General features: G+C 40.7%; 4 protein-coding genes and 4 long non-coding RNA genes across 21 annotated transcripts; 3 read left to right on the forward strand and 5 right to left on the reverse strand.

Moving 5' to 3' along the window:
* Nucleotides 1–12,889: 12,889 nt before the first annotated feature.
* Nucleotides 12,890–22,085, reverse strand: LOC134473209 (uncharacterized). The gene is made up of 2 exons (XR_010043335.1): nt 19,314–22,085; nt 12,890–13,064 (listed from the first exon to the last, which is right to left on the reverse strand). It is a non-coding gene; the product is annotated as an uncharacterized LOC134473209 (long non-coding RNA).
* A 12,675-nt stretch (nt 22,086–34,760) lies between these two features.
* Sertad4 (SERTA domain containing 4) lies at nt 34,761–44,979 on the forward strand. Its single transcript, XM_063236820.1, has 4 exons — nt 34,761–34,900; nt 39,233–39,424; nt 40,561–40,676; nt 42,489–44,979. The coding sequence occupies exons 2-4, from the start codon at nt 39,250–39,252 to the stop codon at nt 43,257–43,259; spliced, it is 1,062 nt and encodes a 353-aa protein (XP_063092890.1). The 5' UTR covers nt 34,761–34,900; nt 39,233–39,249; the 3' UTR covers nt 43,260–44,979.
* Nucleotides 44,980–79,872: 34,893 nt separating this feature from the next.
* LOC134473210 (uncharacterized) lies at nt 79,873–86,358 on the reverse strand. The gene is made up of 2 exons (XR_010043336.1): nt 86,019–86,358; nt 79,873–82,555 (listed from the first exon to the last, which is right to left on the reverse strand). It is a non-coding gene; the product is annotated as an uncharacterized LOC134473210 (long non-coding RNA).
* A 40,660-nt stretch (nt 86,359–127,018) lies between these two features.
* On the forward strand, nt 127,019–133,861 carry LOC106028599 (uncharacterized). Of its 2 annotated transcripts, XR_010043337.1 has the most exons (4): nt 127,019–127,238; nt 128,179–128,271; nt 132,802–132,917; nt 133,712–133,861. It is a non-coding gene; the product is annotated as an uncharacterized LOC106028599 (long non-coding RNA). The 2 variants fall into 2 exon arrangements; XR_001202228.3 differs by lacking the exons at nt 132,802–132,917; nt 133,712–133,861 and adding an exon at nt 131,809–132,751.
* Nucleotides 133,862–148,041: 14,180 nt separating this feature from the next.
* On the reverse strand, nt 148,042–149,910 carry LOC134473357 (collagen, type I, alpha 1a-like). Its single transcript, XM_063237506.1, has 3 exons — nt 149,730–149,910; nt 148,828–149,685; nt 148,042–148,363 (listed from the first exon to the last, which is right to left on the reverse strand). The coding sequence occupies exons 1-3, from the start codon at nt 149,908–149,910 to the stop codon at nt 148,314–148,316; spliced, it is 1,089 nt and encodes a 362-aa protein (XP_063093576.1). The 3' UTR covers nt 148,042–148,313.
* On the forward strand, nt 149,118–514,415 carry Hhat (hedgehog acyltransferase). Of its 11 annotated transcripts, none has more exons than XR_010043340.1 (13): nt 149,118–149,245; nt 162,365–162,495; nt 181,204–181,271; nt 202,024–202,140; nt 217,836–218,030; nt 222,569–222,784; nt 230,671–230,842; nt 268,639–268,789; nt 319,630–319,665; nt 411,474–411,675; nt 445,250–445,394; nt 500,355–501,339; nt 510,843–514,415. XR_010043340.1 is itself a non-coding variant. In XM_003474275.5 (12 exons), exons 2-12 carry the CDS (start codon nt 162,405–162,407, stop codon nt 510,932–510,934), a joined length of 1,485 nt encoding a protein of 494 aa, XP_003474323.1. In that variant the 5' UTR covers nt 149,479–149,857; nt 162,365–162,404; the 3' UTR covers nt 510,935–514,415. The 11 variants fall into 11 exon arrangements, 2 of the variants coding, with proteins under 2 accessions (XP_003474323.1, XP_063092892.1); XR_010043341.1 differs by lacking the exon at nt 149,118–149,245 and adding an exon at nt 149,323–149,446; XR_010043339.1 differs by lacking the exon at nt 149,118–149,245 and adding an exon at nt 149,479–149,986.
* Nucleotides 514,364–925,735, reverse strand: Kcnh1 (potassium voltage-gated channel subfamily H member 1). Of its 3 annotated transcripts, none has more exons than XM_003474337.5 (11): nt 925,496–925,735; nt 907,252–907,375; nt 903,616–903,722; nt 882,207–882,335; nt 874,333–874,451; nt 816,849–817,241; nt 764,000–764,429; nt 628,101–628,300; nt 622,519–622,771; nt 603,076–603,272; nt 514,364–519,629 (listed from the first exon to the last, which is right to left on the reverse strand). In XM_003474337.5, exons 1-11 carry the CDS (start codon nt 925,572–925,574, stop codon nt 518,772–518,774), a joined length of 2,889 nt encoding a protein of 962 aa, XP_003474385.1. In that variant the 5' UTR covers nt 925,575–925,735; the 3' UTR covers nt 514,364–518,771. The 3 variants fall into 3 exon arrangements, with proteins under 3 accessions (XP_003474385.1, XP_003474386.1, XP_063092891.1); XM_003474338.5 differs by having other exon boundaries at nt 816,768–817,241; XM_063236821.1 differs by lacking the exons at nt 874,333–874,451; nt 882,207–882,335; nt 903,616–903,722; nt 907,252–907,375; nt 925,496–925,735 and adding an exon at nt 843,199–843,345 and having other exon boundaries at nt 816,768–817,241.
* A 9,103-nt stretch (nt 925,736–934,838) lies between these two features.
* Nucleotides 934,839–939,203, reverse strand: LOC111758136 (uncharacterized). Its single transcript, XR_002792363.2, has 3 exons — nt 939,069–939,203; nt 936,719–936,835; nt 934,839–936,120 (listed from the first exon to the last, which is right to left on the reverse strand). It is a non-coding gene; the product is annotated as an uncharacterized LOC111758136 (long non-coding RNA).
* Nucleotides 939,204–1,080,476: the final 141,273 nt, after the last annotated feature.

The raw sequence follows: 1,080,476 nt of genomic DNA on the forward strand, positions 1-1,080,476 counted from the left end.
TGAGGCTTTGGAAGAATATCTGCACACAAGCCATAACAGGTTGCTATAAAGAAATACTTTAGGCTGGGTAATGACATGCTTATTTTTCAGAAAAATCTATTTTTCATCATTCTAGAGACTGAGGAGTACAAAATCAAGAGACAGGAGATGGTGGTGAAGGCAGACCTCCTTGGAACAGCATTTCTCACTGCAATCTCACAGGGCAGGGAGAACAGGTAGCCTCTGGATCACTTTCATAAGGGCTCTACTTTATGGGGACTCTACTTAATCACTTTCCGAAGGTCTTCTAATACTATCACATTACAAATTCAATTCCAAAAAATGCATCTTGGGGGATACAAAATTCTGAGCATAACATATAGTAATATAGACAGGGCTGCCATTTGGCATGTTCCTCTTTTTTTCTAATTTTTATCTTTATTACTACATATTTATAGTACATAATGACTACATTTATCATGGGGATTTGGTAAATAACATACCTTAATTCTTTTTACATCCCTTCCCCTTCAAGGCATAGTGAACCTAAAGTCAAAAGATATAGCTCAGAAGGTTCCTTGGTTGTGGTACAGGCTGCTTGTTAGCCATCAGCTATAGTGGGTTTGAGAGTTGATCCAGAAGTCTAGTGCAGTTTCTTTCTTCAATTCTTTTGAGAGTTCCATAACCAGGAGCAAGATCTGTTCTCTTCACATGACTAACACAATATCGTTTAACCCACAAACCATGCTCCTTACCATCTAAAGTCTAGTAGAAGAACCACTGGGAATTCACTCTGGTACAATTCTCCCTGAAACTTGATCTCATGTTGGAGAAGTACATCTGTGTATTCATCAGTAGAAACATTAAAGACATTGAATGCCATTACAGACATAATCTTGAAAGTACAAGTAATTTTGTTACAGCAAACTTTCTCAGAATAACAAGACAGAGAGCATTACATCATTCACTTCATGGACTATGATGCTTAAGTGACTTGGAGCCAACCTAAGATGGCACTTCAGTGATGCTAGACATTGACAGACTGCTGAATTTTGCCACCAACCTGTGACCTAGAAGAATGGATCAGGTAAGTCATGAGTGTGAAGCTTCCAGAAAGACACTAGCCTTCTCCCTCTGCATGCAGAAAAGTAGGACTCAGCACTGAGTTGCAGATATATGTATATAAATACGCTCAAGGATCCTCAAGAATATGTAGAACATCTGCTAGGTGTGGTTTGAATGTGTCTTCCAAAGGTCTATGTATGTGTTAGAGACTTAGTTCTCAGTGAGACTGGGAGGATCCAGCTGGAGGTCCTGAGGTCCACTGAGAGTATGTATATCCTTCGGAGGGATTTAGAGAACCAGTTTTGCTGTGGCTTCCTAGCTGGGAAGCCATAGGATCTCTTTCTCACACCTGTGACCTTGCCATTGTGCTGTCATCTTCCTCAATACCTTTATCAGAGCTCAGCAGATGCGGCTCCTTTGAATGTGTGTGGCTATGAGCTAAATCAACCTGTTTTCTTATGAAGAAGACTGCCCAAGACATTTGATTATACTAACCAAGAACATAACAATACAGACACTGTTATCCAAGATTTAGTGATATCAAAGACTTCAGCAGTAGGACTATTTGTCCCTTCTAGATTAGCTCAAAATGTGGCCAGAAGATGCAGACAAGTTCTGGTGCCTCATGGAGGATTGATGGCTCTAACCCACAGATGAAAGTTTCATGCGTTGTGAATCTTATTTATTAATTGATAGAGTTTATAAAATGCATGTTGAACAATGCCAGCATATGGTGAGTGCTTAGTACACGTCAGTTTTCTAAATCATTTTTATGAAAGTATCTATATACATGTGAAACTTTGCCAAATTTTGTGCGGAATTATATTAAAAGATGTGATTCCTACTTTTAGCAAGACTCTAAAGCAACAGGTAAACATTTAAAATGGTTAAACAGAGTTAAAGAGAGGAAAAAGTGACATGTTTTAAAGAGATCTATGTGTATAATGTGACCATTGCACCTGGAACATGAACTTTCTTTGGTTATTGTAACAGCAAACAGTAGCACAAAGTATGGGAACAAATGGACAGTGGAATGGGAAACTGACTAAAAAAATCCTAAGCCAGGAGAAGGGCGAGGAAGGTATTAGATCTCCTATTTGAATGCCTTTTAACTCTGTAGAATTTCTCTCAAGTGCATTTAGACACAAGGTGTCCGCACAACCTTGAGCTCAATGAATTCTCATCAGAGCATCCAGACACTTTGATCTAAACACAGTGACGTAGCTTAGTTTCTCCACTTGTGTTAAGCACTCTGCCTGATTACACAGTACGGTACTGATGATTTTCAATGCTATAATATAAACTCAAAGGGGTGCTCAAAAGTAATATTAAGACAAAACACAAAACCATAGGAAAGCTATAAAATTTATCCACTGGGATTGGATAACAAATCATGTAGATTTCACAGAACACAATTTATATGTCAGCAAACCCTTAATATGGTTATGAATAATGTGTAAGGTTTATCTTTGTTTCAGGCCTAATTAGAAGTCATGCAACTCAGACTGTTAATAATGCAAGCCATTTCTGCAAAAATATGTGATCACCAACATGAACGTACTCAGCCTCAAAGCAGCACCCAAGCAACTGTTTTTAATAGTGATAGAACGTACTTTTCTAGATTGCCATCTCTTATGATAAAAGGTGTGTCATGTGTTTGTATCTCTCCATTAACCAAATGTCAGCATATTAATTCACCTGTAGTGCTAGAAAGTAAAACAGGGCATCACATAATGATGAAAGAGTTAATTCACCAAGAAGAACTAACAGTACTAAATATGTGTGCTAAAACCTGAATCTTTGCTATTGCAACTATTTTTTAACTCTTGGCATTTTTAAACTCTTGGCAAATCTTGCCATGTTGCCCTCCAGAAAGGTTATACTAAAGAGATGTGATCAAAAACATTGGTGACTATTTAAAACTTTTTAAAGAGAAAGACTTATTACCATTGCTTCCAATCAAAACACTCCCCTTACTTCCAACACACCCGGCCTATCAGTCTTAGCACTTGGAAGCAGTTCCAGAAATCCTCTCTCCTGAGCATCATTAGTTGCCCTGTCATGGCTGCTGCAATCCTGAATTGATTCAAAATGTTTACCTCACGTGGTTCTTTGGAGTTTTGGGAAGAGTTAAGGTTCACATGGTGCAGACTCAATGACTGAGGTGGAGGAAGATGCACCATAATGTTTTTTGTTTATCAAAAATTGCCATTAGTGTTTTGAATCTATTTACGACATCAAGGCAGCCAGGACTGTACAACTAAAATGATGCTCATGAAAGGGTTCTTCCAGAACTACTTCAAAAATATATAAAAAGATGGAATAAGTATGTTTGAAGTAAGCAAGAGTATTTTGAGGGGAGCAATGGCAATGTGTCCTTTACTAAAATTTTAAATTAAATATGGATCATATTTTTACCACACCTCACATACTTCTAGTGAGAATGCATGATAATGTCTCTTTTTATTTTCACCTAAACCAGCTGACCATTCCATCAAAGTGGTTTTTGAATGTAGTTGTTACTTTTAATCTACCCTACTAATAGCAACTAAAAAAGCATAGAAACTTTTTAAAAATCTTCTATCTGCTTTTAAAAGTGAGTAAAAATGATGTAAGCTAGTGCTTCAAAAATGATTCAAAGATTTTCTTTGAGATTTGATAATCAGGGCTGAGGATGTAGTTCAGTGGCACAAGTGCCTACCTGCCAAGCACAAAGTCCTGAGTTCAACTCTCAGTAAAAAAATTTTTTTTGATAATCAGTGGTCAGTTCAAACAAGTGTGTGTGTGTGTGTGTGTGTGTGTGTGTGTGTGTGTGTGTAAAAGAGAGACAGACAGAGAACAAGCCAAGGTATTCTTTCCTAATACCTTTTATCTCTATCATTAAATTGTCATTATTTTATAAAGATCAAATATCATCTTTCATCCTTGACCTCCGTAAAGGTAGGCATGGATTTTTGTTTAATATATATTTTTAAATTCTGAAATTACAGAATCTGGTATGGTAACCATTAAATACGTGATGATGAAAGACTGGAATAAAGGAAGAGGTAGGAAAGAACAGTAAAATTCATATCCAAATAATGTAAGGTCACTAGAGGAAGTTAACTGTGTTTATCCTTCAGGATTAACTTGTTCGCTTTTATATTAATAGACATGTTTAAAAATGCACATAGAACACACTGACGATGCCTACCTAGGGCTGGCCCATCAGAGCAGTCCAAAAGGATTATGAACACCCACTGATAACTTCCATCTCACCTTAGTTAGGAGTTGGGATTGGTTAACATCTGTAAGAATGTCGCATGTGGGCAAATCAACCCAGGTATAAGGGAGCTACACCTTTTTCTTTCTTGATTAATCAGGGCATGATGTTTTGTTTTTATGAAAACAAAGGGAACATTTTTCATTGCCAATAGGATTTTCTATTTGTATAAAACACTTGTAAAAGCTAATCTAATGAGGATTCCATTAGTTGGAAACTTCTGTTTACCAGAACTTTGCTAGGCTATTCATAGTAATGAGTCTGAAGTATGCAGTATTTTAAAATGCATTCTGAATAATCAGGAGTTAATTATATTTAATATAGATCTATACACTATATTCAAAAATTTGAAAATTAGAGTTTTATGTGGAATAAGGAACTTTAAAACACTTGAATTTAGAGGTCATTGCTTATCAGCTTGAGTTGGGTTAGGTGACTTATCCAGGGTCAGACAATTAGTTACTGTCAAGATGGTGCAGTGCCCAGGGTCCAGAGCCCCAGATGGTGACAAGATAAACTGACTGCCCGCATCGACTCACTGAGCTCTTCATCCCTCCACTGACTTTAATTCCTTATCTAGAGAACAGAGCTGTTTCTATAATAGATGTAAGAGAATTACAGTCAAATGACCAATCACATTAACAACCTCTTTGATGAAAAAAATTAATTTCCTAAGGTCTCAGATAATCATGTGTCTCAGAACAAACTCTTCTGCCTTGGTTCCACTCATGCTTTCATAGATCTAGTTTTGTCATGAAGCTAAGTATCTGGTGCCTACTTGTTCCCTAACAATGAAGGATGATAAGAATTAACAAGAGTTAACTCAGTTCTCTTTCTTCCTCCCCTTAATGATCAAGTTAGCATCTTTCTCTCATTAATATATCATTGTGAAATCCCTTGACACCAGAAAAGACTAGCAATTTATTTGTAAGGATATGATACCTGATTGCCAAGCCTTCTGCCAGAAGAGATTTTTTCCAAAGATTTATCTTTCTCCTGGAGTAAATATCATATTTTTAATTATTCATAATGTTTCTCATGCTTTACCACAAGCTTCCTCAGAGGACAGCAGTGTGTTAAGGCTCTTCTGTTACTATAAGAGTGTGAAGTGTGAATAGAATATATTTTTCTTGCATTTTGTTGTTATTCTGGGCAAACAAAATTAAACATGATTTGCAAATGCTGCAGTCAGAAACGATAAAAGATGTAAGGTGAGGTGACAGAATTATATGGCATGGACACTAGAAGATGTAAATAGGAAGTGTTCATGACTGGAATGGTAAGTGGAGAGAGTTTATGTGCTTAACAGTTATACAGGGGACAGAGTTCAGCAGCACAGTGCCTGCCTGGCGAGTGTGAGGTCCTGAGTTCAATTCCCAGTACAAAAACAAAAACAAAACAAAACAGCAGTTATATTAGAGGGGTCAAACTGAGAGCATCCCTGGAAATATGACTGGAAAATCTTTACTTAGATTTGTGATAGAATGCTCTATCATTGTATGTGCCTTCTGTCCAGCTAAATTGGGTCAGCTGCCATTTTTCATATTGAATACTTAATAATTAGCCAGAGATATTTTCTCTGTATTTCAAGATTACTCGAAATATTGGGTTAGTATCTTATAAATGCTAATATTAGAAAATAGACCTTCAGGCTTTTCTTTCAAGACTTACACACAGTGGAATCGGTCATTTTTGGAATGCAGTCCACAGTTCCAGGAATTTTGACAAACATATCCAGTCAAGACCTCCCAACATTCCAGGGTACATGACAGCTTCCTCCTGCAAAGTCTCCCTTTCTCCTTCATCTTCAGCCTTTTCCACTTTCAAAACCCAGTAACTATCAATTTTTCTTCTATCAATCATCCTCCTTTTTGAGGATGTTGAGTAAATGGAACCAAGCAGTACACAAACTTCTGGTGTGATTTCTTTCTCCTAGCACAACAAATCTGAGAGTCACCCACGTTGTATGGATCAGCCACCTGTTCCTTTTTATGGCTGAGTAGTGTTCCCTGGCATGGACATGCCAGCTGATGATATTTGTTTTGTTTCAAGTTTGTAATGATTATAAATAAAATAACCATCAGTAGTCACCTATAATACTTTGTGAACACAAGTTCTTACTTCTCTTGGATAATAGGTACAAGAGGTATTCCTAGGTCATATGGTATATGGTATATATTTCACTTTTTTAGAAAATGCCAAGGGACTGCAACATGTTTGCATTCTGTCAAAATGTATGAAATGTCGAGCTCTGCATCTTTCTCATCACTTGATATTAAAAATGACTTTTTTTTAACATTAGCTATTCTACAAGGAGGAGCAATAACACATCATGATTTTAATTTGCATTTCTTTAATGACTGAAACTGTTGGGCATTTTTAAATGTGCTTGTTTACCATCTGTGTACGTTCTTCAATATAGTCTGTTTAAATCTTTAGTCCATTTTCTTATTGGGTTATCTTTGTTTCTTTATTATTGTTTTTTTTTCTGTTGTTGTTTTATTGTTTTTTTTATGTTGTTGTTCTTTTCTTTATAAAGAATTCTCTATATGCATAATGTGACTCCCAGCTTTTGGGGGATATGTGGTTTGCAAATACTTTCTTCCTGTCTGGGACTTTCTTTGTATTTGTATTCTCAGCATTGTTTCTGAAGAGCAGTGGTTTTAGCTTTTTTAAATTTATTTACTTTTTTGTGGAGTTTCTGCATAAAAGGGTCCAACAGTTGAAACAGCTTTTCTTGAAAAGAATGTCTTTTCAATTGAATTATCTTTGTGCCTTTATCAAAAATCAAATGACCGCATAAAAGTGGGTTGATTTCTGAACTCTTTTTCTCCATTTATTTACAAGGACGCCAAATACCATGCTGTCTTGATTACTGTAATTCAACAGTAACCCTTGAAATCAGTGCCAGTCCTCTTTGTTCTTAGGTTGGTCACTATGCAGCCATGGGAAATGTGGGCAAAATGGGGAACACATGACAACCTAAAGACATCAAACCTAACCTTTAAAACCCAAATGTTTTGGGAAAGGTCAATACTACTTATGTGCAGACTGAATTCAACTAGTACTGAATTCACATAGTAAGTGGTTAGACAACACCTTGGCAGATCTCCCATGGACCCTATAAGACAGAAGTGTTCTCCTTTTCCTCCAAACAGGGCTTGATCTCAGCCACGTTTTCTGATTCACCCAGTCCCAAAGTGACTCTGGTGCAGAAAGCATGTGCAGTATTTCCTGTGAAGCCCAGAGGTGCTCTATAAATCAGCCTTAAAGAATGAAGAGTCCGTTTCAGCAAGGGCTCACCATGCCTCCAACTTAATTAATCTTACTGTTGCCTTTCTTGAAAAAGTCAGTGTTTATTTATTTTGTGCTGTTGGGATTCAAGCCCAGGACCTCATAAATGCTAAGCAAGTGCTCTACCACTGAGCTGCATCCCAGCTCACTCAGTTGATTACTGATGATTGAAAGGTCTTTCACTGAAGCAGAAAACTTTCCAAAGATATTCAGTGATGAAGCTTAAAATGCAAGGGATTTTTTTTCCTAAGGCACAAGCCTGTGGTCGTAGTACTCTGGGAGACAGAGAAAAGAGGATCACAAGTTTGAGACCAACCAGGGAAACAGTAACTTATCAAGTCCTGTATTAAAATATAAAATTAAAAAGGGGCTGAAAATGTAGCTCAGTTAGAAGGCCAATATTACACACAAAAATTAAATATAAACTTACCATGTGACCCAGCAATTTTGTGTCTAGGTATCTACTCAAAAAAAGAAAACATGTCCACACAGAAGCTGGGTTACATGAATGTTCATAGCAGTCTTTATTCATAGTAGACAAAAGTGAGAATAATCCAAATGTAAATCAAGTAGAAAGTAGATAAACAAAACCCACTGTTTACACACAGGAGTAATATTCAGCAAAGAAATTCTCTTGCCTGAGTGAGGTAACAGTTTAGTGCGAGTGAGTCTATGAAGGGGAGTAAATGAGTCATCACAGAGTTTATTCTTTCTCTTGGGGAGAGGATGAGGACAGAAAGGATTGCGTAGAACAGAAGCAGAAGGGACCAGGGGACAACTGCCATTCAGAGGCACCTAGAACTCAGCCAGATCTTGATTCCTGTCCTGGCTCCACAATCAGTGACAGGTCCTAGTGAGCAGGGTGTGTGTCTAACTAAACTCTGCACTATTGCTCTGAGGTAAGTGTCTCCCATAACTCTACTATGAAAACCAAGAAGATAAACCACACAAAACCTTGGCATGATGTCAGAGCCATCAAAGTGACACAAATAGCTTACTATTTTTAAAAACAGCAGGTTTGAGTAGAAGGCAAAACTGCAAGGTGCCACTAATTTGGAAGTGGCGTTCCTTATTTCTCTTAGCTGTGAAGTGATTGAGCTTTACCCTTTATAACCCACAGTGCAGCTGTGAGTGCTATCAGGGTCTGCCATGCCATGTATAATTCCTCTGGGGTTTTCTGTGCTCTTGGATACACTTGCACCTTTAGTCAAGAAAGGGTCAGTCTCTTCTCATGGGTCTGAGAGTGGCTCCATCCTAGTCTTGTATCGGGTCCTGACCTAGATCCCCGATCTTCCAAACGAGTGTACGGTGGAGATTAAAGAGACAAATTGTATGATTTTTAGGGCTCCAGAAGGGTCAAAACCCTTTAGTTGAGCTCGAGACTCCAAGGGCTATGACAAAGCAATCTCTGGATTAGCCCAGTTTTATTAGGACTAAGACAAAAGATGGGGAAACTGAGGAAAGCACAGGAAATGAGCAGGACTTCGGGGGTCACTTCAAAGACTTCCCCAAGTAGTAGTTTAAGCCAATTTAGGAGAACCATTTTATCTCCAAGAAAACCTTGGTGGTAGGACTGAGACTGCAGGAGTGAGATGCCTGCAGCTGCCGTCTTTACTTACTTAATTAGTGTAGGAGCCAAGGTGTCTTCAGCTGTGGCCTTATCGTGCCCTTTGAGGTATCTCTGGCCTCACAGGCCACTACAGACCTCAGCCAGGACCAGTGATTCATAGAGGTTCACTTCCTATGAATCAGCTCCCATCGTCAGGCAAGGGGCCAAGGCCTAGGACAGACTCACAGATAAACATAGAAAGCCAATTAGTACAATTTAAATCCTGCTCAGAGGTGCTGGGTAGTGGTCCCCAACAGTCTTGTACTTCCTGAATCTCCCCATAGCCTTCCCACTCCCCTCTTCAGTTAGAGAGTCACTTACTTCCTCTCTAGGCAAGTGGATGTCACTCTGTCTTATACTCTAAGGTCCCCCTGGGCAGAATTTGTGCTCAGATCTCCAAATTTTGGTTTGATAAGTGATGGGAAGGTTTGACATTTTCTCTTCCAATAAAGTCTGGCTTTCAAGACTGTTCTCTCATTGAGGATGGGGCAAAAAAGAGAATTTGACAGACCTGAGCAATAGATTTGTTGTTCTAGGAAGTGTCTGCCATGTCTCTGAGGCTCAGTGATTAAAGAGAACATGATACGTTAGAGACATTTTAAACTTCATTGGTTTAAAATGTTTCATTTTTTGTACTGTTACAAATGTACAAAGACGAAAGCTATTTTTAGTAATAATTAAGGAATTTATAATTATTTTAGATTATTGGTACCTATGGTCATCACCTAAATTTGCTGCATAAAGCTAAAGACCAAACAGATGTCTGCTACAGCTGGTCACCTCTCTCCTCTGCTCACTTCTGAATAATCCCTTCCTTCCTTTCCTTGAAAACAGAAATAACAACAGATATGAATTCTCCAAAAATGGAGAATATTGAGAAAGAAAGAAATTATTTTCTCTTCTATAAAAATCTTAGATATTAAGGACATGTCATGTTCTGACTTTATCTTTTATGATGTAGAATAGTTGCCTATTCTATCCATATCAATCAACACATAGTTGTGAGTTCTTTTTAACTCTGAAATCTTGATTATAACTTTTATCTATTAGTTCAGTAGATTTCTAACTTACTGACGTGTTAAGATCTTAAAAGTCTATGTTCACAGAGATTATCTTGCTTCAAATTTTTCCAGTAGAATCTTGGCATTTGGAAGATGTAGCATTTCCTTCTAGATCTACCCAATAAACCTACTAGGAAAATTTTTCCTACCTTATTTCCCCCCAAATAAGACCTAGCTGGAAAATAACCAGCCTTGAAAACTAGAAGCTATCTCAACAAAAAATCAAATAAAACAAGCAAAACATTGTGAAAAATTTCACATTTATTTTTGATGGGAAAATTAAAGAGAAAAGTTAAAAATGGAAGGTAAGGGAGAAACTTGTGTAAAGCAAGTTTGGGTGGAGTAAAAATAAAAGAACAGGAAAAATAAAAGTACATCCTAGAGAATACAGGGTATGGTACGTTAGCAAGCTCTCTGTGGTGTCTTCTTGTTCATTCCACAAACTGCAGGTTCTCTTGGGAAGTCCACACACTGGGTCCTGGATATTGTTTTGCACATATTTCCTGGAGTTTGGTAACACTACCTTTCCCAACCAATTAAAGAACTCCCTATCTCCTATCTCATTTCTCCCTGAGAATCCCCATAATTCTTTATGGGATACTGAGGGAGTGGAGGGACTGTCTTCAAGCCACACGCCACAAGAGGCCATAACCCCTACCTCCCGAGGATTATGTACTCTATACTTTGGGGTATTGTAGCTCACTGGCTGGGTTAAAGAAAAAAATCTGTCAGAAAACAATGAGGAAAGAGTTAGTGACCACTGCGTTGCATGTTTGGTGGGAGAAAGAAACTTTACTATTAGCCCAAATATGAAGAGCAGGTCAGGCTTCCACGCTTCTGTGGAGGAGAATATATTTCAGAAAGGAATTTCAGGTAAATTAGCAAGAGTCTGAGAGCCATGGCCTTAGTAGGATCTTGTTTATTTATCTATAGCAGCATTGGAGCCTTGTTTTTTGAAGAGAAATCTCAGATCTTCTAGAGGCTCCCAAAAGTAGCTTTCTTTTATTGGGTGATCTTGTTCTTTAGACAGTTCAAGTGGTACTAGCTTTAATTGAGAAAGATGAATTGAATTATCTATCTCTGCCACCTTTACTCTGGTGGGTATGGCAAAGATCACTGAAAAGGAGCCCTTATACTTTGGTGTTAACTGGTTTTTTTCTCCAAGTTTTCACAAGCACTTGGTCTCCATAGTGGATACTAGGTGGTTCCCCTTTGGGCCAGGAGCTGGCAGGACACTTGGATAGCCTGTTGTACTTGGCCCAGATTAATGAGATATGGTAAGAGTCTTGTACTGTCTGTATACTATCATATCAGACAACAGAAATGGTCTTCTGTATAATATCTCAAAAGAACTCAAACATAGCCCAGTTTGGGGCATGTTATGAACCCTCTGAGTGTTACTGGTAGCAATGGGGACCAGGATTCAAACATCTCTTGCCAAAGTTTATCGAGGATAAAACCTTCCAAAAATTGGAATGAAGATGGAACTTTATTTGTAAAGCTTGTGCCACCTCCTGAGCCATTTAAGAGGTAAAAGAAGGCCCATTGTCACTTTGAAGGGGGTATTCCAAATCTGAGGATGATTTCTTTAAGAAGAAGCTTGATTATCTCTATAGTCTGAAGGGTTAGGGAAAACTTCGGTCCAGCCAGTAAAGGTGTCAATTAGAACCAACATCTGCTTAAATCTTCCACATGATAGTATGTGGGTAAGATCTAATTGCTGGTCCTCCTTTACCTAATATCAATGCTTGAGTAAGAGTTATTAGTTCTGCCTTCTGAGCAGAGGTTCTTGAAAGAAGATGTCTAAGTGCAATGGCCTGTAGTGAACTGACAACAATATAACCTTCCTTTAATCTTCTTGGACAAAACTATTTCCACTAGTGAACCTACCTCCTCAGGGCCTTGAAAGGGATGTCAATGATGTCCTTCCTGCTTACATAGGCCTGCAAAAGTGGCAAACTTCTGGGTCTGTAGGCATTGCAAAGAGGCAGAATTCAGAGTAGGGAAAGATTTTAATAATAACCTCAGAGATTTTTAACCTCAACATGACTTCATACTTTTAACTGGTTTCCCTGTTAACCACAAGTAACCTTTTGTCTCCAGAATACCTCTAACCTGATGGGGAAGTCAAGACTTCTATCTGCTGTCCTAAAGTTAACTTTGCAGCTTCCTCAGTTAGCACAGCTATAGCTGCTACTGCTCTCAGGGGACTGCCATTCAGCAGCTACTACATCTTGATAGTGGAAGATCCAACATAATGGCTGCATGCAGCATGACTAGACAGCCACCAAGACAGAAGATTCCAAAAGACAGAAAATGTGTGTATGTGAGAGAGCGAGAGAGAGACAGAGAGACAGTGAGAGACAGACAGAGAGAGACAGAGAGATTATGCTTGAATATATTGAAAGATTTATACTCATACCTTAAGCTTTGATGCAAATTAATAATAGATATAGAAAACTAAATGCACAAAAAATTGACAATCATTAATCACTCCTAAAATTGTTTTCATAAAATCAAAGGAAACTATAATGATCATTCACTACATATCTAATTATGAAAACTATTTTTACATCATAAGAATCCAAACACTGAATTGAAATCATGTTACAACTACAGTTTTAAATCTTTTTATAATTTTTTTATTTTAAAGAGAATAAAATCAAGCAAAATAAAACAGAATAAAGCCAATCAGAACCAAACAGTGTAAGTGATACAAGTTTTCAAAACAAGATTATAGGAAATCAGCAACAGCTGCCTCTTGTCTTCAGAATGGCTGCCCATACCATCAGACCTAGGAAAATTAAGGAAAACAGAACAGAATAGAACCAATAAAAACAAAACAATGAATACAATATAGGACTTCAAAACAAGATAATAGTAAATCAAAAATAGCTACTATAATATATCTTGTTATCTTTGAAATAGCTGCCCATGCCATCAGATATAATAAAATCGGCCTGGAGAGCACGACATAGCTGCCCCACCTGGAGGAGGGAGCTGGGCCAAGCCACTGAAACCTGCTCTGGCCTTGCTGACCACCTTCTCTCCACCCAGGAGGGCATGCCGCAACTGCCCCGCCTGGAGGAGGGAGTTGGGCCAAACTGTGGGAACCTGCTCTGGCCATGCCTGCGACCTTCTTTTGGCCTGGAGAGCACCAGCACTACTTCCACCACCTGGAGGAGGGAGATGCCCTGCGAAGAAGGTTTGAGGCCCAGCTAGGCCATAGGGGGGACCTTCTATCAGCCGTGGAGCTTTGCCACCCAAGGAGGTGGATGGTTACACAACATCCGATCCCCAGGAGAGTGTAAAATCCTTGCTATAGCTGGTTGGGGGCCCGCTGGGCTTGTGGCCACACTAGATTTGGCTTAGTGGGATTTGGGCCTGCGTGGACCATGCCTGGTGGCCTTCTTCTGGGGAGCTTTGCTGCCAGACAGGGGAGCTGTGCTGCTGCAGAGGCTTTAGGCCTACCTGAGACGAGCCTGGCAACCTTTTAATCTGGGGGCCTCACTGCCCAAGGAGGGAGCTGTGCTACCAGGGCAGTTCCAGGAGCCCAGGATATAGGAGACAATTTCCAACATGCCCAGGGGAAGCTTTGGAACAACACTTGAAACACAGAAATATAGGAAAATGACAAAACAAAAGACCAAAATGCAATCTCAATCATCCAGCCCATCCCAAGAGAGCCTAGAAGCCATGTACATAGAAGAAAATACATGCGATATGCCTGAAATGCCTGAAATAATAGTAACTGAAATAAAGAAGCAACTTCAGGAAGCTTTAAAGGAATTCAAATGAGAAATAATCTTCCAGGTATAAGAAGAAATGATAAAAGTACTGACAGAGATGCTGAACACATCTAAAGAAGACACATTTAAAAAATCAGAGAAACAAAACAAAAAGATAGAGTCCCTGGATAAACAATATAAGAAACAAACAGAATACATAAAGTAGATTCAAAGAGATATACAGGAAATCAAAAATTACATTGAAGGTTGTAAAAACTGCCTTAACAAAAGTGAAGATAGAATTTCAGATTGCAGCTAGTGAACAGGAAAGGAAAGATCTCTAAAAAATAACAAGAAATCAGGAAATAACAATCCAACAGCTGCAAGATGACTCAAAGAAAAACAACACAAGATTGATAGGGACAAATGAAAAAGAAGGTGACAACACAAATGATAATCAAGAGACTATTTATAGAAGTAATAACTGAAAATTTCCCAAACATGAAAATGGAAACTGACATTAGGATTAGTGAAGCATATATAATTCTAAATAGCCATAATCAAAGCAAAACTACACGCAGACATATAATAATCACCATCCCAGAAATCCAACATAAAAATAGAATATTAAAAGCTATCTGAGAGAAGAGACAGATCACCTATAAAGGAAAGCCTATCAGAATCACAGCAGACTTCTCAACACAAACAATGAAGTCAAGAAGAGCACTGAGCGAAGTATTTCAGATCCTAAAGGAAAATGACTTCCAACCTAGACTGATGTACCCAGAAAAACTGTCCTTCAAAATGGATGGAGAAATAAGATACTTCCATGACAAAGAACAGCTAAAAAACTTCATGATCACCAAGCCAGCCCTGCAAAGAATACTGAAAGAAACTTTAGATGCACATAGGAAAAAAAACCAATAAACAAGACAGACAACCAAACAGTATGGAAAGATAAAGATGCAACAGCCAAAAGATAACATGTCAATAATAAACCAATATATAACAGTTACAACCATTAATGTAAATGGTCTCAATTCACCAATTAAAAGAAACATGCTGACAGAATGGATCAAGAAACAACATCCAACCATATGCTGTCTACAAGAAACCCACCTAACCCAAAAGGAAACTCATAGACTGAAAGTCAAAGGATGGAAAACAATACTACATGCAATAATAACCCCCCCAAAAAGTGGGGGTAGCTATCCTGTTTGCAATAATGTGAACTTCAAATCAAGAATGATCCGAAGAGACAAAAAAGGTCATTACATACTGGTTAGGGGAAAACTTCAAGAGGAAGAGACAACTATCTTAAATACATATGCACCAAATTCCAGAGCACCCAGTTATACAAAGCAAGTATTAATAGAAAGGAAAAATCATATTAACAATAACACAATTATAACAGGAGACCTTAACACACCATTGACACCAAGGGACAGATCAACCAGACAGAAAATCATCAAAGAAATAACAGAACTCAATCACACTTGTGAACAAATGGACTTGTTAGACATGTACAGAGTGTTCCATTCAACAACATCAGAATATATATTCTTCTCAGTGGTACATGGGACATTCTCTAAAATAGACCACATACTAACCAACAGAACATATTTAAATAAATGCAAAACAGATGAAATTATCCCATGCATGTTACCAGATCATAGCTCCATGAAACTAGAAATTAACGATAAAAGAAACAGCAAAACTCCCACAAACACATGGAAATTGAATAACACACTCTTGAACAATCAGTGGGTCACAGGAGAAATTAAAGAAGACATTAAACAATACCTACAAGCAAATGAAAATATAAATACAACTTACCAGAATCTGTGGAATGCAGTGAAAGCAGTCCTCAGAGGAAAATTTATTGCACTGAGTTTCCACATGAGGAAAACAGAATGAATACAAATAAGCAACCTGATGCTACACCTCAAACATCTAGAAAAAGAAGAGCAAGTCAAGCCCAAAGCCAAAAGAAAAGAGGAAATGATAAAAATCAGAGCAGAAAGCAATGCAATAGAGACTATGAAAACAATCCAAAGAATCAAAGAGTTGGTTCTTTGAAAGAATAAATAAAATTGATAAGCCCCTAGCCAACCTAATTTTAAAAAGGAAAGAAAAAGCTCAAATTCATGTAATAAGGAACAAAAAAGGCAAAATCACTACAGAACCTGTAGAAATACAGAAGATCATCAACACCTATTTCAAAAACCTCTACTCTCATAGGTTCGATAACACAGAAGAAATAGACAGATTCCTAGAAATATATGAAGTACCAAAGCTGAGTAAAAAAAGATGTAAAACTGCTGAATAACCCAATTTCTATCAATGAAATTGAAAATGTAATTAAGTCCTTACCTACAAAGAAGAGCCCAGGCCCAGATGGATTCACTGTGGAATTTTACAAGAAATACAAAAAAGACTTAATGCTGACACTTCAATGAAGTACTCAAACTCTTCAATGAAACTGAAAGGGAAGCAATTCTTCCCAAGTCATTCCTGGGAACAAATGTAACTCTAGTACCAAAACCTGAGAAAGACCCAACTAAAAAAGAGAACTGCAGGCCAATCTCCTTAATGAACACAGGTGCAAAAATCCTCAATAAAATCTTGGCAAATAGGATGCAGCAAATCATCAAGAAGATTATACACCATGACCAAGTGGGATTCATCCCAGGCATGCAGGGATGGTTCAACATACCTGAGTCAATAAATGTAATCCATCATATCAATAAAGCCAAAAGTAAGAATCACATGATCGTTTCAATAGATGCAGAAAAAGCTTTTGATAAGGTCCAACATTCATTCATGATAAGAACCTTACAGAAAGTTGGAACCTTACAGAAAATTGGTCTTTACCTCAATATGATAAAGGCCATCTATGACAAACCAACAGCCAGCATCATGTTAAATGTCCAACAACTGAAGGTTTTTACCTTAAAATCAGGCACAAGACAAGAATGTCCCTTATCACCGCTCCTATTCAATACAGTACTGGAAATACTAGCCAGAGCAATTAGACAAGAGAGAAATAAAAAGGGTAAAAGTAGGAAAAGAGGGAATTAAATTATCATTATTTGCAGATGACATGATACTCTACATAGAAGACCTCCAAAACTCCATTGAAAGACTCCTAGATATAATAAATAAATTCAGCAGTGTAGCGGGATACAAAATCAATGCTCAAAAATCAATAGCATTTGTATACACTAACAACAAAATTACAGAGAGAGAAATAAGAGAAGTTACACCCTTCATGCTAGCATCAAAAAAATTAAATACTTAGGAATTAATCTCATGAAAGAAGTAAAAGATCTAGACAGGGAAAAGTATAATACACTGAAAAAAGAAACCAAAGAAAATCTCAGAAAATGGAAAAACATCCTTTGTTCATGGAGAGGGAGAATAAATATTGTGAAAATGGCCATTCTCCCAAAATTGCTATGCAGATTCAATGCAATCCCAGTGAAAATACCATCAACATACCTCATAGACCTAGAGAAATCACTCCAAAAATTCATCTGGAACCAGAGGAGAACTGGAATAGCAAAGGCAATTCTAGGCAGCAAAGGCAAGGCCAGAGGCATCACAATCCCTGACTTTAAATTATACTACAAAGCTACTGTAATAAAATCAACATGGTATTGGGATAAAAATAGATCTGAAGACCAACTGAGTAGACTAGAAGATACAACCACAACAACCACCACACTCAACCACCTTATCTTTGATAAATGGGCCAAACATGTTCACTGGAGGAACAACAGTCTCTTTAATAAATGGTGCTGGAAAAACTGGCTCTCCATATGCCAAAAATTAAAACTAGACCCATGCCTTTCACCAGATACTAAACTAAAATCTAAATGGATCAAATATATGAATATTAAAACACAAACACTAAATCTGTTGGAAGACAAAGTAGGTAAACATCTTGAAGACATAGGGCTAGGTAGAGAATTCATAAACAGGAATCAAACCGCTTGGGAAATACTTCCCATAATAAATAGCTGGGATCATGTCTTATTAAAAAGTTTCTGCATGTCAAAAGAAATCTCCACAATAGTGAAAAGAAAACCCACAAACTGGGAAAAAATCTTAGTAAACTGTCCCTCAGACAAAGTACTTCTGTCTAAAATATACAGAATTTTAAAAAATCAGATCTCCGAAACTCAAGGACCCAATCCAAAAATGGGCATCTGAAATGAATACACAGTTCTCAGATGAAGAAATACAAATGGTAAATAAATACATGAAAAAATGTTGACATCGTTAGTCATTAGAGAAATGCAAATTAAAACAACACTGAGATTCCATCTCACTCCACAAAGAATGTTCAGGATCAAGAAAACTACCAACAACAAATGCTGGAGAGGCTCTGGGGAAAAAGGAACTCTCCAACACTATTGGTGGGAGTGCAGCCTGGTGCAACCACTATGGAGGTCAGTCTGGAGATTCCTCAAAAATCTGGGATTGGAGATCCCATTCGACCCAGCTATTCCACTTCTGGGCATATTCCCAGAAGAACTGAAAGCATCATACCATAGTGATATATGTGCACCCATGTATATAGCAGCACAATTTGTAATATCCAGATCTTGAAAACAACCTAAGTGTCTATCAACTGAGGAATGGATAAAAAAGTTGTGGTATTTTTATACAATGGATTACTACTCTGCTATAAAGAATGATCACATTGAGATATTTACTAATAAATGGGTGCAACTTGAGAGCATACTCATAAGCGAAATAAATCAAACTCACATGTATAAACACCGTATAGTCTCTCTAGTATAAGAAATAGTAAGAGTACATAAGAGTTTAGGGTATCATGATTCTCCATTACATTGTTTTGAAGCCTTATAATGATCACAGTTGTAATGTGTTTGTGCTGCTTTTTTGATTTTATTATCTGTGATGGTATGAACAGCTAATTTGAGAGAAACAAGTCATTATAATAGACAGTACTGATATAATATCATCTTACTCTGAAGTCCTACCATGCTCTTGCTCTTCTGTTTCCATTGGCTCTATCATGTTGTATCTTATTGGATTATATTACATGTGAAAGTATAAACAAATTTCCTTTGGAAAATGAGATAATATAGTAGTCATTGTTTGTTTTCTGTTATTTGGTTCTGAAAACCCGGTAATACTCTCATTCTCTTGAATATTGTTATATTATTTTGTTATGTTTGATACTATTGTACATGAAGTTATACTCAACTATTTCAAAGAAAGCGACATCATGGTAGTTACTGTTAATTATGGGTTGTCTTCTGGAGAAATACTGTGTTGCTTACATTGTTCTGTTCTGATCTTCTCTGTTATGTCCTGTTTTGTCTTAATCTCCTTAAAATAAAAAAAATTAAAAAACAGATATAATAAAATCACACAAGATGAAACAAAATGAAACCAAACCAAACAAAACAATACAGGACATTACAACAATATGATAGAACAAGATCCCCCATAGAGGCTATACTGTGTATTGTTATCCTCTATATAGATGATCAGATTTCTGCCTTTAGGCTTGCAAAAATCAATGAAATAGTAAACACTACAAGCATTCAGTTATACTTTATTTCAATAGCTATCATCTCAGCCTATGTTTCTTCAGCTCAGCTGGTTGCTCACGGTGTGTGTGTGTGTGTAGGGAACCCTAGCTCTTCTCGTTTCCCAGCCCACATGCCAAGAGAGGCTGGCATCTGATTGTCCTCCTCATGACCTGTGCATGGTGCTGAATCATGGAAAGTGGCTGACTTCTTGTTCTCTGCCCTGTGGCCTGTGAATGGTGCTAACAGGAAGGGGCTGGTGTCTGGTTGTCCTCTGTGTTTTAAATCCTAAGTATCCCCAAAAGTTAAGTATACCCTAAGTAAACCCAAAAGTATCCCCATATGTTAAAGGCTGTGTTCTCAGGATAGCTATGGAGAAGGGGTTAAAACTTCAAGGTATGAGGCCCAGTATAGGTGTTTTACTCACTGGGGCTATGCCCTTGCAAGGGATTATGGGAGCCAACCCTCTATTGCCCTCTTTCTTTTTAGCTAATTGAGTGGGTGACTTTCCCCACTGTGTGTTCCTGCCACAATGTGCTGTTTCACCATAGGCCTAATATCAAGGGTTGAAATCTTTAAAATCATGAGCCAAATTAATGATTGGCTTATAAATTAATTATTTCAGGTATTTTGTTTTAGCAACAGAAAGCTGCCAAACACAAACTATGTTAAAAAGATGATAGAAGAAGAAGAGGAAACTTAAAAGAGAACACAATTGGGCCAGGGATTTGGCTCAGCAGTATAAGTGCCTGCCTGGCAAGCATATGGTCATGAGTTTGATTCCTGGTACCAAAGAGAGAGAGAGAGAGAGAGAGAGAGAGAGAGAGAGAGAGAGAGAGAGAACACACAAGTTTCATCATACCTAGTAGGAAGTCAATAAAAGATGATAATCAAAGACAAGGTATCCAGCATTCTAGATACCTTGAATGAAATCACTCCTATTGTTTGGATATACAGAGGTAAACCCCAAAAGAAAGGCCAAAGTGTGTCCTGAGTGATTGTTTCAGGGTAGCAATGATTTGGGGACAGGGAAAGTTGGATGGAAAGAGTTGCTTTTAGATCTAAGATTTAACTTTAACACTATAAAAGTTTAACACTGTGCACATGGAAATCTTCAATAAAAATTGGGGGGAAATACTAATGAAGTGGAAGTTCTTTCTTAATTTTGAATTGAAATTTAGATCCAGGTTAAACATATTGATTCAACTTATTTCAATGAAAGATTGGTCTGAGGGAATATTTCCCTGCTTTGGACATATTCTCAGAGCATGAACTCCATAGTTAAGATTTCATCCTCAAATTATGTGGTAAACAAGACCACAGGGGTCCCAGAGAGAATGAGAAACTACTGTATAAGGCTGACCCAACCACAGTAGAGTCAACTTCATGTCACTCAAGACACACTTGGTCTTTCTTTTGGGGTTTACCTTTGTATGTCCAAATGGTAGGAGTGATTTCTTTTGGATTTACCTTTGAATGTATGGAATAAAGCTCCTTTATGTTGCAGAGAACATAACATGTTATAGAGGACAGTGACATATTCAAATACATTTTGAATAAGACCACAGTTGATGTATTCATTCTTCTCAGTATTGGAAACATCAAAGTATAGAACCCCTGCTAGAACAAGTTACTTTAAGAACAGAAAGATAAGTGGATTAATTGCATTGCTAAATTAATGGTTACACTGGCATTGGAGATTTTGGGGCACTTCTCAAAAAGTGCAAGCCCTTTAATGCATTATAAGTTAAATTGTGCCCTCCCTCTTCCTACATTTGTATGTTGAATTCCTAACCTCATTGCTTAAAATGTGAGAGTTTTTACTTCTATCTTACAGCTTAAGATTCAAGAGTAAACACCTGCACCTACTTGGCTTTTGGTGAGGGCTTCTGCCCACATCACAACATGGCAGAAGCCAATATAGAGTGAGCAAGTGGGTATAAAAAGAAGAGGTCACGTGGTAAGATGATGACACAGACACATTTCAGGGGTTAAACTCACTCTTCTCATAACACCTCACTGTCAAGGGACTAACTCTCCATGAGATGGCATTAATATCTTCCAAAAGCAATGTGCCCTGCCCTGACTCCCTTTCACAAGGCCTAGCCTGATAGAGGTTCCGTTCCTCTTAATACCACTGCCCTGGGAACAATCCTGCAACATATGAACCTTGAGACTAACCACACGGAAACCATACAAGTTTGTAAATTTCTTTAAAAGATCACGAAGTACACTCAGTTTAGTATAGATTGCTTAGAATCTGTAACCTATAAGGTAAGGGTAAGACTGCCTTTCTATTTAAAATTTTGCCTGCTGGCAAAACACCAAGACTGATCTATGCAACACTGTCCTAAGACCTGTGTATTGAGTAGAATGCCATTTGGCTTAGGGACCTGTGGACACAAACAGAACTGAAAAGTTTCTAATCAGCTGTGTGCATTTTTAATGCATAACAAACCATGGATGTCTCCAGAAGATATAAACTATCTCAATGTGCATATTCAAATGATCTCTATCCTAAAAAAAAAAAAAAAAAAAAAAAAAAAAAACCCTGTCCCTCTTCATATCATTAGGAACTTCCATCTGGCACTTGAATCTGTGCATTCAAAGGAAAGTTGACAACTGTGATGTAGCTATGCTGATAATTCAAGTTAAAAGCATTTTTTCTTTGATTATCTGGATGTTACAGACAAATGTAAGAACCTATTAGCATGAATTATTATCCAGAGAATTGATTCAATTTTTCATTTCATTTTTCTCAAAACCATGATCTAAATCATTGAGTGAAAAATATTCCTCACAATGAACTGCATTTAAAACCTTGGTAAAAAGTCATTTTTATCTAATGGCCAAACATAACAAGTAAGAACAATGATTCCTTATAGAGTTACCACTGCTGAGAAAAATGAGGATCCTGGAGGTGAATTTGATGGTGAGCACATGATTTATGACTCAGGCCAGTGTTTTTCCACTACTTCAGAGCTTCTTAACAGTTTTTGTGCCATGAACCTCCTTGAGAATATAAAGAAGTCTTTGGACTCCTCAGAAAAAAATAATTTTCGAATGTAATTTTAAAGAACATATAGGGAGAGCCAGGCATGTTGGTACCTACTTGAGATCCTAGCACTTTGGGAGCTGAGTTAGGAGGATCCCAAGTTTGACTGGCCAATTTAGACTTTTCAAAAAAAAGGAAGAAGGAAGGAAGGAAGGAAGGAAAGAAGTAAGGAAGGAAAGAAGGAAGGAAGGAAAGAAGGAGAAAAAAAAAAGAAAGGAAGAGAGAGAATGAAGCAAAGGAAACATAGAATTACAAAAGAAACAGATCATATTAAAATAGAATGATAGGGGCTGGGGATTTAGCTCAGCAGCATAAGCGCCTGCCTTGCAATTGCTGAGTCGTAAGTTCAATCCCTGGTGTCAATTAAAACAATAATAATAAAATAAAATAGAATGATACAACAGTAATACATGGTGTCCCTATGTACCTCATTATTTATATAAGTATTAAGGTACAATAGCAAATCTAATATTACCCTAATTTCACAGCAGTGATGAGGGTAAACAGTCTACAATGACCTGAATGAGATATGCACATACCTACATCTACAATGACCCAAATGAGATATGTACATACCTATGACTTCTATCGATGATAAAGTCTTTGGTATTACTACATATAAGACATTGAAAAATACCAGTAAGTACATAGTGATTCAAACAGGATGTGGCATTTGAGTTTGAAATTGAGATAATTATGTGATCAGCTTCTGAAGTCACTTGGCTTCTAAAGAAGGAGCCTACGACCTTGGAGTAGTGAAACATTGGACAAGGAGCTGTGGGCGAAGGGTGTGAAGCCCAGGCTGACTTATATGCAGCCTGGAGCCAGAAAAGCACTGTGAGCATATGCTGCGATGACATTCATGCATTCAGCAAGAATTATCTGTGGAGAACCAGGAACAGAATGGATGTTTCACTTCCTTTGCAACTTCAGATACTCAAAAGCCAACCCTAAAACTCCAGAGATCAGTGAGAAACATAATTGCATTAATTCAAGAAAAGTTAATCATCTCAGTTGGATTGACTTTCAAGAGAGGGACACTGGCTCTCAGTAATCTAGACTGTTTCACCTTTGTGTGTGTGTGTGTGTGTGTGTGTGTGTGTGTGTGTGTGTGGTGTGCACATGCATGCCAATATATTTTCACAAACTTCATTTCTTATAACAGTTTTAGATTTATAGAAAATAAAGAGAATACAGAGTTCCCACATTCCTTGCATACTAGTTACCCTATTAACATCTTCATTTACCAGTATTGACACATTATAATTAAAATCAATACTCAGATTTTCATAGTTGTCATTAAAGGTCCTTTTCTGTCCCAGGGAGACCACATTACATTTAGTTATTCTGTCTCTTTAAGATCTTCTTGATTGTGATGATTTCTCAGACTTTTCTTGTTTTTGATGATCTTGACAGCTTCAAGTTACACTAGTCAGGTATTTTGCAGAATGTCCCCGAGTGGGGATTCATCTGATGCTTCTTTCACGATTAGACTGGAGGTAAGGACGCTGGGGAGGGAGACCTTGGGGTGAGGTGCTTTGCAGTACATTACAGCAAATGTGGCTGCTGTCCACTTGAGGTGTCACTGCTGACCTTCATCACTGAGCCGAGGTGCTGGTCAGGTTGCTTCATAGTAAAGTCATCCCCACCCCTGACAATTCACTTTTTACATTTCTGTGATTGCTTACTGAAGAGAAAATCATTGCCATTGTGTGTGATAGTCCAGTCCCTTATGGAAGCATGGGTCTAGAAGAACCCTGGGAGACTGGCCTCTTGCCCTGTATCCAAGCCACACAGGAGTTTCCAGCTGGCCTCCTTCTAAAGATAAAGAAAAGCGAGCAGTCTCCACGGGGCAAAAACTGTGAACTTTTGACAATTGAGCTTCTATGTCAGCCAAATCTGTGGTGCATACTAACCACATGCACGCTGCTTAGATACATGTTTAACTCCAAGACGTTTATACCATCTTACATTACTTCCAGATCAAGGTGGTAAACCAGTGTATGGGTAGAGATGTAAACGACCAGATAAAATATGAAGCAGTAAACACGGTAGGAGTCAGTACAAAAGACAAATACAGAGGTTGTGAGCACAAGTTTTAGACTCCTAAGATCTCTGTTCACAAAGCCATGGTCTCCTTACCTGTACAATGGAGGTAAATTGTGCCAGTCAAATAATACGTAAAAAGCACCTGGCACATAGTAGATCCTCAGTATACTATAGCTATCCTTAGTAGAGAGGGAATCATTACATGGTCACCCTTTTGAGTGGCTATATATTAAGTGGGGTCTGTCCTAGAAGGGCCTCCCAGTGCTGAAACTGAGTTCAGGATACTACACTGCATGCCCTGAATCCTCCTTTCCGCCGCCCTGCGTCACCACTCCTTTCTCTTGCTTTTCCCTTTTCTCTTCTCTGTTCCCTTATATTGACTGCACCTTCCTGCCAAGCCCCTATTCTTCTGCATTTCCAAAGCAGCAGAGATACACGGAAAAGAACCTCTTCTCCCGGGGTGGCAGGGAGAGCTGAGGAGTTGGCAGGCGCGCAGGAAATGCATCTGCATACTGCAGGTCGTGGGTTCCGTTTGTTTTGGTTTAAGTGATTGCTTTGCTGATCCTATTACTGTAAAGGGTAATGATATTTGGGAATAAAAGTCTATGACTAAGTAATGATAACAGAAGTAAGAACCAGAGCTGTGGATAGAAAGCTCGGGTTAAAAATTGTCTGTCATTTCCAACTCTGTGTTCCTAAGCCTTTTCCTTGATGGAAAGACAGACCAAAGGTGCCAACACAGCTTGCTGGTCATTTATGACCAAGGGAGACATGGTCCTGAGCAAAGTGACTTGTCCACTGTGGTCAGCCCTCTCTTGGATTCTCAGATGCAGCCCATGACACCCCCATAATCATCTCCAAAGCCAGAGTAAAATGTATACCTTATTAATGTAAGAATAAAGGCACACTGCACATGACAGGTCTGTGCTGAGAGCTTTATGTTCCTTGAAATGATTTTTCTTACAAGGAGTAGACAAGGAGTAGTCATGGATGCTATCTGGACATCAAGTCATCCAGTGACCCTAAGAAGGGCTAGGAAAAAGCTGGAATCTGAAGGGAATACGAGAAGATGAGTGAGGAGTCACATCATCGCATCCAAGGCATCACATGTGTCTGTATGTAGCAGAGTGGTGACACACGAGTCCTGCAACCTCAGCACAGCAGCTGCCAAATCATGCTGTAGAGAAATCTGAGAAAGCAGACACCCAAGCAAGCAAGGACTCTGTAGCCTCTGGGCCAGGAAGCCAAATCCTCAGGACTGCAAGCCAAGACATTGCAACTGATGCAATCAGTCTGGTGCCCATCCTGGCCTCAGCTTGACTGTTTCAGTGGCTGAGGTCACATGCTAAGACATTCTCCAGATTCTGTTATTACACAGACACCACCACCCCTCCTGCTTCCTCATCAAACACTGAGAGTCTGCTAGGGCAGAGCTGCACAAATGGGAAACACCCATCAAATGCACAGGAATATTCACTTCACTCGGAAGCCTTTCTATGCCATTACTGTAGAAAGGATTCCTTGTTAGTCCTACCATTAAACAATTAAATTGTCAGAGATGAATCTTGCGCGTGTGTGCAGAGCTTGCCTGTGTGCGCAGGGTGTGTAATTTCCCACTCAGGTGATGTCTGCTGCAGGTTCTTTCTTTCTCTATCTCCTCTCCCTTTTGCTCCTTCTCCATTTTTTCCACCCAAATTCCATGCTTTTCCCTCTGCATTGTGGAAAATAAATATAAGAGCATCTTTCTGATGGCATAAGCACTTTTTTGTTGTAAACTTTGATATGCCCTCACATCTTACTCTCCTCTTAAGACAAAAGAAATGCCAACAGTGGCTGTCTCCTGGTTACTCACCCCACCTCCTCCTGCCAGAACCTGATTCCTTAGTTTCTTTTGCTAACACTACCTATCAACATTGTCAGTCCACGCACTCTGTGTTATATGTGCGGACTGATTTGCTTAGCCGATGTCTCCTATGTCTCTACTGTAACATGTTTAGCTTATGCAAATCAAACCTGCTTGTGAAAAATAAACGCATCTCACTTGAACTCAGTAATCATTATTTCACCAAAGAAAGAGCATATTGCATAAATCTAATGTAGTATTAAATACGATTGAAGTATTTAATTAAATTTCATATTAGTTAATATTCATATTTATATATAATTTGGACCACATTTAAATTTCTATATTTTATATACTCAAATTATTATTTAACTGAAATATATTTTGTCAGCTATCAAAAATCTTCTTTAAGCTTTTAGTCTTATAAAAAAAGCTATACACTAAGGTACAAAGACTTCTAGAAATTACATACATTTTTTTTAAAAAAAAATTACGTACATTTGAAGTGACAAGAGAGCTCAATAAACATTGCTGATATCTACAAATACTCCAGTTCCTGAAAGAATTATGTTGGATTAATTCTCCATGTGCCAATACAGTATTGATCACTTAATACACAGACGGCATACTCAGCATCGTGTGTGTGTGTGTGTGTGTGTGTGTGTGTGTGTGTGTGTGTACACAGCTTCTGCTTCGTTAACATGAAGCCTCCTGAAATGTCTGGTCTACCTGTTTTCTTACAATGTTGAGATGATCATAGAAAAAAGGCAAAGGCTTTGAGTAAAACTGTAGCTGCAGTTTCCCCACAGATGCCCCCTTTTTAATCACAAAACGACAAAGTGATAACTTTGGACATCCCATGCGTCGCACAGCAAGAGTCCGACTCAGGCCTGAGCTGCGGTGTCTGCTGCTGTCCCCTGTGCCCTCCCCACCCACATACAGCCCCTCCCCACCTTCACCGACATCTGTCTACACAGGAAACTACAGCAAGCCACAGAGGCCCTTCCCAAGGAAAGGAAGAGGGTAGAGGGGGAAAAATCTCCCAGGAAGGAAAAGGAACAAAAAGGTGACATTCTCATAAGATAGCCATCTCACCATTTTCTTACTTACTTATTATCTTAGTGTATTATGTAAAGTGGCTTTGTACTCATTTTATGTCCAATTTGTATGTGTGAGTACACACACGCTCTCTACCTTTTCAACATATAACTGCCGCTTCCACCTTCTGTGCTCCTCACACTAGCACTGCCTTCTTTCCCAGTAAGATTTGTGAGCTCAGACATGACTTCTGGTGTGCAGTGTCCTCGTCCCTGGGCTGCACTGCCCTTGCCCATATGTGTGACTGCAAGTGCTGTCCCTTTATCCCTAGACAGGGGTCCTCCCTCCTCTCTCCAGCTGTCCAGGTTCCACCGAAATGTCATGACTAACTCCTGATCATGTTTTCCTGGAAATCTTGAGAGGATTATTGGTGTCAGTGGACTACTGCTTATAACAGTCTTTTAGTCAATACAATATTAATAGCATTAAAAGAGTTTCAAAAGAATTTTTAATCACAAAATCCAATCACATTGGAAGATCTCTTCTCAATTCATTATTAATTGTATGTTCACTGTAATCCATTCCTACCTAGTCACTAATTTAGGTCTCCTAACATGGAGTAAGGGACTATATATGTTATGAGATCTCTATTTTGAAATAATACTTATTGATTTGGTTTACATCTGAAATCAAGTTATTAATTATGAATGAATTTGATTAAAGTTTTTATAGCATTATCATGCTCCTATTAAAATACAAATATCCCCAAGAGAGGAAAAAGATAACACTCCAAGCTCATTATCTATGTTCTACATTTTTTAAGGGATTATTTCAGGAATATCTCATGAAAAAAATCACTTTCTACCAGCAGTGGTACCTACGTGAACTCAGCTGCCTACAGAAGTACACCGCCTTACTGTATGTGTCCTCTGCTCCCAGGGAGAGAGGAGATGGCCTGTCACACACACTCCAACCTCCTTCACATCTCTTCCTTCAAGTTTACACCAAAAGGTCTTCATGCACTATTAAATACAAACATCCCTGAGAGAGTTCACACATTAAACCCAAAATGTCATTTTCACCTCTGAATAAATTACCAGATTCCTTAAGATGCTGATCTAGTCTTTAGCTCTTTAATCGTCTGAAAATGCCTTCAATAATTTTATCAAGTCCCAAGACCTCAACCTCAGTGTGAATTGAAACAATTATGCTTTCTTTTTATTTTTTTTTCTGCAACAGTGAGTATGAAACCCAGGTCCATGCATGTGCTACACAAGCGCTCTGCCACTAAGCTACATCCCCAGGCTTGAAGTAGTTTTAATTTTTATTTCTCCCACGGATTATTTTAGCTAGACCAGAACATCTGGCTATCTAGTGGAGGTCCCCGTCTGTCTGTTCTATGAATACCTCACACTTAGCACACTCAGAGTCAGTGCACTGTGGTCCTTCAAGCCTGTGTCTCCTCCCTTGTTCAGGGTTCACTTAGCCACCTGGTCTCAACCTCCAAGGGACTTCCTCTTCTCTCCCCACAGTCAGTGACTAAGCCTGAAGATCGCAGCTCTGCACACCCACACTGGGATGCAGGCCGGCACTTGCCCTCCAGCTGCCCATCTAGTGCTCCAGCAAAGCTCTCCAAGCTTGCCTTTGAGTGTGTCACTCTCCAGCTCGAAAACCTTTTGTGTACATTTTGCTTCTGGAATTAAAATCAACCTCGTCTTATCTTTTTGTGTATATTATGATATGACTTCATCTTCCTGCTTTCTTTTTTCTTTGTTTTTTTCTGCCATGCCATCCAACTCATGACCTTGAGCTTGCCAGGCAGGCGCTTATGCCACTGAGCTAAATCCCCAGCCCCCATTCCTGCTACTTTCTCATACCTGCTAGTAAAACTGGGAACTAACTCTTCTCCAAAAATGCACTTTGCTTTCCAACCTCAACTTGTTTTCTCTATTCAAAATACTCTTCACTCATTGCCCATTCCTGCCTATTGAGACATACCTGTCTTCAAGGTCAGCTTCAGATTTCACATCCTGACTACAACTCAATTCTGGATCCCCCACTGGGTGTGACTGTCCCACCATTGACCTCCCCAGGCATCTACTGTGTCCTGAAAAACTAACTAGAATCTCGCCTCTGTGCTTGTCCTAACTACTCACCATGTGGACACCTCTGCAGTCTAGAAACAGTGTCACTTACTCCCTTTTCACCCCCAAAACTCAATTTCTGCATATCCAAAGTGCATAATTACTGGGAGTGTTTCTGAGTGAATTTTGAAGGAGGATGAAGTTCCTGGCTGCTGCAAGAGTGGCTATAATAAGGTCCTGGGGAAAAACGTGTCTGAGTCAGTAGGACCACCTTCTGGGGGAGAGGAGAGTGGGCTCAGAGCAATGTCACACCCTGGATGACACACTGCACTGAAAACTCAAGGCAGGAAGGGCAGCATAAAGTCACAGGGTGCCAAGAGTTCAGGGAACATCTTCAGGACCACATGCAACAGATAGATATTTTAGAGGAGGCAAATGAGTTGGTAATAAAATGGACTGACCAATTATCCTACATACACTAGAATAAAGCAGCTCTATTTTAGCATGATTTGTTTGGATTGCTGTAAAAAGATGAAACTGTCCATCAGTGTTGGGAGCCTGCCGTATTACCCATGAGAATATAGCCACAGGATGGCGTCCGCCTACCGCCTCGCTGCTCCCCCGCCCATCGTGTGCCCAAGATGGCGCACACATCCTGCTTCCTGGTTCTTGCTCGGCTTACTGTCCCCGCCATATATGGTAATGATTGATTGCTTCCTTGTTGCCGCCCAATCGCCTGTCCCCACGTGTAATCCCATGATTGGATAACATTAGCTATATAAGCCCAAGTATAGGAAGTGCCCGACGCACAACACGTAGGAAGCCGTCAAGGACGGACGTGTATTGAGGTTGTAGCCCAGTCAATAAAGGAGCCTGCAGAGACAAAGTGTTCGTGTGCCTCATTCTGCGGGACAGACGCGGCGCCGGACACATCAGTTGTTGTCAACTAACATATACTTATTGAGAGTGCTTGGTATGCTAGGCACTGCACGAGATGATGAAGATGTAGGGGTATATAAAAAATAATGGCCCTTAGTATCTAGTGATGGAAGAAAAATGATAAGTAGAACCTGTACATAAAATATAGAGCAGACTAACCAGTCTCCTGGATACTAATAAAGCAGGATAGTGTTAGAACTGTAAGCAGAATTGTTAGGCCTTGTTAAAGTGATATTTGAGCAAAGATGTGGGAGTGATGACTATTGATCTGTGCAGATATTGGGCAAGCAGCATTCCACACAGAGGGATCTGTTAGTGCAAATATCTGAGGTAAGCAGGGTGTAGTGGAGGAACAGAAAGAAGCCAGAGAAGCTAGAATGGTTGGAGGCAGAGTGCGATGAGATAAACAGAGACTTTGGGTCTTGTAGCGCATTGTAAAGTTTTAGGTTTCACTTTGAGTAAAATGAGGCCCCTCAGGGAGTCTTAGCACTGGGGTGGCTATTGAGACAATGTTGAACTGTCAGAAAGGGCTGAAGACTAAAGCAAAGAGATCAGTTAGGAGGCTTTTACAATATCCCAAGCAAGAGATGATAAGGATGGCTTGGACTGGAGTGGTAGCAGCAATGCTGAGAGGGGATCAGAGTTCAGAGAAGAGGTAGAGTCGAGGAACTTCTGATGTGTTAGATCAAGGAGATGAAAGCAAAAAAAGAGTCAAGGATGGTTTTGTCTTGGGCAAGTAACTATTAGGAGGAACAGTCAGCAAGGCAGGAGAGTGGGTTGTCCTACAAGTCATGACCAAAGGTATCTGAAAGAGGAAGAGATGATCAACTAGCTCAAAGGCTGCCTACAGGCCAAGTAAGATGAGAACCAAGGAGTGACCTTGGGATTCAGCAATGTAGAGGTGACTGGTGACATTAAAAAGAACAGCGTGAACTGAGTGATAGGATAAGAAAGTCCAGTTGGAGAAGGTTTGAGAATGAGAGAAGAAAAACTGTAAGATAATGCCATATGCTCTAAAATGGTTGTATTTTTAAAAGCCATTAATTCAGACTTATTAATCTAAATGGGTATTGTGACCACAGCAATATGAGTAAGTTAATTTTATTTGTGAATTCTCTTTTTCAAATGAGAAAAAGGTTTTATGAAATGGGTTTCAGCATTTTTAAGTCTGGCACTATTAAGTGAAGGAAACCAATTGCTGCCCATGGCGAATCTGCAGCTTCAAAATACTATTATAGTTAAGACTACCTCTCTTGTAACCTTACGTACATACACACATGCATCCATACACACAAGCACACATATCCCAAAACTGACATCATAGCTTCCAGTTGAATAGTAACTCATGAACAACATCTCTCATTCCAAACATTTCATTACTGATTCATAGTTCCTTTTGCATGTCATAACCACCACTTACCTTAACATGTTAAATGATGTCTCTCATTCTACAGATATTTGACTGCCTTTTCTACTTGTGGATACATGGCCACTGTCAACAGTTCAGCACTGAATGTCAGAAAATCTTAAGCTTGGGATTAAGATTTTGATTTTGAGACATGCTAACCTAACATGTCTCAAACATTAAGGTTTTGAGACATGCTAACCTAACATGTCTCAACAACAGTCCGGTTCCTACTGAGAACTTCAAAGGTGCTGTGATGTTGTTACAGTTTGTGTCTAGATATCCCCTCAAAGCCTCATGCTTTCATAGGTGGGATTTTCAGAGGTGACTGGTGTGTGTGGTGCTAGGACTAAGGATGTGTCATTACCAAATCAGTCCACTCATTGGTCTGGCACCACGCTAATCCACACTAATCCTGGTAGCCTAGATAGAGTATAAAAGGGTCCGAAAAATGCTGCTAAGGCTCCTTGCTTGCTTGCTGTCACCTGCCTGCTTGCTGTTGCTTCTCTATGATGCTCCTCTGTCATGTACCACCCTGCCTTGGAGCCAGTTGACTATGGACTGAAATCTTGACAAACTGTGAGCCAAATGAACGTTTCCTCTTTTAACTTTGGGTGTCAGGTATTTTGTTGCAGCAACAAGAAAAGTAACTAGGACAGAATTACAATTCAGTTCTTGTGTTTTGATGTCATTTTGTTGAACCATTAAAGTCAAGAGTCTCTCCACCCAGGGACAATGCCCATTTCCCAGAAGGCTCTGTTTCAGAGACACAGAACCATAAATACCAGTGCAGTGCATGCAGATTCTTAGTCTTGTGTTATTTCTCAATTTTATGCTTAATTTGCTCCTTTTGGTTTTATGTATTTTAACACAGCCAAGAATGTGTGTGTGGATTTCCCCATAGTCCTTTAAATGTTATAAAACTTTAATATAGAGAGATAAAAACAATAATAAGCCATGCCTCCAAGCCCTCACATTTAGGTTCTTTATTTAGGTTAGAAAATAACTAGTTTTACATACTGATTTGGCTTTTCAAGTACTTGTACTGCTTTAAAAACCCTTGTGCCTTTCCTTGACTTTCTCCCCCACCCAAATGGAAATTATATTCTACTCTTAATTTGGACGTGACTCTCATTGATTGCAAAAAAAACCAAAACAAAACAAAACAAAAACTGGCATCTTTACAGTTCTTCCAGCATTGTCATAATGGCCTGCGTCGTGTGTGAGCCAATGCAATTTACCATGGTTTAGAATAAAGCCAAGACGGATGCTCAGTTCCCAATTTTAAGCATGCAACCCTGGAATGTCTTTTGGAAAAAAATGAAATAAAGCTCCTGGTAGTCTGGTGGGTTAGTCTGTTTTCAGCATAATTACCTTCTTTCAGCTTTCTAATACCCTTAAAACCTCTGAGTGTCTTTAATGTACAAAGTTCAACAAAAACACCTTCAAAATAGATTAATTGTAATTATGCTTAATATTTGTTTGCTGCTTTATTAAATAAACTACATTTGCCTTTTTTTAAAAAAAGGAAATTCACTTAACTATCAGTCACTCAAATGTTAAGTGTACAAATAAAATGAAAAACATTTATTACATAAATTTAATTACAATTCTAAGAAATACACATGCAAATTAGATAGAGTTCAATTTGCAGATGCTAATCCTCATCCTTGACTCCTTGATCTTGCCCCCCCCCTCCCCATTTCCGTCTGCAGTTCTGGACTCCTAGGGAGCCAGCTAGAGGTCTGACTTCTCACAGTCGGAGGATCTCCGTTTTAAAGAAATGTTATATTTAGCACATCTGGCATAGTAGCAGTAAACAAACACTACAGTCTTTGTAACCCTCTGGTGCAGGCCCTCCTCCGACTCTATTCTGCCTTTTGCCTTGTGAGCTCTAGTTCCTTACACCTGAAATGACCCATCTTGACCAGGGAGGGGTCCTGAGACAGAAATATGAATTAATGTCTCGAAAACCAAACTCCAATGGAGTCCAATATAGGAGAAAATCACTACCTGCAGAATAATGTGATGTTGCAGTTTAAACTACATCCCCGGACCCAGGACAACCTTCTGTATGACTTTTTATTTCCTGGAGGTTCTCCCTGGAGGGAATCGCCCGGCCAAGTTGCGCAGGACCCAGGCTGCTTTCTCCTCCATGTGCAACCCAGGCGGGGACGAGGGGAGCGGCGGCGTGGGGGTAACTGCTCGGTCCTGCACAGACATCTGTTTCTCGTCTGCCTTTGCTGTGGCAGAGGAGAAGAAAGTCTTTTGCAGAGGGTGGGAAAAGCATGGATTTTTTTTTTTTTTTTTTTTTTTTTGATCACGAGCACACACAACAACAAAACTAAGCCAAATAAAGGCAAGGCGTCTCTGAAGATTGCAGAGTGGATGCATAAATTCCGCTGGGGCCGGGCCTGGGGCGCAGGGCTGGAGGCAAGTGCGCGTGGGGTCTGGTTGCGGGCTGGAGCTGGGCCCGCGCGTCCCCGGGCATCGCGCGGGAGGGGAGGGCGGAGGAGCGGAGGGGCGGAGAGCGGGAAGACGGAAGAGGGAGAGGGAGAGGGAAGGGGGAAGCGCAGGGGCGGGCTGGCGGGGTGAGGGAGGGCGCCCCGCGTGCCGAGGCGCGGCAGCGGCGGGCGCGCAGGAAGGAGGCGAGCGCGGCGCTGTCATGTTCCCTCGCTCGCCCCGAGGGCATCCTGCAGAGCCTCTGCGCGGAAATCCGCGGGGAAATGGCAAACAGGATTGACGGGTTTCACGCGCTCCGCGCTAGACGCAACCGCTCATTACCATAACCATCTGCAGCGCGGCGGCGGGACCTGCCGGGACCCTCGGCCACCGCCGCCCGGCCGCGGCCAGGACCCCGAGTGCACGGCCGGAGCGGAGCCCCGGAGTGACTGCGGCCGCCGCCCACCCGCGGACCCCGCGGTAAGAGCCGGGCGGGGGACCGGGCCACCCACGCGGGCCCTGCGCGCCCTCGCCTGGGGCCGCGCCCGGGTCACCGCGCGGGCTCGCCGCTGCGCCTTGTCGGGGGCCCGGGCGACCCGGAGACCCCGCTGGCCGCTTGGTCCCCATCCCGGGCCTGTGCGAGGGATGCGCCCAGGGCTGGGCGCGCGGCGCGGGGCATGTGGGCGGGAAGGGGTGGCCGTTAGGGGCGCGCGTGTGGAGAACGCAGCTCTGCAGCCGCCGCCGCCGCCGGCTGACACTCCGTCCCCGCCGCGCCGCCCCCGCACTCGCCCGGCCGCGGAGCCAGCCTGAGAGCCCGCTGCGGGCGTCGGCGCCCCTGTCCTCGGCTCACCTCGCTGCCGGCTCTCCGCGCCTCCCCCGCGCGCCTTCTTGGCCCGCAACTTCCCGAGGAGCCGGCGGGACCGGGGTGTGAGGCGCGGGCCCGGCCAGCCTGGCCGAGCCCGCCCGCGCCATGAGTCACTGCCCTGGAATCCTACCTTTGGGGTTTGTTTCCCTTAGAAGGAAACTTAAGACGGAGAATAGCTCATTTTCCAGAAGAGGCGCTGGGCGCGGGCACCGCGCAGAGGCAACTTGCCTTTGTTCCCAGACACTTGGGGTGTCGACTCTCTCGCGCCGTGAGGGCCAGGCGCTGCCCCTGTCCGGCTGAGGCCGGGGCAGCCACACCAGGCCCGGGGGTGTGTCCCTACGCAGCTGCCAGCCTGCAGCCTGCCTGGCCCGCAGAGGACTGGCCGGCCAAATCCCAGGCCCGCAACCCCTACCTCGAGCCTGGCTGGAGAGCTGACCCAGGCTTGCACCCAGGAACCCCTGGAACTTGTTTGGCCCAGCACTGGCCTCCCCAGACCCAGGACACAGCCTAAAGCTCCTGACCCTTTTGGACTGTGTCTCTCAGATGCTTCCCAGGGTGGACAGGGCAGAGAAGCCACAACTGTCTCTTTAGAAGGGTTGAAAGATTCTGTTCTGCCGACCCACACCTCCAGCACCATCACCAGCAAGGAAGCACTTGGGATCTTGTTAGGGACCACGCTAAGGTCAGGGCTTGATTCTACCTGGGCAGAGAATTTAAACTGACCATGTCAAGAGTGCACTGGAAATTAGCCTGTGCTTTTCTTTAAAACTTTGCAAGTCGAATCAGTCCTCCAGCTGGTATAATGCTCTTAATAACATTCAATTCAGTATTAATAATACTAATACTTCAATTCAGTATTCTTCAGTGTCAGGTGGGAGTGAGGTGGGGTAGGCTCATTGTGACCAGGCGCCCCTTAGATTCCAGGCGGGGACTGAATCCCTAGCAACTTTCTCCTCTTAGCATAGAAGTGAAGCTAAGAATAAGCCCAGCTCAGCTAAGGAAACCCAGTTGTATGGAAATGCCTGCTAACTTTGCTGTGACCCTGTGCTGGGGACACTCAGTGGCTCTTAACCTTCTAAGGATGCTTGAGTGTCATTCCCCAGCAGCCTCCTGAATGACAAGGAGACAGGAAGCCTGAAGATGAAGGCTTGAGACTTCTTAAATTTGTGAAATTTGTGCTCAAACATGCTTTAATAGCCTTTTTTATTGCTCACTTCTCATACTCCAAAATGATTTTTTTTTGCCATAGTACGTATCTCCGTGACCCTATTTAGTATTAATAGCACATCAGTCTGTTGGCATGAACTTCTGAATTCCACAGCAGAATTATAATATAAAAGTCATTATACAGAGAACAGTGAACTTGGCTCTCTACATGTAGAACAAATAAAGATTCCTTGAAATACGGGTGCTTCGTGCTATGCAGTATTTCATGAACATTATACTTGCCGTCTTAATTTGTTAACATCCCAATGTAAGTTTTAAATAGCCTGGGAAGACTCAATTACAATATCCCCTCCCCACTCCCAAATAACCCCAACTCATTCATGTGTTAGTCAGACTTAAATAAATCACTCGCAGAACTCAGCCTCTCTCATTTAGGATTTTGTGTGTAACAGTTTCCAATTCAAAAAAGAAAAACTACTGAAATTATATGTTGTAAACAAAAGAAACAGCCAAGATAAAAACTATTATGCCACATTTCAAGTTCGAATGGATAATGATGGGATTTCATATGCTAGAAACAATACTGAAAAATAGAAACACTGAAATTCTTAACCAAAAAAGCTACTCTCCAAGCATCATTAAAAGATAAACAAAACTGTGACCAACATAAAACAGCATAGGGCCCATTAATGTTTTAGTGTAAAAGGTAATTGCTGTCAGGGGCCTGTAAATGCTTTTCCTTCTAAGGGCATGAGTTTTTGTCAACCTGCTTTTCTTGATGTGTAGTAGAAGTTCCACTAGACAAAAGCTTGGGTCTTCTTCCACAAGCCAGCACAAAAATGAGAAGAAATTTCAAGCTGGCAAATACTATGGTTGTCATCAGTGCAAGAGAGAGAGCTACTGATTCTGATAAAAAGTTGCGATCTGTGTGCTCCTGGCAATAGCATTTCCTGATCCAGTTGTCTCTTAGAGTAAGTAAAGAAATTGGACCATTTCATGAGCGTCTCCTGGAAATCAAGTATAATTCCTTGCTGCGGTACAGAGTTTGATGGGTGATAGACAGAGTGGTATAGTTTAATCAATAGAGGCTGAATTTCTTGGTTGATGATTCAAAGAGAGAAATAAATTGCATCTCCCACTCTTTCTTCACAGAGTCAAAGAGAATTGTTGGAACCTCCTTCTCTCTCTCTCTTTGTTTTTTTTTTCCTCTCGTAATAAATCCCTGCTGGTGTCTCTTTAGGGGCAGCCCAAACCAACTAGATCATAATTCTACCCACAGACCCAGACATTTCGCCTGCCTGCAGTGAGATTCGGAAGGCAGAGACCTGGTGAGAGACCTAGTCCCTGCTGCCAAGGGCTCTCTGTTAGCCAGAAGGACTTTGTCACTTTAATGGAGCTATTTCCCCATACCTGATTGTTCCCTCCTGTGCCTAGAAGTGGACCCTTGTTATAGCATGTAGAGAATAATAGTCTCCCTCAAGACAATGATGGATTCTCCCTTTCCCCAGAACATTAAAGCTATATAATTTGGAAAAGAAAGAAAGAACTAGACCCTTACTGTGTATTTGAAAGACAATCAATCTTCAGAAAGCAAGCCTGACATCACTTCTGTGACAGTTCTTGAAATCACAGTGAGTGCAGGTTTATGTCTCCTATACAATCTGGCGGTTAGTGAGGCTGGGCTGTCACTGCAGGTCTGTGGCCCCGTAGATCTTTGCTTTGATGTCACACATGCTCCCCTGTCAGCTTACCCTTGATCCTGCCTTGACTCCTGTGTGGCACCAAGTGAGAACACTGAGCCTCCTAGAAGTGGCCCCACTCCTGCGTTATGCGGGGGTAGCCACAAGCATCATAGCGCAGGAACAGGGCCAACCAACCACACCCATGGTGTGACCCGAGGGCAGGGTGTGAGCCAGGACAGGGCAGCCATGTGTTTGCCTCTTGGAAAGTTCCTGCCTCTGTCTGGGCTTTGCAGTGGGGAGTTGCTGGCTGCCTCTGGCCCTGGAGGCCTGGCTCCTGTTTAATATTCCGCCTGCCCCGTTGATGTTGTGCTTGGCTCCTGTGGGACTGCAACTCACGGCTGGAAACTGGAGCCAATTTTCTGTCTTCATCTTGCAGTGTTTTGACTGGAGGCAGATCCAGTTCAGGCTGATCAGGGCTGGTGGAAACAACTACCAAGTGTCTCTGTCTGCCTGGCTCTGGGAGGAGAAAGCGGAGGAAGCCCCAGAACGTTATAGAGGAACTGGCTGTGGAAGCCAGAGGAGGAGGGGACAGGGCCTGGGACAGGCTGCACCTCCAAGTAGCAGTTGGGATTTCGGTGGGGGTTTCTGCCTCCCCTGCCCTTTTCTTTTGATTGATTAGCGGATTTCATCCAAGGAGGCTCCCAGGGGATTGACTAGAAAATTGATTTTGCCTTGTTAATAGAAAGGAAGCGTGAGGGTTTTGGCCCTGCCTCTTAGTGGCACATTTTCTGCAGGAAGGTCAAGAGGAAAATGTATTTAGGAGGCACAGCAGCTGTCTGGACGAGGGCTGAGGGGAATCTGAGAACAATGAGAGATTGGGTTCTAAAGATCCACCCTGAAATGCAGGTTGCTGAACACAGGCTGAGCTGATGGCTGCAGAGTTTGCTGAGGTTGCTTGGAAAAATCATCGAATGGTTGAGGGTGAAGGGGAGGCTGAGGCAGTAAAAGTTTCTCAAAGTGGAGAAACAAAGGCGCCAAGACTGTCTCCTGGCTTGCTCTTGATTAGAGCTGTTTTCCTTCTTTATTTTCTTTTTCCAGATTTGAAGCTGTCAGAGATGACTCTGGTTCTGTCCATGAATAGATTCTGTGAGCCCATTGTCTCAGAAGGCGCTGCTGAAATTGCTGGGTACCAAACACTATGGGAGGCTGAGAGCTACAGAGGCCCAAGCCCCCCTGGGCCAGCACAGGCTCCTTTGCAGGGAGACCGGGGAGCCGGTCCCCCGCTGGCAGGTATCACCCTTCACCTTCCTTACCCTCTGCAGCCAGCTGGTAGACAGATGGAGATGCTGCCTGCAGCGCCCTTCTGAACCGCGAGAGCTCGTGCTCCCAGGCTGTCTCTCCTAAGCCAGACAGGGCTCCAGGGGTGGGATATGAACTGCATTCCAAGCCTTGTCTACCTGTGCCTGTGTATTAGTCAGGGTTCTGTATTTTTAGAGGTTGGATTTTGATTTTCTCTGCTGTGGAATTAAGTCATTGTCTCAGAGCTGCACAAGCCCTGGTGGGCTGACAGAGAAATCTTTATAGGGACTCTGTGCTTTGGGCAGGCAGCTATGTGCCTCTCCTCTTTATGCAGCTCACACTTGGTTTTAGTAGGGTTTTAAAGGGGGGGGGGGATGACAAAAAAGTAAAGCCAAGAAAACAGAAATATGTTCTTTCTGATTATTCTTACAATCTATGATGTGTTCCTTTGCATTTTTGTACAGTGAAAGCTATTTTTTAAAAAGGAAGTGAAATATAAGGCAAGAATTCAGGAAGGTATATTTGCCAAAAAGGTAAAAGCTGTGATCTTTAAAATTTAGGCCAAATTTATTCACAGTCGCCATTAAATTTTAAGAGTGAAACAGACTATAATTACACAAAATTTGTATTTAAATGTTTAAATTTTGTGTTTTAAAAAGAACTATTTTAACTTTAATGTGAAGATAACCATCTGTTTACAACTTAGAGCCAATAATAATATTTTAAGGTGGCCTGGTTATCAGTGGTTCCATGTGAACAGTGGTGTTATATTGTCTGAATTCAATGAAATAGTTTTTATAAATACTGATACTGTTTCTGAGCTGTTAGCATTCCTCTCATTATAAATTTTGCTGTTTGCTTATACACAGAATTATGATTGTGAGTATTTAGTAAATATTGGAAGATGGCATTTTCCTCTGAAATTGCCTAGAAATCCCAGCCTGGCATGGGTCACAGAATTTTGTATAATAGTCACTATTAAGACAAATGTTTATTTTTAATCATTGCATGTACAGGCAAAGATGCAGCCAAGTTATTCTCTAGGAAGAAAGGAAATGAAAGTATTTTGTTTGGAGAACCTCTGGCAAACCGCATGTCATTTGTCATTTCTGATTTATTACCAACAGGATCACATTACAGGGGAATTTCAAATCCTATAACAACATCCAAGATTACATACTTCAAGAGGAAGTATGTGGAAGAAGAGGATTTTCACCCACCACTCAGCAGCTGTAGCCATAAAGTATGTTTTTTTAATAGTCATTATTTTTATTAAGAGTTTAAAATACTTAGTAACAGTTGCTTGATCCACTTCCAAAAAAATTAAATTGTTTTACCCAGAGCAATGAAAATGAGATACTTCTTTGTAGAACCACATTAATCGTTGTCACTTTTTTGAGTTGTACATTATTTTTCACAAGTACTTGAAGAGAGAACCCAGGAAGAGATACTCTATCCAGAAATAACAAAATTATATAACCCAGCAAGTGTCTTTTTATGTGTGACTTAATATTTCCTGAGTAGCAATAAGGCCCGTGTGCTGGGACTGCACTTGTTCCTTCCTGAGGCATTTTCCCAACCACAGCTCTGCCTCCAGGCACTAGCACCACCTCTGTGCGTGCCCCCAGCGAGGTGGTTTCCCAGGGCTTTTCCTGAGCCCTTGGGACTGACCATCCCTTGGACCTGTGTGTGCGATGCCAACACACGCTTCATATATGTCAGTGTTCCTCAAAATATAGAATTCTTTCCCAAGAAAAGACCAAAGCTGTCTTTTTTGCACATCTACTAAGAAAATAGGGAAAGAGCACAGGATTGTGGAGCTGGGCACCTAAGCTTTGGATATACGTGTTCTTTTTCCCTGTATATAGTATGCTTTCTTCAAAAGCAGTTTGTTGATTTGATCAAGGAGGGTATAAACCCAGACCATAGTTGCCTGAAATTTAGAGAAGAGTTTCAATAAAGCTTCCTCTCTGTCTCTTTCTCCCACTCACCTCATCCTTCAGATGCTGCTTTTGCCCTGTTCATAAAAAGCCAGCAGCATACATTGCAAGTACTGAGTTTATCCCTACCCAGTTGTCTGTCTCTGCCTTGATCAGTCTACAGTGGTTTAATTCACACTTCTCAGGTCATGCCACCAGTTTGCTTTTTTCATGACCTAGAAGTCCTAACTCCCAGCTTATTTTCTTTGTGGGTTTTGTGTTGTGGTTGTGGCAGTTTTCCAGGTGCTGATGGATTTGCATAACCATCACTTGGTAATGGATCAGATAGCTCAGGAGTGCATCTTTTCTGCCTGACTCCCTAACTTGGTCCTTCAACTGCAAATCCTGTCTGAGTCTAAGGCTCATTAATTACCGTTGTCTTCTTATCAAACAAGGATAGTTGCAAGTATGAAACCCAGAGGAGTTAAAAAGGACAATCACAAAAGCCAAATATCAAACTCCTCAGTGGTGAGACCAGCTTGGAAAGATACTCATTAGGCCCTGCATCTTGGAATCTGCTTAAAAATAAATATGGGTGTGCAATACATGAGTGTATATGTCTGTGTGCATATGAATTTGTGTACATGCACATTAAAAAGTACATGTGAAGTACAGCTTAATGAATTTCAGCCATGAATATACCCATGTCAGTATATCCCAAGTCAAGAACCAAAATGTAATCAGCACCCAGAATGCTTCCTTGTCTGCTTCTAGTCCTTGTTCTTTGCTTCCCAAAATAACTGCTCTCCTGACCAGTTGGACTGCAGCTTTAACTTGCTATGTGTTTCAGCGTCTCCCCCACCAGCCCAGGAAAGAGCAGACAGCCTGTCCTGTCTTTCCTGGGGTCTACACTGGGGCTGGATTCCCCCGTGCTTGACCACCAGGGAGTCAGGAATGGGGTGGGCACTCTTCTGGGTGAGGATGGAGAGCACTGGGCTCTGCCTATTTCTGTGGAACCCTGGGAAAAACAAAAGCACATTCCCAGCCCTGGGGCACTGCTGCATGTGGTGGTATTTTTATGTAGTCTGTTTTCTAAGCCTTGTCTTCTTGGGTTTTTTTTTTGGTTTCAATTTTAGACCATCTCAATTTTTGAGGAACGAGCCCACATCCTTTATATGTCCTTAGAAAAGCTAAAGTTTATCGATGACCCTGAAGTATACCTCCGAAGATCCGTTCTCATAAACAACTTGATGAAGAGGATCCATGGCGAAATCATCATGCAGAGTAACTGGTGCTTCCCTGCCTGCTCTTTCGGCAGCACCTCTGCCCAAGAGTGGTTCATGGCCCAAGACTGTCCTTACCGAAAACGACCCCGCATGGCCAAAGAGGAGTGCGAAAAGTTCCATGCCTGTTGCTTTTACCAAGAATGTGGAGGCCACTACCTAAACCTGCCCCTTTCTGTCAATGCTAGTGTCGGAAGTGCCTCCACTGCCTCTTCCTCCTCCTCTTCCTCTTCCTCCTCTTCCTCTTCCTCTCCCCCTCTGCCTTTGCCAAGTTGTTCCCACCAGGTGGATTTCGATGTAGGCAGTGCACCTGTATACAAGAGTGATGGCCAGATACTCGCCAATGAAATCTTTGATACAAATGTCAGGTCGCTTGGTGTTCACGAAAAGGCCAAATTAAACGATGAGGAGGCAAACAGCAACGCTAACAGAGATGGTGACCTTCTCGGCCACGAACCTGTGGGCAGTGACCTTGATTTTGAGTGCAAAGGCCAATTTTATGATTATTTTGAGACTGGCTATAATGTAAAAAACAATATAAGTGAGTCTTGGAAAAAGTCTTTAAGGAAAAAGGAACCTTTACCAAGTAACAAACTGTGCTGCAGCAAAGCGAGTAAAATATGAGCCATCTTTTCATCGAAACTTGGAAGCATGCACAGCATGATCAGTTATCTCTCATACATTTTATTTTGAATGGATTTTATAGTTTTGTACAACTGATAAAATTATGCCATGAACATGCTGTGTCGTGTCAATGCCTGGAGAGCAGATTGCGTAAAACATCTCTATCGTAGGCATCAGTGAGCTACTTGGGATGGGATGATTTTACCAAGAAAACAGTCAACCTATGCTTCAAAGTATCTCTTAGGTTTCTTACAAAAAAAAAAAAAGTCACTAGATTAGATTGGGAATAATATACCCTTGTGATATTTCTGTTGCCCCCAGGAGCCTGTCACTAGTGGAAAAAAGTTCAACATGTTTGCCAGTTGATAAGCACACAATGTAACCAGCAAAGGATGTCTGCTTCTTCAGTGGGATACAGTAATTTTTTCTAAATAAAAGACTGAGACAGGGAGTTAGTAAAACGGCTTCATGGTGCTGTTAAGTATCTGTATTTAACAGTCTCTGTTACACATGAAAATAGGATGGTACACAATGAAATATACCTGTCAGGGGCTACACTCAGTAGTCTGCACAGGGGATTCCCTGTAAGTTCCCACTAGCCTGGGATGGGTGAGGAGGCTTTGAAGGAGGAGGTATACAGGGCGATTTTTGGTGCCTTACTTTATCTTAATTTTTGCCAGTGTGAAAATTAAGAATAAATCAGAGTTACAGCAGGGATTTAACAAACAGGAAAAAAAAAAACACAGGGTGGATCCATATGGTTTGGAAACTGTTAACTTTGAACTGTTATGTTCAACTTTTGATTCAACATCTCTATATTTCCTTTAATTTTGATGCCCAGTTGCTTTGGGTTTGGCATTTTTGGAATCGGAATGGAGGAGACAATAGAGACCTGTTAGGATCCAGCACTAGCTATGTGAGCTTTTCTATGGCAGCAGTCTGTTGCTGGGGTCTGGGAGTTTTGGGTTATGGGTTGTTTTCTTTTGTTTTCTTGTCCAATGAAGTTCATGAACCCCGTGGCATGCATTATACTTTAATCTGTTTTGCATCATTTCAATCATTTAGATTATAAAAGCATGTGGTTTTTTATATATGACTTTTGCTGTTGATTAAGAAGCACAATGTTAATAAATGATGTGGTGATCAATAAGGTTTATCTTAAAGAATGTAAAGATTTTAGTTTTTGGAAAGTTATTTTGGAGAAATGGGACTCGGTCTGTAATTGTGAACTACATATTTGGCCAACATTCTTCCCAGTGATGTCTTGAATTTCTGCTTTTGCAAGAGTGTCCAGGGTGGCTCTCTGAGCAGCCCTCACGCCAACCAGCTCCTCCTGCTCACTATTCCCATTGCCAAGGTTACTGACTGACTTGGATTTCTTTACACATTACTTCACAGAAACTAAATGCCAAATGGAGGAAGTCAGAAATTCCTCCCAGTTTCTCCAAGATAAAGTTTTTTTATTATTGCTATTAATATTAAATATAGGTCTCATTCATACAGTGTATGAGTAGGATCATTTGGACAATTGTCCACAAGGACCAATTTTTAAAACATGTTATTGTGTTATAGCTCAATAGTCTAATAATGTTTTGTCCTTTATTTTCAATATTCGATAAACATTTGATGTTGAAAAATTAGATGATAGATGCTTGTATATGAATGTGTTGTAATAAAGTGAGGTTTTCCTGATATATATTTATTAAAATGATGAAAATTCGTTAAGCTTTTTATTTTAATGGTTATTGGCTGTTTCTCTTTTCCATTAGTCTCTGTTTTGTTAGTCTTCTATTTAAAAAAAACCTCAAGATATCTCAAAACAGTGGACAGTGGTCACACAGTAGTTTCCAAAATAAGGAGTATTTTAAAAGGCCGGTGTTTTAGAATGGCCTTAGTTTGTAGGTTTGTTTATTAAGAAACAAGATTAACACATGATATGATTGATAAGGTCATACCTCGATGTAAAGACTTTTGGCTTGGGAAAATCTCTCCTTGCTAGCCTCTGCTTCAAGAAAAACCTCTGCTGGCAGACTTTGGAAAGCTAAGTAAAGGTCATCACCACTTGAGGAAGTGGCCTTGCTCCTCAAGATTCCTGTTGCTACATCCCATCTAGGTGTGGGTCCTTAACCAAACCATTAACCCTCATCCCTGATCTTTCCTTTCCAAACGGGAGCAGTTATAAACTATGCTGTGGCAAAGGCCCTTTACAAAGACAAAGATGTCATTACATGATTCCTCCCTTAAAATCATATTACTCTATATGGAATGAAGGAGGAAGGAAGTCACTGTGTGACATTACTGATTAGAGAAAAGCGTGTTCAACATAATCTTTTAAGCAAAAGACATTTAGAACATTTTATATGCTATTTTATTAAACAAATGTTGAAGTGAGTAAATGAAAATATTTTTAGAGCCTGTTGTTAGCTCTGTAAAAGCAAGGCTGCAATTCTTCTGATCTTGAACTTGCATTGTAACTCCATTTGATTACTTCCTTTCGGGTATCAGGAAACACAAAGAGAGGGGCCTCAACAGACATTAGCTTCACGGTAAACGTCAGACACAGAAGAATTCTTATGTGATGCCACCAGGCTTTTATATCCCTCAAACACACTGAGAGCAGGAAGCATGTCTAGAAATAATTAGTTGTTCAAATCCATGTTTATGACAGCCCTATAAATTTGAAGTCGTTTCATTTGTAGTTAAGGTTATCACATCCCTGCCAATCGCACTAGCCTTTTCAAAGGATTCAGCCTGCCTTTGCCAGCAATGGTTTAAATCAGATTTAGAACTGCTCCATGAAGAGAAAAACAAAATCAGTATTGAAGTAAGAGACAATGTATGGTTTCTACTAATTCATTTTGAAATTGTCATGTTTTGATTCTGCGGTTCCAAATAAACACATGAAGGGTCTTTTATAGTGCATAATCAAAGTCTACTCTTTCTATTTTATGTGATGCAGCTACATGACCTGAGGTGAAACAGTTACTAGTTTAGAGATTGTTCCCAGCCTGTTCCCAGCCTGACTACATACCATGTTTTAGCTGGGAGAACTCACGTAGGAATCACTCTGGCAAAGATGTAAGTTATGAACACTTGAATCTTGCATCCTGCCACAAAGTGCATCAGCAAGTGAGTTTAATAAAACATGCTGTTTAAAATTAGTCTGTAATTTCCCATTTCTCTTCAGTATCTGTGACAGGCTGAAGAACGATGACTAAACGAGGAGAATTACACAAGCTAGTCTGGTGGTGTTTGCAAACCATTGCCACGAGCTGCTTCTTTTTTGGTAAACAGTGCTCTGGTGGGCTGCCTATAGTTGTATTTTTTTTCTTAGTGTTTATCCAATTTGTTAATTTTGAATATGCAAGCTGCTTATTCAAAGCCTGGAAATACCTGCTTTTGACCACAGTGAAAGTGACAGAATGTGTAGAGGTTATTTATCGTTTTTCATGAAATTTCCCGTATTTCTCAACTTCATTTCATAACTATTCCCTTGATTTAAGTTGATAAAATTTTATAAAATGCCTTACTGGGAGCAGGACACACATAAAAAAGAATCTGCAGAGACAGAAGTTGTGATGCTGCTTCCCACCAAGACCCCTAAGATAATTAGAAAATTTCTGAACTGTGAGGGGCAGGAGCCCGTGTACCCTTTGGTCTGTGCTCACTAGCCACCCTTCAGCAGACATTGCCTCCACCCAGTCATCACACAGGAGCAGCTGGATCTTGGCCTCCCGTAAGATCTCACAGAAACCTGATACTTCTGGACCTGTCTGCAGCAGCCCTCAAAATGCACCTGTGGCAACTCTGCATCCTTGCAGCATTCAGGAGCTAAGGCCGCTCTCAAACGTGCACCATCACAAACTCACTTCATGCCTGTGTGTGGATGACAGAGTGAGTTACACAGGAGCTGTGACCTCTGAGTAGATAGAGTCAAAGAAGTCTGAGAATATGGTGCTGCTGGTATATGACCCACTGAATGCAGTTCCTTTAAGGAGAAGTCTAGAGACTGAAAAGGTGTAAAGAAGACAATTGCTTTCTTTTGTTATCTCTCTTAAGCCAGGATAGAGATGTTTTTGTAGGAAGAGATAAATTTTAGAGCTGGGAAAATTTCTCATTGTCCTCCAAGTCCATGGATGTCACCAAAGCATCTTTGTGATCAGGTACAGTTGCTGGCTAAAGACACTTATGTCCTGTTCCAGATGAGGCATAGAAGTTGTTGGTTTGTGGTGAGATTAGAATATAGCAGAGAGTTCTAACTGTGGGCTTTGGAGTCAGATTGCCCCCCTAGGGCTGGGCAACCTTGGCCTTGCCGAATAGCTGTGGTACTTCCCAGTTTCTTGGTTTTGCTGACTATACAATGAGGTAGCATGCCTTTGGGTGAGTATTCATTCTGGGTATGCAGGAAGAGTGAGCCTCAGTAACTTCTCCACAGTGGCCCCACAGGACCTGCAGATGAGCCTGGCAGTGCCAGTCCTCCTTTTGATGGAGAGGGTTCAGCCTCTTAGATTCTACACAGTGAGTTCGAAATTCATCAGAGGACGGCACCAAACCCGGGATCCCAGGGCTTTCACACTGATCCATAGTCATTTGTATCTGTGGGATGTGTTTAACATTTCAAAAAACTTATTGAAAATCATAAAATCTGAAAGTGGTTATATTGGAGAACCTATGTCAGGTTCTTTAGCTTTGTCTGGAATTAAATCAACTCTGGCTTAAGACAGATGTCATAAACTGAGAAGGAACTCTGGGAAAATGAGTCTTATCCTTACTAAATGTAATTTGTTTCAATGACAGAATCTTCTAGAACAATGGATGCATGACAAGAATAAGAGGTATCCACAAGGAAAAGACTAAAATTCTTAATCCTCTGACAAATCTCATCTTGTCAAAGTTCAAGTTAATCCAGTGACCCTGTTGATCTGTTCTCTTAGACCTCATTTATACTCAAGAAAACACACAATTGGGTTAAAAATTCTGAAAACTTTAAACACAGCACTATTCTTGTGATCCTCTACTTGATAACGAAACCAAAGCAAAATTTTTTAGATAAGGATGAGTTGAAGGGCTTCACCTGTCATAAAGTAACTAGTTTCTCTTTTTAAAATCTAAGCTTGAAAATCAACTATTTCAAATTCTCATTTCTCTTCAGTCCCCTAGTACTCAGCTTAACTAATGATATCAAACAAAGATTCCATTCCATTTCCATCTTTCTTCATTTTTAAAGAATCTATGTTTTCCACAAAGCGAACTAATGATAATTGCTGATTCATAGGCTCTGAGGGGATGAGAACAAACTGAACCGTGAGACTGGAGAATCAGAGATGGACACCAGCACATAATGACAGCAGAGGTTGTACTGTGCCACAGTGGCCCAGGACTTCTTGGGGTCAGGCTTTCCTCCTACCCTACCAAACTGGAATAGTTTGATGTGTATCAATAGCTGGCACTGAGTGGCTAAGGGTGGCACCCAGGCTGGCCATCTTCAAACACTGTTTGGACACTTAGCAACTGAACTAAATCTTTTTCTTTTAATTTTCTAGTGAGTAGGATTCCCACCAGTAAGCAGATCAATGAGGATTCTCAACCTGTCCTGCCTTGGCCCTTGACCCAGCTGGTTTTGGCCAAGATGACCGTGCTCCATGGAATCTGTCTGGAAACATTATTGGTTCCTGAACAGGAAGAACCTAGTAAATCTGGGGGTCACCTGTTCACCTGGGTGTCATAGTGGCTGAATAAATACATACTACGAAGAACTCTGGGATGGAACTTGTAGGAATTAATTCATTTCCAGCTGGGCAATGCTGGTGCATTCCTGTAACCTCAGCATTCTGGAAAGCTGAGGCTCAAGGATCGCAGGTTGGACCCCAGTCTAGGCAATTTAACAAATTAGTGAGATTCTGTCTCAAAATTTAAAAAGGGCTACCTCAGTGTGAAGACCCTTGGTTCAAAATTCATTTCTACCTCTTATTCTCATAGATCAGACAAAATTTCACGCAAACATCCTACAATTTTCTAAATTTTTGCTTATTTTCTTAGAGTCTGTAGAATCGGTTTCTGGCCAGGTGACTGTTGTTTTCATCACAAAATTATGAGCAAGTTAGTGATGATATCGCTGGATTCTTGCCCTGCTCTGCCGCCCACTAGCTGTTGGAGAGCGGCCCCCGAAGTCCTCTGGGTCTTCATTTTCCATTTCTTAAACTGAGAGGCTGGACTCAAAGGGCTTCTAATCATTCTTTTCTGGCTCTAACATTTCTTGATTCTAATGACCGAAGATTCCTGATCCCTGCTCCTCCTCCAATATTTTTATTTGAATTTTTTAAAAAAATGTTTCCTTTCCTTCCCCAGGGTGCCCACCCCACAACGCCCGGAAAACAGAAACTGCTTCTGAACGTTTTTATAAGAGCAAATCTCGGAGTTTTTCTGTCCAAAGTGATTGCTTTGGCGCTTGAGTGCTAACCCATTGTCTGCAGTGCATTCCTGCGGGTAGCGCCCCAGCCTCTGTAGCTCCCCTCCCTCCACCCTCGGGCTTCCACAGCCCGCCCCTTTCAGCCCTTTAGCTCCCCGGAACCCGCGGGGCGCAGGGGCGATTGTCCTGGCGCGAGACCCAGCTCCGAGCCCGCAGCCTGCCCGCACCGCGCAGGCAGGGGACCTGGGAACCCGCTTCCCTCTCCTGTTTATGCGCAATAAAAGAGCCCGACTTTCCCTTCTTTTATGAAGACAGTCCCTGCAGCTGTGACTGTAACTGTTTTTTGTTGTTGTTGTTGTTTTCCATACCAGCCAAGATTATGGCCCCATAACCCAATTAGTGTCATTTGGTGGTGGTCCAAGTGCTTCCCCTGCACGAGTTTTAATTTGGGGATCCCCAGAGGCGGTGCTCCACATCTGTAGCCGACCTGTTCTCTTCTTCCCTATTTGCCCGAGGTTTATGGGAGGATTAACTGTGTGGCCTGGGAGGCGGCTGCTCCCTTTCATCCGCACGACTCCCGGGCTGCTAAGGAGCTTTTACTTTTCCTCAAGCCCTGGTACCTGGGAGGGTGGGCGGCCCAAGCGACTGGAATGAATCAGTGATGCCCTGCAAGCCCGAGGGGCGCGGTTGGGATGTGGAGGAGAGGCACGGGCAGGGCTGCTCCTGGGTAGCTCGGGTCCCCGCCAGGTTGTGCGGGGCTGGGACCCGGGGCCCTGCGAGGTGCCTGCCCCCCGCCTCCCCGCCCCCACCCTGGCTGGCGAGGGCTGGCGAGGGCTCCGGGCGCTCATTGTGCAGGCAGCTGGCACCAGCTGGGAAGGGTAATTAGCATAACAAAGAGCCGGGGCGGGAGTGGCGGGGGCTCTTGGAGCGCCCGGAGCTCTGCGGAGCTGCAGTGTCACATGCTGCGGCGCACCCCGTCCGCCGGTGAGACTCAGGGTGCCAGGGGCCGGGCCCCCAGAGCGATCTGGCTAGGTCGCCGGGAGAGGACAGTGTGTGCGCGCGCGCGGATGTGAACACTGCGAGTACGCGCGCGGCTGCTCTCACCTGCGGACAGAGGGGACCTTCCCGCCCAGCAAGGCCTCTTTGTTTCCGGTTCTTCGCACTTCACCTGTTCTCACCCCTGGCTTCCCCTCCGACTTCCTCAGAGACTGGAAACCAGCGGGCCTCGGTCTTGCGCCCAGCGCCCGGGTGGACGGAAGGGTCCACTTGGTGACTCAGCCCGAGAGTGAGAAGAAAAAGCCCAGGTCCCTGCACACTCCTGGCACCAGCGTTTCGGCCCCAGCTTCTGATGAACCACCTCAGCCTGTCCGAGTAGGAGGCTTGCAACAGCCCCGGTCAGGAAAGCTGTCGGGAAAGGAAAGCTCTGGTGTGACAAAAGGTCACCAAGCCATAACTCGCCCCCACCGAGGTGGAACCCAGGGCTGTGTTCTTTTCACTGTAACATTTTAAGATATATTTTAGCACTGCTTTTTAAGGTGCTGCAAGATCTCGACTGGCACCCTGGACTGGCACCCTGGAAGCACTGTGGGGAGGTGGCGGAGGCGGCCCGGCGCTGTCTGCACAAGGTGCCCAGGGCGTGTTCTTTAGCCTCCTCCACCCTGGCTCGGCCCGGAGCGTAGCCCCCAGGATACCGCCCAGCCCCCTCCAGACTCCAGCTCCCGGCCCCCTCCCCGCAGCAGGAAAAGTGACATCTCGAGCGCCCGCCGTCACCTAGCTGTCGGCAGCTGCTCAGCCCCGGGCGAGGGGGAGGAGCAGGGAGGCCGCGCGCAGCCGGGGACGCGGACCCGGGGACCCAGGCGCTGCCCTCCGTGCCCTGGGCCGCCCCCGGCTTCCCCTAGCTGGACTGGGAGTCTCCAAGCCGCGTGGCTACAGGAGACCTTGCCTCGGTTGAGCAGCCCTCCGGGAGAGGGAGAAGAGGAATGAAAAGAGCCGCCAGGCTGGGACCGCCCCAAGCTCCATTATCCAGACTGCGTAACCGAGTTCCAGAGGGACTCGGCCCCTGGGGCCCCGAGCCACCTCTGCACTGCACAGAGGCTAGGCCTGAGGCCTGGGACGAGCACTGCCTCGGAAGTGGCCCAGCCTCTTGCCCGTAGGCCCAGCCCAGCTCCAGAACACAGGCCCTTTGAAGATAAACCTGTGTGCTTCCATAACCAGGACAGATTCCACCCCGAGAAGCCCAGTGCTGGCTCCCAGGCAGCATCCGGCTGCGAGGAGCCTGGAGAGAGGAGAGGGTCTGAACTGTGGACCTGGACCTGAGCACCACCATCTGAGCGCTCAGTAGGGAAACTGGAGGCCTGATGGGGCTGGTGGTCGCTACCGTTGTTATTAAGAGTTGAGAATTCTCGCAGGTTCTAACAACTGTGTTCATTCTCAATAAATGGTTTCTTAATAATCGTTTTAATTAGCAAAAAGGCTGTCTTATTAAAGCTAATTAAAGGCAATTTGGGAACCTTATTTTCATACAATCATAAAATTAGAGAAACAAGAGGCTGGAGAAATGGAGATTGTCTCAGCTCTTCTGTGCAGGAGGCAGAGGGGAGCTGGGAAGAGACCTCACCCCTCAGTCATGGCTGTGCCCTTGGAGTGCTCAGTGGGTGAGCACAGCCCCAGACTTGGGCTTTGCCTTAGTGCAGAGAACAGCTGTGGGCAGTGACTCCTCTGTCCATATCCTCCAACCTTAGTCTCCAGTCACCTACATTCCTCCCTCTGTTCTCTTGTCTGTTCTCTCCTCTAGTTATGGAGACACCACAGAGAAGGAAGGTACCACCTTTGTGGCTCTGCCATTCTCTGACTTGTCGCCCCGGTCTCCAGCTTCATGGGGTGCACTGAGCCCCCTGCCTCGGGCCTCTCCATGCCCCCCAGATCTCAGGCCAGGCCCCCTTCTCCTTGTAGAGAACCTTCCACTCCAGCCACCTCTGTCCACTCCGCGTCTGCTCCTGCTGGCCTGCAGTTCTCCACCCTCAGCCTTCCTCTCTGCTTTTCCTTAGCCCACGACAGCCTGTCCCCATCCCTTACAGAGCAGCCTCCCTCAGGTCCATGTTTCACAGGAAGACTTCCAAGGCCACTACAGGCTTGATCCGTGAGCTCATATAGGAATTATGTAGGGGAATGGGGACTGATTTTTTTTAGGAAGGTATTATAACGTGGAAATGAAATGTAGATTTTGAAGTCACAGAGGCTTCACACAACTTCATCACCTGAAGCGAACACCCTGACTTCTCTAAGCTCTGGTTTCTTCATGAGTAAATGAGGCTAAAGTTGGTACCTGCACTGTGTTACTGGGATTTGGTGGGTAGATACTCCAGTAACACTTTTCGCAATGCCAGGCACTAACCAAGAGCTCTATGCCCTAGTTGACATGGGAAAAATTTAGGAGAATTAGTAAATCTACCATGAAGAGAGAATCTCCAGTGACAGGGATTATTTGGTGATCCAAAGGCCCCCAGTGCCGCAGGTCCTGCCTTTCATCCTCCTTTTCAGGGTCCCTTCCCTGCCCTCTCCTCTGGAACCCACCACCTCATACTGAAGTTATACATGAATACTCACTCTGCGCACTTTGTCAGAACCTGCAGGAGAAAGACCTCGGCCTTGGGCTCAGTTCCCTACTTCCAACCTCCATCCTCCCTGTAAATCACTTGTTCTAAGCTAGTTCTCATTGTCTGGACACAGTTCTCTACACCATGCATAATTTAAAGTAGGAGCCCTTTATTTGGGCTCACAGTTTTCGAAGGATTCAGTCCACAGTCTGCTGGCTTTAAGGAAGGAATGATGGGAATGGTGGGAAGGTCTGGCATAGGAGAGCTGCTCTGGCCATGGAGGCCATGAAGCAGAGCCAAAAGGAAAGAGCCAGGGAGGGTGCCAAACCTTCCCAGGGCCACCCTCAGTGACCCATGCCTCCCAACCAGCCCCACCTCCTAACAGCGCCTTTGGCTTTGAATTCATGAGTGAACAGTCCCTGAGTGAGTATAGTCCCTATGACCCAATCACCCTCCAAAAGCCTTACCCCTGAACAGTTTGGGGGGATATTTTAGATCTAAATCACAATCTTTCCCATTCTGGCAGGAATCCCATAGTTTAGGAGAGGGCGCCAGCAAATCCAACACCTTGAATGCTTGCCCACCTTGACAGTGCTGCTCTGGGCACACATACACAGATTTTGCAGGGCAGGCTTCACACCTCTCCTTATGTGTGCTTAGACCATGGGACGTGAGTGGTGCTGAGTCCGTGAAGGGTGGGTGGGGTCCCTTCTGCCCCACTTGTAGCATCCTCTGGATAAAACCTTAACCCCAGCAAAGCTGAAGTAAGTGGAAGGACAATGAGCAGATCCATGAACACACACATTTAGCTGCCTAGCCCCCAAAGTAATTGTTGCTGCAAAGGCTTCTGTTAATCATAGCTGTTATCACTAGGCCTTGTGCATCCCACTATTCAGTTTTGGATAAGCAGCTCACTTTCTCCTACCAGGGGCTGTAATGGAAGCAGGAGCAATGCTCAAATGAACCAGCAGTGCCCACATATCAAGCACAGAGGTTGTTTTGCAACCAAGAAAGGGACTTAGTTCCTATCCCAGAGCATCTGTGGCTGTGTCAGCCCCGCCACAGCTTCCACTGGGGTTGGAGATCCTCAGACATGTATGATTAAAGCCCCACATTATATGCAGTGGCTGCATTTTCAAGGAGACAGAGGAAACCACACAGGACCCCTGGGGCAGGACACAACGCTGCTCCTCAGAACATTCCTTTTTTAAAAGTTGTCATGGAATCCAATTAACCAGCTGGAAGGCCAGCATGGGCAAGCCTCCTCAGGGTTAATAAATAATAGAGCATGCCCTGCCTCGGAAGGGTATCTCTCTGCTCTGAGTGCAGAGCCTCTGATGAGCCCTCTCAGCAGAAAGACACACAGACCTACACGGTTCCCTGGTCCCTGACACTCCTGTGGGTCCAAGTGTGAAGGCCCTGAGGTAGATGCCCCAGAGGTGTGGGGGTACAAGCACCCTTCCCTGGAGTGAGGGTCACAGTGGACCTGTCCTGAAGGAACAGAGCAGGAAAATCAGTCAGGAGGTCTGGTTCTGGCTCTAGGGCTGTCTCATTCCCAGACAAGTGCTCAGGGCCTCCTATCCAGCCCTATTCATGGTGAGGACAGAAGGGTGGACATAGTAGGCCCACTCCACAAGTGACCCCTTGGGTGCTCTCTGCTTCTGCTAGGCCATCACTATTGCACAGAAATATGATTGCTATGGACATGATTACACATTTAATAGAAGCTGCGTTTAATAAGTTCACAGAAGTAGGTGATCCTCATTTTGATAATACATTTTATCTAGTCTACAATATATAAAATATTACCAATATTATGAGCAGGGTACTTCCCATTCTTTCCTGTTTTACACTAAGCTTGAAGTCTAGTGTTTTGTTTTTACAATTACAACACATATCATTTGACCAAGGTGCATTTTAAGTGCTCAGGGCTATCTGTGGCTAGTGGCTATCATACTGGAGGGTCAGTATGAATTCCCATGATCTTTTGTCCAGGGGACCAAACAGCTCACAGCCATATCCCTTGTCCTCCCTCCATCCAGGTTCCATGTTCTTGCTTTTTGGGACCCCTCAGTCCAGCCTTCTAGTTCAAGGCTGTGAGAACACAGAAAGGCATTGGAAGCTGCTGTTACTTCTGCAGATGCCCAGTGAAAACTCACAGGCACAAGAGCATCAGTCTCAGGAGGGCCAGCTCTGGTCCCCACTGCTGAGGGTAGGAGTGGCCAGAATGCATAGAGCCAGGACTAGGCAAGCAGGGTATGGGGAAGGTGTACTGACAGTGTGCTCCTGGGCATGAGGGCTTTTGTTAGAAGCAGATGAGGAGCTTTTAGTCCTCTCTGTTACCAGAGCAAGAGAATGTGGGTGGCAAGTAAAGTCTTGTCTGGGAGAGCACTGGCAGGAAGGTGAGCCACATGCCCAAATGATCACCACTTTCTTCCTTTAATGTGCCTCGGTGCCATGCAAGCTGGGCCAGGCCTGGGACAGGCACAGCCCTTCCAGGTCATTGTGACTGCTGGTGCATGTCTGCAACCCCTAATCCAGCTGTGAGTATCTGTCTCTGCATGCTGTACATCTGAGAACACCCCAAAGGGGGAGCAAATCCTGGATTCACATGTTCTGAACCCCAAGTTTCAAGGACCACAAGTTGGACCGATGACCCTGTCCTGCCATGCCCTTCCTTCCTCCGCTGTTGTCTTCTCCCCTGTGGGAGAGCAATGGATGAGTGAGCAGAGTACTGTCCCAGAGAGAGGGCAGAGGGTGGCAGATGCCCCAGCCAGGGTCTTTGTGCCTGTGGAGCAGAGGTGGATGCTGCAGGCAGCTGAGAGCCCTTCAAGGAGCAACATTCATGAACCCAGAACCTCGGGACATGATGTGGACTCAAAGAGGCCCCTGCACGGAGACAGAAACATCACAAGGGCCTGGTTCTCAGGCCCTGGAATGGTACCAGGGTTGCTGACAAGTCCAGCCTGATGTTGGCCCTAGGCCCCTAGCTTTGAAAGGGGAAAGAGGGCTGGCTCATTAATCTCTCACTTTGATAAAACACTACAAATTATAAATAAATAAAAACGTTTACCTTCACCACGGAGGGATTCTCCTAACCATGCCATAGGGTTGCAGGGCAGGTGTTAGTACCAAAGTTTCTCCAGGTGTGAAAATCGAGGCTTGCAGGAGAGATTTCCAAGGGCAGAGACAAAGCCAGAATGTGAGCTTCTCCTGAAGAGCTCTCCAGAGACACCACACAAAGCAGCCTTAGAGTAGGGCTCAAATAATTCAGAGCCATAGATCCTTGGAGGAGTCTGATTTTAAAAACAACAACATTGAATCTTGTTACTGAGTACTTTCAACAGTTCATGACCTCTTTGGAATTTTACAGAAAATATCATGCGCACCTCACCTTTTAAACACAGAGTGGAATGGATGGGAGAAGAGGATCTGATTTGTAACGGACTCTGTGATACTCAAAGGCTAAGAACCCATGGTCTGGACCAATCTCTTCTCTTGACAGATCAGGAATCCAAAACCCTTAAAAGGGCCAGTGATTGGCCCAGGGTTATACTCTCTTGGGAGCAGATGTGCCCCTGAGCTCTGAGCAAGACTGCACCTTTAACCTACACCAGCTAGGTGAGGACCACAGATACCTGAGTTGGTCATGGCTCCAGGGAGCACTCCCTTGGGAAGCACCAAGGTCAAGACAAAGACATGACACATTAGATTTACCCTTACCTGGCTGTACAACACAGCTAAAACTCTCTGGACATCCCTCTTCTTGAGACCACGATCCCTGAGCTCCCTTCTTCTGAGCAGCAGTCTAAAGATACAGGTCAGTAGCCAAATGACAGAGACAGTGGAGCAGGGAAGGGTGAGGGGAGGAGAATATAGACAGAGACTGAGGTAAGAAGGGGCAAGGAAATGGGGTGGTTTTGTGTTATGCTTTCATTTTATCCTCTGGAACTAAATTCCCTGTTCCTTATCCTGTTTGACTATGATAAATTTCTCCTTAAAGTTTGCTGCTGAATCGTCTGAACTGATCAGGGTCTTTCTCTATAAAACAAAGCAAACATAAAAAGCCAGAATCCTTCCCATCTGGTTTATGCATGAAGGGATTTGTTCAGGACACTTAGAGAACTGAAAAACACAACTCTAGGCTCAGTTTCTAGGCTGACATGCAGAGCTCCACTGTGGCTCTGCTGCCCACTCCAGCCCACACTGTGTCTGCTGTGACCTGGTGCCAGCAACAGGGGACAACTCCTTCCTATTGTTCCCTGTGCCCCAGTAACTCTGTGCTGAGTAAGGAGATGGACTTAGATCAGTCCTGGCAGCTAGGAACTTGGAAAACATGGGTAGTTTTATTTGGCTTTACCTTTCATTGGGAAGATGGGTTGCATATTCTGAAGGACTATCACGATACCAAGAGGGTATGGAAAAGATTTGGACGACCATATGTAACATACGTCTGTTCATGTGCAGAGGATGCTGTTTTGAGGTGCTTGCTGTGTTTTGAAGTCTCTCGTTTTAATTTAAAAACATTTTTTAAATGTTCATGTGACTTTCATGTTTTCTGTTATATATCTCTGTCTAGACATAGCTGCATATGTCTATACATACATATATATCACATGTAAATACACATGTATGATATGTACACATTTTATTTAATATAATAAAGTCATCACTGTGCTGAGTTCATAGGCATAAGCCTGACTTGTTTCAGATAAGTTGATACTCTGAAAACCTTTTTATAAAACTCAGGCACTGAGGAGAACATTTGAAGCAATTCTTTGGTTTCTCTCTGCCCTGAGCTGTATGCACACCTAGGCCATTCACAGTATTGGGGACTGAGGGTGGTTAATGGTCCTGGCTTATCTGGAATAGACTTGGGGTCCACCTGTGGGCCCCACATAATACTTACAAGGACCTCTTTCCCTGTACAAAGTGTTCCTATCTAGATGATGTGACATGGTCAACTTCTTGGGAGACACCCAACAGTCTCTGGCCTGCAGGACAGGCTAACAGAGTTGTCACTGCAGGATGACCCAGCAGTCCCAGCAGTCCCAGAGACTGGGTTTGAATCCCTTGGGAGAAATGCAGCTACCCACTGTGAGAGGCCAGTGATGCAGGCCCTCCACTGCTCCCACAGATGGTCATGCTCAGGCTGTGGCCTCAGGCCAGCCATGACCACCATGCTTCTCAGAAGTCTCCTCCCCAGAAACCCAGTCTGATAAGTGCTTATCCCAGGACATCTTGTGTTGTATGAAGTTCACTATGGCCTGTTTCCACATTAGTTTTGTAGGGGTTTTAGGGATGCTGCATTCCCTACAGCCCTGCCTCTCCTGTCACACAAGCCATCTCTGGATCAGGAGCTATCCATCAAGGATCCCCAAGTGTAGAACTAGGGCTCTCATATGATACTGGGCACTCTCAGTGGCAAAAGACCTCTCTTCTCCCAAATGAGTTCCCAAAGACAGGAATCCTGTCCTCTGGAAGACAAAAGATTTCATCTGCTCCTTGCTTCCACCCCTGCCCTCATTGCCGTGTTAAGTTCCCAGGGTTTCAGGCAAAGTACAGGTAGGAAGCCTATTCTCCTAATTAGCCCCCAGTTGGCTGGGTGGAGGGGTGAGATTTGTCCCCGTGAAGCCCCACTCCTGGCAGTTGTGATTTTTCCAGTCTGCCTGGCCTGCAGGCTGTGGAGTGCTCCTGCCTAATGAAGCACATTCTCCATCTGTGGTCCGGCCCTCCTGGCAGCTCCAGCTGCCTGGGGCCTGGCTATGGGGAAAGCAGTAAAGAAGTTCCCTGTCTCAGCCCCCACCCCCTCCCTGCACACCAGGGGATCCACTCCCCCATGGCTGGCCCCACCCTACCCATGTTAGGTTAATGAGTCCCAGGCCCCACACCTCAGTTCCCTGATGGGGTTGACCTATTTAACTGAACAGCCGCTTCCAAAAGTAAAGGTTGTACATCAAGGCTCTGCCCCTGGCCACAGAGACAGACCGTGGCTGTCTCTGACCAGCTTGGGCGGGCGCTGGCACTCCTTGTCCTGACTTTTTTCTGTCCCTCCCTCTCCTCCTTTTTCCAACATCTGCGTCCAGAAAGGAAGAATAACCTTGTTTGGACTGGCCTTCTTCCACCCTTCATTTTTTTTCTCCCTTTCAAGCGTCTTGTCTAAAGCAGACTCAGTTATATAAACATTCCGCCTCTTTCCATAAATCGGCCGCAAGGTCTGAACAATGGAGTTACTGTGCAGGGAGAGAGGGGGCCCAAGGCCACACCCCAGCAGTGTTGGTCCCTCAGCCAAACAGCACCAGAGGCTCATTCTTTGAAAGAACCAAAGAGGAAATCCAGAATCTCCGGGCTAGACCTTTACTGTTGTGTTTGGAGCAGTTTCTTCACCAAAGCCTTCTCGCCTGCCCCTCCTGCCACTTTCCACAGAACAGAGCAGATTTCTGTTTTTTTCCTTAACTGCCTGACAGTGTGTGTCACTGTATCTGTGTCCTGAGGCAGAGTGTGTGGATGATGGAGTTGGTGTGTGTGTGTGTGTGTGTGTGTGTGTGTGTGTGTGTGTGTCTTTTGGCAAGATTTTTGGAGGCACACCCTGAATATTTTGTTGACTTTTTCTCTAAATAGAAACGGCTAAACCCCACTAATTCAGACCAGTTGGAGAAAAGTGCAGAGGGGAAGAAAAGTCTGACTTAACACAGTTAAACTGAGGCCTTCTTACTTCTTTCCAATGCATCCAGTTATGGGAACCAGGCTAATCATAGTGGCAGGCACCGTCCTGCCAGGCTCACTCCAGGAATTATCTTGCATGCCTAATTAATGTGAGGGTTACCTGGGGTGTATGTAGAAACACATTTTTTCTTAGGTGATTAGATATCTTCAATATTTGTAGTACTTCTGATTGGCTTAGTAGCTGTCTTCCTAGCCTGACAGTATGCTTTTTGTTCTTTATGGACAAGTCCTGTGTCTAAATTCCTTTGTTACATAGTGCCTATTGCCACTCCTAGGAAAAAGCAGGTGTGCAAATGTGTTGAAAAGTGGCTGGCTGGATGGCTGGGTAGATGAATAAAACTAGGGTGTTAAGAGAGGCACAGGAAAAGAGCCTTGTGTCTAGATGTCACCCCCAAAGCCTTGGATGGTCATAGGTGTGTTTTTTTGGGTTTTTTTGTTTTTTGTTTTTGATGTGGTTGAAGCTAGGATTAAGGGTGCATGATCACTACCTTAGTCCACTGATTGGCTTAGCATAGTCTTAGGTAGCATTAAAGGTGCCCACCATTGATATGAATGCTATGAAAGACTTTGCTTTGAGAAGAGAGCCCCATAGCACCATGTTCCAGAATGGCAGTTGCCTAGGGAAGTTACTATTCAGGATTGGGTTTACAGGCACTACACCCCTGTGACCAAAAAAGGAACTGTCTAGTGGCAGACCTTGTTATCACCCATGTGATGCTGGTTTTAGGTGCATGCAGAATACAAGGGTTCTGGAGTTAAGAAGGGTTCTATCCATATTTCAGAAGGAGACATGGGAGGCCAGGCAGTGTGCCCCTGAGAGGGCAGTGTGGATGCCGTGTGAAGCCAAAGGTGTAGTGAAGACTCCATAAGGTTGAAGAAGCCAGAAGCATGGATTGTCTGAGGAAAACTACAAAAGAGGAAGCAGAGTCTATGTCAAAAGAGAAGCTATGGGAGCTACAACCACCAGAAGTGCTGTAGTGGTTGAACCGTACAGCCCCTTTGGTGCTCACATGTTGCCACAGCTTGCCTCCAGTGATGCATGTGGAACTATAGGATTTAATGTTTGCCCTGCTGAATTTTGGATTTGCTTTGGCCCATTCCTTTGTATTCCCCTATTTGTACCTTTTGGAATGAAATGTTTATCTTGTGTCATTGGATGTTGGAAGTGTTTAACATTTGTACAGGGGCCTGCGACTAACAGTTTGCCTTAAATCACAGAGGAGACTTCAGACTTGGACTCTTTAACAGTGACAAAATTGTTAGGAGGGACTGGGGATTTAGCTCAGAGACATAAGTGCCTTCCTAGAAAGCATGAGGTAGTGAGTTTGATCCTCAGCACCAGAAAAAAAAAAAGTACCTTACAGACTGTTAGGAATTTGGCAATTCATAGAGATGGACTAAATGCTTTTTGCATAGAGGCCAGAATTCAGCTCCAAATCCTACAGTGCACAGGATAGCTGCTCATGACAAAGAAATGTGCATGAATATTTGGGGTCAGTGCCGTAGGGGAGCTGGCTTTATAGGCACTTGACTCTTACCAAAAGAGAGGGAAGCCTGGCTACTGGCTACAGGGAAAATGTTATGGCTTATATATAAATGTGCCCCAAAGCCTCATGTGGTCATAGGTGGGAATTTTTAGAGTGCCTGGATCTAGGGTGTGTGATGCTGGGATCAAGGACATGATGGTAGGATCAAGGTGTGACCTTATGGGTGGGTAACTTGGATAAAACAGAAGGACAGAAAGAGAGTTCCCATTTGTCATTTGTTGCTTGCTGCTTGCTGCCTTTTGCCTGCCCTGCTTTGCCATGAACTTTTTCTCCTCTGTGATAGCCCTCGCTATGCCGCTCTGCTTTGGAGCCAGCTAACTATGGAATGAAACCACTACAAACTGTGAGCTAAAAACCTTTCCTCTTTTAACTTTGCATGTCAGGTATTTTGTTTCAGCAACACGAAAAAGTAACTGAGATACCTTGGTAGCAGGGGTTTGAAGGAAACTTCTTGCCAGCCTCATCCTGGCGTCTGGGGAAGAATGTAGAACTATGTCAATGCCATAGTTTAGGTTGTAAATGTTGCCCAAAGGCCCATATGTAAAGGCTTGGTCCCTAGCTTGGTGATATTGAGAGACGGGCCCACAGTGAGGTCATTCAGACATGGAGATGTGGGCTTAAAGCTGATACTGGGATCCTCCCTGTGTTCTTCTTCCCTTTGACCACGTGGTGAATGGTTCTGCTCCACCATGCACTCCCTGCCATGATCTACTGGCTTGCCACAGGCCCAAAACAAGGGGCCAGTCAATCTTGGACTGAAGCCTCAAAAACTAAGAGCCAGATAACCCTTTTCTTTTATAAGTTGATTGTCTCAGGTATTTTGTTACAGTAACAGGTAGTTGAGCAGGAGTACATAACTGAGAGCATTGCCACAAGTTTCCACAGCAAGTGGCCGGAGACACTGACAGCAGAGGTTGGGCCTGTGTCAATGAGTATGAGATGACAGTATGAAGCAGAGGGAGGAGGGCCAAAATAGATGGAGGGTGAGGGTAAAGGTGTAATGAGGAGTAGGCATGAGCAGGTCTGGGGCAGGAAGCAAGTAGGTCATACAAAGGTAAAAAAGAGCAGTTAAACAGAGTGAATGAAGGTGCCAACAATGAAGATGCTTTTGTCTGTAGCTAACAGAAAAATTTGAATATGTTGGCTGACATCATTGTTTCTCAATGAGGGACTTTTATTCCCCAGAGGACATGGGTAAGGAAGGTCTGGGATGTTTTTGGATGCCAGGGCTGGAGTGGAGGATGTGACCTGAATCTGTGTATAGAAACCATAATTCAGCTCAGAAGCCTACAGTACAGCTGTTAGCAGCAATGTTGTTGAGAAACTCTGGCTAAAGCAATAAGGAAAAATTGATTATTCCGTATAACAAGCAGTTCCAGGCCCAGGTTATTTTATTTGTTCATTCAGGATCTGGGTTCTCTATTAGTAGGCTTTGCCTCTGCCTTTTTGGGGTTTTTATTCTCTCAGAGCCACAAGAGGCTATAGTGGCTCCAAATATTACATCTTGCCCCAAGAGCATCCTCCTTTCCCTTTGTTGTCTCATTATCTCTCTTAGCCTGTGTATGGTACCTGCTCGAAATTCATGCTGGCCTTCAACCCACACTGATGCTGGGAGAAGGAACCTGAAACCTGAAGAAATTTTATACTCTGTTAGGGAAAAAATCTTTCTTCTGGAAAGGGATAGGATGCTATGTAGTTCCCAAAAACATGTCCCTTGCCCACTGGGCTCATGAAACTGAGATATGTGTTCCTGGCCTTCAAGCTTGCTGTGTGGCACCTGATTCTGCATCCACTCTCTCCATCAGACAACAGACATTTGCAGAATGTCTTTCTGTGGTGCTATGGGCATAACAGACAAGGTTCCTGCTGACCTGGAGCTTTTGCTCTTGTGAGGGAAACATTAACCAAATAATTTCACAGATGATGTACAATTATAGATAAAGATAAGCAGTGGTTTAAAAGCACATGGGGACATGACAGCATGTAAAAGGAGCTCTTGTAAAGAATTGGGGGAGAGTCAGGAAAGAGTTCCTCAGGCAAGTTACGATGTGGAGAATGAATAGAAATTACTTGGGGAAAAGGCAGAGGACAGAGGACACTTCCTTGGAAGATGAACATGTTTGCACAACCCATCACTGGGAGAAGAACACCTCGATCCAGGGATTGACACAGGGCAGGGCATTACAGAGCAAAGATTCAGGAAAGAAGTGTGTGGCCTTTGAGAATCTTGGCATGCCCCAGATCTAACAGGACTTTGTAGTACATGCTAAGAGCATTCTGGTCTTGATCTTAAAAGCAAGAGAAGTCATTTAAGTGTTGTAAAGAGGGTCACTATTGCAGCATGAAGAACAAATCAGAGAATCAAGCTACACCTGGGGAGATGAGAGGCTACTGCAGTACAAAAGCAGATGAGGAGAGAAGGTAGGTTGGACCAGGAGGATAGAAAGAAGAGAGGCTGTAAGAACACATGTAAGATAAGAATGATGAGATTCGTTTTGGATTGAGGGGGAAAAGGAAAGTTTAAGGATATTCCTAAATTTCTGGATCAAGAAACCACCTACTGAGAAAGCAAGGCAGAATGTCTCACTAAGAAAGGCAATACTGGCAGAGGATCAGACCTGTGGGAAGTCATGTTTAGTTTTGGACACGATGGGATCAGCTCCTCTGAGACATCCAGATGAAGATCAGGCAATTGTGTATAGGGATCTAGAGATCAAAGGAAAAGACTGCATGGGAAATATAAATGTAAGAGATATCAGCGTACAAATGGCATCATTGTTGTCTATTGCTGAGTAACAAATGACCTCAACATTTAGTGACATAAACCAACAATCATTTATGATAGGATTTTCAGCATGGTAAAAGTAAGAGAATGTAAAGTAAAAGTGGCCTTTATTCTAAGAACTCAGAGAGAATCCCAGGACCACTCGTGTCTGGATTTCTCTGCCGGACACTTGGTGTGGGGGGCATACATATAACTTTGGTCTGGAGTGGTGCCTAAAGGAGGCATTGCTGATGTGCAAGCAGCTGATTGGAATTCATTTCGTGCCATAAGTAAATTGCCTGGGGGTGAGGAAAATGACCTTAAGGTAAACGTCCTTTGGTCCTGCCTCTCACTGCTGTAGTGTCCTATCTAAGGCAAAATCCTTTCATTCCCGTTTTTTTATCGTTAGAAAAAGGGTGAAGTTTTTTTCTCTCTTATTACTTCCTGCTGAAAGGTGGGTGCCGTATTGGGGTTTAGGAGGGTTGACAGGATGACAGTTGATGCCCATGCAGAAGCTGGTGCCAGGTGTTTTAACTAGGACAATTTTATCATTGGTGAATGCCCACATGATAGACTTGGTTGTAGTCCTTGGGATGATTTGCTGTAACAGGGCTTTGGTAAGTATATCAGCAGTCTCCCTGGTGGGAAAGGCTTTTATCTATCCTGAAAAAGTACAAACAAAGGTGAGAAGATATTTGAGAGTTCTGTGGCAGGGCATGTGTGTAAAATCTGTCAGTCTTGACCAGGGTTGTATCTGAGAAATGGGTGAATAGGAAAGGAGGGGGTGTTATGTGTCCCTGAGGAGAAGTTTTACTAGAGATAACAAGCTGATGAGACCTCAGAGTCTGGGTCAATCTGCATAAAGGAATAAAAAAGGCATTTTAAAGATCTATGACTGTAAAGTGAGTGATGGAGGGAGGGATATGAGGAGCATGGTATAAGGGTTTGCCACCACTGGGTGGATTGGGGTATTGATTATCCTAAGGTCCTGTACTAGCCAGTAAGACCCATCAGGCTTGAATACTGGGAGAATGGGAGTATTATAAGGTGAATGGGTAGGTATAAGAAAGCCATTGACTAAAAGGTGCTTAATTATAGGTTTAAGTCTCTGTAAATGCTTGGGAGCTATGGGATATTGGGGAACACAAGGAAAAATTGAAGGATCGCTGAGACAAATTAAAATAGGCATGGCATGGGCAGCACAGGTGGGATTGGAAGTATCTCAAACTATGGGATCAACCAGAGAAGAAGCCAGTCTGGAACCTGCATGAAATAGGCCCTGTCTGTAAAGGCTGCACAGTTGGCTGTTAATACCCCCTATAGAGTCTGAGGACTTAATATAGTGGCCTGAAAACTCAGGAAGAACACTATACATGGCCTCTGTGTCCACAAGTATAGAGAATGTCTTACCTGAGACCTTTAGTGGGACTTGGGGCTCCAAGACGGATACCTGCATGGAGGATGTGGGCCCTGAGCCCCATCAATCAGCAGCAGCAAGTCCAAGCAGATCTGTCAGAGATGAATCTGGTGATGATGGCATTTCCTGTGAGGGTGAGGGGTTAGAGAATGCCTTACCTGCCCTCTGGTGGTTAGGATGTTTGCTCTTCCAATGGCCCTTGATGTTGTAAGAAGGGCAGGGCCCCAAAAGAACGCCAGGATTGGGGCATTCTTTTGCCCAATGTCCTTCTTTGCTGCACTTGAAGCATGGTCCAGGAGGGGCTTGAGCAGCTCCACCTTGTGTCAGTTTATCTGTCTCTGAGCTCCAAGTGTCACTGCTAAAAGATCAGATTGTTATTTTTTATCTCTGTTGTTGAAAACATGAAAAGCCACATTAAGAAGGTCTCCTGTGGGGTTTGAGAGCCACGTTTAGCCTTCTGTCTTGGGATCTGGCCTACAGTGGAAGGTATCTGTCTCTTTCACAGTCACAAGACATCTGGTTTTTTATCTTGGGTAGGTGTACCAATTAAGTCTAAAGGAGACAAAGGCAAAGAATCAAGTATGCAGGAGTCAAAAAATATAACCAACAGGGTATTTATGATTATAACTTTAGTAATGGCTTCCCCTAAGGAGGATAAGGTCCAGGGAATTTTAGAAAGCGCCTCCTCTGCGCCTCTGAGGCACTGTCGCGCCCCACTCATGCACAGCCCAGTGCTGTCCACGTGCACCTTCGAGCACCTTCCCCCACCATGAGCCAGCCTGCCTCTCCCGGAGTGCACACATGGCTGGGATGGAGGGAATGAGAAATTGTAGCCTAGTGGGTGAAGGGGAGGAGAGGACGACACAGGGGTCTCAGCCTTTGGCTGAGAAGGCTGCGCAACTTGGTATGTGAGCTACAGGGGAGAAGCTGTAAAGACGGGAGCCGCATCCTAAGTGTGGGGAGAGGGAGAGACCCTGGTGGAGCAGAGTGAGAGAAAGACACATCCTTAAAGTGAAAAAGGCCAAAGATGAAGAGTTTCTGCCAAATTGCCACCATTGTGATAAAAGCAAAAATAAAAGATCAGCTTTTTGGTTTTGGGTAGCCTTTTAGAGGCCAAGAGCACTAAGGTCATAAACCAGGTACCCCAGAGGTGTGTTTTTTGGGGGACAGGAAGTGGTCCCCATGACCAAATTGTAAGTGAGCTGAGAGAACAACTTCGCCTCAGGAAGTAAGAGCCATAGCTCCCCCCAAGGAACTGTGCTGGGTCAACACATAGCAAAAGAGATCATCACCTATTCTGTAAGTGTGACACTGAGTGTGTCCCCACACCCATTCTCCTCGGCCTGGTGGAGTGCCGGGCAGGTTCCCAGTGAACAAAAATGTCAATCTTGCCTCAAGTCGTGCAGCCTAAGGAGCGTGAAAACTGGTATCCTTGTTTGAGGATGGCAGAATGGGTTTTCTGTTGCAAGCTTGCTAAGGAACAGAAATAAAAAAACAAAAAATCCCTGGACAGACAGCAGCTCACCAGTGTGCAGTGAGGAGGGTCGCTGTTGCATGCAGATTAGCAGCGTCTCAGAGGAAGAAAAAGGTGGTTTCGGCAGAGTTCTCAAGCAGGGGACTCAAACTGTGAGGGATTCCCAGGAGCCACTCACTCTGCCATTCCCAGTCAGGGAAACAACTGATAGGATTTTCGGCATGGTACAAGTAACAGAATATAAAGTAAAAGTGGCTTTTATTTTAAGGACTTGGAGAGAAACTCCATGACCGCTGGGGCCTGGCTTTCTCTGCTGGACATGTGGTGTGGGTGTCATACATATAGTTTTGGTCTGGGATGGTGCCTAAAGGGGGCATCGTTGATGTGCAAGCTGTCCATTGAAATTCATTTTGCACTATAGCTAAATTGCCTAGGGGCGGGGAAAATGACCTCAAGGTAAACGTCCCTTGGTCCTGCCTCTCACTGCTATAGTGTCTTATCTAGGGCAAAATCCTTTCCATTTATTATCATTTATGGTTTGGATGTGTTGAGATTTGGACAGAATACTGAGGAAATTACTTAATTCTCTTCTACAAAAGTTATCGTTGTCAGCTGGAAGATTCAATGGCTGGGAGTTGAAATCATCTGATGTTGACATTGGCTGTTTGCTGAAGCCACATGGGGCCACATGGGGCCTCACAACTGAAAGCACTAGTTGTCAAAGTGAGAAGTGAGAGGGAGGGATGGAGAGAGAGAGAGAGAGAGAGAGAGAGAGAGAGAGAGAGAGAGCAAGTGAGCAAGAGATATAGAAAGGGAGAAATGGAACCCTTTATATCACCTACACTTGAAAGTCAGTGTCACTTCTACCATATCTCCTACGACCAAAGAAGGCATAATCAGTCATCCAGATTCATGGAGAGGACATTTCGACTCCAAACATGGCTGGAAGGGTATTAGTTACAGAGTTTTGTGGAGTGGGATAGACACAGAGATTGGCTAACACAGTCTGCCATGGATGGTAATTAAAGATAATGAACAAAGTAACTAAAAGTAAGAAAATATAGATTGTCCCCAATTTTGGACAGTTTAATTTATAATTTTTAAACATTATAACAGTGTGAAAGCATAGACATACAACTATTCTTTTTCTCACCTTAAGAATTACCTTAAAAGTACTTGCTTTGGCAGCATATATACTAAAAAAATTGCCCTAAAATTACCTAAATTATTCTGAACTTCACTTTAAATAGGCTTTGTATTGGATAATTTTGCCCAGCTGTAGGCTAATGTAAATGTTCTGAGCACATTTTAAGGTTGGCTAGATTAAGCTAAGGTGTTTGATAAATCAGATGAATTAACTTCTGATTTACTATATTTCTAATTTACAATGGGATTATTGGAAGCAGCTATGCCATGAATCAAGGAGCATTTGAATAGCCGAGACGGGAAAAGAGCCTGGGATGGAGGTTTGGGGTGATTCTACGTGGTACGATAAAGACGAGGTATCTACAAAAGTGAGAGGAAAGAGACACACTAAGAACAGGAAGGAAAACAAGACTGCCACAGCCAAAAACTCATTCACTGCCTTATGTGTATCTACCAAGCTCCCATTGAAATAGTGAAGGGCAAATTTCCTGATTTCATAATTACGTTTCATTCTAAATGTCTAGTTTGTTGAAGATAAAAGAGTGGGTTTTGAATGTAGTAACACTAAGGTCATTGGTGACCTACATGAAAATAACTTTACGCAGAAAGGGGCTGAAGTCAGCCTGGGCGGGGTGAACAGTGACCTGAGGACCATGATGACCATGACAGGACTTGAGCAAGCCATCCTCCTTCTCCTTCTCTTTTTTGAGGCCAGTTTCTGCACTGACCGCTCATGCCTAAGACTCAGAAGTTGAAAGGGACTGCAGCTGCAGTGTGACTGGGAGGAACCTGCATGGATTTGCCCTGGACTCCTGAAATGTTTTGGAAGAAACTTAGGATACAGGTATTTGTGCATCTCCAGCTTCCAAACCTTAACAGCTCTGCCTCTGGAGTAAAGCATTTCCTTCACTCTCCCCAGTAGACTGCCTCTTTCTTTGGATAGTTTATTGATTTCTGTACAACTTCATTGTGAACTTACAGGCAAGTTGTTCTTAAGTCTATGCGGGTGCCTACCTTTCGATACCTGAGCTCCCCTCTTTCCTCTTATCTGACTTCAGGACTCTTGCTCCATAAAGTACCCACTCCAGGGCTGGACATAACAAACTTCTCTTGAGAACTCTATATCATCTTGTGCAAATCGTAAAAATCATCTGGGCCTGTTTTCCAGTCTTTAAAATGGGAATGATAATAAAATCCATCAAGTAGAATGGTTAGAAGTAAATGGGACAATGTGCTGTGGGTCCTCATGACTTGTAAACTCCAAAATTGTGACTTTGCTTGGTCACTAAAATTTCTTGGTAATATTGGATCAGTGTTCGCAAGATGTTAGGGCTCTTTTGCAGACCTACACAAAGCAGTGAACATTTTAGCAGCTCAATATCCATGTTCCCTGCTGAGGTCAAACAAAGACCCTTTCCTTTTTTATGTCAGCTGTTGTGCTATAATGCAAAGAGTAGTTGTTTCCTGTAGTTGCTTTAGTGTATTATTCAGGGTTTTACTAGAGAAACAGATATAACACAAAATACACAAATGTATAAGAAATTACAAGACTGGCTTATTATGGTTAGCCACAGGGTGAGATGAGGACGATTGCAGAAGCCAGAGGCCAAAGGATTCAATCCAACATCTGTAAGTTTATTGCAATGTCCTGTGCAAGTCCGCATCAAGAGACTGATGGGTCTGTTACAGAAGGCAGAACAGTCTATGCTGGAAGGCTGAAGGATCCAGGGCAGAAGCTGAAAAGTGTGATCTGGAAGCAAGGAGAGAATGTCCAAGCTGAAGGTGAAGACTGGAAGAATGGAACTGCAGAATGGAATCTGTCTGTCCTTCCTCCTTCCCTTTAATGCTATCCAGTTAATGAGCCACTCCACAGTGGCTCTGCACCCTACGGTGTAGAATCGCTAAACTGATTTAGTTGAACTTCTAAACTTCCCAGGTTGACACAATCAATAAACCACTACATTTATGTCATAATTTTGGGCATTTTGGGCTTTTTGATGGGGATTCCACTCTTCGAAATGTGCCCCAAGCACAGTGCTGAGGGGCTGACTTTTGCTTCCTAATCATAGGAAGAGTATGATGAACCCTCAGAGAAGAGAAGCTTTTAGAAGCACTCTGGGCCAGCATTGGTGACAGCACTGCTGGCTGGAGCAGCAGCCGGAAACATCCTGAAACAAAATTATATGCTAATCCCTTGGTGAAAATGTGCCCTAAGATTCACAAAGACCTAATAAGTTTCAACACTTGCTAATCTGAGTTTCACAGTGACTTTACAGAGCATTTATACCATGGTTTGCCAGGGCTTTGTCTCCCCAGAGTCAAACAGGGACTTTCACACATCCCCCCACCACTCTCTCCTGTCAGAGACAGTGGTCCAACAAAGCTTTGTAACTACCCTTTGGAGGTCTGGTCAGCTGCTTGTTTATGCTCTGGTCCCTGTGTTTTTGTTGCACTCACCTGACTTCTTGGGAACTGCTTTGTGTTTCTCCCCTTGTGTTTGTGCTGCAGCACCTTCCCCCCAGCCTGGGGGTACGAGGAACCTGTGTGCTGCTTTGTGTGTTTGGTTCTGCTTTCCTTTCTGTCCCAGCTATTTATATTTCAGCGGTTGCCTCCACTTTGATCCTGGAAAAAGGAGTAAGGAACACAAGTCTTGTCTAGATTCTGGTTCCCATGCAGGTGACACAAAGGAAGTCTCTTAAATGCCTACCATGGGAAAGGACCATGATTACTCTCCCCGTCAGGCTATTCCTGTCTACTCTGAGTAGGAACAGAATCAACAGGAATAAGAGGCAAGGACAGAGGTATTCTCCACACATGTGTCTGATTAGACTATTCCTGAGGCTCTCTGGACTTTAACATTCTCTCTCCCCAGGAAGCCAGACAGCCAACTGAAGAAAATCTACAGATCTGTGCTGAGCCCAGGCTTAAGGAGGTGCCTGCGGTGAGATGGGAGGGTTGTGGGCACTTGACCTTTATCAGAGTCCTCCGGCCTTCTGCCAGCTACCAGTACCCCCCCGCCACGCCTCACCAGGGTCCTCCAGGAATCCAGAGCCTGGGGATTGTATTACCTTCTGAATTCTATTAGTGCTGGCTGACCAGGGGCAGGATGAGGGCTCTGGACTGAGGGCGCTGTCTGGTAGTCTTTGGTGCCAAGGAGACACCTTCAGTTGCTTGTTTCTGACTTCGGCTTCAACTCCCCTCTGATCTCCTGTCTCCCATTCTCTGCGAGGATGTTGATTATGTATATGTAAATTTAAGAAGGTAAGAGCTTTTCAGATGTTCTTGGGGAACAGAAGTTAACAATAATACTATAATAACTGACAGGCAAAGTATCATTTATCCAAAATGGTTAGACTGAAAATGTTGAGGATTTCAGATGTTTTCAGCTTTGGGAATACTTTCATAAATATGATGAATTCCAAAGTCCAAAAAGGAAGTTAATCTACATTTCATATACACCATTTATATGATATATATGTAATTACATATAATAATTTCATATGATAGTTTTAGTTTGCCACATTTTGAGCACAATTGATCACTTGATTAAGCGTGGAATTTTCCACTGGTGTCATGTCATTGCTTAAAAAATTTGGGGCTTTGAGTATTTTAGATTTAGATTTGGGTATTTAGATTTTAGGTTCAGTATCTCTAATCACAGTATCTCTAATCATCTGGAATAGAGAAACAATGTGCCGGGCATGTATTAACACATTTCACTCTTGAAATATTGTCATTTTATAGTCGTGGAAAATGAAGCAGAGCCGTATGACCTGCAGGACATTGACCCTTCCAAATTTTGATGACAGCTCCCTCAACCACAAAATGGATTAAACAGAATGCACCTGGCTGCCTTTCATCTCATTCTCTTTGTCTTTTGTTGTTGTCTTTCCATAACAAGGAAAAGGAAACAGAAAGAGAAAGGTAATTTTTATCAGGTCCTGTTATGCTGGGCTTGTAACTGGGTCTGTACCCTTCTTCAAAAGCACCATATAGTACCTATTCTAGGTGTATGGTTACTACAGGACTGCCGGCAAGATGGAGAGTAAGCAGCAGAGAAAGCCTTTCTGAGAGACATCATGTGGATATCGGAATATACTATCTTGAGGAAGACAAGAAGGAAGGAAGTGGGTCCCTGGGACCCAGGAAGAGTCTAAAGTCTGCATTGAACCTCACAGAGAGTAAAAAGGAAAACTTCAACAATGAATAAGGCAGTAGCTGGCCTTCACTGCATGAAGGGAGCTGCTGGAACTTGGGGACGTGTGCTCACAGTGATAGTGGCAGCTAGTGACCCGGGAGGCCTCTGCGGAAGGACTTGGAGGTGGAGGAGAGCAGCAGAGGCAGAGGACTGCACTGGCTGGTGGTGAGTGCAAAGGACTCCTGCGGGAGGGAGAGACTGGCTGGAAGCCATTTTGGAGTGGAGCAGGATAAGCCCAGAACCAGAACTGTTGCCCACTTCCTCCAGCAGCTCCTGGCTGGGTGCAGACCCGTGGAAACTGCTTGGACTGCAAGAAGCCCCATGAGGCTAGTTTCAGGGCAGGCCTGCAAAGGTTACCTACTTCTCTGTCATAAAGCAGCTGCTGGCTTGCAGGGTTAGGGTGGCATGATTTAGGATACTGTCTCCACGGCTATCTTACTAGTGAACCCAGAGAAAATCCTGGAAGTGGACTACTTTGTTTTGTTTTGTTCTGTTGTTGTTCTTTTCTTCTTTCCTTATTTGTTTTTTATTTCCTTTCTCTTTTTTTTGTTTGTTTTATTTTTTGAGTGTGTGTGGCTCTGAACCTCTTTGTAGGTGTGGTTTTGTTCCGTTCTACCTTTTATCTCTCCCAGTTCTCTTTTTCCTGACTTTTCTGCATCAGTTTCCCTAAGTTGGTGGGATCCATCTTTGTCTTCCAACCTACTTGTTTTTTTAAATTTTTTTCCTCCAACCTACTTGTAATTTCTTTCTCTTTTCCCACTTTCCTGTTTTCTCTTTAATCCAATTAAACCATTAAATCTTAACCCTTGAAGACAGAATTGATATATTATAATCTTATATATTGTATATAACTGTTTTGCACTCTGGTTACTACAGTCTCTGTCACAGCTACTCAGGCTTCCTTAGTAGCATGAAAGCCTCCAGGGACAATCTGTGAGCCAGTGACATAACTGAGCTTCAGCAAAATGTCCTTAATTGCCCAAGGTGGTTTGTTGCCTATGATAGGGGTGACCCAGGCAGCTGGCTGAAGGCTCCAGGTTGCTCCTAGCTCTGTGAAATGCATGGGTAAGACAGACATAGTGCCTTTGTTAACATGCAGTGCTATGTACATGCACAGGGGTGCACGCACACATACACACACACTCTGCTTCCTAAACTTGGGTCCATTTGTACAAGCTGATGTGTCTCTTACACTCTACCTGGTATCCACAACTACGAGGGAGTAGTATTAAGCTGTCCTTACCTGGGCATTTGTTATGTTCCTGGCATCATGCTTAGTACCTTTCATATGTTACTTCATTTCCTCCTCCCAATGGTCACTGCAGCAGTTTGTTAGAGCAGCCATAACACCTGCATAGGTGTGGCGTTTTCCACTTGTGTCACACAGTGCTCAGCAATCAATGTTCTCACAACTCGGAGCCTCAATCGAAGTGTTCGCAGGGTTAGTTTCTTCTCAAACTTCACTCTGTGTTTTTAAGATGGTCCCCTTATCCCCATATTTTTATATAGTCTTCCTGTGTGTGCATGTGTCTAAATGTGTGTCTCCCTGAATAGATTAAAACAATATTATCTTAATCCCCTTTTCCTCTGAGGACATCTGCCATACTGGATTAGGGCAACCCATGCAACACACTGTAACTTAACTACCTCTGTAAAGACACCATCTCCAAATATGGCAACTGAGATCCTGGGGATTAGTACCCAGCACACCAATTTCTAAGAAGATATAAGTCAACCTACAAGGATCCCATTTGCAGAAAGGGCAACAAAGACTCTGAGAAGCTGAGTAATTTGTTCAAGGTCATGTGGTAATTTGAATTCCTTATTTGGCTGCAATTACTATTTGTTGCCGAGTAGTATTCCGTTGACTACATATATCACTATTCTCTTATGCATTTTTTCATTGATGGAAATTCGTGTTTCTTTCAGGTTACTACGAAAAAGTCACCCTGACCATTCTTAATTGTTGTTCTTTCAATCAGGTGTAGCAAAATCAAACCAAATACAGAATATTATAGAACTTAATCAAAACAGAATATCGAATAGAGCAATACAATCAATCAGAACAAAGCAAAACAGTCATAACAATATTTGCCTTAAAAGAGATGGCAGAAGGAAATCCTCCCTATTTGCTACATTGCATATGGTCAACCTCCCAAGATATGCTCAGATCTCTGGCTCCTATTTGCTAACGGGGGAGCGGCAGATGGGATGTTTGATTCTCAGCCCACGTGCTGCTAGGCTCACAGCTGCTTACAGGGAGGCAGGCTGGTTGCTTCTGACTGTTCCTATATGACTTTTTGTGTACATGAAAACACTAATTTCTTAGCTAAATATGTATAAGTGTAATTTTTTTGTTGTTTTGAAATCCATTTTATTTTCAAAGAGAAAAAAATTCAAAACACATCAGTTGGGGCAGCAACAACGGTACATACATTGAGCATTGTAATCCCCAAATCATTCACCCAGAGCAAAAGACATCTGCATTCAGTTGTCTGAACCATACCAGCACAAATCTTTCTCTTCAGCAAACTCAGAGAAATCAGTAGTATAATTATCTTAACTATCTTTTTACATACAAATATGTATTTATATGTTGTTCCTTTTAGCTTCTCATGCTAGAGACAATATTTTTTTTTAATTTTGAAGAGAATAAAACCAAGTGAAAAAAATAGAGTCAATCAAAACAATGAACAACTTTAAAGCAAAATACAAGGAAATCAATAATGGCTACCATAATGCCTCTTGTTATCTTCAAAGTAGTTGTCTATACCGTTAGACATGATACAATCAAACAAAACAAAATAGAATAAAATCAGTCAAAATAAAACAATGAAAGCCATATAGGGCTTCAAAAGAAGTTAATAGGAAATCAATAATTGCTACCATAATATATTTTGTTATCTTTGAAGTGACTGTCCATGCCATCAAATATGGTAAAATTAAACAAACTAAACAATGAAAACAATGTGGGTTTCAAATCATGATAATAGATGAACAATGGCCATGGCCTTCCCTTTTTCGACAATTCCTTCCCCTTCACTTTCACAATATGTATTTGTACATTTTGGATCCCACTAATTCCTTTAGTTTTTTTATTATGTGGAGATAACACAGTATTTACCCATGTGATTCTGAATCATTTCAGTCCATGAGCATGATGTCAAGTTCTATCCATTTACCTACAAAAGCCTCCAGGTTATCTTCTTCATAGCTTGGTAGCTTTCCTTTGTGTAAAACTGCCATGTCTTTCTTATGTACTCTGCAGCTGATGGACAAGATACCCCCACTTCTATCTGGTTCTGTGTCACATGCAGCACTGTTTTCTCTCCTCTGACTTTCAGTCTGGGAACCCCCTTTCAGGTTGTGTGTTTCTTGTATAAAGCATATTGATGGATCCTGTCTCCTGATCTACTCTTCCTGTTTATGGCCAGCGTGCTCTGCCTCGTCTCTGTCATGCTATTTTCCTCCTGTGGTTGCCTACTTTTTCCCTCCATTCTATTGTCTGCCCCACCCAGTGATACCCCTCTGCTGCCATTCCTGGAACCATAGTCTTTTTTTTTTTTCTTTTTTTTAAATCTTTCTCTAAAACATTCTTTATTATTCTTTTTAGGGTTGATTTGGTGGTCATGAATTCCTAATTTCTTCTTGTTTCTTTATTTCAGTTGTCATCACTTCAGAAATTTCAGGTGTGTGACTCCTGATCTTTTCCATGCTTACATCTCCTGGACCAGCTCTGCTTGAGTTGGAGGCCAGAAACTGCCTTTTGATTCTTTATCTTGACATATTCCTGGCTTCTTCAGACAAGTGGATAGTGGGGTCCCAGGCTCTTCCTGTATTGGCTACACTTTCTCTGAAGCAAGACTGTTTGGTTCTTCCAGCCAGTGCTGGTTAGGGGTATCTGATGGTGGCCATTGGGTGTGCTGGTGCAGGGCTGTCTGCTACGTTTCCAGGCTTTCAGGGGCTCACTGATGGTTGGTAGACTGTGCAGGGGCAGGGCTGGCCACTGCCTCCAGGCCAAGCTGGCTACCAGCAGTGAAGTCAGTGATGGCTGCTGGAATGCACATGGCAGTGGAGCTCTGCGTGAACAATTTCTATGTCTGCTCCCACCTAGGAGCTGCCTGAGGGATCTGGATTCAGTTCTGGTTCTAGGCTTATCTGGCCTGACTCCAAAATGGCTCCTGGCCAATCGCCCTCTCTTGTGGGAAGACCGAGTCCTCTGCATTCAGTGCCAGCTAGGGAAATCCTCTTGCACTCCCCTCCACCACCATGTCTCTTTGCAGAGGCCTCTGGGGTCACTAGCCATCACTGTCAACATGACCATGTGTCCCCAGATTCCAACAGCTTCTCTTGCCCAGCAGGACCAGCTCTAGGCAAAGACACCACCAGCTACTGCCTTCTCCTTCACTTAAGTTTTTCTTTTTTACTCTCTCTGTAGACTTCAATTCTCACTTCAGATTTTTCTTGGATCCAGGGGACCCACTTCCTCTTTTCCTGTCTTCCCCATGATGCTATATTCCAGCATCTGGACTGTTTCTCTTACAGAGGCTGTTTACTCTGCTGTTTACTGCTCCACCATCGTTCCTGACAATATGATGTTTTCACATGTTTCTGATTTATTTCACTTAATAAGTATGGTCTCAAGTTGTATCCACTTACATATAAAAGTCTCCAGTTTATCCTTCTTTATGACTGAGTAATACTCCATTGTATAAAAATACTGCATCTTTTTATCCACTCTTCAGTTGATGGACACTTAGGTTGTTTCTAAGATCTAGCTGTTACAAATTGTGCTGCGATAAACATGGGAGCACATATATTACTCTGGTATGATGTCTTTAAATCTTTAGAGAAGATACCCAGAAGGGGAGTAGCTGGGTCAAATGGAGCTCTGGTATTAGAATATTTGAGGAACAGCCACACTGATTTCCGTGGTAGTTGCACCAGTCTACATTCCCACTAACAGTGGAGAAGTGTCGCTTTTTCCCCACAACCCTTCAAGCATGTTATTGGTTGACTGCTTGATACTAGCCATACTTTCCAGAGTAAGGTGGCATCTCAGTGTTGTTTCTTTTTTTTTTCTCAGTGTTGTTTCAATTTGCATCTTTCGAATGACCAGTGATGATGAACATGTTTTCACTATTTATTTGCTGCTTGTATTTCTTCATGTGAGGATTATTTATTCATCTCAGATGCCCATTTTTTGATTGTGTCATTAAATCTGGGAGGACTGGCTTTTTTGTTTGAGGAACATTTTCTCCCACGTGGTGGGCTGTCTCTACACTATGCTGGTGGTTTCCCTTTCTGTGCAAAAGCTTTTCAATACAGTGATATCCCAGTTGTGGATTCTTTGTGATAGTTTCTGTGTAATAAAGGTTTTGTTCATAAAGTCTTTGCCTAGACCAATGTCTTCAAGAGTTTTACCTACTCTGTCTTCCAGCAGATTTAATGTTTCTGTTTTAATATTTAGATCTTTGATCCATTTTGATTTTAGCATAGTCCGTGGTGAAAGATATGGGTCTATGTTTAATCTTTGGCATGTGCAGAGCCATTTTTTCCAGCACCATTTGTTAAAGAGACTATCTTTCTTCCAGTGAATGTGTTTGGCAGCTTTGTCAAAGATAATGTGTTTTAGTGTGTCTGCATCTTCTAATCTATTCCATTGATCTTTGGGTCTGTCTTTTGCCAGTACCATGCTGTTTTTATCACAGTAGCTTTATAGTATAATTTCAAGTCACAAATTGTGATAGCCCCTGTCTTGTCTTTGTTGCCCAGGATTGCCTTTACAATTCCAGATCTCTTCTGGTTCCAGATGAGTTTTAGGATTGTTTTCTCTAGTTCTGTGAGATATACCATTAAAATTCTTATTGGAATTACATTGAATCTGTATACAGATTTGGAAGTATGGCCATTTTCACTATATTGGTTCTTCCTTCCCAAGAGCACAGGATATCTCTCCATCTTCTAATATCCTCCCCAATCTCCTTTTCCAGAATACTGTAGTTTTCAATATAGAGGCCTTTTATGTCCTTTGTTAGATTGATTCCTAGGTACTTCATTTTTCTGGATGCTATTGTGAAGTGTGTTATTTCCCTCATATTTCTTGCAGCGAGTTTGTTATTTGTATACAAAGAGGCTATTGATTTTTTTTTTTTTTTGTCTTTTTCATTTTTACCGGTACCGGGGATTGAACTCACGACTGCCTGCTTGCAAGACAGGCGCTTATGCCACTGAGCTAAATCCCCAGCCCTGGCTATTGATTTTGGATAGTTGACTTTTTATCCAGCTATATTACTGAATTTACTTATTAAATCCAATAGTCTTTTGGCAGAGTTTTTGAGGTCTTCTACGTAGAGAATCATGTCATCTGCAAATAACAATAGTTTAATTTGTTCCTTTCCTATCTTTATTCCATTTATTTCTCTCACTTGTTTAATTGTTCTGCCTAAAGTTTCCAGGAGTATGTTGTAAAAGAGAGGAGACAATGGACATCTTCATCTTGTTCTTGATTTTAGAGAGATAGATTTCAGTTTTCGTTCATTTAGTATGATGTTGGCTGTTTGTCTTAAATGGCTTTTATCAGATTGAGATAAAGATCACCTATTCCAATTTTCTGTAGAATTTCTATCATAAATGCACTTTGTCAAAAGCTTTTCTGTATCCATTGAGATGACTGTATGATTTTTGTTCTTGGCTGTTAATATGGTGTATTACATTTATGAATTTATGTATGTTGAATCATCCCTGCATCTCTGGGATGAATCCTACTTGAGCAAGGTATACATTTTCTTGATGATTTGCTATAGTCTGTTTGCCAGTATCTTATTGAAAATTTTTGCATCAGTGTTCATTAGGGAGATTGGCCTATAATTCTCCTTCTTAGTTGAGTCATTCTCTGGTTTTGGTATCAGGGTAATAATAGATTCCAGGAATGAGTTTGGGAGTATTGCATCCCTTTCAATTTCCTTAAAGAGGTTGAGGAGTAATGGTATTAGGTTTTCTCTAAGTTTTTTTGTAGAATTCAGCAATGAATCCATTAGGGCCTGGGCTTTTCTTTGTTGGTAAGTTCTTAATTATATCTTTGGTTTCATTGATTGATATTGGAGTTTTTATTAGGATTTTTATATCTTCTTGCTTCAGCTTTGTAATTCATATGTATCTAAGAATCTATCCATTTTTTCTTTATTTTCCATCTTATTAGAATACAAATTTTCAAAGTAGATATAGATGATCTTCTGGATTTCTGCAGGATCTATTGTGATTTCACCCTTTTAATTCCTAATTGTGTGGATTTCAGTCTTATCTTTTTTTATAAGATTGGATAACAGTTTGTCAATTTTGTTTAATCTTTCAAAGAACTAATTCTTTTTTATTTAAAGAGAAGAAAGAAAAAAACAAAGCAGTAAAAGGGTACAAGTAATACAGAATTTCAAGAAAAATAATATACTGTAAGAAATCACTAGTTAACAGATTACATATTGTGATCTTAGAAACAGTTGTCCTAATTACAAAATTAAAGCATACAAAGTGGACATCCATACAGTGAGACTGCAGACAGTTCTGTTCAATGATTCAATAAAAACTCAGTAATATGATTTTCTATCCTACACACTTAAATATACATGCAGTTATATCCTTTAGACCACTTTCTTTTCCTCTCTTTTTTACAATAACAATTACACTTTTTGGATTTTATTACTTCCACCAAAGAACTAATTCTTTGATTCATTGATTCTTTGTACTGTTTTTTAGTCTCCAATGCATTAATTTTTGCTCTGACCTTTAAAATTTTCTCCCTTGTATGAGTTTTTGGTTTAGCTTGCCCCTCTTTTTCTAGAAAGTTGAGGTTCACCATTAAGTTGTTTATATACACTTGCTGTGTTTTCCTGATATGGGCATTTACTGATAAGACTGCTTTCATTGTGTCCTAAAAGTTCCAGTATGTTGCATTATCATTATCATTCAATTATAAAAACTTTCTAATTTATTCTTTAATTTCACCTGTGACCCATTGGTTGTTTATTAGGATGCTATGTAATTTCCATGTATGTATGAAATTCTTCTGGTTTCTTTTGCCAGGGGTTTCCAATTTCACTGCACTGTGGTCTGATAGTATGCATGGGATAATTTCAATTCTCTTGCATTTACTTAAGCATGTTCTATGAGCCACTACGTGGTCTATTTTGGAGAATGCTCCATGTGCAGATGAGAAGAATGTGTATTCTGATGTAGTGGGGTGGAACACTCTATAGACACCTACTAACTCTTTGTATTTAAAAGTTTTCCTTAGTTCTAATATTTCATTATTGATTTTTTTGCTAGTTGATCTGTCTTTTTGTGACCATGGGGTATTGAGGTCTCCCAACAGAATTGTGTTAAGTCTTATTTGATTTTTCATGTCCATTATATTTGTTTTACGTAGCTGGATGCATTGGTATTTCTTGTATGTATATTTATGATTGTTATCTTTCCTCTTGGATTGTTCCCTTTATGAGAATGTAGTGACCTTCTTTATCTTTCTTAATCAGTCCTGGCTTGGAGTTTACTTTATCTGCAAGTAGAATAGCAAACCCTGCTTGTTCCAGGGTTCCTATAACATGAAGTATTGTTTTCCATCATTTGATTTTCAGCCAGTGAATTTCTTTTTGAATTAAATGCTTCTTGTATGCAGGATATTGTTGGATCTTGCTTCTTGATTTATCCTGCCAGTCCATGTCTTTTAACTGGTGAAGTGAGACCATTAAAATTGATGGTTATAACTTACATGTATTGACTTATCATTTTCATGTTGTTGGCTTCTCCTCTTTGTTCCCTTCCTTTTAATTGTTTGCTTTCTCTGGTGGATTCCATCTATGGGGGTTCATGGAGTGGTAGTCCTTGTTACCTCTTTCTAGAACATTTTGGAGTGCTGGTTTGGTGGTCAGAAATTTCTTCAGATGTTCTTTGTCATGGAAGTGTCTTATTTCTACATCAATTTTGAAAGATAGTTTTGTGGGGTACATCAATCTGGGTTGAAAGTTGTTATCCTTCAGAACTTGGAGTAGTTCAAACTCTCCTTGATTTGAGAGTTTGTGCTGAGAAGTCAGCTGTGATTCTTATGGGCTTTCCTTTATAGGTGAATTGTTTCTTGTCTCTAATAGCTTTTAAGATTCTATTCTTGAGTTTAATTTCTAAAATCTTAACTATGATGTGCCTGCATAGTTTTTTTGATCATTGCTAACTGGAGCTCCATAAAACTCATTTATCTTTGTGTCAAATTCTTGTTCTCTGCCAAGAAAGTTTTCTGCCCTGATGTCTATGAACATTTTTTCATTTATGGTACCTCCTGAGTTTTCATTGATGCCAATCAATCTCAAGTTATTTTTCTTTGTAACATCTAGCAGCTTCTGGATTGATTTTTCATGGTCCCTTGCTATTTTTGATATATTTTTCTTTTCCTGATCACTGACTATAAGCCTGTCTTCAATATCTGAGATTCTGCCTCACATTGGCCTAATCTGCTTTGAATGTTTTCAATGAAGTTTTTATTCTCCTGGCTATCTGCTTTAAGGATTCTATGTCTTTCCTATGCTGAACTTCCATAATTTTCTTAAGCCTACCAATTTTTTTGTCTATATCTGCTCTGACATTTCTAAGCATGGTAATCTCTGTAGTTATCTGAGAGATTACTTCTGATTCCATTTTTTTCCATAGTCTCATTCAATTGCTTTGTTGTTACCACTTCAGAGAGGCCTGGTGGAGGGCTTTCAGATTGTTCCAGCTCATTGCCCGCTGGATTTAGTCATTTTGTTTAGGTGTATTCTCATTATCATTTGCTTACTGGACATTTGTAAATTTGTTTCTTAAATATTTCTTCATTTGCTTTTAGGTTCATTTCCTGAGGGCTCTTTTTTTTTTGTCTTTTTGAGATAGGGTTTCATTATGCAGTTCAGCTGGACTTCAGCTCACTTTGTAATCTAGGCTGACTTCAAACTCACAGCAATCTGATCCGTCCCGCAGATCAGTCCGTTGGCCTTTGCCTGGAGAGGGGAACAGGGATGAAGGGCAGGGCAAGAGAAAAGAGAGATGAAGGCTTGGCGGGATTCCATTCAAACCTCGTTTATTTTTAAAATGGCTACAACTTATATAGGGTGGAGGCGGGCCAATGAGGCAGAAAGAGGGCACAGAGTGTTATCTGATAGGTCATCCTCACATCCGGATATATGACGTAAGAAGGAGAGGATCATGGGAAATGTAGGCTGAAGCAGGAAGTTGCTTACTTCATGCACATTGTAGGCAAGGGGAGGATCATGGGAAATGTAGCCTGACACACAAAATGCCTTCAGGTGGGAGGGGGAGGGCAGCAGCTGCCATTCTGAGCCGCTCCCTGCATCTCCTCCCTTATTATGTATATTTTTTAGGAACATGGAAGGCCCTGGGAGGACAGTGCCTGTCTTGGGTCAAGGACTCCTCATATGAACCCAATCGAGCCTTACCCGTCATGGGCCTGCAGGACAGCTGTTGGTCCTGGACCTGTCTTAGGTGGCTGATTGGCACTACATATGTGTCCTAGTTGCCCATCTCTGGCTGCCTGTCCAGTGCCTCAGGGCAGTAGGGCCACAGTATCATGTGGGCCATCGGTGGGTGATCTTTCCTGATAAGTTTGTTGTTCTGCCATTTCCAACCGGTGGTAATGTACCTGAATGGGCTTTGCCATAAATGTGTCAATCCTGTTATTAACGTTATTAATGAGCGTCATGATCCTCTGACAAATAAAGGTCCTACAGTAAGCAGTAACAGCAAGGCAGCTAGGGGTCCCAAGAGGGGGGCAATGTAAGGGAAGAGACCCCCCACATGAAGGAGAAGGTGGTGGCTCCAAGGCGCTCTTTTTCTCTCTCTTTGAGGCACTCTCTTAGTTTACTCATGGACTCTTTGACGACTCCTGAGTGGTCAGCATAAAAACAACACTCTTCCTTGAGGGCAGCACATAAGCCACCCTCCTTCATAAATAGGAGGTCTAGCCCTCTTCTATTCTGTAGGACTACCTCAGATAGAGACGTCAGGGACGCCTGTAGAGCCATCACAGATGTTTCTATTTCTTTTAAATCCTGATCTACTGCTGCCTGTAATTGAGCTAGATGCTGATTTCCCAACACTAGAGCCATAGTCCCTGTTCCTATTCCCGTTGTGACTCCTAACCCTAGTAATACAGCTAAGGTGAGTGTCGCAGGTTCTCTCTTAAATATATAGCCGGTCTGCGATGCCTGGAGGTAGTAGTCTCCTGGGTGGAAGGCTATTTGAGGAAGAACCTGTTCAAGAACACAAAAATCTGTAGACTTGTTAAAAACAGTAGTTGCTATACAGGGTGAGAGGCCAAAATTGCAGGCCCAAGACGTTCCTGGGGGTGGAATGAGGTAATTATTTGGCTTGAACTCTGAATGAAGCTGGGCACAGAGTTGTGCTGCCAATGCTGGTGGATGGCTGGAGTCCCCAAGACCAGTCCCTCTACCTGAGACGTCAGGGAGAGTCAGCTTGTGGTGATTGCCCCAGTCACAGGCAGATGAGCTAGAAGAACTGTGAAAGGTTAAATTGAGGGCCTTTCCTTCGTAATATGGGGGAGGAGCAGCCAAGCATAGCCAACAGGATTGGGTGAGATCAGGTTGGATATGATTTAAAGCCGTGTGTGCCCCTTTAGTCAAACTGAATAGGTTAGAATGTGAATATTGAGGGGCAGGTATATGATCTGCTGGTGTGGCAGGGCTTGAGAAACCCTTATGGTTGGGTGACTTACTGTGGTTGTTTGAACAGCAGTAACAGGATCTGTATTGGACTGATTGTATTTTGGATTTGGATTATATTTTGGCTTTAGAGCAGGATTTGGGCCTATGGGCATGGATGAAATCTGTAGGGGAACTTTTTTTATGAGAATAAGATTTCCCCTGTTTTTGCCTGACTCAAACTCGAAGTCCCCAAGTGCGTCCTGTCAGCCAGCCAGGGTCTTCAGGAGTGGTGACAGGGATGTTTAGAACCTGACAGGGTCTTTGATTGGCGGTGGGTAGTCATCTATGCTGCACCCCAGCGGCCCATGTCAGTTTAAGGTGTTTATCGGGGAAGGCGGGTTGCCACCCTGTTGCAACTGTTTCGCAGCCCCAACGAGCACAAAAATATTCTCCCGGGGAGTTACAATATGATCTGCCCCCTGTTGCTGTGGGACAAAGGTAGAATTGACTTTATCTGGGACATTGGAGCTCTGGAAAGAACCAACAGGGTGTGGGCGCAAACCATGGACTTCCTGATCCTACCCAAGTCCAAACCACCTCTCGGTCTTTCCAGTGACTAAGCTCCCATTTCTTTCTTTCTTTCTTTCTTTCTTTCTTTCTTTCTTTATTTATTTATTTTTTTTTTTTTTAACCTCGACTTGTAAGAATGGATAAGCTCCCATTTCTAGGGTAGATATGGTGGTATGGAGAAGGGAGCATGGCAGTGCCATTTTTTTTTGTCTTTTTTAATAAAAACAACCCTACATTTATTGCCCCCAGTAAAAACATAAGGGTAGACAAAACAATACGAACAAACATTTCACAAATACTCCCAAGGCAAACCATTTAATCAGCTGCCTTTTATGGGTACACACTGTAATTGACATTTATCTTAATTGCCTGCCATTGCTTCTCACTGCTGTCTTAATTCACTGACCATTTCTAGTCAGAGTAATATTATCTCCTTTCAGCATGATCCTACCCAGTTGTTTTCTTGACTTGGTTTTAGAATGAATTTCTTCTGCATCATCTAATCGCTGTTATTTTTTGTTTGTTTGTTTGGTTTTCTTTTTGGCTTTTTCCTTTTTATCAGTACCGGGGATCAAACTCACGACTGCCTGCTTGCAAGGCAGGCGCTTTTGCCGCTGAGCTAAACCTCCAGCCCCTATTTTTTTTCTTTTCTTTTCTTTCTTTTTTTTTTTTAACCACCAGAGTCAGTATGGAGGCAGCGCCATTTTGAGTACCGGGGCAGTGCATGCCATTTTGAGTACCCTCGTGGCCTCCAGACAAAGGGAGTGGCGGCACGCCACCATCTTGAAAAGGCTCCAGGATCAAGGACCACGGAGCCGGGAGGGCTGGGCGCCTTAGATAAGCCCGGTGGAGGCGGAGTACAATTGTGGGAGGCAAATAATGCAGCCTCACCCTGGGCGACCTGGGGATCTGCGTGATGTTGTGTCAGCAGCTCAGAGATTAAAACCCAATATGAAAAAGCAGTTACGGGAATCTTTTTTGGGCCAAAAACTTCATAATAGTCTTTAAAAGTGTCTCCTACTCTTTTCCACCTGTTTAAATTAATGGTACCCCTTAGGGGGAACCATGGACACACTGAATGTATAAACTGAAAGTACTTTATCAATTCTTTGTCTTAACCTTAATCTCTCTAGCCTTGAGTGCCTCCCAGAGGCCAATCATGAACAATTCGTGCTCACTGAGTGCTTGCCCCATGCTAATTCCGTTCACCTACCGTAATTCAGGTGAGACGTAAGGTGGCCGTCTGCACAGATCACAGGAACGAAGTCCCGAAACAGTCACGCTGGCCAGCGCTTTACTCCCGTGAACGGTCCCACGTCATTATCCCTTGTTCCAGGTCTGCCCCACGGTTGGGCGCCACTTGATCTGTCCCACAGATTGGTCCGTGGGCCTTTGCCTGGAGAGGGGAACGGGGATGAAGGGCAGGGCAAGAGAAAAGAGAGACGAAGGCTTGGTGGGATTCCATTCAAACCTCATTTATTTTTAAAATGGCTACAACTTATATAGGGTGGAGGCGGGCCAATGGGGCAGGAAGAAGGCAGAGTGTTATCTGATAGGTCATCATCACATCTGGATATATGACGTAAGCAGGAGAGGATTATGGGTAATGTAGGCAGACATGAGGATCATGGGAAATGTGGGCTGAAGCGGAAAGTTGCTTATGTCATGTGCATTGTAGGCAAGGGGAGGATCATGGAAAATGTAGGCTGACACACAAAATGCCCTCGGATGGGAGGGGCAGGGCAGCAGCAGCCATTCTGAGCCACTCCCTACAGCAATCCTCCTTCCTCAGTCTCTCAAGTGCTAGGATTGTAAGTGTGCACCACCACACCTGGCTCCTGAGCCTTTAAATGTTTGGGGCCTTTAAAAAAATAATTTTTACCAGTGAGAGAGATTGGCCAGGAGCCATGTTGACATGGGTCAACTGAGCTCAGAATCTAGAACTTCTGTTAGCTCCATATAGTGGCTCCCAGCTGGGCTCAGACTTGTAGAAATTGCTTGGGCCATGCCGAGCCTGATGAGTCTGATCTCAAGGCAGGCCTTGAGATTATTCACTACCACACCAAAAAGCTACTGCTGGATTATTGGGATAGATCTACATGATTCAAGACTCTGTCTCCACAGGTTGTCTGTTGGGAGCCGCAGCCCCGAGCCCGGTCGCCTTACTTGGCGGACGTGCGGCCTGTAGTAAAGAGCAAAGCCTGAGGTAGATTACCCCTCCCATCGAGTACGCCAGTTTCCTGCTTACCGCGTAAGCAACCCGCTCAACAATATAGTCTGCCTGGCAACTGATGATGTTAGCCAATCAGCTTGCCTTGCTTACTTTAACATGATTGGACACTGTACCCGTATATATACTGGTGCCACCCCTGGGAGGAAGTAGAAGCCAGGTAGAAGCCCGGAAGTAGAAGCCCAGAAGGAGCCGCGGAGAGCGGACCGATAGAGGCTTCGGGGCAGACTGAAGCACAAGAGGAGCCGCGGAGAGCGGACCAAAGGAGGCTTCAGCTGGGAGAACCCAGGGCAGGCTGTACGGAGAAGAAGAATAAAAAGAAAAGGTTGTCCACTCCCAGACTTTGTCGTGTGTCCTTCCGCCGGCCAGAAGCGACCGCGACAGTTGTCTACTAGTGAAACCAGAGAGAATCCTGGAGGTGGACTATTTGTTTTAGTTTTTTCTTTTCTTTTTTTTTCTCTTTCACCTTTATATGCACGTGAATGTGGTCCTGAGCTTCTTTGAGGGCGTGGTTCTGTTCTGTTCTTCCTTTTATTTCTTCCATCTCTCTTTTCCTTCAATTTTATGCATTAATTTCCCAAAGTTGGTGTGATCCCTCTTTGTCCTCCAATTTTACTTCTAATCTCTTCCTTTTCTTTCACGTCTCTATTTTCTCCTTAATCCATTTTAACCCCTGAATGCAAAATTGTAGGACTTATACACATTAAGGACTTACAAACACTCAGGTAGAATTAAAGCACCAGCAACAGAAGGAAAAGTTAGCAGATTTTTAATTGCATCAAATTAAAAACTTTTCTTCAAATGATAAAATGAAAAATGAGTTATGAGGCTTGTATTCAAAATATGTAAAGAATTCTCTCTTTTTTTTAGTGATACTGGGATTGAATCCTTAACCTTTTCACTGAGCCATCCCACTTCTTTTGTTATTTTGAGACAGGATTTCATTAAGTCATTTAATTTCCTAGGATGAGCTAGGCATGGCTTAGGGGCAGCTGTGCATGGCAGTTGAGGCAGATATCAAAAGTGACAACAGCAAAAAAGCAAAATAGAGGAGAAAATCTCTTTCACTGTCTCATATTGTGTGCAGGTTACCCACCCAGGGCAGGTGCAGCACTGACTACCAATTTCAGCAGTAGACAGTGAGCCAGTCACAAACTCTAGATTCAGCCACCCTCAAAAGTCCTGCCACCCAAGACTGCATGAGACTTTGGGGGGGGGGACATCCAGACACAAACCATAGCATACTCTGCTTCTGTACTTTCTGCTTACTTCTGCCATATATGCCTCAAACTACCAAGGATCAGGGCCTAACATTTTTATAAGGATTGCTACCTTGTCAGTGTCCATTGATGTAAGTAAATATGCCTACAAATCCTGGTTGATATTTTGATGTTTCTGTTTACTGTAATATCTGGTCCACCAGCCAGGAAGTCTGACTATGCTGACCTCTTTGGTCATCAGTCATGATCCTTGCAAATGGAGGAAGTACTTTTCCAGGTCCTGAAAGGAAGTCATGCCCTCAAGATTTCTAGAGTCCCCTCAGATATCTGGAGGAGGAGTCAGCTCCCTGTTCAATCAGCTCACATTGGAGCCAAAAGGAAGAGTGACACACTCTAGCCTAGTCATTGGAGCACCCCAGTTAGTGCCTGTCAGTTCTACCCAACTCAAGCAGGAAACCCTGATCAACTCTCATTAGTTAGGGCCACCCTCAAGGGAAGGAGGTTGGAATGTTTAACCTCTGGATGTCTGCTAATGACTGTGTGTTTATAATGGGTGGCAAAAACAATACGCTGTTCCATCTGTACTCCACAGTGAGAAGGAGGACAACCATTCCAAACTACAAAGTTTGATTGCAACCCAACTTGCAGTTCTGTGCCTGCATCTAATAAAAACAAAACAAAAACCTACCAGTGCTTCTCCACAGTCCAGACAATACCAACATTGCCAAGAGGTAAGTGGCTAGGTGGGCATCTGAATGGTTCTCTTTCTGGGGGGCACTTGCCCTTTGTCTGTTGTGCCATTGTTCAGAGTACATAACATACATGTAGGAAATCAGAAATGGGAACTAACTGTCAAAACCTACAGTCTTTGACTGTAGGCAAAAAAAAAATTTTAAAGGGCTTCTCTGGTGACTACAGAGTTAAAATCAAATTGCTGTTCCCTGAGCCTGAACATTGTGAGTGTGTGTGTGTGTGTGTGTGTGTGTATACTGCTAATGGAATTCAGTGGTTTATATGGTTAAGCACATGCCTTATTACTAAACTGTATCGCCAGCCACATTGTTGTAATTTGCATCTTTCAAAAAATTTTGTTTGATTCATCTAAATTGTTGTGGTCTCCTTGTCTTAACAAACACAGACTTCTATTTTTTTTTTTTTTGCCTTTGTCATTGAATTGGATGAGATGTAGCAGCTTCAGTGCAGAGTTGGTATTTTTAAGATATGTTTTCTTTTGCTTAGTTACCATAGTAATATTGATTAGACAATTTTGAAAATAACACACAAGCCTAAAAAGAAAGTAAATGTCACCACCAATCACACTGCCCAGAAATAAATTATTAACACAGTGCACTAATTTTGTTATGATAATTTATGACAAAAATAGTAATTCTTAAATGGACATAAAGTGAAATGGATTTTTTTTGTCTTTTTTGTTTTTATTGGTACCAGGGATCGAACTCATGACAGCTTGCTTGCAAGGCAGGCACTTATGCCGCTGAGCTAAATCCCCAGCCCCTTACTTTTTTTTGTCTGGATTTTTCTAAGAGGATAGAAATTACAGGAAATTATAGATAGCATTGTCCTCTTGGGAGGAGTTCTTTAACCTTTCTGTGTTGGACCAGGGATTAGATAGAGTACTGTTCCTAGAGCAAGAATGGTCAGTCAGATGTGTGTCACTATGACAAAATACCTGAGAAAAGCAACTTAAGGATAGAAAATTTAGTCTGATTCATGGCACAGACCTCACAGAAGTCTGCATCAGCATCTGACTGTGGTCCCAAGTCTCCTTCATAATCTTCAGAACACATCTTAGAATATAATAATAATAATAACTGAAGTGAATATTTTTGTCAAAGTTAAGAAGCTCATCATGTTCCATCCTGTAATCCTTGTCAGAAAAGTCTCAGCTCATTAGTTTCAGATTTACCCACATGGACTGCAGCTACCCTGTCTGGCTGGGCCTGGGATGTTATCCTGGGAATCACCCACAGTGGCAATTTTTCAGCTTTCTCTTTTCTGATGTTAAATAATATTTCTGTTTAAAATGATTAGAATATTCTCTGTCTCCTACATCTGAACTCTCTTGAATTATGGGGTTTTGGAAGAAGACCTGACAGCCCCCAGAGAAAATACTAGCTTGACTATGAAAGAGCAGTCATCATTCTGTTCTTGTCAAGATCCCCATGAAAAGCTAAACAGGTATTTTTATGCCAATATTCATTTTAATTGGTCTGGGGATTTGAAATTAAAGTTTGCTTTAGAAAATTTTTTATTCATTCATTCATTCATTCATTCATTCATTAAAGCTTTATTCTTTATTCAGGGACTATTTATCAGTACTGGGGTCAAATGAAAAATAAACCAAAATCTTTGCCCTCCAGGTGCTTGGAACAAATACCCGAAGTAAAAATTAAGGGTGGCTTGGAAGAAGGATTTTAATCAAATTTTTAGAATAAGGCCAACTTTAAATTGTGATTGATGACAGTTAAAATTAACTAACTCTGTGTACTTGTTCCCCTCTAATCCTTTTTGGAATAAATATACATCAATAACCACATATTTTTCCATGTGTTTTCCTGAAAAGCTTGCTTTATCAGCATCTTATCCACATGCAGTGTTGGCATGCAAATGTTTTGGTAAAGAATTGTATTTTTCATTTGCAAATGTCTAGAAATTTTATTGTTCAAGACCAGATCTTATGTACAATGCACATACTGTAGTTTGCAATATGATATCAAGGCATCTACCACCAGCTGGACTCAGAGCATTCCAATTCTGGGAAAATATAACATCCTGAATCTGAACTTGCAAATTAGACTTTTTAAGAAGCAGTAATAGGGTATCAGTGGCTGTTGTTAATCTAATACAAATATTTTCATAATATTGACTAATTAAATTGACTTCTTATTAACATGAACAAAGAAAAACGTTTGCATTTTCTTCCCCAAGCCCTTGTTTAACTGAAACCAGGGACCTTGTCTACTCTGTTCACTGTTAAATTTTCAGCAGTGCAAATGACCGTGGCATGTAGCTGGGCTCAATGCATATTTTCTGAATGGTGAATGTATTTTTTAAAAAATATCCTTTTGGCTACTAGGTAAAGGCTAGTGTATGGGATGCAAGTCATCAATCAAAGTGGCTGTGGTAATGTAGGTGAGACAAGGTAGTGGCTTAGATTAGCGTCACTGGTGCAAGTGATAAGAAACTGCCTTGGGCATCTCCTTGGAACAGAGATGACTGCTGGAACTTGCCAGTCTCTTGGATATGGAGCAACAGAAAGAGCCACAAAGTTTCTAAAACTTATGACCAGAGCACCAGGGTGACTCCTGGGAGCTCTAGGACTAGGGTCAGCCTAGGCACAGCCTGGGCTAGTGTGTACACAGCCTGCTTAAAGAAAGAGGCTGGTGAGGAAGCATGAATAAGCCTGAAGGAGCCTTGCCAGCCAGGCGAGGGAGGACTCATGGTGCTGTTCCGAGTGATGGGAAGCTGTTGGAGGCTCTTGAAGTGTCCTAACATGATTCCATTCGTATCACTCAGGAAAATCCACACTGAAAGCAAGAAGCAAAAACTGGGAAGTGGGTGAGGCTGTAGAGCTAGCAGGGAGCAAGGGGGGTGACTGAGGCAGGGATGTGACCATCTGGTCTTGTTTCCCCTGATAGGAGGCTGCCGCTGGTCCAGTCTTTCTTCCTGGTGGGAGGGACTCACTTTACACAGGTCTCACCTTATAGGGATTTTCCCTGAGCACCTTCCTTACTGCTCTGGCCACCAGCCGCTGTCCCCTCTTCTCTCACCTGCTTTTCCTTGCTTTGTCTGTCATCCATATCACCCACTCTTCTACTCCTTCTCCTTCTCCCAGTATTGAGAATTGAACCCATGGCTTCTTGTACATGATAGGCAACTGTTTTAGCACTCAGCTATATTTCCAGCCTTCTTCTCTTTTTATTTTGACACAGGTTCTTAAGATACCAAAGCTGACCTCAAACTTATAATCTTCCTGCCTCAGTTTCCAGAGTAACTAAAAGTACAGCTTGAAAGGATTTTGCCCTAGATAAAATATTATGGCAGTGGGAGGCGGGACCAAGGGACGTTTACCTTGAGGTCACTTTTCCCTCCCCTATGACAACTTACCTGTGGCGTGGAAAGAGTCTCAATCAGCTGCCCACACATCAACAAGGCCACCTTAAGCACCACCCCAGTTGGAAACTGTATGTATGCCCCTCACACCATGTTTTCAGCAGAGAAAGCCAGGCCCCAGTGGTCATGGAGTTTCTCTGCACGTTCTTAGAATAAAGGCCCTACTTTATAGTTTCCCTTCATTGCACTGAAAATCCTATCATTTGGTTCCTTGACTAGGAAGGCAGCATGAGTGACTCCCCAGTTTGAGTTCCCCTGCTAATTCACAGGCTGGACTGCATCTTGGATTAATTCCTCATTTCTCAACACTTGGAGCTGCTCAACTTGTCACCACCAGCGTGCAAACAACACCGGCCTAATTCATTTACCTCAGGTGAGCCAACTTCCATCTGGGGTTTTTTCCATGGCCATCGGCCAGGCTCATGCTGGATTACTCATTCTGTCCCTGGACTGAGGTAGCAGTTTTCATGTTCCGCAGACAGTTCAAAGCAGAGCCATTACTGTGGTCTTCTGGGACCCTGACCCGTGCCTTTTGGTGGTGACCACTGGGTTCAAGTTGGCCTTTTTTTGTCATGCTCCCAAAATAGGTGACAATCTCTTTAGGTCAGGTATGGTCTGGGACACATTCCTTGGGGGAGGGCCAGCGTTCTCAACCCTTAAATTGTTCCTTTTGGCTCACTTTTCATCCCATCATGGGAAATACTTTTTCCTTTCCCCAAAAAACAGAGCTCTGGGGTGCCTAGTTTGTCAACTTGGTACCCTTGGCCTAAAGAAAACCATAATAATTAAACAATTAATCTTTTACTGCCAGGAGGCTTGGCCAACCTACAAACTTAATGGCAGTGCATAGTCTAAAAAGAGGATGTTTGACCTCTGTATTCTCAAAAATTTATATGACTTTTGTTACACTGGTGACAAGTTAGCAGAAATTCCATATGTACAGGCTTTCCTTACCCTACGGACATGCTCTTCTCTCATTAAATCATGTATACCTGCTCAAATATTTTTAGCTAACTCCACTGCACCACAAGTTTCTCCTCCTCCCCTCAAGACACCTTAGATGATGTACCCCCCCATCTTTACCCCCCACCCCTGAGGTCAAACCCCACAATCTTCTCAGCCAAAGGTTTCTGTACCCCTGTGCTGTTCTCTCCTCCTCCATCCCCTAGGGTCTCTAATCCTTACCCTAGCATTTCTCCCCAGTCTCCCCTCACCCAAGCTGTCTGTCCTGTCTGAGGGTTCTTTGTCTCCTTCCCCTGTGTCAGCATTTTCTCCCCTAGCTCACCATACTTGGTCTCCAGCATTTCAGCCTTCTGGCAAGCCACATGGTTGCTGCAGCTTGCATGGAGGACAGCCACCATTTTGTGGCCCTCCACTACATAATAGGGTGCCACCATCTTGGGATGGATCTCACGGTCAATGACTGCTCCCTTGTGGCTCCTCGTGTGATCAGCAATAAGCACCCTGCTGCGGGTCACATGATGACTCATTGTGTCACCAGCAGCAGCTAGGTGACCCTCCAGCAGCCTGTGTTTGCTTGTCTCATGGTGATGAGCGGCCGATTTGTAGCCAATTGTCGGGTAATTGCCCACACATGCCTGATGGATGTTGGCTGCTTGATGGCTATCTACTCCACAGTCTTCTCCGCCTCAATCTCTGCTCCCACTTCAGGAACAGGCTGATCCTGAGGGACTGTTAATATACATGTACCTTTCTCCCTTTCTGACTTGTCTCAGATTAGCCATAAATTAGGTTGCTTCTCTGTTGATCCATAGAATTACATCAGAGACTTTGAATTTATAACTAATTGTTATGATTCACATTTCAAAGATATTTATGTGATTCTGAACTCCACCCTCAGCTCACAAGAGCAAGCTCAGCTGTGGCAAGCAGCTCAAGAAGAAGCTGATCACAGACACAAGGCAAATACCTCTGAAAATGACCCTGGGCCTGCTGCGGTGCCGGAACAAGATCCTAACTGGAGTTACCAAAATGAAGAAGGTTCTTATAAAATACATAAGATGATTGAATGTCTAATTGTGGGCCTTAATAAAATTGCTCACAAACATACTAACTATAACAAACTTTTAGAACAGGTCCAGGAGGCTAATGAAAATCCAGCTGTGTTCTTAAATTGGCTTAGGGACACCTTAATTAAGTTTACTAATGTAAACCCAGATTCTCATGAAAGGATGATTGTTGTTAACTCTTATTTTATTTCTGTCTGCTCCTGATATTCGTGCAAAGTTACCAAAGGCTGAACATGTGCCTTAAAACCCACAAGGAAACCTTCTTAATTTAGCTTTCCATGTTTTCAACAACAGAGAAAAACTCAAAAAGAGGAAAAAGAGGCACAAAAAGAGAAATTTGCTAACCATCAATCTAATCTCTTAGCAGTGGCACTTTGGGCTCCCAAGACAGAAAAGCCAAAACAAAGTGTAGCTGCCCAAGTCCCTCCTGGACCATGCTTCAAGTGCAACAAAAAAAGGACAGTGGGCAAGAGAATGTCCCAGTCCTGGAATTCCCTTGGGGCCTTGCCCCTATTGCAATCTTAAAGGCCACTGGAAGAGTGACTCTCCTAGCTTCCAGAGAGTGGGTAAGCCATCATCTAACTCCTTGCCCTCACAGGAGACTCCATCACCACCAGATTCATCACTGACTGATCTGCTTGGACTTTTTGCTGAAGATTGACAGCATTTGGGGCCCACAGCCCCATTAAGGTATTCTTTTAGGAGCCCCAAGTCTCATTGAAGATCTCAGGTAAGACACTATCTGTACTTATAGACACGGGGGCGACTTATAGTGTACTTCCTGAGTTTTTGGGTCCTTGTATTAAGTCCTCAATCTCTGTAGTTGGTGTTGATGGCCAACCTTTGCAGCCATTGCAGACAAGGTGTATTCCATGTAGATTCCAGACTCTCTTCTTTACCTATAGCTTCCTAGTCATTCCAACATGCCTCACACCCCTTTTAGGTAGAGATCTCCTTCAAAAGCTTAACTTCTCCTTTACCTTCTCCCTCCCCACAGCTCTAGTCCTCCAAACAGCCTCACAGTGTGCCACAAAGTCATCCCCTCCCCTTCCTTCTTCTCTGGTTGATCCCTGTTGGGAGCCACCACATTGCCGAGCCGCCGCATATAGCGATCATGCGGCCTGTGGTAAAGAGTAAAGCCTGAGTTAGATTACCCCTCCCATCGAGCACGTTAGTTTCCTGCTTACCGCGTAAACAACCCGCTCAATAATATGTTAGCCAATCAGCTTGCCTTGCTTACTTTAACATGATTGGACACTGTATCCGTATATATACTGGTGCCACCCCTGGGGGGAAGTAGAAGCCCGGAAGGAGCCGCGGAGAGCGGACTGGTAGAGGCTTCGGAGCGAAGCCCGGAAGGAGCCGCGGAGAGCGGACCGGTAGAGGCTTCGGAGCGAAGCACGGAAGGAGCCGCGGGGAGCGGACCAGAGGAGGCTTCGGCTGGGAGCGATCCCAGGGCAGGCTGTACGGAGAGAAAATAAAAGAAAAGGTTGTCCACTGCCAGACTTTGTCGTGTGTCCTTCCTGCCGGCCGGGAGCGACATCGACATTTGGTGGCCCGCACGGGGAACAACTGATCACCCCCGAGACGTGGTAGTGGACAACGTTCCTTGATACAGCACTGCGAGACAGGTGAGTAGGGGATAAACCTGGGCCCTGGGTGGCGCGCACCTACAGGGTTTTTAGACTCCCCTCAGGCTCACGCGTAAGTGGCGGATTTTTGGGCCTCACGCGGTGAGTAACATATTAAATATGGGTAACGTACCGAGTAACGACACCCAGCCCTTGGTACAGGTCCTCCGGAAGCTCTTAAAGTCCAGAGACCTCAAGGTGGGACGCAAAACGCTGGAGAGCTTTTTTGAGGAGATTGATAGTTTCGCTCCCTGGTTCTTGCCCACAGGGCACTTAAACCTGCCCTCGTGGGAGAAGTTGGGCAGGGATCTTTCTCTAGCGGAAAGGGAGGGCGGGGCTTCGGTCTTCGCTCGGCCACTGTGGGAAATGATATATGCATGCTTGAAGAGCGAGGGTGGTTGCAGGGAAGGTTCTCAAGAGCTCATTAAAGTGCGTAGGGCATTCGAACAGGCCCAGTCAGGGAGCTCCCGGGAGGGGTCCGTCAAAGGAGACAAAGATATAAAGGAGGAAGACGGGGCTCAGGCCTCGGAGTCGTCTGACTCCGAGAACGAGGAAGGCTTAAACAACGATGAGACCAAGGAGCCTAGATGCCAAGAGGATAGGCCGCTCGATAAGGAGTCGCAGGGTTCTTTCCCAGCGTTGCGCCGCGAATTGCGCTCCGCTCAACTTGGTCTGCAGAGGAGTAGAGAGCTCCTGAGCGCCCCCTGGCGCGAGAGGGAGGCGAAGCCTTCCGCCCCACCTTGGGAGCTGTTCCCGGAAGCGATCCCTCGCCACGAGGCGGCCGCGTGGGAGCTCCCTCCCCTTTCGCCAGAACAGGAAGTGATGCACGGGCCCCCATTTTCCGCCCAATCACGGCCGCCGTCTTATGCTCCGCCGCCGGCGGGTCGGTATTTTTACAGGCGGCTTTGGCAGGGGGGACGTTTGTCTCATGAGGTACATCCACCACCTGGGATAGATAGTGGCCCCTACGGGATATTTCCTGTACAAGTAGCTATGGGCCAGGGACGTAATGCATGGGAGCCTTTTGAGATAAAGCAGATTAGAGAACTTAAAAATGCAGTTACAACCTTTGGGCCGACTGCGCCTTACACCATTGCCATGCTGGAGAACCTGTCTTCTGGGCCCCTCACCCCCGCGGACTGGATTCAGCTGGCAAAGGCGTGTCTGCCCTCGGGTAGTTACCTGGATTGGCGAGCCTGGTAAGCAGAGTTCTCTGCAGAGCAGGCTGAGAGAAACGCCAGTCGGGGAAACCGGGGGTGGAACAAGGAAATGCTTATGGGAAAAGGTCGGCACGCTGATGATCAGACTCAGTTCCCCGGCGCTGTCTATGAACAAATCAATGCCATAGGGCTCCGCGCCTGGAAGCAGGTAAGTGGTGCCGGAACAGCCTCCTTGTGTCTTTCAAAAATAATTCAGGGTACCACAGAGCCATTTGTTGACTTTGTGGCCCGAATGCAAGATGCTGCCGATAAAATATTTTCTGATCCGGGAGTGGCTCGACCGCTGGTAAGGCAGCTGATTTCGAGCAATGTACAAAGGAGTGCAAGGCAGTGATAGCCCCTCATAAGAACAAGGACCTCAACACCTGGATTAGGATATGCAGAGAGATAGGGGGGCCGCTCTCCAACTCGGGAGTGGCTGCTCTCCTGGCCGCGGCTGTACAGCAGAGGGGACCTCGCGGGTCAGGAGGGGAATGTAAGGCCAGAGGGTGTTTTGCCTGCGGGGAGCCAGGACACATTAAACGTCACTGCCCAAACAATGCAGATGCTAGGCCCCGTCCTAGGAATGAAGAACCATATGTTTGTGGGCGATGCAAGAAGGGATCACACAAAGCTGAGGAGTGTAGGTCGGTCTTTGATGCTCAGGGCAACCGTATTTGTGGACGAGATGCTAGAGAGCCAAAAAACGGCCAGAGGGGGCCCTCCTCACAGGCGGGCCCCCGCCCCAGAGACAGGACAGCTCAGGATGGCAGCCTTCAACAAGGGCCACCCCTGGGTCAGCAGGTGTGGACCTCAGTGTCGCCTCCAGACTTATATTAGTGCCTGACATGGGTGTTCAAGTGGTTGAAACCACCTTTAAGGGACCGTTACCCGAAAATTCCGTGGGTCTGGTGATCGGGAGATCCTCCACGGCCCTTCAGGGTCTCACAGTAGTCCCGGGGGTCATAGACTCAGACTACACAGGACATATTAAAATTATGGTTCAATCTCTTGTGGGTACTATGGTAATCAATAAAGGAGACAAGATAGCGCAGCTCTTGCTGCTCCCCAGTCTCCACAAGAGATTTCCCTCAAAGCAGAAAATTAGAGAAAGTCAAGGTTTCGGTTCCTCAGGGGAAGTCTTCGAGGGACTCCATATGACACTTGATAAAAGGCCCATGCTCTCACTTAAGGTCAATGGCAAGAATATAACAGGGCTCCTAGATACAGGAGCTGACTGTTCCATTATCTCCAAAAAGGATTGGCCTTCCAACTGGCCCACCAACACTGCAGATAACACGCTGCAGGGCCTGGGGATGGTGTCAGCTCCTCAGGTTAGTGCTTCAACCCTGCTCTGGTGCGATGAGGAGGGTCATCAGGGCCATTTCCAACCATTTGTGTTGCAGTTGCCAGTGTCTCTATGGGGAAGGGACATCCTCACTCAGATGGATGTCACGCTTACGTCAAACTGCTCCCCCCAGGCTAAGGATATACTCAGGAACCAGGGATATACCCCCGGCAAAGGCTTGGGCAATGCCCTACAGGGTCGGACATCCCCAATACCAGTAGAGAACAAAAAAGGTAGGCAAGGGCTGGGTTTTTCTTAGGGGCCGCTGAAGAAGCTCTCCTACCCACTTCGATCAAAATCACCTGGAAATCAAATGATCCAGTTTGGGTTACCTCAGTGGCCCCTGCCTAAGGAGAAGCTATTAGCCTTGTCAGAAATAGTCAGTGCACAACTTAGATTAGGACACATTAAGCCGTCGACCTCCCCATGGAACACCCCCATTTTTATAATTAAGAAAAAGTCTGGCAAGTGGAGGCTGCTCCATGATCTAAGGGCGGTCAACGCGCAGATGCAGTCCCTGGGGGCGGTCCAGAGGGGGCTGCCAGCTCTCTCAGCCATCCCTCAGTCTTGGCCGATTTATGTTATAGATCTTAGAGACTGTTTCTTCTCAATCCCCCTGCATCCAGAGGACACCCATAGGTTCGCCTTTACTTTACCCACCATTAACCAAGAAAGCCCTGATCTCAGATACGAGTGGATAACGCTGCCCCAAGGTATGGCCAACAGTCCCACTATGTGTCAGATTTACCTTGATTCCCTACTGGCCCCCCTACGGAAATCCTTTCCCAAGATAAGATGTGTGCATTACATGGACGACCTTTTGCTCAGCGGCAGGGACCCAGACATGCTAAATAATATGCTCGGCCAGTTGGTCGAGGCCCTGAGACAAGCCAATCTGCATGTTGCCCCCGACAAGATTCAGGGAGGAGAAATGGTGACCTACTTAGGCGCGAGAATCTCCCCTATGCTAGTCTCTCCGCAGAAGGTCACCATTAGGACGGATGGCGTTAGGACCCTAAATGACATGCAAAAGCTATTGGGAGACATTAATTGGATTAGGCCATATTTACATATACCAAATTCAGATCTCAAACCCCTGTTCGACCTTCTGAAGGGAGACCCAGATATAGCCTCCCACAGGAGGCTCACTCCTGAGGCAAGAGCTGCCTTACAGAGAGTGGAGGAAGCCTTAGGTGGGGCTACCTTACACAGAATTGAACCAGGGCGACCCTTTGATGTCTGTTTGCTACAGACTAGTCTACAGCCCACAGCGGTGATTTGGCAGAAAGGACCACTACTGTGGATACACCCTAAGGTCTCACCTGCAAAAGTCATAGAGCATTACCCAGAGGCAGTCGCTTCATTGGCCCTTGAAGCGCATGATAGAGCTGTCCAACATTTTGGCTCAGGACCACAAGCCATCCGAGTACCCTATACCGCCAGCCAGATCAAGACCCTGGCTGCCTGCATAGATACTTGGGCCATTTTGAGATGTGTTTTCCATGGGGATATAAACAATCAATACCCTAAAGACCCTATCTTGTCATTTGTTACTCAGCACCCTGTAATTTTTCCAAAGGTTACTGCCTCTGAGCCATTAGTCCCAGCAACTACAATATATACAGATGGCTCCAAGACGGGGATAGGCGCCTATGTGATCCTAGGCAAGCCCCCGGTTACCATACAATTTGAACCTGATCAGCCTCAGGTGGTGGAACTGCAGATCGTTAAAATGATTCTTGAACGGTTCTCAGGAGCCATTAACATTGTCTCCGATTCTAGGTATGTGGTCAATGCTATGCAAGTGCTTGAGACTGCCGGTTTAATTAGATCCACTTCCACAGTGGCTGGGCTGTTCCTGTCTATCCAGACATTGCTCCAGAACAGACACCATAAGGTCTTCACCACCCACATAAGAGCACATACATCCCTGCCAGGGCCTATGGCACAGGGGAATGCGGCTGCTGACACTGCCACTCGCCCGTTATGGATTTTCACCTTACTAACACCAATCGAGCGAGCCCGTGCCTTCCATGATAAGTTTCATGTCAATGCCAGGACACTAGCAAACCATTTCCATGTTTCCAGAGCAGATGCACGAGATATCGTGCGACTATGTGGCTCCTGTGCCACATACAAACCTGCCATACCGATGGGAGTAAACCCTCGAGGTTTGATCCCTGGTGATGTTTGGCAGATGGACATCACACATATACAGGAGTTTGGGACTCTTAAATATGTTCATGTTTCCACAGACACCTGTTCTCACGTCATATTTGCAACAGCAGAAACAGGTGAAAAAGTGTCTAATGTGATCAATCATTGCCTGGCGGCTTGGGCCGCATGGGGCTAACCAAAAATATTAAAGACTGATAATGGACCAGCCTATATAGGCAAAGCCTTCAATGAGTTCTGCAAAATGATGGAGGTTCAATTAAAACATGGTATCCCATACAATCCCCAAGGTCAAGGAATCATCGAAAGAGCCCATAGAAGTCTCAAAGCAATTCTAGCTAAACAAAAAGGGGGAGTAGGCCAAGGCCTGGCCCCAAAGGCACGATTATCCATGGCACTATTCACACACAATTTTTTAAATTTAAATAATGATAATTGCTCCCCAGCTGTGGAGCACTGCAACCCTTCCCCCAACCATAAAGGGTGGGTGAAGTGGAAAGATGTCCTGACAGGACAATGGATGGGCCCGGATCCAGTGGTCAGCTGGAACCGAGGTGCGGTTTGTGTCTTCCCACAGGAACCGGGACGAGAACCACTGTGGGTACCGGAGAGACTGACACGGGCGACAAAGCCCTCGACTGAAGATCAGACCTGCCCTACCGGAGATCCATCACAGACCAACCAACAAGATGAATAGAAATAGCGGTAGCCCGAAATGGACAAGAAGATCCTCAGGCATATGCATGGCTCGCTCGCCTAGCCTACGACCGAGTCTAGGGACGGTGAGCTTCCCACACTCCTCCTCTAAAAAATTATGATATAGCAGGGTAGATGAGTCAATGACGGGTAAGAGCATGCCTCCCCAGCATGACTCAACCTAAGACAGGCCCTACCCCATACCGCACGAAAGCCACTGAATTACTAGGTTCCGCCCGAACCAAATGTCGCCCCGGGGGGATCATGCGGAGCGACATGAGTGTATGCCTGTGTGCATCCAGGTTCCGTCCGGTTCCTTCCTGGCCCTGGAAAAAGGACGAGGGCCTCGGGGCCTCGGCAGACTCGGGGACGGCCGACCCGGGCCGACGCCGAGAGCCCTTGGTGGGCCTCCTATCAGGGCATAGGCCTCTACACTCAATTCAGGACGGGCTGCGATGCGTAGACTTATTTAAAATAAAAAAGGGGGAGATGTTGGGAGCCACCACATTGCCGAGCCGCCGCATATAGCGATCATGCGGCCTGTGGTAAAGAGTAAAGCCTGAGTTAGATTACCCCTCCCATCGAGCACGTTAGTTTCCTGCTTACCGCGTAAACAACCCGCTCAATAATATGTTAGCCAATCAGCTTGCCTTGCTTACTTTAACATGATTGGACACTGTATCCGTATATATACTGGTGCCACCCCTGGGGGGAAGTAGAAGCCCGGAAGGAGCCGCGGAGAGCGGACCGGTAGAGGCTTCGGAGCGAAGCACGGAAGGAGCCGCGGGGAGCGGACCAGAGGAGGCTTCTGCTGGGAGCGATCCCAGGGCAGGCTGTACGGAGAGAAAATAAAAGAAAAGGTTGTCCACTGCCAGACTTTGTCGTGTGTCCTTCCTGCCGGCCGGGAGCGACATCGACAGATCCCATAGTTTGGGATATTTCCAATCCCCACGCTACCCATGCCATGCCTATTTTACTTCTTCTTGGGGATCCTTCAAATTATCCTTGCATTTCCCAATACCATAGCTCCAAAATATTTACAGGGCCTTAAACCTATAATTAAGCACCTTTTAGACAATGTTTGTCTTAAACCTACCAATTCACCCTATAATACTCCCATTCTCCCAGTACTCGAGCCTGATGGGTCTTACTGTCTAGGAAAATCTTACTGTTTAGGAAAATCAATAGTGCTGTTACCCCAGTCCACCCAGTGGTACCAAATCCTTATACCATCCTCTCTCATATCCCTCCCTCCACCACTCACTTTACACAATTGTACATCTTTTTTTTTTTTTTTTTTTTTTTGGTCTTTTTCTCCTTTATTGGTACCGGGGATCAAACTCATGACCACACACTTACAAGGTAGGCACTTATGCTGCTGAGCTAAATCCCCAGCCCCTACAGTTGTAGATCTTAAAAATGCTTTTTTTACCATCCCCCTACACTCTGATTGTCAGGATCTCTTTGTATTTACATGGAGTGATCCAGATACTCTCAGGTCAACAACTTACTTGGACAGTGCTCCCCCAAGGGTTCAGGACAGTCCCCACTTCTTTAGCCAAGCTCTTACTGCTGACCTTGCAGAACTTGAACTCAAACCTAGCACTCTCCTTCATTACATAGATGGCCTTCTCTTATGTTCTTCATCCTATATGTTAGCCATACAGCATTCAGCTAGTGTCCTTAATTTTCTTGCCAGTCATGGTACAGGGTCTTTCCTGCTAAAGCCCAAATAGCGTACCCAAAAGTCAAATATCTAGGTCTCTTTCTCACCCCCACCACTCATTCCATCACTACAGATCATAAGGCTATTCTTTGAGATCTCCAGGTGCCCACACCTAAACAACAGGTTACATCTTTCCTAGGTTTAGCTAATTTCTTTCATCTCTGGAGTCCTAACTTTGCAGCTCTGGCTCAATCCCTCTACAAGGCTTCTAAGGGTCCCTTATCAGAACCCCTAGACCCTACTATGCCCACACATGCCTCCTTTCATAAACTAAAAGAGGCTCTCCTAAGAGCTCCAGCCCTTACCCTTCCTGATCTCACCCAACCTTTCACTCTATATAGTGCCTCCCAGGGCTACAATGCTTTATGTGTACTAGAACACAAGAAGAGACCCTCTTCTCAAGTGGTAGCCTACGTGTCAAAGCAGTTAGACAACACAGTAAAAGAATGGGTACCTTGTCTCCAAGCGTTGGTGGCTGCAGCCTTACTAACACAGGAAGCAAAGAAGTTTACATTAGGACCGTCTATTACAGTACACTCACCTCATCATTTAAATGAGCTTATCTCACATAAGGCACTCCCTGCTCTGAAGACTGCTTCTCACCTTCAACAGGTACATCTACCCCTCTTTCAGGACCCTTGTATCTCTATTGCAACTAGTGGTCCTCTTAACGTGGCAATTTTATTTCCCACTTCAGAGGGCCACTCTCAACATGATTGTATTGAGGTCTTACAGATGACTCCCACCCTTTTCTTTCACATTAGTAGCATACCTCTCTCTTTAGCCTTTGACACATGGTTCATAGATGGCAGTTCAACAAACACAGACAGCCAAAAAAGGCAGGATATGCAATATAACAAGTCAAAAGTCATAGAGGCAAATCCACTGCCACCTGGGACCTCTTCCCAGAGGGCAGAACTTATTGCCCTTACAAGGGCTCTTTCCCTAGCAAAGGACAAAGTCATAAATATATACACTAATTCAAAGTATACATTTAGAATTTTATACTCTCATGCCTCTATCTGGCAAGAATGGGGTTTTATTAACTCTCACAGAACTTCAATCATTAATGCGCCTCTTATCCTTAAACTCCTAGAGGCAGCACTACTCCCAAAGCAGGCAGTGGTTATTCATTGTAGAGGAGACCAAAATTCTGCAGATCCCATTGCTCAAGGCAATGTCTTTGCAGATTCACAAGCCAAGTTAGCTGCACAAAGGCCCTATAGTTCTCATCTTCTCCAGTTAGTCCCAAACGGTCTACCTCAACCCAATTACTCATCAGAGCAACTACAGTTACTTCATAAATCAGGAAACACACAAAACCCTCAGGGATGGATTTTCCGGGGATCAAAACTTGTTCTCGGGGCTAAAGATTTAGCTCAGCAGCATAAGCGCCTGCCTTGCAAGCAGGCAGTCATGAGTTTGATCCCCAGTACCGATAAAAAAAAAAAAAAAAAAAAAGGGTAAACTTGTTCTCCCAGATCAGCAGGCCTTAGACATCATCACTGACTTACATAACTGTTTCCATATAGGATCACAGGCCCTATACAAACTCTTAGCCCCAGTAGTCACACATCCTTCTCTAAAGGCTATCATTCTTCAGATTACTCACACCTGTCCTCTCTGCACTAGGACCTCTCCTCAGGGAATAATCACCTCTCATAACTTCACTGCTCTTAATCCCACACTTATTTTTCAGAATTCTACCTCACCGTGGTAATGATTCTACCTCACTGTTGTCCTGATAAAATGACATATCTAAATCAAAGTCACCTTTCTTTCTACCTCACTTGGGTCCTTACATATGATAGTGGCCTGCCTCCTCATAGCATCTTATCTCTTTGATTTCCAGTCTAACATGTGGACATTCACCAGTGATAAAGTTGTCCTGGTTGGAACACCTGGCACCTGGCTTTTCTCCAGCAGAGAAAGCCAGGCTCCAGTGGTCATGGAGTTTTTCTCCACGTTCTTAGAATAAAGGCCATTTTTACTTTATATTTTCCCTTTCTTGCACCGAAAATCCTATCACAGCTTATGCCTGGTTATTCTATCATTCTGCAACTAGACAGTAAGCTTCCTCAGGGCCGGGTTTGTTTTGCTGACTGCTGTCCTTAGGCCAAGTCTGCAAACAGATCTGCAATAGGTATTTGAAGGGCCTGAGTAAATGCTGGGAAAGTTTCCTTTATAAGAGAAAGGGTTTGCATATGCAAATATATAGCATAACATGATTAAAGGACTAAAGAAATAGCCAAATTACTTTAGGGAAATTACTGCCCTGGGGAATTTTCCACTCTCAAGCAGTCAACTTTGAAAGGAATACCAGGATGATGCTTAAGCATGTAAGTAATCTCTTCCATCTAGACACAGGTATAAATGAAAAACATATGTATCTTAAGTAACCTACGAGTGATTCACTTATAAATAGCACATATCCACACATACAAATCTTTACACAATTGCACATGTCAAGCAAATACATGCTCTTTTATTCTTTTCAAATACGGTCTCCCTCCCCGATTTCCTTTTTTATTATCACTGCTGATCCCATTTTCTATTCATCCTAATGCCATTGATATAGAGTATATTTTTCCATATTTTTCTCCTCATTCTTGTAATCCTATGTGGAATACATACCTATAAACATTCCAGCAGAGTTCTTCTCATTATTTTATAAATGTGGGATCATTTATACCTCTTTTCTCATTCAGTACCTCATAGAAATTCCATTAAGCTATCTGGTGGAGCTGATTCTTCATTTCACTTGCCATGTGCTCTTCCTCTTCTGTTGTGTGGATGTGCAGGGCTGCATTTAGCCCCCTCTGAAAAGGCTTCCCTGTTTCCTGGGGAAACTCCTTTGCACTATACCATAGCACCTGTCCTTGGAATGCACTGTTTCTCAGCAGGAGTTGGAATAGTATGGTTTTAAATTCAGTTTCCCAGTTTTATAGTTAAGACAAATGAGGATTAGAAAGGAAGGTGCCAAATGTCACACAACTGTTTGCCTGGCACTTTATAAAAGTGTGAAGAGCCATTATCATGATCTTTAGAAGCTCGGGGAGTATTATCATGTCAACCTTAAAGACAGAGAAATGGAGCCAAAGAGATTACTAATTGCTTTGATGTTATGACCAGTGAGGATGAAACCTAGGGCTTAAATTCTTGATCCTCGGAGGTTTCTTTTATTTCTAGGTTTATTGGTATCATTAACAGAAAACTTCTACAGGACACTGATTGTTAATACATTATAAATCTAAACTATATGCCCTGCTTGAAAAAAAAGGGTTGGTTAAAAAATAGGGCACAATCTGAATTTGCCCATAATTCACAACACACTTTCCTTACCTAGTCAGATGAATCATTGTTGAGGTTGTTAAAAACAAGACAAATAGAAACTTAAAAAGTCTTTGCAAACAAAGGACTTACCCTGAGTAGTGGCTCTGCCACTAACTGTGATCTGCAGCACATTATTCAGCATCTCTCCAAACCTGTTTCCCCCCATCTATAAACTAGGGTTCCAACCAGGCATTGTTAGGATTAGATGACAGAGGCACACAGTGCCTGGGACACAGTGAGCGATCAGTAAACACCAGCCACTCTTTTGATGGTTGTGATTCGTGGTCACAGTCAGCTGAACCGGTAGGCAGCCTTCTTTCTGCACTACCCTTTGGTAGGCAGCCTTCTTTCTGCACTACCCTTTCTTAGCTACAGTCCAGGGCAGTGAAATGTCTATACTGATTACCTGGCTATTTCTTCTTACTTCATAGAAGTAAGTAGACTTAGAAGGGGGCAGACCTTGAAAGAATTTTTTTTAACCTTAGACATTGGCATAAAGTGGAGGGGAATATGTCTCTAAGAAGAACAGAGCAGGAACATTCTGCCCCTCCTGAGTGTGCCTGCCTGTGCAAGATACACAGGGTGCAGACATTTTTCAGCAACAGAGCGCGACTGTCAATGGATGTGTTACAGCTATTTTAGTGCCTTCTCCCTTCCTGCAGGAAAACCATTTCCAAGCCAGTTGCTTGCAATGCATCAAGCGATGAAATACAGATAACAAATTGTGCATTTGTTTGGCTTCATGCTTATTACACCCCCAATTCTGGAAAGCAGTGCACTTAGCCCCTAAGTAATCCCTCTCCTGAGATCAATTACCAGGATTTATCTGGTTCCTCAAGCATAAAAGTGTTTTATTGTTTTTCCTTTTGCTCCAAGTGGAGTGTAAGGGGGCAGCCAGGATTGAAGGGGCCGTCCCAGGCAAGTGTGTGAAGCTGGAATTGCTGGAGCTCAGGAACAGGAGAGGAGGCTCACGTGGAGGGGCCTCTCCCCAGCAGTGACCTGGTCCAGATGTTCCCAGCTATTTTCACAGAGAATGGAGGTCTGCAGGTGCCTGGAGGTGGATGCTGCTCCCAGGGACAGGAGCGGGAGAGCAGGGCCAAGTCACCCTTGCAGACTACATCGTGTTTCCTCTAGAGTTTCACTGTAATCCAAACCAGTTGAATATTTGAGAAGAAGTAGGCACCATGAAAAGGGGTAATGGAATTAGCTTTCATGTTTTTCCAGGACTCTAAACCATATTTCCTGTCACAACTGTACATTATTAATACAAGGCATCTGTTAGAACAGAACTGCCTGAAAATGTGCACCCTAAACCACACATCTGGTCCCCATCATTTATTTCTGACATTTGTAGTGGGGGGAAGGGGATGGGAAAAAAGAGGGAATTAAACCAAGATGTTGCCTCTAACCCATCAGAAGCTCCTAGTTGGAATAGAGAGCCGGAGTTCCTGACGTGATTTCTGTATTAGGTAATATAATTATATTAATTTAGCATGACTCTGGGCCTGGTGGGTGTGGGTCCCTGCGTGCTTTTATCCTGCCTTCTCTAACGGTGGTAATTAGCTTCCTCTTGCAAAAGGATTAGCAGGACCACCCCAGGGTGGGGGCTGGGGGGCTCTTGAGCTGTCAGGTGTCACTCGCTCACTGGGCCCCCCTTCTCCTCCCCACCCCTGCAATTAATTTCTTCTCTTGCTTTGCCAGCCCCTCACATGCACCAAGACAAAGACGCCAGTGCCTGAGGTGTCTGTAGCCCAGCTTGCTAGGTTCCTCCAGCAGGAATCCACTTTCCATGATCAGATTTCAGCCCAGCTAACCATGGAGAAGAAAGAAAGAATGCACTTCCTTGACCTGGGTGGGAGGGGACACTCAGAGGCTCTTGCCTGGGCCTGGTGCCCTGCCAGGCTGCAGGTGTCTGAGTAAGAGGTGCCCTGACCCTTGGCAGTTGACCACTTGGCCTCTCGGTGCACCAGCCAGCAGCACCCTTCATTGCAGTATTCTGAGACCAGCAGTCCTAGGTGACAGCACCTAAGAGGGGCAGCATCCTGAGGGCCTTCACTAAACGCTGGAGTCCAGGGCCTCACTTCTTCAAGCAGCACTCCTCCAGCTAAATTCGCCAGTTTAGAAATGCAGGCTTTTTGTGTTTCCTTACTAGACCTTGAAAGGCCATCCTGCTGTTTGCACATTGAGGAAACTAGAAACCAGGAAGGTTTTATGCTTTGGTCAAGGTCGTACTGTTCAAGTTCCCTGAGCTCTGGAAACAGAGGAGCCAAGTCTATGGAGCAAAGGCCAGTGAGGGCTTTCTGCAGCTATGAAATGAAAAAAAAAAGCTTAGCAGGGATGGGGGGTGGGAGTATCCAGGCCCAGCCTGTACAGCCTTGGGAGGCTCAGCCTGGGGTTCAGATTTTCCTGGAGCTAGTCCATCAGTGGTCAGGCCACATGTGAGTAATAAAGGATGCAGTGTTGTGCTCTTTCGGCTGGGCCCCCTCTTCCTGGCCCTCTTCCCCAGCCTTGACTTCCTTTTGGATTCCCTACTGACTTCTGGGTGTCCACCATGGGCCCTGTTGGAAAAATTTCAGCTCCATCTCAGAATAAAAGGAATGAAAAGCTGGGGAAAGGAGCCAAGGAGAAAAGCCACAAATACGCATCTGGCCAAGGCAGGCGGAGCAGCTCCAAGAGTCTTCAGAGACAAACCATGACGGCTGCTTGCAGATGTTGAAAGGCCAGAGGCTGTGGTGCCCTCCCTGGTCTGCTTCTGGGAGATGAGAGCAGCTGGGAGACAGGGTGCCTTCTCTCCTCTGGACTTTTCCTCACTGCTACCATCCAAGTCCTTCAAGTTTCTGCAAACCACAGGGAAAAGCAAGAGCTCAGAGCTAGACAGGCGTGGGTGGATGCTTGCTGTCCAGCCCATCAGCAAGTGACCTCCCTGGGCCCCAATTCCTTTACCTGTTATGTGGGGAAAGCAAAAGAGCTGTCTGGAAGACTCATGGGGTAGAGATAAAGCACTTAGCACAAGTCTTGTGCGTTGGGCCATGTTATAACTTTTGTGGGTCCTGTGTAGTTTTGCCTTTGTGGCTATAAGTTCCTTCATTGAAAAATACTACATATATTTTAGCTGGCCATAGTGGCATGTGCCTGTAATCCCAGCAGTGTGGGAAACTGAGACGGTGTGATCAAAAGTTTGAGCCCAGCCTAGGCAATTTATCAACTTAGCAAAACCATATCTCAAAATAACAGAAAACAATAGCAGAAAAAAATAAAAGTGTGTGTGGGTGCTGGGGATATAGCTCAGTTCCGAGATGCCTGGATTCAATCCTCAGTGAATATCTATCTATCTGTGTATCTATATCTATCTATCTATCTATCTAGACACTATTGGTAAAAGATGAATATATTAATATATATATGATAATTTTTAATTTAAAATTTCATTTTTTCCCTTCTGTTTCTTGAAAGGGTTTTGACCCAGGCTGGACACTGTAGCCAGGAAAGCCTCAACCAGAACCTCCCCCGCCCCAGAGATTTACCTGTGACTCTATCTCCCCCCGACCCTTAGGAATCTGCCCCTGGTGCCCAAGGTGTGCCAATGAGATACCTGTGCATCTCTAATGGCCCTAGGGCACTACCCTAAGCTTAGGCTACTTATATACCCCCAACACCACGTGTCTGCCAGAGAGAAAGCCTGACTGCAGCGGTCGGGGGTGTCGGTTATCTCTCTCCGTGTTCTCAGAATAAAGGCCTCTTTTGTTTTATACTTCATATCTTTTGGAAATAATCCTATCATTTCTAAAATGAAGCAGCACCATATATCAGGCAGTTCTGTTCCCTGGGGTCTGTTTTTGGAGTGGCTGCGACAAAGACACAGGAGAACAAATGCCTGCTGACTGGAGAAGCCACAGCAAGAGGCTGCTGAGTGTGCTTGCTTTGACAGACTCCGCCTCTCACCTCCTCTCCATCCTGGGGGCTGCAGTTCTAGCTTTTCAAACGTCAGGTTTGTGTCTGTGTCTCCAGCCTCTGTCTCTGTTCCCTCTGCTCATGTCCAGCCCCCCTTCTCCTGTAAGTCTTTTCTCTAGCCGCTCTTGGAGACACACATCTGTCCTGCCTATATTGGGGGCCCCAAGTCCTGGCACTCTCAGCCAGCCTCCCGCCTTGCCCGGCCTCCTGAGGCTCACATCTGGAATATCTGGCCATGCTCTCTGGCTGCCTTTCCTCCTCTGCCTCCAGCTTCTGAGAACTCTGGAAAAGAGTGCACATGAGAGAAAAAGTAGCTCTCTGACCTGACATTAGCTTTCCCCTTCAGAAGTCACAAGGCTGCCTCACAGCTCACAGCTATTCTGAGTCTCTCCAAGCTACTAGGCAACTGGCAGGGGCCGAAAGGAGCTTGTGTTCCTGAAGGGGGAGTGGCCGGTGTTTATCAAAGACTGCTGTGTGGGCTCCAGCAGCCTCTCAGATGTGGTGGAGGGAGGCCTGTCCTGAGCCCTGGGGAGGCAGGAAGTCCCCAGATGGGCTGGGCTGGGGCTTGCTGGCCTTTCCCAGCACTGGTGAGATCTGAGGATAGCATTCCTCACAAGTCTCCCCCAGAGGCTGCCAGATTCCTTAAAAGCTAATTAGTGAGCCATTGCTACTGTGGTGAGGGCTGACCTAGGCCTTCCCTACTACCTCCTGAGGTCAAGGTCCTTGGAGAGGCCTCCAGGGCCTTACCATGGCCCTATTCTCACCTCACTGCTTTCTATTCAGGAGTCATCACTCCTGCTGAAACCTTTCCTCAGAAACCAGCTTCTCCCTGAGGAGCTTGCTGTGCAAGAGAGCCAGTTGAAACCTCTTACTGTTGAAACCAGGCACATCTGGAAGCAGTCAACTTTTCAGCAGGCTGAGGGGGAAGGAAAGATGCATCGTAGGGGATGGAGTCACCTCTGGGACTAATTACTCCTTATATTTCACCCATCATACTTACCATCTTTGTCAAAGCAAAGAGACAGTAAATGATCTCATTAAAACCCAGAGAGATGCTTCTTGCTTCAAGAACCTGCTCTCAACACCCTGATCTCTGGTGAGGCCATGCCAGGGAGGCGGCCATAGAGTTCAGGCAATGAGGACATGTGGGACAGACACTTGCTGAGTGCTTTTCCTAGTCTGAATGCAGTGTCTGTGTCTGTTGCTGGAAATGCCTCATACCAGAAGTCAAAGTCTTTTCTGACTCTGGAGAAAATGCCCATCCCTGTGACATGAGGATGCAGGCAAGCCTCAAGAGTGTTTGTCATATATATTTTTTTTTGTCTTTTTCGTTTTTTATCGGTACCAGGGATTGAACTCACGACTGCCTGCTTGCAAGGCAGGAGCTTATGCCACTGAGCTAAATCCCCAGCCCCCTCAAGAGTGTTTGTCAAGCCCTTCTCCAACTGTTTTAAAAGATCAAGGTCCCTTTTTTTTCGTGAGTTCGATCCCTGGTACCGATAAAAAGGAAAAAGACAAAAAAATAAAATAAAATAATAAAATAAAAATAAAAGATCAAGGCAGGTCAGGTGTGGTGGCGCACACCTGTCATCTCAGCATTCAGGAGGCTGAGGTAGGAGGATCACTGCAAGTCTAAGACCAGCCTGACCTACAAAGTGAGTTCAAGGCCAACCTGGACTGCATAGTGAAACCTGCCTCAAAAAGATAGATAGATAGATAGAGAGAGAGAGAGAGAGAGAGAGAGAGAGAGAAGAAAAGAAACCCAGACAGGGTCACAGCATTCCTCTGTCTTTTCAGTCCATATGTCCTTATACTGCACCAGCTGAGGTGAGTTTTGGCAACTTAGACAATCCTACACACACACACACACACACACACACACACACACACACTAGACAATCCTACACACACACACACACACACACACACACACACACACATGCATGCACGCTTGCTCCCACATTACTCGTGTATTGTGAAAATGTATCTAGGGGCCCTCTTCAATCTCCAGTGCTGACTCAAGGTGGCCTTGAAGCTTTGGAACCCTTCTCCTGGAGGGTTCTTCCAGATCCTTGTTAGTTAAAAGAGGACTGGCAACTTCACTGTTAGTTAGGAGCTCCTTAAATCATAAAGTTTAGCACTTTCCTTACTTTCATCCTTCGAATTTTATCAAGGCCTGCCAGTGATTTGTATGAATTTGTATGATTTGTAGAATAAGAATAAACACCCTAGGTCACTGATTCACAATCTTTTCCTTGGTTCAGAATCTCCTGCACAGGCTGTTAGACTTTGAGTGGAGGATCTCACCCCACCTGAGTTTCTGGCTCAGGAGTCTGGTGTGGCTGAAAAACAGCACTTCCAGTAAGTTGCCAGGTAGGGACTGGTCCAAGGACCATATTGAGGTGGTTCTCATAGTTGTTAGAAGACAGCACATGTCTTGTACTAGCACTTTATAGTTTACCAAGCTTTGTGTCAAACCATGTTTCAATTACTCTTTGGAATAGGGAGCCTTCTCACAAAGAATGAGGATGTTCAGACTCTGAAAGGTAGAGATTTATCTGCTGTTTCTCAGTGAATGAGTTAAGTCAGGAACTGAACCCAGGATGTCATGGTTTTTCTAAGTGTTGCCGAAGGTCCCCATGCTAACAGCATGACCCCCAGCCTGTGGGCCCAGAGGGAGGATGTTCGATCATCGAGGGTGTGACATTGGAGGGGACACTGGGACCCCAGGGATTTAGGGGAATGGAACTCCTGACGTACTATGTCCGGTACAAGTTTGTGTTATCTAAAACTGAAGAATGAATTTTAGGAATAATGGAGGTTAAGAGTAGAATATATTTATTGAGAGAAAAAAAGCTTCTGTCTGAGAGAGAGACAGAAGTGTCCCGAGCAGGTTGCCAAGGACTCGGTCTCTTCCAGGGACTTTTACAGAGTAAAATCATGGGGTGAGACAGGTTCAAGGTGGGAAAAACTGGGAACTCACAAGGCAGATGGGCATAAGGTGGGACAGAACTATGGTTAGCCAATAAGATTAGAGTTCATGTAAAATTGATTACATTAGGGACAAATGGGGTTAGTTGGGATGGTTACTCCTGACTTCCTCAGGGTGGTAGGGAGATATTTAGAATATCAGTCCTTAGGATAAAATGCTTAGGATATTTGTTTGATGTTTTGTCTTGAGGATTGGCCCACAGCAAGAGGTGCCTGTCTCTCCCATAGTTGCAAGGTATCTGAACTTCTGCATTGACTCCTTGAAGGATCTAGCCCTGTCTCACTGCCTAGAATATTTCTAACTAACTCAGCTGCCTGCAACATGGGCTCCTTTCTTGCGTGTCCTCCCCCACTTCCTAGCTACCATGAGGGGAACAGCCTCTTGTACCAAGTGCTCAAGCCACAATGCACTGTGCCACCACAGGCACAAGTGACCATGGACTCGTACCTCAGAAACCATGAGGCAAAACAATCCTTCCCTTCTTTCAGGTTGATTATCTTAGGTGTTTTGTTATCATGGTGAAGAGCTAACACAGAGAATTCTAAGTCATAACCTAAATTTCCCCACCTCATCACAACCTGTGTTATAAAGTCATTTTAAAGACTGTTGAGTTCTGGCTTCATGATCCCCATCAGGGAGGAAAAAAAGGGTGTTGCACATGGTAGGCAAGTGGTCTGTCACTGAGTGTGTCTCCAGCCTTCAAGGTAACATTTGAGGTAACTGGTCAGTGGCCATGGAGCTTGGTTAGTGAGCAGATGAGACTGTTTTGCATGGAGCAGCATCTATTTCCACGCCAGCATTATCATTTGGTTCTTAAAAGCCTGCCAAGTATTCTGACTGCACTTCTCTGGTTTTGCCAATCCTTTCAGTTCACTTTTTAAAAACAGGTTAAAAAAGGTAAAAAGGCTCAACCTTTCTTCAAAGGTCAAAATGATCAAATTTTGATCTCACTTAATCTGAATCATTGAGTTTTCTATGTGTCAGATTTCCAGTCCCCATCACTGTCTGGCTGAGCTTTCTTGTCTGCCTGCATCATAGGTACTAGCTGTTGATACAAAAGAAAATTGCACACCTCAGGCTGTATTTTTGAAAACATCTTCTCTGAGTCCGTCCTCAGATCCTTTCTAAGCGCAAGTTGAGGCAGAAATCTCCAAAGCTGCTACAACCAGGAGCAGTGCCAAGCAGGTGTGGGTGCGGTCACGGGTGTGGGCTTGCCTTGTCCGCATGGTTTGGGACAGGTGTCACGAAAAGGCCATTTTGAAATCAGTGCTCCCATTGCCTAAAAGCACAGCGTGCAGATTGGAGAAGCCCAGGGGTCTCTCTGAGAGAAGGAAGTGGCATGGGGCGGTGCTCAGTTCTGTGCCCCTGGGTGTCTGCCCAGCAGCTGTGCCATTGGCACAGCCTCTTCTCCTGGAAGCACAGAGACGGAATTGCCACTCCAGTTTCTGCCTCCCAGTGACTGAGTTAGCTTTTTAGCCTGTAGAGCTTGCTTCTGTCAAGGTCGGGGGGCACATTTGTTTGCCCTCCTCCCCGTCTGGCAGGCTGGGAAGTGAGGTTGGGTGTTACCTCTATGGTCAAAACTGGGACATATTTTTAGCAATGAGAAAAGGTCTCCTGGGTGAATGACATCAATCTTGTGCTGTTTGGTGTAAGTGGCTCATCAGAGTAAATGCCTTTCCTCTGATCGTCCCTGCATCAGACTAGTGGGTTATTAAGGTAATGTTACCCTTTATTGCTGAAAAGCAGTGTAAATAGACACCCAGACTATGGAGATTACCTGCTTTCAAACTACAGCGATGAGACACTTTATCTTACAATTTCCCTTTCCACGAAATAGCATCCCCTGTTTTCTCTTGGGGAAAAGCCACCTTCTCATAAATGACCACACTCATCCGCTCAGACTGAAAGGAGCTGGCGAAGTGAAGGGCAGCTATTATGTGGGAAAGTCTTAGAGACTCATCCTCCTCCTCTTGTGCTACTCTACTCTGTGCCTTCAGCCCTGTCTTCATTCAGTCACCTACAGAGAACACTGCCTGTTCCCCCAGAACTTCCCCTCAGGCTTGGAGGATTCCTCATCCTAGGATGGACAGCATCTTCTCAGTGAGGGAAGAGGCTCAACATCAGGTAGAAACCTCTGAGTCAGAGAAGAGAGGAGAGGAGAGCCCAAGCCAGCTGTCTTCAGAGAGCCCACTGCTAGAGAAGGTATGGCCCGCCAAGAGGCGGAACACAGGAGGCCTTTACAGGTAAATGGAGGCAACTTGAAAATACCCTCATTAGTGAAATAAACAAGACTCACTTGAGTAAATACTACATTGTCTCTCTAGTGTAAGAAACAACAAAAACTGACAGAATAATGGGGTCCAAAAAGTATAACAGATACTGTGAATGTGAAAGGCAAGGAAAGTGCTCTAAAGAATATAACGGTATGTATAGTGTGTAAGCCAGATGACCATATTACTGATTTTCTGTTGGAACACTGAACAGAAGGATTTGTACTATCAGTGTTTGAGTGTGTAGCCACTATTTATGCTTTGATTTTGTGACTTTGGCAACAATTTTTTAAGACGACAATGAGAAATGTAACAATTAGCAATTCTACGATAATTTTTTTGAATTCAGTATTGTTCTACACTTCTTTTTTGTTTTTCTATTTTCTTTAAATATTCTTCTCTTTATTTGAAAAAAGCAAACAATATGCAACATAACAACCATTGTTAAATTTCTTTCATTCTGTCTTGAAGAGCTGTATTGTTATTGTTTTGAATCTGCTGTTGTTGTTTAGGCCTTTTGATTTTTGTTTTTCTTTTCTGATTTTTCTCTTTTTTAATAAAATTTTTTTAAAAAAGAAAAATTAAAAAAAAGAACACATGGAAATATGAACACGAAGGTGCATATACACATAAATGCAAGGAGAGATAAAAAAAGGTGAAAGACTGAATTAAAAATTTTAAAGCATATTACGGTAAAAGACACATTACCTCGAATCACCCTCAAAATATTTCCCCTTCCTCTGAACACATTTCTCCCACCATTGATGCACTGTCTGAAGCAGTTCTAGAACTGCTCTTTTGTGAGTGTCTTTGATTACACTGCTGTGCGGCACCTTTGATGTCCTGAATTGGTTCAAAACATTTATGGCAAATTGTGTCGAGTGAAAACATTATGACTTATCCTCATTCACTTTATTCATTAGATCTGGCACTGTGGGACTTCTTGCTGTTCTCCAAAGTCAAAATAATCATGAAAAGCAAAATTTCCAGTGGATTCAGGATATTCAGGCAGCTATGACAGTGCACCTAAAGACACAACAAACAACTTTCAGAACTGCTCCGAGGAGTAGCAAGAATGATGGGGAGTGCATTGGGGGGAGGGGAAACACCTGAGAGGAATCAATGGCAACGTGTCTTTTACTGTAACAATTGCTTTTAAACAGTTTTGTACATTCACCGTAATTTTAATCATACTTTGCACCTTTGTCATATATTTTCCTCAAGAATTATGTTAATATGGAGGTGTGGATTTGTTCATGGAAAATGTATAGAGAAGTGATATTTGATGAGTAACAGACTCTTGGAGATGAGGGCATAGTTAGTTTTAGTTGGCCTGAACAGTGGAATCAGTGCAGGAGACTGAGGTCTTGAGAGAGGGTGTGTCCAGCCAGCTCCAGTCTGCAGGCCTGAGTGTAGCCTGCGGGCCAGGAAAGAGAGATAGAAACTCCTCTTGCTCCTTCCCAACAGGGATTCCTTCAAACCAAAGCACAATAGCATTTCCCAGCTCACTGTAACAGGATCAACAAGTTTGATGTGACTTCCAAATCTATTTTCTATTGTAAGTTTCATTTATTGAATAAAATAGCAATTCAACATGTTTGCAAATCATGGTGCTGCTGGATGCCAGCGCTGGCACAGATTCATGTGTTTACTGTGCAGCTCGCCTGGTTCGGCGCTGCTGCTCAGCAAACAAGCATTGTGGAATTCTAAACAGCTGCACGTAGTAAGTGGAGAGTGGTTTTTGCTAATCTTCTGGGGGTTATGTAGTGTGATGGAAACTGGTTCCAGACAGCAAAAAGTACTTGCTTTTAGTGTGGGGACCTGGAGCTCTGGATACTTGCTTTTATGGACTGACAAAAATTGAGAGTGAGACTGTGTTGTGATTTTTCAAGTTTACATTTAGTATTGTCTAAATGTGAACCTGAATTTGTTTTCGATTAGAAAATCTCTTCTCTTCAACATTTTTTGGGCCCAGTTCCCAGTCTGTGTGGAAAGTTCACAAAAGCAAAGATGCAATCCACTTCTGGAGGAATATAGGAAGCTAACATGATCTCCTCAAGCTTTTCCAAAAGATTCAATCAACCTTCAGAGGGTTTGTTATTCAGCTCAGCTGAATGCAGAATTTACTTCAGCAAATCAGCCAGAGAAGAGTTGATTTTGGTTTTTCAGAAAAACACCTTTGCAAAATATAGACGAGAACTGGGAATTTTAGAGGTGGGGGCTCTACCAAGAGGTAATCTGGTCTGGAAATTGCCTTGTCCCCCAACCTTACTAAAGTCACGATTTTCTGGGCCTGCTGTCATCTATTGCCATGCAGTCACCCTGGACTGGTTTCATCCTGCCCTGACTACAGCCCGGATGGGCGACAGAAACCCAGCCCAGAGGCTACATTTCTCCCTCATCAAGGCTAGCATGGGAAGCCCTCTGCCTTCTCTCTGCAGCTGGAGCACTGTAAACATACCCTCGAAGTTGGCTGCCAGGCACAGGAGTAGCCAAGCTGTCTGCTTGGTCCCTTCTGTCCTGTCTTTGGCATCGAGTAGGCCTATTCTGTGTTCCAGCACCCTGGCTGCTTGCTCCCTGTTCAGTTTCCCAGGACTTGGGCCTGATCCCAATCTCACGCCTCACAAGGAGCTGGCTGGTTCCTGTTAGCGTTTTGCTCTGCCCTTAACAGTGGGTGCTGCCGCTGCCAAGAACTCATGAAACCAGATTCCCATTCAGCCCCTTCTGATTAGATCCTTCTGAATCACTTTGCCTGGCTGGAAACAGACTGCAGTTGTGCCACGTCCCTTGGACTTGTCTGTGATTGCATCTAGTCCATGTGCAGATTCATGACATCTGTTTCCCCCAGTTTCTAGAGCAAGGAACTCTAGGTAATGCTAACCCCCTTACAACAGTTCCTCATAACCATGTCCTGTGCTAAGCAACATACAGATATCTCATTAAGTAGGGAGGCCTCCAGAGAACTTTATCTGCCTTTCAGATTTTTCAAAGTGAAGTTCCCATGAACATTCTAGAAAATCACTTCTTATAATTTGGTTTGATTTGGTTTGGTTTTTGCTTAGCAGCTCAGCTCATATCAGAAAGGATTTTCTGGATTTATGGCAAGGTCTTTTCCAAATGCGTTGATTTGGCCAGCTTAGATCAGCCCTCAAAAGAATGCTCTGCCCTAGAGCAGGCCCATCTGGGAGGACACAGTTGCACAAATGGGTAGGTTCTGTCCATCAGCTTATTGTAGAGAAAAATAATTAGCCAGGCCTTTAGTTATGCCTCAGAGTGTGCCTCTATTTGCAAAGCTATTTTCACGGAATTCTTCTGCCTGGAGGAAATACTTGTTGATCTGTGTATTCTGAATTCTTAGGCTAGTGATTCTCAAAACCATCAACAACATTCAGTTTTTATTTATTAATGGCACTTTAATCTTTTCAAACTTCCTTTTGAAAATTAATATTAATATCTTCACCAGCATGCATACAGAAACACAATTTATGAGTTGGCCATTATTTTTTCTTGCAATGGAAAATTAGTCAACAACAGTTAAACAGACCAGTACAACTGGCAATAATTTTGAAATATTGATAATAACAAATGTATTCATGATCTCTCACTAGTTTGCTTATTTCTAATAGATAGAATCAATATAAATGTCCTACATTAAGATTTGTGTTTATTCATTTCTGGTATATGCAAAAGAAATAAAACAGTATTCCCAGCACTTGACTATGTTAATTGCTTTGTTGTTTTCACTGCATTTAAAAATAAATCACATACTCTGGTCTCATCCATTAATACCAAGTTATTACAGCTTCAAATTCTCTTTTGGCTGGATTGTATGCAGAGGTAGATATATAAATCACTGAAAGTTTACTATGTGTAAATCTCCAGGCTTGGTCAAGGAAGCCGTAAAGCGGTGGTGCTTGAGACCTCTCATGTTAAGCTATGAAGTGTTAGTTATGAAACCTCTCTTTCTAAATGTTCATTAGGTGAAATGTTGACTATTATGGTTAAGTTGGTAGTAGAAGGTTTGCACCTACTCTAAGTTAGTCCCTCAATCTCAAGGTATTTCCTAGAGGTCTCAGACACCTATACCATTATGGAGCAGTTTGAAAATCAGAGCCCTAGAGCTGAAGTACAATTTCAGCCCCATTGTTTCTCAGCTACAAACAGGTCACTTTAATCTTAATAGCTCAACTTTACTTGACTCTTCTTGTGCAACTAGGATGTCCTGTGTATTTCAACATTGTCCCACCTGGATTCCAAAGTATGTGCCACACATCCTTATTTACAGTGACCCTGTTATTACAGTGACCATACAGATTCAGCCCCACTTCTCTGGCCTGCTTTCTACACAATACTCTCTGTCCAAAAAGCCTGATGAGGCTGACTCTCCACCGTCCCAGCTTTCAGGCACCACAATCAGAATTCCAGCGCCCAAGCCAATCAAATCTAGGAGCCAGAATTTCCAACCCACAACCCACTGTTACATTTTTGCCCATCTCTCCACCAATCAGCATCATATCGTTCTTTGTGGACATTAATTAGGATGACACTCTCCTTGGACTTTATGGAATCTTTCACCAAGACCAATCCCGTGACTTCTAGAAGCCCACTGCTCATTTTCTATTGAGGTCAGACACCAACCTGAGGTCCCATGCTGGGCTGTCATTTTACCTTCCAGAAGGTGGCCAACAAACCTCTTCCCTCTGGTTCAGCCTTAAGATTACTCACTATTGTCCACCCAGCAGCCTGGGCCCATTTTAAACATGTTTAAACTTCAGTTTGGGCTGAAAGTGGAAACCAAAAATGTTCTAACAATATTTCCTATCAGCTCTTTTTTCCTTAGCAGGAAACCATAGATCTCTTTAAGCCATGGCTTGAAGCCCAGCCCTGGGGCTGCTGTGAGCTTGGGGAGGATGTGCTCAGGACAGGGGCCAGTTTCAGCAAATCCATCAGACTTCTGGTCCTTGGAATGCATGTGTTACCTTGAGGTATTGTCTTGTCTAGATTTCTTGGAAAACCATGAAGAAAACAAACATACAAACAAACAAACCACAAAAAATATTTTCTGGTTCCTCCAGCAACTCTAGCTAGTCCTGAGTTTTTTTATTCCTTCACTTGGGAACAAATTAAAGTTGTGCATTTATTTCTGCAACACTGAGAAACACAAAAAGAAAGCTCCCTGGAGCATTGCCCTGCTTCCCATTCCGGGTACTGCCAGCAACCACATGAAAAGCAAAGTATTTTAGAAGACACTGTATTTTGCAATAGATCTGTCTTATAATGATACTTCAGATTTTACTTCTATTTTAATTTCTAAATTCACTTCAGATATGAGCCCCCCCCCAGACCTCATACAGCCCAAAGTCATTTAAAGACCTCAGTGATACCATTACCCTTGCAAGTCTCTCCTGTTACTACAGAGAACACGATTCTGATACACTTCATCCCGCACCTAGGGTGGGGAACCTGCTGTAGTCTTTGCATTGGCCCTCTTCCGAGTCAGACTGGAGATGACGTGCGGACACATGAGAGGCTATCCCCAGCAAAGTTTCCCCTGCTAATAGCAATGGCTTCTCACAACGATGATGTGTTATTGTTATAAAAGAACTTTCCAAAGTGAGGGACCAATAGAATAAAGAAATGCAAGGTACCAAGAAATATACAGATATGTTTCCAACAGTTGCTACAACAAAGTACCCCAAACCTGGTAGCTTAAAACAACAGAAGTTTATTCTTTCACAGTTTTGGAAGCCAGAAGTCCAAAATCAAGGTGCCAGCAGAGTTGGTTTTCTCTGGAGGTACTAAAGGAGAATCCATACCATACGTCTCTCCTAGATTCTGGTAGCACTTGGCATTCCTTGGTCTATATGTGCATCACCCCACCCTTTGTCTCCATACTGCCTTCTCTCCTCCCTCCTCCCTCTCCTTGCCTCTCCTCTCTTCTCTTCTTCTCTTCCTTTCCGTTCTCTTGGCCTCTCTTTTCAAGATGTTGAATGTAGGATCTGCCTTAGCCCAAGATAATTTCATCTTAAATCTTTAATTACATCTCCAAAGACTCCTTTTCCAAACAAGTCTCCCAGTCCAGGGGCTCAGTTCCATTTGGTCACAACATGGAAGGCAACTGCAGATAAGAGAGGCAATGAACTCCCCTGTAAGCCTGCACAAGCAGACGAAATGGACTGGAGTTGTGAACTGGAAGTCAGGGTGGCGGATGACAGGTTTCGTTTTGTGTGCAGATCTCCTCTTCCCTGCAGCTCTGACTTCTGTGTCTCAGAAGGAGAGAGTAGGTTAGGTCAGTGTTCCGGTGCCTTCTATCACAGGAGCAGCCTTTCCCCACATTAGTTCTCATATGGGCAAATGCGTGCACACAGATGCAATGTGCTCCCCACCCTCCTACAGATAAGTCAGACATCTAGCCCCGCTGTGTTTTCCATGCCAAGTCTGGAATGTGTCCTCCCTCATGTGGGACTTCTGGAAGCTAACTTCCATTGTCACATGTTTGACTTGGCTAGAGAAATAAATGTGCCAATGCTAGAAATGTCATATCTTTATATTCTGAGTTTTCCCACAATTTCCTTAGTATCCTATATTTTGGAATACTATACTTTTTCATTTTTCAGTTACATATTTCAGTCTCTGGCCCACTGGGTTTTCTGTCTTGAGAGAAGCCTACATCTCACCTGGTGTCTCCTGGCTCTCAAATGGCCTAAGAGGAAGGTGATAGATAGGGAGAGGTCGAAGACACACACAGTGTTGCTTCTTTACTCCTGACAAGAGATGGTGATGCACCTAAATTTGATGGCTTACTGAATCTTTTTATCCCATACTTCGACATGAGGGGAAGAGGATTGTCATGGAAACAGAACTGTACATCATGGAGAAGTGTTTGTATAATTTTTCTGTGTTCACATTTTTGTAAAATATCAGCTCTGTGAGAGTGCCAGGGTCCTGCCATATTTTTCAAGCTGGACCCACAGCCCCCAGCTTAGGGGTGTGGTAACCAGTAAGCCTCTTACTTTTCATGTTTCTGATTATGAAAGAAAACGAATGAATCAGATTCCTGGAGGAGTTCAGGTCTCTTGCAATGTCCTGATTTCCAAATCATTTTCAGTAGCCAGAAATATAAACAGGGTAACACTTGTCTTTTTGTTGAGTAAATAACTGATGAGCTAAAAATAATAAAATGTATCACAGGAATTCAGTTCCTTCTTACCTCTGGACTCCTTCCATTACACGTGACACAGAATAACCCTCTACCTTGCCTGTTTTGGAAAGGTAAGTATTTTAGCATTCATTTTTATTACACTTCTGCCTTAGTCTCATTTCCTCTATAGGACACACACACACACACACACACACACACACACACACACACTCACACACACACACACAGGGCTCTCGGTTCAGCCCTCATAAAAACACACAAGGTCTCGGGCGGCCTCTAGCGGTAGCTTGTCACCTTGCAGGATTCCGCTGCTTCCGAAGGTCTCCAAGCGCAGTGCAGGCGCCCAGGCGCCGGAATGAGCTTCCTTCTCCAGCCTGCAGGGTGATGCAGAGGGGAGCCAGCGAGCTCCCCTCCGGGGCTGCTCTGCCTGCAGCCTGGCTTCCTCGTGAGTCAGTGGCCTGCACCTGCCAGACTGAGTCTGGGCGACCCAGAACCACCGGAAGGAAGTGACATTGTGGCTGCCTGGGCCCTAGACACAGCCAGAGAGGCTGGCAGCCCAGGAAAGCCTGCCAGTGTGAGACAGCCAAGCCCTGTGTCCTGGGAAAGCGGAGACTTCAGATTCTGCCTTTGAGTGCCTGTGTAGACTTGTCCCGTGGGACCGAGAAATTGCACTGGTGGTGAAATGGGGTATGGGATGGGGTAGCAGTGCTGACAAGTGGGCTGGGGCAGAAGTGCGTACCCTCCCATGAGATGGACTTCTCTGGGGCCTTTGCAGTGCCCGAGGCCTCCCAGACCCAGAGTGCTGGGCCCCAAGGAGTGACTAGGAACCCCCCCCATCCTTCACCCTGTGGCGCCTGAGCATCCACCTTTGTCAATTCTATTTAAAAGTGAAATTTAAAAGTTCTAACGTGTACTGGCTATTGTTTTTTACCCAAGGATAGCTCTGTATAAGCTCTTCTCATTTGCCTGCTACAGATTCTGCCTACAAATTCTTGGGTTTCTCCATGTAAAGCAAACAGAATTTTCCCTAAGCCTGCTTCCACCCTCATTCTGTACCCTTCTCCTTGCCAGGATCTCCAAAGTGCTAGCAGTTTCTTCTGACCACCCTGTCCTGACTGTGTTCCCATCTAGGTTACATCCTGACTGTTTGCTGGAAACGGCCATTTTCGAGGCTGCTCATGACTTCTGAGTTGCCAAACCCGAAGGCCTTGTCATTAATAATGTGTCAGGTTTGAGACGCTATATAGCCACGGCCCTTGGTGTTCAGGGACATGGCTTTATTTCCTGAGAGCCAGTCTCGGATCATGAACTCGGTCTCCGGGGTGGGCTGGGCTGCAGATGTAGTCATCCAAATTCAAGCCTGACTCAGCCAGTGCTGTAATGAGCTGGGAGGTCCCTTTTCTTTACTCTCCAGTCCTCTTTCCATCCTCATAGCTGCAGGGGACACACATGGGGACAGAGCTTGTGTATCTTGCTGTCTGGGGAGGAAAGCAGTACCCAGCCCGACTTCCCTTCTGTCCACACCCGAGGGAGACTCTCCTCACTTGGTCCCTTGTCCTGTGCGGGCTGCATTCGTGTGTCTCGGTTCCCACCATCATCTCCCGGAGCCAACATCCTTGCTGCCCACACTCCAGCTCCTTTCTATCTCTTGGCTTGTTCAGAGCCTCTTCTGTATCCCATCTGGTGGCCACAGAAAGTTTTCAGATTTTCCTTCGCCTCACTGAGGAGCATGGGGCTCTGTGACCACCCTAACCCAAGGCTGCTCTGCTGTTCAAAGCCACTGGATGCAGACATTCAGCCCAGAGCTGTGTGCGGTTCTCCCTGGCATGTGCTGAGGGGAGAGACACGTGTGTCCTCTGCTGTGGAGTCCCTGGTGAGGTACAGATGTGTTGGACTGCAGCCACCATAGAAAACATTTTACATCATGGCTGAATCCAAGCACACAGCACGAATGAAAGAACAACTTCATGAAATGATATCTACCAGGACCTTGTAACGTGCTCCAATATTTCCCACTGCATTGCATTTTCTTCTAATGCATTTTGTCCCATTAAATCCATCTTTGTGATTCAAGAGTAGGTTTCAGCCCACAAATTAAAAAACATCGCCGGAACAGTGGCTTACTTGGTTCAGAAGGATGAGTACTGGGCACCATACCAAAAGGGAAGAAATAGCTGCATCTTTGTTTTGTTCTTTCTCAAAATGCACAGCTTTGAGAATAAAAGAAAGTCTTGCCTTTCAAGCTGTTGTCTCTACTATGGGTTTAAAAATAAATCCATTCAGATATTCAATAGATTTTTCATCCTCAGCCTTATCTACTCTTGGAGAACAATGTGTGTGGAATATGATAGAATGATACAAAGTAATGGATTTAAAGAAGCACAAAGAATTAAACCTTAGTTAATGTGCCCAAATGTTACATATCCTGTTGGTTATAGTGACAACAGTTAAGTCTGAGTATACATTGTAGGTCAGGCCCTGTGCTTAGCACTTCAGTTACTATACCAGTTAACCCTTACCACCCTATGATACAATGTAAATATTATCTCCATTTGCTCAAAAGGAAACTAAATCTGGCTCTGTCCATTTGGCCCCTTGCTCCTCACCTAAAGATCATTCCTCATGTTTTTACTTCCTTTGCTTATGTTGGTTCTGCCCCTAAACTGGAAGACTGAGACTTTATACCAGTTTGTGTGGGATCAGATAAGTTCAACATATTGTCCATGCTCAAAACATCCAGCTTTTATTTTTAATTTTATTTAAAAGGAAAAAGAGAAAAACACAAAACAAAGCGGTGTAAGGGTACAAGTAATACAGAACTACAAAAAAAAAAAAAAAACAGTAAGAAATCACCAGTTAATAGATTACATATTATCATCTTAGAGATAGTTGCTCAAATCACAGTATCAAAGCATACAAAGTGGACATTCAAACAGTGAGACTGCAAACAGTTGTGTTCAGTGATCCAACCAAAAACATTAATATGGTCAGCTATTTAACACCCCTAAACACACTTGCTGTTGTATCCTTTAGAGCTCTTTTTTCCCTCTCTTTTTTACAACAAAATTTACACATTTTGGGTTTTATTACTCCTTAGTTCTTATTACTTTTTTTTGGGGGGAGAGAATAAAGTCAAATATGGCAAAACAAAGCTGTCAGTCAAAACCAAGGATAGACATAGCACATGATGTAAAACAGAGTACAAGGTTATCAACAATGGTTATCAACAATGTCTCTTGTTTCCTTAAAAAGACTTGTCTATCTCATTAGATATTATAAAGTTGAACAAAACAGTAGAGAACAAGACCAATAAAACTTAAGCATTATAAACATTACAGGACTTCCAAAGGAGACAATAGTCAAACCAGAATGGGCATCTTAGTGAATCTTATTGCCTTCAAAGTAGTTGCCTATACCCAAAACATCCAGCTTTTGAAGTGACTTTTTCTGTTCCTTGATAGTGGGAGAGCACAAACACACACACACACACACACACACACACACACACACACACACACACACACACAAGCATGTGCACACACACACACAGGGTCTTCATTGATGGTGGAGTACTAGAAAATTCCAGTGAAAACTCAATTTCTGATCTTATATTTATTAATTAGGAGTGCTTCTTCTTGACTCGTCTGGATGCAGAGCCTATGGAATGGCACAGACTGTGAAGCCAGCTCTGGGATGAAACTTTCCAAATCCACCCCAGATCTTTCTCATTTATTAGAGGTTACTCTGATTTGATTCTCAGTTCTCCCTGGTATGGAAATGGGGCCCCTTCTCTAGCTCGATGCATTTGTTCCTAATTAGTTCCCTAGTTTAAAAGCCTTTTGGGAGCCCAGTGCAGTCGTCACCCTTATTCTCCTTCTATTGACAGATGGCAGTGGAAATGCTTGTGCTGTTTCTCCCCTGCCTCCTTCCTAGCTTACCCAGGAGCCATATCCAGGAGGCTATAGATGGGCCCTGCAGCTCAGTGGTAAGAAAACCTCCCTGAGACTAACAAGGATAAGCTTTTCCTGAGCCCTGAGGCCCCACCCACCAGGTTCCCTCCCCATGTGCCACCAGCCAGCACTTGCATGCTGAGAAACCTCCCGCCCGGCCCTTTGCCCTGGGTCCAGAGTTCATGCCTTGCCCACACTGGGCACTGGGTGTTCCTACAGGCCCCAAACCATGTGTGTCTCTTGTTTTCCAGCTGCTGAAGGCCTTAACCTCCCAACTCCTGGTGGCTCCCGAGATCACAAAGAAAACAAGGTCCCCACGGGAGCTTGGGAAATGCAGCTCATACCAGATCCTGTGACCTGCAAGCTGTGCCACATAAAAGGAGCAGGTAGGCAATCTGGCAGGATCAGAGATTAAAATCAACTTTCATGCTGCTAGTAGGGACAATTCTGGGGAATGGGTACAGGGTAGTTTTGGGAAGAGGCTCTGTAGAAGGGAGAGAAGGGTCAGATGTGGCTCAGAGCTGTTAATTCCTCCCGTGTTCAGGGACCGGCGGCAGCCACCCTGATACTGGAAAGCATGGGCATCAGGGAAGATGAGTCAGGTGCTGTGCGGTGCCTGCAGACTGAGCCACAGGCCATGATTTCCATGCCCTGACTTGTCAGAGATTCAAGGGTTTCTTCAGGTGAGAGCCTTCTCCCCAGAAGACTTAACCCTGCCTGACACATACACACCCCTATTGGGGAGCCCTCAGACCCTGATGCCTGGGTGTACCTAGGTCCTCCTGTATGTGAGTGTAGCTACTCTGCAACTAGTGCCCTGAACCCCAGTGAGCACTACACTGCATAAACTGGTGGCACAATAGAGAGAGGACTACGTGTTTGTCTTGTCACTGGACAGTGCTTATATACCTGCAAAGCACCACGCTAGCCCTACACCAACTAGGCTTGCTGAAGAGAGATCCTGTGTTCCGTGAAAATGCTTGACATGTGTCTTACTATCCACTCCTGGGGACCTTTGGTCACAGCTCACAAGATTCCCAAGTCTTTTAGTGCATATCCTATGTGCCTTGTTGTCCCTGCCACTCTAGATCTGATGACGTCTCTGTCCCTCACAGATCAACAGTCAACAAAAACACTGAGTCCACCTGCCCCTTCACAGGCAGTTGTGAAGTCAGCAGGGCTCAGAGGCACCACTGGCCCAGCCCGTGGTTTGCAGAAGTGTCTAGATGCTGGCCTGAGGAAAGGCAGTGAGATGGCCTCCCACTGGCCCAAGAATCTATCGCCCTAATGGGCTCTGTCTGTTTTGTCTTTGTTTCCAATACACAGTTGCTAAATCACAGGCAGAGGCTTCCTGACACCAGTTGGATTATGTTACTGTTCTGCTCCAACCTCCATGGCTCCCTATCACCTCTCATGCACGTATGTAGTCTCATGGTCTAGCTTCTGTACAGTACCTTTCAGACTTTATTTCCTTTCTCTCCCTTGCGTGGTCCATGCCAGCCACACCAATTTTGACGCTGCCTTAGAACACATGAAACTTGCTCTTCCCCTGGATTTTGACACTTGCCATTTCTTCTGCCTGAGTCTTTCCCCTAGATCAGTGGTAGCGAACATTTCAGAGCTTATAATGAGAACAAATAGCTTGCTGCAGCACATGTGCCATGGGTTTACCACCATGTAAGGAGCCATCGAAGCTGGAGATTGATCACATGTGTGGGGCTAAAGCAAGGCCAGCCCAGGAAAAACAGAGAGATCCAAACAAGCTATGTAAACAAGTTGTTCCAGCACCAGGAAGGCAAGGGGCCCAGGCCTGCCAAGCAATGGGTTGCTAGGCAGAGGGGCTGAAATTGACATCATCTTTCCCAGTATATAAATAAGGATGCTACAGTGGTTGAGCATTTACATGGGAGGAAAGCCAAATGTAAAAAATTCAACATTTGGCTTTTAGTAGCGGATAATAGGCTGGCTCCAGCATATCACTGTCTCACTATGGCTTTGTAGGGGGTCTTGATATCTAATAGTGTAAATTCTCAAACTCCATTGTTTTTCAAGATTGTTTACTACAAGGGTACTTGTTTCAAATTCGTGATTAATGTATTATTTAGGTCCTTTTTGCTTTCTTAAGTCAATTTTAATTGTTAATACACTGGCACTACACAGCTTGCTGAATTTCTTGAGTTTGCCTGCAGAAGAGATTGTAAATTTACATACTTGGGAGGAAACTGAAAAAGAACTTAGAGCAAGACTAGGGAAAAAACAAACCAACACAAATCAGCTGGCCCTCTATAATAGATTTTAAAGGGTTACTTAATAAAACTGCTGCTTTCTGCTCCTCTCACTACTTCTCACAGGCCCCAGGCAGGGAAGGGCACCAAAGCCTCCACTGAGCTTGGAGTTTGGCCCAGACAAGGAAGGAAAAGAAACAATGTTGCTTGTTTTAGCTGCAAGGAGAAATCAGGGTTATGGTTAAATCTACTCAAAACACAGTTCAAATCTTCCTAGATTATTGTATTGCTCAATTGGTTATTCTTCCCTTGACAAAAATTGGAAAATCTATAAATAAAGAAAGGGTACTTAAGGATTTTGGATCTTCTGATACTTATAGAGAGGTGGGACATGGCTCTGGCCTGGCGAAGCCACCCTGGCTTTTCCTATCACCCGTGCACATGCTTTATGAATCAAAAGTTTACACTGCACTTGTGCTCAGATCCCCCCAAAATAGTGGAGCCTTCAGCCCAGAGCAGGAGCACCACCTGAATATCACAGAAGAACCCAAGTTACCTAAATATAAAATGCAATTTCCATTGTCTTTATACCTTACCACAAATATTCTTTATAATCTTTAGGTCTAAAAGTAAGCCAAATGTGCTCACCATTTAAAGTTTTTTAAAAAAAGGGCGAGTTCACTTGGCAGTATATATCATTTAAAATATTTAAATTCAGATTTAAATTTAACCCAGATTTCACTTGGCAGTATATATCATTTAAAATATTTAAATTCTAATAAAGATGTAACTACCTCAACAAATAGATAATATAATCAAATAAATCAAATCTAAAAAGTGTTGGAAAGCTCTTCATACTGGACAATAAAAACACCCAGTCAAGTGCTAATGCGGGGTCGAGGATACGCTTGTGCTTTTCCAGGAAAAGCTAAATGACCTATCTGGGTGCCAGTGTGTGCTGTCCAGCTATATCAGGGGCCCAAGCCCAGGAAAGGAGTTGATCCCACCTCTCAAGAAGCTGATGCTCAGTCCTACGACAGTGATGACTTGGAAACCATGCCACAACTCATAGAAAAGGATGAAACTAGAACCAACCTTAATTGACCCAAGATGCCCAGGAGATGGTAACCAAAAATAAAAAAGGTCCAAACAGATGATAGAAGTGCATGCTAAGTCCTATGACAAAAATATGTTAAATATAGATAAGATTTTGCCCCTCCCAAATTCTTTGATAAGAGATCTCTGCTAAATTGGCCTATAACAAATCTGACTAGTCTATTTAAAATTACAAATTCAATAATTGTTAAAGTTTGTGTAATTCAATTTGGCTAAAATATATTTGAGTGCACTCTGATTGTGTAAGGTGTTCGTCAGTCTGCCTGTGTGTCTGTTTGTCTAGTCTGTTAAGCTGTTGTTGGAAGTCACTGAGCTAATGATCACTTATACATGTGGAGCCAACAGCACAAGTGCTCATACAGGAGTGCCCACGTGGCACCGGAGCACCTGAGAAGCACTCTGAGGGCATGGGATGCTGGAGGTGACAGATGTTTCAACCCTGAGCACGGAAAAGCGAGCTAGTTTAGCAAGGGGGCGTGAAATAGCCCCGAGGAACTTGGAGAGTTCTTGTGGACACTGACAACTCTGCATTTGTTTCTACAATGTCTGTCATCTGTCCATGTTTGTCCATTTGTCTGTTTGTGAACAGCTGTTCTTTTTATTTTGAGCTCAGCAATTTTCCTTTCTACTTTTTCTTTTGCATTTATAGATCATTTAATCAAGGTTTATCTGAGTTATAGAATTATAAAACATGCTTTCATCTGGGTTCCCAGTTAGTCAAAATGATACTAAAGTCAGTTGTGTAAATTTAATGTACATTGTTGCTTATCATAACTTGAGAGCCTCTCATTGTTCAAAAAATACATTAAATGTTACGTTTGGAGTTTTCATAAGAAAAAATTATTATAAAAATGATTAAACAAAAATCTCGGGGTTGGGATTGTTGGACAGGACTTCAATTGATGAATAAGAAAGTGGCCACCTGGTAACATTTTACCAACTCTTGTTCATTGATTGGAGCCCCCAGCCTGGATCTCCACAGACTTATGAGAGATGTCCCCAACTAAGGTTATATAAATATTATTCTAATATGTTCACATTGGTCATCATCAAAAGAAATAATACAAAAGGCTTTTTATTTTAAGATGCTCTGATACAAAGGTTTCATATGGTTATGACAAATGATTATTTGTAACCTCATGGTATATTTATATATTCATGCCTCCAGATTTACAGGTCTTTAAAAATATAAAAAGATTGTTTATGGTGACAAACTTTTGTTTCAGATCCAGACTTCTGCCGCTAACAAAAACTTATGAGATGTACATCCTACTAAAGGTCAACAAGTTGGGTGAAGGCTTTTGTGTATTAGATAGGGATGATTGACTAAAGGGAGAAATTTAATGTCAAAATGAAAATTCAAGTGTGTTACAAAATGTCATCATGGTTTTTATGCTATAACATTGTATAATTGTTTGATTTCTAATTTTCTATGTAAAATATGTAATTTTTTGTTAATATTCTACAGGTATTCAAATGTTAAAACATCCATGGTTGTTAAAAAATAATGATTCTATTGTATCTTGTAAGATGTTTGATATTTAAATAAGATAATAATGCCTCTAACTACATTGTACTATTATCAATCTTTTTTTCTGGATGTTCAACAATGAAGGTTTGGAGACCAACAATTAGAGAGACAGATGGGCTAAGAGGACAGCCAGTATTTTGGCCCTAGCCCTCAGTGAGGACTCAGCATATAAGAGAATCTCAGCTGCGTCATCCTGTACTCAGTGAGTCCCTGGTCTTCTGATGAAGAAGACTGTAAGACCACTGCAGAAATTTATCATCGGTGTGTGGTGTGCCTAAGGAGAGTCACCAGGAGCAAATATCTCCCAAGCTTTCACAGAAAGCAACTTGGTCAAGCAATAGCCATGACTCACCCAAACAGCTGACACTGATGGAAGAACTAAGAGGTGCTGTAGCTGGTTCCAAGGTGTTCCTGAGGAGACCTAACTGACCTTGATAGATAACAAAAACTGTGTTTAAAACAAGTCTCACCTTAACTTGGTCTTGAACATCCTGCAGAAAATGTACAACTACTAGAGGATATAAAACAATGCTGAAGTAATATGTTATAAAAGAAACTCAAATCACTAATACTTTTGGCAATTGCCAGCTACACTGGTGGCTGACTACTGTCACAGATTAATGCACTGCACAGGGTTTCAACTGCAGAATGCAGGGACTTAAAATCTTTGGACTTCACTTAAAATAAAAAGATGTACAGAGCTCTCCAATACAGCTCCTCCAGCTTCAACTGATCACCCAACCTGTGCAATAACAAAACAAAAAAGAGGGATAGGTAGGAAGCCGTTAAAGCTGGAGATTGATTACATGTGTGGGCCTAAAGCACCCAGCCAGAAAAAACCAGAAAGACCAAAACAAGCTATGTAAACAAGTTATTCCAGCACCAACAAGGCAAGGGCCCCAGGCCTGCCAAGCAATGGGTTGTTAGACAGAAGGGCTGAAATTGACATCACCTCTCCCAGTATATAAATAAAGGTGTTACAGTGGTTGAGCAGTTCCTTTCCTCCCATCGGCAGTGTGAGGGCTCTACCTGACCCTGGCTTTAAGTCTTTTCTTTATTTTTCTCATCCTCTTGCAGGTCCTTAACCTCAAGAACCTCCCGAGCCGCACTGGGTCGCAGCATCACCACTACTCTAGACACTCGCCTGGCTTCCTTTTTCTCTTCTGTCTCTTGAGTATGGTGTGTGCCACTCAGTAGGTACTCAATAATTTATGCTTTCTCTGTGCTAGACAACTGTGACCCAATAGATGATATAAGTGGGCCTCACCAAAGGCCTGTTGCCTGGGCTTATTTGGCTGCAAAGTTGTGGAGCCCACATTTATTCAAACTGTACTGTCTCCATCACACTATTATTCATATGGAGCAGAGGAGAGGAAACTGAGTGGCCAAGTGTCTTGGCTTGAATTCAGTCTGCATCTTTTTTGTTTTTTCCAATACTAGGGTTTAAACCCATGATCTTCACACTGAGCTACCCCACAGCCCCTTGTTATTTTTTCATTTTGAAACAAGGTCTTGCTATGTCATTAATTTGCCAGGTGGGACTCAGACTTACGATCCTCCTGCCTCAGCTCTCTAGAGTTCTGGGATTACAGGTGTTTGCCACCACTTGTGGTTATCACTCATTTTGGACTTTGGACTTGTCACTAGAATCTAAGCTTATTTATGTTTCTGAAAAACATGGACAGTGCTGTCCCATCCAGTGGAATTTAGCCCCAGAGCCTTTGAAATGCTAATGCTGTATGTTATGTTTGTATCTAAAATGTACCCTAAGAGGTCCAGGTATGTAGAGGCAAGGCTTTGGGAGGTGATTTTACCTTGAGGGCTTTAACATCATCAGTGGGTTATACCGTTGATGGATTCATAATCTGATGACATCATTGGGAGGGGATGGAAACTTATCCAAGGACACGGGGCCTTGTTGAAGAGCATAGGCCAAGGTGATATGATGTCAGGGACTGTATCTTGTCTGCAGTCCTTTCTTCCCTAGGTCTTTCTTTTCTTCTGTGTGACTTGAGGTGAGGAGCTCTTCTCTACCACACCCTTCTGCCATAATGTTCTCCTCTGCCACAGACCCAGAAACCGTGGAACCAAGGGAACCTCTGAAACCACGAGCTGAAATAAATCTTTCCTCTTTTAAGTTATTTTTCTCAGGTGTTTTGTCACAGCATTTGAATGGTGACCAGCATAGTGTGCAAACAGAAGTGAGATAGTCAGACCCTCTTTGTGATTCTCCCAGCAGCCAAACATCTCCTTCCACTGTTCCCGCTTCACTGTCCACCCTTCCCTTCTCACAAGGCACTGTTTTTTGCTTATGAGCTATCTGTGAGATGAAGTAAAGGAATCCACTGTCACCTGAGGCTCCTAGAATTGCAACTAAGTTCAAGGAAGCCTCAGGACCTTGCCTCCCTCCCCATCCTTCTTTGACCAGGGCAGCTGACAGGGACGGGCAGAAAGGTACTCTCTGTTGCCTTCAGTGGCTTTGCCTGGCGCTGTGATACTGTCGCCAGAAGCCCTCAGCTTGGGAGGCTCCTAGATGGGATGGAGAGTGAACCCCAGACAGACTTTTCTGCTCTGAAGAAAGGGTCTAGAATTTTAATCTTAGGGGAAAGTCAGCCAGACATATTTCTTAGTCCTTTTCCCTGACTCTCTACCCAGCCCAGCACCAATGCTCTGGTTACTATCCACATAAGCATGGGGAGGCTGATAGTGGGGTTGGAGGCAGAAGAGAAATCCTCAAACTCCTGCCTCATCAACTGATGTTTTGGCAGTTCCAGTTTTGACGAGCACATCAGCTTGCTCCTGCTGTGCTCCTGAGACTTACAGGTTCCCCAGCAAGGTGGGGTCTGGACTGGTTCTGCAAATCAGAGTTTCCAGCTGCTTCAGGGTCTGACTCTGGATTAACCACAGCCTCGTATGATGCTGAGGCCACATAGGAATCTAATGCTCTAGTAACTGAAGAGGACTGCAAGGACCAGGGTGAAGACCGGGAGCCTCAACCCATGCAACCAACAGGGACCTGAGAGAGGGCAATGGGGAATTAAGTGTCGATGTCCGCTCCCGGCCGGCAGGAAGGACACACGACAAAGTCTGGTAGTGGACAACCTTTTCTTTTTATTTTCCTTCTCCGTACAGCCTGCCCTGGGATCGCTCCCAGCCGAAGCCTCCTCTGGTCCGCTCCCCGCGGCTCCTTTTGTGCTTCAGTCTGCCCCAAAGCCTCTACCGGTCCGCTCTCCGCGGCTCCTTCTGGGCTTCTACTTCCGGGCTTCTACCTGGCTTCTTCTTCCGCCCAGGGGTGGCACCGGTATATATACGGGTACAGTGTCCAATCATGTTAAAGTAAGCAAGGCAAGCTGATTGGCTAACATCATCAGTTGCCAGGCAGACTATATTGTTGAGCGGGTTGTTTACGCGGTAAGCAGGAAACTAACATATTCGATGGGAGGGGTAATCTACCTCAGGCTTTGCTCTTTACCACAGGCCGCACGTCCGCCGCGCAAGGCGAGCTATCACAGACGCGGCTCCCAACATCTCCCCCTATTTTATTTTTTATGAATGTGCGCATCGTAGCCCTTCCTGGACTGGGTGCAGAGGCTTATGCCCTATGTGTAGGTCCACCGTAGGTCCTTGGCTTAGACCCTGGTTGGCCATGCCATGGTCTGCCAAGGCCCTGAGGCCCTCGTCCTTTTTCTAGGGCCAGGCACAAACTGGACGGAACCTGGATGCACACAAGCTTGCATTCATTTCCTCTCCGTAAAGAAATCCCCTCGGAGAGAAATTTAGACCTGGGCAGCATCTAACAGTCCAGCGGCTTACGTGCAGGATGGGGTAGGGCCTGGCTTAGGTCGAGTCGTGCTGGGGAGGCACGCTCTTACCCGTCATTGACTCACCTACCCTGCTGTGTATTGTCACCTTATGGAGGAGAATGAGGGATGCCCGCCATATCTAGACTCGGTCGTGGGCCAATTGAGCAAGCCATGCATATGCCTGAGGATCTTCTTGTCCATTTCGGGCTACCGCTATTTCTATTCATCTTATTGGTTGGTCTGTGATGGATCTCCAGTAGGGCAGGTCTGATCTTCAGTCGAGGGCTTTGTTGCCCGTGTCAGTCTCTCCGGTATCCACAGTGGTTCTCGTCCCGGTTCCTGTGGGAAAACACAAACCGCGCCTCGGTTCCAGCTGACCACTGGATCCGGGCCCATCCATTGTCCTGTCAGGACATCTTTCCACTTCACCCACCCTTTATGGTTGGGGGAAGGGTTGCAGTGCTCCACAGCTGGGGAGCGATTATCATTATTTAAATTTAAAAAATTGTGTGTGAATAGTGCCATGGATAATCGTGCCTTTGGGGCCAGGCCTTGGCCTACTCCCCCTTTTTGTTTTTGTAAAATTTTTTTGAGGCTTCTATGAGCCCTCTCAATGATTCCTTGACCTTGGGGATTGTATGGGATACCATGTTTTAATTGAACCTCCATCATTTTGCAGAACTCATTGAAGGCTTTGCCTATATAGGCTGGTCCATTATCAGTTTTTAATATTTTTGGTTTGCCCCATGCGGCCCAAGCTGCCAGGCAATGATTGATCACATTAGACACTTTTTCACCTGTTTCTGCTGTTGCAAATATGACGTGAGAACAGGTGTCTGTGGAAACATGAACATATTTAAGAGTCCCAAACTCCTGTATATGTGTGATGTCCATCTGCCAAACATCACCAGGGATCAAACCTCGAGGGTTTACTCCCATCGGTATGGCAGGTTTGTATGTGGCACAGGAGTCACATAGTCGCACGATATCTCGTGCATCTGCTCTAGAAACGTGGAAATGGTTTGCTAGTGTCCTGGCATTGACATGAAATTTATCATGGAAGGCACGGGCTCGCTCGATTGGTGTTAGTAAGGTAAAAATCCATAACGGGCGAGTGGCAGTGTCAGCAGCCGCATTCCCCTGTGCCATGGGCCCCGGCAGGGATGTATGTGCTCTTATGTGGGTGGTGAAGACCTTATGGTGTCTGTTCTGAAGCAATGTCTGGATAGACAGGAACAGTCCAGCCACTGTGGAAGTGGATCTAATTAAACTGGCAGTCTCAAGCACTTGCATAGCATTGACCACATACCTAGAATCGGAGACAATGTTAATGGCTTCTGAGAACCGTTCAAGAATCATTTTAACGATCTGCAGTTCTACCACCTGAGGCTGATCTGGTTTAAATTGTATGGTAACCGGGGGCTTGCCTAGGATCACATAGGCGCCTATCCCCGTCTTGGAGCCATCTGTGTATATTGTAGTTGCTGGGACTAATGGCTCAGAGGCAGTAACCTTTGGAAAAATTATAGGGTGCTGAGTGACAAATGACAAGATAGGGTCTTTAGGGTATTGATTGTTTATATCCCCATGGAAAACACATCTCAGAATGGCCCAGGTATCTATGCAGGCAGCCAGGGTCTTAATCTGGCTGGCGGTATAGGGTACTCGGATGGCTCGTGGTCCCGAGCCAAAATGTTGGACAGCTCTATCATGCGCTTCAAGGGCCAATGAAGCGACTGCCTCCGGGTAATGCTCTATGACTTTTGCAGGTGAGACCTTAGGGTGTATCCACAGTAGTGGTCCTTTCTGCCAAATCACCGCTGTAGGCTGTAGACTAGTCTGTAGCAAACAGACATCAAAGGGTCGCCCTGGTTCAATTCTGTGTAAGGTAGCCCCACCTAAGGCTTTTTCCACTCTCTGTAAGGCAGCTCTTGCCTCAGGAGTGAGCCTCCTGTGGGAGGCTATATCTGGGTCTCCCTTCAGAAGGTCGAACAGGGGTTTGAGATCTGAATTTGGTATATGTAAATATGGCCTAATCCAATTAATGTCTCCCAATAGCTTTTGCATGTCATTTAGGGTCCTAACGCCATCCGTCCTAATGGTGACCTTCTGTATAAGTCTGGAGGCGACACTGAGGTCCACACCTGCTGACCCAGGGGTGGCCCTTGTTGAAGGCTGCCACCCTGAGCTGTCCTGTCTCTGGGGCGGGGGCCCGCCTGTGAAGGGGGCCCCCTCTGGCCGTTTTTTGGCTCTCTAGCATCTTGTCCACAAATACGGTTGCCCTGAGCATCAAAGACCGACCTACACTCCTCAGCTTTGTGTGATCCCTTTTTGCATCGCCCACAAACATATGGTTCTTCATTCCTAGGGCGAGGCCTAGCATCTGCATTGTTGGGGCAATGACGTTTAATGTGTCCTGGCTCCCCGCAGGCAAAACACCCTTTAGCCTTACATTCCCCTTCTAACCCGCGAGGTCCCCTCTGCTGTACAGCCGCGGCCAGGAGAGCAGCCACTCCCGAGTTGGAGAGCGGCCCCCCTATCTCTCTGCATATCCTAATCCAGGCGTTGAGGTCCTTGTTCTTATGAGGAGCTATCGCTGCCTTGCACTCCTTTGTATATTGCTCAAAAATCAGCTATCTTACCAGCGGTTGAGCCACTCCCGGATCAGGAAATATCTTATCGGCAGCATCTTGCATTCGGGCCACAAAGTCAACAAATGGCTCTGTGGTACCCTGAATTATTTTTGAAAGACACAAGGAGGCTGTTCCGGCACCACTTACCTGTTTCCAGGCGCGGAGCCCTATGGCATTGATTTGTTCATAGACAGCGCCGGGGAACTGGGTCTGGTCATCAGCGTGCCGACCTTCTCCCATAAGCATTTCCTTGTTCCACCCCCGGTTTCCCCGATTGGCGTTTCTCTCAGCCTGCTCTGCAGAGAACTCTGCGTACCAGGCTCGCCAATCCAGGTAACTGCCCGAGGGCAGACACGCCTTTGCCAGCTGAATCCAGTCCGCGGGGGTGAGGGGCCCAGAAGACAGATTCTCCAGCATGGCAATGGTGTAAGGCGCAGTCGGCCCAAAGGTTGTAACTGCATTTTTAAGTTCTCTAATCTGCTTTATCTCAAAAGGCTCCCATACATTGCGTCCCTGGCCCATAGCTACTTGTACAGGAAATATCCCGTAGGGGCCACTATCTATCCCAGGTGGATGTACCTCATGAGACAAGCGTCCCCCCTGCCAAAGCCGCCTGTAAAAATACCGACCCGCCGGCGGCGGAGCATAAGACAGCGGCCGTGATTGGGCGGAAAATGGGGGCCCGTGCATCACTTCCTGTTCTGGCGAAAGGGGAGAGAGCTCCCAGGCGGCCGCCTCGTGGCGAGGAATCGCCTCCGGAAACGGCCCCCAAGGTGGGGCGGAAGGCTTCGCCTCCCTCTCGCGCCGGGGAGCGCTCAGGAGCTCTCTACTCCTCCGCAGACCAGGTTGAGCAGAGCGCAATTCGCGGGGCAACGCTGGAAAAGAACCCTGCGACTCCTTATTGAGCGATTTAGGCTCCTGACAGCTGGTCTCTTTGGCCTCCTTGCCATTCAACTTTCCCTCGTCCTCGGAGTCAGACGACTCCGAGGCTAGAGCCCCGTCCTCCTCCTTAGCATCCTTGTTCCCCTTGACGGACCCCTCTCGGGAGCTCCCTGACTGGGCCTGCTCAGATACCCTGCGTACTTTTGTAAGCTCTTGAGAGCTTTCTCCACAACCACCCTCGCTCTTAGTGTTGCTACCTAACATGTTTCCCATCTTTTAATATGTTACTCACCGCGTGAGGCCCAAGGAATCCGCCACTTACGCGTGAGCCTGAGGGGAGTCTAAAAGCCCTGTAGGTGCGCGCCACCCAGAGCCCAGGCTTATCCCCAACTCACCTGTCTCGCAGCTCTGTACTGGAGCGTTGTCCACTTCCACGTCTCGGGGGTGATCAGTCCCCGTACGGGCCACCAAATGTCGATGTCCGCTCCCGGCCGGCAGGAAGGACACACGACAAAGTCTGGTAGTGGACAACCTTTTCTTTTTATTTTCCTTCTCCGTACAGCCTGCCCTGGGATCGCTCCCAGCCGAAGCCTCCTCTGGTCCGCTCCCCGCGGCTCCTTTTGTGCTTCAGTCTGCCCCAAAGCCTCTACCGGTCCGCTCTCCGCGGCTCCTTCTGGGCTTCTACTTCCGGGCTTCTACCTGGCTTCTTCTTCCGCCCAGGGGTGGCACCGGTATATATACGGGTACAGTGTCCAATCATGTTAAAGTAAGCAAGGCAAGCTGATTGGCTAACATCATCAGTTGCCAGGCAGACTATATTGTTGAGCGGGTTGTTTACGCGGTAAGCAGGAAACTAACATATTCGATGGGAGGGGTAATCTACCTCAGGCTTTGCTCTTTACCACAGGCCGCACGTCCGCCGCACAAGGCGAGCTATCACAGACGCGGCTCCCAACAATTAAGAAAAACTAGACACATAATAAAAGGAAAGCCGGGACCAGGTGAGACCTGACCTCTCTGTATTTATACACTTTAAAAAGTGGAGGTGGGCGGGCGTGAAGGTATCAAAAGTGCAATATTTAAAAAAGACAGAAAAAAAAGAAAGAAGAAAGCAAAAGCAAGGTGCCAGTGTTTTGCTGAGAACAGTGAAAGTGAAACATTCTCAGAGCTACCTGTGCCATAGTAACAGGGAGGAACACCAAGGCCACACACCTGCTGAATTTGCTCTCATCCCAAGGAGTTCACTGACCTGCTCTCAGCCACTTCTCACAAGTGGGCAGACTCCTGATTCTCAACTAGCACCCCAACACTGGTTACTCTCCTGATAGCCTCTACACTCTGTGCTGGCCTATGGTAACCAAGAACAAGGTTGGTATTGTAGCTTTGTGCTTAAACCCCTGCCAACCTGAACTCTAATCAGGCCAAGATTTCCCAAGGGCAGAGTATCTGTGTAGTCACCTCTCCATTACTCACCTTTGAACTGCCAGGTCATGAACTTGGCCTGCACTGTGTGGAAGACAGCCTTGGCTCAGCACCACTCCATCAGCAGAATAAGTACCTGTGCAGCGAGACTGCCACTGCTGTCCACATCCCCTTCCACAGTGAGACACCTCAGTGGGCTAAAGTGCAGGTCTCAGACAGGCTGCATGGGGGAGACAGTCTGCCAAGCACATGGATCCCCGTGTGCACAGTATGAGCCACGTGGAATGGCTGTTCAGAACCTTGTTGATGATCTCACTACCTGTCTGTGCAGGGACTATGTCTAGACAGACATGTGCATTGCTGGTCAGCTCATCGAAGCTCCCAGGGTTAGGCATGGGTTCCTTTTGGTTGGAGCCACCGTGGGGTGAAGTGCCCTTTGGTGCCAGGCTTAGTGTGTCCCCACTTGAGTCCAAAGGACAAGGAGGGGCTTAGTCATCACAGACCATGTTGTTTCCCTTTACCTCCATCCTGCCCACATGAGTCATATTTCTTTGATTTTATTCTACCTCCTTGAAATAAGTTATGGGGCTAGATTGCTTCACAGCTCTGAAAGACCTCAATAGCCTCTTGAGGGCATAGCTGCTCCCTACTGTTGAAAAACAGTGTTCCACTCACACACACCTGCATCTGGACCTGCGCACATCCTTCCTGCCACTCTCAACCATTCCCAGCCTGGGTCTTATGTGGCCTAGAACTCAAAGTCATCCTGCTCAACCCAGAAGGGCCTGCCAGTAGCTTCGTGGTTCTGAGCAACCTTCAGGCCCTCACAGGAAATTGTGTTGGTAACATCCTTCACCTTCCCTACAACATCTGCAAAAGGGAGAAAGATGCTTTGATATTGCAAACAAGAGATAATTGCATACGATTGATTTTCTCCTCCAATTTACTTAGTTCCTTTATTTAGCAAATATATATTTAATATGTACTTGGCATTGTTTTGAGTGCCACAGGAGATTTGGTGGTAAATAAGACAGAATATTTTTACCCTCTAGAGGTTTTTTGGTTGTTGTTTTTTACAGGGACTTGAAGGTTTTTTACAGGTTTTGAAGGAAGGTTGAAATGAACTTTTTCAATCATCTTTTAAATCACAGATCCCATTAAAAACACTTTTTTTGCACAGCTGTTTACCATATTCCTTCTTCCCCCATGAAACAGAATCAGAAGCTTTCTAGAACAATACTTGCTCTTTTTAGATATAAAGAGCTTTAAAACCTGCCTGATTAAGACTTCGATGAAGAGTAGAAAAAATCCTAAATAAGCAATATAAAAAGAGAAAGATTTAGGCAAGATTTTAGTAAACTCATAGGAAGTTTGTCTGCTTGCAAGTTTATCGCAGCCTAAAACACGCAAGGTTGACACTACCTGCACTCATGTATGGCCCTGTACTCTTCTTTGCTTCAGTCAGTTTCAAACGTTGAAAATGTTCATGCATACAAACAGCAGGATTTTGATCAGCCTTCTGGTCTTGTGAACTTTGATTAGAATCTCCCATATAGAACAGCCTAAGGTGTTCCAAGGCTACTCTTTCAGGTGACATCTCAGAACTTTTCTAAACTCCTCTCATAAGCCATTTCCAAAGGCTCTTGAACCACTATAGTCACAGCTATAGTCACAGCAATGAACCCACTCCTGGTACCAAATGCTGTCTTGGTTACTTTTCTCTCATTGTTGAGACAAAATATCTGATGCCCAAAATTAGGAAAGGAAAAGTTTATTTAGCTTATATTTTTGGAGGTTTCAGTCCATACTCAGCTTGCCCCAAGGCAGGGGGGCATGGATAAAGGGAAACCATTCATGGTGGTCACAAGCAACAAGAGCAAAAGGGCAAAAAGGGAAAGGCACATCTCTTTCACTCCCCTATATTATATGCCAGTACCCACCCCTGGGTAGGTGCAGCACTCACACCACCAATCCCAGCAATAGACAATGAACCAATCACAAATTCTGGACTCAGCTGCCTCCATGAGTACATGAGGCTTGGGGGGCCACCTGGGCACAAACCATAACAGAGAGAAATTATGGGAATAATACCTTTCATAGTAGCATCCAAAAAAATGAAATACTTAGGAGTCAGTCTTTTTCATTTTTATCGGTACCGGGGATCGAACTCACGACCGCCTGCTTGCAAGGCAGGTGCTTACGCCGCTGAGCTAAATCCCCAGCCCCCCTTAGGAGTCAATCTAATAAAGGATGCAAAAAATCTATACACTGAAAACTATAATACTCTTTTAAAAAAGAGTTTTAAGAGAGTAGCAGAAAATGGAGATATTCCTTATTCTAACCATGTGGTTGACAGGAAGAATCATGTTTACCACCATGCACTAAACTAAAGTCAAAATGGATCAGTGATCTAAATAGTAAAATAGAAACACTAAATCTTCTGGAAGACAATTTAGGTAGAAATCTTGAAGATATAAAGGTAGGCAAAGAGTTTATGAACAAAACACAAACTGCCTTGGAAATACTTCAAAGAATCAACAACTGGGATCTCATCTTACTAAAAAGTTTTTGCATATCAAAAGAAATCACCACAGAGTGAAAAGAAAATCCATAGAATGGGAAAAATTTAGCCAAATATCTCTCAAACAAAAGACATATCTAGAACATATAAAGAATTGAAAAACATCAGACCCCTCAAATTCAAAGACCCAATCAAAAAATGGGCTTCTAAGATAAATATACACTTCTTAGATGAAGAAATACCAATGGCAAATAAATACATGAAAAAATGTTCACCATCACTGATCATTTGATAAATGTAAATTAAAACAACACTGAGATTCCATCTCACTCCAGAAAGAATGACTGACATCCAGAAAGCACCTAACATGTTGGCAGGGCTGTGGAGAAAGAAGAAACACTTTTCTGCTGTTGGTGGAAGTACAGACTGGTACAACCACTGTGGAAATCAGCGTGGAGAGTCCTTAAAAAACTAGGATTGGCAATCCCATTCAATCCAGCTACCCAGAATTGAAAGTATCATGCCACAGCAATATATGTATGCCCATACTAATAGCAGCATAATTTGTAATAGCTAATATTGGAAACAACACCAATGTCCACCAACCATGGAATGGAAAAAAAAGATGTGGTATTTTTTATACAATGGATTATTACTCAGCTATTAAGAAGGATAAATGTGAGGCTTTTAATGGTAAATGGATGCAACTTGAGACCATATGTATAAGTGAAATAAATCAAACTCACATGTGTAAATATCATATTGTCTCCCTAGTATAAAAAACAAAAAATTGAAATAGTAATAAGATCCAGAATGTACAAAAGATATTGTGAAAATGAAAGGGAAAGAAAGTGCTCAAAAGGAAAGAACAACTGGGATGGGGAAAGGAGAAAAGAAAGGAAAAGATTATATGCAAATAGGCATACATATATATGTGTGTGTATGTATATATATACAAGAGATAACTATACTACTAATCTCTATTCATTAAAAGAAGTTTGTGCTACTTTTTTGAAATTCTGTATTATTTGTTTTTTGGTTTTGTTTTTAAAATTAAAAAAATAAATTCAACCTTATTTCCTTTGCAGTCATAACTAGCCATTTTTCCATTCAAAATTCAAGACTTATAAGTATGATTATAACACATATGAATATTAACCATTATTTCAAAAGGCTGAATTTTGTTGGCCTACTCAGGGGCCCAAGGGAAATTTCTGTAGGTGGGGTCCAAAGGTTAAGGAACATACATGTGTGAGACATCAGCAACCACAGTAGGGAGCAGGAAGCACAGCACAGAGCCAGAGTGCAAAAGTACAAAAGAGTTGCCTGCATCCTTATTGTATAATTCTTATACAAGTTGTTTATGGCCCTTGCTATTCCTGGCAGCATCATCAGTCAACTTTTCCGGTCAGATACTATTCCTAGTGGTCAACCACTGCAATGCCTGGTCAAGGAACCTGCTAAGTCTTTTCCTGGTGAGAGGAGGGACTTATGACCTGAACCATGATATCCTACATGATCAGCTTTTTGGCCACTCTTCCATATGTCTCACCACAGGTTGGCATTCCATAAGGTGCCCTATCTGTCACTATTGAGTTGCCCAAGCTGGCAGCCAGAGTCAACCCCCTCAAGATGGCCCAACTGTCCATGTACAGATGAAGATGACCTTCTTCATGCATTACAAGCAATCACACTGCCTGCAACTCTTCCCATTGGCTTGAACTTCCTGTTCCAGTTTTAAACCAGAGTACTTCCATCTGGGCTGGACAGCAACTGCTGTCCATTGCAAGGCTGGGTCATGGCTAGACCCATCAGTATATGCAGCATCCACCCAAGGTCCCTCTTTCCTTTTTGTACAGAGATTAGAGTTATGCCCTGCAGCCTATCTTCCTAGACAGGTTCTAGAACAATGTACATCAGAAGTCCCCAAACCACTGGTAGTTCAGCTGCCAACAGGCTAGCCAAAAGAGAGACCCACTGTTGGAAGTATGCTCCCCAACATGCGTGAGTGGAAGCCTGTGCCATTCCACTCTTGGGATGGGCTGTTCACGTTCATACCCACCTCTCTATTTGTCTTATGATTCCTCACAGGCATGCAAAGCAGTGTTTAGCATTTCTGATTCTCTATCAGGGAATGCTGGCTCTTAGCTCCCTTCCACAACTGTGACTGAAACCCAACAGGGTATTCTGTGTCCCCTGTTTTGGCCAAATCCATCGTCATCCACACTGGCAGGATAAATGGCAGGTTGGAGTCAATGACTCACAGGGCTTGCACCTATGCAAGAGCCCTCTTTGAGTCCTGAAAAGCAGCTTCGCAGAAGCAGAAGCAGTAGCAGACAGCAGCTTCTGTTGCTTCTGTGCAGCCCCATGTTGCGCCCCTTTTGGTCATCTGATAAAAAGGCAGAGCAGGGTAGCTAGGTGCAGTACATTCACCAAAAATCTAGGAAGCCCACATGTGCCTGTAATTTGTGTACTGTCATGGCTCTGGTCTTACCCAACTATATAGCACCCAAGAATTTGGCAGATAAGCCAGTCCCCTGGGCCTTGTCTTTGTCCATGGCTTACCCCAGCTTCTTTTAGACTGTACGTGGAAGCTTTTAAATCTGCAAGGAAATCAGGGATTAACAATATTATCAACATAAAGCAGTGACCCAAAGTGTGGCCAAGTGGCCAGGTCCCGAATCACCAGGTCACGACAAAGTTGGGCTATGTAATAGCCTTGGGCACCATTTGGATGATGCACTGTCTGCCCTCCCAGGTGAAGGCTAATTGGTCCTGACTGCCAGTGTCAGATGAGACTTTACAGTCATTCACCATGAATCCTCTGGCTTCTGCACGTGCCATACTGAAGGACTCTGTGTAAGGAGTATCTCCCCTGATTTTTCCAATTTCAAGACAGTCTGTCCCATCCTCTCATGGCCCCTAGGTAGCTAGTACTGCTTCACACATACAACCCATGTGGCCTGTGGGAGAGCCAGTGATATGTGGTGTGGAATGCCTCAGACTATAGTTTTTCTCAAGTGAATTCACAACTGGAATTCTCCCTCCACAGTGTCTAGCAGTGTCAGTGTCTGCCCCCAGAACATTTTCAGCAACTGAGTAAACATAATCATACAGGTATGGGGACAAGTAGCTGATACCCAGTCACCTAGGTCTCCCTGAATGTGATATAATGACCTTCATACCCTTCTATACGTGCAGCAGGTCCTGTAAAATGGTCTGCCTTGCTGTGTATGTGTTAACTCAGCGCTGACATCCACCAATTCTCGTACATGCTGTACATTTTTTGGGGGGGGCAGTAAATAGTCAATTCCATATGTGACCTCCAATCTCCTGGGAACCCCAAGACCCAGGCACCTTGGCCTGCCTCCTAATCCAGATAAAAGGAGGCCAGTGTCACTTTCTCCTGCTGTACTGGGGCTTCTTTGGCCTCTGGCCTTGGCCCATCAGGCAGTATTCACAGAGTCAGCAGCACACCCAAAGGCTGCCCGTCGAACTTATCTGTTGTTCTGCCAGCAGCCAGCAGGTCTGTCCAGATCTAACACTGACTGACCTTCAGGGTCCCACACCCTGTCCTTGGGAGGATGGCCCCACTCACCTGGGGCCCCTTTTTTTTCTCCTTTGCCAGTAGTTTTTACAGATCTTGCCTTACCCTGGGGCTTTACTTTCACACTGCCAGTCTGGCCAAGGCATCCATAGCATAGTGGACTGGACAATCTGTAAAGGAGGCTGGAAGAGCCGCCACTGAGCTGGACGTGCCAGCCAGCCTGCTCATCAGGACTATGTCCTTCATGCATGCCATCAGGAGTTCCTCATTTGCCCTATAGAACTGCAGTACAAACATCATTGTTCACACGCCCATTTCATGTAGCACAGTTACAAGCTGTGATAGTGACGGGCTCCAACAGGTCATCTGGACTCTCCCAAACCAGGTAAACCGATGTCATCAACCAGTTCATTATAGTGTGATACCTGCTTATGGGACTGTCCTCCGCACATCCTGCAGAACCTGTCTCATAGAGGGATGTGGGTTATGTTGGTTACTTGGGACATCTCTATTGCTGTAGCTGCCACACAGGCACCATTTCACCTACCTTGTGCTTTGTTTTGCCAGCTCCTGTGACTCACGGCTGAATAGGTTGTGTACACTACGTGCCGGTAGAAGTAGGTGGTACTCCCAGTTTCTCTCCCTGGGCTAGGGGTTCCTCTACCTCCACTCTGACAAATAGCATGCAAAACCAGGAGATTTACCCAGGGGTTTTCTGAGACATGAGGATTTATGCTTTTTGGAGACAGTTTTGGAGGAGGCAGCACTTGCTACACCTTGTGACATGAGCTCCACAGCAGCCAGCCAATGCCCAAGGCTCTCCTCTATCTGTTGCAGCTGTTCTACTTGCCAGACAAGGCCATCCACCTCTCGATTTATGCAGAAGAGAGTGAAAAACAGCCAAGCCATCAACCCCGACACTTCATGGTGAGGAGAAAGAATCTGTCCATCTCCGACTTCTAAGGCTTGTAAAGACATCCCTGGGCTCCACACAGACTGTTTCTCAGTCCTCCTAAGCCTTCCAAGCTGCCGAGGGGGTCACTACAAGCAGCCTTCCCGGGGGCTCTCCCTTGCCTTTGGGCCTTTTCCACAGTTGCCATAGGACCACTCACCTCAACGTCCTGCCAACTATGCCAGTTCTCAGCCTACTCAGAGGGCCCAAGAGAGATGTTCACAGGGGAGGTTCCAGGGTTGAAGAATGCCCACGTGTAAGACAACAGTAACAACAGCAGGGAGAGCATGGAGGACAGTAGAGAGCCAGAGCACAAGAGTGCAAGAGAGCTGCCTGTATCTTTACTGTAGAATTCTCATATGGGTCGTTATCTCACGTTTACATTCTCACATGGTGCTATAACCAGCACATATGTGTTTACCTGTGCTGTCATAGTTACATAACTGTATCCCACTCTATGCCCACACTAGACAAGCAGGATCACATCGTCAGGTGTCCTGAGTCGCTCCTGAGCTTTAAGTAGTTTGAGTGGTCCCCTACACATATACATCACAAAGTACCATGTAAAAGATTTTATTGAATTTTCATTTCTCTGCTTTTGGAAAATCACAGGTTTCTAAAATGTTTTTCCCCATATATTACATTATGGTATATTTTCCCTATTATAAGTTAAAGTGGCACAAATTTAAATACTTTCCTCATCAAGTTCTTATCACATTTAGAAAAATTGGAAAAAAGTCTTTGCTCCTAAAAGAACTGTATAGCATTACTCACAATAGTCTAAATACAGAAACAATGCAAGAGTCCAACAAAGATGGCCTGTGGTATGTCAATGCCATGGGACATTACTGAGCCTTTGAAAAAGGTCATCTTGCCGTTCTGTGAAACATGGGCAAAAAAACATGGTCAGCTGTGGAAGGTCAGACAAACGTGGCATAGACAGGCAGACACCATTTGATCCTACTTCAGATGTGGAATCCGAAAAGTTCAATTCATAGAAGCAGAATAAAATACTCTTTGTACTAAATTTTTAATCTACCACTCACTTTTCCAAATCTTGATCTAGAATTGCCAGATTTTAAAAAATCCAGTTAAATCTTGTATCCAGGTAGCAGAATGCCCAGTGAAATTCGAATTTCAGATAAATGGGATCTTTCTTTCTTAGTATATGTTCTAGATATTGCATGGCCCATACAGATATTAAAACACAAACAAACAACAAAACCCAGACAAACATAATCAACTATTCACTCTCTGTCTGAAATCCAGGTGTAACTGGGATCCTTGTTCACGTGCTCAACCTGGCATTCCTAACTGGGGCTAGTTAACTGACAGTTGCTTACTGATTCCTGTCCTGAGGCAGGTAGGTGTAGGCGTTCGAGGACGGTAAACTAGAAGATCGCTCCAAGCTCTCAGGACTCCAGTCTGGCTTCCCGGAGAAAAATCCCCTAGAGAAGGACAAAGGCCGCAGATTCCACTTAGCGCACAGCCCGGTTCGTGCTGCCTGAGACGCGCTGACCTACAGCGGCCAGCGTCTCCCCTGCCCAGACGGATTCCAGCGGCCTGAGCAGGACCGGACCCCGAGCTTTCGCAGGCGCTCCCGGCTCCGCAGCCACGCGCCCCAGCCTCTCCTCCCGCCCCCGGCCGGCCGCGCGCAGGCCCGGCCACAGCCCCGTGGGCATCTCCAGCTCTCGCCCGCCGGCACGCGCGCTCTGGACCGGTCGGCACTCGGGCTGCGATCTCCACCCAGCGGTGCAGGCGGTGAGGTCGCTCGGACCCGCAGGCAGGGGAAGCGGCCTGGGCTCGGAGAGGTTCGGGCCGGGCGCTCCGCGGCCGGGTCCCAGAGCGTGCTCTGCTCCCGCCACTTGGCCACCGAGCCCGCGCGGCCCCGGCGTCGGCCGCGGCTGCCCGCGTCCCAGGCGATCCCGCCCGCCGGCCGGGACCAGCGGCCGCCCCACCCCCGTACGGCGTGAGCGTCGGCTGCGCGCGTGCGGACCGGGTGGCTGGACCGAGGGCGGCGCGGGGAGTCCCGGAGGGTGGCGCCGGCCTCTGCTCGGGGCTCGCGGGGAACACCAGGGTCGCCCGGCGCCCACCGTGTCCGCCTCGCTCCGCGCGCGCGCCTGAGGCCGTCCCGAACCGCACCGGAGACAAAGGCGGCGGGGTCGCGCGCGGCGGCGCCGGGCGGAGGCGGGGATCCCGGCCTGGCCCGGTTCCGGTCGGGCGGGCTGGCTGACTGCGGCCTAACCGCGGCCGGGTCCTCGCTGCTTCCCGCGCTTTAGACTTGATTTCTCGCCTCTGTTGGAGCCCGGCCTTCCGGAGGCATTCGTCCCAGGAGGAAGAAAGGCGTCCCGCGCTCCCCGAGGGCTGCCCGGGGTGAGGGGGTGCCCGGCCGGGGCGTTGGCACCCACCCGGGGTGGGGTGCGCATCACGCGAGGGGGAGACCCGCCGCTCTGACTGTCTCTGCTTTCCGCGTCTCAGCGCCGCGCGCTGGCTGCACAGTGTGTACGTGTGTGTGTGTGTGTGTGTGTGTGTGTGTGTGTGTGTGTGTGTGTGTGTGTGTTTTGGGGGGGGGAGTGTGTGTGGGAACGCGCGGAGAGGCTCTCTGGCGGAGGTGAAACGGACCTTTCCATTCCCTGTCAGGTCCCATCTTCCCCAGGAGTTTCTCCTTTCTTTCCCACTGCAGTTTCTAAGGTCCTTTCTCGGTGTAGGGAAAAGAAAGTTCCACCCGGAAGGCACGATCAGAGCTCTGGGAGTCGTGCCTGTCAGCGCTGTGATTACCTTATTTCTAAACTTTCTGGGAGACCTGGAAAGCTGTAGTGTAACCCCTTTTCTCCGGAGGTAAAAGCCTTGGAGGGGCGCCAGTTCTCACAGGCCAGTGCACCTCAGGGCTGGGCCTTGGGCTTCTCCACTGGACCTACAGCTTGCTTGACCTGCTCTTTACTTGGCGCCCTCTGTTAGGTGGCCTCCCTCCAGGTTGAGAGCCCAACCCCTAAGGGAAGCACTCATTTCTGTGGATGGCAGGAACTGCCTGGGTGACATCAGGTGCCAGTCCATGCTTCCAGCTCCTGGCCTGGCCCAAGGATAATGCTTCTTGTCATCTTGGGCCAGGCACTTTGGGAGGCTGAGGCTGCAGGATCGCAAGTTCAAGCCCAACCTGGGCAATTTAGCAACTTAGCAAGAATGTACACCAAAATAAAAAATAAAAGACAGGACTGGGGATGTTGCTCAGTTTGAAGGCTGTCAATGCCTAATGCTGTCAAAAAAGAAGGGAAAAACATACCTCCAACTCCCCCGGCTTTGATGAAATCTCTGTAGCGTCCTACACCTTCCCCATGTGGTGTACCAACTTCTCCCTCTCCTACCTGGGGAAGTCAGTGTTTTAAAAGGCATTAAAAAGACATAGGGTTATAAGTTATACTGAAACAAAGTTATCAAACATAGTATTGCCATGTCTCAAATTTGCAAGTGATTTGTGCTTCTTTGTGAATACTTAATTACGAAATTCATTGCGGAAGCTGAGAACTCCTGCAGTTTCCAGATGGAGCGGGCTGTATGTTTTGTTGTATTTGCAGCAGCTGAACTGTGAGTTGAAGGTATCTGTGACTTGGTGGATTAAAGGTACCAGTTTGTTGTCCATATTTATAATCTGTTAGAGATGGGCAGAAATAAAGATGTATGTGGAAAAACACGAACTTACAACCCCCTAACTTCATCTGTGGACATTGTGTGGTTGAGTGTTGCAAGTTGCAGTCCTGCGTACAGAGCTTTGCTTTTTAAGCTCTTGCTGGCCACGGCATATTACAGCTGTCAGTGTCTTCTTTTGCTCAGATTCAGTTTCTTAGTGATAAAGGCTTAGGACCAGAAACTGTTTAATTGTTGCTTCTGTAGGTAATATGCTGGAGGATATCCCTGTGAGAGTGGGTGTGTGTCATAGGTGGACATGTCACATGTGGACATGTGTCAAATATGGAGACATGTCATATATAGCACATTCTCTCCCCTCGTGGGTGTGACTTACCCTTCCTAAGTGGATCCTATTACTAGTGTCAGGCAAAAAAAAACAAAACAAAACAAAACAAAACAAAAAAGTTACTTGCTACATATCCCACACATTCAGATGATTTTTAAGGCATTACTTTTGTGATGGCTGAGTCTGAGGAGGCTCTTGATTGTTTTTATGAAGTTAGCATACTAAAGGTTTGTCAGTAAAGCTTGATAAGGAAGCTACAAAAAAACCAAATGCTCTTTAAAAACGATGCAAAATTATTAGAAAAATTCATTTTAAAATCAAATTTAGCAATCTATAAAAGGATAATCATGGCCAACTTGGATTTATGCCAGGAATGTAAACTTTGTCTAACATTAGACAATAAATGGAATTGAACCTTGTATACTAAAGTAGAAAAATATTTGATAAAACAACACTGATTCATGATGAAAATTCTTTGCAAGCTGACACATTGAGAGAAATTAAATAATATTCAAGATAACAGACGGTATGTTATTTCCCTGCAAAGAAATCTATAGGATCTGTGCAATCACAATCAAAATCCCAGATATTTTTTCAAAGATACAAGTTGATAAGTTGATTGTAGAATTTATTTAGAAACTGAAGGTAATCAAAGAACAGAATTTGGGTTCTGAAGTTACTACAGCAGTATTTAGTTAGTATGTGTTACAGCAAGGTTAGACAGATCATGGGGATAAATAGGGAATACATAGATAAGCTTGGATAGGTGTAGCCTTTTTTTAACCCAGTAGCAGAGATTGAGTTGAGGATTGGACTTGTTATTGTCTAGTAAGTCTCCCTTCTCTTTCTTATTTTTTTAAGATTCCACATATTAGGAAGATCATGCAATACTTGCCTTTCTGAATCTTATTTATTTTAATCAATATGATATCAGATCTGTTTTCCTATAAATGACAAAAAATTCCATTCTTTATGGCTGAATCTATCTATCTATGTATCTATCTATGTATATATCTCCTTTATATGTTCACTTTCTTTTACCATTCAGTCGTTGATGAGCATCTAGGTCCTTTTTTGGTTGTTACAGGTTGTGTTGCATTAACAGGAGTATTCAGGTATCCCTATAATATGCTGACTTTAATTCGTTAGGGCGTGTTCTAAGAAGTGGTGTAGTTGGATCAAATGGTAGCTCTGTTTTTAGTTTGGAAATCAGTCTTGCAGGTCAGTTACTGGAGTTGAGCATATACACCTCCTGTTATTCCATTTCTAGTCATCAATGGTAAGGTGTATATGTGTGTGCCAAAAGACATGTGAAATGACTATTCTGAGCAGTGTGATTTGTAACAGTCCCTAGCTGGAAACCACTGTTCCGTGCATTGATATGCGCGGAAATGCAAATGCATCTGCAGATTGTCTATATGAGTTGAATACTCTGTAGTGATGAGGGTGAACAAATTATTGCCTCATACAACTGTGTGGATGAGTCTCATAAACAGAAAACTGGGCAGAAAGAAGGCAGAGATAAAACACAAGTGCTATGTAATTCCATTTAGATGGAGTTCAAAACCCAGCAAACTAATAGTTTGGGGATAGGAATAAGGCTAGTGGTCACTTTCAATGGATTTAGTAACGAGGGAAAGACATGAGGGCTCACTAAGGCATTCAGCTTTTTATCTCAGTGATAAATACTTGGCTGTGTCCACTTCTTGAAAGCCTCACATTTGTAAAGATACACTTTAATAAACATTTTACTTAAAATATAATAAACCATTTTTAGTTCATCTAGGTGCCTTTTCTGTGAAGTGTAAAATGTGCTGGGCATGATTATGGGTGACTACAGAGGTTTAAAGTAGGCTGAAAATTTTCAGGAGAAAAAACCTAGTATCAGATCAGTAGCTTTATTGATTTAGAGGCTTATGAACTTCTTTTCTTTGGTGTTCAATAGTTCATATAAAAAGGCCTAGAGTTGTGCTTGATTATGATAAGATTGATATCAGTGTGATAAGAAAGCTGAAAATAACTAAGGGATGATTATTGAGTACAGAATTTTGCTTTCAAATAGTATTTTTTCCAGTTACATTTTAAAATTGGTAATGATTGAATTACAGAGCAGTCTGTTTTACATAGATCCCTTCAGTTGGGGACTTTCCTCCTATGAGCCGTGAACTGGGAAGGGGACAGGGGAGACCTGTAAAGTTCCTATTGTATCCACCAAGTCACCACAAATATAATGGCTAAGCACAAAGAACGACTCTCCATTTCTGTGTGTTTCATATCTGTGGACTCAATTAAGTGCAAATTAAAAATATTTGAAAGAAATTATGGCCGTACTAAACATTTATAGACCTTTTTCTTGTCATCCTCTAGGCAATGGAGTATAGCAATGATTTAGGTAGCATTTACATTGTATTAAATCTTATAAATAATCTAGAGATTCAAAGGATACAGGAGAGTGTGTGTAGGCTATGTGCAAATACTTGAGCATTTTATACGAGGGACTTGAGCATGCACAGGCTTGGTGTCCTTTGGAACCCTAGAACCAATCCTCATGGGACAAAGGGACAACTGTATTACCTTGCTTTGCTGGTCAGAAGTCCGCAGTGCATCAGTAGGGCCCCTTGCATAACTCTGGAGGACCTCAGGGAGAATCTCCTTGTTTGTTGCCTTCTCTACCTTCTTGATGGTTCTCTTATTCCTTTGTTTCTGACTCCTTCCTCCATCTTCAAAGCAGTCTTCTGTCTGTCTTTGACCTTCCTGCCTCCCTCTCGTGAGGGAACTTTGTGATTACCTTGGCCCCACCTGGGTATATAATGTTCCTGTGGAAAGATATTTAATCGTATCTGAAAAATTCTTTTTGCCGTGGAAGATAACAAAGTCACATGTTCCAGAAATTAGGACATAGACATCTCTAGGAGAACACTCATTGTGGAATCTTACAAATAAGCTCTTTCTATTTTGTTTCACAAATAGCAGTGTGTGCTTAGCAGGAGTTCTTTGACAAGTGTTGGATGAAGAATTGGGTCTAAACTCTAATTCTTTGGCTACTATGTCTCTCATGAAAAAGATTGTGACAAAGGGGGACAAAAGAAAAAAAAAGATCCTGAAGTTCACCCTTAACTGCACACATCCTGTGAAAGATGAAATGTGGGTGCTGCCAATTTTGAGCAGTTTCTCCAGGAGACAATGTGAACCGCACAACTGGAATCTTGGTGGACGGGTGATCGCAGCAGAAGTAGCAAGAGCAAGATCACGTGATTTCCGGCCTTTTCCCGAGAGATATTGGAAGAAGAATAGAATAACCTATGTGATTAGCCATACATAGGATCTACCAGCAGAAAGAGTTTGAACAGTGTTGCTTTCAGATAAGCCAGGACAAAGAAGAGAAGGAAGTAATAATGAAAATCCAGGGGCCAGGGAAAGAAAATTCCTTAGACTCAAATACTTTTATGAGTATTTTTTAAAAATTAAGTTTATTTGTAGATTTTAGATATACATAATGATCACATTCAACATTAAGAATTTGTGCCTATTCATGATACATCTTGATTCTGATGAGTTCATGAATAAAACTTGGGAACCTCCTCTCCAAAAAAGAAAAAAGAACTGGGTTTAGGAGTTCATTAGTTGGAGTACATGGTTTCCGAAAGAGAAGCGATAGTCTTGCCTTACCCTCACTGGAGTTTGGGGTTCATTTCTGGATTCTTATATGCAAAGAGAAAACTAACTTACCTACCTATATTAAAGAGACGACTAATGGATGGTAAGAGGTCTGGAACCTAGCTACTAGGAAATGATTGAAGAAGTCATGGATAGAATTATCTGTAAACATGTGAAGGATAATCATTGGAAAGATTAATATAGTCTTTCAGTGTACTTACTAAGAGCAATACCACTAGAGCAACAGTAAGCGTTTCAGTGCTTCCTGTGACTGTTTTCTCTTTTAATCCTTGTGAAGTTACTTAATCCTCAGCAACCCTCTGATGGTTATCCCCATTTTAAAGATAAGGAAATTGAGGCACAGTGAGGTTATGCCACTTGTTTTGGGCCACTCTGGTGGAAAGTGGCAATGCTGGGATGCAAACTTGAACATTTTGATTCTTGAACTGTCCTCTGGTACAGTGTTCTCGGTTTCAGGAAATATAATGGGACAAGTGACAGGAATTTTTTAAAAATAGAAGGACAGATATGGACTCTTTGAGGAATAAGCATGATGGCAGTCATTACTGCTGAGGAACAGAGTTTCTCTACTGGAAATGGCCAAGTAGATTATTGCAAGAGGAATGCCTGTACTGGCAGAGATTAACCATATGGCAGGAAGGTACCCACTGGCTTTGAAATTCTAACTTGGGAACATAATTTTTCACATATATATATATATATGTATATATATATATATATATATACAATTATACATATCTCATATACATTTAAAACGTATGCGTATACACATAAGCGAATACTGATGTAGGTTTAAAATATACATCACATCGTGTGCATTCATATACATTTAAATGTATATTTAAAACGGGTATAAACATTTGTATACATTTAAATGTATATTTAAAATTGGTATAAATGTTTTTAAATGCATTTTAATCATGTACAAAATTATACACAGATAGAAGTCAAAGGCAGGGATACACTCAGAAACACCACATTAGATGATATTTGTGATGGTGTGAATGTGATAGAGTGCATTTACACAAACTGAGATGGCTGCTGTGTCCCTCATGGGGTGTAGCATGTGACTGTGTGTGTGTGTGTGTGTGTGTGTGTGTGTGTGTGTGTGTTAGGGGACCTCCTTTTTGACATTTCATATATTAAAGACCCACTTGAGCAGGTATACAACTTGTGGCCCTGGGTTTGATCGCAGCCCCAGGAGGGAGAGACAATCTATTGTGAAATGTAATTTTCCAAATAATTTTCTGGGTTTTTAAAAATTGTTAATTATTGAGAATACATCTGATGAAGTAGGTTGTCCTGGCTGCCTGCTTTTAAGGTGCCATTACTGCTCCTTCCATGAAGAGGTTTTCTGTCACTGAATCTGGGCTGGCCTTCGGTTTGCACTTGAGAAGGAAGCCTGGCCTTATTCTTTGTACCCTGTGGCTTTGTGCTGTGAGGAAGCTCAGTCCTTTCTGCTGGAGGATGTGCGACCCATGGGAACATGGAGCACCAAATGCCAGCAGTGTGTGATCCCCGCCAGCCCCTGTCGAGCTGGGGGTTAACTCTGGTCACATGAGTGACCCCAGCAGTGGCCTCAGTAGAGCCACCCTGTCTGCCCTTGTACAGGATCCTGAGAAAGAATAAATCTTTGTTTGTGGAAGCTACTACCTGTTGGGATGATTGATTAAGCAGTGGTGCGTAACTGACTCACAATTTTGCCAGAGTTGGAAGTAGGGAGTACGTATTTTGAGATAATCTGTAATGAGACTTTTGGCCCACTCTGCAGACTTCTTCCAAGCACTCTCCTAAGTGCCCAGGTTGGTGAAGCAGTCTTAAGTGTTTCCATATGGAGTAAGGTAGGTGGAGGTATATGCCTGTCATAAAGTATTGGGAGACAACTGTGATATAGGCAGACACTATGAGTGGCCATGAGAAAATCATGTTATTTATATCCCATGGCTTCTGTTCCATGAAATTGGACCCTGGAAAAGAGCAGAAGACTTATACCACTTTTGCCAGATGTGCTAGACTCTTTCCCGACTACTTTCTTCAAAGCTGTTGTCATTTCAGTGGGCCTGTGCTCCTTTTGCTTTTACTATGGAGTATATAGTTATAGTCTATTTGTATCAGGGCTTCGGAGCAGAAAAATTGAAAATGGAAGTATTGGAATCTATTTGTTGCATGAAGCAGAATTAAAATAATTTTGAAATGATACTGGAAATTGCTGGGAGAGAGCATCTTACAGCAGCTATGTTTCTGTGCTTTTCAGGTTTGGAACAGTGTGCTATACTATCCTCTATTCTCCCACAATAAAGGAACAGAATTTCTGCCTGTGAGAGAGTGGGAGCTGGGGACTTTGGTTCTAATCTTTGGTTCATTTCCTGTATCCTTCAGCAGATCCTTTCTTCTCCCTAAGCAGGATTCTGATTTCTGAAGAGCAGCTAAAAAGTTAGCTGTCTTGCGAGGATCTAAGAGATGGCATTTTCAAAAGCACATGAAGTGTGAAAGTGCAAAGTAAACAGCGTAGAAAAAGTTGTTAGCTGAGTTCTTGACATTTTATGACTAAAATTTTACCCTGTGGGCCTCTTGAGTTCTATGATTTCCACATAGATATTCTTTGAAATAACCAACCTTGAGGCTTTTACACCCTAAACAGAGAATCCTCCTCTATCCTCAGTCTGACTTTCCTATTATCCCAAGGAAACTTCTGCTGTGAGTTCTTCCCAATACGTGATATTAAATGCCTTAAGTTTTTTAGTCTCATCAATAACATTAAGCTTTGATCCCTGTGATCTTCCACCTGACTCCTAGACCCATTTGATGCCACATACAGCTTATATCCCCTCATCCACGTGGCCAGGTTCTAGTGCTTCACTTCCCACTGAGGCCTCTAGACTAGCACAGCATCAAGGGCTTCTTAGGGAAGCTTCCCTCAAGTGGTTACATGCCCAGTAGTTCCTCCTTGTCTCAGGTTTTACTTTTTGTGGTTATACTTACCTGTGCTCAGCCATGCTTTGAAAATATTAAATGTAAAATTCCAGAAATAAATGATTCCTAAGTTAAGCTGTGCACTATGCTGAGTAGTGTGATATAGTCCTGTACTGCCGAGCTCCTCTTGCCTGGTCCAGTACATCCACACCGCACATGCTTCCCACCCAGAAAGCACTCAGCACCTGTCTCAGTTATTAGATGGACTGTCACAGGACCCCAGTGCTTATGTTGTGTGACCCTTATTTTTCTTAATAGGAGCCCTAAAGTGCAATAGTGATCTTGGCAATTCAGATACACTAAAGAGAAGCCACAAAATATTTTCTTACGCTGAAAATTTGAAAATTCTTAATCAGGAAAGAAAAGGAATAATATGTTGAGTTTGCTAAAATTTGTGGTGAGAACACATCTTCTATAATGTAATAATTTCATAATGATATCTGCGCTAAAGAAGAACATGCTTGTTTAGAGAACAAGAAATAGAAACTTGGGAATTTTTAAAGAGTTTTTGGGAAACTTTAAGGGCTTGGACATTTAAAACCCTGTAGATATATTTCTGAATACACAAGATTCCTTTTCCTTGATACTGTGGAGTATTTGTCTTTCTGTTGGCTCAGCTGTTTCTGGTAGTGTGACCCCATAACGTTCATCACCTGTGCCTACCTCCCTTGCTCTACCTGCACCACCTATGAAATGCCCCTTCCCTACCAGTAGTGGCCTGGAGCCTCTACAGAGCTGTACTTCGCTGATTCATGTTTCTGCCTGAATGCAGCAAGAGAACCCTCAACTGGTTTGCAATGGCAGCACTTAGCAGTGTGCCTGGAATCTCCCTGGAATCTTCCTTGGCTTTACCTGGCTGTTGTAAAACAAAATGAGGTACCATGTGAATCTGGGGCAGTAAACTATGGTGTATCAGAAATGCTTGCAGGGGCTTAAAATTTTGCTCTTTTTTGGCATCCTAATAGCATGTATTTAAGCAATGCAACAAAATCCATAAAAGGAATTTAGTTAACTCTGTTAGAGTTTTGTGATCAGTTTGTTTAGTGATCAGTTAGTTTGCAGAATGTTAGGACCCAACTTTCCATTACCTACTTCTCTGTTACTTAGAACATAGATGTGGCTGTCATGACAGAGATCAGGACTATTGAAGGTGTAAACAACTTTTCATGGGCAGTCCAGATAGACATGGTCCAGGGTAATTTTTGGTGGGGGTGGTTCATGGAGTTAGGGACTGAGGTGCTGTCCATCTTGTTTTTCAAGTGGCTTTCACTTCTTGGTCCAAAGTGTCTGTCCCATCTTTGATCCAGAAAGGGAGGACTACAGCCTCACATCCCTACACACACTTCCCTTTGGCTAGAACTATTCAAAGGTCCACACTCAGCTAGAGTGTAGTGTTGAACTCACCATCCATGTGAGTGATAAAAGCTCATTTGCTGTATAGGAGCAGAGACTATTAGGAAAGAGGGTACTAACAGTGTTGCCACAACTACCTGGGGTTGTATCATTAACTGCCCTTTAGAAAGTATAGATGTATGTGTATGTTTATAACAGCACAATTTGTGACAGCCATATTTTGGAAACAACCCAAATCCCTATCAACTGTGGAATGGAAAAAAAGATGTAGTATTTTTATACAATTGAGTGTTACTTAGCTATAAAGAAGGATAAACTTCAGGCTTTTATAGGTAAATGGATGAAACTTGAGACCATACTCATAAATGAAATAAATCAGAATTGCTTGTGTAGACATTGTATGGTCTCCCTAGTGTAAAAAAAACTGAAAGAGTAAACATGATCCAAAATGTAAAATAGATATTGTGACAATGAAAGGAAAGAAAGTGTTCAAAAGGAAAGAACAACTGGAATAGGGAAAAGGAGAAAAGAAAGAGAAAGGTTTATATGTATATATAGTATACACACAATATGTGTATGTATATATATATATATATATATATTCACAAGATAGATAACTATACTGCTAATCTCTGTTGCTCCTCAAAAGGAAGAGTTTGTGTTTTCGTTGTTTGATTGTTTGATCATCTTTTTCATGTGTGGATCTGAGCACCTACTTTGAAGATAATTTGTACTATATTAACTAGTATTAATTTCTAGTATTTTGTTTTGAAATTATGTATTATTTTTATCCTTTTTAAATAAAAAATATAGACATGTGGAAGGCAGGGCTGTTTTATTGGTACCTTATGATTTATATCTGTGGGATAGTATTTAAAGAGAATGGGGTTATAAGAACTTGGAGGTTATCTGTGTTTTTCTTCATGCTATTGAGGCTATCTGTTACTCACAGAGTACCTTGATAACCTTTTTTGCTACATTCCAGGCACACTGCTAGGTGCTGGCATTGTCTATTGATGCTTTTGTTGATCCATGCTGACAGAAATTATGAATCAGCAAAGTACAGCTCTGCTGGAGGCTCCAGGCCTCACTGCTGCAGCTCTGGGATTCCAACTGTCTCTTGGCCTAGGTGCTTAGTGTGACAGCTCGGTTACAGCTCTGAGCCACTTTGGTCATCTAAGGATCCCCATCAAACACTACATGTCGCTGCCTCTTGTCACTAGATGCTGCTGACACCAGTCAGGGCCACTTGCCTCTACTGGTTACTGCCACTGCCAGATGCTCCCAGTCTCCAGCTCTGGTGATTTTTGTGGATTTGTGCCACAGGTTTCTGAAACTCTTAAGTGCAAGCAGCCAGTAGTTTTTATAGCCCTCTGTCTGTCTGTCTGTCTTGATTGCTTTACTGGGGATAAACCCCAGTGCCTTTGCATTGATCTGCATTGTCAGCCTTTTTCTATTTGAGACAGAGACTTTACAAGTCATTGAATTTCCCAGGCTGGCTCAAACTTGGCAGCCATCCAGTGTATTAGGATTTTTGGCCTGTGCCACCACAGTCAGCTATGAAACTCATTTTTAAAGAGACTCACTCTACCCACGCTATCCAGGATAATAATCTCAGGTAGTTTTATAGGATCTTCCAAGCACACACAACCAAAAGTAAATAAATAAATAAACGAGCAGATTTATAGTTCCACCAGAGCAAGGGTTTATTTAGACAAGGCGTGTACTGCAGCACAGGGAATCAATACTAGCAGAAACCCTCCTAGACCAAACCAGTGTTTAAATACAACACATTTGTGATTGGCCCAGGTTCAAGCCTGCTAAGTGGTCTAGATTTGAGTCTGCTGATTGGTGCACATTCAATCTTTCCATGGCCCCAGCAGACACAGTAGATGCTTGGAGCTGCTGTGGACCTCTAGGACACTCCCAGTGCAGCTGTCAATCAAAGCCTGCCTCCTCCTGGCTATGCAAGAGAAAGAGAAAAGTGTGGTTTCTAATTTACCTTGCTGAGAGTGAGTGGGAAATCACGGTCCCTCTCACTAATAGTCCATTCTGCGGAGGGGATGGAAAGGAAGAGAGAACGCTGATGTGTAATATGATAGGAGGCTGTGGACACTTGGAAGAGAAGAGTCAACTACTTGAGTAGTGTGTGAGTGTGTGTGTGTGTGTGTGTGTGTGTGTGTGTGTATGTGGGGGGCATATGTTGGAGTGGGGGGGGAGGGACAGAGTTATAGTATAGAAGCTATTTTAATGCAGAGAAATATTTAAAACATATTTCTAATACTAATCATATTTCTAACTGTTCAAAGATGAGACAGGGAGACACACCCTGTTCCTATAGTTAGAAAGCTACAAACTTGATGAGCTTTGACACTCCAGGTGCCAACTGTACGATTAGCAGGGAAGAAAGATTTGTCTTTCTTCTGAGTCTCAGAGAGTGATCACTGCAGGGATGCCTCTGCCTGGTCTTAGACAGTGATGCATTCTTCCTCTATGTTGTACGATAGTAACCTTATTTAGTTGCTGTTTCTGTAGGAGTGAATTCTGCCCAGCAATTAATGACAAAAACATTTGTAACCAACTGTAGGGTATTATGTTATCTGCCTTTTGTACTTCCTTTTGGAAACATTTATAAAAGTGGAAAACTCCAGTCACTGCTGATGATTTGGAACTGAGATTCCCGTCAGCCTGCTAGCATAATAAAGCTGTCTTCTAAAGTCCCTTGGGTACCATGTCTGCATTTGGTTTAGTCCTGAATTCCACATCAGTAGGGCAGAGGAAGATTGATTGGGGTTATGTCTATGTGGTCCTAGGTAGTAAAGCATCCCTGGGGGGATGAAGTAACTGCAGCAAAGAGGTTCTGTTTGATGTCCTGCCTCATATTTTGTTTCTGTTTCTCTTGCTAGAAACTCACTGTGACATTGGGAACTGTCGTGCCAAGGTGCCATGCTGCCCCGATGGGAACTGTCTCTTTACCTGCTTGCATCACTGGGCTTCCACTTCTATTCTTTTTATGAAGTCTACAGAGTCTCCAGAGGTAAGGCGCCACCCTTTCCTCACCCATCAAAAAGCAAGTGAGGCGTGAATGCCAGTGCCATAGTTTATGCCTGTTGAACTTTGTGCGTTCAGAGGCTGGCCATTTGGCAGTTGAAGGTGCTGAAGCAAACCTGCTGTTGGGATGGAGTGCAGCCTGGCTGGAACAGGGGTCACACACGACTTAAGACTCGGAAGAGCAATGTGTACCAGGCTCCTCTCTTCTTGCACTGCTTCAGGCTGCCTTCACAAGAGTGATTCTCCTTTGCTGTAGCCTTTTGCCAAGCTGCCTGACCATGGACTGTAATTGTGAGTGAAAACAAACCTCTCCGCCTTTGGGTTGCAGTGTTATTGTGTCTCAGTCATGAGAAGAGTAGCTATGACCGAAGGGTGGAAGATTCATAGGACCAGGATGACTTGAGCCCTACCTGCCTTTCCTTGTCTTGAATTACTTGAATCAATGACCCGAGTCTGTGAAATTTTGTCTCAGTGGTGGGTCGCTCAGGTGGTTCTGTGACTCACCTTATGTAGTAGCTTCTGCTGTTGCCTCTGTGTGTGTGTGTGTGTGTGTGTGTGTGTGTGTGTGTGTGTGTGTTTTGTGTGATCAGACCCAGAGTTTCGCATGCTGAGCATGTCTATTACCACTTCAACCTTTTCTGTGATAGAAGGGTTTGATTCAATTGCTCCTGAAGGTCATGGAGGATGTTTGCATTCAGAATTAAAACTCAACTTAAACATCTCTTTCATAATCACTCTTTTCAGGCATATCTCAGATGTATGGTGTAAGTTTAAAGGTGTTTGAGACTTAGGTGTCTTTTATTATCATCTTTTATTTTGGTTGGGTCTCACTGTGTTGCCCAGGCTGGCCACAGACCTCTAGGTTTGCCAGGTATCATGGTTTACACCTAATCCCAGCTACTTGGAGTAGCTAACCAAGTACAAAGGGGAACTGAGAAGCTATGGGCAGAGACAGGTCTGCAAATGTGTGGGTAAGCTTGTGCATTGCTACTGGGGAGAGGGAAAGCCAAGCATGACTCAGGAACCACAAGCCATTCAAAAGGACTGAAATGCAGAATATGATGGAGGAGTAGAAAGAATTGGGCTCAGATCAAAAAGCAGTGATAGGTATTGAAAGACATTGTGTACTTCACTGAAGATTTTAGACCTTAGACCTTATCTTAAAGACAGAGGAGTGTGTTAAAATCATCATCATCGGTGATCATTTAAAATGGCAGAGGTGGGAGATAACAGTATAGCTCAGTGATAGAGTATGTGCTTAGGCTCTTAGAATATTGGTGAGACCCTGGGTTCAATCCCCAGCACCAAAACTAAATGAAATAAAATGCACTAGTTTTTGGGAAGCACAGCCGGGAGGCTTCTGCCTAAAGGGTAACACACTACCTGTCTCAGTGACTTTTCTCTCACTGCTAGGACAAAATATCCAACACCCAAAATGAAGGAAGGAAAGATTTATTTATCTTCCAGTTTTTTGGAGGTTTCAGTTCATACTCAGCTGGCTCCAAGGCAGGGTGGTGTGGCTAGGGGGCAATTGTTAAGGTGGCTGCAAGCGATGGGAGAATAGGGCAAAGCGGGGGAAAAAGCACACTTCTTTCCCTCCCTTATTCTGTTTGCTGAATAACTGTCCCCTGGTGATGCAGCACTCACACTGCCAAATCCAGTGCTAGACAACCAACCAATCACAAACACTAGATTCAGCCACCTCCATGACTGCCTGAGGCTTTGGAGGGCATCCAGACACAAACCGTAGCACTACCTATGGATCACAAAGGTTGATTTGGATGTGAATCATCAGGATTGATTTTTCTCTCCATTCTATATTTAATCTTTAGCACAGATCACTAAGAAACTTGGCAGCATAAACATAGCATCCAAGATCACCATAGCTGGTACGCTGTCTAGATAACTCCCTGGCTTCGGGGTTCCAGGGGGTTCTTGGCATGTGTTTCCAACTCATATAGTGTGGCTGTTATGTTTGCTTTCTCTATAGCATACAGGGCAGAAGGAAAGGGAAGGACGGACCTCTTCTTAGCAGAGCATGACCTGAAAGTTGTTTATGTTATATCCATTTATGCTCATGTTTTAGAACTCTATTTTGAGGCCATATTTACTGAGAGGAAGCTAGGAAATGTAATCTTTGGCTGGGAAGCCATTTATTCAGCACAGACTCAGGGGTTCTATTATAAAAGAAGAAAGAAAGAATGAATATTAGCAGAGACTCAGGGGTTCTATTATAAAAGAAGAAAGAAAGAATGAATATTAGCAGAGACTCAGTTTCTTCCACGGACAATCTCTTAGCTGTCTATTGCTGTAAAGTTTTGTAATTTAAAACCACAACTACCATTTGTTATCTCTCGCTGTTCTGTGAGATTTTCTTTTTCTCTTTTGAATAGGCTTTACTAAAAAGTAAAGGTTTTTGTTTTAGGTTCACATCAGAATTGAGTAGAGACTACAGAGAGCTTTCATACCTCCTATGCTGTCTTCCAGATGCTGTCATCATCTGGCCCTACATCATCACCACTCAATGTCTATAGTTTACAGAAGGCTTCAGCCTTGGTGCTGTATACACTGTCAGTTTTGAGAAGAGTACGATGACACATTAGTCATCAGGTATCATATAGAGTAGTCGTACTTCCCTAAAAATCATCTTTAATTTACCTGTTTATCTCTTCCTCCTGAGTCCCTTGTAAGCACTGATCTATTTACTCTAGAATTCATATAATTGGAATCATATAACATCAGTCTTTTCAACATGAGCTCTTGCTCTTAGTTAATATATATTGCAGTCTTCTCAGTGTCTCCTCACGGCTTGACCGCTCATTTTTCTTTAGCATTGAGTAATATCCCATTGTTTACTATATTTTATGCATTTACCTGTTGAAGGACAACTCAATTGCTTCCAAATTTTGGGAATTACAAATAAAGCAGCTATAGACATCTATATATGGAGTGTTGTGTGTCCATGAGTTTTCAGCTCACTTGGGTAAATACCAAGGGATCTAATTGCTGGCTTATATGGTAAGAATGTGTTGATTTTTATAAGAAGCTGGCAAATTGTCTTATAATAATAAAGTGACCGTACCATTTGGCATTCCCAGCAGCAATGAAGGGGAGCTCCTATTGCTTCACATCCCAGCCAGCAGTTGGTTATCACAGTTCTGGATATTGGCCATTCTCAGATGTGTAGTGGTATCTTGTTGTTTTCCCATAATGAAAATCTTAACATTTCTCTGATAACATGGGATGTGGAACATTTTTTGTATGATTATTTATATATATTCTTTGGTTCAGTGTCTGATTGGTCTTTTGATCCATTTTTAAATTGGGTATTTCATTTGGTGACTGTACAGATTGAGTAATTGTTCCAAATGTTCTTCCACTCTATAACGTGTCTTCTTGTTTTCTTGGTAGCATTCTTTGTAAAGAAGTTTTAATTTTAAGGAAGTCCATCTTATCAATTCTTTCTTTTATAGCTTACCGCTTTAGTGTTATAAAAAATCATCACCATACTAATGTCATCTAAATTTTTTCCTATTTTATCTTCCAGATATTTTATAGTTTTCCATTATATATAGTTTATGTTTAGACCTACTTCTGTTTTAAGTAATTTGTGAAGAATGTAAAGTCCGTCAGGATTTTTTTTAATTCTGTAAAATATGTCAGGCTTTTAAAAAATGTGAATGTCCATTTGTCCCAGCATCATTTAATGACAAGATTATCTTTCATCTGTATTGCTTTTGCTCTTTTCTCAAGTCAGTTAGCTTTTTTTTTTTTAATTGGTACCAGGGATCGAACTCACGACCACGTGCTTGCAAGGCAGGTGCTTATGCCGCTGAGTTAAATCCCCAGCCCAGTTGACTATTGTTATGTGAGCTTTTTTGGGGAGGGGGGGACTCTGTTCTGTCACAGTGACTTATCTAGTCTGTCACCAATGGCCACATTGTCTTGATTACTGTACTTTATAGTGTAAGTCTTGAAGTCAGGTAGTGTTCTTTGATAGTATATGGCTGCTTTAGGTTTTTTCCTCTCTGTATGGACTTTACAGACACTTCGCTAATGTCCACAAATAATTTGATGAGATTTTGATTTGGATCATGTTGAATCTACAGATTAAACTGGGAAGATCTGACATCTTGACAAAACTGAGAATTCTTCAATATTCAGTGTTGAGTGAAAACATGCAGTATTTCTCTATTTAGTTCTTCTTTGATTTTTTTGTTAGAGTTTTTTAGTTTTCTTCATATTGACCTTGTATATATATTTGGTTAGATTTATACCTAAGTATCTTATTTTTTGGAATAGTAATTAAATGGTACTATCCTCTTAATTTCAACTTCCATTTATTCATTGCTGATATATCGAAAATCAGGTGATTTTTGTTCATTAATCTTGCACCCTGTAATATTGCTTTATCATTGTTTTTTAGTTCCAGGAGAGTTTTGGTGATTCTTGCAGGTAGCCTCCATTTATGACTGTCTGCCTTTGTTTCCATGAGACAGGGTCTCACTGTGTAATTCAGGCTGGCTTTGAACTCATTATGTAGCCCAGCTAGTTTTGAACTCATGGCAGAACTCCTGCCTCAGCCTCCCAAGTTCTGGCATTACAAGTATGCGCCACCACACCCAGAAAGACAGTTTTAATCCTTCATTCTCATTCTGTGTGCTTTTTGTTTCCTTTTTCTTCTTTCTCAACTTTTGTTTGTTTCACTGATTAACTATGACTGCTGTTATAATATTGGAAAGAAGTGGTGAGAGTGAATACCCATGCTTTGTCTCAGATTTTACTGGGAAAGCTTCTAGTTTTTCCCTATTAAATTTGTTAGTGATAGGTTTTTGCTTTTTTACACATGCTTTTTATCCAGTTAAAGATGTTTGCTCGATTCTTAGATGTCTTGAGTGCTTTTGCATGAAGGGTATATAAGAAAGGATTCTCTGGGAAACAGAGTCAATAGTATACATACAGGTATAGATATAAAAAGGGATTTATTATGAGGAATTGGCTCATGCAATTATGGAGACTGGGAAGGTACCACAATCTGCCATCTGCAAGCCAGATGTCTTGGACACCCAGTGGTGTCCAGATCTGAAGGCTGAGAACTGGGCAGCTGATGGTGTAAACCCAGTCCCAGGATAGGAGAAGGTGAAAGTGCCTAGCTCATGCAGTGAGGTAGAGAAAAGGGGGATTTCTTTCTTCTCCCCCTTAGGTTCTAGTCCGGCTCTCAGAGGTTTGGCTGCCCTTCCACACCCTCCCTGCTATGAGAGAGAGCAATCTAGTCTGCTGCCTCTGTGGACTTCAGTGGTAATCTTGTCCAGGTGCCCTCACATTCATGTCCAGAAATAGTGTTTAATCTGGGACCTGTGGTGCAGTTGGGCTGATCCATAAAAGTAACTACCACTTCCTATGCAACTTCACAGGCTGGGCATTAAATGCGTAGGGTTTTCTCAAATGCTTACTCTGCATCTGTTGATTGATTGAGTTTTCTTCTTTGGCCTGTCAGTATGATGGATTGCATTATTGACTGTGTTCTTCAAGTTTGCTTTTACTGTACCTGGAGCAGTGGACTTTGCTGCAACTCTTTGTTTCCATGCTGTCAGGCAGGACTGATCAGAGGCTAAGCAGAGCTCCAGCAATGCAGATGGCTCACTTGCATGGCTATCAGTCAGTTGAGAGCTCAGCCAGAGGCTGTCTACTGGGGCATGTTGTTTTCTCTAAGTGACTTCTCCAGGCATCTGTGTTTCTCATAATAGATAGCATTTCCCCAGAAGGAGTATTGCAGGTGTGCAAGAGCAGAAGCAGATTGCTTAATGCCCAGCCTATGTGATTGCATGAGGAGCTGCACAGGAAATTGTCTGCCTCATTTTTTGATCAAAGCAAACCAAAGACCAGTGTAGGTCCAGATAGAAGAGAGTGCACCCTGGGGTAGGCAGAACCACACCCACCCACAAGCAGAGAAGGGACTGATGCTGGCCAGCTTTGGAGTCTCTATCACATGACATCACATTTTTCTTCCAGGATATGGCACTGAAGGTGAAAAATATCCCTTGTCTAAGATCACATAGCTGACAAGTGATAGGACTGGTGTTTAAACCTAGGTCTGCCCAACTAGAGACCTGAAACTTTTGGTTTTTTGCCATTCATAGGAACTGATGTTTTCCTAAAGTAGATCATTTGAAAGAGGAAGCTCTTCTATTTTTATTGATTTTTAAAATTAATGATGTATATAATTTATTTGTACAGTGTTGGGGACAGATTGCTCTTCCACTGAGCCACATCCTCTGGCCTCTTCTGTCTATTCTACTATTAAACTTTAAGCCAAAACAACTTTATTCCAATGGAACAAATGGTTTCATTCTTTCGTGGGCTGTGGTGGCAGCTGGGATAGCCGGCTTCCCACTGTGGATAGCAGCTCACATGATCCAGAAGCTGTTGTGTTTTTTGGCTTTGTGCTAGTCCTGCTCTAACCTGAAGTTTCTTTTCTCCCAATGCTTTTCCTTTTCAGAGCCAAGCCATTTCTCTGGCTACTCCCAGGATGCTTCTTCCTCTAATCCTTTTTGCAAATTCAACTCATCAGGCTAGGTCCTGGCCTTGCCAAAGTGTGCTTACCTGTACAATGTTCAACCTTTTGGGTTCCACGACTCACTTTCTAGTTGGAGAAAAAGTGCCACTTGCCACTGATCTTCCTTATACAAGTAGGTTACTGGGAAAATGGACTCTTATATGAACTTCCTAGGGACATTTACAACATCTGGGGCAAACACAGTACCTAGAACACACAGAGACTTAAAAGTACTGAAGTGAAACGCCTCTGAGGGGTATCTGCACTGCTGCTCTCTCTTGTCATAGGGCAGGCATCCTGCTCACTGCTTCTCTAATCTAGAGCTGCAGTTGGCAGGCTGTTCAGAGGGGCAGACTAACCTTCATAGCCTTAGTTGAATGGCATCTCTTGACTAATCCCTAGCCAAAGCTGAACAGAACACTCCTGTCCCTCCACTTCCACCAAGCACAGAGCATCCCGGAGTCATGTGGAAACACTTGGGAAGGATGGTCAGCTCACCCCTGGTGTCCTACAGTATCCTGGCTAGTCCATGGCTGCTGCAGTAGGTCTGTGCCTTTTGTCTCTTTTCACATTGAACATGAGGAAAAATGTGCTGTACCATGAAACTTAGTGTTTGCATAGTGAGCCTCAAGACCAAATGGCTGCTTGTGTGGCCATGTCAGTTGAATGCGATCTTTGGAATGAAACAGGAAATAAGAGTGAAAACCATTGCTCATCCATGTAAACATCTGGGAGAGCAATCCTTTGACTACCATTCCAGTTTACTACTGGTTCATATTTAAATTTTCTATTCTTCATAGAGGGAAGAAGATGGAGGCTTGCTAGGTAGGTAGCTGGGTGGAGAGCCTCTCTGGGAAAAACAACTCAGACGCTGGAATTTGACAACATGGAGAGGGCCGGACGAGTGGAGTAGGATTCTCATGACCCCAGGAGGAAACTGAAGGAAAAAAGAAAAATAGGCAGAGGAAGGAAAAACGTGGGTGGAGGACTGGAGCCGGATGTGTTCTGAGACCCATCTTGTGCTGTGCTGGGAGCACTGTGGAGTCACATGATCCACAGTTGTGCTGAAGCTGTGGCCACCAATAATGGGAGTTGGTGACTCCCAGGCCCTTCTCGGGAGGATGCAGCACAGCACGGAGTGGAGCCAAGGTGGAGAGCTGCATTAATTCTTGGTGAAATTCTTGGTGGAAATTGGGTCCCGCAGTGGGTGTGGCTGCCTGGAAGACATCTTGGAATGGGGCAGAGCCCGGCACCACGGTGGCATCAGTCGGCCACACCTGGCCTAGAGAGAACTGGTGGGATCAGCTTGGGCTGAGTCATGCCTCTGGTCAGGACCCAATAGCCATGGATGAAACTGTCATGATCCTGTGATGTCTGCCACAGCACAGCCTAAGTTGCTGAACGCACTTGCCGGTTGACTGGCTCAGAGGAAAGGGGCCAGCCCACATCGTTCCTGCCTGCACCTCAGATAACAGCAAACTGGAGAAGGCAGCAAAACCCCAGTCAGAACACTTCAGAAAAACCATAAGCAGCACAGAGAGGGCCTGAGATCTCCACCACAGACCTGTCTGAAAGAAACCAGAAACATGATAAGAGGAAAAATATAACAGATAAGCCCAGGAGAGGTAAATACAGAAGAGAACCAGTGCAGCAATCATGCAGTATTAGCCACAACATCAGCGGACATAAAGAAATACCTTTGTGATCTCATAGACAAACTTAAAACTGAAATTCTTATCCAAGTGAGGCAAGATATAAAAAGATTAATTAAAGAAATGCTAAGCCCCTCTCAAGAAAACGCAGATGGAAGAATGGAAGAACCCAGAAAAGGAAGAGAAACCTTTGATGAAGAATATAAACAAAATTTAGAATACATGAACAAATCCAAAGACATTACCAGGAAATTAAAAACTCCATTGAAAGCTGGCAAAATTCCTTGGCAGAAACTAAAGTTAGACTTTCAAAACTTGAGGATAGATTTGCAGTGTGTGATCATGAAAGGAAAAGATCTCTTAAAAATAACAAGGAACCAGGAAGTAACAATTCTAAGGCTAGAAAATGACAAGAGGATCTATAACTTAAGAATAAAAAACATGAGTGAAGAAGCAGGAGTAACCACAAATGAATTATAAAGACTATTCACAGAAATAATTAAGGAAAACTTCTCAAGCATAGGAAAAAGAAATGATATCCAGATAAATGAAGCATATAGAACTCCAACCAACTACAACCAAAGCAGATCTATACACAGACATATAATAATCAAGATCCCAGAAATCCGCCACAAGAACAGAATATTAAAAGCAGCCACAGAAATAAGCAGATCACCTACAAAGGAAAAATCATCAAAACAATGATAGACTTATCAATACAAACTATCAAATCGAGAAGAGCCTGGGGGAAAATTTTCCAAGCCCTGAAAGAAAATAACCTCCAACCCAGATTGATGTACCGTGAAAAACTCTCTCTCAAAATTAATGGAGAAATAAGATGTTTCCAAGACAAGGAGGAACTGTGGGAGTTCATGGCCACCAATCCAACCCTAGAAAAAATACTCTAGAGAGAAAGAGAAAAAAATACCAGGATTCCAGCAACAGTGGCAGAGAGGCCTCAATGAACAGGGCAGATAGTGGAATGAAGGAGAAAAGTGGACAAATAATAGCAGAAAAATAGAATAGAAGAGATGAGGCAGAGAAGGTAGGCTATAATCTCTAATATAGATAGCCTTGATACACTAACAAAAAGAAACACAGGCAGAGTAGATTAGGAGGCAGGATCCATCCAAGATGCTCTGAATAAGAAATATACTCAGCCTGAAAGAGGGTTAATAAACTGAAAGTCAAAGATGAGAAAACAATGCTATATGTGACTGGGAACCAGAGAGAAATAGGGACAACTCGTCCAGCAGCCGCAGATAGGTTGGAAAGTTATGACACTTGTGCAGTGTAGAACTACACAGCTAGAAGGAAGGAAAACCTTGTGACTTTAGTGAGTAAAGGAGTACAGCTCAAGGTCAAGCTCAGGGGTAAAAAGGTTCAGCACCACTCAGATAGATAATAGGTTGATCCACTAATCTAAAAACTAAAGGAGCTAGTGGGACCCAAAATAGATAAAGCATTCTGAGAAAGGGAAAGGTGAAGAATTGCCTAAAAAAGGAAGGCAGAGGACATTGTTAATAGTGTATCAGGATTTAAAAGCCACACTAGTCTTAACGCTCTGTTCAGTTTGATTTTATTTTGTTCTGGTCTGTCTACTCATACTAGATTTGAGGGCACACACAGCTATCTCAAAAATAGCAGGCTATACCATGGTAAATATCCTTAATTTCCTATTAAGTTAAACTGAAGCCCTATATTACTAACATTATCTTACTATAACTGATCTTATTTGAAGCTGGTTTGTTAGACTGCTGTTTTGCTTTGACTGATTTTTTTAAATTTTTTTTTTTTTTTGGTCTTTTTCCTTTTTATTGGTACCGGGGATCAAACTCATGACTGCCTGCTTGCAAGGCAGGCGCTTATGCCGCTGAGCTAAATCCCCAGCCCCGACTGAATTTTTTCTTTTTTTTAATTTGGTATGCTTGATAGTGTCAAGTCTAAGAGTAGAGGCAACTACTCTGAAGATGACATGATGTAAAAGATATCCATTCTGGTTTTGATTATTAACTGCTTTGAAGTCCTACAATGTTTTCAAAGTTGTGTTTTTATTAAAATAGCTATGTAATGTTATGTTCAATTATATTATGCCTGATGATGTGGATAATTCTATTGAAAACAACAAGAGAAAGCATAGTAACTACTATAGATCACCTAATATAGTGGTCCTATATGTCTTTTTCTTTTCATGTTTTTCTAGGAATTTATTCTGTTTTGTTTTGATCTGTTTTTCCCTATAATACAGAAAGCATAGACATACATGTAGAACTTCACACATGGGAAGAATTTCTAAACTATTTACGGGAACAGATTATATAATACACAATGTAATGAACAGATACTCTGAAGAAGAAGAGACACTAAGAAACCCAGTGCTAATTCTGTATCATTATGATATAAAATCTAACAAAATCTATTATTCACTGTTCAGAGTGATATTAATCTAGTCTCTTATGTTCAGTTTCAGCATGTGTAAAGATAAGGACAGTTACTATGAAGAGAATGAGAGACATTATGGCAGTCATTATTGAATTCTCAGTGTCAGGTCTTGAAGACCTAAATAGCCTTCATCATCCTGTTATGATCAGATTAGTTCTATAATGTTCAGTATGTATGCAGTGTGTGTGAAGATGGGGATAACTATTTGGAAGAAAACTAGAGACAATAATATAGACAATGAAGATCTCCAGTGGACTTGCTTTGAAATCTGTGTTTCTTAAAATTGTTTCCTTATCATCTGTTTTGTTCTGTTTAATCTTATGCTCTTTAAAAAATTTCTATTCTTGTACTTATTTGGACAATTTGGAGCTTTTTAGGAATCTCTATCCATTTTATGTAGTATGTCAATTTGGTTTGTATATTATAGTATATAATTCAGTTATTTACGTTTTTTGTGGTTTCTTTAGTTGTCCTTTCCTCTACGTGCATATGTATATGTTTGTAAAATGTCTTACCCTCATGGCTTGTCTCTCCTTCCTGCTTGGCTCCCCACCGCTGCCTTATTGTGTGTGTGTGTGTGTGTGTGTGTGTGTGTGTGTGTGTATGTATTTGTGTATGTATATATATCGATAGATGTTTTTTTTTTTTTTTTTTTTGTACCAGGGATCAAACTCAAGAGCTCACATTTGCAAGGCAGACACTTATGCCGCTGAGCTAAATCCCAGCTAGCTATATTTTTTGTACCTTCTCCATCATTCTGTCCCTAGTTCTATCCTGCCACTTGTCCTTCTTTTTTACTGACTGATTTTTTTTGATCATTTGAACTATAGAAAGAAATGTCATCAATCTTTTCAGCTTTTGATTTGCTAATTCCTCAGGATTTTTTCCTCTCCAATTCACTAGTTTCTGCCATTTTACATTTTCTTGGGTTTGGTCTGTTCCTTTTTATTCTGACTTTATGAGTTGGATGCTTTGGCTGTTTATTTTGCACAGAAAGTGTTGGTATGGTTTTGTTGTAGTTGGTGGTTTTTCTCAGAAGACGGATTATGGAGTGAAACCACACAGACTTTTCTTGGACTCTTGGTAGATAGACCCAACCTGCTGTCCATGATGGCTGTGTCGATGAACACTGCCACAGAGAGTGCTCACCCTCTGTGAGTGGAGGAGTCTGTCATGTCTCAGGTGTATTTAATATATGATGTGTAATGAAGAATTAAAATTATTTTTTTCCAAGTTAACCAAAAATTATTAATAAATGATTATTAATCATTGCCACTGAATAATGATGTAACCTTGGTTATTAAATTCTTTAACTCTAGACTATTTGGGAGCTGTCCTGTGAGTTTCATTGATTTCTTAATCAATTCTTATATTACCATTGTACAATTTACTTGTTTTTACCTTATAAAATGTTTAAGTCTCTGGAGTACTTCTCATTTTTCTTTGTTTTCAGCTCTTTCTTAGCCATTCTTTCTGGCTTATTTTTCCAGATTATGTCTTTAATATTGCCAAGTTCCAAAAACATTTCATTAGGGTTTTAATTAGAATTATAATAAACTTGCAGGTTAATTTACAAATGGTTGGTTTTTAAAATAATACATTTTTCCTTCAGTAACATGATTTTTTCTGTGTTTAATCAGTCTTATGTTATTTTCTTTAATAAAGATGTATGGTCTTCTTCATAATAATACTGCTAAAATTCTTAAGCTTATTTCTTTTTTCTCCTATGATTGAACTGTTTTCCAATTATATTTCCTATGTTTTTTTTACCTGATTCTTTTGGTTTGTAATAAAGGTATTTATTTTACTTTATTTTATATTGCAAAAATTAACTGAATTCTGTTCAGTTGAATTATTATTGATTTTCCTGGCTGATTTACTGAAATAATACGTCCACAACTAATAGTGATTTTGTTTCATCAATTTCTTTTTCTTTGCTATGACTTCTAGAAAAATATAATGGTTGGGTGTTACCCAGTTTTAATGGAAATTCTTACTTTGTTTTTATCATTAGTGAAAAATTGTACAAGTTTTACTGGTTTTTTAAATGTTACATTAAGGACTCCCCCCTTTTAAAATTGGTAACAATTGTTGAATTTTATCCATTTTTTAAAGTAATGGCTTTGTTTTCCTTTTTGACCTGTTAATATATTTTAAAGTAATTGCATTTCAGTAGCAGCACAAACCTGCTATTGGTACTGTGATTGATGGCATCCCAGGTGGGTTTCTAGGTTCTTGTGTGCAGCAAACAAAGAATTGGATGTGACACATGAGAGTGAGGAAAAAGGAGCAAAGCTTTAATTTTGGGGCACTAGCACTCAGAGTGAGTGGGCTTATGCAGGTAGAAGGCATGAGCGTGTCAGGATATTGGGTTTAAAACTTTAAAATGTTGTGTAGGCACCTCCTATTGGATCTTCCAGAGCATGACAGGCAGTGTGATTGACAGGTGCCAGTCTTGTCAGGTGTGTGTATTGAGCATGTCCTTTCCCATAATTCACTATTATAATTGAATGTATGAGATACAGTCCATATGCCTTCAGTTAGCTCCAAGTGAAGAAAGGTTACTGTCGGTCATCCAAGAGGCTCTGGCACACATGTGTCTTGTTTCTACCTCCAAACAGTAGGTCTAGGACAAAGGTCAGGAGGACTCACCCTATTGCCTACATTTCAGTGAGTGGAGGGGACTGATCCATCAGCTCCAGTTGTACTGCTGTGACCATGGTAATTTTAAATACACTGCTTTCCCCCAAAGAGTGGTTTTTTTTTTTTTTTTTTTTTTTTTTTTTTTTTTTTTTTTTAGACAGGGTCTCGCTGTGTAACTCAGGCTGGCCTTGAGCTCACTATGTAGCCCAGGCTGGCCTCAAACTTGTGGCAATCCTCCTGTCTCAGCCTCCTGAGTGCTGGGATTACAGGGATGTGCCACTGTGCCTAGCGACTTTTCCCCAAGTGTTTAAAGAAATACGAATTCTCAGTAAGGTTGGCCGGCCTACCTGTAGTTCCATGGTGATTCCAAAGCAGCACCCTGTTAACTTTATACAATAAATAGGAAAGCTTCATTTCCTTAACGCTGTACAACTAGTGTATGAAATGTCTGAACCATCAAAGCTTAGTATCTTTGAATTGTAAACTTGTGTAGGCATGAAGTCTCTTTGGTAGGAGATTCATTGACATCTTCCCAATGTGTTTCAGGGCTATTGATATGTTTATATTTTTATCCTTATTAAGTCAGGTTGAGCAATTTATATTTGTCGTGTTGTAGAGATTTCCAACTGTAGTAACATGCATTTGTAGATCATATTCTTATAATATCTCAGATAAAGAATGTGTCTCATTCACCTATCTTAAGCAATTTACCAAAGATTTGTCTATTTAGTAAATTTATTCCTTTTTCCAGAAAGCTCCAGAAATCTCCCATCTTGGTTTTTTGGGTCAAGATTATTGCCAGTAAACAGCAGCCAGCCAAGGTCCTGCTAGCTGCTGCGGCCCAGCCCATTCTGGGCAGTAGGTGTCTTCCTGAGGACAGATCTATCCTTACAGATGGGTTGTGCTTTCCACGGATTGTGTGTTCTAGTCACAAGGGCTTTATTGTCATTTCTTTAATCTTCAGTAGTAATCTGTAGTTAATTTTTTTCCCCAATAATCTCTCCAGCACCAGAGAGCCCTGATACTTAAAGTGTCTTACTTGTCTCATGCCAAGTACTGTACTCATTTGACTTGCACCCCAATTTCCTTGTTCCTATGTAGTAGGCATCCCCTAAGTGGGATACAGCTACATGTAGTTGAAGACATTTGCTTTCTGTCCCCATCCCCATACACACTTGTGGGCTTTGTTACTACTAATGTCATTTAGTGAGCAAAGGACACTGCAGCTCATTTATAAATGAACTGTTTCTTTTACAGTGCTCATGCAGCAGGCTGACCACTCACAGGATGTGGGATTTACTAGCCAGGAGGAACATTTTCCTACTTAGTTTTATAGTTTGGTTGCAAGGAGGCTGGTAATTCTGGAGATCCCAGTCTTGGGTGGGGATACAGAGGTAACTGGCCTTGCCTTGGGGACCAGGTGAGTGGGCTGGCCATGGTGGGTACTGTGGGGAGATGACCAAGGGCCCTTCAGCTAAGAAAGCTTTGTGAAAAACCATGTACATTGTCCTACAGGAGCCAACCCTGGTGGTCAACTATGGTGAGATTGGGGGTTTCACCATACATTTAAGAGCAGCTTTTATTATTTTTGCCTTGTTGTTTGTTGCTGACTTTTCCCCACCCCCTTTTATCCTCTGGGTCAGTGATGGTGGACCTTTTAAAAACTAAGTACCAAACTGCAACTTAGAACTCACTTATTTATCACAAAGTGCCAACATTGTAGTTAAGCCTGAATACTGAGGTTTTAGTTTAGAAAAAAACACCTCATACAGTAACATCTTTTGTTTTAAAAATCCAATAAAACATGTGTCATAAGCTTGCCACTTCTGCTGGTCCTTTGTAATTAGTTTTAGGACATCTCAGAAGTTTTATTTTATTACATGTGAAACTTACATTAAATAAATTTCTATGCTTTTGTGCCATGAATCTTTTATTATGGGAGCCTCACTCACGACCTTAAGGAAAGGTGGAAGACAGATGCTTTAACTTTGTGTAGGCGACTACTTCCTAATTTTAATAAAACTCTCTCAAAGGCCTTGGAACAAGATCTAGGCTGACATTGGAGAGCAAACCCTCTTGCAGGCCCCCTGCTCTTACCCTGCTCCCTTCTGCCCCACAGAGGGCATGCACAGGGCTCTTGGGGCTCTTTCTTGGCTGGAGAGCTTCTGTCTGCTTTTTCCCAGGAACAGCAAAGGTTTCCTTCCATGCAGATGGCACACATGGTGGTCTGCCCTAGACATTGCAGATTTCCTTCAGTGAGCAGCAGACAAGTAACCTATTTGGGATGTTTGCAGGGCATTTATGCAGTTTGTATCTTATTTGCATATCTGATTTGCTTTTGCTTGGGTTATTTCTAAATCACATTTTTATGCTCTGAGTTAGAAGTGGGAGGGAGATGCAGTCCCTAAGCCTCAGGTGTCATGGAAAACCAGTACTTTATCACTTCTCTTCTGAATGATAATCTGCTTATGAATATTTGAGAGTTACTTACCATTAAATTCTCTTATCCTCAGAAACCTATCTTTTCTGCTCCCCTTCCCTAGTCTCATTTATTGCCACAGTGTGCTGTGTATCCACTGGCTTCCTAGGGAAATAAAGAACCAGTAAGAGCTGATTGAAATTTTTCAAATGCATAGAAACAGCAGGACTTGTATACAGTGATTGGGTGTACTCTTCCCTGACAGTGGCTTGAATCAAACTAGGGTGTGTGTGTCTCTGTGTGTGTGTGTGTGTGTGTGTGTGTGTGTGTTCTTCCTAATTAATGTCTTCTAATTCTCCCCCATCCTGAACTAATTTCTGATTAAAATGTTGAGTGTGAAAGCCTTATATTCATTGAGAGTTTTAAGTAAATGGTTTACTACCACACTGGCAGGGATTAAAATGCAAATCCTCTTGCTCAGTGGGTAGGACCGGTGTTTGACATACCCTTTTGCTGGTGGGGAAGAATCAATAGCTGATTAGTAACTAGGGCTCATCAATGGAAATGGCTTCATCTCTATGCACTCAGGCGGTTCTGTTCTTGGTGTGATAGATTTTGGGCTGTAGAGTCTGGGTCAAAAGGAGCAGCTTGTTCTCTCTCACAGTCCACCCTGTGTGGTATGGGGAAGATTCCTGGCTTTGTGGCTTCGGTGGGTTTGCAGCTGCCTCACGTCTTGCTTGACTGCAGTTGAGTTAGGATGAAAACTCCATTCCTGCCCAGGAGTGAGGGGAGAGGCACCTACACAACGATCAACTGAGAGGTTCTGAGGGCTACTGCTTTTCAAGGGAAGCTCTCAGTGGCTGCAGATCCTCCGCTTCTGCTTCTTTAGATCAGTTAACTACATTCGATGGTGGTGAATTTTCAGCGAATTTAAGACAGTCTGAAAACTGTGACTTCCAGTGCGGTTGTGGGTGGAGTTAAATTGTAACTTAAAAATGCTGTCACACAGATAGCATTTTATTGGCGTCGAGAAATTAGATGGGGTAGTCAAAAACAAGAGGGAGCCTCTTTGGTCTAGAGCAGTGCCAGTCAGTACTGTAGCCAGTGGCCACCAATGGCCAGTGAGCACTTGAAACATGGCCAGTCCCAACTGAAATGGATTATAAAGATGCCATGTGCATTGATTATTAAGAATTAGTGTAGAAAAGGCAGTATAAAATAACTGTTTAATATGTGTAGTCAAGTCCAGATTGGAATAACATTTTGGATCTTAAAAAAAATAAAATCAATTTCCCCTATTTTTTCTTATTTGCTTGCTGTTAAAAATCTTTAAAATTATAAGTGTGTATTTCCACTGGACAGTGCTGGGTAGGTTTTCATCCTGCTCTTCCTGTCTATAGGAGAATTTTTCCTGCTAGGTGAAGGAACAATGGTACGGTATTGTGTTCCTGGGTTCTCGATGCTCTTGGCTAAATATTTCCTGTCTTGGAAGTTGTAAGGAGGCAGCTAGTAAATTTTTTCCACTAGAGGGAGAAATGTTCCTGCTTCAGGAAGTTGGGTTAGTGCGTCAGCTTCACTGGTTACGAATATACTCTTTTAAAAAAAGAAGAAAAACAAGCTCAAGTTTTTGCTCTGTTTCCCTTATGAATAGTTCCAGTGTTTCTGGAGGTTGCACTCTGTGTGATTGTGAAGCTAACATAAGCAGGAGGCTGAAGCTTTCTGCTCTCTCATTGATGAATCCAGAAGTTGCAGTAACTTGTCATTTGTTTTCTGACTGTTTTGTGGACTTGCGTCTGAACAAGGCAACACACATATATGCACACACACGCATAAGGACAAGGTGGCCTTGCATGGAGCTGTAACAGAGAGATCCAGTCCCCTCCTGCAGTCACAGTCCCTCCTATGTGGCGTATGATGTGGTGCCTGGAGCTCTTGGGCTGTACTGTGTGGGACCAGGCAGCGGGGAGCAGTGCCCTTTGTGTCCCCAGGAGCTATATGTACTACCTGGGGCTAGAGCTGGTGTTGCCATTGCCATCTAGTGTGCATCAGTTTCCTCGTGAGCATCCTTTGAACACAGCATTGTTTCATGCTTGTGTTTCAGTGAAGCATTTGCTCCTGCTTACTTTCTGGGCAGTTCTTTTTCAGCTTCCTCTTGTAAATGTACTCACTGGCTACCAGATGTACTCTTTTGAGTGTCCTTTGTTAGCCTTTCCTCTGCTTATCTATGCACTTTGTCCCTTTTGAAGGGATCTCAAAGGCTATCCTGTTGGCTTTGTCACCACCCTGGTACTGTGTCTTTATCTCCAGTTTAAGACATTATTTTGAACTCCACCCATGCTCACCCCGCTGCTACCCATGGGACATCGCAGACCTAAACATTAACCTCTATTAAGAGCCTTCCTTCCCACATCAAGGGACTCCTTAGCATAACTGTAGTTTTTTATTTGCGTCTTGTTCCCCATATCCAGTGAAAGCCATGCCAGCCTTATTCTGCTGTGTTCCTAGCGCTCACAGTGGGCCTAGATTAATGATGGAATGTTTTTGTTTTGAAACAGTTGTGTTGTTTACTTATAAATGCTCATTATTACCCGGATGTTTCTATTTTATTATGTCTACATTCTATTGTATGATAGAGTCACAGTTATAATATTCTGTAGCAAGGTCTGTGTAAAAATTTTAATTTATTCACTAGTCCCTCTCAATGGTTCTTGGTGTTGGGTGCTTTTCTACCTTGATCCTTTCTTTTTGTGACCCTTCTTACACATCGAAAGGGTCATTTTTCACAGCCCCTTTGTGTGTTTTCAGGAACTTAGGTCACAAAAAGCTTGGAAAGAGGTCGAAGAGTCTGGCAAGTTCCCTGCCTGTACTTTGTTCACAGGCTGCTTTTCCTGGATGTATTCAGGTTTCTTTAAGTGCTTCTGCTGTATAACCAATCTGTTCTTATTTAGATTTGTGACTAATAGAGATTGTTTTTCTTGTTAGAACATGAAGAGGAATTGGATCAAGAATTTGAGCTGGAGACGGACGCTTTATTTGGAGGATTAAAGAAGGTACAAGGTGGATAATGATAAACCTTCTCAATTTCCAGGTCTGGGGATGTAACTCAGTGGTAGAGCACTGGCTCAGCCGTGCAAAGCCTCTGGTTTGATCACCAGCATTGCCAATAATAGAAACAAAAGCCCAGCTGATTCCAATAGTTTATATCTCTGTTAGATTTGGATTTGACCCAAATAGTGTATTGTTGAGAACCAATTAGTAATTAAGCATATTTTCTGTTGCAGAGGTGAGCGTTAGTGTGCTGTATTGGATGAGGCATTCCCCACAGTCACTGTTTTCTTGTCCCCTATCTTAAGGCACCATTGGACTGTGTTACCTTATCAATTAGCTTATCAAATTAGTTTCCATTTTGGTAGTTTTCAGAAAGTCCCTTGTTGACCTAGCCATACCCGTTAAGATCAAGCATGACTCTAGAACATCCCTACTTCACCAGCTCTTGGCTGTGGTTGGAATGCATGCTCTGTACCCTGCTGTTCACACCGCTGAGGTGCAATGCTGGGAATTCCTGGCCTTCTTTTCCCTGCCACTGCTGTGGTGGTAGCTGACAAACCTGTCTGATAATACAACTCGTTTTGCTTGTTCAGTAGGAGGCAGAGTGGCTGTTGTTCAGTTGTAGACCTTGTGCCCTTCTGATGCAACGGGTAGTGCTTCTGTGTCAGAGTATGTTGCAGGTAGGTTCCACACCCTCCTCTTCTGGTGGAGAGAGGCTGGACCACTTTTTTTCCCCATTACAACCCTTTCTCTGGGATTCTTTTCAGTCTTTTCCTTTCTATTTTCCAGGACCCCATTTCAGTCATTTCTTGGACAGTGGGAGGTCATGGTTTGGGGCTCATGGTTTAGGGTTCAAAGCTAATTATGAAGTTATTTCTACATGCTTTTGAAGCAATCTTAAAGCATTGATTTTTATGACTTTTACTGTAAGTAGGTACCGTATCAGGTATATCACAAATTCATTCAGTTTTTGTGTGCTGGCTTGGGACATAAAATAGTGCTTCAATTTCTGAACATTCTATTTTATCAGTGGAATTTAGAAGAGAATTAACTTCCAAATTGGGCAGTTCATGTACTGGTACTTTTCAATCTTGACGGTTGGAGATTTTGCTTAGAGTTGTAACAAATGTACTTCAGTTTCCACATGAGGTAGACTCGCCGCTTTTGCAGCTCTGGCTCTGTACAGAAGGACTCTGTTAGCTGGAAGACCCATGCATGGCACTAGGATAGTTGTCCTGCCTTGCTTAGGTGCCTTTTATGGCTTTTTGTTTTTCTTGTTGCTCTATTTACTGGATATTTCTATGAAAAATTAGGCATGAATTTAATTTGTATTTATGGGATCCATTTCTAGATTTTTTTTTCCTATAAGCTCTTTTTAGAATTGTTAGTAGCAATGTAAGGTGAGTAGGCCTGTGCCTACTTCAGAAATGAGGAAACATGGAAATTTGAGGTGTAACACATGGCTCTGTGAGTGTTTCGGATCCACTATTTAGAAACATAGTGCAATTGAATTTCTTACGACAACCAAAAAATGATCATCTGTTTTCCTATTCAGAGTCTCACATTGGACATTTCAGATACTGACGTGCTTGCCAGGGGCAAACATAAGCATATCTATTTTATGGCAAGACTTTTAGGTGAAGAGATGCTATTGTGAGGTAGTACGAAACATGAAATAGGTCGTGATACGTTTTGGAACTACTGTGGGTCTTATTGTCAAGAACAGGCAGTCCTCTGGAATGTTGTTGCATCTACACAGTGGAGCTTTGTCTTCACCAACTTACAATCCCATCCTCCAATGGTCCAGCTGTCTTGACACCCTGCTAAGGCTGCAGAGCCTGGGGGCATGGCCTTTTCTCTATATTCTCCATGACGGACCTGTCACAGGGCTCACTGGGGAGGAAGGTGATGTTCAGAAAAGTGCACAAGGCACAGGGACACACCCGTGGAGCCCCAAGGATGCTGCCATTTTGTCATCCTGACAAATTTTGGTCTGTCTGTCCTTCTGACCACTCTCTGTCTCTGACCACTCAGCTGTCTACTCGGTGCTTAGTAGCGGGCATGTAGGATGGGTGATTCAGAGTCCTAGAATTTACAGAATGAATGCTGAGTCCTCATGGATAGCCAGCAGAGGAGGGAATTGACGCAGTGACCTTAGGTTCCAGACATTCCTTGCTGAATGGGGTCCCTTCTTGGAGCCTGTAGCAGGGGGCAAGCAAATGCCACTCTGGTCCACATTTTAATCAAAAGAAGAATTTGACACAAATGGAACGGAAATCATGAAGTGGCGCACAGTGGGGAGCTTGTGTTATCTGAACAGCCCATTCTTAAATGTTGCTAACCCTTGGCACTGCTGACATTTGGAACCAATGAGCACTTGTGAGGGAGCGACTGTGTCTACTGCAGGATGTGGAGCAGCCCTGTATTCATCCTCTGCCCAATGTCATGACAATGATGTCTACAAGCATTGCCAAATGTATCCCTCCAGGGATAAATTCACCCACTTTTGACAACAGACAGTTTGTAGAAGCAAAGAAGGCTTTGCCCCCTCCCTTGCTTGTGCTGATTTGTCACCTTTGTTCCTCCTGGTTCTCCATCTGGATAGTTCCTCCCTACCTCCTTTTTGGGCATTACAACTCAGATCTCAGCTGGGCCTCCCTGTCTTAAAAGCATTGTCTGAACTTCAAAACTAGGCTTCTCTGCGGTTTCCACAACCACAGCTTTTCAGTTGTTTCTGTGCTCAGTCCATGCTGCCAGCTGGGAACAGTGAGGAGCCAGGCAGACAGGGTTCCGTGCTGAGGTTTCCTCGTGGGGAAAGATTAACAATAGATAAGTTAACAAATGTAGCAGCCACAGATGGAGCTAAATTATGTGAAGGTATATTCATTCATTTTTCCATTACTATAAAAAATCATGGAGGTTGTCACTGTATGAAGGAAAGGGGTTTACTTTGGCTCGCTGTTGTGGAGGTACAGTGATAATTGGTTCATGAACTTCATTCATTCCATGATTCTGGGGAAGACAGCTGTGGTTGCCTTAGTTGATGTGGCAAATGGAGGCAAATTTTTGCTGACTGGTTCTGCTTGCGAACAGAAGTGTTTGTGAACCAAGTGCAAAGTGGAGGGGCCTTGACTGCTGCCAGGCTTCTCAGTGGCTGAGCCCCAGTCCCAGGGCATCACGTGGTGAGGGACAGTGAGCACATATGTGCCTGGCTGTCTCTTCCAGCCTCTTTCCCTGTTATAAAGCTACCAGGCTTCAATGAAGGGGGATCCAGCCTAATGACCTCAACTCTTCCTAATCCCAAGACCCCACTTCTAAACACTAGAGTTGGACTAAGTTTTTATCCTCTTAATAACGCGCAGTGGGAACTAAATTTTAGCATCACTAAGGGGACATTCAAACCATATGTAACCTTGGCAAAAAGAAATAGATCAGTGGGATACCTGTAGTAATGCTTTGGGTATCATGTACCCCATTATGACACAGTTATTTGTACAGTTTTATTCTGCATTATCCCTCCCCACTAGATAGTCAATCTCACAAACAGGGCTGAGGTTTAATTATTTCTGTGTCCTTCCACTGCAGGGAAGAGTGAAGGCATTAAAGTCATTGCAGCACCCTCGGCGAATGCCTAGTGGATGGTGGTGGCCTTGAGGGAAGCTTCCTGTAGCACAGGGAAAGGGAGCTGGGCCTGGCTGCAGCCCTTGTATTTCAGTGAGCTTGGAGTTTTGAGGGTCATGGCCTGCATTAGGAGCACCTTTGTGCCATGGCGGTTCCTTGGTGTGGTGCCTGCTGTCACGGAGAAGCAAGTGCATGTGCACCTGTTATGGCTCCATGAACCTTCCAGGCCTTTGGGCCTGCGGCTGAGGACCACTTGCTCCACCGGCCCAGTGGCTTCCAGTGGCCATTGTTCCTGGGGGCTTGTGTGTGGCCCAGGGCCTTGCCTCCTTGGCATTGCCTGTCACTGCATTCCGCAGTCTTCTTTCTCTTTTTTCTTGCTTGTCTTCTCTGCAGTGGTGCTAAGGAGATAAAGAAAACAGCTCAGAGTCTGTCTTCTTTGCTCGATGAAGTGAAGAAGCTTTTAGATAACATGGGCTGAGTCAAACTAAAACACACAAGCTCTGGGATGTATTGTGTTAAGGTTTTCTTTTTATTTTTGTTTCTGAGTCAGGCTACTTAGCATAATGGAAAGAGCTCAGATTTGGAGTTGTGTGGACTTGAGTTCAAACTTGGCTTTACTGCATCATGGGAAACTGTTTACTTTTTCCGAGTCTCAGTTTTATTATCTGGAATGTGGGAATGGTAGGTTATGGTTGTTAAACACCGAGCATGTGTGTGCTCGGTACAGAATAGATGCTTAATGCATGGCGTGGTTACTGTCTTTCCTTTCTCCCTCCCACTCTTTCCCCTTCCTTCCTTTCTCTGTTTGATTTTTCAATGGATGATTATTGCCTTGATTTAGCAGTAAGAGTTGTTGGGTGGTAATGTTCTACAGAGAAAACTTAAAGGGAATTACTGCTGAAAGGGACCTCCTGCTCCTTACCCTGATGTCTTGGGAGTGCTGCAAGCAAGAAATTCTTCCCTCCTCTCCCAAGAACATGCTTTCCTGAGGCAGGTTTCTGAAGTTAGGGCATACGTGAACATAAGCTGTTGTTTCAGAAGTGAAATCAGAGAAGACTTCACAGTGCCTGTGAGAAGACTAAGGAGGAATGACAAGCACAGAAGAGGAAACCTGATGATTGATGTCTTTGAATATAGAGAAATAAGAGGTACTTTGCTAAGTACGGACATGGCTTTTAGTTACTCAAGCTTTGCCTACCATAAATATGTTAAGAGTTAGTCTATCTATAAATGCCTCTTTATTTCAATACTTTGAAAAAGTAGCATAGCTGTGTCTTGATTCATTTAACAAATATTAAGTGCCTGTTGGGTAAGAGGCCACTGAGCCACATGCAGGTGCTGAGGCTGCTGTGACATTCCTGTTTCTGTTTCTGTCCTTTCTAGACTCTGAATCTAATGAGCTGGTGAGGTGAGAGATGATACCACCTCTCTGGTCAGGCTGGGACACAGGGTCAGGCAGGTGACAAGAAGAGTGAACCTGAGGCCCTGGAACTGAGAGCAGGTGGATGAGGCTGGCTGGAAGGTTGAGTGGGAAGAGGAGGCATGACTTGAGACCACAGAGGCTCTTGGCTGCCACAGGTGGACTCTGGACAGCTCCCATCAGTCAGTGGACGCTCATGGAAGGGATTCAGGTGTTGCTTTTCTGTGGTTTCTCTCCCTTGCTGCTTCCATATCCCTCCAGTTTGATCTTCGTTTTGCAGAGCTAAAAACCCTTGCCACTAACTTCACCTTATTTTCACCTGGATTCTTGGAGCTTTTCACTGAAGCAAACACTGTTTTCTATAAAGTAATAAATAGAAGAGAGAGGTGAGCACAACAGAGTACTTGGTAGCTATGAGTTAATAAGCAAAACTGATGTTTATGCATTTGCTGCACAGAGCCTGTTTTTACATAAGGTGGAAAACCACAGTTCCTGTTCCTGTCCCCACCAAATAATCCCTCCATTTCCCTTTTTCTTTACCCGCTCACACACCTTCTATGTATCTTGAAGGACACCTGGCAGGGCTGAGAGTAAACAAGAGGCCGGCTGCTGGCGATGAGAGCAGCCATGGTCCATTTTAAGGAGAGGGAGCCATCAGCACATGCTCAGGAGCCCTCCTTGCACCACTGATCTGTGGGTATCTGACCCTGCTGTTTGAGACTCTGCAGCCCCCTTCGCTGTGCCCAGAGGGGCTGGCACAGGGCACAGCAATCTGCCCTGCTGCAAACCCTTCTGCAAGGGGGCAAGGCTGAATAAAACCTATTTTTTGCTAAGAAGGACAGGCTGTGAACTCAAAGGCACAATCAAGCTACCCATATCTGGTCCCATCAGGTGGAGGGAGCAGAGGGAGGACAGAGACACTGGAATGAGCTTTGAGAGGATGCTGTTTGGACAGCATGAGGGAAGCCTGATCTCTATAGCACACAAGTTTAGGCAAACAAAGCAGGTACTGCAGACCCCCCATGAACCCCCAGCCATATAGGAATGTTTGGCTCTGCGCAGCAGACACTATGCCTAGCCTGCCATGCGTCAGGAGGCTGGTGTGTAGAGGGAAGTTGATGGTCCTGTCCTTAGGAATAGTAAGATGCTCTGGGCTTTCAGCTGGCTTACCACCCCATCTGCTCCCCTGTAAGTCTGCTTATTCCTGGGTCAGTGGCCCAGACTGTAATGAATGCTGTGGGTTAAAGGAAACAGAGGTGTAGTCTCTCTAGGTTTACACTCCATCTGAGAAGGTGGGGTGACATTTAGCTATGTTGGGGTGATGTTCACACTGTGTAACAAGGGGGCAGTTTCAGCTGATACAAACCATACACAGCCAGAACCCTTGAGGTTCTGTAGAAGCTGACCCTGGCATGACATCTAGCAGAGTGATTCTGTGTGCACGATTGTTTCCGGGTGGCTTAGCTAAAAAGTGCTGGGAAGGGCTTTTCCATTGGAAGGACCAGGCATGTTGCCCTGGAGGAGGTGGCTTTGAATTGAGCTTTGAACCAAAGTGTTATGTTTTAAATTGATCCAATTGTTTTAGATTGTTCAATAAGCACAGAATTCCTTACTTCTGGCAGTTGGAGATGAGTAGGAGTTATGTTTCCTCTCTGCTCATTGTGTTTTAAAGTGAAAGAGTCCAGGTGTAAGTTCTGCCATGTGCACTGCCATGTATCAGTAGGCAGGGGCAAAACTCAGCCCTGCACCTGTCTGTAGAAGTGTCTGAGCTTGCCTATCTCTTTACAGGACATCTCATAGACTGGGGAGCATCAGACCAAGGCCTTCACTTTGGGGCTCTGGGTTCTGGCTCCAGAAATTCGTAGACTTCATTCTCATAACGGGGGGAGCCCGAGAAGAGCTTTTATCCACCGTGCATTGGACACCACTGTTTTCATGAATGAAATATTGATTTCTAACTTGGGAATGATTTGACTTGTAGCCATCTGTGCATTTCTGGTTGGGATCTGTCACATGCTGACTCCTTCCTTCCTGAGTACGGATTCCTTATTTGGGCCCTTTTGGTACTAACAACTGTCCCTGGGTGTGTAAACATGGAAGTTAATTGGCACACACACATCCATATCAGTGCCCTGCCCACAGGAATGATTCCAGCCAGGACAGGCAGATGGTGCCTGGGAGCAGGAGAAGGGGACATTGCCCTTCTCAGTAGCTTCCCTAAAAGCTGTGCCTGTCAGAGTTCTTAAATGGTTATTACCTCTTAAAAGCGTGACATGACAGTTGATCAGTCTCTGTGCAGAAGAAATTGGGAGCAGCAGCCAGGTGAGCATGAGCTCATGAGACGTGGGAGGAGACATGAAGGCTGGTGTCTAAGTGGGGAGCTGACTGAAACCACTTTTGGGGTGACAGTCACTGCTGAAGAAAAGTTTGAGGTAGATGAAGGTTATTTCCATTATAAGGTTATTCGCTCCCACTCTGTGAAAGCAAATCTCAGATAAAATTGTGGGTTTTTTTGTATGTAAATTTTTCTGAAACTTGCCTTGTTAGTTAGCATCATTAAGAAACAGAACCAGCCAAGGCACTTTAGATACTCTTTTCATCACATGGAGATGCCTATTAGAGAGCAGTGTTGTAGAGCCCTGTGGCAACACACGATTGTAATGCCATCAACTTGGGAGGCTGAGGCAGGAGGATCATTGTAAAGGCCAGCCTTTCTCCAAAAAATTAAAAAAAAAAATTAAAAAAAAAAAAAAAAGAAAAAGAAACCAGTGTTATATTCTCAAGGGAATACCTTACAGGTAGATGTGATAATGTTCATAGGAGAACTGTAATCAGGGAATCTGATATTCTCTAGCTCTGTGGGATTTTATAATTTCTGGGTTCTAGTTCCCTGCAAGCATATGCCTGTCATTCCAGCACTCTCGGAGGCTGAGGGAAGAGGGTTTTAAATTCAAGCTGAGCCTGGGAACTTTGGCAAGACTTTGTCTCAAAAATTAAAAGAGAACTAAAAATAAAGTTTAATCCTTAATACCAGAAAAAGTAAATTCAGATTCCTAAGCCTTGAACCTATTACATGAAAACAATAGTGATGTCTCTAAACTACCTTATCTAGCCATGCTTTTTGTGCGAATGCTTACAAGTCAGACTGCTGAAAGATTTGCATAGGAAATGATTATTTCATTATATTATTCCTTTCAGAGATGGTATCTTTCTTTTTACCAATGTAAGTAGCCCAACCAAAGCAAGGTCTCAAAAAAGTAGCTGAAAAGTCAGACTTGCCTCTCCACAGAAAGCTTTAGTAAAAGGCCAGTAAGTGCAACTCCTAGTTCACTGATGGTGACTTTTAATCCCCGAGAGCTGGCTGCAGTGTAAAATTATTTATGCAACATATTCTGTGGATAAATTTCTCATATTAGAAATGTTGAATTGGGACACAGTTTTTAACTTGCAAGGATTGGAGTATGAGAAAGGTACTATGGGTATGCAAATAACAGATCTGAATCTTCAACTTGCAGTGCCTCAGACATTTTAGTGATCACAGCTGGGGTCCTTATCCCATCAACAACAGAAACTGCTTTTGTCACTTTTTTAGTATCAGGATGTTGAGTACAGTTTATGTTTTATTATATTTTTAAAGGCTTTCACTTTGGAATTATTATACACAGGAAATTACAATAAATCAGAAAATTCCCTCTTGGCTTCTCCCATGGGGAATTTTACACAGCTAAAGTAAACTCTGAAACTCAGGAACTCTATGACATTGGTACTATCCAAACTTTACTCTGATCTCACCAGTTTTGCAAGGGACTTCTCTGTGAATGTGCAAAGAGTTGGCATGCAGTTTTATCACATGTGCAGATTTGCGGAACCACCAACACAACAGGGGAGCAGAGCCTTAAAGAATTGCCTTCCTCCCTCTCCACTCTAACCCTTCACAGTCCCCTCCCCTCCAGTCCCTAAACCTGAGGCTGCCTGTTATATGAGCATGGGTGTAGTGCAGATAGCACATTCAGCTTTTGTTGAGAAGATTTGCTCTTGTATGATATGCTGATGACTCCATTTGACCTTAAAGAGTTTTTTTTTCTGAAGCCATCTTTATCTGATACTAGTACAGCCTCTTCTTTCTTTTTATTAAAGTGAATAATAAAATTTTTTCTTTCTCCCTTCCCCTCCTCACCCTGTGTGTGTGTGTGTGTGTGTGTGTGTGTGTGTGTCTGTGTGTGTGTGTATGTGTCTGTGTGTGTGCGTGCAGTGTATACGTGTTGGGAATTGGACCCAGGGACCTTCAAGCCTGGAAGTGAATTTCTTATAGAGTGGTGTCATTCCTTACCCATCTACTCTGTCAATCTGTTTTGATTTTTTTAATTGGGTTGGAGTTTATTTGGCTCCTGAAATCTGTAGCTTTAAGCCTTTTGCCAACATTGGGAAAAAGTTTTACCATTATTTCTTTGAATAATTTTTCAAGACCACGTATTTTCTCTTTTCCTTCTGGAAAATTTAAGAGATGAGATGAATGTTATTTCTTTTGCTGTTGTACCATGGTTTGCAAAGACTTTTTATCTTTTGTCTGTTTTTTCTATTTGTTCAGGTTGTATAACTTCTGTGAACTCTGTAGGTTTGATAATTCTTTGTCATGTACTTCTGCTATTAAGCCAATCCAGTGAGTTATTTTAATTAATTAATTTCATTGTCATTCCTCAGGCCCTGAGGTCATTAGTCAGTATGTCTTCTTCTTTCTACCTTTAAGACTCTTTTTGTGATTGTTATATATATGTATGTTATTCATGGCTTTTAGTGGGAGCAATAGAGAGAAACGTAGTTACTGTATCTTGCCTGAAACCCACATTGAAGTATTTTAAAGTAAGTTTTACAGGTGATAACAAAGACTGATTATTTTGTTAGCACAGTAAATTTCTAAAGAGAATGGAGAGAGGAGGGGCAGTGTGCGCTGAAGATGTTATGTTCCTTAATTCTTACTCTATTTTGGTTTTATTTCCCGAGTTTCCAGGCATTTCACCTGTCTGTGATGGTACACTGTGCTAGTCTGTTTTCTGTTCCTATAGCAAAATACATGCAACTAGATGCTGAGAGTGTTTTTAACTCACAGTTGTGGAGGCTGAAAGTCCCAAACCAGGCGGCTCCATCTGCTTGGCCTCTGGCAAGTGTCCCCTGGCTGTGTCACAACCCGATGAAGAAATGGAAAGGAAACTGAAGAGGCCAAGCTGCAGGGTTTACAACAGCCAGGGTCCTGTGAGAACTGTGCCAGTCTCTGTAGAGGGTGAGGTCCTCATGACCTAATTACTTCCTGCTGGATTCAAATCTTGAAGTTTCCACCATCTCTCGACATAGCCAGACTGAGGCCCAGATTTGCAGATGTGAGCCCTGTGAGGCACACTCAGAGACCAAGCAGCAGTATTGACCATGCCCACAGATGCTCTGGGAGGGGAAGTGTCCTGTGGATAGGTGGGGCAGCTGGTACACAAAGGGGGAAGATGAAAAGGTGTGTGGGAGAACCCTTGCACCTAACTCTGGTCATCTATTTCCCTGGTCTTTTCTCCATGTGAAAAGTCCAAAAAGAAAGGTAGAGTTATGAAGAGTTCTCTGCTACCTAGGTGGCTGGCACAGATGGTATTTTCTCCTCTTTCTCTCTTTAACCATGCTTTCTTTCTAAACTGTCCTCTGCCACTGACAATCTGGGACTTCATCTGGAGTTCCACTTTGTTAGCGTGTGCCTGCTACAGAGATGTGTTTATAAACAAGTTCTCTTGAATATGTAAAGACTTCTTGAGCAGAAACTGAGTTCTCAGAGTGTGAGGACTGTGTTAGGGATCGCAACTCTTTCCTGACTTCATGTCTCTCTGGTACCTTTTGCGTCACTGATCTTCTGGAGAAGTGGCGTTGATGGTGTGCCTGCTTTGTTAGCTCTCCTGGTAGCTGGAGTCTAGGCATTGCACCGGATTTCATTTGCTGTCATGACCCCTGGCTCGTCATTCTTGTTCATTGTTTACACTGTCTTCTCTGAACACCTTGTAGAAATTTGCCTAGTACTTTTTTTCAATTTGATAAGTATAGGAGTGTTTGTGCCTTTGACTTCATACTGGAATTCAACATTTCTCTTTAAACACTTGATTCAACTCTGGTTTGAGGTAGCTTGAATGTGCTGTCCATAGGTCCCTGTGTTGGAAATTTGATCTCCTGTGGCCATATTAAGGGGTGAGGGACCCTTTAAGAGGGGGGCCTACTGGGAGGTCATGGGGTCATTGGAGGTAGGTCCTTAGAAGAGTGCTCTTGGGATCTCCTGTCTCTTTGGCTTTGTGACTCATCATGTGATCCCTCTCTCCATCCTGGCATAATGCTATCCCACAGGTGTCCTTCCCAGAGGCTGGTGCCATGTCCTTAAAACTCCAGAGTTGTCAGCAAAGACTCTTTTATTTATAATGCACCCAATCTCAAGTAGTTCATTGCAGTAACAGAAAATGTACTGGTACAACGTTTTCATTTCTAGCTCTAGGAAAAAAGAGAATATAGAACATATAAATCAGGGAGACATTGTGTCAATGTTAGACCAAGTATATGCTATTCCAGAGACTTTGCTATTTATGGAAAAAAGTTTTGTTAGTGAGGATATTTTATCTCTGAGGAATTTTGGTTGGCAGAGAGTGTCATCTCTGGAAATTATGAGCAGTAAGATGGCTTTCGAATTATTTTAGCAGTAGCAGAACAGCTATTGAAAGAAAAAGAAAACTTTCAATAATTGCTTGATGAATCATTAGCCTGGGTTCATCCAGAGAGCAATGCCTCTTCTGTGAAGAATTTCTTTCTTTCTTTTTTTTTTCTTATCTTTTTCCTTTTTATCGGTACCAGGAAGAATTTCTGCAAAATTAGTCTTCGTTTGTGTTTCTTGTGGAAATTTATAGGCTATTAATTTGAGTTTGCTGCCTTTGAACTTACAGGGAAATATTTATGATTTCAAGAAATGTAAAAAGGTTTTCTCTGTTCACAGAGAAACTACTACTCAGAGAAACTACTGGGAATTAGATATGGTCTCAAAGTAAATAATAAGTAATGCCATTTAAGAATTAGATACACAAAACTGTCTAGTGTTTCTGTGTTTTGTTTACATGTTGGGTATGAGTAAAGAGAACAATAAATATATTCAGCTCTCCACTAGTTTTCTCTGTAGGAGGGGAAAAGATACTGTAATAAAAATTTAAATGGTGAGCAACATAGGTGTTTTCCTGTCATATTTTCTAATACATAAATGCACTTGTGAATGTTTTCTCCATAAACACGGCCTTCTTCATCCAGTTTTTGAATGCTCACTGGAGTGACGCAGCTGGTATTTTCTTCCACTTCATTTTCTTTCACTTAATAGACTTACTTCAGAAAAAGGTACTTTAATGTGAATCATGTTTGCAATGCTTCTGTTATAAAACTGCACCTAAATTCCAGTGAGGAGAAATATTGTCCCGTAGTGTGTTAATCAGTGGTTCATTACAGACAACAGAATCCACTCCAATCACTTTAAAAAGAAATAAAATTATTGCAAAGATTTAAAGGTATTTCAGTTAACTAAAGGTTTGTAGGAGCAACAAAAAATGAGTTGCTAGAGACCACTGGCCCATAGGGTCTCCAGCATGGCTGCAGCAAAGCAACCAGAAAGCCTGTGTAACTATTCTTTCAGAACATCTCACTATGGTGCATTATGTTCTTTCACTTTCAGAGTCACAGTATGTTTGTTAACAGAAACTAGACCATTTGCAGATAGGCTAGCTGCAAGGAATTCTGGGGCATGTAGTTTTTAATCTTCTAACCACTAATGTAAAAGGAAGTCATAGGAAGGGACCTGGGAAGTAGTCATGACTAAGCCCATCTGTATCTGCCATACAGATCAGGTATTTTATTTTGGGGAGAAGGTTAAAGTGATTACTTTCCCATGATATTTCATAGATGTTAGTTTTTCTGAAGGAAGATACTCCCGTTTGTTAAGCATGGACCTTTTAGTTCATTATCTAGAATTTCTTTCCTTACTTTTGTTTTAATTGGAGTTGGGAGCCCAAACAGCTCAAATATCTCGAACTTCATACATGACCGCCTCCATCTGTTTTAAGATATGCAGCTTAAAAATGCTTGGTTTTATGTTTCTGATCAAAGCAGAGTTTGTTCTTTATATATTTACCTAACCAACATGTGCATAGTATCTAAAAAGTATCAGGTGCCATTCTAAGTGTTTTCTGTATTTTAATTTATTCTTATAATTAAATCATGAAATACGAACTCTGTTTTAATAGTATTGCATTTGGTCAGTGTCTTTAGACTGAGTAATTGATATATCACAAAGTAGGCCTTGAGTTGGTGAAGATAATATGCAGATCAGACCATCCACCAAAAACTCCATGAGCTTATGTTCTCTGTTTTTAATGAAGGCATCCAAGGGCAGGCACCCGGTCCTCTAATTTTTGTATGCCTTCTTCCTCTTTCCCAAAAGATTGTATTTATACCAGATTCTTAAAAATGATCTGTGCCATTATATAGTCATTCAACTTTTTCAGAAGCTTTCATTGGACATCTACTGTACACTGATTTATTGACAGAGGCAATGCTAAGAATCTACGTAGACCCTGTGAAAAAGGAGCTTGCAGTCCAGTGCAGAAGCTAGTCAAAAACTGTAGATAAAGAGCAACGTGAAAGCTCCTGGCTGAAGGTAGCTGCAGTGTATTGTAGGGTCAGAGGTGAGGAGTCCTGGTTCTTGACTGAAGACAGACAGCATCTACGTAAGTGCATATTTGCCTAAGCCTAGATCTGACATTAACATGATATTTGAGGATAGGATTTTATAGTAGTGGGAGCACAGTATGTAGAGACCCAGCTGTGCTTTGTGTGACTGTTAGTGGGACCAGTGTGGTTGTAAGATGAGAAGAGGGATAGACAGGGCCAGATGATGAAGAACTACAGCGTGTCTCAGGAGAAATGCTTGTCTGGAATGCTAAGGGGGAAACATAAAGAATATTAATTGGGAGGAGGTGACATGACCAGATAGGCTCTTAACGTGTTATTTTGTGCTTTGTAGAGGGGACAGCATGAAAGAAGGGAGATTGTCTGAGTAGAGAGAGAATAGAGCCCTGATCACTGCAGGACAGGGAGTTCACGATGTGCAGGGTCTCCTGAAACACAAGTCAGCTGTGTGCTGATGGCGCGGCTCTTCTGTGGCCTTCCCGAGACCCTTTACTTACAGACGTGGGCTTTGAGATTGCGTAGTTTATCTATATGTGCTCTGTGCATTGCGCCCGACCTCTGCTCATGAGGCACACTGTGGGTCTGGAGGATCCGGCTTTATGAACCGAGCCACGGGCTTGGGGTAACTGACATGCTCAGAGGTGAATGTCTCTGCTTCTCTTGGGGCATCTTGGTAGGAGTTTTGGGGTTTTGCTCGGCACTTGGAATTCAGCACTGTTGATGTGATCCCTTTCAGCATGTATTTGTTCTGCTCAGTTCGAAAATAAGCTTCAGCCATTGGGGCTGTCTGGGGAATTCAAGGGAAAGCAAAGAAGCAGGTCCTAGCTGCCCCCAGCAGTGAGCATGCACGATCCTAGCTAAGAGGCCAGGGGGTGAGAGGATCTGGCCAGGTTTAAGGGGGAAAGGGCCAGCAAAAGGAAAGATTCACTCAGGGGTGAGACCTGAGCAGAACGTAGCAGAAACTTCTTCTGCGTTACTGCCTTGGTCACATGGGGAGGGAAGATGTAGCTCGTCCTCTTTCTCCTGAAAGCTGTACACTCAGGCCATGGCTGTGTGATCAACACCTTCTTACTAGTTCTTCCCTTTAACCCAGAGGATGACTGTTCTATTTTCTGAGAGGAAAGCTAGTTTGACTCATCACTGTACAAAGGAGACTCAACTTCAGGTGATTATGGGAGTTGTCCAAGTTTAAATGGAGGAAGAAATGTGATGAAACCAGGCAGCCTGACTTCTCTGTTCCTTTCCCACTGACCCCTATCCCTGTCCCATTTTCAGGGTCAATGAATGTTGGACATTAGTGGTTCATATGTGAGTCAAAGTTCTTACTCTCAAGGAACTTACCTTTTTTTTCTTTAGAGAAAAAAAGATTTGTGAACTAACTATAATAAAAGGGCATAATAAATATGCTGTAAGTTCTAGAACTGAGGTATGGATGACAGAATGGGTTATAAGAGGAGCATCTGGAGTTGGGGGCAGCGAGGGTACACCTTGACACTGGCATTTGAATTGGGGATGCTACAAGGCTGGCTCTATAGTTATGGGGCATGCATGTAGTACCCCGTAGCATGGAGGTAATTTGATCAGATAGTATTGTTTGGGGAACCCAAGGAGAGTGGACAGCACAGTAAAAGGTTTCCCCCTTGGTGGCAGGATTTCCTCTTCAGTGTCAGAGTTTTGCTCTGGTTTGAAATGTGGTTGTGCCTTACTGGCTTTGGATGAATAATTGGCTTTCTCGACCTCCAGTTAACTCAGTGTGTAACATGGATGTGACAAGTGAAAAGAATGTACTTCGTTTTGAGGACATGTAATTTATCTCAACTATACGATGTGGTGGAAGAGATACAACACAGAGACAGTGAAAGGACCAGAGTTTGTAGGGGAGAGAGGGGTGAATGGGGAGCGCACAGAGGAATTATAGGCTATGACAGTGCTGTGACAGATCCTGTCATTATACACTGTCCACATCTGCAGACTGGACAGCACCAAGAGTGGACCTTAGTGTGGACCATGGATGTTGGTTAATAAGGGTACGGACCTGCAGATTGCTTTGGAACAGTGGTGCCAGTTTGGTGGGGATGTTTGCAGTCAGGAGGCAGTGCCTGTGTAGGAATGGGAGGTGGATGGGAACTTTGTATTTTATGCTCCTTTCTACTGTGAACCTAAAACTATTTTGTTTTCTTTTTTTTCAAATACATTTTATTCAAAGATAGAAAGAAAAAGAAGAAGAAAACTACAACAAAATTTCAAAGCACCTCAGTCAAGGGACAACGATGGTACATACATTGCCCATTATCACCTCCAAATCATTCACCCAGAGCACATCTGCCTTCAGTTGTCCTAACAATACCAGCACAAACCTTTCTCCTCAGCAAACTAAGAGAAATCAGTTGTATAACTTCTTAACTATTTTTATACACATACACATATATGTATATTTTTCTTTCAGCTCTTCACACCAATGAAACAGTACTATGTTTACACATGTGTCTTATTCATTTCACTAATGATTATGTTCTCAAGATGCATCCATTTACCTATAAAAGTGTCCAGTTTATCATTCTTTATATCTGAGTAGTGCTCCTTTTTATGAAAATACCACATCTTGGTTTACCATTCCTCAGTTGATGGGCATTTAGGTAGTTTCCAAGATCTAGCTGTTATAAACTGTGCTGCTATAAACAAGGGTGCACATATATCACTGTGGTATGATGTTTTTAATTCTTTTGGGAAGATACCCAGAAGATGAATAGCTGGGTTGTATGGGACCTCCAATACTAGTTTTTTGAGGAAAATTGATTTCCATGGTGGTTATACCATTCTACATTCCCACTAACTGTGGAGAAGGGTTCCTTTTTCTCCACAGCCCCTCCAGCATTTGTTATTGGTTGATTGCTCGATACCAGCCATTCTTTCCAGGTTGAGGGGGAATCTCAGTGTTGTTTTAATGTGCATCTCGTAAAGGACCAGTGACAATGAACATTTTTTCACCTATTTATTTGCTGTTTGTATTTCTTCATCTTAGAAGTGTGTGTTCATCTCAGATGCCCATTTTTGGATTGAGGCTTTAAATCTGAGGGGACTGATTTTTTTTGAGTTCTTTATTTTTATTTATTTATTTGTTTAGTGGTACCAGGGATTGAACTTGTGACCTTGTGCTTGCCAGGCAGGTTCTTACACCACTGAGCTAAATCCCCAGCCTCTTTATATGTTCTTGATAGTAATTCTTTGTCTGAGGAACAGCTGGTAAACATTTTCTCCCACATAGTGGGCTGTCTTTACACTCTGTTGGTGGTTTCTCTTACTGTGCAAAAGCTTTTCAATACAATGATATCCCAGTTGTGGATTCTTTGTGATAGTTTCTGTGTAATAAAGGTTTTGTTCATAAAGTCTTTGCCTAGACCAATGTCTTCAAGAGTTTTACCTACTCTGTCTTCCAGCAGATTTAATGTTTCTATTTTAATATTTAGATCTTTGATCCATTTTGATTTTAGCTTAGTCCATATTGAAAGATATGGGTCTATGCTTAATCTTTGGCATGTGCAAAGCCAGTTTTTCCAGCCCCATTTGTTAAAGAGGCTATCTTTCTTCCAGTGAATGTGTTTGGCAGCTTTGTAAAAGATAAGGTGTTTTAGTGTGTCTGCATCTTCTAATCTATTCCATTGATCTTTGGGTCTGTCTTTTGCCAGTACCATGTTGTTTTTATCACAGTAGTTTTATAGTATAATTTCAAGTCACAAATTGTGATAGCCCCTGTCTTGTCTTTGTTGCCCAGGATTGCCTTTACTATTCCAGATCTCTTCTGGTTCCAGATAAGTTTTAGGATTGTTTTCTTTAGTTCTGTGATGTATACTATTGAACTTTTTATTGGAATTACATTGAATCTGTATAACAGTTTTGGAAGTATGGCCATTTTCACTATATTGGTTCTTCCTTCCTAAGAGCACAGGATATCTCCCCAGTTTCTAATATCCTCTTCAATCTTATTTTTCAAAGTACTGTACTTTTCAATGTAGAAATCTTTTACATCCTTTGTTAGGTTGATTTCTAGGTATTTCATTTTTTTAGATGCTATTGTAAAAGGTATTGTTTCACTGATTTCTCTCTCATTGAGTTTGTTATTTGTGTGCAGGAAGGCTATTGATTTTTGAGTGCTGACTTTGTAACCAGCTATTGAATTTGCTTATTAAATCTAGAAGTCTTTCAGTGAAGTTTTTGGGGTCTTTAAAACTACTTTGAAAGACAAAGTCCATTAATTAGACAGGAACCAAAAAAAAATACTATCTTGAAGAGTGTCATACATATATAATGTTGTTACTAATTATATAAGAAGAAATAACAGGTTTCTGTCAATCATGCCAATCAATAAATACAGCGGAGTTACATTGCTAGGACTTCTCTTGCTGTGTCCTTGGCTCTCAGAGTGTCTTGATTTGGGGACAGAGAGGTGTGCATGCCTGAAGGTTGCGTGAGGGTGAGGAATTTTTCTGTAGTGTCCTACAGTGCCTGGTGCAGAGCATTTCTGTGTGTAGGGAAGGGGGCAGCCTAAAACCCCAGGTCCAGACTGTCCCCCTTCCTGGGATGGAAAACAGTGTTTTTCTAGGAATCAGAATTACTGTGGGAGCCCCTGACCTATCATGTGACTCAGGTCTCAGCGTTGCTTGGCTGCAGGTTAAACACCTCATAATAAAGTCTCACTGTGGTTAACTGATGCAGTCCAGTGACTTAAGCCAAGTGCTTAAGCGTCCTGTGGTGGTGGTGGCCAGGGCAGGGCAGCTCTGGTCTTGAGGGTCAGATCATTAGCTGCAGAGGGCTCATCCCGACTCAGGAATGGGCTATCTGGGTGGGCCGAGTGGATAAGGATTTTCTGGGATTATGAACTGTTAGCTGTAAGGAGGTGTAACTGCTCAGGGTTGATCCATCCTCGCTTCACAAAATGTGCTCCCCACACCAGCGATGCAGATAACCTGTGTAGAAATGCAGAATCCCAGGCCCTACCCAGGTTCTAAGTGCAAGCACAGGTGACCATGTGGGTCTGCAAGTGAAGGAAGTGCTGATACAGGAGACTGTGTACATTACTTTTCTTCAAAGCACAGCCTGTTTGTCCCAGGGAGGCTTCTGGTAGGCAAGGCTTTACCCACAGTTCCTGTCTGGCCGCTTGTCCTCTTACAATCCTGAGTAAGAAGTTGCTCATTAAGAACTGTGGGTCTAGAAAGAAAGTAGGGGAAGGAACAGAACGTGAAGAAGTTGTTCTTGGTTTGAGGCTTTTTCTTACTTGAGATGTGTGGCAAAGCTTTTGGTATAGAAGCATGACTGTGAATTTCTTACTCGAATTATTAACTGCTAGTGACTGGCCATGTTCTACTATTCTTGGCTCGGCTTTTCTCTCTGGTAATTGTTTTTTAGGTAATTATTATAAATGGAGATGGTGGACATCTTTTAAAGAAATAGCAGTGAAAGACTACATAGCTGTTGCTGATAGAACTTAGCAGCACAGGATTCTAAGTAGTTTTGGGCTTTCTAGTGGAACAGAAGGAGTTTGGGTTCTTAAGTGGCATTGTGTCATTTCTGGCTCTAAACCATTAAACGTGAAAAGGTTTTGAGACATGGGTCAGATTAAAATTTTGAATGCTAAATGTATTTCTTAGTGTTCAAAAATATATTTACAAAGGTAAAATATTGGGGTCCTTTAGATTTTTCAGTGCCTGGGATGGAATCCAGGGTCTTGCATGTGATACATCGTAAGCCCATTAGAGTCTTTTTTGGAATGGGTCATTAAAAAATTCAACTTTGGCTTTTAGCATCTTTTTGCTTCTATTCCTGTTACAAGAGTGATGTTTCCTAGCATAGCTTCATCACATGACCTTGCTTATTATTATCCAATCAATTGACCACCCACTTATGTGGAAATTTAGATATGTGGAAATAGCTCTGCTCAGGGGCCAAGAGTGAGGTTAAGGATTGAATTGTCTGCACTGCGCCTGGCTATTTCCTGCACACCTCTAAATGGAAAGAATTCGAGCAGATCTAAGATCTTCAGCAGGGGGCAAGGACTCTTTGAGGAAATTTTATGTGTATCAGAATCTTGTGGTGTAGGCAACTTGTGTTACTTGGGATGGCATGGTTTTGTATTTCTTTATTTGAAGAAAATGGAATGAAGTCTTGCTTTTATTTTATTTTTTGTGATTCGGGGAATCTTGGCTGCTGTGATCTTCCTGGGCCAGCTTTGGGTGCTGGTCCCCAGGCATCCTTCCATGTACCCCTGAAATTTTCACCTGCCCTGAAGAGTGCCTCAGAGACAGGAACTGTGGGTACAGAGCAGATGTGGAGCGCACAGCTTCCTTGGCAGAAGGGAAATGTACTAATTCTTTCACTGCAAGTTTGTGTGATCTTAGTTAATTTCCATATCTAGTTATTATCCTGCCTATAAATGATAGTAAGATTGAACATGACTGAGTCAAGTGTGGTGGCACACATCTGTAATCCCAGCACTCAGGAGGCTGAGGCAGGAGGACTGCCACGAGTTTGAGGCCAGCTGGAACTACATAGCAAGACCAAATCTTTCTCAAAAAAGAAAAAAATAAACCAATGAACAACAGCAACGACAAAAATTTGACACAAATGACCTTAAGTAATTTTATTAGTGTCTGATTTCCTTTTCTCTTGCTAAGGAAAGCACTTTGGTGTCTAAGCAAGGATAGTTCAATTCAGAACTCATACTGGCTCTGTGACCTTGGGGAAATGGACTGTAGTCCCTATACCTCTGTTTCACCTGGAGATAACCAGGCTTTTAGCAGAGACCGAATTACATAGAAAATAAGGAGAGTGCAGGGTGGGTGGGACATGGGGTGGAATGGCTGGAAGTGGGTAAACGCTGTGTGACGAGATTCAGACTTGCATGGCCCTTGCTGCTGGTGGTTTTCGCTGGAGTTTGTATGTAAAGTCCTCCTGGTAACACTGACTTCTATTTGGTTGTGTAGGACCCAACAGACTTTGAGTGGAGCTTCTGGATGGAGTGGGGGAAACAGAGGCTGGCGTGGCTGCTGCTGGGCCACACAGTGGTATCACAGGCGGCGGCCATGCTGCTTGCGAAAAAGGTAGGGCTGTGTGCATCCTTCCCTTTTTGTTTTTTTTTTTTGCATCCTTTCTTTTTTTTTTTTTTAATATTTTATTTAAAAGGAAAAAGAAAAAAAAAGCAGAACAAAACAAAACAGTGTAAGGGTACAAGTAATTCAGAACTACAGAAAAGGCAAAAAAACAAAAAACAGTAAGCTATCACCAGTTAATAGATTACTCGCTATCATCTTAGAAACAGTGTTTCAGGTCACAGGATCAAAGCACACAAAGCGAACATTCAAACAGTGAGACTGCAAGCAGTTGTGTTCAGTAATCCAATCCAAACTATTAATATGGTCTTCTATGCAACACACCTAAACACCCTTGCTGTTGTATCCTTCAGGGCACTTTTCTTTCCCTCTCTTTATTACAACAAAATTTACATATTTTTGGGCTTTATTGCTCCCTTAGATCTTATTACTTTTTTTTTGTAAGAGAATAAAATCAAGCATGATAAAACAAAGCTGTCAGTCAAAACCAAGGATAGACATAGCACATGATGGAAAAACAGAGTACAAGGTTATCAACAATGGTTACCATAATGCCTCTTGTATCCTTAAGAATTGTCTATCTCTTTAGGTATTATAAAGTTAAACATAACAGTAGAGAACGAGACCAATAAAACCTAAACTTTGTAAGTCTTACAGCACCTCAAAAGAGGATAATAGTCAAACCAGAATGGGCATCATAGTGAATCTTATTGTCTTTATAGTAGTTGCCTATACTCTCATACTTGATACTTTCATACAGAGCAGAATAGAGTCTAATCAGTCAAAAAAAGATAACGGGGGTATTACAGGACTTCAAGTTGATAGGAAATCAAAAAAGTTACTATAATATATCCTGCTAGATTTTTGATTTTTTCCCCTTAGTTTAAAAAAGGAATTTAAAAAATTAAATAATTTTTTAATGAATAAGGGAGAGGATGAGATAAAAGGGGGCATAACAACATAACAATACAGGTTAAAGCATGACACTTTCAGCAACCTAGTGCTTCACCACCAAATAACCCGACTTAATAGTAGTTACCATAGTGTCTTTTTCTTTGAAATATTTGAATATAACTTCATATGCTATAGCATCCTTTCTTTCTAAGTATTTTTCTCCTTTGGTTTTCCCAAAGAAAGAGGCCTGAGGCAGGAGCCAGAGGTCAGGAATTGCTGTCCTTGGGAACCAGACAATTTGGTTGTGATCAGTATGACATTTCAGTTAAAGGTGCTTTATAGTCTCCCCCTGGGTTTACTTCCTCTGAGTTTATTTCAAAACTATGGAATAGGAAGACTTCAGAATAATTTCACCTTTGATGGTATCTGTAAGATCATTCCTGATTAAATGCTCTTGTAAAGAGTACCTCATGGAGGAGAATCTCTGTGGTTTCCATTACAAATTAAGAAGGAAGTGAGTAGTTTCATGAAGATATGAGATAATTTTAATGTCTAGTAATGTATGATGTTACGAATGTTTTAGACCAGAATTCAGTTAGATTTTTGCTCATACCTTGACCTGAAATAGCAAGGAAGTCTTCAAAGTGCGTATTTGAAAAGTGATTTCATAGAGGCAGAGTAGCCACCTTTTATGCAGTTAGCTCCTGAGGGGCCAGCAATGCCCCCAGAGGAGTTACTCTGTCCTCTAGGGATTTGGCTTTTGCCCAGTGTCCTTCGAAGGATGCATCTTACTTGCTGGCAACTCCTGTTGTAACAGAAAGAGTCTGCTTGGAAATCTACTGCGTAAAAACCAAAGAGCCAAACTGACTTGGAAGTCAGCCTCTGAGGGTCGCCCCGTAAAACTGAAGAAGCAGAGACCAGGGTGGGCAGGGACAAAGCTGGGGAGCTGGAGGCCCAGGTCGGAGAGGAGCCCCCAATGTGGGCCAGTGCTTGCTCTTTCCCCAGAAATGGCAGTTTCTGGGCTGGCTTTTATTCAGGAGAACAGGGAGTCCAAACAGCATGCTAAATTTCTTTTAAATAGACTATTGATTACTTTTTGTATCCAACTGGTTGTTTCCATCTTTTAAAACAGCAAAAACTAAAACATTTCATGCTGTCAAATCTGCATAAAAAATTTCATGTAACTTTCTGAGCAGACCTAGTAAATAACACATTTTTATTTCTAAGCTGGTAATAGGTGTATGTACCTCAGCTCTCATTAACCTTTTTTTTTTCTTCTACAAAGTTTTGTTTGTTTCCCAAGATTTTAAAATTTTCTAGAAGTTGAGTATTTTTATTTCTAACACAAAACTGCTTTGCTCACAGGTAAATGACTAAGTCTCAGTTTTCTGACATGTAAGGAAATAGTTTTAACACCTATCTCTTTGAAGGCAGATGAAATTCTTGGTCCTTTTTTAAGACATCAACTCCGGCTACCACAGCCATGGTGAAGAGCAGCTCTGTGGTGGAAGAATGCTAGGCAATGCGGTATCATATTTGGCCCTTGGCTTTGTCACTGATTAGCTTTCTGATATTAGGAAAACTTTTCCAATTGACTCTTAATTTGGCATCTATAAAAGAGGCTTGACAAGAAAGATAGTGTTGGCCCTATTTTCCCCATAAAATGTGACAAACTTCATTTTTTGGAAATTTCATTATATTTAAAAAAGCTAACCTAAGCCAGGCCTGGTGGAACACACCTATAATCTTAGTACTAAGGAGGATAAGGCAGGAGGCCTCCATGAGTTTGAGGCCAGACTGAGTTACACAATGAATTCAAGGCCAGCCTGAACTACATAGCAAGACCCTGTCTCAAAAAAAATAAATTCTGGTCTTATGATTTTCATGCCTTGTTTATGGTCCTAGGGACTAAACCCAGGCCTTTTGCACTGCATTACAGCCCCAACCCTTTTCTGTATTTTATTGTGAGAGAATATCTTGCTAAATTCTTGACTGGAACTTGCCATCTTCCTGCCTTTGCCTCCCCAAGCCCTGGAATTACAGGTGTGATCGTTATACCCAGTTTCATTTTCATCTTTTTTTGTCTTTCTGAGACAGGCTGGCCTCGAGCGCACTTTGTAGTCCAGGCTGGTCTCAAGCTCACAATGATTCTCCTGCTTCACTGTCTCAAATGCTGGGATTATAGGCGTGCACTGCCGTGCCCGGCTCTGTGATACATTTTTTTAAAACAAAAGAAATGAAGTAAAACAAAACAAAATCCAGAGAGGTGTTTCTTGGTTTGAAATACTCAAAACAGAAGGAAAAAAGATTGAAAGCAAAAGATGGAAAAACATACTCTAAAAAATATAAATTCCTTCCCTCAACATGATACTGGTACAGTTTTCTTAATAGCTGACAAAGACTAGTACTAATAATAAAGAGGATTGTTATTTAGTAAGGAGGTTGTTATTAGGAAGATAATTACAATTCTAAATTTGTTTGGTTTGAGATATATAAATCAAAAGGTAATCACTATAAAAATAAATAGATGAATTAGTGATTATGTGGAAAAATTGTAACATAACTCTGTCAATAATTAGCATACCCTGGATCAAAAAACCAATAAGGAACAACACAAGTAATAAACTTGATAAAAAGAATAAATACATAGAAAATCAAAATTTGTACATGCAATTAAATTGTTGCATTCAATAACTGCATCCATATTCTTTTTAAGAGCACAAAACAACTCATACTGGACCGTAAAGTAATTTTCAAAAGATATATTTTATATATAGTTTCTTCTGTAACCATAATATAAGTATGTTGCCAAACATACTTATAGGCAAGATAACCTGAGAATTTTAACTCATCCATCAATTAAAAAGAAACACATTTTTACTATTTAAAATTTTGTGTTAGTACTGTTCCCATTTGCAGTACATAATGATTACATTTTCATGGGGAGTTGGTACAGAGACATAGCACATCTCAGTTCTCTTTTTCATCTTCCCCTTCCTGCCTCCTTGCTCCTTCCAGCTCTTAGTCTCATTTCCATTTCCAAAAACTCTATTTTCATCATTTTCCCTTTTCAATTTCTTTGCACACTCTTTTGTTTCCTCATCCATTTGAAAAAAAAAACCTCCTTAATTTTTATTTCTCTTCTAATTTTATTTCTCTCTCTTTCCCTCTAATTTGAGTTTCTCATATAAGAGGAATCCTGCAGTATTTAATATTGTGTGTTTGACTTACTTCACTTAATATTATGGTCTCAAGTTGCATCCATTTACCTACAATGCCTCAAACTGATCTTTCTTTATGACTTAGTAGTACTCCATTGTGTACAAATATCACATTTTCTTTATCCATACATTTGTTGAGGACATACAGGCTGCTTTCAAGATCTAGCTGTTATGAATTATGCTGTTATAAACATGCATATATCTATATCCATATCTATATCTATATATCTATATCTATGTCTATATCTATATCTATATCTATATCTATATCTATATCTATATCTATATCTATATCTCTGTATTGGGATGCCTTGAACTCTTTCAGGAAGATACCTAGGAGGGGAAGAGTTAGATCAAATGGAATTTCTCATCACAGTTTTTTGAAGCCTTTCCACAGTGATTTCCATAGTGGTTGTACTAGTTTACATTCCACCAACAATGCAGAAGAGTTTCTTTTTCCCACATCCTTGTCAGCATTCATTATTATTTGATTTCTTGATGATAGCCATTCTTTCTGGAGTAACATCGATAGTATTTGAATTAATTTGAATTTTTCTAATGGCTAGCAATGTGGAACATATCATATATTTATTGGCTATTTGCACTTTTTCTTCTGAAAGTATTTCAGTTGCTCATTTTTTGGTTACGTCTTTTATTTGGGGGTCTAATTTTTGGAATTCTTTATATATTCTAGATGTTAGATGTCCAAGAAGAAGCTAGAAATATTCTCCCCATTCTTTAGCTTGTCTCTTCACTCTGTTGGTTGTCTTCTTTGCTATGCTTTTAACTCAATGTGATCCTGTTTTTTATTTAGAGTATATTTATTGTGCTATTAGGGCTCTGTTCAGCAAATACTTGTTTATGCCTATATCTTAGAGTTTTACCTGTTTTATCTTCCACCAGGTTAAGAAAACATACTTTTAAGTAACTCATAGGTCAAAAAAGAAGACTTGATAGAAACTAGAAAATATTTATAAATGAAAAGAAAAACATTAGAGATAAAAATTTGTAGGATGGAGGTAGAAAGGTACATAACTTTCCATACTCACATTAAAGAAAAAAAGATAAAATTGATGAGTTAATGTACGAGTTAAATTGGCAAGATAGCATAGGGACAGCACAGCAAAGAAGGAAGAAAAGAAAAAAATAAGAACCAGAATTAATCACAGTCATTGACAAGATTCAGTGAGAAAAAAAAGATAAGATACAGATAACCAAAGTAAAGGATAGAAAGCAGAGATATAGATGGTATAGAAATGAAAAATAAAGTATGATGATATTTTATAAGCCACGTGGTTATAATTTTGGAAACCTTGTCACAGCAGACAAATTTCAAGACAATATAATTTAAAAAACTGACTCAGATTGACTGAGTACTGTGCCAATGAAAATAAATCAGTAATTAAAATGTATTTGTTAGACCCCATTAATCTAATAAACCAATTCTGTTACACACCCAAGGTACAAATATTTTGATTTTTTCTGAGGCTTTTTCAGAAAAGATAAAGGCTTGATCACAGCATAAAGTTGATATCAAATTGTAGAACATGCTCTACCAGATATTATAAATGCATAGTACATAATAATTATGTACTTATACATAGTTATTATAAATACATAATAATTAGGACAGTGTTACACTAGCAGCAAGATAGACAAATAGACTAATGGAACACAATGGAATATAAAAAAATAACTACATGAGGTGGAAATTTGACTTATGACAGAGCTGATATATCATATCTGGGTGGAAAAGATAAATATTTGATAAACAGTGGTTATACAATTGTTAAAGAATATTAAAAGAGATGAATATTTCATACCATACATAATAACGTTGTTAAGGTGCATTAAGAACTTAAAATGGAAACCAAAAGTATTATACTTTAGAAAATATGATATAGAAGAATATCTCTTAATATTGAGAGACAGAAAGTTTCTTTTTTTTTCTTTTAAAGAGATTAAGACAAAACAGGACATAGCAAAGCAGATCAGAACAGAACAATGTAAGCAACACAGTATTTCACCAGAAGACAACCTGTAATTAACAGTAATTACCATAATGTCTCTTTCTTTGAAATAGTTGAGCATAACTTCATATACAATAGTATCGAACATAACAAAATAGTTTAAAACCATTCAAGAGAATGAGATAAACAGTGGTTATAGAATTGTTAAAGAATATTAAAAGAGATGGATATTTCATACCATATATAAAAACGTTCTTAAGGTGCATTAAGAACTTAAAATGGAAAACCAAAAGTATTATACTTTAGAAAATACGATATAGAAGAATATCTCTTGATATTGAGGGACAGAACGTTTCTTTCTGTCAGGGCATTCAGAATCAAATAATAGAAAACAAACAATGGCTACTCTATTATCTCATTTTCCATAGAAAATTTGTTTATACTTTCACATGTAATACAATCCAATAAGGTACAACATGATAGAACCAATGGAAACAGAAGCATGGTAGGACTTGAGAGTAAGATGATATTATATCAGTACTGGCTATTATAATGACTTGTTTCCCTCAAATTGGCTATTCATACCACCACAGATAATAAAATCAAACCAGGACAAACCCTTTCCAACTAATGAATGCGATCATTATAAGGCTTCAAAGCAATGTAATGGGGGAATCATGATTACCATAAACTCTTATGTACTCTTACACTAGGGAGATTATATGGTATTTATACATGTGAGTTTGATTTATTTCGCTTATGAGTAGGGTCTCAACTTGCGCCCATTTATTAGTAAATATCTCAATGTGATCATTCTTTATAGCTGAGTAGTACTCCATTGTATAAAAATACCACAACTTTTTTATCCATTCCTCAGTTGATGGACACTTGGGTTGTTTCCAAGATCTGGCTGTTACAAATTGTGCTGCTATAAACATGGGTGCACATTTATCACTGTGATATGATGTTTTCAGTTCTGGGAATATGCCTAGAAGTGGAATAGCTGGGTCGAATGGGACTTCCAATCCCAGCTTTTTGAGGAATTTCCAGACTGACCTCCACAGTAGTTGCACCATTCTACACTCCCACCAACAGTGCAGGAGAGTTCCTTTTTCCCCACAGCCTCTCCAGCATTTGTTGTGGTAGTTTTCTTGATCCTGGCCATTCTTTCAGGTGTGAGATGGAATCTCAGTGTGGTTTTAATTTGCATTTCTCTAATGAGTAATGATGATGAACATTTTTTCATGTATTTATTTGCCATTTGTATTTCTTCATCTGAGAAGTGTGTATTCATCTCAGATGCCCATTTTTGTATTGGGTCCTTGAATTTCGGGGATCTGATTTTTTTTTTAATTCTTTATATGTTTTAGACAGAAGACCTTTGTCTGAGGGGAAGTTCACTAAGACTTTTTCCCAATTTGTGGGTTTTCTTTTCACTATGCTGGAGATTTCTTTTGACATGCAGAAACTTTTTAATAAGAGGTGATCCCAGTTATTGTTTCTGGGAAGTAGTTCCCGTGAGGTTTGATTCCTGTTCATGAATTCTCTACCTACTGACAGAAAGTTTCTTACACAAGGTACAAAAAATACAGGAAAACATTGATAAAAGTTTATGTTAAAATGAAAATTTATGTTTATCCTGGGACACAATAAAGAAAATAAAGCAAGTCACTAATTGAGAAGTTACTAACTGACAAAGTATTAGTATATAGAATATATAAAGAGATTTCATATGAAAAAGACAAGTCACCAGTTAAAAAATAGTGCAAGAAGCCAGTTGTGTTAGCACATGCCTGTGATCATCGCACTTGTGGGGGTGGATGCAGAATTACTGTGAGCTTGCTGTGAGGTCAGCCCTGAGCTACACAGTGAGTTCAAGGCCGGCCCGAGTTGTATAGGGAGACCTTGGATCAAAAAAGAAAAAAAAATGAGGAGGAATTATAGAAAAGGAAGCACAATCAGTACATATGAAAAATGTTCACATTCATTAATAACTATGGAAATGCATCTTAAAACTATCATATCATTTTATATAGTTTAGTTTGGCAAAAACAAAAATTCTGTGAAGCTATCAAGTATCGGTTCCCAGACTCGTCCAGAGAGGGTGGAGATGAGTTCTGGCACAGCACCCATCATCTTGCAAAAGCAGAGGTGTGTGCCCTGCAGCTCTAGCGCCACCACACACACTTGCTGGAGACTCAGCCAGGGAAATAGGGCAGGACGTGTGTCACAGTGAGCTCTGTAATACCGAAGAGCCAGAAGCAATTCAAAGGTCCATTATGGGAAAACAGATGAATGGTAGCGAATTTATTGTGTCCTATTTTAATGTGCTTGTAACTTTAAATACAGACCCCTTTTAAGTAGGAGGTATCATGGGATCTCAGTAACCACAAAGGGATTAATTCCAGGCCCCTTAGGACACCCCAATCCACAGATGCTCAAATGCCTTCTATAAAATGGCACAGGATTTGCATAAACCTGCACACATTCTTTTGTGTAATTTAAATTTGCCTTAGTTTGCTTATAGTACCTAACACAGTGCAGCTGCTATGTTAGAGGAACTATAGTGCTGGATTGTTTGGGGAACAGTGGTAACATATATGTTGAGTACAGGTTCAGTTTTTTCTGGAATATTTAATGCTCAGGGTTGATGGGATCTGTGGTGTGGAGGCTGACTCACCTTGGAGATGGGAAGTGCGCTAGGGTGCACTGTGGCTTTGCCCCTCAGGTCCTCAAGTGCAAGCAAAGTCACTTCATATCTTTGTGCCTGTGTCCCCAGTCATGTGTAGGGATACATCTCCTGGATTCTGGGATTGTAGAGGGAGCCTGAGAACAGTGCTTTCCTTGGTTACACTTGCATGTGAGGAGAGCCAGGTGACAGTCTTGAGACTCTGAAATCCCCGCGAGCAGAGGTTCTGTCTGTGCAGCCAAGTAGCAGTCTTCTCATGAGTGTTGTGTTCTGAATCGGTGCCAAGCCTGTCCTGGGCTTGGGGGAAGGATCAGGAGATGGGGCCTGTTTCTGTGCAGAGGACTGATTGAGTGAGAAGTCAGGGAGGAAACCAAACACTGGATGATTGCTGTGCCCTGCCTGGTGTGGTAGTGGCTTGGTCAGACACAGTGAGCACTGAGAACTGGGCCACGTTGACCATTCTGTTGTCAGCCAAGGTCTCTGAGGAGGTGGTGTTGGAGCTATAGCTTGAAGAAAACAGAATTCGTGTACTTGAGATCTCTGGGTCCATCATCATGCATGAATGGGAAGGTGAACTTGGCTGTTCCCCTGCGGAGCACACTGTGTCCAACATCAGTTTTAGGTGTTCTTTGCATTTTTCTTAGACTGAGGCGGAGCGAACTCTGAGTCATCCCCCTTCGTGTGTGTCTCTGCTGTTCCCTGTGTGACCACAGGCTTGATTTGGGAGACAGCTGGTGGGCAGGGCTCTGCTTGTGGCAGGGGCACAATGACTTCTTTGTCTGAGTCGGCTAGCCCTTTGGAAGTGGAAACCATAAACTTGGCCTCTTTAGCTCCAGGCTTTCACCACCTGGACTCAGTATCCCAGATGGCCTTAATTTGGGTAGTTGTTTTTGGTTCTTACTCAGAGTAGAAGATTTGAGCTACAGTTGTCTTTTATTTCCCGATCCCTTGAGGCATCGTGAATTGGACAGTGCTGAGAAGGGTCAGGCTGTGGCAACTCTTGCTGCTACAGTAATAAACCCCAAAGGATGCATCCCATCTCCACGTAAGACCTCACCTCTGCTCTTACCTGGCCATCCTACCTCTTTCCACTGAATTCAGGTTGCTTTCAAAAGTCATGTTCTTCCTTTTATTTAAAAATTTTTGGGGGGTTTCATGACAAGTAATAAAACTTTCTACTTAGCTTGTTGGCTGAGGTTAAGCACTTTTCTGCTGTGCAGGGCTCTTTCTTTGGTTTGGGTTTTGGCAAGAGTGCATGTGCCCTAGGAGGGGAGGCTGAGGACCAGTTCTGTGCTTTGGCTGTGGCTTTGTTATGATTGGCCTGCATGTTGGGCTGGTCTGACAGTGGCCTCCTCTCTGGAACACAACTGTTGCCTCCCATCACCAGAAACATTGTGTTCTCTGCCCTCAAAACTAAAAATACCCTGAGGTGAACTTTTGGGAAGGCTGGTGTGGTATAGACAGCTGGCCCCAAAGCAGCATTCATTGTCCCCAGTGGGAGAAGCCACATCGTTAGCCTTGGCCCTGAAGGCTGAGCTCCTCACCACAGGCCATGCGGAAGGTTGGTGAGCCTGGTCGAATGGAATTTGCTCTAGAAGACTGGTGAACAGGCACTAGTCGATTGTCAAATCCACACTCCTAATAGGAATCCTGTGCACTAAGGGTTTTCTTTCCTACCTCCATCACTCCTAAGAAGGGGTGAAGTTCCCTTGGTACTGCCCCACTGGCCTTGGCTCCTAGGAAAAGCTGCCAAAATCTAGTTGTTTGGATGCTGGGGAGGAGTAGGTTTTGTTTTTTATCTGTTTGCTTGGAGGAATTTTGCATGAATATTATATATATATTTACTTCATCAGTACCTGCAGCTGATTATGTAGTGTGTAATAAATTATGCCATGCATAAGAGTATTGCTTGACTCCCTTTCTTTCTCAAACAGTGCTTTCACTGAGTGGTTTCTTGGCAGATGTGCAAAAGGAATTAATGCACAGCAGTTTGATTCCATTGCCAGCAGTCATCCTGACCCTGGCTTTGCACTGTCTGTCCTGGGAGAGGTGAGCTGCCAAGGAACCACTCGGGCACCGCCCCCCCAAGGTCACTTGCAGAGCGAGTGCCTCAGGGGAGAAGAGGCATGTGACAGGGGCCTTCTCAGACAGTCTTTCCTACCTGGATCCTGACTCCATGCGAGGGAGGTGTGGAGAACAATGTTCTCCAGAGAGAAGGGCAAGCTTGCAACTTCTCTTGGGGATGCTGATTCCAGCCTTGGGTGTAGGCCAGCTCAGCTGTGGAAGGCTCCAGGAGATGACTCTGGGTGAAGGATGGGAGGTTCCTTTACAGATGTCTGCATTTGTGGGTTGATGCCTGTGCCCTGCCTGATGTTAAGGACCCAAGTGTAGTTGCAAGAGACCCTTGTGTGTGAAAAATGGGTTGTAAGCAGTGCCATTGTAGGGATGCCCTATTCAGAGCAGCCTTTGTGTGGGGGAGTTGAAACAGAACAAATAGAGACTTGGAATATGGTGGGCTGAGAAGCCCAAACTTTGGTGCCAATTTCTTTTTATTTCTATCTGGTTAAATCCAAGACTTGTGGAAGTGTATCAATCTACATGCTCATCCAGCCATCCATCTCCATCCATGCACCTACCCACATACCCATACATCCTTTCTTCCTTTTCTTCTTTTCATTCATTCATTCCTTGTGAAACACCTGATATATGCTAGGTACCATGCTAGATTTTGTGTTACATTATGGTAACGTGAACGAGAGGACTTTGGCCTGCAAAGAGAGGAGTTTAGCCTGCTAAGTAGAGAGTCAGTTATGGCTCATTTTAAGAAGCAGCTCAGCATCAGCACAGGGGGCAGTGGGAGCAGAGGGGAAGAAGCCTCCTGTCTCCATCTGGTCATGGGTTCTGTGTCCCATCAGAAAGGCCAGAATGCTTTGGGTCTGGCTTTATCTCCACTGCTACAGACAGAAAGTCAAGTGTCTGTCTTACTGTACCTTGGACCTATGAAAGTTTCCTTTCTGCTGCTGATTTCCTTTTCATTTCCATTTGAAACTGATGAGCTGGGAATGGAGAGAGAGAGAGAGAGAGAGAGAGAGAGAGAGAGAGAGAGAGAGAGAGAATATCCCCCTGCGCTCAGGAAGGTTCTCTCAGGCTGTCCTAACCTCTGGCAGCAGGTTGCTCAGCCTTTGATGCCTGTGACATCATGAAGTCAAACTAAAGTGGCTGCACACTTTCCTGAATGGCTCAGACTGAACAGAGTAACCCACCACACACTGGCAAGAGGGTGCAGATGAGCGGAATCACTCACACACTGCTACTGGGGACTCATAGTGGCAGAGCCATGCTGGGAACCTATCTGGCAGTTTGCTGTGGAACTGTCATGCCACCCAGCAAGTGATCTCTTGAGCAATCTTCCCAGAAATTCTAAAGCTCACTTTTATACAAAAACCTGTCCATGCATGTTTGTGCCAGTTTTATTTGTAAAAACTCCAAACTAGAAGCAACCTCAGTCCCTTTCAACCAGTGACTGGTTTTTCACACTATGGAGAATACAGCAGTTAAAAGAAAAAAGCATCTATATCCATGGAAACCTGGAAGAAACCCCAGGGAATCAATTATGCTGAGAGGAAACAAGGCAAATTCTAAAAATTGCATATTGTAAGAGTTTTGAGATGACATAAGTTTAGAAATGGAGAAGAGATGTGTGGTTATTCAGGGAGGGAGGATGAGAGGGAGGTAGATGTGGAATAAAAAGGCAACATCAGGGATTCTTAGGATGATTAATGGTCCTGAGTCTTATGGTGGTGGATACCAACCTTAAACATATGATAAAACCATATAGAACTAAACACACACAAATAGAAGTAAAACCAGAGAAATCTGCGTAAGTTCAGTGAATAATAACAATGTAATACCATGGCAGGGGTGATATGATATGATGGTCTTGCAAAAATGTGACTGTGTTAGTTTTCTATCACTGTGACACAATACTCAAGAAAAGCAACATAGATTTATTTTGCCTCATGGTTTGAGAAGTGTCAGTTCATGTCAATGGCTCTGTCACTGTGGGTGTGAGTTAAGAAAGACCATCATGGTGGAAAGATTAGTGAAAGGAAGCTTCTCACCTGTGACAACTAGGACAAAGAGAACAAGAGAAAGAGCCAGAGAAGAAGGGGCTGGGGGCCAGACACAGTCTTAAGATCACACCCCTCATCGCCTCTTCATCGTCTCCCAATAATACCATCTAGCTATAAATCGATCAATAGATTGATCTACTGGTGAGATAAGAGTCCTTATAATCTAAGCTAGTCCCTAAAAGCCCATCAGTTGGCCTTTAGGGGACATTTAGATCCATGCCAAAATAGTTACCATTGGAAGAAACTGGGTGAAGTATGCAAGGGATTGCTGTGTATTATTTCTTACAACTGTGTGTGAATCTATAACTATCTCAACACAAACTTCAGAAAAGCATTGGGTAAAGTTGTACCTAGTTAAAATGTAAATTTCTAAATTGTAACTGTTGTAGCCTAGCGTTAAATTAAGGCTATTTTTGTGTACTTTGCTTGATTAATATGATTCTTCATGCCTTATTTTCTACTGATCAGCAGTTACCTATCATTTGAGACTCTTAAGTGAATTGGACTATTTTGATTTCTATATGGTTTTTAAAAACTTGGGCTTGACATAGAATATATGTGTAACCACAACTCAATAAATCCCTGCTCAGATCACCCTAAAAACTTGTTGGAGGGGATCCCTAAATGCCTAGAAGTGTTATTTTGGAATAAAATGCAACATTTTATCTTCAAAAGTTAAAATGCTTCTGGTCTATTTCATGTCAATGGCTTAATGTTGATACTTAAACAGATCACTTAAGATGTTGACAAATGTTTGATAAATGTGTAAGCACACTTGATGTAGATAGAGGTGGGTGAGACAGGGCTGTGCTTAGGACTTTGCATCTGAGATTGGCCATCAAAACCCTGGGGGAGCTCTCAATGCTGTGAGGGGAGGGTGTTCCCATCCACCATGAAAATGTGTAGTACTATGTTTGTACCTAGGGGAGAAAAAGTGAGCTAGTATTTAGTCAGCAGAGAACATGAGGTTACTGTGGGAGCATTTCTGTGATGTCTTAGAACAGTGTTCAGTGTTGTCTGCCATGCTGTTTGGCAGGGAAGATACTGGGGAGTGAGAATATGGCACATAATTTGTCTGCTCCCAAAATGGCTTTTAAGACCACTGCTAAGGCCATCATGGAATCTCCCAAGTAGATGGAGTTTGCACAGCACTAGTAAGTATTTCCTGAAGTTGTTTTAGCTTTTTCCAAGTTGAAGCAGCTTCAGTCTGTGGTGAGTTTCAAATGAATCCCAGCAAGCAGGCTTTTTCCAAGTGGATCAAATAGCACTTAATAAAAGTGTAACTGTGTATATCCATAAGGACCTGGCTACGTGTACATGGAGAGGAATTCCAGCAGTGAATGCTATAGGTCATGTTGAAAAGAACCTTTTTCTTGTTTATTAAAGCTAAGTCTTAAAATAGTCTCTGGCATCTTTGGTTCTTAAAATTGGACTCTTGCCAGAGGTGAGTGAGTAGGGGAAAGTTTGAAGCAAATTTTATGTGGTTGTTTTCTGTGGGTAGAAGGATGGAAAAATAGTAAAAATGAACTTCATATTTCTCTGGTTTTCTTGGAGCTTAGAAGTGACTGACCTAGTCTCACTTTTACAGTGTTTTCTTGGGCTAGAGTATAGATTTGGGAAAGAATAATACTTGGCAGTATTGGGGGAGAGGTCACATGGAAGCATGGGCCTTACAATGTGCACCCCACTTTTATCCTTCCCTGTGAGAAGACCTTAATTTGGTCAGTCCCCACTTTTCAGCTCTGTATGTTCCTGGAAGCCACATTTCACAATGCACATGCATAAGACATCTTATTTCCTTGGGAATGGTAAGTAGTGTTTGAACAGTCATTACGTTATATATGCCGATATTCTAAGCATTTCAAACACATTAGTTACCTAATCCTTATAACAGCCTAATGAAGTAGGCTGTATAGATGAAGAACTTGAGAAGTGGAGAAATTGAGTAACTTGCCTAGATCACATCTCATTAGTGGGAACATTGGTGTTTGAATTTAGGCAGTTGGACTTCAAAGCTTATTATTGAACCACGATAATATAAATTGTCTCTCACTGTTAAAACATCATGATTTTTAAACAAGGATTTACCAGTCAAATCAGATTAAGAGTATGTCATGATAGCAAAGATGCATTAATTCATCTATTTAGATATTCTGTCTGATAAATAGAAAATATTTGACAAATAGGAAAAATTCTGATTCTTTTAAAAAATAGGGATAAAAAATAAAAAATAGGGATAAATGTATCAATCAGATTGACTATACACAAATTTTGCTATCATGTAAAACTGGAGAGATACAATTTTCTGTGACATCAATTTGACTATAAGAATATACTGAAAAATGTAATTGGGTATGTAAGCCTGTGTCCTAGGCTGCAGAAAGGCCTTGGTGATGTGAATGGAGGGGTCTCCTCTGTATGACCTGCTGGAAGTGTGTGCTGGGACCTTTCCACCATCCCCTATGAAGGGTGCAGTCTTCCAGGGTTAGTTTCTCTACCTGTCCTCTGGCTTCCCTGGTGTTTGATGAAAAGGCTGAAGATAAACCTTCTGTGTAGCTTTGGCTGAAGGCAGGAGATGGTTACTTGCTTCTGGGTGGATCTCATGGAGTTCTGGGAGTCTGGGGTGGAGGTAGAAAATCTGTCTGAATCCCCAGGGCAGTGGGAAAAGAGTTTGGCTAGCAGTGTAATAAAGTTGCCTGTGTGCACAGACAATGCCCTTCACTTACCTCTTGCTCTTTCCCATCTCTCCCCTGCCCCACGGGCCACTCTCTGTCTGTAGCACAGACCCTGGATTCTCATGGCCTACGGGATGTGGGCCTGCTGGAGTGTGCTGGGGGCCCCTGGAGTGGTCATGGTTCTCCTCCACACCATCATCGCGTTCTGTGTGGCCCAGTTCCGGTCTCTGTTCCTGTCCTGGCTCTGTTCTCTGCTCCTGCTGTCCACACTGAGGCTCCAGGGTGTGGAGGACATAAAGGTAAGTGTCTTGGTCTTTTGTCATAACACCTCCAGGGAGGTGCAGGGTCCCCTTTTCAGGCATCCCAGTGGATGCTTTTGTTTCCCAACAAGCAGTTGTAGACCCTTGATGAGGCGCCCCTAGTGGCCGTACCAGGTATGTGCGGTAGCCTGTAGTTGCTTTGCGCAGACCCAACTTGTCTCAGACCTGGGAGGCTGCCCTGAACTTTCTTTCCTGTTTGAATTGCCGCAGGGTGTCCCCTGTGGTACAGGACCAGAGGGTCAGGAACAAAGGCAGGGAAGTCCTCTAGACATTTGAACAAATGCCCTACTAGTTTTAGGAAGCGTTTTCACTCCTATTCTTTATCTCGTTTTCAGCTCAAAGTGGTTCTGAGACAAGTAAGACAAGGGGTTTCTTCTTAGTTTATGCAACAGGTTTATTTTTTAATCAACTCACTCAGATAATAATGAAAGCTCTTTTATTTAGAAAGTGAAACAAGCTTTCATCATTTTTGTGAGTACACCGGTATCTGCACACACACCACTGCCTCTTGGTGCCAATGGAGGGTGACCTTGGACTCAGACTTCACTTTGGCAGCTTCTGTTTATACTCTGTAAGTTTTTCTTTAACAGGATCTTTGACTTCTTAGCTTTGTTTTTTCCTAGTCATGACAGCAGTGTATTTGTAGTCTGAGAGTAGATATTGAACTTGGGCTAGGGCGTGTTGGCCAACAAAGAGGTAGCACCCCAAGTGTGGGAGTCCTGAGTGCTGCCATGGATGGCACCCCTCAGTCAGCTCTTCCAGCACTGTGTTTCTGGTTCCAGATCATTGCCTAGACAGCTTTGAGCTGTCTGCTCTCTCAAGAGGAATTCAGTGATTCAGCTCTGCTGTGCGAGCTGGGGCCTGAATGAGACCCCTCAGGCTGTCTGCATAGCTTCCTTGTCTCACACATCTGTTGAACATATGCTTTTCAAGTTTGAAAATCAGTCTTGTCATCAAGACTGCAAGCCATCAGGTCTGTGTTTCAGGGCAGGGAGTATTAGTCTACATGGAGCTCTCCTTGGGGAGAATTGCATGCCAGGAGGAGGCAGTCCATGGCGCCAGGTTGCAGTATGTGGCTTGGGGCTGTGGGCAGTAGAGCCTGTCAGCCTCATGATCAGTCAGCTTCGACAACTACTGAGTTGAGAGAGCTAAAGCTCTCAAAACATTGGGGGCTGGTGGCCAGGCCAGGCTGCTTTGTTCTCTCTCTCCATCCTTATCTGCTTTTGGAACCTGGGAAGTCTTCCCTTTTCTTGTTAGACATTTTAAATTCTGTCTCTTTGAACCAACCTCATCCTATTCCTCACCAACCTATCCTCTTGTCATCTTCAAAGTACAGTCTCTAAACCTGGTGCTATCAAAGCCTCCATCTCCTGCTTGGGTGGTTTCTCTCCAGCTCCTCAGGTGGAATCACAGAGCGGTGATGGAGTACGTCTGGGCTGTTGAGCTCTGTGCTGTTTTTCATGTTCACATGCTGTGACATAGATCACCATAGGCTTCTTGGCATGGTGAAGTGGTTTGTGTGCCTGGCCTTGCAGACCAGCATATAAACTCTTTGAGAGTATTGTCAGTCACACCAGGCACCTGGGCACAGGACTCCAGCCAGGTTAGTTCTCTGGGGATGCCTAGCTACAGTGAGTGCGGCACTAGAAATGTGACGAGGCAGAGGAAGAGATGGGAGGGTTGTTAAAATTTGTGAGAGGCCATGGATTTGGACCGGGTTTCTATCTTGGGCCAGGACTAACAAACCAATGTGGACTTTAATAGCAGTGACTTATCTGTGGTTGGTTGCCTTAGGATCTGTAGCCAATTAACTGATTAAGCTGTGAACAATTAAGTACTTAAACTGTAACCAATTAATTGGTTGATTGAGTAGACTGTAGCCAGTTAAGTTGTTTTCCATCTGGCTGGAGTTCTCAGAACCTGCTCTGGTTTTGGGAGCTCCCAATTTATGAATCCTGTTTTGCTTTGTTTTGTTCTTTGCTTGAGTGAACTAGTAAATCTAACTGTTCTAAAGATTTTCCCTTTAACAGGTGTGTGCAGTGGCTCACAAGCTCCAAGCGACCTGGTCACTTACACCTAGTATGTAAAGGGCCAGAGCTCTCCAAGTGCTGTGTGACACTAACAGCTGTGTTTCCTTGGCGCAGAGTGTCCTCCTTTCTCTCTTACCATCATCCTGTTAACATTCCTTGCACAGAAACTCTCAGGAAGTCGTGATATTCTGTCTTCAATCTCTGTGGGGCTGGAATTCCTGGGATGTCTTTATTTTTATTCATTATTCACTTGCTGGCTCACTCATGGATCCAGATAACCATGCTGAGAATGTGAGGGACCTGAGTCCTGGACAATGGGAAAGGACTCGGTGGGAGAGGTGAGTCTGGCAACCTGGTTTCTGAGCTCTTCTGCTTCCCGTCTCATCTCACTCTTGAAGATGGAGTCTGTTCTTTAGCTACAGCCTCAGTCTCATCTGGAAAACAGAAGTGACAGTTATTTTACCTTTATCAGAGATTGTTCCCAGGTGGAATCTACATTAAGCAAAGTGACAGATGTAGTATTTTGAAAGATTGGGTATTTTTTTTTGCTACTATTTGGCCAGTATTTTCTGTACCCTTACCAGCATAGCTGAGCTAATACATTAAGCACATACATCCAAATATGGGCTTGTAAGCACAAATAAGGTAGTGGTTTTGGGTTAACCAAGGAACCTTAACTTTCCAGATTGATTGGGCAGTCATTTAGACCAGTGTGCTTAAAAATGGATTTGTAACAAAAATAAAAATAAATTAACATCTAACTTTTTGGACCTGGCAAGGGCTTAAAACAGAATGTAGTTCTGTTTTTCATTTCTTGGGAGACAGTATCTGTTATGGATGTTGGTGGTGAATGTTCAGTTGTCGTGTGGATTTACAGTGGCAGGTAAACATGGTGGCAGAGAGAGCAGATGACCAGGAAGAAGACCTTTTCTCTTGATCTGAGTATGCTCCACCCCATTGGTGACTTATCCTGGATGTAAAGTAGGTGCTATTTAGGATTAGTTTTTCTGTCAGGAGCTTTAGAAGACCCTCACTGATCAAATTTCTCCTTCTTCTGGCTGTTACTTGCATATATATGACCATAGTGTGTTTTCTCACCAAGCAACAATATATACATATTATGGAAAATGTAGGACAATATGTAGATGATGAGCTATTCCATGTTTTCACTTTCTCCAGTATTGTTAACATTTTATCACACTTCCTTCTTGCCTGTGGATCCACATGCATGTTATTTTTGTCTTGCGCTATGGAATTGCATTTTTAACACACTGATCTCCTTGATATACATGAAGGGCAGGAATTACAGAATTTCATTGAATATTTGTCTCCGAAGGTCATTTAATGAAAAGAGGAGAATTCTGAGATGCCTTAAATTACAGGACAGAGAAAGGAAGGAGGAAACAGACAAAAACATTTATTTTAATTGATAGCTCTAAGCTTAAGTTGACAAAGAAAAAGAACTGCTCCACATTCTTGTATGTTACAGATCAGCTATCAAGCCATGTTGTATGCTACAGATCAGCTATCAAGCTATCATGTTGTGCTTTTAGAACCACATAGTCAAGAAGTAGCCATGCTTTTCTTTATGGATTCTCTTCCTCTTCCAGAACTTTATTGCTTTGTTTCTTCCTGCTTTTATCTATACCAATGTAGGTTCAGCGTAAGCATTTTATGTTTCCTTCTCCCACATTTTTGCCATGAAATACCCCAGCTCCAGTTGATGTTTTTCAACTGCTGGCTAACCATTCTGTTGGTGGGTGAGGGAGTTTGTCCCAGGACCAGTTTATTTTATTTTATTTTTTGAGACAGGATCTTGCTAAGTTACCAAGTTGCCCAGGATGGGCTGGAATTTGTGGTCTTCTAGCTGCAGCCTTCCAGACTGCTGGGATTATGGGATTTACCGCCACAACCGGTTAAGATGGGTCCTTTTATTTTTGTCTGGCATTTGTAACAGCTTTCATAAACCTTTCATTTCAGAGTCGTCTTAGTTTCAGCTGTTTGATTGAACATACTAATAACAGAAAAGCAATAAGAAAAATCCATTAAAGGCAGAATGTGACAGTCACAGGTTCCTTATGGCCATCGGCATTGCTGGAGTAGCTATGGGAGTGTCCATTGATGTGGCTGACCTCCGTGCTATCCAGGGTGTCATTCATAGATGCATATTCAGGAAAACTTCATTATGTGCCAAGTCAATGCTTGATGTTATAGATAGTTTCCTCTCCACTGCTCTTTAATGCCTCAGCTAAGCACAAGCTGTGCCATACTGAGCTGTGCCCCAGCTCTTACTGCTTCTTTTGATTACCAGTGAGGTTTATAGGGATTCATTTGTTCTGTGCTTCACTGATGGTACAGCTGCTGTGCCCAGGAAGAGTGTTCCTCATGGGCTCCTCAGAGCGTGGTGACTATGCTAGCTGGCTTCACTGGGATGGGATGTTGTCCTTTTGGCCGCTTACAGGTTGTCCTGTCCTTTTTGCTTTACAGAGGAGGTGGTATCAGACTGACAGTGAGTACTACCTGTTGCAGTTCACACTGACTGTCCGCTGTCTGTACTATACCAGCTTCAGCCTGGAGTTTTGTGGGCAGCAGCTGCCTGCCACATGTGCCTCCCACTCCTTTCCTTGGATGCTGGCCTACGTCTTCTATTATCCTGTCTTCCACAATGGGCCTATCCTCAACTTCCCAGAGTTCTTCAAACAGGTAGGGGACTGGACTGGTAGTGGGGAGCTTGATAATGCTGTCCATGTTGCTCTGCTTGCCTGCATGACTTGAGTCTCTACACTTGGGTGTGTCCATGGATGAAAACACACACCATTCATTGACACAAGTTTCTGCAAATAGTTCAACTATATCAGAGAGCAAACTGGTACACTGAAAGTTGACCTGTCTCTTATATGTCAGCTCTAGGTCCTAGCCTTGATTCCAGGTGGCCTGTGACTCCCAGGATCCATAATTCGGCATGTGGGAACTTGGGAACTACTGCTTCCATGGAAGCCCCAGGGGAAGGAGAAGTTTGATTATTGCTTGGAAAAGTGGAAAGAAAACTATCTGTGCTGTTTGCTGTCTGGGAAGTAGTAGTCTGGGAATTATTTGGTGATCTAGATGAGAAAACAATAAAGGTAAAGATTGTTGGAAGGGAACATTGCATTTGCAGGTCCAAGCTGGGTCCTGCTTGCCCTCTCTGGAGAGCATCCTTCTAAGAGATGATGAGCTAGGTAGCTCGTCTCCTTCCCAGTGCACCTTCGCCCAGCTCCCCAACGTCTTCCCTCCCTCAGCCCATAGCTGGTATCACTGGACATGCTTAAGCTCATTCACGTTAGGTATTTATGCTCAACAATACTTAAAAGAGTTTCCCAAGGGCTGTTTCTATCCACCCATGCCACCAAAGCAGAACAGTCTTGGTGGAGGAAAGAACAAAATGTACGGACATGCATATAACATAAAACACCATACACACAATACACATATGCGTGCACACTCCTGGAAGCATAGTTCAGAGCTTAGGACCACCAGTAGTGTTGCTCATTTCTGAGGGACGGGGTCAACATGAAAGGTGCCATTGAAAAAGGAGGCTCCGAGAAATGACTTACTTTGCTTGAAAAATTCTACTGAGTTACATATTGGGTTTAAAAGTAGGTTTTTACATTGTAACAATAATATGATATGCTAAAATGGTCAGTGAAATCTTTTAAATGTAGGTTAGTGTATGGTCTCTCATATTTCCGTGTGGGTTACCTAGAGCCGTTTCCAAACTGTGTTTGAAACTGTGTTAAGTGACTGCTAGAAGGCTAACATGGTGTAGTGACGGCAGCTAATTGTCTCACTGAGGTCCTTGGATCTGCAGCATCTCAGGCCTGGCCCCAGGCTGCCTGAGCTTGGGGTGGGGCCCAAAAATATGGCTTAAAAGACCTTCCAGGTGATGTGGACCATGCTTCTGGCTCAAAACACTATCCTGATTTCTTCTGTGTGGGGAGGCTGAGGCACACAGAACAGGGTGGGCCGAGTCCTCCACATTGTGTCTCTCTCACGAGCTCCTTGGCTTAGTGAATTTTGAATGTTTTCAAACTCCCCAGCCAATAACTTTTAGATGAAGCATCGACTCTTCTCCTCCCTGGGAACCAATAGTAATTCTCACAGAAACCAACTCAGTCCATTCAGGGGGAACAAATTATTTTCCACTGTGCATCTTATCAATGAGTAGATGTGCTCTATGGGGTCTGAACTTTATTATGCACGATTATTAGAGCTTTAATTTTTTAATCTCTTTTTAAATTGTGGCCTTTCAGATCTGGCAGGTGTATTAAAGGCATGTCTTTGGGTTCTGTGAGTTTTGAGATGACTGCTCACCAAAATCCTTGGCCAAGAGCTGTGACTCTCTTAGGTCTCAGTATACATATGAAAAGGGGAAGAAGAGTCAACATTTTCCTGCAGGGGTTCAGGTAGAGACTCCAAGTTCCATTTATGTCTCACCCCTCTCTTTCTAGTCCTTCCAAATGATAGCAAATGTGGAGTCCAGGGAATTTGGAAAGGCATAGAAAAGAGAAAGGTCAAGAAAAGCTACAGGGAAAATAAAACATGACCCAGGAGGTCTCTACAGTTGTCAGGGGACTCTTGTGAGGTTCTTAGCCCTTGCAGACAGAGAGAGGAGCTGAAATGCGAATTCTGAAATTCAGATTCATACTTAGATGGCCAGGCAAATGCATAGCAACACAGAGCAGGAGATGGGGCTTCACCACCAGGGAGCAGCAGAGCCCCACTGCGGACCCAACCCAGAGGGAAAGGCAGTGTCCAGGGACACTCAAGCTGCAGGTGATAAAGTGAGTGGAGCACAGGCCTGGAGAATGCATCGCCTGCCTGCGTTTTTTAGCACATACATACGCGAGATGAGAGAAGTATGGAAGGATTCTGTCATTTAAGGCATGTAAACTTTTGCACCCTTCAGTTACAAATAGGTAAGAATCTCGCATGTTACAAGGCTGTTTCTGATGACAGTTAGACTTTCAGAAACATGAGCTACAGTGCTTTTGGCCATGCAGCTGTAGAATTCAGATCCTGAGCTGCAGTGAGGTGGGATCCAGGAGGGTTCAAGGAGGATCAGTGTGCTGTTCTTATGTTCAGCTGTGAGCCTGTGCGACTTCTTTTGCACAGGGAGGGAAAAGGTGAGGCCAAGAGGTGGCCTGGGCCTTCCCTGCCCATGCTCAGCAGGGAGCTGGGCATGCAGCTGGAAAGCAGAGGCTCCAGAGCCCAAGTGCCTGGGTTTGCATTCCTGCTCTGCCTTGTCTGGAGAGTGGCAGGGGAGTCAATTCATTTGCACTCCAGCTGTGAGCCACGAAGAGCAGCAGTACCTCCCTTATAGGGTTGTTGTGAAGGCCAAATGGTGGTATGCTGCTCCTGTAGCTTGAGACATTACAGACATTACAGTTACTTACTCCTATTTTTGTTGCTATTATTAGAGAAAAGCAGGTGTCAATACTGTGGTTGGTTTAGACCAGCAGTGCCGAGTGTCTAGTCTTGTGCATAGTGGTACACAGTAGCAGAGATGCTGGAAGTGATCCTCCTCAGCCTCTGAGGAGCTTAGTGTCTTGGCTCCATCTGTTTGAAGATACTCAGGAGGCTGCTGGGTGGCTGGTAAGGGCAGGCGAGTGGGTCGTGTCCCCAAAACTCTTTTCAGGGTGGCTGAAGATGGCCCTGGCTCTGAAGAGTGCCGTATGATGCTGACTGTACTGATACTGACAAAGTACTCAATCAAGCCAGCTCTCAGGTTCTGGGTCACACACACTCAGATAACCTGACAAGGGAGATGTTGTTGTAACCACCTCATAGACAAGTAAGTGAAAGTAAAGAGTCTCAGAGTACTTGGCAAAAGGAATAAGAAATAGGCCGTGGCATGCTGAGTTGGTGAGACAGCAGGTAGACGCGTGGTTTACCTGCAGGTTTGGAGACAGCAGCCAGCCAGACCAGGTCCCAGGCTACAACATCGATACCAGCAACAGCCCCATGAGCTGTCTGAGAAGGACCGTAGTGAGCCACCACCTGCTGAGTGCCAGGCTGGGCAGCGAGGGCTGCTCGGGAACAGGGTATGGCCTGTGACTAAGGAGTGAGGAACAGCTGTCGCGCACTCTGAAGCAAGAGGGCTCCTGCCTCTGCTCGCTTCTCTCCAACGTTTGTGTTAGTAGTGAATGACAGAAAAAACCTTTCATTTTTGTGTACTGTCATCTTTAATCATTAGAATGTCTCTGGCAGAGAGAGAAGGCTTCAATATTCCCTTTTATGCAATTTGCATGAAATGAGGTTTTAAAATATAATGTGTTTTAAGATGTACTTTACAGATGAGTTCATGTTTTTTTTTTTTTTAGTGGAGCCTGAACTTAAAATTCCTCTGATGGCAGTTTGCAGTGGTCTTAAGGTTGACAGTCCCCTCAGTTGGCAATATCGTAAATAAAATACTTGCATGTAGACCAGACAACAGCTGTGCTCATTAGATGAGCTCTGTGTAGCACTAGGCTAGGGTATAAATGGATGGTCACAATGACACAACCCTGGAAAAGACAAATAGCCTTCATTTATGGAAAAGCAAACAGTGTGAACAGCTGGATTATTTCCCTTCTCCTAAAAGAAGTCCAGCCCTTAGGTCCTGCCATGACACATAATTATGCCTTCCAACCTGAGGGGAATTTGGCCTACAAAAAATAGCTAAGTCATTGGGAAGCAGTCAGTCACATTGTGGCCGCTAATCACAGGTGTGTGTAGAATATTAGGCTGCACATGCTTGAAGAGGCTCAAGAAGATGGGGTCCGAAATGACCTCAAAGGGTGACAGCTGCAGCTGAGAGGCAGCTGGGAAGATGCTTGGCACTGGTTGTGTCCTGGTCCCCTCAGAGCCAGTTATCTTCTCTACTCCTGAGGGTGGAGCTGCACACGGTAATGCCCTGAGCCCTCAGACACAGGCCTTCTTATTAAGAGGACCTATAGTGCAGGTTGGTTTATGTTCAGTAGCCTGAAACACCATGGGCATAGTTGTTTGCTTAAAAACTGGAGCTGAGCATGTTATTGAATGGCTGTGATCCCAGTGCTCTGGGAAGCTGAGGCAGGACAATGGCAAGTTTGAGCCCAGTCTGGGCAATTTATGAAGATCGTGTCTCAAAATAAAAAACTGCACATTGGTGTCTGGTGAGGGCCCATCCATGACACTCCACATCATGTTACTGCATGTGGCAGAGCCAGTCATTGGCCACCGTTATGATTTCATCACCTCTCAAAGACCGCACTTCTGGTCTCAAAGATTGTCAATCAGGTCCCGGGGCTGGGATTTCAAAATATGAAGTTAAGAGGGACACACACATTGAGACCGTAGTATTGTTTTGGTACTGGTTCCTTATTTGCTGACTGTTATTAGGTCACGATGAGTTTGCCTTTGATGTCTAGAGGAAGGATGGAGGATGAAGAAAGATGTAGAAAGTGAAGAGTGAGTGAGGTGAGAAGCTAAGGAGGAAAAATTACGTTAGCATAAAAGAGAGGGGAGACTGTTGTTAGAAGACGCTGGCTTCCTGATGAGAGCCCTGACACTGGGCATCTGTGAGAGGACGGATGTAGAATAGAGTGGCCCTGACACACCTGCTCACTGACAGACAGGTCTGAAGTTTTCAGTTTTACTTTCATCCTGATTACAAAAATAGTTCATTTAAATTGTCAAAAACCTCTAAAAGATAATCCAAAGATTACTGCTGTTATCATTGTGGTGTATATTTTCCACCTTCTCCTTGTGTTATTCATGTTGAATAAAAATTGGTCTGTGGCTGTAGAATACTGAGGGGCACTCATGCATTTAACCAGCCCTTTGCTATCAGATACTTGGATAATCTCCTTTTACTTCTCCTTCGTAAAGTAGTGTAGACATCTGTGAGTTGGCAGTAGGCATTTCTGCCCTGACGATGTCATGATCCACTGGCTCATAGACCCAGATGCTTTGTAGGGCTTCTCTGTGTGTATGGGCTGGCAGGAAAGAGTCAGATCTTAGTTTATGCCCAGAAACAGATCTGCTCTGGGTCAATATTGCATGGCTGCCCTTGAAGTTTCTGTGATCACTACAACGCAGTTTTATCCATTTCCATTGGAAGATGGTGAGAATAAGTGGTCCAAGGGAAAGGTAAGCAGACTGAAAACAGCTCCTTCATGCAGCTCACTGGACTGCCATGGAGTCAGCAGGATTGCCTTGCCTGGCTTCTGGTGTTAGGAAGATAGTTTTGGGAAGTGGGAGGGTAAATGCTTAAAAGTGGAATAAAAAATCCCCTGGGATATGGGCCTCCCTTCCCATCTGTGGGTAGTGCCTGCTGCTATCCTGATGGCAGAGGAAGCCATAGCATCTGGGTTGCCAGTGCGGAGAGCAGCTGCAGGGGTGCCCCAGGGTACCCTGGTGTCAAGGAGACACCATACGGACAGAGGACACACAAACTCCTGGACCTCTAAGCTGTTACTCATTAAAAGTATGATTTGTATTTTTTCCTGAGGCATTCAAGGACTTAAAAGTGATTTTGCTAAAAAACAAACAAACAAGCAACTCATAATGACTCCACACTTAGATGTACAGGTATCCATCCTATAGGTATCTGTCTCCTGTATTACCTTAAGATGTTGGTTTTCATCCTTATTTAGCTGCCCATTTTGGCATGAAAGTCATATAGGGCATGCCTTTGTAAAAGCTGTTAAACAAGGTTCATTATCCCTAAATTTACATTTCCCGTCAAGATAGGACACCAAGATAAGAGTCTTTTAGGGGTGTTTAGTTACCATTAAGCACCTGGAAGTCTCCAGTCATTGCCCTGTGGTTACAGCAGAACCTCTGTAAGACCAAAACTGTCCCAAAAAGAACAGTCATCTCATGGAAACTGGACAAGGCTAAATAAAACCTTCTGGGTCCGTCCTGGCAGAACCAGCACTGAGATCAGGATTACTCAGAGCCATCTCAGCAGATCTATAAGAGCTGGTCCTATTCTTTGGTTAATGGATCAGTCTCATCTCCTCCATCAGGGCTGTGTACCTTGAGCTCCCCCAACTCAAGTCCCTCACTTTCATTTAAATTGTTTCTTACTTTCCAACTCTCTCTAATAAATCTGCCTGCCTCTGACATACCCTGAAATTCGAGAACCTACCTGGGTGAATTGGGAAATCCTCTTCCCTGGGGGACCTCCTTGGATTGACCAGTGACCTAGGAATGGCCTTTCTAGTTTGCTTAGTGTCGTGAGCCTAAAAGTCCAATGCTAAGTCAAGTTGATGTCCTTTAGTAGCCACGATGTACAGGTGTGTCTCAGGTTCAGCATGGCTACATGCTCACTTCAGCCTTGGGAAATCTCAGTCTTGTGAGATGCAGAAAACTTATGATCGTTCTTTTTAGCTTTTTTGTGTGTTCATCTAAGTGGCTTAGGGATGAAATAGAATGACTTAAAATTTTTACAGCATGTTTTTGAATTCTAAAATCTCTGTGTTTGTATTACTGCAAAGCTGGGAATCTTGGCAGAATATTTTGTCTGTCTTGTCCCCTGTATTGAGTATTCATGTTCAGTGCTGATTGAACATCCCTAATCTCAAAATCAGAAATGCTGCAAAATGCAAAAGTTTTTTAGCAGACTTTTAGATTAGGGAGGCCCAACCAGGGATATCCATTGGGAATATTTGGATATCCTGAAATCTGGAATGCTTCTGGTCCTAAACATTTTGAATAAGGGGTCCCCATAGTTCTCCTATAAGCAACCAAAACACCCTCTCTCCCTTTATGCCTTGGCTCTGATCTCTTTCCTATTATTTCCCTGTGGCTTGGATTCTGGGACTTGTGAGGAAGACTGTGAAGAAGGTACACACAGGAGACACATAATAAATAGTAACTTTGTGCTTTTATATGCCAGGTACTGACCTTAGTGCATCAAGTATTTTATCATAGATTAATCACTGCCAAGTTTCTGAACTTTCTATAAGGGGAAACTAAAACAGGATTACATGGCTTGTGCTAGAATTTGATCCTGATTGAACCTGACTAAAGCCTATGTTCTTAATCATTATGATACATTGCTGCTGAGCAAGACATTTGTCCCCTGCTTTGTTTCAAAAGCAATTTGTGGTCAAATCACACAGAGAGAGACTCATAATTTTCTTTCTCTCATTTTTTGGTTCTACTTATCACTCTTCCTTTCTCTCACCAGTTCTGTGCCTCTTTTTGCCTTAGCCATAGACATGCATGGGTGATGGGTGAAGACAGCCAGGCCAGTATCTGGAGTCCAGAGAGCACAGGTCCCAAGGGTGGGAACATACTGAGTGCCTGGGTTTTTTCAGGGCCTTTGGTCAGGGATGGGAAGAGGGGGGCAGATGCAAGACTTGTCACAGTTCCTAGCATTGGGGTAGCTTGTCGGCTTCCTTCTCATATTTGGAATGATTTTCACTAAAGAACCTTGAATATTCCCAAGCTAAACCAACCCAACCCTTTGTTAGTAGCAATGACAGTATAGTTTTGGAGAAGTTTATTAAGAACATTATTGAGGGGACACTATTTTAGAAATGAGGCCACAAGCTAATGCCTTCTCTCTGTTTCCATGCCAGATGCAGCAGCCAGAGCTCTGTTCACTGAAGGACAGCCTCTGCATCCTGACCTGTGGTCTGGGCCGCCTGATGTGTTGGTGGGTACTGGCTGAGCTGATGGCCCACCTCTTGTATATGCACGCCATCTACGGCAGCATCCTCCTCCTGCAGGACGTCAACTGCTGGACATTAGGTAACACAGCAACCCTGCCAGGAAGGAGGAGCCCTGGTAGTTGGTTTCAGAACAGATTTGCATGGGAGGCACTTAGCATGCAGCTGCCTTGAGCCAACCTGTCCTTGTGTAACCTTACTCTTCCATGGCCAAGATTACACAGTGGGAAGCCAGGAGATCAAGGGCTCAGGGAAGCCTCCTTGTGCTGGGATCCTGCTGAGCTTAGCTGAATGTGCGTCTTCCTTGAATTACTCTATCACATGTAGCAGTAGAGAGCAAGCATTGCTGGGGGCAGTCTAGGGGTTCGCTTCAAGGCTGAGCTGTTCTGCAGTGTGCCTCTTCCTGTTTGAATGTCCAGGAAAGAGCATGAGCTTTAAAGTCAGATGGGCTTACATTTGGATCCCACCCGCTCCAACCAATGGCAGGCAACCTTTGTGCCTTATTAAATCTGTCTAAGCATTACCATCTTCATTTCTAAAGTGAGACTAGCCTTTGTGGAGTGGTTTCAATGAAATAATATGCATTAAGTGTGTACTTAAGGAGGTGGCTGGTGTATAGAATAAATGGTATGTGTGTGTGCGCACACAGGAATGTATGCACTTGCCCTATCTTGCCTCTTTTTCTCAGCTACCTGTTTCTCTACACTGCCAGGCAGGCAGGATGGAAGTCTTACTTCCTTTCCAGTGCAGGATTTGCTGAAGAACCTGTTATCCTTTATTCCTGTGGCTGGCACAGCAGAACTATGCCTGTTCTAAACCTCCCTCCCTTGTCCTGTCCTCTGAGAGATCCTGGGGGCCCTCACTGTTGCTCGCTGCCCACCAGCCCATGGCTGCAGCAGGGGTGTGTTCTTCCTGCAGATGGAGCCGCTCTTTGCCTAGACTTCTGATTTGCTTGATGATTTACAGATTTTTAAACTCTTGATTGCCCTTGTGTCATACATACTTGATCAGAGAGTTCCTGGGGGAAGAAATCTTTTCAGAATGAAAAAAAGGTGAATTGTCTTAATGGCAGATGACACTTTCCAAACAGATCTTTTCTTTCTTTTTTAAAACCAGATTATGCGACTTCTTACCACATTTTCTTTGGCTGCAGAAGACTCTTTAAATTTTTTTATCAACATGCAATAACGGCTCACATCTATGGGAGACAGGGTGATGTTTGAACACTTGTATGTACTATGCACTGATAAAATTCAGAGTAATTCGTATTTGCAGTGTCTTATTTGTTATATTTGAAGACTGTGCAGTTTTAGTGATAAAATGAGACAAAGGGGGAGGACTAGGTGGAGGCTTGTCCTAAATCACATCCCCGTGGGACAGCACCCAAATTAAGAAGTTGTTTTAGTTCTGGTACTGTTAGCTGAGCAGGAGGAAGCACAACTCAAAGTGGGTCTTAAGCTAGGGACCCTTACCACGTGTAGCACTGTCACCTGAGATCAGCATGCAGCGTGGTGAATTAGTGACAGAGCCGGTGATCTGGTCCTTAGCCCTCAGTTTAAGAGCTGAGCAGAATGACCCTTCATCATAGCTGCCCTGCCTGCCCCCCGCCTGTGCTGGCCAGGCACACCTCATCTTTGTCTTTACCATCCTTCCAGTCAAATCCCTAAAATTGCATTTTGACCTCTTCATGTAAACTGATTGCTATTTGTTGTGTTTTTCTGTGACTTCTGTTTAACATTGTTTTTGAGATGTGTTGGTACTGATGCACAGAACCATGAACCATTATTCTCACTGTATTCAGCTGCCTGTTCACTTGGAGAGATGCCTCAAGTTACCTGTCTGTTCTACATGTAAAGGCCCTTTGAGCTTGTCTGGGTCTTACCCTCTGTGAGTCTCCTAGAACTCATAACCCAGTTTCCCTGTAGGGTGGAAGCTTTTGGCACATGACCCACAAAAAGAAATGCATTTTGCATTATGTGTGTCTGCAAATGCTTATGAGACCATACTTTAATCCTCTAGCAATGTGTTTTGGTATGTTCTCTTTTTCCCCTGGTATTTTATTTTCTATTCCTTACTATTTCATAGGAAAACGCTGATTAGAAACTGCTCAACCAAGACACTATCCAGAGTTTATAAATCATTGCTCTAAATACACACCTAGAAATGAAACTGATGGATTGTGTGCAATGCAAGCCTTCAGGTTTACAAACAATGCCAAATTATTTAGGTTAGGTGAAATAGTTTAAGTTCTTGACAGTGTCTGAAAGTTTCCACTGCTTAAAATTCTCATTGGCACTTGATACTGCTGTTTACTTATGAAAATGTGATGGGTGTGAATTGTGCCTTATAATTTTAATTTGTGTGTCCTTAATTACTAATTAGTTAAGTATTTTTAATAGGTTTACAGATTTGGCATATCATTTTCAGTGATATGACTTGATAACTTTTGTTGATTTTTCTAATAGGACTTTTTTGTGGTGTCATGGAAGTTATTTTTTCCACATGACCACCTTTTTTTAGTTTGTATTTTGTTGAACATATTAATGTCTTCTTCTGGTTTGTGGTTTGCCCTTATTTTTTCTGCTGTCTTTCCATGAATAGACTTTATTTTATTGTAGTAGCATTTATAAACTTTCTTTCATGCTTTGTGTTTAAATCATTTAAAAATAATTCTTTACTATTCCAAGGTTATAAAGATAATCTCTTCAATTTTCTTCTAAAGGTTTTAAAGATAAGATAAAGTGTCTTTGGTTTTTATGTACTTTAGTATTGTAAAAAAGGAAATGTATAGATCATCCCAAATTTAAAAAGGAAAAAATTACATTATCATCTGTCTAGAGTTCACATTTGATAAAGTTTTAATGTTTACCATTCCCCATTGTTTACTATACACAAGATTATTATTTCCCCAGATGAATTTATGCTCAGTATGTCCTGAATAATTTTGAATCCTGAGTTTTGTTTTAGTATAAGAGAAGCCATGTGATATTTAAGCTTGTGTGTCTCAGTTTACTTAACATTATGGTTTCAAGTATGTCCGTTTTCCTACAGATGACTTAAATTTATCCTCTGATATGGTAGAATAGTACTACTCTAATGTGTATAGATACTACATTTTAAAAATCCATTCATCTTTTGATAGACGTATAAGCTATTTCCAAGATTTAGCTATTGTGAATTATAGCAATAAACATGAGTATCCATACACACTGTAATATAATGTCTTTAACTCTTTTGAGAAGGTATCTAGAAGGGGACTGGCTGGTTCAATGCACTTTCTAGTTTTAGTTTTTTGAGAAATTTTCATACTGATTTTATAAGTTTGCAATCTTACCAACAATGGAAAAGGATTCCTTTCTCCCCACAGTCTTGCCAACATTTGTTATTGGTTGATTTCTTGATGGTAGCCATTCTTTCTTTAGTGAGATGAAATCTCAGTGTTTTTTGAAATTTGCATTTCTTGAATGGCCAGTGATACTGAACATGTTTTCATATATGTATTGGCTGTTCATATTTTACCTGAGAAGTGTGAATTTATTTCAGATGCTCATTTTTAATTGGGTCTTTAAATTTGTGGGTTCTTAATTTTTTTTGAGTTCTAGATATGTTATGGAAATTACTCTTTTGAGGAGTAGCTGGCAAATTTTATTTCCTATTCTGTAGGTTATCGCTTCACTTTTTTGATGGTTTCCTCTGCTGTGCATAAGCTTTTTAATTTGATGTGATCTCATCTGTTGGTTCTTGGTATTACCAAAGATTTGTTTTTATAGTTTTCTTTCTGCATATACAGTCAGGCCTTGAAATTTGTGGGAGATAGGCTCCAGGAAGCTCCCTGGATATCAAAACCTGCAGATGTTCAAGTTCTTTCTATAAAATAGCATAATATTTGTATAACCTACACACATCTTTTTGTATCCTTTGACTGTAGATTATTTTAGATTACTTTAAATCTAGACTATATAATGTAAATGTTATGTAAATAGCCATTATACTGTATTTTTAGGGACTGTCACATGAAAAAAGATCTGTGCATGTTCAATACAGATTTTGTAAACAAATATTTTCATCCTGTGGTTGGTGGAATCTGTTCATGTGAAACCCAAACATATGGAGAACTCACTGCATTTAAAATTTTTGCTTATGTTTTTCAAACATGTTAAATAAATATAACGATTTCATTATTTATATGCTACAACTATGAATGATTTAAAATATGGGAGGATTTACAGTCAGTTTAAATCTGATTCTTCATTTTCTATCTACTGATTCTCACTCATGTTTTAGAGTTTTTGATTGTGAGCTCGTGTTATTTGTCACTTTGCCTTTGGGAACTGTTTAGGTCTGTGTATGGCCTATATTTATCCAGAGAAGATCAATGTTTCTTCTAGGTACCTGGAAGTGTTACCAGTTTGAGACTACATAAAGTTCTTTCTAGTGCTTTCTACATGGAGGTACAGGGAGTGTTGTCCTTTGGAGGTCTGGTTCATGTGTAATCAGAGTCTGAGCTCCAATGTGGTGTGATCCCCAAAAATGGTTCCCTGTCCTCAGAATACAAGCTCTGCGTCCCTAGAGTCTGGCAGGTGTTACCAGGGAAAAGACAAGCACTTTGCTCACTCATCTTTCTGCTTGTATTTCATATCATTTCTGAATTTTATTCATTTTCCAAGTTGTCAATATGTATTTACCTATGTGTTTAAAAATATTTTATTCAGTATTTCTTATGTGTAATCCACTGGGGATGATTCTCAGGATAAGGAGTCTACTATATGGTCAAAAGTGAGAGTCCCACCAGGCCTTTTTGTGAGAAGGGAAAGAAGTTCCTCCTGTAGGCTTCTGAGGATCTCATGGCTGTAAATAGTCATTCATGTGGCAGTCAGTCATCTACAAAGGGAATGAGAATTCCATGATTAGCTGATAACCTGAAATTTCTTCCAAGTCACTATGGAGAAAGAATTTGAGCACTTGAACAAAATTGTATTTCCAGTGACAAAGATTAAGGGAGAGAGTTGTTTGATGGGAATCCCGTATATTTATTTCTTTCTTTTTATTTTAAAGATAGTAAAATCCAACAAAACAAATCAGAACAAAGCCAATAAAAACAAAGCTGCAAAACTGGTACAGAACTTCAAAGCAGGATACTAGGGAAATAACAGTAGCTCCCATAGTATATCTTGTTATCTTTACAATAGTTGTCCATTCCATCAGGTAGAGCAAAATCAAACCAAAAACAAAACACAATAAAACCAATCAAAACATAATATTGAATAAAGCAAAATAATTAATTAGAACAAAGCAAAACATTGAGATTAATATTGGATTTCTAAGACAAGATGGAAGGAAATCCCCCAATATGTTTGCTATATTGCATACTGTCATCCTCCCAAGAGATGCTCAGACTGCTGGCCCTAGACCTGAAGAATCAACCAAACAAATACAAGCATTTATTTGCTTTTTGTACCTTAGTTGATATCAACTCAGCCTGTCCTCCAAACTGGTTGCTTATGGAGAGGTGGGTGTTTAATTCTTAGCCTGTGTACCAGTATGCTCATGGGAGGCACTATCTGACTTTTCCTAGAACTGTGTGCTTTGTGCAGCTTACCAGAAAGACTGGCTAGTTGGCTTCTTGTTGGGCCTTCCCAGTCCCAGCATGGCCAGTTCTCCGGACTGTTTGTTTCTGAATAAGAAGTTGCAGCTTAGTATTTTAGAAATCATTAAAATTATGTGAGGCAGCCAAGAAAACAAAGGATTTAATTTTTGCTAATTGTTTCATGCCACTCTTAAAATAGTTAATTTGAGGCTTACAGTTTGTAGGGTGACCATGCATCCCATTTTATAGACCTGTTGTCCTGGCAAAGCTATGAGGAGTAACCCTTTCCTTCTACAAAGTATCATGATTTAGATAATACCTTCTTCATAATCTTTTGTCACAAAATTACTCTGTTCTTAATCAAATCTTGATTCAAATCAGTAAGCCTTCCATATTAACCCCTTCTCAACTTAAAAATACCATTACTCTGAATTCCCTTTGCACTTGAGTATTTAGCATATGAGCTGAGAGCTGTCACATTCATTTTTCTATTCCATCAGCATTTATCAAGTGCCAAGCATTGCTGTTGGCCGTGGGGATCTAATGATGAATGGGATACAATCCTTGTTCTCAAAAAAGTTCATTCTAGAGAAGTCACATGTGAAGAGAAATGGCTTTCTTTCTTTGTACATGGTTTGATAGGATGGAGATATTTGTATAGAATCAAAGGATAAAGGGCGTCAGAGAGGAGGGCATTACTCTTTGCCCTCCTGCTAACTGTGGGGGGGGGAAGCTAGAGGTTCCATAGGGGAGCTGATACTCTACAATATCAAGCGGACCGGGCTGGGAATGGCATCTGAGCATGAACAAAGATCCTTCCTGGGGTGGGTTGCTCTGGAGCATCCAGGGGATGAGTAGAGCTGCACAGAGAATCTGAGACAGAATGAAAGATCCCCTCAGAAAGAGAGGAAGGAGTTTACAATGGAGAGCTTTAGGGTCATGGTAAGGGGGATTTACTCTATCCTTTAGGACATAAGAATTCGTGAAAGTAGTTAAGTAGTGAGAAATTGGGCTGGATTAGAGGTTCAGAAATGTCAATCTGATTGTAGTACATTGCAAAAGCCATGCAGGCCTTGGCTGCTGCAGCCACTGCTTTCCTTGTGAAATAATAAAGTGAAACTTTCCATATAGGCAGGCATTTGGGAGCCTATTACATATATGTGTTCGCTGAGTCCCTGGGAATGATAGTACCTCTGGGAAAATGTGTCCAATGAAACTAAAGAAGGACGGAAGGTAAAGCTTTAGGGAATGGTAGCATTTGAAAGGAAAGAAGAGAAAGATCCAGCTATGAGTGAACAAGAATCTTAATAACTGAAGGAGGATGTAACTAGTTTCATGCATGTTTTAGGAAAAAAACTGCTCTAATTATCAGAAGCTGATGAGAGGCTGAAAAAGAGACTGAAAAGTCTATCACTGTGACAAAGGGGCAGTCATGGCTGACCTTAGTCATTGTTGGCCTCGTTTATTTTAGGGGATATAAAGCAGGAATGTAGACAGATAAGAGATGAGAACTGGATGTAGTGACTGATATGCTCTTTAGTGGTGTTTCTGATGCTCCAGAGGGGTTGGAATGGAGGAGCCCTGGATCCTGACTGCTCTCTCTCTCTCCATCTTTATGCCCTCCTTGGAGGCCAGGCCGCCATGGAGCTGAATACAAAGATAACCAGTAGCCCCTTTTCTTTCTAGTGCACAGGTCATCCCAGCCTTTGGGTTGGGGACTAATCACTCTGGGATATTTAGAAAGGGCAAAAGCATAAATACAAGGAGATCATAAAGCTTGCAAAAGCCATGCAGGCCTTGGCTGCTGCAGCCACTGCTTTCCTTGTGAAATAATAAAGCAAAACATTCCATATTCTATCCCTTTTAAACTCTTGGCTGTCAGCTCTTGTGGGATGGCACTTTTTTTCTCTGATCCTAAACTACAGTGAAGTCTGAGGTAGCAGCACAGACAGAATAAAGGGTATCTTGTCTCACAAGCATGAAGATACATGACTAAGCTTTCTTCACAAGGGTCTCAGGACTGGGAGACATTCTACCCAGTTTAGAAATAGTCCCTCTGAGCACCCTCAAGCAGAGGCCAGACTGTGTCCACCTTTGGTGTCTGTCTTTCTTGGGTTCACTGCAGAAGCGCTTAATGATACTTAAGTGCAGGTTCAGGTGGACGGAAACATCACAGGGACTCTGCTTCCGCTGGGGCTGGTGTTTGCAGCAGTGGCCAGATGTCTGCACACGTGATCCAAGGTCTTATATAAGGCAGCAAAGGGAAATCTTGCACTTTATGCTTTTATTTCCGAAAGTGATCTGCAGAGAGGTGACAGGAATAATATGCCTGACAGTGGAAGCTGTTTACCGTGAGATGCATTTGATGTGGTTAATCAAATGATGAGACTATTCACCAACTCTGGAAGGTGTTAAATCCTTTCCTGGTGGGGAGGGAAAAGTGGTGGTGGCTGGTTGTCAGAGCTCAAGTGCTTTTCACTGTAATTGAGAGGACATTAGGAGCTCCATGGCAACTGGGGGACATTGATTTTTCTTTCTGTTCTTTTAATCCTCTCCTGGAGATATAAAAAATTTCTTGCCATGTGTTTTTCTCTCTATTCAGGGTGATGTTGATTATTATTATTTTTAACCTTCTCCTTCAATTTCTAGGGAGGCTTCGAGCTGCTACAGTAGCTTCTTAGGAGAGGCCAGGCTCTGGAAAGATTGGCTCCAGGAAGATGAAGGGAACCGGGCCCTGGGGAATATGAACATTGCCTGTGATGGGGTTATGCCAGCTGCAGGTGGCTAACCTTGCCCCTCAGGGTCTGTCCCAGGACCTGTGTTAGACATTTCAGCAGAAGGATCAAATGTAAGGAGAGCACTAGCATTGGAGAGGCAGGTGGAAACAGAGGAGCCCGCAGTCAGTGAGCAGGAATGTTAAATGGAGGAGGAAGCAAATGGTCTTGGGAATCTTTTAAAACAAAGGAAATGCTCAAGTTTTTTGGAGTCTGAAGAAAAGCCATATGAGAGGGGACTGAGGAAGGTCTTTCCTTTTGGCAAATGGGAAGTTGTTGGCTTTGGTCATGATTGGCTGTGTTTATTTTTGGGAAGTATCACTCAGGACTGAAGAATAATCAGAAGTGAGAAAATGAAGGTAGTTTGAGAGGAACCTTAATCAGCTTTCAGTGGCAGTTGAGAAATGTGGTAATAACTAGCTTTCTGAAGGCCAGTGGCAGGCTGAATTCTGTTAATGTGCAGCAATGTGAAGTGCTAGTTTCTGCTCCTGAATGACGGTCTGCGGCCTCTCCCTTTCTCATCATTCTGTGTTCTTTTTGCTTCAGTCAGTACCTTTGGTGTTTGGGGTTCTCATGCAACGGTATAGTCCAAATTTCCATTCTGGAGTTGTCCAGGGCCTTGATAGTCATATATATATATATATTATATATGATCTGCTGCTATTTTATTTCTAATCTTTTTTTGGTACTTGCCTGGGCCCAGGGTTTCTGCACAGAGTTAAATTTCAGCCTTTAAAATTTTTATTTTGAGACAGGGTCTCATTAAGTTACCCATACTGGGCTCAAGTTAGCAATCTTTCTGCTTCAAACCCCAAGCATCTGGTGTTGGAGGTATATGCCACCATACCTGGCTAGCCATTGACCTACTCTATAGCTATGGACATTTGACACACCCTGGAATTCTGTTTGTAGTCCTTATCTCCACTGGGTAGGGGTAACTCTATTTCTTCTTTGCAGTAAAAATTAAATGTCTAAACTCCCTTTACCTGCTTATGTAGTTCCATGAGGAACCCCAAAGGCTGGGTGATAACTGTTGTGTCCCATGGTGAAAGCATAGTTTTTCCAGGGTGTTAAGGCTTCTAAGTAAGCACAACACAGAGTTGTAGGAATAGAAAGAAAATATTTTAAGAAAGAGGGGTGTATTATGCACTTTACTGTTGTTGGAACAAAATACCTGACCCATGGAATTCAAAGGTGGAGAGGTTTACTTTAGCTTATGGTTTCAGGAGATTCAGTTCATGGTTAACTGACTCCAAGACAGAAACTGATATAGGTGAAAGAAACTCCCAATGTACTAGATACCCATTTATGTTCTCTAAAATCGATGAATGAATTTTAGGAACAACAGAGGTAGAGAGCAGAACATATTTATTGAGACAAAAAAAAGTTTCTGTCCCAGAGAGAGACAGAAGGGGTCCCAAGCAAGTTGCCAAAGTTTCTCTTTTCTAGATAGAACAAAACCGTGAAATGAGGTGGGTCCAGAGTAGGAAAATAAGAACTCATAAGGTGAGCATGAGGTGGGACCGAACTATAGTCAACCAGTAAGATAAATTGCCTAGATAAAATTGATTAAATAGGGGACAAACAGGGCAGCAAGTCATGTAGCAAATGTGTATGTCTGAAGAACATTGACTCTTCCCATAGTGAATTGGGATGGTAACTCTGGCTTCCTCAGGGTGATAAAGACTTAGTTAGAATATCAGTCTTTAGGATGTGGGTGTATTTGTTTGACCTTTTGTCTTGAGATCTGGCCAACAGTGCGAGGTGTGTCTCCTCCAAAGTTGCAAGGTATCTGGTCTTCTGCACTGGCTTCTTTGAGCATCTAACCCTGTCTGACTGCCTATAATATTTCTGTCTAATTCAGCTACCTGTAAAAAACCCCATGACAAAGGGAAAGCTGCTCACTTCATGGTAGGCCTCAAACAGGGAGAGAGAAGAAGCTGAAGACAAGAATATACCCTTTCAAGTTATTCCCCAGTGATCTGCCTGCTGGCCAGGCCTTACCTCTGAACAGCACTGTCAGCCATGAACTCATCAATTGATGAATGCACTGATGAGAAGAGCATCTCCGTGATACAATTATCTTTCAGAAGTTTTGCCTCAGAACATGTGAGACCTTTAGGGGAACAGTCTAGATCTAAATCATAATAAAGGGTATTAGAGATACCACTCATACTCCTTGGACTGCTTACATATTTAAGCTATGGAAGGAATATAACATGTAGTTTGTTGCTTCAGAGTACACTCTACATCCAACAGACAGCATCTTAACCTCATAAGATGTCTTATATCTGGTGTTATTATGGATTAAAAACTGGGAATCAACTTAACACCAGCTGAATTGAATCAGCATGGTGTTGCGAGTAGATGGTCCACCTGAGGAAAATTTCCAGCAAGTAAAAGAGACTTGGAGAGGAAGAGCATAGTGTTGTGGGTTCTCCTAAGTGTTGTTTGGAGCCGTTGGTTCTCCTGAAGGAACTTGTCACGGCTAGCTTCCCTGATATGAATTCAGCCATTACCATTGGAGAAGCTTGGGACCTTGTTGCTGAGAGTGGCTGTGGTTCACTTTGGGGGAACTCCTGTCCTTACTCTAAGCATCACTTCCTGGCTCTGGAGGGGAAGATGTTTGTTTTTCAATCTCTAGGAGAAGTTTGTCACACTGGCTTCCTGGTATGTACTTGGCTGTTCTCATCTTTGGAAGAGCTCGGGACTTCATTGTTCCCGAGGATGGCTGTGGTACTTTTTGGGGAAACTCTGGTCCTTATTTTGAGTGTGACTTCTTGGCAATAGTGTAGAACCCTCAAACTGCTGGCACAGATTCTTTACCCTGCTGGCATGGACTTTCTAGCTTCTATCTCTGACATTTGGGCCTTCCCAGCACAGATCCGTAAAACAGACTTGCATGTGTCATTGTCATGAGCTGTAGGCCTCCAGTTGGACTCATGATGGGCATTGTCATGGGCTCTAGGTCTTCAGCTGGATTCATGGAGGACATTGTTGGGGATCCAGGCCCTTGGCTGGATTTTCTAGGTCTTTAGTGTTATGGACAGATTTCCTGCACTTTCTTGTATTTAACTCTGGTGACCATAAAATAATATTATAAATTCTGTGTCCTGTATATAATTGTTCTCCTTGCAACTCCTGACTACAACAGGTGCCATATTAGAACCTTTGGTAGACTGTTCTGTAAGGCTAGTTACTTCTGAAAAATGGGCTAAGACCACTGGACCCAAGAGCCTCGCATCTTTTCTTAGTCCATTTGTTACAAAATGAATTCCTTAGACAGAAGTGGTGTTAGATTTGATAATGTGACAGAGTGAGTCTTTGGATGCTGAAGCTGGCAGAAGCATGATAGGTTTGCAAATCAAGTCTACATCCAGAATCAGGCCATTCCTTTGGCTTCTCCAGAGTGGAAGATGTCTAATGTAATGAATTTGACACTTGAGTATAGGAGGCCATGGAAACTGATGAGTTAGACCCCCAGCTGTGCTGGAGCAGTTCAAGCCTGGAAAGGGGTGATCCACATTACTGACCCAACCATAACATTGCTGCCACTATGCCCACTTTGATCACGAACCTTTGAAAAGCAGTGGAATGCCTGGAGAGAGGCCAGATGAGATGATGAATGCAGGACAGGCTGCCTTGTAACTGATTCACAGCAATGGGGCCCTTTTGGTATTTAATGGGTCACAAATACTCTTACTGACCTCATTCAGAGTTGCTCATTTACAAACCTCTTCCCCAGAGCTTCTTATTGATATTCATCCAATCTAATTTATTCCATAGTCCTGGCTATTTCAGGAAACCATTGAACATTCATGTGAATCAGTTTTGTATCCTTTCATATAGATTTGCCTATAGAATATATATTTGAAATTCCATCCAATGTGAGATTTTCTCCCTTTTTCCCCCTCCCCCTTCCTTCTTTCCCTCTTTTTTTCTTGCCCTTCATTTTCCTTTTTTCTTTTTCCTTTCTTTCCTGCTTTTAGGGACTGCTTCATGTGTAAGAATACAGCTGTCAATTTCCAGCAGGCTCAGTGTATCATGAAAAGCCATCAGTAAATACCGAATGTATTTCTCTTCCTCTGTTAAGTCTTCATGGGGTCTTGGATGTGGGAGAAGAGGAAGATAGCAGTACATCCGGAGATGGTAAAATAGGCAGATGAGTGAATTCCCTTTTCCTACAATTTATTTGTGACTTTGGAATCCTCTCAACATTTGTGGTATGTATTTTTTGATGATGGGGAGTAGCCAGGCATCATTGAGTTTAGAGTTAGACGGAACAGAAATTCCTAGTTGATAATAGATATCTCAGATAGCGAGAGTCCTCTGGTCACAGATAGTTCACCTGGTAAAGAGTTTGAGTAACATATATGTATACATCATCTTCAAATCCCAAGGAGGTTTACCAATAGTTATACTTCCATCTTAAGAATGAGTGGCATAAAGTAAACCAACTTGTCTTTTTCTTGGATCTTTAACCCCTGTAACTTTCTTGGAGGTTATATATTAGAATGTCTGGTTTACTTATATTTTGGCAAGGTATCTGGCATGCTTAGCACTTATAAATTAGCATGATGCTATCACTGAATTTACTTAGGAGTTTTTGGCTTTCTTTCCCTTCATTCAAGGGATCTGTGAGTTTATTCATGTCTTGGAGTTGGATAAAGGATTGTACTTTATGGTGACTTCAAGTCCTGTTGACCAAGACTAGCTATTTTTCCAGTCATACATATAATTCAGTTACATAATTCATAACAATTGTGGTAATAGTACTAGTAATACCTAACCTTTATTGATTACTTTTATCTGTGCTGAGCATGGCTTTAAGAGCTTTACATATACTAACTGATGCAATTCCCGTAACCCTATGTTGTGTGGAGAGCAGTTTTATTCTTCTAGAAAAACAACATCTATAGGTGTGGAGAAACCCTTGTAACTTGTCAAGATAAGTGACTTCATTTTCCATCTGTTCAAGGTCTAGGGACCTAGCATCAGTTATGCTTCTATAGAAATCCTAGAGGTTTGGAGCATATTCTATCTCCCAGGCTGGCTGGGTAGCTTACCACAGTTACCATATCCACTTTACTTACAGGTTAAGTGTCACTGTTTGTCATTATTCCATTAAGTGATTTGGTCTTCACTGAAGTTCAAATGGGGAATCGCTCTGTCCTTGGACACCTGAGATATTTAACTTATAAAGAGAAAAGATATATTTTGGCTCACATTTCTGGAGCACCCTGTTCATGATCAGGCAGACTTCATTGCTTTGGGCCTCTGCTGTGTGTGCCACATGGCCATGGTTGGGAGACAAGGCAGAGCAGACTGCTTACTCATGTACAGGAAGCAAAAGGAGAATAAGGAAGGGGCTGGGTCTCAGAAGGCCCTTTAAGGACACACCTGCAGTGACTTAAAGACCTCTCATGAGGCCCTGTCTTCTAAGTGTTCCACCATCTTCCAATGGCAGCACCTTGGGGACCAAACCTTTAACCCAAGAACTTTCAGAGGACATCTAAATTAAGCAATCTAGTAAGATTTGAGATTAACAGGCAAGGTCATGTGAGCCTGGAGGCTGTCCTAAATAGTTGAGTAGAATTCTGCAGGCAAATATCAGGTTTTAGAAACAATACCGACTATACCTGATGTAAACTTAAAAGTAGTGCCACAGGAGTGATTGAAGGTTACTGATTCAGACTGCATAGGTGCACCTGGCCAAGATCCCAAATCTCCCAAATGTGTATACAGCAAAGGCTTAAATAAATGAAACAAGTGGTATGATTTTAGGGCTCCAGGAAGGTCAAAACTCTCTAGCAGAGGCCAGCACCATCGGTTCCAGAGAGTCCCAGGAGCTGAGGCTATAGAAGATTTCCCCCAGGCCCTGGGGAAGCCTTGGAATAACACTTGAAACACAAAAATACAGGAAAATGACAAAACGAAAGACCAAATTACAATCTCAAACTTCCAGCCTGTCCCAAGAAACCTTAGGAACTATGTGCATAGAAGAAAATATATACCATACACCTGAAATATCGAACATAATAGCAACTGAAATAAAGAAGCAATTCCAGGAAGCTTTAAAGGAATTCGAACTAGAAATAATCTCCCAGGTAAAAGAAGAAATGATAAAAGAAATGAAAGAGATGCTGAATGTATCTAAAGAAGACACAGTTAAAAAATTGGAGGAACTAAACAAAAAAGTAGAATCCTTGGATGAACAATATAAGAAACAAACAATACATAAAGCAGATGAAAGAAATATACAGGAAATCAAAAATTCCATTGAAAATTGTACAAACTGCCTCAATGAAAGTGAAGATAGAATTTCAGACCTCGAAGACAAGATTGCAGCTAGTGAACAGGAAAGGAAATATCTTTTAAAAATAACAAGAAATCAGGAAATAATTCAACAGAAAGACTGTGTTGCTTAAATTGTTCTGTTCTGACCTGTGCTGTTGTGTTGCTATGTCCTCTTTTATCTCAATCTCCTTTTTTAAAAATTTATTTTATTTTTTTAATTAAGGGAAAAATAAATAAAAAAGCAAGATATAGTAACCATTTTGATTTCCTATTAACTTGAGTTGGAGCCCTGTATTGCTCTCACCATCTTGTTTTGACTGATTTTATTCTGTTTTGCTTGATAGTATCAAGTTTGAGGGTATAGGCAACTACTTTGAAGATAATAAGATTCACTATGATGCCCATTCTGGTTTGACTATTATCTTCTTTTGAAGTCCTGTAATGTTTCCAGTGTTTCAGTTTTATTGGTTTTGTTCTTTACTGTTTTGTTCAATTTTATTATAACTGATGATATAGGCAATTCTTTTTTAAGATAGCAAGAGGCATTATGGTAACCATTGCTGATCACCTTGTATTCTGTTTTTACATTATGTCCTATGTCCATCCTTTTGATTTGACTGACTCTGTTTTGTTTTGTTTTGTCACATTAGGTTTTATTTTCTTAAAAAAAAGTAATAAGAACTGTGGGAGTAATAAAACCCAAAATGTGTAATTGTTATTGTACAAAAGAGAGGAAAAGAAAGTTCTCTAAAGGATATAACTGCATGTATATTTAAGTGTATAAGATAGATAACCATATTACTAAGTTTTTGTTGGATCATTGAACAGAACTGTTTGCAGTCTCACTGTTTGAATATCCACTTTGTATGCTTTAATTTTGTAACTTGAACAACTATTTCTAAGATGAAAATATGTGATCTATTAACTAGTGATTTCTTACTGCTTATTTTTTGAAATTTTGTATTACTTGTACTCTTTTTCTGTTTTTTTCTTTTTAAATAACATTTAAAAAATTAAAAAAAAACCCTCTAGCAGAGTTCTTGATTCTGGGGGCTGAGACAAAGAGCTTCTGTGGGCCACCCATATTTATTAGGTTTTCAAACAAAGAGAGGGGATCCTGAGGAAAGTGCAGGAAATAAGCAGGACCTTGGGAGGCACTTCAAAGACTTCTACAAGTTGTAAATTATGCCAATTTAGGAGAACTGCCTTATCTCCATGAGACATTTATGGTAGATGTGAGACAGCAGGACTGAGATGTCTGCAGCTGCAGCCTCTAGGTACTTAATTGGGGCTGGAGCCAGGTACCTTCAGCTGTGGCCTTATACCCTCTGAGGTATCTCTGGCACCATTGCAGGTCTCAGCCAGGTCCAGTGATTCATAGAGGTTCACTTACTATGACTCAGCTCCTGCTGCCAGGCAAGAGGCCTACATCTAGGACAGACTCACAGATAAACATAGAAAGCCAGTTAGTTAATTTTAAAACCTGCTCCGAGTTACTTTGTAGTGATCTCCAATGATAGAGAGTATGAAGTTTAGAGGCACTGGGACTGATCAAGAATCTGAGACCTGGGCACAAGTGGAAGTTAAGTGGCATGCAAGCTTTATTTGGGCTCTGTTTGATTAGAGCAGCATGCAGGGAAGTGTGTAGGAACTTGGGAGCCTCAAAGCTATGGCATTGGGGCCACCACATAGTAGGAAAGGTTAAGGGAACCCCCAAGGGAGACGAGAGTGGCTGGTTGTGTAACTCAGTAGCATGGCAGGGAGACCTGGGTCAGCTCAGATTGGAAGTGGTGTTTTGGGGAGCTTTGTAGCCCTGAGATTTATCTTATCTGTGGCTGGCAGGCGTTGGATGCAGTTTTGAGGGGTCTGCAAAGCAGACAGTCTCTACAGTGGCTAAGAATCTACTTACATTAAGAAAACTGGATGTGTAAAAATTTGAGTTTGGTGTAAGTGGGCTTTTGAACTGAGTGTGTCAGCCTGTTGTGAAGAAATAAGGTAGAGGCCAATATACAGAGATAATCTTTGGCTAATTTGTATGACTTCTTCCCCTGAGGGCCATACCTATCTGTGCTTTGGTCAGATAGAAAGCGGGTCACCATCCAGCCTGCAGCAGTCTCATGAGATGAAAACCTAGTGGGGAAGTGAGGTGCATAGACAGCTGGACACAGTTCAAAAACTAGTACTACTCATTTACTAGTGGGCTTATTCATAGATTTGTATTCTCTCTGGTGAAAAGGGTATAAAAATGAACAAGGCAGGGGTAACCCTGTCTTCTGTGGAAGTGTGGTCAGAAGTGTGGGTTAGACAAATAAACAGGCAGCTATAATGCAGGGTGATAGCCAGAGATCCTGTGATGGTGGAAGTCCAGTGGGCTGTAGGAAAACTCATAGCTAAGAGAAGTTCCCACTCAGTCTAGAGAGTCTAAAAAGGCCTCTCAGAGGAAGGGATGTCTGAGAGCAACTGGAGGGTGATGAATTAGCAAAGGAACAGGTAGTGGGTGGATGAGGAGTGAGGCCTAGAGAAAAAGAGCTCTAGAAACAGGAACCAGTATATTGAGAAGTCCAAAGATGAGTGATCTAAGGGCAGTTTGGTACAGCATGTTCAAGTTCAGTACCTGTATGTATGTGTGCATGCCTACGTGTGTATGTGTGTGTGTGTGTGTGTGTGTGTGTGATGCTGGAAAGCAAGAGTGACATGAACAAAGGCAAATGAGGTTATGGAGCCTGAACTAGGGAATGTTTTGTAGTCCATGGTGCCAGATGCAGATGAGACATTGGGACACCCTTGAGGATGAAGGGACCTGGCATTGTACACTGCTGGCTGTGGAAGTTGTTAATCAGGGCAGAGTCAAGGGCAAAGGCCAGGGTTCTGTCTAGACACTCAGAGCGTGAGGTACCCCAGCCTTTTAAGTCCCACTCTTTGAGGCTCTCTTCCTTGACACTCCCACAATGAGACATGACTTTCCCATCACTTTAATCACCTGCTGTGACTTAAAGCAGCCATCATTCATTTTGCTGGCGCTGTCTGCAGGAACGTATGTCCTGGTTTCCAATGAGTCAAGACTGGAGTTAAGTCCCCTACTGCTGACTCCTCTGTCTATCTCTCTGTTTCTCTCTGGAATTTGTACATCTGAGAACGAAGTACTGGGCTTTTTGTTGTTGCTGCTCCCTGTTTTAACATTTATCTGCTGTTGAGAGTGGGTGTGAGTGGTCATCTCCCATGAGTGTTTGTGAATCCTGGCAGTCTGATTTTGAAGGGTACCCTAGTACAGTAGATTGATTAACTGCAGCCACAAGAGAGTTCTTTTGTCTTCTTGCTTGCTTGCTCAGAACACTCTTATCCTTTGTGTCTGTGGCTCTTGTTTTCCATATTTTTAGGCCAGTTTCACAGATAGTGTTGGGTGAAAGATTAAAGAAAACAACCCCTACATCTCTGCATACTGTGATATGGAGTTCCCTGTCCTGTCCTTATTGTGGTCCAGGACATTTCTATGTATAATGTCATGGAAACGTTATTGGGATTCTAGTGAGTTAATTTCAATCTACAGCTTTCAGTGTAAACCACGGTGAGAATATAGACACCAAGACATGTTAATAATTATGGGTGGCCAAGGGTCGTAAGTCTGACCAGGATTAAGATTCACAAGAACAAAGGCCTCGACCCAGGGGCTGACCAAGATTTTAGTAATTCATGGAGAGGGGAGTGGCTTGAGTATGACTGACTGTGTGAATGGTGGGAGATACATAAACACTGTGAGCTGGCCTGTGTAGGAGGCCTGAAGGCACCTCTGCAATATGCAGAGAGAAAACTATGAAGAAAGACCAACCTGTGTAACACAACTGAGGTGGCATTTAATGTTTAGGGAGTGGTACTTAACTCTGATGTGCAAACTGTTTTGCCCTGGAAAGTGTGGCCTCTTATTTTGATGCTTGAACCCAGTTGACAGCCCTGGAACAGTGGCTCTTCATCCTTCCTGACTCTGTTGATGGGAGTCTTGGGGCTAGGAAACAGTGACCATAGCCTAGCTTCAAAAATTATGCATCAGTACTTCAGCCAGCCCTATTTACATTGCTTAGAGCCAGTTGAAGGGAAAAGGAATGGCTCAACCAGTTCTATACATATCGGTACTTGTAGATACGGCTATGTTTAGTTAAAATGGAGGTAATTGCTCTTTGTTCAAGGAGAGTTGTCCAGGTGTCCTCCACACACCGATTTTTTCCAAAGGTAAAGTAGTTAATGTTTTAATTTTTATTTTAGGTAACCAGAACAAAGTCAGATTGGGAAATGTGTTTGTTAAAACGCTTTGATTAATCTCCAGGCTTTCAAATTGTGAGCTTCATGTAATCATGTCTCTTTCTTACTGTTTATCTGGCATAGAGTAAGCACTCTGTACATATTTATCAAGAGAATAAAAGGAAAAATGGGATTTTTGTTGTTATTGATTCTTCTGTTTTCTTTTTTAAATTGCCATTGCTGTCTTTTTCAGGCCTTAATGTTGTGGTAAAATAATGTATGGTTATGGTTCAATGCCAAAACAGAGATTTTTCTTATTTATATGATTGTTGTTGAATATTTATAATTCCTTTATGTTTTTTTTCTTTTATTGAGTTAAAAACTCCCCTACTCCAAGAGCATCTAATGGGGAGTGAAGGAAGGCACTCTTCCCTGAGCGCAGAATATATGTGAGGCAAACCCGAGGAGCCTCTGTTGTTGATTTGAGCAGCAGTGTTCAGCCAGGTCAAAGAGGATTAGGGATATTTTGTGTGATGTGGAATGTAGTGTGTTAGAAGACACAGCCAATCAGAGAATGGATTGTGGATTGGAATGACCAGCTATCCTGAATCTAGTGCTGAAAGTCTCATCCTAGGAAGCTTCCCAGTTTTGGACAAACTGGAATGTTTCCTTACCTGAGAAATCATAATTGAGCATAGCGCAAATCTAAATGATACTTTGAATTACTAATTAAATGTTTAGAATAGGCATTCTACAGAATGGCTTCCAAAGGAAGCAGCTGAATTGCAGCTTGTATGGTTCTGACTTGCATGGTAAACACTGCTACAAAATGGAATAGTGTAGTAGTTAGTAGATCTCATGGGTCGGGTACTGTTTTTAAACGTGGAAGTTTGAGAGTCAGACTCATTGTAGCTTGTCTAATAGTTCATTGTACAGTTGGGAAGTGGAGATGTGGTGGGGCCTGGGGCCTTTCTCAGGTCAGAACTGGGTTATGGCTGCATAGGTGGGAGCTGGCATGTTGACTTCAGGCGTCTGTTCTTTTTGCTGCCTCCACCCTTTTCCACGTGGTTTTGGTGCCTCACCGAGTACCTGGTGGAATTACAGTGGCTTTTGCCCATCAGACCCAATGAGAGCTTTGTGAGAAAAAAATCTACCTTTTCCACTCCCACTGCTAGGTTCCTGGCTGATGCCCCTATATCAAGACATTCATTGGCAAGAGAAATAGATAACCAAGTATTTTATGTGACACAGGAGGCAGTATAAACTTTATTTTCACATTGTGGTTCAGTATAGAATGGACTGTTGTATGATGGGACAAGTCATGTGATCTACTGCTCATAAGCTCAAGGGGCCTTGCAAGACCTATGTGTTTGATTCTTCTGTATGTCTGTGTGTTTCTGCCCCTTTCATACAGCTTCAGGTGGGACACCCAGCACAGGAAGATCTTCAGAGAAGAGGGGATAATTATTCCTTCAGAGAAGAGGGGATAATTATTCCTATGGCCTAGATGAGAAAGAGTGACCTTTTCCTTTTATGGCTTTCTTCCTTAACATTCAGGGTGCCTGGGTGTTGTGTTCTGAGCCAGACAGCTGCTCCTATGTAAGAGGGAAGACATGGATGTCTCGGCCTTGGGGAGCAGGGAGTGTGTGGTGGGAAGGGGATGAGGAGCAGGAAGGACCTGGAGTCCAGTTCCTCAAGCACAATATGGAGTTTAGATGACAGCAACTTGTGGTTGAGTAGCCTGAGCCTGCAGCTATTGGCAGCCCTGGCAGGAGGTTCAGGAATTGGTTAGAGGAAGGCCAGGCCTGCATGTCCGGAAGTCTGCCGATGGGGACCTGGCTCAGTTTTCTTCCTCTGTATCCTACTGTTGTGAAACTGACTCTTGCATGAAAAGGTTTTTTTCTGAGGTAGTTATTCTCTATATGTAATACTTTGTTTTATCAAATTACTTGCCTTTTGATGTCAGAGAATCAAGCCTGTCTTTGAATTTTAATGAAAATGGCCCTGTTGATAAACAAGATAGCTTTGTTTATTTAGGTTGGCCTTTTTAACAAAAAATATTATATTTATGCGTGGACATGAAACTGCAAATAATTAGCAACTAGAACAAGAACATTTATTCATTAACATCTTTTTTTGAATTAGCAATTAAGAGCATAACATTCTTTAAACATTACAACATGGAATATAATATATTTAAAAAGAAGTGCCAATATATGTATTATATGTGCCAATATATGTATTACACATCTCACACAAATGAGTTCTTAACAATAGTCTCATGCATGCCAGTGAGAATACTAACAGCAGAGAGATGCAAATAAAATTGTGTTAGTCTTTCCTCTGATCCCTTCATTTTCCGCATTAGCTTTCTGTGTCTCAAGCAGATTGCTTCTCTTCAAGCAGATACAGTTGACATCTGCCTATTGGGTAAAATGTCCAGTTTGGTCGTTGGTACATTTCGACATGGAATTTTGTCCCGGTATTTGTTGTTTGTTTGATCCTCAGCACATAGGCTGGAACTTGTCGGTGTCAGTTGCCTTGTGACTAACTACCCTTTTTAGCCCAAACATTTGGTGCTCTTGTTTCCTGATTGCTTCACCTGGAATCAATTAACAGTGAGCACTAAGGCGCAGCTGTAATCTGTGAGGATTTGCTTCCTGCCTGCTGCCTTACAACCTGCTTCCTAAACTTACTGTATTGTGATCTTTTCCTGATGTGGTAACATAACCTTTAAGAGTCTGCTCTCTCAAAGTGTGTTTTTATGAGTTCTATTAGTATTCCTTCTATGCCCTTAATGTAGCTTATTTACTAGTTCAGTGTTGCAGATCATTAAGATTTTGCCTTGTTATAAATAATGCTTCAGTGAACATGTTATATAAGCTTTTTGAACTCATCTGGGATGAGTTATTAAGTCAACGCATTTTGCTACTGATTTCCAACTGTTCTTTAGAAAGACAGTGCTGATTTTCCTTCCCAGTAATGTTTAAGAGTAATGCTGGTGGACTAGTTTTTCATTTTAATGCAGTGAATTCTATTATTAGGCTACACATCTCTACCCCTGCCACCCTTCTGTCTTTGCCTGTCTGATTCACCGGTTCTCTTTCCCTGCTCTTATGCCCAGTGTGTTTTTGATTCTCTCTTTGCTGTAGGAATGTTATGGATTTGCAGTCTGGAGAAAGCAGCAGGTGCTGCCATGGGAGAGAACTGTGCAGAGAGTGAGATATCTGGAGCCTCAAAGAGGTGCTCCTGCCAGGCGTTGAGGTGTGGAGCCACCACTGCATTTCCCCACTGAGCTTTTCAAAGAGACATAAATGCTACTCAGACCCACAGACCTCATCACCTGGATGTAGGGGCTACAAACCCATCACATCATTGTGGGACAGACCTTTTTCCTGCTTACAAGACAAATCATCTTTGAAGTCTTTCAAGTACTTCTTCCCTGCTTATGGAGAAAATTTTGTACTAGGAAGAGTGGGCTGATTGGAGTTGTGAGATGTAGAATCTGGTTTAGAATGATTTGATCTCATGCAAAGCACTGTATTTCTGCAGTAGTACGATGGTACTTGGATGAAGCCAGATTGCTTCTCTTCAACAAAACGCTTCTTGCTCATCTTCAGGTATGGCAAGTATTTGCCATAGAGGAGTTATTTTCGTTAGGTGTTCACAGGTCAGAATGCTCTTTCTCTCCATCAGTTTATGCCTTCTTATCATTCCCATTGCAGCTTAAATGTCACGTCCTATGAGAAGCTTTCCCTGTGGTCACACACAGAAACCACTAAGTCGTATTTCACCTGTTTTGATCTCAGCACCTAGCTCATCCCATCTGAAATTTTCCTTGTTTCTCTCTCTCCCACAACTGAACATGAGTTCAGTGGACCCAGCAACCTTAGTGGATTTGTTCATCATGGTGTCCCCAGGATTATGGCAGTAATTACTAATAACTGACACTCTGCACACATTTGTTGAGTATTTGAGGGTAGTTGGTTAGACAAAGCTCCCTGTCTGCTTTGAGAGCAGGTATCTGCAACAGACTCATTTAGACTCTACCTGAGAATTTTAGTCTTAACTCTCTATGTGCTAGTTCTGTGACTTGGAAAAGCTAGTTATCACAAAATATTTGTAGAAGAATAATCGTACTACTTATCTGAAGAACCCCACAGTGGCTGAGAGGGAAGACTGTGCAAAATATCACATAAATAAATTAATAAACCTTTAATTGCTTAATAGTTCCTGTTCACTGGGAGTTTGTCATACTAGCATGGGAATGTAAGGAAAGTGCATCCTTGACAGAACACAGACTGTTCTGTCAGTGCCCTGTCCATCAGAGAGCTGCCGTGCCTAGCATTTGTCTGATGATCACTTCATCGGTGGTTGAGTCAGACCACACAGAGAAAGGAACTAGTCTGGCCAGTGAGAAAAGGCAGCATCCGCAGGGTGAGTTTTGACACTTCCCACATAGCATTAAGTTGGGAAGGGTGTCTGCTTGTCACGTCCAGTGGCTTTGTCATTTCCTTCTGATCCATCTGAGTGTGATGGCATGGTAGGTTCATGGTCCTTGGCCGGTACCCTTTACTAAGCATTTTGTGCAGTACATGATTTGATTTCCTGTGTAGCTTGTGGAGAGCAGGGAGGGTTCTCCTGGTATGAGACAAGACCCCAGTTACCTAGGAAGTAACAGTTGTGACTCTAAACTGGTAAATTGGCATTCTGACGTTAAGGGTTTGTCTCTGTAGGCCACATATAGATTGTCCCTGAGAGCACAGATGGAATAGGCTCTAGACGAGCAAATCTGAGGACCAGACTGGCTTGGGTGACTGGAAGAGATGTGTCTGGGGAGCCAGCCGCCTTCATCAGGGGCTTCTACTCAAGCAGCATAGCTTTCATTTGTGAGGTGACCACAGTTTAGTTTCGTGTGTGTGTGTGTGTGTGTGTGTGTGTGTGTGTGTGGTCATCAATGTTAGTATCTCAGGGTAGACATACTGGGAAGGGCCACGGGGTGGCAGTAAAAGCTAACTCGTCATTTGAGCAGTTCAATTAGAATTTTGTTAGCCTAATACTTGGCCTCTCCTGGACGATTTAGAAAGTACTGTTGAATGGGGGTGGGAAGGATATCTGCTTGTCATGTCCTGTGGTTCTGTCACATCCCCCTGATTGATGGATTGAACAGAGAGAGTTAATCCACTAAGACAGACCCCATTCTCATCCTGGCTTTTCTGACTTCCCTAGATATTCCTGCATTATCACTTCATACACTCTTTATAAAACTCTGTGGTATTAATTTTTTTTCTCAGTTTATCTTGAGTTTACATGCCTCTGTTCATATATAGGCTGTTGATGAGATTGGCTCCGGGTTTCAGCAGTGAGGGTCCCTTAGTTTCTGGATAAGGTGGAGTGGGCTCTGTTCTGGCTTCTGCAGACTCCAGGGCTCTCACATCCAGTTCATGGCTATGTCTTGTCTGTCTCATGCTCTGTGGAGTTAGTTCTGCCAAGGGATCCTTTTGCTGCTCACACCATATGTGCCCCCGGTTATCACATTGAATTTGACTGTGTGTCTTAATTTTCACACACATACTACGTATAATACATATGTGATCACATGCCCCAAACGAAGATCTGTGCTGATAAGGCATTTGTGTGTGTTAGAGGACTTTGGTAATGGCTGGGAGTAGGTGCACAACTTGTTTGAGTATGTGCTTTTCTGGTCCCTCAGCTATGTCCACACCTGGGCAGTGGCCTCCTGCCAGGCTACTCACCTTAGTTCACCTTCCTCTGTCTCCCTTTCTCATCCTGTTAACAAAACATACTCCCCCCGGTCTCTTGCAGAGTGATACATCTAAAACACATGGCAACTCATATCGCTGTTCCAGAGCCCTGAGCCCATTCTTATATCTGCTTTTTCCCCAGCTACACTGCTGTGCTTTGTGTCTTCGTTTTTGTATACGCTTTTGCTTAAGGTTTCTTTCATCTACCCAACTCATCCTTCAAAGTGCTGTATTTTTAGAAAATTAAAACATATACATGGAACAAACGCCTGCATCTCCATGCCCCAGGTGCAGCAACGATCAGCTCACGGCCAGTTTTCTTTCATCTGTATTTTCTCTCATATTGTTTTGAAGCATACCCCAGACAGCTTATCATTAGCCATAAATATTTCAGTAGTAATTCTAAATATAAGGACTCCCATTTTTCTTTTGAACTCTAGAATGTTTTAGAACAAGACAAAATGTGGCAGTCTACAGCAATATCCCAGTTTGACACGGCTCACGATAGTGATGGCAATGAATGCTGTCACCCCAAACCCACATATCTATGCACAGTTCCAGGACTGCAGTAAAACGAAATATGGAGGTTTTGGTTTAGAAAAAACAATTTATGCACTGGCACCTTTTGTCTTAAAAGGGAAACAAATAACACGTGTGCCATAGGTTCACTACCATTGGCCTACAGTCGGGGGAACAAAGTAGTGACTTGTATTTCTTGAGTTCATTATTAAATAGTGTTTCTCCATGGTAAATCCAGGCATGTGAGAGTCTGGAGAGAAGAGGTGTTTGAGAACGAATGAGGAGAGAGGCAGTGGAAAGGAAGGGAAGCTACTTGTTCCATGGTGGAGCTATGACAAAGCCTTGTGGAATACACAGTGAGTTACATTTGAAAGTCTTCAATCACAGTGGTTGGAATTTAGAGATTCACACCGTAAATACCAGGAGAGTTTGTAAGCTCAGTGTTTAGGTACTGCCTGTTGTTGAAATTATGGTTCTGCACCCTAAATGGTAATGAAACTAATAAAAACATCTACTTGGTTTTTGTTATTCTGCAGCATTCCAGTGTGGGGGTGGGGGGGAATAAGACACTGGCATCTGATACTTGCTTTGCAAATGGGACCAAATATTTGTGAGATGGCATAAGATTCTTTTCCCACCATTTTGAGACATTAAACATTTTAAGACTTGTTAAAATGCAATGGAAAAAATTATTTTTTGTAAATTCTCTCTTTGGATTAGAGTCCTCTGGTTATTTAAAATTAATGCAGTGCAAACTTGAAGATACTCTTGATTTGCCACTGTGAGCTCCACTGTTCAATCACAGATGTTTCACATGGCACAAGGATAATTTCATGGTGCATGCCTTCAGAATAGAGGAGATGCCTACCTGAGGTGGCATTATAAAGGATATCATGTTGCTCACAGTTGTTTGAAAAAACGACTATTCCCTGCTACCATTCCCTCTTCCCCCAGCATCCCTGAGAAAACTCTGGTCTCTATTAAGCCATACCCAACCCACTACTGTGCCCAAATCACTTGGTATACAGATAACTTCTTAAATACATAAAATGGGTTTCTCTTTCTTCTAAGCCAAACTGATATTATGGAAATCTGAATTTGTGGGGTACTTTGAGAAAGTAATTTCTCTTTCAACAGGCCAGTTAGCCTATTCAGTCCAGCCAGTGGACCCCCAGCTTCTACCTACTGGAGTTACAGCTTCCAGCTCTATAGGTTTTAGTTGAAATGATACCTAATCCTGTGGTCTGTAATCTAAAGACTGCAAATGACCCCCTGACTCTTTGGCTAGGAAGGCTTCCTGAGAGACCTGCATCTCTCACCAGGATGCTGGTCTTGCCTTTCCAGCTCTAGCACTTCTTCTAGAGTGCTTGGTAGCCCTTCCTCCATTTTGTGTAGCACCTCCTTGGTTCCCCACAATCACGTCTGACTCTTGGGTTTTGGTTCCAGACAAAGAACATTATGTAACTGCTATTAAGAATCACTTTTGTTCAGTGATTCTATAACATCCTGTCAATCATAGTGACTCTTCCCACATGTGTTGACTTTCACTGGGCCATAACTTCTCTTTATACCCAAGCCAGGGGAAAAGTCTCTAGGCCTTGGCTATGGCCCTTCTGTTTTATCTTGCAGTTCCTGGTTTGTGTTATTTATGGTTAATTTTTTTTTATGTCTTGTAGATGACAGATTCTTTTAAAGAAACACATGAGAAGAAACTTATAAAAACACTTAAACTTCCTGAATCTTAGTGGATTTAGACAAAGCAAGTCTGCAGCATCTAGAATAAGTTGTTTATACACAAAGTAAAAATGTCTGGAGTCAGTTACCTGGGAGCAGAAAAGGTACAGGGGAGAGGCCAGACAACGGACTGAGGTGGGACCCCAGGACAGGGTGGAGTCGGGGAGTCAAGGGGACACAAGCTGGTAAGGACACATAAAGCCAGAATGAAGCCAGCAAGAAGTGTGACTGTTATGCTTACTATATGGATTGAAAGGCGGGGCTGAAAAACATGACAGTTGCAACTCAGCTGCTGAGCTGGGGACATGCGTCATGGTCCCCCGTGTCCCGTTTCAGGGGCGTTTCCTTAATGACCTAACTTCCTTTCATCTCTTAAAGGTGCCATCATCAACTATAGAGCTTTAGGCTGGTGATCAAGCCTTTGGCAATGGGCAAGTATTTGGAAGATATTAGCCCAAACCATAGCAGAGCCTTACTTCTTCTGTATCACTCACCTGAGGTCCCCCACCCTGGGTGGGCTTTTTCGGGGTAGTGTTGGTAGGATGGAAGGCAGAGCTGCAGCCATTGTTGGGCAGTGTGTTCTGCTATCCCTTCTAACTTACTGTTACTTCATTTTGAAGTCAATTTTTGTTCACTCGATAGATGTAAACCACGCAAAGCACATGTATTAATGTATAGCAAGCACCTAGACCCTGCTTGGCACATAAACAGACAATATTTGTTAATCATAAAATGAATAGTTTCTGAGTCACTATGTCCAGATTGCTTCCTGTTCTACTGGTGTGAGTTTTAATCCTACTCCTAATTCCGTTGTTTACCATCTCTCTACAGACTGTAGCACTCTCCAAGTGCAAGTATCCCAACTCCCTATTCACTTCCATGTTATTCAGTGCCTGGCAAGAAGTCAGTCGGTGTTAGATGAACAAGATGGGACCACAGTGGGGATGGGATCTGAAGGAGAAATAAGATTTTGCTAAGAAGAGAAGGAACAATAAAGCATAAAAGCAGAAGAAACATGTATGTGACAGAAAAAAAGGTCAGATCATCATAATGAAACTGACTGAGAGGCAGAAAGGCCAGGTTCCTCCTGACTTGACTACAGTGCTGCTTGTGCCTGAGTCAATGTCAAAGGGGAGTGTGGAATTCAGACCTATGTATGGACAGAGTGGGAGTGGGTAGCTTAGGTAAAATCAAATATAGCTCCTGCTAATTGAGAGAATCTTTTAAATCGAAACCCAGTAGTTTTCAGAGCACTGAAATATATTCACATTTTGTGTTTTTTGCATTGTTAGCAAGAGCTTGTTCAATTTATGTATTTCCAATAACTTGCAGTCAATGTAGAGGTATTAATTTATATTCCTACTTTAGTTTCTTGTCACGTATGTGCCTGAGAGGATGTAGCAAAATCCTTAGGGTTAACCCTGAAAGTTTAAATGGAGTCTTACAAAGGAAACACTAATTTTTAGGTTAAGGGGAATTAAGAATGTACTACTCATTGTTCATAGGGATATTGAAAACCTACAGCAAGGGAGCAGAATACTTAATCCCACAGATGTAAATATAATTTTAAGAAAATTAACGTAGAAAGTTTACAATTATAATATTTTACAAGTCACTTTTTTTCTATAGACTTGTGGGCTAATTATTAGAAGTTTTTTTTTTTTTTTTTTTTGTACTGGGGATTGAACTCACGACTGTGTGCTTGCCAGGCAGGTGCTTATGCTGCTGAGCTAAATGCCTGGCCCTAATTATTAGAATTTGAAGGAAGATCTATTTAAATGTTTGTATCTTTTTTAATTTTAAAGAGGATAAAACAGAATAAAACCAATCAAAGCATCTAGTGTAAAAGATGGGCTTCAAAACATTATGAAATCGACAATAGTTACCATAATGCCTTTTGATGTCTTCAAAATAGCTGTAGATAACTTTGGACAAAGTAAAAATCAAACAGAACAGAATAGAATAGAAACAAATAAAAACAAAACAAAGATTGCAATGAAGGGCTTCAAAACAAGCCTATAGTAAATCCAAAATTGCTACCATAATTGCTCTCAGACATAGCTGCTCCTGCCACTGGATTTAACATAATCAAACAAAACCAAAAAATAAAACCCAATCCAACAAAACAATGGAAACAATCAAAACAAGCATAGGGAATCAATAATGGCTGCAACCCTCATAAGGAGTCCCCCGCTAGATGTCATATTGTATACCACTATCCTCTGAACCTGTGATCAGACCACTGGCCCTAGACCTTCAATGTTAGTGAAACAGCAAAGCACCTCAGGTATCCAATTGCATTTCACCCCCATAGCTATCACAGCCTGTGTTTCTCTGGATAAGCCAGTTGCTTACAGCAGGGCTGGGGTGTGGTGGGTGGTACTTCTTGCTTGCCAGCCCATGCATAGAAAGCAACTGGGGTCTGTCTGTCCCAGTCTGGTTGCAGCTTGCGTGTGTCGCTGGTTCCCAGACTGGGCTTGCTTGCTGGTGTGGCTTTATCTCTACCCCTCGTACACTAGTGGCCTAAATTTTTTGTATCTTAATCTATATGAAATATTCTGTAACTGGTAAATAGTGCACTTCTACATATTAGTAGATATTTCTGGCTTCTTTTGCTTTCCATCCATATTGGAGTAAAAAAAAAAAAACCAGCTCAATTATCATCAATTAGATTTAGCCATAGAGTTATATAAAATGTCTGCATAGAATCAATCCTTTTAAAGCCCAGTTTTATATGAAAATGCCAACAAATGGTGAAAATTTTGTACACATAGTGATTCACTAAAAATATAGACTGAACTGTTGATTCTAATTCGTATGTCTTAGCAGTGACAACTTTACAAAAATAGTACAAAAATAAAACGAGCACCCGAGACGGAAGCAACACGTCTTTCCTGAGCTGGCATTCTGCTAACAGGCCAAGAAATTGGTCTACATATTGTACACAAAAACTGGGATGGCCTTAACCATGCCTAATCCTCCCTGGGTGGGTGCTCAGTTCAATCCTGCAGGCAGCTTCCCTTCAGCTCTGGAAGTGTCATGCTTTAATCAGCCATCCTTTCTGAGGCCATCTCCAACTCTGGACTTTTATAACTGGATTTACTTTGGACTATTTTATTTTATTTTATTTTATTTTACAAAATATTAAGATAAAAGAGGACATAACAAAATAGGTCAGAACAGAACAGTTTAAGCAACATAGTGTTTCACCACAAGACAATCGGACATAACAGTAGCTACTATAGTGTCTCTTTCCGTGAAATAATTGAGTATATCTTCATATATTATAGTATCAAACATATCAATACATTCTTTCAAAAGAATGAAAGTATTACAGGGTATTCAGAATCAACTAACAGAAAACGAACAAAGGTGACTATAATATCTCCTTGTCTATAAAATATTTTGTATATATTGTCACATATAATAAAATCCAATAAGATACCACATGATAAAGCCAGTGGAGACAGAAGAACAAAAGCTTGGTGGGATTTCAAAACAAGATGATAATTAAATCATCACTAGCTATTATAATGTCTTGTTTTCTTCAAAATTGCTATTCATACCAACACAGACAACAAAATCAAACAAACCAGAATAAAACCATTCCAATTAATGAATGTAAACATTATAAGCAATATAATGTAAATATTATAAGCAATATAAATCAAAGCAATATAATGGGGAATCATGATTACAGCATAATTTTATGTATTATCATTTTTTATACTAGGGAAACTATTTGGTATTTATACATGTGAGTTTGATTTATTTCACTTATGAGTATGGTCTCAAGCTGTGCCCATTTATTTATAAATATCTCAATGTGACCATTCTTTATAGCTGAGTAGTACTCCATTGTATAAAAATACTACAACTTTTTTATCCATTCCTCAGCTGATGGATATTTTAGGTTGTTTCCAAGATCTGGCTATTACAAATTGTGCTGTTATAAACATGGGTGCACATACATCACTGTGGTATGATGTTTTCAGTTCTTCTGGGAATATGCCTAGAAGTAGAATAGCTGGCACAAATGGGACCTCGAATCTCAGCTGTCTGAGAAATCTCCAGACTGACTTCACAGTGGCACTACTCTACACTCCCACCAACAGTACAGGAAAGTTCCTTTTTCTCCACAGCTTCTCCAACATTTGTTGTTGGTTTTCTTGATCCTGGCCATTCTTTGTGGAGTGAAATGGAATCTCAGTGTTGTTTTAATTTGCATTTCTCTACTGAGTAATGATGAGGAACATTTTTTCATGTATTTGTTTGCCATTTGTATTTCTTCATCTGAGAATTGTGTATTCACTTCAGATGCCCATTTTTGGATTGCATCCTTAAATTTTGGGGGTCTGGTTTTTTAAAATTCTTTATATGTTTTAGACAGAAGACCTTTGTCTGAGGGACAGTTCACTAAGATTGTTTCCCAGTTTGTAGGTTTTCTTTTCTCTATGCTAGAGATTTCTTTTGAAATGCAGAAACTTTTTAATAAGACGTGATCCCAGGTGTTGATTCTGGGAAGTATTTCCTGTGTGGTTTGATTGCTGTTTAAAGTCTCCACCTACCACTATGTCCCCAAGGGTTTTACCCAACTTGTCTTCCAATAGATTTAGTGTTTCTTTTTTAATATTCAGATCTTTGATCCATTTAGATTTTAATTTAATACACAGTGAAGGCATGGGTCTAGTCTTTGTTTTCGGCATATGGAGACACATTTATTAAAAGAGACTGTCATTCTACCAGTGAACATGTTTGGCCCCTTTATAAGAGATAAGGTGGTAAAGTGTGTTTGTAGTTGTGGTTGTGTTTTCTAATCTATTCCATTGATCTTCGGCTCTGTTTTTATTCGAGTACCATGTTGATTTTACTACAGTTGCTTTGTAGCATAACTTCAAGTTAGGGATTGTGATGCCTCCTGCCTTGCCTTTGCTGTTTAGAATTGTCTTTGCTTCTGGTTCCAGATAAATTTTAGGAGTGATTTCTCTAGATCTCTGGGGTAGGTTGATGGAATTTTGATTGGGATTGCATTGAATCTGTATAACAATTTTGGAAGAATGGCTATTTTCACAATATTTATTTTTCCTATCCATGAGCAAGGGATGTCTTTCCACCTTCTGAGATCCTCTTCAATTTCTTTTTTCAGTATATCATAATTTTCCCTATACAGATCTTTCACTTCTTTCATGAGGTTATATTCCTAAGTATTTCATTTTTTTGGTTGCTAGTGTAAAGGGTGTGGCTTCTCTTATTTTTCTCTCTGTGATCTTGTTGTTAGTGTATAGAAATGCTATTGACTTTTGAGTATTGATTTTGTATCCAGCTACATTGCTGAATTTATTTACTCTAGTAGTCTTTCAATGGAGTTTTGGGGGTCTTCTGTGTAGAGTATCATGTCATCTGCAAATAATGACAATTTAGCTTGTTTTTTTCCTATCTTTACCCCTTTTATTTCTCTCTCTTATCTAATTGCTCTGGCTAGTATTTCTAGTACTATATTAAATAGGAGCGGTGATAAGGGACATCCTTGTCTTGTGCCTGATTTTAAGGTAAAGGCCTCCAGTTTTTGGCCATTTAGCATGATACTAGCTGTTGGTTTGTCATAGATGGCCTTTATCATATTGAGGTAAAGACAGTCTATTCCAATTTTCTGTAAGGTTCTTGTCATGAATGAATGGTTGGACCTTATCAAAAGCTTTTTCTGCATCTATAGAAATGATCATTTGATTCTTACTTTTGGCTTTATTGATATGGTGGATTACACTTATTGATTTATGTATGTTGAGCCACCCCTGCATGACTGGGATGAATCCCACTTGGTCATGGTGTATAATCTTCTTGATGATTTGCTGCATCCTATTTGCCAATATTTTATTCAGGATTTTTGCATCTGTGTCATTAGGGAGATTGGTCTGTAGTTCTCTTTTTCAGTTGGGTCCTTCTCAGGTTTTGGTACTAGAGTAATGTTTGCTTCTAGGAACAATTTAGGAAGGATTGCTTCCCTTTCAGTTTCATTGAAGAGTTTGAAGAGGGTTGACATTAAGTCTTCTTTGTATTTCTTGTAGAATTCTTCAGTGAATCCGTCTGGGCCTGGGTTCTTCTTTATAGGTAAGGACTTAATTACATTGTCAATTTCATTAATAGAAATTGGGTTATTCAGCAGTTTTACATCTTCTTGACCTAGCTTCGGTACCTTATATGTTTCTAGGAACCTGTCAATCTCGTCTATATTATCAAACCTATGAGAGTAGAGGTTTTCGAAATAGGTATTGATGATCTTCTGTGTTTCTAGTCTGTAGTGATTTTGCCTTTTTATTCCTTATTGCATGAATTTGAGCTTTTTCTTCCCTTTTTTAAAATAAGGTTGGCTAGGGGCTTATCAATTTTATTTATTCTTTCAAAGAACCAACTCTTTGATTCATTGATTCTTTGGATTTTTTTCTTAGTCTCTATTGCATTAATTTCTGCTCTGATCTTTATAATTACCTCTTTTCTTTTGGCTTTGGGCTTGACTTGCTCTTCCTTTTCTAGATTTGTTCACAGGTGTGATTCAGTTCTGTTATTTCTTTGCTGATTTTCTGTCTAGTTGATCTGTCCCTCGGTGTCAATGGTGTGTTAAGGTCTCCTGTTATAATTGTGTTATTGCTAATTTGGTTTTTCATTTCTATTAATAGTTGGTTTATATAACTGGATGCTCTGGAATTTGATGCATGTGTATTTAAGATTGTTATTTCTTCCTCTTGAAGTTTTCCCCTAACCAGTATGTAATGACCTTTTTTATCTCTTCTGATCATTCTTGGTTTGAAGTTCACATTGTCTGCAAACATAATAGCTACCCTCGCTTTTTGCGGGAGGGGGGTGGTGGTTCCTGTTGCATGAAGTATTGTTTTCCATCCTTTGACTTTCAGTCTGTGAGTATCCTTTTGGGTTAGAAGAATTCCTTGTAAACATCATATGGTTGGATGCTGTTCCTTGATCCAGTCTGCCAGTCTGTTTCTTTTAATTGGTGCACTGAGAGCATCTACTTTAATGGTTTTAACTGTTACATGTATATTTATATATTTGTTGATGACATGTTATGTTTCTGCTGTTGCATTTGTTAAGTTTCCCTTCTGTTTAATTGTCTGATTTGCTTAGTGGTTTTTTCCTAAGTTTATCTAGACCATATTTTAGTATTCTTTGCAGGGCTGGCATTGTGATCATAAAGTTTTTCAGCTATTCTTTGTCATAAAGGATCTTATTTCTCTATCCATTTTGAAGGACAGTTTTTCAGAATACATCAGTCTAGGTTGGAAATCATATTCCTTTAGGATCCGCAATACTTCACTCCATGCTCTTCTTGACTTTGTTGTTTATGCTGAGAAGTCTGCTGTGATTCTGATAGGTTTTCCTTTATAGATGGTCTGTCTTTTCTCTCTGACAGCTTTTAATATTCTACTCTTATGTTGGATTTCTAGGATGGTGATTATTATATGCCTGGGTGTAGCTTTATTTGGTTATGGCTATTTGGAGTTCTATATGCTTCACTGATCCTGATGTCAGTTTCCGTTCTCACGTTTGGGAAATTTTCAGCTATTACTTCTCTAAATATCCTCTTGACATCCTTTATGCTGTCCTCTCCTTTTTCATTTATCCCTATCAAACTTATGTTGTTTTTCTTTGCATCATCTTGCAGCTGTTGAATTGTTATTTCGTGATTCCTTGTTATTTTTAAAAGATCTTTCCTTTCCTGTTCACTAGCTGTAATCTTATCTTTGAGGTCTGAAATTCTATCTTCACTGTCACTGAGGCGGTTTTTACAACTTTCAATGGGATTTTTGATTTCCTGTATATCTCTTTGCATCTGATTCATGTATTGTGTTTGTTTCTTATATTGTTCATCCAGGGATTCTTTTTGTTTAGTTCCTCCAATTTTATACTATCTCTTTTTTAGGTTTTGGACTATTTTAAAGCTCCCTCCCCTTTCCATCTCCACTCACAGAGTAGTCCTGTGCCCTTAAATGCTTTGCAGATGCTATTGGTAGCAGATATATCTCACTTGTTGATGGATGTGTATGGTGTTATCTATTAAAGATATACATACCCATACATAACTGTGTATTGACATACACATCAGCTTTTTATCTTGACTTCTATTAGACGCATCTGGGAATGATGAAAGTTCATAGCTAACCTTTCTAGTAGGCATGGCTGCTTTCCATCTCTGAAGTACCTGTTTGATTACCTCTGAAAGGGAACAAGATATAGCAATTTATGAGGTATCCTGGTAGCTTTTCCCACTGTAGGACATACGGCTTTCACAATTGACCTATTTATCATCCCCAAATTTTATATTAAAAATGGCTTCTGGGTTTCTTCTGATACAGAGCTACCATTTATAGCCACATACCCCATTATAGGGAATCACTTCAAAGAGCCTCAAGTTGGGCAGATAGTATTTTCTGCAGTTCCTCTTTGAGCCTTAATAATGTTTTTTAGACCATCTCAGAGGATTACTCAGTCACCTGCACCAACATGTCCTGCATACCAGGGAGGTTGGATGGCATATGGTCATTGATCATCTCCTCTGGGGCTTCTTTCCATGCTTTGACATTAGGCTTCTCATTGACAAAGAGGACCTGCCTCACCTCCTTTGGAACCAAGGCCAGTGTCATGGGTTAAAAACTGGTGATCAACTTAACACCAGGTGAATTAAATCAGCACGGTGCTGAGTGTAGATGGCCCGCTTGAGGAAAGTAGCCAGCATTAAAAGAGACATGGGAAGGAAGAAAAGGCATTGTGAGTTTCTCTCAGTGTTGCTGTTTCGAGCCATTGGTTCTCCTGGAGGAGCTTGTCATGGCTAGCTTCCCTGATATGAATTTGTCCATTCTCATTGGAGGAGCTTGGGACTTTGTTGCTAAAAGTGGCCATGGTTCACTTTAGGGTAGCTCTTGTCCTTCCTTTGAGCATGGCTTCCTAGCTCTGGAGGGGAAGATGTATGCTACTTAATCTCCAGGAGAAGCTTGTCATGCTGGCTTCCTGACATTTACTCGACTGTTCTCATTGTTGGAGGAGCCTGGGACTTCATTGTTCCTGAGGATGGCTGTGGTATTTTGGGGGGTAGCTCTGGTCCTATTTCTTGGCTACAGTGTAGAACCCTCAACCTACTGGCACAGATCCTTTACCCCACTGGCATGGACTTTCTAGCTTCCATCGCTGACCTTTGGGCCTTCCCAGTGCAGATCTGTAAAACAGACTTATGTGAGTTCTTGTTGTGGGCTCTAGACCTCCAGTTGGATTTGTAGGAGGGATTGTCATGGGCTGTAGGTCTTCAGCTGGACTCACATGGAACATTACTATGGGATCCAGGCCCTTGGCTGAATATCCTGGGTCTTTAGTGTTGTGGACAGATTTTCTGTACTTTCTTGTATTTAACTTTGGGTGACCATTATAAAATAGCATTATAAATTCTGTGTCTTATATGTAATTGTTCTAGTAACCCTGACTACAAAAGCAGTGTGGATGATATCCAGACAGCATGGAGCCACAACCCTTCCCTTGCCTCCTGAGGCAAAGAGGTTACAGTAATCAGTTAGGAAGCCTGAGAAGAGCCCCCGGGTCCTACCTGGAGCTGTGGGTCATTCCCACTGGGGAACTGGCACATCTCCAGGATTGTATGGCATTTGATGCCCATGCCCTGCTTCATTAGGAAAAAGGTCCATAAGGAAGAGCTGAGAGACCACTGGCTGTGCAGCACAGTGCTTTGGGCAGTGTGTTTTGTTTATTTTTTTCTAATGGTTTTATTGGGATATAATTTGCATAACATGCAGTTCATCCACTTGAAGTGTACCACATGAAGGGTTTTAGTACATTTACAAATCTGTATAGCAGTCATCTCCTGACACTTACTAAATAGTTTTATCATATCAAAAACAAACTCTACCAATAGCTGCCAGTTTTCTCCTGCTGTGTTCTCTTACCTGCCCATCCCTTACTTCCCCAAGTACTAAACAATCACTAATCTTCTTCCTTTTCTGTGGGTTTCCTCTTTCTGATCTTTCATATACATGGAGTCAAGTGATATGTGGCTTTTTGTGACTGGTTTCATTGAGTGTAATGCTATCAAGGTTCACCTGTGTCGTGGATGTGTCAGTGCCTCATTCCCTTCATGGTGAAATAATTTATGGATAAAATCAGTGATGGCAAATGTATGGCAAGACTTATTTTCTTTTAAGACAAAAGGTGTTAACTAAAACTTCAGTATTGAGGTTTAATGGCTGTTTGGGTACTTTGTGATAAATAAGTGGGTTTTGAGTTGCAAGTTGGGCTCTTGTCTCTAAAATGTTTGTCATCATTGAAATGCATTATAATTTTTTGTTGGTGGATGTTTGGCTGTTTATATCTTTTAGCTATTATGAATAATACTCCTGTGACTATCCAAGTAAAAGTTTCTATATGGACATGCTTGCATTTCTCTTGGGGACATATATTAGAGTGGAAACTCTTATTTAAGAAAGCGCCAGACTGTTTTCTAGAGCAGCTACACTATTTTACGTTCCTACCTGCTGTGTATGATGGTCCTAATTTCTTCACATCGTCACCAACACCTATTGATTTGTCTTTTCCATTCTAGCCTTCCTGTAGAGTGTGAGCTAATACAGATGTTTAAAGGATTTGGGAAAGATTTTTTTTTATTTCTAATAGTTTTTAAATGCCACCTGTAGTTTTAGGCCCTCTCTTACCTAATGCCTATCAAAGCATAACTGTTGAGAGGTCCTATTGCCTGCCACAGTGATAAAAGAGATTTTATTATTTGTTAATCCAGAAATTTTATTAACTTTTTATTTTTATTAATTTTATTAATGTGGGATATGGTTTTAAATATGTGAGTTGAGAAGACACAGGAGAGGAGGAGCAACGGGGTTGGTTGTTTGCTCTGGGGGTGTCACATCTGTCCCTGGTGTGTCTGACAGGTGTCTTTGCCTTTCAGGAGGACTGGCATTGGCCCAGGTGCTCTTCTTCTATGTGAAATACTTGGTGCTCTTTGGCATCCCAGCACTGCTCATGCGTCTGGATGGACTCCACCCGCCGCCCCTCCCTCGCTGCGTGAGCACCATGTTTAGTTTCACGGGCATGTGGAGGTCAGTGTCATGGTTCATGGAAGTCCTTTCAAGGTACCCCATGGGAGGGACCATGGCCTGGCCAGCTTTTGAAAGCCTGGCTGTCATCTTTTCTCAGTCCCTCAGTCAAGCTGCATTTGGCTGTTCAGTTTCTTCTTACAGCTAAAAGGATGGGTTACCTGTGTCCTCTGGGCTTCTCCAGGTTATCATCAAGCTAGTAAGTTAGGTAAAGTAAAGCTTCTCCCCAGGCCTGTGTGCCTGTATACGAAGAGTTATGGTTGCAGTGGTTTCTTACTAGGGACACACTGTTATATATTGAATATTTTATTGCTCTCTGTTTTCCTTAAAAATGATATCCGTATGTGAGAGGTGGTTTTAGGAAAATAAACTCAGGATAATAGCATCGTTCAGTGTTGTCATTTACTAGTTCTCAGATCTGAGCCATTTTACTAAATTGCTCTATTTTATTTTTTTCTTACTTCAGTAGTGACAGCAGTAGTAATAATGACATCTATCTTCAAGAATTGTTTTGGAGATTAAAATAAGATGTATTTATAGCACCTGGCCCATAGCATACATTTACAGATGTTAGGCTTTATCTTTATAGCATTCCTATGCTCATTACACATAGATAAGATAGGTGCTTTTTCTGAGTTCCTTTATTCTTAGTTTTGTCCTGTAAACTTGTTTGGCTTCAAATCTTCATTCCAGGAGATCCCACAGCTCCTAGCCATTTCTTATGGTTTCTTTTCTTTTTGGATGAACTTGCTTGCTTCTGTGTTTTCCTTATCACTCCCTGTGTGTGACAGGTGACAGCAGTGCTTAGGTTAATTGCAAACCTAATGTAGAAACTTCAGGGTGAGGAATGGCTCAACCTACTTAATTTTGTCTACAAATACCTTGTACTAGCCCTGCTTGGAATTGCTATTCTACCCCATTTATGTGACCTGTCCACTCTTATGTCTCATCTCTATAGGGAAAGAGCTCTGTGAATATTGATATGTTTAATATTGCAATTCAAAAGATGGGTACTCAGCATCCTGGTTTTCCATAGTAACATTACAGATGCTGAGTTTGTCCAAGTGTCTTTAAATGCATTTTATTTTTGATTTGGTTTGATTGGGGAAGTTTCAGAAATTTCACATGGTTGTTGCAAGAAATTTGAAGTTATTGTTTTAATTTGTTCTTAATTAGATCATTGGATACCAGATTACCCTGTTGTGATGGCAAGACTGGGGAGTGCTATCAAAGGGGTCTCCCTACCTGGGTCACAGGTTGTCTTTTATTTGAAAGGTAAACTTGCCTGTAAGCTCTGTTAACTTTTGACCTACGCTTAAAAGTAATTTCTTACATTAGTGGGTTGGGGCCCACAATGATTGGGGAGCATGTCATACATATTTGGTGTGACCCTAGAGGAACATCCATGTATCCAAGGTGTGAATGCCTGCACTAGTGGGAAGCACACTCTCTCGAGGGCCTTCTGCAGTGTTCCTCTCCATAATAAAACCGTGACACCTGGCAAGCAGGTAGCTCAGATACCTGGCTTCTTGTCCATAAATATCACCAGTGATTCTCATAAAAGGCAGTTCATTCAGTTGACCGTATTTCACATTCAGAATGACTGTTTCGTTGTCCAGTTGTTGTTGTTACCACCGTTATTTTGTCCGTGAAAGAGCCTTAGTCCCATGTAAACTGCAGAGGTAGAGAAAACATATCTGCCAAGACTGTTATCATTGCCTTGATTAGAACTAGACTTAAATAGTAGGTGCCAAGCTATTGAAACAGTTTCTTCTCTATTCCAGTTAAAGTTGTAAGAAAAATGTGGGCAAGAGCATGATAATGAAAAGTTACCTTAGGAGGGAGGTCGAGGTGACCCTTGGAGCACTGTGGTTCTGAAAGACATTTCATATGTGATTCAATAACAAGTAAGTTCTTTCCAGAGAGTGACCTAGATTCCCATATTAGCTCCATCAGCGTGCATGGGCATAGATTTGCCCTCCACATTTTTTTTAAATTTCTTGAAGGACTTTCCAGTTTGTCAGTTATACTTAGAAACACTTGAGTCTCTGTCCACAATGACTTTCCATGTCAAGCAGTAGAATTTAGGATGGAGGTTAATCTCTGATTTGAGGTAAACAATGGAAGGCTCAGAAGTAGTTTTTTTATTGAAAAAGGATAAAAACTACTAAAGCTTATCTTTTGTCCTATTTTGCAGATGCACTTTCATCTGTAGGAGGAGGGTTACCATGTTGCATGTTGAGTTTAGTACACAAGATTAACATTTGTTTTTAAAAGAGAAAAGTCAAAGAATGAAGATCAGGGTCAGGGTTCTTTTACTAAGGTACATGCATACGCATGTTTATGCCTGCCCAATTCATAATAGCTAAATCTTGGAAGTGGCCTAAGTGTCGATCAACAGATGAATGGGGAGAATTAAGATACATTATGTACAGGTATAAATTCCATATGATGAATGTGATCATTATGTATGCAAATATATGCTAATAAAAAGAACCTAGATAAATAGGAAAAGAAAATGTGATATTTATACACGATAAAGTATTACCCTGAGTCTATAATGTTCGGTGAAATAAATCACACACAGGCTTAAATATTTCAGTTTGTCTTATATAGGAAATTCAAAATATAAATAAAGAGAAAAATAAATGATAGATAATTGGCAGTAGAGAGATACATCTCTTTCAAATGAGAAGGGGATCAAGAGGGCAGGGAAGGGGAAAAGGGATGGAAAGGAATAAAAAAAGGAATTAAGATATATAGCAATGCTACACAAGGATTGTGTTCATTATATAATGGAAACATGTGCTAAAAAAACTGAGAAGATACTGATTCAAAAGTAAATAAAACTGCACATAATACGTGCCTTCTTCCTTCCACCTCCCCCTCCCTATTTCCCTTCCCCATTTGAACATTCTCTTCTTATTTACAATCTCTATTATATATCTTGGTTCTTATTTACACTTTTGGATTTTCACACCAGAAAAACAATGCAGTATTTACACATGTGTGTTCAATTTATTTGACATGAATATGAGTATGACGAAAAGAATAAAAAATGATGAGAAAAAACGGAAACAAAGCTTTTGTAAATAAGTAGGGAAAGAGGGGTTAAAGGTAGGGTAGGGGAATGGGAAAAAAAGAACCAAGTTATAAAATGTACAGCTGCAAATTCTCTATAATGAATGTGATTATTATATATACCTAAAATGTATAAATAAACAATTTTTTAAAAAAAGGGACAGTAAAAGCAAAGGCTATTAGGCAGGAAGGAATTTGGCACTTTAAAAATTTTATTATTTTAAAAATAGTGTTTAAAATCCAATAAAATTTATCATCTTAAGTATTTAAAAACATGTGTTAAAGGAAAGCAAGTTATGAATTTGTAATGTTCATTAATAATAAGCATCACATTAGTACTTCAAGACTATCTATTGGAGTATGCTGCAGATAAGGAATGCCTTCCTCTTCTTGGATTGAGGTCTAAAAAGAATGTTGTCCTAACTGGATGAGAAGGCTGGTGATGCAAATTATTGTTCTGGGCTGTGACAGTCATTCATATAGTAACACACAGGGCAGGGTGGATGGGAAGTGAGGGAAGAGATTTAAAACAATCTTTAAAGATTGTTTAATGGCTCCCTGAACTTCTGGAAATTTCTTGCGGAATGAGTTTTAGATTGTCAATGAGAGATATCTTTTTAGTTTACTATATTAAAGCATCTTATCTACTCCTAATCTATGCTGGCTGACTTTATCCATTTTCTGTTCATTTAGCATTGAGAGAAGACCTAGAGCCAATAGCTTGGCATACCATAGGAATCTGAGTTCTACGTCATAGAGCAGATGAAATTTGCCATCAAGTTAGAGACAGTCTTCCTTGACATGATAGTTCAAATTGACCCTAAAAATTATCATTCATCCAGATGGCCCACCTTTAGAAGGACCTAGTGAGTTTGTTTGTTTGTTTGTTTTTTCTGTCTTAGCTCTCCTGTTTCATAGAGTTTCTGTTGAGATGTTTGCAGATATAACAAGACCTTAAAAAGTACGTATATTCCAGGGGTCAGGGGTTTAGCTCAGTAGTGCAAGCACCTGCCTGGCAAGCATGAGGTTATGAGTTTGATCCCTGGTACCAATAAAATAAAATAAAATGTATATTCCTGCCTCCATGATTTTTCTGTGGTTGTCCAAACTTTAACAATTGAGAATTTTCCACTTAATTTTTAGGTTTCATGTTTTTCTCAGAGACCTAGCCTAGATTCCCAATCTCTTAAATGAGTAGACATTGAAGGTTTAAATTAAATGAGATAAATGGTATGATTTTAGGGCTCCAAGAGGATGAATACCCTCTGCAGAGTTCAAGGCTCTGGTGGCTAACACAAGGATGTCTCTGGGAAGCCTGTTTATTTATTTGTTCAAACAATCCAGGAAACTCCTTGGGAGTGATTCAAGGACTTTGACAAGTAACAAGTTATGTTTAATCTAGTAGAACTATCTTACGTTAATTTTGGAGAAGTATTTTAGGAGAAGATCTCCATGTTGAATTTCACTGCAGAAGTGAAATGCCTTCTGCTACAGTCTTTATTTAGTAAATTGGAGTGGGGGCCAAGTGTCCTCAGCTGTGACCTTATCTTGCCCTTTGAGGTGTCTCTTTGTTCTTAGGTTGGCCATGCCCCCCGGGCATACCACAGTCCTGCACGTGTGTTCAATTTTCAGTTTCAACAGCTCCCAACTTGTTTTAATTTAAATGAGTTGATCTCTTTAAAGAGTATCTTTTGCCAAGAATCATTAAAGATGATGCTGCATTTCTGAGCTTTCAAATTGGAAATTTGATTGTGTGGCCCTGAATTGACTGCTAGCTATGGCAGCAAAGTGTGCAAAGTTGCAGAATTTCCCATGGTGGCTGGTGAGTTATAGGTCAGTTTCGATTATCTCAGGCATTTGCTCAATCTACCCTCTACAATTTCTTGACTTATGATGCTCTCAAGTCTTCACAGGCAAACCCATGCATCACTGCTTATCGCAAAAGAATCTGTGCTCTTGGTGGCTGCTGGACATTGATATATGGGGCATGGTTAGACCTGGGAGGGGAAGAGCTGTGCCCTTGCTTTCAGTTAGGCATTGATTGCAGGATCTGGGAGGTCAGTAGGAGAATTTAGGTCCTTGGTAGAAATGGTGTAAGCATGTAGTAGGCGATAAAACCAGCTATAAAAAACTGCTGGCTTTGCATCATTCTGGCGTTTGAGTCGTGTTTAACCTCTGGTTCTAGGCAGCATGGCTGACGCAGGGTTGGTGAAACCTGATCATAATCTACCAGCATTATTGGGTACAAGGCAGGGAAGGAGTGAAGATAAAGGCAAAGGTGGAATAGGTGCTGTCAGTAAGAGTTTGTCTGGTTTGGGGGCTGCCTGGTGACTAAGGGCTTGCTATTTCTGTGCTGTATGACTTTAGGCAGGTCATTTAGGATCCCTGGGCCAATCTTTGCATCTCTCCAGGGAAGATAATTATAGTACCATAGGGATAAAGGGAAGAGTTGATTGTCTGGTATGTAATAGGTCGTCAGGAAATGGTAGCTTCTTAGTTTTGTGGGATTGAAACCTCCTAAATTCGGAAGTGACTCAGTAGTCCACTTGCTGATGGTCCAGGCTGGGAGGACAGTGAGCCTTGCTAGGACTGGCTGAAGACAGTCCAGCTGGGAACCAGAGATGTGTGACTCAAGATAGAGACTAACAGTGGTGGCGAAAGCGTAGGTGCTGCCCTCAGTAGAACCTTCATCAGGCCATTTTCCCTCATCTGATATAGAAAGACAAGGAGTTGAATCTTGTCATTAAATGATGCCTGTGAGCCACAGCCGTGGTAAAGGGGGTGACCCTCCACCCCAAAACCCATATCATTAGGCAAGTTATTATGTCTTATAGCTCAGTTTCCTGAGGTCGTAAGATGGCACTCATTATAGTACTCACCTTACTGGGTCATTGTGAGGGTTAGGGAAGACCATAGACTGCTGCACTGTGTGCAGGGAAGGCATACTGCAGGTACCAACATATCAGCTGATAATCATTGTTACAGCTAGGAGAGAAAGATTTACACCATTTCTTTGTGTTTTAGTTTCCCAGGATGAAAGGCCTGGTAGGGAGAGAGCCAAAGCATGGGAGAGGTAGTAGAGATGGGTAATAATATGCAGAAGACTTGGCTTTCAGAGGGGAAGCAGAGGGTCACAGAATCTGCCCCAGTAGGACTTCTTCCTTTCTTATGCAGAGCTCTATAATGATTATGGCTTTGGGAACAGTTTGTAGCTACTGGACCTGTGCAGTGCCTTACATGTTTCATTTTCTTCAGTTAACCTTTCTCTCCTGTGACCCCAAGGCAGCAGCCTCAGAAAACATATTTTACTTGTTCTACCATTCATGTTTTAAAGTCACTTCCCTTTTCCTCCAAATCGACTTCAGTGGATCAAAGAGGGAAGAAGATATCATGTTGAGGCAAATTTTTCTGAACCATTATTATATTGTGCTTCCTTGATTTGTTTTTGTCTCAAAGATAGTCTGTCCTCTCCGTCTTCCCCCATGTGAAGGTTTTGTTCAGTTCTGCACTGCTGAAGAGCCCACAGAATGAAGGCTGTTAGAGTAGGAGCTGCTTTGACACTGGAACGCCAGGCCTTTGTCACATGGGAGTTGTTGAGCACCAGGCCTCGGAGTGCAGCACTGCTGAGCAGAGTCCTGGGGCCAGGCCTCTGGGCTAGGATCCCGCCTCCACTGCTTACTAGCTGGTGTCCTCACTCTCCTTAGCTTCCTGCTCTGTAAGGTGGAGATGCCCATCTCGTGGACCGACACCTGTGAAGCACTCTCCGTTCTTCACCGCAATGGCTGCTTTCTCTCTGCTGATGCCCCAGCAGACTCCTGGTTCCTTGAGGGAAGCAGTTGCGTCTTCCTCTTGATCAGCACCATGTCCCCCAAATTATCCTTGGTACCAGTATTTAGTGATGCTCAGGAAATCTGTGCTGAATGAATAATGGTGGCCACTCTGCTCTGGCATGTGATCACTGGATCTGAAGAGTGAATTGCTGCCACCTGGCAGGGGAGCACTTGCTCTCTGTAGGGCTCATTTACACAGCATTGCATGGCACGACTGCTGTCAGTACTCCTCCTCATCTCTCTGTTTTCCTCCTAAGTACTGGCACATAGTATGCCTAAATATTTTGCCTACTTGCAGTTTTTGTGAGGATGAATCTAGTGAGGGGTATTTACTTTCTTGTTTAATTACTGTCACCATTAGACTCAGACATTGTGCCATGTCCTCGATATCAGATGAGGGAGGATGCTACAAACCTAAAGGAAGAAGTGAAATGTCTTTGACACAAGAGAGGAGGTTGACAGCCATTTTTCTTTGGGGGTGGGGTTTTACTGAATGGCGTGCAGAAGGAAATACCTTATTATGCTTGTATGCACCTAGGGGGCTAGTAGAAAGGGAGCCCCCCTCTTTTTTTGGTATCAAGAATTGAATGAGGGACCTTGCACTTGTCAGGCAGGTACTTATGCCACTGAGCTATATCCCCAGCCCTGTGAGCCCTTTTTTAACCTGAATCACTACTTGGTGGCAGCGGCTTACTGGTCCAGAAATAGTTGCCCCAGTGGCAGTGGGAAGGGGACTTCCCCTGTGTTCACAGGGACTGGACCGTGTTTCCCTGGCCAGTGCCTCTTCCTATGTCCCCTCACCCACAAGCATCTGTTTATTTGTCTTTCTGTTCCCTGGACCCCCTTCAGGTTGAATCTTCTTTGCCGATGAGGAAGGGTCATTGCCCTGCCTCTGCTAATATATCAACTTCTCCCCGCCCTATTCCCTATGCTGCATTGATTCCTAATCCAGCACAGCAGCATGGCTTTTTGCCTCATCTTACTTTAAAATACAGCCTGCTATTTCTGTTAAGTACTTACAGAGTATTTCAGTGTATCAATACTACATTGATATGCAGTCACATCTCATTTCTTTTCTTGAATGATTTCTGGCTTCGCTGACCAGTTGAGAAAGTCTTTCAATCTTCTATCTGGAGTGGATTTAAAATTTTCATAGAATTATTTTTATGTAGGGCAGGAATTCTGAATTTTGGAGTCCACAGTTCCTGAGACAGTTTTCTTTAAATTCTCTATAGAGATTCTTCACATCCCCATACCTAGCAGGGTCCTGGTACGTAATGGGTACTCAGCAAGTGGGCACCTTCTGAGCAGAGAAAAGGATGACCTCTGCTACTCCCAGACCTTTGAAGAAAAGAAAAAGCAAAGCTGGGCTTGTGAACTGTGCGTCTACCAGTTTACCTTAGGAACTGCCCTGTGCCCTGACTGCATGGCTGGTGGTATAAAATGCCGGCCTTTGCTGTATTCTCTATTGCCTGTGTTGACTCAGGCTTTTGGAGCCTACAAAATGGCATATGTGCTGAGTTTTGTATTTCTGTAAAATGTGGTTTCCCTCTTTTGCATACTGAAGGACTCAACATTAGAACCTAAGAGGAGTTTTGAGTTTCACTTGTAGAGCTGGTAGATCAAAGCAGGGCTGATGAGGGCAATGGGTGAATGTGGTTTGTTTGGGCCCTCCTACCTCTCCTCCACCTGGCTCCTCTAGTTCTCACTATTGGGAGACGCTTTGGGTCCCAGCCAGGCCCCTTCAGTCTGTGTGCTTTGAGTGAGTCTCACCTTGCCATTCGCCATGGGGCCCAGGTTTGCTGGCCCTCATCTCACTGCCCTTTGTGCATGGATGCCTGGCTCTCCTTTTGCCACAGAGCTGCTGACAGAGGTGCAGCCATGTCTATGAGTCTCCCTTTTGTGTCACTTCACCTGATATGGCCAGAGTATCAGACCATTTTCTGTTGCTACAGAATACACTGAAGGTGGAGTACTTTATGAGGAAAAGTGGTCACTGGTGGACGTGCAGGACAGGGAGGCTCCTTTGGTTGGGTCATGTCAGACGGTATGACAGTGACAGTTACATTTATGGATGAGGTCACATGGAAGAGAGGAAGCCAGAGAGGTCCTTGGGCCAGATGGTACTCTTTCAACAAAACTTTTCATGTTTTGTACTCAGCAATCCCTGGTTCTTGTTGATAGTCTAGTTGCTCACAAATTCTGAATCAAATCTTACAGTGTTTTTCTCTATGTTACAAAAAGCATACTCAATTCTATCAATGAATGCTGGGAGGGGCCACAAGTTTTCTTTTTGAGACAAAAATTGTCCTAAGAGAAACAGAGAACAAGAAGAGGGAGTAGAAAGCCTGCCCCTTGTGACAGGGATACTCACCCTTGCAGGAACTGATCAGGTTCCTCAAGAGCTACATTAATCTCTTCCTGACCTAACCACCTTCTGTCTGCCCCACCCCACACACACCTCTCAGTGTCTCCCAATTTCCAACAGTGATTCTCTGGGGGACACACAGACTGTGTCTGAACTCCAGCAGTGTCTTATGTTGCTGTTGTAGACTGCATTCTGCAAGATGTCTATCCAAGCTTCAAATTGGAAGCGAAGCCATAAACTCACTGCTCAGGTTATTACCTTCACCTGTGCACAACAGACTTCTCTCTCAGTGCTGTGGGTCATCACAGAGAAGGGGAAGTTAAGACCTACATGTGCGTAGGTCATGCTTTCCCCATCCCATCTCTCTCTCTTTTCCTGTGTATCCTGGTGTCACAAGGGGCAGGCTTTCTATTCCCTCTTGTTCTCTGTTCCTCTTACGACAATTTCTGTCTTGACCAATTCTCAGGTTGTCATGCTCAAAGTACTGTTTTACTCTTTAGCGTGTTGTAAAGACTACTGTGTCAGTCTGTGTAAAGTCATATTCTTCCCACTTTACATGACCATGGCACAGAACCAGTTTTCCTTCCTCAGTCCTGCCCAGCAGCTCTTTCATAAACCTCCATGACTTCAATGTAGGCTTTTTAGTACTGCAAAGCCTTTGGCATCTCTGCTACTGTCAGGGAAACCACCACTGGGCTTTTGGGGGGCAAGGACTACTCACTTTCCTTATTTTGTATTCGATATTTTGCTTGAACACAGCCAGCGTGTCTGTATTTAGATCTTTGTTATCCTAAGAGTGGTTTGAGGAATAGCCATATCAGGTCTCCTGGGAATGTGTTAGAAATGCATGTCTTTGGTATCATCCATGAAGACCCACTGAATCAAAACTGCGTTTTGACAACACTTTGCATATTAAAATATGAGAGGCACTAGGGTAAATGACTACTCAGGACTCCTCTTTTCTTGCCTGTCATGGCTCTGTAGTCTACCAAATAGTGGCCAGGAGCAATGAATACATTTTAATACTCAGTGTCATAGTCACACTGGTCATAGAATCAGACCCCAGAAGAACCTGAAGGGGATTCTTAGCTAACTTTCCCCAGGGGCTGGTACCACAAGTCTACCTGTCTGTGTGGACATTCTGTGGCATACTGTGTGTACTAACAGTATACAATGCTTCCTAATGAATGTGGTTAATACTTTGTCTTCTACTGTAAGAACTGTAAAGAGACACAGACCAAGAGACAGGATCTTTTGGCCCTACTGCCAGACATGATTAGAGGTGGTTCTTTGATGGAAGAAACAAGAAACCAGGGAAAGCAGACTTACAGGAACTTGAACCAGTTGGAGGGCACTCATCTAGTGAGAAAAGCTTAGTGGAATTGCCCCTTTTTGCTGTCAGAAGCACTTATCCTCCAGCCTGTTTTTTCACGTGTGACTTCTGTTGTCTTTGTCCCTGTATCGTTTCCCTAGGCTTATTCCTGGTGTGTGAGAGACTTTGTCACCCAGGAAAGAATATCCACCCCTCCTGGTGGCTGGCTGAGGCCTGCAGACAGCCTCCCTACACTATTGAGAGAGAGAGAGAGAGAGAGAGAGAGAGCGCCCCCACTCCTGGAAAGCAAACCTTAGGGGGAATGGCCTTACTTAATGAAGGTGACAGGTCCAAGTAGGTGTTACATTTCTAGGAAGTGTTGTTAGCTGCAGCACACAGAGGATTTGCTAAGAAGTTAATTAAAATATACATCATGGGTATCCTACAGGTGCCTGCTGGATTCTGATTAGTAAATGAGTTAGAGGCAGTTGTGCAAGGTTTCTTGCTTCATTATTATAGTCCTGGGTTTTCAGCTGTGGGTGGGGAGCAGGGTTGACATTTGGGGATTAAGGGAAATGGACTGGCAGAGGCTTTGAAGTAGCAGTAGCTCAAGTCCTATTATGACACATTGTCATCATAACGTAAATCTGTATAATTCATTATCTGTCTAGTTGGCAGCTCACTTAATTGGTAGCAGTAATTGTTGTAACAATGTATTTCCCAGACTACTTAGATCTTTATGCTGGTGGGATTAGTTATTCTTTTGCAGCCTGAGATTTCCATGCAAAATTTAAGGCTAAAATCTTTAATTCTCCAGGATTTCTTAAGTGAGTTTTTATAGCAGAGCAAGATGTAGTATATGTTAGAATATCTCATCCTGATAGTTGGTTGACACTAACTTCAGAGAAGTCTGAGCAGACAGAGTTTTGACTATCATAGTCTTTGTGTTTCATTTTCTATCAGACAGAAGACCCAATTTCCCCAACGTTACTCACAAGATGTCTGATGACATTTTGCTGTTCACGTGATTATCATCCACTAGAATCTGGTCTGTGCACCTCACTTCCCTAAGATTGTCAGTCTCGAGTCCTATCAGTAGGGCTAAGCAACTGACCCACCTCCTGTGGGTTTTGGTGGTGTCCTCAATTCGACTTCTCTGCTAGGTTTGGCTGTGTTCCTTAACTAATGATGGTGAATGATGAAGGTTTCTATGCGAGGTCTGGGTGTCCTGGCAGTGTGGCAGAGAAGAGGGAAGGATGTATGGTGCTGGCGCAGGGGAGAGTGTTTGCTCCTGATCTGTGAAAACTCTTCCCCAGTGCAGCCTGGGCCAAGGAACTGAGTAGTGTTCCTGCAGAGCATAGACCAGAAGCACCTTTCTCTTCTGACAAGTAGGTTCAGGACCTGCCCTCAGCAGCCCTTGAGGTTGTTCTTGTGTGAGTTTATGCTGTTGCTTCTCAGGCCAGTGCGCCTCGACATGGGTGGAAACTTTGGGGCTGCTGGAAGCAGGGAGTGTGCCTTCGCGGTACTGGAAATAGCCGTGTTGAGCTTTTCCTCATCACAAGAAAAATGGGGGAAAACTCCAACACCTGTCCAAGACAGGTGTGACGTTAAAACCACACCCATGGGCTCTTTGCTGTGAGCCCTGAGCAGTTGGTGGCAGTGAACTACAGCAAGGTGGTAGAAACTCAGCCTTTCCAGAATAAACTGTATCAGTATATGGATGAACAGAACGACCTTTCTGCAAACTGTTCTTCATCTTTAAATGGTCTAGGTAATTTTCCTTATTGGTGTTTACTTTTACAATATTTAGCACCTTCTGTGCGCTCTGTGAATGGAACGTACCTACTGATCCACATTCTCAGTGTTCAAGGACTATATATTTGCTGCCTGCTGTGTTCTAGGCACTTTGTAGTGGAGTTAAAGCTCAGCAGGAAAGTCCAAACTCACTGTGTCACAAGACAGTTGTGACTGTCACTGAAGGCTTGGAAACCTTCTCCATCTGCTGTCTCATTAGTTGGTTCTGTGGGATGGCCAGAGATGATCTCTTTTTTGTTAACCCCTTGTAATTGATGATAAAATAAAATCCAGAGAGATTAAATGATTTGCTTAAAAAAGTAAGTGGCAAGGCACAGCCAGCACCACATTGTTTCTCGATAACATACCTTTATTGTACTTAATGTTAGCTTTTTTATATGTTAGCAATAATTATTTTTAAATTGTCATATCTTTAACATGTAAATCTTGTAGAGTCTATGGACATAATGAAACACTAATTCTTATCATAATTGACATATTTTACAATGTACTTAAAAACATTAAGGAAATTACATAATTACCAAGAGTGAAGAACACACTCCTGACTACTCCTGTGACTGGGTCATGTTACCAACTTTCTAAACCTGTAGTTCTCCACCCAATGATGGGATAATAATGTACTCTGCTGGGGAGAAGGTGAGAATCTGATTTTTCTGTGTTCATTAAGGTTCATGTACTGTTGATTGCTGAGTGATACAGGTGATGTATGTGTGTGTGTGTGTGTGTGTGTGTGTGTGTGTGTCTGTCTGTCTTTTAAAATGTAACCTATCTGTTCTATGGGGGAAAATGGGTGGTTTTACCATGCAGGTTTCTGGCATCAAGGTCTAGCCTGCACTGGAGTGAATGAGGACCAGTGAGACATGGCCTGTGTATTGCAGACTTCTTGGGCAGGATGCAGGCTGAGTCCGAGTGAAGCCTTAGTCCAAAGTTGCCAAGCATTCACTCTGACCTGCAGTCACTGGTTTGCAGTTAGGCTGCTTCTTTCACACATAGCTCTGTACCACTTACTCCAGGGGCACAATATTGGAGAACGTATTCATCAAGGATAAAGGACACCTGATTGGTTTTGGCACTTTGATTTCTCTCTCTCTGGAGCCCATTGCCTCCCATTCCCTTGGTGACCTGCACCTTCCCAAGTGCAAAGGCAGCCTCTGATACCCTGGTAACCCTTCCTGTGCTTAGCTTTGCTGGGAAACTCTCTGCTCTGCTTAGTCCCCCCCTCCCTTTTCCGCCAGCTGACTGAAGTTTTCTTTGGCCTCCCTCTCCATACTGTCCTCCCAGTGGTGGTCTGCGCCTTGTTCCTTAGGTGTACTGGCTGTACTCCTAGGTGACTTATCCTGCAGGAATGGCCTTCTCCAGATGGGAGCTCAGGGGGAGCTGGACTCCCCACTTGTCTGTGTGCCCCAGCAGCGGTGCTGAGTGCTCAGGACGCTGTCATGAACAAATATAGCACATGCTGCACTCTCTCGGAGTATACTGTCAATGGGGGAATAGAAAGCAACCACTAAACACAAGTAAATAATGTGGTGTGGATGTAACAAATGCTGTGGACAAAGTAGAATAAGGCAAGGAGGCCTTGGCGAGGCTCCTAGAGGAAGTGTGCAGGGGTTACTGTTTTCACAGTGCTAAACTGGTGAATATTGAGCCTTCGGCCTGTGGGAAATACAGAGCTAGGCTCCTACCTACCTCAAGCTACAACCTTTCAAACAAACTAGTTATTACAGGATGAATAGTCTTTATCTAAAAATGCTTGGGACCAGTTTTTTACATTTTTGCATGTTCATTTGCCAGTGCAAAAGTGCTAATCTGAAAATCTGGAACCTGAAATGGTCAAATGATCAAAAATTTGGATTTTGGAGCATTTCAAATTTCAGAGCACTTCACTTTTGGAATTTTTAGATTAGGCCTATTGGGCTACTAGGCCTAACTATGACTTTGTTTGATGTGGTTTCTTGCCTAAAGATATCATGTACCATGTACACATACATAGACCACGTGGGATTCATGAACACTAAACTCATGACCAATGAAGCATATTTAACATTTCTATTTTCTGCACAGGGCAGATCACAACTTCTTGCACTTAGTAGCACCACACATCACCTTAGTACTGTGCCTGAGAACCATTTTAAACAGTTAAATCATCTAAAGAAGCAAAAACTGTAGTCCTGCATAGGTGGCAGAAGGGTTTCCAAAGTATGAGAGCTGAATCTAGGAGGCAGTGTGCCTGGTCGAGTAACTCAGAGTTTTGCTGGTTTGAGCACTCTATTGACGATTACAAAAGTGTCTCAGGTGCCGAATTTGGGATTGCACATAGTGAGTAGGTATGTTCACAAGTATAGAATGTGAAGATTGCAGACCGACAATCAGTGAGTGGTCAGGGAAGCATCACTGAGAAGGTGGTGTCTGATGAAGACTCAGAAGAGTCCCCTGGGTGTCCAGCAAGTGTGCCAAGGAGAGGTAAGCCAGTATTACAAAGCCCTGGACCAGAGGTGTGCCTGGCACGCTCAGGGGACAGCATGGAGGTCAGTGTGTTCATAAAGGCGCACAGAGAGCCACAAGAGCAGGATGGGAAATACGGGGCAGGAGAGAGGACTTTGTAAGGAACTGTGCGTCTTTTTTTTTTATTGTTATTGATGTTATTTTTTAACTTCAGATGGAAGATGTGGCAGGGAGTTGAGCTGAGATGCTCACAGAACTGTACTGTACTGTGTCGAGGCAGAAGTAGTAACCAGCCCAGAAATGTTTCAGTGACCTGGGTTTGCTGTTTTCATCTACTCACCCCTTGGCGAGCTAGCCTGAACCTCCACTGTTGCCCATTGCTCCCTCCTCACAGGTGGAGCACAGATGCTGGAACCTGGCTGTCTTCTTACTGTCAGTTGTTCTGATTAGATTGCTTAATGAAATAGGCTGCAACTTAAATTGAACTAACTAAAGCATTTGTTCCCATAAAGTCATCAACATTCTGCATTATCAGTCTTGCACTGATTATTTCAAGCATGGTGCTAGTAATTGGACAGATGAATACTTATCACATCATTGTTCTATAGGAAAGGCACATGCTATCCCTTAGGAAGTTTCAGCTTTCCTTTTTTACAAGTAGATCCTAGTCCTTAAGCACTCCTCCTCACTCACCTTGACTATAAAGAAGAATGTGGCTAGTGTGCCTGCAGAAGATGTTTGGATCTCAAGTGGAGTGTAGAAATAATTCATGTCATGTTGCTTTAATGAATACAGAAAATACTCTAGGTAATGCATTATTAAAGGCACGCACAGCAGAGCTTCTGTGGATGGGATTTGAGAGTGAACTTATTAGCATTTTCAGGTTGATACCTCTTTTAGATTTAATTAGATTTCAGGCTTTAATCAATTTATTAAATGAATCTCTCACAGCTTAAAAGGTATAGTATGCTCACGACAGTAGCTTTTTATCACTCTCTTCATTGCCTGGTGAGCTGGAGCAGATCTCAGCTTCAGTCCTATATTCAAAGCCAGAGGTTATTTTCCAAAGGTACTGCATTGTGTTAATGTTGCTCTTCTTTGCTTGAGGTTCTGGGGTCACCAGGAAGGTATGTGTGCCGTGCAGGCATGCAGCTCTCGTGGATTTACCGCCAGTAACAGTGAGTAATGTGCAGTAACAGCTCTGCTCTATTTTGATAGTCCTTTGTCACTTTGAAACTCTCTACTGTTATTTTGGCACAAAATCTACAAACCTTTATCTCTACTCTGATGAGGTGAGCATTGGGACTATTCAGACAGTGGGAAATTAAATGTAATCAGTCAACTACCTCAGCAGTTCTCAAGATGGTGTGGAGAGGTAGGCCACACAATGCAGTGATTTAGAGATGTTCTGTGTTTGTTTAGTCGATGAGAAAAATGACTTCTCTGATGACTGGAGCATCCTTAACCCATTCCTGTCTTTGCCCAACTAGGCCATGATTGTTTCAGCAAAGCAGGGCTACTGACATTTTACCAGGTAAAGGCAGGGCCTGCTCAGAAGCTTGTTTCAGCTCTAGGCTGTGTTTGTGTGTGTCTGACTGTGTCTGTGTGCAAAAGAGTGGGTGTTGTGAAAAACAGAATTCTAATAATTTTTTTTTAAGGGGTACAAGTTATACAGATTTACAGAAGAAAAAAATGCGCAGTAGGAAATCACTAGTTAATGGATTACATATTGCCATCTTAGAAATAATTGTTCCAGTCACAAAATTAAAGCTTTTAGAGTGGACATTCCAACAATGATACTGCAAACAGTTCTGTTCAATGATCCAATAAAACTCTGTGATATCATTTTCTATCTTATACATTTAAATATACATGCAGTTATATAGTTTAGAGCACTTTCTTTTCCTCTCTTTTGTACAGTGACTATTACACATTTTGGGTTTCATTGCTCCCACGGTTCGTATTGCTTTTTTGGAAGAGAGTAAAACCAAATGTGACATAACAGAACAGAATCGGTCAAGTCAAAAGGGTGGACATAATAGATATTATAAAAACATAATACAAGGTGATCAACAATGGTTACCATAATGCCTCCTGCTATTTCTAATAGAATTGCCTATATCATTAGTTGTAATACAATTGAACAAAACCGTAAAGAATAAAACCGACAAAACCAAAACATTGGAGATATTGTAGGTCTTCAAAAGTAGATAAAAGTCAACGAGAATGGGCGTTATAATGAATCTCATTATCTTCTCAGCTGATGCCTAAACTTTCGAACCTGATACTATCCAGCAAAACAGAATAGAGGAACCTCAGTCAAAAACAAGATGGTGAGAGTAATACAGGGCTTCAAATCGAGATAATAGAGAGTCAAAGTGGGTTACTATATTATATCCTGCTATATTTTTCCCTTTAATTAAATGGATAAAAATAAAAAAGTAAATAATGGAGTGGAGATTGAGAAAAAAGAGGGCATAACAGCGAAATAGGGCAGATCAAAACATAACCATTTAAGCAGAATAGTGTTTCACCACCAGCTATTCCTGACCCAAAAATAGTTACCATATTGACTCCCTCCCTGAAGTCCTTGAGTACAACTTCATATACTGTAGCATTAAGTATATCAAAACAATGTAAAACCATTTAAGAGAATGACAGCATTATAGAGTATTTAGAATCGACTAACAGAAAATGAACAATGGTCTCTGTATAATCTCCTTGTCTTTAAAAGGTTTTTGCTTATACTATCGTACATAACAAAATCCAATAAGATACAACCTGTTTAGACCATTGGAGACAGAAGAACAAAAGCTAGATGAGACTTCAAAACAAGATGGTACTAAATCAGCATTACCTATTAAGATGTCATTTTCTCCAAAAAAAGCTGTTCCTATCATCCAATCTTCTCTGTCTCATTTCTGTTGAGCTCTTTTTCTGTCAGTAGCTGTCAGTTTGTCTTCTTCATTTTGTTCTCTGCTCCATTCGTTGTGGCCTCCCCGCCACTATTTCTGGGTTCTTTGTATTTTTCTTTTTTTAGAATATCCTGCAATACTTTCTGTAGGGTTGAATTGGTGGTTGCAAATTCCCCCAGTTCATCTTTATCCTGGAAGCACCTCATTTTTCCATCAATTTCCAGGGACAGTTGTGCAGGATATCTCAATCTTGGCTGGAGATTATTATCTTTCAAAGCTTGAATTATTTCTCCCCATGTTCTTCGTGATTTGATGGTTTGTGAAGAGAAATCTGCTGTAATTCTGATGGGTGTTCCCTTGTAAGTGATCTGTTTCTTGTCTCTTACAGCTTTTAATATTCTGTTCTTGTATTGAATTTCTGGAATTTTTATTATTATATGCCTGGGTGTTTCTCTGTTAGGGTTGTAGGTAGCTGGGGTCCTGTATGCCTCATACATCTGAGTATCTTTACCTTTTGCTAAATTAGGAAAATTCTCCTGGATTATTTCTGTGAGTAGCTTTTGTAGTTCACTTGTTTGTGTCCCTACTTCTTCTTTTATGTTCTTAATCCTTAAGTTATGGCTCCTCTTATCATCTTCTTGTCTTTGTATTATTGCTGTTTGTTTCTTTGTTATTTTTAAGAAGTTTTTCATTTCATTCTCCCATGTTTCAAGTCTGCCCTCCAGTTCAGATAGTCTGTCCTTAGTTTCTTTCAAGCTGTTATGCCAGTCTTGGATAGACTTCTTAATTTCTTGATAGTCCCTTTGAACCTGCTTCACATACTCAATGCTTTCTCTGTTTTCTCCATCAAGCAATTCTCCCCTCTTTTTCTGTTCTTCCATTCCACCATCTGCTTTTTTCCTGGGTGGTGCTTAGCATTTCTCTAACTATTCTGCATACTTCTAGCTTCAGGTCATTGATAACTTCATTCCTGAATTGGTCTATGAGGCTCTCTATATGGCGCTTAATGTATATTGGTGCAGTGTCCACTATTGCCTGATTCTCAGGATTGGGGGCCGAGGAGCCTTTCTTGTTGCTTCCCTTCCCCATATTTTCTGTTCCTTATAAGATGCAAGCTTACATGGGAGGCCCGGCTTCCCTGCCTGTCAGCCACAGCCTGATCAAATTGCGCTGGCTAGTTGTTCCCGCCCACCGCTGCGCACCAGGGAGTTGCGGAGGAGGCAGCCTACGTGGGAGTCGGTCGCTCCTCCGGGCCACTGTCAGGCTCTGGGATCTGGGTTAGGCCAGCCTAGGGAGTCCGCCAGCAGCGTCACTCAGGCCAGGCACTTTTCACCAATCCCGTCCGAGAGGGGAATGTGTGGCTGGAGTTGCCACCGCGCCCTGCTCTTACAGGACTGCCTGAGCCCAGAAAAACCTCCGCTGGAGTCAAACTGTGGTAGGGGGTAGTTTCTCTCTCACCTCGCCACCAGTCAGTTTTCGTGTACGCCTCTTTGTCCGTCCTGTTTCCGACTCCGTTCGCAGACTCCCGTTCCCAGAGCTTGGCGCGTCTCTCCTTGCCGAGCCGCTGTGGAGGCAGCCAGCCACCGGGCAGCGGGACACCCAAATCACGGTTTCCAATGGCGCGCGGTCGAGCCTCCACACCGAGCCTTTTCTGTTCCTATTTTAGCGCCAGGACTGTATTCTAAGTTGGTTTCTCTCAGCCCAGTTCATTCCTGAGTCAGCAGAGCATATCTCTACTGGTTCGTATCTCCTTAGTCCGCATCATTCCTGGCCTCTGAGCCGAGCCTTTCAGAGAGCCTTCAGTAGTTGCTGTTGTCTGTCCGCCATGTTCTCCCCCCTCCCCAATTCTAATAATTTTTAACGATGATGATCTAGATAAGTAATCTCTGCAGTACAAAATGGAAGAAGTGATGTTATCTGATGCATTTTTAATGTTCAAATGAACCAGGGCCTCAAATTACAATCCACTATAGCCAGATCAGTAAAGAAAGTTGCTTTTATTGTATGTATTATGCATCTCCTAATGTAGAATGTTTTTGAAAACTCATATGGACAGGGGATTAAAGAACCAGTAACCAAGGTAGAATTCTGTAAGGGTGAATCCACTTTTTGGCTTTGTACAAGGTTCAGAAAGCTGTGATTCGATGTTGGAGAGAAGGAAAAAATTTAGTTAAGCAGCAGAGCCCAGAGGCAAAGTGGGATTGTGACTTAGTGGGATTGTGATCTTAGTTATTTTTCCCCTCTGAGGAAAGAATTGATTTTATTTATTTTTGCAAGACCTTGTGTGGCCTAGGTTAGGTAGGAGGTCTGTGAATTTTAACCAACTTTAGATTTTCCACCTGTAATTTGGTTGAACAAGGAGTGGTAAACTTCTATAACCTCAGGCCTGGTTTCTCCCAGTGGAGAGTAGAAAAATGTTGGAGTGGCAAGAATCAGAGTTCCAGGGTCTCTTTTCATCTGGAAAGTTTCCGTGGCCTTCTTATGTCTGACTTATTTAGTAGAACATTCTACTATTTAGTAGAGCATTCACCATTTTGGTGTTAGATTCAGATTATACACTCTGGGCAGGAATGCTACCTGAGAAATGATGTATATTTTTCAGTATACTTCTCTGGATGTGTGCCAGATCCAACTGTTCTGATGGTGACATTAATTTTCATCACCCTAGAAAGATATTGTCTGATTTATTCTCTGCATAATTACTAGTTTTCTTTTTTGCCTCACAACTAATACGTCATCTGTGGGAGGCCTTTTCAGACCATGCACATATGCTGGTCCTTGTCAGAATTTCTGCCTAGACTTTTTATTGTGTATGATTCTTGCTTGAAAGTCTTTACTCTAAAGGTTGTAAAGTGATGATTTTCCAATTTTGGCACTTAGCATTTTATTGTAAACAAAAGCCTCCTGCTCCTCCCATTTTTATGTATTTATTATTTATAAGAATGCACTGCTTCCTATTTTTGGTGGTTTATAACTCATGACTGTACTTATTTACTTGTTTTTTGGTACTCAAATTATCCCTGTCTTAGCCAGGGAGCCTCATCATCCTGGATTTCGTCCTTGGACATATTCCAGTGGTGTTTGAGAAGAGTACCTCTTATTTACGATCCTCACCTTGCCAATGATCGTTCTCCTCTCTGGTTCCTGAAGTATGTATAAAGAAACTCTGAATGCTTGACTGGTTATGTGCAGATACTGGGAGCGTGAGGTATGGGCTAGGGGTTCATGGACTCTTGTCCATCCCTGAGCCCAAACTTGAAACCCAATGTCTGAATCAACTTGAGTGGTATCTTAGTTATTTTTCCCCTTGAGGAGACAAAATATTGGACACTTAAAGTTAGAAGAGTGTTTATTTAGCTCACAGTTTCTAGAGATTTTAGTCCATAACCCCCTGGCTCCAAGGCAAGGTGGTGTGGCAGTGAGGCACTGTTTATGGCAGTAGAGGACAGCAAAAGCAATAAGCAAGGAAAGAGAGCAGACAAGCCTCTTTCTGTCCAGTGTATTATATGTAGACTACCTGCCCTAGGGTGATGCAGCCCTTACACCCTTAATCACAGCATTGCACTGTGAATCAATCACACATACTAGATTCAGCTACCTCTGAAAAAGCCCAACTAAAGCTGCATGAGTCTTTGGGAGGACATCCAGACACAAACCGTAGCAAGTGGTTACAGGAAGAACAAGAGAAAGAAGAAGGTGCTGACAATGTGAATGAAAAGGGAGAATGAAGAGGCCAGACCTCCTCGCCTGCAGCAATGGGCGAGGCCCAGATGGGAGTGAGAATGAGGAGTCATTCCACTGGACTTTTTAGTGTGTGGCTCCTCCCTTAGGCTATGCAGTGCTAAGCCCATCACTCTGAACCCACTGAGGCGCATTCTTCCTTCTGTGGGCTCAAGGTCAGGCTCTTTAGAGTTGGTCAGCAGTCTGCCCTGGATCAGAGGTATGGCCTTGCTGTCCTACAGATGCTCAGGGGCAGAGCTCCAGCAGAACTCACTGGTGGGCTGCTTCTCCCAGCATGTCTGCAGGCTCTGGACCCACTTGGCCTGTGGCTTGCAGCCTACATGCCTTGTACAGTCTTGTGTTCCCAGAGGACCTTCGATAAACTATCACATTGGGCCTCAGTTTCCTTAATGTTGAAAGAGGTGATAGGATTAGAATCTTTAGAAGTTTTTTTGCCTTAAAAATTCCCTCATGTTAAAAATTGAGTTAGGAATCATTTGTGCTTGAATTAATATTGTCATGTAATTTTTTCTTACCTATCAAACCTAAAGATTCTGGTCTTGTGTCAAGGAAAATAGGCACTTTTCTTGGGTTTCTTCTTTAATAATTTTTAACCTTCTCTAAATTATCACTAAATTATCTGAAAGCATAATTTAGATTTTAATTAATATGTCATAGTGCCATGAAGACACAAAATATTTTCATAATAAGGGAAATGAATTTCTATAATAAGCTGTTAAATGATGTATTTTTAAATTTTTCCTCAGTGTACATTAAGTTAATGCTTACCCATAGTGAAGACATTCCAATCAGCTTCTCATTCCTTGACTCATTTTTAAGGTTTGTTTTGTAGATGCTGGATGTGCCTATGCACATTGTTAATAATTAGGGCTATTATCAGGAGATGGGGAGCTCTTCGCAAGTCTCCAACTGCAGTTCTGTGTGCTGCTCTGCTAGACAAGGGCAGGGCTGACCTAGGGTGCCTATGGGGGGACAGGCAGAGGCTGCATGCAGTAGTGTGGGGAAGGGAGGTGTCTCCTACACACCATGCCATCTTGTGTGGTAGTGCCTGTCATATTTACAGCTTGTGCCTCACAGTACCTTTTTTATAATTTGTGCACTTAGCAAGTCAGAAGCTTCAAAAAACTCAAGAGTCAAGAATGTTCATCTCAAACATCTGTTAGCTAAGATCAGTCTTCATGTTCTCTTCCAATTGGCTTGAGCACCAGACAAGCAGAGCAGGTCCCCTCCCCCATGTCATTAAATCCTGCATAGGCTGCTGGCCTGTGCAACAAGAAAGCTTGATTTGCAAGCTTGATTTGCTGATTGTTCTGTGGCTTTGAAAGATGCTTCTTTCTTGACAAGGAGAAAAACTTCTGCCTTCTGCCTCTGAATAATGTAAAAGCAGGGATAATGAAGTCCCCAGTCTCTCCATGTAGGGCCATATGATTATTTTACATTGCTGTGATTGGCTGTTCAGATTTCACTCTTAAGAAGCCTGGATCTTGGTGCACAGGAGTAGGGATAGGACAGGACCAGAAGGATGGTAAATGCTGCAGCCACAGAGCCATGATCTTAAAGGTGCGCTCAGATAGCAAAGCTTTGCAGAATGGGAGGGTGTGGTTAAAGAAGACCATGCCCAGAATTCTTGGCTACCAAAATGCACCAAAAAGCAATCAAAAAGATTTTTAGCAATGGAAGAGGTCAAAAATGGCCCCACAGAACCATGAAATACCTCATTGAATTCCTTCCTGGACTCAGGGACATGGTCTTCAAGGGTCCCCAGCTGAAGGGAGGCTGGTGGCGGTTGCTAAGAACACTGTCCTCTTCATCAGCATTTATTTTGTCAGCTCGGATGTGTGCTTTTTAGCTTGTGATATGACACTGAGAGGGCCAGACATGAACATCTTGGAGGAGAAATCCAGAGATAGTATAGTAGGATAGGAACAGAAAGTGTCGCCCAAAAGATGCCACTTTGGCCAATGGATTGTTTTGAGCTAGAAGGAATTGAGAATCAGGCAGGCAACACAGGAAAAGTTCTATCTTCCGGTCAACTACCTAAAATAAAATAAAAAAATTTCTCTTTAGTAAAGGAAATTAACATGTATAAGGGGAATTCTTATCAGAAAAGACATCTTTATCTAGAAAATAGCCTTCTGAAGACAATTTTTATCACCTAAGTAACTCCTATTTGCATACCAAAGCTCCTGTGTCCATTTATTCCCTTCTGCTTCCCTGAATTTGCCCCTAGAGAAGCCCTGAATGAAACACTGTCCTTTTCTGTGTCTAAGTTCTCATCATTTAGCTGTTTCATTGAGTCTCTTTATTGTTTTGGAATTCCTATACATATTCATGTAACTGTACAGGAATAATTTTTTCCTGTTAATCTGGCTTTTGCCAATTTGACCCATAGACAAACCAGAAACCAGGAAGGTGAAGGGAAACAAATTTTTCTTCTAACACAGGGAACTTCACAGGTAAGTCCCAGGGTTCATAACATAGAGGGGACATGTATGTAATTCACCAGGTTCTTCCTTCTGCTTGGTGTTGCCTGCCTCAGCCCCATTTGCATCATATTCCTTCTCCTTCAACTCTTAACTCAGATATCCATTCAAAATGAGGTTTACCTAGCCATTCTGTTTAAAACTCCATTTCATATTCCTACCCTCTGCAGTTTTGCTCTGTGCTGCAGCGTTTACCATCCTTTAACACTGTTGTGTGCTCTGTGGATTGTCTGCCTCTTCCTGTTGGAACAGAAGTGCCACAAGAGTGGGGATATTTTTGTGTCTTTCTCACTCATGTATGCTCAAACCCAGAACAATGCTTGGAACTGGGAGGTGTTCAGTGAGTATTTATTCAATGAATACGTGAATGAATGAATGTATATATGAATGGATGAATGAATGCATGAAATGATTACTAAGAGATAAATCATTCACAGACATGGCAAAGAAGCCAGAATGGCAATCTGGAGGAATCCCATTCTCAAGTCGGTTAAGAGGAAAAAAAAAAACCTCCATATGAAAATCTTTGCTAAATGGTTTACAATAGATTAATTAAAAATTCTACACAATGGGTTTCTGGCTATACTTGTTCATTTGAGATTCAGTCTCTTTGATAAAATATGATCATGTTGATATTCACTTCTGTAACAATTTAAGTGAAATGTAAGTTATTTCTTCAAAATGTGCTGGTTTTGCAAAAGGTTATGCTTTTGTTGGTAAATGTTTTCTGTTGGCCTGAACAGCTGAGCATGGGAAGTTGCGGAACTAGCTAAACTGGAGAAAAGAGAGTTGTGGAGGAGAAAATAAACCACAGGCAGGGTGAAACTGGGATTCTTTAGAAAGAACATAGGAAAAGTCATTCCGAGGTCCTGTCAGCTGACCTGCATAATTGCCCTACCTAATTATAAATGTAAATATTGAGGTAATGTTCATAAAAACCCTTGAAAGAGAGTAGCAGGCCTGATTTTAGGATCTTATTCTGTGCTCTTTGATTTGTGTTTGGAATCATTCTCGTGATATCATTTTGTTTATTGCCACCCTCCCCCAACTATTTTGTCCTTTCCCCTCCAAAAGGGTCTCATTTTGTGTAATGTCATGTTTCTACTTAGTAGCAGCTGGCCTTCACTCTTGCCCTGGTTAACTATCAACCCCTGTCTGTTCCTTATTTAGAGCTTGGAAAGCAAGGATGGTGGTTAAGCTTCTTACACGCTGATCATCTGTGACCCTAGGAAAGCTTCCGGGGCCTCACTAACCAGCACGCACCTCTCAAAGGGATGTTGCTGGTTAACGAAGGGTATGGGATGACCCATGGTTGCTCATCCCGGCTGTGTGTCCCTATTGGTCTGTGGTGCCAGCTCCTTGTGCAGGCTGCAGTGTCACTCCTGATAATTTCAGGTCAACCCCATGGGCTTGTCCACAAGGGGCATGGATCTATGTCCTCAACACAGATCCTCTACCAACTGCTGAGATACACATGTTGAAACATATTGAAAGCCTCTTTTAGTAATAAAATAATTCAAAAAGCTCCACGAGGTATCTGAACACTGTTTTGGGATCTGGGAACCAGTTCTTTAGCCTCTTAATCAACCCAGGTTTGGCATCTAAGCTTGGTTCCCCAATGGCTGACAAAGGGGTGTAGATGTAAGGCTCATAGTCATGTGTGGCCTGAGTGGAGTGGAGAACCCATAATGGCTTAGACAAAAGGAGAGTGAGAAGCTTGTTAAATCAGGGAAGAACTCTACCTTTTAACGCCTTATAAAGAAAGACAGGTATCTCTGAGCATCCCAGAGAAATTTCAGGCATCAGCAGATAGTATATCAGAAATAATGACCGTGGATTCATGTGAGTGGATACCTGTCAGTAATTTCCTGGATGTCTCCATTTCAAGCTGAAGTGCCCTTGTCAGTTTCCAGAACAGTTCTCTGGGGAGAGCCCATGCAGATTGCACAGCCAAAGTTCAAAACCCAAACCTAATAATTTTCTTTCTTTTTTAAAAATTTTTATTTTGAAGAGAATAAACCAAATGTGACAAAACAAAATAGAGCCAGTCAAAACAAAAAGATAGACATAGTATATGGTGTAAAAACAAAATATAATTTTCAAGTTCTTCCAAGAAGTGGTTTCCTGGTGAAGTCACCCCAGAAACTGCCCCTGCTTTGAAATCTCTGTGTGTCCCCAGGCAAAATCCCTCACAGATGCTATTAGTCACAGAGGGTTGAGACAGGGACCCAGTGACCTGCTGGTGGCCTTGCACCAGGATTTTAAATTGAGGTCTGTGGCATGGGTATCATGTTTTAATTTTTTCAACTATATAGTCAGTGAAAGGGAGAGATTGTGGAGATGTTCAGCAACTAAGAACATTTCAAAGCTGGTACTTTTACTTTCTATTTAGAAAAATTCTTAAAATGTGAAATTGCAAAAATAATTTTCACACCAGAAGACAGGAATAACAGAACACAGGAAAAAAGTTCCGTAGATAAAATTAAAAGCAGCCTATGTGTGTTTAAACATCTTCATTATGCAACCATCTCATATAACTTGCCAGACAGACTCCATTTTTATTTGGAGATTGTACATATATATATAGTTTTTTTTTTAAATTGCTGATGGAAAGAAATGGAAGTGGAGACTGCTTTGTTTATGTGGCACTAAGTCCTCTGAGACCATAATCCCACACACATAGGCACGTGTGTATGTGTTTTTAAATTCACCTAAAGGGATTGACAGGTCTGAGATCTATCAGGCAGCCTGGTAACCCGGAGAAGAATTGATGCTGTAGTCTGGAGTGTGAATGCAGTTTGGAGAAAGAGTTCCTTCCTCTGTGGGCGGGGGGCCTTCTTTGCTCTTAGGCCTCCTGCTGATTAGATGAAGCCCTCCACATAGTGGAGGGTAGCCCAAAGTCTACTAATACAAATGTTAATCACATTGTTAAAATACCTTCAAACATAAAGACTGATATTTGGCCAAATACCTGGTACCATACCCTAACCACATGAGAATATAGAATTGACTTTTAACAGTGCAGAATGTGAGGGAGAGCTCTAACCTAGAATTGTCCATCTGGGAGTCTTTAGCATATAGAAAGCACTTTTAGCCCTGAGCCCAGTGGCGGCTGAGCTTACCAAGGGAATCTGGTAAAACTTGTCAAAGTAGCTCATTGGCTACAGTCATGACTGCCTTCAGATCCACCTGAAGATGGCCTTTTGTGTCCTATCACTTGTCCATTTTAATGGTAATGATTAAAATGATTCCCATGTCAGCTCTGGAAGTGGTTTACCTCAAGTCCCCTCTTCCTCTTGGCTGACTCTATATAAGCATGTTCCACTTTATTGATCTGTTTTACAAACAGCCCCTAAAATTGAGGGTAACCTTGCAAACGTGGTCTAGTGAGCCCAGGACTTGCTGTTTGTTCTTCCATTAAAGCAGACAGACATCGGCATTCTTTTGGGGGAGTATGGCTCTGAGCATTGTTGATTCATTGAGTTTGCTCTTACCCCAGTCCGAGCATGTTTCTGCTGTGCTAGAGTGCTTCTGTGTTACACATGTGGTGCTTTGGGGCCTGTAGCATAGATATCAGCTCTTCGTCTGAGTGAAATGGGGAGCTGTCATAAGGCTTAAAGAGAGGAATGATGGGTCTTGGGACCTTGAAGGATCACTCTGACTTCTCTATTGAGAATGGTCTTTTGGGGATCAAGAAGAGTTCTTGAAGTAGAAGTGATAAGTCACCAGATTCTGGCTTTGCTTTTGTAAGTAGAGCTAATGGAGTCTGCTGTTGGTTTGAATATGGGGGTTGAAGAGTCTGGGATGACTCCAGGAATTTTGCAGGGACAGCTGGGAGGATGTGGCTGCTGTGGACTGCAATGGGGATGGCTGGGAGAGAAGAAGAGAAGCAGACGCTGGGAGGTTCAGGCATGCAGCTTGGGATGTGCTCAGTGTGAAACTGCTCTTAGGTATCCGAACAGAGACATGAGGAAAGCAGGGCAATTATGACTGGAATACAGGAATGAGGTCTGATTTAGAAATCCTAATTTGGGAGCCTTTTGCTTGTAGATAGGATTAAAACCTTGAGGCTGGGAAGCAAGCAGCCAAGGGTGAGCAGAGAGCAGGAGCAGGTGCTGACACTCTCTGGCCTGCAGCGGAGAACAGCAGGAACCACGGCACTGTGGAGTGTCCAGGGAGTTAGAACGTAACCTGAAGAGTTGTGTGTTCTGGGCAGCTAACAGAAATCCAGCATGATCTCTGATAATAGATTCAAGCTTTGTATCAATTTATACAATAGAGAATATTGTGCAAGTATATAATATATAATATGTTTATATTAAGATACACACTTTCCTGGCTCTTCCCTTGACTGCTTTAGGCTGCTATGATGTAAGCACTTTTCCTTTGCCAGACCCCCCCCCCCATGTTTTCCAAGCCTTGTGGCCACTCAACTCTGAACTAAAAATGTGAGCTAAAATAAACTTCTCATTCTTTAAACTGGGTATTGTGTCCCAGAGAGGGGAAAGTGACTAAGACAGGCATTAAGAAATACTTTTCATGATGTGTGGGCCACCGCTGAACTGGAACAGACAGACCCCAGCCCCTCCCTGTGTGTCAGCAGCATTCCCAGACCAGGGGTAGAGAGAACAAAGCCAAACCAACAAGCAAGCCCAGTGCGGGAACTAGTACCATGTGCGGGCTGCCGCTGCACTGGAACAGACAGATCCCTGCCCCTTCTGGTGCATAGCCTGGCAAACAAGAAGTACCAGTGCTTCTGCCCTGCTGTAAGCAACTGGCTTATGCTGAGAAACACAGGCTGTGATGATAGCTATGGAGATGAAATGCAATTGGATGCGTGTGGTGCTTTGGTGTTTCACTGACATTTGCAGGTCTAGGGCCAGTGGTCTAATCACAGGTTCAGAGGATAGTGGTTAACAGTGTGACATCTAGTGGGGGTCTCTTTATGAGGGTTGCAGCCATTGTTGATTCCCTAGGGCCTTGTTTTGAAGTCCTGTATCATTTCCATTGTTTTCTTGGGTTGGGTTTTATTCTCTTCTGTTTGGTTTGATTATGTCAAACCCAATGGCAGGAGCAGCTGTTTCAAAGATAGCGTGATATATTATGGTAGCAATTTTGTATTTATTATTGGCTTGTTTTGAAGCCCTTTATTGCATTCATTGTTTTGTTTTTATTGTTTCTGTGCTGTTCTATTTTGTTTGATTTTTACTATGTCTGAAGTTATCTACAGCTATTTTGAAGACATCAAAAGGCATTATGGTAGCTATTGTTGATTTCATGTTTTAAATTCCTATATCTTTTACACTGGTTTGTTTTGATTGGTTTTATTGTTTTATCCTCTTTAAAATAAAAAGATACACAAATAATATTCAATAGTAAAGATAAGTAAAGTTTTTGAAACTTTTTGTTTCAATTGTATAGCCGTATTAGCTACATACATACTAAATCACAAAACATATGTGATGGATTCCATCTGGGGAAATACGGCAGTGCGGGCATAGGAATCACAAGGTCCGAATGCTGACCTGAGTTGTGTTGCTTTTTGACTTTAGGCACATTAAACCACTGTTTTCTAGCACTCACCTAAGAGTAGAGATTTGAATCCTTGCTTTGCTCTCAGAGTTATTGTGAGAATCATTTGAAAAAACAGACTTTAGCAGGCATCTTAGGGTGCTGTCATGTGCTCTCTCTGTGTGCCATACTTCCTAGAAAATATGATTGGATCTTATATGCATTTTTTATCCAAGTGACACAATAGGGTTTATTTTCATGTCTTATTTTGTCATGCACAGAAATCTACATTTATTGAATACAGTGCATCATCCTTGTCTGGAACATCATCATGCTCTCCAAACCTAGAATTCAGTGCTGAATTTCTCATGATTCCATTTCCTGTAGAACCGTTGTCCCCAGTCTCTCATGTCCAGCAACAGAGCTCTCTTCAGTGAGCACTTGTTCACGCAGCCTTCTCCTGGTGCACTGGCAACACAGCATCAGCAATTTTATCCCATGAATTGTTCACTGAAGGTGTGACCTAGTACAGGTTGCACTTCACAGTTTCCACTAAATCAAGTGTTGGTTGAAGACTTAGGAGATAGGAGCTGCAACAAAATGATGACAGTTGAAGATGATGACCACATGAAAGTGCTGAAAAATTGGAGGCACCAAAATTCAGTAAATATTTTTCACACAACTGCATTTAGCACATGATGCATTCAATCAGAAGGATTCATACTGGACACAACCACGTCCACTTGTCAAGTGTACAAGTTATCCTGCATTGTGTCTGTACTGCGATTGATCATTCAGCAATGAGTCTTGAGTTCCTCTGACTATAAGCATTTACTTCTCCAAAGGCTCCAAACACCTATGGGTGTTTACAAATAATTATATATTACCACTTATTTTAAGTATCAAAGCCAATAATATTTATTTATATATTATATATTAACATTACTATTTTATAATTCAGTACATCCATTATGTGTTGCAACAGTTATACCAAATGCATCCATCTGGCTGATAGCTGAAGTGGGGCTTACTTTGGGGGTGGGGCTTTTATTGTAAGCATCCTGAAAAATTATGCTTGAATTTATTTGCCAGGTAGGTTTTATTTTTAGGGATATACAGTGGGTATAAATAGGATATTTAGTATACTATTAATATCTGTTGCATCATTCAGAGTATGACCAGTCACAGGTTATAGCTATTTTAGTGGGTTTTATGTCAATTGAGGAAAATAGAATATAAATGTCAATATTAACTGTGAAAGTGAGGAGGGGATCTGAGGCTGAGGGGAGAGGGGAGAAAGGAGAAGGGAAGGGCAAGTAAAAAGGATCTAGATGTGATGTGTACTTGTAACAACCAGTTTAGCAGTTTAAAACATTAAGCATTTATTCTTTCAGGGTCAGGGACCTGAGAGCTGGCAGCTGGTTTGACTCAGGTTGAAGGCAAGGCCTCAGGCAAGGTGGAGGGAGGGAGCTGCAAGACCCACTTCCACCCTCACCCCTCTTCCTGTTCACCCTCCACTTCCTATTTCGCCTTTCTCTTTCAGGTAGTTTTACAATGAAACAGTGTGTCTTAGTTACTTTATGCTCGTCGCTGAGACAAAATACCTGAAGCCCAAAGTTGGGAAAGGAAAGGTTTATTTCTTACAGTTTTTGGAGGTTTCAGTCCACACTTAGTTGTCTCCAAGACAGGCAGGCATGGCTGGGGTGCAGTTCATGGCGGCTGCCAACAGCAAACTTGAACCAGCAAAGAAAAAACACACCTTCACCCTGCCATTACATCACATCCTGGCTCCACCCCTATGTGGGTGGAGCACTGACACCATCAATCCAAGCACTATACAATGAACCATCACAAATGAACAATGCAAACTCATGAGTCCTGGGGGACACAAACACAAACCATGACACAGTGCAATCCATGTCTTAATGGACTACCTGGGACTGTTTGCCCCTAGATAAATTGAGCATACACTAGTGTCTTTTCATCGCCTATGCATCTGATTTACATAGTTCTGCATCTTTTTCTGATGTGTTCATCTTCACAACACATCTACAGTCGATGAGTTCTCACTTTAAATCTGTGAGCATATTTTATGTATCATTGTGTGCCCTGGTTCAGGTATCTTCTAGAAGGCGATGCATGGACTTGAATAGCAGGTATGCATTTTTCTGCATGATATTGACTTGAGAGTTTGGGCTTTGTAATGAACTTACAGGAAATTCTACCTGTAGATAATGGGGTATAATTAAACTTTTGTGTTTTATGAATAGGGATTGTTATATACAGAAAGGTGTGCCCTACTTCAAGGATTCTTGTAGCAAAATTGCAGACATGATTTTTATTATAATTTGATATGCACAGCTGTGAAAACAGATTTGTCTTAGCTCTCTCAGCTGGTAATTTTTGTTCTTCCTATTGTAAGCAAATGAAAAAGAAAAATTATTTTTGAAGTGCCAATAGTTTCTGAGCAGGCCTACACAGTTAAAAGAGCAATAGAAACCACCACAGGAAGCAAAAGTAAGTGGCCACTCACTTTCCTGTTAACACTGTGCTAATTTCAAAATGGAGTTACCTTCTGATACTGAGCAGGTACTGTCAGGAACTGCTTTAGAAAGAAGCCTGCTGGCATGGTGTTTGCAGTTTGTATTTTAGAGTGAGTGGACTGCAGGTCAGCACAGCAGCCACAGAGCTTTCTGGCTTTTTAAATTCTTGGCCTGAATAAGGGCTTCTCCAACTGCTGGTTCGGTGGAGATTTGGGGGCCTGTTATACTCAGCAGGCCCAGGACTGTAGAGACCCTTTTCTTCTCAACAAATATTTCCAGAACCCTGGGTTTACTGAAATTTTTTATATATGCATCCGTAGTCTCCTAAGTTGTCACTTCCTGCAAGCAGGGACCGTCTGCTCTCCCCTTGATGGTGGTCCATACCAGAGGTTCAGAGAGTACTTTCTAAAGAGTGAGAGAAATAAAGTTATGTCCAGAAGAAAAAGATGTGTTGTACAATATGCAAATGATACCACTTTTTCTTAGTATCCCTAATAAATGTAGTAAAATTTAATTTTACTTAAACCGTGTGACTTTGAAAACGTTGGATATTATTTATATATAGGTTAAACCTCTCGTCCACATTACTTGGGACCCATAATTCAGATTTCAGAGGTTTTTTAAAAAAAATTTGCATAGATTTTACTGGTTGAGCATACTTAGTCTAAAAATCTGAAATCTGAAGTGCACCAAAATCCAGAACTTGTTGAGTGCCAGCATTAGGTTCAAAAAGTTTTAGTAAGAACCATTTCAGATTTTCAGATTTGGGACACTCAAACTGTAATGCCTGTTTCCTGAGGTCAGATTCATTGGTTCTTCTCCTTTCTTTCCTCCCTCGCTCCTGTGTGGTTTTGGGCAACGTTCACTGGGAGTAGGATTAAATTTTTGTACCACGAATGTGGACCACTGGCAGTCCAGATGAGCATGCTGAGAACTGCTACCCAGGACTGTCGCAGTGTTCAAAGCTGTGCACACTCCTGATGGCCAGGCAGTACAATCAGTTGGTGATGTGACATGGCTTCCTTTGGTTAGAGGGCGGAGTAAGTGGTAGGTCACATATACAGCTGTCATAGACCTCCTGGTCCCGGACTTTGGCTTTTGTGTTGTAACCATGAAGAACAAAAGCAAGTGCTGGCATGGTGGCTTATGAAAGACCAAGAGCTTTTTCCTGAGTTAGCTGCCTGCCTTGCAGTCTCTTCTGATTTTTCCTTCTGCCTCGGTTGCTCTGATCCTTAGGCAATGACTCAACCTTTCAGTCCTTCATCTTTTCCCAGCCTCTGGATTCTCCTCTCCAGTTCCTAACTTCTGTATGTGCTGGGCTGATGTACTGTTTATTTTTCCCATTATTGCTCCTTGATGTTTTTTTTTGTCATTGTTTTGTTTTTTATTTTTTTGAGACAGGGTCTTGTTATGCCATTTAGATTGGCCTCAAACTTACTGTGTATCCCAGGCAGGCCTCAAACTCACAGCCATCCTCCTGCCTCACCCTACTCAGTGCTGGGATTGTAGGTATGCACTCCCGGCTCTTTAATGTTTTTCCTTTGGATTTCAATAAAGAAAATTTTATAGAAAATTGTAGAATAGAAATAGCATGAATGAGGTGAGCTACCATTAGTGAATGAGATGTTCAGAGAGGGTAGAAATTCTGCTCATAACTAGTGAGCAGGAGCAAGGCTGTGAAGACCTGCAGACCCAGGCATTTTAAAATCTTGGGAGTGTGCTTGTGCTTTGGACTGTCAAGTAGGGAGAAAACACAATAGGGCCATCTCATCAAGGCTTCTGTATATACTTAATATGGGGATAAAGCTAAGCCATCCATGGTGGTACATGTCTGTAATTCCAGTACTGTACGAACCTGAGATAGGAGGGTCCCAAATTCAGGCCCAGCCTGGACAATTTAGCAAGAGCTTATTTCAAAAAAAGGAGAGAGTGGGAGAGGATGGGGAGATAGCTTAGTGTGAAGGCCCTGAATTCAATGTTCAGGGACCCCCCCCCCCAAATATAAGTAAAAAATCAAAACATCTGAGAAATAAAAAAACACAAATTAGTGAGAGTGATAGCAGTACTGATTTTATTTTAGAAATCTGGTATCAGGCATCAGTGTTAGATATAGTAGCACTGTTTTTGAATCATAGCTTTGATGTCATGTGTCACTGCAGTACGTAAAGGAGCTAAAGCCCAGGTGCGGCACCATGGCCCCCATGCCAGTCTCCCCTCTGTGCTGATACCAGTGGCCTGGGGTTTCTCACAGAGGCAGAGCCAAATACCCACCTGTTGTGACAAACTAAGTTGTGTGTGGCAGTGAGGGGGTGGCAGTGATGGAGCAAAGCATGGTGCACAGATCTATCCAGCACCCGCCTGAGGAGTGGCCACTGTCCCGGGGCCTTTGCAGATGACATGCCATTGAGTAGAGTGAGGATTTAATAAGGCAACTGGTTATAAATCTACCTGTGCAGAAGCTGCTTTCAGCTTTCAAGGGTGTATTAATAACAGCCTTAATATTTGTGTTAAATTCTGTGACTCACTGGCATTTTCTTTCCTAGGTATTATTTAGTTAGACCGGCTCCCAGAACTCAATCATTTGAGGCCTGGCCTAATTTACTTTGCTTCCTGAATCTTGGGGGTGTGGTGGCCCCACTCACTTTATAAACAGATGCTAACGTCCTATGTGATGTGTAATTTTTCCTGAGGAGGAAAAAAAAAGCAAAAGTCATAAATCCACATTCTCTAGAGATTGTCAGCAGACTCTTCTCAAAGGCAAGTGGGGAGGAAAGATCAGTAATTCTGTTAGGGATGTGGATTTCCCTCCTCTGTGCCTGGTATCTGGTTGCCTTGTAGCTTCTTTATATAAGTGCTACTTGAAAGAAAGAAGGGAACATGTGCTGTGATCTCCTTGAGTTAGGAGCCAGCTACTCCTCTTCTATTAATGACTGACCCAAATGATGTTCTATAGAAGTCATTGTAAATTGGCTTCTGGCATGGGGGACTTGAGCGCTTCCTGTGGAATCCTTGTCTTTTCTGGAGAATGTCTCCCTTCAGTTTGGCCAGTTTGTATTCATCCTTCAAAACCCATCTCAAGTATCACCTAAATGGAGGCACCCTGCCTGTGGGTCCCCTGGCCTGGCCTCACCTCTGCACCAGCGTCATGCATATACTTCTTTTGTGAATGCCCAGGAATCCCTTGCTTGTTTCCCATTTGTGTTTGGATTCTTTGAATCAATTATGTTTTCTCCATTCCACTGAATCCTGAATTACTCAGTTTTAATTCTCTAGGATCTAATGCCCGGCACACAGAAGACCAGGGCTTTGTATTAAACCAGTTCCTATGAAATAAAACAACTTCTCCCCTCTTGTAATTCTGGCCCATGGACTCCATCTCCCCAGCCTTTGCCAAGCACTAAGATCCCCTGGAACATGCATTTCTATCTTTGTACCCCCACCTCCCTTTGCTTAACACTGCTGCCACCCTTCCTGTATTGCATTGGAGTCTGGGTGGGAAGTAGAATCCCCTCTATGTCTTTCCAGTGACAACAATTAACCCCACGGAGCCAGAGGCCCACCTGGTGGTTGGAGGGGCTGGTGGGGGGTGTGGGAAGACAATTGGAAGCTGCTGTTGGTCATGACTGATTGTGACTTTGTGTGGCACACAGTGGGGTTTAAGGAGGCCTCCACTTCTGCAGCAACTGGCAAAACCTGTGTTTGCCCTTTGCAGCTGCCTAAAGACCTGTCTCTGTCTGCACAGGTGAAATGGCTTTCAGTTTTTATGGTCATGCCTCTCCTTGGTAGATCTCTATCTGAAATGGTCTTGTAGGGCATCTGAAAAGTGTTATTTATGGGCTTCAGCCCCAGAGGCACAGCCCATCTTAGAAGAACACCTATACCAACATTTGGCACATGTAGTATGCGGCTTGATTGGAAGCCTCCTTCATGGGCTATTTAATACCACATTTTTGTGGTAATGTTAGGTATTGAACACAAGGCTTTTGCACTGAACTACATCCTTAGCCTTTTTAAGTTTTATTTTGAGACAGGCTCTCCCTAAATCTCTGCATTATCCAGGCTGGGCTTGAATTTATAATCCCCTGCCTTGGCCTCCCAGAGTGCTGGGGTTACAGATGTACCACCACATCCTACATACTTGTTTTTCTTTTTAAAACACTGCTTCAGTAGATGCTTCGATCTCATTAATATGAGAAAATCTTCAACTATCACCATATTCCAACACTTTAATATCTTGAAGTGCTATATGTTACTTCCCCAAATCCACTGTATTTCTCTAGAATAGAAAGCAAAGTGTTTTCATCTTGGACTTACAATCTTTTGAAAAGCATATCTTAATTTATAGTACATAAGTCATTTTTAAATCCCCAGAGTTTTATTTAAAAAGATCTGAATTCAAGTTGAAGTTGGGTCTCTAGGACTTATATAACTGGAGGCAAATAGTTTAATCTTCATTCATTGGCACAACTACAGAGCTTGCAGTAGTATGGAATACTGTAGTCCAGGACCTGTTCAGCACCATGCAGTAGCTTCCTGAGCTGTCAAATGGGCCCTATTTTCCTTACAGTTTGTCAAGAAACATTTGTGACAGAGCCTGTAAACTTAAAGGCTCTGTGGAAGCATGAGTCATTATTTTAGCGAACATAGACTTATGGTTCATGTTTAGAATTGCTTCTCTAACAGAATTTATTATTCTGTTGTGGCATCAAAATGGTGTGATAGTCATAGCAGATTGGAGCATTTGGGGTAAATTAGCTGCAATAATCTTTTTCCTTCATTGTGGTCTCCAGAGTGAAGACATAATCCTGAGAGCATGGATGCACCGGCTTAGGCTGCATGCCTTGCCTGTGCTCCTACAGGAGGCAGGAGGAGGACTCACTGTCTCTCTAGAACATCAGCCCAGAGGCGATTGGGCGGCTTCTCAAAACAACAAAACAGACATATAATACACACATGTCCACCACGTTAAAAACATTAACTAACGGAGTTGAAGATATTTGCAATACCAGGCTCTGGGGTTACCAGGAAGCATTGCTTTGGGTAGTCTTAGAAATAAAAGTGACAAGACAGAAAAGAGAACAGCATTGTGACATTTTGTACAAAGACTTACCTTGTGAGCCTCTAGGCTGCCACTCAGTGAGTTTCAAATGCCCTTGTCTTCCTTTGGCTGTTTTCTAGTCATTCAGGTGAGGAGGCTAGAATAGGGGGACTCCAGAGACTTTAGTCTCTGAAAGTAAGTTAGGTAGTGGGGAAGAGAGTGGGGAGAAAGGGAAAGAGAGCCAGGCAGAGCACATGAGCGCGCTTGGCATGTAATTCTAAAAAAATAAAAGCTTATTAAATAAAAACTTATAAAATAAAAGCTTATCCTTAAAAAATAAAAGCTCCTAAGCTGCCTTTACATCTCTATACGGAAACCGAGCCCTTTGAAAGGAAGTCAGGTGGACTTTCCATGGTAAGGAAATGTAGTGATCCATTCTCATACATTTGATGTCCCATCCTTGGAACGAACTCTGTTTCCTTTCAGCGAGAAAGTTGTTAAAACCATAAAAGTCCTCATTTTTTCCTGGGGCCTTTTCAGTAGATGTAGAGAAGAGATTTTTAAAAGGAAAAACAAGTCTGAATTCATCCTGATATTTCTCATTTAAATGTACAATTGCAAAGTTTGTACTTAACCTGCTTTGGTTTCTACGGTTTCATCTTTTTGCTTCTATGTTACAAATTTGGATTTCTAATGGAATAGCCATGAATGTTCATGTTACATGCAAAAAGAATTCTAAAGGAATAGTGCCAACATTATTATAAAAAATGTTATTAAAAAAGGTAAAAATATCTTTTTGGTGTATGAGCTAAAGATAATCAATCATTGTTAGGTATATTTTAAAATCACTCAAAAATCCACTCCTATTTTAGTAATTATGTTTAAGACTTGGTACTTAATTAGATTTCTTTGTTTAATTATGCACTCAATTTTGGGAATCTCTTTTTTATTCTTCTAAATTGCTTTTCTCTTATGAAAAATTTTACATGGCTTCAAAAGTAAAATCTACAAGGCAAAATATATTCATAAATTTTTATTATTTCCCTGCTGTGCTTCATCTCTGTCCCTATGCATAGCTATATAAAATTTTAAACTTTAAAAAGGTGTGTAGCACATTGCAGCTGGAGTGTTGGTGGAGACGCTTGCTCGCCACAGGGCCAGCCTCCACTTCCTTCTACTGGAAGAGTGTGGGCAGGTGCTGGAGTCCCACCATCCCTTCCAGCATGCACTGCATGTGACTGGAAGAGCTTGCACTGGGCTTGCCTCTTAACCTTTCTTACTGCCTCCAAGCAGCACCACATGAGAGACTAAGCCCTTGGCACCTGGGCCTCTAGGGACATCCTAGAGAAAACAGTAGTGGGCTGGTTCCAGTATTGTTGCAACAGACACACAGCATTCTGATTTCAAGAAGAGTCTTCACTCTGGGTGTTTTTTGAGTGCTTGATGGGGATCCAAGGAGAACTACTTGCTAATATGTGCAAACAGCCCCATGCCTGGGCCATCAGAGCTCTATAAATACACACTTGACCTTTAGCAGTTTGTTTAAAAGGTGTTAAGTCCCTTCTAGCCTTTCTCATTCTGCCTCATTTGGTCTGCCTGCTCCTGCAAACACAGGACTGCTTAGTGTAAGTGTTCTGTAATGTGTCCTAACGTGTGATAAGCTTAATTTCCCTTCATTGCTTTTTCTTTCCAGGATGTTCCTCAACAGTTTTGCTTAGTTCTACCAAATAAATATTGTAAAAAACTTGTGTCTGTTTATAAAAAAAAATCCTGATGGTATTTTTACTCAGATCATGTTACATTTGTAGATTAATTTGAGGAAACTGGCATTTCCATGTTAGCAGGTCTAGCTCACACCAATTCATGTTTTGATTCATTCAAGCCTAGTTTGATGTCTTTTTTGGAGGTTTTTTTTTTACATTTTATTTTTAAAGAGGGTAAAATTAAACAGAACAAAGAAGATCATAAGAAAACAGTGTAAGAGACACAAATTTCAAAGCAAGACAACCAGAGATCTTCACTGTCTATCATATTGTCTCTTGTTTTCTTCCAAATAGTAGTCGATACCGTCACATACAATGAGTTCATACAAAACAAAATAGTATAAAACTGATCAGCACAGGATGATAAAGGCATTTTAAGTCTTTAAGACCAGACAGTAGGGAAGTCAACAATGGCTGCCATAATGTCTCTCATTCTCTTCAAAATAGCTGTCCATACTTTCATGTATGTTGAAATTAAACAAAACAAAACAGACTAAAATCACTCTGAACAAAGAATAATAGTATTGCTGGATTTCACATCATGATGCTACATAATCAGCACTGGTGTACCTTAGTGATTCTTTTTCTTCAAAGTAGCTATTCATTTCATCGTGCATTATATAATCGATTTTCATAAACTTTTTAGAAGTTCTATGCATGCATGAATCTTTACATGTATACCTATCCTGTCTGTATTAGAGGGAAAAACAAAACAAAGCAAGAAAAAACAAAAACAAATTCCTAGAAAAACACGAAATGAAAAAGACATATAAACAACAATAACAAAGAGCCCAGAACACTGACAGTATAGGCTTTCAAAACAAAGTGGTATGAGCATAACTAGGGTTGTTATTTTACATAATGATCAAGAGTTCCTCAGATCATCATACAATAATATGCATAATTGTTCAAGCCTTATGAATGTTAACTATTTTGTTCCAAGAACTTATAGCATTTGTAGTACACTCATCTTAGTTATCCTAAGTGTGTTTATATAATTTTAGATATTTTTTCTTTTCCCTTCCTTTTTATTTTTCCTCATTTTCCCTGAGATATTATTTTTTCCTCTCTAAGGAGATTCTTATCCTTTCACTGTATTTATTGAGTTTTTTGTATCATATGTACTCTTACCATTTCTTATACTAGGGAGACTATACAGTGTTTACATATGTGAGTTTCATTATTTCGCTTATGAGTATGATCTCAAGTTGCATCCATTTATTTATAAATATCTCAATGTGATCATTCTTTATAGCTGAGCAGTACTCCATTGTATAAAAATGCCACATCTTTTTTATCCATTCCTCAGTTGATGGGCACTTAGGTTGTTTCCAAGATCTGGCTATTACAAATTGTGCTGCTATAAACATGGGTGCACATATATCACTGTGGTATGATGTTTTCAGTTCTTCTGGGAATATGCCCGGAAGTGCAATAACTGGTTCAAATGGGACCCTTTAGAGGTTTTCTAAAAAAAAAAAAATTCTTTTTAAGTTTGGATACTTTTTTTGGTCTTATTTAAATATTTCACTATTCCTTTTTCTATTGTAAAATAAGGTCATCTTACTGGTTTTAATTTAAACATTGATGTTAATTCATATTTTGAAATTTAACCCATTGTTATTAAAATTTCCTTGTTGGCCAGTTTTCCATGATTCTTTTGAGTTTTCATATAAAAGTCATATATGCAAGTAGTTCCTTTATCATTCATTTGGTTCCATAACTCACTCTTTTTCAGTTGCTAGGTGCGCACATCTGTCAGTGAGTTCAGTAGTAGTACAGACCATGTGTATCCTTGTTCCTGACTTTAGTACAAAGCCTCTGATGTCTTTTCTTTCTTTAATGTGCTGGCTTGGGATCTGAAGTGCATATATATTTTATTATGCTATGTATGAATCCACCAATTATTAAAATTTTGAGAGTTAACATGACTGGATGTTAGGTCTTGGTGAATGCCTTTTCTGAATTTACAGTAAAGATCAAGAGATTTTTCTCAGTAGTTCGATGATGATGATGATGATGATGATGATGATGATGATGATGATATTAATGGATTTCCTAATATCAAACCACCTTTTTTTCATGGGAAAATATTTTTTAAAAATATGTACTTTTATGTTTAGAAAAGGCTGCTGGGCAGCCTAACCGCTTAGTACTTTATTATTCTCAGTGAAAGGCAGGATTTGACCCAGACAGCCTGTCCACAGAGAAATCCTCAAAATTGTGTCACTGATACCCCTGGAAGCAAAAGGCCAAATACCTGGTCTCTTCCATGCTCTCAACATCTGCTGTGTTTAAGTTGCCTGTGTGGATGAAGAGGGTCCCATTTTGCGGGGGGCATATTCTGGCTAATGGTTTCTTTTTGGGTTCAGATGCTGGCTTTATTCATAACTGTGGGACAGTGAGACAGTTACTGAACTTTTCTGTGTCTCTGTTTCTTTTTGTGCAAAAAAGAGATAACAGCACTTATCTTGTAGTGTGCTTGTGGGGGTTAATTGTGCACATGTGTAGCTTAGAAGTATGCCTGGCATATATTAAGTACCATGTGTATGATGCATACAGTCCGTAACACTTTCCTCTCTCTTTGCTGTATGTGCTGGGTTCACATGGTGAAAAATTGCAAGCTTTACTTTCTTGTAGAGAGCCTCCCATTTTTTCCATGATTGAAGGAAGAGGGGAAGCAGAAATATAACTTGCTTGCATTATACTTTATTCACTGTGAAGGCTCTGATCTTTAGAGATTATTTTCTGAAGACCCTGCTTTTTGACCCACTCCAGAGCTAGAATATTAGTTCTTAGTGATTTGGGACCTTCATACTTTAGGTGGCTACATAAAATTTTCACTGGGAAATATTTCAGAGCCTCAAAATGTACCATGCAATGAAAACCTTTCATACATGCTCTAAGAATGGGAAATTCTCTGGTCATTAGCAAAACAAGGAAAACAAATGTGACCTTTCAAAGATTGTCATATTTTATAAGGTGAAGTTGATTTTGAATATGTTTAGTTTTTAAATACTCAATATATAAAGTGCTAAAGTTAAGTCTCCAGGAGCTGGACAGTGTGTTACAGATGGAGGAGAGAAAGAGGAGGGCTTGGTTGGTTGGCCACCACCTCAATGGAAAGAGATGAATCTGCAATCACATTACTCCCTTGAGGCTATGGGTAGGTCTAAAGAAAGTGATAGTATTACTGTAAATTAGGTTTCTAAAAAACCTATAGCCATCCAGACACAAAAAGACAAATACTATACTGTTCTAGTTATAGAAGGTACCAAGAATTGTCAAATTTATTGACAGAAAGTAAGAGAATAATGGTTGCCAAGGAAGGAAAGGGATGGGAGGTGGACTTATGTTTAGTGGGCTAATGTTTAGTGGTTTCAAAGTTTACGTTGAGAAGAAGAGTTCTAAAAGTAGAACAGGGGTGGAGACAGCTGCTGTTGTGGTTTGTTCCTGTGGCCCTGCCCCAAGCCTCATGCAATCATGGACTTGACCAAATCTAGAGTTTGTGATTGATTCATTGTCTAGTGCTCAGACTGGTGGTGTGAATGTTTTCACCCACCCAGAAGTGGAGATAGGATACAGTGTATCAGCGGGAAGAAGGTGTTGATTTGAGCCTTGTTGTTTGCAGCTGACCATGAATGGGCAGCCCCACCATGCTCCTTTGCCTTGGAGCCAGCTGGGTATGGACTGAAACCCCAGCCTGTAAGAACTAAACCTTTCCTTCCTTAACTTTGGATATCAGATTATTTTGTCTCAACAAGGAATAAAAAGTAATTAAGACAGCTGCGGGCCCTGAGAAAATGGCGGCTTGCTAGGGGATCGGGAGGAGAGTCTCTCTGGAGAAATCATATTAGAAGCTAGAATATGACAACATGGAGAGGGCCAGACGAATGGATAACGATTCTTATTAACCAAGACAGTGCAGCTGGAGGATTTAAAGTCGTGCTGAGACTGTGAAGGCTGATAATGGGAGGCTGCAAATCCTGCACCTTTAAATCAGCGAACTGACCCATGGACCCAACAGGAAAAGCTGTGTTGGCTTTTGGTGACTGCTGGAAACTGAGACCTGGGACCCCGAGAAGCAGCCTGGACTGCCCCGCTGCACCAGAGGAGATTGTGAAAGGACCTGGAGCTCCAAAGCCGAACGCTGTGCAGTTTTCTGTCCATTCCACGCTGTGCTGAGAGCGCAGGGAGGGCAAGTGGTGTGGTATGCAGTAGACCCAAGAGGAGGACCTGCACCGAACCCTGGTGTACTGGGGTACTGGGGACCCCGCAGCTGCTGGGGTTGGCCAGAGAACATCTTGGAACTGGGCAGTGCCCGCCACCACGGGGACATCAATAACACAGAGAGTCTGGCGGCAGACATCTTAGAGTTGGGCAGAACCTACAGCTCGGTGACATCACCGAGACCCCCTGTAGGGAGGTCTGGTGGAAGACATCTTGAAATTGGGCAGAGTCTGACGCCGTGCTGGCTTCAGTGTCATACAGAGAACTAGTGGTAGACATCTGGGATTTGGGCAGACCTGTTCTCCTGGTGCTCCTGTCACAGAGAGAGGTCTGGAAGAGAACAGCTGGGATTTGGGCAGAAACCTGTGCCATAGTGACATTAGTCAGCTGCTTCTGGTACAGGGAGAACTGGCAGGAGCTACTGGGGCTAAACCAAGCCTCTGCTTGGGGCCCAATAAGCAGATACAAAATAGTCACAACTCAGTGACATCCAGAAAATACAGTCTAATTTACGGATTGACTGGCACAGAGGCTGGAGGCTAGCCTGTACCGCCCCTGCATCCCAGCCTACCCCAGATAACAGCAAATTGGGGAGGACAGCAAAAACTCAAGCCAGCATGCTTCTGAAAGGCCCTAAGCAATACAGAGAGGGCCAGGGACCCCCAGGACACTCCAGTCTGAAAGAAACCAGAAACATGACAAGAGATAAAAATAAAAAAAAATCTCCAGCTGCCCAACATGAGAAAATAAGCCCAGGAGAAGTAAACACTGAAGAGAACAAGCACAGTAACCATCCAATACTCGACACAGCATCAGCCGAAATTAAAAAATACCTTCATGACCTCATAGATGAATTTAAAGCTGTACTCCTGATCCAAGTGAGGCAAGATATAAAGAGATTAATTAAAGAAATGACAAGCCCCGCCCAAGAGAACACAGATGGAAGAACTGAGGAAATCAGAAAAGAAAGAGAAAATTCTGAAGAAGAATTTAAACATAACTTAGAATACATGAAACAGATCCAAAGCGATTACCTGGAAACTAAAAACTCCATTGAACACTGGCAAAATGCCTTGACAGAAACTAAAGACAGCCTTCTGAAACTTGAAGAGAGATTTATGGCATATGATCGTGAAAGAAAAAGCCTCTTAAAAATAACAAGGAACCAGAAAGAAACAATTCAAAAACTAGAAGATGACAAAAAGATACATAACTTAAGAATAAAGAATGTGAGTGAGGAAGCAGGAGCAACCAAAAATGAAATACAAAGAATATTCACAGATATATTAAAGCAAAATTTCCCATGTATAGCAAAAAGAAATGATATCCAGATAAAAGAGGCATACAGAACACCAGTTACCTACAACCAAAACAGAACTATGCCTAGACATAATAATAATCAAGATTCCAGAAATCCACCAAAAGAACAGAATATTAAAAGCAGCCAGAGAAAAGATGCAGATCACCTACAATGGGAAAGTTATCAAAATAACAGCAGACTTATCAACATAAACTCTTAAGTCAAGAAGGGAGTGGGGAGAAATATTCCAAGTCCTGAAAGAAAATAATATGCAACCAAAGCTCATATACCTGTCAAAACTCTCTCTCAAAATTAATGGAGAAATAAGATGCTTCCAAGACAAGGAGGAACTGTGGGACTTCGTGGCCACCAATCCGACCCTACAGAGAGTGCTGAAGGACCTTACAGAGAAAGAGAGGAAGGGATACCAGGATTCCAGCAACAGTGGCAGAGAGGCCTCAATGAACGGGGCAGACAGTGGAATGAGGGAGTAAGGTGGACAAATTATAGCAGAAAAGTGGAGTAGCAGACATGAGGCAGAGACGGTAAGCTATAGTCTTTAGTATAGACAGCTCTGAAACACTATAAAAAAAGGCAGAGGTCATTGTTAATGGTGTATAAGGATTTAAAAGACACATTAGTCTTATCACCATATTTAGTTTGAATTTAATTTGTTATGGTCTGTCCACTCATGTCAGATTTGAGGGCACAGACATCTTGACCCAAAAAATAGCAGGTTATACCATGGTAACTATCCTTACTTTCCTATTACCTTAAACTGAAATCCTGTATTACTTACATTGTCTTACTATGACTGATCTTAATTGAATCTGAATCATAAGACTATGGTTTGGCCTTGGCTGATTTTATTTGAATTTGGTATGCTTGTTAGTATCAATCCTAAAATTAGAGGCAACTACTCTGAAGATGACAAGATGTAAAGGATATCCATACTGGTATTAACTATTAACAGCCCTCGAATCCTACAATGCTTTCAAAGTTAAGTTTTTATAAAAATAGGTAATACTATGTTTAACTATAATAAGCCAGTGTTGTGGACAAATCTATTGAAAATAACAAGAGAAAACATGGTAACTACAGAAGATCATCTATATTGTGGTCTTATATGTCTTATCCATTGCATGTTTTTCTAGGAAATTGTTTTGCTGTCTTGCTACAACTTGGTTTTCCCTATAATACAGAGAGGATAGATATATATGTAGAAATTCACACATGAGTTTTTTTTTTTAACTATTTACGGGAACAGATTATATAATGCAGGATGTAATGAACTCTGAGAAAGAGATGCTAAGAAACCCGAGGCTAATTTTGTAGCACTATGATATAAATTCTAGCAATACTATTGTTCGCTGATTAGAATGACATTGGACTGGTTTCTTGAGTTCAATTTCAGCATATGTAGAGATGGGGACAGCTATCACAAAGAGAATGAGAGATGCGATGGTGGTTATTATTGTCTTCCCTAATGTTAGATCTTGAAGACCTAAAAAGCCTTCATCATCCTGTAATGATTTGATTAGTTCTATAATATGCAATAAGTATATAAAGTGGGTGAAGATGGGAAAACTATTTGTAAGAAACTGGAGACAGTTAGATAGACAGTGAAGATCTCCAGTGGACTTGCTTTGAAATCTGTATTTCTTTAAATTGTTTTTTTAACTGTTTTGTTCTGTTTTGATATGTTTAATCTTACCCTCTTTGAGATGTAAAACAAATGTGTAGGACTGATAACCATATTACTGAGCTTTTGTTTGATCATAGAGCAGAACGGTTTGTAGTGTCACTTTTTGAATGTCATTCTAAATACTTTAATTCTGTAACCTGAGCAGCTATTTCGAAGATGACAATATGTAACTTATCAACCAGCAATTTCTTACCATTTGTTTTTCTGTAATTTTGTATTATTTGTACCTTTTTTTTTATCTCCATGTATTTTTTTTGTTTCCTTTTCTTTAAATAAAAAAATAGACAGCTGCCTAGCAATGAGAATGCCATGAGTATGTGTGTGTGTGTGTATGCGTGCACACCTGCTGGTGTTCAAATCCAAGCCGTTGCACATGCTTTACTCCTGAGCTACACCACAGCCCAGTGTCAATGTATTTGATAGCATTGATATGGAAACTTAGAAATGGTTAAAGTGGTAAATTTTGCGATGTATATTTTGCTGCTCATTATCGAAAGAAAAGGTGTAGCCTCGTGGATGCAGCCCTCGCAGTAGGTGAACTGTCAGAGCATGTTTTTGTTCTCTCTCTCTGAATGTGTGTTGCTAAGGAACTTCCATGGGAAGCCGAAGACCACGTGGAAGCCTTTGAGTTGCTTGACCTATGGTGAGAGATACAGGCCACTTTGCCACTTTGCAAGCCATTCCTTCCTTCCCTCCTCTACATCTCCTCTCCTCGCACACTTGCTTGGCTCTACTGATAAACATTTTGACTCTGCCATAAAATCATAGCTGGATCTATGTACAGCATTCCTATCCAAAAAAGCAATGGCTTTTTTTGTACCTTCCTTGCCCTGTTTCCTTTTACCATCCATTCTGTAGGACATCTACTAGTGTGATCCTCTTAACCCATAGACCAAAACGTATCACGTCCACCTGCTCCCCAAAGTATGAGATTTAAACACGCTTTAAAAAAATACCACTCTAAAAAAAGGAGGAGCTAGGGATTTAGCTCAGCAGCATAAGCACCTGCCTTTGCAAGCATGTGGTCGTGAGTTTGATCCCTGGTACACATAAAAAAAACCCCAAAACACTCTGCTATTGAAAGCCCCTAGTGATTCCTAACCGTGTTCAAATAAAACCCAAATTGCATCCCGCAGAGCCCTTTGAGATCTGGTGCCTGCTCGCCTCTGGGACCTCAGCATGTCCCGTTTCCTTCTCCCGTTATGCCGTGGTCACACTGGCCTTCCTTTGGCAGCTGCAACTGCCTTATTCATTCCTTCTCAGTGTGGGTCCCACTTTCCAACCAGGCTCCTTTCCCCAGATGTCCTGCTGTCTGCAGTATTCTTCCTCTACTCTCTGCATAGCTGTGACTTTCTGACCACATGGGAAAACATGCCCTCTGCAGAGATGAGCACTGGGGCCAGCCAGTGCCCTGCCACCCTGCTCATGTTCTCTGCTATCAGATCCTCCTTACAGTTGCTTGTCATTTCTTACTTCCAACCAGCATGTGAGCACCAGGAGAGTTGGGGGCCTTGTCATGTGATCACCTCTGTGCACCAGGTCCCTGGCCAGTCCTGGGGTGTAGAAGGCACTGAGACCATAGTCACTGCACATGAATGAATGCCACAGCATTGAAGCGATATGGCACTGGTGGAAGACACACTTGCCTGTGAGTTACTTGGATTTCCTCTCCGTCCATTTCTCCTGTTACATCTTCTGAGGCTAATTTCCACCTTTGATCCTTGCTGTTTCACTTCAGTTTCCCATGAGTGTCAACTCTTCACATTTTCTCCACCCTGATGAGCTCACTTGTCATAAGCATCCTCTAAGGCCCTGCCCAGAGCCAGCCTGCAGCTCCCTCTGCCACCAGACAGGCACACATGCCTGAAAAGAGTAGCCTGTCTCATGTCCCTACGTCACACGTCTGGGGAGTTGAACCTGAGTTCAGGGGACACAGCCTCTCACAGGCAAAGGCGATGGCCAGCAGTGTGTGTACTGCCATTGGCTTTGGCGCTGAGATGCTCACTGGGAATGGGCAGGCAGGGTGAGCTTGCCTCTGGGCTCTTCTAGTCCTGCTCTCCTTCCTGTTTCTTGGCTCTGTTCTGCTGGCTCCAAGGCACTTGCCTGTGTCTCCTGACTCTGCAGCTTTCCAGCTGCCCAACTCAGACCCTGGAGTATGAACTCTCTCTCTCTGTCTGTCTCTGTCTCTGTCTCTGTCTGTCTGTCTCTCTCTTGCATTGTAAGGCACTGTGTGTCTTTTTTGTAACTTGCTTCCTCACTGAGTTATGAGGCATGAGGCTCTCATTAAAACAACTTTTTTTTCTTTTCTCAGTACTAGGGATTGAACCCAATGTACTGAGCTACATCCGTAAATATTAATTTTTTTTTAAATTTTGAGACAATATTACAAAGTTGCTAAGTTGCCCAGGCTGCACTCGAAGTTACAATCCTCTTGCCTCAGCCTCTCATACAGGCATCTGCCACTACCTGGCTCCATTAAAGCAAGCTTTAAAAATAGGCAAGAAGAAGATGACCATTTCTTGAGTGTGTCCTGGGTACCAGCTACTCTGCTAAGCCATGTGTCTCTATTGTATCTTTTAATTCTCTGAATTCCTTGTCAAAAGACTCTCCATCTCCCCAGTGAGGGAGCTGACCCAAGAGGATTTATGGAACTCTCCAGACCATGACTGATGCAGAGCCCATGGCCCTGGGGGAATGAGGCCTTCAGTGGGAGACCCAGAGCAGCAGGGATGCTGGGGGCAGCAGGTGGTGCACGGCAAGGTCCATTTGTAAAAGGAGCAGCCATTTTCAAGTTTTCAAGTAGCAGTCTCAAGGAACAGTCACACCAGGGTATAATCTAGCAGGGTGCTTGGGAACAGTGAGCCCCATAGAGCTTAGGCTGATTCCAGCTTTGTCTTACTCTGGCTGTGAGCTCTGTGCAAGTTACCTAGCCTTTCGGATATTCAGTACCTTCATGAATACATGAGAATGACAGTACCTGCCTCGGTGGTAATCACATGTACATGTGAGTACAGAGCATAGTATTTGGCATATTCTAGACAGGAAAAGCAATTTCTAATAATTTTATTAGATTTCCCCATTGATCTTTCACTGTCTGTTTCCCCATCTCCTGCCACTGTACTGAAGCTAGAGACTGTCCATGTCTGCTCCTGAAAGTCTGTCTTCTGGCTGTGGCTAATGTAGATAGAAAAGTTTGAATGAGCACTGGATGAGACAAGGCAGCTGAAACTTTGGTTTTAATCTATAGATTCCTATCCCCTTCCCCACCATGATAGCTATGGAAATTTACAATTGCTATCTGTGGCATGGATATTTACTTATGTGGCTGAGCAAAGTTGCTTGGTTTTGGTTGAGAAGAAGGATTATTTCTACTATTTAAAGTCTGCACCAGGCGCAGTTGTTGGAAGTACTGAGCATCTTACCTAGATCAGTGAAAGATCAAGGGGAACAATCTGCTCTCCCTGTAAGTGGAGCTCCCTTTAGAGAACAGCTTTGCACAGAAGCCTTCTGAATAAGTGGAAGTTAGGTATTGTGCTCTCCTTTCCCTGAATTTTGTAATTGTTTTGGGTAAATAATGTAGCAAATGATATATCTTACCTTTTGGCTTTGAGTTTCTCTGTTTTCACTTACCCTGAGTCCATGATCTTAAAATAGATAGTTATGTCTAGTTAATGAACCTTATAATTTAAACAGACCCCACAGGAGTCCTATTATAATGTTAGATGGGCGAAGTGCCAGGCATACTGGATGGCTTCAGGGATAGAGCAAAGACAGAGATGGAAGCTGGGGACAGATGGACCTGAGCAGTTGGACCCCACTCTGGGCTGAATGCCTATGTCCAGGGGCGGGATTAACCCTGGCCTGTTTTAGGTAGATTACCAACCAGGAAGCCAGTATTTGGGTGGGTCATGACAGCCAAGTGTGTGTGCTGGGAGCAGTGATTTGCCCGATGGACAGCAGTTGCATTTTGCAACCATACTCAGGGAGAATAGGGTTTAGTCCACACAGATCAGGAGGGAACGAGCATGTTAATGCCATTCATATGGACTAAGCCAGTCCCTGATATTGGTGTAGGGAATACAACAACTTCCATGGTCCACAGGAGACTCAGGCATGGGGCAGTGGGCACACCCAGCTTGGGACAGACTGCTCTCCATGGAAATCTCTCAGAACTGAAACTGCAGAGCTCAATGACCATAGCTGACCCTGTCCCCTCCTTTTGACTAGTGTGATTCTGTACTTTTATAACACAATTTCATTTATTTCTGAGTAAGTGAACGTCAGAGAGAGCTAGGGTTATAAAAAGATTCCTCTACTGAAAAAGTAGAAGTTACCTGAAAATCTACTTAAGACCTTTACTGTAAGACTTGCTGAGACACCTTTGCTCTCAAGGTATCTATTAATTGTATCTATTAATTCTCAGAACTCCCCATGGGAAGGTCCATTTCCTTGGTGAGGAAGCTGACCTGAGAGAAGTTGCAAAAGGTTCTGGAGCCCACGTGCCTACGGTTTTACATTAAAATCACCTAGATGGCTTACCACAAGTGATTGCTGGGCCTCCTCCTCAGAACTGCTGAGTCAGTGTGTCTGAGCGGGGGGGAGAGCCTTTGTATTTCCAAAAATGTGGGAGTCACCTTTGAAAACCACAATCCCAGAGTAATTCATTTCTTCACTATGCTCTGAGTGTAAATTTTGTATTTTTTGTTAATTGCACCACTGGTACAGATATGCTGTATTGATCTGCATGTCTTTGTCTCTTTGAACAGATATTTTGATGTTGGACTACATAATTTCTTAATCAGGTAAGCCAGTATTTTTTTAGATAATGTTGAATAGCATGTCTACTTTGGACATTGTGATTGAAAATAAATTCTTGTTAAATATGTTGATAAATAATGATAACTGTATATTTGTCAAGAAAACACTGCCAACACTATGTTTTTGGGTTAAACAGTCAAGGAAACATGTTTAAAGTGGCCTTATGTCTCAGCTGATAGTTAGCCAAGTTCTGAATTCCAACTATTGAAGTGCTGGAAAGACGAATAGAAAAGTGAATAGTGTCAGCTCATGTTTGAATGTTAAACTACCCATGTAACCAGTTTCTCCCTGTTGACTTTAATATTTTTAAAATGAATCTACTGCTCATTTTACAGTCACAAAAATACAGCCTTGTACAAATTGAAAGAGATTATAGGTAGCAATTTATATCCAAGTTTATTGGTGATTTTAACCAGAGTTGGCTTATGGGGCATATTCATTTCAAATAGTTATTAAGTCAAAAATTAAATGGAAATGTACCAGAATATTAGTAGTTTTATAAGAATATATGTAATTTTTAAAGTCAGCATTGCTGTTTTTCTTGATTTTTGATACCATGTATGTATCACTATAATAGTGGTAAAAATGATTATTAAAATGTCTGTCAAAAATATGTGAAGGAAGCAATAATAGTTGCAAAGGAACCACTGTAAACTAAAGGTGGTATCTTGTAGAGTGACTTATGTAACTCTAAATGCTAATTAATTCTGACTAATAGTCTGCTGAAATCTGTAGATCAGTTGTGATTTTTGTCTAGGTGTTATATAAAACAGTACATGGCTGCCTCCCTGCTGGTAAGGTGTTCTCTGAAAGGAATGTCCATAATTCATAACATCTTTGTCCTCCATGCTGGGTTGCATATGGCAGTGCTCTAAGACGGGTCACACATACTGTGTCCTCTATTCCAATGCCTATTCTAGGACTATACATAATAATCACCTTGGCCTATCCCAGGTCCAAGGAATGGGGCTGTCCTTGGTTTTCTCCAGGATTGCACTCACAGATGGAGATATGTAAACAACTATGCTTTCCTAGCAAAGGGACTACATTTTAGCAAAGAGATAAAAGGCTGATCAGAGGAAGCTGTCTACTACACATCTGGGAATAGTAGGGTTTTTGGGCTATGTCTCTGGGGCTTTGCACTATAACTCTGTAGTGGTGGACCTAAGTTTATAACTTTCCTAAGTGCAGGAAGCATGACTTAATCAGTGATTAATAATAAATTCAGAAATGTATATAGACTCACCCTTCAGGAAGTATTTGCAGTAGGAGCGAATGAATGGAAGAGAAGACAAGGAGGGAAGGTGGGATTGAAAAACCACTGTTTGTTTACTCAGCAAGTTATTATGAAGCCTACTGCAGCCATGTATGTGGCCATGTCGGGAAGACTGTCGTTCACAGCAGTCTGTCCCTGTACTTACACTTGCTAGGCAGTGTGAGCTAGGCATGTTATGCTTTGGCTGGGCAACCCGCCTCCCTTCCCTTGTTTGGACTCAGCCATTCTCCTAACTTGGTCTGGAGGAGAAAGAGGGAGCACTGCAGTAACTCTAAAATAGCTGATGCTAGAGAAATGACTAATTTTAATGAATTCAGGTTCTTTGTCTCATGAAGTTGAAGAATAAACTAATGGGCAAGCAGAAGAATTTAGGAAAGTGTTCTGTAAAAATAAAAAGAAGGAAAAGCTCTTGGTGGATACCCAAGAGAACATTTCAAATATAAGTCCCATTTCTTTGTTTTGGGCTTACGTACAGGGACTTGTTTTAAATAGATGGCGTTGTGGGTTTAGAATTAAAAGAAATTAGTTATTTAGCTGGTTTACAGGAAACTGACTTCCAAGGAAACTGGTTATGTTGCATTTTAAGTTTTTCTAAGTCCAGCCCTTACAGAGAAACTGTCAACTAACTTAACATACCTTCATTTTGGGAGGAAAGGTCCTCTTCTCCTTCTGATTGTAACTGTTCTTGTGTTTACCTTTGCATCTCTGAGTTTAGTTTTATAGCTTATATTATTAGTTCCTAACTCAGGTGGGCTATTTTATTTTATCTGATCCTATCATTAGATGTTCTGACTGCTTTACTCATAATAGCTAAACTGAATTACTCTACAGGGATCCCTTTGACCTGGCAGGAGACATTTTTTTGCAGATACTAGAAGAAGCTCTAGCTTAGTTACTGTCTGAGCTATTATTTCTCATTGTTGAGATTAAATACCAACACCTCACATTAAAGAAGAAAGAATTTATTGTAGCTCAGTTTGAAGAGGTTTCAGATCCACCTCTGCCTGTTGGGTGTGGCCATTGGAAGGCCCTTTCCTCTGGGTGCCCAGCGCGGGCAGAGAGAGCCAGAAGATGTGCCTCTGCCTGTTGGGCACCACCAGTGGAAGACCCTTTCTTCTGCATACCCAGTGTGGGCCAAGAGAGAAACAGACAGATCTACCTCTGCCTGCCATGTGCTGCCACCAAGAGACCACATCTTGCAGGCGGCCACTGTGGGCAGAGAGAACCAGATCTGCCTTCATCTTTAGGGAGCTGCCACTAGAAGGCTCCTTCCTGCAGTCAGCCAGCAGGAGCAGGGACACACAGCCAAGTAAGCTCTGTGCATCCTCACGTAGGCCACCACTGGAGGCCCTTTGTTCCCTCAGGCAGCCATCATCCACTAGCAGAATCAGACAAATATACCCTCTATGTCTGCCAGCATCATAAATGTCCCAGTGTAGACACACAGGCTGAGAGAAGCAGCCCCACCTCCATGCACCCCTGATCATCAGAGAAGCCCCAGTGGAGCTATACAGGTCTGGAGAAGCCCATTCTATGGCCTGCTACTTCCCTGTAAATGTGGAATTAGAGGAACCCAGGTACCTGTCCCACCTACACTGCCTAGGAGCAGCCAACATGGGAAGTGCCTGGGGCCCCACAACTAGCTTATTGGGAGAAACCTAGGAGAAAGTCAAGATGAAGGAGCAAAAGGTAAACTCAGACCTCTAGCCCACACAGAATAAGTCTGGGAGATACAGTCATGGAAGAAAAGGGAAGTCACACAGCTGAAAGCTCTGAGAGAATAGCAACTGAAGTACGGAAACAACTTCATGAGATTGTAAGAGCAGTCCAATCAGAAATAATGTCTCAGAAACGAAGAAATCACAAACATACTGAAAGAATTGTTCATCAGGTCTAAAGAAGACACAGACAAAAAAGAGGAGCATAGGAAAATGATAGAAACCTTGAATGAATGTAGAAAGAAATTACAATGCATGAAACAGATTCAAAGAGAGATGCAGGGAATTAAAAATTCAATCGAAAGCTGGCAAAACCACCTGAAAGAGACTGAAGACAAACCTTGAAGTTGCAGCTAGTGATTGTGAAAGGAAAGATCTCTTAAAATAACAAAGAATCAGGACATATCTCAATGGCTGCAAGATGACTCAAAGAAGCATAACTTAAGAATGAGAGGTGTAAGTGAAGAAGCAGGGTCAACACAAATGAAATTAAAAGGCTATTTACAGAAGTAATAGAAGAAAACTTCCCAAAAATGGGAAATGCATCTGGCATGCAGATAAGTGAGGCATATGGGATTCCAACTAACCATAACCAAAGTAAATCTACACCCAAACATATAATAATCAAGATCACAGAAATTCAGCACAAGAACAGAATATTAAATGCTGCTAGAGAAGAGACAGATCACCTATAAAGGAAAGCCAATCAGAATCACAGCAAACTTCTCAACACAAACCATCAAGTCAAGAAGAGTTTGGAGTGAAGCGTTTCAAGCCCTGAAAGAAAACAACTTCCAACCCAGATTGATCTACTCAGAAAAACTATCTTTCAAACTTGATGGAAAAAGGGGTTGGGGATTTAGCTCAGCGGCATAAGCGCCTGCCTTGCAAGCAGGCAATCGTGAGTTCAATCCCCGGTACCGATAAAAAGGAAAAAGACAAAAAAAAAAAAAAAAAAAAAAAAAAAAAAAAAAAGAAAGCAAACTTGATGGAAAAATAAGATACTTCCATGATAAAGAACAACTGAAGGAATTCATGACTCCTAAACCAACCCTACAGAGAGTGCTAAAGGATGTTCTAGAGAGAGATAAAGCTGACCATAGTTCCAGGAACAGCAGCAGAGGAGGATCACCAAACAAGACAGACAAATGAATGAAGGGGAAAAGTTAAGGGAAAACAACAGGTGGATACATGGCAGAGACAAACCAATGTATGCTGGTTGTAACCATTAATGCAGATGACCTCAGGTCAGCAATAAAAAGAAACCCAGGGAGCGTGGATCAAGAAACAAGATCCATCCATATACTGCAAAAAGAAACACATTTAACTAGAAAGGAAATTCATAAACTGAAAATCAAAGGAGAGAAAAAATTGTTTCATGTGACAGGAGACCAGAAAAAAAAAAGCAAGAGTAACTTGCCCATCAACTGCAGAATGGATAAGAAAGACACAGTATTTTCATGCAGTGGAAAGCTACCCAGCTATAAAGTAAGATAATCTCAAGACTCCTGTAGGTAAATGGACACAACTGGAGATCATTTTTTGTGGGTGAATCAGTTTGGAACTTGTAAGTATGAACCCTAGCATAAGAAATAAAAAGAGTTAATAGGATCCAAAAGCAAAATAGTTAATGTAAGAACAAAGGGAAGGAAACACCTGGGAGGGAAAAATGGAAACTACTGTTAATTTCTTATAGTCTTGTCTTGAACTCTTGCATTGTTTATACAATTTTGTTAAGACTGGCTTTGTTCTGTCTTCTTTTGTTAGATTTTATGCTGTCAGATGGCAGCTATTTTGAATATAATGGAATATATTATGGTAATCATGGTTTCCTAGTATATTGCTTTGAAGTCTTATAATGCTTTCGTTCATTTGCTTGATTGGTTTTATTCTGTTATTTGATTTTATTATTTATGATGGTATGAATAGCTATTTTGAAAAAAAACAAGACATGGTAGCCATTGCTGATTTACTATCATCTTGTTTTGAAGTCCTACCATGCTTTTGTTCTTCTGTTTTGATTGATTCTATCCTGTTGTGTTTTATTTGATCTCATTATGAGTGATGGTACAGACAACTTTTTTGAGGAAAATGAGATAGTAGCCATTGTTCATTTCCTATTATTTGGTTTTGAAGTCCTGTAATGCTTTCATTCTTTTGAATGGTTTTATACTATTTTGTTATGTTTGATATTATTGTACATGAAGGTACGCTCAACTTTTTCGAAGAAAAGAGACATTTTGGTAGCTACTGTTGATGTTCTGTTGTCTTGTAAAGTGCTGTGTTGTTTGCATTGTTCTGTTCGAATTTGCTTTGTTCTGTTCTCTTTTGTTGTATTATCTTTAAAATAAAAAAAAGGAAGCGATTTCAGTCCATAATCAGCTGGCTCCAAGGCAGGGTGGCATTGTAGAGGAACATCATAGAGTAGACAGGAGGCAGCAGAAGACAAGCAGCAGCAGCAGGTGACAGTAGCAGCCATCTTTCTGTCCTTTATATCCTAGCCAGGCTACATGTCCTCAGCATGGGTAGCACTCACACCCAGGGAGAGTCTTCCCATTATCCACACCCAGAATCTTGCCAACCACTCCATAGCTAATTTAGTAACCAGGGATCCTTGATCAACATTCTAGATTCAGCCACTCCTAAAAAGTCCCCCTATGACGGCATGAGGCTTTTAGCAGGAACAGGGGAGATCTAGATACAAACTCTGAATTGTGTAAGGTAAGCAGAACTGAAGGGAAAAACTCTCATCTTGCCATCTCTCTGGGGTTTTCCCTCCCAGAGCAAAGGAGCATATGCATTGCTTATTGTATTAAGAAGGAGAGGTCAGTCTCTCCTTGTAGAAGTCCAGCCTCTTCATCCCCAGCCATATGAACCATCCTCATCTCCCCCAAGCAGACAGCTTAATCCTTAGCAGGTCACTGAGAAATGTAGACACTTAACTCATGACCTCTACAGGGTTAGAGACTCCATGCAGTCCCTTAGACTTCCTCTCTGGAGACTGGGACCAAGGTCAGGTGAGGAGTTAGGTAGGAAGAGGTAGTGCTAGGAACAAAATCAATTTTAGTCCCTTAGTAATCCCTGGATGGGCTGGCTGGCTTTATTTGCAGCCCTGTTGAAGAAATAAATAATCCCTTTTCTCAGCCAGCCGGGGCAGTCAGGGTCACTGTGGACCAAGCACCCTTTACAATTGGGTGTGTGGTTGAGAAATGCTTTGCTGGGATGGTGACCTTGTAGCTAGATGGAGGAAGATGCAGTGGGGTGAGGGTGGGGAATAGGATGGCAGTAATAGTGCCTTTGTTCTGGAGAGGAGGAAAGGCATGACCTGATTCCCAACTGGATCAATATTGACTTGACAGCAAGAGAAGAGGGTGGGTCAAGTGGGAGTTTTTCATTTTAGGTGAGAGAAACTCTTGGGTTTAGCCAGCAGGTTTTAAATGCCCTTTAGATGAAGAGAAAGTGGTCTCATTTAGGTAGACAGATGCAGAGTAACATGGCCAGGGATAGGCATTAGTCCAGAAAGCAAAGACATTTTCTTATCAATATACCCTTATGATGGAGTAGAAATATAACTCCCAACTGCTAGATGTCAGGTGTTCTGGATTCACATCCCCAGAAATTGAAGAATAAATTTTAAGTAATGACATTAAGGGTAGGAAAGGTTCATTAAGAGACAGGGAATTCCTAAGAGACAGGAGGGGGTCTATTGTGGGCTGTTACTGAAGTTCTTCGTTGAGGTAATTTGTATAGCTAGGTCACAGTGTGGATACAATGTGGGTCAAGCTACAATCAACCTATTAGATTACAAGTGTAGTTGCTTAGCTAATATTGATCAGTTTGGAATCAGGTCATACAGCAAGGGTACAAGCACTCTGGTTTGTCAGGTTATATTGAATCCTTTGTGTTTGCAGAAAAGAAACTACAGCTTGTCTGAAATTGACCAGCTGCATCTTTATACTGATGGAAGTAACGTGGGCTTCTCTGGCATGATGTAGATGTCCCCTGAGCCCAGACCTCATCTGTAACCCCCAGCCAGGCAACTGCAGGGAAGAACTTGCTTTCTGTAAATGGTTTGAGTGCTGTGAAATAACTTGTCATGTTGAATAAAGATAGAAATTTTCCATACAGGCATTTCATGAAGACTGTGGGAGGGAAGTAGCTATCAATTCTTTATGCATCTTAGAAAAATCTTAGAGAAGGTGCCTTTGAAGAAGCAGGAGCTACAGGTCACTTGTGAATAAACTCAGAAGACCATTGGTTAGAATTCTTAAAGTGTCACTACAAAAGAGAAAGAAAAATGACCATCTGTTGTACCCCAAAAATGAGACTCCAAGATGTTGTCCAAAAAATGGGGCAAGATGTTTTTTTAAAAGAAAAAGGAGTGCTTTATTTAAGCTGGCACCAGCGACACAGTGCAGTTGGAGTTTGGAAAACTGTGTAAGTGGGTTAAAATTTTGACAGACTTTTATAGAAAGAACAATTACAAAGTAAATGTTGGGTGGGGTAACAGGAATAAGGAGCACCTTTGTTCCCCCTTTCTTGAGGGCAGAGAAGTTTTGCAGTTGGTGGTCAGCCATTTCCTTCTTTACAAGAATTTACAGCCCTATGTCTACTAATTTCAGGATCAACTGTCTTTCACAAAAGAGGGACAAAGGTCGAGAGGAATATAGGTAACTCAAGGTGGACTACTTCCAGGAACAATTGTCCCTCAAAAGGGGAACAAAGATTAACACAGCAAACAGGTTACCAGGGTGACGGCACATACAGAACAGTATGGCGGCACTTTTTAGTATAACATTCCCCACTGATTTTCCTTAGTGATCCAAATCATTGGCTCATGGGAATTTCAGACAGTGGTACCTCCTCATAGCTTTGTGTCCTTAAAATCATTAATTTAAGTTTGAACTCTGTCTTTAACATAACTTATCAATTTGTTTATAATACAAGGCCCAATAGGAGGATTAATAAAGATCCTGCAGCTGCTGTTATTAAAGCTGTTAACCAACGGAGAAAGAAAACCAACATTCAAACCAGCTCTGTTCTGCCTGCCTGGCTTATTCTTGCAATTGCTTTTTGCGGTTAGCCATGTTTTGCCTGATGACTCCAGAATGATTGGCATACAGACAGCAGTTTCCCCCTAAAGCCAAACAGAGACTTCCTTATTTTAGGAATAGGAGATTTAGTCCCTGTTGGTTTTGTAAAACCATCTCGGCCAGGGAACTAAAGGAATCTTCCAGCTTGGAGACAGAATCACTGAGTGTGGCTAGATCCTGACCAATAAAAGCACTTAAGTGCCTGTAATTTTGGTCTCAGATTACTAGGCTGGACACTCCTACACCCACTGATCCCACCAACCTAATGTCTACAAAAGTATGTTATTTCTAAGGACTGTGAATGCTTCTAGGTATGATAATCTCTAGATACTCCAATATCAGCAGTTGGAGTGCTGAGGACATGGTGTAGGGGCCTTCCCACCATGGTTCGAGAGATTCTCAGTGATGTCTTCTGATGAGGGCTAGTGTTCCCAGTTCCACTGCAGGGTGTTAGTCCTCGGAATGGGCTGCAGGTGGAGGAAATAATTGGTGGATGGAAATCAGAACTGGCTGAAGGGCCTGGAGGGACTTAATGAGATCTTGATTAGTTAGATCAGCCAGTTTTTTTTTTTAATTCAGAAATCTTAGGGATGAGGGGAGGGATTCTCCCATACAAAGCTTTGAAAGGGGAAATACCAGCAACATAAGGGGTACATCGCACACACAAGAGGGCAAAAGTAAGGAGACTCACCCAGTTCTCGCCAGTTTCCAAGGCCATCTTAGTTATTACCATTTTTAAGATCTGGTTTATCCTTTCTATTTGTCCTGAACTTTGAGGCCAGTAAGCACAATGGAGTTTCCAATCGATCTTCAAAGCTTGGGTTAGTTTTTGAGTTATCTGGGCTATAACAGCTGGGCTATTGTTGGACCCCATGGATAAGGGGAGGCCAAATCAGGGAAACTGCTCTCAGGGCTGACTCAGACTTAGTAGGCAAAGCTTAGACCCATCCAGTGAAAATATCTATCATTACTAATAAGTACTTACTCCTTTGAAGTCCAGGCTTTCCTATTTCTGTGACATCTATTTCCCAATGTGCTCCAGGCATGGTCCTACAGTAGCGAGTAGTTTCTATTTGTTGCAATTGCTTTGGGTTCACTAATCAACACTGAGGGCATCTGAGGCTCAAAGACTGGGTAAGTTTTGATATTAGCCCCCAAGGATACTAGGCTTTGCTCAAATTTGAGCCACCAGATGCGAGTCTTTTCAAGTGTAAATGAGCTCTGACAGAGTAGGTGGGATCAGCAGTAATGTCAGGGCTATCTCTATCCCCACTGACTTTGTGGCCACCTTTCAGGTGGTGGCATCTGCCAGATTGTTTCCTCATATAACAGGATCGTTTCTCACCTGATAGGCTTTACAGTGGATGATAGCCACTTTCCTTAGCATCCAAATGGTGTCCACCAAATCTAAAATTTGGGGAGAATTTTTTGATCTTTTGGCCCCCAGAAGTCAATAAACACCATTATTAATAAATAGCCCCATGAACATGGGCAGTAACAAATGCATATTCTGACAACTTGAGGGCCTCAGTGAGGGCGATGAGTTCAGTTGGGCTGATATTCTTGGCTCCAGGGTTTGTTCCCATAGAATCTGAGAGTATGGTAACGGCAGCTCTCACGACCCACTTCCCTTGATAGATGTAACTGCTTCCATCAGAGAAATACAAAAGAACTCCAAATAGTGGCTCATCCATCAAGTCAGGTCCACAATACAGTTGTGGAGGGGCAAGGAGGAGTCATCATCAGACAGCAGAGTATCAGGGTTTAAAGCTTCTGTCCCCTTGAAACTGATGGTAGTCAGATCCAGGTGTAGTGCCTGATAATGCATGACTTGGGAGTTGGGCAGCCATTGGTCTGGTGGAGCCTTGATGAGAGTCTCCAGCAAATAGGAGGGGACAATTAAGAGTTTCTGTCCAAAAGTCAATCTCTGAGCCTCCTTTACCAGGAGGGCCACTGAGGAAATCACCCAAAGACAAGGTGGCCATCTGGCTGCCACATAAAGAAGACTCTTGGAAAGATAGGCAACAGGCCTCTGCCAGGGTCCCAAACTCTAGGTCAGTATTCCTTTTGCTATCTCTCACTTCTCATCGACATAGAGGGAAAAAGGTTTTAGCAGATCTGGTGGTGCCAGGGCAGGAGCCTCAGTTAAGGTCAGTTTCAGCTGTTTAGAAGCCTGGTCTTGAGAGTCTGTCTACTCTAGAGGGTCCTGAGTGGCTCCCCTTAGTGAGTCATAAAGAAGCTGAACTATCTCAGTAAAATTAATAATCCAAAGCCGGCAATATCCCATGGCTCCTAGACGTTCTTGCACTTGCTTTTTAGTCACAGGGACTGGAATCTGTTGGATGGCTTGCTGGGTGGAAAGACTCCATTTTCCTTCATGGATTTGGTAACCTAAGTAGGTCACATACTTTTGGCATAGTTGGGCCTTTTTTGCAGAGACCTTATGGCCTAGCTCATCTAAAGCCCATGGAAGATCTTGGGACAGTCCTTTCATCAATGCCCCTTCTCTTAGCAATAAGCACATTGATTTTTATCTAGGGGCAGATGAGACTTCACATCGGGCTAGGTGACTTTGTTGGCTTCTGTTCTTTAGGGTCCTCCCAGTTGTCAAATATCTTTTAAGCAATCTCTAATAACTGACCGAGGGGCATTCCCTCAAATCCTCAAACTTTTGCAATTTTTGCTTAATATCAGGGGCCAACTGGGTTACAAAGGCAATTTTAATGGCCCTTGCATTTTCAGGTGCTACTGGATCTATGGATGTATAAATGTATAGGCCTTTTGCAATCTTTCCAGAAAACCCTGAGGGAGACTCATTAGCCAATTGTATCACCTCTACTACCTTGGACAAATTGGTGGGTTTTCTGGGGCGCCCTTAAGGGCTTCTGAGAACAACTGGTGATACCAATCGAGAACCTCCTTACCTCTGATTATCCAGTGGGGTGGGTGGAAAAAAGGGAAAACATGGTTCTGGCGTTTCAAGTTTAGAGGATGAGTTCCATCTGAATCACACACTGCTTTTTCATCCTAGGGTGAGAATGCTCTCTCTCTCTCTTCTACTGTAAACAGAACCTGTAAAGCCTGCTGGCAGTCACCCCAAGTAGAATGATCAGTGAAAAAGTTAGATTCCAGAAGAGAATGAGGACTTGGGGATCCTTAGAAAAAGGGTGGGTTCTGCTGTTTCAGATAATTTTAGGATTTGAATGTTCAGCTTCCAAATTGGAACTTGTTTGTGCAGCTTTAAAATCAGAATCACTAGTCAGCACTCATTTCCCCTTTTGTAACAAATCTCTTCCCCACAAGTTAACTGGAATAGGTGCCACCTAAGGTAAAAAGAAACCCTTTTGTTGGTTGGGTCCCTCATAAGGAAAAGGTGAGGCACTCTGTAACAAAATCAACTGTGCCATGTAGCCTCCCTGTTCAAAAACCCAGATATGCACAGCACATGCAAGAACTTGTATTTTATCTCTACAATCATCAATCACACTAGGCACAATAGTTATTCCTTTTAAATTTAGGTCTGCTTTTTCCAGCAGAAGACCAACTATTCCTTCAGGTGGGGCACCCCAAATTCCTGTCCCAGAAAGCATTTCCTCACACGGATTGGGACTTGTTCTTTTTTTATGAGCCTGCTCCGAGGCAAGAGTTTTCAGCTTTACATCAAAATGCAGGAATTGAGCAGGAGACAGGCATGTTTGTGCCAAATGTTTAATATCATAAAGTGTCAATTGATATGTATCCAAAATATTTTGCAGTAAAGGTTTACTAATACAATTCTATCCAATTCTAAATGTATTTGTTTCTTTCTCTCTCTCTCTCTTTTATAAGCCTGTTATTTATAGGTACTATAATCCAAAGCAAACAATTCACATCCCCTCAAGCTTTCTATTACTTACTACACACCCTCAAATTGAGCTTTTCCTTTTCACATTCTGGCACAGCCAGACATTTTACTTTAAGATAAAACCACTTTCTTTGTTCTTCTTTTTCTTTTTTTACTTATTTCCAGTCAATTACCTTCTCTCTTACTTTTCAGACATTAAAACCTTCAACAAAATCCTTGAAGTGACTTTCTTTCAGTAGTCTAAAACATATTCAACCATTTCATGCCTTTTCACCACCTTAAAATGCTACACTTTAAACTTTCTTAACTGGCTCAATTACAGTATGATCTGGTTTCACTTGGTAAAGTTAATATGATTTTTAAAACATATATATGTATATATATATGTATATATATATGCATATATATTCACATTTTAACCAGAAAGAAAAATACTTTTTAAATAAGAGGCCACAAAAGACAAGACCAACATTAAAGACACAAACAAAGGTTTTTCTGTCCACAGTTCGGCGAGCTAAAGGGAAATAGTTTTCATTATGAACCTTGAGTCCAGTAAGCCACATGGATCCTGCAACAGAAATGGGCAATGAGCCCCTAAGTTAGTAACAAATTCAGCAAGTTCAAATGGGCAAAAAACTCCAAAGTTAGTAACAGATTTAACAGATTCAAATGAGCAGATGGCTCCAAAGTGCAGAAACACTGAACATAAAGACAAATGGGCCAAAAGCCCCAAATTAAAAATGGGTGAAAAGCCCCAAATCATAAATGGGTGAAAAGCCCCCAGAAGGTATCCCATTCCAGTGCAGAAGGAGCACTAGGCTCGTCTGCAGTTACAAATGTGTACACCCAAATTACAAACAGGTAAAAAGACCCAAATACTTACAGATGTTTAAGCCAATTGGTGAAAAATAATTTGGGGAGGGGTTCCCCCAGTAATCCTAGATGAGCCCCCAAATGTTGTACCCCAAAAATGAGATCCCGAGATGTTGTTCAAAAAATGGGGCAAGATGTTTTTTAAAAGAAAAAGGAATGCTTTATTTAAGCTGGTTGCAACGACACAGTACAGTTGGAGTTTGCAAGTTTTGTAAGTGGGTTAAAATTTTGACAGACTTTTATAGAAAGAACAATTACAAAGTAAATGTTGGGTGGGGTAACAGGAATAAGAATGACCTTTGTTCTCCCTTTCTTGAGGGCAGAGAAGTTTCCTAGTTGGTGGTCATCCATTTCCTTCTTTACAAGAATTTACAGCCCTTTGTCTACTAATTTCAGGATCAACTATCTTTCACAAAAGGGGGACAAATATCGAGAGGAATATAGGTAACTCAAGGTGGACTGCTTCCAGGAACAATTGTCCCTTGAAAGAGGAACAAAGGTTAACACAGCAAACAGGTTACCAGGGTGACGGTGCATACAGAACAATTTGACAATGCTTTTTAGTATAACACATCTTGCAGAAAGAGGTGATGGAATAAAAGAGCTCTGTTTCATTATAAAGAGGTCTAAATTGTTGCCTGTTTAAATTTAGCTTGGACTAGCTCTGGCAGCAAAGTGAAAAAGATTTATGGTTTTAAACATTTCATTCTTGCATTTTTGCTGGCCCAGAACTATAGCCATATCACTCTTTTTTAACACACTGGGTCCTACCCAGTTGCCTAGGTAAGACCCAAATGCCTGAAAGTGTCATCAGGTTGGGTCTGAGATGCACCAAAGGAGAAATAAACAATTTAACCCACTGTTTTGTAGATCCAAGGCTCATTGACTTCAGTCATGGAAAAAATTTTCAGGACAAGGTACAGGAAGGATTTTTAGGCTGAAATTTAGGACCACACCAAAGACTAGAGCAAGTAGAGCCAGGAGAGGCCTTTTCTTGGAACAGGGAATATTTACCATGAAAAGTTGGAGACCAGAAATTGGTGCCTCCTTCCCAAAGGACTGGCCCATTCTGCAGGTGCAGATGGGGTTTTTTTTTTGTTTTGTCTATCTTTGGAAGAGATAATTTAAACATTCTTTAGATCCTCTCAACCTACTCCTTTATCTTAGGATCAGGTTTCTGCTCTTTCTTTGGTCAGTTAAGCCTATTAGTAGACTTTTGAATGTTCCTGAAGAATTTTGGGTGTGATTGGTCTGGTGGGGAAAGAGCCTAGGTGACCAAAGGAATGCTGATAGGGATCACCTGGGGTCCTAGGTTCTGAAAGTTGCCCTTTTCTTAAAAAGACAGTTTTTAGTTATGATTTCCTTGTCTCCTTTATATTTTATATCTTTTAGCCTGGGACTACAAGGTGCCACCACCCTCTTTGTAGCTCACTCCTTTATATTGGGGCATCACGGCAAATTTTTTGAAAGGAGCATCATTGTGGGTATATAATGCCCATGTTTATTTTTTAGAAACACTTCTATTGGTGAATTATTTTAATTTTATAAGTTTTATTATATTAGACAATATATATGTTACAGGAGAATAAAATGTCAATAAAATTAAATAAGAAAATTTTAAATATATAATGAATGTTTAGAAGAAAGATCAACATTTTCAAAATCAACTGTTTATTTGCTTACAAAATATAAAATATAACAGAAATAAGTTCCTATGTGAACTGCAATGCAAATATAAGCAAAACTCTACTGCAGAAATAATCTTTGCTTCAGTTATTGTTAAGATTTTCCGGTGCAATACAGAAGCAAAAGGAGAGAAAAAGTGGCCTTTATTGAGGACATGGAGAGGAACCCCCAACTCATGGGGTTTGGCTTTCTCCTCTGCCAGAGACAAACATGGCAGGAGGTTTTATGACCTTCGATGAGAAGCAGAGATTGAGGTAGGCATTGATGATGAACCAGGAACTGGTTGGAATCCTCTTCACACATGGGAAAGGAAAGAGGAAGTTGTAATCAGGGCTAAAGGAGAAGGAGGAGGAAGTGGTCATCAGAGTGATTGTTTTTTTTGCTTTGGCCTTCCACCATGTTAGACCACCGCCATAATGTCCAGCAATTTATACTAGCACAGAAACCTTTCAATTATCACACGTAAGGCAGTTTTCCACATGTGAGAACAGCACGCTCTGTATTCAAGTATTGCTTACACTGATATTACTTGAGTTTGTTTTCCTGGTTTTTTTGGTGGACATACTTGACATCTTGCTGGTCTTCCTGTTTCCCTAGGAGGCTCTTGTGATGTATTACCTATCTGTTCACTGTTCTGCTCCAGAATTCTTTCAAGGAGTTCTTTGGGCAGATGCATGCTGGTCTTCCTCTATTATAATTTACCATTTATCAATTCCAGTCCTAATCATCTAAGAAAATTTCTGTATTTGTATTTACTTGTTATGTTCTTTGTAAACCATGAAATTCTTTATGTTTAGGATTAAGTGAAACAACTGTTGGCCAAAGCTGCCTGTTTCGAATGACATCATAGTTGCTGTGTAACTCAGTAGCATCTACTCTGCCTTTTGTTTTGTTGGCAGATGACTATTTCTGCCTTTATTTTTACCGAGGATTCACTATCAATCTTTGTTTGTTTGTTTGTTTGTTTGTTTGCTTTATTTTTTGTTTGTTGTCTTAGTAGGTAGTCTAGGCTACCCTGGAACTCACTATGTAGCACAGACTGACTTTGAACTCATGGGATCCTCCTGCTTCAGCCTCCCAAGGGCTGGAATTGTGGCCAGGTATCACCATATCTGGCCTTATTATCAGTCTTGTCATCATGGTATAATGTTGACAGCATCAGTATTACTATATTTTTCTTCTCCATATAGGAGCCAATTTTATGTTTTTCTGAAATCCAAAGAGTATACTATATATTTCTCCAGTGTGAATTTGCAATATTTTCCTGAAATCTTGGTTTTGTTCTTGTGAATGGTTCCTGTGCAGGTCAACTGGTGTTCTTTTTGCAAATGAAACATCAGTGGGTGACTAGTGAACCAGCTGGCAAATGTGGCATTTGGGTTACTTTTTTAAATAGATGCAACAAATCTGTTCACAAACTCATGTGATTTATTACTGCGCAAAGAAAGACCTGATGGCCGAATTCCAGGATAAATTTCTAAATTCTAGGTGTAAAATGTCTTTGCATCTACCAAGGCATATTTTTTATACCATATTTGGAAGATTTACTTGGCTTATAATGCTGAAAGTGTCAACAACCACCAAGTGATGCAAGTTGTTCATCAGTTGTCATACATTTGCACAGTGTATAAATTGCTTGGCAGTTCAAAATGAATAAAAGATAAAAATAAGATAATTGCAGCCAAACTGTCAGGCTTTTTTCTTTCTTGGTGGGTCTTTTTGTCATTAAAACATAGGTATTTTTGAAGGAAACCAAATCTCTTGTCTTTATTCTAAAAATCTCAATGCCACATCTGTCCCTTCTCCACAAACCCTTTGGGTTCTGAAGATTAAATGAAGTCTTGCTATGAAGTCTTTCAGTTCAGTAGTGAGGTGTCATGATAAAGTATTTTTTAGTATTGCTATTGACACATTTAGAATGTTTTACTTGTATCTCTTTTACTTGTATTTCCCTTATTAGTGTATTTCAAAACATCTTGTAGCATATTGTCAATTACAAATAATTTTCAACATTGAATTGCAGTGTTTGCATTTCTTCCAATAGGTTTCACCCCTAGTAAGAGCCTAGTAATATTTAATCACCCAATTCTAAGACTAGGTTGTTCACAATGCCCATTGTGCAGCATTTTGATTTATAAGGTACTTATTTACATTACACTTCTCTTTGTCATCTGAATCAAGGTCTTCATTTTGTACTTCTCTATCTGTCATATCTTGCTATCTTCTTTGGCTCACATGAGCCAAGTCATCATCAGTAGCCAAGTCACTTGATGACGCATTTTCAAACTCCTCCTAAAGTTCTAAAAGTGGACCTTCATGTGACATTGTACTGGGTTAGGCTAATTCTACAAGAAAAATAAAACTTTTAATAAAAACTTGTAAGTACACAAAATGAGACACAGTGCATAACATGAGTAAAACCCACCTGTTTATACTTTGACACACATACATGCACCTTGCTGTTCATCATATCAAGTAGATGAATACAAAGATAGTGTCCTGTACATCCCTAGCATAGCTACTGAGATGCACAGCCCGCTATCGTTATGCTAAAGTATATATTATCATTAGGAAAGTCAGTAGTGGGTATCTGCAACCCTGAATGAGGAGCCAATGGGTGCAGTGCCCTGCTGCAGGCTCCCCTTTGTGCTCTCTGGCAGATGAGGAGAGTGAGTCCAGGAAGACCTGGAGCTACTTTTCTCCCAGGTTCTCTGAAACAATAAATTCTTAGATTTCACTTTTTAAAGATATTGTCATTGTATTTGTGCTTATAAACTTATTTTTGTTTCTTCTATTTAACTCTTTAATCCATTTCAAACATGTATTTTAAATAAGGATCTAAAGATTTCTAAATAGCAAAATAAATTTTCTTTCTCATCATCTTCCATATTTATTCCAGAGATCAGATATGGGTTCATCAGAGACATTACTTTTGTCCTAAGAAAGATGACTTGATACCAGTTAGGACTTGCTGCCGTGCGAAGTGTGAGAATCCTGCCCTTGATACTATTTAGGCAAATAGTGTAATGCAGTGAGCCTCCTGCAGGGCCCTGAAGCTGTTTGAGAAGATTTCTAAAGGTTATCTGGTCCCTTTAGAAAAGAGATTCCTTCTCCTACACCATCAATTTGCTTAGCAAGTGGTGTTCCGTACTGTGTAGATGCAGTCCTGTGAAAATGCTGTTGCCCTTTGGAGGTGTGATTTGTTCCTTTGAAAGAGAAGATAGATCAGGGTGGCTGTTCACTTCTTGTGCTGTCCTTTCTTCTTCTAGAGGTTGGGTCTGGCACTCCCTCAGGATCTAAAGTGTCTTTGAATTGCCAAAGGGCAGCAAATGTCATCAACATGTGCATTGATGGTTTCCTACACAGTGAAATAAGCAAAGCACATCCCTGCCTTTGGCTTGCCCTTTTTGCCAACCTCTTCCTGACCCATCCATAAATCTAGTCTTGTAGCAGAACAGGCAAGTTGTTTCGGCTGAAAAAATAAATTTGAGTGTTGTGGTTTATGCATCACAGTATAGTCTGTAGTTCTCTTTGTTGGGTACTACAGAGTTGACCACTATAGTTAATCACTGCAGTTAATTGTAGCAATCACCAGTGAACTGTGAGGATGAAATGGATCTTGAAAAACTGAGCTGCTTCTCCACACTTTGTCAGGTTGTGGAGGGGTATAAGCCACACACCTTCTCTTGCCAGTACAGATAAATGGACAGAAAGCTAGCGCATCTGTCTGAAAGGAGTGTGTAGGTGCTGGCTCCAGGAAGTTGGGGCCCAGGTCTGTTTCTGGTGATAAAAATAAAAAACAGAGACAAGTTTAGTAATACGTGACTAGCTGGGAAGTCAAAGACTCCTGATGGGTCCTCCTCCTTACACTCCTAAACAACCACTATTTTTCAGTGTGTCAGTGATAGGTGGGGCTAGCGAAATATTCCCATTCTGTGGAAAACTCAGAGATTAATGAGTCTGTGGGCAAGTATAATCCTGCGATGATTCAAGAGGGCGTAGATGATCTTATGCTAAGAAGAGTCAATGGGAAATCTCAGATGGGTGGTACTCATAATCCCAAGCCTCCAAGGGGAAGTATGCAAAATTAGCCAATGTGAATTTGTGGTCCCCACAGCTTTGAATAAACTTCCTCCTTTTCACCAAGCCTGCATGGGTACCTGGTAACAGCAGTGCTGACGAAGATCCCTGCCCACCATCCGTGGAGGGATGTTTTGCATTGTGTGATGCCTCAAGGGACCAAAATTCTTCCTGGTATCTCATGAAATTGAGTAGTCAAGTAAGGGATTAATTCAGCCTAAAGGACTCGTCTGAAAAAGAAAGAGGAAAGCCAGGGATGAGCCTCTTTCTTTTCTGTTTTCCCTTAGGACCATTAAAACCTATTTGAGCTCTAAGCTGCTCTGGAAAGCAAGACATAAGAAGGACGATGGACATTTGTCCTGGGAGTATGATAGGATGGTAATGGGAAGATAATTAGAGTCTGTTTTCCATCTAGCAGCTTAGAAACAGCTACAGTGTATGTGTGTTCTGTGTCCACTGAGAAAAGCCATTATGTATATATTTTTAAACATGCACATACAGAGGTTATGATTCAAGAGGTGAAATTCTTGCTTCGTTACATAGGATTTTAATTTTTTAATTTTGCAAATATTATGCTGCAATCCACTTCCATTTGTGCAAGTAAATAAGTTCTAATAGTGCTATAAAAAATGAGTGCACTGCTCCCATCTGTGATGAGCCTGGTGTCTGAATCTTTGCAGCCCTAATTAGGTGCCACTGATCATCCTTAGCCAGAGGGGAGAAATGGCACCTGGGGGAGTCCCAGGCCTCTCTCATCCCTGCTTCTGTAAAAACATGTCTTGCAGAGCAGCAGTGGTGTCATGGATTTCTTCTAAACCTTCCTTTGTTTTCACTCATGTCTGTGGGAACCAAAAGCCGGCGAGCTATGTGATATCCCTAAGGAGGTGCTTGACATAAAAAGTGAAGAATGTAGAGGTAAAGAAGGCTAGAACCCTGCATGGGCCCAGAGAGACAAGGTGGGGGACACAGGTGCAGAGCCTGGCGAAAGTGAATGTGCTTCCCAGGGCTGCATCCCTGCCACTGGCCCTGCTTCAAATCCTGTCGACTTGATCTCTTTACTGACTTGTATTCACCCCTTCCTTTCTGCTTCTGATGAAAAATAGGAACCTTTATCTATAAACTGGGCTTCTTAACTTGCAGGGCTGAAGTGAGGCTTAATAATATGCAATGGGTGCTCGGCGTCCCCAAGTTCCACATTCATAGTTTCAACCAATCGCAGATTGAAAACAGCTGATTAAAAAATGTCCTGTGTATTGAATATGTACAGGCTTTCATTTCTCATCATTATTCCCTAAGTATAGAGCAACTTTTTCATATCATTTACATTGTAGTAGATATTTTACCTAATCTACAGTTGATTTAAAGTGTACAAGAAACATTGGTTAGATGCAATTATGGTCATGACTTTGTTCACAAATGCTTCTGTTTGCAAAGCATTAGGCAGATTTTGCTTCCATGCACATGAACATGGCCACTCTTTCTACTTTGACACATGGTTGTGGCTTCCTCTAGTTGAGACAGACTTATGCGTACTTGTTGGGGAGCTTCTTTGTGTGCTTTTTAGCACATATACTACTTTACTATTTTATTCAATCCAACATGGCTCCAAAGAAAGTGCAGAGGCAGGTCTGCTGGAAGAAGATACTTAATAGAGCCTGTATCATGCAAGAGGAAAAGGCACTGCCAGAGCACAAGCTCATGAAGGTTAGGTTGACCTTTTAACTGTGTGTGGATACAAGTGCCAGTCTGAAGATTAAGCCACTACTGAGTGTCATTCACAGACCCTTCAGCATTCAAGGAGTAGAAGGTGAACAAGATCAGGCTTCCTGTAACACAGAGGGTCAGTGCAGAAGCTTAGCAGTTGTTTATGAATGGCTACATGAGGTATTCACACCAACCATGAAGAAGTATCTTTCTGACAACCAACTGCTTGAAGGATGCCTTCTTTCAATGGGCAATGCCCTGCCATACCATCCAGCCTCGGTGGATGAAGTGGATACTGAGTACGACTTTATAAAGGTCAAGTTCCCCCCTTGCAGTATGATACCTCTTTCGAAGCCTGTGGGCCAGCAAGTGATCTGTGACATCAAGAGTCTGTACATGAAGACACGCTTCACCAGATGGATTTTGGGTTTGTCTATTTGTTTGCAATTTGAAACAAGATCACATTATGTACCCTAGCCTGTCATTGAACTCAGTCTGTAGCTCAGGTTGGCCTCAAACTTGCACTAATCCTCTTACCTCAACCTCCTGACACCAGGTATTTTAATGTCACTGAAGAGATAGCCTTGACTCTGAAAGAGTTCTGGAAGAAATAGTACAATATCCTCCACAGCTTCAACCTCAATGCCCGGGAAGATGGCACATACCAGACCTTAGATTCACCCTGGAGGAAACTTTATACAGAATGCATCACTGGCTGTGCCTTTGAAAGGCCTGATGCAGATAGTGGAGGAGATCATGTCTGTGGGTAAGAGTGTGGGTCTGGATGTTGATGGTACAGACATAGAGGAGCTTGCTGAGGACAGTAAGATACAACGGATGACAGAAGACTTGCTGAACTCCAGAATGAGCAGCAGAAGGCCTTGGTTGAGGAGAATTCCACTGAGGAAGAGGAAGATAGGGAGGAGGTGAGCATAAATGTCATAAAATCCATTATAGAAAAATGGAATGAGTGCTGGGATCTTTTTATTATTCACTACCCTCAACATAACTACAACAGAGTGTTGAATCTGATGAACAATGATGTTGTTGCTCATTTCTGGAGCATTGTGTAGCTCAGGAAAAAGCAAGAGAGATTAGATAGATTTTTCATTGACCCTGAAGCTAATATACAAAGAGAGGAAACCCCTAAAGGAGATCTCCCCATGTCATTATGGAGGGGACTCTCCCTCCAAACAGTAACCTCCTACCCACCCACCTTCCTGTTCTGCATGCCTGAAGTCACCTCAAGCAAGGTTAGTGTCCTCTCTCTTCATATTGTACTGTATTTTGTTTCATATTTTTGTGGTTAAAAAATACATATAGCTCAGAACAGATTAACCCTATTTCATTGGACCTGGTGGGGAAATTTGATTTGATTCATAGCTAGAATTATGGAACAAGTTAAGTTTGTGAATCAAGGCACCACTGTACTGTGCTGTTTTGTATAAGGGACTTAATCTGCAGATTTGCTATGAGCCAGGGATCTGGAACCAAAGCCAGGAGGGCAGGGGTATAAAATTTCAGTTTTACAAGTTGAGTTGTAAAGGCTAGGCGTAACATTAGACCTATCTAGATCTAGCTAGATCTAGGAAAAACATATTGCTGTAGTAGAGAATACTGTGTTGTGCTAGGTGTGGTGGGAAGTTAATGAAATTGGGATTTTTGAACCTCAGCTCTTGCCACATTCTCCACCCTGAGCTGTAGCCCTGTGGTCAAGGCTGTGCTTGTTCCTCAGGGAAGTTTCTGTGACAGCTAGCTGCTGTGGAAGGTACTCAGTGTTGGGGAATAATAGTCCTGAACTATCTTTTAATTCCTTTCTGTTTGCTTGGTGTGCAAAGATGTAATTGTATGTGTATCTGCTAGCTTGGAGGCAGTTAAATAATGGTGGGTCTCCATCTCTTTTCAGATGCATGAGCAGCTGGGAAAGAGTCAATGGTGGGGCTGGGAAGTTCCTTTGGGGTAGAAGTTAGCAGCTTTCTTGCAGTGACAAGACTCACCTTGTTTTCACACTTCTAGCCTAAGCTTTAGCTGTCTCAGTTTATTCCCTCTTTGGTACCATTAGGTAGTGGGGCTTCTAAAAGCCTGAATCTTGGCCTTCAGCCGTCTTGCCCTACTGTCACACTGCTTGGAAATCAGCCACCCTCAGGGCATGGAAGCCTCCTAAATCCTTGGTAGTGGTCCCTCTCTGGGGAACCTGTTGCACCTATGAAATCTGTTGCATTATGTGTGGTTTATTAGTCATCTTTCCATAGCTGGAGCAAACATTCAGGAGGAATGGTTTATTTTGGTTCAAGGTTTCAGAGGTTCCAGTCCATGGTTAACTGATTCAAAGGCTGAAATCATGGTGGGAAGTCCTGGCAAAGGCAGCCCAGAAGCAAAGAGCAGGGAATGAGCCCAATGGAGAGAGGAAGGGGCCAGGGGCAAGGAGGTACCCTTCCAGTTTACATACCTAGTGACTTACTCCTCCATCTATGTCCACTTCCTGACAGCGCATTCATTTGCAAATGTATAGTGGATTGATCCACCCGTGAGGGTACCACACCTGTGAGCATATGGACCTTTTGGGAGATACTTTTGGTCCAAATGATAACTTGTTGTATTCTACCTTTTTCTTGTCAAAAGCAGAGTCCCTTTCCTAGTCCCCTGTTGCAGTCACTGCCAATATCCAAAATAACATTCCTTGTCCCTGAGACTCAGACACCTGGAGAGCTCTGTAGCCTTTTCTTTCCTTTGCAGACTTGTAGGATAGAAGGGCTTTATTGATTATGTCCCGCACTTGATTAGTTTTTGTTTCTTTGAAGATTTCTCAGACTCATTCTTTCCTCTAGTTCTATTCTACCACCTTTGAGGAAAATCTGTTAGAAGTATCTATCTCCATGACTATGCTCTATTTGCATTTGTTAATCAGAAAATCTAGATTAAAAATATAAATTCGAAAACTAAAAGAAAACTTCCACTCTGAGAGTTGAAATGCACAATTCAACTCCCACCATATATAGCTTCTACCAATGTATATGTTCCTGTGAATAAATGTATCTTTTAATAGAATTTTAATAGTCTTTGGTGGCTTGATATATTTGAAAAGTAGAGATGTAATTTTATTGTAAAAAAAAAAAAAAAAAACAACTCTGACACAAGGGTGGTCCTAGCAAGATGGACTGTAAGATCCGTGTTCCCTAACCAGAACAGATGGATTATTTACATGACAGGTTATTTGCTAAGCTTGCCCCTTATCACCTTCTTTGGAATTCCCCTTTAATTCCTGAGGCTCTTTTTATCTTATGGGCTCTCTGTATAGGATATGGCCAGAAATACTCTTCTTTTCTTGCAGTGAGGGTCTTAGAACCCTAGGCCTAAGTTGCAATTCTCAAGAGAATGACATGTGAGTGAAAGTGGGATCTGGAGCATATTGTGCTAAGTGTGACCACAATGACAGCCTGCTCTAAGAAGCACTGGTTTACACCCAGCATCAGTGACAGGCAGCCACTTTCCCTGAGCCAGTGCTGTGCTAGCCTCTGCCACTGCGGGGATGGTGCGGTTTGTCAGTATTTCCTGACCATATTACCTCCTAGCCTGACTCTGAGTTGCTCTGGGAGATTGTTCAAGCTGTCTGAGCATCCTTAATGAGCTCCCTTTGTGTTTAACTATGGAGAGTGCATTCTGCTATTTGCTGAGATAACAAAGACAGTTATTTACCTGATGGATGCTGGAGATGCCTAGCTCATCAGGGGGAGTACATGATCTTTCCTTGGCTTTTCCCATGAGCTGCATTGATTCCACATACCTGAATTAAAGAAAATTGCATGTAGTCTTACACCAGTACCAAAAGCATCGTATAAAATGGAAAGGTCATTTGATCACAAGCAGAATAAGGTCTGTAGTCTTCCTTACTTCTCTCTTGCTGTGATGATTTTGTGTGTCACTTCTTTGGCTTGGGTCTGAGTTTTCTTGTTTACGGGCTGAAAACATTGCACCAGATAAATTCTAAGGTCCCATCCAATCTTGGTAGCTTCTGGGGAGCAGCCTTGGTGTTGCTAATATTAAAGAACAGTTTCTGTTGTCTAGATTTGTGCTAGCCAAAATGCAATAGCTATTAATCACATACAGAAATTTAAATTTAAATTAATTGAAATTCAGTAAAATTACCATGATATTGTGATAGAATATGAAATTGATATTTTGTTCCTGGCATGGAGCTCCTGAAACCTTTCTAGATAGGGGCACTAGGAGCATCCTGTGTTCTGACATTTGGTCTTTGACCCCAGTTCCTTGGACAGAGAGCCTAAGACCTTTGCAATTCCCTGGGTAGTGGGAGTATCTAATTTCAAGCTCCTGAATTGCTTGGAATTTCCAGGATGATAGGGGCAACTTTTGTTGTGATCAGGCAATTCTTGGTGGACTCCTGGATACCCTAGCATGGGTCTTGTTGCCAGGTCAACAAACAAGGTGATTGGAGGATTTGGGACCTTCACCTTCTACATGCACACTACTGTGGGCAGGGAAGAGAGGCTAAAGGTTTTGTTGATTATCAGTGGCCAATGATGTAGTCAATCGTGCGTGCCAGTGAAGTTTCCCTAAAAGCTCAAAAGGGGAGAATCAGGGTGTTATTCATGGAGTCCCCTGAGGTTATGCATGTGGGAAGTCATGGGTGCTCTTGTCCTTCTCCTATAACTTATCCTATACATCCTCTCCATGTAGCTGTTCAGCTGTGTTCTTTGTAATATCCTTTGTCTAAGCCTGTAAACATAAGTGTTTCCCTGAGTTCTGTGACCATCTCAACAAATTAGTCGAGCCTGGGAAGGAGGTCTTGGGAGTTCCCAGTTTATAGCTGATCAGTCAGAAGCACAGGTAAAACTCCCCAGGGCCTGGCATTGGCATCTGAGGTGGGGGCCATTTGTAGAACTCAGCCCTCAAACAGTGGTATCTGACTGTCTCCAGGCCTGTTGTGTTGGCTGGAAAATAGATTGCCTGGTGTGTGGGCAGAAACCCCCACACATCTGGTTCCTGAGTGTTCTGTGTTGACTGTGTAAGAGAAGGAAAAATACTTTGGCCTTTTCCTATCTTGGTAATTACAAATTGGATTCCTCAGTTGCAGTAGCCACATTTTAATGTGCTCCATGGCTTTCCTGTTGGACAGCAAAGATGCAGACTCTTTCCGTCTTCACAGACTGTGCTTGGATAATGCAGGGCTGTGTAACAGCACCACCCTCTTCCCTGGAGAGACGCGGGTCTCTTGTTCTCTGTCTAGCTGCTTGCTGGAAGCAGCAGCAGTCACTGTGTGAATCACAGCCTGCTCTATGGGAAGCACCACTTCCTCTCCTTTCTCATTCCCTGACCCCACTTTTTCCCATCTCAGAGGCTGGACTGTCCCACACACCCACATCACTTTAGGATTATTCTGAAACTTCTTCCTCACACCCTCCTCTGCTTTGACTCTCATTCTGCCAGTTCTCTCATTAAATATTAATTGAATATGCCCTGTGTTCCTCATTCCAGTGAGGGGTCCCATGATTTCAGCCTCTTTGTCTTTCTCTTGCCTTCTGTTCTGAATCTCATCTGTAGTGACTTCCCCATCTCAGGGCATCTCTTCTGTCCACTGCAGGGCTATGAAATCTAAATACAGTTTAACAACAAACGAAAACACGTTTAAATCAGAGTCTCTTGCTTTCGGTTCCCCAAAGAAGCCACACTCATCTGGCTCCTGCCTCTGCAAGCCTCTTCTCTCCTCCCATACAGATCTGTGGACGTCCAGTCTGGCAGCAGCTCCTCTGGAGAGTCCATGCCACCTGTCACAGATCACAGTGCAAGGTCTGCAGCTCTGGTGCTGGGCTGCAGGGGTCATGTGCCAGTCATAGCATTCTCAACTGTTTGCCCAACCTAATGTCGTGTGTTTCGCTTTTCTCACTGCAAAGTGGGGATTAATATTTGGTTAATTTTGCCTCCCATAAAAGTTTAATTATGCATGGAGGGTTGAAAAAGCTCAGTACTCCTCCACAGGTGCCTTCTTCATGTGCCCAGGACATGGTTGGCTTCTTACTTCCTCTTGGCCTGGGTGTGTATCTGTCCACTTTTCTCCATGAATTTAAGGCCCTGTTTATTCGTAGAGACTTTGAGCAGCTTTCTGGTGCACTCCTGTGTAGAATAAAGCTGTATGTCACTCAAATGAACCCTGAGAGTTGGCTGTGCCTTGCTTAATTTGTTCCCTTGCTCACCTTGCGCCCTGTTGTGACCCATGGCCTTGAGGCAGTGCAGAGCCATGGCCCTTGCTCACCACTGGCCACAGTGACTGAGGCTCAAAGGCTTTTGCATGTTTAGGAGCTAATGGCAGAATAAAGTTACAATGTTTAAAATAATGCTCAGCACTAGGCAATTGTAAACATAACCCTTTCCCTTGCCACTTTTTATTCTTTGAGATGTTAGCAGATTAAGTTACCACACCTTTTGCATGTGTGTACACACGTGTGTGTGTGTGTGTGTGTGTGATACACCAATCCTTTGATGTCTATGCAGGTGCTGAGGACCAGAACCATGACTTGCTTGCTTCTGCATCTCCTTTGAGCACCTGACTGAGGAGGGCTGTGCTCACAGGATGGATGCAAATGAAAGGAGTTTGCTGTACCTCAAAACCACCCTATCTATGGCATGGTGTTCCTAACAAGCTATTTAATGTTTCTGGCTCAATTTCTCCATCTGAAAGGTGGTGACATTGTCACCTTTAGGAAAAAAAATCACATATTTTGTAACTGAGAGAAGCAAATGATTACCAGCTGGGTGAGATCAGCCACTTTGTATGCATGAATTTTTCAATATATTTATCAGGTAATTTTTAGTGCCTACATTGGCTAGATACCCACCTGGTACTTGGAGTACAGTGGTGATTATAAAAGTATATGGCTCCTGCTCTTGAGGAGCTGATGGTTTAGGGGAGATAGATGTTTGTCTGGTAACCATGTGCATATCTGTAGGAGTTCTGCACCAGCAAAACCATGTATAAGAGACACAGAGTCCTACCAAAATGTCACAGGGCATGGACCTAGACTTGTGACAAGGGCAGACTTTAAAACAGGGTATGATGACTTGGGTAATGGAAAAGCATCCTCAGAGCCCTGTGGTAGGAAGAGCAGACTTTTAAAGGGTGAAGAGGAGAAAGAAGATCCTTTCGTTTGGTTGGAGCACAAGGAGTGAGGGACACAGTGGGATTGGGAGGTTGCCCTGAACCATAGAAACCCCTTAAATGACATTTCGGAGATCAAAGTTAGGCTTAGATTCTAAGCATTGACTTGAAAATGGGTATTGCATTAGTCAATTTTCCTGTTGCTGGGGCAAAATGCTCATAATTTAAAGGAAGAGATGTTAAGCTCACATCACAGAGAGGTTTAGCCCACGTTGGATGGCTTTTGGTGGGAACATCATGGTGTATGGATGTGGGGAAGAAAGCACCCCAACTCATGCCATCAGAGAAGCAGAGGGTATGGGGAGAGCCGGTGAGGAAGGGACTAGGGACCAGATATAGTCACCAAGGTCACATCTTGTGACCACTTCCTCCACCTCAGAAGGTCCCACCTTCTAATAGCAAATTCAGCTATGAACTCATCAGTGGGGGAAATATAGCGTTGTTAAAAATTATATATAATCGTAGTGTGTCTGACATTCTGAGACAACACAACAAACATATTGAAAGGAAGAAATAGTCAATAAAAATTCGTAGGCTAGCCTATTAATATGCTATATAGACAGAGTGCTGCAGTGAATATTGTCATTAATCTGTTAACAGTCATAATACTATGGTTTCCAATGGTGGACACTATTGTATTCATTAGAACAGATTCATCTGGTTTCAGATACCCTTTCCTAAGTGAGAAGAAAATGTGTGACAGACTAGAAATTGGGCATCCACTACAGTGCCTGGGAGTTGGCTGTGCCTTGCTGATGCACCAGATAATGAGTGTGATGCTGTGAGTTTTCCTTTCTTTTGGAGGATTCTCAAAACCCCCACATGCTCGCAGGAATCCGTTCCTACTGGGACATTACCCATTGATAAGCACAGCCTTGAGATGCTTCCAAATGTTGTCAATATATGAGGTTGATTCTGTTGCACTGAAAATGCATGACATAATATAGATGCACATCAGCTTGAATGCTGAGCTAAACAGGCTGTGAGAATGGGGTTCCCTTGCTTTGGGGGAACAGTCTTCAGCTAATGACATTTGCAGTATTTGTATATATTTGGTTTGCTTCCCAACTACAGTGGACATTTGATTCATATTGTTGCTATTGAGCACCTTTTGAACACTCTCCTGACCTTTGGGGAATTTCTAGTTTTATGAATTCTGCCTCCTTGAAGTCCAAGTCAAAATGCTGCTTTCTAGTTAATACTAAAATGTGTCCTGTGCATCAAAAAGGTAACTTTGATTCAGAACAGAATTCTGAGAGCAAGAGGATTTCAGCAAAACTGCTTCTGTCAAAGACAACAGAGACACTTGCAGCTTTTGAAGCAGCAAGGACAAGAACTCTATAGTATGAGCCAAAGTGCTACTGAAGTGATGATCTGAGGGGGGTCCACTAGAACTGCCTCGCAGGATAACCGTCTCCCAGAATTATTTGCTGGCTCATCCTGATAGTCTGTGAGCTAATGTCCCTTAATTCCTTTTCTGCTTCCATTGGCTAAGTATATTCTGTTGTTTGCAACTGAAAACTGCATTGCATATCAGACCATGTAAACAAACATGGCAAGGCAGCAGGTTATTCTGTCCTTAACAGCTCAGTGTTAAAGAACGACTACAAGGCTCTTGAGGTAGCTGGAGAAAGTTCAATCCTTTGTGCAGCATTGTCACTTCAGTGCCATACTGCAGAATATGCAAATTTGGAAGACTTCAGATTATGTAAAATTACACACGCACACAGACACACAGACACACACAGACACACACACACAGAGACACGCAGAGAAATTTTGAAAAAAACAGAGGAGGGTAGATCACTTGAAATAACTTTGACCAGAGCACTAATGAAAACAGAGTTCTAATAATACCAGTCCAACTTATGTTGAATTTCTAGGAAGTAAATGTTTTCGTAAGTGTCAGTGTTAAGATTAAAAGCTGAGGCAACTTGACAGCAGAGGTTTAGAGACATTGACATTGCCAAGCTCTGGAGCCAGGGCTGAGGCGGACAGAGAAGTCCTGGCAGATCTTGCCCAAGCTCAAAGGAGGACGAGGAAGATGACTCTGGATCCTTGCTTTGTGTTGTCCTTTTACGCAAGGGTTCTGAATTACTGCTCTCTGGGCATCCTCGGTGGCACATGTGCCTGAAATAAGTCCATAAGAAACAGGCAGATGCACAGCACCTGTTCAAGCATCTTGCCAGCTCTGTGAGTGAATTCTGGGCTCAGAGGCTTATCCAGAGGAAAGTATTAACATGCTATAAAAACATGTATAAGCAAATAAAATTTCTGCTCAGAAGGACATCATTCTCCTGTTTCCCAATCACATAAAAGCCTTGGTAATTGAAGAGGGAATGTGTTGTCACTGGTCTAAAGAACTTGACATACACATTTGAGGAGAAATTTGTTTGGGCTTATGGTTTCAGAGGTTCCAGTCTATGGTTAACTGGCTTCATTGCTTTTAGAGCTGTAGCAAGGCAGAAATATGGCAGGAAGGGCATGGTAGAAGAAAGCATCTCACCTCATGGCAGCAGGAGGCAGAGTCAGCAAGGAAGAGCTAGAAAGGGTGGAGGAGGCTGGAGACAGTGCTATATACTGCAAAGTCACCCCCAAGTGACCCACCTCCTCCACCAGGCCCACCAGCTAAGCCACCCATTAGCCTTTAATCCACTAATGAAGTTAGTACCTTCATCATTAGTCACTTCTTGAGGCCCCACTTCTGAACATTGCTACTTTGGGGATCAACCCATCAACATACCAGCCCTGGGGCACACTTTTTGTTTAAACGTAACAGGTGTTGTAGGAGAACAGTCTGTATTTCTGTTTGGTAAACCTGAAAAGGTGGAGGATTGCTGACTAGTAAGTAAAGGGTCTGTGTGCTCCCCAATATTGTTTAGGAGGAGGGGGGAAGGGAAGAAGGCAGTCCACTAGAGGAGGGAATGCTGTCATCAACACAGGTGTAGAAAATGGGATGTCTCAGCAGGTAGAATCACAGGCTGTGGAGTCAAACCATCTGAGTTGGAATCCTTACTGTGCCACATATGGATCTGAACCTTGCAAGGTGAAGACACTCTTTAGTTTGGTGAGGCATATAAAATACTCAGAATTGTTTACTAAATGATGCTTTGTTGTTACTGCTGTTAATGACTTGTTTGTCATCTATCAGTTAATACCATCGGCTTCACCAATAAGGAGAGAGCGCCCCGTATTTTATGGGCACTCCTCTAGTTCACTTTTGCTGGATGTGGATCTACTGAGAAATACCTGCATGGACTGCAGCTCCCACTGCATCAGTGTGAAACTGGCTTATGGCAAAGGTGGCCAAGTCTTTACTGAGAGGGCTGTCAGCATGTTCTGTACCTCAAGCAGTGATTGAGGGGTCCACACTCCCTCACAAGGTCAGACGTTCAACACTGTTCACCAGCAGGAAGAAAGAGCCCTTGTGACCAGGCCCTTTCAAGTGGAAACACTTTGGAATCTGAAAGCCCACATTGTCTGTTTCTAATCCAGGGTTTACCTGCAGACAGTCTGTTTTCCATAGTTACATTTGTATGTGTTTATTAATATACTGTCTATTTCAGTGGACTCCATTTTGGAAATTAAAACAGATAATTGTTTCTGAACCTTTTAATCATTTTTTAAGCAAAATAATGAGCTGGAAAGTATTGAGCTGAGGAAGTGCTTCTGATTACACAGGCAAATGATTTAGTTAGAAGGAAATGCAAATATATATTACTCCTTCTGTTCTGTGTTGGGGGTACTTCATTGTATTTCTGGGCCCAATGACATTTTTCACTTTCAACCAATACTTTGGGGGCCCTGCACTCTTGCCCTGGGTTTTCTGTCCATCAGATGATCTTAGGCAAGTTTCTTGACATCAGTTACTTATTTGTAAAGCAGTTTATAACTTAAAAGCTCTCTTTTAGTTTGGCCTGATGAAACCAACAGGTTCCATGACTTGACTAAGGTGGACAAATGCCTGCTAGCGCATGAGCAATCCGAGAACTGTGGTCTCCTCTGGGCTCCAGACAGAGTTCTTCCCCTCAGCATTGTGTGTGGAACTCCAGCTGCGTGCAGGACCCCATCAGGACCAATGGTGAACAGATCAGTTAGCAGCCACCTGAGTTTGGTGTGGTCTGGATGGAGAGGAAAGTCAGGCAGCTGTGGCATAAGCATAAAGATGAAGCCACTAGAGATGCCATGACAAACACCTTCGATAAACGTCATGGCCCTAAAGAAGAAGGAGTACAGTGGGGAGTGTGAAGAGGGAACTGCTTTTCATTAAACAATAGGACTGAGTGCACATGTTACTCACTCAGCCAAACCTGGACTATTGTTTTTCTTGCCATCTTGACATTTTGCTTGTTTTTTAAAATTGATTATTTAAGTCACTTTCCCTTCCTCAGTCTGTGAGACCCCTGGCATCCTCTCTTCTTTCTCTGTGTTTTAAACCTCCTTGGCATCTAGACCAGCACTTGGGTTAGTGTGAGTATCTTGACTCTGGAATGCCACAGTTCTCACCATTTGGCCCTGCCCTTTCTGCCTGGCACATCAGTTTAAGGCTGGCTGCCAAAGGTGGTTGTGTGAGGGGATAGTGAGAAGGGGAGGGGCACAAGGTGCCCTAGTTGTCTTGTTGGTGGTTTCATTGATAGCAGTATAGGTGCTGCCAGCTGCTTCAGGAGGAATCATGCTTTTTGTTTTGATTTTTTTGTTGTTTTGTTTTGTTCTGAGACAAGATCTCACTATGTAGCTTAGGTTAGCTTTGAACTTACTCTGTAGCTTAGGCTGGCCTTGAACTTGTGATGATCCCCTTGCCTCAGTCTCCTGAGTGCTGGATTTACAGGCATGAGCAACCATCCCTGGCTGGTCTCAGCTTTTGGATGTGTTTACTCCAAGAAAAGTGTGAAAAAACTGATCCAGAGGTTGTTCTTTGGCTTATTTCATGATGATGTTTTCTGTGCTTGTTTGAGCCTGATAGATGATTCTACCTGTAGGAGCTTTTCCATCTTTTCCTGAATGCATGCTGTTGGGTAAGCAGGTAAGTGGTAGCTTTCTCACCATGAGTGTATGGTATGTTTTCTGTGGTGGTGATGAGAGCAGCAGCTATGTCATCATTACTTTCAGTTGGAGATATGTGGCTCTACCAGTGAAGTGACTAGATAAAATGGAATTCAGGGATTTGCAATAACTTTTCTATTCCTGTTTCCTCCGGCAAGGAAATAAATATTTTGATAATTTGATTTCACTAAACACTGTTAAATTGCTGAAAAATCACCTGATTCCAAGAGCAAAAGTTGGTCTGGTTTAAATGAGTCCATGTGTGGCACCGGCAGCCTGCCATGGTATTCTCCTGCACAGTACTCACTGCTCCCCATGTGTCACCATGGGATGGGAGTGGGAAGAGCAGGGAGTTAGAACGGGGTTGGGGGGAGTGTCTAGCTGCTGTATAAAGAGAAAGAACATCTTTCCACATCACTGGGTACTGGCACCAGACTAATTATGCTTTCAAGGTATTCTGCTGGTCACTGCTGGGCCAGAACCTGAGGCCCCTGAGTGGCATCTGAGCCCTTCCTGGCTCCGACAGCTCATGTGGAACTGATAATTTTTCTCTTCTGCCCTCACACTGCATCTCACTGCGCTGGCGTGCTGGTAGGTTTGTGGAGTCCTGGTTATGCTTAACTTCAGTTGCCTGAAGACATGGGCAGATGGGTGCTTGTGCTATGTGGTGTAGTGATCTGTGCATTTTATGTAGTTTTTTAAAAATGGTCTTTTTATGAACAGTCCATCACCGCAGAAATCCAGACTTTCTGTACAGAGTCCCAGAGAAAGCCCAGATACATGGAATCTAGATTTGTTCCATACCAGTGCAGAAGTAGCCACAGAGCTGTGCCTGCTTTCTCTCATGTGCTGGCTGTGCACAGGGCTCTTTAGAGGGGCAGCTCCTCCTGCTTTCCATAGATGGCCTACTAGTGTTGCTGGAAGTGGCTCCTGGTGAAACAGAAAGAACCCAGGCCTGGCCTTCCCTTTTCCCCTGTAGCGACAAAGGGATGACCTGACTGGTGGCTCTCACACCCCATTCTCTCCTCCAGACATTGCTCTCACCTCTTTGAGGAGTAACTGAAAATCACACCTAATGGTGAAGATTGGGGAGGCTCCAGGACCATTGCTGATATTTTCCCGGATCCCTTGAACCCCAGTGGGCCATGGTTGATACTGCAGTTTTTCCTGGAGATGCCACAGAAGTCACAGCAACCATGGTTTTCAACCTTGCCATTTTTGTGGAGCTTTCACTATGACAGTGAAGGCTGACCTTGACACCCTGCAGCTGCTGCAGGACATACAGGCCCTGGCTGCTACAGGTTTACAAAACAGACGGAATCCAGATGGTTCTGCCCTGTGATCACTCTAGAAGGCTCCCTCTTCAAATGATTCTGCCTCTGTAACACTTCCAGCATTCCTCAAGCAGGGCAGAAAAATGCAGGAAACCATGCTGGTGGGGCCTGCTCCTCTGTATAAGGAGTGCTGCCTTACACTGCTAGGTCAGCGGAGGAGGGCTGGGTTCTCTGAAACCCTCTCTCCATCTACAGCCTGGTCCAAACAAAGCCTTCTCTGGTGACCTAGCCTATTTGCTCCTCTGGTTTATTGTCACTGGTAGGGTGGGCTTAGCCTGCTGCACTAAAATAGCTTGAAGTTCTGGACCCTGGAGCAAATGCCAGGCAGAAGCCGTGGTGAGCCTAGGCTCCAGGATTCAGACTGGTGGCAGAAGAGGAGATGAAAGCCAAGACCAGAGGTTGGAGGTTACTTCCAGGGAGACAGGGCTGAGGCCTAAAGCCTAAGCCATCAGCAAAGGAAGAGAGAAGAAAGCTGAGTCCTGAATCAACAGTAGCAGTGGTGGTAATAGGCCCCAGGGAGGCTGGAAGCAGTAGACAAACAGAGCAAATTGTTAGGAGAGCTTCAAAAAGCCACAGAGGGGCCTTAAAACCTCCGCTGCTGTGGAGTTGAGTGGGGGTGGCTAGAAGCACTGGGCACTTAGTAACACTAAACTGAAATGGCAGGAGCTTAGAGGTGCTGGCACTCAGCTTGGAACAGTGGCACTAACAGCTGGAAGCCACTGACGTTCAGAGAGCTAACCTCAAGGGAGAAGCACTTTGCCAATTCTAAATTTCCCTTTGAATTGGTCAAAAGAGCTCTCAGCTAATTGGTAACACTTGGTAGAGAATTGCTTTAGTGTCTGTGGTCTGATCTAGTCTTTCTGACCAGCCTCCTACTCTTTGTAAGATTCCCAGTTGTGTCAAGGTCCCAGGGAGGAGCACAGCCACTGGGGGACGCAGCCCTGATCCTGAGTGGGCTGCAGCTGTGCAGGTGCTCTGGGAGCCGCAGCTGCCTGACCTGTCTGCTCAGCTGCCTTGCTGCAGCATGGTAGGGACAGGGTCTAGAGACATGGAGACTTCTTCCTGCTGCTTTCTAAGGTGGAAAAGTAAACTTTCCTGTTTTCCAGGATGGAAGAGAACCACATAGATAGGCAGAAAAATAACCTGTGGTCCATGGTTGATGATTCTCTGTGGAATCTTTGTAGTGGAAGGAGGAAGGTTGGTGACAGGAAAAGCCAGTCAACTGTGCAATAGCAGACCTCACATGCGGGTTAGCCTTTTATAATGAGCTATTCTGAGGGACTTTGTTGCTGCTCTCTGTCCCTCCTTCTGCCCCTACCGCCCCTCTCTCCATCTTGGTTTTCTCCCTCTCTTGCTGCTCTCCCTCTCCCTCCTCATCTCCTTCTCCTGTTGCCTTAGTCATTTTCTTGTCTTTCTCATCTAGTCACTTTTTCATGTTGGGACAAAATACCCAACACCCACTCCTTAAAGGAGAAGACATTTATTTTGGCTCACAGATTTCAGAGGTTTCAGTCCATAGGCAGCTGGCTCTAGGCAGGTAAGGCCTGGCAGAAGTACCTGGAGGAAGAAAGGTGCTCATGCCCTAGGACAGCAGAGGAGCTGAGATCAGAGGAAGGCCCAAAGAGGCCGATATTCCCCTTCAAGTCACTCCTCCACAGCGAGCTGCCTTCCGACCAAGGAACCCCTAATTGCACTCAGCCCCTTAACTCCCCTGTAATAACCCACTAATGAGTGCAACAGCCCTATGGTGCTTTTGCAGACCACCTTCCAAAAGGTCTCCCCTGAATGCAGGAGAGTTTCATGGGACATTCCAGATCCAAACCGTAGCACTACACTCCCTCTGTCCATGTGTATCCTCCTCCTCTATCTGCAGGGCAAATTCAGCAAAGAGTACAGTTGAAATTTTTGGAATGAGGGGAGTTCTTGTGAGTGGCACAACAACCAACAAACAACATACCACGCCCAAAACAACAGCAACCATGCATACAGATGAAAAGGGTCGTGAGCTCTGAATTTCAGAGCCTGAAGAGTAGTGTGGGGTGCTCACAGTGAATTGTAGCAATTACTCAGTTAGCAGCAAGCTCCCTAACTCTCAGAGAGCTGCTCCAGGAAGGACTGGACATGCTCATGTCCTGTTGGAATGCTGATGACCACCTCGTTTAGCTCTCTGAATGGTATGGAATTCCTTTTAAAAATGTTTTCTTCTTTCCAGGGATTTATCTCAGTGGCATAAGCATCTACCTTGCAAGTGCATGGTTGTGAGTTCGATCCCCAGTACCAAAAAAAAATTTTTTTCTTTTAATTGGGAATAATCTATTTAGAGCCCTACTAAGCAACTTACCACTGAAGCCACAACTATAAAACTTAAAAATAACTTCCATCAGTGTTGACAAACTGTTGATGCATATCCATAGCAGGCTGTTTATATGGTTGAAAGCTTCGAAAGACCTGCTGTTATGACCCACATGAATACCTGGTGGTACTCATATGAATTCAGCTCATTCCAGCATACAGAACTTTACCATCTCTACTCACATAAACTGACCCTGTGACTCCTGCTATTTCAATGTTTCGCAACTATTCTCTGCCTTTGAGGATGAATTCTTTCATCCCCTTGCTTGATCAGGTGGAATGTGGCCAGTTTTCTCCAGTTTGCCTGTTGTTTTTGTGTGGCTCTTAGTACCTTCCTGTTGGTGATTGTATCTTTCCTACTGCGGTGGCAGAGGACCAAGAGGGAGCAAGCTGCCCTTTAGTTTTGAAAGTGGAGGGGAATTTGTGCTTCTTCCTGATCAACAGAAGGCTGTGGTAACCAGACATTCAGACACAGCATATGGTGCTGGTGTAGGTGACTGGGGGGCAGCAGAAGTCGCTGTCACGCGATTCCCCCACGGAAATTCTGCTTGAATTGGACGTGTGCCGTATAGCAGAGTTTCTCAAGCTTAGCACCACTGACATTTTGGGTGGGTTGATTCTGTTGTGGGAGGCTTTTCTGTGTTTGGCAGCATATCGGGGCTCTACCTGCTAAATGCCAGTAGCACCTCCAGTCACGACACCCAGAAATATCTCTAGAGAGTGCCAGTTGTCTGTGCAGTGGAGATGGGGGACTGTTCTTGATTGTGCACCATTGCGGTAAAATAAAATGCCACACTGGGTTTGGAACTATGCATAAAAGAAGATGTGAAAAAAGAGTCTTAGGCTTTGAGTTTAAAAGAATGTCTGTGGCCCCTCACACAGGCTTACCCACCAAATACCCTCTATACATCAAGTAAACAGTGAAACTGAGGTGCAAAACAAACACTGAAAAGTAGGACTAGACTTTAACCTGTTACCAGAATCAGTGTGGAATTTCCTTTAACATGGCATGTGGGGCTAGAAGCCAATCTACCAGAAGCGATTGGTGGCTTGTACCTGCTGTCCTGCGAGGCCTTTTTACCCCCTCTATTTTCTGCCTCTCTTGACACCCAGTGATGTGGTCTGTTCCTATTAGAAAACTGAGCTGCCCTCCCCATAGAAGTTTTGTTTTGTTCATCGCAAGCATATTGTATGCTTCCTCACGTGATAAGCCCCCCTCTTTGTGTGGAAACTCCACCAATAACAGGTAGACAGGGAGGGGAATGTGGGATTGATCCCCCTCCATGAGTCAGCTGCTGAAGGTGACTGATGGAGATAGGCAGGGGTCCACCAGCAGTACACCAGGAACTGTCATTTTAGTATGTCCTGCTGGCTGATGGATCAGACGAGCAAGAGACTGGGAAGAAGAAAATACCCCCTGGTGGAGGAGGAACCCATGTCAGATGTCACCTATTAGAAACTGGACAGGATGCTCCCTGATTTTGTTCTTTGAGTGTTTTGCCCAGAACGAGATTTGCCTATTAAGAAGACAAAGAGCAACGTGAAAGGCAGTAGACTATTACTTTTACATTTTTCAATAGTAAGAAGAACAGTTTTAAGGAACTATAGTTGTTTGAAGTCTCCATTATTAATTTTTTAGAGAGTTACTTTATGATTTTGAGTTTTGTTGTTTTTTGTGATTAGATGTTATAAACTTTTTAGTGATTTTTTTTCTTCATAATTAGAAATAGTGATTAGAGTATCTTTATAGTACATAAAATTTCCCTTTAAGCTGTTGTACATTTTGTAGTTTCACTTTTCTCCATATAGATTTTTTGTGTGTGTCTTTTTGAGACAGGGCCTCCCTTTGCAGTTCAGGCTGGTCTTCAACTGACTTGGCCTTGAACTTACAATGATCTTCCTGCCTCAGCGTCCTGAGTGCTGGAATTACAAATGTGCACCACTATGCCCAGTGTTCCATATAGACTTTTTAGAGAATAGGTTCATTACATACTATAACTTGCTATGATAATGTCACTAAAATGAAGTATTTGTCACCAAAAGGTGATACACAGTGTAATATAAAAAAGGAAAAAATCAGTTTCTTATTGATAGACTGCAGTGGGTGATAGGTACCAAATGTGGATATATTTTACTTACATACAGAAAAGGAATAATATGTAGATACTGAGAAAACATATCCACTATATAAGACCTGTCACCTCATGACCCAGAAAAAAGAGTAGACCCATGAAGTATTATAAGAAATAGAAGAAATAGTCTAAAAACTCTTTACTCTCTTTGTTGTGACATGAGAAGAGATGGCATATATGAAATGGGAGCAGCATGGAAAAAATAGGTGCTACGGAAGGAAAATGTGAGTTAGATGAAATAAGAAAGGATTTCAGAAAAAAAATCTATATAATCACAGAATGTGAATCAACATTAGAAAGTACAAAAATCAAAATTAACACTTGAGACTGGCAAATCCTATGTAGTCTTGAAATAGTCTTTGGAAAGTCCAGAGAGAAAATGCTGAGAGAAAATAATATCAGGATTTGCCGTAGAATTACTGATGTCTTGGTGTATGAAACAAAGCAGTGAGAGTAGAAGCAATAAAGAAAATAAAACAGAAAACTTTCCCAAATTTAAAGAACTAATCATGTTGCAAGCAAAACACACAGAAAGAAAGCCATATGGAAACCTTACATGAACAAAGGAGGAAACTGTGTAAGGATTCAAATGGGAAAACAAGCTTACAAGAAATAAAAAGATGTCAGACATCTACTAGGTCACACTTAATGCCAGAAGACAGCAAAATAAGCTCTGTTGAGAACTGAGAGGAAAAGATTTGGATATGGAGATTTTATGTCCAGTTAAATTATTTCTGAGGGTGAAATTCCACAGGGGGACAGTGGTGGAAGTGCTCCTGGGGGATGCTGGGTCAAACCCTCTGCTCACAGACTCATCTTCAGCTAAAAGGACTGGTGGAGTCAGCAGGCACTGGACCCTGTGTCCATGCCAGCTCCAGGTAATCTGATGGGTCCAGAAGTGGGCATCCCTCAAACCAAACGGAACCTGTGGCTTGAGATCCGGTAGACAAAGGATTGCTAACTAGATTGCTCTTCAAGAATTTGGAGATAGAATGCTCAGGTTGGTATTTAGCATTGGAGGTGGGAGTCAGAGGGATAGAAGTGTTGCCAACACCCAGCAAGTCAAGTGACATGAAAACTCGTGTTCCAGCAGAGGCAGAAACTGTGAGGAAGCAGGAGAAGCTGGTTGGGGGAGAAAAGGAGGAAAGAGAAGCAGAGAAGCCATAAATGGACTAGAGTAACTATCGTGGTTCCTTTCTATCACCACAGAAGCCCTTTCACCCTTTGAATTTTGTCCTGTGTCCTTACAGTAAATCCTCCAGGATATGAGGATGTATCTGTTTTCTCCTAGTCAAGAAAAGGTCTCATGGTACTTATGAAGGACTTATGAACTGTGCCACCATGCAAAAAGTTGCTGAAGTAAAATAAAAACTGTAGATCAAACAATGAAGAAATGTGAAGCTCTGGGTGCTCGATGGGGCTCTCGTCCCCTTTAGGACCTTGTTTATCATGAAGTCTGGAGGAGACTGGTCACATGGAAAGTACCCTGATGGCTTAGCTGTTGTAATGGAATAAGAGGATGGTAGAGGCCTTAGTACTTTTTTCCACAGTGGCCTCTAGATAAAGGTTAAAAGTGAGGAATGTTAAGGATCATTATTCCTAATTTAGGCAATAATCCTATAATCACAAAAGATGTTCTAGAATAACCTCTTTCTTATCTAGCATTTATCATCAGATTTATAATTGCAATTTAGTATAACGACAACAGTGTAGCAGACTGTGAACATCCACACAAGATTGGCAGAGGACGTAATTGAAAAAGCATATACTAAAATGCCTGTGCAGTTTTCTTTGGTATGTAGACAAAAGAGTGATTTTTTTCCTTTATGCCTTCACCTACCAGTATGTATAAAGTATATATAAAATATACTTTATAATTACATATATATAATTACATATATATGTAATGTATATTCTCTGTGTTTATTTGCTTCAATGAGTATTGCTTTTTAAATACAGTAGGTTTCATATTTAAAAGCAACATGTCCAAATAAAGCCATAACAGTGGCTCACTAAGGACCCTGAGTGCTGGGTCCTCTGCTTAAACTTTTTGCAGTCGTTTTTCTCCCCCAAGTCTTTCTGTGAATCCAATAAGCAGAATTCAGGTTTTGTTATTTTTTAAATGAGGAAACTTGTGCTACTTGAGTTTTAATAGTTGGCCAACTCCCCTGCTTCAGTTCACTCAAAACTTATTTGTAGGCCACAATTCATGATTTCCCCCCTAAATCTGATCTCTTCAAGAGTTGTTATTTCAGTAGATAGTGTCATCACCTCTCCTGTCACACACACCAGATTTAAAATCTTGTTACCTCATTTATCTTTACTCCTAAATTACCAAGTCTGCACACTTGCTGTCTTTTAAAATTCCCCATTGTTTTCATATCCATTACTATTCTTTCTTTTCTACTTTTATGGCTTGTGTCTAGATGTCCCCTCAAAGCCTCATGTGGTCACAGGTGGGGGTTTTCAGAGGTGGCTGGATCTAGGGTGTGTCATGGTAGGAATAAGGGGGCGTGGTTGCTAAATGTGTCTCTTACTGATTTAGTGTCATTCTGGGTGTGGACAAAGGGAAGGCCTAACCTGGCCGTGGGTGGCACTACCCAAAAGGCAGGTAGCCTGGAAGGAATAGAAGGGAGAGGTAGGCTGTTGCTGCTACTTGTTCTTTTGTTGCCTCTGCCTGCCCTGCCACCATGGACTGTTTCTTCTCTGCCATGTCACCCTGCCTTGGAGCCAACCTGCTGTGAGCTGCAACCTCTACACATTGTGAACTGAAACAAACCTTTCCTCCTTTAACTTTGGGTGTCAAGTATTTTGTCTCAGCAATGGGAAAAGTAACTAAGACATCTAGTCAGTCCCTCTTTGTTCTCCCCCATCCTACCCTCATTCCATTCTCCATTTCATAGTGAAAATGTTAAAAAAAAAAAAAAAAAAACCACAGTTCTGATCATAGTACCCTCCATTGCTTTGAGGATAAAGGAGAAATTCTTGAATTGACCTAGATGGTTTTCTCTGGTCTCTTACCTCTCCCACCTCTCTCATCTCATCATGCATTTTGTACACACACACCCCCCGCTCCACATTTTAGCCGCATGCCTTTGAACACACATTTCCTTTTCCTGAGACAGGGCATTTGTGCAGCTATTGTATCTGCTTGGACTATTTCTCTCCCAGTTGCTTAAAAGACTCCCTGTAGAACACAATATAGCTTCTCTGGGAAAGCATTCTCTAATCTCTTAAGTCAAATTTTCAGTTATTTCTTCCAAATATATGCACTGCCTGTTGGGGCCTCAATCTAGCTTTTCATTTATTTGTGAAATGATTTGGTTTCTTTATTGCCTCTCGCTCCTGTAAAGCTTCATTAAGACATGGACCATGTCTGCTTTTGCTCATTTTTTTCTCCAACCATTAGTGCAATAGCTGGAACTTAGTATGCTCCTTTAAGTATGTGTTCAAAGGCACAGGGAAGGGTGCTTGCTTTGTGTTTAGTCCATGCTATTTTCTCACCAAAGCTTCTTCACCTCCTTATGGGTCAGCCTAGCTGCATCTTCTTGGATTATACCACCCTCATCCTTGGCAGCCTGAGTTACTCTATAATCCAGCTGGCCCTGTCATCTGCTCTCTCAGGGTCTGCCATGTGCCAGGCAACACCCTAGACCCCAAGGATATAAAAATGGGTACAATGTGATCCTTGACAAGAAGTGGCAAAGGCGTGTCAGAGTGTAGTGTAATGGAGTATGGTTCTGGGGCTGTGAAAGAAGTCATGAAAAGTGCAACAAGAGGAGCCCTGACTCCACTCCAGGAGGCCAGGGATGACTTCAGGGGATGTGATGTGTGACTGCACTTGAACATCTGCCTCTGGTGTTTCTGGGCTGGTAGGTGGGGAAGAAGGTGTTGCTGGAGAATAAGCCACAGGAGCAGAGGTCCAGAGGAAAGGAGGCAAGCACATGTTGGGAATGATGAAGTTGGATGCACCTGAATAGAGGTGTTAGAGCAGATGGCAAACTGGAGAGCAGGGGAATGGGGCTTCTTCTACTCCAATGACACGGAGCCTCTGCGTAGCTTTATACACAGGATTGGCAGCACTGGGCTTTGTTACTCAGCTGCTGACCCGGTGCTGGTGGTGATGGGGTGGCCCTGGTAGTGGCCGCAACATACCGTAATGGTTTCAAGTGACTGCTCTGGGCAGCAAACCAAATGCCATAGACGTGGTAATGGGCGGAAGGAATGGTTTGAGAGATGTCATGAAGTGCAAAAAGATTAGACCTGACACTTCTTGGAGAGTGAGAAGCAGGGGACAGGAGAGCCAGCGTGGCTTGGATTCCAGGTGGCTCTGTGACAAGACAGTGGCCTTGGGAACTGAGGCAGCACCAGGCTTTTCACATGCCTCAGGGCATCTGTTACTAGGATTTGCAGGGTGGGCTGAAATGTAACACAGATGAGTAAGATTCATAGATTAAATGAAAAAAAACCTTTTTGATTCATAATGTGAGCAGAGTCTGAGCAGCAATTTGAATTGTTCTATATGAAACAGAAAATGGCCAGACTTGTTAATAGCATTAGGGGCAAACCACAGGAGGCTCTGAGTCCTGTTAGGAAACAGGGCCTTGCTCCTAAGCAGCCCGTGCACACGCCATGCACTCTTATGACTTCTTCTGCTTACTCAGGCGGGTTCTGAGGGCCTTCATGGTATCATCTCCCAGTAGTGTAGGAACTGATTGGGTCCTCATTTTGTAAATCACATGCATCTTGGAAGGTTATGATTGAGTCATAAAAATCATTTCTTCTAAAGCCTCTGGTAATGGAAATCTCAGTTTTCCCTCCAAATTGTTTGTCCTTCCTTCCTTCCTTCCTTCCTTCCTTCCTTCCTTCCTTCCTTCCTTCTTTCTTTCCTTCCTTCGTATTATCTATCTATGTCTCTATCTATATATCATCTATGTATCTATCATCTATCTATTTTGTGGTTTAGGCATTGAACCTAGGGCCTTTGCACTGAGCTACATCCCAGCCCTTTTTAAAAATGTTTATTTGAGGCAGAATCTCTCTGAATCACTAAGTTCCCAGACTGAGGTCAAACTTGTGATCCTCCTCAGGTTCCCAGAGTGCTGAGTTTACAGGTTTGCATCACATACTGAGCTGGGTCCTCATTTGTAAACCTGACCCCTTTCCACAGTGACATCAACATTTCCTTCAAAAGCTGGGTTCCCTCTGAGCCAGTGGGCCACACCTGGCAGGTGGGGCGTGAGAGCATGGCAGATTGGCTTCCAACTACTGTGTGGCATTCAGGAGTCAAAATATGAAACTATTCATGTAGGCTAGGTGTAAACAGCAGTGTGACAAGGTGGTGTTTACAGAAAACAGAGTCCAAAAAGGCTTTGGAAAATATGCTGATGAGACAGCTGCATGATCTGCTCCCTTGTCTCACGAACACTCTCCTTCCTGTGTCAGAAGTGATGGACCCTGAGCAGTTACTCTTGTGTTTAAAGCACCTGTGTTCTGTTCTCTATGCTCCTCCCAGGGCACTGAGGGCCAGTACACACACATAGAGGCAAAACACCCAACACCACCCAGGAAAGGGACCAAACTCAGGTACAAGGCCAGGCACATAGCTGCAAACTCCAGCCCAGACAGGAGGGGTTTAAGACACCCTCTGAGGACACCAGGAGTTAAGAAAATCAGTAGCTCCATTTAAGATTAAAGACGCAACCTTTATCTTTTCAAACTAATTCTTTCTTTGTTTTTATCCAGCAGCAATGCTGTGGGGGTAAGCAAGAGAATGTATTCTGCTGTTCACTTGACAGAAGAAATGAGGTCTGACTTACCCTAAACTCTCCAAAATAAATGGTGAATCTAAAGGTTGTACCCCCAGAGCCCCAAAACTGTAGGCATGTAATCATTATTTGTAAATTGTTTGAATTAATGGAGAACAAGAGGGTGAAAGACAGATCATGATCCAAGCCAAGGACCCGGAGAAGGAACCAGTGAGACAGGTGGGTTGAGAAGATGAGGATAGGACCCGCTGCAGCTTTATGCTCGTGCTCATCCAGGCCCTGGTTCTCCTGTGGGGACTGGGGACCAAGCAACAGGCTAGTTGCCAACCCTGCTCCCTTGGAAGAAGGTTGCTGAACTCTGCAGGCTGCCATCAATGTAGTGCCTGGGCAGGGCTCCCCAAGGGAGATCTGGCAGTGGCTAGCTGCATGGTGTCTGGAGCCAGACTCTCAAGTTTTAGTCTGGGCTCTGCCACTCACTGCCTTGAGCAAGTCACCTAATGTCTTTGTGCCTCAGTTTGCTCATCTGTCAGGTAGGGATTATAATGGTATCTACCACCTATGGTAGGTACAGTCAAATGTCATCATATATGCATGACAGTAACATGGTAGCTACTGCTGTCATTTTTGTTATTTGTTTTTTTTAAAGCTTTATTTATTTATTTTTGTCTTTTTCCTTTTTATCGGTACTGGGGATCGAACTCACAACTGCCTGCTTGCAAGGCAGGCGCTTATGCCGCTGAGCTAAATCCCCAGCCCCTTTTTTGTTATTTGTTATCATTGTTATTTTCAATATTGGAAGTAGGATGAAGGAAGAGTGATCGGGAATTGTCTCTTTCCAGTGTAGGCTTGGATTCCTGCAATGAAGGGTGCATATTGATCCGCTGGCAATGAGGACTAAAGGAAAAGCAACTTGTCAGTTGCATACTTGCGTGGGTTTATCCGCAGAGTCTGATCCTCTAGGCAGACCAGAGTGAGCTGGCAGGGCTCTCTGAGCTCCTGAAGTTATAGGAAGGATAGTGTGGGGAGGAGCAAGACTATGCTTTCCCTGGAGGGTCTGGTAATCAGGACCCCAGAGTTTTAGATTTACCATTTATTTTGGAAAGTTTGGGGCAAGTCAGACCTTATTTCTTCTGTCAAGTGAAGAGCATAATACATTCCCTGCTTATCCCACAACATTGCTGCTGAATCGAAATAAAGAAGGAACTAGTTTGAAAAGATTAAGATATCTATAAATGCAATTATTCTGTTAAATTGGATGGCACTACCCCGTTTTATTCTGCCTTTCTAAACCACAGTGAGCTGTTGTCTGTCCTGAGACACATGCACTCATGGCACCCAGGGCCAGTAAGGGAGGTGCTCACTGTCTGCCCCCAGCCTGGTCCCTCCCTCCCTGTACTATCTGATTGTGGTAAAAAGCTCTGACTTTTGTGTGCTTTTCTGAAGCATTGATTCTCCCTGCCTCTTGTGGCCTAAGTTCTGTTCATTACTGTAGGCCAGTTTACACTTAACTCTCCCTCGAAGCTTTTTAATTATTCCAGCCACATGGAGATTGCTTTTTCCTGAAATCCACAATTCAGCACCAGCTTCTGATGACTTTGTAAACAATTTGAGTATTAGAGGCCTAACTTAGTTAACGTGCACATCTGGAAATGCATGAGAGAAAAAACTGTGTTTAAGAGAAAAGCACTTTGGGGCTTGAGATGAGAATTTTATCTATGCTCTGACTGTCTGCATCCTGTGTAACTTATTTAACCCTTCTGAATCTGTCTTAACTGTACAACAGTGGCATTAATATCCACTTCAGGATTAAAAATGATATGAAGCAGTGTGGTGATGACATGCAGTAATCATTCAATAAATACTGCATCCACTCTCTTTTTCTGTAGGGAAGACAAAAGATGGGGAGAGGGTTGGAAAGGAGACACCTTGAACCCCTCCAGGAACCAGCACTGGGTTCCATTGCTTTGCCTAATGTTCAAAAGAGATCCATTCTTAATCAGAGATGAGAATGTCTGGCAAGTGATACAGAGCTCACAAGCAGAGTGACAGAAGAATCCAGTTTGAGTTTGGGCTTCTACAGTGACACCCCTGGTCCTTGTCAGAAGTCCTGGGTTCCTTGTGTGCTCTGGCCACCATATTTAAGCACATTCCTGCTGCTGTATGGGGTGGGGGATAGCGGTGGGCAAAGCTGGGCTCCTGCCCCTCATCCCACGTCAGGAGCAGGTAGGAGGGCATAGTGTGCCATGTCATGATGCTGATTATTCTGCACCACTTAGTAACAGCTCAAATTTAGTAATTATTCTTTCTTTTGTGTGTGTGGGAAATAAACTCAGGGTCTTGTGCTTACCAGGCAGGCACTTAAGCTGCTGAGCTATATCCGTGACCCTTAGTAATTACTGTGAAAGCTATAGGTCTGTTAGAAGACTGGTAGGGGTTTTGTTGTTGTTGTTGTTTTTTAAACTGTGTTTCTGAGTAACCCCTGAGGAGAAGGAGCTGGGTTGTTGGCCCCAGAGGCCAGCCAGCAGTGACTTTAAAGTGATTAATACTTTCCCCCTTCATTATTCAAGATAAAACTTTATCATTATAGGCAACTACTTCATCAAAATGCCAGGAGTCTTCTGGGTGATATGAAATTATTGAAATGGCTCTTTTTAAATCTCAAGTCATAAAATACTGTTTTAAACTTTAAATGTCACAGCATGAGTGAACAATTCATTGAGGGGAAAACAAATCAGTTTGCCAGCTCCTAGCCTGCTATGGTAACCAGGGTACTTTTTGGAGAAGCCTCTGCCTTCACTAGGCCTCTCAGAAAGGGGACGCTCCTGGAGTCTAGCAGCGAAAAAGGTTTAGAAAAAGAACCTGGCATTTTTAACTTGCCCTCAGGGCCATTTCAGTTGTGCTTGAGCTATGATAGTCTGCAAAGTGGCTGGATAGAATCTGATATGAGCATGAACTGCCCTTACTGATAGCCAAGTGCAATGCTAAATGTCGAATTTTTCTTTCTACTTCACAATTCATGAGCAGCAGCTTCAAAAATAGAGTTCTGCAGCCACATCTTTGGCTCAGCATTATTAATTATCCATAGAACGGCTTTCTCCCTATTTGCATTCCTGTTGACAATTCTAAACTTTTGTTTCTGTAGGTAAGCAGACTTATAAAGAGTGACAGTGACACCCAGGGAAGTAGGTGGCAAGAAGCAGTTTTGAAAACGCACCTCCAGCCATTGGCATGCTTTACAGAGATTCCTTAGGACCTTGCAGGGCTCTCAGGGCACCCAGGAGAATGCTGCATCTTCAACAATCAGTGCTTTGCTTCAGGTGAAAGGAGCTGAGCTGTCATCTTTATCTCCCACACTTGGATGTCCTTGAAAACCACAGATTGTGTCCAGTGCCTGGTTGAGTTCATAGATGATCTGGGAGGTGGATGCTGAGATGGGAGATGATGCTGATGGCTTGCTGGGAAGTGCCGAGGGGGTGGACCCCTGCGTCAGACTGAGGACAGCAGAGTGGCGCACAAGGGAATCAGACTGCTGTGCAGTTGTGGCAAAAGGGCCACTTGGCTGGCCTTGCCATGCAGCAGGGTTGAGATGCCCTTCACAGTTGTCCTGATCCAAGACTCTCCCTGTTTGAACAGGTCCATGGTGTGGGGCGATCCTGGGGTAAGACAGCTTTCTGGGACTTAAGACAGTGGCTGGAAAGCAAATGGCAGCACGTGTGCTTGCCTGGTGACCATATATGTAGTGCGCTGGCCCATACCCTGTGGAGCCTCTCTTGGCTTTCTGCCCCCTAGGGCAACTCTGTGTGTGACTTCTGTGTTTAGATGGCCATCTCTGTCCCTGTTGGACAGTGAGACAAGAAGCAGGTCAACTTGCTGTCACATCCTCAGTGTTCAGTGCAGTCCCTGCACTCAATATGGATGACATGAGAGATTAAGTGTAGGTTTTCCCTCTTTCGATTAACCCTCTGCCATCTTTGCTTATTACACTGTGTCCTTCTGTCCTAAGGCTGTCCTAAGGCTGCAGAGAGAGGAGCTAGGGAGGGGAGAGGAAGATGGGACATGGAAACTATGCATGCTTTCTGCCTCCAGGAGTTCTTTTGCTGCCTAGAAAGTGGAGGTAAAGACTGGTTCAGTGATGTTGAGCACCAGACTGAATTTTCAGTGCAGCAGCCTCTGCCGTTTGGTCTTCAGCAGTCAGTGTGGTCCTTTCTTCACACTCTTGTCTTTAGGGGCTCTGGAAGGCTTCAGGCCAGAGAGGCTACTCAGCTTGCCTGCCCTTTGGTTGGGGGTGCTTGCCCCCTCTGTTGGGTGCTTCAAGGATCCTGGGAAGATGGACACATACACATATGAAGGCAGAGAGACTTCAGAAGCCTGGCTTACATGCGCATTAGTAACTCCAAACCTACTCCCTGTGCCTTGGAGCCACACTTAGCTTAGCTGTGGGCTCATAGCACCTTCAGGCCTTCCCTCTGCCCTGGGACAGCTCATGGTTGTGCTGTATAACCTCTGCTTGGAGCCCAGCACTGAACTTCTTGTTCAGAACCAGTTCAGTCCTCTGCAGAGTACTTGACCCTCAAAAATTGGAGAACTTTCAGTCCAGACTGGGCTGGCACCAGGCTTTTCCTGTCCTTTTCTCTCTCCTCACCTTTGCCCCAACCCCCACCACAATGTGTTGAGCCTTGGTTACTCCCCGCACTTACCCACCATGTCACTCTGTAGCCCCCTCTCATTTCTGTCTGGGATTGACATGTCATGGCTCTGAAATTGTCCTCTTTACTGGATAAAATATTCATTACTTAGATTTCTGTTTTTATTGAAAATTTCAAGTGGCAGAGGCTTTGTTTATGTTGTCATGTATGACATACATGCAAAGCTGCAGTAGGGGAGGGGATCTAGAGCTGATGGAGTCATGAACACCACATGGGAATGGCCAGGGAGGTATGCAGTATGTACCTGTGACTTCCCCAACAGGTGTTTTCAGAATGATAATTGAGACAATCATGATGATGAACTGGGTTAATTTTAGGCTGAGAGCACCCATTATTATAATTGCAGAATTAGAGTTTTGTCCTCTGCTGCATCCTTAGCACCCTCTGTAGTATCTGTCAACTACAGGCATCCACAAATATTTGTTGAGTGTGTGGGGTTGTAGCTCAGCATGAGAGCACTTGCCTAGCATGTACCAGGCCCTGAGTTTCATCCCACAACCTCAAATTTTAAAAACAGTCAAATTAGTCACTTCATTATTTGCGGAAAAACTGTAGCTCTGTCTTCTAATTCAACTAGCATCATAGCCCAGTTTGCTGCTTTGACCTGGCTTTCAGAGCCAAGCCTTGCTTGACACCGCACTTTGATGGAGTTGTAACTTGGAAGGCTGAGGGAGTCTTACCATTCACTGAAGCACTAGTCAGAGCTCATTGTAGGATCTATGCCTTGGAGGTTGAGATAGGAATTCTGGGGTTGTCTACTGGTCAGTGAGAGACCCTATAGAGAGGCCATAACATAAAATAGCTGGAGGCAGCCTGAGAAATGTGAGAAGAGGCTGTCTTTGTCACTTTCTCATCTCTGAGACACAATAGCCAACACCTACTTAAGCCAACACCACCTTAAGGAGGAGATGTTTTAATTTGGCTCATGGTTTCAGGGGATTCAGTCCATGGTTAACTGTCTCTGAGGCACAAATATGACAAAAGAGCTGCTTAGGTTATGACAGCTACAAAGTAGAGCAGGGTAGCAGCACCAGGTGAGTGGCCAGACATAGACTCCAAGGCGTTGCTTCCACAACCCACTGAGACACACCATGTCTGCTTTCCTAATCTGTTAGGCATTTCTTACGGTGCTAACTAATTGAAATGATTGGACTGATAGCCCAAGCCTTATGTATATTGACTGGTAGACACTTGGGGACAGAAACTGCCCAGTGGGCCTCTCAGAAGATGAACTCATCTCTTGAGATGAACTCCATGGAAGCCTTATTAATCTGAGCATGTGCAAACTCTGGTCAGATGAAGGCTGCAAGAATTATATATCCCTACCAAGGAGGCAGGGCTAGCAGAGCCTGATTGGCATTGATTGGAATTTCCTCCTGTCTATGTATGTACTTATTATTGTTGATGTTTGGTGTCCCGGTATTGTGAAGAGCAACATCCTTGTTCTTTCAGCTTTCACATCTCCTTCCCCTTGATAGTTTCTCTTTTTCCATCATGATTTTCATTTGAAAAAGAGTTCTGTGAAGAATTGGAGCTGTGGCCTATAGGGCATTTGGTCTGTTTTCCTGCTTCTCTGCTTTCATCTCTAGTCCCATTCTTTGTCTTGTCTAGATTCCAGCTCTGGTATGCAGGAGAAGGCATGCAATCCCCTGTCTCATCTTTCATGGCCAACACTGTCTCATGTCACCTGGCCTCAAGAGATGCTATCCTTTTTGTCAGTGTCTTGCACCAGATTTTCCTAACAAAAGAAAAAAAAACCTTCTCTAATCCTAATCTAATCTTGTGGAAAATGTCAGCTCCTTTAGAGCAATGGCTGTGTCTCTTATCACTGTGTCCCCAGCTCTGGCCAGCCCCAGATGTGTGTAGGTGGATGAACACATAAACACAGATCTGTCCACCTGGCCCCTGTTCCCTGCTGTCACATGATGCCACTTCTGATCTTAGACACTCTTTCCTTCCAGTGGTGCACACACACACCATCAGGCCCAGAGCAGCCCAAGCCCTTTCAGATGAAAGCCTACATCAACAGCTCTAGTCTCTTGCCTCCTGTGATTGACTGTTGTTTGATAGATGTTGTTGATTAGCTGTTTGAGTTGGAAACCAAGACTGATGAGACCAAGATTGTGGAATTGCACACCATAATTTGTCCAAGAATAACAGTTCATAGACCACAGATTTCACCCCTAACCTAGCCAGCCATCAGCAGGTAAGTAGGATTAGTTCCAGGTAAGCAAGTAAGTAAGAGTCAGCACAATTCAGCAACACTGGAAAACATATCATGGACAGTAGCCTCCTAACCAGCTAGCTCAGTGCTCTCCCTCTTGCCGTTGGAAGATGTAGCATTGTAGCTGTGGAAATAGGGGACATTGGACCTAAATGTGAACAGGTGAAGCTTCTGTGGGCTGTGCTCAGGAGAGCTTGAGCTCAGTCCTTACCCCTGAACAAGTTGAAGGACCATGGGGAAGAAGTTTTGGGACTCACAGTGAGAAACAGACCTCAAGAGACAGGCTGAATGTTGTTCCAACTTTAAGAGTATCCTTTATTGAAGGAATGCAATGCGTTATGTCATGAAATGATAGTTGGTATGCTGCTGAATAAGTGATACAGAGAGATGTTTTGTGATTTGACAACTGCTGATTATAATAACTACCTTCACAGCCTCAAAGTTTCCCATGATGACAGAGTTCAAGATGAGCCAGACCTCCCTTGCTCCCTTTTCCAGTCCCAGAGATCTCTGGCTAAGAGAGTTGAAAGACTGGAATCTGCTGTGGCCAGAATCTCATAACCAAAATCATGTGTGTCCACGAGCATGTCCTGCTTGGGTAGGGGACAGGGCCTTTATTTGTTGGCCACGTTCAGGGAAGAAGTGAACAAGGCCTTTGGTTGATTCTGTGAATGTCCAGGCATATGTTGATGCAAGTTGGGTGACTGTGCTTTCGTGCATTTGGACACTTTTCCTAGAGGCTCAGAAGAAGAGCAGCTTTCCTGCTGGCCTCCAACTGTGCTTTACAGTTTTGAGTTCCCAGAATCTTTTCTTCGGCCTTTGCAGTGAGCCTTTGCAATTGAATCCACCTTGTTTTGAGGGTAAGAGTGGAAGCTTTTCTTTTCTTTCAGGTTTGAATTTCCCATGGCATCTATGGTAGCACAGGTTTACCAGGAGTCCACCAACCAGAGGTTGCATGAAAGCCAAATGAATCCAAAGCATGTTCCACGGAGCTGGTAGTTTCAGTGTAGGTAGTTTCCCTAAGAGTTGCAGACAAAATCAGCCTATGGACACTGGACCCTAAAGTCTGTGACTTTGTTCCACAGTAGAGTGTGGCATGAAGTTTTGCTAACTGCCTGGCTGCTGCCTGTGCTTCATCTTTTGTTACTGTATTTGGGAACACGGAGTACAGAAGCTGGCCAGTGTCAGGTTAGTGTTTGGGTGTCTTCTACTTGTTTTTGTTAGCTTGAGTGGTTTGTAGGGTTCTGATGCTAGCAAAAGCACTAGACAGGATAGAGAAGAGGAAATATGTTTTATAGTGTAAAGAAATAGTTGTGGGAATCTTTTTTCTTGCTGATTTTTGAGAGGCTCCCTGACAAACAATCTTAGGTTTTGTCACATTGAAGAAGAAAGATACTTTTATTTCCAAATGGATAAACAACTTCTGCCTTTTCCTCATACTCCACAGTATAAGAAGGAGGCTCTTGGTACATTCAGAACTTTGCCAGTTACTCCCAAGGCAGGCAGGTAGGTCGGATGAGAGAGCAGTTGTGTGATGTGAGGGAGAGTCCTTGTGCTCTAAGAAGTTGAAGTGGAAGGGGACATAATGTCTTGGGGTCAAACTCAAGGATTAATCCCAGGGGTACAAAAATAGTTCAACATATGCAAATCAATAAATGTAATACACCACATTAATAGAACTAAAGGCAAAAAATCACATGATCATCTCAATAGATACAGAAAAAGCTTTTGAGAAATTCCAACACTCATCTGTGGTTAAAAAAAACCTATCTCAATCTTATAAAAGCCATATGTGACAAACTAACAACTAAAATCATACTAAATGGTCAGAAATTGAAAGCTTTCACTGTAAAATCAGAAACAAGACATGGGTGTCTAGTATCATCACTCCTATTCAGTATTGTTCTAGAAACATTAACCAGAGCAATTAGACAAGAGAAAAAAATAAAAGGAATAAGGATAGGAAAAGAAATTACATTATTATTATTTGAAGATGACATGACATTCTGTATAGAAGACCTCAAAAACTCAACCAAAAGACTCCTAGATTTAGTAACCATATTCAACAGTGCACCTGAGTAAAGAAAGTCAACACAAAAATCAATAGGATTGCTGTACAAAAGCAGCAAACTCACAGAGACAGAGAAATTAGGGAAACCATATTCTTTACAGTAACATCCAAAAAAGTGAAATACTTAGGAATGAATCTAACAGAGGAAGTAAAATTGAAAATTACAGTCCTCTGAAAAAGGAGAGTGAAGAAGATACCAGAAAATGGAAAGATAACCGTTGCTAATGGACAGGAAGAACCAACATAGTGAAAGTGGCCATAATTCCAAATTTTGTTATACAGACTTAATGTAATTCTAATCAAAATATCAATAGCATACCTTATAGAACTAGAGAAAACATTCCTGAAAATCATTTGGAACCATGTACCAAACTGAAGTCAAAATGGATCAAAGATCAAAATATTAAAACAGAAACACTAAAACTACTGGAAGAGAAATTAAGTAGAAGTCTTGAAGACTTAGGTGTATGCAGAGACTTCATGAACATAACTGACTGCCCAGGAAGTACTATAAAGAATGTCTTGGGATCAACATAGGTCCACAGATCAGATTTTAGTGTAGCCATAAGGAGGAGTTTATGCTTGTACAGTTTCTGTGTATTTCATGATATCAAATAGTAACTGATGGAAATAGGTGATCTCTAACTTGATGGGATCCTTTTTTTTTATTTAGAGAAAGATAAAACAATAGAAAACAGGCAGAAATAGTACATACTTTCAAAGAAAAGAAATAAACAGTAATAAATCACTAGTTGATGTATACATATTTTCCACCACATATAGTTGTTCAAGATACACAAGTGGAACATATAAATGGGAATTCAACCAGGGAGACTGCAAACAGTTCTGTTCAACTATCCAACAAAAACTAAGTATTATGGCTATCATTCCTATTCACTTAGACATATACACATCTATCCATATCTTCATTTACATTGAGACCTAACAAAACTTATTAGATTAAAATCCTTCTGAACAAAGATTAATAGTATTGCTGGATTTTACATCATAACACTCCGGAATCAGCACTGGGTACTACAGTGCCTCTTTCTTTCCTTCAAAGTATTTGTTCATTTTATCATGTGTCATAAGATAGTTCTCATAAACTGTTTATAGGTTTTACGCAAGCATGAGTCTTAACATGTATTTCTATCCTTTCTATATTAGAGGGAGAAACAGAACAAAGCAGGACAGAACTAAACATATTCCTATGGACACATAAAACTAAAAATACACATAAAACTGCTGTATAAGGAGTTCTACCTTGGTTACTGTGCTGTTTCTTGTTATCATCAACAGAACTGGCTATATCAGATAAAGTATAATGCAACATATTAGTACATAAGAGAATTAACAGAAATACAACTTTGTAGGTGATATAGAGCTACAAAAACAGTAATCAAATCAGAATGGATATTGTGGTGAATCATTGTCATTTTCAGTATAGTGGTCTATACTCCTCAACTTGATACCAGCAACCTAACAGTTTTGAATAAAATCTGTCAATAATAAGCAGTATTTAAACAAGTCAGATTTAACTAAGATCAGTCATGATACAACAGTATAACTCATACAGGGATCCTGATTGAGTTAATAAGAAATTAAAAATGACAACTGTGCTATGTCCTGATACCTTCAGGACAGCTGTCTGTGCCCTCAGATCCAGTGCTTGTATACAAACTAGGATGGAACAAGTTCCAACCAAGCAAGTAATAAGGGCTTTAATTCCTGATACACTATTAGCTATATCTTCTGCTGTTTTTTTTTTTTTGAAGTCTATTCCTCCCCTTTACTCCCCCAGAATGAACTGTGTATTTTCGGGTCTCCCCATCACTTACGGTTTTATATTGGGAGGGGCAACCTGCTATTTACCTAAGTATTTCTATGCTTTCTCACTCCTGGGTTGGATTTCTAGTTATATTTCTTCATTTATTAAAGCCTGTCTGTTCAGCCTATCCATGAATACTGGCCCGGTTACCCCTATTACTCTCTGGTTCCCTATCACTTTGAGTTCCATTTTCTCATATTTGATTTTGGTCTATATAACCTTCTTCAGCAATTATATTTCCTATAAAGAGTGTCTTGGTGGACCCTATCTCTTGATCCACTCTGCCTGCGATTCTCTCTTTTTTCCCTTAAGTTAGTGTATTTAGGCCGTCTGTATTAGAAATTATATCCAACCTTCTTTGCCTCATTTATGTTGTGCTCTTTTGCTGTGATTAGTTGTCTGTCTGTCTTTTTCATTTTGCTTTCTGCTACATTCATTGTGGCCTCTCTGCCATTGTTTCTGGGATCCTGGTACTTTTCTCTCTCTTTAGAATGTCCTGCAGTATTTTCTGTAGAGTTGGGTTGGTGGTTGCAAATTCCCCCAGTTCCTCTTTATTTTGGAAGTGCCTTGTTTCTCCATTAATTTCTAGGGACAGTTGTGCAGGATATATCAATCTTGGCTGGAGGTTATTGTCTTTCAAAGGCTTGGATTATTTTGCCCCATACTCTTTGAGCTTTTATGGTTTGTGCTGAGAAGTGGTTTCTTGTCTCTGACAGCTTTTAATATTCTGTTCTTATGTTGGATTTCTGGAATCTTGATTATTATATTCCTGGGTGTAGTTCTGGTTTGATTGTAGGTGGCTGGAGTTCTGTATGCCTCATACATCTGAGCATCTTTCCCTTTTCCTATGTTTGGGAAGTTTTCCCTCATTATTTCTGTGAATAGCCTTTGTAGTTCCTTTGTTTGTACCCCTGCTTCTTCTCTCACATTCTTTCTTCTTAAGTTATATATTTTCTTGTCATCTTCTAGCCTTTGTATTGTTACTGCTTATTTCTTTATTATTTTTAAGAAGTTTTTCCCTTCATGCTCCCACATTACAAATCTGTCTTCCAGTTCAGATAATCTATCCTTAGTTTCTTTCAAGCTGTTATGCCAGCTTTCAATAGAGTGTTTAGTTTTCTGGTAATCTCTTTGAACCTGTTTCATGTATTCTACATTTTCTTTATTTTCTCCATCAAACTTTTTTTCTGTTCTTCCATTCCACCATCTGTTTTTTCTTGGGAGGTGCTTAGCATTTCTCTAACTATTCTACTTACATCTTGCTTTACTTGGTTAAATACTTCACTTTTGAACTCGTCTATGAGGTCCCAGAGATAACGCTTTATGTCTATTGATGCTATTGATGCCATGCCTGATATTGCATGTTTTCTGTCCTCATTCTCGTGGGGAGAAGATGGTGGATAGATAACAGCAGCTACGGAGGCTCTCTGAGATAGCCAGCTTAGATTCCAGGAATGTTGTGGTGTGGGGAGTCCTAAGCAGGGAGAGCAAAACCCTGCCGATCCAGGAATGAACTAAGCTGAGAGAAAACAATCAGAAATGCAATCCTGTTGCTACAATTGGAACAGCTAAAGTCTTGGTGCTGTCACTGGAACCTGTGCCACTGGAACCCACACCACTGGAACTGCAGCTTGAATACCCCGCTGCTGCTGCATCTGAATTGGCACAGCAGGGATAGAGACATGAACGCCCTAAGAGTGGGAATCAGCAAACGGAATTGAGAGCAGAGATGGTGGGGAGCCCTGCATCAACCTGCGGTGAGTGAGAGGACCCTTCCATAGACTAGGAGGCTCCAATAGAGGACATTCTAGGACCGGGAAGACTGGCCAGAACAGGGTGCTGCAGTGACTTCAGTCATATATTCCCCTCTTAAGCGGCATTGGTGAGGAGTGCTTGACCTAGGTGACGCCATGGACTAAGACCCAATAGGCTAGTCCAAACCAGGTCCCTGTACCTGGCAGTGCACCCTAATGCAGTGAAGCCTTCAGCAGGTTGGCTGACCTGGAGGGGCGGGCCCATCATAGGCTGCCTGGGTCTGAACTCCTAGTACACTGCAGTGGGTGGGAACACCTAGCCAGCACGATTCAAACAAACTGTAACTGACAAAGAAAGAAACTGGCTCTCCTATATATACCTGTATGGAAGGAACAAAAAAATATGAGAAGAGGAGGCAACAAGAAAGGGTCCTTGGTCCCCAATTCTGAGAACACTGATCCCGGAAAGGTAAATGCGATGGGATCCATTTTAGTTGATTCATTCTCAATTCTCAGCTGAAAAGAACCTACAAAGCACTTCTGTGTATGTGGCATTGTAATATATGTCATGGGAAATGAAAACTCCTGAGCATGATCTGTGTGCTAAAGATGTTCACCGTCTAGTTCAGGACGTAGATTAACATGCAGAGAGAGTGGGAGTACTGCAGTGTCAACCATAGAGAGGCCAAGTATTTGGAGGGGCGTTAGCCGCCTGTGGTGTTTTTTCTCTGTAACTTGTTAGCCTAAAAGCATATTACTTATTCTTTTTTTTTTAACTTGTCCAAATTTCTGCCACTAGAATTCTCCATGAGAGTAGGGATTCTATTTGTTGTTCACATTTTTAAATAAATGGTTGGATCTTTGCTTCCTGGTGCTCAGGAAATGTCTGGTGAATCAATGGGGTAGGGGTAAGTGTTGGAGGATGGTTTTAAGAGTGAAGTATAGTGTGAAACAGGATTTCATAAGAGGCCTGGTTTTTATTCTATTCACCATCCTGCACCCATCACATAGAGATTTTATTCCCCTTTTATGGCATCACCCTGATGATCTGAGTGGTGGGGCTGGGACGTGTGCTGAGCTCTGCCTGCCTTCTAACCCCACATCTCTCTATTGCATGGTGCTGCCCTGTGTGGAAATGCCCAGGTTTTCCCAACAACTGTCCTGAGGACCCCTGGTCAGAGATGGAGGCCCAAGGTCCTGTCCATGTGTGCCTGACCTCGGTTTCAGCTTAATTAATACTGTGCAGCTTTGCAGGTTAACTGTACAGATGTGGCTCTTTTTCTCAGCCATCCACTCATTAATGCCACCAGGGAAAATACATATATTTTTGTGACATTCACAAAACAATGAAAACATATCAAAGCCATACTTAAAGCCTAAGAAATTATGTTATATTCTTTCCAGAAATACTTCTAATGAGGCACAAAGCTTGATTAATCTGAAATAACTTGTGAGTAATACACACTTACTAGCACCGGGTAGAGGAGTAGAGACTTTGGTCCTCTCTGACAGTAGGAGATCTTTTTTGTCCCTGGATCATGTGTTTGTTTCTTTTGGTTTGGGGGCCCTCCTAGCTTTGCCAGTCTGCCAAGTTTTTCTTCTATTCTTTCCCATGAGTTCATAGAATCATGTACAAACCGCGGTATTATGGTGGTCAGTCCTCCAATTTCTTTCACACTGTTCTAAGGACTGGTTGTTACGACTGTGTCTATAGATGCCCCTCCAAAGCCTCCTGCACTCATAAGTGATGCTTTTCAGAGCTGACTGGATCTAGGACAGTGATACTAAGATTAAGGGTGAATGATACTAATTAGACCACCAGCTGTAATTATCATAGTTCTGGATGTGGATGTTGGAAGCCCCAGCTTGTGTGTGGGTGGCACCAATCAACAGGCTTATAGCCCAGTTGAAATGTAGAAAGAGAGAGGGAAGGCAGGCTTGCTGTTGCTGCTGCTGCTTGCTATCTTCAGCCTGCTCTGCCATGGACTGTGTTGTCCCTCTGCCATGCCATTCTGCCTTGGAGCCAACTAACTGTGCACTGGAACCTCTACAAACTTTGAGCCAAATAAACTTTTCCTCCTTCAATTTTGGGTGTTTGCTTTGTATTAGCGATGGGAAAAGTAACTTCAATTTCTGAAAATGATCCTCTATTTCTTTGCTTATTGTTCCCTCTTAGAATTGTGAACTAGAATAGAGTAAAAATAAACCTGATCGGGGCTGGGGATTTAGCTCATCGGTATAAGGACCTGCCTTGCAAGCAGGTGGTCGTGAGTTTGATCCCTGGTACCGACAAAAAAAAAAAAAAAGAAAAAAAAGAAAAACAAAAAAAAAAAAACTTGATCTTCTCAAAAGTATTTTTTTGTTTTTTGTTTTTACTTAGGAAAAAACAAAAAACCAGGGATGCACACATATCACCCGTCTCATGCTTTGATTTCTGCCAAGAACCAGTTGTGTGTTCTGACACATGTTTGTGATGGGAAATTGTTCTCTGGAGTTTCTTGGCAGATAATCCTGTCAGAGCGTGTAACCATGGTCAGAAATAACTGATGAGAAGAGAATAAGGCTGAAGAGGAGAGAGTGTCAGAAATCTCCTCTTCTTCCTCCCTTCCTCTTTCTCCCCTTCCTTTCTTCTTCTCCTCCTATTCCCTTATCCTGTCTTCTCTTCCTCATCTCTTCCTATCTTCCTCCCTCACTCCATCTCCTTTCAGATTAAGACTGGATGCATTTCAGAGCAGATCTGAATAGTGTTCTTCCTCACTGAGAAAATGAGGTGATTCTAAATTTTTCGTAGGTTGAAATGTGTGGACTCAACCAATGGTCTGGTGCCTAGAGGGTCCTAAATAAATGTTCATTCTTACCCACATTTTACTGCTACTCACTTTGCCTTATACTGCTGTCATTCATTCATTCTTTGCTCACTCTCACGCATTTATTTTATTTTTCATTGGCAAGTATTGTTTGTATTTGTTCATGGGGTACACTGTGATATTTTGAGATATGTATATGCTATGGGACAATTAAATCACACTAATTAGCATCTCCATTCTCTCAGTACTTTTCACTGCTTGAAGGTGAAGGCATTTAAAAGCCACTGCTTGTGCTGATTTTCCCTGTCTCTTAACCAGATGGTATTATATCTCTGGCATCTTTATATACTCATTGTACCAAGCATATTATCTGACATCTAAGATCTAATATAGACACATGGCAGGTGCTCACAGAAGATGTTGAATTAACAAATAGTGAATGAATATGATAGAGACCAATTGAATATGACATAAACTTGCATTATGCTTTTCAGTCACTTCAGAGCCCTGATACGGGTGAGAACTGTCTTAAGTACAGGATCACAACTCATAAATCTTGTTCACTAAGTAGGCTAAATTTCAGGGAGCTGTTGAATACTCAGAGATGGGGAGATTACTGCTATTTCTAGAGCACCATTTAGTGGAAAATATATTAGCATGGATCACATGCACACTAATGAGAGATGGTGCCTGGGAACAATGTGCATCTGTCTAATCTGGGTTGTTGACGTTGGGGTTTTGCTCTTAACACCACTTGTAAAGGAAAATGCTGCTCATGGAGAAGAGAGTATTGAATAGACCTTTGCAACCCAATAACCAGGAGGTAAGACATAGGTGTAGGCAAAGAAATCTGAAGCTGCTGCAATAAGAAAACAATCAAAATCTGTATCAATCAATATTCTACTAGAAAAATAGAAATAACACAAATTATACAAATGCATAAGAAATTGCAATATGGCTTATGATGGTCAGCCAGAGTCTGTTGAGAAGCACACAGAGGGTGTCTGCACACTGGAGACCGAAGGTTTTAGTTCAAGGTCTGGAATTCAATGCAGTCCCATGCAACTTGTATCAGGAGGCCAATGGGTCTGTCACAGAAGGTTGAAGAATCTACACTAGAAGGCTGCAGGATCCAAGGTGGAAAGGGTCTGCACTAAAAGTCAGGAGATGATGTCCACACTGAAGGCAAAGACCAGAGCTCCTGCAAAGAACAGAAGCAAGTCCATCCGTCCTCATTTCTCCTTTATATCATCTAAGTGATTAACTTCCCTAAGGTGGGTCTTTTACACCCTATATTATAGAATTGCTGAGCCAACATAAACTTCTAAGCTTCTCTGTGATGGGAAATTGTTGTGTCAGTCAGTCAACCATTACGCTGATGCTTCAGAGAGTGGAGCAGGCTCCCTGCTTTTTCCATTGTCCGCTAGTGTCTGACATCCAAGGAGTGCTTATTGTATGGCAGGCACTCTTAGCTCTTTACATTGACTAAATCTTTGTAGCATCTCTCTGTGGTGGATTTTATTACTTCTTCTCCAGGGACCAGGAGCTGGAGACTCAAAGAAGACAAACTCTTGCTCAGAGCCTCACAGTAGTAAATGAAGGTCTAATCTGAATCCAAGGAATATCTCTTCTCTGATCACACTTTGAGGCCTGTCCTTATTATAATGTCTCTGGGTTAAGCAATCCCACTTGTGGCAAATACTCAGAGTGAACATAGCAGTGTCCAGGCATTTGGGATATAGATTTGGCAACTGACAAGGTCTCAGCCCCTTGGTGTTCTATGAAGCTAAGAAAATGTGGCAACTGGACAATCATGTGCTTTTAGAAACTAATTCAGGGACAGTAGAAAGAACAGTTACGTTAGGAGCAGTTATGTTAGGAACAGTTATGTCAGTTCAGATTTGGTAGATGGTAATGGGGTAAAACCTTCAGAAAAACCAGACTGGAGGGTGAAATCAGAGTGGGGAGGGTGGAGGACAGTGTGGAGTCCCAGAAAGTGGGAGGAAAATATTTCACCAGTGCCACAGTGAAGTCCAGGCAGAGTCCAGCAGGCCCCACTGAGGCTGTGCTCTTGAGATACGTGGGCTGATTGTCACGGGGCAGCTGGGGGCACTTCTTATCCATCCAGTGTGCTCTCAGTAACCTCATGTTAGATCCAACTTCCAGCAACTGTGTAAGGAAGAGAGTTTGGGCTTGGTATTTCTCTGTCATTGTCCCTTCAACCCACCTTTCTTTTATCCCATAACTCACACCAATGGTTCACCTTTGCCAAGTCTTTTGGGCCTGCCTTGCCCAAGAATACCCTTCCCTTGTTCCAGCTCTCCTCCACTTGCCTTCTGATTTAATGCAAGCATCTGCTGATCATTAGCATCACTGTTTCCCTATTGCACATATCACACAGTTCACTGGCTAGTGTGATAGATGAACTTAGACTGCACTGTAGTCATTGTTAGTGTGCTGATATGGCCTTCCAGTGTGGCACACAGAAGTCAGTGCACATTATGATAGTATTATCCTTTATCCTTTGTCTTTTGGCAACTTGGAGCTCATTGACAACACTGACAGAAGCTGATGAAATGTAACAAATAGTGGAAGTCAGATTATAGGATGAGGAGTGAGCAGGACGGGAGGGACTTAGGGTTTGGTGTGCACTTCTCTCTCAAGATGAGAGAGAAGTCTTCTCTCTTGAGGTGCTTCTATGGGACAGGCAGTGAGGGAGGGGGCTAGAAAAACTCACAGGGTGAAAGACAAGTGACTGTGGATGATGTCAGTATGTCCAGGACAGAGCCACTTAGAAGAGGTGGAGATGGATAAGGATATGGGGGTGCGGAGAACAGTCCCTGCAGGGCCTGAAAAGCAGAGTCAAACTTAGTCAAGGAAAGACCCTTTCTTCCCCTCTGGGAGAAGGGATGGACAGGTGGATGGGTGCTGACAGAGAGAGTTATGTGTGTGCTTAGGGAGGAAGATGAGAACATCCTTAATAGTTTTGACTTGCTCAGAAAAGTAGGAGTGCAAGATTTGATGTGAGGTAAGTCTGTCTTGAAATAGATGTCACCACAGGCTTCATTAGCCAGGTCTCTGAGGTCTCTGAGGTACATCTTACGTGACCCCTCCTGCATGTCTCCAGTGCTTATTTAGCTTAGTACCTGGTATAGAGTTTATGGTTAGGAAATCTTTGTTGCAATATGGATATATGGTTAGAAGAAGAATGTATTGCTGGCCCACTCCTCATTTTTCATGTCACTCCATAAATAGTCAGTCTACCTCAGGTTCCAGAGAAACAGACCAGCAAGGAAATACCTAGGAAAAGAGAAACTGACAGTGAGGGGATTGGGAACTAGGTATAAAGTAATGGACAGGAAATTGAAGCTGTGAGGCAGACCTCACTTTGAAGTGGGCCTCTGGGGAGGGCGAGTCTTCATCAGACATTTCACAGCTGTGTGACGCGCTGGGCTATGTTCCATGTGGCTTCCAGAGGGGCCAAGATGACAGGTAGAGTATAGTGAGGCACCTGCTCTCCCCTGTAAGTGGTCTGGAAGTAGAGAAGGCCACTTCCAAGGATGAGATTTCTCAATCACTGGGCATCTAAAGAGGCTTCCTCCTGTAGGGTGCTCTTTTTCAGCAGAGATGGGGGCCCACATACCTAGGTGGCGTTATGGACCCTCCTCCCAGTGTCCTGTGTCCTAATGACAGGGAATTGTCCTTGACCTTTCCACCTGAAAGTGTTACAAGTTTCCACCAAGTGTGTTTGGGGGAAATGCACGGTGTTTTTTGCCTTCTCATAGTGAGCTGGACGCCTTATTATTTAAACCTGCCATGTGTTCCTCCCACAGTAATTTAGGTTTGCAAACATGATTCTGAGGCATGAAAGATGCTGAAGAACCATCTAAATCAAGCCAAGTACCACACAAAGCCTTCAACATGGTGATTGGCGTTTACGAGCTTAATAGATATTTAAAAACTGAAATATTAAATATTAACTGTCATTTTAGAGTTTAAGTATATGTTATCTATAACTGTCATTCATAGATATCATAGGGAAACAAACGCTGTAGTGGAAAGACCGTGTGGTTTGGAGTCAGACAAAACTGAACATTAGATTCCCTCCCCCAGTAGCTGCGTGACCTTCCCTATGCTCAGACATCTCAGGCTGCAGGGAGCATGCCCTGTGCACCGCAACTTCACCCGCAGACCTCTGCCGTCTGATACAATGTGCAACAAGTCTGCTGGCTGTTCAGGTAGGGAAGCACATAACTTCTCTGAGCATTATTTTCCTCATCTGCAACTTGAGGAAAAATTCTCAGGCTACTTTGCAAATTGGATAACATCTATAAAATGCTTAGCACAGTGGCTGCTCATAGTAAGCAGTCAAGGTGTTCTCTCTTTGTCCTTTAGTAAGCAAAATATTGAACTTGATGGTAATTCCTTTCCTGGATACCATAGATAATAACATCCCAAATACACTGTTATCCTAATATCATTAGTATCCTAATATCATTGTTTTATATTATCTTTCCATGCTTTTCATCTTATTTAACCATATGACGGTCACTCCTATGAGATTCTACATGAGGCAAGCCTAGCACAGATGACTGTGTATCCCTGGTAGAAATCCTGAGGCTCAAAGGGACACAGCTGTTCAGGGTTGTGGACATGGAGAGAGAGCCATCTGGCCCAGGAGCCTCCCTGCTAAGCCAGGCTCATTCCAGAGGCAGCTTTACCATCCAGATGTGACAGCTGGATGCCTTTACTTTTCAGGTGATTTGCTAAGAAAGTCTCCTTTCATTTCCGTATCATGGGCTGAAATGTCTGTTACGGTTTGTGTCTGGGTGCCCCCGACCCAAGCCTCACAGTCTTGGAGGCAGCTGAATCTAGCATTTGTGATTGGTTCATTGTCGATTGCTGGGACTGGACTGGTGGTGTTAGTGCTGCACGTGCCCAGAGGTGAGTAACCAGCACATAATATAAGGGAGGGAAGGAGGCATGCTTTTCCTCTTTTGCCCTTTTGTTCTTATTGCTTGTGGCTGCCGTGAGTGGTTGCCCCTCATCTATGCCACACTGTCTTGGAGCCAGCTGAGTATGGACGGAAACCTCCAGAAACTAAGATAAATAAACCTTTCCTTGCATCACTTTGGGCATCAGGTATTTTGTCTCAATGATGAAAGAAAAGTAACAAAGACAGTCTCTGTAATTTACCATTCAAATTTTCCAAAGGGAAAAGATGCTTTTTAAAAATTCATTAACTACTGAGATCTGTTTAGATTCATGGAGGTAATGATTATCTTTTTCCTCTGACCCTGGCTTTATAAGAATTTGTCAGTACTATGAGAGATACATTGGGATTGATGCAACCAGGCTAAAAGGATATAAGAGAGCTCCTCTCTGTGTTGTTTTCTCCCCTTGTCTCAGGGTGGGCCTCCCTAAGATTTGGCCCCTTTCTCCCCTGCACATCTTGTGCTTGCATATTCTGTGCATGTATTTCATTCTGCTTTGATTCATTTTTTAATAATACCTTTAGCCATTTAACTTACCTTAAGATTGCCTAATCTTAGGCAATCACAGCAAGCACAAGATGTTTCAATTCACCTTTTTTATTATTTTTTATTATTCCTGTGTCTGTTTTGGTGCCCAGCCCAGAGTTAGTACTTGGCATATTTTTGTTGGCATATTCCTTTCACAAGAACAAATATACATACACATGTAATCTGAGAGCCAGGAGTCATTTGATCTGATTCCAGTAGGCAGTCACTGTGTAGTTGGTGTGAAACAGGTTGTATAAGCACAACTCAGAGATATTACTTGAGTGTTACATGCTTAGGTTTTAGAAACCTAGGTCTTGAGAGGGAGCCATTGTACCTTGAGCACTTGCTGAAGGGAATAATGAGTTCCAGGCTGCATGCCTCCCTGAGCTTGGGAAGCTCAGAGCTTAGGAAGAGTCTAGGTTTTTGCCAGGCCCTACTTGTCTCTGACCCTGATCCCTGCCATGTCTTTCCTGCAAGGGGACTTTGGACTAGAGATCTTCAAAGAGCTGTGCAGCCCCATTGGCTCAGCAGAGACCCTGATGCAAGCTTTGTTCAAGAGGGATATTGGAGGTGGAACCCTGCTCTGTAGTCCCTGAAGGTAGAGACTCAGAGTTGGAGAGAACATTGAGCACTCCGCAGTTGTGCCAGAGGGGGCATGGCCAGGGGTGATCCTGTTGAGGAACAGAACTGCTGCAGAGCCACTCTGCTGTGTGGAGACCGCAGCAGACGCACTGCTGACGTGTGCAGGCCAGGGATTCTCCTTGACGTGCAGTGTGGCACACACTGTACCAGTCCCCCAGCAGACTCCTTGCTGTGAACTGAAGTGACCAGGCCACAGAAGATCTTGCCCAAGGCTGTGATCTCAGTTCAGGACAAGGCCTTGGGTTTTGGAGTAACTATGTCACAGCAGGAAGTTGTTGCAGACATGATGCTAAACAGATGGCCTGGGAATGTTAGCCCCAGAATGGAAGTCGGGAGAGTAGATTGTTTCTTCCTTCACCCTGGCCCATTCTAGGCACCACTGCAGATGGTTTGGTGCCACACGCTAAGCAGACATCCTAGCACCCCTGGCTAGCCACCCCTGCCTCCTGGGTTCTCGTTCTACATGAGTAGGGACTGCTCCTGAGGGTGCTCCCTGTCTCCTAGCTTTCTTTGGCCATGAAATTGAAAGAATGCCTACTTCAGAGCTCTGGTTAACACGATTCTATAGCAGTGGTGGCAAACCTATGGTGTAGGTGCTGCGGCAGCAAGGGTAGCCCTCTCAGTCATCACAGAAATTAAGTTGCCCCAGCAGCCGAGCATCAGATATTGAGATTTAATTGCAGTGTTAGTGCTTTGTAATAAATAAATGGGTTTTGCGCTGTAGTTTGGACACTCAGTCTTTGAAGGTTCTCCATCACTGCTGCATAGCCATGCAGGTTCTTGGAAAGCATGGACCATGATGTGGGAGAGGACTGTGCTTCTTTCACGTGGAGCCTGCTGCATCTCTGCTTCCCCCAAACTCAAGACCTGGCTTCTCCCTACACTCACACTGGCCCTGTAGCTGAGGAGTCACAGACTGCCTCTCGATGTCTCTGCCGGCCTTCAGCATGAGGTAGAATTCAGGCGCAGTACTCTGAAGTCCATAAAACTTCTTTCCTCTTCTCAACACCACTTGAGAGGGAGCAGGGAGCCTTAGAGGCCGGTGGAAGGCCATCAGTGTGGTCACTTTCTCCACTTTGTGAAAAGGCTGTTTCTCAGCATGGATTATCATACTAATATCCAGTTCTTCTTCTCACATCTTTGGGTTTCTTTTGCATTTGTTGCATGAGTGGTGGTGGTGGTGGTGACATTTTTAATCTGCAAAATTGTACCTTTTGTGTCACACATAATGTCAACCTTAGCCTGTGTCTGTAAAATGCCAGCTTTTAAAATATTAATCTATAATGTGCACTTAAGAGTTCACTCAATTACCATGGGATTTTTTTTTGAATATACAACATCCAGGCAGCTCTCGCTGCATTAAAGGGAAAAGCTTACTGGGCCATTGCTTCCCAAGTATGGGCTATATTCTTGCTTTGTTTCCGTAAATGTTGCACTGATGAGGGTGTGCTGGTTGCTATTGCAGATTTGTTGTCATTTGTACCTGAACTCGGGCATTCTCAGTTTTCCCTTTCAGTGCCCAGCTTTAAAAGGTATTGTCCCTGATAGGGAATATGAACCATAATTATGATCAATGAAAGGCAGTAGAGACAGTTCTGTCAAAGGTGATTTGTCAGAGTACTGATTTCAGTCCAGGAAGGCAGTGGCCTCATTATTACCACCAGCAACCATTTCATTTGGATTTTATTTTGAAAATCATTTCAGCTCCCGAGGCCTTTGTTTTCCTCCTCTCTGAAGACAGGCTTGAAATAGAAATGTGTTGGGATTGGTACCTGTATGGTGCTGGGGGCATGTTCTCCCATTCTCCTCTTCTAGGCACTGAACTCCATGTGGGGCCACTAGAGATAAGCATTTTCATACATAATGTACTGTTTAAGAAAGATCTGAACAGACAGCACATATATGGTGCGGTGCAGTTAAGTCAAGAATCACTGCAGGCTTCCTACAAATAACCATTTCCCACATGCACTTCACATGTCCCCATGCATTGCACATTTGGTTAAAAGACTAGTTAACCTACCTGATACCTCAGTCAGGGCTGGGAATATGGGAGAACTTCAATGCCTAAGCTAATGTTTTAGGACTCTGTTTTGCACACCACTTGGGGAAGGCAGGTCCTTTCTATTTGCATAGAAAAAAGTAGTAAAACACCTCCCCATTGTGATGTGTTATAAACCTTCAAGAACATTTACATGGAGGTCACAAACATTCTGAGACCTTTTTAACCCTTTATAGAGACCCCACTTCCTACCATAGTTCTCCGCTAACCCTTTGGTTGCTCAGTTGTAAATTAAAGCCCGGGAATACACCCTGCTTAAAGTCTGTGACACTAACTTCTCTGTCCTCTGCCCAACTTACCTTTTGTTTGTATGTTCACTTTTATCAACAACATGGAGCTGACACTTTTCTCATGACCAACCAGTGTGCATGTGAGGTGAGGTGACGGTGTGAGATGTACACAGGGACAGTGGTTTACCATAGACATTAACTCACGTGATCCCACAGAAGGACAGAGCCACTTGGTTGTGGACACCCTCTTCTCACACATATCAATTCTGGTGGTTTTGTTGGAGGCTTTTAACATTGAGGTCACAAGTCTTAACTATCTGAACTTGAATACTTTAAAAAGATGTGACCTTGCGATTTGCTTTTCCATTAAATCTCCTTTTCTTTTGGTGATTCTAACGTCTCCCTTAGGGAAGTTGGAGTTGGCAGGCTTCCCACCTGTCAGTCCCTGCCAGCTGTGCCCTTTGCTCCAGGCACCTCCTGTTGGTATCAGTGATTTAGTTTCACTTTCTCGGTAGACCCTCCACACCCCACAGCATTTTACAGGCAAACGCAGCAGCAGCAGATGTGAACAGCACCATTAATTTGTGAGCCACAGTTTCTAGCTGGAGAATCATCTTTTGTTTACAGAGAGTGAGTCAGAGAAGATGAGAAGGGAAAATGAATCAGGGAAATGAGGAGGACGAGGAAAAGAAGAAGAGAATGATGGCAGGCAGGATCCTTGGAGTCAGAGTCTAACTTAGACTCTGGGGGAAGCTTGAGAGAAAGCTTACAGCTCCTGTTGTGTGTCTGATGTGTGCGAGGAACACTGCTGCCCTTAGGACTGATGCAGTAACTCAGACACGCTAATGTAAGCCACAGCAGGTCCAAAGGAGTAATTTATAAACACAAAATCAAAGCATGAGACTGCTCAGGAAGTCTTCCTTGAAGTAAATATTAAATCCATTTTGAAAGATCACATGGTGTAAACGACAGCCACAACTGGGACTCGGGCCTGACTGTGAGGCCGAAGTCGGTTCAGGACTGAAGTTAACTGAACGGACAGAGATTCTATTCTGGAGGCTCGAAAGATGGAGTTGATGCCATGGGTGGCAGCCAGTTAGAGAAGGACTTTGAAAAGTCAGGCCAGTGGGTTGGGGTGTGGCTGTAATGCCATGGGAATCCACTGTCCACAAGACCCACTGTCAGACCACCAGACACCCTGAAGACAAATCATGTTGTTGCCTCTTTTTCTCCAGATGAATATCTTGGCTGTTCATTTTTGTTTTTTCCTGACTTATCAACTGACCAGACTTCCTGTGTGTGGCACTGTGTTGCCATGGGAACCTGGATGTATACATGTCAAGGCTCTAGGGCCCATGTCTGGGGCCCATCCACTGTGGCTGGCAGTGTAGACCTGAAGGAGAGTGAGATGCCTTGGTGGTTACTTGCTTTCTTCACCTGTCTTTGGAGTGCTTTGTCCTAGAGGCCCCAAGGCATTGTACCAGCATGGTGACTACACACTCATTTCACAGGAGATGCTTTTCCAACCACAATAGATGAGCATGCAGTTTAGGACCACTAGGGGCAGCACTGAGGAGGACATGGGGGAGAGGCAGATATCGGAGAGGAACATCTGGGAAGACATCAGAGAGGAACATCTGGGAAAACAGCGCAACTGCTGACGTGAAGAGTTGTGTGATCAGCTGTTGGAATGTCGATCCCTGAATTTGGGATCTGCTGCTGGAATAAAGATTGAGAAGTCTACTGGGGGCCAGGGAGGGTGGAATGTTTCCCCTCTGCCTTCATCCCTGGCTACGAAGTGGGGAAATCACCCATCCCTTCCTCCAGCCTACCTACGTCTGCATTTACCCCTTTTCTTCCGGCTCCTCAAACACTGCCCCCTTTTATATGGCCTGGGGAAGCTCATAAGTGCTTTTAGCATCCTCTTGGGAGGAAAGTGGGGGGACAGGCAGGCAGCCAAGAGGTCGTGGTGGCTATTAAACTGAGTCTTTGAGGAACTTTTTATTAGCAGTTGGACTCAGCTCCATAGCACTACAGAGTCTAAACCCCCCTCTCTGCTTCTGTCACTCAAACCACTGAAGAGTATGTTATTTATGTGATGCTTATTTATAGCCCAAGCCAGTCACAGGCCTGGGAGCCCTGGAGATTGCTGAGACTTCAAGCAGAAGGAGAGGGTGAGAAACCCCAGGGAGAAAAGGAGTGTGTGACTCCACCTTTGCAGGGTCACTTCCCATTTGGGCCTCTGTGCCTCTGTTTGTCACTGGGAACTTGTTTTGAAGATGTCATCTCAAATAAGAGTCTGGGTTGTTGTTTTTCTTGTCTTGCAATCTGAAGATGGTAATGCTGCAAAAACACATGTATCAGTCAGCAAGACACTGACCCTTCAGGGTGTTCTGAGGTTGCTTAGAACTGGTGAAATGGGAAAATCTGTGTACAGACTGTCTGTAAGCCCTGCCCATGTAACATCGGCTGCTGTATTATCTAGAAAAATACATGGCCAGGTGCTTTTGTACGCCACAGTGGGCAATATGACATCACAGATGAATGCTGGAGAAGGGCCAGGTTGTGGTAGAGGCTGCCTCAGCCCACTCACCCACACTCAATTCCAGATGTGTGAGACACATCTGGCAGTCCCATGGATAAGCATCATCAGTAGGTCTTGTGGTTGTTTCAATCATTGCTTTGACCCCTGAGCACTGAATGACTTAGGTCTGAGAGTAGCACATTTAAGACTAATAGTATTAAGTGAAAAACATCCCTGAACAAGGCAGCCAGAGTCCTGGGGTCTTCAGATGCTTATGAAATATACATGAATACTAGTAACTATCATAATGGCATTTAAAAAAGAGCTTTATGAAGTATAAGTGATATTTTAACTGTGCATATTAATGTACACAATTTGATGAGTTTCAACATGTGCACACATTGATGACACCATCACCAGTAAAGTAATGGCCAGATCCATTGCCTCCAGAAGTTTCCTTCATGCCCCTCTGGTTTTTGTTTTTGCCATAAGAACACTTAACAGGGATGTTCTTAGATGCAGGTGTGCTGTTGTTGGCACCTTCAGGGGAAGTGTTCAGCCTGTTATTCACATTCAGGAATCCTGCCAGTTGAAACAATGTGGAAGGAGCTGGAATATTACACTAAGTGAGATGAGCTGGTCACACCAGGACAAATACTACATGAGACCATTTATAATAATGATAGATTTAAAACAGTCACTCTCACTGATGCCAAGATTAGAATGGTGGTTGCCAGAGGCTGGGGTAAGGGAAAGGAGGGTTGCTAGTCACCAGGAACAGACTTCAGTTCTGTAAATGAAGACACTCCAGAGACCCACTGTACATCCTTGTGCCTGTAGTTAGCACTGTAAAGTGCACTTGGATTTTTGTTTAGAGTTTAGGCCTCACATTAAGTATTCTTGCTGCAGTTAAAAAATAAAGTCCCAGTATCGTCTCACCTAATCTTCTCAGCAACTCATACTCAAAGATGTGTGTACTCCTGGCACACACTCAGTGTATTCTAGTCAGAATTCTAGTGAATTCTAGAGAAGGCTTAGCTGATACGCTCAGCATTATAGAGATTGGTAAGTGGCAGAGCAGGGCAAAGGCCACATCTCCTTGCCAGGCATCACCCTCTTACTTGCTTGTCTGGGTTCTAGAGATGGGAACGATCGGGCTGCACCATTAGTACTGGTCAGCCTCTTGTGCAGTAAGGACACAGCTTTAGTGAGGTGGATTTTGGAGTACAAAGGTGGAGGTGAATCTTTGTCTAAGATAGAAACTATGGGCTTAGGTTCCCGAGCTCAGTACTTCAACCCATTGGGCCATGTGTAATGAAATGAAAGATTATTACTTTTTAAATGTGGGCATCTGATTACATGAATGTTGGTGTTTAAGTGAAGACTAAATATAGCCTGAGTTAATTTTCATTTTTTAAATTCCACAGTGTTCTGTTGTCAAATAGGAACTAGATTTCTTAAGAGGTGAAGTTTCAGAGTTGCGTGTGAAATGAACATCCAGCATCTTTCAATAAAGAAGCTAAAAATTAGCCTCGTTCAAAATATTCTGTTTTGAAAGTAGGCCTCTGTCAGCCTTCTGGAGAAAATAAAGTCTGTGATTGCCTGTTAACCAACTGGTGCTTTTTACTTATTAAAATTCCATTATGATCTGTGCTGAATACAAATATAATAAAAATAAATTACATTCTTTTCAGTGTGCATCTTCCTTTGAAAACTTTTCATATGTAGACCTTTATCTTCTTTTGTGAAAATAAACTCTGGGCCTTTATCTCTGGACCTGTAGCTTCTGTCTTAGACAAAGATTCACCTCCACCTTCATACTCCAAAACCCCACCTCCCTAAAGCTGTGTCCTCACTGCACAAGAAGCTGACCAGTACGAATGGTACAGCCCGATGGTGATGCCTAGCAAGAAGATGTGGCCTTTGCCGTGCTCTGCCACTTTGACTAGTGGGTCATCGTCAGCTAAAGAAGAACTAACGTGGGTATTTACCAAAGCCAGAGCCAGGGTTGAGGGGATACCCAAAAAACCAAGGTTGGCTGCAAAGAGCCAACTCCGTAAGGACTCGGAGCAGGGATTTACCAGTGCCCAGGTAGGCTGGGCGAGTCACTCTGCCACAAGATGGTACAGCCATGTGCCCTGGCCTCTTAGCTGCTATGAGCTCTCGACTTGAAAGGGCTAATTCTTTCCCTTTTTGGTGGTAAGCCCATTGGGATTGGGGTAGTTTTGGAGTTTTGGGAGCACATATTTTTGACTTTGATATTAGTGGAAGCAGGGTTACAAAGTATCGAAAGAGCAGAGATTCTCTAACGATCTATGATTTTTGAGAATAGGGGTCTCCTACAGTCTCACAACAAGTGGCACAGGACAGCTGTGTAGTCATCCCATGACTCCAAACTGCACATAATATAACTGACAATTTATCACAAGTTTTTAAAAAAAGCAAATAAACTAGTAAGTACAGTGATGCTTGTGGGTATACTGCTGACTAGTAGCTGTGTACCCCACACAGCCACATCAATTCCTATATCCAGTCATGTCTTAAAGAGTCTTACAGCTGAGTTGAAATGACAGCATAAATAGATAGAAAAGACATCTTTGGGTGAATAAGTGTTCGATAAATGGTATTACTTGGTAGGTTCTCTCCCCCTGGTCTCTTTCTATGTGGAGGTTTACTGTACAGACTCCTTAAGAGTGCACAGCACCATCTATGCCGAGAAACCCATTGAAAAATTCAAAAGGAGGCATCCTAGAGGAGGTAGAGAACTGACTTGACTTTCGTAGAGAGTAGGAGTGGAAAATCAGAAAGGAAAAAGGAATGCCTGCTGGATGTGAGAATAGAATAACCAAAAGTACAGAATTGTGAAAAGTCCTTCTGTTCAGGATTTAAAATTTGTCATGAGAGCTAAGTAGGGGGGGATTTGTTAGCTTTCCATTCCTGTGATAAAAATACCTGAGAAAAACAACTTGAAGGAGGAAAGGTTTATTTTGGTGCATGGTTTCAGAGGTTTTGGTCCATGGCCACTTGGCCTTATTGTTTCTGGGTCTGTGATGAGGCAGGTGATCATGATGGGGAGGGTATAGTGAACCAAAGATGCTCGCCTCTTGGCAGCCAGGAAGCTGAGAGAAGGAGAGAACACCATAGTAGAAGAGTGGAGACAAGATATTGCCCTCAAAGTCATCCTGTGGTCCATTCCCTTCAACAAGGCAGCATCCCCCAAGCTTCCTTTACCTCGCACTATCAGATCACAAGTCCCTTAGTGGGTTGGTCCACTGATAACATCAGAGCCCTCACGATCCAGTCACCTCTCAGAAGCCCCAGCTCTGAGCAGTACTGTGCTGAGGACCAGGCCTTCAACACAAGCCTATGGGACACATTCCAGGCCTACCACAACAGGTAACGTGGGGAATGCAGATGGAGAGAGAAGGCAGGCTGGAAGAGTGTGTCAGCAGCAGCTGCCTGGGAACTGCCATGCAGTAGGCAATGAGACGGAGAAGCTACACACGCCTCCATCCATGCGACAGTGAGAGCCACTGCCCGAGCTCCCGGGCACTTTCTGCTCGCCTTGGCAAGTCTTCGGATGAGTATGTAGGACACAGTTTGGGTGGGAAGGGCAAGTCAGAGAGCTACTGTGCAGGCTGTGGGACAAGGGAGCACTGTGATTGTAAGATTCATGTGTTCTCACCCCCGTGTCCCCATCACAGGCATGTTATTGAGTCACTTTCCATAGTGAGGATGAAGTAGAGGGTCTTTCCCTTCCCACATACCAATTCAGCAGTCTCCCTTTTCTGCCTTTTCTGCCTTTCACCTTTTTCTGCCTGATCTTGACACAGAAATTGGCAAGTGCCAGCCTGGCTACCACAGCAGATGTCACCTCTGTTTGTGGGACCAAAGGTGATCGCTGATTTCTGTTCAGTAATGGACATTACATCTCTGACCTGCTGCCCCTGGGCTGAGCTCATTGGCCCACACTCCTTGAGAAATAATGAGCATTATTCTCCTGAGCAAGACTCTTTTCCTAGAAAGGATTTTTTTTCATTTAATGAAAGATTAATGAATATTTCTGGAGATGGATTTGAATATTTTGTGAAGAAAGAAGAACACTTAGCATCAAGAAGTGTTCCTATTGTGATAAACATCAGAATAGACTATTCAAGGATCAGATTTGACCTCCATTGGATTAAGTATTCTAGTATTTATTGTGCGCAGATTGTTTTAATGGTTAGAAATAATATATATAAAGCTGGATTCGGGGTCATACACCTGTAATCCCAACACTCTGGAAGGCTGAGGCAGGAGGATCATAAGTTCAAGCTCAGCCTGGACAACTTAGTGAAAATTTCTCTTTGAGACAAGATCTCTCTACAAAGTTCAGTCTGGCCTTGAACTCACTTTGTAGCCCAGACTGGTCTTGAACTTGCAGCGATCCTCCTGCCTCAGTCTCCCAAGTGCTAGGATTACAGGTGTGTGCCACCATACCTGGGTCAAAAAGAAATTTTTAAAAAATAAGGCTTGGATACGTAGGTTAGTGTGAGCTCCCCCCCCCAGACCAAAAAAGAAGAAAAGAGAGAAAAAAGGGAGGAGAGAAAAGAAGAGAAAGAGAGGGGAGAGGAAGGGAAGGAGAGAAGGGAGAAAGAGGAAAGGGGAGGATACATGAGAACCTGGGCATGGGTGCTCAGCAAAAGTGAACATAATCAATACCATCTACATTTTATATAGCTTCCTCCTCCTGAGTGGGGCTTTGTTAGGGTGCAATGACTCTGTGAGGCACTTTTGAATTAATAAGGTGGCTGCACCTGCCTCTAGCGGTGGCCTCTGCAGTGACCACAACAAGAGGCTGGGCCAGGTCAGGCCCTATGCAGACTCAGGCTCACATGATCCTTGACCACAAGAAATCTTCTGATTTTGCTTTGCTGAGAGGGTGGAGTTGGCTGCATTCTTGCAGTGGGAAATCAGTGCATCACAGTAAGTGGGGTCCTGTAATCACTCTTGTAAAACAGACATGTTCTCATTTTACTAATCATGGACCTGACTCAGGACTGGTTGAATTTGTAAACGGAAAATCACCTGTCCTCTTTCCTTACCATGCCCACTGCCTTCTAGAAATTAAAAGTAAAGAGATGTTTATCTTTCAGTCTGGAAACCATTCCCTTTCTCTGTTTGAAACAGCCTTGTGCTCCTGGAGACTTGCCATCTCTGCATTTCTAGAATAAAAGGACTTCCTAGAGATTTTTGTCAGCTGTCATTTTGAAGGAAAAGCAGCAGAGCCATGGTTCCAGGAGATGCCTAAAATAGCCATGCATGTGATGCTAGATGCTTCCCCGTCAGGCTTGAAACGCATCCCTTTTGCAGTTGGAGCCAACATTAAGTACCACTGGTGTGGAGCAGGAGAAGTTGTTGCTCTGTGCTGGGTTTCTCGGCATAGATGGTGCTGTGCACTCTTAAGGAGTCTGTACAGTAAACCTCCACATAGAAAGAGGCCAGGGGAAGAGACTAATAGATCACTTGTTTTGTAAAACAGTTACTTGCGGTCTCTTCAAACTTCAAATGTCTTGCCTGTACATTTGAAAGCAGTCATCTTTTGGTTTCATCTTTGCCAGCAACCTTGCTACCGTATGGATCGTATGAAGTGCGGGGGGCGTCATGACAGGCAGTGGACTCCAGCTATGCATGTAGGAGGCATCTGGGGGTGTGACCTGCCCTCTTTCTGGCCCTGCTGAAGTTATTCTGCACCAATAACCACGCAGCCTCCAGGGGGCAGCAGAACACCAGCGGAGACCTGGGCCCCAGGCCTCAGGCTTTCCTCTTACCCCCACCTGTTTGGGTGCCCTGGGTGCACCCAGTGCCTCCGCTTCTCGGTCCAGATTGCCTTGTCCTATAGGTCTCACCAAAGCAGAGGCCTGTGCAGGCCTGCCAGCTTCCACTCATCCCGTCCCCGCTGCCCCAACACACCTTAAACCCTCCTAGTCTCACACCCTGGCTTAAGAGCTGAAATTGTTTGCTGGCCTTTCTCAGCCAGATCAACCATCCTCATGGCAGGAACAGTGCTTTATGCCAGTGTTCCCGATGCCAACATGCCCATGAGGCCTCACTGCAAGCTGGACGACAGTGAGAGGGTCACTTAGTAGACCAGGAGGGCTTGATGCCTACTTGCTAAATTGATTATGGAGAGAACACTATTTTGTTTTGTTTTTAATTTTATTTAAAGAGAAAAAGAAAAAAAACAGGAAAAGCGTACAAGTAATACAGAATTTCAAAAAAATAAACAGAAATAGAAATAGTTGTTCAAGTTACAAAATTAAGGCATACAAAGTGGACATTCAAACAGTGAGACTGCAAACAGTTCTGTTCAGTGATCCAACAAAATCTTAGTAATATGGTTATCTATCTTGCACACTTAAATATACATGCAGTTATATCCTTTAGAGAACTTTCTTTTCCTCTCCTTTGTACAATAACAATTACACATTTTGGGTTTTATTACTCCCACAGTTCTTATTATTTTTTTTAAGAGAATAAAACCAAATGTGACAAAACAAAACAGAGTCAGTCAAATCAAAAGGATGGACATAGTACATGATGTAAAAACAGAATACAAGGAGATCAACAATGGTTACCATAATGCCTCTTGCTATCTTAAAAAGAATTGCCTATATTATCTGTTATAATAAAATTGAACAAAACAGTAAGAACAAAGCCAATAAAACTGAAACATTGGAGACATTACAGCACTTCAAAAGAAGATAATAGTCAAACCAGAATGGGCATCATAGTGAATCTTATTGTCTTCAAAGTAGTTGCCTATACCCTCAAACTTGATACTATCAAGCAACAGAATAGAATAAAATCAGTCAAAACAAGGTGGTGAGAGTAACACAGGGCTTCAAATCAAGTTAATAGGAAATCAAAATGATTACTATAATATATCCTGCTATTTATTTTAATTTATTTTTTCCCTTAATTAAAATTTTTTTTAAAAATTTAAAAAGCAGATTGAGATAAAAGCGGACATAAAAACACAACAGCACAGGTCAGAACAGAACATTTTAAGCAACATAGTGTTTCACCACAAGATAACCTGACAAAACAGTAGTTACCAAATATTTCTTTCCTTGAAATATTTGAGTATAACTTCATATAATATAGCATCAAACATATCAAGACAATGTAAAACCATTCAAGAGAATGAAAGTACTACAGGGTATTTAGAACTAGCTAACAGAAAATGAACAATGGTTTCTATACTATCTCCTTGTCTATAAAAGTTTTTGTTTGTACTATCACATATGGTAAAATCCAGTAAGACACAACGCAGTAAGACCAATGGAGACAGAAGAACAAAAGCTTGATGGGACTTCAAAACAAGATGATATTAAATCAGCACTAGCTATTATGATGTCTTATTTTCTTCAAAATCGCTGTTCATACCATCACAGACAATAAAATCAAACAACTCAGAATAAAACCGTTCCAATTAATGAATGAAAACATTGTAAGGTTTCAAAGCAATGTAATAAGGGAATCATGATTACCATATACTTTTATGTATTGCTATCATTTCTTATACTAGGGAAACTATTCAGTATTTATACATGTGAGTTTGATTTATTTCACTTATGAGTATGGTCTCAAGCTGCGCCCATTTATTTATAAATATCTCAATGTGATCATTCTTTATAGCTGAGTAGTACTCCATTGTATAAAAATCCCACAACTTTTTTTATCTATTCCTCAGTTGATGGACAATTAGGTTGTTTCCAAGATCTGGCTATTACACATTGTGCAGCTATAAACATGGGTGCACATATATCACTGTGGTATGATGCTTTCAGTTCTTCTGGGAATATGCCTAGAAGTGGAATAACTAGAACAAATGGGACTTCTAATCCAAGCTTTTTGAGAAATCTCCAGACTGACTTCCACAAGGGTTGCACCAGTCTACACTCCCACCAACTGTGCAGGAGAGTTCCTTTTTCCCCACAGCCTTCCAGCATTTATTGTTGATGGTTTTCTTGATCCTGACCATTCTTTCAGGAGTGAGATGGTATCTCAGTGTGGTTTTAATTTGCATTTCTTCTAATGAATAATGATGATGAACATTCTTCATGTATTTATTTGCCATTTGTATTTCTTCATCTGAGAAGTGCGTATTCATCTCAGATGCCCATTTTTGGGTTGGATCTTTGAATTTTGGGGGTCTTATTTTTTTTTAATTCTTTATATGTTTTAGACAGAAGTCCTTTGTCTGAGGGACAGTTCACTAAGATTTTTTCCCAGCTTGTGGGTTTTCTTTTCACTATGCTGGAGATTTCTTTTGACATGCAGAAACTTTTTAATAAGCGGTGCTTCCAGTTATTGATTCTGGGAAGTATTTTCTGTGTGGTTTGAGTCCTGTTCATGAATTCTCTACCTACTCCTATGTCTTCAATGTTTTTACCCAATTTGTCTTCCAACAGATTTAGTGTTTCTGTTTTAATATTCAGATCTTTGATCCATTTAGATTTTAATTTAGTACATGGTGATAGGCATGAGTCTAGTTTTAGTTTTCAGCATACGGAGAGCCAGTTTTTCCAACACCATTAATTAAAGAGATTGTCCTTCCAGTAAACATGCTTGGTCCCTTTATCAAAGATAAGATGGTTGAGTGTGTTTGTAGTTGTGGTTGTATCTTCTAATCTATTCCATTGATCTTCAGCTCTGTTTTTATTCAGTACTATGTTGATTTTACTACAGTTGCTTTATAGTATAACTTTAAGTCAGGGATTGTGATGCCTCCTGCCTTGCCTTCGCTGCTTAGAAATGTTGTTGTTATTCTAGGTCTCTTCTGCTTCCAGATGAATTTTAGGAGTGATTTCTCTAGATCTATGAGGTATGTTGATGGTATTTTTATTGGGATTGCATTGAATCTGTATAACAGTTTTTGAAGAATGGCCATTTTCACAATATTTATTCTTCCTATCCATGAGCAAGGGATGTCTTTCCACTTTCTGAGATCCTCTTCAATTTCTTTTTTTCAGTGTATTATAATTTTCCCTGTTTAGGTCTTTCACTTCTTTCGTGAGAATAATTCCTAAATATTTCATTTTTTTTGGATGCTAGTGTGAAGGGTGTGGTTTCTCTTATTTCTCTGTCAGTGATTTAGTTGTTGGTGTATGGGAATGGCTATTGATTTTTGAGTATTGATTTTGTATCCAGCTACATTGCTGAATTTATTATATCTAAAAGTCTTTCAATGGAGTTTTGGGGGTCTTCTATGTAGAGTATCACGTCATCTGCAAATAATGATAATTTAACTTCTTTTCCTATCTTTACCCCTTTTATTTCTCTCTTTTGTCTAATTGCTCTGGCTAGTATTTCCAGTACTATATTAAATAGGAGCGGTGATAAGGGAATCTTGTCTTGTGCCTGATTTTAAAGTAAACGACTTCAATTTTTGGGCATTTAGTATGATACTGGCTGTTGGTTTGTCACAGATGGCCTTTATTATATTGTGGTAAAGACCATCTATTTCAATTTTCTGTAAAGTTCTTATCATGAATGAATGTTGGACCTTATGGAAGGCTTTTTCTGTATCTATAGAAATGATCATGTTGATATGGTGGATTACATTTATTGATTTACATATGTTGAACCATCCCTGCATGCCTGGGGTGAATCCCACTTAGTCATAGTGTATAATCTTGTGGATGATCTGCTGCATCCTATTTGCCAATATTTTACTAAGGATTTTTGCATCTGTGTTCATTAGGGAGATCGGTCTGTAGTTCTCTTTTTTAGTTGGTTCTTTCTTAGGTTTTGGTACTAGAGTAATATTTCCTTCTAGGAATGACTTAGGAAGGATTGCTTCCCTTTCAGTTTCATTGAATAGTTTGAGTGTGTCAGCATTAAGTCTTCTTTGTACTTCTTGTAGAATTCTGCAGTGAATCTTCTGGGCCTGGGCTCTTCTTTGTAGGCAAGGACCTAATTATCTTTTCAATTTCATTAATAGAAATTGGGTTATTCAGCAGTTTTACATCTTCTTGACCTAGCTTTGATACTTCATATGTTTGTAGGAATCTGTCAGGCTCGTCTGTATTATCAAACCTATGAGAGTAGAGGTTTTCGAAATAGGTGTTGATCTTCTGTATTTCTTTTTTTTTTTCTTTTTTTTTTTTTCTTTAAGAGGAAAAAGAGAAAAACACAAAACAAACCAAAGCGGCGTAAGGGTACACGCAATACAGAACTACAAAACAAAACAAAACAAAACAAAAAAACATAACAGTAAGAAATTACCTGCTAGTAGATTACACACTATCTTCTTGAAAATAGTTCCTCAAATCACAGTATCAAAGAACACAAGGTGGACATTCAAACAGGGAGACTGCAAACAGCTGTGGTCAATGTTCCAAAAACATTGATAAAGTCAGCTATTTAACACCCCCAAACACACTTGCTGTTATATCCGTTAGAGCTCTTTTTCTTTTTTTTTTTCCCCTCTCTTTTTTACAACAAAATTTACACATCTTGGATTTTATTACTCCTTAGTGCTTATTACTTTCTTGGCGGGGGGGGGAAGAATACAGTCAAATATGGCAAAACAAAGCTGTCAGTCAATACCAAGGATAGACATAGCACATGGTGTAGAATAGAGTACAAGTTTATCAACAATGGTTATCAACGTTGTCCCTTGTTTCCTTAAAAAGAATGTCTATCTTATTAGATATTATAAAGTTGGACAAAACAGTAGAGAACAAGACCAATAAAACTTAGGCATTGTAAACATTACAGGACTTCCAAAGAAGACAATAGTCAAACCAGAATGGGTATCTTAGTGAATCTTATTGTCTTCAAAGTAGTTGCCTATGTCTTCAAACTTGATACTACCATATAGAATGGAACAGAGTCTAATCAGTCAAAACAAGATTGTGGGAGTACTACAGGACTTCAAAACAAGTTAATAGGAAATCGAAAAGAGTTACTATTTATATATCCTAATTTTTTTGAATTTTTTCTTTAATTAAGACAAACATAAGAAATGACTAAATAATTTTTTTTTGAAACAATAAGGGGGAGATTGAGATAAAACAGGACATAACAATATAACAATAGAGGTCACAGCATGACTGTTTCAACAACCTAGTACTTCACCACCTTATAACCTGACTTAATAGTAGTTACCATAGTGTCTTTTTCCTTGAAATATTTGGATAAAACTTCATATACTCTAGCTTCAAATATTTTCATATCAAGAAGCCCAGAATAAAGCCTTTCTAATTAATGAGTGAAAACTTTATAAGGCTTCAAGGCCACCTAATGGGGAATCATGATTACCACATATTTTTATATATTTGAATCATTATTTACATTAGGGAAACTATTCGGTATTCACACATGCGAGATTGATTTATTTCACTAATGAGTATGGTCTCAAGCTGCGCCCATTTATTGATAAATATCTCAATGTGATCCTTCTTTATAGCTGAATAATACTCCATTGTATAGAAATACCACAACTTTTTTATCCATTCCTCAGTTGATGGGCACTTGGGTTGTTTCCAAGATCTGGCGATTACAAATTGTGCTGCTATAAACATAGGTGCACATATATCACTGTGGTATGATGCTTTCAGTTCTTCTGGGAATATGCCTAGAAGTGGAATAGCTGGAATAAATGGGATTTCCAGTCCCAACTTTTTGAGAAATCTCCAGACAGATCTCCACAAACGCTGTACCAGTCTACACTCCCACCAGCAGTGCAGGAGAGTTCCTTTTTCCCCACAGCCTCTCCAGCATTTGTTGTCGGTTTTCCTGATCCTGGCCATTCTTTCAGGAGTGAGATGGTATCTCAGTGTGGTTTTAATTTGCATTTCTCTAATGACCAATGATGATGAGCATTTTTTCATGTATTTATTTGCCATTTGCATTTCTTCATCTGAGAATTGCATATTCATCTCAGATGCCCATTTTTGGATTGGATCTTTGAATTTCGGAGGTCTGAGTTTCTTTAATTCTTTATATGTTTTAGACAAGAGGCCCTTGTCTGAGAGAGAGTTCACTAAAATCTTTTCCCAGTTTGTGGGTTTTCTTTTCACTATGCTGGAGATTTCTTTTGACATGCAGAAACTTTTTAATAAGAAGTGGTCCCAGTTATTGATTCTGGGAAGTATTTCCCGTGCGGTTTGAGTCCTGTTCATGAATTCTTTACCTACTCCTATGTCTCCAAGGTTTCTACCTATTTTGTCTTCCAATAGATTTAGTGTTTCTGTTTTAATATTCAGATCTTTGACCCATTTAGATTTTAATTTAGTACATGGTGATAGACATGGGTCTAGCTTTAGTTTTCGGCAAATGGAGAGCCAGTTTTTCCAGCAAAATTTATTAAAGAGACTGTCGTTCTTCCAGTGAACCTGCTTGGCTCCTTTATCAAAAATAAGGTGGTTGAGTGTGTTCGTAGTTGTGGTTGTATCTTCTAATCTATTCCACTGATCTTCAGCTCTGTTTTGATTCCAATACCATGTTGATTTTACTACTGTTGCTTTGTAGTATAACTTCAAGTCAGGGATTGTGATGCCTCCTGCTTTGTCTTTGCTGCTTAGAATTGCCTTTGCGATTCTAGGTCTCTTCTGGTTCCAGATGAAATTTAGGAGTGATTTCTCTAGATCTATAAGGTATGTTGATGGTATTTCTATTGGGATTGCATTGAATCTGTATAAGAGTTTTGGGAGAATGGCCATTTTCACAATGTTTGTTCTTCCTATCCATGAGCAAGGGATGTCTTTCCATTTTCTGAGATCATCTTCAATTTCCTTTTTCAGTGTATTATAATTTTCACTGTATAAGTCTTTCACTTCTTTCGTAAGAGTAATTCCTAAATATTTCATTTTTTTGCTTGCTAATGTGAATAGTCCAGTTTCTCTTATTTCCCTCTCTGTAATTTTGTTGTTCGTGTATAGGAATGCTATTGATTTCTGAGTATTGATTTTGTATCCAGCCACATTACTGAATTTATTTATTGTATCTAAGAGTATTTCAATGGAGTTTAGGGGGTCTTCTATGTAGAGTATCATGTCATCTGCAAACAATGATAATTTAACTTCTTCTTTTCCTATCTTTACCCTGATCTTCTGTATTTCTACAGTCTGTAGTGATTTCGCCTTTTTTATTCCTTATTGCATGAATTTGAGCTTTTTTTCCCCTTTTTAAAATAAGGTTGGCTAAGGGTTTATCAATTTTATTTATTCTTTCAAAGAACCAAGTCTTTGATTCATTGATTCTTTGGATTGTTTTCTTAGTCTCTATTGCATTAATTTCTGCTCTGATTTTTACAATTTCCTCTCTCCTTTTGGCTTTGGGCTTGACTTGCTCTTCTTTTTCTAGGTGTTTGAGGTATAACATCAGGTTGTTTATTTGTATTCGTTCTGTTTTCCTGATGTGGGAACTCAGTGCAATAAATTTTCCTCTGAGGACAGCTTTCATTGCATCCCACAGATTCCGGTATGTTGTATTTGTATTTTCATTTGCTTGTAGGTATTGTTTAATTTCTTCTTTAATTTCCCCTGTAACCCACTGATTACTCAAGAGTGTGTTATTAGGTTTCCATGTGTTTGTGGGATTTTTGCAGTATCTTTTATCAGTAATTTCTAATTTCATGACACTATGATCCGATAACAGGCAAGGGATAATTTCAACTCTTTTGCATTTATTTAAATATGTTTTGTGAGCTAATATATGGTCTATTTTAGAGAATGACCTATGTACTCCTGAGAAGAATGTGTATTCTGAATGTGTTGGATGGAACTCTCTGTATATGTCTATCAATTCCATTTGTTCACAGGTGTGATTCAGTTCTGTTATTTCTTTGCTGATTTTCTGTCTGGTTGATCTGTCCTTTGGTGTCAATGGTGCGTTAAGATCTCCGGTTATAATTGTGTTACTGCTAATTTGGTTTTTTATTTCTGTTAATACTTGTTTTATATAATTGGGTGCTCTGTAATTTGGTGCACATATATTTAAGATTGTTATCTCTTCCTCTTGAAGTTTTCCCCTAACCAGTATGTAATGACCTTCTTTATCTCTTCTGATCATTATTGGTTTGAAGTTCACATTGTCTGCAAACAGAATAGCTACTCCCGCTTTTTTCAGGGGGATTCTTGTTGCATGAAATATTGTTTTCCATCCTTTGAATTTCAGTCTGTGAGTATCCTTTTGGGTTATATGGGTTTCTTGTAGACAGCATATGGTTGGATTTTGTTTCTTGATCCATTCTACCAGTCTGTTTCTTTTAATTGGTGCATTGAAGCCATTTACATTAATGGTAATAACTGTTATATGTTGGTTTATTGTTGACATGTTATCTTTCTGCTGTTGCATCTTTATCTTTCAGTTCTGTTCAATTTTCTGCTTTGTTTAGTGTTTTTTTTTTCTTAAGTGTATCTAAACTGTCTTTCAGTATTCTTGCAGGGTTGGATTGGTGAACATGAAGTTCTTTAGCTGTTGTCATGGAAGAATCTTATTTCTCCATCCATTTTGAAGGACAGTTTTGTGGGGTACATCAGTCTAGGTTGGAAATCATTTTCCTTTAGGATCTGAAATACTTCACTCCATGCTCTTCTTGACTTTATTGTTTGTGCTGAGAAGTCTGCTGTTATTCTGATAGATTTTCCTTTATAGATGATCTGTCTTTTCTGACAGCTTTTAATATTCTATTCTTTTGTTGGCTTTCTGGGATGGTGATTATTATATGTCTGGGTGTAGTTTTCTTTTGGTTATGGCTATTTGGAGTTCTATATGCTTCACTGATCCTTATATGAGTTTCCAATCTCATGTTTGGGAATTTTTCAGCTATTACTTCTCTAAATATGCTCTTGACATCCTTTATGTTGTCCCTTTTTTTTCATTTATCCCAATGAATCTTATGTTGTTTTTCTTTGCAACATCTTACAGCTATTGAATTGTTATTTTCTTTCTTTTTTTAAAATTTTATTTAAGGAGAAAAAGAAAAAAAAGCAGAGAAAGGGTACAAGTTATACAGATTTACAGAAAAAAATAAACAGTAGGAAATCACTAGTTAATGTATTACATTTTGTCATCTTAGAAATAATTGTTCAAGTTACAAAATTAAAGCTTATAAAGTGGACATTCCAACAGGGAGACTGCAAACAGTTCTGTTCAATGATCCAACAAAACTCAGTAATATCATTATCTATCTTATACACTTAAATATACATGCAGTTATATCATTTAGAGCACTTTATTTTCCTCTATTTTGTACAATGACAATTACACATTTTGGGTTTTGTTGCTCCCACAGTTCTTATTACTTTTTTGGAAGGGAGTAGAACCAAAAGTGACATAACAGAACAGTCAGTCAAATCAAAAGGGTGGACGTAATAGATAATGTAAAAGCATAATACTAGGTGATCAACAATGGCTACCATAATGCCTCCTGCTATCTCTAATAGAATTGCCTATATCATTAGTTATAACAAAATTTGAACAAAACAGTAAAGAACAAAGCCAACAAAAGTAAAACATTGAAGACATTATAGGTCTTCAAAAGTAGATAATAGTCAACCGGAATGGGCGTCATAATGAATCCCACTATCTTCACAGCTGTTGCCTGAACTTTCGAACTTGATACTATCAAGCAAAACAGAATAAAGGAACATCAGTCAAAACAAGATGGTGAGAGCAATACAGGGCTCTAAATCAAGATAATGGAAAGTCAAAGTGGGTCACTATAATATATCCTGCTATTTTTAAATTTATTTTTCCCTTAATTAAAAGGATAAAAAAAGTAAATAATAAAATGGAGATTGAGATAAAAGAGGGCATAACAGCAAATCAGCGCAGATCAAAACATAACCATTTAAGCAAAATAGTGTTTCACCACAAGATTATCCCGACGTAAAAGTAGTTACCATATTGTCTCTTTCCTTGAAATCTTTGAGTATAACTTCGTATACTGTAGCATCAAATATATCAAAACAATGTAAAACCATTTAAGAGAATGACAGTATTACAGGGTATTTAGAATCAACAAACAGAAAATGAACAATGGTTTCTGTATAATCTCCTTGTCTATAAAAGGTTTTGCTTATACTATCATATATAATAAAATCCAATAAGATACCACTTGTTTAGACCAATGCAGACAGAAGAACAAAAGCTTGATGAGACTTCAAAACAAGATGATACTAAATCAGTATTACCTCTTAAGACATCATTTTCTCCAAAATAGCTGTTCCTATCGTCCAATCTTCTCTGCCTCATTTCTGTTGAGCTCTTTTTCTGTCATTAGTTGTCAGTTTGTCTTCTTCATTTTGTTTTCTGCTCCATTCATTGTGGCCTCTCTGCCGCTACTTCTGGATTTTTCGTATTTTTCTTTTTTAGAATATCTTGCAGTATTCCCTGTAGAGTTGAATTGGTGGTTGAATATTCCCCTAGTTCCTCTTTATCCTGGAAGCACCTTGTTTTTCCATCAATTTCCAGGGATAGTTGTGCAGAATATATCAATCTTGGCTGGAGATTATTATCTTTCAAAGCTTGAATTATTTCTCCTCACGCGCTTCATGATTTGATGGTTTGTGCCGAGAAGTCTGCTGTAATTCTGATGGGTGTTCCCTTGTAAGTGATCTGTTTCTTGTCTCTGATGGCTTTTAGTATTCTGTTCTTGTATTGGATTTCTGGAATTTTAATTATTATATGCCTGGGTGTTGCTCTGTTTGGGTTGTAGGTGGCTGGGGTCCTGTATGCTTCATACCACTGAGTATCTTTACCTTTTGCTAAATTAGGAAAATTCTCCTGGATTGTTTCTGTGAGTACCTTTTGTAGTTCATTTGTTTGTGTCCCTACTTCTTCTTTTATGTTCTTAATTCTTAAGTGATAAACCCTCTTATCATCTTCTAGTCTTTATATTATTGCTGTTTGTTTCTTTGTTATTTTTAAGAAGTTTTTCATTTCATGCTCCCATATTACAAATCTGCCCTCCAGTTCAGATAATCTGTCCTTAGTTTCTTTCAAGCTGTTATGCCAGTTTTCGATAGACTTTTTAGTTTCCTGGTAGTCTCTTTGAATCTGCTTCACGTATTCTATGCTGTCTCTATTTTCTCCATTAAACAATTCTCCCCTCTTTTTCTGTTCTTCCATTCTACCATCTGTTTTTTCTTGGGTGGTGCTTAGCATTTCTCTAACTATTCTGCTTATGTCTAGCTTCAGGTCATTAATAACTTCATTCCTGAACTTGTCTATGAGGCTCTCGAGATAGCGCTTTATGTCTATTGGTGCTGTGTCTGCTGTTGTCTCTTTCTCAGGATTGGGGGCCGAGGACCCTTTCTTGTTGCTGCCTCTTCCCATATTCTTTGTTCCTTATATATGTAAGCGTATATAGGAGGCCCAGCTTCCTTCCCTGTCAGCCACAGTCTGATTGAATTGTGCCGGCTAGGTGTTCCCACACACCGCAGCGCACCAGGAAGTTGCAGACCAGGCAGCCTATGCGGGGCCCGCCACTCCAGGTCAATCTACCTTCAGGAGCTGGGACCTGGGCTATGCTAGCCTACTGGGTCTCAGCCAGCAGTGTCACGTGGGCTAGGCTCTGCTCACCAATCCCGCTTGAGAGGGGGATACATGACTGAAGTCACTGCAGCACCCTGTTCCCGCAAGTCTGCCCGGTCCCAGAATGTCCTCTGTTGGAGTCTCCTGGACCGTGGAAGAGTCCCAGTTTTCCCTCACTCACCGGAGGTGGATGCATGGCTCTCGCCCGTCCCACTCTCAACTCCATTCACCGATTCCCGTTCTCAGAGCTTCCGCGTGTCTCTCTCCCTGCCGAGCCGATGCAGACGCAGCGGCGGCAGCGGGAAACCCAAATCGCGGCTTCCAATGACGCGGGCTCCAGCTTCCACACTGAGGCTTTATCTGTTCCTGTTATAGCACCAGGATTGCATTCCCAGTTGGTTTCTCTCAGCCCAGTTCGTTCTTGGGTCACCGGGGCATATCTCCTCTTGCTTATGATTCCTTACTCAGCACCATTCCTGAATTCTAAGCTGGGTGTTTCGGAGAGCCTCCGTAGCTCCTGCTATCTGTCTGCCATGTTCTCCCAGAAGTCCTGAATTGTTATTTTCTGATTTCTTGTTATTTTTAAAAGATCTTTCCTTTTCTGTTCACTAGCTGCAATCTTGTCTTCAAGTTCTGAAATTCTATCTTTACTTTGATTGAGGCAGTTTTTAAAGCTTTCAGTGGAACTTTTGATTTCCTGTATATCTCTTTGCATCTACTTTATGTATTCTGTTTGTTTGTTATATTGTTCATCCAGTGATTTTACCTTTTTATTTAGTTCCTCCAATTTTTAAACTGTCTCTTCTTTAGATATGTTTAACATCTCTTTATTTCTTTTATCATTTCTTCTTTTCCATGGGAGATTATTTCTAGTTTGAATTCCTTTAAAGCTTCCCGGAGTTGCTTCTTTATTTCAGTTGCTATTATGTGTGGTATTTCACGTGTATGGCATATATTTTCTTCTATGTACATAGCTCCTAAGGTTTCTTGGGATGGGCTGGAGATTTGAGATTGTAATTTGGTCTTTCGTTTTACCATTTTCCTATGTTTCTGTGTTTCAAGTGTTATTCCAAGGCTTCTCTAGGGTCTGTTGGAAACCTTCTTCTATGGCCTCAGCTCCTGGGACTCTGGGCACCCAGTGTCCCGGATTGAGAGAGGGTCACTGTGGGTGGGGCAAGCCAGCGCAAGACCCATCAGGCTGGTCCAGTGCAACAGGAAGCCATGAAGTTCCCTCTCCGGGGTCGAGCGAGGATCCCAAACTAGCTGGGCACAGGGGATAGTGTGGGGACACTCACCCCAGGTCACCCAACCTCTGGAATGGATGGTTCTTGCAGGCCCAGAACTCCAGAGTCTGCCAAGCCTGGCTGGCGAGACCTGTTCCAGTGGGTTCAAGACCCCCCCCCCCCGCCAGCTGGTCCAGTGCATCAGGAAGCTGCGAAATTCCCTGTCCAGGGCAAGAACATTATTTTGTACAAACAGTATCATCTTTGCTCTACCTACTTGTTTGTGAAATGACTACATTCCCACCTGCCTGCAGGTTCACTTATTTTTACAGTAAGGAAAGAGAAGACTTTCATCACTAAGCCCTAGCTGTGATAGGAAGCATTACTCTTGGTGCCACAGACTCAGATTTATATCTTGGTCCTTTCCTTTCCCAGCTCTGTGTCTTCAACAAGATAATTTCTCAACCTCAGTTACCTGTAAAATAGAATTATCTAAGCCAGTCTTTCCAATTTATGATTCAAACTGGAATACATTTGAGAGTGAAGAGCATTAAAGAAAAAACAGCTAGACAGTAGTTGAAGTGGTGAAAACAAATTTTGTGCAGGAATGATTTCAACTAGAAGAGAAGAAACTTCAGTACAAGATTGGTCTCAGTTCTGAATTCAGCATAGCCAAGGAACAGAGTAGATAAGTGTCATTGGATGAAAAATTACTAAGAGGTACTGCGGGGACATAGGGGATTCTGGTTGCTTAGATCCCAAGGGTGGGTAAGAAATTTGACTAGATATCCAGGGTGATCAGATATCTCACGTGGAGCTGGCTGTACACTGACAGTGGGATTCTCGTTATAGCTGGGTGATCAGGGCCTAAAAATCAGTTCTTTCAAGGGCTCAGAGTGGCCATGCTAGAGCTGAGACAGAGACAGAGACTTTATCAAGGAGGTTATTTAAAAACTATTGCCGTCACAGAAGAGGCAAGAAGTTCTACTAAGTAATGCAAGGGCCATTACATACTAGGGTAAGCATAAGTAACTCTAGTGCATGCACATTTCAGGAAGCTGGAAGCAGAGACTGTGAGATTTTCACTGTAAAGAAATCACTAAACCTGGAGGAGACAGATAATATTGTACAATATATACATGTATTGAGATGGCACATGTTACTTATTAATGTCTAATTTGTATGTTTTTATGTACCAGTTAAAATCTATTTTAAATAAAAATCATTACCACTATATAATGATTTGATATTTCCATATGGATTGATCTTTATTTTATTTATTTATTTATTTATTTATTTATTTATTTATTTAGTCTTGTTGAGACAGGGTCTTACTATGCAGTTCAGGCTTGCCTTGTGTTCACCTTGCAGCCCTCGCCTAGAATTTGCAACCATTTTTATGCCTCAGCCTCTTGAAGGCTGGTATTATGGGTGTACACCACCATGCCCTGCTTGATGTCTTTATTTTTAAGAAATATTTTGGCTTGCTTTCATGTAAATAGTTCATTAAAAAATGACTTTTGCTAAAACTATTTGGGATGCTGGGATGGCAAGCGTATATCAGGTAGTATTGTAAAAGATCAAACAAAAAGCCACATGAGATTTTTAGCATTATGTCTAGATACACAATGAATACACTCTTTTTCTTTCATGGGGAAAGGTTGAAAAAAAGCAGCTCTAACCAACAACAAACAAGCTTTCTTATGTGCTTTATTATAAAATCAGCCACAAGAAGTGTGTGCTGCTAGCTCTCCAGGTTCTGATACCTTAGGCTATGAGCTGTCATGTTCAACTCCAACAGGAAGATACAATCAAAGAATATGGTCCTGCCCTGTGCTGGGCAACTGTCAGTATAGAGAACATATCCAGGGTGGATATGGATTTGGATGGTAATTTGGCTGCATGAGCATGGAACTCTTCTCTTGCAAATTCACTGCTTCTTCTGGGCAACTTGCCTGGAAGGGTCTGGAACTGGCCATGGCACCTTCTTCTAAACCCAGCTCCAGCAACTTAAGGTCCTGATTTTAGCCATTGTGCTTAAATATTAGGTATATCATAAACTTAATAGTTTGAGCTAGGGGCTGGGGATTTAGCTCAGCGGCATAAGCGCCTGCCTTGTAAGCAGGCAGTTGTGAGTTCGATCCCTGGTACCGATAAAAACGAAAAAGACAAAAAAAAAAAAAATAGTTTGAGCTAGAAAGTACATACATGCTTTGAAAGTTGACATCTCTAGGTAGCCAGCAGCTTAACTGCTATTCTATGATTGGGTTTCCAGGGTTGGGCACGTGCCTTTCAGAAACTCTAAATTTATTACTGCTCTTCCTGTCTCTTATAAGTGCTCTTTTGCTGTAGTAATGGGAACTCTTTAGCCTGTGTTCATTCTACTTAAAGCCCTGTAGAGTGGAGGCTTGGGTTTTTGCCAACTCCTAGTGTGACAGAGAATCCAAGGAGTGGTTGATCTACAGCCTCCTGGAGGAAGGGCAGAGTCTGTTTGCTGGAAATAATGCTGTGTATGGGAAGATGGAGCGCAGGAGCTGGGTGGGGCTGCAGGTGCTTTCCTCAGCATGACTCTTACAACCTCTTCTTTCTCCAGGTACGTGTACATTCCACTGGGTGGGTCTCAGCGTGGCCTACTGGGGACTCTGCTTTCCACTGCGATGACGTTTGCATTTGTGAGCTACTGGCATGGCGGCTACAACTACCTCTGGTGCTGGGCAGCACTCAACTGGCTGGGAGTCACAGTGGAGAACGGGTTCCGGAGGCTCCTGGACACGCCCTGTGTACGGGATGGCTTGGTGAGCAGGATCCTTGCTTATGTGACCAGGGATGGCTGAACTAGGAGGCCTATATTTGGGAGGGATTGGTGGGAGCATGGGCCTCTCCTGCCATAATGGTTCAAAGTTCATGAGTCTAGAAGCAGAACAGTTAGAAGAGAAACTTTTCAGGTCATCGTTTTAATGATAATGAATGAATATGTAACTATAAAAGCCATGCATGTTTATCATATACAATTACAAAATTCAGGTAAATGAAACAAGGCATTAACAGAAATGCTAATGGCCATTTTTCTAATTTTTTTCTATGTATGTTATCCTATTTTTCTCTCCTTGCTGAGACAGAATACCCAATGCCCAAAGTTAAAGGGAAGACACAGGTTTAGTTAGCTCAGTTTATAGAGGTTTCAGTCCATAATTGACTGGCTTTAAGGCAAGGTGGCACCTAGCAAAGGGGCAACAGTTCATGGTGGCAAAAATAACAAGAGAACAAGACAAGCCTCTTTCTGTCTCTTATACTATGTGCGGGCTATTCCCCCTAGGGCAGTGTAGCACTCATATCCTTAATCCCAGCCTTGGATTGCAAGTCAATCACAAACTCTGAAGTTTGTGATTTTAACCACCTCTGAAAAATCTGTCCCACAAATGCATGAGGCTTTGGGGAGACACAAATCATAACAGATGTGTTACGGTTTCTGTCTCCTTAGCTCATGGAGCTTTGGGAAGCTGGTTGAATTGTGGTGCTTGCCACTGAGTTGCTTTTAGGAGTGAGCCTGCTTAGAGGCTGTTCCTGGGGCTGTATCCTAGACAAGTGCATCTGCCTCCACCTCTCCTTCACTCTCTGCCTCTTGGTCCATGACAAGAGCAACTATTCTAAGCCTGATCCCTCCTGCCATGCTGTTTCTGGTTTTAACCTGTCAAACATGAGCTGAAACTTCTGAACTGTGAGCCAAGATAAGTTGCGGGTATTGGTTGTTATGTCTCAGCAACAAGGGAAGGTGAATGAGACAGCATGGCGAGGGATATGCTGTTATTCCGTAGATATGGTTGCATTGATGCCACCTTTTCAAATCACTGAATCCATTTCTAACAACGTTTTTAATGCTACATGGATTTCCATTAAGCACATATGCTATTACTTTGATTAGACTAATATTAATAATTCTGTTATTCCATGATTTTTGTATCAACTGTAGTGAGATGAGTCCTATAACCAAGGTAAATTACTGTAAGTAAAGTTTCCAGGATAAGTGTTTTTCTCATCTATGAGATTCATTCTATATATGGTACATTAGCTCTTTAATTACCCTGTAGACAAGTTTACATCAATGTGTGAGAATATACATGCCAATACTGAGTGGTACGAATATTTTTAATCTTTGATAAATATTGTAGATAATAGCATAAAAACATCTGAGAGTTTAACATGACGGAACTGTAATTCATATGTCTTGATGTGTGGCTGCTCTGACCACTGATGGTACACACATGACTATCACATAGGGCAGTACAGGGCACTTCACAAGACATTTGTGCATATACCACTAGGGGTTCAAGCCAATAGGAGCATGTTAAGACCCATGCCAGCACTCTTTGAAAAGGACTGGGAAAATTAAGACTTCTTTTTTATATATATATTTTAAGTGATTTTAAACAATGAGTCCACATTTCATCTTATAAATGTGATATATGAATCTCAGAAGCTTTAGGAAATCATTACTTCTGAATAAATGGCAGTATTCTGTTAGCTCTGAGAAAAGGAGCTAAAAAGAAGTATGTTGGTATCAGTCTTCATGGCATGCAATAAAATATAATACTGCAAAAATGAATAATGTGGCAAAATTTTACCCAGTATTACAAATGAAGCAAATACATTTTTTATAAGCCTTCCAAAGCAGAGTACATTTGAGTGTGTTTCTATGAAGATAGCCATAATACAAATAGACAGTTATTTCAGTAAATACTAGTGCAAAGCATAGAGCAGAACACATGTGAAGTAATTTAAATGTGTTCATAGATGTTTAAAGATAAGTATTTTATTTAGTGGTACCAAGCAATCTGCAGACAACAAGTATTGGTGAATTCTAATTGAAAATGGTATCCAGTGACAGCTGTGGCTGTGTAACACACAAGCAGACGTCTCAGGGTGTGCCATAGAGATTGCAATATTCGTCCTCAAATCTGTGTGCTCTTCCCTGCTGCCCGAGCCTTAATCTTGCACTTTGTGATAAGCGTACTTTGTGGGCTTTCAGTTGGGGCTTATACTTTTAACACATACATTTAAAACCACAGCATTTTAAAGGGTCAACCCACCTGTGCTATGTGACCCAGCACTACTTAATTTTGGTTAAAAGAAACCCACGACAAGAAGCACCCTCATTCACATACTTGCACATATGCCCTGACCCATCATAGGCTCCTCCTGGGCCCTTGTGTCGTGTCTTTGTTTCATTTTACCTTCTACCCACACTTAAGGCACCACGGTGTGCATGCATTTTTGGTGAGATATTGTGTTGCAGATGTAGCCTGCCCACATATTTATTAAGGAAGAACATATTTATAAACCTTATGTTTATCATCTGTCTTTTCTCCTAGAAGCCAAGTAGAAGTTTATGATTTTTTAGATGATGTCCTCCTAGTTGAAGGCCATGGTCCCATTATTATTTATGTCCTCATTGTTTATCTCAGTGTTTGAGTTAGCCTAAGAATTACTTCAGTGTACACAACTAATGTTTCCAAACTGGGTTGATTCTTTAGTTTTTCTTTTTGTCTACATATAGAGTCTTCCCCCTTATCCTTTCATTACATATTTCGGCAAAGAATTTAGTTTTTCTGCTTGTTTGTTTTTTGTTTTTGTATTTGTTTTTTTCTTGCAAAAAAAAAAAAAGATAGACTAGCATTCTAAATACAACATCTTGAGTCTTGAAATAACTTGTTTGCCAACTCTTCTCTCTTTGCACGAATCCATTTCCTTTTGTTTTGTCAAAATTCAAATATTTAATGCCTTCCTGGCATCCACTTCTTCCTTAGTCTGATAGTCTCACACCTCATCTGACAGTATTTTCACAGTGTGCATTCACTCCTTGCACCCTCATACTGGTAAGTCTCATGATATCAGACACACTACCTCCTAGTCACTTATCATAATACCTGGCACAACACCTTGCTGAATGTAGTAAGCAATGAATGCTGATTTCTGGTTTCACTGAGGGAGTAAAAGAAAACATGAGCTTATGCAGCAGCAGCATGGACAATGTGGATTGAATGGTACAAGTTTACTAAGGCAAAGAATTGGTGAGTATTTTGCTGGGATGCTATTTCGTAGCAGTAGAGATACTAATAGGTCTAGTGATGGCAGAATGCTATTTTAATGCTTAATACATTAACATATATATAGGAAAGAAAGGGCTAGGAAGGAAATAACCTTCTTGGCACCCTGCTGCTTTATGAGAGGGAGATTATTGGCCATGACTTACTGAGGCACAGAGCTATAGGAAGCCAATAAAAGGCATTTCACAAAGCACCAGGCTGAGTGGATGGAGAGAAGTTACCACTGCAGTTACATGCTTTTTCTCAATACAAGTACTCTCTACAGAGCAGGAATTTGTGTTTGGGATTGAAATCTTTTTAATAAGTGAAAACATTTTGAATCACCCATTGAGTGATGCTGCTTCTTGACAATTTGTGACTTGATCTCTCCTTTAGGGAAAGACACTCCCAGGTCACTTTTCAGTTATTCCCACACAAAGAATCTGCTTCAGAACTGTTACCTGCCCCATCTCTGATTTCTATTTCGTTGGATAATTTAAATCTGTCCTTCTCTTCTAGTCATTATCTCCTCTTTTTTGCCCCAAGAATATCCTACCGAGCTGGCTTATCATCTCTCCAAAGCAGTAAAGTTTCTATTTATAGTCTTCACTTAGGACACATGTCTCTAGTTGAAATCACCAAGGATTAGTGGAAAGGTTCTAAAAAAGATTTGATATGCTGGTATTTCAGAAAGACCTCAGAGATCATGGTGTAGTAATGTCCATTCCGTTTACTGGCTCTATCAATCAGTTTGATTTCGAAGAAAAGGGCAGAGAAATTCAGTGAGTTTTATGGACTAGTCAGTGTTAAAGAATAGTTGGTTCTAAAATGATCAACATGATCCAAACTAGAGTAACTTAATTCTGTGCAATCCTTACTCATCAGTTGGCAAGATATGTATTAGTTGGCCTGATTAGAAAACCTTGTCTCTAGAAATCAGTGACCATGGCCTAAACTAACACTCTGAGGACAAGAAGCAACCATGTGTGAGAAGAGTTGTGTTATTTGACAATACTTTATGGCTTTCTATTCCTCCACCACTTAGGTTCATTTCAGCAAGTAGAGATAATGTGCTTTTTGGCCATAAGCCATCCCAGATCTAAACCCTTCCTGGATGATCCCACTTGGGTAGAGTTACTTCTTAATTTGTTCCTTTAAAGAAAAAAGAATTTTAGTGTCCTATGTGGGAGACACTTTGTGGAGCATTAGAGAACTCTAAGTCAATTTGCAATAAAATTCCTCCCCACCCCAATTCTTTTTTGTCTTTTGCACCCTCCTCCTGCACATTGATGCATATGGTGTACTAGTCCATCAGTGTGTACCTGTGAGATCCCGTACTGGTCAGTTTCCTCCATGGATGACAGTATCTTACCTGGCCTCCTATCAGGATGACCACCTCTGTACTAAATGCTTTGGATTCAAGAGGCAATAAAACCACAGGAGGAGGATGTCTCCCTATGAAAATCTAAGTGCTGTATATGAAAAATGAACTTGTTTTCATAAACATCATAAACCATTTTGGAGACATAGAATATTTGGGGCATTTGAGGGAGAAGACAGAGGAGGCTGCTGCTAGCGGCACTGAATCTGGGAAACATCAGTATTTAAAGTCAGATGGAGGAGGAGGGGGCCAAGAAATGGGGAAAATCTAAAGGTGATTTCACAGAAACCCAAAATAGGGTATTTCCTGGAGTGGTAGAGGTCGTGTGTGTGTGTGTGTGTGTGTGTGTGTGTGTGTGTGTGTGTGTATACTATTCAGGGGTGAAGTCAGGTGAAACTACAGAAAAGTTGTATCTCCTTCTGAGAAGTTTGGCAGAGACAGAAGAGATCATGACTCATCATCTCTGTCCCCCAGGGTCTTCTGTTCTAGCTGGAAGGCAAGCTGTGTACAAGCCAGTTGAGGACCAGAATGAGACTGTAGGCTGGTGTATGTGTGGAACTAAGCTTTTGGGAGTGGCTTATGTCATGTTACTTTTCACTGCTGAGACAAAATATCCAACACTCAAAGTTAAAAGAAAAAAAGGTTTATTTTAGCTCCCAGTGGATAGAGACTTCAGTCCATAATCAGCGTGAAGCAGGGGCATTGTGGAGGAGAAACAGTCCATGGTGTGGCATGCAGGAAGCAGTGAACCAGAAGCAGCAGCAGTACCAGCAACAAGCCTACCTTTCACTTTTGTCCCATCCAGACTGCAAACCTTTTGGGTGGTGCCACCCACAACCAGAGTGGAACTTAGGTCTTTAGTAAGTCCACTGAGCTATAATGAAACTATACGAATTCCAATCACTGGTCTAATTTAGTACCATATACCCTTGATCCCAGCATCATACACCTTACATCACAGCCAGCTCTAAAAAGTTCCACCTATGAGTACAAGAGGCTAAAATCCGTAACAGCTTATCAAAGAGATGGGCTTGACATATTTACAACAGAAATTGAGAATTAGTAGGGAAGGAGAATGGCAATCAGCCCCACAGCCTGAGGCTGAGAATGAATATGCACTGAGGTGACAGGTAAGGGAAAAGGATTTGAGAAATTGAATGGTCCCCTGCATGAAGGAATCTGAATGCCATGCTTAGAAATCTAGAAATGCAAACAACTTAACCAAACAAGAGAGCATTAAATTAACATATTCATCCTATGTATCAAATTAGCCTGTAGTGCCAGCTTGTTAGCACTCATCAAACCTCTGGGCTGAGAGAACGGGGGTACAGTGTTATGAACAGTGTGTTCCTGGTGGATTGTGGCCTGTTGGCACCCTATTCATGTCTCCCACTCCTAAGGATCATTAGCTATGTGAGAAGCATGCTGTTTAATTCACTGGTTGTATATTTTCTTCTCTGTGGGAAGAGCCCAAGACCTAACTCCTCTGTTCTAAGGGGTAGGTTTTTGAAAATAATTCCACCTTACGGTTCACATGTGTGTAGTGTGGCAAATGTATTGTTGGAGGTTTAAACTTCCACTACTGAGTCTACTATGTGATGGAGAACAGTTACTGCATCAAGTCATTTTCAGTTCTTCCTTGGCTAACAAACCTGGGACTAGCTGGCTGGGGGCTTCTGTGCTTTCTCAGGCCTGCTGAGCTCAACCTGTCCTGGTCATGTGCTGCGATCAAGGCACTGTAGTCCCTTCTTACTGCTAGGGACATGGCACGTACATTCACCTCGAAAATTTTAATCTCAAAGAAAGAGGTCCAAACTTGATCATACCCATGGCTTGAATAAAAGTAGCTTACCTAGTTGGTTTATGTGATTAGATTGTGCTCCTATAGCCCAGATGAATGGTGGTACCTCTAATCACAAACTAGTGCCTGCAGCTTTCTATAGGCTAGTTTAGGAAAAATGTGCACTTTGTAATATGGGATATGTGTCTCCAGATAGCTTTGGAGATATGTTTCCAATTCTGAGCCTCTTTTCCTCCCAGAAAATCCCAGTTACCCATTGGAAGTGACGTGGCTTGAGTTGCCAGAGCCCCAGCTATTGAAAGGAAGAAGTAGCCCTTTTGCCTCTTCCCAAAACAATATGTGTATGCTTGGTGCAATATATTTTTATAGCTTGTATTTATTGGGACTAGATATTTACAGCACTTGTGTGTGTGTGTACTCATTTTTTAAAGCTCTGAGAAGACAGAGATGTACAGAACTTGTAAAATAAAATTATTCTCGAGTGCTTCACTCCTTCCAAACTAGAAATAAACTTTGCTTTAAAAAGCATACTGAGCATCTGTTGGCCTTGTTTGAGATGAGCTGGGTTAGTACCAATGTGCCTGTGATCACCAGCATACATTGAAATGCATGATTTAAGTTGTTCTCACCTTTTATTTTGTCAACCCTATAGTTCACTTGATAAGTGGGAGTAAGTATTGGAGTGACCACTGCCTGTTCCTGAGGGTGACAGGAAAAGACTAGAACATAAAATGTGTGGGACTTTTGCCAGGCTATATGCATGGCTATTGAAAGTGATGATGTTGAAATAACTTTATTGTGAGAAAATAAGTATGTTCTTGACATTTGAGATGAAAATGAAGAATAATGCATAATAGATGTAATAAGAGCTTATTTTTATTTAATAAATACACAAACAGAAAAGTATATAAAAGATTGTACACTGAAATGGTAATGATGTTTATGTCTTACTGGTGGGATTTTTTTTTTTGTCTTTTTCCTTTTTATCGGTACCGGAGATCGAACTCACGACTGCCTGCTTGCAAGGCAGGAGCTTATGCCGCTGAGCTAAATCCCCAGTCCCTCTGGTGGGATTTTTAATACATGAAGTTTTTGCTTACTAACATTTTCTACTTTTTTAACAGTGAACTGATATTGTGGTCTAATCAGAGATTACCAAGAGAGCCAGGCAGGATGGACTCACCCTTGGAAGGCTTTGCTTAGCTCGACTTATGTTACAAGTAGAAAGGTAGAGTTGTCTTTCTCAGGAGCAAACTAATATGGGGCATTTTTATGTTATCTTGTGCCAGAGAAGACACTGAATGAGGTGCCATATGAGGACCATACACATTTGTTCATTTGTTTAACCACTGTGACAGTGCTTCAAGGAAGATAGTAGTGTTTTCAGGTTTATAGGTGGGGAAACTGGATCCTGGGGACTTATGTACATTCTGATTCAGTCAAATTCAGTTTCTGTTTATTCTGAGCTTTCCAGGGTTCAGACTAGAGGAGCCTTCTTGCATAAGCCCCGCCCACCCAGAGCATCCCTTTGGATCTCCAAATCTTGGCTAATTATACATCTTGGGCATTAGGTGAATTGACATTCCAACCCTCTGTTCTTGGACAACTTCAATTTTAGTGAATTGCCATACATTTGTGGAATAACTAGTCTGAAAAATTGGTCCAAGAAAAATAAGAATGCTCAGAAAGCGACTTTACCATGCAATCTCATGCCATTTTGACAGCAGCCTTATAGATAAGTGCAGTATTATTATTTCCATTTTACTGTGAGAAAAACAGACATACAAAGTTTAGGTACAGAGTATACAAAGTTTATATATATAGAGAGAGTATAAAAAGTATACTTAAGTATACAAAGTGTATATATATATATATATATATATAGAGAGAGAGAGAGAGAGAGAGAGAGACAGAGAGAGAGAGACAGAGACAGAGACAGAGACAGAAACAGAAACAGAAACAGAAACAGAGACAGGGAGTGTGTTGTTTTTTCCAAAATTCAAGTGTAGTCATTTGTTACTCAGTGATGGGGGTTCACTCTGAGAAATGTGTTGTTAGGTGACTCTATAGTTACACCAATACGATAGCATATACTTATGTAAATGAAGACACTGTGATTCGTAGTTAACAGAATCGTACAGAACCATTGACATGTATATGGTCCTTTGTTGACTGAAATGTGATGAGGCAGTACATGACTATAGTACAGGGTTGAATTCATTCTGTTCCTCCAGCTCCTGATTCTCTTTCTGTAACATAGTGTATCAGGGTTCACTAGAATATATTTAAGAAATATAATACTATGTTCACATATTCACATTATTTGTGAATAAGATAGTTTGACTGTTTCCTTTCCTGTACAAATCTCTTTTCTCTCTCTCACTTTCACTCTCACTTTTGCTGTCTTTCTCTTTTTTGAGACAGGATCTTGCTATAAGTTTAGACTGACCTTGAACTCAGTATGTAGCTCAGGCTGCCCTCAAACTTGTGGTGATCTTTCCCCCTCAGCCTCCTCACTACAGGTATATGCCACCATGCCTGGCTCTTTCCCTTCCCTTGACTGATTGCTCGGGCTGATGTTTCAAGTACTGTATTGGACAGGAGAGGTGATAATGGAAATCCTTATCCGGTTCCTGATTTTCAAGGAAAAGCTTTCAGTTTTTCCTCATTTAGTATGATGTCAGTGGTACATTTGTTACAACTGGCTTTTATCATATTGAGGTAAGTCCCTTCTCTACCTGTTTTCTTCAGGGGTTTTCTCACAATCGAATTTGGATTTTATCAGAGGCTTTTTCCTATGTCTATGGAAATGATCATAGGATTTTTGTCCTTGTTTCTGTTTATGTCATGTGTGACATTTATTGATCTGCATATGGTGAACCATCTTTGCATTCATGGCTGGAAGCCTACTTGGTCATGGAAAATGACCTTTTGATTATTTGTTGTATTGTTGAATCCAAGACATCAGAGAGACCAATGGGGAAAAACGAGGACTTTTATGGTGTATACCTGGCTCAGCAGACATCTGTGTCCCACAACAGCTGTGCCTTGAAGGAAAACAGAAGCCCCCTTTATATAATTTGTGGCGCCAAGCAAGCAGAAGTACAGAAGAGAGACAAAGGCAGTTAGTTGTCTTGCAGCCATCTTTTCTTAACCTTGAATTTCACTGTCTTACAGCGCAAAGTATCCCTTACTGCAAAGTATCCCTGTCCAGTTTTTATCATTAGGTAGCCCATGATCCATCAGTCTGTAAAATAGTGAAATTTATAAGATTATAGGTTCTAGTTTTACAATCTGGTTGTATAAGTACTCTTGTGAAGACAGCCACCTCTTTCTTGTCTTATAATTAGATATTGGTTGGTTCTAATAAAGGATCTCCCAATACCCGGGTTATACGGGCTAGACAGAAGAGTGTATATATATTTTTTGCTTTGATGTAGAAGGGCGTTGGTATTGACTAATCTCTTTTTGTGGACTGCATACTTTTATTGGGTGATATCTTTCCCAGGACAGACTCTTGCATGATGCACTTGCAGATGTGTTGAAGTATGTTGCCTGGCATGCATGATAATATAGGGAAATGGTCCCTTTGTGTTTTGGGGAAACCTTGGTTCTGGTTAGGAGTCCATTATTCCCTGTTTCTTTTGATCCTGCATAAACTTCAAACCAAGTTGGTAGACAAGATTACAGCGTGGGACCCATTCCATATGGACCCTAGTATGATAGGATTCCATCTTTGACCCAGACAGAGGCCCCAGATCAATTGGGTCTACTAAACTTATGAGCATTCATTTTTGTACCCAGCCATGAGACATCTTGCATGGCTATTCCCAAAGCCTGCATATGCCTCCTAGGGTCAATCCCCCTGATTCATGGAGTGGCCATGATTGGGTGTTAACCTTGTTGCGCTTAGCCATTAACAGGCCCTTGTCAGGGATACTGGCTTAGCTTTCATGACAGAGATTCTGGTTGGCAGAGGCTGTGCCTCTATCTCAGAGACCTATGTAACTGCTGCATATCCTGCCTGCCTCTTCTAACACAAAACCGCATGTGTCTGTGAAATATTCAACATTCTGGTCTCCAAGAGAAGACTTCAGTTCCAGTTTCTACGGAGTCATAAAGAGAGGCTCTTCATTCAACTGAGAGCAAAGTGGCCAAGTTAAGAGTATTTACTGTCTAGAATTATGTGAGGATTTTGACATAGAAACCCTATTGGGTTTGATAGCCAACAGTGTCCTCCATAGTCCATTAAAGTTGTAACTGATTGTGGTACTTGAATAGTCAACTGTTGTCCCAAGGTCATCTTGTCAGTTTACTGTGTCAGCAGAGCACTGGCCGTGAGTGCCCTGAAGCAGCTGCTTTGACAGGTGTGACACCAGACAAAGCCAGGATTCCATGACCTGGGTTAAGACTCCTATGATCATTCCCTTTCATTTTTGGACATATAGGAAGAAGGGTTTAGTTGTCTGGCCATTCTATGCCTGGGGCCTGAGGTAAGGCCTTTTTGATTAGCTTGGTCAGCTTCCCAGGAAAAGGGCTCCTTTTCTCTTCCTTTTGTAACTTCATAGAGGGGTTTGGCCAATAATGAAAAATTTGGGATCCAGATGCAAACTCCATGTCTTGATCCTAATTGTTCTCTGACTACAACACTGATTTTCCCCATATTTATGACTTTCTTGTCTCCTGCCTTCAAGCTTTCCAGGAGAGCTTCTCAATATGTTTGTAGATTGTTTGTCCTAAGGGAATGAAACTCCCAACCTATTATATCTGGTACAAGTTTGTGTTCTGTAAAATCAAAGAATGAATTTTAGGAATGACAGAGATTAAGAGTAGAATATGTTATTGAGAGAAAGAAAGCTTCTGTCTGAGAGACAGAAGAGGTCCCGAGCAGATTACCAAGGACTCTGGCTTTTCCAGGGACTTTTATAGAGTAAAATCATGGGGCAAGACAAGTTCAAGGTGGGGAAAACTGGAAACTCACAAGGCAGATGGACATAAGGTGTAACATAACTATAGTTAGCCAATAAGATTAGTAATTCAGATAAAATCAATTAAATTGTGGACAAATGGGGAAGTGAGTCTTAGAGAGCAGTGACTCTTCCCTAGGTAGTTGGAATGGTGACTCCTGACTTCCTCAGGATGATAGGGAGCTATTTAGAATATCAGTCCTTAGGATATGAACGCATTTGTTTGATCTTTTGTCTTCAAGATTGGCCCACAGCAGAAGGTGCCTGTCTCCCCCACAATAGCAAGGTATCCAGGCTTCTGTACTAGCTCCTTCAAGGACTTAGCCCTGTCTCATTGCCTAGAATATTTCTAACTAACTCAGCTGCCTGTAACACTCTGTTTTACATTTGGGCCCTGATTTGGTTCAGGGGTCTGGTCTTGAGTGTATGCTTGGACATTCATCATACCTTTGGGAATACGATCCTCCAGCCAAGGAAAGGCTGTCTGCATAGCTCTCCAGTGCTCCTTAATATTGAGTAGCACCAGGAGTTGTTTATAATCTGTCCAATTTGGGTTGTGTATTTGAAAGATACTGATAGAATTTTCAGCATGGCTAAAAAGATGGAAATATGAAATAAAAGTGGCCTTTATTTTAAGAACATAGGGAGAGAACCCCACCACCACCACCACCACCACTGAGGTCTGGCTTTTCTCTCTGCGAGGCACGTGTTGGGGGTGGGGCTACATATAGTTTAGGTTTGGGATGGTGCCTAAGGGACATCACTGATGCATAGGTAGCCCATTGGAATTCGTTTCGGGCGTCACAGGTAAATTGCTTAGGGACAGGGAAGGTGACCTCAAGATAGAGCCTCTTGGTTCGCCTCCCAGTCTCCCACCACTGCAGTGTCCCATTTAGGGCAAAATCCTTTCAGATACTTTGCATTAGATTTGTGAGTGCTTTCAGCAGGGGGTATGATGCTTCCAGTGGGTCAGTGGTTGAGAATGAATGATAAAACTAAGGCCCATTGTCCCCTTTAGATTTGAACTCCTGCATCATAATAAAGAGGTGCCCCAATCTTTTGGAGGGACATCTGTAGGACCATTGTACAGCCTAATCTAAATGGGCTTATTTGTTCTGCTGGCTGATCCTTGAGACTTTATTTTTTCCCCTGGGGGGAGGTGGAGGTCCTACCTCCTCTTCTTGGGGGAGAGTGTCAGAGACTTGGCTGATTTCTGATTCTGATTCCCTACAAATGGGCCTTAGTAAAAGTGAGTAAATTGGAGTCTAAGTGTGATGGAATAATCCCTGTCTCTTCTGGCGGCTCTTGTAGGATTGGTTTTTCTTGGGTTCCTTGTTGTTTTACTTTAGCCCTTGAGCTACTGGCAAAGTGAATTCCCCTTTGTCTATTAGCCAGCCAGAGTGACAAGGGTTTTACAGTGTGCTGCCACACAGGGCTGAAGTCATGTTTGAACCACATTTCACAATTAAGTCTCAGGCGCTAGGGGGTTAACTGCACCCCATATTTTCCAGCATAACCTTTGCTAATGTTCTTCAGCTTACATGCTAATGGAGTGGGTTTCCATGCTTCTCCCATCTTTACTCAAGTATGCACACTGCACTTACAATTACTTTCACTGCAGACCAGCTAGACTGCCTTCTTTGCTGAAGTTTTCAGGAACCATTTATTAATCTGAGGTTACATAATCTGAAACTCAGATCTCACAATTTACCTACCATTTGTGAGGTACCTCCATAAGCCATATGAGAATTCCCCCTAGTCCCAGTCATTCCCACACTTACCCAACCAGACAGTCTATAAGACTTGCGGTCGCACATACTTCACTCTACTAATGCGTGCTCATGCACTTCACCTTACCCCATTGTTCTCATCCAAGTGTTGAATTTCCTCTTTCTGAGACACTCCTTCTCCCCCGCAGTTCCAGCACTCTCTTGAGCCTTCTTCATGGACCATTCTCAGGTTCCCTACTTGAGATGTAGGTTTCATCTGACTTAATCTAGATAAGGTTGGCCAATTCTTGGTACAGGCTACTACTGTTTGGGATGCTGGTGTAGTCCAAGTTTTGGTCTGAGTTGAGAGTAGTTGGTTCTCCTGGGAAGTGATTGCTTCCCCGTTCGTTCACAACAGGTTTCCCCTGGGCCTCTTACCGTACAATAGTCCTGTGGCACACTGTTCCAGAATTGTCCTGAACCCCACACCCTTTAGGTACTGTTGTGCTGGCTGGGGAAAGGTTGACCCCCTGCAGAGATTGCCTCTATAAACTGAAGTCACACCTGGAGGCACCAGAGATCTCAGGACTCTCATAGCTCGGGGGCCTCCTGGGCCTGCAGGCAGAGGAGACAAATAACCTGTCATCTCTGGCCTCTTCTTGGTCACCAGAAATGTTGCAGAATCCAAGAGATCAGACAGAGAAATGGGGGAAAAACAGGAGAATTTTATTAGGTGTATACCTGGCTCAGTGGACTTCTGTGTGTCCAAAATGGCTAAGCGCTGAACAAAAGAGCCCCCTTTTTACAGTTTGTGATGTCAACCAAGCAGAGGTACAGAAGCAAGTCAAAGGCAATCATCCTAGTAGCATCCCATCTTATCTTAATCATGAAAGGAAACACATCCTGTATATCTCAGGATGTCAGGATGTTGTAAAGTCTGTTTACAGTCCCCATTTGTCAGTTTCCCCATGAGAGAAATGCTTAAAGTGTCTTTTTTATTAGTGAGAAAGCAAGGGACATAATCCTTAGGGAGGAGTTGCCCAAGAAGCTGCTGGCCTGGAGCTGGGAAGATTTCCCAGGAAAGGCTAGTTTCTCTCTAAGGTAGTAGAATTCTGTTTGTCAGTATCTTCGTGAGGATCATTGCCTCTGTGTTCATTAGACACATTGGCCTGTAGGTTTCTGTTTTAGTTGAGTCCTTGTCTGTTTTGGAATTAAGATAATGCTAACTTTCAGGAATGAATTTGTTAGCAGTTCTTCCCTTTCAGTTTTATTAAGGAGTTTGAGAAGTTATGGCATTAGCTCAACCCTGAAGTTCTTACAGAATTCAGTAATGAATCTATCAAGTTCTGCGATTTTCTTCAGTAAGTAGGTTTTTATTACTACTCCAATTTCATAGTTATTACATTTTTTAGGGTTTTTGTATTTTCTTGGTTCAGTTTTGATAATTCATGTTTTTAGGAACCTCAGTTTCTTTTAGATTCTCCAATTTTTGAAGTAATTATTAATAGTCTTGAATTTCAGGAGTGTCCATTGTGATTCACATTTTTCATTCTTTTATTTTTGGATCTTTTATTTTTGTTTTGTTTTTGGAAGCTTGGGTAAAGGTTTGTCTTCTGGTTATTCTTTTGAAGAATCAGCTCTTTAATTCATGAATTGTGTTTTTTAAAATAATTTTTCAATTTCATTAATTTCTGTTTTGATTTTTGTACTTTCTTGTACTAGTTTTGAATATGGATTGGTTTTGTCTTTCTAGGATCTTGATGAGCATTATTAGTTTTTTTTGTTTTTGTTTATTCTCAATGTTTTTGCATAATTTCTGTGGTTTCTTTTGCCATTAATTTCTAATTTTATTACACAGTGACTTAATAATGATCACGGGATAATTTTGATTCTTTTATACTTATTTAAGCATGATTTATGGGCTAGTATATGGTCTATTTTGAAGAAAGTTCCATTTGCTACTGAGAAGAATATGTATTCTGTTGTTGTGTATTGTGTAGATACTTAGTAAATCCATTTCTTTTAACATGTAGTTTAACTTATATTTCTTCCTTGATATTTTGTCTAGTTGATCTATCTGTTATAGCAACTTTAGGTTTACTAGAGGCAAAGAAACTGAGGGGCACTTGAAGAAGTAGAGGGAACCAAGATTTATTAAATGGGCAGACCCAGAGGAGCTGAGAACTCCAAAGTCTGAGCCATGAGCTAGTTGTAGGAAGTTACTTTTTATAACATCAGGTAGAGCAGGGGTTTTTTTTGTGTGTGTAAATTGAATTTTACAAATATGGGAACAAACTGGAAATAATGACAGGTCAGGCACAGCTTATACCGCTAGTACATTTTGTTTACATAAAGAAGGAACATTGTAGACTATTGACATATTTGGGTTCTGAAATGTTTCGAACACAAAATCTTTTCTTCATGTCGTGATAGTGGAGTATTGAGACTCCCCACTATAGCTATTGATGTTTATCTGATCTTTATGTTTTATAAAGTTAAATGTGCTAGTATTAAGTGCGTATGTATTTATAGTTTTTATTTCTTCCTTATGAATTGTTCCCTTAACCAACATGTGTTTTCTTTGCTCATCTGATCACTGATCTCTTGGAAGTCTTCTTGGCTGAAAATGATAGCTATTCCCGCTTGCTTGGGGGCTCCCATTGCATGGAACATTGTTTTGTATTCTTTGATTTTTAGCCTATAAATTTCTTTTTGGATTAAATGTGTTTCTTGTTTCTTTTGCCATTAATTTCAAAGGTATACCATTAAACTCAAAGGTATACCATTGAGTTTTGTTCATGATCCAGTCTGCCAGTTTGTATCTGGAAACTTGAGACCACTCACATTGACAATTTTAAGTGAAAGGTATTGATGTATTACTCAGATAGGGGGGAGAAACAGTGAGTCTCAAGTTCTATTTTTTTTCACACTCACAGTTTTGTGTGCGGATGCTGAATCCTGCCCCACCTTTCCTGCTGGGCATGGTTAGTTAATGGGCCCCACCTTAGGGCACTTGTCACTGGAGCTGCTCTTAGTTTCGGCATTCTCCTTTGCATCCCAAGTCCCTGCTTTTTTTGCTTAGCTTGTGTTAGTGGAGACTGGTCTACTTCCCTGGGAGCCTGGGTTAGCATTCCAGACTATTTCATTCTTGTCCCTGTGTGTTCAGTTTCTCCATGTTTTCTAGTTTTTCTGGTGCTTTTTTCTTTATTAATGCAGTTCTCTTTTCTCCTCCTCCTCCTCCTCCTCCTCCTCCTCCTCCTCCTCCTCCTCCTATTCCTCCTCCTTCTTCCTGAAGAGGCTGTATTATGCTATTGGTCTTTACTCTGCTATTTTTAGTCTGCATTTTTAAACAACTGTGTTAAAAATATTTCTTTCTAAAGAAGTGAACAGTTCTTCAGCGTTTTCCACTTGGTCAAATGTATGCAATAGTTTGCCTTTTATTTTCCTGCAGGCTGTCTTTTGAAGCCCTCCTCTACGCCTTGCCCACCTGAATTATTGTACTCTAGATCTGTTCTTCACCTGTATCTTGAAATGCCCATCTCTCTCCTGTGATAGATTTTTTTCCCCTTATGTCCTGGGGCCCTTGGTTTTGTGGAGCACATCCATTCATAGCTTTCTTGGAAGAGTATCATAAGAAATAAATTTCAGTGAGACCTACTCTCCACCGCCAAATATCTCATTTTATCCTCACACTTGATTAATTGGAATTTCAAGTTGAAAAGTAATTTCTTTTCTCTTTCTTTCTTTGTTTCTTTGTTTGTTTGTTTCTTTCTTTCTCTTTTTTTTCTTTCTTCTTTCTTTCTGTCCATCTGTCTGTCTGTCCATCCATTCTTTCTTCCTTCCTTCCTTCCTTCCTTCCTTCCTTTCTTCCTTCCTGTCTTTTTGAAACAGGGTCTTACTATGTAGTTCAGGCTAGCCTTGAGCTCACTTTGTATCCCAGGCTGGTCTCAAATTTGCAATGATCTTCTTGCCTCAGCCTCTCCAGTACTGGGATTATGGGTGTGTGCCATCATATCCGGCTTGAAAAGTAATTTCTCTTGAAAACTTTGAAGGTATTATTTGTCTCCTAGCTTTTAACTTTACAGTTGATAAGTGTGACCTAGGTTCATGATTTTCTGTAAGTAGTGTTTTTGTATCTGGAAGACTTAGTACAAATATCCTCACCTTTAGAGTGGCTGGGATTACAGACATGTGCCACTGCACCTAGCTTCTGGCTTACTTGTACTTCTATAATAACATATTCCTTCTAGTCTGGGCTTTATGAGGTTCTGGTGTGAGCATATCTTTCTTCTTTTTGGCATCTAGTATTTAGTGTGCTGGATCTGCTAACCTTCCTTCTGTTCTGTCTTGTAAAAATGTGTTGACTTTTCTCACCTGCTCTGCTCTTCCATTATTTATCTGGGACTGTGTACCTGCTTGGAATGTTTACTCTCATTTTAATTGGCTTTGTGAAGTACAGAGGTGTTTAATATATTATGTTAAGCTTGATATCACTAGGAGAATTTTCTGTGCTATCACGTGGTGAATCATTTTGGAATGCTTTATCTGTTTCTTCACTTTAAACTTTTAAATATTAAGGTTGCTTAAAAAGCAGGCCTTTTCCTAAGCTATTGTTTGTATGGTTGAACAGGATACAGCTGAAGCCATTACTGCCATGTCCTAGGCTTATTTAGTGGTCCCAGTGGATATCAGTGTGGCCTAAAAAGGGGGCCCCCAGGACCTTGAGTAGCCATGACTAGGATGTGGCGTTCAAATACCCACTCTATGCTCAGGGGAGCTGGCCAAGGTCTAAGGCCATTTAGTGGAAAGATTCCTAGATTTCCTTTTCTTCCTCTTTCCTCTTTAATATATGAAATTATTTATGACCACAGCTCTTTTTTAAAAAATGGAAAAGGCTGAAGTTCTTTTAATATTTAACCCTCAACAAATTTGCTTTGCTCATTTTCTTCTCTCAAGAGTAGCTTTTTAAGTCAGTTTAGAATATAGCTTACCATATCTTTACCACTGGGGGTGTGTGTTTTAAGAAAGATATAAGGGGCTGGGGATTTAGCTCAGCGGCATAAGCACCTGCCTTGCAAAGTAGGCGGTTGTGAGTTTGATTCCCGGTACCGATAAAAATGAAAAAGACAAAAAAAAAAAGATATAATAAATAATATAAACTTTTACTTCTTTTCTTCATCAGTGATACCCTGTGAAAATGTTTCTGTGGTAGGGTGTGTAGGCATGCATGATCAAATATGGTACAGATATATCACAATTGTGTCATTAAAAATTTAAGATGCCTCTACTGTTTTTTTTTTTTTTCACATTATTCAGCTTCAGTGATGTTTTCTATTCAGGCTTCCTTGAACATATGTGTGAGTGCTTCCTTTGGGCAGACACTAAGAATGGAATGGGGCAAGAACTGGTACACTGTGTCCCATGGCCACGTCTGGTCCATTGTTTATATGGCCTGCAGCTAAGAATGTTTTTTTTTCTTTTAAAATTATTTATTAAATGTCTCATCTTTTCAAAGACCACCTGTCATATATAATGAATACCCAAATGTGTTTGTGTTTATTTATAGGCTCTATTCTGTTGCACTGACTCACTTGATATATTCCTATTTAAAATATTAGCTTTTTATAATATATTTTGATTCCTGGTAGGGAAATCTCCTCTCTCTTCTCATTCTTTTTCAGAATTGCATTGGCTATTTTTGCATGTTAACTCTTTTCTATAAATCTTAGGACGGCTGAAGTTAACCCAAAACTGTTTGGTATTTTTATTGGACTTTGATATAAATTGAATTTTAGCTTAATTTGGGGATGTTAACATGGTCTTTAGTTCATTTGCACTACTATAAAAATCCCCAAGACTGACTAATTTGTAAAGCACAGAATCTGTTTTTTACAGGCCTGAATACTGAGGAGTTGGCTTCGGTGTCTGGCAAGGCCCTATTCTGTGCTCCCAGGAGGCATCTGGGGGAAGGTAGTCAGTGTTGTGGCCTCATGTGGCAGAAGGCGGAAGAGCAGAGAGGACAAAGCCACTCCTAAAAGCCCTTTGGATAAAGCCCTAATATATTGTGAAGGTAGAGCCTTCATGACTTAATCGCTTCCCCAAAGGCCTCACCTCTGTGTCATAGTTCATCATATTTATAAATATATTTTGATACATTTACATGCCATTGTATTTATATGACCCATTAATCCACTGGATTGCTTCTATTTTTTGCTTTTTGTGACTAATGCTGCCGTGAATATCAGTGTTCCATATACAAACATTGCTGTGCCATTTTACATTCTCACTAGCAAAATGCAAGGATTCCAGTTTCTTTGCATCATAACCCAAACTTATTTTTCTAATTATAGCCATTTTAGAAAGTGTAAAGGAATATATAGTTTGGATTTTAATGTTGAACATCTTTTCATATACTGTACTTATGGGCACGTGTATAGTTCTTCGTATGATTATCCATTCAAATTTTTGGCCTGGTTTTCAGTGTTGTTTGTTCTTCTTGTTAAGTTGTGTAAGAGTTTTCAACACATTCCAGATATTAAATCCACATTGAGACATGATTTAAGATATTTTATTTATTCTTATTCACAGAGTAGTGAAGAGGTTGCCTTTTCACTTTGTACAGAGTATGCTGTGATGCACAAAAGATTCAAATTTTGGTGAAATTTAGTTAATCTGTTCTCACTTTTGCTGTTTGTGGTTTTGGTATCATATCCAAGAAATCACTTACAAGTCCAATGCCATGAAGCTCTCCCTGTACATTTTCATTTAAGAGTTACATTTAGATCTCCGATCCATTTTGAGTTATTTTTGCTTATGGTGTAAGGGAAAGGCCCACCATGTACATGTGGATATCCATTTTCCCCAGCATCACTGCAGGAAGAACTGTCTTTTCCTCATTAGGTACCCTTTTCCTCATTAGGTGCTTTTGCGGAATAGCATTTAACTTTACAAGGGAGTTGGTTTCTTTGTTTTCTATTCTATTCTTTTTGTTTATATGTCTGTCTCTACCATACTATACTGTTTTGGTTATTATAGTTCTATAGCAAGTTTTAAATCAGAAAATTTGAGTTCTCCAATATGCTTTTTGTTTTCAATATTGTTTTGGCTATTTATGGTCCTTTGAATTCCATTTAAATTTTAGTATATATTTTTCTAATTGTGTAAAAAAAATTCCAGAATCATGGAACAGATTCTGTGATCATAATCATGGGAAGAAATTAAGTTAATAACCAAGATACCACTGTATATGTAGAAACGTTTTCCTAATTTACCTTCCAGGCTATTTGTTGTTATATGGAAACACAATTTATTTTTACACATTGATTTTGTATCCTACAATTTTGCTGATTTTCCCATTAGTTTTAGCTTTAGGATATTCTGTACATCTACAGGTTTTTTTTACACAGAACAATAAATTTTTATTATCTTCAATTCTGGTGCATAAAGAATAATAGTCCTAGAGGAGGAAACAGAGGAAAAGACTGGATATTGAGGTGGATTTCTGGGCAGGTTAATTGTTCATAATCATTTTTAGATATAGGGCTTTCCTTTTATTTGACAATTTTTACTAACAGTTCTTGCAATACTAAAAGTCTTTCATAGGTCAAGATAAATGAAAAACAGCAAGCAAAATAGTTTCTTTAGTATATCAGGATATTAGAAATAACTTGTCTTCTTTGTACTTTCACATACTTTTAAATGTCTAAATTTGAAACTTTTTAAAAAAACATTTTTGTGACTTTTAAAAATACCATAGTTATGGCAATGGATTTTCCTGAAGTATAGATCATAGTTGTTTCATAAATGATCAAGATACACGAACAATCTCAGATGTTCTTGAAAACACATTTAAGGGTACAGCACATGAATGAAGAATAATTCATTTTGCACTGAAAATTTTGTCTTTGGTTACTATGACTTGGATAAATCACAAAACAGAATTTTAAAGTTTTCTCAATAGGCTTTCTTCTAGGTTTCTAGGCTTTTGTCTCCTTATAATTGACATTATTGGGCTCTTGTATTGTTTGTGTTGGTCATGATTTACTCTTGAAAAACCATTGTAACAGCAAAATAGATGTGAAAGAGATCTTCCCCAATGCAAGGGAAATAATCTGCATCAATAACAAAGTCCAAGGCCTAGGTGTTCTAGGCTGTTCTTGGAAAGTAGACCAGTCAACAGTCTTAAAATCTTTTTGTTTCACAATTCTTTTCCTTTTTCACAATTTGTAGTCACTGTCCTTGTCTTCTATTCTGAAAAACAAAAAACAACTTTTCTGTTTGATGACCAGGTGTTTTCATTGGCACAGAATGATTTGGAATAAACCCCAAAGACAATAGAATGTTAGCTCTCCCTTCCAGTCATGTCCTCCTCTGGGATCAACATCCAGTTACTGTTTGTCAGTCATCTCATCTCACCTGAGTTCCTTGGTCAGGCGATTGGGACCATCAGGGAGAACCCACTGTCTAGGGTGGCCTCCTGCACCTGCTATCTTCTCGGGAGCATCTTTTGGCCTCCTCCAGAGTGACCAAGATGCGGTACCAGTGCTGCTCAGCAGCTCCTCCTTTTGGTAGTCTGAGTCATCCTTCCAGTCATCCAGCTCCTTTAGGCCCCGACCAGCTGCTCTACTGCAAAGGCACTGCCTTGGGCTGTGTGTCCCTCTCCCGCTCTCCCTCTCCTCGTCTATGTAGCCTTCCTCCTGCAGAAGCAACAAGGCCCCTTTGAAGGTAGCACTCAGGGCCATCTCCTGGCTCCTGCCACCACCTGCCTCCCTCTTAGGAAGGTCACCCTCACCCGGCACCACGTCCACCTGCAAGTCATTCCACTCCTTGTGTGGCTCGCACAGCTCTGCCATGTCTGACATGGCTGAAACCGCTGGTATCTGTGCTTTCAATTTGGGAATGTTTTCTTTCTCTCCCCTTTAGATATTTTACCTATTAAATTTTGAAATTTAGATTTTTAAGTTAACAAATGTAAGTTGTATGTATTTGTCACAGAAAACATAATATTAGGAAATATACATATATATAGTGGAATGGTTACACTGAGCTAATCAACATATTCTTTGATACTGTGATTTGAGCAACTATTTCTAAGATGATAATATGTAATCTATTAACAGGTGATTTCTTACTGTTTTTTTTTTTGTGTGTGTAGTTCTGTATTACGTGTACCCTTACACCGCTTTGTTTTGTTTTGTGTTTTTCTCTTTTTCCTTTTAAATAAAATTTAAAAAAACATATTCATTATTTTAACGCTTTCTGTAGTAAGGACACATAAAATTTATTTTCTTAGCAACTTTTAGGAGTACGGTATGTTATTATTAACTATATTACCATATTGTACAACAAATCTTTTGAACTTACTCTACCTGTCTGAAGTTTTCTGTCTTTTTACCAGTGTGTCTCCAGTCCCCCAAGGGTACTAATTTTTATTATTTATTAAGACAATACGTATTCTTTTGGCCTGTCACTTTCTGGGGAGGTATGATGACCTTCTTATTGGAACTGAATCCCAATTACTTTTTTCAGTTTTAGAGTCATTGGAAGCATGTGTTCTTGCTTCTGAAACTGACACTTGCCAGTCCTCCATGCATGAAGCATCTGTTCAATACACATTTCTTGGAAACCTACTTTATAGCTAGCACTAGAGAAACAGAAACCTTTAGTGTTCCTCCAGAGGAGAGAAGACACAGTGCCACACAGGTGTGAAGCTGTGGAAGGCAGCAGGGGCATGAAGGCATTGACTTAGAGGACCATCTATGCCCTTGCACTGTGCATATCAGTACCTGATGAATATAATGGCAAAAGAAGAGTAACTTCCTCTCCCCACTCTTCTAGTTTTCCATTAGTACGATCCAAATCATTTTTACCAAGTCTACGGTGTAGATAAAGCTTCTCACAACAAAGAATGTTTTGCATCACAAATTGAAGTTACCTGAAACATACAGATTGGTACCATCTGTTTCATGCATTATGGAAACACAGAAAGTGAATGACTGATTCCTCCAGGATTGGAATGATTTGTATTTATCGAATGCGATGAACTAAAGAGTTCCAAGGTAGAAAGCCTGAAACCAAAGCTGTGGTCCAAAATTGCTCTCCTGAGCTGACACAGCTGAGCCTGAAGAAGGATGCAGAGAACATAGTCTAAGTGGAGGGAGTAGCTTGTGCCTGATGCAGTGGTGTGGAAGTTTGTGCTGTGTAGAGGAAAAAGAGAATAGCTGAGTGCTTAGCAGAATGATGGGAATTAGACTGGGAGAGGGAGGTGGGATTCAGTTTAAAATGTCTTGCCAGTTTGGATTTTAGCCTAGAAACAACAAAGAAGCACAAAAAATATTTCGCATAGTAAAGACATGTAGCGTGTTTTAATGACTTGGAAGGAGAAAGGTCAGAGTGTAACACTACAGTTTAGAGGTTTCTGCAAAACCTAATGCAGATACTGCAGAGGGCATTTATGTGGCAGCAGTAGCAGCATAAGAATGAAGGGAGAAGCAATATTGTTGACATTTCAGAACAGTTAGTATGACCTCAGACATCTAGACATGGCTTAAGTTCTCTGACGAAACTGAGAGTCAGTTATTTGAAAATATTCTGAAATTCCTTCATGTGCCACATGAATTTAGATGTTTAGTTATGGCCTTTGTAGTCTTTAACTCACTGAACATCTGAATTATGTAGTAGCAGGTGACTTGTCCAGGTTAGTAAAACTGGCTTTGCCTTCATCTGGGAAAGTGCACTGTTTGGACCTTAGTCGTAAACAGAGATTGGAAAATGAGATTGAGTTCGCCAGGTATGTTTGAAACACATCAAAGATGGAAGGAGGTGTTGCTTTCTGAATGTCTTCTTGCACTCATTTGGGTCTGGCATGGGGAAGAAAAGAGCATGAAGGAATCAGGAGATCCCGTGACTTGCAGCAGAGAGATAGGCATTGGGAGTGATGGAGTGCACATGGAGAATGCATGGACTGGGGATGAAGAGTGGGGATCTACCTGCTCTCATCCTTCAAGAACTTATTAGTAAGAATAGGAGAGAGAGGGGATACATAGAATGTGGACTTTTAACTGAAGAGAACTAAAGCACTCCCAAGAAAGGGAGTGATGCCCTGCAGGTTGGTGTATGGATGTGATAGAGGATTCTGGAATGACTCTGGGATTGCACATCCTGACCTGGTGTGTTCCACTCTTTCCACTCTTCTTCAGTCTCACTTTCTCGGCCTTTGGGTGCCCACTCCTCACCTGCCCTCCCTGGTCTCCAGCAACCTCCTCACTTGCCGTGACTTTACTCATCTCTTACTCAGTGGTAGCATTTTCACTAGCAAATGAAAACCTTCAGTGATCCTATGGGAGAACTGTGTCCAGCTGCTCAAGCCCACCCAATTTCTGTTTTTAGCTTCCCCCCTCCTTAAAAATAAACAGCATCAGGTTCTACTTGCCAAGCCTTTGTCACAGTCTCCAGCAGCCATTCCTCCAGCCATCTGCCTCTCCAGATGCTCAGCCTGGCCCTTCTCCCTGCTCTGCCCCGCATGCAGACCTTCTGTGGCCAAGTGAGGAGCCCACAAGCTCAGCAGCCTTCAGCCCCAGAGCTCCATGCACCTCCCACCCCATGCCCAGTTCTGGCCTCACTTTCACCCCCACTCTGTACCCTGCAACCCAGTCTTAGCTTGTTTGCCCTGCCAATCCTGTGATTCCCAGGAATAGGATGCTGACTGAAAAAAGAGAGGAGTTGCTGTGGAGATATGAATAAACATATGGAGCTGGTGGATACCTCACAGCAAGAAGTACAATCTAGTATGACAGAAGTTTAGGTCAACTTTGAATTTCAGTTGATTTAGTTTGCATTCCTCATCTTTGGAAGTCACTGTCAGAGGGAAGTGTGAAGCCGCCACTGAGCTCTACTGCATTCCTGCATCCTGTCTGTTCTGTTGGTTCCGGGTATTGCTGGTTTAGCCCAGGACCCTATGCTGGAGACTGAAGAGTGGGTTATACTGATATTCCCATGGAGAGAAACCGCTCCACTCCCTTGACATATGTCACAGACATGGGGACAACTGGCCACACCTGTAGTGGAAGAGAGTGATTCTTTCTACCTTATCTCAGCTGCAATTCCCTTGGCCTCTAAGTTTCAGGGTGGTAGGGTGAGGAAGCTTTGATCTGATGAGTACACCTTGTCTCAGGATGGTGGAGGCACAGAATGCTCTTCTCATTCTCAGAGCTGATGCTCAGTTCTGGGCATGGCTACGTGTGTCTAGCACTGGGGTTCTGGAAGCTATTTCCCTGCCCTGGTTGATTTCTCTGGGCTCCAGCAAAATGGGGGCATGTTTAGGCGTTGCTCATAATGCCCCATAGACTGAGCAGGAAGTCTGTTCTGCAGTGGGTATGAAAGGAGACAGTCCATCTATTGATATTTTGAGCCTTTTGGTCCTACGTGTGGCCGTATGTTTGATATCCCAGCACCCCAGCCCACCAAATGCTACAGTCACTTCTTAGTCCTTGAGATGGCCAAACATGCCAAGGAACTTTCCAAGTAACCTGTGGAGGGCAATGCCACTCCCAAATTTTTTCTGCCAGACTATTGGAATGCTACAGACTCAGCTGTCCTGTAGGAAGAGACTCAGCCAGACCAGAGCTCTTTTTTATCCTGATAAATTCACATTAATGAAGTTGAAATTCTGCTTGCCCATCATTGCCTTATCTGATCAAGTGGGAAATTCTCATGCTCATATCTCATGGCTCATCATCATTCTCTGGTATTTCTGTTTGCAGTTTATAGTTCCTCAGTACAAATTTCCTTCCTGAGGGTGGTTTTCTGGCTCCTAAGCCAGCAAGATGGATGACTGACTTTTGAGGCATGGCACCTATTCAGAACTGGCTGCATCTTAAATTCAGGGGACCACAGGAGTGATTGCTATGGAACTTCAGAGTAAAAAGAAGTGCCCAGGAAAGAAAGCCCTGAAAATGGGAACTTTGGGAAGTCCTATTTATTGGTGGATCTGCCTGACCTAAGCAAATACACCCTCTGGTCTTGCCTACACCGTATTTTTTCTCCTGAGACTCCTATGTGTGATATTTCCTCTCAACCTCATTAGACAAATGAAAGACCTTCAAGCTGTGGATATCCATAATGTCAGAACTACTGCCTGCTGCAGGGTGTTCAGGAAATGTAAAGAAAAGACAATGGCAACCGAGCCTCACCTGTCTTTACTGTCCGTTACAGCCATACCTCACTGACGTTGCTTTGTTTACCTGTAATCAACTGCAATCTGAGGTATCACACCAGAAATCCCAGAAATAAGCGCTAGGTTTAGGTCGCTTGCAGTTTTGAGTAGTCTGATGTGCACTCGGTACAGCTACCTGCAGGTTCATCACTTGGTCACCCTCTTCATTGTCTGATAGGCTGTGGTGTTTGTGTTGCAGCCAGCCTTACATGGTAGCCTCACATTACGTCCCAGCATCTGTGTACCTCCCTGCATCTCATCCCCTTGGCCCTAGAATTGTATCATCTCTCATCATCAGTGTCGTAAGAGTGAATAGAGGAGGTTAAAGTATTTGGAGAGAAAGATCACATTGACTTAAATTTGTTACAGTACATTGTTATGGTTTTTCTATTACTGGTTGTTAAATCTCTTATATATTAGACTATCATAGGTGTGTACAATAGGAACAGGCCTAGTATTTACAGAGGTTTGTACCACCTGTTTTGGACATCTCCAGTGGAGCTTGGAAAGCATCCAGTGGATAATCCTGTGGGTTCTCCAGATGAATCTCCTCCCCTGCCCTGTTCACACAGACTCATGATGAGAAAAGGCAAGCTCTTTAGCTTTTGCTGTGTATTGGAATAGCCATTTTTCTCTGAGGATGAGGCTATTAAAGTAGACTTTCATTTTCTTAAATGGTTTTATACTATTTTGTTACATTTGATACTATTGTATGTGAAGGACGCTCAACTATGTCAAAGGAAGAGACATTATGGTAGTTACTGTTAATATCCAACTGGATATTGTGGTGAAGTGCTGTATTGCTTACATTGTTCTGTTCTGATCTGCTTTGTTCTGACCTCTTTTTTTGTCTTAATTTCTTTAAAATAAAAAAGAGAAGGCATTTCAATTTTGTTGATTATCATCTATTTTGTCTCTTATTGCTGTCTTGGGGGTCAGGGGATAATTAAGATTTGCCTATGAACTCAGTGATTTCTCCTTTAAATATTTGCATTTTATGGATTCTAACAACCTATGGCTTTAACATTCTTATTTGTTAAAACGAAAAAGCAAAAAAGAAAAAAGCCAGATCTGGAAATGGAACTGTATACTGAGTCATTTCAGACATAAGATGTCCTCTCCTGTCCCCAAGACAACCTCCCTCACAGCTGCTGTTATTTTTACCTTGGTCTTTCTAAGAAGAACCTGAAATGTGTTGGAACGTGTAACTCTGAGAGACTCGGGGTAATCACAGAGCCCAAGGGAGAGCTATAGGGGCCAGGTCTCGGGCTCCTTTCCCTAATCTGCCTACCCTGTTCACCCAGCTCAGCGTCCTCCTGAGGCTGATAACAGCACCACAGGCTAGCTGAAAAATCCCATGAAAAGCAGACAATCCTCTGGGTGTCACTCTATAGATTTTAAAAAATATTCATAATCACTTCTCATGAAAGGACAACCCTTAAGATTGACCAAGCTCTGCACATGCTGTTCTTGGCACAGATACAGGAAAGGCCAGGGAGGCTTGAATCCCCCTCCCTGAATGTCAGGTTGGAGTAGGCACTGCCCAGGGTAGGACCATGGCTGCAGGGTCTGACTCACCGGGTCCCTGAGAAGTCAGATGTCTATGCAGTGGCCCTGGTGCCTGGAGGGAATTATGTGAACGTACTTATGCCAAATATGATAACTCATAGTCTCTTTTCTAAATTTTGTTGGTACCTTTTAGATATACATAATGATCACATTCATCATAGGGAATTTGTACCTGTACATGATATATCTTGCTTCTTTTTTTCCATTCCCTCCCCTTCCTTCGGGCCCTTCCTCCTTTAAATATTTACAAAAGCTTTCATTCTGTTTTTATTCTATTCTTTTTTCTTGTCCCTTTCTGTTTTCCTCCTTTTTCCTCCCTATTCCCCTTCCCATTTGGATATTTTCTTTCAATTTCCCAATATCTGTTATACATTTTGGACCCCATTATACTTCCAGTTTCTCATACTAGAGAGAAAATGAAGTATTTAAATATCTGTGTCAGTATAGTCTCAAGGTGCATTTATTTAGCTAAAAATGACTCAACCTTATCCTTCTTTATGGCAGAGTAGTACTACAGTGTGTAAAAAACCACATCATCTTTATCCATCCAATGGTTGATGGGCATTTGAGATGTGTCCAAGATTTGGCTTTTACAACTGTGCAACTGTAAACATTGTCTTTCTTCCAGTGAAGGTGTTTGGCTCCTTTGTTAAAGATAAGGTATGTTTGGAGTTGTTTCTGCATCTTTTAATGTATTCATTGACCCTCATATCTGATTGTATTGCCAGTACCAAGCTGTTTTTATCACAGTATCTTTGTAGTATAATTTCAAGTCAGAGATTGTGTTGCCCTGCCTTGCCTGTGTTTTCTAGAATTGCCTTGGCTGTTCTAGGTCTCTTCTGATTCCAAATGAATTTTAGTATTGTTTTTTCTAATTCTGTGAGGTATGCTGTTGATATTTTGATATTGCATTAAATATATTGCATTAAATATATTACATATTGCATTAAATCTGTATAACAATTTGGGAATATGGCCATTTTCACTATATTGGTTATTCCTGCCCAAGAATAAGAGATATCTTTCCATTTTCTACTATCTTCTTTGAGTTCCTGTTTAAGAGTACTATAGTTTTCAATGTAAAGGTCTTTTACTTTCTTTGTTAGATTGATTCCTAAGTATTTCTTTCTTTTTTTTCTTGGAAAGGTTATGAAAGGCTTGTGAAAGGTGTGTTCTATTAATTCTTCTCTGAGTGAGGTTGTTATTTATGTGTAAGAATACTATTGAATTTTGAATATTGACTTTGTCTCCAGCTGTGCTGCTGAATTATTAAATCAAGAAATCTTTAAGTAGAACTTTTGGGGTCTTCTATGCAAAGTATTATGTTATCCACAAATAATGATAATTTAACATCTTCCTTTCTTATCCTTATTCTTTTTATTTCTTTTTCTCATCTAGTTGCTCTGGCTAATGTTGCCACAATTATGCTGAATAAGAACGATGACAGTGGACATCCTTGTCTTGTCCCTGATTTTAGAGTGAAAGCTTTTTGGTTTTTTTTTCATTTAGTACAATGTTGGCTTGTCATAGATGACTTTTATCAGATTGAAGGAAGGACCGTCTATTTCAATTTTTGTAAGTTTTCTTTCATGAGTGGGTATTGGGCCTTGTCAGATACTTTTTCTGCATCTATTGAGATGATCATATGATTTTTTTCTTTGGCTTTATTGATGTGGTGTTTTACATTTATTGATTTGTATATGTTGAACCATCCTTGTATTCCTGGGATGAATCCTACTTGGTCACCGTGTATAATCTTCTTGATGATTTGCTGCATTCTACTTGCCAGTATTTTATTGAGGGTTTTTAAATCTATGTTCATTAAGGAGATTGATCTGTAGTTCTCTTTTTTAAGTTGGGGTTTTCTCTGTTTTTGATATCATGGTAATGCTTGTTTCCATGAATGACTTTGGGATTATTGCTTCCCTTACAGTTTCATCAAAGAGTAAGAAGAATAGTGTCCTTTAGAACATTTTGGAGCACTAGGTTGGTGGTCATGAGTTTCTTCAGATGTTCTTTAGCATAGGAGTGCCTTATTTATCCATTAATTTTCAAAGATAGTTTTGCAGGGCTGGAAGTTATTTTCTTTTTGGGCTTTAAATACTTCAAGCTTTCCTTGATTTGAGGATTTGTGTAAAGAAGTCTGCTGAGATTTTGATGGGCTTTCCTTTATAGATTATTTGTTTCTTTTCTCTACCACCTTTTATTATTCTGTTCTTGTGTTGAGTTTTTGGAATCTTAACTATTGTGCACCTTGGTGAAATAAGTTTGACCGTGGCTAACTGGAGTTCTATGTGCCACACTTAAAATCTGTATGTCAAAGTGTTTCCCTACTATCACTGCTAGACAGAGTGGGCAAACAGACCCCAGAACCATGTTGATTAATTCCAATAAGCCCATTTGACCCAGCTATTCTACTTCTGGGCATATTCCCAGAAGAACTGAAAACATCATACCACAGTGATATATGTGCACCGACGTTTATAGCAGCACAATTTGTAACAGCCAGATCTTGGAAACAACCCAAGTGTCCATGAACTGAGGAATGGATAAAAAAGTTGTGGTATTTTTATACAATTGAGTACTACTCAACTATAAAGAATGATCACATTGAGATATTTATAAATAAATGGATGCAACTTGAGACCATACTCATAAGTGAAAAAATAAATCAGACTCACATTTATAAATATTGAATAGTCTCCCTAGTATAAGAAATGATAAGAGTACATAAGATGTTATGATAATCATGGTTTCCCATTATATTACTTTGAAGTCTTATAATGTTTTCATTCATTGGTTGGAATGGTTTTATTCTATTGTGTTTGATTTTATTATGTGTGATGGTATGAACAGCTACTTTGAAGAAAATGAGACATTATGGAGTCATTGCTGATTTAATATCATCTTGCTTTGAAGTCCTACCATGCTTTTGTTCTTCTGTTTCCATTGGTTCTACCATGTTGTGTCTTATTGGATTTTAATATGTGTGCTAGTATAAACAAAATTTTTAAGGAAAATGAGGTATTATAGTAGCCATTGTTCATTATTAATTATTTGGTTTTGAATGTCCTGTAATACTTTAATTCTCTTGAATGGTTTTATACTATTTTGTTATGTTTGGTATTATTGTGTGTGAAGGTATGATCAACTATTTCAAAGAAAAGGGACATTACAGTAGCTACTGTTGATATCCAGTTGTCTTGTTGTGAAGTGTTGTGTTGCTTGCATTGTTTTGTTCTGATTTGCTTTGTTCTGTTCTCTTTTGTTTTATTCTCCTTAAAATAAAAAAATTCTAGCAAGCCAGTTGTAGATTTACAGTGGAAAAGTGAATAATCCCAGAAAACTTGCACCCTTGCTTCTACTGAAGTTCAGGCTGATTTCTGGCTGTGAGTTTGGACCCAGTTTGTTTCCCCTGCAATACTCCTTGTGCCTCCTGCCAGCTTGAAATTGACCCTGCTGACTAGAACTCAGCCACTTGACCTCCTGCCAGCCTGAACTGAATTCTGCCTCACCCTAACACTTGGAGCCAATAGATGGAACCAACCAGTAGCTGCTCTGAGTTCTCAGTTAGCCCCCCTCCAAGATGGCAACCAATCAAACACCCTTCCTGGGACATGTCTGAACTCAAATAACTCACCAACCACTGAACTTCACTTCACCCACTGCTCCATTCCACTGGTTCACTTCTTTATGGAGACCTCTAGGGTTGCCAGAGGTCTGTACACCTGCTGGTTCAAGATGTCCCTCCCACTCAGGGAGTCAGAGCTCAAGGAGAAAGTGCCTCTTGCCATGTCATTCTTCTGCATTGTATTCTCTCTCTTTGCTGTCCCTGTGGGCTTCAATTCTTACTTCAGATCCTTTCTGAGTCCTGGTGACATGCTCCCTCCTTCTTCTCTTTCTTATGTTACTACATTGCAGCATCTGGAGACCAAATTTCAAAGAGAATGTTTTTCTCCTTTTTACCACTTTTCCATCTTCCCAGAAATCTCCAACTTATAGTTAGTTCCTTGATATTTTAATATTCTGAATTTTGAATATTTCAAATACTGTTCTCAACTCATATCCTTTATAATATTTTGAATTCTTTTTTCCTGTCTCATCCTGCCTCTTCAGTGACTGCTAATTGAGTCAGTAAGACCCAGAAAATATGTCTCTTTGCTTTCAAATGCAGAAACCAGTGAGTGTCTTTATTCCCAGAGGTAAAGAGTGCTCAGTAGTGAGTTGCTCCTTCCCCTTTCTCTCTTTCTCCAGGTTATACCATGTAGCTAGCTTTTATCTGCTCTTGCCTGGCAGCTTCCACTGACACCTGCTCATGGTCTCTTGGAGCAGCGGGACAAACGGGCCTTCAGCAGGACATGGCATCAGCACCAGAGGGTGTTCTGCTTTGCATCCTACCTGTGAGGAGGAAGCACTTGGATACGGTGGCTGTAACAGCATACTCCAGAGTGGGGTTGGAGGAGAGAATCATGGTGGGGAAACACACAAACCAGCTAGGTGTGAGTGCACAGAGCAGAACTATAGCAGGCAGGAGAAAAAGAGGGGCATGAACTCCTTTCTCTAGACTGAAACCTCCACAATGCTTCAGGCGAAGTGCACTTATTTTTGAAAGCATGCCCACAGGTGATCCACAGCAAGATCCCCAGAAATAAGACATCCGCCCAACCTCTGGTATAGTCCACTTTGCCTTCTGTGGACTGCAGAGGCTGCTGTCAGTGAACTACTCAGAGTTCGGTTTGTGATTTGGAGCAGAGTGTATGTGAGGATGTGCGTAGTCCTGGAGGCATCCAGCGTGCTGGGGAATATTCTGGCCTGCCCGTTCCCTTTGCTTTGTGTGCCATTGGAATAAGCTGGGGCTGTGGTGCTGTACCCGGTTTTCATTCGGAAGGCACACCCCCAGGGACATGCTGATGGGCTCACACTGCAGCTATACACTGTGACTCACTCAAGAGAAGCCACCAGGATGTTCACTGATGAAAAATAAAGGCTTCATTTGCTTTATGGGATTCCTAGAAAAATATTGCAAGTAGAGGGGTGGGGAAGGAGCAGCAGTATCATTTATTATGATTGCTGGAAAACATTTCTCCAGCCTCCTGTGCTTCTGGCACTAGGATCACCAATGCTCTCGATGTAACTCTGTGCTGTCAGGGAAATAACTGTCCTCAGTTTGAGTTCAGCAACAGAGTGGCTCATGCTGATCCTCCTGCACCCTCAATGTGGAATTCCTCAATGTAATCCAGCAGGTTTATGGGGCAGTTGGCCAGCTCACCGAGGTCAAGTTAACTGGCCCAGAAGATCACTTTGACCTTGACCTCTGATTGTTCTGCTCTTGACATTGAGTTGTTCTTACTAGTTATCACAGAGAACACTTACAGATTTATATGCAGAAAATATCCACATTGTCTCCAAGGGCAGGGTGTGAGGGCTGCTAAGCTACGGCGGTTGTGTTATGCAGTATGGGAGGAGGAAGAGGTAACAATCCTCAGCCAAAATGAACTTGCTTCAGAATACAAATTGTGAGAGCTGTTTTAGTAGTGATCCAGCTCAGGGCTAGAAAGTGCCAGCTTCGGGCTGGCACAAGACAGTATCTTGGGCCCCCTTCATCCCACCCTTGTGATGAAATCCTTCTTGCCGCTTTCCTTACAGGCCAGACACCTCTCCCCACAAGCTCGCCGCCGGCTCCACGCTGCCCTGGCGTCTTGTTCTACCTCGATGCTGATCCTGTTCAACCTGGTGTTTCTTGGGGGCAATCAGGTTGGAAAAACCTATTGGGACAGGATTTTTGTGCAAGGTGAGTTGCCCCAGAGTGCTATTTGCACTCCATTTTTTGCTTTCTACATGTGCATTTGATATTGCAGGTGGGACTTGGGAGAGTCGCTCATTGTTCTTGGTATGTGATCTAGAAATGTACCAGCCAGAAATAGTTTCTTGCATACTTTAAGTTTTCCTGTTTTAGATGTACCGCCTATCTACCACATGTGATTCTTATTTAACATCAAAATGCACTGTCCTTATTCTCTTGAATGTATCGCAACTCCTTTTCCTTATCTTCTTTACTGTTTCTAGATTCTTGTTTTAAGACACTGCAGAGTCTAACCTTGTTCCCTTTGCTACCCTGAACATCCCACTGGAATTGTGTCCTAGAAATCCATGTGCTCCCCTGAGGCTATGGGCATGGTCCCCATGATTGCCAGAGCTGTTGTGGATATTTGTGTCTAAAAATTAGCTGTCAGTCTGCACATTGTATACATCAAGTAGACTGACTCAAGGTCTATGGCAAGCCCACACTTGCAGCAGATGAAATGCTAGTGTATGGGAATTGTCCAAAAGGCATCATAATCACTGATCACCATTTACTTTGGGCTCCAGCTAAGAGATAAATCAGTTTCTTCAGGGACTTGAGAAATGTAGAACTGCTCATAGTGCACATTACTGAAGCCAATTCACTGTATTTTGAAAGAACAAATTCCCCTGCCCTATATCTCTGACCAGCAGTGTGGTGTTGTGCTTTGGATTTTGGGAAGCTTTGTCAAGCAGTGATGATGTGGCTTGTCATCTCCACATCTGGGTCCCTTAGGAGCCAGCCATGCTTTTGCTGCAGCCCTTTCATACCAGAAATAACCCCAGTGCAGCTGCACGGTTCCTGATTGCCAGCTCAGGAGTCTCAGCTTGACAGGCATGAGGCAGGGGCAAGCTCTAAGGGCCATGGAAGGGCTGTTCTGCTTTAACCTTGTCACTATAGAACCTTCTTTGCTTTCAGAGCTATGTTTTAGATGATGAATCCTGGAAAGACTGTGTTTTTAAGCAGAAGCTGTCCTTCAGTGTAGATGGGAAGTAACAGGGAGCAAAGGATCTAAAGATACAGGAGGTGTTGGTATCTTTTACTTTTCTTGCCTACTCCCATAGAACCTAGTACAGTGTTCTCACTGTGGCTCTGGAGGAAATGCTGCTTTGGAGTTTTGTTTCAGTAAATCTTAGGTACTGTGTGGTGGCTATTGGCGGGGCATTGCACATACAAGGAAGGAAGAGGAAGCACACACAAACATAGGAGCCAAAGATGCAAACACAAATGTGGTGCTTGACTCAGGCCGTTGCATTGCTGATCCCTTGGTGAGTTGATGAAGTGACTGCTTCCCATTGAAGGAGGACCTCTCAGAGGAGGTGACATTTAAACTGAAGCATTAAGTTGGATATTCCCAGCCCATTATATTTGGGTAGTTAGCATTGGTTGCTGCACCAGAAATTCCAAAATCTTGGTAAACTTTCAGTTTTAAAGTTCATTTCGCTAACAGCTCAATACAAATTCAATGACTTGCTAAGCCATAATTTGAGATGTGTATTTTTGGCTCTCCACTATCTTGTCCTGGTAACATGGAGGGGAAGAAAATATGGGGCTTGTGCGCTAACTGATAGAACTTCAGGTAGAAGTGATATGTGACATTTCTGTTCATGCTACATTAGCCAGAGCATGCCACATGACTACCCGCCAAGTACAAGGCCAGGAGATACGCAGATGTGAACAGATGTCCACAGCATTTATCTTAGGCACATGGCAACCAACTAAAGCAACCCGAGAGGCAGTGTAACCGTGAGCTAGAGTTTGGGAAGAGGTGAACTGATGATTGAGATATAAGAGCCAGGACTATGAAGGTCACGGTGAGGCTGTGGTAGTGGGCAGAGGTGTGGTAGTGAGCAGGGAGCTGTGTAGAATGAAATGAGAATGGGACAGAAGGATAACCCTGGGGTCTACTGGCGAATAAGGGAGCAGAGAGAAAGGCAACAGCAATTAGTTCTTTCTGTGGCTGGAAGGCAAGAAGATCACAGCCTTTCTTGCCTGGCACCTGTCACAGGAGATCAGGGGTGTGAGAAATCTGTTCTCTTGCTGCTGGGGTTCCCTTTGTGACCTATGACAGGACACTATGTCCTCAGACTTGGGCATAGTCCTGCACACTCTGATTTTCTGAGGATGTTGGAATCATTTCCCTTCTGGGTCCTGAGGCCAGGAAAGCTCAGCTCCTAAGGAGTTTTCTGAGTCAGGCATTCTCCAGCTGAACTGGCTTGTATTTCAGCTGATCTGCCCCATGGGCCCCAGTCAGGGATGTCTACCAGGCTCTGAGAAATTGCTCCACTTGTCTGTGTCATGCCAGGAGTTTTGCCCCTGGATGACTGAGTTTAGTTGTCTTTTGGAAGGAAGTGAACCAATTAGTGCCAGATTACCCATCCTTGAGATTGCCCGTCCTTGAGATTGCCTCTGGATTTCATCTCATAACAATTTGAGTGGGTAGAAGTTTGTTATGAATGTTCATGTTTTAGTGCCAAAAAAAGAAATTAATGAATCTATAGGATGCTTCCTCAGGCTGTGATGGAGGTGTTAAAAAATATGAATTCTGAAACTCATCTGGCCTCAAAGTTTTCAGATAAGGGATTGTTGACCTATATACATAGCTGCTGGGCAATGAGCCCAGACTTTGACAGCCTGTTGGTCATTGAACTCTTCCTTTGGTTACATGATCAGTTATCAGTGCTCTAAGACATCTCTGCACACTGAAAAATGCAGTGGAATGAGGAATATTTGTGGGGCATGGAGAGCATTTGGGCTCAGTATCTGGATTTCAAGGTTTACTAGAAAGAGACCCTTTTGTCCGTGCCTGGAGGGCTGGAATCTGCTGCAGTGACAGGAGGACCATCAGCCCCATGTCTGTCTCATAGATCTCATCTCACGGAGTCCTGGTGGAGTAGATGTCTGAGGGACAGGGTTTGTCAAGATTTTCAAGTGCCTCCCAACTAATAGGATGTAGATACACATATATCTTAGAAGACCTAGACTTGCTAATTCCAGGCAGCCTTTTCCAGCATCTGTGGCATTCCTGAAAGGTTTCTCTCAGTTAACTTGGAGCAGGTGCCTTGAGGTCAGTATCTCCTTGTCTTTAGTTCACTAAATTATCTGGTGATTTGTTTGCTGTCAGCTGCAGAGTGTATTATAGAGCCTCCATAAAAATTTCTGTCCTGGTCTCGGGTGGTGTGAATGGCAGATGTGATGCTGTTAAACTGCCCTTCCCTCTCTCTTGGGCACCTGTCCATCCTCCAGGAAAGTAAGAAGTGGAAATGTGGAGCACAAACCAAGGCACTGTCTGTGTCCAGTACGTAACATTTTTATCAAGTGTTACCTGTGTTTCTAGGGTCAGAACAGCAATTTTCAGTTTATTCAGCAGAGAATCAGGAATCTATATTTTTGCTTTTACAATCTCTCCAAATTTTACTATTGAAATTTGCTTCAAGTTGCTTGAGGAATTTTAAAGGGTCTGAGAAGCTCATGGCTAGGAATGTGGCCCGCCTGCCCACTCTACTTACTCTAGGAAGGGCAGTGCTAGATTGCAGTAGGTACTGCTGCTGCTGCCATCTCCTCCTTCTCTTTCTCCTTCTCCTTCTCCTCTTCTTCCTTCTTCTCTTCCTCCTTCTGCTCTTCTTCCTCCTCCTCTCCTCTTTCTTCTCCTCCTCTTCCTCTTCTTCTTTGTTTTCTTCTTCCTCCTCCTCCTCCTCCTCCTTCTCTTCTTCTTCTTCTTCTCTAGGTGCTTTTTACATGATCTCTTACAGGAATGTATATATAGAAGTACATCCCCCCGTCTACCTTAAATCCTTACCATTGAAGCCTAAGTTAATATCTTCAAAGAGCAGTTAAATACAGTACTTTTCCATAAATCAAAGGTACTGCTGATTTGAAACTCAGTTCTGCAAAGTCAGTCACCATAAGCCAACTGCAGCCTAAGCATTTTTTTTTTTTTTTTTTTTTTTTTTTTTTTTTTGGTCTTTTTCTTTTTTATGGGTACCTGGGATCGAACTCATGACTGCCTGCTTGCAAGGCAGGTACTTATGCCTCTGAGCTAAATCCCCAACCCCCAGCCTAAACATTCTTGTGGGACTTTTTTTTATAGGCCTAAGAGAGTGGGGGAGAAAAGATATTCAAGAGGGATGGGTATGCATTGCAAACTTATCAGGCTTTCATGTTTGTCCAGGTACAAGATGCTATTCTATCCAAAAAGCCTATTTCTGAACAAAAAATAGCATGCATTTTGTAAAAGGAGAAGAGTTGAAAATGTCTTTCAAGAGGTCAGGCCCCAGATCTCCATCTAGGGCTCTGCATTGACAGCACGGTAGAGACATGTTGCCTGCTGAACATTGTCCTGCCTGACTTCCCAGCATGAGCATACTCGCCATGCACATGCACACTTATGTATCTGCTTTCACTCCAATTACCTGACCTTGTTTGGCAAACCCACCTCAACAGCCTTAGCACTGAGCTCCCACAGTGACCCATTTCCAAGACAATGGGAGTTTGGTTCTTTTTTCTCCAGACTGCAATGAGGGAGGAGTTTGCATTTTTCTCATGCAAGTCAAAACCTTTTCACTTCCCACATTTGCTTACTATTTCTAGCTGAGAGGAGAAAGTGTGTCTTCCCCCTGATTCCTAGCTTGTTTGGACAGTTTAGCCATCTCCTGACTCAAAGTACATTTTATTTATAGCTGAGCCGGAGCATCACATTGGCGGTTTTAGGGGGTTGTGGGTAAATACAAACTCAGTCCCTTCACATCTTCTAAAATTCTTGGGAGTAAAATTTCATTGCTGATGGGAGAAGACAGAAGGCAGATGTCAACACTCAGAGTCCACCTTTTGTGATGACTTCATCTTATACCCTGCTGGCCATCGCCTTTACACAGCACTCACGGGTCTCATTGACTGCTTCCTCCTCCCTGCAGCCTCTGGAAGATCAAGAAGGTTTGAGGAGCAGGAGCTTCCTGCCATGGTATTGCCCGTGAAGCTGGCATGCATTGCTGGGAGAAGCAGTGTGTGCATTTCTTCATGATGACACATGGGCCCAATTCCAGCCATCCTTAGAATCTGAAGTTAGAGCTCTCTGAGGCCCCGGTACCTTTTTGGCACACTGAGTGGGCACCAGGTATTTTGGGTGTTGGTTTTCCTAAAAGTATTTCAGGCTAAGTCACCAGGCAGAGGATGTGAGACACAAAGAGAGTGCTCCTGCAGCAGGCACCTAAGGTCACAATAAAGTCAGAAGATTTCTGACTCATCTAGAAAGGACATACAACCAGAGGACGCTGAACTGTCATCTTCTGTGAGGTCATGTGAAACTTCCCTTAACCAGGAATTTCTCAGACTTTCATTGTGAAGAGAGTTTCATGGAAGATGGGAACACTTAAAAGTATTTTCATATAGAAAGAAAATTGCAGCCATTGTTCTGCATTCAGGGGGAGTCACTTCAATTGTCTCTTACAGGTGGAGTAACACCCAGTTTCTCAAGTTGTTGGGCCAATTCTCTTGAGGGTTTTATGTTAGGGGAGCAGTATCCTGGGGTAAGATAAGGTGGGTCAGGCTTGGTTTTTCTTTGCAAAATGGAATAAAGAATCTTTCACAAGAGGAGAGAAAGAAAGAAAAACCTTAAGAATAGACAGAATAATTTTTAGAGAAGGATATATCTGTGTGGAAGCCAAGGATCTGGAGATCAATGTCTTTAACATTACCCATGCTACTCACACTTTGCAGAGTTCTGCTGTTCTGTGTAATCAGCTTGGGACTACTACTGTATAGGGGAAGAGGCCGTGTCGCTCTTTGTATCTTACTTCTTCATCTTTTATCCTAACTCAAAGGAAAGTAAGTGTTTTCCTACACCTGTAGGGGTTAGAGGCTAATATTCATAGGTTAGCTAATGTAGAATAATCACCTACTCCCAAACTGAATGGTATAAAAAGCAAGCATTTATTGAGTTCATCCATCTCTGTACTGGCTGAAGGCCGGTTGGTCTCAGATAGCCATACCTGTGGGTCTGCCTTGGCTGGACTTTGTGATCTCAGGTGGACCTCACTAGGATAGACTGGCTGATTCTGGTCTGCTTCTGGGAAGAGGTCAGGTTGCTTTCCTTCAGGCTGTCCATGTGTGTTCATGTGATAGCCAGAAAGTACACAAGGCCCTTTCTGGTTTAGGCTGTCACTGTCTGATACACTCTTTCACTACATCATATCATAAGCCTTCAGACCAACCCAAATTCAAGGCCTGAGTGGCAAACGATTCAGCAAATGCTGAAACAGCTGGAAGGAAAAACGTGCTTTCCCCATCCTTTCTGTCTACCTCAGCAGCATCAGCAGAGAGCACCAAAGAGTTGGCACAGTGGTTGTGGCCTTGGGTGGGTGACCCCTGAGGCTGGAAGGTGATAAGAGTCACATTGGTCCCACTTGCCATCCCCTTCCCATCCTCTTCTCAGTGGCCACTTCTCCCTCCTCTCTCTGTAGTACAGAGGTTTTCTCCACTTCCTATGTGATAAAATGAATTCTTTAGCTCCTTTGGGTTTTTTCCCCTCGGTTAATATTTTTTTTCTTCTTCCAGGTTTACAATGCAAAATAAATACATTCATCATAGGAGCTGGTACACATACACACTGCATTTTGATCCTTTTTACTTTGATTACCCTCCATTTTCTCTTCCTCTTATCTTCTCCTGTCCCAAGATTTCTTTCCTACCTCTACAATCTATCTCCCTGTTTCCTAGAATCCATATTTTATTTAACTTCTAAAATATTTATACTTTGGTTTTCTCATATGAGGAAACCATGAAATACTTAGTCTTTTATTAATGATTTACTTCACTCAGCAGTAGGATCTCAAGGTGCATCCATTTTTCTATGAATGACTTAAATGTATCTTTCTTTATGGCTGAGTAATGCTCCATGTGTATAAATAACACATTTTCTTTATCAGTTCACATGTTGATGTGTGTAGCATGTAGGCTGTTTCCAAGATTTAGCTGAGTTGTGCTATTATTTAAAAAATGGGTGTGCATGTATCCCTGTAATATGATATCTTCTGCTGTTTCTCGATGATACCCAGAGAAGTATAGCTGGGTCAACAGAATTTCTATTTTTAGTTTTCTAAATAATCTCCAAGCCAGAGATTTAGCTCAGTGGCTCAAGTGCTCGCCTGACAAGTGTGAGGTCGTGAGTTCGATACCTAATAAATAAATAAATAAATAAATAAATAAAAGAAGAATCTTCATACTGTTTTCCATTATAACTGCACTTACCAACAATGTAGAAGGGATTTTTCTATCCACAGCCTGGTCAGCATTTGTTGTTTTTTTATTTCATGATGATAACCATTTTTTCCTGGAGTTAGATGGAATTTCAGTGTTTTGTGTTTTGTGTTTTTCTGTTTTGTGTTTCTCTAGTGGCCAAAGATGCCAAATAGTTTTTTATGTATCTATTGGCCATTTGTACTTCTTCTTTTGAGTACTGTCTATTCATTTCAGATGCCCACTTTTTGATTGGGTCTTTATTTAGAGGGGTCTAATATTTTTGCCTTCTTTATATAGTCTAGTCTGAGGAGCAGTTGGCATTTTTTCCCATTCTGTAGGTTGTCCCGTCAGTCTGTTGATTGTTTACTTTGCTTTCCAGAAGCTTTTTAATTTGATGTGATCCCATTTGTTGATCGTTGATTTCTGGTGCAAGGGGCATTCTGTTTAGAAAGCCCTTGTCTATGTGCTTGATAGTTTTACCTCTTTAACTTCCAGTAGAGTAATTGCTTCTGTTTTAATATATGTAAGTCTTTGATCTATTTGGAATTAATTTTAATGCAGGATGAGAGATGTGGATCTAGATTCCTTAGTTCTTTTGGCAGGGAAAGCACAGGAGATGGCCTGGGAACTATGTCTGGGCTGCTCTGCGTGTAGCAGCGCAGGAAGCCCCCTCTTGTGTGTGCAGGTTGTCATTCATACTGGTAAGCTCTGGGACACTGGGACATTCAGGCTGATCTGGCCAATCCTTGCTGTGTTCTAGCTTGATCAGAAAATTCTGCAAGGGCTGTTGAGCCCTGGTTCCAGCTAATAGTCAGGTATTCTTTCACTTTGAGCTGCATTCATGTGTAGGATATCTGCCATTCAAATTTTCCTGAGTCCTCTAATTAAACATAATGGCTTGAAGTAGTATCCAGTGTTACTATTTAAATTCTTTATTGTTTAGTAAGTCATCTTTTCATTCACTAATTGAGTTGATAATCTCAACAGCCCTGCAAGATAGTTTGGGCAAACATCATTACAGTGCTTCTAACCCTCTAAGGCTCAGAGAAGTGAGGAAACTTGTTTAGAAACACACAGCTAGGAAGCAGCAGAGCCAAATGAGGTTGCAGGCCATTTGGCTCCCAATTGCATGTTCTTAGCATGCTTTCCTCAATTATGACAAGCAACCTCCATTTTCACTGCAGACCATCCCTTCTTGTCACTGTTAGTGACAGTCTAAGGATTTGACCTCTAGTGTGAACCAGTTGGAGTGTGGCAGGCTCTTACTTTGCAGCTGGGACAGGCCTGACTTGATTGCATCTCTGAGAATTTTTCTTGCCCACCCAGCAAAACACATCTCAGTTTCCCTCTTTTGGGCTCTCTTAGCATTCGAGATCACTCATCAGCCTGAAGTCTAAGATCATCACCCTTCTACAGATCAAGAAGCAATGAGAAGAGAATGTTTCATCTTGGTGCACTCTTTGATGAGCAGAAACACTGAATGCTGAGATGGGGATGGAGTGTGCAGGGTGGAGCTGGAACACGGGAGAGAATTGCAGGGAGGGTGGCAATAGGGCTTGCTTTGCTTTGCAGAAAGATGAGATCAATACTGGACTCCTAGACTCCCTGGCCTCAGGAATTTCACCTGAAATGACAGCCACCAATTGTGAGCATCGTTTAGGGTACTCAGCTATTTTAGTGAATATCCAGTGAAATATTTTACTACTTTCTTGAAATAAAGAGGAAAAAAAACAGCTTCCTGTGTTGTCAGCATCTGCTTAGTCCCAGTTGTGGTGGCCAGAACTTTGTGACAGGCACTGGAACCTCTTATGGAGCACTTTTCACTGACTTTGTTGCAGCCTCTAGCTGAAGCCCTGTCCCAGTGCTGCTACAGTGGACTTTGTGTGCAGAGGGATTTGCTCAGAGTGGGAGTCATGGCAAAGTGGGCTTTCTCGGTTGAGCTGTCCCTCCCAAACAGGTTTGTTGCATTCCTAACCTCTAGAACCTCAAAATGGGATCTTATTTAGAAATAGGGTCTTATTAGAGTCACAAGTTACAATGAAGTCTCTAAGGTGGACCCTGGTCCACTATGATGTGGTTATGAAAAAGGAACATTTGAGTGCACAAATTTTATAGACAAATATGGAAAATGATTGGAAACCACACGGAAGGTGGCTATGTGAAAGTGGAGGGAGCTCAGCGAGATGCTGATGCAAGTCAAGAGCACACGGGACCACCGGAACCTGGAGGAGGTGAAGGAGGAGTTTGGTCCTGCCCATTCTTTGATTTCCCATTCGAGCTCTCAGAACTGGGAGACAACACCTTTCTGTTGTTTTGAGCCAATGTATTTGTATTAGTTTATTGTGGCAGCTCGGTGACAGTGGGGTGGACCAGCAATGACTCACTCTCTACTCTGAGCAGCATAGTTCAGGGCTGGAGACCAAAGCACTGCAAGGGCTTGACTTTGCAACCTAGGCGTGCACATCAGGACAGGTGTTCCAGCTGGGTAAAATGGGATAGCAGTAATCATGCACCCAGTTACCATGATGTCACATGGGATTCCAGAGTAAGGAAATCCTGGGCCAGAGGCACAGTGAGGGTGATGGGAACATGAGAAAGAAGGAAAGGTAGCCTCGTCCTGGGGAGTCCCTGTCTTTTGGGGTGAACCAGTCAGCTTAAAGAGAAATCATGTGATAGGGGAAAGTGGTTGAGCAGAAAAATAGACCCACAGTGACTACTAGGTTTTAAAGCCAAGCCATTTCTGAGGTGTGGCTCTGTGGTAGACTGCATGGTTAGCATTCCTGGTAAGCATTTATGAGGCTCTGGATTCAATAACTAACACCAAAAGCCAACCACAGGCCAAGCTTCAACAGCCTATCTTCACATTTGTCATCCTCTTATGTACCCTTCTCTCTCTAACCCAGGATGTTCACTGCATAGCACACAGCATCAAGGAGTTGCTGCTTCGGAAGTGTGTGTCGCTGTGTCTGATGGAGGGTAGACAGAACTGGGGCTCTGCTTGGGAGGGTTCCTGCTTCCTGCCCCTTCCTGGCCCAAATCCACTATCCCCAGGCCACCAGCAAGAGCAGGGTCTGCATGCATCTCTGTTCCTTTTTTGGTCATCTGGCTGCTGAACTGAATTCTCTAGTTGCTAGGCTTGGAGATTAAAACAGCTGCTCATTTGAGTCCTTTCTGGGTCTCCAAATAGCATGACTCAAGACTTTTTTGTTTCTCCTGGTTACATTTCTTATGATCTTGAAAAAAGAATAAAAAGAAGAAAGCTAGGAAATTTCACCTGCTGTCAGTAAAGTAAAAGAGAAAAATTGAGTATTTTGTTCTAGAAAATAATTGTATTCCTTGGGTGCTGGAACTCTCCCAAAGAACAGGGGAAGATGCCTAAGAAAATAAACTGTTAACCTGCAACTCCTAGGGAATAAAACAGACTATGGAGAGCTAAACTGGGGGCTGTGCTATCCCACTGGGAGGACAGCGGGTAGGGGTTTCTGAGTTCAAGACAAAGGAATATGAACGTTCTCCTTGATAGACCTCATTTCCCTTTTTTCCTTGGGAGTGGATGGAACCACTGCCACTTGTGCTGGCTCCAAGCTGAGTCTCATAGTCTTGTTGTCCTATAAGGATGCGATCATTTGGATTATGGGTTGTCTGTGAATCATAGTAAATCTGAAAGGCTGGCTGTGCATGCTACAGCTTAGTCATACCTGAGCACCTTCTGGAGACCTGGAGACTTATCTACAGAGCCACGCTGTTTATCAGAAAGTCAATATTTTTCACAGAGCTAGAACAAACAAGATTACTTTTCATGTAACAAAATTTTTCCTAATGCTGTTTTAAAATTCCATTGTGTCCACCATTGCCCAGGACTTATTTCTCTTTATTTGAAACCAGTGTCTTGATTATTTTTCTCATCTCCCAGCTGCCCCCAACAAGATTGCTAGAGGGTTGGGTCTTTCTCTGCACTGCAGTTCAAAACTGCTGTCATTGGTGAGGGTTTTCCTAAAAAAAAAAGCAAACTTACACAGTAAGGAAATAAGAAACATGGGAAGAAACACAGCTTATCTGGGTCAGGACACAGAGGGACAGTGGTCAGGTGAAACAGTGTGAGGCTAAGACCCTTTCACAGAGAAAATTGCTGGGAGGAGAGAGCCTCCCTGGACCCTTGCTCATTAATACCCTGGTGTGTGGCATACAGCAAAAGAGGCAGACGTTCATACAGATGTGCTGCTGTGCTTTGTGACATGGTGTTTTGTGAGTGTGGGGGGACAAAACAGTGAATGGTGCAGAGATGCATCTGTAAGTTGATTTTAAAGCAAAGATAAGCTTCCACCCAACAATTTTCCTAAACACTTGCCTTCCTTCTGGATGAGACAGTCACCATAGAAGAGGTGCCATCTGGCATTTAAAAGGTGAAAGGCTGGGATACAGAGGCCTTGCCCAGCACATTTAAGAAACTGCAGGTTGCTCATGTCACTGCAGGAGTGCAATGTGTGGTGTCATGAATAGGCTGAATGTTCCATTCAACATCAGGTGCCTGGAAGGCCACATAATGAGAGCTGTACCTGCCATGCCTGGCCAAGAACTGTGGATGTCATCTTGGTTCAGGGGCATGGGAGCAGGTGACAAGGGATTTCTAGAGCATTTCCCTGTTTTAAAAGTTCTGTGTGAAGGTAACCAAAAACTGACTTGCAGGGGTGCAAGTCACTCCCCAGGAGTGGGGAGACCAGTTGGGAAGCTGAGTGAGGATGGACCCAGCCCAGGCATGGCTGCCAGGTGCCAGAGATGAGAGACGGAAGAAGGGAAAATTTGAACCTGCTTGGGAAGATTTTTAGGCTAGGTCTTTAGGTTGTGTGGGTTTGAAGATTTTGATTCCTATGTGGTAACTTACCTTAGAAGTTCTGAAGTTTGGAAAAGGAATAGCAAGTGGAGCGCTCTCTTACTCTTTCTCATGGTGTGAAGGGATTTGCTGGTGCCCAGGAAAATGCTATAGCAAGTATGCTTTGTAGAGAGAAGCTCAGTACGCTGCTGGGACCAATATTGTTTTTCAAGGCCAACTCCCCTCTGGAAAGGGAAGATTTTCTACATGGTACATCACTTCACAAATGCTTTTGTTTGAGAACGGTTTGATTTGCAAATAGAAGCATGTGACAAAATTCTGGTTTTGGGCCCCACTAAGCAACCACTGAGTGGCCCACAGCTGCCTGCATCCCCCTTCATGAACTGAAAGTGTGTGCAGTTATTTCCAGTGCATAGGGAAGCTTTGGTGCATTGCTCCGAGACTGGTAAGGCCTTGCCCAGCATCCCACAACACCACAAGATGCAACAGAAGGTCCCTCTGGGCCTATTTGGGCCCTGCCCAGTGACCTCTGAGCAGCCCACATCCACCTGCATTGCCTCACGATCCAAAAGTGTGTCCAGTGATTTCCATCCCATGGGGAAGCTTTGGCGCATGGCTCTGAGACTGGTAAGGCCCCACCTGGTGACCCCAAGTGGTTGGGAGTCACTTGGTAAGATCTGTCTAAGGACTCCCAATCATCTGTGGAAACTCCCTGCAACAGGGATAGATATTTTCAACTGAAAACAACTGAGACCTTGCCTTCGGCTTCCCTAAGTGATTGTAGGAAAATGACAAGACTAAAGACCAAAATGCAATCTCAAACCTCCAGCCCATTCCAAGCAAGCCTAGGAGACATGGACATAGAAGAAAATGTAAGCCATATACCTGAAATTCCTGAAATGATAAAAAATGACGTAAAGAAACAACTCCAGGAAGCTATGAAAGAACTCAAATCAGAAATAATTTCCCAGATAAAAGAAGAAATGATAAATGTAATGAAAGAATGCTGAACACATATAAAGAAGACATAGTCAAAAAATTAGAAGAACAATGCAAAAAGATGGAGACCTTGAATGAACAATATAAGAAACAAACAATGCATGAAGCAGATTCAAAGAAATATACAGGAAATGAAAAATTCCATGGAAAATTAGCAAAACCACCTCAATGAAAGTGAAGATAGACTTTCAGACCTCAAAGACAAGACTGTAGCTAGTGAACAGGAAAGGAAAGTTCTTTTAGGAGTCAGAAAATGACAATTCAACAGCTACAAGATGATACAAAGAAAAACAACAAAAGATCTATAGGTAAAAATGAAAAAGAGGGTGACAAAAATGATATCAAGAGGCTATTTACAGAAGTAATAGCTGAAATTTTCCAAAACATGAGGATGGAAACTGAGATACAAATAAGTGAAGCATATAGAACTCCAAATAGCCATAAGCAAAATAAAACTACACCCAGACATATAATCAGTGTCCCAGAAATCCAACATAAGAACAGAATATTAAAAGCTGTTAGAGAGAAGAGACAGATCACCTGTTGTAAATCTAAATATCGAGTTTAGTTATCCAAGTTTTGTAATCTTTGTAGTTTTCCTCACAATCCAGAAAAATTATATTTGTCATCCCATTGAGATGTTATTGGAATCCTAGCAAGTTAGTTTTAATCTACTACCACCAAGGCAACCCACAGCGAGAGTAAAAACACCAAGGTATATTCCAAGTTAAGGGCAGCCAAGGGGTCCTAAATTCAATCCCCATGAGGACATGCAGACAAAGGCCTCTATCCTAGGCCTCTCCCAGCATTTATTAGCTTGTGAAGAGAAGGGGATGCCTTAGGGATGAGTGACAGTGAGGGTTATTGAGTAACATGAGCTGGCTGTCCAGGTGCAAGGATGGCATCTTTGTAATTTGCAGAGATAAAGATAATCCAATTAAGGTAGCAGTGGAATTGTTTTTGGGGGGCTATTGCTTTGGTTTCTGATATGCAAACTCTTGTGCCCTGGGGAGTCACAGCCTCTTATCTTGAGGCTCATACCCAGTTGAAATTCCTGGAGCTATTTGCTGTAACATCGCATGTGCTCAATCCTGTATTGTGGAGAACATTATGTGAGGAAACAGAACAGTCTGATGGCTATAGATTTTGCATATTAGCACCTCAGCTAGCCTTATTTGCAATGCCCAGAGCCTATTGAGGACAGAAGGAAATACCCTAGCCAGCCTTTTACATATCAGTATAAGGAAATGAGTCTTCAAGTAATTAAAGTCACAGTAATTATTTTGGATTCAAAGGGAGTCACTGGAGTTGTCTCCCACATTACCTATAAAAGAAAGCATATCAGGATCACAGCAGCTCTTCAACATAAACACTGAAGTCAAGAAGAGCATGAAGTATTCAAGATCCTAAAGGAAAACAACTTCCAAACCAGATTAATATATCCTGCAAAATTGTCCTTCAAAATTGATGGAGAAATAAGATACTTCCATGACAAAGAACAGCTAAAGAACTTCATGACTACCAAACCAACACTTCAAAGAATCCTGATAGACATTCTACATAGACATAGGAAAAAAAACCACTAAACAAGGCAAACAGTTAAACAGAGTAGAAAGGTAAAGAAGCAACAGCAGAAAGATAACATGTCAAAAATAAATCAGTATATATCAGTTGTAACCATTAATGTAATGCTCTCAATTTACCAATTAAAAGAAACAGACTAGCAGAATGGATCAAGAAACATCATCCAAACAAATGCTATTTGTTAGGGCTGGGGATTTAGCTCAGCGGCGTCCTTGCAAATGCGCAGCCGTGAGTTCAATTCCCGGTACCGCCAAAAAAAAAAAAAAAAAAAAAAAAAGCTATTCGTACAAGAAACCAATCTAACCAAAAACGAAACTCATAGACTGAAAGTCAAATGATAGAAAACAATACTCCATGTAACAAGTACCCTTCCCCCCAAAGGTGTAGCTATTCGGCTTGAAAATAATGTGAACTTCAAACCAAGAATGATCAAAAGAGATTTTTTAAAAAGTCACTACATACTAGTTAGAGGAAAATTTCAAGAGGAAGAGATAACAATCTTAAATATCTGTGTACCAAATTCAGGAGCACCCAGCTATACAGAACAAATATTAACAGAAATGAAAAATCAAATAAGCAATAACACAATTATAATGGGAGACCTTAACACCCCATTTACACACACACAAAAAAACAGATCAGCTAGACAGAAAATCAGCAAAAAAATAACAGAACTAAATCACACCTGTGAACAAATGGACTTGGTGGACATATACAAAGTGTTCCAATAACATCAGAATACACATTCTTTTAAGTAGAACATGGGGCATTCTCTAAAATAGAACATATACTAGCCCACAGAACATGGTTAAGTAAATGCAAAAGAATTGAAATTGTCCCATGCATGTTATCAGATCATAGTGCCATGAAACTAAAAATTAATGACAAAAGAAACTGTAAAAACCCCACAAACACATGGAAATTGAATAATATACTCCTGAGCAATCAGTGTGTCACAGAGGAAATTAAAGAAGAAATTAAACAATATCTACAAGCAAATGAAAATACAAATATAATTTATCAAACCCTGTGGGATGCAGTGAAAACAATCCTCAGACGAAAATTTATTGCAATGGATTCCTACATCAGGAAAACAGAACAAACAAAAATAAAGAACCTGATGCTAGAAATCAAACATCTTCAAAAGGAAGAGCAAGTCAAGCCCAAAGCCAAAAGAAGGGAGGAATTTATAAAGATCAGAGCAGAAATCAATGCAATAGACTAAGAAAATAATATAAAGAATCAATGAATCAGAGTTGGTTCTTTGAAAGAATAAAGTTGATAAGCTTCTAACCAACCTTATTTTAAAAAGGAAAGAAAAAAAATTCAAATTCATGGAATAAGGAATGAAAAGGGCAGAATCACTACAGACTCTGTGAAAATATAGAAGATCATCAGTAACTATTTTGAAAAGCTCTACTCTCATAGGCTTGATAACACAGAACAAATGGACAGATTCCTAGAAACATATGAATTACCAAAGCTGGATTAAGAAGATGTAAAACTGCTGAATAACTCAATTTCTATTATTGAAATTGAAAATGTAATTAAAACCTTACCAACAAAGAAAAGCCCAGGTCCAAATGGATTCACTGTGGAATTCTACAAGAAATTCAAAGAAGACAACGCTGAAACTCCTCAAACTCTTCAATGAAATTGTAGGGAAGCAATTCTTCCTAATTCATTCCTAGAAGCAAGTTACCCTAATACCAAAACCAGAGAAAGATTCAATGAAAATAGAGAATTATAGGCCAATTTCCCTAATGAACATAGATGAAAAAATTCTCAATAAAATATTGGCAAACAGAATGCAGCAAATCATCAAAAAAGATTATACACCATGACCAAGTGGGATTCATCCCAGGAATGCAGAAATGATTCAACGTACACAAATCAATAAATGTAACCTACCATATCAATAAAGCCAAAAATAAGAATCACATGATCATTTCTATAGATGCAGATAAAGCTTTTGATAATGTCCAACACTCATTTATGTTAAGAAACTTACAGAAAATTGGAGTAGATGGTCTTTACCTCAATATGATAAAAGCCATATATGACAAACCAGCATCATATTAAATGGCCAAAAACTGAAAGCATTTACCCTAAAATCAGGAACAAGGCAAGGATGTCCATTATCACCACTGGAAATACTAGCCAGAGCAATTAGACAAGAGAGAAATAAAAGAAGTAAGGGTACGAAAAGAAGTTAAATTATTATTATTTGCAGATGACACGATACTCTACATAGAAGACCCCCAAAACTCCATTGAAAGGCTCCTAGGTATTATAACTAAATTCAGTAATGTAGCTGGATACAAAATCAATGCTCAAAAATCACTATCATGCTTATACACAAACAACAGAAATAGAAGTCACATCCTTCACAATAGCATCCAAAAAAAAAAAAAAGAAATACTTAGGTATCAAAAGAAGTAAAAGATCTATTCAGGGATAATTATAATACCCTGAAAAAAATTGAAGAGGATCTCAGAAAATGAAAAGGCATTCCTTGTTCATAGATAGGAAGAACAAATATTGTGAAAATGGCCATTCTCCCAAAATTGTTATACAGACTTAGTGTAATCCCAATCAAAATACCACTTGCATACCTCACAGATTTAGAGAAGCTATTCCTGAAATTCATCTGGAACCAGAAAAAACCTAGAATAACAAAGGCAATTCTGAGCAACAAAGGCAAGGCAAGAGGCATCAGAATCCCTGACTTGAAGCTATCGTACAAAGCTACTGTTATAAAATCAGCATAGTACTGGAAAAAAAGCAAACCTGAAGGTCATTGGAATAGATTAGAAGTTACAACTACAACTACAAACACATTCAGCACCTTATCTTTGTTAGAGGGGCCAAATACATTCATTGGAAGAACGATAGCCTCTTTATTAAGTGATGCTGGAAAAACTGGCTTTCCATGTGCTGAAAACTAAAACCAGACACATGCCTATCACCATGCACTAAAGTCAAAATGGATCAGAGATCTAAATATTAAAACAGAAACACTGAATCTGCTGGAAGACAAAGTAGATAGTAATCTTGAAGACATTGGGGCAAGTAGAGAATTCATGAACAAGAATCAAACTGCACAGGAAATTCTCCCCAAAATCAAAAACTGGGATCTCATCTTATTAAAATGTTTTGCATGTTGAAAGAAATCTCCAGAACAAAAAGGAAACCCATGAATTTTGAAAATAGCTTTGTCAAGTGTTCCTCAGATAAAAGGCTTCTGTGTAGAACATATAAAGAATTAACAAAAAATCAGACCTCTGAAATTCAAAGACCTAATCCAAAAATGGGCATCTGAGATGAATACATAGTTCTCAGATAAGGAAATACAAATGGCATATTAATACATGAAAAAATGTTCAGGATCATTGGTCAATAGCAATAGCATATTAAAACCACACTCAGATTCCATCTCACTCCTGAAAGAATAGCCAGGATCAAGAAATCTACCAACAACAAACACTGGAGAGGCTGTGGGGAAAAGGAACTCTCTGCACTGTTAGTGGGAGTATTGACTGGTGCAACCACTGTGGAGGTTAGTCTGGTGGTTCCTCAAAAAGCTGAGATTGGAATTTCCATTTGACCCAGCTATGCCACTTCTGGGCATATTTCCAGAAAAAATGAAAACATCACATCACAGTGATACATGTGCATCCATGTTTACAGCAGCACAATTTATAATAGCCAGATCTTAGAAACAACCTAAATGCCCATCAACTGAGGAATGGATAAAAACGATGTGATATTTTTATACAATGCAGTACTATTCAGCTATAAAGAATGATGTCAATAAGATATTTATAAATAAATGGATGCAACTTGAAACCATACTCATAAGTGAAATAAATCAAACTCACATGTGTAAATATGGTATTGTCTCCCTAGTGTAAGAAAATGGTAAGAGTACAAGAGATACAAAATCCTCAATAAATACAGTGAAAGGACAAGAATCTGTTCAAAGGGGAAATATTCATATCTCAGGGAAAAGGAGGAAAAGGAAAAGGGAAAAGAAAAATTATCTAAATTTGTGGAAACACATTTAGGATAGCTAAGATGATCGTGCTACAAATTCTATAAATTTTGGGAACAAAACATTTAACATTCATAGGATTGGAATAATTTTGCATGTTTGTGTCTGGTGACCTGAGGAACTCTTGAAGATCACTATGTAAAATAACAACTTTAGTTATGTTCCTACCACCTTGTGTTTTTTAAATTTTCTATTTATTTTAAAGAGGGTAAAATTAAACAGAACAAAACAGATCGTAAGAAAACAATTTAACAAACACAGATTTCAGGGCAAGACCACCAGAGATCTTCACTATCATATTGTCTCTTGTTTTCTTCTAAATAGTTGTCCATATCTTCACACACAGTGATTATATACTGAATAGTATAGTCCTAAACTGATCAGAACAGGCTGATAAAGGCATTTTAGGTCTTCAGGACCAGACAATAGAGGAGTCGTTCTCTTTGAAATAATTGTCCATACCTTTACGTATGTTGAAATTAAATGAAAGAAAACAGACTAATATCACTCTGAACAGAGAATAATAGTATTGCTAGATTTTATATTATAATGCTACAGAATTAGCACTGGGTATCTTAGTGTTTCTTTTTCTTCAGAGTATCTGTTCATTACATTGTGCATTATATAATCTATTCTCTTAAACTGTTTAGAAATTCTACACATGTATGAATCTCTGCATGTATACCTATCCTTTCTGTATTGTAGGGAAAAACAGATCAAAACAAGGCAACAAAACAAATTTCTAGAAAAACATGAAATGAAAAAGACATAAAACCACAATACTAGGTGATCTACAGTAGTTACTGTGCTGTCTCCTGTTATTTTCAATAGAATTGTCTATATCATTAGGCATAATATAATTGAACATAGCACTACATAGCAATATTAATAAAAACACATTGGAGACATTGTAGGACTTCAAAAGCAGTTAATAATCAAACCAGAATGGGTATCTTATTGCATCTTGTCACCTTCAGAGTACTTGCCTCTACTCTTAGACTTGATACTATCAAGCATACCAAATTTGAAAACAATCAGTCAAGAAAAAACAGCAATCTAACAAATCAGATTCAAATAAGATCAGTCATAGTAAGACAATGTAAATAATACAGGGCTTCAGATTAAGTTAATAGGAAATTAAGGATAGTTACTGTAGTATATCCTGCTATTTTGGGGATAGCTGTCTGTGCCCTCAAATCTAGTATGAGTAGACAGACTGGAACAGAATAAAATCAAACTAAACAGAGCAATAAGACTTATACTGATACACTATTAACAATGTCCTCTGCCTTCCTTTTTTAGACAGTTCCTCCCCTTTCCCTTTCTCGGGGTGCTTTGTACCTTTTGGGTTCCACTAACTCCTTTAGGTTTTAGATTATAGGGGCCCCCCATTATCTACCTAAGTGTTGCTGAACCTTTCTAACCCTGAGCTTGATCTTGAGCTGTATTCCTTAGCTACTAAAGCCTCAAGGTTTTCCTTCCTTATAGCTGAGTAGTTCTCCACTACACAAAAGTGTCATGACTTTCCAACCTATCTGCAGCTGCTGGACGAGCTGTCCTTATTTCTCTCTGGTTCCCTGTCACATAGAGCATCATTTTCTCATCTTGGACTTTCAGTTTATTAACCCTCTTTCAGATTGATTATATTTCCTATTCAGAGCATCTCGATGGATGTTTTCTCCTGATCTACTCTGCCTGTGTTTCTTTTTGTTAGTGTATCAAGGCCATCTATAATAGAGATTATAGCAACCTTCTCTGCCTCATCTGTGCTATGCTATTTTTCTGCTATTGATTGTCTATTTTTCTCCTTCATCCCACTGTCTGCCCCATTCATTGAGGTCTCTCTGTCACTGTTCCTGGAATCCTGGTGGTTTTTTTCTCTCTCTACAATGTCCTTCAGTATTTGTTGTAGGGTTGAATTGCTTGTTACGAACTCCCACAGTTTCTCTTTGTCATGGAAACATCTTGTTTCTCTATTAATTTTGAGAGAGAGTTTTTCAGGGTATATCAATCTGGGTTAGAGATTATTTTCTTTCTGGGCTTGGACTACTTCACTCCAAGCTCTTCTTGATTTGATAGTTTGTATTGAGAAGTCTGTCATTATTTTGATGGGTTTTCCTTTATAGGTGATCTGTTTCTTTTCTCTGACTGCTTTTTGTTTTGTTTTGTTTTTCTTTTTTATTGGTACCGGGTATCGAACTCACGACTGCCTGCTTGCAAGGCAGGCACTTATGCCGCTGAGCTAAATCCCCAGCCCCCACTCTCTGACTGCTTTTAATATTCTGTTCTTGTGATGAATTTCTGGTATCTTGATTATTATATGTCTGGGTGTAGATCTGTTTTAGTTGTAGTTGGCTGGAGTCCTGTATGCCTCATTTATCTGGATATCATTTCCTTTTCCTATGCTTGGGAAGTTTTCCTTAATTATTTCTGTGAATAGCCTTTGTAATTCATTTGTTTTTACTCCTTCTTCTTCACTCACATTTTTTATTCTTAAGTTATAGATCCTCTTGTGGTCTCCTAGCCTTTGTATCGTTACTTCCTGGTTCCTTGTTATTTTTAAGAGATCTTTTCTTTCATGATCACACATTTTAAATCTGCCTTCAAGTTTTGAAAGTCTAACTTTAGTTTCTGTCAAGGAATTTTGCCAGCTTTCAATGGAGTTTTTAATTTCATTGTAATCTCTTTGGATCTGTTTCATGTATTTTAGATTTTGTTTATATTCTTCATCAAAAGTTTCTCTTCTTTTTCTGGACTCCTCCATTCTTCCATCTGTGTCTTCTTGAGAGGGGCTTAGCATTTCTTTTATTAATCTTTTTATACCTTGCCTCACTTGAATTAGGATTTCAAGTTCGTCTATGAGGTCATGAAGGTATTTCTTTATGTCTGCTGATGCTGCGGCCGATATTGCATGAATGCTGCCCTGGATCTCTTCTGTATTTACCTCTCCTGGACTTATTTTTCCTTGGGTCAGTGGCTGGAGGCTTTTTCTTGTTTCTTTCTCTTGTCATGTTTCTGGTTTCAGACAGGTGTATGGTGGAGGTCTCATGTTCTCTTCATATTGCTTATGGTTTTTACGAAACGTGCTGGCTGGGGTTTTGCTCCCTTCTCCAGTTTATTGTTATCTGAGGTGCGTGCAGGGATTATGTGGGCTGGCTGTTTTCCTCTGAGCCAGTCAAGGGGCAAGCGTCTTCAGCACATTAGTCTGTGGTGTGCGGACGTCACAGGTTCAGGACAGTTTTGTCCCTAGTTACTGGGTCCCGACCAGGGATATGACCCAGCCCAAGCAGATCCCACCAGTCCTCTTTGGGCCAGAGGCACCTGACTGATGCCAGTGTAGCCCCTGGATCAGGCCTGTACTGCCCAACTCCAGTATGTTGTCAGGCTGGTCACCCCCACTGTGGGACCCAATTCCTAGCACTCATCATAGATTAATGCAGCTCTCCATGTTGATTCCCTTGCACCGCATCCTCCCATGAAGGGCTCTGTACTCACCAGCTCCCCATTTCAGCCCGTGACTTCAGTGTGACCCTGAATCCTCCGATTCTAAGGCACGCCCAGCACAGTGCGGACTGGCTCCAATGAGAGCGTCTGGTTCCAGCCTTTCATCGATGTTTTTCCTTCCTTTTTTTTTTTTCTTTTTCCTCAGTTTTTTCCTGCGTTGTGAGAATCCCTCTCCTTTTGACTGGTCTTCTCCATGGTGTTAAATTCTAGTGTCTGAGTTGTTTTTCTCAGAGAGGCTCTCTACCCTGCTACCTATCAAGCCGCCATCTTCAGACCCTTCTCCTTACCATCTTGTTTTGAAGGCCTATATTGTCATTGTTTTGGGCTCTTTGCTATTGTTATTTGTCTTTTTTTTTCTTGTTTTTCTCTTAACCTGTTTTGTTTTTCTTGTTTTTTTTCCTCTAATATAGAAAGGATAGATGTACATATAGAGGCTTATTCATGCATAGAACTTCTCATAAATAGTTTATGAGAATTGACTATATTATGTGTGATGAACAGCTTCATTGAAGAAAAACAGACATTATGGTAGCCATTGCTGATTCAGTGTCATCATGCTGTGAAATCTAGTTATGTTTTTATTCTTTGTTAAGAGTCATTTTAGTCTGTTTTGTATTGTTTAATTTCAACATACATGAAGGTATGGACAGTTATTTTGAAGAGAACGAGAGACATTATGGCATCCATTGTTGATTTTCCTATTGCCTAGTTTTCAAGGCCTGTAATGCCTTCATTACTCTGTTCTGTTCAGTTTAATACTATTTTGTTTTGTATGAATTCATTGTGTGTAAAGATATAGACAACTATTTAGAAGAAAACAAGAAACAATAGCCAGTGATGATCTTCTGTTGTCTTGCTTTGAAATATGTTACTTACATTGTTTTCTTCTGATCTGCTTTATTCTGTTTTATGTTTAGTTTTACCCTCTTTAATATAAAAAATAAAAATTTTGCTTTTGTTTGCAAGATGCATCTGGTGAAAGACATGACAGCAGTCTTCTTTCCCAGATCAACACAAATGTGGCTGTCTTCTTCAGAACTGTACAATTAATTGAGTTCATGAACTGAGATAAAGCTGTAGTTTGTTGCTCTTTCTATATCTTATTGTATTTTTAGGCTTGCATTTTGTTCCTTTAAATATAATATGCTGAACATGATCATTATTTGTATCTAAAGTGTACCAATAAATTAATTAATACAAAAAAGGAAATCTAGCCCAGCTGGGCAATTTAACAAGTTAGCAGAACTCCATCTAAAAATTTAAAAAACAATATTTTTGGAGACAAGGTCTTGCTGTGTATCAGGATAGCCTTGAACTCACAGTGATCCTCCTGCCTCAAATTCCTTAGTGCTGAGATTACAGGTGTGTGTTATCAAACATAGTTATACATTTTTTTTTTAAAACCTGAGGTTGTATCTTTTTGCAGAAGTCCTGGATTCAATCCCTAGTACCAAATAATAATAAGTTATCAAACCCTTTTGCTATCTAGTCATCTATAAAATAGAGATAATAAGTACTTAAGTTATAAATATATAGCAAAGGTTAAATGAGTTCATATATCTCTCAGAACAGTGCCTGTTGACCATCTTCATCAACATCATTATATCCTCCTCCTCATCATCATTACTTATAGGAGTTCTTTTAATATTCTGGATATTATTTCTTTGTTAGATTTTATGTTTGATGTATCTCCCCAAATGTCTATAGTTGGTGTCATTGTTCTGTTAATATTTTGTTACTGAAAAAAATTGAATATTAATGTAATAGAATTTTAACCTTATTTTTCCTTTATACTTTTAGGGTTTTTTTTAATATGACCTAAGAAATTTTTGATATTCCAAAGACATAAAAAATTTCATTATCATGTATTTTCAAAGTTTTGCTTTTCATTTATAGACACTTTAGTGTACTTCTGATATATAATAAGGGTCAATTTTTCTGTTTTCTGTATGAATAACCAATTTTCCAAGCATCATTCACTGAATAGCCTGTTGTTTTCTAATTCTACCTTTATCAATTAGTGTCTAAGTAGGTAAAAAAAAAAGCATAGTAAATATAGTTGCTTTATAAGCTATATTTGATTTTTGAGTATTTTAAATATGTATCTATATTTACCGTATTTTACTACTGGGTATTACCTGTGACATCCCTATCTTTGTGTGCTTGGTTATCTTTTTCTAAGTGCTTCACATTATCATATGTAATTATATATGTGAGACAGTTCTGAGACTTAGTCTACAGACACTCCCCTCTAATTAAAATGTGTGTATGTCTTTTAGACTAATAGGGCCAGGCCAGGGTTACACACCCACAGGGAGAAACTCACTTTGCTCTCCTTTACCTGTGGACAAAGGGGACCAGGTTTTCTCCTGATTCATCTTTACCCGGGTATGGTTCTGACTCTTTCCCAGACCCCTTTACTGTGCTTTTATGAGTCAGCTTTAGGCTTGCTGGTTTGGGAAGCCCTGCGATTTCACTTCTATTCTCTTACCCCAATGGCAACAGCACAGTGTTTACGCAGCTGTCTTCCAGACAAAACAGCTCATTTTGTCTCCTTTGGTTCTCATTTTTCTTTAAGATTTTGGCCTAGTCATTCCTTACTGTCTTACCAGACATTCGTTACATTGCCACCATTTGGGAAAAAAATTGAAATATTTATATGACAAATAAATATTCTTTTTCTCTTTTATGAGAGTGCTGTTCAAAATAACTTACTTGACATTGCCAGGAGCAAAAGTCTTTTTTTTATTTCTAGGAAACTAATTTTTATTTGGGTCAGATTTGCCAGTTGGGACATTTGAGAAGTAACAGCATTCTTCCAGTATAAAAAACAGTGTTAGGTAAATGTCTGATAAGTGATTTCACATTGCATTGTTAGATATGCTTAAGGCATCCCCTGAGTTCTTACACTAGCAGTCCATGTAGTAGCGAAGGACTCTAGACTCAACCTTGGACAATATTTTAGTTACTTTTCTTGTTGCTGAGACAAAATACTCATCATCTAAAATTAAAAGAGGAAGGTTTATTTTGGCTCACATTTATAGAGGTTTCAGTCCGTAGTCTGCTGGCTCCGAGGCAGGGTGGCACAGCAGCGGAGAAAGAGACCATAGACGAGCAGGACAGACAGAAGGCAGCAAAGTGACAGCCACAGGCCTTCTTTCTGCCCCTGATATTTCATCCAGGTTAGTGGGTAACACTCACACCCAAGGTAGAGCCTTATTCCCAGCATTGCGTCTTTTTGATCCTAGCATTGTATCTGTAGTCCTAGCATCACACACAGCATGCCGCACAAAGCCCTGCCTATGGCCACATGAGATTTTTTTGGGAGACATCTAGATAGCCACAACAGACAAGGTACCTAACTTCTCTCACATTCAGATTCTTACCTGTAAGTTGAGAAATAAGAGCTCCTTATAGGTGGTTGTGGAAACTAAATAAGGTAATGAGTATAACTTTGTTCTCCCCTTACACATGAAAAGCCTTTACTAATTGTAGTTTTTTATTGATAATACTATTCTGGTCTTGATGCTGTACCACAGGGCCCCTTTTTTTGCATGTGAAAAAAATAATTTAATGGACACTCATCCAAAAGAATGAAGTTGGATCCCTACCTCATACCACCACCAAAGTTAACTTGAAATAATTGTATCTAAAACTGTAAAACTCTTAGAAGAAAATATAAGTATAAATCCTTATGACTTTAAATTTGACAGTGGTTGATTAGATATGAAACCAAAAACACAGAAATAACGAAGAAAAAGTTTTATCAATTAGACACCATCAAAATTAAAAGCATCAGTGCTTTAAAGGATATTCTAGGTTTGGATTAAAATGCCCCTGCAAACTCTCACGTGCAGAAGGTGATTGGAACATGGGGTTACTGCACTTCAGGGAATTAATCTGCTAAAATGTGCAGTGAAGTGTGGTTAAGAGGTAGATCTGGTCAGAAGAGACAGGTCACTGGTAGTTTTCTCTGGAGTTACACAGGCCTTATAATATTTGCAAAATTTTTGCAAAATCTACCACTTCCAATATTTGCAAAAATATTCATATTCTGGTTATACTTTCACTGTCTTGCTGACATCTGTTTTAGTCCCATTCTTGTTGCTAAGACAAAATACTTTTAGGTATGTACCTAAAAGTAGAGCAAAGCATTCTTGCAAAAGAAACAGAACAGTCAGATTGAGGTCGTGGTTAATAAGTAACCTGTTTTGTAATCAATTCCAAGAAGGACTTTTCTCTGAAGTTACACAGGCCTTATCTTAGATGTTAGTCCCATAGTTTCACAGCCTATTGTAATCCCAAACATTGAGTATTGTAGTCCACGTATTATAAACCCTTTTTTAGTCTACCTCACAATCCAAAAGTTATAATTCCATTGAGACATTGTTGGAATCCCAGCAAGTTAGTTCCAATTTAACACTTCCAATGCAATCCATGGCGAGAGTAAAAACACCAAAACATATTCAAAGTTAAAGGCAGCCAAGGGGTCTCAAGTCCAATCCTTGTGAAAATATGCAGACAAAGGCCCTGATCCAAGGCCTCGCCCAGAATTTATTATCGTGTGAAGAAGAGGGGTGGCTTGAGAATGAGTGACAGTGAAGATGGTGGGAACAATGAGTAACTTGAGCTGCCTAGCCAGGTAGGGAAAAAAGAATTTTTGCAAAATATAGGGAGAGAGCTAAAGATTTAGCTCAGTGTTAAAGCACTTGCCTGGTAATTATGAGGTCATGAGTTCAATCCTTGGTACCAAAAAAATAAACAAAAAAAAAATGCAGGGAGACTGATATACGGAAGGATCAATCTGCATAATTCAACTAAGGTAGCAATTGAATTGGTTTAGGAGGTGGTTGCTTTAGTTTCTGATATATAAACTTTTGTGCTGTTGAGTATCATAGCCTCTTTACCTCAAGGCTCATACCTAGTTGACATTCCTGGAGCTGACTGGCTCTGACATCCTGCTGTGCTCATGTCTTTTACAGAGGGCACTATTCGAGGAAACAGGAGACTGTCCGATGGCTTTAGAGATTACACACCAGTACCTCTGCTAGCCTTATTCACAATGCTTAGGGCCAATTAAAGAGAAAATATAATAGTCAGCTCTGTACATATCAGTATACAAAAAAAGCTTCGATATAATCAATGTTGCAGCAATTGTTCTCTATTCAAGGGGAGTCATTCAAACTGTCTCCTATAACATCCCATTTATCTGGGCTGAGATGTGACCCTTGGCAAGGAGCAACACTAGCTCAGCATGCCACCTGCTTGAAGACATGTACATGTACAAGACATGTACATGTACAAGAAACATGCAAAAGACATGTACATGGCCTCAGCCAGACTCACTATTCAAACCGGAAGCCAATTTAGGGAAGTCACCTTTATACAGCTTAAACACCTCACAAGTAAGCACAATCTCATGTGAACCTGGAAGATGATGATGTCGGTCCTCTACAATCCATATAGAAAGTAGTTTAGAGTTATCTTGGAAGTGGAGAGGGGGATAAGTGTTTATAGAGTAATGGCTAACACATATGTGTTTCTTTCTTGAGGATGCTATCATATTCTAAAATTATCATGATGATCACACAATTCTGTCAATATAGTAAAAGCCCATAATTCCTATACATAAATGATTGAATTGTATGTGATACAAATTGTAGCTGTATAAGATATTAAAATAGTTTAGAGCTAAATAATAATTGGTCTGTCATGGTCCTTCTGTTTGTTCCTCCATTTGTCCATCCATCCATCCACTCACCTATCCAGCTGCACATCTGCCTGTCCACTCTTCTGTCCATCAATCCATTTATCCACTCATTTCTCTTTCTTTCTATCCTGCCAGCTTGTGCTATCCTATTTTCTCCTCTTTCCACTCTATCAATTAGAAAAAAGAATATCATTATTCATCAGTGAAAGACTTGGAGTCTTGCCAGACCCTGCTTTTCATCATGCTGGTTTGGTATTTGACCGGAGCCGCGGGAGACAGGAGGCCAGACTCGAGCAGGATCAGCTCTCAAAGTTTATTGCGTACAGCGAACCGGACCTAACAAGGTCCGCCACCCTCAACGTTGGTTCCTCTTCTGCCCGTTGGGGGCAGGAACAGCCTCTTATAAGGGGAAGCAGTATCCAATCACAGAGAAGCGCGTCTAACAAGCTGATAGGCTAGCGTCACGGGTAACTGGGCAGACATGACAATTTGGCGGGCTTGTTCAGGCCGGGAAGAACCCGGAAGCAGGAAATGGGCGCCATCATAGGCGGCTTCCCACAGGTATTTCTGGTGTCCTTATGCTTTCCATCTTAGCATAAGGTGACTTTTCTGGTATCTCCAGAGGAAAGGCTTTTCATCAGTCCATCCAGAAACAGATGGATGCATAGAAGTGGGGGTTGAGGGGAGTTTGACACATAGTCAGGGATTTGTTGGAATGGCAGGAATACCTGATCCACACTGCACCTCTAATGAGACCTCAGAATAATAAATAGGAAATTTTCTGCTTTTGTTTATTTGCTGTGACAACTCAATGTTAAGTATGTGTGACAACTGTTCCTGCCTTCTGTCTGTGGCTTAGTGTGGGTTTGATGCTGGGTTGCTGTGCTCCTCATTATTTACACAATGCTGAGTGATTTCAAGGTTGACCTTCTCTAAACAGCTTTAATGAGACTCTGGCCCCTTTGTGCCATCAGCCATTAACATGAAGGCAGCTATTCTCTTGCCCAGCCTCCACTACAGTTGCTTTATAACTTTACTGTCCATCAGAATTACCCAGGAAACTTATTTAAAATGTAGACACCTATGCCCCTACCTGAAATTCCGATTTCCTAGGTGTAGGATGGTACCCAGGAATTTGCATTTGAAAGAGCCTTCCTAATGCTGTAGTTGACACAGAGCTAGGGGTTTGCTGGAATGGTATTCTGTATCACCCTGAATCTGTCATTAATTGGTCTGCTAATGGCTACATTAGTTAGCAATATAGGAAACTCCTAATTTTCCTGCTAGTGCCCTGCGGCACCCATTTCTTCAAGTGTGAAAGAGTTGGTGTAAGGCTGTGGTCCAAGCATTATTCTGTGTATAAGCTGCTCCCATTGAACTGAATGGGTAGACTCTAATGTGCTCTGTGATACTTGGATGACATAAGAACCCATCTGGGCAACTTGCCTATATCCAGTGACATAGATAATCCAGACAGGTTTATCCAAATAAGCAGCATCTGGGTTTAGAAACATACTGCTTAATATTAGATTTTTGCCATCCCTCAATTTGCTTGATTTGATAGGAAAAACAGCTTGAATTTTTGGTACTAATAGGAATAGACTTTAGGAAGAGAACTGATTGGAGTCCTACAGGGGTAGGAAGGATGTTAACTGAGTGAAAACTCCTCTCTGCACACTTAATTGACTTCTTACTTATTTAGCAGAAGGGCTTAAAATGTCCTAAGGTCTGCACATACATCAGGATGCTGTGTAGACTATCCTTTCCTGATCAAGACTTGAATACAGCAGAGCACTAAATTCATCTGCATCAAAATACCTTTGTGAAAACCTTAGTTACACAAGATTGTATCTTTAAAAAATTTGAATCTACAGATTCACAATCTTTTTGTCTAGTTATCTCAAAATATTGATATGGACAAAAAAATGACGGACTCGAAAAAGTAAAAAAAGGAAGTGCTTTATTTGCGGAGCTCAGCAGTGACACCATCTCAAAGGGCAACCTGGGGAAGTGCATGCCAAGCAGGTGCTACAGGGAGCTACAAAACAAGAAGCCGCAAGGGTAGGGGTCAGGGTGTGAGGATCAGGTTGGTTCCCTAAAAAGTAACTTGTTGAATTTTTCTTGGAATAAGTAGGTCTTGCGGACATCAGGGAGTGGGACGAGCAGTTACAGGAACCAAGGAAATAGGAAGAGTACACGGCAGGTGTGTTACAGAACAGAAACCAGTTATAAGGCCACATTGAGTAACAGTCACAGTACTTTTTGAAGTTATGGTTATAAAGTTGCAACACAAGTTTTACGGGAAGAAAACAAGTTATAATAAATATAGCACATTTTGGGTTTTTGAGCTTATAATACCTAGGTGATTTATTATTAATAGTAATCACCCTCTTTTGCTATAGAACTTATTTCTGCTATCTGTACCATCCCTTGCTCCCCTTTACGCTATTTGAGGTAATAAAATTACCCTAATTTGATTCTTTGATACTTACATGTGTTAAACTATCACATCACCCCACAAAAACATAATGTGCCAATGATGAAAACTTTGGGTGAATGTCAGCCATTCTTACTGCAGATCTTAACACTCAAAACATCATTAACACATTCTCCAGATCTTAACACTCAAAACATCATTAACACATCCATTAATAAGGACACCGAGACATAACTAAATCACACAGGAGGAAGTCCTCAATACTTCTTGCATATGCACACCGTCTTAGTCATTTTCCTCCTTGTGAGACACAATTCCTAACACAACTTAAAGGAGTAGAGTTTTATTTGAGTTGAAGTTTTAGTCCATGGTCAGCTGGTTTCATGACAGAGAGCCCATGCGGAGGAAAGCTGATCATGTCATGGCAGCCAGGAGGCAGAGAAAGAAGGGAGGAGCCAGGGAGAGGGATAAGTCATACCACCTGTGACTTGCCTGCACCCCGACCCAACTTCTCAGAGCACCCAGCCACCTTCCACAAGTCCAGCCTCTGCATGATATAGGGGAATGAAACTGTCACCCTACTATATGTCCAGTATGACTTTGTGTTGTCCAGTATGAGTTTGTGTTCTCCAAAATCAAAGAATGAATTTTAGGAACCCATGGAGGTTAAGAGCAGAATATATTTATTGAGAGGGGGAAAAAGCTTCTATCTGAGGGGTCCTGTGCCAAAGACTCTGTCTTTTTAGGGACTTTTAAAGAGCAAAACCACAAGGTAAGATGGGTCCAAAGTGGGAAAAAAATGAAAACTTGCAAGGTGAGCATAAGGTAGGACAGAACTATGGTCAACCAGTGAGATTGACTGCTCAGGTAAAATTGATTAAATCAGGTACAAATTGGGAAGTGAGTCACATAGTAAGGGGACATGTAGGGTTTGGAATGGTGACTCCTGGCTTTCTCAGGGTGATAGAGAACTGTTTAGAATATCAGTCCTCAGGATATGGGTATATTTGTTTGACATTTTGTCTTGAGGCTTGGCCCACAGCAGGAGGTATCTGTCTCCTCCAAGATTTCAAGGTATCTGATCTTCTGTACTGACATCTTGGAGTACCTAGCCCTATCTGATTGCCTATAATTCTTTTATCTAATTCAATTACTTATTGTTAGGGTTGGGTTTGTGTGTGTGTGTGTGTGTGTGTGTGTGTGTGTTTGCTTGTTTGTTTGTTTGGTTCAATAGAGAAGCAAAAGGGAAGAAAAGTAGCCTTTATTGAGGACATGGAAAGAAGCGTGCCACTTGCGAGACTGGGCATGTTCCTCTGTTGGAAATAGAGGGGGCTAAGGGGTATGTGACCTCTTACGAGAAGCGATGCTTGGGCAGGCATTGATGACACATGAGGAACTGCTTAGAATGTTCTTTGTGCACATGGGAAAGGAAAGAGGAAGCTATAATTAGGACTGAAGGGGAAGGAGGAGGAAGTGGTCATCACTTTGGCCTTCCACCATGTTAGACCACTGCCATAATGTCCAATAATTTACACTAGGGCAAAAATCTTTCACCTGTAACATGAGCACATGAGGCTCTTGCGAGACATTAGATATAAACTGTAACATTTGATATAAACCACAACATTCTGTTCCTGGCCCCCCAAAAGTTCATGTGCATCTCTTTAAGAAAAATGCACTTAATCAATTTCTACGTATCACCAAAGTCTTAACGATTTCAGCATTTTTGAGAAGTTCAAGTTGAAAGTCTTTTCTGAGACTTACAGCAAACTCTTAGCTGTGAGCCCTGTAAAAATAAAAACATTAAACACTGCCAATATTTAGTGGCATAGGGTAAGCATAGGAGGAGTAGAGGTTAGAAACTAATGACTTGAAAGAGCTTTTGGTGCAATAAAAGAGAGAATATAAAGTAAAAAATAGCCTTTATTCTAAGGACTCCGAGAGAACTCCATGACCACCAGGGGCCTGGCTTTCTCTGCGAGAAATGTGAGGCATGGGATATACATATGATTTCCGATTGGGGTGGTGCTTAGGGCTAACATTGCTGATGCATGATGCAGCCAATTGGAATTTTCTCCCTGTGCAAACAGGAGCTGGGGAAGAAGCAGGAAGTGGTAGGCAGTCCTGCTTTGGCTTCTGCCTTTTTAGACCACTGCCATAATTTCTACTGAAGCAAGAACCTTTCATGACTAAAGTAAGAATGAAACTTAGCAGGGCAAACATTAGCTCCTGGTGCAGCACCCAGGGAAAGATAGGAACTCAAGGGCTTGGGTGACCCCACCCCTACACCAGTCAGTTGTTGGCTCTGATGGCCTCTCTTAGAGTGGCTTTGTGCACTATCTTCTACTGTCCTCACCCAACATTACACGTTCCTGACATTTCCAACTTCCTGAGGTCCCCACTATACTTTTAGCATGATCCTCTCAGCTTACTTATTGCTGTCTCAGGGGCAGACTGCTTGGCCTCCCAGGTCTTTTTCTGAAATCTGGTGGAAGCACCCTGATTCCAAAATGCTTATATTCTATATGCCTGTGAAACCATCACCACCTGGATGACGTCAGGGTCTGCCACCAGCTCAGCAAGTAATGGGGCTTCCTTGAATTATCACTGCAGAGGTCTCTGAGTACCTGTCTGGCTGAGATCTGGAAAACTCCTTGGGGTGGGGGTGGGGCTAAATGAACTAGGGCTCTCTCCTCAAAGAAAAGGGTGAGGTCCTACTGGTTCATAGGATGCCCTATAGGTATTCTTCCTATTGTTCTGGCTTCTTTTTAATGATAATCTTTCTTTTATAATAATAATAATAATTATTATTATTATTATTATTATTATTATTTAAAGAGAAAGAAACAAAAAAACATCGAGAAAAAAAGGTAGAAATAATACAGAATTACAGAAAATAAACAGTAAGAAATCACCAGTTGATAAGTTACATATTGTCATCTTAGAAATAGTTGTTCAGGTTATAAAATTAAAGCATATAAAGTGACGTTCAAATAGTGACACTGCCAAAAGTTCTGCTCAATGCTCCAACAAAAAGTTAGTAATATGGTTATTAGTCCTACACACTTGTTTTTTATCTTAAAGAGGGTAAGGTTAAACATAACAAAACAGTTCATACAGAAACAACTTAAAGAAATACAGATTTCAAAACAAGTCCACTGGAGATCTTCACTATCTATCTTATGGTCTCTAGTTTTCTTCCAAATAGTTGTCCCCATCTTTACACACATTGAATACATACTGCATATTATAGAACTAATCAAATAATTACAGGATGATGGAGGCTTTTTAGGTCTTTAAGATCTGACATTGGGGAAGTCAATAATGACTACCATAGTGTCTCTCATGCTCTTCGTAGTAGCTGTCCTTATCTATACGTATGCGGAAATTGAATTTAAGAGACTAGACTAATATCACTCTGAACAGTGAATAACAGTATTGCTAGATTTTATACCATAATGTTACAGAATTAGCATTGGGTTTCTTAGTGTCTCTTCTTCTTCAGAGTATCTGTTCATTACATCTTGCATTATATAATCTGTTCCCATAAATAGTTTAAAAAATTCTTCCCATGTGTGAATTTCTACATGTATATCTATCCTCTCTGTATTACAGAGAAAAACATCATAACAAGACAGCAAAACAAATTCCTATAAAAACATGCAATAAAAAAGACCACAATATTAGGTGATCTACCATAGTTACTATGCTTTCTCTTGTTATTTTCAATAGACTTGTCCACATCATCAAGCTTAATACAGTTAAGCATAGTATTACATAACTATTTTTATAAAAACACAACTTTGAAAACATTGTAGGACTTGAGAGTGGTTAATAATCAAAACTGGTATGGATATCTTTTACATCTTATCATCTTCAGTAGTTGCCTCTACTTTTATACTTGATACTATTAAGCATACCAAATTCAAATAAAATCAGCCAAGGCAAAACTGTGAAAACAAACCAGATTCAAGTAAGATCAGTCATAGTAAGATAATATAAGTAATACAGGGTTTCAGTTTAAGTTAATTAAGGAAATTAAGGATAGTTGCCATGTTATAACCTGCTATTTTTGGGTTAGATGTCTGTGCCCTCAAATCTGATATGAGTGGACAGACTGGAACAAAATAAAATCCAACTAAACGGAGCGATAAGACTACTGTGACTTTTAAATCCTGATACACTATTAACAATGACCTCTGCCTTCCCTTTTAAGGCTATTTTTCACCTTTCCCCTTCTCAGGATGCTTTATATATTTGGGGTCTCACTAGCTCCTTAGTTTTTAGATTAGGTGGCCAGCCCATTGCTGAACCTTTCTACCCCTGAGCTTGATCTTGAGCTGTGCTCCTTTACTCACTAAAGTCATAGGGTTTTCCTTCCTTCTATCTGTGTAGCTCTATACTGCCCAAAAGTGTCATAGCTTTCCAATCTATCTGCGGCTGCTGGATGAGTTGTCCCTATTTCTCTCTGGTTTCCTGTCACATATAGCTTTGCTTTCTCATCTTTGACTTTCAGTTTTTTAACCTTCCTTCGAGTTGAGTGTATTTCCCATTCAGAGCATCTCTATGGAGCCTGCCTCCTAATTTACTCTACCTGTTATTTTTTTTTTAATTTTAGTGTATCAAGGCTATCTATAGATTATGGCTTACCATCTCTGCCTCATGTCTGCTACTCCACTTTACTGCTATAATTTTTCCCCCTTACCTCATTCCACTGTCTGCCCCATTCATTGAGGCCTCTCTGCCACTGTTGCTGGAATCCTGGTATCCCTTCCTCTCTCTCTCTGGAATGTCCTTCAGCATTCTTGGTAGGGTTGAGTTGGTGGCCATAAACTCCCACAGTTCCTCCTTGTCTTGGAAACATCTTATTTCTCCATTAATTTTGAGAGAGAGTTTTTCTGGGTACATCAGTATTGGTTGCAAATTATTTTCTTTCAGGGCTTAGATTATTTCCACCCAGGCTCTTCTCAATTTGAGAGTTTGCATTGATAAATCTGTTTTTATTTTGATAATTTTCTTGTTGTAGGTAATCTGCTTCTTTTCCCGGGTTGCTTTTAATATTCTGTTCTTTTGGTGGATTTCTGGAATCTTGATTATTATATGTCTGGGTGTAGATCTGTTTTGGTTGTAGGTAGCTGAAGTTCTGTGTGCCTCATTTATCTGGATATCATTTCTTTTTCCTATACTTGGGAAATTTTCCTTTAATATATCTGTGAATATTCTTTGTAGTTCATTTTTGGTTACTCCTGCTTCCTCATTCACATGCTTTATTCTTAAGTTATGTATCCTTTTGTCATCTTCTAGCCTTTGAATTGTTTCTTTCTGGTTCCTTGTTATTTTTAAGAGGTCTTTTCTTTCATGATCATATATCATAAATCTCTCTTCAAGTTTGAAAAGGCTAACTTTAGTTTCTGTCAAGGCATTTTGCCAGTTTTCAATGGGGTTTTTAGTTTCCTGGTAGTCTGTTGGGATCTGTTTCATGTATTCTAGGTTATGTTTAAATTCTTCATCAGAGGTTTCTCTTTCTTTTCTGATTTCCTCCATTCTTCCATCTGTATTCTTTTGGGAGGGGCTTATCATTTCTTTAATTAATCATTTTATATCTCACCTCATTTGGACTAGAAATACAGTTTTAAATTTGTCTATGAAGTCATGAAGGTATTTCTTTATATCGGCTGATACTGTGTCTAGTATTGGATGGTTACTGCACTGGTTCTCTTCTGTATTTACTTCTCCTGGGCTTATTTTCTCCAGTTTGGCACCTGGAAATTTTTTTTATTTCTATCTCTTGTCATGTTTCGAGTTTCTTTCTGACCAGTGTGTCCTGGGGGTCTCTGGCCCTCTCCGTATTGCTTAGGGTCTTTCCGAAGCATGCTAACTGGAGTTTTTGCTGTCCTCCCCAATTTGCTGTTCTCTGAGGTACACACAGGGATTCAGGGATGGTGCAAGCTAGCCTTGAGCCTCTGTGCCAGTCAGTCCGCCAGTTAGGCTGTACCTTGTGGATGTCACAGAGTCGCGACAATTTTGTATGTGCTTATTGGGTCCCAACCAGCAATGTAGTTCAGCCCCAGCAGACCCTGCCAGTTCTCTCTGCACTAGGGGTGGCTGACTGATGTCCATGATAATCTTTCAATTACCAAGCTTTCCTCTGCTCTATTTCTATAGGCTTGTTCTTTCTGGCAAAATTAAAAGTTTTTAACAGACTTTTTATTTGCTCCTGTTTCTCAGTGTAAATCTCACTAAAAGATGCAAGGAATGCCCATGTGATAGCGTGAACATTGGGCTGTTGTGAAATTTCCTTTGCCAAATTAATTAGCCTTCTCCTTTTGCATCTTCTGTGGGAAGAGTTCTGCCCTAGTATAAATTGCCGTACAGTTATAGCAGTGGTCTAACATGGTGGAAGGCTAAAGTGGGAACGACTACCACTTCCTGCTTCTTCTTCAGCCCTAATTGCAACTCTCCTTTCTGTTTGCATGCACAGAGAATTCCAATCAGTTCCTCACACATCATCAGTAGCCTCTCTGTGTCTAGTCGAAGGAGACAGTCCAGCTGCCATGAATTGTGTGCTCCTTTCTACATCCTCAATTCAATAAATCTGTTCATTTTGTATTTTCCTTCTCTGTTGTGCCAGAATACTCTAAAACTGCAAACTCTCAGGACTTCAAATAAACAAATTTTCTGCCAGAGGATAGCACAGATGGCCTCAAGTTCAGCTGCCAGATGTGTTCTTGTTCCTAACTGAAACCTCTTGAGCCTGGGACACCTACATTTCTTTTCTTTTTTAATATTCTAATTTTTTTTTTAGTTTTTGAGATAGCATCTTGCCATGTATTTCAGGCAGAGCTTGAACTTCCAGGCTGGCCTCAAACTCATAGTGAACCTCCTGCTTCAGCCTCACAGGTGCTAGGATTACAGGTGTGAGCCACCATGCCTGGCTCTACAATACACATCTATCAGCCCTTCTGATCTTCTGAGCTCCTATCAAACTTTGTTTATAACTTTCTAGGGCTTCTCCAGCCAGCATCTTCAAACCTCCTTCCTAAACCAATTCCAAACCAGTTACATGGTTAGGTACAGTCACAGCAAAGACACCCCATTCTCTGGTATCAATGTCTACCTTAGTCACTTTCCTCATCACTGAGACATAATACCCAGCACCTACAATTTAAAGGAGAAGAGGTCTACTTTGGCTTGTTTCAAACCTTGATTAGCCTGCTCCCAGGAGGGGAAGGCATGGTGGAAGGGCCTGGGTAGAGAGGGAAGCTGCTCAGGTTATAGGAGCCAGGGAACAGAGAAAGAAGCGGGGGGGGGGGGGGACCCATCCAGGACCCATCCCCAGTGACCAGCCTTTAACCAGGCCACATCTCCTAACAGCAAGTCAGCTATAGCACCCTAGTAATCCCATTACCTGCCTTAAACTCCTCTTAGTGCATGAGATTGTTGGGGGACCTCAGACACAAACCATAACATTTTTCTATATGCACTCACACCTTGGTACCCGACTGCTTTGTAACTCCTTGATTTATGTACTTAACATATGCTGATGTAAGAATTGTGGCCCAGCACTCATTTGTTTGGTGCTCAGTGTGGAAGCTATAACTTGCCATATGCCTTGGGACTTGCTACTCTTTCCAACCAAAACACTTTGTTATTTGTCATTTTGGGCACTCCTGTGTCTCCCAGAACCAATTAATGATGAATATCAAGGTAGATTGTAGTTCAAAAAGCATTTTCTTTTTTTTTTTTTAAATTTTATTTTGAAAGTAGTAAAAATGCAACAACAGCACAAGACAGAACAAAGCCAATCGAGACAATGCAGTGACACTGGTACAGGATTTCACAGTAGGATACTGGGATAGTAGTAATAGGTACTATGGTATATCTCTTTAACTTCACAATAGTTGTCCAGTCATTTAGGTATAGCAAAATCAAACCAAAGATAGAGCATTATAAAACCAATTGAGAATACTGAATAGAGCTAAAGAAACATAACAAAACAGTGAAAACAACCTATGCCTTCAAACAGAAGATAGAAAGAAAGCCCCCATATTTGCTATTACTGCATATGGTCATCCTTGGAAGAGATGCTGAGACATCTATCCCCAGTAGCTATGGGGGGAGGGGGTATGCAGGGGAAGGGTGCTTGATTTTCAGCCTGCATAGCAGTAGGCTCACAGGTAATGGTTCTCCTCCAGGCCCATGCTGCAGGTGCTTAGAGGGCGGGTGAATAAGCTGCCTGAGTCCCTCCATGGCTGGATCTCGGGAGTTCTGGGTCTCCTCCTGGCCCTCGCCCCACAAAGCATTTTCATTTATACTCTAGTCCTGTGATACTGATTGTACTAGATTGAACAGTTAAATGATGTGTCAGGTCCACCTTCATACATAAAACTTGAGACTTTTTTCTTCTTCTTCTTCTTCTTCTTCTTCTTCTTCTTCTTCTTTTTTTTTTTTTGGTATCAGGGATCAGACTTACGACTGCGTGCTTGCAAGGCAGGCACTTAATGCTGCTGACCTAAATCCCAGGCCCCAGGTCCACCTTAGTAAGTGACAGAGCTAGAATTAGAGCTCATGTCACCCAGGTCCTTCTTGAGTGTCAGGTTCACTATACATCACCACTGAGAAAATGCTGGGCTTCATTCAGTTCAAGCAACTGCCCACATCTAATCACATACAAGAATCCGCCTTCCCTACTCTTTAGGCTATAAGTGATTAGCTTCTGGATACCACCTGAGATGTGCTGTGTGAATGTTGTAGTGTGGGTACCAGCATGTGTGTGCGCGTGTGTGTGTGTGTGTGTGTGTGTGTGTGTGTGTTCTGGTAAGGAATTTAAGTGTCCTTTTAGGGAGGCTGAAAAGTCTTACAAACTTGTCTTACAAACCCAGAAATGCTTCCCTCAAAAGATGTTTTATTTTTCCATTTAAAAAGTAGCACTCTGAACTTTAGATACACACACAGTAAAATGCACCTCTTAAGTGTATAGTGTGGTAAAATTTTACAAGTTGAATGTATCCCTTTAGCCAGTCCTCAGCATTCCAAAACTTTTTTCTTATGATGTCTTTTACTTATAACCTCTCCTAGGGTAGCCAATTTCCTATCTAACAATGTAAACAAATGCCTGGGTTTGAACTTTAAGTAGAATAATAAGGTACTGTCAGTTGTGCTAAGCTGCTTTTTTGAAAACACAAATTTCCTAATTGATACATTAGGGAACAATTTGAGCATAATGCAAGTTAGTATTTGCTTATGCATAATTTTTTGTCCTCAGGAAACTCTTAGTGAGTCAGAAAACTCTGGCCCACAGAAATGAACCCAGAGAAAATGCACAGCATGCAGTGCAGTACCTCATCACATCTCAGCCCCCATGCCAGGACCCATACAGTAAGCCACACCCACCCAGAATGAAGGTCACAACTCCTTCAAATCTTAATACCCCTCTCCCGGTACTTTTCAATAGTTTGCAAGCTGCACCCTTTTCATGCCTGTGTCCACAAGCATACTTCAGGTCTTTTCAACATAAATCACTATTTTAGGTTTCTGGGGTTTTTGTACTAGTGATTGAACCCAGCACTTCCACTTGTTCATCTTTTTTGTGGCATTCTTGTAACCGAGCCAGTTACCCTGGAGATGCAGAAGTTGAGGAGGACCATGATTTAATACTAGAAAATGTATCATTTACAAGTTTGTGTAAAGCTCTACTTTACACTCTAAAGTGGCTTTTGTGCCATCCCTCATTAGCAGCATTATTTTCTCCACCAGACATTTTATTCAAAGAGGGAATATCTTATTAAATTTAATAGACAGAATTTAAATACAGCAGAGCTAATTGCAGAAGCATCTGGAGACATTACACAGATGAGATAGTGGTGTTTAGAGCTGGTAGAAAATTATATATTCATGTGGCAAGAATTGAGATGTGATACTTTGGGAAGTTTTCATACCATTGGGAAATTAATTTTTCTTTTGAGATTCAGCACTAAAAAAAACAGATATTTTTGCAGAATTCTTTGTAAATTTCTAGTCATTCTCCTTCTAAATGCAGGATAATCACTCCACTGTTCTGCATTACTTTGCAGAAATCATAGAATTGTGGGTATTTAGATTCCTAAAATTCATGGAAGAGAGATTGTGGTCTAACCCTCCAATTCTGGAGAAGAGATTTAACTTTAACCCAACGCTTTCTGAGCATTAACCATGGAACACTTTGCTTAGAACAACATGATGTAAGGCCATGGGACACTCTTAGAGTATCCATAGTAATTGCTGTGAGTTAGCCTAAGGGCCTTTGCCACTGGGAAAACCTCTCCTTGGTCCTTTTCCTTGTCACTCAGTGCCCTGTCCTCCAAAGTGGTCAGTTAGAGCTAAGATCCTCTAAAATTCACTGATTGCATTTGCCTGGGCCTTTGCTTATATTAGTCTGTCAGGTTCTCACAAATTCTTTTGAAGAGTAGTTAGTATAATTTTTGTTTCGCCTTGAGTAACAGGAAATCCAAGAGGTTGTTATTTCAAGGCAACCCAATTTAGCAGATAGGATATGTTTTCCACCCAGCTGCCTCTTCCTAGAGTCTAATTTCTACTTCCTTGTTCCCTGCTCTTGTAAAAATCATCTCTGCAGTAAAGTACAGCCACTGTCAGCACCGTGCAGTACAGCAGGGCATGGCTTTGCCAAGTGTGTGTGTGCTGCTACCAGGGGGAGTAAGAACAGTTAGGCTCGACTGGAAAGCTCTTAACTTCTGTTCTCTGTTGAGTTTTACACCCTTTGCTGTGTTGCTTTGGGTCTGGGAATTGGCCAAGACTCATATGCAAGTTCTTTGATGCTGCTTTCCTTAGGGTGGCTTGGGTCCCTCCTGTGCAGTTCTGGTGGAAGTCAGAATTTGGGGGTTAACAAGTTAAGTGCCCCTTGGGAGCTCATCCCACTAGGATTCTCCTCACGCTTTCCCTCTTTGGTGGTTGCTCTGACCAGAATAACAAGATTTCCCTTTTGGTTCTGCTCCGCTTCACAACTTCACATCTTCACAACTGATCTCTGCTGTGAGGACAGATTCAAGATGAAAGAGGGACAGTCACACCTGTATGCACCCACATTTGGACTTCTTGCTTTCTCCTTCCCTACTGGAGATAACTTTCCAGGAAAAGCACCTACCTACCCTGTCACAGTGGGGTTCCTATGGCACACTGTGGAGGGTGTCAGTTTGTGCAATACCTGAGCACCCCCTTCTTGGACTTTCCCTCCTTACCTTCCAGGAATCCCAACCCTTCCACCACCACCATCTGTCCTAGTGTGTCTGATAAATAAGAGTTAGAGCCTGATCAGAGTTGATGGGCCCACTGTAGTTTTCATAAGAGAAAACAGCTGAGAGTAATTGTGGACCTCTGAGGCAGAAATAAGTTTTTCTTCTTAAATTTCCAGACTTGCTTTTCCCTGGTGCTTACAGGAGGCTCAAACCTGCAGACACATCCACTGCTCACCCTTGTTGACCATAGTAGGAGCCAAAACCACTTTCCTTCGCTTTGTTCAAGCCCTGGTGAAGTGGCTTGGGTGTCTACTGTTCCCAGAAAACTTCACTATGTGAGTGACAACGTTTTTAGACTCTTTGGTATGTATTCGATGTCATCAGTCTGCACATTTCACCCCTACTTTGCTGACCCTTCAAGTACTGTTATGCATTATAGTCACCGTGTGCTTGGCTGGTGGAGACCTGAAGCTGCCTCTTGATCATCCAGGCCCCACTAGTGGTCATGGAAAGTGCCAGCCTTGGGCCAAGGAATCCCCTATCTTGGCAGTACTTGCTTTTCTTCTGCTTCTCTTACACTGCTCTGAGTAAATCATTCATTGGTCAAAGGCTTCAATTGTGCCTTAAAAATCCAACCTGCTTATTCAGTGCAAGTTTGTTGTTATCCCAAGACCCTCAGATTCACATAAACTCAGTGTTCAAGCTGATTGATTATACACAACATCACACAGTGCAAGAGTTTGATTGTAGAGATATTAGTGGCTGGGTATATTAGTACATATTGCCTGTGTGTTAGTACATATTGCAAGATTAATTTGAAAATTGCATGGGAGGTCTGACAGTACATTATGAAAAATTGAATAATGGATTGTATGATGAACATGTGAGTTAACATGCCTTATGCAGAAGTGTTCAGGGAATTTGTGGTTCAGCCCAAGTAACATCAGCATTGACCTTTTAAAAACAGACCTTTCTCAGCATAATGATTCCATAATTTACTCAGTTTCAGACATGCAGCACCATTGAATTTTGTGTTAAGTAACCAAATTGGTGTATATGAAAACAGATTTCTGCAATTCAGATGCTTGGCATTGGCCCAACTGTATAATCTTGGTCTCAGCAAATACTTGAGGACAGTGGGAGGGTAAGTACAATGTGGATGGTGTTTGCTGTGCATTCCACTCCACTGTGAAGTGCAGGGCTTCTCGTTGCATGCATGGCTGTCTTCTGACACTGTCTAAAATCACATTCTCATTATCTTTTCTTCAAATCCAAGTGAACTCAGGAATATATGCTACTTTTCAGGAATCTATATATAGCATCATTACAAAGGGATTCACAAAACAAGCCATTGCTCCAAGTCAGTTCCCACACAGGATATTGGTTAGGGTTGGGGTTGGGTGAAGGGAGCCCTATCACAATGCTGCTGGCCTCTCTGAATACAGCAGGGATTGATCCTGCTAGGACCAGATTGACCATGGTTGAGGGAGGCCTGTACACAAGTAGGACCCTCAGATATTAGGGCCCAGTTTAATCATGATTTTGGCTACCTGGAACCATCACACTGTTCATAATGTAGCTGAGACATGTCTGCCTGAGGTTCCATATCATCCCTGGCAGAGGCCACATGGGTGTCAGAGTTACATATGACCTTGACTTGTCAGAGATTTATGTTGGTGCTGTATAAATCCTGCTACTGACAGAATCAAGTGAGCAGCAGCCAGTCTGAGGAGAAATGACAGCAAGATATTTGTGTGAGGACTCATGTCTGTGTAGCTTTGTAGGCCATCAGATCTTTGAGTATCAAAATGGGCTTGTTCAATTGAAAAATATTAGGCTTAGGGAAATCTTTTTTTGGATTTGTAGTTTTGAGATGTTAGAGTACATTCTTGCTAGAGTTTACACCCTGTCTCCCTAGTAGAAAGAGGAATAAAATTATAGATTTTTCTTTCTGAAACAGGTGAAGTTGGATGCTTAGAGTTTGGGTGGCTTTCTAGTTCTCACACCAGTATCCTGTTGACTGAGTGGAGAATCTGAAAGTTCAAATTTTTATAATGGTTTCATAGTTAGGGATTGATAATCCTGGTTTTAAAGTTAAGAAAATAAAAGGCTCAGAGAAGATAATGTACAGAGCTAAGTGTTCTTTTCATTGTCTGGAGATGGGACTTCTGGTCCCTGACACTTATTCAGCCCTGGAATTGGGGAATATATTTTCTTTCTTCTTTGTGGCTCCTCAACCTAGAATCTTTACTGAAATGGAGGGAAGTTTCAAATATTTATTCTGAAAGGCTCCATAAAGGGTTGAATAATCAATACATTTGTGGATTTAACAAGAGCATAGTCTGGTTATTAATATTTTTCATTAAAAGGACAAACAGCATATAAGGGCTTTTGATGTGCAGCTTTGGAATTTAGCCATTTAAGGGGTATTATGGTTTAAGAACTGGTGGTCAACTTAATGCCAGCTGGATTACATCAGCATGGCATTGAGTGAGGAAAGTTGCCAAGATAAATAGGTGGAGAAGGGAGGTGTTGAGGGTTGAGGCGTTAAGGAGGCATTCTTCTCCTATGAGTTGCTGTCTGAACTGTTGGTTCTCCTGGAGAAGCTTTCGTCCTCACATTGAGCATTGCTTCCTGGCTCAGGAGGGGAAGACATGTGCTGCTTGGTCTCCAGGGTGAACTCATCACACTGCTTCCTGGCATGTACCCAACTGTGCTTGTTGTCGAGGAGCTCAGGGCCTCCGTGTTGCTGAGGATGGCTGTGGTGCCTTCAGGATAGCCCTGGTCTTTGTTGTGAGTGTGACTTCTCAGCTCCAACATAGAACCCTCATCCCACTAGCACAGTTCCTTCATCCTGCTGGCATAGACTTTCTGGCTTCCACCGCTGACCCTTGGGTCTTCCCAGCACAGATCCATAAAAGAGACTGGTGTGAGTCCTTCTTGTGGGCTCTTGGCCTCCAGTTGGACTCATGGAGGCATTGTCCTGAGCTCTGGGTTTTTATCGGGACTCATGTGGGACATTGCCATGGGGTTTAGGCTCTTGACTAAATAATCTATGTCTTTGGTGTTGCGGATAGATTTCCTGAATTTTCCTGTGTTAACTTCCGGTGATGATTATAAAAATATTATGAACTCCATATCCTAATCCTAGTTGTTCTTTGTGTACAACCCCTGACTACCACAAGGTAGTAGATTTAAGGAGATTCACGTACAACTGAGGATCTTAAAGGGAACATTTGAAAGCACTTGGATAGAAAGCATTTGTAATACCTTTATGGATCAGCTGGATACCTGTCCCTGTATAGTTACTCTTTTAGACACGATAAGCCTTTGAATCCTTCTCTCCTCACATGTGGTAGGGAAGAAAAGAAATGTCACAGAAGTCCGTGGTCAGGGAGCAGACCTATCATTTGTTAACTGATCGGTCATTAGGAAATTTACTGGCTACAATAGAAGTCTTGAGCAAGTGTAAGCTGGGAGCTTTGTAATATCACCCCAGGGAGAGAGAAACCAGGTTGGGTGGAGCCTGGAGTAATGTCTTTCAAAAGATCATGCCTCTGAGCCGAAAAAGGGGACCCTTTGGTGATAACTCCTCCTTTTGATGGTAACCCCTCCCTCTGATTCTCAGTAAAGTTTGAGCCTTAGCATCCTGTGAGAGGTGAGCACTTGTGTCTATAGACCCACGAGGTACTGCCTGTCCCTCCCTGCGCCCCTCCCCAGCCTCTAGTCTGTAATGTGGAGTTAGACCATGTGTCACTGAGCTCCAGTCTGGAAAAAAAGAGATCAAGCAAGATATTTCAGACAGCAGGGATTGGGTAGAGAGAAATACACTGTATTAGAAAGCTAGAAGAGGCAAAAGGTACACAGAGTCAACCCAGCTACCAGTATCTGAAAAATGGTGACTGCTCCTAGGACAGGAATGCATGCAGAGAGAGGAGGGATCCCTGGCGTCCAGGAGCACAGAGAAGTGGGTGTGAGGACCAGTGCCTGAGCCCTGCAGGGGCTTCACCCTTGTGCTTGACCCCCAGAACAGGGAGTGCTGCACAGCTGCTTCTGAACCTCTAGTGGTGCCAAGATCAAGGTGAGAGGGCTGGAGCCACTAGAGTTGCCAGGTGTGGATGGGTACCGACCAAAAGGAAACAGGAGGAGCTTCTAGTCTTCCCACCTGTGCTTTTATTCCAATAGGAATGGCTCAGAATTGAGCAGCAGACAGCTTAGTAACAGACAGCCTGATGAGGAGGGTGGATACCCCAGGCAGAGAGCAAACTCAGTTGTACCTGGGCTGGCTGAAGCTACTTAGTAATTCCTGCTGTGCCCTCATGCATGGCTCTGAGCTAAAGGAAGACCTAGCTGCAGAGGACTGGAGGGATGATTCCAAGAGGAACAGAGGTAGGCAGCTTTCCTTGCTTGGCTCACTCTAAGTCCCTTACAGACAGGAGGAGGTTGTAAGTTTGCTTCAATTTCCTCACCTGACAAAGATTTAGAAACCAAAACGCCCTAAACTGTTCTGGGGACAGAACAGCTACATGCTGGGTACTTTGTGCTCAGATTTCGGCTGTGTGCAGCTGGAGGGCCCAAGATGCCACCATCAGACTACTCCCACTGGGCTGGCTGTCCCCAGCCCCCCTGCCTAGGTAAGACCTCTGTGACTCAACAGCTTGTACCTCATGGTCCCATGAAGGACCACAGAAGCCCAACCAGCTGAGTATGTTACAGCTCCTCACTCCTGTAAATCCAAGCAGGAACTGATAGAAAAATGGGACAAGGAATGACCAAACGGTTTGCAGAGAAAGGAATGACAAATGGCTTTGATGCACGTCTGAACACTCTCAGTCAGTCTGGCCCCCTTTTCTTTCCTTGGAGCCAGTGATGCAGCCAGGGCCTCACACAAGCTTAGCATGCACTCTGCCTCCAACTGTGCCCCAGCCCCTCCACTTCACTCTTAAGCAGAGAAATGGAATTTGAAAGTATGAAGACCTGCTGTACTTGCCTGGCATAGATAGGGCCCTGCTTTACCTCACACATTTTGTCAGGACCACAGAGGCATAGCTCCCCTAGAGAGAACAATGCACAATATCTACCAAAAGCCAGTCCCATTCCTCTTCTAGGGTCTACTTTGTCATTCAGCCATGATTTCCCATGCATGAGATGTCATATGAATGGGATATTTGGACTTTGAGTGGCAGAAGACTGGGCAGGTCATTAAGATCACATGGAAGTCACTGGGTGAAGCTACTGTGCTGCATACATTCAGCCATCAGAAGATGCAGAGCATTATTATGTACATTTTAATGGAACCATTGCCAAGATTTAGAACCTTAGAAAAGTAAGGGTGGAATACGGTGTGGCATCCAGTGTGTCTTTCAGGATGGGAAGTTGTGTTTCCCTGTGCACAGAATCTCTGGGAGGATAGCAGGGAGCTAGTGTTCCTCCTTCCTATACAGAGAGGAAGGGAAGGATTGGACAAAGGAGACATCAGATTTACTTTACTCTAGTTTCCCTTGGTACTTTTGAATTATGTGATGCCTTACCTTGTCAAAAAAAAGTAGATTAAAATTTTGCAGTAAGATGGGAGTAGAATGGGCAGGAGCCAGTGGGGCAGACCTTCTCCCCCAGAGAGACAGAAGGCCGTGCCTGCCAGTCCCATTTCCACATGTCCTGCGTTCGGCCAGGGAGCAGTGCCCCAGGTGCTTCTCTCTTGCACACCTCCCCTGCTCTGGCTAGTCTAGGGCAGAGGTGGTACATGCTTTCCCTGCAGTCCTTACCTCAATACATATGCAGTTCCCTGGGAGAGTGAGATGATCCCAGGACTTGAAGTTTATAGACTGAGATTTATTAGATTAAGAGGGCTTTTGGTGGGGTGGTCTGGTCCTCCTCCCATCAGACACAGGTGTCTTCCTTTCTCAACAGAATTAGCCAAAGTGCCTGAAAGCTGAGTGCTTGGAACCCACTTCTTACTGGGAGACTAAATGTCACAGGTTCCCATGGGTACTGGCCAGAATCTGCTTCCTGTAACTTTTGTCTTCTGGAATGACTCAGAATAAATTTGATTCCTTCCCTGGGCCTGGATGGTCTTATTCCAGGCTTAGAGTTGGTTTTCCTGTGTGCCAGCATGGGGCAGCTCCCCTGGACCTCCTAGTGGCTTGTGTGTGACAATGTTGCTTATTAAGTGCGGCACCTGGGAGTGTTCAGCCTCGCTTCAGTTGATAGTGACAGGCAGGGTGTTTTGTCTTAGTCTCAAGCTGAGTTGAGCCCACATCTTCACTAGTCCCTGCTTTCCTGAGATGACAGCAGCAGAGACCATGGTTGTTGTCCAGGGTCAGCCAGACACGCATGTCCCACACTGCTACCTGGCTCCACAGCCCCTTGCTCCTGCAGCAGAAATGGGTCACTCCAAGAAGAGCAACTTTGGTGTGAGAAAGGGTCATGCTTCCTTCCACAGTGACAGATGACATAAGAGCCCTTGTTGCATCCCAGGTAGCCCTGCTACTTCTTGCATCCCAGCTCCTAGAGTCCCTGCCAGCCTATCCCATGCCACCTTCTCCTGGTACCAGGACCTGCTGAGTGAGAGGGAGCTGGAAGGTGGCTATGGCAGTACCCCTCCCATGGAGCTTGGATGCCCTTCTCAGTATTCTGTTACCCCTCCTCACAGTGACATCCAGAGGTGAGATCCCTTTTCCCAACACATCTGCATAGCCCGCCTGCCCCTCCCTGGGCACCAGGAGCAGGGAGGTAGAGAGGATGGCCCCGCCTGCCCAGCCCCACCCAGGAGCAGGGAGCTGCCTCTGGGACCTCACCCAGGAGAGCTCTGGCCCAGTGGTGCCCCCAACCTGCCAGCCAGTTGCTTTCTCAGCATGTTGTTGAGCAAAGCTTTTGCACAGCAGTAAGTAGGAGCAGGAAGATGAGAGCACAGCCACCTCTGACCAGAGGATGGACATTTTTTCCTCACCCTAGAGGGAACTGGCATCATAGCCCACTGGCCACTGCAAGCTCTGGAGAAACGCTTATACCGCCACTGCTGCAGTGAAGCTTGACCTTATCATCTGCTTCTTTGCTCCTAAATTCAAATCAGGGAGTTCAGAATCCTTGATCTGACAACTGCTTTAGGAAGGCACATGGCAGATGTACCCCCTGGCATCAGCTACTCACATGATTCCAGATTGGGTAGAGGCGCAGGTACTGGAAGGAGTGGGTGCCAGCCCCTGCCCCCAGCATCCACCGTGTAGGTGACATGAGTGTGGGTACCTCTGTCAGTGGACTTGGTATCCCCTCGGCTTGGGAAGGGGAGGCCACATGGGTGTAGAGGGCACACTGTAGCTCAAGGGTTTCATGAGTACTCTAGAGCCAGCACTGTGTTTCTGTTTCTTCATCTCACCATTGTCTGGCCACTGCTTCACCACACAGGTGTTACACACAAGAACAGGGAAGAAGGAAGCAGGTTCTTTGACTGTCAGGGCTGCTTCTGTTGTGGTCTGGAGGAGGGGTCCCTCCACTGTGCCTGACTCCCTGCCTGGGTTCCCTGGTAATAGGGAGTTCAGGCTCTGGGGCTTGCCTCGGGAAGAAGTCCAGCTACAAAAAGGGTCCGTCTGCCGGTTTGGCCACTCACTCTGTGCAGCCCTGCTCTCTGGGTATTCTGCTGTCCTCCCAGCCCACTGCACAGGCAAATGTGTATGGGTTCTCTTTTTCCAGAATCTGTCTCATAGTGAAGTCTCCAGATCTCTGAGCCCATCCCAGATCTCTGGCCTTTTTCTTTGTGTCATTGGACTTGGATGGAAGAGCTGCTCAGTGTAGCTGTTTTTATCCTACTCAGCTTTGCCTTGTTAATGGTAGTGCATTGGCCTTTGGGAGTCCCTGCATGTGCTGGAACTGTCACCAGTGCATCTGGGTCACAGAGCTGTAGAAGTGAGCATGGAGAGCTGGGGGGAACACGGTGCACCTTCAGGCTCCAGAGCCACATCCTCACTTCCCAGGTGAAGGCTGCCACCTGTGACAAGAGTCAGGGCTTCCTGCCCAAGTGCTGAGCTTGCAGTGAGTGCTGCAGAAGTGCAGTAGTCCACACTTGCATCTAGTTTTGTGTTTGCTGAGATTTCAGCTGCCTGTGGTTGGCCTCGGTCCTAAAATATTAAATGGGAAAGTCCAGAAATAAAGAATTCCTTGGTTTTAGATTGCACAGCATTCCTAGTATATGACGGTCTTGCACCATCTTACTCTATCCCACCAGGACACAGACCTCCCTTTTTCCAGTGTGTAGACCCTGCATACGCTGCACATCTATCACCATGCTCAGTGACTTGGGACACCCAAAGCAGATGGCCATCCTGTCTATCAGCAGCTGTGCAGCGTATCACAGTCACAGTGTCCTCATTGTGCACTGTACTTCATCTGCCACAGAGTTTCAGCCTCATAAAAAGGGTGACAGTGGGGCAATAAGAAGCTAACAGAAGCCAGGCATGGTGGTACACACCAGGGAGGCTGAGGCAGGAGAATCATGAGTTTAAACCCAGCCCTGGCAACTCAATGACAACCAGGGCCTATCTCCAAATTTTAAAAAAGTTAACAGACAGAGGGAGATTTCATTCATAAAACTCTTCCTACAGTACATTGCTGTGTCTGTCTTCTTATTAGTTCTTGTCAGTCTCTTCTTGTGCCTCATTTCTGATTAAACTTGAATTAGTTATGTCTGCATAAGAATAGCACCCATAGGGCTCACTGCTGTTGACAACTTGGGGCACCCACTGTGGGGTTCAGAAGGGCATCAGTTGAGCACACAGGCTGAGAGCACTGCCAGGCCTGTCAGTGCCCCTCACCTTTGCTTGAGGAAAGTGCACTGGCCCCAGGCTGTGTTACGGGGTGTGGTCCTGAGTGAACAGAGCACCCAGTCCTCAGGGGGTGGCGGTGTGGATTAGAATCCTAAGCTTAGAGCATGTGTGTTGCTCCTGCAGCCATAGTTGGGGCTGTGTCACTCACTGCTGGGGATAGTTTTTTGTGAGAGCAGATCCCTCACCCTGGTTGCCCTGTAGAGAATTCCTAGCACCTCCTTTTGCTTGCACTGTCAGCATAAGAAAGAAAAGGTGGCCCTGAGGTGTTCTTTCACCTCCTCAGTTTCACACGAAATGATTTTAGCACATGGCAGTGGGCACTTCACTAAGCCCCTGCCTGGGGATTTGCAAGGGGAGCTGGGACAGCGTGGCAGAGGCCATTTCACCGGAATATGAAATTGACTGTGAATGATGTGATTTGCTCTGCTTGCACTGGTTAAAATGCACTCACTTGAGAAGCAGCCTGAAGAAACTCCCTGAGAGCAGCCTCGGCCACCTAGGTCCCTTGTGGAGGTGCAGTCGGCCAATAACAGTGCTGGTGACAGTTGAAATAAAAAATTGTGCAAACTCTGAAGACTTACCCTGCAGAGCCCACAGTCTCAGACAAAAACCAAGATGGGATGTGATGCTTCCTCTGCTCATTTACAAAGGCAGAAAAAAGGAGGCCCAGGAGATACAGTGACCAAGTGGAATAGGGCTGGCTGACTCTGAAAGCACAGTTGTGGTGAGTCTTCTGCCTGTCCCTAGGTACACGGGAGGGGAGGGGTGACAAGAAGCTTGGAGCTCAGGGATTTGAGGAAAGGTCCTTGCTAGGAGGCAGGGGCCTGGCTTAAGCCTTCCTGCCACTGAAGCAGAGCACTGTTTTCTGAGCTTGGTGACCTTGTGCACTTAGAGTCCACAGCTCTGAGTTCCAAGTGCAGGTTGAAGACCAGTCACTGGCCATCCAGGTTGGGAAAGTGACATTACTACTCTGAGGCTTAGTTTCCACTTCCATGAAGTGAGCTAACAGCCCCTGCCCATGAGATGGGCAGAGACTGCAGAGGTGGCTGACAAGGTGCCTGATTCTATCAGCCTGCCAGTGAGAGTGCTGTCTGGTTACAGAGGCGCTCTTGGCAGGAAGCCCTGCCCCCAGCTTCCTGCAGGGTCCCCCAGAACAAGAATTTTCTGAGTGTGCTCCCAGGGGCAGGTGGCACAAGCAGTAAGCGCTTTTGTTCCTACGCTCTGGGCTTCATCACACCTTGCTCTTCTGTGTTTGCAGTTGCTTTTGTCTTTATAAGATGTCTTAAAAGACAGCTGAGTATGCTTTGGAAAACACAGAGGCTTCAGAACTGGGTTTGAGTCCCAGGTTTGTAAACCGCATGAAGGTAAAGTGTTACTAGAACTCCAAAGTAGCAGGAGCCTGTGCATTAGGCTTGTGCCTACACACACAGGTTTTACCTACCCCACAGGTTTCGAAACAGGCCCAGCAGTGCTCAGGTCGAGAGGCCTGGACATCTGCTTTCCTGGGCGTCTGGCCTACAAGGCAGCAGCCAGCTCTCTGACGGGAAAAGCTCCTGCCCTGAACTTCATTAAGGTGAAAGCTCTAAATTTAGCCCTGTACAAAAGGCTGCTGAACTAGGACCACTTGATGAATGGCTCTATGAGATCTCCTGGCGGCAACTCCCAGAGTAAATAAGATTTAAATAAAGCACCTTATCATTTCCCCACATCAGATCTGAACATTACTAAACATAAAGTGCTTCGGAGCCAGTGCTTTTAAAGACGGCAGCACTGTCTTGGCCCCTGAATAACTAATGGATGGTGGACTTGAAACTGGTGGTGGGTGCCGAAAGCTCAGGGGCAGGGGCGCCGCGTGCCCAGGCCAATCCGGCACCCTTGTAGTGCAGTCTGACACCTGGCCAGGTTTTTAGTAGAGAGAAATACTGGCTTTAGTAGAGAGAAAGAGGCTTCAGAGTGGAAAACACTGCCAGAGTAGAATACTACAGTTGCTTTTCTCCCTACAGTAGGGTTGTGTCCTGGCAAACTCATCATAAATTGAAATATTATTACAGAAGCATATTTGATACATCTAACCTGTTAAGCACTTAGCATAGCCCTGATGGCCTTATCCCAGCTTAGAACACTTACAGAGCCCACACTGGGCAGAATCTTCAAATGCAAAGCCTCGATTAGGAAGTAGGGTTGACTGTCTGTGCACTAAACACTGTTAGCGAATGTGGAATATGGAATGGCTGCATGGGTACACTGTCACCATGCTGAAAAGTTGAATAATAAACCTCTTAAATGGAACCATCGTAAAACAAGGGCTGTTGTATATGCATGGGGAGGGGACGGACACTCAAAAAGGCCTGGGCGTGGACCAGTCAACCAGAAGAGGTAGTGGTCACAGGCAGGCGCAGGGCTCTACAGAGCCATGAAGAAGTCAACCTTGAGGAGAGGCAGAGGCAGTAGCTTCTGCCAAGCAGTCAGTAGCAAGCTAGATTTTTAACGTCACTATGGTCTGTATGTGGCTGATGAATGTCAGCCCTGACGGTACTGCCCAAGGCTCCGTCAGGATCAGTGAGAGGGAAGTTATTCTTTGATCCCCAAATCCATTATTCACCAAGTCCCCTTTACCTCACTTCTGTGGAATCTCCTGGAGTCACTTCTTCATTCCATGTCCCAACTGGACAGGTGCTTCCAATCGAGCCCCTTAGAAAGTTTGTCATCCATCAGCTTGACTCTGGTCTTAAGTGGGATGGCTGCTGGCTGGGAAAGTATGCTTGGGCCGTGGATGGCTATGCTGGTGACATATCATAAGCATGCTATGTCCTTCACATTTGCGGGCCTACCATGCAACCCAGGAGAGAGTCTTGGGAGGGGAGCCTCGTTTCTTTTGTAGCCTCTCAGGGTTGAAGAGAAGGTCCTCTTCTCCTTCGAATGGCTTTGCTCACTGGGTGGCATTGCTCCATGGGAACAGAATGAAAGAGTCTGTCAGTCCAGCTGGAGGGACCCAAGGCTGCTGGGAGGGAAGCAGTGTTCTTCAGATCTCGGGAGAACTGAGTCAGCAGGCGCCCACTGGGCAGTCAGTGAGCTGGGGGACAATAGGGTACAGGGCTGGAGAACTTTCCTAGGTGGGTGGAGGAGGAAGCTAGGGCAGTGTTGATGGTAGATTTAACAAATACAATTGAAGGACAGAGTGACACTCTCCAGGCTGTCCTGTAGGCTTCAGGATCTGGGCCCAGCCCTTTCTGAAGCATTGCGGCTTTGAGCAAAGTCATCAGTATTGCATTCCAGACTCTGCCAGTGATTTGAGGCCCAGGCCTTCTCACTCTGACAGTGGGAAAGTAATTGCTACCTTAGAGCCCTGTGAGAAGGTGCCCCATGTGTGATCTTGGTGAATTGCATGGTGGATTATGCCTACTTGGTGGAATCTGCATATGTGCACAGAGCCTTCAGGTCCTGAGGCTGATGCACACAGCAGGAAGCTTGTTCCCAGTTCCTTCTGGAGAAGGCAGCAGTAGGATGTGGCCTCCGAAAAAGCCTTGTTAGAGTCACAGCAGTGCCCAGGGCCTCCGTCAGGGGTGTTGCCCAGCCTGAGACGCTGGAGAGCTCAGAGTGGGTCCCCGTCCAACTGGAAGACTGACTTCCTCCCAGGACAGGGCCTGTGCCTCCTGCTCTCCGCAGAGTGCTTCTGATCACGCCTCCTCTTCAGCAGCCTGTGATGACAGCATCCCTAGGGGACCCAGCACTGGGTCTCATACCGAGCAAGTCCACCACCCCAAGGGAGATGAGGTCTGAAGGTGTCACCATTTAAAACATGACTTGTTTTTTTCCTGTGTCTTATGTTTGGGCATCTGGGGTGTTAATAGCCTGGGACACTGCAACCCACTGCTACAGGCCTGTGACTTGCTAACATTCTGGTGTTGCCTTAACATATTTTTTATGTCTGCTTTATTGAAAACTAATTATAGCACAATCAAACATATCCTTTCAAGGCATGCAGTTGGAATGATGTTGCCAGTTGTGTATACCTTAGGCATCATTCTCACAATCAAGAGGCAAAGTATCCCCTTCAGCCCAGGTGACTCCCACAACCCCCAGCAGCCAGTCCTCCCTCTAACTAGCTCCAGGTAACTACTGGTAAGCCTTCTGTGACTGAGTCAGTTCCTATTTTATGTAAATGGAATAATATGCATCATTTCACCAAGGGCTTCTTTCATTCAGCATGACTTTTTATTGTAATAAAGTATACATAATAATGAAAATACATTTTAAAAAGTTTTTAGTAACAGTTTAGGAACACTAAGTATACTCACGTTATCTGCATACTTCATCACATCTGTGGAACTTTATTTATCTCCCACATTGCAACTTTATACTCATCAACACTGACTTCCATTTCTCTCCTTTCAGTTCCTAGAAGCCACCATTCTGCTTTGTGTCTCTGTGCACTTGACAACTCTGGGCTCCTCATTTAAGTAGAATCATGTCTGTTCTCTGGCATTTGGCTTTCTTCACTTAGGCTTATGTCCTCAGCGTTCACCCAGCTGTGACATGTGTCAGGACCCACTTCGACGGCTGAGTCTTACTGCATTGGACGTGGACCCTGACCTGTTTATCCACCCTCTGCCAGTGGACCCGGGCTGTCTCCACCTTTCGGCTCCTGTGGGTGAGGCTGTGAGTGCAGCACACAGACACTTCTTCCAGTCCTGCGCTGAGTTCTCTTTGGTGTGTGTATTGTGCTTCTCTGGTTCAGCTTGGAGGAACCTCCACACTGTTTCCACAGTATGCCGTTTCACACCTTTCAAAGAGCCTTTCATAGACCCCTGCTCCTATGCATATCTTCAGTTTCCACAAATTCAGTTTGCTTTCCCCTTCCCACAGCCTGTATTGATGATCTTTCCTTCACAATAGAGCCTCTGCCTTTTGGTCCTTTGAGGCTAATTTAATTTTCAGAGAATTGCTCAGCCATGATAATCTCAAGTAAAATTATACTAGTCCTTGCTATGTCATAATCCTGTCTTATTAGCTCCAGGTGTTACACACTGGCCAGTACCCTATTAACAATGCGATGCACCCATGACATCCTATTAACTCCACCTGCTATGTCACCTGTGTTGGTCCTCTTCATTGACTGATCGTGCTGTATGTCCTCCACGTGTGCTCTGAGCATAGCTGTGGAATGGCCTTCCTCTTAACTCTGTATGTGGCCCAGTATTCTGCAGCTCAGGTCTGGCTTGCTGCCATCTTCTTTATTGTGTCTTCAGTGATGCCTGTGTGATCTGTGAAAATTCTTTACCCATTTAGGTCTTGTTAGGGCAAGGTATCCAGAGCCCTGTGGGAAATCGCACATATCATTGTCTCTGAGGGACCCAGACTTCAGTGAGCGGCTTCGACCTCACATACCTTCTTTTTTTTTCAAATCCACTTTATTCATAGATGAAAAAAAAGGAGAAGGAAAAAACTGCAACAAAATTTTAAAGTACATCAATCAGGAGACAACAATGGTATGTGCATACATTGTGCATTGTTACCACAAAATCATTCACCCAGAACACAAGACATGCCTTCGATTGTCTGAACAGTACTAATACAAATTTATATATATATATATATATATATATATATATATGTTTTTTCTTTCAGCTTGTCACACTAATGAAATAATACAATGATTACAGGTGTGTATTATTTATTTCACTAATGAGTGTGGTCTCAAGTTGCATCCATTTACCTATAAAATTCTCCAGTTTGTCATTCTTTATGGCTGAGTAGTACTCCATTGTAGAAAAATACCACATCTTTTTTATCCATCCTTCAGTTGTTGGACATTTAGGTTGTTTTCAAGATCTGGTGATTATAAACTGTGCTGCTATAAACATGGATGCACATATATCACTGTAGTATGATGTTTTTAGATTTTTGGGGAAGATACCCAGAAGGAGAATAGATGGATCAAATGGGACCTCCAATCCTAGTTTTTTGAGGAATCTGCACACTGATATTTCATAGTGGCAGTGCCAGTCTGCATTCCCACCAACTGTGGAGAAAGATTCCTTTTCGCCCACAGCCCCTCCAGCGTTTGTTATTGCTTAATTTCTTGATAGTAGCCATTCTTTCCAGGGTAAAATGGAATCTTAGAGTTGTTTTAATTTGCATCTCTCAAATGACTAGTGATATTAAACATTTTTCACCTATTTGCTGTTTGTATTTGTTAATCTGACAAGTGTGTATTGCTTTCAGTTGCCCATTTTTGGATTGGGTCTTTAAATCTGAGAGGACTGATGTTTTTGAGTTCCTTATATGTTCTCAGTAGTAACCTTTGAGGAACAGCTGGCAGAATTTTCTCCCACACTGTGAGTTGCCTCTTCACTGTTGGTGGTTTCTCTTGCTATGCAAAAGGTTTTCAGTAGGGTGAGATACTATTCATTGATTCTTTGTGATAGCTCCTGTGCACTCTGGGTTTTGTTCTTAAAGTCTTTGCCTACATCAATGTCTTCAAGAGTTTTACTTCCTCTATCTTCCAGCATATTTAATGTTTCTGTTTTAATGTTAAGATCTTTGATCCATTCTGCTTTTAGCTTAGTATATGGTGAAAGATATGGGTCCATTTTAATCTTCAGCATATGTAGAGCCAGTTTTTCCAGCTCCATTTATTAAAGAGTGAATGTGTTTGACACTTTGTCAGACATAAAGAGACTTAGTGTGTCTGCAGTTGTTTCTGCATCTTGTAATTTATTCCATGGATCTTTGGGTCTTTTTCTTTCCAGTGCCGCACTGTTTTCATCACAGTAGCTTTATAGCATAATTTCAAGTCAGGGATTGTGACAGGCCCTGTCTTGTCTTTGTTGCTTGCCAAGGATGGCCTTTGCTATTCTAGGTCTCTTCTGGTTCCAGATGAATTTTAGGTTTCTTTTCTCTAATTCTGAGATAAGCTATTGGAAACTTGATTGAGACTGCATTGAATCTGCATAACAGTTTGGGAGTATGGTCTTTTTCACTATATTGCTTCTTCCTACCCAAGAGCATGGGCTATCCATTTTCTAATATCTTCTTCAATCTCCTTTTTTCAGATTACTGTAGTTTTTAATGTAGAGGTCTTATCCATCCTTTGTTAGATTAATTCCTAGATATTTCATTTTTGGGGTGCTATTTTAGAAGGTATTGTTTCACTGATTTCTGTCTTGGTGAGTTTGTTATTTGTGTACAAAAGGCTATTGATTTTTGAGTGTTGACTTTGTAACTAGCTACATTACTGAATTTCCTTATTAAATCTAGAAGTCTTTTGGTGGGGTTTTTGGATCTTCTAAGTAGATTATCATGTCATCTGCAAAGAATGATAGTTTACCTTCTTCCTTGCCTATCTTTATTTCTTTCTCTTGTCTAATTGCTCTAGCTAAAGTTTCCAGGACCATGTTGAATATGAGTGGAGACAGTGGACATCCTTGTCTTGCTCCTGATTTTAGAGTGAGTTTTTGGTTTTTGTCGATTTAGCATAATGTTGGCTGTTGATGTGTCATAGATGGACTTTATCAGATTGAGGTAAAGACCATCAACTGCAATTTTCTGTAGTGTTTCTATCATGAATGGATGCTGGACTTTGTCAAAAGCTTTTCTGCATCTATTGTGATGATCATGATTTTTGTACTTGGCTCTGTTAATATGGTGTATTAAATTTATGGATTTACATATGTTGAACCATCCCGGCATCCCTCAGATGAATCCCACTTAATCATGGTGTACAATCTTTTTGATGATTTGCTGTAGTCTGTTTGCCAGTATGTTATTGAGGATTTTTTTTCACCGATGTTCATTAGGGAGATTAGCCTGTAATTCTCTTTCTCAGATGGATCCTTCTCTGCTTTGGATACTTGCTTTGAATACTTGGATACAGGGTAATACTTGCTTCCATGAATGAATCTGGAAGTACTGCTTCCCCTTCAATTTCATTAAAAAGTTTGAGAAGTAGTGGTGTTAGGTCTTTACTAAATGTCTTATAGAATTCAGCAGTAAATCCAGTAGGGGTTGGGCTTTTCTTTGTTGATAGGCTTTTAATTATATCATTTATATCATTTATTGATATTAGGTTATTTAGGATTTTTGTATCTTCTTGATTCAGCTTTGGTAATTCATATGTATTTATGAATCTGTCCATTTCTCTGTATTTTCCATCTTGTTAGAATACAAGTTTTCAGAGTAGATATAGATGATTTCCTGGATTTCTGCAGGGTCTGTTGTGATTTTGCCCTTTTCATCCCTAATTTCTTGGACTTAAGTCTTTTCTTTCTTTTTTTTGACAGGGTTGGCCAAGGGTTTGTCAATTTTATTTAATCTTTCAAAGAACCAACTCTTTGATTCATTGATTCTTTGTAATTTTTTTTAGTCTCCAGTGTGTTAATTTCTGCTCTGATCTTTATAATTTCCTCCCTTGTATGAGCTTTTGGTTTAGTCTGATCTTCTTTTTCTAGAAGTTTAAGATTCAACATTAAATCATTTATATACACTTGCTCTGTTTTTCTGATACGGCCATTTACTTCTATAAATTTCCCTCTTAAGACTGCTTTCATTGTGTTCCACAAGTTTCAGTATGTTGTATTGTTATTATTCAACTATAAAACTGCCTAATTTCTTCTTTAATTTCATCTGTGACCCATTAGTTGTTTAGTAGGGTGCTATGTAATTTCCATGTGTTGATGAAGTTCTTGTAGTTTCCTTTGGCATGGATTTCCCAATTTCATTGCACTGTAGTCTGATAGCATGCATGTGATAATTTCAATTCTTTTACATTTACTTAATCATGTTCTATGAGCCAGTATGTGGTCTATTTTGGAGAGTGTTCCATGTGCAGCTGAGAAGAATGTGTATTCTGATATTGTGGGGTGGAATACTCTATAAATATCTACTAAGTCCATTTGCTCAAAAATTTGATTTAGTTCTAATATTTCATTATTGTTGTTTTGTCTAGTTTATCTTTTATTTGTTATTGAGGTCTCCCAATACAATTGTATTAGGGATGATTTGATTTTTCATGTCCATTAGTAATTGTTTTATATAGTGGACTGCACTGGTATTTGTTGCATATATATTTATGATCGTTATTTCTTCCTTTTGTATTGTTCTCTTTATGAGGATGTAGTGACCTTCTTTATCTGTCTTAGTCAGTCTTGGCTTGAAATTCACTTTGCAAATAGAATAGCTATTCCTGCTTTTTGGTGGATTCCTGTTACATGGAGTATTATTTTCCATCCTTTGACTTTCAGTCTATGAATTTCTTTGTGAATTAAATGTGTTTCTCGTATGCAGCATATTGTTGGATCTTGCTTTTTGACCCATTCTACCAATCTGTGTCTTTTGACTGGTGAATTGAGATCAGTAACATTGATGGTTAAACCTGATATATATTGACTTGTCCTTGTCATGTTATTTTCCTGTTGATAGCTCCCCCCACTTTTTTATTCCCCATTTTTAATTCCCTATTTTTATTTCCCTATTTTTTTGCCTTTCTTGGTAGATTCCTTCTGTTGGGGTTCATGGAGCTGTAGTCCTTATTATATCTTTCTAGAATATTCTTCAGAACATTTTGGAGTGTGGTTTTGTGGTCATAAATTTCCTCATATGTTCTTTGTCATGGAAGTATCTTACTTCTTCATCAATTTTGAAAGATAGTTTTGCAGGGTACATCAATCTGGCTTGAAAGTTGTTTTCCTTTAGAACTTGGAGTATTTCACTCCAAGCTCTCCTTGACTTGAGGCTGAGAAGTCATTCATGATACTGATGGCCTGTCTTTTATAGATGATTGATTTCTTTTCCCTAGCAGCTTTTAAGATTCTATTCTTGTGTTAAATTTCTGGAATCTTGACTATGAGATGTCTGGATGTAGATTTTTGTTGTTGTTGTTATTGCTAATTGGAGTTCTATGTGCCTTGCTTATTTGTATTTCAAATTGTTTTTCTCTACCAGGAAAGTTTTCTGTCACAATGTCTGTGAACATGTTGTTCATTGACTCCAGTCAATCTTAAATTTATTCTTTGTCTCATCTAGCTGGATTGATTTCTCATGATTGCTTGCTAGTTTTGAGAAATCTTTCATTTCTTGATCATTAACTATAATCCTGTCTTCAATTTCTGAGATCCTGTCCTTAGATTGGCCTAATCTGCTTTGAAGACTTTCAGTTGAGTTTTTATTCTCCTGGATATCTGCTTGAATCTGCTTTATGGATTCCATTTGTTTCCTGTGATATGCTTCTATATTTTGCTTAAGCTTATTTATTTTTTGGCTATGTCTGCTGTAACATCACTAAGCACCGTGTATATTTTGGTAATTTCTGTAGTTATCTGACAGATTATTTCTGATTTCATTTTTTTCAGAGCCTCATTCAATTGCTTTGTTGTACCATTTTGGAGAGAGCTTATGGGGGGGGGGGCTTTTGATTGTCCCACCTCATTGCCCCCTAGGTTTCCCTTTGGTGAACTGGATGTCTGGTGTTGCATCTTGTTTAAGTGTCGTCTCATTTCTTTTCTTTTTAGTTTAATTCCTGGAGTGATGCTTGTAAGTTGCCTATGATGGGTTGCTTTATTGGTGGTATTTAGGACACTTATGTGATGGCTACTTCTCTGAGGTTATCTTGCAGGTATAGCTGGTTTTTGGGTTTTGAGTCTGTTGGAAGAGTTTATCTCTTCAGTTAGGAGGAGATGAGAAGTTGTTACTCATTTGGCCCAGTCCCTGGTTCTTTGGCACTGTGCCACAATATTTTCTCAGTCATGGATTATCAGGACCAACATAATTGTTTGGAACAATTATGTCAATGTTGGCTGACATGATACCAATAACATCAAACACTGCCTATAAAACAGCAAACTGAGCTAACCCTTAATTTATAACTTTTAACCATATAAACTAGATTTGTGATTATATAACAAAGTGTAAAACAAAGCAGATACTTGTATGCAATATGTAAGTCCATAATATATCAATTTTTTTCCTCAGGGGTTAAAATTTAAAATAGGTTAAGGAGAAAATAAAGAAGTGGAAAAAGAGAAAGAGATTACAAGTAAGGTTGGAGGACAAAGATGGGTCCCACCAACTTGGGGGAACTGGTGCAGAAGATTGAAAGAAAAGAGAGGTGGCAGTGATAAAAGGTAGAACAAAACAGAACCATATCCACAAAGAGGATAGGAACCACTCTCACGCTCATAAAAAAAAGAAAGAGAAAAATAAATAACAAACTGAATAAAACATAACAAAACAGATAAGAAAAGAAAAAAAAACAAAGCAAACAACAACAAAAAAAAAAAAAAAAAAAAAAAAAAAAAACCAAAGAGTACACTTCCAGGATTCTCTCTGGGTTCATTAGTAGACACTCTGTGGAGACAGAGTCCTGAATCATGCCATTGTATCCCAGCAAGCCAGCCATTGCTTTTTGGCAGAGTAGTAGATAATCTTAGCAGGCCTGCCCCAAGACCAGACTCATTGGGCTCGCTGCAGTCCAAACAGTTTCTATGGGTCTGCACCTAGCTATGAGCTGCTAGAGGAAGCTAGCAGAAGTTCTGGTTCTGGGCTTAATCCAGCATGGATACAAAATGGCTCCCAGCCAATCTCTCTCTCCTGCGGGAGGAACGAGTCCTCTGCACTCACTGCCAGCCAGTGCAGTCCTCCAGGTCCACTGCTCCCCTCCACTGCTGTGTCTTTCTGCAGAGGGTGAGGTTGCCACTGCCACCATGACCATGCATCCCCAGGTTCCAACAGCTCCTCTCCTGCAGTTAGTCTGGCTCCAGGCAAAGGCGCCACCAGCTGCTGCCTTATTTATTGAAGTTTTTCTTTTCTTACTCTCTCTGTGGGCTTCAGTTCACACTTCAGATTCTTCCCAGGTCCAAGGGACTCACCTCCTTCCTTTTTGTCTTCCTCACAATGCTAATTCAAGTGTCTGAACAGTGACTCTCAGGCTGTTTTCTCTGCTACTTACTGCTCCACCATCTTCCCGGAAGTCTCAAACTCACATACCCTCTTTGAAGGCTCTTCCTAGCTGAGCATGGTAGTACTTGCCTATAAACTAGCACTTGGTGAGCTGAGATAGGTTCTGAGTTTGAAACCAGCCTGGACTATGTAGTAAGACCCTGTTTTTTGAGGGTCTGGTGAACCATTTTAATAGAACCTGGAGGGACATGAGAGGATTAGGCTGAAGAAGCAGGAAGCTGTGTGAGAAGAGAGGTCATCGGAAAAGAAGGGTAGGGACAGGCCAGTGAAAAAGGACTGCCAGGCCACATAGCTGTGTCACTGCAGACAGTGGCTGAGATGCAGCTCATCATTCCTTTGCTTTGCACCATTGGGGTCCTGGCTGCACTTACTTCTACCCCAAGCTTACTTCTACCCCATGGCCATAGGTGTGTGTGGTGAGCAGCTGCCTCAACCAGACCCTGTGCCTACAGGCAACTGAGAGATAGGTGCTGTGGTGGTGTAGGCCAGGGTTAGACATACCTAAGGGCTCAGATTGTGGTCCAATAGTGTGGGGAGGTGACTTGTAGAAATGTCTTTTCCTTGTAATTGTGTACTTTTCTCCAGAGGTCAGGAAAGGATAAGGAGTCCTTGACAGTCCTTGACACTTGATACACACAAGAACTGTCTGTTAACACTTGTGCATTTAAAAAGGCCAGTGTATTGTGTATATGTGACATAGTTCTCAGGAGGCCCCTTATTAACCTTCTACACTTCTAAAATAGTCTTTAAAAACATTACCAAGTCTGTGATCATGTTACTCAGACTGTAAAAACTATTTTGAGATCCCACTGTGTAGATGGGAAAACTAAGGCTCTATGAAGCTCCCGTGGTACATAGTCTGTATTCCAAGTCTCCTCCCTGTACTATGGCTGCTCCTCTGGAGGCAGTAGGTGGAAGATGGAAGGAGAGCTACATTGCTTAAAGATGATCATCCTGCCTCTGGGTGGTCTTGGGCGATGCTCCTTATAGTTCTACAACTTTCACGGAGTGCCTCTTAGAGTCATGGCTGTAGCCCATGAAGGAGCCTCAGGCCCAGCTTTGTGCAAGTGAAATGTCCCATTTGTTGATCTCTACAACTGGCCTCTGGAACCTGTTTGCCAAACATCTGCCGGTGCCTCACCTTTAACACAGCTGTTGTCCGCAGGTGCCTGTGGGGCCAAAACCTCACCCCATCTGGCTCCCTGGGCCTGCCAATGAGCAGGTGCTGACTGTGCCCAGCATCTGTGTTTGAGATGCAGTGGGGAAAGTATGGCACAAGGCAGGGCGAGTCTCTCTTTGAAGTTCAGAAAAACTAACTGGCTGTACTGGGCTGAACAGTACAGTGTCCCCTGAAAATTCATGTGCACCAGAAACATCAGAGCAGGACTTTCATGTGGATGTAACTCACTGCATCGTTTACATATGTAACTCATTATGACACGTGACAGGAAGTGGCTCTGGAGATAGGGTTACGGACTAGAATCTCTTTAAGAAGAAGAGCGGACAGAGTGACACACAAAGAGGAGACAGTCATGGGAGGGACGCTGCCTGGAAGAAGCTGGAGATGCAGGAAGGACCCTCCCTGGGAGCCTTTGGGGTGAGGGTGGCTCCGCTGACACCTTGGTTTTGGCTTCAGGCCTCCAGAACTGTGAAATAGAGATGTGCTTGTTTTCAGCCACTGCACTTGAGGTTTGTCAGCAGCCACAGGAAAGAAATGCAGTGGCTGGTTGGTAAACGGGCATGGGGGAACCATGGGGTGGGTCAGAGACCCAGAGTACAGGGGCCCTCTGCTCCCCTCAGAGCTTTTCCCAGAAGGGCTTTAAGAATTCCATGGGCAGGCAGGCCGTACAGCACAATGAACCAGGAGTCAAAGAAAGCCCAGGGCCTGGCTCCCCTGTGCCAGGCACCACACACGTCTTTACAGAATTTCTCTCCATTTTTCTAAGGACATTAGTAACTAAGTTGTTCTTGCCCTAGTTTTAGATTTGAGATTCATTATGTTACTCAGGATCACACAGCTGGTAAGTGACAGATCTGAGGTTCAAACTGTGTCTCCTCCTGTTTAAGAGCTTGCATAGTTAGCCATGATATCACTGTGACCTTTTATTAGTCAGAGCAGGAGCTAATGGTTGACAGAGCCAGAAAAGAGCCTGTCAGGACTCTAGGAACTACAAAGTTTCCCATATGCTTCTTCCTGCTACCTGCCTTTCACTCAACCTTCTAGTCCCTGCCTATATGGTGGCAGTCACATTACAGGGTCCCTGTTCCTTGAATGGCCTGTAGCATTCAGATGTCCACACTTCAAGTGGTTTCTCTGCCAGTTTGTCCCCATCCTTTCCTATCTGACAAACATTCTCCCGACATGGCTCAACTTAAATGTGCTCCATATGCTGTCATCCGCATGTTCTATATGGATCATAAACCCTACTGGTCATGTCAGTCTTTCCAAGAATGAAGTCGGGGTACCTCTGACCCAGAGCTGAGTCTTCCAATTTTGGCTTTGATTTTTTTGTGCCTCCGTGGCACCTCAATCTCTAAAGTCACCCAAAAAAATTTGAAGAAGTAAAGTATGTAGAAGACCTGAAGATCATTAAATAAAAAATATTCAGCAGAGAGATTAATTTTTTAAAAAGAAAGAAAAAACATATATTCCAAGACAAAAGAACCACTAAGAGCTTTATATGTTGAAAACTAATATTGAATATGGAGACCCTTTTGGTGACACTCAGTTCAGTATACTGGTCACGGGATTCAGGAACTTTCTTTTTTAAATTACCCATTTAGGCCTTTAGACACATCTTTTTAAGAGCTTGCCTTAAAGTGTGTTTGCACTTGTAATCACACATACCTCTTTGTATGCTGACCCCAATGGAAATGTAGGACACCATTTGTTGGGGTTCCAGTTGGAGTCAGCTTAGCAGGAGCACACCTTGTATAAACTGAGGCTGTGTTCCTCCTGTGTTGCCCTCTTCACAGAGAATTGTTTGTTCTGCCCCAGGGAATTTCTAACCACTTTGTTCTCTGTCTCCCTTTATAGGCTGGCCTTGGGTGACCCTCTCTGTCTTGGGATTCCTGTACTGCTACTCCCACGTGGGTATCGCCTGGGCCCAGACATACACCATGGACTAATTCTGCCTTCACTGCCAACCTCCAAGCCAAATATACTTTACCCTGATGTTCTACTCCAAGGTGATCTCCCAGGAGTTATCTTCTGGTCATCGTCTGTTCAGAATACCTCATTCCAAGACTGGCACTTGAACTCTCATAGATAATCTGCAACCAGATAATATTATAACTTTGGAGTCCTAGACATTTTCTACCCTAATCTCAGTTTCCTGAGTAACCTGGGGTGAAGGTTAATAGACTACCCAGATATACATGGTGATGTGTTGGTATAGAACCAAGGGTCCTGGCCTTTTCTACTTGTTCTTTACTGCTAGATAAGTATACTGCATGTTTTTTGGTTGAGCACTGGAATCCTGCTTAGTGATAAGCCTGTCCTCCTCTGTGTAATATTTCTGAGACATTTTGGTGATATGGTAGTGACCCTTTGCTGTGGCCTGTGGTGTGGGCTCTACTGTGCTAGAGCATCACACATCAGCTCCTCAGAAGGGAGGTAACAAAGCCAAACTGTAGAATCAGTTCTTTGGCATTCCAAGCACTCAATATCTGAGGAGTCTGTGACTTTTGAAGTTTATTTGGCTCCTTGTTCCTGAGATTTGCAGAGATGTATGAACATGGTCGTTCCTCTGACAGTTAACTGTTTCCCAGTTAAGAAGCAGACTTCAAAAATCAGAGCATGAGTGTATCCACAGATAGGTGCTATCAGACAAGTCACAGAAGGTAAGGAGGACTGCCTATTGGCTTGTCTGCTCTCTCCTCTGAGTTCTAACAGTCAGTGCTACTCCGTGATTTATGCTTAATGGTATATACTGCCTCATTTTGATGCCAGTAAGAGTAGCCTTTTTGTTACATAGAAAATTCCTATTTTTCCAGAATTATTTTGAATAGTTTGAGGCAAATATATCTAAATATACTTATTTAACTTGACTCATTCCTCCAGAAAGATACCAGATAAGCTACCAACGATGCCAAATGGTAGATGATTTAGAATATTTTTGTTTGGCTTTAACGTTTTTTAGAAGGGAGCTAGAACCTTAAAAATTTGAATCCATTGTGTAATTGAGAAGCTTTTCTGTAACATTCCAAATACATGCATTTCCATCAAGTGACTGGTTCATGTGGACCTCGTTTTGTCTTATATTTGTTCATTATTATCCTTGGGTCTTGGCTGTAAGACGTCCTTCTAGAGTTCAGGACTACTCATTTTTGTTGACTCCCTTTATTCCTAGATGCTTTGCTTGGGACAGAGTTGGAAGGGCACAGTGACCTGGGTTTGGTACATGGTATTAGAACAGGCCAGAGAAGGGCAGGTAGACCTGGGAAGTAGTGGCCTCAGCAGCTTCCATGGAAAAGCAGGAGACTTGAGCAGAAGATTGTGGGGTACTGGAAAGTTTAAAGGAGGGATGAGCCTGGGGAAAATAGAAAGCCCTCAAATGATAGAGTAGAACTTTATGGGGTAGCACTGAGGTAGGACTTGGGGAACAGCCAGAAGGAGTTTAGCTGAAGTTTACTTGGAAAGAAAGGGCTTGCTAAGATAAAAAGGAGTGTAGAAATAATTATGTGTGTCTAATGTATTGTATATATATGTAAATAATACAAAAGATTCTGAGCTCTTCCAATGAGAACATTGATATAAAACAAATTTATTCATTCATTGAACTATGTTGGAAAAGACAGTGGATGTATCTGAAATAATCCTCAATTTCTTTTAAACTAGATCATTTAGAGTTCTTAGAAACTTGTGATTACTGTATTTACCTCTATACTTGAGGCTAAAATAATGAATATATGTATTATGCAGGAGCATTTTTTTCTTTAATCCCTATTGTTATGAGCTGACAATACTTGTCTCCATGTGCATGTAAACTAACATCCTAGAGTCTGTTCCACAAAGGATTGCTGCGGACCCTGGGAATGCAGAATGGTTCTGGCTGGGAGCACCTGCCCTGTCCTCAGCGCTATGCAACTTCAGGCTGATGCTGGGAAGAGACAAAACAAGCTTTGTGATCCCCATCAGCACCAGGACCTTCTGGCTCTGCCCTGGCTATATGGGCCAGCCCAGCGGTTCCAAGGAAAAGAATGGCATCTGAGAGGGCAGCAAGCCCTTGGTCGTTGTGGTAAAGTCTTGGAACCATGCAAGAAGAGTTAAAAGCATTGTTTACAGATTAGTGTGCATGCAGTGACAGCAGAAAACCTTTGGTTCTGTGAAAGATGACAGGCCTAGAGAGAAAATATATCAGAGATACATGTCATGATCCATGATTAGGAGAACAGCAATCTAGTAGACAGGGCTTCCTCTTAGAGAAACTGAGACTTTATACTTTGCATATATCTATAATAATGATATAACTTTCGACTAAATATCAAGGATTAACCATAACCTAGTGATTTTTGTTTTTAGCAGACATGCCAGGATGTATCTACGCAGTGAGGTTTGTTTCATAGTCAGTGTGAGAAGCCAACTGATCTCCCCAGTATCGTGTGTTCCTACCTCAACTCTGAATTGAGTTATCATGTAAAAGGAGCAATGCCATGTTTGAAATGTGGTCCACTGGGTATTAAACGAGAACTCAGGTTGGCAGTATTGTGGAGTCTTGCCATAAGCAAGAAGTAGTCTCAGTTAAAATCATAGGACAACTGAAAACATGTCAGTGGACAAGACTGTTTAGTTCAGGGCAGGCCATCCTCTACCTTAATAGCTCTTGAGACCATCAGTGAAGTCAAGCAAGGGTCAGAACTCATGTTACTGACACTGAGTCATGAAGAAAGGATGCAGTTATCTTCTTCCTACTCTGTGTTAAAAGGCAGGGAGGTAAAATGTTGATATGCGTTAAGTCAGTGTGCCCTACAAATTTGCAATGATGGCACACTACTATGGCTTGGACATAGTTTGTCCCCTATCAAACTCCTGTTGAAATTTGATAGCCATTGTGGTGGTGCTGGGAGGCACAACCTCTCAAAGTAATGACATAATCAAGAGGGATTCATAACCCTCTTATGGTCATGCTCACTGTGGTGAGTCCTCATGGAGCTGGGTAGTCAGCCTGCATCCCCTTCAAATTCTATTTCAGCAGGTGCCCACTTGCCCCTCTGATCTCTGCATAGTACAAAGCTGCACCAGGCCCTCATCACCAGCAGCAGCCACCCTATGAGGGACTTCACACAAATCACCAGTCGTGGTTATTCTATGAAAGCACCAGAAATTGGACTGAGACTCGGATTTTAAAAGCAGTCTGTGCACACTAGGCAGTACTTTACATTGATCTTGGTGTCTCTATAAGTTCTCCAAGAACTACAATTCTAGGTGCTATTCCAAGTTATAGCTTCCCAAATCTAGAAAAAGAAGAGAAGATACCACCACCTTCACTCTGTCATTTAGGGCAGAACACCCAATGCAATGTCTTACAGCTATGTAAGGAATGACAAAGGCGAGTATCATGTATAAAATAGTTTATTACCATAATAAATAAACTCTTTTTTACAAATATCATTTGTGCTTGTTTAAAAATATTGAGAAGGGAATATCAATTGATGGAGGGGCCCTCAGGGTTCTCTTTATATCCCCAGCAGCAGGCTACAGCAGAGTTCCTGTCAGCAGCCTCCACTGACCACAAAAGTATCACCTCAGTCACACTTCTGTTTATTCATGCTCATTTGGACAAAGTGACAGATGCAAGGGAAAAAGGAAAACTCAGTAAAGGGTTTGGCAGGACTTAATGGAAAGACCAATAACATAAGGAGAAGGTCAGAATACTGAACTGATCATGGGAAGAAGTTCTGGCAATGCAATGCTGGATATGGACCAACCTGCCATAGATGCAGATCCAGGGTCTGAAGAGAATGTATTTATCAGGCGCATCGCATCCTTGACATAAATGCAGTTCATCTCCTGATACAAGAGCTGTGAGGATGACTCAGAAGTCACAGGTAAAGAAAGAATGGTTCTAAGAAGATTTGAATGGCAGGCAGAGAGGGCAACCCAGGGCCTGGCACTTGCAAGTCCAGTCTTAGAGGTTCCAAAACAGTCTGATATGCTCGCATGAAAAGGGAGCTTCATTTGAAACTAACTTCAGCTGCAGGTAAATTCACATTGATTCTTATGAACTGTGGGAAGTGGAAACAAAGTTCTCAACAGCAGTGCCTTTGGTGAGGAAGGGGTACATTCTCTGATGCTTGCAGTCAACGCCTGGAGGACTTTGTGGTATCCTCCAGGTGGAGGGCACAGGAGCTGGTGAAGGTCATGTTTACAGAAGCAAGTGAGAAGGCAGTGCAGGAAGCAATGACAGTGACTTAGTGGCACAGGAAGGGTTGTCCAGGGGCTGTAGTGACCTGCAGTGTATCCCCTCATTAAGGAACCATCCATAATGGGGGACAATGCAGCTCCCTCACAACTGGGGTCCATTCAGGAGTCTTAAGGCTAAACATCTTTATTGCAAACGTAGTACAATCTGTCAATCAAGTGACTGGCAACGTATATGTCCACCAGAGTCCTAAAAATGTCCCAGAGTGCATATATGGTAGTTGGGAGTTGGCATACCCAAGGGAAATAAGGATCTATCTCTAACTATTCTTAGAGTTCTCATAGTCCTCACATCGATTTTAACAAGCTGAATGGTTAGCTTCCTGCTTTCACTTCCCAACTGATTTGGAAGATCCAGACTGCTGGAGTAGGGTGGAGTGTCTTTGGCCCTTGTCTAAGTAGCCCCACTTCTGAAGGAGGAAGCTTCCAGAAAGAGATTGGTGTGTGACCAGCAGCAGCATAGAGGCTCTGAGAAGCCTAGAGTAAAACAGGCCCCAGGAATCAGCTAAGGAATCAAAACAAGGAATATATTTCTGAAAGTTGGCTGGAAGGCTGCCAAAGTGGGCAAAGCTCTTAACTATCAGGGCCACACCATAGTCTCATCAGCATCACAGCATACTGTATCACTGTAGCCAAGTGGCTGCCCTGGTTGTGTACAAGACCACAGCTTAACCACCCAGTGGCTGCCACTGTCTCCCTTGGGCCACCACGTCATCCCCAGTGAAGGAAGCCTTCCTGGGGCTGTGGGATGGCACCACACAGTGCTGGAGTCAGTGCTGCTCCAACAAGAATGAGTTCCTGTTGCCCATCTTAGTTCATAGCCTCAACCCTTGTGCCATCATGGGAAGACCATGGTCCATAGGCAGCCAAGTGACAGGGCAGGACCTCCTGCCTTCCAAACGGCCTGTCAGGACATCTGCTGGCAAATGGAGCTTCCCTGAATCATGTCCGAAATAAAGAGTTTGGTGGAGATCAAGTAACCAGCACTTACTAGAAAAAGGCGCAACATATTTCTAAAAAAGATGACAAAACCCCACAGAGATCTCTGTCTCACCACACAATTTTTCTGAAGTCTAGATGTTCGGTCTAATATTCAGTCACCTTCTCTAACTTCAGCCACCAGGCTTATACAGGTCAGTGATATCTGAGGGTTGCGTCCTTGCACAGGTGCCCAGGATCAGACTCTGACAAGGGCAGTCAGCATAAGTCAGCCTATGCCCAATTGCATGTCATAAAAAGGGAAGGAAAAAAAGGCTCAGCTCATTTTAAAAACATTTTTTTCACAGACAACAATTTTACCAAAAACTCCTTAATATTGTTAAATGGAGAATAAAAGCAGATACAGCCATACATGTGGTACTTTAACTGTCACCTATAGTAATTCATGTGCAGGCCCTACAACCTGAGGTGAGCAGATTCCCAGAGCAGGGTCGGAACTCCAGTCCTTTCCTAATCTGTTTTATCCTGAGTGCTCTCCTGAAGCCTCATCTCTCCCTGAACCTTTGCCTGTGAGATCCAGATAATGCCTGTTGGGCAGCGCCAGAAGGAAGCACAAGGCCCCCATACTGGAAGTCAGGGTGCTCAAGTCCCTAGAGAACCAATAGAAAGTCCCAGGGGCAGGATGCCCCTGGAGCTGGACGTTGGGGCCCTCAGGGTCCCCAGCCTCCCTCAAGAGTAGCAGGTCCTAATTTAAGCAGAGGTTAAGAAGTATGCTTGAAGAATAGCAAACTGGAATGCTTAGGGGATAACGGCAGATGGGATTTGAGATATTTTATGACCAGACAAGATGCAGCCTTGAGAAATGACACTTTCCCTCCCTGTGTGCTGCCTTCTAAGGCTAAACTGAGTAATGTCATGGCCTAGGATGCCACTGGCTCTTCATAAGCTTCATGTGAAAAGCTACACGTGTGACTCCTTTCACCTTCCAAGGCCATTGTGTCACCTTGGTACCACTGAGGAACAAGTGGGTCTATGGGGAGAGAGCTTTGAAAGAGCTTTCAGGAACATAGGATCTTTGGTGGGGCACATCTTGATCTGTCTGGTTCCTTAAGGACACTGGCATTCAGAATTTTGACAGCAAAGTGATGCCAGGCGGAGGTGCTGGGGACAGGGTCACAACAGTGCCACTTGGGTAGAGCTCAGCAGTCTGGACAAGGCCATGCTGTCACTGGCATGCCTGATTGCATGCTGTCAAGGCTGACTGCAGAGCTGAACTTCCAGCCCTGCTTGGCAGTGCTGTGTCCGAGCATCTCGTGTGCACCAAGGCAGGAAGAGACACTCTGCTTTTCTTCCTCCGGCACCACTGAGAAGCCCAGGCCTTTCTGTAGCCCGGCCCTAGGTGACAAGGCAGTGTGCATCCTGAGCATTACGATGCTGGGAGGCAGTGGCTCTAGAGCCATGGCTGTGGGCTTGTACTTTCAGCACAAACCACAACTCTTTGGCCAGTTCTCTCTGTCTCCTTACAGAGACGACTTGAAAACCTACAGGCTGAGCCTTCCCCCAGCTCTTGAACACATTACAGTCATAGTCCTGCCACTTTTTCTTAGTAGGAGATGGAGGTTGGCTTTTAAACAAGGCTATGCAAGGCTCCCAAATGTCTTCTAATGACCCTATGCAGTAGGCAAAATATAGATTTCTGAAGGGCAATCCCTGTGAGAATCAGAAGACAAACAGCACTTGCTACAATCATTTTTCTGAGTGTCGCTGTGTGTGTGTGTGTGTGTGTGTGTGTGTGTAAAGCAACTCCGGGCTCATGCCCCATCCTGCTGATCACCATACCTGAGGAACATCGTGGGAACACTTTGGAAGAGGTCAGAGGGAAAAAAGCAGAGCAACCACTGCTGGAAGGGGCCGCAGGGCCACTCGGAATGTCCTTGTGGAGTGTCCCAGAGGAAGAGGCCGTGGAGCCCCGACAGAGCTCCTGGGGCCAAGGGCCCCCCCACCCCGGCCTTGCTTCTGGGCAGAGACCTGAGCATTCCAGCTATGCACAGCTGGGGTGGGAGGCATGCAGCAGCTGCTGTCTGGCTTTCACTACCAGCGACAAGAAGGTGAAGGGCTCTCTACTCTCCACACCTCAAGGTTCCCTTGTGGCAACTGTGTAGAAGTAGATGGTGAAACCAAGGTGAGCTGTACAAGGGCGAGGGATGCTGGGGAGTCTCTATGCCCACGGGGGTCTTGGGGGGCCTCAGCAAGAAGCCCAGCAGATATATACATGAGGAGTGCTTGGCACACTCCTGCTGGTCCCAGACAGCTGCTGCTCTTCCTGGCAGTTTTAACCTTTTATAAATACTGTGGTAATACAAAATTTAAAATGAAGGAAACACCCTTTGGACAGCAAGCCCTTCCTACAGAACCGTGCAGAGGCAGCTCAGACACACAGGTGCAGTCTGGCAGGTGGCGTGGCACCTCCCCCACCTTCCTCCTGAAAGTGGTTGCTCTGATTTCTGCTGGAAAAGCTGCACTCCACAGGACTGTAGTGAGGGCCTATGTGCGGGTAGTGTCAGGGGCAGGATGCACTCTCCTTGACTTTTTAAAACAAACTTTTCAACTGGCTCCAAAAATGTCTCTCTCTGATTCTGGGGACTGGGGCCCTGATATTTCAAACAGCTCCTGTGGAGACTGGGACGATCTCCTGGCAGTCAATATCCTGAGTATCTCTGAGAGCTGGTTCTCAATGCTGGCCATCTTGGCATTCAGGGCTTTGATGTCCTCCTTCAGCTCGTGCTTCACCTCCAGGACTGTGGCCTGTAGCGTCTGCTCTGGGATGGGGTAAAAAGAATGCTTCACCTCCGCCAAGATGGGGCTCCGGTCCTGGGGACTCCTGGCCTCCCCAACGTTGTCCAGTCGCAGGTCGCTCTTGGTGATGCCACTGTCGCAGGAGTCTGTCTTCTTCAGTGTAGCCTCGCCTGCAGCCTTGGTCCTCTCTGGCAGTGTCTCCATGGACTCGGCCTTGGAAACCTTGTTCCAGTCCTCGCCCTTCCCACAAGCATCCTTGAAGCGGGCCCAACCTTTACGCTTGGCACAGTCTCCACCAGCACCCTTCGGGCCCAGGCACTCAGATCCAGGTGCATGCAGCTTGGCATGATCCGACACTGTGGAGGCAGAGGCCGCCTGAAAAGACACAGGTGTGGCAGGGCTCTCCCGGACTGTGACCACGCTGGCCTTCCCGAGGCTATGGTTGTTGGCACTGTGCTCCGGAAGGACGCTGCCTTTCTCCACATCCAGGTCATCCAGGTCCCGGCCACCCCTCTCCGCTGCTAGCCTGGCCTCCTTTTGCTGCCGGAACCTCTGGAAGAGTCGTCTGACCGGGTGGTCAGGAGGTAAGATCAGGGGTGCCTCATTCTTCCGTTTCATGCGCTCTTCCTCTTCCCGCTTCACATCGCTGATCTTCCGGAACACAATCTAGAGTAGGACAAAGGGACACACACTGCATTAGCCAAGGGGTGGTGGCTCCCACAGCAAAGCTGAGATGGTCTCGGCACACTTCCCTTGGGAAGCTTGACTGAGGGAAGCTGCATGACTTCCTGTCCAGCTCACTGGCCACCAAGAGGCCCACATGCTATATACAGCCTATGCAGCCAGAGAGTCTTCCTCCTACTGGTTCTCGGTTCTCCAGCAGCAGGGAACTGGCTGTTGCCACCATGATCTTCAGTGGGAACAAATGCCACCCTCACCATCCCTATGTACTAGGGGGCCAGAGACACCAACTGGCATCCTCCTCAGCACAGACTGCTGTTGCGAGCCAGGGCCCTTTTGGCTGTTCTGCAGTTCCAAAACACATGCTAAGCTTTCAAAACAGCCTTTCTGGTCCCACCTTAGACTCACTCCACTTAGAATCTCCGGAAGAGAGGGCTTTGAATCTGGAAAATAAAAATCTCCCCAGGGTGTCTGATGCATGGAAGTTTGAGCCTCCTTGCTTTAAATCACCTTCCTTCACAGCAAGGAAGTCCAAGTGAGTCCCCAGGCAGGCCTAGTGCTTACCACTCACAGAGCTGGACCTTAAGTAAGAGTCAGTCTCACATGGAAGCCCCCCTTTTCCCTGCAGAACTTACAGTACAACAGAGATTCACAAACTTGAACAGAAATTTGTCCTAACAATCATATCCAACACATGGGCAGTGCTCTGGAGTTCTTAAAGCATTTCAATATTATTCCATGTATTTTTTATCATGAGGTCATAGGGACATACATCATTGTCCCCAGAGCTCTGAGTGCCTAAGCATCACAGAACTGGAAAGTTGCCTATAAGGTGCCTATATTCAAGCCACCAAATTGCAGCTCCATTAGATGGCCACCAGATAGTTACTTACAATGGCAGGTGTGTGAAGAGAATGGACAGTTAGCAGAGCAGACTTAACAAGCTGGCTCAGATTACACATAAGCCATAAATTACAGGGCTTCTTCCTGGGCCCAAGGCTGATTACTAGGAAGGCCTATAACTTCTAGATTATATTGCCAGGATATTTTGACTTATGCTATATCCGGCCTTGCAGGAAGCAGCCTGGCCAGGCCATGCCATTCACAGCTCATTGGTGCATCTGTAGAGCATCCCAGGCACTCATAGCCTAAGCCACCCTTAGGAGGGGAGAGAGTCTTCTACAGACTTTTCTGAAGCCTTTGGGCTTCTTCCAAAGTGCCCGCACCACAGTGGCAAAAGCAGCCCATTTGCACATTGAAGTCCTACCTGATGAGGAGGTGACCCAGAGCTTCAGTGTCCACACTCTCCTTTGAGAATCAGAGCAAAACCAGCACCCCCATGGGGCACAAAAAAGCAGTCCTGAGGAGTTGGTTATGATTGGAGAGCCTTGTCAATCTGGGGCTAAGAGCTCTGCTTGCTAACTTGAGCTGCATTTTTGGAGAGGTTGGTCATGGATTCTGTCTCAGGGGCAGCCACAGCCATGCATTTTGACAAGTATGTTATGTCTCAGGGGAAGGGATGGCTGCATGATCCATGATGACAAGGTCTGGACCACCAATAGCAACAATCCCATCTGTTCAGAGATGCTCACATTTGCTACCACAGGAGCATGCCTCAGGAATGGGGAAGCGAGACCCTGACCCTATAGTTCAAGATGCTCCTGCTGCTCATCAGGCTTTCTCTGGAGGCCTGGTTGTCCAGCTTTTCCAGAGTGTTCCACAGGGCTTTAAAAGGTGCTATCAAGATGATAAACATTTCAAGGTGAAATAAGTTTGAGCCACACTGCACCATTAAATCAGGGGCTTCACTGCCAGACTTCTCGGAGCCTTAACAAACTAATATGCCATGTAAATGTCCAAGAGGAAGACACTGCATGTGGCATTTCTTAATCCATTTCCCCCGATCTTCCCTTTCAAATAAGCAATGATCCCTGAGTGCACTCTGCCAGACATCAATACTATATAAATGTGTAGCGTGTGCCTTCTGAATTTGTGCCTGGTTTCCTGTTTCTTTTTCCAAGCTGCAAGGTGCCTTCTAACTACTGCCCAGTTGTGGATGCTTTGTTAGGACATGGGGTTGCAGTTACAGATGTATCGCCCCCTGGTGGACTGGCCTGCATTAATCCAAACTATGAGCTTACAGAGGCCTGCATAATTCTGCCTCCCAAGCAGTCATTCTGTAGCCTCCAGCCACGCTGATGAATTTCAGGTCCTGAACAAAGCCTAGCTCATGGCCTACAGCTCCCTTGAATCTCATATCCCACCCCATCTCTCCAGTCTTCTCCTTTGTGACAGCTGGGACTCAGGTTAGGCATCATCCATTCCATCAAACTTCCCTGACTGTCCCCACCCATGTCAGAACAGTCCCTCTTGGTGGTGCCCAGCATGGGGCAGTCACATGTACTTCCACAGATCTTTCCTAAGTACTGTGAGAGTTTTGCTTGTCATTTCCTTCAGATGAAGGCTCCCTGAATGCAGACACAGTGTTCTATTTTTCATCTTTAACAACATGTGTATTGTACCAAATGCTCAGTAAATGGTCAGTCCGTACATCAGTGCATGAATTAGGGCCATGCCCCTGCCATGATTGTGAGGTCTATGCTATGGCAAAAGAAGTGAGGTTACCCATTCCCAAATCTGCTTCCATTGTTTGTGGTCTAATGGAGAGAGAAGAGGCTATAGATGGACTTTTGTTTTTCTGTGCAAATCACATAGGCTCCTGAAGGGTAGTACATAAATAAATTCCTAACAGGTTTCCAGCCTTACTCATCTTCATATGACCTCATACTGATTTCATTGCCTTTGTCTGACTGATTTAATTTTTCAAATCACTGCATAATCTCAGAGAATGGATATGCAGAAGTAGACCTGAGATAAACATTTTTTTCAGGAGGTATAACTGCTCTTGAATTTTCCTTTTCTATAAGCTTGGATCATCCTAAGGTCCAAGGAAAAGCCTGCATTGAAGGCTCAGAACTGGAATGCCTATTTCATTCTACCTCGCACCTGCCCTACCAGCTGGATAGCTCCATGCTTGAGTCCATGCAGGGGTGGGTCAGGCTTTGTCTATTGAGCTTCATTGTAAGATTTCATGTCAGTAAAGGGTTGTGTGGCCCAAAACTCAAACTGAAAACCACTGGATCACATCATCTCAAAAGAATGAAGTTGATTTTAAATGTATAATTCTGTTTTTGCATAGTGCCTCATGGCCTTTTTGACATACTCAAGTGCATGGTTTCATTGAGCTTATGCTTCCTGTGAGGTGCACAGAGGTCTCTGTCACAATTTGACAATCCAGGAGGCTGAGCTGAGAAGGCGGAGCAACATACAGTTGATTAGAAGCAGGACTTCAGGACATGGGTCAGTGTTCTTTCCTTCCCATTAGGGATTCTTAGACAGGGATCAAAAGGAAGGTGCCAGGTTCTATTTGGAGAGGTTAGGGTAAGACCTAATTACTCACTGGAGACAGACCCTTTCAGTTACCATCCTGATTCTAGAAACCAAGATGGAATAAGCCCAGATAGCCCAGATCCCTCCCAGATCTAACAGAATCATGCCAGGGACTCCACAGGGACATGCATTCTCTCTTGCCTGACATGTTTGGTATGAGAGGTTCATGCAGAATGCTGAAGAGGCTTCCAGGGCAAGGATGGCCACTGTCCCTTGTAGCCTCTGAGGCCACACCAAGCCATGGACTTGAAGGCTACACTCTCTTTTAATGCAACCAGGAGAGGTGTTTGATTGTCCTGACTTGCCTCAGACCCCACGGGAACTGACTTTTCAAACCAAGTTAAGTACTGTTGTCTATAAAGCCCTGCTGCCTGTAAAGCTGAGGATTAATTCATCTCAGCTCAACAGCCATTTTTTAAGGACCCCTGGGTTCAAGTCTCCTCTTTCCTTCCATCTTTTAGTCTCCTTCCCATTTGAAAAAAAAAATCTCCCTACTTCCTGTTATCTATCTTTTATTCTGCTCTCTATACTTAGGGTTTCTCATGTAAGAGGCACTGTGTGTCTTATTTTATTTAGCATTATGGTCTCACCGTGCATCCATTTACCTACTGAGACCTCAAGTGTATCTTTCTTTATGCCTCCAGTCATTATTTGCTCATCCTTTCTTCACCAGGTGTCACTGGAATGGGTGACACAAAGCCAAGTAATCTGCTCAGAGCAACCACTGCACGTGGCACACACTGCACATCCCTGTGAGAGCTGGGAGCCAGGCCTCCTCACCTTCCAGGGCTGGCGTCCACACTACTCCTGACATCAGGAGTGCCAACCCTGCCTCAACATCCCCACAGGTCCCGGAGATGTGGCTCTCCTTGGAGTTTCCTGAGCTGCCAGCCTCTCTACCAGTAACCCTGCCTACTTTTACGATAGAGCATAAAACATGAAGATTAACAAACTCAGCCACTCAAGAAATGTAAAATATGGAAACATAAACTGCAGATAGGCTGACAGGATGAAGCAGTTGGTTGGGTTTTGCTTTTCGAAGATGCCACTTCTTAACCCCTCTAGATAAGAAATGTTACAGTGCCCACTCCTGTTATAGAATCTAGCACTGTTGTGCCTTTAATAGCTTCAATAATGAATTTGCCACTGCCCAACACATGGGAGTCTGAGCCTGAGGAAGGAAAGGGACACCCCAGAGAGACTGAGGCAGGTAAGGTCAGGACTGACTGCCTCATGTCAGGGCTGGATGCTGGAGAATAAGGTACTGTCTTTTCCTCCAGGGAATGCCAGGCTGTGGGAGCCAGCTGAGTAAACTCACAGCCACGACACTAAGTGGACTCCGGATGGGAAGCAGGCAGGGCTCATGAAGTCTGGACTAGTGAACACCAGTTCTGGGAGACATGCAAAAAGGATCATGCTCCAGAGCCTCAGTTTCCTTATCTGTCAAATCAGATAATACATCTGATTCACAGAGCTTTTATGGGGTTTAAGAAGAGTATTTGGTTTTAACAGCTATTCAGTGAATGTATTATATGCTATTCTTTGCATGGGCAATCCTGGAGGTGATTCTAGAAGGATAAGCTACAATTAGTAAGGTTATGGATTTGGTTTGGGGTGTTACAAGCAGGCAGTAACTGCACATGTGAAGACATGAATGCCATTCAATGTAAAATACTGGTTTTTTGGTAGCAGTTTCAGTGGGAGGGCTGACAGTAGTGGACACTTCCAGTGTCATGCAAGATGTCCAAACTGGACAGGTGCTATCTCATGCCTTCCTTTTGTAACCCAGAAGTAGATACATTTACTATCTTTATTTTTCAGATGATGGAACTGAACATGGAGAGGTAAATAGTTCCAAAGAGGATGAAGCTATTCAGTTATTGAGAAAACCAAGGAAGCCTGAACACCTGAGCCTATGCTTAGCCACTCATAGAGAATATCTCAGCTCTTCGAGCAAATGAAACTTTCTCTGTCTCTGCTGATGACTTCTCTCCTCTCCCCACCACTCTTCACTGTTAGCTTGCTGAAGTCCTTGTCCATGAGTAACTGCTCGAAGTTACTCACCCTTGGAGGGTGGCACTAGGAAGTAGAGAGAAGATTTGGCCATGGAAAAGGAAAGGGTTAAGAAGCTGAGCTTCCCAGTGGAGTTGAAGAGGAATGACTCCAGCTACATGAGGCCTTGTGGCCCTTTGATCTGATCTGGTAGGGTGGATGAATGAAAGGTCAAAATGTAGACTTTGAATGGTTCAGGCAGTGAGGAGGACATATGAGCCGAGTGTTTGGGTTCCCGGAAATACTGCCTGCCTGAAGGATGCTGAGATTACCAGTAGCCTGCTAGCCACCGGTAACTATGGCACTGGGAAGGAAGAACAGGCTGCACAGAGACCCCAGGACACTTCGCCCACAGAAAATCCATCTCTGGTCTCAGGGGATGTAGTTCACTGCTACTCAGCAGGTAGCTACTGTCTGATACACATGAAGACAGGTGTGGTCTCATTTGCTGTTGTAAGGATCCCCTATGGATAGCTGGATGCTGAGAACAGGTGAGTCAGCAAGTCTACTTTGGACAGACCACCCTGGGACCTGAAAGACTCCCATAGACATAGCACTCCCTTTGTGTCTTGGAACATAAGGTAACTGAGGCTCTGAACGATCAACCTCTGCCTTTTGCTTCCTGTGTTCTGCTGGATGTACTCACCTTGGACAAATGAGGATCATTCCTTATCACGCCACCTAGGGAACAGGAATGGGCAGTGAGCGCCTGAGCTTCTGCTCCAGGAAGAGACGGCACTGCTGTGCAGCCGCCTCTGGCCTTGGACATTCTGCTAGGAGATACATTTGTTACCTCTTCCTCTTCTGTGCTCACTCAGTGTTGTGGATTAATTGTGGCCTCTTAAAGACATGCCCACCCAGAACATCAGAAGGTGACCTTATTTGGAATAAGATTCTTTGCAGATATAAGGTAAAGATTGGGAAATGATATTATTCTGCACTGGAGCAGGCTCTAAATTCAGTGTCTTTATAAAAGCCTGGAAGAAGGCACAAAACACAGAGGGAAAGGCCAGGGAAGATGGAGGTAGATACCGGAGCTACATAGCCATAAGCCAATGAATGCCAAGGATTGCCAACATCAGCCCAGGACCAAGAGAGAGAGGCATGGAAAGGCTCTTCCTTCCTCAGAGCCTGCAGAAGGAACCAGGGCCACTGAAGCTGCTGATCTCAGATATTTGGCCTTCAGAACTGTGAGAAAGAATAAATTTCCATGATTTTAAACCACCAAGTTTATAACAATTTGTTAATGCAGCTATCAGAAACTAGAACATAAGATTTCCTTTACTGCCTTCTGTCTTTGGCATCTTCTCTCTGGAGAAGAGTCTTAGGCCTCTCTGGAGCTTAGCCTCTTGCTCTGGGCCCTGCTTCACAAACTGAACTTGGCCCAGCAGAGGAAACATCCCCTAAGTGCTGTGGGTAGCCTGCACTGGACGCTATGGAGGCTGGGACCTGGAAGGTACCACCCTCAAGAACAAGGAGATCGAGGCACTTGCCCTGAGACCAAGGGTAAGACCAGCCATGCAGTAGATCTGTGGAAGAACTAGAACTGAAGGTAGAGGCCCAAGTAATTCCTACCACCTGTCCACCTGTCCTTCATGTTGTGCTCCAGGTCCGTTATCGACGGAGAGGGGAGAGAACATCACAGTCGCAATGCACTATCTTCACTGGGGAGGCTGAGGGGGCCTTGAGCAACTCCATGGCTCCAGACAGGCACTGCAGGAGTGAGGTGGGAAGAACAAGAGCCTCAGTCCAGCTGTTGCCCAGCCCCTAAGTACACTGGCCCAAGAGTCTGAGCAGAACTTTGCATTGCCAGCCACAGTGTCACTCCTGGGCATGAAACTGAGTATGAGTACCACAGAGGGCACTGCCACTCCCACTGCTGCCTTCTACACAGGCAACTAACTGCAGAGGACAAGTACTTGAGGAGCCCAACTCTATTGAGATTGCTAGCACTGTGGCCTTCCTAGTAGCAAAGCTTATTTTATGTCCACTGCCCCTGAGGAAATGCCATCACCTGACAGGGCTACCACTACTGTAGGAGTAACCACATGGCAAGCACCTTCCACCCACTGTTATCTGATCTGCTACAGTACCCTCACTCATGCATGGTTCCCAGACACAGTGGGTTTTTGCTGAATCTTCTACAGGGTACATGGTGCACAGAGTCATTAATTACAGCCAAGAGAGCCACAGGAGACTACGCAAAAGTACTGGTTGGGAGTCAAGTCAATATTGTGTAACAAGCCGGACACAACCTGTAATCCTAGCACTCAGGAGGCTGAGGCAGGAGGATCACCACAAGTTTAAGGCTAGTCTGTATTACAGGGTGAGCTCAAGCCCAGCCTAAACCATACAGTGAGCCCCTTTCTCAAAAACAAAAACAAACAAGAAGACCAACAATAATAACAAGCCAACAGCTCTAGGCATATCTTCAGGAGAAAGCCACTTACTAAGAAGTCCACCCTATAAAAATAGTGGAGATCTGATGCACAAGGTGTATAGGTCCTAGTGTAGGAGAATAAGGAATATGGAAAAAAGACAACATGATGCCTCCAAAAGAATGTAATAACTCTAGCAAAAAACTGTGAAGAAATCTATATGGATGAAATGTCTAATAAAGAATTTAAAAGACTAATTATAAAATAGCTCAGTGAGATCCAGGAAAACACAGATGAGTGGTTGAATGCAGTTAGGAAAGCAGTGCAGGATAAGAGTAAAAATCCAGCAGAGAAACCGATTTTGAAAAAACAACAAAGATCTTGGAAATGTACTCAATAAGTTTCATAAAAGATAAAGCTGAAAGCCTAAGCAACACACTAGATCAAGCAGAAGAAAGAACACTTGAACTGGAAGACGGGCCTTTAGAAATATCTCCCCAAATGAAAAACAAAACATTTAAAAAAAAGAAAGGACCGGAGGAGGCAGGAAGAAAGGAGAGAAGAAAAAGAAAAGAAAGAAGATTAGAGCATCCAAGACCTTCAGTACACCATTAAGTGAATGCATTTTCAGAAAACCTAATGGTGAGAAAGAAGGCATAAAGGCATAAAAAAATTCCACTTAATGAAAGAATAGCAGAAAAGTTCCCCCATCTTAGGATATTTACAGACATCCAGGTAAGGATATTTACAGGCCACAAAACAGACATGAGCCGAAGCCCTGCACATCACAGCCAAACTGTAACACGCACAAGACAAAAGTTTTAAAACTGGCACGCGCAAAGCGCTAGCTTGCATTTCAGTTTATCCTCATTAGATTGTTATGAAAAACGACGTGCCAACAAATTGGAACATTTAAAGAAATGGCCAAATTTCTGGAGCACGTGGAAAACCTAAACAGACCTTTAACAAGTAATGATACTGACAGTAAAAAAAGTCTCCCAACAAAGAAAAACCTTGCTTTATGGCTGCATTTTACCAAACTTGTAAAGAAGCATTAATGTCACTTTTCCTACAACTATTGCAAAGTACTGCGAGGGAGGGAACTCTCTAAACTCAATGTATGAGACCAGAGTGCTTCACATTCCTGTTTAAAGGACATGTGTGGGTACAGGCGTGGAGACACACAGTCCCTCCTCAATGCCTCAGTGCCACTGTGCACACCAAGTCCCTCCTTGTCCATTCCTCCACTGCCCAGCACTCTCTCCAGATGCTCCCCTCCTGGGCCCATGCACCTGCCACCTTCCTCCTCAGTCTCTGGGCCTATCCAGGACAGAGGTCCCTCTGCCTGCAGGGTCACCTAGTTCCCCTGATGGGGAGGAATTCTCAGCCTGCAGCTCACAGCACCACTGCCCTGAGATCTAGAGATGGAGAGTGGCTGGGGCCAGGCAGTCTGTTCCTCTGATGGTGACAGACCCCTGTGAACTGTCCCTGGAGCTGGCCTGCAGGAGGATGAACTTCATGGCTCTGTATTCCTGTCCTATGCCTAACTTGAATTCCTCACCCAAGTTTTAAGCCTTGGTTCCTCCTGATGGAGAGATAACACTCTGAAATCTCATTCCACTAGGAATACTCAGCCTTTTTTTTTTACACAGCGCATACTGAATACAAAGAAAGGATGGGAGAATGGTTCATGGTTAGAACAAAAGGAGCCCTCTTGTCCATAGGGTCCATCCTTCCTGCTTTGCTTCGAGACTCTGGTGCTGGAAGATCACTCTCCAGTTCCCCTAACTCACTTGCTTCTGATTTGGAGACTGAAAGACAGGAGGGGAGAGTGGGCTTCTCCCCTGCCCTCTGCTCCTGCTCTGGCAGCTCCAGCAGCATGGTCAACTGCAGCCCTATACACTAGCAGCTTCTTTGGGCACTGCTTGCATAAGCATCATCAGCTCTAGCCCTACGCCAAGACAGTCGGTACAGCTTTCCCTTTCCCTGAGGACCCAGCAAGTCATACCCCTTCGCCAGAGATCTGGGGGGTTCACTGACTAACCACAGGGCAACTGTTGCTCAGATGCCCCAGTGCTGGTATGAGGCAGACCCTCTTACCTCTAAGGGCTGGACACCAGCTGCAAGAAGCTCCTCTTCCATGCCTCTCCTCAGTTTGGTGACACTGCCCTTTTGTGCTCCTGTCTTGCAACTGCGAGCTATTGCTTTTGATTATTAATCTCTGAGCATTTTTGGTATCTTTTGGCTGTTTCAACCTATAGCACCAACTCGGATTTAATTCTCTCTTAAAAATTAGTAAAGCTCATTTCCCAGATAGCTCCTGCCTGACTAGGTGGGAGAGTGGGTTCAGAGTCAAGCACAGAGGAAAACGAGATGCTCCACTGAAACCTGTCAGGAGCATCTATTTTCCTCTGAAGCAATCAGCAGCATGAGAAGAAAAGGGACTTGAAGTCCCACCTGGTAACCCAAAGTCTTCAGCTAATGTCACACCTGCCAGTCACTAGTCAATGCCTTGAATATCTGTTTTCTTGGTTACAAGGACTATAGGTCTCCTTTCTTGCCCCTTTCTGCTCAGTCTAGTCTCATTAAGAGGTCAAGGTAGAACAAAAGGAGGCAGATTTTCATCCAAGACTGTCTCTGATGACCCATCCATGGCCCAGCTATGGCAGGGTGAAATTCTGTGGAGCATAGCTGCTGTTAGAGTGGGATGAGGCTAGTCATGTCCAATGCCTTCTCGTACTAACTCTCAACCACAAGCCCATGAAGGTGAGGAATCTCAGGTTCAGAGAGATTAAGTTCTTTGCTGATAGCTTGCCCAGGCAATTAATGAACCGAGCTGTAACCAGAGCCCAGTCAGCTGACGTCTAAGCTCTACCACCTGGCCTGGTGCCACATAGATGTTCAAGTGCAGGGACACCCAAAAAAGAAGGGCTGTGTGCTTCTGAACCTGAGGTGGTCTCTGGGACCTGGAAAGTACAGAACACCTGAGGGTCAGGAGGACTGAATACAAGAAACAGCAACTTGCATGGGTTCTGAGCTTGCGCTGGGATACTGGAGTCCTTTGAGGATTTGTGAGTTAACGATCCACTGTGACCAAGGCTGGTGACCCAGAACCTGTGCTGCTTCCCATACAGGGACTGGCTCTAGAGCTGGGAGCTGAGAATTCAGCTCTGTCCTCAGGAGCCTTCTTCTGCCTCTCTTGTAGGCCTTGCAGGACACTCTTGGGGAGGACAGACACGGGATATGCTGGCTTCATTTGCAGCTGATATGCTCAGCAGCTTTTCATTTCCAGGCAGCAGAGGAGTAATGTGTCTCCCAGGTCGCACATTTGCAGAGTCCCCTGGCTAACTGAGGACAGCACACTGTGCTTCTGCCACTCATTGTCACCAAAGCAGAAATGTGGCATGGTCAGGGATCCAGGACCCGTTCTTCACCGAGGCAGCTTGGCTATGCAGCACATCTCTCTGAGGGTGTCTCTTGTCCTATCAGCCACCACCAGGAAGTCTGTTTTTGGGGGAGCAATCCATATGGGCACAACTGGGAAAAGTTTTCAATCTCTGGAAGTTTTGTGCAGGGCAGGGTAGGGAGTGTATAGCAAGTGCTTGTATAACTCCTACCTCCTTTATCCTATATTTTTTCCCCACATGCTATGCCATCATAGGCACACAGTACATAGACAGTTTGTAGATTGTATTTGCTCCTCTGAATACACAAAAACAATAGGATCCAGATGTGAATCCAACGCACAACGCACATCCTAGGAGCACGCAAGGTGGCTGGAAGTGGAGCTCACCTGTGTCAACCAGACCATAGAGCTCTCAGATCCACAGACCTGAGGTGGTTATGGCTGCATATTCTGGCTTTTCCAGACCAAGAGGAGGCAGGAAGAAAAAAAGCCCTACAAAGCAGCCCCATGGAGGAGCAGTGCTGCACAGCAGAGCCTGTGGGAAGTCCCCGGTCAGCTGGAGTCTGGAGGAAGCAGAAGAGGGGAGGGGACAGGGGAACTGAGAGAACAGAGGTTTAAGAGTTCAGAATATGACAGAGTGAAACAGAGAGAGAGTAGGAGAGAGAGAGAATCCTTTTCAGATGGGCCTCAGTGGGTAGGCAGAATGAGATAAGAGACAGTAAGAGAAAGGGCATAGAATAGGGCACAGAGACATCACAGTGGCAGATAAATGACCCCTCCTGTTCCCAAATCACAGGAGATACAAGCGCTGCAACCCAGAATCATGTGATAGGGATGGTAGCGCCCAAGTGCTGGCCTCTTCCTGTGCCCCAGGTTCCAACACGGAAGGTTATTTCAGCAGACCTGTCCACCACTCAGGGTAGCCACCACTGTCACCCCATCACACAGATGAGCAAGCTGGGGCCAAGGGCATATAAAGTGAGGAGGGTGCTGAGCCCACTTATTTGATACCCAATCCCGTAGGCTGTACCACCTGCCAGCCATCCAGCCTGCCTCCTCTTGGGGAGGCCATGGTCAGCTGCTTCTCCCTCCTCAGTTCCCAGTGGGAGTAGAAAGCAGGGATTCCCTTTCTTTATTTGAAAATGGGCTTCCTTTTCTTTTTGCAATTCTTAATTCTAGCCTACTGTGTAACAGATGCACACATGGAAGCTTAATTCTTTAGCTGGGTCTCTACCCACTCTCACTGTTTCTGAGTTGGGGACCTTTCCTCCCCAAAATGGGCCTTTTCTTTGTGCCATTCTTGTACCCAACTCTAAAGAACAATGTGGTCCAGAGTGGGCATGTGGTTAAATGAGGTAAACATGTCTCAAACACAGCAATCAGTAAAGGCAGTTTCTACCATACCCATACTAGACTTAAGTCTTGCCTTTCTTATACTGAGACAGTGGTCTTTGCATGGGAGAGACAGTGCTGCCACTCAACTAAAAGAGCTGTGTCCACTCAGACCTGGACCTAAGGTAGGAAGAGACTTATTTGGACTGAGACTAGCAGAGGGATATATTCATAATACATGTAGGAGAATGGCCATGAGAGCCTAGGTGATAGAGGAATAGCTTCAAAAATACTTCTTTGGAGCAAGAGTGGAAACTTCAGGTTTGGGTGGCAGCAGGGAAAGCTGCTCTACGTTATCTGTTATCTAGATAACAGATAGATCCCAGAGGGAATCAGGAAGGTTTCTGTGCCCACCACTGGCAGGACCCTACAAATTCTCTCCTCCCACACTTTCAGTGCTATTTCAAACAATTTTAACAATGGGTCACATTCTATGCATAATGTTTTTCTCCATTAAAAACAAGACATCTTTCCAGATGAGTATAGCTGGCAGCTCGCAGTAGCTTTTGTTCTATGAATGTGCACACTGGCTGATAAATGGAAGAGTTGGCCAGAATTTGGACACAGGCGTGAGTCCACAAACCCAGGACTATTTTGCTTTCCTCCTGCCCAGCTGCCAAGGTCTTAGCTACTGTTCAGTGGCACTCCCAGGGATTAGGTTAAATTGGCTAGGACAGTAGGAGCAGGGAGGTGATGGTCCCTGCCATATACAGCCTCCCCCAAAACCCCACAAATAAAGAGTAACCCCTTCTGCTGCTACCTCTTGGAAATCAGCCAACAAATAAGCCAACTGAGTCATGTTAGGAAGTGTCAGGTAATCAAAGATGTTGCCACAAGACACATCTTTCATACGTACTGGTGAAAACAGACTGTCCTCCCAGGTCCCCAGGAACCACAGACACAGGAGAGGCTGTGGGAGCAAATGCCTCACCGCCTACTGGCAGGCCTCATGCTTCCTGTAAGATCCCTGCAGTAGTCATGGTGTCCAAAGCTGGCCTTGCATTCACTTGGACTCCTCTGATGAAAGCCTCCAGAGTGGAAGGGCAGCAAAGCTGGTCTAGGACTTATTTCCACAGGGACAGTTTACCTCCACAACCTGCTGCCTTTATTCCTACTCCACTCTTTTATTCTCACTTTGCTTTTTCATATTGATCTGTCATTTTTATGTAGTCCAGGTCTTAATTTGTTGCTATCTACCTATGTTTAAAAAAAGTCCTCTCCCAGCCCAGCAGATGACAAACCCTTTCTGCAAAGCTACAGAGCAAACAGTTTTGGCTTTCTGAGTCAAACGCCTCATAATGATTCAACTCTAACGCAAAAGCAAATGGACAACATGGAAACAATGGGCACCAGTGTATTCCAATAAAACTTTATTTACAAAAGCAGGTGATGAACTGCATTTGGCTGAGGCCACAATTTGCTAATTGCTGTCCTTGTCCATAGTTTGTCTCTTCATCATTTTTATGGTCTCTTACTACAGTTTTTCACTTTCATATGATCAAAGTTTTCTACCCTTTCACATATCAAATGTGCTTTCTCACAGCCTATTCATTTCATAAATGAGCACATTGAGGCCCAGAGAGTGTGAGAGAGTGGTTTCCTGAGGGACAAACTTTGGGATCAGCTTTTGCATTGTGACTCACTTATTAGCTATGCTTGGGCAAGCTTTTCATTTATTTTTAAAAATACCAACCTTGCTGAGTGTTGTGGTACACATCTGTAATTAAAGCACTCAAGAGGCTGAGGGAGGAGGATCACCATAAATTCGAGGCCAGCCTGGGCTATATACACAAGTTTAAGGTCAGCCTACACTATATAGTAAGACCCTAAATAAATAAATAAGAAAGAACAAAATAATCAATACTTTCTTGTTCCTGGAGTTGTTTGTTCACTTTTCTTGCATTTATTTCTTTTTCTTCTTTTCTTATGCTTATTTCACATATCCTAATATTATATAAAATGCCTGTAATAATATTTTCTATGTATCTAAATATTTTAGTTCTTTTCCCCCTCTGGAGACTTCAGCTTTCTGAGGCTCTCTGTCCCCTTGCTCCAATCTGGGCTCACTGCTTTCTAGACTTAGGATCTGCTATTGCTGTCCTATATTTCTTACATTCTCTATTTTTCTGGAGCACAGCTTCTAGTGATTCCCCAAGAAAGAATGTCATGAAAATCACTTGAATCCCCATATTTAAAACAATGTTTTTATCCCCACCTTTAACTAATAGTTTGGCCACATGATTTCGGGGATATAATTTACTCATCCAACAGATTATGAAGAAATTGGTTTATTAGCTCATATATTTCAGTGCTGTAACTGAGCTATTCACTCTGATTATTAATCCTCCGAGTGTAACTAACTTCACTTTGGTTCCTGTGAAGTTCTATAATCTCATAACTCGAATAGTCACTCATTTGATGGTTTTGCAATCTGAGGGTCCTTCTGCCTTGGTTCTGAAGTGTCCTCATATTATTTTGACAGCTTTTTCTCCCTTTTTTCTTTGAAATGTGGTAATGATGTTTGAATTTTATTACGTCATGCTTTTGCTATCCTTTGTCTTTTTATTAGCCTTTTGAAATACTTCTCTGACTTCATCTTCCATTTGCCCATACTTTCGTACTATGTCTTATGTTTTCTGCTTCCCTATTTTTGATGGTTTTGTTTTATAGCAAATTGTTTTGTTTCATGGATATATATATATATATATAATATATACATTGTATTTTTATTTTGACATTTTTCTTTTGAACTCTGTGTTATCTCTGCTGTCAGCAGGGTGCACTAAGTGGAGATGTGGAGCGAGGCATCTTGCTACAGCACAGAAGGATTTTACACCAGCCTTTGGTCTGCGCGCTGTGGTTTACCTCCTCTACACCCCAGATAATCTGTGCTCTAAGAACAAAGCTTTTCTTAGGTTTTAAAGTAGGAAAAATGGCTCCTTTTTTGTCTTTAGCCCCGTGTGCTGCTGGGCCGCAGCATCTTTCCCTTTACTAAATAATCTACCATTCCTCTATCTACTTACTACTTTCCAAAAACCTCATTGAAATCACTCATCTACTACTTTTGCACAATTCTTTTATCCTTAAGTCATAAAATTAAAATATTTGATATCACAATAAATGGCAAAACGGGAAAACATTGTCATTATAAATATAATTTATGAAAAAATAACCTCTAGAAATGCATAAGAGACCCCCACACACACCAGTATTCCAATTTTAAAATGAACACAGAGATAAAAAGAGGTTACAGAAAATTAAATTTACATGGCTGTGAAGTCTATGAAAACACAATGAGAGGTACAAATTAAAACTTCTTTGAGGTGCCACTTGTTAAGTCATCAGCTTGCTACAAATTCCAAAGTATGAAAACCTCTTTTACTGATGATGTGGTGGGGAAGTAAACATTCTCACACATAACTAATAATAGTTTTCGTTGCTTATCTGTGTGGCTGGCTTTTGGAGAGAGGTTCTTGCTATGTAGTTCAGGCCATTCTTGCCCTCACAATTCTTCTGCCTCAGCCTTGAAAGCTTTGAGATTATAGGCGTGTCCACCATGCCCCATTAACTGGAAATTTTTTGAAACCTCTTGAAATATCAGTTTCCTATTCTGTAAACAGTACTAATGATACTGCTGATCTACTGTACAGTATAACTGTGAGGATGAAAAGCAATGGTGTCTTAGAGAGTGCTCAACACATACACAGCACAAAGTTAGAGATGCTGTATGTTAATATGATTAACATATATATGGTTCTTCACTAAAAGGCAAGATTAAATTCTGCCTCCTTGGCTCTCCCGTGAGATCACAGAGGACAGGCCCTGATTCGTAGTTTCTTTCTTTCTTTCTTTCTTTCTTTCTTTCTTTCTTTCTTTCTTTCTTTCCTTTTTTTCTTTCTTCTTTCTCTCTTTTTTCTTTCTTTCTTTTATACCAGGGATCGATTGAGATGCATATTTCTTTGTCCCTCTCAGGGGCCAGCTTGGTGTAGGACACATTGCATATGCCAATTACACATCCAGCTTTGAAGTACAATAGTCCATTCTTAGACTCTATTTGTAATTTCGGGTTTGTGATAGCAGTTTCTAATTATGCTATGAATGGGCCTGCAGGAGGGTGCAGGCCAGGAGCTAAAGTGAGTAACTGCCTCCCAGGCGCCAGGCGTGGTCAAAGTGGAGGGTTCAACCCCATCAGCCCTTCAGAGATGAGGCAGGATACTCAGGGTTGTCACAGACACCCAGATGACAGCTTAGGGAAACAATGCTCTGGTAGGGAGAGGCACCCTGGACCCGAGTAAACACCATCAAGCACTCTCCCTGGGGCAGAGGTGAAGAAGTGGCTGGTACCACCTTGAAATCCATCTCAATGGCAGGAGCCCTTCCTGCTCCTAGTGGGAAATCGGAAGGAAGGGAGGAGGCCAAGGAACAGGACAATGCCCTGACGTCTCGACAGGACAGGCGTAGGGTCTCTGCCTTCCTGGCAACTTCAATGTTTAGGTTATCATCTTCATTTCTTTCAACAATCCATATTCCTGAAAGATTAGAGACCCAGGACTGACACAGACTTCCCACCAACTGAAATTCTCTCTCCTTCATTTCCTCTGATAACAAAGGTAGAGGAGGCCAAGGATGATTCTCTGAGCAAAAGGGAGATCAAGAGTTCACCAGTCCTTTCCTTCAGGCCAGCGAGAAAAAGCTGGCACACTGGAATCATGCATGGGAGCAGTATTTTTATTTTGTATAAGTGAGGAGGCTAAGGCTATATGAGGCTCTTCTAATCCTAAATGCTCTTTTCTTCCTTAAGGTGTATAGAATTAAAAGTCCATATATACCTTTGGTAGTCAATTCTACATTTAACCATCATTTCTTAATGTTATATACACATACACAATTTTCTGTTTTCATTTCAATCAAATTCCAGGGAAATGAAAAGCAAAACTACACGAGACTCCATCCCACCTGCCTGCTTCACACAGCCTGCCACCTCTAATTCCCCCAACCGCAATCCAGGAGCTCAGCTGCACTCCCAGCTGGCTACCCTGGTGAGAAGCCGCATTTCGTATCTCACTGATCCTTATGATGACACTAAGGGAGGTCTTATCACTGAGCTCTTTTACCAATTCAGACAATGAGGCTTGGACAGAGGAAGCAGGAGCACTGAGGCTGAAAACCACACCCTGGCCTCCAGATCAAGTTCTTGTGTCCTGGTCTCAAGCATCCTATAATCTCCCCTCTTCCAAGGCCTTCCATGGTAAACCAGAGAGGAAGGGCTTGGCACAGGCTGCTCAGGCAGGGATAAGTTCAGGGTGAACAAAAAACCTTGAATGTTTTCAGGTGCAAATGCAGCAGTAAAATCTCCCACAAAATAAGCAAAGGATTTGAAAGTTAGATAAAGCTGACCTTCATCTGCCACTACTTGGGTCTTCGCTGTTTTATGGTGACATGATGATGGAATTAGAAACAAACTGCCAAGGCTGGAGAAGACTAATATCACTTTAGCTTCTCTGTGACAGATAAGGAAATTGAGGTCTAGAGGAGGGCAATTATGTCCTGGAGGACTTCTCATCAGAAAATGACAGTCTGGTTCTTCTGAGTCTCAGGTTAGGCCTCTTATTAAGTAGGTGAAAGGCAGTAAAAGCACTTATTGGCTCTCTATGCTGGACCTAGTGGACAGTTCTCTATACCTCACCCGAGGCAGATGCTCTGCTCTTCATTTTGCAGATGTGAAAACGAAGGCTCGATGACACATCAGCAAATGAGTAGAGTAAGAAGTCACTAAGGTCAATTTGCCACTTGACCAATATCTAAGAGGTGTCTGGTTGGTATGGGAATATTCATCCCTGCCCAGGATGGGGGTCAGCTGGAGGAGCAGGACCCCTCATCCTGTGAACCTCAGTTCTGCAGTGAGGTTCCTGTCCCTGGGGTGGGAAGCACTGAGGTTGTGCTGGTGCCAGGCACAGAGAATGTCCATAATGAGGCAGGCAGACACTTAGGGCCAGCCTGACCAAAGTCTCCTCCCAGAGAGCTATTTACATCTAGAACATTTCAAGGACAGTGACGGCACAAGCAATTATTGTCAGTGAAACCCCAAGCCACCCTCTGCTCCCGGCCCCACAGGCTGCTCTTTCTGTGACTGATAAAGAGGCCATCTGCCTTGTGCTCCTGGAGGGTAGAGCTCAGGCCTGAGTGTTCAGCTAGGAAGCCAACTGACCACAGAAGGAGGAAAGGGGACATCTTCCCCATGTCACTGCTTTCATTCCTTGGCTCAGGAACAGGTAGTGGGTAGCAGATGTGGCTGTCTTCAAGCATTTTCTAAGTTACCTCTGCACTAACAAAGATGAAACTCCTACAGTTAGGCCATTCCTTGCCCTTAGGACTCCACAGAAGGGCCATTGTGTGCCTGGATCAGCGCAGGATAAATAAAAGAGACTTTTCCTGCCCTGCCAATGAATCTGCTCAGGCAGATGCAGTTTTCACAGATCTGCAAACAAGATCTTTCTTCTCTACCACCTACTCCCAAGTGTGCTCCATCTATAACACTGTCACAAGATTTGGGATCGCAACAAGACTAGACACAGGAACACGTTGCACAGACACCTAAACCTGCCATCACACATGGCTATCAGATGTACTTGTCATGGCCTTTCACGGCCTTACTCCAAGCAAAGAAAGATTCTGATCTTCACACTACCATTTACCCTGCTCTGGGGCCATTCACGGTGCCTTCTTCTGGGCTGCTTGTTCCCTTCCCCACCCTATAACAGATTCCCTGCCCTTCTGTAACGGATTGAGGAATACCGTTTCCACAAGGCCTTCCTCCACAATCCTAGCCAGAGATGTACAAGCTTTTCCTAAACATTGCATAATCTTTCTGTTCTAGTAATTAACAGAAGCCACCTGGCTTGAAGTAGCCTTTGATATAAATATTTGAACCACTCCAAGCTTGCTAATTTGTCAACTTCCCAGGGCAAGATTTGTGTCCAATTCACTTCCACAACTCTACAGAGCTGAACACAGCACACACCCTTTGTAGACGGGCTAGTTTTGTTACTGTTTGCTATATAATGGATTATTGAATTTCAGATCAAATTTATGCAAGGAGATAGGGTGTGCTTATTAGCAAAAAGAAGGGTGATCATTTGAGAATCTTTCTCAAGATTTCAAAAGCTGAGCACATGCTCTTCTTTAGTGGAGAGAGTCAGGGATCCTAGGGCAAGCTCTGGGCACACAGCAGGCAGAAGGTGTCTGGCCTCCATATGCCCCCAAAAGTCAGACACTGAGATGAACAGTCCCAGGGTAGAAGGAGCCTGCCTGCAGACAGCTGAGGCTCCCAGGAACCCTGCAGTGCCCAGAGCCCAGACATACAGAAAGACTAGAGAGGTTCCTCACTCAGGAAAAAGTATCCCAGGAACCCTGAGCCTCTGTAATGGAACATTTCCTTTCTGTGCTTAATGTTTAGTGAAACAATAAACATGATTAGGTCATATATTTACATAGTTGCAGTCACAAATAGCTTTCCATGAACAGATCCTTTAAGCTTGCTAGCCATTCTCAGATTATAATTCTTTTCTTCTTCCAGGGCAGTTGGGAACCACCTCAAGGAGTAAGGATTATCCTACTTTTTATACATCTACTCAGCCATGTAGGCACATGCACCAGGCTGCAGACTGGAATAATCATTTAAATTGGATTGGGATCCATTCGGGGAAGACTTGCTGCTTGTCTTGTTGCAACATTTAGATTTCAATTCCCAAACGAAAAGCTGCTGTTGGATTACGTTATCGGCCACTGTTTAACATCCTCCTCCCAGCAAAATTTTCATTTCCCTGGAAAGGCAATAGGACAGGGAGGACAGGGTAAAGGTATATTTATTATCTGAGGCCCAAGACCAGGGTGGTTCCTGGGAAGGAGATGTAGACTGAGGATACTGTCACCTCACTCTGTCATATACAAGGTAGGTATGAATAACTCAAATGTAAGTTGCAGTAGATAACATTAACCATCAATTTCTTATGTTCTAAAAGTCAAGGTTTTGAATTCAAGTTCTAGGTACTCATTTGACTCAAATCCCCTGAATCTGCCTTGCTTGGTGGCCATGACCCAACATAGCCATCTCCCAATTACAAGAGGGTACATAAAGCTATAGGAGAGATCATTATGTGCTGAACTGTATCCCTCAAAAATTGATAAAGAACAGTCCTAATCTCCAATACCTTATAATGTGACCTTTTCTTGAAATAGGGTAGTCCTTAATGTAACCAGTTAAGATTTCAGACTGGAATAAGATCTGACAGGTATAGAGAGGGAAAATCTGGACAGAGACAGATTCTCACAGGCAGAATACTACATGACGATGAAGGAAAAGGTTGGGGTGATGCAGTAGAACCCAGAGGTCACCTGCAAATAACTGAAGTTAGAAGAGGCATGAATAGATTCTCTCTCTTGGCTCTCAGGGAACCCACTACATTGATGCCTTGGTTCTTCCTGCTTCTCTGTTACTTAAACTGTTTAGTTTATGGTGCATCTTTATAGCAGCCCTAGCAAACTAATACAGACTTAAAATAGACTATTTAGACTTCTGGTGACACCACAAAGATCAGTTAACTACAGTAACATCCATCTCCCTCATCATTTGAAAACACAGGTATATGAGAGACAGAAATGAATGGAGAGATGAAGTCACAGAGCTGACTGCTGTGCAGGGACACACCTGACTCTTTCCCATCCTAGGAGACCTCCCACAGCCTAGGGGGAGATGGGAAAGGCTCAGGAAATCATCCCCATACTGTGACAAGGGGAGCTGCACTGTACAATTACTGTGTTAACTACTCCTCAAGAGCATCCTGGGACATAGACATTCTTATCCCCATTTTATAGAATGAAGAGATAAAGATTACGGAGATTAAGTTATTTTTCTTAAGGCTGCACAGCTAGTAAGTAGCAGCCTTGGGGCCATACTCAAATGTGCCTGGCCCAAAACATGGGCCCCTTTTATTGTATCTGCTGTTTTGCACAAACCCTGTTACTGAAGGATCAAGTCAGTAAACTCAACAGTCCTGATGCAGATCCACATTTAGAGGGAACATGTTGTGTCTTGATAAAGCAGAGGAAAGACTCACACCAAGCCACTTGCCTTTTACAGTGCCCGTTGGTCCCAACCTTTCTTTAGTCTCTCTACACCCACCTCATCTTCTCATCCATCCTCACTCGGATTATTCCCATGCACAGAGGTTCTGGCTCAGTCTGTATCTAACTCTGGAATTTCCTGTTGGTTTTTGGCTGCAGATCCTGGCCCATTGAGCCCACCCTTGGTCCACTCTTGGTCAAGTCAGCTCCCACTCCTCCACTGATGAGGGCGATGCTTTTGATGATACAGCTGCCATCACATAGGAAACCTTGCTCCTTGCCACTGGCGATCACTGCCTGGGCTCTGATAAGATATATGTGAATCTTAAGAGTCCTGGGCACTCAGGATTTGGGTTCCCTCTTTATCTCTCCGAATTACACCAGTATTCCCAGGCTTTGGCCTGTCACAGCCAGGTTAACTTTGGCCTAGAGTCCGTGGAATCTGGTTCATCTCTCACCTGGCCCATTTTGACTTCCTTAAAATATCACAAATAAAAAGCAGTACTTCTATGAGCCAAACAGGAAACAATACTGCATGAAAGGGAGTTTTCACAGTAGATCAACACCTCCTCAAAAGTTGTTTTCTGACACTTTTTGGCGCTGGGATGGTGAGCAGGTAGAGTGAGCCGGGATCCTGCCTGGAACCTCAAACCAAAGGAAGATAAGGGGAGGACAAGCAGGAGGGAAGTGAGGGGAGAGGAATGTTCAGTATGTGACTCTCTGGCGCAGAGTCTATTCTCTCCAGACCTTTTGATCCTAGATCTCCTTTTCCAGTTTTTTCCTTTGATCAACGTGGTTGTCTGCTCCTCAAAACAATGCTGTGGGAAGCAGCAAGTGATGGTGGAATGGACCGCTGCTGTCAGCGCTCAGCCCCTCTCTACTCAGGTGGAACACATTTCGCCTTCCTGAAACATATGCCCCTAAAATTTATGGTCTTTGCATTCCCCTTTTAATCTCATTGAAAGAATTCTGAGAACCATATTCCCACATTAAAGGGAACCTGTGTTTGACTGTCCACTTTTTATGCTTTGATTTTGTGACTTGAGCAACTACTTCTAAGATAACAATATATAATTTATAAACTAGTGATTTGTTTTTTGAAATTATGTATTATTTCTACTCTTTTTTCTGTAAAAAAAAAAAAAGAAGAAGAAGAAGAAGAAGAAGAAGAATCTGTGTTCACCTGCGAATCTTGGAACTCTGGCCTATGAGCCCAGGCCCAGCCCAGAGAGGCTATGGGCAATTGGTTCCTTCCTCCTCAGCCCTGACAACTAAGTCCTACCTCATGTCCAGTCCCTCTGACGCACAGGCCAACAATTGCAAATCTGCTTGAACCCTCTTTTCTGTAAAGAGAGATGCTGCTATGTAGGCAGTGTACCTTTCATAGGCATTTTTGACTTATTTTCTTCATTTTCTGAAAACATTTTTGTTACGTAGGTTTAAAAAAATTCAAAGGTGTTGGCTTACATGTATAAAATACAAGACACAATAACATAAGAAAATGAGGACAGAAGAAAAATAAAGGTAGAAAATCACAGACAATCAAGTATTAATCACAATATTCCAACAGAACCTCCAGTCTGGCTCAGTCTCAAAGATGCAATATGAGGGTACACAAACCAGAAGTTCCCAGTCTTTCATTCATAATGAAATCACTGAGTGGCCAAATAGTGCCTCTGGCACCAAAGAGGCGCTTGTACTCCAGCTCTTGGAAAGGTAATCTGTTCTCTCCTTTCATCCATAAATATTAAAAGTACATGTTCCAGTTGCCAGGACTTTGATGAACTCTGGGTTAAAATATGGACCAAGATGGAATCTTCTCTCCTACTCTCCATAAGGGAGTAGAGAGGCTGAATTGCAGTTCATGTGTAATTCTACAGGCCAGATTCTGTGAGCCCCTCTTCTCTTCTCTAGGGTTGGGCAAGGGAACGGAGGAGCTCACAGAGTCTAGCCTGTAGAATTACATATGAACTGCAATTCAGCCTCTCTGTCTAATGCCCAATGGCTGTGTGCACCTGTGCCAGAGGGCTTAACCTCTGAACTCCAGTTTTAACAGTTGTGGATAAAGTCTGCCTCACGAAACTTCATAAAACATCAAGTGACAAGGTAGATTGGTGGATTTACCAAGAAATCTGGTTCAGCACAGATGCCTGTTAAATGGGTTCTTCCTGTGTTTTGTTTTGCTTGTTTTTTGCCTTTACCTCTAGCTGGTAGAGAGGGTTCTCTCATGTGACTTGGGGCAAGTTGCCCAACCCAAAACTCAGTGTTCTCTTCAGTGAGTGGGTTGCTGAGGACTAAACACAGTGATACATGAAATGACCTTGTTACAGACACACAGGGATCAGAATATACCTGTGCAGTATAGGTGTAAGTTACTGTCGTAATTTACCTGTTCCCTGAGAAATATGGCTCACATGTGCCGGACACTGTGCTCTATGCTGGACACATCCTCCCTGCCTTCAGATGGATGCTGTCTCTTCCTTGTCTTTCTCTAACGCATATTTCACGTTCCTCTATATACTGTGTGCCTGAGCATGTCAGCTCTGGGGGCTGTAACCCAGAAGCTATGGAAATGTGTTTTGGTCACTGGGCTCACACAGTGCTTCTGAGAGACTGACGCAGAGCCCATTCCTCCCTGGCTGTTGTCTGGTGGTGTTCTGGAGCACTGTGAGGGGTTTGCTACCTCTTCAGACAGAGGTCTTTTTTCTAAAGGGACCAATCCATGGCAACATCTGATTAGCTTGGAGTTTCTAATAGATGTCTGATAAACACATTGCAGTCTGCAAAGACAGCCTCGGGTCAACTCCACAGGAAGGATCTTTTTCCATGGGTAGGGTGAGGGACAGGAGGATAGCAAAAAAGGTGACAGGGTGATGACTCAATGGAAGTTCTCGGAACACAAACCCCAAGTGCCCTATCTCCATTAGAAGGAAGGACAAGCTTCACCACACTTTCAGATCACATTCTGGAGAAATCAATGTGCTGCCTGTACTGGATGACTCATCCTGGGCACTAAGTGATCTCCTGCCACTCTAGCAGGAAGAGGAGGGACAAGGAGCCCAATTCTTTCTCTCTCCCTTTTTCTTCCAATTCTCTTCTGCCCGAGCTGCAGCCTTTCAGAGTCAAGATTTAAGTAACACAAAATATGAATCTTAACAGGATTCATTTGGCTTGGCTCATCTTTGCATTCTAATCTCATGAAAACTTCCCAGGGTTGCATTATCATCACTATAGCATGGTTTTCCTATGAAGAGGAATTCTTATAGACAATTATGAGTCACTCTGATTTTTCAGAACTGAGACGATGGGGCTAGAGTTTCCCACTGCCTAGACCAATATTAGTGACAATAATCATATTAAGAAATTACACTGCCCTCCGTGGGGCTCGACGAAGAAAGGCTTCCTGAGCTGGGTGCTGAGCCAGCACCATCTCTTGAGTGTCTGGGATAGGAGACTCTGGTAGCAGCTCTCCAGCCTCAGAGGAAGCCGAGGCCACACTAGCAGGGCAGTCCTCAGAAGCACAAAGACTTCAGGAGATGCTCCAGGGGCTTTGTTGGCCTTTGCTTAAGGCTGTAAAGGGAAGCAGATCCTGGAAGAAGGGAACGGCCCTTTGAGAGACTGTAACCAGCAAGTTTGTCTGCCACTTTCCCATGTGTTCCATTTTCTGACTACCTCTATCCCTGCCAGACACATTCCATTTTCAACACTTGGGTATATCTTGCTTTGAGAAAGCACACTGCACCACAATTCAGACATCTCTCTGAAACATCCCTAACAATGGTGCATCTCATTAAAGGGTTCAATTAATAGGATGATTTGCCATGGAGTTCTTCAAATAGTGGGGATTCCCTTATGGGCACTTAAAATAGAATTTGAGTTATGACCTTTAACTTCCATGGACCTTTACCTTTACATCCCACCCAACTTACCTACCACATTCAGTGGCACCTCCTGTGCTTACCTGTGTGTGTCTAGCTGCTCCACTGAACATGGCAACCATTTGTCCCTGGTAGCATGCTTTGTCTTTCTAACCATCTCCATGAGTATGGCCCTGCTACCTCAGAATGCAGCTTTTCAATGAAGCAACCCCTACTCTAGGACTGAGGCTGTTCTCCTGCCCATCTTCTTCAGGCTTCACCTCACTCCTGGACACACCTTCAGCTTGTACGGAACCCCAGGTCCTGGCACACAGATAGAAAGGGCCGGGGGCCCTCTTGCACAATTCTATTTTGAAATTTCACTTCTAGTTTTTCCTGTTACCCAAATGCCCCTTATCCCTTCAGGATGGCCTACATCCTCAGGCAATGGATTTATGTCTCTATAGGGGAGATACAAGATCTCCCTTGAGAAGTACTGTCTGATAGAAAATGATGTAATCACAGATGTGAGCCATACATATGGATTTTCTAGCATCTACATTTAAAATGTAAAAAGAAAGTAATTTCAAAGTTTTATTTAACTCAGTATGTTAAAAATATATTTCAGTAAGCAATCAACATTGAAAACAATGAGCTATGTTATATTCTTTTTGCAGTAAATTTTCAAAATCCACTATATATTTTATACTTGACTATGTCTCAGTTCTCGATAGCTATGCTTCACGTGTACAAAAGGCACACAGCGAGTAGTAACCATGTGAGAGAGTGCAAGTAATCTCAGAGCCGTGGAGTGTGGAAAGGTAGCTAAAGACAGAGGCTCAGGGGGTCAGCCGCTGGAGGTCAATGACCTGGACACCCATGGGGACAAAATCATTTTTGGGGTTCCCAGTGTTATAGATCACAATTCCTAGACTATGCCGTCAATGGAGACTCACAAAATAACTGCACACAGTGTTTAGTATGGTAGATGCTAGCCACATGTGGCAACTTGAATGTCAAGTACCTTAAATAAAATTTAAAAGTCATTAGCTAATTTGCATTAGCCACTTATTGCCAAGAGGTATTTCACAGATTGGTACAAATGTATCTTCACTGTCACATGAATTTCCACTGGAAAATTCTAGCTAGAACTTAGATCAACCCCTGAACAATATGGAGAGTAGCCACCTCACATCTCCTGAGAGGAAGGCTGTGCTATTTATGAATGTGGAGGCCTACACTGAAACATAAAATGAATCACAGAATAATACTTTTTTTTTTCCAAAACTGAATGTGTAGAATGATAGATAATTTCTTTAACTTTTAAAAGACATTTGTTTTTAAATCTTGGAGAATGCTGCATCATTTTTAAACCTGAAAGACAATCTATATCATTCCAAAGATGGTATGAGGTTGTCATGGTTTACGTTAGTGGCCCCCAAGACTCATGAATTATGGACTGGACTAAATCTAGCATTTGTGATTGGTCCAGTGTCTAGCTCTTTGATTTGTGATGTGAGTGTTTCACCCACCCAGGCGTGGAGCCAGGATATGATGTAACAGCAGAAAGCAGGTGTATCTCTCTCTCTTGCTGGTTCATGCCTTGTTATTCGCAGCAGCCATGAATGGCTTCCCTGCCCTGCCACACTGCCTCGGAGCCAACTGAACATGGACTGAAACCTCCAAGAACTGTAAGAAATAAACCTTTCCTTCCCTTACTTTGAGCATCAGGTACTTTGTCTCAGCAAGAGTAAAAATTAACTAAGACAAGGGTCAATGAGACAAGGAAGGTCAAGCATCCAACTCTAGACCCAGCCTGTGTGGCTCCCCTCCAATTGGTCTTTGCAGACTGCAAGTCCACATGTCTACCTGTCCGGCACTGCAGGGAACATCTCTGTAGCAGCTGTGATATTCAAGGGCTAGTGAGAACTGAGAAGGGAAAGCAGCTTTATAGAAGGTAGAAAGAATATTAAGATCACTAGGGAAATAAAATTAGTTTGGTCATTCAGAACTTATAAAGCGACAGAAAGAAAAGGGGCATGAGAAGTAACAGGTTGGGAGTGAAAGTTAATGAGCTCTTTCTGGGACAAATTACCTGATACCAACACTTCACAGAGTAAACCAGGTGTGGGGGTGCAAATAATCTCAGCACTCTCAATGGCCAAGAAGGAGGATCAAAAGTTTGAGCTTAGTCTGGGCAAGTTAGTGACTCAGCAAGACCCTGTCTCAAAATAAAAAAAATATTTTTAAAAGAGCTGGAAACATAGCTTGGTACAAAGAACATGGGTTCAATCCCCAGTATTGAAAGGAAAAGGAAAGGTTTAATTTGGCTTGTGGTCTCAGGGGTTTCTGCTGATGATGGGTTGGTCCTAGGCAGGAGCATCATGGTAAAACAGCACAACAAAACATAGCTGCTTAGTTCATGGTGGCAGAGAAGCAAAACAGGAACCATGCCAGAGAGGGCAGGGCAGAGATCAGTGATAGTGGACTCAAAACCAGGCCTCCCAGAAACACCCAGCACTGTGCTTTATGAATCCACAGTGCCCTTGTCATGGTTTATGTTTGTGTCCCCCAGGCCTCATGAGTTTGCATTGTTCACATGTGATGGTTCATTGTATAGTGCTTGGATTGATGGTGTCAGTGCTCCACCCACATAGGGGTGGAGCCAGGATGTAATGTAATGGCAGGAAGAAGGTGTGTCTTTTTCTTTCGAGTTTGCTGTTGGCGGCCACCATGAACTGCAGCCCAGCCATGCCTGCCTGTCTTGGAGCCAACTGAGTATGGACTGAAACCTCCAAAAACTGTAAGAAATAAACCTTTCCTTTCCCAACTTTGGGCTTCAGGTATTTTGTCTCAGCAACGAGTAAAAAGTATCTAAGACAGCCCTCAAAGCCCATCCGACTCACAATTCAGTCTTCTAGTCACTGAACAAAATGAGGTAAGCCAAGGAGGGAGGGGAGTACAACCAAACAGAACTGCAGTGAAGGCTGACGCTGGACTGGCTTGTCTACCACATCCTCATGTTATGACAAGGATGTCAAAGTAAAAACAGCCATGTGCAATTAAGGACAACAGCAAATGAGGTGGAGTCACTCTAGGTCAAGCCATACCTTGGGGATGGCTTTAGGAGGAGCATAGAAGGGATCTGTACTGATGACAGAGGAGGATAAAGTCATGAGGGGAACAATTTTAATTACATCTAAAATGGCTAATGTGAGCTCAGTTGCTCAAAAGAACTGGAAGCAAGATAAATCTATTGTTGTTTTTTTTTTTTTTTTTAAACCTTGGCCAGTAATTTTGTAGTGACATCTTTACACTGTCTCTTGCTCTACTTGGTGGAGTCCCGGCCTCAAAGACCCTGGCTTGGGAGAATTTGGCAAATCTCTTTCTTGACCAGGGATAGGAATGACTATAACAGTTTAGACTATTTTCCCTGCACCTTGCTGTTGTTCAGGAAAGATGGGCTTCCTTACAGGAAACAGAACAGAGATAAACAGTCATGATGTGAGAGTTTCTGTGAAATCAATGTTATCTCTCCCTTCTGCATCTCCTTTCTTTACTACACTTGATCTTAGCCAAAAGACAGAGAAGCAGCATCTTCTTTTTATATATGAGCAACCCACAGCACCTGTTCCAGAGCTGTGGAGTTAGGAGGACCCTGAGATGTCCATCCCTTTTGCTAGGACTCAGTAACCCAGTGCTCAGGAAAGCACTGCACACAGGAACTCTTAGCCCTTGGAAGCCACACCAGTACCCAGGTTAGGTCTCCTGCGTTGGTTCAGGGGCTCCACGGTACCTCGGGCACCTCCCCCACCTGGCACTGGTGTTGTAGGCAGCTGAGTTAGTTAGAAATATTACAGGCAGTGAGACAGGGCTAGGTACTAGAAGGAGCCAGTACAGACAGCCCAGATACTTTGCAAGTGTGGGGGAGGCAGATACTTCCTGCTGTGTGCCAGGCCTCAAGACAAAAGATCAAACAAATGCACCCATTCCTAAGGACTGATATTCTAAATAGTTACCTATCACCCTAAAGAAGTCAAGAGCCATCATCTCAACCCCAGGGAAGAGTTACTCTCTAAGAATGCCCCCTTTCTATGTGACTTGCTTCCCATTTGTCCCTAACGTAATCAATTTTACATGAACAGTTAATCTTACTGGTTAACCATAGTTCTGTCCCACCTTGTGCCTGTCTGCCTTGTGAGTTCCCAGTTTTCCCCACCTTGAACTCAATGATTTTACTCTGTTAAAGTCCCTAGAAAAGACAGATTCCTTGGCAACCTGCTCCAGATCCCTTATGTCTCTCTCTCAGACAGAAGCTTTCTTTCTTTCAATAAATACATTCTGCTCTTAACCTCTGTTGTTCCTAAAATTCATTCTTCGATTTTAGAGAACATGAACTCGTACTGGACACAGTAGGTTGAGAGTTTCTTCCTCTGTGTCACTGGCACTACACATACAATGGATGCTTGACTCCCTGGTAACTGAAAGCTGCTAAACTGAACCAACATAACCAGGCCCTGCGTCCCAGGCTCCTCGCCCCCCATCACAAGCTACTCTGATAATGAGAATGGTTTTCAATTCTAATAAAAATTCCTGCCCCCCAAATTCAAAGATCCAATCCAAAAATAGGCATCTGAGGTTAACATGCACTTCTCAGATGAAGAGATACAAATGGCAAATAAATACATGAAGAAATGTTCAACATTACTGGTCATTCAACAAATGCAAATTAAAACAGCATTGAGATTCCATCTTACTCCAGAAAGAATGGCTGGCATCAAGAAATCAACTGATAACAAATGTTAGTGGAGCTGTGGAGAAAAAGGAACTCTTCTCCACTGTTGGTGGAAGTGTAGACTGGTGCAGCCACCATGGAAATCAGTATGGAGATTCCTCAAAATACTAGGATTGTAAGTCTCATTCAATTCACTATTCCTGTTCTGGATATTTTCCCAGAAAAACTGCACAGGTCATGTCATAGCAATATATGTGCACCCATGTTTATAGCAGCACAATTCGTAATATCTAAATCTTGGAAACAACCAAAATGTCCATCAATCACAGAATGGATAACAATAGAGGGTATTTTTATACAATGGAATATTACTCAGCTATAAAAAGGATAACTCTGAGGCCTTTATAGGTTGAGACTATATTTGTAAGTGAAATAAATCAAACTCACATTTATAAATATTGCATTATCTCCCTAGCATAAAAATAAAAAACAGAGTATTAAGATCCAAATGTACACAGATGTTATAATAATTAAAGAGAATGAAAGTGCTCAAAAGGAAATAACAACTGGGATAGGGGAAAAGAGAAAAAGAAGAAAGGAAAAGATTATATGTATGTAGGTACACACATATAACTGTATGTATGTATATGTGTGCAAGACAGATAACTATACTACTAATCTGTTAGTTCATCAAAAAGAACAGTTTGTGTTGCCACTCTTTGTTTATTTTTTATGCCTTGATCTTGTAACCCGAACAACTACTTCTAAGATAACAACATGCAATATATTAAAGTGCCGATTTCTTATTGTTTGAAATTCTGTATTATTTCTATCCTTTTTTCTGTTTTGCCTTTTAAAAAGAAAAGAAAATTTTTTAAAAAATTCCTGATTGTTAGAGGTCTGGCTCACAAAGGCTGCCACCACTGTCTAAACACTAGTGCTTTGGATTAATAACATGTTTACATTACAAACTGCATTTTCTTTTGAAGGACTTTTGTAGTGTTTTAGAATGATGAGATTGCAGATATGACTCAAGATTTAACAAAGGGCTGCATGAAAGCCAATGGCTGAAATTTAGGCCCTTGTTCAGCAGTGGGGCATAACTGATCCCAGAAGAAGGTCCAGATTAAACTGGATCAGCACTCAGACTATCTTGAGAGATGCAGAGACACAGAAAGCTGCCAGAAGCCAGGGTGAGATCTGAGCTGACCTCTACCCTGGGGCTCCAGGAAGGGCCCACAGATGGGACCTGCCAAAATGTTTTACTTCAAACCCAAACAGCTCCTCCCTGTCCTGGCTGAATAGAGCAGGAACTGTGCAGTGTAGTTTACAGGGCTGGAGGAGTTTAAAGGCAGAGAGGAAATGTAAAGGGTACTTGATAAACAATCAAGCTCTTCAGAGAGAAGGGATTACTGATTCTTCCCTAGAGGGCTTCTAGGGCCATTTTGGCTTTAGTGTTTATCATTATGTGTGCTTATAGACAACCATATGCCTGCACTTTACTCACCCATTTTACAAGCAGAGACCACCTCGCCCAAGATGGTGGCATTACAGAAATGGGCTGTCCTATAGTTCTGTGGGCATCCAGTGAACAGCCAGTGAATGAAGGACAGCAGAGACAACATTCTGTGGCCAGAAGCAAGGGGCAGAGAGCAGCCTGGTGGTACTGAGGACCAGATGAATGCCTTTACACTATGGCATCTGTGTTTTCTGTGGGTCGCTATCACCTTCATCTCTTAGAATTATAATAGATAAAGGACTTGTCTGTTTCTTCTCATAGCTACCAGGCCCCTGCTCAGATGCTGGTTTACTGACCCCTGCTTAGTACACTGTATGGACTCAATAAAATGGATAGAATGGATGCTTGTCCTCTATGAGATTTTAAAATGTCTTAGACTCGGCTCCTGTAAATACAGCCATCTAAAATCAAAGGGACAAAGTAAGAGCAATTTACATAATGGTAAAGGATTGCCTTACAAAAAGTGTCTGTTTTAATCCCTTTTGTTTAGAAGAATCAAAGTATTTTGAAGAAGTTCCACGCTGTCTTGCTGGGGTTAATGTGTTTCCCTTTCCTGACAGGTCTCAGAGAAGACAGCTTAACCTGATAAAATAAACATCAATTGATGGAAATGTAAACAGACCTCTGAAGGGCACAGAGCTATAACGGTAAAATCAATCACTAAAGACGTTTGATTAAAGCACACAAACAAGCAGGAATGATCAGAAAAAAAATCCTGACAGGAAACCTGCCTAGCATCACCCAATGCCCGTCTTTCAAAATCTCTTAATCCCTTTCTTTCCTTATTAAAAAAATTGTACTTTTAAAATTTAAGATTAGAAAGCATGTGACACAGAGTAGACCTGGGTTTCCCTTTTTCTTAGGCATCAGAAAAGTGTTCTTTTGTTACAAGGGGCATGATGGTCACAGTGGTGCTCAATGGTAACAATCTCTGACTACAAATGAGTGAGCAGCTCCCCTCCCACCATGGTGACCTAGCCAATCCTCAGCCTTGGAGAAAAGAGAAGAAACAGGAAAGGCTCCTCCTGGTCCCCAGGAAATCCTCTAGTAAACAACAAGAAGAGGCCCTTTCTTGGTTCCTTCCCTTCACGTGCAGTTCATTGGTAATCATGACAACCCCATCACAAGGAGAAATGCTGCTTATGACAGAGTCTGCTTGTGACAGTGTTGAGCAGAGTGAACAAGCCAAGATCTCACATTCCCTTGGATTCTCTGGCTTTAGGATCCTAGCTTCTCTAAGCTTAAAAGACCAAAACAACAACCAACCTCCCCCCTCCACACACATCAGTAATTCTTCAATGAAGAAAATAAAAGTGTTAACCATGGCATAAAAGTCCAGCACTTGGAAGGCTGAACACAGTTGCAGCACTGACACTGGACAGCTAATGTCCTTGTGTGGACTGAGGAACTGTCCTTGGAATTGAGACAGGACACTAGGGCATCACAAAGCTGGCTGGGAAGTAGGTGTGATGTGTTAATTACAAAATTCCAGGACATGTGCTCAGAGCAGCCCCCAAATCCCTGCACATGGACTTCTCGCCCAGGTTTCAGTAGGAGAGCCAGGCCATGATGTCAGCCAAGGAGCGGGTGACACAGAAGGACAGTCCACACTGAGTTTTTGCCACCATGTTCTCTCTTGCACTGGTGGCTGTCCTCTCGTTGTAGGCTGTGCTTCTTTTCCTCCTTTTACTTGGCCCAAAACTTGCTCAGCTGAGCCTGTTTCTTTTCTTCCCTTTAATAACACTTTGCTACCATTTGTATACATCTTGACCAGTTCTTTGCTCAGGACAGAAAGAACTTAAAAGTTACCTCCAGGAGGAGACTCCAGCACCCCAGAACCCAATAAAAGAGACCACAAAAGCCATCTATAGCCATTCATACCCTCTGGTATGGCTGGAAAAAGAGTACGGCCTGTGTCATTTATGAGACATCCAAGGTGATTACCTTATATTGTAATCTGTGAAATATAGTAATAACAGTAGTCACGGCTTACTAAACAAATCTTATCTGATTCCATCCACACACATTTGTGAGGTTCCTAACTTAAGTCTACATTTACCAGTAAGAAAAAATAAAACTCAGAGGGGTTGAATAACATTTCCAAAGCAATTATTTTAATATAGTAGTTCTCAATCTCAGATGTACTTACAAAGTACACAGCTCAAGACACAGCAGCACCTCAGCCCAATTACATCAGAATTTCAGGCTCAGAATATTTTCTAAACTTTCTAGATCATAGAGCCACGGCTGCAATACAGTCAAGATCTGAATCCGATTCAAGACTCCAATAACATTATCAATCATGAAGGAATAACAAAATACTCATCAAATCACTTTTTTACTGGAGGTGAAATACTTGGGATTCAGAAAGGGGAAATTCATTTGGCATAATGTTTACTTTCTTTATAAAAAAAAAGAAACAGACTAAGAGAGTGAGAGTTTCCTCTAACAAACAGCAGAGTCCAGGGGCTCTGTGAACAGGATTCTTAGTTACTTAAAAATCTTTTCACTTCCCCACTAAGCTCCAGTTATGTGCTGGCATTACTGGTGGGAGTCTGGCTGCAAGGATTCATGCCACCTCTGAGCCTGCCATGAGAGTACAGACCCACTAAGAGCACCATGGCCAACAACACTCACATTACTTCTGTGTTCACAAAGATGAGTCCTGCTGCCAATTCCAAAGAGTGCGACAGTTCAGAGTCCTCATTTTTAAAGGAGAATCATCAGATTGAAACATCTTCCTCCAGCCACTATGTAGAATAGAATGTCCCTTCTCTCTGACTCTTCCTGTCACTAGAAAATGATGGAAAGCAATTTTTCCTATTTAAATGGCACTTTCTTGTGAACAGGAGCCACCACAGAGCCACTTTAGCAAAAATACCTTGGTTGAGACATAAAAGCTTGGCTAATGGGAGCCATCAGCCTGTCACTATCATCTAACTAAGCCTTTCCTCCAGGCTAGATTACAACTTCTAACTGCATTAAGACCTCCTTTCACAAAACTTCTTTTTCTAATGGCTTCCTACTGCCCACATTCCATACCTGATCTACAGGGTCACAGTTTAGTATTTGAATTACTTTTAAAAGTAGTTCTGAACCCCTAGGTGTGACATATTGAGCTCTTTCTTTCAGGGGGTGTTAGGCTATTAATTCAGTTTTAATACCTTCATCCAAGATATTTACTGAGCACCCATTCTAGGGTAGACCCTACACATTGGGCAAAGAGTACTAAACAAAATCTAATTCCAGTCTTACAAAAGCTTCTGATCCAGCATGGACGATCTATATGTAAGGTAATTATAAGCTAAACAATGCACCTCTCAACAGCTCATTTACCTCAGCTGGGGAGAAGCAAGGAGGGTGATCAAGGTAGGCCTCCTGGACAGGAGGAAGTCTGAGTGGAGGGAATCTGCCCAGAGGCATCAAGGATGAACAGGAGCTTAATGATCAGCTGTCAAAAGGATCACTTATACAGAGCATCCAAAGCCACATTGCCTCACTCAGAGTTTTAATGGCTCTCAAGATGCTTGACAAATATCTTTCTGCCCCAGTATCCTGTGCTGAGCCCTGTACCACTACTCACAGCTGGACTTCCATATATTTTTTGGATGGAGTTGTGTTCTTTGTCAGAATATCCATCAGCCCCTCTCTGTCTACTGCACTCATCCTTCAAGGTCTGCTACAAATGTCACTTTCTCTGTGTAGACTTCCCCACCTCTGGTCAACCCCAGAACTTATGACATCATGTAATAGTTATCTGTTTGCCTGTCAGGGCTGAAAGCTTCTGGAGAACAGGACTGCTTCTTAATCAGTCTCACTTTCCCAGAATTTAGCAGATAGGAGATGTATTATATGGACTCTTTTTATAATGAAAAAGGAGTAAAAGAATAAAACAATTCATCAAATATTGCCAATAATTGTTTTCACCCATTCCAGATGGGGGAAAGCAAAGTCTTTTCAGTACAGGCCACAAACAGTGTCAATGAACAGGATTCTGACACCAGCTCCTGAAAAGCTAGGCAGGTGCCAGTGCCTCACTTCTGGGAAAAAGCTCATTTGTCACTTTGCCCATACACAATTAAGGATAAGCATGTAGAAACAAATGAGGAGACTTTGGGAGAAAACAGGTTATTCATGAATCCAATTAAAATAGCAGTTCAAGAAAAGGCCCCTTTCAGATATCTATAATGATTCATGCAGAGGACAACGGGAACCCTACCGAGGGGGCCACTGAAACCTCAAGAACCTTATGCAGGTGTGTAGTGAGTCACTCCATGCTGGCCAGTTCTGATCTCTGGACCTGATGATGACAGGGTCAAGGTCAGGATCGAGTCCTCCTAGGCCAGGTCACAGAACAATGAAGCATATTTTCCTGTGGCTACAGCCTGAACACTCTTACCCAAGGCAGGCATTTTCCCCAAATATATCTTATTTTGATGATAACAACTTATGGTGCAAGGCTAGATTATCAAGAAAATGGTGCTGACAAACATTTCTCTGGCTCACAAGAGAAATGTAACAGTGAATTCCCCAACAGGGTGAATCAAGGAGGGAAAGGTATTTAATATTTCAGGACCATGGAGAGCACGGGGGTGGGGTGGGGCAGATGTCAGGCTACTTTTCCTTTATTCCTTCGAAAGAGCAGCCAGCCAGTGGCAGCTTCTCAGTCCTCAGTAGAGTGTGGATATGGAAATGCTCCTCATGTCTTTCAACAAGAATGTAGTGAGAAACCAGAAAGAACTCAGGGAGGCTGAGGTAATGCTTTTGCTACCATACTCAGACTCCCCCACAAAAGTCAACAGTTGTTAATGATGATAGACTATCATTTATGAATTATTGCTATTTGGGATTAGGAGAAGCAAAAGTGTCTTTTCTTACTCTATCATGAGTCCCTCATTTGTCTTTGTCATCTGGACAAAAAGAGATATATATTTCAAAAGGGCAAAAAAGAGATGTACTTCAATATTGAAGTCTTACTTTTACTAGGCAAAGCAAAGGCACATTCCCACTTATATCCTTCATGGCATGTGTTTGAGAGTCCAGAGTATGCATAGAGGCTCACCTTACTCAATGATCCCACAGGACAAAAGCTCTCGGTTAACTTCTCAATGTCCAGAATTAAATTCTGAGGGAAGGTGGGGGATGGTGGCAGGATGACTTTTTGAGATGGCAGAGGTCAGACATGAGAGCAAAGAAAGCAATGTAAATGGCCCAGATTCCAGACTGTGCCTAGGGAGTGCCTGGACCTGTAAAAGGCTCTTTTTAGGCTGGAACTCATGAATCATCCAGTTTTAGCCCTGTTTTTTTCAAATGGCAGCGAAGACAATTTGGACTACCCCTGTACTAACCTGTGTCCAGTTGTAATCAAACCCAATAGCTTTTTTGTTGTCAAGAGGAACCTGTAACCAACACAGTGGCTACTGTAATCCTCTCCTCCAAACACCAGCTAGCAGACACTGGCCACAGACCTTCCTGCTCTACAAGCCTTCCTTATTCATGATGAGGACTCTGTGTTTGCAAGATGATAGAGCTTATAACATGGGAAGGATCACCTGACCAGAGAACAGGGAGTGAAAGTTAAAGAGTGGTCTCTACCTTGTGATTTTCTGCAGTCTTACCTGTAGTTAGGTACAAGCTCCCCCCGCTCCTTTCTCTTTTATTTTAAAGAGAAAAATATAGAAAAACCAAAAAGCAAACAAACAAATAAAAAACAACAACAAAAATAATAGCGATATAGGATTTCAAAATAACAAGACAGGAATTTAACAATGTTGTTATATGGTATATTTTTATCTTCAAAATAGTTCCTCAGATTATCAGATACAGGCAAAGTTGATCAAACAATGTAAGTGCTGTTCCTTTCTATAAACTAATAGAAGGGGAATAGCTGGGTTGAATGGGACCTCTGATCTCAGCTTTTTGAGGAATCTCCACACTGATTTCCACAGTGGTTCCACCAGTCTACAGTCCCACTAAGCAATGGAGAAGGATTCCTTTTTCTCCACAGCCCTTCTTGCATTTATTATTGGTCAATTTCTTGATGTTTTCAGTGCTACTTTAATTTGCATTTCACAAATGACCAATGATAATGAACATTTTAAAATATATTTATTTGTCATTTGTATTTCTTCATCTGAGAAGTGTGTATTCGTCTCAGATGCCCATTTTTTGATTGGTTTTTTGAATTTGGGAGGGCTGATTTTTTTCAATTCTTTATACATTCTACATAGAAATCTGTCTGAGGGACAGTTGGTAAAAATCATTTCCCATTCCATGTGTTTTCTTTTCGCTCTTTGGTAAAATTATACTATAAAGCTGCTATAATAAAATTATCACAGTACTGGCAACAAAACAGACCTGAGGATCAGTGGAACAGAATAGAATATACAGACACAACTACAAATACACTCGGCCAATTTGACAAAGGGGCCAAACATGTTCTTATCGTTAACAATGGGTCAAACATGTTCACTGGAAGATTGCCTTTTGGAAAAACTGGCTTTGTACATGCTAAAGACTTAAACTAGACCCATGTATATCACTATGCACTAAACTCAAGTCAAAATGGATCAAAGATCTAAATATTAAAACAGAAACACTAAATAGACTGGAAGACAAGGTAGGTAGGAATCTTGAGGACATTGGAGAGGCAAAGTGTTCATGAACAAAAACCAAACTGCATAAGAAGTACTTCAAAGAATCAACAACTGAGATCTCATCTTATTAAAAAGTCTTGCACATCAGAAAGTAGAAGCTTTTAAAAAGCAGAAATGATACTGAACCCTACCTGGCTCTTCTTTTACTTTTCCTAACTTACTATGAAACTGTTTGTGGTTAGAGTAATACTGCATATGTATCAGGGCTGGGGATTTAGCTCAATGGCATAAGCACCTGCCTTGCAAGCAGGTGGTCATGAGTTCAAACCCTGGTACTGATAAAAAGTTTTTAAAAAGTTAAAAAAAATACTGCATATGTATCTCTTTAGATTGTACTCCATTATACTCGGAGTAAAAATCCTGGGTCTGTCACTTAGCACAGAAAAGTTAAAAAATCTGCCCAAATGGCCAGATAGGAAATAGCAGGGCTGGGACCTGCTTCTAAGGCAGGAGGCTTTGGAGGCTGTCTTTACCACTACCATTCAAGCCTACACAATGCCTGACCTCCTTCTATTTTTAATCTCTCGCAGTATTGTCTGTCTCATAGAAAAATTATCCAGAGGCTTAAGTGAGTTAAGAAAATAAAAAGGGTATGTTGCACAAGCCAGGAAGGAGAGGAATTTTCAGGCTTCTTCCTGTTACTGGGAGAAATTTCATAAATTAAGAGGGATTTCCAAAAATTCCAAAAGAACTTTAAATCTTGATCAAATTACCTCTTTAAAAACAAACACATACTTGTTCAAATACATAGCTGTCTTCAGGAGGCTTTTAAAGAGTTCTCAAGCAAAGCAACAGAGCCCTAGATACATTCATTAACCACCAGCCATTACCTGAACAAACACTGATGAGGGAGAGAATCCATGTGGAAGTCTCCCTGTCCAGTTGCCCCTCCAGGTTGGACAGGGCCTCCACCTGCACAGAGATGCGGAAATTGTGATCTTCCCCTCAGCCTCTTCTAATTTCCTACACAAAGCCAACCTGTGTAGGGTTGAGGTAAATAAGTGCTCTCTGGTGGCCCATGGCCAGGATGCCCTGGAAGGAGACAGGCCCCAGAGCACCTCAGAAAGTCATTTAGGAGCTCATCTTATCAGAGGGCACTCAGGTCAGCTGGGGCCCAAAAACATCCAAAAGAATAGCAGCTACACCCCCACCAACCCCAGGAGCCCATGTCTGAAAAGTACCACCAGCTCAGGTGTCAATTCAGAAATCCTTGGTGGCCTATGATCAAAAGGCTGGGAGAGGTGCCTGGAAGATACCCCTGTATCTAAGTGATTGAGACAAGAAGGGCACAATTTAGATACAAGCTCCAGGGTTCCTCCCAGCAGCTGGAATTCACATGGAACTCTGCCATGTCAGAGTTCCTACAGTAGTGTCCTTGCTTGTGCCATGTTGCAGGCAGGTCTTCTGATCCACTGTATGCACAGCTAAAAGCAGAGGCTCTACATTCTGGGACAGTGCAGAGAAATGATTCAGTCTGTCAGGGCTGCTACAGCAAAATATCTTGGACTGGGTACTTTACATACAACTGCTCACTACTCACCCTTCTAGAGGCTAAGAAGTCCCAGATCAAGGGACACCTGCACATCCAGTGCCCAGTGAGGTCTGTGTCTGCTTCACAAAGTACCCTTCTTGCCTAGGGCTCACACAGTAGAAGGAGAAGGCAGCTCTTTGTGGTCTAAGAGAACTCAGTCCATTTGTAAGGGCAGTCTCCCAATACTATCACCTTGGTGATTAGTTTTCAACATATAAATTTGGGGAGGCATAAACACTCAGACGATAGCAAGGCCCCAGTACTTCTTGGATGGCGGAGACAGGTAAATCAGAGTCTCAAGCCAGCAGCTCTGGGTGATGAGCTCCTCAGCTCCCCTCAAAGAGATTGAGGGCCCTCAATCTCTTAGTTACAGAGACAAGCTTCTTCCTCCTGACTTTTGGTGACAGAAGAACCAGATGATCAAATTACCAACTAAGGGAAGAATGCTAAATGGATAACAGTATTATTTAACAGGGTCTAATTTTTTTCTTTTTTATCTCAAGTTCTTAGAACACACTTTTCTAAGAACACACAGAAATCATGCAAATTGGATAGAGACTTTCTGAGGGGAACTCAGTTCAATGGGCTGGGTTTGAAAAATGTTTACTTGAGAAAGGGGAAGCAAAGTTTATCTGAGGGCTGCTGCAGGTCACAGTGGGCAGCTCTGAGGAAGCCCAGAGCTTATCTGAGGACCTGGGAACTCTAGGAACTCCCAGTTGCTCCTTTGCTATCTGCAGCCTTCCATACCAGCCGCTGCCACAATGCCCAAAACTACACTATTAACAGTTAACTGCTCTAAATTTTGTATTTGAACCAAAAGACATCACTGTAGTTTCTGGAAGAGCATTATCTTCTAAGCAGGTCCTGCCACACCAGCTGTGAGCATTTGCCAGGGCCATCTGGGTTCTGCCTCTGCTGAGAAGACCTCAGGTGACCAGGGTTAGGAAGGCTGGCTTTGGTAGGGAGGACAGCCTGTCTGGGTAAGGCAGAAGTCGGATGAGGGGTACAAATTCATCTAGGGTGCATAGAAAACAAGGAAAACATGGTAGTGAGGGGAAGAGGAAGAATCTGTTTTTTCTCGTGCAGGCGATGGTCACAGTTTCCCTGTTACCGTTAGTTTCCCACAAGTTAATGCATAGAGTCTCTTCAATCAGTCTCCCCCCTCACATGTTCCAGCTTCTTCAGGGGAGACTCAAAAGCTCTGGCCTCTAGAAGACAGGGTTAGGAAGTCTTGAGGTTCAAGATATGGACTTCAAAGCCCAAATTTACATGTCTACCATTATGTCTATTGCATTGCATTCTAAAGGATTAAAGCTGATTAGCTTAAAAGCAGATGAGTGGAGGGTGCAGTGGGAACTGATTACACCGAAGGATTTCTTGCTGAGTGAGTCCCTTTGAGGAGGACTCAAGTCTCCTTCCAGTCAGCAGTTGTTCTCAGATAGCATCCCCCTGCTGGGACCTGCTAGCAGCTGTCTCTTCTTTGTGGGGGGGGGGGGTGTCACAGAACTGGTTACCCAGCTTCTTTAATGTAAAGACATTAAAATGGGCCAGGAGAAGCAGGGAGTAGATGGGAGACAGGGGGCCAGCTCAGGGAACATAAAAAATAGACTGTTTCTTCAAGTCCTAGATTTTATTTTATAATTAGGCAAATTTTACATTCTATACCACAAAGTACCCCATTTTATTCTAATATAGTTTTCCCCAAAAATCTTGGGGTAAAGATGATGCTCAAAAAAGCAGCCTTTGGAAGGGGAGGAAGGGGAATGTGAAGGGAAAGAGGAATAGATAAAGGGAAGAGTGAGAGAGGGAGAGGAAGGGAAGGGATGAAGAAAGAAGGCATCTGCATAATTAAAGGGAAAAGGAAGGGAGGAAGAAAGAAACACCGGCATCAGCATAATTTAAAAAGTGTGCTTTTGTAGGGTGGGTCCATGTGTTTACACTTTTTCTTCTAGAACAAAAGACTATGTGGCCCTGCTTGGCAGCACATGCCTGTAATTCCAGAACTCTGAGAAGCTGAGGCAGAGGGTCAGATAATGTGAGCCCAGCCTGGGCAACTTAGCAACCTGGTGAGACCATCTCAAAAAAAAAAAAAAAAAAAAAAAAAAAAAAAAGGCTGGAATGTAGCTCAGTGCAATTGTCCTGGGTTCAACTCCTAGTACTGCAAGGAAGAAGAAAAAGGTGAGATGCGGGCCTACTGCCTTGCCTTTAGCCTTAAGAACTATGGACACTTGTCCTTCACTCAATTAATTGAATTGATGTCCATTTACATGCTTCTCACCCAGGATCCTAGTTTTGACCTCTGCTTCTCCATCTGTACTTACTCTTCAGAACATCCCATGCAGGCTTCTGGCTGTAAATATTAACAGCATACTTACAACTTCCAAACTAACAGCATACCTACAACTTCCAAACTTACATCCCTGCCAACAAACCCATGTTAGTTACTCTTCTCATTGCTGAGACAAAATACTCAATATCCAAAGTTAAAGGAGGAGAGGTTCCTTTGGCTCACAGTTTGTAGAGGTTTCAATATATAGTCAGCTGGGTCCAAGGCAGGATGACACATGGCAAAGGGGCATTACAGAGGAGAAACAGTTCATGGAGTCAAGGAAATAGCAAAGCAAACATGGGACCTTAGCAACTTTTTTGGCCCTTTTTAATATTTCATCTAGGCTACTGGGATTACAGTGGTACCAAGCAAATCAGTGGACTGACTTAGTAGCCACACACCTTCAGTGTTAGTATCACATATGCTAGATTCACCTACCAATAAAGACCCCCACCTATGACTGCATGTGGCTACGGGACCAAACCAAGTCACCAGGCCACAAGCCTTACATGTGTTGGCTCTCAGTTCGGTTAGGTTCAGTGGGGTTTGGTTCAGAAAACAGCCACAGGGGTTTAAGCACATACAAATTTCCAGGCAAACTTATAAGTCAGCACCCTGGACAGTATCCTTTGTGACCATGAAGGGTTTAACTCCCAAAGCCAGGGGAACTCAGTTTAAGGGACCTAGGTCCTACACTTTATGGCTGGAGAGACCCAGCTGTTCATTCCTGGACCCATTTAGTCTTAGAGGTCAATCTTGGATACTAAAAGGAAAAACAAACACATGCCTCAAATTTCAAAAGCTTAGGCTGCAGAAACTCCAGAATTAAATATGCAAGGGCTGTGGGAGGGAGCTTCTTGGAAAAAAATGAAACCAGCAGAGAAATTTGAAGGAAGGCAGAAGGAAGGAAGGCAGCAATTCTGCTACACAAAGGAGTTCATAAGGCAGGCGGTACAGACAGATAGAGATGGAACAAGACAATTCAGTCCTGCATGCTTATTTCCATTAGTACATTCAGTGTTTCTCATGTCAGAAAATGCCATCTTGGAAGAGAAAGTCCCACCCTAGTTTTTTTCACAGGCAGTCTCAAAATCAGCTCTCCATAAAGTTCCTTTTATTCCCTCCTATCTCTTTATTTACAAATGAACTTTCACCTTCTAACAATGGTCCCTATATTTAGACCCAAAGAAATGGTAGCCAGGGGCCAGGACATGGCGTACTTCTATATTTAGTACTGTTTCTGTCTTCCTTGATTCCCTAGGTATTGTTTCTGGGCTTACTTTTTCTCTTACTCCTAGAGCCTTAGTTCTATATTTTTCCAAGAGCTGGTCTCTTCTTGGAAAGCTTTTAGCATTTTATTTAAAGGCTACCACTATGTTCTTTCCCCCACTATCTGTTACTTACCAATTGGGATTTTGTTTGATGGATTTGAAATAGTTCTCTCCTTGTATTAGCTGCCTTCTCTCTCCCTGTCTCCTACTTTGAGAAAAAAAACCTCGTATTAAAGCATATGATTAAAAATATTTTTTCTTTATTAAAAGGACCCGTGGCAGAGTAAAACTCCTATTGCGAGAGCCAAAAGGTCCTCACCATGTCTTCCACAAGGTGCTGACAGGTAGTGAAGGGGCAGGAGAGGAAGGGACAGTAACATAAGCCAGCTCTCTGAACTGCCTAGCCAGGTCCAGAGGCAGTTCCACAGATCCCTTCAATTATTTCTAATCAAAGTGACCTAGGTGCTTGCTTTCTCACTGCATAAACCATGTGTCTAAAAGGACCACATAACCTTCAACTACAAAGCACACATGCATTTAAGTTGGCCTAGTGTAGGCTCACATAAAATGCTCACTGGGGTCCTTTAAACGATGGTGCCATGCTGTTAACTGTGAGCAGAAGGGCTGCCTGATCATGTCACCACAGCTTCCAAGAAAACGAAGGCATGAAAATAATAAAAGTATAGCAAACTTCTTTTCATTTTAACTTATGTAACACTTTACCAACAGTGGGACAGATGAACTGATTTTAACAAGCTGACAAATACAACATGCTTCATATAAATGATACCTAAAAACTGCCAAAGGCAAGAGGAATGCAGGAAGGCCCAACCAGTTCTTTTTCGGCAGTTTCATTCTGTAGTTCCTTTGTACAGGTGGGGGAGGCAAAATGAGGAAGGGAGGAAATAAAAACAACTGCTGAAAAAGATTGGCCTGGCAAAGCAAAGGCAGAAGCTAAATCTAAGCCATTCACCTGGAGAATGTTTTTTGAGATATAGTCTTCCTATGTTGCCCAGGCTGGCTTTGAACTCCTAGGCTCAAGCAATCCTCCTCCCTCAGCCTACTAAGTAGCTGGGACTGCAAGGCTCATTCCATGTTGTTCAGCCTTCCTGAAAACTTTGATTTCAAGCTGCATCTCAGCAACTATTCTATCCATGCAGTGTTGAAGTGGACAAGAGACAGACGGAGGCACAGGTGGTACATAGGAAGCTGTTGAAGGGAGCTCCATTGCATAGAAGGTCCATCCTAAGATGCAAGGACAGCCCAGGCTCCTCGTGTCAGGGACAAGTCCTACCTTAGTTCCAGGCAGAAGCAGTTGACAGCTGGTCAGCCAACAGGTGCCCAGACTTGCTAGGTCCTAATGATCTGCACTGCTTCGGACACCAGCATGAGGTGCTAAGGACTGGGTAAAGGCTGTACTGGGAAACTGGTGAGAGGGAGAAATCAAATCCCAGAGTGGAGGGGATTTCTGCCAGGCAAAATCTTGCTTCATTTTCCCCAAGTCAACTGATTAGATACTGGGCTCTCAGAACCCACAGAAGGGTGGGAGACAATTAGGTGGAGTCAGGAAGTTATTCGTTGGAGTCTAGGGCAAGAGTGGTGGCACCACACAAAAGAAGGCCTTCTCAGGAGCACCAACTTAGGCTGTGGAAAGGCAATCAAAAGCAATGGAGGAAAGGACAAAGAATCAAATCTAGTTGTCATGAATTACAAAAAAAATTATTCTGAAGTAATTGGCTAAAACAAATTTCCTTCAATTGCTGAGAATTTGATTGAAATAAATCTCAGCAAAAGGGGGATCAGTGCTTCAAAATGACCTCTAGCGAAACAGGAGGAACTGTCCTCAAAGGGTTTCCAGAAGCCCTGGTGCATGGGTCTCATGGGTTTTAGCTCCAGCTATCCAGGGGAACCAACTTTTATATCCGAGGTGGAAAGTAGGATCTGGGTTCCATTACAGCACAGCCCACAATTCCCTCTGGCCTCCACAAGGCAGCACGTGGGCCACTTTGCCTGTAGTGTGGCTTTTGGCACAGGACTGAGTACAGGGTGGGCTGGTGCTGGTTGGATGGGGCAGACTTGGAGTGAGAGCATATAATCCAGACCTTAGCCTGATGCCTCAGGATGTCTCCCAGTAAAGTAACCTCAAGTAAGAATGCCCTGATTATTCCCCCAGTGCTGTCCCTCCCAGCCTTTATCGCTGCACTAAACACAAGAGAAGCTATTTGGGAAGTCATACCTACGAGCTGGTTTAATGGGGTGCCAGGATCCTAATACAAAGTAGAGAAAGAACAATGAACCTGGAGACACAAGTTATGGAAATGGATCAGAAAGACTCAGTTCATAGCACGTGAAGTGTACATGTGCGCAAGTGTGTGTTCTCAGGTGTGTCAAAACATTGTTGCTTATATTATTTTATATCCAGAAAATGAATCCGAGCAGGAAAGGAAAAAAGAAAGCAGATAAAGATTAAAGCACTGAGAAATTAATAGTCAAGGAAGTGCGTTGTTTATAAATGTTCTGTGTGATAAATTAAGTAGAGGCTGTTTCACAAAAGATGAGGGAGAAAAGTGAACTTCTGGCAGAAGCAAAGAAAAAGGAATGGAGGACCAGAAAGAGTTCTGCACATATGCAGATATGTGGCCTCCCTCTAGTTTCAGAGGCTGCTAGGCGACACTTAAAGCCAATCCAAGTGCCCTAGAAAAGGCTCTCAGGAGATGTGAGACCAAGGCCAGACAGCCTCTTGGAAAGCCTTCAGGATCGGTTCTTAGTCAGCTCTTTCATTCAGGTAGTAACAGTACTCCAGTCACCACCTTTTCCAGGTTGGCTACACACACGGGGATGTGAGGCTGGCCTGAGCAGGCTTGGCACCTAGGACCCCTTCCAGGCCCATGGAGCAGAGGAACTTCAAGCACTCTCTGTAAATTAGGCTGATTCCGTGACAGTGAGGAATCCAGAAATCTAGCAGAAAAGTATCTGTGTTTAGGACTGGGGACAGGAAAGGGGATAGGCAGCTTTGGCTGTCCCATTAAGGTTGAGCCTGTCTGTTTGTCTGTCTGTCTGTCTGTCTCCCTCTCTCTGGTGGTATTGTGGCTTGAACTGAAGGCGATGGCACTGAGCTACTTCTCTAGACCATTTTTTGGAGACACATTCTTGCTAATTCAGGAAATTGCCCAGGTTGGGCTTGACTTTACAATCCTTCTGTTTCTATCTCCCACACAAGTAGCATTGCAGGAATACAGAAGTGCCCCAAAGGTCCATGTGTCAGGGTTTAGCTGCCAGCCTGTGGTGCTCCTGGGAGGTGGGGGAACATTTAGGAGGTGTGACCTAGTGAAGGAAGTGAGCTCATACCCTTAGAAGGACACTGACCCCTACCTTCTCTTCCTTTTTCTCTCTTTGCCACAAGCTTTGCTCTGCCACAAATCCTCTCCCATGATGTTCTACATGGGCCCAAAGTGATAAGGCCAAAAAGCTGGACTAAACCCTCTAAATCCTTAAGTCAAAATAAATCTTTGCTCGTCAGAAGTTGAATTATCTTAGGTATTTTGTCATAGTGACAGAAAACTAACATTTAAATATCTGAGCAGTACCAAGTCTGCTGGTAACTAACACAGCTATAAAGCAGAACCAGCCTCAGAGTTGAAAGTAACCTTATTCCCTCCAAAATATCAAGTGCTTCTCTGCACTGCAATTGTAAGCAAAGCCATCTTGATCTGATGGAGCGGACTGGTTTGCTGCAAAGTCTCTAGGCCCTGCAGCCTAGAGACTGTAGGTGACTGAATATAAGCTCCCCTTTCCTTGGTCTGGATCTTTCATTTTCCACTGGGATGGTCTGCAGCTTGCTATAGACGACCCCTGAGCTCTTCAGAAGCCAGGAAGCTAGTATCCCCATATCTTCCTATAATCACCAGCATCCCAAATCCAGCCTGCCCTGCCTGCACTTGCCCCTGTCCCTTCACTCCTAGCTTGCTCTCTCACTTGTCCTGTGGGGGTAAGAGAGGGACAGGAAGGAAACTCCTCCACTGGAACTGAGGCCCTCTGTGTATGATGACAGGACAGTCTAAGGGGCCTGAGGCTCTTTTTACTGTACTTCAACCCACATTGGGCCATTCTGTGACCTATGTGCATTTCAGAATTTGTTCCAAACCCAAAGGCAACAGTTCTCAAGATTTAAGGTGTACCAATATTACCTGCAGTCTGGATAGGCTGCAGGACCAACACGGGCTATTGGAGCTTATCTCCAGTATGCTAATTCAATAGGCCTTGGAGGGGGAGAGAATTTGCCATTTTTTTTTTCTTGAGACAGAGTGTGTGTATTCTAGTCTGGTCTTGAACTTAAGACACCCTGCCTCAGCCTCCTGACTATTGGGATTATAGGTATGCCTCACCATGTCTGGTCTAGGAATTTCTCTCTCTCTCTCTCTCTCTCTCTTTTTGTGAAGATAGGGTCTTATTATGTAATTCAGCTGGCCTAGAACTCCCAGTGATCCTCCTGCCTCAACTTCCCAAACACTGGAATTACAGGCATGTGTGAGACTTTATCCTTTTAACTAGGAATGTCATATTGAGAATCACACCTAGTGGCTGAGATATATACAGTACAACCTGCAAGACACATGCACCATTAATTAAGTACTAGGGACACAGTAGGGGACAAATGTACTCTGAGATGCAAATATTAAGCAGATTTATATGTCAAATTATAAATTGTTTAAGTGACATATTAAAAAAACCCAAAGGTACAATGAGTAAAACTTGATGGGGGAATTAAACTTGGATTAGAAGCAAGAAAGCCAGGGAAAGTATCCAAGGAAATGGTTTAGAGATCATCCCATTCCTTTGATTTTTCTAGGGTTTCCAAGATTCAAATATTATGCTGCATTGGGCAGGGAGGGGGGATGGAAATTCTAGTATTTTAGCATCTAAACTATGTTTCTAGATAGCCACTTACTTTTGAAAATAGTGGAAAAGACCTTTGCCCACATATGCCAATTACAAAATTGTAGTCAGTAGACTTGACTCATCTATCAGGCACAACAAGACGCCAAGCAAGAGTCACGCGATACCAAGGCTCTCCTCATATCTCCATTCTGTTCCAGAAAGCATGGCCAGTGAAAGTGTTTCAAATCCACTGAAATTTCTTTACTGCACCAAAATTGGTCAGATAAATCTGCTTCTATCCTCTCATAGTCAGGGGTTACAAGAAAAACAATTACATACAGGACACAAAATTTGTATGATTTTATGATGGTCATCCAGAGTTAACTACAAGTGCAGGAAATCTGTCCATAACACTAAAGACCCAGAATATTCAGCCAAGGGCCTGGATCTCACAGCAAGGTCCTGTACTAGTCCAGGTGAAGAGCCACAGCTCACGCCCATGCCCATGTCTCCCACAAGTCCAACTTGAGGCCTAGAGTCCATGACAGTGACTCATGCTAGTCTGTTTTAAGGATCTACTTTGGGAAGGCCCAAAGGTCAATGGTGGAAGCTAGAAAGTCCATGCCAGTGGGGTGAAGGAGCTGTGTCAGTAGGTTGACAGTTCTACACTGGAGCCAAGAAGTCATGCTCAAAATAAGGACCTGGGCTGCTCTGAAAAGTACCACAGCCATCCTCAAGAACAATGAAATCCCGAGTCCTCAAAAGATAAGAACAGTCAAGTACATGCCAGGAAGCCAGCATGGTAAACTTCTGCTGGAGATTAAACAGCACATATCTTCCACTGCGGAGCTAGGAAGAGATGCTCAATGTAAGGAGCAGAGCTCCCTCAAAGTGAACCACAGCCACTCTCAGTGACAAGGTCTCGAGCTCCTCCAATGATAATGGCCGAATTCATATTGGGGAAGCTAGCCATGACAAGCTCCTCTAAGCGAACCAAAGGCTTGAAACATAAACACTTGGGAAAACCCACAATGCCTCTCTTCTCCTCCACATGTCTCTGCTAGCAACTTTTCTCAGACGGGCCACTCAGCACCATGCTGATTTAATTCAGCTGGTGTTAAGCTGATCACCAGCTTTTAATCCATAACACAGTCACTTCCAACTTTCCCTGAGCTTTGCTATGTAGTGAGCCTGAGTGTTCAGCTATTTCCTTTCCTCTAGCTTTCCATTCTGCAAGCATTTTCAGTGGGGGCCTAATGGAGAGGCAGGAGTCAAGAGGCCATCACAGTAGCCAAGAGGCCCGCGGCATTCTTCTGGTAGGGCCCAGCACAATGGCAGAGTGAGGGGTGACAGAATAACTGAGACAGAGGCCACTCTGAGCAAGGACAGTGTTTTCATGCTGCAGACTGGCAAGGTGCCTTTACTTACACCATGCAGGGCAGGCCCAAACCTTGGGGGACTCTCAGAGGGGCTGGGCTTTTGATGACGGGGCAACACACAGCAAGAGAAGTGGGGTGTGCTAGCTGACTGTGAGTCATCATCCTGAGGTCCAGATGCAACATTCTCAATGAGCACTGTGCAGGGCCTGAGTGACATCACGGTGTCTATCTTCAGGGCTGCTGTCTCCTTTCTCATCACATGCTACGCAGACTCCTACTAGAGGGCCTGAGCGAGGTTCAGGATGTATTTTACATTCAAGCAGTTAGGGATACAAATCACCTTCCATGCTCTTGTGTATGTGAGCATCGTACCAACAGCAGATGTGAAGCAGTGATACAGTCCCTCTGGTTTCACAGAGGAGGAAATGGAAACATTGGAGATACTGGAATATATACAATTGCTAGGCAGTACAACAATGATATGGACCTTGCTTCAAGTCTGGTCTTCTCTGGAACCCATACCTGTGTCTCTCAAAGCCCCTAAGATACTCTCCTTACTCAGGTTCATCATCAGCACCCCAGGAAAGCAAACTGAAGGCCTACAACCTTCTGAGGCTCTGGGTAAAGAGCATGCCGGGGTTTTCTGCAGAAAGGCACAGAGGAAGAAAAGATGCTGACTCCAGCATGGCCTCCCCTGAATTTGGGAATCACCTAGTTTAGCATTGTGGAGACTCAAGAGACATCCATGACTCCACTATGCACAGAAGGAAAGAGAGCCAGAGGAACAACTGCCTCGTGGGCTAGGAAGGGACTGAGTCAAAAATAGGAAACAATGGACTTATTAAGCTGAAAGAAACTGGCAAGTCAATGCTTTAAAAATGGATCTACACTACACACATCTACACCTGAATTCCACATGCCTGCTCTCCTGATGTTACCGAGCAGTCTTGGGGAGCCACAGGAAGGCAGCCACAGTACTGGCCCAGGCTCTTTGCCTGCTCTGTGCAGGTGCGCAGTAGCTGTTTTGGAAGCCAGGGAGTTGGCAAAAGATACACAGTTTGTCTCCTCTGGGAACTTTCATTGCATTCCAGGTTCTGAGTATAGAGTGAGGAAGACCAAGAGCAGACGCCTGAGCAGAGAGGTCCCCTGTTGTGTTTAAGTTGGGAGGGACAGAGCTGCCATATGTCACTGTCTTTACTGGAAGACATAATGAGCAGCTTCATGAGCAATGAAGACTCTGGAAGCAGATATGAATGAATGCATGATTTGATCCTGTCTTTCACATAAAAATAATTACTGAAGAGCAGCCTATTTCACTTCTTTGTTAAAGCAGCCCCCACTTTTATTTATTGCCCTTATTCATAACTGAGCATGCCCGAAGTTCACAGTATGCTATCTAGTTCTTTAATATAAGTTGATGCTTTGGAATTTCACAGATTCTGATTTGGCCGTTCCACCAACTGGTTCACGTTTGTGAAATCAAGCATAGTCATCATCATAAAAAATAAGGTATAATCCAAACTGTATCATGGAATCAGTACCTAAAGGACCCCCCCATATAGCTTAGCTTCTGAGATGAGACTCTTTCACAGATAGCAAGAGAACAGTGTGGATTTAGGAGTGTGCATGTGTGTGCATGCATGTGTGTATGGAATTGTATGTAGGTAGGCATGTGTGTGCGTGCATGTGCACAGATGTGCATGTGTGTGTACATGGGTATTCATGTATGTGAGCATGTCTGTGTTCAGGCATAACAGACTTCCCAGTTGTGTCCTGGGCTCTGCTCTGAATAGGGCATTGGTTTCACTCTGTAAGGGGCACAGTTGCAGGGTATGAAGCCAGGTTTCTGGGTAAGCACCATGTGCAAAATGCAAGAGGCCAACAGGATGCAGTCTGCCACTTGCTTCTATACCAGAAGTCTCCCAGACCGTGTCTTTGAGTGGAGTGGGTTTCCAAGCTCTCCTATCCCACAAGCATCTCTTCGTGCCCAACTTTGGCTGTTAAAAACAAAATGCATATCCCTATTCTTAATTTGCTTATTGTTACTTTTAAACTATCAGAGGGAGAAAGAAACCATTAATTCATAGAGCATTTACTGAGCAGTTGTCATGTACAGAGCTCCCAAACTATAATCCCTACTCATGAAATCCTAGGACTGGCTTTAGGGACAATGTAGTCCTTCAGGCTGAATGCCGGAGAGAAAATTATTACTAGAAGATTTAAAAGATGGTAACAAGAAGATCTAACAGAGTACAATGTGACTCATACAAGTACTATGTAACTCATATAATCACAATCAACTCTTCCTAAACACTGGGCACTGGAGATGCCTGGTCACAGCTCTTCCCACAGGGCAGCCCCTCCTTAGCTCTTGCTGCAGACTTCCCACATCCTTCCGGTGCAGACTTCCATTCTAAGGGGCTTTTCTAACTGAAGGTCACACTTCGGTTTGGCAACTTGTCCACGCTTCTGCCAGGCAGCCTGACCCCTTTCAGCCCCCTGGGGCCACTTCAGAGCCTCAGGCCTGAGCCGTTCACACCCGGCTGTCCTACCGATGTCTACATCCCAGGCTTCAGTCTGTTGGCTGCTTCCTACCTGTGGCTGCTCCTTACCCTGCATGCTTAGCTCTGCTACAGCTTCCACTCCTGCCTCCTGGCTCTGTCCCAGCCTTAATCTTCTCTCTGATCCTCAGTTGGTGACAGCCAAATCCAGACTGGGTCCTCATCTCTCTGTCATTCCCTTTAATGCCACTCGGTCCATCCAGTTCCTCAAAAAGACCCTAAACAGGACAAGTTTTCATGTGCCCTGATTGGACTAGAATATAACTCCTGGCCATCACAGCCCAGCTGACATATAGAAAAGCAGAAAGTACACATAGTTCCCAGGAGAGTTCTAGTGGTTTTTGATAGGATTGTCTTCAAAGGATAAAAGATGCTTCCAAAAGTTGAGGAGTATAAGACAAAAGAGGCCTTTATTCCGGGAACACGGGGAGAGGAGACTGCCGCACTGGCCGCTGGAATCTGGCGATCTCTCTCTCGGACATGTGGCGTGGGGGAATACATATAGCCTAAGCTTAGGGCAGTGCCCTAAGGCCATTAGAGATGCACAGGTATTTCATTGGCACACGTTTAGCGCCAGAAACAGGTTCTTAGGGATGGGGGTATAGGGTTACAGATAAATCTATAGGGGACGGGGGAGGCAGGAGCCCCGTAACTTGGCTGCCGCTTTTCCTGGTTAAAGTGTCCGGTCTGGGCCAGCAACTCTTTCAGTTTTCAACTGGCCTGTTGAGAAAGGATAATACTGGATGGCCAAACTCTCGCTTGAAAAGACAGAATATCTTGTATGAGGGAAAAGAACAGCAAAGAAGACACTGTTGGCAACCCCCAGGGCAAGAGGCAGCCTATATCATGTCCAGGACCTCAGTGTAGGATAGGAAAGGGCCTTCAAGTCACCTATTCTCGTGGGGCTTTCCTACCCATATAGTGCCTGCCTGGCTATGGGTCCTTAGAAGCTGTTTCATCTGAGCCCTGGGATGACAATTTTTTTCACAGGAGACAGCATTCTTGGGCCCCTGCCTTTGCCACATGAGGAAGGACAGTGGATCCGTGGCTCAAGCACAGGGAATATACTGTACAGATATTCTTCTTCTGTAGGTGTCACATAGAGCTGCCTACACTCAGCTACTCAATGCACACTTCTTAAAGTGTCATTCCAACCAGCAACACACGTCCCCTGGTACTTGTCAGAATTACAAAGTTTTGATTAATCCACTGACCCACTGAATTGGAATCTGCATTTTAACAATATCCTAGCTGATCTCTGTGTATATTGAATATTGACATAGACACAGGCAGCTCCCTGGGTGGCAACTGTCAGGAGAATGTTCTCAAGGCCCTGTGTGAGGAGACCCAAGGCTGCTCAGCACCCTGCTGCAAGCACAATGAGGGCTACCTGAAAGAGTATGAGATTTGAAGCTGTTAAAGCTTTGATCTTGCCACATACAGACCACATTTCACTTCTGTGAGCCTCAGTGTTACATATGGAAAAATAAAAGTGCCAGTATAATAGTATCAACTTCACACAGTTGTTGCAAGGATCATATAAAATAAATGAAAGTATCTCACCATAAATACAGTGGTGTACAAATGTTAAATCCTAGTGTGCATGTATACACACAAAGACATGCATGTATTTGAGTTCTAAGCCAGAAATAGCACTCCCTCAGAGCTTCAATAGATTTAGCTACATCTAAAACATTCAAAAGCAGCAACAAGTAAGTCCTGACAAGTTTTTTGGGGACACAGAAAAATTGACGAGTTGATTTGGGATGGTGGAATCTAAGCCCAGAACAAGGCTTAGGAATTTAGCCTCTCCTCTCAAATCTTTTGTAAGCCAATGCACAGCAAAGGAATTGCAGACTTCTAACTGTACTTTAAAATTTCTTAAGTTGTGGGTGGTGGCATATTTTGGCTCAACCAGGATGGGAATCAAGAGGAATGAAAAGATACAGACAGGAATTACAAGGCAAGCGGGGACAGGTGGTATGGAATGCTTCATTGCAACACAATATTTCAGAAGCCTCTTCCCAATACCATCTTGCTTATGATACTTGTATTTATGCTGCCCTGAGCAAAAGGATAGGCAGATACTCTTAGAATCCAAATTTGGTGACTCAGGTCAAAATATGAGAGCTCATTTAATTTTCTCATTTTGTAATGAACAAAATTCAGGATAAGAACTTGCATGGGGGCAAACTGGGGTTGAATCTATATCCTGCTACCTCATCCAGGACAAAAGTTCCCTGCACTAAGAGGTCCTGTGAGAGCTCTCAGAGGGAGGACAGTGTAGCAGTGATGAGATGATACATTTTCCCAGGGAGAGCTTCCTGAAAGAGGCTTCTTTAGTCGAGGCAGCAGGTAGGAAATAAGACTGGAGCTGGAATTTAACCCAAAGAACACAATACTAGGTTCTACAAACATATCTCTTACTTTTCTACTATAAATTTGTATTTTAGTGTAATAGGGGCTGGCTGTGCATGTCAGTACCTCTGCCTGAGGAATACAGGAAGCAATGTTTGTATTTACCCAAACAATGAAAGGTGAGGCACGTGCCTGTGCACAAGCGTCAAACCAGGATTTTTACCAATATGATGCTCCATCTAGCAGGTTTGGCATATATTTATCTAAGTATCACAGAGGTTCACATCATCCTACATTTTTTTTTTTAAAGTTTTCTTATGATTTGTTTGGCAGAGCCTCATGTGCTCAGAGGAAGGGCCTTTGCAAGGCAATTGGCTCTAACTTCATTAGTGCATGAATCCACTGATGCAATCATAATCGATGGCCTTATGGGAGACGATGCAAGCAGGAGGGGGGGCACTTAAGGGAGTGGGTCACGGGGGTGTGGCCTCAGGGACTGTGTCTTGTCCCTGGCCCCTTGTTCTCTGGCTGTTTCCCTTTCACTCTGCTTTCTGGTTGCCATGAAGGAAGTGAGCAGCTTTCCTCTACCAAAGACAGAAACCTCAGAAATCACAAGCCAAAATAAACCTCTCCTCCTTTAAATTGTTAGTCTTGGGTATTTTGTCACAGTGACAGGAAGCTAACATAGTTGATCTCTTTATATGAGAAAAGAGAGGGAGATATGGTACATGGAGACTCTGAGTGAAGGAAATCTGGACATAGAGGCAGTAGTGGGAGCCACACCGCCATATGCCAAGGACTACCAGGAACCATCAAAAACTGGAAGAAGTAAGGAAGGGTCCTCTGCCAGATCCTTCCGAGGATGTGGCCCTGTCAACACTGGTTTGCAGCCTCTCATCTCCAAAGGTGGGAGAGAAAACATTTCAGCAATTTTAAGGCATCAAATATGTTGTAAGAGGTACAAGAAACTAATGCATTTGAATGTCTGAGTGTATGTGGGACCTCAAGAAGCTTCCAATATGAAGGCTTTCTTTTTCTCAGGAAACTGGAGACTGGTGAGGAAATTTTGAGACTACTAGGAAATACAGAATACACATAATTAATAGAAAGAATATGCAAAGACTGTGCAAACAAACTAAGAGAACAACAGCTTGGGAGTCTGGAAGCCATTGATGGTCCAAGAAAGCCTGGAAGCCAGGATCCTCCACTGAGCTGCACTTGGTTTTGAAAGGGAGCAGGAGTGTCTGCCTGGACACTGGTGCTGAGACATCTACTGTCTCCCCAGCCAAAGTCCTGGGATCTTAAATACCCTGTAGTAAGCTCACTCCTTGGAGTGGTGTGGTGACTTACCATCCAAGGCCCCTAATTTAAGAAGCCTAGAACCTAGAGTACATTACACACCCAGTTCCTATTTTTCTCAACCTCTTATCCACCACACTCTTATGTCCAATCCATTATAATAATTATTAAGGGCTTTGTGATAAGGCCAATGACCCTTGATGGGGGTATTTGTGCTCCATAAAAGACACACATGCACAAATAACAACTATGTAACATTGTTCAGAGTCTCATGTGTACAAACATCAGGTGAATCTTCTCCATTGACTCAAATGAAGGGAAAACAGAACTTCCCTAACCAAGAAGAGCTGACCTTATAACACCACTGCCTGGCCAAGAAACAGGGCACTTAGGGTGATGGATCAAGGAATAGTTGTGTGAATAACAGTGTTTTTCTCTCTGGCTGCCAACAACTGACATGAGGAAAATGCATATATGTGTGCACACACGCACATACACACACACATGTACACACACGTGCGTGCACGCGCGCGCGCACACACACACATACACACAGAGTAACAGTAACATTGCTAGCAGTGAAGGCAGACAGACCTATGCCTTAGAGTAGCAAGCAAACTCCCAGCCTTAGGTGTAACAGGGCATGCACACACAGGTGCAAACAGTGCCTTGCTCTGTACAGAAAATGGTAGTATCCAAAGCTCATATGGCAACAGCTGTATAGGACAACTGCTTGTGCTCTAGCCCCTCTGTGGTCCCTGTGCACCCAGAGGAGCCCTCAATGGCAGCAGAAAGAAAAAAAATGAAGCACAAAGAGCACACAGAAGCTGCCCCTGCTTATGGGCACAGAAAAGAGCTCTGTTCAGTTAGCTGGAGCTGGTAGAAAGGAAAAGTGTTGCTGGAAATGATTGCTTATGGATTCAATGGAGTTTTGTTATTCATAACCACAGGTAAGTAGAAACTACCTCCAGCACTAGCCAACAAGCTTAGAGGGAAGAACATTCCTACTCAAGTTCTAACCTGAGAACACTGTCAGGGAGGAATTAGGATGTTCTTAACACAAAGCCCAGGATGAAAATCCTGCTGCCCTCAACTGCCTCAGCATGCAGCATTATAGTTTCACAAAGCCATTCTGCTAGGCTCATCTGGCCAGGAGGTAGAGAGGCTGGGAACACTGGCTTTGGCATGGGTGCCCTTCCCTGGGTTCTTTTAGCCCAGCTCACTTTTTGTGGTAAACAAAGGCATCCTCCTAGGGAAGGAAGTCTGGCTATGGAGAGCAGTCGTCAGGTTCCTCTATTCAATAAATAATGTTTCAAAGTCCATTTACTCACCCAAACCTTTTTACATTTATCTATGAAGGTCCCTTCCTCTCTCTTACTTAGCTCAATCCATTTCCCCCAGAAACCTTTTACAATAGGCTTGGTGTGTCTTCCCCACAGCCAACTGAAAACCAAAGAGAGAAGGTATCAGAGAACAGCAGCGCTAGTTACACTTCCGAAGATTTACATAGTAATCTCATAATCTCTTTTATGAAATAAAGTTCAATTAAATTTCTATGGCAAAATTCCTCTAACAGCTTGAGTGAGGGACTGGGGGGAAGAAAAGGCAGCCAGTGCGCTCACTGCATGGCAAGCTGCTAGCTGCGACAGGAGCATACTTTGCTTCGGACTTTTAATATTCTAATTCTATTTCCTAACTCTTCAGATGCTCCTGTTTTTTGCCCTGCTCTTCTTCCACTCTGCTGTCTGTCACAGGGCTTATCCCACTGTTCTCCCTGCTTACACTGTTGGGAACTCTGCTTTGAGCCTCCACCCACCCAGAAGATGGAAAGGTCTGACAGTTTGGATGCAGCACTGTGCCTGTCAATTGGAGGCATCAAAAGTGTGGTGTCCAACAGCATGAACAAGTATCTTGTTTTAAAAATTCATACTCTGTGGACCAGAGGTTATTTTCATATCTGGTTTAAACATTCGCAAGAAGTGTGAAGGGAAATATTAGCAGTCCACAGACACTGTCTGCAAATAGATCCCTAGGAATAAGGCACGATCTTCGGCATGCTGCCTGCAGTGAAAAGCTTTTAAAAATTAAATCTATCATGGAAAATATCCTGGCTGTTGCTGCTGTGTACAGCTCAGGGACAGTGAGGTGGACTCCAAAGCCTTGAAAGGGGAAGGATTGAGGTGTTGGTGGGACCCTATGACACTGCCATATAGCATGGGAATCAGGGTGGAAGAGACGGCTGGCACTCCTACCTACCCCTTGAATATCACTGTGCAGATCCATCTTTCTTTCTCTCTTTCTTTCTTTTTTTTTTAGAGAGAGAGAGAGAGAGAGAGAGAGAGAGAGAGAGAGAAGATAAACTAGCAATGAAACCAGGTTTCAAACCAGGTTAGTAGGACAGTTATAGTAGTTGATACATTGAGTGTTACTATCTTCATAGTAGTTAGAGTACAGGATATAGGCATGATATCTTGTCTAAACAATATTTATCTTGAGAAGCTATAGGCAAACCAAGAAAAGGATATTTTGAAGGCTGCCCTACTTCGAGACTGGTGACTCCCTCTGTAGTTTCCAGGCAATGTCCCCATAGGTAAAATTGTGTAGGGAAGGACCTAGAAACACATTTGCGGGGTGAAGAAACTGGCCAGAGATTTCCCTCGTAGGCTTTCTTATTAGTTCTTATTGATTAGCAATTCAAATTCACTGTTCTCAAATCAGTCTAGCCAGCCAAAGGCACCTTTTAAGTAACTGGATCTATGTATAGTCTGTCCTTCGTGACATGCCCATTTGACAGCACAGGGGCACTCAGAAGGGTCTGGTTTTCTCTCTCAGGCAAGTAAACTGAGTCCACTGGTGAGTCCACAGCTACATCTGCTGTCAGGAGCTATATCTGCCTGGCTGGAGGAGGGTTTACTGGAGTGTGACCTGGAGGGGTGTGTCCTTGTTCCTGGATCCTCCCTCATCTTTCTGCTTCCTGGGTCCATGGGTAACTAAGTCCTCAAAGCTTTTTCTATTCTTGGGCTGAAAAATACCTTCAGGTTATATTATATTCCCCCTTTTTCCCAAGCTCTGGGTTGGCTCTGGGCCTCTGCTTAAGTCTTCAGGGGCCTGCCCAACTGCATATCTCTAGTCATGCTGGCCACCCAGCTGAGGGCCAAGGGTAATCTTCCCAATCTCTCACAATAGACAAAGAGTATTTCTTGCCAAAAACCATTGCAAGGCTTTGATACTGCTGCCACTGTACCAGAGCTGAGCCACTGGCCCAGCAGATACTTGTTAGATCATTCAGCCTCATTATGTACCATTGTTGGATTATGTGAACTCATCCTCAACCTCTTCCCCCATTTCTGAACAGCAAACATTCAAATACTATCCGCCATCTAGCACTGGTCTTGCTGTTTTCATGGAGTTACACTAATTGGTAAGACATGCTGCAACCTCCAAGAGCATGGAGCTGACAGCGCCCTCTAGATGTCCCAAGGACCCCTCTAGATGTCCCAAGGATCCCTCTAGATGTCCCAAGGCTGTTTCCCCAGAACTCCAGATATGGCAAGTAGTACAACACAAAAGCAGAAGGGGTCTTAGGCCCGGCCACATTTGGGCTCCACTTCTAAATCCAACTAGCTCACTAGATTGGTCTCTCCCACCCCCCAAATTGTGAGCCAAATCAAACCTCTCCTCCTTTAAGTTGTGTCAGTATTTGTCCCAGCAATGGGAAAGTGACTAATACACTGGTTTGTATATTTCTTTCTTGATGGGCATATGAAACTCTGCAACAGTAGATCAGGACAGAGATGTGAATCAGGCAGACAAAGCCCAGCTTTGTCTGGAAAGACACACAATAAATACTTAATTGGAGATATAATCAGAGTTACAAAGAAGTGACTGATGCTTATTGGATTGAAAGAGAAGAGGTTTTACCTAGTCTAAAAAGATTTAAGAGAAGTTTTATGAGGGAGGTTCCCATTATGAGTTCAGAATTTCAGTCCAGAAGTCTAAATTAAACACAAGTACATCAAAATCATTAGATCAGCAGTCAACAAAGTTTGTAGTGAGTGGCCCCAAATTAGGGTGGGCCCACAGTACACATCATAGCAGAATACATGACATTTGCTCTGAGATAGATTTATACGTGAACTCTTTAATGCAGGCATTCAAAGTCCCCACAGAGATGAACTAATATTACTTCTATTAGTGTGGTCTTTTAGGAGGTGGATGATGTGAGAGCTGGAAAGGGAGCCTGGGTTCATATCCTGACTCACAACTTTCTAAAGGTGGGGTTAGAATAAAAATGTCCATGCCTAAATGGAAAGGTGTATAAGAATATGCTCAAAATTACAGAGCAAAAATTTTTTTGTCTTTTTCCCTTTTATCGGTACCCGGGATCAAACTCACAACTGCCTGCTTGCAAGGTGTAATAACCTAAGGCCCCCTAACTATCGCGCCATGAAGCCTGTTCTTTATAAGCCTGCCGGCTGCTTTCCCTCCTCTTCCCTCTTCAAATCTAACTAGGTTACGTTTTAACTTCCTAAAAGGCCATAAAACAAAGGCCTGAGGTAATAGCTCCTGACAACCCCCTTCTCTACCCGGTAGCCCAGCCGGCACAAATTGTGTTAATTGCATTAGGTTGTAATAGCTTCGTTTGTGTCATAGCAATACCTGTGTGTTCCTTTCCCTCTGGGCAAGGGATTGATATGTTAATCAATGCTCTCCTCTGTAAAGAATTGTAAAATCTTACCTAATTGATATGTTAACCATTGTTGCCCTCTACAAATAACGGTTGTGGTGCTAAAGTAAGGTAACTAAGGTTGTTAATTGCTGTTAGACTTCTCTATTCTTTGCTAAGAAAAACAAGATTTCTTATCTAAACTTGCTAGACTTGCTTGTTAGCACAACCCTAACCTGATCTTGCCCTTCCCAAGAGGGTGTAATCGCCATTTCCGTGGTGTGCCACACCCCCATCCCCCTCCTTACATTGTGTGACCAGCAGCTGTTTGTGGACTTACAAGATAAAAGCCCTGACTTTTAGCTGTCAGGCGAGCAGTCTTTGGGTTGACCCTAGAGAGACTGTGTCACCAGGCCTGGAAATAAAGCCTTTGCTTCCCAAATTTTAATTTCTTGTTTCCTTGAATTTCATACCGGGGTCCAAGTTATCACAAAGGCAGGCACTTATGCTGCTCAGCTAAACCTCTAGCCCCCAGAGCAAAATTTTAAGGGTGAAAGGAACATTTAAAAAGAATCAAAGAAGTTCAAACATGTGACATTTCATAGACAATACATGTCTACTTTATAGGTTAGCAGCTACTTGAGCTGGAAGAGACATAAATGAACACCTACTCCCAGATTTCTAAAGTTGTTCCATAGACTACTAGCTCAAATAAGTATTTCATAATAAGTAGTAGATAACAACAAAAAGTTCAGGGGTTAAATAAGTGAGAAATTTTGGGTTGAATATTTGAAACATCAAGAGACCAATTTGCTCACTTGAGTACCAACCCAAGATCATTAAACCCATGAATCAACACAACTCTATTTATTCTAACTCAACTAACATGCCCCAGAAGATACTACTAAGTATGCTACTTTTCAAGGACTCCACTGGCCCTGTATTCCTCTAAACTAGACCATGACTTTTCTGTTTCTGCTCTGGGGTAAACACTGCATGTGACAGTATGTCAAGTGAGTTGAAATGAGATGAATACAAACTGCCCTTTTGCACCCATCCTCATTCATCCTGTGGTAAGAGGAATGAGCTCTGTGATGAGTTCAGTAACACCAGGCTTTATCCAAGCCACTGAGGAGCTGCCTGGTTTGCTAGTGCTCCCTGGGTGGCCCAGGCACAGGTTTTTAATTATTTTTTCAGAAGATTTCTAGGTATTATAATTCCATACACTCCTCCTCATTTAAGGTGCTTAGTACCTGATGGGATCTGAGTTCCAAAAAAACCAACTAACATGTCTAAGGGTGCTGACATCATCATCATCATCCTTAGCATCATCAGCAGCATCTTATTTATCCTCATCAATAATGAGAACACACACAATGAGAATCTGCTTTGTCAAAGCACCTAAGATGTTATTATTGCCTGTGTTTTATAAGTGAGTAAACCAGGGACCAGGGAGTTTATGTGAGATCACCAAATTGAATCAAGACTTAAACTCAAGTACTCTGACTGCAGAGTCCTTATTTTCAACCCAGACATACCACTGCCTCCGTGTCATTGCTCTGTGAGCCCAACTACTATGGCTTTTAGAGAATTCTCCTTTGTTCTGCTGATGCCTATGGATAATGAAATTAGAATAATAGGTCTGTACGCAAGTAAGGCAACATGCCCAGTACTTTATCATTCCTTCCTACAGCTGCCCTTCATGAAAGGCAGTCAGAATCCATGTAAAACGAACAATCTCCAATATTCCTCTCCACCCATGTCCATGTTAGAACATGGTAGAGCCTAGATGTGAATGAAGTTCTATCTATAAAATGCATGTTCATTTCAGCACTTTGATGCCTCCTCAGACGTGGCCAGATGCAGCTGAACAACTGTCCTTTAAGCTGATTTAGACATGATAAAGCATAGGTGCTTTTACTATCCTCCTCTCCCAGGGTCATGATGAGGCTCTGCTACATGTTTGATGGGGCACTGCAGAGAACATTTGGGGATCCACAGAACACTACCTAGGTTCCTCACATCACTCTCTAATCCTCTTGAGGCAACAAAGAATTTGATTTTTATTTATACTTTGTTTTTCTAAAAAATTATGGTCATGTCATTCATATCACCTGTCCCCTTTTACTGCCCCTAATTTCAATACCATGATTTTATTACCTTGTTGACTTGACAGTCTAATAGATGACTTTAATTTCACTAAAACCTTTACTATGGAAAGATGACAAGGAAAATATGGGCTATGTAAGATCATTTAAAAAACTGAGGCTATGATAATTCAGTGGATGACATTTTTAAGCACTAGCTGTATGATCTTCCTATCTTGCCAACCTTCCACAAGAATTTGTTCAGAGAGAAAATTGAAAGGCTTCCCAAGGCCACTTATTAGCAGAGCTCTCTCCAGAATAAAACATATTTAGTTATGGTGGGCTAGAGATGTAAATGAGGTTTAGGGCAGTTCACTATGGCAACCTCCACTCTAGTAAACAGGCATGAGGAGGCTCCTACTTTGAAAACATCAGTAACTATGGTTCTAGCTCTCTCCCAAATTCACTAGATTGACACTTTAATTATGATTTTTAAAACACATATTGAAACAAATTAAAATAAGCAAATGCTGTGAGACATACGCAAATACATAACAATATTGGATTTAAAAATAAAACCCTATAAAGAAAGAATGAGAACTATCCTACCATTACCTACTTGCTAATTATCCCATACACCAACCACTGTTAATTACCTAATTGTTTGTATACAGTGCATCATTTAATTGTGATACATTCCCTCTGCTGTACTAATTAATGATCAGAAGGAGGGCTCAATTTCCTCGCATCTGGGAAATGAAACTTCATCTCTGTTTGAAATCAGTCATGTCCAAGGGATCAGTTTATAAAACTGGAGATAGAGGCCAGAGATAAGCAGCAGGGACGAGAAAGAGATAAATATGTACTAAATGCTTTGTGCAGGTGCAATGTCACTTTTTACTTTTGTTTTACTATACATAAGATTTTCCATTATCCTAGTTCATAAAGACTTGTATTAGCTCCTTTTTATGGAAACTGAGGCTTTATACTGTGCCTAAAAGTATACTTCTAGACAATAATCAAATCATTCAAACAAGTCTTTAGACCCAAAGCAGTGCTCCTTCTAGTTTAAGCTGTCATGAACAGATTAAACTGCAGCTTAAACCAAATGTCATGCTCCCTGGCACAACCAGCAGCATACTGCCATCACTGAGAGGGGAACACTTCTGACGTTTCTCAGTCTGGGCTATGAGTATGATTTTATTGCCCAAGTGCTGAAGTGTACTAGCAGTAGCAAAGGCTACTGGAGAAAACTGTGCCATCTCTAAAAAGTCAACACACTAGATGAGACAGAAAGAATGCCAACATGAGAAAAGCAGAGAGCCACACTTCTGAGAGGTGAACACAGGATACCATGCTGCTTATCTGGAAAAGCATAGCCAAGATTATAATATGCTACTTCATAATCAGATGGCCTTGGACAAGGACTCTTCCACTGGGTCCTAGTTGAGAAACGGGAATGACACAGTAATGTCATGAGGTTATTCTGAGAATTTAATAAGCTGACATAAGTCACACACTGACATGATGCTGTACCTTGCACAGTACCTGGGTGTTGGTAATAATTTTACTATTGATTGTTGTACTCTAGAAAAAAGAACTTTGTTATATTTGTATTATTCCAAAATACCTGTAATGGTGGTCATACTGTATGTGTTTTCTTTCCCCCTCTGGGTGATCTAATTGATATGTTAATCAATGCTCTCCTCTGTAAAGAATTGACTTCCCTGTCCTCTCCTAAGGAAAACAAAGGTTGTTAATTGCTGCTAGACCTCTCTATTCTCTGCTAAGGAAAACAGGATCTTCTCCATTAGCCTATCTCCTGATCCAGGCCCATGACTTTTACTTTGGGAGCTGTGATAGGTACTGGGAGGAGCGACAAGGGTAGAGGAAGGAGACAACTTTTGCGGTCTCCAGCTGCACTGTGTCGCTGGGCCCAGGGTAAAATAAATCAGCGCTGCTTTTTAAAGTATGTTTTTGCCTCATTTCTTGAACTCGAGCTTGGGGGCTCGATTGTGGATTACAAGATTGATAATTTGTAAAGCTTTGGTTCTAGACAAAGGAAGGCCTGGGGGAAATGATTGTACAGCCCTTGCCAGCACCCTAGATAAGCAAGATGGGGTGGAGAAGGCTGTTTCCCCTTCCTTTCATGAACAGCCATAAGCCACCTCCCCTAGAAGATACTTTTCTATTCTGCTCCTGTCCTTTTGATTCTCTGCTGACTACCCCATTGTCTCAGAATGAAGAGACCAAGAAAGCTCTTTCCATCTGCTGCTTCCCCTCTCCTTCTCCCTTCAAATCCAACTAGGTTAAGTTTTAACTTCCTAAAGGCCATAAAACAAAGGCCTGAGGTAATAGCTCCTGACATCCTGGGTCTTCCCTATCCAGAAGCCCCATCACAAATTGTGTAAATTGCATCAGATTGTATTAGATTGTACATTCTTCACAAAAATAGCTTTGTTTATATCATAGTAATACCTGTAACTGTAAATGTGTGTCTTCCTTTTCCCCTGGGTAAAAGATTGATATGTTAATCAATGCTCTCTTCTGTAAAGAATTGTAAAATCTTACCCAATTGATATGCTAACCATTGTTGCCCTCTACAAATAGAAAGGTTGTGGTGCTAAAGTAAGGTAATTATGTCAGGAAACTCAGAGATAAAGTCTGCTGACTATGCTAATCAAGATTGGGAAGTATGTCAGAACCAAGCCACACAGGAGCTAGATGACCTAAAATTAAGCTATACAAAACAAGACAGTTAATCAACTCTGACCCACTGGTCGCCCCTCATGATCTGACCAATCACAAATGGACAAATCACCAACTGTTCTGCTCTAACTGCTATGATTGGCTTCTGTAACAACGCTTGCTTTGCGGTTTTCATCCTTAAAAACACCAGCCTTGCCCCAACTCAGAGTTCTCCGTTTCCACCTGTTTGGAGGACCCCGTGTACACGGAATAATAAAAACCCCTTTGTTTTTTACATGAGAGCGAGGCCCTTGGAGTCTTCCTCACGACACCGGTCTAACATTTTGGAGGCCCTAGCGAGATCAAACTGAGATCAGACCTCCTCGCAGAGGGAGACCCCAACGGCACCTCTCTGGGGTAAGTAGTATGGCTGATTTTTGTTTACTTTCATTTTGGATCGATCCGCCGTTTCCTTTCGCCCCAGGCCGAACTCCGGCTCTACTTCAGGGGCAAATTCTGTTCTTGGGTGATCGGGGGACGCCCCACACGGTTTTCCGTGACTCACCGTCTGCGATAGGATTTTCCTATCGATCTGGGGAATTTCATTCCCAATCTGTGGTCCGTCTGGGCCAATCTGGGGAATTTCATTCCCAATCTGTGGTCCATCTGGGCCAATCTGGGGAATTTCATTCCCAATCTGTGGTCCGTCTGGGCCAATCTGGGGAATTTCATTCCCAATCTGTGGTCCATCTGGGCCAATCTGGGGAATTTCATTCCCAATATGTGGTCCGTCTGGGCCAATCTGGGGAATTTCATTCCCAATCTGTGGTCCGTCCGGGCCAATCTGGAGGCATCCCCTAAGGTGACTCATTTTGTGTGAAACTAATGCGTGAGAGTGAGGTGGCCGGCCTGTTTGTCCTGTGTGTTGTGACTGTTGTGATCGGTTATTTGTTGTGTCGTGTGTACGCTAACCACTCTTTGTCTTCAGAACACCATGGGACAAACGACATCGTCCCCATTGTCCCTCACCCTCGACCATTGGTCGGAGGTTTGAGAGAGGGCTCACAATCTCTCCTTACAGGTTAAAAAAGTAAATGGCAGACTTTCTGCTCATCTGAGTGGCCCACATTCTCCGTGGGTTGGCCACCGGAGGGGACTTTCCACCTTCCCCTCATCTTAGCAATCAAGAACATCATCTTCCGCCCCGGACGAGAGGGACACCCCGACCAGGTTGCCTACATCTTGGCATGGCAGGACCTCAGGGAAGAGCCCCCACCGTGGGTAAAACCCTTCCTTCCTCCGCCCTCTCCTTGGTTGCCTGTTTAAACTTGCTACTAACTTAGGGGCTTGTTGCCCATTTCTGTTGCAGGATCCATATGGCTTATTAGATTCAAGGTTCATGATAAGAAAAATTATTTCCTTTAGCTGACCAAACTGTGCAAGAAGCTCCCTTTGTTTGTGTCTTTAATGTTGTGGCACCTTGTTTAATATGTAAGACTTCAATTGATTGCTTGCAACCTCGGCATGCCTTTTAAAAGGAGTATTTTTTTCTCTCTGGTGAAAATGTAAACATGTGCACATATATATGTATATCTATGGTTGTTAAGAGTCATGTCAACTTTGCCAAGTAAAAACCAGGCGGTACTATATTTGAGCCAGTTAAAAGGTTACAGTTTTGTTTTTAAAATACAACATTTTTATGTGGTAAAAAGGCATAAAATAAGTATGTTTTGGACTACTAGAAGGTGACTTCAAGGATTTTGTTGAGAGTTTTGATGTTGTCTGAGAAGCGAGAGAAAAGGTAATTGACTGGTAATAGTAAAAAGAGGGACAAAGAGAGTGGCCTTCAAGTAAAGGTGTCTGGCTATGCCAGAATGTGGAAAAAGATTAAAGCTTAGTTTGAGAGGTATTATTGTAAGTTGTAGAAGGCTCAAGAGGATGTGAATTTTATTTGTCTTGGTTTATAGTACTACAAATAACAGGTTTGACAAGAAGTAAATGTGTTCAGAATTTGACAGTATTAGATCAGTTTTGGTAGAAGTATTCATAAGATTGTACTTTGCTGCAAAATGTTTCCATTAAAATGAGATGATAGGTGATACTAGAAATAAGATACAAGTTCTTGCATGTACTGTGAACATCTGGGAGATTATGTAGCACAATTTTGTTACCTGTGAAAAAGCCCTTTTTGTTAAGAATATAATTTTAGTAAAATGATGGCCTGCCACGTGACACCCTTGGACAAAAAACAGTGTGCCATCCAGATGAAGCCGGCTCTCTGATCCAGAATGCCAAAACCATGTTCTCCTTTTGTGCCACCCTGACTGGACATCCAGAGGTAAGGAGGTTTCCCAGTATCGCCAGTTGTTCTCTTTGTAACTCAGTGGGCCCCACATGTTAGACAAAAATTACAAAGTTTGAGAGGTTTAAGGAAACGCCCCTCAGCCAGTTAATAGAGATAGCACAAAAAGGTCTTTGAGAACTAAAAAGATTTACAAAAAGATAGCCAAGGTGTTAAAATTGCTGTATGAAAAAAGACTTTTAAAAAACAGACGAGAGTTTCTGGGGGCAATTGGATACTGTAGGCTAAATTTTACTGAAAAGCTTGCCTCTATATGACTCCCATAAGGGAGAAACTCAAAATTCGCTGAACTGGACTGATGAATGTGAACAGGCCTTCCAGCAGCTCAAGCGGGCCTTGACAGAGGCCCCAGCCCTGGGACTCCCTGATGTTACCAAGCCTTTCATCTTGTTCATAGATAAACTCAGGGACATTGCCAAAAGAGTCCTAACTCAGGACATTGGCCCTTGAAAGAGGCCTATAGCCTACCTCTCCAAAAGACTTGATCCAGTAACAGGAGTATGGCCCCCTGCCTTAAAATACTAGCTACTGTGACAATGTTACTTAAGGAAGCGAAGAAACACGCTTTGGGCAAGTGATTTCTGTGGTAACCTCTCACAGTTTAGAGACTCTTATCAAAACCCCTCCTGAAAAAAGGCTCTCAAACACCAGAATTCTACTGTCAAGCCCTGCTTCTAGACCCAGAGTCAATGATATTCAAGACTTCTTCAGCTTTAAACCCAGCCACCCTTATGCCTGATGATGATCTGGAGGAACAAAGGACACCTCTCTCCATGAGTGTGCTGACATCCTCGAACTGCAGCAGAACCTACAGGCTGATCTTACTGACCAGCTTTTGGGAAATGCCAACAACTGTTCGATGAAAGCAGCTTCATCAAAAACGGCAAATGAGTGGCCGGGGCAGTAGTGATCGCCGAAAAGGAGGTACTCTGGGTTAAGCGGGTAGAGCCTGGCACTTCTGCCCAAAAGGCGGAGCTTGTTGCTTTGACTGAGAGGCTAAAACTAGCCACGGAAAAGAGGGTAAACATTTTTTTACTGAAGATATCCCTTTGCTACTGTACATATATGTGGAAGCCATCTAAAAATGCTCCACAGATTCTAGACTTATTGACAGCTGTCCGGCTGCCTCAATGGGTTGCTATTCCTTACAAGGCTCACCCAACCGGAGATGACACTGTCACCTTAGGAAACAGTTTGGCAGATCAAGCCACTTGAAAAATAGCAACCACGAGAGGAGGAGCTGGGCGGATCCGGAGTCCCTGCAGAAGCCCGTTCCTTTGTCTGAAGGACTGAATACTTCTGCAAGCAGGGAGGCATCGCAGCTTCCTGAGGCACCTCAGCCTGTGGTGAGTGCCCAGCACAGTCTGCCCAAATCTCAGACTGTTCCGGACCCCCCAGGCTTCTGGGTGCAGTGAAGTGGAGCAGTGGGTTAGAGGCCACTACAGCTGCCTCCCCATCCCCCCCCCCCCCCCCCCCGGCTACACTTGGAAGTCTGCTGAGCTCCTGACGGATGGGCGGGCCTACACTAACCCCCGAGCCCAGCCGCGCCTAGCCATCTGCCTGCAGAGGAGGAGCTGGGCGGATCTGGAGTGCCTGCAGAAGTCCCTTCCTTTGCCTAGAGGACTGTGGATATCTCTGCAAGCAGGGAGGGATCACAGGCTCCTGAGGCACTGTGGCCTGTGGAGAGCACCCTAACCCGGCTGCAATTGAAGAGCTGTGGATCTTCCAAGGGGCAGGTGGGCGCACAGTGTCCCTGAGGTCCAGCTTGTCTGGAACTGCGGAGTTCTGAGCAGGCAGAGGAGGGACACTGGTTCTGCAGGCCCAATGGCTTGGGGTAGTGCGGTGTCAGAGGCTCAGTAGCTCCAAACATAGAAGGGGATTTTCAACAGATCCTGAGGAAGCTTTCAAATAACACTTGAAACACAGAAATATACAAAATGACAAAACGAAAGACCAAATTACAACCTCAAACCTCCAGCCCATCTCAGGAAACCCTAGGAGCAATGTATATAGAAGAAAATATATCCCATCCACCTCATATATCGGACATAATAGCTACTGAAGTTGACAAACAACTCCAGGAAGCTTTAAAGAAATTCAAACTCGAAATAATCTCCCAGATAAAAGAAGAAATGATAAAAGAAATGAAAGAGATTCTAAATATATCTAAAGAAAACACAGATAAAAAATTGGAGGAACTAAACAAAAAGATAGAATCCCTAGACGAGCAATATAAGAAACAAACAGAATACATAATGCAGATGCACAGAGATATACAGGAAATAAAAAACTCCACTGAAAGTTGTAAAAACCGCCTTAATGAAAGTGAAGATAGAATTTCAGACCTTGAAGACATGATTGCAGCTAGTGAACAGGAAAGGAAAGATCTTTTGAAAATAACAAGGAATCAGGAAACAACAATTCAACAACTGCAAGACGATGCAAAGAAGAATAACATAAGAATGATAGGGATTAATGAAAGAGAGGGAGACAACATAAAGGATGTCAAGCGGATATTTAGAGAAGTAATAGCTGAAAATTTCCCAAGCATGAGATCAGAAACTGACATCAAGATCAGTGAAGCATATAGAACTCCAAACACTCATAACCAAAATAAAACTACACCCAGACATATAATAATCACCATCCCAGAAATCCAACACAAGAATAGATTACTAAAAGCTGTCAGAGAGAAAAGACAGATCACTTATAAAGGAAAACCTATCAGAATCACAGCAGACTTCTCAGCACAAACGATAAAGTCAAGAAGAGCATGGAGTGAAATATTCCAGATCCTAAAGCAAAATGATTTCCAACCAAGACTGATATATCCTGCAAAACTATCATTCAAAATAGATGGTGCAATACGATACTTCCATGACAAAGAACAGCTGAAGAACTTCATGAACACCAAACCGACCCTGCAAAAAATATTGAAAGACAGTTTAGATACACAAAGGAAAAAAACCACTAAGCAAAGCAAATAATTAAACAGAACAGAAAGATAAAGATGCAACAGCAGAGAGATAACATTCCTACAATTAACCAGCATTTAACAGTAATAACCATTAATGTAAATGGTCTCAATGCACCAATCAAAAGAAACAGACTAGCAGAATGGATCAAGAAACAAAATCCAACCATATGCTGTTTACAGGAAACCCATCTAACCCAGAAGGATACTCACAGACTGAAAGTCAAAGGATGGAAAACAATTCTTCATGCAGCAGGAATCCAGAAAAAGGCAGGAGTAGCCATTCTGTTTGCAGACAACGTGAACTTTAAACCAACAATGACCATAAAGGACAAAGAAGGTCACTACATACTTGTAAGGGGAAAACTCCAAGAGGAAGAGATAACTATCTTAAATATATACGCACCAAACTCCAGAGCACCAAGTTATATAAAACAATTATTAACAGAAATGAAAACTCAAATTATCAGTAACACAATTGTAACAGGAGAGCTTAATACGCCATTGACACCAAGGGACAGATCAACCAGACAGAAAATGAGCAAAGAAATAACAGAACTGAATCATACCTGTGAACAAATGGGTTTGATAGACATATACAGGATGTTCCACCCAACAACATCAGAATACACATTCTTCTCAGCAGTACATGGATCATTTTCTAAAATAGACCATATATTAGCTCACAGAACATATTTAAACAAGTGCAAAAGAGCTGAAATCATCCCTTGCATGTTATCGGATCATAGCGCTCTGAAATTAGAAATTAATGATAAAAGATACTGCAAAAATCCCACAAACACATGGAAACTGAATAACACACTCTTGAGTAATCAGTGGGTCACAGAGGAAATTAAAGAAGAAATCAAACAATACCTAAAAGAAAATGAAAATACAGATACAACTTACTGGAACCTGTGGGATGCAATGAAAGCCGTCCTGAGAGGAAAATTTATTGCACTGAGTTCCCACATCAGGAAAACAGAACGAATACAAATAAATAACTTGATGCTACACCTCAAACAGCTAGAAAAAGAAGAGCAAGTCAAGCCCAAAGCCAAAAGAAGAGAGGAAATTATAAAAATCAGAGCAGAAATCAATGCAATAGAGACTAAGAAAACAATCCAAAGAATCAACAAATCAAAGAGTTGGTTCTTTGAAAGAATAAATAAAATCGATAAGCCCCTAGCCAACCTTATTAAAAAAAGGGAAGAAAAAGCTCAAATTCATGCAATAAGAAATGAAAAAGGAGAAATCACTACAGACCCAATAGAAATACAGAAGATCATCAACACCTACTTCGAAAACCTCTACTCTCAAAAGTTTGATAACACAGAAGAAATAGACAGATTCTTAGAAGCATATGAAGTGCCAAAGCTAGATCAAGAGGATGTAAAACTGTTGAATAACCCAATCTCTGTTACTGAAATTGAAAATGTAATTAAGTCCTTACCCACCAAGAAGAGCCCAGGCCCAGATGGATTCACTGCAGAATTCTACAAGAAATACAAAGAAGACCTAATGCCGACACTCCTCAAACTGTTCAATGAAATTGAAAGGGAAGCAATCCTTCCTAAGTCGTTCCTGGAAGCAAATATTACTCTAGTACCAAAACCTGAGAAAGACCCAACTAAAAAAGAGAACTATAGACCAATCTCCCTAATGAACACAGATGCAAAAATCCTCAATAAAATATTGGCAAATAGGATCCAGCAAATCATCAAGAAGATTATACACCATGACCAAGTGGGATTCATCCCAGGAATGCAAGGATGGTTCAACATACGCAAATCAATAAATGTAATCCACCATATCAATAAAGCCAAAAATAAGAATCACATGATCATTTCTATAGATGCAGAAAAAGCCTTCGATAAGGTCCAACATTTATTCATGATAAAAACTCTACAGAAAATTGGAATAGATGGTCTTTACCTCAATATAATAAAGGCCATTTATGACAAACCAACAGCCAGCATCATTCTAAATGGCCAAAAATTGAAAGCCTTTACTTTAAAATCAGGCACAAGACAAGGATGTCCTTTATCACCACTCCTATTTAATATAGTACTGGAAGTACTAGCCAGAGCAATTAGGCAAGAAAGAGAAATAAAAGGGGTAAAGATAGGAAAAGAAGAAGTTAAGTTATCATTGTTTGCAGATGACATGATACTCTACATAGAAGACCCCCTAAACTCCATTGAAATACTCTTAGATACAATAAATAAATTCAGTAATGTGGCTGGATACAAAATCAATACTCAGAAATCAATAGCATTCCTATACACGAACAACAAAATTACAGAGAGGGAAATAAGAGAAACTGGACTATTCACATTAGCAAGCAAAAAAATGAAATATTTAGGAATTACTCTTACGAAAGAAGTGAAAGACTTATACAGTGAAAACTATAATACACTGAAAAAGGAAATTGAAGATGATCTCAGAAAATGGAAAGACATCCCTTGCTCATGGATAGGAAGAACAAACATTGTGAAGATGGCCATTCTCCCAAAACTCTTATACAGATTCAATGCAATCCCAATAGAAATACCATCAACATACCTTATAGATCTAGAGAAATCACTCCTAAATTTCATCTGGAACCAGAAGAGACCTAGAATCGCAAAGGCAATTCTAAGCAGCAAAGGCAAAGCAGGAGGCATCACAATCCCTGACTTGAAATTATACTACAAAGCAACAGTAGTAAAATCAACATGGTATTGGAATCAAAACAGAGGCGAAGATCAATGGAATAGATTGGAAGATACAACCACAACTACAAACACACTCAACCACCTTATCTTTGATAAAGGAGCCAAGCAGGTTCACTGGAAGAACGACAGTCTCTTTAATAAATGGTGCTGGAAAAACTGGCTCTCCATTTGCCGAAAACTAAAGCTAAACCCATGTCTATCACCATGTACTAAATTAAAATCTAAATGGGTCAAAGATCTGAATATTAAAACAGAAACACTAAATCTATTGGAAGACAAAGTGGGTAGAAACCTTGGAGACATAGGAGTAGGTAGAGAATTCATGAACAGGACTCAAACCGCACGGGAAACACTTCCCAGAATCAATAACTGGGACCACATCTTATTAAAAAGTTTCTGCATGTCAAAAGAAATCTCCAGCATAGTGAAAAGAAAACCCACAAACTGGGAAAAGATTTTAGTGAACTCTCTCTCAGACAAGGGACTCTTGTCTAAAATATATAAAGAATTAAAAAAACTCAGACCTCCAAAATTCAAAGATCCAATCCAAAAATGGGCATCTGAGATGAATACGCAATTCTCAGATGAAGAAATGCAAATGGCAAATAAATATATGAAAACATGCTCATCATCATTGGTCATCAGAGAAATGCAAATTAAAACCACACTGAGATTCCATCTCACTCCTGAAAGAATGGCCAGGATCAAGAAAACCAACAACAACAAATGCTGGAGAGGATGTGGGGAAAAAGGAACTCTCCTGCACTGTTGGTGGGAGTGTAGACTGGTACAGCCTTTGTGGAGGTCTGTCTGGAGGTTTCTCAAAAAGTTGGGATTGGAAATCCCATTTATTCCAGCTATTCCACTTCTAGGCATATTCCCAGAAGAACTGAAAGCATCATACCACAGTGATATATGTGCACCTATGTTTATAGCAGCACAATTTGTAATCGCCAGATCTTGGAAACAACCCAAGTGTCCATCAACTGAGGAATGGATAAAAAAGTTGTGGTATTTCTATACAATGGAATATTATTCAGCTATAAAGAAGGATCACATTGAGATATTTATCAATAAATGGGCGCAGCTTGAGACCATACTCATAAGTGAAATAAATCAATCTCGCATGTGTGAATACCGAATAGTTTCCCTAATGTAAGTAATGATTCAAATATATGAAAATATGTGGCAATCATGATTCCCCATTATGTGGCCTTGAAGCCTTATAAAATTTTCACTTATTAATTAGAAAGGCTTTATTCCGGGCTTCTTGATATGGAAATATTTGAAGCTATAGTATATGAAGTTTTATCCAAATATCTCAAGGAAAAAGACAGACACTATGGTAACTATTATTCTTTAAAAAAATTATTTAGTTATTTCTTATGTTTATTTTAATTAAGGGAAAAATTTAAAAAATTAGGATATATAATAGTAACTCTTTTCGATTTCCTATTAACTTGTTTTGAAGTCCTGTAATGCTCCCACGATCTTGTTTTGACTGATTAGACTCTGTTCCATTCTGTGGGATAGTATCAGGTCCGAGGGTATAGGCAACTACTTTGAAGGCAGTAAGATTCACTAAGATGCCCATTCTGGTTTGACTATTGTCTCCTTTGGAAGTCCTGTAATGTTTACAATGTCTAAGTTTTATTGGTCTTGTTCTCTACTGTTTTGTCCAACTTTATAATATCTAATGAGATAGACAAATCTTTTTAAGGAAACAAGAGACAACGTTGATAACTATTGTTAATAACCGTATACTCTGTTCTACATCATGTGCTAAGTCTATCCTTGGTTTTCACTGACAGCTTTGTTCTGCCATATTTGACTTTATTCTCCCCCCCCAAAAAGTAATAAGAACTAAGGAGTAATAAAATCTAAAATGTGTAAATTTTGTTGTAAAAAGAGAGGAAGGGGAAAAAAGAGCTCTAACGGATATAACAGCAAGTGTGTATAGGGATGTTGAATAGCTGACTATATTAATGTTTTTGGATCATTGAACACAGCTGTTTGTAGTCTCTCTGTTTGAATGTCTACTTTGTATTCTTTGATACTGTGATTTGAGCAACTATTTCCAAGATGATAATATGTAATCTATTAACAGGTGATTTCTTACTGTTATGCTTTTTTTGTAGTTCTGTATTATATGTAACCTTACACTGCTTTGTTTTGTTTTGTGTTTTTCTCTTTTTCCTCTTAAATAAAAAAAAAAAAAAAAAAAAAAAAAAAAAAAAAAAAAAAGAAAAATAGCAACCACATCAGAGGGGTCAACCAAGAAAGTAACTGCTCTGATACTAGTCCTCTGACCTTGTCAGAACCAGTCTACACAAAGAAAGACCTACGGTTGGCATCTCAACTTGGAGTAAAGTCTCCCACCCCAAGGAGCTAATACCAGTTACCTGATATACAAGTACGGTTACTGGAGACACTAGGGCAGGAGCTGTTATACCGGGCTCGCCAGACTACTTGTTTAGAAAAAAACTAAACTTGTGGATTTGTCCAGAACTCAGTATTTTATTCCAAAACTCTACAAACTGACCACCTCTTCGAGCTCTAGATGCCCACAGTGCTTGTTAGTCAACTCAGCCAAGAGCTCTGCGCTGGAGACCACCCGACATCAAGGAATTGTTCCAGGAGAACATTGGAAAGTAGACTTTATGGACATGGTAAAACTTAATTTACAGGGACACCGCTATCTCTTGGTATTAATAAACACTTTTACTGGCTGGGTAGAGGCTTTCCCTACTAAGTCTGAGTCAGCCTTAGTGGTAATTAAAAGGCTATTGCATGAGATCATACCTTGATTTGGCCTCCCATTATCAATGGGGTCCGATAATGGCCTGGCTTTCATAGCCCAAGTCACCCAAAAGTTAGCCCAGGCATTAAAGATTAATTAAAACTCCACTGTGCCTATCAGCCACAAAGCTCAGGGCAAGTAGAACATATGAACCAAAGTCTCAAGGACATTTTAGCTAAGCTGTTTTCAAAAACTGGCAATAATTGGATGAGCCTTCTTCCCTTTGCACTGTTAAGAGCTAGATATACCCCATATGTTTCTAGAATTTCCCCCTTTAAAGCCATGTTTGGGAGGCCCCCGCCATTGGTTCCAAGATTGTCAGAAGACAAATTAGCTGAAATTACTAATCAAGATCTTAAGTCCCTGCAGACACTCCAACCTGTGTTGGCCTGGATCCACCAGCTGTTTAGACAAAAACACCTGGACCCACCTTCAGAGACGCCTCTCAAGGCCCCAAGGACTCCAGTCTTGGTTCGATGTCACCACCGTGACTCCCTTGAACCCCGCTGAGAAGGACTTTTCACCGTGGTGCTCAGTACCCCCACTGCCATCAAGGTAGCAGGCAAAACTGCGTGGATTCACTACACTCATGTAAAGCCACTGGAAACAGCAGACAACGAGGGACATACTCAGTGGACTACACAACAGACTGGTAACCCTTAAAGTTAAAAATTGACTAAAGCATAGTTAGATTATGCTGGTCATAAACTGTTTTAGCTTGCTTGTTTTGATTTTAATAACATTGATGCCGACCTTGCACAGCGGCTTTGGTCCCCCTGTAAGCAAAAAAAACAATTGTTAAAGATCTTTGTATGGGAGCCCCCTTTAGAAAATGTAAAACGGAATTCTCCCCTATCTCCTTCCCTTGATAAGACCATTACTGACCTTAATCCTAATCCTAGCCATTGCCCCTTGCCTTATTAACCGGATTACCCAATTCATAAGGGCACAAGTTTCTCAGGTCAAAGTAATGGTCATACGTCACCAATATGAACCCCTAGCTACAACATACCTCTAAGATTAGAGGTCATCCACAAGAAAAAGGGGGGAATGAAGAGACCAAGAAAGCTCTTTCCATCTGCTGCTTCCCCTCCCCTTCTCCCTTCAAATCCAACTAGGTTAAGTTTTAACTTCCTAAAGGCTATAAAACAAAGGCCTGAGGTAATAGCTCCTGACATCCTGGGTCTTCCCTATCCAGAAGCCCCATCACAAATTGTGTAAATTGCATCAGATTGTATTGGATTGTACATTCTTCACAAAAATAGCTTTGTTTATATCATAGTAATACCTGTAACTGTAAATGTGTGTCTTCCTTTTCCCCTGGGTAAAAGATTGATATGTTAATCAATGCTCTCTTCTGTAAAGAATTGTAAAATCTTACCCAATTGATATGCTAACCATTGTTGCCCTCTACAAATAGAAAGGTTGTGGTGCTAAAGTAAGGTAATTATGTCAGGAAACTCAGAGATAAAGTCTGCTGACTATGCTAATCAAGATTGGGAAGTATGTCAGAACCAAGCCACACAGGAGCTAGATGACCTAAAATTAAGCTATACAAAACAAGACAGTTAATCAACTCTGACCCACTGGTCGCCCCTCATGATCTGACCAATCACAAATGGACAAATCACCAACTGTTCTGCTCTAACTGCTATGATTGGCTTCTGTAACAATGCTTGCTTTGCGGTTTTCATCCTTAAAAACACCAGCCTTGCCCCAACTCAGGGTTCTCCGTTTCCACCTGTTTGGAGGACCCCGTGTACATGGAATAATAAAAACCCCTTTGTTTTTTACATGAGAGCGAGGCCCTTGGAGTCTTCCTCGCGACACCGGTCTAACAAGAATAGCTTGATCATTACAATAATGGAGCCCACTGAAAAGTCTGAGAGTTCTGGTCTCTCCACTGGCAGAAACAGAAGGGACAAAGAGGTCAGCATTCAAGTCCACTTTGCAGAGTGGCCGCACCTTCTTGGCTACAGAGATCCTAGAATAACACCTATCTCAGAGAACATTCTGCAAAGGAGGAGCCCTACTGGGACAAAGGCGAAGAACTGCCTTCTTTTTCTTTTTTAAAAGGTAAAAATGATAAAATATAGGGTATGACTCAAGTGGACAAAACAAAATAACAAGCACCCACACCTTTATTGAGCACTTACTAGATGCTAGGGTCTGTGTGTAAGAGCTTGGCAAGTATTATGCAAGTTACTTCTCTTGAGTATATTACAAGGCAGAAATTTTCACCACCCAATTTTAAAGATGTTGATATTTTCTATCTTGTTCAGAACTGCAGAAGCTTTAAGCAGCAGAGGCAGCCCATGACTCATCTGGCTCAGGGAGCACAGATGAACATGGAATTGGCCTGAAGGCATTGCCTGCTCACCCTTGTGCATGATCTCTCGTGGCTTTGGGGGAAACCACAGGGAGTAACAGCTTTTCCCAAATTGGACCCCAAGAGCAATGCTGAGAGCTGGGTGGTGCTTATACCCCTGGGGTCAGAGATCAAAGGATGAAGCCTAGAAGACAAAAAGGCAGAGGAGACCAGAGAGCTGTGAGAATCAAGGTCCTGGTGGAACTGTCATTTCTGACTCCTATGATTTTACTGCCAGTCTTGTCTGTGACATTTCTATAAAATGTCCAGTTTGTGATATGAGGACAGTGGGGACATGGAAGAGAAACCACATGGCCATGGAGGCACCTGGCATAGAACTTTTCTTCTATGGTTAGAGAAGGGTCTACATGTCCAATATCCCAAACAGATGTTGAAGGAACCATGATCTAAAAACTCTTAACAAATCACTCACTTAATTTTGCCAATACAGAAACATCCACAAGCATACATTTCGTTTTGTCAGGGTAAAAATAGCTATAAGAATAATTCATGCATGTAATGTTCTCATCATCTATGCCCTATGTAGCTATGAATTAATTCTCATAGGACACAACGAGAGAATACAATGGCAATACCAAAATGACAAGTTTTTTTCCAATGAAAGAAAGGTTACCTCTTTACAAAAAGCCCTTACTAACATCTCTTTGGATCCATCCCAGAAATACAGGCACTTGGGATGGGAAGGACATCTAAAGGTGAACTAGCTATATTTTCCACTGGATGCTTGAGTTCCTTCCACAATGTTCCTGAGCATGGGCACCAAGGAGATTCTCAATACCCATATAGCAGCAAACCCAAGACCATTGGAGAGGGCTTTCTTATACTATGCCAAAGTCTGTCTGTCTGTCCACAGGTTTAATCCTTCCTCTGCAATTCTGGCTAAAAAAACTTCCCCAGCAGAGCTCTTCAAAAATGTAGATCTCAGTCATTTCTTCTTCACAGCTGTGGATCATTCTGCACTTAGAAAGCAATCTGATCCTTAAGGCATAGCTGTTTTATTTTTTATCATTCTTGTTTTTAAAGATAAATTTATTTAATCCAAATTATTCCATGATGATTATTCCTCCAAATGATCCAAACTGTGATTTTTTCAACCTGTATTATCAAAAGCATTGAAAGCTGATTATAATCCACTTGCCTTCATAGAAAAAAAGGATAAATTTTAAAAAATGATGCTTAGAGAATCTACTTGGCCAACAGTATCACCAGCGATCATTCCATATTTGCAGCCAACAGACAAACCAGGAAGAACTGGATGCACACTTTACCACTGTCCATGGTCTACTAGAGTCTAAATGGGTAGCTTTCAAACCAGAGAACTGTGCAATCATTTAATCATTTAGGCACAATCTTGTATCTTATAAAGTGAAAACCGAGGTCCAGAGGTCCTAACTCTTTTTACTTCCTTCCACAATGTTTACAAATTCTAGGTGCTCTATTCCTGGCTGTGCATTGAGGATACCAACATAATCTTGCACCCTCAGGTCTCCAAGCAAGGATTTGCAAAGCAGTAAAATTCTAGGGATTTAAATTAGGTGGAACACAGCATTAAGATGACTCAATGACCAGCATTTTACACCTTACATAATGAACTCAGAAGACAAAATCTGTTTCTTTTGTCTGGATTTTAACAGTCCCTCCAAGCAGAATACCTACTCATTGTTTGGCAAACATAACCTTTGGACTTGGATCATTCCCCAGTACTTTCTTCCCTGTAGCTGCTACCTCCTTTCTTCTCCCCTAAGAGCCCATATAAATCACAAGTATTTTTTTTAGATGAACTACATTCATCCTTTCTGTGTCGATCTTCTGTATCAGATAGGGTACATTGCTATTGTTTGGTTTTACTTATTTTAGTCTAGCTCAGTTGACACAAAACTAGGTTTGATGAATTAACAAATAAACATTTCCATGAAGTCCTATCAGTTAGCTGGAGTTTATGACATACAGGAGAGAAGGAATCCCATTCTGAGGAAGCAGCATGTGGAGGTACAGAGCTTGAAAAGGGTGTGGAGCTCTGAGAGAGTACAGGATGGTTGCAGAAGTAGGTGAGATTCTCATGGTGGCAATTCAGGGTACCAAAGGTGAGGGAGGGAAGAAGTGGCTGAGGACAGGACTTAGGGGTTAGGTTTGGGCCATATTTGGACAACCATATAAGCCAGGCTTCCCCAACATGAATTTGGTCATTATCACCAGAGGAGCTGGGGACCTTGTCAGTAAGAGTGGCTGTGGTTCACTTGTGCAAAGGCAGCTCAAGCATCTCATCTGACATGAGTTCCAGTATGGATCACACATCTACCAAAGCCCAGAAGAATGTGGCCACTAGCGAAGGCAGCCTTGCTGGGTTGGTCAAGGAAGGCCAAAGGGATATACATCTCTTTACACCCTTCATACTGCCAAGTTCTAGTCAGTTTCTGCATATTTGTGAAAGCCTCCAATGCAAACAAACAAAGAGGAAACCAAATTAATTTAATCCTCTCCAAGGATAAATAGAGTATGCACGCACTGCTGCTGAGCTTGTAGGCTAGACATCAGAGACCTTTGCTTGCTTTGCAGTGGTACTGGAGTCAGAGTCTTGAGTCTTCATATCAGTACAGGGGAGAGATATTCTATTTACATATGAAAGAAAGCATGCTTCGTTAGTTAAATGTGATAGTCACCTTCATGATGGCATAAGTATGTTATCATTGGAAAATTATACCCACACTTTCTTGATAAGAAAGTGCCCCATCTCTTTCTTTGGACATATTGATGCTAGAGAACCGGAATTACTTTGAGTATCCCACAGCTTCACGCAGGTACAAGGGCTTCTGAACTTTATTCATCATTTTTTTTAAGAAAGCAGCATTGTATAAGCTACATCTGCCTACCAATCTATTTGCCAGAGAGGAAATATTTGAATAATGTGGTTATTTTTTCATCAGTCTTCCAGAAAGTCTAGAACCAAAGCAAAACAAAACAAAAACGAACTCTTTTAGTGGAACACAATCCTAATGGAAATATCTGGAAACATCTGTTTTAAATTTCAGGAAAATAGAATATTCTCTATCACTCATCATATAAAAATCAACTTATATTGAACGAAAGACAGTGAAACTATGAAATTAGTAAAAGAAAATATAAGGGGAATGACTTAGAACATTGAACTGGGCAAAGATTTTTTTGGATAAGAACCTCTAAACACAGCCAAAAAATGGATTACAGGCAATGGGATTACAGAAAACTAAAAAGCTTCTGCATAACAATGAATACAATCAACAAAGAAGAAGGAAATCCTGCAGAATATGAGAAAATATTTGTATAGTATTCACCTGACAAGGGATTAATAACCAGAAAATATATAAAGAACTCAAAAAATAGCAAAAACCCCAACAATTTCATTTAAAAATGGGCAAATCACCTCAATAGATACTTCTCAAAAGACATGCAAATGGTTGAGAAGTATATGAAGAAATTCTTAACTATTCATCAGAGAAAAAAATGCAAATCAAAAGCAAAATGAGATATCTCATCCAAATTAAAATAGTCATCATCAAAAAGACAAAGGACCAGGGGTTTAGCTCAGTAGCGTAAGTGCCTGTCTGGCAAGCATGAGGTTGCGAGTTCAATCCCCAGTACCAAAAATAAAAATAAAAAGACAAAAAAAATATTAAGTGCTGGTGAGGATACAGGTAAAGGGAAAAATCTTAAATACACTTGGAGATGATATAAATTAGAATAGTCATTATGAAAATATTATGAGGATATTTTTACACTTCATGGAATGGAGAAGCCCAATGTTGTAATAAACATATAGTGAAGTTGGTCTTCAATAATTGTTTGCTGTGGCCCATTAATATCATGAGTTTAGGTGGACTTTATAGCAACAACATTGGTCCAATGGTGTGGATTTCTGAAAATGTCTTACAATGCTCTGTCAGCATATTGTTCTGCTGAAATTTACTGGTTGTTCATTAGATTCTTTGACATGGTGATGACTGGTCTCTGTTACCTTGGTGAATGGCCATAGTAATTTGTGAAGACCTTTTGTTTTAATTACTTAATTCACTGTCTAACTGAAGACCCTGAAGCTGAAAGCATAGTGGAGATCTCATTCCAGTGCTGACACCATGCTGTGTGCCTTTAATGAGAGCATAAATTTTTTAAAAAATTAAGAACACTTTATATGCAAAAATCATCAAAAAAAATTATCATCACCAATTGGTTGACTAATGGCTTCATACTCCTCAGCATGGGAGACTTTAGTTTATGATCAGAGATTTCATGCAGTCATGGTACTGATGAGCAACCTCATGTTTCACTCACCATTTAAATGCTGCAAGGTCTAGATATTGCTGAGGACAAAGACCACAGACACACATGTGAACAAATGACTTCTACATCAAAAATGGTCCACTTCATAATCTATCATATCCCTTCTTTTTCCTAGTTTATAGAATTCTGCAAAGTAAGTAAGGAACAAATTGCTACTCAAATAAAGGTTGAAAGAACTTAGGACTTTCCTGGTCCTGATAATTATTCAAAGTATACAGGGAAAAGAAAAGTGTAGAAAAAAAATGAAGCTGTCAGCTCACCCTCTTCCTCAAGTTGTAGGTGAGAATCAGGTTTCGGGAGAAGGAGTGAGAGAAGGCAGTGTAGAATTCCAGAACTTTCTGCAGTGCATCCCGTTTGATCACATGCAAGTCACAGTAGGTCAAGGCCCTAACGTTGGCACAGGACTGGGCAAGGGTGGCTTCCTTCCAGAACACATCTCCAAACACATCACCTTTTCCTAAGGAGAGAAAGTCATCAGGAGAAAAGGGTCAGGCAGGAAGGGTCTGGCTATCCAGTTGTCTTCCTTCTCCTCCTCAGAACCACTGCCCATTTGACAGGCTGGGCTTAGAAAAGGAAGAAAGGATTTTAATTGGAAACTTAACAACATGCCGTTTACAAAACTAAAATATCACATAATACACACCCAAGGGAAACAAGTGGATGTGGAATTAGTAATATCGCCTCCTCAAGGGGTCATTCCAATTATCCCACTGAAAAGGACAATTTTTACTCTTTATAACACCTTCATTTTACTATAGCACTAATCACAATCTGTAATTATATTATTTTCTTGTTTACTGGCTTATTGTTAGTCTTTGAACAAGTGAGTTCATGACTCTGCACAAATAGTACCATAGTCAGAATGCAATTGACGTTTGCAGGCAGAAGGAAAATTATGAGAAAAAGAGGGCTATAGGTCTCTATCAGTAACTAACTGAGAGCTAAGAGCTTAGGCTACTGGTGGGGAGAGGTAGACTCTTCACCAGAAAGCTAAAAATAGGGAAAGTCTCCCCTATCTACAATAATCTACATGAAAGGAATCAGGCGAGTGCAGGCTTCAGCCCTTACCCTATTTGCCTGCTGCCCCTAGGCTTTTATTTGTATGGTACTCCCCCTCCTCACCCCCATACTTTTTCTAAAACGTTGTGTCATACCCTTATTAAATGACTTCTTAGTAGCATAAAATTATAATCCCTATATAATGGTATCTTCCAGATCTTCTGTCTCTACCATTCTACAAACTCATTTAATAAATCAAAACAGCAATGTTATTTCTCCCACCTCCAGTCTAATATTGAAATCCTTACATAGTGTAACAGTATCAGGAGGCAGAGCCTTTGAGAGGTAATTAAGTCACAAGGACGGAGCTCTCATAAATGGGACTAGTGCCCTTAAAAAATGGGACCTGAAGAGCTTCTTGTACTCTTTCTGCTGTGTGGAAACACAGTAAAAAGTAGGCAGTTTCATCAGAGCTTTCATCAGAATATGGCTATGCTGGCACTCTGATCTTCAACTTCCAGCCTCCAGAAATGGGAAGAAGAAATTTCTGTTGTTTTATGTGTTATAGTTGACATATGGATGCCCCAACAGCCTCATAGGCTCATAGGCAAGACTTTCACAGAGGACTGGACCAGGGCAGTGCTGCTGGCTGACTCACTGTCAGGAAGTGAAGTCACTGAGGAGTGACCTTGAAGGCTGTATCTCCCTTCCTGGTTGCTCCTGTCTCTCTGCTTCTGGGCTGTCTTCTCTCCTCCACCCAGGCCTTTCCACTATGGTATTTGGTAGGTTAAGCCTACCAAACATGGACTGAAACTTCTCAAACATGAGCCAAATTGAAACTTCTCTTCTGTTAAGTTTTGAATGTCAGATACTGCATCCCAGTGATGAGAACATGCTAAGATAATGTACAGTCTATAGCACTTTGTTATGGCAGCTCACACTAAGACAAGCACTAGACCCACACACCCTGGACTGGCTTATAGAAAATGCCTCTAAAAGTCTACTTTTCATACTTAAGGATATTCTTCCTACCTTCTCAACCACCATTTTACTGTATGTCTAAGGCAAAGCCTAATTTATTCCTGGCACAACCTCTGGTTATAAATAACTTACAATGTTTACCTTGCCCCTAAATTTTCAGCACAGATAAACACATTTGCATCACCAGGGAGCCAGAGAGGCATATGCATAGGGAAGGAAAAATGTTACTATATTCTCAAGGAGCTGTCTGTGTGTCCAGGTCAGCTAAGCTCCACTGCTAGAATCCAGGTACCTATGACTCATTCAATTAACACGACAGCTATTTTCCTGATTAAGGCTAAAGATGTGGGTACATTTTCAAGCATATGTACAAACTTGACTTTTCCCCAAACACCAAAATATATCTGCTGTAAGGATATAAGATATTCCAGATACTCAGCCTTCTCTATATACCTCTAAAATGTGAGCAGAAACCAAATGGACTGGGTACATTACAGTTCTCATGTGTTTAGGGTTTTAATATAAAAACAGTTTTATTGACTTGATACAAGTATGGGATAGTTTTTAGCTGAACATGTCTTTTAAACTATGCTATTTAGATTCCCTTACCAAGTTCCCTTTTCAAACATCTGTAATATGGGTTCACTAAGTAAGAGCTGGGGTCAGTGTAGGGGAGTATTTCTCTCTTTGGGATGCTAACTGGTTGCCACAGAAACAGATTCATTCAAGGAGTGCTCTCTAGAACTGACATCTAACCTGCAGTGCTGGCCAATTCATTTGCATGTATTAAGCATCTTAACTTTTCAACACTGCCCACAATGACTAGTGAGCCCTTCATATTTATGTAGTCTTACTCCTCTGTGGGATGCTTTTCCTCTGAAATAGTACAATGGATAGTTTAAAAACAGGCATCATCTATTCATTTCCCCACTGTATGCTGCATATCATCAACAGGTGAAACCTAATTCCCTTCCCCTTGAATAAGGGCTGACCATAATGATTTGATCAATAGAATCTGGCAAAAATGATGTTCTGGGATTTAGAACAAAGCAGTAAGAAGCCTTGAAGCCTCTGCCTTTCTCTCAAAAACACTCATCCTGGGACTCTTCTTTCATGAATCCAATTAACATGTGAGAGGAACAAGCCAAGCAAGGGGCCACATGTAAGCTCTGTGGTTCACAGTGAAGCTGAGTTCACAGCTCTATCAGCTTCAACTCTAATCATGGTCCAGACCAACAAAGCCTTCAGATGACTGGAGCCCTGCCCACCATCTGGCTACAAATATCTGTGAGAAGCCCAAAGGAGAACCAACCAAAGTTAACTATTCAACTCATAGAATGCTAAGAGAAATAACATTATTTCTTAAACTGCTACATTTAGGGTTCACTACACAGCAACAGTACACCAAAATACACAGAACCTTGAAGTGTTAGGCCAAGAAGCTCAAGAAAAACTGCGTAAGAGATCACTGAATATTCCAGCAGAACATCACAAATCAGCCCAGCTCTGACACCTTACATCCATCCCTGAGTGAAGAAGACAAGAAGGTACAAAGTGTAGTTCTAACAAGAATGGGTTTTCCTGCATATGCACTTGAGTATCAGTGAGAAATGTACTGCAGTTATAAACCCGACATCTCTTTTTAGGGTTAAAGCCAAAATAATTAAACTAAAACTGCCGAGGGTAGAAGCCTATTGGTCATTTTGCCTGATTCTTAGTAAGATTACCTTCTGTAAAAAAGGCCCAATACATGAGTGCTATATTTCTTAAGTGCATTTGGAAATAGTTTTTCTAATTATAGAAGAAACCATAAAATAAGATAATAGCTCTTCACTTGCATTTAACATATAAATTAGAGGGGCTGGGATTTAGCTCAGCAGCATAAGCGCTGCCTTGCAAGCAGGCAGTTGTGAGTTCGATCCCTGGTACCGATAAAAACAAAAAAGACCAAAAAAAAAAATATAAATTAGATGTAAAAGCTCAGTTTATAAATAACTCTTCAGGGGTATATTTATTGCAGAAAACAAGGTAAAATCATATTTCAGTTATTTTATACACTGTGGGATAAATGGGGCTTAAGAAATGACAGCCTTCTTGTGGTAAAAGAATATTTCCAATCAAAAGTTTTTGCAAACAATAAATGGAGTGTAGCTACTACAACAAAAATATTTCATGGAAAGATAAGCAAAATTAATCCATAAGGTCTAGGAACTTCAGTGTTGTCATAACTTGTATTTGATTTTCAACCCAAATTGAAAATCATGCAATCTTACTTCCTATCAAAGCAGCATTTTTGTTATGAACTATCTTTTAGCAAGACCAAAGAATGTGGTTTCAGAAGACCTGTCAGAGTCAAAACAAACCTAAGACTATTCTGGAAAATCAGAATGTTTTTTTATGACACACATAACTTGGGGAAATTGTCAAAAGGAAGGATACAGAGCAGTTGCTGGGAATGACTTCCCAGGTCAGAAGTGAGAATCAGAAGCAAGGATGCACCTCTCCCTCTTATTTGCTAGTGGAAGTGATCACTCATTCAAGAACAAAAGGTATCCCAATGCACTCAGCAAACTACTCGCAGCAATCAGCTTTACTGATTTATTTGTTACACTGAGGCAGAGTCCAGAATGTTAAAACCTAATGTCCAAGTCTCTAAAACACTAACATTCTAAGTGAGGGTTCCAAGCTAGGGAAGGAAGGGGGTGGCAAAAGGTAGTCTAATTAAAACTCCAGGAAAACCTCTCTGTCATAATTGATCATCCTGCTCCCAGGACACAGAGCTGTCTTTCCAGGATCTTTACTTCTGCAATAAGTACAAACAATAGGCCGCAGGGGAACTGCACAACACTTGCAAACATGTGGGAGGTGGAGCCGGAGATGAGGGGAGCAGGCACAGGGCGGGCATCTCTCCAAGGGACACGGCACAGGAGGACAGGTGCCTCTGCAGCCCACTGGTAAAGGTAGAGAGTGGTGGAAGGGGAGCAGGGAGGGAGTAGTGGGATCCAGGTTAGGAGGGTTATGTGGGTGATTCAGGTGGTGTCAGGATGGGGTTTGGAAAGGATCACACAGCCTTCTGGAACATTAAGGAGTTGTGGGAAGTATTCAGACCTGAACCCTACTGGGTTTGGAACTCTTCAGAGCAGGCCTTGTTATTCAGATATCTGATTGATGAGCACAAATGAATTTTGTAGATGCTTCCCCTAACAGTTCCTCATTATGTGCTCCATTAAGGACAGCTCTCTGTGGTGTCCTGTACTAAGCAAGACAGAATTCCAAAGTGAAAGTCATTAACTGTTGTTAAGCATTTCCAGACTCCAACCAATCAGTGGAATCCAGTGAATCATTCATGTATCCTTCGCCAGGGCTCTTCTAGCTGAGGTCTCACAATAGACAACAGACAGAGACACTGGGAGCAGACACAGGTGACTGTAACAAATCAGGGAATACAACAGGGATGTACAGGAGGGGCATCCATTTTGGAAGGTAAGACTTTGAGGACAGGATGTCTGAGCTGAGACCTGAAAGTTAAGGTCTAATTAACCAGAACTACCACATGGAGATGATTCCAGGTAGTGGGGAGAGAGCATACAAAGGTCCTAAGGTGGGAGAACCTGGTTCTCTAGCAGAGATGAAAGCCACTCAAAAGCCTTTAGATTGCCCATATTTTGAATGATCTGCTTCCAACTCATCTGGAGAGATTTTGCAGCTTTTGAGGAAGCAGCCAGGTCTCAGTTGGCTCTAAATTCACCTAAACACCTTCCATACTGAGAGTGGGCAACACAGAATTGCTGGGAAGCTGTTTAAAGGTCTGGATCCACTACTCACTTTTGTGGGGGCGGAGGGGATGCTGAGAAAGGTACCAGACACAGAGGCACACAGAGGGATGTTCTTTGCCACATCATCCTTCTTATTCCTCATCCCCAGGACATTAGCAAGTCCTTTGCCCTCAAGCCATTAAGGTCAAGGGGGCCTTTCTCTTCCCTTCCTGGAAGATGCTAGCAGAGATGCTAGCAGTCAAGATAGGCCCCAAGGAAGAGCCCTAGGAAGAATTCTGTTGATGAGACATAGCAAGGGGGCTGGATTCATAGTTCTAAGTACTCAGATCAGAATGCGTGCACCCTCACTGATCAGAGGACAGGAGGTCAATGACACAGATGAGACAAATCCTAGGCCACATAAACTCACCATATATGCCAGATATACATTAAATCCAGTTCTCTCAGAAGCAGTTCTCAGAGTCCTGTCTAAGACACAAAGAGAACATGCCCAGGTGTTTCCTCCCCAGTCCTGCCCGAGCAGATTTTCCAATATCCTTATCTCCTTTCTTTGGAGATGAGTTTCAGGGCCAGGCAAGCTGGCTATCAGGTTAGGTCCATTCTGTGCATGTCTGGCACATGCCAAAAGTCAGTGATTGTTGAATGCATAAACAATTGGGTATCCTAGTAAGACTATCATAGCCTCAATTTATAAAATGTATGTAACACCCACTCCAGTGCTATTGTAAAATTCACATGAACAGTTTGAACAAAGCACCTAGCACTGTGCTTGGAACACAGTGCTCACTAAGTAGCAGCTACTATCAAAGACAAATCTTCCTTACAGTTCAGAGAAGCAAACTCAGCAGGAATTATCAGACCCACCGAAGGGAAGAAAGTGATTGCTTGTGACCCAACAAGCTCTTCCTATGCTGCTGCATGGCCTTTATACTGGGAAAATCTAACAGGTAGGCTGTCTGCATCTTCTCCCTCAAGCAGCCTTCCCCTTCAATCAGTACCTGGCCAGACCTGCCTTTGATGGGCACTAAGGTAGGCCATGGAAATAAGAATAAATTAGAGACAGAGTTTTTACCTTCAGGAGCAATGATCTAGGCTTCCAGATGTTTTCCCAAATCAGTTCTCTCCTCTTGTGGTGATGGAACCATGACTTTTAGATGGGCACCAAGATGACCACAATAAAGACTCCATAAAGGTGTTCACCTTTCCAAGTTCCGGTTATAGGGACATATGCAATTCTAGGTCATATCCTTATGGGTAAGGAACATGATCCTCCCTTCCTCTTCCCCTACATCCTGCTGGCAGGAAGAAAGATGTGAGCTCCCTTGGACCAAAGGCCAAGAGCAATGTCTGCTGAGGGTGAAGCAGCACACCAGAAGGAAGCTATCTGATGCTGCGAGGTTGCTATGCTGGTTCTGTTACATCTGGACTGCTCAGGAAACCAGATTGAGTTTTTATCTGGTTTAAGCTTTATAATTTTGGGGCTTTCGTGAAGGAGTCTACATTACTCTCTAGCCAATTCAGGAATATACAATCCAGTTGGAAGTATAGTGTGTTGGGCCCTGTGTGGGAGTTGTACACACAAGGTGCCTCCTCACCTGCTCCAGGAAAAAAGTATGGACTTCTAAACATCAGAAGGATGGAGTGATAACATGCTGGAGAAGGCTCTGGAAGCAGATCAAAGTAAAGGTCCAGGTACGTAGTGTGAACACACTGGTGACCCCTATCTGTTTGCCAGCCCATCCCTGACTGTGACCAGAAAGTCAGGACCGCAGAAGACTCTGTGTGTCCTGCTCTAAGCACTCACTATGTGCCTTACCTCAATGTGCTTCAGCCCAGCTTTGGAATTCATTTTGGAATGCTCAAAGAATAACTCTTCTCCATGTATTTAGAGCTATTTCCACTCGATCATCTGAGGTCGTATCGTACAGTAGAGCAAAATAAATCTTCTAATTGTCTTCTTTTATTTGTCACAAAACTACAAAGCCTTTCTGCTTATCCTGACTGCAAAAATAAATGCTACTTCCAGCTTGTGGCCTCTGTTTCACATGCTACAAGAACATACATCAAATGCACACAGACACAGTGGTAAGTCTCAACAGCTTGCCTGCCTGACTGGGTGGTGAAATACTCTAACAGGAATAAAGCCTCAGCTCTAAGTGCTAGGGCCCAGGTAACGCTGTTACAATGTTGAGTGCTTAGTCCATATGATTTATTGGGTTTCTAAGACAATGAGGAAAGTGAGAACTACAAATACTGAGGCCTTGGCTCCAGACATAGGCCTATATTTCTTCCTACTTCCTAGGGGCCATTACCTTCTAGAACCATCTGATCACATGTTAGATTTTGTAGAAGAGCTCAGAAAAGTTCAGAAAGCATTTATTCTCTTTTGAGGTTGGTACAAAGCAGAGGAATAGCTGTATTCCTTTACAAACCACCTCTATATTAAAGATACAGTATTGCAAAGTGCCTGCTGACTTTGCAGTCAACGACAGCCACAAAGGACCTGTGAGGTCATAGGCCAGGTCTCAATTGATCTGACTCTGTCTCTCCCAAATAGTTCTCAGATTAAAGTTTCTAAACTTTGCTGGTGTTATGGTGTTTGGTGGTGTTATGTCTCACCGTTTCTGCATACCATGCAATACAGTCCAAAGGCTTGACCTCGCTATTATGGATAGGACAGCATGGCAACAATTCAGGGAGATAAGACGGAATAATATGCCATCTCTCTGTGTACAAGAGAGTTACAATACAAGGAGATAAACTTACATACATCTGTAACAGAGAAGTATAAAACAACAAAAATGTAATACCAAGATTTGGCAGGAGGTTAGGTATTCAGGACTGTAGAAGTTTTGGAGAAAAGATGAAAATAAAACTGGCCTTAGACAGTGAAGCAAAAAAAAAAAAAAAAAAAATATATATATATATATATATATATATATACACATAAGAGACACAGATTTTTCCTAACAAGTCAAAAAGCTGGATACCTGGGAATGAAGAGACCTGCTTGGGACTACTTTCATTGTTCCTTAACAGCTAAATGTCTTGTTAGTCTTATTTACACATTCTTATTGTTAAGAGCAGTAATCTGAGTAATTGGACTCCACTTCAGCCATTTGCTTTCGTTCAAAGGCAACTGTAGTGGCACCATGCTCTTAACTTCTCTCCTCTCTTCCTCAGAGAAATAGGGCTGGAAGGAAAATGCACTCCCATATAGGTCTGGCCCTGGGAGCTCACTGCCTGAAGGAAGTACCTGTTCTCTGTCCCTCCATGCTCTGAGGGTTTTGGGCAGAATCATGGAAGGGAAGTTTGTGCTCTTTACACTAGGAAGCACATCTAGTTCTGGAGTGCAACACCTTGTAATTATTAGACACATATAAGGTATATTCTCTACTATTAGGTTTCCCTGGAAAGGGGGACCTTTGACCTGTACTTGTCTTACTTAATTTCCTTCTCTTTGTTCAGAAACCAGGAGAGAGCTAGGTGGTTCATGAGGCACATTGGACCCAGTACCCATGCTCTTTATCTCCCAAGCTTATTACTTTTGCTCCTCTCCACACCGCACTAACACTGCTCTCTCCTACCTGGTATTATAGTGCTTGGATCCTGGCACATACTTGCCTTGCTTATTAATTTTCAAAAGTCTCTGATTCATCATGCATCTCTCACAACTCATGCCATCTTCTGTTTGGTCTCTTTCCCTCCTCTGGCATGCCCACTCAGGTGCCTATAGTGTCTTAGAAGTGCCATGTGGCACTGCCCAACCTTTGCTCTAGATCTTGTGACTTCCTACCCTCCCCTTTCTCCTTAAGTGTCCTCAGCCTCTCCTTTGGTTTTCATTGCCTCCTGGATCACACCAACCCTAGATCTAACCTTCATATTTAGTGTCTCATGTGAGTCCAGAACATCTCACTGGACCCTTGCACAGCTCAGATTCACACACTTGATGGTGAGTCCAGTCTCTTCTGAAGTAAATCTACCCATTTTCAGTGCTGCCCATTCCAGTGAGGTTGTTACAGTCATAACAGACTTTTCTCTCTTATTCTTCTCCATATGCAACAAATGACCAACTTCTGCTTATTTTATCTCTTAAATATCTCTGGCTCTGTCTATTTTTTGCTATTTCTACAAATGCTAAGTCAGGTCAGGTCACTCTCATCTCTCAGTGTCCCCCTGGCTAACCTTTCTGCCTCTTAATCTTGGTTTCCCAGCTGCCAGGATGATACGTTAAACACAGATGCAATTATGCCATTTTGCTTTAAGATCTCCCCTAGCTCCCCGCTGCACTCAGTCCAGTCCCTTAACCAGGCCAAGTGCCTGGCTCATCACAACATGTGCCTTGAGCACACTGGGACCTGGGAACACTGAGCTCCTTTTCATTCCACATGTGTCTCTCGCACCTTTGCAGATGCTGTGCTTGCTGCCTGGAGCACTCATTCTCAATCTCTCTCTTTCTAATACCAACCACTGCGGGCACAGCTGTATCTCTTGGAACTCAGCTCTGGCACTGCCTCTTCCTGGACTTCTCATAGATGGTTTGGCTTACATGTCTGTCATAAAATTCCCACAACATTCTGTTCTTGATTCTCATACAGCACTTGACCCTATAGTACAAAATTTGTATTCACTTGTACTTTTGCTCAGTGAAAATGTCAGGTCCACGATAGGACTGTTTGGCTCACTGTTGTTGTGTCCAATAACTAACACTGTACACTCTCTGGCATGTTTACAGAACAAACAAATCAATAAAAACATGGCTTTGGTAGTACAACGTTAGGTGAGCAAGGATACGGAAGACTTGATTGTCCTAGGCTAAGTGACCCGGAGAAAAGGCGTGGCCCTTAGTCCAAGAGGAAGGACTGCGTCCACACGGCAGCTCCTTTTCAGCCTGAGGAAGGAATTTGCTGACTGGCCCACTCCTATAGTTCCCATGTTACTCAGCTTAATTCTAAGCTTAAAGCTTGCAGGCAAATGTAAAAGAAGAAATAAAAGTATTGCACATTAGAAATTACCCTATGATACAAATGCTCAAATTAAAATATCACTCAAAATGTGAATCACCAGTGCTCCCTGTGGGGCCCATGCTGACAGTAAGTGAAAGGCTCTTGTCACTATCTGAACAGAGGTAGAGGCTCACACTTAAATGCTTACATTGAACAGTGACTTGACAATCCTCCTGTTCACACCAGATGCAATTACATAAAAATAAATTAGCCAAATGTCTCTACCAAGCAAATAGAGTACAAGTCTTTTTTTTTTTTTTTTATCAGTACCAGGGATCAAACTCATGACTGCCTGCTTGCAAGGCAGGTGCTTATGCCGCTGAGCTAAATCCCCGGAACTCAGATTACAAGTCTTGTACTGAAAGTAGGTGAAAACTTTCCAACAGTCCTACAAATGACAACTCGAAAGTAACTTTGTTTTTCTTCTCCTAGTTGCTCAAATAAGAATGCAAGTTTATTATAAAACATTTAAGCATTTAAAAATATGAAATAAAAATCACTCTTAAGGTTACCATTTAGAGAACTTTAGTTTTATATTTTGGTACGTTTTCCAATTTTCTTCAGTGTATATATACATGTTTATGTAGCTAATGTTACTATATATAGTTATTCATTTTGCTTTCCCACATTTAAAACCATAATTGAAAAATTTTTATGCTAATAAAACTTTAAACAGTAGCAACTGCCCTGATTGAGCATTATGATTCAACCAATCCCTCTGTCTGGATACTAAATTTATGAGAATTTCCTTTAGAAAGATCTATTATACCAACTGTAATATAATTTCCAGTTGCTCAGGAACTGCAGAACAATTTTTTAAAAAAATGTTTAACCAAAAAGAGAATTAAGAAAAATAATCTGGTCTCCACCCCCACTCTCTCTAAATCAGGTAAAATGGCACTGCTCTTCTCTAGAAATGGTATGCTTTTGAAGTACTAGATTATTCATATTATAGATCCTTGCTAGTGTGGATTTAATGTAGTGCTTCAGTTTATGGAACACGTACATAGATATTGATGCCTGGCTTGTGTAAGGACACCAAGGCATACTTTCTTGCCCTGTGCTGAGGAAGAGTAAACACTATTTTTATTAAGAGGCTGGGGACCTTTTCACCAGGTTCCCAGGACAGTGTGCAGCAAAGTTTCACCACGAGGGCATGTAATGGGTGCTCTACTTCTACCCCACCCCAGCACCCAGGAGTCTTGGGAAACAGCTCTGTGAAGCTTTGAGAGAATGTGGCCCCCATGAATCTGCTGCAGCGGCTGGAAACCATTGCTGGCTAAGACATTCTTTCTTCAGTGTCCTCTCTACAAACTGTTCCAGGGAGGTGCCAGGTGGTGCACACTCAAACAGACCCTTTTCTCTAAAAGGCTGAGTCAGTAAATGGTAAACAATATGCCATCAATACATCTACTTGAAAAATATTCTTTTAAAATATTCTAATAGCCAGAAGCATCTGTGAAACTTGAAATGATGCTTTCTCAAGATCTACTTGAAAAAATTTAAAAATTTCTCATTTTGAACATGGCATATGCCCTTTTAAAGAAAACTTGAAAGCCAGACAAATATATAAAAGAAAATAAAAATCTGCCATACGGCCTCCTCTACAAGACAGTCACTATCACATGTTGGTACAGACATCCATGGACTTTAGTCCATGGAAGCTTTTTCCTCCCCTCAAAACTGGCAGATTGTATTAAAATTAAATTGGTTAAAATTGTATTTACTCACCATAGCAATTTCTAATATACAAAACTCCTTTGGAGCATTTAGAGTGGTTATACTCCTGTTTCCTTAAAAGCACTGTGAAATACTTGCTCATTTAGAAAAATATTTACACATACTCTCTGTGTCTCTTCTGTTTTGTATTACTTCCTCTAAATCCTAAGTCTTTATCTTAAGCCCTGGCTTCTTTTCCTAGTTTCAGACCCAACTTTCTGAGTGATTCTAGAGCTTCAACTTGAATATCTTTTTGGCCTCCAAATGTGACCAGTCCGCAGTAAGCTTGTTGCTTTCTGTCTCAGCGCTCTTCCCTGGGCTCAGCACCCACCACCAGCACAGAGTTCCCATTTCCCCTTCCATCCAGACGTCAGGACCTCCTCTCTCACCTCCCTCTGCTTCCTCCCACATCCTTTACATACAACCTTAGTGATTCCCCTTTGTGATGTCTCACAACCCATCCCCCCAACAAAACTTGACAGATTTAGCAAATAAAAATATAGATTGCCCAGGCAGAACTGAATTTTAATGAATCAATAGTTTCCTTTGAAAACATTTGCTGTACAACACGTGTGGAGAACTTACGTTAATGATTGTTATCTACATGAATTTAAATTTAACTAGCAGGCCTATATTTTATTTGGGAAACCCTCTTTCTGTCTCTCTCTTTACTGCCTGCACTTTATTATTCCTCATTCCTGGTATAAACCATAGTTACCTAATAGCCTCCTGTCTTTCTGTCCCATTTATTAATCTTAAGAAATCACAGTTCCAATAGTGTCGATATCTTCTCAGTACCTCTGGTGAGTCCCAGCGTCCAGCTCCCACAGCTGTCATGCAGAGCCGTCTGCAGACCAGCTCAACATAGGCCTACTCTTTCACTGCTGCCCTGCAGGGCTCTTGGGTCTAGTTCAAGTGCTGGTCTTGTGATTCTATGACCTGTCCTACGTTTTGCTTGCCCAGGCCTGCCCCATGCTGTTATTTCCATGGAGAATGCCATACCTCGTCTGCCCAAACCCCTACTCCATCTTCACAGAGACTCTACGGAAGGCAGTGCCCCCATAAAACTTTACCCTACCATTTGGTAGGTCTAAAAAGGCTGGAAAGTCACAATATCACCATACGGTGAAAGCTAAAGAAATAAGTGGGTCCCCGCCGGGCACTTCTTGCCTTACTGCCTTGTCAGTGTTCACCATCTCACTCCATTACCAACAAACATCAAGTCATGATTGTCGGGAACACTGCTGCTCACTGTGCCATCCTCCGACCTCACAGCGGGGCTCACAGGCAGGGTTGCCTGGCACAGACATCTGTAACACTACACTACAGAATTGGGAGGGGAGAACTTAGAGGAGTACCCACAACTCAGCACTGTGTACCTCTCAATGCTCAGCCCTGTGCTCACAGAAGCCAAAAGTTCCTGGCTGCATGTGTGCCTGCTGCAGTCACACTGCCCCCTGACTTCGCACTATCATCCCAGTCCTAAGAGGGGAGATCAGCCAAATTCCTCCTGGCCCTTCCGATCCCAGCTTCTGTCCCCCTCAACTTCTGTCTCCTCCATGAACATTCCCCACTCACTCATAGAAAGAATCACTTGTGCCACTCATTATTACTAAGCACACATTTGTCTCACACAATTTAACAGAGCATTCCTATAAAACAAGGACTTTTTTATACCCCCAGAGAGACTAATACGTTATGTTACAGTAACTGCTAAATAAACAGATACTGCATTCATATCCAAAGTCAATTGACCCAAAGAAGCTAACTAAGCAAAGATAAGAGTGCTTTTCAAGACAAGGAGTGTTCTATTAAAAAACAAAACAAAACAAAACAGGATCACCTGTGAACAGTCATTCACCTGTGCATTAAGGAAGAATGTGCATGTGCCTCTTACTCTAATTCAATGCAAATAGGACTTGTGTGACGGTAAAACGAGACTGCTCACTGATCTTCCCCAGAGCTCACTCCCTGAGCCCTCATTCCCTGAGTGAAGCTCTGGCCCCTCCGGAAAACAAGAAAGGTTTTCCCTAGTTGAGAGTTATGCCTAGATTTGTTCCAAAAAGACACTGCAAAAGAATAAAGCCATCTCTCCTCTTCTTTATTCCTACTTCCTCCTCCTCCTCCTAATGGCTCTGTTGACTCTCCAGTCAGCCCAGAAAATGGTTCCCTCTCCTCCTGTCTCACATTCTGGAGGTTCTATTCCTACCCAATATCTTTGCATTTTGCCTTTCATTCCACATTTCCCTTCTGGTATCATTCTTGGGGCTTCCTAGCTTGTTTCCATCCATGATTCTGTATTTGTGGAACCCAAATCTTTACCACACTCACCTTTCTCTCTCTAGCTTCTTTTCACAAGATGATGTCCAAACACTTATTCTGAGCCCAGCCTTTCCCAGCACACTATTTGCCATTCATATCAACCCATTCGGTAAACAACCTGGGTGTACTGTGTGTGCTGGGCTATGTGCTTGATGCTGAGCTATGCAATCAATAGGACTCAACACACAGGAGAGGGAGCTCAGTAATGCAATTAATGCAGCAGAAAATGAGAAGGCTCTGAAGACTCCTGACCAATCAGAGTAACTTCTGCAAGGCCACAATTACATCTGTGACTATAGATCCCAGACTCCTTGCAGTGCTCCAGGCAGCTTGGCCAAAGAATTCTGGGTTGCTCTCCAAAATTTAAAAAACAGAATAGAACAATGACAAAAAAATTAAGTTTGGACTTCTGGGAGAACATGGTAGATAGATAGCAGCAGCTTTGGAGGCTCTCTGAGAAACTGCACTTAAAATCCAGGAATGGTGCCGGGCAAAAAACCCTAAGCAAGGGGAGATACAGGAATGAACTAAACTAAGAGAAACCAACTGGAAACACAATCCCGATGATATAACAGGAACAGATAAGGTCTCAGTGCAGAAGCTGGACCCTGCGCCACTGGAAGCTGCGATTTGAATTTCCTGCAGCCGCTGCTGTGTCCCAATTGGCACGGTAAGGAGAGAGGCACGAAAGCTCTGAGAGTGGGAAGCAGTGAATGGAGTCGAGAGCGGGACTGGCTGGGAGCCTTGCATCGACCTGCGGTGAGTGAGTGGATCGGGGACCCTTCCATAGTGTAGGAGGCTTCAGCAAAGGACATACTGGGACCTGGCAGACTAGCTGGAACAGGATGCTGCTGTAACTTCAGTCACATATTCCCCTCTCAAGCGGGATTCATGGGGAGTGCCTGGCCTGCATGACACTGCTGATTAAGACCCAATAGGCTAGTCCAAACCAGGCCCCAGCTCCTGGAGGTGCACCCTAGCAGTGAAGCCTTCTGTAGGTTGACGTGGAGGGGCGGGCCCAGCATAGGCTGCTGAGGTCTGTGTCTCCCTAGTACACTGCAGTGGGCAGGAACACCTAGCCGGCACAATTCAGACAAACTGTAACTGCCAAAGAAAGAAACTGGGCCTCCTATATATACTTGTATAAAAGGAACAAAAAATATGGGAAGAGGGAGCAACAAGAAAGGGTCCTTGGCCCCCAATCCTGAGAAACATGCAATATCAGACATGTCACCAACAGACATAAAGTGCTATCTCCATAGCCTCATTGAAAAGTTCAGGAATGAAGTTATTAATGACCTGAAGCAAGATATAAGTAGAATAGTTAGAGAAATGCTAAGCACCTCCCAAGAAAAAACAGATGGTGGAATGGAAGAACAGAAAAAAAGGGGAGAATTGTTTGATGGAGAAAATAGAGAAAACATAGACTACGTGAAGCAGGTTCAAAGAAATTACCAGGAAACTAAAAACTCTATTGAAAACTGGCATAATAGCTTGAAAGAAACTAAGGATAGATTATCTGAACTGGAGGGCAGATTTGTAATATGGGAGCATGAAATGAAAAACTTCTTAGAAATAACAAGAAAACAAACAGCAATAATACAAAGGCTAGAATATGATAAGAGGATCTACAACCTAAGAATTAAGAACATAAATGAAGAAGTAGGGAAACAAACAAATGAACTACAAAAGCTATTCACAGAAATAATCCAAGAGAATTTCCCTAATTTAGCAAAAGGTAAAGATACTCAGATGTGTGAGGCATACAGGACCCCAGCCACCTACAACCCAAACAGAGCTACACCCAGGCATATAATAATCAAAATTCCAGAAACCCAATATAAGAACAGAATACTAAAAGCTGTCAGAGACAAGAAACAGATCACTTACAAGGGAACACCCATCAGAATTACAGCAGACTTCTTGGCACAAACCATCAAATCACAAAGAGCGTGGGGGGAAATAATTCAAGCTTTGAAAGATAATAACCTCCAGCCAAGATTGATATATCCTGCACAACTGTCCCTAGAAATGATGGAAAAACAAGGTGCTTCCAGGATAAAGAAGAACTACAGGAATTTGCAACCACCAATTCAATTCTACAGAGAATACTGCAGGATATTTTAAAAAAGGAAAAACCAAGATTCCAGAATAATAGTGGCAGAGAGGCCACAATGAATAGAGCAGAAAGTGAAATGAAGAAGACAAACTGACAACAAACGATAGAAAAAGAGCTCAACAGAAATAAGGCAGAGAAGATTGGATGGTAGGAACAGCTATTTTGGAGAAAACAAGACATTATAATAGCTAGTGCTGATTTAGTATCATCTTGTTTTGAAGTCCCATCAAACTTGTATTCTTCTGTCTCAGTGACCTGAATATCAGCATACCAATGTCCCTACCTCTCCTCCTCCATTCCCTATAACTGTGGATGGTGTGCCAGCTTCTCTGCTACCCAAGTAATACATTCTACAGTCCTTGCTGACTCCTCCTTCTCCCCCACAGCAAATCTGTCACCAGGTTCTGTTGATTCTACTTCTTAAATATCTCAATTCCACCTGCTTCTCTCTATCTGAACTTGGAGAAGCAGCCAAGTGACCAAGTCAGTCAATACTGAGTCAAAGCTCGGTTACTTCCCCACAAGAACATAGGCTGAAGGAAACGAGGAGGTGGAGGAAGGAGTCACTTGTTGTCTTTACATCTCTTCCATGCCATTATACCTCCATGCTTAAGGGTCCAAAGCAGTTCTTCATAGTTACATGTTTAAGGCAGGTCTTGAAAGGCAGATGTGGGCCAGGGATGGTGACATAAGTGTTTGACTGGTAAGCACAAAGTCGTGAGTTTGATTCCTCGTATACACACACACACACACACACACACACACACACACACAAAGGCAGATGTGCTGGTCCCCAGGTTGGACTCATGAGAAAACCATGTGGAGAATTATCAGTGGAAAAATGGATGCCTTGCACCACAGGATGAACTCAAATTCAAATTCAAGAATCACTCACTGGTCTCAGCCGGGCAAACATTCTTTAGCTGTTATCAAATAAAAGCTCTCTTTTTCAAGGGCACCAATGAGCAGAAGCAAGAGTAACCCTTTCCCTTCAGATACACTACAGCGCTGTCTTTATGATTTTCCTGAGCCCTGTTCCTCACATGCAGTCAAATCCCACTTCTCTGTGATTAGGAGCAAAGGAGCAGAGGAACTGGGCTGCAGTGCTCCCTGGATGTCAAGAAACCCAGAGCACTTAGGTCAGCAAACACTTTGGTTTCCACCCCAACCAAGCCTTTATTACAGTTCCTCTCTGACCATGTGTCAGCAAATGCTGAAGGAATACAAATCATCTTGGGACTAACATGAGCAAAATGTAATCAATATGGCAAACTGGTTGGGGACCAGGGAGGTGAGAAGAAAGTTGCATAGCACGTACTCCAAGCCAAGTGGGAACAAAGTGTGTGGTTAAAAAATATAGCACCTTTGTCTCTGTGTGGTTCATATCTTAATTGTATCTGTAATGTAACTTAATCTCTCCCTGCCTCAGTTTCCTGAAAACTTGTATGTCAAAGATAAAACACACGTCTACAATATCTAGCAGTACCTGGCATCACCAAGGCTAATGTACGGCACTCATCATCATTAGGACTACAGTATGGCAAAATGAGGCACTGCACAGGTTTGGGAATCAGAGGGACTCCATGAACCTCACCAGTCATGAGGGGATTTCCTTAAGCTCTCTAAACTACAACCATTACATCTTCAAAATGGGGATAATAAAACCATCTCAGAGGATTCTGCAAGGATTAAATGAGAATCTCTACAGAAAATTCTTGGCATGGAGTAGATGATCATAAATGATGGTTATACTTCCAATGATGGCTTATCACCTCAGAGAGCCCCTCTCCTCAAAAAAGCGCCATTCTCCAGCTACTTCAGCAGGTCAGATGAATATCTCCACAATCACTGATGTTCAGTGACCTGAATATCAGCATACCAATGTCCCTACTTCTCCTCCTCCATTCCCCATAACTGTGGATAGTGTGCCAGTTTCTCTGCTACGCAAGTAATACATTCTACAGTCCTTGCTGACTCCTCCTTCTCCCCCACAGCAAATCTGTCACCAGGTTCTGTTGATTCTACTTCTTAAATATCTCAATTCCACCTGTTTCTCTCTATCTTCCCACCATAGTTTTAGTTCAGGCCATCATCAAATTGTCCCAACCTGGTCTTCCTGTCCATCCCCAAACAATTTCTAAGCAGTAACTACTCTCTTCTTCATAAAGTAATATTCGATCAAGCCTCTTGTCTGCTTTTTTAAATCTGCATTACTGCCCCAAATAAAATGTAATGGTCTTATGTGCTTTTACCTCAGCTCCCTCCCCTAGCCTCATTTCTTACCAGGTTTTGTGCTCCAAACCCACTGAGTAACTTGCAGTTTCCAAATGGATATGTCTATGTCTCTGTCTCCCTCTGCAAGGCTTTTACATATAATGTTCTCCCTTCAAATGCTTCTCCCTTCTTCTCTTCTCCATGGTAACTTGCTCTCAATTTTGGGATTTCAGCTTGAGGGTCATTTTTTCCCTGAAGCCTTTCCACCGGAATGGGTGGGTAAATGTCCCTTTTGCTGCAATCCAAATACTTGTTTATCTCCTCTAGTCTGGGTTCCCCTGAAGGACAAAACCCATGTTTATCACTGAAACATTCCAACTGTCTCAAACTTCAACTAGAGCAAAATAGGCACTCAGATATTCATCTTTTGGGTGGATGAGTGGAGACAAAAATTGGCCCTTTCCTGTGGAGCAATATGTAGTTGAAGGTAGCAGTGACATTAATATGACTAGTTACTAAGTCAACTCTAGGTACCAGAAGGCATCCATTTATTAGGGCATCACTTACCTAGGATGGCCACTACCTCATCATCCTGGATTACCTCCAGGGAGCCCGAGACCACGAAGCAGAGGCTGTCGACACTCTCTCCTGCATGGTAGATGAGATCCCCTGGGGCACAATGTACAGTCTGGAACTCCATCGCCAGGGCCCGCAGGCAGCCATCACTGGCCAGCCGGAAGGCTGGGTGCTCCTTGAACACCTTGCGGTTCAGGTGCACGCAGATGTCAGCTCTCATGTCCTTGGGACAGATCTGTAGAACCTAACCAAGCACAAGAAGAGAGTAAGAATCCTTCCTTTGGCCTCTAACCTGTATCTTTCACAATTCCAGGGGGCAGAAGCAACACTCAGAAAGCCAGTTACTCTCCTAGAGAGCTGCCACTCTGGGGACAGACAGGCAGCATGTAAAACACTCAGGACACAGGTCTGAGAATCAGGGTTAAGAGGAACTGCTTTAGATTGGGCTCCAGGGAAGGCTACTGGAGGTGACATTTAAGCTGATACCTGGAGTCTGGTAGAGTGAGCCACATGAAAGAACATTCCAGTAGGACTGAAAACATAAAGGCTCTGACAGACCTGAGCACAGCCAGCATTAATGATGAAGAAGCAAGAGGAGATGAGGTCCTGGGAAAATTCCAAACAAGTCAGGATGCTTTTCAAAGGAACTTTTCAGCTTTTGATTTTCTTCCATGTTAGGGAAACACTGAAGGATTTTTAAGCAGGCAAATAAGCTTATTTATACTTTAAGGGGATATTATAGGTAGGCTATTGAGTGGGGTTAGAGAACCTAGATTGAAGGGGGTAAGAACAGAGTCAGGGATCTCACTTTGCAGTACCCAGGGGATAGGTGAGGGGTCCTTTTAGGTGCTAGTGGTGGACCTAATAAGAAATGGTCAACTTTAGATGATATAAATAAATAAGCAAATCAATAAAACCATTTACATTGACATGTAACAACTGTATTACTGGAGGGAACAGTATGATATTTTAATTTATGCATTCTACATACAGATAATCAAATTGGGACCATCAGCATATCCACCCCTTCAAAACTTTATCATTTCTTTGTGCTAGGAACACTCAAAAATACTTTCTTCTGGATATTCTAAAATATATAGCAAATTGGTTGTGAGCAAGTACAAAATTACAATTACAAATAAAGATACATTATACTGTTCTATAGCAGAGTAGTTATAACATTAGACTACAGAATGCATTATGAATTGAAGGGAGCTGATGGACTGATGCAAGTGCATTGAATGGGGCACATAAAGTAATATTCACTGTGTGTCTACTTTGCTCAGCACTTTAAACTCAGCCATTCATTGAATGCCTACTACTGAATATCTTACAGCACACCAGTATCACACTAGGCTCTGTGGATACAATGGTGAAAAACAGAAACAGACAAACATTCCTGCCCTGTGAAACATCATCTAGTAAAAGCAGATCAATAGTAAGTAAAAGAAATAAATTTAGTGGTCAGTAGTAAGGACAGTATAGAAAGAAAGATAAAGTCAAGGAAGGCTGTGATTTTTATATTTTAAAATGCAATGTGAATGAACCAATTTCATCGTTTGCCTAAATCGTATGATGTAAGTAGCAGATTTATTCCAGTTATAGATTAGGAAACTGAAGCCTAGGGAAGGTATATAACTCGTCCAAAGTTGCGCAGCCAGAATGTAGCACAAAATTAGAAAGTTTTTTCCCTTTACTTTAGGTCCTTTATATCTTAACAACTCCTGTGATAGGCAGTTGCACAAAACAAATGAGCTTCTAGTTCAACCTGCATGTTTTGAAAGCAAAGTGGGAACTGTAGAGCATGGGGGTTTTGTTTTCTGAAGAAATGAAAAATCCTCCACCTTTTCTAGTGGGAGGGATTTTTCCTTGGACTAAAATTTTTGTAAGAAAAGTACATGGTTGTGTATATAGCAAGCATTAAATAAAACAAAAGGATACATTTAAAGTGAACAAGTGGACTTTTTATGGAGAACGCAGGAGTATTTCTAAAGTAATCATTTCTCCCACCCTGGTCTGTGAACAAAGTAGGAAGCCTAAAATCAAAGGTATTTGGGGAGCACCTCCCTGCTGGGTACTTCTCTATGCTGCCTTTGTCCTTTGGCACAGCCATTTGCCCTACCTTGAGCTCATCCTGGATCCTGGAACCCACTAGCCTCTCCCAGTTCAAATCTCACCTTGTCTTTACTAGCTTAATAGCCATCCCCTCATCTCAGATGCCCCATCCTCCTATGTGTGGAGGCAGAGCAGTGGACCGAGGCCAAAAATTAAAACCTCAGCTTCCTTCTGTGGCACAGACTTCGCTGCTACATAGTTCAGTTATTTTCCTGTAAAATAAAGAGTGCTAATATGAACCCATGAAGGTTAAATGGAATTGTGTCTACCAGTGCACTGCCCAGGACGATGCCTGGTCACAGAAGCAGGCTCAGTAAATACTGGACCCCTCCTCCTGTACTTCTGCATCTTATTGTGGAGTTGCAGGATGAGGAAGCGAGCATGGGGTGGCTGGTTGCCTAAGGCAAAGAGAAATGCAGAATTCTGAGGCTTGGGCAGAATGCTTGCTGAGCACCTTCCTCCTTAAGACTCAAACAACACTTCTGCAAAAGTGCAGATTTAATTGTGTTTTCTTTAAGCAGATCTGCAAGGACTGGGGAACATGTGTGTCATGTCAAAACTGTGTCTGATGTTCAGGACCAACATTTATTCTCCAGGTGATTTCACTTTTAAATATTTGGTTTCCCCGAGTTGGGTTTTGCTGGCAGAGGCTGCTAGTGACTGAGGGTTTGGTGTGGAGCAATGTTTTATTTAAAGGCACTGATCCCAGAGCCCACATAGAGCATAACATGAAGGTGAGGGACTCTGTAGTGGAAGAATCACAAACTTTGCAGCCACTAAGCATTTTTGTCTTTCTGGTCTACCGAAGCACCCTTAGCTCCTCTCTCAGAGCAGGGGGTCTTGATTCTAAGTTCCTGGCGCTACCTTCCCTACTGTTTAACCCTGAAGAGACACCATCTTTGTACTCCCAAGGGCCTCCATACAGGCCAGTGGGATATGTTGCTATGGACTTAGAGCCTCTTTTGGTTGTGCAGGACACAATCATGTTTAAAAGATTAGCATTAGGATGAGGCAGATCTGCATTTACTTCTGACCTTAGCATTCTCTGGAGATGTGAACTTGCAGCAATATTGTACTTAGTCAAGTTTTCACTTTTTGAACCCATGTGTAGGATTTCACGAGCTATTGCATAGAAAGCCTGGCACAATTCTCGGCATAAGTGAGTGTAGTGTCTGTAACTTCCAATCTTTGATGCTGTGATAGCAGCAGCAGCAGCAGCAAGAGATGACCCAAGGGGAGCTTTATAGCCAAGGGGACTTTAGAAAAGGTCATCTGGTCTTGAAGTTCATCCAGTTTGCATGTGCTGCAGACTTGAAATCTTAGGTGCAGAGAGACAGGTGAGTGGTCAACGTTACTAGCTGATTACTGGTAAAATCAATAGAGCCCACTCTGGTTTCTTTGTACTACCACACCCACTCTCTGGCTTCCTTGGGCATCACTGACCACTATGACTTAAAATGGAGAGAAGTGGACACCAGGGAGAGACATGGGGCTTCAAGACTGGTTCTCTCTCCAGCAGCTGTCTGCCATGGTCCCTGCTGAGAGAAGCAGCAATCCTGGCTAGGGAGAGCTCTGTAGGGAGTTACTACAGTTGTATCTTTGATGATTCTCTCTTTCATTTGGACCAGGAACTGGGGGAAATCCCAATGCCTTGTGGGAGGCAGGAAAGGGTGGGAGGACAAATGCTGACTATGCTGTTTCCCATGGCAGGTGCCCAGCCAGCGTTACAGTGAGGACAGAGAAAGGATTCTTTCCAGGCAACCAGATTTATGAAAGCATCTCAGTGCCTGGGAAAAGGAGCTCCAGGGCAAGGATCAAAGTTCCTTTCCACTCCAGCAGCTGCTAGGAATTCAAAGAACCTACAGCCACTGATGAGAGAGCACAGCAGAAACAATAGGCACAGCCAGGGCAGGTAGCAAGCAAAGCCAGAGCCAGTGCAGCCCAGCGATTCCCTGCTGTTTTCATTTGGCTGGGCTTTCTTCCTCCAGCACAGCTTTTAAATCTCTTAAAAGGTGGTGGGGTGGGGCACAAATTTTGAAGTTACATAAAAACAGAATTCAAATCTTGGCTTTGTCATTCTTTACTCTATGACCAGGGCAGTTAGTGACATGAATTTCACTCTTTTCCTCATCCCTTCAGGAAAGATGGCAGCAACTCCCTCTCATACTGTTGTGAAGCCCTAACAAAGGACAGCCATAGGGGAACCCTAAGAAAAGCACAATATTCTTCACGCATGCTCAAGAAATGGCAGCTGATGCTGTGGAGATGTGTCATGGTTATCACAGCTGAGAGCCAACAACAACAAAGCAATGTTTCTTCAAAGTTGAGGATCAGTTAAATGCAGCTCAATATTTCTTTGTAAGCAGGTAACTCTCAACGCCCCATTCTAAAAAAGGAAAACAGGAATATGTAGAACTGACACCAGACTGCTGAGTATGGATGTGAATGTGCCTTGTACAAGTGTTACCTTTCTCTTTTCCTAATTCTAAAAGTGAAAGGATTCAGTATGCCATAAGTATTTACAGATTAGTAATAAAGCAGGTTTGGAAAAAACAAGAAGTACAGAAAAAGTTGGGCTTAAAATTTAACTTTTAGAAAGTATATATAGAAGATAATTCATAAATAATACAAAGTCCACTGTATTTCCATTCTTCCTAGAATCACAAATGTTCTGCAGTTTATTGAAATGCATCCGAAATAATACAAGTGTTAGAGAACAGGAGGAATTTATCATGTTCTTCACTTACAAGTGGAAACAAGGATGCCTACAGATCTAAGACAATTGCTGACTAACACACAACCCTTCCTCTGCTGCTGTTTGATGAGTGAGACCACCTGAACATGGCTAGAGTCCCTGCCCATTACCTTCCTCATTCCTCCTGTCAGAGATCTGGGATGATGGCTGGGACTATTACCAGAACTGAATCCTGGGGGAGATCACTGAGGCAAGAGCCTTGAGAACACAGTATAAGGGGATGACAGAGAAACTCGGTATCATGATAAAGCATATCATACAACATATTTTTTTAAATCAAAGGGCATGCAAAACCCCACAATGAACAAAATGTGAAAAAACTGAATAAAGACAAGATCAGACATGTTGTGCCATCTTGGATCTGGAGCAAAGGGAAAAATTAGTAATAACCAATCACCTCTGTCACCCCCTGATTCTTATCATTGTCCAGGTCTGGGAAATTCTGTCCTAGACATTTAGATTTCCAAGTCCCTTCTTCTCCAGGAGACACTTTTGCTTTTTCCAATTTCTCAAATAATAGGCTCCTAATTACTGGTCTTTGTGTAAGGCCAATCTGGAAAGCAATTAAAACCTCTGGAGGAAGGGATTGGGAATATAAAACTACCCCCATGAGTTCTGAGCCCAGCAGAGTCTAAGAGCCTCAGTCCCAGCTTAAGGAAAGCGGAGAGACAAGTGATTTATCCAAGCTCCTTGCACTCCTTACCTTCTCAGTGTCGATGCCTCTGGACATAGACCAAGTGGACACAATGTAGTCCATGACTCGCTCACTCAGGCCTTTGGGTACCTGGTAGAGCTTTAGAAAGTCCCGAACGCTGTTGAGCATCTCATGGTACCTGTTGGTGTTGGCGTACATCTGTTGGAAAATGGTTGTCACATTCCCAAAGATGGTGGCATACAGAAGTGCTAGAGGTGAGGAGGAAGAGCAGGAGAAGAAACAATATATGAGTGGTCCCGAAGCCAGGATCCCAGAATGCTCAACTTGATCAGAGCAGGCCAGTGGTCAGAGTTGCCCCTTCTGGTACAGACTGTCTTCTCAGGAGAACTTTATATCAAGAGCTTTTGGGCAGTGGACCCAGAAGAGTCTCTAACAACAGGCCATGAGCTTGAATATGGGAGGTGGGGCTGGGATGGATGAAAGCTGGCCCAACTAGGCCAGAGCTCAGACACTGATGTATGTTAGGGAAGGGTGCTGGCAGCTGTACTGTTTTACTTTCTACTTCTTACAAAACAATTAGAGCCATGCCTGAGGTCAGCCATCAAATATATGCCTATGCACTTCACACCAGTACAAATCCAAACCTATTAGCAAATGAACGTTATCAAGCTCTGCTATGTGCTAAGCAAATGCTACCTACAGAGGACAGGCTAGTCAACAGGACACTCAGTTGTGGAACTCACAGAACAATGCAGCAGGAAGGACAGACCTCGAATACACAAGCATGATAATTAAATAATAGCAAGCTTGCAGAAGGCAACGAAGGTTGTTATAACCTTGTTTTGCACTTATTGTCAAATCCTTGTTTTGCACTTACTGTTAATACAACAGTATGGTTCCTGGGGAAAAAGAATGCCTTTGACACAGTGAGAATAAAATGAGGCACCTTCTGAGCTCAGAGATGTAACAACTACTCACAGTGTCACTACTGTTTCTCCTAGGTCAATGTCAGGAAAGAGGACTATTCTATCATCACAAACTCTATCTTCTGTCTCTAACTTCCAGTAGGGTGTCATGTATGCCTAAGGTGTGTACCATCCTGCTTGGCTGTTTTTGGAAGCTTTACTAAGACAGAATTTATACACCACAGAATGCATCCATTTGCCCTTAAGTGCTGAGTTCAAGAGCCACTGTTTCCAGGAAGCTGTCCCAACACCCTTTACTCTCCATCTATCACCAAGCTGGTGACTGTGACTTATCAGGCACTTTTCTACAAAGCTCATAGTACACCACTGCACTTCTTTCTTGGCCTGTTCCAACAGACTATGCAATGCTGCTTGAAGGCTGGAGACATTTTTTTCCTTGCCATTGTAAGCCCCAGGATTGTTTATTAAAGTTGTGAATGCTTTTGCTTTCTTAAAATGAGTGACATTTTATATACAAACTACTCATGCTTTACATAATTTGATCAACTTTGTCTCCCATAAAGCCATCACCACAATCAAGACAGTGAATTCATGCACTATCCTACAAGTGTTGCCATGTCTTTGGTAATTTCTCTTTCCTTCTCCTCCAACCCTCCTCCCACCACCCCCAAGCAACCACAGGTCTGTTTTCTGACACTATGTACAAATTAGCCTGCATTTTCCAGAGCTTTGATTATGTGGAAGCCATAGTATATAGTATATTATTATCTTTTCTTGGCAATATTGGGAATTCATCCCAAACTCTATGAACCGAGCTCCATTTTCATTTTTATTTTTTAATTTTTGTTTTGAGACAGGGTCTTGCTAAGCTGATATTTACACAGTCTGGGCTCAAATTTATGATCCTCCTGTCTTAGCCTTCCAGAGCACTGGGATTAGAGATATGTGCTCTTTTTCGCAGCTTTAAGATATAATTCATACACCACAAAATGCACCCATTTAAAGTATAAAATTCAATTTTTTTAGTATAGTCACAAACTTTTACAACCATTACTGTAATCCAAGGTTAAAATATTTTCATCTCTTTGCCTCATAAGAAATTCTGTTAATGGATTTTGGAGTGCTGGAATCTCCTTTTTACAGGCAGTTTCTAGGTTCTTTCTGTCCTACAGAGAACTGATCAAGAGAAGCACAAAAGGTAGCAAGGTTTTACATTTATTAAACATAGGAAAAGAAATGTGCCCTACAAATCTAGTTTGAATAAGTAAAAGTAGGAAAAGAAGCATACTCTATAGCCTAAGAGTAGATTACTGTGAAAGAACAGAGTAGCACACAGCCCTCACTCTTCAGGATGGAGTCGGGTCTAGGCCATCCTATCTAAAACTGCTCATGTTTACAAGAGAAGTCCACATTCCAGGGCTTTGGGAACTGCTCTGTGTACGTGTCCTGGAATTTTGTAATTAACAGTTAATGCTTACTTTCCCGGTCAGCCTGCCAAATTCTAATATTCGGCCTCAATCCTATATACATTTTCAGTCATTCTGCTGCATCTCCCAATCCTTATCCCCAGGCAACTGCTAATCTCCTTTCTGTCTTGTTAGATTTACATATTCTGGCATCTCATATAAATAAAAATCATGTAACATGTGCTCTTCTGTGATTAGCTTCTTTCACACTGCAGCATGTATCAGTGCAACATTCCTTTTTATCACTAAATAATACTCTGTTGTATGGATAGCCCATGCTTCATTTATCTACTTGTCAGTTGATGAGTTTTGGATTTTTTGTTTTCTTTTTGGCTATTGTGAATAACGCTACAATAAACATTCAAGTAAAAGTTTTTGTGTGAATGTATTTCATATTCTTTTGGATACATGTAACTATGAAAGTAACAGCTATGTCATGTAGCAACTGCTTTAACATGATGAAACACTGCCAAACTGGTGTCCACAATAGCCACAGCTTTTTATGTTATCAACAGTATATAAGGGTTTCCATGGCTCCACATCCTTAGCACATTTTGACTGTCATAATCCTAATGAGTGTGACTTGCTATCTCATCAAAGTTTGGGTTTGCATTTCTATGATGGCTAAAACATAGAGCATCCTTTCCCCATGTTTAGTTTGTATATCTTCCTGGAAGAAATATGCATCCAAGTGTTTGTCCATCATTCAGATGAGTTGTCTTTTTATTACTGAGTTTTAAGAGCTATTCACATGTCTCGATACAAATCCTTTTCAGATATAATGTTGTGCAAATACTTTTTCACATCATATAGGTTATCTTTACTTTCTTTACAGTATTATTTACAGGACAAAGTTTTTACTTTTGATGTGATTCAATTTATTTCTCTTTCATATTCTTTTCTGACTGGCTCCTTCCATCAAGTATAATTATTTGCTTATATGTTTCTGTGTTTATAAAGAGTTCATTCCTTTTTTTAAAAAATGGTAAGTAGCTTATTTGGATGAAATTAGAAATTCACAGAAAGTTGCAAAGATAATACAAAGAGATTCTAGGTACCCTTCATCTGGTCTCTCCATTGCTTACCTCTGATATGACTAGAGTATAATACCAAAAACAGAAGACTACTATTGCTACAATGTTAGTGGAATAAACCAGTGGAACGCAGCAGCAGATTCTGTCACTACAGCAACAGTGACTCCAGTCAATTGTTATTACATATGTGTAGACTCGTATAGCCAGCACAGTATTCAAAATGCAGAACTATTTTATTACAAGAAATGTCCTTATCCTACCTCTTTGTAGTCATTATTTCCAGTCCTTTACTCCATAAACCCCACTCCCAAGCAATCACAATTCCCTTCTATTTTATTATAATCATGTTATTTTAAGAGTATTATTTAAATGGAATTACACAGTGGATGACCTTTTGAGAGTGGCTTTTTCGCTCAGTAAAACTCTTGAGGTCCATCCAAGTTTGTTGCATCTTTCAGTAGTTGCTTGCTTTTAACTGAAATATATTATCCCATTGTATGGATGCTCCACAATCACTCTTCTTAAAGAATCTTACTCAGGCTTAGATGAAAGACTCTGGAGGAAGATGCCAGAGTGCTATGCAGCAAAAAGCCAACGGCTTCAAGATACAGAATTCGGACACTGGAAGTACTAACTTGAGGAAGAACAGAAGGAAGAAACTGGATTGCTGGGTACTAGTGTTACAGGTAGCTGAGCTATTTAGAAATATTATAGGCAATCAGACAGAGGTAGGTCCTGGAAGAAGCCAGCACAGAGGTCTGGAAGTCTGATGACCTTGGAGGAGAGACACACCTCCTGCTTCCCGCCAGATCTCAGGACAGAAGGTAAAACAAATGCAGCCACACCCTTAAGTACAATCCTTCGGGATTAAATCTGGATCACCTTGAGAAGCCAAGGACCACTATCCCAACTCCCTAGAGGAAGAGTCACTAATGTGACTCACTTCCCCATTTGTCCCTGATTTGCTCAACTTTACCTGAACAATTAATCTTACTGGCTAAACATAGCTCTGTACCACCTCATGCCTGTCTACCTTTCGAGTTTCCAGTTTTTCACAATTTTAGACCCACCTCACCTCATGATTTTACTCTATAAAACTCCTGAGAAAATACAGAATCTTTGGCAACCTGCTCAGGACCCTTTCTGTCTCTCTCTCAGACAGAAGCTTTTTTCTCTCAATAAATATTTCTACTCTTAACCTCCATTGTTCCTAAAATTCATTCTTTGATTTTAGAACACAAACTCGTACCAGACATGTAGTAGGTTAGAAGTTTTATTCTCCTACATCACCAGGAAGGATGTAAAAGGGAAATTGAAGTAAACAGAGAAAATGAAGAGATAAACATCAATGCAGAGGAAGGGGAGAACAATCTGCACATTCTTCCCAGTTCCCAGTTGTGGTGTGAGAGAGATGGATCAAATCTACACAGACACACCGAGGGCAGGTGGCTTCCAAGGACTCCAGGGAGAAATGCACCAGTGGATCAGAGCAGTGGATGTTATGCACTAGACAGCTAGTGAGTGACTCCAGTCCAAGCGACTGCCGTGTCCCTGGAGAAGGTGTTTGGTCAAATGCCATTTTAAACTCAGAGCAGCCAAGAATTGGCTTTATCTCAGAACTCCCAGTGTTAAAATCCTACAGCAACTGGGTGAGGGACAATTGAGAGAGATGTCCAAGGTCAGGGAGACAAGCTCAGGCTGGCAAAAGACACCCAGAGTGTTGTATGCTTAACAACTCAGGCCCCAATCCCACAATCAGAGGCCAGAATCAGCCTGAACTTGCATGGAGTTGAAAGCACTGAAATCAACACTTCATTCTAATCCTACTGCAGGCTTCCTAGAATTACCTAGCACCTGCCCTACTCTTACTGTGGGCTTGTTGGGACCATCCAGCACAGATTCAGACTCTGACTGCCTCTTTGGACTATCAGTGACAGCAGAGACATGCCCTGAATAGCATACTACCACAAAACTGTAGAAGCCAAGACAACCACAAGCTTGAAATAAGAGAAATTTCTTCTTTTTTCCTTTGTTTTGTTTGTTCTTGTTTTTGATTGTTTGATTCTGTTTTTTCATGACTGTGAACATTGTATTTAGTTTAGTTTTGTTTTAGTTTCATCTTGTTCTTGTGTTTTTTTTTTTTTCTTTTCTTTTTCTCTTATCTTCTTAATCAGTTTCCCAGGCTTAGGTAATCCTTCTTTGCTCTTTAACCTTACTTCTAATCTTGTTTTTCTTTTATTTATCTAGTTTTTACTCTTATCCTTTTAAAATTTTCTCCTCTTAGGATTAGATACTTACTGCATATAATTTTCTGATTTTTCTTAGATCTTGTTATATAACTATAAATCTTGTGCCTCTGGTTAAAGGTGACAAATTAAAAGCTATCAGTGTGTCATTTTCTAGTCTATTGGTGCCAACAGTTTATAGTCTTGACGCCAATGTTATTACTGATTGTACTACTTTAGCCAAGTTGATGTAGTTGTTGTGATCAATTGATCTTCATTGTATTTCAATATCTAGATTATCTGGGAATCATAAATAATACTACAGTCCATTGCTAAAGAGTAAGGTGTTCAGCCAAATAGGCAGCAACCTCTCATCCATAATAAATTGAAAAGACAGGATCTTGGGACAGAATCAAAAGCCAAGTCAGTTATGCTGAAAAGACAGTCCTAAAAAGTAGTCATTTACTAAAGAGGTCTTGATATTAGTAATAAAACTACCTACTATAAGCAATTTATAAGCCTCAACACAAAAACAAACCAAAGAAAAGGAAGGAAGGAAGGAAGGAAATAAATGAGAAAATGTTGAAACAAGACAAAATCTGTAACTCTGAACTCACCCAAGGCAAATCAAGGGGCATCAAGGTGGAAAAATAAAAAAAACCCTCCAGCTAAATTATATGAAGTAGTGGCAGCAGAAGTAAGAAAACAGGTCAGTAAATCTCTTAACAAAAACAAAACACAGATAATTAAATGACAACCACAATGAAGCAAATGATTAGTGAATCTAAAGTAGACACAAACAAAAAATAGAGAAGCACATGAAAGACACAGAAACCATGAATGCCCAACACAGGAAAGAACTAGGTTCCATAAAACAGATTAATAAGTCCAGGAGATTAAAAATTCTGCTCAAAGTATATGCAATAGAGTCAACAAGTGTGAAGCTAGAAAATCAGTCCTAGAAGACAGGGTTGTTGTTGGCAATCATCAACTGAAAGGTCTCTTAAAAAGAGTATGTGAATACACACACACAAAAAAAAATGAATCCAAAAGCTTCTGGATGAAGCAAAGAAGACAAAAATTAATTGGAATCAATCATCAGAAGGTAGCCCAAATGGCATAAAAAATCTATTTGCAGAAATAATAGCAAAAAAACTTTACACGCATGGAAAAAAAATTGAGATACAAATAAATGAGGCATACAGAACTCCACATGATCATTGTCAGAAAAAAAATACATCAAGGCATGTAATAGGCAAGATTCCAGAAATCCAACACAAGAACGGAATATTAAAAGCTAGTAGAGAAAAGAAACAAACTACCTATTAAGAAAAGTCCATCAGAATAACAGCAGATTTCTCAACACAACCCTTCAAGTCAAAGAAAGCTTGGAGTGAAATATTTTAATCCCTAGAAGAAAGCAACCTTCAATCCAGATTGGTATATTCCTCACAACTGAGAATTGATGGAGAAATAAGAGAATTCCATAACAAAGAACATTTGAAGAATTCATGACCACCAAACCAGCACTCCAAAAAGTTGTGAAGGGTTTTCTAGAAAAAAGACAATGAAGACAGCAATTCTAAGAATCCCAATAGAATGAATCTACCAAGCATGACAAGCAAGTAAACAGAATGGAAACAAAGAGAATCAACAAAACAAAAAGAATATGACAAGGATAAGTCACTTTGTAGCAGTTATAACCATCAATGTGAAAGGTTCCAATTCACCAACAAAAAGAAACAGATTGGCAGAATGGATCAAGAAACAAGATCCAACAATATGCTGTACACAAGAAACACATTTAATTCAAAAAACAGTTTATAGATTGAAAGTCAATGGATGGAAAACAATACTCCAGGTGACAGGACCCAGAAAAAAAACAAAACCAGGGGTAGTTATTCTGTTGGCAGACAAAGTGAATTTCTATTCAAGACTGATCAGAAGAGACAAGTAAGATTACTATATACTTGTTAAGGGAATAATACAAGAGGAAGACTTAATAATTATAAATATATATGCACAAAATATCAGTACATCCCCAAATATATAGAACAAGCACTAATAGATATGAAATATCAGATAAGCACTAATACAATAGTAGTAAAGGACCTCAATACTCCAGTTATAAATTAGACAAATTAAGTAGACAACAAAAAAATCAACAATAACACAGCTGACCCACACTTTTGAACAAATGGACTCAGTAGATAACTACAGTGTTCCACTCCACCACAGAACACACATTCTTCTTGGCACCTGTTGTAGTCAGGGGTTGTACAGAGAACAATTAGAATCAGGACATGGAGTTTATAATATTATTTTTATAATGGTCACCAGGAATTAACACCAAAAACTGCAGGAAATCTATCTGCAACACCAAAGGCAGGTTATTTAGTTAAGAGCGTAAATCCCATAGCAATGTCCCACATGAGTCCAGATAAAAACCCAGAGCTCATGACAATGCCTCTCACGAGTATAAATGGAGGTCCAGAGCCCACAAGAAGGACTCACGCCAGTCTCTTTTATGGATCCATGCCAGGAAGGCCCAAAGGTCAGTGGCGGAAACCAGAAAGTCCATGCCAGTGGGGTGAAGGAGCTGTGCTGGTGGGATGAGGGTTCTATGCTGGAGCTGAGAAGTCAGATTCACAATAAAGACCAGGGCTGTCCTGAAGGCACCACAATCATCCTCAGCGACACGGAGGTCCCAAGCTCCTCCCACGACAAGCACAGTCCAGTACGTGCCAAGAAGCCAGTGTGACAAGTTCATCCTGGAGATCAAGTGGCACACGTCTTCCTCTTTGGAGCCAGGAAGCAATGCTTGATGTGAGGACGAACGCTTCTCCAGCAGAACCAACAGCTCAAACAGCAGCTCGTAGGAGAACCCACAATACCTCGATGCAATAATGCCTTAACACCTTAACACCTCCCTTCTTCTCCACCTATTTATCCTGGCAACTATCCTCAAGTGGAGCATCTTTGCTCAATGCCATGCTGATGTAATCCAGCTGGTGTTAAGTGGACCACTAGTTCTTAATCCATAACAGCAGCACATGGGAGTATCTCCAAAATAGATTACATATTAGCTCATAGAGCATGCTTAAGTAAATGGAAAGAAATTGAAATTATCCCATGCATATGATCAGGTCATAGCATGATGAAATTAAAAATCAGTGACAAAAGAAAATCACAAAAGTGTATAAACACATGGAAATTAAATAACATCCTCCTGAATAGCCAACTGGCCATAGATTAAATTACAGAAGAAATTAGATAATCCTACCATTGAATGACAATGGCAATATGACATAACAGAACTTATAGCATACAAGGAAAGCAGTTCTATGAGGGACATTTATAATGGTGAACTTCAACATCAGAAAAATAGAGCAAGATTGAATGAAGAACCTAATGTTGAACCTCAAGCTCCTGAAAAAAAACAAGAGCAAGTTAAACCCAAAAGCACAATGAGGGCAGAAATCAGAGCAAAAATTAATGCAATTAAGACTAAGAAAATGATACAAAGAATTATTGAAGAGCTGGTTCTCTAAAAGAGTAAATGAAATTGATAAACCCTTAGTCAACCTTATCTAAAAAAGGAAAGACCCAAATCTATGCAGTTAGGAAGGAAAAGAGCAAAATCACAATATAACCTGGAGAAACCCAGAAGATCATCAGTACCTACTTTGAAAGCCTGTACTCATAATAAGATACTCATAACAATTTTCAAAATAAATGGACAGATTCCTGGAAGCAAGCATTACCTGGATGCCAAAAGCAGAGATGGATCCAACAAAGAGAGAGAGAGAGAAAAAAAAAAGAACTACAGGCCAATCTCCTTAACAAACAAAACTAAAAGTCCTTAATAAGATACTGGGAAACAGAATGCAGCAAATCATCAAAAAGATTATGCACCATGACAAAGTAGGGTGCATTCAAAGCATGCAGGGATAGTTCAACATATGTAAATCAATAAATGTAATACATCATATCAACAGAGGCAAGGATGAAAAGTGCATGATCATCTCAATAATTAGATATAGGTAAGGACTTGATAAAGACTGACACCTCTGCATGATAAAACCCTATAGAAAGTCTTTATATTAATCTGATAAAATCCATGTATAATAAACCAATGGCTGACATCATAGTAAATTGTCAAAAGCTAATAGCTTTCTCTAACATCAGAAACAAGTCAAGGGTGCCCACTATCACCCCTTCTGTTCAATGTATTTCTGAAATTATTAGTCAGAACAATAGATGAACAAAAGAAATGAAAGGAATATGGATAGGAAAGGAAGAATTTAAATTATTTGTTGATGACATGATATTCTATATAAAAAATCCTAAAAAAATCTATCAAAAAACTCCTTAGAATAACCAAATTTGCCAGTGTAGCAGGATACAAAGTCAGCACTCAAAAATCAGCAGCACTCCTAAAAAACAAATAAACTCTCTGAGAGAAAAATTAAGGAAATCACACTTTATAATATCAAGAAAATGACAATACTTAGTAATTAATCTAATAAAGGGAGTGAAAAACCTATACATTGGAAACTATAGTACTCTGAAAAAGAAGATCAAAGAGGACATTAGGAAATGCAAAGATATATCCTGTTCTTGGATAGGAAGAACTAAGATAGTAAAAATGATCATACTTCCAAAACTGTCAAACAGATTTAGTGCATACTTAATGCAAAATACCAATTGCATACTTCACAGAACTAAGAAAAACAATTGTAAAATTTATATGGAATCATAAAAGTCCTAGAATAGCAAAAGCAATTCCACATAACAGAGGCAAGGCACTGGGCATCACGATCTCTGAGTTGAAATTAATACTCCAACACTGTCATGATAAAAATGGCATGAAGAGGCAAAAAACAGACTCAAGGATCAGTGAAAATACAGGACACAGAAACAACTCCAAACACATCCAGCTACTGTATCTGTGACAAAGGGCTAAAACATGTTCACTATAAGGAAGACAGTTGCTTTAATAAACGGTATTGGGAAAACTGGCTGTCCACATGCCAAAAACTGAACCCAGTACCAAATCTCTTACCATGAACTAACCTAAAGTAAAAATTAATCAAAAATCTGAAGGTAAAAACTGAACTTAATCTGCTAAAAGTAGAATAGGTAAAACTTTTGCAGATATAGGTGAAGGCAAAGACTTTACTACAGAAACCTGACTGCATACAAAACATTACAAAGAATCAACAACTGGGATCACATCAAATTAAAAAGCTTCTGTACAGCAAAAGAAGACACTAAAAGAATGAAGAGACAAGCCATAGAATATGAATTTTTTAAAAAAAAGAATAAAATAAAACAAAACAGAACAAAGCACCAAAGATCCCCAGCTGCTTGGGGTCACTGGGAAGGGCCAAATAAACCCTTTAGATTTTAAAAACAAAAGGATAGAAACAATACAGAATTTCAAAAAAAAGTAGGAAATTAACACTAGTTAACACATTGCATATTGTTGTGTTAGAAGCAGTTGTTCAGATTACAAGATAGATGCATAAAAAATGACCAAAAAATCAAACACTAAAACTACAAAGTGTTCTTTTTGATGAACTCACAGAGATTAGTACTATAGTTTTATATATATATACATATGTACATACATATATATACATATATACACATACATACCACCTATTCCTCAAACAAAAGACTAACATCTAGAATTTATAAAGAACTCAAATAAATCAGACCCTCCCAAATTTAAAGACTCAATTCAAATATAGGCATTTAAAATGACTAGACATTTCTCACATGAAGCAGTATAGTCAATAAATATATGAAAATTGCTCAGCATCACTGGTCATTTGAGAGATGCAAATTAAAGCAACACTGAGATTCCATGTCACTCCAGAAATCAACCAATAACAAATCATCAAGAAATCAACCAATAACAAATGCAGGCAGGGTTGTAGGGACAAAGGAACCCTTTTACACTGTTGGTTGGAGTGCAAACTGGTATAACCAATGCAGAAACCAGTGTGGAGGTTCCTCAAAATACTAAAATTAGAGGTTGCATTCAATCCAGCTATTTCCCTTCTTGGTACCTTTGAAAGAGTTAAAAGCATCATATACCACAGTAACATATGCATGCCCATGTTTATAGCATAACAATTTATAATAGCTAAATCTTTGGAACAGCCATTTGCCCATCAAAAGATGAATGGATAAAGAAAGAATGATATGTACACACAATGAAATATTATTCTCTCATAAAGAAGGATAAAGTTGAGTCCTTTGTAGGGAAATAGATGTACCACATGACCAAAATACTGAGTGAAACAAATAGAACATATACGTTTAAATACACATTGTTTCTCTTGTGTGAGAAACGCAAAGGGTAAAAAAGGACCATAAGGGAGAATAAATTTTGGGAAGTAGGAAGAAGATGTTCAAATGGGAAAGAGAATAAGGGAGCAGGGACTGGGAATGGAGGGAAGAGAAAAGGAAAAGAAGAGAATAAAAGAAAAATATGGAGACAAATCTTTGTACAGGAGAAAGGAAGAATGGCTGAAGGGAAGGGAAGGAAATGGGAAAAGAGAATTAAAACATATATAGCTACATATTCCCTCTTTTTAAAAATTTTTTTTAAAAGGAAAAAGAGAAAAAACAAAACAAAACAAAGCAGTGTAAGGGTACAAGTAATGCAGAACTACAAAAAAAAAAAACCAGTAAGAAATCACCAGTTAATAGATTACACAATATCATCTTAGAGATAGTTGCTCAAGTCACAGTATCAAAGCATACAAAGTGGACATTCAAACAGTGAGATTGCAAACAGTTGTGTTCAATGATCCAACTAAAAACATTAATATGGTCAGCTATTTAACACCCCTAAACACACTTGCTGTTGTATCCTTTAGAGCACTTTTTTTACTTCTCTTTTTTACAACAAAATTTACACATTTTGGGTTTTATTACTCCTTAGTTCTTATTACCTTTTTTGGGGAAAAGAATAAAGTCAAATATGGCAAAACAAAGCTGTCAGTTAAAACCAAGGATAGACATAGCACATGATGTAAAAGCAGAGTACAAGGTTATCGACAATGGTTACCATAATGTCTCTTGTTCCCTTAAAAAGAATCGTCTATCTCATTAGATATTATAAACTTGAACAAAACAGAGAACAAGACCAATAAAACTTAAGCATTGTAAACATTACAGGACTTCCAAAGGAGACAACAGTCAAACCAGAATGGGCATCTTAGTGAATCTTATTGCCTTCAAAGTAGTTGCCTCTACCCTCAAACTTGATACTATCATACAGAATGGAACAGAGTCTAATCAGTCAAAACAAGACAGTGGGAGTATTACAGGACTTCAAAACAAGTTAATAGGAAATCAAAAAAAGTTACTATTATATACCCTGCAAATTTTTTAAATTTTCCCCTTAATTAAAAAAAACATAAAAATAACTAATTTTTTAATGAATAAGGGAGAGATTGAGATAAAACAGGACATAACAATATAACAATACAGGACAAAACATGACTGTTTCAGCAACCTAGTGCTTCACCACCAAATACCCAACCTAATAGTAATTACCATAGTGTCTGTCTTTTTCCTTGAAATATTTGAATAAAACTTCATATACTATAGCTTCAAATATTTCCATATCAAGAAGCCCAGAATAGAGCCTTTCCAATTAACAAGTGAAAACTTTATAAGGCTTCAAGGCCACATAATGGGGAATCATGATTACCACATATTTTTATATATTTGAATCATTACTTACATTAGGGAAATTATTCAATATTCACACATGCGAGATTGATTTATTTCACTTATGAGTATGGTCTCAAGCTGTGCCCATTTATTGATAAATATCTCAATGTGATCCTTCTTTATAGCTGAATAATACTCCATTGTATAGAAATATCACAACTTTTTTATCCATTCGTCAGTTGATGGACACTTGGGTTGTTTCCAAGATCTGGCGATTACAAATTGTGCTGCTATAAACATAGGTGCACATATATCACTGTGGTATGATGCTTTCAGTTCTTCTGGGAATATGCCTAGAAGTGGAAAAGCTGGAATAAATGGGACTTCCAATCCCAGCTTTTTGAGATATCTCCAGACTGACCTCCACAAAGGTTGCAGCAGTCTACACTCCCACCAACAGTGTAGGAGAGTTCCTTTTTCACCACAGCCTCTCCAGCATTTGTTGTTGGTTTTCTTGATCCTGGTCATTCTTTCAGGAGTGAGATGGTATCTCAGTGTGGTTTTAATTTGCATTTCTCTAATGACCAATGATGATGAGCATTTTTTCATGTATTTATTTGCCATTTGCATTTCTTCATCTGAGAAGTGCATATTCATCTCAGATGCCCATTTTTGGATTGGATCTTTGAATTTTGGGGGTCTGAATTTTTTAATTTTTTATATGTTTTAGACAAGAGTCCCTTGTCTGAGAGAGAGTTCACTAAAATCTTTTCCCAGTTTGTGGGTTTTCTTTTCACTATGCTGGAGATATCTTTTGACATGCAGAAACACCTTAATAAGAAGTGGTCCCAGTTATTGATTCTGGGAAATATTTCCCGTGCGGTTTGAGTCCTGTTCATGAATTCTCTACCTACTCCTATGTCTCCAAGGTTTCTACCCAATTTGTCTTCCAATAGATTTAGTGTTTCTGTTTTAATATTCAGATCTTTGACCCATTTAGATTTTAATTTAGTACATGGTGATAGACATGGGTCTAGCTTTAGTTTTTGGCAAGTGGAGAGCCAGTTTTTCCAGCACCATTTATTAAAGAGACTGTCGTTCTTCCAGTGAACCTGCTTGGCTCCTTTATCAAAGATAAGGTGGTTGAGTGTGTTTGTAGTTGTGGTTGTATCTTCTAATCTATTCCATTGATCTTTGGCTCTGTTTTGATTCCAATACCATGTTGATTTTACTACTGTTGCTTTGTAGTATAACTTCAAGTCAGTGATTGTGATGCCTCCTGCCTTGCCTTTGCTTAGAATTGCCTTTGCTATTCTAGGTCTCTTCTGGTTCCAGATGAATTTTAGGAGTGATTTCTCTAGATCTATGAGGTATGTTGATGGTATTTTTATTGGGATTGCATTGAATCTGTATAAGAGTTTTGGGAGAATGGCCATTTTCACAATGTTTGTTCTTCCTATCCATGAGCAAGGGATGTTTTTCCATTTTCTGAGATCATCTTCAATTTCTTTTTTCAGTGTATTATAATTTTCCTTGTATAGGTCTTTCACTTCTTTCATAAGAGTAATTCCTAAATATTTCATTTTTTTTTGCTTGCTAATGTGAAGAGTGTGATTTCTCTTATTTCCTTCTCTGTGATTTTGTTGTTCATGTATAGGAATGCTATTGATTTCTGAGTACTGATTTTGATTCCAGCTACATTACTGAATTTATTTATTGTATCTAAGAGTCTTTCAATGGAGTTTAGGGGGTCTTCTATGTAGAGTATCATGTCATCTGCAAACAATGATAATTTAACTTCTTCTTTTCCTATCTTTAGCACTTTTATTTTTCTTTCTTGCCTAATTGCTCTGGCTAGTACTTCCAGTACTGTCTTAAATAGGAGTGGTGATAAAGGACATCCTTGTCTTGGGCCTGATTTTAAAGTAAAGGCTTTCAATTTTTGGCCATTTAGTATGATGCTGGCTGTTGGTTTGTCATAAATGGCCTTTATTATATTGAGGTAAAGACCATCTATTCCAATTTTCTGTAAAGTTCTTATCATGAGTGAATGTTGGACCTTATTGAAGGCTTTTTCTGCATCTATAGAAATGATCATGTGATTGTTACTTTTGGCTTTATTGATATGGTGGATTACATTTATTGATTTACGTATGTTGAACCATCCTGGCATACCTGGGATGAATCCCACTTGGTCATGATATATAATCTTCTTGATGATTTGCTGCATCCTATTTGCCAATATTTTATTGAGGATTTTTGCATCTGTGTTCATTAGGGAGATTGGTATAGTTGTCCTTTTTAGTTGGGTCTTTGTCAGGTTTTGGTACTAGAGTAATATTTGCTTCCAGGAATGACCTAGGAAGGATTGCTTCCCTTTCAACTTCATTGAATAGTTTGAGGAGTGTCGGCATTAGGTCTTCTTTGTATTTCTTGTAGAATTCTGCAGTGAATCCATCTGGGCCTGGGCTCTTCTTTGTAGGTAAGGACTTAGTTACATTTTCAATTTCATTAACAGAGCTTGGGTTATTCAACTGTTTTACATCCTCTTGATCTAGCTTTGGTACTTCATATGTTTCTAAGAATCTGTCTATTTCTTCTGTGTTATCAAACCTTTGAGAGTAGAGGTTTTTGAAATAGGTGTTCATGATCTTCTGTATTTCTATTGGGTCTGTAGTGATTTCACCTTTTTCATATCTTACTGCATGGATTTGAGCCTTCTCTTCCCTTTTTTTAATAAGGTTGGCTAGGGGCTTATCGATTTTATTTATTCTTTCAAAGAACCAACTCTTTGATTCATCGATTCTTTGGATTGTTTTCTTAGTCTCTATTGCATTGATTTCTGCTCTGATTTTTATAATTTCCTCTCTTCTTTTGGCTTTGGGCTTGACTTGCTCTTCTTTTTCTAGCTGTTTGAGGTGTAGCATCACATTATTTATTTGTATTTGTTCTAATTTTCTGACTTGGGAACTCAGTGCAATGAATTTTCCTCTTAGGACGGCTTTCATTGCATCCCACAAATTCTGGTAAGTTGTATCTGCATTTTCATTTTCTTTTAGGTATTGTTTAATTTCTTCTTTAATTTCTTCTGTGACCCACTGATTACTCAAGAGTGTGTTATTCAGTTTCCATGTGTTTGTGGGATTTTTGCAGTATCTTTTATCATTAATTTCTAATTTCAGAGCGCTATCATCCGATAACATGCAAGGGATGATTTCAACTCTTTTGCATTTGTTTAAATATGTTCTGTGAGCTAATATATGATCTATTTTAGAGAATGATCCATGTACTGCTGAGAAGAATGTGTATTCTGATGTTGGGTGGAACATTCTGTATATGTCTATCAAATCCACTTGTTCGCAGGTGTGATTCAGTTCTGTTACTTCTTTTCTCATTTTCTGTCTGGTTGATCTGTCCCTTGGTGTCAATGGCGTATTAAGCTCTCCTGTTACAATTGTGTTACTGATAATTTGAGTTTTCATTTCTGTTAATAATTGTTTTATATAACTTGGTGCTCTGGAGTTTGGTGCGTATATATTTAAGATAGTTATCTCTTCCTCTTGGAGTTTTCCCCTTACGAGTATGTAGTGACCTTCTTTGTCCTTTATGGTCATTGTTGGTTTAAAGTTCACGTTGTCTGCAAACAGAATGGCTACTCCTGCCTTTTTTTGGATTCCTGCTGCATGAAGAATTGTTTTCCATCTTTTGACTTTCAGTCTGTGAGTATCCTTCTGGGTTAGATGGGTTTCCTGTAAACAGCATATGGTTGGATTTTGTTTCTTGATCCATTCTGCTAGTCTGTTTCTTTTGATTGGTGCATTGAGACCATTTACATTAATGGTTATTACTGTTAAATGCTGGTTAATTGTAGGAATGTTATCTCTCTGCTGTTGCATCTTTATCTTTCTGTTCTGCTTAATTATTTGCTTTGCTTAGTGGTTTTTTCCTTTGTGTATCTAAACTGTCTTTCAATATTTTCTGCAGGGTTGGTTTGGTGCTCATGAAGTTCTTCAGCTGTTCTTTGTCATGGAAGTATCGTATTTCACCATCAATTTTGAATGATAGTTTTGCAGGATATAACAGTCTAGGTTGGAAATCATTTTGCTTTAGGATCTGGAATACTTCACTCCATGCTCTTCTTGACTTTATTGTTTGTGCTGAGAAGTCTGCTGTGATTCTGATAGGTTTTCCTTTATAAGTGATCTGTCTTTTCTCTCTGACAGCTTTTAATAATCCATTCTTGTGTTGGATTTCTGGGATGGTGATTATTATATGTCTGGGTGTAGTTTTATTTTGATTATGACTATTTGGAGTTCTATATGCTTCACTGATCCTGATGTTGGTTTCTGATCTCATCCCTGGGAAATTTTCAGCTATTACTTCTCTAAATATCCTCCTGACATCCTTCATGTTGTCTCCCTCTCTTTCATTAATCCCTATCATTCTTATGTTATTCTTCTTTGCATCGTCTTGCAGTTGTTGAATTGTTGTTTCCTGATTCCTTGTTATTTTCAAAAGATCTTTCCTTTCCTGTTCACTAGCTGCAATCCTGTCTTCAAGGTCTGAAATTCTATCTTCACTTTCATTGAGGTGGTTTTTACAACTTTCAGTGGAGTTTTTTATTTCCTGTATATCTCTGTACATCTGCATTATGTATTCTGTTTGTTTCTTATATTGCTCATCTAGGGATTCTATCTTTTTGTTTAGTTCCTCCAATTTTTTATCTGTATTTTCTTTAGATATATTCAGAATCTCTTTCATTTCTTTTATCATTTCTTCTTTTACCTGGGAGATTATTTCGAGTTTGAATTTCTTTAAAGCTTCCTGGAGTTGCTTGTTAATTTCAGTAGCCATTGTGTCTGATATTTGAGGTGAATGGCATATATTTTCTTCTATATACATTGCTCCTAGGGTTTCTTGAGATGGGCTAGAAGTTTGAGGTTGTAATTTGGTCTTTCGTTTTGTTATTTTCCTGTATTTCTGTGTTTCAAGTGTTATTTGAAAGCTTCCTCAAGGTCTGTTGGAAATCCCCTTCTATGCTTGCAGCTCCTGAGACTCTGGCACCCTGTTACCCCAAGCCACTGGGCCTTTAGAACCAATGGCCCTCTTTGCCTGTTTAGAACTCCATAGCTCCTGATAAGCTGGGCTTCAGGGACACTGTGCGCCCACCTGCTTGTTGGAAGCTCCACAGTTCTCCAAGCGCAGCCGGGATGGGGAGGCTGATGTAGATGCCTCAAATCCACTTATCTACTTCACTGCACCCGGAAGCCTGGAGGGTCCCGAACAGTCTGGGCTTTGGGCAGAGTGTGCTGAGCACTTACCACGGGCCGTGGGGCTTCTGGAACCTGCGATGCTCCCCTGCTTGCTGAGATATCCACAGTCCTCCAGACACATGGAGAGGTGGATGCAGGCACCCCAGATCTGCCCAGCCCCTCCTCTGCACACCGATGGTGAGGTGCAGAAGTCCCAAATAGGCTGGGTTCCGGGGATAGCATATGCCCGCCTACTTGTTGGAAGCTGCACAGTTCTCCAAGCGCAGCTGGGATGGGGAGGCTGATGTAGATGCCTCAAGCCCACTTATCCACTTCACTGTACCCGGAAGCATGGAGTGTCCCGAACAGTCTGCACTTTGGGCAGAGTGCCGTGAACGCTTACCACAGGCTGCGGGGCCTCTGGAACCTGTGATGCTCCCCTGCTTGCTGAGATATCCACAGTCCTCCAGACACACGGGGAGGTGGATGTAGGTGCCCCAGATCTGCCTAGCCCCTCCTCTGCACACCGATGGTGAGGTGCAGGAGTCCCAAATAGGCTGGGCTCCGGGGATAGCGTGCGCCCGCCTACTTGTTGGAAGCTCCACCTAGCTACATATTCTCTATGACAATTGTAATCAATATGTTTAATAATACCTACTAATAAAAAATAGTTAAAACAGCAAAAGAAAAAAAGAAATGAAATACAATGCAAAGACAAAATATAGAGTGAAATGCGCATCTCTAGAGATAAGGGAAGAAGAAATAATGCAAATATATCTGAAGAGAATTGTACCCAAGCAAAGAAAAAGTGCTGCCACCTCTGGAAAGGTGCCAGACAGTAGTGCCAATCTGAATGGAAGGAGCCAGGTAAAAAGCTTAAGCAATCAAAATCCGAAATACTGCAGACACTACCTCTCCCAAGCTCATAAATAACTGTAAGCCACTGGAGTACAAAGCTCATGCAGCCTCCTTGCCTGCAGTGTCACTGAGCATGCCCAGCAGCAGCATCCTAGGGGTGGGCTCAGCTGCCTGCTTCCCAAGGAGCCTGGCCCCAGTGTTACATGCCAGTAAGACAGTCATGCACTAGCTGTTTCCAGATCTACCATGAACCAAGGGTCATGGGCAAAGAGTAGAGGTGGCTTTCTCAGGAGAACTGCCTGCAAACTCATTGGATTGGAATCTTTAAAAAGTAATTATAGCAAATATCAATAAGAAAGCAAGAATATCTCTGTTGTCTATAATCTGAGAATTAGGTAGCAGGGCCAAGATACTGCAGGGCTGATCAGATACTCAAAGCAATGATGTCTTCATTTATGGTTTGGGACTATTCCTGACCCAGGTAGCTTCTGAAGCATAATAGGAAGTTAGAGATACCTTGAATACCATATTCAAGTATTATTAAACTGTTAGTAATAATGCATATACAATAATTATACTAATACAAATATTGAAAATAGATAGAAAAAGAATTCTATAATGCACTTCCCTAATTTTATATAAGGTTAGAGTATATGTTTTTCATACATACATTTTATATACTGATATCATGGTATCTACACCAAGCATTACAACCTGAATTCTTAAAAACCTAACTGGGAGAGACATACAAGTGTGACTGACTGTGATACAGGGAGCAAGGGAGGGAGACTGAAATAGCAATGAATCAGATGTAAAAAGCCAGGCTGTACAGCACAAAAGGCACGTTGTTTGGCCCTAAGTGAGGGTTTATTCATTCTATCTGTACATTTGAGGAAAAGAGAAATGTCTTTCCCAACCCCAAGGCAAATTTGGGTAAGAGATTTCTTTCTTTGAATGGTTTGGATTTTGCTGCATTTTAGCAAGAGTTTTGGGTCCCACTCTAAGAGAGCCAGGGAAACAGAGAGAGAGAGAGAAGCAAGAAGGAAGAGAGTGAGGGAGAGGGAGGGGGAGAGGGATGGTGGAGAGGGGGAGGGAGAGAGAGAGGGAGAGAGGGAGAGAGGGAGAGAGCATTCTCTGACCCTTAACTAGGAAGATAGGGAGGCAAACATTTGGTCTTCCTTTTAAAAAATTTGTCTTTAGTTTTTTCTACATTTCATACATATACTTAAAAGATATTTTAAATTCCATACGTTTAAGGTTTTTAAAACAATTTTTAAAAGAGAATCAATCAAAACAAAACAAATGAGGGGTTTTAAGATATTTTTAAACCCCTTAGACTTTTGATGTCTTTTTACCCAATTTTCTGTTCTGCAGAAGCATAGACTTTGAATTATATTAGTTGATTGCTTTGTTATTTATTTCCATGTCTGAATATCATGCTTGAACTGCTATGTCCTAACCATTGTTAAATTTCTCTTATACAATGCTACAATATATCATTCACAATATGTCCTAATAATTCCTTGCATAACTGTTGGCCTCGGAGGAATGAACACTTATCTCACTGACTTCACACATTTTCCATTCTCCACCTTCGCTAGATAGTTGCACTACCCTTTGGGGCAGATCAACACATGTTTGTACCATGGAAATTAGATGAGTGCTCACTGCAATGTTTTCTTCTCCCTGAAATTAATGTTTGTCTTCTCATTTGCTTAGCTTACCCATCAGTCATCTGAGTCTCCCACAGATAATGAATCTCTTCTTAGTACATTAAAACACATTATATTATTCTTGGTATAGTAAAGCACATAAATTTTGCTTTCTTGAAGAATTCTTTTGGAGGCCTCAGAACTCCTGCACTGTTGGCTGTGTGCATCTCTCCTCATGAGAAAGATGGGAAGCCAATCACTTAATCATGTTTGGAGCCCTTATTCCTGCATCCCATGTTGTTATGGATTAAGAACTGGTGGTCAACTTAATACCAGCTGGATTACATCAGCATGGCATTGAGTGAAGATGCTCCACCTGAGGAAAGTTGCCAGGATAAATAGGTGGAGAAGAAGGGAGGTGTTGAGGGTTGAGGCGTTAAGGAGGCATTGTGGGTTCTTCTACAAGTTGCTGTCTGAGCTGTTGGTTCTCCTGGAGAAGACTTGGTCCTCACATCGAGCATTGCTTCCTGGCTCTGGAGGGGGAGACATGTGCTGCTTGGTCTCCAGGATGAGCTCGTCGCACTGCTTCCTGGCATGTACCTGACTGTGCTTGTCATCGGAGGAGTTTGGGGCCTCTGTGTTGCTGAGGACGGCTGTGGTGCCTTTCAGGATAGCCCTGGTCTTTGTTTTGAGTGTGACTTCTTGGCTCCAGCGTAGAACCCTCAACCCACTAGCATAGCTCCTTTATGCTGCTGGCATAGACTTTCTGGCTTCCACTGATGACCATTGGGTCTTCCCAGCATGGTGCTGTAAAAGAGACTGGAGTGAATCCTTCTTGTGGGCTCTGGACCTCCAGCTGGACTCGTGGAGGCATTGTTCTGAGCTCTGGATTTTTGTCTGGACTCATGTGGGACATTGCTGTGAGGTTTAGGCTCTTGACTAAATAATCTATGTCTTTGGTGTTGTGGATAGATTTCCTGCATTTTCCTGTGTTAACTCCCAGTGACCATTATAAAAATATTATATACTCCATGTCCTAAACCTAATTGTTCTCTGTGTACAACCCCTAACTACAACACATGTTTTCTTCTTTTTTGCTTTACTCCTTTTTTGATAGACAAATCCTCTACCAGTTTTCTGAGAAAGGATAGATGGGAACAAAGTTTTTGAGATATAATCTTCAATTTATAGCTTGGCTAGTTACATGATTTTTTTTTATTTCAAAGAAACTAAAATTAAACACAACAAACAGAACATACAAAAGCAATATAAAAGACATAAATTACAAACCAATACAACCAGAGATCATCACCATCATATTGTCTCTGGTTTTCTTCCAAATAGTTGTCCATGTTTTCATATACAGAGAGTTCATATGTATAAAACTGATCTGAACAGGATGAGGAAGGAGTTTTAGGTCTTCAGGACCAGATAATAGGGAAGTCAACAATGGATATCACACTGTCTCTCATTCTTTTCAAAAGAGCTGTCCATACCTTCATGTATGTTGAAATTAAACAAAACAAAACAGGCTAAGATCACTCTGAACAAAGAATAATAATATTGCTGGATTTCACATCATGATGCTATGGAATCAGCACTGGGTACTATCGTGTCTCTTTTTCTTCAAAGTATTTGTTTATTTCATCATGTGTTATATAATCAGTTTTCATAAACTGTTTATAAGTTCGGCACATGCATGAGTCTCTGCATGTATTTCTATCTTTTTTGTATTGGAGTGAAAAACAAAATAAAGCAAGACAAAACAAAACAAATTCCTATAAAAACATGAAATGAAAAAGTCACATAAAACCACAGTACAAGGTGATCTACAATGGTTACTATGTTGTCTCTTATCTTCAATAGAATTGTCTATATCATCAGGCATAGTATAATTGAATACAGCAGTACATAACAATATTAATAAAAACAAAACATTGTAGATAGTGTAAAGCTTCAAAAGCAGGTAATAATCAAACCAGAATAGGTATCCTACTGAATCTTGTCATCTTCAGTGTAGTTGCCTATACTCTCAGACTTGATACTATCAATCATAACAGATTTGAATAAAATCTGTCAATACAAAACAGCAGCCTAACAAACCAGATTCAAATAAGACCAGTCTGATAAAACAGTGTAAGTGATACAGGGCTTCAGATTAAGTTAATAAGAAATTAAGGATGATTATTGTACTATATCCTGCTATTTTCAGGATAGCTGTCTGTGCCCTCAAATCTAGTACAAGCAGACAAACTGGAACAGAATATAAACCATCTAAACAGAGCAGTGTGAATAATGTGGGTTTTAAATCCTGATATACCCTGATACACTTAACAATATCCTCTGCCTTCTTTTTTTAGACTATTCCTCCTGTTTCACTCCCACAGAGTGCACTGTACATTTTGGGTTCCACCAAATCCCTCAGTTTTTAGATTGTGTGTGGGGGGCAACCTGCTATTTGCCTAAGTGGTTCTGAACCTTCTCATTCCTGGACTTGATCTCAAGTTGTATTCCTTCACCTACAAAGGTCTCAAGGTTTTCCTTCATTATAGCTGAGTAGTTCTCTATTAATAAGTATCTTCTACTCTAAGTATACTGTCTTTTCAACCTATCTGCAGGTGTTGGTCAAGTTGCCCCTATTTCTGTCTGGTTCCCTGTCACTTAGGGCATTGTTTTCTCATATTTGATTTTCAGTCCATAAACCCTTTTTTAGGTTACTTTTATTTCCTATAAAGAGCATCTCAGTGGACCCTACCTCCTGATATACTCTGCTTATGTTTCTCTCTTTTCTTTTAGTGTATCAAGGCCATCTATGTTAGAGATTACAGCCAACCTTCTCTGCCTCATTTCTGCTATGCTATTTTTCTGCCATTGGTTGTCTACTTTTCTCCTTCATTCCACTATCTGCTCTGTTCATTGAGGCCTCTCTGCCATTGTTCCTGAAATCTTGGTATTTCTTTTCTCTCTCTCTAGAATATCCTTCAGTATTCTCTGTAGGATTGGATTGATGGTCATGAATTTGCCCAGTTCCTCTTTGTCATGAATTCATCTTGTTTCTTCATTAATTTCTAAAGACAGTTTTTCAGGATACATCAATCTGGGATGGAGGTTATTTTATTTCAGGACTTGAAATACTTTGCTCCAAGCTCCTCTTGATTTGATGGTCTGTGTCAAGAAGTCTTCCTAATTTTTATGGGTTTTCCTTTATAGGTGATCTGTTTCTTTGCTCTGATGGCTTTTAATATTCTATTCTTATATTGCATTTCTGGGATCTTGATTATTATATGCCTGGGTGTAGCTCTGTTTTGGTTGTAGTTGGTTGGAGTTCTGTATGCCTCATACATCTGAATATCATTTCCTTTTCCTACACTTGGGAAGTTTTCCTTATTTCTGTGAGTAGCCTTTGTAATTCATTTGTGGTTACTCCTGCTTCTTCGCTCGTGTTTTTTATTCTTAAGTTATAGATCCTCTTGTCATCTTCTAGCCTTTGATTGTTACTTCCTGGTACCTTGTTATTTTTAAGAGATCTTTTCTTTCATGATCACACATTACAAATCTACTTTCAAGTTTCAAAAGGCTAACTTTAGTTTCTGTCAAGGCATTTTGCCAGCTTTCAATGGAGTTTTTCATTTCCTTGTAATTTCTTTGATCTGTTTCATGTATTCTAGATTTTGTTTATATTCTTCACCAAAGGTTTCTCTTCCTTTTCTGTGTCCCTCCATTCTTCCATCTGTGTCTTCTTGAGAGGGGCTTAGCATTTCTGTTATTAATCTTTTTATATTTTGCCTCATGGGTTAGAATTTCAGATTTAAGTTTGTCTATGAGGTCACAAAGGTATTCTTTATGTCGGCTGATGTTGTGGCCAATATTGCATGATTGCTGCACTGGTTCTCTTCTGTATTTACCTCTCCTGAGCTTATTTTCCCAGGGTCAATGGCTGGAGGTTTTTTCTTATTTTTTTCTCTTGTCATGTTTCTGGTTTCTTTCAGACAGGTGTGTGGTTGAGGTCTCAGGCCCTCTTTGTATTGCTTACAGTTTTTCTGAAGTGTGCTGGCTGGGGGCTTGCTGCCTTCTCCAGTTTACAGTTATCTGAGATGCACGCAGGGATGATGTGGGCTGACACCTCTTCTCTCAGCCAGTCAACCAGCAAGTGCCTTCAGCAACTTAGGCTGTGCTGTAGAGGATGGCACAGGGTTGGGACAGTTTTTTCCCTGGTTATTGGGTCCCAACCAGGGCCATGACTCAGCCCAATCAGGTCCCACCAGTCTGATTTGCACCAGAGGCAGCTGACTGACACCACCTGTGGCATTGGTCTCAGGCCTTGTTCTGCCCAACTCCAATATGTCTTCCAGCCAGCCACACCTGCTGTTGGACACAGTTTCCAGCACTCACTGAGAATTAATGGAGCTCTCCACCTTGGCTCCACTCCATGCTATGCCACATCCTCCCACCAAGAGCCTGGGACTCACCAATTCCTGTTATTAGCAGCCACAGCTTCAGCATGACTTTGAATTGTGAGACTCCACAGTGCACCCAGCACAGTGCGGGACAGGTCCCAGTGAGTGCATTAGGCTCCAGTCCTCCACCCATGTTTTTCCTTCCTCTTCCTATTTTTCTTTTTCCTTCAGTTTCCTCCTGGGTCATGAAAATCCTTCTCCCCTCATCTGTCCCTCTCCATGTTGTCAAACTCCAGTGTCTGAGCTGTTTTTCCCAGAGAGGCTCTCTATCCAGCTATCTATGAAGCCGCTATCTTCTTGTCTCTCTTCCCTAAATTTCTTGTAGAATTCAGCCATGAATGCATCAGGACCTGGGCTTTTCTTTGTTGGTAAGTTTTTAATTATGTGTTCAATTTCAAAAGCTACATCTTCAAAATATTCAAATATTCAAAATTGCTATATCTTTTTGGTTGAGCTTTGGTAGTTCATATGTTTCTAGAAATCTGTCCATTTCCTCTGTGTTTTCTACTCTATGTGAGTAGAGATTTTTGAAGTAGGTGTTCACGATCTTTTGAATTTCCATGGGGGTCTGTAGTAACATCCCTCTTTTCTATCCTTATTGCATGGATTTGGGTTTTTTCTTTTTTTTTTTTCTTGATATGGTTAGCTAGAGGTTTGTTCATTTTGTTTATTCTCTCAAAAATCAGCTTTTTGATTCATTAATTCTTTGTAATTTTTAGTTTCAATTGCACTGATTTCTGCTCTGATCTTTACAATTTCCTCTCTTCTATGAGCTTTGGGTTTAACTTGCACTTGTTTTTCTAGAAGCTTGAGATGAAGCATGAGGTTGTTTATTTGTGCTCATTCTTGTTTTCTTGATATGACAATTTATTACTATATATTTCCCTCTTAAGACCATTTTCATTGCACCCCACAGATTACAGTATGTTGTTTCTGCATTTTCATTGAATTGTAGGTATTGCTTTATTTCTTCTTTAATTTCATCTGTAGCCCACTGATTGTTCAGAAGGTTGTTATTTAATTTCCATGTATTTTGCAGGTTTGCAATTTCTTTTGCCATCTATTTCCAATTTCAGTGCATTATGGTCAGATATTATACATGGGATAATTTCAGTACCTTTGGAGTTACTTAAGAATGTTTTATGGGATAATATATGGTCTGTTTTTAGAGAATGTCCTATGTGTAGCTGAGAAGAATGTGTATTCTGATGTGGTTGGGTGGAATACTCTGTAAACATCTACTAAGTTCAATTGCTTGCAGGTACAATTTAGTTCTATTATTTCTTTGATGACTTCTTGTCTAGTTGATCTATTTCTTTGTGACAATGGGGTGTTAAGGTCCCTTGTTATAATTGCATTCTTGTGTATTTGGTTTTTCATGTCCATTAGTACTTGTCTTATATAGTTTGGTGCTCCGGCATTTGGTGCATATATCTTATAACTGTTAGTTCTTCCTCTTGAACTTTTCCACTAATGAGTATGTAGCAACCTTCTTTATCTCTTTTAATCATTTTAGGTTTGATTTTCACATTGTCTGCAAATAGAATAGTTACCCCTGTTTTTTTTTTTATGGGTTCCTGTTGCATGGAATACTGTTTTCCATCCTTTGACTTTTAATCTATGAGTTTCCTTTTGGGTCAAATGTGTTTCCTGTATACAGCATATTGTGGGATCATGTTTTCAAAACTATTTAGGTAAAGAGTGTGATACCCTTGTGAAACAAACTACAGTACAATAGGCTTATCTACAGACATGCTTAGTGCTAACTGGGTACTAGTGAGCTTTTTAAAAAAATAAAATAAAATTGGATTTGTAGTTATTTGAAGAAATTATTAACAAAGTGATAGAGGAAATTTTTCCTACTTAAGAGAAAATAATCATAGGCTAAAGATTTTATAGAATCTAGGAAAATATGACAGTCTATTTTTTGTCTTCTTACTTGAAAAAGAAAAAGACTAAGGAAAAGTATGTAGAAAAAAGTGTAATTTTAAGCCTTCAAGTGAGGAGGGTCATTATTTCTCAGAAGGAACCCTAGCTAGGGAGTGCTGGCTGAATGCTGGAGGAAGGAAAAGAGACTCAGGGGCTCTGAAGTCCATGCGGGAGGTCTTTCCAGAATTAGATTAATCCAAAAATTCCATTTGACCAAAGCAAGGATAAACAGGTATAGGGGGAAACCACCTCCAAAACAGAAGAACACAGCAGAGGCCAGATCTAGCCAACCATCGGGAGTAGGGATCATCTCTTCCATCCTCTTCCTAGAGAAGGAGCCCAGAGAACTGCTGTTCTAAAGGTCTAAAAGTGTGAGCAGCCCCACTGAGGGATAAACAAACAGAATTCACAGTTAGACGCTGTTTCTTACCAGCACTCTGTGGACATGCAGGACAGACACAACAATGAACATGACATAGCTAATGACCTCAAGGAACTTATAGTCCAGTGGCAGAAAAAAGAGAAGCACATGAATGGTTAAGTGAGATGACAGAAATAATGAGGTATCTAACTGATCCTACTTGGAAAGGCTGAGCTAAGAAGTTCCTCCTAACCCCCCTCCCATGACAAGAAGCTGGAGCTCAGTCTTGGATTAGTCTGGTGAATGGAAGGGAATTAGTCTAACATGGAAAAAAAATGAAAAATTCCAGGCAAAGGAAATATCCTGGCCAAGACAGGAAGGTTGAAGCAACACATCTTATTTGGCATGGTGGTAGTGATGCGATGCTCCTTAGACAGGGGTGTAACAAGAACTTCATGATAAGGGTATCATTTGAATTGTATCCATTGCTTCCTTATCAGTATCTGGTGATTCTGTCCCCGAGAATCCAACCCACACAACAACCTCTGACCCCAAATCTCAGGATGGAGATGCTGCTCTGCTAAGGAGTTCTAGGGGAGATGTAGAGCAGCCCATCTACTGGGTGCTCATAAGGTCAAGGGTGACACCATCTGTAACCTGCTTGTGCCATTATACTTTTCAAACTGTTAGTTTACCTGCTTTGCCAAGGTGAGTACCAATGTACATTGGTCTGATACCAAATGTTGCCTACAAAGAATTTTCAAATTAGCATAGCATTTGTAGTATGTCTTCCTTGAGCAAGATCTGTAAATAATCCATGCATTAGGAAATGCAAGACTGCAGTTGAACCTCATTACTTCCCCAGTAAATTGCTCCTCTCAGGCACACACATAGGCAGAGATCAAAATTCAGGCAGAGGAGTAACAATTTCTCTACTCAGATTTCAGAGTAACAATTTTTCTACTTAGATTTCATCTTCACTGGAGAGGATATTCTAAGCCAATGGGTCTTCTAGATGCCTCTCAGAATCTGAAGGTAAAGATAAAGAGAATCCCAGGATGGCAAGGCTTGCCCTAGAAGGTTACAATGACAGTGCCATCCACATGCAACCCTGAGTCCTGTACTAGGAGGAAAATGGGAGTACTGTGTGGCCTGAGCTTATAGAAAAAGGCCTCAGAAAAGGTGACCCCAGCCCTGTGCTGCTCCCTAGAACATAGAGAGATGCTCTAGGAGAGCTGGGTTGGGAGGGGGCAGTGAGCGCCATCTCTAAAGGGAAGTGTATCATCATCAGCACTGTTTAGGTTTGCCAGTGCACAATGCCTTCGTTGGCTTGGGTTGCTATAGCGGAATACCACAGACTGGGTGGCTTAAAAAAACAGATCTTTATTTATCATGGTTCTGGAAGTTAGGGAGTCCAAGACCAAAGTGTGGTCAACTCAGTACCTAGTGTGGAGCCTCTCCATGGTGTGTAGATAGCTATATTCTAGCTGTGTCTCTACATGCCATAGAGACGGGAGCGGGGAATCACTGTGTGTGTCTTCTCATAATAGCACCAATACTCATGATCTAACTACTCCTGAAGGCCCATCTCCAAACACTATCACACTGGGGATTATAGCTTCAACACACAAATTGAGAAGGAGAGGTCTAAACATTCAGTTCATACAATACTGTGATAAAAGCCAAAACCACTTTTAGTTAGAATTTTAATGTGATTTTAAGCCTCTTTAAACAATTCATTTATGTAGACCACTCTTACCCTGTCACTCTCTTCAGAAGCTCCATGATCTCTGGTCAAAACAGTTAAATGTAGGGTGTCATGACAACAAAATGGGATTTCGGAGCCCTATGTGGCAGCTGGTTGCTTAATGGGCAGCAGTCTACTCCAACTACAGATCATGTGCCTTCTTTGGAGTTAGAAACTTACTATGAACTGTTCAATAGCTCTTTAATATGAAATGGAGTAGGCTTTTGAATAATCACTTTACTCCAAGACATTAGCTCTGGCTCGTCACTTGTTTGTTCCACAAAAATACATTATCTCTCTCATGCTAGGCATAGCATTGGCACTCAGATACAATGTCCAGCAAGACTGGACCCATAAGAATAACAAATAAATGTAATGTGGTTGGGGTGTTATGAAGCTTAGCCTCGACTGGGAATGGGTAGGACAGGCATCATGACCAAAGAATAGCTTCTGTGGTGATGCAGTGGGGAAGGAAGTCTTGCAAGCAAAGGCAACGGGTTCAAAGCTCTGGGTGTGGCATATGGATGGGAAGTAATGAGAGATGAGGCTTAGCAGTTGGCAAGGGTCAGGTGTTAAACATATGCATGGCAAAGGCACTTGGATCTGTGCTTAACTGAGATTTGTCCACCAAATGTCTAGCATGTACTATGCACCCACAGGTATTTCTGGAGCTTCATTAAATATAATGACATAGGTACTTGGCTTTGCTAAAGAAATCACACATTCTCAGTTATGTCTGCCATGTAATGTTCAGGCTAAATCTTATCAAAGTAATGAACTTACTGTGAATATTCAGGCAATTGGTCAAAGACATGAGGAATGCCCACCTTCCTCATTCTTCAGATCACTTTTCCTTATCAGTCCTGCAACTTGGGCTACGTTAGCATCTTCCACACATCTGTTTCTTCACTCATCTCAATTCAGTTATCTTAGAACTCTACTTTTGCTGTTCCTCAGCACCCCTCAGATGCCCCAGCAAAGTGAGCCTGTGGACTGGGTAGCCTTCACTCAGGAGGGAAATGCGTATGAGTGGTGATATAGCTGAAAGCTGACAGAAAGGCAAGGAAGACATACCCCAAACCTGAAAGCCGATAAGGCAGTGAAATTTTCCATACAGTTGTGTATTAAAATTGCTTTCTGATCAAGTAAAAAGTGCCCCAGATGCCTGAGACCCTTGCTGAAACAGAAGACTCTCAGAAGTACTCAGAATTCAGCAGCAGCTACTGTCCCTTAGGGCCTGAATGACAAGAATAAAAGGCTTAGCTACAAGGCACACTCACCTCTTTCATGCTGAATGCCCTCTAAACATTCTGACAGAGGAAAGTTAATGCCTTATTAAAAAATGTAAAGTTTTTCTTTTGTGATAGTACTAGGAATTAAATCCGAGACCTCTGCACTAAGTTAAATCCCTAGCCACTCTTCCCCCTCTTATTTTGAGATGTGGTCTTACCAAATTGCTGTTATCCATACTGGAATCAAACATGTAATCCCCTACCTCAGTCTTCCAGAGTGCTGGAATTACATGTGTGTGCTGCCATGCCCAGCTGCCAAGATTCTTATAATATCTTGTGCACTTAATCTGATATGATCTGTCACTTGTGTTAAGGTACATGAACAAAATCTAGCTATACACAGACATGCAGTTGAAAAAGGGAAGTATTTTATAACTTTACTTAGTCATAGAGTAGAATCTGAAGCTGTTTCTTACACATTTAATTCTGTATTACATGAATACATTTACCTTTCTTATACTACAAATGGCTTTTTTTCACAGCATGATAACATTATACATTGGTGATTGAGGAAATGTGAATGTGCTGATTTTTGCAGATCATCCAAAAGTCTACACAATTCATAAAGCACTATGTATCATAAAAAAACATCCAGGGCTGAGCATGGTGGCACAGCCTATAATCCAAGCACTCCAGTGCCTGAGGCAGGAGGATCACTGCAAATTCAAGGCCAGCCTGAGATACATAGCAAGCTCATGGCTAGCTTGAACTGCATGGCCAGACCGTGGCTAAAAAAAAAAAAAAAAAAAAAAAAAAAAAAAAAAAAAAAAGAAAAAAAAAACAGAAAAAAATAATGACCGTGAGTCTTATTGTTATAGGCAACTGAGTTAGAAATATTATAGGCAGTCAGATAGGGCTTGGCCTTCAAAGTAGCCAGTACAGAGGACCAGATATCTTGTAACCTTGCAGGAGACAGATACCTCCTGTTGTGGGCCAGATCTCAAGACAAAAGGCAAAACAAATGCAACCACACTGTAAGTGTAAACATCAGAGACTGATATTCTAAATAGGTATGGGTCATCTTGAGGAAGCCAAGAGCCACCATCCCAAACCCCTACAGGAAGAGTCACTGCTCCTTAAGAATGCTCACTTGCTATGCGACTGGCTTCCCCATTTGTCTCTGATTTGGTCAGTTCTACCTGAACAATTAATCTTAATGGTTGACCATAGTTCTGTCTCACCTCATGCGCATCTGCCTTGCAAATTCCCAGGTTTTCCCCATCTTGGACTTGTCTCACCTCACAGTTTTACTCTATAAAAGTCCCTAGAAAAGACAGTCTTTGGCAACCCACTTGGCACTCCTTCTGTCTCTCCCTCAGACAGAAGCTTTCTTTCTCTCAATAAACATATTCTGCTCTTAACCTCCATTGTTTCTAAAATTCATTCTTCGATCTTAGAGAACAAGAACTCACACTAGACATACAGAATGCCGGGAGTTTCATTCCCCTATATCATTATTGAAAAAGTCAAATTTACCATGGCAGACAACTAGTTCTCCATAATTCAAATTGTTGCTTAAGAGTTTTACTTTTGTCATTGCTAACAAATGCTGCCTATTGTTTTCCTTGGAGTAATGGCCAGTCATTCTTTCAGGTAAAAATGATATTCCATGGATTCAGCTTAGAAACCAATTTCACAAATGCTTTTCCCTCAAACAGCCATGATATTTCAGGGTGCAGAAGTGCTTGATGTAGTTTTTTTTTCATTTTGTCACATAGAATATTAAGACACTCTCAAGGGTAGAAGTCAGTAATTTAAATGAAATTTTTAAATGAGGAATGAAGCTACCTTGGTTCATGCTCACATGGTGGCCATTTTACGCCCAGGGAGAGGACTAAGAGAACAGCTCTGCACTGTGCACATATCAAAAGGTGAAGCAGTCAGGTAATATTTTGGGGTTAGATCTCCATGGATCTGCATATCTTTGAAAACAGTTTACCTATACAACTTAGTAGAGCCATGTCAAAAATGCCTTCAGTCCTGAGGAAGTTTACCATTTCCCTTAGGCAGCTGTTCATACACTGTGTCAACCTGAGAAGTTTAGAGGTTTAACTAAGCCACTCAGCAGGGAGCCAGGGTCCTCACTTTATAAACCTCCTCAGCCTGCCCTAGAGAAAGGCACAGAGATGGTGTGAGTGTTACACTCACCCTGGAAGTGTGGTAGCCTGCTTACAATATAAGAAAGGAGAACAGGCTTGTTTTCTCCTCCCTACTTCTTTTGCTCTTGGTGATTTTGCAGTCTTCTGCTGCCTTGAACTGTTGCCCCTGTGCCATGTCAACCTGCTTTAGAGCCAACTAATTATGGACTGAAACTAAGCTGTGAGCCAAATAAGCCTTTCCTTCCTTCTTTAGTTTTGGTGTCAGATATTTTGTCTCAGCAATGAGAGAAAAGTAACCAAGACAGAATTTGGTACCGGAGAAGTATGGTCATTGCTATGATTATAGCTGACTATGTGGGTCAAGAGCATTTTGGGACTGGCTTATGGGAAGAGTTCACGAAGGTTCAGAGATGTCGCCTGAAAGAGCTAGAAAGCCTCAGGATGTTCTGTATGGGAGATTCTGGTCAGAGCTCAGAAACCACAGGCTGATAGAAATGCAGCTGGTAAAGACCAGGCTTAAGAGGTTTTGGCCAGGAAAGACTGATGGGTGCTGGATTCCAGATGATATATGTTATGGCTTGGCAAAAAGTTTGTCTGAATTTTGTTCCAGAGACTTTAAATGAAACTAAAATTAAAGATGGCAGACCAATTAATCTGGCAGAAGAAATTTCAAGGAAGTCAAATGTTGAGGTGGTAGCATGGCTACTGTTGAGGCCTTTTAGCCAGAATTATGTTGAGAATTAAGAGGAAAGAGCCCAGCATGATGATTTAAAATGTGAATTTGGCCAGAAAGGAAGCTCTAGGAAAGCTGTGGATTATAAAGATAGAGCTGAGGATATCTTGACTGATGCGGAAGAAAAGAAGAATATAAAAGATGGCCTAAGGGTATCACAAGGAGCAGCAAGACTCCACCCTTTGCAGTCTCAAAACTGCAAAAGTGAAAGACTTTGCTTTGAGGAAAAAGCTGCAGAGCACCATGTTCCAGAACAAGAGTGGCCACATCAGGCTCCACAATGGCAGCAGCACAGAGAATTCACTCCTTAGAATTGGATTCAGAGTGCCCAATGATACAGGCACGTGGCCCCTATAGCCAAGAGAGAGGGAAGCCTAGCCACTGCTCCAGGTGGCAGCGGACATTATTATTATCCTCTTGGTGCTGGTGTTAGGTGCATGCAGAATGCAGGAGTTATGAGGTTAAAAAGGCTCTCACTCTGATTTCAGGCAGTGAGCTTCTGAGAGGGCAGATGTGAAATGTGAGTGTGAAGCCAAAAGTGCAGTAGAGACCTCAGAAATTTGGAAAAGCCAGGAACATGGATTACCTAAGGAAAGCTGCAAGGAGCAGGCAAAGCAGCCTAAGAGAGAATGTGGGAGCTATAATACTAGAAGTGCTGTAGGAATGGAGCCATGAAAGCTCTCTGGAGCTCACAATGTGCCACAGATTGCCTCTGATGCTATACATGGGACTATAGGGCTTAATGTTTGCCTAGTTGGATTTTGGACTTGCTTTGGTCCCAGTTCTTTGTATCCTCATTTGTAACACTTGGAATAAAAATGTCTATCTTATGCTATTGAATATTGGAAGGGTTTAACTTTTCATTTGTACAGCAGCTTGCAGCTAAGAGTTTGTCTTATATCTTAGCAGAGACGTGGGACTTAGATCTTTTCAGCAGTCCTGAAACTGTTAGGACTTTGACAACTCTTAATAGATGAACTAAATGCCTTCTGCATAAAGGGATGTGCATCACCATTTGGAGGAGTAGGGAATGAGTGCTATGGTTCTAATGTAAGTTAATGTTGATAGATTTAATAGTGATTTTTAAAAATTGTTAAATCTGTGTTATAATGATCAAGTTGTGAAATTATAAGAATATGCATGTTTTGTATCTGGAAACAGGTTTAAAGAAATGTGTCTCACTGGCAAGTTGACAAAGGGTAGACTGTAATTGTTAATACGTTGTGTCAACTTGAGTTTAGAAGTTTAAGTGACCACAGGGAGCCAGGGTTCTTACTTTGTAAATATTCTCAGTCTGTGCAATAGGAGGGCACCGAAGTGGTGTGAGTGCTATACCCACCCTTGTGGGTGGGATGGCAGCCTGCTTACTATAATCCCCACCCCCTTTGCTAATGTTACTTTTGCTGTCTTCTGCCACCTTGAACTCTTGCTCCTGGGCCATGCCAGCTAATTACAGACTGAAACCTCCACAAACCATGAGCTAAATAAACCTTTTCTTTCTTAATTTTGGGTGTTAGGTATTTTGTTTCACCAATGAGAGAAAAGTAACTAAGACAGCTTCCTTGCAAACATTTGACATAATACTTATAATATTCATTATACATAATTAATTATATCATCTTCCCCCCCCCCACAACTATTAGTTCCTTTAGGGCAAAAACCACATCCTATTTACTTTTGAATCCCTAGGTCTTAACAGTTTTGGGTTTATATCAAGTGCTTCATATTTATTTGTTGAATGAATATCTTGTATTGAAGACTGTATTATATGACAACAATAATATGTGCTTCTCCATGTTCTTCTATAGTCTTTCTGGTTCTTATTCAGAGGCTTATATTCCCCTCTCCTTTTACCAGGTAGGCCTTGAAGACTGCACTGAACAACAGAGAACTGTTGAAGAGATGTGTTATGGTTCATATACTATGTCAACTTGAGAAAATTAGACATTACACTGAGAGACTCATCAGGGAGCCAGGATCCTTACTTTGGAAATAACCTCATCCCGTGCAAGAAGAAGGCACAGAGATTTTGTGAGTATACCTACCTGGAGTGTAGGGTAGCCTGTTTACAATATAAGGGAGAAGAAGAAGCTTGTTTTTCCTTTTGTTCTGGCTGCTCCCTTAAAGTGTTGCCCCAGTGCCATGCCACTCTGCCTTGGAGCCAGCTGATTATGGACTGAAATCTTCACAAACAGTGAGCTAAACCTTTCCTTTCCTCAATTTGGGTGTTGGGCATTTTGTGCCAGCAACAACAGAAAAGTAACCAAGACAAGATGCTACATGACTTCTGAGACTAAGTTTCTAAAGTGTCAGGCACTGATTTCCGGATCTCCTGGATCACTCACACTTGAACTCAGCCCTAAATGTGAGCAAGTTCAAGCAGCCTGTGGATGGGACTCCAGGGAAAGGACCTTGGGAACCTGGATCAGTTGCCAACTAAGTCCTCAACCTAAATCCATGGGCCAACTTGCCACAGAAGAGCCACAAGGGCAAGAAGCATGGCTTTGTTTCCCTGGGGTACTCTGCTCACGCTTCACAGTCTGTCCCCTGAGACTAGTGCTTTTGTAAATATAACCTAGATCACATAAATAAGCAAGCAAGAGGCAAGCTCATAGATAAATAATACTCACACAAAGTATGCATGTAGGCATTTAATATGAAGAATTACAACTCTTTATAACTTTAATTACGATTCTAGGAGACAGAAGTATAAGCATAAAAGGGATTCTCTATACTAATTATCTAAGTGTATACTTCAAATGACAAATGTGCCCAATATTTGTAACCTTTTCTCTGTTCTGAATATTTGCTGAAATAAAAATTTATGTCTGCTGAGTCTAATAAAAATTAGTTTATATTATATCCATCTTTTGAAATTTTCCTAATTTTGACATAACTTTTTGACAAAGTATTAGTTTGAAATGGGTTAGATAATTCTAAGATACTAAAAACTAGCTATTAACTACAGTTAGCTCTCCAGATCTATTTTTAGCAGATAAGCTCTGAACTGCTTTTTTATAGCAATGAGTTTATGGGGGCATCCGTTTTGCTGGGTTTTGCCTATTCTGTTGCTTAGGCCTTTACAAAGTGGGTCCCTGCCGAGTTAGTAATGTGACCTATAAAGAATCAAGCAAAAATATTGAAGATAGAACCTCGCATCAACCCAGTGCACATTATATGATACAACCAAATATAAAAACTCCACCAATAATGTTAGAGGATGCAGGGGCATGGTATGTTACTTATTATGTGAAAGAGAACCAGAGAATGTGAATACTATTTTCCCACTTTTCTTTTTCTTTTTAAAGAGCATAGCCATTAGAAGGAAGAATGCTGACAACTTCTAGTTCAGCTTTCAGTATTTCAGTTGAGAACATCTAAAAGTACTTTTCTTCTTAACATGAAATTATCTTCTTAAGCAATTCTGCAGTCATTCTGAATACATAAAAATGAAAATGACTTAGGAGTCTCAAAGTTGCATTTCCAACTAACTACATGGGAAAAATAGCTTTTCAAAATCTGTCTTTGTGTGCAGAACCCAGCAAGATACTGCCTCTCCCCTGACTGGGCTTATGGCACAGAGCCTGACAGGACCTGCAACTGGGCTGCTCAGTCCCCAAAGAGCTTTGGAGGCCAGCTGATGGGAAACATGCTCACCCTCCTAGAGCTAGTTTCGTAAGCCTAGGCAGGATGTAAAATTACCTTTTCTAACTTTATCATTACAGTTAATATCTTTTAAAAATCTCAGCTTGAAAAACCCTTCACGACTCTATGTACTTCCTCTTTGATTTCTGATTTTACCACACAGCAAATATAAACAAGTCCTACTATTTTTAAGTGTATGCTGAGACTTGATCTGATTTGTCATTATAGGGAAACAGACGGGAGAGGTTCATTTTTCATCTTCCCCAAAAGGAACTGTAGACTAAGATGTATTAAATTACCTCCTTATGTCTCAACCAGCAGGAGAAGATCCAGGAGAAAAACATAAGAGGATGCATTTGGAGTCAGATGGAATTGGGCTCACAAAATGGCTCCATGGTCATCCCATTGCTTCTTATTTTGAGTAAAATAGCTCTTTTTGCCTGTTTTTATCTGTAAATTGCAACACCTGCCTCAATAGGATATAGGAGAATAAGCTAAAGATGGGAGAAACTCAAAAAGCTATCATCACTTTGATGATCCTTTATTAACTAAGCCTCCACTTACATATATTGCAATGTACCAAAAATAATATACAGAAACTCACCATGTACAACCAGGGTAAACAGGCAAAGGATATAACAGACTAAAACCTAAAGCAACAAATCAACACTGACAAAGACTGCCTGCTCAGGCTTCCATAGAGACATCCAGATTCTAGCACTTGAGACTCTCACTGTCCAGACAGATTCTGATCTCTTTCCCTCAACCAAGTATTGCATGAGCTCTAGGTGAGTTTTACTCTTTTGCTAAATTTTTACTACTATACAAGCACTGAAAGACCATGAAGCCAGGGAATGAGTGAACCTGGGAACAAAGCTGTAATAATCTCACTCAGGACTTGCCGTATGCCAAGTACCCAACAAAATCATGCCTGCTATGGTTTGAATGTGTTCCTGAAAAAATTACATTGAAGCTTCTTCTCCAGGTACTAGTATTAAGGTGTAAGACCTTTACGAAGCGAGTAGGTTATAACTGCAGGTGGGATTAGATCTACAATGTACCCAAGTCTTATGTATAGTCAGAGGTAAGGCATTTACAAGATGAATGGATCATGGAATTCTGTACTAACCAAGAGTCACCCACTGATGAGCTTTTAGCTTAACATGCTATTTGGCCATAGGGCCTGTTTGGAAGATATGTCACTGGGGAAGACCTTTGGATGGGATACCACCTCCCCTGGCTCCTCCTTTCCTTCAATATTTCCTGCTGGTCATAGAATGGGCAGCTTTCCTATACTATGGCCTTCTGCCATGCTGCTTCTGCCTAGAAGCCAATAACTACTGACTGAATCCTCTGAAACCATGAGCTAAAATAAACCTCTCCTCATTTAAGTTGCAAGTGTCAGGTGTTCTGTCCCATTGGTGGGTGGATGACTAATACAGAGGCTTGTCTGTCTCTTTGTCCTTTTGCCAGATCAAGATACAATAAGGCACCTTATACAGAGAGTAAGCATTTACCACACACTCAGTCTGCACCTTAATTTTGGTCTTCCCAGACACAGAACTGTAAGAAATAAATTTCTATTCATAAATTACCCAATCTAAGGTTCTTTGTTATAGCAGCCCCCAAAATGAAGATGGCATTTTATTAAAACAAATTTTTGACAACCAGGTACTCTTCTTAAATACAGCTTTGGGGGTACTCTTCCACACCAAAGATCCCTATGGTTCTACTCCCAGATCGGGTGCTTATCTTTTAAGTCAGCAGCTGGTAATCCTCTAAGCCATCCTCAGCTAAATCCCATGGTCCAAAAGTAGGCACTTTCAGAAATGATTTGTAATGACTTTCTAGTAACAACAAGCAGGAATCATTAAGACATAAAAGTGGTTAAAATGCTTTCCAGCCAGCTGCAGAGGCCCTCATGGAAGTGTGAATGGCTTATGGTACTGTGTATGTTGTAGAAGACACTCAAGGTCACTAAGGACTGGCCCCAGGATACCTCAACTGACCAGTGGCACTGATCTCTGAGGAGGATGATTAAGTCTGATTCAGTCAGGGTCCCAGGTAAGAGGACAACCTCAGTTCCTGCTCAGCAAAACAAAAGGTCTGCAGCTAACCCAAGGTATGTCTGGGTTGTTTTCCTCTCTATGTATAGCACTTTCCCTAAGGGAAGGTCTTGCAGGAACAGTTTCTTTCATTTCCAGTCCCCCTTCAGGGCCCTTTATACACTGATACCCACATGGCTGCCAGGCTGGCTGCTTTTTCATGTGGCTGTTGCCATTACCCTCACTGTCTCTTCTTAATGCAGCAGCCAGGGCGACCCCTCCAGTCACATCTCTTGCACTCCCCATTTCACTTGGGATGAAAGCTGAAGTCCTCACCATGCTCTAGAATCCCTTTGATCTGCCCCTTCCTATCCTGCAACTTCACCCTTCACTCTGGCATTGCTTCTGTTACCTGAAGGCAATATCCTGCTTTAGAGGCTTAATCCTGGCTGGTACTTGCACAGGAAGGCTCCTCCCTATGTAAATACAACTACTTACATCTCTTATGAATCTTAGCTTAATTGTGCCTCTTCTGAAAGTCTTTCCAAAAGGGTTGCAACACTGTGTCCTATTCTAGGAAACCTCTGGCACTTCTAGAAACCTTCCCATTTCCAACTGTATGACTTCCCCACCCCCAGCACTTATTTTCATTTAACATACACATACCAATTCCAAACTTATTAACCAAACACAAAGCCCTCAGAACATAGTAAGAATTGTTCTGAGCTCTTTAGAGAAAATTAGTAATTTAAAAATATGTATTATATAGGCAACAACTGTGAAGACAATGACTCATTATGACGCCCATTCTGGTTGACTATTATCTTCTTTTGAAGTCCTGTAATGTCTCCAATGTCTTGGTTTTATTCTTTATTGTTTGGTTCAATTTTATTATGACTGATGACATAGGCAATTCTTTTTAAGGTAGCAAGAGGCAGTATGGTAACCATTGTTGATCACCTTGTATTTTGTTTTTACATTATGTATTATGTCCATCCTTTTGATTTGACTGACTCTGTTCTGTTATGTCACATTTGGTTTTACTCTCTTCAAAAAAAAGTAATAAGAACTGTAGGAATAATAAAACCCAAAATATGTAATTGTCATTATACAAAAGAGAGGAAAAGAAAGTGCTCTAAAGGATATAACTGCATATATATTTAAGTGTATAAGATAGATAACCATATTACTGAGTTTTGTTGGATCATTGAACAGAACTGTTTGTAGTCTCACTGTTTGAAAGTCTACTTTATATGCTTTAATTTTGTAACTTGAACAACTATTTCTAAAATGGGAATATGTAATCTATTAACTAGTGATTTCCTACTGCTTATTTTTTCTGAAATTCTGTATAACTTGTACCCTTTTTGTTTTTTTCTCCTTAAATAAAATTTAAAAAAATATGTATTATTTTTTATTACACTATTTACCATTATGTATAATATATATATATATATATATATATAGAGAGAGAGAGAGAGAGAGAGATAGATAGATATACAGATATATAGATACACACACACACACACACACACACACACACACACACACACAGGAAAACACCCATGGCTTGATCTGGATCCAATGAGCAAGGAGCTTTTGACTATGTTTGTTCAATCCCACCAGTTCTTGAGATGCTAAAGAAAATTCAAGGATATTTCCATGAAAAGAACTTGTAGGGGAATCATTCATTTATTAACAAATATTTATTAAGGATCTGTGATGTGCTAGGCATCAGAGATATCAGTGGACACAATAAAGATATTCAGCCTATGGAGTTGACGTTCTGGGGATAGAGGGTCTGATGTCTGCTCTCCTTTCCACAGCCTACTCTCTCTCTCTAGAATGATGTCCTCTCACCTGCCTACAAATTCCTACTCATTCTGTAACATATCAGAGCATCACCTCCCTTCGCATCACCTCTGCTTGACCATGTGTATGCATAATCAAGTGCTCTTTTCTTGGGATCCAGATCAGATGCTTCCCTCAGGATCCTAGCTCTGACATGTAGTGGTATGCGTTTGCCTTGAGAAGACATTTCTTCTACAGATAAGTCACAGAACTATCCCTGATCAGCAAGCAAAGGTTGGCCATGGGTCCTGGATGGAAGACCTCAGTGATAAAACACTTTCCTAAAACAGAATTTGCCCTACCCACTTGGTAGTAGTAAACCAGATTCCATGTTGAGTAAGAGAGGAGAGAATGAAGAGAAATCAACTATATCATTCACATGAACAAATTAAATAATGTTTTAAAATGAACAACCAAGTTGATGCCTTAGTTACTTTTAATTGTTGAGACAAAATATCCAACATCCAAAATTAAGTGAGGGAAGTTTTATTTTGGTTCACAGTTCACAGAGGTTTTGGTCCATAATAGCTGACTCCAAGGCAAGATGGCACAGGGCAGAGGGGCATCACAAAGGAGAAACAAATCTTGGAAAAGCAGAGCAGGGAGAAGGCAGCAAGCACCAAGCAGTAAGTGGCAACAGCAGTTTCTTTTGGTCCCTTTATATTCTATGTAGACTACCCACCTGTAGCACTCACACCCAGAACGATGCCAACTCCATCAGTGAACTAGTTCAATAATTACATGCACATCCTTAATCCAGGCATCACACAGGCTATATCCAACCACTTGTGAAAAAGCTCCACCTATGACCACATGAGGCTTTGGGGAGACATCTAGACATAACCCATAATGGGTATGTTGGTTACATCCCCACTGCTGGATACAATACTAGAAACAGATTATTTGAGGAGAGATTTATTTGGCTCAGTTTTTACAGGCTTCAGTCCATGGCAAACTGGCTGCAAGGCAGAAAGGGCCTGGTAGTAGGGGGTGGATGGAGGATAATGGAAAGCAGAAATGAGGGGAATTTCTGGAGAGGGAGACATACCTACCCTTCCAGGTCATGTTCCCTGGAGCTCTACCTCCCAATCCCACATTTAGCTATACATACATCAATGGATTAATCCATGATAAACACCCACCACAATCCAATCACCTTCCATATACATGAGAATATGGGGGCATTTTATATCTAAACCATGACAAAACTTTTTAAAAACGTAGACAATGATATCCCATGGAGAGTTTGGAAAATGACAGTTAAGATGACTGAGTTGTTCAAATCACAATCAGTGTCCTGTGTCTCTGTTGAACTAAAGTTCTTTACCTCTTGAAGAGACAAACCTAATGTATTTAATTCATGTCATTTTCCTCCTCTGGTACACACAGATGGTTTTTGGGCATCATTTCAGAACTTTAAAAGACCAATAAAGCCGTCCAAACTTGACCGGAGCTGTTCTCAGGCAGAACAGCACATCAAGCTTCCCTCAGAGAGAGTACTCAGCTAATCAAACTTGCTTTTAAATTTCTGGAAATAATTCTTTGAGTTCTGAGGCATGGTCTCTTTAAAATCTGCTAGAGGTCTTTATAAATGCTATACTTAGTAATTACTAAGTCAGTAATTACTCCGTCAGTTCTCTGTAAGTTTACACAAGTATTTGAGAAAGTATGGTTTTGCCATAAAGAGATACCCTATAGACATCCAGGCCAACTACTTGTTTTGTGGCTTAGTCAAGGAAAATACAGTTGCCAATCTCTAATTAATGTTTTGTTCTGTTTAAGTTCAAGTGTTTGACTACATAGGATCTTGGCAAACTGAACCTAGATAAGGGTTAGAAAAACAAGACCTTTTAATTACCTTCATAATGAGTCACCCAAGTTTATATTAAGTAGCTTTATTTTCATTTTTAGATTTCCAGAAGTAAATTATTTCTAGGCATAATTTCATTGAATGCTTAATGAACTTTTCAATTACCATCCTTCCTAGGGAAGGTTTGAATCACATTAAGACAGAGAGAGGAAGTTAAGATTAGCCTCTGCCAGGACATTAGTACTTCCTATAGTCCAACAGTAAAAGTTAGAAAGCTGTGAACAGATGCTGTGTGCACTGCCTGGACTGTGGCACACACTTAACATGAGGCAGGCACATAAAAGATCCTACACTCTTCACACTTCCTTCTACAGCACCCCTGACAGGGGCAACCAAGGGTACTTCCCTTTAGAGACCCTTCCACCTAGAATCTTGCTCATCACTTCAACTGTTCGGAAAATTTCCCCTCCAGGTGTTCTCTTGGGAAAACTGTACCTTCTAGATAATGCTATCTTCTTGCTTATGTGAAATTGTCCCAGTATTTAGAGCAGTACTCATAGAACATTCTGTAATGATGGAGATGTACTGTATCTGAGTACTGTCCAAAACGATAAGTACTAACCACACGTGGCGACAGAGCTCTGAAAACGTGCTGGTATAACTGGAAAATTAATTTAAAATTTTTTAAAATTGTAATTAATTTAAATTTACGTAGCCACATGTGGTTTGTGGCTTATGGAACACTTCAGATTTACAGAAATTTCTCATGACCTCTGCCAAAAATCTTTTATTTCCTTATAAACAGCCCTTGTTTCTCACAAGATGGCTTCCAGAACCTTCTGCATGCAGAGGACTCTATGGGTATGTCCCAATTTGTTAGACTCCTACAATGTACTGAAATGGAGAACTACTGGGGCTGTACAGCCTCTGGTGAGAGCTATCCCAAAAGACCATGACTTCTGACCTTTCAAATAAGCCGATCCAATGTTTTATAGTCTTCTCCGCAGACTTAGCCAAAACATAGAGTGGTGCTCAAGACATATCTGAAGGTTAAATAATCCATCAGATAGCTTGGTGTATTTTGATGTCTTTTCCCAATTCTCTGGTCTTCTCAGAGCTTACACTTACTTTTTTCTTTTACTTAAATTTTTTGTTAGCTTTGAAGATTTGTGTTTCTTCAGAATACCAGATATTTTAATATTAAAACAGTATAAAATCATATTAAATATATAAATATTTTAAGGATAATGAGAATTATCTGATTTCTCTCTAGGAGCAGATAATAAAATGTAATATTTTTTAAAAAGTCAGTGCTCTCTGAAGGAGAAACCTCTAGGTGAACGTCTCCTTTCAGAGCTCAAAGTGAAATTAGTCAGTCAGAGCTTTACTGTTCACACTTGACATGGCACTTCACTTAACCTGAGAGGCCACCTCAGAGGGAAGCAGATGTCTAAGTTATGAAATATCTTATGTATCATATCAAATATCTGCAAATTACAATGGCAAACTGTTGTATGGGTTTGCATATTTTAACAAAATAGATGTGTTTATGTCGAATTTGAAGAAGTTCAATCATGTCAAAATACTGTCCTACCATCCTTCCCAACTGTTATTTAAAGAGCCAGCAGATTCCTTAACATCTTAGCTTTAAGTTTTTCTTCTCCTTACTCCAGATTATTAATGATTGGTAAATACTCCCTGGAAAGCACTAAGAAAAAGCTATTTTAAAGAATTTTAGTAAATATGCTTACTCACAGAGTGAACAACCAGCACTAGTAGATTTGAGAATCACTGAATATGTTATGTTTAGAAATCAGGTTTCTTAAAATAGGGCACAACCTGAGAATTACTTTCCTGAACAGACACAATTCATTATAGAGCTACTGCTATAGACAAAATATAGGTGCTCCCCACTCTATTCACGCAGTATTGAAATCTTAATCCCCAAAATGTTGGCATTAGTAGGTGGGGCTTTGGTGAGTGATCAGGCCATAAGAACATGGTTCTCATGAATAGTATTAGTGTCCTTAGAGTCTGGAAAGTTTCCTTGCCTTCCTTGCATGAAAAACATAGAGAAAAAATGACTTCAAATGAGGAAATAGGCCTTTACCAGACACCAAATCAAGCTAGCATCTTGATCTCAAACTTTCCAGTCCCCACAACTTCAAGCAATTAATTTTTGTCATTCAAAAGCTGCCTAGTATGGTATTTTATAGCAGCCCAAAATAAGACAGCTACCTTGTATGGCCAGCAGTGAGCTATGCACTGCCCTGGGAGAACATCTACAAGGATCCAAGATTTCTAAAGACAGAAGTGGAAAAATAAGCAGATGATCTTCAACAGAGAACCTAAAAGCCCATATCCACAGAATGTCTTAATGAGTGACTACATTTTCATATGTGGACATAAACAAGCTGAGGCCTCTTTGATTTCTTGAAGCCTCTTAGCTATCTTGAAAAATCTTTAGGCACAGAATTTAGCCTCTCCTTCTGTAAGACCAAGTATTAATTTTAACACATTCAATAAAATCACAATGGCCATTAAATATATTCATGTGTGCCAGAACTCCTTGGGATAGAATTAAATTTTAACTTGAATTCACTAAACAATGTGAACACAAAGGAAATACTACCTTTTAGCACTTATCCTTTCAAGGAATCTTTTATGTAAAGTACCATTCCTCTGATTTAGGGTCTTTGCCAGCATCTACTGCTAAGTATATGAATGTTCTCCAGACAATCCTGGAGAATAGTATATAACACTCTGCAAGGGAAGGAGGTAGGCAAAAGAGGAACTTGATCCCCTAATAGAAGATGACACAGCACATAGAGTGGTAATGCAATTTAGACCATGAAAACAAAGCCACTGTGTGCAGATGGAAATTAGAGGATGTAACAGTTGGACCCTTAGGAAAAATTGGATCACAGTGAATAGTCCAAGAAAATGCTGGTGATCTTAATTATTGGCTTTCCGAGCTTCTTTTTTTGGAATTAGGGAAAGGATGGAGAAAATGACAACTGGATAGTGCCTCATACTCCCAATTGGATTCTGGCCTCCACACGAGCTGCTCTTGGTAAAAATGTGATATGGGTTTTTGTTTATTAAGATAAAAGAAATTCTGAGAGCCACTGAGCTAAATGACAATTACCTACAAAACTTTCAGGCATCAAAGCAAGTTTAATGACAACAAAGAAGGCAGACTTGCACTTGGAGACATGAATAACAGAAATGAAAAGTGCTATTCCTACTGCTAGCTACTTCCACAGAAGTCTAATTTATTCATAAGAGATAGTATAGAAGTTGTATGATATTACTGAAAGAAAACAATAACTCTGCCAAGCAGCCATCTTAAGTCTCAAAAGTATGTGGATGCTCTTTGGCAGAATCTATGTGGAGGCAAAATTGTCACCAGTTTTTCCTCCGTCTCAATTGACTGTAGAAAAAAATGATTCTCCTTCCTCATCCTTCTTTTCCAGCCACCACTTCCTTCTAGCACTCACCAAATAAGAACCCTTAACTACAAGTATTCTAAACTAGCACAATCCCCATCACAAACTTCAAAAACAGGTATCAGCCCCAGGGAATACACAGAGGAAAAAGATAAAGTAACTGTCCTGGAGGAAATGGGGTCTCACTGGAGACACAGATATAGGAACTGTTATTCACAGACACAAATGCAAATATGATAAAAATATGGTAATGAGTGCTCACTGGTGCACAGACTGACAGGGTGAGGTGAGGGCAGTGGGGTGCAGCAAATCAAGGAAATGTATCCTCAGGAAGAAGGAAAAGCTTTCCCCACTGCCCGTGCCTTAAGTTAAGACCACATCATTTCTTACCTAGATAATTCTAATTGCCTCTAATTGTGTCTCCCTGTCCTAAAGTGTGATTCAACTAGTTTAGTCCCTTTGCTATAATGCTTGCTTAAAGTCTTTCAAGGGCTGCCAGCCAAATGCAGAAGCCTGCACTGGTTACAATGACTTACAGTGCTCTTCAGGATCCAAATCCTGCCCAACTCCCTAGTTTAATCTCTTCTGGACTTGAGGACACAATGAAGTTCTTAGAAGTCCCTCTGCAAAGGCACCAAGCTCTCCAACAAATCTCAGCCTTTCCACAAAATGTTTATTTTGTCTAGAACATCTTACTCACCACCGATTAAACTCCCTTTCATCCTGGAGACTGAGTCCCCCTAACAAGCTTACCTTGGGAGTACTCTCTGTGCTTCACTCTGATGGTGTAGTTATCGTTTTGCTTGCACATGTTGTGGTATTTTTATGCATACAACTCCCCAAGTTCAGGTTGTAAATTTATTAAGGGTAGAAAGTTCTTTACTTTTGTGTTACCAAAGATTGGTACAGTTCTTGGCCTATAACAGAGACTCAAAGAACCTCCTGAAGTCAGGAAAATACTGACTGGTGTCAAAGAAGTAGGGGCAAAAATCATAAAAGCAAAGAGAAAATATCTTGAATCTAATTCTATTACTTCTGCCTAGAGAACCACAATCGAGTCACTTAATTGCTTTAAAACTCAAGATTCTCATTTGACAGTGATGATTAAGAGCACAATGCAGTAGGAAATAAAGAGCCTTTGGAATCAGCCATGCCTAGAGTTGAATTCTTTATCGCTATACTGTATTAGTTTGAAGAAAGTCTTAGCACTTAGTATATTGATATTTCAGTTTCCACACGTGATGGGGGATAATAATAGTACCCATATGATGAGACATCAATGAGACATTGATTGAGATGATTAACTGTACTACCTGGGAAGCATTTAGAAAAGTACAACATGCAACAAGCAATAAATGTCAGATGGTTATTACTACTTTGCAAAAATGCTTCTTTAATTGCTAAACAAATGTCTATTTGCTTAAAAATGTAAAGCCTTTTCAAGAACAAGTAAGCAAAATCCTCTATAGGTTACAGGACAGAATAACTTTACATCAAATTTGATACCACATTTAGTGTGATTATTATACTCAATTTTATTTAGAAATATCCTCTATATTTTTAAAACTTCAGGAGATAGACTGTTAAATGGAAGGAAACTCCTTAGCACATCTGAGGTAGATTCTGCTTACAAAGCCATGACTGCAAAGCTGTCTGGAACAAGGGACTGACCCCAGAATTGAGAAGAAGCTACTCATGCTGGCCAAGTAGTGGGGATATTTTCTGAAAGATTTCTCCAGGAAATAACTGATTAAACAATTACTTTCTAGAAACATGGGTCAAAGAATAGATGTCTCTCAGTCATGGAATTAACTAAGGCAGGCATTTATCTTTTAGTAAAGGCAATGTATACAGTACTTTCAGACAAAGTCTTTTGAGCTCTTTGTTGTTTTCATTTTTAAAAAATCATCTAGATCTGCAAATCAAAGAAAAACCCAAAGAAACAACCATTTTCCTACCTGCTTTCAGTCTTGGAGGCAGCTAAAGGAAAGGCCAGGAAAAGAAACTATATCATGAGGGGAAAGAAGAAGGAAAATAAGCCATGAAAGCAGACAGAGGATGCTGCTTCATAGTTATTTGTTTCCACTCCTCCTAAGGGCATAAATGGGTGTGGTGTGAATGAACCCTCTGTGAGCAGTGTTGAGGCTCTGCTCTACATCCCAGCACATACAGGGAAGGATCAGGAAATGATCACATCACACCAGAATTGCATATTTTTCATTAATTTTAAAATATAAAAATGACAATTTAATCAAATTGATTCAATAATTTTTCTGTGTATGGTATATCTTAAAACATTCAGTATACAACACAATGTTACAATCTGGGTAGTGCTACCTAGTCTCTTTCCAAATTCTTTTTGTATTACTCCCTTTCTTTGACCATCTCACTTTACAACATCATGTTGGCCTTTCCTTTTTTTTCTGTGGGTGGTAAAATTTCTATGTCTACCCACTAAATAAAATGGTGAAGACATCAATGATGGACATCCTGGTTGGTGTTTTTCTAACCCACATTTTTCAATTATTTAGTCTATTTGATATAATCTAAATTGTGAATTACATTTTGAACCTCATTGCTTTGAAAAACAAACGAGTTCCACATTATTTGTTCCAGAAGATACACAAATATTTTTTCCTGGATTTTTTTTATTATAAGATACGTTGTTAAATGTTGGTCAATTTTGTGAAAACCAACCACAGAATTATTACAATTATTGATCATTATTGGAATTTTTTTAGTTTCATTCCTTCTTTCAGGTTCTATCATATCTGTATTATGAATACAGCAGTTGACAATAAGGAAATGTCTCTTTTGTCTTTCTATTTCATAACACAGACTCTTCCTGTCTGATCTGCTAACATTTTTCCCTTTTCTCTTTTGCAGATCTTTCATCACTTCCTTCATATTCAGTCTCAGTGTCCCAAACATGTCCCTTTTGTATTGTAAAAGAATATCACTGAGTTCTGGAGAAGAATAAAAATTAGGGTACTTACAATAAGGGTTATTTGCAGAACAAAATTATTTTTCATGACAAAATAAACACAAATTATTAAAAGAAAATAACTAGAACTTACTATGTTTCACTAGAAACAAACCTCAAAGATGAATACAATGTTCTAAATCTAAAAGAAGATGCAAAAATAGATGAAATAAAACAAACAAATATGGAATTGACCAGCTGAAATTACACTTGGCCAAGCTGCTGGGAGAGCCAAGCAGTAAACAAATGTGCTGCCTGAGCAAAAAGTGATTAAGATAACACAATTCAAACAGTAACAAGCTCTCTAGAGCTGTCAGGAGCAATAACGCCATGGTTCACCCTGCTGGGAAGCCCACTATTAGAGATCTCAAACTATGGACTTGCACCCTCCACTGGCCTGTTGCCTTTATCTCCATATACAAACACCAGACCAGCCATCTCACACATGTAGGCCAAACAAGGCAAAATGGAGTGTCAGCATCTGCAAAAGTCTGTCCCTGCTACCTAAAAACATCTCCAAATCTGAACTCAGAAAATGGTCAGGCAGTAACAGACAACACATGGGGCTGTTTCCTATTCAATATCAATTAAAAATCTTATAATTGCCATAAGGCTCACTCTCTTCCAAAATACATGTGCTCATCTCAGTTACTTACATGCTTTGTCATTTATACTTATTTTCCTCTAAAGAAAATCATGGTGGTTCAGTGTCATAGTAATACTGTAAGAAACTGGCCTTCAAAGCCCCTTATAAGAGTCAGTAGATCATAACCTCTCAGTTCCTTCTAAGCTTCAATAATACTTTGCACAGTAAAGAGAACCATTAAGGAGTGGGAAATTTACTCTCTTTACAGTAAAGGCTGAATTTTAGAATATGATCATTCCAGGAAAAGATAATAAATTCTAAGACTTATTCTTCTTCCTATATATCTAGATTAAATGTAGACACCTTTTCCCTCCCTGCTGGGGATCAAAACAGGGCCTCACACACAGCAAGACACAGCTCTACTACCACTGAGCTATACCCTCAGTGTGCTAAACATAATTATTTTCTCTCTTACAGTCCTTGGGTTTGAACCCAGGGCCTTTTCACTCAGCTACATCCTAGTCTTGTTTTTATTTTCTGAGATAGGTCTTGCTAAGTCACCCAGGATGGCCTCTTTGTGATCCTCCTGTCTCAGCCTCCCAGAGTGCTGGGATTATAGACTTATGCTACCATAACCAGTTTAAATGTAGATATTTTAAAGATACTTTCATGTCTCTCTCAACTAGCCACTGTGAAAACTTTACAAGAGTTGGAACATAAGGAAAAATAATAGGGTCATGAGAATCCAGAGTCTTGCATCTATGTTTCAATAACAACTGCTAACACATTGACTCTCAAGGCTTACAAAATCTCAATATGGGTAAAACTATGCACTAATAGGTTTCCCCCTGTCTACATCAAGAATCTGTCTTTTTTTTCCTAAAGGTCGATGAACCTCTAAGTTCAAGTATACTTCGTGGATTGTAAGATACTACTGAGATCTAAGCACCCTGGGAGTGTGTAAGATGTGAGGCACAGTGACTTGGTGTTCTCTGCAAATCCCACACATGCTCTGGAGGGGACCATGAAAACATACTTGATGATAATTGTGAGACAATCATGGAAACTTCTAGGGGGCATGTTTTAGACTGGACTTAACATAAGCTCCTTCTTTAACCAATTTTTTTTCCAAAAGAATACCCATCAAGTGCTCTGATTCCATTTACTACAAGTTCTGGCTATAGACACTGACCCAACCCACACCACTCAGTAAATCTAACCAATGTGCAAATTCATCTTTGTCCCCACCCACTCTGGATTTCTCCTTTACTACCTTAGCCAAAAATAATACCAGGAAACAAGAGTGCATTGTTTTCTTCCCCTACCTTGACCATGCAAGCTGACCTATAAATCACATAAGGTATTAACTATCTATTATGCTAAAGTAGTGCTTGAAAATGACAATACTTTATAGCATTCTACCTTAAAAACTCAAGACTTTGGCCTCTCTGAAATTTGGAATCCAAACGCTGGAAACAACTTGGGGGAGAAAAGAGAGTAGGTCCTAGAGAACCAGGAAGTTGTTAAACTAAACAGAGAAAGGAGTCAGGAGTCAGAATGCAGTGTAGAAAAAAAGGGAAATTTTGCAGCTCCCAGCTTGTGGTTTGTGGGAAAGACCAAATCCACAGGCAAAGAGAAAGCTGAGAGCTCCAAAGAGTTTCAGGTAAAAACACAGTGCTGGAATGAACTGGCAGGTACGATGACTGCAGGGAAAGGACAGGATTCTGCTCCCACATGAGCCCTTCAACAGGCAAAACCTGGTGAGTGACTCCAGCCCAACAGCCTATCACACTCCCTGGAAAGAACACTTGGTCATTTTGGGAAGGGTAGATTGTTTAAACCAGGGACTTGGAGCAGCACTGGAGAACTTGAATTCAGGGTCCTCAATGTTATGCTCCCCTAGTGACTGACTTGGTTAGGAACAGCCAGGGGAGACAACCAATGTCAGGCAGTCACAGTCAGGCTAGATAAAGATCCCTTGGTGGGTTTGAGCTAAAAAAAAAAAATAACCCAAAAAACAAAAAACACACTGGTCCCAAACCCATGGCCAGAGACTAGGCTCAGCCTGAATTGCCCTGGATTTGAAAGTCACAGCACTGGCACCATTACCTTAATCTTACTGCCTGCTGGTATCTGCATAAAGCATGGGATCTGGGCTCTGACTTTTTTTTAAATTTTAGTTTAAAGAGAATAAAACAAAACAATAAAAAGTAACAAAACAAAACAATGAGAAAATACTGGGTTATAAAAATAACACAGTAGGAAATCCTCAATACTTAATACATTGCATATTGTTATCCTCTAAATAAATGATCACACATCAATTTTAGACCTGCAAAGTAGGTCAAACTATACAAGTATTAAATTGTTTCTTTACTTCAATTGCTATCATCTCAGCCTGTGTTTCTCCGAATCAGCCAGCTGCTTACAGGATAGGGAGGCAGGGCTCTTCTCTTCCCCTGACCCACCTGTCACCTGGCTCATTGGAATATGGCGTGAGTTCTTAGTTCCCTCTCAGCTGACATGACTGTTGGCGTATGAGAGGGCTCGGCTTAGTTTCTTGTTTCTCTCTCAGCCCACACAACTCTGTCTCTTTTATCTACCAGGGAGAGCAGTGACACATCTTTAATAGGACACTACCCTAAAACTGTAGCTCTCAGAAAACAACATTTGAAATCACAGAATAATTTGTTTTAATGTGTGTGCTTGTTTTCATTTTTGTGAATGTGAATATTATTTTCATTTTCTAGGTTTTTTTTTCTTTTTTCCTTTCTTCTATTCTTTTTCACCAGTTAATGGGGGTTTGGGGAAAACATTTTTTGTCCTTTCTTATCTCTTCTTCTTTTTTCTTTATTTTTAATTCTTTCCTCTTTTAATTTTTCTCTCTTATTTTTACTCACTATATGACTTTTTCTTCCCTTTTTCTTTGATCTTTTATTAAAAATTTATTTATTTTTTAAAAAATTGAATTAAGGAGGAAAAAAAACAGAAAAAGGGTACAAGTCATTTCAGAAATAATAAACAGTAGGAAATTACTAGTTAATAGATTACATATCGTTCTCTTAGAAATAGTTGTTCAAGCCACAAAACCAAAGCATACAAAGTGGACTCTCAAACAGTGAGACTGCAAACAGTTTCCTGGATCATTGTTCTCAGGATTGGAGACTGAGGACCCTTTCTTGTTGCTTCCTCTTCCCATACTTTTTTTCCTTCAATACAAGCGAATATAGGAGGCTCAGTTTTTTTTTCTCTTTGTGTGTTACAGTTTGTTTGAATTGCACCAGCTAGATGTTCCAGCCCACTGCAGTGTACTAGGGAGACACAGACCTGGGCAGCCTCTGCTGGGCCCATCCCTCCAGGTCAACCTACCGAAGGCTTTACTGCTAGGGTGCACCTCCAGACGCTGGAACCTGGTTTGGACTAGCCTACTGGGTCTTAGTCAGCGGTGTCACCCAGGCCAGGCACTCCCCACTTGAGATGGGAATATGCCACTAGAGTTACTGCAGCGTCCTGTTCAGGCAAGTCTGCCCAGGCCCAGTATGTCCTTTGCTGAAGTCTCCGACTCTATGGAAGGGTCCCCATTCTGCTCATTCTCCGCAGGTTGATGCAGGGCTCCCTGTCAGTCCTGTTCTCAACTCTGTTCACTGATTCCCACTCTCAGAGTTTTCACATGTCTGTGTCAATTTGCCGTGTCAATTTGGACGCAGCAGCAGTAGCAGGAAATTCAAATCACGGCTTCCAGTGGAGCGCGATCCAGCTTACATGTTGAGATTTTATCTGTTCCTGTTGTAGCACCGGGATTGCATTTCCAGTTGGTTTCTCTTAGCTTAGATCGTTCCTGGGTCGGCAGGGTATATCTCCCCTTGCTTAGGACTTCTTGTACTGCCCCATTCCTGGTGTCTAAGCAGGGTATCTCAGAGAGCCTCCATAGCTGCTGCTATTGATCTGCCATGTTTTCCCGGAAGTCCCGATCTTTTATTTCTTATCAGGTTTTTTCTGTTACCTTTACCTAACTATAAACATCCTTCTTATTCTCCAGTAAGATGCATTGTAACATTCCTCCCTCCTGCTCCTAATATCATATAGTTTAAGTTTTTAAATTTTTCTTGATTCCCTTGTTCCCCAAACCTGTATCTTTAGTAGTATAACCAAAAAGCTTTGTTAATCTTTTGGTAGTTAACTCTGTAAAATGATTGTTGATTTTTTTCCACCATTACTGGATATATAGCTGTCCAATTTAGTACATATTAGCTCTAAGTCAATACCTCCATTGTCTTAATATTCATTCCATAAAAATGTTTTTTTTTCTATAAGGTTAAAAGTGGTACAAACTGTTCTTAAGGTATGCTAATATCCAGTTTCCCTTGGACAATACTTGTAGCTGATCTGCTTAACATTACCAGGGTTGCATAACTGTCACTATTTCTCTGTAAGCCAACACTGAGATTACTTTTGTCACATTAACATTACCAAGTACATTCCTAGAGAACTCCCTTGTTGGGCTAACTACATAGCATCTCAAATTAACCAAAGTGATCATCTCTTGGAGCTAAGGCAAAGGACAATAGTTACCCATGCCAAAGATACATTAGTGAAAGATATATCTGAATTAGCAACAAAGGATTTACAGTACAAGTACCCACAAACATCAGCACAAAACAAAACAAGAAAAATACAAACATGAGATCACAAGGCAGCAAAATATCTCCCCAAACTCCCAACTCCCAACAACAACAAAAAAAGTCAATCCAAGGGCAAGGAGAGGAAGAAAAGCATAAACCACATATCAGAATTTCTCAAAATGATAACAGAGGAGGTTACAAAAAGATCAGCGATACTCAATGTGAAAGCAGAAAATAAAACAAAAGAGATAATTGAAACAATAACCAAAATGATCCAGAAGTTTTTCATAGACACTAATAAAAAGCTTGATGAGGTAAACAAAATGATACAAAACATGACTGATCAATATAACAAAAAATTAAATTCCAGGAAATGGATTCAATCAGAAATCCAGGAGATTAAAAATTATGTTGAGAATATGGGCAGCAGAAATGACCAACGTGAGGACAGAATTTCAGAAGTAGAAGACAATAATGTCTTTAAAGATCAGCTACTCAATGATGCTTTAAAAGCAGCCAGAGAACATAAAAAAATGGGTCCAATAACTGCCAGAAGACACACAGACTAAAAATAATTGGAATAAGTGAAAAACTGGAAGACAACACAAAGAGTATAAGGGCTTTTCACAGAAAAAATAACAGAAAACTTCCCAAACAACAGGGAATGAAATACACAGATAAGTAACAAATACAGAATCCCAAATAACCATGAAGAAAAAGGAAGCTCTCCATGCCACATTATACTCAAAGTTTTAGAAGTCCATCACAGGAGCAAAATTTTAACAGCATTTAGAAAAAGGCAATAAATCACATAAAAGTAAACCCATTAGAATCACAGAAGACTTCTCTTAACATAAAAGCCAGGAGGGTTTAGAGTGAAGTGTTTTAAACTTAAAGGATAATAACTTCCAACCCTAAATTGACTGAAAAATAAAGTATTTCCATGACAGGATCATGGAAATTCATGACCACCAAACCACAGTAAAATGAACTCAAGGAAATTCTAGAAACAACAAAACCAACAAGTCAAAAAAATGAATACAACTGGCAAGATAAACAACTAAGCGAAAGGGAAAAAATGAAATTAGGAACAGAAAACTAATGCAATGACAAGAATAAATCAGTACCACATGAGTGGTCTCAATTCCTCCATTCGAAATATACAGGCTGACAGAATGGATCAAGAAGAAAAACCTGGCAATATTCAATCTACAATAAATACATTTAATGAAAAATTATTTCATAGATTAAAAATCAAAAGATGGAAAACAATATTGCATTCAGCAGTAACCCAGAAAAAAGTAGGAGTAGCTATCTTGACTTCAGAGAAAGTAGATTTCAAGCCAAGACTGATCAGAAGATACAAAAAAGATCACTATATTGGTTAAGGGAACAAATCAACAGGAAGTGTTATATATAGTTATATATATTCAATTGTAAATATACATTCACCAAGTACTGATGCATCCAATTTTATAAAACAAATACTAATGGACATGAAACATGGGATAAACACCAATGAAATTGTAATGGGGGACTTCAATACCCTCTTATCACAAAGGTACCAAATTAGGCAAAATATCAGCAAAAAAGATCAACCTTGAACCAAACCTTCAAATAAGTGAACAGATGTCTGTAGAGTGTTCCATCCAACAACAAAATATACTTCTCAGCTGCACATGGGACTTTCTAATAGGTGGCTAATAGGTGACATATTAGCCACAGCACACTTAAGTAAATGCAAAAGAACTGAAATTATCCCATGTATATTTTCAAATTATAATTCAATGAAACCAGAAATAAAAACTATGGAAATTTAACAATTCCTTCTTAAATAATCAGTGAGTCACAGAGGAAATTAGATAGTTCCTATGATCAAATGATAATGACAGCATGATACAGCAGAAGCTACGGGACACAAAGAAAGAGGCCTGAAGAGGGAAGTTTCTAGTGGTGAATTCCCACCTTGGTAAAACAATGAGCCCAAATAAATAACCTAATGATGCACCTCAAGGTTCTATAAAAACAAGAATAGTCCATAGCCAGATGTAGTACAAGAAGGAAAACCAGAGCAGAAATTAATGAAACTGAGACTAAAAAGAAAAATGCAAAGCAACAATGAATCCAAAATAGACAAACTGTTAGTCAATCTTACCAAAATAAGAGGGAAAAAAGACCCAAATCTATCCAGTTAGAAATGAAAAAAGTGAAATAACAATGGATTCTCCAATAATCTGGAACATCATTGGTAACTACTTGGAGAAACTGTATTGTAATAAAACAGAAAAATCAGAAGAAATGAGATTCTTAGATACATAGGAACTACCAAAGCTGAACCAAGAAGACATAAAATTCCTGAATAATTTAATAATAGACAATGAAACTGAGGAAGTAATTTTAAAAACCTGCCTACTAAGAAAAGCCCAGGTCCTGACAAATTCACTGCCAAACTCAATAAGAACTTTAGAGAAGATCTAATTCTAACTCCTTGAAATCTTTAATGAAATAGAAAGGGAAGCAGTGATCTCAAAGTTGTTCCTGGAAGCAAACACTACCCTGATTCCAAAACCAGAAGAGAAGAACCTAACCAAGAAAAGAGATGTATAAGCCCATCTCTTTAAATGAATATATACATGTAAAAATCCTCAATAAGATACTGGCAAACAGAAAGCAGCAAATCCCAAAAGGGGTAAAACATTACAACACATAGGATTTATTCCAGGAATACAATAGTTCAACATACACAAGTCAATAAATGTAATAATACCATAGAAATAGAAACAAAGCCAAAACTCACATGATCATCATCACAATAGGTACACAAAAAGCAACTGACAAAATCCAGTATCTATTTGTGATAAAAAAGAAAAACTTTGAAGAAAATAAGAATAGAAGGTCTTTTGCTCAATCAGATAAAAGCCATCTATGACAAATCAATGACCAATATCATACTAAATGGAGAAAGCTGAAAGCTTTCTCTGTAAAATCAGGAATAAGACCAGGATATCTAGTTATCACCATTTCTGTTCTATATAGTTCTCAAAATATTAGCTAGAGCAATTAATATAAGATATATGGCTAGGAAAAGAAGAAGTTAAATTATACTTATTTGAAGATACTATGATCCTCTACATAGAAGACCCCCAAAATCTCAACTTTTCAAATAACCAAATTCAGTACCATACAAAGTCAGGATACAAAGTCAGCACTCAAAAATCAATAGTGTTCCTATATACCAATAATAAACTGAAAGAGATATTAGAAAAACAGTATCTTTCAAAATGGCATCAAGAAAAATGAAATATTTAGGAATTAACCAAGGAAGTGAAACATCTTTACAAAAAAAACAAACAAACAAAAAAAAAACAACTGTAGTACTCTGAAAGGGAGATCAAAGAAGTTATCAGAAAATGGAAGGACATCCCAGTTCCTGGATAGGAAGAAACAATATAGTGAAAATGGTTATATAATTCCAAAATTATTATACAGATTTAACACAAACCCAATCAAAATACTGATAGCATTCCTCACAGAACTAGAAAAAACAATCCTAAAATTCACATGGAACCAGAAGAGACTTAGAATAACAAAAACAATTATGGACAACAAGGCTAAGGGAGGGGGGCATCACAATCTTGGACTTTAAGTCACATTACAAAGCTACAGTGATAAAAACAATATAGTATCAGCAAAAATAAATCAGTTTCACCAGGTGTGGTGGCATACACCTATAATACAGCACCTGGGAAGCTGAGGCAGGAGAACTGATATGAATTTTTTTTTGAAATGTTAACTCAGTAATTTTATTTTTGTAGTAGTGTTGGTAATATTATTCTAAAAATTTTTTATTATATGACAAAGCATATAAACAAGTGTGTTAATAATGGTAGGAATTAAGATTTCACATGTAAAAGAAAAGAAATCCAGTTATAAAAATCAAATAAATTATAACAAAATGCTATAATATTGAATTTAAATTTAAAATATCAAAATTAACTCATGATTTTAAAATATACATACACATACATACATATATAGGTATATACACACATACCCATATATATTACACACATATATATGCATACACACATACACACACAAAGACAAGATGGGAACAACCAAATATCTGCAAGCCATTGTACTGGGGGTGGGTCCTGGATACCCTAGTAGTACCCAAGGGCCTTCTGCTTTCTTGATTGGTGGTGTACAGAGAGTAGGGATTGAACTGATATGAATTTGAGGATTGACATGAGTTTGAAGTCTTCCTGGGGTACATAAGCAAGTTCAAGGCTGGTCTGCGTTACATAGTGAGATCCTGTGTCAAATAAAACAAAACAAACCCAACAGACTTGTAAGTCTATGGAACAGAAGAGAAGCTGCAGAAACAACTCCAGGCACACTCAGTTATCTTATCTTCAACAAAGGGGCCCTTTAACAAATGAAGAATCTGGTTTTCCATACACTGAATATTTAATAGACCCATATTTCTTTCCATGCACTAAACTAAAACAGAAATAGATCAAATATTTAAATATTAAAACTGAAACACTTAACTTGCAGGAAGACAAAATAGGTAAAATTGTTAAAGACGCATAAGCAAAGACTCGAACAGAACCATGGTAGCACAAGAAACGATACCAAGAATCAACGAATAGGATCACATCAAGTTAAAAAGCTTCTGCACAGCAAAGGAAGCTAATAACACGGTGAAAAGGCAACTCATAGAAATGGAAAAAACTTTTACCAGTTACTCACTGGCCAAAAGACTGAGACTATATAAAGAACTCAAAAAAATTAGATGCTCCAAATTTAAAGCCCCAATCAAAAATGAGTATCTGAAAGATAGTGCTCAAATAAAAAAGTATAATAGTCAATAAATACACAAAAAATGTTCAACATCATTGGCCATTTGAGAAATGCAAATTTAAACACTGATATTCCAGAAAGCACGGTCACTATAATCAAGAAACCATGAAAACAACCAATAAGAAGCTGGGGATGATGAGGGTGAGGAGGAATTCTTCTTCACTGCTTGTGTAAACTGGTACAACCACTATGAAAATCAGTATGGAGATTCCTCAAAAAGCTAAAAGTAGAAATTCCAGAGAATCTAGCTATTCCCCTTCTTGATATCATCCCAAAAGGGTTAAAGACATCATATAAAAGTGGTTCATCCATACCTATGTTTATAGCAGCATAGTTCATAACAGTTAAATCTTGCAAGCAGCCTACAGGTCCATCAACAGATGGATGGATAAAGTAAGTGTGCTATTTATACAAAAAATGGTGTCATAAAGAAACACAAGGTCATGTCATTTTTAGGAAAACAGATGTATCTTGAGACTATGTTAATTGAAGTAAATCAGACACATAACCTTAAATAACACATGGTTTCTCTTATACAAGAAGCTTTATATACAAGTAAAGTGCAAAATAACAGACAATAGGAAAAAAGAGCAAAAGTTACTGTATTCCAGGATGGCCAATATATCTAAATGTGTTTTATATGTTTTTGGCCTGCTACCCTGACTGCTAACGTACATTTACAAAAATTAACTTGATAAAGACTAACAAATGAATCTGATGATGGCAAAAATTTTTTTAAAAAGAGGGTGTAAGGGAAGAGGAAAAAGAATTGAGAAATTTTATTTACAGTGTGCCAATTCTCAGCAATGAATGTAATCATTATGTACTGTAAATATATACTAATAAAAATTAAAATTTTATTGAGGCAAGGCATAGTATTGTTAAAAGTATAAGATGCAATGAGTATGTAACTTCATAACCAATTTTATATTTAAAATTATGACAGGCTAGTAGATAACAGTTGAAATCTTGGTAAAATTTCTCAAATTAGAATATAACTGCTGAAAAAATAAGAGTATTTTAAAATGGTGAAATTGTGCTTAATAAAAATGAATCCAAACAAAACTCAAAATATTGAAAGTATATGCCCCTCCCCCCCCAAGATCTCATTTAGCAACATGAAGAGGGGTTTTCTGGTTTGGCACATAAACAGGGAGCACAGATGGCCTGGGCCTCCCTGACAATGCAGTGGGAGCCAGGGTGGTTGTAGGAATTCAAATTTGACTATACTGAGTGGCTCCTAGCAGCCCGGTACAGAGCAAGGTCATTTAATGTGGCATGGAACTTACTGACCTACCCCTGTGGTAGCACTTCTGTTTTCAGATTTCAGAAAACACAATAGCTAAGTTTTAAGGGAAATAGCATAAAATGCAGTTGACAACCCTAACAGATTGCCAGAAAGAACTGCAGCAAGTTGCTGTGCCACCATAGAGATGGGTGCCCACCACCTATGTTCTCTCATCAATCTGTGCATTAACAAGCCAAAACGCCAAAGCTGAAAAGGATCTTTTTCCTCCAAAATGCCAAAAGAAAAACAAATAAAGAATCTGCCTACAAACCATTCAAAGTTATCTAACACAGACCAGTATCAGGCCTGCAGAAGACAGGGAAGCTCTCTTAGAGGCAGCAAGGTAAACAGATGATGCTATAGTGGATCAACGGCCTGGTGCATAGTTCTGATTCTTCTTAAAAGTGCTTTCATGAAATATGGAAGTGACATTTCTAGACCACTAGAACATTGCAACAGACCATTAATGGTGCTCACAATGCTTGGCACTCTAAATGCTGAGCACTCACATTCAGGAAACAGAGCCTCTAACATGTCCTCTTGTACAATTTATGAAAAAATAAATACACTTACCTCATTAGAAAGTGAAAGACTGGGCTATTTAACAATGTTTATGCTTGCCCTATTCTGGCTGAATGATGGTCCTTTTATTCTGTCATGCTACTCTGGTATTCCTAATCAGTAAGTTTTTGAGTTGGAATTCTTTTCTCTTTAAAATCAAATCTTCCAACACCTGACACTGAAGATAAACTGCCCTTATCTGAATTTTAAGAGAAGCCTGGAGGGATAAAGACCAGTGAAAAATAATCAAATGACAGTGCTTACCAGAGTGTGACAGGATCATGTTCATTTAATACATGTTTATATATGAATAAGTACAGCACTAATAATCACATTTATTGTCAGAGATCAGAGGAAATTATTTACTATCTGTGATCATATTTTGTCTTATATATCACAGTGTCACCTAGTTCATCTTTTAAAACACAAATACTTTTGGAGGCAATTTGACTCCACCTCTACTTCACACACACACACACACACACACACACACACACACACACACAATGCACGCGCACACACACACAGCCTGTTTCAGAACAGCTGCTTTGTGAATAGCAATTGTGTCTTGAGTGACAAATAGCAAATATTTAGTAGTTCAATATGGCTTATGTTCTGTAGATCAGCTAGAAAAAGATTTTCCCCAACAGATGCTGATTTGATGATAAGGTCCTCAAAGAAGGACTTCTACCATGTATGTTTATCAATTCCCCTAAATGATATCTGGAATTTCCACCAACCTGTTATAACTGTGTTTTTGCTGTAGCTAGCTTTCCTTAAAAAGAAAACCTCCTAGGGAAAGGAAAAAACTGTTTGGTAACAATAAACCTGGCATGCAAACAGCCTTCTTCATTTCTTTCACCCCTCAGACCTCTCATATGCATACAGATTGTTCATCTGTGTTACTAATACAGTGGAATGTATGGCAATGGAAATCCTTCAAGATACTGTGTGAGCCAGCAGGCATATGCATTTGTTGTACATGGAGAACAAATGTAGAAGCCACTGAAGTTACCACTGTGGATTTTCCAATCTGTGACTCAACTCAACAAAGATTTATTAACCACTCTCTATACATGAGTACTGTGCTGGAGATATGAAGGTAACAAAGCATGGAGCCTATCCCACGCATTCACAGAACCACTAGGAAGCAGCTTCCAGATGCACATTTGGAGGCATGCAGGGATGAAAACTGAGTGATGCGTACTCTGCAGGGCGAGAGTTTAATTAACATAATCAAACCATAATGAGACTAGTTGTAGCATGCAAATATTGCCAATTAACCAACAAATGTCCAATTTTCCCACAAATTTAAAAATTACAGCTTTTTCAATTATTAAAGGGGGTGGGGAAAAAGTGTCAACTAGTAAGGCAAGTTCTTTCTATGTTGTTTATGGAGCTATCCTTCTTCCTCAAAAGATATCCCTTCTCCTCAAAATCTGCATATAAGACTAGATTGTAAAGCAAAGTAACAAAATCTCATTTATGGGCCGAGAAGCATCCAATTCAAAAGCTAAAATGAGCTGTGGTTCATATCAAAGCCAAAGAGCAAATAAGGACAACAGCACAGAAGCACAATAGAAACCACCATTAATTAGAGTCATGTTAACTCCCACTGAATCACCATCACTGGTTAGAAGCTGAGTTTTATTATGATTGTGAATGCCTATCAAGAAATTATAATAAACTCACAATAAATCTCATTTCCTAACACTCTCCAGAGGGCATTAAATTTTCATGCAACAGTTCTCATAACATATAAACCTCTAATCTCTTTTTCTGTTTTTTTTAGAGGTTTTTAGGATCTCCCTGTTAACCAAAATTACCGTGAGAAAACTTTAAGTATATAGAACCTGTATAAAGAGTAGCAGACTGTACTAGTTTATATTCCCACCAACAATGGAAAATGGTCCTTTTCCAGTAACCTCTGTAGGATTTGTTATGATTTCTCAGAACACTAAAACTAGAAATTCCATTTGACCCAACTATCTTCTTTCTAGGTATATTCATAAAAGAGCTGAAGACATCATTCAACAGTGATACATGAAAACTCACGTTTATAACTCAACAACTCAGATAATTCTTGGAAGTGGCCTACAAGTTGGTATAAATACACAATGGAGTACCACACAGCCATAAAGAAGGATAAACTTGAGCCATCTGTGCGAAAATACATGCCCCTTGATATCATGATGTTAACTGAAATCAGACACACAAGCTTAAATAACACATGGTTTTTCTTACAGGAGAAACTGCTAACTAAAGAGCGAGATAAAAGATAATAGGAAATAGGGACACAGATTTTTTTTGGCATAAAGGGAAGGAAACAAGAAATGGAGGGAGGTGGAAGGAGCAGGATGAAGGAGAGGGAAGTAAATGGAAAAAGAACTAAGATGTGTTACATACATGTGCCAAGTCCCCATAAGCAATGTAATCATTATGTACCACAAACATGGATTTGTAGAAAATAAAAACTGAAAAAAAAGAGTAGCAGACTGAAATACACACTGGACCAAATCCTTAAGGATCTTTTAAGATGAAAACTAGTAGTAACTGCTGGGTAATATCAACCTAAGTATGCTAAATGTTAATACCAGTCTGGAAGGAATTAGTAAGCAAGACTACCACAAAGAGTGACAGGTTCTTGGAAGGAAGCAGCCATATCTCATGTACCTTATTACCTTCTACTCAGGCTTAGCAAGGGACCGTCTAGATTATGGGCACTGATGAGATGTTTGTTGGATCACATTACTCAGCACATCATTCCTATCATTTCACAGACTAGAGGATGATTTGACAGAGAATTTGGGGCACAAACTATACACATCTGCCAGATGTACATTTCTTTAACTGACTGGTTGGTGAGTCATATGATTGAGCTCTCTGACTTTTGTCTTAGTTCAATTCAATTCAATCCAATATGCTTTTGAATCAAGTTATGTCAAGACTCAATAGCTCATGTTAACCAACCCACACAGCAGATCGTTTGTGCAAGAACTGTTTGCAGGCATCCCACCCACATACAGTCCCTTATAAGACTTTATAATCATTGTTATAGCTAAAGATTTTCCCCAGCAATGGAAACCACTGGTACTATCTTATTTGTTTTACTCTATGAATAACTGTATCATCTGTATGTTGTACAATCTTTGGTCACTTGGTATTTTTTTTATATGAAAGACTAACTAGGTCCTTAGGAGGTCCAAGCATAAAATTTTGGCTTTTTGATAATATACTATTATTAGGCTCCCTAATCAATTTTTTCCATGCTTTGATTTTTCTCAGATACACTGATTTCTTAACTGTATTTAAAAAGCACGTTGCTATGTGTTACCAGGATGATAAATAAAGAGTTCGATGTTTGAAACTTAAAAGGATTGAGAGGATAGTAGAGAAAACAAAAGTATACAACTAATTACAATACAGGAGAAAAAATTCAATAGCATTGTAAAAAGCAATGTAAGATTACTTCCTGATGGAAGGACCCCAAATCTTTTTCAAAGATGTGGATGTTGGAAACTAGCCTTGTATGTACATATCCATGTGTGCAAGTATATGTGTTGTGGATATGATGATCTATATTAAAATATACATGTATAGAACCCTATATGATTCTACTGTATGAATATAATTAGATAAAAAATACAATAGAATGTCTACTAAAAGCTAACATCTCCATTTAGATAAAAATTTACCACAAGGATCTGCACTAGTATTTGTCAAACATGGCATTAAGCCACGAGCCTTTTGATCAAGTAACATTTTAAAGAACAATATGCAAAGCAAAGAATGACTGCTTAGGTAGGAGGGAAAGTGGTGTCATCAGCCCTGTCTCTTCCCAACACTTGCCAGTCTGGGCACAAACCCTTTGATGAGATGGTCACCAGCCCCTCACTGCTGCCTGATTCACATCTAAGCCCCCATGCCGCACTTACTGGACCACAGAACTAAGTGATCCAGAAAGAAAAGCATGTCATATGTGACTGGAAGCTGTTCCCCGGGAGCATTTCCTGGAGTTAAAGAAGGAAACAGAACATATGTGAGAAGGAAAGTGAAGCACCTGTTACCATCTGTCCCAGGAATAACCGTTTTCACAAAAGGAACTCAGGGGACTTTACAGGAAGAGAAAAGAGAACACGAATGGGGGAGCACACTGATCAGCAGAAAGAAACACAGCAAACACTTCTTTTTTATCTAAAAGGATTTTTTTAAACAAAAAGGTATCTGATGATGTGAATTTGTAGCAGATTTTAAATTAAAATTGATAACGTGTTTCACTTTAAAGTTATCCTATCTTTTTTTCTTAGCCCACATTTGCAGTATAAGGACTACTTTCCTCATGGGGAGTTGATACAGCTTTCATCCCTCCCCTCCCATCTTTGCCTCCTCCCTCCATCTTTCAACCCTCTTCCCATTTGAGAAAGACTGATCTCCCTAATTCTTGTGATCTGTCTTACATTTTGCTCTTTATATGCAGAAGCCTTTGGATCTGTGTAAAATGCAGAGTCTGGGTTTTACTGCCAAATCCAGAGGCCCCAGAGATGGGCAAGCAGACGAGCAGGCGCATCACTCCTCCTCAGCTCTGATGCTTCAGCCTGACAGCCAGCGAAAGGGCAGCACAATGCCACCCTAATGTGATTTGCAATGAGGGAAGCCACAGTAAAACCTTTCATTAGAAGAAAAGGAAAGTCAGCTTCAAGTGTCAGAATCGCGGGGGAAATAAACACCTGCTTTCCAGTGCTTTTTCCAGATGCCTCTGCTGTGTCTGCAGAGCCTACTGGCCTCCGATGGCCATACTCAGTGTCCCTCCTATCATGCACAAAAAGGCATTTCAGACACAGCAGATTGGTGGGCAGCTCTTGTCCTCCTAATACTTGCCCGATCAACCTTTCTCACATACAGGGTTACTCAAAATTAGTCTTCCTGGCCTGTATGTGTCTAGAAGACAGAGCCACATGCTGTCTACCCTGCATCACAGATAAAGGAGTTAGTCCAGAGCTGTCCGCCTTTGGACACCTGCACTTCTGAGCCAAAGATTTGCCAGGAAACACACGGCATGCTGTCTTTGTCCTCAATGTGGTCTTAGTTTGATGTTCACAGTACCTCATTCTTTTAAGTTTCTCTAACCTTAAGCTAAGATATAACTGTAACGGTCCAAAGGATCTGTTCCTGTCAGTCTAACCGTATGGCAGCAAAACTATACTCTCAAACTAAAAGCCAACCAGGACTGCAAAGTGAAGCAAGCAATGAACATGAGAGTTAGGAACTAGATTAGAGTCCATCTCTGCCATTCACTAAGTGCAAACCTCAAGAAGTCACATGTCTCCTGGACCTTCAGTCTCATCAGCTGGGGATGTTAATACCTATTCAAAATTCAATTAATATCAGGAGTCATCCTAAGGGTGTAGTATATTCTGGTGAACAAATCAGACTTGCCTTGTGCCCTCATCCAGCTTAAATATTGTTAAATACAAATATATCATCATTATACCTGATAATACAGGCAACTCTTTTAAAGATAGCAAGAGGCATAATGGTAATCATTTTTGATCACCTGGTACTCTATTTTTGCACCATATACTATGTCCATCCTTCTGTTCTAACTGACTCTGTTTTGTGTTGTCACATTTGGTCTTATTCTCTTCAAAAAAAAGTAATAAGAACTGTGGGAGCAATAAAACCCAAAAAGTATAATTGTTAATGTAAAAAAGAGGAAAAGAAAGTGGTCTAAAGGATATAGCTGCATGTATATTTAAGTGTGTAGGATAGAAAACCATATTACTGAGTTTTCGTTGCATCATTGAACAGAACTGTCTGCAATCTCACTGTATGAATGTCCACTTTGTATGCTTTAATTTTGTAATTTGGACAACTGTTTCTAAGATGACAATATGTAATCTATTAACTAGTGATTTCTTACTGTATTTTTTTTCTTGAAATTCTGTACTACTTGTACCCTTTTACTGCTGTGGTTTTTTTTCTCTTTTTAAAAAAATACAAATATATCATCAAAATAAGACCTGTCCTGAAAGACAAAAGAAATGATGTCCTCAGAATGAAAGAAACATGGGGGAGGGGTAGAGAATTTTATTCTATCTTAGGGTAAAGAAAATATCTTTAGGAGAAGGCGCAAGAGGAGGAAAGCAGTGCCTGAGTACAGATGAGAAGGGAGAGTCCACGATGGAGGAATATCCCTGCCAACAGCCCAGAGGGAAAGCAGTGCTTTGCCGGCTCCAGATCTGATAGCAGCACAAGTGCAATATGCTGCATGTTTGCAGAGCAACGAGAGATGCTGAGAGGGCAAGCCAGGTAAGTGTTTGTCAAGCAAGGTAACTCCTATAGAGCAAAGCCCCAGGGCTGTGCTTAGCACACAGTAGGCCCTCATTTAATACATGTTACATATGAAGGATTTATTTGGTCTGCAGAGTAAATTTTAATTTGTACTCTAAGTGAACTCGGAGAACTTTTCTATTTGAAAGGTTCTAGTCCAAACTGCTGAGAAAACGATCTTAAACAGCCAGCCTCTTTTCCTTCCTGAACCACAAAATAAACAGAACCTTGTGGAAAAGAAATTCATCCTTCCAGCCCCTATCCCAACACCAAAGACAAGAATGTATCACTTAAATGGAGTTTAGACAAACATGCTTGGCCCAAGGGAAGCAGTAAGTGCTTTTATAGCTACAAACCCTCTGAAGGCTGGAGGTTAAAATTATTCTATGGATCTTTCTTTCACAAACTAGGCTGGCACATCAAGACATGACATAAGAAATTTCTTAGGTAGTCTATCAAAAAGAGACACAGAGCCCAAGGTGATTTAGAAACCCAAGACATTTGCTTATGCTCAAAAGAATTAGATTTCAAAACCACATTTTACTCACATATTCTCTTTTGGGATTTCCATCTTGCTTCCTAAGTTCTGATGTTTCCAACATAGAATGACTTTTCCAGTGGAAATTAAGAATAAATGTGAGACCATTAGAAAGGCCAGACTAAATGTTCATGTTTTCCAAGATGACATTTGGCAGTTGTAACAGAAAGAGCCAAGGGCTTGAAGAGGGAGAGCTGGATTCAAATCCCAGCTCTGCCACTGCCTGCCTGTGTGAACATTTATTCCCTTCTGAATCTTAGTTTCCCTTTCTGTCAAAGAAAGAACACTGAACTGCCAGTGCCTTTGTGGTCTAAAAGAGGTCACACCTAAGCCCCAGCCCAGTGTATAGAGCAGAAAGAGAAGAAACCTTCCAGGTTTGGAAGGTTAGAACGTGACCCAAGTCTGCAATGCAGTGAAGTCCATGCTGCAAAGACTGCTTGCCACGGCCATCAAGACAAGAGCAGTGCAAAGAGCTGCAGTTTGCCAGGAGGCCAAATCCACTGAGCTCACCATGGACCTCAAATCCCCTAGGACACCTGCTGTCCAGAAGGATCAAGAGGGATCTATGGTTAGTTCTATCTTCCTGACTAATGGATGTCCTTGTGTAAAACCTGCCTATGACTCAAACCACCCAGGTTAAAGTTTCCCTGATTCTCTTTTGCTTCCTGTCAATTCTTTGTTGAGCTTTTTGATTCTTCTTCCAATAGCCTAATGAGTCTAAATTAAATGACAATTTTAATATTCCTAGCAGTAAAGGGCTTTATCTGGGGGAAAAATAAGACCAAAGTCATTTCTCTTGATATAATATGTCTGATCACCTTGACAAGTTTTATCACAGGGATAAAATAACAAAGGCTCAAATTGTATTACTCCAGAAACATCTAGTCCTCACATCTATGGTTCTAAAATTCAGCAAATAACCAATTAATTATCAGAGATAAGGAGGCTTTCTTCTTGAAATTCACCCATTAACTTAAAAAACCACAAGCCTTATTTTACACAATAATGGATTCCATCTCCCAATCTCAATTCATTATAAAGTTGTAATGAGAAAGTTTATTTTTCATTTCCCAGGATCATAAAAATAGATAGGACATCTATTCTATTTATAAATGAAGAAACTAAGATTACAAGAATGAACAGAGGTGTGACAAATGACCAGTGTTGGATTCCCACATGAACACAAATGACAAAACAGAAAGAATGGAATCTAGATAATCTACGAGGGATAATCTCCCATGTGTCTAAAGAGCTGATCTTTACCTGTTGTGGCATTTTAAGCATCTCTTTGAGCAGAATTTGAGGTAAAGTGGCGCGGCTTTAGTTTAGAAGGCCTAAAGATCAGGCTAGCAAGTGGTAACTGTCCAGCAGTCGCAATCAGTGACAGTGGGCATATCATCCACCAAAGGCAGGTTAAGATTAGGGTCAGAGTCACTTCTGGTATCCAGCCTATACTTGTGCAGGTACAGCAAGTTGGTTAATTATTTGATTTTCACTATGTCCTTAGTTCTGATATGACAGCCAATAGGGGAGAGAACTGAGAAAACAAGTATTTGACTTATGTTAAAAGTGTCAGCCTTTTCCCTGGAGTCAGTGCCATCTGCAGGCTACGGTGGAGGAAAACAAGAAGCCAAGTCCTCCCTGTGAGTCGGTGCCATGGATGAGCTGCTGGAGCAGATACCAGCCTTTCCCTGTGAGTTGGCACAATTCATGGACTGCAGGGAAGAACAAAAAGCCAACAAGAAGCCAAGCCCCTCCTGTGAGTTGGTGCCATGCGTGGGCCACTGGGGAGAGACCTAGATGCCAGCCGCTTCTAGCACATGGGCTGGGAGACAAGAAGAGCCAAGCACTCCCATCCCAGAAGCAACCAGCTGATCTGAAGAAACACAGACTGTAATGATAGCTGTTGAGGTAGAATAGAACTTAATGCTTGTAGTGTTTAATGTTTCACTGACCTTGCAGGGCTAAAGCTGGTAATCTAACCATCTATTAAAAGGATAACAATATGCAATGTAGCATCTCTGGGGAAATCTTCTGAAGGTGGTAGTAATTATTAACTCCCTATTATCTTATTTTGAAGTTCTGTATCATTTTCATTGTTTAGTTGGGTTGAGTTCTATTCTGTTTTATCTTGTTTGATTTTATTATATGTGATGGCATGAGCAGCTATTTCAAAAATAATAAGATACATTATGGTAGCCACTTTGGATTTACTATTATCTTGTTTTGAAGTCCTCTATTGCATTCATTATTTTGTTTTTATTGGTTCTATTTTGCTCGATTTTTACTATGAAGTTATGGGTAGCTATTTTTAAGACAGGAAGCAGCATTATGCTAACCACAGCTGATTTCCTTTTATCTTGCTTTGAAGTACGTACTGTTTTATTTGATTTTGTTTTACTTTGTTGATTTTATTCTCTTTAAAATAAAAATTACCAAAAAATGCCTAGGGTACATCTCTCAGCCCATTCTTTGCATTTTCTTATTGATTTTAATCTAATATCACCCAGATAAATATGTTAAGTGATGAAGAAGAAGGGCGAATATAGCAATGTGGAAAAACTATGCAAGTCTCCTAAGAACTCTCTCTTCTCTTTACACAGCATTATTCACTTCCAAACCATTGCATGATTCATGCCAGAGAGATTACTGGATGTAGGGGAAAATGCCCAGTGATAACAAGAGGAAGTGGAATATTGCAGAACAGTGAGCAATACTTTGACTTTTTCACAAAATTTTTAAAAAATTTTTATTTTGAAAGTATACAACAGAACAAGTCAGAATAAAGCCAACTAAGATCGTACAGTGAAATTGGTACAGAACTTCACAGCAGGTTACCGGGATAACAGTAATAGGTATCACAGTATATTTTGTTATCTTTATAATAGTTGTTCTTTCAATCCCGTATATCAAAATGAGATGAAATATAGAACATTACAGAACTTATCAAAACAGAATATTGAATAGAGCAGTACCATTAATCAGAAAAGAGCAAAACAGTAATAAAAATATTTGCCTTCAAAGAAATGGTAGAAGGAAGTCCCCCTTATTTGGTATGGTCAATCTCCCAAGAGATGCTCAGATTTCTGGTTCCCACTTGCTAATGGGCGGGGAGGAGGAAGAGAAGGAGGATATGGGAAGTGGGATAATTGACTCCTGGCCATGTAGTAGTAGGTTCATTATTGCTAAGCAGGGAGGAAGAATGGTCATTTGTTTTCACAGCGTCCTCAGTTCCAACATGGCATGGATTTCAGGAGACACTGCTAGTTCTCCCCCTGGAAGGGCTGCAGTCTGCCACCCTCCCTCCGCTTAGCAGGGAGGGGAGGTGCTGGCTTGGCTTCCCAGAGTCCTAAGTTCCAACATGGCGTGGATCTCAGGAGACACTGCTAGTTCTCCCCCTGGAAGGGCTGCAGTGGGCCACACTACCGACGCTTACCAGGGAGGGGAGGTGCTGGCTTGGCTTCTCAGAGTCCTACGTTCCAACATGGCATGGATCTCAGGAGACACTTTCACACAATTTTTAAACACAAAAGAAAAAGAAACCTAGGATTCCTCAAAACTTTCATTTTCTACTGTAAGCTCCTAAGCAAAGTAGATTTTCTCCCTTAACAAACACTTATCCTCTGCTGGAAATGGCTCCACCAAAGGAAGAAGGCAGAAGACCAGGCTCTATGTGTATGTTTATTTTAATAATGTAGCCTTCACTGTGTCCTTCTTTAGGCTTGAAGTTAAACATAAAACAGAGCAAACAATACTGTTGTGGTGAGTTGATAACTGGTGGTCAACTAGTAATATACAAGGTGAACTGAATCAGCATGGTGTTGAATGTGGATGGTCTACCTGAGGATTGTTGCCATCATCATAAAAAGAAGAACTGGAGAGGAAGAGCTAGTTCTCCATGGTTCTGTTGGTTCTCCTGTTGCTATTGGTTCTCCTGGAGGAGACTGTCATGCTTCTATCCTGAAATGAACTTGACTGCTATTGTCAGAGGAGCTCAAGAACTTGTTGTTGTTGAGAATGGCTGTGATTCACTTTGGGGGAGCTCTAGTCCTTACTTAATAGCCTCCTGGCACTGGATGGAAGATGGTGTGCTATTCAGTCTCCAGGAGAAGCTTGTCATGCTGGCTTCCTGACATGAACTTGGATGTTCTCATCATCAGAGAAGCTTGGAACCTTATTGTCCCTGAAGATGGCTATGGTACTTTTCGGGCAAGCTCTGGTCATTACTTTGAGTGTTGCTTCCTGGTTCCAATACAGAACCCTCAGTCTGCTGGCATGAATCCTTTATCCTGCTAGAATAGACTTTCTAGCTTCCACCGCTGATCTTGGGGCCTTCCCAGCACAGATCCATGAAACAGACTTTCACGAGCTATTGTCGTGGGCTCTAAGTCTATAGCTGGACTCACATAGGACACTGCCATGGGATCCATGGGATCAGCCAGATTCTTTAGGTCTTAGTGTGTGGACAGATTTCCTGAAATCTTTCTTTTGTATTTGACCCTTGGGATGATCATTATAAAATAATACTATAAATTATGTGCCCTGTATGTTATTGTTTCCCTTGAAATCCCTGACTGCAACAAATATAAAGAAAATAATTTAGCCAGACAGCTCGAGTCTGTTACTTTAGCACTATGGGCAAAGAAGCCCTCTCTCAGAAGGTTTATGAACTCTCAGGATGGTCTGCTCTTCCTATTGTCCTATAACCTTCTACAGCAAAGTCCATGGCTCTGCTGGGAATGTTGGCAGAGCCTTCATACATGATTGAGGTGGACGGTCACTATCTTTCCCTTCTCCCTTTTGTTCTTACTGAAATATTCCATTCCACTTGGAACTACTTGAAATACAGTAGGATACTTTATTTTCAAAAAATAATTTCATAAGCTTTTTTAGAAATAATTAATGAATTGGTTTACTTTTCATATGCCACCTGGATGAAAACTGATCCCATGCTGAAGATGATGACATTAATTATTTTTGGCTTTTTTACAGTACATGTATTTACAGTACATGCAGTTTACAATCATCTTGGGAAGTGTGTATATGTATATATTAGAGCTTGATTCTTTAATTCCTATCCTCTCCCTCTCTACCTGTCTCCTCCTATAAATCTCTTTTCCCAATTTTCATTCTTGTTGACATTATTAATCATAGGTTTATGACATGATGTTTACCTTCATTTAGCTTATTAGGCTCCTGTCAATGGTGTATGTTTATTCTATGTATTTGCCCCTCCCTCTCCACTCTTCCATCATCCACATTCTTTTGGACTCCTTCCCATTTACAAGGGGTCCATCCCCTTGTCTCCTTCTATCCATTCTTTATTGTGGCCTTTGTTTATACTTTGCCTTATTCAAATGAGGAATACTATATAGTATTTAAGTCTGTGTGTTTGATTTATTTCACTCAATATTATATTTTCCAGGTGCAACCAGGTTCCTACCAGTGTATCAAATTTGGCCTTCCTTGTAGCTGAGTAGTATTCTATAATGTATAGATACCATATTTTCTTTATTCAGTCATCTGTTGATTAATATACAGGCTGCTTCCTAGGTTTAGCTATTATGAAGTGTGATGCTATAGACATTGGTTTGCATGAACTTCCATAACATGATGTATTTAGTACTTTGGGGAAGATAAACTAGGAAAAGGATAGCTGAATCTCATTTAAATTCTAATTTTAGTTCTTTGAGGTACTCCCACATTGGTTTCCACAACTTACATTACCATTAACAAGAAAGTTTATTTTTTTCACTGCCACATTTTTTTTTATTTTTTAATGATTGCTATTCTTTCTGGAATAAGATGGAATCTTAATATTGTTTCAATTTGCATTTCTCTAATGGCTAAGATGTTGAACATTTTTTCATATACTTGTGGGTCTTTGGAATTCTTTCTCTGAGAAGTGTTTCTTTATTTCATTTACCTGTTTCTTGATTGGGCCTTTTATATTAGGTGGTCTAATTTTCTTTTAAACCCTTTTCATATTCTAGATATTAGTTTTCTGTTTGAGGAATAGCTGGCAAAACTTTTTGCCCATTCTATCTCTTCATCATACTAAATAATTTCTTTCCCAAGCAAAAGGTTTTAATCTGATATAATCCCATTTCTTGATTTTTGCTGTTATTTCTTATGTAACTGCAGTTCTGTTTAGGAAATCCTTTCCTATTCCTGTGACTTCAATCTTTCATTGGTTGGCTTAATGTTCCTATTTTAATGCTTAGATCTTTCATCCATTTTAATTTTAGTTTAGTACCTAGAATCTGGTGGGACATATGCATCCAGTTTCAATCTTCTGTAAACAAATACCATATCTAGTTTTCCTAGCACCATTTGTTGAATGGGTTGTTTTCCACTGTATGCTTTTGGCCCCTGTGTCAAAGATCAAGCAGCTGAATGTGTCTGGGGTTGTTTTTGTATCCCCTGTTCTGTTCCATGATCTACATGTCTGTGTGTATTCCATTGCCATGCCATTTTTTATGACTGTTGCTTCACAGTGTAGCTTGAAGTCAGGTAAAGTGTTGTGCCTTGTTTTGCTCTTGTTGCCCAAGACTGCTTTTGTTATTCTGGGTCTCTTCTGATACACTATGAATTTCAGGATTGTTTTCTCTAGGTCTGTGAAATAAGCTGTTTGTATGCTGGTTGGGACTGCACTGAATCCATATAACAGTTCTGGGAATATGGCCATTCTGATAATACTGATTCTGCCTATCCAGAAGCAGTAGACAACAGTCTATTTTCTGATATTCTCTTCAATCTCCTTTTCAGAGTACTTTAGTTTCCTTTCTAGGGGTCGTTCATTTCCTTGGTTAGGTTAATTTCTAGGTATTGCATTTTTCTAGATGCTACCATGAATGGTATTGATCTCAAAATTTCTTTTTCATCAAGATTATTATTGGTGTACACAAATGTTATTGATTTTTGCATACTGCTTTTGTATCCTGCTACACTGTTGAAGTTGGTCAGTAATTTGAGTTTTTCATGGAATTCTTTGGGTCTCCTGTGTAGAATATCATGTCATCTGTAGTTGACCACTTAGCAATCCAATTATTTAAATATAGGATGACCAAAAATTGCATAATAAAGATATGAGAAATATAAAAATAAGATTGTATCAAATTTATTCAGTGCAAGAATCAACTGACTGAAATGACATCTGCCCAAGCAATGCATGCAATAGGCAAAATGTAAACAAAAGCACTGCTTGAATGACACTTAAGGAAAACTGCTAAGTGGTTAATGATAATTTGAGTTCTTCCTTTCCAATGTGTATCCCTTTTATTTCTTTCTCTTGCCTGATTACTCTGCCTAAATTTCAAGTACTGTGTTGAGTGGAAGTGATTATAGTGGGCATCGTTGTCTTCTTCCTGATTTTAGAGGGAATGTTTTATTTTTTCCCCATTTAATATGGTGCTGGGCATTGGTTTGTTATAAGTAGCTTTTATCAAACTCAGATATGGTTGCTCCATACTGATTTTCCTAAGCTTTTTTTAAATCAAGAAGTGATGGTAGATTTTGTCAAAAGTCTTTTTTGTATCTATTGGCATTGATCATATGGTTTGCCTTACTTCTGTTTATGTGATTTACTATACTTATTGATTTGCATATGTTGAACCATCCTTGCATCTCTGGGATAAAACCTATTTGTCATGATATATGATCTTTTTAATGATGTGCTGCATTCTATTCATTAATATTTGGTTTGCTATGTTCATTAGGATACTGGCCTGTAGTTTTCTTTTTTAGTTGTATCCTCGTCTGGTTTTGGAAACAGTGATGCTGGATTTTCCTCTATCTTTTGAGTTTCTTTGAAGATCTTGAAGATTATAAGTGATACAACATCTTTCAAAGTCAAACAAATCAACAGAATCAACAGAATTCAACAGTGAACTCATTAGGTTGTGGGATTTTTTTTACTTAGATTTTTTTAAATTACTGTCTTAATTTCACTGCTTATTACTAGGTTTACACCATGTTTCTGTCTTCTTGGGTAAGCTTTGTATGAGTCTAGGAATGTGTCCATTTCTTAAATGTGTCCATTTTCTATTTTTATACAATTTTTTATAGTAGTTACTATCTTCTGAATTTCAACAGTGTCTGTTTTGATGTCACCTTTTCCAATTCTAACTACATTGATGTGAATCCTTTCTTTTTCTTACTAATTTTGGCTAAGCATTTATTTTGGTTATTGTTTTAAGAACCAGCTTTTCAGTTTGTTGATTGCTTTGTATTTTTTCTAGTCTTGATTGCATTGATCTGTATGCTAATCTTTATGATTTTCCTCCTTAATTTTGGTTTTGACATGGTTGTTGTTTTCAAATATCTTATGGTTTTTCACACAGTTATTTATTTGAGTTCACATTGTTTTCCTACTGTAACCATTGACTGCAATGAACTTCTTGCTTAGGAGTGCTTCCACAATGTCCCTAAAGTTCTGGTGAGTTGTACAAGCACTATCATTAACTTCCAGAAATTTTTAAATTTATTCTTTGATTTCTCCTAGGGCTCAATAGTTTTTTAAGAGCATTATTAATTTTCAAGTACTTTTTACATTTTAAAAAATTTCTACTGTTGCTGATTTCTAATTTCATTGCATAGTGGTCTGACAGTAGTACACATAGGGTGATTCTGATTCTTTCATATTTATTTAAACAGACTTGGTGGACTAGTATGTGGATCTGTTTTGGAGAAAGTACCACATGCTGCAGAAAAGAATACACAGTGATACTGTGGTTCCTTGAACATAATTCTTTGCATGATTCTGATTACAAACTGAATTGGAAGAGAATTCAGTCAAATTAGATGGATAACTTCAATGCTGACCTCATGAAAGTTAATTTTATTCTCATTCAATTTGGCTTGTGAACAAAATCATGGAAAAAATTAAGTTTGTGAACTGAGGTAGCATGGTATAATCTGTTGTAGTAGGGCAGAATACTCTATAGATATCTATAAAACCCATATATTCCAGGGTGTGAAGCTTCATGAATTGCCCTCTCAGGGGTACACCACCTGACGTCTGAGGCCACCAACTGAAATCTGAATGGAAGTCTCACTGATTTCACAACCCTTGCTTTCTGCATGCCCACAAAATGTGCTTGTTTCAGCAGCACATATACTACACACCCATAAAATCAGCACCATGTAGACTGTGCATGACTGCCACCAGCTTGAGCAGTAGCCAGGCACCCTTGGACACTGGTTGTAGAGATATTTGAATACCTGTAAGGTGAGCTCTATAAAACAAATCCAGCATGGAGTCCAGCAGAGGGCTCACCAGGGAGCCCAGGCACTCTCATCTCAAATAAATGCTTTACAATTTTGTACCCTTGAGTCTCTAAAATGTGGACTCTTGCTGATTCCTAAGATGCCTTCAAGTCATCTTTCCTACTGCCCTGATGCAAGGCACTTTGCTTCTTTTTACCATTAATTTTTTCAGCAATCATACTCTCCAGGCCCCCAACTTTGCAGGTGTTTCCTTTCTGGGAAAACTAAAAATTTTTCACATCAATTTTTTGCTCATGATGTTCACTGTAGTACTGGCTAAAAGATTCCAGCAGTACCCATGCCACAGCCTGAATGTTGAGCTGTTTTGGTATTTCCTGTAGCAGATTAATTATTATTCTACCATTAATCTCAGGCTCCTGAAAAATCTCAGAACATAAATAAAAAGTAGGCACATTTCTATAAGAGCATAACACAGTCTCCTGTCCAACTCCCACTACAGTCCTTATTCTCAGCTGAAACCTTCTGAGTCTAGACTTTACTGTCTGCATTTCTCTCAGCATTCTGGTCTTCTGAGTTCTGACAAGAATCTCCCACCAAGATTAGCTTACAGCATTCTGGAGCTTCTCCGGCTATCATCTCCAAATTTATCCAAACTCCTCCTGAACATATGAGCATTTTGGGGGACACTGGTGAATGAACAAAACAGGGTTTATTTTTTTGAGTTATATATAAACATCTAGTTTTGTAGCACCACTTATTGAAAAGACTATTTCCCCCATGAAATGCCTTCTTAGCACCATTTATCTCTATGGGGATTCTTCAAATTTCTTGTTAGTAGTCACACTCATTTCAATGCTACTTACTTACTCCGGGCATCATTGATCTATTCTTTGTATAATTTTGTCATTACAAAAGAATGTAATTTTAAGAACTGAAATTGTAATAATGGCTTTACAAAATACAAAATCTTTTTGTACTGACTCCCTACCCAAATGATATTTTTCCTTCATTTGTGTAGATTAAGTAACACTATTTTCTGTACAGCTGGGTAGGTGCAAAAAATATCAGTGTGCTATTACTCAGTAGGGTAACTATGGAAATAACAACGAATTGTACATTTCAGAAAGCTAAATGAAGAATTTTGAAAGTTTTAACAGATAAATTATAAACGTTTGAGGAGATAGATGTATTTAACATGACAAATATTACACATTGTATTCATGTACTTAAATGCTATCACATTAACAGGTACAGTTTAAAAATTTTTATGTATTAGTTAAATTTAAGTTAAAAATTCCAAATTTTCTGTTTATGGAAAAAGTATTTCATATTTATTTTTCAAATTTTTGTAGTGAATATTTAAATGTATTTTTAAAGCATTTAACATTTTAACACATTTTCTTTCTTTCTTTTTTTTTTTTTTTTTTTTTTTTTTGGCTAATGGCCATTCTAACAACATGCATATTACCTTTGTTATCTTTTGTTCCCGTTGTATATAATGTGTCCCTATCTTTGCACAGTCTTCAAACTTTTCTCTTTGTTAATTATGGTCAATAATTTGATCATGAATACTTTGGTATAATTTTATTTTGTGCTTAACCTTCTAGGGACTGGGGATTGGTGAGATGCTTAGATCTGTGAATTTACAATTTTCATAAAATTTGGAAAGGTTTTCCCATCCCTTGCCCTCCTCCAACCTGGGACACCAATTATATGCATATTTATAACAATTGGTTTTCTAACACCTTGTCTGTTAATTTTGCCTTCTCTGTCATTTTTCATTTATTACTATTAATTGTTCTCCTAGTTATGGATCACATTTTCTTTTTGCTCCTATGCACATCCATTAATTTTGAATCAGATACTGGATATTAAACTTCAGTTGCTGAATGTTACATTTTATTTTTCTCTGAGTGTTCAACTTTGTCCTATCTGGCAATTAATTTACTTACATTATCAGCTTCATCCTTTTTGTAAGGTTTATTAAAACTTTATTAAGTAAACTTTACTAATTGTTTAATCTTGTTCTTAAGCTTTAACTTTTTCAGGAATTCTTTTGGAATTTCCTAAATATTCAATAAGAACTCCTTACTTTTTTCTAGTCAGAACTCAAATTTTTTTCTATAAACCCTGCATTGCCTCTAAGAATACTGAGCTTCTATCCTGGTCATTCTTTGTCTGTGGTTTCACTCCACGCTACACTCAGCTCTAGATCCAAGAAGACCTCTGTGAAGATATTGAGCATTTTCTAATAAGCATATGCCAGTCATCTCAGCCTCTCTAAATCCAACTGTCTCAGGCTCAGCTTGTATCTAAGTCATGGCCCACAAAATGCCTTAAGATACTTTTGTTTTTCTTCTCTCAAATGTGTTGCTTATTGCCTAATATCTGAGTTCACTGATTTTTTTTTATGTTTTCTAGTATTTACAATAGCAAGGTAAATCCAGTCTCAGTCATCCACGTCTGGAAATTCAAGTCACTAGTACTGCCTATGTTAATGCAACGAAAAAGCCCTGTTCTGCATCTCTTTCCTCTGTGTCATCCCTAATACTGTCTCTGAGGCATGCAAGACCCAAAACCTGACTTAGGTCACATAGTTTTCTCTAAAATGCAAAACTTTGACTCCCAAATATCAGAGTTATAATGAAAAAGCAAAAAGAATTCCTCTAGCAAAAATTTCCGCTCCCTTTTCCAATGGTGACCAGTGTCATTGGTGTTGGAGTCTTGAGTCCCAGATTTTAAACACATTCACATGTCTTAATAGCTTCAGCCTGGCTAGTTAGCTTTTCAACAATGTTCTTATCCTATCCAGCATTTTACTGGTCTTTCTGTATTAGGAGACTTTAAATCTCAAACTTTGGCTCCTTTTCTCTCTTGGCACATGCTGTCGCCATGTCAGAGACAACTTACCACCTAGTCCTCAATGATATCATTCCTCCATGTCCTTGCTTTTATCTCTGCCTTCTCACCAACAACACACTCCATAGGTATGAGATCATTAGGCTTGAGCGGATTTAAGCATCTTCACTTCAATTCCTTCTTCCTTAGAATCAGTAACACTGTCTTTGGGCTCTGCTTCCAGTTCTGCCATGTATTAGCAGCACATGCCTAAGCTCTTTTTCAGTTTGTTTCCATACTTAAGCAATGACAATACATGCTGCATATCTCATAGACCTATTTTAAGGATTCAGCAAGATAATCCTAGAAAGTAATTTATATGATGTTTGGACTATATTAATGCTGAATAAATGTTGGCAATAATGAAAATTTTAATCAAGTAAGCTTTCCATGGATTCTGTATACCATCTCCCTTCCTGACCTAAGGATTATAGTTATCCCCTAACTACCTGTTCAAGCAGCTTCAATGACCCTTCACTTCTGTGTCTAAACATTTCCACGTTTCTCCTACTTTATAAAAGGAGGAAGTACAGTCTTCTCTCTTCCTCAGCTCTTCATAAACATGGGCATTGTAGATGCAGCACATTGACCCTAGCAGTTTGGCAGAGTATAATGTCAACACATAGTGATAGAGAGAAAGACAGAAGAAACCGAAGGTGGCATTTAAGCCACTAAATTGAACAGTCCATAATGTGAGATGATATATTCTCTTACTGTTTAAGTTAAATGAAGGTATATATTTCTATTATTCATATTTGAGGCTATTCTAATACATACATTAGGTACTATGACCAAGTAGGTCTTATTCCACAAATGCATGAATGGGTCAATCTTAGAAAATCTGCCACATGTTCTTCTGCATACATTCTAGCAAAAACCTTTCGAAGGGCCTATGGAAATATGGAGATTTCTGCAGCAGTTTGTAGTACTAATGCATCAAAGGAAAGCCAAGTCCCTCACTAGGGGGTCAGAAAAGTAAAATGTAATGGTTTTGCCTAGCATTTAACGCAATGCAGAATCAGGTCAGATATGATAGATTTTTATATATTTATAAAAATAGATAGGACATCTATCAGAAATCTAGTCAATTTGATTCTCAGTAGTAAAACTTCAAAAGCTTTCCCAATAAAACTAGGAACAAGGAGGAAGACTGATGTGACCACTAATATTGAACAGCTTATTGACTATCCTAAAAATTTAAGGAGAACAGAGCAATGATGACTAGAAAAAAGTGAGTTCACATTATAAGTATATATTATATATTTATCTATATAAAATACAAGGAACACATAAAAACAACTAGAACTATTATGAGGGTTCATTAAGTTTACTAGAAATAAAATCTACACATAAAAATCAATGTTATTATTTTGAGAAATAATAATCAATTAGAAAATCTACTACGGAAAAAGACTGCTCATAGTAGCAACAAATAGTGAAAAACATCTAGGGAAAAAAACGAACCAAAATGTTGATTGACATACAGATGGCCAGCAGGTACATGAAAAACACTAGCATCACTAATGCAAATCAAAATCATAAATGAGATATCATTTCTTCGCAGTCAAAATTATATTATCAAAAAGTCAGACAACAAGTGCTAGAGAGAATGTGGAGAAAAGAATCTTTACATACTACAGATGAAATGTAAATTAGTAGCCATTAAAAGCATAATGGAGGTTCCTTAAGAAAGCAAAAATAGAACTATTGCACAATCATCAGTCGTATTACTGTGTATGCTTCCAGAGGAAATGGAATCCTCACGTTGAAGAGACATCTAAACTCCTGTGCTCATCGCAGCACTATTCACAACAACTAAAATGTGAAATCAAGCTGAATGTCCACCAATGAATGAATGAATGAAGAAAATGTAGTATACAGACACACTAGAATATTGCTAAGCCTTAAAAGAGAAGGAAATCCTATCATTTGTGACAATGTGGATGAACCTGGACAACATTATGCCAAATACAGTAAGTCAGGCACAGAATGTCAAATACTATGTGATCAAACTCACATGTGAACTCTAAAAGGTGCTCTCATAGAAGTACAAAGTAGAATAGTAGCCCCCAGAGCCTGGAGTGAATGGGGTACAGGGTGAAAAAATTCAGATCTGTGATTGAGAGGGTAAAATGGCTCTTTAAAAAATTAGGATTTTTTCCCTTTTAGAGATTCTCCAGTGTTCTCCTGCTGGAGTATAAACCGCCACACCCTCCTCTTTTCAACTCAGATAAATAGCTAGGAAAATCATGCTTCAGTCAAAAATCTAGCCTATGGGTCTGAAAGGAACATGCAAATGAGGAGTTTGGGGTCCAATTCCATCCCCCCAAGGGAGAGAAGGAGCAGAAATGGCTGGTGGATGATACAACTCCAGAATTTGCTTGTCTGTTTTTCTGCCCTCTCTCCCTAAGAAATAAAAGCCTTTGTGCATCTGGACAGGTAAGACAGAGAAGTGAGGCAACAAGAGGCCCCTCTCTCTCTCCTTCAGTTCTGGCTTGGAATAAGCCTTTTCTTCCCGCCAAGGTTCCCATGGTACCTTGGGGAGCAACCTGTGTGGCTAGTAACAGATCTCTTGTACCACAAAGTAGTTGAAGTTAAAACATACATTCTATTGTTGAAAAAGCAAAAGTGTGGATGACGTAACAAAAAATAATGAGTGCAAAGTAATACATTTGTTAGTTAACTAAAGTTAACCATTGTATAACATGTATATACCTCAAGACAACATTAAAAACAATATAATCCGTCAAGTGAAAATTTAAATAAAAAATTTTCAACTGATAAATATGTGCAGATATTTATGGAAAAGATCATCCACTTTATCATGGGATTTTAAAAATTCCTCTGAAATAATTATAAGACCCATTATTAAAATGGTATTTCTTCCTAAATTGCTATATGCATTAAAACTGATTCTAAGAAAACTCCCATGAGCTTCTAGGGCACATAAACTAATTTTAAAATCAACATATGGATAATGGGACATGAATAATTAAAAGAGTTTTTAAAAGAATGGAGAGAATTGACTTGTCTAAAATATATTAAGTATTTATATTCATTAAAACAGTAGATGTGGGTGAAATGATACAGAAATACATTACCAGATCCCTGGAAACACCTCTATTTGGCATTTTGATATATCTAAAATGAAACTGCCCTATTACAATTCTAAGGCCACACTTCTATCTTCTCCATCTCAGTTGACAGCCACTCACAGTTATTTGGTTTTTTAAAATGAGAAGTTTCTGCTCATTCCCTGGGATTCAGTGCCTTACTCTGCCATAAAGAAGACAAGTTGTGAAATTCTCAGTAATTATACTAAAATGGCCAAGGATTCTAAAGAAAAAATGAAATCTTTTCATTATTTTTCTCCCCTGAGGCTCTCCCATCTCTGGTGGGCCTTTTCTTTTATGGGCTTCTCTTGGGGGAGGTGAAAATGGGACAGCATTTAATGTCAACAAATTGAAGGAGAAAACAAGTACAATCCATATTCCTTGAAGGGGTACAGAAGCAATGATGAGAACAAGAAGAATACCTGATTTTGTCATGTGATGCTCTTAGTACCCTGAGCATCTCACAATGCCTGCAAGTGGCCAAATACAGGCATAACTCATTCTGCTTTCTTGGGTGACAATAAAAATCAGCTCAAACTGGGTTAAGCACATCAGCTCCCTGCCTCCACTGGGCCTTCTCCAGCACTGAGCCCTGGCTACCAGACTCAGCAACAATGAATTAATGGGTCGTTCGCTTTCTTGAGGGAGAGCTAAGTCAATTTAAGGTGCAGCTTTTTTGCAGAACTAAACAATAACAACAAAATCACTGCCCTAAAACAATTTCCATAGTTGACCAACCAAGATAAATGATTTGTTGGCAAAAAGTGTTGATTGTTTTTAAGGCAGAAAGCTGCTTTCCATAAATTTAGCTATGCTGTCCCTAATTAGAGATGTAATTATATGGTCATTTATACGGAGAAGACGGAAACAAAGGCAAGAAGATTTGGCTGCAAATGTCTGAAGCAGGCTAGCAGCCTCACAGGACTCTCATGGGTGAATAAAGCTGCAAGGAAGGCACCTGCAAGCCTCTGCACGCATGGGGAGGATGGATGGAGATATAACCTCAGCAACCAGCTGCTCTAAGAACAGTGGGTCTAAGGGAGCATTTCCTTCAACCTGAAGGCACAGAACACATTATTCTATACTTGCGCCAGGGTTGCTGGACTTTCTCAGCAGCAGGAGCACTCACAATGATGGACCCCACTGCCATCTCATAGTTCCTCCCCAAATCTGTTTCCATTTTATTACAGAAGTAGTCAACTTTGTATGTGCATATCACTGTATTATCTTCTGGAGAAGATACAGAAGATATCTACAGCCTGTGTACTCAAAGCCCATTACCACTAGGAATAATGACTTAAGTAAGGGTCAGTTCTCTCAAAGAGGTCAGTGGCTCTAGAGAGCAGGAAAGTTGACTGTCATCATTCCATTTTTTTTCCAGTCAATGACTACCTGCCACACAGGTGACAGTAAGTGAATTATTTCTTTATTCCTATAATTACACATAAGACAAACATACAAATTAGGGAATCAAACACAAAAGAAATGAAATCATTTAGTTCTCTTATTGAGTTATCAATGTGGTATAGAAATTCAGTATTTTACTCAATTGCATCTACCTGTTGGTCATCTTTGGACTTTATAAAGTTAATAACAAAACAAAGTCCTTTAGACATTGTATTTCAAAAAGGTGCCAAGGGAGCTGCGCTGCAGAGGAGGTTTGGGGCCTGCCTGACCTCGCTGGTGACCTTATCTCAGTCCAGGGAGCTTCGCCGCCCCTGCTGCCACTGCTGGAGGAGAGAGCTGCACTACAGAGGAGGTTTGGAGCCTCCCAGGGCTGTGCCTGGTGATCTTCTTTCACTTCAGGGAGTTATGCTACCCAAGGAAGTGGGTTCCTGCACAACATCCGAGCCCTGGGAGAGTTTAAGATCCTTGCTCTGGGTGGTTGGGGACTCGCCTGGCTTGCAGCCACCCAGGACTGAGCTCCGCAGGTTTTGGGCCTGCCTGGGCCACACCTGGTGGCCTTCTTTTGATGAGGGAGCTTTGCTGCCAGAGTAGAGAGTTGCACTGCTGGAGGAGACTTTGGGGCTGCCTGGGCTGTGCTCGGTAAACTTCTTTTAATCCAGGGGCCTCACTGCCCAAGGAGGGAGCAGCACTGCCAGAGGAGTCCCAGGAGCCGAGGACATAAGAGACAATTTCGAACACACCCAGGGGAAGTTTTGGAACAACACTTGAATCATGGAACTGTAGGAAAATGACAAAATGAAGACCAAAATGCAATCTCAAACCTACAGCTCATCACAAGAAAGCCTCGAAGCCATGTACATATAAGAAAATATATGCCATACACCTGAAATACCTGAAATAAAGAAGCAATACCAGGAAGCTTTAAAGGAATTCAAACTAGAAATAATCTCCCAGGTAAAAGAAGAAATGATAAAAGGAAGGAAAGAGATGCTGAACACATCTAAAGAAGACACAGTTTAAAAATTAGAGGAACAAAACAAAAAGATAGAATCCCTGGATGAACAATGTAAGAAACAAACAATACATAAAGCAGATGCAAAGAGATATACAGGAAATCAAAAATTGCATTGAAAGTTGTAAAAATCGCCTCAATGAAAGTGAAGATAGAATTTCAGACCTTGAACACAGGACTGCAGCTAGTGAACAGGAAAGGCAAGATCTTTTAAAAACAACAAGGAATCAGGAAATAACAATTCATCAGCTGCAAGATGATTCAAAGCAAAACAACATAAGATTGATAGGGATAAATGAAAAAGAAGGGGACAACACAAATGATATCAAAAAACTATTCACAGAAGTAATAGCTGGAAATTTCCCAAAAATGAGAGTGGAAACTGACATCAGGATGAGTAAATCATACAGAACTCCAAACAGCCATAACCAAAATAAAACTACACCCAGATTTATAATAATCAGTATCTCAGAAATCCAAATAAGAACAAATATCAAGAGTTGTTAGAGAAAAGAAACAGATCACCTATAAAAGAAAGGCTATCTGAATCACAGCAGACTTCTCAACACAAACAATGAAATAAAAAAGAGCATGGAGTGAAGTATTTCAGATTCTAAAGTAAAATGATTTTCAACCTAGACTGATGTACCTTGAAAAACTGTCCTTCAAAATCGATGGAGAAATAAGATACTTCCATGACAAAGAACAGCTGAAGAACTTCATGATCACCAAGCCAACCCTGCAGAGAATACTGAAGACAGTTTAGGTACACATAGGAAAAAACCAATAAACAAAGCAGACAATTAAACAGAATGCAAAGATAAAGATGCAACAGCAGAAAGATAACATGTCAACAATAAAGCAATATATAACAGTTATAACCATTAATTTAAATGGTCTCAATGCACCAGTTAAAAGAAACAGACTGGCAGAATGGATCAAGAAACAACATCCAACCATATGCTGTCTAAAAGAAATGCATCTAACCCAAAAGGAAACTCATAGACTGAAAGTCAAGGATAGAAAACAATACTACATGCAACAGGAACCCCCCGCCCCCAAGCGGGGGTAAGTATTCTGTTTGCAGACAATGTGAACTTCAAACCAAGAATGATCTTGGAGAGATAAAGAAGCTCACTACATACTGGTTGGGGGAAAACTTCAAGAGGAAGAGAAAACAATCTTAAATATATATGCACCAAATTCCACAGCACACAATTATACAAAGGAAGTATTAATAGAAATGAAAACTCAAAATAGCAGTAACACAATTATAACAGGAGACTTTAATACACCATTGATAAGAAGGGACAGATCAACCAGGCAGAAAGATCAGCAAAGAAATAAAAGAACTGAATCACACCTGTGAACAAATGGACTCAAGAGACATATTCAGAGTGTTCTATCCAACAACATCAGAATATACATTCTTCTCAACAGTGCATGGGACATTCTGTAAAATAGGCCACATACTACCCATAGAATATATTTAAATAAATGCAAAAGAACTGAAATTATCACATGCATGTTATGATATCAGAGCACCATGAAACTAGAAAGTAATAATAAAGAAAACTGCAAAACCTCCACACACACATGGAAAATGAATAATACACATCTTGAGTGGGTCACATAGGACATTAAAGAACAAACTAAACAATATCTAAAAGCAAACAAAAATACAATTACAACTGACTAGAATCTGTGGGATGCAATGAAAGCAGTCCTCAGAAGAAAATTTATTGCACTGAGTTTCCACATCAGGAAAACAGAACAAATACAAATAAACATCTTGAAACCTCAAACATCTAGAAAAAGAAGAGCAAGTCCAGCCCAAAGCCAAAAGAAAAGAGGAAATTATAAAAATCAGAGCAGAAAACAATGCAATAGAGACTATGAAAACAATCCAAAGAATCAATGAATCAAAGAGTTGGTTCTTTGAAAGAATAAATAAAATTCATAAGCCTCTAGCCAACCTAATTTTAAAAAGGAAACAAAAAGCTAAAATTCATGCAATAAAGAATGAAAAAGGTGAAACCACTACAGACTCTATAGAAATACAGAAGATCATCAACATCTATTTCAAAAACCTCTACTCTCATAGGTTCAATAACATGGAAGAAATGGACAGATTCCTTGAAACATATGAAGTACCAAAGCTGGGTCAAGAAGATGTAAAACTGCTGAATAACCTAACTGCCATTAATGAAATTGAGAATGTAATTAAGTCCTTACATACAAAGAAAATCCCAGGCCCAGACAGATTCACTGCAGAATTCTACGAGAAGTACAAAGAAGACTTATGCTGGCACTCCTCAAACTCTTCAATGAAATCCAAAGGGAATCAATTCTTCCTGTCATTCCTGAAAGCAAATATTACTCTAGTACCAAAATCTGAGAAAGACCCAATCAAAAAAGAGAACTACAGACCAATCTCCCTCATGAACACAGATGCAAAAAACCTCAATATTGGCAAACAGGATGCAGCAAATCATCAAGAAGGTTATACACCATGACCAAGTGGAATCATCCCAGGCATTCAGGAATGGTTCAACATACATAAATCAATAAATGTAACCCACCATATCAATAAAGCCAAAAGTAAGAATCACATGATCATTTCTATAGATGCAGAAAAGGCTTTTGATAAGGTCCAACACTCATTCATGATGAGAACCTTACAGGAAAGTGGAATACATGGTCTTCACCTCAATATGATAAACGCCATCTATGACAAACCAACAGCCAGGATTATATTAAATGGCCCAAAATTGAAGGCTTTTACCTTAAAATCAGGCACAAGATAAGAATGTCCCTTATCACCACCCCTATTCACTACAGAACTGGAAATACTAGCCAGAGAAATTAGACAAGATGGAGAAATAGAAGGGGTAAAGATAGGAAAAGAAAAAGTTAAATTATCATTATTTGAACATGACATGATACTCTACATAGAAAACCCCCAAAACTCTATTGAAAGACTCCTAGATATAATAAATAAATTCAGCAATGTAGCTGGATACAAAATAAATGCTCAAAAATTAATAGCATTTCTATACACTAACAATGAAACTATGGAGAGAGAAATATGAGAAGCGGTACCCTTCACAATAGCATCCAAAAAAATGAAATACTTAGGAATTAATCTCACAAAAGAAGTAAAATATCTATGCAGGGAAAATTATAATACCCTGAAAAAAGAAATCAAAGAGGATCTAAGAAAATGGAAAGACATTCCTTGTTCATGGATATGAAGAATAAATGTTGTGAAAATGGTCGTTCTCCCAAAACTTTTATACAAACTCAATGCAATCCCAATGAAAATACCAACAACATATCTGATATACCTAGAGAAATCACTCTTAAAATTCATCTGGAACCATAAGAGATCTAGAATAGCAAAGGCAATTCTAAGCAGCAAAGGTCCTAAGGCAGCAGGCATCACAATCCCTGAATTGATGTTATACTACAAACTTACTGTAGTAAAATCACCATGGTACTGGAATAAAAACAGATCTGAAGGTCAATGAAACAGATTAGAAAATACAACCACAACCACAAACATACTCAACCACCTTATCTTTGATAAAGGGGCCAAACATGTTCACTGGAAGAACAACAGTCTCTTTAATAAATGGTGCTGGAAAAACTGGCTCTCCATATGCCAAAAACTAAAACTAGACCCATGCCTTTCACCAGATAATAAACTAAAATCTAAATGGATCAAAGATCTGAATATTAAAACAGAAACACTAACTCTGTTGGAAGACAAATTAGATAAAAATCTTGAAGACACAGGAGTAGGTAGAGAATTCATGAACAGGAATCAAACCACAGGGTTAATACTTCCCAGTATCAATAGCTGGGATCACATCTTATTAAAAAGTTTCTGCATGTCAAAAGAAATCTCCAGCCTAGTGAAAAGGAAACCCACAAACTGGGAAAAAAATCTTAGTGAACTGTCCCTCAGACAAAAGATTTCTGTCTAAAACATATAAAGTATTTTAAAAAGTCAGATCCCCAAAATTCAAGGACCCAATCAAAAAATGGGCATATGCAATGATTACAATGTTCTCAGATGAAGAAATACAAATGGCAAATAAATATATGAAAAAATGTTCATCATCATTGGTCATTAGAGAAATGGAAATTAAAACAACATTGAGATTCCATCTCATTCCAGAAAGAATGGCCAGAATCAAAAAAACTACCAACAACAAATGCTGGAGAGGCTGTGGGTCAAAAGGAACTCTCCTGTATGTTGGTGGGAGTATAGACTGATGCAACCAATGTGGAGATCAATCTGGAGATTCCTCAAAAAGCTGGGTTTGGAAGTCCCATTCAACCCAGGTATTCCACTTCTAGGCATATTTGCAAAAGAACTGAAAACAACATACCACAGTGATATATGTGCACCCATGTTTATAGCAGCACAATTTGTAATAGCCAGATCTTGGAAACAACCTAAGTGACCATCAACTAAGGAATGTATTAAAAAGTTGTGGAATTTTTATACAATGGAGTACTACTCAGCTATAAAGAATGATCATATTGGACTTACAGGAGAACATGGCAGATAGATAACAGCAGCAATGGAGGCTCTCTGAGATAGCCAGCTTGGATTCCAGGAATGGTGTGGTGTAGGGAGTCCTAAGCAGGGGGAGATACATCCTGCCCACCCAGGAATGAACTAAGCTGAGAAAAACCAACTGGAAATGCAATCCCGGTGCCATGACTGGAACAGCTAAAGTCTCATTGCCAAAGCCAGAACCTGCGCCTCTGGAAACTGCAGCTTGAATTTCCTGCTGCCACTGCTGCATCTGAATTGTCACAGCAGGGATAGAGACACAAAAGCTCTGACAGTGGGAATCAGCGAAGCAAATTGAGAGCAGAGCTGGTGGCTAGCCCTGCATCAACCTGCAGTGAGTGAGAGGAATGGGGACCCTTCCACAGACTAGGAGGCTGCAACAGAGGACATTCTAGGACTGGGCAGACTAGCTGGAATAGGCCACTGCAGTGACTTCAGTCACATATTCCCCTCTCAAGCAGGATTGGTGGAGTGCTTCACCAGGGTGACCCCACGGACTAAGACCCAGTACTCTAGCCCAAACCAGGTCCCTGTGCCTGGCAGTGCACCCTATTGCAGTGAAGCAGGTTGACTGACATGGAAGGGCAGGCCCAGCATAGGATGCCCCAGTTTGTGTGTCCCTAGTATACTGTAGTGGGTGGGAGCACCTAGCCGGCACAATTCAAACAAACTGTAACTGACAAAGAAAGAAACTGGGCCTCCTATATACGCTTGTATGGAAGGAACAAAAAGTATGGGACGAGGGAGCAACCAGAAAGGGTCCTCAGTCCCCAATCCTGAGAACACTGATCCAGGAAAGATAAATGCAAAGGAGAATGAGGACAGAAAACATGCAATATCAGGCACGGCACCAACAGACATAAAGTGATATCTCCAGACCTCATAGACGAGGTCAAAACTGAAGTATTTAACCAAGTAAAGCAAGATATAAGTAGAACAGTTAAAAAAAATGCTAAGCACCTCCCAAGAAAAAAAGATGGTGGAATGGAAGAACAGAAAAAAAGGGGAGAATTGTTTGATGGAGAAAATAGAGAAAACATAGAATACATGAAGCAAGTTCAAAGAGATTACCAGGAAACTAAAAACCCTATTGAAAGCTGGCATCATAGCTTGAAAGAAACTAAGGATAGATTATTTGAACTGGAAGACAGATTTGTAATGCGGGAGCATGAAAGGAAAAACTTGTTAAAAATAACAAGGAACCAGGAGAACATGGCGGACAGATAGCAGCAGCTGTGGAAGCTCTCTGAAAGACCCAGCTTAGAATTCAGGAATGGTGTGGAGTAAGGAATCATAAGCAAGTGGAGATATGCCCTGCTGACCCAAGAATGAACTGGGCTCAGAGAAACCAATGGGGAATGCAATCCTGGTGCTATAACAGGAACAGAAAAACCTCAGTGTGGAAGCTGGAGCCTGCGCCATTGGAAGCCGCGATTTGGGTTTCCCGCTGCCGCCGCTGCTGCGTCTACATTGGCTCAGCAGGGAGAGAGAGGCACCAAAGCTCTGAGAATGGGAATCGGTGAACAGAGTTGAAAGCAGGATGGGCGGGGAGCTGTGCATTGACCTGCGGTGAGTGAGAGAAACGGACTCTTCCATGGTCTAGGAGACTCCAACAGCAGACATTCTGGGATCGGGCAGACTTGCAGGAACAGGGCGCTGCATTGACTTCAGTCACGTATCCCCCTCTCAAGTGGGATTGGTGAGCAGCGCCTAGCCTACGTGACCCTGCTGGCTGAGACCCAGTAAGCTAGTACAACCCAGGTCCCAGCGCCTGAAGGTAGATTGAACTGGAGGGGCGGGCCCCGCATAGGCTGCCTGGTCTGCAATTTCCTGGTGCTTAGTGGTGCGCGGGAACACCTAGCCAGCACAATTCAATCAGACTGTGGTCGACAGGGAAGGAAGCTGGGCCTCCTATTTAGGCTTGCATATATAAGGAACAAAGAATATGGGAAGAGGCAGCAACAAGAAAGGGTCCTTGGCCCCCAATCCTGAGACAGAGGCAATAGCAGACACAGCACCAATAGATATAAAGCGCTATCTCCAGAGCCTCATAGACAAGTTCAGGAATGAAGTTATTAATGACCTGAAGCTAGACATAAGCAGAATAGTTAGAGAAATGCTAAGCACCACCCAAGAAAAAACAGATGGTAGAAAGGAAGAACAGAAAAAGAGGGGAGAATTGTTTGATGGAGAAAATAGAGAAAGCATAGAATACGTGAAGCAGGTTCAAAGAGATTACCAGGAAACTAAAAACTCTATCGAAAGCTGGCATAACAGCTTGAAAGAAACTAAGGATAGATTATCTGAACTGGAGGGCAGATTTGTAATATGGGAGCATGAAATGAAAAACTTAAAAATAACAAAAAAACAAACAGCAATAATACAAAGACTAGAAGATGATAAAAGGATCTATAACTTAAGAATTAAGAACATAAAAGAAGTAGGGACACAAACAAATGAACTACAAAAGCTACTCACAGAAATAATCCAGGAGAACTTTCCTAATTTAGCAAAAGGTAAAGATACTCAGTTGTATGAAGCATACAGGACCCCAGCCACCTACAACCCAAACAGAGCAACACCCAGGCATATAATAATTAAAATTCCAGAAATCCAATACAAGAACAGAATATTAAAAGCCATCAGAGACAAGAAACAGATCACTTACAAGGGAACACCCATCAGAATTACAGGAGATTTCTAGGCACAAACCATCAAATCATGAAGAGCATGGAGGGAAATAATTCAAGCTTTGAAAGATAATAACCTCCAGCCAAGATTGATATATCCTGCACAACTATCCCTGGAAATTGATGGAAAAACAAGGTGCTTCCAGGATAAAGAGGAACTAGGGGAATATGCAACCACCAATTCAACTCTACAGAGAATACTGCAGGATATTCTAAAAAAGAAAAATACAAAGAATCCAGAAATAGTGGCAGAGAGGCCACAATGAATGGAGCAGAAAACAAAATGAAGAAGACAAACTGACAACTAATGACAGAAAAAGAGCTCAACAGAAATGAGGCAGAAAAGATTGGGTGATAGGAACAGCTATTTTGGAGAAAATGACATCTTAATAGGTAATACTGATTTAGTATCATCTTGTTTTGAAGTCTCATCAAGCTTTTGTTCTTCTGTCTCCATTGTTCTAAACAGGTTATATCTTATTGGATTTTATTGTATATGATAGTATAAGCAAAAACTTTTATAAACAAGGAGATTATACAGAAACCATTGTTCATTTTCTGTTAGTTGATTCTAAATACCCTGTAATACGGTCATTCTCTTAAATGGTTTTACATCGTTTTGATATATTTGATGCTACAGTATATGAAGTTATACTCAAAGATTTCAAGGAAAGAGACAATATGGTAACTACTTTTATGTCAGGATTATCTTGTGGTGAAAAAATATTTTGCTTAAATTGTTATGTTTTGATCTGTGCTGTTTTGCTGTTATGCCCTCTTTTATCTCAATCTCCATTTTATTATTTACTTTTTTATTTTTATCCTTTTAATTAAGGTAAAAATAAATAAAAATAGCAGGATATATTATAGTAACCCACTTTGACTTTCCATTATCTTGATTTAAACCCTGTATTGCTCCCACCATCTTGTTTTGACTGATGTCCCTCTATTCTGTTTTGCTTGATAGTACCAGGTTCGAAAGTTTAGGCAACAGCTGTGAAGATACTGGGATTCATTATGACGCCCATTCTGGTTGACTATTATCCACTTTTGAAGACCTATAATGTCTCCAATGTTTTGGTTTTGTTGGTTTCATTCTTTACTGTTTTGTTCAATTTTTTTTATAACTGATGATATAGGCAATTCTTTTTGAGATAGGGGGAGGCATTATGGTAACCATTGTTGATCACCTTGTATTATGTTTTTACATTATCTATTATGTCCACCCTTTTGATTTGACTCACTCTGTTCTGTTATGTCACATTTGGTTCTACTCTCTTCCAAAAAAGTAATAAGAACTGTGGGAGTAACAAAACCCAAAATGTGTAATTGTCATTGTACAAAATAGAGGAAAAAGAAAGTGCTCTAAACGATAAAACTGCATGTATATTTAAGTGTATAAGATAGATAATGATATTACTGAGTTTTGTTGGATCACTGAACAGAACTGTTTGCAGTATCACTGTTGGAATGTCCACTTTATAAGCTTTAATTTTGAACAATTATTTCTAAGATGACAATATGTAATCCATTAACTAGTGATCTCCTACTGTTTATTTTTTCTATAAATCTATATAACTTGTACCCTTTTTCTGCTTTTTTTCTTTTTCTCCTTAAAATTAAAAAAGAAACAAGGAAATAAGCAGTAACAATACAAAGGCTAAAAGATGATAAGAGGATCTATAACTTAAGAATTAAGAACATAAAAGAAGAAGCAGGGATACAAACAAATAAACTGCAAAGGTTATTCACAGAAATAATCAAGGAGAACTTTGCTAATATGGAAAAAGGTAAAGATACTCAGATGTATGAGGCATACAGGACCCCAGCCACCTACAACCCAAACAGAACTATACCCAGGCATATAATAATCAAAATTCCAGAAATCCAATATAAGAACAGAATATTAAAAGCTGTCAGAGACAAGAAACAGATTACTTACAAGGGAACATCCATCAGAATTACAGTAGACTTCTCAGTACAAACCATCAAATCACGAAGAGAGTGGGGTGAAATAATTCAAGCTTTGAAAGACAATAACCTCCAGCCAAGATTGATATATCCTGCACAACTGTCCCTAGAAATTAATGGAGAAACAAGGTGCTTCCTGGATAAAGAGGAACCAGCGGATTTTGCAATCACCAATTCAACCCTACCGAGAATACTGCAGGACATTCTAAAAGAGAAAAATACCAAGATTCCAGAAACATGGCAGAGAGGTCACAATGAATGGAGCAGAAAGCAAAATGAAGAAGACAAACTGACAACTAATGACAGAAAAAGAGCTCAACAGAAATGAAGCAGAGAAGGTTGGATGGTATGAACAGCTATTTTAGAGAAAACAAGACATCATAATAGCTAGTGCTGATTTAATATCATCTTGTTTTGAAGTCCCATCAAGTTTTTGTTCTTCTGTCTCCATTGGTCTTAACATGTTGTATCTTATTGGATTTTATTATATGTGATAATACAAATAAAAACTTTTATAGACAAGGCAACAATACAGAAACCATTGTTCGTTTTCTATTAGTTGGTTCTAAATACCCTGTAATACTGTCATTCTCTTAAATGCTTTTACATTGTCTTGATATGTTTGGTGCTACAGTATATAAAGTTATACTCAAAGATTTCAAGGAAAGAGACACTATGATAACTACATTTATGCTGGGATATCTTGTGGTGAAATACTATTTTGCTTAAATGGTTATGTTCTGTTTTGTTGTTATGTCCTCTTTTATCTCTCTCCTTTTTTATTATTTATTTTTATCTTTTTAATTAAGGGAAAACTAAATAAAAAATAGCAGGATATATTACAGTAATCCACTTTGATTTCCTATCAACTTGATTTGAAACCCCATATTGCTCTCATCGTCTTGTTTTGACTGATTTTACTCTATTCTGTTTTGCTTGATAGTACCAAATTTGAGAGTATAGGTAACAACTGTGAAGACAATAAGATTCACTATGATGCCCATTCTGGTTTGACTATTATCTTCTTTTGAAGTCCTGTAATGTCTCCAGTGTTTTGGCTTTATTGGTTTTGTTCTTTACTGTTTTGTTCAATTTTATTATAACTGATGATATAGGCAATTCTTTTTAAGATAGCAAGAGGCAGTATGGTAACCATTGTTGATCACTTTGTATTCTGTTTTTACATCATGTACTATGTCCATCCTTTTGATTTGATTGACTCTGTTTTGTTATGTCACATTTGGTTCTATTCTCTTCAAATAAAGTAATAAGAACTGTGGGAGTAATAAAACCCAAAATGTGTAATTGTCATTGTAAAAAAGAGAGGAAAAGAAAGTGCTCTAAAGGATATAACTGCATTTTTTTATTTTTTTATTTTTAAAAAAATATTTAAGCGTATAAGATATACAAGCATATTACTGAGTTTTTGTTGGATCATTAAAAAGAACTTTTTGCAGTCTCACTGTTTGAATGTCCACTTTATATGCTTTAATTTTGTAACTTGAACAACTATTTCTAAGATGACAATATTTAATCTATTAACTAGTGATTTCATATTGTTTATTTTTTTAAAATTCTGTATAACTTGAACCCTTTTTCTGTTTTTTTTTCTCCTTAAATAAAATTTAAAAAAGAATGATCATATTGAGATAATTATTGATAAATGGCACGACTTGAAACCACACTCATAAGCGAAATAAATCAAACTCACATGTATAAATACCGTATAGTCACCCTGGAGTAAGAAATGGTAAGGTACATAAGAGTTTATGATAATCATGGTTCCCCATTACATTGCTTGGAAGCCTTATAATGATTGCATTCATTAGTTGGAATAGGTCTATCTTGGTTCATTTGATTTTATTATCTGCAATGGTATGAACAGCTATTTTGAAGAAAACAAGTCATTATAATAGCCAGTGCTGATTTAATATCATCTTACTCTGAAGTCCTATCATGCTTTTGCTCTTCTGTTTCCATTGGTTCTATCATGTTGTATCTTATTGGATTGTATTATATGTGATAGTATAAACAAATTTTCTATGGAAGATGAGATAATATAATATCCATTGTTCGTTTTCTGTTATTTGCTTCTGAATGTCCTGTAATAGTTTCATTCTCTTTAACGGTTTTATACTATTTTGTTATGTTTGATAATATTGTATATGAAGTTATGCTTAACTATTTCAAAGAAAGTGACATCATGGTAGTTACTGTTAATTACGGGTTGTCTTCTGGTGAAATCCTGTTTTGCTTACATTGTTCTGTTCTGATCTACTTTGTTATATCCTGTTTTGCTTAATCTCTTTAAAATAAAAAAAATAAAAAAATACAAAGAGATGCCAAATTATACAGTTATAAATGGCCAGTTCTCTTACAAGGCAAAACAATTTTAATGCTTATGTACCTAACAACAGAATGTCAAAGTACATGAGGAAAAGCCTGACAGAATGCAAGGAGAAGTAGATGAATTCACTTACAACTGAAGACTCTAACCCCCCATATCATAAATGGACAGATCCAGGAGACAGAAAGTCAGTAAGAACACAATTGAACACAAAAGCATCATTAATCACCTGGAAGTAATGGGCTTGTGTAGGCTACTTCATCCAACAACAGCAGAATACCGATTCTTCTCAGGCTCACTTGAAACAGTCACCCAAACAGCTCACAGTTGAAAACACACAAAAAAATTAACAAATTTTAAAAAATAAAAATTACACAATGGCTGCTCTCAGAAAAAAATGGAATTAAAATAGATCTCAGTAACAAAAGATGACTGGAAAATCCCAAAATACTTAAAAATTAAGTAACATATTTCAAAATAACACAAGGGTAAATGAAGAAGAAACCTCCAGAGAATTTTAAAGATACTTTGAAATAAATGAAAATGAAAACATAGCTTTTCAAAGGTTATTGGATGCACCAAAAACAATGCTTAAAGAAACATTTCAGTGAACTCACACAGACACTCATATGCACATACATATATGCCTAAGCCATAAAAAGAATAAAATCTTGTCATTTGTGACAAAGATGATATCAGAAGACATTATTTTCATTAAAATATGCAACATGCAGAAAAATACTATATGTTCTCATTCATGCAGGAGCTTAAAAACTGATCTCATAAAAATAGAAAAAGCTTAGGAGTCACCAGAAGCTTGGATGGGTTGCAGGAAGAAGGGATAGACGGAGGTTGGACAGACACCAAAACAGAGTTCAGCAGGAGAAATAAGTTGTACAGCACAGTAAGGGTCACTAAAGTTTGTAATAATTTATTATAGACCTTAAAAAAACTGGAGAGAGTTCAGAGCTCCTCAATACAAATAAATGATAATATTTAAGGAAATGGAAACGCTAACTTCCCTGATTAGACCATGACATATTGGATATATGTATTGAATTATTAAACTGTTATTCATACATGATATACAACTAAAATGTGTTAAAAATTAAAGCACCAATCAATTAAACTAAAATCAATAGCGAAATTCAACAAAACAATAAGCTAAGGAGTTTATTTTGTTTTGTTTTAAAAGACTAATAAAATTGATAAGGCTATAGATAGGCTAACTATGAAAAAAAAGAGGGAAAACAAATTACTAATACCAGAAATAAAATAGAAAACATCACTAGAGAGCTACTGAGCACTGAAAACATAATAAAGAAATACTTTGAAAAATTCTATGCCCACAAATTTGGCAAACTAGAGAATTCCTTAAAGACAATATAATGACAGTTGTCCAATGGCTCCAAGTTCAAACTTTTCACTATTCAAATAGCAAAATTTGAAAAGGGGGAGTTTTTTGGTATTTGTAACTTTACTCAACAGTCAAACCAAAAATTCAATTTGAAAAAAATCTATATGGGGCCAGAGTGAGTCATTGTGATGCGTTTCACTATGGATACACAGGGTGCTACTTCAGTCTAAGAACTGCTCTCGGCCAGACAACATACAGAGCTTGTCACTGTGTGCTTTTTTTGCACTTTATTTGCATAAAATATCATAACTGTAGCTCCAAAGAAAGTTAGTGACATCATCAGTAAAGCTGAGAAGGACAATACTGTGAGAACAACAATAAAGAAAGAAATCCTCATGAAATTTGTTAAAGGACTGGAAGAGTGAATTTATGAGTGAACTTTTGGAGCCTTGCAACCAACTATTTGGTTTTCCATTATTTCTTATGTGAAAAATATGTTCAGTTCTTGAACTTTTTGATGTTTGAGCATGAATTTGGAATTAACTATGTATGACCACTGAAATATCATTGTATGTCAAAACTCACCAAAAATTTTTAAAAATTAAAAAAAGACAATCTGAATTGGCTTATATCTATTAAAGAAACTGGATGCATGACAAGCTTCTGAAACAACAAAGCATCAGGCCCAGATAGGGTCACTGGTAAACTGCAACATTTAAGAAAGAAATTATATTGATGCTTTATAATCTCTTTCAAAAGACAGAAATCAAAGGAATACATATAGCCTAACTCATTCTGCAAGACCCACATTATGCTATTACTAAACCCAAATGAAGACATTACAGAAAAAGAAAACTATACACCAAAAACCTCTCATGAATATGGATGCAAAATGCTCAAAATATAGCCAACAGAAGCCAAACAAATGTAAAATGAATTATACAATGCAAAGTGAGATTTATTCCCAATGAGAAATTTTTATTCAATATTTAAAAATCAGCTAATGTAATCCATCATCTCAATAGGCTAAAGAGAAAAATCACATGACAATTTCAACAGTTGCATAACAAGCACACCACAAAAATCCAAAACCCATACATGAAAAAACATCTCAGTAAAATAGGAACACAGAGAAATTCCCTATTTCCACATCTATGAAACCCCTACAGCCAGCATCTTATTTAAGCTTTCTTCTCCAGATGAACAAGACAGGGTGCCCCTCCTCACCACTGCTTTTTAATATCATACTGAAGATCCCAGACAATGTAATAAGGTAAGAAAAGGCACTGAAAGGCACAAAGATTGGGGAGGAAAAAGTAAAACTGTCCTGTTTGCAGGTGATAGGATTATCTATGTAGAAAACCATAAGGAATTAACAACCAAAAGCCTTTTCGTACTAAGAGGTGATTATAGCAAGATTGCAAAATACAAGGCTAATATATACAAATCAGTCACTTTTCTCTTTCAACAAAAACAACTGAAAATTTGGAATTAAAAATGCAGTATTATTTACTTTAGATCCAAGAATGGAATATTTAAGTATGAATCATAGGAAATATGGACATGAGCTTAATGAGAAAGAGTACTAAAAACTAGTAAAAAAATAATGAGTCAAATAAATAGATAGACTGTGTTCATGAATAGAGTGAGTACAGACAGACCCTAATTTGAGATGGCTCAGCTTACTTTTTTGACTTTATCATGGTGCAAAAGCATACTGTAATAAGTACTGTCTTTCACTTTCAGTACAATATTCAGTGAGATACTCAACACTTCACAATAAAATAGGATTTGTGTTAGATGTTTTTGCCCAACTAAAGTGTTTTCTGAACATGTTTAAAGTAGGTTTACTTTAATAGCTAAGCTATGGTGTTAGGCAGATTAGACACATTAAACACATTTTTGATTTATAATGATTTTATCAGGATGCAACATCATCCTAAGTTAAAGGAGCACTGGCAAATCCAAGACATCAATCTAGAGACTCAATGCAATCCCAATCAAAATCCTAACAGTTTTTTCCAGATATTTCATGGATATCAACAAACCGACTCTAAACTTTATATGAAGACACAAATGATCCAGAATAGCCAATACAAAGTCACAGGGAAAGAACAAGTTAATGGCCTGACACTATACAACAAGATTTACTATAAAGTCTATAGTAATTATAAGTGTAGTATTAGTGAGAGAACACACAAATCACCGCAACAGAACAGAAAGCATTAAAACAGACCTACATAAATGTAATCCACTGACAAAGGAGCAAAGGCAATGCCATATAAATAAAGATAATCATGTCAACAAATGTCACTGAATAATTGGATGGTCATATGCAAAAATAAATTTTAAAAATCAAGACACATACTTTACACTCTTCACAAAAATTAATATGGATTCCAGACTTAAATTTAAAATAAACACTACAACTCCAAGAAGATAACACAGATGAGATCTGGATGGTCCTGGACCTGGCAATGGCATTTCAGTTGCAATCCCAAAGGCACTCCCGCAAAAGAAAGAACTGATAAGCTAGTCTTCATGAAAATTTAAGAATCTCTTCTCTTTAAAAGCTTCCAACAAGAGAATGAGAATGCAAGTCACATACTAGGAGAAAATATTTGCAAAAGATAGATCAGATAAAAAGACTTAGCCAAAATATAAAGAACTCTTAATGTTCAACAATAAGAACACAAATCACCATATTTTAAAAAATAGGCCAAAGACTGTAATGCACACCTTAGGAAAGAACAGAAACAGGTGACAAATAAGCATATGAAAAGATGCCCAGATCCTATATCATTAAGGAGACTCCAATTAAAACATGAGATGTCACTTCACACTTGTTATAATGGTCAAAATCCAGAACTGACAGTGCAAGTGCTGGTGAGGATGTAGAGCACAGAACTCTCATTTGTTGGTGGTGGCCATGCAAAATGACAGGCTGTTTTGGAAGATACTTTGGTGGCTTTATATGAAACTATACATACACCTTCCATACAATCTAGTAATTATGTTCCTCTGTATTTACCCAAATGACCTGAAAACTTATATTCACACAAAAACCTCACACAGATATTGACAGCAGCTTTCTTCATAATTGCCAAACCCTAGAAAAACAATAAAGATGTTCTTCATGAGACAAACAAAATACACTATGGTTCACCTGGAAGACAGAATACTGTATATCTCTAAAATGAAATGAACTGTCAAGCCATGAACATATATAGCAAAAATTAAATGTATATTTTTGAATGAAAGAAGGCAAAACAAAAAGGCTAATTACTATCTGATTCCAACTACAGTACATGACATTGTGGAAAAAGTAAAACTATGTAAAACTATGGAGATGGCAAAAAGCCTGGTGATAGAAAGGAAGAATGAATAGGTGGGGTGCAGAGATTAGGCAGTGAAAGTACTCTGCATGATTCTATATTAATGGATTCATATCATCACATTTGCTCAAACCCATGAACTGTATAACACATAAAGCTAGTCCCAATGTAAGCAATGGATCCATACAATAAGGGTGTATTGATATAAGTTCATCAATTGTTACAAATGTACTACATTAGCTGGGATGCTTGTAATGGGAGATACTATGAATATGTGATGGTAGGAAGTATATGGAAATTTTTTTCAGTTCCCACTCAATTTTGTTGTTCATCTAAAAATGTTCTAAAACTTAAACATACTGATTTTTTATTATTTTAAAAGAGGTACTCAAAAGAAGTGGCAGTCAAAGGTACACATTCCAAGCAGGTATCAGTATTTAGAAAACTGTGATTGGGCAAGGCCTATTATAGTGAGGCTGTGGGAGAAAGAAGTTAAGTTCCTGCTGAGGAAAATACTTTGGTGGACTGAATCACAGGGTCACTAAAGCGAAAGTTAACTCTAGGAAGAATCATTTTACCACATCACCCATGGATATCATCATCCTTACCCCGCCAATTTCAGGATAGCAAGAATCATGCTGGAGGTCCGGCACTCAGACTGGGGATTGCAGGTGTCGGCACAACTCAGAGGACAAAGCTACGGCCCCTGTTCCCCTGGGCCTTCAAAGTACACTGCACGGAGCTCTTCAGATGAGAAGAGGAGCATTCAGGCTTCTTTGCTATAAGTCAGAGAAGTTTTCTGTGTACTTGTGAGCAGTCAAGAGGCAGAAAAAACAAACAAACAAACAAACGTAAGAGGGATGAGGAGTAGGAGGGGAAACTCATTCCCATTCTGAGCTAAATGTGCTTGTTAGAAGAAAGCTGAGGTATTTCTCTTTGTTTGGAAGAAGAAATCAGTGCTTGCATGTACGCTACATCCTAATTAGAAGACACATCAGGCAAAATCTCTAAACTTTTACAGCCCTGAAAAGAAAAACCATCACCACATTATCACAAAATGGAATCATTAATACTCAGTGAAACACAGAAACTGAAAAAGGATGTGAAGCATGCAGCCACCAGCATTTAGCAGGAACACATTACTGACAAATGAGTACTAAGTTCCAGTAGCAGTGGTGGGGATTAAAACAAATAAATCCTGCCCTAAAAACTGAAGTCACCTCATTCTATTTCTAAATTACAAATTCAATAGACCAGGAACAAGCACTAGACATGATACCCGGGAGAGGGACCATTTAAAACAACTTACAATTGCTGGTTTAGGCTTTTTCAGAAAAGTGAGTGTAAATGAATTCAGCCATAGATGGTAAGCTCAGTGGCTCAAAGCTGCAAGCCTGTGTTAAGTAAAAAAAAAAAAGAAGGCAGGCACTGCCAGGGATTGGCTTCCCATAGAGCAGAGCTCCTCATTCCTGCCAAGCTGTGCAATACCAACTAGTCCATCTGTCTCATGCATGTAAGCCCTTGATTACCAGAGACTGGACCAGATCTCACACTGGAACAACACCGTAAGACACGTATCTTACAGATTGTTACTCTTCTTCATAGACAAGGAACAATATATTTTAGGTTCTAGAATGGAATGGCACTGGGACTCTAGATTCAGAAACTAGGTTTAAATCCTGCATCCACTACTTACTAGCTATGCAACCTCAAGCAAATTACTATTCTCTTTGCATGGCAGCCAGTCTGATTTCAGGTACACCTAAATCATATCATATACTTCACAGTTTTGTTGACAGGAGTCAAAAGGGACACATGAAAGGCTTTGTAATGTGTCAAGAAACAGCTATGCAAGTTCACAGGATTATGAAGCTCTGTCTTAGGCAGTTGTGCTTCACCAGTGCCAGCAAGCTTGGCAGAGGCTGAACTATTCCAGAAAAACAAAGGGAAACGAGTACACATTCTGAAATGCAGGATGTTCAATAGAAATATGTTGCATGGATGAAAGATGGAACAAGGTTAACTGAAAGATGAAACGAAAGTAGCAAAATCAGGGCCTAGTTTAACTTTGTCTCAGCCTAAGCTCTAGGCAATGATTCATTGGCCTCTTCAGTTTCACAGCCATTGAGCTCTAAATCATGCCTTTGGTGCCTATGCCAGACTTAAGAAGAGGCATGGATACAAAAAGAACTGGAGTGCAGCAAAGACAGACAAGAGGAATTGTTGCACTGCCAGGCCCACGCACACGTGCAACTAGAGCCATGTCCTTTCAAAAGCACAGAACCTGCAGCAAGCCTCACTCAAAAGGTAGCCAAGAGCCAGTTCCCACCAAGCCATCTTTGGTCCCAACTTACCAAGTCCAACCACATGGTATCCATACCAAAGCAGTCTCCTTCCTAAACAGAGCTTTGTTTCTTGAGAGGACTGTCTTTTCTTGTGAAGAACAAACACCTGTGGTATGTGTGTGCACCTGTTCCCCTCCACCCTGCCCTCATGCTTAACCTTGGCCTCAGCTATCCTGGTCTCCAGGTGGTAGCCATTCTCCACCACACTGAGCAGGACAGAGCCACTGGACAAGGCCTGCTCACTGCCAGCCTTCTGAGTAGAGGCTTCCTGGCATGTTCAGTCTTCCATTGGGTGAAGGAAACACTAGGCAGAAGAAAGGTCAGTCACAGTTCTGCTGTGAGGGGACTTTATTTTTCCAGGACCCGCTCAGAGCCACAGTGAGCTCAGTTGGCCTTACACAGTTACCCAAACCTTTGAACAGTAACTTTTCTGCATCATTAAATATCAAAAGCCACATGTGTCCCTTGTCCTTCCAGGGAACTTTACCCAACACATAGATCAGAACTCAGGACAAGAGATTTTTAGCCAGATATTTAGCTCACCAGCAATAAGCATCAGCCTGGCAAGTGTGAGGTTGTGAGTTTGATCCTCAGTACCAAAAAAAAAAAAAAAAAAAAAGTGATAATGAAGAATGAATTCTGACTATAAACACCTTATACCTGACCCACAATCAAATTTTCCCTTCCCTGAAAGCCTGATCTCATTTGTAAACCAGCCCCACAGCTCTTGTGTGTAACCCTCTCTGCCAGGTACAGTCTTTCCCACTTTTTCACTTGAGCAAATGCCTCAGAGATGTTTGAATGATGCCTCATTCCTTCTTTCACTCATTCATGCAAAAGATAGAAAGCCTTCCCATCCCTCAAGGCAGACAGTTTTCACCCTCACCAACAGTTCCCCCATTTTTAGCTTGATCACACCACTAGTCAATATACTGAAACAAAACTGTGTTAATTAACTTAAGCAGTAATATTAAGAGTAACATGTTCTAATTTGGATATGGAAAAAAGGGACTGATAAATGGCTAAAGTTTGGGCAACTATGAAGAAGATTCTATCACATCCTGGTCAACCATGACAAGCTTTAATTGGATTTACCTTAGACATGTGCCCTGACAGAGCCCCCTCTATCTTGTCACCACTCCATGGACATGGATGCACTCAATAAGCATCTGCTGATTGTTGATTATATTCCAGTTATCAGAACATAGTCCTTTTGAATTCCTTCTCTTGGGGAGCTCAGAAATTCCTAGAGTCATCAGGTAAGTAAGCACATAATTATAAGGAGATGAGGGATGCAGTATCAGAAGTGATCACCACAGAGTAACTAACTGCAAGCTCGGGAGTTGGTGAAAAGTGGAAGTGTCTGCACTGTTAGGAAGGAGTTAGTATGCAAAAGAAGGAAGAAAGTTCAGGCAGAGAAGCAACCATTTTTGGTGTTCTCTCCATTATTTTACATAGGTCTGTATTTTTACCCAGTGTCATTGCCTATGTTCATAGTGCTAGTCTATTTCAGTATTTGTATGCTATAAAGTCTTTATTTCACTTTTTAAAGAGCAGAACATACTTATTTGGAGAAAATAAATTTCTGTCTGAGAGAGAGACAGAAGGAGTCCTGAAGGGGTTATCACCTTTTCTTAAAATTAAGTTTACTGACACATTTTAGGTATATATAATGATCACATTAATTATAGGGAATTTCAGCTTCACTCGTTTATTCCCCATTCCCCCTATCCTTTTCTCCAACCCATCTTCCCCTCCTTATTTATAAAAGTTTTATTTCCATTTTTTCCTTCTTCACTCATCATTTTTTTCCCCTTTATTTTTAAAAGATATATTTGCAAGGTATAGAATTTTAGGTTAAAAAAAGAATTCTAGGTTAACTGTATTATTTGGGAAATATTTTCTTTCATTACTTTAACAATGGTGCTCCATTGTCTTTTACTTGCATTGTTTTAATAAGAAATTTGATGTTTTATTTCTTGATATGTAATGTGTTTTCTATGCCCCCCCCCCACCTTTGGACTTGCTGGGCTTCATGTTGGCATACCAAAAATAGTCAAGCACCATGACTAGGAGGCAGTTACCCAAAATCCAGAAGCAGAGGAAGGAGATGAGTTCCTGGAAAAGAAACAATCCCCAAGAAGGCTGAAGAAATCCTGGAGCTACCAGGAATGGGGAAATCCACTATTCCCCCTTTGAGGGAGGCAGTTGCCCAGTGTCATCCCTGGGGATAACACAGGGACGCTTCAGAGCCTTGAGCATCACTCATCTCACAGGTGGTAGGATTAAGGTGGTATGGTCTGAGCTTAAGTCACAGTTCAAGAGCTCCCAATTACTTATCATTGGCTTTAAGCAATTTGTTTTTCCTTTTCATGTTTCTTGTGCTTAGAATTTCCTGGGCTCTTGCATCTATGAATTCATAATTTTCACTGTTAGGAAAATTTTATTTTCTTCAAACATTTCTGCTCCCTACTTGTCTTGCCTTTGTAGACCCCAGCTACACATTTAGTACTTCCCTGAAGTTATGTTATAGCTCCCTAATGCTGTTTATTTTTTAAAAACTCTTTTTCTCTTTATGTATGTTTTATTTTAGATAATTTCTATTACAACATCTCCAAGTTTAATAATCTTTTTTCTTGCAACATGTAGGGTAAATTCTGCCATGAATCCTATTCAGTGCATTTAAAGAAATCTTGCACACTGTTGCATCTCTCTAACAGCTTGATATGGATTTTTTTAAACAAAATTCTAATTTCTCTACTTAATATTAGACACTATGGAATCCAGTTATAACAGCTCACTGAATGTTTGTTTGGTAGCTGTAACATGTGTTATCAGTTTCTAGTCTATTCTGATTGATTTTTTTTCCTCATCATGTCTGGGATTTTCGTTCGGCTTTGTCCAACTAATACTTTTTGATAACTGAAGTTCAGACCCTAAATTTTTTTCCTTTAGGATGGCAGATATGTTTTGAATTTCTATAAATACTGTTTTTTTAGCTTTCTTGTATTTGTTAAGTGACATAGAACTACATCCGATAGCGGGCTATTTTTCCACTGTCAAGGGAAGACTCATGTGAAAACTCAACTCAGTGCCTCATGAATCCATTTTATCTACTGAGAACCGAGTCTCTTCTCAGTTTTTAGGAGCACCAACCACTGGTTTCTCTAATCCTGTTGAGTCACCACTCTGCCCCTCTTAGGTATTTTCTTAATTCACATAGTGCTGATTAGGTGTCTTTTAAAAGCTTGAGTGAGATCCTCTGCACTTTGCATATCTAGCAGATCTCTCCCTCCCTCTCTCTCCTCCTCCCTCATTTCTGCTTGACACTTTATTTTGTGATTCTTGCTTCTTTAGTTTTCTCCAAACCCTCAGCATCAGCTCCTCAGGCTCTGATTGAGCTTGAGTTCCCCAAAGCCACAACATAGAAATTATCAGACGACCGCAATCTGGGGCAATCACAGAGCTATACTTGCTTATTTTCTGTGTTTTGGAGATCAGTATCCCCGAAACTTCATGTTCAGTATCTTTTGAAAGCTTTGTCTGTCTTTTGTTGTGCTTCCTCAGGCAAGAGGTTAAATCCAGTCCCAGTTTCTCAGTCTTGGTGAGATCATGTGATTAATGACACTACATTTCAGTATATGTGTTGCTGAAGTGAGCATAAGGGCACTACATTTTAACCCTGGGTTTGTTACCTTCCCATTGGAATCTGAGCTCCTTAAAGGTAGATCTGTGTTTCACTCAACCTCATATCTTCATATGCCCTTAGCACAATAGAGATCAGGTCAGCATCACAGACACATGCTGTAGTTGCCATGGCCTAGACCAAAATGAGGGTGGCAAGAGTGATCCACTGGATATTTCCAGCATCACAGTCCTTCTGGTTTATTATGAAACATGAAGTCCACTAATACATCCCTACCAAGACAGCTGAAACTGACATGGTACCTAGCTGAAGAAAAATGCAAGATAATGCTCTATGTAATAGCTTTCTTGGCCCACAATTTTCCTCCCACACTCATTAATCATTGAACAAGAGTCTGGAGACAGTGACTTTCAGGATCACCAGGGACAAAGGTTGTAGAAAATAGATATGCCTGTCGCTCTCCTCTCAAATAAAAACCACTTTGGAGGTGGTTGTTACCAAGGAAGAAGGGCAGGGACTCTTCATTTCACAAGCTTTATATTCTCCCTTGATTTTTACATTTTTCTAAATTAGCAGGACCACTTCTTTCTACTCTCATTTTTCCAACAGAGTCATGTGGCATGCAGGTGCCTACATACATCCTAAATACACTATGTGGCTGAGATTAACAGGCAGATCACCAAGTAAATAATCCTACAATAGGATTTCAATAACCAGGGACTTTAGGCAATTTAGGATATCAATAACTATCACTGGTATTGCTTATCATAAGTATAGCATGTGAGAAAAAATTTATATGAATTATATATAAAGGAGTTTTTATACCAATGGTCTCCATGAGTCTTCCCCATCCCTAGACATTAGTTAAGATAGAACCGTGCCTTCTCATTTTACACAAGGGAATGAAAATCCCAAATAATTAACGACAAGTTCAGAAACTGATTTCCCAAGTCTTTAATTCTAAACTAACCCAAACCTTGGGAAGTGAGGAAGTTGGCACTATTAATGTTTCTGGACAAACCTTTATATCAAAAACATGAAAAAGGAGACCAGAGGTTTTTCATGTTTTGTTTCTTCAATCTCAACCACATACTGGTTGATGAATAGAATTTGGACGCAGTGAAATAAATTAGGGTAAAAAAAAAAAAAAAACAAACAAGTCCTGGACTCTAAAACATCAACCAAATCTCTGAAGAAGTGAATTTATTTTACCTTCGAAAAACTAATAGTCAGAAAATAATCTTTTCCAGAAGTCTGGATGGCACCAGCCTAGCAACCTGACAAGAGGACCATTCTGGTTTCCTAGTGCTCAGCATCCTAAGGGGAAGTGCAGTTGCTTCAAGTGAATGCAAGCTAACCTGATATAGAAAGGAAGAAGCTGTGAAGGAAGGAAAAGGAAAGAAGGAAAGAAGGTGGGAGAAGGAAAAGAGACCAGAAATGAGGAAAAGAAAAAAATAAAGACAAGAAAAGATCCAGGCTTTTCATTTCTAGCACCTCACGGAAGAAGTGTGTATGGCAGTACAACTGCAAAATGCCATCTTTTCAGATTTCTTCCAGGAGCAAAATGTGATCTCTCCACCAGTACATTCCTGCAACACTTCTAGACGAGTTTGTTTGGTCTTGGCAAACACATACTTGCCTGTTACTGGTTCCACATCTTTAAATGGGATGGTCACTTCCTGGACAGAAAATTCTAGGGCCTTGGAAGTTGTTGTGTTCATAAGAGAATCAGAAGCAGGCCCTCACTAAGTCAGCAGAGTATAAGCTAACATCCCAGTGATTCAAAGGCCAATTTAGCTACAGAGATTTGAATAACAGGACAATGAAAGGTTGGCCTGGAAGTCAATGAACTATCATTATGAAAAGAGGTCTGCCAGCTGTGTTTCCTTCAGCAGAAATGAGAAGTGGACAAACCCTCTTTTTAGCAGCAGGAGATAGAAATGAATGAGCTAGCCACAAGAATAAACATAGAAAGCTAATGTAGAACACGTGACTCAAAACTCCTTCAAATCAAGACAAGTAATTACTCTGAGTTGGTTATGAAGCCCATTAGGAGGAAGCATGAGATCAGATGGCACTGCAGGGTTTGGATGTGATCTGAGTGGGTCCTCTGAAGGTTCATGTGCTGGAAACTTGGTCCCCATGTGGTGGTATGGAGGTGGAGAAACTAGATGAGGTAAGGCTTACACGGAGATGATTAATTATGGATGTTCTCAGAAGAAATCAATGTTGGCCTTGTGGAATAGGCCACATAGGAAAAAGGTACATTAGTTCCCATAAAAATAGGTTGTTAGCAACCTAGCAAGCCTGGTCCTTCCCTAGTCTTTTGCTTCCTGTCTTGCCATATGCTCTTTTCTCCATATAGTTCCACCACTATGATGCCATCTGACACGAGGCTCTTACCAGAGTCAAGTAGATGCTTCCACCATACTCTTGATCCTCTAGAACTACAGGCTAAATAAATGTCTTCTTTATAAGGCATCCAGGCTCAGGTATTTTGTTCCAGCAAAGAAAACATAGTAAGACAGATGGACCCATTTTAGAAGCTGTCTTTATCTCAGATAATCTGCAATTCTTGAAATGGACAGGCAAGAAAATGAACTGTTTCCTGAATATACAGTAACAATACTCCAGCCGTATATCCCAAACAGTTCCTGCAGGCTTCATGGAGTATGAAAGCAAACAAGAGCCTCCTATGCTGTTTACAGGATACAGGATACCGGATACCGGATACCGGATACCGGATACAGGATACAGGATACAGGATACAGGATACAGGATACAGGATACAGGATACAGGATACAGGATAAATTAGTAAGATCTTAATCTGGATTTCTATTGCTCTTGCTATGGTTCCCCCCTCTCTACTCTAGGAGGTAATAAGCTCTGGATGCTTACCTGCTCTGAGAGTGCATATGGGAGTAGGATGCTACTCAGAAGAGCAAGAAACAAAATCTGCCTCTGGACAGTTTCCTTTTTGGACTTTTGCTTCCTGCTTTTTTCAGGAGTTTAAAGAAGGTTGTGTTATAGAAGAAGCTCAGAGGCATAAACAGGCAGAGAGTGAGCCTGAATTCCAAGCATGGATAAGTGCACTGGGTCTATGGGAAACAGGCATCCTCAAAGGGCCTGTGGGAGGGCACCTTTCAGCTGCCTCATCCAGTAACACTGGATTTGACGAATGTCTTTCTAAAGAGTGCTAAAGCAGTACATTCTTTTTAAATTTTCCTCTGAATTGTCTTGTATTGAACAATATTCAAAATATGCCTGCCACTGGGAAAGGCTTGGAACTCTCCTTTGTTAAACAGATGTGCTTGTGGCAGATGTCTCTGTTGTAGGTAGAAGTGATTTGCCTGATAATAGTTACTTGTGCATAATACAGTGTCACTTAACGAAAATGAAATTTGCTTCTAAACTCGGAATCCATCAATTCACTCTACTGTACACCTAGCAAGGACAGGATGTGTGTCCTCTACAAAACAATAAATTTACAAACAGCCCTATGAGTGGTACAAAAGCATTACTTGGCATGGTTTTACACTCCAGTGTCTTACATGTTATCATCTGTGTCTTATTTTTCAAGAACGCATGTCCTTTTCCCTCTTCTTATCTAAAGTGGACAGTGAGCAGAACTTCCAGAGACCACGTGGGATGTGACATTACAATGGACAGAATGCAGAAGTACACAAGATAGTTCAGTGTCATCTTGTCATCTGCTAAGATCAGGCTAGAGAAACCTGCAAAGTATGAAACAATGCCATGTTCAACACTATTTTGTTTTGGAAAATACATAATACTTCAGTTTACAAATGCTTCTACTGGCAAACAATTCAGTTTGTGAACAGAAGGGTTCAGCAAAATTTTGCATCTGTTTGCAAACATCGAGTGATGAACACAGACACAGTCATCTTCCTCAGAATCATGGAATGAATTAAGTTCATAAATGGACTTACTGTATCACTGTATAGTCACATGCAATGAATGTATTACTCTTCAAGTGAGTTGAATATATAATTTAAAATTTCTTAGTCTTAACTTCTAAAACAGAATTGAGATACGACATGTTCTTATATATTTCATATATATATATATCATACAAACGAACATTCTTTAGGATTTTTGATAATTTTCAAAGTTTACAAAGGATTTTCACGACCAAAAAATCTGTGAAACACTGATTTAAAACAATGATAGTAAAAAAAATCTCTCAAAAATATATTTGTATTTAATTACCACTAACTGGTGGTTGAGCACATACACTAGGCAGTTTATATTTGTGACTTCATTTGATCTTCATAACAAAACTTTAAGGTAAAAATTTAGCTTGCTCTAGATCACACAGCTATTTACACAAACAGAAGAGAGTTCAAGCCCATCTCTAGAACCCTAAGGCCTAGGCCGTTTACCACTGCCTATTCTCATAAAACTAATACCAGAAAAGTCACAGGTTAAAAATCAGGTTTTGTATAGAAAAGACCACTGTGAGGGATAAAACTTCAGGGTGAGGAGTAAATGAATATATTAGTATAATTCTTTGACTCTATGTGCCTGTTGCCTGCCAGGCACTATTCCATGCCCAAAGAATACAGTGATATAAAAAAGGGGAAATTGGCACACACAGAGGTGTAGTGGGAGAACAAAGATAGATCTGAAACAAAAAACTATACAAATATATAGCAGTTCAAAAAATAGAGCAGCATCCAGATGGAAATTAGGCCTACTCAGAGTCTTTCCATTAAGGGGCCAAAAAGTTTGGAAAACAGTATCTGATACAGTATCTTGTTGCTCCTATCAGACTTGAGCTGGACATACTCAGAGAATTAGTCCAAGCAGAAGGGCATTCAGAAGGACATTCATTTCTCTACTTGCCAATCATAGACATCTTTGGACTTCTGAATCTAGAAAAGCCAACATAACTGTTTTACTTGAAAGAACAAATATGTTTTGTGAGGCCTAGTGGGTGATGGAAGGCTGTAGGTGTGAAGCACTTGAGCATGTTCAGTCTGTTTACAGACTTTCTGCAACAGGGCTCTGAGCAGAGGCAGAAATAAAAACTAGACAAATGGACAGTACTCACAATTAGCTACATTTCATTTTGCTACATAAGAAGTGGGCCACACTGATGATGGAACAGGAGCTCACACATCCTGTTTCACTGCTGAATTAACAGATGGGCCACAGTCACTTTTTGGAAAATGGCTAAGAAAAAACCTCTTTCTGAAGAACTTTGTTTCCACCCATATGATGCCTTATTCTTTACTATTCTTCCTCTATCTAGCTGGACAGAAAGAGGCCCAATGTGCCATGTTGTATTCAATGGATAGTTCATGCTAACTAGACAAACACACACACACACACACACACACACACACACACACACACACACGCGCTCCTTTCTAAAACCTTTGGAAAGGAAGCTGCATACAGCAGTACATACTGAATTTTCATCTTGATTTAACTGATGCTATAAGTCACTGGTTTCCAGATTTGTTCCTGAGTTAAACTCTCTATCGCCCAACCCAATAAACCAATTTTCTACTTACGTCTCTTAAATACCTCAAATTCAGCATATCTGAATCTATACTCATTACAGCACCCACCTCATTTCCACACCTGGTCCATCTCCATTATCCAGATTCATGTAAGGTACTAGTATTACAAACTCTTCCCCCAACCCTCCACCCACAGACAGTCAACCATTGGGTCTTGTTGATGTCATCTTCAAAATCCACACATCATGCTTTGTCCTTTCTTTGTGTCACTACGACCACTGCTGTCAGAGCTCAACACAGCTCACCACAGCTGCCACCTAGGCAAGCACAATATCCTCCTCATGAGACTTTCTGCCTTGAAGTGATTTCTACATGGCAGCAGTGTCAGGCTGGGTTAGCCATGTGGTATAGTGGGAAGAGGGAAAAGCAAGGTGTGGGGCCAATTCAGTATTTCTAAAAGTGATATAAACCAGGTTGGGAATATGGTAATGAGAATCCAAAGGACAGGGAACACCAGAGATTTTGGGGAGGTCAACTTTCCAGGCTCTCTATGGAGTGGATGGTACAGAAAAGGTGGGGAAAGGCCCAGGTGCTGAGGGTGAGGTTAGAAGCTGGGAATGTGCAATGTTACTAAGAAGGTTAACGAGATTAGAAGAAAGAGATTCTATGAGGGTTCAGATCAACTTTCTGAGACAGAAGAGGTGATTTCATTTCTCCATTTTATGTGAAGGGATCTAATCGTTACTTGGTTGCTGAGTTGCTTGGGGTTGAGATCATACTTTGACATCTGAAGGCAACACTTCACTTTTAAATACCTTTCCTTGTCTCTTCTGCATACTTTCATTAATGATATAATTTTAGTCTAGCTCTCCTGGACCATGTCTTTCTATATAATAGCATTCTTCAGCTATTAGGTAGGTATCGATACTTATGAGTTATTTTGTTTAAATGTGTCCCAAGCCTATTAAATGAACAGCACATCCCAATCAGGTAGGACCCGTAAGTCCTTCTGTCTGCTTAAGGTTCATAGCAATCTCCAATGACTAGAGGGACATACAGATAAATGCCCATCCCTTATATCCAAATTATTCAGACCCATCTTTAAGATGCAATCCAGATAATAGATGGTCCACAAACTAATCCCTTTCTTCCCCAGCAATAACAGCAATAAGCCTTTGAGGAACATTCTACCTTTACACACTATTTTCAGAGGCTTGCTCATAAAACTATAGAAGATATTTTGTCCTGAAAATAATTTCTCATTTTCTAAGTTCCTGTAGCTTTTTATCTGGAGATTTTCTGCAGCATTTACTGCATTGTCTTTGCTTCAGAGAAATCTGCCAGGCTACCAGACTGTAAGGACAGGCTCTCAGAATGATGCATCTCTAGGCTCCCACAGCCTGGCACTGCTCTGGGAACACACAGCTCTTACATTTGGAATCACTGATGAAGTGCATAAAGCAGAGTTCACACAGACAGCTCTCTTGTGGTTTTAAAACTTGCTTAGAGGTTTGAAAGAAATGCCACAAGATGAAAAACTGATAAGGTCATTTTTGCAAATGACAAAAATGAAATAAAAGAAGTAATCAGGAGCACATCACCAAGACACCACTTCTTGGGTTCCCACATCTCCCTCTGCTGATGGCATTGAGCCCTGGTGGTTCCACAGAAGGTATGGACAAGGGCTAGGGTCCCCTTCCATGGAGAGAAAGGCAACTGATTTGATTTCCCATGCGTTTGGGTCAAATAAGCTTTCAAACACACAAGAACTTGGACACACAAAGGACTTGGACACACAAAGGAATCAAAGAGGAAAGAAGCAAGAAGAATGTCTAGAGTCAGGGAATCAGAGATGCAAGCCAAGTCTTTAGGAGATGTTGCTTCCAGCATCTACGAGGCTTAAAGTTACACCAACACTGGTGCTCCTGACAGGCCCGCTGCAGCTGGGTCTCAGCAGCCCACAAGATAGGGGTCAAAGCTAGGAAAAGCCACCTCATCAGCCCTTCTGTGCACTCACACACTTGGAAAAGTTCAAAGGGCATTTCACAAAGGCGGCTTAACATGGTTAGTAAAAGTAAACCCACACCCTGACTGCATCCTATCACACCAATTCTTTTCCCTAAGTTCCCAAAGTAGCTGTAACCATTTCTACTCCAAGAACCTTCAAGGGAGCTCCACACAAGGTGGATCAAATTAGAAAAAGTGAATCTACTGTGTACTTTTATCCATATCAACAGAAGCCCCGAGTCATATACAGAATATCAAGAGAGAATCCTTTATTCCCTAAAAGTTTCCTCAAAGAACAGAGGGTAGAAGATTTGTGGCAGATTGGTTTTAGAGTCATGGATTTGAACACTGCCTTTTTTCCCAGGGGAGAGAGGCTTTGAGTTACTACAGGTGTTTCACAGTTCACAGTGGCCACTCTGAGCAAAGCCATAGGCCCAAAACCAGGGTGAGGGATCTTGGCTCCTTCAAAACCCTGAGAGGCTGCTAGAAAAAAATTCTGCAACCCAGAATGGAAATCTTGTACTATTCAAGAAGAAGAGAATAACAGATTCTATGCAGAAAGCAAGGCAGGAAAAGAAAGAGAGGGCCATTCTTGAGGATCAGGCAGTGTATTAGCCAATTTTCTGCCAAAATACCTCAGATAACACTTCAAAGGAGAAAAGGTTTACTTCAGCTCAGACTTCTGTGGTTTCAGTTCATTATTGTTTGGCCCTGTTGCTTTGGGCTTGTAACAGCACAGTATGTCATGGAAGAACCATCTGGCAAAGGAAGCCTGTTCATCTCATGGGAGCCAGGAGGCAAAACAAGGGACAGGAAGGGTCCAGAATCCCCAAATCTCCTTAAAGGCACATCCTAGTGGCCTACCTTCCTTCTATGAGGCCTCACCTTGTAAAGGCTCCAACACTTCCCAGTAGCACCACTGGCCTTTGTGAGACATTCAAGAGCCAAACTTCCAAACATGAGGGTTAGTATGGCCATTTCCACGGGGAGGAAGAAGGGAGGCTTGTGTGACTAGGAGAAGGCAGGAAAGTCTCTACAGCCCAAATACAAACAAGCAGAGAGTGATTTCACATGGACAACCACCTAAGCCCTTGAACTTCTAACTGCAGGCATTGGAAGACAGAGGCCTTCCCCTTCCAAAACATCACACCTCACACTGCCAAAGGCTAGCCTCCTAAGGCTACTTTCTGTATGTGGTTCAGGGATGGAGGTGTACACTCTCTAAGGCATTCACATGAGTGGTACAGAGGTGTGGGAAGAGCCCAGGGGACACCAATGAATAAACCCTAGGAAAACATTGTAAGCGATGGATCCTATGAGAGGAGGGAAGGGGAGAGGACACCCTCCCCTCAACCCCCTCAGTAGAACCAAGTAGTCCCTAGTTCTGCAGAGAGGACAATCTCTACTCATAATGATAGCCAAGAAGTGGCTTCCAAGAGCTGATTGATTGCTTCGCTGATAAAACAGTACCATTAGGACAGAGCATTTCTTCAGTTTGCACCAGAGTAGCTCAAGCTACTGGGAAAAAGAGAACAAATTAGGATGGTTGATTGCTGACCATAATCTTTCTCTGTATGAGTAAAATGTGGCCAAAAGTACCATCAGGTGGCCTCCACCCCACCCACCTGCACACCCCAGTGCGCACAGTAGTGGTGGGAGGAAAGTGCTCTGTGTGAGGCTGAAAGAGAAGTCTTGCCTTCAGGAGACATCTCACTCACCATCACTGCTAGCCAGCCCATCTGTTTCCCACTGTTGGTGCCTAGTCACCCACAGAGCAGCCATATGGCTGAAAGTGGCCCTTTGGGGCATTGCTAAAATGCCACCTCTACATGCTAGCTGGGAAAGAGGCCCGTGGTGAAGTAGGTCCTCCACAGTACAGTGGCATATTATGTCCCCCAACTCAGGCAGAATATTTCTGGGATTTTTCCAGTTCTTTCCATACTTACTGTCACTGCCAGTGAGACCAAAACTTTCTGTTGTTTCTGCTTCTCCTCCAAGCCAATCTCCAATAGTGATGTTCCCTTTTTAACACCTCTGGCTATCTCCTGATGCCCACAGAAGAAAGTATAAGCTCTTCAGTACACACTTGTTTTCAAAAACAGTCATTACTTTCTACTTGAGTCTTGCTTCTTGCTGATTACCTTCATCCTCTGTATTCTGACTATGTGGTCTCATTCTCTTCAAATGTGCCATATCCTTCTCCTGCACCCACATATCCACTCCCCTTTCCTCTGTCCCTCTTTCTTTTCTTCAGTCTAACTTCTATTTTTCCTCAGGGTTACAGTAAACACTCATTGTTTCTTTACCCTCTAAGACTCATCCCTTTGCTTATAAATTCATACTCATCCCTGTGCTTAGAAAGTCACACCTAACTGCAACCACAGGACTTCTCACGCTGTATCAAAATTGTGTCTTTTTCTGTCCCTTCTTAGACTATCACCACCTTACAAGTTTACTGTTTTGTTTATTCTCACAATCTAGTAGCTCAACAGTTTGTCAAATGAATAAATGAATCATATTCATCAACCATAGGCAGTAAGTTGACAGTAAATCCTCTCTGGAAAGATTCAACATAATGGAATGTTACCAAGCCCCTGCTTTCCTTCAGAAGCACAATTAGGCAAAACGATTTGTCTTTACCTGATAACTCTGTGATATTCCTACTGTCTACTTTAAGCACAAATAGTAAATAGAGTGTTGCATTGCATCAGCAAATAGCAAATCTTTTCTCTGATATGCAGGTGTGGAGTAAAAAGGATTTAGAATTGAAAAATACTTATGATGCACCTTTCACATAGTAGGTAATAAACATTTAGAAAAAGTAGAATGCCATGATAGTGAGACTAATGTCCTCCTCTTCTTACTGGACTAGCACACCTCAAGTTTACTCTCAGGCCTTTTCCCATTGAGTCCTTTGGTAAGTCCTGGCCCAAAAGTACACAGATCTCAAATCCACCTCATCTGTCTATCTCTCTGGAACAGCAAGATGAGAGGTTCTTTCTCCATCTCCTGGTGGTAAAACACAAAGGCGCAGGAAACCAAAACTGCTCTTTTAGTGAACAAGGAACTGGCCCCATTTCAAATGCTCATTCTTTCCCTCACCACCCCAAAGTAAGAGCAGAGCTAGGCCAAGCACACTCACCTCTGAGGAAAGGGCTATTATATCTTAGTTCTATTATTCTGTGGTTCTTTATGCACCTGGCCAGGAAACTTGTATTTATAAGCCCTACTTGTAGCCTCCATGAAACTGAGGGATGTCAGCATCCTAAATGCTAAATGCTAAATGCTTTTCTCAGTAATGCATAATTAAGATCATTAAGTTATAAATGTGAGAACATTTAGCTGGAGTATATTTAAATAATGAGATAACTACTTTGCAAGAAGGTTGACTAATGGAGAAAAGCAGCAGCCAAATGAGCCCTGCAATGTGGCAACCTCACCTGAAGCCTCTTTCCAGTGCAAGAGAAGAGCAGAGCATCCTTCTTGGACTTCTGCTCCACTAACCTCAAGAGCTGCTCCTCATCCTCCCCATTCCCAGCACTTCAAGGCCTCCATCCCCAGCAGACAAGCAGGGAAGGAGAGCTGACACTGCTGTAGAGAATGAAGAGTTCTCTTTGAGGCTGTTATTATTTCAAAGGCTGATAGCATATGTGAGTAAAGCCAGCATTTTGTGACAAAAGGAGAAAGTTCTGGCACTCAAGCTTCACAGGGACAGGCCTCCTTTCTGTAATTTATGGATTTGTGCCGCAATTTCAAAAGAGCAGCTGAATGAGATCAGATAATCTCTAGGTGGTTTTCACCAGGTAATACTTGCATCTCTAGGTAAGAATGGGAAAAAAATGGCAAGAGGAGTAAAACCAAACAGTTATTTCATGACTCTTAACACTTATTTATTGAACACTTAGTACACATCCATTGACAGAGACTTCACAGACGCTATATCCAAGCATCACCACTCCCAGCCAGGTGAACATCATTACCTTCATTGCACAGATAATGAAATGAGAGCTTTGAAGGTAGCACCTGTAATGTTTCCAAAGCCAAACAGAATGCAATGCTTTCATTCTTTTGTTTTGATTCATTTTATATTTTTTTGTCTGAATTTATTGTGTGTGAAGATATGGACAACTATTTCAAAAGACATTATGGTAGCCACTGTGTTGGTTTCCTGTTGTCTTATTTTGAAGTCCTGTGTTGCTTGAATTGTTTTGTTCTGATCTGCTTTGTTTTGTTCTGTTCTCTTTAAAATAAAAAAAAATTAAGTGCCATATTGATCAAATTTATAGGTGACTTGAGGCTAGAAAAATAATAAGAGAGTGAATTAAAGAACAATATCTTCAAATATGAATCCCGAAGCATAAGCAACAAATGAAAAAATTAATTGGATTTGAAAATTTTAAACTTCAGTACATTATAGAGTGCTAAAAGGGAAGCAAAAGACAATCAAATCACAGATTGGTAGAAAATACTTGCAAGTTATACACTGGACAATCAAATAATCATGAAAGTAAAATTTAAATTATAACTTGTGGTTGTAAACTAGAATTTAGCTAGAATTTTAAATGAAACTTTAAAACTATATCCAAGCATATGGAGACAAAAAATATGAAATTTATTCAATGAGAGACCTCTAGAGCCACTCACAGGAGAGTGTTCCATGAGAATCAATTGCCATTATCTCAGGCTGTCCCCTTCCTAGTTAGGGAATGTCTTGGTTACTTTTCTCTCATTGTTGAGACAAAATATCTGATGCCCAAAATGAGGGAAGGAGAAATTTATTTATCTTACAGTTTTAGGAGGTTTCAGTCCATACTCAGCTGGCTCCAAGGCAGGGTGGCATGGCTGAGGGGCAGCTGTTCATGGTGGCCACAAACAAGAGAGAAAAGGGCAAAAGGGAAAGCATATCACCTTCCCTCTCCTATATTGCATGCCAGCTACCTGCCCCTGGGCAAGTGCAACATTCACGTCTCCAGTACCAGTGATAGACAATGAACCAATCACGAATGCTACTCAACCACCTCCATGACTGCATGAGTATTTGGAGGGACACCCAATACAAAACCTAACAAGGGAACAAAGGTCAAGTATGAGTAGCAAGAAACTGCACCTAGTGGGGAAGGCTTACTCTACTAGCAGTTACAGAATTGGATCCAGAACACCAACTGCCAAAATAAAGATGGTAGAAATGTGCTTTCTCCCTATGTAGATGCCTGTCAAGTTTTGGTCAAGGCACGCTAGTAGTCCAAGATTCTTCAAGAGGAGCAGACAAGGAGAATCCAAAGCAAAATACTGTCTTCTAACCCAAATTCAAATCAGGGTCTACAAAAAGAGACTGGAATAAAAAACAACAGAGCAAATGAAAGATGCATTCAATTGCAGGCAACATGGGGGAATCCTGTCTGTGTCAGAGTTTAGCCGAGGATACAGGACATTTTCCCACACTGAAGCAGAGGCAGAGCTTCTACTTGTGCTATAGGTGACATGGAAAGCGGAGTAATGACATTTTGATGAAGAAAAGTACTTATCCCCAAACAGTCAATGTGGGGGACCACCAGGCCACATTCCCCTGAGAAATGAAGCTCCTTGCCCCCATTCTGTTTAGCCCTCTTCTTTGCCCTGCTTACTTGTATATGCACAGCTGACTATATATCCTTAATTGGCAAAAAAAAAAAAAAAAAAAAAAAACCCAAAAACAGAATGTTACTGAGTCTGGCCGTGTATCACTGCAGCAAAGCAGCAGCATGTGGAACACAGTCACTCCCCTACACATCATGGCTGGAATGGAGGCTCCAAGAAAATCCTGTGAAATCCCAGGGCCAACATATGAAATAGCATCTCTGCTAAGGCCATAAAATGCAAATTGGAAAATACCTTCCCAGCAGCAAAGATGCTGGTTCTCCAAACAAGTTATTCATTAAGCTACTATCTAATTCAGGTGAGTCCATGGCTGGTGAAAGAGAGCTTTACAAGGCATGTCTGCAGAAGCCATTATACCTGAGCACTCAATCACAATCTTTACCCTACTTTTCTGTCCTGTCAGTGTCACAAGCAATAAATGCAGTGGCCACTCTCTTGGCCTTTTGTTCCAAGAGAACAATTGGTCATCCCAGAAATCTGTGAAACTGCAGATGTATTTCAGTCTTTCTTCTGCCATGTGCCACAGTTTTGGAGACTAAACCCTCTATGGGGGTCTCAGTAAATAGGGTCACACTGCAACTGAGGTACCACATGGTACATGTCAAATGGAGAACTGGGGCTACCAGGTAGCAGAAGCAGCAGTTTTGGTTACCGCAAGTCAACTTGAGTCACTAATACTCCTTAAATCATAACTTTGTTTCCAATAATTTTGCTGGTAAGTGACAGAGAATGCCACTATGAGTCTGTCCTATATCTATGTTCCTGGATTTGTGGGGCCAAGGAAAATGCTGAGATACATTTGCAGTTGGACTCAAAAGACAAATGAAAAAGCAGAGAATTAGAAATATGGCTCACTGGACAACCTCTGAAATGATTGTGAGCTTCTCAGTCCCAGCATTCTGCAATGTCTGTAAGACTATGGAAGAACTTGTTAATAATCATAAAAAAGAATGGCTATTACTCATCTGTTTCCATACCGTTACTAAGAGACTGGCACAAAGTAAGGATTTAATCAATATTTGAGGAAGAAAGAAAGGGAGACAGAAGCAAAGAAAGACTTAAATCACAAATCGTTTTTTGAAAGTCTTTGCTCTGAACTTTATGCCTTCTTTCTACCTGTTAAGATGCTGGATCCCTGCCAAAGCTTCTTGCATCTGCATATGATCATAGTGCAGTAATTAAACAGCTTCCCAGAAAAGATGGAACAAAATAAGACAGCCAAAGGAAAAACCTGTGGCTTCTGTCTGTTTCCCATCTTTCCTCTGTGATCTAAAAGTGCACACTATGTGGTGTTTTCTCTGCAGGACTGCAGTCAAGCTGCTGCCTTTGCTAATCTATACATCTGGGCCTGGCTTTGGATGGGCTCATTAGAGTTTACTGCAATACTCCAATGGGTGCAGCGTTTCCCTCGTACCAAACCTAGGGGCCCCCAAGTACAGGCCCGGCCTCCAGTTACACAGTTATGATTAAGAAGGAGGATACACCACAGCCCTGCTCTGGCTCCACCACCCTACTCAGACCCAGCTTCTCTTCCGATACTCTTCCCTCAAGAAAGAACAAAGGGCTATCCTTCTAACCAAGGTCAAACATGCATGCAGGGCACCTGCAGCAGAACTCACTGATGATTTTTCACATAGCTGATTTTATTTCAAAGTCCTTCTCTTTCATTTTGCTCTTTCCACTAAGACCTCTTTTCTCACCCAGCTTTCTTGGGGCAATGGTGAGTTTTTATTACCATGTACCATGATTTAGAATCAGACCTCTAGCTGATGAAAGCTAAAATTATTCTCTCTCATGCATGCAGAGGATCACAATGGGGAAACGTGAAAATGGAAACATTTTGTGAATCTGCAAAGTTCCTGGTGTTGGGTAAGACAGTGCCGCATTGTACAGCACCCTCATCCAAAGGTTTTTTTTTAATATTTAGTGCCACTCATGAACTTTATTAAGCTCTACTGCTGTGAAGCATTGTGCTATACTTGCTCTTCATCAACATTTTTGCACATAACACTTTCTTCCTGTCTTTAAATCCTCATCCAACAGCTCTCCAAGCCTCTGATAAAGCTGTTAAACAATTCAATCAGCTTAGTATAACAGTAACACAGAAAAAGGTGGTTAGAGAATGTCATCAAGATTAACTAGCTATTAAGTAGCAGAGAAAGAGTTCATATCCATGCTTGTCTGTTTTGATCCTATAGGCTGTCTATGGTACATGATTTCAGAAATGAAAACATTATTGCTGACCTAAAGTCATTGCAAATGCAGCCTGTTTTTACTGGTGGTTGAGATGACTTTGATAAGCATCTTCTCCACATAATTTCTTCCTGGGGAACATCAATTCAAAAGAGGGCTGTCAAGAAGAAGAGGGCAGTCTTTACGGTATCAAGCTGATAGCATGGGCTGTGGCATCTCTGATCTAACAAACTCAATGATCTTACCCAATAATCTATGACAAAAATAAAGTCTGAATTCCAGTGACTCTTTTACATGGAAGATGATGACTGACCAAACTGGCCTTACTTTAGTGAGCTGCAAAATCTGTCTCTTGGCATAAGATAGATGCTTCAAACTAGTCACCAAATTCTAGCCTACCATAGGAAGAAGTCTGAGCACTAACAAATCAATAGGCACAGAGCAGGCACTCAGCTCTCTCTGGTAGGCATCAACTTTCTTCTTAGTATTGGCAGAAAGGTGAGAGGTACTTTCTCAGCAGACTTCTGGCTCAGGCTTGCTGCAGAGCCATCCTCATTGCTGATGATAACTGGGATGGCAGCACAGACCAATGGAAAGATAGTTCAGATCAGACTCTAATTCACAAGAAGCTTGACACAGAGGAAAATTAGTCGCCTCTCCAACCTTCAGTTTTCTCACCTGTATTAATAACATCTATGGCATAGTGGTGTCAGGAGCTGAAGGAATAAAATATATGAAATATTCTGCACAGAATATATGTTCAATCATTGTTTATTACTAATACTTTTCATTTTGTGACAAAATAAAATTTCATAACAAAATAATAGAATAACAAAAGTTAATACACTGTGAATCATTATCTTCAAAGAAGTTATTCAGAGTACAAGACTATCTTGGTTACTTTTCTCTCATTTCTGGGACAAAACACCTGACACCCAAATGAAAGAAGAAAAGGTTTATTCAGCTTACAGTTTCTGGAGGTTTCAGCCCATAATCAGCTGGCTCCAAGGCAGGGTGGCATCGCACTGGGGCAACACTTCAAGGCAGCAGATAGCAAAAGTAGCCAGAGCAAAAAGGAAGGAAGAGCAAGCCTCTTTTCCACCCTTTTAGTATAAGCAGGCTGCCACCTCCACTCCCACTCCAGGGCAGTGTAGCACTCACCAAAATCTCCTTGCCTTCCTCTTGTACAGGATCAGGATATTTACAAAGTAAGGATCCTGGCTCCCTGTTGAGTCTCTTAAACTTTTAACTTCTCAAGTTGACACAATGTATCAACCATAATAAAGACAAAGACAAAAAAGGACTCTAACAACAACAACAACAAAAACAGAAATAGATAATATGGAGGTGAGGGTGGTCTGAAAGAAATTCTAATCTGACCAGTTAATGGGTAGGATATGCCCACTTATAAGGAAAAGTGATATTATAAGAATTATATGAGTTATTCTTATGTACTCCTACTTGGAAGTGATACATATCCTACGCATTATTAACTGCAAGATTAAAATACCTTTCATGCAGCCCTTACCTCCATATTATTGAACACCATATTCTCATAAATCTGAAAGCTTCTTCTACAAACATTCTCTGCTTTCCAGCTTCACGTGGGCTTTCTTGTTGGTATCTGTATTTCCCAAACTAAGAGACGCTATCTCATTTTTCCTCCCTTCCTCCACTTCTCCAGTATTTACTATGCTTTCTGTAGACTGTGGGCAGCACTTGCTAACATAGCCCCTTGACACTAGGGAGCTCAGAGTCTAATTAGGCCAACACCTTGCGAAGGCCCTCAGTGCCTGGCACAGGGTTCCTCCCACATAAATGGGCTATGTCCTCCCTGAGCCCTTCCTTCATTTTCTGACTGGGTAAAGGACCCTGCCACACATTTCCATAACCTGTCCTTTCCCTGATGAAGACATGTGTATCTTTTGTGCTTACCAGCCTTCCCCATGTCACTGCTTGTCCCTGCATCCACTGCTCCATCCTCAGTACTCACACAGTGCTTGGCACCTGACAGGTTCTCACGTGAACCCAGAAGTACCCAGGTGAGTTGCCGTCTGAGGTTCTGGGAAACTGAAGGCAGATATAACAGTTGTTTCCAGAGACCATTCCTTTTCCTGGAGGACTTTCTTCTTCCCACCAATTTTAAAGAAAGAAAGGGAAATTGTGTCCTCAGTGTTGTTTCTCTAGCTGCCTGCATTTGTCAATCTGTAAGTTGAGAGTCACAATAAATGCATGACTAAAAGCAGCCAGCAGGGTGTAAATGCGATTATCTAAGACCATTAGCTAAAGGTGGGGTGTAGGCCATGCGCACTCCTCACTACAGTCACCCTCCTTCACGTCTCAGCGCATGCCACAGAAGGAGCCACTGCCATGATCCATAGGCATAACCTACGGTCTAGAGCTACAAGACCCAACCACAATCATGACAAACTGAAAGGGCCAAAGAAGCAGAGGCCAGGACAACTCCACACGTCACAAGCTGTGTGCCAAGCTATACCCAGTCTCTTCATCCACAAAATGGAGGAATGCAGCCTGCCCCATGGTGTAGCGCAAAAACAGACACAGAAGCAAAATAGAAACAAAAGACTGGGTTCTACCAGCAGCTCCATTTCCACTTAAATGGAAATTGCACTGTTAGAAAGGAAAGGAATTTTGCAAATAATGTGGATACCTATGAGGTCAGAGACAATATGCCTCTTCAGTTAGCATCCATTCTCAGATGTTTCTTATATTAAAGCTTCTGCAGATTCTTTGGACAGTGCAGCAGCCCAGCTACAAACAAGGATGAAGTCCTCCCTTAACACAAGCAACCAGGCACCATCATTATAATTCAAGATAATAGAAATACCTTCCAGGAAAAGCACCCTGCTCCTGCCATCTCTCCACTGCCTTCTCTTCTCTTCCTGACTTTTGAATCTCTCAACACACACATCAAAGACACTTTCCCCACCACATCCCAAAATAATCACCAAAGGGAGCAAAAGCACAAACAAAAAGATTTTGTTGTCTGATAAAACTGGAGTCAAAATTCAATCCAGCCACCTCACAACTGTAATCTGAGATAAGTATTTCTTGCCTCCGAGTCTCAGTTTTTTAATCTGTAAAACATGGATATAGAAGCAGTCTATTTTCAGGGTTTTTGGTTAGTAAAAAGTCCCCAGTATGACCCCTTACCTGTCCTGGGTGTTCATAGCATGACTGTTTCATGTCCCTTACCCCCTTCTCTCTGAGGAGTCTCTCCTGCCACTCTGGTCTTCTGTTCTGCATAGCAAAGATCCTGTATATCAGGTCTGGGAAGCTTCCTCAATGACACAAATGACTTTACATGTAAAAGTTTCCCCTAACTTGCTCTGCTGTTGGGCCTTTCTTTAAAAGATGTTTTCTATCTAGGAAATCTCACATTCTGATGTACTGAATGATCTTCACATTAAATACTACAATGCGTCTGATATTTTGTGCAAGTTCAACTTCTCTTAAGATAGATCATAGTCACAGAACTAACAGCTGCGAAACATGATCATTTGATGATCCTTGTTGTGGCCTGGGGAGGAGGAGCTGGACAGAGCTCCACTGCAAATGTCCATCCGTGTCACACACTTTGCACTGTTTCATTCCTCCACCACAAGTGAAACCACCATCTTAAGATGAAGAAACTGCTGAAGGCCAAAGCATTATATCAAAGACAAAGATGGGCCAAGCAGATAGAAGTAACTGACAGCAAAAAACACACTGTCCCACACTCTAGCAAAATATGTGTAAACACAAGGAGAAAAGAAAGAGTAAGGAGACTCAGACCTGCCCTCGGCAGCTGGAAGTCTCCCTGGAATTGGACAAAATATATAGCAAGCAAGAAAGGTAAGAATGTTCATAAAGAGATCTACAATATGCGTCACTGAACAACCCTAAAACAGGGCCCATGGAGCCCAACATCACAATGAAACTAAGGCCTGGGTAGACTCTAAGAAGAACCAGGGCTAGTTCTCCAAAAACAAAGAGAAGAATGTAAAATAAGGCAGCTCAGGGTTTTGTCAAAGGTGCGGTTACTCTATGGAAACACACAGTGGAAGGCAGAATTCTTTCAAAATCAGGTTCTAGAGAAAATAATCTGATTCGCTGGGTAGAAAAGAACTCTGAGTAGAAATGAGAAATGAGTGGTTACTTCTCCCAGAAAATTCTGAACACTGACCCATTTTCCAAAATAAACATAAACTAAAAATGAAATTAAATAGCATTCCCATGCTCTTGAAAAGGGAACAGCAATTATTTGCTTTTTTCTAAGAACAGGGAAAATAAAAATTAACCGGGAAGAACAAGAAATAGCCACTGTTACTAACAACACTAAAAATCATGACTTCTGAATGTAAAATTTTCAACTTTTTTGAAGAGCTGTCATACATCATTATCTTATTTTGTTTTCACTTGTCCCAAAGCAGATTGTCAGGATAGCCTTTAACCTTTAATTAACAAACACAAAAGCACAGAGCAGATACAGAACTTGAGTCAACATCTAGGGAGCAATCGGGGGTAAAGCTCCAATAGGGCTTGCCGTCCTGGGTGAACAGTCTGCTGGTATCAATCGATGGAAAATGAGGAGGACAAGCAGGAGGCAGAGGAGAAGGAAGAAACCTGAAGCAGATGCTGCTACCACTCCCCAGGATCTTTCTCTTTTTTATGTACTTCTCCCCAGACAAATGCCACCCTGAAAAAGGAGTATATTCCCCAGTCTCTCTTGCAGCTAAGTGTGGCCGGGTAACAAACTCCATCCAATTAATACAGATGAATTCTCAGTTTTGTACTCAGTGGGAAGGCATGTAAGCAGCCTCCCTCCCTTTCCCTTCTTTCAAATTTCTAGAAAAAAAAAGAACATATGGCTGAAGCTGGAACAGCCATCTGGGATCCCAATATGGAAGTCATGTGTGAATACCCAGCAGAGAAGTCTGGGTTTCTAATGTCTTTAAGGTAGCCAGATGGCACCAAAACTTTCAGGAAACATGTTTGAGGTCTCTGTTCAACATCAGAACTCATATCCTATAATAAAGAAGCATTCTTAATATCACCGAGGTCTCCTTCCCCAATATCCAGTGCCTTTTCAACAGTTCACAGTCAACTTTAAGAGACCTCCAAGGTCTTTTGCAACCTCCAAGGAATTGCAACCCATATAACTTTTAGAAAAATAAGTATACTGGAGCAAAATACAAAAGATTTTCAAGTTAGGTATGGTATTACACACATGTATTTCCAGCACTCTGGTAGGCTGAGGCAATAGATCACAAGTAAGGTAATTTAGCAACTTAGTAAGGCCCTGTCTCCAAATTAAAAAATAAAAAAGTTAGGGGTATAGCTCAGTATGAAGGCCCTGAGTTCAACCTCCAGTACTGCCAAAGATGTTGGATACAGATTTTCAGCAAAAGTAAAGTGAAAAGATCTAAGGTCATGAAAAAGGCAGGGAAGAGCCCTTATCTAAATGTAAGTGACAATATACACAGAAAGGTCGCAAAGCATCCTGCTGGGTTAATAATGGCCTGAGAAAATGGAGAACCAAATGACCAGGGAAGCAGTTACTACTGTCTGTACCTCCCACCAGGAGAGAGGCTATAGGGAAATCTTGGGTGTGGGTCCTGTGGGTGTAAGGCAAGATCCCAGGCAGAGAAAGTGTGTCTGAAAATTGATCAGGCAAAAGCAACGGCTCTGCAAGACTGAACAGAAGCTCATAAAAGTTCCTTAGTATCAACACTCAGCTAGGGTTTTAAGGACCTACAGTGGGTCAGACTTGAAAGAAAGAAGGTATGATGCAACGCTGAGGCAGGAGACCATATGTAAGACCTGAGGGCAACGTGTGTCTGGAGCAGGAACACAGTGTCTAGATCCCCTGCCATTACCACAGAGACAGAGAACTAGATGCAGCTTACTTACAATGACAGGATGACAGCCATGACATTATGAGCAAAGAAGCAGAAAAGTGCAAGCCCATACTTAAAATATGGCAACTGTCTTCTTCACCATCAAATGCTCCTGAAAAGCTGTTTAATACAGGAACCTGTCCCTAATCTGAGACTGAGGTAACAGGACTCTTCTGGCAATGGAGGCAAGGCTCAGCCACAGTGAAGACTCCAAATCCAGGCCTTTGTCCAGGCTGACAGGACCTGCTCTGTCCTCTGCATTCATGTCTACTACCAAAGGTTTCCACCTCCTTGAGGACAGTAGCCACAGCATTGTACTCCCAACCCTCTGCATCCAGCCTTCTGCTTTTCTCAGCGCTGTTAACACACAGGAGAGACAGAGGCGTGAAAACATGAGTCCACTAACCATACCCTAGGGTGAGCTCCTGCAAGAGACGCACAGGCCAAGAACCAAGACCAGAAGTCAGACACAAAACCACACAGCTACAGACATCATTACAGACTGTGTTAAGATCATTGCTCCCAGAGCTCAAGGACCCACCCAGGTCCCAGCCACACTAGACTAGCCTTGGGAGGTTTTGCAGCCTGAGTAGATTAACCCCAGTGACCTTCTTCAATTATGGGAGTTGAAAGCAAGTGAAGTGAATTCCAAGGCATTGGACTTTGCCCGGGGAGAACTTTAACCCATCATCCACAGATGATAGGTGCCCAGCCCATCAGTGCTAGCCCAGGTAGAGCTTTGAAAAATCACCCCAAGCAGTTAGGAGCGTGCTCAGCTTCTTGGAACGCTTGAGGTAGCACAGGAGGTTGCAGCCGACTGGGCCACACTCAGCAATCACCATTCAGTCCCAGGAACCAAGGGCATAGGAAGCGATTTCCAGCACACCTAGGGGAAGCTTTGGAACATCACTCGAAACGTGTAAATATAGGAAAATGACAAGATGAAACAACAAAATGCAATCTCAAACCTCTAGCTCATACCAAGAAAGCTTAGGAGCCATGTACATAGAAGAAAATATAAACCATACACCTGAAATACCTGAAACAGTAGCAACTGAAATAAAGAAGCAACTCCAGGAAGCTATAAAAGAACTCAAATTAGAAATAATCCCCCAGGTAAAATAAGAAATGATAAAAGTAATGAGAGAAATGCTGAACACATCTAGAGAAGACACAGTTTAAAAATTAGAAGAACAATGCAAAAAGACAGAATCCCTGGATGAGCAATATAAAAATCAACCAGAATACATGAAGCAGATTCAAAGAGATATACAGGAAATCAAAAATTCCATTGAGAGTTGAGAGTTGTCAAAACTGCCTCAACAAAAGTGAAGATAGAATTTCAGACCTTAGGGGCTGGGGATTTAGCTCAGCGGCATAAGCACCTGCCTTGCAAACAGGCAGTCATGAGTTTGATCCCTGGTACCGATAAAAAAAAAAAAATAGTGAAACAGAATTTCAGACCTTAAAGACAAGATTGCATCCAGTGAACAGGAAAGGAAAGATTTTCTAAAAATAATAAGGAATTAGGAAATAAAAGTTCAACAGGTGCAAGATGATACAAAGAAAAACAATGTAAGTTTGATAGGAATAAATGAAAAAGAAGGGGGAAACATAAATGCTATCAAGAGGCTATTTACATCAGTAATAAATGAAAATTTCCCAAATATGAGAATGGAACTGACTTATGGATTGGTGAAGCACATACAACTCCAAATAGCCATAACCAAAATAAAACTACAACCAGACATATAATAATCAATATCCCAGAAATCCAACATAAGAACAGAATATTAAAAGCTGTTAGAAAAGATAGATAACCTATAAGGAAAGCCTATCAGAATCACAGCAGACTTCTCAACACAACCAACGAAGTCAAGAAGAGCATGGAGTGAAGTATTCCAGATCCTACAGCAAAATGATTTCCAACCTAGACTGATAAACCCTGCAAAATTGTCCTTCAGAATGAATGGAGAAATGAGATATTTCCATGACAAAGAACAGCTGAAGAATTTCATGAACACCAAGCCAACCCTGCAAAGAATACAGACATCATGACACATCTTGCCTGCAGCTAAGTACAAAAATTTACTTCTATTTTATTTTGTTTTTTCATTTACTTTAGGTTTTTTATGTAAGAGAAACCATGTAATATTTAAGCTATACGTCTTATTTATTTCACTTAACATAATGGCATTGATATACATTTATCTTCCTACAAATGTAATAGGAAACAAGGAGACAGTACTTTTCCATAAGTAAAAGAGAACAAGAGAAGGAGAGAGAGGTGAGGGAGGGAGAGCAAAGGGGATAAAAAAGAATTAAGATGTGTTATGCACATACACCAACTCCCCACAATGAATGTAATAGTTATGCACTGCAAACATGTTTGTTACATGTAATAATTTATGTACTGCAAACATAATTAAAAAATCAGCACTGGAAAAAAAACTTATGTTAGCCAACCGATTTTACCTCTTCATAATGAAAATTTTTATTAGTGCTGAGGAAAGTGGCTACTTTGCAAATATTTAGTTTTTCTACTTCTTGGCATCCTCTAGGGAATAAGCCAAGTTGTAACATGACATTCCAAGCAAAAAAAGAGAAGGAATAAAAACCATGGATAATCTATATCATGGCTAATACACTGTAACAGACTTATCAAAAAATACAATTACTAACTATGCAGTGAATTTTACTGCGAAGAAGAAAAAAAAACATAACATAATCGGTATTCCAGAAGTTTATGGGCCTTGTGTTCCTCCCTCAACCCACCACTTAATGTCTGTCATAGTGACCTGGCAGGGGGGCAGCTGAGAGCCTGGGATCAAATGCAGATGTGACCAATGCAACCATGTAGGATGATCCCAACGCTGCTGCCAGTCTGACCTTATGAGCTGTACAGATAGGAGAGAAGTGTGAACACATGCACAGGCAAGCAGGGTAAGAGAATTCCATAAATCTAATAAGACATCAGCAGTGATCCTGATCAAAGTGTGTTCAGAATGTGAGTATACATGGATAATTACCATTAATTACACAGAGGGCAATAAATTTCTTGTTAGCACAAGAATTTGTCAGGCTTGTGTCACACAGGAAGTGAAAGAGCTATAACTATAAGTGACAGGTTGCTGAAAAATGGCTGGTTTCCTAAGCACCCTAGTCCTTGCACTCTGTAACATAATCTTGTTCTTAAATTAAAATGACAACAACAAACAATCATAGAAAATGTTTCCATTGCAGAAACTTCCAGCTTGCAAAAGGTTACAAGAGAGAAGTTTCAATGAGTCAGCGAGAAGCATTGTCAGAGGCTGGACCTTCCCACCACACTGCAACATTAGTATTATTACCCTATCACCGTCTTAGGAGTGGGGCCCAGACCTGTACCTTGTTAATCCTCTCTATCAGCCCCATGTTCTTGAGAAAGTGAGCTAACTTCTCTGAGTCTCCGTTTCCTTACAAAATGGAGGTAACTATCTCTAATGTACACAGTTGTCATAGGTAATAAGGAATTATGTGCAGTGTACCAGCACTGTGTCTGGCAACATACCAAGAGTTCAGGAAGCATTACTACAGTCACTAAATTAAACATCACACAAGGCTGCATGCTGCAGGGGGTACTATCTATGTATTAAACTTTTATATAAAGAAAGGCAAAGAGCATCTGACTCAGAGAAGGTGCAAAAGAAAACAAATGGTAATAATTGAGTTTTCCTTGGATACTTAAAAAACTTATGTTCCCCATAGAATGGTTTTGGAGAAAAAAATTTCTTAACCAGACCTATTATCTTCTAGGTAAAAAGTTGCAGGGAAATTTGGTATTTGAAAGACTTTGGAGAGCCCTTGAAATAGACACACTGTGCAACTGACCACTCTCAGCAAATACTCTGAAATGGCTATAGTGATGAGTTCTAACTGACAAAGCATCTCATCTCCCCATTGAGAGAACAAAATCTTGTCCTGAGTACAATGCATCTGGTTGATTGCTGGATTCTCTTCAAGCCTCAGAAAAGTGTTGCAAGCAGGCCAGGGAGTACAGCTCAGTGCAGGAGCACACACTTAGCATCCATAGGGCACTAGGTCCATACACACAACAAAACAAAAATAAAATTAAAAGTAAACAAGTAAAAACCCTGAAAGTTCTGGCTGGGAAACATGCAGTTGATGCTAAAACCTTTCTAGAAAAATGAAGGACTTAAATCCTTTCCTGTGACACGAAAAAGCTCAAGTTCTAAGTAAACCTGAACAATTAGCTACTCACTAATAATTTTAGAGAAAGAATTATAGAAGTAAAAAGTATGTGATGGTGGCATCTTGAAAATATTAAACTCTTTTGTTTTTCAAACTCTCTTGAAGTTAATGTTTCCCTAATACTGCGTCCCATAGCCAGGAAATTATCTCTACTAACTCATTGTAAAGCAAGGAGCAGATCCAAGCACTCCACAGACACATACGTCCCATCAGTCACCCTTCAGACCACGCTGCAAGTACTCACAGGCAAACTGCCAGCAGACAGGCTTCACAAAAGAACAACATCAGATGGGATAAGGTAACTGGGACAAAGGAGGTGGTAAGCAGCAAAGGTGACAATCTAGGCTAATAAGATCCACACAGAGACCAAGATGCAGGATCTCTAGTCAGCTCAACAAAGTGCAGCTGCAGCCTCAGGCTTCCCCAAGGTTGATACAATTAATTTATCAGCTTCACTGTGAGGAAGTGTATCAGGCTGCTGAGCCCGAGCCCACGAGTCCTCCTGTATAACCAGACCACTATCCAAATGAGGACTCACCAGGACTGCCTTGACTTTGTCTCCATCATCACAGAGGCATTAACAGGACATACTTGGCAGCTTCACAAGTCACTCAAGCTTCTTTGCTTTTTTTGAGTAATTAGGTTTCCGTCCCTAATATTCCCTTGAGCGAAGGGAGCTTACCGTCTACAGTCAAAAGCAGTTGCCAGACTCAAGGTCAGTGGGTGAATGATCCTACCCCAAGAATGTGTTAATTTTAAGTCCAGGAAAATTACTTGGTTAATCTATTCCTTCCCAATTAAACAAGAGTTTTGGTTTTGGGGTTTTTTTTTTGCCCATGGTATATGGACATGCATGTTTTGTTTTGTTTTGATGAGTTGGAAAAATTTTCAACTATTAGGCTGATATCAAAAATACTGATCTAAATGAGTGCTGTTCAATAGAAGATTTAAAATTTTCCTATGAGTCATATTTAAAAGAAAAAAGAAAAATTACATTAATTGTAACAGTATTTCATATAATCTAAAATATTATCTTTTTGATATACAATCAAAATAGAAGATAGTAAAGGAAGTATTTTATATACCTTTTAGATATTTTTTTCTCATACTGTATTGTTCTGTGCAGACCTACAGCTATGTTTAAATTGACACACTGTAGTATAACCACAGTTAATGATACTATAATGTGGTGGCACAAGCCTGTAATCCCAGCACTCAGCAGGCTGAGGCAAGAGGATCGTTGCAAGTTCAAGACCAGCCTGGGCTACAAAGTGAGCCCAAGGCCAGCCAAACTGCATAGTGAGACCCTGTCTCAGAAAGACAAAAATAATAATAATAATGTAATGAATATTGGAAATTTGCTGACAGATTTCAAGAATTCTTATCAAGAAAAACAGGAAAGACAACTAGGTGAGATGGGTATGTAAACTTGCCTTGTTGAAGCAACTATTTCACTATGTACATCAAAATATCACACTGCGTATTTTTTACCCAAAAGCCCAAACTAAACTGACATGAAAAGATTTCCACAATTCACTGTGCTAGAAACACTGAACCAAAATGTGTATGTAACATATCTCATTTAGCTTCATAAAAATCTGCACCTGTGTGTTCAGATATGCATGAAAAATACAAGGGAAGGTGCCAAAAAGTAACAGTAGTTAATTCTGACACAGTTATGAATAACCTTCATTTTCTACTGCATATTTTTTTGTATTTTCTCAATTTGTGTTGTAGTGTGCACATATGGCCTTTAGCTACTAGGAGCACTCTGAAGCTAGTGTTAATGAAAACACTGCCCCTTACTGTAAGTTATTATACCCGTGATCCTGCTGGCACAGTAGCCACTACCCTACTTCTAGCCAACAGCAGGTATGACCAGCAGGCAGGCTCACCTTGAGTCATCTGTATGAAAATAGGTGCACAAAGGGACCGTAATGTTAAGTGAAATAAATCAGACACACAAGATTAAAGATTACATGGTTTCTCTTATATCAGAAACCCAAAATATAAATAAAGAACAAAATAAAAGATAGATCATAGGAAACAGGGAGATAAATCTTTTTCAAGAAGGAAAGGGACCAAGATATGGATGGAGGGGGAAGACAGGGAAAGGTGGGGGAGGAGGTAGAAAAGAACTAGTATGTGTTATATACATGTACCAGCTCGCCACAATGAAAGTAATCACTGTGTACTGAGAAGGTATGTCCACCCCAGCACGGTTGTACTTACAGCCAATCATCATGATAGCTACTGCAAAAATCTTCTCAATGTCTGTGGATGGAGCAATGTTCCCAAAGCCTACGCTGGTGAGGCTGGTCATGGTAAAATACAACGATGAGATGTAGACAGAGTTCTTGCTGGGACCACCTTCCCACTTTCCTGAGCCAGACCCATTAAACTGGTAAGGTGTGCCAATGTCCATCGCCAGCTGGTACAGCCAGCTGTTGTTGCGGATCGTCTTGGTGTCCTCATCGAAAATCTCATAGTCCCCAATGCTGTACCAGATGCAGGCCATCCAGTGTGCAGCCAGCCCGAACACACAGACCAGCAGGACCAGCACGGCAGCTCCATATTCAATGTAGTGGTCCAGTTTACGGGCCACTCTTCCGAGACGGAGCAGACGGACAACCTTCAAAGAGCTGAACAGGCTGCTGATGCCCTGGGAGAAGAGGAACAGCATCACAGCCAAAGAACCAAAGATACCACTCTTTCCCCGTCTCCCCTCCTCAGCCATTATTTGAAATATTGTATATTTTCATGAGATGCAGTATTATGCAACCTCTAAAACTTAAAATTTTTTTTACAAAGCGTATGGAATGCAGAGCTCTCAACTTTTTATTTCCAATAAAAAGAAAATAAGCAAATAATATTAATATTATGTTATGCAAAAGTATACAGATATATATGTGAATCTTTCTATATCATTACTTAACTTTTAAGGACTGTATGGTATTTCATATTGCATAGTATGAAATATTTTAGAGATTGCATATTATTTATTTCACATTGCACAATCTCAAACCTTTGTATATAAGCATGTACATATAATGCATTGTCACATTATAGAAATTCAGGCAAGTTTTGTTAATTTATATGTATTTTTGTTATATTTGTATATATTTACTTAATTTCTATAGTATTATTTTATAATTAGAAAGAAGTATTTAAAAGTAAACATAGTTAAAAAGTTGAAATTCAGAAGCAGCTGAAAAGAATAAATAATCAAGCCTATGTCCTCAGGAAAATTATAAATTTTTGCCAGGCCAGGCATTACACCGACACTATTGACCTAAATATGTTCAAACAGGGAAGCCAAGTGTTCTGAGGACCCTTCTGTTTCACCAGATCCAGCCTCTGCTCTCTCAGGTTGACATTCACCAACACCACCAAGCCTACATGGTAGTTTTCTATCAACAGCCAGCAGGTAGTGCAAAGACTGCCAGAATACAAAACTATAACATGGAGATTAAGACCCATGTGCGCCACTACCTAGTTGTGAATCTGGACAACCCCATTCCCTTCCGTGTTCCTGTCTACATAAATTAAAGAGGTGGAGTACAAGATCTCTCATCCTCCCACAAACACTAACATACTCTCATCTCCAAGGGAAAGTGTAACATATTAAGGAAGCCACATCATTGAAACCAAAAACTCCTGTTCTAAGGTAATTCCAAGATGTATGCATGAAAAATTTCCATGAACTTTTTCCTACTTTCAATCAAAGCAAATAAAGAAGGAAACAAACAAAACAGGTATTTTCTGAGTCAAGACTGTGCTGCCTTGCACAGCAAAAAATCTAGGGAAAATGTCTTTACCAAGTAGAATGAATGACTTTTCACTTTTCTAAACATAAGACAGTTCTTAGGTTGCTGCTAGTGTCTTCTTTGTGACAACCTCCAAGTGGTCAAGTTATATCACAAACAGAAGCAAGACATAGAAATGTGTTCTGATATACCTGTGTAAATGAGAGGCTCCCAAGGCTGCTCCTCTTGCTAGGCGCACAGCTAAACTGTCTCCCAATCTCCTTCCATCAGAATGACCCCTGGGACTAGTGCCCACTGATGGAATGTAAGCTACCAGTGTATCACTTGTAGGCCAAGGCACAACTCTTTTTCCCCTGGCTTGCGACAATGCCCAATTGGCTGTGGACAAAAATATGGAAAGAGCCTGTGTCTCTGAAGGACTATATGAAACACCCTGCCACATCCACTCCCTTTGGCTGCAGTGTGACGTGAATGAGGAATAAATTTCTGAAATAAGCCATCAAAACTTAGCATGAGCTTCCTCTGACATAGAGCCCTCGGTCATGTACACACAGAAGTCTACTCAAGATAGTCTCACCAAAATAGGCCAGAAAGAAGGCTGCCACACAAATTTGTGTTGAAGTGAAAGTGGAAGAGGTGAGATTTATTGCTCTTTTTAAAAACAAAACAGTTTCATAGCCATAAAACTCAGGAAAAAATAATCATATCTTGTCTAATACACACTAGCAAAAGGCTTAACTCAAGAATCATAACAGAATTTTCTTGATCGTGGGAATAACAGTCTACCACTGGTGTGGCTGTGGTTCCTCCCCTGGGCCTCCTTTTCCTGCCATATGCTTTTCTCAAAAACCTGCCATGCAGAAATGGCTGAGAAAATCCCTCCTATTAAGGTGCAACAGACTGACAGTAAATGGATATCCTCTCACTAGAAGCTATTTGCCTTCTAACAGAGGGGAAACAACTGTCAACAGTAGAATTTAAAGTATCCACTGCCTAGATCAAGGAGGTATTTTGGAAGTCAAAGGAGTATTTCTGATGACTCAGAAATCAAACACCATGTAAGCAGCCACCTTCTCTCCACACCCTCATAAAGAAGCCCCTGAAACTATCTTCTAAAGCAAGAACTTATGACCAAAGGCAAAACTGCTTTGTCATTTTTCTTCACTGAAATCCAAAGCAACATTTCTGTTTCTACCAGTCCCTGAAATATTGGTCACCTGCCACTCCTGGAACTTTCCCCCTGACTCTCTCAGAAATCCCTGAGCCATGGTCATTCACAGAAACAAAGAATGAAGCCCCATCACTTTCCCGGCTTCCTTCTCACTTCATCCCTCCTCTCATTTCTCCATTCCTTTCCAGTGGCCACTGCAATACATGAAACCTACTCAAGTGCTGTGCTGTCCCTAGACAGATACTCCAGGCATCTCAGAAATTCCACATAATGGATGCACCCCTATGGCTGCTCACACTAGCTTCTCATCCCAGAATGCTTGGCCATCTCATGACTGGTTATCCTTCAGGCTGGTCACCAACTCCATACTGAAGCCTTACATGACTACCCTGTACTCACAACTACTCATCAATTCCTCCATGCATTCACAATATTCTGTACTATTACCATTACACACATCCTTGCACAACAGTTTTCTGTGCTGATGTCTCCATCTCGTCTTCCTGAAGGAGAAAGTCACTTTTTACTAATTTTAGGAGTCCCATATTGGATTGAATAGATCCCCCTCCACAATCCATGGTCCTTCTCAGAAACTCCAAATGAATGTGACTTCCTTTGGAAATCGGGTCACTGTGGCCTACTTATTAAAGACGAGGTTATACTGGAGTAGCTGGCTATGTAAGAAAAGAGAGGGACAGAGAGAGAGAACACCATGTCTTCAATGCAGACACAGAGCCAGAGTACTGCATCTTCAAAGCAAGGAACACCAAGGATTGCCAGCAACACCATCAGCCAAGAAGGTTCATCCACGGCCCTGTGGACACCTTGAGTTCAGAATTTTTGTCTCCAAACTGTCAAAGGACAGTTTTGCTGTATGCATGCATGATTTGTAGTCATTTGTTTTGGAAGCTTTTGGAAGCTAAGAGACCCACATCTTTTCAGAAAGGGTCTCAAACATTTTCTGCTGAATTAAATACTTTAGTTATTAGGGAATTCTTTCTCATTTTAAGGAGGCTCAGGGACAATATAAAATAAGAACTCCTTCATTGTGTCATTTATCTCCATGTACACAAATATTCTCTTACACAGTGGTTGCATAAATTCTCTTTTTATTGCAGTAACAGCTGCAGTAACAGTTGTTTAAAAGCATTTCAAGCAATTAATTTCATTTCCCTTTTACTTTCCTGAAGTGCAGTAGATGAGATAAATAAAACAGAACACTCCAAACTTAAAAAAAAAAAAAAAAAAAAAAAAACAACTAGTCCACGGAAAACATGACAGCACCATATGGAGGAGGATTGTGTTTCTCTAGAGACCTCTTGCATCAAAAACCCACTGAACATTTTAAATAGTTACAGAGCACTCTCTACCACAGCCTTGAAATTAAAGGAACCCAGAATTTCAGGTCAGGTCAACATGGAGGAAGGAACACTGAGAATCTACTGGTAAGCTTCCTCCTAACGACCAACAACTGTGGCTGGAGGGAAGGCTTTGGGATGCTCAAAACCCCCACTTACAGTGGTACTGATGCAATTCCCAGGAAAAAGGACACTTAACCTGTACCAGACTCATTTGTGTGCAAGCTATCAAGTCTTATCTAATCACCCAGCTTAAATAAACCATTTGCTTAAATTTGTCTTTACCTTGCCTTCTCATCTAACAAAGTTTGCCAATTCTCTGCTCAATTCTGGTTTTTTCCCAGTCAGAAACATAAAAGCCAAAGACTGATAACAATGAGTAATTGAAAAGACTCAGTCTTTCAGGGTCAAAGATAGCTCCACTAGGCTTCTAGGTCTGTATGGAGACATCAGGGCACCCATATTCTGCACACTGCCTTTTTAAAGATTTTTGTTTTACTGTTTGCAATCCCTCAATACTCATGATTCTCCTTTCCTGCATCCCTCTCCTTCTCATTCCTCCCACTGAGTCCTCTGGAACCCACCATCACAGGGAGAGAAATCCCAAGCTGTTGGAATCTCTGTGGATTTCCATCTACCTTCTTGCTCTTCTGGCTTTCCCCCTGCACACTGATTTTCCCCATTCTTCCCACTTAACATCTGCTGTTAAGAATAGGGAGCTTTCACACTTGCATCTTCCAAACAAGTGTTATTTGGCACTCAAAAAAAAAAAAAAAAAAAAAAAAAAAAGATCTTCCCTCCTGCAAGATCCAAGCCATTCAGCTATTCCACCTCCTTATTGTATTTGATTATTGACAAGTAACATCTATTGAGTGGCTTATAAATATGCCAGACTCGGGCTTAATATTTTTGTTAATTATCTCAGTTATCAACTTAGTGGTCTCTGCCTTGTATCTCCTGGATCTACGCACCTGGCTCTCCAGCCCCATCTTATGCTATCAGCCTCAGGACCTTGAAAGTCCACAGGAAAGATTATTCACTACTCTGACTCTCTTCACCAGTGACCTTCAGCCCCTTACAGCATCACTGGAAAACATTTTGCCTCTGAAATCTTACACATTAGCATTCTGCACCATGATTAAACCCTCCATTTCTCATTCTATCGTATTCCCACCCTGCTGACTTTTGCTTTTGTTTGGTATCCCTATCTCTTTATCTCTTTTTTCCCAACCATCAACTCTACCCAGTTCCATTTCTTTTCCTGTAATACTAGACTCTAAGTTAGTTAACATCATGCCAAATACTCTTTCCGCACTACCCTAATAAACTTGCTCCTTGCTCTCTTGCCAAACTTCCTCATAGTTTTCCCTGAAACCAGTATCAAGACAAAATGGCTCAGTGTCCTTATCCCCCACTGGTTTCCTAATCTACAATCAGATGTCTACTCCCAGCATTTCCTACAATTGACTTGCCCTAAGGTTATCAATTACATTGTAATTGTTTTATCTTCAGGATCTAATCTGTATTACAAACATTTGGCATTTTGCATGATCACACAGTATCTAAACTGCCTTTCCTTATTTGGTCAATCACTACATGGCAATACTTATCTTCCACCAAAAACTTGAGACACCAATCTTTTAATTGCTGAGTAGCAACTAATATATGAACTGTGCAGGTCCCTTTTTGCTAGAGCACAGCAGCAGTACCGGGTCCCAGAGGCAGCAGGAGATAGTTGTGGAAGTGGTACCCAGAGGCAGTATTTACAAATAGTGCTATCAGCAGTATGCCTTCCAGGGCTGTGTCCAGTAGTAACACCACTTCTTGTTCTGCAGGGTGAGTTTGGGTGTTGTTTCTCATCACATATAGCCTCCAAAAGTTTTCCTTGGTCTTTTTAAAGATTCTGTGAGTATCAAACTTAAATAACTTTTCTTTCTTATGTCAGCAAGGTTTGAACCCTACTACACAGCACCTTTCTTTAAGTCTCACTGTTATTGAAGCACTTCTTGGTGACCCTCTTTTCTGAGCAATATACCTACTTCCCTGGGAAGCTACATCCATTAACATGGCTTTAACTGCCAGTTACTCACTAATGACCAGTAAAACATCTTTCCAATCCAGATATTACTCCTGACCCTACTACCTTTATGGACAGGTCACTGGTATGACAGGTTATTGGAATGTCTGTCCATAGGACTGGCATCTCTCATCCTGTCTGGCATTCCTTAACTAGGAACATGTACTCTGGGTCTCTCAAGTGAAAAGCTAAGTGTTAACATTTTCATTGGCTATACAAGCCTTTCTTAATTCAATGTTCTTTTAAGTAGGGGATGTTAAGATGTATTAGCATTCTAATAGATGATTTTGCTGCCATTTGGATAAAAATAGGAAATAAATATACATGCTTGTCTATGCATACAGTATTTCTAAATGTATACATGAAACACTAGAAATATTCAATGCCCCAGAAGAGACAGTTTGAACCATGTGAATTTATTGCTTATTTGTTCTTTTTAAAAATTAAAAGTAAAAATTAAAAAATTAAAAGTAATTAATTGAATATTTAATAGCAATCTCTACTTAGAACCACTAGGCAACACCTCCCATTGCCTTCTACAACATTCCACTGATTTAGCAAACAGGGTCTTTGTAATTAGGCCCCAAACAGCTTCATTGCTGAGTGTTTCTCTCCCAGGCATCCTGTGTTCTGTGCCCTTCCTTGTGCCTTCACTTGTGTTCTTTCTTCTGCCTTAAGCACTGTTCTTCAGCTTGTCTACCCGGTTGTCTACTTAGAAAATTCTATCCTCAAACACACTTTTCAGTGCCTCAGTGATAGAGTTAAGACAGATGCATTACCAAAAGCTATCACTGTATGGAATATGCAATCAGTTTATCTTTAGAGATACGTATTAGATTTAACCTTATCTCAATAATCATGCTGCTTTCTCCTGAATTCTAATTTGATTTCTTACCTTACTGAGAGAAACATAAATGTGCTGGCATTGTGGAAACTTGGAAAAGATGCCACATGAGGAATATAACTTTCATGTGTGTCTTAAAGGAAACAATAGAGTGAGTATAGCTTGGTTAAAATACAGCACAAAAGGCCACCTCCTCAAGCCTCCAGATATCCACAGGCAAGCGCAACAGGCCTCCTCTGGCTCTCCCAATGGGCTTTCCTTCATGTTTTTCAGCAAATACTTATTAAGCACCTGACAATAAACCAGTGACACCCAAGACCACAATCTTTACCCTCCAGTTGAGACAGATAGCAAAAAAATACAATAAGTAAGCAAAATGAATGCTGATGGCTTCCGCCCGTATGAAACTCAGCAAGGCACCTGCCCAACATGACACTAGGACCTAGAGTGACAGCACATCCCTCCAGTGCTGGCTTCTGCATTCTTCTTCCAAGCCCGAAATTGGACTTCCTGGTTTTGATGCATGCCAGTATCTCCCTGTCAGCTGTAAATACATCATTCTGCCTGCCCCTTCAAACTCCACCCCTGTCAAAACTAATGAAAGTCAGCTGCTTCTCCGCCTCGGTGGGATCTTACACTCTTCTGCAGCCTTCCTGTACCTGCAATGAAGACCTTTTTCTTTTTTCCTGCCTTTGCTTCTCTACCACACGAAGAAAAAACTATAAATGCTTTGTAATATAAGATGAAAAATTAGGCAAGAAATGAAGATAAAGAGTGACAGGAAGAGGGAGATAATCAGTATTTAAACAAGCAATCACGGAGATGTTGGTCATTTTAGAAAAGGCCACAAATCCCTGCACTCTAGAAGGCTGAGGCAGGAAGACTGCAAGTTTAAGCCCAGAGCAACTCAGTGAAATGCTGTCTCAAAAAATAATAATAAAAAGAAGAACCAGGGATGTAGCTCAATGCAAAAGTCCATAGGTTGAATCCCCAGTGTTGCTCCCCCAGATATATGCCAGTGGAGATGAGACTAGAAGCCATAGAGGACCTAAGAGAAACATGTCCCAGAGAAAAGGAATAGCAAGCAAACAATGTCCTACTGTAGAAATCACATGTGTCCTTAGATTAAAAGGGCAGCCCTTGAGGTTAGAAAGCACACCTTCAGAGAAAAAAAATTCCTAAGTATGAGGTACGTTAAGAACTTGCCCTCAGGGTATATATCATCTCACTTAATCCTCATAACCTCTTAGGGTTATACCTCATTTGTAGACAAGAAAATGGATAAGCACATCCTTTATCCAAAACTGCACAAGTAGGAAGGGTAGAGCTGAAATGTGACCCAGATCAACTGACTCCCAAGTATATGCTCTTGACCTTTTGCTTCGTAAGCTCCCCTTCTAATTTCCATCTTTAGAGCTCTACTTCCTTGCAGATGTTCAACAAATGTTTGCTGAACAGGAACCTAAACTATGACTTCCAAAGAGAAGTTGTGGTGGAACAAACCTGGTGGTTTGCTATGAAGATTGTGTTTGTTCATTTGGGGTGTCATATTGACTAGTGAATGGGAAAGCTCACTTCAGTGTGTCTGCAAGTGTTTCTGGAGGAGAGAGGCATGTGTGTTGGTGATCCAAAAAGGGATGACTTGTCCTAAATGTGGCTGCAACTACATAAATAAAAGTATAGCAAAGTAGGGAAGAAGGGGGACACACATATCCCTTCATTCTCATTCTTCATGTGCTGCTGCCCTTGCACTTCAGACCCTAGGATCCTTGGCCTTTTAACTCAGACTTGCATCAGGAGCTGTGGCAGGAGGCCCCTGGGGCTGTCACTCGGGGACTATAGGCTGCATCTCTGGTCTCTGGATCTGAGACTTCCAGCTCACTGATGGAGCCCAGTACCAGCTTCCCTGGCTCTCCAGCTTGCAGTCAACTACCTTTCCAGCATTGGTCATCTTGGGAGTAGTCCAGGAGGCACCCTCTTATATAAGTGTATGTTCCCTTTGTTCTGTTTCTATGGAAAACCCTGACTAGTATCAGGATTTACTATCCTATTAAGATAAATTAGCTTGTTTGCTGTTTTTCAGACAGAGATGACTTCAAGAATAAATGTTCCATGAAGATACCACCATTGAGAACTGCAGAGCTGTTTCAGTGGCATAATAGAATAAATTGGCTTGCCAAACTTTATTGGAAGTTAGTCACTGAAGCTTAAATATAATTTGCTTTCCCTTCATTGTGGTAACATTTTAGCTTAGGTTTGTTTAATTCAAGTCAACAATCATTTCCTGAAATGTAGGACAGGAAGACAAAGCCAAGTGCTACTAGTGACATAAAAACAAGGAAGATGGACACCCCTTTCCTCATGTTGCCTACAATCAGGCCACAGGGAAAATACCACCCACAAATGCAATACAGTGGCACATACAAGGTAGCTGCAACTAGAGAACTGGAACAGTGCAAGTCCTGTGGCCATGGAAAAAGGAATTTTTCTTCAGGTGCAGTTAGCATGTCTATCAACCATTTTCAGGAAAAGGGTATGTTTACTGGATATACGGGGAGCTGGTAACTAAAAACACAATCTCCTGCAGCCTTCCATTCATTTAATTCAGTAATTTTACCCAAAAGGCACATCTCAGTCTCCACAAAAAACAATCGCTGAAGGAAGTTTAGAAATAATTGCTTACAGCCATCTACTTCCTTTTTGTTTATAACTTGAACAATGAAATAAACTGTGTTTTCAGTTGTGATATTATGCTACCAAGGTTTCTTTTTAAAGGAACTGAAAATTAAAATCTTTATCATTGGTCAAATAAAATCCAAGAGATAAAGAACAGAGAATTTGGTTTTATTAAATGATGTCTCCAACTTCTCAGAATATAAATCTGAAGATTTATTCTTTATGGGAACTAAAGTGAGTCCAACTAGCCAAAATGCATTTTCTGTGACACTGAAAGAAGCAATAAATGCATACCATGTCCTTCAGTTCTGATATTGAAGCACAGTTAGTTGTGTTCTTAGATTGTTTTAGAGTAATTTGATTTACGCGCTCAAAGAAGATAAGAAGTCACGTGTGGCATAGGAGAAAACCCCAGTGGCTTCCATGAAGGTTGTTCACTACTGGGGCCTGAGGAGAGGACAGTCCACTTGTTGTGCTCCTGGACTGAGAGTGCCACAAAACCACACTGGCATTAGGGATACCTCACTTTGATTAGTAAAGTTTGAGGGAGCAAGGATGCAGCTCAGACATGTGCGATAATCCTCCACATAAAGCAAACGAGAGGCATAATCTCTAATTTGGCTTTAGAAGACACACAAAGGCTCCCTCCCCAAATATAATTTACTTCAGTCTTATCTTTATCCAAGGCCAAGCTTCAAGTAAGAAGGTAGAAGTCCAAGACATACAACATTCTGACAAGCACCAGGAATCTGTCACAGGCCTCCACAGGGGAAAGGTAGGGGTGAGGAAGGAATACTTGAGAAGCCAACTTAGATCTGTGAAAATTTCTTAGGAACTGGGAGGGCTTGGCATGGTGAAATGCAGATCAGCACCCCAGTTCTCCATGTGGTATCTGTGAGAACTAGACAGTATGTTAATACTCCTATGCTCAGAGACTAGCTCACTTGTAGAGACAAACCAAAGCCATAGAGGGCAGAGCACTCTCAGGAAAAGAGTCTGACAAGGCATACAACATATGTTGAAGGGACCTCAGGGAAACCACATATATTCCCATAAACAATGCCACAGGGGCAGCTCGGCACACGACATTTCTTGGTTTCACTGAGGAAAAGACAGAGAAACAGACTACCTCAAACATGATCACAACACACGGATTCCTAGGTTTAAGGTAACAAGGCCCTCTTCCATCTGGGATGAGAGTCAGTGTTTTGCCTTTCATGTTGTTCATGGTTTTAACTCTATCCAAACTTCACAAACAGACTGAAAGCTCTTGAGGGCCAGTCCTTCTTGTAGCTCAGCAGCGAGTGGTGGCAAGACTACCAATCACAAACTGGCCCTCTGAGGATAAGTCCTGTTCTGAAGAAAAACCATGATTCCTTTCAGGGGCTTCCCATAGAAACAGAATTCTAAAGTTTCTGGAAGCAGAAGGAATAATATACACCATTCTGTGTGGCTTACAATTATCCATAGCTACAACTTTGGAAAACAAGAGAAGCCGTGGAGAAAAGAAAATACCTTCTCACTAGAAAGAAAAAAGATCCCCCTGAGGAGCTGCATATGGAACATGATCCAAGCTCAGGGTGCAGGCTTGAGTGCAGGCTCTGACTCTGTCATAATTTTTCTTGGTCTCTGACCATATAAAAGGTCACCCAACCTCTCTAAGCTTCATTTTTTACTTCTGTAAGGTAGATTAAATACATGTATAGATGATTACTGTTCACTAAAGTCTTAGCTGGTGGTAGTGTATAAGTGGTGACTATCTTTCTTTCTTCCCACTATAAAAATCAACCCCTCACTCCCACAAAAAAAGGAGTCACAAAAAAGAGAAACTACCTCTTACTCACGAAAATAAAACAGTGGCATTGTCAGAAAAAAAATTACTTATCTCTGAGGATTACTAACAAACACTCTCTCCTTAACGCTGTAATCACATTAAGTTAGATCAGTGCATCTGACCAAAACAGTTGTCTAAGCTGCAAGAAGTAGGTCTGGACCCTGAGCTTGTGCTGCTGGACATGTAGGGCCCTGGGGGGAGGTAAACACTAGCTTCAGCTGATAAGGACATGAAAACAACCAAAATATCAAAAATATGGAAAACCAACAATAAAATTTATACCTAGATATTTGTTTTTCTAAAGTTACTTTAAAAGATCCAGTTCTTTAGCTATAAGTATTTATTTATTTATTTTTGTACCAGGGATTGAATTCATGACCTCATGCTCACCAGGCAAGCACCTAAGCCATTGAGCTAAATCCTCGGCCTGAATATAAAAAATTATTAAAATAACAGACATGCTACTTGAAAGTTTATGTTCATGGAAATCTTGTATATAGACCTTGATCTATCAGTCAACTCTGCTAAATAATACCAAATAATAACAATATTTATGAAGCATTTACCCTATATCAATTAGTACTCCCAGTCTTTCATGAATTGATTCACATAATTCTCATAACTAGTCCATAGGATAAATACTACAACTCTCACTTTATACAAATATACATATTTTATAAGTTAATTGCTTGACAAGCAGCTGGAAAGTATGAGTTGACTGTTGATTACAATCAGACTTCAAGAAATAAACACTGAAATCAATAGATCCCAAGAAACATGCCAACCAACCTATGGCACCCATTCACTCAGAACTCCCCAACCTGACTCTAGATAGAGAAATGATGAGCACATTTTTAAAGCAGTGAGCAGTCTTGTGTGTACACAGAAGGTAGCAGAGCAAATGAAAAAGCAGCAGTAGAATAAAGATATTTCTCTTTCCATCACCAAAAAACAAAAGTCATGGAAAAAACTTAGCTTTAGTCCCTGCTGTCTTCATGCAAACTATGGGTTCCAAGCCCTTAACTAGTGATCTGCACACAGGCAGGATGGTCCAGGACCACATATATTTTCTTGAGGACTCAGAAGATGTCACCTTCCTTCATATACCAAGCCCAGGGGAGGGAGCTGGCTTTTGCTTTAAGTATTTTTTATGATCCAAATCACTTCACCTCTGAATTAAAACAAAATGAGCACTGAAAGATTCTCAAGATTCCCAGCCCAACCCCAGAGGGGACCACTGATGCTCACAATGGAGAAGAACCCAAAAAGAAAAAGAAAAGAGAGTGGACCACCTGGGGCCACCCAAAAGGTCACCCAATTCTTACTAGATTTATAGAACTGTGATAAGGTTCTTGATAGGTGGCCCACAAGGACATTTTCTGGAAAGTTAAAATGAAAACTTCTACACATGAGTGGTGCCGACAATAGTGGTATTATTTAGAAATAGTTTTTTAAAAGTTATAATGCAGTTATGCTCAGTTATTTAAATTTCTTCCTGGTGACACTAGACCATCATTCATATTTGTGTAGAACAGAGCCCTAAGCTGCAAAGTCCTCAAGGAAAGCAAACACAGATGAGTTTTGTGGCCCAGAAAGCAGAAGGTCAAAGGAAATTGTGAAGCGGTAGGGCTGCCCATGGCCTAGATCTATAGGAGGGTATAGACAGAATCCGGCTCAGGAGTTTTGTAATCACATAACTTTGAGTCACGAAGGTTCCCAGAAATCACTTGGCCACAACCCTCACTCCCAAATAAGAATAGAGAGGTGCCAGAAAGGGAGACTCATTCCAGACACAGAACAGCAAAGGATAAAGCTGAGACACATATCCAGGTTTCCTGACTACACATATGTTATACTTTAGATTATCCTACTAGGTGAATCTAGAAGAAACCAGACTGCACTTTTTAAGTTGTGGTAAGACTAACAAAAAATTGATCATTTTAATCATTTTTAATTATACAGTTCAGTGCCAGTAAATATATTCACTTTACTGCATGATCATCACTACCACCTGTCTCCAGAACATTGTCATCTTTTCAAAGTGAAACTCAACATCTACTAAACAATAACTCCCCATGCTTCCCTTCCACCACCCAGGCCCTGGTAACCGAATCTATAGTCCGTATGCATTCGCCTATCCTAAGTGTCTCATGTAAGCAGACCATAGGCTATTCATCCTCATGTCTGTATTATTTCACCCAGCATAATGTTTTCAGGACTCATTTATCCTACAGGATGCATCAGAGTGTCATTCGTTTTTGTGGGTAAAACCATCTTGTGTGTACATTCAACACTGTTTATCCATGCATCTACTGATGGATACTTGAGTTGTTTCTACCTTTTGACCACTGTGAATATCACTGCTGTGAATATTGCTGCACAAATATCTATTTGAGTCCCTAGGCTACAGGACTTTAAAAGTTTTAACAATTCATAGGTTCTTATAACTCCTGTAAGGTAGGAACTAATATTATCCCCATTTCACAAAGACAGGAAAGGTTAACTAACATGCCCTAGATGACAAAGTGAACAAGTTGCAAAGTCAGGTTCAAGCCCAAGCTGCTGGGTTCAGAGGGGTGAGGTTACAGCTGGGTAGAGTCAGAATGGTTATTTAAAAAAACAAAAAAACAGTTGCAGTGACTTCCTCTCAGGATGAAAGTCAAAATCCTTCCAGTGGGCCACAAGAAATGTCCCATTGGACACCACTGTCTCTTCCTGACCCAGGGCATCACCACCCTCATTTCTTACCTTTGTTCCCAACCTGCCTACTCACACTCACTTTTCTACAGTACAGGGAATTTTGTTACTCCTCAAATCTGTAGGTACCCTCCAACACGAGGGCTTTTGCATTTGTTCTTCTTCTGCCTGGAATCCTGTACCTCATATCCTTCATTTACCTTGCAGACTTTTGTCAAATATTACCTTCCCCAAAGAGGTTTCCCTTGACACTATTTAAACTCTACCCCAACAGACCTCACTCTTCCATGTTTCATTTAGCATGCTAGAGGCTTTATGTTTATCTGTTGACTGTCACACGCAATAGAATGTAAATACCATTATGATGGGCACACTATGTCCTCGGCACCAAGAATGTTGCCAGTATGGAAGAACTTCACAAGCAACACATGTTACCTACTGCCACTTGACAGTTACAAAAGCTCTGCTACGAATATCATCTCACTTGGTCTTTATAAAATGACTTCAGTGGCTAGAAGGAATCATACCGTGAAGGTCAGCCTCTTTCTCTACTGCTGGTCAGAATGAGTTGTTGGTGTCCTAAGGCATGGCTTGTACTTGCTAGAAACTTAGTAAAGCTGTTGTCCTGGAAGCCTTGGGCCATACCAGCCTGTCTAGGGATACCAAGCATCCTGCCCCTCACTAGTGAAAGCCCAGAGGCAAAACCATATTTTAGAATCAGAAATCCTGTTCCATTTGATTCACTGCAACAAAAACCAGGGCATTTATTGGTGAGGCAACAGTCACCGAGACTCTAGTTTTGAAAGTTCCTATACTACTCATCCAACCTTAGATGCAGAGATACTTTATGCTACTGCATTCTCCAGGGCTTTAACAACAGTACAAAAGAGAAACAGCATGATAAACAGAGAGCCTCATGACTCCAAATTTGTGCTTTGTTTTCCCCCTGCAGTACTCGCACTCACTTGTCCAACTGACCTTGCCTTCTTGTTCCTGCCAATCCTCCCACGCCTCCCACACACCAGGCATGACGAATGCCTAGAATTCTCAAATGTTCTAATCTGTCTCATCCCCTGACTTCCACAGAGGCTGCCCCTCACCCCTGAAATGTCACCTCTTCTCACTGTCTTTCCTCTGCTCCCTTTTCATCTGGTCATTCCCTATTTTTCCTTCATTTTAAAACCCTTTCCTGACCTCTGGGCCAGAGTAGCCCTTCTGCGAGGCATGTGAGTCGCATCTGATGGAAATGCAGTACTGTGCCACACTGGGCTCACTTACTTGTCCCCTCGCTATCCCATATATAACTAGCAACTGCTTCAGAGCAGACTGCATTTCAGCCCTGGCTGGCAGGAACAGGCTGTCCAAATAATTGCTAAATGAATGGCAATGAGACCAGCCTCTAAGGCGGCAGCTCTTGAAGGGTAAGACTGCTTGCCCTTGAGTTACCCTCTCATTATTGATTCACATCTTGCCCTTACAAGTGGCTCTCTGCAGAAACATGCTCCACCTACATATCTCCTTTTAAAATACATAAATAAATAAATAAATAAATGTTGATCAGCCAATTACATGAATATGTTTATTGAGACACTGTTAATAAGAGGAAAGAGCTGGGAACAGCCTACATATCCAAAAACAGAGGAACTGCTAAATAAACATGACTTATGTTACCCAGGGAGAAGATTATAGTTATCAGTAAAGTAAAATAAGCAAAGAATTTGAGGTCAGAGATGCTGGATTGTCTTCTCAAGTACATTGCTGGATCTGTGAAAGTTCCACAAAACGGGAATATTCTCTTTTTCACATGAAGTGTTGTGATAATGAAAAAGATAACAGATATAAAACATATTTTATATTGCAAAGCAGCTCATTCAGATTATAAATATGGGCCACTTCTGGGATGATGACAGAGGGATAAGCAATACAGACAACAGCCTCTCTGAGAATCACTGTCCAGATGCTGGAATATAGCATGGAGGAAGACAAGTAGGGAAGTGGATTCACTGGACCCAAGAAGAATCTGAAATGCAAACTGAAGCCCACAGAGAGAGTGAAAAGTAAAACTTCAATGAAGAAGAAGGCAGCAGCCAGTGGCACTGAAATGGCACTCACTGCACAAGAGGAGCTGTTTGCATCTGTGGATGCATGGTCACAGTAACGGTGACTGATGGGCGGCCAACCCCAGAGGCCTCTGCAGAGAGATGCAACAACAGAGGGCAGCAGTGCACATGGAGGACTGCACTGGCTGGCAGTGAGTGGAAAGGGCTTAGTCCTCCTGCAGGAGAGAGCAATTAACAGGGGGGCATTTTGCAGATGGGCCAGCTGAACTCAGAAATCGGAATGCCCCTGACTTCATCTAGCACCTCCCAGCTGGGGTCGGACCTGTAGAAATTGCTTGGGCTGCAGTGAGCCCAATGAGTCTGGTCTCTAGGCAGGCCTGCTGAGATTATCTACTATTCTGCCAAAAAGCTACTGCTGGCTTGCTAGGATAAGATCTGTATGATTCAGGACTTTGTCTCCACAGGTCTTCTACTAGTGAAATGAGAGAGAATCCTGGAGGTGGACTGTTTGTTTTTCTTTTCCTTTTTTATTTTTTCTCTTTCTCCTTCATTGTTTTTATGAGTGTGAAAGTGGTTCCTAGCTTCTTTATGGGTGTGGTTCTGTTCTGTTCATTCTTTTATCTTTTCCATCTCCCTTTTCCTTCAGTCTTCTGTACCAGTTAACAAAAGTTGGTGTGGTCCTACTTTGTCATCAAACATTACTTCTAATCTCTTTCTCTTCTTCCACTTTTCTACTTTCTCCTTAATCTATTTTAAAAGTTAACCCCTGAGGAAAAAATTTAACACATTAAGGACTTATATATTGCACAAAACTCTCAGTTTTGTTTTATATTTTCCTATATAATCACAAATTGCAAATTAAGGGTTAGCTCAGTTTGTCATTTTCTAGGCTGTGTTTCATGTCATTGGTACCATTATATCCCAAATTGATATAACTGTTCTAAACAGCTGTTTGTCCTGGTGTTTCATGACTGAGATTGACTAAAGGTGACAGAAAATACTGTGGCACAGTGCCAAAGAACCAGGGACTGGGGCCAAACAAACAACTTCTCCTCTCCAACAAACTGAAGAGGTAAGATCTTCCAACAGACTCAAAATCCAAAATCCATATATGTAACTCACTATATTAACAAAGCCACGTTCAAAAATTATATGACCATCTCAACAGATGCAGAAAAAGCTTTTAACAAGGTCCAGTACTCATTCATGATAAAAACCCTACAGAAAATTGGAATAAACAGTCTTGACCTCAATCCAATAAAAGCCATCTATGGCAACAGCCAACATCATACTAAATGGGCAAAAACTAAAAGCTTTTTCTGTAACATCAGGAACAAGTCAAAGATATCTACTGTTCTCCACTTATTCAGCATAGTTCTGGAAACTTTAGCCGGAGTAATTAGTCAAAAGAAAGAAATAAAAGGAATAAAGATAGGAAAAGAAGAAGTTAAACTATCATTACTTGAAGATGACATGATACACTACACAGAAGACCTCAAAACTCTACTGAAAAATTCATAGATTAAATAAATTCAGTAGCGTAGCTGGATACAAAGTCAACACTCAAAAATCAATAGCCTTTCTCTACATGAATAAACTTAAATAGAAAACCTCGCTGAGAGAGAAATCAGATAAACAACAGCCTTTACAGTAGTATCTAGAAAAATAAAATTCCTAAGAATTCTATATGTCCAATTTAACAAAGGACATATAAAATCTCTACATTGAAAACTACAGTACTCTGAAAGAGGAGATTGAAGAGGATATTAGAAAATGGAGAGACGTACTATGCTCTTGGGTAGAAAAAACCAATATAGTGAAAATGGCCATACTTCCAAAACTGTTACACAGATTCAATGCAATCCCAATCAAAATTCCAATAACTTATCTCACAGAATTAGAGAAAACAATCCTAAAATTCATCTGGAACCGGAGGAGACATAGAATAGCAAAGCCAATCTCAGGCAACAAAGGTAAGACAGGGGACATCACAATTCCTGACTTGAAATTATACTATAAAGCTACTGTGGTTAAAAACAGTGTGGTAGGGGCAACAAAACAGACTTGAAGATCAATGGAACAGATTAGAAGATACAGAAACAACTCCAGACACAGTAACCACCTTATCTTTGACAAAGGTGTGAAACACATTCACTGGAAGAAAGAATGCCTCTTTAATAAATGGTGCTGGAAAAACTGGCTCTGCACATGCCAAAGATTAAAGTTGGACCAATATATTTCATCATGCACTAAAATAAATTCAGAATGGGTCAAAGAACTCAATATTAAGGGGCTGGGGATTTAGCTCAGCGGCAGAAGCGCCTGCCTTGCAAGCAGGCAGTGGTGAGTTCGATCCCTGGTACTGATAAAAATGAAAAAGACAAAAAAAAAAAAAAAAAAGGAACTCAATATTAAAACAGAAACATTAAATCTGCTGGAAGATAGGGTAGATAAAACTCTTGAAGACATTCATGTAGGCAAAGACTTTACAAACAAAACAAAACCCAGATTGCACAAGCACTATCACAAAGAATCAACAAATGGGATCTCCCCCTACTGAAAAACTTTTGCACAGCAAAAGAAGCCACTAACAATGAAAAAACAGTCCACAACATGCGAGAAAATGTTTTCCAGCTGTTCCTCAGACAAAGGACTACTATAGAGAACATATAAAAAACTAAAAAAAAAAAAAAAAAACAGTTCTTCCAGATTTAAAGATCCAATCAAAATATGGGCATCTAAGATAAATACATAAGTTTTAGATGAAAAAATACAAACAGCAAATAAATATGTGAAAAAATGTTCAACATCACTGGTCATTTGAGAGATGCAAATTAAAACAACACTAAGATTCCACCTAACCCTGGAAAGAATGGCTACTATCAGCATATCAAACAATAACAAATGCTGGAGGGGCTGTGGGGGAAAAGGAATCCTTCTCCATAGGTGGTGGGAATGCATACTGGTGCAACCACTGTGGAAATCAGGGCAGACGTTCCTCAAAAACTAGGATTGGAGGTCACATTTGACCCAGCTATTCCCCTTCTGGGTAGCTTCCCACAAGAATTAAAAACATCATACCACAGCAATATATGTGCACCCACATTTATGGCAGAAGAATTTGTAACAGCAAGATCTTGGAAACAACCTAAGTGCTCAATGACTAAGGAACAGATAGAAAAGATGTGGTATTTTAATATAATGGAGTACTACTCACTGACAAAGAAGGATAAACTAGAGACTTTTATAGGTAATTGGATGTAACTTGAGACCATACTCATAAATCAAATAAGACACACATGTAAATAGCATAGTCTTACTAAAGTAAGAAGCTGATTTCTTTCTTTTTTTTTCTTTTCTTTTTTTTTTTTTTTTAGTGCCAGGGATTGAACTTAACATCTTGTGCTTACCAGGCAAGCTATTGAGCCACTGAGCTAAACCCTTGACACTCTATTACTGATTTCTGAGCTCAAAAATATTTTAATTATGATGACTAATAAGGAAAAGGGCTTATGACTATGGAAATGCTATATACAAAAATGTGTAAGACTACATAAATTATGTATTAATTGTAGATAATTCTTAGAAGAAATTGGCCGAAATGAAATGTTGCTGGATTAGGGTGGGGGTCAGCAAATACTTTGCCAAGGATCAAATAATAAATACTTTGTCTTTGTCATAGCAGCTTGATGGTGCCTTTGTAACCCTAAACAGCCATAGACACCATATAATGGAAAGAACACATCTGTGTTCTAATAAAACTTCATCTGTAGACACTAAGATTTCATTTCATATTCAGGTATCACAAAATAGTACTGTTCTTTCTTGACTTTCAACAATTTCAAAATGTGAAAGCTATTCTTTGCTTGTGCTCCTCAAATATAAGCAGCAGACACTTTGGCCTACAAGATATAGGTGGATGAACCTGAGCCAGGGCAGTATCTAATGAACAATTTTACCATTATGTGATTTTTTTTTATTTCAAGGAAGGAAGAAAGATACTATGAACTCCTCATGTCAATCAAAGCCAATCACACTCAGATTCACACACGAGTCAGTTCTCCCCCACACTCGAGCCACATTCTCTTCTTGAACACTCCAGGATATGACTCACCGCTTCTTGCCTGGGCATTTCAGGTTCCCTTTTGATGTCTTAACCCTCTTGGCACACACTTTCCTATTTTTCTCAAAACAAATTCTAAGATTACCTATTCCAAGGAGTCTCCCATAACCAAGCTCAACCCAAATCAGTTTTCCTTTTGCTTAAGCAATTGAAAAAATGTGTCAGTGAATGAGTGTGTGTATGTGTGTGTGTGTCCTACGGTTGTTACATCACATGTATCCTCTGTTTCTCAACAAGACCCTGGGATCAAAGGTATCTGCCACTTTTCTACCTCCCCAGCACCTGCTGGCAACCTGTGTGCAGCACAGTAGTTGAAACTGCTCAGAAATGCTGGATGAATAGTAGTAAAAGGGGGAGCTCAATAAATGAAGGGGTTCACCAGAAGATGGTCCAGGCTCCTGCTATGCATCTCTGTGATACTGTGATAGTTTCACAAGCTGCAGATCTGCCACAGTTTGCTATGTTGCCCATTATGATGGTTCATCTGGTCACTATTTTGCAAATCCAATTATGCTTCTGCAAAACCAATTATGCTCTGTGCACAGAGCTCCTTATCTCAACTGCAGGCCTCAGCATCAACATGACGCGGTACCATTATATAAAGATGCTGTGAATCAATGGGCTGGCTATAGAGGATTTTAAAAAGGAAGAATGGGGAATCAACCATGTGAAACCTGACTTAATCAAATACAATGTTCTATGGGACCAGAAACAAGTGAGGCAAAGACTGCCAAGCCACACAGAGAACAAGAGCAGAAACAGATGTGTAATGAGGAGTCAGTGTTGTTCTTGTGGGTGCCAGTCCTAGCCAGCTATCAGAGCCCATGTGGCTCTCCCTCCAGGCGCCACCTACTGCTCTGGACAGGGGAGAGCAGGCAGAAAGCTGAAGAGCTGTTTCCTCACTGCTCAGCACCTCTTCAAATACAGACCCTGAACATACAGCCCCAGCATGTGTTCAATTACTACTTGTTACTTACTGAGACTAATAACTTGTGGGGTTGGTGCTGTGATAAGTGCTCCACATACATTGTCCAAACTTAGCATCACAGTAACTCCATGAAGTAGCTCCTTCCACTCTCCTTCTAATAAAGACATGAAGCAGATGAGAAACTATGGCTTAAAACATGTACTTATTAATGGCTCCTGGGCCAAGCCCTGTACTAGGCCCTGAGAACTCAATGTGGAGCAAATCAAGTGGTTTCTACTTTCATACAACTTAACTTCTTCCTAGTGAAAGAGGAGTTTAAAAAAACACTAAAAACTTCAACAAGCTGATGTTGAATGTATAAAGTACTATAAAGAACATAAACAGGTCAGATGGGTAAAGAGTCATTCTTATTGAAAAGAATAAAAAGAAGGGAGGTGTTACAGAAAGGCTCAGCCTGAATGAGCAGTGGAGTTTCTGCAGATTCAAACAGCACACGAGGGGACCAAAGACTAGACTGGACATACTCTGTGCCTAGGGCTCTCACAGAAACCATACCACACAGAACTGTGTAACCAGGTGTGCACAAAAAGGGGGTAGGAGCTGAAAGCCCACATACATACAGCAAAAGCTAAAGAAAATTTAGAGAGGGTTTGTAAAACACAGAATCTAGCAGTCAGAATGAGATGACAACCCCTTGCTATTTCATGCCTAAGGAAAGTTCCTAGTGCTTTACGAGCAGATGAGCCCACAGTGCACGTCACTACGGATGGCGTGGCAGAGCTGCTAGGAAGACACTCTTCTGAAGCAGGGCTAACGGAAGCCAGCAATCTGCTAGTGCCTGGCTGAGCTGCCATCCACCCTTAGTACCTTACTAGAGGGATACTCACTATAAGTTTTTAAATTTTCTGTCCAATCTGCAGATGGGAACTTTTTAGTCCCTGTATGTTTGCACTCGGCAGAACATACTACTGTTGAGAAATCACATATTACTTAAAATGTTTCCATCTCTACTTTTTATGACAACTCTCTCTTGAGCCCCCCACACCTTTCTGGCAATTTCTTGAATCCCTCCCTTTTTCTCCATTTCCACAGCCCTCATCTTTTCTTATATGGATGACTCCAAAAGTATTTTAGCCAGTCACCCCAGCTCAGATATAAATCCCTCCATAGTGAAATCTGGAATTTTTTTATTTTTCTTTTATAATTTTATTTAAAGAAAGACTAAACAAAACAGAAAATAGGTAGAAATAATACATATGTTCAGAGAAAAAAATAAACAGTAAGAAATCACTAGTTGATGTTTACATATTGTGATTTTATAAATAGTTGTTCAAGATACAAAAATGGAATATGTAAAGTGGGAATTCAGACAGCAAGAGCGCAACAGTTCAGTTCAACTGTCCAACAAAAACTTAGTAACATAGTTGTCAATCCTATACACTTAAACATACATGCAGTTATCCATATCTTCATTTATGTTTAGATTAAACAAACTAAAGCAGGTTAAAATCATTCTGAACAAAGAATAATAGTATTGCTGGATTTCACATCATGACACTCTGTGATCAGCCACTGGATACTGTAGTGTCTTTTCTAAAAATTTAATTTAAAACAAGACTAAACAAAACAAAACAGGTAGAAATAATACATAATTTCAAAGAAAAAATAAACACAAAGAAAAAGAAATCACTAGTTGATGATTACAGATTGTCTTCTTACAAATAGTTATTCAAGATACTAAAGTGGAGCTTATAAAGTGGGGATTCAAACAGTGAGATTGCAAATATTTCGGTTGAACTATCCAACAAAAACTTAGAAATATGGTTATCAATCCTATACACTTAAACATACATGCAGTTATCCATATCTTCAATCATGTTGAGATTTAATAAACCCAAGCAGACTAATATCACTCTGAACAAAGAATAATACTGTTGCTGGGTTTCACATTATGACACTCTAGGATCAGCACTGGGTATTTTAGTATCTCTTTTTCTTCAAAGTATCTGTTCATTGCATCATGTGTCATATGATCAGTTCTCATAAACTGTTTATAGATTCTACACAGGCATGAGTCTTAACATGTATTTCTATCCTTTCTATATTACAGGGAGGAAAAAAAACAAAGCAAGGCAAAACAAAACATATTCCTATAAACACATGAAATGAAATAAACATATAAGACCATTGTACAAATCGTTCTACCATAGTTCCTGTCTGTGTTGTCTCTTGTTATCTCCAATAGAACTGGCTATATCATCAGACACAGTATAATTGAATATATCAGTACATAACATTAATAAAAACACAACTTTGTATATAGTATAGAACTTTAAAAAGCGGCAGTTATCAAATCAGAATGTGTCGTTGAGTCTTGTCACACTCAGTGTAGTTGCCTACACTCTCAGACTTGATAGTATCAATCATATCAGTTTTGAATAAAATCTTCTCTGCCTCATTTCTGTTATGCTCTTGTTTGCTATCAATTGTTTGCTTATCTTCTTCATTCTGTTTTCTGCTCCATTCATTGAGGCCTCTCTACCACTGTTCCTGGAATCCTAGTACTTTTCTCTCTCTCTAGAATGCCCTGCAGTGTTCTCTGTAGAGTTGGATTGGTGGTTGCAATTTCCCAAGTTCCTCTTTGTCTTGGAATCATCTTGTTTCTCTATTAATTTCTAGAGACAGGTTAGCAGGGTATATCAATCTGGGATGAAGGTTGTTTTTATTTCAGGGGTTGGAATATTTCGCTCCAGGCCCTTCTTGACTTGATGGTTTGTGTCAAGAAGTCCGCCGTTATCCTGATGGGCCTTCCTCTGTAAGTTATCCGTTTCTTGTCTCTAACAGCTTTTAATATTCTGTTCTTACATTGAATTTCTGGATCTTGATTATTATATTCCTGGGTGTAGCACTGTTTTGGTTGTAGGTGGCTGGAGTTCTGTATGCCTCATATATCAGAATATCATTTCCTTTTCCTATGTTTGGGAAGTTTTCCTTAATTATTTCTGTGAATAGCCTTTGTAGTTCCTTTGTTTGTACCCCAGCTTCTTCATTCGCATTCTTTATTCTCAAGTTGTAAATCTTCTTGTCATCTTCTAGCCTTGGTATTGTTACTGGTTGTTTTCTTGTTATTTTTAAAAAGTTCTCCCTTTCATACTCCCACATTGCAAATTGTCCTCCAGTCTGGATAATCTATCCGTAGTTTCTTTCAAGCTGATTTTCCATCTTTCCATAGAGTTTTTAGTTTCCTGGTGATATCTTTGAATCTGCTTCATGTATTCTAATTTTTTTTATATTCATCACCAAATGGTTCTCTCCTGTGTTTGAGTTCCTCCCTTCTTCCATCTGTGTCTGCTTGAGTTATGCTTAGTATCAATTTTATTAATCTTTTTATATCTTGCTTTATTTGGCTAAATATTTCACTTTTGAACTCATCTATGAGGTCTGGAATATATCTCTTTATGTCCACTGGTGCTGTGTCTGATATTGCATGTTTGCTGTTCTCATTCTCCTTCATATGTATCTGTCCTGGGTCAATGTTCTCAGGGTTGGGACCTGGGGACTTTTTGTTGTTGTTTCCTCTTCCCATCTTTTTTGCTTCTTCTAGGAGGCCCCAGTTTATTTCTTTGTTGGTTTCAATTCTTCTGAAGCATGCTGGCTAGATGACCCTTCACACTGCAGTGTGCTAGTGAGTTGCAGACAGGGACAGCATATGCCGGCCCCTTCCCTCCAGATCAGTCAAGCTGCTGTGGCCTGCACTACTGTATTACTTTATGCCACCTCCCCTCCAGACCAGCCAAACCTCTGAGGCCCCACTGGGCCAGTGTGGTTAGTGTGCACCACCGCTGCTGGGACTTGACCCCAGATATCCTATTGGGTCTCAGCCAGGTCACGTGATCCAGGCCTAGCTCACTCTACCAATCCTGTTTGGGAAGGGAATAACTGACTGAAGTCACTGCTGCCCCTTGTACTTGCTAGTCCTGCCTGGTCCCAGAATGTCATCCGCTGGATCCCCCCTATTTATGGAATGGCTCCACTCCCATCACTCACCACAGGTCAAGGTGGGCTTCCCGCCAACTCAGCTCTCCATTCGGCTTGCTGACCCCTGAACTCAATGTAACTGCACCTCCAGGGAGTTGAAGCAGAAGGACCTAGGACAGCTCGGAAAGTCACAGCGGGTCCCTGGCCAGTCGTGGCAGGACCACGGCAAGTTGCAGCGGGACCCCAGCAAGTCACGGTGTCAGCCAGTTGCAGCAGGACCTGAGATGGTCAGCAAATCACCTTAATTCCTTCTTGGGATAAGAAAATTCATCTTCCTCTGTTCAGGGCTCCCCACTCTGTATTATGTTTAATTCTAAATTGACTATCTCACAGAGCCTCTGTAGCCAGCTGTTATCTATCCGTCATCTTTGCTCCTCCTGGAATTTTTCTAAAATTTGAATCTAGTACAGCCCAATATTCACAATTCAAGTTCAAGCTCCAAGGAATGGAATTCAAAGCCCTTTCTTCCCTAACAAATGTCAACCTCTCACTTCTTTCTCCCTACCAGCCTCTTCCTCTCCCAGCTCACAGATATACCACTGAACCACCTGCTGTATTCCTTACGGGCCAGTTTTTCTCTTGCCTTTATTAATCAGTAAAAGAAGCGCTTTATGTTGTGAATGTCCCTTACTGTTACCAGCATTTGGTTAAATTTATTACTTAATGTTCACAAACATAATTTTAAGCACGTTTTACATAAAAACAATGAATCCACTACCCAGTCTAAGAACTAGAACATTCACAATTCCAGCTGCATTTTATGGCTCCTTTCCAAGTCTTCCAAAGGTATTATCATCATAAATTTTAGATCATCAATTTTCTTCTTTTACATAAACACTCACTGACGTAGAATAATTTTGTATGTTCTTCAAACTATCACCACAATCAAGGTAATGGTATTGTCTCCCAAAAGTTTCCTTCCACCCTTATGCAATCTCCCATCCCACACACCTCACTCTCTCCATCTCTTGTCCCAGACAATTCTAATCTACTTTCAGTTACCACAGACTACAGTAGTTTACATTTACCTTAGTATGAAAGTTCCAGGTCCTCAACAAATTCATCTATACCTAGTGTAATCAGTCTTTAACTTTCTAGTAGATATATAGTAGCATTTCAGTTGAAATGGCATTTCTTAATAATTACACTGAACAACTTTTTGTGTACTTACCCCCTTTAAATTCACTTTTATGAAGAATCTGTTGAAATCATTTGCCTTTTTGTTACTGAGCATTTGCTTATTATTGAATTTTAAGAGTTCTCAAGACATTTTGGTTAAAATGTTCATTAAGGATGTTACTTAAATATGTTTTTTTCTCAATATGAGGCTTGTCTTTTCATTTTCTTAACAGTACCTTTAAACAAGCAGAATATTTTCAGGTATTTTTTTCTCTCTCTGTGTCTCATTATGGGCAATTCTGCTAGAATGTCTTCCAGATCACTAGTCATTCTTTATAAACTCTAATGTACTTCGAAGTCTACCCATCATGCTTTTAATTTTATAGTAATTTTCATCCCTAGAAGTTAGATGCAGGTCTTTTCTTAAATCTTTCATGACTCTGTTCATGTTCAGTCTTTTATTTTTCTAGAACATATGAAATACTACAGTCATAATTGTTTAAATGCCTTGTCTAATTTTATCATCTGAATCATTTCTGGGTTTTGCTCCATCAGAGTTTTCTTCATTATGAACCATATTTTTCAGCTTCATTGCAAAACTGGTAATTTTTATTCCATGACAGATATTACAAGTTCACTGAGTGCTGGCTATTTTTCTATGCCTATAAATACTATTGAGCTTTGCTCTGGGATATCATTAAATTATATGGTATACTTTGATCATTTAAGTTTTCTTTTAAGACTTGTTAGACAGGACCAGAGCAGTTTTAGCTTGGTTGATGTGCCACTGTACTGAGGTAGAATCCTTCTGAGCACTCTCTCTACTACATGATGACGTTTTTTTAACACTAGCTAGTGGAAGCTATATTTATTTTGTGTGAGCACCAAGTATATCTCTCTATTTGCTTTAAGTAATCCTTTTTACAACCCAAGTGGTTTCCTCATGTACTGATCAATTTCACTAAAGACACAAAGGGGACCCTGTGTACACCGCCAGGGCTGTCTGCAACTCCTGTTCCTCCAGTGCTCTGCAGTGGCTGTTCTGGATTCCTAGTTTCATCCGAGACTGATGCTTTCTGCTCAGATCCCCTCTGCCTATGGCACCACCCGAAGGCTGTCCCTGGGGAGAGACCCAGGGCCACTGCGAAGCTCTCACTGTTTTCTATCTCTGGAAGGCCATACTCCCTGGTTGGCTGATGTTTTACAACTGTAATTTTATATAGCTTTTCTAATTCTTTTTTAAAATTTTTATTTAAAGAAAAACAAAACAAAACAGTAAAAGGGTACAAGAAATACAGAATTTCAAAAAGATAAACAGTAAGAAATCACTAGTTAATAGATTACATATTGTCATCTTAGAAATAGTTGTTCAAGTTACAAAATTAAGCATACAAAGAGAACATTCAAACAGTGAGACTGCAAACAGTTGTGTTCAATGACCCAATGAAAACTTAGTAATATGGTCATCTATATTACACACCTAAACACACTTGCCAGTTGTATCCTTTAGAGCACTTTCTTTTCCTCTCTTTTTTACAATAACATTTACACATTTTGGGTTTTATTACTCCCACAGTTCTTATTACTTTAGCTTTTCTAATTCTTTCAGTTATTTCAGGAAAGTGGGTAAATCTAGTCCCTATTACTTTAACTTGGGCAGAATTGGACCCTTTTTCCTGCTCCTGCCTCGTACTTTTTAGCAATTGCATCATCCCTAAAAAATTTGTCATTTAATGTTGTTTATTCTTGAGCTTTATAAATATAGTGATCATACTTTTTTCATTCTTCTGGGTTTTCATTTTATTTTACTCAACATTGTATTATTAACATTTAGGGGCTGGGGATTTAGCTCAGCAGCATGTGCACCTATCTTGCAAGCATGTGGTCATGAGTTTGATCCCTGGTACTGATAAAAGAAAAAAAAGAAACACATTTAGCCCAGGTTGTTGCAGTTTATTCATTTTTATCACTGAATAACATTTCCTTGCATGAAAATACCACAAGATCTTTATTTTTCCATTGATAAAGGTTTGGAGTAATGCCTATTCATGTATTTTGCCTGTTAATTTACTGAATTGTTTGACTTTTCTTATCACTTTGTAGGAATTTTTTTTAATCCTACAAAGAATTCTGAGTCAAATATCTTTCTCAACTGGTAACATGACTTTTCATTTTTCTTCTGCATTGTTGAATAGAAATTCTTGTTAATTCATAATTTTAATGTAGTAAAATGCATCAAACCCTTGTTTCTTCTTTCACTCCTTCCTTCATAACTGATATTCTATATTTTTCTCAGTCTCTTATTTATGGTTAGAACTTCTAGTAAAATGTTTATTTAAAGCTGTGACAGCATTATTGTGTGGTTCCAAATTTTCTTTTTAAATAATTGTAAAACATTCCACATTAGAATATGTTTTTATGGGCTTTTTACTAGATATTTCTTATCAAGTAAAGGATATTTCTTAGGTTACTAAGAGGTTTGAATGTTGAAATTTAATAAAATGTGTTTTCTGCATTTTTAAGATAATCATATGAATTACCTACTCTTATGTGTTAATGTGATAAATTAGATTTATAAATTTGATAATATTAAACCACTTAAACTTTCTTGGAGTAATCTCAACTTAATTATAGAATATTATATTTTCTGTACACGGCAGCATTTTGTGCACCCAAATTTAGTTATGAACTTCATATTCATTTTACTTTTGTGCAAGATTCTCCAGTGTTTTAGCATGGTGACTTAACTGATCTTACACAATAAATATGTCTCAAAAAACAAAACAAACAAAACCACCAAAAAACCCAAAAACTTGTGAGTGAAGTTAAGCTATTATTTAGATGACAACTTATATCCAGTGTTTCTGTTACCAAGGAAGAAAAGATTCAAAAATAGTTAAATAAGCATTCAATTTAAAGCACAGTAGTTGAGGGGCTGGAGGTTTAGCTCAGCGGCATAAGCACCTGCCTTGTAAGCAGGCAGTCGTGAGTTCAATCCCCGGTACCGATAAAAAGGAAAAAGACAAAAAAAAAAAAAAAAAAGCACAGTAGTTGAAACTGAATAATCTTTAAAAAGTAGAAGAAAAGCTAAGATACATAAAGACAAATTAGCAGTGTTGGAAGTTGATTGTCAACATGTGAAGTTTTCGTTAAGATTAATCCAGAAAAAAGAGAAGTCATGTAGGAAACATTAGGGTAAATGGCATTTCTACAGACACAGTGCAGATTTAGAAGATTACAAGAGAAAATTAAGAACTTACAGAATATATTGGAAAACTTATAAGGAATAATACAATTCCTAAGAAGATACTTAAATTGACTTAATTAAAAAAGGAGATGGAATAAACAAAACCTGAGTTGTCACAGGACCATTTATAATAGCCATATCTTTGAAGCAAACATATGCGTCTGGTGATTTCATAAATTAATGTCATCACATTTTCAACATACATGTCATTGTAGTCTTACATAAAGTTTTTCAGGGAGTAGAAAAAAGAATAATAATCTAGGTTTATTGTGTAAGATTAGTTAAGTCACCATGCTAAAACACAGGAGAAAAATGGTAGATTTAGTGTCCATCCAACCCAAAACATGTGATGAAGACTATGTGGCTGCTCATCTTTGGGATTGAGGATAGAACAGAAATGACACAACAGTTCTTAAGACTCCCCTTAGGTAGCAATGCCTGTGACCTTGTTTCTGACTCTGAGACTTCCTACTCAGCCCCAAAGCAGGTTTTTTTGTTCTATTATCATTACCAAAACACTACTCACCAAGTTCTAGCAATATCACTGAATAGTGCTCTATAGATAACAAAGCATCTTAATATACAGTTTTTCCTAATCCTTATAAAGACCCACGAGGTAGACAGTATTATAAGGTTGCCCTTCATTCTGGTATCTTGGATTTTTAGCTTATTTCCTCTTAGCTTTTGTCAATTTAGGCTTTCACTCAATCTTATTCCATCTTTGTAACTCCAGATCAAGGAGTTTCAATCTTTCATCAGACATCATCTGGAAACCTCACCACCTTTTTAGTGATATCAATTGTCCTAATGTTACCTTTTTAAAAGGCTTATTATTCACTGGAGGAAAGATAAAACCCTGTCTTTAACAACAAAGCTGTCTAAACTGCCAGGCCAGCTTGTTTTCCAATAAAGACAACCATTATAAGAAGCTGAAAATGAGAGATTGGTTTTTAAAATTCATTTCTCACTGCAGTAGAAAATTATCATTAGAATGACAATCATTTCTGTTACTGGCACAATGAAATTGTGTTTGCTTCACTGGGCAAGGTCTGTATCTGCCTGACAATGAGCATTCAAGTCAGAGGGAGTCAGAATCCATTCATAGCAGTAACGGGCAACAGGGCATTTCAACCCTAAAGTCTTAGGAAAAAGCACTATAACAAATGCATTCCACCGACTTGCCTGAGTAGATTCTCACTGAGTAGACTCTCTGAATAGAGGAAAACATTCTCTCTCCTATTCACTGCCAGATATCTCAAAAGAAGAGTAAAACTGTGTGTCTGCCTCCCACTTATTTTTCCTACCTTTTGACATCAGAAATACATCGTTCTATTTTCTTGCTCTCTCAAATGATTCTTAATCAACTTTACCTTATTTTGTAGCACTGTACGTATGATTCCTATTTCTATCCTTCAAACTCACTTCTCTCCAAATTTCTGTACATTAATTTCAACGTGATCTTTGGACATTTAACCTGGAAGTCACATTGGCCCTTTAAATTCAGCATATCTAGAAGATAAACAACACTACCTGAATACCTACCATAGTGTTCAATAATGTAACCCCAAAACCACATCACTTCCTAAGTCAATGACCCTTTAGTCCACTTTAAATGTCCATACCTCTTTCTGATAATATAATCAACATTTTCTAATACAGATGAAAATTCACATTCAACAGTTCAGACTATGTCAATTCATATTCAATCAACCACCAACTCATGTCAACTGAACTTACAAAATGAAATTTATAATGTATCCATTGACCCATCCATCCATTTATCCATCCCTTCTTTTCAATTCAACTTCAATGACTTCAATTCTGTCATTTTTTCTCAAAGAATATTTATTTTAGAAGTTTTATAGTAAAAGTAATAGAATTTTTAAAATATGAAAAGAATAGAGGATAATTTCACTAACTTTACAGGTCTATGAGAATTACATACAAATTTATGAATGTCATTAGTCACATTGAAAGTATTTTAAACTAAAAACATATTTCATTCAAATGACACATTAACCATCTCGGTACTGTAAGATTATTAGATTGTTTACAATGCTATAATGCCGAGAGTCACTTAGGTCCAAAGTTTATATTAATGTATTTATCTTGCCAACTGTCTTTACATTTTCCAAAGGTTTACCACACCCTCCCCAGAAATAGGCACCATTTTGTAGTAATTTTGCAATTCAATAATCTCTCCTCCACCCTTCCTTTATTCCTCTATATGGTAAGAATAAAGCACTTCATCTCATCTTTTACAATTATGATGGTAGTTATATAATAGATGTTCCTTATCAGGTAAAGAAGCTCCTTTTCTTTAGTAGTGTGCTGAGTTTTTATCATGAATGAGTATTGGATTTTAGTAAATGCTTTTTCTTCATTTATTAAGTTGATTATGTAGACATCATCCTTTACTAATGTGGTATATTTAATTAATTTCAAATATTAAATGAGACCTGCATTCCTGGGCAAAGTCCTTTTGGTCGTGGTGAACAATTCTTTTTATATGGTACTGGATTTGCTTTATTATTATTTCATTAAGGAATTTTCTGTCATTGTTCATAAAGGATATAGATTTGTTGCTTTCTTTTTTATAATAACAAAGACAAAGTTATCAGAGTACTACTAGCTTCATAGCTTTGATGTAATTCTGCCTCTATTTTTAATGTTTACACTATTATTGTCATATATACCACATCTATATATACCATACATTCAGCCATATGTTATAATTACTGCTTTACACAATGTCTTTTAAAGAAGTCAGAAAAAATAGGATAGAATGATATCTTTTTACTAGCTAATGTATTTACCATTTCTGATGTTTTTCACTTCTTCCTGGGGATTTGAATTAAATCTAATAACATTTTTCCTCATTCTAAAGGATTTCATTCTTTATTATTTATTTATTTAATTTATTTATTTTAGTACCAGGGATCAAACTCATGACTTTGATCTTGTCAGGCAGATCCTTAAAACTGCTGAGCTAAATTCCTGGCTCTTATTCAATATGTCTTATAAGGAATATTGCTAGTGATTAATTCTCCCAGTCTTTATAAGAAATATCCTTATTTTATGTTCATTTATGAAGAAAAGTTTCAATGCAACTGTCTTGGATATTTTTCTTTTAATGCTGAGACAAAATACCTGATGCCCAAAATGAAGGAAGGAAAGGTTTTTGGAGGTTTCAGTCCATACTCAGCTGGCTCCAAGGCAGAGTGCAATGGGTGAGGGACAACCGTTCATGGTGGCCACAAACAAAATGAGCAAAAAGAGCAAAAAAAGGGAGAAAAATGATCTCCTTCCCTCCCCTATATTGCATGCCAGTTACCCACCCCTGGCTGGGCATAGCAGTCACACCACCAATCCCTGCACTAGACAATAAACCAATCACACACCCTAGTTTTGGCTGCCTTCATAACTGCATGAGGCTTGGGAGGGGGGGCATCCAGACACAAACCATAACAGTAACATTCTTGGTTGAATAAAATTTTGTCTTTAATTTCCATACTCTCAATAGGTCACTCTGCTGTTTTCTGGTCTCTATATTTCAGATAGAAGGTCAGCCTTTTAAGTGAATTGATAAGCCTGTTAATCATTTTCTCTTGGGGCTTTCACAATTTTTACTTTGCCTTTTGCTGTCTTCATTTTCTTCAATCTTTTTTCTCTCTGTTCTTCAAATTATATAATTTCTTCAAATTCAACTATTCTTATTCTACAATCTAAATCTATTCTTCAGTATCTGTGGTGACTTTTATTTCAGCTGCTGTACTTTTCAACTCTATAATTTTTCATTCTGTTTTATAATTTTTAGTTCTTTATAGATTCATTGGTTTCATTTTTGTCCTTAATATTTTAAACATGCAGTAATAGCTATCTGAACATGTGCATAATAACTTCTTTGAAATCTTTGTCTGCTAAACTAAAAATCTAAAGAACACTGAGCAATACTTTCTATTTATCTCTTTTCCAAGAATGTATTACATTTTACTGTTTCTTGTGTGTCTCACATTTTGTTAAACATGGACAATGTAGATAACACATTGCAATAACTCTGAATGCTGGGCACCTGTGGGAGACAACTCCAGTGACTCCCTTTGAATCCAAAACAATTACTGTGACTTTGATTACTTGGAGACTCATTTCCTTATACTGATATGTAAAAGGATGGCTAGGGTATTTTCTTCTCTCTTCAATTGGCTCTGAGCATTGCAAATAAGGCTAGCTGAGGTGCTAATATGCAAAGTCTATCAGACAGTCCTGGTTCCTTGCATAGTGTTCTCCACAATACAGGATTGAACACTGGAGATGTTAGAGCAAATAGCTCTGGGAATGTCAACTGGGTAGAGCCTCAAGATAAGAGGCTATGACTCCCCAGGGCACAAGAGTTTGCATATCAGAAGCCAAAGTGATAGCCCCCCCCAAAAATAATTCCAATGCTACCTTAGTTGGATTAGCTTTATCTCTGCAAATTACAGAGATGCCATTCTTGCATCTGGCCAGCCAGCTCAAATTACTCAATAATCCTCACTATCACTCATCCCTGAGCCACACCCTTTCTTCACAAGACAATAAATGCTGGGAGAGGCCTAGGATCCTGACCTTTGTCTGCATGTCCTCACAGGGATTGGCTGCCCTTAATTTGGAATGTGCCTTGGTGTTTTTACTCTCACTGTGGGTTGCATTGGTGGTGGTAGATTGGAAATAACTTGTTAGGATTCCAATAACTTGCTAGGATTCTCAATGGGATTACAAATATAACTTTTTCTATTGTGAGGAAAACTAGAAGGGGGATTACAATACTTGGAAAACTGAACTCGATATTTAGGTTTACAAGAGGCACCCCTCTTTGCAAGTTATTGCTATTTGTGTCTTAAATTGATTAAGGTAAATCTGTAAAATGTCTCCGTCAAGCATGTGTAGCTACGATATAAATGCTAAATTACTTTTTACAAAACTTTTATTATTGTTCTTGTTTTGATTTTTTAAGTCTGAACTCTTAAGTTTCCATGGGTCGGCAATCAGTCCTTGATTGAAAAGAAAATATAGTCAAACACCTCAAGCCCAGAAAGCTTTCATCTTCAGTCAACAAATCTGCAAGGTGGGAGATGCAAAGAAAGTTCAAGTTGTTTCAGTCTGCCTACACTTTTGCTTTCTGTTAGGCCCTTTAGTATCTTCAGATTGAAAAGGAAGCTGTAGACATTCCTCTTTCCTGCCTTCGCTGCACGTCACTTGGGATAATGTTGCCTTCGTCAATACCAAAGCTTTTGATGTGTAGAGAAGCTGACTTTGTCATTTCCCTATCAACAAGACTGTCACTTCAAATGAGTGCTGTGTGAGTGTGGCATCATGGGCCACTTCAAATGAAATAAAATCCACAGCAAGCTTCATGGTCCTCACATTCTGCTTTGCCTGGGCAAAGCCTCCACACCAGCAAAACTGTAGGAACACATCAATGAGAGTAAACCAATCAAGAACTGCAGAGACTTCTATTTTTCTTAATGGAGTTCTGTAATTCTTTTAAGTATAAATGCTTCTCAGATTGATATATAACTTTGGACAATTTCTAGACTACCAAAACAGTTACTTGTGTCACTTTGTACAAGTTAAGAGTGGCATTTTAAGAAAAGGATTTGCCATCTTCCTCAGAGCCATGGTTAGCCCATATTTTAATTTATCCATTATTGTTTCATTTGGATTTTCATTATTATTTTATTTACATTTTAGTTTATTTACATTTTCCCTTGTGAATTTTCCATTTTCCTTGTTTGTATCTACTTATCTTTACATTTTCCTCATCTATGACTGTATAATGTTATATCTTTATATACTTAAATATATATTAAATTCATTTATTTTTCTCATATTATTTTTATAATCTTTCACCAAGAACTTTTTATTTCAAGCATTACAATGTTTCTGATACTTTAAACCTAAGAAAATTCCCAGTTACTCTATTAAAACCAGTGATAGTAGTTTCTCAACTAATTCTCTAGTCTCCAATGTTTATCCCTCAGAAAACAGAAAAGATATGCATCCAGCACTTAATGAGTTATTTATACTAACAAATTAATAGTAAGCAAAATTAATTAGTGAAATCCAAATTTTAAAATATAATGAGTTCTAGCATACCTATTTATAATATTTTTAGCTTTTGACAAAATAATACCAAGAGATTATGGAAGAATATTTATAAATGAAGACAGTTGTAGTTTGGTAACATTATTAATATACAGAAAACATTAAATTATTTCAAAACTTGGATTAAACATTTTCTGACCATCTCTTCCATCTCATTACCCTTGAAATGGCCTCCTTCATGATTTACAAGCTTTAGCCCACCCAGGCTGTGTTTGAAACAGTTGCTAAATGAGTTCAACATGTAATGGGAACCCAGACAAGGTACACTGACTCAAATGTAACCCTGGTCACCAGGTACAGGTCTAAACATGCTAAGGCAGCCATAACAGAGACCAGGTAGGGTCTATAATCAGAAAACATCACCTTCTATAATAGGCGCTCATAAGGATGGACATGCTGACAAAAGGACTCACTGCCTCATTGTACCTTCTCAGATCTCACAATAACATGAGATTTACAGGTACAGTATGTTGTCAAGAGTCTGATGTTCCTCCCTTCCAAAGCACTACCAAGAAACAATCAATCAATATTACTGTAGTAAATTTTTCAAAAAGAAGCTAAGAAATGTAGCATTTACAAAATTACAGGACAAAGGCTGATACAGAAATTTTCACTGCTCTATAACATAATCTTAGGCTAAAAGATTGTTTATTGTACCTGAATTATCATAAAAATTGTATGAACAGCAACAAGCAGTCTCTCCATTCTCTAACTGCAAAAGTACATGAGTACCTCACATTAGAAGCACCAAGATAAAAAGGTGTGAGAATAGGAATCACAATGTACTGGGCAATGTGTGGGGCAGGGGTGGCAAGTTTAAGATACCAAGGCTTAGTTACACACAAGTGACACTGCTAGTTCCACAGCCTAAGCAATTTCCAAGATGACAACTTAAAAAAATACTAGCTTCTTAAAAGTGGGGAGAAGGTTCATGAATATACTGTTATAAAAACCCTTCCATTCTGCTAAGTAACTCTTTGGCTTTCTGGAACAAAGTCATTTCACAAATGGACATGACATGCTAACCCCACCAAAGTAAAGCTACTCAACATCTTTCCTGGTGGAAGTAGACAGAGTTTATGGCACAGTTAGACCAGACAGAAACAGGGAATCTAACTCAATTTTTATCTAGACATCCAATGGATTGGACAACACTGCCAAGAAACTGCCTGTCAAACAGAAAGCACAGCATCAGATAAAATCATTTCAGAAATACATCTGCTCCAAGGGGTTCCTCAGTTCATGAATGAGTCACAGAAGAAACAAAAACAATGAATCCTCCTTTATCACACTGGGGTTATATGAAGGAAAACATCAGTGTGGAAAAAAAAAGCCCACTAGCAATTGGCTTTCTTAATGATTGATGCGGAGTGACTGTCCCAAGTGAATCGGATCATTAATATAGGAGCAACTTTTTCAATACAAGGGTTTCTTGGTTGGCTAGCTATAAACAGTACCTTCATGAGGAATGATATAGTGTATAACTAGGTTTTCCTTCTCTGTAATTATGCTTAAACTGCCTAAAATCCATCTGAACAGTGGAAGTGAAATAAAAATGGAGCCAGCAGTCCACTGACTCAGGCAGAACATCCCAGAAAATTTCCTGAGAGTTTTCCACACCAGAATTGTTTTTGTTCCAGATACCTTCCTTTCTTACACAGTCCTAGAAATGGAGACTGCTTATTAACAAAGAACTAAAATCTTCAAGGTATCATGGAGCAGTTGAAGTAGGATCAAACACTCTGTACCAGCCAACTACAGGGCACATTATAACCAGAATACATAGTATGTGTCCATACCTCCAGATGACAGTTGTACCACCTGATCAATCTCTTCACTCCCACCTTCTGATACTACTTTTCTCTGGTGGAAACTTCCCATTCTTTGGAATTCCTGCCTCTCCTGAGAAAGATGAGCTCCAAAATACAAGCCGTCAGCTGATTCTCAGTAAATACAGCAATTTTTTATCATAGGTATCTTATATCCAACCTGTCTTCACCTCTGTTTTGTCTGAAATGTTTAAATGTTTCTCCCCATTTTAAACTATGGCTCAAAGAACACTGCTATTCATGGTAGCTAACCCAGTCCATGCATATCAAAGGCAGAATTAACCCACCCAACCCACCCAGGTAAGTTATGACATTAAAGTCCTCAATGGATTATCAGTACCCCAATTCTGAATCAATCAAGTCCTGGCAGTGGAGAAAACTTGCTTCGTCACACTGTCATCTATTACAGCATGAGACAAAATAACAGACACCCAAAGTTAAAGGAGAAAAGGTTTATTTAGCTCACAGTTTGTAAAGGTTTCAGTCTATAATTGGCTTTCTCTAAGGCATGGCAGAGGGGCAAACTTTCAAGGTGGTAGAAGATAGCAAAATCAACAAGAGAGGAAGCAAGACTCTTCCTGCCCTTTATATTATATGCAGGCACCCACCCTAAGGCAGATATAGCACTCACACTCTTAACACTAGCTTTAGATCATGAATCAATCACAATTCAGCTGAATTTAGATTCACATGAATTTAGATTCAGCTGCCTCCAAAAAGCTGGCCTCCCACAATTGCATGGGCCCTGGGGGCGGATATCCAGACACAAACCATAACACTGCAGGACTGGCCAACCTGCCACCTGTACCATGACATCTCTCAGAGCATCCGCCCTCAGCTTTAATGACTCCTTGTGCTTTCAAAGCGCTTTGCAAGCACCTTAGCATCCATTTATTAATATAACCAAAATACAGGACGCATGTACCATATGTAGGAGGTTCTGGGGGCCTAAAGTTTCAAGTTCTCCCTGACCTACGAGTAGACTGAAAGATAAATATCAACCACTAGATCTACAAAATGGTAAACAGCAGGGCTTTAAAAACCAAACGAGCACATCAGCTGCATTCCTCAGCAGGCAATATCCTCCTGTGTAAAATGTGTAAGTCTCCTTCACTGAGTTGTGAATATAAAATTAAACCTGATGACGGCCAGGGATTTATCTCCGTGGCATAATCACCTAGCTGGTGAGCATGAGGTCATGAGTTTGATTCCTGGTAACAAAAAAAATTAACTCTGATAATACGCATGAAGCAGTAACCCCAGTTCATCCCTGGTACAAAGCAAGTGCCCAATAAGTGGTAGTTATTTTTAATGGCACTGAAATTATTATCCCCATTGTGCATAAAGAAAGGTAACAGAACAATTCAAAAAGAGCTAAGAATCAAGTTTATTCTGCCTTGTTTGTACATTTTGCCTCTCTGCAGCTCAGTAAGTGTTAATTCAAATATGGGGAATGGTATAGAATTACGAACTCAGAGTTGCCATAGCTAGGACAAAGAAGAGCCAGAGTAGACAGTAGGTCAAAGATTAAAAATATTCCAAGTTACAAACACAAAAGAGCAATGAGGCTTGAAATAGTAGTGAAGCCACTATCCAATCCAACAAGAAAGTGTGCAAATGGTCTAAAGTGGCACCAGATGCTAGGTCATTGTTATGGTTTGTGTCTGGCTATCCTCCCCAAAGCCTCATGCAGTCATGGTGGCGGGTTTTGGAGGTGGCTTAATCTACAGTTTGTCATTGATTCATTGACTAGTGCAGGGATTAGGGGTCCTAGTGGTACATCTTCCCTAGGATGGGAAGCTTAAATACAATACAAGGAATAAAAGGAGTCTTGCCTACCCACCCACTTTGTTGTCTCTTGGTGCATGAACAGCTGCTTCTCTGCCATGTCACTCTACTTTGGAGTCAACCAACTAGGGACTGAAACCTCTTACAAATTGTGAGCTAAATAAACCTTCCCCCCCTTTAACTTTGGGTGTCATGCATTTTGTGTCACAAATGAGAAAAAAGTAACTAAAACAGCCACCACTGGAAGATGAGATGATGACAGAAGAATCATGTGAGAGAATGTTAAAGATACAAATTTCAGGACTCAGATCTAAAAGTAGAGCAGGCTGAAGCTTGATAATATATATCCTCAATCAGCAAGCCAGATGACTTATAATGTGCAACCCAATGAGAGTCACAACAAGAAAGACATTCTCCAACAAGTAAAAATAAAATTACCACATAACTCAGCGGCCTTATTTCTAATGATACTATAGCTAAAGGAAATGAAATCAATGTGTAGAAGAGACATTGGCAAACCCATGTTCACTGCAACACTATTCACAAAAGTGAATAGTTACAATAGTGAATCATTTCCACTGATTTTGTAACTTGCATGGATGAACAGATAAAGAAAATATTACACACACACACAGAAGAATATTATTTAGGCGTTAAAAGAAGGAAATGATGTCATCTTTAACAACAAAGATAATCTGAAGAACACTATGTTAAGTGAATTGAGCCAGACACAAAAGGACCAAAATTGTATCATCTGACTTATATTAGGAATCTTAAACAAGTTAAACTCATAGAAGTAAAGAGCAGAGGCTAGGAGTATTAGCAGGGTATTGAAGAGATACTGGTCAAGGGGTATAACGTTTCAGTCAGGTAGGAGGAAACTTGTTTAATGATCTAGTGCACAACATAATGAACTTAGCTAATAATATATCTAAATTTTTTAAAAAAAAATAACCATGCTCTAATCACAATTATGATAAACAGCTTAACTGAATCATTCCACAGTTGATACATGTATCAAAACATCACACTGTTCCCCTAAATACATACAAATATTTATCAGTTTAAAGTAATGTAAGACTATAATTATTTTAAAGACACAGAAAGCAGATCGAGCCCTCAACACTGCCATCTGGTCTGGCCTTTAGAGTGGAGTCTAATGTAAAATGTCTCCTGAGATTGGGGATCCCACTTTAGCCAAGGCTTCAGCAAGGGGTGAGTGTGAATGGTCATCAGGCAGTTCTTTATCCTCAGAATAAAGATTTCCAACAGTAACGCTTCCTGGAACCAAGTATCTCTGTGAGGATAGTTAGCATTCTTTTGCACTATTTCTTGGGCTAACTAGTGCCAGCCATACTAGTGACCAAATGTTAGTGATATGACCAGCACTGCAATAAATTTACTTACACCATCTAATTTAATCCCACAACACCTTACAAAACTCCCACCTTGCAGGGGAGAAACCAAGGTTCAGAGGGGATAACTAATGTGCTCAAAGTCACGCATCCAGCAGGGACAAACAGCTAGTTATGTTGGCAAGCCCTTCTGAACAACAGTAAAAGGCAGTGCTCTTTGGTCAAATGACAACTCTATCTGCCAAGTCTGTGTATACTTTACTCATCAATCAGGCTCAAATCCCTCAACCCAACCAGTTTCCTCGAAAATTCCTAAAACACTGAATGCAGACTTTGGCTTCTGCTGCTGTTCAATCAATATTGGCTGAAAAAAATATAGGGGTAACATGTTTCTGCCGTATCTTTTCATAATGGCACAAAACACATTTATATGTACTACCTTGTCTTTCTTAGTAGTTTTTTTAAACTAAAAATTGGTATTTGATTAAGACATAACCAAAAGGTTTATAAGACATTTAAACTGAAGTTATCTACAATGTCTTAGTCTTTCTCTTAAAGGTTACTGTGTTGCTTGTAGCTTTCTCTAATCCAACAGAATCTTTTAATTTTTTTCTAGGCCAGAGATTTAGCTCAATGACAGAAGCGCCTGCCTGGTGAGTGTGGAAGTCACAAGTTGGAGCCCCAGTACAAAAAAAAAGAAAGAAAGAAAGAAAGAAAAAGAAAACAACTTTTAATTTTTATTTATTAATTTCAAAGAATTCTGGTTATACAAAAACATAGTTCCTTTATTGCTTAGCATTTCTTTTATTTTTATACTTCCTCTTAATGAGGCTTCTCCTATTTTTTCTATTTGACACCAAATAGATAGCCAATTTGTTTACAACACACCTAAACTTAAAACCAGTATTTGCTTTCCCGTGCTTCTGAACCCCTGGGAAGAAGACAATTCATTTCTACCACCTCCATACATGTCTCTGAGGCATCACGTCATTCTTTCCAAACTTCCCCATCCCTGCAGGCCCTACTTTGGTAGCCATGGTCTGAAGACAGTGTACCCATTGCTCACTGAAGCCTGCCTAATTCTATATCCTGACATTCTTCAGGAATGTCTCATTCAGCCTGAACAGAGTAGTTCTCTTCATTCTCATTTCCAATATGTATACCGTAACACTGAAGTAGTCAATAAATAGACACTGAGTATCATCCTCACTTTCAAAACATTTCCAATGTGTTCAGAAGGTAACAACACATAGAAACTATTTCTTAAAGAAAGGCTTAACATCTTTACTTCTTACGAAGACTGAGAATCAATCTTCAATACTTTTGTCTCTACTAATGAACACTCTGAAATACATTTCAATTAACCTACAAACCTTAGCCCTTATCCATAGAATCTTCTTGTGCGTGGAAGTATACATTTGATGGTAATCCCTCAGTACTGAGTTTTAACACTCAATACCCCTTAGTACAGTTCACATTTTTCTACTGCCTTTTCTATAGACTGTATCTATGTGTGGTATTCAGTTACTGGTAAGATCTGGATAATTCCAAAGAAATCAGAATTAATCTAAGCTAAACTGGGCCCTAATCTACAGAGAACTCAAAAGTAAACAAGCCACCATCCAAACATTAAGTCATTCTGGAACCTGCAGTAAAAAACCAGATCTGTTCTGTCACTTACTAGCTCTGTGCTTCCTGAAAAAGCCATTAACTTCGTCTTGTCTCAGACTATGTCAATACTCAGGAGGTAATACACATAAACCTGTATTCCTAGGGGTTTTGCATAATCTAAAGAACAGAAATAAAAAATAAAAAGTTTTGTATAGAGTCCTATACAAATATCAAGCAATGATTATTAGAGAAAAAATCCTTCTAAACTTTAACAGACAACATAAAAAATTAAAATATAACACCAACTTAAAAGAGAATTGCTAATACTCTCTGTAAATAAATCAGGCCTCCATCATGAACAGCTGCTATCACTTACACTCAGTGATACCAGCAATTGTTCAGGATTTTAATCAGAATAAAAACACACTTTCTGTAGACTTGCTTTTTCCTTACTACCCTGAATTGTGTGTTCTTGATTCACTCTTTCACTGCTGTCCTCGTTCTGTCAATATTTGAGTACATGCTGTCTACTAGAAACTGTCCTAAGTGCAAAGGCACAGACATAATCCTTTTCCTAAAAATAGGGTTGTGCCATAATTAACCATGTAAGAATATAAGCATATATCTACAACATAAATATGTATAAATGCAGGGGTAAGGGAGTGAGACTTTCAGCCTGGGAATCTTCAAGGGGAAAATGCCCCCACTATGGGTCCATAAAGGATGGTCCCCTCCCAAGTTCTTACTAGAGAAAGCATAAGTCAGACAAAAGAAAGTCCTTGGACATGGTCAGCAAAGACACCTAACCAAAGTCACTTAGAAAGTGATGCGGGTCAGGGATTAGTCTAAACTATTTATTAAGGCTATCACACCCTGGCTTCTACCTATGCTCCACTACATGTGTAACACATTGATTGAATGTGTATTCTAGAACCAAATAAGCCTATATTTAAATCCCACTCCAAGAATACTATTTAGTATAACCTTGGGGAAGTGGCCAGCCTCTCTGTGCCTCCTTTTCATATATAAAATGAGACTATGGCATACCAAATGTGTGAGATTGTTATGAGGAGCTCAAGAGATAACGTAGATAAAATATTTCACATTATTACATATTTAAATTCTCAAAAATATTATTAGCCAAGAGTGCCAACTGTTTACCTAATATCCATTCCTATTTTTTCTTCTAGGGACTCCTTTTAGACAACAATGCACAAACCTAAAAACTATGTTTCCTTTGTTCCTTTACAGACAGGGGAAAGAACATGACAAAACTCTCACCAATAACATAATAACAGAAACCACAGCATAGACACTTTTAAAAACTTTAACAGAAAAATAGGCTCAGGAAGACTATGATCTTTTTCCTCTGACCTTTCTTCCTTTTGCTATTTCAAACATGTACTTGATGGGTAGAAATGCACCAGCCATTCTGTGATTACATGAAAAAGGCAAGAGAAGCACAAAAATCTCAGCCTAGGCAAAATCAAGTCATTGAATCAGTTATTAGCATTGCCCACCAATGGATTTCTGAAAGCATATAAAAACAACAACTCCTATTTCCAGGCACACTGCTGTTTGGGTTCTCTGTTACTATTCACTAAATTAAATCCCTGATTAGATAAATATTATTATCTATTTTCCTGTCCTAAATTTATCCATTGATTTCAGTACACACACACACACACACACACACACACACACACACACACATACACCATCCAGGAATAAAAAATTGGACTTAGTTTTATGAGGATTAAGACACATTTCCTGAATTTATAATACACAACTCTCTAAAGAAATCCAAAATACCTTACCAAATCCTTTAAGTCCAAATTAGGTTGCATACTTCAGACACACAGTAAGGTTCACACACCATCCATGACCAAGTGCTCCTTAACAGAGCTGGGTAGCAGTCTCCCCACAAGTACATGAATATTCTCTGCAGGTAAGTGTATGAACATTCAGATGAGATAAGATTCATGAAAACAGCAATGGTCAGGTTAGGTTTTTGCTAGGATATTCAGGCCAGTGGAGAGTCTGCCACAAAAAAAGTTATAAAAAATGGAATTCATTTGTGTTTTGATTTGGAGTTGTGGAATAATGGTCTGCCATGACACACTCAGACACTCCGAGAAGTGTGCTTTACTAATTCCCTGGGCATTTGTTAATCTACTCAAATTAACATCTCACAATTCATGCTCATAGCCAAAGGATAACTTAGGACACTGGGATATGAGTTAGAAAATAGTATCTAAAATGAAGCTTGGAGAAACAAAAGGTTAAAAAGCACAAAGAAGAATTAAAGGCACTATAGCAATAAAGGGTAAAGGACTAGCCCATCTGTCCCTGAAACTCTGGAATAGAGAAAAAGTTGTAAAGTTACAAAGAGATAGCAGCTGATAATTCTCCAAAAGTGACCACCAAAAAAAACCAAGCCATAGCAAAGGTCAGCCAGATCTGGCCAAATGGTGTATGAGGTAGGAATAGGTTTTACATTTGTAAATGGCCATAAAATAATAAGAAGAGTCTGGATGTGACCCACACAGTCTGAATATCTATCATCTGCCCTTTTACAGAAAAGGCTTCCTGAAACCTGAGCTATGGATCCCAGAGCCTCTATGAAGCATGTTCCTCTAAATCCACTCTTTAACTCACTGTCCCAGTCATCAAAGAAGAGAGCTAAGAACATAGCAGAAGAAAGCAGAGATCAGCATTATGCCCTTTTCCAGTTGCCTCACACAGGTCACTGCAAGCTGCCTACTTTCCATCTAAGTACAAGCTCCCTGCTCCTTCTTTCATACCCCTAACACTAACCCTGATCCATACTCTGATTACCTTGTTGGTTCATTATCCATAGGTATTTTATTATATTTTGTCCAATGTCCTTGTAAACTATCCCTTCATTAATTATCTTTATCATAAAACTCATAGCCATGCTTAAGCATATCATCATGAAACTACAAGAAAAAGAATAAGGAGGAGGAAGAGGAGAGACTCTTAAAAAGTGGTCACACGAAAAAAGATAGAAGTCCTACAACATAACAACAATTAGACCAAAAACTTAATTCACAAAAGAAGAGCTATTCTACTCACCCGTATCTTTTAAACAGGCAATAGAAGTCAAAATAATGGTTATTAGTAGGAGGATATCTGAGCTCACACATGAAAGAAACTTCTGATGTTAGTAAAGTTCTGTTTTTCTCTAAGAAGTGGTTATATGAAAATAGACATAAAAATCCATTCAACTGTGTATCCAAGATTAATATATTCTACAAAACTTAAGTATATAAAGTTTCAAACTACTGTAATAAAGGGAGATTGGCAATAACATCATAGGCTCTATAGGATTATGAGGAAAGCTATGAGATATAAAGATTTTACATAGGGTAGTCAGGGAAAGTATCCAATTAGGCACCAATGGACAGACACTTCGGTAAAATGAACAGAAAGGCAAGGGAATGCACATGGTGAGACAATCTAGACAAGAGGAACAGCAAACACTGTGAGGTCAACAAGAGGGCAGTGGGTGTGGCACAGACAAGGCAGCCAATGCCAGCCCATCGCATAATTCTGGAGTCCATAATTCTGGAGTCTATTATGTGTGAGGTAAGAGCCTTCTAGTTTAACACTGTGGACTGATAGTCAGATGGGAATTGAGATTTGGAATTGGTAATGTGCATATCACTGATATTCTTGACAGAAACTGTTAGTTTCAATAGAATTTGTCAGATGAAAATCTGGTTGGAAGGGGAGCAAAAAAGGGAAAAGAAGAGATAGGGACCCGAAGGGTAGAAAATTCTCCCTAGAAACTTCTCAACAAAGAGGAGGAAAAAACTGGGGCAAGAACTGAAGCATAAGTGAGTCTTATAAAGATGGGATATATTCCCTGACAACGTGGAAAAGAAGAGAAACAACATTAAGGGCATACTCCTTGAGTAGGAGAAACAGAAGTCAGCATGGAAACGGCAAATGGGGAAAACAGTGGTGTATGGGGTCTACACAGGCAGATTTGGCGATGAGATTATGAGCAGATTCTTTTGATTGTTCTTTTGGCAGAGGAGAATTGTGAGAGAATGGGAGCAGATGGGGCCAGGTGTCGGTGGGAGGAGGGAGGAGAGGATGTGGGGCTTACCTTGCCCACAAGCACAGCCAACGGAGACGTAGCAGGGAGTGTAGGTGAGCTCAGGTCAACATCAATCAGGCACTTGGTGTAGCCCAGAGGAGGCAGAAAATTGAGTTCACTTTTGGCAGTGGTTCATCCAGGCTGAGGGTTGAGGGGCCGAGGACTAAGAGTTGGGAAGGGGCATTCAGGGTGCTAGTGTAGGTGGCAGCCTGATTGCAGTGGATTCTAGGAGCATAAGGGAAAGGAGAGGGGATGCATGTCACTTCCTGGCCTCATTCTCACTGGCCTTCCTGGGTGCACCTTCAGAAACAAAAACCAGATTCGTCCCATACCACCGAAGAGAACACTAGATGGCCTCTCCATCTAGACTGGAGTTTCTTGGGGTTCTATATCCCCATCCCCTGTCATCTAAATCAATTAAAAGACTTTTTTAAAGCAGGATGAACCTAAAAGAGGACCCATCAAGAAAACTGATGGAGAATTAAAAGAGAAGTAGAACTTGAATTGACCAGAAAAGTACCTGGGGAATAAAAGTACAGATTACAATAGCAGGGGATCAGGTACACCAGAAAAGTGCAAAGTCAGGCAATACCCCAAGTGTCATGAAACGTCACACTTTTTTTCTTAACCTGGAGTCAAAAATTTTACATTAAATGAATTTTTGGAAGCCATGCAGGATCCATACTCTGTTTTAAAAAGATCCTTTGCCACTTCCCTGCTGTCATACATCAAGTCTGATAATGCAGGGCACAGCCTCTACTTCACAAACAAGCATGTCACCTGCACAATCATTCACACCATAGGCACAGGCCATACCGTGAGCCACTATTCCTTATACCTTCTCCGATCCCCCTGGAGCTGCTAGGGCGAGAAGTGTAGGGGGACAATCCAGTGTCTCCTCCAAGCTCACTGCCATGCATGTGTGTATGTGTGTGCATGTGCACGCATGCAGTGATAGCTGGGGAGGATGGAGGCTGGTAGTGATGCTGATCTGGCATCTATGTTCATCTTGGATCACACAAGACTTTCTTGTTCCCTGAAACTGAAAGCCAAGTTGACACATATGCTAACAGATGAGGTGGTCAGCCCTCATCTGTGGCTTCTCAGCTAGGACTTTTCTTCTGTCTGGCTCAAAGCTGTGGGAAGTTATTAGGCTGATAGTTATGAGATGATCAGGGCTTTGCTTAGAGACCCAGCAATACAGACAGTCCCTGAGCCTCATAATGGTAATTCTGAGTGAAGGAATTAATAGGCTATTTCTAGAGCAGTTTTAGTTTATACAAAATGAAGTAGGAAATATAAAGATAGCCATATACATAGAATTTTCTTTATCATTAATGTCTCAGTTACTGTGGTATATTTGTTATAAAACTGATGAGCCAATACTGATACATTATTATTGGCTGAAGTCCACAGGGTTCACTAGGGGCCCTCTTTGTACTATATATTCTACACATTTGGCCAAGAGTCTAATGACATGAGCCCATCATTGCAGAATCATATAGTTACACAGAGTAGTTTTCAGTGCCCTAAACATCTGTGCTCTTCTCTCCACTCTGAATTCCTGGCAACAACTAATCTCTTGACTGGCACTATAGGTTTACTTTTTCCAGAGCATCACAGCACTGATCTTACTCAGTATGTAGGCCTTTCAGGTTGATTCTTTCATTTGTTAATAGGCATCTAACTTCTCTCCATGTCTGTTTGTGGCAATATCAGCTTTTTTTGCTAAATAATATGCCATTATATGGATGCACCATGATTTAATCAGTAACAGCAGTTTTAAAAGGTCATTACTAAATCGCATTGGGTATTTCAGACCCAATCAGTGCAAACTTTGTTGTGGGATTTGTTTCTTCTGTGGGTCCCCTGGAGAGGAGAAGCAGTGAGACCCTGGGGTGCAGACTTGTACATACAGGCAGCCTATGATGACTTCCGCATAAAAAGCCTGAGGTTATAGAGCCAGAAGCAGTGATGTTTCATATAAGTTGCCATGTCTGAAAATACAATAGGCAGAAAAACTCAATAATGCTGTAGTAGTCTCAGATTTCATTCTCTTTTCCTTAGCAATTTTGTCTTTTATGATTGTAGTGACTACTTCTGCCACCCAATTATTTTGGGAAATGAAGACAGAACCAAAACACCAGAGTTTTCTTTTTATTTTTGTCTTTTTCATTTCCAGGGATCGAACTCACGACTGCCTGCTTGCAAGGCAGGCGCTTATGCTGCTGAGCTAAATCCCCAGCCCCCAACACTAGAGTTTTCATCCTCTTATTTTGTTAGTGGCAAGAAGTGATGCTGATGGGTTTTTTCCTCTCTTGATAATTGTAACTTGCCAGCAGTGGCCATGGCTGAAGTTTAGTTAGAGATGTTAGCAATACCCCAACTACCCCTAGCCTGGAAATAATGTCTAAAACTTTTCCTTTGATTTATTTATCAGTCTTCTGAGATTGGTGCTTATTGTAGAAAGGACTATGCAAGCTAACTTTCCTCTCCTTCAAACAAATGGAAGATAAAGGTGTCCATGCTGTGTTGCCAGGCCACAGATAACTGCTGGGTTGGACTCATCCAACATAGGTGAGGCAAACCAAGTCCAGTGAGACGGACAGCTGGTCATACATCACCTTCCTCCCAGTTTTGGACAGTTTTTGCACTTCCACACAGCGTGAAAGTGTTGGGGAAGTTAAAAGTACAAGGCCTGAATGATTTGGGGATGAATATGCAATGTAGGTACCACTGTTGTCCTCTGTCTGATGTGTTTTGAAATTTTGTTGTAGTTTTTTTCTTTTCTTTTTTTATCCTTAAAATAAAATGGATTTTTAAAAAAAGAAACAAAAGCACAAGGCCAAACTAAGCTGCTGTCAGAGTTAGTCCTTTTCACCAATCCACCTTGCTCCTGGCCTGCTCTAATGTGGGCCTCTCTAAGTGGAGCTGCCTGTACTGCTGCCTGAGGTTATAGAGCCAGAAACAGAAGAATATCATGGCTAGCTCCAGTCTCAGAGAATTATACACCAGGGGTAATCATAATTGTCCCCAGTTTTCCCCTTTGGACTTCCACACTCCAAAAGCATATAGGCAACAAGGTTTCCTTAAGAAAGTGAATCTGTTTTGTCAGGAATAATTTCGTTTTAATCCAAGAAGCACACTAGACCAATAATCCACTAAAACACTCGAAAGAGGCTCCTTTGGCTTTTGCTTTAACGTACCCATTCCAAACATTAGTTCATTTACTTTCCAGACCTTTCATTCTCTAGTAAGTCTAATTAATGTGCAAATTCCCAAACAGCTTCCAAAACAGGTACCAACAGAATGACCCAAATGGAAGCCATCTACACAAGTGAAACAAGTGAAGCCAAAGGAATCATTTGTGTGGCTTAAATCATGGAGACAGGTGATACCAATGCGGCTGAATTCACAACTGCAGACATTAAGAATTTAATCTAGTTCTTTCTTAACCCAGGTTAAGGTGGTTCCAATCTTTTCACTTCAAGAACCCCTATCCCTAGTCCACACACACAAAGATGGCAAAGCCACTACTGCTGTCCCCCGACTTTTTGGTGTTCTCCACTGGCATGCAGTCCACTGGTATAATTAGAAGGATGGCAAGGATAATTAAGTTCTCTGTATCTTTATGAGTAATGAGTCAGTAACTCTTATTTCACTCCACATCCTCCTAGAGAAAAAAATCTAGAGAGAAAGTGACTGTCTGTTAGCAACTAGACAAAGCTGGCTTAACAATGGTCAAGAAGAGAACAAGTGATGAAAATGAACCCACTAAACCATAATCAGAATTTGACCAGGAGGAATTTTTCCCAGCTTTTCCCAAATTATTTCTTATTCCTCTCACTCACTGCAGGTAGGGGATCAGAGAACTGGCTTCTCAGTTTTACAGTTAGCTTCTGGACGTGAGGTTAATGTAGACGAGACCTAGAATTCACCAGATTTGAGCCTTCAGAACTGACAGGGAACTCAAATAATCCACTGCTTGAATATGAATAGACCATGCCTTCCAGACTGCACAAGTAGAATTAACCTAGAAGTAAATAGGGAAACTATGAGAAAAGCTCAGTAACGTATACCAGGGCCTCAGCTCTGCTAACAGGTCATATCAAAGGGATTAGAAACCAAATTTTCAGTTTTTTCACACTGATCTCCCTCCACAGTACCACAACTGGTATTAAAGGATATTATCTCAAGTAACATCCTTGGTATTTACCTTGGTAAATTAAAGTAAATATAACCAAAGTAATTATCAAAATATAGCCAAAGCTTAAAAATATTACCAAATGTAACTCGAGTCTTTATAGAAGTGACTTCTTACTATTTATATTACTTATGATCAAAGATAAGAGCTTTGATATGAAATTCTTTACCAATTGGAAAGCTTCAAATAATGAACCTTTTTTCCTATTACAAATCTATTTCACAAATCTAGAAATCAAAAGTCACAACTAGAGTTCCAACTTCACATGCACAAGACCTTGGGACAAGCTCTCTATTCTGTTAGGTTATCCATTCAAAGTTTACATATTTTACATATATGATTACAGCTCGGCCAGTTCTTAATTAGAACCCAGGGAAGTTGAAGAATGATTTTATTAATCTGTAAAATTTCAGTGCCACTGCTAGAAATAGCAAACAGCTTATTTTATAAACTCAAGTAGTATTTTAAACTTCATTTCTCATGTGTATAAGAAGCTCTTTTAGTCTGAGATCATTCATTTGAATTAAGCCAAAATTATATTTTTCTATCATAAAATTTTCTAGAAATATACTCACAGAGAAAAATATCATTCGTAACATGTACTAAAATTGATATTTAACAACCCCAACATAAACATTAGATGTGATTCTGCTCTTCTAAATGATCGATCTTGAAATATTCAATCCCCTCCAAAATCCACACGAGACACTCAAGAGAATTAATCCTCAGGATTTTAAAGCATACTGAAAATACCACATAGACAGAAGCAGGGGTAACTCTGAATCTAGAGAAGCTGAGCATCCAAAGTCTCTCCTCCCAGAGCTCTGTGTGGCAGCATTTTGTAGGAAGACCTATTCTCAGCAAGAGAGGGAAATGGCTTCTCAGCAAGAGAGGGAAGTGGCCAGCTGCTCATCAGAGGTGGGGGCTGGGGCTGGTGCTGGCCTGAAGGCAGAGTGGTACCATTACACCACCATCAAGTCACAGCCACTGCGCAGGTCTTCAGATCTCAGCAGAACAAACCTAGGTGTCTCAAGATTGACTCCATAGCTCTTCAGTCCTATGAGTACTTCTTCCCTAAACTCAGCCAACAGATGGCCACCTAGCATACCTGCCCAGTTCATCCTTGGAACCCTCCAGAATCTGAGGAAATGAAGATTCATTTCTGAGGGAAGGTTGAGCACTTATCAATGAACTTCCTTATCTTAATCCATCTGGAGTATAAGCCAGAAGTAGAAGAAAGGAAGGATAATTTCCATTAAACACAAACTAAATAAGAATCTGAAATTTTTTTTGCAGTAACTTGGCATTCTTGCTTTCTCAAAGGAAACATTGACGGTCCCAAGCAACCATTCAGACAATTACTCTTTGAACATGTCCTAATTCCAACATATTCACAGAGTATTTATCTTATTCCTTTCATTATCTGCAAGACTAACAATCCAAAGTAGTCAAAAGAAAAAAAAAAAAACTTTTAACCGCAAGGAGCTACCTGAACATCCCAGTAGATGGTTACCTCCAAAACTCATTTTAGCAAAGAAATAATTCATGCCAACATTTACAAAAAAAGAAAAAAGAGGTAACATGGAATCTGTTACTGTAAATTTATTGCCTATGAAACAGCCAAAAGTCAACAGCAGGCAAAAGAAAAGTCCCCCTAATTAGGATAAGCAATAGGTAGACATTTAACAATTGAATACCAAAAGGAACATCCACCAGTACAGTGGCCATGCATGGCTGCTTCTGCAGCCTCACCTCCCCTGAGCAGAAGCTGGTGTGCATGAAGAGTAAGAGCAAACCTTCAACCTCTTCCACACCCATTCACTGGCATGCAGGGCCTCCAAGCCTCCAAAGGGCAGGAAGAGCAGGCAAGGACATCTCTCAAGCATGCACCATCAAGACATCAGTCATGCTAGTGCCCACCCATTCAATTACTCTTCTGTTGACCACCCATGTTTAATTTAGCATTAAAGACATGACAACAAGGTCTGAGATTTGAGGATGTACCTGACTCTCTCTCCCCTCCAGTGGTGGTGGAATCTGATCAGCAAAACCAATCTTCCCTGGATCACCCATAAAGGCACTAACCTCGTCCACGTTCTCAAAAGCGTTGATGACATCATATGGCAAACAGGACAGAAGGTCAATCACAAACCATGTCTTCAAGTAGTTCATGCGGATAAGTTTGGGATCAGAAATCACCTCCCCCGCTGGTCCAACAAAGGTTGTATGAAAATTCAGCACAATGTCCACCAAAAAGATGACATCCACGATGCTATCCACAACCAGCCAGGCCACATTGTTCTGCCTGGTTTTAAAGGAGACATTGTAAGGAACCAAGATGGCTGTGTAGAAAGTCAAGATCAAGATGATCCAATCCCACGTGGTCTTAAAAACACAATAGTGTAAGATGATGTGAGGGGGAGTCTTTGGTGCCTCTTGCTTGTACTGGGGAAGGATGTCTGAGCCCAGCTGCAGGACCTGTACAGAAAAACATGGCCAAGAGAAAACTAAGTTAGAATTTAATTGCAAGCATCTACCAAGTCAGTATCTGTACTGGTGATTGCTCATAATGTGAATGGATCCTTAGCTACAACACGAGTTGGAGGAGGATGGGCCAATATGAGTGAACACCGTAACAGAAATAATCATACTGAAACAATGACAAGTTAATATGTAACAAAATGTGAGCCAAACAGTGAACTAAATATCCCACGAGTTTATCTTGCTTAAGTCTAAGTAGAGCCTTTTTGTTAAAGCCAGCTACCATACATAAGTGAGAAGCTGAGACTCACAGAGAATTAAGCTACTTTAATCAACAAATATTTACTGCTCTGTGCCAAGAACTGCTCAAGGCACTGCTTAGAGGGCAATAAAGGAAGCATCACAATGCCTGCTCATGGAGCATGGTCTGATAGACAAGGATCATTTCAAATTGCATTAGGAGCTAAGTCAGAGGCCACGAATGAGGAAAACATTAAGCAACTTGATAAAATGTAACTGGGAGTGAAGGATGGGAGAGTACTTGATTGAGCTGAATAACAATAAAGAAATAGCCTTTCAAATCTATATGGAAAAGTTATCCCAGGAAGAGAGGATTACTGGTACAATGTCCCCAGGACAGAGTAAGTTTAATATTTTCAGGATGAGAAAGAAGGCAGTGTGGATGGAGTGTTCTGAGGGGACTGGAAGAGACACTAGAGCAGCTCATAAAGGAGAGCAGAAACCAGACCATTCAGCCTTCCCAGGCATGAGGAGGTGGCGAATTTTATTCTCCATACAGCTCAGCATAACTGGAGGGTCCGAGGCAAGGCAATAATAATCTGATGCGTGTTTTACAAAAGATCATCCTGTTTACTGTATAGAAAATGAATTGGGACAAAAAAAATCAAGTAAAAAATAGGATTAGGATACCTATCATAGCCTCAGAGAAAAATCAGTCATTAGAGAAAAACAGTCTGCTTTTGGATATGTTTTTGAAGCAAAGCCAGTTAGACTCTCTACTGGCTAGAAAGAAAAGCAAAGAAAACAGTGATCAGAGCCAGGGGTGCTGGCACACTCCTGAAATCCCAGCACTTGGGAGACTGAGCTAGCAGCATCATTGCAAGTTTGAGACCAGCCTGGGCTACAGAGTGAGCTAAGGCCTGCCTGAACCACATAGCCAGATCCTGTTTCAAAAAGATTTAAAAAAAAAAAAGTACTGACCACCGCAGGCTGTGAGTTCAGCATGGTGGCTGACTCAGAGCAGGCTGCACAGGACTGTTCTGAAGTGAATGAATAAACTCTAAGGACTCAAAGCTAGCAAGACATGGAGCCAGGACCTGAAAATTAGCTGGATTTGAAACCTGTTGTTCTATCTGTTATAGCTCCCTGAGTAATTAGACTTCTAAGAAAGCAGACCCAGTACAAGAAGGAGTCCAAAAGAAGGCTGGCTCCTGACAGGCCCAATGGCATATGTCTATAATCCCAGCATTCTGGGAGACAGAGTCAGAATAATTGCAAGCACAACCCAGTCTGGACACTTTGCAACCTAGTGAGACTCTGTCTCAAAGTAAATTATGGCTGAGAATGCAGCTCAGTGTGAAGACCCTGGGCCCCAATCCCTAGTGCTGCCAAAAAAAAAAAAAAAAAAAAAAAAAAAAAAAAAAGGAGGGAGAGGGAGGAGAAAAAGGAGGAGGAAGAAAAGAAGAGGGGCCCCAAAAAAGTATCACGGATGGCTTTCATCGTCGACAAAGGAAAAAGGACTATATCTTCTAATAACAAGCTGAGCTGGAAAAGACTCGCTAGGAGCTCCATTTGTGCCACTAACAAGTTCTTACAGCTCTCAGGGTGTAATTCCCTCTTATGTCATAGGAGCTTCTTTTTACCTCTATAGGTTGATGACCCTCTAGCCAACATGAATATACCACTTCCATTATGGTTGCCCCAACCCTTAGAAAAAGAAAGCTAGAAATGCACAGGGTCCAGTGTGCAGCTAGGGGAGAGGGATTTTCATTTCTCTCCCCCATGAAAAGGAATTTAAACAAGTATAATTAGGGATGCTTAGGCTCTAAAACTTTAGGCAGAAAAGAAGACTGGCCTATAAAATAATACAAAAAAATTCCTGATGGAATCTCTGATTCAGAAAAGAAAGAGTGTGTATATACAACTAAAAGCCCTGGAAATGATCTATAAAACAAATATAAAAGACTCTAAGAGGAAAAAAAAAAAGCAAATTGGCTAGGAATTACACAGCAGTGGGTTAGACCCCCGGTTGTTCCTTTTGCCTCCTGAGTTCTCAGACTTAAAACTGAAAAAGCAATTATGGACAACCTAAAAAAAGAGAAAGCCTCAGCCAACAAGAAGTCATAAGTAAAAACCAAATTTTAGAACCAAAAACACAGTAACAAATATTTTAAAATTCAACGAGTATGCTCAATAGCAGAATGGATGAGATGCAGGTAAAACAGTAAACTTGAAGATAAAACACGATTGAAATTATTCTACAGCTGTTGTTCTATAATAAACATGATTTTGCAACAGAGACAGAAAAGCACATTACATAATGATAAAAGATCCATCTATCTACCAAGACCATTCATATACCCAAAAGAGAATGATAAATGTGAAGCAGAGACTGATAGACCTGAAATACAACTGACAGAACAACTAGATAGAAAATTAGCAAGAATCAGTACCATGAACTGGTAAGATTTGACTGACATTTATAGAAGTCTCCCCAACAGGATCAAAATACACATTTTCCTCAGGGCATATGAACATTATTCAAGATAGACCCCATGATAGTCCACAGAATGAACCTCAACAAGTTTAACAGAATTAATATCACAGGAATGCACTCACCAACTACAATGAAATTAAGCTTGAAGTCAATCTCAGAAAGATAACATGAAAATGTCAAAAGACCTGAAAACTGAAGGACAAACTTTTTAATAATCCATGAGCCAAAGACAAAGTACCAAGAGAAATTTTAAAATATACTGAACTCAAGGAAAATGAAAATTCACCACATCAAAATTTGTGGAATACAGTTAAAGCAATGCTGATGGAGAATTGTATAACACTAAATATTTACCTGATAAAAAGAGAAAAAGCTTTAAATCAATAGTTTAACAGGTCATTGCAAGACTCTCCAAAAAGAAAAGCAAAATAAAACCAAAGCAGTAAAAAGGAAATAATGAAGAGCAAAAATCAATTAAATTGAAAGTTAAAAAAAACCCAGAAAATCAATAATCACTGAAAAGATTCATAAAATAAAACTAAAACAATACTAGGCTGGGAGTACAGCTTAGTGGTAAAGCACACGCTTAGCATGCAGGAGACTCTGGGTTCAATGTTCAGACCAAAAAATAAATAAAATATAAAATACAAATAACATCAACAATCCTATAGTAACACTAGAAAAACAAAAAGAGAAAAGTATAAATGCCAAAATCAAGAATGGAACTGAGGATATCACTATAAACCCTGGAGACAACAAAATGGTAAAAAGCGTCTGCTACAAACAACTCTACACACATAAATTTAACTACTTAGACAAAACAGACCTCAGAAAAAACCAAACTACCACAACCCACAGCTATATAACGATTAAGAGAATCAATATCATAATTTTAAAATTTACAAAAAAAAGAAATTCCAGATGATATTAATGGATAATGGTTCCACAATTTAAAGAATAACTAACACTAATTCAATATCATCTCTTCCAGAAAATGGAATCAAAAGGAACTCCTCTCACAACCCATTTTGTGAAACTAATACTACTTTGATTCCAAGGCCAAACACAATATTAAAAAAAAAACTACACACATCATTCAGAAATATCAATGCAAAAATTCTTAACAAATAGCAGCAAACAGAACTTAGCAATATTTATAAAAAATGACAAGATAGTATGTTCCAAGAAAGCAAAGCTAGTTCAGTATTTGAAAGTCAAATCAATCAAGGTAATCCATCATATTAACAAGCCAAAGAATTGTCACATGAGTATACCAACAGATACAGAAAACACATTTGACACAGTTTGTTCATGAATTATTTTTTAAAAACTTTTGAGAAAATGTAGGAATAGTGGAAACATTCTAAACTTAGCAAAGACTATTTACCAAAAACCCTTTAGCATACATTATACCTAAAAATGAAACACTGCCAGGAAATCATTAAGATTATATATCATGACCATGTGGGCTTTATCCCAGGAATGCAGGGACAGATTAACATATGCAAATCAATAAATGTAATACACTCCCATCAACAGAACCAAAGGAAAAAAGTCATATAATCATCTCAATAGATGCAGAAAAAGCTTTTGATAAAGTCCAATACTCATTCATGACAAAAATCCTACAAATACCCAGATAGATGGTATCTGATAAAAGCCATCCATGACAAACCAACAGCCAACATTATAATAAATGGGCAACAACTGAAAACTTTCACTCTAAAATCAGGAACAAGACAAGAATGTCCACTATCACCACTCCTATTCATTATACTTCTGGAAACATTAGCCAGAGCAGTTAAACAAGAGAGAGAAATAAAAGGAACAAGGACAGGAAAGGAAGAATTTAAATTACCACTATTTGCTGATGACATGATATTCTACATAGAAGACCTCAAAAGTCCATCAAAAGATTACTAGAGTTTCAGCAGTGTAGCTGGAACAAAGTCAACACTCAAAAATCAGTAGCATTCATGTATAAAAACAACAAACTGACTGAGAGAGAAATTATAGAAATGATACCTTTCACAACAGCATCCAAAAAATGAAATACTTAGGAATCAACCTAACAAAAGATGTAAAAGACGTATATGTTGAAAATTACAATACTCTAAAAAAAAAAGGAGATTAAAGAGGATGTCAGAAAGTGGAAAGATATCCCTTGATCTTGATTAGGAAGAACCAATATCATGAAAATGGCCATACTTTCAAAACTGTTATACACATTTAATGCAATTCTGATCAAAATACTATTAATATGCCTTACAGATCTAGAGAAAACATTCCTAAAATTCATTTGGAAACAGAAGAGACCTAGAATAGCAAAGCCAATCCTGAGCAAAAGTAAGGCAGGATGTATCTCAATCCTTGATTTGAAATTATATTGCAAAGCTACAGTGATAAAGTCAACATAGTACTAGCAAAAAAAAAAAAAAAAAACAGACCTGAGGATCAATGGAACAGATTAGAAGATACAGACACAACGACAAAGACATTCAACCATCTTATATTTGACAAAGGAGCTAAACACGTTCACTGGAAGAAGGTTTGGCCTCTTTAATTAATAAACAGTGCTGCAAAAATTGGCTTTCCACATGCTGAAGACTGAGACTAGACCCATGTTTACCACCATGCACTAAACTAAAGTCAAAATGGATCAAAGATCTAAATATTAAAATAAAAATACTAAATCTACTGAAAGACAAGATAAGTAGAAATCTTAAAGACATGGGGCAAAGAGTGTTTGAAGAAAATGCAAACCACACAGGAAATACTTCAAAGAATCAAAATTGTGATCTCATCTTATTAAAAGGTTTTTGCACTTCAAGAGAAATCACCGACAGAGTAAAAAAGAAAACCCACACAATGGGAAAGAATTTTATCTAACTGTCCCTCAGACAAAGGACTTATATCTAAAACATATAAAGAATTGAAAAAATCAGGCTTCCCAAATTCATAGACCCAATCCAAAAATGGGCATCTGAGATGAACACACACTTCTCAGATGAAGATATACAAATGGCAAATAAATACATGAAGAAATGTTCAGCATCACTGGTCATTCGAGAAATACAAATTAGAACAACACAGATTTCATCTCACTCCAGAAAGAATGTCTGCCATCAAGAAATCAACAGATAACAAATGTTAGTGGGGCTGTGGGAGAAAAGGAACACTGCTCCACTGTTGGTGAGAGTGTAGACCGGTGTGGTCACTATGGAAATCAGTGTGGATATTCCTCAAAATACTAGAATTGGAAGTCTCATTCAACCCAGCTATTCCCCATCTGGGTATTTTCCCAGAAAAATTGAAAAGGTGATGCCACATAGATATATGTGCACCCATGTTTATAAGCAGCACAATTCATCAACTACAGAATGGATAAAAAGATGTGGCATTTTTATATAATGGAATTTTACTCAGCTGTAAAAAATGATAATCTTGATGGTTTTATAGGTAAACAGAGGCAAACTCAGACATACTCATAAATGAAATAAAGCAAAATCACATTTATAAATATCACAGTCTCCCTAATGTAAAAAAAAAAAAATAAAAAATTGAAAAATTAGTAAGATCCCAAATGTACAAAAGTTACTGTAATAATGAAAGAGAAATAAAGCACTCAAAAAGAAAGAACAACTGGGATAGAGGAAAGGGGAAAAGGAAGAAAGGAAAAGATTATAAATGTATGTAGGTATACACATATAACTGTATGTATGTGTATGTATGCAAGATACATAACTATACTACTCATCTCTGTTAATTTATCCCAAAGAACAAAAGCTTGTGCTGTCAGTGTTTGATTGTTTGATCATTTTTACGCCTAAACATCTCCTTCTAAGATAACAATATGCAATATATTAACTAGTGTTGATTTCTTGCTGTTTTTTGAGATTGTGTATTATTTCTGTCCTTTTTTGTTTTGCTTTTTAAAATTAAAAAAATGCAAAAAAATGAAAGACTGAATGCTTTTCCCCTTAAAATGAGGAACAAATCTCAGTCTTATTTAACCCTGTACTGCCATTACAATAAACAAAAAAGAAACAAAACACATCTAGATTAGAGAGAAATGATGAAACTATCCTCATTTGCAAATAACATAATGGTCTATACAGAACAACCCTAAGAATATACATAAAAACTTCTAGAACTAATATGTGAATTAAACAAGATAAACATATAAAAATGAGTATATTGTATTTCTATATGACAGAAATGGACACCAAATTTATATTACAATTTATAATTGCTAAGAATAGATGTAAATATGACAAAACACATAAGGGGCTGAAATACTGAAAAACAACAAATATTGATGAAAGAGATCAGAAAATGGAGAGACATGCTGTGTTCATAACTTGAAAGATTCAACATAGTAAAAACATTCATTCTTTCAAAGTTAATGTGTAATTCTAACACAATTTCTATCAAAATGCTAGAAAGAGTTTTTGCTTTTTTTGGTTGTTGTTTGTTTGTTTGTTTGTTTGTTTTTTTATCGGTACCAGGGATCGAACTCATGCACTTGCAAAGCAGGCGCTTATGCCACTGAGCTAAATCCCCAGCCCGAAAGAGTTTTTGTAGGAATGTACAAGATTATTCTAAAATTTATTTGTAAAAGAAAATAGAACAGCTAAAAACAATTTTGAATAAAAATAACATGGCTAAAATTCATCCAATTATATAGATTAAAAATGTGCAGGATTTTTATTTTTGGTTTGTTCCTATTTTTGAAAAATGATTGTACCTCAACACAGCTGCTTAGCCATGCAGTCAAATAGAACAGAATAGAGGACACATAAACTGTCCCAGGGACATTCAATCACCTAATCTTTGACAAGGGGGACAAAAACATACGCTGGAGAAAACAGTCCCTCTACAAATAGTGCTGGGAAAACTAGTTATCCACATGCAGAAGAAAGAATCTAGACCCATATCTCTCACCACATACTAAAACCAAATAAAAACGGACAAAAGATTTATATATAAAAACAGAAATACTGAATCTATTAGAAGAAAAAGTTGGAAAACTATAAAAGACATAGGCATAGGCAAGGACTTCCTGCACAAAACCCAATTACACAAGACATAATGCCAAGAATCAAAATAGGATTTTAGCAAATTAAAAGCTTTTGTACAGCAAAGGAAACAACTGACAAAGTGAAGAGACAATCTACAGAATGGAAAAATTTTGCCAGCTTCCAGAAAACTGATACCTGGAATAGATAAAGAATTCAAAAAATATCAGACACCCTCCAAAACTAAAAGACCCACTAAAAAATGGACAACTGTAATAAACAGACACTTCCCAGAAGAAATATAAATGACTAATGAATACATGAAAAAATGTTCAACATCTCTGGCCATTAGAGAAGCTCAAACTAAAACAACACTGAGATTCTATCTTACTCCAGAATGAATATCATCAAGAAATCAAATAACAAATTCTGATGAGACTGCTGAGAAAAAAGAACCCATTTATATTTTCAATGGGAATGTAAACTAGTACAAACACTGGAAATCAGGATGAAAATGCCTCAAAAAACTAAAAATGGAAAATTCTATTTGGACCACCTATTCTCCTTTTAGGTATCTTCCCTTAGAGTTAAAAATATCATATTACAGTGATACATGTAAACTCATGTTTATAGCAGCACAATTCACAACAGGGAAATCTTGGAAGCAGACTGAATATCCATCAAGAGATGAGTGGGTAAACAAAATGTAACATAAACACACAATGAAGTACAACTCAGCCATATTGAAGGATAAATTTAAATAATTTGTAGGAAGATAGGTGACTTTGAGAACATAATGTTAAATGAAATAAACACACAAGTTTAAGTATCATATGGTTTCTCAATGAGAAACCCAAAATATAAATAAATTTTAAACTATAATTTAAAGAGCAAATTAAAAGGTAGACAACAGGAAAGTAGGAAGTAGGCCTTTTATTATAGAAGGGATGGAGGAGGAGAAATAAAAAGGGCTAAGATGTGGTATGTATGTATACCAATTCCTCATGATTAATGTATTCATTATGTGTTGTAAACATATACTAAGAGCTAAGAATGTAGCCAAGTGGTAAAGTGCTTGCCTAGCATGCACTCGGTGATGGATTCCATCCCCAGAATAAAAAAAAAAAAATTATTCAAACATTCTACACTAATAAAAATAGAAGTTTTAAAAAACAGAAAAAAATTCATAAGAAGGAGAAAATGATGGGTTCTGAGCAATTTGATATGAGAAACATAGCCCAGTTTGAGGATCATCCCCAACTTGAGGATGAAGAGGAGAGGGCAGAAGCCAGAGAACACAGCTGTCTGTAGAAGCCAGAAAAAGCAAGAAACTAACTTTTCTGTAGAGCCTCTAGAAAGGAACACAGCCTCACAGCCCTTGATTTTAGTTCAGTGAGACACATTCAGGCTCTTGACTTTGTGACCTGAAGATAATAAATGTGCAAGGAAGTTCAAGGTCATTTGCTACACAAGCAATAGGGAAGACAGACTGCAGTACTTCACATGCAAACTACGAATGATAGGTTCTCCAAGAAGTAAGGGGAGATAAAATTCAAAGTGTCCTTGCAGAAAGTAAAAAAGATAAAGGTAAGAAGTTTAGCAAGTAGTGAGGAAAGGGCAGAAGTCAAGCAATTCATGAACATCAAATGAATTTCTACCTGGTAACAATGAAATGGTAACAATGAAAGGGAATGCAGAGCACAGTACTACTGTGATTGGATGCACAACTTTCATATATTAGTTTTGGGGCAGCATCACTGGCACCTAGAAGGGCCTTTAAAAAGCAGGGCCTTGGAAGGGTCCTTAAATCACTGAGGTAATGCTCACACAAAGGCTTGTGTGAGCACTTCTCTTAGTCTCCTGGCTCACTAAATAGCCTGCTGTGCAGCACACTCTTCCCATGATGGCTTGCTCTTTCCAGAGGCCTGTAGACAAGAAGTCATTAAATCTTGAACCGAAACCTCTAGAACTCTAAACCAAACTAAACTTCTCTTTATAAATTTAAAAAACTTAAGCTCCTTAAAAATAACAAGGGAAGTGAGAAAAATCAGCGTGCCTCATTTCAAAACAATATTGACTACAGTAATTAAGACTCTGTGGCACTGACAGAAGAACAGACACATAGATTAAGGAAACAGAGCAAACGGTCTAGAAATATACCCATACAAATACATCTACATGACTTCTGACAGTGGTGGGAAAGCAATTTTCAGAGAAAAGACAGTTTTTTTCAAGCAAATAGTAAGAAAGTGGACATTCCTAGGCCAAAAAACAAAACTCAGCCTAAGACTCACACTTCATATAACAACTCAAAATGGGTTGCATATTCAACACATTCTCGCCGGGTTGAACCACTGATGGTACATGCATGACTGTCCCATGCACAACTGTACCACTTGTTACATCAGTGGTGCAAGCCACCCAATGGGACAGTCATGCATATATCACTGGCAGTTCAAGCTGCCCGGCAACAAGACATGAATTATAGCCCCTTTGTGAATGCATTAAATGTAAAATGCAACACTGAAATATTTTATAAATAGAAGGACAAGACAAATCTTCAGGATCTAGAGTTAGACAAAGCATTCTTTGACTTGATGCCAAAAGTATAATCCACAAAGAAAAAACTTGAAATTAATCAGAATTTAAAACTTCTATTCTGAAAGAGTCTAATAGCATAAAATGACAGGCTGTGAATGGGAAGAAATACTTGCAAATCCCAAATCCAACAAAGATATAGTATTCGGAATATATAATATACACAGTCTAATCTCCAAACTCAATAACAATAAAGGAAAATCCAATTAGAAAATGAATAAAAGGAGGTCCGGAAGAACATGGTGGATAGATAGCAGCAGCCTCGGAGGCTCTCTGAGAAACCGCACTTGAAATCCAGGAATGGTGCCGGGCAGGAAGTCCTAGGCAAGGGGGGATATTCTTTGTCAACCCAGGAACTAACTAAATTAAGAGAAACCAACTAGAAACGCAATCCTGGTGATACAGCAGGAACAGGTAAGGTCTCAGCACGGAAGCCGGACCTCGTGCCACTGGAATCTGTGATTTGAATTTCCTGTAGCCACTGTTGCATCCAGTCGGCACAGTGGGGAGAGAGGTGTGGAAGCTCAGAGACTGGGAAGTGTTGAATGGAGTTGGGAGCTGGGCTGGCCAGGTGCCCTGCATCGACCTGCGGTGAGTGAGCAGATCGGGACCCTTCCATAGAGAAGGAGGCTTCAGCGGAGGACATAATTGGACCCGGCAGACTTCCCAGAACAAGATGCTGCAGTGACTTCAGTCACATATTGCCCTCTCAAGCGGGATTGGTGGGGAGTGCCTGGCCTGTGAGAGGCCACTGGCTGAGACCCAATAGGCTAGCACAACCCAGGTCCAAGCACCTGGAAGTACACCCGAGTGGTGAAGCCTTTGGTAGGTTGACCTGGAGGGGTGGGCCCCGCATAGACTGCCCAGGTCTGTGTCTCCCTGGTGCGCTGCAGAGGGCAGGAACACCTAGCCGATGCAATTCAAACAGACTGTGGCCGACAGGGAAGGAAGCTGGGTCTCCTATATACGCTTATATATAAGGAACAAAGAATATGGGAAGAGGGAGCAACAAGAAAGGGTCCTCGGCCCCAAATTCTGAGAAACATGCAATAGCAGACATGGCACCAATAGACATAAAGCGCTATCTCCAAAGCCTCATAGACGAGTTCAGGAATGAAGTTGTTAATGACCTGAAGCAAGACATAAGCAGAATAGTTAGAGAAATGCTAATCACCACCCAACAAAAAACAGATGGTGGAATGGAAGAACAGAAAAATGCGGGAGAATTGTTTGATGGAGAAAATAGAGAAAGCATAGAATACATGAAGCAGGTTCAAAGAGATTAACAGGAAACTAAAAACTTCGAAAACTGGCATAACTGCTTGAAAGAAACTAAGGATAGATTATCTGAACTGGAGGTCAGATTCGTAATATGGGAGCATGAAATGAAAAACTGATTAAAAATAACAATAATAAAAACAAACAGCAACAATACAAAAGCTAGAAGATGATAAGAGGATCCATGAATTAAGAACATAAGAGAGGAAGTGGGGACACAAACAAATCAACTACAAAAGCTATTCACAGAAATAATCAAAGAGAATTTCCCTAATTTAGCAAATGGTAAAGATACTCTGATATATGAGTCATACAGGACTCCAGCCACCTACAACCCAAACAGAGCTACACCCAGGCATATAATAATCAAAATTCCAGAAATCCAATATAAGAACAGAATATTAAAAGCCGTCAGAGACAAGAAACAGATCATTTACAAGGGGACACCCATCAGAATTACAGCAGACTTCTCAGCACAAACCATCAAATGACAAAGAGCATGGGGGTAAATAATTCAAGCTTTGAAAGATAATAACCTCCAGCCAAGATTGATATACCCTGCACAACTGTCCCTAGAAATTGATGGAAAAACAAGGTGCTTCCAGGATAAAGAGGAACTAGGGGAATTTGCAACCACCAATTCAACTCTACAGAGAATACTGCAGGATAGTCTAAAGAAGGAAAAACCAAGATTCCAGAAATAGTGGCAGAGAGGCCACAATGAATGGAGCAGAAAACGAAATGAAGAAGACAAACTGACAACAAACGATAGAAAAACAGCTCAACAGAAATGAGGCAGAGAAAATCGGAAGGTAGGAACAGTTATTTTGGAGAAAACAAGACATCATAACAGCTAGTGCTGATTTAGTATCATCTTGATTTGAAGTCCCATCAAACTTGTATTCTTCTGTCTCCGTCGGTATTAAAAGGTATTAAAATCCAATCTTATTGGATTTTATTATATATGATAATATAAGCAAAAACTTTTATAGACAAAGAGTTTATATAGAAACCATTGTTCATTTTTCGATTAATTGGTTCTAAATACCCTGTAATAATGTCATTCTCTTGAATGGTTTTATAGTGTCTTGATATGTTTGGTGCTACAGTATACGAAGTTATACTCAAAGATTTTAAGGAAAGAGACACTATGGTAACTATTTTTATGTCATGATATCTTGTGGTGAAACACTATTTTGTTCAAATGGTTATGATTTGAGCTGCGCTGTTCTGTTGTTATGCCCTTTTTTATCTCAATCCCCCTTTTTAAAATTATTTACTTTTTCTTTTTATTTTTTTAATTAAGGGAAAAATAAATAAAAAATAGCAGGATACATTATAGTAACCTACTTTGATTTCCTATTAACTTGATTTGAAACCCTGTATTGCCCTCACCATCTTGTTTTGACTGATTTTCCTCTATTCTTTGCTTGATAGTACCAAGTTCAAAAGTATAGGCATAACTGTGAAGACCATAAGAATCATTATGATGCCCATTCCAGTTGACTATTATTTTCTTTTAAAATCCTGTAATGTCTCCAATGCTTTGGTTTTATTCTTTACTGTTTAGTTCAATTTTATTATAACTGCCAATTCTTCTTAAAATAGCAAGAGACAGTATTTAACCATTGTTGATCACCTTATATTTTGTTTTTTCATTATCTATTATGTCCGTCCTTTTGATTTGACTGACTCTGTTGTCTTGGGGGCTCATCACAGTGCTGCTGCTTAAGACAAAAAAACCCTACTCTTTTGAGATATAGAGTGTCAGGTATTATGTTCTAATGATGATAAAGTGACTAAGACATCTCCTTATATTCAAAGGATGCAGCCTCTTATATTTAAAATAAAGTATAGGAAATTGGCATTCTAGACATAGATTCTGATACTAGGACATTTGATCAGCTAAAGTGGCATACTCTCCTAAGCATTCTAAGAGGTTTCGGCAGGAGGATTATGAGTTCAAAGTCAGCCTGTGCAATTTAGTAACTTAGGGACACACTGTATCAAAATGAAAAATTTTAAAAGAGCTGAAGAAAAGGCTATGATTAACTCCCATAAAATCAAGACGTTAGAGTCTTACTTAAGAAACCATATATTTCATTCTGATATACTCTTGACAGTTATCAGAATACTATGGAAAATACAAATAAGATGAAAATTCTGCAGAACAAGTGCTTTATTACAGAAAATCAATATCCTTCAGAAAAACTCCCTGACCAAAACAGTATTTTCTATTCAATTTACTATCTTGGTATAGTAGATTTTTCCTAGCATTGTGACAAATGACTAATTACTTATATTGGTCAGAAAGATTTCTATGAGATTGGCCACCTTCATCTTCAGTTATTAGTGAGGTAATTGGTTCAGACTAGGAAGTAAGCAGCAGCACTGTGATGAGCCCCCAAGTCAACTACCTTGCAGAGCAAAAGATTTGTCAGGGTCTTTCAGTGTGTATTATCATCTGGGAAGAGGTCAGTATCCTCCAAAAGGAGGCAATCTCTGGGTACAGAGCCAAAACCAGTGGGATACAGGCTTTGACTCACAAGTGCGCACCCTGTGTTAGATGCTTAGTGATATATCTGGATCTCTGCAGAGCATCTGAGCTTTCCCATTGTGGAGCCAGGGTACCCAGAGAAAATGAGCTGGTCTAGCAGTCCAGGTAACCACAGTACAATGCTCTCCTTCACTTCTTTTCTACCCTTAACAGTATGAGTATGTGCTTCTAATTTCTTCCTTTGGCAAGTCTTTAAATGGAAGCTTCCAGAGGCAGAGCTCTAGTAGCCTTTTGGGATGCACTTCCTAAGAATAGGCTAGTATCGTCCTATCACCTAAACCAGACTGGGAGTTCCCCAGAGACACAATGCTACTTCCAATATGATGTCATCATTTCAGTCTTCTTCAGCCTGCTCAGGTAACACCCAATGCCAGGCTGTACCCACAGGAAGTGTTCTTTACAGGCCTTATTGATGAAGCAAAAAATGGGCATCTTCAACACTGATTATGGAAGAAATAAAGTTAGGTTTTTTTCCTCAGTGAAGAGTAGGAAAATCTGACTAATCAATGACCTTTCTCTAGTACATTTACTTCCAAAGTCCTCAATTTGCTGCATTTTTAATCCTTAGAACCACCCTACAAGGGAAGTTCTATAGATGGGCAAATAGAGGCCCAAAGCAATGGAGGTGAAGTGACTCATGCTGGATCATGCAGGGGATGAGTAAGCAGAAAAGCTGGGAGCTCAGAATTGTGAGTCTCACCGCAGGCCACCTTTCACAGCACACTAGCATTCATCATCACAACGCACACACCTTTGTGAGCAAGTCTAGTGTTTTGCTTATTTTACAGATTGAGAAAATAGCCTTGGGAGTTAAATTATTTACTCATAGCCACATTGAAGTTTACAAATAGGACCTTAAGCCCATATCTAGGTCCCTAATTTAAAGCTTTTCTTCCATTGTACATACATTCTTCATTTAATGACCAAGTTCTGTTCCTGTGATGAGGTTGTTAAACTGTAAAGGAAATTTTAAAACTTATAACCTGACAGTACATTAATGGCAGGAAAAGCAGGCCCAGCCCATTTAGACTCAGCTAGTCTTGAGATTCCCACATTCCAGCTGCAACTTGTAAAACAGACATAATTCAGCCAGAAAGTACATCCATCTTGTTGTGCTAACTTGCTTCAAGGACAGACTGCCTCAATTAAAGCTAATGATTGATTCTACTCACTCACCCAAGCCTCTGACATTCCTGCTCTATGATAATAAACCACCTTCAGCCCAGAACAAGTCTGCCTAACAACACAAGATGCAGACTATGTAAGCAATTATAAAATAACCTGCTATCAGCCTTTTGTACTTCCTGCCTAAAACATATATAAGTGTCTGTTTAACCCCAAGGTGGGGATGGTAACTTGGAACTCATTTTTCCCAATTGGCTAGTCTAATAAAGGATTACTTTCCAAATTCTTGGTGCCTGCGTGTCTTCCATCTGATTTAGTCCTGGGTTTTTCCACCACAGAATGAGTTTATCCCCAAATGAGGAATTGTATATTGCATGTACATTACAATATTTAGAACAGAAAATACAAAGAATACAAAGAAATGGTCAAAAGAAATCCCAACTTGATGACTTTGCTATTATTTGCATAACTGTTACGTGCAGTATATGACATACAACAACATAAAACTATAGCACCAAACAGTAAAATACAGCACCGTACAAGTAGCAAAAATTACAGTACTGCATAAACAAGGTGTCCATACAAAAAAAAGATAATGAGACTCTATAAAGAAGATGTTCAGAAGTGCACAAAATAAAAAGATAGGCCATAAGCCCGAGCACCAAACTGTAGGTGTGAAGCACACGCCTTTGTTGTACGTCCAGATAGCCATTAAACCTGGTATGTTATTACATGAGGAACATCTGCATACCAGCTCCTCCTAGAAAACTGCTCATCTACAAAACCTGTGAATAATGCAACACACCATCCTGTTATTGGAAACAGCTCCTGATTGAAGGCACTAATGCAGACCTTCTCCAGGATTTCTCACTTTAAATCCTGAATGGACACACTGGCAAGAGCTTGTCTAACCCATACTCCAACTACGACAAGCCTAACTAAGAAAAAGCAAGACAACTCATGCTTACCCTGAAACTCTTCTGAATCAAGTGGATGTCATCATGCAAAGTAAGTTTGATTGAAATGGATGACAGATCATAATGTTTTATTCTAAATTTTTAAGTCCTGTTTTCTATTTTAATTCATGTTTTTGTCTTATGAAACACTGAAGAAAAAAACAAGGAACTCAGTGGCCACATATCCACAGATCGCTCTCCATCCTTACCCACCTACCTTGTCTTGATTCAGTTCAGAAACAGTCCATATCTGTCAACAGCCAGCCAGTGCTTCCCACACGCTCTCATGCTTCATCCTCCCCATCTCCTCAGAAGCTTCACACAAACCCTCTGCCTGTGACCCCGTCTCTTTTCTTCCTTCTTTGGACACATTCATTCCTTCAGCACCATGACACATAAAACAACTCCCTTTCTTGCTACACATTCTCTGTGCTTCCTTTTATAACCAAACTTTTCCGAAAGAAAAGTCTAAAGACAATGTCTTCACTTTCTCCCCAGCATTACCTCCCTCATGCTCTCATCTGATCACTGCTTCTATTCCTTTAATTAAATAGTTACTGTCAAGGTCACCAACAACCACAATGTTGGTAAATCCATTGGATAAACTCCTCTATAGTGATCTGACTCTCCTTCACAGAGGCAATTTATAGATTGTTTCTAAAGTTTTCCTTCTTAAAACTTTTCTTGCTCAGCATTCTTAACACTACTGTTTGGCTTTCTGGTAACACAAAAATATGCAGCTCTTCAAGAAAGCTGCAGAACTAATTATCAGAAAGCTTTGTGGCTTTATCACCAGATACCCATATCTCAGCATGCAGCCACTATTCTCCAGCTTGCTTCTACAACTCAATCCAGTGTACCATGTGCTCTGAACTCGGAAATGTACAATGCAGTATTGTTAACTGTAGACCCCACATTGTAAAGTGGATCTCTAGGATTTATTCTTGTTATAACTAAAACCCTGTACCCTTTGCTTGTCCCTGACAACTATCTATTTTCTACTTCTATGAGCTTGACTATTTTATATCCTCTTCAAAGGGCTATAATGTGTTATTTGTCCTTCTCTGATTTTATTTCACATACAGCAATGTCCTTTTGGGTTCATTTATGTTGTTGCAAAAGGCAGGATACCACTCTCTCTTAATAATGTTCTACTCCCGATCACCAGAGGACCCATAGGAAGGTTGCTCTGGGTCTAACTGGGCCCTGCCCAGCAAACCCCAAGTGGCTGGGAGCCGCCTACGCTCCGCCTAGCCAACTGAAAGTGTGCACAACAATCTCCATCCTGTGATGCAGCCTCAGCACATGGCTTGGAGCCTGGTAGGGCCCTGATCAGCGTCCCCCATCAATTTCCCCCGGGAAGGTCCCTCTGAGTCTACTTGGGTTCCAACCAGGGACCTCAGAATGGCCCAGAGCCACCTGTATTCTGCCTAGCGAGCCAAAAGCTCCTATAGCAAACTCTACCCTGCGGTGCAGCCTCTACAGGTCATTTGGAGCCTGGTAAGGCCCCGCCCAGCATCCCCAATCACCAGAAGACCACCAGGAAGGCCCCTCCAGGTCTAGTTGGGCCCTCCCCAGTGACCCCCAAGTGGACCAGAACTCCATGCACACTGCCTTACAAGCCGAAAGCACACACAGTGATCTCCATCCAGTCCTGTACCCTCTGTATGTTGCTCATAGCCTGGTAGTGCCCTGCCCAGTATCCCCCATCACTGGAGGACCCTCAAAAGGTCCCTCTAGGCCCAATTAGGCCCTGCTCAGCAATCCCAAGTGGCAGGGAGCCAACTAGTAAGGCCTGACTAACCATCTCCACTCAATTTGGGAAGCTACTGCATTAAGGATAGATATTCTCAACCAAGAAACAACCGAGACCTTCCTTGCTTTCAGTTTCCCAAAGGGAATATACGAAAATGACAAAATGAAAGAGCAAAAGACAATCTGAAATCTCCAGCCCATACCAAGTATGCCGAGGAGACAAAGACATAGAAGAAAACAAAAGCCATACACCTGATACTCCTGAAATAATAGTGACTGAAGGAAAGAAACAACTCCAGGAATCTATAAAAGAACTCAGATCAGAAATAATCTCCCACATAAAAGAGGAAATGATAAATGTAATGAAAGAAATACTAAATGCATCTGAAGAGAACATAGTTAAAAAATTAAAGGAACACGGAAAAAAGATGGAAACCTTGAATGAACAATATAGGAAACAGAATGCATGAAACAAATTTAAAGAGACATCCAGGAAATCAAAATTTTCATTGAAAGCTGGCAAAACCACCTCAATGAAAGTGAAAATAGACTTTCAGACCTCGAACACAAGATTACAGCTAGTGAATAGGAAAGGAAAGATCTTTTAAAAATAATAATCAATAAGGAAATAACAATTCAATAGGTACAAGATGATGCAGAGAAAAAAAACATATGATTGACAGGTGAAAAAGGTGACAACACAAATGATATCAAAAGACTATTTACAGAATAGCCAAAAATTTCTCAAACATGAGAATGGAAACTGACATACAGATCAGTGAGGCATATAGAACTCCATTTAGCAATAATCAAAATAAAACAGCATCCAGACATATAATAATCCACATTCCAGAAATTCAACATAAGAACATAATATTAAAAGCTGCTTGAGACAGGAGACAGATTACCTTATAAAGAAAAGCCTATCAGAATCACAGCAGACTTCTCATCACAAACACTGAAGTCAAGAAGAGCATGGAGTGAAGTATCTGAGATTCTAAAGGAAAACAACTTCCAAACCAGATTGAAGTACCCTGCAAAACTCTCCATCAAAATGGATGGAGAAATAAGATACTTCCATGACAAAGAACAGCTGAAGAACTTCATGAACACCAAACCAAACCTATAAAGAATACTGAAAGACATAAGCAAGGCAAACAATTTATCATAAGGCAAAGGTAAAGAACCAACAGCAAAAACATAACATGACAAAAATACATCAATATATATCAGCTATAACCATTAATATAAACGGCCTCAATTCACCAATTAAAAAAAACAAACTGGTAGAATAAATCAAGACACAATATCCAACTATATGTTGTACACAAGAAACTCATCTAACCCAAAATGAAACTCATAAAATCAAAAGATAAAAAACAATACTTCATGCAATACGAGTCCACAACCCCCACCAAAAAAAACCCAGGGGTAGGTGTACCATTTGCAGACAATGTGAACTTCAAACTATGAATGATCAGAAGAAATACAAAAGATCACTACATACTAGTTAGGGGAAATCTTCAAGACAAAGAGATAATAATCTTAAATATATATGCTCCAAATACAGGAGCACCCAGCTATGTAAAACAAATGTTAATAGACATGAAAAACCAAATAAAAAAATAACTCAATTATGACAGGAGACCTTAACACTTCATCGGCATGAAGAGACAGATCAACTAGACAAAAACTCAACAAACGAATAACAGAACCGAATCACCCCTGTGAACAAATGGACTGGGTGGATGTATACAGAGTGTTTCACCAAACAACATTGGAATATACATTCTTCTCAGTAGCACACAGGGCAGTCTAAAATAGACTATGTTATACCCCATAGAACATGCTTCAGTAAATGCAGAAAATTGAAATTCTCCTATGCATGCTATCGGCTCATAGTGCCATGAAAATAGAAACTAATGTCAAAGACACTTATAACACTCCACAAGCATATGGAAATTAAAAAATACACTCCTGAGCAAACAATGGGTCATAGGAAAATTAAAGAATAAATTAAACAAAAATCTACATGAAAATGAAAATACAAATACAACTTACGGAGGAAAGCAGTTATCAGAGGGAAATTTATTGTGGTGAATTGTCACACCAGGAACACAGAAAAAACATAAATAAACAACCTGATGCTGTATCTCAAACATCTAGAAAAAGAAGAGCAAGTCAAACCCAAAGCTAAAAGAAGGGAGGAAATTGTAAAGATCAGAGCAGAAATCAATGCAATAGAGACTAAGAAACAATGCAAAGAAAATGAATCAAAGAGCTGGTTCTTTGAAAGAATAAATAAAATTGATAAGCCCCTAGCCAACCTTATTTTAAAAGGGAAAGAAAAAACTCAAATTCATGTAATAAGGAAGGAAAAGGGCAGAATCACTACAGACCCTGTGGAAATACAGAAGATCGTCCATACCTACTTCGAAAAACTCTACTCTCATAGGTTTGATAACACAGAACAAATGGACAGATTCCGAGAAACATGAACAAATATGAATCAAAAAGATGTAAAACTGCTGAATAACCCAACTTCAGTTAATGAAATTGAAAATGTAATTAAAACCTTACCAACAAAGGAAAGCCCAGGTCCAAATGGATTTAATGCAGAGTTCTACAAGAAATTAAAATAAGACTCGATTCCAACACTCTTCAAACTTTTCAATGAAACTGAAAAGGAAACAATTCTTCCTAACTCATTCCTGGAAGCAAGTACTACCCTAATACCAAAACCAGAGAAAGACCCAATCAAAAAAGAGAACTACAGGCCAATCTCCCTAGTGAATATAGAAGCAAAAATTCTCAGTAAAATGCTGGCAAACAGAATGCAGCAAATAATCAAGAAAGTTATACACCATGATCAAGTAGGATTCATCCCAGGGATGCAGGGATGGTTCAATATATGCAAATCAATAAATGTAATGCACTACATCAATAGAGTCAAAGATAAGAATCACATGGTCATTTCTATAGATGCAGAAAAGCTTTTGATAATGTCCAACACTCATTTATGTTAAGAACCTTAAAGAAAAGCAGACCAGATGGTCTTTATCTCAATATGATAAAAGTCATCTATGAAAAAACAATAGCCAGCATCATATTAAATGGCCAAAACCTAAAAGCTATCACTCTAAAATCAGGAACAAGACAAGGATGGCCATTATCACCACTCCTATTCAATACAGTGCTGAAATACGAGTTACAGCAATTAAAAAAAAGAAATAACAGGAATAAAGATAGGAAAAGGATAACTAAAATTTTAATTATTTGCAGATGACACGACACTCTACATAGAAGACCCATAAAACTCCATTGAAAGATTCCTAGGTATAATAACTAAATGTAGTAATGTAGGTAGATACAAAATCAATATACAATAATCAATACCATTCCTATACATTAACTACAAAATCACTGAGAAATACGAGAAGCCACACCCATCACACTAGCATCCAAAAAAAATGAAATACTTAGGAATCAGTCTAACAAAAGAAGTAAAAGATCTATTCAGAGAAAATTATAATACCCTGAAAAAAGAAATTAAAGAGGATCTCAGAAAATGAAAAGACATTCCTTGTTCACGGATATAAAGAATAAACATTGTGAAAATGGACATTCTCCCAAAATTGTTACACAGATTTAATGTACTTCCAATCAAAATACCATTAGCATACCTTACAGAAATAATCCCTAAAAGTCATCTGGAACCAGAAAAGACCTAGAATAGCAAAGGCCATTCTGGACAATAAAGGCAAGGCAGGAGGAATCACAATCCCTGACTTGATGTTATACTACAAAGCTACTGTAATAAAATCAGCATGGTACTAGAATAAAAATAGAACTGAAGATAAATGAAATAGATTAGAAGATACAACTACAACTACAAACACTTGGCTACCTTGTCTTTGACAAAAGGGATATACATTTTCACTGGAAGAAAGATAATCTTTTTAATAAGCAGTCTGGAAAAACTGGCTGTCCGTATGCCAAAAACTAAAACTAGACCCACACCTATCACATGTACTAAGGTGAAGTCAAAACGGATGGAAGATCTAAACATTAGGACAGAAACACTAAATCTGCTGGAACAAAAAGTAGGTAGAAATCTTGAACACATAGGCATCGGCAGAGAATTCATGAACAAAAATCAAACTGCAAGGGAAATATTTCCCAGAATCAGTAACTAGGATTGTGTTTTATTAAAAAGTTTTTGCATTTGAAAGAAATCTCCAACAGTGTAAATGAGAAACCCATGCATTCTGAAAAATTCCTAGTCTACTGTCCCTCAGACAAAGTATTTCTGCCTAGAACATACAAAGATTAAATGAAAAAAAACCAGACCCTGAAATTCAAAGACTGAATCAAAAAATGGGCATCTGAGATGAATACACAGTTTTCAGATGGAGAAATACAAATGGCAAATAAATAAGTGAAACAATGTTCAGCATCACTGGTCATTAGAGAAATGCTGGAAGGCTGTGGGGATAAAGGAACTCTTCTATACTGTTGGTGGGAGTGTAGACTGGTGCAGCTACTGTGAAGGTCACTCAAAAAGCTGGGATTTGAAGTCCCATTTGACCCAGCTATTCCATTTCTGAGCATACTCCCAGAAAAACTGAAAATACCATATCACAGTGATATACGTGCACCCATGTTTATAGTAGCACAATTTGTAATAGTCAAATCTTGGAACCGATCTAAATGCCCATCAACTAAGGAATGGATTAAAAAAGATGTGGCACTTTTATGCAATGGAGTACTACTCAGCTATAAAGAATGATCACATTGAGATTTTTACAGTAAATGGATGCAACTTGAAAGCATAGTCATAAGTGAAATAAATAAAACTCATGTTTGTAAATACTATATTGTCTCCCTAGTGTAAGAAATGGTAAAACTACGTAAGATACAAAATCCTCAATAAATACTGTGAAGGGGTAAGAATATGCTCAAAAAAGAAAGGAAATGATAACTCTGGGAAAAAGAGAAAAAAGGATGGGAAAAAAATATCTAAATTTGCATAAACACACTTAGGATAACTAAGATGATTGTGCTACAAATTCATTAATTCTTGGAATAAAACAGTTAACATTCATAGGATTGGATCTATTTTGCATGTTTGTGTCTGGTGACATGAAGAACTCTTGATGATCAGTATTATGCAAACTAACAACCATAGTTATGTTCCTACCACCTTGTTTTAAAGGCCTATATTGTTATTGTTTTTGGCTATTATCTTTTGTTATTTACTTGTAGTTTTTGTTCCTTGCTTTTCTAGTAATCTGTAGATATACATGTAAAGGCTTATACATGCCTAGAATTTCTCCTAAACAATTTACAAAAATCAATTCTATTGATTGCATGGTGCTGGCCCCGGGAGAGTTTAAGACCATTGCTCCCAGCAGATAAGTGCCTTCTCAGCTTCCAGATACACTGGACTAGGCTTAGGTTTCCCGGGCCTACCTGGACCATGCCCAGCAATCTTCTTTCAATTGGGGTAGCTGAGGCTGCACAAAATGAGTTCAAGCATGAGACACTGGGAGTTTAAGACCATTGCTCCCAGGGATTCAGCACCCACCCAGCTTCCTGAAAAACTAGAATAGGCTCCTGAGGTTTCACTGGCTTGACTAGACGACACCCAGCGACCTTCCTTCAATCCTGGGAGTTCCAGCCCATCAGTGCTAGCCAAGATAGAGCTCTGAACCATCACCCCAAGCAGTTAGGAGCCTGCTCAGCTTCCTGGAACACATGAGGTAGCACAGGTGGTTGTGGCTGACTAGGCCACACTCAGCAGCCACCATTCAGTCCCAGGAACCAAGGGCATAGGAAGCGATTTCCAACACATGCAAGGGAAGCTTTGGAACATTGCTTGAAACATATAAATATAGGAAAATGACAAGATGAAACACCAAAATGCAATCTCAAACCTCCAGCCCCATACCAAGAAAGCCTAGGAGCCATGTACATAGAAGAAATATAAGCCATACACCTGAAATATCTGAAACAGTAGCAACTGAAATAAAGAAGCAACTCCAGGAAGCTATAAAAGAACTCAAATTAGAAATAATCCCCCAGGTAAAATAAGAAATGATAAAAATAATGAGAGAAATGCTGAACACATCTAGAGAAGACACAGTTTAAAAATTAGAAGAACAATGCAAAAAGACAGAATCCCTGGATGAACAATATAAGAAACAACCAGAATGCATGAAGCAGATTCAAAGAGATATACAGGAAATCAAAAATTCCATTGAGAATTGTCAAAACTGCCTCAACAAAAGTGAAGATAGAATTTCAGACTTTAGGGGCTGGGGATTTAGCTCGGTAGCATAAGTGCCTGCCCTTGCAAGCAGGAAGTGGTGAGTTTGATCCCTGGTACCGATAAAAAAAATAGTAAAATAGAATTTCAGACCTTAAAGACAAGATTGCAACTAGTGAACAGGAAAGGAAAGATCTCCTAAAATAACAAGGAATTAGAAAATAAAACTTCAACAGGTGCAAGATGATGCAAAGAACAACAATGTAAGTTTGATAGGAATAAATGAAAAAGAAGAGGGCAACACAAATGCTATCAAGAGGCTATTTACATCAGTAATAGATGAAAATTTCCCAAATATGAGAATGGAAACTGACATATGGATTGGTGAAGCACATACAACTCCAAATAGCCATAACCAAAATAAAACTACAACCAGACATATAATAATCAATATCCCAGAAATCCAACATAAGAACAGAATATTAAAAGCTGTTAGAAAAGATAGATAACCTATAAAGGAAAGCCTATCAGAATCACAGCAGACTTCTCAATACAAGCAACAAAATCAAGAAGAGCATGGAATGAAGAAGTATTTCAGATGCTAAAGGAAAATGACTTCCAACCCAGACTGATGTACTCTGAAAAACTGTCCTTCAAAATGGATGGAGAAATAAGATACTTCCATGACAAAGAGCAGCTGAAGACTTCATGATCACCAAACCATCCCTGCCAAGACACTGAAAGACATTGTAGACACACAGGAAAAAACCCACTAAGCAAGGCAGACAAACAGAATGGAAAGTTAAAAGTACAACAGCAGAAAGATAACATGTTAACAATAAAGCACTATATAACAGTTATAACCATTAATATAAATGGTCGCAATTCACCAGTTAAAAGAAAGAGACTGCAGAATGGATCAAGAAACAACATCCAACCATATGCTGTCTAAAAGAAACCCATCTAACCCTAAAAGAAACTCACAGACTGAAAGGCAAAGGATGGAAAACAATACTTTATGTAACAGGAACCCCCCAAAAAAGCAGGGTTGGCTATTCTGTTTGCAGACAATTGTGAACTTCAAACCAAGAATGCTCCAAAGAGATAAAAGAAGTTAGGGGAAAATTCAAAAGGAAGAGATAACAATCTTAAATAAATATGCACCAAATTCCATAACACCCAGCTGTGCAAAGCAAGTATTCACAGAAATGAAAAATCACCTAAGTAATAATACAATTATAACAGGAGACCTTAACACACCATTGACAAAAAGGGACAGATCAACCAGATAGAAAATCAGCAAAGAAATAACAGAACTGAATCACACCTGTGAACAAATGGACTTGATAGATGTATAGAGCATTCCATCCAACAACATCAGAACATAAATTCTTCTCAGCAGTATATGGGACATTCTCTAAAATAGACCATAACTAGTCCACAGAACATATTTAAGTAAATGCAAAAGAATTCATATTATCCCATGTATGTTATTGGATCATAGCACCATGAAACTACAAATTAATGACAAAACAAACTGCAAAAACCACACAAACACATGGAAATTAAATAATACACTCGAGTGATCAGTGAGTCACAGAGAAAATTAAAGAAGAAATTAAACAATATCTACAAGCAAACAAAAATACAAATAGAACTTACCGGAATCTGTGGGATGCAATGAATGTGGTCCTCAGAGGAAAATTTATTGCACTGAGTTTCCACATCAGGAAAACAGAACAAATACAAACAAACAATCTGATGATATACCTCAAACATCTAGAAAAAGAAGAGCAAGTCAAGCCAAGCCAAAAGAATGGAGGAAATGATAAAAATCAAAGCAGAAATTACTGTAATACAGCTAAGAAAACAATGCAAAGAATCAATGAATCAAAGAGTTGGTTCTTTGAAAGAATAAATAAAACTAATAAGTCCCTAGCCAACCTTATATAAAAAAGAAAACAAAAAACTCAAATTCATGCAGTAAGGAATTAAAAAAGGTAAAATCACTGCAGACTCTGTGGAAATACAGAAGATCATAAACATCTATTTCAAAAACCTCTACTCTCATAGGTTTGTTAACACAGAAGAAATGGACAGATTCCTAGAAACATATGAAGTATGAAAGCTGGGTAAAGAAGATGTAAAACTGCTGAATAACCCAATTTCTATTAATGAAATTGAAAATGGAATTAAGTCCTTACCTACAAGAAAGAGCCCAGGCCCAGAAGGATTCACTGTCAAATTCTACAAAAAATACAAAGAAGACTTAATGCTGACACTCCTCAAATGCTTCACTGAAATCAAAAGGGAAGCAATTCTTCCTAAATCATTCCTGGAAGCAAATATTACTGTAGTACCAAAACCTGAGACAGAATCAACTAAAAAAGAGAATGACAGGCCAATCTCCCTAATAAACATAGATGCAAAAATTCTCAATAAATTATTGGCAAACAGGATGCAGCAAATCATCAAGAAGATTATACTCTACAACCAAGTGGGATTCATCCCAGGCATGCAGGGATGGTTCAACATACATAAATCAATTAAATGTAATCCACCATATCTATAAAGCCAAAAGTAAGAATCACATGATCATTTCTATAGATGCAGAAAAGCTTTTGATAAGGTCCAACACTAATTCATGATAAGTACCTTACAGAAAATTGGAATAGATAGTCTTTACCTCAATATGATAAAGGCCATGTATAACAAACCATCAGCCAGCATCAAACTGAATGTCCAAAAACTGAAAGCCTTTAACTTAAAATCAGGCATCAGACAAGGATTTCCCTTATCACCACTCCTATTCAACATAGTACTGGAAAAACTAGCCAGAGCAATTAGACAACAGAGAGAAATAAAAGGAGTAAAGATAGGAAAAGAGGAAGTTAAATTATCATTATTTGAAGATGACATGATACTCTACATAGAAGACCTCCAAAACTCCATTGAAAGACTCTTAGATATAATAAATAAATTCAGCAATGTAGCTGGATACAAAGTCAACATAAAAAATCAATAGCATTGGAGCTGGGGGTTTAGCTCTTTGGCATAAGCGCCCTGCCTTGCAAGCAGGTGGTCATGAGTTTGATCCCTGGTACCAAATAAAAAAAAATCAATAGCATTCCTATACACAAACAACAAAATCACTGAGAGAGAAATAAGAGAAGCCACACCCTTCACACTAGCATCACCAAAAATGAAATATTTAGGAATTAATCTCACAAAAGAAGTACAAGATCTACACAGGGAAAATTATAATACCCTGAAAAAGAAATCAAAGAGGATCTCAGAAAATGGAAAGACATCCCTTGTTCGTGGATAGGAAGAATAAATATTGTGAAAATGGCCATTCTCCCAAAACTTTTATACAGATTCAATGCACTTCCAATGAAAATACTGCTAACATACCTCATAGATCTAGAGAAAACACTCCTAAAATTCATATGGAACCAGAAGAGACCTAGAATAGCAAAGACAATTCTAAGCAACAAAGGCAAGGCAAGAGGAATCACAATCCCTAACTTGAAGTTATACCACAAAGCTACTATAATAAAATCAACATGGTACTGGAATAAAAACAGATCTGAAGATCAATAGAATAGATTAGAAGATAAAACCTCAACTAAAAACACACTCAATCACCTTATCTTTGATAAAGGGGCCAAACAAGTTCACTGGAAGAATGATAGTCTCTCTAATAAATGGTGCTGGAAAAACTGGCTCTATATCTGCTGTAAACTAAAACTAGACCTATGCTTATCATCATGTATTAAACTAAAATCTAAATGGATCAAACATCTAAATATTAAACAGAAACACTAAATCTGTTGGAATACAAAGTAGGTAAAAATCTTGAAGACATAGAGGTAGGCAGAGAATTCATGAACAGGAATCAAACCGTACAGGAAATACTTCCCAGAATCAATAACTGGGATCAACTCTTATTACTGTGGAAGTCAGTCTGGAGATTCCTCAAAAAGCTGGGATTGGAAGTCCCATTTGAACCAGATATACCACTTCTAGGTATATTCCCAGAAGAACTGAAAATATCATACCAAAATGATATATGTTCACCCATGTTTATAGAAGCACAATTTGTAATAGCCAGATTTGGAAACAACCTAAGTGTCCACCAACTGAGGAATGGAATAAAAAATTGTGGTGTTTTTATACAATGGAGTACTACTCAGCTATAAAAATGATCACATTGAGATATTTATAAACAAATGGATGCAACTTGAGACCATACTCATAACCAAAATAAATCAAACTCACATATATAAATACCATATAGTCTCCCTAGTGTAAGTAATAGTAAGAGTGTATAAGATTTTATGGTAATTGTGATTCCCCATTACATTGCTTTGAAGCCTTATAATGTTATCATTCATGAGGTGGAATGGTTTTTTTCTGTTTTGTTTGGTTTTATTATGTGTAATGATATGAACAGCTATTCTGAAGAAAACAAGACATTATGGAAGCCATGGCTGATTTAATATCATCTTGCTTTGAAGTCTTACCATGCTTTTATACTTCTATTTCCATTGGTTCTATCAGGTTGGGTCTTACTGGATTTTAATATGTGTGATAGTATAAATAAATTTGTATGGAAAGTGAGATAATATAGTACCATTCATTTTCTGTTCATTTTCTGTTATTTGGTTCTGAATTCTCTGTAATACTTGCATTTTCCTGAATAGTTTTATACTATTTTGTTATGCTTGATATTATTGTATGAGAATGTATGCTCAACTATTTAAAAAAGAGACATTATGGTAGCTACTGTTAATATCCAGTTGTCTTATTGTAAAGTGCTATGTTGCTTACATTATTCTGTTCTGATCTGCTCTGTTCTGTCCTCCTTTGTCATCTCTTTAAAATAAAATTTTAAAAAAAGAATCAACTGTACTATACATGATGATATGAACCGCTACTATGAAGAAAAAGAAACATTATGGTATCCATTGCTGATTTCCTATTGTCATGCTATGAAATCCAATAATGCTTTTATTCGTTGTTAACAATGGTCCTAGTCTGTTTTGTATTATTTGATTTCAGCATACATGAAGATATGGACAGCTGTTCTGAAGAGAACAGAAGACATTAGCGTAGCCATGGTTGATTTTCATATTGTCTGGTTTGAAAGCCTATAATACTTTAAACTAAACTTTTCTGTTTTGATCAGTTTTACACTATTTTGTTTTGTATGACTTGTTTTTGCTTTTCTAGTATTTATTTAAAGAGAAAGAAACAAAAACTACATGGAGATAAAAAAGGGTAGAAATAACACAGAATTACAGAAAAATAAATGGTAAGAAATCACTAGTTGATAAGTAACATATTGTCGTCTTAGAAATAGTTGCTCAGGTTACAAAATTAAAGTAGGTAAAGTGACATTCAAATAGTGACACTGCCAACAGTTCTGCTCAATGATCTAACAAAAACTTAGTAATATGGTTATCAGTCCTACATTCTTGTTTTTTATCTTAAAGAGGGTAAGATTAAACATATCAAAACAGAAAAAAACAGCTGAAAAAACCATTTAAAGAAATACAGATTTCAAAGCAAATCCACTGGAGATATTTACTGTTTATCTAATCATCTCTAGTTACTTCCAAATAGTTGTCCCCATCCTCATGCACATTAATATATACTGCATATTATAGAACTAACCAAATCATTACACAATGATGAAGGCTTTTTAGGTCTTCAAGATCTGACATTGGGGAAGACAATAACAACTACCATAGTGTCTCTCATTCTCTTCATAGTACCTGCCCTTATCTTTACATAAGCTGAGATTAAACTTAAGAGACTAGACTAATATCACTCTGATCAGTGAATAATAGTATTGTTAGATTTTATATCATAATGCTACAGAATTAGCATTGGGTTTCCTAGTGTCTCTTCTTTTTCAGAGTGTCTGTTCATTACATCTTGCATTATATAATCTGTTCCCATAAATAGTTTTAAAAAATCTTCTCATGTGTGAGTTTCTACATGTATAACTATCCTCTCTGTATTATAGGGAAAAACAAATCATAACAAGACAGCAAAACAAAATTCCTAGAAAAACATGCAATGAAAAAGACACATAAGACCACAATATTAGGTGATCTACCATAGTTACTATGCTTTCTCTTGTTATTGTCAATAGACTTGTCCACATCATCAGGCTTAATATAGTTAGGCATAGTATTACATAGCTATTTTTATAAAAACACAACTTTGAAAACATTGCAGGACTTGAGAGTGGTTAATAATCAAAACCGGTATGGATATCTTTTACATCTTGTCATCTTCAGAGTAGTTGCCTCTATTTTTAGGGTTGATACTATCAAGCATACCAAATTCAAATAAAATCAGCCAAGGCAAAACTGCGGTCTAATGAATCAGATTCAAATAAGATCAGTCATAGTAAGACAATGCAGGTAATACAGGGTTTCAGTTTAAGTTAATAGGAAATTAAGGAGAGTTACCAGGGTACAACCTGCTATTTTTGGGTCAGATGTCTGTGCCCTCAAATCTGATATGAGTGTACAGACCAGAACAAATTAAATTCAAACTAGACAGGGTGATAAGACTACTGTGTCTTTTAAATCCTGATACATTATGAACAATGACCTCTGCCTTTTTTATAGTGTATCAAAGCTATCTATACTAAAGATTATAGCTTACTGTCTCTGCCTCTTGTCTGCTGCTCCACTTTACTGCTGTAATTTGTCCACTTTACTCCCTCATTCCACTGTCTGCCCCGTTCATTGAGGGCTCTCTGCCACTGTTGCTGGAATCCTGGTATTCCTTCCTCTTTCTCTCTCTGGAATGTCCTTCAGCACTCTGTAGGGTTGGGTTGGTGGCCACGAACTCCCACAGTTCCTCCTTGTCTTGCAAGCATCTTTATTTTCCATTAATTTTGAGAGAAAGTTTTTCTGGGTATATGAGTCTTGGTTGCAAATTATTTTCTTTCAGGACTTGGAATATTTTCCCCCATTGCCTTCTCGATTTGAGAGTTTGTGTTGATAAGTCTCTTGTTATTTTGGTAATTTTTCTGTTGTAGGTTATCTGCTTCTTTTTCCTGGCTGCTTTTAGTATTCTGTTCTTTTGGTAGATTTCTGGAATCTTGATTATTACATGTCTGGGTGTAGATCTGTTTTGTTTGTTTCTGTAGGTAGCTGGTGTACTGTATGCCTCTTTTATCTGGATATCATTTCTTTGCCCTATACATGGGAAATTTTCCTTTAATATATCTGTGAATATTCTTTGTATTTCATTTTTGGTTGCTCCTGCTTCCTCACTCACATGCTTTATTCTTAAGTTATGTATCCTTTTGTCATCTTCTAGCCTTTGAATTGTTTCTTTCTGGTTCCTCGTTATTTTTAAGAAGTCTTTTCTTTCACGATCATATATCATAAGTCTCTCTTCAACTTTCAAAAGGCTAACTTTAGTTTCTGTCAAAGCATTTTGCCAGTGTTCAATGGAGTTTTTAGTTTCCTGGTAATCTCTTTGGATCTGTTTCATGTATTCTAGGTTATGTTTAAATTCTTCTTCAGAAGTTTCTCTTTCTTTTCTTATTTCCTCCGTTCTTCCAACTGTGTTCTCTTTGGTGGGGCTTATCATTTCTTTAATTAATCTCATTATATCTTGCCTCACTTGGAACAGAAGTACAGTTTTAAATTTGTCTATGAGGTCATGAAGGTATTTCTTTATTTCGGCTGATGCTGTGTCTAGTATTAGATGGTCACTGTGCTGGTTCTCTTCTGTGTTTACTTCTCTTAGGCTTATTTTCTCACGTTCGGCAGCTGGAGATTATATTTTTATTTCTATCTCTTGTTATGTTTCTGGTTTCTTTCAGACTGGAGTGTCCTGGGGGTCTCTGGCCCTGTCTGTATTGCTTAGGGCCTTTCCGAAGCATGCTGATTTGAGTTTTTGCTGCTCCCCAATTTGCTGTTATCAGAGGTAGGCAGGGATACAGGGATGGTGCCGGCTAGCCTCGAGCCTCTGTGCCAGTCAATCCAAAAGTTAGCCTGTACTTTGTGGACGTCACAGAGTCACAACTATTTTGTATCTGCTTATTGGGTCCCAATCAGAGGCTTGGTTCAGCCCCAGGAGATCCTGCCAGTTCTCTCTGCACCAGAAATGGATGACTAATGTCACTGCGGCACAGAGCTCTGCCAAAATCCCAGCTGTCCTCTACCATGCCTCTCTGTGCTAGGAGAAACTATCTAACGTCACCACAGTGCTGGGTCTGCCCAATTCCAAGATGTCCTCCACTAGTCCTCTCTGTGTCGCTGATGCCGTCATGGTGCCAGGCTCTGCCCAATTTCAAGATGTCCTCCGTCAGACTTCTCTGTGCCAGGGGGACTGTCTGATGTCACCACGCCCTGAGCTCTGCCCAATTCCAAGATGTCCTCCAGCCAGTAACAGCAGCCACGGGGGACCCAGTCCCTAGTACTCACTGGGACTCAATGCAGATCTTCCTCTTCATTCCACTGCACCTTGTGCTGCTCTTCACTGCATTCCTGGCACAGCGTGGATCAGTCAGAAAACTGCATGGTGTCTGGCTTCAGAGCTCCAGAACTTCTTGCTGTCTCCTCCGTCGCAACCAGGTGGCCCTGGCTGCTTTGCGGGGTCCCAGGTCTCAATTTCCAGCAGTTGCCAAAAGCCAATACAGCTTTTCCTCTTGGATCCACTGGTCAGTGTGCCATGTTAAAGGTGCGGGATTCACAGACTCCCATTATCGGCAGCTGCAGTCTCAGCACGACCTTAAATCTTCCAGCCGCTCCTAGTACATCGTGGAATGGGGCTCAGTGATTACATCGGGCTTCAGCTCTCCATCTGCGCTTTTCCTTACTTTTCCCAGTTTTATTTTTCCCTTCAGTTACCACCTTGGTTAATAAGAATTGTTATCCATTTGTCTGGCCCTGTCCGTTTTGTCATATTCTAGCATTTAATATCATTTTGTGTTACTTCTTTGTGTGTGATGATGTAGACAACTACTCAGAAGAAAATAAGAAACATTATGGTAGTCACTGTTGATCTCCTGTTGTCTTGGTTTGAAATCATGTGTCACTTACATTGTTTTGTTCTGATCTGCTTTGTTCTGTTATGGTTTTTGGTTTACTCTCTTCACAACTAAAAAAAAATAATGTTCACTGTATGTATAAGAGGACAAAAGCACTTTATCCATTCATTTATTAGTGGACATTTTGCTTGCTTTCATGTTTCACCCATTGTTAATAGGGCTGCAACAAACACAGGAATGCAGCTATCTCTTCAAAACTCTAAATTTCAACTCCTGTGTTTAATTCTTGGCAAAATTAAAGTAACTTAAACGCTATAATAAGTATGATATAAGTCAGAGAGGAAATGTTATATCTTAGGGCCATTTGCTAATCACACAGATACATGTATTTCCATGAGAGAATAAAAATTAAAACCAGAGCCTACATATACCATTTAACATGAGGAAAATTTCCGGCAAGTGTTTTTCCCCTGGAATAAACCACAGAGCTATTGTTACCATTTACTGAGTGCCTGCTGTTTGCCGTATTCTGAACTAATAAGCCTTTTATACATCTTAGTTCAATTAATTCCCATAACTCATGTGTACTTTCTTTTACCATTCCAGTTTTACAAGAAGAAATTGAGGCTTAGAAAAGTAACTTGTTCAAGGTCACAAAGGTTTACATGGTACATCCAGTTTTGAAATGCTGGTCAAGTTTAACTCCAGGCTCATCTTTTTTACACTTATATTCCCATGCCAGGATCAGCATGGAATACTTTACATACACAGTACATGTTAGTTCTTAGACAGCTATGTGAGGGACACATAGGTTGTGTTCTATAGATTAAAAATTCAGAAATGCTTATCTTGCAGAAAATAACCACAAAGATAATTAAGTGGTAAAGCTAAGATTCAAATCCAAATTTAATACAAAAGTCCATATTCCAGGGTGTAGCTCAGTGACATAACACTTACCTAGGAGGCATCACAGCCTTACCAGCATGAGCCAATGAAAACATGATACATGTCACAAATCTGTGTTTCCTGTAATTTTTAATTTTCTAGTGTCCACACAAAAAATAAAAGAAATGTGTGAAATTAATTTAATAATCTTTTAACCCAATAATTTAACCCATGTTAGGGCTTATTTCTAGGTTACCCCCAAAGCCATACATGCACATACAAGGGCTTTTCAGAAGTAGCTGAATCTAGGAGGGATAATACTGGGATTAAGAACTATGCTAAATCCATTTAGTTATCACCTCCCATGAGGTGTCAGAAAATGCTTAGGTCAGGTGATGGCCAAGCTCTCCCTAGAAAGATGAGGCACAAGACAGACAAAACTCATACAGGGTATTTCTGGCAATCAAACAGCCATGCAACACTCAGACATTAAAGGATGGCAGCAGAGGGGCTGGGAGGCATTTTAGGGAAAGACCTGGGAGGGTTGAAGTCTGGGTGCACTGAGGCTTTGTTGTGTTTTCAGGTATCTAGAGAAGGTAATATTGGGAAATGGAGGTGAATCAAGGGAGGTCAGTACTTGGTGAATAAGTGCACTGAGAATTTTCAGTAAAAGAAACTTGTAACTGAGTTGCTGTTAATCATGCTAACCAGACAGTGATGGAGAAGCAGGAGGGGCAAGTCTAGAGGCAAGAGGACTACTCCGAGGCCTCTGCAGGACCCTTGGAAGGAAAGGCCCAAGCACAAACTCACTACACAAAGCTGTGGACAAATAGCCCTGTGAGAGCCAGGATGAGTCCTTACGAGGGTCTGAGAAATTGACACTGCCTGGTCAATCTCTCTCAGGAGGAAAAGCAGAAAATTCTGGAGTCAGAATTCATCCTCCTGGGTTATTTGTTTGTTTCTCCATACTACTGAGGAATGAATGCAGGACCTTCACAATGACCTACATTCACAGCCTTTTTCTTTTTTCTTTCTCTTTCTGAGACAAGGTCTTGCTAAATTGATAAGTTAGCCAGGCTAGGCTCAAACTTATGATTCTCCAGTCTTAGCTTCCCACAGTGCTGGGATTACAGGTACCTTCACCAGGGCTGCAAACTTCCTCTGTGAAAGTGGCTCCTGCTACTCACCACCTGCCCACCAAACTGACTTCTACTGATCATTTAAAGATACAAACACTCCCATTACCAGCACCCATGGCCAGCCCCAAATGCTTCCTCTGTGAGTGAAGACAAACCTGGGTTCTCTGAACCCTCTACTGCAAACATACTCTGCCACTTGTATGATTTGTTCTTTCCATTCCCTTGATACAGCTTCAAAAGTTTCAAAATTGAAAACTGACTTGGGTGTTTATGACTACAAAGTGAGGACAAATACAGCCCACATATTTAAAGAAAGGGGAATAGGTGTATGTTACTGAGGTTAGGCTGGGGCTATAGTCACCAAACAAAGCTTGCTTTAGGACTTCAGACACCACAGGCTAAACAGCTGCTTAATTTGTCATTGGCACCCTTTCCATAAACCAGGCAGGTATTATTCTTAGGACTGCTTCCATGATGCATCTGTTATTTAATGGAAGCAGTAAAGACAATGGGAAGCAATGAGAAGTTATTGAACATAGACCTTATTACAGCTGAACACCAACACATGTGACACCTTCACTATAAAATCTCTTACTGAAATAAAGTTGAGCAACAATCTTGGTTTCTTTCTATTTTGCTGAAAAGTATTTCAGCTGTGTCCTTTAAGTTTTGGGGTAGTCAATTTTTAAAATTAAGGATTATTAAGAATCAGAAGTAATGGGTACATCACAGAAATGTTGCCATCATTATCAAGTTATTCACAAATTGTTTTCCAGTATTTAGAATCAAGAGAGACAACCGGATGTAAGAGAAAGAAAAGGTAAAAGTAAACTAATATGTACTGAGCACCTACTAAGTGCCAGGCTCTGGCTAAGCATCTGCTTGCTTTCTTCCTTCATACATTTAATGGACTTTTACGAAGCATGTGCTGTCTGTCAGCAGTGCATTCAACAGTAAGAAGAGAAAATAAGCCAGGCACAGTCCCTTCCTGCATTTGCTGGGGAAGGTAAATAGGAAGTAAAGCATTCCTGGTGTCATGAGTGTTCAGAGGAAACTGCACTTAGCAAGAGCTTCTGAGAGGGAGGCATAACTGGATTGGCACGGACAGGACCAACTGCCAAAGCCTCACAGCTGAGCACTAGGAGCCCAGGGTTGGAGACAGCATGTTCCAAGGGCCAGGGCAAAAGAAGCGTAACAAGTATGTGTACTGCCTGGTTGATAACAGGGGTAATCTGGCTGGACCAGATTGCAGGGTGGTGCTTCAGAGGAACTGGAGATAGGAGGTCAGCATTGTAGTCACCACATAAAATGTAAATTTATCCAAAGATGCAACAGGACAACATTAAAGGATTTTTAAGCAGGAAGTAATTAAATCAGACAGTCTTACAAGCAACCACAAATCCTCATAATAATCTTTTAGGGTAAGAAATATTGCCCTTTATGAAATTTCATAAGGATGAAGAAAGATTAGTAAAGCTGTGTGACTTTGTAAAATGTAGTCGAGTTTTGGAGGAGGACTTGCAGCAGTCTGACTCAAAATCTCTTTTTTCTGCCTACTACCATCTATTTCTAAGCAGAAAAAGAAAAACTACAGAAAATTCTTAAAGATGATTTCAGCTAATCATTTACAACTGTTTTACCAAAATCGAGTACACAACTGACTCTTGGCATATGAGAACATTTGCATTCTCCCCATCATGACCTAAGTCAGAAAAGTTTACTGTCTTAGTCACTTTCTCATCTCTGGGACATAATACCCACACCCACAGCTTCAGAGCAAAGGGTTACTTTGGCTCATGGATAGTCTGTCATCAGCTATCAAGGTAGGTTGGTATGGTAGAGGAGAGCTGCTCACTGCATGGAAAATAGGAAGCAGAGCATGAATCCAGGAACAGGGCAAAAGATAAACTCTTCCAGGCCATGTCCCCAGTGGTCCATCTCTTTCTGCCTTTTAACAACAAATCAGCTGTAAGACCCATAATGCAATTACCTTGCCAAAGCCTATGGGGAACATCTAGTCAGAAACTATAACATTTCCTAAACTATAGTAACACAGACAAAGCAAACACTCTGGAAAAAGAAGCAACTGGACCACCAACATCTCATCCTTCAGACAAAAGAGAGATGATCCTATGAACTCTGTGTGCACAGAATGACAAGTCACAAGTTTCACACATGGAAGATCATAGGAAGGCCATCTGTCCAGCCACTTCCCAAACTCATGTTCAACATACCATGAAGTAGTCATCAACAACATTTTAAATAAGAGCAAGTGTAATATCTATGGATACAACCACATTTTCCACATTACAACTGTTTTGAGTATTCAAAGACTCATCACGAGAGGCAAAATGAGCTCAAAACCAAAGTACTGGTGGCAGAAGTTCCTGTTGCCAAAGTAACTTTCTGTCCAAAGCAATAAATCCATGTGTGAAGAATCACTTGAGTATTATGGCTTTCCCCTCAGTCTGAAGAGCCAAAAGAAGTCAACACCCTAAAAGGAAAACAAAACAAAACAAAGGAAGAAGAAATCTCAGTTTCATACCCTGACAAAAGAACTTACTACTAGGAAAAAGGATGACATTCTGGCTCATGTGAACCCTGGTAGCCATCCCTGGCAATACTTAGCTGAGACTCTGACTTGGCCTCTGCTTGGACAGATCACCTCCTGCTACTCCTCAGCAGCAGACAGGGCATGTGGTCATTATGCAGGAGCTATGGACATCAAGCCAATGATGGTTATGTTCAGTAAAAGACTCCTGTGTCACCTGGAGATCTTTACTATCTTCAGGTCACCTGTAAGATATTTGGTCATTTCGAAGACCTACTGATGGTGGCTGAAAGCCCCTCTTATACATAGGAGGAGGACATTTATCAAACTGAATCCTGCTCAGTTCACAAAGAAAAGATGTTCTTCCTTTAAAAACATATTAAAAATTTAAAACTTAAGACTGAGTAAAATAATGAATAGCACTGGATATTGGAAACAGTGAAGGAGAAACTGGCACTTGCCATTAGACAGGCAAGTGAACTGGTCTGACTGTGTTTGTGGCACTTCAGCAGTTTATACACTGCTTTAAATGTTAATGCCCTCTGTCACTTAATAGGTTACTCCCACTAACCTACCACGTTCATATAAGCATGAGTGTAAAGAGCGATAAGAGTAACAGGGTGAACTAAGTAAATATGAGAAAAACAAATTGAAATATATAGAAATTAAAATATTTAATAATTTTTCTTGGTACTGTGAATTAAGCCCAAGGAGACTGAGATATATCCCTAGCCTTATTTTTCAAGACAGGCTCTTGCTAAGTTGCAGTTATGGTTTATACTTAGATGTCCCCTAAGAGCTTCATACACTCATAGGCCAGGCTTTTAAAAGATGACTGAATCATGGGGGACTAGCTAAATGATCTGATAAAAGGTGGGGCCTGGTCAGAAGAGGTGGATCCCTGGAGGGGCATGACCTGGAAGGGTGCATCTCCCTCACCACCTGGTCCCTTCACTCTCTGCTTCCTGCCGATCATGAATATGAGCAGCTTCTCCACTACCATGCCCCTCTGCTATGCTATTTCTTCCTTGGAGCCACAAAAACACAAACTGAAACATGACCCAAAATAAACTTCTTCTTTAAATTGTAGGTGTTGTCTACTATCTCAGCAACAAGAAAGTGACCAACACAGTTGCCCAGGATGGCCTCAAATTTCTGATTCTCCTGCCTCTGCCTTCCAAGTAGATAGAACTACAGGCACGCAGCACCACAACCAGCTTAATAATACATATTAACATACATAAAATGTCAGGTTCCAGAAGCACAACTGAAACACAAAACCAATGCAATTTGTAGGAAGAGAAACCAAAGAGCATAGGGAGTTTTCAGAAGCAGGGATTATCAGAACTGGCATACACTACAGGCAACATTAGGAGAACCCATAGGTACTTGCTAGGATGAATCAAGGCCATATTAACAGAGAAACACACATATAAAAAAGGTTACTGTGAGAAATCCAAGTCAAAGCCTGTGTCGTATATGGGAAGAGAGCTAGAATGCACAGCATTTGTATGGTTGGGCTGAACTCTTACAGAAAAGTTGACAGCAATCTAGTGAAACTTTATGGTGTCCAGAGGCAGAATGACTTGCCTGAAATCACATCACTAAGCTGCCAAATAGATTGCAACCTTCAATGCTGTTTCAGTTCACTATTCTGGTTGCCTATGTAAAAAACAGCAGAATCCATGGAGAGCACTTACCAGATGTGCTGACTGGTTCTATCTGCAGTGAGCTGATGAACACCAGACGCCATGAGCTGAGTACCGCTAACTAAGCCTCTGCCCCATTGGCACGTCAGTATCTACATGAGTGTGTCTGACCACCACTAAAATGGCTCATCTCAGATGCTGTCTTGTCCTAGCTTCCTCACATGGAAGATGCCAGAAAGGACATGATGGGAAATGATGGTTTCTCTTCCATGTCTTTTCCACAAAGCTCCTTTGGTGAGAGAAGCTAGCAGCAGCAGCATCATATGGTTCAGCTAGGTCACACCTGCCTGCAGGCAACACACGCAAGACTATGGTTTTCCTCCTGAATGAAGGCAAAACAAGTTACAGCAACACACAGGTAGTGGACTCACAGAGTCACAGTCCATTTGTGCTTCATGTTAACTTTTCTAGCAGTGCGAGAGGTTTCAGCTGGTTCCCATACTCTTACACAGTCTCCACTGGACCAGTGGCACTTGCCAGAGAATACTGAAAATCAGCTAAATCCTATGGATGGAAATAAGACTTTTTTTCTTATTTAAAGCTTCACAGCCCACATCCAGTTTCCAGTCTTTCATATAAGGACTTAGAAGCTGTCATTCTATTCTAACAATACATCAATAAGCTAGGCTGAGCAATGTAAAAAATTATCAGCTCTTCCTAGATTCATGAGCAAACTGAGCTCACAGGTATCTAATGCCTACAAGATCCAAGTAACTCACAAGTGAATACAAAGAAACACAATTTCCTATAGCAGAAAGCTCCATAGGTAAAAATGCTGCGTAGTAAACCTCAAACTGTTACCAAAAAATGTTGCATGCTGTGAGGACAAGTCAGAGTTAAAAACTCTCAGGGATATCTAAGGGCTCGATCAGGCTCTCACAATACAAAAATGAAAAAAATACCCTAATACCTTGGCAGTGGGTGGGGGAGAAAAGTAATTTTTAAATGCATCAGAGCATTCTGTTTACTCTCATCAAGGCCTGCCCTCAGGAGAAACTACTTTACCAGAACCTGATCTGTTGGTCTTTATCAGAGCTTAGCTGACCCTAAAGGGAAATACTCAGTTCAAGCACCCTCTAGTCCTTCTGTCTCTCCTAAGAGGGTGAGAATTGAGAAACACTTGTGAAGGTTTACAGCCCTGGGGCACAGGTTCAGTAAAGGATGTATTCACAGGCCTGCACAACACCCTGCACATGCAAAGCGCACACACACACACACACACACGTTATCACCACATCACTAAAAGTCTATTTACCTTAGTTCTATTTTCCTAGTACTTCATGACCTGCTTTCAACCAAAAGCCACAAAACATATTAAAAGACAAACAGCACAGTCTGAAGAGGCAGAACAAGCATTAGAACCTGACTCAGATATGGCAGGATTATTAGAATTATCAGACTGGGAACTTAAAATAACTATGATTAATAAGCCAAAGGTTGCAGTGGATAAAGTACAGTTTGTAATAACAGATGGGCTATGTGAAGAGAGATGGGACTTATAAAGGAGAACAAAAAAGAAATATAAAGATGAAAAATCACCTACAGAAACAAAGAATGTCTTTAATGGGCTCATTAGTAGATGGGTCTGAGCAGAGGAAAGATTCTCTGAGCTTCCAGATATGTTAATAGACATGTCCCACACTGAAAGGCAAAGAGGCAAAAAGAAACTGAAAAAAGAATCAGAATGGAATACCCAAAAGCTGTGAGACAAATACACAAGGTATATATACATATAAGGGGAGTAAAGAACTGCAGACTAAAGAAACAGAACAGCTATTCAAAGCAATAATCATTGTGAATCCATTCAAATTAATGTTAGGCACCAAACCATATATTCCAGAGGCAGAATATCAACTAGGATAGTGTCATGAAAATGAAGCAAAAAGGGGGGGGGGCGTGGAACAAAGATGGCAGATAGATAACAGCCAGCCATAGAGGCTCCCTGAGATAGTCAATTTAGAATTCAGCATAATACAGCGTGGGGAGCCCCAAACAGAGGGAGATGAATTCTCTCATCCCAAGAAGAAACTAAGGTAAAAGAACCAATAAAACATACAGTCCCAGCTGGCCACGCCATCCTGCAGCCCTGAGTGCCTCCGGGTCACCCTCGGCACACCGAGACAGGCCTCCCTGCGCCACCACACTCTAGCTACCACCTGCAACTCTGTCACCACAGGCCCCACGCAGGCTGGGGGAGTGGAGCAACTGGGTGCCCACCAGCTGCCCCCACCCCCACCACCGTTGCTGCCTCCCCGGACCTGGGCCACATCCCAGAAGGCAAGAGGAAGAGGGCATGTTGCAGCATCACAGACGCGGGACTGGACATGCTGGGATGCATTTCTGCCTTTGCCCTCGCTGTTCGCGCGAGGACCCACGCCTGTGGCACTGGCGCTGAGCAGGCCCGTTCCACCTGAGGCCCTGGAAGTCCCTGGGTGGGTGAGTGTGTCCTCACCACTGACAGGCCTGTGTAGCCAGAGACCCACGGAGCCGCCACAGCAAACGGAGCCCAGAGAACCTGCTTCTGAAAACACTTCTTCAGACAATAATCAAAAATACAGAACCAGAACTTTCTGGTTTCCTGCCATGCTTGACCAGTTTCAGGGAATTGGGCCTGCCTGCCTGTGCCCTTAATTCTGGACTGGGTGGCCTGGGGTGAGTGACCCATACCATCCCAAGTCCCTGGGCTTAAGATACCTCAGATAACAGCAAATTGGGGAGGTCAGAAAAACCCCAGTCATGCTTTGGAAAGACCCTAAGCAATACGGAGAGGGACAGAGACCTCCCCCCACCAAACACACCAGTCTGAAAGAAACCAGAAACATGACAAGAGACAGAAAAAAAAAAAAAAAAAAAACCTAAGCCACTGATCCTGGAAAAATAAGCCCAGGAGAGGTAAATACAAAAGAGAACCAGTGCAATAATCATGCAATATTAGACACAGCATCAGTGGATATAAAGAAATATCTTCATGACCTCATACATGAATTTAAAGCTGTATTTCTGATCCAAGTGAGGTAAGATATAAAAATGTTAATTAAAAAATGATAAGCCCCTCCCAAGAGAACAGAGATAGAAGAACAGAGGAACTCAGAAAAGGAAGAGAAATCTTTGATGAAGAACAAAAACAAAATCTAGAATACATGAAACAGATCCAAAGATATTACCAGGAAACTAAAAACTCCATTGAAAGCTGGCAAAATACCTTGACAGAAACTAAAGTTAGACTTTTGAAACTTGAAAAGAGATTTATGGTGTGTGATTGTGAAAAAAAAGATCTCTTAACAAGGAACCAGCCAGAAACAATTCAAAGGCTAGAAGACAACGAGAAGATTTATGACTTAAGAAAAAAAAAAATGTTAGCAAAGAAGCAGGAGTAACCACAAATGAACTACAACTGCTCACAGATATAATTAAGGAAAACTTCCCAAGCAAAGGAAAAAGAAATGATATCCAGATAAATGAGGCATACAGAACTCCAGCTACCTACAACCAAAACAGATCTACACCCAGACATATAATAAGCAAGATTCCAGAAATCCACCACAAGAACAGAATATTAAAAGCAGTCAGAGAAAAGAAGCAGATTACCTCAAACAGAAAAATTATCAAAATAACGACAGACTTATCAATACAAACTCTCAAATCAAGAAGAACCTGGGGGGAAATAGTCCAAGCCCTGAAAAAAATAACCTCTAACCAAGACTGATGTACCCAAAAAACTCTCTATCAAAATTAATGGAGAAACAAGATATTTCCAAGACAAGGAGGAACTGTAAGAGTTCATGGCCATCAACCCAACCCTACAAAAAATAATGAAGGACATTCCAGAGAGAGAGAGGAAAAAACACCAGGATTCCAGCAACAGTGACAGAGAGGCCTCAATGAACAGGGCAGACAGTGGAATGAAGGAGTAAAATGGACAAATAATAGCAGATGAATAAAATAGCAGAAGTGAGGCAGAGACAGTAAGCTATAATCTTTAATATACATAGCCCTGATACACTAACAAAAAAAAGAAACACAGGCAGATTATTTAGGAGGCAGGATCTATCGAGATGCTCTGAATAGGAAAAACACTCAACCTGAAAGAGGGTTAATAAACTGAGAGCCAAAGATGAAAAAACAATGCTATATGTGACAGGAAACCAGAGAGAAACAGGGACAACTCATCCAGCAGCCACAGATAGATTGGAAAGCTATGACACTTTTGGGCAGTGTAGAACTACACAGCTGGAAGGAAGGAAAACCTTGTGACTTTAGTAAGTAAAGGAGTACAGCTCAAGATCAAGCTCAGGGGTAAAAAGGGTCAGCAACACTCAGATAGATAAGAGGTTGTCCCCCTAATATAAAAACTAAAAGAGCTAGTGGGACCCAAAATATACAAAGCACCCTGAGAAAGGGAAAGGGGAAGAACTGTCTAAAAAAGGAAGGCAGAGGACATTGTTAATATTGTATCAGGATTTAAAACTTACAATAGTCTTATAGCTCTGTTTAGTTTGATTATATTTTGTTTCGGTCTGTCTACTCATATTAGATTTGAGACCACAGACAGCTAACCCCAAAATAGCAGGTTATACCATGGTAACTATCTTTAATTTCCTATTAACTTACTCTGAAACCCTGTATTACTTACACTGCCTTACTATAACTGATCTTATTTAAAGCTGGTTTGTGAGTCTGCTGTTTAGCCTCGACTGATTTTATTTGAATTTGGTATGCTTGATAGTATCAAGTCTAAGAGTAGAGGCAACTACTCTGAAGATGACAAGATGTAAAAGATATCCATTCTGGTTTTGATTATTAACTGCTTTCAAGTCCTACAATGTTTTCAAAGTTGTGTTTTTATTAAAATAGCTATGTAATGTTATGTTCAATTATATTATGCCTGATGATGTGGACAATTCTATTGAAAATAACAAGAGAAAGCATAGTAACTACTATAGATCACCTAATATAGTGGTCCTATATGTCTTTTTCTTTTCATGTTTTTCTAGGAATTTATTCTGTTTTGTTTTGATCTGGTTTTCCCTATAATACAGAAAGGATAGATATACATATAGAGCTTCACACATGGGAAGAATTTCTAAACTATTTACAGGAACAGATTATATAATACACAATGTAATGAACAGATACTCTGAAGAAGAAGAGACACTAAGAAACCCAGTGCTAATTCTGTAGCATTATGATATAAAATCTAGCAATACTATTATTCACGGTTCAGAGTAGTATTAGTCTAGTCTCTTATGTTCAATTTCAGCATACGTAAAGATAAAGACAGCTGAGAGTTTCAAAAATGGCAGCTTGCTTGGGGATTAGGTGGAGAGTCTCTGTAGAGAAATCATATTAGATGCTAGAATATGGCAACATGGAGAGGACCAGACAGATGGATAATGATTCTTATTAACCAAGACAGTGCACCTGGAGGAGGTAAGGTCGTGCTGAGACCGTGACTGCTGATAACAGAAGTCTGTGAATGCCGAACCTTTAACGTGGCACACTGACCAGTGGATCCAAGAGGAAAAGCTGCATTGGCTTTTGGTGACTACTAGAAATTGAGACCTGGGACCCCATGAAGCAGCCAGGGCCACCTGGCTGCGCCGGAGGAGACTGTGAGAAGCTCCGGAGCTCCAAAGCCGGACAACGTGCCATTTTCTGACCATTCCGTGCTGTCAGGAACCCAGTGAAAGCAAGCAGTGCACTGTGCAGTAGACCAAAGAAGAAGAGCTGCATTGAGTCCTGGTGAATACTAGGGACTGGGTCCCACGGCTGCTTCGGCTGGCTGGGGGACATCTTGGAATTGCGTAGAGCCTGCCAACATGGTGGCATCAGTAACACGGACAGTCTGGTGGAGGACATCTTGGAGTTCGGCAGAGCCCGCGGCTCAGTGACATCATACAGTCGCCCCTGGGGTAGAGAGGCCTGGTGAAAGATATCTTGAAATTGGGCAGAGCCCGGCACTGTAATGGCTTCAGTGACACAGAGAGAACTAGTGGAGGACATCTTGGACTTGGGCAGACCAAGCGCTGCAGTGACATTAGATAGTCACTCCTGGTGCAGAGATGTCTGGTACAAGACAGCTGGGATTTGGGCAGAGCCCTGTGCTGAGGTGACACTAGTCAGCTGCTTCTGGTGCAGAGAGAACTGGCAGGATCTGCTGGGGCTGAACCAAGCCTCTGGTTGGGACCCAATAAGCAGATAAAAAATAGTCATGACTCTGTGACATCCACAAAGTACAGCCTAACAAAAGTTAGGATTGACTGGCACAGAGGCTGGAGGCTAGCCTGCACCATCCCTGCATCCCTGCCTACCTCAGACAACAGCAATTAGGGGAGGAGCAAAAACTCAAGTCTGCATGCTTTGGCAAGGCACTAAGCAGTACGGACAGGGCCAGAGACCCCAGAATACTCCAGTCTGAAAGAAACCAGAAACATGACAAGAGATAGAAATAAAATATAATCTCCAGCTGCCAAACATGAGAAAATAAGCCCAGGAGAAGTAAACACAGAAGAGAACCAGCACAGAAACCATCCAATACTAGACACAGCATCAGCTGAAATAAAGAAATACCTTCATGACCTCATAGACAAATTTAAAACTGTACTTCAAATTTAAAACTGATTCAAGTGAGGCAAGATATAAAGAGATTAATTAAAGAAATGATAAGCCCCGCCCAAGAGAACACAGATGGAAGAACGGAGGAAATAAGAAAAGAAAGAGACACTTCTGAAGAAGAATTTAAACATAACCTAGAATACATGAAACAGATCCAAAGAGATTACCAGGAAACTAAAAACTCCATTGAACACTGGCAAAATGCTTTGACAGAAACTAAAGTTAGCCTTTTGAAACTTGAAGAGAGATTTATGATATATGATCGTGAAAGAAAAGACCTCTTAAAAATAACGAGGAACCAGAAAGAAACAATTCAAAGGCTAGAAGATGACAAAAGGATACATAACTTAAGAATAAAGCATGTGAATGAGGAAGCAGGAGCAAGCAAAAATGAAATACAAAGAATATTCACAGATATATTAAACGAAAACTTCCCATGTATAGGGCAAAGAAATGATATTCAGATAAAAGAGGCATACAGCACACCAGACACCTACAACCAAAACAGATCTACACCCAGACATATAATAATCAAGATTCCAGAAATCCACCAAAAGAACAATGGAATACTAAAATCAGCTAGGGAAAAAAAGTAGATTACCTACAACGGGAAAATTATCAAAATCACAACAGACTTATTAACAACAAACTCTCAAATTGAGAAGGGAATGAGGGGAAATATTCCAAGTCCTGAAAGAAAATAATTTGCAACCAAGACTCATATATGCAGCAAAAGTCTCTCTCAAAATTAATGGAGAAATAAGATGCTTCCAAGACAAGGAGGAACTGTGGGAGTTTGTGGCCACCAACCTAACCCTACAGAGAGTGCTGAAGGACATTCCAGAGAAAGAGAGGAAGGGATACCAGGATTCCAGCAACAGTGGCAGAGAGCCCTCAATGAATGGTGTAGACAGTGGAATGAGGGAGTAAGGTGTACAAATTATAGCAGCAAAGTGGAGTAGCAGACATGAGGCAGAGACGGTAAGCTATAATCTTTAGTATAGATAGCTTTGATACACTATAAAAAAGGCAGAGGTCATTGTTCATAATGTATCAGGATTTAAAAGACACAGTAGTCTTACCACCTTGTTTAGTTTGAATTTAATTTGTTCTGGTCTGTCCACTCATATCAGATTTGAGGGCACAGACATCTGACCCAAAAATAGCAGGTTATACCCTGGTAACTCTCCTTAATTTCCTATTAACATAAACTGAAACCCTGTATTACCTACATTGTCTTACTATGACTGATTTTATTTGAATCCGATTCATTAGATTGTGGTTTTGCCTTGGCTAATTTTATTTGAATTTGGTATGCTTGATAGTATCAAAAGTAAAAGTAGAGGCAATTACTCTGAACATGACAAGATGTAAAAGATATCCATACCGGTTTTGATTATTAACCGCTCTCAAGTCCTACAATGTTTCAAAGTTGTGTTTTTATAAAAATAGCTATGTAATACTATGCCTAACTATATTAAGCCTGATGATGTGGACAAGTATATTGACAATAACAAGAGAAAGCATAGTAACTATGGTAGATCACCTAATATTGTGGTCTTATGTGTCTCTTTCATTGCATGTTTTTCTAGGAATTTGTTTTGCTGTGTTGTTATAATTTGTTTTTCCCTATAATACAGATAAGATAGATATACAGGTAGAAACTCACACATGAGAAGATTTTTTAAAAACTATTTATGGAAACAGATTATATAATGCAAGATGTGATGAACAGATACTCTGAAGAAGAAGAGACACTAAGAAACCCAATGCTAATTTTGTTGCATTATGATATAAAATCTAGCAATACTATTATTCACTGATCAGAGTGATATTACTCTACACTCTTAAGTTCAATCTGAGCTTATGTAAAGATAAGGACAGCTACTATGAAGAGAATGAGAGACACTATGGTAGTTGTTATTGTCTTCCCCAATGTCAGATCTTGAAGACCTAAAAAATCCTTCATCATCCTATAATGATTTGCTTAATTCTATAATATGCAGTATGTATTTAATGTGCGTGAAGATGGGGGCAACTATTTGGAAGAAACTAGAGACAATTAGATAAACAGTGAAGATCTCCAGTGGATTTGCTTTGAAATCTGTGTTTCTTTAAATTGTTTTTTTTTAACTGTTTTGTTCTGTTTGGATATGTATAATTTTACCCTCTTTAAGATAAAAAACAAGTGTGTAGGACTGATAACCATATTACTAAGTTTTTGTTACATCATTGAGCAGAACTGTTGGCAGTGTCACTATTTGAATGTCACTTTACCTACTTTAATTTTGTAACCTGAACAACTATTTCTAAGATGACAATATGCAACTTATCATCTGGTGATTGCTTACCATTTATTTTTCTGTAATTCTGTATTATTTCTACCCTTTTTATCTCCATGTACTTTTTTTCTTTCTCTTTAAATAAAAAAAGAAAGAAAAAAATTTCCAGAAAAAAAAAAAAAAAAGATAAGACAGCTACTACGAAGAGATTGAGAAACATTATGGTAGTCATTATTGATTTCCCCAAAAATCAGGTCTTGAAGAACTAAAAAGCCTTTATCATCCTGTAATGATTTGATTAGTTCTCTAATGTTCAGTATATATTCAATATGTGTGGAGATGGGGACAACTGTTTGTAAGAAAACTAGAGACAGTAAGATAGACAGTAAAGATCTCCAGTGGACTTGCTTTGAAATCTGTGTTTCTTTAAAATGTTTCCTTATGAAGTGTTTTGTTATGTTTAATCTTATCCTCTTTAAGATAAAAAAAAGTGTGTTGGACTGACAATCATATTACTAAGTTCTTGTTGGATTGTTGAACAGAACTGTTTCTAGTGCCATTATTTGAATATCACTTTGTATGGTTTAATTTTGTAACTCAAGCAACTATTTCTTTTTTTTCTTTTTTTTCTTAAGGAGAAAAAGAAAAAAACAGAAATAGGGTGCAAGTTATACAGAATTTCAAAAAACAAATAGGAAATCCCTAGTTAATAGGTTACATATTGTTATCTTAGAAATAGTTGTATAAGTTACAAAATTAAAGCATATAAAGTGGACTTTCAAACAGTGAGACTGGAAACAGTTTTGTTCAATGATCTCACAAAACTCAGTAATATGGTTATCTATTTTATACACTTAAATATATATGCGGTTATATTCTTTAGAGCACTTTCTTTTCCTTTCTTTTGTACAATGACAATTACACATTTTGGGTTTTATTACTCCCATAGTTCTTATTACTTTTTTGAAGAGATTAAAACCAAATGTGACATAACAGAACAGTCAGTCAAATCAAAAGGATGAACATAATAGATAATGTAAAAACAAAATACTAGGTGATCAACAATGGTTACCATACTGGCTCTTGCTATCTTAAAAAGAATTGCCTATATCATCAGTTATAATAAAATTGAACAAAACAGTAACAAATCAAACCAAAACATTGGAGACATTACAGGGATTTAAAAGAATAGTCAACTGGTATGGGCGTCATAATGAATCTTATTGACTTTACAGTTGTTGCCTATACTTTTGAAGTTGGTACTATCAAGCAAAGCAGAATAGAGGAAAATCAGTCAAAGCAAGATAGTGAGGGCTATATAGGGTTTTGAATCAAGTTAATAAGAAATCAAAGTGGGTTACTATAATGTATCCTGCTTTTTAAAATTTTTCCCTTAATTAAAAATTAAAAAGTAAATAATTTTTAAAAAGAGACTGAGATAAAAGAGGGTATAACAACAAAACAGCACAGGTCAAAGAATAACCATTTAAGCAAAATAGTGTTTCAACACAAGACATCCTGACATAAAAGTAGTTACCATAATGTCTCTTTCCTTGAAATCTTTGAGTATAACTTCGTATACTGTAGCATCAAACATATCAAGACAATGTAAAACCTTTCAAGAGAATGACAGTATTACAGGGTATTTAGAACCAACTATCAGAAAATTAACAATGGTTTCTGTATAATCTCTTTGTCTATAAAAGTTTTTGTTTATATTATCACATATAATAAAATCCAGTAAGATACAACCTGTTAAGACCGATGGAGACAGAAGAATAAAAGCTTGATGGGTCTTCAAAGCAAGATGATACTAAATCAGCACTAGCTATTATGATGTCTTGTTTTCTCCAAAATAGCTGTTCCTACCATCCAATCTTCTCTGCCTCATTTCTGTTGAGCTCTTTTTCTGTCGTTTATTGTCAGTTTGTCTTCTTCATTTTGCTTTCTGCTCCATTCATTGTGGCTTCTCTGCCAGTGTTTCTGAAGTCTTGGTATTTTCCTTTTTTAGAATATCCTGCAGTATTCTCTGAAGAGTTGAACTGGTGGTTGCAAATTCCCCTAGTTCCTCTTTATCCTGGAAGCACCTTGTTTTTCCATCAATTTCTAGGGACAGTTGTGCAGGATATATCAATCTTGGCTGGAGGTTGTTATCTTTCAAAGCTTGAATTATTTCCCTCCACGCTCTTCGGGATTTGATGGTTTGTGCTGAGAAATCTGCTGTAATTCTAATGGGTGTTCCCTTGTAAGTGATGTGTTTCTTGTCTCTGACGGATTTTAGTATTCTGTTCTTATATTGGATTTCTGGAATTTTGATTATTATATGCCTGGGTGTAGCTCTGTTTGGGTTGTAGGTGGCTGGGGTCCTGAATGCTTCATACATCTGAGTAACTTTACCTTTTGCCAAATTAGGGAAATTCTCTTTTATTATTTCTGTGAATAGCTTGTGTAGTTGATTTGTTTGTGTCCCTACTTCTTCATTTATGTTCTTAATTCTTAGGTTGTAGATCCTCTTATCATCTTTTAGCCTTTGTATTATTGCTGTTTGTTTTCTTATTATTTTTAAGAAGTTTTTCATTTCATGCTCCCATATTACAAATCTGCCCTCCAGTTCAGATAATGTATCCTTAGTTTCTTTCAAGCTGTTATGCCAGCTTTCGATAGTTTTTAGTTTCCTGGTAATCTCTTTGAACCTGCTTCATGTATTCTATGTTTTCTCTATTTTCTCCATCAAACAATTTCCCCCTTTTTTTTGTTCTTCAATTCCACCTTCTGTTTTTCTTGGGCTGTGCTTAGCATTTCTCTAACTATTCTACTTATATCTTGCTTTATTTCATTAAATACTTCATTTTTAAACTCGTCTATGAGGCTCTGGAGATATTGCTTTATGTGTATTGGTGCCGTGTCTGATACTGCATATTTTCTGTCTACCTTTGTGTTTCCCTTTCCTAGATCAGTGTTCTCAAGATTGGAGACTGAGGACCCTTTCTTGTTCCTTCCTCTTCCCATACTTTTTGTTCCTTCCATGCAAGCGAGTGTAAGAGGCCCAATTTTTTTCTCCTTTTCAGTTACAGTTTGTTTGAATTGCACTGGCTAGGTGTTCCTACCCACTGCAGTGTACTAGGGAGACACAGACCTGGACAGCCTCTGTTGTTCCCACCCCTCCAGGTCAACTTACCAAAGGCTTCACCACTAGGGTGCACCTCCAGGTGCTGGGACCTGGTTTGGGCTAGCCTACTGCATCTTAGTCAGCGGTGTCACACAGGCTAGGCACTCCCCACCAATCCCGCTTGAGAGGGGAATATGTGACTGAAGTCACTGCAGTGCCTTGTTCCAGCAAGTCTGCCCAGTTCCAGTATGTCCTTTGCTGGAGCCTCCTACTCTATGAAAGGGTCCCCGTTCTGCTCACTCACCACAAGTCGATGTAGGGCTCCTTGCTAGTCCCGCTCTCAATTCTGTTTGTAGATCCCCGTTCTCAGAGCTTTTGCGCATCTCTCTCCCTGCCCTGCAGATTTGGATGCAGCAACAGCAGCAGAAAATTCAAATCGTGGCTTCCAGTGGCATGGTTTCTAGGTTCCTGCTCTGAGATTTTATCTGTTCCTGTTATAGCACCAGGATTTCCAGTTGGTTTCTCTTAGCTTAGTTCATTCCTGGGTCAGCAGGGTGTATTTTCTCTTGCTTAGGACTCCTCGTACCACAGCATTCCTGGATTCTAAGCGGGGTATCTCAGACAGCCTCTGTAGCTGCTGCTATCTATCCGCCATGTTCTTCTGGAAGTCAAAAATGTCCTCGAGCAACTATTTCTAAGATGATGGTAACTTATCAACTGGTGATTTCTTACTGTTTATTTTTCTGAAATTCTATATTGTTTCTACCCCTTTTTCTGTTTTTTCTTTCTCTTTAAATAAAAAAGAAAACAAACACAGATATCCTAAAACTGTACAAAAATCAAAGTAACTAAAACCACCTCAAAGAAAGCAGAGGAAAAAAAATATCACCTAATCTACAGAGAAGCAAAATATACATCCAACCTCTCAAAAATCATATAAGCATACAAAAGTGCAGTGAAGTATTTAAGTGTTGTGGTGGGGTTAAGGGGGCTCTCAAGGCAACATTTTTCACACTATAAAGTCATCCTCTAAAGGTGAAGGGAGAATAAAACTTCCTCAGACAATCCATAACTGAATAAACTCACTGCCAGTGTACCTGCCTTGCCACAAGTGTCAAAAGAACTTCTTAAACACTCAATTGCATAATCAGAGAAAGACTAAGTAAAAATAAAACAATTTTTATTTTTCTTATTCTTACTTTATCCAACATAAAACAGGTTGATTAAAACAGTAATAGCAACAGTAATGCATATATATTTATGTATAAATGAAATGAACAAAAGCAATGTTGTAAGAAATATAATAGAGGAATATTTTACTATTACAAAATGTTTACAGTACCCATGAAGCAGTACATTGGAATGTGAATTTGTACTACTTGTAAATGTACATTTAAACTCTAGGGCAACTATTAAAACAGGAGAAAGAGAAAGAGGAAGAAGAAAACAAAGGTGGAGAAGAATGGACATGGTAAGGAAAAAATGAAATTAAAAAATGCTTAAACTAAAAAGGCAGAAGAAGAGTGGAAAACAGAGTGGAACAAAAACCAAGAAACTCACTGTAAAAATACTGTATATAGAGTAAAAAGTAAAGGAATGAAGAAAGACATCATGACAATACTAATAAAAGAAAGCAAGAATACTAATTTCCAACAGACTCAGAAAACAAATTTATCAACGATAAAGAAGAGCATTATCATAACAAGAAGGCCTACTGTCCAAGAAATCTGTCTTAGTTACTGTTTTCATTGCTCAGACAAAATATCTGACACCAAAATCAAAGATAAAAAGACTATAGCAATTCACAGTCTGTAGAGGTTGCTGGCCATAGTCAACTGGCTCCAACGCAGGATAGCACAACACAGCAGCACTGACGAGGAGAAACAGTTCATGGTAAAGCAGCAAGGAAACAGTGAAGCATCAAGCAGCACCTGCCTTTCCCTTTCATTCCAACAGGATACAAATTTTTGAGGGGAGTGCCATCCAACACCCAGGATAGGACTTCTGTTTTCAGTAAATTCATTCAGCCACACCCAGAGGTATGCTAATTCTGACAAGTGGACTAATTTATTACCATACACCCTCAATCTCAATACCTACCATACCCTTAATCTGCAATCACACATTCTAGATCCAGCTAGCTTCAAAAAGCCCATCTATGAGCACAAGAGGCTTTGGGCAGACATCAAGAAACAAGGCATAACAAAGACACAACAACACTTAAATGTAAATACCCAAGAATAGAAACAAGTAAAAACCTGCAAGAAGAAATAGAAGAATTCATTATTAAAGCTGAAGTTTCAATGCCCCTATATCAGAAATGAAAAGATCCAGAAAACAGAAAATAAGTAAGAACACTGCTAAACTCAGTAACACAATCAATCACTGGATATCTAGATATATGTATACTACTTCATCAAAAAAGAGCTGCTATAATTTGGCTCTACAATGTTCCCCCCAAAGACCTATATGTTAAAGGCTCAGTCCCAGCTTGGCACTACTGGAAGGTGATAGACTCTTAAGAAGTGGGGCCTAGTGGTAAGTCTGCTGGTCACTAGGGGTGTGGCCTTGAAGACAACTGTGGGACCCCAGCCCTTTCTTTCTCTTCATTTCTTGGCCATGATATGAACAGTTTGCTTAGCCATGTGCTCCCTGCCATTGTCACCTGGTACCTCCATAAAACACAATATCTCAGCAAAAGAATAAAAATTAGCTTGGCATGGTGACATACACCATGGGAGTGTTTCAGCACTAGGAAAGCTGAAATAGGAGGATTGCAAATTCAGGTACAGCTTGGACAATTCAAAAATTTAAGAAGACTCTGTCTCAAAATAAAAAGATACCAAGCTGGGGATGTAGCTCAGCATAAAGGCCTTGAGTAGAATTACCAGAACCAGTTTTTAAAAAAGAATAAAAATCATACAGTGTTTGTGCTCAGACCATAATAGATTAAATCAGTTAGAAAAAAATAGCTTCAAAAAGCCAAAAATTTGAGGATTAAGTGACACATTTCTAAATAACACATAGGCTAAAGAAGAAATTTCAGGAAAAAATAAAATATATTTAACTAAATGAAAAAGAAAAATATAACGCATCAAAATGTGTAACATGTAATAAAAGTAGTGCCTAAAGGGCATTTTCTAGCATTGAATAAATAAGAGAAAGAATAAAGATCAGATAGCAATAATCTAAGCAATAATCTACTTTAAGAAACTAGTAAAAGAAGAGTAAATGAATCTAAACAGGCTAAAATAACACAAATTACAGTAGAAAGCAATAAAATAAAAAACAATAAATCAACAAAAGCAAAAGCTAGTTCTTTAAAAAGATCAATAAAATCAATAAGGCTTGTCAGACTAAATAGAGCTTAACCTGGGATGAGACTCAAATGTTTGCCTTATATTGAAATCAATGAGCAATTACTTCAGCCAGACAGGTAGAAAAAAAATTAGTATCATTTCCTTCCTTTCGATCAGTTAAAAAAAAAACACTACTCAGTACTTACTATTTGCCAAATATTGTTCTGTGTGTTTGGGATTTATCAGTGTATAACAAACAGAATAAATAAGTAAACTATATAATACATTAGATGACACTAAGTGGAAAAAGACCTCAAACAGAGTAAGCGGAGTTATGCTGGAGTAAGAGGACTGGGAGTTATGCTGTTTCCTTGGTTTGTTATATCACTCATTTCTCCCCTTTTTAGTCCCCTTATCATACAATGCAAGATGCACTGATAACATGCCATTTGAATTACAGGGTATGGAGAAGAGTAGTCATTGAGGACTTTGCCATGGCTTTAGGGAAAGGATTGCCATGTTTCTCGTTGTAAGATAACTGTATCATTAAGGCATAAGTAATTATGACAGTAAGGCTGTAAAAACTGATCTGATGTTTTGCTGAGGAAAAAGAAATTCACCTATGAATTTCAGATTCAACATCTCCCAAGAGTTTCCAGTCTGCCAATCTGCTCTATGAATTTTAGACTTATATAGTCAATCCCACTATCACGTAAGCCAGTTCCTCGCAATAAATCTCTTCTTATATAAATATCCTAAGGGCTATGCTTCTCTGACAGAATGCTAACTACTACAGGTAGTTATACATGCAGAGAAAATGACATTTAAGCAATGATTTGTAATAAAGGAGTTGTCACACAGGTATGTTATGCAAAGAACAAGTCCTACACACACACACACACACACACACACACACACACACACACACACACACACCAGACAGGAGCCCCTGTGGCTGGATGACAGAAAACAAAGAGAGAAGTAGAAAAAAAGGTAAAAGCAGGCTTGTACTTGAAGCCTGTATATTCTTTCTATCTGAAGCCAGGCACACATCACGAGAAAAAATGATAATGATGCTGCCTTCATCTAAATGTCCCTCCTCCTCTAATATGGCACAAATGAATGCTCCTCATACTGCAGGCAAAAGCTGCTGTTGCTGCTGCTGCTGCTACTTATATGCACCTTGTATAGCTTAACTCATTTGACATTCACTGCACATGTACAAATCACCAGGGACTTCTCACTTAGCAAAATGGGAGCCAGGAAAGGGTCCCACCATCCAACCATGAGCTGATGGCTGATGGGCTACACCCATGCAGATACAGGTCATGCTGTCATATTCAAGATGCAAGTTTGCTGTATAGAGGGTTTAATGTCCCCAGCTAATCTCATTAGGTATCATTGAAAAAATGCAAACCAGGTACCACCAGGGCCAGATCATAGTGACCTAAGTGCATCATGCCTAATAAAACACTTCCTTATTAGTCCAAGCAAGAGGAATAATACTACTACCACCACCATCTTAAATTTCCTAACTACAAAGACTATAAAAATCTCAATGATTTTAAGCATATTTATTAATCTGGAAAGAGGCTCATAGTTATATAAAATGAACAAAACACAATACAGCCTCATTCATTGTGCACACTGATTCTTAGCTGCATTTCAACAACCAATAGTAACGTGTGAAAAATAGTCTGGGAAAAAGAACAAATGCAACAAAAAGTTAAATGTACACAAGAGATGTAACAAGGCTTTTAGGTTGGAGTTACAGGTAAATTTAATTTTCTTCTTTTCAATTCTTGTACCTTATTTTCCTATAATAGTGTGTATTGCTCAAATAACAAAAATGTTTATGGTTTGTAAATAAAAACTACTTCATGTACAGTATAGGAAGCACTTCTAGCTCCCTTCTTTTGCCCTTCAAAAGTTAACTGACATCTATAATCTAGTGCAAGTTGAAATAGAGCTTTCTCTCTTACACGTCTCTTTTATATATGTGAAAGTACAAAGCTCAAAAAAGTTCCACTTACCCAAAATTACAAGTCATGCAGCCCAACCAAGATAAGAGTCCAGGGGTTCTAAGAGCTCCTTCCAAGCCAGCATTCCAATTCTGTGTCACTTTATTTCATGCACTCCTAAGCAGTACCCCTTGAGATGAACTCCACTGCTGACTTACCTCTGCCAGGCGGGAGTGCTTATGGACATTCTCACCCTTCTGCACGCTGGGAGCCAGCTGCTGCAGGACACCTCTGCTGCTTGTCAGTGCTCTAGTCAGTCGAGCAAACTTTCCCCAGCCTGAAGCATGTGACAAAGCAAAACACAGGGTCAACCAAATCCCAAACAGCAGTGACAGTTACAACAGTCAAAAACAGACACACTTGGACTCCCCAAAATCTAAGTCACTTGCAAACACTCCCAGCAAGACTCATTGCTCAGAAAGCACCCTGACTTGCCCAAATTTGTGTAGTAATTTATTTTGCCCATTCACTTGCACTTCCTCCTAATTGTAGCTTTGAGAAGTAGGTAGGGCAAGGTTACACCTTTTCACAAACAGGGCAACTGGAGTGCCAAGCACTGAGACAATGAGAAGGAATCTAGAGTCAGCTCTCTCCACTCTGGGCTGAGGCTTTTCCAGCAGTCCATACCAGGGAACTGAGATGTTTCTGGGACTTGTAAACTTGTCTCAGACTGTTGGTGTTTGACCTTGCAGAAAGAGCCAGTTTTGGATTTAAATGGACCCCCAAAAAAGTTCGGATCCTGAGTACATGAAGAAAAAGCACTGGCTGGCTATAGTTTTCTTAGAGAAGGAGGAAGGATGTTGGTGACAAATCTTTTTTAAGAATTTAAGGAGTCTGAGCTATCTGTATTGCTTTTGAAGGCCCCTGAAGACAACTGTCCATGCCAATAGTCAACAACCCATTGGCATCAAAGTTAGGACTATGGCTTCTGGCCCTTAAGACCCAGAGCTTAAGTTTCAGGAGCTCCAAAAACCTGGGGGCGAAGGGGGCAAATAAACAGCATGCAGTTATTTTCACATGATGGCAATTTCATTTTTTATCCTTTGGAGTTTCCAATATTTAGGGTCTTGCAGCAAAAATCTCATCTTCTAAATTTTAGCCATAAGAACCCAAAGGACAATGGATTGAAGGTGAGGAATGGCCTTTTTTCGGTAAGTGGACTCTTTAAGAATCATGACATAAAGTTTGGCTAACATAAAAAGATCACCACATTGGCTTTAACGGAAAAAAATCTCATTCCAGAAGTGCTATTTTTTTAACGCTAGTGGCACTTTCATCTACCCTCATGCCACATATCAGAGATGGAGGACTGACGGGCATGTAGAAAAAGGTAAACAGCACCTGGGCTGTGGAAGCCCCAAGAGAACAGGAGGGGATGACCCATACTCTGCAGGATCTTTGACATCTCTCCCAAATGTAGCATTTATGAGCACTCTCATTGGACTTCGCTTGTAAGAACCATGCATTAGATTTTTTTAAAATCACTTTTGGAGTCAGGCCCTCCTTCAGCTCAAAAAAAAAAAGCTGGAGTTAAGGTCAGCGAAGATTTTCAAGAACAAAAAGTGTATTTACAATCAGGTAGAAAACAGTTTACCTGCAAACATCAGTGAAGGCTCTACCCTCAACCCAGCTCCACCATCACCACCACTGCAACTTTCACTGAAGAAGCAATGAGGAGAGGAGGAAGGCAGAGCAGATACCCCACGGAGGGAGGTCAGAGGGTGTCTGGACCACTAAGCATTTCTCTGGGCTCAGCCTTGCTCTCTGGCCTATCTGTGGTTTCCTAAGACTGCAGCTCTTGAAGGAGCTGACTCTCAGCGGGCTGAGCAGAGAACTTGGTAAGGTTAAGTGCATGCTGGGTGAGAAACAGACAGTAGTATGAAACTTCTTCATCACACTCTATTCAGGACAAGCAGAAAAAAAATTCTCTCCCAAGTTTCCAAGCCATCTCATTCTTTTGGGACAATGGACACAGGCTGAGCTTCATGAAAGAACAGATTCCTTCATTCATGTGCCGATTCTAAAAATGTAACTACTGTGTACCAGGCACAATGCTAGGCAAGTAAGGATACCAAAATAAAGGAGATGCATACTCTGGCCTCAGAGAGTATGTACTCTACTAGGGAAGAATGACAAATATTTAAAGTTCAATGACAGAGACAAAGGCAGAATACTATGGCCAAGGGCGTCCAGGGAAAGTATGTCTAATTCAGGCTGAGCAGCCAAGAAGGATTTTTGTGAGAGGAGACAGGAGAGCAAAACTTCAAAAGATGAGTAGGAGCTAGATGGATTGCAGAAGGTTCCACACAGAATGGACAGCACCTACGGAGGCAAAATGATAACAATATTAATAGGCTAATATGCCAGTGAGGAGCAAGACATTCCAAGCAGCTGGATGAAAGGTTACAGGAGATAAGGGGTTGCATAGAGTAGCCTGAAGTGATACTAAAGAGGACATCAGGGACCAAAACAGGAAGACTACAGGCAGTAAGAACCTACAAGATAAATTTAAAACTCTGAACTTCATCCTGAAGCCCATGGGGAACCACCAGAGGACTTTAAATATGTGTGAGAGAGAGAGGGTTACTGATACGCATTTCAGAATGACAGAGTCAAATATGCATAATGGACTGAAAAATTGTCTGACATAAAAGGGAGTCAGCACTCCCAACAAGAGACCATGCAAGCATTGGTCAAGATAGTAGCTGGTCAGGGGGTGAGGGAACATGAGCACACATGGGCAGCAACAGAAGCAGAGTCAGTAGAACTTCATAAACATTGGTATAAAAAAGAGAAGAGCCAATCCAGAATTTCTAGTGTAGGTGATTATGGTGGCAGTCACACAATGACACTAAAAACATAAGAAAAGATACTATGTGCAAGTGGGGCCAGATATCTTTCATAGCAGAGCCATACATGAAATCACTGATACACAAAATGAGTCTCTTATTGTCTGGTTCTGGACCACTGAGCATTTCTGTGTACTCAACCTTGCTCTCTGGCTACCCACGGTTTTCTAAGACTACAGCTCTTGAAGGAGGTGGCTCTCAGTGAGACAACCCAGTGAAAACATTGCTCAAATGATCTCCCTAAAAGACAGCCAGATGGTCATGTCCCACAAGGAAAATAAAGCAGCTGATGAGCCCTCCTTCTCCAAGAAAGCCTTCCCCAGGACTTCCCTGCCCACAGCAGAACCATCCAGTCCCTGCAGACACCCACACTTGCCTCAGACAGACTTCTGTTAGGCACTGATTATCTTTATTGTTTTTACTTGTTTACCTGGCTACCCATCTCCCAAGTAGTCTCTAATGGACAGGGACTTTATCTCAGCATTTTCTTATGTCCACTACCTAGCATAAAGCCAGGCACACAAAAGATACCCAAAAGTGTGTACTGAATAAAGGTAGAAAAATATTTTCCCCGCTCACTGTCCCAGTTTTGTATGGGCATCTAAAAGACACAAATCCAAGGGATACGCAGCCCGTTTTACAAACTCTATTTAAAGTTTTAAGAGATATGTCTGTGCCTCTCTTTTGTAGGCATCTCTGCACCCACCTCTGCAATTAAGTCCCATTTGTAAATTCAACATTAAACTAAACTCAAATGAAGAAACTCCTAGCTAAGGGTCCTTCCAGGCATCAAATGTTATCAGCAAGTTGGTCACAGGCAGGATTGTGGATGTCACAGGGAGATGGGAAACATCACGAGTGGGAAAAAATGAGAGAGGGTGAGCAGGAAGGGACAAGGAAGTTAAAAGGAAGAGAAGAAACATAGTGTACGGTCTAGTGGTCAGCTAAAGTCCTTTCTCCCAGCCTCAGGAGGCATACCACTTCCCTTACTTTGACTTCACAATGTCTGTTGGATTTCAACCCGGATCAACCAACCACTAGGCCTCCTTTTCTGCAAGCCCTGTGTCCTCTCTAGGCTACATGAGATTACTCTGGGATGAGAACGAATTTCAACTCCTTTGAGGAGGTCTAAAGACAAAGGCTAGAAAGGTCCTCAGATACTAAGTCACAGCCTATACTGGTGGAACTGATGCTCTACCTGACATCCAGCAAAGAATAGTAGATATGGGGTTGGGGATTTAGCTCAGCGGCATAAGTGCCTGCCTTGCAAGCGCAAGGTCATGAGTTCGATCCCAGGTATTAAAAAAGAAAAAAAAAAAAAAAGAATAGTGGATACAAGGGACCCGATGGGTGGTCAGTATGAGCCACTGCTTACGTGTCCTCAAGTCTTTTTCCACCTCTATCAATCTGCAAAAACAGAAGGTAGTTTCAAGTAGCAGACACTAACTCACTACCTTTCCATTGTCCCAGCAGCAGAGAGATAAAATGTTAGTATTGGAGGGGAAGTTGCTATAACTTGTGTCTACTATTTTGTGTCTTTCCCAAGACACCACAGGAAGACGTGGAGAAGGGCTAGCAAGCACAATAACTTACCAGGGGCCACATCCTCAAGTATTCTAAATCTCTAAAATCTCTGGAGTCCTCCATTCCTTTTGTTACCTTCATGTGGCTTGAGTTTAAGTTCTGAGTGTAAAAGTAAATTCACAGATCTTTGAAAATGAATTTGTTCCTTTAATGTAAGATTATTTAGTGAGATGACAGAGACATGAGAGATGACTCATCCTTTGGTGAGCAATACAGAGGGAAGACTCAGAGTCTTACAGTCCAGTTTTCTACCCAAATGCGTCTCAGCTCAGTAAAGAGAATGGAAGACTGCAGCAAAGCCTCCCTGCAGCCTACATCCAGGAATCCATACTAAAAAGCAGCAAGACATGAGGAACAAATGAAATGCCTGGAGCATGAGAGTCCATTTCAGCATGAAATCTCACCTGCTATCAAGCAGCAGCTCCAGCCTGATGTCCCCGTGCCATGCCAGCTGTGTACACTGTTCTAAGGGAATGATACCACACAATACATATTTTTTAAAAAGCGGCCAAGTGAAGATGCAGAAGTCAGAGGCCAGGGAGCTCTTAGAAAAGACTGTGAACTGAAAGTCCTACAGGTGAAGAGGGGGCTCAAGGCACAATCCCAGTACTTGTCACTAGCACGTGAGGCCCTGTATAAAAAGGGGGTGGTTTTGTGTTGGGTGCTAAAACAGTCTGCTCTCAACTTTCCATGCATTTACAGCTTTATGGGTGTTTCTGAGAAAACATCTGGTTCAAACTGGCATCTTGCATCACTGTCAAGATGCACCCACCCCACCTCCCAACCTCCAAATTAGGTATTATGGGTTAGGTACTAAGGGCTGAGAAAAACTAAGAACTTTGAAAGCACAACTGACTTAAAAGACTAAACTGACAGTGGAAAGCCTCTCTGATGATTATGCCAGAAAGCAACTATTTGGGAATTTTCTGGGGTTTTAGGTTATCCACCGTCATGGTTTATGTCGATGGCCAGGCCTCTTGTGTTTACATTACGCATCCGTAATTGGTTCATTGTATAGTGTTTGGATTGATGGTGTCAGTGCTACACCCACATAGGGGTGGCACCAGGATATGATGTAATGGCAGAAAGAAGGCGTGTCTTGCTCTCGCCAGTTTCTGCCTTGCTGTTTGCAGCCGCCATGAACTGTAGCCCTGCCATGACACCCTGCCTTGGAGCCAACTGATTATGGACTGAAGCCCCCAAAAACTGTAATAAACCTTTCCTTTCCCAACTTTGGTCATCAGATATTTTGTCTCAGCGACAAGTAAAAAGTAACTAAGACATCCACCCTTCCACTATACCTCAAAAGTGAATCCTAAACAAGCCGGATAAGCAAAGCTCTTAAAAGACACTTAATGCTGCCTGAAGTGCTGTGCAGAAAACCCAGCTGGGTCAGCTAGAAATGAACCACTAAGAGCACAAACAAGAAGAAATGGCAAGCTGGAACAACCCTACCACATGGCAGCATGCTTTCCATCTGGATCTGACACTTGCAGCCAGCACTGAAGTTTATATGCTCAGAGTTAACAAGGCCTAGAGAATTATCATGTTCTTCCATCACAAACAGACTAAAATAAAATCTGACTTTGTCCTAAGCAGACCACCAAATCACAGTGGGCCAGGGACACAGTGACATGATGAATGGCAGGGTCTGGACACACTGAGATTCAGGGTGACCCACTAGGAAGATTCCTACATAGAACGCTGGGGTAGCGGGTTCTTAATGTTTTATACATGAAGTCGCTGTTACTCATATTTTTTTATTTCTATTTTTTTTTTATTTTTAGTTTTTTGAGACAGGGTCTTACCATGCAATCTCACCAGCCTCAAACTCACTATGGAGCTCAGGCTGGTCTTGAACTCAAGGTAATCCTTTTGCCTCAGCTTCTAAGCACTGGGAATACAGGTGTGCACAACAACACCTTGCTTTATGTTATTTCACTGACAAAAAACAATTCACAGCTGCCCCAACCTTTGTTAACAGGGAGTGTGTGCGTGTATGCACGTGAGTCTGTGCCAGCAACAAAATACACGTGAGTCTCATCAGCAACAAAACACATCACTGGGGCAGGTTGAATGAAGTGGAGCATATTATTTCTTGAAAAATAAACCTAGGTAAGCTTTATTGTATCACTCTGATTTATCTCTTCTCAAGTTCAATGAAAATCAAACACAGACAATGTATGTGGCAGTGAGGAGCAGTCTCTATACAGTAAGACTTTCCCTCGAACACATTAGTTATTATGTTCCAGCAGTTATGAAATTTTTAAGAGAAAATGTGCAAAAATAATTGCCAAAATATCTTTAAAATATTATTTATGAATTATGTTAACAGCGCAGCCTTTTTTGCAGTACATGATGGCAGTAAGTTTCTTACCACATAATACCTGCTACAACAAGAATCTTCAAATCATAAACTAGAAATTGCACAGTCACAGATGTACAAGAAAAGGAAGCATTCAGAAGACTGAGAAATGGGCCAGAGATGGGTTTGTATCTTCCATAGTCTTGACACCAAAAGTAGGCTGAAACTGATTTATTTAGTTATTGAACAGTTTTTTAAAATGGTACAGTGGTATACAAAGTATCCTGCTCTGAACTTCATAATGTGCATTTCTAAATACTCTCAGAGGCCTTAGACCCTGAGACATCATCCATATAAAGCTTTTTATTTCCTCCTCTAATACCCACTTAGCAATCAAACTTTTTCACATCCAGACAAACATGCCTGATGAGAGTGACTACCTCCTGAACTCTACACCTCTCTGGCATATCTAAAGAAACCACAGGAACAGATTTCTTGTAGAGCTGGGAAATCAAGCATAGAGCCAGGAAACTTGCAATGTGAACTATCTGTCGGCCTCTTTGAGTACCAGCTGTGGTGAGGACTTCTGTGACTCTCCTGATCCCAACCCTCTGGGAACTACTCTACCTTCTCTGTATAGATCCTGAGTGGGCCCTCTTCAGGGGTAAAGCTGTTGCAGGTATCTTGCCATTTCCTTTCTAATGTCTCCAATGTTATTCAAATAATACATGAGGATAACATGACTAAAATCTGTGGTCATAAAGCTGATTAAAGGACCCTTATGGAGATAATACATGAGACCCTGTTATCATTAAAGCCATGTTCCAAAATGAGTTAACTAGCCCCAATATTAATTCAATAAACCACAGAGGTAAAGATGTACTAATGTCTGCTCTGACAATCTTGAAGTGCTAGAGCTCAGTCAAATCTAAGGAAGTTTGTATAGAAATCAGATGAATATGGCCAGATACTGCCCCACCTAAATGACTAGCACTTATCATATAAAAATCTTAGAAGACTGACATGCTATCAGATTTGTCCAGTTGCTTTCTTCTAATCATAATTGGAAAAGGTTCATTTAAAACTGTATGACTAAATGCTTTGTGAGACAAATTTTTTGTCTCTCTCTTCCCCTGATACAGGTTGACACAGTACTTTATCCAACCCAAATTAAAATTTAAATCTTGATCTTTGTACAAAGATTGCCTTGGCAACCTCAAATTCTCTGTAGCAAAAGCAATACTCACAGCAAAAAAAGAAGTATAAATGCATTACACAAATCAGAATTACAAACCTTTACATGAATCATCTTCAATTGGCTGTTTGAAAGCAGTTATGTCACTGAAAGTGCAGAGAAATAAAACCACTTTATCCTGTTCATTTCGAATTGGAGCAATTTTCACAAAAAACCACACAGGTGTCCCTGCAAAAAATATTAACAGGTTGGTTGGTTATTTCATTCTCATTTGAGGATCTATGATAGAAGCAAAAGCTTGGGAATGAATAGGTTAAAATATTAATTCATTCTTTAAGTGGTCTCACTTGCTTAAGTGCCAACATATTACACCATTAATTTTGTTCTTGCTGGAATGAAAACTTTTACAGTAACTACTTATGAGGATTTTCTTTTACTGTAGAAATTTTGTAAATGAAGATCTCTCAGCCCTTGTAAAACAGTTAGGAAATAGGCAAAAATTGTATCTGATCTTTTCTTTCTAATTGTATCTGATCTTATGAAAGAAATTCAGGTATCAGGACCAAAGGCTTACCTTAGATCACATGGTAGACAGGAATAAATATAGGCCAACAGTTATTATTATTCAGGATTTTAATTTGTAACTAATGCGTTGATTAAAATTTGAGACAAGGATCACTACTTAATCAGAAAATGAAGGAAATTTTGATGAGATCTCCTACAAAGTTGTATAATTTTCTTAAAGTAAATAAATGTCTATTTTTAGATAATAAAAAAATATTTTGGAGGTGGCAAAAAAATGTGGGCCAAAAGCCTCACTGCCAACCATGGCCAACAGACCACATAAACTCAAATTTCAAGTGCTGTCTATGTCAAAGGGCCCCTGTGTCAAAGCGCGGTAGGTGGATCCATCTACTTGCTCACATACTCAACCAAGTGTGAGGTAGAAACTGTATTTCTAAGTCCTTCTCCCCAAAATAAACATGCGAAATGTTCAATACAACAGAAAATGGCAAAACACTGAAAAATTAAAGCACTGCCACAATGATTTCCCCAGCAAAAGCTCTGCAGAAAGGGAGGGTCCCCTAGTCAGATTTGCCCACTTTATTGGCTTAGGAAGCACAGTAAACATTCCAACTTCAGTCCTTGTTCCTGAGCTAAAACAGGGATGCACAAGCTCTGCCTAAGCACTGTCCTCAGCTGCAGGAGGAAGTGTCAGAGCTTATTTGAGTTCTGAAAGAGTCGTGACTCAGATATCTGTGATTAAATAGCTGCCCCCTAACATTTTTCTATCCATAGAATATACCACAGTACGAAGTGCCAATCTTTTCTGTGACACAAATTAAATGAGACATAAAACCATGATACATTCTTCTCTACCTACTTCTTGTATTCCAGTTCCTAAAACAGCACCTGGCATATAAGAAGACCTCAGTAACTAATTTTCCATAGCTAATATATTACAAACTATTTTATAACCACTTTCATAATAAAAATCAGTAACTATTTCCCCAAGTTGTTAAGTATTAGAGAGCTTTCTATATATAGAAAAAATTTAGCATAGATCATTTTATATTATGAGATTCAGAGCAGACAAATCACTGAGTCTCAGAGATGAAAATACAGGGTCCCCGGGTCTCTCTCCATGTAGTCACATCAAACTCTGTATTATTATACAACATGGTTAGACACAACTTAAAATCAAGTCACAATTAGCCAGTGTGCCTTGACATAACTAATTTACCGATCTGGATCTATTTATTCATATTTAAATATGAATAGCCATAAAGTGTACAAACAGCCAGCAAATAAGTCAAATGGAAACATATTCTTTTTAAATCTTAATTATCTGTATATTCATCCATAGTTAATTTAATCTTCTTTCCATTTCTTTTTGCATAATTTTCAGCTGCCCAGTTACAGACATTGCAAACAACTGACAGATTATAATGTCTCCCTAAGAAAAACATGTTTTGCAAGAAAATTTCACCACAAAAAAAATCATATATAGCGTTTCAAAATCAAGAAAAATAAGACCTTTGAAATATCCACTGTTTTTGGAAAGTCTGTGTTACTCTTTCTCCTAGTTCCCTCCTCAGAATCTGGGATTTTAAAACATTTTCAATTAAGCAGCAGAAAACTCAAAAGAAAGCATTACAGCATATCTTACCTGGTAAGACAAAAGCAAGAAAATCAGAAAAGGTGTTTTCTTTTTGCTCAAAAAAAAAATGTTTAAGCAGTTCTTCCTCAGAGGGAAGCTAGACAAAACTCCTAATTTATCAAGTTAGTCGTCAATCAGAGGAGAGGCGGCTCCCTTATGATGCCTGATCCTGGGAATCTCAGCTTGCTGAAGCCCAGCACCACTCCCTGCATCTCTACAGTACATGGGCCATCACTGCACTGCACCCAGCTGGGCCAGTGCCTGGGAACTTGTTCAGCTGGGCCTGTACCATCAAACCTGCATATTCCAGCTCTGGATTGGTGATGCCAACCCACCTCCCTGAGATCTTCAAAACAACTGTAGTAGTCAATAAATTGGGAGGTTTTTCTCAGTGTTCCCCAGCTCAGGCTCAACACAAATGACCCCATTTCAACAGATTAATCTGTTAAAACTGTGCATTTGTTGCCAGACTAATGTTCCTGACTAAACATACAGCATCCTTTCCTTTCCACATCTAAATACCTTGTACCCAAAATACATTGAGTTGACAGGTACTGCCTTAAAGTTCCTCCCGAGCTGATTCTGGGGGCTTGTTGGGAGCAAGAACCTTGTTTTCCCTGCTTGAATGTTTCCTTGTGGAGAGACATCTTTCATGTAACATTCATGACTTCTCCCTGGCTTGGTAATTTAGGACACAAGTACTGGACATAGATAGCTCAGTCTGTTTTCTGCTCGGCTCCCTCATTCTACAAGTGGCAGGAAGGACCGCAAAGGGCAGGGGTGATGGCTGGTAGGAATAAAAGACTGCAATTCTCTAGTGCTATCTGTGACAGGCGGGTGAGTCTGTCTGACTGTAGGGTTCAATTTTAGAAACTTGCCCACAGCTACAAATTACATTGTCAAGATCAGTTTTATTAGCCATAAAATTGTTATTTTAACTCTTTTGGCCCAACTCCTATATCTCAATTTGTTCTGATCATAGACAGAGAAGGAAAGTGGTATAATACTGCCCCCCCAACATCTTAACAACTGCAGTATGTTTCCTTAAATAGACCATAATCCACGCTGAGTTGGGTCTACTTGCTCTGTCTCACCCCCTGCACTGCATCCTTATGCTCTTCGATTAGTGTTATGAAGAGGATCCCATGAAGCCATAGCACTGCCCCACTACACACCCCAGACAGTGTACCATGGAGTTCAACAGCAGCCTTGGCAGCTTGGGTGCTTAGGAATACTTGTTGAGTTTCACAGACATAAATCCTACTCCCAGTGTCATTATTGTCACTTAGACCTGCCTTTACACCACATTATCAGCACCCCAACTATCTAGGAAAGCAGGCAGAATGGCACAGATTTTGAATCCCAGAATTCTTCCAGAAGAGGACATAGGTCCTTTCTCAGTGGTATAAACCAGTCATGTCAACTTTTTCCTCTGGACAGCAAAGCATTTCTATCTAATGAAATATTACACTATACAAAAGTGAACAACTTCCTGCCAGCAAAGGCCTAGGCCAGTGACTTCCAGGATCCCCCTCTAGTAGGTTCTGGAGAAGGACACATTCCATCAAGATACTAAGGACAATAAATGTACAAACATTCATATACACACACACAGGAAAAGTCAGAAAAAGGAGACTAAAACTCGAACTCCTTACCCAAATGCCTACTGTCAAAAAACCAAGAAAAACAAGCATTTGGGGTCCTGTTCCTTCAAAAAGGATGAAAGGTCAACAATAAACCCTTTATTATAGAAAGATGAACACACAAGGTCAGGAGCCACAAAACATCTGACAACTCTATGGAGGCCTCGAGAAGTGAGTTGATGGACAGAGGTCTTTCCAGAAAAAAGGTGCTCAGCGGGAGGTAAGTTCCAAGTCAAATGCCCCTCCTGGATCACTCCAATTCCCACACCCTATAACTAGCTCCCTCATAGCACATAGCGATGAACCTAACAACTTACCTGGCTTTGGGGTTCCTCAACCCTCGAAACCACATAAAAAAACAGCAAGGCTCAAGCATAAGACAGAGTTTCGTCTCCATCACTCTTCCTCCTACTCCCAGCTTCCTCCCTGGTACTCTCTATAACCAGACCTCTGGGCACTGAGACCATGTCAGACAGCAAGAGAACAGACAAGGCCACCATGATTGGCTGTTGAGTAAGGCTGTGTGGTGTGGTCCATTCTTTTAGGTCCAGAAACCACACTTGGGAATGGAAACCTGCCCTAGGAAATGGGGCCAGTTGATTATAACAAATGAAATGTGCAGAGAGAACGAGACAGAACCAGGAGAAAATAATGGTCCCTAGCCACTACAGCATTTCATCTGAAGCCCCAAACCTTGGGATTGAGTCCTTTCGCTCTGTTTATTGCGTATTGACTACACCAATTTAATGTTTTTCAATATCAAATGCCTCATTCATAAAACAGGGATAACAGTCCCTTTTAAGATTGCATAAAAATATACATGCTACATAAATACTTAAAACTATCGTTTTCTTCTTTCCTTTTAAATTTCCCATTATAAGACTGAAAATTAAATTGTAGGGATATGTGCATATGCATGTTTATATCAGCACAACTTATTTTTTATTTTAAAAAGCACAACAGAAAAAAGATATAAACAATACAGAATTTCAAAAAAGGAATAGCAGGAAATTAACACTAGTTAATATATATATTGCACGTGCTATCTTAGAAGTAGTTGCTCAGGTTACAAGATTTAGGCATGAAAAAGTGATCAAACAATCAAACAATGGAAGTACAAATTGTTTTTTCTGATGAACTAATAGATTACTAGTACAATTATCTATCTTGTCTATATATATATATACACACACGCATATATATGTGTGTAAACCTATATAATCTTTTCCCTTTTTATTTTCTTCTTTCTCCTCAGTTGTTCTTTCCTTTTGAGCACTTTCCTTCTCTTTCATTATTACAATATCTACTGTACATTTTGGATCTTATTACTCTTCCAGGTTTTTTTTTACACTAAGGAGACAATATGATATTTACAAAGGGAGTTTGATTTATTTCACTTATGAGTATGGTCTCAAGATGCCTCTATTTACCTATAAAAGCCTCAAGATTATCCTTCTTTATAGCAGAGTAATATTCCATTGTATAAAAATACCACATCTTTTTGTATCTATTCCACAGTTGATGAGCATTTGGGTTTTTTCCAAGATTTAGCTACTACAAATTAAGCAACACAATTTGTAATAGCTAGATCTTGGAAAAGGTATGTATAACATCAACAGATAAATGGATAAATGAAATGTAGTATTCATACACAACTGAGTACCACACTGCCACAAAAAGATAAACTTGAGGCATTTGTAGGTAACTTCATGCAACTTGAGAACATAATGTTAAGTGAAATAAGTCAGACACACAAGCTCAAATATTGCATGGTTTTTCTTATATGCAAAACAAAATATATAAATATACAAATAAAGAGCAAAGTAGAAGAGAAGTAAATAGGAAGTAGGGTGTTTTTCCAACTTAAATATTTCACTGTTTCAAAAGTATGGTATATATATGCTAATCTGTTTCACGTACAATAATAAATACTATTTTAAATACTAAGATACTACTTAGTTCTGAAAAGAAAGTTATGTGTCATATGTTTCTTTATGGTAAGAATCTTTTTTTTTTGTCTTTTTGAGACAAAGTCTAGCTTTGCAGTTCAGCATGGCCTTGGACTCACTCTATAGTCCAGGCTGGTCTCAAATGTGCAATGATCCTCCTGCCTCAGCCTCCCAAATGCTGGGATTACAGACATGGTCCACCAGGCCTGGCTATGCTAAGAATCTTTTTGGCATATATATATATCTTATACTCTAAGTAGCTGCTTTAAAATATATTAACTTCAAATGTGTATTAATTACTATTATTCTCTTATTATTTTGTTATAAAAGTTTATTTTTCATAAAAAAAAGAAAAAAATTGAAATGTTCATTCTCACCTCACAGTCGTACTTGAATGACTGGTACAGCCTTTGTGGAGATCTGTCTGGAGGTTTCTCAAAAAGTTGGGATTGGAAATCCCATTTATTCCAGCTATTCCACTTCTAGGCATATTCCCAGAAGAACCGAAAGCATCATACCACAGTGATATATGTGCACCTATGTTTATAGCAGCACAATTTGTAATCGCCAGATCTTGGAAACAACCCAAGTGTCCATCAACTGAGGAATGGATAAAAAAGTTGTAGTATTTCTATACAATGGAGTATTATTCAGCTATAAAGAAGGATTGCATTGAGATATTTATCAATAAATGGGCGCAGCTTGAGACCATACTCATAAGTGAAATAAATCAATCTCGCATGTATGAATACCGAATAGTTTCCCTAATGTAAGTAATGCTTCAAATATATAAAAATATGTGATAATCATGATTCCCCATTATGTGGCCTTGAAGCCTTATAAAATTTTCACTTATTAATTAGAAAGGCTTTATTCTGGGCTTTTTGATATGGAAATATTTGAAGCTATAGTATATGAAGTTTTATCCAAATATTTTAAGGAAAAAGACAGACACTATGGTAACTACTATTCTTTAAAAAAATTATTTAGCTATTTCTTATGTTTATTTTAATTAAGGGAAAAATTTAAAAAATTAGGATATATAACAGTAACTCTTTTTGATCTCCTATTAACTTGTTTTGAAGTCCTGTAATACTCCCAAGATCTTGTTTTGACTGATTAGACTCTGTTCCATTCTGTGCGATAGTATCAAGTTTGAAGGTATAGGCAACTAATTTGAAGGCAATAAGATTCACAAAGATGCCCATTCTGGTTTGGCTATTGTCTCCTTTGGAAGTCCTGTAATGTTCACAATGCCTAAGTTTTATTGGTCTTGTTCTCCACTGTTTTGTCCAACTTTATAATATCTAATGAGATAGACAATTCCTTTTAAGGAAACAAGAGACAATGTTGATAACCATTGTTAGTAACCTTGTACTCTGTTCTACATCATGTGCTATGTCTATCCTTGGTTTTGACTTACAGCTTTGTTTTGCCATATTTGACTTTATTCTCTCCCCCCCCAAAAAAGTAATAAGAACTAAGGAGTAATAAAATCCAAAATGTGTAAATTTTGTTGTAAAAAAGAGAGGGAGGAAAAAAAAAAGAGCTCTAACGGATATAACAGCAAGTATGTTTAGGTGTGTTAAATAGCTGACTATATTAATGTTTTTGGATCATTGAACACAGCTGTTTGCAGTCTCTCTGTTTGAATGTCTACTTTGTATTTTTTGATACTGTGATTTGAGCAACTATTTCCAAGATGATAATATGTAATCTATTAACAGGTGATTTCTTACTGTTATGTTTTTTTTTTTTGTAGTTCTGTATTATGTGTAACCTTACACTGCTTTGTTTTGTTTTGTGTTTTTCTCTTTTTCCTCTTAAATAAAAAAAAATAATAATACATTTTGGGGTCTTGAAAAAATGGCAGTGACTTCCGGGAGAACATGGTGGACAAATAACAGCAGCCATGGAGGCTGTCTGAGATTACCAGCTTAGAATCCAGGAGCGGTGCCGTGTGAGGAGTCCTAAGTGAGGGGAGATGTACCCTGCCGACCCAGGAATGAACTAACCTGAGAGAAACCAACTGGAAATGCAATCCTGATGCTATAACAGGAACAGATAAAATCCCAGCACGGAAGCTGGATCCTGTGCCATTGGAAGCCACAATTTGAATTTCCTGCTGCTGCTACTGCGTCCCAAGTGGCACAGCAGGGACAGAGATGCGTGAAAGCTCTGAGAGAGAGAACTGGCGAACCAAACGGCATTGAGAGCATGACTTGCAGGGAGCCCTGCATCGATGTGCGGTGAGTGAGAGAAATAGGGACCCTTTTATAGACTAGGAGGCTCCAACAGAGGACATTCTAGGAACAGGCAGACTAGCCAGAACAGGGCCTTGCAGTGACTTTAGTCATATATTCCCTCTCAAGTGGGTTTGGTGGGGAACGCTTGGCCTGGTGACACTGCAGACTAAGATCCAGTAGGCTAGCCCAAATCAGGTCCCTGCGCCTGGCAGTGCACCCTAGCAGTGAAGCCTTCAATAGGTTGACCTGGAGGGGCGGGCCCAACAGAGGCTGCCCAGGTCTGTGTCTCCCTAGTACACTGCAGTGCGCAGGAAACCTAGCTGGCAGATTCAGATAAACTGTAACAGACAAAGAGAAAAAAAAACTGGGCCTCCTACATATGCTTGTATGGAAGGAACAAAAAGTATGGGAAAAGGGAGCAACAAGAAAGGGTCCTCAGTCCTCAATCCTGAGAACACTGATCCAGGAAAGGTAAATGCAAAAGAGAATGAAGACAGAAAATATGCAATATCAGACAGGGCACCAATAGACATAAAGCAGTATCTCTGGAGCCTCATAGACAAGTTCAAAAATGAAGTATTTAATGAAATAAAGCAAGAAATAAGTAGAATAGTTAGAGAAATGCTAAGCACTGCCAAAGAAAAAACAGATGGTGGAATGGAAGAACAGAAAAAAAGGGGAAAATTGTTTGATGGAGAAAATAGAGATAACATAGAATACATGAAGCAGGTTCAAAGAGATTACCAGGAAACTAAAAACTCTATTGAAAGCTGGCATAACAGCTTGAAAGAAACTAAGGACAGATTATCAGAACTGGAGGGCAGATTTGTAAGGTGGGAGCATGAAATGAAAAACTTCTTAAAAATAACAAGAAAACAAAAATCAATAATACAAAGGCTAGAAGATGATAAGAGGGTCTATAATTTAAGAATTAAGAATATAAAAGAAGAAGTAGGGACACAATTAAATCAACTACAAAAGATATTCACAGAAATAAACCAAGAGAATTTCCCTAATTTAGCAAAAGGTAAAGATACTCAGATGTATGAAGCATTCAGGACCCCAGCCACCTACAACCCAAACACAGCTACACCCAGGCATATAATAATCAAAATTCCAGAAATCCAATATAAAAACAGAATACTAAAAGCCATCAGAGACAGGAAACAGATCACTTACAAGGGAACACCCATCAGAATTACAGCAGACTTTTCGGCACAAACCATCAAATCACGAAGAGCGTGGGGAAAAATAATTCAAGCTTTGAAAGATAACAACCTCCAGCCAAGATTGATATATCCTGCACAACTGTGCCTAGAAATTGATGGAAAAACAAGGTGCTTCCAGGATAAAGAGGAACTGGGGGAATTTGCAACGACCAATTCAACTCTACAGAGATTACTGCAGGATAATCTAAAAATGAAAAATACTAAGATTCCAGAAACAGTGGCAGAGAGGCCACAATGAATGGAGCAGAAAGCGAAATGAAGAAGACAAACTGACAAAAAGAGCTTAACAGAAATGAGTCAGAGAAGGTTGGATGATAGGAACAGCCATTTTGGAGAAAACAAGACATCATAATAGGTAGTGCTGATTTAATATCCTCTTGTTTCGAAGTCCCATCAAGCTTTTGTTCTTCTGTCTCCATCGGTTTTAACCTGTTGTATCTTATTGGATTTCATTATATGTGATAATATAAACAAAAATTTTTATAGACAAGGAGATTATACAGAAACTATTGTTCATTTTCTGTTAGTTGATTCTAAATACCCTGTAATACTGTCATTCTCTTGAACGGTTTAACATTATCTTGATATGTTTGATGCTACAGTATACGAAGTCATACCCAAAGATTTTAAGGGAAGAGACATTATGGTAACTACTATTATGTCGAGATTATCTTGTGGTGAAACACTATTTTGCTTAAATGGCTGTGTTTTGACCTGCACTGTTTTGTTGTTATGCCCTCTTTTTTTTTTATCTCAATCTCCTTTTATTATCTACTTTTTCATTTTTATTCTTTTAATCAAGGGAAAAATAAATAAAAAATAGCAGGATACATTTTAGTAACCCACTTTGATTTCCTATTAACTTGATTTGAAACCCTGTATTGCGCTCACCATCTGGTTTTGACTGATTTTCCTCTATTCTGTTATGCTCGATAGTACCAAGTTCGAAAGTATAGGCAACAACTATGAAGACAATAAGATTCATGAAGGTTCCTCTTCTGGTTGACTATTATCTTCTTTTGAAGTCCTCTAATGTCTCCAAAGTTTTGGTTTTATTGGTCTTATTCTTTACTCTTTTGTTCAATTTTATTATAACTGATGATATAGGCAATTCTTTTTAAGATAACAAGAGGCATTATGGTAACCATTGTTGATCACCTTGTATTTTGTTTTTATATTATGTATTATGTACATCCTTTTGATTTGACTGACTTTTTCCTGTTATGTCACATTTGGTTTTACTTTCTTCAAAAAAAAAGTAATAAAAATGTGGGAGTAATAAAACCCAAAATGTGTAATTGTCATTGTACAAAAGAAAGGAAAATAAAGTGCTCTAAAGGATATAACTGCATATATATTTAAGTATATAAGATAGATAACCATATTACTGAGTTTTGTTGGATCACTGAACAAAACTGCTTGCAGTCTCACTGTTTGAAAGTTCCCTCTATATGCTTTAATTTTGTAAATTGAACAACTATTTGTAAGATGACTGTATGTAATCTCTTAACTAGTGATTTCCTATTGTTTATTTTTTCTGAAATTCTAACTTGTACTCTTTTTTTTTTTTCTTTTTTCTCCGAACTGGGAGGAGCATCTCTGGGGAGAAATCATATTAGATGCTAGAATATGACAACATGGAGAGGGCCAGATGAATGGATAACAATTGTTATTAACCAAGGTGGTAATTGAAGGGAAAAATAAAACTGGGAAAAGGAAGGAAAAGCACAGATGGAAAGCTGAAGCCCGATGTGCTCACTGAGCCCCATTCCACGCTGTACTAGGAGTGGCCAGAGCATTTAAGGTTGTGCTGAGAGTGCAGCTTCCAATAACAACAGTCTGCAAATCCCACACGTTTAACCCAGCACACTGACCAGTGGATCCAAGAGGAAAAGCTGTATTGGCTTTTGGCAAGTGTTGGAAATTCAGACCTGGGACCCCATGAAGCAGCCAGGGCCACCTGGCTGTGCCAGAGGAAGCTGCAAGAAGTTCCAGAGCTCCAAAGCCAGACACCATGCAGTTTTCTGACTGATCCGTGCTGTGCCAGGAATGCAGTGAAGACAAGCAACGTAGGTGCAGTGGAATGAAGAGGAAGATCCGCATTGAGTCCCAGTGAGTACTAGGGACTGGGTCCCCCATGGCTGCTGTTACTGGCTGGAGGACATCTTGGAATTGGGCAGAGTCCAGGGCGTGGTGACATCAGACAGTCACCCCTGGCACAGAGAGGTCTGGTGGAGGACATCTTGAAATTGGGCAGAGCCTGGCACCGTGACAACGTCAGCAACACAGAGAGGACTAGTGGAAGACATATTGAAATTGAGCAGACCCAGTGCTGTGGTGACATTAGATAGTTGCTCCTGGCACAGAGAGGTCTGGAAGAGGACAGCTGGGATTTGGGCAGAGCCCTGTGCTGAGGTGACATTAGTCAGCAGCTTCTGGTACAGGGAGAACTGGCAGGATCTGCTGGGGCTGAACCGAGCCTCTGGTTGGGACCCAATAAGCAGATACAAAATAGTCATGACTCTGTGACATCCACAAAGTACAGCCTAACTTTTGGATTGACTGGCACAGAAGCTGGAGGCTAGCCTGCACCATCCCTGTATCCCTGCCTACCTCTGATAACAGCAAATAGGGGAGCAGCAAAAACTCAAATCAGCACGCTTTGGAAAGGGACTAAGCAATATGTACAGGGCCAGAGACCCCCAGAACACTCCAGTCTGAAAGAAACCAGAAACATGACAAGAGATAGAAATAAAAATATAATCTCCAATTGCCCAACATGAGAAAATAAGCCCAAGAGAAGTAAACACAGAAGAGAACCAACACAGTAACCATCCAGTACTAGACACAGCATCAGCCGAAATAAAGAAATACCTTCATCACCTCATAGACGAATTTAAAATTGCACTTCTGATCCAAATGAGGCAAGATATAAAGGGATTAATTAAAGAAATGATAAGCCCCACCCAAGAGAACACATTTGGAAGAACAGAGGAAATAGGAAAAGAAAGAGAAACTTCTGAAGAAGAATTTAAACATAACTTAGAATACATGAAACAGATCCAAAGAGATTACCAGGAAACTAAAAACTCCATTGAACACTGGCAAAATGCTTTGATAGAAACTAAAGTTAGCCTTTTGAAACTTGAAGAGAGATTTATGATATATGATCGTGAAAGAAAAGACTTCTTAAAAATAACGAGGAACCAGAAAGAAACAAAGAAGATGACAAAAGGATACATAACTTAAGAATAAAGCATGTGAGTGAGGAAGCAGGAGCAACCAAAAATGAAATACACAGAATATTCACAGATATATTAAAGGAAAACTTCCCATGTACAGGGAAAAGAAATGATATCCATATAAAAGAGGCCTACAGCACACCAGCTACCTACAACCAAAACAGATCTACACCCAGACATATAATAATCAAGATTCCAGAAATCCACCAAAAGAACAGAATACTAAAAGCATCCAGGGAAAAGAAGCAGATAACCTACAATGGAAAAATTATCAAAATAAAAACAGACTTATCAACACAAACTCTCAAATCAAGAAGGGAATGGGGAGAAATATTCCAAGTCCTGAAAGAAAATAATTTGCAACCAAGACTCATATACCCAGAAAAACTTTCTCTCAAAATTAATGGAGAAATAAGATGCTTCCAAGACAAGGAAGAACTGTGGGAGTTCGTGGCTACCAACCCAACCCTACAGAGAGTGCTGAAGCATATTCCAGAGAAAGAGAGGAAGGGATACCAGGATTCCAGCAACAGTGGCAGAGAAGCCTCAATGAATGGCTCAGACAGTGGAATGAGGGAATAAGGTGCACAAATTATAGCAGCAAATTGGAGTAGCAGACATGAGGCAGAGACAGTAAGCTATAATCTTTAGTATAGATAGCTTTGATACCCTATAAAAAAGGCAGAGGTCATTGTTCATAATGTATCAGGATTTAAAAGACACAGTAGTCTTATCACCCTGTTTAGTTTGAATTTAATTTGTTCTGGTCTGTCCACTCATATCAGATTTGAGGGCACAGACATCTGACCCTAAAATAGCAGGTTATACCCTCATAACTCTCCTTAATTTCCTATTAACTTAAACTATGACTGATCTTATTTGAATCTGATTCATTAGACTGTGGTTTTGCCTTGGCTGATTTTATTTGAATTTGGTATGCTTGATAGTATCAACCTTAAAAGTAGAGGCAACTACTCTGAACATGACAAGATGTTAAAGATATCCATACCGGTTTTGATTATTAACCACTCTCAAGTCCTGCAATGTTTTCAAAGTTGTGATTTTATAAAAATAGCTATGTAATACTATGCTTAACTGTATTAAGCCTGATGATGTGGACAAGTCTTTTGAAAATAACAAGAGAAAGCATAGTTACTACGGCAGATCACTTAATATTATGGTCTTATGTGTCTTATTCATTGCATGTTTTTCTAGGAATTTGTTTTGCTGTCTTGTTATGATTTGTTTTTCCCTATAATACAGAGAGGATAGATATACATGTAGAAACTCACTCATGAGAAGATTTTTTAAAAACTATTTATGGGAACAGATTATATAATGCAAGATGTAATGAACAGACATTCTCAAGATGAAGAGACACTAAGAAACTCAATGCTAATTTTTTAGCATGATATAAAATCTAAAAATACTATTATTCACTGATCACAGTGATATTAGTCTAGTCTCTTAAGTTCAATCTCAGCTTATGTAAAGATAAGGGCAGGTACTACGAAGAGAATGAGAGACACTACAGTAGTTATTATTGTCTTCCCCAGTGTCAGAGCTTGAAGACCTAAAAAGCCTTCACCATTGTGTAATGATTTGATTAGTTCTATAATATGCAGTACATATTAATGTGCATGAGGATGGGAACAACTATTTGGAATAAACTAGAGACAATTAGAAAAACAGTGAAGATCTCCAATGGACTTGCTATGAAATCTGTATTTCTTTAAATTGTTTCTTTTTGAACTATTTTTTTTCTGTTTTGATATGTTTAATCTTACCCTCTTTAACATACAAAACAAGTGTGTAGGATGGATAACCATATTACTAAGTTTTTGTTAGATCATTGAGCAGAACTGTTGGCAGTGTCACTATTTGAATGTCACTTTACCTACTTTAATTTTGTATCCTGAACAACTATTTCTAAGATGACAACATGCAACTTGTGATTTCTTACCATTTATTTTTCTGTAATACTGTATTATTTCTACCCTTTTTTATCTCCATGTATTTTTTTGTTTCTTTCTCTTTATATAAATAATAAAAAAATACATTTCAATCTATGTAATGAAGCTCTAGAGCTACCTCATTATTCTGAAGAAAAAGAGCCATAGCTGAGGAAAGCTAATAAAATCAGTGCTTCAGCATCCATATAATTAAAAAGCATTTAAAAAACGAAATAAAAACAATTCTATTGTTTGTACACAGAATTCAATTTTCTAAGAAGTCACCCCTCCTCATTTAATATATAAATCTAATGCAATTTCAGTCAAAAGCTCTAGTATGTTTTTCTCAGAGCTTGATGAATTGAAATTCAACTCAAATAGAAAAAAAAATAAAGATATAAGCATAGCCAAGAAATGTCTGAAGTTTTCGAAGAAAAAAATGACAGAACTACCTACCCTAGTAATTAAGAGTCACCAGACTGTTTCCAAAAGGAACCACAGTGAAAATAACAATGTAATTTATGGAGGGCCAGGCTCTGACAACATTATCCCATTATATATATGGGGAGCCCAAAAGCAAGTATCTTAACCAAATTCACACAGCCAATAAACTGCAAAGGGTTCCTGAAAAAGGACAACACATAAGCAAATCATGGGTGTATGAGAATATAGCATATAAAAGGAAAGGGCTTTTTTTGTTTTTTTTTTTTTGTCTGTTTCATACAGCGTCTTACTATGCATTTTGGACTGGCCTTGAACTCATTTTGTAGCCCTGGATGGCCTCAAACTGACAGCAATCCTCCTGCCTCAGTCTTCCAAATTGCTGGGATTACAGGCATGCGCCACCAACGCCCAGCTGGAAAAGGGCTTTTAAATCAGAAAGAAGAGCAATGTTATCCAATAACAGTATGGAGACAACTGATTAGGCATTGTGGAAAATAAATCTGACTGCTAACTTCACACAGCAAATACAAATAAGTTCCAAATGGTGTAATGTTCCAAATATTTCAACACAACTCTTAGGGTACCAAAAAGTAAAAAAGGAAATTATTATTTAAGTAAGAAGAGCTTTCTCATACAAACATTTTTCATCCTATATAATTTTAAAACCTCTAATTAAAAAGAACTTAAAAGAAAAAAATTTTAAGTGGAGAGAATATATTTCAATATGAATGTGATTCAGGATCCATATCTGTTACACAGGCAACTCCTAACAAAAACTAAAAAGATGAGCCATTAGGAAAATGTAATTGCATTACCCTTTAGATTTCTCTCCAAAACTAGACTGCAATCTCCTTGAAGAGAAAAGTGAGGCCCAGAGGGTCTGGCCCCGTGCTGAGGCCACCATGGTGGTCGCTAAGTACTTGTCAGCAACTTCTCCAATGAGTATGGGCTCAGAAGAACCACTGAAGGATGTCCCAAGGCTCTTCCAGCTGGGAAGCCCATCCGGAGTCCCTCAAACCTGGACTACAGCCCACACCATAAATTGTGTAGCCACACACTCGGAGGGATCACTCAGAGGATATGCTGTTTTTACTCTGGATGGATATTTCTCAACTTTCTTGTTTTACAGATGGAAAAATAATTAACTACACAAGACTGCTCATGTAAATATGTATTGGATCATCAATGATGCCTGTCATTGACATAAGAAAATCACAGAAGATGAACAGCATTACAAAATATTTAGCACCACAAAATGTTACGTTCTCAGACTGTCCAACAACGAGAAACCTTTCAAATAATCCATTCATCAAGATGCGTAATAATATTTCATATACTCATTTCCAGTCATACCATGATGCTAATTACTCCCACCTCTCCAAATGGTAGAGAAAACACTGATGCTTATTAATAGAAGAGCTTTGCAAATACTAAAGAATGTCTTCACAAATATTAGATCCTGTGAATACTACTAAATGCAAAAGGAAAAAAAATCAATCTATTAAAGAACTATAAAAACTGGTAAGAAAATCATTAGAATTAAATAGAACATGCTGAGAAAAAATATGAACATTTTAAGTGGATAGGAAATATATTTCGGTTTCATTAAAACTTAAAAAAAAATAAACATAGGCAGCATTTGATAACTGCAAAGTGCTGGTGAGGTATTATGAGACAGTCATCTTCTGCTTGTGAACTTGGAAGTCTTTTTTGGCAAAATGTCTCGAGACACAGCAATTCTCAATTTCCAGGAAATATTTCATAATGTCAACATAAAACCTTGACAGTCACCTCAATATTTTTATAATGACGATAAGTTAGAGCCTCATAAACACTCCGCCATCGAGGAAGCATTAAGGAAATTCCTCCTGAATTATATTTATGAGAAATTTGACTATGGGGGTATCTTCTGATAAAAGACTAAATAAATGCATGATTTTTAAAGAGCGTGCACATTTCAAAATTTCAAACAAAAACTCAAGAGAAAACACATCAAAAAGTTAGTAGTATTTCTGGGTCTTTTGGACTTCTTTTTCAATTCGAGCGCTTTCCATAATAAAAGTGCGCTAATTTTAAAATTAAAGAGCAAAAAGAAACATCTTTTTAGATGATGATGCTTTACCTTCTAAAGCTGCAGCGAGATAGCGTCTAGTTTCCAGTCTGAACAAAAGCAGCCTCGCTCCCAGGCCCTCACCTGATTCGGGTAATTTCCTTTCGTTTGTCTGTTTCTTGGTAACTCTCATGTTCCTCTCAAAGCCACTCAAGAAACACTCAGGGCCAGTTCTACACCAGATTGCCAGGGGGACAGCTGAACAGTGGGACACTGAGACCATGCAAGACCCAGAGGCGCTGCAATTTCACTTCTGATGCGAAGAAGTCAAGTGTCCCCACAGGAAGTGCTGGATCTTTTCTTCCTGGCTAGGCCTGGGCCCTGGCAAATTGAGGAAAGAGGTGGTCTTTGGAAAGTCCAACTCACCACCTCCTCCCGCTGTCTTGTGGACGTCTGTATTTCAAAGGCCTCTCCTGCTGACCAGGCTACAGTGGCCTTCTCACTAGGGTTTCTCCAGTGGGCCCACTATCTCCAGCTAAGCTCCACCTATCCCCACCGTCTAGCTGAGTTATCTCTCTAAGGAAATCTGATGCTAGCCTCACACTACTTAAAACCCCTTTCACTCCACCTCTCTTGCCCCACACTATTGCAATTTTTTTTCAGTAGTGAGGATCACCCAGGACATTTGCACTAAACTACATCCCCAGCCATTTTAATTTTTTATTCACGCGTGCTGGACTCAAAATGTGTGATCCTCCTGCCTCAGTCTCCTATGCCTGGTTCAGTGCTGCCCTTAAATTGATGCTGCACCCCTTAAATTGGCCCTTCCTAACTTATCTCCAGCCTCATTAGCAACCCCTCATTTATTTAGGTATTTATTTACTCTAAGACTTGGTGGAGCATTTCTCAGGCACACAGCGGGTGCAGGAATACAGCTGTAAAAGACACACTGTGCAGGCATGAAAGTTGCCCACTAGAGCTGCTTTCTGACATGGCTTCTCAGAGTGCGACATGCAGGCTGGTAGCCTTAGCATCACCCTGGAGCAAGTGTCAGGACCCTTCCCAGACTCACCACATAGACAGAATATCTATTCACATGTAAGTTAGAACCAAACTTGAGAAGCATTGCTCTGTCTCTCTTGAACCCTCAATACCCTGTTTCTTTCCCTGCTGCTCTCTCCACATACATGTTATCATCCAGGAATGTTCTTTTCCCTGTTCTCTGCCTAATTCCCACCTCTCTTCCAGTTTCTGCATTAATACCATGTCCATTACGAACACTTCCGAGGCTAGAGTTAACGGACTCACCTTTGCATTGTCACTATCAAAGCACTTATGGCCTGTACAGTGGATACTGCCTTGCCCCTGCAAATGCTGTAAGAGAAGATACCACATCTGTCTTTTTACACTTGTATTCCCTTTCAGCAAGTGCAGTACCTGTGGTACTTGGTCAATAAACAGCTGTTGGGACCAGGGATTTCGCTCAGTAGCGTAAGTGCCTGCCTGGTAAGCATGAAGTCACAAGTTTGATCCCTGGTACCAAAAAAAAAAAACAAAAAAAAAACAAAAAAAAAAAACCCAGCTGTTGAAAGAAACATACTCCAATGCAACTGGATCATTTCCAGGCTTAACAAATAACGTAATGGTTCTAAATTCCCCAGCAGATGGTAGGATTTGGAGGGATGCAGTCATCAGGTTCCTGGGAAGAAATCAACACTGCATCATTTCTTCAATTCAAGCCTCCTGTTTAATGTGTGGGTTAGCCTTGTATACAGCCTCTGTTAACCCTCTATGTGTCCCTGTGTAAATTACTAAGAGAAGTTCCTTCCTAGCATAGATGCATGCCCAGACCAGGGTACATGTAGGATTCACCAAGAAAACCACAATCTCGTTTTCGCTTGGACCTTCTGCAGGTGGCCCTGCCTTGTGCCCACAATTAGAATGGACATGGAGCAAACACGAAACAACAATCCTGGCACTCTGCGACCTTAAAAAAGGAATTTAACTTTCGGACATGCCTACCTCACATGGCTTAATGAATCAACACTTTATACTTTACATAAAATTTATTTTCTATACTATACCAGTCTATTTATTTATTTATTTAGAGACAAGCTCTTGCTGAATTGCTCAGGCTGGTCTCAAACTTGTGATCCTCTCACCTCAGATTTGATCTCCAGTACCAAAAATAACCATAAGCTTATTTTTTTTTGATTAAAGGCTAAAGTAAAAATAGGGATGACCACAATTGCCTTTGAAAAGTCTTAACATCACCCATAAACTACAGCCTTGTATCCGGGTCAACATGCTACTTTAGAGGTTGTCACTTGTCACTTGTCACTCAATAAGCCCACCACAATCTGGGGTTAGATTTAACACAGATTCCTTACACAGTGACACCTTAGCTGAAATAGTTGGCTGACATGGACAGTTCATGTCTACCTAAAGAACAGAACTTCCAGTGTCAGAATCCCTTTTGGAGCAACAAGACACTATCCATACAAAGCCTTCCTCCTCAGAGACAGCTGGGAAATAGCAGATTGTTGTCTCTCATCTCCTCCTCACTCTGGAGTACATACTCACTGAAATGAATGCAAGTAAAATCATTATCTCAACTTAAGCCATATCAGTGCATGCATGCATACATGTGTGTATGTGTTTCTCACCTGTCAAATGCGTAGACAAATTTTGGTGAGTTAAATGTATGGTCTAATGAAGCTTAAAAACTCAGAAAGAAGCAAAATACAAATGCAAAGCATCAGAGTCCCACTAATATCTAGAATATATGAAGAACTCAGAAAAAAATCAGACTCCTCATACTTAAAGGCCCAATCCAAAAAAGGCCATTTGAAATGAATAGAAATTCCTCACATGAAAAAGTAGAAACAGCACAGAAATATGTGAAAAATGTTCAACATCGAACGTCATTTGATAGATGCAAATTAAAATAACACTGAGATTTCAGCTCACTCTATCATCAAGAAATCAACCAGTAGCAAATGCTGGGGCGGGGGCTGGGGGAAGGTATGGGGAAAAACTTCACTGTTGTTGGGCATGTAGATTGGTGCAACCACTGTGTAAATCAGTGTGGAGATTCTTCAAAAAACTAAAACTAGAGCTTTCATTTGGCCCAGCTATTCCAGTGCTTAGTATCTTCCTGAAAGAATTAAAAGCATAATTCCCCAATGTATGTGCACGCCAATGTTTATAGTGGCATAGCTTGTAATTTATAAATCTTAGAAACAGCCCAAATGCTCATCAATCAATGAATCAATAAAAAATATGGTTTGTTAACAGTGGAGTATTACTTAGTCATGAAGAAGGATGAAACATTTCTAGCTAAATGAGTGCAACTTGAAACATTTCTAGATAAATGGGTGCATCTTGAGACCACAGTCTTACTTAGTCATAAAGAAGGATAAACGAAACACTTATAACTAAATGAGTGCATCTTAAAGCAAATCAGACACATGTTTAAATACTGTAAGGTTTCTTTTATGAAAAATCAAGAGCAAATAAGGGCCAAAATGTGTAACAGTTATTATGAAATAGGAAGAAAATGTTCAACTGGGAAGGAGAAGTGGGGGGCAGGGGGGAATAGAGAAAAAAAATCGGAAAAGAGCTTTTGTAGATAAAAAGGAAAAGAAAGGTTGAAGGTGGGAAGGAGAGTGGGGGAAAAAGAATTAAGATATATCATGTACAGGAGGTACAGATTCCTATAATGAATGCAATATTTCAATAAAATTAATTTTTCAAAAAGAAAAATAAACAGGGTCCCAGTTCCACTAGATAAAAGCAAAATGCACCTTTTGCTTTTCAAGGAAAAACACTCAGACCCAAATGCACCAAATAGACACTGATCCTTATGCACCTTCCAGGCCACCCTGGAAGAGTTCTATTGAACCAGCAGCCTATGCATCAGCCATGCATATAAAGGGCAGGATTCTTTATAAACACAATCGTGTTTTCCAAACAAAAACAAAGCTCTATTCAACACCTCTGCAGTGCTGCTATAGCCAATGATCCATGAGTACTAGTGTATCTGATCTCCACTCAACAGGAAATGTCCTAAAAGAAAAGCTAGTTTTATATTGATAAATGGTTATTTACCCAAAAACATCATTAGCATACTTTATGGAAGTAACTATAACCAAAAAATCCAAATTGATAATGCATTGCTATTAACACTATCACCTGAGTTACCAGGAGAATATTTTATTCTGAAACTCCTACTTGGGCACCTCTTAGAGTTACTGTACTAGGTGCTATGGAGGAGAACTACAAACATGAGTTGAACAGACTTTCTGGCCCCCTTAAGACACAAGGCTCACCTAAGTATACAAGTAAATAAATAAACAAACAACCTAACCCTTGGCAGTAAAATAGTCATCAGTTAGTAATGAGAACCTGATCAAGTCTTCCTGGGAGGAAGAGTATAACTGGTCCATCACATATTAATGCCAATATACACAGTGGTTTCAAGAACTACATCTAGTTTATGGGAGAGAATAAAAACCTATGCAGAAACATAGGCAGAGGAGATACCATTTCATACACATAAAGGCATGGTTCACAATGGTCTGAATACTCACTGTTTTTCTTGTACATCAAAATTTCAAAGGAATTCATCTCATAGTTCTCAAATGTTTGCCGCACCTTTTCAACTGTGTCTTTATCGGTCAGCTCCCCATACATAAAACTGCAAATCAAAGAGCTTAAGTTGGATTAGCCAGTATTTATTTTTCTATAAGCACAAGTTATTAAATATCTATTCTACACACAGGATTGCGCTATGTAATGTAGAACACACACATATACCTATGCAATGAAAATCTTTATTGAATTTAAAAAGACACACTAATTTAATATACTCTCCCCACTAATAGTTTGAGGAGAGATACACACTAGGAAGAATAGATTCAGAAGCAATGTGAGCAGAATTACCGTAGCTGCAGACAAAACAGACATGAACCACCGTCTGGTTAGTCAGAGAAGGTTCTCAGAAGAAAGGACAAAGAGCAAGAGGAACTAGCTGAGTAACGGAGGAATGAGAACTTTCAAACAAAACAGGAGCCTGTGCCAAGGCTCTGAGATAAGAGGTTAGTTCCAGAACCTGAATATAACTCAGTTCAGTGCCTGGAATTTAGACAAGGAAGGGGAAGCCCTCATTAGTGGCAGACAGGCCCAACGATAGAGGGGACTCTGGCATCATGAGCCATATGAGAGAATTTAAACTTTATTCTGAAAGCAGTTGGATGATAGGAAAAGATTTTAAACAAAGAAGAAACATAATTAGGCCAAGTATAGCTCAGTGGCATAAGTGCCTGCCTAGCAAGTATGAGGTCCTGAGTTCAATCCCCAGTACAGAAGAAGAAGAAGAAGAAGAAGAAAGAAAAAGAAGGAGAAGGAGAAGAAAAGAAGAAGAAACAATCAGATTTCATTTTACAAATACAACTCTGAGATTTCTAATAAAAATAGCTAAGTCAATTTGAAGTATAGATTTTTTCTTCTTTTAATTCCTAGTAAAATAAACAAGAGAAAGGAATAAAATTCACCAACCAAAGGAGAAAAAGGTACAGTCTGCTGCTCTAAACATTAATTCGTAGCTAAGAAAAAAAAAAGTAATTTTTCTGGCCAGCCCTCTCCTTGAAAAAAGAAAAAGAGAATTGAGTTTTTAAAATTTGAGATAGGATGGGGAGAGGGGAAAGCAAGAAAGAGAAAAGGGATAAAAAGAAGGAATTAAGATGTGTGCATGTACCAACTACACATAAGGAGTGTGAACAGTATGTACTACTCACACGTATTAATAAACTAAAGTTTTCAAAAATCAAGAAAAAAAGCTTGGAAGGAATAAAATCCTACATGTTCTTAATAATGTATTTCTCATCTCTCTACTGCTGAAGTTTAGGGGAAAATAGCCTAAGGGAGGAAATAAGCAGCATGATTTTTTTAAAAAGCTAGAGACAACTACAGACAGTTGGAGCTCTACCTGTTAACCTCAACTCAGCAGAGGTAGGAGAAATTCCAGGGCTGACCACTTTCCTGGGCCTCACAATAAACACATCCTGAAAACTTAAATGTGCCCCTTTGGGAACAGTATACACCCCAAGCAGACAGAATGAACCATGGCTTAGAACACGAACAAGATGCAGGACAAGAAAAGCCTCACTCAATGGAGCCAAGAGTCAGTTTTCTGAGGAAGGCAGCTTGTGTGTCCAGAAAGCTTCTCCTGCCCACTTCAACCCTTCGGGGATCAATAACAAGGAAACAACAGATCACTCCTCAAGGCCTAAGTCATGCAGAAGGGGTTGCAAGGCTTCCTACACAATAACTTCCAAGCTTCTAAAACCATGCAGACTGAATACAATCTGACTTTGTCTTGATAACTTGAACAACAGAATCAGAATTTCAGAACTACAACGAACTTCTGAGACTATCAAGTGCAATTTCTGATCTAAAACCAAACCATCAAGAAAAGCACTACACTTAGTTTCAGTCCAGAATAGTCTTAGATTTACCATAGACTTCCCCACTCTGACATCTCAGAAGAAAAGAACTTTAACTGTTGATTTTATGACTTCTGTGTCAGTGACATCCATGTAAGTGAAGGGACAGTATATATTCTAGCAATTTCTTTTATAAGGAACTCAGATCCTTGCAAAGCCAAGTCTTCACATCAGTAAGTGCCAGAAGTGCTCCATTTCCATTAGTCTCATAAAATTTTTCATGAAACTAGTTTGCCAGGAGATGTAAATGTTCAAAATGCATGAATTAAGTAAAAGAGACTCCTGAATTATCAAGATAAAGCAAGCAGAGAGGTGCATATATTCCTAAATAGACATATTTATATAATTAAATAAGATATTTAGAATTGTGTGTAAAAACTGACTAAATTTGCAAAGTATCTAATTTCCTGAAAGTGATTATAACTAATATGCAGAAAGAAAGGTAAAGAAAAGCCACTTGAGTCATACTAAAATGGTAGTTCTCTTGATTTGTTGATTGCATGTATATAGTACAGATAGAGACATAGACGGAGATACACAGGTATACACTCTTAAGAGGAAAACAAAACAAACTATATAAGAGAATTCCATTGTGTTAGGAGCCATAATTTCTCAACCTTTGAGTAGTAGAGGAGAAAATCTTAAATTTTCCATTTTTCAGTCTTAATGATCTAAAATTTAAGAATATTAAAATATTTTCTGAGTATTTCCACAACTAAAAATATTTGGCTAATTTGATACATGAAAATGTAACTTCTGAAAATAGAATATGCCTGCTTAGACAGGTTTCCCCACCCTTCATGGAGGACTTTATTTCTTGATTTGGCAGGTATGGAAAATGGTTTCCCTTTATGCAAAACATCACTGGAGATAGAAGACTAGGGAAGGAACAGGTGGGAGAAGCCAAAGGCTGCATGAGCCAAATCCTTGTCAGGGCGCTGCAGTGAGATGCCTGGCAGGTTCGGGCTACGTGCTCTGCTCACCATCTCGAAGATGCTTTGAAAGATCTTTGCTAGTGCCCAGGCCCAAGGGTACTGCTTGATTAGCAACTTTGTCAAATACATAATCTGTGTTGTTAGTACAATTTGCTAAGAGGTCAGAAAGAGACGAGAGAGACAGAAAGACAGAGCCAGAGCCAAAGAAAGACAAAGACAGAGACAGAGAGATGACAGCACAACTATATGGCTAGAAAATACTGAATCTCTTCTCCTTTTAGCTAGGAAAAGCTCTAACAATGCCCTTGTCTCTAACATTATGCTCTAACTTTTCTCTATGGTGTTAATCATTTTTAAATTAATGATCTAAAATTTTTTTTGGTCTTTTTTGAGGCAGGGTTTCACTATATGATTCAGGCCAGCCTTGAGCTCACTTTGGAACCCAGGCTGGCCTCAAAGTCATGACGATCCTCACCTCAGCCTCCTGAGTACTAGGACTACAGGAGTGTGCCACCACACCCGGCTAATTTTACTTCATTTTCATTTTGTTTTATTCTCCAACTTGCACATTTAATTCAATCTAAAACTTTATAAACTTTTGAGTTTTTCTGAGTTCTCCTGCATTCCCTCACCACCGCCTTACTGATTGCAAATTTGCCAGTTGGGTAGACAAGCATGAACTAGAAAAGATACTGCAGCAAAAGTTTCTGAAAAAATACTGAATGAGTTAACAGCAAATTCAAGAATAAGTCATTTTATTTTTCCAAAGGACACCAAACATAAATACCTGCAGGTACTGCTTTTTTGCATCACTTCTGCCCTGTGGTAGCCAGACAGCTTGCAAAATCCATCATTGCTGTACACGATAGGCCAGTCCACTATCTGGGCATTTCCCAACACAAAATTTGTATCTGTTAAAAAAAAGAAAAGAAAAGGGCACATGAGATTCAATAAGGATATAAATAATGGCAACCAACCCAGGCACTTCTACCTTCTTTTAAAACAAAGTTTCTTGAGCAGAAATACAGCCCTCTGAGGAACACAAAAGGTCAGTGCTTTACAACCAAGTATTTTGAATGCAAGTACTAAGATTGCTATATTCCAAAAACAAGGTAGTAAAGGAGGCATACTTTACCAACCAACCAGTCAAAGAATTCTTCAGAAATTCACTGGATTCCTGTGAGACATAGTTAAAGCCCACCTAATTTTTCATTCCAATGGAAGCATAGAAAGCAGGAGAAAACCAAAAGTAATTTCTTTGGGGTACTGCCCAGTATATTAGCCTTGACAGTCCTGTGGCCAAAAGACAACAATGGCTTTATTGATCTTATTTGCTCATTCTAAAGAAGGCCTTCCCAAGGCGAGAAAGGGGGATAGAGGGGAATACACACTCTGTAGAGAAACTTCTCCTTCATGAAGAAGAGTAACCAGATTCTCCTGTTTTGTAGAGAGTAATCAAGGTGTCCACACCACAGAACATTCTTGTGCAGCCAGAGAGGTGCACATTTGTGCTCTTTAGCGGTATCAGCCAATCACCCATGTAGGATGCAGTGACGTGGGCCGGATGTGGTTGGCTGCCTTAGCATATTCTCACTACTTCTGACATTTTTGTAGCTCAAAAATATTCAGTATCTTTTGTGCTCAGGGAATCAACTGTCCTTATTTTCTTTTCAAGAATTTAAGGTAAGAAAATAACATTTGAAAGTTAAATGCAATCACTAAGAAAAAGAGAGAAAGTTTACACTGTGTAGAATCGAATAATGGTCTTTATCTATTGGGAAGCCAATTTGTTCTGGGACAGAATTTATAATTTCTACACAATATGAGTAACCATCCCTTCATTTCTGTGTGGGGAGATGACTGTCTGGGTCAGATTTCTCCACCCTTCATTGATGAGTTTACTTTTTGATTTGGCAGGTTTGTGGAAATGATTACACTTCTCATAAATGTCACTGAAGACAGCAAACTTCTTAATCACTTATAAAAAAAGGAGTGAGTAGCTGAAGGCCATGGTGTACCAAGCCCTTATAGATAAAGGAGAAAGAGAAGTAACTAAATATAGTAATCTATTCTTGAGAATGGTTTCATCTACTTAAAAGGAACACAAAATAAAAATTTCCAGATGTGAATCTATAAGCCTACTATTTTTATAAATATGCTTTTAATGAAAATGTATAAGCAGCTCTTCCATTTACCTCCCCCATATATATTTAAATGCTTCTTGAATGCTTGAGTACAACACAAGACCCTGGTGATATCCACAGTGATACGATAGTCCCTGCTCTCACACAATTTATCAAGACAAACATACACATACGCAACTAACTGAAGAAACAAGTAAGAAGTGATGAACTCGGTGGGAAATGAAGGTTGTGTGTTAGCAGGGGCAACATCAGAGCTTGCACCAGTCTACAAGGATAAGTAAGGGTCACTTAAACATTTCACATGGCACAGATAACACAAAAGCAATAGACAGAAATAAAAATACAATCCCTCCTTTGGGGAGCTCAAGAGGGTATGAGAGGACAGGAATCCTCCAGACAGAGGACCCAGCACAAACTACGGAAGGCCAGCAAAAACACATAGCCAACTGCGTAGACAGACAGAACGCCTCATTCAGACATAAATGGCTTTCTGGCTATTGACTATTTTCCACTCTCAGTAAATGGAAACTTTACTTGAATCAAAGTAAAAATTTGGAAAGTAACCCAATGCTTGAAAGGTAATTTGTGTTCATGGGATAGGAATATTTAAGTGTTCATGCTACCCAAAGTGATCTATAGATTTAATCTATAGATCTAAATCTTTATAGATTTAATATAAGTCCTATCAAAAATCCAATGATATTTTTCACAGAAATAGGAAAATTACCTTAAAATTCATGTAGAATGATATGCTCATCTAGAAACACTCAATATCTGGGAGATCCGTAACCAATTAACTTGATGCAAAACTAACCATCAAAGCACCAAAGCTGGGCAGAGGGTGTAGATCTTTCACACCTAGCATGATCAAGACTCTAGATTATTACTAACATTATTATGTCAGTCAACTTTTGTCACTGTGACCAAATACCTTAGGAAAAAAAAGAAGAAAATCTCATTTTGGCTTCAGTCCATGGTTGCCAGTGCCTCTGTATCTGGGAAGCAGCACATCATAGCAAAAGGCATGGTAGCAAAAAGTTGCTCACTTCACTGCAGCCAGGAAACAGAGAAAAACGGAAAGAACCAGTGAGGAAGGGCCTGGAAACAAGATATATTCTCTAAGGTCACAATCTCATGACCCACTCTTTTAATTGGGTCTGAATTTCTGTTTCTATCACCTCCCAATAATGCCATCATTTATGATCACATAAATGGATTAATCTACCAACGAAGCTACAATTGCCTTCTAAAAATTCCACTTGTGAACACACAAGACATTTCAGGGGATATCTCAGGTCTAAGCCATAACAATGCAAAGCACAACACCAGCAAACAAATAAAAGAGTGAAAAACACCAATGCCAATGGTTTTAAATGTAACTTCTGCAATATCCTTCAGTGGAATCAGAAGAGCCACAGCAAGATCCTCCAAGTCCCTGGTAATAATCTAGGTTAGGGAGAAGACAACATGGCTATAAAACTCTACTTTGACTTTTATGAGGACAGTGCTAATCTTCCTATACCTTGGTCTCTACTGAGAGAAAAGCTTGCCCACTTGCCCCAGAAAGAGTAAGTGTATAATGAGTGCTTCTGCCCTCTTTCCCCTCCGCATGTCAACCTCCACAGTCACAATAACCAAGTGTCAGCAGGTATTTAAAGAGCAAAAAGAAGCCACTCTGTGTGCCTTGACCACTCCGACTGTCCTGTGCTCAGTGTGGATGGGTGAGGAAGGCCTTGAGCTGCTATCTCCAGTGTCACTAAGAATCTACTTGCACCAAGCCCTCCCAGACCTCTGTTCTGTCAGCTGTCAGTCCTGCCCTGGGAGTATATCAGTGACTTATGCTCTAGAAGCCAAGTCTTAGGCTGTAAAAGGGACACAAATGGTATTGGCACCTCTGTAACCCAGTTTTATAGCAATAGAGCTGATTCTATATTATGACCCTCATTTGGCTCCTTCAGATTGTATTCAGTAACAAAATTCTGGAAGGAATGAGAATACAATGGTCCTCAACATATTAACAAGGGTTGAAACCCCAAGGTCCCAAGGGTCACCGGCTTTTCTGACTCCTGCCATGCCAAATCACACTGGTGATTTATCTCTTTAAATACCTCTAGAGGAAGAGGCAATGCAGTCCCTTCCAGACTCTGCCTGATCTGTGCAAGTCTTTTCCACTTGCTTTCTTCTCTTTATAAACATATTTTTAGAAGACACCAGCCCACACATGTCTCTGTGGTAACTGGTGCAGTCAAAGCAGCACTCTAAACAGGTGAGATGACACTGCAGCCCCAGGAAGCCCTGCCTCCTCACATTCAAGCTCTGTGGAATCCCTTCCCCTGAATCTGGGTGGGTCGGTGATTTGCTTGAATTGCAGTAGATGATGTGATGCTGATCCCAGCTGTAAGCTGAAATATCTAGAGGCCTCTGCTTTGCATTTTGAGGAGCCCTGAGCTGTCCTGCAAGGAGTCCAGCTATGCTCCTAGAGAGGCCTTGTGGGACTCTACCAGCAGAGGCCATCTAGTAAAAACCAGACCTTGGGATATCACGGGGAACAAACAGTGATGAAAACCAACAAGAATATAAGGGGTAAATGGCATCCTATTACCCTACCTTCCCCCTCCCTAGCAATCCTCAGAGTTCCTAGAGCACCATTTGAAAGAACAACTGAATCAAAGCTGGGTTCCAGTCATAGCGTTGCCCCTGGTGAGCTGTTCACTGTAGCTCTGTGTAGCTGGGGTTGGGGAGAGGATGCTGACATAGACTTCCACACCAACAGCAACAACCTATCTGGCTGCTAAATAACTGGGTTTGTACCAAAGAATGAATCAGATGATACCCGTGCAGCCTACAAGCCATCTATTCATATAGCACAATGCACCGGCCATTCCCTAAAGTTTCATTTCCTAATGCTTGACTCTATACAGCCTGAGTCACTTCAAAAAATACCAGAAATAAGCTGTGCATGATGGGGCACACGTGTAATCCCATCTACCCTGGAGGCTGAGGCAGGAGGATGGCAAGTTCAAGGATAGTGTAGGCAACTTAACATCTTAGTAAGATAAATAAAAAACAAAAAGTGTTGGGGATGTATCTCAGGGGTAGAGCACATGACCAGCATTCCCAAGGTCCTGGGTGAATCACCAGTACTTAAAAAATGCAGAAGTATTTTAAAATTCCATATTCATATTTCGGGTGACCTGTGTTATCAGGTTTTTGCTCAGTGGAATTGTTTGGATTCAGGACATGGTGTGATGTTCAATGTTAATGCAGAAATGTACAATTTTTTCAGAGGATTCTATAATAGAAATCAATCACATATGGGTGGGTCCATTTGTATGTACTAAAAATGCCTGTGTCTTCAGAATCAATAAAGCCAAGTCAAGAAATAATGAAATGTAAAGGGCAAAAAAAGAGATAGATAATAGGAAACAGGAAGACAGATCTTTTGTAAATGGGGAGGGGATCAAAAGATGGAGGAGGGTAGAGGAGGAGGCAAAAATGGGTAAGTAAAAAGAATTAATATGTGTTATGTACATGTACCAACTCCCCATGACAAATATACTTGTTAAAAATGGAAACACGTACTAATAAAAATATTAAAAATTTTTAAAATAAACAGAAAAAAAGAAACATGCTCTAGATGTGCATACAGTTGTCCCTCCATAATCACAGGTGATTGGTTTCAGTGAACCCCGGGATTCTAAAATCCAAAGCTGATCAAGTTCCTTAAAATGGCACAGTGTTTGCATATACTCCTCATGTTTCCAACCATATACTTAAGTCATCTTCAGATTATTTATAAAACCTACTACAATGTAAATGTTGTTTTACTATATTTGGAATCCATGGACACTGAAAGTAGGCTCCTCTCTTTTTCAAGCACAGTAATAACTTCCAAGCAGCCAACAGCCTCTAGATTTACATTTTATGAAATGACCAAGTTCCTCTACCCTATTGAGTAAGATACGCAGGCTCCATCTGCTGCCCTTCCTCGATTTCCTCACTGCCTCTCCTAAAAGTCCGCTCTCTTCAGGTCTTCGATGCGAATTAGCCAGATTCTCCTGCCTCCACCTGATGTCTTTTTGCTCCCTGAGGGTCAGGAGCTCCAAAAGAGCATGCAATTAAACATAAGGTTTCCTAAATTCAACCTTCCTCAGCCCACACAGTTTTCTTTTGTTTCACACAATAAAACAAACATTTTCTAAAAACTGAAAAGATTCCCTTCCTCCATTGTGAAGTTTCTTTAGTTGATGGAGCATAAGCCAAGCCACCCAGAAGTAGTCAGATGTGTCAAATTCATTCTAAACCTATGATTTCCCCATAAAGCATAACACAGAGATATTCTAAAAAGAAATTATTAGAAAATTGCTTTTCATTATAATTACACAAATAACAAAGGAGAAACTAACTAGAACAATGACTTAGAAAAGTGACTCAGTTTGGGCAATTATACAGATAAAGCCCACATTCCACCAGCAGGTCACACAGATACATTGTTCCCTGCTAGCACTGGTTATTTAGAGGGCCACAGTGAATATTTCAGAATAACTTGAGGTATTTTTCTTAGAAGAAAACACATCTTCCTGACGCTTTGCAGTATTATAGGTTACAAAAGATATCAGCATTTTTGCAAAAAGAAGTCTGAGTAAAAATACTTTTTCCTTTCTTTTAGAATGCTGAAATAAAAAAAAATGATTGAGATAAGTGAAGAAAACAAGAATTTTAGACAAGGACTAGAAGCAGTAGTTTGATTTACACAAACCTTAATAAAATCTATACCAGAAATTACTTTAAAAACACACACACACACATGAAAGTATAATATTTGGGAGAACGGAGAGGATAGAGTCAAGAAAAATGGAGTTAAATCTGTCCAATACAACTAAATGAAACATCTAAAATCTTAACATTAACAAAAGTTGGTTTGAGGCTCTCTTGTGTTTTTCAACAATAAAATTCCATGACAATGACTCTTCTAAATTGTCAAGGGTCCAATCTTAGCATGAAACAAACTGAACGCCCAAGAGATTTGATAGTTATTTGTCTATATATATAGATATATTTGTTCTTTTTGAGACAGGGTCTTGATATTTAGTTCAGGCTGGCCTTAGGCTCACTATGTAGCCCAGGCTGATCTCAACCTTGCAAGGATCTGCCTGCCTCAGCCTCCCGAGTGCTGGGATCATAAGGATGCACCATCATGCCCAGCTATTTGTCTATAACTTTAACATCCTACAAAAATAAATTTTTTATTAAGCCAGTAAATTACAATTGGGAGAAAGATTTCAATTTCAAAAGCAAACTGAAACACTTTGTTAACTGAGTAGTTATCTTTGTTAACTGAGTAGTTACCTCTAAGTATGTGATTTCAAAAGCATGAACTTCATTGTTCATTCAGCATCAGATTAAGGATTTTAAAACAATAAAAACTGATGAGTCACCTTCAGCAGTATGTAAGAGAATAAGAATGTATTAGAAACACAGACTTATTACTGAATATTTTACTTGGTGAGAGGTCAGTGTATGTTGAGCTCCTGCTAAGAAGGATTTATGTGTCAGTTGTTAAGAAGTAGTTCAATAATTTAATCAATCAGCTGTCTGATACTCATAGTCACTATATACATGGTACATAATACAAAGTCTTACACCACCATTGAGGAACACAGAAAAAATTTCACTGCCAGAAGTTTTTTTAAAAGTGATTCAAAGTAAGCATTATAAAATATTAACTAGGACTATAAAAAGTCTTTTCCTAAAATTAGTTTTACATTTGCCTCCTGTGTTATTTTAAAACACACAGGATGAGGTATCACATTAGAGTGGATGTAAGAATCTTGACGCAGCTCAGTTTAATACAACAAATATTTGCATCTCAACTGTGTCCCAGGCCTGGAAAGAGTGCAAGGAGGAACACCTGTCCACTTAAAACTGTGCCCACCCTGCTCATCTGGCGTCCACTCTACATATCTGATAACTGCACCCCACCCCATCCCTACTAGTCACAAAAACTAATCCAGGACAGACTACTAGCCAAAATTTCATCCTCAGGCTTCCACAATTTTGATTCTCTCTCAGGAAAAAATAATAATAATAAGATATTGTGGGAAACAATTTGAGTGACTCCCCTTGAATGCAGAACAATTGCTGCAACTTTGATTATATTGAGACTTACTTCCTTATACTGATATGTACAGAGCTAGCTATGGTATTTCCTTCTCTCTTCAATTGGCCCTAAGCACTGTAAATATGGCTAGTCAAGGTACTGATATGTAATCTCTAAAGCCATCAGACAGTCTCCTGTCTCCTCCCATAGTGTTCTCTATAGAAGATATGGGCACGGCAGGATGGTAGAGCCAGTCAGCTTCTTCGGGGATGTCAAACTAGGTATGAGCCTCAAGGTAAAGAGGCTATGAGTCCCCAGGGCACAAAAGTTTACATGTCAGAAACTGAAGCAACAGCCACCAAAAACAATTCAGTTGCTACTTTAATTGAATTATGCAAATCAAGCCTTCTGCATATCTTTATCTCTGCATTTTGCAGAGATGCTTTTCTCACTATCTGACTAGTCAGTTTAAGTTACTCAGTACTTTGCACCATCCTCACTGTCACTCATCCTCGAACCACCCCCATCCCTCACAAGATAATAAATTCTGGGAGAGGCCTAGGATCAGGGCCTTTGTCCGCACAACCTCATGGGGATTGGACTTAGGACCTTTTGGCTGCCCTTAACTTGGAATGTGTCTTGGTGTCTTTACTCTCGCTGTGTGTTGCACTGGAGGTGGTAGATTGGAATTAATTTGCTGGGATTCCAATAACATCTCGATGGGTTTATAAATATAACTTTTTGGATTATGAGGAAGACTAGAAAAGGGATTATGATACTTGGATAACTGTACTCATATTTAGGATTACAATAGACATTAAGGTAGAGAGCCCTGTAAGACTGAGCAGACATTTCTGACCAACACATGCTGGTGCCCAAACAGAGAAGTAGCCCTTGAGAGGGAAATGGGAGCTGAGAAAGCTACAACTAGAGGAGCAGCTGCTGAGGCCATAGCAAGGGAGAAGTAGGCAGATGGAGAGAAATGCATAGATGGTGCAGAGAGACAGAGACAGACAGCAAAGAGGGACAAGTGCAGAGTGACAGAGACAGGGAGCAACACAGACAGACAAAAGGCAGACAGCAACAGACATAATTGGTGCATGTAGGAAAACGGATGGGAAAGGAGGAGAGAGGGAGGGAATGCGGGAGTGGGACAGGCCAACAGTGTCAGACCATGAGCAAGGTCCAGAATGAGTGAGAGACCAAGAGCCTGGGACATCACTGGAGAGAGTCCTTGGGACTCCAGGAACCAGAAAAAAAGTTGGGGCTCAGATAAACATTACCCCATGTTATGGGGATACATTGTGTCAACTTGAGAAGTCTAAAAGCTTAACAGATTCAGCAAGTCTACAATCTAGGGCACAGAGGATTTGCCTTTAACACTCTAAGACGTTGTTCACTGTGTCAATTTGAGGCTGAGGATGTTATAAAGGAAGGACTGTGGCCCCCTGCTGAATCACTTAATTAAATTTCTGGCATTAATAGATGTGTTATGCTTTCTCTTACTAACTTTTTATTACAGGGTATAAGGCATGACCATTAAGATAGACTGGAAAACAATCACCTCTTTTCTGCCCCTGCAAGGAGACACAAAAGAAAAAAAGAAAACCAGAAAATCCTGAGAGCAGCTGTCACTAGAGACAGCAAGAAAAAGGACCTGACAAGGTGATGAGAAGACAAGAACAGGAAAAGTGGCACATTCAGCAAAGCCAGGCTAGGTGGCATGTTACCCCTAGCTGCTCTAGACAGGAAAGGCAATGTAAAGTGGGATTTCACCTGACAGCAGGAGAATGTGGAGCATTAGTACCTCCTTGGTTTCTTTTCTTGTTGTTTGTTTGTTTGTTTTTAAAGTGTCAGTTATGGTTTCAAAATGGCAGCCTAGGTTTATGTATCTGTTGCCTCCTTCTTAAATAATGTCTAAGAAGTTAAAAACAATATACTCAACAACAACCAAGAGCAGGGATCCCACAGCACACAGGAGCTCAACGAGATGAAAGGAAGGTGGGAGATGTTGTATGAAAGATGGTGGTTTTAAAATCCCAATGAGATGAAGCCAAAGCAAAGGTTAATGGGCCCAGAAGACTCTCAGGAGAGACAGGATCTGCCAGAGTGATGGGACTTCACAAGACAGGAACTGAATGTGCGCAAAAACTGGGAAACTATCTGAAGGTTGGTTAGGGAAAAAGCCCACTCACACTCCTGCACACACACTCCCCATCCATGTGTGCCTGACAGCCAAGCATCTATCTCCCAACCAAAGAGATACATGGAGTTGTTACTGAAGCTGGGCTCTCCAGCTGTAACATGCATTGGGATTGTTGGGATGACCTACATAGGTTCAGGGAATGGAGATCCTCGCAAAGCTTCTGATTCACTAGGTATGAGGTAAGGCCCAAGCATCTGCATCTCTAACAAGTTTCTATATTACACTACTAGAAATTAACCTAAGGAAATTTGTTTAAGCTCTTTAAACCTCAGTTTTACACTTGAAAATGGAACAATGGCAGTATTCACAGAATAGTTATAGAGAAAATTAGAGAAGAGATATATACAAAAACTATGGAACACAGATCAGAAAGGCTATTTAATTTTCCAAGCTCTTGATTGCAATTATTAATTATAACTGGTGATTATATCTGGCCTCTAATGTCTTCCACAAACCCCCAATTTAATTATGCTCTTTTTTGGCTTCTAAAAGTATGAAGAAGCTTAAAAAGAAGAATGAGGAGGAGAAGAGGTAAAAGAAGGGAAAAAACATGGCAGTATTCATCAAGTCTGTGGACAATACAAGGATAGTTCCTATTGCCATCACTGAGCAGAACATAGGTGCTTTTGGCATACTGAAGTTAATACCTGAGTGCATATACCCTCTCCAAGTTCATGACTGATACTGGTCTGGACCAAAGACTGAGAAACACCTTATCCAGAGTATGAGTAACTGGTTCCATTGGTCGGTTGCAACAGGAAACCATGACACACTCAAATGGATAAAGGAGCTATTTACAAAGGAAAAGGATGAGGTAGAGTGTTTTGGCACTGATTAGTTCTGTGTTGAGGTAGGTAAAGATGAGGTAGGTAATAGTGCTTTGGCAATCTGGGGATGGGGAAGAGGCCTGTCTTACAGCATCTGCCAATTGTTAAGGTGTACATACTCCCACTGTGGCAAGTGACAAGCTACCAAGGTGAAGTCCGATAACCAAGAACAGGGCTACTATGCACATTTGGGAGCTTAAAGCCTCCCAGTCCCATATAAACCCAAAGAGAGTAAGCTGGAGATCTAACTTTTAACCAAGAAAAAATGTTAAACCGCACTGAATTTGCAGGAAGGAAAGCAGGAGAATAGACTCCACAACCTGTCTCACCCCTCCTATCCGATGAATCCAGCAAAGAGCCAAAAAGAAACAAGCCAACTGATGCAATCTACGCAGGCCAGTCACCCACAGAAGGACTGGAAAACAAGAGATTGGCCCTAGCCATTCAAACAGAGAGAAGATGAGCAGAGCAGCATTCCAGCAGAGCCTCAGATCATGACCCTAATGACAGCAGCATCCAAGTCCAATCAGTCAGTTCCAAAAATGCTACAAGAAAACAAATTTAAAAATCCGCTTAACTGAAAGATGCTTACCACTCCAATTAACTCTAGTCTTTGCCATGGCTGTGAAGTTCTCATGTAAGATATGTTTTCCAAATTCACTCTTAATTCAAGCAAAAGTGAAGCAGAAGATGCATCTCAGTAACCCTCACTAACATGGTACCATCTTTCCAAAGACTATAGCCTTCCAAGAATGTGGGTGAGGGTGGAAGTGAGAGCCATTTCTTCTCTTCAGAGAAGTACCTGATGTCACTGCAGAGACTTTAAAGAGCTATGAGAAAGGATAGTTTTGAGGCATTCTCACTTATTACATTAAAAATGATAGGACTGGCTGTTAATTTCAGAACACCAGTTTTATGCAACACAGAACTAATCAGAAGTTTTCATTTTATTTTAAATAATGAATACTCTTAGCATGAACAAGCAAACTGTCGGCTTATCTCTACCATGCCCAAGCAAGAAGACTTTTATGTAGATCTGTCATTAGGTGGAAAAGCTGATTGTTAGAGCAGAGACCATGAGAACTAAAGAAGAGGCTGCAGTTGGCCAGACCTTGAACTATTGAGCAAGCAGCACTTGCATGGAGAACAAGAGCATGGACCAAATTCCAACACCTAGGAACCTGAAAAATCACAGCAGTGGGGGAGCAATGCATGTGTTAAGAAGACAGAACAATGAGGTGTCCTGGAGGAATTAAGTTTATAAAAGAAAACTTTAACCACAAGGCTTCAGTCTTCTGGATTCAGTTTACAGGGTCTGGCCATCCTACATCTAAACTGACAAAAAATTACAAAAGACCTAGCTATAAAGTCTAGGAAACTTGAGTGAGGTGTTTATAATGAGAAATATGTAGTAAGTGTTGAGTCCGTGTAATATCTCTTTATTCTTTGGAGAGATTTACAGTGCACCTTGGTCTTCACCATGGATTCTCCTATGAGACTTGATATCCTGAAACTCCTACTCATGTTGGTTCCCAGACATAGTGAGAGCTCAGATAAGGTCCACCATGCCTAAAAAATTGAACCATAATCTAGTTTTTGCATTTTGAATTAATTTTCCTTTGATCTTTGATCCCTCCATTAAATTGTCCCCTTCCAACAGTCATTCATTTTATTTCTTTCATTAAAGGAAAAATAAATTACATACTTCCTTGTTCTCTTGCCCTTCCAGTTCTAATTCTTACATAATCTGTGTCCCCAGAGTGTACTGCTTCTCAATTTAAGAAAATGAATCTGCTTAACACACATGCCAAAAAATATTTAAAACCCACAGCCCTCACGTGTACCCGTTGTACATAATTCTAAGAACGAGTACAAGTCTTTCACGTCATTCATGACCACATGTGAGGAAGTTCACAGGGAGGATTTTTAAACATCAGTAGATCCTGATACTTCCCTAAGGACAAGAGTTAAGTTTTGTTTTCACTTTATTTTGGACACGTGCTCACTAGTAAAACAACCCTAAATGAACCTGTTTATTGGTTCCTAGATTGCTTGAGCAACCTCATTATTAAAGATAAAAAGGATGGGAACATTCATATATGGCTGGGAGTATAGACTGGTATAAATCATTTGGAAGATTATTTCAAAACACCTACCATTGTTAAACATATATACCATAGGTATACACCCAAGAGATGTGTCTACACACTGCAAGAATCTTGTACAAGAATATTTACAGCACAGTATAAAATTGGAAACAACCCACACATTCCCTAACATCAGAATGTATAAATGAAATACGCGGTATGGTCATACCATAGCGTTATACAGCAGGGAACATGAGCCAATCAGACAGACAGCCGCAAGGAAGAATCACCAAGTGACAAGAGAACACACACTGTGTGATCCCATGCTCACCGCACTCCAAAACAGAAAAATAAGCTGTAGTGCTCCGGAACCCAAAAACTTGAGGACAAAAGGCAAATTATCACCATAAAATTCCTTTGCGAGGGGAACAAGGCAGGTGAGATGAGGAAGGGCCCCAGGGGCTTCTAGAGTTCTGGCATGGTTCTGACTCGACATAGATATTCACTTGACAGAGATGGGGAAAAAGTGTTTCACAACAGTGTTTTATGTGCTTTTCTATTTATGGTGTTAATTTTAAAAGGTTTAAAAGAAGACATGAATCAAGCAGGATAAGACAATTTATCAAATTACAAAAAACATGGTTTACAGTGGGATAGGTTCACTTCGTTTCATAAGAAACTCTGAATGAGTGGCACTTGGAAAAGGGCAGATTTTGGTACAATCAAACACATCAAAAAATGGGTTCGAAGAAAGAAAAGGAACTAACAGCTATAGTTGCTTTGTTTGTTTGTTGTTTTTGGAACAAGATTTTACTACATCCGGGCTGGCTGTGAACTCATTATGTAGCCCCAGCTGGCCCCAAACCTGCAATCCATTTGTCTCAGTTTCCTGAATGCTGAAATTTCAGTGATGGGCCACCATCTATAGCTGTTTCCAATTGTATCCTGTGCTACAGATATTCTTGCACAAGTCTCTTGGAGTGTGTGGAAATATCTCTCAGGTATACACCTAGGAAGTAGATGCTTACCTATGGTAGGTGTTTTCAAATAATCTTCCAAATGGTTCATACCAATCTACATTCATGAAAAGTATGAATGCCCCATCCTTAAAGCTAGGCAGACATGGACTGGAAAACTGTTGGGAGGGATATTCTGGAGAGGATTCAAAACTTCAGGAGGTATTGTACAGCATATCTCTGCAGACCTAAGGTTCTGTGATTCTATTTCCTATTTGCATCAATTATAGATGTGCTCACTTAGAAAACAAAAACAAAATAAAACAAAACAAATAATAGACCAAATATTCTGAAGGTATAAACTAAATAGGGTTCCTTGGAATAACTGACCATAGTAGGTTTTTAAATGCTTACTTTCAAGCCATTAACTGACCAAAATTAAAGGAGGAAGAAAGCATAATGGCACTTTAAAACAATGCTCAAGGAACCATTGCCACATACAAAGTCCAACCATAAAGGAAGATGTACTATCAGAAACAAAGGAAGTCAAGGATTCAGTTCACCCATGGTGTTTCTCGAATACATGCATTCTTTTGAGATAAATTATTAAAATAGATTGGCTCATAAAAGTCGTGGTGTTCAGAAGCTTTATTGCCTTTCACTAAATCACAAAGCTTCTAATGCTCTATTCTCCAGGTAGTATCTGTGGCTAGATTCAACGTTTTCACACTTTCAGAGAAAGACAGGTGAAGGTTACCTTAAAATCTATGGCAAGAAAAATAAGCACTGTTGAGCTGGTAATAACCCAGGATATCATCCATTCCCTTTTCAGAGTCCATGTATTTTAACCAGTTTTCTGTTTAATAAATATTGCCACGGCTCAACACATCTACGAGAAGATACAACATTACCCAAAGCTCTCATCCTGTTTGCTAACTAATTATATAAACAACCTGAACCAACTTAACACTGTACAAAAACACAGCTGATTTAGCAATCTATAAATTATGCATGTACATAAATCTGTACCATAATGTGCTGCATTTCACTCCTGTTAATGTGTATGGATTCTTACTGGCACCTACAATTGTTTGATATAGGTTTTTGCACACTAAAACATACGTTCTGCCTAGAACAGGACCATTTAGAGTAATATTTTTGTAGTTTCCTGGCACTAAGATCTGCCAGCTGTCCTAAGACAGATCTCGTATTTACTTCAGTGAGCATTCTGACAAGGGCTTGTAGATTTAAGCAACTATCAAAAAACTATTCTGAACAACACTTTCCAAACATGACTATAAAGAAAAACAGGCTGGCTTTGCCGGCGTGGCAACAAAGTCAATAGGATTTTAAACAATCACTGATACGATCATAAGAAAAAACCCTTATGCCTGCTGTCTACTTACAACAATCAAAAAGAAAAAAAAGTAATCACCAATTTTTTCCTTCAAGTGGCATTCAAAATGTTATTTTTAACAATTAAATTGCTTTTAGAGCCAGCAAGACCAGTAAGCATCTTAAGAACTCTTTTCAAATACAATGACAGGCAAAGTAATAGTTCCAGCCAGTCAACAATGTGGAAAAGACCAAGATTTAGTAGGTACATGACATACTATGAGGAGAGTGAGTTTCTTGTTTTCCGTGATTTCCCCAGCATTCAATAAATATGTTCAGTAATCTCTGTTCAATAAAACAGTAATAATTCCTGGCTTGTTCTTGACCTACCTTTACCTACCTTTGTCTAACTGCCTTTTACTAACTCTAGGTGAATCACTTAACTTTAGGATTCTTAGTTCTCTAAATTCTAAAGAGGAGACTGCTCCTCCTTTGCTGGTTCATGAGAATTAAAGGTGACAGTCTGTGGAAAGTGACTTGGGACTTCAGTGGGAGCACAGATGTGGAGTGTTCCTTATCCACCACTGCTTCTGCTAAAACACTGACAGGGTGAAAAAACCGAATTTCCTTGAAACATGACTGGCTTCTCCTTTGCCCCATTATTCTGTTAGAATATGGTAGTGTGGCTGTTGGCCAAAATGGATGTTTTGCTCAGTATTCACTGGGAAATTACACTTCATCAGAGAAAATAATGGTAATACAAGGAATCTGTTGCATGATGTGTTATAAGAACATGGCCCCGGGGTTGTATCACTTCTGTCCTTAAATATTTAAGGAAAGCCACTTGCATCAGTTTCTCTGTACAATGAAGGGGAAGAAGGGAAAGTCTAGATAGTATCTAACATCCATCTCAATCTATAGCTTTATGATTTTCCAAACACTAGAGATTCAAATAAGAATCAAATAAGAATGTTAAAGAATGTTCCTGGTGAGTTACCTTTCCCCTTCAATGTCTTCCTTATTCAAATCAGCTTCAAAATAAGACTAGTTCTATCACCCATTAGCATTTGAGTAGTTTTTTAAAGGACAGCAAAACAGTTCCATGGATCAAGAGACAAAAAGCTAGAGAAACCATAATGCTGCAAGAAGGATATTCTCAAAAACACCATCCTCAGGCACTGTTTGCTCTGCCATTTTCACTAAGTCACATAATATTCTTAGGACTCAGTTTTCTGATCTGTACATACCACATAAGACCATTGGGATGAAATAGCTAATAACATAATTATGAAGTATTGCTATTTAAAGGTAAAATGTAATTTAAATGCTATAATCTCCAAAAATAGGTTGGTGGATTTTAGGAGGAGACAATCAATATTTTTAAATAGGCTTTTTCCATTACAGTAAAATAATTCATGTAGATACTGTGATATATGTAAGAGTTTACTTTTGTCCATTCATGTTCAGGGGATATTTGAAAGAGATCACTAAAAGTGTAATCCCCTCACTTCACAATGAGTACTTTTTCACCTGGAATAATAATTTAAATATTCACTCAACTTGCCCAAGATGTTTTGTTTTGTTGCTAATTGGTTAATTGAAATCAAGCTGTTGGAACTGGTGCTAAGATGAAAATTCCAGGGCTAAAAATATTCCCAGCCACTTACTCTAGTGGCACAGTTATTCACACACATGTTGAGGAAGTGGCTCAAGGATCAACTATAGGAGGCGGCATCTGCCTTCTTGGCCCCAAGATCTCAAAGTCCTCCAGCAAACCCAAGAAGCACCAGGACTGCAGCAGGTGAGATTCTCTTCCTACTCCATCAATTCACAAACCCACACAGCACACACTGGATATGTTAGATACAGGGAGTCCATCTAACATAGAGGAATTGCCCTCGATATTTATGTGAAAGTAATGTCACTGACAATGGCATCCAGAAACTCAACAGGCCAGTAACAACAGCAAGAACACACAGTAAGTCTTAAATAAAGAGTTTCTTTAAAATCTATAAACACCTACTATTTTCTTTATGGTGGCAGTTTATTGTGGCTGTTCCTTTAGGAATTATTGCCCTTTTGCAGCTCCAGGTAATGACTGTGACTTTGCTTTAAAAGCCACCTCTGCTGATTTGAATAAGGAAGACACTGAAGGGGAAAGGTAACTCGCCTTAACATTCGTATTCTTAAGAAACACACGATTTAAAAAACAAAAAAATCATTTCCAAGAAAGCACATAGGATGACTTACTATCCCAATTATGTTCTTTTTCTTATAAGATAAAATTAAACCACTTTTTCATTAAGAGTATTTATTAGTAGCACAAATTATTTTTCATGCCCTTCCCCTGAATTTCTAACAAAATCCAAATGAGAATTCATCGTTTAAAACACTGTCTCCTAAAGGCTTGGAAACTGTGGTATTTACACGTTATTAAAATCCATTTCCTGAGCAAGCTCCTCGAGCTCTCGGGAGAAGAATACCATCCCTCTCTAGAGGAAGGTCCAGGGCCTGCCAAGAGCATCTCACGCTGGGCTCCCTCTTCTTGCGGCCACCCACGAACAGGTGCAGGCTGCTGCTGCCCAAAGCCAGGACTGCTCTGCAAGTGCAATAGCCCGGGTCGCCGCGCTGCGGGTCCAAAAGGCAAATGAAATCATTCCCTTCGAGTTCCTGCTCCCAGGACTCTCCTCTAAGGGCTTCATCTGCTGTTGATCTACCCACAGGGCAACAGTGCTGACTGCTGATCTCTGGGCAATGAATCGATCAGTGAGTTTGGGGCTTCCTGGGGGTGCAGGACCTCATGGTGGCATTTGTACGTGTAACCATCTAGCTCACTCTGTCCATGCACTCCCTCCGGGGTCCAGGAAAACCATCCAACCCTCCTGAATCAACCTCGAAGAAGGTGGGTGGGCGAAGGTGTGGGATGAGGCAGTCGCCCCGGCCCACAGCTCGTCCCTGAGTCCCTACGTCCCTGCACCTCAGAAGTGGAGACAGCCGCATCTCTGCACCCCAAGCAGCCGGGCCGAGTCGACGGTGCCTGCGGCCGGCTTCCCTGGGGAAGGGGCTCCTGGGGACAGCCCCAGAGCCTAGGACCCTGCGAATGTGAGCGCGGCCAGCCTGCGGGCACTTTCCCGGGACTTCGCGCTGCTCCCTCGGAGGAGACGCTGGAAGGTGCCTAAGGAGCTATCCTATCCGGGGCAGGGGGCGACCCAGATCCGTCCGCCTTGCCCTCCGCCCGCGTGGGAGAGGTGGCCTCGGATGCCCGCGCGCCCTGGGTGCTACTGCATCTGCGGGCACCAAACGGCGGGAGGCGCCTGCGATAAAGGAATGGATGAAAACGTTCAAAATAAAATCCCCGTGGAACCCTAACCCTTACCATTGGACCTCCGGACAATATTCTCCAGAAACGTGTTCTGCGGGGCCACCAGTCCCCTCCGGCCGCCGGCCATGGTCATCCTCCCGGCGGCTCCTCACCGCGGCAGGCAGCTGGGCACGAGGCCCACGCGCGATCCCGGCTCGCAGCGCCCCATGTGTCCCACTGCGCGCCGGGCGGGCAGGGCGGCGCTGGCTTGGCTGCCACCACGCGCCCTGCGCCCCCTCCCGCCGTCCGCCCGCCGCCGCCTGCGGGTGGGCGGGGGAGACGCGACCGCAGGCCGGTAGCGCCCCCTACCGGGCGTAGCCTCTGCGGACCTGCGAAGACCGAGCGGGGCTCCCGCTGCAGTCCAGTGTGACCGGGGACAGCGGGCAGAGGCTGGCACGGCAGCGTCACCCGCTGGGCACAGCCGGGACCTATGTCCGGGAGGTGCAGTGCGCTGCGGGAGCAGCGCTTGGTGGATTCACCCCAGCAAGGGCCCTGAGATGTCACTGTCTTCCTACACTGTGCTCCGGGCAGCGCGGGGGATCTTTCCCAACACCTTGTTGCTCCGCCCCAGGGCTTGCTGGGTGATCAGCGCCAGATGCTGGTATTTTACCAGTGTTGAATGAAGTTGTTAGAGGGCAGGCTTGTAGAATGATTGGGAGGTTCTGCTCCAAAGATGTCGGCACAATCCTGTCCACGGTTCCCAGCAAATACTTTAACAAAGGCCAAGAAGAGACATGTTTGTATAATGCCTTTAGCTAAAGCACGATCTCTTACAAGTAGCGTGTATTAGAAAAGGAATAAACTGCCTGACAAATGTCAAAACCAAGGACTGGCCTCCAAGGGGGAAATTTGGGGCAGTTTCCCAAAGCGCAGCAGGGAGCAGTTACTCAGGCAAGGCTCAGCTTCGGTGTGCAGGACGTAGAGGTAGGTGCTAGCCGCACCTGTCCTTAGTAGAAATCCCGGGTACCTAAGGGTTCTGGACAGGAGCCCAGACCTTCCTCCTTTGTTCCAGAATCTTCATACTAGTCCTTTTGCTCCCATATGTGACATGGATATGGCAACAGAGTAAACCCCTCCCCCATAGAAGCGATGACATGGGGTCACCAGTCAACAGGAAAGTGCCACCGACCCTGGAGCCTTGACTTATCGGAGTCTACCGCCCTGACACCTCCTGTTATATTGCCAAGAAACCCTGTCTCAGTTCCTTCATCTCAGAAACGAAAACGAGTTTCTTCCCAGCAATGTCTCAGTAGTTGTGAACATCGGAGGAGACCGTGTGGGTGAAAGCATTCTAAATCTGAATTGCTGGACCAAGGTGAGACATCGTCGCTGGTGTGACTAACGAAGTGGACCTTTACAAATACAGTACCGCCCTCGCCTGGATGTCAGGTAAACAGATAACCTGTAGTGGAGAGTTCCATGAGGCTGGCACAGGCTTTGAAATGGAAGCACTGTTTCATCTTTTCCACGGGAAAACACTACCCACCGGGGAAGGCACGGGCTCAGAGACAATAGTATTCCTTAAACCCTAGCTCCGTCTAGTGGTCCTTCCTTCTACTGCAAATGAATAAAGGACACTGGCTGACGAGAACGGGACTCCTAGGTGTATTTGGTGCTGAACTGAGCTAGTGTGGTGTCTACCTACTGCATTTGATTGAGTTCATCTGAATAAAACTCTTAGGGTTGTGTTGTCTATTGCAGGAACACGCCTTGGGGAGGGATTTTTTTCAAGATGATATTAAAAACTCACCAAATAACCTCATAATCCTGCTTATGAAGATAAGCCTTAAAAAGAATGAGGGTAAAGGATCATAAAGAGTTAATAAAATTCTCAGATTTTAATGAGCTGTCATGTTCCATGGCTTAGATAAAAAAGAAACAGGTGAGATTCCCTCAGGGAGAGAGGTGTGAGAATCTGGTCCGCTATTGATCAGCAAAAGAGACAAGGAAATGCCTTTTGCTTTCCGTGTGCTGGAACCAGTTCTCAACACAAAATCCGCAGGCATGTGTGTACAGGCGCCTTTTAAGTACTCTAATTTTTAGTGGCACACTTGAAGAAATTAAAAGATCTAACGTGACACTAAAAGGCAGCTGTCTGTTCCCACTGTGACAGTGTTTTGGGGTCTGTGAAAGCGTAACAGCTCATCCCCCATTCTCTACCTGGCCCTCAACACATCTGACTGTAGGCATAGAGTCACACATTTCCTTGTCCACATTCTGAGGGGGGTTACAGGCTAAAGCTGCGCCAGTTCCAGGACACTCCATCCTTCCTGGTGCTGCTCACGTGATCCCCTACATTCTGTGTCAGCACCTCTCCTCTTGAACTTCCATCTGACTTCAACATTTGGTAACATGTTTGCACAGCAGTCACAATATACCCGTTTGCCCCTGTGTTATACAATAACATAAAATCCTTTTCATTTAAAGGCACAGCCATAAAGACTCACCAGAATGCCAACTGAGCTGCTTCCTGCTTTCTCTGTCTAGAGCTTTTACCACCAAAGAGGGTCTAAGAGAAAAGCTCCAGAACTTTTACTCCAGTGTCTCCCGGCTTGCCTCTCACCTCTGTGTTATTTTTACCCTTCCATGTAACACACCTTTGTGTCCATATCATACAACAGAACAAGCTCCTTGAAACAGTCAAATCTGAGCCATCCTTGTTGCATGATGAAGCATGCTGTATGTATGAATGAGATCACAAAATGAATAGATAGTGATGGGCATGGAGTGCAGCAGAGAAGTCAGAGCTGGAGAGCTGCAGATGGGCTGAGGGGCGGGGAAAGCCCAGATGACAACTCTCTCTGCATAGCAGTAACAACAACAACAACAACAAATCACAAGAAAAGAAAGATGATGTCACACCACAGAGGGGACAAATATCATCATACCAAGACAGGAACTGCGTTTTTTTCCTTTCTTAAGACCATCAGGTATAGGGAGAGGTTTCAGAAATCCAAGAATGCTTTGAACATAGGAGATTTTCCTGTGAATCCTGAAGGCGAGAAGCAATAAGGGGCAGCCCAAGGATTGCTGGTTGTTGGCTACATAAGCAAAGGAGACACTGGATGTAGTGGTAATTTTACCACTTAGCCTCCAGGGGCAAATATTTAACAGTGGGTTAATTCACAGCATGAACATTTCAGTTCCCGTAACCCAGTGACTGACTTTTAATTCAGTTTATGTAATTTTTATTAGCAAAATTTCTCACAGGTTTACATGGAAAACATTAGGCCAGCTCTATACACTGGAACTTGGAGAAGTGATTTTGTAGGAGTGTAGAGGGAGAAGTGTGAAGATTGGTATCATAGGCAGGACATTGGATCTAATGATTATAGAGTCATTTAAGACTATATTAGAAACGTTTTCAGTAGTAGTTGGGGCAAGTCAAATTTAAAAGGGTTTAAATTTTAAGTAAAAACATACAAATAAGAGAGTTAAAGCACAACTAGCTACTGCCTTTCTACTCTAAACATGCAGAAATGCCAAGTAAAATATTTTAAAATATGTTCTTACTATATTTCCAAACTCAAAAGCAAAAAAAGAATTTTAGAGATCAAAAAAAAAAAAAAAAAGAAATTTGTAAGCCGGGTGTGGTGGCACCCATCTGTAATCCCAGCACTTGGAAGGCTGAGGCAAGAGAATCACTGAGAGTTTGAGGCCATGCTTGGCTACAAAGTGAGTTCAAGGACAATCTTAACCACATCAGGAGACCACATCTAAAATAAAATAATGAAGAAAGAAAGAAATTCATAGGCATTAGTGGGAGTCAGTGGTTTAGTGGTTGAGACAGAAAGGACCTCAAAACAAATCTATCTAGACATGTCTATATGTATTCCCTAAATAGAAAAAAGCATAGAATTGTAGAGAAGCAATATTTAAAGGGATGATAAAACATTTTCTACAAATTAAAGAAATTTTCAAATTGAAAAGGCAGGATAAATAAAAGCTGCTATAGCTGTGTTTTAAATAAATGGCTGAATTTCAGTGAGATAAAGGGAAATTCTTAAGGACCAAAAACAAAGACAGAACTAAAATTCCACCCAGTACAGAGATCTGACACTACGGCTGCTCACCCAAGATGAGGAGGACTGAGCGGAAAACCATGTCAGGGCCAAGAGGAGAAAAGTTCTGTCATCATGCCAGAATTTATTCCATGAACAACCTGCTGTAGTAGAAATTTTTAAAGTGAAGAATATGGCTGGTACTTTCTAAAAAAAGAACTCTGATAACTATGGGACAACCTATCTTTTATATATATTTATATAATTTCTTTCAGCCTCTCAAACTAATGAGACAGTGCTATATTTACATATGTGTGTCTTATTTATTTCACTAATGAGTATGGTCTCAAGTTGCATCCATTTACCTATAAAAGTTTCCAGTTTATCTTTCTTTATCACTGAGTAGTACTCCATTGTATTAAAATACCACATCTTTTTTATCCATTTCTCAGTCAGTGGACACTTATGTTGTTTCCAAGATCTAGCTATTACAAATTGTGCTGCTATAAACATGGATGCACTTATATCACTGTGGTATGATGTTTTTAATTTTTCTGGGAAGCTACCCAGAAGGAGAATAGCTGGGTCAAATGTGACCTCCAATCCTAGGTTTTTGAGGAACCTCTACACTGATTTCCAAGGTGGCAGTGCCAGTCTGCATTCCCACCAACTGTGGAGAAAGGTTTTCCCCCACAGCCCCATCCAGCATTTGTTATTGCTTTATTTCTTGATACTAGCCACTCTTTCCAGGGTGAGGTGGAATCTCAGGGTTGTTTTAATTTGCATTTCTCAAATGACCAGTGATGCTGAACAATTTCTCATACATTTATTTGCTGTTCATATTTCATCTGAGAAGTGTGTACTCAGGTCAGCTGCCCATTTCTGGATTGGGTCTTAAATCTGGGAGGACTGATTTTTTTTAGTTTGTTGCATGTTCTCAATAGTAGATCTTTGTCTGAGGAACAGCTGGAAAATATTTTCTCCTACACTGTGGGCCGTCTCTTCACTCTTGTGGTAGTTTCTCTTGCTGTGCAAAAGTTTTTCAATAGGTTGAGATCCCAGGTGTTGATTCTTTGTGGTAGTTCCTGTGCAGTTGGGGTTTTGTCCATAAACTCTTTGCCACACCAATGTGTTCAAGAATTTAACTACTCTATCTTCTAGCAGATTTAATGTTTCTGTTTTAATATTGAGTTCTTTGATTCATTCCAAATTTAGTTGAGTGCATGGTGAATGATATAGGTCCAATTTTAATCTTTGGCATGTGCCAGTATGTGGTCTATTTTGAAGAATGTCCCATGTGCTGCTGAAAAGAATATGAATTTTATGTTGGGGGTGGGACACTCTACAGACATCTACTAAGTTCATTTGTTCAAAATTTGGTTCAAAAACACCAACTGCACAGGAACTATCACAAAGAATCAACACCTGGGATCTCAGCCTAGAAGGAAGCTGAGCTAACAGACCATCTTTATATCTTCTCCAGTCTATGACACAATCCCACTGGGGTCACAATGCAAGTGAGAAAGGGGGCTTACAATGTTCTTTTGTTTGCCACCATTCTGGACAGATATACTTGTTATTGGACTAGTACTTTTATTCCCAGTTTAATCCTCCACATCCTGAGGAACAGCAGTGGTTTTCTCTCTCTGAAAAGTCAGCATGAGTTGGACATCAAAATACAAATATGCTTTAGGCTGTGAAGTTTCCCATTTGATCTGATTAAGAATAATCTTGGAGTTTGTATCTTCAATTTGAACCTGGAATTCCCAATGTCCTGAATTTTTATACACTCCTAAAATATTAATACATATAATCCACAAGAGAGTATAAACAACTAAAGGTAAGCTACCCAAGAACTGTATTACATAACAGAGAACAAAGGCAGCCTTCCTATGGGATTTCCAGTGTACTGGAATTGCAGCCCAGAGACTCATAAACACTGAGATATTAAGGAGATAAGGATCCAAAATCAGGTAGAATAACAATACATTGAATCTATGATTTGACAAAACAGGTCAAGGTACCTAGCACAATAGTCACACCAATGTAGAAGAGAGTGAAGGCAGATTTATGGGTAACCCTCCATTCCTCTGAGGATACAGCCCCGGGTCCTACAACAAGCATTAAAATTAGCAAGAGAAAGAGCATTAAAGCCCAAACTGAGTAACAGAACATCAGTCAATTAGACAGATAGTCCAGTGGCTGATGTCAGTCTAATTGTCAACCAAGTATTGACCTACCTGCTTCCAAAGTGGCAGGAGAAAGGCTTCGAGTGTGTTGTCTCTTTAAGATGATCTCAAGGCATTTGTCTCCTCTGGATAGGCCTTCCCAATCATCAAGATGAAGCCTCTTGATCCTGGGGCAGTGGATCTAGGGTTGGATCTCTTGTCTTGTTTTTTAGTATCTGTCATTCTTGAGTTACCCAGGTCAGTTTCCACCCCCCCACAACGGCGGCCCAGTTGTCTGTGTACACATATAGGGGCCTTTTTTAATGTATCATAAGCAACCACACTCTCTGCAACTCTGCCCGTGGCTGAACCTGCCTATTGCAGTTTTAAGTCAGAGTACTTTTATACGGGGCTGGATAGTGACCACTGTCTATTGTGGGACAGGATCACAGCTAACCCATTACTACATCTAGCAGCAGCTGGAGATCCCTCTTTCCCTTTTGCTTCAGGATTAGGGGTCAAGTCCTGTAACTTGTTTTCTTGAATGGGTTCCTGGGCTACGTTCATCATGGGTCCCAAAACCATTACCCATTTGGCTGCCACTGGGCTAGCTGAGAAAGAGACCTGCTATTGGGGGTATGTCCCCCAAAGCATGAGAGTGGGGACCTGTGTCACTTTATTTCTGGGATGGACTGGCTACATATGTGTCCTGTTATTTCTCATAGATATGTAGAACAGAATACAGTGCTGCTATTTTTCAGTTCAGGAATACCTGTTCTCAGCTCCCTTTGTAACTGTGACCAAAACCCCACAGGGTGCCTTTGCTTTCCCTGTTTTTGCCATAGGCCCCAACCAAATCCACTTCCATCCACACTGATGGTCAGGATAAATGGCAGGTGAGGGTCAATGACTCCTACAGCTTGCACCTGTGCAAATAGCCCTCTTCAAGTCCTAAAGAGCAGCTTCTGTTGCATCTGTGCAGCCCCATGTCATGTCCCTTTGGTCATCTTTTATAAAGAACACAACAGAGTAGTTAGGTGTCATACATCTGCCAAAAACCTAACAGGTCCATGTACTCATGTGTGTATCATTATGGACCTGGTCTTATCTAACCATATAATACCCAAGAATTTGACAGACAAGCCAGTTCCTTGGAACTTGTCTTTATGTTTTACTCTCATGCCAGATAAGCTTTCTTCAGACTGTGGTTTCCAAATCTGTAAGACAATCAGGTTAACATAATATCATCAATACAAAATAGTGACACAGAATGTGACTTGGTCCAGGTGGCAGGTCCTGGGCCACTAGACCATGACACAAAGTTGGGCTATGCAAATAGCTATGGAAACATCTGGATGATCCATTGGAGCCCTCCCAGATGAAGGCAAATTGGTCCTGACTGCCAGCATCAGGGTAAGTCTTTACAGTCATTCGCCAAAATCCATCTGGCTTCTAAGTGGTCATACTGAAAGGCTCTGTGCAGAGAGTATCACTGCTACTTTTTCAATTTCAAGACAGTTTATCTCATTGTATTATGGCTTTCAGGCAGCCTGTACTGCTTCATTATATAATCAGTGTGGACTGTGGGAAAGTCAGCAGTGTGTGGTATCGATAGCCTCAGATCGCGGTTTTTATCATGTGATTTCACCACTGGAATTCCTTCTGCATGGTGTTGTGCTGAGTACAAATCAGTATGTCCACCCTCAGTGTGCATTTAGCAACTGGGAAAATACAAACATGTATTTCAGGCATGAAGGTAAGTGTCTGATATCCAAAGTGACCTGGGTCTTCTAGACCCTGATGTAATGACCTTTATATCCTTTCATGTATGCCATATGTCTGTAAAATGGTCTGATTTGTCACATTAGCAGTGATGCAGCTCTAATATCTATCAACATTGCACAGTAAATAGTCCAGCAAATTTTGGGGGATCAGTAAATAGTTGATTTTATATGTGGCCTCTGGTCTCCTGGGACCACCCCCACAAGACCTGGGTAGTATGGCCTGCCTCCTAATCAGGGTGAAATGGGGCCAGTGTCATTTCTTCCAGCTTTGCTGGGGCTTCTTTGGCCTTCTGGCCCTGGCTCATTAGCCAGTTCTACTGCTTAGGGTGTGATTGTCTCAACAGAGTCAGCAACACATCTAAAGGCTGTCTAACTTATCTGTGGCTAGGTAGGCAGCCAACAGGTCCATCCAGATCTGGCACTAACTGACCTTCAGTGGATCCATAACCTGCCCTTGGGGAGATGGCTTCTTTTCTTTTTCTCCTTTGTCAGTATAGTTTTTGCAGATCTCATCTTACCATAGCGTTTTATTTTTTGTCTCTCAGTCTGGCCAAGGAATCAACAGCATCATAGATCAGCTGATCTGTAAAGCAGGTTAGAAGGCTGCCACTGATCAAACATGCTAATCAGTCCACTCACTGGGATCATGTCCTTTAAGTATGTCATCAGCAGTTCCTCATCTGGGCTACAGTAATGCAGTGAAAATATCATCTACCTTATTCCCATTTTATGTCATAGAGTTTTGAAGTCTAGATAGTGACTTCCTCCAGCAGGTCATCTGGATTCTCCCAAACCAGGTAAGCCACTGCCATCAACCAGTTTATCACACTGATTGCCTACTTCTTGGTGTTGTCTTCTGTATATCCTGCTGAACCCAGAGTGGGTGCTGGCCATGTTGGCTATCTGGAACATCTCCTGTGGGCTTAGTTACATGTTATAAGCCCCATCGTCCCATAGTTGTAGCATCACACAGGCACTGTTTCATTCACCTTTTGTTTTGTTTTTAAGCTTGCAGTACATCCTCAGGATTCAAACAGACTGTTTCCTAGTCCTTCGGTTGACAGAAATGTGGCTACAGGTAGCCACGACAATGCCGCAGTCATTTATCAGTCATTCTCCAGGGTTTTCCCTCACTTTTGGGTGCTTTTTTTCATAGTTGTCATAGAGCCTTGATCTTAATGACCTAAAGTCAATTTGTTTGCCTCCTTGAGTGCCTGCAAATGGGGAGGCCATTCTCTTGACACTGCGTACAGTGTTTCAGACAGGTAGGTGACTGGCCTCTCTGAGGGACTAACAGCCTGAATAAGCACATGGAATCTCCGACAGTCCAAACCACAGTGGCACTGACAGCTCAAAAATCCTGAACAGGTTTACAGGAAGGAGAGGTATGTTTGAACAGTTTGACAATTTTTATTTCTGCATGACAATTATGACATTATTTTTGTAACACACTTATATGTCCATATTAGCATTGAGTAGGGTAACACACAACACGTACATCACATAAATTTTAATAGGTATCATTTGACTGGTAGTCTCATGTTGATTTGACCATTTCCCTCATGGGGTTTTTAGAAGGAGCTAGGGATTTAGCTCAGCAGCATAAGCCTGGCAAGTGTGAGGTTGTAAGTGGCCATACATATATATTCTTTGAATAAACTACTCCCAGAAGCTTTCCTTGATGTATATAAGCTTTCTAGTCTTATCACTGTCTCTCTTTTTATCTGTTTTGCAGGACAAGACTTTCATCATATAGAAAGAACCCTCTCATACCAAAAGTATATATCTTATATTTTATCGGTTTTTAAATATTGCTTCTCTCCCAATTACTATTATCTTTTACAACAAATTAGACTGTAGCCACTTGAATTTTAAAGTGTCCCTTTTTGTCCTCAAATAGTAAAGTGACTGTCAACAGACCTCTGAGTAACCTGGAGTCAGTGTTTTTATTTTAAAACAACAGAGTTTTAAAAAACCAGCAAGTTAACCCTGTAATCAAAATTTTGTAATGCATAAAAAGTGCTTTATGCACATCAACTCAAGCTGAAAACCAAAACATATTTATCAATTAGTTAACATTTTCAATTTGATTTTTCCTGTAAAATGTCAAGCAAGAGTTGGTCTTGGATCTCCCCAAACCAAGAGGAGAGTTTGGGCTCTGTCTTGTTGCCTTGCTCACTTTGAAATGAAAAAGACAGTTTCTGTTTTGTCCCTTTAATCTTGACACACACAGTTGGGCTCAAATCTTTTAGCCGGTGTCTTCATTATAGCTTACCCACAGGCCAGCTGGCTTTTTAAGTATTCTGAGGCTTTTTCCTCTTTTTTATTATTCTATCTGCATCACCTTTCCTGTGTATTTTGGTGTGTTAAAGCTAAGCAACTTTTTCATGTCTTTACTCGTTATAGTATAAATAATTTTTTCAATTACTTTTTTTCCAGATTGTTTAAACTACTTTTTTCATTCCTAGCTGAGTTCCTGGGACATTGGATTCACGTATTTTATTTTGTACACATATATACACACATTCACACACAGGCACACAGAAGTGAATACATTGCCACCCCCAATCCTGGGGGCAATTCTAACTGGAACAGCAGTCGCAGCTGACTACTCTGACTAGAACAGGAACTGGAACCCGAACAGGTGTCAGATGTAGATGTCAAGCAGTGATCACTTCCTTCTTCACCTGCAATGAAAGCAGTAACAAGCAGGTGAACAAGCAGGCACAAGCAGATAAACAGACTAACTGTAGGACACAACATGGCCTGACTTATCTGAGGACCTGGTCCCATTGTGTTCTGATTCTCCCCTGGATATGATGAGACCTCCACTCTCTTGCATGAGTCCTCTCTCTTGACTACTGAGGAGACTCCAAGAAAAATCCAAAGGGCATGCCTTCTCATTTGCAGATCAAAAGATGGGTCCCAGCAGTGGCCAGCAGGCCTACGTGCGTGGTCTAAACAGCTAGAAAGGTGTCTTCTCGGACAATGTTGGAAATGTTTCTTCACTAAATGTTGCAGATAAACTAATATCAAACTAAATGGAAGATTCTTTGTACCAAGGAATCTAGAAGACAACTTGTTTATTACACTAATGGGCTGACAGGACCAAGTCCAAATCACCAGGCCATGAGTAAATTTTGTGTTCAGTTTAAGTAAAGTTTATAAGCAGGAAATACAAGGCAGATGGCAGGTTATTACATGATTGTTTCCATGAATTGGATTAAGCCACATATTGTCAGGCAGGCTAATTTTAAATATATTTATTTAAAAGCAATTGTTTACCATAAAGTAGGAACATCCTGGGGATGAGGTGAGGGGATTCAAGCAGAGCAAACAAAGTTAAAGATGTCCTTGACTGAGCCACTTTATCCATACAAAGACCTTGAAGTAAGCTGTAAGCTGGAAATAATATATAGTGTTTTAACTAAGGAAAATAAAAGCAGAACATAGTCAAATTGACCTATTATCAGAATTGACCACATTATTATCAAATTGACCACATTATCAGAAGCAAAGCAGCTGGACTCAGACAGTCAAGGCTGGCTGAATTTTGCAGTGTCCTTATGTGACAAGCAACAGAAGCATAGACAGAGGCTACTATTTGATTTTTAATGTGCTATAACATGTCTGTAACTTTATAGTTATTTGTAATTTTATAACTATCTCTTTACCATTCGTATAATTGTGCCCTTACAATGCTAGGGGCTACTTCACAGTTCAAGGAGGTAGATCTTTGCCAGCATGCCAACTCTCACTGGCTAGTTCTCCCATCCTGCCTCCAGGTGCCATGGGTTGGACACCTTTCCTCTACGGTGCCCTTCTGCCATCCACTCCTGCTGTGCAGCCAGTCAAGTGTGAACTGAACTGCAAGCCAAGGAAAAGCCTCTCCTCCTCTAAATTGTGGGGGTCAGGCATTTGGCTCTAGAAACAGGAGAGTTGAGGAGTACAGCTTCCTAAATTCATTTGTGGGACTGAAACCTACAAAATGTTACTTTGTTCCAATTCTAAAATCACTCTTGTGAAAGCTAGGTGAGGTGGTGCATGCCTGTAATTCCAGCAATCAGGAGGCTGAGGTAGGAGGACTGCCATGAGTTCAAGGCCAGCCTGGGCAACATAGTGATTTCAAGCCAGCCTGAACTATAGAGCAAGACCCTGTCTCAAAAAACCAATAAAATAAAGTAACTTTCATTTAAAAAGTTTTTATGATCATTGTGTTAATTACTCTTGTAACTCAATTGCCTTCATAAAGTTTCCCTCCCAGAACCCACAAGACTTTAGGGAGACATTGAGATCTAAACCACAACAGTCTTCTAACAAAAATATTGATGAGTCTAATTAGTACTTTGCTAATTTCATTATATTAGTTACCCATTGGTTAGCCATGTATACAAATTATACATGACTTAGCAGCTTAAAACAAACCAATATCTAGTATCTCAAAATTGACAAGGGTAAGCCATTCAAGGACAGCTTGGCCTGAGTACCTTTGGAACATGCCTTCTTGTGAGCCTGCAGTCACATTGTTGGCTGGCAGCACAGTATTATCTACAGGCTCCACAAGGAAAGCATCCAAGTTTATGGTCTCTTACGGCTTCCAGCAAGCTTTAACTCTTCCCAGGTTCATAGGCAGAAGCTCCTTCCTTTGCTAGTCACAAGGGTCTCTTCACAGGCAACTCAGAATATAGCAGCTGAGCCAGTGACAGAGCCAGTGACAGAACACAGAGTGAGTATCCAAGATGAAATCACAGACTTGTTGTGGCCTATTCTCAGAAATGACATCTCATATCCATCACTTGTTATATTTTGTTCAATAAAAACTGAGCCTACTAGTTTTGACCCTAAGTAGCTTCCTTTTACTTTGGTTATTCAACTATTGTCCACCATAAATATTCTGTATTTTTAAGATTTTCAGGTCCCTGAAATCTTCTATTCATTAGCATCATCAGCAATACCACGTTGACCTTTATTCCCCTTATCTCTACCACAAAGTACCTAGCACCTCATGGTTACAGTCTACAGTCTGCTGGCCCCAAGGACAAACAGCAGAGGAGCATAATGGAGGAAAAGTTACTCACAGCATGGCATCCAGGGAGCCTAAACAAGGGAGCTGGTGATAGATAAATGCTCTTCCAGAGTAAGCCACCATTGGCCCAGAACCCAATTTCAATTTTGTGCCTCCCCAAACAAAAGACAATAATTGGGATTCCCTTCTACCACAAACGGTGGGTTTACAATCTCTACTACCTCTTGGCTTTCCACCTTTTAAAATAGTACTCTCTGGATCTCTTCCACTGTCACCATCTCAGGAGGTATCTTTATACCTTCTCCACTTCATGCCTTGAACACCTTCTCTTAACTGAATGTCCCTCATCATTAGAAAATAAAATGTACTGATCCCACTTCCCACTACCAGCTGCTCGCATATATTTCCCCTTTACCAATGATGTTTAAATAGCCTGCACTCACTATTTCCACTTCTTCACATCCCATGTTTTCCTCAGTCCCTCTGTTTCCCCTCCATTCTCTATAAAAGTGATTCTCACCAAGGGCCTTTGTTTTAGTTACTTTATGTTCGTTGCTGAGACAAAATACCTGAAGCCCAAAGTTGGGAAAGGAAAGGTTTATTTCTTACAGTTTTTGGAGGTTTCAGTCCACACTCAGTTGTCTCCAAGACAGGCAGGCATGGCTAGGCTGCAGTTCATGGTGGCCGCCAGCAGCAAACTCGAACCAGCAAAGAGAAAAACACACCTTCCTGCCATTACATCATATCCTGTCTCCACCCCTATATGGGTGGAGCACTGACACCATCAATCCAAGCACTATACAATGAACCATCACAAATGAACAATGCAAACTCATGAGGCCTGGGGGACACAAACATAAACCATGACAGCCTTCATAACACTAAGGCCTATTAACATCATTCAGCTCATATTACTGGACTTCTTGGTGGCATCTGAAACATGCTTTTCTTTCAGATTCTGGATCCCACAAATTAATATCCTGTTGTATCTCTATAGTAGTGTCATTTATAGATTCCCAGTTCCTTTAAAAACATTTCTGTATTCAGTCTCACTGCTTGAATGTCCACTTTGTATGCTTTAATTTTGTAACTTGAACAACTATTTCTAAGATGACAATATGTAATCTATAAACTAGTGATTTCTTACTGTTTATTTTCTTGAAATTCTGTATTACTTGCACCCTTTTTCTGTTTTTTTTCTTTTTCTCTTTCAATAAAATTTTTAAAAAATTTCTGTATTGTGTCAATTTTGTTTATTATGAGTCCCATGTTACAAATAAATGTAAAGTGACACAAGCAATGCCTGGCACACGAGCATTTGTTTTTGGTCATACACTTTATGCCAAAAAATTTCCTTTCAGCATTCTAAAAGTGGTGTATGCAACCAAACTGCCTGAAATTTAGCGACTGTGGGAAGAAGAAAATACATAAGTTCTAGGAAGCTAATGTCCTCTTCTCCCCTCCTTAGTCTTCCAGGAAGTTGTAGAAGATGTGGCAAAGGCACTGAGGGTGTTACTACAGATGATACACTTCCAGCCAAACATACTCATCCCACTCTAACCACTACATTGCCTACTGAGTTCTGCCTTCCTCTTCCTTCTCTTCCTCCTCCTCCCCATGCCAAGGACTCTGAATCCTCCATGGCCTTGTTAACAGAATATTTTTTATCCCAAGCCACACAAATGATTACCCACTGCACCTAGTGGATAGCAGCATAAAAGGATTTCCTTCCCTCTGTCTCACATTGGGTAAGGTTCAGAATTGAATAATAACTTCTCTTTGTGGTTTTAAGTTACTAGGTAATTATTGTGGACCTGTTTGGATAGCTTTGGCTTGGTTACACTACACATATCCTTGTTATCACAAGATTTCTCTCTTCACCAACTTTGGGTCTGCTTTCCTCTGCTCTTGACTTACCACTTGGTATTCGCTGTGGCCATTCTTTCCTGAAAACACAGTGTCCTCACTGACAGGTCCCTCTGTGGCTGCCTGTGAGTCATTTCGTATATTATCTTTGGTAAGAGCTGCATAGAATGAATTAGCATGTAATTCATTTAATTTACTCATATAAAGAAACAATCAAACCTTATAACACAGTTATAAAAGTAGCATTATAAGTCACCCTGGAAGAAAATAAATAGGGACACAAAGATATCACAGCACATATGCTTTCCCAATAGTTCCTCTTTGGAAGAACAAGTACAAAAATAACAGAAATACATGCCAAAGAATCATATCAATTTGTGAAATAAATGCCAGAGACTAATTCTCTTAATATTCTTGAAATTGTGGAGAATGCTCCAGGAAACCAAAATGTTATTCATTTTTTTATATTTTAGACAGGAAAACAGGAAAAAAGGATAGAAATGATACAGAATTTTAAAAAAAAGAGTGGGTAAATGACACTAGTTAATATATTGAATATTGTTATCTTAGAAGTAGTTTTTCAGGTTACAAAATCCAGGCACAAAGGTGATCAAACAATGACAGCACAAACTGTTCTTTTTGATGAACTAACAGAGATTAGTAGTATAGTTATCTATCTAGCATAAATATACATACATATATACATTTCTATATGTTTATTAACATAATATAATCTTTTCCTTTCTTCCTTGTTTCCTTTCCTCTATCCTAGCTGTTCTGTTCTTTTGAACACTTCCTTTCCCTTTCATCATACTATATCTATTTTATATTTTGGATCTTATTACACTTTCAGATTTTTATTTTTTGTATACTTTAGAATATGTAGTAAATAATGAAAGCAGATAACCTCCATTTGAAGAATAAGCTTCATTCTTACTTTCTTTGTTAGAGAAAATAATATTTACACTCAACATTCCACTATCTTAGAAAAGAAACTGAAGCTGAAAATATAGGAAAAAAGTTAAAAATTGTACAACTAAAGTTACTTTTCAAATCCTGCTGAGTAAGATATCAAGAGCCTAAACACAAGAATACGTTTTCCTGATTTTCTTCAAAAGATATAAGAAAAAATTATTTTGAAAATCAGCATTGTTTATACACATTCTGAACAAATTGATGACAGGTTATTAAACAAATAGGTTGAGATCTGGGAAGGAAAGTTAACTACTAAGCACTAAAATGAGTAACTCAAGTAGAAAAAGAAGATCATGAAAGCCCTGGTAATAAGCTAGAGATTACTAGTGTCTTCCATGAAAAAATGCAGTGTCCATGATGTCTCATTCTAAGGGGTCTTTGTATCTTTCATGGGCTTTGAATTATAAGTTATAGACAACTGGAAGAAATGAAAATCATTCTTTTCCAGAGACATACTAATTATTTTTTTGGTGAGAGTTCATTTTTTAAAATTTTTTTAATTTTGAAAGTAGTAAAGTACAACAGAATAAGACAGAATAAAGCCAACTGAGCCAGTATAGTGAAATTGGTATAGAACTTCACAGCAAACTGAGAGTTCATTTGATTTTGCTTATCCTATATTAAATAATTAAAGCAATTTTTTATATATTCCAGGAGGCTTATATAAGTGTCTGATTTTTTGATTTGCCTTTGAACTATATTTGGAGCATCTTATAGTTCCCTGTTTAATTAATGAGTTGAATGAAACTTTGACCTGTACTTATTTCACTTGCGCACAAGATGCATGATTTTTCTTTAAAAATAGATGTTCTACAACTAAACCAACTCTGCAAAAATATTCTAGATAGACATAAAGATAACTATGACTTTCAGAACACCAACAGAAAAAAACTACTAAGCAATACAAACAATTAAACAGAGGGGAAAGGTAAAGAACCAACAGCAGAAAGATAACATGACAAAAATAAGCCAACATACATCAGTTATAACCATTAATGTAAATGGCCTTAACTGACCAATTAAAAGAAACAGATTGGCAGAATGGATCAAGAAACTACATCCAACCATATACTGTATACAAGAAACTCTTCTAACCCAATAAGAAATTCATACACTGAAAGTCAAAGGATGAAAAATAATATTTCATGCAACAGGAACCCCCTCTAAAAAAGCAAGGATAGCTATTCTGTTTGCAAACAATGTGAACTTCAGGCCAAGAATAATCAGAAGAGATAAAGAAGGTCACTACATACTAGTTAGGGTAAAACTTCAAGACGAAGAGATAACAATACTAAATAAATATGCAACAAATATGGGCGCACCCAGCTATATAAAACAAATATTAATAGAAAAAAAAGATAAGCAATAACAAAATTATAATTGACACAAAGAGGGAGATCAACTAGACAGAAAATCAGCAAAGAAATAACAGAACTGACTCAAATGTGTGAACAAAGGGACTTAGTAAATGTGTACAGAGTGGTCCACCCAGCATCATCAGAATATATGTTCTTTTTAGCCACACATGGTACATCCTCTAAAATAGACCATATACTAGCCCATAAAATATGCATAAGTAAATGCAAAAGAACTGAAATTACTCCATGCAGGTTATTGGATCATAGCTTCATGAAACTAGAAATTAATGACAAAAGAAACTGCAAAAACCCCATAAACATGAGGAAACTGAATAATATACTCCTGAGAAATCAGTGGGTCACAGAGGAAATTAAAGAATAAATTAAACAATTTCTACATGCAAACAAAAATACAAATACAACTTACAAGAATGTGTGGATGCAATGAAAGCATTGCTCAGAGGAAAATTTATTGAAGTGAATTCTCACATTAGGAAAACAGAACAAACACAAATAAATAACCTGATGCTACACTCCAAACATCTAGAAAAAGAAGAGCAAGTCAAAACCAAAGCTCAAAAAAGGGAGGAAATTATAAAGGTCAGAGCAGAAATTAATGCAATAGAGACTAAGAAAACAATACAAAGAATTAATGAATCAAAGAGTTGCTTCTTTGAAAGAATAAATAAAATTGATAAGCCTCTAGTCAACCTTATTAAAAAAGGAAAGAAAAACTCACCTTCATGCAATAAGGAATGAAAAGGGCAGAATCATTACAGATTCTGGGGAAATACAGAAGATTGTCAAAACCTACTTCAAAAATCTTTACTTTCATAGGTTTGATAATATAGAAGTGGACAGATTCCTAAACACATATGAATTACAAAGCTAGATAAAGAAGATGTAAAATTACTGAATTACCCAATTTCACTTCAGGAAATTTAAAATATAGTTAGAACCTTCCAACAACAACAACAACAAAAAAGCCTAAGTCCTAATGGATTCATTGTGGAATTCTACAAGAAATTCAAATAAGACTTAATGCCAATACTCCTCAAACTCTTCAATGAAATTGAAAGGAAAGCAATTCTCTCTAACTCATTCCTGGAAGCAAGTATTACCCTAATACCAAAACCAGAGAAAGACCCAACCAAAAAAGAGAACTACAAACCAATCTCCCTAGTGAACATAGATGCAAAAATTCTCAGTAAAATACTGCCCAGCAATGCAGCAAGTCATCAAGAAGATTATACATTATGACCTAGTGAGATTTATCCCAGGAATGAAGGAATGGTTCAACATACACAAATTGATAAACCTAATACACCATATCAATAGAGCCAATGATAAGAATTACATGGTCATTTCAATAGATGCAGAAAAAGCTTTTGATAAAGTCCAACACTCATTCATGATAAGAACCCTAAAGAAAATCAGAATAGATGGCCTTTAGCTCAATCTGATAAAACCCATCTATGACAAACCACGCCTAATCAATATAGTGCTGGAAACATTAGCCAGAGCACCTAGACAAGAAAGAGAAATACATGCAATAGGTATAGAAAAGGAAGAAGTTGAATTATCATTATCTGCATATGGCAAGATACTCTACACAGAAGATCCCCAAAACTCCATTGAAAGACTTCTATATGTAATAGCCAAATTCAGTAATGTAGCTGGATACAAAGTCAATACTCAAAAATCAATAGCACAAACAAGAAACTCATTGAGAGTAAAATAAGAGAAACTACACCTTTCACAATAGTAAACAAAAAATGAAACACTTAGGAATCAATCTAACAAAGGAAATAAAAGATGTATTCAGTGAAAATTACAATACTCTGAAAAGAGAAATTGAAGAGGATCTTAGAAAATGAAAAGACATACTATGTTCATGGGCAAGAAAAATAGTCATTGTGAAAATGGCCATTCTCCCAAAATTGTTATACAGATTTAACCCAATTCCAATCAAAATACCACTAGCATACCTCACAGATCTAGAGCAATAACTCCTAAAATTCATCTGGAACCAGGAGAGACCTAGAATAGCAAAAACTATCCTGGGCAACAAAGGCAAGGCAGGAGGCATCACAATCCCTGACCTGAAGTTATACTACAAAGCTACTGTGATAAAATCATTATGATACTGGAATAAAAACAGACTTGAATATCAATGCAATAGATTAGAAGATACGACTACAACTCCAAACACACTCAGCAACCTTGTCTTTGACAAAGGGGCCAAACTGTTCACTGGAAGAAAGATAGCCTCTTTATTAAGTGGTGCTGGAAAAACTGGCTTTCCATATGCCAAAAACTAAAACTAAACTCATGCCTATCACCATGCACTAAACTAAAGTAAAAATGGATCAAATATCTAAATATTAAAATAGAAACACTAGAAATCTTGAATACATAGGGGTAGGCAGAGAATTCATGAACAAAAATCAAACTGCACAGGAAATACTTCCAAGAATCAACAACTGGGATCTCATCTTATTAAAAGGCTTTTGCATATCAAAAGAAATATCCAACAGAGTGAAAATAAAACTCACGAATTGAGAAAAATCTTAGTCAACTGTCCCTCAAAGGACTATCTAAAACATATAAAGAATTTTAAAAAATCAGTCCCCTGAAATTCAAAGACCCATTCCAAACATGGCATCTGAGATACATAAACACTTCTCAGATAAGAAATACGAATGGCAAATAAACACATGAAAAAATGTTCAGCATCATTGGTCATTAGAGAAATGCAAATTAAAACCACAATGAGATTCCATTTCACTCCAGAAAGAATGGCCAGGATCAAGAAAAACTACCAACACAGTTCCTTTTTCTTGGCTGGAGAGGCTGTGGGGAAAAAGGAACACTCCTGCACTGTTGGTGGAAGTGTAAACTGGTGCAACCACTGTAGAGGTCGGTCTGGAGATTCCTCAAAAAGCTAGGATTGAAAGCCCCATTTGATCCAGCTATTCCACTTCTGGACATATTCTCAGAAAAACTGAAAACATCATACCACAGGATACATGTGCACCCATGTTTATAGCAGCACCATTTGTAATAGTCAAAAAATCTTGGAAACAACCTAAATACCCATCAACTGAGGAATGGATAAAAAAAAAAGATGTGGTATTTTCATACAACAGAGTACTACTCAGTATAAAAAAAAGATCAGATTGAAGCTTTTATAGGTAAATGGATGCGATTTGGGACCATACTTGTAAGTGAAATAAATAAAACTCACATGTGTAAATACCATATTGTCTCCCTAGGGTAAGAAACTAAAAAAGTAAATAAGATACAAATTCTTAATTAAATATTGTGAAAGGGTAAGAAACTACTCAAAGGGAAAAAATAAATCAGTGAAAAGGAGAAAAAAAGAAAGGGAAAAGAAAAAATATATAAATTTATATATATATATACACTCAAGATAGCTAAGATGATTATGCTATTAATTGTATTAGTTCTTAGAACAGTTAACATTCATAGGATAAGATCAATTTTGCATGTTTATATCTGGTAATCTGAATAACTCCTTTGAAGATAACTATACAAAATATAACAACCTTAGTTATGTTCCTTCCACTTTGTTTTGAAAGCCTATATTGTTATTTTTTTGGGCTGTTTGTTATTATTATTTGTCTCTTTTGTTTCTTGTTTTTCTTATATTTTGTTTTTTCCTTTAATATGGAAAGGATAAATGTACATGTGTAGGCTGCTACATGCCTAGAACTTCTAAAGAATTTACAAGAATTGATTTTATTATGTGTGATGGTCTGAACAGCTATTTTGAAGAAAAGGAGACATTCAAGTAGTCATTGCTGACTTTCCGTCATCTTGTTCTGAAGTCCGGTAATGCTTTTATTCTTTGTTTAGATTGGTTTTATTTTTTTCTATTATTTGATTTCAATATGTGTGAAGGTATGGACAGCTATTTTGGATAGAACAAGAGACATTAAGGTAGCCATTATTGATTTTCCTTTTGTCTGGTTTTGAAGGTCTGTAATGCTTTCATTCTTTTGTTTTGATCAGTTTTATACTATTTTGTTTTGTTTGAAATCATTATGTGTGAAGATATAAACAACTATTTCAAAGAAAGTAAGAGACATTACGGAGGCCACTGTGGATTTCTTGTTGTCTTTGTTTTGAAATCCTGTGTTGCTTGCATTGTTTTGTTCTGATCTGCTTTGTTCTGTTTTATTCTTTTTAAAAATAAGTAAAAAAAAATAGATGTTCTTTTATGGGAGATGCTTCCAGGCAGAAGGAATAAGGATGTATTGAAAATACATCAATAAATGGTCATCATGTTTCTGCTGCAGATGACAAACAGGAGAATGAGAAGGTATTAGTCAGCTTTCTGTCACTACAACAGAATGACTTGTAAAACAACCTATTAGAAGAAAGAATTTATTTGGCTCATGGTTCCAAAGATTTTTAAAGTCTGTATTTTATGGGTTCTGTTGCTTTTGGTCTATAGTGGGGCAGCACATCAGAGTTGGATCATGCGGTGGGGAAATTGCTTACCACTTTGTAGCCATGGGTCAGTTGGAGACAGAAAGAGACACTTTCCAATATTCCCTCAAATGTATGCCCCAGAGCCACTGGCTGGGAACCAGGCCTTCAACACATGAGCCTTTGGGGGACATTTTAATCCAAACTACTATAAGAGGTAAGGTTAGAAGGTATGTAAACGTTATGTCACAATGGCTTTTCAATGTAAAAGAACTGAAAGACGCATTAATAGCTGGAGTCCAAAATTCTTCCTAAGTAGGATATTACAATTTTTGGAGTAAGTGCTTGGAATGCTTCTTGTGGTTGTACAGCAAGGCACGAATGTCAGCAGGTACCAAAGTAAATATTACAGGATGTTGCTAAAATGACCTTCCTAAAACAAAAAAAAAAAAAAAAAAAAAGAAAAAAAAATGGTTTCAACTCCTGAGAAAAAGAAGAAGAAAATCAGGAATAAGATGCAGTCAGATACCATGTAGGGAAAAGAGCCAATAAGAAAATGAAGAGCTGGAGTAGCTGGGAAATATTTCAAAAAAGGGACTCCGAGTGCTTCATTGGAGGCCATTTGCTTTGGTGCAACATAAACCCTTCCAAAATTAGCTTTGTGTCAGCTAGTTTTATGGGCAAATTCTAGGGGATTCTGTAAGTGTTTTCAGGTCATTTCAGGATTTCTGTTAAGTGTTTTCATTGTTTCATAAAAAGGAGCAGGATTTCATGTTTGAATTGATGTAGACACAGTAGTCTCTAAAACCTGAGCCCATTAACTAGGGCACTAATGGGAACGATGCTCTCCGTGAAGACACAGAAATCTTAGAAAACAACTCCAGTTTCCTAGAGTTTGAGATGAACTTGTTTAGCTTTCAGTGGGTACATGATCTTTAGCTCACATGTGGGTTACATCAGTCAAGCACGAATGGTTTTAACTTACCTCAGAAATGATGGAGACCCGCTGAGTGGCTGGTGTGCCAAGATAGCCATGCTCAAAGTTTAGGAGAGACAGGAAAAGGTCCAGCAGGTGCTGAATTGATGCTTAGAGAGCAATAGAAAAAGGTCAGAAATGATGAATGAGAAAAATATTAAATCTAGGACATTAAAAATAAACTCATAAAAGCTGCGCATGGTTGTCCATGTCTGTAATCCCAGCACTTGGGAGGTTGAGGCAGGAGAATCATTTGCAAATTCCAGATCAGGCTGGGCTACAAAGTGAGTCCAAGGCCAGCCTGAACTGCATAGTGAGACCCTGTCTCAAAAGACAATAAATAAATAAACTCATAAAACACAGGACAAAAAAACAGTGCCATGACTGACAGAGTAATCAGGACATAGGTTTGGGAGACTGATTCATTGTTTCATACTCTGAATTTCAGGCTGAGGGGAAGTCTAAAAATAGCTTCTTAAATATTGTTAGCATTTAAGAAATCTAATCCCTAAGGCAAGGGAAATGGGAAGCAATGTGTGAATTACTTCCTAAGGAGTCTTGACATTTCTCAGACCCAATAGCAAACACTTTTTGAACATCAATTTATACTGGGCGACTCTGATCAATCCTGTTGATTCAGCATTCACTCAGTTTCCAAGAACAATGGAAGATAAAAAAGAAAAGCAACTCAAGATTATGATTGGGAATGTGAGTTTTGAGGTCAAATAGAATCCAGTTTTACACCTAGCTGTATGCCTTACTGGTTGTGTGATCTTAGGGAAGTTAGCCTTCTTTTTCATCTATAAATTGAAGTAACAATAAATTTCCTAAAATAATAACAAAGATTAGATAACACCACCACCAATAATGACCAAGCACAATATAAACAATAACAGAAAGGCAGGTATGGTGGTGCAAGCTTGTAATGCCAGCGCTCTGGGAAGCTAAGGCAAGAGAATTGTAAGTTTGAAACCAACCTGAACAACTTAGTAACTTAGCAAGATCTTTTCTCAAAATAAAAAATAAAATGAGCTGCTCTGGTAGCTCAGTGTAAAGGACCCAGATTAAGTCTTCAGTACCACAAAAAGAGAACTAGCTTATTATAGTATGTACTATGTGCCACACTGTTTAAAGCACTTTATCTATACTTTTTAATCCCTATAAAAATTCTGTGACACAGGTACTACTATAATCTCCATTTCACAGAGGAGATAATCTACTTACACAGTGATTGCCACATAGTATATGGTCAATAAATGTTAGCTATCTTTATGTCTGTGTTATTACTGGTGAGTTTGTTGTCAGAGTGGTTAGTGAGTGATCACTTGTGTTTGTACATGGAACAAGTGCATATCAATCATCCACTCATCCCTGTGACATTGCTTAGTGGCCTGACGGCAGGAAGCATTTTCTCAGATGCTTCTCCAGTACCTCTACCACATTTTGTCTATTTAGCATGCAGTTAGGAGCCACTGGAGAATTTTCTATTAAACAATGGCATCTTAAAACATGTTTAAGGAACACTGAATTGGCAAGGGTATATAGAATGAACAGGAAGGAATGAGGAGAGGGGAGCCAGAGAAACAAGCTAGGGATGATATTACTTGTGACAGAGTTAAGATAATAGAGTAGAAATAAGAGCCCGTATGAGAAACTTTTAAAGCTTTGCTATTTTCTAGGTTGCAGGCATCTTAGTTAGAAAAGATTTGATTCTTTTGGATCTTGTTTTCAAGATTTGTTAGATAAAACCAGAATAGCATTTAGTGTAAACTTAATTATTTCCCACTATCAAGACAAGACTCTTTCAAGTACTAAATGCCTGATGAGCTATGAGATTTCCCAGTCTGGATTATAGAAATGTATACTGTTCCAAGGCTTGTGTTTGTGCTGTGACTATTCTTCTTAATCTTCATGAATGGCTCTTTACCCAATCTGGGTAGTTTCTTCATATGCCTGTGCTACTTGGGCCTCTGCCTAATCCTTAATACCTTCCTCAGGAACCAGCACCAGCCTCAGGAACTAGCCACATTTTATGCATTCAGTAGCCATGTGTATGATTAACGGTCAAAATCTGTGGCACGGATCCTGAAACTTCTATAAATGCAAAAAGTACTGTGATAAAATGTTGTTTTAGTATTAAATCTATCTGATTCCAAACCTTCACTCAATGGGTTAGTGCTCCTCAAAATTTATTGTGCTTTTCAATCAGCTATGGATCTCATTAAAATGTAGATCTTGATTCAGGACATCTACATGGTACCTAAGAGTCCTCATTTCCAGCAAAATCCTGGGTGATGATAATGCTATAGGGCAGCAGACTGCATTTTCATGATACCATGAACCATTACATATAAATTTCCTTGTACATTAAATTAGTGAGGATTCCTTTCATGTGGGAAAAAACATGCTGAAACATACAAGAAGTAAGCCGACAATAAAGATCAATGTAATATCACAACCTTTCTTACCTTTAAGCAGTAGTTTCAGTAACTTCCCACAAGTTAATTTCCTAACGGTATATTTAGGATGATAAATTTCAAGTTTGCTGAATCTCAATATGAACAAAATTTTGAGGTTCTGGAGAGAACGTGGTATGCAGTGATGTCTTAGAACTGACTCATACCAACTTATATGAGTTGATTATTAAATTTTCAGAATTTTGCAAGCCAATTGTTAATGACTGATGCTATTATTCAAAATTTAAAATTAAAACTCATAATATTAAAAATAAATATAGCTAATCAAGATCATTACTTTCTAATGATTTTATTATACATACTATTTTACTACTTGACTATGATCACTTTATCGAGATTATTAATATCTATTTTATATGCACTTGTGATTTGGCTGTGTGCCCCACATGTTCATGGGTTGAAAATTTAATTCCCAAATTCACATGTCAATGGTATTTGGAGGTGGGGCCCCTGACAGGTGAATAAGATTAAATGAAGTGAGAAGGTCAGATCCCATGATTGGGTCAATGGCTTTGTAGGAAAAAGAGTAAAAGCCCCAAACTATCACGCTGGACTGTTCCCCATGTGATGTCTTCTGCTATGTTATTTTTATGGTTTACATCTAACATAGCCAGCCCTCCAAACTCTCATGTGGGTGGAACTGATTGGATCATGGGCGCTCTACTCATCAGTGGGTTCATCTGTTGATGAATTTAGTAGCTAAATGTACTGCTTGGAGTTGGGGGAGGTGTGGTGAATTAACTAATGTCAATTTATAACACCCAGCTGAACTGAATCAGTGTGGTGCTGTGTGTGGAAGGCCCACCTTAGGATTGTTGCCAACAGCATAAAATGAGAGCAGGAGGGCAAGACGGCGTGCTGTTCATTTTCCTGGATAAGTTTGTCACTGATGTGAACTCTGCTGTTATCACTGGAGGAACTGGAGTCCTCACCATCACTGAGGATGGCTGCAGTTCTCTTCAGGGGAGCTCTGGTCCTTACTTTGAGCTTCACTTCCTGGCTCAACTGCAGATCCCTCAATATGCTGGCACATAATCTTCATCCCACTGGTGCAGACTTTCTAACTTCCAACCAATGCAGATCCTTGATACAGAGTTGCATGAAACATTATTGGGGGCTCTAGGCCTCCAGTTGGACTTATGCAGGACATTGCTGTGGGATCCCAGACCCTCATCTGGATTCTTTGGGTTTCTAGTGTTTGGACAGATCTGCATTTTTCTGCATCTGACTCTTTGGGTGAATATTATAAAATAGTCCTATAAATTATGTGTCCTGTATTAAATTTATTCCCCTGTAAACCCTGACTATGACAGGGGGCATGACCTGGAAGTGTACTCTTCTCTTTGCTCTCTCTACTTTCTGGCTGCCTTCCTCTGTCGTGCCCTTCCACTCTGTTTCTACCTTGGAGCCAGTTGACTGTGGACTGAAATCATGAGCTAAATTAACCTCTCCTCCTTTCAATTGTGAATGCCTTGTATTCCATCCCAGTGATGGGAAAGCGACTAACAGTTATCTATCAATAAGGCTTTCACCAAATGTGGAGCAGATGGTAATACCATGCTATTAGCATTCCAGTCTTCAGAACAATAAGCCAATTAAATGATTAGAAACTAGAAGCTACATGGCCTAAGGCATTTTGTTACAATAACAAAAACTGGACCAAGACATCCACCTAGTAAAATGCTACTTATTAGCACTACTTACAGTAGTATGATGGTAGCTTGAACTCAGCTGTGATGAGAGTACTTATACCATGGGAACAAACATTGCATAAGAGGTTCTCCTGGCTCCCTAGAAGGCTGATGGACACATGCTTACCCCAATATGATCACAGAGGGCAGTTCAACACCTCTTCAACTGTACTACTTCTCTCCAATTCCTACAGTTAATGAAATTAGAGAATTTGAAATGTGAGAGGAACATGATAAACAAGCCTAGGAGCAGAAAAGTAGTTTACAGGGGCTGGGAGGGGGGAAGGGACAGGATTCTTAGTCCTGAGAGTGAATATACCATGCCATATAATCCAGCTGTTCAGGTGGTGCAGGAAACAAGATGTTCTTTTAGGTCTTCTTTTCAACAAGAACTGAGATCGCCATCATTTATACACTGAAGACAAAAGGCATGTAAAGTATGAGGTGGAGAAATGAGATCTTAATTGAGACCCAACGAAATTTCCATTCTGGGGGTCAGTTCTTGGGGGGAGGTTATCACACGCTGATGAATCAGAAGCCTGAGGTGGTGTGGCTTCCTCTAGGTGTGATCGAAAAATGAGTAGAGACATGTTTGCAGAGTTAATGGGTAATCATCCCAGACCTTGTCAATACTACATCACAGGCTTAGTCTAACCAAGAGCAACAGAAGGGCACGGAAGAATTTTAAAAGAGAGAAGTCATCAGATTAAATTTGCATAGTAGAAAGATCATTCAGCTGCAAAGTAGAGGATATACTGGAATGGACTAAGCCTGGGAATAGTAAGGCCAGTGTGCAGTGACCAATGGTGTTGAAAACATTGGAAAGTTATGGGGTGTTTTCACCTTTGAAAGAGGTAGAGTGGAAGAAGGTAAAACCACCAAAAATACAAGTTCCACAAGTCTACTATCACCAAAAAATTAATTAATTAATTATGGTTTGAATATTTAGGACCTTAATCTTTTCATCCTGGACATTTCAGGTTTAAAAGCTTCTCTCTTTGAAGGAACAAAAACTATTTTATGTCATTGTTTAATAAGCCTCCTGGTTCCCTGGGAGCTGGGATAATAAACTGGCAGAGTTTACTGACTCAGTAACAGGGTTAAGCATTTACAGGCTAACTAATAAACTCCTCAGAGCAGGAGTGGTCTTTTATGCGAGATTTGCCCTGCTATAAATACTGTAGTCATGAGCCATATGCATCCTCCAGGGTACCTTGAAAAATTAACATTCCTGTTTTAGAATTTCAAGGATCTATAAATCAAGAGACCAATGACCATCTGTGATTTTTCTATACTTGTGACAAGTACACATATGTTCTTAGCCTATGAATAATCACTAATTTTAATAGTGTACCCTATACATATATTTTACCTACTTATCTTAATTTATAGTCACTTGATCCCAATTTTCATATAGTAATATCAATCATAATTACATAAAATGCAATATAATAGATAACAGATTCTCTTTTGTTATTGTTAAAACTATGCCTTTGAGGGGGTCTACCTTTTTTAGAAGAATTACATCTAAACACTTCAACATTATGCACTACCATCTAAGAGACATTTACAGTTATTAAGCCCATTTTATAGAGGAAGAAACAGAAATACAGAACATTTGTTCTTTATTATTTGTCCTGAACTTTTACCAACAGAAGTTTAGGACATCAAATATACAATAAGACAAATGTCTGGATCACCCCAAGGAAGCATTGGAGGTAATGATAATAATCATTATCGTTATCACTTACCTGGTAGTTGGCATGTACCAGGAATTATTCTAAGCACTTTATTTAACTCATCAAATCCTCACCACAACCCTTTTGTGTGTTTCTGTGTATGTATATGAAAGCACACTTTCTTTTCTAATTAATAGACCTTATTATTAAGAGATGTTTTAGGTTTACAGAAAAATTGTGTGGAAAGTACAAATAAATAGTTTAATGTCTTCAAGCACCTCATGCTCCTATTCACCCCCACCTCACCTTTTGATCCTTGTAAAATACCAATCTTTTTACATTCTTCACAGCTTGAAATTTCCAAAGTGTCATGTGGTTGAAATCATGCAGTGTGGAGCTTTTCCATAATGGCTTCTTTCATTTAGCAGTCTGCAGTTAAGATTCCTTCATGTCTTTTCATGAATATTATTCCATGATATGGATATATGGATTTGTTTACCCATTCACCTACTGCAGGACATATTGTTTGCTTCCAAAATTTGACAGTTATTAATAAAGCTGTTATAAACATTTGTGGACATTTGTGTGCAAGTTTTCCACTCATCTGTACACATAAAAGAGAAAGTTACATATGCTGTGAGTTTGTTCAGCGTTGCAAGAAACTGCTGAACTGTCTTCCAAGGTGGCTGTATCATTTTGCATTTCCACCAGCAGTGAGTTAGAGCCTTGTAGTTCCACATTCTAGGCAGTATTTGGTGTCTTCAGGGATTTGAATTTTCACTGTTCTAACAGATGTATAGTGGTATCATGTTGCTTTAATCTGGAACTGCTCAATGGCATACAACACTGAACATCTTTTTGTATGCTTATGTGCTATCTGTTCGGATATTCTGCAACCCCCCGCCTCCAGCTGTAATGTGGATCAAACCCACAGATGCTCCATCACTAAGCACCCATCCCTAGCCTTTTAAAGACAGGATTTGACCTTGATCTTGTATCCTTCTGTCTCAGCTGAGATTATAGTTACCATCATGATCACATTTGACCCTTTTTAATTAAGTTAACAACCTCATTTTGGGGTAACTGAGATGAATAAAAGTTCAACAACATCCTCAAGGTCACATAGTTGGGGTCAAGCCTAGGCAGGTGGCTCAAAGTCCATGTTCGTCACTTTTCTGTGTTGCCTCCAGGGGAAATGCTTTAGAAGCAACAAATCTGAGTTTGGTGCTTACCTTTGTTAAGCATTTAACTTCTCTATGCCTCAGTTTCTCTTTCAATAATAAATGAAGATCACAAGCTTCAGTATTGTCACCAAGATTAAATGAGACAGAATACAGAAAGTAGTTTGTTCTCAGTAAATAACAGCTGCCAATAAATGGTAGTTATTATTAGCCCAGGGCTGTGTGAGAGTAAGAGAGGCCTTGGTAGCCATAAGAATTAGCTCTTGGCTGGAAAATAAAATAGACCAGTCTGAGATTTTACATCCTATGGGATCCTGCAGACATATCTTAGTGAGGTTTTCATAAATTGTCAATTGTGATCCAACTCCTTACACCTGGTGCGTCAGAAGGAGTAAAAGGGGTACTAGGTCTTAAACTAAATTAGAATTTTATTGTTTTTTTCTTCTTTCCCTTTCCAGTTCATCTTATCTTACTATCTCTGGGGGGAAGGGATCACAATTGTACTAACCTTACAGCTAACAAAAATGCCTGCCACCAGATATATCACTCCCATCCACTGAAACTAGAATGGTAGCAAGAAGGAGAAGTATTCTGACAACTGCATGGGTTTGAACAGCTTCCAGAAGACCAGGGCTCCTCTGAAACCACAGGAGCTGCAGGTAGAGTGTGTCCTGAAGATCATATTTTGTGTTGTATGTGTGTGTGTATGTGCATGTAAGTTAGGTAAAAGAAATGGGAAAATAGAGCATAATCAACAGAAGTAGAAATCTAGCCAATTGTAGTGGCTATTTACAGAGGGAAAATGAATAGGCAGTTCCTGAAATTATTTTTTAATGAAAGGGAACAAAAGCAAAGACTATAAATTCAAAGAGGGAAAACACCTAATAAAACCTGACTTTGAACCTCTCATTTTTTTCCGATCTGTAGTATCTTTAGAGTATGTTTTTTCCTTCAAATAACAACTCTTAACTAATGTGGATAACTTTTGCTACCTGTTAGAATTCTCAAAGTTGAGTGACTTACCTACACAGTTGGAGTCAAAATCCAAGTGTTTGTCCTTAGTTACTCAAGTTTCCAGAACTTATCTTTTTCCATCTGGCAGAAGTTAACAGAAAATTGCACGTACTAAGACAGTAAATTATGCCTAGAAGACACAAGCCTTCATGACTTAAACTAGTACTAAAACCCTGTAAATTACTTTGGTTCTGATTGTTTTAAATTTTGCCTTTTGAGTTTTATTAACTCATTCAACAATCTCTTTTGATTACTATTACAAAGGTACAATCTTGGCTTAGATGCCATTAATTTGAAGATGAGCTGTCCTGGGAGAAAAAAGAAACTAGTTTTAGTGAACACTCACTCCTAGTCTCATTTATCACATAGTACACTTCACACTCAAAACTTAATATGTTCACTGGAAACTCAAACTGATAGAAGTTCCCATCCTATGTTAAGCAGTCCAGGGACTGGTTGTGCCTGTTAACCACTACTGAGAACAAGCAAAAGTAACCTCCTTGGTCTTGGAAGATAAGAACATCAGCCAACAAAAATAGATAAATCCCATGATTAACTGTATGCTGGCCTCCCTTGGGGTACCAGAGTAATGCTCTTTTCTTAATTTCCGCACAAATCCAACCAGTTTTCCACCTGAAATTTACCCAGCTCTGGCCTTAATCCTCATAAACACTTGCCCTTGGGGTCCTCCTCCTAAGGTATTACTAAATCTAGGCCAGGAGTATGTTTGCTCTTAATCCAGTAAATCCAGTAATACATTTGTTTAATCAATAGTGTGGGGTTTTTTTTTCCTGGTGGTCTTCTGGAAAGGCATGTGTCAATATTTTACAGATGAAGTGATTGTAAATTTACCCAAATTTATACAGCTGTTATTGACCATTTTCTCCCCTTGCTAATTCTCCCCTACCTAGAGGCCTTGTTTGTCCTGTCAGGTTCTGGAACCTCAGGGGCCACACCCACCCCCAGGAATTATTTTCATTCTGCCTGGGTTCTGACACTCTCTACTCTCCTCCACACAAAGGCGGCCTCAGCCAGTTCAGCCTCCAGCACATACACAGGCTGCCTTGCAAGCTCCAGCTGGAAATGTGAGCTGAGCCCCTCTAAAACACTCCTCACACAAGGCTTGGGGTCTGGCTCCCCCTTACTGCTGTGCTCCTGCCCTGTGAAGCCCAGCTTGCTCTGTCACACCCCTGGACTTTGGGACTGATCTTTTTAGTGAGGAGAAGGAAACCAGAAAGGTGAGGAAAATCAGCTGATAACACTTTCATGTCCATTTGGAAAATATGAAAATTGTTGAGAAAAAAATCACCAAAATTTTCACTTTGAATGCTAAAATAAGATTCTCAACAAAGAAAAGCACTATTTGTTTTTATGAAAACAATTTTAACCATGAAAAAATATTTATTTCTTGTGAAGATCCTATGTTACCCAACAAGAAAACTCTATTAGTCACATAATAGTTTGTAGAGCTTTCCCTAACATTCATATGGCCCAGGGCAAGAATACCACATACCAATAAAGAAAACACTCAAAGTTATAAATATCATTAATAAATTTACAAACAAAATGTGCTTTATCCAGTTAGCAGATCTTTGTAACAAAAAATGAATATATAAAATTATTTTTATGTTATCACAGCCACTAATACCAAGACAATGAACTATGGTTGTAAGTGTTTGTGTCTGGGACTCTTTTGGTGAATGACTTATAATGGGGTGAGTCACAGCCAAAGGCACAGATGATTCATTAGTTACATTTATTCCATAAAATTTATTTCTCTTGGTTACCTTTCAGTGAAATCACTAATTACATGGCTGTAATCAAGATTTCCACACAATTTTCTCCTACTAGAGGTCATTCCAAATTAAACATTTGTTGAGCCATAGAACTCCAATGTACCTTTTTTAAAAAATGTCTTCCTAATTTCAATTTGGAGAAATTTGCTGAGACAATAGCAATTGTTCAGTTCAGAAACAAATCATTAATTATCATATCATGTTCACAGTTTGTGATAGGTTACATGAAAGGTTACTGTAACTCCTAAAATATTGCAGAATATTTTAATTTCATCACAGGTATCATCTTCATATCATTTTCACCACTTTTTAAATCAATATCTACATTCAAACTTTTATGTAAAGAACCATATCACATTTCATACATGTTATATATAAACTACACATAGAAAAATTAGTGACATAAAAATATTTAATATTGCAAAATATTTTCCAGATGACACATTTAATTGTTAATAATAAGCAAGACAAATGGATGCTGGACAGTACTGAGAGCTGATAATTAATTGTGTAAAAGTATATCATATCTGACAGGAAGGAATTGATAAGTTATTAATCTGTTTTTCTCTTGCCTAAACACTTCTACTGCTCACAGCTTCCCTCAGAACTAATTTTTGTTTTTGATATTGGCAATGAGTCAGTAAACACTCTTCATAGCACCTCATACATTTCATTTTGGGGACTCAGGTGGAGAAGGGGATGAGTGTTAGATTCACAAGTCATGCTGTGCCTGAGACCACACTAAGTGCCACTCTGTCCTGTGTTTTTCAATAAATTTTTATTTTTGTATTTATGACAAATGTGGTCTTCTGAGTAACAGAACCCAAGAAAAACCTCTCTTTGCTAGAGTTTAAAAATGGTAACACTATGCTGCTTATACTGTGTTTACAGAGGGAAATAAAGGATGAATCTGTTCATCCTGAGAGTTTGAAAAGTAAATAGGGAAGGTATTAGAAAAGATGGTGGATAGATAACAACTGGCTACAGAGGCTCCCTGAGATAGTCAACTTAGAATTCAACATAAATATAGAATGGGGAGCCCCAAAGAGAGGGAGATGAATTCTCTCATCCCAAGAAGAAATTAAGACAACTTGCTGACTATCTAAGGTCCTGCCATGACTTGCCAAGGTCCGCCGCAACTTGCCAAGCCATCCGAGGTCCCATCACTTCGACATTGAGTTCTGGGTCAGTGAGCCAAAAGGAGAGCTGAGTTGGCAGGGTGCCTACATTGACCTGTGGTAAGTGATGGGAGTGGAGCTTGACTGATCCATAGGGGAGGGGCCAGCATACACTGTCCCTGTCTAAAATTCACTAGCACATGGCAGTATGAAGCGTCATCTAGCCAGCATGCTTCAGAAGAATTGTAACCAACAAAGAAAGAAACTGGGGCTTCCTGGAAAAAGCAAAGAAGATGGGAAGAGGAAGCAACAACAAAAAGTCCCCAGGCCCCAACCCTGAGAACATGGACCCAGGGCAGGTAAATACAAAGGAGAATAAGAACAGCAAACATGCAATATCAGACACAGTGCCAGTGGACATAAAGAGATATCTTCAGGACCTCATAGATGAGTTCAAAAGTGAAATATTTATCCAAATAAAACAAGATATAAGAAGATTAATAAAAGAGATGCTAAGCACCCCTCAAGCAGACACAGAAGGAAGAAGGGAATAACTCAAGGAGAGAACCATTTGATGAAGAATATAAAAAAATGTAGAATACATGAAGCAGATTCAAAAGATCACCAGGAAATTAAAAACTCTATGGAAAGATGGCAAATCAGCTTGAAAGAAACTAAGGATAGATTATCCAAACTGGAGGACAATTTTACAATGTGGGAGTATGAAAAGGAAAACTTTTTAAAGATAACAAGGAAACAAACATAACAATACAAAGGCTAGAAGACAACAAAAGGATCTATAACTTGAGAATAAAGAAAGTGAATGAAGAAGCTGGGGTACAAACAAAGGAACTACAAATGTTATTCATAGAAATAATTAAGGAAAACTTCCCAAACATAGGAAAAGGAAATGATATTCTGATATATAAGGCATACAGAACTCCAGCCACCTACAACCAAAACAGAGCTACACCCAGGCATATAATAATCAAGATCCCAGAAATTCAATATAAGAACAGAACATTAAAAGCCATTAGAGACAAGAAACAGATAACCTATAGAGGAAGGCCCATCAGACTAACAGCAAACTTCTCAACACAAATTATCAAGTCAAGAAGAGCCTGGAGCAAAATATTCCAACCCCTGAAAAAAAAAAACCTCCATCCCAGATTGATATACCCTGCTAAACTATCTCTAGAAATTAACGGAGAAACAGGATGCTTCCAAGACAAAGAGGAACTTGGAAAATTCACAACCACCAATCCAACTCTACAGAGAATAATTCAGGGCATTCTAGAGAGAGAAAAAAGTACCAGGATTCCAGGAACAGTGGCAGAGAGGCCTCAATGCATGGAGCAGAAAACAGAAACAGAATGAAGAAGATAAGCAGACAACTGATGGCAAAAAAAGAGCATAACAGAAATGAGGCAAAGAAGATTTTATTCAAAACTGATATGATTGATAATATCAAGTCTGAGAGTATAGGCAACTACACTGAAGATGACAAGACTCTTTGATACACATTCTGGTTTGATAACTGCCAGTTTTTGAAGTTCTATACTATATACAAAATTGTGTTTTTATTAATACTGTTATACACTGATATATTCAATTATACTATGTCTGATGATATAGCCAATTCTATTGGAGATAATAAGAGACAACATGGGAACCATGGTAGAACTCTTTGTACAATGATTTTATATGTTTATCACATTTCATGTGTTTATAGGAATATGTTTTGTTTTGCCTTGCTTTGTTTTGTTTCTCCCTCTAATATAGAAAGGATAGAAATACATGTTAAGACTCATGCATGTGTGGAATCTATAAACAGTTTATGAGAACTGATCATATGACACATGATGAAATGAATGAATACTTTGAAGAAAAAGAGACACTAAAATACCCAGTGCTGATCCTGGAGTGTCATAATGTGAAACCCAGTAATAGCATTATTCTTTGTTCAGAGTGATATTAGCCTGCTTGGGTTTATTCAATCTCAACATAATTGAAGGTATGGATAACTGCATGTATGTTTAAGTGTATAGGATTAATAACCATATTTCTAAGTTTTTGTTGGATAGTTGAACAGAACTGTTTGCAATCTCACTGTTTGAATCCCCACTTTATATGCTCCACTTTAGTTTCTTGAATAACTATTTGTAAGAAGACAATCTGTAATCATCAACTAGTGATTTCTTACTGTTCATTTTTTCTTAGAAATTATGTATTATTTCTACCCATTTTCTGTTTTATTTAGTCTTGCTTTAAATTAAATTTTTAAAAAAGACACTACATTACTCAGTGCTGATCATGGAGTATCATGATGTGAAATCCAGCAATACTATTATTCTTTGTTCAGAATGATTTTTTTTTATTTAAAGAAAAGGAAACAAAAAATACATGGAGATAAAAAAGGGTAGAAATAATACAAAATTACAGAAAAACAAACGGTAAGAAATTGCTGGTTGATAAGTTACATATTGTCATCTTAGAAATAGCTCTTCAGGTTATAGAATTAAAGGATTTAGAATGACATTCAAAAAGTGACACTACAAACAGTTCTGCTCAGTGATCGAACAAAAGCTCAGTAATATGGTTATCAGTCCTACACATTTGTTTTACATCTCAAAGAGGGTAAGATTAAACATATCAAAACAGAACAAAACAGTTAAAAAAACAATATAAAGAAATACAGATTTCAAAGCAAATCCACTGGAGATCTTCACTGTCTATCTAACTGTCTCTAGTTTCTTACAAATAGTTGTCCCCATCTTCACCCACTTTATATACTTATTGCATATTATAGAACTAATAAAATCATTACAGGATGATGGAGGCTTTTTAGGTCTTCAAGATCTAACATCAGGGAAGACAATAATAACTACCATCACATCTCTCATTCTCTTTGTGATAGCTGTACCCATCTCTACATATGCTGAAATTGAACTCAAGAAACCAGTCCAATGTCATTCTAATCAGCGAACAACAGTATTGCTAGAATTTATATCATAATGCTACAAAATTAGCCTTGGGTTTCTTAGCATCTCTTCTTCAGAGTATCTGTTCATTATATCTTGCATTATATAATCTGTTCCCGTAAATAATTAAAAAAAAAACTCATGTGTGGATTTCTACATATATATCTATCCTCTCTGTATTATAGGGAAAACCAAGTCATAGCAAGACAGCAAAACAATTTCCTAGAAAAACATGCAATGGATAAGACATATAAGACCACAATATAGATGATCTTCTGTAGTTACTATGTTTTCTCTTATTATTTTCAATAGATTTGTCCACAACACCGGCTTAATATAGTTAAACATAGTATTACCTATTTTTATAAAAATTTAACTTTGAAAGCATTGTAGGATTTGAGAGCTGTTAATAGTTAATACCAGTATGGATATCCTTTACATCTTGTCACCTTCAGAGTAGTTGCCTCTACTTTTAGGGTTGATACTAACAAGTATACCAAATTCAAATAAAATCAGCCAAGGCCAACCCATAGTCTTATGATTCAGATTTAATTAAGATCAGTCATAGTAAGACAATGTAAGTAATACAGTCATAGTAAGACAATGTAAGATTTCAGTTTAAGTTAATAGGGAAGTAAGGATAGTTACCATGGTATAACCTGCTATTTTTGGGTCAAGATGTCTGTGCCCTCAAATCTGACATGAGTGGACAGACCAGAACAAATTAAATTCAAACTAAATATGGCGATAAGACTACTGTGTCTTTTAAATCCTTATAAACCATTAACAATGACTTCTGCCTTTTTTAATAGTGTTTCAGAGCTGTCTATACTAAAGACTATAGCTTACCGTCTCTGCCTCATGTCTGCTACCCCACTTTTCTGCTATAATTTGTCCACCTTATTCCCTCATTCTACTGTCTGCCCCATTCATTGAGGCCTCTCTGCCACTGTTGCTGGAATCCTGGTATCCATTCCTCTCTTTCTCTGGAATGTCCTTCAGCACTCTCTGTAGGGTTGGATTGGTGGCCATGAACTCCCACAGTTCCTCCTTGTCTTGGAAGCATCTTATTTCTCCATTAATTTTGAGAGAGAGTTTTGACGGGTATATGAGCTTTGGTTGCATATTATTTTCTTTCAGGACTTGGAATATTTCTCCCCATTCCCTTCTTGACTTAAGAGTTTGTGTTGATAAGTCTGCTGTTATTTTGATAATTTTCCCATTGTAGGTAATCTGCATCTTTTCTTTGGCTGCTTTTAATATTCTGTTCTTTTGGTGGATTTCTGGAATCTTGATTATTATATGTCTAGGCATAGATCTGTTTTGGTTGTAGGTAGCTGGTGTGCTGTATGTCTCTTTTATCTGGATATCATGTCTTTTTGCTATACATGGGAAATTTTGCTTTAATATATCTGTGAATATTCTTTGTATTTCATTTTTGGTTGCTCCTGCTTCCTCACTCACATTCTTTATTTTTAAATTATGTATCTTTTTGTCATCTTCTAGTCTTTGAATTGTTTCTTTCTGGTTCCTTGTTATTTTTAAGAGGCTTTTTATTTCACGATCATATGCCATAAATCTCTCTTCAAGTTTCAGAAGGCTGTCTTTAGTTTCTGTCAAGGCATTTTGCCAGTGTTCAATGGTGTTTTTAGTTTCCTGGTAATCTCTTTGGATTTGTTTCATGTATTTTAAGTTATGTTTAAATTCTTCTTCAGAAGTTTCTCTCTCTTTTCTGATTTCCTCAGTTCTTCCATCTGTGTTCTCTTAGGCGGGGCTTGTCATTTCTTTAATTAATCTCTTTATATCTTGCCTTACTTGGATCAGGAGTACAGATTTAATTCATCTATGAGGTCATGAAGGTATTTTTTAATTTTGGCTGATGCTGTGTCGGGTATTGGATGGTTACTGTGCTTGTTCTCTTCAGTGTTTACTTCTCCTGGGCTTATTTTCTCATGTTGGGCAGCTGGAGATTTTTTTTTATTTTTATCTCTTGTCATGTTTCTGGATTCTTTCAGACTGGAGTGTTCTGGGGGTCTCTCACCCTGGCCCTCTCCGTATTGCTTAGGGCCTTTCAAAAGCATGCTGGCTTGAGTTTTTGCTGTCCTCCCCAGTTTGCTGTTATCTGGGGTAGGCTGGGATGCAGGGGCGGTACAGGCTAGCCTCCAGCCTCGGTGCCAGTCAATCCGTAAACTAGGCTGTACTTTCTGGATGTCACTGAGTTGTGACTATATTGTATCTGCTTATTGGGCCCCAAGCAGAGGCTTGGTTTAGCCCCAGTAGCTCCTGCCAGTTCTCTCTATACCAGAAGCAGCTGACTAATATCACTGTGGCACAGGGTTCTGCCCAAATCCCAGCTGTTCTCTTCCAGACCTCTCTGTGACAGGAGCACCAGAACAGCAGATCTGCCCAAAACCAAGATGTCTCCCACTAGTTCTCTGTATGATGCTGAAGCCAGCACAGCATCAGGCTCTGCCCAATTTTAAGATGTCCTCCACCAGACCTCCCTACAGGGGAACTCGGTGATGTCACTGAGCTGTAGGTTCTGCTCAACTCTAAGATGTCTGCTGCCAGAATCTCTGTATTATTGATGTCCCCATGGTGGCAGGCACTGCCCAGTTCCAAGATGTTCTCTTGCCAACCCAGCAGCCGCGGGGTCCCCAGTACTCACCACGGTTCAGTGCAGCTCCTCCTCTTGGGTCTACTGCACACCATGCCGCTTGCCCTCCTTGCGCTCTTGGCACAGTGTGAAATGCTCAGAAAACTGCATAACATTCGGCTTCGGAGCTCCAGAGCCTTTCACAATCTCCTCTGGTGCAGTGGGGCAGTCCTGGCTGCTTCTCGGGTTCCCAGGTCTCAGTTTCCAGGAGTCACCAAAAGCCAACACTGCTTTTCCTGTTGGGTCCATGGGTCAGTTTGCTGATTTAAAGGCGTGGGATTTGCGGCCTCCCATTATCAGCCTTCACAGTCTCAGCACAAGTTTAAATCCTCCAGCTGCACTGTCTTGGTTAATAAGAATCATTATCCATTCATCTGGCCCTCACCATGTTGTCATATTCTAGCTTCTAATATGATTTCTCCGGAGAGACTCTCCACCCAATCCCCTAGTAAGCCGCCATTTTTTTCTCCTCCTGTTCAGAATGATTTTAACCTGCTTTAGTTTGTTTAATCTAAACATAAATGAAGATATGGATAACTGTATGTATGTTTAAGTGTAAAGGATTGACAACCATGTTTCTAAGTTTTTGTTGGACAGTTGAACAGAACTGTCCAGTGAAACCGAGGTTTCGCTGTTTGAATTCCCACTTTTTTACATGTTCCATTTTTGTACCTTGAACAACTATTTGTAAAATAATAATATGTAAACATCAACTAGTAATTTCTTACTGTTTATTTTTTTCTCTGAATGTATGTATTATTTCTGCCTATTTTCTGTTTTGTTTAGTCTTTCTTTAAATAAAAATTAAAAAAAGAAATTCCAAGGTCAAGATATGAGATAACATCTCAGCTGAGGCCTTAGGACTCAATAAGAATTATACCTTCCTAGCAGTAAAGGTGCTGGACTTGCATACATTGAACTATCCATTACATTGCTAGTTGGAGGTCTTTGTGCCTGGTATAAAATTGCTCTGTTTCTCATTGCAGCCAATACCTGCAAAGTTTCTTTTTCTGAGCATTCTGCTGTGACCCCCACCCATCTCCTTGATTGATATCAATAAAAGCTGTAAGCTTTTGGATAAAAAAAAGAAAAGTAAATAGGGAAAGGGTTGAGGGGTATGAGTAGTTGGATTAAAAAAAAAAGAACAAGAACAGTAAGCAGAAAGTCATCCAAAACCCCAGACATATATGATGTTTTTCATTTATACTCATGTCATAATGAGTCCCTCTCTGCCCCAAATGCAGAGAGAATTTCCACAAATGTGCAGCCCTGAAAAGCTCCTGGTATGAAATCAATGCAGAGTAAAAATTGAAGGATAAAGAAAGGAACACCTGGCCCTGAACTGTTGGAGTTAGATTATTGATGCCTTAAGACAAGTTCCTGCCCCTTTTGCCCTCCACCACCCCAAATCAGGCTGCAGATCTGTTTGGATAAAGCAGTGCCTTAGCTCATGAACTTAATTTATTACACAATTCTGGAAAAGATGGCCACATTTGTTTGTGCAAGAAAGATGATCACAGTTGTGTTTGTCACCCAATGCACAGTTCACACACAAAAACAAAATTTTGCCAAATATTTCTGTCTGTAAACCCAATTGTTCACAAACAAAAGCTTTCATGAACGAACATATCACTATACTCTATAAAACTGCAACCTTTTATGATTTATTTAAAGTTATTTTATTAAGTAGCATATAGTCTAATTTGGCAGTTATTCCATGACAAATTCCAATTAATAAATATTCAATGGTTTTCAAGTAAAATGCTCTTTAAATTTTAATTGTGTCAGACTGGTTGACATTAGAGGATTGACTTTCCTCATCCCCAAAGAGGGCTTAGGCCATCCCCTGCTCTATAAAAGAGGACTAAAAGAGCCAGATCAACACAGGTGACTCTGGATATAATGTATAAACAAGCTCAATCACTCTGCTTTGTTTCCTTCTCTAAAAAGCCACCTCTAGATCTATAGGTGTGATTTGGTTTGAGGAGATCTATAGCCAGAGCTTTACTCTTGCTCTAACATGTGAATTCAAAGGTCTGGGTCAGCCAGGCAGGAAGAATCCAGCAGGTTTTTCTGGGAAAATGGCCAAGCTATAAGCAGCAGAAAAGTTTTGTGTAGGGACTGTGGAATAAAGCAACATGAAATAAACCTACACTAAGTTTGGTGTAGAGACTGTGGAATAAAGCAACATGAGGAAGAAAAAGAGGAGAGAAGAGGATCCCATGGACACAGGAAGGATCTGAACTGAGACTTGAAGCACATAGAGAGAATTCAGGAATCCAGCAAAAATAAGAAAAGCAGGGTTGGTGGTCCTGTTGGGTAGGGAGAAACAGAAGGGAAGCATTGCAGTACCCACACCCTTCATGAGCAGGTAGAGACCCCACTGGCAGTGGAGAAACAGCAAGGAAGCAGTGCCATCCCCATACCCCTGTGCACTGGTGGAGGCCCTATGGCAGTGGAGAAACAGCAAGAAAACAGCACAATATCCACACCGTGTGCACCAGCAAAGGCCCTACTGTTCAGAGAGAAGCAGCAAGCAAGCTGTTCAGCTTCCCTGTGTGCTGGCAGAGGCCCTCTTGACTGGGGAGAACCAGCAATAAAGCTGCCTCTGCCTCCACCTCCCATGCCATAAGCAACTGGACATGACACAGCCCAAGATGATAGTAACTGAAGTAAGGAAGCAACCTGAAATTTAAGTTGTTTGATTGACTTTGCAAACCTGGGGCTGGTAGCCTGAGCAACTAATTAAAGGATAACATTATGTAATATAATAATGATTGTAGATGTTCTACTGTTCTATCGTTGTTTTGTTTTATTTTGTTTCACTTTGCTGCTCCATTTTATTCCCTTTAAAATAAAAAAAAATCCAAGAAAGAGAAAGATCCAGCAGTGGGGTCTGGCTACTGGCAGGGTTTGGGGGGAATCCAGGTGACCTAGTCTCTCCCCACTACATCAGTGGGATCCAATTACCCAGGTACCTGCCTGACAGGAAGAATCCTGCAGCAGGAACCAACTGGTGGGAAAAAATTCAGGTGACCAGTTCCTCCCACCTCATTGGTGGTACCTGGCTGTCCCTGGTTATTGGCCAGGTGAGAAGAATTCAGAGTGACAAGCTCTTCCCCTTTACATTGGTGGGACCAGGTGACTGGTGCAAACACTAGCCACACAGTAAGACCATGACTAGGGTGTGTATGATAGGCAGGTGGGTCTAGACACTTGGAAAAGTCTTAAGCAACAGTAACAATACAAGCCAACAGGTAGTAGTTAGGTGAACCAGACAAAGATACAAAGAATAAAAGCAAGTAGGTAAGACTTCTCCTTTTCTCCTCCTGCCCCTCTTTTTTTCTTTTTCAATTTCTTTTTCTTTTTCTTAACTGGCTGAGAAGAACTCCAGCCAAAGAAAACTAATCCCATTCCCAAAACCCAGAGACCAAATTCAGATAATCTCGTGCTTACTTCTTCATGCTTTCTCTTCTGCCCTCTTCCCTAGTCTCCCAAAGCTTGCATGATCAACCTCTGTCCTCCAGCCTTATTTCTTTCTTTTCAGTTATCTTTGTTATCTTTTGTTTTATCCACTCTCCTTCATAAATTTCTCCATCATCAGGTAAAATCCTATTTTATATATAAGCTCCCAATTTATGAGTAGTTCTGTTATATAACTGTAGATTTTGCTCCTATGCTTCAAGATAAAAAAATAGTTAACACAGCTGGTCATTTTCTAAACTAGTGAGCTATTGTTATTGCTAACTATACTACTCTAGCTACAATGTCATGTCTGTTTGAAATCAAACAATACCTGGAAGCTCTGGGATACCACAGCCCAGCAACACAGGACTCAAACTGAGCCAAACAAATACCAGTATCTCACTCTTAATTAAGTGAGAAGGTAGGATATTGAGACAGACACAAACCAAGAACATCCTACACACAGAAGACATCCATAAATAGCAGATTTTTCCTAGAGAGACCTTGATACTAGTGATATAGTTACCTACTACAAAAACTTACATAAATAAACACACCAAACAAAATAAAAAATTTTTGAAATAGAAAATAACAAAACACAGAAGCAAAATGGAGTCCAAGAACTCCAGCTCACCAAGAACAAATCCAGGAGACAATAAGACAGAGAAAAGTAGGAGAGATATACCTGAAATTTCTGAATTGATAACAATTGAAGTAAAGAAATAGATTCATGAAGTATAGAGGAAATCAGATCAGAAATATTCTCAGGTAAAAAAGAGGTGACAACCATAATGAAGGAATTGCTCAGCTAATCTAGAGTAGACATAGACTTAAAAAATAGTAGAATGTAGCAAAATGATTGAACAAACAATATAAGAGAGAAATAGAATGCATAAAACAGATTTAAACAGATATCCAAGAAATTAAAAATTTAATTGAAAGCAGGTAAAGCTGCTTGACTGAAAGTGAAGATAAACTTTCAGACCTTGAAGACAGGATCTCAGCTATCAATTATGACAGGAGAGATCTCTTAAAAATATGAAAGGATCAGGAAATAAAAATTCAATAGCTGCAAGATGATACAAAGAAAAACAATATAAGACTGATTCATAGGTGTCAATGAAAAAACAGAGTCAACATAAATGGCATAAAAAGACTATTTGCAAAAGTAACAGCAGAAAATTTCCCAATCATGGGAACAGGATCTTACATACTGGTAAGTGAGACATACAGAACTGCAATTATCCAAGAGCAAACTAAACCTACATCCAGGCATATAAAAATCAAGTCTCAGAAGTTCAGCACCAGAACAGAATATTAAAAGCTGTTAGAGAATAGAAACAGATCATCTGTAAAGGAAAACCCATCAGAATCATGGCAGACTTCTCAACACAAAACCTCAAATCAAGAAGACCTAAGAGTAAAGCATAGTCCTAAAAGAAAACAACTTCCAATGATACTGATGTAGCCTGAAAACTATCTTTCAAAATTAGTGGAGAAATAAGATATTTCCATGACCAAGACCAACTCAAAAATTCATGACCACCAATGCCAATACTCCTCAAATTCTTTAATGAAACTGTGAAAGGGAAGCAGTACTCCCTAAGTCATTTCTGGAGGCAAGTATTAGTCTAATACCAAAACCAGAGATAGATACAACCAAAAAAGGAGAACCAAATGCCAATCTCTCTAATGAACATAGATGCAAAAATTCTCAATAAGATACTAGAAAACAGAATGCAGAAAATCATCAAGAAGGTTATACCCCATGGCTAAGTGGAATTAATCCTAGGAATTCAGGGATGGTTCAGCATACACAAGTTAATGAATGTAATGCACCATATTAACAGAGCCAAAGACAAATCACATGATCATTTCAATAGATGCAGAAAAAGCTTTTGATAAAGTCCAACATCCATTCTTGATAAAAATTCTACAGAAAATTGGAATAAATGTTTTTATCTCAATCTGATAAAAGCCATCTATGACAAACCAACAGCAACATCATACTAAATGGACAAATACTAAAAGCATTCACTCCAAAATCAGGAAAAAGACAAATATGTCCACTATCACCACTCTTATTCAATATATTTTTTGGAAACATTAACCAATGCAATTAGACAACAAGAAAAAAAAAAGGAATAAGGACAGGGAAAGAAGAAGTTAAATTATCATCATTCACTGATAACATGATACTCTACATAGATGCACCCCAAAACTCTGCCAAAAGACTTCTAAATTTAACAGGCAAAGTCAGTAATATAGTGGGATACAAGGTCACCACTCAAAAATCAGTAGCAGTCTTGTACACAAACAACAAATTCACCGAGAGAGAAATTAGGGAAATCACACCCTTCACAATAGCATCCCAAAAAATGAAATACTTAGGAATCTATCTAACAAAAGAAGTAAAAGATCTACATGTTGAAAATGACAGCACTCTGAAAAAGAAGATTGAAGGAGATATCAGCAAATGGAAAGATATACCTTGTTCATAGATAGGAAAAATCAACACAGTTAAAATGCCCTGCTCTCAAAATTATTATGCAAATCTAATGCAATCCCAATCAAAATACCATTAACATACTTCACAGAGTTAGAGAAAACATTCCTAAGATTCATTTGGAACCAGAAGAGACCCAGATTAGCAAAAAAATTTGGAGACATCAAAATTCCTGGCTTGAAGTTATACTGCAAACTACTGTGATAAAATAGGCATGGTACTGGCAGAAAAAAAAAAAAAAAAACCAGAAGCGAGGATCAGTGGAACAGACTAAAAGACATAGGCACAACTACAAACACCACCTTAGCCACCTCAGCCACCTTATCTTTGACAAAGGGGCCAAACATGTCCACTGGAAGAAAGATAGCCTCTTTAATAAATGGTGCTGGAAAAAGTGACTCTCTATATGCCAAAGCCTAAAACTAGACTCATGGCTATCACCATGCACTATGCTAAAATCAAAATGGCTCAGAGATCTAAATATTAAAACAGAAATGCTGAATATACTGGACAAGAAAGTAGGTAAAAATCTTGAAGATATAGCAGTAGACAGAGTTCATAAACAAAACCTAGCTGCATGGGAAATACTTTGACGAATCATCAACTGGGATCTCATCTTATTAAAAAGTTTTTACATATCAAAAGAAATTACCAACAGAGTGTAAAAGACAACTCACAGAGTGGGAAAAAAGTGCAGCCAAAAGTCCAGACAAAGAACTTCAATTTAGAACATATAAAAAAATTGAAAAAATCAGATCCCCCAGATTCAAAGACCCAATAAAAAAAATGGGCATATGAAATGAATACACACTTCTCAGATGAAGAAATACAAATAGCAAATAAATATAGGGGGAAAATGTTCAACATCACCTATCATTCAAGAAATGCAAATTAAAATACTGTGATTCCATCTCACCCCAGAAATAATGGCTGTCATTAAGAAATCAACCCAAAAAAATGGTGTTGGAGCTGTGAGGAAAAAGGAACTCTTCTCCACTGTTGGTGGGAATGTACACTGGTACTGATTCACTTATATGACTTTATAGTCTCTTGGGAAATCAAAAGTCTGATTAAGTAAGGTAGCCTTCAGTCCCTCAAGACCCTACCCTTATTCCAAGCTCCTGAGGAACTAATCTGGTCCTTTCTCAAGGGATGCATTGACAGGGCATAAAAACCCTAAATGGGAAATGCTCACTTGAACTTTCACAGGAGTGAATCTACTCCTGTGAACTTTCTGTGGGGAACCACAGCAGATTGTGTCAATGCCTAAGGAAGGTTATACGCATCTGAGGACCCATAAGGACATGACCTTGCTGTTTAATGCAGGCACATGGCAGAATACATTTACATAAGCATGACTTAGCATGGACAACCATGCATGTGCTACATAGTTCTGGAAGTGTACAAGAATGTAAGCTTGATAACAGCCTCTCCACACAGGCTGAACAATATAGATGCTTGCTGCTGATGTTGGCTCCACAATCTTTCTTTTTTTGGGGGGACCTCACCCTTGAAAATACCGATAGCCTCCTAACCCTGATAAGTGGCATAGTCAGAAGAATGAGGTAATTGTCCCCTCAGTGTCTATGGAAACAGTGCCTGATGAGGCCAAACATGAGAAGGGAAGGCAAAGAAGAGCCCCACGGGGTCACTGACAGGTGTCCCTGGACTCATCCTGGTTACCTGTGGCTACCATTTTGACAGTTTGGAAAGCCCTGAGTACTGGGATGTAGTCTGTCTGATACCTGGGGACATGCTGAAAGTTTTAAAAGCAGTAGACATGCAAATCCTTGCACCTCACCATGAGTTGGTGGGCTGGGTAGATTGTTTTTCACCCTTTTCCAGCATGTGAGGTAAGGGTCGCTCAAAAGAGAATGTAAAAGGCAGAAGATCTCCTATAGCAGGGTTAGGCCAGATGCAGTAGACAGAGGAGTACCTGGAACAACAACTGGCTGCCACAGAAGTCATTCCATGGGGCACAGGGAGCAGCACTGCTTCTTCAAGAAGTATGAGTTTCCATCACTGGGATAGTTGGGAGAGTCCCCTGGTATTACATGTGCAGTGTGCTATATAACTTAAAGGAGAAGTAGAAGCGCCTTTGCCAAAGGAGAGGGACCTGGGGGATCACCCACCTCTACCTGTCACACAATGTATTTGACCTACATGGCCATGGAGTTATGGGAACTGGCAAAACAACTGACGCAAAAGATGGATGAAACCATGCTGATGTGGCTGCTCTGGCTATGGGACAATGGGGCTGATACCAGAGTTAAGCCCCAAAGATGTCCCAAATAGACAGCACCTCCTCTATGTGACAAGTTCTACAGGATAGGCAAAGGACAGCTCCGTGAGCAGGTAAGCAGATTTCTGATAAACTGGTTGATGGCAGCAGCCTGCCTGGATTGGGTGAATCCAGGTAACTTGCTGCAGCAAGTTATGATATGGACAATCTACCTAGACTTGTTATCCTAGCTCTGAGAAATGGGCATTCAACAAATGATGTTTGCTATGCAGTACAATAGCACTGATGAGGAACTGCTTACCACAAGCACGAAGGGCTTGACCCTGGCAAGTGGCCTGTGTGGCACATTTGGAACAGTGGCAGATATAGTGACCTAGACCCCTTCACAGATTGACTGATCCACTGATCCAGCCCACAGATCAATCCATGGGGTACATACCTGGAGGGGGAACAGGGATGAATAAAACAGGGGGGGAGACAAAGAGAGATGGAGACAAGTTGAGGAGTCCAATCAAGTCTCGTTTGTTCAGGAAGTGGTTGGATCCTTTATGGGCCAAGGGCGGGCTGGTGGGACAGGAAGAGGCTACAGGGTGGTTTCTGATGGGTCATCATCACCTCCAGGTATGTGACATAGGCAGGAGAGGATTATGGTTAATGTAGGCAGGCGCATTATGTGCCCATAGGAGGGAACCCCGGGGAGGCAGCACTGGGGCTGTCACGCTGCTCCCTACATCTCCTCCCTTTTTATATTATTTAATCAGGAGTATGGCAGGCCCTGTGAGGATAGCACCTGTCATAGGTCAAGGACCTCATTACATGAACCCAACCGGGCCTTACCCATTATGGGCTTGCAAGACAGCAGTTGGTCCTGTGCCTGTCTTAGGCGGCCGGTGGTGTAACATGTATGTCCTAGTTGCCTGTCTCTGGCTGTCTGTCCATTGCCCCAGGGCAGTTAGGCCACATCGTTATATGGGCCACTCTTGGGAATTTTTTCCCAGTAGGTTTGTTGATCTGCCATCTCCAGCTGGTTATAGTGTACCTGAATGGGCTTTGCCATAAATGCGTCTATCCAGTTATTAATGAGCGTCATAATCCTCTGAAAAATACAAATACCCACAGAGAGGAGAAGCAACAAGGCAGCTAGGGGACCCAAAAGGGGTGCTAGGTAAGGGAAAAGTCCCCCCCCCACATTGAGGAGGAGGGGTTAGCAGCCATTTGTTGTCATCGCTGTTGAAGTCGTTTTTCTAATTCTTGGAGTTTGCCTCGCACAACACCGGACTGATTGACACAGAAGCAACATTTTTCCTGCAAGGCAAGACAGATTCCCCCCTGCTCTGCTGTAAGCAGGTCTAGCCCTTGTCTGTTTTGTAAGCCGAACTCTGCCAGTGAGTCTAATTGGTTTTGGAGAGTTTTTATCGTAAAGGATAAAGCTTGAACATCTTCAGACAACTGGTTGGACAGATCAGTATATTTATCTAAGGCAACAGCGAGGCCAGCAGTACCTGTGGCTACAGTACCAGTGACACCCATTCCCACCAAAAGTGGGATCAGTGTTACCGCTCATTTTTGGCAGCCAGCAATGTAATCAAGTGTTGGCACCAGGACAGGTTGGTCACCTGAGACAATATCTATGTCGGGCAGGAGGGAAGCAGCTATGCATGTACCTGTCCAGTTGGCTGGAATATAGGTATAGGCCTTTTTATTACTGCAGACAAAATTGTGTCCTGTTGGGGGGCAAAGGGGTCCTGTATGATTGACAAATTGAACACAGGTAGTGGACAGGAGATGGCCCATATCTATAAAGGTAGAATCATTTTGGAGAGAGCCCTGTAGGCAGGTCATGGATATGTTGGGTATTATTAATGGCTGTACTAGAAATGATTGGGAAGGTCTACAGGTAAAATTATGTGGATCACGAGAAGGGTCAATTGTTGAGTTGGAAGGGATGGCTAAGGGCATAGGAGTGCCTAAGGCCATGTACAACCAGCAGTCTTGTGCTAAAGCAGGGTTAGTGAGGTTAAGTACATGGTGAATGGCTGAAAGGATATCATAAGTTTGTGGGTGTAAATTCACACTCTGTGATTTGGGGAGAGCTAATGGGTAGTAATTGATCTTTGGGAATACACTGTCTTCTATTTATTTAGTCTTTTCTCAACATAAAGTTCTCTCATTTTGTCTTGAGAACCTCCCCCATCTGAGACATGGATTGGAGCCCTCTTATACCAACAGACCAGCTTGTTGATTTTGCCTTTACAGGAGGCTTGGGTGTATATGGGGTTTCCTGATACAGAGGGGTTGAGGCCCTAATCGCCTCCGGCTGCTGCCATTTTTATTTTTGTAAGTATGGCTGTAAAATAAGTGGCATTATCAAAGCCAATACATTCTTTTACAGCATCATAACAGGAGCTATGCATCTCTATCTGATATGACTTACACTCCTGTGGGCAAGGCCCTGGTCAGTTATTTTGTTTGGGTATAATTTGGGGTTTAATTTTGCATTCCCAATTTTGAGTTGATCCCCCTGTAGGGGAGGGCCTGCAATTGAGTTGAAAGATTTTGGCATTCTTTTTCTAGCTGTATCTGTTTTTAAAAATCCCTTTTTCTTTGTTCTAATTCTGCTAGCATGCTAGAAGGTTGAGGGCAGGCGCTAAGTGCATCATCATAGTCAGGGGGCAGTTTAATGGCGGCCGATGTCACAACAGGGTCAGGGTGGTATGTAGAGGCTTGTTGTGCTAGTTGTTTCCAGTCGACTTCTTGAAAATCAGAGAGGTCCAGATATAAAGACTTATATGAATCCCAAATTGGCCGCAGAGGCGTGGGGGTTGGTGGGACGCCATTTTGGAACCTGTCGATCATGTTGACAGGAGGAAGTGGCGGCAGATTGCCATCTTGGAGGTTGGCAACAGGTTTTATCAGCCTCTACGTCTGAGAGATCAGAGGCTTCAGATTTTTCTGAGGATGGTTTTGGGGTAGGATTAACAGAGTCACGCAGGGCAGCCTCACCTTGTGCGACCACCTCCTCAATCTGAGGATCTGTATGCCACTGGGTCAGCAGCTCAGAGATTAAATTCCAGTATGCAAAGGTGGCCACCAGAACCTTTTCAGGACCAAAGACCCTATAATAATCTTTTAGAGCATCTCCTACTCTTTTGCACCTCTTGGTATCTATAGAGCCCTCTAGGGGGAACCAAGGGCAAACTTTATGGATAAACTGAAAATACTGCAACAATTCTTTTGTTCTAACCCTTAACCCTCTTGTCTTTAATGCCTTGCTGAGGCCTCCCATGAACAATTCACGTTCGCTCAATGCTTGACCCACATTGGGGAAAGGGGATGGGGTTGCCATTCACTCACTGTGACTTGGGCGGCATGTCGGGCAGTCGTCCGCGCAGGCCTCAGTCCTTGATTCAATTTGCTTTCACCTTTAGCTGGCGTTCTCAAATGGCTCCCTTGTTGACTCCCCCGTGCCAGGAGCCCCCACGCTTGGCGCCACTTGATCCGGCCCATGGATCAATCCATGGGGTACATACCTGGAGGGGGAACAGGGATGAATAAAACAGGGCAGGAGACAAAGAGAGATGGAGACAAGTTGAGGAGTCCAATCAAGTCTTGTTTATTCAGGAAGTGGTTGGATCCTTTATGGGCCAAGGGCGGGCTGGTGGGACAGGAAGAGACTATGGGGTGGTTTCTGATGGGCCATCATCACCTCCGGATATGTGACATAAGCAGGAGAGGATTGTGGTTAATGTAGGCAGGTGCATTATGTGCCCATAGGAGGGAACCCCAGAGAGGCAGCACTGGGGCTGTCGTGCCACTCCATATAATCCACCATGCTATGAATACTTTAAGCCAGATATAAGTGCCACAGTAAGGCAATACCTGTTAAATACCTGGAGAAAAAAATGGATGGCCCCCAGCTGATCAGGGCCAGTCCACCATGGACAGGCTATGGGACCACTTAAGGTCAGTTGGACATGCTGGCCTGGCTTAGCCATAGATAGATAAGATAGATGGGTAGCTGACTCTGTGGCAGTCATTGTGCCCTGAGCACCACCACCAGTCAATGGGCCCAAAGCCCTAATGAAGCAGACACAATGCTGGTATCCTTCTATTCAGATTAGAAATAGGCCAGGGCATTCAGTTACTAGGGACCCCAGGACAATGGAGGTCCTATGTAGAACTATTTACTGGTTCCCAAAGGACATGCAGCATCTACTAGACTAGGTAGGCACTGGAGCTGAACTAATGCTAAAATATGGCAACCTGGACTACTTCATGGGACCTACATGTATATAGAAAGATATAGAGGTCACTATATCAGTCTAGAGAGTCCAGTTGACCTTAGGTGCTGGGCACTTGATTCTGCACCCCAATGATGCCTGTTTCCCTGGTTACTGAATGCAAACTGGTGGTGGACACTGATTGGTGCTCAGCTTGACACCACACAGAGGGAATTCAGTTTGTCCCAGGACATTCATACCATACACTGCTGACTCTGCTGCAGGCCCTTTGGGTTGTATGCAGAAAGCAACTGCCTGGGGGCCATGAGAAAATATGAGAAACTATTTTAAAGTTGGAAAGGTAGGCTTAATATGTCTGCACAAAGCCCTTTCAATTCACCAGTATGGCATGTACAGAGGCCAGACAGAATGTGGCACATGACTGTGAATTACTAAAAATGAATAAAGTGACCCCTGTATTGCATGTAGCTGTGCCTAATACTTCAGACTTGATGGATCATCTCACCCTGATGCTAGTCAATACCATTGCATTGCAGATTTGATCAATGCCTTCTGCTGCTATCAAACCTGATAGGCAATATCAATGTGCCCGTACCTGGGAGGGCAGCCAACGGGCCTTGCAGGTTGCCACAGGCTATTTGCATAACCCAACTTTGTGTAATGGATTGGTGGCCCAGGACTTAACCACCTGGACCAAGCTACATTATCCCATTATATTGATGATATTATGTTAACCTCTGATTGCATTGCAGATTTAGAAACCACCATGCAGCTTTATTGGCCTAAGAGTGGGACATCAAGGAAGAAAGATCCAGGGACTTGGCTTGTCTGTCAAATTAATGCCCTCGAAGGGCATTAATCTGTTGCACAAACAACAGTAATTCCCAATGCCCTTATTGATAAATTGCAGATGCTGATTGCAGTCATATGTGGACTTGGGCTTTTGGTGTATATTCATACTACCCTGTTGTGCCCTTGTACCAGATGACCAGAAATGGCATGACACAGGACTACACAGATGCAGCAGAAGCTGATTTTCAGGACTCAAAGAGGGCAGTCATGCCAGTGTAAGCCCTTCGAGTCACTGATCCTACTCTGTCATTTACCTTATGGTGAATTTAGATGATGTTGGTTTGACTGGGGCCTATGGAAAAAGCAAGGGAAGCAGAGACACTCTACTGGGTTTTTGTCCCAGTTATGGAAAGGAGCTCAAAACTGGTATTCCCTGATCAAGAAACAGGAGTGGTATATGATGCTCTGTACACCTGTGAGGGGGATCACAGACAGCAGATGGTGGAAGTACAGAGTAAATACCTGATTGAGGGCTGGATTCATACGATGATATCCAGTTCCAGGAATGGAGTGGCCAAGGCCCCCACCCTCATGCATTGGGGAACATACTTGCAGCAATGGGCCCCCTTTTTGATCAGGCTATCAGCAGCCAAGTCAGCAGCAGTATTGGAACCATCATGTGGCACCAGAAACCACACAGGAACTACAAGGTATGGAACTTTCCCCTATGGAGACGGGAAGGAGAGACCTCTAGCTGACACCTGGTATGGAGAGACTTACGGGAGCATGGCCAAACAACTAGCTATGTGGTTTAACATGTTTCAAGGCATAGATCTTTCCTCTTACCATAAAATGGCAGCAGAAGCCTTGATGGGGTATCTACTTTCTGCACCCTCTGAGAGCTACCTTCTGTAGTGGTGCATTGGCTCCATACGAATTAGGACATGTAGGACACCTTACCATGTAGTGCAGCAATGGCACTTGGACTCGACTCCTGCTGAGACAAACACTGAGGTAAATGGATGGCCAAAGTACACCCATTTGGCCCACTAAAGAAGGAGGGTGCCAGCACAGCTTGGCACAATAGCACCCCACCCTCTGCAATAGTGGCAAGTGGACTGTCTCAGGCCTCTGCCTCTCTCACAGGGAGATAGAGATGCTCTGACACCTGTGCATATGGCCACAGGTGTAGGCTTTATCTACACTCTTCTCTCTGATAACCAATCCCATACCATTAAGGCACTACAATGGTTTACTGTTGCATATAGGATGCCTTTAGGGATAGTGGCTGACCAGGGAACCCATTTCATAGGGGTTCAGGTACAACAATGGACCAAAGGCAATGATGTCATATGCTGCTTCCATATTGCCTATTGGCCACAGGCAGCTGGCATGAATGAGAGGTACAGTGGGCTCCTAAAAACCAAATGGCCTATTTGACCCCAAATTTCATGGGTGGATGTGGGTTTTACCTCACATGGTTCAGTTACTCAATGATCAGTCTCAACCTATGGATGCCAGCCCACTGGATCACCTTTTGCAGGCAAAGCTAGCCCATATGCATATGTATGACACACAGAGCAAGGTACTAAGGTGATGAAAGGGCTCTTAATCCTTCTCACATTGGAGCCCATACAGCCGGAAATCCACTATCAATGGACTTGGGATTGGCACACAGATGCCAGGTGGTGAACCGGGTGTTCCTCTTGGAGTCTTGAGGGGAAGGATTAAGACATGCCATGGAAGTATAGCCCTAGACTTCAACAAGGCCCTTATAGGCCTTATTATGCTTTTCACCAACTATCAGAGCCACCATTCTGAAAGGCAGAGATGTTGTGGCTGGTTTCCCTTCTCCTGGAAGTGGTAGACCTAGCCTCAACTCTCTTACCCTGGTAGCAGTGGGAACCCAGGTTTGATATTCTAAGTCAGGAGATGAGAAGATTCTGGCCACAATCCTATCACAGGATGACCACATGGTCTGCATCCTCCCAGATGGGAGGGATCTCCCTACAAAGGCCCCCCCCATTCTTCAGACCAAGATGAGCATCATCTCCTGAGCACACATATTTGCCTGTGTACGCCAACAATTGCATTATGAGGTATGTACTGAAATGACACAGCCGAGGGCCTCTCATGGAAGACCCCTACTCAATTGGACTGACTGGCAGTAGCAAAACCGGACTGGCTCTGCTTAGTATCAAGTAATGCCAGGCTGTCAAAGTGCTGATTGGGAGGAGCATAACAACTCCACAGGGATTAGGACCTGTTATGCACAATGGTTGGCAGTGGCTGTTGGGGAACCAAGTAATGTTACTGAATAAAGCCCTGCTTTGTATCCAGCAGGTAAAAACCTCAGTGTGGAACCATACCACATGGTGGATACCATGTGACCTGTGTGTGTTACTGGTAAATAATATAAACACATGGTAGGGCAGCCATAAGTTCATTGGTATAGTGCCCACAAAATGCCCATTTCAAAAGCCATGTGGGTTTTTGGCAACATAGGGTGGCCTCTAGCCACTCACTGGACAGGACACTGCACCTGGGAATTCCCATATATTGAGTACTATCAGATCCATCTGATAGACACAACCCACTATTGGAATGCTGTGTAGCACAGGTTACACCATATTTGATGGGTGGCATGATGGTATCAGGTATCCAATGACCTGGATGATACCAGGGGCAGGGACCATAGACCTAGCCCTCTAGGTTGAAGCTCTTACTCAACACATGGCCCAGGCTCTTAATGCCAGGCACCAGGGTTTGATATTGCTCATCGATGAAATTTCCCAAGTGAAAAAGGTGGTTGTGCAAAACCACAAGGCCCTTGATTTGCTAACCACAGTGCAAGGATGTCCTTGTGCCCTCTTGCATACAGAATGTTGCATTCATATCCCTGACCACCAGACACAGATAAAAGAGGCCTTGTAAGAAATGGACACAGAGGCCAGCAGGTTAGCTCAGCCAAACAAGCACCTGCCTGGCAAGTTCAAGGTCATGAGTTTGATCCCAAGTACAAACAAAACAAAGCAGAACAAAGAAAAAGAAATAGATGCAGAGGTGTCTGTCATTCAGGCTTTGCAGCAAGACTGGCTCACCTAATGCTGGGAATCCTTGGGATCCACATGGAGCTGGGCAGCCATAAGCTGTGCTGGGGTAGCAAGGGGGCTTAGTGGTGTTATTCTGTTCCCTTTATTGTTGTATGGTCTTTGTGTGCAAGGTCCAACCTACGGGCTCTTCACAAAAAGCAACATTTCTCCAGCAGTTGAGGGTGTGGGTTGTGGGAAGCTACAGCAGATTGCTTCAATGCCCAGGACATCTAAGATCCCTAAGGACACAAGTCTGCTGTTTAGTGCAGGCACACAGCATAATATACTTATGCAAGCATGATTTAGCTTAGACAACCACACATGCTATGTGGTTATGGCAATATACAAGAACGTAAGCTTGATAGTAGCCACTATATACAGGCTGAACAATAAAAATGCTTGCTGCTGTTGTGGCTGATGTCGGCTCCATGAGCTTTCTTTTCTTTAGGGGCTCATCCTTGAAAATATCACATCAGCCTCCTGACCCCAACACTCCAAAAGACCTGAAGCTCTTCTTTATAAATGAAGACTCCAGTTCTCTTTCAAGGACAGGTAAGTAAAGATACCATGGACAATGGTAGCCTATCTAATATCCCTCTTAGCTTCTGCATTCTTGTCATGTTCAGCAATCTCTCTTCTAATAAACAGGCAGCTCAAAAATTCTCCATATATAGACAGTAAATTGTCTTCTGACAGGTTTTGATCAGCCAAGCCAATGAGCACATCATGCTATTGTAGTTAGAGAGCATATAATGTCCAGCAGGTAGGGGTACAGGCCCTGCCATCAGGAATTAGCTATATGAAGACAGAAATCACTTCTTCCTCAACAACCCATAAAGAATTATGGAAATTTTTGTCTCCTAGGGAAAAATAAAGAAAGAGATTAAGGTATTGCCAAGTACCTGGGAGATTGAGCATGACCTGTCAATTGAGGGCCTGCTAATCATGGAGATTCTAAACACCTGTGGAGAAAAAAAAATGTTCAAGCTCTGCACCTGATAACAATCTTCTGGCATAAGCTCAAGCCAGACTGCACCTGGTACCCATCAGAGACTGCTGTCTTCAATTCTTCTGCCATGAGATCAGGTGGAGTTTTGATAGAACAGCCTGTATTTGAACTGAGAAAGAAAATAAGAGAAGACAGCAGCCATTAAGCTTGGGGCCACTGTGAATATTTCACTGGCCTGCCGCACTCTGCAGGGCATACTTCTTTTCCTACTTGAAGTGGCCCACACTCACTCTGCAGAGCCCTTCTTTTTGGAGTATTTTCTCTTCTTGGCACTTTTTTTTCTTCTTTTGCACTAAATTAACTTTCACATTCATCAATTGTTCCAATTCCCTGAATGGGAAAGAGAGTAAGATCACTATAATACTTGTTGGCAGCAGGTCAAATCCAAGACCTATCACTCCAGCATGGTTGGAACTAGACATCCCAAATATTCCCTCTAAATTCAGTTCTCACAAGATCCACTGACTAAATTGGACTGGTTCTCTATTTCTGTTATGCTGTAACCTTGTATATAATAGCTTAATTCAAACATTGCTCTGTGCATCCTATGACTTCATGTCTTTGAACCTGTTTGTTTGAATCAGTTCTGGTGTTAAAATAAGATACCATCGGAGCTGGGGATTTAGCTCAGCCGCATAAGCGCCTGCCTTTCAAGCAGGCAGTTGTGAGTTTGATTCCCAGTACCGATAAAAAGGAAAAAAGACCAAAAAAAAAAAAAAAGATACCATCAATTGGACAGCTTGAGCAAGAACGATTTCTTCAAGTTCTGGAGGCTACAAAGTCCAAAGTCAAATACTGTCAGATTCACCCCTGGTGAGTACCCATTTCCTGACTTGTAGATGACTTTTTGCTCAGTCCTCACATGGTAAAGAAAGAGAGAACTCAGCCCTCTCTCTCTTTCTATCTCTCTCTCTGTCCCTCTCTCTGTATTCTTAAAAGGATAATAGCCTCATTAAAAGCACCTCCTTCATAACATACTATAAATTTATTATCTCAAAAAGCCTCCACCTCCAAATACCATTAGGTTGAGGGTTAGGGATGTAACACAGGAGTTTAGGTGGGGAGAGATACAAACATTCATCACTTTAAGAGCAATAAAATCAACTGAAATTTTTCTATAATTTTTATAGTATCTTGGTTACTTAACATTTAAAAAAAGTTTCCTGGATCTCAGAATGCTCATAAGGTAAGGAGTTTTCGTTTTAGAAATAAGATGCATTTAAGGACTTGAATTTAGGAAACATGATAGAAGTTATGATCTTTTCTAACCCAGTATGTTTATTTGTTTGTATGTATGTGTTTTTGTAGTACAGTGCTGAGATCGAACCCAGGCTCTTGGGTAAGCTAGATAAGTGCTGTACCATTAAGCTACACTTTTCAGCCCTTTTAAAAAATTTGAGAAAAGAGCTTGCTAAATTGCTAAGCGGCCAGAGCAGGACTCAAGTTTAAAATGCTCTTGCCTCAACCTCCCAGACCACTGGGATTACAGAGCTGTGCCTCCACACCCATGTTAACCTAGAACTTTTAAGCAGCGATCAAATATCCCAGAATGATTCTTTGAAGCTTGCACTGTTATCTTTTTCAAGGTCACTGTCATAAAAATTGTAATAAAAATAAAATCGAGTGTATTGTTAAAATAATGTTAAAACAAGAGGGAAAATTTTTTCCTTCAAGCATTCTGATTCCGTCTACTATTTTCAGTCCCTTAGATGATAGACTGTTGGCCACTCAGGGTACCCAAGAGGGATTTTCCCAGATCAGGTCCAAAGTTAAAGAATGTATGGGCGCCTAACAAAAAAGAAACACAGAGAGAGCAGATTAGGAGGCAGGATCCATCAAGATGCTCCGAATAGGAAAAACACTCAACCTGAAAGAGGGTTAATAAACTGAGAGTCAAAGATGAAAAAACAATGCTATATGTGACAGGGAACCAGAGAGAAATAGGGACAACTCATCCAGCAGCTGCAGATAGATTGGAAAGCTATGACACTTTTGGGCAGTGTAGAACTACACAGCTGGAAGGAAGGAAAACCTTGTGACTTTAGTAAATAAAGGAGTACAGCTATAGATCAAGCTCAGGGGTAAAAAGGTTCAGCAACACTCAGATAGGTAACAGATTGGCCCCTAATCTAAAAACTAAAGGGGCTAGTGGCACCCAAAATATACAAAGCACCCTAAGAAAGGGAAAGGAGAGGAATTGTCTAAAAAAGAAGGCAGAGGACATTGTTAATATTGTATCAGGATTTAAAAGTCATAGTAGTCTTATGGTAGTTTAGTTTGATTATATTTTGTTTCAGTCTGTCTACTCATATTAGATTTGAGGGCACAGACAGCTAACCCAAAAATAGCAGGTTATACCATGGTAACTCTCCTTAATTTCCTATTAACTTATACTGAAACCCTGTATTACTTACATTGTCTTACTATGACTGATATTATTTGAAGCTGGTTTGTTAGACCACTGTTTTGCCTTGACTGATTTTATTCGAATTTGGCATGCTTGATAGTATCAAGTCTAAAAGTAGAGGCAACTACTCTGAAGATGACAAGATGCAAAAGATATCCATTCCAGTTTTGATTATTAACTGCTTTCAAATCCTACAATGTCTTTAAAGTTGTGTTTTTATAAAAAAATAGCTATGTAATACTATGCTTAACTGTATAATGTCTGATGATGTAGACAAGTCTATTGAAAATAACAAGAGAAAGCATAGTAACTATGGTAGATCACCCAATATTGTGGTCTTATGTGTCTTTTTCATTACATGTTTTTCTAGGAATTTGTTTTGCTGTCTTGTTTTGATCTGTTTTTCCTTATAATGCAGAAAGGATAGATATACATGTAGAGATTCACACATGGGAAGAATTTCTAAACTATTTACGGGAACAGATTATATAATACACGATGTAATGAACAGGTACTCTGAAGAAGAAGAGACACTAAGAAACCCAGTGCTAATTCTGCAGCATTGTGTTATAAAATCTAGCAATACTATTATTCACTGATCAGAGTAATATTAGTCTAGTCTCTTATGTTCAATTTCAGCATATGTAAAGATGAAGACAGCAACCACAAAGAGAATGAGAAACATTATGTTAGTCATTATTGACTTCCCCAAAATCAGGTCTTGAAAACCTAAAAAGCCTTCATCATCCTGTAATGATTTGATTAGTTCTGTAATGTTCAGTATGTATTCAATGTGTGTGAAAAAGGGGACAATTATTTGGAAGAAAACTAGAGACAATAAGATACACAGTGAAGATCTCCAGTGGACTTGCTTTGAAATTTGTGTTTCTTTAAATTGTTTCCGTATGAACTTTTTGTTCTGTTTAATCTTACCCTCTTTAAAATAAAAAAGTGTATAGAACTGATAACCATATTATACTGTTTTTGTTGGATCATAGAGCAGAACTGTTTGCAGTGTCATTATTTGAATGTCACATTGTATCCTTTAATTTTGTAACTTGAACTATTTCTAAAATGACAATATGTAGCTTATCATGTATGTAGTAATTTCTTACTGTTTATTTTTCTGTAATTCTGTATTATTTCAACCCTTTTTTCTGTTTTCTTTTCTCTTAAAAAAAAGAATGCATGTGTGCAAAATGTCAGCAACTATAGCAGGCAGCAGGGAGAAGAGTGGAGCACAAGAGCCAGAGCTGCTTGTGTCTTTATTGTCTACTTCATACACAAGTTAGTATCTCGTGTTTACATTCTTACATAGAGCTGTAACCAGGGCCTATATTTTAACCTGTCCTAAGTCATGGTTACACAACTATGTCCCACTGTTCACCTATATAGACAAGCAGGGTCACATTCTTAGGTGTCCTTAGGCATCCCTGAGCTTTGAAGCAGTCTGAGCGGTTCCCAACATGGACTGAAGTAGTATCTTTTTAATCCTAAGTACTGCTGATAATTCTGCACTACCAATCTGTTCCTTTCCTTGAAAGAAAAAAAACTCTTCACCCAGTAAGGGCCAAATGATAGAACACAAATAACACTACCCTACTGGATTCCTCTTTATTTCATTTTTTGTTTGTTTGATTTTTTTATTTTAAAGGTAGTAAAATACAACTAATAAATTGGTACAGAACTTCAAAGTAGGATACCCAAAACACAATAGTTACTATAGTATATCTTGCTATCTTCACAATAGTTGTTAATTCCATCAGGTATAACAAAATCACACCAAAAACTAAATAAAACCAATAAAAACAAAATATTGAGCAAATCAAAAACAATTAATCAGAACAAAGCAAAACAGTGAAAACAGTATTTGTCTTCAAAGACAAGATAGAAGGAAATCCTCCTATTTGTCAATATGCATACTGTCATCCTCCCAAGAGGTGCTCAGACTGCTGCTTTTTTTATTTCTAAGACTCACTTAATGTTTTATCTTAATCTCTTTTTTAAAAAGACTCACTTAATGGTGGTAGCCTAAACTGAACTAGAAGAAAATTGGAAAAAATCAAAATTGAACTGTATCTATTTATTGTACTTAGATACTACATTTTTATTGTATCTCAAATAAATTAAAAACATTGTAGAAGCACTACTGGATTTAAGTATGCAGCTTTCTCTATAAAAATATGGAGAAAATTTGGACATGAAAATATTCTTCTAAGGAATCAAAAGTAAAATAATCATGTGCTGGAGCTTCCATTTCTTGAGGAGTGAAGATATTGTTGTTACTATGGGTTTTAAATGTAATATCTCTGGGAAGACCGGAAGCATTGTTCATGAAGAAACCACCACATTTAGTATGGTGATATGAGGGCAGAATCACAGGAGTAAAGACTTGGACCTCTTTTGGGCAGCCACACATCAGAGCATCCTCCAGCCTGCATCAGCATATTTCAACAGAATCAGACTCTTGTATGAGTTTTGTTACTTTTGTTTTCATTTGTGATTCTAATCACATTTTTATTTGTTCTGCACTGTATTTTTGGAACTCCTTATTATTGACACAAGGGACAATTGGTCAAATTTATGGCTAAAATTGGAGTGCCTTGTACCTGACAGGACTTTGCACTTATCTTTTACAGCCTATAATATGAAAATCCATTCAAATCAGTCAAGAGATGTGTTTAAAATGCAGTGGTTGGAGATAGAATTTTCCAACCCTTGAAATGGGCAAGAGGACACGAAACACGTGTTCTTGTACTGTTAGTTTAGGTTTTCTTTTACTCAACATATTTTACCCATGTAAATGTGAGGGTGAAAGCACTATAATGAATATGTAAATTCCATATTTCTTTGGCTATAATAAAGAGGAATTTTGAAAACTGATCCAGATTGTTAATTGTCTGTTCATCTGATTTTGCTCTTTACTTTGAGACAGACTTGACAAGGTTGTTAGAGGACATACAGTCTCCTGAGTTTATATCTGAGTTTCCTTCCTTCACAGCAAGCATTGTAGACATTTTTTCCTCCCTGAAGCCCCTAAAAACTGGACAATAGTTTTCCCCCTTGTTTATTTAGACAAGAGTATAGGTAGGCATATCTCCTCCTCTTGTGCTGAAGAGCTAACCCTGCTTTCACCTGAGGCAAAGCAAACTCAAAGTTTGGCTATCAAGTATGAAGTACAAAAAGAACCAAATAATTAAACTTAGGAAATTATTCCAAGTGTGTAGTCAGGCCATGTACTTCCAATGGATGTCTCCTCCCTGGATGTCTGAGGGAAAACTTGCATTTTCATATTAGACAAAAGTGATCTGTTTTTTTTTTTCTTTTTCCTTTTTATTGGTACCGGGGATTGAACTCACGACTGCCTGCCTTCAAGGCAGGCGCTTATGCTGCCGAGCTAAATCCCCAGCCCTGTGATCTGTGTATGTGAAGGATTTAAACCCCTATTAGAAAAACTTCTACATGATATTAAAAATAGGCAAGGACTGGGGATTTGGTTCAGTGGCATAAGTGCTTGCCTGGCAAGCGAGAGATCATGAGTTCGATCCCAGGTAAAACAAAACAAAACAAAACACTCTAAACAAGAATGTCTGAAAACTAAGTTTTCAACTTAAAAGTTGGATCAATCTTCCCAACAAGTGTGTAGACTGGTTATACCTAGTGTCTGGCCCACATTACATGGATACTTATAAATTGGAGTCTATATAGTCAAGCAACATGGCCTGCATGATCACTGTTTATTGTTTGTGATGATGAATCAGCAAACAGCTCTGGGTCATTAAATGTAGGCAAAAGGCCCATAGGCAATCATATTTTGTTTCTCATTTCATGAGAAATCATTTGTCCCTGGGAGAAGAGAGGCTGTAATGTCTGCAAAATTGGTTCTATCCAGTTGTTTCCAATTCTGAAGAATCATAAAAATTGTCTGGGAACTTTGTGTGAATCTTGATTTCCATGCCTTACCTCCTCTATGTGAGTCAGCAGAAAGGCTTTGAAATTTACATAATTTCAGCCAAGTGTGGTAACACAAATCTGTAATCCCAGCACTTAGGAGGCTGAGGCATGAGGATTGCCTTGAGTTTCAGACCAACTTGAACTATATACAGAGACCCTGAATAAATAAATAAATGGCTAGGATGTAGCTCAGTATAAAGGCCCTGGGCTCAATCCTCAGTGCCATTATAGTAGATACAAGGAAAGCCAAGCCTAGGCTTGTCAGTCAAAATGCATAGACAGTTCCTGATACCACTATCATTGACCCCACCCTACCCCCACATCCTGTGTAAATCACTTTCCCTTAAGTGTGGGTTAAAGCAGTGACTTGTTTCTAATGAATCAAATACAGCAAAACTAATAGAATGTACTTTCCAAGACCAGGTGACAGACTTGCTGTTTCTCTTTTGGCAGCTTGCTCAACCCACCCCCTTCACCCTCACTTGATTGCTTTTTTAAGGTAAGCTGCTGGGTTGTAAGACTCGTTCTGGTGAGGACCGTGTGTCAAGGAACTCAGTAGAACCTCTGGCCAGTAGCCCACTAGGAATAGCACATGAACAAGAAGCATGTTTGTGAGCCTTGGGCAGATTCTTCACTCAAGCCTGAGTAAACATAGCCTATGATGGTCTCACAGCTGGAAAACCTAGAAAGCTACACCAACATTCCTAACCCATAGTGATTATAAGATAATAAGTGTGAATAATTTTAGCTGTGAAGTTTTGGAATAACTTATTAAAAGTAAATAACCAAACTACTGCCAAAACAAAAACCACAAAAAAATCAATTGTGAAAAAAAACAATAACAATAAAAACCATATTACATAGCAGACAAAAATTACTCAAGGCCTTTGTTCTTTTGTTTTTTTTCTTTTTTGTATTCAAAATTGAACCCAGGGCCTCATGCTTGTAGGTGCTACATTGCTGAACTATGTCCCTAGCTCAGACCTACATCTGTAGGTCAGAAGGTAAAGGCTGCAGTTTATCAAGGGCTTAACTAATAAAACTGAACTGGACATGGTGTAGGATGCCTATAATCCTAATATTCTGGGAGGCTAAAGCAGGAGGACTGAAAATATAAGCCCAACTTTGGAATCTTAGTGACTTGATGAGACCTTGTCTCCTAATGAAAACTAGAACAGGGGCTGGGGATATAGCTCAGTGTGAATAATTTGGGTTCAATATTTAGTTCCAGCCTCCCCCCCAAAAAGAATAAAACTGTCAATTCAATATTCTATATCTAAGTAAAATATCTTGGGACAATAAAAGAAGCTAATTGAGTTTTAAAATAAGGATAATTCATTACCACTTGATGTGCACAACAAGATATTCTAAAAGACTAGCACACGCAGACCTTCACAAAAGAATTAAGAGTATCAAGAAAGGTAACAATCTGAGTGAACACATGTGGGAAACCAGTTACAGAGAATTAAGCCCTAATTGACCTCTGTAAGCACAAAGGAGAAAGACAGCACACAGGGATGATGACAAGTTTCTGGTTGAAGGAAAAAGTCAATACAGCTGTACCTGGGTGAGTACTGATGGCTAGTGGAAGATAGACGAATTTTGTGTTATTTTAATTGTTTGTACTTGTGTTTGACTGAAAAAAACCAGACAAGCCAGATAGTTGGTGCTCTTCTGCCCACTACAGTCAAGAGTCCACTGGCTTGGCATAAGCACCTGCCTTGAAAGCACGCAGTCATGAGTTCGATCCCCGGTACCGATAAAAAGGAAAAAGACAAAAAAAAAAAGAGTCCACTGGCTGCCTCATGCTAAACTAATTCTGTGTCATTTTGTCTTGCATCTTTGTTTGCCACTCATGTTAGAGTAACAAGCTAATAGGATCATGGAGAAAGGCTAGAGTGAGCTGGTTCCCCATGGGAGGCATCTGGGTAGGGACGTGGAATAAGCATAGATCAGTTCACTACAAACATGCATGATTTTTTTCTTCTTAATTTATTTTAAATATATATGATTGCAGAAAAATAGCATAGCAGAGATGAGGCAGAGAAGGCTGGCTATAATCTCTACCATAGATGGCCTTGATACACCAGCAAAAATAAACACAGGCAGAGTAGATCAGGAGATAGGGTCCATCGAAATGCTCTGTATAGGAAATATAATCAATCTGAAAGAGGGTTTATAGATTGAAAGTTAAAGATGAGAAAATAACACTCTATGTGACAGGGAACCAAAGAGAAACAGGGGCACTCGTCCAGCAGCTGTATGTAGGTTGGAAAGACATGACACTTTTGTGCAGTAGAGAACTACGCAGCTATAAAGAAGGAAAACCTTGAGGCTTTTGTAGGTAAAGGAATACAACTTAAGATCAAGCTCAGGAGTAAAAAGTTTCAGAACCACTTAGGTAAATAGTGGGTTACCTCTCTTATCTAAAAACTAAAGGAATTAGTGGGATCCAAAATGTACAATGCACCCTGTGAAAGTGAAATGGGAGAAATTGTCACAAAAAGGAAGACAGAGGATATTGTTAATAGTATATCATGATTTAAAACCCACATTGTTCTCAGAGCTCTGTTTAGTTTGGTTCTATTCTGTTCCAGTTTGTCTGCCTGTACTAGATTTGAGGGCACAGACAGCTATTCCAAAAATAGTGGGATATACTGCGGTAACCATCCTTAATTTACTATTAATTTAATCTGAAGCCCTGTATTAGTTGCACCATCTTATTATGACTGATCTTATTTGAATCTGGTTTGTTAGATTGCTGTCTTGTCTTGACTGATTTTATTGAAATCTGTTATGTTTGATAGTATCAAGTCTGAGAGTATAGGCAACTACTCTGAAGACTGTAAGATTCACTAGGTTACACACTGTGGTTTGACTATTACCTGCTTTTGAAGTCCTATAATGTCTCCAATGTTTTGTTTTTATTGATATTGTTCTATACTTCTATGTTCAATTTTACTATGCCTGATGATATAAACAATTCTATTGAAGATAACAAGAGACATCATAGTAACCATTGTAGATCACCTTGTATTGTGGTTTTAATCATGTGTTGTGCCCATCCTTTTGTTTTGAAAGACCCTGTTTTGTTTCCTTTCTCATTTGGTTTTGTTCTTTTCAAAATAAAATAAATATATATGATATTGTTTAAGGCAAAAATTATAGCACTTTGAAATTTATAATGCAATATTTTAAAATTTATAATATACGCAAAAAGCAAGTTGGCATATATCAGCTGTTGTCACTTGATTTTCCCTTCAATATAATCTCACAATAAAAAAATACAAGATTTCTGTTACCAAGCAGAGTAGGCCTGAAGACCTTTCTGATGACAACAGAGTGTTCCACCCAACAACATCAGAATATACATTCTTCTCAGCAGCACATGGGATGTTCTCTTAAATAGATCATACACTAGCCCACAGAACATGCTTGAGTAAATGCAAAAGAATTGAGATTATCCAATATTATCAGATCAGAGCACCATGGAACTAAAAATTAATGACAAAAGAACTTCAAAAATCCCAGAAACACATGGAAACTGAATAATAAAGTCCTGAGCAATCAGTGGGTCACAGAGGAAATTAAAGAAGAATTTAAACAATATCTATAAGCAAACAAAAATACAAATACAACTTACCAGAAACTGTGGGATGCAATGAAAACAGTCCTCAGAGGAAAATTTATTGTGGTGAATTCTTACATGAGGAAAACAGAATCAACAGAAATAACCTGATGCTACACCTCAAACATTAGAAAAAAGAAGAGCAAGTCAATCCCAAAGCAAAAGAAGAGAGAGAATTATAAAGATCATAGCAGAAATCAATGCAATAGAGACTAAGAAAACAATCCAAAGAATCAATGAATCAAAGAGTTGGTTCTTTGAAAGAATAAATAAAATTGATAAGGCCCTAAGGGCCAAACTTGTTTTTAAAAAAGGAAAGAAAAAACTTAAATTCATGCAGTAAGGAATGAAAAGGGTGAAATCACTACAGACCCTGTGGAAATACAAAGGATCATCAATGCCTGTTTTGAAAACCTCTACTCATAGTGTTAATAACACAGAAGAAATGGGCAGATTTCTAGAAACATGTGAATCACCAAAGCTGCATCAAGAAGATGTAAAACTGCTGGATGATCCAATTTCAATTTATGAAATTGAAAGTGTAATTAAATCCTTATCAATAAAGAAAAGTGCAGGTCCAGATAGATTCCCTGTGGAATTCTACAAGAAATCCAAAGAAGACTGAATGCCTACACTCCTCAAGCTCTTCAATGAAATTCAAAGCAAAGCAATTCTCCTTAACGCATTCCTGGAATGAGTACTCTAATACCAAATCAAAGAAAGATTCAACCAAAAAGAGAACTACAGGCCAATCTCCCTAATGAACATAGAGGCAAAAATTCTCAATAAAACACTGGCAAACAGAATGAAGCAAGTCAAAGAAGATTTTACACTATGACCAAGTGGGATTCATCCCAAGAATGCAGGGATGGTTCAACATATGCATATCAAAAAATGTAACCCACCATATCAATAAAGCTTAAAATGAGGATCACATGATCATTTCTATAGATGCAGAAAAGCTTTTGGTAAGGTCCAACACTCACTCATGATAAGAACCTTACTGAAAATTGGAATAGATGGTCTTTACCTCAGTATGATAAAAGGTATCTATGACAAACCAACAGCCAGCATCATATTAAATGGTCAAAAACTGAAAGCCTTTACCCTAAAATCAGGAACAAGGCAAGAATGTCCATAAGAATGTAGCTGTTGCAACCACTATAGAAGTCAGTGTGGAATTTCCTGAAAAAGCTGGGATTGGAAGTCCCATTTGATCCAACTATTCCACTTCTGGGCATATTCCCAGAAGAATTGAAAATATCATATGACAGTGATATATGTGCATCCATGTTTACAGCTTGGAAACAACCTAAAAGCCCAGCAAATGGGAATGAATATAAAAGATATGGTATTTTTATACAATGGAATACTACTCAGCTATAAAGAATGATCACATTGAGATATCTGTAAGTAAATCAATGCAACTTGAGACCATACTTATAAGTGAAATAAATCAAACACATGTAAATACTGTATTGTCTCCCTAGTATAAGAAATGGTAAAAGTAGATAAGATACAAAATCCCCAATAAATACAGTGAAGGGGTAAGAATCTGCTCAAAGGGGGAAAAATAATATCTCAGGGAAAAGGAGGAAAAAGAAAAAGGAAAATAAATGATATCTAAAGTTGTATAAACACACTTAGGATAGCTAAGATGATCGTGCTATAAATTCTGTAAGTTCTTGAAACAAAACAACATTCATAGGATTGGAATAATTTTGCACATTTTTGACTGGTGATCTAAGGAACTCTTGAAGGTCACTATGTAAAATAACAACTTTCATTCTATTCCTACCACCTTGTTTTGAAGGCCTATATTGTCAGTGTTTTGGGCTAAAGTAAACAATAGTAAAGACTATTGTTATTTATTTGTCTTTTTTGTTCCTTGCTTTTCTAGTAATCTGCTTTGTTTTGTTTTTCCATTTAATACAGAAAGGCTAGATATACATGTAGATGCTTATACATGCCTAGAACTTTTCCTAAACAGTTTATGAAAACTGATTGTATTATATGTGATGAAATGAATAGCTGCTTTAAAGAAAAAGAGACTTCATGGTATCCATTACTGCTTCCATACTGTCATGCTGTGAAATCCAGTAATGCTTTTATTCATTGTTCAGAGTGGTTTTAATCTGTTTTGTATTGTTTAATTTTAACATACATGATGGTATGGATAGCTATCTTGAAGAGAACAAGAGATATTACAGTAGCCATTGATGTCTTGTTTTGAAGGGCTGTAATGCCTTCATTACTGTGTTCTTATTGGTTTTATATTATTTTGTTTTGTATGAATACATTGTGTGTGAAGATATAGACAACTATTTAGAAAAAAACAAGAGCCATTATAGATTTCCTGTTGTCTTTCTTTGAAATCTTGTCACTTACATTGTTTTCTGATCTGCTTTGTTCTGTTCTGTTATATTACCCTCTTTAAAATAAAAATAAAAAACCCAGATTGATATTTAGGCATTTTATAATCATGATATACTACTTTCAAATATACCTTGACAAGTTGATGATATATACTATAGTATCTAGAGTAAACAACTAGAAATTAGTGCAAAAAGCATAGCTAAAAGATTCATAGAAAAATACAAATAGGATTTCCAAAAACAATCAATGTAATATTGAAGAATTGTAAAAATGAAGAATATACAGAAATAGAAAACGGGAATATAAATATCAATAATAAAATATCAGGCCATAAAAATCCATATGAATAGTTACAGTTACTGTTAAAGGACTAAGCCATCAAAAGTGGAAGATGGAGGAATTATCTGTGTAGACTTAAAAAGCAAGATCTAGAACATTAAAAATAGTGGCGTAAAGGCCAGTAGCAAAATACAGATCCCCTAGGACCTAGAATTCAGACATCTGAAGAACAATAATTTGGTGAAGAAAAAAAGAAGTAGATCTTCAGGAATGGGACATGGGGATACTGACAAGAAAACTAGAAACTACAGAGAAGCTAGAGAAATGGGCACAGTGCAGAGAAAAGAATGAAGTAGTCTGGAAAGCTGGCCCTGGCTCCCTAGAGGCAATTTCTGTCTCTACTTATGCAAGCTAAGCATGGAGATGGTTGGCAGCTCCAAAGAGAAATAATACATGGAAAGCCCACAGTTACTGTAAACTGCAAAAACAGTGTGGGATTTTACTTTGAAAGACATTTTTCCTCATGGCAGATTGAATGGGAGACAAAATCAGTGCAGCACCCATCACATTTAAGTGTTTAATTAGAAGCAATTTGAGGAAGGGGTTAATTGTTTAAGACTGAGCTACAAAACAATTACAAATCAAATACACTGCAGGGTTTGTGGAGTCACCCTACCACAGCGAAGGGTGGGAAACCACCATAACATTAGACACAGGTTAGACCCAATGCTGTTGGGAAGTTTATGTTCAGGCTGAGAAGGACACAGGGGTCCTGCCCTTTGTGGTGAGAAGTCAGGTTGATTGTATGTGGTCTTCACAGAGGGCTGGGGCAGCAGACTGCATGACCTCACTCTCACCCTTCACACTTACCCCGCTGCCTACATCTAGCGCATTTCTCAGTGGTCTGTTTACTTTCCACTTATGCCACCACAAACAGGGATATAATTTCGGACTGGCTGGATGTCACTGCCTGGGTTGTGCAGACAGAGGGACCTCTTCTGGAGCAGATTGGAGCACTTTCCAAGCCCACAGGAGGAGAAAGCCATGGTTGGGGGCCACAGACAGACAATGAAACTAGGAGCTATAAGAATGGCCTTAGCTCTAGCTGGAAACCACTGACCATCCATGCCCAGAGGGAAAGGCATGGTAGGATTCAGATTAACATACACAAAGAAACATGAGTGCAGAAACAAAGTAAGTCTTATAAGTGACTTGCTATCCTTCCCATACATTTGCTGGATAACAATCCTGAAAACTCAGTAAAAAAATTCATTCAAAAGCAAGAGGAATTTTTCTGGACTCATTTCTCTTTTTCTTTATTGTTTTCTGGAGGGTTGACATTATTTTTCTTACTTGTTGTTTTTTCCTTTCTGTTTTTTTTTTCTTTTATTCTTATTTTTTTTCTTTTTTACTTCTACCTTTTTGGATCATTTGTTCATAATTTAATTTGAGTTATAGGTTTAAAAAGCATGTATTCACTACGGTTGCCAGCTGGCCTAAATGATGCTAAAATTGGTTGTGCAAATATAATGTATATTGTTGTTTATTATAACTAGAGTCTCTCATTGTTTAAAAATAATGTGCTAAATATTGTGATTGGGTTTTCATAAGTCATAAAAATTGTTAAATATTAAACAGAATTTCCTTAGGGTAGGAGGAGGTTATTGAACAGGACTCAAAATAATGAATAAAAAGGAAGCTCCCTGGAACAACTTGAATCAGTTCTTGTCCATTAATGGGAGGCTCCAGTTTTCTCCATCGTGTTATGGCAGATATGCCAATAATTATTTATTAAAAATATATTATTGTGAGCCTGGCATGGTGGTGCATGTCTGCAATCCCAGCACTCAGGAGACTGAGGCAGGAGAATTGTTGCAAGTTTGAGATCATCCTGGGCTACAAAGTGAGCTCAAGTCCAGACTAAACTGCATAGTGAGACCCTGCCTTACAAAAAGATAAGAAAAATATATATTATTGTGATATGTTTACATTGGTCATCATCAAAAGGATTAAGTTTTCCAGACCATAAGGTTTTCGATTTAATCATGTTCTGGTACAAAGGTTTTCATATGGCTGTGACAATTGATTGTTACTGTTTTAAAAATGTATTGAATGTATTCATGCCTACAAATATGCAGGTCTCCAAAGGGTGGAATGAGGATTATGTATAGTGATACTTTTCTTTCAGATTAAATCATCTGCCTTTAACAAAAAATTATGTGATGTACCTCCCATTAAAGGACAATAAGTTGGGTAAAGTTTCTTATATATTAGATGGAGATGATTGACACAAAATAGTGTTTTATGTCAAAATGAAAATTCAGGTATGTTGCAAAATGTCATGATGATCATGCTGCGATATTATGTGTGGCTTTTTATTTCTAATTTTATATTTAAAATATGTAACTGTTAACAGTCTATAGGGATTCAAATATTAGAACATACATATTTGCTAGAAAATAATAGTTCTATTTTATGTTCTAAGGTGCTTGATATTTAGATAAGACAGTAATGAAGCTCACATTACAATGTAATGTCATTAGTCTGCTCTTCTGGATGTTAAAAAACTGAGGTTAGGAGACCAAAAATTAGAAGGATAGATTAGCTATATAGACAGCCAATATTTTGATCCCAGCCCTCTGAGGTCAATGAAGACCCAGGACATAAGAGAATCTCTGCTGTGACATCCCACAATTAGTCCCTGATCAAGGAGTTTGTGGGACCACAGAGGAAAGTGATCAATAATACAAACTGTGCCTAAGAAGAGTCAACAAGAGAGAGAAACCTACCAAACTTTCATAGAAAGCAACTTGGTCAAGCAATGGCTATAACTCACCAAATGGCTGACACTGACAGAAGTACCAAGAGTTTCTGTGCATGGTTTCAAGGCAATTCATGAGAAGGCTTAACTGACCTTGATAGAAACAGGAGGTCAACTGTATTTAATACAGATTTCACTTTAACTTGGTCTTTGGCATCCAACAGAAAAGTATAATCACAAAATGTGTAAAACAATGCTACAGTAATATATTAGTTATAAAAGAAATTCAAATCACTAATACCTTTTGACAATTGTTAGCCACAGTGGTAGCTGACTACTGTTATGGATTGATGGACTGTACAGAGTTAAACTGTGAAATGCAGAGACTTAAAATTCTTAAAGTGAACATCTTTAGCCTAACAAGTAAGTTCACTCAAAATGAAAAGTGTTCAAAAATAAAAAGGTATTCTACAGAGTTCTCCAAACACAGCTCCTCCAACTTCAACTGACTATCCATACTTGCAACTATAAAACAGAAAAAAGGGAGCTGTAGGGAGCAGCTGAAGTTGAACATCAATCACATATGTGGGGCTCAAGCAAGGCCCACCCTGAGATCAAGGGGAGTCCAAAGTGAGCCAGATAAACAAGCTGTTCCAGTTCCAAGAAGACAAGGGTCCTAGGACACCTAGGCAAAAACGTTGCCAGGCAGAGGGGTTGAAATTGACATCAACCTCTGAAGTGTATAAATAAACATGCTATGGTGGTTAAGCAGTTACTTTTCTCCAGTCAGCAGAGAGGGCTCCACCTGACCTCAGTTGTCATTTCTTTTCTCTATTTTTCCATCCTTGTGCTCTCCTTCCCCCCACCCTGGGAACTTCAAGAGCTGTGCTGACCTCAGTTAATAAAATTAATTCTTTCTATGATTGTGATCACAAACTTCCCAATCAAAAGACACAGGTTGACAGAATAGACCAAAAACAAAGCAACATACTTACTACAAAAAACATATTTAATACAAGAAGAAATTGACAGACTTAAAAAAATCAAAAGATGAGCAAGGTATTCCATGCAATGTGATCCTAAAAACAAGAGTAACTATCAAATTGAAACTGAACAGAAGAACCAAAGAATGTTAATATACACTGGATAAGGCAAAAATTCAACAGGAGGATCTAACAACTACAAATATATATATTCATCAAACACAGGCACATCCAACTTCATAAAACAAACTGAATATAAAAACACAGCAACCTCAGATTAATGTTATTGGCAAGGGTGGAGAGAAGGTAAAGAAATAAAGACAAGACACAAAATGCTGGGACCAGGTGGTGCCCTCTGTCCAATAGGAAAAAATGAACTGATCAACCACCACAAATGTGTTATACATTTAGCAGGCTGGTGTCACATGAAACTCCCTTTGCCTGGTAACCATTGCTTGGATTGCATCAGGGCTTGGAATTCTCTGGAATGAAGCAGCTTGTGCCCATGGCTTGTCTAGGGTACTCTTTGTTCTCAGAAGAAGCTTGCCTCATCCCAACATGTGTGACCAATTTTGAGCTTCAGCCACTCCCAGCACCAATAATGTACCTCAAGTTTCCAGAAAAATAAGAACAATCCAAATCTAAAATTAGTAGGGAAGGAAATTCTAAAGAATGCAACAGAAATTAACAAATGAGACCAAAAGATTACAAAGTGTCAATGAATCAAGCTGCTGTTTGTTTGATTTTTTTGAGACAGAGTCTCACTAAGTAGCACAGGCTGTCCATAAACTCACAAGGTAGCCCAGGCTTGCCAAAAACTCAGTGATCCTCCTACCTCAGTCTCCCATGTGTTGGGATTATGGCATGTGCCATCCTGACAAGCTGATTCTTTGAAAGAATAAAAACGGACATGCCTTTTGCCAACTTTATCAAGAAAGGCAAATAAAAGATAAAATCAGTGGAATTAGAAATGAAATAGCTGAAATTATGGCAGACTCTGAATAAAAAATCCAGAGATTATTAGTAACTACTGCCAATATCTGCACTCCAGTAAATTGGAGAATTTAGAAGAAATAGACAAATTACTAGATAAAGATGAGTTTCTAAAACTAAACCAAAAAATACAAAAAGTCTGAATAATCCAGTAATAAGAAGTGAAATTCAAACAGTATATAAATCTGCCAACCAAGAAAAGAAAGATTAGTCCTGATATATTCACTGCTGAACTCTAAAAGACCTTCAGGGAAGCTCTAACACTAATATTCCTAAAACTCTTTAATGAAATAGAAAGGAAAGGAGCACTCCAAAAGTCATTCCTGGAAGCCAAAATTATCTTGAGTCTAAAACCAGACACAAATCCACCTGAAAAGAGAAATATAGGCCAAGCTCTTTAATGAACATAGATACTAAAATCCTCAACAAGATGCTGACAAATGAAATGCAACAAATCATCAAAAAGATTATACATCATGATCAAGTAAGCTTCATCCCAGTGATGCCAGAATGGTTCAGGGTATGCAGATCAATAAATGTAATACATCACATAAACAGAGGCAAGGCCAACCACACAATCAACTCAATAAAAGCAGAAAATATCCTTTGGCAAAATTCACCATCCATTCGTGGTTAAAAAGAAATCCTCAAGAAAGTAAGAAAAGAGGAGATGCCAAAATAACACAATGTGGGGAGTCCTGGACAGAAGGAGATGAATCCTCTCAACCCAGGAAAAAACTAAAGTAAAAAGAAGCAGTCAAACATGCAGTCCAGATGCTACCATTGGAACAGCTAAGATTTGGTGCTCCTGCTGCAGTGCCCCAACTTGCACAGCCGCGACTCATTGACCTGCCTGAATTCCCACCACTTCAACTCACTGGAACTGCAATCACACTGAAATGCATTCACATTGAAGTCAGAGGTCAGCAAGCCCAACCGAGAACAGAGCTAGCAAGGGACCTACATTGACCTGCAGTGAGTTCTGGGAATAAAACCCTTCTACAGGAAAGGGTGTCATTCCAGTGGGATGACATTTTGGAATCAGGCAGGACTGTCAAGAACAAGAAACAGCAGTGACTTCAGTCAGTTGTTCCCTTCCCAGACAAGACTGGTGGGGTATGCTTGGCTTGGGTCATGCTCCTGGCTGAGACCCAATAAGTTGTCCCAAACCAATTCCCTATGTGTGGTGCACACTAACGCAGTGAAGGCCACAGAAGGTTGACTGACCCAGAGGGGACGGGCCAGCATATGCTACCCCTGTTTGCACCTCCATAGCACACTGAAGTGGGCAGGATCACTAGCCAGCACACTTCCAAAGAACCATAACCAACAAAGAAAGGGACTGGGACCTCCTCTATATGCCTGTATGGAAGAAACAAAAAATATGAGAAGAGGAAGCAACAAGAAAAAGTCCCCAGCCCCCAACCCTGAGAACATTGATCCAGGAAAGGTAAATACAAAAGAGACTGAGGACAACAAACATGCAATACCAGACACACCATCAGTGGACATAAAGAGATATCTTTGGGACATCAGAGATGAGTTCAAAAGCGAAATAGTTAATCAAGTAAAGCAAGATATAAGTAGATTAATAAAAGAAATTCTAAGCACCTCTCAAGAAGACACAGATGGAAGAATGGAGGAACACAATAAAAGAAGAGAATCAGTTGCTGAAAAATATTTTAAAAACATAGAATACATGAAGCAGGTTCAAAGAGATTACCAGGAAATAAAAAAACTCCATTGAAAGCTGGCAAAACTGCTTGAAAGAAACTAAGGACATATTATCCAAACTGGTGAACAGGTTTGCAATGTGGGATCATGAAAGGAAAAGTTTCTTAAAAGTAAGAAGGAAACAAGCAGTAACAATACAAAGGCTAGAAGACAACAAGAGGATCTATAACTTAAGAATAAAGAATGTGAATGAAGAAGCAGGGGTACAAACAAAGGAACTACAAAGGCTATTCACAGAAATAATTAAGGAAAACTTCCCAAACATAGGAAAAGGATATGAATGATATTCAGATGTATGAGGACTCCAGCCACCAACAACAAAAACAGAGATATATGGGGTATATAATAATCAAGATTCCAGAAATTCAATATAAAAACAGAATATTAAAAGCTGTCAGAGACAAGAAACAGATACCCTATGAAGGAAAACCCATCAAAATCACAGCAGACTTCTTAACACAGACCATCAAATCAAGAAGAGATTGGAGCGAAGTGTTCTAAGCCCTGAAAGAAAATAACCTCCACCCCAGATTGATGTACCCTGAAAAATTGTCTCTAGAAATTAATGGAGAAACAAGATCCTTCCAAGACAAAGAGGAACTGGGGGAATTTGCGACCACCAATCCAATTCTACAGAGAATTCTGCTGGACATTCTAGCGAGAGAGAAAAGTACCAGGATTCCACAAACAGTAGCAGAGAGGCCTCAATGAATGGAAATGAAAGTGGAATGAAGAAGAAAAGCAGACAACTAATGGCAGAAAAAGAGCACAACATAAATGAGGCAGAGAAGGTTGGCTATAATCTCTAATATAGATGGCCTTGATACACTTTTTAAAAAGAGAGAAACACAGAGTAGATCAGGAGGTAGGGTCCACCAACATACTCTATATAGGAAATATAATTAACCTGAAAAAGGGTAAATGGACTGAAAATAAAATATGTGAAAACAATGTCTATGTGACAGGAAACCAGGGAGTAATAGGAGCAACTAGACCAGTATTTGTGGATAGTTTGGAAATACAGGCTTTAAAAGGAATACAAATAGAGATCAAGTTCAGGAGAGAGAAGGTTCAGAACCACTTAGGTATAGCAGGTTGCTCCCCAATCTAAAAACTGAGGGTGTTGGTGAGAGCCAGAAATGCACAGTGCACCCTGGGAGAGTGAAAGGGGGAGAATAGTCTTTTAAAAGATGGCAGAAGATATTGTTAATAGTGTATCAGGATTTAAAACCCATATTACTTGCACCCCTCTGCTTAAATAGATTTTATTCTGTCCCAGTTTGTTTACTTGCATTAGATCTGAAGGCACAGACAGCTATTCCAAAAATATCAGGATATAGTACAGTACTCATCTTTAATTTCCTATTAACTTAATCTGGAGCTCTGTATAACATATACTATTTTATCATGACTGATCTTAGTTAAATATGGTTTGTTTTATTGCTGTTTGGTATCAACAGATTTTATTCAAAACTGTTATGATTGATAGTACCAATTTGAGAGTATAGGTAACTACACTGAAGATAACAAGATTCACTATGATACCCATTCTGGTTTGATTACCACCTGTTTTTGAAGTTTTACACTATCTACAAAGTTTTGTTTTTGTTAACATTGTTATGTACTGCTATATTCAAATATACTATGTCTGATGATATAGCCAATTCTTTGAAGATAACAAGAGACGACACAGTAACCATGATAGAACTCCTTGTGCATCAGTTTTATATGTCTTTTTCATCTCATGTGTTTATAGGAATATGTTTTGTTTTGTCTTGCTTTGTTTTGTTTCTCTCTCTAATATAGAAAGGATAGAAATACATGTTAATACTCATGCATGTGTAGAATTTATAGTTTATGAGAACTAATCTTTTTATGCATGATGAAACAAACAAATATGGATTGCTGCATGTATGTTTAAGTGTTTAGTATAGATAATCATATTACTAAGTTTTTGATGGATAGTTGAACAGAACTGTTTGCAGTCTCACTGTTTGAATTCCCACTTTATATGTTTCACTTTTGTATCTTGAACAACTATTTGTAAGTAGACAATATGTAATCATCAACTAGTGATTTCTTACTGTTTATTTTTTCTTTGAAAGTATGTATTATTTCTACCTATTTTAAAAAGATAAGAAAAGAAGAACAGGGGGACCTTATTCCAATCTGATAAAAAGCCATTTATGAAAAACCTACTGCCATCTTATTAAATAGAAACAAACTAAACTTTTTCTCTCTAAAATCAGAAACAAGACAAAGGTGTCTACTATCACTGTTTCTGTTCAATATAGTATTCAAAACATTAGCCAACCAGTCAGGAAAGAGAGACAAATAAAAGAGATACATAATAAAGAAAGAAGTCAAGTTATCATTATTTGCAGATGATATGATGATGCATATCTTCCATTTCATCAAAAAGATCATACATTATGAATAAGTATCAATCAAGAACAGCAGCCCTCTTTCCTTCATTTTCTTTCAAGGCTGTAGTGGATAGCATTCACACTCAGGATGGGGCACTCTTAATCCTAGCATCTCACCATGAATCAATCCCAGTATCACATCCTTAATCTCAGCATCACATGCTCTAGATCCAGCCACTTTGGAAAAACATCTACCTATGACCACATGGCTTTGGGAAGACATCTAGATATAAGACAGAATAATCTACACTTAACCCGAAATATTCTACAAACCACTGAGAATTGATAACCAAATTCATCAATTTATCAGAATACAAAAATTAACTCACAGAAATCAATAGTATTCTCCTACACTAAAAAGGATCTCAGTAAGAAAAAATTAGAGCTCAGAATAGAATGATGAAAAATAAACATTTAGGAATTAGCCTAGTTGAGGAAGAGAAAGACTTCTACTGCAAGTACATTAGAAAATGGAAATATATCCTTTTTTTTCTAGATAGGTAGAACTAATACAGTAAAAATGGCTATACTTCCAAAATTGATATACATATATAATCCATTCCCAATCAAAATACAATCAACACTGACTATTGAAGTAGAAAAGCAGTCCTAAAATTTATATGGAACTAGAAGATACCCAGAATAGCAAAAGCAGTCCTGGGAAACAAGCACAAATCAGGAGGCAACACAATCCTATTTATCAAGTTATATTACAAAGTTACATTAATAAAAATAGCATGGCACCGACACAATAATGGACACGTGGATCAATAAAACAGAATAGAGGATGCAGAAACAACCTTAGGCACACTCAGATATATGATATTTGACAAAGGGGCCAAACATACACTAGAGGAAAGATTGTCTCTTTAACAAATGGTGCTGGGAAAACCAGCTATGCACATGCAGAAATTAAAACTAGACCTACACATTTCAACCTGTGTTAAACAAATCAAAATGGATCAGTGACATAAATGTAATGTTATATCCTCTTACACATGATGAGGAATGCATAATTTACTTTAGAGACAAGCAATGGAGAATATTAATACTACAGATTTTGTTTCTAAGATACCTTTTGCTAAGAGCACGGATGTAATCCTCAGAAATCTAGTGAACAGATAAAGAGAAAAGGGGAAGAAAAAAGCAAATGCTGTATGGAGGACTTGATCTTTCTCCTTCATGTCTAGCCAGTTTCATCTGGTATTACTCTCCTCTCTCCGTCCCCTCTGCCCCTTAAAATGTTTTTTACATTTTCCAACATCCATAAATCATTGTTCCATGCTTTTGGGCCTGTGATAAGGCAATACATCATGGCAGAAATGTATGGAGGGGAAAAATTTCTGACCATATTACTGAGAAGCGAAAGAGAAAGGAGGAGAGAACATATTCCCACAGTTCCCTTCAAGGAGACACCTGCAATGACCTAAAGGACCCCCTCTCCAAAAAAGAGCCACTCTAGGAACAAGTCTTTAACACATAGGACATTCTGGGACATTTACAACACAAACTATAGCAGTGATTTATAACTGTTATTTCCTTCCTTTCTTCCTTCCTTCCTTCCTTATCAATTTCTTTGTCTTTGTCTGTCATCTTTCCTCCCCTCTGTGCCTTCCTCCTTCCTTCTTCCATCCATTCTCTTCTTAAATTCCTAATAGTCCACTCTCTGTATATCCAGGATAATAAGGAAAGGATCCACTGAAGGTATAAGATGACAGATAACTTGAGCCTGAGAGTGGTAGAGATCTTTTGCAGATTTTCTGTCTATTCAAAGTAGAAACTTGTTCTGTTTGAAAAGGCGAATTCAATACTCAATACAAAAGTAAAAGTATTTTCTTGATACACACTGATCACCCCTTGGATGCCTCATATGTTGTTACAGTTGAATAGGTCAAAAATAGTCCAGGTTCTTGTGTATAATGAAGAAAAAATTGCCAAGCATACACCTCATAGTATGTAGTAAGTAGCTACATTGATTGAAGATCACAAGACAGTAGCAGCAAGAACAAGCAAAAGGGCAAAAGGAAAAAGAAAGAGGGAGAGTAATAATAACAACCCTTGATGACTCAGACTCCCAGAATTTAAATGGTCAAGCACCTCTAACTCCAGGTGCCTCCAATTCTGTCTCTTACTGGTATTGATGATCTGCCGACCTCCAAAGCTTAAACTATAGACCTCATCTAAGTCTGGGAAGTTTATATTTGTAATACCATGGAAAAGTTACTGGAATTCTGAAAGTTAATTCCAATCTGACACTTTCAGGGCAACCCACCCAAGAACAAAGACACTAAGGCAAATCTATAGTTGTGGGGAGCCAAGTGGATCCTAAGTCCACATAGGGTGATGGTTAACTGGAAGAAAGGTCTCAACCTAGGGCCCAACCTAGGTTTTATTCATTCATTAGGAAGGGAGTTGCTTGAGGTCAAATGACTGAAAATGGGTAGGAAGTGTGTAGTGCAGTGAGCTCAGTTAGGTAAGAGGCCTAAATCACCTCACAATATACAGAGAGAAGGATATGCAGAAAGATTATTATGAACAACACAATTTGATATAGTATCTGATGTTTTGGGGTCAGCACTCTTACCTTAGGCTCAATCCCAGACAACAGTGTGGAGGATGATTCTCCCACCTGCCTGGCTCACATATGGTTTTGGGGAGCTATAGAGCAGAATAATACTGACCTTCAAAGACTACACATCAGCACCTCTGCCAGTCCAGTTTGCGTTGCTTAAAGTCAGTTGAAGAGATAAGGAAAAGTCCTGGTCAGCTCTGTACATGTCAATACATGGAAACAGGACCATTTTGAAACAAGATGGAGATAATTCTCTTCATTCAAGAATAGTCATCCAGGTAGTCCTCCACATAAACATGGATAATCATTACTGTAATATTGTGTTTATAGTTCAATAAAAGGAAAAGAGTGGATCCCTCAACTTCTCTGTCTCTTAACTGTATTATTCCCACACTAAGAGTCCTGGTCCCCAAACATCTTTGAGGGGAGTTGAAGGAGAAAGTTCTGTCTTCTATAGCTATTGCTGGCTGAATTGAGGTACTGGTCAAATACAGTTCAAGGAACACTTATACCAATTTATCTTGGAGTTTGAGGATGTTGAGTTCTTTCTTCAAGGTTTTCTTCATGAACCATGGACATGGAAGCAGGTTCTGATCTCAATCATGGTTTCCACTAGTAGTTTGATGGCCATCTGTTGGCCCAAGGGAGATTTTCAAGGGTGGAGTTCCAAGGTTAAAGAATACATATGTGCAAGACATCTGCAACAACCGCAGGCCGCATGGAGCAGAGTAGAACCATACCTGCTTGTGTCTCTATCATAAAAATCCTTATACAAGGCATTATCTCACACTTACATTCTTACATGGTGTGGTAACCAGTGCATGTGTGTTTACATGTGCTATCATGGTTACATAACTGTACTCTACTGTGAACCTGCACTAGGCAAGCAGGGTCATGTACTCAGGTTTCCTTTGATGCCCCTGAGCTTTGAAATAGTCTGAGTGGTTCCCTACACTGTAAAACAAGAAGAAAAAACTGAGTAGGAGACAAAGTATGTAAGTTCTAAGTAGTAAATCTAAGAGAGGTATCAATAAGGGGTATGTCCAGGACATTAACTAAGACCCTGAATTCCAAATATTTGGTCAGTATACCCATCACTCAGATACTTTCTTGGAGCTTAGAAGAATGACCAGCTAGTATTTGTGCCAAGTCTCTTGCTATTTTAGACCTATTAACAAAGGAAACACACTCCACATTTAGGAATATAAACTCTTTGTTTCAGCATTAGGAAATCAAGTCACCTTTGATGTTATGTGGTCACTGCTGTTACTGAGCCTATCTGGTCTTGAAGGAAGGCAATACTGTGGTCAAGATCATCTAGACTCTGTCAACTTCTTAGGTGACTATTGATACAAGGAGAAATATATGATCAGTTTTAAAGTAATGTGGGTAGACTGTTTTTCTTACCTTTATTAGAGGCTGTTTTGAAATAATCTAAGATGATAGCAAGAGAAATAGAAAAGATCCAAAAGGTGTCATTTTACAATTTGGAACAGATTTCCAGGAAGATGGTGGAGTGGTGAGCAGTAGAAAGAGAACCTCTCCAAAGTTTGATGTTCAAATGCTGGAATATGGCAAAGTGAGGAAGAGAAGGAGAGAAGTGGGTCCCTGGGACTCAGGAAGGATCTTAAGTGAGAATTGAAACCCATGGGGAAAGAGAATAAAGTCCAATGAAGAAGAAGAAGCAGCAGCAAGTAGTCCTAAGTAGTGCTTTCTCCCTGAGTCCAAAGTCACTGAATGAGAGGGGCTCCTTGAACCTGCAGACACCTGGTGACTGCTGGTGAACCCAGAGGCCTCCACAGAGAGCATAGCAATGGATCAGAGTTGTGGACCACAGCGGACTGCAGTGGCTTGTGGTGAGTGTTCCTTTTGGAACTTCCTGCAAGAGAAGGTAATTGGCTAAGAGCCATTTTGGAGACAGGCGAACTGAGCTTGGGATTTGGAGTAGCTGCTGGACTCCACCTAGCAGCTCCCAGCCAAATTCAAGCCCACAGTGGTGCAGGGACTGCTACAGGCTGGGTAGGTATAGTTCCAACCCAGATGGAGGTGAACCTGAACTTCTGTGGAAATAGGTGTGCAGACTCATGGAATATATATGACCCCATCACGGAGCTGCTGTTAGCTTGCTGGGACTGATGGATATGGATTCGGCTCTGTCTGCCCACATTGTCTACCAGTGGCAGTTGAAACACACTTTGAAGTGGACATTTTTCTTTTGTTTTCCTTCTATATTTGTTTTTAATTTTTTAATTTTATTTTAAAGAGGATAAAACTAAACATAACACAAAACAGGATAAAGCGGGGCTGGGGATTTAGCTCAGCGGCATAAGCGCCTGCCTTGCAAAAAGGTAGTAGTGAATTCGATCCCTGGTACCAATAAAAATTAAAAAGACAAAAAAAAAAAAATAAAGCAGATCAGAAAAATATAATGTAGAAGAGTGAGTTGGGCCAATCCGCGGGACCCCATTCCAGCCTGGTGGACCACCCTCTCTCACCCAAAGGCCACACCGCAGCTGCCTGATGGGAAGAGTGAGCTGGGCCGAGCCGCATGACCCTGTTCCAGGCCTGCCGACCACCCTCTCTCACCCAGAGAGCCCACAGCACCTGCCTCAACTGAAGGAGGGAAATGGGCTAAGCTGCAGGAAACTGCTCCGACCTTGCCTGCAACCTTCTTTTGGCCTGGAGAATGCAAAAGGATTGAAATTATCCCTTGTGTGCTATTGGATCATAGTGCTATGAAATTAAAAATTAATGATAAAAGATACTGCAAAAATCCCACAAATGGGGCTGGGGATTTAGCTCAGCGGCATAAGCGCTTGCCTTGCAAGTAGGCAGTCATAAGTTCGAACCCCGGTACCGATAAAAAGGAAAAAGACCAAAAAATAAAAAAATCCCACAAACACATGGAAACTGAATAACACACTCTTGAGTAATCAGTGGGTCACAGAGGAAATTAAAGAAGAACTTAAACAGTACCTACAAACAAATGAAAACACAAATACAACTTACAAGAATCCCTAGGATGCAATGAAAGCTGTCCTCAGAGAAAAATTTATTTCACTAAGTTCCCACATCAAGAAAATAGAATGAATACAAATATACAATCTTATGTTACACGTCAAACAAAAACAAAATAAAAGCAAGTCTTTCAATGGAGTTTTTGGGTGTCTTCTATGTAGAGTGTCATATCATCTGCAAATAATGATAATTAAACTTCTTTTACTATATTTATGTCTTTTATTTCTCTCTCTTGTCTAATTGCTCTAGAAAAAAAAGAGAAAGTCAAGCCCAAGGCCAAAAGAAGAGAGGAAATTATAAAAATCAGAGCAGAAACCAATGCAATAGAGACTAAGAAAACAATCAAAAAATCAATGAATCAAAGAGTTGGTTCTTTGAAAGAATAAATAAAATCAATAAGCTCCAAGCCAATCTTATTTTAAAAAGGGAAGAAAAAGCTCAAATTTATTCAATAAGGAATGAAAAAGGTGAAATCACTACAGACCCTATAGAAATACAGAAGATCATCAACACCTATTTTGATAACCTCTACTCTCAAAGGTTTGATAACACAGAGGAATAGACAGATTCCTAGAAGCTTATGAAGTACCAAAACTAGGTCAAGAAGATGTAAAACTGCTGAATAATCCAATTTCTATTAATGAAATTGAAAAAGTAAGTCCTTACCTACAAAGAAGAGCCCAGGCCCAGACGGATTCACTGCAGAATTCTACAAGAAATACAAAGACCTAATGCCAACACTCCTCAAACTCTTCAATGAAATTGAAAGGGAAGCAATCCTTCCTAATTGGTACCTAGAAGCAAACATTACTCTAGGACCAAAACCTGAGAAGGACCCAACTGAAAAAGACAACTACAGACCAATCTCCCTAATGAACACAGATGCACAAGTCCTAAATAAAATATTGGCAAATAGGATGCAGCAATCATCAAGAAGATCATACACCACCACCAAGTGGGATTCATCCCAGGAATGCAGGGAGGGTTCAACATATGTAAATCAATAAATGTAATCCACCATATCAATAAAGCCAAAAGTAAGAATCACATGATCATTTCTATAGATGCAGAAAAAGTTTTTGATAAGGTCCAACATTCATTTATGATAAGAAGCTTGCAGAAAATTGGAATAGATGGTTTTTACCCCAACACAATAAAGGCCATTTATGAAAAACCAACAGCCAGTATCATACTAAATGGCCAAAAATTGAAGGCCTTTACTTTAAAGTCAGGCACAAGACAAGAAGGTCCCTTATCACCGCTCGTATTTAATATAGTACTGCAAATACTAGCCAGAGAAATTAGACAAGAGAGAGAAATAAAAGGCATAAAGATAGGAAAAGAAGAAGTTAAATTATCATTATTTGCAGATGACATGATACTCTACATAGAAGACCACCAAAACTCCATTGAAAGATGCCTAGATATAATAAATAAATTCAGCAATGTGGCTGGATACAAAATCAATACTCAAAAATCAATAGCATTCCTATACACTAACAACAAAATCACACAGAAAGAAATAAGAGAAGCCACATCTTCACACTAGGAACCAAAAAAAATGAAATATTTAGGAATTATTCTCACAAAAGAAGTGAAAGATCTATACAGGGAAAATTATAATATACTGAAAAATTAAATTGCAGATGATCACAGAAAATGGAAAGACATCCCTTGCTCATGGATAGAGAGAATAAATATTGTGAAAATGACCATTCTCCCAAAACTGTTATACAGATTCAATGCAATCCCAATAAAAAATACCATCAACATACCTCATAGATCTTGAGAAATCACTCCTAAAATTCATCTGGAACCAGAAGAGACCTCGAATAGCAAAGACAGTTCTAAGCAGCAAAGGGAAGGCAGGAGGCATCACAATCCCTGACTTGAAGTTATATTACAAAGCAACTGTAGTAAAATCAACATGGTTCTGGACTCAAAACAGAGCCAAAGATCAGTGGAATAGATTAGAAGATACAACCACAACTACAAACACACTCAACCACCTTATCTTTGATAAAGGGGCCAAACATGTTCACTGGAAGAACCACAGTCTCTTTAATAAATGGTGCTCGAAAAACTGGCTCTCCATATGCCGAAAACTAAAACTAGACCCATGCCTATCACCATAAACTAAAATAAAATCTAAATGGATCAAAGATCTAAATATTAAAACAGAAACGCCAAAACTATTGGAAGACAAATTGGGTAAAAACACTGAAGACATAGGGGTAAGTAGAGAATTCATTAACAAGACTCAAACCACACAGGAAATACTTCCCAGAGTCAATAACTTGGATCACCTCTTATTAAAAAGTTTCTGCACATCAAAAGAAATCTCTAACATACTGAAAAGAAAACCTACAAACTGGGAAAAAATCTTAGTGAGCTGTCCCTCAGACAAAAGTCTTCTGTCTAAAACATATAAAAATTTTTTTAAAAAAATCAGACTCCCAAAATTCAAAGACCCAATCCAAAAATGGGCGTCTGAAATGAATACACAATTCTCAGATGAGGAAATGCAAACGGCAAATAAATAAATGAAAAAATGTTCATCATCATTAGTCATTAGACAAATGCAAATTAAAACCACACTGAAATTTCATCTCACTCCTGAAAGAATGGCCAATATCAAGAAAACCACCAACAACAAATGTTGGAGAGGCTGTGGGGAAAAAGGAACTCTCCTGCACTGTTGGTGGGAGTGTAGAGTGGTGCAACCTTTGTGGAGGTCAGTCTGGAGATATCTCAAAAAGCTGGGATTGGAAGCCCCATTTGACCCAGCTATTCCACTTCTAGGCATATTCCCATAAGAACTGAAAGCATCATACCACAGTGATATATGTGCACCCATGTTTATAGCAGCACAATTTGTAATAGCCAGATTTGAGAAACGACCTAAGTGTCCATCAACTGAAGAATGGATAAAAAAGTTGTGGTATTTTTATACAATGGAGTACTCCTCAGCTATAAAGAATGATCACACTGAGACATTTATAAATAAATGGGTGCAGCTTGAGACCATACTCATAAGTGAAATAAATCAAACTCACATGTATAAATACCGAATAGTTTCCCTAGTGTACGAAATGATAAGAGTACATAAAAGTACGTGTTAATCATGATTTCCAATAATATTGGTTTGAAGCCATATAATGTTTTAGCTCATTAATTGAAACGGTTTTAATCTGGATTGTTCAATTTTGTTGTCTGTGATAGTACGAATAGCTATTCTGAAGAAAATAAGACAGCGTAATAGCTAGTGCTCATTTAATATCATGCTGTTTTGAAGTCCCATCAAGTTGTTGTTTGTCTGTTTCCATTGGATTTAATATGTTGTATCTTATTATATTTTAATATATGTGATAGTATAAGCAAATTTTTTATAGGAAAAGAGATAATATAGGAACCATTCTTCAGTTTCTGTTAGCTGGTTCTAAACACCCTGCAATACTTTCATTCTCTTGAATGGTTTCACACTGTCTTGATAAGTTTGATGCTATAGTATACGAAATTATACTCAAATATTTCAAGGAAAGAGACAGTATGGTAACTACTATTATGTCAGGCTACCTGGTGAAACACAGTGATACTTAAATTGTTCAGTTCTGACCTGTATTGTTCTATTGATATGTCCTCTTTTATCTCAATCTCCCCCTTTTTTCCCTTTTTTAAAAAAATTAATTTATTTCTTCTTATTTTTTAATTAAGGGAAAACTAAATTAAAAATTGTGGGATCTATTATAGTAACTTTTTTGTTTTCCTTTTAACCTGATTTGAACCCCTGTATTCTTCTCCACATCTTGTTCTGACTGATTTTACTATATTCTGTTTTGTTTAATGGTATCAAGTTTGAGGGTATAGGAAACCACTTTTAAGGCAACAAGATAGTCTATGATGCCCATTAAGGTTTGACCATTATATTCTTCGGAAGTCCTGTAAGGTCTCCAATGTGGGTTTTATTGGTCTTGTTCTGTACTGTTTTTTTCAATTCTATTATACCAGATGATACAGGCAACTGTTTTTAAGATAGCAAGAGGCATAATGGTAATCATTGTTGATCACCTGGTATTCTCTTTTTGCATTATATACTATGCCCATCCTTCTGTTCTAAGTGACTCTGGTTTGCTTTGTCACATTGGGTTTGGTTTTTTGTTTTGTGGTTTTCCCTTTTCAAAGAAAAAGTTATAAGAATTGTGGGAATAATAAAACCCAAAATGTGTAATTGTTATCATAAAAAAGAGAGGAAAGAAAGTGATCTAAAGAATATAACTGCATGTATATTTAAGTGTACAGGATAGAAAACCATATTATTGAGTTTTTGTTGAACCATTGAACAGAACTGTCTGCAATATCACTGTGTTATTGTCCACTTTGTATGCTTTAATTTTGTAACCTGGACAACTGTTCTGACAATATGTAATCTATTAACTAGTGATTTCTTACTGTATATTTTTTTCTTGAAATTCTGTATTACTTGCACACTTTTACTGTTTTGTTTTTCTCTTTAAATAAAAAAATACCACATACTAAAATGCATAAGAACAGACAGCACATGAAGCTTGTTCTTGAACAAACCCATGGATACGAGAGATCTAATACTAAAAATTATCTTAAATTCAAGGTTGGGAAGACTTTTTTCTTGTTTCAAAGTCCTTCCATATCAACTTCTTCTTACCTAAGCACCTGAAGATAGTATGATGGGAAATGCAAACTGAGAAAGTGGGAATAAATAGCATTTCAAAAGCAATTTATCTTCTTCAAAGTGTGGCAAGCTGCTTTGGAGTGCTTCAAAGCTCGGGACATCTGAGGATACCTGAGGACATGATCCCATTCTTTGGTGCAGGTGAAAAGCAGGATACACTTATGTAACAATGACTTAGCACAGGCAGCTATCCATGTGCCACATGGTTAGGTCAGCAAGAATGTAAATATGTGATACCAACATAGGTAAGGGCTGCACAAGAAATGCTTGCTCTTTGGCTGATGTTGGCCCATGTGTGTTCTTTTCCCTGGCAATCTCATCTACAAAAATACGCCTTTACCCACAGGACCCTAACACAAATATTCTCAATTTTTAAAAAATATCACAGCATAACACATTCACAGGGTCTTCTAAATATTTGATAATGAACAAGAAATTTACTTTCCAAAAAATTTGAGGAAACCTATAGAAATTCTCTTCTGACTTAATTTAATACATATTGTTTTATGTGCTCCAGTAGCTACCAAAAATTTCAAATACTCAAATAACATTTATAAGAGTGTTACATCCCTCAGGGAAGTTTGTACAAATGTAGAAGATGGCTCCATGTCTTTGTTGCAATATCATGTCAATTGTTTTCAATAATTACAATTTTGTGGTTTGTAATACTCTCTCAGTAGTTTTCCCTAGTTTCTTATAAATAGTAAATTAAAATTTATTGCAAAAATTCCTAAGTTGGTAAATGCAGCGGTCAGTTCCTTTCCATCTTTTTTAAGTACCCACTCACCTCAAATGCCAGCCATCAAACCACATCCTGTTGCCTTTGGCTTGCAGAACATACTTTGCCACTTTTCCTCTGTCTTAGTTAATTTTTACTTGTTACTGAGACAAAATACCTGATGCACAAGTTGGGAAAGGAAAGGTTTATTGCTTATAGTTTTTAAAGGTTTCAGTCCATACTCTGTTGGCTCCAAGGCAGGGTGGCATCGCAGGGCAGCAGTTCATGGTGGCTCCAAACAGTAAGGCAGAAACCATCAAAGAGCAAGACTCGCCTTCTTCCTGCCATTACATCACATCCTGGCTCCATCCCTAGGCCAGTGTAGCACTCACACCCCCCAATCCAAGCGCTAGACAATGAACCAATCACAGATCTATAGTGTAAAGCATGAGGCTGAGGGGGGCCAAACACATAAACCATGACATCCTCCAACCCATCAATTTCTTTTACAGACATCTTCTCAACTTAGTCTCATAGTCCTCCTTTCTTCTCCTCTTGCATTCACTCCTTTCCCAAAATCTCATAGATTTAAGTATGTACTATGTGGACTTCTGGGAGATCATGGTGGACAGATAGCAGCAGCCATGGATGCTCTCTGAGATTACCAGTTTAAAATCCAGGAGCGATGCTGTGTGAGGAGTCCTAAGTGAAGGGAGATGTACCCTGCCAACCCAGCAATGAACTAAGCTGAGAGAAACCAACTGGAAATGCAATCCTGATAAATAACAGGAACAGATAAAATCTCAGTGCAGAAGCTGGATCCCGCGTCATTGGAAGCCGCGATTTGAATTTCCTGCTGCCGATACTGCGTCTCAATCCGCACAGCAGGGAGAGAGATGTGCAAAAGCTCTGAGAGCGGGAATTGGCAAACCAAACGGCATTGAGAGAGGGACTGGCAGGGAGCCCTGAATTGACCTGTGGTGAGTGAGAGAAATGGGGGCCCTTTCACAGACTAGGAGGCTCCAACAGAGGACATTCTGGGAATGAGCAGACTAGCCGGAACAGGGCCCTGCAGTGACTTTAGTCGCATATTCCCCTCTCAAGCAGGAGTGGTGGGGAGCGCTTGGCCTGGTGATGCCCCAAACTAAGATCCAGTAGGCTAGCCCAAATCAGGTCCCTGTGCCTGGTGGTGCACCCTAGCAGTGAAGCATTCAGTAGATTGACCTGGAGGGGCGGGACGAGCAGAGGCTGCTCAGGTCTGTGTCTCCCTAGTACACTGCAGTGGGTGGGAACACCTAGACGGCAGATTCAAACAAACTGTAACAGACAAAGAGAAAAAAAAAAAAAAACTGGGCCTCCTATATACGCTTGTATGGAAGGAACAAAAAGTATGGGAAAAGGGAGCAACAAGAAACGGTCCTCAGTGCCCAATCCTGAGAACACTGATGCAGGAAAGGCAAAAGAGAATGAAGACAGAAAACATGCAATATCAGACACGGCACCTATGGATATAAGGCGGTATATCCGGAGCCTCATAGACAAGTTGAAAAATGAAGCATTTGGCAGAGGAGGAGCTGGGCGGATCTGGGGTGCCTGCATTGGCCCCTTCCTATGTCTGGAGGGCTGTGAATATCTCTGCAAGCAGGGAGGGATCGCAGGTTCCTGAGGCACCTCAGCCTGTGGTGAGTGCTCAGCACACTCTGCCCAAATTTCAGACTGTTCCAGACCCTCCAGGCTTCTAGGTGCAGTGAAGTGGATCAGTGGGTTAGAGGCCTCTACATCTGCCTCCGCATCCCGGCAGCACTTGGAGATCTGCTGAGCTTCCAATGGCTGGGCGGGCCCACACTGTCCTCCGAGCCCAGTCTGTTTCGCTGCCGTGCCTAGGCTTCGGGGTGCAGAGGAGGAGCTGGGCGGATCTGGGGTGCCTGCATTGGCCTCTCCGTGTGTCTGGAGGACTGTGGATATCTCTGCAAGCAGGGAGGAATCACAGGTTCATGAGGCACCGCGGCCTGTGATTAGTACCCTAACCCGCCTGCGATTGAAGAGCTGTGGAGCTTCCAAGGGACAGGTGGGTGCACAGGGTCCCTGAGGCCCAGCTTGTCTGGAACTGCGGAGTTCTGAGCAGGCAGAGGAGGGCCATTGGTTCTGCAGGCCCAAGGGCTTGGGGTAGCGTGGTGCTAGAGTCTCAGTAGCTGCAAACATAGAAGGGGATTTTCAACAGATCCTGAGGAAGCTTTCAAATAACACTTGAAACACAGAAATATAGGAAAATGAAAAAATGAAAGACCAAATTACAACCTCAAACCTCCAGTCCATCTCAAGAAACCCTAGGAGGAATGTATTTAGAAGAAAATATATCCCATCCACCTCATATATCGGACACAATAGCTACTGAAATTGACAAGCAACTCCAGGAAGCTTTAAAGAAATTCAAACTCGAAATAATCTCCCAGATAAAAGAAGAAATGATAAAAGAAATGAAAGAGATTCTGAATATATCTAAAGAAAACACAGATAAAAAATTGGAGGAACTAAACAAAAAGATAGAATCCCTAGACGGGCAATATGAGAAACAAACAGAATACATAATGCAGATGCACAGAGATATACAGGAAATAAAAAACTCCACTGAAAGTTGTAAAAACCACCTTAATGAAAGTGAAGATAGAATTTCAGACCTTGAAGACAGGATTGCAGCTAGTGAACAGGAAAGGAAAGATCTTTTAAAAATAACAAGGAATCAGGAAACAACAATTCAACAACTGCAAGACGATGCAAAGAAGAATAACATAAGAATGATAAGGATTAATGAAAAAGGCGACAACATAAAGGATGTCAAGAGGATATTTAGAGAAGTATTAGCTGAAAATTTCCCAAGCCTGAGATCAGAAACTGACATCAGCATCAGTGAAGCATATAGAACTCCAAATAGTCATAACCAAAATAAAACTACACCCAGACATATAATAATCACCATCCCAGAAATCCAACACAAGAATAGATTATTAAAAGCTGTCTGAGAGAAAAGACAGATCATTATAAAGGAAAACCTATCAGAATCACAGCAGACTTCTCATCACAAACAATAAAGTCAAGAAGAGCATGGAGTGAAGTATTCCACATCCTAAAGCAAAATGATTTCCAACCTAGACTGATATATCCTGCAAAACTATCATTCAAAATAGATGGTGAAATATGATACTTCCATGACAAAGAACAGCTGAAGAACTTCATGAACACCAAACCAACCCTGCATAAAATATTGAAACACAGTTTAGATACACAAAGGAAAAAACCACTAAGCAAAGCAAATAATTAAACAGAACAGAAAGATAAAGATGCAACAGCAGAGAGATAACATTCCTACAATTAACCAGCATTTAACAGTAATAACCATTAATGTAAATGGTCTCAATGCACCAATCAAAAGAAACAGACTAGCAGAATGGATCAAGAAACAAAATCCAACCATATGCTGTTTACAGGAAACCCATCTAACCCATAAAGATACTCACAGACTGAAAGACAAAGGATGGAAAACAATTCTTCATGCAGCAGGAATCCAAAAAAAGGCAGGAGTAACCATTCTGTTTGCAGACAATGTGAACTTTAAACCAACAATGACAATAAAGGACAAAGAAGGTCACTACATACTCTAAAGGGGAAAACTCCAAGAGGAAGAGATAACTATCTTAAATATATACGCACCAAACTCCAGAGCACCCAGTTATGTAAAACAATTATTAACAGACATGAAAACTCAAATTATCAGTAACGCAATTGTAACAGGAGACCTTAATATGCCATTGACACCAAGGGACAGATCAACAGAAAATGACAGAAAATGAGCAAAGAAATAACAGAACTGAATCATACCTGTGAACAAATGGGTTTGATAGACATATACAGAATGTTCCACCCAACAACATCAGAATACACATTCTTCTCAGCAGTACATGGATCATTTTCTAAAATAGACCATATATTACCTCACAGAACATATTTAAACGAAAGCAAAAGAGTTCAAATCATCCCTTGCATGTTATCGGATCATAGCGCTCTGAAATTAGAAATTAATGATAAAAGATACTGCAAAAATTCTGCAAACACATGGAAACTGAATAACACACTCTTGAGCAATCAGTGGGTCACAGAAAAATTAACGAAGAAATTAAACAATACCTAAAAGAAAATGAAAATGCAGATACAACTTACCGGAATCTGTGGGATGCAATGAAAGCTGTCCTGAGAGGAAAATTTATTGCACTGACTTCCCACATCAGGAAAACAGAATGAATACAAATAAATAACTTGATGCTACACCTCAAACAACTAGAAAAAGAAGAGCAAGTCAATCCCAAAGCCAAAAGAAAAGAGGAAATTATAAAACTCAGAGCAGAAATCAATGCAATAGAGACTAAGAAAACAATCCAAAGAATCAACGAATCAAAGAGTTGGTTCTTTGAAAGAATAAATAAAATCGATAAGCCCCTAGCCAACCTTATTTAAAAAAAGGGAAGAAAAAGCTCAAACTCATGCATTAAGAAATGAAAAAGGAGAAATCACTACAGACCCAATAGAAATACAGAAGATCATCAACACCTATTTCGAAAACCTCTACTCTCAAAAGTTTGATAACACAGAAGAAAAAGTCAGATTCTTAGAAGCATATGAAGTACCAAAGCTAGATCAAGAGGATGTAAAACTGTTGAATAACCCAATCTCTGTTAATGCAATTGAAAGTGTAATTAAGTCCTTACCCACCAAGAAGAGCCCAGGCGCAGATAGATTCACTGCAGAATTCTACAAAAAAAATATAAAGAAGACCTAATGCTGACACTCCTCAAACTATTCAATGAAATTGAAAGGGAAGCAATCCTTCCAAAGTCATTCCTGGAAGCAAATATTACTCTAGTACCAAAACCTGAGAAAGACCCAACTATAAAAGAGAACTATAGACCGATCTCCCTAATGAACACAGATGCAAAAATCCTAAATAAAATATTGGCAAATAGGATCCAGCAAATCATCAAGAAGATTATACACCATGACCAAGTGGGATTCATCCCAGGAATGCAAGGATGGATCAACATACGCAAATCAATAAATGTAATCCACCATATCAATAAAGCCAAAAATAAGAATCACATGATCATTTCCATAGATGCAGAAAAAGCCTTTGATAATGTCCAACATTTATTCATGATAAAAACCTTACAGAAAATTGGAATAGATGGTCTTTGCATCAATATAATCAAGGCCATTTATGACAAACCAACAGCCAGCATCATACTAAATGGCCAAAAATTGAAAGCCTTTACTTTAAAATCAGGCACAAGACAAAGATGTCCTTTATCACCACTCCTATTTAATATAGTACTGGAAGTACTAGCCAGAGCAATTAGGCAAGAAAGAGAAATAAAAGTGGTAAAGAAAGAAAAGGAGAAGTTAAATTATCATTGTTTGCAGATGACATGATACTCTACATAGAAGACCCGCTAAACTCCATTGAAAGACTCTTAGGTACAATAAATAAATTCAGTAATGTGGCTGGATACAAAATCAATACTCAGAAAACAATAGCATTCCTATACACGAACAACAAAATCACAGAGAGGGAAATAAGAGAAACTGGACTATTCACATTAGCAAGCAAAAAAATGAAGTATTTAGGAATTACTCTTACGAAAGAAGTGAAAGACTTATACAGTGAAAAGTATAATACACTGAAAAAGGAAACTGAAGATGATCTCAGAAAATAGAAAGACATCCCTTGCTCATGGATAGGAAGAACATTGTGAAGATGGCCATTATCTCAACACTGTTATACAGATTCAATGCAATCCCAATAGAAATACCATCAACATACCTTATAGATCTAGACAAATCACTCCTAAATTTCATCTGGAACCAGAAGAGACCTAGAATCGCAAAGGCAATTCTAAGCAGCAAAGACAAAGCAGGAGACATCACAATCCCTGACTTGAGGTTATACTACAAAGCAACAGTAGTAAAATCAACATGGTATTAGAATCAAAACAGAACTGAAGATCAATGGAATAGATTAGAAGATACAACCACAACTACAAACACACTCAACCACCTTATCTTGGTAAAGGACTCAAGCAGGTTCACTGGAAGAAAGACAGTCTCTTTAATAAATGGTGCTGGAAAAACTGGTTCTCCATTTGCTGAAAACTAAAGCTAGACCCATGTCTATCACCATGTACTAAATTAAAATCTAAATGGGTCAAAGATCTGAATATTAAAACAGAAACACTAAATCTATTGGAAGACAAATTAGGTAGAAACCTTAGAGACATAGGAGTAGGTAAAGAATTCATGAACAGGACTCAAACCGCATGTGGAATACTTCCCAGAATCAATAACTGGGACCACTTCTTATTAAAAAGTTTCTGCATGTCAAAAGAAATCTCCAGCATAGTGAAAAGAAAACCCACAAACTGGGAAAAGATTTTAGTGAACTCTCTCTCAGACAAGGGCCTCTTGTCTAAAACATATAAAGAATTAAAAAAACTCAGCCCTCCAAAATTCAAAGATCCAATCCAAAAATGGGCATCTGAGATGAATACGCAATTCTCAGATGAAGAAATGCAAATGGCAAATAAATACATGAAAAAATGCTCATCATCATTGGTCATTAGAGAAATGCAAATTAAAACCACACTGAGATACCATCTCACTCCTGAAAGAATGGCCAGGATCAAGAAAACCAACAACAACAAATGCTGGAGAGGCTGTGGGGAAAAAGGAACTCTCCTGCACTGCTTGTGGGAGTGTAGACTGGTACAGCTTTTGTGGAGATCTGTCTGGAGATTTCTCAAAAAGTTGGGATTGGAAATCCCATTTATTCCAGCTATTCCACTTCTAGGCATATTCCCAGAAGAACTGAAAGCATCATACCACAGTGATATATGTGCACCTATGTTTATAGCAGCACAATTTGTAATCGCCAGATCTTGGAAACAACCCAAGTGTCCATCAACTGAGGAATGGATAAAAAAGGTGTGGTATTTCTATACAATGGAGTATTATTCAGCTATAAAGAAGGATCACATTGAGATATTTATCAATAAATGGGCGCAGCTTGAGACCATACTCATAAGTGAAATAAATCAATCTCGCATGTGTGAATACCAAATAGTTTCCCTAATGTTAAGTAATGATTCAAATATATAAAAATATGTGGTAATCATGATTCCCCATTAGGTGGCTTTGAAGCCTTATAAAGTTTTCACTCATTAATTAGAAAGGCTTTATTCTGGGCTTTTTGATACGGAAATATTTGAAGCTAGAGTATATGAAGTTTTATCCAAATATTACAAGGAAAAAGACATACACTATGGTAACTACTATTAAGTCGGGTTACATGGTGATGAAGTACTAGGTTGCTGAAACAGTCATGCTTTGACCTCTATTGTTATATTGTTATGTCCTGTTTTATCTCAATCTCCCCCTTATTCTTTTAAAAAAAATTATTTAGTCATTTCTTATGTTTGTCTTACTTAAGGGAAAAAATTTTAAAAATTAGGATATATATATAGTAACTCTTTTTGATTTCCTATTAACTTGTTTTGAAGTCCTGTAATACTCCCAGGATCTTTTTTTGACTGATTAGACTCTGTTCCATTCTGTATGATAGTATCAAGTTTGAGGATATAGGCAACTACTTTGAAGGCAATAAGTTTCACTAAGATGCCCATTCTGGTTTGACTATTGTCTTCTTTGGAAGTCCTGTAATGTTTACAATGCCTAAGTTTTATTGGTCTTGTTCTCTACTGTTTTGTCCAACTTTATAATATCTAATGAGATAGACAATTCTTTTTAAGGAAACAAGAGACAACGTTAATAACCATTGTTGATAACCTTGTGCTCTGTTCTACACTATGTGCTATGTCTATCCTTAGTTTTGACTGACAGCTTTGTTTTGCCATATTTGACTGTATTCTCTCCCCCCCAAAAAAGTAATAAGCACTAAGGAGTAATAAAATCCAAAATGTGTAAATTTTGTTGTGAAAACGAGAGGGGGGAAAAAAGAGCTCTAACGGATATAACAGCAACAGTGTGTTTAGGGGTGTTAAATAGCTGACTATATCAATGTTTTTGGATCATTGAACACAGCAGTTTGCAGTTTCCCTGTTTTAATGTCCACCTTGTATTCTTTGATACTGTGATTTGAGCAACTATTTTCAAGATGATAATATGTAATCTCTTAACAGGTGATTTCTTACTGTTATGTTTTTTTTTTTTTGTAGTTCTGTATTACGTGTACCCTTACACCGCTTTGTTTTGTTTTGTGTTTTTCTCTTTTTCCTCTTAAATAAAAAAAAGTGTCTTCACATCAAAAGAAATCTCTAACATATTGAAAAGAAACTTACAAACTGGGAAAAAATCTTAATGAACTGCCCCTTAGACAAAGGACTTCTGTCTAAAAACATAAAGAATTAAATAAAATCAGCCCCCAAAATTCAAAGACCCAATCCAAAAGTGGGCATCTGAGATGAATAAACAATTTTCAAATGAAGAAATGCAAATGGAAAATAAATACATGAAAAAATGCTCATCATCATTGGTCATTAGAGAAATACAAATTAAAACCACACTGAGATACGATCTCACTCCTGAAAGAATGGCCAGGATCAAGAAAACCAACAACAAATGCTAGAGAGGCTGTGGGGAAAAAGGAACTCTCCTGCACTGCTGGTGGGAGTGTAGACTGGTACAGCCTTTGTGGAGATCTGTCTGGAGATTTCTCAAAAAGTTGGGATTGGAAATCCCATTTATTCCAGCTATTCAACTTCTTGGCATATTCCCAGAAGAACTGAAAGCATCATACCACAGTGATACATGTGCACCTATGTTTATAGCAGCACAATTTGTAATCTCCAGATTTGGAAACAACCCAAGTGTCCATCAACTGAGGAATGGATAAAAAAGGTGTGGTATTTCTATACAATGGAGTATTATTCAGCTATAAAGAAGGATCACATTGAGATATTTATCAATAAATGGGCGCAGCTTGAGACCATACTCATAAGTGAAATAAATCAATCTCGCATGTGTGAATACCAAATAGTTTCCCTAATGTTAAGTAATGATTCAAATACATAAAAATATGTGGTAATCATGATTCCCCATTATGTGGTCTTGAAGCCTTATAAAGTTTTCACTCATTAATTAGAAAGGCTTTATTCTGGGCTTCTTGATATGGAAATATTTGAAGCTAGCTTATATGAAGTTTTATCCAAATATTACAAGGAAAAAGACAGACACTGTGGTAACTACTATTAAATCGGGTTATTTAGTGGTGAAGCACGAGGTTGCTGAAACAGTCATGCTTTGACCTCTATTGTTATATTGTTATGTCCTGTTTTAACTCAATCTCTCCCTTATTCTTTAAAAAATTATTTAGTTATTTCTTGTGTTTGTTTTAATTAAGGGGAAAATTTTTAAAAATTAGGGTATATAATAGTAACTCTTTTTGATTTCCTATTAACTTGTTTTGAAGTCCTCTAATACTCCCACGATCTTGTTTTGACTGATTAGACTCTGTTCTATTCTGTATGATAGTATCAAGTTTGAGGGTATAGGCAACTACTTTGAAGGCAAGAAAATTCACTAAGATTCCCATTCTGGTTTGACTATTGTCTCCTTTGGAAGTCCTGTAATGTTTACAATGCCTAAGTTTTATTGGTCTTGTTCTCTACTGTTTTGTCCAACTTTATAATATCTAATGAGATAGACAATTCTTTTTAAGGAAACAAGAGACAACGTTGATAACCATTGTTGATAACCTTGTACTCTGTTCTACATCATGTGCTATGTCTATTCTTGGTTTTGACTGACAGCTTTATTTTGCCATATTTGACTTTATTCTCTCCCTCCCCCAAAAGTAATAAGCACTAAGGAGTAATAAAATCCAAAATGTGTAAATTTTGTTATAAAAAAGAGAGGGGGGGAAAAGGGGCTCTAACGGATATAACAGCAACAGTGGGTTTAGGGGTGTTAAATAGCTGACTATATCAATGTTTTTGGATCATTGAACACAGCTGTTTGTCGTCTCTCTGTTTGAATGTCCACTTTGTATTCTTTGATACTGTGATTTGAGCAACTATTTCCAAGATGATAATATGTAATCTATCAACAGGTGATTTCTTACTGTTATGTTTTTTTTTGTAGTTCTGTATTATGCGTACCCTTACACTGCTTTGTTTTGTTTTATGTTTTTCTCTTTTTCCTCTTAAATGAAATTTTAAAAAATAAAGAAAAATTAAGTATTTAATGAAATAAAGCAAGAAATAAGTAGAATAGTTAGAGAAATGCTAAGCACCGCCAAAGAAAAAACAGATGGTGGAATGGAAGAACAGAAAAAAGGGGAGAATTGTTAGATGGAGAAAATAGAGAAAACATAGAATACATGAAGCAGGTTCAAAGAGATTACCAGAAAACTAAAAACTCTGTAGAAAGCTGGCATAACAGCTTGAAAAAAACTAAGGATAGATTATCAGAACTGGAGGACAGATTTGTAAGGTGGGAGCATGAAATGAAAAACTTCTTAAAAATAACACTAAAACAAACAGCAATAATACAAAGACTAGAAGATGATAAGAGGATCTATAACTTAAGAATTAAGAACATAAAAGAAGAAATAGGAACTCAAACAAATGAACTACAAAAGCTATTCACAGAAATAATCCAGGGGAATTTCCCTAATCTAGCAAAAGGTAAAGAAGATACTCAGATGTATGAGGCATACAGGACTCCAGCCACCTACAACCCAAACAGAGCTACACCAGGCATATAATCAAAATTCCAGAAATCCAATATAAGAACAGAATATTAAAAGCCATCAGAGACAAGAAACAGATCACTTACAAGGGAACACCCATCAGAATTACAGCAGACTTCTCGGCACAAACTATCAAATCACAAAGAGCATGCGGGGAGAAATAATTCAAGTTTTGAAAGATTATAACCTCCAGCCAAGATTGATATATCCTGCACAACTGTCCCTAGAAATTGATGGAAAACAAGGTGCTTCCAGGATGAAGAGGAACTGGGGGAATTTTCAACCATCAATTCAACTCTACAGAGAATACTGCAGGATACTGTAAAAAAGGAAAATATCAAGATTCCTGAAATAGTGGCAGAGAGGCCACAATGAATGGAGCAGAAAGCAAAATGAAGAAGACAAACTGACAACAAACGATAGAAAAAGATCCCAACAGAAATGAGGCAGAGAAGATTAGATGGTAGGAACAGCTATTTTGGAGAAAACAAGACATCATAATAGCTAGTGCTGATTTAGTATCATCTTGTTTTGAAGTCCCATCAAACATGTATTCTTCTGTCTCCATTGGTTTTAATGTGTTGTATCTTACTGGATTTTATTATATGTGGTAATATAAACAAAAACTTTTATAGACAAGGAGATTATACAGAAACCATTGTTCATTTTCTGTTTGTTGATTCTAAATACCCTGTAATATTGTCATTCTCTTGAATGGTTTTACATTGTCTTGATATGTTTGATGCTATGGTATACGAAGTTATACCCAAAGATTTTAAGGGAAGAGACACTACGGTAACTACTATTATGTCGAAATTATCTTGTGGTGAAACACTATTTTGCTTAAATGGCTATGTTTTGACCTGCACTGTTTTGTTGTTATGCCCTCTTTTTATCTCAATCTCCTTTTTATTATCTACTTTTTCATCTTTATCCTTTTAATTAAGGGAAAAATAAATAAAAAATAGCAGGATATATTATAGTAACTCACATTGATTTCCTATTAACTGGATTTGAAACTCTGTATTGCTCTCACCATGTTGTTTTGACTGATTTTCCTGTATTCTGTTATGCTAGATAGTACCAAGTTTGAAAGTATAGGCAACAACTATGAAGAAAATAAGATTCATTGTGATGCCCATTTTGGTTGACTATTATCTTCTTTTGAAGTCCTCTAATGTCTCCAATGATTTGGTTTTGTTGGTCTTATTCTTTACTGTTTTGTTCAATTTTATTATAACTGATGATATAGGCAATTCTTTTTAAGATAACAAGAGGCATTATGGTAACCATTGTTGATCACCTTGTATTTTGATTTTACATTATGTATTATGTCCATTCTTTTGATTTGACTGACTCTGTCCTGGTATGTCACATTTGGTTTTACTTTCTTTTTTTTTTCTTTATTAAGGAGAATAGGTAAAACAAATTTTCACAACAAAATAATAAAAAAGTAACAATTGTTGTTAAATTACACATCATTATCTTTAGTCACTCAAGTACAAAATATGGGCATAAAAATTTCTTCAATCAATATTAGCACAACCTTTCCTATTCAGTGAACTAAGTGGCACTAATGGTATAACTAACTTGCATTTTTTTTCTTTTCCCTTCTATCCTTTCTCTTTAAGGGAGAGGATGAGATAAAGGGGGGCATAACAACATAACAATACAGGTCAAAGCATGACTGTTTCAGCAACCTAGTTCTTCACCACCAAATAACCAGACTTAATAGTAGTTACCATAGTGTCTTTTTCTTTGTAATATTTGAATATAACTTCCTATGCTATAGCATCAAACATATTAAGACTGTGTAACACCATTCAAGTGGATGAAAGCATTGTAGAGTATTTAGAACCAGCTAACAGAAAAAATGATCAATGGTTTCTATATTATCTCTTTGCTTATAATAATTTCTGTTTATACTACCACATATGATAAAATCCAGCAAATTACAAGATGATGAAATCAATGGAGACAGAAAAGCCATAGTTTGGTGCGGCTTTAAGACAAGATGGTATTAAATCAGCACTAGCTATTATTATGTCTTATTTTCTTCAAAGTAGCTGTTCATTGCATCACAGGCCATAATATCAAACAACCCAGAATAAAGCCTTTCCAATTAATGAGTGAAAATTTTATAAGGCTTCAAGGCCATATAATGGGGAATCATGGTTATCATGTACTTTTATATGTTTGAATCATTTCCTACACTTGGGAAACTATTCGGTGTTCACAATGCAAGTTTGATTTAGTTCACTTATGAGTATGGTTTCTTTTTTTAAAATATTTTTTAAATTTTATTTAAGGAGAAAAAAATCAGAGAAAGGGTACAAGTTATACAGATTTACAGAAAAAAATAAACAGTAGGAAATCACTAGTTAATGGATTACATATTGTCATCTTAGAAATAATTGTTCAAGTCACAAAATTAAAGCTTGTAAAGTGGACATTCCAACAGTGAGACTGCAAACAGCTCTGTTCAATGATCCAATAAAACTCAGTTATATCATTTTCTATCTTATACAATTAAATATACATACAGTTATATCATTTAGAGCACTTTCTTTTCCTCTCTTTTGTACAATGACAATTACACATTTTGGGTTTTGTTGCTCCCATAGTTCTTATTACTTTTTTGGAAGGGAGTAGAACCAAATGTGACATAACAGAACAGAGTCAATCAAATCAAAAGGGTGTACATAATAGATAATGTAAAAGCGTAATACAAGGTGATCAATAATGGTTACCATAATGCCTCCCGCTATCTCTAATAGAATTGCCTATATCATCAGTTATAATAAAATTGAACAAAACAGTAAAGAACAAAACGGACAAAACCAAAACATTGGAGACATTATAGGTCTTCAAAAGTAGATAAAAGTCAACGAGAATGGGCATCATAATGAATCTCACTACACAGCTGTTGCCTAAACTTTCGAACCTGGTACTATTAAGCAAAACAGAATCAGGGGACATCAGTCAAAAACAAGATGGTGAGAGTAATACAGGGCTTTAAATCAAGATAATGGAAAGTCAAAGTGGGTTACTATAATATATCCTGCTATTTTTTATTTATTTTTCCTTTAATTAAAAGGATAAAAATAAAAAAGTAAATAATGAAGTGGAGATTGAGATAAAAGAGGGCATAAGAGCAAAACAGCGCAGATCAAAACATAACCATTTAAGCAGAATAGTGTTTCACCACAAGATAATCCTGACATAAAAGTAGTTACCATATTGTCTCTTTCCTTGAAATCTTTGAGTATAACTTCGTATACTGTAGCATCAAATATATCAAAACAATGTAAAACCATTTAAGAGAATGACAGCATTACAGGGTATTTAGAATCAACTAACAGAAAATGAACAATGGTTTCTGAATAATCTCCTTGTCTTTAAAAGTTTTTGCTTATACTATCGTACATAATAAAATCCAATAAGATACTACCTGTATAGACCAATGAAGACAGAACAAAAGCTTGATGAGACTTCAAAACAAGATGATACTAAATCAGTATTACCTATTAAGACGTCATTTTCTCCAAAATAGCTGTTCCTATAATCCAATCTTCTCTGCCTCATTTCTGTTGAGCTCTTTTTCTGTCATTAGTTGTCAGTTTGTCTTCTTCATTTTGTTTTCTGCTCCATTCATTGTGGCCTCTCTGCCACTATTTCTGGATTCTTTGTATTTTTCTTTTTAAGAATATCCTGCAGTATTCTCTGTAGAGTTGAATTGGTGGTTGCAAATTCCCCTAGTTCCTATTTATCCTGGAAGCACCTTGTTTTCCATCAATTTCCAGGGATAGTTGTGCAGGATATATCAATCTTGGCTGGAGATTATTATCTTTCAAAGCTTGAATTATTCCCCCCCCCCACGATCTTCGTGATTTGATGATTTGTGCAGAGAAATCTGCTGTAATTCTGATGGGTGTTCGCTTGTAAGTGGTCTGTTTCTTGTCTCTGACAGCTTTTAATATTCTATTCTTGTATTGAATTTCTGGAATTTTTATTATTATATGCCTGGGTGTTGCTCTGTTTGGGTTGTAGGTGGCTGGGGTCCTGTATGCCTCATACATCTGAATATCTTTACCTGTTGCTAAATTAGGAAAATTCTCCTGGATTATTTCTGTGAGTAGCTTTTGTAGCTCATTTGTTTGTGTCCGTACTTCTTCTTTTATGTTCTTAATTCTTAAGTTATGGATCCTCTTATCATCTTCTAGTCTTTGTATGATTGCTGTTTGTTTCTTTGTTACTTTTAAGAAGTTTCTCATTTCATTCTCCCATATTACAAATCTGCCCTCCAGTTCAGATAGTCTGTCCTTAGTTTCTTTCAAGCTGTTGTGCCAGTTTTCGATAGAGTTTTTAGTTTCCTGGTAGTCTCTTTGAACCTGCTTCACGTATTCTATGCTTTCTCTGTTTTCTCCATCTAACAATTCTCCCCTCTTTTTCTGTTCTTCCATTCCACCATCTGTTTTTTTCTTGGGTGGTGCTTAGCATTTCTCTAAGTATTCTGCTTATTTCTAGCTTTAGGTCATTAAGAACTTTATTCCTGAACTGATCTATGAGGCTCTCTTGATGGCGCTTTATGTCTATTGGTGCGGTGTCCGGTATTACTGTTTCTCAGGATTGGGGGCCGAGGACACATTCTTGTTGCTGCCTCTTCCCATATTCTTTGTTCCTTATATATGCAAGCTTATATAGGAGGCGCAGCTTCCCTCCCTGTCAGCTACAACCTGATCGAATTGCGCAGGCTAGGTGTTCCCGCCAACCGCAGCACACCAGGAAGTTGCAGACCAGGCAGCCTACACAAGGCCCGCCCCTCCAGGCCACCCTCAGGGTCTGGGATCTGGGTTGTGCTAGCCCACTGGGTCTCTGCCAGCAGCATCACATAGGCTAGGCACTTCTCACCAATCCCGCTTGAGAGGGGGATACGTGGCTGAAGTCGCTGCAGCACCCCGCTCCCGCAAGTCTGCCCAGTCCCAGAATGTCTTCTGCTGGAGTCTCATTAAACTGTGGAAGAGTGTCAGTTTCTCTCACTCACCTCACCGCAAGTCAATGCACAGCTCCCCGCCCATCCTGTTTTCAACTCCGTTCACCGATTCTCATTCTCAGAGCTTCCACGTGTCTCTCTCCCTGCCAAGCCGATATAGACGCAGCCGCCGCATGGTGGGAAACCCAAATCGTGGCTTCCAATGGTGGGGGCTCCAGCCTCCACACTGAGACCCCTCTGTTCCTGTTCTAGCACCAGGACTTCATTCACGTTGGTTTCTCTCAGCCCAGTTCATTTCTGGGTCAGCAGAGCATATCTCCACCTGCTTATGACTCCTTATTCCGCACCATTTCTGAATTCTAAGCCAAGTCTTTCAGAGAGCCTCTGTAGCTGCTGCTATCTGTCCACCATGTTCTCCCAGAAGTCCATGAGTATGGTTTCAAGCTGCACCCGTTTATTGATAAATACCTCAATGTGATCCTTCTTTATAGGTGAGTAGTACTCCATTGTATAGAAATACCACAGCTTTTTTATCCATTCCTCAGTTGATGGACATTTGGGTTGTTTCCAAGATCTAGTAATTCCAAATTGTGCTGCTATAAACATAGGTGTGCATATGTCACTGTGGTATAATGCTTACTGTTCATATGGAAAGATGCCTAGAAGTGGAATAGCTGGAACAAATGGGACTTCCAATCCCAGCTTTTTGAGAAATCTCCAGACTGACCTTCTCAAAGATTATATTATTGTTGGGATGGGCTGGATGTTTGAGATTCATTTTGGTCTTTTGTTTTGTCATTTTCCTATATTTTCAAGCTTCAAGTGTTGTTCCAAGTGATGGAGAGAGGTCCTCCAGGCTGGGATGGGTTCTGTGGCTTGGCTGGACTCACTGTTCCCAGCAGGAAGCCACAGCCTGGTCCCCAGGCAAGGGCGAGAGCTCTGCCAGGCTGACAAGAGATTCCCTGCCTCTTCTCAACTCACTGGCCCCGACTGGAGCCATGGTCTGGTTCCCGGGTGAGGGACAGAGTTCCACTGAACTGGGCGGCATTCTGTGCCTCTGCTGGACTTACTGGTCCCAACAGGAAACCTCAGCCTGGCCTCCAGGCAAGGGAGAGAGTTCCCCCAAACTGGGGCAGGTTCCATGCCTCCACTGGACATACTGGTCATCACAGGAAGCCATGGCCTGGCCCCCAGGCAAGGGAGAGAGCTCCGCCAGGCTGGGATGCGATTCCCTGCCTCTGCTCAACTCACTGGTCCCGACTGGGAGCTGTGGCCTGGTTCCCAGGCAAGGGAGAGATGTTCAGCCAGAGTGGGGTGGGTTCCGCACCTCTGCTAGACTTACTGGTCCCCATAGAGCCAGGGCCTGGTCCCCAGGCAAGGGAGAGAGTTCCACCAGACTGGGCAAAATTCTTATTTTTTAAACCAGTAACTCTTATTTTCAGTTCTCTTTGACACTTGAAAATTATGTATGTAGCCTTCTTCCAAATGGGTGTACAATGACACCCTCCTTCTCTCCAGACTTGAATACCTACCTATTCCACATCTCAGTTTGAATGTCTGCTAGACACCTGAAACTCAACAAAACCAAAATCAAACCTTAAATTTCCTTCCCAACCTTGCTCCACCTCTAACTTCCCCATCTCAGTTGGTAACATTATATTTACAGTAGCTTGAATTTCATCACTTTGGTGACACCTTTGATTGTGCTGCACACACTCTATCACCAATATGCAGTCAATCATGTTGGCTCTATAATATATATTCAGCAGTCAACTATTTCTCACCATCTTCACTGCTGCCATTAACTTTTCTGGGCAGTCACTTCATGATCCTTCATGTGCCTCACAAGATAGGTCTCATGGCTTTTATCTTTGCTCCTTGCAATCTGTTCTTGACACAGGAGCCATAGGAGCTCCTTAAAACATAAACCAGATTATACTTTCCTCTATTCAAGTATCTCCACAAGTCTAGCTTCCCATATTACTCAGAGTGTAAGTCAAAATCCTTACCAAAATTCCCCCAATTTTCTAAAGGATCTTGTTCTACCATGACCACTGCTCCCACCAATACTCCTCTCCTCCTGCTCTTCCACTCACACACTCCACTCCAGTCATCCTGGATACTTTGTTTCCCATTCAAATACCAGGCTTTCTGTCTTCTAGGATCTTTGCTTAGGTTCATGTCTCTGCCGAAAATGCTTGTTCCTTGCCTTCTTTATGGCTAACTACATTGCCTCCTGAAAATCTTCTCAGATTCCAACTATTCATTTAAACCTGCTTGTCACACCCAATCCCATGCTTTTAATGCATTTTATCACACCCTACTTGTAAGTTCTTTCTATAGGACTTATCATCTTCTAATATAATACAGGTCATGTATAAATTTATATATAGTTTTTCTTTTAAAATTATATTTAAATCCATAAATAAAATATTGTATTTATCATTCATATATGTTGTTTTGAAATACATATGTACATATGCAAATATAGTACAATATCTAAACAAGTTAATGCATGTGTCTATTGTTTCACATATTTATAATTTTGGGGGCTAAAAACATTTAAAATCCATTCTCTTAGTAATTTTTAAGATCTATTTGCTGAGATTTGGATCTAGTTTGAGTGTGTCCCCCCTCAAAATTCATCTGTTGAAATTTAACCCTGAGTGTACAATATTAAGAGGGTGGAAATTTGTTCAGAGAGAGACCTTTGGGAAGTTATCAAGATTAGAAAAGATCACCGGGGGGGTGGGCCCTATGACTGAACATGGTAGACTTGGAAGAAAGAGAGAGACCCCAGAGGACACACACACACATGCCCGTGCACACACACAAGTGTTCATTGACTCTTGCTATGTGATGGCCTGGGCCATATTGGGATTGTGCCATCAAGAGAGTCATTACCAGATGCAGCTCCTTGAGCATCTAGAACTATGAACTTAAAAACCCTCTTCTCATATAAAGTTATGCAGCCTCAATTATTTCACTGTAGTAACATGATACGAACTAATACTCTCTGTGCTGTCACTTATGATGGTCACCATGTTGTACACAGAGCTCTTAAACTTATTCCTCCTGTCTTATCAAAGTGTTTTGTCTTCTGTGCAATATTTCTTTAACCTTCCCATCCTGCCACCCAGATCCTGGTGACTCTATATTCTGTACCACAGGTTCAATGTTTTTAGATTCCACCTATGAGTAAGATAATGTAGTATTTTTGCTTTTTACCCCTGGCTTGTTTTTCTCGGCATATCTCTCAGGTTCATCTATGTCACTAACTGTAAGATAGACCTAGTTTATGGTTCATTTTCTTCTGTAGTATAAGCACCACATAAACAGAGATATTTATTAAAAGACAGTATTTGCGGGGGGCTGGAGGTTTAGCTCAGTGGCATAAGCACCTGACTTGCAAGCAGGCAGCCGTGAGTTCGATCCCTGGTACTGATAAAAAGGAAAAAGACAAAAAAAAAAAAAAAAAGACAGTATTTGCTATAAAGGAGCAATCAATTAATATTTGCTATTAAATGAACAATGCATAGTACAATCTAATATTGGAGAATTTTAAGCATAGCATGTAATCAACATAGTCTTAAAATTGTTCAGTCTTTGTAAAAAGGCAAAAATGATCAGCTTAAATTCCTTTCCCAATATTTAATATAGTAAAGGACAGAATTTTTTCATTAAATATTGTTTAAGGACTGGGAATGTAGCTCAGAAGCAGAGTATTTACTTAACATCACAAGGTCCTGAATTTGATCCCCAGAAGCACAATATATAAAGAAAGAAAGAAAATAGTTTTATTCAATTGTTCACTATTTGTAGAATTCTATTCTCAACTGTTCATCATTTTGGTAAATAGTATTACTTTTAAGGAGAGTGCAGGGAAAATGAGAAGATCCAGAACAAAATACTATTAAGTAGACTATTCAAAGGCTATGTGTTACAACAGTGCTGATATAGAAGCAGTTATACAAAAAGACAAATTCAGTAATTTTGAACTAATTAAATAGAGCATAACTACTTCAACTTCCAATTGCAAGTAATGTACTTAGAACTTTGTAGACTGGATTTTACTAGGCCTCTTAACAATTTTTGCTGGTGAATACTAAAACAGACATTTAAATTTATAGTAAGTTTAAACGATATTGCATTTCCCAGACTTGTTTGTTTGGGGGGAGTTGGGGACAAAGGTGCTTAAATATTCTCCACTATTTAAAATACTTCTGCACTCTGTCATTTCAGTGTTTTCAGAAAGCTACTGAGAATAATGCTTTGGTTGTGCCTAGTGCCACAGTAAGGGGATGCAAATGAACAAAGAATATTCCAGGCATCTAAAAATTAAAAGTTAAAACCAAGCCAAAGGCAACCTGAAGCAGGTAAGAGGAGTCTGTCCAGGCTAGTAGAAGTACATACCAGGGCTACAGGGTCAGTGCAGAGCTATGTAGCTGCTTGCAGTCTAACAAAGTTTCAGAAAACAGTATCAAGAATTTACCTAATTGAAAATTAAGATAATAAGAAAGGTTAACAGATTTAAAAATTATTCCCTTTAAAGGAAAGAGAATCATAGCTCTTAAATAGAAGATTTTTTGTGTAGCATTTTACAACTTACATATTGTTTCCATGTATATTACCTCTTTTTTTGTACCAGGGATTAAACTTATGATCTTGCACCTGCCTGGGCAGGAGCTTTGCCGCTTCACTGTAAATTGTTAGCTATTACCTCATTTTGATCATGACTGAGTTGTTTACCAAACAATTTAGATCATAAGAAAATGAAAAAGAGTAGTTTTTCCAAGTTGTCTTAGTTACTTTTTACTCGTTGTTGAGACAAAATACCTGGCATTCAAAGTTAGGGAAGGAAAGACTTATTTTCCATACTCAGTTCGCTCCAAGACAGGGTGACATGGAGGGGTTGCAGTTCATGGCAGCTGCAAACTGCAAGGCATGAAAGGGAAAGAGAAAGACACACCCTTCCCACCATTACATCATATCCTGGCTCCACCCCTAGGTGGGTGTAGCACTCACACCACCAGTTCGCACCACACAATGAACCAATCACAAATGCTAAATTTGGTTGAGTTCATAACGAGGCTTGGGGGCCACTGACAGAAACCATGACATTCCATCCTTAGCCCCCAAAAACTCATGCACATCCTTTATGCAAAAGACATTTAGTCCATCTCCAAGAGTTGACAAAGTCTTAACATTTTCAGCATTGCTGAAATATTCAAGTCCCAAGTCTCCTCCCACATCTATGGCAAACTCTTAACTATGGCAAACCCCTGTACAAATGAAGCAAGGTTAAACATTTCCAAAATGCAAAGGCACAAAATAAACATTACCATTCCAAAAGCTGCAAATGGGAATACAAAGCATTAGAAACAAAGAAAGTCCAAAATCCAGTAGGGCGAAGTCCCAGAGTTCCCAGAGTTCCATACTCAGCGTGTTTTAAGCAATTTGCTTGCAAGCTCTAAAAGGGTAGTTCCACCCCCAGGGATTCAGCTCCTGCAGCTTCTGGGGATTTCAGATTCTGCAGTTTCTCTCTTAAGCCCTCTCTGCTCAATTTTTTTTTTTTGTACTGGGGATTGAACTCAAGATCTGGCATTTGGCGGGCAGGCACTTGTGCCACTGAGCTAAATCCTTGGCCCCTCTGCTCGATTTTTGCAGCTTTCCTTGGATGATCCGCATTCCTGGTTTATAAAAACTTTTGAGGTCTCCACTAGGGCTTTACCCTTTCGTATTTACATATTGTACTCTCAAGGTCACACTGCTTGGCCTATCAGACCTTTTGCATTCAGGACTTTTGCATTCTTATCCTAAGAACTTGTACATTTTCTTTGCACCTAAAATCAGCACCATGTGGAGGTCACCAAGGTTTGCTGCCAACTGGAGCAGTAGCCAGGCTTTTCTCTCTTTTGCCTCTAGGTGTCGAGTACCCGGATCCCTGGGCTTTGTGAACCGACTGTAAGGAACAGATTTTCTATGTTGCCACCATTCTGGAACATGGGATGGCCATCACCATTTTGTAACCTTCTGTGGCCTGTGTTGCCACTCCAGAATCTGGAGCTCTATGGATTTCTCCTCCCAGCAAATTCTTTCACTTTTGCTCATTCCAGGCTGCTTCCAGGGACAGCCCCAGGCTATCTTTTTTATTTCTTTGTTCCTTCTCAGCAACTGAGGTCTCATCTCTATCTTTACAGTCCACAACTTTACTGGAGCTCCCTTTCTAGACAAAAACACACACACCTTCTTCCTGCCATTACATCATATGCTAGTGCCACCCCTACATGGGTGTAGCACTCACATCACCAATCTGAGCTTCAGACAATGAACCAATCACAAATGCTAGATTTGGTTGAGTTCATAATGAGGCTTGGGGGCCACTGACATAAACCATGACAAATGTTAAATGATATTTTAAAACCTTTTTGTTTAATGATTTTTCCATAAGAATACACTTCAGATGCAATACATATAAAAATTATTATGATATAATTATCACACTGTATTATATACTGAGATGGTCCCTAATTTTATTTGTTTTGTTATATTTTATTTTGAATGTAGTAAAAATACAACAGAGCAAGACAGAACAAAGCCAATCAAGACAATGTAGTCACATTGGTACAGAACTTCACCATTTTTTCCTTTTATCGGTACCGGGGCTCGAACTACGACTGCCTGCTTATAAGGCAGGCACTTATGCCGCTGAGCTAAATCCCCAGCCCTGGTATAGAACTTCAAAGCAGGATACGGATACTGGGATAGTAGTAATAGGTACTATAGTATGTCTCACTATCTTCACAGTAGTTGTCCAGTCAATTAGGTGTAGCAAAATCAAACCAGTAAGAGAACATTGTAAAATCAATTGAATGAGAATAGAGAATAGAGCAAAACAATCATTACAAAACATAACAGTGAAAATAGCTTTTGCCTTCAAAGAGAACATAGAAGGAAATCTCCCTTATTTGCAATATTGCATATGGTCATCCTCCCAAGAGATGCTCAGAACTCTGTCCCCAGTTGCTAATGGGGATGGGGTAATGGGAGATGTTTGATTCTCAGCCCCCATGTGGGTAGGCTCACGGGAACAGCTGACTGGTTCTCCTCCCGGTGGGTACCAGGGGCGCTTACCAAGGGGGGGGGGGGCAAATTGTCTTCTTGTGCTCCCAATTTTAGATATTGTATCATTAAGTATTTTACTAGGTAAATAAATATAATAAGATGTACAAATGTATAGAGTTGCATGAGGAAGTGTGCAGAGGGAGACTGCATGCTGGAGACAGAACCTTTCAGTTCAAGGTCTGGAGTTCCTGCAGTGTTTTGTGCAAGTTTGTATCAGGAGGTACATAGGTCTGGGATGAAAGGCTAAAGAGTCTATGCTGGAAGGCTGAAGGATCTAAGGCAAAAGCTGAGGAGTTTGTGCTTAAAGCCAGGAGATAACATCCAAGCTGAAGGCAAAGACTGGACCTCTCCAAAGAACAAAAGCAAGTCCATCTTTCTGCATTTTGTCTTTAGACCATCCAGGCAACAAGCCACTCTAAAGCAGATTCTCTATACCTAAAATGTAGAATGGTTGAGCCAACCTAGCTAAGCTTCTACACTCTCAAGTTGACACGATCAATTGACAATTAAAGATATGGCTGAAATTAAAGGAAGATGAGACAAAGCTGGCTGATAATGCCTTGCTTGAGCACAGTCTGTCTCCCAAGAATGTCCACAACTCACTTTGTCCTTTTCCCAGAGTTAGTCTATCTTCAATGTCCTTCATTTACTAAACCAAGAACCAACAAGACCAAAAGAAATATTTCCCCTTACAATTAATAAAATTGCTCCTTGTTTTCTATATATTCAAGGACCTCATGATACAAAGGAGGACACAGACAAATACATAATTTCAGTGAAGTACTGGATTAAGGTTATTATCACAGAGTCTACACAGTCTACTGAACAGATGAACCCATAGTTTACTTGGGGTGGATTCAGAGATAATTTGTGAAAAACAAATTGCAGCTGCTGTGGTTTGAATCTAAGTGTTTCGGAAAGGCCCATGAACCAAAGGCTCGAAGGCACTATTGGAAGGTGAGGACCTAGATGGAATGGATCCTTGTGGAGAAAGTTAGATCACTGGGGACCCTTGAGGGGCACCTGGGGACCCAGCCTCTCCTCCCTCTTTCTCCCTTCTCCACTGCCATGAAGTGAGTCTCCTCTGTGATGCACTGCTTCACAACAGGCTCAAAAGCAATAAAGCAGACCCTGAGGGGAAACAAAACTTTCTTCTTTATAAGTTGATTTTTTCTCAATTATTTCATCACAGTGACAGAAAGTTAACAACTATATCTTTTTAATAAACCACTGTATTCAGAAAGGAAAAAGGGATACAAATATGGAATTAGTAGAAATGGTTATTGAATTTATTTGTTAAAAATGTTCTAAAACTCAGTGTGGTGTTGATCACACAAGTCTATATAACAAGAATTACTAATTTATATATTTTAAATGAGCAAACTATAAAATACTTTAATTATATTTCAACACAGCTGCTTTTTAAAGTTCACCATAGTACTAAAGGATATGGATAATACCTAAATTGGGTCCTTAATTCAAATAACTGAAGGGCTAGTATTTTTAAAAGATTTCTAACTCATAAAGTAACATGTAGGGCTAAGTACTTAGTACATTTTAAATAAAAAATTAAACAGGTAAAATTTAAAAACTTTAAAACTTAAAACATTGCATGTAAATCATTAGCAGATAAAATACAAAACGTGGCACAAACAAGGCTGAGATAAATCCTACCAAACATAAAGAAAATGTTATTATGTATGAGAAAACAAGGAGATCAAGGTGTGGTGGTGCAAGCCCATAAATCCAGCACTCTGGGAGACTGAGGCAAGAGGCTCACAAACTGAGTCCAGCTAGGGCAAATTATGATTTAGTAAGACTCTGTCTCAAAAACAGAGAAAAACAGCTGGAATGTAGCTCAGTGTGAAGGCTCTGGATTTAATCCCTCGCACTGCAAACAAACATGAAGGTGAAATATATGATCTTTAAAAAACTTTTTGCTGAAGTGTATCAGTCATTCTTAGTTATTTTAGATGCTTGTTTTAATGTTATCTTTTTTCCATCTATTGAAGAAGCTATTTCTAGGTCTGCAGTCCTAGAGAGGGAGCCAACAGAGCCCTGGTAGGATCAGGTCTCTCTCAAGGAAGCAGAAAGCTGTGTGAGTGTTGGGTGTTGCAGGGTAGTGGACATCAAACACAAGTGAGGCCCAAATAACTCTGAAGCACTCAAGTGTCCAGAGTAGGTACAAGCCTGAAAGCAGGGAGACTTGGGGACTGCATCACTCCCATCACTATCCTCTCAAGAGCCTAATTTGTTTATTGTGTGTTCTTTGTTAAAAAAAAAAAATTGAATATCCAGTTTATTTTTGAGGCCAGCCTGTGGAGCACAGAGGGGGAAAAAGTGGGTTTCCACCCTCAGTGATTAGGGCTCCCCTCTGCTGAAGATGCCCCAGAGAGCTGTTCCCTGAGTTTGGGCTGCTGGGTCCCCCTCCTCGTATCTGCAGACACACTCCACGTCCATGTCACACCTGACTGTGGCCACTCAAGCTCCCAAAGCGGGAAGAAAACCTCCAGCAAAGAAGAAAGGACCTGGACTGGAAACTGCCCAGCATGGGGATGCAACCTTCTCTCCCCTGCATGCTAATCCCACTTCTGCAGTGGGGCCAACCTTAGCCTGCAGTCTGCTGACGTCCTAGGTAAACCGGGGACCAGAGTCAGCCTAACGTCCTCTCGGTAGCCAGCAGCACAGTATGCAGTGACACATGGCTGAAAGATGAAGCAGGACAGCAAGCGGAGATCCAGGGGAGGTGAGAGACAGACCTCCCACACTGTCCCTGCCAAGCTGACCTGTGCACTACAAGTGGTGGATGGTGATTCTGCGGCAGGTGTGACTTAGAAAGCTGAAGGTGGCGTAAGGTAGGAAAGATCGTCTCTGAAGATGGAGAAGAGATGTGCAGCAGTGTTGGAAACAAGGAAAAAAATGGAGAAAACCTAAAACAGACTTTGGTCAAGGTTGAGAAAACCAGCTGGCTTTAATACACAGTGAGAGTGTCAGAGGCTGAAGGTCACATGGAGGTTGGAGCACGCAGTCCTGTGCAATGTTACCGAGGCACGACTCTGAGCTATGCTCAGACCTAGGTGCAGACTCACAGGAGTGGGTCACCGCAGTAGAGTTTGTTCTGGTTACAACACTCACTGTCCTCTGCTCCACTGGTTTTTGTGTCTGGCCTCCACTTGTGAAGGAACGTAAAAAAGCCTCTGACATCCCAAGATTATGTTTTTGGCAAACCTCTTTCTTTTGAAGATTGATGAGCCTCTTAAAATCATAAATTACCTGTGTATTATTCATTTTATATCTTAAATAGTCCAAAGTTATGGCAGATAAATGCTTGTGGCATAAATGAGAGGGTGAATTCTAAAGTTTCTAGGTTTATCTGACTTTGTGATTGCTTGCACCTTCAAAATAAAATATCATGAAAAAGTTTAGTAATAGTAAAGAGTTTTTGTTTTATACAGTAGGTAGAAAAAGAGTAAGAATGAGTTAGTCTAACAGCCCAACAATTTAAGACCTTAAAACATAACTTTGAGTTAGAAAAATTTCTTTTGCTTTATTTTTTGGTATTAAGGGTTGAACCCAGGGCATTTGCACTGAGCTGCACCCCTCAACCATTTTCACTTGTTATTTCAAAACACAGTTTCATTAAATCACTAAGGTGCCAAGGCTGGCTTTGAATTTAAAATCTTCCTGCCTCAGTCTCTGGAGTGCTGGAATTACAGGCATGCACAACAACATCTGACTACTTTAAATTTTTAAACATTTGTTAGATATAAACAGTGATATGCATGTTTCTATCCCATACTATTCCGTGAGGATTTAAAATTGCTGTGTGATCACAGAAAAAAACATATAAGGCTCTGATTTAAAATAGTACTATTTACAATGAGGCATTAAATCGCTGAGGCTATTTAATGGTGAGCAGAGGGGGGTCTCACAAAACTACAAAATGAATATGGAACATCAGGTCAGAAGTTTAACTAAGTGATTCAGTGGGAGGCTAGGGTCCTTAGTTTGTAACATTCTCAGCCTTGGCAAGAGCAGGGCACACAGATGATATGAGTGCTACACCCACCCCAGCGGAGGCTTATATACAATAAAAGGCAAATTAGGAGGGACTGATTTCTGGTTGTCTAGAGGAGCTCCAGACTTTGCCTTCAGCTTGGACATGGTCATCTCCTGGCTTCTGGCACACACTGTTCAGCTGTGGTCTGGGACTCTTCAACCTTCATTGTAGACTCTTCAGCCTTCTGTCATAGATTCCTTAGCGTTCAGTGGCAGACCAATTGGCCTCCTGATAGGGACTTTCATGGTACACCGCAGTAAGCTCCAGCCCCTGGGCTGGACCCTTCTGCCTCCAGCATTTGGACACACCTTCTGCATGCTCCTGCATCCAACTTTGTGACTGACCATTGTAAGCCAATCTTGTAATTTCTTATATGTTTGTATATCTTGTATTATATCTGTTTCTCTAGTAAACCCTGACTGATATAGAGAGCAAGAGAGAATTCTTCCCATGTGATAGCCTCTGTCCTAACTTTACTCTAGCATTGGCTTTTTCTGGGTCTCAAGCCTGCCAACCTTTAGAGATAAACACGATTAGCTCTTCTGGTCCTTACGCCTCTGAGTTTGGGCTGAAATGCACCATAGGTCTCCTCAGTTTCTAGCTGGCTGGCTCACTCTGACACTTTTGGAATTTGCCAGACTCCAAAATGAGCCAATTTCTTATTATACATTATTGCATAAAATGCCTCCCTCCACCCAGCCAGTACACTTCAGTTTGTTAGTTGCCCAGGTAATAGTTCCTGTTCTAGATCCAGATGATCCTGTCTCGTAGAAACAGCTGGTCACTATGATGCACAACTCCCCAGCTGACAAGCCATTCTGCCTCTTAATTTCTTATTTGCTTATCCAGTATAAGCCTTGGACTACCAGAGATTGGGGCCTGATATCTGGGAATGATCCCGATCAGTGCACATTAACCTTCCTCCAAATCCTGGGTGTCATTTTGTTGTTTCTGCTTGCCAGGAAGACCAACCATGCTGTCCTCTTTGGTTAACAGTCATGGCTCTCATGAATGGAGCAAGGACCTCTCCAGGTCCCAAAAAGAAGGCATTCAAGATTTTTTAAGTCCTCTCAGAGGTCTGAAGGAGAATCCCTGGCTCCTCACTTGAGCAGCTCATATTGGACCTCAAAGAGGGGAGGATGAAATCTGTCTGCCTGCCTGCCTGCTTCTGGTAAGACCCTGGGGCACCCAGTCCTGCTCAGTTTCAGCAGAAGTTGATCAACTCTTGTTAGTTAAGGCCAAGGGAAGAAGGGTTAGAATGTTTAACCTCTGACTGTTTGCTGAATGAAGACATGAGTGATTGGTATGGACAGGGTAAACAAAGGATGCTCCATCTGTGCACCAAGACTGGGAAGCACTGGTTGTAGTAACTGACTGGGCTCTCACCTTTGGCTCTGTGGCAATCAACATATGGCTTAATGGAGGCCTCACACCCTCTGTAGCTAAGTTGCACCTATGTCCCCACCAGGATTGCAGCTAGGAAGGCATCTGAATGGTTGTTCTCTGAGGGGAGAGATTGTTCAAAGGTACACAACATACACTATATGGAGACAGAATGGGAACTAATTAGTTAAAACCCACAGTCCCTAACTACAGGAAAGGGCACTTTTATGGAGTTAAAAATGAAACCAGATCACTCCCTGCATCTCACAGAAAAAAATAAAAAGGAAAAAGAAGTCCATTATTTCTGAGAATTCCACTTTGACATCTTTGTTGGCTGGTATAGCTACTCCCAACACCTATAGCTTCACTCCTCACTCCTGACTTGTCTACTTCCAATCAGTTGAACTGGTTCCAGCTAGCCATTGCCTGCATTTAGCCCACAGAGGCTCTCTCTCCAGAGCCTTCTGATTATATGCCTATCCAGGTCAGATGGCATAATCTAATGCCCACCCTAGATGATGGTCAATAATTCCTTCTGAGCACTACATTTTGGCTGAGGGAAACTTGGAATGTCATCCTGGAAAAGTGAGTTGTACCTTTTTGGGCCTGACTATATAGGACAGACAGAGCTCTATCAAATTGGGTCCCTGAGACCCCATGGTCATTGCAAAAGTTGGGGTCAAACCTGTGACTTTCCTGGTGGACAATGGAGCAGAACTCTCTGCCTTCAAAAGTTCCCTCTGTCAAAAAGTTGCCATCATTGGGGCAACTGAAACTCTTGTCTCTCACTCCTGCCAGGCACAAACTTGCAACCTGGTAGGACATCTCCTTCACACCAAGCCAGTCAATCTCCCTCTCATTTAACCCTGCACTTTCAATTTTGACCATTCCCCAAGAAAAAGATGATGCATCTACCTGAGACAGATAACCACAGTCTTGAAGTTCTAAAAATTCTCCTCCCTTCATCATCAGGGCTGGCTATCAACCATACCTCCTTACTGTGACCCCTGTTGCTGTCAGATGTCACAGGAAATGTAAACAGGCATCTACCCTCTGCTTGTGAGTTGCTCCCATAAGCCCCTTCACCTGGGAAAATCCAGAGATAAAAGGTCAGTTCACTTTGATGCAGTTGCCATTAGGGTTTAAAAACTCTCACATCTTGACCCTGCACCTATGTCCTCCAGGACAAGAAAGTCATCCTAATCATCAAAACAAACCCACAAGGCCATGTGAGAGGCCCTCAGATTCAGCCCAAGCCAGGAAAGCTTTATCCTATTCTGTCTGACATTTACCAACCCTAAGCTGCCCAGCCAACCACAGCTCCACCACCACTAGTTCTATCTCCTACACCACAGCCTCCTGCTCTATTGTCAGCAATCCCTGTCTCTGTTTAATACTGAAGAAGACCACTGTCTTAGTTACTTTATGCTCATTGCTACAACAAAATACCTGATGCCCAAGTTGGGAAAGGAAAGGTTTATTTCTTACAGTTTTTGGAGGTTTCAGTCCACACTCAGTTGGCTCCCAGGCAGGTGGGCATGGCTGGGCCGCCTTTCATGGTGGCTGCAAACAGCAAAAAGGAACCAGCAAAGAGCAAGACACAACCTTCTTCCTGCCATTACATCACATAATAGCTCCACCCCTATGTGGGTGGAGCACTGACACCATCAATCCAAGCACTAGACCATTAACCATCACAAATGCACAATGCAAACTCATGAGGCCTGGGGGACACAGACATAAACCATATTTTAAATGGGTCCTAAGCCTTGTTAAAGTCAAAAATCCCCACCACTGTGATTGATCCTGATGCTTGGGTGAACACAATCTTCCCTGGGCACATCCAAACTGGAACTGTAATGTGACAAAGGGCCATAAAGCCTTAAATAGGTACTCTACTCCTCCCCTAGAAGAACTCAAAGAGTGAGGCAAGAAGCCAATAAACATGTCTAATGATACTGAAGTGACCCATTGATGCTCCCACTGAAAAGAAACTCTGCTGAAGCAGATCCTGTGAGATTGATGGACACTTTATCAAACATGAATTCCTGTATGTCCTTCCATATACCTATCCTAGGATATGACCAGCCTCCTTCACACTTGGGTCCACTGTCCTGAACTTGCTATTGACTCTGACTTTATAATGGGAGGAACTATAGTGCCTGCATCCCCCTGAAATGCCTGATAATCATAACCCTGAAATTTTGAACTCTTTTCCAGAAGTATGGAAAAACGACTTACCCCCAAGGATGCTATCAATCATCCCCCTTTGGTGATTGAGCTCTGTCCCAAGTTACCTGCAACACACAGTTACACCTCTTTTAACTATAAAGCCAGTTCAAGTTCTCTAAGCTACCAATGCCAACATGATTGGCCTCTGAACACATTTCCTACACAAAAGTGCTGACAGAAACTGGTTACAAGAAAAAAATTCCATAAACTCTGGAGCTGCTGGCTTCTATATGCTTACTCAGATTGTCAGTCCCTGGGACCACCCAATGGCCTCTAAAAGCTAACTCGTTTGTTTGCCTCCATACATTAACTGATCAAGAAAGCAGACAAAGTCACCTTAGACTGAGACATAACTGCCCAGGTGCCACATGCTGTACTAAGATGAACTGTTTTAAAAACTGGACTCCTTGATAGATGCTGAATACACCCTGTTTATGAATGGAAGTAAATGTTTGGAATGAAGTTCTACAGGTTAGATATGCTGTGGTCACCTTGGACAAAATTATTTTGGCCAAAACTCCTGCAGGGATGATCTGCCCAGCAAACTACCTCCTGTTTCTACTTGGAAATCTGCCACCAATGATGCAAAATAATCCAGTTCAGAGGCCTAAGCCTCCTCCAGGGATCCGATTGACTAAAATCCCTATAGTCCTAAAAGATCAGAGCCAGACCTGCCCCCACCATTTGTTCTTCAAGCTCAAGTTGCTGTACTGGCACCTATATCCCTGCAGCCAGCTCAGACTTAAACCTGTGTATTACTGGCCCCAACCTCCCATTCCCAAACTGCACTGAGGAGAAAAGTTTGTAGGGTCCTGCTACAAAAACATCAACCCTAGATACAGCCTACACTTGATCATTGGCAGTGACAACAGACCTGCATTTGTAGCAGAGTCAACTTGAAAACTAGCTTAAATAAAAGCTGTATATAGCTTATAACCAGTTAAAAGATCAGCATTCAGGGATGAATAGAAATCCCTGCACGCACATATAATACATAATAACTACCTCTACAAGTTTCAGAAATCCAGCCTTACATCTGCTGAAAATTTAAGTTGGACAGCTCCTCCAAGACTCACTCTGGAGAGACAACGCACACACCACTGAAGCCTAAGGACATCTTTTACAGGATTGCTCCATACCTATTCCACTCAATTTTTGTATCTTTTCAGGCTTCTTACCCCACTCCTTGCTTCCCTGACTCCTGCAAGACATTTTGTTAGTTACCTGGATTATGTTTACCCTAGTCCTTGCTCCCCCACCCACTGCTAGCTGTCTTTTTTGCCTTAAACTATGGATGGTTGCCCCTGGAAAATAATTCAATCAGACACTTGGCCAAGATTAGGTGAGCATCCAAGGCACACTGGACACTCTCCTAGATCAGATTAACTCCCTCACTACCTTGCCAGAGTAATGTTACAAAACAGACTGGCTGAAATTACAATTGGGCCTTGTCTCAAAAGATCACATGTAATATGCCCAGCAAAGATTTTCTGAGGAAACTGAAAGAGGGGGGAAATTTAGCAGAAAATGCCCACCCCTCAGCCAGTATACCTCAGTTCCTTAGTTCCCCAGGAAATAGTTCCTGTTCTATATCTAGTTGCTTCTGTCTCTTTGAAACAGCTGGTCATTGTGATGCACATTGTACAAACCAACCCCCAATTGACAAGCCATCCTTTGTCCATATTTCCTGCTGCATATCCAATACAAGCCTTAGACCACCAGAGAGGGAGGGCTGATATTCTAGGAATGATCCTGATCAGTGCTCATTGACATAAAATAAACCTACCTCCAAATCCTGGAGGTTGTTTCAATGTTTCCACTTGCTATTGCAATATGTACAATCTTATTGGCCTGGGGTCCTAGAGGCGAGGAATAGAGGCCAGGAATATTCACATTCAACCTGTTGAATTAGCAATGACTCCTTTCCTAGCATCTTCACAATTATCTGCCAATTTTGGTAACCAAAATTATAATCAGTTCCTTTTCTAATTAATTGCTATAAAGTAAAAATTAATTGTAGAATCTAAGTGGTAAGTAACCTATATAATTTTTACCACTTTTCACGTTTGATAATTTTTATAACAAAATATTAAAAATGCATAGGTTGTAAGGAACAAAATATTTATACCAAATAAGACACTGTTTATAATAAAATAGTATAACCTTGCTAAACTGGCTGTTGAATGGTCCCCAAAGGTCTAGGTTACCTTGGTTACCATCTTGCAGTACTTGTAGGGGGTAGATAAATCTTTTGGAGGTGGAGCCTGGCGGAAGATGATAAGTCACTTGCAAGTGCCCCACAAGGAATATTGGTACTCCTGCTCCTTCTCCTTCTTTTTGCTTCCCACATATGATGAACTGAGCAGCCTATTTCATTATACACTTTCACCACAATGTACTGTGCCATCACAACCCAGAAGCAACAGGCCAACTTACCAGGGACTGACACATTTGAAACCATGAGCCAGAACAAAACTTTTCTTCTAAAAAGTGGACTGTCTCAAGTATTTTGTCATGGGGAGAGAGAGGTAATACATCAGCATTTTAGATAAATTTAGCTTGAGTCCTTCTAAATATAACATATTGAGAAGAATAAAGAGCACAGTAAAATGTGAAGTTTTCTATAATTACATTACTCTTTTCAAATACCCTACTCAAAATGTGTCTCCCCCTCACCACAACAACCTCACACTTACAGGAAATACCCCACTGTCCACCGCCCTTACCTGGAAAGGTACTTGGAGGTATCTTTGCTTTAATTTTTTATAGTCTCAGATTCAGCCACAAGTTGAAAATTAATCCAGCCACTATTCCCTCTCCTTGCTTTGTTATCCAAAATCTTACTGTACCAGTTAATATCTTTCTGCTCTTACTCTTTCAATCCTTTTCTTAGTACGTTTTTCCTCCTACAATATTTATGAGAGGCTTAAGAAGCTACATCTCCAAAATACTCCTCTATTCTCTCAGATACATGGATAACTTCTTTATGGCAATTCCAGTTGTGGATATGCCTTGGGTATTACTACTCAAAGTGCTACTCTATGAGATGTGTGTTCAGAGAATGAGATGAGGCACTTTCATCAGAGAGTCAGTCAACTAAGTATGTATGTAGTATGTATGTAAGTCAACTAAGTATATATGTAAGTATGTAAGTGCATTCACCTGGGGCTTTTTTTCCCCGAGCAAGAGTTTCTGTTGATTTACATTCTGTCCCAGAACGCTTACCTCCATGTGGCTGATAATGAAGTTTGTGGACTGGTACTCACCTGTAACCCAGCTTTTTGGGTGGACTAGATGGAGTAACAGTGATTGGAATAAACATAAGGCAACTCTCTGTATCCCCATACCAGCCAGTAAGGAAGGGCAGAGAAAGATCTGTCAGAATTATCCCCACTTAATGTTTTCCTTATGCTTCCAAGACATGAACTGTGTGGGTTTCAATCAGTTTGTGTCTAAAGCACTGGTTTCCAAATCATTGATCTTGAACAAATTGAGAACTGTGCAATCAGTGTAGTAAACTTTCACCAATTAAACAAAAGTAAACAAAATAGAGAATGAATTAGCATGCTTCACAAGCTTCTTGGTATGAACTGTTTTAGGGAATTTTTTTTTTGCAGTCGTGGAGATTGGAACTTCTGATTTTGTTATATTTAAAAGTTTGATAGATTAGATAATTCAGAAATATTCACCCTCTTCACCTCCATGGGTAGAGAATCTTTTTCTTCCTTAACCTTGGGTTTGCCATATGAATATACAACTAATGGGATATTAGCAGGTCCTTCAAAGGTCTGAAGGATATTTGTGCTATTGTGCTTACTCATACTCAGGCTAGCCAGCAGATATCAATAATAGGATGAGAGATATGTGAGATATACCCATGGAAACAAAACTACCCAGAAAGGTTCAGCCAACCACCCACAGGCATGTGAGTAAGCCTCACCTAGATCAGTGCCACCCAGCAGAGTCCAACCACAGGTAAGGAGCCCTAATCAACCCTCAAAAATTGAGTGAAGTAAGTGTTTACTCTGGAATACCATGAGGCATTCTATTTCATTACATAAAAAGACCTTAGACATGCTTCTTTAACACTGTGGATTATTCATTGTGTCAACTTGAGAAGTTTAAAATACTAACTAAATTGGCTCAACAATTGTACACCTCAGGGTATAGGGCACCTCCTTAGGGCAGCCTATGGCCTGGATGGTGTAAAATGGAAATGATGAAAAATGGACGGGCTCCTGTTATTCACAAGAGCTCTGGTCTTTGTCTTCAGCCTGGATGTCATCCCTCGGCTTGTAGCACAGACTCTTCCTCATTGGATCCTCCAGCCTTCCAGCGTAGACTCCTCAGGCTTCCATCACAGACCCATCGAACTCCTGATACAGACTTGCATAAAACAGCGCAGTGAACTCCAGAGCTTGAACAGAATCCTTTGGTCTCCCGTGTACTGACACTCTCTGCATGCTTACTCATCCAACATAAGCCAATCTATTAATTTTGTATACATTTGTATGCCTTGTGTTATATCTGTTTGTCTAGTAAAACCCTGGCTGACATATATGTCTACAATGGGCTGGCAACATAATATGTCTCTTGTTCTCTTCATAATGTCTCTTGTTCTCTTCAAAATAGCTATCCATACCTTCACACATATTGAAATTAAATAATACAATTTAAGTGTGCAGGATAGAAAACCATATTACTGAGTTTTTGTTGGATCATTGAACAGAACTGTCTGCAATCTCACTGTATGAATGTCCATTTTGTATGCTTTAATTTTGTAATTTGGACAACTGCTTCTAAAATGACAATATGTAATCTATTAACTAGTGATTTCTCACTGTATATTTTTTTCTTGAAATTCTGTACTACTTGTACCCTTTTACTGCCGTGTTTTTTATCTTTTTTCTCTTTAAATAAAAAAAGAAATTAAATAATACAAAACAGACAAAAACCAATCAAGCAAAGAATAAAAGTATTACTGGACTTCACAATAAGATGATAGGAAATCAACAATGGCTACCACAATGTCTCCTTTTCTTCAAAAGGTTGCCAAAGGTTTTAGAGCAACTAGTCTAGATAAGCTTCATGCTTCTCCTTCACTTCTCCATGTTCAATGAAGTTAAAGGGAGTTGCTTCCCAAGAGCAGTTACCTGTGATAGTAGAGAAGCAGGTTCACAGAAGGATGGTGGAGCTGTGTGATGAGAAGGAAGGGATTGGCATGTGAGAGGAGATTGAGGTGGAGAGACAGCAACCAAATTAGTGGCAGGAAATCCCTATTTTAAATCCCAAGGTCCCTGGAACTCACTATATCCTACACCTTTTTGACTCCTTGAGCTATCTTGGTATCTTCCAATAAATCTCTTGCTTCTCTCAAATTGTTCCAAAAAATGTTTCTATTTACTGCAACTTAAGTTGCAAGTTAACTAACCCAGTAGTATTTGTGAGTAGTACCAAGCTCGGACATTCACATTGGCATACAATAATTCTATTATAACCCATCTTCTCGCTGAATCTCTAATTTAAAGGGTAGATAAAATTAATTATGGGAAGCAAAAGTAAGAATTTTCCCCCACAATTAAACCTCATAGTTTCCTACACTACTTAATAGTATTACACCTCAATCTAAATATGGATGCTTCAGAGAGGTTTCAAATACCTTTCCACCGAAAAGCTTAATTTTCAAAATTCAATTCATGACCCCAAAGTAATAACTTCTGATAACTCTTTAATAATTTCCATTAGCTTCATATTTTCTGTTTTTGGCACTCTATGCAAAAGTGCTGCCTCTGATGAGAGGCCCAGTAGCAGGAGCTGTGGGAGGAATCACCAACGGTAGAGACCAAGAGACTGAGTAGGAGATGAAGGCTGAGCAAGATGTCTCACAGGAACATGCAGTCAGGCCTTCTAAACAGTCGTTAAAGAGCCAGTGCCTCTAGATCAGCCATAAGCAGGGATGCCTCAGCAGAGAAGCAGTGGCAGCCAACAGAATGAAGACTGAAGCCACCCTGAATAGGGAAAAGGACCATCTCCACTCTTCTTCCTCTGGGACTGACATCAGGAGTGGGAGGACCACGTATGCATTTCAAGTCTTGAGAGCCACAAATTGGCCTATACTAAATAGAACCATATTGTCCTGATAATCAAAAGTAATGGAGTAAGATCAAGCTGTATTTAAGCATAGAAGCAGTGGCAGTGGACATTGCAGTACACCAGCACAGTTGACAAGAGGTTTTTTTTTTTTTTTTTTTTTAATTAAAAAAAAATTTCCAGTACTGGGAATTGAACTCAGAGCCTTCACACTGAGTTTAATTCCAGACCTTAAGGTTTGTTTTTGTTGCTGTTGTTTTGATACAGGATCTCACTAAGTCTCTTAAATTGCCTAAGATGGGATTATAGGCACGTTTTTCTTTTTCTTTTTGAGACACAACCTTGCTAAATTGCATCAACTGGTCCTGAATTTGTAGGATTCTTCTGCATTAGCCTCCCTGGTATCTGGTATGTTAGGCATGTGTCACCAGGTCTGACAAACAACAGTTAATTTTTTAGAAACTTCTGCTCGTATCTGAAATATTCCTCAAAGAATTTGTTTCTTATTATCTCTAGGAACAACATATCTACCTAAAAAGAGATCATGGTGTAGATTTAGGATGGCACCTCCTTGGTCACTTCTGGAGAAGTTCTGATTCCATTTCTGATCTCGATATTTAATAATAATTAACACCTAAATACTTACCACGTGCCAGTAGGGACCAAGGTAGGTATCTTTTGTCATTAATGTCAGAAAACCAGATTTATAATTTATTCTACACACATTTTATTTGGATTTCTATCTTTAATCTCCAAGAAAGTATTTTAGGAACCCCAATCTCATTAGTGCAAATTCTGAAACACTTTATTCTATGTTTTTTTCCCAGAAATAAATTTAATGTTACTTTGTTTCTACTTTGGTGATTGAGACGCTCTTAATCCTCAGATGACCTCATAATTTGGATTCTAGAGTTCCCATTAGACTTATTTTTAGGGAGTATATTCTTTAAAAATCTTTTTAAACAGGAAAAGATTATGTATTCTATTTTATAATTTGTGAAATTGAAGGAAAAAATAAACCAGTAAAGGGTACAAAATACACAGGCATAGTTGAGATGTAAAATTTAAACTTTTCCCTCTTTAGACTTTCTTTTTATTTAGCAAAATAAATCACTGAAAAATCATATAGCAAGAAGAAATCTAGTAAAACTGTTAAATCGCCCATTTAGAATACTGTATGACTCCTCAAATATAATTCTCCTTGAGAGATGACTGTCTTATTTTAAAAGACTTCACAATTTCCTATTATAAGTAGTTTTAGAATTTAAACATGTTTTTCATCTAAAAAGTGATTGTTTCCAAGTAATATTCATTCATTAAACTAACACTGAGAATCTACATGTACTAGACATTGCACCTAAAGCTGAGGGTGTAAATTAAGACTCTGTTTCTACCCTAAATAGAAATTTAGTCTGTTGCAGGTTCAAATGTCCATGGGTGAGATACACCATGTGTTGGGTAAAGTTAGAGTTCCAAAAGTCCCCACATGGCTCAAATAAGATAGAACAAGACAAGTCAAATTAAATTATGATACATTTATACTCAAGAAGAGGAAATTTTAAAAAGGAAAATAAAAGGCCTGTGGGAGTGTTAGTGAGGAGAACCAGGTTAAACACCACGTGTAACACCACAGCCTACAGTTCACCCCAAATTTACCAACTACATGCAGCTATTGCCAAGAAAACTAATTTTGGGGTGGATTAATAAAAATATTCAAAGAAAAGAGAACATTTTTATTTTGTATTAGTCAGATGTTGGGGGGACTTACTACAAATTGAAAACAGAATCAATTTTATTTTTTAATTTTAATTATAAAGAGACTAAAACAAAACAGAACAAAGCAGATCAGAACAATGCAGTCAACACACTGATTTGTTTCTAATTTAGTGATTGAGAAACAAGACAACAGAAAATCAACAGTGGCTACCAGAATGTCTTTTGTTTTATTCTAAATAATTGTCCATATCTTCACACACAATGAGTTCAAACAAAACAAAATAGTATAAAACCGATTCAAAAAAAAAGAATGAAGGCATAAAGCATTACAGGACTTCAAAACCACACAATAGGAAAATCAACAATAGCTACCATAATGTATCTTGTTCTTTTCAAAATAGCTGTCCATACTTTCAATAATATTAAAATTAAATAATATAAAACAGGCTACAACCAATCTAAACAAAGAATAAAAGCATTACTGGACTTCACAATAAGGTGATAGGAAATCAGCAGTGGTTACCATAATGTCTCCTTTTCTTCAAAATAGCTGTTCATACACATATATCACACATAATAAAATCAATTCTTATAAATTATTTAGGAGAATTTCTAAGAATGTGTAAACCTTTACATGTATATCTATCCTTTCTATAGTAAAGGGAAAAACAAAACAAAACAAAAAACAGAAAAATAAGAAACAAAACACAAAAAAATAGCAATAAAGAGTCTAAAACAATGACAATATAGACTTTCAAAACAAGGTGGTAAGAGCATAACTAAGATAGTTATTTTGAATATTTATAATCAAAAGAGTTACTCAGATTACTATATATAAACATAAAAATTGACCTGATCCTATGAATGTTAACAGATTTTTCCCAAGAACTAATAAAATTGGTAGCACAATCATCTTAGCTATTTTAAGTGTATATATACAAATATGATATCATTTTTGTTTTCCCTTCCTTCTTTTCCCCTTTTCTGTGAGATATTTTCCCCCTTAGAGCAGTTTCTTACCTTTTTACAACATTTATTGAAGATTTTCTATCTTATTTGCTCTTTCAGATTCTTACATTAGGCAGACAATATGATATTTACATTACGGAGACAATATGATATTTTATTTATTTCACTTATGAGTATCGTCTCAAGTTGCATCCATTTACCTATAAAAGCATCAATGTGGTCCTTTTTATAGCTGAGTAGTACTCCATTGTAAAAAATATCACATCTTTTTTAACCACTCTTCAGTTAATGGACATTTAGGTTGTTTCCAAGATTTGACTATTACAAATGGTGCTGCTACAAACTTGGGTGCACATATAACACTGTGGTACGATTTTTCAATTCTTCTGGAAATATTCCCAGATGTAGAACAGTTGGGTCAAATGGGACTTCTAATCCCAGCTTTCTGAGGAACGTCCACACTGATTTCCACAGTGGTTGCACCAGTCTACACTCTGACCAACAGTGCAGAAGAGTTTCTTTTCCTCCACAGCTCTACAGCATTTGTTATTGGTGGGTTTCTTTATCCTGGCCATTTCTTCTGGAGTGAAATGAAATCTCAATGTTGTTTTAATTTGAATTTCTCTAATGACCAATGATGCTGAATATTTTTTCATGTATTTATTTGCCATTTGTATTTTTTCATCTGAGAAGTATGTATGTATTTCAACTGCCATTTTTGGATTAGATCTTTGAATTTCAGGGGTCACATTTTATTAATTTTTTATTTCTTTTTTTTCTTTTTTTATTTAAAGAGAAAGAAAAAATACATGGAGATAAAAAAGGGTGGAAACAATACAGAATTACAGAAAAATAAATGGCAAGAAATTGCCAGTTGATAAGTTACACTTTGTCATCCTAGAAACAGCTGTTCAGGTTACAAAATTAAAGTATGTAAAATGACATTCAAATAGTGACACTGCCAACAGTTCTGCTCAATGATCCAACAAAAACTTAGCAATATGATTATCAGTCCTACAGACTTGTTTTATATCTCAAAGAGGGTAAGATTAAACATATCAAAACAGAACAAAACAGTTAAAAACAATTTAAAGAAATACAGATTTCAAAGCAAGTCCACTGGAGATCTTCACTGCCTATCTAATTATCTCCAGTTTCTTCCAAATAGCTGTCTCCATCTTCACACACATTAAATACATACTGCATATTATAGAACTAATCAAATCATTACAGGATGGTGAGGGCTCTTCAGGTCCTCAAGATTTGACACTGGGGAAGATGACAACAACTACCATCACATCTCTCACTCTCTTCATAATAGCCACCCCCATCCCTACACATGCCGAAACTGAACTTGAGACTAGACCAATATCACTCTGATCAGTGAATAATAGTATTGCTAGATTTTATATCATAATGCTACAAAATTAGCATTGGGTTTCTTAGTGTCTCTTCTTCTTCAGAGTATCTGTTCATTACATCTTGCATTATATAATCTGTTCCCGTAAATAGTTTTTTTTTAAATCTTCTCACATGTGAATTTCTACATGTATTTCCATCCTGTCTGTATTATCGGGAAAAACAAATCATAACAGGACAGCAAAACAAATTCCTAGAAAAACATGCAATGAATAAGACACAAGACCACAATATTAGGTGATCTTCCATAGTTACTATGCTTTCTCTTGTTATTTTCAATAGATATGTCCACATCATTGGGCTTAATATAGTTAAACATAGTATTACCTAGCTATTTTTTATAAAAACACAACTTTGAAAACATTGTAGGACTTGAGAGCTGTTAATAATACCAGTATGAATATCTTTTACATCTTGTCATCTCCAGAGTAGTTGTCTCTACTTTTAGGGTTGATACTATCAAGCATACAAAATTCAAATAAAATCAGCCAAGGCAAAACTGAGGTCTTATGAATCAGATTCAAATAAGATTAGTCATAGTAAGACACTATAAGTAATACAGGATCTCAGTCTAAGTTAATAGGAAATTAAGGATAGTTACCATGGTATAACCTGCTATTTTTGGGTCACATGTCTGTGCCCTCAAATCTGATATGAGTGAACAGACCAGAACAAATTAAATTCAAACTAAACAGGGTGATAAGACTACTGTGTCTTTTAAATCCTGACACACTATTTACAATGACCTCTGCCTTTTTTATAGTATATCAATGCTATCTATACTAAAGACTATAGCTTACCATCTCTGCCTCATGTCTGCTACTCCACTTTACTGCTATAATTTGTCCACTTTGCTCCCTCATTCCACTACCTGCCCTGTTCATTGAGGCCTCTCTGCCACTGTTGCTGGAATCCTGGTATCCGTTCCTCTCTTTCTCTGGAATGTCCTTCAGCACTCTCTGTAGGGTTGGGTTGGTGGCCACGAACTCCCACAGTTCCTCCTTGTCTTGGAAGCATCTTATTTCTCCATTAATTTTGAGAGAGAGTTTTGATGAGTATATGAGTCTTGGTTGCATTTTATTTTTCTTTCAGGACTTGGAATATTTCTCCCCATTCCCTTCTTGATTTAAGAGTTTGTATTGATAAGTCTGTTGTTATTTTGATAATTTTCCCATTGTAGGTAATCTGCTTCTTTTCTCTGGCTGCTTTTAATATTCTGTTCGTTTGGTGGATTTCTGGAATCTTGATTATTATATGTCTGGGTGTAGATCTGTTTTGGTTGTAGGTAGGTGGTGTGCTGTATGCCTCTTTTATCTGGATATCATTTCTTTTTGCTATACATGGGAAATTTTGCTTCAATATATCTGTGAATATTGTTTGTATTTCATTTTTGGTTGCTCCTGCTTCCTCGCTCACATGCTTTATTCTAACGTTATATATCCTTTTGTCATCTTCTAGCCTTTGAATTGTTTCTTTCTGGTCCCTTGTTATTTTTAAGAGGTCTTTTCTTTCAAAATCATATATCATAAATGTCTCTTCAAGTTTCAGAAGTCTAACTTTAGTTTCTGTCAAGGCATTTTGCCAGTGTTCAATGGAGTTTTTAGTTTCCTGGTAATCTCTTTGGATCTGTTTCATGTATTCTAGGTTATGTTTAAATTCTTCTTCAGAAGTTTCTCTTTCTTTTCTGATTTCTTCAGTTCTTCCATCTGTGTTCTTTTTAATCTCTCTTTAATTAATCTCTTTATATCTTGCCTCACTTGGATCAGGAGTACAGCTTTAAATTCATCTATGAGGTCATGGAGATATTTTTTTAATTTGGCTAATGCTGTGTCCAATATTGGATGGTTACTGTGCTTGTTCTCTTCAGTATTTACTTCTCCTGGACTTATTTTCTCATGTTGGGCAGCTGGAGTTTTTTTTATTTCTATCTCTTGTCATGTTTCTGGTTTCTTTCAGACTGGAGTGTCCTGGGGGGTCTCTGGCCTTCTTCATATTGCTTAGGGCCTTTCAGAAGCATGTTGATTTGAGTTTCTGCTATCCTCCCCAATTTGCTGTTATTTGGGGTAGGCAGTGATGCAGGGACGGTGCAGGCTAGCCTCCAGCCTCTGTGCCAGTCAATCCATAAATTAGGCTGTAACTTGTGGTTGTCACAGAGTCACTATTTTGTATCTGCTGATTGGATCCCAGGCAGAGGCTTGGTTCAGCCCCAGCAGATCCTGCCAGTTCTCTCTGTGCCAGAAACAGCTGATTAATGTCACAGTGGCATAGGACTCTGCCCAAATCCCAGCTGTCCTCTTCCAGATCTCTCTGTGCCAGGAGTGACTATCTAATGTCACCGGCAGTGGGTCTGCCCAATTCCAAGATGTCTTCCACTAGTTCTATGTCTCTGATGACGTCATGGTGCCGGGCTTTGCCCAATTTCAAGATGTCCTCCACCAGACCTCTCTACACTAGGGCCGACTGTCTGATGTCACCGAGTCGCAGGCTCTTTCCAACTCCAAGATGTCCTCCACCAGACTCTCCATGTTATTAATGTCACCGTGATGGCAGACTCTGCCCAATTCCAAGATGTCCTCCAGCCAGCCACAACAGCCATGGAACCCAGTCCCAAATACTCACCAGGACTCAGTGCAGGTCTTTGTCTTAAGTCTACTGCACACTACGCCACTTGCCTTCACTGCGTTCTTGACACAGCGCAGAATGGTCAGAAAATTGCATGGTGTTCAGCTTCAGAGCTGCAAAGTTTCTCTCAATCTCCTCCAGCACAGCCAGGCAGCCCTGCTGCTTCGCAGGGTCCCGGGTCTCAATTCCCAGCAGTCGCCAAAAGCCAATACAGCTTTTCCTCTTGGATCCAATGGTCAATGTGTCGTGTTAAAATGCGGGATTTGCAGACTCCCGTTATCAGCAGTCGCAGTCTCAGCATGACCTTAAATCCTCCCGCCACGTCATTTTGGTTAATAAGAATAATTATACATTGGTCTGTCCCTCTCCATGTTATTGTATTCTAGCATCTAATATGATTTCTACAGAGAGATTCTCCGCCCAATCCCCTAGCAAGCCGCCATTTTTTCTCCTCTCTTAATTCTTTATTTCTGTGTCCTAGATAGAAGTCCTTTGTCTGAGGGACAGTTGGCTAAGATTTTTTTCCCATTTCATGGGTTTTCTTTTCATTCCTTTGGAAATTTCTTTCAATTTGCAAAAACTTTTTAAGAAGCTGACATCCCAGTTGTTGATTCTGGGAAATATTTCCCATGCAATTTGATTTTTGTTCATGAATTCTCTGAATTCATGAATACCCCCATGTATTCAAGATTTCTACCTATTTTGTCTTCCAGTAGATTTAGTGTTCCTATTTTAATAATTAGATCTTTGATCCATTTTTATTTTAGTTTAGTGCATGGTAATAAGCATGGGCCTAGTTTTAGTTGTTGGCATAAGGAAAGCCAATTTTGCCAGCACCCATATATTAAAAGAGAATATCTTTTTTCCAGTAGACATGTTTGTCAAAGATAAGGTAGCCGATTGTGTTTGTAGTTGTAGTTGTATGTTCTAATCTATTCCATTGATCTTTAGGTCTATTTTTATTCAAATACCATGCTGATTTTATCACAGCAGCTTTGTAGTATAACTTCAAGTCAGGGATTGTGCTGCCTCCTGCTGTGCTTTTGTTGCCCAGAATTGCCTTTGGTATTCTAGATCTCTCTTAGTTCCAGATGAATTTTAGGAATGATTTCTCTAGATCTGTGAGGTATGCTAATGATATTTTGATTGTAATTGCATTAAATCTGTATAACAATTTTGGGAGAATGGCCATTTTCAAAGTATTTGTTCTTTCTATCCATGAACAAAGGGATATATTTCCATTTTCTGAAATCCTTTTAGATTTCTCTTTTCAAAGTATTATAATTTTCATTGAATAGAACTTTTACTTCCTTTGTTAGATTGATTCCTAAGTATTTCATTTTTTCAGATGCTATTTTGAAGGGTGTGACGTCTCTTATTTTTTTCTGTGAGTTTGTTGCTTGGGTACAGGTATGCCATTCATTTTTGAGTGTTGACTTTGTATCCAGCTATATTACTGAATTTGGTTAATATACCTAGAAGTCTTTCAATGGAATTTTGGGTGTCTTCTATGTAGAATATCATGTCATCTGCAAATAATGATAATTTAACTTCTTTTCCTACCATTATTCCTTTTATTTCTTGGTCTTATCTAATTGCTCTGTATAATATTTCCAGTGCTATATTGAATAGGAGTGGTGATAATGGACATCCTTGTCTTCTTGATTTTAAAGTGAGAGCTTTCAGTTTTTGGCCACTTCATATGATGCTGGTTTTTGGTTTGCCAAGGATGGCTTTTATCAGATTGAGATAAAAAAAACCATCTGTTTCAATTTTCTTGAGGGTTCTTATTATGAATCAGTGTTGAACCTTATCAAAAGCTTTTTCTGCATCTATTGAAATGATCATGTGATTCTTACCTGTGGCTATATCGATATGATATATTATGCTTATTGATTTGCATATGTTCAAGCATCCCTGCCTTCCAGGGATGAATCCCACTTGATCATGATGTATGATCTTCTTGATAACTTACAGAATTCTGTTTGCCAGTATTTTACTGAGAATTTTTGCATCTATGTTTATTAGAGAGATTGGCCTATAGTTCTCTATGGGTCTTACTCTGGTTTTGTCATTAGAGTAATATTTGCTTCCAGGAATGAGTTAGGAAGAACTGCTTCCCTTTCAATTTCATTGAAGAGTTTTAAGAGTATTGGCATTAAGTCTTCTTTGAATTTCTTGTAGAATTCCATAGTGAATCTATCAGGACTTGGGCTTTTCTTTGTTGGTAAAGTTCTAATTACACTTTCAATTTCCTTAATTGAAATTGAGTTATTTAGCAGTTTTACATCTGATTGATCTAGCTTGGTAATTCTTATGTGTTTAGGAATCTGTTCATTTCTTCCATGTTTTCAAACCTATGAGAGTAAAGGTTTTCAAAGTAAGTATTGATGATTTTATGTGTTGCCATAGGGTCTGTAGGGATTTCACCCTGTTCGTTCCTTATTGCATGAATTTGAGATTTTTCTTTCCTTTTAAAAATAAGTTCAGCAAGGGGCATATCAATTTTAATTAATCTTTCTAAGAACCAACTCTTTGATTTGTTAAATCTTTATATTGTTTTCTTGGTCTGTATTGCATTAATTTCTGCTCTGATCTTTATAACTTCCTCTCATCTTTGGGGCTTGGGCTTGACTTTTCCTTTTCCAGATGTTTGAGATGTATCATTAGGTTGTTTGCTAGTGTTCATCCTGTTTTCCTGATTTCAGAATTCGCTGCAATAAATTTTCCTCTGAGGACTGCTTTCATTGCATCTCATAGTTTCTGGTAAATTGTATTTGTATTTTCATTTGCTTGTAGATATTGTTTTATTTCTTCATTGATTATTCAGTAGGATGTGTTTTTAGTTTCTATGTGCTTGTGGATTTTTTGCACTTTTTTCTAGTTTCATGGCTCTATAATCAAATAACATGCATGGGACAATTTCAATTCTTCTGCATTTACTTACTCATGTTCTATGGGCTAGTTTATGGCTAGTTCTATGGTCTGTTTTAGAGACTGTCCCATGTTAAGCTGAGAAGAATGTGTATTCTGATGTTTTTGGGTAGAACACTCTGTACACATCTACTAAGTCCATTTGTTCACAAGTTTGATTGAGTTCTGTTATTTCTTTGCTGATTTTCTGTCTAGTTTATCTGTCTCTTTGTGTCAATGTGGTGTTGAGATCTCACATTATAATTGTGTTATTGGTTATTTGAATTTTCATTTCTATTAATATATGTCTTATAAACGTGAATGCTCTTGTATTTGGTGCATATATATTTAATATTATTATCTCTTCCTTTGAAGTTTTTCCCTAATATGTAGTGACCCTTATCTCTTTTTATCATGCTTAGTTTGAAGTTCACATTGCCTACAAACAGAATACTATGCCTGTCTTTTTTTGGGTTCCTGTTACATGAAATATTGTTTTCCATCCTTTGACTTTCAGTCTATGAATTTCCTCTTGTGTTAGATGGGTTTCTTGTGCACAGCATATGGTTGGATGTTGCGTCTTCACCCATTCTATTAATGTGTTTCTTTTAATTGGTGAATTGAAGCCATTTGCATTAGTGATTATAACTGATATATAGGGGCTTATTTTGTCATGTTATCTTGCTGCTGTTAGTTCTTTATCCTTCCCTTCTGTTTAATTGTTTGCCTTGCTTAGTAGTTTTTTTTCTCTTGGTGTTCTTGAAGTCATAGTTATTTTTACGACAAGAATATCTTTCAGTATTTTTTGCAGGGGTTTGTGGTCCTGAAGTTCTGCAGCTGTTCTTTGTTGTGGAAGTATCTGATTTCCCCATCAATTTTGAAGGACAGCTTTTCAGGGTACATCAGTTTGGTTGGAAGTTGTTTTCCTTTAGGATCTCAAATACTCTACTCCATGCTCTTCTTGATTTCACTGTTTGTGTTGAGAAGTCCACTGTAATTCTGATGGGATTTCCTTTATAGGTGATTTGTCTCTTCTCTCTAACAGCTTCTAATATTCTGTTTATATGTGTAATTTCTGGGGTTTGGATTATTATATGGTCTGGGTGTAGATTAATTTTGGTTTTGGCTAATTGGAGTTTGATATGCTTCACTTATCTGTATGCAGTTTACTTTCCCATGTTTGGGAACTTTTTGGCTATTACTTCTGTAAATAGCCTCTTTTAAAAAAATTATTTATTATTTTGAAGATAGTAAAATACAACGTAACAAGACAGAACAAAGCCAATTGAGACAGTGTAGTGAAATTGGTACAGAACTTGACAGCAGGTTATTGGGATAACAGTAATAGGTATCACAGTATATCTCATTATCTTCACAATAGTAGTTGTTCTTTCAATCACATATAGCAAAATAAAATGAAGTACAGAACATTATAGAACTTATCAAAACAGAATATTGAATAGAAAAGTACTATTAATTAGAATAAAGCAAAACAGTAGTAAAAATATTTGCTTCAAAAAATGGTAGAAGGAAATCCTTCTTATTTGCTATATTGCATATGGTCAACCTCCCAAGAGATGCTCAGATCTCTGGTTCCCATTTGCTAAAGGGAAGCAGGGGAAGTTGGATGTTTGACTCTAAGCCCATGCATTGGTAGGCTCACTATTGCTTAATAGGGAGGCAGGCTGCTTGCTTGGTTTCCCAGTGTCCTAAGTTCCAACATGGCATGGATCTCAGGAGACATCGGTGGTTCTCCCCCTGGGGCGGCTGCAGCCTGCCACACCACAGCCACTTACCAGGGAGGTGAGCTGGTTGATTGGTTTCCCAGTGCCCTAAGTTCCAACATGGCATGGATCTCAGGAGACACTGGTAATTTTCCCTCTGGGGCTGCTGCAGCCTGCCACACCACAGCCAATTACCAGGGAGGTGAGCTCCTTGCTTGGTTTCCCAGCATCCTGAGTTCCAACATGGCATGGATCTCAGGAGACATTGATGGTCTCCCTTTGGAGGGGCCATATGTAAATAGCCTCTTGATATCGTTTGTGTTATCACCTTGTTTTTCATTTATACCTATCAATCTTATATTGTTTTTCTTTGCATCATTTTGCAGCTGTTGAATTGTTATTTCCTGATTCCTTGTTATTCTTAAAAGACCTCTCCTTTCCTGTGCACTAGCTGCAATCTTGTCTTTGAGGTCTGAAAGTCTACCTTCAATCTTATTGAGGTGGTTTTTCCAGTTTTCAATGGAATTTTTGATTTCCTGGATCTCTTTGAATCTATTTCATGTATTGTAATTCTTATATTTTTTCATTCAAGGTTTTCATCTTTTTGCTGTGGTCTTCGATTTTTTTTTAACTATGTCTTCTTTTAATGTGTTCAGCATGTCTTTTATGATGCTTATCATTTCTGCTTTTACCTGGGAGATTATTTCTGATCTGAATTTCTTTACATTTTCAGGTAGTTTTTTCTTTACTTCAGGTGCTATCATTTCAGGAGTTTCAGGTTACATTTCTTCTATGTCCATGTCTCCTGGCTTTTTTGGGATGGGCTGGAGGTTTGAGATTGCATTTTGCTCTTTTGTTTTGTCACTTTCCTGTATTCTCCTGGAGGAGCTGAATGCAACGCACCAGTGGCTTCCTGGGTTGAGAACATTTCTCAGTACTGCATGGAGTTTCCCCAGTTAAATGGAGGCTGTTAGTCAGGCCTTAACAGGTTACTAGTGGCATGTGACATCTCCTGAAATGAGGTAAGTATGCAGATGTGTTTTCAGCACACCCTACATGGTACTGTGAAGCTCCTCCTGCTTGAGGTTATTAGGCAGGACTCTACCAGGTTCTGAGTGGCGTACAAAGCTTGAACAGCTAGATGGAGTGCACTGTGTAGGCCTTCAGCTCATGCCACACCAAACCTCTGCAGCTGCCTTGGTCGCTGGGTGGGGTCTTACCAGGTTCCGAGCAAAGTGCCAAGGTTTCACAGCTGGATGGGTTTTACTCTGCAGGCCTTCAGCTCACACCATTGAGTATAGGTGGTTTCCTGGATACTCAAGGTTGCTGATCAAGGCCCAGCCAAGCTCTGAGGGACCTACCTGAAGATCCAAGACTGATTGGGATGTTGGGTTGGGCCCTACCAGGTTCCAAGTGAGGGTGCTGAGATTGCATGACTGGATGGGGTTCACTGTGCATGCCTTTTAGTCCATGAAAGAAGGTTAAGTAGGCAATGATTGTAATTTGCAAATATTTACTAAGTTAGTGTGACAGAGGTTGATAGCTGTTTTTCAATACTCATGTATTCCTTTGTTCTTAACAGAAAAACTCTTTAGTTTTTAGTATGCACTTTTACAGTCCCAGTGTGGAACATGGCTATATCAGCCAAATGTCTGTGGTACTTCCATAAATGTTCCAAGGAGGCTACGCCGTTCTACCTTTTTCTTCAGTCCTGCTGCATGGAGCATGGTCATGCCTGGTGAGGATAGTGATCCCACCATACTTGAATGCAGAGGCAGAGGTTGCCCCCTAGAAACCATCCAGAATGAGATGGGGTTATCCTGCATCCTTAACATGCTCATTGTAGCTGCCATTTCAACTCAGAACTGTCTGTTTCTGAATATCTTATACATGAAAAGAGTTATTTTATTTTATTTTATTTTATTTATTTTATTTTGGTACTAGAGATCAAACTCTTGTCCTCACACTTGCCAGGCAGGTGCTTGTGCACTGAGCTAAATTCCTGACCCTGAAAAGAATCATTTTTAACACTGCTGTCTGGAGTTTCTCATATATGTAGCTGAATTTTGAGGTTTTTTTAAAGTATATTTTAGACATCTTAAGTGAAATGATTTACCTGGTGATAGTAACCTACTTCTGTATCTGTATAATGCAGATTGTTAGAACTCATTTTAGATATGGTAACTATTTCCGAAGGTAAAGGAAAAAAGAAATCTTTCAGACCAGTGACTTTCTTTCACTGGTCTAAATTCCTGAGCTAAATTCCTGACCCTGAAAAGAATCATTTTTAACACAGCTGTCTGGAGTTTCTCATATGTAGCTGAATTTTGGGGTTTTTTAAAGTATATTTTAGACATCTTAAGTGAAATGATTTACCTGGTAATAGCAACCTACTTCTGTATCTGTATAATGCAGATTGTTAAAACTCATTATCTAAAATGGTAACTATTTCTGAAGGTAAAGGAAAAAAGAAATCTTTCAGACCAGTGACTTTCTTTCAGTTCCTAAGATTACAATTTCAGTTCCTAAGATTTCTCCATGTGGATTAGTGAATTCAGAAATTAACATTTGAAGCTCCTCCTATGTGTGAGTTTTCTGATTGTGTCAATTTCAGTAAAAAAAAATGCTCAGTCAAATTGCATCAGTGTAGTTCTGGGTACACCTGAGATTTACTGAAGACAGAAGACCTACCTTAGGGCAGCTGGTCACTTGTATGGTACAAAGAGAAAAAAAGAAGAAAGACTTGTGAGGAACTCATTCTTTGCCTTCACCTTGGATGTCTCCTGGTTTCCAGCATAGACCCATTTGGCCTATTGATATAGACTCACACACAACTCTGCCCTGAGCTCCAGGCCTTCCACTGGATCCTTTAGCTCTCCAGTGCACATACAGCCCTTGCATACTCCTCCACATCTGACTCTTCAGGTGCCCACTGTTAAGTCAATTGTATAAATTCCACAGTATTTGTATATCTTGCATTAAATCTGTTTCTTTAGTAAGTACTGACTGATATATTATGATAATTATATGTGGGCTGCCATTACCAGATGGGCCCACTGTGAGCTGGCCCAATATTGGGCAGTCTCTTTGCCATGCTTTTGGAGTTTATTCTAAGACCAGCACTTCTAAAGTTACAATGAAGAACCAAGTGCAAATCAGTAAGTTTGTTACCAAAATTGGTGTTGCAAAAAAAAATCACCTTGATCCTGTATGAAATGACAAAAACAGCACTTCTGTTATCCTTCCTGTGTACCTAGTATAGTCGATGACTAGTCCTTAGTTTTTGCCTCAATGAAAATTTTTTTCTTCTGTAAAGTGAGGATATTGACATCCCAGCCCCTTGCCATCCTTACTCTTCTAGTCTACATTCCAGTTCCTATTAGTTGTAACTCCACTTTTATATTATTTTAATACCATTTTGTTACTTAAACCATAATTAACTGTGCTTTATATATTAGTTGGTTCTTTAATAATTTATTTCCTCAAAATAGTAAAACACATGGTAAAATGACTCCAACTCTAAAAAGAAAATAGAGCCCCTCTTCCATCTCTAACTCAGACACCCCTCCCCAGAGATCAGTATGCATGTGTGTGTGTGTGTGTGTGCGCGTGCGTGCATAGAAGGGATGTATATTCACAGAGATATATGAATATATATGATTGCTATGTTACTATTTGCATGTAAACTTTCACTTAAAATATCTTCAAGATTATACTGTATTGCCATAAGTAGATATGTTTCATTCTTTTTGAAAATATATTTCATAATATGTGTATGTGTGTGATTTTAAAGGCTAAAACCAATAACAACATTAACAACAACATTGTTGTAGACAAAATGCTTAAAAGCTTAATTTAGAACTCAATTTTGTTTAATTCAGCAAGCATTTAATAAGTATATAGCTTTTTTCCTCCCTAGTTCTGGGAATTAAACTCAGCCTTTGCATTGAGCCATATCTCCTGTACTTTGTGTGATATATATCTACATAGATATAGATATAGATATAGATATAGATATAGATATAGATATAGATATAGATATATACTAGAGATGGAATCCTTTAAAGTTACCCAAACTGGGTTCTAACTTTCAATCCTCCTGCCTCAGGCTTCCAAAGTACTGGGATTATATGAATGGATAACCTTTATACTTTAGGACAATTTTTTTAACTAAATAATTTTTTAATGAATAAGGGAGAGATTGAGATAAAAGAGGACATAACAACATAACAATACAGGTCAAAGCATGACCATTTCAGCAACCTAGTGCTTCACCACCAAATAACTCGATTTAATAGTAGTTACCATAGTGTCTGTCTTTGTCCTTGAAATATTTGAATATAACTTCATATACTGTAGCTTCAAATATTTTCATATCAAGAAGCCCAGAATAAAGCCTTTCCAATTAATAAGTGAAAACTTTATCAGGCTTCAAGGCCACATAATGGGGAATCATGATTACCACATACTTTTATATATTTGAATCATTACTTACATTAGGGAAACTATTCGGTACTCACACATGCGAGATTGATTTATTTCACTTATGAGTATGGCCTCAACCTGCACCCATTTATTGGTAAATATCTCAATGTGATCCTTCTTTATAGCTGAGTAATACTCCATTGTATAGAAATACCAAAACTTTTTTATCCATTCCTCAGTTGATGAACACTTGGGTTGTTTCCAAGATCTAGCGATTACAAATTGTGCTGCTATAAACATAGGTGCCAATATATCACTGTGGTATGATGCTTTCAGTTCTTCTGGGAATATGCCTAGAAGTGGAATAGCTGGAACAAATGGGACTTCCAATCCCAGCTTTTTGAGAAATCTCCAGACTGACCTCCACAAAGGTTGTACCAGTCTACACTCCCACCAACAGTGTAGGAGAGTTCCTTTTTCCCCAAAGCCTCTCCAGCATTTGTTGTTGTTGGTTTTCTTGATCCTGGCCATTCTTTCAGGTGTGAGATGGTATCTCAGTGTGGTTTTAATTTGCATTTCTCTAATGACCAATGATGATGAGCATTTTTTCATGTATTTATTTGCCATTTGTATTTCTTCATCTAAGAACTGTGCATTCATGTCAGATGCCCATTTTTGGAATGGGTCTTTGAATTTCAGGGGTCTGATTTTTTAAAATTCTTTATATGTTCTAGACAGAAGTCCTTTGTCTGAGGGACAGCTCACTAAGATTTTTTCCCAATTTGTGGGTTTTCTTTTCACTATGCAAGAGATTTCTTTTGACATGCAAAAACTCTTGATAGGATGTAATCCCAATTGTTGATTCTGTGAAGTATTTCATGTGCAGTTTGACCCTTGTTCATGAATTCTCTACCTACCCCTATGTCTTCAAGATTTCTACCTACTTTGTCTTCAAACAAATTTAATGTTTCGGTTTTAATATTTAGATCTTTGATCCATTTAGGTTTTAGCTTAGTACATGGTGATAGGCATGGGTCTAGTTTTAGTTTTCGGCATATGGAGAGCCAATTTTTCCAGCACCATTTATTGAAGAGACTGTTTTTCTTCCAGTACACATCTTTGGCCCCTTTATCAAAGATATGGTGGCTGAGTGTATTTGTAGTTATAGTTGTATCTTCTAATCTGTTCCATTGATCTTTAGGTCTGTTTTTATACCAATATCATGCTGATTTTATTACAGTAGCTTTGTAGTATAATTTTAAGTTAGAGATTGTGATGCCTCCTCCCTTGCCTTTGTTGCCTAGAATTGCCTTGGCTATTTTAGGTCTTTTCTGGTTCCCGATGAATTTTAATAGTGATTTATCAAGCTCTGTGAGGTATACTAATGGCATTTTGATTGGGATTGCATTAAATCTGTATAACATTTTTGGGTGAATGATAATTTTCAGAATGTTTTTCTTATCCATAAATAAGGGGTGTCTCCATTTTCTGAGGTCCTCTTTGATTTCTTTTTCAGGGTATTATAATTTTCCCTGAATAGATATTTTTCTTCTTTTGTTAGATTAATTCCTAAGTATTTCATTTTCTTGGAAGATATTGTAAAGAATATGGCTTTTCTTATTTCTCTCTCAGTGGTTTTGTTGTTAGTATATAGAAATGGTATTAATTTTTGAGTGTTGACTTTGTATCCAGCTACATTACTGAATTTATTTATTATGCCTAGGAGTCTTTCAATGGAGTTTTGGGGTCTTCTATGTAGAGTATCATGTCATTTGCAAATAATGATTATTTAACTTCTTTTTCTATCCTTACTCCTTTTATTTCTCTCTCTTGTCTAATTTCTCTGGATAGTATTTCCAGCCCTATATTGAATAAGAGTGGAGATAATGGACATCCTTGTCTTGTTTCTGATTTTAGGGTAAATGCTTTCAGATTTTGGCCATTTAATAGCATGCTGCCTGTTGGTTTGTCATAGATGGTTTTAATCATATTGAGGTAAAGACCATCTATTCCAATTTTCTGTAAGGTTTTTATCATGAATAAGTGTTCTACTTTATCAAGAATTTTTTCTGCATGTAGAGAGATGATCATGTGGTTCTTATTTTTGGCTCTATTTATATAGTGGATAACATTTTTTGATTTGCATATGTTTAACTATCCCTGCATTTCTGGGATGAATCCCATTTAGTCATGATGTATAATCTTTTAGATGATTTGCTATACTCTGCCAAAATTTTATTGATAATTTTTGCTTCTATGTTCATTAGGGAGATTGGCCCATATTATCTTTTTTAGTTGGGTCTTTCTCAGGTTTTGGTAGTAAAGTAATGCTTGCTTCCAGGAAAGACTTAGGAAGAATTATTTCCCTTTCAATTTCATTGAGGAGTTTGAGGAGTGTCAGCATTAAATCTTCTTTGTATTTCTTGTATAATTCCACAGGGAATCCATCTGGACCTGGGCTTTTCTTTGTTGGTAGAGATTTAATTACAGTTTCAATTTCATTAATTGAGATTGGGTGATTCAGCAGTTTATGTCTTCTTGATTCAGCTTTGGTACTTCATATGTTTCTAGAAATCTGTCCATTTCTTCTGTGTTACCAAGCCTATGAGAGTAGAGGTTTTCAAAATAGGTATTGATGAACTTCTGTATTTTCACAGGGTCTGTAGTGATTTCACCCTTTTCATTCCTTATTGCATGAATTTGAGTTTTTTCTTTCCTTTTTAAAATAAGGTTGGCTATAGGCCTATGAATTTTATTTGTCTTTCAAAGAACCAACTTTTTGATTCATTGATTCTTTGTTTTCTTAGTCTCTATTGCATTGATTTGTGCTCTGACCTTTGTAATTGCCTCCCTTCTTTTGGCTTTGGACTTGACTTGCTCTTCTTTTTCTAGATGTTTGATGTGTAGCATCAGATTGTTTATTTGTATTTGTTCTGTTTTCCTGATGTGGGAATTCACCGCAAAAATTTTCCTCTGAGGACTGCTTTCTTTGTATCCCACAGTTTCTGGTAAGATTTATTTGTATTTTCACTTGCCTGAAAATATTGTTTAATTTCTTCTTTAACTCCCTCTGTAACCCACTGATTGCTGAGGAGTGCATTATTCAATTTCCATGTGTTTGTTGGGTCTTTGCAGCTTCTTTTGTCGTTAATTTCTAATTTCATAGAGCTATGATCTGATAACATGCATGGGATAATTTCAATTTTTTTGTTTACCTAAGCATGTTCTGTGGGCTAGTATATGGTCTATTTTAGAGAATGTTCCCTTTGCTGCTGAGAAGAATGTCTATTCTGATGTTGTTGGGTGGAACACTGTGTATATGTCTAACAAGTCCATTTGTTCACAGGTATGATTCAGCTCTGTTACTACTTTGCTGATTTTCTGTTTGGTTGATCTGTCCCCGTTTCAATGGTGTGTTAAGGTCTCCAGTTATAATTGTGTTATTGTTTATTTGATTTTTCATTTCTGTTAATATTTATTTTGTATAGCTGGGTGCTCCCAAATTTGGTGCATAGATATTTAAGATTGTTATCTCTTCCTCTTGAAATTTTCCCCTAATTAGTATATAGTGGCCTTCTTTACCTCTCTGGATCATTCTTGGTTTGAAATTCATATTGTCTGCAAGCAGAATAGCTACCCCTGCCTTTTTTGGGGGATCTTGTTGCATAGAGTACTGTTTTCCATCCTTTGGCTTTCAGTCTATGAGTTTCCTTTTGGGTTAGATTAGTTTCCTGTACACAACATATGGTTGAATGTTTCTTGATCCATCTGCTAACATGTTTCTTTTAATTAATGAATTGAGCCCATTTACATTAATGGTTGTAACTGATACATATTGATTTACTTTTCACATGTTATCTATCTGCTGTTGATTTTTTACCTTTCCACTCTATTTAATTGTTTGCTTGCTTAGTGGTTTTTTCATATGTCTGTCTACAACATCTTTCAGTACTTTTTGCAGGGTTGGTTTGGTGGTCATGAAATTCTTCAGCTGTTCTTTGTCATAGAAATATCTTATTTCTCCATCCACTTGGAAGGACAGTTTTTCAGGGTAAATCAATCTGCATTGGAAGTCATTTTCCTTGAGGAGCTGAAATACTTCACTTCATGCTCTTTTTTACTTCATTGTTTCTGTTGTAAATCTGCTGTGATTCTGATAGGCTTTCCTTTGTAAGGTGATCTGTCTCTTCTCTCTAGCAGCTTTTAATATTGCTCTTATGTTGGATTTCTGGGATGTTGATTATTATATGTCAGGGTATAGTTTTATTTTTGGTTATGGTTATTTGGAGTTCTATATGCTTCACTGATCTGTGAGTCAGTTTCCATTCTCATGTTTGGGAAATTTTCAGCTATTACTGATGTAAACAGACTATTGATATCATTTGTGTTGTCACCCTCTTTTTCTTTTTATCCCTATCAACTTTACATTGTTTTTCTTTGCATCATCTAGCAGCTGTTGAATTGTTATTCCCCCCTTGTTATTTTTAAAAGATCTTTCCTTTCCTGTTTTATAGCTACAATCTTGTCTGTGAGCTATGAAATTCTATCTTCACTTTCAGTGAGACTGTTTTGCCAATTTTTGATAGAATTTTTAAAAATTTTATTTAAAGACAAAAAGGAAAAAAACAGAAAAAGGGTTCAAGTTATACAGAATTTCAAAAAAATTAACAGTAGAAAGTCACTAGTTAATACATGACACATTGTCTTAGAAAAAACTTGAACAACTTAGAAAGTTGTTTAAGTTACAAAATTAAATCATATAAAGTGGACATTAAAACAGTGAGACTGCAAACAGTTCTGTTCAATGATCCAACAAAAACTCAGTAATATGGTCATCTATCTTACATGCTTAAATACACATGCAGTTATATCCTTTAGAGCACTTATTTTCCTCTCTTTTTTACAATGACAATTACACATTTTGGGTTTTATTACTCCCACAGTTCTTATTACTTTTTTTGAAGAGAATAAAACCAAATGTGACATAACAAAGCAGAGTCAGTCAAATCAAAAGGATGGACATAGTACATGATGTAAAAACAGAATACAAGGTGATCAACAATGGTTACCATAATATCTCTTGCTATCTTAAAAAGAATTACCTATATAATCAGTTATAATAAAATTGAACAAAACAGTAAAAAACAAAACCAAAACATTGGGGACATTACAGGACTTCAAAAGAAGATAATAGTCAAACCAGAATGGGCATCATAGTGAATCTTATTGTCTTCACAATTGTTGCCTATACTTTCAAACTTAGTACTATCAAGCAAAACAGAATAGAGTAAAATCAGTCAAAACAAGATGGTGAGGGCAACACAGGATTTCAAATCAAGTTAATAGGAAATCAAAGTTGGTTACTATAATGTATCCTGCTATTTTTTAAAATTTATTTTTCTCTTAATTAAAAAGATAAAAAGAAAAAAGTAAATAATTAAAAAGGGGGATTGAGATAAAAGAGGGCATAACAACAGAACAGCACAGGTCAAAACATAACCATTTAAGCAAAATAGTGTTTCATCACAAGATATCCTGACATAAAAATAGTTATCATAGTGTCTCTTTCCTTGAAATCTTTGAATATAACTTCGTATACTGTAGCACCAAACATACCAAGACACTATAAAACCATTCAAGAGAATGACATTATTACAGGGTATTTAGAACCAATTAACAGATAATGAACAATGATTTCTGTATAATCTCCTTGTCTATAAAAGTTTTTACTTATATTATCATATATAATAAAATCCAATAAGATACAACCTTTTAATACCGATGGAGACAGAAGAATACAAGTTTGATGGGACTTCAAAACAAGATGATACTAAATCAGCATTAGCTATTATGATGTCTTGTTTTCTCCAAAATAGATGTTCATACCATCCAACCTTCTCTGCCTCATTTCTGTTGAACTCTTTTTCTGTCACTAGTTGTCAGTTTGTCTTCTTCATTTTGCTTTCTGCTCCATTCATTGTGGCCTCTCTGCCACTGTTTCTGGAATCTTGGTATTTTTTTTCTTTGAGAATGTCCTGCAGTATTCTCTGTAGAGTTTAATTGGTGGTGGCAAATTCCCCTAGTTCCTCTTTATCCTGTAAGCACCTTGTTTCTCCATTAATTTCTAGGGACAATTGTGCAATATATATCAATCTTGGCTGGAGGTTATTGTCTTTCAAAGCTTGAATTATTTTGCCCCATGCTCTTCATGATTTGATGGTTTGTGCTGAGAAGTCTGCTGTAACTCTGATGGGTATTCCCTTGTAAGTGATCTGTTCCTTGTCTCTGACAGCTTTTAATACTCTGTTCTTATATTGGATTTCTGGAATTTTGATTATTATATGCCTGGGTGTAGTTCTGTTTGGGTTGTAGGTGGCTGGGTTCCTGTATGCCTCATAGATCTGAGTATCTTTACCTTTTCCCATATTAGGGATGTTCTCCTTGATTATTTTTGCAGTTCATTTGTGTGTATCCTCTCTTTTTTACAATGATAATTACATATTTTGGGTTTTATTACTCCCACAGTTCTTACTACTTTTTTTGAAGAGAATAAAACCAAATGTGACATAACAAAGCAGAGTCAGTCAAATCAAAAGGATGGACATAGTACATGATGTAAAAATGGAATACATTGTTAAGTTGTAGATCCTCTTATCATCTTCTAGCCTTTGTATTGTTACTGCTTGTTTCCTTGTTATTTTTAAAAGTTTTTCCTTTCATGCTCCCACAAATCTGTCCTCCAGTTCAGATAATCTATCCTTAGTTTCTTTCAAGCTGTTATGCCAGCTTTCAATAGTTTTTAGTTTCTTGGTAATCTCTTTGAATCTGCTTCATGTATTCTATGTTTTCTCTATCAAACAATTCTCCTCTTTTTTTCTGTTCTTCCATTCCACTATCTGTTTTTTCTTGGGAGGTGCTTAGCATTTCTTTAACTATTCTACTTATATCTTGCTTTACTTGGTTAAATAACTTTACTTTTGAACTCGTCTATGAGGTCCTGGAGATAAAGCTTTATGTCTATTGGTGTCGTGCCTGATATTGCATGTTTTCTGCCCTCATTCTCCTTTGCATTTACCTTTCCTGGATCAGTGTTCTCAGGCTTGGGGACTGCAGACCCTTTCTTGTTACTCCCTTTTCCCATACTTTTTGTTCCTTCCATACAAGCATATATAGGAGGCCCAGTTTATTTCTTTGTGGGTTACAGTTTGTTTGAATTGTGCCAGCTAGGTGTTCCTGCCCACGGCAGTGTACTAGGGAGACAGAGACTGGGGCAGCCTGATGGAACTTTTAATATGCTGTAAATCTCTTTGAATTTGCTTCATGCATTCTGTTTGTTTCTTATATTGTTCATTCAGGGTTTCCATCTTCTTACATTGTTCCTCTAATTTTTTAACTATGTCTTCTTTGAAGGTGATTAGCATTTATTTCATTATATTTATCATTTCTTCTTTTACCTGGGAGACTCTTTCTGATTTGAGTTCTATTATAGCTTCCCAGAGTTGTTTCTTTACTTCAGTTTGTATCATTTCAGGAATTTCAGGAGTATGACTTATATTTCCTTCTCTGTCCATGTCTCCTATGCTTGCTTGTGTTAAGAAGTTTGAGATTGCATTTTTGCTCTTTTTGTCATTTTCCTATATTTCTGGGTTTTGAGCTATATTTGAAAGCTTCCTCAGTGCACTGGGAATCACCTGGCCCCCTTTTGACTCCTGGGGCATACTGCTGGCAACTGCTTGCCATGTGGAGCTCGGTAGGGTGCACCAGTTAGGCCTGCAGGAACCCCTGTGTGTCCTTCAGTGATTTCAGACACAGGGTGTGGTCTTACCACCTGGGAGGGAAGTTCCATGGTTTTCCTGTGCACTGGGATTCAACCCACCCTCAAGGTCAGGGTCCAAGACTGGATTTTGGCCCCTGCTAGCTGCTTGGAGATCGTTGTACATGGCCCAGTTAGGTCCTGGGTACCTTCCATGTGTGTTAGATTTCAGATGGGGGGCATGGTATTTCCACCTGGGAGCAAAGTTCCAAGGTTTCTCCATGCTCTGAGATTCAACCCACACTTGCGGTTGGGGCCCTGGGGCGTGGGAGCACTTTTATAGGACTTGAACAACAGAGAATCTGGCAAGGGACATCAGGTGAGTTCTGAGCAAACATCAATGGTCAAAGTTCTGAGTGTTCAGTCTCTCAAGCGGTTGTCAATATCCTCAGAGTGTCCATTGCTAGAAAGATTCTGTGCTCTGCCTTACCTCTTCTTTAAGACATCCTATCCTGTGTTTGTTGAGGGGACCACTCTCTGAGTGGTCCTGAGTGCTGAGCTGGGGGTTTCTCCTGAGAATAATACTGCTGACAAACAGGTTGAATACTGAGAAAGTCATGCCCAAGTCAAGTCTGACAGCCCTTCTATTTCTTACTATAAACACAAGGAAAAGAAAAAGGGAGAGGAACAGTGTTTCCCATGGCTTCTTCATATGTGATACACGGGCTGAGTGGGCAAACTAGTAGAAACAAAAGCCTTGGGGAACTGTTTCACATCAGGAGGAGGACAAGAACAACAATTGCCAATTGGTGATGGTCTGGATGCAGTCTTGTAATAACTGTTATAGGAGCCCAATAAAGAAAAGGAGGATTCCTAAGAAGCACTGAAGTGAAGGAGATCATCTACATATTGCATGAGATGTGAAATGGACAGGTAGAATGAGAGTAAATCATGAGTGAAGGCCTGACCAAAATAATGAGGGCTGTCTCTGAAGCCTTGTGCAGTTCAGGCAAGCTGTTGGGACTGGTGAGAGTCAGAGTCTTTCCAGGTAAAGGCAAAGAGAGGCTTTGAGCAAGCATATAAGGGAATAAGGAAGGAAGCATCCTTCAAATCTTATGGGTAGTAGACAAGGGGTAGAAGATAAAAGGCTTATGGGTTGAGCATCACAGGATTGATAGGAAGAACTATTTGCCTCATAGCATGGAAGTCCTGCACCAATCTGTATGTGCCATCCATTTTCCAAACAGGGAGAATGGAAGTCATGGAGAGAGTTGATAGGGACCAGAAGACCAAGCTCGAACAGGCAAGAGATAATAGGTTTTAGTCCCCTCAAAGTCTGATTGGGGACAGGGTTTGGTGCTAGGAAGGGTAGGGGTAACTGAGCTTTAATGGGATACTGAAAGATGTTTGATTGAGAGCAAGGTAAGAGGATGACATATCCCAGACCCTGAAGTTTAGATCTAGGCAATGGGGAGCATTGGGCAAGGTTAGAGGAGGAGAGAAGAGAGCAGTGAAAAAAGGACAAACACCAGGAATGGTCAGAATGGCAGATAATTCCCCCAGCTAAGAGGGGCAATGAGGCATGTAGGATCTATCAGAAAAGAGTGGAAGAAAATTGTTAAACTTACACCAAATTGTGGGAGTTTTAAAGGCCTAGAGACTTTGCTATTAATATCCACAATAGAAGTTGAGGCCAAGGAGACTGATCCTTTGAAAAAAGGCAAGGTGGAATGAGTCGCCCCAGTGTTGACTACAAAAGTATGAACCTTCCACCATAAGAGTTACCCAAAGCTCAGAATCTGAGAGGTCCAGGGGGCCTCTGGAGTTTCTGAGTTGCCAGGACCTTCATTGAGAGTAGGGTCCTGAGAGGGTATGATGGGAGATTAAGAAGGCTATAGACACATACTATAAGGAAAGTTGGGACCAGATGGGACCTGACCTCTCTGTTGGAGAGGAAATGACAACCCAGCAGAGTCTCTTTATTTATACACTGTAAAAAGGAGGGGGAAGCACATGATGAAGCTTAAAGTACAAGGTCTGTATTTTACTGAGAACACTGAAAGAAAAACATTCTCAGAGCTAACAGTTAACTATGTGCCATAGTTAACAGGGAGGAACAACAAGGCCACACACCTTGCTCTTGTTCCAACAACTTGTTTCTATTCCTAGCCTCTGGCTCAGCTGAGGCACTGCTGCTCTCCACACTGGGCAGCATCAGTCATCATTAGCCAATCTAAGGTCTGGGAGAGATCTGGCTGGGGGGCCCTGAGAGCTGACTCCAGAAGCAGACATCAGTATGGGACAATCCAATAAAACCCTCCCAGGTGGTGCCTGGCTTTGAAGGAATCCTGGGCTAAAGGCATTTTTTAGTTTAGTGACTAGGAGGGTCGCATTTAAGTATGGCCCTAGAGGTATACCACTAGGTTCAGGAGCCCTGGCCTTTGGCCAGAACTTCAGTCCAGCCTGCAACTGTGGGTTGATGGTGGAGGCAAAGAGCGGAAACTCAAAACATGCAGTTTGTAGGCAACTTCATCCCTATTATTAAAACCTTTGAATTCCAAATTTACTAACTACTGCTTTGAGGTTTGAAAGCCTGCCTTCAATTTCTTCAACTTTTTCCAAGTATCCGGAGCAGATTGGGTAATAAAATGCATCTTTAAAATCAGTTGGCTTTTTGGGCCTTCTGGGTCCTAGGCCATATATCATGAGGACAGAAACAAAAAAGGACATAAACTGATCTGGATTTTCATCTTTTGTTTGGGTGGTTTTCTTAAATCTTCATAATTGATTGCCCTGTGTGCTGCCTTGCAAAGTCTTTCAACTGAACAAGTGACCATATGTTACGGCTCCTTCAAGCAGGCAGTTAAAGTCCTCATTTTGGGTTGGGTCAGGGAACAGCCAAAGCTCCCTCCTGAAGGTTAGGTTCAAGGCACCTGTGGTCATTCGCAGTAGCGTGGATGAGTGGGTAGATAAAAGGTGGATATTCAGGTCACCCAGGTGAGATCATAAGACTCAGTAAGGTACTGACATGCCTGAATATATTTTGTAGGGTTGGTATGAAAGGAACCCAGACACTAACTAATCTGAGACAGATCAGACAGGGAAGAGGGAACATGAATGAACCCAAACAATTCCTTCAGCTCCTGTGGAAACTGAGGCATTGTGAAGGGGCACCAAACTGCAGTTCACATCAGGTATGGGAAAGAGTCAGATGAGACAGACATAAGGAGGGGGTTTTGACTCAGACGGAAGCACTGGATGGAGAGATGGGAAAGGTGCTGAATCAGCTGGAGGTTCTTCTGGAGGAAGGGATGCAGCTGCGGCAGCCACAGCTGGGAGTTGCACCAGAAAAGCAGGGGGGATGGGAGTTGTCTAACTGGCAGTGCAGGAGAATACCAAGGGAAAGCAAGATTGGCACAGTCCTTTATCAGGGAGAAACTGGCATGTGAGGAAGCAAAGAGGATACAGACAGAAGGGAAAGAAGGAAAATTTGCCAGGGATACCATGAAAAATCAGAGTAGAAAGCTCTAGAATGCAAGGAAAACCCAAATGTAAGGTAAACGTCTTTAGTCTATAGCAGTAATTATTCAGGTATCATAAAATGGAGACACGAAACATACTGTTCATAGGCCACCAAGACCTGTTGTTCAGCTGGTACTATGGCCATGCTGTGTAACAGAAAAATATCAGCTGCTTGGGCCTGAGATCAGGAGAGTCAGACAAGTTTGAGATTTTGTAGCAGTAACACTTGGAAGGTGAGGGGAGATGATGGAAAATGGAAGGTCCCCCACTGGAGTACAGAGAGGTGCAGGAGAGTGGCAGTTCTTCCCAATGTCTCCAGTCAGGACCCAAAGCCATAACATGTGAATGAATGACCAGAGCTGACACCACTGCTATTGGTCAGACATCAAAGGGAAACTGTCTTTCTAGGAGTGCTTTTCGAGGACAGTGCTGGAGTTTAAAACACATGGAAAGCAAGGCAAGCCTCTCTGACTCTATAGGGAAGGATAAAAGGGGGGCAATGGGGAGGAGGAAGAGAGATGGAGAAAGGGGTTTTGCCCAGTAAGATCTGGCATGGCAGAAGCAGCACGAACGAACAGTAGAATCTGAGATCTGAGGAATCAGATCTCAGATCTCTGTTAGCAGCTGGTCTCAGCCAAAGCAGGTTTAGGGCAAGGCTTGAGGTCCCCACCAAGAGATTGGTGGCTCCACTCCACTCCCAGGTTTTGGCACCAGATGCAATGAACAACATAAGGCAGAGACCACTTAAGAGGCTTTGATGAAACTGAGGCACACGATTTAACATACCTTATTAAATACATACTAATTTGTATTATTATTTTATATATTTATATTGTTAATAATTGTAGACAACAGGCCAACAGCACTGAGAATGAGTAGTTCGTAGCACTGTGAAAGTCTATTTTTTTTTTTTTTTGGTACCGGGGTTCAAATTCATGACCTTGCACTTGCCAGGCAGGCACTTATGCCACTAAGCTAAACCCTCAACCCCGTGAAAGTCTGTTTTACGCCACTGTGTTTGTGGTAATTTGTTATAGCACCAAAGGAAACTAACATATTAGACATTTGGCATTTTTAATGTGTTTATATATACTGTAGTATCAGTTTAGTAAATTCATTTTCTAATTGGTTAGTGCTGGTATATATAAAAATACAATTGATTTTTATACACTAACTGTTTCAAGTAACATGATAAATTCATCTACTAAATAGTGTGTAGTTTATGTATAAAATGATAGGCTATCATGGTTTTCCCAAATGACTGATATATATTTTTCCAATCCTTGTATTTTTTTCAGCTGAACATTGCTGAGATATCAGTACACCAAGAAAATATATCCTTATTTATTGACTTTGAAAGTACGAAAAAGTACCACCTATTCGAAATTTAAAATATGACAATAAAAAATTTTAAATACAGTAAAAAAAGTCAAACAAAATACTCAGCATCCTCTACTTAACCCAAATCTTGTGACTTTGCAACACTGGACACTACCCAGTAATCCATTCTGGAAGCTGTCTTGTCTCTTGCCCATTAGCTTTTCCTCCTGTACCCCCTTAAGGAAAGACAATTCCAACAATTTCTCCCAGAACTTTTCTCTTTCTACAGTGTCTTTGCTAACTTACTAATCATTTTAGGACTTACTGCTATGCTTCAAAACCAGGTCAGCTTTGGATGTGTCCTTTCTCTTCAAGAGCAAAATTGGAAACTGTTTTCCTTCTTAAAATGCCTGACACCTGCACCCCAGGCTTGCTTCTCACGGAGAACGGTGGTCCTCTCTCCTTTGCACTTCTTTTTGTACTGCAGTAGAACCTTTTCACTTTCAAGGTTTCATCATAAATAAGAAACTGTGTCTCAAAGGTCCCATACTTTTCACAATATTTTGGCACACGATCTTTCAGCAGATTCTTTTCTGTAGAAAAGACTCGTGGAAGCATGGTACAGATGGGGAGTCCCAAAGCTGGATGGTAAGATCCCTAGGAATGGCATTTATCTACATTCAGGGTCTGACTTTTGGTACTAAGGCCAAATGAGCTGAGTCATGCTCACCAAAAGCTCAAGTATGAAACCCGAAATAACAATGCCAAGGGAAATGGCCATTTATTTGCCCAGGCCTCTCTCCTAGTAGAAATA

Source organism: Cavia porcellus, unplaced genomic scaffold, assembly GCF_034190915.1.
Source record: "Cavia porcellus strain 051 isolate PalLab524CR breed Dunkin Hartley unplaced genomic scaffold, mCavPor4.1 scaffold_26, whole genome shotgun sequence".
Classification (NCBI taxonomy): domain Eukaryota; kingdom Metazoa; phylum Chordata; class Mammalia; order Rodentia; family Caviidae; genus Cavia; species Cavia porcellus.

Excerpts from the sequence above, each read along its gene's own strand:
- Sertad4 (XM_063236820.1), top strand. The coding sequence starts at position 39,250 with ATGACTCTGGTTCTGTCCATGAATAGATTCTGTGAGCCCATTGTCTCA. Across the intron at positions 39,425-40,560 it reads AGCCGGTCCCCCGCTGGCAG|GATCACATTACAGGGGAATT; the intron begins GTATCACCCTTC and ends TATTACCAACAG. Across the intron at positions 40,677-42,488 it reads TCAGCAGCTGTAGCCATAAA|ACCATCTCAATTTTTGAGGA; the intron begins GTATGTTTTTTT and ends TTTCAATTTTAG.
- Hhat (XM_003474275.5), top strand. The coding sequence starts at position 162,405 with ATGCTGCCCCGATGGGAACTGTCTCTTTACCTGCTTGCATCACTGGGC. Across the intron at positions 268,790-319,629 it reads AGTTTCACGGGCATGTGGAG|ATATTTTGATGTTGGACTAC; the intron begins GTCAGTGTCATG and ends CTCTTTGAACAG. Across the intron at positions 411,676-445,249 it reads CCTGTGTACGGGATGGCTTG|GCCAGACACCTCTCCCCACA; the intron begins GTGAGCAGGATC and ends CTTTCCTTACAG.
- Kcnh1 (XM_003474338.5), bottom strand. The coding sequence starts at position 925,574 with ATGACCATGGCCGGCGGCCGGAGGGGACTGGTGGCCCCGCAGAACACG. Across the intron at positions 874,452-882,206 it reads TGAAGATGATTCATGTAAAG|GCTGGGGAAAGTTTGCTCGA; the intron begins GTTTGTAATTCT and ends CACATGCTTCAG. Across the intron at positions 817,242-874,332 it reads AGCACTCCCGCCTGGCAGAG|GTCCTGCAGCTGGGCTCAGA; the intron begins GTAAGTCAGCAG and ends TTTTCTGTACAG.
- LOC134473357 (XM_063237506.1), bottom strand. The coding sequence starts at position 149,910 with ATGCGCACCCCACCCCGGGTGGGTGCCAACGCCCCGGCCGGGCACCCC. Across the intron at positions 149,686-149,729 it reads GCAGCGAGGACCCGGCCGCG|GCCGGGATCCCCGCCTCCGC; the intron begins GTTAGGCCGCAG and ends GAACCGGGCCAG. Across the intron at positions 148,364-148,827 it reads CTGCCTCAGGACAGGAATCA|AACGGCAAGATGACCTTTTT; the intron begins GTAAGCAACTGT and ends CATGTTTCACAG.